This window comes from Mesoplodon bidens (genome assembly GCF_964165515.1).
Source record: "Mesoplodon bidens genome assembly, chromosome: 15".
Classification (NCBI taxonomy): Eukaryota; Metazoa; Chordata; class Mammalia; order Artiodactyla; family Ziphiidae; genus Mesoplodon; species Mesoplodon bidens.
In genome coordinates this window covers 45,081,678-46,225,251 of record NC_138171.1, presented here as the reverse complement: position 1 = coordinate 46,225,251, position 1,143,574 = coordinate 45,081,678, and the positions used below count along the sequence as shown (strand labels likewise).

At 49.2% G+C, this 1,143,574-nt stretch overlaps 20 protein-coding genes and 2 long non-coding RNA genes across 95 annotated transcripts; 7 read left to right on the top strand and 15 right to left on the bottom strand.

The window, feature by feature from the left end:
• Positions 1 to 31,906: 31,906 nt before the first annotated feature.
• Positions 31,907 to 55,783, top strand: KDM8 (lysine demethylase 8). 2 transcript variants are annotated; one of them, XM_081256322.1, is made up of 8 exons: positions 31,907 to 31,985; positions 40,615 to 41,110; positions 43,464 to 43,630; positions 44,750 to 44,882; positions 46,848 to 46,892; positions 52,762 to 52,911; positions 53,734 to 53,826; positions 53,919 to 55,783. In XM_081256322.1, the coding sequence occupies exons 2-8, from the start codon at positions 40,643 to 40,645 to the stop codon at positions 54,081 to 54,083; spliced, it is 1,221 nt and encodes a 406-aa protein (XP_081112448.1). In that variant the 5' UTR covers positions 31,907 to 31,985; positions 40,615 to 40,642; the 3' UTR covers positions 54,084 to 55,783. The 2 variants fall into 2 exon arrangements, 1 of the variants encoding a protein (XP_081112448.1); XR_014017608.1 differs by lacking the exon at positions 53,919 to 55,783 and having other exon boundaries at positions 52,762 to 53,052; positions 53,734 to 53,813.
• Positions 55,784 to 58,743: 2,960 nt separating this feature from the next.
• Positions 58,744 to 95,050, bottom strand: NSMCE1 (NSE1 homolog, SMC5-SMC6 complex component). 3 transcript variants are annotated; one of them, XM_081257284.1, is made up of 9 exons: positions 94,970 to 94,995; positions 94,479 to 94,570; positions 87,721 to 87,867; positions 67,266 to 67,387; positions 66,420 to 66,497; positions 65,069 to 65,215; positions 60,390 to 60,506; positions 59,443 to 59,563; positions 58,744 to 58,961 (listed from the first exon to the last, which is right to left on the bottom strand). In XM_081257284.1, exons 3-9 carry the CDS (start codon positions 87,854 to 87,856, stop codon positions 58,882 to 58,884), a joined length of 801 nt encoding a protein of 266 aa, XP_081113410.1. In that variant the 5' UTR covers positions 87,857 to 87,867; positions 94,479 to 94,570; positions 94,970 to 94,995; the 3' UTR covers positions 58,744 to 58,881. The 3 variants fall into 3 exon arrangements, with proteins under 3 accessions (XP_081113410.1, XP_081113409.1, XP_081113411.1); XM_081257283.1 differs by lacking the exon at positions 94,479 to 94,570 and having other exon boundaries at positions 94,970 to 95,050; XM_081257285.1 differs by lacking the exon at positions 94,479 to 94,570 and having other exon boundaries at positions 60,423 to 60,506; positions 94,970 to 95,028.
• A 23,677-nt stretch (positions 95,051 to 118,727) lies between these two features.
• On the top strand, positions 118,728 to 158,007 carry IL4R (interleukin 4 receptor). 9 transcript variants are annotated; one of them, XM_081257948.1, is made up of 12 exons: positions 118,728 to 118,995; positions 127,962 to 128,117; positions 131,746 to 131,937; positions 138,224 to 138,311; positions 138,713 to 138,887; positions 140,613 to 140,767; positions 141,967 to 142,118; positions 147,112 to 147,268; positions 150,431 to 150,530; positions 152,354 to 152,432; positions 153,851 to 153,900; positions 155,404 to 158,007. In XM_081257948.1, exons 4-12 carry the CDS (start codon positions 138,242 to 138,244, stop codon positions 156,965 to 156,967), a joined length of 2,502 nt encoding a protein of 833 aa, XP_081114074.1. In that variant the 5' UTR covers positions 118,728 to 118,995; positions 127,962 to 128,117; positions 131,746 to 131,937; positions 138,224 to 138,241; the 3' UTR covers positions 156,968 to 158,007. The 9 variants fall into 9 exon arrangements, with proteins under 9 accessions (XP_081114074.1, XP_081114075.1, XP_081114076.1 ...); XM_081257953.1 differs by lacking the exon at positions 118,728 to 118,995 and adding an exon at positions 119,019 to 125,434 and having other exon boundaries at positions 138,749 to 138,887; XM_081257952.1 differs by lacking the exon at positions 118,728 to 118,995 and adding an exon at positions 119,019 to 125,434 and having other exon boundaries at positions 140,616 to 140,767.
• A 32,600-nt stretch (positions 158,008 to 190,607) lies between these two features.
• IL21R (interleukin 21 receptor) lies at positions 190,608 to 222,742 on the top strand. Of its 2 annotated transcripts, XM_081256439.1 has the most exons (9): positions 190,608 to 190,689; positions 208,827 to 208,890; positions 211,602 to 211,704; positions 214,386 to 214,585; positions 216,856 to 217,001; positions 218,053 to 218,230; positions 218,693 to 218,789; positions 219,790 to 219,874; positions 221,665 to 222,742. In XM_081256439.1, exons 2-9 carry the CDS (start codon positions 208,842 to 208,844, stop codon positions 222,427 to 222,429), a joined length of 1,623 nt encoding a protein of 540 aa, XP_081112565.1. In that variant the 5' UTR covers positions 190,608 to 190,689; positions 208,827 to 208,841; the 3' UTR covers positions 222,430 to 222,742. The 2 variants fall into 2 exon arrangements, with proteins under 2 accessions (XP_081112565.1, XP_081112566.1); XM_081256440.1 differs by lacking the exons at positions 190,608 to 190,689; positions 208,827 to 208,890; positions 211,602 to 211,704 and adding an exon at positions 212,521 to 212,577.
• Positions 222,743 to 229,306: 6,564 nt separating this feature from the next.
• On the bottom strand, positions 229,307 to 301,569 carry GTF3C1 (general transcription factor IIIC subunit 1). The gene is made up of 37 exons (XM_081257938.1): positions 301,309 to 301,569; positions 299,150 to 299,359; positions 296,206 to 296,382; positions 295,321 to 295,464; positions 293,556 to 293,652; positions 288,375 to 288,498; positions 275,518 to 275,676; positions 273,783 to 273,898; positions 272,411 to 272,717; positions 271,446 to 271,660; positions 268,715 to 268,851; positions 266,869 to 267,022; positions 263,785 to 263,888; positions 262,625 to 262,809; positions 260,886 to 261,140; positions 260,473 to 260,618; positions 259,197 to 259,294; positions 258,608 to 258,704; positions 258,312 to 258,489; positions 255,449 to 255,590; positions 254,946 to 255,081; positions 254,426 to 254,507; positions 254,104 to 254,292; positions 252,181 to 252,338; positions 250,177 to 250,319; positions 247,964 to 248,045; positions 245,715 to 245,827; positions 244,114 to 244,176; positions 243,122 to 243,215; positions 239,454 to 239,626; positions 237,787 to 238,074; positions 236,826 to 237,085; positions 235,244 to 235,524; positions 232,994 to 233,549; positions 232,271 to 232,322; positions 231,254 to 231,446; positions 229,307 to 230,310 (listed from the first exon to the last, which is right to left on the bottom strand). The coding sequence occupies exons 1-37, from the start codon at positions 301,527 to 301,529 to the stop codon at positions 230,098 to 230,100; spliced, it is 6,342 nt and encodes a 2,113-aa protein (XP_081114064.1). The 5' UTR covers positions 301,530 to 301,569; the 3' UTR covers positions 229,307 to 230,097.
• A 189-nt stretch (positions 301,570 to 301,758) lies between these two features.
• Positions 301,759 to 496,827, top strand: KATNIP (katanin interacting protein). 3 transcript variants are annotated; one of them, XM_081256321.1, is made up of 28 exons: positions 301,759 to 301,817; positions 321,598 to 321,659; positions 349,071 to 349,147; positions 358,161 to 358,330; positions 359,937 to 360,034; positions 371,998 to 372,129; positions 394,566 to 394,833; positions 399,414 to 399,545; positions 414,623 to 414,795; positions 415,799 to 415,858; positions 417,350 to 417,468; positions 419,034 to 419,136; positions 423,429 to 423,644; positions 434,525 to 434,662; positions 453,051 to 453,918; positions 467,411 to 468,136; positions 468,946 to 469,151; positions 471,580 to 471,658; positions 478,582 to 478,759; positions 483,877 to 484,042; positions 487,352 to 487,509; positions 489,013 to 489,077; positions 490,358 to 490,468; positions 492,200 to 492,339; positions 494,229 to 494,330; positions 495,107 to 495,267; positions 495,395 to 495,483; positions 496,041 to 496,209. In XM_081256321.1, exons 1-28 carry the CDS (start codon positions 301,811 to 301,813, stop codon positions 496,097 to 496,099), a joined length of 4,863 nt encoding a protein of 1,620 aa, XP_081112447.1. In that variant the 5' UTR covers positions 301,759 to 301,810; the 3' UTR covers positions 496,100 to 496,209. The 3 variants fall into 3 exon arrangements, with proteins under 3 accessions (XP_081112447.1, XP_081112445.1, XP_081112446.1); XM_081256319.1 differs by lacking the exon at positions 495,395 to 495,483 and having other exon boundaries at positions 496,041 to 496,827; XM_081256320.1 differs by lacking the exons at positions 415,799 to 415,858; positions 495,395 to 495,483 and having other exon boundaries at positions 496,041 to 496,827.
• Positions 496,828 to 506,642: 9,815 nt separating this feature from the next.
• On the bottom strand, positions 506,643 to 732,147 carry GSG1L (GSG1 like; the record flags this gene model as incomplete). Of its 5 annotated transcripts, none has more annotated exons than XM_081257939.1 (7): positions 506,643 to 506,875; positions 519,078 to 519,148; positions 533,810 to 534,040; positions 548,540 to 548,651; positions 587,185 to 587,337; positions 650,679 to 650,726; positions 731,796 to 732,147. In XM_081257939.1, 7 exons carry the CDS (start codon positions 732,145 to 732,147, stop codon positions 506,778 to 506,780), a joined length of 1,065 nt encoding a protein of 354 aa, XP_081114065.1. In that variant the 3' UTR covers positions 506,643 to 506,777. The 5 variants fall into 5 exon arrangements, with proteins under 5 accessions (XP_081114065.1, XP_081114066.1, XP_081114069.1 ...); XM_081257940.1 differs by having other exon boundaries at positions 533,873 to 534,040; XM_081257943.1 differs by lacking the exon at positions 533,810 to 534,040.
• On the bottom strand, positions 580,241 to 580,908 carry LOC308629747 (histone H3.3A-like). Its single transcript, XM_081257944.1, has one exon. The coding sequence runs from the start codon at positions 580,757 to 580,759 to the stop codon at positions 580,349 to 580,351; it is 411 nt and encodes a 136-aa protein (XP_081114070.1). The 5' UTR covers positions 580,760 to 580,908; the 3' UTR covers positions 580,241 to 580,348.
• A 26,958-nt stretch (positions 732,148 to 759,105) lies between the features above and the next one.
• Positions 759,106 to 868,113, bottom strand: XPO6 (exportin 6). 2 transcript variants are annotated; one of them, XM_081256998.1, is made up of 24 exons: positions 867,916 to 868,113; positions 832,530 to 832,620; positions 829,420 to 829,532; positions 828,440 to 828,637; positions 823,232 to 823,391; positions 821,186 to 821,263; positions 811,337 to 811,790; positions 807,919 to 808,045; positions 802,391 to 802,500; positions 793,821 to 793,929; positions 792,064 to 792,153; positions 790,828 to 790,897; positions 784,235 to 784,394; positions 780,811 to 780,903; positions 777,028 to 777,172; positions 775,225 to 775,371; positions 774,133 to 774,322; positions 768,208 to 768,363; positions 767,118 to 767,232; positions 766,771 to 766,942; positions 765,200 to 765,361; positions 762,728 to 762,826; positions 762,342 to 762,572; positions 759,106 to 759,799 (listed from the first exon to the last, which is right to left on the bottom strand). In XM_081256998.1, the coding sequence occupies exons 1-24, from the start codon at positions 867,916 to 867,918 to the stop codon at positions 759,698 to 759,700; spliced, it is 3,375 nt and encodes a 1,124-aa protein (XP_081113124.1). In that variant the 5' UTR covers positions 867,919 to 868,113; the 3' UTR covers positions 759,106 to 759,697. The 2 variants fall into 2 exon arrangements, with proteins under 2 accessions (XP_081113124.1, XP_081113123.1); XM_081256997.1 differs by having other exon boundaries at positions 792,064 to 792,156; positions 867,916 to 868,110.
• A 58,375-nt stretch (positions 868,114 to 926,488) lies between these two features.
• On the top strand, positions 926,489 to 949,234 carry SBK1 (SH3 domain binding kinase 1). Of its 2 annotated transcripts, none has more exons than XM_081256511.1 (4): positions 926,489 to 926,722; positions 943,923 to 944,155; positions 945,588 to 945,790; positions 946,551 to 949,234. In XM_081256511.1, the coding sequence occupies exons 2-4, from the start codon at positions 943,930 to 943,932 to the stop codon at positions 947,376 to 947,378; spliced, it is 1,257 nt and encodes a 418-aa protein (XP_081112637.1). In that variant the 5' UTR covers positions 926,489 to 926,722; positions 943,923 to 943,929; the 3' UTR covers positions 947,379 to 949,234. The 2 variants fall into 2 exon arrangements, with proteins under 2 accessions (XP_081112637.1, XP_081112638.1); XM_081256512.1 differs by lacking the exon at positions 926,489 to 926,722 and adding an exon at positions 931,940 to 932,111.
• LOC308628741 lies at positions 937,442 to 942,298 on the bottom strand. Of its 2 annotated transcripts, none has more exons than XR_014017572.1 (3): positions 941,953 to 942,298; positions 940,433 to 940,578; positions 937,442 to 939,169 (listed from the first exon to the last, which is right to left on the bottom strand). It is a non-coding gene; the product is annotated as an uncharacterized lncRNA (long non-coding RNA). The 2 variants fall into 2 exon arrangements; XR_014017573.1 differs by lacking the exon at positions 941,953 to 942,298 and adding an exon at positions 941,010 to 941,089.
• A 33,703-nt stretch (positions 949,235 to 982,937) lies between the features above and the next one.
• On the bottom strand, positions 982,938 to 987,782 carry LAT (linker for activation of T cells). Of its 4 annotated transcripts, XM_081257825.1 has the most exons (11): positions 986,822 to 987,782; positions 986,618 to 986,645; positions 986,458 to 986,492; positions 986,122 to 986,191; positions 985,924 to 985,988; positions 985,802 to 985,831; positions 985,654 to 985,714; positions 985,488 to 985,582; positions 983,799 to 983,861; positions 983,536 to 983,598; positions 982,938 to 983,438 (listed from the first exon to the last, which is right to left on the bottom strand). In XM_081257825.1, the coding sequence occupies exons 1-11, from the start codon at positions 986,922 to 986,924 to the stop codon at positions 983,371 to 983,373; spliced, it is 681 nt and encodes a 226-aa protein (XP_081113951.1). In that variant the 5' UTR covers positions 986,925 to 987,782; the 3' UTR covers positions 982,938 to 983,370. The 4 variants fall into 4 exon arrangements, with proteins under 4 accessions (XP_081113951.1, XP_081113950.1, XP_081113949.1 ...); XM_081257824.1 differs by having other exon boundaries at positions 985,654 to 985,831; XM_081257823.1 differs by having other exon boundaries at positions 983,536 to 983,861.
• Positions 987,783 to 987,821: 39 nt separating this feature from the next.
• Positions 987,822 to 995,784, bottom strand: SPNS1 (SPNS lysolipid transporter 1, lysophospholipid). 9 transcript variants are annotated; one of them, XM_081257814.1, is made up of 13 exons: positions 995,679 to 995,784; positions 995,140 to 995,430; positions 994,976 to 995,041; positions 993,070 to 993,206; positions 991,769 to 991,920; positions 991,606 to 991,672; positions 990,651 to 990,796; positions 990,189 to 990,344; positions 989,713 to 989,902; positions 989,287 to 989,352; positions 988,915 to 989,013; positions 988,448 to 988,619; positions 987,822 to 988,160 (listed from the first exon to the last, which is right to left on the bottom strand). In XM_081257814.1, exons 1-13 carry the CDS (start codon positions 995,698 to 995,700, stop codon positions 988,066 to 988,068), a joined length of 1,659 nt encoding a protein of 552 aa, XP_081113940.1. In that variant the 5' UTR covers positions 995,701 to 995,784; the 3' UTR covers positions 987,822 to 988,065. The 9 variants fall into 9 exon arrangements, with proteins under 9 accessions (XP_081113940.1, XP_081113945.1, XP_081113941.1 ...); XM_081257819.1 differs by having other exon boundaries at positions 995,140 to 995,344; positions 995,696 to 995,783; XM_081257815.1 differs by having other exon boundaries at positions 995,696 to 995,781.
• A 5,708-nt stretch (positions 995,785 to 1,001,492) lies between these two features.
• NFATC2IP (nuclear factor of activated T cells 2 interacting protein) lies at positions 1,001,493 to 1,012,556 on the bottom strand. 2 transcript variants are annotated; one of them, XM_081256995.1, is made up of 8 exons: positions 1,012,129 to 1,012,554; positions 1,010,977 to 1,011,049; positions 1,008,293 to 1,008,407; positions 1,007,284 to 1,007,364; positions 1,007,005 to 1,007,191; positions 1,005,628 to 1,005,772; positions 1,005,393 to 1,005,502; positions 1,001,493 to 1,003,786 (listed from the first exon to the last, which is right to left on the bottom strand). In XM_081256995.1, the coding sequence occupies exons 1-8, from the start codon at positions 1,012,510 to 1,012,512 to the stop codon at positions 1,003,628 to 1,003,630; spliced, it is 1,254 nt and encodes a 417-aa protein (XP_081113121.1). In that variant the 5' UTR covers positions 1,012,513 to 1,012,554; the 3' UTR covers positions 1,001,493 to 1,003,627. The 2 variants fall into 2 exon arrangements, with proteins under 2 accessions (XP_081113121.1, XP_081113122.1); XM_081256996.1 differs by lacking the exons at positions 1,005,393 to 1,005,502; positions 1,005,628 to 1,005,772 and having other exon boundaries at positions 1,012,129 to 1,012,556.
• A 7,343-nt stretch (positions 1,012,557 to 1,019,899) lies between these two features.
• CD19 (CD19 molecule) lies at positions 1,019,900 to 1,025,198 on the bottom strand. 2 transcript variants are annotated; one of them, XM_081258024.1, is made up of 14 exons: positions 1,025,040 to 1,025,198; positions 1,024,513 to 1,024,716; positions 1,024,102 to 1,024,395; positions 1,022,956 to 1,023,063; positions 1,022,635 to 1,022,683; positions 1,022,223 to 1,022,311; positions 1,021,743 to 1,021,856; positions 1,021,516 to 1,021,620; positions 1,021,365 to 1,021,433; positions 1,021,197 to 1,021,256; positions 1,021,045 to 1,021,101; positions 1,020,377 to 1,020,469; positions 1,020,172 to 1,020,274; positions 1,019,900 to 1,020,003 (listed from the first exon to the last, which is right to left on the bottom strand). In XM_081258024.1, the coding sequence occupies exons 1-13, from the start codon at positions 1,025,122 to 1,025,124 to the stop codon at positions 1,020,186 to 1,020,188; spliced, it is 1,416 nt and encodes a 471-aa protein (XP_081114150.1). In that variant the 5' UTR covers positions 1,025,125 to 1,025,198; the 3' UTR covers positions 1,019,900 to 1,020,003; positions 1,020,172 to 1,020,185. The 2 variants fall into 2 exon arrangements, with proteins under 2 accessions (XP_081114150.1, XP_081114151.1); XM_081258025.1 differs by having other exon boundaries at positions 1,024,513 to 1,024,750; positions 1,025,040 to 1,025,096.
• A 4,656-nt stretch (positions 1,025,199 to 1,029,854) lies between these two features.
• Positions 1,029,855 to 1,041,808, top strand: RABEP2 (rabaptin, RAB GTPase binding effector protein 2). The gene is given in 14 exon segments (XM_081257644.1): positions 1,029,855 to 1,030,499; positions 1,031,006 to 1,031,215; positions 1,033,261 to 1,033,418; positions 1,035,926 to 1,036,036; positions 1,036,124 to 1,036,471; positions 1,037,405 to 1,037,500; positions 1,037,585 to 1,037,683; positions 1,038,888 to 1,039,043; positions 1,039,861 to 1,040,038; positions 1,040,189 to 1,040,235; positions 1,040,238 to 1,040,348; positions 1,040,444 to 1,040,497; positions 1,040,590 to 1,040,706; positions 1,041,148 to 1,041,808. Coding segments are annotated over 14 exon segments (1,848 nt in total). The 5' UTR covers positions 1,029,855 to 1,030,438; the 3' UTR covers positions 1,041,250 to 1,041,808.
• A 19-nt stretch (positions 1,041,809 to 1,041,827) lies between these two features.
• ATP2A1 (ATPase sarcoplasmic/endoplasmic reticulum Ca2+ transporting 1) lies at positions 1,041,828 to 1,058,437 on the bottom strand. Its single transcript, XM_081257645.1, has 21 exons — positions 1,058,053 to 1,058,437; positions 1,057,306 to 1,057,430; positions 1,055,810 to 1,055,914; positions 1,054,980 to 1,055,118; positions 1,052,976 to 1,053,056; positions 1,052,005 to 1,052,090; positions 1,051,556 to 1,051,853; positions 1,051,197 to 1,051,363; positions 1,048,298 to 1,048,386; positions 1,047,932 to 1,048,034; positions 1,047,552 to 1,047,683; positions 1,045,919 to 1,046,041; positions 1,045,575 to 1,045,793; positions 1,044,576 to 1,044,911; positions 1,044,158 to 1,044,378; positions 1,043,854 to 1,044,056; positions 1,043,576 to 1,043,661; positions 1,043,344 to 1,043,477; positions 1,043,114 to 1,043,231; positions 1,042,827 to 1,042,944; positions 1,041,828 to 1,042,053 (listed from the first exon to the last, which is right to left on the bottom strand). The coding sequence occupies exons 1-21, from the start codon at positions 1,058,168 to 1,058,170 to the stop codon at positions 1,042,028 to 1,042,030; spliced, it is 3,027 nt and encodes a 1,008-aa protein (XP_081113771.1). The 5' UTR covers positions 1,058,171 to 1,058,437; the 3' UTR covers positions 1,041,828 to 1,042,027.
• A 3,980-nt stretch (positions 1,058,438 to 1,062,417) lies between these two features.
• On the bottom strand, positions 1,062,418 to 1,071,076 carry SH2B1 (SH2B adaptor protein 1). Of its 7 annotated transcripts, none has more exons than XM_081255833.1 (9): positions 1,070,658 to 1,071,076; positions 1,067,478 to 1,068,505; positions 1,067,119 to 1,067,220; positions 1,066,800 to 1,066,891; positions 1,066,512 to 1,066,687; positions 1,064,666 to 1,064,869; positions 1,064,243 to 1,064,454; positions 1,063,939 to 1,064,110; positions 1,062,418 to 1,063,199 (listed from the first exon to the last, which is right to left on the bottom strand). In XM_081255833.1, the coding sequence occupies exons 2-9, from the start codon at positions 1,068,414 to 1,068,416 to the stop codon at positions 1,062,823 to 1,062,825; spliced, it is 2,274 nt and encodes a 757-aa protein (XP_081111959.1). In that variant the 5' UTR covers positions 1,068,417 to 1,068,505; positions 1,070,658 to 1,071,076; the 3' UTR covers positions 1,062,418 to 1,062,822. The 7 variants fall into 7 exon arrangements, with proteins under 7 accessions (XP_081111959.1, XP_081111957.1, XP_081111958.1 ...); XM_081255831.1 differs by lacking the exon at positions 1,070,658 to 1,071,076 and adding an exon at positions 1,070,473 to 1,070,536; XM_081255832.1 differs by lacking the exon at positions 1,070,658 to 1,071,076 and adding an exon at positions 1,068,854 to 1,070,463.
• Positions 1,071,077 to 1,073,034: 1,958 nt separating this feature from the next.
• Positions 1,073,035 to 1,080,245, bottom strand: LOC308628653. 3 transcript variants are annotated; one of them, XR_014017559.1, is made up of 4 exons: positions 1,079,813 to 1,080,245; positions 1,077,045 to 1,077,174; positions 1,075,750 to 1,075,908; positions 1,073,035 to 1,073,852 (listed from the first exon to the last, which is right to left on the bottom strand). It is a non-coding gene; the product is annotated as an uncharacterized lncRNA (long non-coding RNA). The 3 variants fall into 3 exon arrangements; XR_014017558.1 differs by having other exon boundaries at positions 1,075,750 to 1,077,174; XR_014017560.1 differs by lacking the exon at positions 1,077,045 to 1,077,174.
• Positions 1,080,246 to 1,080,323: 78 nt separating this feature from the next.
• On the top strand, positions 1,080,324 to 1,083,762 carry TUFM (Tu translation elongation factor, mitochondrial). The gene is made up of 10 exons (XM_081255836.1): positions 1,080,324 to 1,080,462; positions 1,080,565 to 1,080,759; positions 1,081,233 to 1,081,399; positions 1,081,619 to 1,081,723; positions 1,081,815 to 1,081,979; positions 1,082,127 to 1,082,259; positions 1,082,343 to 1,082,447; positions 1,082,556 to 1,082,707; positions 1,082,790 to 1,082,909; positions 1,083,392 to 1,083,762. Exons 1-10 carry the CDS (start codon positions 1,080,420 to 1,080,422, stop codon positions 1,083,563 to 1,083,565), a joined length of 1,359 nt encoding a protein of 452 aa, XP_081111962.1. The 5' UTR covers positions 1,080,324 to 1,080,419; the 3' UTR covers positions 1,083,566 to 1,083,762.
• A 2,307-nt stretch (positions 1,083,763 to 1,086,069) lies between these two features.
• Positions 1,086,070 to 1,097,951, bottom strand: ATXN2L (ataxin 2 like). Of its 31 annotated transcripts, none has more exons than XM_081257254.1 (24): positions 1,097,149 to 1,097,947; positions 1,095,614 to 1,095,650; positions 1,095,340 to 1,095,396; positions 1,095,177 to 1,095,248; positions 1,094,628 to 1,094,778; positions 1,094,100 to 1,094,224; positions 1,093,151 to 1,093,242; positions 1,092,497 to 1,092,697; positions 1,091,712 to 1,091,887; positions 1,091,432 to 1,091,542; positions 1,090,683 to 1,090,877; positions 1,090,523 to 1,090,594; positions 1,090,214 to 1,090,284; positions 1,089,742 to 1,090,037; positions 1,089,593 to 1,089,662; positions 1,089,062 to 1,089,208; positions 1,088,865 to 1,088,937; positions 1,088,584 to 1,088,771; positions 1,088,104 to 1,088,233; positions 1,087,893 to 1,088,014; positions 1,087,515 to 1,087,727; positions 1,087,138 to 1,087,381; positions 1,086,829 to 1,086,988; positions 1,086,070 to 1,086,587 (listed from the first exon to the last, which is right to left on the bottom strand). In XM_081257254.1, exons 1-23 carry the CDS (start codon positions 1,097,442 to 1,097,444, stop codon positions 1,086,834 to 1,086,836), a joined length of 3,294 nt encoding a protein of 1,097 aa, XP_081113380.1. In that variant the 5' UTR covers positions 1,097,445 to 1,097,947; the 3' UTR covers positions 1,086,070 to 1,086,587; positions 1,086,829 to 1,086,833. The 31 variants fall into 31 exon arrangements, 29 of the variants coding, with proteins under 29 accessions (XP_081113380.1, XP_081113400.1, XP_081113408.1 ...); XM_081257274.1 differs by having other exon boundaries at positions 1,086,070 to 1,086,564; XM_081257282.1 differs by having other exon boundaries at positions 1,086,829 to 1,086,865; positions 1,097,149 to 1,097,946.
• A 25,164-nt stretch (positions 1,097,952 to 1,123,115) lies between these two features.
• On the bottom strand, positions 1,123,116 to 1,141,514 carry LOC308628403 (eukaryotic translation initiation factor 3 subunit C). 2 transcript variants are annotated; one of them, XM_081255250.1, is made up of 21 exons: positions 1,141,432 to 1,141,514; positions 1,141,165 to 1,141,304; positions 1,139,698 to 1,139,763; positions 1,139,402 to 1,139,591; positions 1,138,883 to 1,139,008; positions 1,138,640 to 1,138,694; positions 1,137,959 to 1,138,068; positions 1,137,434 to 1,137,561; positions 1,134,597 to 1,134,756; positions 1,134,357 to 1,134,460; positions 1,133,749 to 1,133,890; positions 1,133,434 to 1,133,559; positions 1,133,208 to 1,133,301; positions 1,132,188 to 1,132,378; positions 1,131,724 to 1,131,948; positions 1,125,513 to 1,125,876; positions 1,123,983 to 1,124,142; positions 1,123,819 to 1,123,884; positions 1,123,642 to 1,123,729; positions 1,123,382 to 1,123,544; positions 1,123,116 to 1,123,283 (listed from the first exon to the last, which is right to left on the bottom strand). In XM_081255250.1, the coding sequence occupies exons 2-21, from the start codon at positions 1,141,263 to 1,141,265 to the stop codon at positions 1,123,201 to 1,123,203; spliced, it is 2,742 nt and encodes a 913-aa protein (XP_081111376.1). In that variant the 5' UTR covers positions 1,141,266 to 1,141,304; positions 1,141,432 to 1,141,514; the 3' UTR covers positions 1,123,116 to 1,123,200. The 2 variants fall into 2 exon arrangements, with proteins under 2 accessions (XP_081111376.1, XP_081111377.1); XM_081255251.1 differs by having other exon boundaries at positions 1,134,357 to 1,134,457.
• Between the last annotated feature and the right edge of the window lie 2,060 nt (positions 1,141,515 to 1,143,574).

The window sequence follows — 1,143,574 nt, the reverse complement described above, 5'->3', positions numbered from 1 at the left end:
TGTAGTGATCAATCCATCCGTTTTTATTTTATATTAAAGTTGTTCTTCCTGCCGACCATCACTGCCTCCAAGCTATTTCAGGACATTAACCTTTATGGCTGGCCCTCCTCTGCCACTGTTTCTTGGGGTGGCATTTTATCCCGCTCAGAAGACCTGGGGACAAAGCACCTGCAACAACAGTAACTGTGAAGTTAACACTCCAGGACCCCTAAAGTGCCGCCTTTCCAGCTGGGACTGGTGGCCTTTGGTTCTGTCCCCTAGATGGTGATGGAGCCAGACACAAATGCAGAGAAAGACACCAAGAGGGGTCGAGAGGATGGAGACAGATACCAAGAGAAGCAGAGAGACAGAAAGCTGTGTCCTCATCCCACCTATCCAAAGATGACTCGTATGAATTGGCTCAAGCACATTTTAAATCAGATAAATAATCATTTATTAAGACACTACTATCAATAAAAAGCATTATCTAGAGTGCCTACTGGATGCTAAAGGTAATACAGACCTCACCTCTGGTTCTCTCTGAAATCCTACAAGGAGGTATTATTGTGAAGAAACTAAACTACAGCCAGAGAATTAAGTGCCTTACCCAAGTATATCAGTCAGCGTAGGCTAGGTCATGCTGTGTAAAAAACAATCCCCCAAAGCCCAGTCATAAAACATCAGAGAGCAGTAAACTATCTCTTTCTCAAGCTGCGTGTCCAACAAGGCATGGCAGCGACTCTGCTCCATGTCACCTTCTTTCATGGACACTGTGCTTCATCCCCAAGACAGCCCCTTAGAGGAGGAAGGACCTAGTCCCCAGTGATGTGTTGGTAAATGTTTAATAATAATTCTCTGGGAGAAAAAATATAAATACACACATTTATTACAAATTTTGCTGATATGAAGAATGTATAGTGTACTGTTTATATATGATAATAAAATATGTAATACTTTTTATTGTAAATTCCATACAGCCCAATAATTCTCACAGAACGCTTTTATTGATCTTTATTGAACTCATACAGCCACAGCCACCTATAGCTGTAATTCAACTATTATTATTATTTTTTTTTTTTTGCGGTGCACGGGCCTCTCACTGTTGTGGCCTCTCCCGTTGCGGAGCACAGGCTCCGGACACTCAGGCTTAGCGGCCATGGCTCACGGGCCCAGCCGCTCCGCGGCATGTGGGATCTTCCCGGACTGGGGCACGAACCCGCGTCCCCTGCATCGACAGGTGGACTCTCAACCACTGCACCACCAGGGAAGCCCTCAACTATTATTTGACTTTTTTTATTTTTTACTATTCACAATGTAACAGCTACCAGTGACATTTAGTTCAGTCTGCCTTTTTTCCATCACTTTCTCCAGTCTAGACAATCAACCAAACAAAGGATAAAGCCCTGATTTGTAGCATTTGCCAATTTCTGTGGTATAAATACTCCCACTAGGATAGATTTCAAGCTGCCGAGGTCACTGAATGCAGAGCTGGAGTTGTGTGATAGCACACACTGTGTAGTATTTCCACCATACAATGATGTAAATCAGCTCAAGAGCTTAGGTTAAAAAAAATGGAGTAAAATAATTAGGAAGTGATGAGTTTTGAGTATTTATTACCTTTGTTTTTAATAAAATGTATTTATATATTTATGTAATTTAATTTTTAATGATGACTATGTTTACCAACTGGCTCGCCAAATTCCTGAACTTTTTTTTTTTTTTGCGGTACGCGGGCCTCTCACTGCTGTGGCCTCTCTCGCTGCGGAGCACAGGCTCCTGAGGCGCAGGCTCAGCAGCCATGGCTCACGGGCCCAGCCGTTCCGCGGCATGTGGGATCTTCCCGGACTGGGGCACGAAACTGCATCCCCTGAATCGGCAGGCGGACTCTCAACCACTGCGCCACCAGGGAAGCCCCTGAACATTTAATAATCGGTTCTCACAGGCTGCTAGAAGCTGGCTCCTTGGGGATTCCCTGGTGGTCCAGTGGGTAGAACTCCACGCTTGCATTGCAGGGGGAACGGGGTCAATCCCTGGTGGGGGAACTAAGATTCCACATGCCATGTGGCACTCCCCCCCAAAAAGAAGCGGGCTCCAGCACACCACTGCTATTCTCCAGCTGTTGGAAGTGCTGCCCTCAGCCCGCAGCTGTGATCCCTCTGCAGGAATTGCTCTCAACTGAAGAGCTCCATCTCATCCAAGGTTACATTCCCTTCCTAGTGTGTGTTTTGCAAGGACAGGTTCTTTTTTTAGCCCATTTTGTGAGCTCCATTGTGCTTTTTTCTGTTGTTCTATGCAATTTGACTACTAATGAAAACAATATGAATGCATTGTTGCTGCATTAGTGTAACGTGGTGTGATTTTGCACTTAAAAGAGGTATTCAGATGATCTAGTTATAAATGTTCATGAAAAGCCTCCTCTGTACTAGTCTAACTGCTTTCAGTGAGTCTCACCAGTGGCTTTACATCTGCAGAGCATTGAGGACTAGGCTGACTTTTTGAGAGGATTGAAATTGCCTCATATTGTGATCCTAAATTTTATATTCACTATATTCCCTAAAGTATACCTTTATAAATATTTTATGACCAGGAAAAACAAAAGTTCCTGGGGGTAACTTACATTCAATGAGTGATTGATATGAAGGTATAAAAGCTCAGACCATTGCCCCAACTTGGGACATCACTGAAGGACCACCCTAGCTTCAGAGCTCTTGCTTTCCTCCCTTCATCCATGAGTGTGGATCCCAAGAGCATCACCTAGTAAACTTCATGTGTGCTAATCTCCATCTCAGACTCAGCTTCCCAGGGAGACCAGCCTTCACTCTGGGGTCCAGGTTGATGGCTAAGCACATCTGGAACATTTTTGTTGGTCATCATGGAAAAAGGGAATAAACGTTTCTGAGGGATCTCACTTCTGCTCACAACCCATTGGTCAGAGCTAATCACATGATCCTACAACCATACTATCTAGTTCCCCCAAAATGGGAGCTCCAGAATACTTGACAAACAGCACTGGTGATTACCACTGCACAGACACATGGCTGGGAAATAGCAGCTCTGGGATAGAACTCCAGGTTTCTCTGACCACAGAGTCAGTGGTCTTTCCTCCAGGCCATTTGAGGAGTGAAACTCCTCACTAGGTCCTGAGAATATGAAGGTGAGTAATATTCATTCCCCACCCCGAGCTCCACTCTGAAGCACCCACAACATGAAAGCTGATATATAGACTTGTCAGGTCAGAAATCCACACAGTGACTGAATCTTAGTACTCCCAAGAGACGCCTAAGAGACTACTAGTCTAGGTCGGCAGATACACTCCATCCTCCCACATCACATACATTGCAGACATCACTAATCCATCATGACACTTCTTCCTGATAAGCCTGGATGTGGTGAGATCTCCATTCATGGTTCCAGACAGACATTACCAATCAGTCATAGGAAGCACATAATTTAAAACCATTTGCCTCTCTGAAATCCTCCGATTTAAATATAAGGAAACAGAGGCCAGAGAAGAAAAGATCATAACCCACGTACATGGTAAGTCAGTTTGGCCACATTGTCACTCCAGCAAAGACATATGTCCTGGGAGGACAACTACCTAAAGCACTCAGAGTGCTCATTGCTAGGAGGTAGAAAGCCAGCCTCAGCCCAGAGCTTTCCCCCTTGATTGGTTGATAATAGCTAATAGCAAAAAACAATGATATTTGCCATCTATAGGGCACATTCCATGTGTGACCCCCAGTGGTGAGTCCTTGAAATGCATGCATCATTTCTCATTCTTACACCATCCTCAGGTGGTTGTTAGCAATAGGTAGCATGATGTCTGCCCATTTCAAAGATGGAGAACCTGAGACTCAGAGAGTGATGGTAGGAAGTCTCTCCTGCAGTGAGTGTTTATTATGTGGCAGGTTTTATCTCTTTTTAAAAATTTAATTTAATTTTTTTTTTTTTTTTGGCGGTACGCGAGCCTCTCACTGTTGTGGCCTCTCCCGTTGCGGAGCACAGGCTCCGGATGCGCAGGCTCAGCGGCCACGGCTCACGGGCCCAGCTGCTCCGCGGCATGTGGGATCTTCCCGGACCGGGGCACCAACCCGTGTTCCCTGCATCGGCAGGCGGACTCTCAACCACTGCGCCACCAGGGAAGCCCGGTTTTATCTTTTTTGATCCTCACAACAGCCCTATGAATGGGGTAGTATCATCTCTCATTTTGCAGATAGAGAACCTAGGGCCCAGTGAGGTTGTGCCTGTGACCTAATGTCACAGAGGTTGGATTGGAATCCAGACAGTCTGACTCTACCATCCAGCTCATGACAGTAGATGGTGGTTAACAGAGAAGTTAGAACTTGAACCTCCTGTTAGTCTGACGCACTCAACCACTAAACTTTCCTGGCAGTGCCCACTGTCCATCTGAGAGTGGCGCTAAGGAGAGACTTGGAGCTGGGGCTAGAACGTAGAGACCTTGCAGTCTGCAGAGCAGGGCAGAGCAAGAGAGTCGGATGGCCCACCCCAGGCAAGAGGTAACCGGCCAATAGGAAGCTGTGACCAGAGGAATGGTGTGTTCTAATTGGCCAAATCTCACGCCCACCACCGGGCTATACATCCCCACGGCTGAGTGCAAGGCCTGGCAAAGATTAGGCACCAGAGAAATGATTGCTGAGTGATTGTTTCAGTTTACGTTTACTGCATAGAGAACCACCCCTAAATGTAGTGGCTCAAAACAACAGTCACTGTATTTAGCTCATGGATTCAGTAGATTTGCTGGGCTGGCTCATTGGAGCTGGGTGGTCGAAGGGGGTTCACCCATGTGTTAGCAAGCTGGTTACCATCAGCTGGGCGGTTCAACCATGTTCCACGATGTCTCTGCTCATCCAGCAGGCTAGCCCGGGCTTTTCCACGTGGAGTCTCAGGGCAGCACGAGGGGATGAACATCAGCTGGCACCGCATTTGCTAACATCCCATTGGCCAAAGGCCATCCCATAACTAAGCTCAAATCCACGATTTGGAGTAGACTTCACTTCTTAGTGGAAGAAGTGCATCACAGAGGGACTGGATACAGGGATAGGAAGAATTTGTGCCCGTTTTTGTTGCAACCTCCCACAGTGATTGAATAAACAAGTAGATGAATAAATAGAAAGGCAGAATGGAACTAACGAAAAGGTTATGTCCAGGTTGAGCCCCTGAACTCCGTCCAAGCTCGGAACCTCTTATATTCCTCTGTCCTTGGCAAGGAGCAGGGGACAGAGCACACACGTGCCTCACGTGGGATGAAGTGGCTGGGGAGAGGCCAGCAGGAGCGAGGAGCCGAGCAGATCCACGTGCCCAGGCCCCAGCTAGCCCAGGGAGGAGAGGCAGGCTTGTGTGGTCTGCAGGTCCCTGTGTACCACCCTCCCACCTCCCCCTCCCCCAAACCTGCATCCCTGCCTCTTGCCCCAGCCATCCCTCTGCCCACCTGAGCATTCTTCCAAACCCCCTGTGCCCCTTATGGCACACAGTGCTGGAGTTTGTAATTGCTGTAGTGATTACTTACAGCCATTACATTAAGTTTTAAAATGCTCCCTTCAAATTGAACAATGTTTTTTCAAAGTCAACAGCTGGTTCACAGCTTGAATGCAACCGTTAGGGTAAATTAAATAAAAAGGGTAATAAAATCACGGTCTAAATTTAATTTCTGAAGAGTGCATAGGCTCAAAAAAAAGAGCATTTAAATAATGCCTTTAAAATACAGCCAGGAAAGCTGAAGTTAATTCACTCCCTGATTATGTCAGCTAATGGGCACACTGGCACAATTACCCACATAATTGCCCTGGTGTGGACAAAGCCTGGAGCTCGCTCCCAGGGTTCCTTTGTACAGCCCACAGGGTCCACGTGGGAAGGGGTTCTCAGACAGGTGGCTGTATATGCAGACATCCCCACAAACTGGCTAACACACACACGCACACACACACACACACACACGTGCACATCTGCTATAAGGGACCAATTGTCCCTTGAAGCAAAGTAACAGCAAAGATAATGTACAGGGCAGGCCTCCATCCCAAGGCATCTTCTCATTACCTGCAGCCACCTGAGGCTACCTGCTGTTACCTGGAAGGCTGGCTGGAGCTTCTTTGAACTTGTTTGTATGCAAGTTGCAACATTCAGCCACTAAAAACCCTTTGCCTCTGAAGGGTGGCAGAATATGCCACCCCAAAATATGCCATTTTGGCATAAGGATTCTTTTGAGCTGAAGGCAACTGAAAAAAAAAAAGATACAAGAAAATCTCTCCATCCTTCTCCTATTTGCCTAAAAGCAGGACATAAATTTGTAAAGGTGTCCCTCCTCTCTACCGGGAAGGACAGAAGTTAATCATTGGAGACAACTCTAGAATCTTGTCAGCATGGAGATGACACTAGAGGAATCCACACAACAAACTTTACTAACTAGCTCTCATCTTCCATTAGTTTCCCCATAGTTACCTCCCCACAGTGTGCTGCCCTAGAAACTCAAAGTCCTTTTCCTTCTCATGTCACTCTAGCACTATATTGTGCCTGTGTTAAAATGCTATGTATGCCCAAGTCCTGACCACTCCTTTGAGTTACTCAGCACTGGATACTCCCATGAGTATGCTAGACATACATGTTAATAATCTTCTGTTTGTTTATCTCTTGTGGGTCTAATTCACAGGGCCCCAGACAATGAATCTAAGATGGGTAGAGGAAGAAAGCATTTTCTTCCTCCCCTACACCTCAAGGGCAACTTGCCTCATAACCCACCTAAAAAGACCCGTCCAGCATTTCCTCCGGGATCAAGCCCTACATGCCAATTTGGAGCCAGCCTGGACTTGAATCCCACTTCTGCCACCTACTTGCCATGTGGACTTGGACAGTGATCAGCTCATTTTCCAAAGCCTCAAGTTCCTCCTCTGTAAAAAGGGAACTCATCAATTCTTTCATACAGTCAGTAAATATGTACTGAGCACCTAGTCTGAGCTGGTACCTGGGACACAACAATGAATCAGTCGGACAGAAATCCCTGCCTGAAGGAATGTAGATCTTAGTGGACCAGACAAACAATGAACACAATCAGGAAGCAATATGTATAGACTGGGAGAAGGTAATTCATGTTTGGGGGAAAATAAGGTAGAGGAAGGAGGAAGGGGGTGTTATAATTTTAAATAAGGTGTTTGGGGGAAGGCCCTGCTAAGAGGGAGCAATTGGAGTAAAGCCTGAAGGAGAGCAGGGAGCCAGCCACATGGATATTGGGTGAAGAGCATCTGGGCAGAGGAATAAAAATGCAAAGGCCCTGAGGCAGGAGGGAGGCCAGTGTGTCTGGAACAGAGTGAGCAGGAGAGTGGTAGGAAACAAAGTCAGAGAGCCACCAGGGGAATAATAAGATCCAATTCAAAGGGCTAATCCGTTCGTTCAACCAGTAATTACTGAGTATTCAGTACACACATTAGACAGGTTTGTTGTGAGAGTTAAGTCAGATCAAGTGAGGGAAGTTCCTGGCACCTACTAAGCTCTCAATACATGGGAACCACTATTACTGCAGAGGGGTGGACCCCCTGCATCCTGGGCAGGTGGAGGTGGACACACTGTTCAGGAGAGCCTGAGTCCTGGCTCTACTTTCTGCCCCTGGGTGAGGATGCGGCCTCACTGCCAGTGAGCCTGGCTCCAAAGCCAGAGCCTGAAGGTGTAAACAGCCTTTTAACAGGGTGCCCAGGTGGTTGGGGGATTTCTCCCCAGCTGTCCGTCCAGGCATAGAAGGTCTGCATCACAGCAGAACTCTCCTGTCTCCTCATCCCTTAAAAGAACCATCCTGTGTGGAGAGGGACACAGGAACTGGTCCCATGGAGGGAACCAGGGGAGGGCATGAGAAATCAAGAGAAGATGCTCCCGCTCTGGGGACAGCCTTGTGCAGCCTTGGCTAAAGAAATTGGTCCCTTGTAGCAGGTGTGCACACATGTGTGTGTGTGCAGGCAGTGGTCTCTTTCTCCAAATCTGTAGTCTACCTACTACCCGGCAATTATTTACTCTTCCTTTCCTTGCTAGCACCCAGTCTGGGCTCCGGGATTCATTCACCACTTGAGTCGGCCACAAGCGGGCTCTCAAGGCTCCCCTTTCCTCTCCCTCCTCCCATTAATGTATCAGGCCAAGGCCCCACATCACACACACAGGCACGTGCACACACACACCTCCTTCTCCATCTTCTCTCAATTCTTACTCTTGAAAGTACTGGTCCCAGGGCTGGCGTGGTAAGAGGTAACCTGGGGTATCCTCTGGCTTTTTAAGGATGGCCACCCTGGGATGGCCTGGTGGGTCATACAGACCACTTCTACAGAAGCACTCAGGCAGATGCTTCCTTTTTCCACTACTGTGCCTTAAGGTGGCCTCTCCTCACCTGAGTGATATAAGACCTTAAAGAAAGAGCAGCTGATGCTTCCTACTTTTAGGATGGAGGTGGGTTAGTTGAGACTCCCAGGGGCTCCCACGAGCTTCTTGGGCTGTGGTATAGAAAGGTTGTCCAGGGAAGCTTCTCAAACATTTGGGTGCCTGTGAACCACCTGGGCTTTTTGTTAAACTGCAGACCCTGACTCAGGAGTTCTGGGGCAGGGCCTGAGAGTCAGCATTTCTAACCAGCTCCTGGACACCCTGATGCAGCTGGTCCAAGATCACACTGAGTGGAAAGGGTGGGGCTTATGTACAGTTTCCATCCTCGTGGCTGCCATAATATCCCGGTTCTTTCCCTCTCTGGACAGAGAGCAGTGATTCAGTGAAGCACCATTTAAAAAAATATATATTTGACATAACTCAAGTATCCATCTATAGGAGACTAGTTAACTAAGCCTTAGTACAGCCATCCAATGGGTGGAGTACTGTACTTGTTCATAACATCCAGTCCTCTGAGAGGGGAAGCCCTGATTGGTACAGTTTTCCCACTTCTGTTGAGCAAATACTTCCTCCAAGGCCCATTTCAAGCTACCAATATGGCGTCAACCAGCTCACAAAATTTCTGACAGTTTAACAATCAGTTTTACTGATTCCAGCACACCCCACTATGCAGCTGTAAAAATATATAATAATAATAAGGAAGCTCTCTCTATTAAAAGAGCTTCAGAATATACTGGTAAGTGGAAAAAAGCAAGATATAAAACAGTATAAATAGTTTGCTACCTTTTATGTAATAAAGGAATGAGATACACACACACACACACACACACACACACAGTTGCTTGTATTTGCATAAAGAGTGCTAGGGGGGCTTCCCTGGTGCAGTGGTTAAGAATCTGCCTGCCAATACAGGGGACACGAGTTCATGCCCTGGTCCAGGAATATCCTACATGCCATGGAGCAACTAAGCCTGTGTGCCACAACTACTGAGGCTGCACTCTAGAGCCCACAAGCCACAACTACTGAGCCCACGTGCTGTAACTACTGAAGCCCACGTGCCTAGAGCCTGTGCTCCACAACAAGAGAAGCCACTGCAATGAGAAGCCCGTGTACCGCAACAAAGAGTAGCCCCTGCTCACCACAACTAGAGGAAGCCCACGCACAGCAACGAAGATCCAATACATCCCCCCAAAATAAATAAATAAAGAAATAGAAGGGCTTCCCTGGTGGCACAGTGGTTGAGAGTCCGCCTGCCGATGCAGGGGACACGGGTTGGTGCCCCGGTCCGGGAAGATCCCACATGCCGCAGAGTGGCGGGGCCCGTAAAGCCATGGCCGCTGAGCCTGCGCGTCCGGAGCCTGTGCTCCGCAACGGGAGAGGCCACAACAGTGAGAGGCCCGCGTACCGCAAAAAAAAAAAAAAAAAGAAGTGCTAGGGAAAGACACACAAAAATAAATGTGGCCATCTAAGGAGAGAGAAAGTACAATGAACAGAGACAAGAAAGAGTGAATCTTTTTTGTAAATATCTTTTTATATTACTTTGATTTTGAACTATGTAAACACAATATAGAAGCTATTCAAAAACTTAAGAAAGAAAGCATATCAAAAAGGCAAGCACGGGCTTCCTTGGTGGCGCAGTGTTTGAGAGTCCGCCTGCCGAGGCAGGGAACACGGGTTCGTGCCCCGGTCCGGGAAGATCCCACATGCCGCGGAGTGGCTGGGTCCGTGAGCCATGGCTGCTGAGCCTGCCCATCCGGAGGCTGTGCTCTGCAACGGGAGAGGCCACAACAGTGAAGGCCCACGTACCGCCAAAAAAAAAAAAAAAAAAAAAAAAAAAAAGGCAAGCACATGATTGTGACATTCGTATTGGGGCCATAGGTATGAACTGTTCTATAACTCCTGAAATAGAAAATATGTCCCATTTCTTTAGATTTCTGAATCAAGTCATACCCCCATTAGTTAGATAATAAATTCAATAGTAGTCAATTTCTGGAGTCTTCTCCTTTCTGTGGATCATACAAGGATTCCAAGGTTTGGTCCAAAATAATTAGAAAGGATTCAGTTTTCAGGTCTCATGATCATCATCCCCTCAGTTACTGCTTGTGGCTGTAGAGCACAGGGACTAAGAATAGACTCTATGGCTTACTGCCTCTATTTAAATCCCAGTTCTCCCTTTCACTGGCTGTGTGACCTTGGGCAAGTTGTGTCTCAGTGTCCTCATCTGTAAAATGGGAGTAATACTGAGACCTATAACTTAGCGTATTTAATACAATGAGACCTGGCAGTAGTGAACAGTTGATAAATGTTTGCTACTGACGTTGTCACCATCATGCACTATGCCCCCACCAACAACTGCTCTTTGGGATGGGTGATAGATGTCCGTCAAGGGTTCTCTTCACTGATGCAGGCCTGTTTCGGGCCCCAGGGACCACATTCCCAAGATTGCAGGACTGAGAGTCCAGCTTCCACAGCCCTCATGGAGCCACCCCACTGACGACCTACCACCTGGAGGGCCCTTTGCAAGGGCCACTACCTTCAGAACCTCAGCATCTCCTCACCCAGTCCCGGAGGCCAAAATACCTCTTTCCCCTCCAAGCACCAGCCCCTTGCACCTCTGCATCCCAGAAGCCAGCTAAATTCTGCTCCAGGGAGCCTCAGACACCCAGGGTTCTTGCCACCCACATCAGAGTCTCCTGAAGTGTCTGTTAAAAATGCAGAGCCCTGGGCCCGCCCCAGAACTGAGGCCCAGGAATCTGTGTTTTCAGCCAGCCCTCTGCCTTCTGCCCTTCTGCTCTCAGGGGGTGTGGAACCTCTGATTTTGCAGCAGGTCCTGGGGAAATGGGAAGAAACATTCCTCTCATTCCTTTCTGATGACTCTAAAGCAGTTGAGGAAAAAGAGGAAAAAAGACACCAATTAATCTTTCAGTAATTCACACTGCTCCCTAGGAATTACTTTGAATCAGCTCTAATTTTGTTGAAGTTAATCATTCTTTGACATTGGTACTTTAATGGCTTTTAATATCAAAGGATTGTGATCAGCCTCCCCTCTAGTTACAGCCCCCGCCCACACACTTGGGAGGCCAGGAATAGGGTATCACTGTTTAACCCTCAGAAAACTTCCTGCCCACCGAATCCTGTCCAGAACCCTGAAACAGCGCGTCCCATTTTATGAAAATTTGCGTTATGTGACTTGGAAAACGGGCGATTTAAAAATATTAATAAAGACTTGCCATATGTTCAGATTTTGAAATAATGCAGATCTTGCTTTGCATTTATCCCTCTGGGAAATTTAGTCTTGAATAATGCATGGCTTCAGGAATGAATCCCTTGCATAAATCTGATCAGTGCAGATCTGCTCTAATGTTGGGGGAGGGACCCCAACACTTAACCCTTTCTTCCCCTCCCCTGCCCTCCCCGTGTCCCCCACAGGAACCTGTAGCCCAGAGGTGGCCTGGGTGTCCATTCAGCTTTTTAGATAAGATTTCCTGACCAATCATTCTGCTGAGACCTGCCCTCTCATCCACTCAATCCCAATATGTTAAGCACCTACTGTGTGCCCATCCTGTAATGTGGGTGTATCATCTTCGTGGAGTTTACACCCTGGACCAGCCCTCCCAACAGCCTGAGAAGCCAGCATTGTTCCCAGTGCAAGAGGAGGAAACTGAGGCTCAGCCAGAGGTCACCCAACGATTATGTTATGTAGAAGCCACATTTTGTTTGTTTGTTTGTTTGTTTGTTTTGCGGTATGCAGGCCTCTCACTGTTGTGGCCTCTCCCGTTGTGGAGCACAGGCTCCGGACGCGCAGGCTCAGCGGCCATGGCTCACGGGCCCAGCCGCTCCGCGGCATGTGGGATCTTCCCGGACCGGGGCACGAACCCGTGTCCCCTGCCTCGGCAGGCAGACTCTCAACCACTGCGCCACCAGGGAAGCCCAGCACTTTACTTCATTTAATTCCCACAACAGCACGATGAGATAGATCATATTATTTCCATTTTACAGATAAGGAAATTGAGATACAGACAGGTTAAGCCACTTGCCCAGAGTCTTACGGCTTTAAGTGGCAGGCCAGGACCTGAAGCCCAGCGGCCGAACCCGAGCTCAGCTCATAATCACTCTGCTATCCTGTTTCTCTAAGGTTTTTTAGGAGCATATAACAAAGGCACCCAACCGAGTCCTGGGGGGCACAGGAGGAAGGGATCGTGCCTGGAAGCAGTGGTGCTACCTCAGGGCCTGAAAGATTCGTAGGAGACCCTGAGGTGAAGAAATGGGGAAAGAATGTTCTTGGCAGAAGGGTTAGGACCAGCTTGTGCAAAGGCTCAGAGGTGAAAGAAGGCCTAAAGGAAGCCCAACTCATTTTTCTGAGCTATTCCAAATACAATAGTATATGGAGAGCTGTAAAATGATGGAGAATGGGAGGAAGATATCATTTGTTGTTTGCTTTCTGTGTACCAAGCATTGTACTAGTTAGGATAAGTAATTCCAAACAATTTAACAAACAATCCACAAAATATTAGAGGTCTACACAATAAACAGTTATTTCTTGCTCATTGAGAATCAGTCCAACATGGCAACTTCTGGCAGGCACGAGGCCTTCTATGTGGTTACTCAGGGATCCTAGCTCCTCCTATCTTGTGGCTCTGCCATCTTCTAGGGCAAGGGTCAGCAAACTTTTCTATAAAGGGCTAGACAGTAAATCCTTTGGGCTTTGTGAGTCATAGGGTCTCTATCACGATTACTTAACTCTGCCATTAGAGCACATATGCACGGCAACAGACGATACATAAATGAATGGACATGGCTGTGTTCCAATAAAACTTTATTTACAAAAACAGGCAGCACGTGAGATCTAACTCATGGGGCATCATTTGCCAACCCCTATTCTAAGGTATCAGAGCCTTCCTCTGGAGCTTCACACCCAGCCAGCAGACAGGGGAAGAGAAAGAAGGATCTTGAGGGGGGAGGTTATAATAGTCCTGGCTTGGAAGTAAGGACATCGCTTATGCCCACTTTCCACTGGCCAGAACACAGTCACATGGCCACATTCAACAGCAAGCGGGACTAGGAAATACAGGCTACGTGCCCAGAGGAAAAAAGAAAGGGATTTTGGTGGATGTACAGCTGTCTCTGCCACACACACTTTACATGCATCCTCTCACTCACTAAGTGGCAGGTAGGTAGCAAGAAGGTATCAGTGGTCCCAATATACAGCTGAGTATACTGAGGTTCGAAGAGGGCTAGAAACTGGCTGAGGTCACAGTCAGTAGAAAAGGCCTGTCTGCATGAAACTTCCAAAAGCAGTCTTGAAGGAGAAGAAAAAGAAGTAAGGAACTCAGCCTTGGGGGAGGGGAGTATAAGTAAAAATCTGCCACAGTAGAGGATGAATTTGGAATAAAATTCGCTCAAGCCAAAACCCCAGGCATCATCCCTGATGTTTCCCTTTCTATAACCCAGCAAGAAAGGAGCCCACACCTTGGAGGTCACTGCCCCAGTCTCCCATGGCCACCACATTCTGGCACAGAACCTCAAGAAGTTGCAGAAGTCCTAATGTAAACTTGGCTTCCAGGTGCCTACAGAGAAGGTGTTTCCCAGGACTGGAGAGCAGGATATATTTCGCTTAATAATGGTGTTAGCTTGACTTCTAAATATTAGACATGTATGGGGGTCCGCATCTGTGCCCTTGTCCCGGTCCTGCCAACAGTAGGGGTGGGGGCCTGTCTTTACCCTCCAACTCCGCTTCCTAACCATGGCAAATGCCATCTCTCCATGCCTAAAATAGTTCCTGAATCCACCCATTTCACTCCGACTCCATTGCTTCCACCTTAGTCCATGCCATCATCACCTCTGCCTGGACTGGGGAGACAAATGTCCTCCTAATGCACTTCCCTGCTTCCCCTCGAATCCCTCTCTGTCCTTTCTCCATACAGCAGCCAGAGCCACTACTGCAAAATGCAACTCAAATCCAGTTACTTCTCTGCTTAACATGCCCCAGTGGCTGCCTGTTGTTAATATGGTATCCAGATTCCTCATCACCAACAGCCATGTCTCATGCTCATCTCTTGCCCACTGCTTGCTGTTCCCCAAGCTTTTGCCTCTCCTTCAGCAAGACAAGCCTGTTCCTACCTCAGGGCCTTTGCACTTGTTATCCCCTTTGCCAGGATCATTCTTCCCCTGGAGAGCCATGTCCTGTTACAGGATTCCCCTGCTATCTGAAAGTAGAGCTTTCCTATGAAACCTTTTGTAAGCCGAAATGGCATAAAGCAAAGAAGGAATTACCTTAGGACATATCTTGCTCACAGATGCACAAAATAAAACAAGGTAAAGCACAGATGCTCACAGGCCCAGTTCAGAGCTATGGTGGCTTGATGCTGAGATGCTGAGTATGGTTTCCAGGAAGGAGCTTGGCAGTGCTCCATGACTGTATAATAGCTCGCTGCAAAGCAAACACTGAATGCTCGTTTCAATTTTCACCTTTTTTCATAAAAGAGAAAGCCCTCCTTGGATTTTTGTCGGTTAGCAAATAGAGGTACTAATATAGGTCTTTCATAAGAGCAAAGTGGCATAAAGCAAACTTTCAAAAAATGGGGGATACCTGTACTTCCATGGCCACCTGCTCAGGGATGCCCTCCCTAACTCTTCTATCTAAAGATGTCTGTCTTCCCTTCAAAGCACCATCACAATCTGAAAGTATCCAATATATTATTTGTCTCATTGTCACAATTCTCCCAGAGGAGTGTTAGCTCCAGGAATACAGGGCCGTGTTTGCCCTTTCTACCCTCCAACACAGCGCCTGGCATATTTTATTTACAAGACTGGGGAAAACCTATAAATAGGGGTTGGTGAGAAGGGGGCTTCCATCTTCACCATCAACCACCTTCCATCATTGAGAAGCAGCCTAGCTAGGATGACCAACTGTCCCATTTTGCCCAGGACTGTCCTAAGTTTAGCACTCAAAGTCCCACATCCATCCTGGGACAGACCTCGGTCCCAGGAAAACCAAGACAGCTGGTCACCCTAAGCACAGGACAGTGGTTAGGAGCACAGATGTTCAAGCCAGGCCACCGCATCCCAGCTCTGTCACTCACCAGCTGTGGGACCTTGAGCAATTTATTTAGAGGTTTGTGCCTCAGTTTCCCCATTGTGCAGCAAAGATAACAATAGTTCCAACCTCATAGGGTTGTGGTGGGGATTTAATTGAGTTGACATTTGCAAAGCACTGTGTGAAGCAGTAAGTAAAGGGTGCTGTGCCTGGCACTTAACAAGTGCCCTGTTAGATAAATAACCTACCTCTCCCTTCATCTCAAGGGAAATACCAATTGAATAACCAAAGTCACAAGCTTGTAGCTATTCCTCTCTCTGAGAGTAACAGCTCTGAGGTGGCACTTACTGTCTCTTGCCGGTCCTGTGAAGCAGCTTTGTTCAAATGCCAACTGCCGCGTGTCACCTTAGCTGGCGGAAAGTTGTTTCACTTGGGCATAACCCAGAAATTATGATGCTTTGCTGTTCTGCATGGAAGTACAGGTTGGGACTCTTTGTAAGTTTTGGCACCTGCCAGTCTCAGCAGAGCAGATGAGGGAGAGAAAAACCCAGGAGCAGGCTGGGAGCAGGCTGATGAAGAGCTGGTGTGGCTTTTCCATGGGGCTCAACCAAGATGCATGAAATGAATCAGGCCTTTCCTACTCTTCTAGACCTGCCTGCCCAGCTGGCATGATAACTCCCTAAAAGGGTCTCAAGCTCAACTGCAGCCCAGCCCTAAAGGCTTTCTCCCAATAAGAGACCCTGGAGCCCTTCACTCCTTAAGTAAAGAGGAGATAAGAATTAGTCCATTCTGGGCTTCCCTGGTGGCGCAGTGGTTGAGAGTCCGCCTGCCGATGCAGGGGACACGGGTTCGTGCCCCGGTCTGGGAGGATCCCACATGCCGCGGAGCGGTTGGGCCCGTGAGCCATGGCCGTTGGGCCTGCGCGTCCGGAGCCTGTGCTCCGCAGCGGGAGAGGCCACAACAGTGAGAGGCCCGCGTACAGCAAAAAAAAAAAAAAAAAAAAAAAAAAAAAAGAATTAGTCCATTCTGATTGAAAGTCCATGTCATAGAAGGGGGGATAATCTGGAGCCTGAAGGAGGCTGACAGCAGCCCTGCATCTCAGCCACACACGCGGTTGCTCAAGAAATATATTCGTTTTTTAAATTCTTCCGTGACCCACTGAATCTCTGACGCTTGTCCTCCGTTTTGCCGTGCCAGCGTAAGAGTAAACTTCAGTCTACTTGATTTGCCCCCTCCCTTCTGGGACGGGGCCTCGGCTCTTGGGTTCCACAGTGCCAAGACGTTATAGTCAGTTTTGGTAGTCACTGTCCACGTGGGTTTCCATCCTTCCTGACCACACGACCCCTTCAGAAGCAGAAACTCTCTGTAGCTTCCAGAACATGCCCCAGAAACTTCTCTCAAGCTGTCTCTGGCACCATCATCCGGAGCCTGAGAACTCAGATGCCCCCAGGGACCAGACTAGTCATTGAAAGAAGCCAAGTGGACTGGCCGTGACAGAGCGGCAAGAGGTAGGGGCTTCGGGAAGCAGCAAGTTGGTGTCAGGCCCACCCGTGGGGAGAGATAGCCTCACAGGAGCACAGGCCCAGGGCTACTGGATCTCTTTTTCACCAGAAACTGCAAATCTGAACCTGAATTTTCAAGGGAATTTTGAAATATCCAATCTCTTATGGACAAATAACTAAAAAAAAAAAAAAATTGAGACCATCCATGGGCCAAACCAAGCATAGTTGTGGGCAGGATTCAACCCAAAGGGAGGCCTTAGAGGCAGCCTCCTCTCCGGGACCTGGCAGGGGAGGTACTCGGGCCCCAGCCCTTCGCCTCTCACCCCTCCCCGGCCTCAGCCAAGGGAAGTCTCTCTGCAGCCTGGGGAGGGGGTCCGTTCTCCCCACCGTTATTCCGAGGTGGTTCCGCGGTGCCTCAAATCCCCAGCAGCCTCTCAGTTCCTCCGAGAGCACTCGAAATTCTCCTGAAAGAGAAGAAAAGCCAAGAAAGACTTACGGGCTATTTCTTTCTCCCCTTCTTCTGTATCCCTCCCCTGAGGCAACAGCTGCCCGCTTTGATGAGAAGGGAAAGGGGAAACTGGAGGCAGGTGGAACAACAAAAATGATAAAGTAATAGATCAAAATATGATGCCGCTTCGTGTACAAAAGCAGATGGGAGGAGGTGGGGGAGGGGAAGGAGCAGAGAGGACCCAAGTCCCTGGGACCCCGAGGGATTCAGGCCATTCCTCCCCGTGAGGCAGGGGCAGGGGATGGGTTACTGGTTGAGATGGGGTAGTCCCGGAAGGCCTCTCCGAGGAGGTGACATTTGAGCTGAAACCTGAAGGATAAAGGAGCCGGCAGCATGGAACCAACCAGAGAGGAGGCATTCCAGGAAGAGGGAACAGCAAGTACAGAGGCTCTGAGGGATATTCAAAAGAAGCCAGGGGGCAAGGGTGGCCTCGCCGTGAGGGAGGGCAGAAGAACCGGACACGTGTGCAGGACCACGGTGGCCGCAGCTTGGATTTCGGTATTAGCCCCTTTTGGAGGGTGGCGGGCGTGCAAAGGGTGAGATCTGATTGACAGTTTTATGAGCTCACTCTGGCTGCTGTTTGGAGAACAAACAGGAGGGGGCGCAAGAGTAGCAGCGGGGATGGGTTCCCTGGGTGGGAGGTGATGGTGGCCCAGGCCACGGCACTCGGGGAGAATCAGGAGACTGGTGCTTGCAGGAAAGGTGTATTTCAGAGGTGCTGCTGGTCAGACTCTCTGGTGTTGGGCAAAGGAATAAAATAATAATAATAATAAATAACAACAGCAACAACAATAAAATAAATGAAAGAATCTGGATGATGCCTTGGTTTTTGCCCTGAGCATTGATGAGTGTCAACCTGGGCCATTCAGTCATCTCTCAATAACTATTTATAGAACAACAATTCATTGAACACCTACTGTGTGCCAAGCTCTGGGCTAGGCCCCGGGGAGCTACAGAGTTGGAGAATACAGGGTTGGTGTCCCCAGGGCGCCACCCTAGGTGACCTGGGCTTTCTGTGACACCTCCCCCTGAAATTGCAGAGGAGGAGCGTAATAAGGGCAATGTGTCCCTCCAAAATAAATCCTTTCATTGAGTCGAAAATATTTCCTGAGCACCTACTATGTGCCAAGCACAGTTCAGCAGGAAACAAAACAGGCAAGGTCCCTGCCATTGTGAAGCTTGGACGGAGCAGACAGAAAATAAACGTTTATTTAAAATGCATGTCACGTTAGAAAAGCTGTGAGTGCTGGGGAGAAAGTCAAACCAGGGGAGAGAGGAGAGGAAGGCTAGAGCTGCAGTGTTAACTAGAAGGTTCTGAGAAGGGACATTGGAGCACAGATGCAAAAGCAGAGAGCCCTGGAGATTGGAGATGGAGGAGGAGAGCTCCAGGCAGGGGAAGCTGGAGCCTCAGAGGCCCTGAGGACAGGGAGCACCTGGAATGTTCTAGAAGCAGCAAGGAGCCGGACTGGCTGGAACAGACCAAGTGAGGCAGGTAGGAGTGAGAGAGAGAGTAGGGCCACATCAGCAGGGCCCTGTGGACCATGGTAAGGACTTCGGGTTTTCCCGTGAGTGAAATGGGAACTCAGCAGAGGGTCCAACTTGCCGAGGTCCACTCCCCTCAGCTACTCTGCTACCCTCCCCCATATACCCATCAACCCCCTTGAGTCCCAGGGAAGGCCAGACAGAGCCCCCTACTCTCATGGGCTTTTCCAGCTCAGCTGCCATGTCTGGGGCCAGCAGTGTACGTGATTTACAAGTCCCTCCCCGGGATGGTGTATGTCGAGGCATCTGTTCCGTTTTTATTGCTTCTGTCCAGGGCTTTGGTACTCCTTCACAGATCAAATCACTGCCTGCCTTCCCGCTAATTCAAACAGCTGGTTACCGCTCACCAGTTCCCCCGCTCTAATTGCCAAGGGAAGAATTATAAATAAATGTGTACAAGCAAACAGATGCTGTCATTTAAAAAATCGATCCATCTAGCAAAAATGCCCCACTTAGGACTGAAGTGGCAGACTGCAGAGCATGTGTCTTGGTGGCATTTTTAATGAAATCAGAAAAACAATGACGGAGCTTGCTAATGGATTCCCAAGGAGGAAATGACCAAGGACGGAAGGAGGGATGAGGGGGTATGGACACAGTTTACAGCTCCAACATGTGGGACTCAGAGCCATAGGAGAGACGCAGGGCTCCATCGTGGTTCTGAATGTGATTCCCTCCTTTCCCCTCCTTCCAACCTTCCCCTGCCTGTTCAACCTGTTGTGACGTCAAGTCAGATCATTTGTTATTACTTTGTGAGTCTCAGACGCAGTTGGCGGTCCTCACTTTGTGGTTTCTAGGAACCTTAATCCAGGGTGAGGTGTCACCCTCTTTGCTGTCCTGGGCACATAGCTAGACCATCTCCCACCCTTCCTTGTGGCCAGCTTTGTACTGAGAGGCCACCGGAAGCAGAACAGAAGTGACCATTGTCAGGCCTGGCCCATAAAAATCTCCCACATGAGATCTGCCACCATCTTTCCCATCCATGGATGGAAGGAAGAGGACTTTGAGGCCCCTGCAGAGGGTAGAGCCTCAGCTGGAGGGCCTGTGGATCCCCGAATGACTGTATGGAGCACAGCCTCCTTGTGCCTCTACACTGGGATGCAGTGAGAGGGAGAAATAAACTTACTGTGTCTGGCCAAAATGTTGGGGTAGTTTGTTACTGTTGGGATCCTACTCTGACTAATACATGAGTCCCAAACTTCCTTCCTTCCTTCATTCATTCACTGAGCACATAATAAAAATAATATCTAATTATCTCCTTCAGACATCACAGCAATCTGGAGTAATGAATGGAGAAACTGAGGTTCAAAAAGGTTAAGTAACCTGCTAAGAGACACACAGCTGATAATAACAATAATAATGGGGGCTTCCATGGTGGCGCAGTGGTTAAGAATCCGCCTGCCAATGCAGGGGACACGGGTTTGAGCCCTGGTCCAGGAAGATCTCACATGCCACGGAGCAGCTAAGCCCGTGTGCCACAACTACTGAGCCTGTGTTCTAGAGCCCGCAAGCCACAACTACTGAGCCCACGTGCCACAACTACTGAAGCCCGTGCGCCTAGAGCCCGCACTCCGCAACAAGAGAAGCCACCGCAATGAGAAGCCTGCGTACCGCAACAAAGAGTAGCCCCAGCTCGCCGCAACTAGAGAAAGCCTGCGCGCAGCAATGAAGACCCAAAGCAGCCAAAAATAAATAAATAAATTTATTTTAAAAAATAAATAATAATGGCTATCATTTATTGAATACTTTGTATGTGCCAAACACTGTACTATATGCCTCATCTGCAGGAAAGATATTTTTTATTCCTCATAAAAATTCTCATAGGTATTGTTATTATCCCTATTTTATACATGAGGAAACTGAGGCTTAGAGAGATTAATCAAAGGGAGGAAGGGAGAAAGGAAGGAAGGAAGGGAGGGAGGGAAGGAGGGAGGGAGGGAGGGAGTAAATAAAAGCAGAAGGATTCAAACTTTCTAGTTTGAACAGGCTAATACTACCTGTTCTTACAATCCCAAGAAGGAGTCTCTAATAAGCGAATCACATTGCATCTTAAAATACCAGCTTATCTCAAATCAGGCAGCCCTAGAGAAACACACACACACACACACACACACGCACACACACACACTCCATAAAGGTTAAAATCATTACATCAAAATAAAACATATGGCCACCCAAATCTGCATTTATTACATCTAATTGGAAGAGACACAGTCAAGTACTTGAATATTTTAGCAGTTTCCAACATGCAAATCACTGTGCCAAGACCCAATTACTCTCTAATCAGCACATGGCTGGCTGCTGGTGGCACTGAGTTGGAACGGGCTCCATCCTTCCCCTCTCTGCAGCAGTGTTTGGGTGGTCTCTCATTCTGAGTCAGTTTGCATTTTTTTCTGCCTTTAAAAAGCACCCCATGAACAGAAAGACTTGAAAAGCTCCCTCTCACCAGGTTTATACCCTTGATTAGTGTCTGGGGAACACAATAGTCAAGGTATTTGGCTCTAAAATGAAATTGAAAATTCAGATCTTTTCATGTAATCTCTGACTAATCAGTTTTAATAGAGATTCTAGTGATTGTTGTTTAAGCCCTAGGACATACAGGGAACAAATGGGAATTAACAGAGATTTATTTTTTCTGGCCAATCCCAATAAAGGTCAGAGGTCCCATGCAGAGAGCAAGATGAGAAAACAATGGCAGTATTTCCCCAAATGCTACTCATTTGAGTCCTTGCCCTGAGGATTTTCACCATATCTGGGTATCAACCAGCAAATGATTCACTTCTTTTTCTTTGAACAAATTCACTTTTTATTTTGGTGAATTTTGCATCATTATGTAAATGAAAATCCAGTATCACTCACTCTATTTAACATTTATTAGTCTGGAAAGGTTAGGCGATGCAGCAATAACAGTTGATCCCAAGAGCAAAGTTTCACACGACACATGTTGCATCTCCAGAGTGGGTTGGCAGGAGGCCCGCTTTACTCAGTCAATGAGTGTCAGGCAGAAGAAGCAATGCCATCTTAGAACAGGCGATGAGAGAACAGGAGGGTAACTCACAGGCTTTTAAATCTTCCACACACAGCCCATTAGCCACAGAGAGTCACAAGGCCCTGCCAAAGTGCAGGGGACTAAGACATGGGGGCGGGGGAGGAGGGGGGCACATGCAAACTGGTAAGCAGTGACTGTCTCTGCTGCAAAGAGTAACTGCCAAAGTAAAATAAATAAATACGCTTAAATTCTACCTAGAAGGCTGTGTTGCAAGGACACTGAGCCAGAACATTAAAAAAGAAAAGAAATGAGCAAGTGTTGGAAATGCAAGTGTTAGAAGTGCTACATTTGTAGCACCAAACTGAGACTTTCTCCTTGACCCCAACAAAAGGACTAGGAGAGTAATGAGAAGGCAATGATTGTCTCACAATGTGGCTCAATGTTATTTAATGTACGTCCCTCTATCAACTAAAACCATTGTCAAGAAAAACCACACCATGGAAAGAGTTTCTCTGAAGCAAAATAGAAACCAAACAGGGGTGGAAGATGTTTTAAATCAAATAAGAATCCTTGGGTGTGTAACAGAATCACTGTCGTGACAGATGGTGTTTTCCAAAAACGATGGCACCAGTATATCCCGTCCCATAAGCTCTTACGATGTGACAATAACAGACCTTCAACCAACAAGTGGGGAATCTGTGTTCTCTCCCCTTGATTCTGAGCAAGGCTGTGATTATGACAGAAGAGAAATCCATGACTTCAGAGGCTATGTTTAGAAAGGCGATACCCCCCAGTAGCAATGAGCCCACCTAACACCCAGATCTTGGTTTCTAGCACCATTCTCCAATAAAAGGAACCAGGGCTGCTTGGAGAAATGGCTGATTCTAGACAAAGGCAGGAAATGAACACGATAAGCCTGGAGCATCTTGTAGTGCCTAAAGGTAAGGAAGTGCGCACGTTCCCGCATGCTCACACACGCACGAGGAGGGGAATGAAAGGGACACAATAGTCAACCTGAAAGAGCTCCCAATGGCCAAAGCTAGAACAATTCAAGCAACAAAGAAAGAATGTACCCTAGCACAAAATAAATAAGTGTGAGTCAATACTGATATACATAAATGATTGCATACATAAATAAATATGGGAAACTAGACAAATCTCCCATGCAGAAGAATTTCAAATAATTTATGTTAGATACTCTGCCCTCAAGAGGGTGGAGCCCAACTCCCCACTCCTTAAGTGTGGGCTGTGCATACTTAGTGACTTCCTTCCCAAAAATACAGTATGAAAAAGGGGGGAGAAAACTAATAATCACCACCTCACCACATGATCAAAATTAACATCAACAGTGATCAGTCATGCCGACGGTACGTACCCTTGGTATAATGTGATAAGAAGGACATTTCACCAGTGTGGTTTTCTCCCCCCAAACCCATAACCCCAGCCTAATCATGACGAAAACATCCGAGAGATCCCAGTTAAGGGACTCAAAATTGTCCAGGTCATCAAAAACAAGGAAAGTATGAGAAACTGTCATAGCCCCAGGGCACTAAGGAGACTAAATGTCATGTCATATCCTCGATGGAATCCTAGGACAGAAAAAGGATATTCCGTAAACACTAAGGAAATCTGAATAAAGTATGAGCTTTAATTATATAAATGTATCAATATCGGTTCATTAATTGTGATACATGTACAACACTAACCTAAGAGAATAGGAGAAACTGGGTGTTGGGTACATGGAAACTGTCTATATTATCTCGGCAATTTTTCTGTAAATCTAGAGCTCTTCTAAACCTGTTTTGATTTTTTCTTTAAGTGATACAGCTTCCTTCTGGTACTCTTTTTCTTGCGTCATACAACTTAGGTGTCCTGCACTGACATGGAGAAGTCCATCTCCCTGACACCATCCTGTTGCAGCGACTGTGTAGCGGTTGCCTGAATCCTCCCAGCCCAGGAACCAGATATGTCGGTGAGCAGCCTTTCACATGTCTCCAGTCCCTGGCCTTCTAGCTGCCCCAGCTGCCACCAAGTGGAACATAGGTAAGCTGTCCCCACCATGCCCAGCTCAAATTGTAGATTTGGGCACAAAATAAATGTTGTTCTAAGTCAATTGTGGTGGTTTGTTAGGCAGCATTAGATAAATGGAACCACTGGTCTGCAAGACCAACTTTGGTGATTGGTTGGTTGATTGATTGATTGATTTTTTTACGCATATGTATTGACCTTGGCTAGGTGCTGGGCAGTGGAAACAGCGATTCACAAGACCTGGTCCCCACTCTTGTAGAACTCACATTCCAGAGGAAGAAACTGAGCTCCATGAGAGTAAGAACAAATGATGACAATACTGGATTTGAGCAAAGGGATGGATGCAGTATTTCAGAGACACAGAGAATAGAGTGAATGACTCTGGGGGACCCTGGGGATGTGAGCAAAGAGGAGAAAGAACAAGCATTTATTGAGCACCCAATGTTACGCTGTTCTAAATGTGTTACAGTGGCTTCCCTGGTGGCGCAGTGGTTGAGAATCTGCCTGCTAATGCAGGCGACACGGGTTCAAGCCCTGGTCTGGGAAGATCCCACATGCCGTGGAGCAACTAAGCCCGTGAGCCACACTACTGAGCCCGCGCGTCTGGAGCCTGTGCTCCGCAACAAGAGAGGCCGCGACAGTGAGAGGCCTGCATACCGCGATGAAGAGTGGCCCCCGCTTGCCACGACTAGAGAAGGCCCTCGCACAGAAACGAAGACACAACACAGCCCTAAATAAATAAATAAATAAATTAATTAATTAAGAAGAAAAAGAAAATAAATGTGTTACAACAGTCATATAAATTAATCCTTCCAATTAACCCCATATATATACATATACGTATATATATATATATAGGCAATGCCACACAGCATAAGGGGTCTTAGTTCTTAGATCAAACCTGTGCCTGCAGTGGCAGCGCAGAGTCTTAACCACCGGACCACCAGGGAAGTCCCTCCAATTAACCCTATGATGTCATTATTCTAGCCAGTTTAGAGATGAGGAAACTGAGGCACAGGGAAGTAAAGAGATTTCTCAGAGCCTGCCCAGTGGCAGAGATGGGATTTGAAGGGTCTCCCAGTTTTCCCATCTATAAAGTGAGGGTATTGGATAAGGCACACCAAGGCCATTTCTACCTCTGAGGTTGTGTTATGCATGGGTTTTGCCTGCCCAGCGTCTGCTCCCCTTCTTCCAGTAACAGCACCCCAATTTTTGAGAGCAGAACTGCTCAACCTCCACTCTCAATTAAAGGGGAACTCATACCTAGCCATGGCCAATCATAGTATCACAACGACTTTACACCATGATTGGCTCAGGCATATACATAGGGATACAAGCCAGACCAGTGGGAGTCTTCTCCGGGACTTTTGCTACAACTCTTAGGAAAAAGCACTCTATTTCCCCTGGAGTTGCTAATACTAGGATGTAAACTGGGAACTGCCTGGGGCCACCATAAGAAGAGAGTCTGCCTAGAAGTAAAACCAGCCAGTTCAGAGGAAAAAAGAGAGGCCAAAAGATGATGCAACACCCTCTGAGCACCTAGGTCCAGCCTTGCCTGAAGCCAAAACAATCCCTGGGATTATCTGTCATATGATTCAATAAATGTGACCATTGGAGTTGGATTTCTATAATTTATAACCAAAATATGTCTGATACAAATCAATGATCATGATATGTGCTAGGGTTTGTCCTTATTTTTATTCTCCCTATTAATGTTTAAGTTCCCAAGAACATAAAATATGCCTTTTTCATCTTTGTAGCTTCATCCCCACCACCTCTGCCAGAGTCTCACAGTGCCTGGCTCATCAGAGGACTCAGGAAAATATTCATGGAATTGCCCTGATGGGCATCACTGATCACTTTCACCCCAAGATTCTCCAGCTCCTTCACTAGATGTAAGCCTTCTGAAGGTCTGGGGTACCCAAGCTTTGGTCTGATTCTTTAAAGAACACGAGGCTCTGAGCAATTAAAGTGTCTTCCTGCAGTTTCTGTAACCAGCCAGGACTAGAGGATTGGGGCACAACTGTGCCCCAGCAATTGTGCGACCTTGGGAGGGTTACTACCTCAAGCTTCCCTTTTCTCATCTTTAAAATGGAGTTTTAGGGAATTCCCTGGCAGTCCAGTGGTCAGGAGTCCGAGCTTCCCCGGCAGGGAGCACAGGTTTGATTCCTGGTCAGAGAACTAAGATCCCTGAAGCCACGTGGTGTGGCCAATAGCTTAATTAATTAATTAATTTAAAAAATAAAATGGAGTTTTAGTATCAACGTCTCCAGGACCACAAGTAAAGATAAAAGGTGACAATGTGTGGGGCTTCCCTGGTGGCGCAGTGGTTGAGAGTCCGCCTGCCGATGCAAGGGGCACGGGTTCGTGCCCCAGTCCGGGAAGATCCCACGTGCCCAGGAGCGGCTGGGCCCGTGAGCCATGGGCGCTCAGCCTGCGCATCCGGAGCCTGTGCTCCGCAACGGGAGAGGCCGCAGTAGTGAGAGGCACGCGTACCTCAAAAAAAAAAAAAAAAAAAGGTGACAATGTGTATACAAAGCACTCAGCTCTGGGTAAACGCTCTAGAAATGGTAACTATTTCCACTGTTGAAAACAATGGTAATCACAGTCCTGATGATGATGATGCTAAATGGCCCTTCAAGTCCCCCTGGGGAAAATCAACTAAGCTCTTTGTCCATATTTGCCCCCTCTCTTCTCGCTGCTGATGGCCTCTCCCCATGGACACAGGGGTGGACACAGAGCGAGGACAGGACATCCTGACTCTTCCTTCTGCTTCATCCTCAGAGGCATCATCACACCAGGCTGGGCGCAGCTCCCAGAAACCTCCTGCAGCTGGGGGACAGAAAGGCAAAGAGGCAGCCAGGCCGAGACGTCTTGGCGGTGGCGACTGCAACATTCTGTGAGGAGCAGAGCCCAGGCTGTTCCCCCTCAAGACAGCCCAGAGGCTTCGCTGGTGGGCCGGTGGTTAAGACTCCACGCTTCCAAGGCAGGGGGCGCGGGTTCAACCCCTGGTCGGGGAACTAAGATCCCACATGCCCCGTGGTGCAGCGCCCCCCCCAAATGAAGACAGCCCAGAATCTCCAGCTTCTTCCCCACCCCAACCCACCCGTTTTCAGTCTGCACTGAAATTTCTAGAGGAAGTCAGAGCAGCAAGATCCCAGGCCTCTTCAGGTTATCGGATGGGATAACTGGGGTACTGGAGATGTAAAAAGCCAGGGGCTGGGCCTGGAGGCAGCAAGACCTGGTTTGGGCAGGTACTGACTACAGAGCCAAATGCAAAGATGGCCAGAAAGGGCCACCACCCCACCGTGTCCCTGGCCCCCTGCCGCACGCTCACCCAAGCCGCGCATCGTGAGTTCTTGCTAGGAGGCTCCCATTCGCGAAAGCCCTTTGCCAGTTCTCCCATATTCTGCCAACCCCTAATGTTCGTACTCTTTTCTTACCCCTCTTTATCTATTCTAAGATGCATATTCTTTTTCATATTTAACGTCTGAAGTCAGGATGCCTCTTGCAGACTATGTCATCATGTAATCGCTGTAGAGCAGGTGGCGGTTGTGACCAAGATGTTATTGCCTATACATGTGCAAACTGGGCGGCTATTCCTGATGAAATGAATGCCACAGTGACACTTCAACGTTCCCGGGCGTGGGAGAAAATGCCTCCCCAGGCAGCCCTTGTATCACCCGTGGGAGCGCCCATACTTTGGGATCTTTGCTCTAAATCACCCCTATGGTCTCTCCCGCCCTGCCCCCCGCAGACAGGCTGTTTTCTCTTCCTGGAACACCCCCCCACCCCTGCATGGAAGGTATCTGAGTTACTCCCCTTCCCTTTATTTAATCCTGAGCTACTCTAAAGCTCATACATGTAATAACCATTATACCACGCTTGCAGATTCGATGGGGTGGGAAATGGCACGGCAGAGGCAGCTTGTCTCTGCTCCATCACATCCAGGATTCAGCTGGGAGGACTTGTATAGTTGGGGGTGGAATCTTCTGAAGGCTCATTCACTCAAGTGCCTGGTACCTGGGCTTCAGGGGGGTCAGACCTCTTATATGGGGGCTCCAGGCTCCTGAGAGTTCCAGGGAACAAAGCAGAAGCTGCATTATTTTCTAAACCCAGCCCCAGAAGTCCCACAGCGTCACTCCTGCCATATTCCATCTGTCAAAGTAGTCACAAGCCTGACAGAAACAAGGAACAGGAAATGGGGCCTCAACCAGCAGGCAAATGGGAAGTTGGAACGTATGGATTCTGGAACAAACAAGAGAATAGGGGGTATAGTTTGAGATGTATAGCTGTCTTATTAATACTCACCACCACTTTGGGATGTAGGTTCTCTTACCCATTTCCTGGAGGAGAACGCTAGGGCTCAGAGAGGCAATACGTGGGCCAGTCTGTCTGACTTGACGTCAGAGACTTTTTGCCTCCATCCCAGTGGAGTCCACTCAACAAAACACCATGTTTTTTCCTGCCCAGACTTTTAAGATCATCTTAGATTCACTAACTGAGGCAGTGAAGAGAACATACCAAAGTGGAAGGAAGGCACAGAATAGGTAACTGACCAGCCCTAGGTCACTCAACCAATCAGTGGAAGAGCCAGTATGTGGGCGGTTTTCACATCATCTTTAAACAATTGGAGTAAATTAAACATCTCTTCCCTTGCCAAGCTAAATGTTTTCCAGTTTGGAGTTTTGTTTGTATGTGTGTATTTTAAATAAATGTGATAATTAAGCCGCAAACGTTCCCAGCACACTTGGATATATTAAAGTTACAGGCTGCTGATCAAATGGAGAAAAATCACAAACACGGACATAAATGACTGCTTTTGTTTGTTCAGTGCCTCTTGCAGCACTCAGATGGGTCTATCAGCTTGATGGCAGGGAGTGAGGGGAGGTGGGGTGGATTGGCAAGGAGACTACAGGAAGTGAAACCCCATGGTGAAAGATTGTCGTTCTTCTCTTTTCTAAAAACATTTCATCTGTGCCTGTATTTCTTCTCAACCAGCCAGTTTTGAAAACACAAACGAGCTGGCAAAAGGGCTGTTTCTCTCTGCCTGGCTGGCAGCACTTCACACTCAATGTCAAAGGCCAGAACCCCTTTCCTGATTGTGGAAGAGAATCAGAGTGTCCTTCTAGAATCAGGGGGTCCTGGTTTCGAATCTCCTTTGGTCCTTGCAGTGGGGCCTGTCTGGGCTCTTAGAGGCCAAGTGCCCCCCCCCGCCCCGCCACTGTAGTCTCTGCCCATTCACTGTCAGATAAAAAAACAAAACCAGACTTAGTAAGGGGAGACTTTGATTTGAAAGGATGATTGCAAAGGGGGAAAGGGGCTATTGTAACAGAGACAGTGCTGTGACCATAGTTCTGCAAGCATCTCAAGGATTAGGCAAAAGAATTTTCCTTTTATAAGAGGAGAAAAAGAGGCAAGAAGGAACTGGGAGGTTGGATGAAAGGGAGGCATGATGGGACAGGAGGTCAGGGAGGGTTTTATCCTGAGGCGGTCTATTCTCAGGAGGGGCTGTCTGCAGGCTCAGGCTGAGAGTGGGCCAAAGTTCAGGGGCCTGGAGGAAGGAGAGAATTTAACCAAAGTTTAGCCAACAAGTGTCAACAGGGAATTCCCTGGTGGTCCAGTGGTTAGGACTCCATGATTTCGCTGCTGAGGGTGCAGGTTCAATCCCTGGTCGGGGCACTAAGATCCTGTAAGCCAAAAATAAAAGTGTCAACCGACAAAAAATGCACAACCTAAACACTGAGAGTTATGTTTTATTCGGGGACATTACTGAGGACTCTAGCCCAGCATATAGACTCTCAGATAGGAATTGTTCCAAAGAAGTAAGGGAGTAGCCTAGACATATAGGAGTTTTGGCAAACAAACAAAACCTATGTAGTCAAACAGCAGAAGATTACTGCTAATCACAAATATCAGACATCTCAAGTTAGTGATTTTACTGCTTTTCCATGTTTGGGAAGATGCAAGAGTCTGGGCTCATTAAAATGATTCCTTTGATATGCATCTTAACTATCAAGGGCCAGTATCCTGTTTTTCTCCATCCTGAATTCTCCTCAGGGTGCACCCGGTAGGGGTGGCTACAGTAGTTAATGGCTTGATGGCAGGCAACACTTTTTTTATCCACACAGGAATTTTGCTCAGAATGATTGGTGGAGACAAGCAGTTCAGCTAGTTACTTATGAGGCAAAGAACAGGGATTTGGAGGGTCTGTGGCTGGCCCTGTCATAGGTAAACTAAGTGGGCATCCATGAGTCCCCCTAAGTCACAGGAATGGTGGATCATTGCAGCAAGTACCTTTCCAGAACAAAAAAGGGTAAGGGGTCTTCCTTTAACCTTCACTGTTTCCCAGGAGCACAGGTCTCAGGTAAAATTCAACACTGTCATCACCCAACCGGGGATGATAATTATGATAGTACTATCTACAATTTTCATATTTTACAAGTACCTTGGAAGTGCTTGGTGCATAGTGAATGCTCAATAAATATTTGTGAATCTCACCCGTGAGATCTGTGAGGGCTGGGTAAGTTGATTCAGTGTGTTTTCTTTGGTGCCAGCACAGTACCCAGGATCCACTGATCAGCTGAATTGGCCTTGAGCAAGCTTCAGTCTCCCTGACAGTACAGTTACCTTTTTTTGGCTACACCACACAGCTTGCAGGATCTTAGTTCCCCAACCAGGGATTGAACCTGGACCCTCAGCAGTGAAAGCACAGAGTCCTAACCCCTGGACCAACAGGGAATTCCCCCAGTTTCCTTGACTGTAAATAAGACATGATAATCTCCACCTCACAGGCTTGTGAAGAGAATTACATAATTTGGAGGAGTCTAGGGGGCCCAGACAATGCCTGACACATCTCTGGTAACCAGTGGCAAAGACTCTCTCCTCAACTTAACTCTGCTCAGACTCTTCTGAGAACTCTTTGTAACTACACCTTGCCCTTGGGCTCTGTCTTTGATCTGCTTTGTCTAGTTTTAGCAATAATCCTGCTGCGTCATTTTAGCAAAAATCCCCTACCCTTCATATCTGATCAAAATCCTTATCCTCCACCCTTGATATCTTATCACCCTGGCCTGCCATCAGCAAAAAACCTGGGACCTTGGTTTAGCCAGAATTCCCCTTACCCATTATGCTTCCTCTTAATAAGTTTCCATCCACTGACCCAAACCCTGCTCCTTGGCTATAAATCTCCGCTTGTCCTTGCTGTATTCAGAGCTGTGCCCCATCTCTCTCCCCTATCACAACACTTCCACCCCTCCCATCGCAGCAGTCCCAGTGAATAAAGTCTGCCTTACCGTCTTTAACAAATGTCACAAATAAATTTTTCTTTAACACCAGTAAATAAATTCCCTTCCTATTTCCACTTGGATTCCAACCGCAGTATGAGCAGAACTTTCTATCGCCTCTGTTCAATGCTTCAAAGGGCCTAGTCCTTGGAGACCATGGGGAGTGTGCTCAAAACCAAAACCCCCAGTGACGCCCACACCACTCAGCATCAAGCTAGCAGTGGGAGAAGTAAGGACTCTGACCCCTCGCCTGCCACTCCGCACTGAAACCCTGAGTCCTCCTCACTCCCACAGGCCGTGGATGCAGCACTTGGGGGTGAACTTCGAAAAGTCAGGATATGCGACTTTCCGAAAGTACGAGTATTCGACCACTTTATCTCACTGAGCCTCGATTTCCCGCTCTGTAAAACAGAGAGAATAATCCTACTTGTACGATTAGATAAAACGGTAGATGTGACGCTGCCTTGTACACAAAGTTATCGTTACAGAGGCAATCGCAGGTGTTATCTACTTGGAAGGAGAAACCGAGGCAAAAGCCCAAGCCTAGGCTGTAGCTCCACCCTCCGGCTTTTAAACGGGGCGGGGCGGGGCCACGGCATCGATCACTCGGCGCTCCTCTAGGCACGCCTTGGTGATCGATACTCCTCGGGCAAGCCTCTGACTACTCGGAGACAGCCGGAGTATTCGGTCCAGAAGGAAAAGTCGTCGCCGGCCTCCGACGACTCGACACTGTCCAAACTCGAGACAGGTGAGTTTGAGCAACTCGAGAGGGCGGGGCAGCTCTGGCTCCTTAGAAGCGGGGAGGCCGGGCTGAGAGGGGAGGACTGCGCAGGCGTAGCGTGAAGGGGCGAAGCAGGAAAGGACGGTCTCGCGCGTGCGCTTTGGAAAGCCCAGGGCGGCCCTTCAAAGCAGCGAAACTGAGCCGGGTGTTGCAGGGTGGGGCAAGAACCGGGGGTAGCGCATGCGCTCTGAGAACGCACTTTAGCCGTTCAACTCCAGCGCGTCCAGGGGTAGGAGGAAGGTCCTGCGCGTGCGTGGTGCACTTCTTAAGGCAGTCATTTCTTTTTGCGCGTGCGTGAGACCAGGTTGTCGTGTCCCTTCGCGGTTCTTGGTGTCGCGTTGTTGCGACTCTAATGCACTTGCGAGGCTTCCGATTTCCGCCGTGTTTGTAGCGGCAGGTGGTTGCCGGCTGACCCTCCCGAGCCAGTCGCTGTTTGTCGGTCTGGAGCTAGGCCGACTGGGCACGCTTAAACCATTGGGCCCCGAATGTGGACCAAGGGAAATGAAGCCCCGGGGGAGGCGCCGGGGAGGGAAAAGGTGTGAGACCTCGGGGTGGAGGGTTGGTGGGTTACGTAGAGCCCGCCCAGCCCGCTCGTCCTGGCGGACCCGGTGGGCCCTGTGCATATGGCCGCCTGGAGGAGGGGGGGTGTCTAACTCGATAGGGGTTAATTCTGAGCAAAGATGGGTCACCGTGCTCAACAAGTTTGGAGTAAATCCAGGGGCAGGAGGTGGGCAGGTGTTGGGGCCACACCGACGGCCCACGCGCGATCCTGTCTGCTCGTTACAAGACTGGGCAGCCTGGTCCCAGAAAGCCAGATGGAGGCCGATGTATTCTGGGAGGCGCTTTTAGAGTTTTAAAGATAAGTTAAGAGAATTGTGGGATGACTGCGGTGGCTTCCTAGAAGGCTTTATTTTATAAACGTCAGGAACCCACTTGGGCTGTTAACTAACGGCCTACCAAAGGCCAGCGTACATAATGCCCTCTATCTGGATAGTGAATTCATGGAAGTCAGGACCTGAGTCGGGCTGTTGTATACAGCCTGTACTTGGCTTCTTGGTGTTTAACGTGACCAGCAAGAAGCCGTTTATGAAGTTCACATTAGGCTGGTTTATAAAGCCAAGACAAAAGCCACTCTGAGAGGTTAGTTCATACAACCTTGGTCTGACCCCCTTTTCAAGATTATTTCCTATGCCAACAAACAGTCCTTTACATAAGAAGACAAGACAGTCCACCGAGAAGAGCAATTCTATGCAGCCTGTACCTGAGCTTCCTGTGGAAGCTGTCTCATGTCATGAGACCAGTACAGGCAGGTGGCACTCTGGAAGGTCAGTTTACAAAGCCAGGACACACGACCACTCAGGACACAAGACCTTCCTCTGGAAGGTTTGTTCATTTAATACAACCTTTTATAAAAGGCAATTCACCTCTACCTTCACCCCCTTCAAAAAAAAAGCCTTATGTAACCAACAAGAAGTCTTTTAAGGCCAATACCTTTCTAGCCCTAGGAGACTGACTTTAAAGTGAGGATACAAGGGCACTTAGGCTTTTTCATATGGCCTGTGATTATGGGGACCATGGGTCTCAATGTGCCTGGAATAATGCCAGTTTATGATTTGTCCCTGAAAGCTACTATTAGTACTTCCAGTATTCAACTTGTGTAAGATGAAATTCCTACGTGCAGAAATGGCAGTTCCAAACAGTGAAAAAAAAAACATTGGCAAAAATGATGAGAGTAAAAAATTTTGCAAAAGAAAAATGTATATTTTACCAAGCTAAATAAATAAAAGGCTTATATATAGCATCCTGGTTTGTATGATAAATTCTGTACTTAATCCACCTATACCTACCAGAAGGCTGTTTATGCAACTTGCTTATCCCTTTTACGTGGAGCTCTGGGAAGCCAATGTAAAGGCCAGTTTGCGGTCCCACTCTGAAAGACTGTTCACACAGTTTACCCTTGATTCCCTCCTCTGGAAGCCTCGTTCGTTTAATACAACCTTTTATTAAAAAAAGACAATTCAATGAGGAACTCTGGGAAGCAAATCAGTAAAGCCGGGCCATGAGGCTACTCAGGCTGATACCTTACTCCAGAAAATTGCTTGATACAATTCAAGAAACCTTTCTATCAGACTAATGCGTGGGGAATGCTGGAAGCCTGATTTGTAAAGGCTGGACGTGAGGCCATTGAGAAAGGCAGCGTAATGTAGCCTCTACCTGACCTTCACTGGAAGGCTGTATCAATTGGTTGGTTGGTTGAAGGCTGCTGCTTACAGCCCACACGAGGCCAGCTCCTCTGGAAGATTGTTTCACACCGCTGACAAGAAGGTGTTTCACCCAGCCAGGGAAGGACCTTGCTCCTATAAGGCCATTTCAGACGGCTAACAGGAATCATGGAAGATAGGTTTGTACAACTAAGACAAAGTCCAGGTTTCACCTGGCCCTCAGACGAGGGCCCAATATGTAATGAAGCCAGTTTTTAAAACAGGTCATGAGGCCACTTTGGAAGACTTTTATGTAACACGATGTGGCTTCTCCTCGGAAGGCTGTTTGATTCGGCAACTATTTAAAAGGCCAAATTATGAAAGATTCTGGGAGGCCGATGGAACCAAGCCATACATAAGACTGCTCAGGCAGATGGTGGCCAGCATGGCCGCTCACCAGGTTGCTACAGGCTGCTATTGTAAGGCCCCCCTGGGAGGCTAGTGTTTAAGATCAATGGTGAGATGTGCAGGGCCATTTCAGGTGGCTAACACAGAGGCAACCTGTAAAACCATTTTGAAAATGAACTCACAGCCATCCCGAAAGCTCCCACCTCTGGAAGGCTGTGTCGTGCAGCGTCAGCATAAGTCTCTCTGAAGGCTTTGTTGTAAGACGTTCACTGAGGAACTCTGGATTCAAAATAAATTACTCGGGCTATTTTATGTGGCCACGAAGAGGCTGTTCTGTACAGCCAGCTTGAGGCCCTCTCTCCCAGAAGGCTGGTCCACATGGCCATCAACCTGAGGCCCTCCCCTCAGCCAACTGGCGAAGCAGCACATCAGCCACCTTACCAGGCTAGTTTATGAAAACCAAACAGAGACCACCTTGGGAGGTCTTTGCAAAACAGCACGTGAGGCCACCTTAGAAGCTGGCTTTGTAAGGCCTTTGCTAGCTTTGCAAGGGACTATTTTGTAAGGTCACCCTGGGAGGCCAGTTTACAAAAGGTTAAAATCTGCATCCCAGGGAACTAGTTTATAGCCCATTTGAAACCCTCCAGGAGGCTATTTTCTAAGGCCACCAAGAGACCAATTTACAAAGTTGGTACATAGGCCCCAGCAGAAGCCATTTTTATATTAAGGCAAATAAGTCGTCTTCTGGGAGGCCTTTTTGTAGACCTTTGTGAGAAGCCAGAACATGAGGCCTCTGAGGCCTTTTGCATGCTCAAGGTGAGATTTTTCGAAATTGCTTTATGAGACTCATGTGAGACACTCAGGATGAGCACTGAGGCCACCCAGGAAGGCCAGTTGGTGGGTCCACGTGCTGTTCTGCATGTGGCTAGTGGATAAGACCATGCTGGAAGGCTGCTGCACTGTGAAGCTCTTTTTTTTTTAAATATATTATTATTTTTATTGATATTAGTATAGTATTTTTTTATAAATTTATTTATATTTATTTATTATTTTTGGCTGTGTTGGGTCTTCGTTGCTGCACGCAGGCATTCTCTAGTTGTGGCGAGCGGGGGCTACTCTTCGTTGAGGTGCGTGGGCTTCTTGTTGCAGAGCAAAGGCTCTAGGGTGCGCGGGCTTCAGTAGATGCAGCACGTGGGCTCAGTAGTTGTGGCTCGTGGGCTCTACAGCACAGGCTCAGTAGTTGTGGTGCACGGGCTTAGTTGCTCTGCGGCATGTGGGATCTTCCCGGAGCAGGGCTCGAACCTATGTCCCCTGCATTGGCAGGCGGATTCTTAACTACTGCGCCACCAGGGAAGCCCTGCACTGTGAAGCTCTTAACGAGACCAACACAAGACATTTATGAATCTTCTAGGAGGCTGGAGATAGAAATCATCCTGGCGGGCTTGGGCCAGGCCACTCAGGCTCTCTGAGTCCTGTCATGCAGTAAGCCAGCTGGGAAGGATATCCATTGTGAACCAGGAACTGAGCTGGGATCTAAAGCTCCAAAAGCTGTTGCAGTCCTCATGCCCAAACATGAAGAGTGTCTGAGTGGACACTGCTACTTACTGTAAAGTTTTGGACAAATTGCTTATCTCCCAACTCTCACTTCATTCATCTGTAAAACCTCACACTGTAGAATTGTGAGGGATATGTTAGATAATGTACATAAAACATGGAGCATTGGGATTTCCCTGGCAGTCCAGTGGTTAGAACTCCGCGCTTTCACTGCAGGACCCCGGTTTTGATCCCTGTTCTGGGAGCTAAGATCCCACAAACCGCGTGGCACAGCAAAAAAAAAAAAAAAAAAAAAAAAACCAAAAAACATGGAGCACTGACGTGGCACATACGAAAGGGCACTGAGGTTGAGCATAATCTAAGTTCTGTCTCTGCACAATCGATTGACTGTGGTGGTGTGTTTCGGTCAAGTCACTTCATTTTTTCTGGACTTTAGTTTTCTCATCAGCAAAATAGGAGGGTGGGGTTGCAGGGGAAATGATCACATACACCCCTGTCCACTTCACAGTATGGTAAGGAACAAATACAATTCGAAAGCGGTGCTGGGGATAGACTGCAGAACTGAGAAAAACTCTGAATTACTGCACTTACTTTAGGACAGGCCCAGGAAGAGGCACCTCAAAAATAATAACAAGCGAGAAAGGTACACCCTTTTCTTATGTGAAGTGATAGGATTTTCTCATCTGTAGAATGGGGAGAATAATAATTCCTTCCTCAGAGTGTTCTTGAGAGTTAACCCAGATGTGCAGCTTCATCGTGTGCTGGCTTGTGATCTTGTGGCTCTGGTCCCTCATTTATAAGATCATGGATTTGTGAGCTAGACTGCCTGAGTTTTAAATTTCTGCTCCATCTCTTATTAGCTGAATTGCTTTGGGACATGTTTAACTTCTCTGCTTTAGCTTCCTTATCTGTAAGATGGAGATGATAATACTTAGAGTTTCTGTAAGAATTAAGAGTATATATAAAGTGCTTGGAGCATTCCTGGCTTTACAGCAAATGCTTTGTAAGTACTTTATCAGCTTTGTAGGGTCATTGTGAGGGTGAAATGAAGCAAGTATTCTGTCTGCTGAATACTGAATATTCCTGAACTGGTGGGGAGTGAGCTGAAATGGGGCCCAGCAATAGGAATGGCTTGCCCAGCGCACCCTCAGGGACCATATCTCTAGCATCCTTCACACATCTTTGTTTCTGTATCTACTGCTAATGTCTTCACACATATTAGAGCTAAAGGGAACCATGCTTTCTCCTCCTCTTCTTTGGTGTGAGTTATAGATGGAGTCCCAGCATGTCCAGGAAATCTGGTAGGAGTGTTTATTATCTATTGCTGTGTAACACATCACCATAAATTTAGCGGCTGTAAAACAACACACACGTATTATCTCTGTTTCTGTGGGTTGGGAGTCTGGACAGGGTTTAGCTGGGTCATCTACATCAGGGTCTCTCACAAGGCTCCAGTTATGGTATCAGGGCTGGGCTCTCTTCTGAAGGCTCAACTGGACAAGGATCTAAGTGCCTGTGGTTGTTGGCAAAATTCAGTTCCTGGAGGGCTGCTGGACTGAGGCCCTCAGTTCCTAGCTTGCTGTTGGCTCTAAGCCACCCTCAGTTCTTTGCCACATGGGCCCCTCCAACAGGGCCACTTGCTTCATCGATGCGTGCAAACCAAGAAGGCAGTAGAGAGAGTCTGCCAGCAAGATGGAAGTTCCAGTCTTATGTGGCCTGATCCCAGAAGTGGCATCTCATCACTTTTGCCATCTTAGACCAAAAAGTAAATAGCTACACATACCAAACCTACACACCTGTTGGTTAGAGGCAAGTAACAATAGTTTTCTATTGCTGCTATAACAAATTATCACAAACGTGATGGCTTAAAACAATAAAAATTTACTAGCTTACAGTTCTATAGGTTAGAAGTTAAACATGGAACTAAAATCAAGGTCTCAGCAGGGCTGCATTCCCTTCTGGAAGCTCTAGGGGGTAATCCATTTCCTTGCCTTTTCCATCTTCTAGAGACCACCCACATTCCTTGGTTTGGGACCCCCTTCCTCCATTTTCAGAGCTGGCAACATTGCACTGTCTAACAATTCTGTAATCACGTCTCCCTCTGACTCAGACTTTAGCCAGGAAAGATCCTTTCAAGGACTCCTGTGTTAGGTTGGGGCCAGCAGATAATCCAGTATAATCCTGTCTCACAGCCCTTATTCTTCATCACATCTGCAAAGTCCCTTTTGCCATGTTAGGTAACATACTCACAGGTTCTGGGGATTAGGATGTGGACATCTTTGGGGGATGTTATTCTGCCTACCACTCAAATTACAGGTCCTGCCCATACTTAAGGGGGTTAGAAAAGAGTGTTCATAACAGCAAGCAGGGATCATTGGGCTCTCTTGCACCCTAGGGTGACTTGCTTCCCTCACAAGAAGTGGAGCGTGTGACGGGGCTTTATCACAGGCAGGTCTTCGTTCTTGCCTTCACCACCCACCAGTGGCTCTTGAGTGTCAGTTACTCTTAAGGGTCCAATAAGGTTCTTCTGTTATTAACCACAGAAACCCTGGTTGACATAAGCAAGAGGAAATTTCTTGGGAGACTGTGGGGCCCACAGAATCGACGGAAAGCTGGAGAACTGGGCTTGGAAAAGACAAGAACTAAAGTGCATCCTAGGAATTGCAGACAATAATTGTGAGACCCTAGCAAGAATAGTCTGGTCCAGAAACTGCCGCTAGGACAAAATGAAATGTCAGCTACCTCTGGTCAAGTTGACCTACTTAAAGTTCAAATTCAAAGGAGGCAACTCATTGTCTAGCTTGGGTCACATACCCACCCTTTGGCAACATCCCACCAGACTGATCTCAGTGGGTATGATGGAATTGCTCAAAAGGAGATGGAAGTATGTTGTCAAGAAAGAGAAGAGGATTCTGAGCCACCAGAACTCAACAAATACCCTCTACTACGTTCTCTGCCATCTGTTTCCTCAATAATAGAAGGAAGTTATTGCTTCATTCAGGGCAGGATAACTGCTACAACAAGCATCATCAACACTGTAGTGGCTAAACACAATACAAGTTTATTTTTTGCTCCGGAAGCATTCCAGCATGGATATTCCTAGTTGGGGGGCCATCTTGTGGCTCTGCCATCCCTTAAGGCCTCAGAGTCTTTAGCTTCCAGCCAGTGGATAGGGAAAGTTTGGAGGATCATACAGGAAGTGTTTATGGACCAGGCCTGGAAGGGGTATATGTCACTTCCATTCATTAGCTGGAACATGCTGCCGTGGTCACATCTAATTGCAAATGAGAAATGGAGTCTACCTGTGTGCCCAGGAAGAAGATGGAATGGGCTTTGGTGAGCTTAAAGCAAGAGTTTGTTTTTGTAGATAAAGTTTTATTGGGACATACCGTGCCCATTTGTTTACATACTGTATAAAGCTGCTTTCACACTATGGTGACAGAGTAGTACCAACAGTGACTGTATGGCCTGCAAAGGCCAAAATATTTGATATCTGGCCCTTTACAGATAAAGTTTGTTGACCCCCAGCATAGCGCAGTCTCTGCAAAAAGCATGATGGTCCCTATTTCTTAGTATCAAATGATATAGGGCATATAGCAGCTGTTAGTATAATACCTACAACACTGTAGTGCAAATAAATCACCATAAGTTGTGAGCAGTAGAACCTATTCACATATTAGTACTTATTCCTAGAGATTGGCCTGCCATCTATATATAATGTCCAGGCTAAAGTCACTGAAGGCACCAACTGTGATAAACCTTTTTGTATAGGATTTACCTATTTCCAGGTTTCCTCCAGAGATGTTAAGATCTCATTCCTTCGGTAGTCTTAATTGAGTGCCTACTATGAGCTTGACTCTGCAAGAAGCTCAAGGGCTACTCAAACCCAAAACACTCTCAGAGAATCTTGGCAGGCTTCACATAGGGGATCATTTAAGATGGGCCTTAAAGGTTGGATAGGAGTTTGCCAGAGAAGAGGGGTGTTGGAGGCATTCCAGACGAGAACAATACATGTTACTCTCTGAACAAATATGGGTCCGGTGCCCACTCTGTGCCTGGTGTTACGCCAGGCCCTGAAGATGCAGTGGTGACACCAGACAGATAGGGACCCTGCCCTCACAGGTGCCCTCACAGGGCAGAGAAGACCATTGTTGAAGAATCAGTGCAGATGAGATGTGTGTTACATGGGACAAGTCCGGAAGCCTTGGTAACCTGTAGGGGACCAGGTCTGTGCATGGTCTCTCTCTCGGTCTCTCTCTTTTTTTAGGAAAATAGTTTATATATATTTAAAATTTCAGTGGTTGACATTTTGGCCACTGGATGTCATCACAGATCTAGCTTGTTTTCCCCCAGTCTTATTTTATGAAAATGTAGAACTGTAAATATGTAGGCATACAACGTGGTGTTTTGCTGTAACTTACTTTCCCCCCCAGCACTCATCGGACGGAGCCGGCTGGGCCGATGGCAGGGCCGGGCGCGCTCTGGGAGGCCCTCTGGGCACTCCTGCCCCGCACGAAAGAGGAGCTGAAGCTGGAGCTGGGAGAGAAGGTGGAGGGCAGCGTGGTGATGCTGCTGCAGGAAGCCGCCGAGCTCTTCTACGGGGACAGGAGGCGAGAGTGTCTGCAGACCTGCGAGGCGCTGCTCGACTACTCCTGGGAGAAGCTCAACACGGGGCCCTGGCAGCACGTGGACAAGGACTGGCGGCGGGTGTACTCCTTCAGCTGCCTCCTGAAAGCCGTGTGTCTGTGCGCGCCGCCTGGGGACACTGCCTCCGTGGCCGCCGCCCTGAAAGCCTGCGACATGGGCCTGCTGATGGGGGCGGCCATCCTTGGGGACATCCTCCTTAAAGTCACTGCCGTCCTCCAGAAGCACCTGCTCTCTGGAAAAAGGCCCGCCCCCGGCCCGAGCCAGGAGCCGCTTGGCATAAAGGTATCCGGGGGCAGGGGGGTGGGCAACCGCCACTGACCGCACCCAACAAAATCCATCAGCTCTGTTTTCCTAGAAGTCACAGGTCAGCTCTCCCCTGGGGTGAAGCCCCTGGCATGCTGACCCCTCTGGTTGAAAAATGGCATCTCCATTGATTTGGAAATGGAACAGCCTCTTGTCTCAATTTTTTTTTTCCCAGTTTGTGCAAAAGCAGTGCCCCCTGGGGAGAGCAGGAGGGTAAAAGCTTTGTGGTTCCTGAGAGAAATGGCTCAGAGGGATTGTGTGGCCGAGGCCTGCAGCCAGCGAGAGCCCTTCTCTTTCAGTTTCTTCCTGGCCCCTTGGTTGAGGTGTCACCCACTTTCCTGGCTGCCTCTGTCTTTGTGCTGCTGAGTTTGGATGAGATTCTACAACTCACATGACTAATCGGTCCTGCCCTTTAGATACTTGACCTTGTCCTCACTGGTATTTAAGTGCACGTGCCAGAGAATACCCCACAGACACTGAGGGTGGTTTCCTCAGGCTTCACATCTCAGCACTGACACACGGACCCACTCACAGTACCTCTGGGCAAGTCAGTCACCTCCTCTGAGCCTCAGTTTCCTTATCTGTAAAATAGCAGAGTGCTGACCCCCAGAAAAAAAGGGCCGAGACTGTACTGGACACTGGGTAAGGGAGTTACGGGGTGTTTTCGACATTTTCCTAAATATTTTCTTGTTTTCAGAATTCCCTACAGTGAGTATTATTTTTCTATAAGAATAATGCAAATGGATGTCATAAATACACCATACATGTAACTGAAATAAAAAGTGAGCCCATAAACAGGGAAGAGAAATTTGCAGCAAAGGTGTCAGAGAGGAGATATCTTTATTGTATAAGAATTATACAAATCAACAGGGGAAAAGAAAAACTGGGCCCCAGGAAGTAGAAAGACCAGACACACAAACAGACTGTTCACAAGGAGGAAGCAGATCTGTTAAACGAACATGTGGGAAATGTTCAACCTCACCTCTGGTTTAAACAAACAAACAAAAAAAGCAGCCGTTCTTGGCTCTGAAACTATCAAATGAGATTTTACACAACACCCAGTGTTGCTAAGGGTGCCACAGGGCCAAGGGCATGGGGTGTTGGTGTACCTTTCAGAGGGTCGGGCAGACATGCAGATCAAGGGACAAATATCTGTCCCCTTGGACCCAGGGGTTGCACCCACCCTTGCCCAGGCCAGGGCTGTCCCAAGGGATATGGCGGAGGCTTCATGGCCAAGGTGGTGTTCGTGGTCTGGGGCAGCGTATATGGTTAAGGGGGTGGAAGCTCAGGCTCTGAAGGCAGCTGCCTGGGTTCACATTCCTGCGGCACCCCCCGCTGCCTGTGCCACCTCCGTTCCCCTGCCTGTAGGAGGGGCTTTGCTCAGCAGCCTTACTGAGCCCCAGCGGTGGCCCAGATGTGCCAGGAACCAAGGGCATGGTCCAGACGCCATCCTGGAGCTGACATTCTAGTGAGGCTGTAAAAGAATGTCTTCTCCCAGATGGTGAGAAAGGTGGGGAGGCTGCTTCAGACAGGGTGGTCAGGGAAGGCCTGTCTGACAAGGGAGTACAGGGAAGTAAAAGTCTACTTTGGGGACAGGGAGAAAAGAAGAGGCAAATACAAGGCCTCGCACATCACCTGCAGGGAAGAATGTTAGCTGTCGCTGCCGCCACTGCATGAGTGTTGAGAACGGGCTTGGGGTCCAGCAGGGGGAGCTGAGGGAGGCGACAGGTGCCAGGCGGCAGTGCTGGGTGCTTTACATGTGAGGTCTCGTCACCCAGTGGGGTTTAACGCGTGGGGAAACGGGCTCTGAGACAGTAACTTGTTCAGGTCCCTCAGCTGGGAGATGGTTAAGTAAATGATGAGGCAGCCACTCAAGCCATTGCAAGGACTGAGTGGCAGCATGGAAACTACTTTGGAGAAATTATTGGACAGAAGAGGCAGAGTTGCTTATTCATCGTGAATCTTAGAGTGGATCAGAGATGCATATGTGTGAACGAAGTGGGAAAGGAACATACAGTAATGAGAAGAATCCTTGTAGGTTAGATGGTGGAGTTTGGGATAGTAAGTTTTCCTCTATGAAAGCAATATATTAGTTTTATAATTAAACAAACATTTTAAATGAACCGGTAGAGAAAAAAAACATCTTGATATCGTGAAACGTCAGTAGTCGCAGTAGCAGCAGTAAAACTGACAATAAATGTTAACTGTTAATTATTGTTACTAATGACATCTCAGCTGTCTTACTACCATTGATGCAAATTCCTAGTGGAATGCCTCGAATTTTGGCCTTTCTGCAGTTGTTGCCATCTTGTTTTGTCTTAATTTTGAACAGAAAGCAAGGAATGACCACGTTCCGATTCCAGATATGACGTCAGAAATAACGGTGCCCCGGCTTCACTGTCCATCCCTCCAGTATTTCAGGAAGCATTTTTTGGATCCAGGGAGGCCTGTGATCTTGGAAGGTGTGGCCAACCACTGGCCGTGCATGAAGAAGTGGAGGTGGGTGTCTGCTGAGGGCGGTGTGGTTCCTCTTCCCAATTTAGCATCTCCAGAGACCCCCAGATTCCTCCTCCCATCATCCCCAAGTGAATACAGCCCTACAGACACTTCATTGGCAGTGAAGTGAGATGGACGGCCGAGGGGTTAAACACGCATTAAAGGCACAGTGCTCTGAAGCGATGCCAGAGGTTATAAGATTCTTACCTTCTACAGCTTGCCGGCCCTCAGCAGTTTTTAAGGAGTGCGTCTTGGAAGTCCAATGTTAAGTCCATTATGCAGTTTTGCAGGATCTCAGGAATTCTGTGGAGTTTCTTAGGGGTCCCTGAGCCTTGAGAGTAGAAATAAGAACCCAAGACAGCCCCACCCCCTCTGCGTGGCCTCCGAGGGCTCCTGTGTTTATTCTCTCCTCATGTCTGTTTCCAGTCCCTCCTCAGATTCATGGTGGAAAGGTCAGATCAGGCAGCTGGACAGTAGCCATGATGCCACAGCCATGCCTAGTTTTGAAATGAGGAGGCATGTCTCAGGCAGGTGGATGGAGCCAGCCTGTCTTGTGGCAGTGGTTTTGCGGAGGGAGTGGTTCCCGCTGAGATTTGCGTGCTTGACCATGCAAGGCGGGTACATGCCATGTCTTCCCTCATTGTCCCCTCCCTGGTTCCTGTGTGATGGGCACTGTCATCACCCACAGTTTGTAAACGGGGAACAAGGGCTCAGAGAGGCAAAGGGACTTGCCACAGGTCCCCTGGTGGGTGACAGGCAGGGCTGGACTCGGCACCAGGCCACCGGAGCTGAGGACCCAGGCCCCTCACCACCCTGCACTGTCCTCCACTGGCCCAAAGAAGATCTCTCTGCTTGTGACAGGGCGAGCAAAGAGAGAAGTTGAAAGGCGCTAGGCAAGCAGGGAAATAGAGCTGCCCAGCAAGAACCAGATTCATAGGTTGTATCTGCAAAGCTGCCCAGTGCCAGGTGGGCAGGTGACCTCGCCTCTCTTGCACCTGTGTCTCCTCAGCAGTGAAGTGGGGTCTTCCTCCACCTCGTGAGTGTTTGTGAGTAGCACGTTTAGCAGGGCACCCAACGGGTGTTAGCATACGATGGCAATGCCAATCCCTGTTTTCCGAATAGTCTGGAGTACATCCAAGAAATTGCTGGCTGCCGCACTGTCCCAGTAGAGGTCGGTTCCAGGTACACGGACGAGGAGTGGTCCCAGACGCTCATGACTGTGGATGAGTTCATCAGCAAGTACATCAGGAATGAGGTGTGTTGTTTGACTCCTTCCTCTAATACTTAGGAGGGAGGGAACGCGTTACATTTGGGCAAATAACTTCCATGTGTTGCCAGGGGAGGTTTTGGAGGAGTCAAGAAGCCATTCTTTTTTTTTTTTTTGCGGTACGCGGGCCTCTCACTGTTGTGGCCTCTCCCATTGCGGAGCACAGGCTCCGGATGCGCAGGCTCAGCGGCCATGGCTCACGGGCCCAGCCGCTCCACGGCATGTGGGATCCTCCCAGACCAGGGCACGAACCCATGTCCCCTGCATCGGCAGGCGGACTCTCAACCACTGCGCCACCAGGGAAGCCCCAAGAAGCCATTCTTTAAGGGCCTGTGGTCAGTAGGCTGGCCAGCATGAGAAAGGCAGGCGGGACATATGTTCCCATTTCAGGCCCTTTGTTTTTTGGAGGGTTTTTTTGTTTGTTTGGGTTTTTTTGGTTACAATTTAATGGGTTTTGGTATATTCACCAGATTGTGCAACCATCACCACTATCTAATTCTAGAACATTCTCATCACCCCAAAGAAACGCCGTACTCATTAGTAGTCACTTCCCATATCCCCTTCCCCTTCCCCCATCCCCAGGGAACCACGAATCTGCTTTCTGTTTCTATGGATTTGCCAATTCTGGACATTTCACATAATTGGAATCATATAATATGTGACGACCTGTGTCTGGCTTCTTCTGTTTAGCATAATGTTTTCAGGGTTCATCTCTGTCGTAGCACGTACCAGTCCTCCGTGCCTTTGTATGGCCGAATACTATCCCTTTGATGGATAGACCACATCTTGTTTGTCCATTCCTCAGTGGATGGCCATTTGGGTTGTGTCCACTTTTTGGCTGGTATGAAAAATGCTGCTGTGAACATTCACGTACACATTTTTGTGCGGACATGTGATTCCATTTCTCTTAGGTGTATACGAGGAGTGGAATTGCTGGGTCAGATGGTAACTCTGTGTGTAACTGCCAGAGGAGCTGCCAGATTGTCTTCCAAAGCAGCTACACCATTTTGTCATTTCTTAACAGTGAGGGCCCTGGGTGTCTTCCTCTTCCTGATACCTGTTGGCCACTCTGGCCGCAGTTGGGGTCAGTGGTGCCCAGCGTCCCATCTGCCCCGCCCCCATCTGACCCTTTCAGAGGTCCTCGGGCATCTTCAAAGAACCCCTGAGCGTCAGGGAGCCCAGTTTGTAAAGCACTGATCTTTTCACTCATCTGATTGGTAGAAATTTTCACAAAATGATCATCTCCAGTGCAGGCAGATGTAGGAAAGTGGACTCTCACATTAACTGCTGGTGAGAGTGTAAATGATGTAACGTTTGGGAAAACAACGTGGCAGAAGCTATTGAGATTTAAAATCCACGTACTCCCTGACTGCATTGTTCTCCTCTTGGAAGCACGTAAACATCAGGACCAGAGCATTCGGCTGTTCATTGAAACACCGCGGCAGAATCACCTTAATGTCCACCAGCAGGGGGATGGTTGAATGAATAATGATGCATCCTGTCTATAAAACATGCATCCATCAAAAGAATGAGCCACATATGCATGTATTGACCTGAAGAGGTAGTCATGATATATCATTAAATGAAAAAAGCAGACTTCACAGTAATACATATTGTATGATTCCATTTTTATTAAAAAAAAAATCCTTATGTGTGTACAGCCCCTTCATGTTTCATGTGAGAAAACTGAGCCCCGGGGCTCAGGGTGACTTACTCAGGGCAGAGGCAGGGCCAGATCCTGAGTACCCCCATCAGCCCAGTCTTGCTGGCTGGCGAGGGATCACATTTGCCCCCGGGTTGGAGGAGGGGGACCAAGCAGGCCGGAGAGGAGGGCCCTCCAGGTGACGCCTAGGGCAGGGTGCTGAGAGCCAGCCACACGGGCAGCTCTGAGGAGGTGTCCCACGACTAACAGGGCTTTTCTGTGTCCCCTCTGGTCTTTCTCCCATGGAGCAGCCGAAGGACGTCGGGTACCTTGCTCAGCACCAGCTCTTTGACCAGGTAAGTCCGAGCCCCTCTACCCTTCACCCTCTCACCACCTCCCACCTCCCTTCCTGGGCGCTGGCCCCGGAGGGTTGGAAAGGGGTCACAGCCTCATTTGCTCCCCAGTGGCATTGCCCCCTGCGGTGAGCAGGGAGGCCCCTGTGCCTCTACCTGTGCCCTACTCGCCAGCGGGCAGCAGGGGAGCGGAGCAGGCCCTAGGATGGCCCCCGGGGGATGGAGTCTACAGCCTGAGTGTGGTCAGAACCGAGGAACAGATCCCCCAGGTGAGGGCGGCAGGCTCTGACCTGACCCAGAAGGGGCGAGTGGCCGCTGACCTGGACTCACAGAGTTCCCTAGGCAGGGCCTGGAGCCGCCTGACCACCTTTCAGTCGTCTGCTCACGAGGCAGGCTCCCTGCACCTGGGCCTGTGCGCTGTGGCAGGGCCCGGGTTCCACTCCTCTGGGTACCCTGACTGGCTGGATGGAGGACCCTCAGGACGAACTGGTGGAGACTGAAAGAGGAGGGGGCTGTGGGCTGGAGCTGAGGGGAGGAGCAGGGCTCGAGGCCGAGGCCAGTCCCAGGGAGAGGCGCCTCATGAGCCAGGGTCGGAGGGCAGAACAAACCCCACGTGCTGGGCGCATCCATCAGCGTGAGAGGGTTTGGTCAGGAAAGCAGAGCGGGAAGCCGAAGAGGGAGGCTGGGGCCAAGCTGGGAGGGCCTTGAAGGCCAGGCCAAGACAGCAAGGAGCCCTGGGACGTTTGTGAGCCGAGGGTTCACATTCCGAGGTGGTATTCCCAGGAGAATCCAACAGGGGCGCCAGCGGATGCAAGGAGAGCACCCAGGGGAAGAAGAGGGACCGTGGCAGGCTGCGCTAGCTCTCTCTCCATCACGCATGCTCCCCTGAGACTGTCCAGGTGTGGCCCAGACAGCGCCAGCATCCTGGCTTTTAGAGGTGCAGGGTCCATCCTGGGCTGCACCCAGACCAATGGCACCAGCGTCACCCGTCACCCAGACCTGCGTCAGGTGGGGCCCGTAGCCGCCAGATGGCAGAGCTGGGGAAGCGGTGGCGGGAACCAGGACCGTCTGGCTCGTGGGGAGTGAGGAAATGGGGCTGTGCAGTGATGTGCAGGATGGCCGTAGCTGAGTTGGCAAAGGACAGGAAGAAAGGCCGCAGAAGGTGAACAGGGATTGTCTTCGGGGGGCGAGAGGGCGAGGGGGTCCCTCCCTCTCTTCTGTGCAGTTTCCAAATCATCTATAATGAGTATGTATAGTCCTCATAACACGAAGAACAGAGACTTTGTTTTCAAATGCAAACAAAACAGAACAAAGTGAAGTGTAGCGTGAATCAGATTGCATCCTGCGCTTTCAAAGCCGTGCAGTTAGGATGCCGAAACGCTCAGAGGAGGGCTCACCCTGGGGAATGACCGGACAGTTGGGCTTTCCGTCCACCCCTTGCCTCATCCCCCGCTCTCCTCTTCGCTCTGTACTTGGGGGGTGGCCGGGACTGTGACCCTGGTGATGGGCGGGAGACGGCTGCTTTGTAGGCCCCTGTGCACCGGCGCTGAACCCTGCCCTGGGGACGCAGGGACAGTCGCTCTCCTGCCCTGTGGCCCTGAAAAACACACGTATCTGATGGTAATGAGCGCCTTGAAGGAAAGGAAAAGTGTACCCTACAGAGGAGGCTGGGCAGGGCAAGGGCTCTTTCCATCCGATAGTCAGGGAAGGGGTCTTGGGGAGGTAATGTCTGAGCAACAGCCCAAAAGATGAGCAGTAGGTACCCAGCCACATGGCAAATATTTTGCCCATTTTTTTTTATTGGGTGGTTGGTCTTCTTATTTTGAATTTTAGGAATCCTTTATATATGTTCTGGATGCAAGCTAGTTGTCAACCATAAGCATTGTGGGTATTTTATCCCTGTCATCAACTTGCCATTTTATTTTCTTCTCGTGTCTAAAAGGACATGACAAGCGCCACGCCAGCTGGGAGAGCAGCAGGTGTGAACTTTCACCTTCAAGGGGCAGGAGAGCTCAGCGTGGCCGGAGCCGAGCACATGAAGGGGAGGGAAGTGGCAGATGGGGCCTGAGAGGGAGATCAGGGCTGGAAGAAGGATGGTTTTCTTAATGTGAAGGGAAGTATTTCCAGGATGGCTGTGGCACTGTCTGGGGAGGCGTTGAAGTGACAGGTGTGGAAGCAGGGAGACCACTAGAAGGCTGCTGCAGCGGTCCAGGGAGAGCCGACGCCGTGCGTGGAGAGACGGGGTTAGGACGGGTGTGAGCTGCCGGCACCCAACGTGGTGGGCGTGCAGAGATCGAGGGAAAGGGAGCAGCCCAGGAAGACGCCTAGGTTTGGGACCCGAACCACTCGTTAGATGGAGCTGAGGCATCCGGGGGGACTTGGCAGATGTGGTCTTGGCCAGGCCTGACGCCACAGCTGCCCAGAGCAGGCAGTGCTGGCCGGGAGGCGAGGTCAGGGGCTGGGTGTGTGCCCTGAACAGGGAAGACCTGGGTCATTTGGGGTCAGGACCACAGCCAGTGGGAAGCTGGAGTCCCTGTCCTGACCGGGGGGCCCCAGTTGGGGCTGTGCCAGCCTTAGGGAGCTGCAGGTTCAAAGTTACAGGGGGGCAGGAGGTGATGGGGCCAGGTGGGCTGTGTCCTCTTGCCCAGGCTTCCCCACGTGAGGACTCGTGGGTCCTGAGCCCTGTCCTCTCTTGCTAAGTGAAGAAAAGGGGGATTCAAGTTGATCAGGCCCCTACCACGTGATCTCAAGAGACCGGCCTGTCCTATCTCTTGGCCTCAGTCATAGTGGGGCTCGGCCTCCCAGGGCCCCTGGAAGCCACAGGTCAGCTTGGCTCCCTGTCCTGGAGCAGCCAATTGCCATTTTACTAGAACACGAGGAAGCACATTTAGAAGTAGAAGGCAAAGTACATGATTATTTTTATGACGGTCGAAGACTCTGAAGGCGTTTTGTCTCGGGACCCCAGAAATGGTTTTTCTCATCTGCTGTCAAACTACCTTGGGGACTACTGGAGCCCTGGGGCTGTCATGCAGCGCAGAGGGACCACCTGGCCTGCCAGCCTCTGCATGGCTTCTGGGGCCTTCTCTGCCTGCACGAAGCCCAGGGTCGCCCCATCCAGAACCTCTTACTGACTCCCCTCCCAGCGACCCTGTGTTTCAGAAGATTTTGGCCACTGTGCTTGGTCTGCCTTCAAGTATCAGTCACATCTAAGATGGTTTCTCCTCTTGGCGTCTCTGAATCCTTGGCCAGTGGCTCTGATGACACTGTCTGGTCAACCAGTCACCTCTCAGGAAACCTGATGATGTCATCAGGAACCAGGCAGCTTCTCAGCATCCCACAGGGCTGGAGTCTGGTGTAATCCCAGCCAGAAACTGTGTGGTGTGACAGCGAGCCTGGCAGGGGAGAAGCAGGCAGTTTCCAGAGGCCTTTGGCATCTCGCCCCTCACTGAGGAACCCCACAGGACAGGGCACCGCAGACTGTGAACTTCTCTGTCAGCCCAAAGCAGTGGACACAGCAGCATTTCCGCATTTCTACATGGGCAGTTGGAGACAGACTCTTAAAAGTACGGAACAGCCCACGCTCCCCGCAGGGAGAACATTCCGGCCGCCCCCTGCGATTGTTCCACTAAAGTAATGGCCAGTCCACCTGCAGGTGTCCCTTCAGACCAGAGAGCTCACTCTGAAATACCTGAGTAAACTAGCATAGTGGGTCCCCTTCGCAACCTTTTGGGAACCAAACTTAAGTTTCCCAAAGCCTCCGAGCATTTGCAGCAGAGCAGGCAGTCTTGGGGGTTGGGGGCTTGGCAGGGCTGTGGTGGACTGGCCTCATTTGGAAAGAACCAGAGTCTCAGAGTGAAGAAACCACTCACCCTGGCTGAAGCCACTTCCCGACCAGACCTGCAGAAGGCAGCTCCAGCCCCTCCCTCAGGGCGGCTGGATTCCTCACCGGCCCTGGGAGTGGAGCCCTGGAGCTGCCTTCTGCCGGTCTGGTCGGGAAGTGAGGAGGCGTGGGGCACAAGAAAACACGAGGGGACTCAAGGTAGTTGCCGTTTTAAAGTATAAGGTGGTCCCCAACTTAGGATTCTTCAACCTTATAGTGGTGCCGAAGTGATATGCGTTCAGTAGAAACTGTACTTTGAATTTTGAATCTGGCTTTTTTCCTGGGCTAGTGGTGTGTTTACGATACTCTCTCGTGATGCTGGGCTGGGTCTCCCAGTACATCACACGATCAGGAGGGGAAACAATGGATACAGTCGCAGCCACTCTGTACCCAGATAACATTCTGGTTTTTGCTTTCAGTACGGTATCCAATAAATTGGGTGAGGTAGTCAACACTTTATCATAAAATAGAGTTTGTGTTCAATGATTTTGCCCAGTTGCAGGCTGATGTAAGTGTTCTGAGCACGTGTAAGGCAAGCCAGGCTCAGCGGTGAGGTCCAGTAGGTTAGGTGCATCAAACGTATTTTCAGCTTCTGATATTTTCAAGTTATGGTGGGTTTATCGGGACGCAACCCCATCATAAATCGAAGAAGAACCTGTCCATCTCATTAGAGATGGTCACTGACGGTGCCGGGGCAGGTGAGCTGACCGCACCTCCTCGTACAGCCCTCGTCCTTCCCCGGGAGCCCTAACTTCACAGCCTCCCGGAGGCCCCTGATGCCGCCACAGAAAGGAGCAGCACAAGCTCACTTCCAACTGGGTCAAAGTTCATGACTGGTTTTAAGACTTCCACACTTGACCACGTCGCTTTTTTAATTTTTTTAACCCAATTTTTATCTATTTGTTTGTTTGTTTGTTTGTTTTTGGCTGCATTGAGTCTTCGTTGCTGCCCGTGGGCTTTCTCTAGTTGCGGCAAGCGGGGGCTACTCTTTGCTGTGGTGCACGGGCTTCTCACTGCAGTGGCTTCTGTTGTGGCAGAGCACGGGCTCTAGGTGCATGGGCTTCAGTAGTTGTGGCTCGTGGGCTCTAGAGCGCAGGCTCAGTAGTTGTGGCGCACGGGCTTAGTTGCTCCGCAGCATGTGAGATCTTCCTGGACCAGGGCTCGAACCCGTGTCCCCTGCATTGGCAGGCGGATTCTTAACCACTGCGCCACCAGGGAAGTCCTGACCACATCGCTTGATGCCACCAGCAGCCTGGCATGAGGGTGCCCCCTTTACCACATCCTCACCACCACTGTGTTACCACTTTTTCAACTTCTGCTAATTTGATCAGTGGGAAATGATGACGTTTATTGCTAATGAGACTGAAACCCTTCTTTATATCTAATTCATCTTTATGTATGATCTGGTTTTTGTCCTTTTCTTATTTGTATACCTTATGTATTGGGATCCTTATTATTTTTCCTTATTATTTTGCATGCACTCTCTGCATTAACCTTCCTTTACCACAGTTCAAATGTTTTCCATTTTACTCCCCATCTTTGTATTAAGTAACTTATCTCAAATGTACCAACTGTGATTGCTTTACCATTAGTAAATTTTGGAAAATCTTCCCTTCCAGAGATTTCATTAACTGCTCAGTCCCATTTTCTTTTTGTTTTTCTTTCATTTGATGTTCTAAAATTAGAAAATTGCAAGCTGGTTTATTTTTAGGTACAAAGCAGTGGTATCAGGTTTTTAAGAAAAGGAAACAAAGCTAAAATGCATATGACATGGAAATAAATCTGAAAATAAAATTATAACCCTTCCCTAGCAATTATGTATTTACTTTTTAAAATTGATTTTTAAACTCCTGTACAGTAAAATGTGGCTACAGTCATATTATTACACAAGAAGACAGCGTGTATCGGCCTTCCGGGAGAGTCAGTGGACTTCTAGGCTGCTGTGTGCCACAGGCCTGGTCTTAACCCTCCATGTCTGCTCCGACCCTACAGATCCCGGAGCTGAAGCAGGACATCAGCATCCCCGATTACTGCTGCCTGGGCACCGGGGAGGAAGAGGAGATCACCATCAACGCCTGGTTCGGTCCCCAAGGCACCGTCTCCCCGCTTCACCAGGATCCCCAGCAGAACTTCCTAGCCCAGGTTGGAGCTGCTCAGAACATCAGCCTTCCCCCTCCTCCTGGCCCAGCCACACACGGCCTGGCCGCATTGTCCACATTTAAACACTAAAGAGATGAACCACTGACAGGGACGTGGACAGAAGTGAACACAGAGAAACGAAAGGTACCAGGCCTCAGGGGTGGGCCCTCTGCCTGGTCTGGGTGGCTTCCAGACATGGCTCCTGCACCGTCTGGGTTCCCAGACGCCTCCTGAGGGCAGAGCAGGGCCGGGCGCCATCTCCGGACGGAGCAAGTGCCCCGACGGATGCCTCTCCCCTGCCGTCCATCAGAACCAGGCCAGCTTCTCCTGCCAGAACCCTCTCTCCAAATACGGGGAAGCTGCTCAGCCAGTGGGTAGTTTTACTGAGACCCAGACAGAGCAGCGTGCGCGCGTGCGTGTGTGTGTTGTAAGGGGAGGGGCACCTGTTATAAAACCACCTTCCGTCGCAGGCAGAGAGGTTTGACAAGTGAGAGTGTTCTTCCAGCCCGGGGACCAGTCCCCAGAGGCAGCGGAGAGGCGGGGAGCCAGACCGCTTCTCAGCCTTGTGGACGTGAGCCATTCACTTAACCTCTCTGTGCCTCCATATCCTCACCTGTAAAATGGGGGGGAAAGGATAGACCACTCGGAGGGTTGTGCTGAGACTCAGAGTTAATAAACATACAGCACTGAAACAGCGGTGCCACAGTCGAGTGCCTGTTAGCAACAGTAGCGAAGGCAGTGACTCCTAACCTGACGTGTGTGCTGGGCGCGGGGCAGCCGGGGCGGCCGGGCACCTGCTGAGGAGGGCGGCTCTCTTCCTTGCAGGTGATGGGCAGGAAATACATCCGGCTGTACTCCCCACAGGAGTCAGAGGCCCTGTATCCTCATGACACGCACCTTCTTCACAACACGAGCCAGGTGGGCCTGGGGGACCCGGTGGGACCTGCCGTTTCCCCTCCTCCACACCCTGTCTCTGAGAGCAGGCCAGTGACTTCCTTCGCTTTCCTCAGGTTGACGTGGAGAATCCCGACGTGGAGAAGTTCCCCAAGTTTGCCGAGGCCCCATTCCTGTCCTGCATCCTGTCTCCGGGAGAGATCCTCTTCATCCCGGTGAAGTACTGGCATTACGTGCGGGCTCTGGACCTGAGCTTCTCGGTCAGCTTCTGGTGGTCGTAGCCCGAGAGGAGGGTGCCCGGCAAGCAGACGCGCTTGTGGTCACACATCCGCCGCCCTGTGCCTGGCCCGGCCTGCGCCTGAGGACTCCCTCGCCTTGGCACACGCAGGGCGAGGGGTGCCCAGGCCAGTGTGGGCAGCAGAGGCAGGCGGGTAGGATCCCAGAGGGACATTCCCGGCCCACAACCCGCACAGAAGCTCCTGGGCTCTGAGGTTGGCTGCCTGGATTCAAGCTGGCCCTGTCGCTTAACCCCTGTGTGATTTGGGGTAAGGAACTCCACTGTGTGTCTCCATCTGGAGAATAGGGCGGCGCTAGTCCTCACCACAGAGGGCTCTAGGGATGTGGTGTAGGCAGAGCTGCGCTACAGACCTCAGCCGCTGTCACCAGTCTTCGTGATTATTACTGTTGTAAATACTGGCCTGTCAGGACAGCCATGGCCCGCAGGCTCTGGAGCGGGGTGGCCATGGCCTGGTCACGGGGGTGGGTTCTTACCGGCTTGCTCAGCTCAGGCCTCTGCTGGGCAGTGGGGGCCTGGGGCAGTTTCTGTCTTGGTTACTGAAGTGTAACCTGCCTTCAGAGAAGCGCACAGCCCTGCTAGCTTGGTGAATTTCCCACTCCACATGCTCCCAGCAGCCAGGAACCACCTGGCGGCCCTCCTGCCCCTTGCTGCCTCCATCGCCCGGGGCCACTCCTCTCTGAAAGAGGGTTTTAGGCCAGGAGAGAGGCCCAGGCTTCAGACTTTCCATAAACACGTTTGTTTTGTTTGTATAAAACATGGGTGGTTCTGTTTGAATTTTGACCAGGTAAGGATGCTGGGGGCAGGGGCGTCACAGACCTGCAGGAACAGCTGCAGAGGTGGCCCAGGGCCATGCCTCTACCCACCAGGCCTCTCTCCCTCCGTGGCCACCTCATGTCTGCTGGTCTGACCTTGGCTTCAGTCTCTTCCCTCTTGTAGGTAGGCTTCTCCCCGGGGGGAGAAGATGGCCCCAACAGGTCAACTCCAGATCCCAGCACCTTGACCCACAGCTCAGAAACCTCAGGGAAGTTTCTGACTATTGGGCCTGGGACCTTCGCCCATTCTGGGGCAATGCCGTGGGGCAGGGAGTGGCTGCCCTGATTGGCGGGGCCTGGCTCACAGGCCCCCCTGAGTTACTGTGAGAAGGGGGGTGGGAAGCATTGATGGGCGGCTGAAACTAGCTACTAATGTCCTCTGTAACCAGGCCAAGGAATCTGAACCTTATCATGTAGGTCTTGGGGCTTCAGCATTTTGAGCAGAGAGATCATCAGAACATACGTTTGATTCTTGGCAGGGAATAGGAGAGGCTGATGGTCAAAGCTGCAGGGAGGCTGTGGGTCTGACGCCGTGGGTGAGCCCGGGCCAGGGCCGGGCATGGAGGCCAGGCGAATACGAGAGCTGTTTAGAAAGGAATCGAGGGCTCTGAGCAATTGCTTGTGAGGTCGTTTATTCCCCTACCCAGCATTATTGATAGTTATTTACCTCATTTTTCATATGAAGAATTTATAGCAAATATCAACGCCGCTGAAGGCAGTCAGGCATAAAATAGGGATGCCACCATGCCCACAGGCTCGCCATCAGTGAGCAGATGGGCTGCAGACGAGCCGTAACTCCAGGGCTGCCTGCATAACACCCACTCCTTCCCCGGCTCCAGCTCCCACGGTGGCCCAGCCTTTAGGATCCCATCCATCCCAGCTGGCAGGTCCCACTCCTGCTGAGCCGCTGATGACAAAAAGCGGTTCATCTGTAATGTCGTGGTTCTGAAGTTAGGGACTAGAGGAAGCGTTCATTAAAACATATTGAGGCCTGGCCGCCTCGAGCAAGTGTCCCTTGTCAGATGGGAAGATGAAATCTTCATCTGCTCTCCGGGCAAGGCTCCCGTGTTGCTAGTATCCCGGCTGGAGGGCTGGCTTCAGCTCTGAGGGGTGTGGACTGAAGGCGGCTTAGAAGAAAGGTGTCAACCAGCTGCTCGCAGGGCCAAGGGGAGGTACAGGCACCCACCCACCGGAGCTGCAGAGAGGCCTGCTCAACACCCGAGTCCTGTGCCAGGCAGGGCGCGGCATCGAGCAGGATGGGGGCCCTGCCCTCCTTGTGTTTCGTGCTCTTGGGGGGGTCCAGAGAGGAGACGGACAATAAAATAAGTAGTGCGGGTAGTGATAAGTGCCGTGAAGGCAAGAGAACAGGGTGACGGTGGAATGTGGCAACAGGGGAGGGGTTGGGGACATGACTTTCATAGCTGACGTCTGAGTAGAAGCCTGAAGGACCTGGAATCCAGAACTGACACTGAGACTTGAGGAAGGTGCTCCCAGCAGCAGGTGCAGCATCCCCGAGGCAGGAAAGACTTGGCCTTGGGAGAGAGGAAGGGGCCGCTGCAGCACGAGCAGAGGGCGCTGAGGGAATGGGGAGGGCAGGTGGGGTTGGCAGGGCCTGGACTGTGGCAGCGGGGGGAGGGATGAAGGTGCTAAGCAAGGAGAGACGAGGGCTGATCACGCTGCCGTGTGAGAAGAGCCCAGAAGGGGGAGACTGGAGGCCGGAAGAGCGGTGAGTGTCCCCGGTCCAGTAATTCCTGGAGTGACACGCTTGGGGCACCAGTGGGAGGGCAGAGCGGTGGGAGACAGGCTGTACCCGGGGGCGGGCAGGGCAGATCACAAAGACCTTGAGTGCCAGGCAAGCGCTCTGGAACTTGGGGTTAGGGCTTTGGTTGGGCCATGCCAAGGGGTCCTCAGGAAGTTCATGCTGGCGTCACCGCAGGGGAGACTGGCAGCAGGAGGGCAGTGTCCCAGCAGCAGGTGCTCAGAGCTTCCTTGACACCTGCGTGGTGTGACCCTGCCTGGCCTTGACCACCCAGCCACCCGCCTGGACAGGCAGGAGGGCCACGGCGTGCTGCTCTGCTTTTGGCCCCTGGCCTCCGTTCCCCCTTGTCCAGAACAGCATTGTGGAGGATCCCCTTCCTCCCGGGAATGCAGCCTTGGAGGGTGTGTCAGCCCGGAGCCCTTCCTGCACCTGCATCTTGGGAGGACGAACAGAACAGCTGGAGCTGCTGTGCAGTGGCGGCAGTCCCCACCATGACCGGGGAATGGGTCTTCCCCGCCGGAATCCCCAGATCCAGGGTCCATGTTTTCTAGACTAGTTCTCCTGCCTTGCTGTTAGCAAGCTTCCTCAGACCCTCCCAAAAAAAACCTTTTCTGGGTAAGCTGGCTGGGGCTTGTTTCGGTGGCGTGCCTGGCACACAGCTGCACCTGCCTGCCCGCCAGTCGGGGCTCCCACAGGGCTTCACCAAAGCTTGTATTTGCCTTCAGAAGGCTGGGCCAGGGGCCGGGCTGGCTCACAGCTGAACGCCTCTCGCTGCCTGGGGGTGGGCCTCAGGGCCCAGGCCGGACCTGGGTCCCGCCCCACAGCCGGTTGATGCAGGTGAATCGGGCAGAGCGTCCTTGCCTGCACGGGTGGAGGACACCCCACCCTTTGGGTGCCCGCATTCATTCCCTCTCTCCCTGGTAATATCGTCTTCAATTTGCTTAGAGAGCCTCCTCCTCACTGAGCCACTTGGCTCGGGAGGGGTTGCCCTACTCACGGCTCAGAGGTGGCCCAGGCCAAGAGTACCGGTTGGACTATCCCACCCTCCCCCACAGGTATCCAGATTGGATGTTTGCTGGGATGGGGGAGCCACGAAATGAGACCCGCCCTCTTCCTCCTGACGGCGGGGCCTGGGTGAGCAAGGCCTGCAAGTATGGCAGCCATTGTGCTCCCCTGAAGGAAGAGGCTGGATTTGCTGGAAGACCATGTTTTAGGCACCAGCCTGAGGCCAACACTCACGATAACAGGGCAGAGACAGAAATAAGGATGCTTGGTGACATCACTGGAACCACTAAGTCAAGCCTCTCCTAAAGGACCCCCTCTGGCCAAGTCCTTCCTTGTTTAAGCCACTCTGAGTCGGGTTTGCTGCCATGACTGAAGGGGTCCTGATTGATTCTGGGGTGGAAGGGAGGCGAGACGGAGTCAAAATAGTGTGGCAAGTGTGATGGTCAGAGACAGGCGGGGAGGTGGGGGACTGGAGTGGAGGTGGTGACAGCCTAACCAAGATCTAAAGGGCGGACAGGTGTTGCCGGCAAGGGCGGGACACACGAGGGGAGGGCAGGCAGGTGGGGGAGACGGGTGTGCAGAGGCCTGGCGGTGAGGAACACGATGGTTCGCTCAGGAACAGAAAGCAATGCTGTGCCCTGGAAAGTAGGAGGGGAGAGGGGCTGAGGTACACGGGGCCCCATCGCGTGGCCCGGACCCGCGGGCAAGGGCAGTCAGCAGGGGCACGCATGCCAGGCCTCCTGGCACGGTGGGAAGGTGACTCCGCGGGAGAAGCCTGGAGCCGGTGGGCGACGCCGTTCAGGCCAGTGCGTCCTGGGCCAAGGAAGGTGCAGCCTGGGGGGCGTCGGGGGGCCAAGGCCCCCACAAGCCCAAGTCGGGGCAGCCAGTGTGGGTGGGACGGGTGATCACAGCTGGGGACCGAAGGCAGAGCCGCCCTGAGCAAGTGGCCTCGGACGGTGCCAAGCGGGAGGAGCTCTGCCAGCCTCACTCCGGAGCCCAAGCCGGGGGGCTCCCAGCTCTCAGTGAGCTCCAGGAAAGGGGGGCACCGACCACAGACGAGGCCGAGGTGGCTGCTTAGTAAGTTTATTCCAAACCTGTTAACAAGTGAATGTAAAAGATAAAGGAGGTGATTCACGTGAAACACGAAACTGATGCCTCTCTTCCAAATGGGGCGCGCCGGTCACTCCCCTGAAGGCGGTGGCCGGCTAGTGCTGCCTGGATCGCAAGGACCTTTTGTTCGATTTGGAGATGCTGGCCTCCCTCTCCTTCTCGGGGTCAAAGACTTCTGTACGCAGAAAAGCCAGAAAATACTGTGAGCGGTGTGGCCGGCTGCCATCCACAGTCACGCCTGTGTGCCAAGGACTCTGTCCTATGGAACATTCTACTCTCCAGGAAGGCAGAATTAGCCCCAGTTGACAGATAAACAAACAGAGGGAGCTGGGGACACTGCTTATACCTCCCCTCCCGAGACAGCTGTCGAGGAGAGAGCCTCGTCTACACCAGACCCTCATGTGCCTCAGGATGTCTACCAGGGTCTAGAGAGCCCTGTGGAACAGGGCAAGCAAAAGTTGGCCTCCGCTTACGCAGAAGCTGCTTCAGCGTGTGCAGCTCAGGTCCTGCGCACACGTGGCGGCTTTGTTGGAGCACCCCGTCTCCCTGCCCCCCGTGGCCCCTCAGAGCCAGGCACCAGAACTCGGGCACGCTCGCAGCCCTGCCAGCCCAGCCGCCCAGAGGCCAGGAGGAGACGGCGGCTTAGGGACACGAACCTGGAATCTCATGGGGCCAGTAGTCGTTACAGTGGGGGCAGTGCGGCTCTGAACTGGACTGGAAGTACTTGGCCACACAAGGCAAGTGCATCCTGATTCCACAGGTCTCGCAGCTTTGACCCTGAAATGAGAAAGGTGATGGCCATGGACCCCGCCGTGTTCATAAACCTTCAGGAAACTGCAAGGAAAACGTCCCGCAGGCTCAGTATTTTTGTCTTCCAGGCCCCAGATTAATAATAAAAACAACCTGTAAGTCTACCTTAGTGCAGTGGGTTTTAGTAAAGAATCTGATGAATGAGGACACGGGGAAGAAGCTCAAGACTCCAAAGGCCAGAGCGTGGCAGCAGGGGCGGCAGGCCAGGCCCTTGGAGCAGCAAGGCTGAGTCCCAGGCTCCCAGCACGTGTGGGTCCTGCAGTGGGCGTGAGGACGGCCACTTTTCAGAAGGCACTTTAGCAACGTGGAACAAAGCTTTCAACAGTCGTGTGTGCACTCTGGTCCATAAATGCCACTCCCAGGAATTCAACCCAAGAAAACAACCAGGTGCCCAAGGATGGATGTGCAAAAGGCCTATCCCGGTGTAGGTGACGATCGCAAAAAGATAAAAAGGAAACAAACATCCAGCACCAGTCCAGCTGCTCTGTTCTGCAGCCCTACAAAGTACACGGGAAAACAGATGACGGGGAAACCATGGTTGAGACAGAAAGGTGTTCACCACACAGCTGCCGAGATAATATGGACCACACAGAAGACCTCTGAGAGCCTTATCTGGAAAAAAAGTAGAAAGAGCCCTGGGACGAGAACAGAGGGACCAGGGAGGAGAGGCGGGCCTTCGTGTGCTCATCCTCGGACACTTCTGAGGAGACGCCCATCTTCTGCTCACGCTGGAGGAAGGCCTGGGGCCCAGAGTGAGAGTTCTAGAAAGTGCCCGCCCCCGGCCCTGCGGTACCTGGATGAGGAGGCTGTGGCACATCGTGCAGACCTTCACGGCATCGGGGTACGTCTCCCGGATGTACTGCTCCATCTCCAGGATGGCCCGGCCGTGCAGGGTGAACTCCCCTTCCTTCTGCAGGGACACAACAGGAAGTGGCATCTTTTATGAAACGGGCACACCTGGCCCTCTTCCCACCCTGTATCTCTGCTCCCATGGCCTGAGGCCCAGAAACGGGGAGAGGTCCACATGCCCCTCGCCGCACAGGCTTTCACCAACCCCGGTCAACAGGCATCCACGCCGGCCTCTTGCAGAGCCTCTAGCGGGGAGAACTTAGGTAAGACCTAAAAGGAAACCGAGGCAAGGACCCCCGCACCTGCATCATCTTGGCGCCTTCCTTGTGCCTTCACAGACAGGAATCACGGATCTTGCACGGCAGCCCCACATGTGAGGCCTGCCCAGCCCCCCAGATGAGGACAGAGGCCGGGAGAGGGAGGCAGTGATCCCACGGCGTGAACTCCACCCCCTACCCAAGCGCCCACTTCCTCCTCTCCTCCCCAGCGCCCCCCAGCCCCACCCCCAGGGAGCAGCACAGCGGGTGCCCCCAGCCCTGCTGCCTGGAGCCTCCGAGGGGATCATCCGTGATCACTTCCAGCTGCGCCACTTTACGGGCAACGCTCGAGACGGTCCAGGGAGGCCCCCGGCGTGGCTGGGTGGCATGGCTGGTGGGGCCTCCCGGTTCCCCCAAACAGACACGGTGGAAAGCCAGGATGTACAGAAAACCTGGCTGCGGTAACTGCCCTACGGCCAGCTCACAGGGCAGAGGCAGGGGTCACAGAGGCCCACGGACGTTTATTCATGAAAGCCGACTAGTGAAGCGTGAGGTGAACCTCTTAACCATGTTTGTTCCCCTCCGCTGCCCGCGCTGGGGGAGGAGGAGCTGCCGGCGGGGCTCCTGGGCAAAGGGCGCTGGAGGGCCGGTGGGGCCAGTGGGCAGGCCGACGTCGCAGGCCTTGCAGGAGAAGCTGCTACTGGAACCTGCGGCTGCTGGGTCAGCCCAGCGCTCCTTCGTGTCTCCGCTCTTCTCCACCTGACGCCTGCAACGAGCTGGGCCCGTTTCTCCCACCTCACACCGCCCCCCCACCGTAACCCAGCCAGGAAGTGCATTCACTCTGGGCCTCCAGTGGCAGGCGGGCGACCACCCAGAGGGAGACACGGCAAATGGGCGCAGTCAGAGAGCAGGAGCGCTGACCGCGGAGAGCAGGGCGGGCAGGCAGGATGCAGCCCGGGGACTCTCACAAGTGGACAGGGGCCCAGCACGAGGCGCTGGTGTCCCGCGCCGCAGGCTGTCAGGCCAGCCAGGAAGCGGACAGGAGCTCTGTGCCCCTCAGGTGCTGGGCACGGGAGGGCGGGCCTCCCAGGCTGTCCTGGGTCCTGTGCCCGCTACCTTTCAAAAGCTCCCCAGTCCGTAACAACGCTCCATCTCCACGGCCTCCCTCACCCTCCTAACCGCCCTCTGGGCCCACCCTTGCCCCTCTGCAACCCTCTCCAGCGACCTGAGCTCTGCGAGGCCCAGCCCCGTGATGCTCCGCCATTCTTAGGCTGAAGAATCGAATCCCTTGCTGCCCACCTCCAGGCTCACCTTGTCCCCTCTTCCAGAGCGCCCAGCTGCAGCTCCTTGCACCCACCATGCCCACTTGGGCACAGGCTGCTCCTTCTGCCCTGGACCGTGGTGCCCACCCCCAGTCCAGGTGCCTCCTATCCAGCCTTCAGCTGAGTGTCACTTCCTCTGCAGAGGGCGGGTTCCTCTGTTAGTGCTGTCGTAAAACCCTGTTTCCTCTCTATCCGTAACTACTTCAGCGAGATGCGGGGCTCACCTCCGGCTCCCTCCCAGACCGTGGGCCGGCCCGGTTTTGCTCACTCTGTGTCCCCAGCACGTGATGCGAGGCCCAGCGCTCGGCAGTGCTGTGATAAACGTCTAAGGGAAGAGTTAAGTAGGCCTTGTATCGATCCCAAGGAGGAACGCCCAAGGCTAGGGTGAGCAAGTTCAAGTTCAGAGTCAGGCTCGAGCTGCAGTTACTAAACGTCTTCTAGCTGCCTGAAATTGTGCCCGGTGCTTACTGTTCATGACCCACCCATCCTCGGGGCCCCGTCACCGGGACAGGTGGCCTGCCCTGGATCTGCAAGGAAGACCCAAACCCAAGTGACCTCCCAGGCCTCACAGCCATCCTTTGAGCTGGGATCTTGCAGTGGGGACTGGTCCCTAGGGTGTGCAGAGATGCAGCTGCCAGCAGACACCCAAGCTCCAAGTATCCATGCTTTCTCTGAGGCCTCCTCCATATCTTGGGGCCTCGCCTGCTGACCCTGACCACCCCCTACTCCAGGGCCCCCTGAGGGGCTGCACAGGTGCCTCAGCACCTCCGTACCCTGTGCAAGGCCAGGGCGGACGGAGCCTTGCGCAGGGTACCGGGCAGGGCTCTCCAGGTACTTTCGTAACAAAGTGCCGCCAGGTGACACCCCGCCACAGCATGGCTTCTGAGCAAGGTCCTGTTTCTGAGAGGCTGAGGATGAGACTCAGACATGGTCCCTCCGGTCCAGGTGCTGCCCCAGGAAGGCTGGTCGGGAGACTGGCCAGCACTCACCCCGCAGCCCCTCAGCTGTTCCTCGAAAAGTGCCACAGAACTCACGGCCATGCCCATGCCAACCACTTCAGAAAGCACTCCACCCTCGCTACAAAAACACCTGCGCACCACCACCGTCCTCATCCTTCAGACGGGAAGCAGGCTCAGAGGCGAGAAGCCACCGCCAGAGGTACTGACAAGGCCAGAGGAGGACCCTGGGGGTGTCTCACCACCATGCCCTCCCCCTCCTCCCGGGTCTGTTCCTTTGTCCACACGAGGCCGGAGGGGTCAGTCAGCATGGGGGCTCCCCGGAGGCTGTCGGGGCTGCGGAGGCCAGCACTCAGGGAACCCCCAGCCCTGGAAGGACGCACCAGCACCTCCACTTCACTGAGGAAGAAGCAGAGAGCACGGGAGGCAGGGTCCAAGGCAAGTCCAGCGGACCCCAGAGGCCTTCTTTCCTTCTGTCGTCCCTGCTCTGGGCAGCAAAGCATCAGTCCCGATAAAGTCGGGCACACAGCCCTGCACTGTGGTGGGACAGCACCTGCATGTGCTAGACACACGTGACCACCCTGGGGGCCAAAGCCGGGCACAGAGGCTGCACCTGGGCGGCGGAGGGCGAGCTTCGGGGGATACGACGGGTGTTCGTATCCACACGGTCCCGTATGAATACTGGTATTTCCTAATCTACGAGGATATCTTGTATTATTTTGGGGGTAAGTTTTAGATAAATGCTGTTCCTCTGGAACTTCATCTACCCACCCGGTCACCGTTCAGGAAGTAGTACCTCCAGGAGTGATGAAGTACAACGATGAAGTCACAGTCCCCAACCTTAGAAAGCCTGGCCCGAGGACAGAGCATGGTCAGTTATGACCCGAGCTGCCCGAGAACATTCCATATTGCCAGATCCACCCCAGAGAGGAAGAAAAACTGCGACAAAGCAATTGATGGGGACCTGCAGTCACCCAAGCTGGGCCTGAACACGGCTCTGCCACTGGCCGGGTGTGGGACCTCACCCAGGTCACGGAGCTGCAGTGGGTTCAGCTACAAAACAGAGCTAAGGGGCTCCCTGCCCGCACAGGGCGGCTGGGAGGACCCAAGCACATGCTGCGCAGACACGCCCAGAGATGCTGGCACCCATTAGCGGCTCCCCTCCCCCCGCCCTCGCCGCTGTGGCCTCTTCAGACATTTCCTCCCATCAGGCAAGTACCTCAGGCACTGAATGTTTCTGGTCCGGCTACCAGGGCCCACCCACCCTCTGAGATCAGTAACTCAGAGCACTGTTGCCAGGACTCCAGAGGCGAGCTCCACCCCAGAAGGAAGTGAAGCAGCGTGTCACCACAGCAGCGGCCTCCCACCAAATGAGGAAGTTGGGGGACTATCTCGGCACGTCCTGCCCAGACACAGGCCCCCGAGGGGCAGGGCTGTGGTGCATGAGGCAGCGCTGAGTCTGTCTGACTCGCGTTTCTTGGAAACGGTGGTGCGTTTGTGGAAAAAGAACTGAAACATCTGACTGCTCCAGCCGACAGAATTAGACACGGGGTGTCGAGAAACTTGAAGTGCTCAGATTCCCACAGCACCTCTCCAAACGCTTGTCTACACGTCCTCTTTGCTCTTTAAGGGCCACCATCTAAGTGAAAGAACCCCACAGCGCCGGCCCTGGATAACATGACGCTGGCAACGATAACCAGGACGGGGACAGCGATTCCCGTGAGGGCCCAGCACTGGCACCCGACACAGCGGCTCGCCCCGCTCCCCACACCCCCGGGGGCGCACGCTACCCCCACAGGAATGCGGGGGCACCCGCCCCGGGGTTCGGGCCCAGGGCTGACGCCAGCGCCGTGCTCCTGCCCGCCACACGGCCTGCCTGGGCAGCAGAGCCTGGGGCTCCCCCAGGTCACGTGAGTGAACAGGAGGTTCCAGTCCTCCTCGCAGGGTCACTGTGGGCCTCACAGCAGAGAAGGGACCCGAACGGGCCTGGCTCAACAGACGTCCGTTAGATACGATATGGTTTTGGATGAAAAACTGTGATTCATTCTAAAAAGTGAGCCAAGCTGGAAAATCCACGGCACGAAGTACCTCGATCAGCCATTTGTTTTGTACGAACTTCTGCAGCACGTGCTCGGCTTCCTTCTTCCTCATCTTCTTGCCCTTAAGCTGATCAACCAGGTTCAAAATATTTGTGGAAGATGCAAAGCCAGTTTCTGAGTCAATAATCAGTTCCAACTAGAAGAAATAGATACCACATTCATCTATTAAACTGGCAAAAACAACTTTCAAGCAATAATACCAACCCTGGCAGGGGTGCAGTGAAACTATTCATATCACAGGCAGAACTGCAGGACTCTTCAGGAAAATAACTTAATAATATGCATCCAAAGCCATAAACAGTTTTGACCCAAAAGTCTCTCCTGTAACATCATCCCAAATGAATGACCTTAATGCCCCCCAAATCAAGAAGGCTCACTTCACCTCCCTGAAGATGGGGAAGCTGAGGAATGAATGAATAAGGAAATGGGGCAGCACCCCTCCCACTCAGAGGCGGGCAGGCCATCAGGGCTGGTCTGAGTGGCAGGCTGGAGTCGGTCGGGAAGGGCAGGAGAGCAGGGTGGGCCAGCGAGAGCACGCTCGGGAGCTGCAGACGCACTGTGGACCCAGGGCCGGGAGAGGCTGGCCGGCCAACTGCCCTAACACTTCTGCCCACAGCAGGGCACAGCCGCTGGGAAGACAGGCTTCCTGCACACACAGGCGTGTCTGGAATCTTAGAGCCCAGTTCTCAACCCTGGCTGATCGTCCCCAGAGGAGGCTTAGAAAGGAATGATTCTAGGACTCGGTCGGTCCTCAGAGACTTGGACTCAACAGACCCGAGGCCAGAAGGTCTGCGTTGTTTTTACCTCCCCAGTTATTATGGTGCATCCAGAGCTGAGAACCACTGTCTTGACCAGGTGCTCAGCCAGGTGGGTGACAACGTGGCTGAGTGAACAGCTCCAAAGCCAGGCAGGCAGAGCAGTGCTTCACAAATGTGCCTGTGCAAACGGATCGGGGGCACCTTCTTAGAATGCAGGGTCAGATTCAGCAATCTGGGTGGGGACTGGGATTCGGCCTTTCTAGCAAGCTCCCGGGCAATGCTGCCACAGTACCAGGCAGTGACACCTGCTCAACTGCATCACACACCCAGGAGGCCCACTGTTGCTCAACCAGCTGGGGTCAAACCCGGACCAGCCTTTCTTTCCTAGGCAGCTGTGGCGACATCCCCAGCAATCACCTGGCAGCTATGAATTCTGGGCAAGGCGCTCGGTGACATCCCCCTGCAAAGGGCTTTCTCGGGCAGCAGTGGTGACCCTCTAAGATTGCAGTTTCCATTTCCAGTGAAAGACAGGAATTCCTATAAGAAGCCCAGCTGCTGGGCAGTGGGAATTACTGTACTTACAGCCTTTCTAAACAGATCCAGCTCATTCTCTGCAAAATCTGAGGCCATTTTAGAAACTGAAGTTGTTGCAAGATTCACCTAAAAAATAAGTCAGTGTGAGGGTCAGTCTGTGCCCTTCACTTGTCGTTAATTCACTTGTTGGCGCTCTCTCCCTCCCTGCCTCCCTCCCTGCCTTGCCAGTCACAGAGCACCTGTGTCCCGGCACTGTGGGCCACAGGGATAAATTTGTAACCGGTCTTATGTTACAGGCTTAAACCTGTAGCTCAGTCAGTATGTCTAATTTTCAGAGATTTTAGAATTCCCAAGATTGTGCGATATCTTCCAAACTCAGATAAATTCAGGAAACTTGTCTGCATGCTAACGGAGCTTCAAATGCAAAAGGCACTGGGAAGTCTGGCAGTAAATAAATCTGATTTACCGATTTGACCCAGCATTTCCATGTTATTTGACTCTATAACCCTTTCTTCCATGGACAACGTTTGGGAAACCCTGGGCTAGAGCCCCTTTCTGTGTGGGCCCGGTGGGTAGGAGCCTGATCTCCTTTGACGGCCTAAGGTGGTTCCCGAGCCAAGGATGGGGGTTTGTATTTCACCTCCTCCCCTAGCTGGGAGGGAAAACCTGAAAACAACAGGAGGCCCCAAATACGTCTCAGTCCTTAGCGGCCACGCACGTTGTTTCTTTTCCCAGCTTCTATGTCTTGTTCTAAATGAAAAGGCATCTTATCCCTTTCTCCCTCCAAGCCCTTGGTGAGGCGGGTGCACCTGCATTCGCCCCAGTAAGGAGGGCACGGGGCTGTCTCCACTGCAGTCCCTCATACATCCACCAGGGGGCTCTCTCTGCACTCACCAGCGCGTAAATGGGTCTCCCGTCATCTTCCGTGACGCCTTTCTTTATCTCGATGTACAAAGACTCCAAGACACTGTTAATGTTGTTGATGAAGTCCTCCAACTTCTCTACGGTAGCATTGCCTGGAAATAAACAGGCAAAAGCAAAAAAGGGGGAGGGTGCTCCATCAAAAAAGGTGCAGCTTGTTTCAATCCCGCCATCATCCTGAACACAGGACAACAAAGCCAGAAATGGGCGGAGGCCCTGGCCCTTGTTGGGTGAGCGCCAACGCCTGTGGCTTCTTTCTTCCTGGAGCAAAGAGACAGCACTGTGAAGCAGAAACGCCTGGGAAATGGTATTTGAGCCTGCTGAGGTCTTCCTGTCTTGGCTGGCAGCCCTCGGCCTCCTCCCCTGCCGCCCGATCACTGTCCCCACTCAGCACCTCAGTGAAGTGGGCATCGCAGCCTGACTCCTCCGTAGAGCCTCTGCCCCTGCCTGTCCTCATGCACACGTCAGGTCCACCTCTATCCTTCCCTTTATTCGACATCCAAACACACATCGAACACTGACACACCTGTGCTGGCCCGGGGCTGCGACAGTGAAGAATAACGACCACAGGGTAAGAACAGCAGCTCACACGGAGCACCCACCCCGGGGAAGGCCTGGATCTGAGCGCTTTTCACGCAGTAATGAACCCATCCTGCCTGCAGAGGGGGGCTCACTCACCCAGCGTTACACCGCCAGGCACAGCAAGCAGCGGGGAGCCCTGACAGCACGGCCACAGCCCCTGACCTGTGTGCCAGCCGCCTCGTGCTGCCCCTAGTGACGCACAAGGCAGCAGCACCCTCTCTGGGGCCATCAGCCTGTCAGAGGAGGGGGTACGGACAGAGCCCGGGGAGCACCGCAGGGGGCTGGGGTGGATGGACAGCAGACTGGCAGGGGAAGGAGGGACGGCTGGGAGGGCTGCGGTGGCAGCAGCAGGAAGCGGGAGCAGATGGCCCAGGGCCCCACGGGCTGGGGGGCGTGTGCCCTTCCTCCTGTGGGACATGGGAGCCTCTCAGAGCTGGAAGCACAGGAGAGACATGGTCAGCCTTGGGTCCTGGAATCACCCTGTTGTACTGTGAGAGTCCGCCTGCCGATGCAGGGGACACGGGTTCGTGCCCCAGTCCGGGAGGATCCCACATGCCGTGGAGCGGCTGGGCCCGTGAGCCACGGCCGCTGAGCCTGCGCGTCCGGAGCCTGTGCTCCGCAACGGGAGAGGCCACAGCAGTGAGAGGCCCGTGTACCGCAAAAAAAAATAATAATAATAAAACCAACAAAACAATATGCAGGAAAAAGGCCAGGAAGGTTACCCACCAAACTGATGAACAAGGCCATTGCTAGGAAGTGAACTAAAATGAGGGGGTCATCCCAGGGCACTTGAACTTTATCTGTTTGGCTTCTTAGAAAGGTAATTGTAAGCTCCTTGTATAGCTAAATATTATGAAAGTTTAAAAAAATAAAAGATCACACTGGTGGCAATGGAGGTCGCAGCCACGTAAAGTCGGCAGCTGTGACACAGGCATGGCTTCTGCTGCGGAGGCCCAGAAAAGCTAATGACAAAGACCGGGACAGAAATACTAATACGCGAATCACAGGCAGGATCTAATCTTCCTTTACAAGTAAAGTTGCTTAAGTTAAAGAAAAGAAAAAAAAGCAATTTAGGGAATTCCCTTGCAGTCCAATGGTCAGGACTCCGAGCTTTCATTGCCGTGGCCCGGGTTCAGTCCCTGGTCAGGGAATTAAGATCCCTCAAGCCACGTGGCACGACCAAAAAAACAAAAAACGACGACGAAGAATGCAATTTAAAGAAAAAATTTGTATTAATAAACAGATGGTACTCGAACGTGGCAAAAATCCTAACGGTAGCGTGATGATGAAATTTGGCCACAGCTGCTGAAACACTGTGATCAGAGGAGTGAAACACGGTCACATTTACTGCCTCCGTGCCCTGCTCACGCGCCCTCCTCCTCACTCCCATCGACCAGTTACGAAAGCCAACTCGCAGGGCACTTTCTTCCATGAGATGTTCTCTGCTGCCCCGGCACGCAGCGCTCCTGTGCTTTCCTCCGCTCCCACGCCACGCAAAGCATCTCGCCCCGGTGTGCAGGGCCAGCTACCACGGACGGGCCACGTGCCCGGCTTGCTGGAGACCCTTCGGCCCCCGCCAAGCACCCGACTCGAGCCTGGGAAACTCGGGCGCGGGGCCCCCAGGCACCAGGAACCGCCTCCTGCCCACCGACAGGGCCTCTGCCTCGGGAGCCAGCCCCTCCGTCCCAGGTGACGCAGTGGCAAGTCCCACCTCCCTCTGAAAGCGACAATTCACATTTTCCACTGAAAAGGCCTCTCCTGGGTGCCGTTCAGAAGAACGTAGTCTGTGGGCAGATCAAAAGCATTCTGCTACCTCGGACTTTCCTCGTCAGCACGGAGATGAGCTAATAGCCGCCCTGCGCTTTCCCCTCTCCCACCACCTCCAGTTTGCTGTCCAGCCTCACTTTTCAGAAACATGAATGTTCTCAGTTTAAGAAAAAAAAAAGCCCTTCCTACCACTGACCTTGCAGCAGCCGGCCGCCTGCTCAGGGGCTCCCGTGGGCTCCAGCGCACAGCGGCCCTGTCGAGGGCTCAGCCACAGCCCTCTCCTGGGCGGACCTGCCCGTGCTGCCCACAGATGCCCTGCGCTGCACCATTACCTGGGAATAAGCTGCTCTCCTGTTCAGCCACACCCCGCCCTAACTGGACTGCCCGGGCCACAGAGGCAGCAGCAGGGCCGGCCCAGTCCCGCCCCACCCCTCTGTGGGCCCCCAGGCCAGCCTCTCCCTTTCTCTCATCCCTGAAGGCCACCGGCCACCTCACATCCAACCTCACACGCATGAGAACACTTCCCTGCAACCCTCTCTCCACTACGCCCGCTCCGACCAGCCAGGCTCCTGACCGTCTGGTGTCCCAGACATGTCCCTTCCTGTGCAGGCCTGCCCTGACCACAAAGGATCAGGGTCCCGCGCTCTGTCTGTCCTCCCACGGTCCTCAAGCACTTCCTTCCCCATCACACTTTGTTCCAGTTACCAAATCTGGCTGCCCCACTCCCTATAGACTCTACCAAAGAGTCTTTCTTTCCCCCATCTGTGTGATTCTGGTGGGAAAACAAACCCCATGTGCAGAAAACCAGAGGGCAGGAACCTGCAGGGGCCAGGTCCCAGGTCAGCCAACAGTGGGCCAGAACCCGTGCTCAGCCTCTCAATCTGAGCAAGGGACAAAGGGATGGCGAGAGGTGGTTCCAGCCCCGTCGCTGCAGGGGGAGGGTGGCTTTGGCCGTGAGGTGCTGCTGTGCTTTCCTGTGCCTGGTGCCCAGGGGCTCCGGCCCATTCCCCAGTCTAGCCACCAGCCAACGGTCAGTCCTGTGTGTTGCTTTCCCAACAGCCTCCCAACACGTTCCTTTTCAGGTTGGCCAGAATTGGGAACTCTTGCTTGCTACCAAGATCCCTGACGTGCCCGTTAAGTGCCAAGGTAACACCAGATCAGTGCTTCCCAAGATCAAGTCTTCAGACCAGCGAGTTTTCACTGCTCTGCCCCCTCTCCCTCCCCTCTTCCTGGAGCCCGTGGTGGAAAAGCTACAGTTGGTAAATCCGTAGGAACACAGTGGGCCTAAAGCTGTGTCCGAGGATCCATTTGGCCCCAATATCCTGTGAGTCCCCGGTCATGATACCGCGCGTGAGATAAAGACCACATCACGTGATTTTGAGGCAACTATTTCCAGTCTTGGTTCTACCACTTCGAGGGACTTTAGAGAACTAACGAGTAACACTGCTCCTCCCTTCAGATCCGGAACCAATTGAGAAAAAAAGACAGGCTTCAGGTAAGTATCAAAATACCAAGTTTTTACAGGTAGAGCTGGATCAGAGGCTGGGTCCCTCCACACCAATGACCAGCAGTCAGCGACATGGGATGACCAGCTATACGAGGTAAAGAACAAGGCCCTGGACCTACCACAGCTGCCTCTCCTCAGAGAGCAAAGAGACACCCTAACCAGGACAATTAGCACCATGGCTGAACCAAGCAAGGGTCTGTAGATCTTTGGTGCCACCTGTGTTCTCTCTCCATGTAAGCAGGGTGTACCTGTGCCTTTCTTATGGGGTGTGGTGAGGCGGCTACTGCTGGGCTGAGAACAACAGGCCTGTAAACGTGGGGCTGTCATCACCTTAGCATGTGCTGGGCACTGCTCACTAGCTTGGCTCGTTGCATCACTGCAAGAACACTAACTCCATAAGGTGAGCGGTTATTATCACCTTTACGTACCAGAGGTTAAATAAGTCGCCCAGCGTTGGAAATGGAGCCCAGGCCAAGCTCCTGGGCAAGAAGCCACACAGCCTCTGTGGAGCACAGCAAGTGTCCTCTGGGAACATTCCCTACCCCAGACCCTACACATCTACATTCCTCCAGAACTGGGCACTGTGCCTTCAGGGTCACAAAGAGGGACTCAGCCAATACAGAAAGACGGAAAGTGTCTGAGCAGTGCCTGGGAAAGACGCCAGAGGCGGTGCTGTCGCCAGAAGGCTGTGCTCCGAGGCCACGTACAGGGGCTGTGCCTGGCCAACGTCCATCATTCCTCCACCCCTGACTACTCGGCCAGGTCACAGGGGTCACACGCACTGCTGCGGGAGGAGCTAAACTAAAGGCCAAGGGCTCAGGAGAGGACAGAACAGCTCTTTCTTCAGCAGGAAATGCCCTTCTTCTGTTGGGGCAATTAGAAAATGGGACTCAGGGCAGTGGACTCACTGGGGTAGCACTGAGCAAACGGGACACTCCTCTGAGGAGTGAGAGCTGGCTCAGTTCATTTTGAGAGGTCGTTTTTTCTGGCCACCACTGTTACCTCCTCTTCTTTTAAAATAAATTTTAGTTTAACCAACAAACCTCTTCTTGGTAATCAGAGTCTCTGCTTCCCAGAAGCCTACTGGAACCCAGGGTTCACTGGGTTCACCGCATACTTGGGCAGCAGGAAGTCTGCTGCCCTAACTTCTGAGCAACAGAGAGTTTTGTTCCAAACCAGGCACCACAGAGAGAAAACTTTTAGGCAGAGGAAATACTATTTTAGGCAGAGGAAATAATAGCAAAAAATAAGACCCCAGGGGACCAAACCACTTATGGGCCAACTTGCCCCATGAGAGCTCTCTCATCCGATGGGGCCAGCCGGGTGGTCCTCCTGAGCACTGAGGACGGGGCAGCCCCGGCCCTGGACCAGACATGGGCACTAGGCCACATCAGGCCCGAGAGCAGACCCCTGGGCTGGGAGAGGCTGGCAGGCAGGCACACTGGGCCAGAGAGGTGTGTGAGGGGTGGCGTCCCAGCCTAGGGCTTTCACCTCAGCTGCCTGGGGAAGGTGATCCCCTCGACACTCAGGTATGTGAGTGGAAAGACGGGCGCTCACAACGGCACTTCCACAGTGCGGTTAGTGGACAGTGCTAGGAAGAGCAGGGACAGCAGAAGGAGAGCGGTCGTTTACGCGGCAGACAGACAGACAAGAGTTCTCTCCGTCCGTACGTCACGTCACTACGTGCTAAGCTTCTGCTCCCTCGGGCTCTCATCAGACCCTCACGAACGACCGCCAAGGGGAGCCAATATGTGGTACGGTCTGTTTTCCAAAAGAGGAAACCAAGGGTCAGAGAGCGTAAGGACTTATCCAAGACCACAGGGCCGGTAAGTGACAAAGTCCAGGCCAGAAAACAAACATCTGGCCTTCAGTCTGGCACAGTGACAAAAGGACCTGAGCATTCATTTAAAAAAAAAATTCTTACTCAGATATGCAATGAGGTCTGAGAATTATGTCAAAATGATATGGGTGTGAGTAATCAGAGCACAGATAAAACAAGATTAGTCATGAATTATCATTTTAACTGGGTGGTGATGTGTACATGAGGCTGCGTTGTATTATTCTCTCTACCTTTCTTTCTCCATAATAAAAGGTTAAAAAAATATCTCGACGCTCAACAACATAACTTGATGCCTTAACCCCCAGGAGTCTGAATCAAAAAAGAGAAAAATGGTAGCGTCTTGTGACAACGGAGATTAGCTCAGGGCTCTGACTGTAAGCTAGATCCCAATGACACTCCACCAGTTTTCAAATGCTGGTGTAGGCTGGAGCCCTGCCATAAAGAGATATGGTGACTGCAGAGGCCACTCCGCCCCCTGACCCACCGGATAAGCGGTTGTGGTTTCTCAGAAGCTGGACTGCAAACAACTCAAAGAAACAGAATGTGTCACACACATTCTTCTGAGAGACTGAATATACAAACGGACAATAAACGTTATAGAAACAGGGCTCTGATCCACAGTCTGCAGCAACCAGCCCAGGGAACCAACCCACCACCTAGAGTAACCAGCCCAGGAAGCCAGCCTGCTACCTATAAGTTAGACCTGCAGGAGGTCAGACCACTATCTCTAGCAACCAGCTCAGGAAGCCAGCCATAACCTCTGTAATAATTGGCTCAAAATGACCAGGTCTTGGGCTTCCCTGGTGGTGCAGTGGTTAAGGATCCGCCTGCCAATGCAGGGGACACGGGTTCGAGCCCTGGTCCGGGAAGATCCCACATGCTGCGGAGCAACTAAGCCTGTGCGCCACAACTACTGAGCCCGAGTGCCACAACTACTGAAGCCCGCGCGCCTAGAGTCTGTGCTCCACAACAAGAGAAGTCACTGCAATGAGAAGCCCGCGCACTGCAATGAAGAGTAGCCCCCGCTTGCCGCAACTAGAGAAAGCCTGCATGTAGCAACGAAGACCCAAAGTGGCCAAAAATAAATAATAAAATAATCTCTTTTCAAAAAATGACCAGGTCTTGATTAATAACTGACAGCTTCCCTAATTTTTGTCCCTGCTTCCAACTTAGGATCAACCAGAGAAAGCCAGGTGTGCTCCCCCAACCAATCACAGCCTGTCCTGCTTCTAGACTGCCCGCCTCCAGCTTCCCGGGCGACGGCCTCCTATCAGGGCACAGCTGAAGCCTTCCCTTTGTTCCTCTATACAGCTTTCCCACTCCTCTGCCTGCCAGCAAGTCTCCAAAACACAAGTCCCCCTGTTAGAGCAAGCTCTGAATAAACAGCCCTTGCCTCTTCTCATCTGAGTGATCTTCACTTATGTCCACACTCTGTACACGTGGGACTTGGTTCAGCACCCTGTTCCCGGCAGGGGTGAGGAAGGTGGCTGAAAGGCACGAGCAGGCCTGTGGTGCCATCAGAGAGATGACTCCAGCCACTTTCGTCCGGCTCACCGCAGCCCTCCTCCGAGTCCCCAGCACCTTGCCCCTGGAGTGTGACACAGCCTCCTCCAGCCTCCCAGCGTCCACCCTAGCCCCCCACATGCAGCCAGGGTGAAGCCAGATACCCGCACCACCACCACCAACCTGGAAGCCACCAGTGGCTCCCGTGTGCCCCCTCGCTCTACTCTCGGTCACGCTGCCTTCCTGTCACTCACACCCCCACTCAGCACCTGCACTCGTGATCTTCCACGAGGATTTCTGAGAAAATCCCAGCATGAGAAATGCAGCCTATGGTCTACATAACAATTCCTATCACCCTACTTACCAACATCCTGGATCTTCTGAGGTGAGTTCCCACCCCCACCCCCAGCCCCGGGACCTGAGAGTAGATGGTAGGGGGAGGGACATACAGGAAGGAAGGGGCAGCAAGGCGCACGTACTGGACGTGGAGCAGGAAGTACTCTGTGCCAGGTGCTTCCCCTAAGTTCCCTGTTTAACACTCATGACTTTTCCATGAGGTAGGTAAGATCTCCTCTATAACACAGAAAGCGGAGACTCAGAAAGTAAAGAAAACAAACAAACTTTCCCAAGTCCCTGATTTGAACCTGTGTCTTCAAGAAATGGCTTCCCTATTCCTGCCAGTGGTGTGTGTGGTAATCCTGCTGAAGAATCCACTCCCAGCCCTCCACACACCCACACACCCTCCCTTGTGGTTGGGAGCCAGTACAAGACACTTCCTGGAGCAAATGAAGGCCACACTTCGGGAGAGCGTGGAGCACACAGAGGCCCTGGCTCAGCAAATCCGCACTGGCCTGGAAGGACTGCTGGGAACCATCTGGCCCCCTGGGTTCCTGTGCCGCACAGTCATCAAGGGCCGGCTGGAACTTGGACAGTGAGTCCTTCAAGAGCCAGAGATGTGAAAGCCACAAGAGTTTGTTTCCTCGTGGCTGCAGAGCTTCCAGAACCCAGAGACTCTGGTCTGAGCACATCACAACTGCCTGTTATGAAATTCTGTATGTTGAAAAATTCATCAAGTTGCATTTGAGATGTTACTTTTCATGCTAATTTTATGCCACTTTTCAGTTATGGTCACAAGCCTAATCCCCCTTGATTAACTGGAAAGGCAAGCAGGCTGACAGCGGTAAGCTTATTAACTGTTCATCAGGGCCAAAGGGGAGAAACGTACAATGAAATTATTAAAAGCAGGAGGAAAACTTACTTGGAGCCAGCGTCTAATCATCGCTGAGTCCTCCTTGGAAGGAGAAGGTGCGTATAAACGTGATGCAGATACAGGATGGAATACTAAACTGAAAGGTGGACAGCATCACTGCCTCACCACTAACACGTGCCACCCAGCGATGGGTCTGAGCCCTGAGGCCTGCAGAGACAACGGCGCAGAAGCGGTCATGTAAATCCGCAGGAGAAAAACAAAGCTAGGATGAGGGCAGATGAGAGGTTTGACAAAACCGGAAAATATCTGTCATCCATAATGTTCCTCTGACACTGTGTTCCCTAATCTGTTTTCGGTACGTGCACTTCAGTTCACGGGTGTTTTGCCTGAACGTCATATTACTTATTCTGCCCGCTGAAATAATGTTAAGTCTTAATTTTTTAATCTAAGATTTCAGATATTCTACCTAATTCGTCCTGAGGACAAACTGTATGTGACAACTAAATGTGACACATGACTCTGGGGTGGATCCTTTGCTAAAAAAGACAATATTGGGACAACTGGAGAAACCCCAATGGGGTCTGTGGACTAGATGATAGTGATGGGTCAATGTTAATGTCATATTTTAATGGTTATCCTGCAGTTATTCAGGAGAATGTCTTTGCTAGAAGGAAACACACCCTAAAGAATGTAGGGGTGATGGACTTTCAAACTGGTAACCTACTCTCAAATGATTCAGGGGGGAAAAAGTTCTTTGTACTATTCTTACAACTCTCCTGTGAGTTTGGAACTATTTCAAAATAAAAAAATAAATTTAAAAAGCAACCCTAGGAGCTTCAAGCAAGGCAGGCCCTCAAAGAATCGGGCACTGACTCAGATGGCAGCACTGGGCCGTGCTGGGGCCCAGAGCCATTGTGTGAGAAGGGGCTACACAGCACACCAGACTCCCAGGGGTTTCTGCTTCCTGCTTTGTAAGACGAGGAGGCTGGACCCAATGATCCCCTAAAACCCAACTTGTTCAACCAAACAGAACCAGAAAGACCAGCCCCAAAATAGTTTAACAAGGTGAATAACTTTGAGAGACTCGTTGCCATGAAACTGTGGGCTGTGGCAACTTTCTGCTTCTGCCCAGCAGAGCCACATGATCAATGACACACATTCCAACCCAGAGTCAGGTTCAGGTTCAGGGCCCCCTCAAGCCCTGAGCTGGGCAACACCATTCCCCGACATTATCATCAGGAATACCTACTTCCCAAGGGGACCTGGGCCTCCTTCGAAGGCTTCAAAATTCAGGCTTCCATGTTTGTTTTGTTTTTAGGAAATTGAACTAATGAAACTTCCCATAACTACTTGCCAACTCTCTTGGGAGTCAGACTTCAAGAAGGGGGCCTCTCCAGGTAAGCCCGGATACAGAAAGGATACTTTTCCTGAATGCTGCATCTATTTCCTTAGAGTCCCACAAAGATGACGCAGGGCCTTATGAGACCAAGAGAATGAGCTACATTTTGGAAACCTGTTTATCCCTCTACATGGATACTTACAGGCCACGGAGCACACGGCACACATTATATTCATGAAGCTCTGGGGTTTAGTGACGATCAAGGTTACAAAGCTACCAAGTAGCAAAGTAGGTTTAAATGCAGATTTTTTTTTAAACAGCTTTGTTGAGATGTAATTGACATACAATTTTTAAAGGGTACAATTTAGTAAGTTATGATACACATGTACACTCTTTTAAAAAATTTTTTCTTGCTTGATTTATTTTTTAATAAATTTATTTATTTATTTATTTTTGGCTGCATTGGGTCTTCATCGCAGTGCACAGGCTTCTCATTGCTGCGGCTTCTCTTGTTGCAGAGCACGGGCTCTAGGTGCATGGACTTCAGTAGCTGTGGCACACGGGCTTAGCTGCTCTGCAGCATGTGGCATCTTCCCGGACCAGGGCTCAAACCCGTGTCCCCTGCATTGGCAGGCAGATTCTCAACCACTGCGCCACCAGGGAAGTCCCAATACGTATACACTCTTGAAACCATCACCACAGTCAAGATAATAAGCATATCCATCACTCCCTAAAAGTCTCCTCATGTCTCTGTGTAATCCCTCTCTCCCACCCCTCACAACTCTCCACTATACCATCCCCAGGCAACCACTGAACTACTTTCTGTCACTACAGTCATATATGCATTGTCTAGAATTGTTTATATATGGGTTCATACAGTATATACTTTCCTTTGTTTGGCTTCTCCCCTGGACATGACCATTTTGAGATTCATTCATATTGTAGCAGATAGCAATGGTTCATTCCTTTTTATTGCTAAGTAGTAGCCCATCAGATGGATAACACAACAGTCTATTTATCAGTTCGCCTGTTGATGGAACAAGTAGGTGTTTTTCAGTTTGGGGCCATTACAAGTAAACCTACTCTGAAGACTTACGTGCAAGCCTTTCTGTGGACATGTATCTTCATTTCTCTTGAGTCTAAAAACAAGTACATGAGAGAGAAACGGCTGTGTCAGGAAACTGCCACACTGTTTTTCAAAATGTTGATATCATTTCACACCCAACAGCAGATGAGAGCACCAGTTCTTCCACTGTCTTGCCAACACGTGACACACGCAGTCTGTGAAACTGTAGCCATTCTGATAGGTGTGTAGTAGTCTCTCATTGTGGTTTTAGTTTACATTTCCCTAAGGTCTAATGACAGGCTGAGCAACTTTTCATGTGCTCATCTGCCATCCACACAACTTTGGTGAAGTGTCTGTTCAAGTCTTTTGTCCCTTTTTTAATTGGGTTGTATGCTTTCTGATTGTCGAGTTTTTTGAGTCCTCTATATGTTCTGGATACAAATCCTTGATCAGATATGTGATTTTCAAATATTTTCTCCCAGTATTTGGCTTGTCTTTTCATTCTCTAAGTGGTATATTTTAAAGAGCAGAATTTTAAAATTCTGAAGTGCAGTTATTGATTTGTTCTCTTATAGATCATATCCAAGAAATCTTTGCCTAACGCTAGGTCATAAAGGTTTCTTCCTATATTTTCTTCTAGAAGTGTGACAGTTTTAGGTTTTATGTTTAGGTATATGATTCATCTTGAGTTAACTTTTGTATATGGTGCAAAGTATGGCTCGGGTTCTTTTTTTTTTTTTTTTTTTTGCAGTACGCGGGCCTCTCACTGTTGCGGCCTCTCCCTCTGCGGAGCACGGGCTCCGGACACGCAGGCTCAGCGGCCATGGCTCACGGGCCCAGCCGCTCCGTGGCATGTGGGATCTTCCCGGACCAGGGCACGAACCCATGTCCCCTGCTTCGGCAGGCGGACTCTCAACCACTGCGCCACCAGGGAAGCCCCCTCGGGTTCATTTTTTTGGAATATGGATATCCAATTATTTAAGCATCATTTTTTTTTTTTTTGCAGTACGCGGGCCTCTCACTGCTGTGGTCTCTCCCGTTGTGGAGCACAGGCTCCGGACGTGCAGCCTCAGTGGCCATGGCTCACGGGCCTAGCCGCTCCATGGCATGTGGGATCTTCCCCGACCGGGGCACGAACCTGCGTCCCCTGCATCGGCAGGCGGACTCTCAACCACTGCGCCACCAGGGAAGCCCTAAGCATCATTTTTTTAAAAAATAAATTTATTTACTTATTTATTTTTGGCCGCATTGGGCCTTTGTTGCTGCATGCGGGCTTTCTCCAGTTACGGTGAGCGGGGGCCACTCTTCGTTGTGGTGCGCGGGCTTCTCATTGCGGTGGCTTCTCTTGCTGCGGAGCACAGGCTCCAGACGCGCAGGCTCAGTAGTTGTGGCTCACGGGCCTAGTTGCTCTGCGGCATGTGGGACCTTCCCGGACCAGGGCTCGAACCCGTATCCCCTGCATCGGCAGGCAGATTCTCAACCACTGCGCCACCAGGGAAGCCCTAAGCATCATTTTTTGAAAAGACTATCTTCACTGAGTTGGCTTCACATGTCCGTCAACAATCAGCTGTCCATCTACGTGTGGGTCTACTCCTGGACTCTCTATTCTATTCCACTGACCTGTATATCTTTCTTTATGCCAATACTACACTGCCTTGATATGGCAGCTATATAATAAGTCTTAAAATCAGGTAATCTTAATTAACCTAATTAATCAGAGTTAATCGTCCAAGTTTGATTCCCTCTTCAAAATAGTTTTGGCTCTTCTCGGTTCTTTGCATTTCCATGTGAATTTTGGAATCAGCTTGTCAATTTCTACAAAAAAAACCCTGCTGGGACTTTGATAGGGACAGAGTAAAGGGACAAAGTAGGTACAGTAAGTCCCCTACATACAAACCTTCAAGTTGCAAACTTCCAAAGATGCGAACGTGCCCAGAGAAAGGACAAAGAGAGACAAGAGGAAGAAGAAGTAACTGAAGAATTGAAGAGATTCACAACACAGGAAATGACAAGGGCGTTTTCTTTATTTGAGGAGGCACTGTTAGTTTTTGAGGCACAGGACCCAAACGTAGCATGGCACACGAAGGTGCAGCAGCCATTCAGCGCGCAATCCAGTGCTACCGTGTCATCTATGACAAGAAAAAAGGACCTACTACCCAGACATCACCGGATCGGTTTTTCAGGAGGGTAGATAGAACTGAACCCAGCAAGGAACCAGAACCTGTGCCATCAACGTCAGGCTTCAGTGAAATTGAAGCTTGCCCTCCATCTCCTATTGCTGATGATCCTTCAGCTCTACCATCTCCCACCTCCTCTCCCTCCTCCAGTCAGTAACTCTTCTTGCCTGTTCACTCAACGCCAGCACCTGTATGGCAGGTGTTGTACTGTACTGTTGTACTTTTCAAGGTATTATACTGTAAGATTATAAATGTTGTCTTTATTTTTTGTTTGTTTTTTATGTATTATTTTTGTGAAAAGTATTACAAACCTATTACAGGACAGTACTATACAGCCGATTGTGTTAGTTGGGTACCTAGGCTAACTTTGCTGGACTTACGAACAAATTGGACTTAAGAACATGCTCTTGGAATGGAACTCGTTTGTATATAGGGGACTTACTGTAATTAAATAGTTAATCCCGCTAGGGGATTGTAAGTAAAGAAAAAAATATTGGCTACCTCTGTAAGTTAATGATGACTCAAGAAAGCAGACTTGGGGGCTTCCCTGGTGGCGCAGTGGTTGAGAGTCCGCCTGCCGATGCAGGGGACACGGGTTCGTGCCCCGGTCTGGGAAGATCCCACATGCCACGGAGCGGCTGGGCCCGTGAGCCATGGCTGCTGAGCCTGCACGTCCGGAGCCTGTGCTTCGCAACGGGAGAGGCCACAACAATGAGAGGCCCACATACCGCAAAAAAAAAAAAAAAAAAAAAAAAAAAAAAAAAGAAAGCAGACTTCCTTAGCAAGAAAACCATGCAACAGAAGTATGAGACACACCCCAAAACAATAAAACAATGGTGGCATGAGACCCACATCCTACCCATATCCTGACTCAGTAAGTTAATGATTCCTAGGACACACTCCTCTGCATGTACTAAAAACAAAAATATAAGGAAAAGGTGACACTATATCAAAACCTGAGATGATTTAGCATTTTTAGCATATGTTACCGCCTTTTTGCTCATTTCCATAGTGCCACGACAGTCCTGGCTTGACCAAGTAGGGACAAGAAAACTCCCCTGGCCAACCTGTAGGAGGAGCTGATGATGGAAGCCTGCCGTCTACTCTAGAATGAGGAAGAGGGAGGCCTTTACCCCCTCCCCACTTTTCCTTTGATTATAAAACTGTGGCCCACTAAGTTCTCGGCACATGGCACCCTCTTGCCCGTCTGCTACTTGTAACCTCACAAGCGTCCTATTCTAATAAATCACTTCTTATCTATCACTTTGCCACTCACTGAATTCTTTCTGCACTGAGACATAAAGAACCGGAGCTCCTCGGAGCCCTCCCCGAAACGCCACCTAGCGGTTTCAATTTGACTGAAATTGAGTTGAATCTATATATCATTTGGGGAAAACTGATATCTTAGCAATACTGAATTTTCCAGCCCATGAACGTGGCATGTCTCTCCATCTATTTAGATCTTCCTTAATTTCTCTCAGCAATATTCTGTGGTTTTCAGTTTACAGGCCTTACAAATTTTTGTCAGATTTATTCCTAAGTACTTCATATTTTTGATGCTATTATAAATTGTGCTTTAAAAAATTTTTCAGTTTCTGATGATTCACTGCTAACACACAGAAATGCAACTGATTTTTGTATATCTTGTATCCTGCAACTTTACTAAGCTCATTTATTAGTTCTAGTAGCTTTTTCAAAGATTCCATCACATTTTCTATGATGATCATGTCTGTGAATAGACACTTTTATGTCTTCCTTTCCAATGTGGATTTTTGTTTTTTCCCTTGCCTGAGTGCACTGGCTAGAACCTCTAGTACAATGGTGAACAGAAATGATGAGAATGGATGTTCCTGTCTTGCTCCTGATATTAGGGGAGAAGTATTCGGTCTCTCACAATTAAATATGTTAGCTGTAGTTTTACACAGATCCCCTTTATTGGGTTAAAGAAGTTCCCTTCTTTTCCTACTTGCTGAGGGTTTTTTTTTTTATATAGATTTATTTATTTATTTTTATTTATGATTTTTGGCTGCACTGGGTCTTCGTTGCTGCGTGCGGGCTTTCTCTAGTTGCGGCAAGCGGGGGCTACTCTTCGTTGCGGTGCGCGGGCTTCTCATTGCAGTGGCGGCTTCTCTTGTTGCGGAGCATGGGCTCTAGGCACGTGGGCTTCAGTAGCTGCAGCACGCAGGCTCAGTAGTTGTGCTCACAGGCTCTAGAGTGCAGGCTCAGTAGTTGTGGCGCACGGGCTTAGTTGCTCCGCGGCATGTGGGATCTTCCCGGACCAGGGCTCGAACCCGTGTCCCCTGCACTGGCAGGTGGATTCTTAACCACTGCACCACCAGGGAAACCCCGGTTGTTGTTTTTTTAAATCAGAAATAGATGTTGGATTTTTCAACTCTGTGCAGACAGTTGTTGATTCCTCTCTCCTGCTCTAAGGCGTGAGGTCCTGTTTATCTTGTTTACACCCTGCCCCTGAGGGTCACTTTCGTTTTCTGTAAGAAACTTCTGCTTCATCATGCCAGGGTAGATGTTGGATTTTGTCAAATGCTTCTTCTGCACCTACTGACATGATCATATGGTTTTGCTTTTTTAGTTTGTTAATGCGGTGAATTACACTGATTGATTTTCAAATGTTAAACCAACCCTGCATTCTTGGGGTAAACCCCACTTGGTCATATTACATCAGCCTTTTTATATATTGCTGAATGAGATTGGCAAAAATTGTGTCTAGAATTTCAGCATCTACATTCATGAGGGATCTCGGTCTTTAGTCTTCTCTCCTTGCAGTGTCTTTGGTTTTAGTATCAGGATAACGCAAGCCTAATAAAATGAGTTGGGAAGCGTTCCCTTCTCTTCAATTTTCTGGAAGAGTGAGGGTGGAATTGGTACTACTTCCTCCTTGAATGTTTGGTAGAATTCACCAGGGACGCCATTTGGGCCTGGAACAGGCACTATTCCCAGCCCCGTGTGAACATGCTACATTGTTTCCCTAATTCTTTCTTTCAACTGGTTCTTTCCTTAGCCTCAGGTAGTTCCCGTGCTGGTCAGTTCTCAGCTGGATCCTTGATGCGGGTGGAGGGGCACTCTACAGATCTCTACTTCTCTCTCTGTGCATCTCTCTTCTCTAGTACAGTTCTCTGTCCTACAAACCCTAGCTGCTTTCATCTCCTTGAACTCTCAGCTCCATCTCCTCAACTCAGAGTGTCTGTCTAGCTCTGCCTGGTTTCCCCTGTGCCATGGCCTGAAAGTGCTCTCACAGCAGTGAGCAGAGGCAACTGTAGGGCGCACCCCAATTCTCCCTGTGGTATAGAAAGATACTTGCAGGTGGGAGGGAGGGAGAAGCAAGAGGGAGGAGATATGGGGACATATGTATATGTATAACTGATTCACTTTGTTATAAAGCAGAAACTAACACACCATGGTAAAGCAATTATACTCCGATAAAGATGTTTAAAAAAAAAAAAGAAAGAAAGAAAGATACTTGCTCTTTGTCCCTGGTTCCTGGCACAGAGCTCCTAAAACACTTGGAATTTCCTAAGTGAGAAGGTGATAGGCAGGTCTTTTGTTCTAATGAGATGACTCTTGGCAGGTCCCTAAATAACTTCAGGATGGGGGCTGGTTGCCAGGAAGACCAAGCCTTGATTACATGCCTGGAACTTTCAGCCCCATCCCACAACTCTGGGCAGAGGAGACTGAGCTAATCACCAACAGCCAATGATTTAATCAATCATGACTACGTGATAAAACCTCCATTTAAAAAATCCCTAAATGTTGAGATCTGGAGCGCTTCCGGGATGGTGAACACACCCAGGTGCTAGGAGGATGGAGCACCCAGAGAGGGCACAGAGGCTCCAAACCAGCCCTGCCCCCAACAGCCTGCCCTGTGCATCTTATCCATATGGCTGTTCTTGAGTTGTAGCCTGTATAGTAAACCAGCAAATGCAAGTAAAGTGTCTTCCTGAGTTCCGTGAGCCATTCTACCAATGTATTGAACCTGAGGAGGGCATCATGAGAACCCTGATTTATAGCCAGTCAGAAGTATGGGTGGCCCAGGACTTGAGACTGGCATCGTAAGTAGGGGCAGTCTCGTGGGACTAAGCCCCTCACTCCAGGTAGGTAGTGTCAGAACTGAATTGAGTTCTTGGACACTCAAGTTGGTGTCCAGAGAACTGGGGAGGCAGTGCTGGAGAAAAAAATGCATATTTGGTGTCAAGAGGGAAAAACCCTCATGCCTACCTCTCAAGAGATCACTGTCCTTCACTGACTAATGTCCGGTGTTGCATGTTTTTGTCCATTTATTGATTGTTTCAGACAGGGAGGTAAATTAGTCCCTGTTACTCTATCTTGGTCTAAAGTGGAAATCCTCAAATCCAAGTCTTCTTAACCACCACTCCCCAGGCCTCCTGTACTTGCTCCCATCAAGGGGGCTTATACTGGAATCGTCTGATTCCATGTCTGATTCCATGTCTGACTCACAAAACCCAAGGCGAAGCAAAAGTTTATCTCTGTGTCAAGTTTATCTCTTGCACAGAGGCCTGGCCCACTGGAGAGTCTCAGGAAATGGTGCTGGATGGCCACATGCTTGTACACAAGCCCTGGTTCAAAATCTAAGGTGCTCCAATGCCAGGAAGAAAGGCCAAGGCTTTATACCAGGACATCAGAAAAAAAATTGAAATTCTTCACTAGCCAGAGATGTGGGGAGTTGGTCTTCCCCTAATGACAGTAAAAGGAGAGCCCAAGCAAGAGCCCAGAATAGGAAGTGCTTTGATAAAAGGGACAAATGCTCTGGGAAACTGAAACTTGCAGTTTCAAATACTCCTTTGTTTCATCATACACTGAGAACCTAAATATTTTTCTAGTTGGTAAAAGGGGAATTTCCTAGGAATCTCTTCAAAAGATAGGAGATTAATAATATTGGTCTTGCAAGTTTTTACTTAACTTTAGATAATTTCATTCCATCACCCCTCAGTTTAAAAATCTCTCAAATAACATTAACACTTGGAAACAAACTTTTCTCTCTCTCCCCCTTTTTTTTTTAATGAACGATGGGAGCAAACACCTATAGTTCTATCCTGACTACCCTAGCCATAACCATATCTTTTTTTTTTTTTTTTTTTTTCTTTTTGTGGTACGCGGGCCTCTCACTGTTGTGGCCTCTCCCGTTGCGGAGCACAGGCTCCGGACGCGCAGGCCCAGCGGCCACGGCTCACGGGCCCAGCCGCTCCGCGGCATATGGGATCCTCCCAGACCGGGGCACGAACCCGTATCCCCTGCATCGGCAGGCGGACTCTCAACCACTGCGCCACCAGGGAGGCCCCATAACCATATCTTGATGCACAGAAATGGTACATAAAGTGTGAAGAATAAATCAATTCCTAGACACATTTTCCAGGACTTTCCTAAGTTAGGTCATGACAACTTGAAAGGTCAAATAAAAGCAAAACCACTTTCATTCTTAGTGCTCAGGCATCACAGAGCTCCTTCCAGTGAGCTCTGAAACTTCCCCTCAACAATAAAGCTCACACTCAGGACTCAGATGAGAAACTAAAAGGGAAAAGGAACTGTCACGTAGGTAAAATTAAGAAAAGCATGATTCTGCCCATCACTAAAGGAAAGGGCATTGAGGGCCAGGTTTAAAGTCCTGCTGTGTTTTTTTAAAGAGCAAGAGAAGGTAGCTTGACAGAGGTAATATTCCCTTTCCATAAAGGAGGCTCTCACCAAGGACCCCAATCCACCACAGTACAGGCAGTTAGAGCAAACTTATTTTCACCAGAAGGGGAGTCTCAAACACAGCAATAATTATGTCACTCTCCTGCTTCAAATCCTTCTAGAAGTCTGCAATATCCACAGAATTAAATTTAAAAAAAAAAACCCATTACTATGGGGTACAATTATGAGTTCTTCATAACCTGTAAACCTACGTACCACAAGAACCTGTTCTCTTCCCACACAGCGTATGTTCTCGTCCAGAGTTTCCCAAGGTTTGGAGGTCAATTAAGTTTGGACACAGAAGATTAAACAGAGTTTAAAAGGATTCCTTACTGTAGGGCCCCTCCAAGCTTTTAATTTGTTGATGCGCACCGTCCAGCTCCCAGAATTTTCCGTGAATACCTCACTGGAGCAGCCGCTTCAAACCCTGCCTCTTCTCTAAACGCCACCCTCTTAAGCCTTCCTTCCTCTGCACATCAGGAAGACACCGCTTCTCTACTCACTGTCTTCCCTCTTACTGCCCTTCCCCCCTCAGCTCCTAGGGATCTGGCTTCTGCCTCTGTCAGGCCACAGGCTGCAGTTCTCGCAATGTGTCACCTCGTCTTGGGCCCCTTCACCGGTGCACCCAGGGCCCCTCCCACACCTTTCCCCACCCCTCTCGACTTAGCTGACTACTTCTTTTGAAAATTAAAAATACAGAAAGACAAAAACATAGAATAAAAAACAAATACTTAACTTCTTGTTAATCAGTCAGAAGGACAACCATTAGACTATGCTGACAATGCCGTGTTTACTTTAAGTCTTTTTTTAAATAAAAGAACAAAACAGGGTAACGACGAAGTATCCTTTGATTTCTAGCTACAAAACGATCCCACTCCTCCTCTCCCCAAAGGCAAGCACACTTATGGTGTACTGCACATCCTTCTAGAATCCACTTTTATATTTTTACACACAGATGTACGTATTCATGAACAATAAAGATCGTGAAGTTTTAAAAAAACACTTAGCACAATGACATCATACAATAGGTATAAGTTGTCAACTTTCTTTTTTCACTCAACAAGATCTACCCTTACTGACAGTCAGTAAGATCTACCATTGATTTCACTGATCTATCAAAACGGATCCTCTTGCTTCTCCTGCTACCCTCCAGTTATTGAAACCAGGTCCTGTCTCTGAGTGTTCCGCATGTGTTATCTTATTTACCCCTCCCAACAACCCACTGAGAAGATGCTCCCAATGCCCACAGCTGGCACAGGGCAGGGATGGCACTTTACCAATTTGGCCAAGTCCAAGGCTGTGCCCTTCACCCCTGTGCTAAGGTGCCCTCTTCCTATCAATAGCCAGTGCAGCGCCTTCCGTGCCAGGTGTTTTGTATGTACTATGTCTCTTAAGCCTCTGAACCACCCCAGGTGTGAAGTACAAATAATTATCCTCATTAGAGAGATGAAGCAACTTGGACTGGAGAAGGTGCTAGAGCTTTGGTGTGAACCATGACTATCCAGCTTCAGAGTCCAAGTTCTTAGCCACTGGGCTAAACTTTAGATTTACTTTAAAAAAAAATAAAAAGTTGAAGATGAGATGAGAAAGGTGGGCTGGCATGAGATGGTGAGAGACTTGAATGCCCAGGTCAGCAGTACCAGTTGACTGGGTACATGGTATTAGTCCAGTGTCACTAGTCCCTGATCACACGGTGGCAGAGCAGCCTGGGAACAGGGAAACGATACTCACGGTCATGGACCTTATAGCAGTGCTTCTGTAAGCGCTGGACATCCCACTCCTCCAGCACGCCGTGAGTCATCAGCAGCTGCAGGAACCGCCGGTGGACATCAGTCATGACGCCCACTCTCCCCGTGCTGCCCTGCATGGATGGTGGAACTAAAAAAGAAGCAAAGGCAATCCAGTCACGTCTGAGCACACCAAAAGCAACGTTCCATGGTCTGTTCCAATTTACATTAACAGATAAAAGTTTGTTATGGTTTTTAAAATCTAGTTCATCACACTGAATAGTACAAAGATGAAAAGGACACGAGTCAGGGGTGAGGCAAATTAGTACTGGGCAGTGGTGAGAAGTGTGGACTCTGGACGCAGCCAGGAAGCCTGGATTCACAGGCCGCTCCACCACGGAGGTGTGTGAAACAGGGACTCTTAACCTCCACGTGCTTCAGTTTCTGATCTGTTAAGTGAGAATAGTGATAGAAACGTCTTCCCTAGAATTACTATGAGGATTAAATGAGTAAATACACATAAAAGCCTTTAACAACTGTAAGTGGAGTGTAACCTTTAAAAATTGTGAATCACTCTGTTGTACACCTGAAACTTATATAATATTGTATATCAACTATACCTCAATAAAAAAAATACATATAAGAGCCTGGTAACAGACTAGACACTAAAAAAAAATTTTAGCTGTTTTTACTAGTAGATACTTCTGGGTCTGAAACTTGGCTCAGCCTCCTACCAGATCTATGGCCTGCGATAAATTTAGCTGAGGCCCCATTTCTCACTATAAGATCAGAATAACTTCCACTGCTTAGAGGACTACTAGTAAACACTTAATAAATGCTAGTTTCCTTCTCCTTTCCCAAACCACTAATAAAACAACTGTCATGCTAGGACTGCAGGGTGTTTTTGAAAATCTCCTGCTCTCTACTAAAACGCTATCTTTCCACAAACCACAAAGATCAGAGCTGATAAAAGGACTGCACAAGCCCTGATCAAAAAGCCTGCCCCTGCCACAGAGAGGTGGCACAGTGCAGCGGCTAAGACCTCAGGGTGAGAAGTAGACAGGTGGCTTTGAGACTTGTGCCTGCCAGACCCGTCTGATCTTAAGAATCACCTAACCTGCGTATTAAAAATGCAGATCCCCAGGTCTTTTCTGGAGGTTCTGACTGCAGAGGGGCTTGAAATTCTGAGGTTTTAACATCCACTTCAGGTGATGCTATGATCTTATAAGAAAGTCGCTGTTACCTTAGGCAAATATAACACACACATTTTTAGCTAATATGCTTAATCTCAGTCTTTTCTTCTATAAAATGGGGATAATACGATCTTTAAAGAATAAGATGCAGTTTAAATGAGATATGACTACCAAGGGTTTGCCAAGAACTAGCTCTAGGAGATACGCAAAAAGGTTAGTCACTGTTCTTTTTCAACGGCGTCATCAGCTGGGCCTCAGAGCTGGGAAGATGCACCATCTCATGACCAGCTTCTCTGACTGCCTGCTAGCTCTCCTCGAGAATATCTCACCAGCATCTCAACCTCAACCCATCCTAAACCAGACTCATCTTCTCCTTCCTCAACCCCTTCCTCCCCCCAAGTCCTCTTCGAGAATCATCTGGTTTGGGTGTTACAGTCCACGCAGACATACAGACACCGCAGACCTCAGCATCAAACCCTGACCCTCCTCTCCCCTGAGGCTGACTAGATCCAGCCGGTCCCCACGTCCTGCCAAGTCTATTTCCTATCACTAGGATCAGTACCTTCATTCATCCATTCTATTTTTAGGTACTGAGTACCCTTATTTGCCAGTGATTGTTCCAGACAAAAGAACAGAATACGCTGGGCTGAGGAATTCGGACTTTCACCCTAGAAACTCTGGAGATTCAGACTTTCCAAACTAAGGGTCTTTAAGTAGATGATAGAGCCAGGCTGTTAAACCAGATCAAAAACTTGTCGAATTGAATAATTAATAAAACCTAGCTATATGACATAGAAGTTACTTCTAAAACTAAGAATGCCAAAAAATTTACAGTAAAAGGATAGGAAAATGTACACTCTGTGAACTAACCAAAAGAGAGCTGGTGTGGCTATATTAATATGACACAAAATAGACTTAAAGGCAGAAAGCATTACTAGAGATAAGGATGGTCCCCATAAAATGATAAAAAGGTTCAGTTCCAAAGAAGCCATAACAATTTTAAGTATTCAAGCACATAATAACAGAACCTCAAAACAGTTAACAGACCTACAAAAATAAACATACAAATCCATAACCATAGTGGGAGATTCTAACATATCCCTCTCCATCACTGATAAATGAACAAAAAATGTGTGTATAGAGAAGATTTGTAAAACACAACAAAAAGCTTAATCTGATGGACATGCATAAAACATTGTACTCAACAGCTACAGAATACCCGATCTTCAAGCATACCTGGAACAATTTTGCAAATTGCCACATATGGGTCAGAAAGCAAGTCTTAGCAAACTGTAAAAGACTGGTCTCATACAGAACATGTTCTCTGACTGCAATGCAATAAAGGTGGGAACCAGAAACAGAAAGAAAAGTAGAAAAACTGTTTAAAATTTAAGAAACACACTCCTAAATTATCCTTTTTCAAAGAGGAATTGTTAATGGAAATCAGAAAATATTTTGAACTGAAAATAAAATACTACACATAGAAATTGGTGGGAGGCAACTAAAACAGTAGAGAGAAATTAATAGTCTTAAATGTTTATATATATACATTTTTTGGGGGGAGGGGGGGCGTGAAAATTAGTGAGTTAGACATCCATCTGAAGAAGCTATAAAAATAATAACAGCAAATTAAATCCAAAGAACGTTAAAGCAAGAAAATAATAAAGACCAGAAATTAATGAAATAGAAAATAAGTGCATATCTGAAAAGATCAATAAAACCAAAATTATTCTTTGAGAACACTTAATAAAAGTGACAAACCTCTGACAAGATTTTCCAAGAGAGAGAAAACTTATAAATAAATAATATTTGGAATGAAAAAGGGAAACTAATTGCAGAGACAAACATTTTAAAAAGATATTATAGACAACTTAAAATAAGCTGTATTTTAAATATGTACAAAGTCATAGGAAATTCACTCAAAACTGACTAAAGATAATTTAGAAACCAAAACAATTTATAACCATTAAAGACATTTTATGGGAAATTTATCTTCCCACAAAGAACACTTCAGGTCCCAATGGATTTATCAAGAAATCCTACCAAACATTCTAGAAACAAATCATTTCAAATGTTACATAAACTATCCCAGAGCCAGAAAAAGAACAAACCATCCCCAAAGCATCTGATGAGGCTGACATAAATTGGGCACTGAAACCTAATAAAGACTTCAAAAGAAGGTAAAATGAAAATCCGTTATCTTCATGAACATAGCAAAAATGTTAACACACCGAATCTAGCAATGTAAAAAGGACAATATACTGCGATCGAGTGGTTTATCCCAGCAATGGTTAAACATCTGAAAGTCCATCAAATGTCATGTCATAAAAAGAAATGAAATCGAGTTATTTACAGTGAGGTGGATGGACCTAGAGTCTGTCATACAGAGTGAAGTAAGTCAGAAAGAGAAAAACAAATACCGTATGCTAACACATATACATGGAATCTAAAAAACAAACAAAAAAAATGGTCATGAAGAACCTAGGGGCAAGACGGGAATAAAGACGCAGACCTACTAAGAGAATGGACTTGAGGACAAGGGGAGGGGGAAGGGTAAGCTGGGACAAAGTGAGAGAGTGGCATGGACATCATACACTGCCAAATGTAAAATAGATAGCTAGTGGGAAGCAGCCACATAGCACAGGGAGATGAGCTCGGTGCTTTGTGACCGAGGGAGGGGTGGGAGGCAGGGAGACGCAAGAGGGAGGGGATATGGGGACATATGTATATGTATAACTGATTCACTTTGTTATAAAGCAGAAACTAACAAACCATTGTAAAGCAATTACACTCCAATAAAGATGTTAAAAAAAATGTCATATGTCAATAATATCTCAATAAAGCTGTGGCGGGAGAGAAAAACCAATCAGTGTGACCCACCACATTAACAGAAAGGAGAAAAAGCATACAATCATCTTAATAGATGCAGAAAATATAGTTGATAAAATTCAATATTTGTTCATACTAAAAACTCTTTAACAAACTTGGAATAGAAGGAAACTTCTACAAAAACCCACAGCACGCATAACACTTAAGAATGAAATGTTCAAAGCAATCACTTTAAAATCCAAACTGATCCAATGCAATTGAATCAATACAATTCCAATCAAAATCCTCACAGGCTTTGTACATGTCTGTGTGTGATTTGACAAGATGGTTCTAAATTTTACATAGAAAATGTAAAGGCAAAGCAGCAAAGACATTCTTAGAGAAGATAAAGGCAGGAGGACTTGTCCTACCAGGTACCACGACTTATTATACAGGTAGAGTAATGAATAATGGGTGATAATGGTACAGAAATGGACAAATAAGGCCAATGGAACAGAATAGACAACTAAGAAATAGAAATGTATACATATATGGATACTTGATATGTTGAAGAAATGGAACTCCAGATCAAAGCAGACTTTTCAATGAAAGGTGCAAGAACAACCCATTATTCATATGTGAAAAAAAATAAAACTAGACCCTTACTTCACATTATGCACAAAACTCAATTCTTGAGGATTAAGGTCATAAGAAAGGAAACACAATAAAACTTTTAGACAACAATATAGGAGTATAACTTTATGACCCAAAGGTAGGGAAAGCAGAATTTCTTTAAAAGATATGAAAAGTACAAACCATAAAAGAATATACTGATAAATCCGATTTTGTTAAAATTAAGAACCTCTGTTCATCAAAAATACAGAAAGTGGGGGAGAGAGAGACAGAGACAGAGAGAGACAGAGAGACAAAAGACAAGCTCAAACTGGAAGGTATCTGAAACGCATTTAAGCCACACACAAAAGATTCAGAATATATAAACAAATCTTACAAATCAGTAAGGGGAAGGCAATGTAAGAGAAAAATGAGCAAGAGAAAATTTATGAAGAGAATGCACAAGTGACTAATACATACGTAAAGAAATGTTCAATGTCATCAGGCAAATGAGTATTAAAACCATAGTGATTAATGTCTTACCCATCACCAGAAAGGCATAAATTCTTAAGAATGGCTGAGGCTGAAACTTTCATCCACTGCTGGTAGAGTATAAGCCCCTATAACCACTTCAGACATTGATTTGATATCACTACAAATCTGATATGCCCAGAAACCTACTATTAGGTATATACCTTACAGAAACTTCCATATTTACCCCAGGAAGTATGTTTATGAAGCATGATGTAATAGCAAAAATCTGGTAACAGTATAAGTGCCAATCAACTGAAGAACACCTACATAAAGACTTTATAATCATACCATGGAATTCAAAACAGCAATGAAGTAGAGCTACTCATAGTAACAATGGATGCATCTCATAAATGTAATGTTATGTGCAAAAATCAAGTCACACAAAATATATATTCGGATCCCATTTATATAAAATCTAAAAACTAGCAAAATCGTACACTGCATTCATGAGCGATACATAGATACTAAAAAGTACAAGGAAAAACAAGGGAACGATAACATAATATTTAGGGCAGTAGTTATCTTTAGGGAGGGAAGAAAATGATTCAGTGGAGGCTTTGAGGATATGACAATGTACTATTTCTCTTTTTTTTTTTTTTTTTGTGGTACATGGGCCTCTCACGGTTGTGGCCTCGCCCGTTGCGGAGCACAGGCTCCAGACGCACAGGCTCAGCAGCCATGGCTCACGGGCCTAGCCGCTCCGCGGCTAGGGATCTTCCCGGACCAGGGCACGAACCCGTGTCCCCTGCATCAGCAGGCGGGCTCTCAACCACTGCGCCACCAGGGAAGCCCAACAATGTACTATTTCTTAACTTGGTGGTGTGTGGATGGTGTTCACTGTACTTTTGTTCTTCAAACTTATATCACACATTTTTATAGGCGGGTAACTTAGCTTAATAAAAAAAAAAGAAAATTATATAAGTATGTTAAGAAACAGCCAAAATAAATGTTAATAAGAAGGAGGTATAGAACAGTATACAATGCTATAATTTGGGGAAAAGGGGTGGGAAAATGAGGGTGAAAGATACATATAGGCTTGTTTATGCAGAGAAGTCAGTTGTCTCTATGAAAGGGGGGTGTATCACCATTCAAATAATTTAAAAATAGAAATGTTTGTGGAATAAGCAAATTTCAAACATAACTATCTGGGCCAAGTGCTAGACACAGTATTAATGTTTCACATTCACAGTCTCATTTCATCCTCCCCAGAACCTTATGAGGAAAGCATTACTGATCCCATTTTACAGATGAGGAAACTGAGGCTGAGAGAGCACAAGGCGACACAGCGTTAGTGATGGAGACAGGGAAGTGACCATACAAAAGCAGGGTGAGGAACTGTGGCAGCCTCAGGCCGAATTAATGAGAAATATGAGTGAACGATAAAATTATGATCCAGGTCCCTTATCTGCAATTCTCAAATCTCTAAAGTTCTCAAAACTAATCTTTTAAGTTTGAAAACCTGCTCTGACCTCAGATGAGACTATTTATGGTTGTTGTTTACCCCCTTCGCGTAAATATGCACATATTTAGCTGTGAGAAAAGTAATGTATTTGATCACAAGACATTGCCCCAGACCCCGCTCAAGATATGACAGGACATATATGCGCCATATTACCTTTCGAAAATCCGAGAAAATCGGGGTTCTGAACACATCCAACCTCAGGGCTTTAAAATAAGGGGCTGCGGACTTGTACAAAGTAAGAAGTTCTGTACCCAAAATAGAGGGGAAGCACAGAGGCCGGCGAGACTAAGAGGGTGATCAGTGAAGGCCTTATTTTACTTATTCAGTTTACAAAGAATTTTGTATTTTGCTTTTTCAACTAATATTATGATTTAAAGTATTTTTTCACCTAATATTACGTTTTTAAAATGTCTGCGTGTGATGGACGAGCTTCCGGTCTACCTAGCTCTGCCGCCCCTGTCGGGGCCTCAGTTTCCCCATCAGGAATTGAGAAGCCCCAGCCCCCGGGCCCCGGAGCCACACTGTGGCACAACACGCGGACCGACCCCCGGGGCCTGACCCCCACCGGCCGTCCGCCCCTCGCCTTCCTGAGCCGCCCTCTTCCTTCCCTGTCAGCCTCGCGCCCCCGCGCCCCGATTACCCACCGCAGCGCCCAAGCGCAGCCCACACTGCCGGCGGCGAAGGCAAAAAGGCGGGCTCGGGCCCTCCCTCGGGGCGGGGCAAACGCGGACGCGGCGTTCCCATTGGTGACTGTAGCAGATTTGTCCCTCCCACCGGGCGACTCACTTCCTGTTCTCCAGCCCGCGCCGTTTCCTTGGAGTCGCGGGATCCTTCAGTTAGGGCGGGAGTTCGCGCATCTAAGCGGCTCTCGGTACCTTAGAGGAAAGGGCTTTCGCTTCTCGTCCTCCGCCTGCCGCTCCGCAGTGGCACTCCGCGGCCCAAGAGGGGGAAGAGCAAGAGTGCAGTATGCCCTCTTCAATGGGCGCGATTCCGTGGGCACAAGTTAGTGCCCTGTCCCAGGCCTCAGTTTTCCCATCTGTAGAACTGACAGTGTGGCCTCATGGTCAAGAAAGAGGCCTCTGTTGTCTTATAGCGTGCGCTAGAATCTTGACTGTCACTTACTAGTTGCCAGATCCTGGGCAAGTCATGGAGCTGCACTGAGCCTCAGGTTCTTCTTCTGTCTAGTAGGGATAATAATAGTCCCTAAGAAATAGTGTGTTTGTGAGGTTTTAAGATATAACGGCACCTGGAAGTGCTGATTAAATGTTAGCTACTGTCCTACCTGGGCACTGTTGTGAGAAGTAAATGAAGTTATTAACAGAGGTGAACGGACTGTTTTGCGTCTCCAGGGCACTGACTTTACAAACGTTTGTATTCCAGTCCCTGGTCTGAGAGCTGATCGTGCAGTCTAGCAAGGGCAACAGGTAACAAGTAACTAATTATAGACCAGTAGAAAGTGCAAGTGTCTATCCCTGTGATGATATCTTCAAGTCCCTACTTGGCCGGTTACCACTCCTGTGGTCTTGGACAGCTTCTGAATCTCTCTGGACCTCAGTTTTCTCATCTACTGCGGGAGGAAACCAAAAGAGTACTGTGGTTAAAAACTTGAGCTCTGGAGCTGGACTGTCTGGATTTCAAACCTGGTTCTTAAACTCAGAATCTCTGAGACCCAGGGCAAAGTACTGAAGCTCTCTGCCTCAGTTTGCTCCCTCTATAAAGCAGGATAATAATAGCACTTTGTTGATAGGATTGTTGTGAAGATTGAATGAGTTAATACATGCAAAACACTCAGAAGTGTGTCTGGCACATAGTAAATCCTCAATAAATGTGAACTTCCATTACTAATAAAGTACCTTATAAATTGTCCTAGGGGCAGTTGAATAAGAAAAGGACAGCCCTAATGAGACCATCCATGTTTTATTTACTCTGCACAGTTTTGGCAAACTTTCAATTCATAATCTATATTTAAAGTTGAGGCATTTCATGTGAAACCCTAGGGTATCTGACAGCTCTTGAAAAATGGGGCAATGTAGTGACAGTCAGCCAGCATTCTCCCATGGCAGTGCTTGTTCGGAGCTTGGTAGAGACTACACCCCTTCGTAATGAATTGTGTGCTTTCCTGGTGTGTGGAGAAATAAAAACTGAGGACCACGAGTAGAAAACGCTGGGGACATTTCAGGATCAAAGGGACAAGAAAGAAGGTAGAAAGACAAGAAAGAGATTCAAGACAGAGTGGTATTGGGCAAAATAGGTAGGAGAGAGTTTTGAGAAGCAGGGAGTGGTCGGGATCTTCAGCGCTCTGGAGAGGGCAAGAAAGATGTGACCCGAGTTTAGAATATTTTTTTCGGTACGTGGGCCTGTCACTGCTGTGGCCTCTCCGGTTGCGGAGCACAGGCTCCGGATGTGCAGGCTCAGCGGCCATGGCTCACGGGCCCAGCCGCTCCGCGGCATGTGGGATCTTCCCGGACCGGGGCATGAACCCGTGTCCCCTGCATCGGCAGGCGGACTCTCAACCACTGCGCCACCAGGGAAGCCCCCAGGTTTAGAATTTGATGGCCAGTTAGAGCCCATAGAGAGGGGAAGAAGCTAGGTTGGCCTTCAATAGGAGTGGATGCATGGTAGCTGAGGTCGGGGGTGCTGACGACTTTTAGGAAGGATGGTTTGGGAAGGGGAGACACAGGAGCAGAGGGAAAAAGTAGAATAAAAACAGGGGAGACAGGAGAGGATGGGTCAAGGACATACGGAGACAGGATTACTTTTACCCTAAGGAGGAAGAGAGACGCTCTGAAACAGAAGGAAAGGAAGTGAAAATGTTTAAATAAAGGCTCACCCCGATGTATTCTATTTTCTCCATAAATTAGCAAACTATCATTCTGCTGAATAAAGGGGCTGGGGAGAGGCTAGGGGACTTGAGGGGAGTCAAAAGGTTTGGAACAGAGGCCGAAGTGAATGCAAAAGTGAGGTTCCAGCGAAGGTTGAAACCTTAAATGTGTAGACAGGACAGTCGCTTACCCGATTCCCCTCACCCCTCACCCCCCCCACACAATCTCCCGTTCGCGTGTCAGGGCCCTCAGAGCAGAAGCTTAGTGTGGATTCATCCTGGGGTGGGTCTTGGTTGGGCATATGCCACTGACTCTAGAAGGCAAAGCAACTGGAGGCATTGGTGGTGGGAGGGCCTTTGAAGTGATCCACCATGGTGGGCAGCCAGAGGGAGGGAGGAGGGAAAGTGCTGGGAACTTGACATGGAGGGTACTGCAACCAGAGGCCTCAGTGAGACAGGCTGGGTTCAGGAGGAGCAAGTAGTGAGTAAGGATTAGAGTTCATGATGAGGGAGTGAGTAACCCACCACTGGGTGACTGTCCTGTCTCAGCATAACTCCATCCTCAGAAGACAGCCCATTCTCTGGTTGACTCAGTGAGTATCTATCTAATAGGACCTTTGCGTTGTCAGGCATTGGACTGTCTGCTACAGGACAACTCTGACAGTTCAAGCATTTCTTCTGAAAGTTGACCCTAAAAGATACAAGAGCTACATGTCTGTAAATGTGTTGTATCAAAGGGAGGTGACTGAGGGCTTGGCTAAAGAGGAAGCTTGGTGCCACATCATAGGCTAAGGCAGTGGGTCTTTAACCCGAGGACCACAGAAGCTATCAGAGAGGAAGTGATGAGATCAATTTTGTATTTTAGACAAAGAACGTTAGCACATCTGTTCGTTTCAAACACAGTTGAAACATTTACAGAAGTTGACTATGCACTGGCCCAGCAAAGGAAGCTTAAATTCCGAAGAATCTACAGACTGTATTCATAAACCGCAACAAAGTAAAATTAAAAATCAACAGCAAAAAGAGAGCCAAAAAGAAACCTATTCAGCTCACAAGAATACACCTTAAATTAGTAACTGCAGTTGCTTCTCAGGAGGGGACCAGCAAGACAAAGTGATTTGGTTTTTATCACGTGCATCTTTTACTTATGAAAAGTAAAATCGAAAATTATCAGCATACATTTGAGTTTTATTTCTTAATCTGGGTATTCATTATATTATTTTTTTATATCTTTTTGTATTTTGAAAGATTTTATAATACATTTTTAAAACAAAAACAACAGGAACTTCACTGGTTGCGCAGTGGTTAAGAATCCGCCTGCCAATGCAGGGGACACGGGTTCGAGCCCTGGTCCGGAAGATCCCACATGCCGTGGAGCAACTAAGCCCATGCGCCACAATTACTGAGCCTGCACTCTAGAGCCCACGAGCCACAACTACTGAGCCTGTGTGCCACAACTACTGAAGCCCACGCGCCTAGAGCCCGTGCTCCGCAACAAGAGAAACCACCGCAATGAGAAGCCCGCGCACCGCAGTGAAGAGTAGCCCCCTCTTTCTTCAACTAGAGAAAGCCCGCGTGCAGTAATGAAGACCAAACACAGCCAAAATTTAAATTAATTAATTAATTTTTTAAAAAGAAAGAAAAAGAACATACATTTGATAACTGAAGAATACACATGGCTTGAAAAGAAAACCAATAAAAAAATTATAAAATATTTAGAAATGAATGACAATAAAAACCTGACATAAAACTTGTGAGACATAAAACTTGTGGCATCTAACTAAAACACCAATTAGAGGAGGGATTTATAGCCTTAAGGGTACTTATTACAAAGCAAGAAAACAAAATTTAAGTGTTGCATATAAGAGGTAGAAAAATAAAAACCGAAGAGACAACAAAAGGGAAAGCAATTTTTAAAAAGCAAAATGAGAAGAGTAAAATGAAAAACAATAGAAAATGAAGTTGATTATGGAAACCAAAACTCGACGTTCTGTTAAAGACAAATAAAATAGACAAACTCCTAGTAAGACTGATCAAGAAAATGATACACATAGGCAATGTTATAAATGGCAGAGGAGACACCAGATAGAGTAAAAATGTTAGAAAACATCAGAGTACATAATGAACAACTTTATGCCAATACATTTGAAAACCTAGATTAAAGGAGTAATTTTTGACAAAAATACAAACTACAAAACTTGGTCCAAAAAGAAGAGAAGTAGATGAACAATCATCAATTAACTTGAAAAGGTAGTATAGAAGACTGGCTCCAACTGCCAAAATGCCTAGACTGAGATAATTTTACTGGAGTGATACACAAAAAATGCGAAAAACAAAAAACAGAACAAAACTGTATTACACAAACTGCCCCGGAATGTGAACAAGATAGAGTAGTCGATCCAACACATTCTATGAGGCTAGTCTAAACTTGATACCAAAATGAGAACAGCAGAATTAAAGAAAATGTCAGCTCCATCTATATTACAAACATGGTTGCAAAAACTTAGTCTCCCAGTGTATCTTCCAGAAGAGAAAATTCAAATGGCTGCAAAATGTGTAGAAAGATGTTCAACCTTATTATTACTTGGAAATAAAAACAAAGAGATACCAATTTTCCCCCATAAGAAAGACAAAATGTTGCCAAGGGTGAGAGGAGATCAGTATTCTGGTACATATATGGTGGAGTTGTAAATATTATAGCTGCTCTGGAGAGCAGTTTGGTGTTACTGAAATAGAAAAAGCTCATCTATCAGCTCCACTTCTAGGAAATTAACTGGAGAAAATTTCCCTTGTGCTCTTGAGGAGGTTTGTTGTCACAGTGTTGGCAATAGAGGGAAAAAAAGAAAACATCTTTAATAGGGAAATGAAAAAAGCAAAATATTCACGTGTAATAGATAATTGTGTAACATTAAAAAGGATGAACTGGGGCCTCCCTGGTGGCGCAGTGGTTGAGAGTCCGCCTGCCGATGCAGGGGATGCGGGTTCGTGCCCCGGTCCGGGAAGATCCCACATGCCGCGGAGTGGCTGGGCCTGTGAGCCATGGCCGCTGGGCCTGCGCGTCCGGAGCCTGTGCTCCGCAACGGGAGAGGCCACAACAGTGAGAGGCCCGCATACCGCAAAAAAAAAAAAAAAAAAAAAAAAAAAAGGATGAACTGACTCACAAGTATTTCTGCGGATGAATCTTAAAAGCATAGAATGGAGTGGGAAAAAAGCAAGATACAAAAGGATGCAACAGGATTACCATTTATGCAAAATTGATGAAATGCATAACGGGAATAGTTTATATTTCCAATAGATAAATATATGCATATAAAAGTATTTTCTTTTTAAGGATTGGAAATATTGTCCCAAAACTGTAACTAGAGGGCCTCTAGGAAGGGGGAACTGGTGTGGGATGAGGTAGAAAATAAAGAAGTCTTGAGGTTTATCTGTAATATGATAATCTTAAAATAATAAAACCATGTATTCATATAGAGTTTGTATAATTTTCCAAACATCCCCTTAAAAAAAGGGATAGAGGTAAATGTGCCAAAATCTTAACAGTGGTTAATGTTGGATGGTGGGAAAATGGATGACTGTCATTTTTTTTCCCTTTCACTTTTCTGTATTTTTTTAAAATGTCTAATAGGAAGAGTGAAAATAAGAAAACGAATAAAAACCATATTTTAATTTTTTAAAGTACATGGCAGGGGCTTCCCTGGTGGCGCAGTGGTTGAGAGTCCGCCTGCCGATGCAGGGAACACGGGTTCGTGCCCCGGTCCGGGAAGATCGGGCCCATGAGCCATGGCCGCTGAGCCTGCACGTCCGGAGCCTGTGCTCTGCAACGGGAGAGGCCACAACAGTGAGAGGCCCGCGTATTGCAAAAAAATAATAATAATAAAATAAAATAAAGTACATGGCAATAAATGGAGAAGAAAGCAGAAAGGTTAAGCCCTTTTCATTTTTTCATGACAGTCCTCTTTAGCATCTGTTACTCACATAATTTGGGGATTCATTACATTTGAAGTTTGATCCGGTGGAGGTAATGGGTATGAATTTGTGGAGCAGAAAGGGAAAGTGATTCCCCTCTACTCATGCCTTTATCTTAGAAGGATGGAGACAGCCCCCAAAGGTCAGCTTTAAAAACGATCCCTATTTAGAGTCCAACAGTGGACTGGGAAATGTGCATGCTGCAGGGCAGTGTAGACTGTTCAATCTTCATAAAGGGCAATTTGGCTGTGCCCATGACGAGCCTAGACATATCATGTTCTTTGACCTCATAAGTCCACTTCTAGGAATCTGAGGACATAATCAGAGACTCACACAAAGGTTAATGTACAATTAAGTACATCATAGCCGTAATTCCATCAGACGAAAATAGCAACAATTTAAATGTCTCCATATAATTAAAAAGGAGAATGGTTGGCCTAAGTTAAAAGTCTGCAGAACATTATGCAGCCTGAAAATCATGTTTTCAAAGAATACTTGAGGTCAGAAAAAAAAACATAATGCAGAATATTTTCAGAGAAAGAGAAAACTAGAGAACTAGAAGAATATATACTAAAATATTATCGGTGGATATCCCTCATTGGGGGGATTACAGGTAAATTTTTTTTCGTGTCACTTTCTTATATTTTCCAGCTTTTCTCGAAAAGTATGTCTTATATTCATGAGAAATATTATTTTTCAAAATAGAGTCTGTGATCATGAAGATTTTAGATATAATGAAATCGACACTATAAAAATTGGGATATAGTTACAGCCATATTTATCTAGCATCATCCAAGATTTGTTATACAGAAAGGAATTTTCCATACAACTAGATTATCCCTTTACACACTAACATTTTTAAAGTTTTCTGTTTTCTGTATTAATAATTCTAAAATACTTATCTGCCATTTTAAGCCAATAATGACTTTTCTTGATGAGTACAGGGAAGTCTTTGAGGACAATTACTACTTCTAGGGCTTTTTGCCTTTGCATGAAATACCCCAAGTTTGTAACTGTAGCATCAGCTTTTTACAGTATTTCCATCTTCTTCCCTCTGTCAAGCTACCAGCAGTCCTAATCTCTTCTTGTAATTGCCTTTTTTTAATGTCCCCTGGCCTGAGCAAATAAATGTTGGAAAAGTGGCAAATAATAATAATAAAGCTAAATATTAGTAAAGTGAACACATTTAGAATTTGATACACCTATTTTCTCAGGCCTCTGTTTTGCCTGTGTCTGTGCTCTCAACTATTTTCTAAAGAGTGAAATTACCAGAGAAGTGATTTTCAGATAAGATTCAAGGTCATAGTGATTTCCTAACTGACTAAAAAAGAAAACATCAAAGGTTGAATTCAGGGCAAGCTGATCAAAACTCCAAATTCAGTGTGGTCTTAAGTAGGCCTTTTAAGAGCTCTTGAATTGCAGTGACTGTTCTGATCACATAAGAAACATTCTACATTTTCTCTTCCAAGGTGGTCCATGTACTGGCAGCATCAGCATCACCTGGGAGCTTGTGGGACATCTCACAGCATGAGTCTGAGGCCCCACCCTGACCTACTGGAGCAGAATCTGCATTTTAACAAGATCCCCAGCTGAATCACAAGCACATCAAAGTTTGAGCAGGACTGATTTAGAAAACACTTAAATTTATTCACACATCCCATGGCGCAGGCTCTTAACGGTTATTCCAACAAAAGCATTTTCTCTCTCTTCTCTCTCTTTTTCTCACTGGGAACAGGTTGTAAATCATTTTCACTTTACATGTGTGTTTTTTAAAAGGAAGAAAAGTGGAGAATTCCTCCTTCTCCATGGTTCTTCCTCATGGGTTCAGCAACTTCTTGGGACACTTTTATTCTGATTTGAAAATTGTTAATTCCTTTGGGAATGCTAGACAAATATTTCCAAATTGCTGCTTCTCTCTTTGTCCACAATACAATGTTAAACATCAGGATTGGGGGAGGGGTGGGATGGGGAGATGAAACACTAAAAACCCTACATATAGTATCTGTCATGACTTAAGAGCTTAGTGAATACTATTTTTGTTCTGATGTTTCAAAAGTATTTTATTCTTTAGCATTTAATAAATTTTTGAAGTTATGAATCAATTATAATATGATTGAAAACATATATATTGCCACCATCATCATAAAAATAGAGGTAAAATCATATTTTTAATCTCTTAATTAAAACTCACTTGAAAATAGATTTGGAAGCCAAGATTGAAAAGAATGTGTCTAGTTGACTCATCAAATTTTTCATTTTCTTTTTTTTTTTTTTTTCTTTTTGCGGTATGCGGGCCTCTCACTGTTGTGGCCTCTCCCGTTGCGGAGCACAGGCTCCGGACGCGCAGGCCCAGAGGCCATGGCTCACGGGCCCAGCCGCTCCGCGGCATATGGGATCCTCCCAGACCGGGGCACGAACCCGTATCCCCTGCATCGGCAGGCGGACTCTCAACCACTGCGCCACCAGGGAGGCCCCTAAATTTTTCATTTTCATTCAACTTTTGCATTCATCCTAACAAATAATTGTTGAGAGCTTTATAAGTGTACGGCAGTGTGGTAGCATGCAAAAATGAAATCTTGGTAGCCCCTAGTCAGGTTGATTAAAAAATATATAGCTGATTCAAAAAATAAGATAGATGCACATTAGTAAGTATAATCAAAGAAGAAACTGCTAAGTGCTGTAGAGTTTATCAGTTAAGCTATTTTAGCCGTAATGCAGGGGAGACGGGTTTGATTCCTGGTCTGGGAAGATCCCACATGCCATGGAGCAACTAAGCCCGTGAGCCACAGCTACTGAGCCTGCACTCTAGAACCCGCAAGCCACAACTACTGAAGCCCGTGCACCTACAGCCCATACCCCACAACAAGAGAAGCCACTGCAATGAGAAGCCCATGCACTGCAACCAAGAGTAGCCCCAGCTCCCCACAGCTAGAGAAAGCCTGTGCAACAGCAACGAAGACCCAACTCAGCCAAAAATAAATTAATAAATTAATAAATAAATTAATAAATATTTTTTTTTTAAATGTCATCAAGGCCCCTGACCCTTGCATCTTTCTGCTCTGACATTATCAGCATATTGACTTTTATCCTTGCCTCTGCCCTCATGGTCACAAGATGGCTGCCACAGCTCCAAGCATCACCTCTCTCTATGATAGTGTCCAAGGTCTCTATCTCTCTGTCTTTTTATCAGAGAGGAAAATCTTTCCCAGAAGCCTCTTGCACACTTTTGTTCAAGTCCTGTTGCCCAAGATTGGGGCACAGGCGCCTGCCCCAGCTGCAAGCAAGGCTGGGAAGATGAGTACTTTGCACTTTCAGTCTCTAAAGTGGAAAAAAAGGAGCTGGGAATGACTGCTGGGTAGGCAACCAAACATCCACAACAAGTAACAATAATAAGAATAACAAGTAATAATAGCAGCTAATATTAATTGAGTTATTGGTACACGACAGGCACTGTTCTAAGGAATTAATATACATTACCTTTGTTCATCCCAACCAAACTGCTATGAGATTGGGCCCATTTTACTGAGGCTCAGAGAAGTTTAAAAAACTTGCCTCAGTGGCACAATTAGAAAGCGCGCTCCTGAGCATTTGGAGACCAAGGTCAGTGAGACTGTTCTTGACCTCAGAAGACTCACAGTTCAGAGAAAGGTCCAGGCCAGGAAATAAATCACTGTAACGTGGTGAGGTAGGTGCTGATACATGTGTAACAGGGTATGAGTTAGTAAGAAACTGTCTGGCTTCGGTATCCCTTGCCCCCTCCCCTAGGCAAGCAAGACCATGCTGTGTTTCCAGTGAAAACTCCCAGGGAGGAAGAGAACAGAGGGAAGAGCTTGGGGGAGATGGGCAGAAGCAGCAAGTTCCTCAACTGGGAGGAGGGGGTGCGGGCATTTTGGGATTGTGTGACAATGCCACGCTGCCTCATGGTGCACAGGGAGGCGACAGGATCCCCTCCGTGGTGCCTTTTGTAGATCAGAGCCCAGAGGGTTCTCCGTAAGTGTCTACACTGCATACATGCCTCCACCCTCTGTCTCAACCTGGAGGCTGGGAGAGTCTAAGCAGCTACTTAGAGTAATTTGTTATACTCTGGGGCATGAGGTCTTGGCACCAGACAACTTTATTTGGAACAACAAATTCCTGTGGCGTTTCGTTCATCCAAAGAGAGAGCCAGCTTGACTTTACAGCTGCACGCGCAGATAGATGGAAATGCCAAAAAAGGAATCACTGCCTCTGCTGTAGGAGAAGGAATCCAGAAAAATCGCCACAGAGGAGGTGCAGGTGAAGCAGGGTACTGAAGGACGAATAGGAGTTTCACCAGGGGAACAAGAGAGGGGAAAAAATCTATGCAAATGCAAAGAGGTATGAAAGGCATTGCTCCTCTTCGGGACTGTGAATATTCTGAGTGTTGGGCAAATGGTGCGGAGCTCAGGTGATGACTCTGGTAAAGAAGACACCAGGGTTTTATCTTGAGCTCCAAGACCATGGGTAGGTAAGCCCAGCTCTTAAAATTGCAGAAATGACTTTGAATGAGGGCTTCCAAACTTGCACTTTTTTTTTTTTTTTTTTTTTTTGCGGTACGTGGGCCTCTCACTGTTGTGGCCTCTCCCGTTGCGGAGCACAGGCTCCGGATGCACAGGCTCAGCGGCCATGGCTCACGGGCCCAGCTGCTCCGCGGCATATGGGATCCTCCCGGACCGGGGCACGAACCCGTATCCCCTGCATCGGCAGGCGGACTCTCAACCACTGCGCCACCAGGGAGGCCCTAAACTTGCACTTTTAAGTAGAAGAACTTTTTTTTTTTTTTTTTTTTTGGTACGCGGGCCTCTCACTGTTGTGGCCTCTCCCGCTGCGGAGCACAGGCTCCGGATGCGCAGGCCCAACGGCTATGGTTCACAGGCCCAGCCGCTCCGCGGCATGTGGGATCCTCCCGGACCAGGGCACGAACCCGTGTCTCCTGCATCGGCAGGCAGACTCTCAACCACTGCGCCACCAGGGAAGCCCAGAAGAACATTTTTTTATGCATGAACACCTCTACAAGTTGAAATTAACTATAACTCCAATATAAAAATCAGATATAATAGAGATACATTTTTCCTTGACCACAACTGTCTTGAAGTTAGGAAACATGATTTTACTAATAAATTAAATTAAGCCTGACCCTGTATGCCCAGTGACAAGGCTGGTGAGAAAGCTAATCTCTGTCAGAAAGGGAGAATTTTTCCCATCCAGAGTCGAGTGAAAATCCAGGGTCCAATCCAGTCCAGATGGTGGATGAGAGCCTTGTGGTTTTCACCCACACAGATGACTTCGAGAACACTGACTGCCTTCTGCTGTCCCCTCAAGCTGGCTCTCTGATGCAGGAGACAGGATTCTGTCCATGGTTCAGCTTCCCTGGGGACAGCAGGCAGCTATTTCCCTCTGAGCTGGGCACAGGCTCCAGCTACTGCCCAGGACCTCCAACTGGCCCTGGTCCCAGAGTGGGGAACCCACCTAGCTCTGCTCACTTCTGGAGACCCCAGTCTCCCCAGGCTCTCTCAGGTTAAACTCTAAGGGCCTTAACCTGGTCTAAAGCAGTGTTTTTCAAACTGCAGGTCACGACCCATCAGTAGCTTATAAAATCAATTTAGTGGGTCATGACCTCTAATGCTTTAATTATTACATTTATTATTTAAGATCTGAAGGGTGAAATGACTCACTATTTTTTTTTGTAATTAATTGTTTGTTTTGGTCATGCGTACATTTATTTATTTTTATCAATCTCTTAATATCTTTTTGATGTTTTTGCCAAACATCTGATACTGAACTTATTCAAACATACCAAGAAGATATGAATACACATATTCCCACCATCTAGATTCTACCATTAATACATATTTTTAAAATTTTAGATTAAGGTATAATTTACTTACAGTAAGATTCACCTACTTCAGTGCACAGTTCTGTGAGTTTTGACAAATACAGTCAAGCAGCCACTACCACGATCACGATTCAGAGCAGTGCCTTCAATCTAAAAAATTCTCCCCTGCCCCTTTGCAGTGACCCAGCTTCCCACCCCATCCCTGGCAATCACTGGTCTAGTTTCTCTCCCTCGATTTTGTCATATAAACAGAGTCATACAGTAGGTAGCATTTTCAGTCTGGCTTCTTTCATAGCACATAGTGCTTTGGAGATTTTCCCACAGTGTTGTGCGTATCAGAAGATTCTTCCTTTTTATTGTTGAATAGCATTCCATCATATGGATGTACTGAGGTTCATTTATTCATTCACCAGCTGGGGGACATCTAGTTTTTGGCAGTTACAAATAAAGTCACTGTAAACATTTTCAGACAGATTGCCGTGTGAACCTGAGTTTTCATTTCTCCAGGATAAATACCTCAGAGTGGAAAAGTGGGTCGTATAGTAGAACATGTTTTACTTTATAAGAAACTGCCCAACTATTTTCCAAATGACTATATCATTTTGCATTCCCACCAGAAGGTGTGAGAATTCCTGTTGTTTCAATCCTCACTATCACTTGGAATTGTGATATATTAAAAAAAATTTTAATACAAAAATATGAGCCATTCTAATATGTGTGTTGAGGTATCTCATTGTGATTTTCATTTCTAAATCTCTAATGACATGATGCTGAGCATCTTTTCACATGCTTATTTGCTATATGTCTATATTTATTGGTTAAATGTCTGTTCAAGTCTTTTGCCCATTTTTAAGAATTGAGTTGTTTTTTTATTGCATTTTAGAGCTCTTTATATTATAGATACAAGTCCTTTATTAGATACATAGTTTGCAAATATTTTCTTACCATCTGTGGCTTGCCTCTTTATTTCCTTAGTAGTATCTTTTGAAGAGCACAAGTGTTTAATTTTGGTGAAGTGCAATTTATCAATTGTTTCATTTATGTCTACATTAACATTTTTAAACAGCTTTATTGAGATAAAATCCATAAACCAGGCAATGCAGCCATTTAAAGTGTATAATTTAATCGCTTTACTATATTCACAGATTTGTGCAAACCATCACCACAATCAATTTTAGAACCTTTTCATCACCCCAAGAAGAAACCCCATCAGTCTCCTGCTGTCTCATCCCCACCTCCAACCCTGGGCAACATAATCTACTTTCTGGCTCTTTAGATTTGTCTATTTTGGACCTTCCGTATATACTAAATAGAATCACACAACATGTGATCCTTCACAGATGGCTTCTTTCACTTGGAACAATGTTTTCGAGGTTTATCCATGTTGTAGCTTGTATCAGTACTTCATTTCTTTTTATTCCCAAATAATATTCCCTCGTATGAATATGGCACATTTTATTTATCCACTCTTAGTGGATGAACATTTGTGTTGTTTCCACCTTTTGGGGATTATGCATAATGCCGTTGTGTGCAAGTTTTTGTTGTTGTTTACATATTCTAGATACAAGTCTCTTATCAGATATATGATTTTGAAAAATTTTCTTCAATTCTGGGGATTATCTTTTCACTTTCTTAATGGTGTCCTTTAAAGCCCCAAAGCTTTTAAATTTGATGATGTCAAACTTACTTATTCTTTTTACTTTTGTTGACTGTGTTTTTTGTGTCATAGCTCAGAAATCATTGCCTAATCCAAGGTCAGGAAAATTTATATCCATGTATTCTTCTAAGAGTTTTATAGTTTAACTCTTCCATTTAGGTCTTAGATCCATTTTGAGTTAATTTTTGTATATGATGTGAGGTAAGGGTCCAACATCATTCTTTTGTTTTTTTGTTTTTTTAAAAAATATTTATTTATTTATTTATTTATTTATTTATTTAGGCTGCACTGGGTCTCAGCTGCAGCACTCAGGATCCCCGTCACGGCATGCAGGATCCCTCAGTTGAGTCATGCAGACTTCTTAGTTGCAGCATGCAGAGTCTTTAGTTGCAGCATTCGGACTCTTAGTTGCGGCATTGCGAACTCCCAGTCACAGCATGCATGTGGGATCCAGCTCCCCAACCAGGGACCTAACCCAGGCCTCCCACGGTGGGAGCATGGAGCCTCACGCGCTGGACCATCAGGGAAGTCCCCAACTTTATTCTTTTGTATGTAAATATCCAGTTATTCCAGCACCATTTATTGAAAAGGCTGGCCTTTCCTCATTGAATTGTCTTGACATGTGTTAACAGCTTTTTATATTTGCTTTATCACGTATCTGTAAATCTTTCCATTCCTCTATCCATCCACCAATCTATTTTATTTTTTGATGCATTTCAAAAAGTGAGTTGCTGACACCAGAATACTTTCTCCTGACACATCAGCATGCATATCATCAACTACAGTTCACTACTTGCCCACAATTTTTTTCCTTTTGATATAAAATGTACATACAATGAAATACACAAATCTTAAGTGTACCACTTGATGAGTTTTGACAAAGGCATTCACCTGTGCAATGCAAATTCCTTATCAAGATATAGAACATCAACGCCACCCCAGAAAGTTCCCTCCCATGCATTTATTTTTATGTATTTATTTTTGACAAATGCATGTGTCATGTAAGCACCACCCTAATCAAGATGCAGAATATTTTCATCTCCTAAGAAAGTTCTCTTTCACTTCTTTGCTTTTAATCCTGCCCCACCCCATCTGCAGCCCAGACAGCCACTGACCTAATTTATACCACTGTAGATTAGATTAGTTTTTTCTGTTACAGAATTGCATATAAATGAAATCATACGATGTGTACTATTTTGTGATAAGCTTATTTCACCCCTGACCAACATTTGAAAAACAAAATAGAACAGAATACAACATATCAGAATGAATGGCAAGTTGCAGTGCAAAATATTGCTTTGTTGATCTTTGTTTCACACATGCATGCACACATGTGTGCATGTGCATGTGTGTGTGTGATTGTACCGGGCCAGAATAGAAAATGCATTTCTTACTGTGGGTTGTAATCAAAGAGATTTAAAAGCTACTATTCTCCTGGACCAGAACCCTGTGTTTCTTTTCCAACTGTCTTGTCACTCTCCCTGTCCCCTCAGCTTTTTTGATCTCATATCAATTACCCCAGTAGTTGGTCTCCTCTTAATAACCTTGCAAATTGTGTTTCTTCCCCGAATCACTCTCCCCACCTCGTCCCACTCGCGCTCAGACTTGGAGAACGCCTACTCATCCATCAGCTGTTCCACGTTTGGCCCTTCCTCCAGAAAACTTCTGTTTTCATGCTTCGCTCTCAGAACTGGTATAACATTGTACCCTAATTACTTGGCCATGATTTCCTCCAGCTGGCCATAAGCTCCTTGGGGACAGGGACCATGTCTTATTTGCTTTTGCAGTCCCTAGCTCCCAGGATGTGATGACATATAATAGGCATCAATAAATATTCACTGAAAGAATGAATAAACCCCGGGGTTCTGGGTGACAGGGTTTTAAATAAACCAGCCTGGTTTTTCCCAAGGCCCCATTCCTGCATATTTTATTGGCCTGTATATCTCTGATTTCTTAACCATCATTTTCTATAAACTCCTTCAATCGCCCTGAGACTTTAGCCTTTCAACTTTCTTCTCTCCATGCCCCATACTAGTCCTTTCATCCTTGTAACTTCCTTCTGGACATGCTGAGGCAAAGAACTGTCTTTATGAGGATGACATCATAGCCTTATCTTTGTGGCCTTTGTCCCAGAATGGCCCTGCATCTTCTAAAGTAACGCTAATTCTGTGACTGTGGATATGGGAGCAGGTGTGTAGGGTGTGAATGCACATGTGCATGGAGAGATGGTCAAAGTCAGGAGAGTCATTGGCTCATTTTGGTCTGGGTCTTGCCCTCAAGGCAAAGAAGCCCACAGATATACCTCCCAGATAGAATCCCAGAGAGGAAGTATAGCAGAGTGGTCAAGGGCACAGGCTGTGGAGTAGGAGGGATATTGGGTATTGTGCATTTTTACCACTTGCTAGCTGTGAGATCTTGGGCAAGTTACTTAATCTCTCTGAGCTTCAACATCTTCGTCTATAAAATGGGGATACACAGCGTTGTTTGAAGATTAAATGGGACAATTGATTATATGGCACTGGGCACATGGCAAGTTTCCAAGAAATGGAAGTGAGTCCAGTCTGGAGAAATGACATTTCCCAAGAGGTATGTCTGAGGGTCCGAAGGAGAAGAGAAAAGACCCAGCCAGAGGTAAGCTGAGTTAAAGACCAAAGACACAGACGGCACTAAAGGACCAGCTAAAGGCCACTCAGGGAACACAGAAACATCACAGGAAAGCATTGGACGTGGAGCCCCAGTGTGCCAGAGCTGGTTTCCACGTTCTTTAACTGTCTGGGCTTCAGCTCCTCCTTGGTCACTTCCTGCTGGGCAGTCGAGGGTGACTCACCGAAGCTCTGTAGGTCTCAGCCGCCTCAACGATCCCACAGTCCACACCTTAATTCATTCACTCACTCAGCAGGCGCTCTGTGGGTGCTGGAAATACAAGACTGTTGTTGGTAGCTGTATCCCAGTACATAGCACAGTGCCTGGCACATAGTAGGTGCTCAATAAATATTGGTTCACAGAGTAAATGAACAAGACAGAGTCACAGCCCGCAAAGAGCTCACGTCTAATAGAGAAAACAAGCACAAAATCACAAGGTGCCCAAAACTCCTAAACAAGGGCATTGTGTAGGTGGCCATAGACGTACAGAGGAGGTACCCTGTCTGGGAAGCTCAAGACATCTCCACTGAGGAGATGTCAGGCCTTCAAAAAAGACAGTGGTTTCTGCAGGCTGAGGAATGGAAGAAGAGCACAGCCAGCCCAGGGAACAGAGATGGAGAAGGGGAAGCTCATATTATTAATCACTTGCTATGGGCCGGAAATTTTATATCTGCCTTTTCACTCTTGGAAAGGATTAGAATTTATCCACAATGAAACAGGAAGACACTGCCTCTTGCCATGCCTAGAATCTTCTGCCTCTTGCTCTCCCCTCTGCTGGGCCTCAGCTCTCATGTGGATTATTGCAACACCCCAGCTGGTCACCAGCTGTGTCTCCCTCAGATTCACCATCCATGCAACTGCCAGAGGGATTGTTCTATAACCCACGGTAGAACCTCTCTCACCTTGGTTTGGAATCCTTTGACGCTCCACATCACCTGAGGCTGGTGTTCAAGACCTTTTGTAATATGGCCCCAAGCTGCATTGCTGGCCCTAGCCCGGCACTCCCTGAGATATACTTGTACACCTCCACCCCCTTGCTCGTGCTGCTTTTTCTGCCTGGATGCCCATCTTCCCTCTTGTCTCCTTCAGAATGCTGCCCTACCTTCCACTGCAGCTCACTCCTCTTCAGAGATGCACTCAGGACCCATTTCGGATGCCTCCCTCCTTGGTAGACCCCACGCTTCCTGTTTGTATCCTTTTACCCCTGATCACAATCTGGTTGTACTCAATTTGACTACTATCTCTTGAGTCCTCATTGCTCTGAGCTACAGATCCACCTCAGGGGAAGAGAAATAAGCCAAGTAAGGCTGGGTCTTCACCCTTGGGAAGCCCGCTGTCTGATGGGAGGGTCCCCTGAGAGCCCTGTGGTCAAATTACCTTTTAAAGGTTGGAAGCCTGTTTCCTTTAACCCAGTAGTTCCATACCTGGGGCCACCACCACTTCCCACCCGACTTTGCATTTGGCGAAGTCTGGAGACATTTTGGTTGCTACAACAGGCAGGAGCCTTCTGGAATCTAGTGGATAGAGGCCAAGGATGCTGCTAAACATCTTACAATGCATGGGACACCTCCCCACAACAAAGACATATCCAGCTCAAAATGTCAGTAGCGCCAAGGTTGAGAAACTCTGGCTTAACCATTAAGCAGTGAGGAGTCACAGGGAGATTCTCAACCAAAAGAGAGAGAGATGTAACTTTGTGAATTCTGACAGCTGAGTCCGCGGTGGCCTGGAGGAAGGCAGCCCTGGAGACAGTATAATTCAGGACTTTTTTTCCTTTGTCCCAGGAAATCAGTGAAGTAAGCAGGCAGGAGCATACTGGTCTTCAGCCAGAAACACTAAGCTCTGTGTACATTCCTCCCAGATGGCAAATCATGCATACTGCAACAAGTACAGTGTTGCAATGTCAGTTAGGTTCCTGAGAGGAGTTTCTCTCTCCTGAGGAAGTGTGTTCACTCAGTACTCACCAGCTATGCGATCTTGAGCAAGTATCTTACCCTCTCTGTGTCTTTTCCTCAACTGTAAATGGACTTAATCATAGTACCTAATTCTGAGAGTTTTTGTAAGGATTAATTAATATATGACAAGAGCCTACAACAGAGTCTGGTACATAGTGCCACACTACTACGTAAATGTCAGCTCTTAACATCATCCTCTCATCACTACCACCATCACCACCACCATCCTTATCATCATCATCAACTTCAACACCCTCACCACTATCATCATCATCATCATCACCACTATCATCATTAACGTCATCATCCCCACCACCACCACCATGATTATCCCCACCAGCACCATCATTGTCATCATCATCACCACCATCATCAACATCACCACCATCATCATTAACATCATCATCCCCACCACCACCACCATAATTATCCCCACCAGCACCATCACTGTCATCATCATCACCACCATCAACATCACCACCATCATCATTAAGGTCATCATCCCCACCACCACCACCATGATTATCCCCAGCAGCACCATCATTGTCATCATCATCACCACCACCACCATCAGCAGCAGCAGCAGCACCATCATCATTAACGTCATCATCCCCACCACCACCACCATGATTATCCCCACCAGCACCATCATTGTCATCATCATCACCACCATCATCAACATCACCACCATCATCATTAACATCATCATCCCCACCACCACCACCATAATTATCCCCACCAGCACCATCACTGTCATCATCATCACCACCATCAACATCACCACCATCATCATTAAGGTCATCATCCCCACCACCACCACCATGATTATCCCCAGCAGCACCATCATTGTCATCATCATCACCACCACCAACATCACCACCATCATCATTAAGGTCATCATCCCCACCACCACCACCATGATTATCCCCAGCAGCACCATCATTGTCATCATCATCACCACCATCATCATCATTCCTTTCTTTTAGAAGAAAGCCTGTTTATCGAACCTGTGCTACCTGAGGTTTGATTGGATGTCATTCTGCCCCAAGGGTGGTAGCAAAAGGGATCAACCCTCAGCCCCATTGACACAGTCTGCTGGCTATGTCCACAGAGCTTGGTTCAGGGTTGTTATCAATCCCTTTGTCCTCACCCCCCAAAACCAGGTGAGCCAGGCCAGCTTGGAGGCCCCAGATAGCTCCAACTCTTGAAATAAACCCCCTGGATCTGCTCTGTTAAAAACTGCAAAATGACAAAAAGCCAAAATTTCTCCTGTGGAGAAATGGTGTCTGGAGGTAGACCACAGTTGCTGTGGTTCAGCTGTTCAAAGATGTCAGGGCTCCCATGTCTGGAAAATTCTTTTCACCTTACAAGAATTCCAGATATCGGCTCTTGCTGGAGTTGCTTCCATAGTCCGCAGACATCAGGACTCCCGCACTGCGGTTGTCTTGGCCTTCCCTCCTGGCGGCAGGATGGTCTGTGTTCACAGCCGCAAGACCCCTTCTGTCAGGAATACTAACATTGCCCCGGAAGCATTCCCCCACATACACTCTTCCATGTGTGTTTAGTTGGCAGAACTGGGTCACTCAGCCACCCATAGGACAAGGGAGGCTAGGAAAGCTGGAACGGGACTGTCATGATTAGCCGAAACAAATCATGTTCCATTGCCTCAGGGAGGGTACATCGCTGCCCTGATGAAGTCTGGGTTCTGTTGGCAAGGAAGAACGTGAGAGGTGAGTATTGTAGGTCTGCAGCAGGTCAAGGTATGATGGCTCCAAAACAAACTATCCCCAAACTTTGTGGCATTTATTTAGCTCATGAACCTGCAACCTGGCCGGGCTCAGTGTGGGACAGTTTGTCTCTGTGCTACTTGGCATCAGATTGAAACAGTAGCAACATTCATTTTGCTGGTGACTTTGCAATTTGGTCAGGGTTCAGTGGGCTCGGCCCATGTCTGTTCCTCTTGGTGTCAGCTGGGATGGCTCAGGAATGGGAGCTGGAAACACCTGAGGGCTTGCTTGCTCACATCTGGGCCTGGGCTGGGAAGTCCCGTACAGCTGGGGCTCCTCCGGCCTTTCTCTCTGTCTCTCTGTGTTCTCTCCATGTTCTCTCTCCAGGACTGTGGCTTCAGGGTAGCTGGACTTCTCACATGTCAGCTCAAGGATCCCAAGTGTGAGCTGAGAGAGAGAGAGAAAGAGACAGAGACAGACAGACAGGCAGACAACAGAAAGAAAGAGAGAAAGAAAGAAAGAAAGAAAGAAAGAAAGAAAGAAAGAAAGAAAGAAAGAGAGAGGAGGGAGGGAGGGAGGAAGGAAGGAAGGAAGGGATTCTATACATAGACCTTCTAATACCTTTCACAAAAAATAATGCAAAATGGATCATAAACCTGAATGTACAATGAAAAACTATAAAACTTCTAGAAGATGACATAGAAGAAAATCTAGGATCTAGGTTTGGCAATAAGTTTTTAGATAACAACACCAAGAGCATGATCCACGAAAGAAAAAACTTAATAAGCTGACTTTCATTTTTTAATAAGTTGACTTTCATTTAACGTCAAAAATTCCACTTTACAAAAAACTCTGTTAAGAGAATGAAAAGATAAGCCAAAGCTTGGAGAAAATCTTTGCAAAACACATGTCCAATAAAGGACTTGTATCCAAAATATACAAAGAATTTTTAAAAACTCAAGAAAACAAACAACCCTATTTAAAAATGGGCAAAAGATCTTGACAGATGAAAAAGAAGATACACAGATGGCAAATAAGCATATGAAAATATGCTCAACATAATATATCTTTAAGGAACTTGCACATGAAAACAACCATGAGCTACCATTACACGTCTACTAGACTGGCTAAGATCCCAAAAACTGACAACACCGAGTGCTGGCAGGAATGCAGAGCAACAGGAACACTCATTCACTGCTGGTGGAAATGCAAAATGGCACAGCAATTTTGGAAGAGTTTGGCAGTTTCTTACAAAACTAAATGTATTCTTACCATATGATCTTAGCAATCACACTCGGTATTTACCCAAAGGAGTTGAAAACATGTCCACATAAAAACCTGCACACAAGTGTTTATAGCAGCTTTATTCATACTTGTCAAAAACTGAAAACAATCAAGGAGTCCTTCGGTAGGTGAATAGCTAAATAAGCAGTGGTACATCCAGACCATGGAATATTATTCAGTGCTAAAAAGAAATGAGGTATCAAGCCATGAAAAGACATGGGGGGACCTTAAATGCGTATTACTAAATGAAAGAAGCCAGTCTTAAGAGGCTATATACTGTCAGATTCCAACTATATGGCATTCTGGAAAAAGCAAAACTATAGGGACAGTAAAAAGATCAGTGGCTTCCATGTTCATGGAGAGGAGGAGGTGAAGCCTAGGGGATTTTCAGGAAGGTGAAACTCTTCTTTATGTTGCTGTACTGGTGAATAGATGTCATTATGAATTTGTTAAAACCCACAGAACAGCTCAGAAGAAAGCGAGCGTTAACCTTAATGTAAAGAGCAGACTTCAGTTAATAATAATGTATAAATACTGGTTCACTAACTGTTACAAATGTACTGTATTACTGCAAGATGTTATTAATAGGGGAAATTATGCACAGGGAAGAGGGTAATATAAGAGCTCTCTGTACTAACAATTTTTCTGTAACATCTACAACTGTTCTAAAATTTAAAAAAAAATTTTAACCTGAAAGACAGGATTAAAAACAAGTAATGTAATGTGAGCTGAGCTCATATTGAGGCCAAACTTGGTAACCGCCTGTGTTGAGGGCCTGAGTTGTTATTACTTTGGGGCCTCCAACCCCCCCTCCAAGGCCTGACACAGAGCAGCCACTGACAAAGTTTGGACAGCTCAGGCAGGAATCCAAATAGTGCAACTATATGCGAGATGGCAAACTTTACATTTATTATCCTTCTAAGGCTTCAGGACAATGCCCTATTTTGGTTAACTCTTTTTGTTTTTTGTTTTTTTTTTGGTTGCGTTGGGTCGTTAACTCTTTATATTGACATAATTTCAGACTTACAAAAAAGTGGCCAGTACAAAGAATTCCCATATTCCCTTTCTCCCGATTTCCCAAATGTCTTCACATCCAACCACATCTGCCCCATCCTTTCCTGTCTTTTCAGTGCTGTTTTTACCCCCATTTCACAACCAAGCAAACAGGGGGAGGAAGCAGGCTCTGAATTGGCTTCTCATCTTCCTTCTGATCAGCACAACAGTGAACATTTATTGAGTGCCTACTATGTGCCAGGCATTGCTCCAAGAACCTTTCATGCATCTCATCACATGTATTTCAGACCCTATGAGGTGGGGCCTGTGATCATCCCCACTTTGCAGATGTGGGAGCTGAGGCACAGTGCACGAGCCACTTCACCCAGAGTCCCATAGTAAGCAGTGGGGTTAGTACACAGACACAGACGCAATCGGTCTGGTGGAGGCGAGGGAAGAGTGAAGAATGACTTAAAGATGCAGAAAACAGGGTTGGAGCCCAGTTCGGGAGGCCAGGAGGGCAGACAGCCCAGGCCACACATTCCCAAAGTGAGACTTCCACTGTCTCCAGATAAAACTTGGCACAAACTCAGAGACACAAAGACGGGGCAAAAGAAGATTTCACGTTTAGGAGGGGACCCCAGCACTATCCAGCCTGGATCTGCACACCTCCTACCTGACCTTCTTCCCCTCTCCCCTCCTCAGGCTCTCCAGCCAACCTGGCCTTCAGGCAATTCCTCCAACATGATAAATTGGTTCCCACCCCAGGGCCTTTGCACTTGCTGTTCTCACTTTCTAAACTAGTCTTGCCCCTATCCCCTTCAGGCTAGAAGCTCAAATGTCTCCTCCTCGAGGACTCCTCCTGGAGGAGGTCTCTCTGTTTTACTCTCTTCTTGGTATCTCTTGTTACCTGAAATACTTTATTCATTTACTGTTTTTCCCTACCTTCTGGGCTCCAACAGGGCTTTTACGGTGTGCAGTGATTAGTGGTCCATGGAGCATGGGTTGGAATCCCACACCGGCTGCATGATTCTGAGCAAGTTTTCCCATCTGTGAACTGGGGGACAGTAGTATAGCCCCCTCACAGGGTAGTTGTCAGTTAATATATGCATGGCCTTAGAAAGGGGTCTGCCAGATGGTACTAACTGTTGATTGAAGAGTTGTTTTACTATCTACATTTTGATGGAGCCCAGCATATCGTAGGCGCTCAGAAAACATTTGCTAAAGAGAAGAACACACATCCGCAACCAGCAGAAGTTGGGCTGTCGGGAAGGGGAGCAGGATTAAAGATGCCCAGCCCCCCAACCCTTAACGGACCTGCCCCCTGTGCCTAGAGAGGCAGAGAGCGGCCTCAGCAGGAGAGGCAGGAGCAGGGGCGGTGGGACCAGCTGGTGCCAAATCCGGAGGCTCCATCCGGAGCTGGGATTTTATTCTGAGAGCTAGGGGAAGCCCTGCGGAGTTCTCCCCTCTGGGGTGTGACCTCCAGCGGCCATGGGGCCCGGGCGCTGGGATCGCCTCCGGGAGAGATCGGCAGCCCCTCGGACTGCGGGGACGGAGGGGACCGGGACAGGGACGCAGCTGTGACCGTCGGCGCCTCTGCCGGGAGGGCGCCCAGGGAAACGCGGGGTGAGCGGGGCGGGGCGCAGGAAGCTGGGCGGGCCTGGCAGGGGGCCTAGGAAAGCCCCGCCCGGCGCAGGGACGGCCGCTCGGGGTGTCTCCCACTTCCCGCTCCGGCGCTGGAGCGGCGACTGGACCCGGAGCGCGCAGGTAGGACCCGGGGCCCGCGCACGGGTGGGAGGCTGGGGGATCGGCCCGGGCACGCGGCGGCGGTCCACAGAGCGCTGGGCCGCCGCCGGGACGCCAGGTGGCGGGGACCCCGGGATTTCCCGATCCCCAGTGGGGATTGCTCACTTGCCGGCTCCTCTTCGCGCGAGGGGCAGCGGAGGCTCCGTCCATTCCGCCCAGCGCACCTGAAGCGGGGCTGGGGAGGCTAGTGCTGATGCTCAGACACCCGCACGCCCCAAGCTCGCCCCGTCCGCGACACGTCAGAGGGGCGGCCTCTTGGAGGGGTTTGGGAACGTCGTGAGCGTGGGGGGAGGCAGGGCTTGGGCCACCAACCTCCCCCGTCTTCTCTGGGCAGTCACCCCCCACCCCGCGCACAGGAAGTCGGTGAGGATTTGGATCGAGGAATCTGGTGAAACAAGGCCCTTTCGACCTCTGCTCTCCTTATTTGAATATTGGATGGGCCCAATAATAGCGATCATTTGCTGGGACTTACGTTGTACGGGCCTGCCCTGAGCACTGAAAGTATTCTGAGTTAAAGTTCAAAATAACCTTTCTGGTCGGTGCTTTGTGTTTATTGTGGCCATTTTGCAGATGAGAACTGCTGAGGCACAGGCAGCTTAAATGACTTGCCCAAGGTGACGCCCACAAAAAAAGTGCAGAGCAGGATTCCAACGCACTCATTCTGGCACCAGAGCCCACTGCCCTCCACATGTCAACATTTGTCAAACTACCCCATAAACAAATTCTCCAGGGGATTCACTTAAGGTGCAGCTTCTCAGGCTTTTTGGTGAGATTCAGATTCAGTAAACCCAGGAATCTAGATTCTTCTTCTCCTTCCTCTCCTTCTTCTTCTTCTCTTGAACAAAATCTATGTTTCTTATAATCAGGACAGTCTGGGGACCAGCAAACTTGGTGCCTGCTGCTGGGATTCACACGTCACCCACAGGCCAGCACTTACCCTTCTTGAATCCCAGCCTTTGCCCTCTGCGGCGAGGTATGACCCCCGCCCCCCTGCAACTCCTCCCCTATGGGCGGCCTTTTAGGATCACCAGACATTTGCTGGGACAACAGTGCCTTTATTAAAATCCTTAAGTCCAGTGGGAAAACTGAGGCTCAGGTTTACTTTTGTCCAGGTGTCCCCCACAGTCAGGGGTTTCCAGAGTCCTACAAAGGCCACTTGAACTCAGCTAGCCCCACCATGAGAACAGATGAGGTTGCTGAGGTATAGAAAGGGGGGTGACCTACCCCAGCCATTCATTCACTCATTAGCACTCACTGGGCACTGCTTGAGTGCTGTTCAGGGCACTGGTGTTTGCCCTCAAGGAGCTCCCTCTCGGGGGGCAGCTGGGGAGAGCTATGAGGAAGAGAAGAAGCACAGGTAGGGGGTGATCAACCTTCATGGGTCAATGGGACAGACTTCATGGAGCAGGGACCTCTGAGCCAGCCCTGGGAGAGGAGGAGAGGAGCTTGGTAGGTGCAGAATGAGAGGGAACAGTGGGAACAGCATGGATAAAGGCTAGGAGGTCGTTCAGGGAGCAGGGGAAAAGCCAGTAATGGATGGAAAGGTGGGGAGTGTTGTGAAAGGCCTTGAATGCCATGCCGAGGAGTGCAGGCCAGTGTATTTTACCTTTGCCTGAACCATAAGAATCACGATCCAGATTCCTGGGCCCCACCGTGGACCTCTGGAGCTAAATCTAGAGGGAGGCTGGGGGAAGGCCACAGGGAGGGAAAACCACTAACCAGTCACCCTGGTTACAACACACCCAGTTACCAGCAGGCCTGGGATGACCTAAGGGTTTCCAAATTCTGGGCAGTGACTGAGTAACTGTGATGTGTTTTGTACAGCAAAAGCCTAGGGTTACGGAAAGCCGAGGGAGGGGCAGGAATGCTGTCTCCGAAGGCATTCACAATTTCCTGCTGTTCAGATGCAGAAGAGGAGCTGAAATGAAGTATCAAGGAAATGAGAAGAGAGACCCTTTCCTGGACCCCCTTCTCTCTATCCCCCTACCCCCCTATCCCTACCCCCGGATTGAGGAGAGAGTTTGGGATCAAATGTCCACTGCCCTTGATGGCACCTGGGAGTGGGGCAGGGACAGAGGCCCCCTGGGTGCTTCGTTTCCTCACGTTTGTAAAATTGAGCTTCTATGAGTGCTAAAGGCATCATGTTTTATAAGCTCCTTAGCACAATTTCCAACACGACACATCCACAGTCAGTATCCATGTCTGTTGTTAGCTGTCAAGAAATATAGCTTGGAGGTTAAGAGCATGGACTCTGGAGCCAGATCGCACAGGTTCAAATGCTGGCTTTGCCACTTCTTATGGAGCCAAGTTCTCAAGACTTCAGTTTCCCCATTTGTGAAATTATAGTGTCTACTTTATACCATTTGTAGTGATGATGAACTGAATTCATAAGCGTCAAGCATACAGAACAGCGCCCAGTGTAAAGTAAGCACTATATATTTGTTAAGTAAATAAATGAACCCCATTGGATGGCATTTAATCTGCCCATTTTGCAGGTGAGGAAACCAAGACTCAGAGATGTGTGTGGTGGCCTTGCCTAAGGTCGTACATCTAAGAGCACATCTAAGAGTGACAGATGGAGGGATTCAAACCTGCTTTCCTTCCCAACCTCTGTCCTTTCCCACTGTGCCACTTTGCTGGGGTGGCCAAGAGGGACATCTTCTGGAGCATTCCTCAGGACCGTGGAGACATGCCAGTCTTGTTCGACCAGATTTCCCTTGGCTCGGCTAGAAGAGAGGCCTACAGCTTGCCTAGATGTTGTACGAATTTGCCCTTGCAGGAATGTGGATGGGAGAACCCCAGTGGAGGCTCAGAGTCCTAGAGAGACCGGGGGACCCTGCATCTGATGGGCCGTAACCCCTGTTGCTTTGCTTCCAGCCAAGTCATTCTGCTTCTCTGAGCCTGAGGCAGAGAGAAGGTCACAGGCTTGAAGACAGGGGCCCCAGGTTCAAATGTGAGCTTGCTGTTCTTCCTATCTGTGGGATCTGGAGGAAGTTGCTTAACCTCTCTGAGCCTCAGTTTGCTTGTCAGTGAAATGGGTGTTTGGAGGGGAGAGGGGGCGGTATTCGTGAGATGATTTTTGGAGATACCTTGCCCACAGCTCCGTGATTGCTGTTTCTCTCCCCGATTAGGACAGAGTCACTTCTTCACCTCCAGCGCCTGGCTTCCTCATTCATTTCTTCTTCGGATATTTATTGGGCACTTGTGTGCCAGGCAAGGTGCCAGGTGCTACTGATAGAGCCCTGGACAAAGTCCTTGCTCCCCTGGAGTTCGACTTCTAGTTCTGAAAACAGGCAGTACACAAACAAACATACACAGATCTATACTCCTTATCTAACATTCGAAATCCACAAGCTCTGAAAACCGGAAGCGTTCTCATCACTCAAGTGGAAGCAAGACCTGACATGAACTAAACGCGGGGCTCTTTGGAGGCTTTATTTATTCTCCTTGGTGTGAAGGCTCGTGTGTCTTGCTGCAGAGATGTTCATGTGATTGATCACAGTGTGCTCCTGGGGCCCCGTTGGGGGCAGGGGTAGTTTTGATGGGTGGTATTTTATACAAGATGACCTTTCTCTAATCTGAGTAATTCTGAATTCGGAAACACACCTGGCCCCCAGGATCTCCCACAGGATGACAGGCACCTACAGTATCGTGTCACATAGTGACAGCGCTTGGAAGCAGTGTGGGGGTGCAGTCGGGGGAGTCTCTCTGAGGAGGGACATTTAGAAGGACAAGGGGCAGAGACCCTGGAGGAACGGGCCAGGTGGAGGGAACCAGAGAGGATGCTAGAAAAGGTCTCATCCGCCCGACTGGCCCCATTTCCGGGCCTGCTGCTTGCCCCCGCTCTGCGTGCACAGTTCTGTCTAAATGCACACATCTTCGCCTTTCCAAGAAGTGGTGATGCCTCTGAGGTTTCGGGTTTGCCTCCGACTGACTCATTTTCATTCTTGGGGCCCCCTTGGGACTCCTCATCTTCTCGACGTCACTTAAGAAATCCAAGTCTTCACCAAAGCAGGCCTGGGAGCTGCGACTCGCTGGGGATGCTCACCACCTGGGCTGGCATCTGAGTCCCCCCTCCCCCTCCCTCCAGAGAGAGAGGAAGGAGGTGAGTCCTGGTGAGGGGAAGAGAAGCTTGGCCCTCAAGGGTTTGGTGGAACAGCTTTCCTGAGAGGGAGGAGGTGTTCTAAGCAACAGGACTGTGAAGGGACTAACAGCCTCCGGCCTGCAGAGCCAGTTTGCAAAGCTAAAAGTGACAGGAACGCACGTGTCTTGAGTGCCAGCGTGGGGCTCGCTGCTTACACTCAACTCAGCAAGCGTGCTGGGGCTGGGGACACAGCAGTGACTGATGCAGCAACAAGGGCCCTCATGGAGCTGACCGTCTAGTGGTGGAGGTGACTTTTGAGCTAAGACCTGACATAGACATGTGGATATCTGGGGAAAGAGTGATCCCAGCAGAAGGAACAGCAAGTGCAAAGGCCCTGAGGTGTGTTTGACTCACAACAAGGAAGCTGATGTGGTTGGATGGAGTTGAAGCAAGTTGAAGAGGCCTGGGGAGAGAGGTCAGGAAGGCCAGTAGGAGCCAGAGACCTGCATTGTCTCACTCAACTTGTACAGTAACTATACGAGGTAGGAACTGCTCTTATCCAGATTTTACAGATGAAAAAAACAGGCACAGAAGCTTTAGTAACTTGTCCGGGGTCACATAGCTGTGAACCCGCCAGCTCCAGGGTCCTCAGTCTTTACCACTGTGTTTAAACACATCGTGGAAACTGTATTCAAGTGCTAAAGGCCCACCTGTCACCGTCCACTGTCGGTGCTCACCTCCCATCGATCTGCCCAGCAACCCTGTGCACGTGGTCAGGCCAGGACCGACATCACAGGTGATCCGATCGTTGCCCAGATCATTTTATTTACAGATTATTTTACCGATGAGCATCGTCCCAGCATGGCAGACACCCTAAAGCAGAGGGTGAGTGGTGGGGCTGAGGGTCGTGGAGGCAGGTAGATGCGTGGGTGCCTCCCCATTTCCCTGGGGAGGAAACTGAGGCTCAGGGAAGAGACTTACCCGGTGATGCAACTTGGAAGGGGCAGAATCTGGATTCAAATCCAGGGCTGGAAGCCTATGCATTTAACTACTATTCTGAGCCATCCAGCCCAAGGAGCAGAGTTTAAAGAAGTAGGTTTCTAGGTTAGAAATAAGGGAGCACAGTCACCAAGAGCTGTTTTGGAGAACTGTGGAAGGCCTGAGGGTTTCCTGAAGCAGCCAAGAGAGTGTTTTGTCTTTTTAAAAGAGGAACTTCTCCAGAGAGGAGGGACGCCAGATCTCTGCGGGGGCAGCCCTCCAAGCCCACAGACCCTCAGCTTCCCAACAGTCTTGCTTCTGGGGAGTAGGCCTTCTAGAAACCAGATTCTACTGTTGGACAGCTCTAACTGGGAGAATATCTTTCCTGGGGTTTAGCCAGATTAGCTTTCCAGGAACTTTCGCTTTCTGGCTTTGGTTCTACCCCTTGGAGGTAGTAAGCATCCTCCTCCATCCCAGCGCAGTGACTCTCTTATTCAGATGACACAGCCGTAATTCACTCAGTCATTCTTCCTCTTCAGTCTGGCTTTGGGCATGATCTAATTGGTCAGAGTCCCACATAAAAACCATTGCCTCCCCCAAAGCCTGCCCAGTCAGAGAGGAGGGAGACTGTCGCCTCCTCGGATCTGGAGCCCATACCTCTGTTGATACCACCTGCAATCATACTTTGTAGTGGCCACACCCCAGTTGGGGCTGGTATTGATTGAACTTGTCAGCTAAACCCTCCAGTTCTCTCGTCTACACGAGCTGCTGTCAATTAAGGTTTCTGCCATTCTGAGGTTCCTTGTCTGAGGCTAACAATCGTTCTCAGTCTTTCTTGTTTTCTAGTAAATCAACTGCAGGCTATAATTTTTTCTCTGAGCGCTGCTATGGCTTCATTCCACAGGTCTTGTTACACAGTGTCATTCACTACTAATTATTATAGTTTATAATTTCCCTTTTGATTAAAAGTGTTATGTGCGTTATCATTTTTTTAAGGTAGATGGAATTTTTTAAAGTTATTTTTTGATTGTTGATTTCTGAATGTATTGCATAATGGTCAATATTTGTAGATTCTATGATATCAGTGATGGAGAATTGTCAAGAGCGTCTTTGTAGGATTTTCTGGTCCATTTTTTTTTCTGTTCCTCTTGTATTTGAAAGGATGTGTGTTTTTGTTGGGTTAAAGTTCTAGAAATATATTTTGTTCACGCTTACTAATTATATCATTTATATTTTCTCTGTTTTTATGTAGTTTTCTCTACCTGATTTATCTCCCACTATGATAGAGGAGCTGTTCATTTTTCTCTGGTCTCTCAGTTTTTTGCTTCATTTTTGAAGGTATGTTGTTAGGTGCTTATAAACAATATACAATACGAATAGAAGAGGGTTTTTGATTTTTATACCTTCTTGGTGAGCTGCTCCTTTTATCAGTATAAAACAGCTACCTTTCTTTTAATACTTTGATGCCTTAAATTCCATTTTATTCAGTATGAATATTCCTATACCTGTTATCCTTATTTGCATTTTTCCTGACTAATTTTCCAATTCTTTATTTTCTTTTCTTCCCCTCTAAAGTCGAAGGACTTTTCTTTGACCCCAGGCTGGTAGCCACATGAGTTTAAAAAAAAAAAAAAAAAAAAAAGAAACTTGCATTTTAGTCTCAGCTCTGCAACCCACTTGCTCAGTGATCTTGGGCCAGTCGTTTTCCCTCTTTGGGTCTCAATTTCCTAAACCGTAATAACATGGGGATATGACTTGCTTTGCCCCTCTCTAGGGTTTTTGTGAAGATAACAACACATAGTGAATATGAAAGGCATTGTAAACATCCCTGTACTCATATTAGTCATTGGTTGTAAACATTGGCCAGCATTCCAGGCAGTGAGAATGGCATGTACAAAGGCCTGGAGGAAGGAACACACCCACAGTGAGGCAGCCAACGACTTCAGTTTTGCCATCACTGGTTGGCTGCCTCTGCGTTCGCAAGGAGACGTCTATGAGACACAGTCCCTGGCCTGGAGGACTTTCGGTCTGGAAATGGAGCAAAATGATGCGCACAGCTCACTCTTTATGAGAATGGAAATGATGTTTGGACAGAGGGACAGGCAGAGCTGGGAGGTGGGGGGAGGAAAGAGTAGCGTTTGACCAGGAACATCCTGAGAGGGTGGCCTAGGAGGAGGGTGCTGAGAGGCAGAGGAAACAGCCCAAGGGAGGTGGGGAGTCTGTGGCTCATATGGGGAGGGTGGGGCAGGGCTGGGGGGTGTAAGGACTGCTCTTTGATCCTCTCGTCCACACCCCCTGAGGAGGAAAGCAAGGGGGCTTGCAAAATTTTGGAATTCCTCACTGACAAAATGATGCTGCTCAGCCACACGAGGGCAGGCGGTGATGGCGTGTCTCCAGCCTCGCTCCCTCTCATCACCGTAACAGCCGCATCCCGCGGGGACAGAAGGAAGGAACGTTTGGGGGTGCCGGAGCTTAGGGAGCTTAGGGAAGGTGCGGGGCGGGGGGTGTCTCACCTGTTGCTCCTTTCCTCTCACTGGGGGTCTTCTGATGTCTCAGGACACCCACTCACCCAGGAGGACATCACCTGGTGGTTGTAAGCCACAGAGGGACCACAAATGTGGGGTGTGGTTTTTAAAAATTGAGCATTTCAAAACCAGGGTAATATACATACAAATCTGGATTTCTAGCTTCTTGTGAAAAATCGAGCACCCTAGCGACCCCTAGGCCTTCATTTACACGGTGCAAAGCAGAGTGGCGGGTGCCTGTTAGGACCGGACATGTGCTCGCCACCTGCCCCCTCTCTACTCACTGAGGTCATGCATCTGCATTCTCTTAGGTATTTGGTTGACGTTGGGGGAGATGACCCTCCATGGCCATGAGAGGTGGCTGGGAGCCGGGAACTGCCCCCGGAGGGAGGGAGCGCTCCATTGCTGGAAGCAGGCAACTAGAGGGTTGATGGCCCCGTGGCAAAGGCCTAGGGGGACTTGAAGTGTTAGCTGGCTTGGACTCCAGGGTCTTTGGGGATCCACCAGCCCTGAGAACTGGCTGTTCTGAGACCTTCGTTGACAAACCCCGATAGCCTCGTGCACCCTCTGCTCTATTCCCTTCCCTCTCACCCATCGTTTTTTTCTTTTTCTTTTTATTGCAATGTGCATGCAGACAAGTGCCCAGCTTCACAAAGTAAACACAAGCGTGTATAACCTGATCAGGAAACAAAGCATGACTAGCCCCCCAGAAGATTCTCTCCCGCCCCACCCTCCCCAGGACACTTTCCTGACCACTAACCCCAAGAGTGGTTTGTGTCCTTTCGGGCTTTATATAAATGGAATGAGTATTGCCCTTTCAAGCCCAGCTTCCTATACTCAGCTTGTACTCTGAGACCCTTCTTTGCTGTCATGGCAACTGTCATGTACTCAGGGTCTGTGCTTGGCGTTTGGAGACGAGCTTTTGCTGCCTGCTCCATCAGCACTGCCCTAAGGCTCTTCTACCCAGCTATGCCAGCCATGGTCTCTTTGCCTCCCCTCAACCACCCCAGGAGGCAAGTGGTTTAGCTCTCATTTCACAGAGAAGGAGACCGAGGCTCTGAGAGGACCACAGTGTGCCAAGGTCTCCCAGCCAGTCAGCGCAGAGTCCACGCGCTTAGGCTCAGAGCTACGCTTCCGCATCTTAGATGCTCTGGGGTCCCTGCCCATGTGGGTGTCCCCACACATCTGTGTGTCCCTGACCGTGCCAAGAATGATAAAGGGTGAGACAACAGAAAGAACTCGAGGGAGAGCCCCATCCCAACCCCCGCCTGTCTGCAGACACACCATGAACAGGGATCTCTTATCTGTGCTGACATGCTACTGCTTTGTGTTTGCCCAAGGACCAAAGTCCTGGTCCCTGTTGAGACATGCTCCCTGTGAGGACTGGGCAAACAGTGGTCGGTGGTGGAGGCCAAGTTCTAGCTCATCACTTCCAGCCTCGTTACCTTGGGACTATTTCTGAATTCCCCGGAGCCTCAATTTCCTCCTCTGTGCAGGTAATGTTTAACCACATCTTCCACACGGGGCTTGCTGGGAGGAGCAAACAGAGAGGTGTATAAAAGGAGTGAATTTACGGCTGCTTCCTCCATGCCAGGTGCTGTACTGTGACTCCAGAACCAAAAGATCTGGGTTCAATTCCCAGGCCCACCTCTTACTAGCTGTGCATCCTTAGGCAGGTTCCTGGACCTCTCTGGGCCTCAGTTTCCCCATGTCCACAAAGGGAATGATAATAATTGCACCTTCCATGTTCCTCTGTTGGGGAAGGGTGGAACCTATGGGCAGAAAGGCCCAGGGCATGGTCTCTAAAGACTCAAGGAATTGGGGGCAATCATGGTGATTTCTGGTGACCTCAGGAAGAAGGTGAGCCAGGAGCCGTGACTGTCACTAAGACAGCCAAAATCTAATCATCTTGGGGCCGAGACATCTTGGATCTGTGTATCAGGGCAATGAGCAGTAATCAGGGTAATGCCCCAATTACCAGCTCTCTGGAGATCAGCTCCCCCCTCCCGTCTTGGGGTGGCCAAGATCGGTGTGGTGCCTGCCTTGGGGTATATAAGGAGACTCTGAGCCAGAATTGGTCAGTGTTTATCCAACAGTAAGAGGCAGAAAATGCCAGCTCTGGGAGCTGTATCCCTGCCTCCATCAGGGATGGCTGGCCAGGCCTCACTGCACACAGCCAGGGGGAGTTCGTTCATTTATTCTTCCGTTCAGCAAATATGTATGGACACCCCCTACTGTGTGCCAGGCACTGTGCTAGGCTGTAGGGCTATAGCAGTGAACAGGGTGGGCACAGCCTGTAGGAGCTGGTGTTCTCTGGGGGATTTGGACTGTGAACAGGACACATGCGTGTGTGATAGGCAGTGAGGAGTAAGTGCCAGGAAGAGAAATAAAGCAGGAGAAGGGGGCTTCCCTGGTGGCGCAGTGGTTGGGAGTCCACCTGCCGATGCGGGGGACGCGGGTTCGTGCCCCGGTCCGGGAGGATCCCACATGCCGCGGAGCGGCTGGGCCCGTGAGCCATGGCCGCTGAGCCTGCGCATCCGGAGCCTGTGCCCCGCAACGGGAGAGGCCACAACAGTGAGAGGCCCACGTACAGCAAAAAAAAAAAAAAGCAGGAGAAGGGCTTGCAGACTGATGGAGGCTGGCCGCTGGTCCTGAGCAGGTGGCGTCTGCACTCAGGTCCTCAGGCGCAGCCTCCTCCCTGGGGGCACTGGTACCTTCTGAGGATGGGTGTGGCTTCCAGGATCCTAGATGAAGTCACCCGGCTGCCCCTCCCGTGGACATTTGGACTTAATGTGTCCGCAGCCAGCGTGAGCGTCCACATTGCCATAAGGTGGCTGTTAGCACAGGATGCCAGCCTGTCCCCAAGATGGTGCACCCCCTTGGGGCTCTGGCCCAGCCAAATCCCACACAGGAGGTTCACGGTCTCCAGCCCCGTCCCTCCCTTCTCAGACAAGGCTGTGTCTCTCACTCTGCACAGCCCCCGTGGGCTTCAGCCACAGCTGATGACCTGCAAACCGGTCTCCAGCGTGAGCCTTCCTTCTGAGCTCCAGGCCGCTAGGACGTACTGCCTCCTGGATGCCTCTTGGGGCCCATCGCCTACTTGGACTCACCAGGTCCACAGTATGGCGAAGTGCGTGGTCTTCCGCAGCAAGACCACGCCTCTTCCCGGCACGCACCACCATCCATCCGCCCATGCTCCAGCCCAAGGCCACCTCCCTGCTCCCAGCTCCCAGCCACCAGTCATCACCAAGTTCTGCCACGTCTACCTCCCAAACAGAGCTAGAGCCTGCCTTCTCTTCTGCAGCTCGAGCGGCACCGCCTCTTCCATCAGCTGCTCCTGCACTCGTTCTCCACACACAGGTCAGAGTGGGCTTTCTGGAAAGCAGCTCCTCTCCTGCTCAATAGCCTTCAGTGGCTCCCTACTGCCCTGAGAATGGAGTCTGAATCGCTTACCACCCCTGATAGACAGTGTTGTCCTCCGGCCCTTCTGACTGCACTGCTCTCATCCCCCATGACCCCTACCCCTCTCTGCAGCCAAGGGCCTGTCTTGTAGGATGGGAAATGGGCCACACCCTCCCTATCTTAGGATCCTTCAGAATCTGTAAAATGGGTTTAATAATTGTACTCATCTCATACAGGGTCTTAAAGCATCCTAGAACAGTACCTGGCATGAAGGAAGCACTGTTTAAGTGTAAAAGTCAGAATAAGGTAAAGTACATATGGTCAGTTATTGAGTACCTGCTCTGTGCTGGGCACTGGCTAGGCGTTCTGCTTCCAGAAGATAGAGCACGTACCCTGCCTTCATGGAGCCCACCATGCCTTCTGGGGGACGTTCTTCCTTCCTCTCCACATGCCACCGTCCCTCCCCTGGAGGATTGTTGTTTTGTTTTTTTTTTTGCGATACGCAGGCCTCTCACTGTGTGGCCTCTCCCGTTGTGGAGCACAGGCCCCGGAGGCGCAGACTCAGCGGCCATGGCTCACGGGCCCAGCCGCTCTGCGGCATGTGGGATCCTCCCGGACCGGGACACGAACCCGCGTCCCCTGCATCGGCAGGCGGACTCTCAACCACTGCGCTACCAGGGAAGCCCCCCTGGAGGATTCTTGTTCATTTACCTGCCCCCTGGCCCCCCACCGACCCTGTAGGACCAGGTGGCCCTTCCTCGCCACTCCTCACTGACAGCTCTGTCCTCACAGCCTCTTACGTATCTGGTGATGCCTGACCTCACACTGGTCCTTCCCACAGCCCACTCCATCTTCGTGGGTGGCACCTCCATCCTTTCAGTGGCTCTGGCTGAAAAGCCTCAGAGTCATTCTTGACCCCTACTTGTCCCCTTTTCTCTGACCCAGCCCCCGAACTCCATTCTGTCAGCAAAGCCTGTTGACTCTACCTTCACAACAGATCTAGAATTTAACCTGTTCTTACCTCTTCTTCCCTACAACCCTGGTGCACCTGGCACCTGGTGCCTGGGCTAGTCCAGTGGCCTCCTCATGGGTCCCTGCTTCTGCCCTTGACCCCAGAGGCCAGAGGGAGCCTTTGAAGTCTCACCTCTGTGCCCCAAATCCTCCAGTAACTTCTCTCCTCGCTCAAATGTTTGTTAAGGGAAAGAAGGAAAAAAGGCACGAATGAATGAATGAATGGCCTTTTGCACATCTGTAGTAGCTGGCACATAGTAGGTGCTGAGAAAACACCTGCAGCAAGAATACATGGGGCACAAGCGAGGGGGTGAGGACCAGGAGCACACAGTAGGCACGGGGGGAGCCTGGTGCGCTCTTTGGCCCAGGTGGCTGGTTCTTGCTGCTGCCGCCCCTCCCCTCCACTCTCTGGGTTGCGGGTGGGGCAGGCAGGCAGAGCCCAGGCCATTTTGGGGCCCTGGCCAGACTTCCTCACTGTCCTGGGTGGGGCTGGTGACGTGGCTTTCGCTTCTGGGAACCGTAGCTGGGCAGCAGTTCTGGGAAGGCTGCTGCCCCGTAGAGAAGTGTATCCCTACCCCCCTGCCAGACCAGCTCAGCAGAAACTTCAGGCCAGCTGAAGATTGTGGAATTTCAGGGGTCAGTGGCTCCGGAGGGAGGTCACCCACAGCGCCTGCTGTCCTGGGCTTCCTGTCCACATACCTCTTGTCACAGGACCAGCTGCATCCTGTCTGCTGATCCAACCTCCCACCCCCTCCACGTCGATTTGCAGCCAAGAGAGGGAAGAGGACCAGGAGGCCTGCACACCCCACTGGCTTCAGGAAGAGCCCCGCTGGGTCGCTTCTGTACCGCTGCTGGCTTCTGACATTTCAAGACTCGCCACTCATCTCCCCCCAAATAAAAGGAGTGAGTTAAGTTTGTCTCCCGGCCAGCAGGAGTGTTTTCCCACTCTGGGTGCTTCTGCTCTTTTCTTGGTCAGGCTTTCACCCACTCTGCTGCTTCCTAACTCCATGAACTTGGCTTTGTCACTTGCCCTCTGTAAGCCTCAAGTTTCCTCTTTGGCCAATCGGACTAATAACACCACATGCCAGGACTGCAGGGACGACATTCTGAGAGGCAGTGGTGCGTGGATTCTGGAGTGAGATTGCCTGGGTTCAAATCCCAGCTCTGTGACCACAAACGAGTGCTCTGACCTCTCCGTGCCTTCGTCTCCTCATCATTAAAATGGGGATTTTTTTTAAATTAATTTTTTATTTTTGGCTGTGTTGGGTCTTCGTTGCTGCGCGCGGGCTTTCTCTAGTTGCGGCGAGCAGGGGCTACTCTTCGTTGCAGTGCGCGGCCTTCCCATTGCGATTGCAGTGGCTACTCTTGTGGTGGAGCACAGGCTCTAGAGCGCAGGCTCAGTAGTTGTGGCGCACGGGCTCAGTAGGTGTGGCTCGCAGGCTCCAGAGCGCAGGCTCAGTAGTTGTGGTGCATGGGCTGAGTTGCTCCGCAGCATGTGTGATCTTCCTGGGCCAGGGGCTCGGAACCCGTGTCCCCTGCATTGGCAGGCGGATTCTTAATCGCTGTGCCACCAGGCAAGCCCTAAAATGGCGATTTTAATGGCATCTACTTCATAAAGTTGTGAGAACTAAATTGCTTAACATATTATAAGCACTTAGAACCATGCCTGGCACGTAATAAGTACTGTATATGCATGGCAGTTATTAGGGGCAAAGGCTTGGTACATACTCCATGTTTAAAAACAGATTATTGTATTCATTGTTGTTGAATTTTAACCAATCATTCATTTAATAGATGTTTCATGAGCACATACTGTGTACATGTCAGGCACTGTTTAGACACAGGGGACAAAGCAATGACCATGGCTATTTTACTTAAAGGAATGTTTGTCGTACTGATTTGTAAGACCACTTTTTATGTTAAGGCCCTTCACTTTCTGTAATGTAGATTGCCACTTTTTGCTAATCTTTTGCTTGCTTGCTTTTTTTCTTTATGGTGTGTTTTGATCTGGGGAAGTTCAAAACATTTCTGCAGTCAAATCTTTCTATCTTTGCCATCTACCTACTGAAATAAAATAAACAGTCACGCATATAACCTCAGAGATATGATTAGAGATGGTGATAAGTATATGACAGAAATAAACAGGGTGCTGTGATGAGAAGTAGCAGAGGGTGCCCTCACTGGATGGTGTTTCCAGGTGTAAAGGGTGCGAGGGAGGAAAGGGACAGGGGTGTGTCAGAAGGCCAGTGGGACGGAAGGCTCGTGGGGGAGGGAGCAGGAATAGGAGGGGATGGAAGTGGGGACTCCGGGGGCCAGATCATCAGAGGGGCTTGGGTGGTTTGGGTTGGGGTTTTTTTTTTTTGCATTTTCTTAAACTTCTTATTTTATGGTAATTGTTGTAAGGATTAATCCACGCAGTTGTAAGAAATAATACAGAGAGATCCCCTCTACTCTGTTTCCCCCAAGGGTAACATCTTACAAAACTATAGTTCAGTATCACAACCAAGGTACTGACATTGATAGAAACCACTGATCTTCCTCAGATTGCCTCCGTTTTACTGGTACTCGTTTGCGTGTGTGTTTGCGTGTTTGCGCACGCACGCACATGTTATTTTTATTCGTTTTGTTAGCTTGCTTCTTATTAATTTATCACGTGCACAGTTTTTGTCTCCACCACTGCAGTGAGACACAGAACAGTCCTATCATCACAAGGATCCCTGTGTTGCCCTTTTATAGCCGTACCTCCCTCCCTCCCTGCTGCTCCCCCCACCCATGCGGCAACCACGAATCCATTCACCATTTCCATAGTTTGATCATTTCAAGAATGTTACATACAGGGAATCAAGCAGCATGTAGCCTTTTCGATTGGCTGCTTTCACTCCGGGGCTTGGATTTGATTCTGAGTCAGAGATGCTGCTCTTGGATGGGCTGTGGACCCCTGGGGCTCTGTGCCCCCCCCACACACACTGGTGGTAAAAACATCTTTCAAGAGCCAGAGGCCAGTGAAGTGAACAGACAGATCATGGCCTGGTTTCCAATTTGAAAATGACTCTGGTTTCAGCATGGAGAAGAGACTCGCATTTGCAGCAACTGCTAACTGCCCCCCACGCCGCCGGCTCCCCCTCGTTTCAGCGTTCTCCCCAGCCCCAGACTGGGTCTTGGAAAAATCTTGCCACGGCCCTATTCAAAGACCCTCAAAAACCACTCATTGGGGAGCTTCCCTGGTGGCGCAGTGGTTGAGAGTCCGCCTGCCGATGCAGGGGACACGGGTTCGTGCCCCGGTCCGGGAAGATCCCACATGCTGCAGAGCGGCTGGGCGCTGAGCCTGTGCGTCCGGAGCCTGTGCTCCGCAACGGGAGAGGCCACAACAGCGAGAGGCCCGCATACCGCAAAAAAAAAAAAAAAAAAAAACACTTCTTGGCTGGGGGACGGGTGTGGCTTTGACCTGGAGTCCTTACTTGGGCTTCAGTAAGCTCAAGTAACCGCTGTGTGAACCACTAAGACGGAATGCAAAATTAAATGTGTGCACTTTTCTGGAAAGAGGGCTTGGAGTTTGCATCGGAGGTTCAGATGGGTCAGGGACCTCCAAAACATTGAGAACTCTGGGGTCGAAACACAGATAGTGGTTAAGAGCTAAGGCTCTGGAGCCTGACTGCCCCTGTTCAAATCCCAGGACTATTGCCTCTCTGTAACCTCAGACAAGTCACTTAACTTGCCTGAGCCTTGGTTTCCTCTCCTAAAAATGGGAAAAAAATACTAGTAGCTACTTCATAGGGCTGTTTTAAATATTGAATTATTGTATGTAAAATGTATAGAAAGAAACTTGGCATGTTTAACTATTTGGGTAAATAGTGTATGTTCGCTGAGTGCGTGAGGAGGCTGCAGGCAATAGGAGAGCAGAGCCGTTTAGGGAAAGGCCTTCTGGCCCCTCTGGGGTTTTCAGGCCCTGTCTGTATTAGTTGTCATGCCCTTGTCAAGCTTGACATCAGCAAGATTTCTTCCAAACGGATGCACAGTTACGATCGGGTACCATCACCTCCCTGGTCTTGGCTCTCGTATCTCTGTTAATATGGCTTCAGCTAGAAGAGCTGTTTTGTTTGTTTGTTTGTTCTTTGTTTTTTGCAGTACGTGGGCCTCTCACTGCTGTGGCCTCTCCCGTTGTGGAGCACAGGCTCCGGACGCGCAGGCTCAGCGGCCACGGCTCACGGGGCCCATGCCGCTCCGCGGCATGTGGGATCTTCCCGGACCGGGGCACGAACCCGTGTCCCCTGCATCGGCAGGCGGACTCTCAACCACTGCGCCACCAGGGAAGCCCTAGAAGAGCTGTTTTGATTATTGAATTAATCCATGTAAAATGTTTAGAAGGAAGCAGGTTGACCAACTCTTCCTGGCCCATTTCATTCCATCTTGTTGGGTTCAGTCTGTGGTTCTAGGAGCAACTGGAGTTGGTATATTGGAAGGTACCTTGGGCTCAGAAGCCAGCAGACCTGGATTCTGACTCTGGCCCTGCCCTCTCGCCAGCTGTGGGACCCGATGGACAAGTTATTTGATCTCTCTGGTCTCGGTTCCCTTAGGAAGAAAGTGGAAATAACAACCCATCTTGCAGGGTTCTTGGGCAGAGTCAGTAAGGTAATAACTCTAGTGCACATGGCAAAAGGTCAAGCACATGTGAGTACTTGATAAGCAGGGCTTTGTTTACGCAAATGCTTGGTTCAGCATAAGGAAGCAGTTTCCAATAGTCAGGCTCTGCTCAAAGGTGACCTAGGGGTGACCACCCCATCCATGGAAACAGTACAAGCAGAAACTGGATGGCAACGTGTCAGAGATGGGATCTCGGCAGGCACCCCTGTTCAGGTTGCCACTTGGGCGGGGCAGGTGACCCCGAGACTCCCCCCAACCCATACACGTCAGGAATCCCACAGTCGAGGGTGTGGACTTGAAATTATTTCCTTTTGCCATGTGCGTTACACCCTGATCATTTGGTAATTATTCTTCTTAATTCCTCTGCTTCTCTGCACCTCCACCCTTCATTCCCTGTGATGTTCAGAGAGGCCTTGTCACCACCACATCTGTGCTGCGGTTTCTCCTGAGATGCAGCACCTGCTATCCCTTTCAAACCAGTCAGTGTGTGTGGGTGTGTGTGGGTGTGCACATGCGTACGTCTGGATGTGCCCTCCGAAACAGATCAAAGATAACACCCTGACCGCTGTAGATGTCATGATTTAGTCTACCCTTGGGGGGGGGTGCTTCACTCCCCCACACCTTTTTAAAGGACTTTACCACGGTAGCCTTTCTGCTGTGTGACCTAGGACATGCGTCTTGACCTCTCTGTTTCTCTTTATTCAAAACTGGGGCTGGAGTGACCCCTTTGCCGTCTCTGCCACAGGATGCGGTGGATGTCTGTGAACTCACAAGAAGGAAGGTTGCTGGGACTTGGCAGAGGAAACCAGCATCACTGTTTTCCAAACCCCACTCCCACCCCTCCTTCCTTGGTCTTCACTGTGGCTCTGCCAGGAAGGCCAGTTGAGGCTTTGAGTGGATATCAAGTCTCCCCCTAGGGAGAGCTTTCCAACCCCGTGCTGAGCCCGTCAGCGGCCCCACATCATGTCCAAAGTGAATTTATTCGACAGACTTGCTTAAGCACGTGCTGTGTGCCAGGCATTGTCGTAGGTACTAGGAGATTGGCCGAGCACAAGACAAACACAGGCTCTCGGGACAACAGACACACAACTGAAAGGAGAACATTTCCCATTCGCCTTGCCTTTTGCCCCCAGGGCACTTTTTGAGGAGTACAGGCGGCTTCCTGCATAGACTGCCCCTCAGTGTAGGCTTGTCTGATGTTTCCATGTGATTTGTGCACTGGGGGCAGGGACCCCAGGGAAGTGATACTGTGTTCTTCCAAGGGCATTGTTTTCAGAAAGCTCATGACCTTGGTTTGTCCCGTTCCTGGCCATGTCAACACTGACCATTTGGTTAAGGTGGTATCTGCCAGGTTTCTGTATATAAGGTTCTATACAATTACATATATCAAGTATTGTATGTGAATTATGTAAAGTTAATTAATATGAGTTTGTGGGGAGATACTTGGAGCCTGCTGTGGTGAAATAGAGCTGTCCCTTCCCCCCACTTACTCATCGTTATCACCGTAGACTCCTGCACCCCTATTTTAACTCTAAGGGTTACAGTTGATTATATAATATTCATTGTGAGGCTCTAATTGCGCCCATTTTGGCCAGTGGGCGTCCATTCTAGCTGGCTCCTATGTCTTTTCAAGAGGTCCCCATCATTCATGGAGCACTTCCTTACTTTCTGGCTTTTCTTGTACTTTCCCTGCTCCTGGAGTCAGCTGCTTCTCCGAGGAGCCCTGGTTCCTGTCAGTCGAGAATAGTATTTAGAAGCCAGGACCTGGGCACTGGGATGGCACGATCATCAGATGCAACGCATGATTCTGGACTAGATCCTGGACTTATTTATAAAGGGCATTGCTGTGGCAATTAGCAAAATGGAAATAGGGTCTGTGCGTTAGCTGGCAGTAATGCATCCCTGTTAATTTCCTGATCTGGATGGTTGTATTGTAGTTATGTCGGCGACTGTCCTTGTTTTTATTTAACTTTTTTTTTTTTTTTTTTTGCGGTACGTGGGCCTCTCACTGTTGTGGCCTCTCCCGTTGCGGAGCACAGGCTCCGGACGCGCAGGCTCAGCGGCCACGGCTCACGGGCCCAGCCGCTCCACGGCACGTGGGATCTTCCCGGACCGGGGCACGAACCCGTGTCCCCTGCATCGGCAGGCGGACTCTCAACCACTGCGCCACCAGGGAAGCCCCCCTTGTTTTTCTTAATAAACACTGGAGTATTAAGGGGCCATTTATTCATTATGAACAGATGGATGAATAAAATGAATAAATGAGAGAGAAGACAGAGAGACTCAGAGGGAATCAGTGAGAAGGACAGGGAGAGGAAAGGCATGGGGGTAAGAGTGAATTCGTGGTATGTTTGAAGAGCAGCAGGAAGTAAAGGTGTGCAGGGGGGCAGGTGCAGGCCTGGTGGAGAGGGAGGCGGGGCTGGGTGGAGGGGGCGTGTAGCGGAGGGGGAGGGCTGTATCTGGAGGTGAGCTCTGAAAGCTGCGCTTGGGATGATGCGGACCGTGGGAATCATGAATCAGCGCTAACGGGCTCACTTGCTCCCAGCAGGCGCTGTAGGATCTCCCAATGGAGTGGCTTCACTCTGGGCTCACGTTTTCGGTGGGCTGTCTGATCCTGGCGTGGGCGGCAGGCTCTGGTAAGTCACCACCTCTCATTCATTCATTCCTTCCTTCATTCAGCAAACCTTTACAGTATTGACTGTTTATGCACCAGGCTCACGCCATAGGATAGATGCCTGTGATGGTGGGATAGCTACCCTTAGACTGACATATATTTCCTTTAATTCGGCCAAGGGCAGGTAGTTGGCATTTGCATACTATAAAGGTGCATTTGGTCTGTCTCCGCTGATGGACCCTGTACCCAAGGGTATATCTTCAGCTGCAGGCATCACCCCAGTGCCAGCTGGGAAGCTCACAGAGCCCCATTCCTGGCCCCTGCATCGTGAGGACCGTGCCTCGGACAGTGGTTTCGTTGTTTTGTGATGGGCCCCTTGGTCCTGTTTGGGCTGGTTTCCAGCTCATCCCTCTTGGTCGTCAGGCTCCAGCTGCTCAGAGGTCTCCTGTGTCTCCCCAGGGAGTGTGAGGGTCCTGCAGGGGCCCACCTGCTTCTCCGACTACGTCAACATCTCCACCTGTGAGTGGGAGATGGCCCAGCCCACCAACTGCAGAGCCGAGCTCCGCCTGTTCTACCAGCTGAAATTTCCCTACTTTGAGTAAGCCTGGGCTGGAACTGGGAGTTGGGGAAGGTTTGCCTCGGAATTCGCCTGGCTCACGTGGTACCCCGGAGTGCGTGTGCTAAGTGCGGTTCACGGGGGCTTACTGGGCATGGTAGAGATGAGGTGCCCTGGGGTGCAGCGTGTGTGAGACACAGCGAGTGCGTCACGGTGCTCCAAGCTCAGTGTCACCGAGGCACATGGCGTGTGGATGTGGTGGAATCCTGGACTAGACCAGCAGTTCTCAAGCTTTTTCGTCTCAGGACTCTCTTGCGTGCTTAAGGATTAGTGAGGACCAGGGACTTCCCTGGTGGTCCAGTGGCTAAGAGTCCATACTCCCAGTGCAGGGGACCCAGGTTCTATCCCTGGTCAGGGAACCAGATCCTACATGCCGCAACTAAGAGTTCGCATGGTGCAACTAAAGATCCTGCATGCTGCAAATAAGACCCGGTGCAACCAAAGAAAGAAAGAAAGAAAAGAATTAGTGAGGACCCCCAAAGCTTTAGTCTGGGTAGCTTACATCTATCATTATTTCCCCTATTAGAAGTTAAAACAGAAATTTTAAATCACAGCAGCCCACAAGTTCACATTCAACAGGCTGTCGGAGTAACGGCATCATCACACATCGTGTAGCCTCTGGAAAAGTCCACTGTACGCTTGTGAGAGAAGGCGAGTGGAAATGGCAACTAATGTCGGAGTATTACTATGAAACCAGTTTGACCCAGTGGAATCCCAGACCACACTTTGAGAACCTCTGGGCCAGACCCTTGTTTGGGGGTGCAGTGTTAGCAGTGGAGTTCACAGCGATGGTTGGTGGACCGTGGAACTTGGGATATGTTTTTCCAGGTGGTTCACTGGGATAATCCATGGTACACAGGGGTAACCACTGGTATAGGTGGTGCCCCAGGACATGACCCAGTACACAAGGCACACAGTTATGGAGCACAGTGGGATAATACAGCACACCTGATGTGGGCTACACTGACAGAGTTGTTATTCCACAGTATGCTAAGGTGGACCAGCTGTGCTTCTGTATGTGATACATTGGCCTAGACCAGGGATCTGCAAACTATGGCCCATGGGCCGCATCTGGCCTACCACCTGTTTTTATAAATAAAGTTTTATTGACACACAGCCATGCCCATTTGTTTACGTATTGTCTATGGCTGGGGCTTTTTTGTGCTGTATCAGCAGAGTTGTGTAGTTGGAACAGCAAGAGTATGGCCCTCAAAGCCCCAAATATTTACTATCTGGCCCATTACAGAAGACGTTTGCTGACCCCTGGCCTAGTCCATGTCTCACATGGGGTTGGCTGTTTTGGGTGACACATTAGGATTAGGCTGTGGAGCACAGGATATGTGCCTGCCAAGCCACAGTCCGCTGTACTGGGCGAAACTGTGCTACCAGAGGGGTGCTGGAACAGACACATATGTTGTTACAAATTCTTTCATGCCGTGGGCTCTTCCCTTTTGCTGGCTTTCAGGGTCCAAGGCTGAGGCCAGGGGCCAATAAGAGTCCATGGTGGGTGTGGTGAGGGGCTGTGGCCAGCAGGGAGGTGGTCCCAGGCCCCTGTCCCCACTGCATCCTGGCCACTCTGCTCCCAAGTTCCCAGATCTGGTCCTCAAGGCAGGGTGACCAGGAAGCTGGAAGGGCCTGTGGTTCCTTGAGGTGTATCCTGGGATGCCCGTGGGTCACATGACTAGCCTAATGAAACATATATGTCAGCAGAAACCACACGTGTGTCCCCGAGAACAGAGCTGGCGCGGTGTGCATGTGCCATATGCATATGGATAACGTGGTCAGTGTGGACACCTACCAGCTGGACCTGTGGGCTGGGGAGCGGCTGCTGTGGAAGAGTTCCTTCAAGCCCAGTGAGCATGGTGAGCAGGGCGGGGCAGGGTGGGGTGGCATAGGGCGGGGCTGCAGTTGTTCCCACAGCGGCCAGGTGCCGGGCAGGGGAGGCAGGCTCCATTTGGGGGAGGGGGCCATTCAAGGAGCCTCCAGCCCCTGATGGGGTTGTTGCCCCTTTCTGGGCCTCAGTCCTCCCATCTTTGAAATGGGGTTGGGCTCAGCAGTACGTCAGGACCCCTTCGGTTCAGATATTTCAACCCCCTGTGTTTAAGTGCCCAGATCAGGGTGCTGAATGAGGCGTATTTGGTGGAAGCCATGCTTGCTGCAGATCAGAAACTGAACTGGGAACCGTCCTTCCACCCTCTGTCAACTGTTCAGCTGCTGCTTCTTCAGACAGTCTAGACCATGGGAGGCTGACCTTATCCTGGTACCCAGAGTTCCCGCAGGAATTCCCCAAGAGCTTGCTGGGGTGTAGCGACAGGAGTTTAAAACACTACTTATTGCTGTATGATCTTGGGCAAGTCATGTTACCTCTCTGAGCCTCAGTTTCCAAAAGACAGTTATTATCCCTATTTTGCAATTGAAAAAAACTGTACATGGTTCAGAGAAGGCAAGTAACCTGCCCTCAGGTCACACAGCTCCTCAGCAGCAGAGGCAGTATTCTCACAGAGCTCACAGTAGTCACCACTCCATCAGCAATTCCGGAAGGGCTTACTCATACCCGGAGCTGGAGGGTGTGGGAGGGAGGTGATTTAAATTGACCCATGAACGAATCCATGAATTGAAAGAATTTTTATAAGTGTGTGTTGATTTTAATGCTCATTATATACCTGTGATCTCATGGATATGATTGCTTTAAAAGAGACTAAGTTTTAAACCACATGAATCAAAATAAAGAAAAATACTTAGTAAATAATAATACAGAGCACAGAGGTGGCCAGTAGAGTGAAGGATGAAGGTAGAAAGGCCAAAGTTTGGGTTACTTTGCTTATGCATTTTGCACTCACTGTGGAAATGTAGTTAACAACCACTAAAGTGCTAAGTAGGATTTTAGCACCATGAGAATCGGTATCAGAGTTTTAATTCTCCATTATGACGAAATCTGTGTGGTATCCCATCAACGTATTCCGGAGGTGGTGTTGACCGAACATCTAAATGGTCTGCAGGCTGGGCCGGGCCTCCTCCTGATGCCCAGCCCAGCCCCTCACCAGGCACCACTTCTCCGCAGTGAAACCCCTGGCGCCCAGAAACCTCACTGTTCACGCCAACACCTCCCGCACGTGGCTGCTGACGTGGAGCAACCCGTACCCTCCTGAGAATCACCTGTACTCCGAGCTCACCTACCTGGTCAACATCTCGAATGAGAACGACCCCACGGATGTGAGTGGGCGCCCTGTGGGGTCTCTCTGTGACCTCTTGAGACTCAGACGGGTCGAGACTCAGGCTCTGGGGTGGGAGGTGGGGAAAGTGACCCGCGATTGGACAGCAAACCCTGGCGATCTGGACCCCCAGCTTCTCCTCTGGCTCTGTGCCGAGACCAGGCCCTCCACCGCTCTAGGCCCCTGATTCCCAGCGTGCAGACAGGGGGGTTTATTTCCAGGCACTGTTCCTCATCTATAAAGAAGGGCTCTGGACCACATTTGTCTCCCAGGGGGTGGGACGCTTGGGATTTTAGGTGATACCTCCAAACACATTTAAATGAGCGAATCCCAGGGTGAGACGGTCACTCCACGCCCGCTCCTGCCCGACCCTGACTGTCAAGGGAGGCATCTCAGCTGAGCTGATTGGTTTGCTAATCCTCCTCTTTAACAGAGAGAAGAGGCTGAAGGCTCAGAGCCTTCCCCCAGAAAACAAGTTCAGCTGAAATTTAATGCCGTTACGTAGTTCTGATTGCATTTACTTTATGAGGTGCTTACGGCATTTCACACTTGTTTTCCAGTCATAGCAGTGGCAGTGAGGTTCCATTTTATTTTATTTTATTTTATTCTATTTTATTCTATTTTATTATTTTATGATGTTCCTTTTTAAAAAAACGAATGTATTGACATTTTTAAAATAGGGAGAGCTCATTTGTAGGAAACGGTCAAGTAAATAATCACAGGGGCTACACAGTGGATGGCTTGGCCCGCCTCTATTTTAGGTGCAACTGGGGTTGGAGGCCATTTCCAGCCACCCAAGTTTTCCCCTCAGATATTCCCATTGCAGGGATGACATCTGAATAGCAGGGGCCCCAGAGTCCCACAGAGCTGGGTTCCAGTACCTGCCCTGCCACTTGCTGCGTGATCTTGAGTTTTTGGCTCAACCTCCGTGTGCCTCGGTTTCCCCACCTGTAACATGGCGATAACAAGAGTACCCATCCCATAGGGCTGTGGAGAGCAGCAAATGTATGACACAGACAGGCTCCCCTGTCATAAACGTCATCCTCCTTTTCTCCCGAGTGCCACAGGCCTTGGAAATCCCATCTGACTCTCCCTCCCACGCCCTGGCCTGTAACTGTTGAGGGTCTGCTGGGAGCCATGCCCTCGTGTCCCGGGACCCAGGCTGGCCTGGCTTCGGCTGCCGGGGAGCAGGCCCCTGACATCTTGAATTGTCACATCAGCTTCTGTCCCTGCTTCTTCTCTTCCTGGCCAAGCCGGGGGGATGGCAGGTGTTGATTTACATCTCACAGGTGTGGTTTTCCTCCTTGGCACTGGGCCAGGATGTGGGGTGGAAGCAGGAATGGGGCAGCCCGGCTCTCAGCAATGGAGAAGAGGTGGTTGGCACAGACGCTGAGGAAAGACGCAGGTTCAGTTTTGTCAGTAAATCCCCTTCCCATTCCTGGGCCTGTGCAGGCTTCGTTCAGGGCATAGGCTGGAGGGGAGAGACGGGCACAACCTGTAGGGTCCAAAGGAATATCATTTATTTGCTTATCATGGCTGGATCCAGGTTCCAGGAATCTCCATCCTTTGGTCCTGCTTTATTCTGTGTTGGCTTCAGTTTTAGGCAGGCTCTTCCCTCATGTAGCTGCCAATATGTCTACTAGCTGCTCCAGGCCTGCATCTGAAAACCGCAGTGGGAAAAGTTCTTCTCTCCAGATAGTCCCAGTAAAAGTCCTGGGGCCAATGATCAGTTACCTGCCTGGGATCACATGCCACTCTCTGAACCGTCGCAGGCTGTGGGCAGGAGATGAAGTGCTGGTGAAGTGCTCTCACCGGCCGGGGCCGAGTCACATGCCCACCTCTGGAGCAGGTCAGGTCAGCCTCACCCAAACCAGATGGGCTGAAAATGAAGGAGGGGTGGCTCCCAAAGGAAGTTCTGCGGAAGAGGAAACAGAGACTGGGCTGGCTGAAACACAGCTGGGTTTAGGACCCAGCACCAGACTCCAGCCAGCGGACAGAATTGGTTGGTGTGCCTGGGCTATGGCTTAATGGTCATGTAGGTGCTCGGGGCTGCCCCAGGCCTCAGAATTCCAGGTCCAGCTTCTCTTGCTGGTGGGGCAGAATCTATTGAGACACCCTTCCCCCATCTCTCCCTTCCCAGGGACAGAACCGGGCCCGAAGAATTCCCCTTATTAGTCATTGGCCAGAGATAGTCACATGCTCCTCTCTAACCAGTCACAGGCTAGGGAATGAAATAGCCCTGATTGGTTTAGACCAATGAGAATTAACCCTGGAACTGGAGACAGAGGCTTACCTGCCCTGAGCTTTGGGTACCCGACCCCAATTGTGTAGATGCTGGGTGGGTGCCCAGCTGTGTTTGCTACAGTATTGCAGACACCACCTGTGGCTCAGACTGGTGGGATCAATTCTAAAAATATTAGAAACTTGCTGTGGAATTTGGGAGATGGAGATGCTCATTGTCCTGGATGATTTCTGGACAAGGTTCTATAATGGAGGTAGAGTTTTGGCTTGGGCAGTGAAGGATGTATAGGAGTTCTCTAGCTAGGGAATGGTAGGCCAGGCAGAGGGAACTACATGAGCCAAGGCTTGGAGGCATGAAAAATCATGGTGTATCTGAGGATCATGGGGCTGTGGGAGTGTGTACAGTGAAAAAGCAGAAAATGAGGCCACAAGCTTACTGAGGGCCATGAATGCCATGTTCATGATAATGTCTCGGGTGCTTACCATGTGCCAGGCTCAGTGTGTATTATCACCAATGACTGGGAAAGCCCTGCAGGTGGGAAGGTGTTTGTCCATCCATTTTAGTGACCAAGGACACTGAGGTTTGGAGAGGTGGAATGACTCGCCCAGTGTCCCACAGCTGGAAATGGCCAAGCTGGGATTTGAAGCCAGGATTTGGACTGAGGGACCTGTGCTGTTCTCTTCTTCCGGATCTTTCTCTCAGAATGGTCTCCCGAACACCTGGCCTTTTTGTTAAAAAACACACCAACAACAGGTAGTCCCTCGGAAGCTCAATTTCTTTTTTGTTTCTTAGTAAACCATTTCCCAATTCCCTACTCCTCTCTAAGGTGTGTGATTCCTTCAGTGAACCAGATCCAGCTGCTGCTTCCTGTTTGCTGCGATTTAGAAAGAACCCTGGCAGTAAGAGTGTCCTTCTCTCCCTGCCTTGGTCTCCTCCTGCCACTCCCAGCCTGTCCCCAGATTCCCTGGAAAGTTCCCGCTGCCCTCCAGTTTCTCCAGCAAGCTGTCAGGACTTTGCTTCCTTGCTGTGCACACCTCCCCTCGGCTCACTTTACACCAGACCGTTTCCCCCAGCTGCTTCCAACCTACCAGCAGGAGCAGTGTTGCCAGGATCTGGGAAGGGGCTGCAGGGGATTCGGGGGGGGTGCTGCGAAGGGATGGACCCTCCACAGGGGAAGAAGCCCAGGCAGAGGATTCAGGCCACTGTCTTGCTGTCAGAATCCATCATGAACCCAAGTTTTACTTCATTTTTAATTTTTTTAAAGTCTTAAAAATAAAAGTAATATTTACATGAAGTAAAAAATTCAAATGCTACCAAAGGACTTAGAAAGGAAATACGTTTCTCTCCTAACCCCAACCTCCAGTACCTCTCCCAGAGGTTGACCACTGCTCCCGTCTCTTGCCAGGAGGGGAAGGCCAGGCTAGAGCAGGCAGAGGGTGTGGAGGCACGTGTGTCCTTCTGGAGAGAGTTTATGCCTATACGAGCAAATGTGTGTGTGTTCCTTCATCACCATGAATTTTCTATTATTACATGATAATATTACTGCAAACAGAGCTGCTTTAAACAGCACATATTTATTGCCCCAGAGTTTCTGGGGGTCTGGAGTCTGGGCACGGCTTAGCTGGGTCCTCTGCTTAGTGTCTCACAAGGCCACACACACGGGGCTTGGCCAGGGGATTGCTTCCAAGCTCCTGTGATGTTGGCAGCATCCAGTTTCTTGTGGGCTTTGAACTGAGAGTGTCGGGTTCTTGCTGACCTTTGTTGGGAGGCCGCCCTCAGTTCCTTCCCTTGTGGCCTTTTCAAAGCCAGCAAGGGAGAGAGTCTCCTAGCAAGTTGGAGTTACAGTCTTGCATAATGGAATCACATCCATGTAGTCCCTATGTATCCATCACCTTCACCATATTCTGTTGGTTAGGAACAAGTCTTAGGTCCCCCCACCCCTTTAGGCAAGGAGAGGGGATTACACAAGGGCATGATACAAGGTGGGGTCACGGGGCCATATGAGTCTGTCTGCCACCATCACTATGCCTTCTCCCATTATGTTTTTAACATGAAAGGCAACAGACAACACATACTAATCTTCATGTTACCTTTTTCACTTAACAACGGATCTTGGACCTTCCTTCCCAGTTGGGGCTAGGTTGGGCGGGACTGAGATGATGGGCCATTGTGTTTGGGCTTGACTGTGGATCCTCTAGAGAGCCCTTGAAGGAGAGAGAGGGATGCGGTGACCCTGTCTGTGCCTCAGAAAGGTCACTCTCATGCTCCCCGCATGCCTGGCCCTGTCCGAAGTGCTTACCTGTGTTAACCCACTTAATCCTCACAGCAACCCTGGGAGGTAGACACTTTTATTATCGCCATGTTGCAGAAGAAGACATCAAGGTCCAGAGAAATTATGTCACTTATCTAAGGTCACACAGCCAGAAAGTGGCAGTAGGAACTCTTACCTTCATTTTACAGATGAGGAAACTAAAACTCAGAAAGGTTCATCGACTTGCCCCAGTAACGTCAAAATGGCTAATCAGGGTGGGAGTGAGGGTCAGGATAAGGGCTCATTCCCTGACCCATCTTGCTCGATTCTGGTCACAGTTGTGGAAGTGACAAACAAGGGACTGAAATTGGAGGAATAACCGAATACCCAGGCTGGTGGCTCTTAAACATTGTGGGGTCAGCTAAGGACAGCAGCCCGGGTGGGAGCTGGTACTCCCCTCCCCCAGAGTTGGTGCACTAATGGCTCTCTTTGCTCCACCAGTTCAAAATTTATAACGTGACCTACATGGGGCCCACCCTCCGCTTTGCAGCCAGCACCCTAAAGTCTGGAGCTTCCTACAGTGCACAGGTGAAGGCATGGGCTCAGAGCTACAACAGCACCTGGAGTGAGTGGAGCCCCAGCGTCAAGTGGCTTAACTGTGAGTATCCTGCTGGGAGTCCTGAGCAGTCGGCCGTGCCATGTGGCTTGCAGGATCTCAGTTCCCTGAACAGGGAACCAGGGATTGAACCTGGGCCACGGCAATGAAAGCCCGGAATCCTAACCACTAGGCCACCAGGGAATTCCCAGCAGTTAACGTCTCTGTTTTCCACTTTCATTCTGTGGCCAGAGACTTCCACCAGCCAAACATCTGGTTTCCATATCATAGGATGCTCTAACTGCAGTGACAGAATTACCAACTGATGTGGTGTACTGGTCAGGGTAGGGTAGATTACAGTAACAAACCCACAGGTTCTGCGGCTTAACACTGTAGAAATATATTTCTTGCTCACATAACAATTCAACACGAACTTTGCTGATTGGTGGGAGGTTTTCCTCCCTGTGGCTCCATCATTCTCTAGGACAGAGATTCTCAGCCTTTCTGTATCATGGACCCCTTTGGCAGTCTGGTGAAGCCTGTGGGCCTCATCTCAGGATAATATTTTTATTTTTTTAATTTTTAATTTTATTTTAGAGTATAGTTGATTCACAACGTTGTGTTAGTTTCAGGTGTCCAGCAGAGTGATTTAGTTATACATATTCATATATCTATTCTTTTTCAGATTCTTTTCCCATGTAGGTTATTACAGAGTATTGAGTAGAGTTCCCTGTGCTGTACAGTAGGTCCTTGTTGATTATCTATTTTATACATAGTCGTGTGCATATGCCAGTCCCAACCTCCCAACTCATCCCTCCTCCCCACCTTCCCCCCTTGGCAACCACAAGCCAGAATAATATTTTTAAACGTATAAAATAAAATACGTAGGCCTTCAAGGGAAACCTAATTTTATTGAAATGTGATTATAAAAAGACTTTAAAATATATTTGTTATCTAGGAATATATGCTTCTTTAATAACACATTAAAAACAGGATCTAGCGGTAGTTCTCATAAATACTGTAATTTCAAAGTAGATGAACATAAATGGTATTTCCTGCTACTGCAGCTGTCAGGTGATTTGAGAATAGCTGTGACTTCTGATGGGGACTAAGTGACTGATGCTGCTATTACTGTGGTTTGCTCCCTCTATTCCTAATGGGAGGAAATGCCAGGTTTCAGAAGTTAGTGAAAATAAAGCTATCATTTATTTCCCATCCAAGTTCCCAGACCCCTAAATCCTAATGACAACCATGTTGGAGGTCTGTGGACCCCAAGTTAAGAATCCCTGCTCTGTGGACCTGCCATCATCTGCATCCAGCCAGCAGAAAGGGAATGAGAGTGGGGAGACCACACCTGCTTCTTAAAAGCCTTAGCCCAGGAGTGACACACATCCCTTCCTCTCAAGCTCTATTGGTGGAGCTGGTCACATGGCCACACGTAGCTGTAAGGGATTCCGGGAAATGTAGTCCCTCACCTGGTAGCTGCATCCTCCAAACAACTCTTTGCGACTTTATCACACTTTTGCAAAAGAGTATTGAATTATCTTACATAAAATGAAGTCTTTATTTTATTTTTTTTTGGCCGCGCAGCGTGTGGGATCTTAAGTCCCCCACCAGGGATCGAACCCATGCCCCCTGCAGTGGAAGTGCAGAGTCCTAATCACTGGACCGCTGCCAGGGAATTCCCCTAAAATGAAGTCTTGCCAGTGGACCTTCCTGGTTCATACAGCCGCTCAGTTACATCACCCCAGAGTCTTTTCTTTCCCTCTGCCATCCCTAGCATGGTAGCATTTTATCCTTACCCTTGTCACCTCATGGCCTTAAGTTGTCTGCTGCACACACCCTCATGCCCAAGACCCAAAGGAAATGGAAGGCTGCCACAGGCAGTGCATCCCATGCATCTTTTATCATGAAACAAAAACCTTTCCAGTCCTGGTGGCCTTTCCCTTGCCTTTCATTGTTCAGGACTGTCACGTGGCCTCTCCCAACTGCAAGGGAGGCTGGGAACTCAAATGTCTGGAAAGGGGACTAGTTTTGGCCCATGATTGGCCCAAACCTCAAGGTGGGCACACTGCAGCCTAGCAAAGAAGAAGGGGAGATAGCTGTTGCGTGGTGGGGGCTGCCTCGTGCATCATCCGTACAATGGGGAGAAGGGCTGTTGTGAACATTCAATGAAGGAAGCATTCTTCAAAGTGCTGGGCACAATGGTGATTGGCAGGTACCCCAACCCAACCCACCACACGCCCCTCTCAGCATTGCTTATCCTGTTCAATGGATACCTCTTGACCACCTGTCTCCCACTCCGGGCTGTGAGCTCTATGGGTAGTATCTGCTCTGTGTCTGTATCTCCGTTGCCCAGCATGGTGCCAGGCACACAGTAAGTGCTTGGGAGAGTTTTGTCAAATTGATTTGATTCTTCCTTTAACCTGGAGAAGGGAAGGGAAATAACTTGTATGGTACAGATACCATGTGCTGGACACTCATTATTTCCACAGATATTTCTTGAGCTCCTACTACGTGCTGGCCCAGTGGTGAACAAAATAGGTGAAAATCCCTGTTCTTGTGGAACTGACATTCTAGAGGGGGAGAGAGAAAATAAACAAGTAAACAAAAATATAAATGAGATCTAGATCCCGAGGACAATAATTCTGGGAGGGAAATAAAGCAGGGGAAAGGGGTGGGAGGAGGCAACAGTAGAGAGGGTGTGAGGGAGAACTTTTGGGACCTGACAGTGAGCAAGGAGAGGGGGCCAGCTGTGTGAATGGACGTGTGGGCACTGCTTCAAGTGTATATTAAATCGTACAATCCTCACAACAACCCTATGAGTTAAGTCGTTATTAACCCCATTGCACAGAGAGGAAACCAAGGTACAGAGAGAGTGAGGGGCTTGTCCTGGGTCACCAGCTAGTATATGACAGAGTCAGGCTTTGAACTGGGGCCATCCAGCTCCAGAGTCTCTGCCCTTGACCTCACTGCTTCAAAAAAGAGAAAGCAGCAAGTTCAAGATCCTGAGGTGGCCCCGAGCTTTGGAGGAACAGGGGACAGCAAGGAGGCCGATGTGGCGAGGGTTCAATGTGCAAGAGAGGGGAGTAGGAGGGGATGCAGCAGCCAGCTCACGCAGAGTCTTGGAGGATGCTTTCACAAGGCCTCAGTCTCCTGCTCTGGGAAATGGAGACCAGGCTGGATGCAGCACGATGCAAGCTCACGGCTTCCCTCCACTTCCAGACTACGAGGCGACCTTGGAGCAGCGCCTCCCACTGGGCGTCAGCATCTCCTGCGTCGTCATCCTGGCTGTCTGCCTGTCCTGCTATGTCAGCATCATCAAGTGAGTCCTGAGCTGTGCAGGAGGCCACCAAGCCAGCCCCCTGTGGTGTGGAGTGGGTGGGAATTTCCCTTTTGATCTGTCAGCTTGCAGCCCTTTCATTCAAGGATAGATATTTATTGAGCAGCTACTATGTGTGAGGCACTGAGACCGACAGGGACCCTGTGTCCTCGGGGAGGCACAAGATGCCAGGCCACCAAGTAACCATGGCTGTTTTCCGTAGTGATCCTTGCGCTGAAGGAGATAAGCCAGGGCGAGGGGGTGAAATGCTCCAGGGGCTGTTTTGGATGGGGAGGCCAGTGCGAGCCCCTCTGATGAGGTGTTTGAGCTGAGACCTGACTAGGGGAAAGGAGCTGGCCAGGACAGGAGCTGGGGGCAGGACCTTCCTTTGGCAGAAGTGAGATGGATCACGCCCAGGGTATGGCCCAGACACTTGAAGGCACGTGGCAATAGACAGAGGAATTCTAGATGATTGCCCTGCAGAGTCAGACCTGGGTTCAGATCCTGGCCTTGGTGCTTCGTAGCTGTGTGACCAAGTTTCTGAACCTCTGTTCAGCCTTGGGTCCCTATTTCATCAGTCCCAAGAGTCCTAAGGGACTCCCTGATCACTGGGTGTAGGGGGGGCAGAAGGAGACTTGTTTCCAGTGAGCTTGAGCCCTTGGAATCATGGAGTCTCAGAGTCTCAGTCCTCCCACCTCTGAAATGGGACGAGCGGGCCCCAGTTGACCACTTAAGGATGGCAATGGTTGAGGATCAATGTGAGCAAGTGTCTGCACTCTGCCGGGTACACAGTAGGTGTGCAGGGAATGCAAGGTCCCTTCTCCATGTCTGTTGCTGATGCCCCTGAGCCCCCCTGGGCTGATCTTTCTCCTTCTCTGAGCCTCAGTTTCCCCATCGTCTGTCTTCCCTACCCCTACTCACTGTGTTCCAGTGCTCCAACCTCCTTGCTGTTCTTTGAACGCCCCAAGCAAGATCTTCCCTTGGAGCCTTTGCACTCACTGTGCTCTCTGCCTGGAAAGCCCTTTTTCCAGGCATCACCGAGACTGACTCCTCCTCCACCTACAGTTGCCTTTCAGAAGTCACCTCCTCAGTGAGGCCTTCCTGGATCACACTATTCCTCTCTAGTCCCTATCTTCTTTATTTTTATTCCTGGCACTCATCGCCAGGAATGAATGATGTCACATAATCATTTCTGCAGGGTTTTTGCCTGTCTTGTTCACTGTGTGTCTCTGAGGCCTGGCACAGTGAGTGGTACATAGTAGGTACTCAATAAGTGTGTGTTAACTGGCTGAGTGGAGTGGGTGGAGGCTAATCCAGGGGGTGTCTGAGGACCTTCCCTCCCAGCACTGACGCTCCGTGACTCTAGGCTGACCCAGGAAGGGAGAAGGAATCCCTCAGCCTCTCAGGCCATCCCAGGCCTCTCCCCAGCACCTTATCCTCAGCTGCTCCAGAGTAAAGGTTGTTGAAGGGGAAACCCAGAATTCTCTCTCTGCAGCTTGAGTGTCTCCTGATTCCCTGGAACTTATTCCCTCTGGAGCAGAGGCGGCCACATGAGGAACTCCACTCTGGGTAGCAGGATGCTGGAGCCCAAACCCGGCTCTTCTGCCCACCAGTTGTCACTTCACCTCCCTGGGCCTCAGTCTCCTCGTCGGTAGAGTGGGGTTAGCAGTAGAACCTGTTTCACGGAGTGAGGGTGAGACAGCCAAAAAACCTATCGACATGATCTCTGACCCCTGATGAGTCTTGATGACTATGATAATTTTTATGGGAGGAACGTCAACCTGTTAGTGATACAGGGACCAACATCTTGTCCTTTTCTTTTTCAGGATTAAGAAAGAATGGTGGGACCAAATCCCCAACCCAGCCCACAGCCCCCTTGTGGCTGTCGTCATCCAGGATTCTCAGGTAGAAGAGGGGGTTGGTGAGGATGCTGTGCACTGCATGTATCAGGAAATACAACTCAAGATGTCTGGGATGTTCAGGATATTTCTTGGCTTTTGGGGTTGCACATGGGAAGTCAGGAAGGTTTCAGGGTAGGTTGAGTCAGCAGCTAGAGGCTTTCACTCCCTTCCCTTTGGCTTCCATGACTGTTCTTTCAGCCTGGGTGGGGAACAGGGGTTCCTCCGGGGTTGGTCTTTTCCCTCCCTTGGGAGGAGATGATCCCTGAGGTCATCGGCATGTCATCTCTTGGCAAGGTACCTGTACCAGAGCAGGAGGCCAAAAGGAGAGGGAGAAGGGGACAGGCTTTCTGAATATTCCTCTTAGGAGTAGGAAACTGCCCCCCGAAACACTAGCAAATCTCTCCATTCTCATTGGCTTGAATCACATCACAGCCTCTTTCCTAAACCACTCACTTGTAAGGAGTGGGAATACTTGAGACCAACCAGGTGGCCACCCCTGAGCTACGGGTGGGGTCAGCTTCCCCAGTGCGATGGCCAGGTGGGGTTTGCCTTAGTGCCATCAGGGTTCTCTAGGAGAGGGGGAGGGGAGGATACAGGTCCCATCTAGAACAGAAGGTCTGAGTGTCCTCAATTCTCCAGGGACCCTGTAGCAGGCTCTGGAGTCCAGTGGTACTGGCTTTGAACCCTGGCTCTGCCACTTACCTGCAGGTTAGACTTAACAAGTTGCTTAACTTCTCTGAGCCTCAGTTTCCTTGTGTGGGTTATAGCAGTGGTTATAACAGGGCTGGTGTTGGAATTCACTGAGACAATCCACATGAAGTGTATATTACAGTGTCCTGCACATAGTGTCATTTATGTATCAGTTAGATTTTGCTGTGTAACAAATCATCCAAAAATTTAGAAAGTTAAAACAATAGCCACTTATGTAGCTCTTGCTTCTGCAAGTCTGTAGTTGGGCTCTGCTCAGCAGTGGGGGTGGAAGGATCCTGAGTTTGGCTGGGCCTGTACCAGTGGCCTCACCTGCAGGTCTGGCAGGTGGCTGACACATCTGGGGCCATGGAGGTTACTAAGCCATGTATGTGTCTGTCATCCTTCAGCAGGCTGACCCAGTTGGCACAGTATCACTTCCACCACATTCTATTGGTCAAAGCAAGTCACACAGCCATGCCAGATTCAGGGATGGGAGGAGCTTCAGAGACTGTGGCCATTTTTGCCATCAGCCACAGCAACTTAATAGTGCAGCCTCCTTAATTCTCAGAAAACTGAGGCTCAGAGAGGGGAAGTGACCCGATCAGACCTCAGACCTGTGTGATGTCAAGACTCAATGTCTTCTCACGGCAAACACGTGCTGAGCATTGCTGGATGCTAGGCTGGGCCAGCAGGCCTCTCCGCTCTGTGTCACTGGCTGTTTCTATGTTTTAGGTGTCACTGTGGGGGAAGCGGTCCCAAGGCCAGGAACCAGCCAAGTGCCCGTATGTATATGAACTTGGGTCCCATCGCCTATGTGGATTTGGAAGGGGATGGAATTGGGGTGGTGGGCCCCATCTTGAGAGTCTGCCTTATCTTCCTTGTTGTTCAGCACTTGTCCTGTGACACTTGACTTCAAGGGGCGGCAGGGGGAGGGGGTGGTCTGGGAAGGTCAGCTGCTGGCTGAGCCCCATGAGTTTCACTGGGGGTCAGGTACATACTGAACCCCCTTGGGATGCCCAGTCTGTCCTGAGCAAACCTGATGGGGGTAACAGGCAGGGCAGCTGTACCACTTGTTAAAATGTTTACATAGTGGCATACTGGTGGGCAGATACCACTATCCTGGACCCTTGAATATTCCATCTTCCTGGCCTCCTTAGCCCCTCTCTCAGGGCCCCCTGAACCTACCCGCAATCCAGTAACTGAAGGGTTTATACCTAGCAGAGCAGGGGACTCCAGGATGCTGCCCCAGCCCTAGGACTCCCCAGCCATTCTAATTGGCCCTTACTTATGCTATGGTGTTGATAGGTTTTTGTTTTTTTTTTTTAATTTATTTTTTTAACGTCTTTATTGGAATATAATTGCTTTACAATGTTGTATCAGTTTCTGCTGTATAACAAAGTGAATCAGCTATATGTATACATATATCCCCATATCCCCTCCCTCTTGCGCCTCCCTCCCACCCTCCCTATCCCACCCCTGATAGGTATTTTAAATACCATCATCCCTGACAAAGACTTCTCCTTATTCAATAGATTGAGTTTGTATTATATGCCAGGCTCCAGAAACCCCAAAGTAAGACACAGACCCTGCCTTCAAGGAGTTCCCAATCTAGTAGTGAGGGTGGACTGATAGATTATTGATTATAAAGTCTGGAAGTGTGTTTGCAACAGATAGACATTGATACCCACCAGGGTTCTCAGCCTTACCTAGTCAAGAGAAATTAACTAGATGCCAGACAAGAAATTCAGGCAAGGCTTTACTGGGGCCCCTGCTGCAATGGGGCGGGGTGGGGGGTGTTGGAGAACAAGTAGCAGGTTCTCTTGCCTGCTCCCCGAGGGGGGCAGGCAAGCTGGTTCCTGATATGGGGTGAGGGTGGGGGTGTGTCCAGGGATTGGGCCGGAGGGGTGGCTTAGGTGTTTTGCCCACCCCTCTGGTGGTGTGAAGTGCAGGGAGCATGCGCAGTACCCTGGTTTTGCTCCTTACACCCTGTTTTTGCTCCTGGCTCTTCAGTAATGGCAGTTGCGTTTTTTGGTCTTTCTGTATCTTTTGTACATGCCCCAACTGCGCTTGCAGGCAGTTATTTTTAGTCCCATATAGTTTCTTTGTATTTTGTTGCTGGAGGTGAGGTTTGTCCAGGTGCAAGCATTGTAGCACTACAGCAAAGGGTCCTGGGTCCCAGCCTGTCTCAACATCAGTCCACGGTGATTTTGAGCTGGGCTTTGAAGGATGAATAGGAGTTTTTTCAAGTGGAGAAACTGAACCCTGATCAAACTTTGCTTTTGTAGACACTGGAAGACCTGTCTTGCCAAGCTTCTGCCCTGTTTACTGGAACATGGCATGGAAAGGGATGAAGATTCCTCCAAGGCTGCTAGAAATGAGCCTCTCCAGTGTCCTGGAAAAGTAGCATGGCACCCCATGGAGGTCAACAAGACGATCCTCTGGCCAGAGAGCATCAGCTTGGTTCGGTGTGTGGGGCTGTTTGAGGCCCAAGTGGAGAATGAAGAAGAGGAAGTGGAAGAAGATAAAGGGAGCTTCTGGCCATCACCTGACAGCAGCGGGGGCAGCCTCCAGGAGGGCAGGGAGGGCATCGCAGCCCGGCTGACAGAGAGTCTGTTGCTGGACCTTCTCAGGGGTGAGGACGGGGGCTTTAGCCCACAGGGCTTGGAGGAGTCCTGCCTTCCTCCACCTTTAGAAAATCCAAGTGCTCAGAGGCCCTGGGCCACGTTCCCAAGTGTGGGGCCCCAGGAGGCATCGTCTGAGGACAAGGAGCCTTTGAACCCAGAGTCAAGTCCTCCAACCCAGAGCCCAGCCAGGCTGGCTTTCCCAGAGATGCCCGGCGTCATCGCAGACAGTCCCACTTACCGCAGCTTCAGCACCTTCCTGAGCCAGTCCTCAGGCCCTGGAGAGCTTGACTCAGACCCACAGCTGGCCGAACACCTTGGGGAAGTGGACCCCGGCATCCCCGCCGCCCCCCAGCAATCTGCATCGCCCGCCGCACTCCAGCCTGAGCCAGAAACGTGGGAGCAGATCCTGCGCCAGAGCGTCCTCCAGTGCAGGGTGGCCCCGGGCCCCGCCTCGGCCCCCAGCAGTGGCTACCGGGAGTTTGTGCAGGCGGTGAAGCAGGGCGGTGCCCAGGACAGTGGGCTGGAGGGCTTTGGCCCTTGTGGAGAGGCTGGCTACAAGGCCTTCTCCAGCTTGCTCGCTGGCAGTGCTAGCTGCCCGGAGACATCTGGGGTTGAGCCCGGCAGTGGGGAGGGGGGCTACAAGCCCTTCCAGAGCCTCACTCCTGGCTGCCCTGGAGCCCCTGCCCCAGTCCCCGTCCCCCTGTTCACCTTTGGACTGGACGTGGAGCCCCCTCACAGCCCTCAGGACTCACTCCTCCCAGGCAGCACCCCAGAGTGCCCTGGTTTGGAGCCAGTGGTCAAGGGAAAAGACAGCCAGAAGCCCCCGCTGTCCCCAGAGCCGACCACAGACCCCCTCAGGGATGACCTGGGCAATGGCATTGTCTACTCAGCCCTCACCTGCCACCTGTGTGGCCACCTGAAGCAATGCCACGGCCAGGAGGAACGTGACAAGGCCCACATTGAGGCCAGCCCCTGCTGTGGCTGCTGCCGTGGGGACGGGTCCTCACCCCTGGTGAGCCCCCTGAGGGCCCTGGACACCCAGCTCGGTGGGGTTCCATTGGAGGCCAGCCTCTCTCCGGCCTCCCTAGCACCCTTGGGTGTCTCAGAAGAGGGTAAGTGCCCCCTGTTCTTCCAAACTGCCCCCAACAATGCTCAGAGCTCAAGCCAGACCTGCACGGTGGTGGCCATGCTCTCCCCAGGGCCCACGTGCATGGACGCTTCCTAGGTGCGTGCCCGCTTCTTGCTGAAGTCTACAGATGAGGACTGGGCCTTACCCGTGACTGTGAAATGCCTCCCTCCAGAAGGCAGCCAGGCTGGCAGTGTTCCGAAAGACTCAGAGAACCCTGGTATGAAGTTGTGAAGTCATCCAACCCTGGGGCTATGGAGACTGGACGCCCCCGGCTCCCAACATTGGCCCGGGCTCGCCACGTCCCATGGGAGTGGAGGGTGCCAGGCAGCTGTACCCACAGCAGGCACCTGCAGGGATCAGGAGGTTCCCGGGCACCTTGGCTTGTGAATGAGCTGTTGGTCATTTCATGGGTCCACAGCTGCCCCAGTGGACTATCCCTGTCATGCTCAAGGTGTGTTTTGTCCACCGAGTTGCTCTGTTACCCATGTCTTGCCCAGGCCTGGGGTTAGCTGCCACCATCTCACTGGATTGGATGCTGAGCGTAGAAGCTACCCAAGCCAATGGGAGAATGACTTGGGAGGCCTTGGGAAACTGAGGTCCAGAAAGGGTGGTCATTTGGCCAGAGACGCCTGTTCATTTAACAGAGGTTGACACTGGCAGCAGAGTCTGAGCTGCGGAGGGGCGCTTAGTCAAGTGGAATTAACAAGGACACGAAAAATTGTGATTACCGAGCAGTGACAGCTTGCTGCCAGCTTCCCACACAGCTGTAAGGGTGGGGGTTCCTGTTAAGCACTGGATCCCCAGAACAAGCATGCCTGGTGACCTTGGGGCCGGCGTGTGCCCCCATGCATGCCGTTGCTGGCATTGGTGGTTCAGAGGGAGTGGCTGAGGTCTCCTGATCCAGCGAGCTGGGCGTCCGAGATGCTGACACCAGGCATATCGCCTGCACCTCGGCCCCCGACCTCAGCTTGAGTAATGCTTGTTTGTGTGCATCTCAAAAATTGTTTCATCACCTGGTGTTTGTGTTTGCTGAGGAGGGTGGCATGGGAGGGGATGGAGTTTTGTATAAATAAAGGTTCTTTACCTCCTTCCCCACCCTCCCCACCCCATTTATTAAACAAACATACTGCCAGGCACCGCTGTGAGTGCTTTATCTCTATTAACTCATAGAATCCTCCCATCCAAAGGTACTGAGACCAACCCAAGAGGTTAAGTAACTTCCTGTCTGCTTGGGTTTCCCCGAGACCAGGATTCAATTGCAGTTGGTTGGCGATCCCAGGAAGCCCTGCTTGGAGAGTGGGGAAAGGAGGCAGGGAAGGGCAAGAGGCAATAAAAGGTGTTATCACACAGAGTGCCAGCACGGGCAACAGATGCTTCACCCCGCCGGGGAGCTTGGGCAAGCCAGGCACAGTGCCTGCCTAGAGGTGGGGAGCTGGCTGTTTGTCCACCAACTCCCACCTGTCATTGGTGGAGGGCTGCTGCCAGGGGCAACTCCCCAGCACTTCCAGCTGCTCCAGGAAAAATTCCTCAGATTGAGAGTTGGGGTGGGCGGGGGGGAGCGGTGTTTGAGCAGCTTTGGGCACGTGGAGATGTGGACAGGGCTGTGATGGCAGCTGCTACTTTGCCAAGGTCACACAGCTAGTGGCAGACCCATAGCTGAGCCATTGCTCAGGCTCTTTGTAGGTGATCCGTGCTTGACATCTGGGCGGTCGGTGTATGGAGTGGGCCTCAGACAGGCAGGCAGGGGATCTTAAGCTCCTTTGTCTGCGATCACTCTGTGTCTGAGTAGCCGCCCTGACTGCCACGCTTGCAAAATGAAGGGCTCAGCTGTTTGAGGTTCCTTCCTGCTCTGGCATTCTACGTAATACATTACAGAGGTGATGGGGAGCTCACTACCTCACATGCAGCCTAATGTTTGTGAGAACTGCCTCCTTTGTGCTGAGCCCAAATCTATCCCTTTAGCTGCCTGAGTCACCACCCCACACCCATGGTTTGCAGATCAGGGAAACTGCTCTAGAGAGGAAAAGGGACTTGCCAACGTCACACAGTGAGTGGCAGAACCTGAACTAGCCCTCTGGACCTTTTCAAGAGTTCTTTGTAATAAAATATAATAATTTAAAATAAAAATAACTAGTTAGGACCAAGCAATTTGCTTGCTGTCGTACACTGACTGTGTCACAGGTCTAGCGAGCAGGTTATTATCCCAATTCTACAGATAAGGGAGCAGGCCCAGAGAGGTTGAGGTTTAGCTTAGGGCCACACAACTGGGAAGTCCGGGAGCCAGGATTTGAATCCAGGTCTGATTGCAGAGTTCCCAGCCACCATGGTGTGCCATCTCATGTACAGCATGGCACCGACTCGATTGTCAGCTCTGATTAGCCTGCGGGTCATCTCAGAAAATCAAATTTTAAAACTAAGCAGCCAGGGAATTCCCTGGTGTCCAGTGGATAGGACTCAGTGCTTTCACTGCCGTGGCCCATGTTCAATACCTGGTCGGGGAACTAAGATCCCGCAAGCCTCACGGGGTGGCCAAAACTAAAATAAAAACTAAAAAAACTAAGCAGCCAACAGAGAAAATATATTTGGGTGAGTGTTGGAGAGCTGGTTGGATTGTAAGTCCAACAGAATTGAGACTGACTTATTCTATCCCCAGGATCTTAGGAGGAAGACACCCAACTTGTCAGCTGAGGCTCATATTACAGAATCCGCTGGGCTTTGAGAAACTAGAATGGATAACTAGGCAGAGACACCTCCCATCTCTTACCCGGATTTCAACCCACCCCCCCAGGTTCAGGGAAGCTGGAGAGAGGTAACTGTTCTGGCTTCCCCAACCCCCTTCTCCATCTTAACACAGGGAAGGAGGAAGCAGAGAGAGCGGGAAAGCCACACATCCCACCGATGTTTACTGAGAACTTACTATGGGCCAGCCACTGTGCTGGATGTGAGGAAACTGTGAGTGACACAAAGTCCCTTCCCTCTTGGATCTTACAGTTCAGTGGGGGAGCAGAAATGTAAAAGACAAAAGGAAAAAATAGGAGTCTGAGATGGGGGGGGCGGTTAGTGGAGAGGTCTTTAAGGAGATGACATTTGAGCTGAGCCTTCAGTGACTAGAAGAACCAGGATGGACTGGAGGAAGAGCATTCCAGGCAGAGGATAGAGCAAGTGCAAAGGCCCTGAGGCAAAAGGAGTTTGGCGTGTTCCCAGTAAGAAAGATCAGCTACAGCGCAGTGAACCAGGGACAGTGGTGAGAGATAAGGTCAGGCAGGATGGGGAACTGGAGTGAGGAATGTATATTTTGGCTTAAATGCACATTAGCCCCACCCACTGAGAAACATGGTCCAATAGACACCCATCTCTCTTCAATCTCTCCAGTCCCAAACGTAATCCATCTATAAGCAGGAGCCCAAGAGAAGAAGTGGAGGCACTGGAGGTGTTCCTCCAATAGGACTCCCTCTCACCTCGCAGAAGTGGAGGACTAAGGTTCCTTCTGACAACAGTGACGGGGTGGTTAAAATCCTCCTTGCTGCTCTTCTCACTCAGGAGTGAAGTGAATTCCATCAGAAATGTGTTGATTAGCACAGGGGAGTGGCTGGCCGCCAGGGTCTTCCTTGGGAATTTCCTTGATAAAAGACTTTTAAAAATCCCCTTAAAATCTGATCTTGACCTCCCAGGCACTAGTCTCCAAATTAGGCAGGGAACCCAAGGGTCTTCAGGGTGTGAAGTCCCAGCCCCCCTCTCTGCTCTCTCTGTCTCCTTTGTCCTGCCTGTGCCTTCATTTTTTTCATTTGTAAAATAAGAAGGGTAATAAAATCTGCACTGGAGCGTTGTCCTGGAGATAGTCTACGTTATCATCATCTTCATCATCTCCTGGGTTTGCTCCAACCTGGCAGGGGCACAGGTAACAAGAGTGAAAAGGTACAACCAGCTTAGAAATCTAGAATTCTCGGCCTCAGCCACTGCTCTGGGCTTCCTCCCGTGGACCAAAACCAACCAAACAAACAAAATGTTGCCTGCCGTTTCAGTCAACAAAGAATGGTGTCTGCATTCTGGTAAACAAAAATATTGCTCACTATCAAGCCTTCAGCCACTGCAGCTGCCCCAGGACAGTGAGCCCCGAAGGGAATTCGGGAGAAAAACAGGATACCCGCCCTTAGACAGTTAAGATGTGTATCAAAGGAGTAATTTCAATAAGCCCAGACTCTCGCATCTTCCCAAACACAGAAAAGCACTAAAATCATTAACTTGAGATGTCTGCTTTTTCTTGTGATTAGCAATAATCTTTCAATGTTCTACTACATGTTTTGTTTTGTTTCAGCAAAAACTCCTATATATCCAGGCTGCTCTTTACCTCTTTGGAACAGTTCCTCAGAGCTATCTGAGAGGCTGTATCCCAGGCTATATAGTTCTCAGTAATGTCCCTGAATAAAACACAATTCTCAACTTTCACGGTGTGCATTTTTTTTTTTTCCAGTAGACACTCCAAATCTCCCTGGTAAGCCCCTGATGACTTCCACTGCCATTGGTTGATCCTGACATGGGAGATCCCCAGCTCATGCCCCCCTCAGTCCCCCACGCTCTCTGGCTTCTGCCTACTCCTTCGAGGTCAGGGCTTCCCCAGACTAAGCCTGGAGAGTCACTCCTTCATTCAAATATAATTACTCCCTGACAGCAATTGTTAAAACAAAAATAAATTTCTCAGATTATGAAAGTGGATCAAAGTTTTATTTTAGATTTTTAGGGAGGGAACGGAAAAAAAAGAGAACATTGGTTCAAGGAACAGTCTTAGTGTTACCAAACGCAAGTTCATGTGCCGGACACAGAGTGAGACCAACAAACCAAAATGTCGGAGTTTGGAGCAGAGAAAGGTTTATTGCAGGGCCATGCAAGAAGAGTGGATGGCTTGTACTCAACCCCGAACTCCCCAAAGGGCTTCAGCAAAGCATTTTTAAAGGCCAGGTGAGGGAGGGGGTGTCACAGGGTGTGTGATCAGCTCGTGCACAGTTTTCTGATTGGCTGATGGTGAGGTATCAATTCTTAGGTGCCAGTAGGTCTGGGGCTTACCAGTATCAAGCAGTTAATTTCTTCCATTTAGTGGTGGTTTTAGCATCTGTAAAAACAACTGAGGACATGTGCATCAGATGCTATTATCTAGATATCAGTACTTCAGAGAGGAGCTACAGCAGAGGATATGGGGGAGGGGTCTGTCCCCAGAAGGCCCCAGAAGGTCCTGCTCTGTTACATTAGGAAGGGATTTATAGCAAGACAAATGAGTGTCCAGAATAACGCTATCCAACAGAAATTTTTGCTGTGTTGGAGAGCTTTCACGTTGTCCAATACAGTGGCACTAGCCATTTGTGGCTATTACACACTTGAAATATGGTTAGTGTGACTGAGGAACTGATTTTTTAATTTTATTGAATTAACATTTAAATTTAAACAGCCCCCCCCCAAAATTTTAAATAGCCCCAAGTGGCTAGTGGTTACATTATTGGACAGGAGGACAGGGCTAGATCATTATAGTCCAAGGTACAACTTTAGCAATTGCCACAGCGTGGAGGAGAGAGGATAGGGTCCGAAGAGATGCAAGGAGAGAGGAGGGACAGATTGCATCAAACTTTTGCCCCAGAGCTACTGAGGGGCGGGGTCTAATGGATCGGGTGGGACCAGTGGGCGACCGCCCCACCGAGTAGGAAGTAGGCGGCAGGTGTGGGCGGAGCGAGATGCTGGCCGCGTGAGTTTCCCAGCGCCCCTCGCCGGTCTGGACCAGAGGTATGGAGAGCAGGGGTGGTGCCCCAGGGTAGCAGCACCAAAGGGGGCCGGGCGCGGCCGGAGACTGGAAGGTCTCAGCAGAACCCAGGAGACCTCCAGAAGCATTGAATTCGGGGTCCCCCCGCCCCAGCCCCGCACACCCCCCGCCGCGATTTTACAAAGATTTTTCCAGGAGGTGGGGGTGGCAGGATGGGGGGGGTCGTTTCCGCTTTAGTTTATTTTTTTTAAACAAAACCCCTACTTACCGCTTTTTTCTGATTACTAAATCGGCACGTGCCAGCCTTCTCCTATCAGGGAAAACCTAAACGTATAAATAGGAAAGTGAAAACCACCGGAAATCCTGTCCCCCGCCCCAGCACCTGGCATCTCGTGGGCGGTCCCAAAATGTGTATGTTTGTTTTTGAAGGTGTATCTCCGTTAACATCCTGTTGAATAACCTGTCTGACATTATTTTCCCACGAAAGTTATTGATTAAAACAACAACAACAACACAAGCAGCAAGAAGTTTCTGAGCCCCCGCTGCAAGGGAGGCATGACCTCACCGGATCCTCACAGCAGCCAGAGACCTCTGTGCGAGACTTTTCCATGATGTACCCTGACTCCTAACCACTCTTGTCTGCCATTTGCCTCGGTTCTTATACCGCTTTTACAGGTGAGAACACTGAGACTCAGAGAAGCAAGGGCTCTGCACTCATCCTGCCTCGGTTGGAACCTGCCTTTGCCAATTCGGAGCCGTGTGACTGTGGGCAAGGTGTTGACCACTCTGGGCCTCAGTTTCCTCCCCATCAAAGATGGATAAGAGAAGTACCCTGCAGCCCACAGTGGTGGGGTGAGGAGAGATGTCTTGATGGGTGAAGGCCAGGCGATGCCCAGCTGCTCTCGATTTTACAAAGATTTTTCCAGGAGGTGGGGGTGGCAGGATGGGGGGGGGGTCTGAGCTTCCTGACAGCAGCAGGACAGTGCCAGTTCTTCCTCAAAATCCCACCCTTTTCCTGCTTTATTAATGAGTTGAGGACGCCTGGCCAGTGGAGATCAGATTGGCTAGAGACCAGCTCATTGGTCCCTGCTGCCCCCTAGTGGCTCAGTCTTGCCCAGCACCTGCCTCTGTGCCTATGGAGGTACCATGCCCAGAAAGCCCAGAAAACTAGGCCTGGGATACCTCCACCCTCCCGACCTCTCCTCTCTTTCATCCCTGCCTTTTTCCTCCATCCCCTCCAGCACCTGGCAAAGGGCTTGACATACATTCAGAACTCAGGGTGCTCCAAGGACCAACTGTGTGGCTCAGGGCCAGTCATGGAACCCCTCGGTGCTTCCTTCCTCTTCTGTAAAATGAGAATAATAATAGTACTGGGCTTCCCTGGTGGCGCAGTGGTTAAGAGTCCACCTGCCGATGCAGGGGACACAGGTTTGTGCCCCGGTCCGGGAGGATCCCTCATGTCGCGGAGCGCCTGGGCCCATGAGCCATGGCTGCTGAGCCTGCGCGTCCAGAGCCTATGCACCACAATGGGAGAGGCCACAGCAGTGAGAGGCCCGCGTACCGCAAAAAAAAAAAAAAAAAAAAAATAGTACTGACCTCATGGAGCTGTTGTTAGAATTAAATATGTTAATACACATAAGGCTCAGAATGGTGCCAGCACATAGTTAAAGCTGTCCGAGTGTTTCCTAGCATTATTGTTATTATACTGAATGGGTCTGTGGGTGTCATAAAACATAATTAAAGGAGAGAATAATATTCCAAATTAATGTTACTTTATTTTTAAAAGGACAGACTGGACCAATAGAAATCTGACACAGAAATGGCCTGATGGCATCACCCCACCAACTGTGTTTGTATGTGTCCACATCACTTCTAGACATCGTCCATGTGCAGAGTCAGTGTTTGTATATTTGCAGAGGTTTCTATCATGCATTTCTCTTCATATATTCATATATATTATATAAGACAGGTCTTCCCAGAGAAGGAGAACAAAACAAGAGAGACCAAGATGCAGAGAGAGAGAAACACTAAACAAACTTCTGATCCCAGCTCCAGTTTGATACTTGACTCCAACTACAGAATGACCTCTGACCCAGCTGTGGACTGATTCCTGACCCATGCTGTGGACCTATTCATGATCTTAGCTGCACACTGACCCCAGCCACCTGCTGACCCCTAGCCCTGGCAACAGAATAATCTTTGACCCCAACCATAGACTGATCTCTGACTCTGGCCACTTGGACCCCTCACTCTTATACACTGACACCCCACCCCATCTGGGAAATGGCATTTCCTGATTTCCAGCTGGTAAATTCAGCTTGAGTTGGTCAACATATCTGGTCTGTCTGTCCTTCCTCTCTGCCATGGAACCACAGAGAAAGCTCGCAGTTCTCCTTTCTAGTCAGAGAGCAGTGTTAAGGAAGGCTCCTTTGCCACCTTCTGTTCTGCTTTGGATGTGATGTCTGGTGGTTTGGCAGCCATCTTGTGATCATGAGGGGACAAGCTAGGAGAAGAAAGATAGTGCTCTGAATGGGACAGAGTGAGAGAAAAAAAGGGCCTGGGTCCTTGATTATATCATCAAGTGATCAAATCGACCTCTGGATTCTGAAATAAACCATAAACATGCTTTTGTTTAAACCATATAGATTTTCTTGGTTTAAACAAGAAAAGCCATAAAGCAGCTTTAAAGCCATAAAGCAGCCTTAAAGACTGTAGCTGGTAGAATAATGGACCCCTAAAGATGTTCACATCCTAATCTCTGGAAACTGTGGACATATTACATTGCAAGGGAGAATTAAGATTGCAGGTGGAATCTCAATTGCTAATTAACTGACCTTGAGATGGGAGATTATCCTGGATTATGTGGGTGGACTGACATAATCACAAGGGTCTTTATAAGTGAAAGAAGGATGTAGGAGGGTTAGAGTCAGAGAGAGAATTGAAGATGCTACGCTGCTGGCTTTGAAGATGGAAGAAGGGGCCAGGAGCCAAAGAATGCAGGCAACCACTAGAAGTTGGAAAAGTCTAGGAACAGACTCTCCTTTTGCATCTCCAAAGGGAATGCAGCCCTGCTGACACCTTGATGTTTAGCTCAGTGAGACCAGTTTCAGACCTCTGACCCTAGGACTATAAGATAATACATTTTTGTATTTCAAGCCACTGGATTTGTAGCATTTATTACAGCAGCAATAGGAAACGAATCCACAGATACTCCTCATTCATCTGGACACATCCCAGCCTTCTTTTCCTCAAGCCCTTCACCCATCACCACCCTCTCCCTCATTTTTGCCACTCAGTCTCCACTTCCGGAAGGTTCTGTTCTCCGCCTGCTCCGTACCTCCATCACATCCATCATTTCTTGTTAAAGTGAACGTGGGGCAGGGCTGAACTTCATGGACAGGCCACCAGGGCACTAGTGCTGCAGGGCCCTGTGCTTGGAATTTGATGCTCGGGGGTCCCTTTCCTGAAATTCTTAATAATTTTATCTTTGAATCTGTGCTTTGTAAGGGAAGCCCCATGGGACAGTGAAGCATGCACCAAGGGCTTGGAGTCTCTGCTCAAAACTCCCACCTCCAGCCATCTGCCCGCCCCCCTGGGAGAGGGTCATAGCCACCTGCTCCTGCACCCCCTGGCCCTCTAGATACTACTTGGCCTCCCTCTTCCCACCTGCACCCAGTATCCAGTGGAGAGGGCTGGACACAAGGAAGGCACAAGGGTGGGTGGAGGTCAGTTGCTCACCTCATGGGATCTTGGTGAAGAGTATGGCGGTGACCATTCCCACCCCAGGTGTGTCTGCCGGGCGGCCAGAGGCTGCAACTCAGCCGAAGCGAGCCTCTTGCCTGCCCCCCATCCAGGTACCAAGAGTCACCATCTTGAATTCTTAGTACTTTTTGAAGAAGAAGCCCTGAAGTTTTCATTTTGCCCTGAGCCCCTCAAGTTCCGTAGCCGTTCCTGACACGGACTCATTCTTTCTCCCCAGGGTTGATCCCTCCACCTCCAAATACCATCACTCCCCTGGGTTTTCAGCTTTTTCCCTGTGCAGGCTGCTTCCCATCACCACGTACAGCTGTTCTGGTCCCTTCCATCTTCAGACAACCAAAGCTTCCCTCCACCAGCCTCCGACTTTCCCTCTCTCTGTCTCTCTGTCTCTGTCTCTATCTGTCTCTGCCTCTGTCTTTCTGTCTCTGTCTCTCTGTCTCTGCCTCTCTGTCTCTGTCTCTCTGTCTCTCTCTGTCTTTCTCTCTGTCTCTGTCTCTCTCTCTTTCCCTCCCCAGACACAGTTCTCGAAAGCAGTCTCCTCTCTCTGCCTCCACTTCCTTAGAGCACATCCACTCCTCAGCCCTCTCTGTGTGGAAGCACTTCTGCCAGGAGCCTGCTTCCATGGACACCAGCTGCCAGGTCCAGGCCTGTTTCAATCCCTAGCGTCCTCCGGCACCAGCCTCTCCCTTGTTCTTGAGGCTCTGCCCTTCTTGCTTTTCTTGCTGCAGGCTGTTTGCTCCTGGACAGGCTCCCTTCCCAGGTCTCCTCTGCCCTCCCCGAAATGTTGAGAGTCCTCAGGGCCTGTCCTGGGCCACACACACACACACACACACACACACACATGGGGAATCTTATCTGTGTCCATACAGATTGTAGCCAACCACAACCTTTACTAAATCTAGACTAGAGTTTCATGGGGTAGGGACTGTATTGCCCAGCACCCAGCACAGTACCTGGCACACAGAGTGTGCTCAAGAAACATTGGTTCAATACATGAATGAATGAATGAATGATGCCTTCTAAATATGTCTCCCCACCCAGATCTCTCCCCTGAACTCCAGACCCATATAGCCAACTGCTATTGGGTGTATCTCAATTTTCACATCTCCCACCCAGATATGTCCCCTGTAGTAAACATCGCTATCTAATGTGACATCAGTTATGGTATATTGTATGAAATATTGTCCTTGATTTCTCATCAGGTCTCCCATGCCTCTCCCACTAGAAGGTAGACTTCACGGGGACAGAGATTTTGGGTTGGTTGGTCCACTGCTGTACCCTGAGGCCTTAGAACAGAGTGTGGTACATAGTAGGTGCTCAAGAAATACTCTGGACAAATGAATGGATCTCCACATGGATGTGCCCACATCTCAGACTCAGTGTATCCTCAGCTGAGTGCTTCATTATCCTCCGTACACTATCTCCTTCCGGGTCCTGGTCTCAACTGCTAAATCTAAAGAGTGAGCATTACTCCAGGCAGCGCCCTCCTCCCTCTCTACCGAGATTCGGGCGCTGGCACCCTGTTCCTAGCACCCCCTCTCTCTTTCCTGCTCACGGTGCCTCCTGGCTTGCATTAGCCAGAAGTGTGGCACACATACCCCTGGGGTAATCCAGGTGGGGGACACAAACCCCTGGGGTCCCTAAGATGATTTGAAGTGGCACATGGGTGTGGGGTAAAAGGACATTGAGAAAGTGATCCCTTTTTCAATTCTCTTTCTCTTCACCTGACGAGCCTTCCACAGGCTACAGTATCTAGCTAGAATTTCATAATTCGTCTTTGGTGTCATTGTTTTTGTTTTTATAGTTCATTTCTGTTTATGAAAAGGAAGGCTGGTCTTCCATTTGTGACGAAGACAATGTTTCTTCTAAAAATAAAATTCTTTAAATAAAACAAGTAAGTCAATATGAAGAAAAAGTTTAAAAGTGATGGAGGGCTTCCCTGGCAGTACAGTGGTTGAGAATCCGCCTGCCAATGCAGGGGACATGGGTTTGAGCCCTGGTCTGGGAGGATCCCACGTGCCGCGGAGCAAATAAGCCTGTGCGCCACAACTACTGAACCTGCGCTCTAGAGCCCATGAGCCACAACTACTGAGCCTGCGAGCCACAACTACTGAAGCCCATGCGCCTAGAGCCTGTGTTCCGCAACAAAGAGTAGCCCTCACTCGCCGCAACTAGAGAAAGCCTGCACGCAGCAAGCAAGACCCAACGCAGCCCAAAATTAATTAATTAATTAATTAATTTTTAAAAAGTGATGGACAAACATGTAAATCTGGAAGAACTAAATTGTGGCAGTGTGGATGAGGAACAAAAGTTTGGAAGACGTGGGTCTACAGACCAGAGCCCAAACCCTTTGCAGCCTGGCTCCTGGCTCCTCCCTTCTCATCCCTTCAGCCCATACTACTCCCCAGACACATGACCTTGTGTGATATAACGACTTATAATAAGAAATATATATTTGGTCTTCATCCCTGTTCCTGGCACAGAGCTCCTAAAACCCTCAGAATTTCCTAAGTGACAAGAGCATTAAATGTCTTTTGTTATGTTAATGAGGTGACCTTTGGGAAGTCCCTAGGTCACCTAAGGATGGAGGCTGGTTGCCAGGGGAACCAACCTTGTGATTAGAGGGGAACTGACTGTCCCTCCCTTCAACCTCCTGGGAAGGGAGAGGGGCTGGAGATTGCGTTCAATCACCAATGGCCAATGATGGGATCATTCGAGCCTATATGATGAGGCTGCCACAGAAACTCAAAGGGACAGGGTTTGGGGGCTTCTGGTTTGGTGAACATTTGGAGGTGCTGGGAGATTGGCTAGTTCTGGAGATGACCTGGAAGCTCTGTGCCCTTTCCCCATACCTTGCCCTAATGCATCTCTTCCATCTGGCTGTTCCTGAGTTAAATCCTTTCCTAATAAATGAGAATCTAGTAAATAAAATGTTTCTCTCAGCCATGTGAGCTGCACTAGCAAATTAATCAAACCTGACTAGGGGGTTGTCGGAACCTCCACTCTACTGCAAGTTGATCAGAAGCACAGGGGACAGCCTGGACTTGCAATTGGTGTCTGAAGTAGGGGGTGGGGGACAGGCTCGTAGGACTGAGCCCTCAGCCTGTGGGATCTGATGCTATATTTGGGTAGATAATGACAGAATTAAGTAAATTGCTTGGTGGTGTGGAAGAGCACACACACATATTAGAATTGGTGTCAGAATCGTACCTGGGAACCCCTAGACACCATGACCTGGCCACTGTACCCAGACCACACTATGTATTTGAAAACCCCAAGCCTTTGCTCATGCCCTTCCCCCTACCAAGTGTGCCCTCCCCCACGTCTCCATCAGACACCTCTCCATCCTCATACAGAGGGATTCTGCTTCTGTCTGCCCAGCATCTACTCCTCCTTCTATTAACAGGACCTGGTCTTCCTTGGGGACAATCTCTCCCTATCTTAGTTCATGTTGTTTCCAAGGAACTGATCTCACTCTCAGCCTTCCAATAGGACACATAGGCTTGGCCATTCAGGGTGTTCCTTCCCCAATCTGTATAGTGGTTCGTTCAGGGATGGGCATGTGATTAAAACTGACCAATGAGAGCCTTTCCTGATATGATCACTGAGACCATTAGAAAAAAGATCTGTTCTTTCCTCTGTGCTTCCTAAACTGGTAGGTTATAAGCCTGGAGTTCTGAGAACCTTTATTTTGGGGTGGGGAGGGGGCAGGGGGAACAGCTGAGTTTCACTCAGCCTGCTTAAGGTAAAGCCAATACAAGAGAAAGCAGATCCCAGAGGTGGAGCCCTCCAATCTGAAGACATTATTTGATCCATCCATGCCTGAAACTATATTCTTCAACTCAAAAAAAATCTTTTTATGAGCCAGTAAACCCATTTTAAAAAGCTAGTTCTGTCACTTACAACCACAAGGCTCCTGCTTGAAACAGCGTCTTCTTGTTTTGTTTTGTTTTGTTTTTCTAGATAGAATTCACAGAGCATAAAATGCTCCATTTTCATTACTTAAAAATATACAATTTACTGGGTTTTAGTATATTCACAATGTTGAATCCATCACTGCTATCTAATCCCATCATCACCCACCACGCCCCTCCTCGCAAAAAAACCCCGTCATTAGCAGTCGCTCCCAATTTTCCCTCTGCCCATCCCCTGGTAACCACTGATGAAACATCATTTTTTAAGACCCAGTTACAGTAGGCATTTCCCCAGAACCTTTCATTAAACACAAGGCAGAATTGTTCTTTTATACACATCCCTTTATTATCACTTATGATTGTAGTTTTATTTTCTGTTTTTTTTTTTTTTTTTTTTGCGGTACGCGGGCCTCTCACTGTTGTGGCCTCTCCCGTTGCGGAGCACAGGCTCCGGACGCGCAGGCTCAGCGGCCATGGCTCACGGGCCCAGCCGCTCCGCGGCATATGGGATCCTCCCAGACCGGGGCTCGAACCCGTATCCCCTGCATCGGCAGGCGGACTCTCAACCACTGCACCACCAGGGAGGCCCCTATTTTCTGTTTTTAACAATGGACTATTTTGAACATACAGAAAATGACTACTCCTGATTCTCTGACTAGACTGCCTTGAGGGCAGAAACTATATTTCTTCTGTGTCTCCTAGCCCCCAGCCCAGGGCCAGGTTCAGACAAAGTGTTCAGTGAAAATAAATAAATAAATAAATAAATAATAAAATATTAAAACAAAAAGTGAACAAGGGCTCAGTCCAAACATCCCAGCCCTGGGCTGGGCCAAGACATGAAGATGCCAGAAAAGGTTTGTTGACTGACTGCTGGACATCCTTGGTAAACAGTTCCACAATGGACAACACTCTTACCTTGTTTGTGTGTGAAGGGCAGGTGGGGGTGGTATGCTTTAGCTGAACTGATCACTTCCCACACTCTGACAATTAATTAAACCCCAAACTAAAGTTACAGTTGGTTGCCATGTCTGGGTACTCCCTAAAATTTCCCCAAGCCACACCCACTTCAGATGCTTAGAGGCAGTAGAGTGGGCAGGCAGAGCAAACCAGCCATCACGGGCATGTTGACTGAACTTCTCTCATCTCAGTTGTCCCATCTGTACAATGGGGCTAAAAATACTAAGTATGTCCTAGGGTCATCTGAGGATTAAATGAGTGAAGATTTGCGTAGCATTTAGATGAGCACTGGCTCATTTAAGAAGTCTATTAAACAGGATACTTTTTCTGGGTTAACCAAGAAGTGTATGAGATCACTAAGTCATTGCACATGCTGTTTCCTCTGCTTGGAAATACTCTTTTCTACCCCTTACTCACTGCTTTACTCTGTTACCTTTCCGCTTAGATGCCCCCACCTCCAGGAAGTCCTTTGGCTCCCTAGACTTTGGTTAGGTGCCTCTCCTCTGGGCTCCTCACACCTGTGCTTCCCCATCAGCACAGGTAGGGATGATCTGAGACATCTTGGGGTGCCCGTTGTCTAGCATGGGGCGGGTGCTGAGTTCATGAAAGCACATATCAGAATATGCATCGAAGGATAAACAAGTGATTTTGTTCTCATCCCTGAGCCCTTCTAACTGAGACTCTTGCCCTGCCCTGGGCACCAAGGCCCTGGCTGCATCCTCCATGTGTGCCTGGGAAGAGAAGGCTGTGGACCAATGGGCATCCTAAGGCTGGTTTGCACCAGCTCCAGAGAGCAGCTGTGTCATTTTTACTCAGCCCTGCATTCTGTGACATCATGTTGGTAGCTTGAAAGTGGCCAGGGTGGGAGTATTTACAACATGGAAAGCAGCAAACACCACATACCAGGTTTTTGTTGTTTGCTTTTTGATGGCTGACCAGCACACCTCCCGTTGTTATTTTGGGGGGACCACAGAACCCTTGTTTCAGTCTAACCGGGACATGCTTTCCCACAACTAGATTTTGCGCGTGCAGCTCCCTCTGCCTGGACCCCTCCTCCCCTCCCCCCACGGCTAACCACGGCTCCCTCGTGGCCCCTGACCTTTGAAGGACAAGACCTGTGCTTCTTCCTCCTCCTCTTTCCCTGCTGCACCCAGCCCAGCCTGCAAGCTGCTGCTGTCAGTAAATGCTTGTTGATTGTCTGACAGTTCTTGGTAAATACTTTTGTGAGTTTGACCTTTTCCCCATGTGAACGTGGGGAAACCACGGAAGCCTGAACTTTCAGTAAAGAGGAGCCTCTTTGAGGAAGGGAGTCTTTGCAGAAACTCACCACAGCTGCCTGGAAGCGGAGTCACTGCAGCCCTTCCTCCCTGCGTGCGCAGCCTCTTGGAAGACCCAGGTGTCTCAGGGCCAGACTCCCTCCGGAGCAAGATGGGGGAAGAGGAGGAGGTTGGGGACTTTGGGGCAGCGGCTCTTGGTGGGGTGGGAGGCCCTGGAGGCTGACACACGTGTGCACGCACACACGTGGGGTTGTGCACGACAGCAAATGCATGTGGATTTGTCACTTGGATCATGGTCTGGTTTCAGGCGGGTTGACAGAGGCCTGGGGATCCTCCAACCACAAAGGGTGCTGAAAATAATGCTGGTCTCTGTCCCCTGCACAGCCCACCTCCTGCCAAGACCCAGGTTGTGCCCTGTGGCTCCAGCAGAGAGCGAGAGGGTCTACTCCTGTGTGCACATGTGGGGAACAGTACTCACAGTCCCTGATGCATGGGAGGGCTCAGCTCTGCAGAGTGAATACTCAATAACCAGGACCTGTCTGATTTGAACATGGTGCGTGCATGTCTACACATGCACGTGCCACCTTCCCCCCCCCCCCGCCGTCGATTACACATGTTGGGAAGGCGGGAACTCTGTTTTTGTCACTGCTATGTCCCCAGCACAGTGTCTGGCACATAGTAGATGCTCAATAAGTATTTGTTCTTATTCAAGTGTGCACGTGTACACATATATGTGCCTGTGTTCATGTGACCGTGTGTGTACCTGCACACGGGTGAACATGGGTGGATGGGGGTGTTGTGTGCTTTCTGTGCAGCCACGTGAACAGGGATGTGCACGCCTGTGTGAATGTGCCTGAAGAGGGAGCGTGAGAGAGGGGGCTGAGTCCTCACCAGCTCACGTGACCACGCATGATGCATCTCCCGATAGCTGGGAATCTACTTCTGAGAGCTCAGGTTGCACGTGCGCATGGGTGCGTGAGCAGGGGTGTGATTTCATGTGCACGTGTGTGTATGTGAGAGCTGTTCAGATGTACACATGGGGGCGTGCATGGACTTTTGTGAGAAAGGTGATGGGGCGGTGGTTAGCAAACTGTCCAGGCTCAAATTCCTCTTTCATTTCATAACTTGTCCATCTGAGCAACCGTGGACGAGTTACTTAAACTTTGTGCCTCAGTTTCTTTATCTGTGAGATGGGATGATAATAGCAGCTGCCTCTTGGAGCCACTTGGGGGACTGAATAAGATACTAGCCCTTGGCACTGATTCCATTAGGAGTGGCTCTGGGCATGCCCATGAGAGGTCCATTGGGCCGGAATCTTCCACTAAGGCCATAAAATGGAAAGAACCAGGTGACTTTCAGGGGTCTAAAAAGAGCAATCATGCTCAGGAGGGGAACTTTGTACCTCAGAAGACATCAGAGGAGACTGTCAACCAATCAGTGTGATTAAGGAGGATGAGGACTTTCCATCACTCCTGCCCAGGCCCTGGGAGGGGCTGGAGGACAGCAAGTGACCTCCGAGGCTGGCTAATCCAGAGTGTTCATTCATCCACTGATTCACTTGAATCACATTTCTTGAGTCCCAGAAGATTCTAGGCCCTGGGGGATCCAAGACCGGTTCCTGCCCACGTGGAACTTGAAGTCACATAGAAAAGCCCCAATAATGCAGTGTGGCTCACAGCACGATGAGGGAAGCATGGGCCCAGAGGAGGGATGACTCACCCGGTCTTGGGGCATCAAGGAAAGCTTCCTGTAGGAGGTGACATCTCCAATGAAATCTGAAGGATGAGAACCAGTTTACCAGGAGATGGCAGGGGCGAGAGGACATCTGGTGGAGGATACAGCACAGGCAAAGACCTGGAGGAACAGCCCGACCTGGCTGGAGCACACAGTGTGAGGTGAGTGAGGTGGTAGGTGAAGCCGGAGGGGAAAGCAGAGCCCTGGGAGCCACACGTGGTGTTTGAGGCTGAAAGGGCCTTGTCATCTGCAGGCCATCCTGACTCGGGGATGGCAGGGGTGCCTATTTCCTGGGATGAGTCCAAAGTGGGTGTGGAGTGGGGCTGATGGTGGAAAGGAGGGCCTTGAAATACCCATGCAATCACTCGACAAATATTTCATGAGCACCTACTATGCGCCAGGCACTGCTCTGAGGGTGGGGGGCTGTGCAGTGAACAGAACAGACAAATCACGGCCCTAATGAAGTTGCGGGCCTACTGTGGGTACAGACAGCCAGGGGATGGGCATGAGCACACTGAGTGAGGTCGGGTGGCAGTGAACACGCCAGGGAGGTGAGGGAAAGAAGGGCGGAGAGCTGCTGTCAGGGGAGGCCAGGGAGAGCCTTGCTGAGGGGCGGGGGCGTCTGAACACTGGCTTGACGGGAGTAAAGGAATGGGCCACGCACGCATCTGGAGGTGGGAGAGGGAGAATGTTCTGGGCGGAGGGGCAGCCTGGGCAAAGGCCCTGAGAAGGGAACACTGTGATCCAGGAACAGCGGGGAGGCCAGCGTGTCCGGAGCAGAGAGCGAGGGGGCGAGGAGATGAATTCACTGGCGGTGGGGACCAGCCACGGAGGGCCTTGCTGGTACCCTAAGGACTTCGGGTTTTTTGTTTGTTTGTTTGTTTGTTTGTTTTGGCCGCACCGTGCGGCATGCGGAACCCTAGTTCCCCCACCAGTGCACCCCCTGCTTCCAATGCACCCCCTGCATTGGAAGCGCAGAGTCTTAACCACCTGACTGCCAGGCTAGTCGCAGAACTTTGGGTTTATTCTACAAATGACAGGAAGGCTTTGGGGGGCCTTCCCCAAACACTTCCCCAACATGGAAGTGACGAGATCAGATTTTTGTTTTATTTATTTATTTATTTTTATAAATTTATTTATATATTTATTTTTGGCTGCATCGGGTCCTCGTTGCTGCGCGCGGGCTTTGCTTTTAGTTGCGGCGAGCGGGGGCTACTCTTTGTTGCGGTGCACGGGCTTCTCATTGCGGTGGCTTCTCTTGTTGTGGAGCACGGGCTCTAGGCACGCAGGCTTCAGTAGTTGTGGCTCGCGGGCTCCAGAGCTCAGGCTCAGTAGTTGTGGCGCACGGGCTTAGTTGCTCCGCGGCACGTGGGATCTTCCCGGACCAGGGCTCGAACCCGTGTCCCCCGCATTGGCAGGCGGATTCTTAACCACTGCGCCACCAGGGAAGCCCCCAGGTTTTTGTTTTAAATGACTGCTCTGCAGGGAGGAGAACAGGATGTTTTCGGTGGGGGAGGTCCGAAGGCACACGTGGGAAGAGCAAGGGGCAGCAGCCTGCTGTAATCATCCAGGTGAGGGATGCTGGTGGCTCAGGCCAGGTGCTGACCTCGGAGTCTGGGTGTGTTCTGAATGTAGACCGGCAAGACTTCCTGACACGTGGGTTCAGGGTGAGGAAAGAAAGCGAGAAGGCAAGGATGACCCTGGGCTGAGGCCAGGCGCACTCGCAGTCCACTCCCTTCAGCCTGGAGCAGGTGGAATAATTATCACTGAGAAGCATAATCATAACCCCTGCTGTCTGTTGAGCCCCTACTTGGCCAGGCGTGGTGACCTCATGGCATCCTCGTTATCACCCCACCTGCAGGTGGGGGTGTAGAGGCTCAAAAGAAGGAGGCTCGCCCAGGCTCTCCTGGGCCTAAGGGTTGAGGTTCACCTGAGAGGTCATCAGTAGGATTGTGGGTCCAACACCGCTCCCACTACAACACCAAATCAGGGGTCCTCTCCAGGGGCTACTTGGCAATGTCTAGTGACACTTCCGGTTGTTACTGCTGGCATCTAGAAGCCCAGGATGCTGCTTAACATCCTACGATGTAGAGGACAGCCTCACAGCAAAGAATCATCCAGCCCAGAAGTCTACAGCACCGAGGTGGAGAGACCCGGCTCCCGCATCCTTCCAGCGCCCCTCAGAGACCGCCTGAGGGATTTGGGAGCCCCTCCCTGAATGAGAAGTGAGTCTGTGCTAGGGTGGCAGTTAGCAGCAGGCAGCTGTGGTGACAGAGGCTGGTTCCTCTGTGGAACTGAACTCGACATCCTTGTGGCTTTTCTTCTCCTTTTCAATCGGCCCAGGCATCTGGGCCTAGGCCTCTCATGTGTAGACAGTCTCCAAGGGCCTGATGTGTCCCCTGCCCACTACCCTGCTGAGGACCTTCTATGGCTCTGGGTACCATCTCCCCTCCAGTCAATGGCCTCACCACTTCCCTCTTGTCCACCCACACCAGGGCCCTCATTCCCCAAATACCCTGTGTCTCTGCTTGGGGCTTTGTTGCTCATCTCCAGGGCACACTTCCTTCCTCTTTCAGTCTGTTCTTTACTGTTTTCCTTCTCTTATTTTCTTCTGCATTTATCTTGCTGCTCTTTTTCCAAATTCTTGAGAGGGATGCTTGAAACATTCCTTTTTAGCTTTTCTTCTTTTCTAATTTATGAATTTTTAAGGCTACAAATTTCCCTCTCAGTATTGTTTTAGCTGCAACCCACAAGTTTTGATGTGTACTTTTTGTATCGTTCGGTTCAAAATGCTTTCTAATTTCCCACTGTGATTTTTCCCATTGTCCCTTAGGTCATTTAGAGGTGTATTTCTTTGTTTCCCCAGCCACATTTTTGACGACCTTTGGAATGGCTTCTCCTATCTTTTCAACATAGTGAACTGCTCTTCCAAGCCCAGTTCAAGCGGCCCCTCCTCTGAGAAGCCTTCCCTGAACAGTCCCTCCAACCCAGTCCAGGCATGTAATTAGTAGTTGCCTCTTTTCTGTTCCCATGGCACTTTATACAGACGATCATTGTAGCACTTTTAGGGCACACAGTAATGTATCCTGTCAAGACTCCTTCAGTTTCAAGGGAAAGAAAACTGATGCTTTTGGCTTAAGCCAAAAGAGAACCTACTGTATCATTTCACGAAGATGTCTGACTTTCAGGCACAGCTGGATCCAGGTGTTCTGATTCCTGACGACTCAGTTTATCTCTTGGGTCATTTCCTGTATGTTGACTCCATTCTGTTGCAAGTTCTCTCGTTGTGGCCATGAGCTATCTGCAGCTATTCCAGCTACTGCAGACAGCTCATCCTCTCTGCTCCAAGTCTGGAGTCTTTGCCCTAATTGTCTCATCAAAAGTTTCATGGAGTCTCATTGGTTCTGACTGGGTCACATACTCTCACTGGATTAATTAATGTGGCCTGGAGAATAGAGTACATTGGCTTAGGACAGGGTCATGTGCTCCGCTGGGGAGAGAGACAGAAAAAATCAGGACACAATTACCAGGAGAGGAGTAAGCTAGTACCAGAAAGCTAAAAAAGAAAAAGAGGGGGCTTCCCTGGTGGCGCAGTGGTTGAGTCCGCCTGCCGATGCAGGGGACACGGGTTCGTGCCCCGGTCCGGGAAGATCCCACATGCCGCGGAGCGGCTGGGCCCGCGAGCCATGGCCGCTGAGCCTGCACGTCCGGAGCCTGTGCTCCACAACGGGACAGGCCACAGCAGTGAGAGGCCCACGTACCGCAAGAAAAAAAAGAAAAAGAAAAAGTAAAAAGGCACTACTCCTAAATCCTGTTACTACTAACAAGAACTATTTAAGTCAGTCTTATACTCACCGAATGCCACCATCCCAAGTGCTTTACTTTTAGTCCTGCGTGTCCCTTTCCCACTGGACTTGAGACCATCGACAGTGAGGGAAGTTCTGTTCTATTAACTGAGAAAAATCGGAAGCTACAGGGGAGGAAGGAGATGAGCAACTCCTCCTCAACCCTATTAGTGTAGCTGCTGCAGTAACTCTCTGTCTTAATCAGCTCCGGCTGCTACAACAAATACCACAGACGAAGGGGCTTAAACAACAGATTTATTTCTCACGGTTCTGAAGGCAGGAAAGTCCAAGATCAAGGTGCCAACTGATTCAGTTCCTGGTGAGAACCCGCTTCCTCGCTTGGACAGCTGCTCTCTTGTGGCATCCTCACATGGCCTTTCCTTAGTGCCCGTGGAGAGGGGGAGAGAGGGAGCGAGCTCCCTGGTGCCTCTTCTTGTAAGGACACCAATCCAATCCTTAATGACTTCCTTAGCAGCCCCATCTCCATATACAGTCACACGGGGGGTTAGGGATACAACATGTGAATTTCACGGGGACGTCAACATTCAGTCCAGAACACTCTCCTTCCAGGACAAGCCCTCCCACATCTTTCCAAAAATCAGAGCCGCACAGACGCTCAGCGTGAAAGGAGGCTTTATTGGCCCTGTGGTCCAACCACACATGCAATCAATCTGACCATACATATACCCACATCAACAGGTGGCCAAGCCTTGGTTTGCATACCACCGGCGACAGGAAGTTCACCTTCTACTGTAATTAGGCAGCTCTGACTGCGCTGGTCTGGACCCAAAGGTCAGCTCTCACATCCCTCACCCTGAATCTTCTCTTTTTCAAGCTAAATACCTCTGCTCCCTCATGGTTTTCAGACCCTCTTCACACCCCTCCCACCTTTTTGGTTGCCTCTTCTGAATATACTCCAGTTCACCAATGTTCTTAAAATGAAGGGCCAGAACTAGACATAGGCTGCAGGTATGGCCACTGCAGTGAGGCTCACCTCCCTTGTTCTGGGCACCACACCTCTCTTAAGGCAGCCTCAGGGTGCCTCGAGTTTCTCTTGGCCGTGACATACTCTTCACGTTGGGAAAAACCCTCAAGCGCGTGTTGCTTCAGTGGTTCTAATCCTCACACGTGTGAAATTGACTAGTTGACTTAAAGTAACGGAAAGAACACTCATCCTTGGTCAGTGTCTTTGGAAGGACCACTACTCACATCTCTATAAATTTTTAATGCCTTCCCTCTTGCTGTGCCCTCTCTCCAGCAGGCAGGTGCTTTGTGACCTTCCATTTTTAATTTCAAAAATGGAAATAGCTTTATTATTTTCCTTAGATTCCAGAAGCAATGTATCACTTTAAAAATCAATACAAGGGGCTCCCCTGGTGGCGCAGTGGTTGAGAGTCCGCCTGCCGATGCAGGGGACGCGGGTTCGTGCCCTGGTCCGGGAAGATCCCACGTGCCGCGGAGCGGCTGGGCCCGTGAGCCATGGCCGCTGAGCCTGCGCGTCCGGAGCCTGTGCTCCACAATGGGAGAGGCCACAACAGTGAGAGGGCTGCGTACCGAAAAAAAAGAAAGAAAAAAAAAATCAATACAGGGAATTCTCTGGTTATCCAGTGGTTAGGACTCCATGCTTCCACTGCAGGGAGCATGGGTTCAGTCCCTGGTTGGGGAACTAAGATCCTGCATGCCACATGGCACAGCCAAAAAAAAAAAAAAAAAAAAAAAATCAGTACAGAAAAATACAAAAAATTAAAAATAAAAATTCCCACCATCTAGATATAGCCCTATTAACACTTGGAGCTAGACTGTCCAGGTTCAAATCCTGACTTGACCACTTTCTAGCCCTATGATCCTGGGCAAGTTGCTTAATCTCCTGCACCTTCATTTCCTTGAGTCTAAAATGCAGATATTAAAAGTGATAACTTAGGGACTTCCCTGGTGGTGCAGTGGTTAAGAATCCACCTGCCAATGCAGGGGACACGGGTTCAAGCCCTGGTCCAGGAAGATCCCACATGCCGCGGAGCAACTAAGCCCCCGAGCCACAACTACTGAAACCCGCGCTCCTAGAGCCCATGCTCCACAACAAGAGAAGCCACTGCAATGAGAAGCCCACACACCGCAACGAAGAGTAGTCCCCGCTCGCCGCAACTTGAGAAAGCCTGCGCACAGCAACGAAGACCCAACGCAACCAAAAATAAAATAAATAAATAAATAAAGTGATAACTTAGCACAGGGCCTATTAGATGGTAAGTTCCTTAAAACTGTAAACAATTTTGTTATTAATAATTGTATTAGTCAGGGTTCTGTTTCTCTGGAGAACCTTGACTAATACAGAGAAATATGTCTTAGTCGGTTCAGGCTGCGGTAACAAAATACCATAGACGGGGGCGGGGTGGGGGGGGTAGTGGGCGCTTAAACATCTAGAGAAAGCCTGCATTTCGCCGCATCTAGAGAAAGCCTGCACGCAGCAACGAAGACCCAATGCAGCCAAAAGTTAATTAATTAATTAATTAACTAATTAATTAATTAAAAAGAAATTGCTTCTGGGGGAACCCAACCAAGACATCCTTCCTGCCTCAAACAGCAATAATGTGATCAATCGCTGGGCAGTCTGATCAGCCCACCAGGGAGACTAAATTGAGGAAGAGATTTAGAAAATTCTAAGATGTTACTATCATCTGCTTGAATGAGAGTCCTGTTTGGTCCACAGCCTCAAACACACCAAGGTGAGTCTTGAAAGCAGGATAATCATTTCCCTTCTGTGTTACTCATAACTGAGGCCACCGTTTATTAGTTTTACCTTTATATTCAGCCACTGCTCTTGAAATAAATCCACTGTAACAGCGTAACAGAATGAAAAGATGGTTCCACATCTCAGCCACATGTGTGTACAGCCCAGCCCTCCTGCCACCACCCCCTAGACGTTACATTTTGCTATGGTGAGTTCTCAGTGTAACACCTCCTGCCCTTTCTTGGCTAGAGTCCTCCGCAGACCATTTGGTCCATCAAAGGAGCCCTACACTGTTGGGCCTCAAAAGGAAATGGATGTGGAAGGAGGTGCCTGAGAGAGATTTTAAAAGATGTAAATAAATGGAGAGCTAGCTCATGGGCATGGATTGGAAGATACAATATTTTTAAGATGGCACATCTCCCCCAATTGATCTACAGATTCGACACAATCCTTGTCAAAATCCCAGCAGATATTTTTGCAGAAATTAACAAGCTAATCCTAAAATTTATACAGAAATCCAAAGGAACCAGAATAGGCAAAACAATTCTGAAAAAGCAAAATAAAGTTGCATGACTTTCACTTCCCAATTTCAAAACTTGCTACAAAGCTACTGTAATCCAAGACCTACTAGAGAATGGACTTAAGGATATGCGGAGGGGGAAGGGTAAGCTGTGACAAAGTGAGAGAGTGGCATGGACATATATACACTACCAAACGTAAAATAGATAGCTAGTGGGAAGCAACCGCATAGCACAGGGAGATCAGCTCAGTGGTTTGTGACCACATAGAGGGGTGGGATAGGGAGGGTGGGAGGGAGGGAGATGCAAGAGGGAAGAGATATGGGAACATGTGTATATGTATAACTGATTCACTTTGTTATAAAGCAGAAACTAACACACCATTGTAAAGCAATTATACTCCAATAAAGATACTTTAAAAAAAAAAAGCTACTGTAATCCAGACAGTGTGGTACTGACACACAGACTTAAAGCAATGGAACAGAATAGAGAGTACAAAAATAAACACATACATTTACAGTTAATTAATTCTCAAAATAGGTGCCAAGGTAATTCCATGGGGAAAAGATAATCTTTTTAACATATTATGCTGGGACAATTGGATATTCACATGCAAAAAGATAAATTTAGATTATCTCACACTATACACAAACATTAACTCAAAATGAACAATGGTGCTAAACATAAGAACTAAAACAATGAAACTTTTAGAAGAAAACATAAGGAGAATTTTTGTTACCTTGGGCTAGGCACATTGCTCTTAGACATGCACCCAAAGTGCAATCCACAGAAGGAAAAAAAAATTGGTGAATTGCACTTTAATAAACTTTAAAATGACACAAGCATTAAGCTGGCAAAAACTGTCAGAATCAACTTTTTTTCCTGGAATCTAATCAAAACTGTAAAGCAACCAGGGGGCCTCCTTGATGAAGAAAGAGACTCAGTATTTGCTAAGAATGTATTGTGGCATTTTTGCTTATCTGCTTACTATTTCCTATTCCCCAGCTCAGTGGGGGTGTGTGTGTGGGAACAGTGGTCTGCATTTTGGGTGTGATTTGCTAGAACAGGAAAGGGCAATACAGACTTTGTTCTCAAAGAATTGTGGTTGTACCTTCTGATCTGTCTGGTAGCTTCCTGAGGGATTGGCTTGGGCCTTTGCCTTCGTTGTGCCCCCCTTTGAAACTCCTTCAAGACTGGAGCTGCTTCCTAGGTAGTGTCTGTTGAAATAATTTAAAGACATATACTGCCCAACTGGGGCAAGGGGTGATGGACAGAGCAAGCACAGACAGACCAAAAAGCCTGGGAAGGAGGAGGCTGGAGAGGAAAATACAAAGGCATTGAAAGGCTTCCACATATACCAGGGAATCTGGAATGCACTGCATATGCCCAGGGCTGAATGCATGCACAAAAAAGATCTGAGAAGACCCTAGGTTTGCACCTCTGGCTGGTCTTTGGCTTCTTCACAAGCAGGTGAAAAGCTAAGGTGAAAGCTAATATGCAGTTATAGTCAGCCTGGCTAAGCATTGAAGAAGTGTCCCAGCTCAGAGCCAATCTCAGACTGAGAAAATATTTTTTGTTCTGTGTGCCTTATTCATTTGGGCTCCAGGTGTTTAAGGAAATCTCTATCAGGTCACTGGCTGACTGCCAAGATAATGGAATGGAGTGGAGACTTCAGTCAATATACAACAACAAGGAATAACACGTATCTGCAAAAATAGATTGGAAAAGTCACTAAACAAATGGATGGCTGTAGCCAAAACAAACAACAAAAGCAAACCCTGTGGGGGCAGAGGGGCAGGGAAGAATCTAATTTCCAGAGTTATCACATTACAATGTTCAAGATGTCCAGTTTTCAACAATAACAATAACAATAAGGCATAAAAGACATAGGAAAGCATGGCCCATTCACAAGGAAAAAGCAAACAAAAAAAGAAAATGACAGAAACTGTCCCTGAGGAAATCCAGACATTGGGTTTACTAGATAAAGATTTTAAATCTGGTGTCTTAAATATGCACAAAATGCTAAAGGAAACCATGGATGAATAACTAAGGGAAACCAGAATGATGTATGAACAAATAGAAAATATTAATAAAAAGAAATTATACAAAGGAACCAAATAGAAATTCTGGAGCTAAAAAGTAAACACTGAAATGAGAAATTTACCAGAGGGGTTCAACATCAGATTTGCAGCAGGCAGAACAAAAAATCAGTGACCTGAAGATAGGCAACTTGAAATTATCCAGTTTGAGGTGCATAAAGGAAAAAAAGAGTGAAGAAAAATGAACAGAGCCTAATGGACTTGTGGGGCCCCATTAAGTATAACAACATATGATTTATAAGAGTCCCAGAAGGAGAGGAGGGAAAGGGCCAGAGAGAATATCTGAATGGCCTCCACCATTTGTTACTATAAATCAGTAACCTAACTGTACACCTTAAGGAACTAGAAAAAGAAGAGCAAATTAAACCCCAAACTGGCAGAGGAAGGCAATAAAAACAATTAAAGTGGAGACAAATGAAATAAAGTATAGAAAAACAGTGAAGAGGATCAACAAAACCAAGAGTTGTTTCTTTGAAAAGATCAACAAAATTGACACACCTTTAGCTGAACTAAGCAAAAAAGAGAAGACGCAACAGACTAAAATTAGAAATGGAAATAAGGCCATTATTACCAACCTTACAGAAAAAAGATTGTAAGAGAATAAAAATTGTATGTCAAAAATTAGATAGCCTAATTATCCATTTAGAAATGGAAAGACTCCTAAAAAGACATAAATTACCAAAACTGACTCAAAAAAAAAGAAAATCTAAACAGATATATAATAAAAAAATAGTTGAATCAATAATCAGAAACCTCTCAGCGAAGAAAAGTCCAGTCAGAAATGCTTCACTGATAACTTTTACCAAACATTTAAGGAAGAATTAACATCAATCCTTCTCAAACTCTTCCACAAAATAGAAGAGGTGGGAATACTTCCTAAGTCATTCTATAATACCAACGCCAGATAAAAGCAGCAGAGGAAAAGAAAACTACATTATGTGCCAATATCCTTTATGAATACAGATGTAAAATCTTCAACAAAATACCAGCAAACTGAATCCTATCTCATGTCAAGAGGATTATACACCATGACCAGTAGGGTTTTCCCAGGAATTCAAGGGTTGTTCAACATAAAATTAATCAATGTAGTACACCACATTAATAAAATGAAGGAAAACCCACATGCTCATCTCAACTGATGCAAAAAAAAAAAGAAGCATTTGATTAAATTCAATACTCTTTCATGATAAAAAACACTTAGCAAACTAGGAATAGAATGGAAGTCCCTCAACGTCATAAAGGCCATATGTGAAAAACCCATAGTTAACATCACACATGATGAATGATACACCAAAAGCTTTTCCCCTAAGATCAGAAAGAAGGATGCCTGCTGTCACCACTGCTATTCAACATCGCACTGAAGGTTTTTGCCAGAGCAATTCAGCAAGAAAAAGAAATAACAGAAACTGGAAAGGAAGAAGTAAAATACCACTATTTGTAGATGACATAATACTATAGCTAGAAAATCCTTAAGAATTCACAAAAATATTATTAGAGCTAATAAACAAATTAAGCAAAATGGCAAGGTACAAGATTGACATAAAAGTTAGCTGTGTTTATATACACTAACAATGAACAATCCAAAAAGGAAATCAAGAAAACAATTCCATATATAATAGTGTCAAAAATAATAATATACTTAGGAATAGTTTTAACCAAGGAGGTGAAAGACTTATACACTGGAAACTACAAAACATTGCTGAAAGAAATTAAAGATCTAAGTAAATGAAAAAGCATCCCATGTTCATGTAATGGAAGAATTAGCATTGTTAAGATGACACTTTTCCTCAAAACAACATCTAGATTCAGTGCAATTCCTGTCAAAATCCCAATAATCTTTTGTTCTTTCAGAAATGGAAAAGTTGATCCTAAAATTCATATGAAATTGCATAGGACCCAGAATAGCCAAAACAATCTTTAAAAAGAACAACAAAGTTGGAGGCTCAAACTCCCAATTTCAGAACTTACTACAAATCTACAGTAATCAAAACAGTGTAATACTGGCATAAGGGCAGAAATAGAGATCAATGGAATTGAATTAAGAGTCTAGAAATAAATCCATGCATGTATGGACAGTGACTTTTGACAAGGATGCCAAGACAATTCAATGGGGAGAGAATAGTCTCTTCAACAAGCAGGTGCTGGGGCAACTGGATATCTACATACATGGACACTTACATCATATACAAAAATCAATATAAAGTAGATTAGAGACTTAAATATAAGAGCTAGGGCTTCCCTGGTGGCGCAGTGGTTGAGAGTCCACCTGCCAATGCAGGGGACACGGGTTCGTGCCCTGGTCCGGGAGGATCCCACGTGCCGCGGAGCGGCTGGGCCCGCGAGCCATGGCCGCTGAGCCTGCGCGTCCGGAGCCTGTGCCCCGCAACACGAGAGGCCGCAACAGTGAGAGGCCTGCGTACCAAAAAAAAAAAAAAGAGCTAACAAAATAAAACTCTTAGAGGAAGGTATAAGGGTAAATCTTCATGTCCCTAGATTTGGTGATAGACTCTTAGACATGACACCAAAAGTATGGGCAACAAAAGAACAAAAGAGATAAAGTGTACTTCATAAACATTAAAAACTATAAGAAAGTGAAAAGGTGACCACAGAATGGGAGAAAATATTTGCAAATCATATATCTGATAAGGGTCTAGTATCCAGAATATATAAAGAACTCTTACAACTCAACAACAAAATGACAATCTGTCTTAGTCTGTTTGGGCTGCTATAACAAAATCCAGTAGACTAGGTGGCTTATTAACAACAGAATTTACTTCTCACAGTTCTGGAGACTGGGAAGTCCAACATCAAGGTGCCAGCAGATTCGATAGAGCCCGCTTCCTTGTTTATAGACTGTTGTGTCCTCACAAGGCAGAAGGAGTAACTTATCTTTCTAGTGTCTTGTTCATAAGGGCACTATTCACATTCATGAAGGCTCTGCCCTCATGACCTAATCATCTCTCAGAGGCCCCACCTTCTAATACCATTACATTTGAGGGGTAGGATTTCCACATGTGATTTTGGGGGAGAACAGACAGTCTATAGCACAGCCCAAGTTAAAAACAGGCAAAGGACTTGAATAGACATTTCTCCAAAGGAGGTGTATAAATGACTACCAAGCACACAAAAATACGTTCAACACCATTAACCATTAGGGAAATGCAAAGCAAAACCACAATGAGATACCACTTTATACACACCAAGATGGCTCTAGTAAAACAAAAAAAGGAAAATAGTAAGTGTTGGCAATGATGTGGAGAAATTGGAGCTCTCATACATTGCTGGTGGGAGTGTAAAATGGTGTGGCTGCTGTGGAAATCCGTTTGTCAGCTCTTCAGTAAGTTAAACATAGAATGACCCAGCAATCCACTCCTGGGTGTATATCCGCAAGATTTGAAATGCAGGTCTGCACATAGATTTGCATGGATATGTTCATAGCCGTATTATTCGTAATAAAGATAAAGTGAACACAATCCAACTTCCATCAGCTGATGAATGGATTAACCAAATGTAGCATATCTGTGCAATGGAGTATTACTTGGGCATAAAAATGAATGAAGTACATGCTACCACACAGAAGAAACTCACACACGTTATGCAAAAGAAAAGAAAGCAGACACAAAACACCACATGCATGATTCAATTTATACAGAATAACCAGAAAAGAAAAAGGAAAATCAGTAGAGACAGAAAGGAGATTACTGGGGCTGGGAGTGGGAATGGGATTGACTGCAAACAGGAACAAGGGACCTTTTTGGAAATGTTCGAAAAATTAGCGGTGATGGTTGCAAAGCTCAGTAAACTTACTAAAAATCATTGAATTGTACACTTACAATGGGTGAATTTTATGCTGTGTAAATTATACCTCAATAAAACTGTTAAAATAAAAAAGAGGAAATGGGTTGAAGGAGGGGCTGTGTCAATTATTTTTTTCCCAGTAGTCCCCTTGGCTGAAATGCAAATTTAACCACTTCCTCCCCACTGACCAGCTTTAAATACTCAGGGGTGTTGGGAGGGTGTTGAGAGATCTTATTTCACCCTCTTCTGAGACCTCCTGGGCCACATTCACGAGACAGGAACTGACCCAGAGGGGCCCCTTAAGGGACCCTTCCCTCAACACAGATCTATTTCTAAGGGGACTCAGGTTCACCCCAAAGGACATGGCAGCTGTTAACTTTCCATCTCCAAAAGCATCTACTTTTTAAACACAAAGGGTTAAGTTGCCACTGCTGCATCTTACCCACTCCCTAAATCATGGCTGGAGCACTCTTTTGAAAATGTAAATTGGATTAAGCCACTCCTCTGATGAAACCTCAGATGACATCCAATTTCCCTTGGAGCCAAATCTACCTTCTTCACCCCATCCTGCAAGGTCCTAGGTGGTATGCAGGATGTGGGACTTCCATGACTCCGTCTCCTAGCATTTCTTTGCTTGCTCACTCTATTCCCCACACTGTCCCCAAGTTCCTGGAGCGAGCCACACTCCCTCCCACCTCAGTGCCTTTGCACTTGCAGGTCCTTCTGCCTAAAATGCTTCCCCTGTGGCTGGGGTATTTCTTACCATCCAGGGTGCTCCCTCTGTGTCACTACCTAGACCTCTCATCGGTTTTCTATGACAGTATAATTTGCATTTAGTTTGTCCATTACCTCTTTTTGTCTGTCTCTCCCCACCAGAATACAGGCTCCATGAGGGCCACCATTGTTGTGTATTTCTGGAGAATGTCCCCAGTACCTAGCCAAGGGCATGTTCAGTGTTAGCGGGTAGAAGGCCGGAAGGAGAGAATGTGTGGGTTGGGCTGGGTGGGTGGGTGGGTGGGTGGGTAGAAGAATGGAAGAGGGGGTGGGTGGAGAAAAGAATGGGAGGGAGGAAGGCAGGCAGCTGAGAGGGAGGGTGGGAAGAGGGATTGATTATCCCTGGGTTAACATACATCCAGAAGCAGTGTAGTGCGTGATCCAGAATGTAAACTCAGGAGCCCGAATGACTGAGTTCAAATCTCATCTCCGCCAGCATCAGCTGTGTGACCCTGAACAAGTCACTTAACCTCTCTGAGCCTTGGTTTCCTTATCTGTAAAATAGGGATGATGTCCATAATGGTAATAATAACTACCTTCTCATGTTATTCTGAGGTTTAAGTGAGGTGATACACCTTTAAAGTCCTTAAAACCCTGGCACAGAATCAGCTTTCAGCAAATATTAGCTCTTTTTTTTTTTTTAAACTACTCCTTCCCTTGATCTTTCATCCATGGTATCAGAAGACTCACCCTGAAGATCAAGAGAAAGACAAAGAAAAACTGGCTTCCTCTCAAGAAACGTGCTCCAGAGAATACAAGTTATTTGGGTTGTGAGGAAGAGAATCTCTTCAGGGCAAACATCTTTTGAATTGGTCACAGGGGAATTTGTACCAAGTTCCTCAGAAACAGCTAGAAAAAGAAAAAAAAAAGAATAAATAACAAGATGCTTTCTCTTTTTCTCTGGAGCGGTCATGTGGCTTAGCTGCAAATTGTTTCCCAAAAATGAGTCAGCTGGGGAGAGATGGCATGTGTGTTTGAGCCAACCTGTGTCATTAAAACAGCACAAAACAGCCCCAAACAGCCCCCATCCACCCTGGTAACATTTCAAGGATGAAATGTTTGGGCCCATTTCCACAGCCTTAGGAATCTGATCCACCCAGGTTCAAATCCCAGCTCTGACACTTCTTTGCTAGTGTGACATGTCACCCCTCTGAGCCTTGGTTTCTCCCACTGTAAAATAAATAGTCATAATCTTATTTGCCTCACAGGGTTTGTAGAATAAATGAGATCACCTAGTGCCTAAAAAATGCAAGACACTAATAGTAGTAGTTGTGATCGCACCAGCTCTTTGAGGCTGCTGGGTGTGAACTTGCTGAGTTTTGTCCCCAGGTTTCATAAATGTCTGCAAGAGACATCTGACCCTCTTGTGGGCCCTTGGCTTGTCAGCAAGACAAGAATTCTCTTGAGAATTTCTTTTCTCTATTTTCTTCCTGAGTTCCCATGTGTTAAATGGCTAAGTCTCCCCATCTGACAGATGGGCAAAGCGAGGCATTCAGAGGGGTGATGTGACATGCCCAAGGGATTGTCTTCTCAAAGGCACGGAGACAGCATCCTGCTCCCTGCAGCACTGCAGCAGGAAGCCGGATTCAAAGGAAAAAGGCTCAGGGAGTCTGGGAGGGGGTCTGGAACTCAGACATCTGCTGGGCCAGGCAGGCAGCGAGAGGGGTGAAGCCGGCCAGCGTGCAAACTCCAGAAGAGGGGCCATTGCCTCTCCATGGGACCTTGGGCAGGTCTCTGGGCTCTTATGCTTCTCTCTGAGCTGAGACCCCTGGGGACCTCCCGGGTCTCCTATACCACCTCCTCCCCCTCGGAGCTTCAGTTTCCACAGCTGGGAGAAGCAGCGGCTCACCGTCCCCCTGCCCGCCTTAAAGGTCAAGACTGTGAGGCCTGTGGGGGTCTTGTCACCTGTCCGCAGGAGGCAAACGTCACGCCGGTGACCCCAAATGTCTTCCTAGCAGGCGACCTTTGGTGAGCAGTGGGCCTTGCCCTGGGGCCGGGCCCCCTCCCACCTCTTTCTCGCTCCCTGGGGGAGGAGCCGGCTGCTCTGTGGGCGGGGCCTGGGGAGCGGCTCACCACATCCTCCCCTTCCTCCCCACCCTGAGCCCGCGGTGGGGCTGGGATGGCAGGCACCGCCTCTGGCGTCTCTCTGCTGAGTGAGTGACCGAAGGGCTCGGGGTCCGACTGCCTGCCTGCTTCTCCCTGCGCGTGACTGACAGCCACACGGCTGTCTGTGTGCCTGCCTGCCTGTCTGCCTGTCTGTCTGTCTGTCTGCCTGGGTGACCAGCTACCTCTTTGCTTGACTTCTCCTGTCTGACTGACGGGCCAGCCCTCGGCTGCTGTCAGTCCATCCCCTATGCAGGTGATCGGTCCCTGCCCAACAGCCTCTGTCTCCTGTCCGCGTGTGACCTCTTTGGGACGTGACTGATGGTTGCCTTTGCCTTTGCCTCTGCGTGGCCCGCCTGCCCGGAGCCCAGCTGCCGTCCGTCTGGGTGACAGGTCTTGTGCTGTCTGGTCGGTGACTTGGGGCAGGTTACAGCTTCCCACCCCAGTCCCCTGCCTGTTCTTCCAGACACCCGTCCCTCACGCCAAGCCCAGCTGCCATCCCCTGGGAGCCCACCGGATTGCCCGAAGCACAGAGAGAATGGATTTCTGAGAAGGAAGTAGGACAGCAGGTAACTCACCTCTAGCTACCGCTCTGGAGTTGGGGGGGGGGTGCGGAGAGGAGGTACCTTCTCTGCCCAGGAAGACGTGCAGGGGTCCTGTGGCCTCATCACACCTGGGGACAGTTCAGCTCAGCTCAGGATGCCCGGCGTGCCTCTCTGTGGGTCTGCAAGAGGCCCCAGGGACATAGAGGCAGAGGCAGAGGCATGGCTGAGATGACCCCCTGAGGTCGTGGAAACCAGCCTCCAAAAGGCAGGGGCTGGGGAGGGAAAGCTGGTTCCAGAATGGACACGATGTGACAGTCATCATGGTTCTGGGCAGCTGGGCCGGGCAGGGACGGGCACGAGTGTGACGCGGTCTGTTTGGGGAAGCGGGGAGGCATCGACTTTGTACCAGGTTCTGTGTTTTATCGCCTTTAAGATGGGTTGGTGTGCCCATTTCACAGAGAAATACAGGTTCTCAGAGGTAGAGTGATTTTCCAAAGGTGACTCAACCAGTACGTAGCAGGGTCGGCAGGTGACTTGGAGGCTGGTCCTGCCCTCCACATGTCTCCTCATCTTTCTCGTGAAAACACGGCGGATGCGCCGACGCTGAGAGGCAAATCGGTTCTGTGTGTGCGGAGGAGAGGGGAATGAGGAGACTCAGGAAGGCTGAGCCTTGAAGGATGGGTTGAATTTTGACTTGGGGGAAAAAAGGGGGAAGGAAGAAACAGGCAGACACACTCCTGGCAGAGGAGCAGGTGAGTAAACGCCTGGAGGGGAACTTAGGATGCAGAGGACCCAGGGCAGGGGGCGCATTAAAAAGTCAGGGGCTGCTCCTGGGAGGACATCTGCTTTCCCCTGGGGGAAAGTGTGGGGGTTTTAGAAGCACATGGTAGAGTGGGGAAAACCTGGCGGGTTCAAAATCCAGCCATGCGGCTTCCTGGCTGGGTGAACTTGGGCAAGTTTCTCTTCTTCTTCTAGCCTCGTGGAGCCTCGGTTTTCTCATCTGTGAAATGGGGAGAATGGCAGCTCTGTCCTTGTAGGGCTGGTTGTGAGGATTCAAGGGAATGAAAATATCAAAGCTGCTGGCTGGGGGCCTGCCCAGGAAGGAAGTTTGCATCATGAGGAGGCTGGAGCCTGTGGAGGAGAAAGGCCAGTTTCCAAGAGCCATGGAAGGTGCAGGGACACACTAGGGAACGTGCAGTCAGTCCCACCTCCCTCAGCTGCCTGGGTTCTGGTTCTCCCGGGGTCAGCGCTCAGCATGCAACAGGCGCATGAAGCTCTCCCATCATCTTCACAACACCGGGTGAGGCTGGTGGCCTCATTCAGCCCATTTCACAGATGAGGAGACTGCCCCTCAGTGAGGAGAAGCTTGCCCCAGGTCACCTGTGACCATAAGATGCAGAGCTGGGTTTGGAACCCCAGGGTGGCAACCCGCTGGACAGGATAACAAAAAAGCAAGAGTCATAGTCCTGGGGCACCTTCTGAGAGGGGCATTGGATCAAGGGGGCTGGGCAGACCCCAGAGGGGGAGCCCCGATCACCTGTTCCCCATGGTGGGTTCAGCAGAAGCCCTAGTCTTGCCCGCCCCACACCTGGCAGGGAGTCTGGATACTCACATCCCCGCAGTGGAGGAAACTAAGAGCCCTTATGTTAGGACGTGGCCAAGACCCTGGGCCAGGAGAGGCAGGTGAGCAAGACAAGGATGCGCCCCAGGTGCTGCAGGCTCCCGCCTGCCCATCGAGGAAGAGAAAGGGGTTGGAGGTGGGGACTGGAGCCCAAAGGGGCTTATAGGCAGAGGAAGGGGGCTTGCTGGAGGAGGGGGCTGGTTTAAGAGAAGATAGAACAAGTAAAGCAGGCCACCAAAAGCTTCTCCACAGCATCAGGACCACCCTGGGGCCTGATAAATAAATGAATGAAAGGAAGGAAGGAAGAAAGGGCATCTTTCCTCCCAGCAAGGGGAGCCAGTGCCTTCAGAACCCTGGCAGGCCAGAATGATGGCTCAACTTCTCCACACAGCTGGGAGGTCTCCACAGTCAGCTGGGGAGCCCTGGATCTGGCTCATCACCACACTACCGATTGTGATTTGGGGCTTTGAAAACAGTCAGACCTAGGTTTGAGTACCATCTCCATCACTTAGTACCTGTGTGACCTGGAGTGAGTCACTTAACCTCTCTGAACCTTTGGTTTCCTTATCTGTTATATGGAAATTAAGAACGCCTATCTCGGTTTGCTGTGAGGTTTTATTCAATGTGTATTTATTGAGCACTGTCCTAGGTCCTGGGGATTCGGTGGTACACAGACAGAGCCAGTGCCATTTTGAGGGGAAAGAGCTTAGCAGTGGCTCATGAGAAATAGCAGCTACTATGTTTTACTTTAAATATCATTGGTAATAATCGTCTTGTTATTACCCAGAACACTTGGTGTAGCTTCTGGCATATACTCAGCCTCAATAAATGATCATTCTATGATTCTACTCCCCCCTTTCTCAGATGGGGAAGCTGAGGCTCTGAGAGGGCTGGGGTTTCCTAGGGTCACCCAGGGAGTCATGTACAAGCAGAGGGAAGAAAGCTGTGAAGACAAGGGAACAAACACTTCCTGGGGTGGGGGTCTTCCCCCCATCACAGCCCCTTCCTCCCTCGCTTCTCCCCTTCTGTGCCTTCTGCAGCACCCTAGTCCCCAGGGGCAGGGGAAGGGGGGCTGAGAGGAGCTCCCCGCTTCGTGGCTCACAGGTGGCACCACCCCCACTTCTCGACCTGGCGCCCGGCCATAGGGACTTTTTACGACAGCTCAAATGAGAGCTCTGAGTAAACTTGGAACTTCTGAAACAACCTGACAATATTCCCCGGGGTGTGAGCAGTGGTCCCTCTGAGGGCCCCCGATGGCCAGGCCACCTGCAAAAGGGCCCTGGCCTGCGGGTCCTCACAGCCCCCAGGAAGGATCTGGCCACTCATATCATCCCGAGTGAGGTGGGGCAAATGCACCAGCCTGGCTCCCTGCTCAGGCCTCCTTGCTCTGTGACCCTGGGCAAGACTCTGGGCCTCTCTGGGCCTCTATTTCCTCATCTGCCAAGAAGGCTTGATGATGTAGCCTGGGACGAGGACCTGCGGGCTTTTTCCAGTATGAACCAGTAACCCCCAGTCTACTTGGGCCAGGGCCAGGGCAGGCTGATGGGGGCGCGCTGGGCAAGGATGGGATAAAGGGCAGGTCGCCAGCCTTGCCCCCCACCCCACCCCAGCCCCACACCCCTGCCTGGTGACTTCAAGCAGCTCTGGTTTGAAGCATTCTCTTTTCTCTGCCTTACAGCCAGCCCCTCCTGGTCGGGGGGCAGGGAAATGGGGCTGGGGTGAGGTGTGGTTACGGGAGCCCAGAGAGGCTGCACAGTCTGGGTGGGGTTGCCTAGCACAGTGAAGGGCAAATAGAGATGGCACAGGAAGGGAGAGTTTGCTGGGAGTGGGGCATGCGCCTCAGCTGGGAGAGGTTGCACAGGCTGGAGAAGTTCCTGTAGGGAAAGGCAGTCAGGCTTGGAGAGGCTGTGTGGACAGGGATTCATGGCCCGGCTGGGAGAGAGAGACGGACTAAAAGATTCCACAGGCTCAGAGGTGGGACAGGCTGGGCAGGCCTTTCCCCTCATGTTTGACTCCTACTGACTAAGCTGTCATCCCAGGGTCTTGGCACACCTGTCCTCAGACACCCCCAACCCACCCTTTGCCACCGCCCCCCTCCCCAAACTATGTAAAAGGCAACTTGCAATACTCACACACCTACAGTGTGCCCAGCACCCGCCTTATGCTCCCTTAGCCAGGCCAGGGCCACTGCCCCCATTCTACAAGTGAGGAAACTGAGGCCCAGAGAAAAGAATAGCCCAAGGTCCCACTATGAGTTAGAGGCAGAGCCTCCTTCTGGATCCAGGGCCACAAGGCTGGTTCCTCCCCAGCCTGAGAGCTCCGCTTTAAGAACTCGCTGTTTGACCCTGGGCAACCCAACGTCCCTCTATGACAATTTCTTGATGCTAATCTGATGACAGCGGTCATGGTCACTCAGGCCCTGGGAGCTGACGGTGTTGCCCCGGGTGGGGGGAAGTTCCTGAGGACAGTGACAAAGTGGATGGAGAAACCAAGACCTCTTGGGGGCTGCCTTGGGGCCTGCTCCTTGTAGGACTGGACACAGCAATTTGTAGACTCTGTCACTCATTCACCGTTCATCAGCTCCTTGTTAAGTATCTGTTATGTTCCATGCCCTGTTCTCCGCACTAGGGATGCCGCGTGAACAAAATAGGTAAATGTCCCAACCTCTGGGAGCCTATGCTTCAGGATAGAGACAGGTCATAAACACAAAACCAGGAACATTTGCTAAACGAATCCTAATATTACAGTTGCCAAGAAGGAGACAAACAAAGGTGTGTGTGGCACCCAGAACTGCAGGGGAGACGCATTTTAGACAGAGAGGGTTGCCTCTTTAAGGAGGCAATATTGTAGCTGAAACCTGAGGATAAGAAAGCAAAGAAGCAGCGGGGAAAAGTGTTCTAGGTAGAAGGAGTGGCATGTGCACAGGCCCTGATGTGGGGGGAAAATGTTGGAGCTCTGGAGCTTTTATCCTTATCAAGTGCATACAGATCCTCAATGCACTGAATTTAAGAAAGAAGAGTCAAAAAGAATAAGATTTATCTTTGGAGTGTACGGTCTACATGGGTTTCAACATTGAGGGTAAGCTTCAAAATCCATTATGATGGAAAGCATCTTCTTGCGTTTAGTCACTCACGTAACAAATGCTTTGAGCACCTACTGTCTGTCAGGCACTGGTTAGCCACTGCCATTCAGCAGTAACCAAGCAACACGTGGTTCCCACCTAGAAATTGCTCAGAATGTTGCCAAAAACACCATGAGCAGTGTGCTCTGGTGGAAGGACGGACCCCAGAGGAAGGAGTGACTCATGCCTTGGAGAGGCCAAAGAGTTACAAAGGAGATGACATTTGAACTGGCTTTTGAAGCCTGAGTAGGAAGCTGATAGACAGCCAGGGGGAGCAGAGAGTTCCGGTGGCTGAAACAGCACGTGCGAAGGTGTGAGAACCAGATGAATGGGGATGTTGTGAAGATGTCCAGATGTCAGGGATCTGGAGAACCTGGAGTCCGGGATGAAGACTAGGGGCAAAGGGAATGTTGGGGGGCAGATCCTGACATGTTTTGAATGCTGGGCTAAGGAATTTGGGGCTTTCTCTGAAGGGCAGTGGGGAGCTGTGGAGAGACATAGCTGGAATGAGGACTGGGCTGGAGGGGCCACAGCTGGAGGCAGGGAGGTCAGGGAGGAGGCCAGGGGGAGGGCAGGTGAGCAGAAGTCCTTGGAGACCAGGGATAAACTAGGAGCCCTTTCTTCTGTGTTCCCTCTTGGGAAGTCCCTCAGTCTTGACACTTCCCCTTCTGGTGACCTGCTGGGTCTTGGTTCTGGCACTGCTGGGGAGTCCCTCTTCAATAACCTCATGTTTTCTTGGTCCCTATGGAAAACGGGCCATTTTACTTTTACCACACCCCTCACCATTCACTTTCAAGCCCCAGTCCCGACCTGGGTCACATTGGAAATGATGACCAACTTAAGGATCTGAACGAGTCCCATTCCTGAATCATCAGTGAGGGAAAGAAGATACGGGGGAGCCAAGAACTTGGGTTCTTTCCAGTTTGGGGAGGTAAATAATGCTGCTGTGAGCACTCCAGTACATGTCTGCTTATGTACATGTACATTTTGCTCTTTGGTGCATAATCTAGAAATGGAATTGTTGGGTCTTCTGTTCAGCAGAAAATTTCCAAAGTGGTTGTACCAATTTCCACTCCTCAGAGAAACTTGAGTAGAGATTGAGTTTTGATTAGTTCATATCCTTTTTAGCACTTGGAATTGTTTTTTCTTTTTTTTTTCATTTTAGTCATTCTGGGCTGATGTGTAGTGCTATCATATTGGGATATAAATTTGCATTTCTTTTATAAGTAATGATTTTAAGCCTTTTTAACATGCTTGTTGGCTGTTTGGATGTCCTCTTTTAGGAAGTGTCTGCTTAAGCTTTTCGTCCATTTAAAAACAAATTGAGTTCTGGGTTATTTATTTATAATTGTTTTGTAGGAGTTCTCTCTAGATATGTTGTATATAATTATATACATAGTTTAACATATTATATATTTATATACAATTATACAAAATATATAATATAATTATATGAAAGAAACTATAACAGATATAGATATAATCTCCCATTTCAGTTTCTTTTCCATTCTTGTTTTTCAATTTGTCTTTTTGTTTGTGTCTTTTATAAGTGAAAAATTTTCTAAATTCAAAAAGTACTTCCACTGGAGAAAAAAATGGAATTACAGTGTGACCTATTATTGTCTCCTTTTTTGAGAACAATAAAACATACCCCAATTTAATGAAGGTAGTTTACTCCATCAATCAAGCTATCTTCATCAACATTTGGCAATTTATCTGACACCTCAGTATATTAATCTATTATTGCCTGATGCATATTTTTATAGATTTTAGACTTATGCACAAGGTAATTGTGCACGTATTTATTTCCCTTTTGATAAGCTATCTGGGAAGATACCAGGACACAAGAGGTATGATTTTTTTACCACATATTCTACTTCTCCATACTTAAAAGAATTTTTTAAAATAAGGAAAATAGTACATAAATTTTACAGTGTGGCTTATGACTTCTTAAAATGAAACAAAGTTGGCTCTTCTTAAAATAGAGGTCAAAATTATGGGCTTCCCTGGTGGCGCAGTGGTTGAGAATCTGCCTGCTAATGCAGGGGACACGGGTTCGAGCCCTGGTCTGGGAAGGTCCCACATGCCGCGGAGCGACTGGGCCCGTGAGCCACAGCTACTGAGCCTGCGCGTCTGGAGCCTGTGCTCCGCAACAAGAGAGGCCGCGATAGTGAAAGGTCCGTGCACCGCGATGAAGAGTGGCCCCCACTTGCCACAACTAGAGAAAGTCCTCGCACAGAAACGAAGACTCAACACAGCAAAAATAAATAAATAAATTTAAAAAAAAGAAAAGAAGAAAAGCCAAATTCTAAAAAAAAAAAACCTCTTTAAAAAAAAAATAGAGGTCAAAATTAGCATATGAATGTTGATACTGAATCATGTATCAGTTGATTTCTACAAAGTTACTTAATGTACATTCTACTTTGTAAAGGTAAATTTATCAGAATCATACATTGCCACGTAAAATTAATATCCTCTCTATAATTGATAGTTTATTTTATGATTTAAAATTCTCCCTAGTTTCAGTGATGGTGATATAAAGTTCAAAGCAAGTATTTTAATAAGCTGTGTCATTGCTTTTAGAGAGAATGCATTGTATTCAAGTTGCAATATATTTTAGTTTCTGCAGCATTACTCAGTCTTTATAAAATTGCTGAAAACATGTTTTTGTGTACTTTTGACATACTCTTTGAATGAAAAGACATAAGCAAAGCTAGAATAAATGCAATACTCAATGTTGGTGTAACATTATAATTTATGGAGTAATAGTCTGTTCATGAAATTTAACTACACTGAACAAGACCCTCTGGGCTTATGCATTGCAAGTACATACGTTAAAAAAATTTTTTTTTTTGCTGCTTTTTTATTGTTGTTTTTGCTCAGTAATGCACCACATTTTTTTTTCTTTTTACCTTTTGACCCCCTTCACCTATTCCTCCCACCTCCCACTCCTTTCTTCTGGCAACCATCAACCTGTTCTCTGCATCTATGAACTTATTTATTTTTTGGGGGGGTTCTACATATAAAAGAGATCATACAGTGTTTATCTTTCTCTGTCTGGCTTATTTCACTTAGCATAATTCCCTCAAAGTTCATCCATGTTGTTATAAATGGCAAGATTTCGTTATTTTTCATGGCTGAATAATATTCCATTGTATATATATTCCACATCATCTTCATCCATTCATCTATTGAAGGACACTTAGGTTGTTTCCATATCTTGATTATTGTAAATAATACTGTAATGAACATAGAGGTGCAGATATCTTTTTGAGATACTGATTTCATTTCCTTTGGGTATATACCCAGAAGTGGAATTGCTGGATCATGTGGTAGTTCTATTTTTAATCTTTTGGAGGACCTCCATACTGTTTTCCATAGTGGCTGCACCAAATACATTTCCACCAACAGTGCACAAGTGGTCCCTTTTCTTCATATCCTTACCAATACTAGTTATTTCTTGTCTTTTTGATAATAGCCATTCTAACAAGTGTCAGGTGAAATCTCATTGTGATTTTGATTTGCATTTCCCTGATAATTAATGATGTTGAGCATTTTTTTCATGTATCTATTGTCCATCTGTATGTTCTCCTTGGAAAAATGTCTATTCAGATCTTCTGCTCATTTTTAAATCAGATTGTATGAGCTCTTTATATATTTGGCATATTAGTCCCTTATCTGATATATAATTTTCAAATATTTTCTCCCACTCAGTAGGTTGCCTTTTCATGTTGTTGATGGTTTTCTTTGCAATGCAGAAGCTTTTTACTATGATGTAGTCCCACTTCCCTATCTTTGCTTTTGTTGCTTTTGCAGCCTACTTACAGCCTACTTATTTCTTCATAATTCAGTCTTGACAGGTTTTTAGGGATTTATCCATTTCTTCTACATTATCAAATTTGTTGCTATATGATTATTCATAGTTGTATCTTATAATCAGTTTTACTTCTGTGGCATCAGTTGTAAAGTCTCATCTTTCTTTTCTGATTTTAGTTATTTTTTTATTTTTATTTTATTTTTTTTGTGGTACACAGGCCTCTCACTGTTGTGGCCTCTCCCATTGCGAAGCACAGGCTCCGGACGCGCAGGCTCAGCGGCCATGGCTCATGGGCCTAGCCGATCCGCGGCATGTGGGATCTTCCAGACCAGGGCACGAACCCACGTCCCCTGCATCAGCAGGCGGACTCTCAACCACTGCGTCACCAGGGAAGCCCTGATTTTAGTTATTTGAATCTTCTCTTTCTTAGTCTAGCTAAAGGTTTGTCAACTTTGTTGATCTTTAGAAATATATTTTTTATATTAGTCTCAAATTCAGTGCCCTTGTTATTATCAGTTATTAACAGTTATTATCTAAGAGTTTATCTGTTAAGTATCTGGACTTTTTAAGATAATATCATTCCAATCCTTATAGTTTTCTAATATTTATAAATTTATTTATTTTTCTTGCCTTATTGCATTGACTAGGACCTCCAGTACAAGACATTCTTACCTTTGTCCTGCCCTAGAGGATAAAGTGTTCAATATTTGACCATCAGGGATGTTAGTTGTATATAATGTGTGTGTGCACATGTGTGCATGCATGTGTGCTCCTTATCAGATTAAGTGTGTTCCTTCTATTCCTGGTTTCCTGAGAGTGTTTTAAAAATCATGAATGAGTATTGCAAATTATTAAATGTCATATTAAAAATTATTAAATTATCATATAAAATTTCTCCTTTATTCTGTTTATGTGGTGAAATAGATTACTGACTTTCAAATGTCAAACTACCCTTGTATTCTTGGAATAAACCTCATGTGATAAGGCTGTATAATTTACTTTTGTATATATCATCAGATTTGATTTGTTAATATTTTGTTTACAATTTTTGTAAGTATATTTATGAGAGAGATTAAACTATAATATCACTTTATTTTAATGCAAAGTGTTGGTTTCAAGGTTACATCTTTAATTTCAGTGATTAGTTCATTCATTTAATAAAAATACTGAGGTGTTTGGGATTAAGTGTAACTTCTTACTATTTGTTTTCCTTTTGTCCTATCTATTCTTTGTTTCTTTTTCTTCTTTGTCCCATTTCTTAGATGAATAAAGTTTTAAAAATTATTAATCTATGTTTCCTGTCTATTAGTTTGTTATATTTTCTTTCGTAACTCTTTTAGTGTTTTTCTTAGCGATTACAGCATGTGTAATTGATTTTTTTTTTGGAGTCTACCTTTATATTAGTATTTTTATCACTTCCCAGACAATACAGTGACCTTTAACTTTATTCACCCCTTCTTATCTTTGGGGTATCATGGTAATGTATTTTAATTCTGCATATTGTTTAAACTTCATAATATATGATCATTATTATTTTCAGCAATCAATATTATTTATATTTATAATATTCTATTGCTCTTCATTCCTTCCTACAGTAAATTGCTTCCCATCTGAGATTATTTTCCTTTTGCCCCCAAAATTCACTTTAATATGTCTTTTGTTGCAGGTCTACAGGTGAAAAATCCTCTCAGCATTTTTTTTTTGGTATAAAAAATAAAGATTTATTTTTGCCTTCATTTAAAAAAATTTGTAATTAAGATCCAATTCACACATCATAAAATTCACTCTTTTGAGGTACACAATTAAGTAGTTTTTAGTATACTTATAAATTTGTGCAATCATCACTACTATCTAACTACAGAACATTTTTATTGCTGCAAAAATATCCTATACCCATTAGCAGTCACTCCCTATTCCCACTCTCTCCAAAGCTCTAGCCCTTGACAACCACTAATCTACTAACTGTCTATGGATTTGCCTATTCTGGACACTTCATATAAATAGAATCACACAATATGTGCCTTTTTTGTGTCTGGCTTCTTTACTTTGGATAAATTTTCAAGGTTCATCCATGTTGCAACATGTATCAGTAATTGATTCATTTTTATGGTGGAATAATATTCCATTGTATGCATAGTCTACATTTTGTTTGTCTGTTCCTCAGTTAATGAACATCTGAGTTGCTTCCAGTTTAGAGTTATTATAAGTAATGCTGCTATGAACATTTGTGTAGAAGGGTTTTTTTGTGAACATATATTTTCAATTCTTTTCGCTATGTACCTAGGAGTCAAATTGCTTGGTCACGTGGTAACACTATATTAACTTTTTGAGAAACTGTAAAACTGTTTTGCATAGTGGCTGCACCATTTTACATTCCCGTCAGCAATGTATAAGGGTTCTACCCTTATATCCTCACCCACATTTTTTATTTTCCATTTTTAAAAATAGCCATCTAGTGGGTGTGAGGTGGTGTTACTCCGTAGTCCTTATTTGCATTTCCCTAATGACTAATGATGATAAGCATCTTTTCATGTGTTTATTGGTCACTAGTATATCTCATTGGAAAAATGTCTATTCAAATCTTTTGCACAGTTTAAAATTGGGTTGTCTTTTAGATCTTGAGGGTTCTTTATGTATTCTGAACACTAGCAAATATATAGTTTACAAATATTTTTCCCATTCTTTATATTGCCTTTTCACTTTCTTGATAGTGCCTTTTGAAGCACAAAAGTTTTAAAATTTGAAATAGTTCAATATATCTGTTTTCCTTTGGTTTCTTGTGCTTTTGGTTTCATGTCTAAGAAACTACTGTCTAATACAAGGTTCTGAAGATTTACACCTGTATTTTATTTTAAGAGTTTAATATTTCTTCCTCTTCATACTGGGTCTTTGATCCATTTTGAGTTGATTTTTGTATATGGTGTGAAATAGGAGTCCAGTTTCATTCTATTTCATGTGGATACTCAGTTGTATGAGCACCATTTATTTTATTTTATTTATTTATTTTAATTTTTAAATTATTTTATTTTACTTTTGGCTGCGTTGGGTCTTTGTTGCTGTGCGCAGACTTTCTCTAGTTGCAGTGAGTGGGGGCTACTCTTTGTTGTGGTGCACAGGCTTTTCATTGCAGTGGCTTCTCTTGAGCACAGACTCTAGGCGTGCGGGCTTCAGTAGTTGCAGCATGCGGGCTCAGTAGTTGCGGTGTATGGACTCAGTAGTTGTGGCACACAGGCTTCAGCAGTTGTGGCGCATGGGCTGTAGAGTGCAGGCTCAGTAATTATGGCACACAGTTGCTCCATGGCATGTGGGATCTTCCCGGACCGAGGCACGAACCCGTGTCCCCTGCATCGCAGGCGGACTCCCAACCACTGCGCCACCAGGGAAGCCCCCCCTGCCCCGTTTATTTTAAAGACTATTCTTTTCCCCCAGTGAATTGTCTTGGCACCCTTGTCAAACATCAATTGAATGTAAATGTATGACCTTTTTTCTGGACTCTCAGTTTTGTTTTTGTTTTTGTTTTTGTTTTTTGCGGTACGCGGGCCTCTCACTGTTGTGGCCTCTCCCGTTGCGGAGCACAGGCTCCAGACGCGCAGGCTCAGTGGCCATGGCTCACGGGCCTAGCCGCTCCGCGGCATGTGGGATCTTCCTGGACTGGGGCACGAACCCATGTCCCCTGCATCGGCAGGCGGACTCTCAACCACTGCGCCACCAGGGAAGCCCTGGACTCTCAGTTTTATTCCATTGATCTGTATGTGTATAAATAAGCCAGTACCACCCTGTGTAGATTAATGTAGCTTTGTAGTAAGCTTTGAAATTGAGAAGTCTGAGTCCTCTAAATTTGTTCATCTTTTTCAAGATCATTTTGTTTATTCTGGCCACTTCTATCTCCATATGAATTTTAGGATCAGCTTGTCAATTTCTTCAAAAGAGCCAGCTGGGATTTTGATAGGGATTACTTTGACTCTGTAGATCATTTGGGGGGAGTTATCTTAGCAATAGTAAGTCTTCCAATCCATGAACATGGGATATCCTTCCATTTATTAAGATCTTCCATTATTCTTTCAGCAATGTTTTGTACAATGGTTTTTAGTGTACCAGTCTAGCACTCCTTTAGTTAAATTTCCCTTTTATTCTTTTTGATATTATTGTAAATGAAATCACTTTAAAATTTTCATTTTCAGATTGTTCATTCCTAATTTATTAAAATACAGTTGATTTTGTATATTGATCTTGTATCCTGTAATCCTGCTAAATTCACTAATTAGTTCTAATAGTTTTTGTTTGCTTGTTTGCTTTGTTTCATTTTATTTTCTTGGTGTGGATTCTTTAGGATGCTGTATATACAAGATCATATCATCTGCAAACAGAAATACTTTACTTCTTTCTTTCCATTCTGGATGCCTTTTATTTCTTTTTCTTGCCTAATTGCCTTGGCTAGAACCAAGGCATTCAGTACAATGAGAGTGGACATCCTTGTTTAATAAAAGTCATGAGAGTGGACATCCTTGTCTTGTTTCTGATCTTGGAGGGAAAGCTTTCAATTTTTCATCATTAAGTATGATATCAACTGTGGGATTTTAGTAGATTCCTTTATCATATTGAGCTTGCCTTCTTTTTCTGATGATATTTTTGCTGGATATAACATTCTAAGTTGGATTTTAAGTATATCTTTGTCTTTAATTTTTAAAACAGTTTTTCTGTGATGTGCTTAGATGTGGTTTTCTTTGTATTTGTTTTTGGGGTGGCGGGGGAGGGATGGTTGTAGAACTCCTAGAATCTGTAGCTTAAGGTTTCTTGTTAGTTTTGAAAAATTCTTAACCAGTATCTCTATTATTGCTTCTGAGTTATCCTCTCTCCTCTTTTTCTTGACTCCAAATACATTTATGTTAGACCTTTTCACAATGTCTCATGTGTCTCTTTTGCTCTTTTCTGTATTTTTAAACATTTTTTCTCTGCATGCTTCAATCTGTTCATTTTCTACCATTCTTTCAGTTCACCAGTCCTATCTTCTGATTTTCTAATATGTTCCTTTATCCATCTATTAAGTTCTTATAAATTTCAATTATTGCATTTTTCAGCTCTAGAGTTTCTACTTTTAAATAGATGCCATATTTCTGGTGGAATTCTTGAACATACTGATCATAGTTATTTTAAATCCTGTCTCATAAGGCCATTTTCTGAATCACTTATGGGTCTGTTTCTGGTTTTGTTTTGGTTTTATCTTCTTGGCTTTTGGTCATTTGGTACTGTTTTCTGGTTTGTCTTATCAATTTAATTCAATGCTGGACATTGTGTATGAAAAGTATGGAGGCTTTAGATGAAGCTAAGTTTTTCCAGATAGGTTTTAATTTTTTTTCTAGCAGACATATGGCATATAGGCAGATCATCTTGATGCAGTGAAGACTGAACTATTTCTGATTTTTCTTATTCCCAAGGCATAACCTTTCCTGAATAACTGGGTATTTATCAGGGCCCATTTTTCTTAGACTCTGATTCTTTCCTTAGCATTGTGAAACTGACAAAATGTCTTCTTAGCTTTTTAGCCTGTTACCAGATGCTTTCTGCTAGGTTTCCTGGAATGTAACTCATCTGCAGTGACTTGGCAAATTATTTGAGGGGACATTGCATGCAGAATTTCAACACATTTTCCTTCTCTCTGGCACCCTGGCCTCTCAAGTACTATCTAACTTGGTTGCTTTCTCATGCTTTCTAGTGTTTTTTTTTTCTCCTCTTGTAGTTGTTTTAGTAAGAGGGTTACCCAGATACCAGCTGCATCATGGCCAGAAGTGAAAGTCCCCCTTCCACATTTTATTTTATAAATCCAAGATCCACTTACGTTTAAAATGTTATGAAATAGTTTGGACATACAAAAAGCTATAAAGAAAAACATAATCAACACCCATGATAGCTTCACTCAGTTTTACCAAACTGTTGAGACCCCTGGAGACCCTCGCTTCATCACATCCCCTCCTTGTCTACGCTATTCAAGATTTGATGTTTTTCATTCCCTTGGATTTCTCTATATATTCATTCACCCAAACAATATATAGAGCTGCTTTACATGGTGTTAAGTGTGACACAGACGGTGTTATTATGCCTGTGTTCTTTTCTAATTTTTCTTTTGCTTCAGAAAGAGTCATTTGCTTTGTGGATTTTTTGGTTGGTTTTTTGGTTGTTGTTTTTTTTTCCTGTAAGAGTCATTTGCTTTGTTGTGTGAAGCTATGATTCATTTTCACATTGAGTGATTACACCATAATTTATCTTTCCATTCTCTTGCTTATGGATATTTAGGTTGTTTCCAGTTTTTCAATATTAAAATCAATGCCACTATAAACATTTCTGCCTATGCTTCTTGTACACATGTGCCAGTGTTTCCTTGGTAGTATACCTCACAGTGGAATTGCTGGGTCTTAGGGTAAACACTTGTTCAAGTTTATTAGACCATGCCAAACTATTTTCCAGACTAGTTGTATTAATTTACATCTCCACTAGCTGTAAATGAGAGTTCCCATTACGTTGTGTCCTCGGCAACATGTGATGTTGTCAGACTTTTAGTTTTTACTAATCTGATAAAATTTAAATGGCACTGTTATTGTGGTTTTCATTTGCATTTCTCTGTTGACTGTGAAGTTAAGCACTTTTGTGTTCTCCATAGTACCTGCTTCCATTTGACTTCCTCCCCCCAGTCTTCTCCACATCCCCAGACTCTCCTGAAATTTGACCAACTTTTAGTCTGAAGGACCACAACCTCAGAAGTCATTTCCAGGCGCTGGAGCCTGGTGTTTAAGCACCAATTTAGGGCTCCATCCCATCCAGGACTGCGCTGGAGTGCTTCACATGCTATGATGCATTTAGTGCCTACAACAAAGATAAGAAAACAGAGAATCAGAGAGGTCAGGAACTTGCCCAAGGTCGCACAGCTGGCACCTGACAGACTCCAAGCCAGGTGTTCTTCACTCCTCTGTAGGAGGCTGCAGGGCACCCTCTGTCCTTCACTCAGGAAGCACACCTGCTGGTCTGGGTGCATCTGGGGAGTAAGTTGCTGTTGCCCTCAGGAGTCAGCTGAGTGGGAAGCCCCATAAGGGGTGGATTCAGGGCAGGGAGGGCAGTAGGACTGGGAGGTGTTCCTACTTGGTGCTGTGGAAACAGGAGGAGACGTCATCATTCAAGGCTGATGTTTCCCAGAATTGAGTGGCTTGTTTTAGATGGTGTTAAATATCCCTGGACCCCCTAGTGAGAGAGTGAGACCGTCTTCAAATTTCTTTCTATCCTCTGATGAGGGAGGGGGTGAGAATCTCCACTTGATGCTACTATGTCTTCAACACCTCTCTAATACTCTTTAAACAAAGGCAAAGTAGATCTCCAACTCATCAGAGTCTTTTTTTAAAAATAAATTTATTTATTTTATTTATTTATTTTTGGCTGCATTGAGTCTTCGTTGCTTTGCGCGGGCTTTCTCTAGTTGTGGAGAGGGGGGGCTATTCTTCGTTGCGGTGTGCAGGTTTCTCATTGCAGTGGCTTCTCTTGTTGCAGAGCATAGGCTTTAGGTGCACAGGCTTCAGTAGTTGTGGCATGCGGGCTCAGTAGTTGTGGCTCACGGGCTCTAGAGTGCAGGCTCAGTAGTTGTGGCGCACGGGCTTAGCTACTCTGCAGCACGTGGGATCTTCCCAAACCAGGGCTCGAACCAGTGTCCCCTGCATTGGCAGGTGGATTCTTAACCACTGAGCCACCAGGGAAGCCCCATCAGAGTCTTAAGCAGGGAATAGTATCTCACTGAAATTCAATTACTGTCTTTTGTTTTCCTTGTATTTAGTTTTTACATTTCACTGCATTTTGTTTTATGGTAAGTTGATTGCTTTGTTTAAGAAACACTTATATAACATCTGCTATATGCCAGGCACTGTTTCAAATGCTTTACATTCATTGACTGGGGAATGACACACAGCTATGGGGAAAAAATACACAACTATGTGCATTATTGCTTAGGTTGAGGTTGGAGTTAAATTTTTAATAGGGTCTGTTTCCAGAAAATACATTAACTAAATAATAGTACACATGATCTACAAATATGGCCAACTTTTGGAAAATGAGACATTTGGGGACCTCTTGGGTAGATCACTCAGGGAGTCCGTCCGTTCTGATGCTTTAAAAGCCTGTATCCATCACTGTTTCTTGAGTGTTTATGTGCCAGGGGCTATGCCAGGCGCCCAGTGATTCTATAAATGGAGTCTTTGAATCCTCACAAGAATCCTGGAAGCAGGCTTTACCATCTTTACTTCTAAGGCTCAGAGAGGGGAAGTGACCAGCCAAGAGCCACACAGCTGAACCTCTCCGCGCCCTGCACCGCTGCCTGCCTGGTGACTTGTTTGGGAGCTCAAAGGAAGCTCCCGGCGGGGCCAGAGTAGGCTCTGGGGGAACCCAGGTTCAGGGATGGTGTCTGGAAGAAGCCATGTGTGTGACTTGGTCCCTGCACGGGTCAGCCCTCTGGGCTCCTGTTCCAGCTACACCCCTGTCCACGGGATCTATCTGGGTAGGGTTCTTGGGACCCACTGGCTTCTGGCTGGTACCTCCCCAAGTAGACACAGAGCTGGGGGGTGCAATGGACAAAGTGCCAGCAAGAGCCTGGCATTGCCAGCCTGGTGGGTTGTTCTTCTGCCCAAGGTACCAAAGTCCGCTCTTCCTGGACAGGCTGGCTCTGGTCTCCAAAGAGGTCTCTTCTCCATCTCATGCAGATCAGGGTGTCCAGGGCACTTTCGTGTGGTCAAGCTGGGTTCCCCCGTGCCTGCTGGTGGGCTAACCCCAGGGGAGCTCTGTATTTGGGTCAGAACCCTCGCTATTGGGCTAAACTTATCTTAGGTATGCAGTAACTGTCTCCTTTGTGGGTTAATCTTGGATTTGCTACTCATTAAGAAGCCAATTAATTGGGCTAACATCAACACGGGGGTTTCGTAAGAAAGAGGACTCAAGGGCTTCCCTGGTGGCGCAGTGGTTGAGAGTCCGCCTGCCGATGCAGGGGACACGGGTTTGTGCCCCGGTCCGGGAAGATCCCACATGCCGCGTAGCGGCTAGGCCCGTGAGCCATGGCCACTGAGCCTGCGCGTCCGGAGCCTGTGCTCTGCCATGGGAGAGGCCACAACAGTGAGAGACCCGCATACCGCAAAAAAAAAGAAAAGAAAAAGAAAGAGGACTCAAGATCGCTGCCCCTCAAATACCACTTTCCAAGCCACTTTCCCCTCCCTGCCTCCCTCTTTCTTATCTAGATGGATAAATATGCACACGTGGTGCTACATCAACAGGCTTAGCAGGGGTGGATCAGCAGCGAGCTCTTCACCCTTTACATGCCCCTCTCATTTGTCATGGTGCTGGGGGCCCAGGCAGAAGCGGGGAGAAGCGGGGAGGGATCCAAGGGGCAAAGAAGCCACTTCTAAGGGACAGGAATCCTTGGGGGCAGCCACGGGCTCCTCAAACTCTTGTTTCTCAGAAACAGATCCAAGAAACTGAGGCAAGTCTTCCAAAGGAGGGATGGGGACCAGAGGGAGGATGTTCAAGGTCCCCTGGTCCCCAGGCCCCAGGCCCACGCTCTCCCTGTGTGTCTCTTCCAGGCTCTGGCAGGCAGCATGCTCTGCGGCTGGACTGCCCCTGTGCTCCTGCTGATGCTCCAGAGGGGTAAGTAGTTGCCCCGTGGTAGGCGGGTGGAGAGCGGCCCGGCTGGCCTTGTGGGCTCCAGGGCAGGGTAGAGGCCACAGGGTCAGAGTCTGTGGCATCTGTCCACTTGCGGCTGACACAAGTCCAGTAGCCATCTCTGCATTAGCCAGAGCTCATCCCACCAGAGAGCTCCACTGTCCAGCAGTGAGTCCCACATGGCCCAGCCCACTGTCCTGGTCTCCACATCTCACTGGCCAGGGAAGGGGGGTGGGAGGATGAGGGACTTCATCCTTCTTCTCTCTGCCTTGGCTGGCTCCCAATTCTCAGAGTGAGGAAGTCCTGCCTGTGATCTAACCACAGTCTCTCCTCATCTCCTAGATGTTTCTCAACAATCACTGGATCCACTGCCAGCACAGATATTCCCTGGTGGGGAGAGTGGCTGTGGAGATAAAAGTAGCCAAAGCCTTAAAAGGAAGCCCCGGAAGAGCAGAAGATGTTGCAGTCAGAGGGTGGGATATTCGAGACCCGAGCAGGGAAAGGCCAGGTGTTAGACTTGGGGGCGCAGTCAGGGCTGAGAGATCCAGAAAGCCTTCCCAGAGGAGGTGGGACACAGCACACAGGCTCGAATGGGAACCGAAAGACCGAAAGCCTCAACTAGCTCCATCAGGAAACAGATGTCAGGCTCCTTTGTTTTCCCTTTCTGAGTGGTCAGCATCCTGTCCTAGCCTCTAAAGGGCCTTTGGGTCACCCGCTGCCTCTCCCCACCCCGTGAGCACAAGTAACAAGCCCCTGCTGTGTCCCGGGGGGCCGAGCATCCTCATTCCCTTCTGCCGACAACCTGTGAGGCTCAGAGAGGGTGAGAGGCAGGTCCACGGCCACACAGCCGGGCAGTGGCAGAGCTGGGATGGGTTCCCAAACCTGCCTGATTCCCGTGGTCTTAACTGCTTTTATTGGGTGAGTGCCACGTGCAGGCAGCGTGGGCTGCACTGGTGTGATATCATCTAAATACCTCCCCACCCCCTCCAAGGGGCCAGTGTCTCCAGCTTACAAATAGGGACTCAGAGCACTCGTGAGTCACGGGTGCACTTTTCACGGCTCCCACTGCCTCCCACACGCTGTGATAACCCTGGGCGGGGTGGGGGGGGTGGCCCGGGGGCTCTCTGCCCAGGGCTCAGGGTCGTGACTGGTGACAGGGTTTTTACTCCCTCTGGTCCCTGATGCCACCTCCACACTAGTTCAGGGACTACTGTCCCCTCTCCAGTGTTTCATTACAAGTTTGGACAAACTCTGTCCCTTGGTGGCCTTGAGTCTACCTAGGAAAGGCAGCTCCTCTCCAAGGTCTGGAGCCCTGAAAGAGAACAACTAGAATACGATGAACTCAGAGAGGACACAGCCACGTGGGTTTTGGTCCTGCCAAAACCAGTCCTCTTTTCTCCACAAAGTACCTGAACTGGCCGCTCTGTGTCCACCAACAAGCCCTGTGCTCCTCTCCGAAAGAAACTTCCTCCTAGAACAGGATTCATTTCCACATCTCAGATCCCTTGGTAGTGGCTGTCTGGAGCCGCTCAACTGTGTTGAGAAGGATTCTGAGGCCACACCCAAGGGAGTGAGTGCCATGATCGCTGCGCGGTGTCTGCCACGTGTGTGGGTGTGAAGAACTAGCACAGATTCGATTTTGCCTTTCCTGGGTCTCCTGAGCCCAGACCAAGAGTGAGACAAGAGGGGCAGCCCAGTCTCAGAGCTTCAGTGTTCTCATTGGTTAAATGTGATGGGAGTAGACATAAGGGATGTTTCCAGTGACAGTGTTCTTGACTGCAAATCCAGCTTCTGACCTAGATGGAGACCCAGGAGGAATGTACTGCTACCCCCTGGATCCTCATTAGTCAAGGAAAAATAGAAAAAAGCCACTAAGAATGAATCCATTTAAAAGGGGAACAAATTTCTGGTAAATAGTGGGGGGTGGAGCCAGGGGGAATAGCAGCGTTGGCACTTGATCTTACAAAACAAAACTAAACTAAAACTTATTAACTGGATTTTGTCAAACATTTTTAGAACAAATTCATGTTGGAGCTGGGAGAGTATTAAATCTTGCAATAAAATTGCCCAAGGGGGACCATACCTGTGTCACTTGGTTGGTGGTGGTGGTGATGGTTTGGGCAGTAGGATAATACAGACATCTTGGCAAAAGTATCCAAGGGCTTCTCAGTTTTCTGAAGGTTTCTTGCTCCCTCGAAGTACTGCCAGGTCACCGAGGTCCATGTCCTGTCTTGGACCAGCTGCGGGGAACAGAGGGGGCATGTGGTCTCTCGCTGACCACACGAATCCCTCTCGCAGGATGTGCAGATTCCCCCAGCAACCGGGGAGTTCAGGACACACCACCTTGAGAGGGAGGCCGGCCAGGAGGGATGTGGACCTGGTGTCTGGACACAGGGCTTGTGGGAGGGCGCTGGGTGGGGACCCGCTTAGTTTATGATGTTTCTCGCTAGGAGAGTCTTGTCTCCATAGCCAACCTCACAACTTTGGGGGCTCAAAAATAGAATTCTTAGGTGGCAAGGACCCCCTTGCTCCAGGCCTTTATCTTAGTTGCCCTAGGGTCGTCATATTCATCCTGGCTCTGGGACCCCTGCTTCCCCTCATCCTCGAGCCCTCAAGGGGGTGAGGGGGTGATCAGCTCTGCTGCCCCCGACCAGTACCACCCCCAACCAAGGCCTCTGTCTCCCTTGACCCTCCAGCCTGGGGCTGCTCAGACCTCGTCTGCTACACCGATTACATCCAGACGGTCACCTGCATCCTGGAGACATGGGCCCCGCACCCTGACATGCTCACCCTCACCTGGTAAGTGGCCAGGCCTCGCCAGCCTCGGGGATGCGATTCAGGGTAGCCCTGGAGGGCTGGGGTGGGGCAGGACTGCCAGAGGCCACAGACGGAGTTGGACCTACTGTGTGCCTGGCAGGTAGTTTAGCAATAAAAATAATGGCTGCCACTTCTGGGGGCTCTCTCAGCCCTTTCACCAACAGCATTTGGTTTCACCATGAGCTGAGAATCACTGACCGTGATCTGGGACTGGGAGCTGGGAATCACTGTGCCTATCTTACAGATGCCCACGCAGGACTCACGAGACTTGTCCAGTGAGCAGGGCTCCAAAGACCATACTCTCTTGCCCACACAGGCCAGACTGTGGTTTTGAGACCCCAAGATGACCAGACTGCCACATGATTTTTTTGCCCAAGGTCACACAGCCAGTGAATGGTGGAGCTGAGATTCAAACACAGGCAGTCTGACTCCAAGATTCATGGGTCCCTATTGTTAAAGAAAACTTTTTCATTGCACTTGTTAAAGAATGGTAAGGCAGACATTATTCAAGACCGTAATGATCAGGCTTCCCTGGTGGCTCAGTGGTTAAGAATCCGCCTGCCAATGCAGGGGACACAGTTTCAAGCACTGGTCCGGGAAGATCCCGCATGCCATGGAGCAACGAAGCCCGTGTGCAACAACTACTGAGCCTGCGCTCTAGAGCCTCTGAGCCACAACTACTGAGCCCATGTGCCAAAACTACTGAAGCCTATGCACCTAGAGCCCGTGCTCCGCAACAAGAGAAGCCACTGCGATGAGAAGCCTGCACACCGCAACGAAGAGAGCCCCCTCTCACCACAACTAGAGAAAGCCCGCGCGCAGAAACAAAGACCTAACGCAGCCAAAAATAAATAAGTAAATAAATTTATTTTTAAAAAAGAATATATAAGGGATTCTTTAAAAAAAAAAAAAAAAAAGACCATCATGATCGGTGTAGGGACCGCTGCGTGGGGTTTTGGTGTGGGGAAGAGAGCTTGGGCTCAACTTGAATACAACAAGGAAAATTAGGAATTTATAGCCAAGGAACAGGTCAATGGATAGAAAAATACTAAGAGGAAACATCAGGGGTAAGGGGGGTTCCAGCTAAACTGACTTAACAGGATTCTTGCTAATGGCAGCCCAGGGTGAGCCTACGTCACCTGGGGGTTTTGGAGGATGAGGAATTCGATCAGATATCAAGGATGGAAGATTCTGGCTAAAATGACTTAGCAGGATTCTTGCTAAAATTAGACAATGCAGAGACCAGCGTGGAAGTCCCAAAGTCAGGGCCTAGTTGAGGAGAGAGTTCTGAGGAGCCTGAATTGAGCCTGGTCAAGGAGAGTCTTTGTCAATGTGCTGCTCAGGATAAAGAACAGCTGGCTTTCCTTCTGTCATCACCAATTCATTCGTTCATTCAGTTACTTCTTCAGAACATATTTATTAAGCTCTTGCCAGACACTTGCAGGCACTGGGGGCCCAGTAGAGCCTAAGACCGACAAGGTCCCAGCTGATCCCGGAACTGACTCACTGCAGGTGGGGAGTGACTGGGAAGACAGACAAGAAACACGTAAACAACCAACAGGATGCTTTCTGAGAATAATGAGTGCTTTAAAGTCCAGGAACCTTGACCCTGGGGTAGAAAGCAAGTGACATGGGGAGAAGGTCTGCTTTAGCCAGGGTGGTCGGGGCAGGCCTCTCTGGGTGAGAAGGAGGCAGCCAGTGAGCTGGCGAAAGGGCAGCCCAGGCAGAGGGCACTGCAAGTGCAAAGGTCCTGAGGTAGGGAGAGACTGAGTCAGGAATAGCGAGGAGGTAAGTTGGGCCAGAGCAGAGTGAGCCAGTGTGAGAGAGAATAACAAAGCAAAGGAGATGAGAGGTAAGCAAGGGCCAGCTTTTATTGTGTGGGTGATGAGAAGCCACCCGAGGGTTTTAGGCATGGAGGTGACAGGCAGTTTTTAAAGATCCTCCTGGCTGCTGTGCAAGAGGTTTAGAGAGACTTTATTCAGCAGAAGTTTCTATTCCAGCAAATATTTAGCAAAGAACTGAGTCCACACATCCATATTAGCCCTCAAGGGTGGTCATGCTCACAGCCTGAAGATGTAGGTAGGGAAATAAATATCTGGTGAACTCCTATACATACTTCAAAACCCACTGTTTCTGCCCACTGGCAGTTAAAAAGCCAGAGCATTTCCCCCCAACCTTATACCAATAGCCTCCCTGGTAGTTCACCCAAAGCAGGGGATGAAGTTCATTTGGCTCTTATCTTGGCCCTGAGCACAAGCACTTATTAGGTATTCAGCAGATGTTGGACAGAGGAGGGCAGGAAGGAGAACTGAAATGCTTAGCACCCTTTCTGTAGTACAGTGATACAGTTGATGGAACTGACAGGGACAGATTTAGGCTCAGTCCAGGCAAGAATGGCCCAAATTTCCAAAGTTAATAGCTGCTGTCCTTAAATGAGGTAGTGAGTTCCCAGTCCCTTGGAGGCATACAAGCCGAGCCTGGACACCATCCATCAGGGCTACTTCAGGGGAGGAGTATCTTCCCGGGGAAAGGGGTAGTTGGACCAGGTGACACCCGGCGCCACCTCAACTCCCTCCCAGCCCCAAGATTCTGGGCTGGGGTCCTGGCCCTGTGCCCTGAGCCCCGCTGGCTTCCAGCCATAACCGGCTGCTCTGTCCTTGAAGGCAAGACTCATATGGAGAACTGGAGGACGAGGTCACCTCCTGCAGCCTCCGCTGGTCCACCCACAACGCCACACATGCAGAGTACACGTGCCACATGGATGTGCTCCAGTTCATGGCCGACGACGTTTTCAGTGTCAACATGACAGACCATTCGGGCAACCACTCCCAGGAGTGCGGCAGCTTTGTCCTGGCTAAAAGCAGTGAGTATCCCTTGGACCCCAGAGCTGAGGAGGACACAGGGTCCCTGAGACGGCTCCCCTTCCCCCACCATCATAGCTGACCTGTCCTATGTCCTTACCTCCCCTTAGAGTTCTGCTCTGTAGATGCACTGATATTTACGAAGGTGTGATGGGTTGATAACGAGGTTTGAGCTTTAACCAAAGAGAGGCAGCGGCAGTATGAAAAGGAGCTGGACTGGGACCCAGGATCTTGGCCTTCAGTTCTGGTTCAGCCCCTGCCTGTCTGTGAACTTGGACTGGTTCCCTATTTGTAGAGTGAGGGCCCTTTTAACCCTGACTCTTAGGGATTCTGTCTACATTATGAGGCAAGTGGGGACACTGAGTCCCAAGAGAAAAACTTCCCTGAGTTTCCTCCCATTCATTAGCTCCAGTGAGGCCTGGAATTTCCCTCCAGGCCGGGGCTAGGGAGGAGTCCAGGGGCAGAGCGGGGGCCTGGCTGGTGGAAGCAGTTGTCTCTGTGGGTCCAGACCCAAGGCAGGTCCAGGAGGCAGCTTTTAGTGTGTGTGTGTGTGTGTGTGTGTGTGTGTGTGTGTGTGTGTGTGTGTGTGTGTGTGTGTGTGTGTGTGTGTGTGTGTGTGTGTGTGTGTGTGTGTGTGTGTGTGTGTGTGTGTGTGTGTGTGTGTGTGTGTGTGTGTGTGTCCAAAGTGGGATTTCCACAGAGGGGGTGAGAAGCCCGTGCTCAGAGGCATGCAAACGCAGACTGCTAAGAGAGTCCTGCCCTCCTCGGGAAGGCCCAGCCTCTGCGAGGAATCTCTGGGGGATTTTGGCCCTAGGTTCCCAGTGGTGGGGCAGGCGGGTGAGAGGGTGTCTGTCACCTGGAGGGGATCCAGGTTTGCACCACTTCGCTGAGTGGGTGTCGCACCCCACAAGGTGTGAATGAAGATTCACACACACGCACACACACCCAGCGTCTCTCACACACACACTCATAAATACACCCTTGGACAAATGCACGGGTGTCCCAGCAGCCCTCGGCCTAGCCAGCCTGGACACAGGCCCACGCTCTCTCACACAGGCCCATATGCACACATACGCACACGCTCACTCAGCCATGCAGATCCAGGCGTGGGAGCAGGGGCACGCTCTTGCCCCTCTGAGTGAACGGGGCAGACAGCAAGCCTCCCCCGGCCCCTGCAGAGGAGAAGGAACTGCTCCACGGCCCCTCCACCTCGCAGGGTGGCTCCAAGTCCCATTTCTCTCTGGCCCCTCCCTCTCCCCCTCCCTGCCAGGACCTGAAGCCAGGCCTGTGCCCTTCCCCCTCCTGGGCTCTGGGCCCCTGTCCTTGACCCCATCCCCGATCCCCAGCTCTGGTCCTCACCACCCAGCCCAGGACGTACAGGGAAGTGGAAAACCAGGTCTCCGTCGGCCTGGGGAAAAGAGGAGAGGGCTTAGCAGTTAGTCCAGTCCCAAAGGACCCATGGCTGAAAGGGCAATGAGGATAAAGCCCTCACCGCAGCCGCCTGAACACTCACCTTCTCCCATCGCAGGCCTTGGTGCCGAGTCATCCGTAGCCTCAGAGTTCCTTTATGGAATCCCTGGAAGGTTCATTTGTTGGTTTAACAAGTACCTCTTGAGGGCCTGCTATGTGCCAGCTCTGTCCTAGGAGCTGCGGACACGGCACTGACCTGGAGAACAAAACCTCTGTCCCAAGGAGCTAAGATCCCCAAGACAGGGGCATATGGCCAGCCGGATCACAGAGCCCAGGAGGGTGTGGTGGTGTGGCCCGGACCGCTGCTCCTGCACTTTCCAGAAGATGTCTGGGAGATGACAACAGTCGCATCGAGTTCCCAGGGCCCCTGCGGGCATCAAAATGCTCGTTGTAGAGCAGCCCGGCAGGCACTCAGACTGGTAACTTCCGTCGTTAGCATAACTGGTGCTAATTAATTAGCATCATGCTAATTACAGCCTTTGGACTTCTCAAGGAAGCTAGAGTTAAAAGAAAATGATGCCATCATTTAGAACAGAAATGCAGAATGAGTGGGCCTTGTTGGTTTCCCACCACCACCACCGGCCACGTGGGTCTGCATTCTTGCCCCCCTGAGTCATAGTACCCCCACTTTAGACTCATCTAAATCTCTCGTTTCTCAGATGAGTAAACTAAGACCCAGAGACAGGGGATGCTTTATGCCAAGTCATTCAGGGTCATTAGTCTTGATCTCATCAAGGAGAGCATCATTCTTAGCTACTGCAAAATCTCATCCCATTTTATCTTTCTGGCTTTTTCCTCTAAGTCAAGCCATCTCCCCCTTTCAACGTGACCGTGACCTGCTCTGGACATTATAACATCTCCTGGAGCTCCAATTACAATTTCTACGCGTTGCGGGGCAAACTTCAGTATGAGCTGCGGTACAGGAAGCTCGGAGACCCCTGGGCTCTGGTGAGACCCTCAGAGGACTGGGGCGGGGTGGGGGTGGGGAGGGGGAGGGGCAGTGCCGAGCATCCGGGTTGGCGGGAGGGGCAGACACAGGTGACCTTGTAATTCACAGTCCAGAGTGGAAACCAAGGACTCGCCGGGGATGGATGCTCTCCCTTGTGCTCTCCCACTCCGTGCTGCCCTTGCCTCATTTCTCCCTGGGGTAGGAGACCCCGTAAAATTCATGCCTTCCTGTTTCCTCCTCTATCGGTGTGCCAGGGAGGAAGGGATCAGCACTGTCCCTGGTTCTATCTCAAGTCTAGTACCGTCACAGTAGAAGAAGTTTCAGAAATGGGGCAGTCTGGAACCTTCCCACTTTGCTTAGAATGGCCATAGTTGGAGAGTTCCAGAAGTATCAATAACCAAGAAAGTTCAGTGTCAAAGGGACCATTGTTTCAAACGTGAAGGCTTCTAGAGGCATTCTTTGTTTAGAGTGTTGGAGAGTTCCAGAATGGCGCACTATTTAGAACAGTCACAGCTGAAGTGTTCTAGAATTATCCATCCTTTAGAATGGTCCCAGTTTAAGATTTTCATAAATGCCATAGTTTAGACCATCCCCAGTGGAAGACTTCCAGAGGTACCCATTGCTAAGACGCCTGTAGTTAAAGACGCCCAGAAATGCCCACTATTGAAAATACCCACTGTTGAAGAATTACAGAAGTGTCCAAAGTCTGGAATGCTGCCAGCTAAACATTCCCAGGAATGGCCACTGCTGTTCCTGGGACATTCCCAGGCCCAGCAGGAAGGGTCCCCTGTGGGACTGTGAGTGACTGAGCTGGGATCAGTGAGAAACCGAACAAAGCACTGTATCACAGGCAAGGCCGGGGCAGCGCCCATGGCTCTGTGCTGCCCACACTGGAATGGCCAGAACTCAGACTGATTCTTGTGGAGGGGGCGGAGACTTGCCAGGAGAAACTCCACCCCTTTCCTGGGGGCTGGTAAAGGGTGGTTCTGCTGGAGGCAGGGGTTGGCCTGGGCGGTCCTAACCCAATGCATCCTTTCCCTGTGTTGGCAGAGTCCAGGGAGAAAGCTGATCTCTGTGGATTCAAGAAGCGTCTCTCTCCTCCCCTTGGAGTTCCACAAAGGCTCAAGCTACGAGCTGCAGGTGCGGGCAGGGCCCCAGCCTGGCTCCTCCTTCCAGGGGACCTGGAGCGAGTGGAGTGACCCAGTCGTCTTTCACACCCAGCCAGAAGGTAAGATGTGAAGCAGGGATGGACACCAACTCCTTGTACTAAATCTTGTCCTAGTGCAGCAGCCCTGAGCCCTGAGATTTTCAGCACGGCTGGAAGGTACCCACTCAGTCATGCATCCCCTTGTAGCTGTTCCACAGCATTTCTGGGGCCCCTGCTTGCCAGGCCCTGCATTGGGTGCCAGGTGCTTCTCCTGGCGGGACCTCTGATCCTCCTAATGTATCTGTGAAGTGGGAATTATTATCCCCATTTTGCAGATGAGAAAACTGAGGTTCAGAGAGATGAAATCACTTGCCTAGGATGAGGATGGGAGCAGGAGTTGAAGCCAGGTCCATCCCACTGCGAGACACCAGCAGCCTTCCCACCCCCTTCCACTCCAGCCCAGACCCAGTGCCCTCCACACCCAGCCCAGGTGGCCTCTCGTAGAGGTTGGTCAAATTCAACCAGTGTTTTCTTCCTTCCCAGAGATAAAGGGAGACTTGTACCCTCAACTGCTTCCCATCCTGGTCCTCATATGCCCCATCCTTGTCTTCTTAGGCCTGAAGACCCACCTGCTTTGGAGGTAAGGCCAGGGAACAGGGTGGCAGGGAGGGGCCCAGCCTGGGCCAGGACTGGAGGACACACCTGTCACCATGACAATAGTAATGACAGTGATGGTGATAATAAACTGTTTACTGGGCACTGTGTAGAGCACATGCTTAACCCTCACAGCAGTCATATGAGCTTGATACATGGCATTTACTTCCATTTGACAAATGGGGAAACTGAGGCACAGAGCTGTCTAGGAACTTGCCCAAAGTCACACAGCAGTGAAGTGGAGGAGAAGGAATTTCGACCTGTGCTCATAACAGTGACCTCAGCTGTGATCTTGTCCAGTGAATTTTAAGCTTTGAGTCCTGAGGGTCAGGAGGGGCCGCCAGGTGGGGGTTAAGGGCTGGTGGGATAAACCCCCGACAATCCTGCTTCAAAACCAGAGGTTTTGCTTTTATCTCTTTATGTATTGGGTTTCTGCTGAACGTGGCCATGGAGAGAAGGGCTGATGCTGATTACAAATATTGATAAAACCTAAGCTCCCCTGGCCTTCGTGCGTGCTACTGGCTGAGGCTGAGCCCTTGCTAAGTGGCAGACACTGGGCGGGGGCCCTGCATACCCTGTTCAAGGCAGAGAAGCCTGCGAATCACAGAGGGTGTTGCAGGCCAGTCTCTGGGTGCTGGGGTGCCTGGTGTTGTGCCTACACTTCCTGACCCCTCCCTACAGCCCCATGGAATTGGCTGTTGGCTCATCCCTGGTGGTGGAGGAGGAAGTCAAGGCTCAGGGGCCAGCACTGGCTTAGCAGAGAATAGGCAGCCAAGCCCTTAAACTCGGAACACCTTCAGGAGACTCGCTGCCCCGTTTTACAGATGTGAAAACTGAGGCCTGGAGCAGAGGGGCGGAAGGGAGGGGCCTGGGTGTGTCTTGGAGGCTCTGAGCCTCCCGCAGGACACATTTGGGGAGCATCTGAGCGGGAGGCCCAGCTGCCCTCTGGGAGATGCGGGGGGCTCACCTCGTCTCTGCCCTCCCAGGCTATGGAAAAAGGCGTGGGTGCAGGTGCCCAGCCCAGAGCCCTTCTTCCAGCCCCTGTACATGGGCCACAGCGGAGACTTCAAGGTGAGTGTCCCCACCACATGATGAGCCCCTGGGAGCCTCTCACCCTCTGGGAGCTTGCTTCCACCCACACACCTAGACCACCAGCCCCACCCTGTAGGCCCGGGGCACCCAGATCCCCAACCCAGCCTGGTACCAGGCTTCAGTCTCTGCACATGCAAAGTGCAGGAAATAATTCCAGTGGGGCAGAGCTGGCCTAAGAATTAAACAAGATCCTGCAGCGTTTCCCAACCCAAGGAGCCAAACTGGGAGAGAGGGTGAGCCAGGTGGTCCCTTGAGCCACGAAGTGGCCTCCTGGTCCTTTGGTAGAAGCCCTTGCTATGGAGGTGGGGAGGGAGCAGCTTCTGGGAAGGATATGGCCCTGCCTGCAAAATACACCAGCCCCATCCAGGCCCCAACCCCCGCCACCAGCGCCATCGCCCTTGGGTTCTCTGTGCCTATTTACCACCACCCACCCGGTGGCGGCAGTCACCAGTCACCGCAGAGAGGATGTGGTGAGCCACCTGCTCCAGCAGAGCCTGGAAGTCAGGAAGTGCGACATGCCGACATGCCATCTGCCTGGCGCTCACTGAGCGCTGTCTCACCTCCACCCTTTCATCCTCTTAGCAGCCCCTGCAGGTGGGGAGGGGGTGCTCCACCATCCCAGGGGAACCATGAGGAGACCGAGGCTCAGAGCTGGGCAGGAGAGGAGCCTAGGCTGCAGCCCACATTGGATAGACCCTTTCCTCTTTCCTCTGCACTTTCCCTGAAGCCCAAATATCAAATCTATTTTGTGTTTGTTTTACCAACACACATACAGCTGTGCACCAGGCACTCTGCTAGGAGCGCCACAGATGTTATTTAATTTATCATTTAATCCCCACAACCACCCTGTGGAGTGGGGACTATTAGCAGGCCCATTTTACAGATGCAGAAACTGAGGCACAGAGAGGGTAAGTAATTGGCTCAAGGCCACACAGCTGAGAAGTGACTTCAAATCAGTGGTGGTGGCCTCAGCAGGGTTCTGAGAGGAGCTTTCTGATGGAGTAGGCTCAAAACTAGGAGATTTTGGTTCTCAGGGATTTTCTCTGCCAACTGGATGGAGATCCTGTGTCATGAGTGGGACCCCTGGCAGGTGAGGGCAGGGGGATCCTTAAAGTTTAGGGACGGCTGCCTCAGTCCATTGTCACCCCACAGCCCTTATCTATTCTGAGTGGCTGGTCCTTGATTCACTCCATTCATTCATTTAGTTAATATACATTTATTGGGTGCCTACTGTGTGCCAGGCACTGTGTGAGCCTCTGGGGACACAGCCATGACCAGAAGAATTGGGGCTTCTTCCTTGGTCATGTGTCCACTCTAGTGAGGACACAAACAGAAGAATGCGTGGTTTCGAGAAATCTCCCCGAGGACATAAAACAGAATGCCTGGTGGGGGCTCTGTCACTCAGCTCTCAGGGCCTCCTGCCCCTCGTCCCCACAGCTTGGGAATCTTGGACCCGCACCCATACAGACCCCAGGCCACTGAGCAGCGGATTGTCTGCACCTGCAGGCTGCTGAGGGCCGTGGCTCCCTGCTACAGGCAGGGAGACTGAAGCCCAGGGAGGCCGGGACAGCGGCAGGGACTGTCCCTGGATAGGGACACAGCACGGTGCTCATCTCCCCCCACCCCCATCTCTCTCTTTATCTTCTGGAGTCTTTGTCTCTTTCTCTCTTGCTGTCTGTCTTGTCTCTGTGTCTGTCTGTTGATATGCTCCCCCGCCGCCCCCTGTCCCCCATCCCATCCATGACTCTCCCTCCTCTTCTCTCCCGCAGAAATGGGTGGGCACCCCCTTCACTGCCTCCAGCCTGGAGCTGAGATCCTGGAACCCAGGGGTGCCCTTGTCCCTGGAGATGCACAGCCAGTGCCCACCGCAGACTGCAGCCAAGGGGCTGGTGCCTATAGAGCTGCCGGAGCCCCCAGACCTGGTGGAAGCTGACGGGGTGCTTGAGCCGGGCTCCTGGGGCCCAGCCCCCTCCACCGCCGGCAGCTTGGGCAGCTCAGCTCACAGCCAGGAGAGGGACCGGCCGTATGGGCTGGTATCCATCGACACGGTGACTGTGGTGGATGCAGAGGAGCTGTGCACCTGGCCTTGCACCTGCGGGGATGACGGCTACCCAGCCCTGAACCTGGACACCGGCCTGGAGCCTGGCCCGGGCACGGAGGACTCGCTCCTGGGCACGGGGGCCACGGTCCTATCCTGTGGCTGCGTCTCAGCCAGTGGCCCTGCCAGGCCGGGGGGCCCCCTGGGCAGCCTCCTTGACAGGATAAAGCTGCACCTCAAGGATGAGGAGGGTTGGGCCCCCGGGCCGCCCTGGGATGGCGGGTCGCCCCGAGGGGTGTCGGACAGCGAGGTAGATTCGCCCCCAGCTGGCCTGGACATGGACACGTTTGACAGCGGCTTCGTGGACTCTGACTGCGGCAGCCCCGTGGAGCATGACTTCAGTAGCCCCAGGGACGAAGGGCCCCCCAGGAGCTACCTCCGCCAGTGGGTGGTCATGGCCCCTCCATCTGCAGGGCCTGGGCCCCAGGCCAGCTAGTGAGGCTGAGTGGCCGTCCAGAGCTGACCATGCCACTGAGCCACGAGCCACGGACAGGGTCACCTGGGCCGAGGTGTAAAGAGGCCTGCAGCCCTTGGTCTCCTGGCTGGGACCCCTGAGCCTGGTGTTTACAGTGCGTGTCTGGGGCTCAGGTGCCCACTGGCGTGGCTGCGCGTGTGAGTAGCCTGCGTGCCTGTGGACATGGAGCTCGCCCGTGGTTCTGCCATATTCCCAAGGCCACTCGTGTGTCTGTGCCGACGTGAGCTTCCTGTGTGCTCGAATGTGAGCAGCACGCGTGTCTGTGGGCCCAAGATGACAGCCTCCCTCCCTCTGAGGCACGTGGGTGACCCCCGGGTCACGTGCTGAGAGGCTGGTCCAGTGCTGCCCACCGGGCCTGCTGGGACCAGGACACTGCCTGGGACAGACACCGAGCCCAGCCCCCCAGGTTCTGCCTGCAGAGTCACACAAAGTCCAAACTATTCCTTATCGCCTTTCAGGGGGAGGGGAAGGGGACCAAGTGAGCCCACAGTGACCCTGGGGGTGGGAAGATTTTGGGGGAAGCCAGTGGACCTGGGTCTGAATCCTGGCTCTGACACCTGGCTGTGCCACCTTGGGTGAGTCACTTCCCCTCTCTGGGCTGGAGTTTCCTCTCTTAATAGTGGGGGCGGCCTGATGTACCCTGGGGAGAAATTGGAGAGGTCACCCATGTACCGTGTGCAGCCCAGACTCTCAGTAAACGTCAGCTTCCTTCCTTCTGCGGCCAGGACCAAGGCTTGTGCTAGAGGTGGGTGGGAGTGAGAAACCAGACACAGTCCAGGTACCTGCGGGCTGTCCCACCCTGCAGAGGGGCACTTGGGGGATTCCAGGTTTAAAATCAGCTTAGTTTCTTAGAATCAGCCCCTCACCAACCAAGATTTCTTTTTCTGGCTCCTGCTGCCCATTTTGTTGCTCCCTTTATGCACCCCAGAAATACTTACTGAGCATATTTACTGAGTACATGCAGGTGCTGGGATACAGCGAAAGGACGCTCCCCTTGGCACTCACATTGGGGAGGGCCGCAGGCCGGACTCGGCAGTAATGACACGGTGGCCCTGATCCCCTGGCATCTTACTTGCTTGTCCTGGGGAATTGGAGGAAGTCAAGTTCTTTTTTTTTTTTTTTTGCGGTACGCGGGCCTCTCACTGTTGTGGCCTCTCCCGTTGTGGAGCACAGGCTGCGGACGCGCAGGCTCAGCGGCCATGGCTCACGGGCCCAGCCACTCTGCGGCATGTGGGATCTTCCCGGACCCGGGGCACGAACCCGTGTCCCCTGCATCGGCAGGCGGACTCTCAACCACTGCGCCACCAGGGAAGCCCAGTCAAGTTCTTTTTGATGATTTGTCGGAGAAACTGCTGAAATGTGAATTTAGGATGCTAAGAAAATACTTCTTTGTGACGTTTTGAAGGCACCTTATTGAACATCAGCTTTGGACAGGAGCTCGCTATTGGTGCTGCATATTGCATACAACTCATACTTTTAAAAAAAAAAAAAAGAAAGAAAGAAAGAAAGAAAGAAAAGAGATCATTTTCCTCCTAAGGGTGCTCACCTTTAGAGGCAGCTTTTTCAAGGCCATGAAGCAAGGTTAAAGTAGTAGAGTCTGATTCAGCCACCGGCTCTCAGAGCCCTGAGGGGAATCCCTACCCTGGCCTGGACCTGCCTGGCCTGTGGTCCTCCCCAAAGGCCAGGCTGCATGCAGGGCAATGCCTGAAGCTCTGGCTTGTCTCTGCTTTTGGACGAGGGTTCAGCTGTCGATCCTGCTGATAGTTTCTCTGTGACTCTTCTGTAAAAGGGGATGGTTGGAAGAAGTCACTGAGAACACGGGATTCCTTGGTTCTGAAAGTTCTAGAACACTGATGGTCTTAATAGTGGGACTGTTAACCTGGGATCAAGGTGTGAGGCTCGGATGGGAACCCAAGTGTGAAACCACAGCTCCTGCAGGTGTGAGCAGCCCTCACCATCCCCCGCCATCACCCTGGAGACGCTTGGGTCAAGATGTGCTGTGGTTTTCACATCCTCAAGGAGGCCACAGGTTCCAGGCACCCCGTGGGCCCCAGGCTCCCCATGGAAGCAGCTCAGCTCTCTCTCCAGCACACACAGCTCTGGGCCGGGGAGTAGGGGTAGGGGACACCTGGAGCACTGGCTGATGCCAGGCCGGGGACGGGGGGATGGGGCTCTGGCCGAAAAAAAAACAAAAAACAAAAAAAAACCCAGAACGGGCCTTCCGTGGGTGATGGCAGAGTGAGCGCGTGTACTTCCCCTCCGGGGAGATCATGACGCCAAGAGCAAAGGAGAAAGGCATATAAACTCTCCACAATGAAGGGGATGGTTCAGGGGGTCACCTGCAGTCAAGAAGCATCAACACATGAATGGAAGACAAGCAGAGTCAAGTCTTTGCTCCAATGTCACCTTTGCAATGGGACCCACCCTAGTCTCCTTACTCAAAACTGCAGCACCCCACAGACCTAGTTTTATTATTTTCCATTACATTTATTGTGCTTTTAACATATGTCTTTTACTTGCTTATCATATTTACTGTCTGTCCCACTAGCACAGGGATTTTGTCTGTTTTATCCACTACTCAGTCTCAGAGCCTAGCATGGTGCCTGGCACATATAGCAGGTGCTCAACAAATACTGAATGAATCAATGAATCAATCAATCAAAGGCAGAGTTGTGACTGACAAAGAAGTGGGCAGAGAGGAGGGAGGGGACTGAAACCAGGAGGGATCCACTTGCCCTTGGACTTGGAAATGGCCAAGAATGGGACATGAAAGTGAAAATAGGGAACTCCTTGAAGTCTGTGAATGGAGCAAGAGACACCCCCCTCCCCCCGCCCCGCTGCTCACACTGTGGGGCAGCTGGGGATCTTCCTTCATCTATAGTGGCAACAGGCCTGAGGGGTTTTCTCTTAAAAATTGATGTTCCCAGAAAAGAAATTTTGCATCAGCATCATGCTAGCTGCCCACCCCAAAGCAAACCCCATCCCTAGAAAGAACTGTCAAGGGGGAGGGCTTTGAGGCTGGACGGCCTGAGTTGGGAAGCCAACAGATCCACTTACTAGCTTCCAACCTGCAGAAATTATTTTACTTCCTTGTGCCTTGGTTTCCTCATACATGAAATGGGTATATTAATTGGACATACGTTCTTAGGGCTGTTGTGAAACCAAGAGTTAAATATGTATGAAGTGTGGAGAGCAGCGTGGCACATTGCAAGTGCTCAGAAAATGTTGTCACTTTATCATCATCTTTGTGGCCAAGTCCCTCCCCACCCCAGCAAGCTTTTGTTGATCTCAACCTTAAACGTGGATAGACAGCGAGCTACAGACATCTGGAGACCCAGAATAACCAGCAGGAAACGGAGATGTTGGGCTGCTGCTGCCGCCTGCTGGTGACCACTGGAACTTGGCTGAGGAGCCAGCTGAAGGCGGTGCCCTCCCCGCGCAGCAGTCCAGGGGCTCCACTAGCATCTGCCAGCGCTGTCAGGTGGCTTCACAACTGTCACAGAAACTCCATGCGGTGGAAATGTGGCGAAGAGGACACAAGGTGAACGGGTAGGTTCTTTTTTGTAAATTAAAGTATAGCTGGTTTACAATATTGTGTTAGTTTCAAGGGTATAGCCTAGTGATCCGTTTTTTGGGGGTTTTGCGTGTGTGTCTTTTTTTCTTTCTTTCCATATTCCATATAGGTTATTACAAGATATCGGGTATAATTCCCTATGCTACACAGTAAATCCTTGTTGCTTACCTGTCTTATGTATAGTTGTTTGTATCTGTTAATCCTAACCTCCCAATTTGTCCCTCCCCCTCTCCTTCTCCCCTTTGGTAACCACAGTATGTTCTTTTTTATTAATTAATTAATTAATAATTAATAATTTTCAGTAGGTTCTTTTTTAAATTCAACAAGGGCTGAATTCTACTCCTTGGGTGGGTGGACCTGCATTGGGCAGTGGGCAGTGTGGGCAGTGAGACCACACTAAGCAGGGAGATCACATGTGTGTGCGCACACACACACATGTACATATACACACATACTTCACACACACAACACATATATGCACATGCACATCTGGAAAGTCCCCGGCATAAGTGGGTCAAGGGCCCAAGGGAAGGATGGGTGGTCAGGTAGTCAGAGGACAGCTCACTCTCCGCCCAGGGTCCTGGGTGGCCTTGGGCGAAACGAGGCTGCAAGGGAAGGGAGGGGACGTGGGAGGAGGCTGGCAGCAGCAGCGGGGCAAACGAGATCTGATTGAGCTGCAGGAAGAAGGGAGGCGGATCCTGAGAAGGCAGCCGAGAGGATGCTCAGTGGGGGAAACCAGGAAGCAATTTCAGTGAAGAGGGAATAAAATCAGGACCTCAGTGCCAGGACTCCTACCATAGAGATTACGTAGCGTGTAGCTCTCTACGTGCTGATACAGATGTGCCAGGGACACTGCAGGGTGAACAGCCGGAGCTGTGTCACTATGTAAAATGTCATCACAGGTCTATGTTTTCTCGGGGGGTAGGGGAGCATAAAAGGTATGTAAATGAAGAGAAAAGGCCTGAAGGAAAAAGCAGCCTGGAGGCTTAAGTCATATCTGTAATGTTTTAAGTGTTTAAAGAGAATGGATTAACTCATGGTTTATGTAAGTAAAAAGGAGTAATGAAACAGAGCAGGACCCTGTGGGGCTCCCGGGCACGGAAGCTTTCCTGTCCCCCCGCTTTTTTTTTTCTCTTTTCTTTGGCTGTGCCCCGCGGCATGTGGGATCTTAGTTCCCCGACCAGGGATTGAACACGCACCCCCTGCAAGGGAAGGACGGAGTCTTAACCACTGGACCACCAGGGAAGTCCCCTGTCCCCCGTTTCTTGTAGGGAACAGACTCCAGACTCCATGACCTTCCCTGAGTTCAAAAGGGCAGATTGGAACAGTCGCTAACCCGGGAAGGAAAGGGATGCAAAGACAAGGGAGCGGCAGCCAAGAAACAATAGTGCAGCCTGGGGGCAGGGTCCTGGTTCCACCTCAGGGGATACACATATCAGTGTCTTTAAGCTATTTATTATAGAATTAAAACCCAACAAATGGAAGATGTCAGCATTTGTCATACCAGAGAAGCTCATCAACAAGATTACTTGAGACCAGATTAGAGGAGTGCAGGCCCTGCACACACCCTAATCTTATCAGTAACCCCACCCTTGAACCATTGCTATAAAATTCATCAAATCCGGGGGCTCCCCTGGTGGCGCAGTGGTGGAGAGTCCGCCTGCCGATGCAGGGGACATGGGTTTGTGCCCCGATCCGGGAAAATCCCACATGCCGCGGAGCGGCTAGGCCCGTGAGCCATGGCCGATGGGCCTGCGCATCCAGAGCCTGTGCTCCGCAACGGGAGAGGCCACAACAGTGAGAGGCCCGCATACCGCAAAAAAAAAAAAAAAAAAAAAAAAAAAAAATCATCAAATCCTCCCGGGTTGGGACATGATACAGTTTTTCTGGGAAGGAGCCTGCTGTGTCCCCCTTTGCCTGGCAAAGCAATAAAGCTATTCTTTTTTGCTTCCCCCAAAACTGTTTCCGAGATTCAATTTGGCACTGGTGCACAGAGGCTGAGATTTCAGCATCAAGAGCTGACCCCACATCCCTATGTCCCATCTCCCATACACGTGCCCAAACTGTCCCTCAACTTGGGGAACAGGAAAGGAAACAGACTTGGCTGAGCTGTGCTTGCCCTTGGTGTTCTTCAGCTCCTCTGGCCCTCCTGTGAGGGGGATATTGCATCCCCATTTCTCAGATGAGAAAACCAAGGCCCTGAGATGTGAACATCAAGAATGGATCCCAACAACAAAGTCCTACCACAAAGCATAGGGAACCCTAGCCAATCTCCTGGGATAAACTTTAATGGAAAAGAATATTTAAAAAATGTCTCTATGTGTGTAACTGAGACACTTTGCTGTACAGCGGAGATCGGCACAGCACTGTCAATCAACTATTCTTCAGCTAAAGAACAAAAAGACTTGATCCCTTACCTTGCTCCTGCCACACAACGCATTCCCACATAAGCATCTTTTACAAAGCAGATCACATCCACTATTCTACTTGATCTCAGAACCACCCCCCCAAATGCTAGTTTTTCACACTTGAGTAAAAATGAAAAAAGAAAAAAATGATGCTAAGACTTGGCCAAGTCTTGGCTGTGCTATGGGGGTTCACCCTCAAGACCCTAGACTTCATGCCCCGCTCCCCTGCCCACCGCCCCGTCACTCTGGAGTCTGGCCCGGGGACCAGGCGCCTGGCAGAGGGAGGATGGAAACACAGTGCCGCTAGCTGGGCCAGGTCAGGAGCTGCAGGCTGTGAGTGAGACGAGCTGCAATGGGCCTGAGACCGGGCCTGGGGGTGCAGCGGCGGTGACTAGGGGGGGCATGTCCCGTACGTGTGACCGTCACATGCAGTGTTACCAGGTTTCTCATCTTTCAAGAGAAGATAGAGATCTGGATTTTTTTTAAATGTGAAAACTCCAATTTAAAAAAAATGTTGGTAAGTAAAAAAACAACAGAAAAAGAAGTGTGGGCTAAAGAGAACAGCCACGGGCCAAATCCATGCCCCAGGCCTGAGACCTCTGTGGCCTGCTGGCATCGTGGGCCACGATTGGCCTCAGGCCTGCCCTGGATTGGGCGCTGCCTGAGGCCTGTCAAGGGACAGGCACGGGCCCAGCTGAGTGGGAGGATGGGCTTCCAAGGCAGCCGCAGGCGGTCAGGCTGCGCCCAGCACCGTCTCTTCCATTTTACAGGTAACATCTATTCCCAGCTGTTCCGAGGTTGAAAAACAAGGAGCCCCCAGGGGATCAAAGATTCTTTAGGAAACACACACAACAAATTGCATTTTACTTTGCTTTAATTAAAAAATATATAAATACATGCCAGGGGATTTTTTTTTCTTAGTAAGAGGTTGAAAGAACAAAACAAACCCCAAAGCTGCCGGGACTCCCCGTTCCTAGGTGGCAGGAGGCCTGCAGGCGGGTCGCAGGCTCAGCCCCAGCCCAGGAGTCAGGGGCACTGCCTGGAGAGGAGGAAGTCTATGCCGGGCCCTCGGCAGTGGGGCACCCAGCCCCGCTCTGTGACACGTCCCCAAGAGGCCCTGCCCCTCAGGCCACAAGGGCTTTCCAGGGAGCAGGGAGAGTCCTCCGCGGCGGGGTGGCTGGAATCTGGAAGGCGAGGTCTGCGTGGATGGGGCAGACCCCCGCGGCCCCCAGCTCCTGACCCCTCACTGGCCAGTGGATGTCCTTACAGAAGGCTCGGGGCCTGGGCAGCCTCGCCTCGGAAGCCCTTGGAGGACGCTCCCCACAACCCAGGCTCCAAAGAGATTGGGAACACAAGGAGGAGATCAGCAGGCCCAGTGTCTCCAAGCTCTCCCCCAGGCCCCGGGCTGACAAAGCGCAGTCCTTGGGGCAGCCCTGGAAGGGCCTGGGAGCAGGCGGGCGGGCAGCCTTCCTTCCAGAGTTCCAGGCCGGGAACCACAGGCGGGGCAGCAGGCTGGGCACAGTGTACCCGTGCAGCGGGCGGGACACAGGGCCCCCTGTGCCCCGACCTCGCCAGGCTGCACCGCACATGTGGGCATCCCCCAGGAGAGAACATCCTCTCCTCAGGGCCGGCGCTGGGACAGGAGGCTCAGAAGTGGACCCACTTGTTCCAGTTAGCCTCGTGGGGGAAGGCGCGGCCCAGGCGGAGCGTGCAGTCCAGCGTGGGCTCGTAGAAGACCATGGGGCTCCCGCCCGGGCTGGGGGTCGACTCTGCCTCTCCGCCCGCTGGCTTAGAGAAGAGCGAGACAGCCGGGAGCTTTCTCAGCAGGCGCTTCTGAACGCAGCCGAGGGATTCCAGGCCCTGCAGACGACACAGACAGACCGGATCACAGGGGCATTCGAGGACCACGTCCTCTGTGCCCGGAGCTGCTCCCAGAACAAACACCTGAACCTGGCCTTGAGAGACGAGTAGGGATTGACCAGGGGGGTTTAGGCAAAAGCCCAGGGCAAGAGAGAGAAGCGAGTGACCAGCATCTGTACAGCGGCCCCGTGTTGAGCAGGGGTTGCAGGCCAGCTTCCAGATGCGGTTCTGTTGGGCCCAGACCTGCTGTAAAGTGCGGGGAATTTCACATTGACCTTCCCGTTTCCACTTCTGTGGCGGAGCTGGAGGCCCAGGGCACACAAGGCCAGAGTGCACGGCGGCCATCAGGTCGAGCTGCCCTCAGGAGGCCGCGAGCACGTCTCCAGCTCTCCCTGCCACCCACGGGGGCTTGTCACTCACTACTCACCTGCCCCTGTGGGCCTGTGAGCCTCTGAGCCCTGGTCTAGAGAAAGGGTCAGAGGCAAGACCCCGGGAACGCCAACATATAGGCCTGGGCAACAGCTCGGGGCTGGGAAAGGGTGCTGTGAGGGACGGCCTGGGGACAGGAACCCAGGGCAGGGGTGGGGGATGTGGAAGGCTGGGCGCCAGCAGCGCTAAAGGGCACAGAGGCCAGAGGCAGGAGGACAGAAGCGGGTGTGGGGCTCGGCCAGCGCCGCGGCCTTGGAGGGAAGTGGGGCTGACGGGGGGCAGGGAGTAAGCAGTGTGGGGGACACCTGGGGCCCGAGGCTCTTCTGAGGAGCCTGGTTGTCTGCCAGGAGGCCAGCGCACCCCCGCGGACGGAGCCTGTACGTGGCAGCCACACCCTCAAGCTCGGCCAATGCGCCCACCACCCCCTGGCCGAGACTCAAGCCCAGACCCAGGAAGAGGGAGCCACAGTGGGGGACGGAGACCCAATGAGGACCCTCCCCGAGCCCAGTCACACCTGGAGCAGCTCGAGCACGGCGAGGGGCTGCAGGACGCCCTCGTAGTGCTGTAGCAGGCGGCTCTCGGGCACGCCGGGCCTGGTCATGATGTGGTGCAGCATGCCCTCCATCATGCCCTTGATCACAGGCGTGTTCAGGCGGCCGTCCACGATGCGCCACGGGCGCCCGATGAAGCGGATGCTCTCACAGTCCCTGCGGGGTGGGCACACGGGCATCAGGCTCGCATGGTCCCAGCTCCGGGGATGGGACACCAAGGCTCGGCGAGGTCCGGCCCCTGGCCTGGGGACCGTCTCCCTCTTGCTCTTCCACCTCCCGCCGCTCCCTCCCATCTGGACAGACGGGGTCCCAGCCCCACGGCCCACGAGCGCCGGACCCACATCACCGCTCACTGGCGGGGGTGGGGGTAAGGGGGCGGGGAAGTGCTAGGACCTCTGGATTTACCAGCTCCATCTGGGACCCGGGCCACTGGCTGCCTCCCCTTCTGACCAAGCTCTCAGGTCTGTACTCAAGAGTTCTACTTCTGTGCTGTATACGGGGGTTCCAGACACACTTTCCTTAGAAGGTTTCTGCTAAAAGCTTAACCAGTGACTGATCTGACACACAGGGTCCCAGCGTGGGACAGGCCAGGCCCCAGGGTAGCTGGACACTTGGCTCTGACCGCGTGACTGGGCCCTGGCGGGGGGCGACATCTAAGCTGGGAGAGCACGGCCCCGCCAAGCTGAGGGTGATGTACACACTGGGGCAGGCGCCCCCTCGCCAGAAAGGCTTTTGTGACACCCACTTTTCCCGACGGACCGGGCGCTACAGCGGTCAGCGCTGCTGGCCCTCGTCCACCATGGGCGAGGAGCACCTGCCTGGTCCCCCAGTGAGCGGGACCAACAGTCCCTCCCGTGTCCCGGACCCCTGTGCCAGACAGATCTTTGTGAAAGACCGTCACGTAATAACTAATCTTGGACCCTGGGGACAACCCCCAAGGCCCTCACCGCTCAGGCCACCTGAGTCTGAAGCACACTCACCTTTCCCACGCTGCCTGGGAGAGGCCCCCAGCCACAGAACCATCCGCCAAACCTGTTAAGAGAGAAAGGGTGTGGGAGACTGAAGAAGGTGAGGCCCATCTCTCCCTCCCCCATTCATTCCTCAAGTCCTTCTGGGTCTGGGGATAAAGTAGTGAACAAAGCAACAGCAATGCCGCTCCTCAGAGCCTTCACCCCAGGGCGGCAGGGCGTGGGGGGCAAAGCCTGCACGCCCAGGACAACATGGGACAGGTGGCAGGGTGCAAGTGTGCAGCTGGGCTCAGGGCCCGAGGACACCCCGCCCCGGGGAGCGGCGAGCGCCTGAAGCCCTGACTGCAGAGCTAGGGGTGTGAAACCCTTGGGCAAAAACATCCCAGAGGATTACAGCATGAGAGAGGAAAATGGGGCACCTGCCAGGCCCCTGGGGAGGCCAGAGCCCTCCCCTTTCTGCTTCCTGACAGGGATGCTTCAGGAAACACCTCTTTCCAGAACCAAGAGAGCGCCGTGTCCTCATGATTCACAGGTCGGCTTAGGAGCGCCTGAGGCCTCTGCCCTCTAGTGGAAATACGAGTGTCAACAGGCAAGAGCTTCCCCCTTGAAGTCGAGGCCGTGAAAAGTTGATGTAAAGGCCCCTTTTGTGGCTGCAGCAGGTTCGCCCGCCCATCAGGCCCCGTGACAGAGAATGGGCAGGTGGGGGAAGGTAGTGTGGGGGACAGGGTTTGGTACCTCTGGGGTCTTCAGGGCCCTCCGGAAGCTGGGCCTGACAGCTCAGCTGCTCTCGGCCTGGGGAGCTGGGTACCCCGACACCCTCTTGGTCCTCCTGCCTGGCTTCCGATGCTCTGGGGGGAGGCTCCCTTACGTCTGTGTCCTCAGGAGCTGTGGGCAGGGCAGGCACCTGGGTTTCTGGTTCTTCTTCTGCTCTGGGCCCCAGGCTGGGGGCCAAACGCAAGTCCTGGAGTGTGGGCCTCTTTGTGGGGGGCTCTGGGGCACTCTCGGGGTCGGCCCCCCCGCCCTGGCTGTCCACATCTGCACTGGCCCAGCTGGCACGCCTCTTGGCGCTCAGGGGGCCCTGAGAAGGTGGTGCCTGCCTCTCAGAGGGGTCCTCCTCGCTGGAAGGCCCCTCAGGGGGTCTGGCCTGGGGATCTTCTCTTTGAGGGTCAGTGCCCTCCTCTTTGTCTTTTAGCCGCACCGAGTGCAGGAGCCAGGGCTCGGCAGAGGCCATGGACACCAGGCGAGCGGTGTTGCCGCCGACTTCCAGCACCTGCTGTTGCTCTAAGAGGTCCTAGGAAAAGCAGGAGACACACGGCGTCTGTAGGGATCCCCAGGGTCATCGGGGTCCCCTTCCCCTGCCTGAGGTGTTTAAGCGTTCTGAGCAAGTGGCCAGCCCAGCTCCCTCAGCACAGGTGGCTCCGCCTGCGCCCTCAAAGCTGATGTGACCTTACACGTCTCCTTCTGCCTGGCCAGCTCCTCCTAGACTTAACACCCCACCCCGAGGGTTACCAAGTTCCTCTGCAAAAGCCATAATTATTCCCAAGTGAAGGAGACTGACTCCTTCCCTCGTTCACCACGCCCTCTTCCCATGTCCTTGTTCTTATCTACGAGCTGCACCAACTCTGGGCAGCACACAGGGATTCACCAACATCTTTTTCTTTTTTATTAAAAAAACCACAAGTCAAGATTCAAGGAGTTTGCCCCTGTTCACAGCCTGGATGCAGGACTCACACCCACATCATGCGGGTCTGGGGAGGGTTAGCGGCGCATGGGCCACGAGGGCCCTGTGCTGGACACCAGGAACAGAGGGAGCTGCCTGCCCCTCGCCTCTCAGCAGTCGGCGGGATCTGCTGCCTGGGCTCCAGCACCGGGGCCTGGGGAAAATCCTCACCCTCCCTCCCAGGGCCCCAGAGGCACCATGAGTTTTAAGAACAATCCAACACCAAGTGAAAGGTACTCAACAGCCCTCTTGCATTTCCTGTATGGGTAAGAACTCCTTTGATAATGACAAGTATCGACTTCCACACCCTCCCCCCTGCCCCAGGAACACACGCAAGGCAGGCACCTCCGCAACATCCATAACAACTGACACGCAGGAGGGCAAGCCAGGTCCTGGGGCACTTGATCTAAAAGGTCCAACTCTTCTCACATTCTTTGGGTTCAGGGGTCACTGATGAAAATGGGTGCGGGCAGGTAAAGCTGTAACCAAGAAGGACCCTATGGGGCCTTTGCGGGGCAGGCCTTTCCCCCATACCCTCTGCTTCAGCTCCTCTCTGCAGTACCCAGGTAACAGTCTCTGGTGCACTTTCCTGAGTTGTTTTACAGAGGCAACCCCCCACCCCACCATCAAATGGAACAAATTTAACTTCGCAGCCCCCAGACCTACTGCCACCTAAGGACTGACAGCGTTAACCCGTGACACCGCCCCGTTCCCTCACCATCAGCCAATCAGAGAACTGTACATGAGCTGATCACGTACTCTGAGACCCCTCTCCCTCGCCTGGCCTTTAAAAATGCTTTGCTAAAACCTTTCAGAGAGCTCGGGGCTCTCTGGGGCATGAGCCACCTGTCTCCTTGCAGGGCCCTGCAGTAAACCTTTCTCCCCTCCAAACTCCGACGTTTCGGCTTGTTGGGCCTCATTGCGCGTGGGGCACGCGGACTTGCGCTAACAAAGTGGTGAGTACTGTGGACCAGGTGCAGGGTATCTGGAGACAGCAGAGAGCTGGGGAGGACAAGGCCCATGGCTTGGGGGGGCTCCGGCCAGCTGTGCTGAAGAAACAGGGCCCAGAGTGGCCAGACCTTCTAACGTTCAGGAGAAGCTGGCAAAATTTCAGGCAAGATCTCCCGTCTTCCATGTTGACAACGAATCCAGCTTTTGAAAAAATTCCACTACACGCCCCAAGCCAAGCCCACCCGCAGCGTGCGTCTGGCCCGTGAGTGGCTACTTCTGGTTTGGCTACCACAGGCTGCCTGAGCACAGCTCACCTGGACGTAGTCTGCGAAGGCCCGGGAGCGCTCCCCATCTGTCCTCGCCAAGGCAGGGAACCTGCGGCTCAACTCCACCCTGTCCACCCCAAAGCAACCGGCCGCTGAGATGGCCCCCTGGACCTCCAGGGCGGCGGACACGTCTCCGGGTTTGTACCCAGACAGCGCCAGCCGGTGGGCGAACTCTTCCAAGCTGCAGGTGTCCTCCTGGCTGTTTATCAGCCTGGTGAATGTGTCAGGGAGGCAGGAGGTTCCCACCATCAGCTCTTCCAGAGAAGTGGCTGTGGAGACCAGGAGGACCAGAATCAGCCCTGAGAAGCCCCTCTCCTCCCCAGACCAGTGTACAAGCGATGCCGAGGCAGGTCATGCTCCAACACCGACTCACTGCTCCCCAAATGTCCAGGGGTTGCCTTCTGGGTGGACACGGTTGGGCCCCTGGCAGTCAGGTTCCTGATACATGCCGCCCTGGGCCCTTGACTGCAGCCCACTGGATCCCCAGGGCCAGTATGATTCTCTTGTTCAAGATTCACAGGGAAGGGCTCAAAGGTGGGGCTGGGATCTGAGAACCAGAACCCTAGAGCTCTGGAGGGAGTGGGGTGGCCCTCCACTCAGGCTGCCCGGGCCCCACCCTTCCTTATGCTCCCTTGTCCACGGCTCCGCAGACCCCGTGAGATACGCCGGGACCCCTCCACAAGTCCCGACTTTTTTTTTTTTTTTTTGCGGTACGCGGGCCTCTAGCTGTTGTGGCCTCTCCCGTTGCAGAGCACAGGCTCCGGACGCGCAGGCTCAGCGGCCACGGCTCACGGGCCCAGCCGCTCCGCGGCATGTGGGATCTTCCCGGACCGGGGCACGAACCCGTGTCCCCTGCATCGGCAGGCGGACCCTCAACCACTGCGCCACCAGGGAAGCCCAAGTCCCGACTTTTGTTCACACCAGCCACGGCTGGTTTCTGGTGCTTCCTGTACAAGGTGTCTCTGCTCAGACCACAGGCTACAGGTCATCACATTTTTGCCTGGGCCAAGCTCCTGATACAGCACAGAATACTGACTGTGGCTGTGAAGGTAAACACCTCAACATGTGAAAATAAAGGCAAGTCAGACAGAGCAGGAAAGGGGCAGGAAGGGGGAAGAGAAGTGCAGGGACGAGGCCCCAATATTCTCGTTTTACGTGGAGGGAGGAGAGAGACGGCCAGAAACTAAGGGTGCAGGGGATGGAGGTTTAAGCAAGGCATTATCGTCTCAAGGGCAATCAACAGAAGAACTCAGAAAAGTGTAAAAATTGGAAGTAAAGGAGATAAGAGATAATGAACATAAGCAGAATACTCATCTTTCACAGCAAGAGGTCAAAAGACAACACTCGGGCAAAAAGACCATGGTGAGCACTAACCACACAGCGGGCACAGCCCAGCGCTCCCCAAGTGGGCAACTCAGGACGTGTGCCCCCCGCGCCGACTGCTACGGATAGGAGGGCTTTTCCTTCGTTTTCCGCTTTGGCTCAGTCAGTGGTGGCTGCCACACGTGGCCTTGGGAGCCTGGCCATGAGCCCCAGGTCTGGGCCACGGGGCAGCTGGGGGGGCACTCACCAGCGGGCCCGAGCCCGGTGGGCTTCGGGGTGCAGCGCAGCCGGAGCTTGACCCGGCAGGAGTTCACCACAATGCTGTCGCTGGGGTTGAGGTTGCGGTTGCTGACGATGCCGGGGGCGCAGCAGCCCTTCATCAGCAGGTAGTTGGTGTGGGAGGCCTGGCGGGCTTTCACCTCGATGCTCCGGCGCTTGGCCCCCGAGCCTTCGTCCAGGTCTTCCTCTTCGTCCTCGTCCTCTTCCAAGGTGCCATCCTTTCCCAGGCTAGGAGCAGAAAACGGACCTGGACGACGGAGCCCAGCCAAGCTTTCTGCTGGTCTGGCCGCCCCTTCAGAGAGTGGCGCTCTGACCACAGATGCGGCCCTGGCATCCGGCTGTGAGGTCAGGTCAGCACAGACTGTGCTCCAGATTCATCCCCCTCGTCCGCCTTCCATACCCCCCCCCACCCCCCGTCCCTATACCTGTGTCTCTGCAAGGGCTGTCCCTTCGGCCTGGAAACCCTTCCTAGTCTCTGTCCAAAAATGCCTGCTTTTCCATTAAATCCCAATTCAGCTATTACAGCCTCAAGGAACCTTTAACGATCCCCCTGCTCTGCCTACCCCACCCTCCGTGCCACACTGTTCCGGGTCCTTCTCTTTGGCGTGGCCCAGTCACCCCCTCCTCTGGCTCCCCTGGCGCCCAGAGGCACCAGCAGGAGGTGCTGCACTGGACACCGCATTGGAACCCCTGGTTCACAGACCCGTGAGCTCCCGGAAGGCACTGCCGAGGCCCTGCTGTCTTTGTATGGCAAATACCCACACAATGCCAAGCACAACGCAGAGAAACGCAGCAAGTGTTCGTTGAAAATAAAACTCAGATGACCGAGGAAATAAAATTGCAGATGCCACAGCTTGCGAGGAAGTGATGGTGCCCAAAGCCCCCGACGGTGCTCAGAGCAGCATCCCAGTGGCTGCCCTGGCTCTCACCTCTTAATGACCTCGTTCTCCACCATTGAACTGTCCACCACCACGATCTGCTCTGGGATCCTGACGTCCATGGAAACAAGGCCCAAGGAGAAAAGGGTCAGGACGGCCACACAGTGTCCTCCAGGGCCGTCCAAAGAAAAAGCCACCAGGTCGCTCGTGGAGTCGTTATTATCCTGCTCTTTGAAGGAAAAATTATCAGGCTGGTCCAACTTGCCGGCAGCCCGGATTCTGTCGAAGAACTGGAATGATTCTGTGCAGATGGTACTCGGAAATCGCCACGTGAAAATCCTACGCAGAAAGAGAAGGGAAGGGCCTTTCTGAGGACAGGGTGCTGGAGGCCTTGGTGAGGATGGGCTGAGGGCACTTCATATCTTGCCGTCAACACTAAACACACCGGCTTCTCCCTGGAAGCCCTGTTTTCCATCTCGGATGAAGGTGCTGCACCTTTTCATCTAAGCCAACACCCTAGGCCTCGCGGTACCAAACTGGGGAAGATGAATGTGCTTTTTGTAATCATCTTTACACAAGGCAAGCCCTGAACCCCTACAGAGGGAAGGGGATATGCGTGTGTTCGATCTCACAGTCTCCACTCGGAGCCTGCAGTCAAGCCCTTGCCTCTGTCCAGAGGGGTGACTTTCCAGACCCTGTAACAACCTCTTGCTGACATGCCACAAACTGGGTCTAAAAAGTACATGATGGAGTTTCCCTGGTGGCGCAGTAGTTAAGAATCTGCCTGCCAATGCAGGGGACACGGGTTCGAGCCCTGGTCCGGGAAGCTCCCACATGCCGCGGAGCAACTAAGCCTGTGCGCCACAACTACTGAGCCTGCAAGCCACAACTACTGAGCCCGTGTGCCACAACTACTGAAGCCCACGTGCCTAGAGCCCATGCTTCCCAACAAGAGAAGCCACCACAATGAGAAGCCCGCATGCAGCAACAACGACCTGATGCAGCCCAAAATAAATAAATAAATAAAGAGAGAGAGAGAGAGAGAGAGAGAGAGAGAGAGAGCGAGCAACTTAAAAAAACAAAAAGTAGGGCTTCCCTGGTGGCGCAGTGGTTGAAAGTCCGCCTGCCGAGGCAGGGGACGCGGGTTTGCGCCCTGGTCTGGGAAGATCCCACATGCCGCGGAGCGGCTGGGCCCGTGAGCCATGGCCGCTGAGCCTGCGCGTCCAGAGCCTGTGCTCCACAACGGGAGAGGCCACAACAGTGAGAGGCCCTCATACCACCAAAAAACAACAACAACAAAAAAAAAACCCAAAAAGTACATGATGGCTTCCAAATGAAGCGTGCGAGCCTGCAAGACAGGCGGCCTGGTACAGCTTGGAGCCGTGAAGATAAGGACCAAGGTTACATCCAACCGGAAGGGTGCACTCTTAGCTGGTCTAATTATTAGAAACCCATTTTACCCAATTTTATGGGGAAAAGGGAAACAAACTACCTACAAAATTGGTAAAACACCCCAACACAAAATACGGCAAGCATTAACCTTATTCCCATAGAAGGGAGGACAGACATTGATGAGAGACTTGGTCCCAGAGGCTGCGTCTCGCACACGAGGCCACGAGAGGCCCAGGCCGCCCTGCTCTCTGATGAAGAGGGACGCCCGTCACTTCCGCTCACCTGTGCTCCTCTCTGCAGCCAGGCCCCGCCCTCCCCGTGCTCACCTGTGGTAGGTCTGGGACAACTGGTAGGACATGGGCGCAAAGGGCAGAGCACGGTTTTTCTTGGGGCCCAGCGTGTGGTTGACCCGGCGCCGGTTGACCAAGCTCCTCTTCTGGTACTCCACAAAGGCCTTCACCAGGATGTGGTCCTTATACTCCCGGTAGAGGCGGAACGTCTGTAACACAGCAGGCCGTGTGTGAACAGGGCTCTCCAGCCGGCGGGGGGAAGACCCCGATGTGGATGCACAGAAGCCACAGCTGATCGTCGATGGAGGAAGCGGCTGGCGGTGGGGGAGAGCCCGGAGGAAGCCCACATCCCGACGGTCGGCCCGCACCCACCTTCACGTCACCTCAGAGAGTACAGAGAACAGGCAACTGCAGGGAAAGGCGGGCTGCGCCCCATGCCTATTTCTCTGGCTGCAAAGACGCTGGGAGCTGACGCAGAATCATCTCTGATACCACTGTATCCCTTACCCCTACCTAACCCATCAGCATGTCTGCTGGGCTCTACTCCCGAAATATGTTCCCAGACGCATCTGGTCTGTGCCATCTACACTGCCACCATCTGGGCCATGCCACGATCGTTTCTCCCCGTGGCCCCCTGCCCCCAGCCCGACCACTCTGCACAGCAGCCAAAGTAGACCTTTGATGCCTAAATCAGACCACACGTTCCTTCCCTGCCTCGAAAGCCCCGACGGCTTCTGTCTGCAGGGGGAACTCCCAGTCCTCACTAGGCTTGACGAGACCCCCGTGAGTGGGACCCGGCCCACCACCGTGGCCTCAACTCCTACAATAAGTGCAGCCCTTGCTCACCACCCTCCAGCCTCACTGGCTTCCTTACGTTTCTTGAAAAAGCCAAGGCACTCCCGCCTCGGGGCCTTTGCACTTCCTGCTCCCATTTCTTGGACAGCACACTCCCCCAGGCTCTGCGTGGCTGACTCCCTAACATTCAGCTCTCAGCTCACACACGTCCCCTCAAAGGCCAAATCCTCCTCCGTCCCGCTCCTCGGCAGTCAACTCAATTACACTGACCCGTTTCCCTTTCTCCGTCGTAACCGTGTCTACGTGAAATGGTCTCATGTGTTTATTCCCTGTCACTCTCTATGGAGCACAGACTCGACTCGTACTGCTGCCCCAGCAGGCGCCTGGCACCCAGCATGGGCCAAAAGGGAGGGCGGTGTTGGGTCCTGGGTGCAGAGGCTCCCCCCGCGGGCCACGCCGCCATGGCTCCCTGGCTTGCAGATGTGGATCCCGCCCAGAGGAGGCGCAGCTCAAAGGACTGCGGGACCGGCAGTCCCGTCATTCCCGTTTTCCGAACAGCATTGGTTCAGTCAACTGACAGCGAACGTCGAGTACACACCAGCCTCCAGGAAAGTTCAAAGCACCGGCCAAGAAAACCTGCAGGCATGGTCTCAGAATCCTGGCTTAGAAATTTCTCTTCTGCACTGACCCCGGGACCCGAGGGTGACAGGAGACTGAGGCTCATGGACTTCGAGGGATCTTCTGAGGCCACACTGCTGGGAGGGGCGGGACCAGGGAGAGGATGAGGTCTCGTCCTCGAGCCAGTGGCCAGGGGATTGGGAGTCAAGTGGTGGTCAGTTGGGGTGCTGGGGCAGCATGGGGGGTGGCTCTCCCGGAGACAGAGTGGGGTCTGGGCACACACTGGGTCCTGTCAGTCCGAGGTGCGCACAGCGCCCTCGATATCTCCAGGTACCACCTCTACGTCAGTCCTGGCGCACGGACTAGCAGCCTGATGGGGAAGACTGAGCGGGGCGGAGGGAAGAAGCAGGATGCAGCCGTTAGGTCATCACTGCTTCCCCCCAAGCGGAAGTGGAAGCTGAATCCAGCTTCCTGTGAAACACCTGCACCTTCTGCTCGCCTCTTCCATGTGAAGACGAGGATGGGCACGCTCCCCAGACGGCCGCTGACGTGGAACAGGAGCGCACAGACCACACACAGTGAGTGGGGAGTGTGGCACAGCCCGTCAGACTCCCAAGAGGCTGGGCTGTCACAGACACAGTGAACTACCGCCATCTGGGGTGCCTGTGACGTCCACCTTCCTGCAGCACACTTCCCGGAAGCTCAGGGCTGCAGGGAGCCTGGTAGGATCCCGGGTGGCCTCTGACCTCATCCCTTTTCTTTTTTCTTGGGGGGTGGGGTGGGGTGGGCACACCACGTGGCTTGTGAGATTTTAGTTCCCTGACCAGGGATGGAACCCGGGCCCTTGGTAGTGAAAGCGTGGACTCCTAACCACTGGACCACCAGGGAATTCCCTGACTTCATCCCTAATGACCTCCCACTCCTTGCTGCCAGGGGGAGGGGGTTGCTGAAGAAGGGCCCTGTGTCCTCCTTGGGCTCAGATGCTCTCTCTCATGGGACTTCCCACACCCTGGGTGGTCAGGGAGAGTGACAGCCCCTTGGCACCATCCCTACCGCTCAGACCTCACCTGGAAATGGAGCTAGAGGAAGGAAAAGTGAGGCCACGGCCCTGGCTGGGACACAGGGACCAGGCTCTTGCCATAACTTGGGGGCTGGGCTTTCTCGTGTTGACGGGGGTTGGACCGACCCCCGAGGTCCTGCTAGCTCTAACCCCGGCTGGGCAGGAGAGCTCGTCAGGGTCCTGCCCCCTCCACTCCTGACTGCAGACTGTGGGGTGGGGCCTGGGGCCCACGTGCCACAAGAGCTCTCCAGTTGACTCTGAAGCATCCCCACAAAGTCTGGGACAGCACCCGTCTAAACAGATCAGTGGGATGAGAAATAACACCAGCCTTTTGTTTTCTTATTTTTTTTCCCCTCATGTCCCAAACGGGCTTGAAGAGCTGAGTTTTGGGTTTAGAGACTAAATACAAAAGTAGACAGGCTCTACTTGGAACACACTTTTGCAATCACTAGAAACAAGGGGAAGCACGGGCTCGGGGAGTGGGCCCCTCTGCTGGGGGCTTGGAGCCACACAGACTCAGGTTAGATGGATGAGCTCTGGGATCTTGGGCATGGGCTTTTGAACTTCTCTGAACCTCAAGTTTTCACGCTTGTAAAAGAGTACTTCCCAGGCTTAGTGCGGGGCTGAATGAGATCCGCCTTTCTCTTTCATCCTCATTCGGCCACGATAAAGCAGCATTACAGTTCTAGTAAGTTCTCAAGAGATATATGACTCAACGCCTGCAGAAAGGCAGCTTTCCCACTGGGCGATATCTAGCAATCAAAATATGTTGATATCTGTCCGTTATAATTGGAAAAGATATGCCGTGTAGTCCAATTACTTTCTCAGCTCTTTTGAGAGGTTCATTTCCTCTTCTGCCTAATTTTCTGCCTTCAACATTAGACTCAAAACCTCAGCGCTGGGAGGGATTCTGGAGGTCACCAGATCCTGTGCCCATACTTCAAAGATGAATGGGGGAGTTCCCTGGTGGTCCAGGGGTTAGGACTCGGTACTCTCACTGCTGTGGCCTGGGTCCAATCCGTGGTTGGGGAACTAAGATTCCAAAAGCAGCGCGGTTCGGCCAAAAAAAAAAAAAGATGAACGGAGTGAGGGCTAGAGTCTCAGGGGCAATCAGGCCCTCTGAGGCCCTGCAGTGAAGTGAAGGGGTGGAAACCTCACATGGCCCGGCCTGGGAAGGGCCCTGAGTTCCAGAGCACTGCTGTGAAGCTGATGTTGCGTCCCCGACACCCACCTGAAATGACTGGTAGATCTCCATCTGGCTGTCCGAGAGGGCCAGTGTGCTCTGGATCAGGTTCTGGAGCACCAGGAAGTGGATGTCATCCACGCTGAAAGAGACGGGGCAACAGGGCCACGTGAGCCCACAGGCCGCAGGGCACGCTCATCTTGGGTAGATTCGGTCTCAAAAAAGTTTTCAATCTCACAAAAGTGATACGAATGTCCAAACTAGTCATAAACCAAAACAAAAGAAATGATGGTTTTTATGCCTTACTGATTGGTCCATTTTCACAGGGAAAAAGTTTCAGTCCAGTGAGTAAGGGGTGACATAACCTGGAAACGGGTTTTCATGACAACTAACAAATGTGGTTAGTGTTTAGATTTTCTTTTTGTCTAATTTTAAACAACTGTTTCTCCAATGAGAATAGGCTTTTCATTGAATACAGAGCTAAAAATCAAATTGAATACTGATTATCCAAGATGGAAAGAAAATGCTGAGGCTTCTTTCTTTCTTTTTCTTTTCTTTTTTTACTTTTCGCTATGCTGCGCAGCGTGCAAAACCTTAGTTTCCCCACCAGGGATCAAACCGGCGGCCCCCTGCAGTGGCGGTGGGAAGTCTTAACCTCTGGACCATCAGGGAAGTCCCAAGGGAGTTTTTGCTTGGGAAGTTCATGGGCTAGGAGTTCAAACCCCTTCCCCAACCCGTCCTCAACCTGGGCCAGTGACAGGCAGGGTGAGGGGTCGGCACACTCTCCCCGCACAGGGCCTAATAATGAATAATTTAGTCTCTTTGGGCCCAGTGGTCTCTGTTGCAGCCACTCGACCCTGCCGTTAGAGCGTGAAAGCAGTGCAGACTACACGTGCAATGGGTGTGGCTGTGTTCCAATAACACTTTATTTCCAGAAACCAGCGCCAGGCTAGATTCGGCCCTAGATGACCCTGTGCTAGGCTGCAGACAACCCAATCAAGCAGCCTAGGAAAAGGTACTGGGTCTCTGTCAGTACTTGCCTATTAAGTTCATCCTCTTTCCTGACTTGGTCTTTTTCATCTCCAATCATCAAAACTCGGTATCTGCATAGGAAACAGAAGAACTTGTGAATGGAGCCCAGCTGACCTTCCATAGCCAAGGGGATGCTCGCGGGAGGTGGTTACTGACTGGCTAACGTGGCGGAAAAAATAGTAAAGTCCCTAAAACTGAAACATGTGCATGCAAATTAAAATGAGAACACACCAGGTTCTGCCCATCGAATTGAGCGTGTTGCAAGAATGAGGGTTAAGGAAATGAGGAATGTTCGTTCACTGACCATTTTGAGGCAACAAGGAGACGTTAACTCACAGGGAGCGACTGTTAAGTGTTAACCGGAGGAGGACAGACAGCTGTGGGTCACCAGGATGAAGAACAAGCATAAGGAAGAAGGTGGCGAGAAGACGCCCCACAGGGCAAAGTTGTATCATGAGACGGGATTACAGGTTAACCCCCGATCTACTTTTCTGAGCTCCAAGTAATATTGTTTTATTGTGTTCATACCAAGCAAATAAATATAGAAGTAAATCGTAGAGCTCTACAAAAAAACATGGCCATCTATTTGAGACATTTCTTTGGTTTCTACAAAACTAAAGTCAAAACTCATCTTGGCAATCGTAAATGCTTCCTAAAATTTAGGAACAAGACAAAGCACCTTTTCAGAAAAACGTGACCTGATTTTGGTCAAACAAGAAAATATTTGGAATTTATTGAAAATATGTGGGGACAGAAATTATATATAGGTAAACAGGCCACTTGAAACATCTTCAAGACAAGAGAAACCATGCCACTTGTGGGTTCTGGGGAAGAGTTTGTGGCAAAGGCAAAATCTGTAAACGACTACAAATCGCTCCTTGGCCCTGGCACACAGTGGGCACGACATAAAACTATTTGTTGGGTGAATGAAAGGACGAGATCCCCAACTGAAACGCAGACGGCTTGCTGAAAAGATACCACACAATTCACAGTGGGACCTGATGGATGGACGTGTCTCTACAGGAAGAAATGTGGAAATACAGTGGCGAGAGGGACTATCCTGATGAGGATGGTGAAGAGAAGGGATTCACATTTGGATTAAGCAGCGGAAATAGGTCTGGTTCACAGCACTGAAGATTTTCAAGTTTCACAGGTCTGGGCTCAAACCCAAGTCTGTTCTTTTCCAGATGCCCAGTGGTTGAGCTGGAAAGAGCAGGGGCTCTGGGGTCAGACCTACATAAGTTCAAATCCTGGCCTGGGGCTCACTAGCACTGTGACCTTGGGAAGTTAAGTACCCCTCAGAGTTTCCTGTGCTTAAAATGATCAATCGTAGCAAAAGGACTCAAATACTTGAGTAAGCCAGAATTAAGTCAGAGCAGGGCCTTCATGTAATGGAAGGGAGTACTTGGTGGGGCGCGAGGGATGGCAGTGCCTCCCATTTTCAAGTCGCCCATGAGAGCAGACGAGGGCGTCCAGGGTCAAGGGTAGTGCAGGGTTCGCTGCAAGGTCAAGCGGAACGGCTGATGGGGGACACACCCGTGACGGTCCTGGCCGGTGACTTCTCCTCTTGCCCCAAAGTTCACACAGAACCTTCCCAAGGGAACCTTACCTGGCAAACAGCTCCTTGAGTGTGTCTGGGATTTCAAGGTTAGGATTCCTTAGGGCTGAACTGAACTTCTCTTTAAGCTTCTCCACAAATTCTTTAAACTCGCTGGCACAAACCTTTCAACATGAGAGAATGAGATGTTAAGCCCTTTTTCTCCCTGAATGGAGGTTTCACTAAGACACATTGAGGGAAAATCTTGTAGCAAACTCCCTCGGCAGCGACCTCCCACAGACATTGACAGAAACACTGTCTCCTGTGCCCTCCTGCCTCCCCAGCCCCCACCCCCCGGAAGGTGACAGATGCTCACCACTTCACTCGGAGATGGAGAGCCTTACACCTGGTGCCTTAAATCTGCGCCACCAGCACTCTCCTCCAAGGCCCAGATGGGAGCCCCCAACGTGCTCTGTGCAGTCTCCTCCAATCAGCAGGCCTGTGTCCCCTTGTCGCCTTCCTCCCCCCAGGTCTGTTCCTCTGTGACTCACCTGTGCAAGTCAGCCTCCACCGCCATGCTCAACGCTCAACCGTGAACCCCAAACCAAACCCCTCCTCCTCTGTACCCAACCTGCGACCATCCCAGTGCAGACCTGGATCACAGCGTGGTCCCTCACTGCCTCGCCACCCCCAGGCTCACACCTCCAACTCATCCTCCATGGTGTGGCCGGCAAACCGACCCCGTCACCCTGTCACGTGGTGTCCAGCGCTACAGGACAAGTTCACACTCCTCCCTGACGCCTCTCGCTGCTGTCCTCCCATGGGGCACCTCGCCCCCCTTTCTCCTCTGCCTTTCCTTGGCTGGTCCCTCATCTCTGCAGTCTGGGCTCAGTGCTGACACATTTGAAAAGCCCTCTGTAGTAGATGCCGTTGGTCACCTACTTCCTTCATCCCGTTCTTTCTTAGCAGTGGAGCCAGCCCCAATTTGGTGTGGGGAGACAGCCTGCCCAGCTTCCCGAGGAGAGTCAGGACGGATCTTCTGGGAAAGGCTGTCCCCTCCCTGATACAAGGGCCCTCTCCCCACTTCTTCTTGCCCTGGGATTCTGTTGTGAGGACTGAGCTCCAGCAGTTACCTGGCAGCCATGAGGTGACCAGCGTGAGGATGGAAAGCTGACCACCAGGGATGGGGACGGAGTGACAGGATAAACGGGGGACCCTGAGGACATCTCTGCTTTGCTGCACCTGCATAGGATGGCCTACTTCCGGGCTGCTTGGCACACGGGGAAAAAAAAGCCTTAAGCCCGTTATGGTTTTTTTTTCCGTCACCTGCATCAAAAGCACTCCTAATTCTCCCTCTGAGACCTCAGCGGCCTGTGCTTTCCTCTCTCAGGGTGGCTGCACTGTTCTGTGGCGCGCGTTTACTTCTCTGCCCGTCCCACTGCCCTGTGGCTCCATTTCAGCTGGCCTCGCCTGGCGCAAGGCCGGACATACACGCAGCGGAGTCCGGTGTTAGCTCAATGAGTGAGGGGTGAGCAGACTCTGAGCCACAGAGCAGAGAAGGCTGGGTCTGGAAAGACAGTTTCCTTCCTTGTCAATCACCGTCCCGGCCCCGCCCACAGAAAACTCAGAAAGAAGACTCATGGCCGGGCTTCCCTGGTGGCACAGTGGTTAAGAGTCTGCCTGTCAATGCAGGGGACAAGGGTTCGAGCCCTGGTCAGGGAAGATCGACATGCCGAGGAGCAACTAAGCCCGTGCACCACAATGACTGAGCCTGCGCTCTAGAGCCCGCGAGCCACAACTACTGAGCCCGCGTGCCACAACTACTGAAGCCCATGAGCCTAGAGCCCGTGCTCCGCAACAAGAGAAGCCACCGCACCGCAACGAATAGTAGCCCCCACTCGCCTCAACTAGAGAAAGCCCGCACACAGCAACAAAGACCCAACGCAGCCAAAAATAAAAATAAAATTTTAAATAAAATTTAAAAAACCCCCCAAAACCCATGGCCTATCCACGAGCTTTCCAGAAGTCTAGCTGTTTGTAATTTCTGAAGAGCAACACTATTTTCTTAATAAAATAGACCCAAGACACAGCAGCGTTGCAACGAGACATGGCAAATTCTAATCATCTTTAAAACTGATGCTGGACCCAGATCAAGTGAGGGCCACAGCCAAAGAACTGACAAGTCAATTTCCCAAATGAGCAGGGGAAAAGCCCATGTTTGCAAGGCTGGCAGAGGCACCGTGGGACCCAGAGGACCAGACTAGAACCTAGAAATCCCTGCCTTCAGGGCAGGCTGAGCCCAACCACCGCGCGGGGCCCACCTTCGGGTCTCCATAGTCGCCTTTTCGATTCATGAAATCTCCAACAAGCGCCTTATCCTGGTACACCTCGGCGAGGCAGACCCTGTGGGGAGAGCAGGCCACAGTGAAGTCTGGGCAATGTCACGATGGCCACGTTCAGAACCACCGGAAGATTTCTGTCCTAACAGTTCTGGCCTTGGGTAAACATGGAAGTATGATCTGCTTATGTGCCTGCTGGGTGATTATAGCTTTTGAAAATGAAGGATTGGGGGTCGGCCTGTTTGTGCTCATGCTTCACATCTCGACTTCTCTGCACTTCTGTCCTCCACGTGCAAACTGAGAACAGTAGCTTCCACACGCCTGCCCTCACGGGGATTTGGCCAGGACCACAGGAGAGACCTATGTCGAAGAGGATCTTAAATTTGGAAACAGGCCCTGGTGCTTGGTATTAAGAGCTCCGGCCTCCTCCAGCACTCTGTCCACTGCACACATCTTCACACCTCCAGGCACCAAAAGAGCCTGACCTGCCCAAAGGGAAATGGAGGGAAAGACAACCAGCGTTTGCTGGGTTCCTAGGAGCTGCGCACTTTGAAAGCTGGAGCTGCTCCTTCATAAAGAGCTTGCAAGGTAGAGACTGTCATTCCACTTCACAGCTCAGTGAGGTGTAGGGTCCGCCCCTGCCCCCGAGGTCACACGGAAGCCAAGGGCCAGGGCAGGTGGGACAGGTGTGGAAACAGCCTCTAAGGGGATGAATGCCCCGTCCCAGGTCCCACAGCTCTGAGCTGCAGTGGATGAAGACCTGGCCTGCACGCCCTGCAGCCCCCTTCATGTCCCTCTTCCCCGGCTGCTGCAGGACAAGAGGAAGAGCGTCAGGCAGGGGCCAGGAAACCCGACTTCCAGATCTCACTTCACTGCCAGCTCACTGTCACCCCAGCCAACTTGCACGCTCTCTCTGGGCCTGTTTCCACTCTGCAAAGAGCAGGACTTTGGACCAGGTGATCAGAGCCCTTTCAGCAGAATATTCTAAGAGTCTTCCATGCACTGGGGAAGTGGCTTCACACAGGAAGGCCCCTTGGTGGGTCTAACCCAGCGGTTCTCGTCGGGGCGATCTGCCCCCCTGGGGGGGCGTGTGAAGACATTTTTGATTGTCACAGTTGGCGGGGTGTGGGGGTGGGGTGTGGGTGGGCGGGTTGCCACTGGCACCTCGGGGGTGGAGCCAGGGAGGCTGCTAAACACCCCACAGTGCCCAGGACACCCCACAACAGAGAATGAGCCACCCCACATGTCAGCAGCGCCGAGACTGAGAAGCCCGGGCAGAGGGCTGAGTCTCCTCTGCAATCCAGGGCTGGGCTGCTTTCCTTGCAATCTGGCTGACTGCAGGCAGCGCACGGCTCGGAACCAACCCGGAGCCAAGCTCTCCCACTGACCCGTGGCCCGAACGTCAGCTGGTGGAAGAAGCTCCGCTTTCCGGCCTCACCCTCATGCTGGCTGCAACACTCGGGTACCTTCCCACACCACCTGCTGGGCTTCCCCACTCGAGCCCACGCCGGCAGCGGGAGGGAGCTGCAGGAGTCTGACGGGGCTGGCGACAGCTTTACACCCTGGCCCTGAGGGAAACAGACGGCGGGCAGCCTCCCTGGCAACTGCTGATGGGGGAGGCTTTGCAGCTCCTGGCCAGCTGCCATCCCCTCACGTCTTTAGGGAACGCCCGGCTCTGCTGAGGAAATGGCCGAGTGCATTTGGCCCAGTGACCCCGTTCCTGTCTAGCTTCTTTCTGGAGTGAGCTATGTGATGGACCACTGACAGGGAGACATCAAGAGCTGCTCTGGAGTGTTGAAACCCTCGTGGAACTGGGCAGAGGCCTCTGCTTTCACCACATGCCACTCAGGTGAGGTGAAGAGGTAACATTCAGTGCTGTGACCTAGCCTGTTTAGCTTGTTTCTTCTTCACCTGTAACACAGGAGAGTGGCACATGCTTCACGAGGCTCTTCTGAAGTGTAAATAGCACCTTGAATGTGAAAGTGCCCAGAATCACACCTAGCCACCCCCAATCAAGGACAATCTCACTGACCGTCCCCAACAGACTACTGATGTGCTACTGGGCGACTCAGATTTTGTCTATCTGGTGTTTACAGCCGACTCTTAAGCAAATGGGATGGAAGAAGTGTAAAGAATGAACTAGAAGCATTGGGATACCCTCGTCTTGGAGTCATGGAAGTTCAAAGGAGGCTTACTTATAGTTCAGATAGGCTTGTGGATTTTTGACTATGTAGCGAGCTCTTCGTCCGACCGAATGGGATGTTTTATCCAAAGACTCTTCCAAGGTTGAGTGCAAAATGTCCCGCACGACCTGCCAGGGGACAAACGGGCCCTTCACCTGGATCAAACACGAGCCAAGACACAAAATCAGTATCCTCGGAGCCCACGTCATGGGTCACTGATGTAAAGGAGGGGGTGCGTTCTGTGGAAGCTCTTGCCTCAGCGGACACTCAATACTGTCACCTTGTGCATTTACTCAGTCACCTGTACTGGGCACTGACCACGTGCCTGGCCCCGAGCGGGTGCCGGGCAGAGAGGAAGGAATAAGACAAATCCTCCAGGTCCAGTGCGAAGAGTATCTTTTGGTGACTAGTAGAGGTACTCGGAGGGTGCTTGGGTAATACTGACTGGAGGGCAGTGCGTCACAGGAGGTCAGGAGTATAGAAGATGCATTTCATTAGACGGCTTTAGAGGTTTAAGTACCCATCATGTACGCTCAAGAACGCTCTGTGTAGGGCACCTGTGGTTACACTAGTGGAAAGGAACGTGCTGAGTCACAGACCCAGGAGACCCTCTCAGTGAACACATGCAGGAAGGCACAGCCCAGGTAAGGAAGGGCCTTGATGACAGGGTTATTTTCTTAGCGCCCCAGCAGGAGTGGGCCCAGGAATCTGGTGTAAGTTGAAGCGAGTAAGTGGAGGGTCCGTGCAAGGCTCTCCTGGCTCCCCTGGCTGCGTGGAGGGGGGGGGGGAGGGGAGAGGCCTCTCCCATCAGTGCTGTGATGAGACAAGGCCAGGTATCAGGGACAGCAACACGCCTTTGGGTTCCTCCTGGCAGAAGGGATTGGGTGGGAATCTAGGAAGGGGTGGAGGGATAAGAAAATCTGGGGCAAAAATAAACAAAAGGGATTTAATGAGCTTGAAGGCAGAGAGCGTCAGCCCTCTCAGTGGGTTTCTCTTGGATGGTATGGCTGAGAACAGGAAACACAAACGGGGCTCCTATGAAGCCGCCTCACCTACTCTGCCTGGCGGTATTACTGCCTGGAAGGGGCCCTGGGCGGGACACTGGCAGAGCCCACGCTCCGGGTGGCTTCTGGGAACCAGCCTGATGGGACATTCGACTCGGCATGGCATGGGAGGTGGGGAGTGAAACTGGGGACACCCACCGTCCCACGCTGACTTGGTCCACACGGACAGAGCGATTCCTGTGTGGGAGGCACCACGCGAGGGGCTGCAGCTACAAAAACAAGTAAGTAGTCTCTCTGCCTCTAGAAGCAGCCACTCCAGTGGGCTAAGAGGCGCCAGAAGCCAAAGGAGCAGCGTGAAATGTACATGTCCAAGGAGCAGAGTGAGAACGCAATAAGTACTTCCCTTTGGGGGGATCAAGGAAGCCTTTCCAGAGATGATAAGCGGTTACTGAAAGATAAACGGGAGTTTTCCAGGCAGATGAGGGTGGGAGGCAGGGAGCCGGGAAGGGTCAGAGTCCTGGTGAAGAGAGAGGGACAGCACAGATCTCAGCCGTGTGGCCTGCAGCCAGGCAAAGACATAGATGCGTGAGCCAAAGCCAGGAAACAGATGTGCAAAAATAAGCATGGCGGGCGCACGGATAACTAAGAAGAACCTGCTGTATAGCACAGGGAACTCTATCAGTACTCTGTAATGACCTAAATGGGAAAAGAATCTAAAAAAGAGTGGATATATGTATATGTGTAACAGATTAATTTTGCTATACACCTGACACTAACACAACATTGTAAATCAACTATACCCCAATAAAATTAAAACAAAACAAAACAAGAAAACGAGCGTGGTATCCATTGCTAGGATTCTGGGAAATGCTTCTCCCAGCAGCCAAGTGGAGTAGGTGGGATGGATGAGAGGTCCCAGGTATAAGCCTCCCTATATGGGTCCCATGATGAGAGGGACTCGCAAATCAGCGGGCCAGAGACTGGGAGGGGGCGGGGGCGCTGGGCCGGGTACCTTGGTGTTGAGGACGTTGCTGGCAATCCGGCAGAGCACAAGCAGCCCGTCCTCCTGCATGGACCAGGTGACGCGCAGCCGGGTCATCCTCTGCAGGGCGCTCTGGTCAGTCTCGTCGTGGTAACGCAGCCTTTTGCTTTTTTCTTCCGGGAGTTCTTCTAAAAGGGGAAGAGGAGAGGGGGCCTCTAATAACCAGTTTGGAGCTGTCACTGTGGAGAGGGGAAGGGTCCCTATCCAGCAGGTCAGACTGCACCAAGGTACTGGTTATCAGAATCTCATCGTGCGCAGAGTCATGTAAATTAATCACAAAAGACTCAGCCCATCCTGACAGATTTTTTTTTACCCCTTTCATCATTTCTCTTTGGTCACATCTCGTGGAGATGGGCTGGGCAGCCTGATGCAGCCTCTTGTTAGTTATCTGCCCATCTCTGATCCTTCCCTTGGAGGTCCTGAGCCCTTTGAAAGCACCTCGCACAGAAGCCGAGGGAGCCTGCTTGGGGTGCGCTCTCTGGGTAAGTGGGTCCCCACCATTCCCTGCTCTGCGACCTCAGAGATGCTGTGCAAACTCTGGCGCAGCGTGGGGACAAGGCCCACTCTACGGGGCTGCCCCGAGGAGTGAACGAGACTGGGTATAAAACACCTCGCGCAGCACCTGGCACAAAGTAGCTACTACCTAAATAATATCACTAACATTATGGAATGTTTACTAGGTGCCAAACACTGGCTTAAGCTTTTTACATATATTCACTTATAATTAAAAATAATACTTGGCAACAACCCTATGAGAAGGATACAATTATTATCCCCATTTGGCAGCTGAGGAATTGGAAACACAGAGAGATACAGCACCTTGCCCGAAGTCAGAGCCTAGTAAGCAGCAGACAGCATTGGAACCTTGAGCTCTCAACCACTGGGTTTCCCAGAGTTTCTTCCCCTCGGGGAGTCGCTGGTGGCAGTTTCACAGGCAGACGCCATATGCTACCATATGCTACTCTGCCAATTCCAAAAGACTGTTTGTTTAATGAGTGTCTTCCAAATGAGGGCAGGAGAAAAGTGGGCAAGAGCATTTAGATTCAAATCGACACCACCACCGTATTTTGCCTTGTAATGAATTCAGGTCTTTGCGAGCCAAATTGATCTTATGCATATCTGGACAGGCTAAACAGAGGAGGCTGTTTCAGCTGATGTGAGGCTATTTGTTTTGAGCACCAGCAGAATAAACCACTAAAAACAGGTTCCTGTTAAAATATTCTGTTCTCAGCTGAAATAGCTATAGCTATCAGATTGCTGTTAAAACACACACACCGCTGAGGTGATATAAAAGTGGCCTAAAACCTGGACACTGGTCTTCTCGCTGCCCTCCTTCACTGTAAATACCGCCCAAATGAAGACTCCAAAGGGCAATCTACGAGGCACCACACACGATGGGTTCACGAGATCTGGAGAGAGCCTGCAGGCTTAAGTGACGCCCATGTTGCCTCTGATTTAAAAACACAACATAACTTTAAACTTTGCCCTGATTAGCACAGATGCAGATATTAACAAGCAAACCAAAAGAATAATAGGATTTGGGCTGGTTGTGATGCGGACTTTGCTATGGATTTTTTGCCAAGGTTTTTTTTCCCCAGTTGAGAAGGAATTAGAAATTTGAACTGAGGGAGTTACTAAGTGAAAAGGCTCTACACAATGCACAGACAGAGTAAGCAGGGGGAAGCACAGAGTCAGTTTGAGGCCCTCTCGGTCAGCAGGCTGAGTGTGGAAAATAAAACGTGATCATGCAGAGTTAGTGCTCCAAAGAGAAGGAGACGGAACCCGAGTCTGAAGGCAGAGCTCAGGCTGGGCTGAGGGGAGGCTGCTGTCCATCCCCAGCCAGACCGTGCATGCAAAGGCAGGCCTGGCAAACACGAACGAGCATCCCGAAACCTTTTTTCTTTCTCTTGATCTTCTTCCCAGGGTCCTTCTTCAGCCGTTTGCGCTTCTGGCTTTTCCCACCCCTCACTTTCTGGTTCCTGTCCAGCGTGGGCTCTCGGCCAACCTCAAAGTGCTCTTCCCTGTCAGCACAGAGCCCCGATCCTGCTCGCGCTTCTCCCCAGACAGTCAACCTGCCGTTGCCTGGAAATAAACACAGGACACCGGCGCTGCAGAATGACCTCTGCAAAGGCCAGAAGTCAAAGCCAATGTGCAGCGATCGTGTCGGCCGGAGACAGTCCCACGTCTATTTCTGCTGAACTCCTGGCCCACGTACCTCCAGCGCCAAGAGGCAACGGGCGTTTGGACAGAAACGTCTGCAGCCTCACCGTGAGCCCGTTCTCCGATGCGGTGGTCTCCTAAAAGACGAGGATGGCACTGGATCAAGCGTTAGCTTTCATGGACCCCGGGGAGCCCAGGGCAGCCACAGCGCTGAGGTGCACAAGTCTCTGACGAAGAGACTGTGTGGGGACCGCCACCCTCCTATCACACACGTACCCCCTCCCCGTGTGACCTTTGTCTTACAGACTTTCTGTTCTTTCTTTTAAAAAGGAGTACTTGTCCACATCACAGAATAAATTAGAATCCGTTGGGGAAAAAAAAAAAAAGGCCAGGCAGATATTTAAGGGGCCTGACATGCCTTTAGTATATATGGAAGTAATTATTTGTGTCTCTGGTCAGTTTTGGTTTGGCCAGTTCAAAAACTGTGAGCCAGGAAAGGGAAAGGCAGGTGAGTAGCAATGGCAGCCCCCCCAGGTTGGGGCCCGGGGATGGATGCCCCCATCCTGAAAGCCCACCTTTTTGGCCTTGTCGATGATGTAGCTGGTCCAGATCCAGTTTCGCTTTAGGTGTCCGTAGAAACTGGAATCGAGCCCAGCGGCTCCCAGCCCATCTCCGGGGATAAAGCCTTCATCTACGACCTCACGGCTGCCCCTGGAAGATGGAAATAAACAGAAAACAAGCCCTCCTTGGGAAGTGAAAAGAGAGCTCATGGAGTGGGCAGGGGGCATTTATTATAACTGTTACCTTCCCAGAAAAACACCTGGCAGGTGGAAGTAAAGGGCTTGTCAGAAACCCAGACTGTTATGTAAAATTCCCAATTTCTGCACTCTGGCTACTGGTTCTTTTTATTTTTTGACCATAGGTGAGCTAACTACAGCATGGCTGGGGCCAGATGTGAGCCACGGCCTCGGCACCGGAGACTCAGGCTTCCGGGCCTGACAGGGAAGCCCGATGGGGGGCAGGCCAGACCCGCTGGGCTCTGCATGTGGGGGAGGGGCGGGGAGGGGCGGGGACGCACGCGGTATACTCCATCATGGCACACTTGCGCTCCAGGGTGTGCTTGTCCATGGCGCTTTCCTGCTCCTTCTGCAGACTGCCCTCCTCATCGCTGCCCTGATCTGGGCCGCTGTTCTTCCGGATGCGCGGGCAGCGCACCACGCCTAGGAAACCAGACACAAGCCCCGCTGAGGACACCTTCCTGCCACGGTCTGCTGGCCACGGCCTGCTGAGGGGTGGCGAGAGAAGACTGGATTCCCTTTCTGTGACCAGGATCCCCACCAGGGGAGAGGGTCTGAAACTGGTGGACCTCCTTGCACAAGATGCACAAAATGCAGAAGGCAGAGAGTTAAAGCTGGTCGTGAACCTGAGAAAAGGGCCCGCATGCAGCCTGTACTCTACTAAGGCAGCAAGGCGAGCAGGCAACCAGAGAAACCCCACGCCTTCCTCCTTCCAGGGGGATGCTCCGGGGAGTTGTGTGTCGCACAGAGGAAGTGACGAGTGAACACGGCTGCACACGGTGGTGGCTGCCAGGGTCAGGCTGGTGGGGATCTAGACAGTGCGAGGCAACATCACAGTCTTCCTGGGCGCACTGGGCTCCAGGAGCAGCCAGACGTATCCTGAGTGCCCCAGAGGTGCATTAATTTCGTTGGGAAATTACATTCAGTGATTCCACAACAAAGCATCTCTTGCAAGGAAATATAAAATACGACTAAAACTGTTGCTTGCGTCAGGCCAGGGAAGGCTATGATAATTTGCAGACTACCGAAGAGCCTCTCATAACATGGTCAGCGGGAGACTTTGGCCTGGGTGGTGGCGAGGGGCGGCGGGGAGAGCCCATGCCCTGCACCTCCCAGCTGGAGCTTTACGTGAGATGTCTGGTTCAAGCTTCACCTCAGCCCCACAAGGCAGTGGTGGTGTTCCCAGATTAGAAATGAAGAAACTGAGGCTCAGGAGGTTACAAAGAGCTTACCCAAGGTCATGCATTTGAATGGACCTTGAACTTAAAGAGGACTTCAGGCGATGCTTCGCCTTGCACCACCAAGCTGCCTGTGGGAGACGCAGATTCAGGCCCTCCCCAGGGCTGCTAAATCCAAATCCCTGGACCGCGCCCATTAATCCGCATTTCAAGGGGTTCCCCAGGTGCTGCCTGTGTGCACTCATGCTCTGGGAGCCCCACTTTAAAGGATGCTCACATCTTATTATTGATGGGGAAGAACCCCCTCAAATGTCGTTGAATGAAAGGACAATCAATGCCTGATTAACGGACTCAATAAGCCCCCCACATTTCGGTTCACGAACATGAGAAGGGATGGAAATTCACCAGTTGTCAAGCCTGAAAAACTTTGGTGCAAATAACATACTGGTTCGCAAATTTTTATCTAGGTATAAAATGCAGGGGAATAAGGGCACTTTAAAATCTGCCCTGGTAAAAGCCTAGCTCACTGCTGATGCCAGAGGATTCTACAAAACACTGTTTCTAAAATTTGTCTGAACCCATTAAAGTATCTATACAAGTGCTCATTAGCCTATTGGCATTAAACAGTTCTACCCAATAAACACGTGGCTCCTGCTTTGCAAAAATCAAAGTGTAACCTTGATCTTCCAGCTCTGTGACAGAAGGAAGAGAGGGAGTCCTCTCCCAGGTGCAGATGGAATGTGGCATCCTTTTCCTCCTGGGACAGGCGGGAAGAACAGAACTGACGAAAACTGGCTTAGAGGAAAGAGCACAAGACTGGAGGTTCTAACGCCTTCTACAAACCCTCCATTCATTCCACAAACAGTTACGGGATGTCACCTATGTACCAGGCACTTTGAGACACGCTGGGGATACAAGCCAAATTTCCTGTACTCAAGGAATTCCCAGAATGACATCAGATGACAGTAAAGATGCTGGAAAGGCTTTCTCGGAGAGAGAATGCTTGAAGTAGGAGTGGCCACCTGCAAGGTGAACATAGGTCGGGATGTTCCAGAGAGAGAAGAAAAAACAAGCCAAGGCTTAACTCAAAGCCCAAGTCATCTGACCCACTGGACAGTCTGGTCAGTTCCTCCTCCTAAAGACCTCCCAACCTGTCCTCTGGCCTTCACTATCACCAGCGGACCTCTCCTGGACCTGAATCACAGCGCCTAGCTGGTCTCCCTGCTTCTACTCTGGTGCCTCTCAGTCTGTTCTCCACACAGCAGCCAGGGCAACTCTGAAAGACCTGAGATCTTGGCTTACAACCTCCAATGGCTTCTCGCTGCTCTTAGAACCAACCTGAACTCTTCCTGTGTCCTGCAAGGCCCCAGAGTCTGCTTCCTGCCTGCTTCTCCATCTCATCAGCTACCACTCCCCTCCCACGCACACCGGCCTCTTCTGTTTCTCCATCAACACTCAGGGCCGTTGCACCTGCCTGGGATGCTCCTCCTCAGCTCTGGTCACGGCTGGCTCGGCCTTATCCTTTAGAACTCAGCTCAAAGTCTCCTCCTCAGAAAGGCTGCTTCTGACCAGCCCAGTTAAACACCCTCGATTCATCACCCGGTGTGTTTCCTCCCCAGCTCTTATCACACTCTGGATCTCAGTGTCCTCGCCAAGACAGCATAAGTCCTGTTGCTGTGTGATCGGGTGCAGGAAAAGACACACACAAGGTGTTCAATAAACACCTACAGAAGGAGCAAATGAATAAAGACAAAAGCGAAGCAGCGTGGGCTCAATGGGGTGGAGGGCTAGTGGCCCTCCCAGGTAAGGCCCACCACTGTCCTTTCTAAGGGAGCTTCCAGGACACTCCAGGCCTCCAGGGGACAGTCGGAAAACCAGCAGGCGGCTTCTAGTCTCTTCTAGCTCTAACTCCCGCTATCCCACAGAAAGGAGGGAAAACAGCGAGTCCAGTAAAGATGGATGGTACCTAGTGGGGTGTTGAGGCAGACGCACTGCAGATCGAACCAATAGTTCTCCACGTCCTGCATTGAGTTCAGGACGTAGAGACGCCTCTCGAAGGGCCGGCTGCTGTGGGCCAGGTTGTAATGGGGGTCACAGGTGGTGGTGTCCACGATGACCACGTTCTTCTTCAAGAAGATAAAGACCTACGAGGGAGACACCGGATGGGGTGAGGGGAGAGCCTCAGCCTCAGCACCGGGTGAGGTGTCTGGACACTGCGCTTAGCAGTCAGGACCACCTTCATCTGGGCCTGGAGGCTGTTACCTGATCTTTATCCTGAAACTTCTCTGTGGGCCCGAACTGGAGCAGCCCCATGTAGCACAGCTTCTGGAGGTTCTCCACCACCGAGAAAATGTAACGTCTGGAAAACAGAGGGGGGTGGTGGGTTCTTAGCTGTCGTCAGGGGGTCTGCATGGGGGTGAGGGATGTGACTTGCTTCTTCTCTCTTCGACCAGTGGGACCTTGAGGACGGGCCTCGGGCCTGAACTGTGCTGAGACCCAGAACTCCCATCCCAACACCAACCAGGGCAACGGGGCACTGATCCTACTTGGGGGCCTTGAGTTCGAAAGTAAAAGTAACAAGAGGGAAGACCCACCTCATTACTTGCAGTCTTTATCAGCAGATTTTACTTTAAAAGAACCTTGAAAGCAAGTACTAAAATGTCCCAGCCCACACTGCATTTGCCTCTGCGCTTTATGTAGAAGGCACAGGTGGCTGAATTAATGACCTTGGGTTGCTACAACCTGGCAGGCAGAAACCTTTCCTCTTCCTGGTCAACGATTACTCAGAAGCCTAACTCCAAGGGGCCTACCAGGACCCTCGGCCGCCCTGAGTCGGCTGCAGGGACCTCACCTCTTGTACAGAAGCTGTTGCCGGATGGGCCTGGGGAGAAAGCGGATCAGCGTGTGCTTCTTCAGAGGGTCGTTCAGAAACTCCTCGAGGTTGTCCACCTGAGAGGTGAATTTCAGGTTCAGCTCACCCTCAAGGACAGGGTGAATTGCAAGAATTGTGAAAAAAAACACCACTACTTTCCAGGCTGTGGTCTCGCTGAATCTGGCCATCCGTCCCATGGGGACAGAGCCCCCTCTTGCCTGTCGCTCCAAACCTCCCACATTTCTCAGTCCTGACGCCCCTCCCCTCCAACCCATCTGCCACACTGCTGGGTACAGTAAACAGGTGGCCTCACTCACTGCTGGTGGGCATGCAAAGTGCTAAAACATTTCTGGGGGACAATAGGGGAATATATTTATTCATATTAAAAAAAATTAAAAACGGATGAAGGATGCTTATGGCCTTTAAAGCCAGTGATTCTACTTCTATCCTTAACCTAAGACGAAAATTTTGGAGCTGCCCACAAATACGTCTAACAAAAAGTATTCATCAACATGTCACTTAACACCACCAAGAAACTGGAGCTTAAATGTCCAAAAATAGAGTATTGGTTAAATACACTAGGGTACGTGCATAAGAAGGAATACTGCAGATTTACTTAATATCAAGTTAAAGCAACGATGTGGAAAATACAATACATTGTTCAGTGGAAAGAACAGATGATAAAAGAGTAAATACAGTATGGTCTCAATTCAGTTTTTTTTAAAAAGGAAGACCTCACATATATACACATGCATTACATACAAACATGGCATAGGAAGAAAAAGGCTAGAAGAAAATGCACCAAAAACACTAGCAGTGATACCTCTGAGTGATGAAGTTATAGCATTTCTATGGTAATTTCTATTTTTTCCTTTTTCTGTATTTACCAAATTTGTAAAAATATATTTTATTGCTATACCATAATTGTCTTGTCTTTTGACTGATCTAGAAGAACAAGTCTTTGAAATATTTCCCTTGACTCACCATCTATCCATCCACCCAATCTATTCTGTCTGCCTTTCTTTTTCTTTCTCTTTCTCTATCTATCTATCTATCTATCTGAACCACTCTATCTATCTATTTAGCGAGCCACTCTATCGATCTATCTAGCCTATCTATCTATCTATCTATCGAGCCACCCACCCAGCCAGCCAGCCAGGCAATTGCAAGTATTTTCCCTTGACCAGGTGAGTGTAGGCCCTCTGGTATGGAGCTGAGGGACCAGCCCCTGAGAAAGCCTGGGAGTCATCGGTACCTTGTAGCTGACTTGCACAATCTGGGTGAAGATGGAGAGGGGCAGGCAGAGAAGAATGTCGCTGACCAGAGCCCAGCCGAAGCCAAAGTCCTTGTGGACTGGGACGGGAGGGATGTAGCGCGTCCACGAGGCTTCATCCACATACACTGGGAGAAAACAGGGGTCAGTCCTGAGACAGGGTCCCGGTCATGATGCTGGTATCGCCTCCCAGTAGGTCTTGGTTCCCTCTCACCACAAACTAGGGCAACACCCTCCTTGTCAGGCAGGAAGCCTGGAGGCTCAGCAGTTTGGATTATGTCTTTGTTTTGATCAGGGCAATAATGGGGACTCAGCCAGTTCAGATCATAAGGACAAGGAACCACCATGACTCCCCTCTGGACCCCATTGTGGCTTGCCTGCCCAGGGCATCTCACCGGTCTCTGTGGAGAGCTCCACTTCACCCTCCCGGGTGGCTCCATCTTGGGTGTCCTTGGGTGGGGCATCGGAGGAGGCCTCCAAGTTGCTCCCGGAGGAGGATGGGGCTCCCGTCCTCCTTTCGCTGCTGAAGCCCGGCTTCTCCACCGTGTCGCTGGCAGGGTGCCCATAGATCAGGTACCACAGAAACATGTGGATCACCCGCAGGCGAGGCATTTTGGGCAGAAACCCTAGAGAACGCCCAAGTCCAGGAACTGGGGCAAGAAAGGAGGGTGATGCTTGAAAATCCCAGATTCAATTAAGTTCAATTCATTCAAAAACTATTGAGTGCCACTGTATCCCAAGGGCCAGGGAGACGACAAATGTTTTCACCCTCACGGGACTTACTTTCTAGCGGGAAAGGGCAGACAGTAACAAACTATCTAAGACAGTACATCGGATGGAAAGAGCGATGCAGAAAATAAAGCAAGGGAGGCAGAGGAGGGCTGTAATTCTACAGAGGCCTGGAAGGTCTCACTGGGGAGAGGCCTTAAGGGACGTCCTCGAGTTGGTGAGGGAGCGGGCAATGCAGATACCTGGGCGACATGCCCCCCAGGGCGAATGCAAGAAGCCTGAGATGGGGGTGTGCTTGGCACATTCGAGGAAGGGCCAGCCCGAGCAATGGGGTGCAGCCAGGAAGGAGGCGTGCGCAGGAAGTGAGCCAGAGTGTAACAGGGCAGGGGGCCACCACGACAGACCCCAGCAAGAGGACCTGAGGCTGATGGGGACTGTGCAAAACATCCCAAAATCTAGGTTCTTCTAAATAGCTTATTTCTTTGACACAAAGTGCTCCTTGACTTTCCCCAGTGAAAGGAGACAGGTGAGAGCCAAGGGAGGCATAGGAACAGGGTGGTGAGGAACAGGGACTGGAGGGCCCCTCCTCTGCCGTCAGGCCTTGACCACGCGAGGAGCTCTCGGCTGCCTCTTGTCCACTCAGGCGCACATGCTGCTCCGCTGCGCTGCCTCGTGCACAGGTTTCTCCCTCCATCTATACTTTCTAACTGTGACACCTTAAGAGTCTGGGATAAGTCCATGTGCCTGGAGCCCTCAGCAAGGGAAGTCACACAAATGACCTCTCCTGCTCAGAATCCCCAGGTTGCCGGGTCCCCCACCAGGACGTTTCTGCCTGACAGAAGTCTGTGAGCCGTCACCACTGCCCTCCTCCTCCAGCTGCATGCTGTGACCAGCAACTACAACTACACCCCAACTGCGAAGGCCCGGCCGTGGGCACCGGCCCAGCACAAGCTGACGTCAGAGCAGCTGGGTGTGGGGTGAGGGGAGACAGCCCTGTTCGAGATCTGCATCCCAGAAAATTAGATGAATGCTCAAACCCATCAGTGGCTGTAACTACCAGAGGCTTGTGGGCTCAGGAAAGGCAGAGAGTTTCTGTGGTTTACAGAATGTTCCAGCCCAAGGGTATGCAGCACAAAGAGTTAATCTTCGTGAACAATTCCTCAGGTTGGGACCTGGCATAATTTCACCTGGCCCTCATAACAGCCTTGTGAGGTACTCCGGGCAAGAATCACCCCCATTTTACACAGGAAAACTGATGCCAGCACGTGACCAGCCCCCCACGACCCCAGCTGTTGATTCAGACCTGACTCTCTGCCTACAGCCCAGGGCTCGGATGTGCCAATACCAAGTGACTCAGAAGACCAAACGAAACACAAACAGACCCTGACAAGAAGCTGCTTTTTACCTACAACAGGGTGATAGTTTTTCAGCTGGGTTATGCCCATTTTCTCATCAGTCTTTTTCACCCGTCCACTTTCTACTTTAGAGGAAGCATTCAGCTGAGAGTCTCCTGATCCTTTTGGGTCCCCTTTTCCTTGACTTTCTTCTTCAGCTTCCCCTTGAGGCGCTGGAGGCTGGGGCGCTTTAACCCTGAAGTTCAAATATAAGATGTTAGAAAACCAAAGGCTGAGAAAGGACAGGGTCTGTCCTCAAGAATTTGGCCCTGGGGTTTCAAATCAACTGCCTGTAGGGGCCAAACAGGTGATGTAAACGGATAAAATGTGTCAGGGCACTGGACATTTGGGGCTGACCTGGACAGTGGACCCCCACCTACGGGGCAGCTGCTACCTCACGAGAAGGGCTGCCCAATGTGCTGGGACCTCTGACACTTTCACCAATGCCAGAAATCAGGAATTTGACATGAAATTAATTGGTAACTGATTCAAAGCCCCTGTGGCCAAGGCATGGCAGGCCACACAAACCAACATCTGTGAGCCCAGGCGCCACCTCTAATTTAAACCCAACCGAGAATGTTCTCCCACCGAGCTTTCTGCCAGTCCATTAGGTGGTTTATGAACAAAATGACAGAAGACCTCAGAAAGGCAACCAGAATCATTCTGAGCTATATTATAAACTATGCAAGTCTCACATGTCATAGGGCCTATGACTTGGAGCACTCCGTTCACACTCTATCAGAGAGCATAGAATTAAGAATGTTAGCAGAGGGGAACTCCGCTCATTATTCTGTAACAACCCATAATGGGAAAAGAATTTGAAAAAGAATAGATACGTGTATAACTTAATATAGATATATATATAGATATACATATATATGTATAACTGAATCACTTTACTGTACACCTGAAAGTAGCAATATTGTTAATCAACTATGCCCCAATATAAAATAAAAATTAAAAAAAGAAGAATGTTAGGATTTTTTTCCTCTTAAAGAATCCAGAAATTGATCCTTTTTGAGGCTAGGGGATCATGAACCATAAACCCCAAACCAGTGACTTCACTGATCTCACAAAAGTATGAATAAAAGGGCTTTTGTGGAAACTGCTTCAGGTTGGAACATAAACCCAGGCAGCGTCACTGTGAATTCCCATGGGAGCTGCCACTTGCCTGTTGGCTGTGCTTGAATTGGACATCCGGAAACGAACCTGCTCGATGGCACTTCTCACGAGAGGGTCGTTCTGGTCCATGGACGGGTGCACCACCAGATCCACCTGCGGAGAGAGGTCAGGGGGTCCCAAAGGGCTGGGGAGGTGCCAGGGGAGACTTAGTTCCACAACTCAGTTCCCTGGTGGAACCCTGGTTATACCTGCTGTCACTGACACTTCCAAAAGGCAGTTATGAAACGGGAAGTGAAATGCTAAACAGTTTGCCCTTACAGTTTCTGCCATCAAGATCCCTCAAGTGCCCAAGCCAGAAAGCTCCGCCATCCATCATGTGCCGCTCTGACTGGTTAGGAATTCTGCCCTGGAAATCAAGCCGTCCGCCTTGCAGCCCCCCAGCTGGGCTGTCACGGCCCACTGGTCCCGGCTGCTACCTGGGGGGCTGCTCCCGACGCCCCATCCTGCTAGCTGAGCATTTCCCACAGTTGCTCGGGAATCCTGAGGGCTTCCATCTGGAAGAGGTAAGCGGCTTTCATTAACCTCCTCTTGCTGAGAGTGTCACTGGGGGACACCTGCCAGCTGTGCCTCTAAACAGAGTGACAGAGGATTCAGGGCTGCCTTTGTTGTTTTAGCTTTTCCAAGGTACTGAGGCTTAACAGTAAGGCGGCTATCGTTTCTCGAGTGATAACTAGACTGACAAATGGCCATAACTCAGTGGGGCTGAGCAGTAGATGGGAGTGTGAGGCCTGGGCCCCAGGAGACAGCAAGGTAAGGTTTTCTAAACAAGTAACTCTGGCCAGCAGGCTTCATGACCAAAACGGCCTGAAGAGGGTGGGTCACAGGGGACAGGTGGCCATGCCTGGACAGGGACTCCAAAGGCCACACGTGGCTCCATCTCTTCTGCTCCTCACTTGGGAAATGGAGACCCTTCCCTGCTGCCCTGCCAACCGTTTTCGTGGTTTTGTGAGGTTCAAATGAGATACAGTTAGGCAACACCTCAGAGAATCTATAAGCCAGGTGCAAATACAAAGCATTCCTAGTTCGCCACTTTCCACAGCCAAATGGCCGGGCCGACTTCCCAAAAGTCCGATGGACAGGGCAGGACACAGGAGCAACGGCAAAAGGCGGGTGCCGGACGCAGCAACTCCAGCCAGCGTGGCTCCCGCAGGTCGGCGGGAGCCAGCCAGCAGCACATGCTCTGGGTGCCAGAGAAGGTGCTGCCGAGAAACCGAAGCTTACTCTGGAGGCAGATGTACAGTATGGCGGCCTTTCCACCTGGCAAATGGGCTACTACAGTGGTAACCCCCTGGCAAGAGGCCCCCAGTACTGGGCCACTGATTGATCATCAGTGTTCACCTGGGACACTCACTCCTCATCCCCACTTCTTGCCCACTCGCTCTGGTACCACCGATGGATATGCGACCAGATAGGCATGGGGGACATGGCAGATGTCCATATGTCTATATAAACACAGTCTCTCTCCACTCCTAGGCTGGGGGAGATTTCATGTCCCGGCTCTCAGTTACTGCCTGAGGAGGCTGCACGTCGGAAAGACCTGCTCTGTGAAGACCAACAGAAATCAGAGGCATTGCTGCTGACCGGCTGGGCTGTTGTCCCCCAGTGAGAGAGGTCAGCACCAGGACCTCCTGCCATGCTCAGGGGGACGAGAAGCAGGCAGCCTGCGGAAGGGAGAGGGGCGATGTCAAGGGGACTCACTGAAGATATAAAAACCGATGAGCTGCCCAACTTGGAATGGCAGAAACACAGTTTTTAAAGTCATTTTCTGGTACTGCTCTATGTTTCTCAAATTTCAAAGTAAAAAAGACCAGAAATGACCTTGCCACCTTATTAAGAAAACAAAACATCAAAGCAGAGCTTTCTTAAGGCAGAGATTTAAAACACTGTCAGAAAAAAGGGCAGGAAATTACAAATGCCTATTCCGCAGCAGCATTCCCTTTGGTTCCAACGCCCAGCCGGGTATCTCAAGTGACTCTGACCCTGAAAAATTTATGCCTTAGAATATGTGCAAAGCCACTGAGCTGCAGTTGCTATGGGAATGGCCCCAAACTTTAAACTTTACAGAAACAGATAAACTGGGAAAGAAGAGATCCACTGTCCTCACTGGACGACCTGGCAACGCATGCTAATTGAGTCGCTGACATCATTTCCTCCGGGATATGTTTCTGCAGATTTCTGTGGCTAATGTTCTTGCTGCTTAGTCTAAACTTTCCACCTTTTTTTTTTTTTAAATAAATAAATTAATTTATTTATTTTTGGCTGCATTGGGTCTTCGTTGCTGTGCTCGAGCTTTCTCTAGTTGTGGCGAGTGAGGGCTACTCTTTGTTGCAGTGCGCGGGCTCCTCATTGCGGTGGCTTCTCTTGTTGCAGAGCACAGGCTCTGGGCGCATGGGCTTCAGTAGCTGTGGTACGCAGCTCAGTAGATGTGGCGCACGGGCTTAGCTGCTCCACGGCACGTGGGATATTCCCGGACCAGGGCTCGAACCCATGTCCCCTGCATTGGCAGGCGGATTCTTAACCACTGCGCCACCAGGGAAGCCCTAAATTTTCCACCTTCTAAATGCTGCTTAACTTCTCCCAGTGCTAGTTAGCTGAACCTGGATATGCCTCCATTTCCATCCTCTCCTTCGAGGCTGGCTGTGGGGCAGGACACCTGCCTTGGGCTGCACAGGCTGCTCTACAATCCAAGCAGGTTATTCCTCTTTTCTGTTTCCAGCTTCCACAGGAAGTGGAGATAATCCGTTGCCCCAGGGAGGAGGCATAATGGGAAATTCCGAACTATCGGCAGGACAAGGATGTGGGAAGCCGGGTAAGAGAACACCCAGCACGAGCGGTGGTCTGTGTGGTTACCTTCTTTTTTTTTTTTTTTTTTTTTTTTGCGATACGCGGGCCTCTCACTGTTGTGGCCTCTCCCGTTGCGGAGCACAGGCTCCGGATGTGCAGGTTCAGCGGCCATGGCTCACGGGCCCAGCCGCTCCGTGGCATGTGGGATCTTCCCGGACCGGGGCAGGAACCCGTGTCCCCTGCATCGGCAGGCAGACTCTTAACCACTGCACCACCAGGGAAGCCCTACCTTCTTCTTGATGCCGTCTTGGATGACTGTCGTCCGATACAGCCTCAGGAGGCCTTCCTCGGACAGGTTCCGCACCAAGCGAACGATGGACTTCTTGCAGCACTTGGTGGACACACCTTCTTGCTTCTCCTGATCCATGATCATCTTCTGAATCCTGCAGCATCACAAAATAAGCCGTTAATATTCCCAGTCTCAACCGTGGAAGGCCTTTCTAAGCCCAGGCAACCGACACCTGCCTAATGGGATCTAGCAGAAAGTAGGGGAGAATTAAAGGGTGTTTCACCACTGAAAGGATGACTTAAGATAGCAAAGATCATCTCTCTGTGATAAATGAGTTAGCTAAAGACAAGCCACCAATCACAGCAGCTTCACGTTCTGAGCCTTTCACCAGGAACTAAAGAGATTACATGATTTAAGACAACGATGGTGGAGAAACTGAGCTCCGTCATGGAAATCTGTCTTCACTGAGTCTCCATGCTAATTCAACATCCAGCTAAGGAATGTTCCAGTTTACCACTGTTGACACTCTCAGATCTGAAGCTCTTTTGACTCCTCTCCTCACGTATCTTCTCTCTAGATGTTACTGAGTCACTATGGTGATGTTTCCATATCACTACTCATAGAATGGCAGGTCCAGAAGGGATATTAGGAGCACCTAGCTCCATCTCACCTGCACAGAAGAGGAGACCCAGGCAGCAGTATCCAGAGGCGGTCTCCCCATCCCCTAGTTAGAGAACTCACATCCTTGACTCAAGGGTAAGGCTCCTTCTGAGCGAGTGGCTTTGACCTTGGCTGCCCAGAAGCTCAAGGATGCCTCCCAGGACGTGGTGGTAACAGTGGGTTAGAAGGACCAAACCAGGGAGCAGAGCCTCCACTGCACCCTGGACACAGAAGCTCCACATGTGTGTCCCCCCCGCTTTTTTAAATAGATCTTCATTGGAGTATAACTGCTTCACAATACCGTGTTAAAGTTTCTGTTGCACAACAAAGCGAATCAGCCACATGCACACACGTCCTCATATCCCCTCCCTCTTGAGCCTCCCTCCCACCCCTCTAGGTCATCGCAAAGCACCGAGCCGATCTCCCTGTGCTATGCTGCTGCTTCCCACCAGCCATCTATTTTACATTCGGTAGTGTATATAAGTTGATGCTACTCTCACTTTGCTCCAGCTTCGCCCTCCCACTCCATGTCCTCAAGTCTATTTTCTATGTCTTCCTCTTTATTCCTGTCCTGCCCCTAGGTCCTTCAGAACCATTTTTTTTTATTCCATATATATGTGTTAGCATACGGTATTTGTTTTTCTCCTTCTGACTTACTTCACTCCCTACAACAGACATAGGTCCATCCACCTCACTACAAATAGCTCAATTTCGTTTCTTTTTATGGCTGAGTAATATTCCATTGTATATATGTGCCACATCTTCTTTATCCATTCACAGTCCCTTTTGTTTTTGTTTTCATAAAAGATTTTGTTTGAACAAAAGGCTCCCTGGAGAACTAATAACAATGTTTCTAAGCTCATGCTATTCCCTGCCTCCGTTTCCTCTCACCCCTTCCTGAGCACCAAATTCCTAAGGAAGGAACAAGGCAAATGCACTTTCCCCGTGACCTCTGTTTCCTGCTCCATCATTCTCTCCCTGTCAAGTGTATGGATATTCCTCAATGTCTACACTTTTCAAATCACACAAACAGACTGCAAATCCTCTCTACCACAAAGGGCTCCTGTGAGAATCTATGCAGCAGAAGAGAGATGCAAATGCCTCTAAGTCATTTCTGTGGATGGTGATGACTGATTGATGTGGGATTTACTATTAATGCAAGACAGACAGACAGACTACTCCTTACGTGAATAAGCTCTCGATTAAGCGGAGGTTGGTGACAGCCTCTATGATCAGATTCCTGCGTTTCAGCAGTCGGTAAGTCTCATGGGGTTTGTCTTGGCCTGGGCCGTGCTTCCCAGTCTTCTGGGAACTGCTACTCTCCTAGAACAGGGACCAAAAGCATGAGAAAACTATGGGCTCAGCAAGGTTTGGGGGCCAGACACCACTCCTGCCAGTACGCTTTCCCTCCTTACGGAACTTCTACGCCATATTTCAAGAAAAACAGTCAAGAGGATTACTGCCCCCATAGGATCCCACTACCCCACTATTTCAGTGCTTTGTAACAGCACAGACATCTGCCAAAAGAGGAGCCCAGAACCTTATGAAGATCAGCTGGTTTGAGAACAGAAAGCAGAGGCATCTACTCCAGCCCTTCCCGGGGAAGGGGACCGCATTCACTCTTTACTTGGTTCTTCCGCAGTGGAAGGGAGGAAATGGACAGACTGGGGGCCGACCCCCCGCCGTCACTCTGTGGGGCTTCTTCATCCAGAACTCTCAACCACCTCATTATTATGGTCCCCATTTTACGGAAGAGGAAACCGGGGCTCAGTGAGGCGAAACCACCACACCGGGTCCCAGGGCGTGAACGTGCGCCAGGACGGGCTTCTGCCTCCGCCTCAGGGAAGCCACGGGCAGCCTCTCTGGGAACATAAGGGAGATGCAGAGGCAGGCTTCCGAGTGGATCAGGATGAGTGGCGAGTGAATGACGGGGAGGAGAGCGGACGGGTGCCCTCCCCCACCCCTGCTGCCACGCCCACTGCTCTCTTCGTGGTTCCTTTTAGCTTCCAGGAACTTAGAATCTGAACTTGCTCCATCTGCCTTTGGATCAAAGATGCTGAAGCCCAAATGTGCACCCTGAAGGGAAAGGAAATCATAACCCTCACGCACTCCTGGCCAGTCACTCAGCATAATTCAGTGCCACTTGGCAGTCCCATGGCCTGTTTTGCTGGATGCCCTCCTCGCTTGGAGAAGCGCTTCCAGAGAATGAGAACACGCTTGAGGAGGCGCCTTGGGCCGGGGTCCCATCACTTCCCTGCAGGCACCGGTGCTCTGGAAGAGGCTCGGTTCTCTCCTGAAGGGGGCGGGGCTCGAGGGGCGAAAGAGTCACAGATCCAAGAAGGGGCCCAAGAGTGGCAGAAAGACTTTGGTTCTCTCTTGCGTTTCAAAGCAAACATTTTGGAGGAGAACCACGCGAGAAAATCTGCCTGCTTTCCACGGCGCTGCTGCAGAGCAAAGTGATCACACGCTTCACCAAGGGACCTCCAGACAGCACAGTTCACGCCCCTCTTCTCAGCAAGTGGGCAAAAAGAAGGACAAGGTTCTGCCATTACTCTGGGGACAGATTTCTAAGAGGAAGAGAAAGAGCTGAGCTAGGAAGCTAGCAGCAGGACTGGCAGGGCCTGGAGGGAGTGTGCTGCTGGGGACACGTGGACCTCATGAGGAGGTGCAAAGCGGGTGGCAGGGCCAGGATGGCAGGGAAAACCTTTGGGAACTTGGTGGGATCCACCTGCCAGCAGGTGCTTCAGGTGGAGACAAGACCAATCATGACTTGATAGAGTCATGGCATCCAATGATAGGATACAGCTAGAAGGTTCTAGAAAATTCCACAGAAAATCTCCCCCAACCCGTGCTCCATCACTCCTGCTGTAGGGAGAGAACCCAAGCTCAGGCTTCCACACCGGAAATGGAGAAGCAGGGCAGGGTGGGAACTCCACACCCACGGGTTCCACTCTCCATTTTGTCATTAACTGAGCAGGCAAGTCCCTCAGTCCCCAGAGGCTCTGCTCGCCTCCTCCTGACCAGAGCTGGCTTTCATCTTACAGGGTCGCTGTGAAGCCCGAACCAAACAGCAGCAACAGCATCAAAGGCCACCCTGATCCCAAGTCTGTTCTGTGCTGGGCAACTGAGGCACCACTGGCCATATCTGAGGCACCTTCCAGCCACCAAGGACAGCACTGAATCACATAATGACAAAGGCATTCCTGTGTCAACTGCCTTTTAATCCTTCTAATTACACTGAGGAAAAAGTATTGGTTTGATTCTAGTGTCTTTAACACTGTGAAGTACAACACTATCTGACCAGAATGGACTAAGAAAGTTTTGTTTTCATCAGATCTATTTTACGATCACCTTCTTTTTATGGCAAATGATATTGGCTTTTCATCTAAAGCAGGGTTTTTCAACCTCAGCACTGCTGACACTTTGGGCTGGATAACTCTGCTGTGGTTCACTCTGCATAGTCTAGGACATTTAAGAGCATCCCTGGCCTCTGCCTACGAGATGCCATTAGCGCCCTCTCCCCGACGTGACAACGAAAAACGTCTCCAGACACTGCCAAATGTCCCCCGGGGGGCAAAATCGGCCCAGAGTGAGAACCACTGATTTAAAGTAGCCATACACATTTTTCCTTCAAAATAAACTGAAGTAGAAAGAGTACGTTGTTGGAAATTTTAAAACCCTGTAAATAATATGCAGGTGATCTCTGCTAAGGTGGGCTGCGTGAAGGTGGTGTGTCAACGAGCATTGCATTCCTACCGTAGAGGCCCCCCCACCTACACTGCCCGAGCATGTGGCACTTTTACGATTATTGATTTTGTTGTTGTTGTTGTGATTCTTAAGCACAGAAAAGCCAAGGCTGACGTCCACCTGCCAGAGGCTCCTTCCTAGAGGAAATGCCCTCCCCCATGGGCACTCACCTTTGGGTTTTCAAGCCTGACCTCTTCGATCACGGCTATGTCGCCGCTGTGACTCTCCATGCAGTGGGAGCCCAAGGACACGCTGGGGTCTGAGGTGCTGCTGGTGTCCAGGAGGTTGTCCCCCCTGCAAGAGCTCTGGCAGCCTCTCTCAGCAGCTCCCAGGGAGGAAGACGGATGCTTCTTCAATGGGTGAAGGCTGATGACTTTCCACCCCCCTGCAGTGGAGGACAGGCATAGAACGGATGAACCGCGGCCACAGCAGGGGCAAAGTGAAAGGGGCACTTCTGCTCAGCTGCCGGACCAGAGCCCCCCAGGCCAAAGGAGTCCATGTGGTCAGTTTAAGATGAGGGAAGTGGACCAGCAAGCAGCGAGCCGCACCCTCCCGACCCCGACCCCGACGTGCACATCTGTCATCAGCACCACCCTCTACGTGTTTCAAGAAAAGTATTCCATAACTAAACTAAAACCCCAAGGGCTTCTTACACAGATTGTTGGAGGGAAAGGGATAGAGGACGTTTAGGGAATTCCATCCCTTTAATAGTCAAAACATAACAAACAAAACATTTGCCAAGGGGACTTCCCTGCTGGGGCAGTGGGTAAGACTCTGCGCTCCCAATGCAGGGGGCCCAGGTTCAATCCCTGGTCAGTGAACTAGACCCCACATGCATGCCACAACTAAACGGAGCCCCGGCACAACCAAATAAAAGCAAAACAAACAAAACATCTGCCAAGGAGAGATGACTTGCCAGCAGCCTGGAGACAGACCACACAAGCATCTCCTAAGCTTATGATTATGTGATGCACGTGACACCAACAGGTCCCTAGTTAGGGCAGCACCAAGGTCATCCTCAGGTGTCTGCTGCACTGAACGTCCCCAGAGCCAGGCGGGATAGGCAGCGGCTCAGACTGAGGGTGCGCAACCCCCTGCCCACGCCCCCTACCCCCCACCCCGAGCACGCCCCTACCCTTCGGGGTGGAGTGGTGAGGCCGAGTCCTGAGACTGCCGTTCGAGAAGGACCTCGAGTCCCGCTGCGATCCTCTGCCTCTCCTCCTGCCGCCGCGGGCCTCCTCCTCGCTGTCCGACTCGGAGAGGAAAGCGTCCTCGCCCTCGGGCAGCAGGGACTCCTCCTGCACCGAGGCCAGGCTCACGGTGGTCAGCAGCTCATTCCGTGCCTTCTCCCTCTCGTACTGCCGGCTCAGGTCGCTCTCCTCCGCAAACACGCAGGAGATGTACTTGGTGGTCCGCTGCCGTCCTTCATCCTCCATGAAGCCCTGGAGGGGACGAGATGTGTCTAAGAAACTGCAGAGGACGGCGGGACACCCAGGTGTTCGGGTGACCGGGCTTCTGCGGTGTCTATTTCCTTGTCATTCCCACGTTCCCCCACGTCTCCTCCACCTCACGCCTGGGCCCCAGCTCAGCCCCTCGTGGGTCCTCCTGTCTCGCCATCCCTCAGGTTCTGCTTCCACAGGAAGCAATCCTGACTGTGTGTCTGCTCTAGGAGACTGTGAGCTCCCCGCTGGGCAGGGCCCTAACTTGGCCTTCCGCAAACCCCCAGGGCCTGGCACAGGACGAGGCCTACGAGAGACGGTCAATAAGCAGAATTGGACGGTTCTTAACTGTTGTCACAGACTCGGAGTCAGGGCCTTGAGGTCCCCAGCTCCATTCGGCCACTGCCGTGGGGAGTGGCGGTGAAGCTGTCACTCAGTTACTCCCCTTTGTCTTCTACAACAGGGGAAAGGGATTTTCTGCCCTTAATGGCAGAAGGAGTAACACCTTTCATGTACCAACCACACGCCAAGGACAGTGCTAAGTGCTGCACAATCATTAGCTCAACTGTTAACACTGCTTTCCAGCAAAATGGCCAAAAAGTTGGCAAGAAGGGAGCGAAGCATAACAGGCTGAGATAGCAGGTCTGGGTCCCGAAAGGGGACACCAGACACAGTTGGCCAACTCGGTGTCCCCAGGACCCAGGCAAGGAACGTAAATGACAGGGAGGGCCGGGCTGGGACTGAGGCCTGGGGGGTGCCCGCTTTGTCTCTGGGTGCCGTCGGAAGCGCCACCTCAGCTGACACCCCACGCAGGAGTGGGGGACCTGCTCCCTGGGCTGCAGCATCTCCTGCTGACTTTTCAATGCTGATAACTCATTCAATTTTCAAAAAGCGAAAACCAACAAAATCCACAGTGGGGGTGGGGTGGGGCACACTTGTGGGCTGTGTTCAGCACTGCCGCCCTCCCTGGCAGCCATCTGCCTCCTTGACCGAGACGGAGGGCCGCCCTGGGCTCCCTTCAGAACCACGCTGTGTGCACATCTGAAGACAACGAACTCACGCTGTTACCTTGACCACTTTGAATCTCTGAAGGAGACGGCACAGCATTCTGGCTTCCAGCTTTCCCACGTTCATAGCCACTCGGATTTCAGCTTGGGAAATGCCTTTCGTGCCACGACGCTCAACTGTGTGAAACAATACGCTTGAACCCCAGCCTCCACCACGGAGCCGTTCTGCACAAGTCAGGTCCGTTCCCAGACATTTCAATGAGGGGAAACCGACAGACAGAGTAAGACACCTGCCTCCTCCCACCCTCCCCTCCCAAGACTCTGAACACTCGACTCATTGCTCATTTTTAAGCGCTCACTATCTGACTCTTCCACGTCAAAGCTGTATGTCAAGCAATCGACGCCTGATCCACCGAGCTCCAGGGACGCTGTTTTATCCTGCAGCAGGAAGAGTGTGCTTTCACATGAACGAACTTTCTCAGCTAAATTAAACTGAGCCTTTTAAAAAGCACCGGAGGGATTTTTAAGGAAGAACATCTGCCCATCCTTCTCGGTAGACTCAGAGGCACTACCGACACCGATTATTGCCTTGTCCCGTAACAGGTGCCGGCCAGCAGGGGCCACAGAAGGAAATCATGCTATTTGGCCCTGTAATAAATGACCGAAAGGCAACTGTGCTCTATTACTTGCTCTGTCTGGTGTGTCAGCTCCTGCCCTGCTACACGCTGTGCTATTACTGTATCTTCCTGCAATGAGCCCTTTCAAATGTACTCGACTACTCAGGGGTTGGGAACTCCAGGAAGGAGCCTGGGGGTGGTGGCGGTGGGCGGGAGCCCCTCCAGCAAAATACTACAGGGCAGACTTCAGGGCAACACTCTTGGACCGTTCAGAAAGAGCTTCCCCTTTATTTCCTGATGCGGCATACACTGGAGGCCGCCAGGTAAAACCAACCTAGATAAAGGCAGTTTTGCTGTATTGTCCACGCATAAAAATAAACAGCAGAATGGAAAGACGTGACTAGAATGTGTTCCTACGTTAAACTAGTAACATGCTAAAAGCAGGGATGAAAGGGTTAAGGACAGCATTTCTCAAACTGTGTTCTGAGGAACAGATCCTGAGAGATGTTGAAGAGTTGATGGAAACAGCCAAACAGCCTTCCCTAAAGGCTGTGCTGATTTGCCAGGTGCTTTCGTACCTGCTGGCTGAACCAGATCTCCTGCAGCCCCTCCCCTTCTACTCTAGACATCCTCCGCTCCACAGGGACCTGCGGCCACACCATCTATGGCACTGGGTCACTGCTGTCTTACATAGATTTTAGGGGATTTAGGGGAAGGGTGAGGAATGGACAGAAACATGTTTCCTCCCCCTTCATCACAACAATCCCCAGCCTGCAATGATTCCAGACCAATTTGAGAAGTTGGTAGGTGACTCTCAAATCTTTGAGTAGTAATATTAATAGGTAATTTTTTTAGTGCTTTCTACGTACCAGGCGCTACACCAGATGTTTTAATCCTACTTATTCAGTCCTCTTACATGCTAGGGGAGATATCCCCATTTTACAGATGAGGGAACTGAGGCTCGGAGACCTTGCTAAAGTCTTCAGCTGGTGGACAAGGGGCAGAGCAAGGACTCAAACTCAAATCTGACCCCAAAGCCTAAACCCTCAAGGGGACCAGGGAGCTTCCCGCTGCGTGACATTCTCGGCAGCAGGGCCCTCTTTCAACATATGACCAAAACACACCTCGACTCAAAGCTCAGGAACCCTGTGTATATGCAGGTAGGAGAACGGGACTTACTGAGTTCGTAGGTCTGTGTGAGCATGTCCCGCTCGTACACGATGTCCACCGGTGGCACGGCCTTGGAGATGGCCTCCTCGTCCTCGTCGTCGTCCTGGTCTTCGACCTTCCGCTTAAACTCCTTCAGCAGCCTCAGGCAGCGCACCATGACATCGGTCCCTGGGAACACAGGCACACGGTTCCATGATGACAAATCAGTGCGGCCCTGGGGGAGGCAGCTTCAGCAGACCCAGAGGCCCCGAGGAAGGCCGCACAGGGCAGTCAGCTTGGAACATTTAACGCGGCACGCCTTGGGGCACGAGAGCTGAATACTGACTCCATAAAATTGCTTTAAAAACAAAAAACATATTATTAGTGAACAAAGAAATGCAAACGAAAGGAATAATGAGGGGCCTGTTAAATAAACAGCAGCCTCTGCTTCAGACAAGCTCCATGACTACAGGAAACGCGCTCGTCTTTTCCCATCACCGCCCCCCGCTCCCCTGAACGGTGCCTGGCACACAGCAGGCACACGGGCGGTATTGCTGAAAGGATGAATACAATTGTCTCCCTTTTAAGCCAATACCTGTTGCCACTAAGGTATGGCAGCAGTGTGAACAAGTTCTATGACCTTTCCAGAGCATTTCGAGAGGCCTTTAACTCCATGATTGCCAAGGTTAGGAATTTACTCTAAGAAATAACTCAAAAGGAGGCAAAACTGCCAACAGTAAGAGGTCCACACAGAACTCTTTATAGACCCAGCTTCTGTGAATAATATTAACAATGACCAGGACTAAGGGGCAGGACACGGACGACAAGTCACCACACTCTGCAGGTGAGCGCCTGCCTTCAGACAATCACAAGGCACCGGTACTCAACCTATGGAAGCACCATGTGGGGAAAATAACAAGCTCACGCCTATGGCTGTAACACGAGAGGTACAGGAAAAGGAAAAGCATCTCGACACTACGTGTGTTAACTCCTTTGATCCTGACAACCCTAGGAGGCAAACAGATGAAGAAACTGAGGTACAGACGCGTTAACTTGCCCAAACCCCCAGTAGCCTGTGACAGGGGCTAAGTGACTCAGGCAGGTGCCAGGTCTCTGATACGGAAGAGGTGGTGTCCTGTGATACTGACAGCTGGGAAGCAGAACAGCAGCCCCTCAAGGATGTCCACGCTTTCACCCCTGGAACCTATGAATATGTTACCTGCCGTGGCAAAAGGGACTTGAGGGCATGATTTAAGTTAAGGCTTTTTGTCGTGGTGCTGGTGGTCAAGGATTTTTGAGATTATCCTGGAATGTCTGGCCGGGACCAGTATAACATCAGAGTCCTTGTAAGAGGGAGGGCAGGAGGATCAGTGTGAGAGACTGGAAGATGCTACGCTGCTGGCTTTGAAGATGGAAGGGACCACGAGCCAAGTAATGCAAGCCGAGTCTAGAAACTGGAAAAGGCCAGGAAATGGGTTCTTTCCTGGAGCCTCCAGAAGGAGCACAGCCCTGCCGAAACCTCGATTTTAGTCCAATGACAGACTTCCAACCTTCAGAATGATAAAATAACGAGTTTGTGTTGTGTTAAGTCACTGTATTTGTAGTCATTGTTACAGCAGGGCTATCAGCAGCTTCTCCACCAGCGTCCACCAGCACACCAAGGTGCAGAATCCTCGGGTACCAGGGCAAGGAGCAGTGGCAGTCTCTGCAACCCAGTGCCTCCTAAGCAGGAGCTGTGCCACTGAGGGTCTTGCTGTGAAGGTGTGTGGAACACCCACATCAGGGCAGCACAGACTGACGTCTGAGCAGATCAAGCCCAATCACCCCAACTCGGGCACGGGATTCTCTGTAGGTGGGGGACACAGCACATGGTTTGCAAGTGAAGTTCACAAGCAGTAAAGCATCTCAGGGGCCTGATATCAGAGACTTGACCCTCAGAGTCAGACCAATCAGAACCCTCCGGGAGGGCTGGCCTGGGGCCAAAGGTCAGCAGGTGTGCGGGCACCCTTGGCAGGGCTCGGGCACCAGCTGATTCCCCTCCAATACCGCCAGTGAGAGAAAATCCCCCAGTTCTCGACTTTTCATGAGAAGAAACATGAAGCCCGCGCCTGGCACAGCCTCCCTGCCCCTGGCTCCCTCTGCGCCTGCTAGGTCCTCCCTTCCTGCTTCCAAAGCTTTGCGCTTCGCTCCCGGTGCCTGCCCCGGCCTCTCCCTCCCAAGAGGGAAGACCTGGGAACGAGGGGACTCCTGGGCCATCTGAATGGGTGAGAACTACTTCAAGGCTCCGGGGCCCAGGGCTGGGCTCTCCCTGTGGCCAGCACCCCCAGCACGTGGGCAGAACACTGGCCGCCAAGCCACTCGCCACCTGGTCTTCCTCTCTGTCCTCTACCTTGAGCCACTCCCAAGCCCCTCAGCCCCCCTCTCACCCCTAAGCTGGTGCTCACAGAGCGACTTCCTCTCCCAACAATAAAACCACCACCACTCCTCGGACGCCTGCCGGGTCCCTGACGCTGATCTAAGCTCTCCTGGCGGGTTATATGGGTTAGTCCTCATCACAGCCTTAGGAGGTGGGCTACCATCCCCGTTTCACACCTGAGAACATGTGGAGCCAAGGGATCTGCCCAAACTCCCATCCCTTAGCAAGTGAGGAGCTGGGATTTACTGGGCAGTCCAGCCTCGGAGCCCAAGCCCTAAACCTTTGATGACATACGGCCCCTAATTCAAAGATGCCCATGTGACTGAGAACAGCAGGTGACCCGGGGCAAGGGCCAGCCCGCCTGAGGGGTGACACAATGCAGCATTTATGGAGGCCGACGGACTCGCTCTCAGGCAAGAGCCCAGTGTGACTCTTTCCCACTTTTATAACTTCCTTAGGGGCTAATTAGCCAAGAAAAGATACACAGAACAGCCCTCAAAGTAAGCTAAGTGGAAGAGGAAAAACGTTACTAGTACACTCGTGGACTCTAAGGCAACAAAGGAAAACGCCCTCAGCCATCAGCTTTCTGCTCCTCATGCCCAGGGAGTAGCTGTTCTCACCTGCATCCCCCATCAGAGCCTTCTCCTGATGGCTCAGCTGCGCCCTCTGCTGACAGCCAGGATGGAAGGATGCTCAGAGGAGAGTGGGGATAAACGGGCTCCTGGGTCAGGCACATGTGGGTTTCAACCTCAGCTCTGTAACTCTGGGGTGACTTGCTGTAGCTCTCTGTTCCCCACTCAGTGAAATGAGATGATGATGTTCTCTCCCTCACGGGTTAGTGTCAGCGAGACCCGAGATAACGTCTGTACAGAGGCTGGCGTGGAGCCGTGGGCCAGGCACTGTGTTGTGAGCGTTACAGAAATTAACCCATCAGATCTCATGATCTGAGGCTGGCAGGCCCCTGTAAGCTGCACTGTCCAGACGCGGAAGCTGAGGCACAGAAAAGTTAAGTGACTTGCTCAAAGTGACGGAGCTGTGAAGTGTCGGAGGTAGGATGTGACCCAGGCTGTCTGACTCTCAACTAACATAGCAGTTGCTCTTAATGGCATCACTGGCACCTAGCACCGTGCAAGGGCATGACAAACAGGAGCTGAACTCAAGATGGTTGGTCCCTTCCTGCCAGGTAGAAAAGCCCCACAACTGGCCCACGGTTAGGGTGACCTGGCTCCTGGGTCCCATGGGAACTCTCCCCTGCTCTGGTTCTGAGCATGGGGCTCAGGAAGGTGCCGAGGCAGGCAGGCTGCTGGCTGGGGGAGGCTGAGGGTGACACAGGAGGACCAGGCCGCTCCCTGCGACTACACTGGGAACTGTGAGCCCCACGACCAACTAGGAGCATGCGACCCAGTGGGGGGAGGGCGAGTCCCAACACATGGCAAGGGGTGAGCTCCAGCATCTAAGGCTGGGCTGAGCAGGAGGCTGCTGTGACTCATCCAGATGGCGCCTGAAGAGGCTTGGGGCCACAGGGTCTGCAGCTCTGCCTGTCCCTGAGCACAGCTGATTTCTCTGCCCTGAATCCCAACTGCACTTGTTTCTGTATCCGTCAGAGAGGTAAGCCCTGGTCATTCACCCAACGCACTGATGGCCGCAACGTTTCCCTTTCCTCAGGCCATGCCATTTGCATCTTTCCTTTGGAAAACCTTGCGTGAGAGAGAGCGAGCCTGCGCAGTGGTTAAGAATCTGGACTCTTCTGCCTGAGCTGGTGTGGGAACCTGGGCAAGTTGGTCGACCTCCCTCAGCCTCCACTGACTCACCTGCAAACCAGGGCTGATGAGAATGTCAGCCTCGTGGGGCTGGGGGAGAGAGGCAGGAGAAAAAGCAGGTAAAGGATGGGGCACAGTGCAGTCTGAGCTTCATGATCCAAGGGACCACTTGGAACTTGTTTCACTGATCTTTATGTATTTCCCATAGTTCTAGAGTTTTTTCCAGACTCAGAATTTCTATTTTTATTAAAATCCCTTCAGCTCATACTTGCCTCTTTTTTTTTGGCTGTGCTACGCAGCTCGAAGGATCTTAGTTCCCAGCCAGGGATCAAACCCGGGCTCCCTGCAGTGGGAGCGTGGAGACTTAACCACTGGACCACCAGGGAAGTAAGTCCCTCATACTTGCTATTTTTAAGGATATTGTTCTAGAGCACAAGGCAGCTGAGGTCAAAGCAGAAGGGGCTCGAGCAAGACTGGTCAGCAGACTCACGCAGGTGAACGTGGCCTGTCACTCCATTTGAGCTGCCACCTCGGTTACCTGCAACCGCCCTGGAGGAATCGCGGTCCCACTGATGTCGGCCACTGACCCCTGGGAGCAGGGTTTTCTTTCCAGGAACAAAAGGGAGGAGAGATACAACCGGCCAGATCACTGCTCATGCTCTCAAACACACAAAATTTTAGGCATTTTGCACACACAAAAACATGTGGCATGCACTAAGGTCAGCATTTCTACACAAAGGAACCACGCAGTCCTTCTGTGTCAATGATCCAGGAAGGGCTCCACCTTAGCATGAAAAGTGCCTTAATTTAGATGTCCTGAAGATCCAAAAAGGAAGAAGGGAAGGACAGAATCTTTACTAAGTACCTGGGATGGGCCAGGCACTGTGTTAGGTCCGTTCAGAGGCTATTTTACTTAATCATCGTGTGAATTTTCCAAGTTATTATCACCATTTTAAGGAAAAGGAAACGGAGGCTCAGAGGGCTCAAGTGATCTAAGTGGCCTCGGACCCAGCAAGTGGCCTTCCTTCCACTCTAGGCCACATGGTTGGGCCTGAATTTCACATTTCTATCAGAAAGCACTGTTCCTTGTAAAGGAAAAGCCAGAGCGGCTGTGACATAGAACCAACAGCCCGTGTGTCTCACATTCCCAATGAAACATCTCATCCAGCCTCCTAGCAGAGTGGTACCCTGAACTGTGATCAACCCAGGGAGGAAGAAAAGCAACAAATGAGCCCCAGGACAGACTTCCTCTTAGAGGGTCACGGACAAAGGGACAGTCCTACTAGCAAGCCAAGCGGAAGTTATGTAAATTCAGAGTGTTACCCCCTTCACCCCACCAACACACACACACACACACACCCCTTGAATGGGGCTGGGTTGGTCAGGGCTGGGGAGTTATTCAGATAGTCTGGGAAACTGAAATTATAAGCAAGCCCATGGGACATTCTAAGGAGGTGACTGCCTTGGGTACCGGCAGAGAGGCCTAACCAGAGATGGGAGGACAGCATTCAGGGCAGCACCCAGAAGGACGGAGGAGGGTGCTGCAGCCCACACCCAGGGCGATGGAACTGGGGAAAAGTATGGGCTCTGGAGACAGTCTGTCTGGTGAGAACCTGCCTCTGCCACTTACTGGCTGGATCAGCGTGGCTAACTGACCCCACAGCCCTGTTCCTCAGGCTGCTCAGCTATGAAATGGGGACAAGAATAGCATCTTCCTCACAGAGTGCTCAGGACAGTGCTTGCTACTGCTTTATCATTACTGTTATCATCACCACAACCTCAGAAAAACAGAGCTTGGGGGCTCAAGTGTCAGACGGAGTCACCGGTGTTGAAAATGTCAGGAGGCTGCTTGGGGCCTTTCACTCAATTTCACAGCATTTATTGTGTGATGGGCCTAGAACACATAAAGAAGGACAAGACAGGGTTCCCACCCCTGCAAAGGGCTGTGTCTGAGAGAGAGGCCAGGGAGCCTCGGACAGGGTGATTAGGCTTCACACGGGCCTGGGCGTGAACTGCGGCTCTACCATGAGCAAGCTGTGAACCTCTGAGCCTCAGGCTTCTCATCTACAAGGCGGGGATAATTCTACAACGTGTCTAGACTAACCTGGGAGTAAGGACTAAGGGAGTGAATGAGTTAAGTGCTCAGGGTACGCTATCCAGCTGGATGGCTACAGAGAAATCGGCTACAATGTGCTCAGGGCTCTGCTTCCAAAACCCACAGAGCTGGCAAACAAAAAGACTACGCAGGGGAAGAGAGAGAGGAGGGGCCATTTGGGTGGGATATTAAAGGATCCGGAAGAAACTGTCAGAAGAGGACAGGCATTCCAGGCAGACGGAAGGGCATCAGCAAAGGCACAGAGGTGGAAAAGGACTGGTCGTTTGGGAAGGGGTGCTGGTGGGAGAGGCGGGAATGAGGATGAGAACGGAGACTGCAGATGGTCTCTAGCCGAGTAGAGGTTTTATTTTTCATTCTGCAGGCATGACGGGAAGTTAACAGTGGGTGTGGGAGAAGGGCTGATGGAGGAGTCTCCTGCCCCCGGCCACCCAGGACGCCTTCGCCTTCACCCCGCACCAGCCCACCCTGCTTGCACTTCCTGTCAGTCAGGCCAGCCTCTCAGGAGGCGGAGGCGGCAGAGGGGCCTGATGGCCGCAGGCTCAAGAGCCACACTTTCCTCTGCTCACTCCCCTACCAGCACATCCCAGCTCTGTGACCTTAGGCAAGTGATCTGTGCTTTAGTTGCTTATCAGTGAAGAGTAGCACTGAGAAGATGGGGTGATAAAGGGATCAGAGTCAAAGAACTAACACTTGGCTCAGTGCCCTGCAAAATAATGGCTAACAAAGTGCAGAATCTCCCCTAGCCCCTTCCTCTTTTTCACGCCCTAAGACAAGCCATCAGAGCCAAAGGTCTCTCTGGCTAACTGTGCAAGGCAGCGCGGGTCCTGACAGTAGCACACACGGGGCTCACACAGGTTTAGGAATCTGTGGAAACGGCCTCGGTCTAGAGGTTCAGTCACCCTTCAATACCTGCTCACCTGCAGGCCAGCCCTGTGCTCACAGGTCCCAGCACTTGCCTTCGGGCTCTTCCAAGCGTGGGGAGGCTTCCCTCCTCATCCCTCAGTCATACCACAGAAAGTTCTCAAAGGACAATGTCACCAGTCCCTCACCTCCGAGGCACATCCACTGTAGCTTGTCCCCCTCTCATTCTCCAGAATTCTGCCCCAGACCTCACCGCCCTTCCCCCTGTTCCCAGCCTGCTCCTTCCACCCCACAGACTGGGCAGGCCCATCTCCCTGCTCAGGGGGGTTGATGGAGCGGCCAGCAGGCTTGAGCCCGTGTTCCCTCCTGGGGGGGACACAGAGGAAAGGACTCTTTTCCCACAAGGGCACCCTCCAGGTGCCTGTGCCCCCTCAGGAGATCTGCCTCCACCCCAGTGAAGTCACCCAAGGCCCAGAATTTATGCCATTGAGGATTCTACCCCTTTCTCAACTCTTTTAAGTTCCTGCCTTTAATAGTTTTTGCCATATTAAAAGGTCTGTTTATTTTATTCATCTTAAATTTTTTTTTTTTTTGCGGTACACAGGCCTCTCACTGTTGTGGCCTCTCCCGTTGCAGAGCGCAGGCTCCGGACGTGCAGGCTCAGCGGGCATGGCTCACGGGCCCAGCCGCTCCGCGGCATGTGGGATCTTCCCGGACCGGGGCACGAACCCGTGTCCCCTGCATCGGCAGGCGGACTCTCAACCACTGCGCCACCAGGGAAGCCCTATAACTGATTTTTGTCTATTGATCTTGTCCTGCAATCCTGTTGAACTTGTTTTTTATTTTTGAAAAGTCACAGGGCAGCAGCTTGGGGGAAGAGTCCACACCATAAACAGGGAGGTATAGACACTAGAACTACCCCATCCTCTTCACAGCTGGACTCACCTTGCCACTGAACCTGGGAAACCCGCTAAATGCCTGTCTCAGTCATTAGCTCTAGGGAGCCCGACTTCTGTCAACTGCTTCCGACTGTGATCCTTTTCCGAGGGATTACAAAGTTAACTTCTATTTCTCTTCCCTTCTGTTCTCAGCACAACTTAATAAACATGGAATGACTGCTAAACACTTGAAGAAAATAATCCAAATTTGCAAAACACATCAGTTCAGGTGACTGTTTTCATTACCAAGATATTTTTGCCTTTTGCAAAACAGATCACTGCAGCTTTCTGTAACACATCTGAAAGAAGCTGAAATCCAAACTCTTTGTTAACAGCCTTTTAGAAACACTCATATATATCCAGGCGCACCTGCAAATTTACATGAAGCAATACATCATCTTTATTTATTATTTAAGTCCTGTCTACTCCATAACAGCTTGGAGGGAAGGTTTTATGTTAATTTTGCAAACTGGGAAGACACAGCTCAAGGCAAGAAAAGACTAAAAAGCTGTGCATTCATCCCTTGTCTCCTGCTCGAAGAAAGTCACTGAAGGGGCACCTAATTAAATTAAATTGGCTAAACATTTACTTAGCACCTACTCTGTTCCCAGTAGACAATGCACAGCCATTAAGGACAGAAAGTATGTGAGGGGTGCGGCCGCCACCCTCAAGGAGGGTGGCTTAGTTGGGAAAAAGTCACACAGATAAATAGCTGAGACACAGCGTGGCAGGCCTGTCCATGAGCCTAAAGAGCTGAGAGGTGGTGACCAGACCACGCGGGGATAAGACGAGCCTCCTGAACAGTCAGAAATGGGCTCACTGCGCGTGTGCGTGACAATCTAAAAATGCTGACTGTCGTCTCATCGTCTTATGTATTTGCCCTCTTAATCTCACCACTGACATCCTTAGTACCCAGTCTCTGAGTCGTGCCGACCCTTCTTCCCAGCACTGGGCCTCCAGAAAACTAGGACCACTCATGGTGTGATGAGGACACACCTTCAAGGGTTAGGCAGACGACATACCCAGACTGAAGCCAGCTGCGGGTTAAACAGCAGCTGAATGAATGGGGAAGGTGGGTTCCCTCAACAGAGGGTGGCACACCTCTCTGCCTCACCAATTGCTATTAAAGAAATGCAGTTCAATGTTGCCTAGTTTTATTTCTATAGAAAAGTTGAAAGGCTGACTTTGTAGGTGAAATTTCTGATTTTTAAATGCCAACAACTACAATGAAAACAAACACCATGAGGCCAACAAAATACACTGCCAGATGTGGCCCAAAGGCCCTGCTCTGTGTACACTGTCGCCTATAAGCTCCACGACACTCTGGAAAGATATATATTATTATTCCAGATAATCCTGATGAGGAAACTGAGGCAGAGAGAGGTCAAAACTTGCTGAAGGACTCCCCAACAGGAAGTGACAGGACAAGAATTCTAACCCAGACTGTCTTACATCAAAAGTCCATTCAGGTGTGATAGTCTCAAGGGGCTAGTTTGAATTTCCAAGGACCTCAAGCCACGGAGAAGCCCAGCAAAAAAAGTTATTTAAGGCTATTTCTTTCTTAATTTCTCTTTACTCTAAAAAAATTACTCATCTGCTTATTTTTAATGCCTTTCTTTCAATAAGTCAGGAAATAAAAATGCTTATTAGATCCACAGGTCATGATATTTTAAGCATTCAGATAATCCTATTTCCAAGTCAAATGTTAGGTGGGAATCCCCAGCACACCTCTCAGTTCCTGAAGCCTTTTCTTCCCTGCCTCAGGACCCAGCGGAACTTCCTGGTTTCCTGTCTACTTAAAGGCTGATGCTCCCCACCCCTTCCCCTGAGGAACTCCAGTCATTCAACCAGTTACACATCTACTCAGCACTTAAGACACTCAAAGATGAAGTCTCCTCTTGGGGGGCTTTCCTACCTCCCTCCTATAAAAGGCAGGGGCTCCTGCCTTTTATACACCTGTTGTCTGGTAATATCTCTGTGTTACCATCTCCTCCACAAGACTTAGGGAAGTCAGACAGGGTGGGCAGTGATTCCATTAACTAAATGAGGAAGTAAAGGAAGAGACACAGCTCCCTCAGACTGGCAGCTCGGTCACTCGGCAAGCATACCACCTCCCTCCTGCAGGCACCAAGCCAAGTGTTGGGGAGGCCGTGGTCTGTCCTCAGCCAGCAAACGTTCTCTGGGGCTGTTAGTGAGGCCAGTCTCCACAGGTTACTTGCTATGCCCACATAGTCAAGCACATAGGCCTTAAGCTTTTTAAAATTACACACCTTTTAGTTTTACCTGGCGTTAATAACTTTTTTCCATTTGCTTGGTTTTCTCTGTACCCATATCGAATTCACACTCAGACTCTCTGCTAGCATACAAATTTCCCTTCACACATTCACAGGCACTAAGCAACTGATCCTTTGCATGGACTTCCATCCCCCACCCCCCACATCTGTCATCATGATTTCCCTTCATCATCTCTCCAGGGTTTCCATTGTCCCCCCTCTTCCTGGACCCCATGCTTTCCTGTCTCTTGGCTTAGCCTGTTATTTGATGGTGTACATCCTCCTGTAGCTTCCTAAAAGGGAACTTGGGAGATCAGAGATGAATTGTTTCCAATCCGCATGTATGAAAATGTGTGAGGTCCTTATTCTCACACCTCATTGACTGGAAGATTCCAGGGTGAAAGTCCATCCCCTTCAGAAAGTTGATGGTGTTGCTCCAAGCTCTCTAGCTTCCATTACTACTGGGAAGTCTGATGTCTCCTCTCTGGAGGCTCTTCAAGCCCCAGACTTCTGAAGTCTCAGGCTGTTGGATCTTGGTGTGGGTTTCTTTATGTTCATCATGCTAGACATCTGCTGGGTCTTTTGATCTAGAACTTAACATCCTTCAGATCTGGGAAAATTCCATGTCATTTCCCATCATCTCCTCCTTTCTACTCCCTTGCACACACACTCCCTCCCCCTACTGTGAACTTGAACTCCTACTGTGTGGACATTGGATCTTTTAGGCTCAGCTTCTTATTTTCAACTTAAACTCTCCTATTTCTATCCCATTTGAGCTTTTGTTCTTTACAGGAGATTTTCTCAACTTTATCTCACTATCTTTCCTTCTACCAAATCTTTTTGCAATAGTCGTATTTCTTTTATTTCCAAGAGCTCTTTTTTATTTTCTGCATGTCCCTCCTTTATAGCCTCTTGCTCTGGTTTCATGATGCAGTATCTTCCTTCTCTCTCCTTTCCTTTTCTTCTGCTCCTCACTTTGTTTCTATTTCCTAAGTTAGTTTGTTTCTCTTACATTCATGTTAGAGTTCTCAAATGCTTGGTGAAAAGTTAAAATGCTTCATTAAGATACTGCTGTACATTAAAAGTCCTGTGTTTTGCAGGGTCGCGAAGAGAAAGGGAGAGGCTGCCATTGTGTGGGCTTCCATGAAGGGTGAGCAGGCAGAGGCCGGCTATTTTGCTAGGAAACCCCTAAATTTCAGGATCTAGAAGACTTTTCTCTTGGACTGGTCAGTTTCTGCAGAAAAGAAGCCTCCAGCCTCTGGCCTTAGGGACTGTAAGCCTGGCTGCCAGTGTTTTAGGAGCCACAGGGGGAAAGGCAGTGAAGACTCCTACCTCATTGTGTATAGAGATTATCTCATACCGCCTGTTATCAGCACTGTACCCTGTCCCCAGCTGCATCTCATGTCTGAGTCTCAAAAGCCTCCAGTATATCTTCTCTTGAGGTTAAGTCCAAGGAATGAGGAATCACTAGAGGTACTAATGAGGAAAGACTGCTAAGCCACGAAGTCCAGACCTCTGTCTTTGTGGGAAAGGGCTTGTTACCTGGCTATGCCAAGTAGGGGAGGGGACCTGGGGGTGCAATGGCTCTTCACAGGCTATAAACCAATCCTCTTGTCTCTAGCCCCATCCAAACTGGTGCTTTCAGAGGTCCCTGGTTTATTTCAGGCTTGAGGTGTCCACTCTTGGCTACTGCCCCGCACAAGCATTCAGCTTTCCCAGTCTGCACGGTCAGTTACCATTTGTACATCTGCCTTTGAGCACAAAAATGTAGACAACTCTCCCTGCCATCACTTCCTGTCCTATTCTCTTTGTACTTGCAAGGTTTATTCCTTTTATAGCCTATCATCACTAGGAAGGAGTTGGAAGAGTGCAGAAAACCGTATCTATTCCTTCTGTCATCTTTTACTGAAAGCTCTGACCCTAAGATTTTTAAACTTTGGTTAATCAGGAGGGGTTAAACAGCATGGGATAAAAATCAAGAACTGAGAAAAATAAAGGACTAAGGAAGGTTTTTAAAGTTTCATAGTCTACTGTCCCTAGTTTAACTTTCTTAGAAGGTTCAAATCCCACCTCCACCACTTCCTGATTGCTTAACCTCATATAAGTTACTTATCATCTTTTAACTTTAATTTTCTTACCTGTAAAATGGTAATAATACCACCTATTTTGCAGGGCTAGAAAATGCAATCATGCAACACACAGATCAGGTACTTAAAAAATACTGGCTTAGCATAAGAAGGAAAAGATAAATTTCAGTTTCTGGACACCAGGAATGGGAGATGTTGGAGGGACATCCACATAGAGGTGTTTGCTGGGAGTCAGAAAGGGTTTCATTCAGCGAACGTTTCCTGAGCGCTTTTTATATAGAAGGTCCTGGGCCAGGCGCTGAGGAATAGAGTTGAAAAAATAACGTGAAATCATCCTACCTCAGGGCAGAACGTGGTAAGAGGGACAGGCTGGCACTTAGAGGGGAGAAGTGAAAACTATCTGTGCAGCCCAGGCAGGAGCCAAGACTGCCTTTACCTTTCTTGGTCTTGCAAGGTCCACGTTCAGGGTGGATCTCTTGTAAGGGAAGAGGCACCACCTTGGCCAGCCCCGCGTTCAGCATGTACTGGTACAGACGCTTAAATGTCCTCTCGCACAGCCCCTGCAAAATTGAAACACCGCTGTTAGGTAGAGCAAGGTGTTTGAAACTATTGGAGAATCATGTAAACGAACAAGTGGGGACCTGAGTTAACTGACGATCTTGAATGAGCAAACACTGGAGGCACTAATGAGAAAATACTGCCAAGCTACCTTGTCCAGGGAATAAAATGAGTCTGCAGCAGCATGTAAACCATCCATTTGATTATGAGTGGGGAAAGAGATTTCCCTAAAAAGATCCTGAAAGGATGCACCTGAAAGGGGTGAGAATGAGGCAGATGGGGGCAGCACTAGAAGATTTTCACTGTATACCTTTTCATATTGTTTTGCGGTACGCGGGCCTCTCACTGTTGTGGCCTCTCCCGTTGCGGAGCACAGGCTCCGGACGCGCAGGCTCAGCGGCCATGGCTCACGGGCCCAGCCGCTCCGCGGCATGTGGGATCTTCCCGGACTGGGGCACGAACCCGTGTCCCCTGCATCAGCAGGCGGACTCTCAACCACTGCACCACCAGGGAAGCCGTTTTGGTTTTTTTTAAACAAGTAAGCGTATTATTAATTATTAATAGAATATATATACATACATACACACACCTCTCACAGGCAGTGGAAGAGAAAAAATTAAAGACCTTTAAAAAAATTTAGTCTATCTGTGAAGTTACAACAAAATGAGGATGCGTACATCCACCCTGTCACTCATGATTCTGCAAGGAGGCAACACAACCAAAATGACCCCAAGCGCTCCTAACTGTCGAGGTTACCAACGAGCAGCCTCCAGTGCAGGCCGTGTTTTTTCATCTACACGTTTTTTTTTGAAAAAAGTAATTTACTTGCCAACATTGAAAAGTGAGAGAGTTCATGTTAAAAAAAAAAAAAAGATTCTGGCTTCTCTTGAAAAACAGGATCTGGCAACAAATCCTAGGCCTGCGGTTCCTCCTGGCATCAGCCAGTGGGAGGTGAGGACCGGCGGCTCCCTCCAGACAGGCACGCCTGACCTGGACGCCCTGGCCTCCTCTGCCCATCAGACCCCTTACATGGTGAGGCCGAAGGTCAGTTCCTGTTTATCACCATTTTTGTGCTGCTTTTCTCTCATGATAGTTAAGAGGAAAGTTGAATAATTCTTGAATCCATACTGATAAAAAAAAAATTTTTTTTTTTTTTTGCCCACGCCACGCGGCTTGCAGGATCTCAGTTCCCCGACCAGGGATTGAACCCGGGCCACAGCAGTGAAAGCGCTGAATCCTAACCACTAAACCACCAGGGAACTCCCTCAAAAAATTATTTTACACTTGGCCTATTTCACTAATCCATACCACCCTCCTGGCCACTACTAGCATTTGATTTTGCCACCACTGGAACAGCCGGGCAGGTTACCACCTGAACAGCAGGAGGCACTGGTAACTAAGAGTGGTGCATGGCACCTCCCAGGTTTCCTCTTACACTCCAGGGGTGGAGAAAGGCAGCATATGTCTGAGGGCTGTTGCCACCACCCACATACGTGTGATCACCTCTCGGAGGAGCCCGTACGCTAACTGTTGGGCAGCAGAACATATTGTTATCAAAGAAATACAGACAACTCACATACGGCTCACTTAACCTGCTGGCTGGTAGATGGCACCTCTTGTTAATCCAGCCGTGCCCCCAGCGTCGTGGAAAGACCCTATGGAAATGCATCCATCAAACCCTAGCCCTCAACATATGGTCCTGAGCCCTGGACCATCCTATGGGGGGCTGCCATCGAGGACTCACATAATCTGCCCAGAGGATGGAGGATGACATAGTCCTTCCCTTACGGGGGGGCTACCGTTGAGGACTCACACAAACTGCCCAGTTAAAGAAAGTGGCCTTCCCCACTCCCCCCAAAAAGACAGCATCCATATTCATGGCGTCCACCTCATCCAGAGGTTAATTATTCACTAAATCCTGCTCAGCCTTCTCTGACCCCTATTTCCAGCTGCTGACTAAACATAACCAAGTCAAAGTCCCAGAAGATCTTCATACTCAATAAATCCTAAAATCAAATTTGTCATGTGCCTCAATCTCAGGCAAACTCATTCCTCTTTCTGAACTCTCTACTGTCATTGTACACCATTCAACAAATCTGGGCTCAGCGTCTCCGTGGGCCAGGCCGTCCTCTTGGTGGGGGGTTGGCAGGTGCAGTCCCTGCCCTCAGGAGCCCGCCCTCCAGCTCTGGTCCACCCCAGGGAGGGGTTGCCACTCAAGCTAGACAACAGACTCCTTCTCCTTCGTCTCTCCCCACACCCGACACCCACACCCTGGCTTCAGTCACTCACCAAGTCCTGCTAGTGTCACCCCCCAAATAATGCCAACAATTCAAGGCGTCCCCCACCCTACCCGAGGCCACAGCACCCACGTCCCCGCCCCTGCCTCCAATCCCCTCCCCATCCATCAGTTCATCTCCCCAACACTCAAACTGCAGTTCACCAGGCTAAAGGCTGAAACCCAAGTCCTCAGCCTGGCACTCGAGACCTTCCTTATCTGGCTCCAACTTTCCTTTCCAGCCACGTCTCTCACTACTCCCGCCAGGCACGCTGCCGCCTGGCTGCCCCGTGTCACTGCCAACCTCAGAAACAGCCCATCACCTCCCACAGCTCCACGCCTCTGCTCCAGCCCGTCTCCTCTGCCTGAAAGATGGTATCTCCTCTGTCGGATGATGTTGACTTCATCTTCAAAGCCCAGCTCAACTGGAACTGGCTCTACCAAGCTTTTCCCATCTCTCTTTTCACGCAACTCCAACACATCCTTCCAAGGAGCAGTCTGGCCTGAGTGTGTGGTCACATGCCAGCCCCTCCAATTAGACTGCTCTGCGATGGTGTAAGACTGTCATCCTCGTTCATTTTTGCCACGGTGGTGCGAAACACAGTTCTGACTCCAAACAGATACTCACTAAAGTATTTGTTGAATGAATAAATAAATAAACAGTGTCCTGTATCAGTCAAATCTTGTCACTTAGATCGTCCACAGCGTTGACCTGAGACTGCTCAGTTTCTCTACCCTTGAGTGACTCAGCAGGGCAGAGGGTTTCGATCTTCAGTGTCTGCACAGGCTGGACGAACAATATAAAGAACAAAGCGGGCAGATATTTCTTTGCGCTTGTAGGAGTTTCCTTCATCTTGACTAGGGCCTCTCAGGAAGAGGCCTTATCAGTCTACCTTTTATTCCCCACTTTTGACAGACACTCAGATACCGAGAAATAGTTCTCTCCTCCTGAACAGCAGTGCTCATAGGGTGACAAATGGCACTGCCTGCGTGTCTGAGAGCTGACAGGAGGTAAGGGGCCCGGGGTGGGCAGCCAGCACACAGCCAGCTCCAGGTAACCGCTATCACAAGAGACCACGGGCCCAGGCTGCCCAGAGCCTCTGATATTTCAAGGGAAGCTGGTAACCTAGATTTTGAGGCAAAATCTCAATTTTTAAAAGATGCTAGGTCAAAGTTCTTTTTAACAATGTGCAGGCCGAATCTGACCCACAAGCTTTGGTTTATAACCTCTGCTTTAAAGAGAATTGGGCATACAGTGCATTTAGCAGGAGGGGAGAGAGCCCTTCCCTCAGCGCAGTGAAATCAGAGAGCAGAGCCCCCCGGGGGCAGCACAAGGTGAGGAACAAGAAGGATCTACCTGGAGTCTACAACCTGGAGTCTACAACCTGGAGTCTACAACCTGGAGTCTACCACCTGGAGTCTACACCTGCAGTCTACAACCTGGAGTCTACAACCAGACTCCAAACCATGCTCCTTTGGGGACTAATTACTATCACCCCCAAATCTTGACTTCAAATCCTACTGTTTAACCTACAGAGCCGTCTTACTTTCCTCCCGTTTCCAGTGCTGGCTCTTTCCTAACTTCTACCGAAGAGGGCTCAAATCAGACCGGAAGCAGCATCACCCCTGTGCTTTCTTCCTCCCACTCTCACTTCATCACTGCCTCTGTTCCTGGACCCAAAGATGAAGCAGGTCCATAACTGCTTTTCTCCCTGTGTTGTCTCTCCTCCTTCTCAGTAGTCACTCTGTTATTTCAGCATAAAACCACTGGGAACAAAATTACAAGCTTGATTACAAAAGTAAATCTAAATGCTCAGATTCACCATTCCACAGGAACTTTTATAGCAGGACTTGGCGCAAATCCCCGGGAAAACTGGAGGCCACCCAAGAGCAGGAAGGACTTAAATTAAAGACTGAGCCCTTTTTCATTCTGTAAATAAAGCAAAGGAAAGTTCTGCTTGTTTCATGGCTATGTAACAGAGAAGAGCCAATTTTGACTCCATGTTGATGTTTCTTTGACTTTAACCTTTGCTTTTCTTGCTTTTGTTATTATAATCATACATAATGACCTGCCTCAGGGAACCCTGCCCCTCTGCCTGAAAGCTGAACTAAAGTACCTTTGTTCAGCTCACAGGGAGACAATCTGACCCTGCCCACCTGTGAATGGCTGCAGAAAAGAAGAAATTAACATATCCCCTCCCTGATGCTGGCCAAGCCAGGCAAAACTAATGGCCATTTTACTTTACTTCCTCACCTCCTACCCAGCTCTGTTCCATAAAAAAAACTGGCATCCGGGACTTCCCAGGTGGCGGAGTAGATAAGACTCCACTCCCAATGCAGGGGACCCGGGTTCAGATCCCTGGTCACAGAAGTAGGTCCCACATACCTGCCGCAACCAAGAGTTTGCATGCTACAACTAAGGAGTCTGCCTGCTGCAACTAAGACCCAGTGCAACCAAATAAATAAATAAACAAATATTTAAAAAAACAAACCAAAAAACCCTGGCATCCAGACCGGGAGAGGATGGTCTATGGGGACCCCAGTCCGCATCTTCTCGGTCTGCCGGCTTTCCGAATAGTCATTCTCCCTTGCCTCAACACCTTGTCTCCCGATTTACTGGCCTGTTGTGCGGCGGGCAGAACGGGCTTGGAACTCGCTAACAGCCAGGGATGGTCAAGTCCACGACAGGGTTTTCAACTGCAGTGCACTGAAATCTACACTTGACAAGGCTCCCCACTGCGTTACAAATGGATCCAGCCCCCCACACGGGCAGGGGCAGCTCACCAGTTCCTCCCTCAGCTTCCCCAGTGTCTCTGTCCGGTTACTCCGTGTGCTCAGCACAGCTGAGAGCTTCTCCATAAGGATGTCGTACTTGCTCCTCCTGTGAGAAACATAAAACACTTCATTTTTTCCCAGACCTATTGCTAAAGACTGCCTGTTTTTTAAAGATGACAATATTTAAATGACAACATATCAAACTACAGAACCTTGTGGTCTTAGGTCTCAGAGAACATCCAGCCCAACTCCTTGTCCATTACAACTGGAAAGACTGGGGCTCTGAGTGGTTCAGTCTCACGGCCAAGGTCACCGAGCTAGTGGCAGGGTACAGACTAGCCTCCGGCTAAAACTCTCAAGAGATGATTCTTTAAAATGCCTTACATCTTTTGATCATACTGATAAACGGAATAGTGCCTGCCATATCAGTAAACAAAGGATGTCACAGTCATCAGCAATTGCAGCCCTCCAAGGTGAGCCGGTGAGCCCTGAGGAAACTCAGGAAAGAATACCTGCCATCTAGCAGCCATCAGATTGCAGCCACTCCCCATGGTGGGCCCTGAGGAAACTCCTGTGAAAACACAGGATACTGGCCCCAAATAGCTTAGGTGCATATCAAATGAATGATTTCAGTGAGCCCAGACTCTTGCACCTTGCCATACACAGAAAAGCGCTAAATTCCTTAACTTGGTTTTCTTTAACAATTAAATTTTGACGTTCAGACTACCTGCCCTGGACTTGAAGTTCTAAAAATTCCCACCGAATAAAACATAACTCTCAACTTTTAGATTGTGAATATTTCTTGAGTTGACAATACCTTAAGGTTTAGGAAGCACCAACATATTTCCTTATAAATCACTTGGTAAGAAAGGATAGGGATTATTTCATAAAGAAGTTAAGCTTTTCTAAAATTCAGGCACAAAATGTGAACCCAGGTCTTCTTCCTCGAAATACAGTGCCCTCTGCAGTAATCAGGACACCTCTCTGATTCTGAAGCCCTGGTTTCTATCTCTCACTTCACTGGCATGACTGACTTTCCCTTCCTTTGCACTTTTATTGTGAAGTGGATGTCATAATAAATGCTTACAAGCTAATGGATGCCAAAGGAAGCTATTAAAGGAGCCAAGGGCTACCCTAGCTGTGTGTGGGTGGGGGGGTGTTGGAGGAGGGGCAGACAGGAAGGTATTGTCATACAGCTGGGGAAGGTGAACTGGGCTTTAACTGCCAACAGGTTTAGCAGCAGGGAGGGCATATATATGGGATCCAGAGACGCCCACTTCTCCATTTTTACTGCCTTTCAATGAATGAAAGAATAGATGAAGGCACAGATATTCACTGCGTATGAACTAGTACCAAGCTTTGTCATGGCCATTCTGCAGAAGAGGAAACAGTGGTTCAGATAGGTCACGTGATCCTGCCCAAATCAGGAGCAAAGATTTAAACACAGATCTTGACTTAGTCCATTGTTCTCTTCTACCCACAGAACTCTTGTCACCATAACAAATCAAATTTGACTTATTTACTTTTACACTCCCAAATTTCACCAAAATGTTAACAGTTCCTATTGCTGGGCTGTGGGGTGATAGGTATCTTTTCTATATAATTTCCAGATTTTCTAAATAAGCAAGACTTATTCTCATAATCCAAAATAGGTGGTAAATATCTTTTTTTAAAAGCTAGTCATATTCTGGTTTGGCCTCTAGGATTCTTAAAGGTATAATACACATGGCTGAAAGACAGAGGTAAGGGAGCATTCTGGTGTCTCACACTGTACCTGTCCATGTGAAACCGATTCAGGAGGAGAAGGATTGAGTGCTGCTGGGCTCCGGTGGGTAATCGGATCACATGTGACTGCATCGTAATGAGCCCATTTTTGTTCAAAATTTTCCTATGATAGTGGAGCTTCCCAGCATCAACCCTGGAGGAGAGGAAGAGAGTGGGCAGTCATTTTGCTTTGTTGGTTGCTTTCACCCCACAGTGTGGAGGACATGAACACCAGAGACACACACCTCCTATCCAGCCAACCTAAGAGAACAGTTGCTATGTGACAACGGCCTTGGAAAGAACAGCCGTGCCTCAGCCTAAGGCACACCCCAGACCCCCAAGAGAGGTGGATGGGGAGATGGGGGTAGAGGAGAGGGGAAATGGAGTGGGAAAGGGTGGCTGGCGCGGGAGACAGTAAGGGTTATATGAGCAAGGAGCTAATCAGACATGGGTCTCTAATCACATAGCAGCCAGTAACTAGGGTTGCCATGCATTCTGGCTCGCCAGGTGGTCTCAGTTTATGCCCATTGCCTTGGCGTCCCTTCTGGTCAGCTCCACCTTCCACTCTCAAAATGTCTGGTTTGGACAATAAATTCTATGGTCACCCCAGGGTCTCTCTTTCTTTTTTTTTTTTTTTCAGCTGCAATATGAGGCATGCAGGATATCTTAGTTCCCCAGACAAGGGATCAAACCCATGCCCCCCTGAAATGGAAAGGCAGAGTCTAAACCACTGGACTGCCAGGGAGTCCCCTTTTTTTGGTCTTTTTTCCAGGGTCTCTTCAATGAGAAAGCATCGTGCTTCCAATCACCATGGATGTGGGGACTGCCCAGGTGGCAGGGCCCAATGATCAGGGAGCCCCAGCATTTCCAGCAGAGAAGCAAAGCATCCCCTCACTTGAAAGCAGTGCTGTGGAGGTCTCGTTGGAGCTCCCCTTGCCACCGGGACCGGCCTAATCGCTCCAAAATGCAGTAGGAGAAGTCGGGGAGCTTCAGGTCGGGGTCACCCTCCAAGCCAATCAAGGCCCGGTACCGCATGTCTTGGGAGGCAACGATGATCAGTTTCTTCCGCCACCTGCAAATCAGAAGCCACCACAGGAAGAAATAACTATAATTGATTTTTAAGAAAATCGAAATATAAAAAAGCAGAACCTTAGTGAACCATCATTTCCTGCTTCTTCTTGGAGGTTCACAATCCCCCAGTTAAGGAGGTTTCCATCCTAGAACCACAGAGCGTTCAGGGGGAACAGAGCCAGTCTCACCAGTTCCTTGCTGAGCCCTCCCCCTCCGGCCAGGGCCCTCAGGCCATACCCCCGACTCCCAACCAGGGCCTGGCCCATCCTACACACCCCCACGGCCCTGCCCTGCATCCACAACAGCCCCGCTGGTCCTCTGCCCGGCTGCTCCGGCCTCACGTCTTCAGGCCACTGATTCTCATCATTCAGGCCACTGCTCAGATACCAACACCTCAGGTCTTCCTGAAAATGCTAACCAGAGTCTATCCCCCGCCTCTGACCATTTCCAGACTCTCCATGGCACCTGGCACTCTCAGAAATGGCCGCTTTTTTGGGTACACATTTCTGCAATAAGCGCCCTAAGAGGGGGCAGGTTGTCATCAGGGTCCCCAAGACATCCTCAGGGCCTAGAATGGTTCTGGGGCACAGCAGGGTCTCTGTAAATATCTAATAAGTGAACAAACTCGCCTACTGAACTGGATGGATAAAACAAACTTCAGAATCAAAAACAGTGCCCTGTGTCATCAGTGGGCCTGCAGCCTGTTGGAGACCAGCCTTGGGACAAATCATTAGTTCCTCCTACTGTCTTGGTGTGTGAAAAATAATGCCCGAAAAAGAGGCCAAGAACGCTTCCCAGCCAGGTGCTTCGAGATGTCGCAGCTGGGAAAACTGACTTCTCTGCTGAGGTCGAACAGTCTACGGCGCTGAGGATGGAGACTCCACCCTGGGGCCTTAGCTGCTGACTTAAATGGCCATCTTGTGCAGACTGTCTCAGGTCCTGGCCCTGCCAGAGATCCCACAAGGGTGGGCTGGCAGAGAAGCCATCTGCACTCACTCCTTGGCATGGAGACGCACCAGCTGGAGGAGCTCCCTCTCCCAGGGGAATGAGTCACCAAGGGTCCATATTAGAGCCCAAGGGCTCCCAACCCCTCCCACCTAGAGCCACCATCAACTGCTCCCAGCCTGTGGTTTACAGATGCCTGATCGCAAGGCCTGTCTGCAGTCACACCGCTCAGTCTGACGGTTCCTCCTCTTGGCCCCCCCTTGCCACCCAATACCAGATGACTTTATTGCTCCCACTGAACAGGCAAAAAGGAAAAAGAGGAGGAACCGCCCATTGCCATGTCTACATTTTCATTTAACTGCAGCTTCTTTCACATTGCCTGTGACCCATAATTAGTCTTCTGCATAGTCACAGGGTCTGTATGGTCCATCTTCAAAAAGAATGTTAGGCTGTGAATACACGTGACGGACAGAAAGTCTACTTTTCTGTGTCTGTGTGTTACAAACTTAGGACCTGTGTTCTCTGTCTCGAAACAGGCTCATTACGTTAAATTGCAAGAGGTCAGCTGAGAAGAGAAAAGTTTGAAAACAGGGGAGCTGATTTGCTGCTTTAAGACTGTGTTCAGCGTGGTCTACTCCCCTGTCCTATCAGAACTCCAACATCTCCCAGTAGCTAACTCTAGGACTCCCGCCCGAGGCCCACTTTGCTGACCCTGGTCATCACAGAGGTTATCCAACACTGACGAAGCGCCACGCAAGGTACCGGAGATGCCAAGATAAATAAAAACTGCATCTGCCTTCACGGAGCTCAGAGTCTACTGAAGAGAAAGACAAGAAAAGGAACACTTACTCTGGGATTTGATAACTGTGGTCAAGGTCATGGAATGACATGTACGAGGAGCCCCAGTTCAGGCCTATGTGTGTGAAGAGAGCGTGTGTGCAGTCACCAGGGAGAGCTCTTCCTGAGCTAGCAGGAAGCCGGGTGGGGGAGGGTCAGGAAGCAGAAGCTGCAAAGCTCCAGAGCCAGAGGAGGGGAGGGGAGGTCAAGAGGGAGAAGAAGTGAGTATAGCTGTTTCTTCCAAGAAGCATGGCTGCAGCAACAGAATCACAGCTACGGGGGATCCAAGGCCAAGAGGGTCTTGTTTTAAGATGAACGAGCCATGGTAATGGGCTGACGAGAAAGTACTGGTCAACAGGCAAAAGCTGCAAATAAAGGAGAAAGAGGAGCTAGCTGACAGAGGTGAGAAAGAGCACGAGGTACAGGGGGAAACGGAGGAAGAGAAGCATCCAGATGACTGCCCGAGGCAGGGCCAGGCTTCCCATCCCCCCTGAGGTGAGGGAGGGGGAGAGAAATACGGGCAAGCCTGCAAGCTGAGGAAGACGGTGGCAACTAGAAGAGTTCACACTGGAAGCTTCTCCCTGTTCTGTCAACTAGGAAGGGAGGTGGGGATGGAGCGAGGGGCTTGAGGCAGCCTGGGAAATTGGGACCCTGACTGAAGACTCACAAAACTACGGCTGGGCAGCAGAGGACGCAGCCTGGACAAGAGAGCGAAAGGCACCAATCCAAATGACAGCTGCCTGCCCTGCCCAAAGGGCCAGGCGGCCTGTGGACACAAAGGGAAAAAGAAAGGCAGCGCCCCACCCCACCCCCCAGCAAAACTAGCCCCAAGAGGAGGGGAGTGGTAAAGGCTGAGGACTGGCTTGGGGTAGGGCCGACGCACTCTGATGGGCACGAGGGCGGCACGCCAGTTGTGGTGCTCTGACCACACCCCCAACTTAAAGCATGAAGATGCCCACAAGTTTCCCATGATGCAAATCAGTTACCTGCCAAAGGCTTCTACCATCGTACAGCGGGGCTGTAACGTCTTGGTCCTGATGTCACTGGTAATGTTTTTCCTCTCCTTAAAGTACTGGCATGAGCCCTGGATGCCATCTTTATTCTCCAAGATCATATGAATGGGGTAGACATCCTCCAAAGGGACCGGGTCCCTCCTGGACTCCAAAATGCCAGTTTCCAAATCAATTTCTTCATACCTAAGGGGGAGATCACAGATATCAAACCACAGCCCAGCCTCAGAAATAACACGTTTGGCGTGTTCTTCTGACAACCTCTGGCAGAAGTCGGAGAGAGTAAGCGCGATCACCTGGTCGCACCCGTCTTCCAAACGCAGGTCATCTTAACAAGCAGCATCCCTGCCTCTCTATCCCAGACAAGAGATTTTTCTAGGAGCCTCTGAATCCACCCCGGACGCTGAATGCTGAAACCAGAACCACCTTCCTGGCCCAAGTCATGGCCTTTTGTTTTCCCCCCAATCCAGTGCCTGGTCTCCAAACCATCAAGTTTGGACTTAATGACTCAAGGCTTCCCTACTTTAAGATGATACCTTTCCACATCTCTCTAGTTATCCCTCTTCTACTTCCATCCATTTTTATGGTTTCAATTATCATTTGCACGTTAACAATTCTCACCATCAAATCCTCAGTCCTGTTTTTCCCCCAAACACTAATCCTGCCTTCAACTGTATACGCCTCAGATTTGATAAGATCAAAACTAAAGTTATGGGCTTCCCTGGTGGCGCAGTGGTTGAGAGTCCGCCTGCCGATGCAGGGGACACAGGTTCGTGCCCCGGTCCGGGAAGATCCCACATGCCGCGGAGCGGCTGGGCCCGTGAGCCATGGCCACTGAGCCTGCGCGTCTGGAGCCTGTGCTCCGCAACGGGAGACGCCCCAACAGTGAGAGGCCCGCGTACCGCAAAAAAAAAAAAAAAAAAATCTAAAGTTATGACTGCCACTCCCCACCTCCAATAAAGTCCCTCCTTCCCCTCCTTGGTACCACTTTCTCCCAGTCTGGGTTCAGATTCTGGGTTGATGACCCTCTCTGCGTCTCAATTTTCTCTTCAGGAAAATGGGGATAAGAATATCCAGCTCCTAAAGTTGTTGTAAGACTTAAATAACTTGCTATACGTAAGGATCTTAGAACAGTTCCTGCTTACAATAAACATATGTGAACTATTATTCCTCATTCACTATCTCCAGTTCTACACTTCAACCCAACTTAAAGTACTTCTCTTCCTTTGGAATACTCTGCCAACTGGCTACCTAAATCCAACCTTTAAGTCTTGTTTTAGACAGTATTACCTCTGGGAACCCCTCCCGACCCTCACAATATGGCTTAAGAGCACAGACTTGGGAGACAGACGGCCTGGGTTGAGTCAACACTCAGTCACTTACAATATCCATAACTTTGGACGGGTTACTTAATCTCTATCACTCAGTTTCCTTCTCTGCAAAATGGGGAAGATAACTGGGAATTCCCTGGCAGTCCAGTGGTGAGGACTCGGTGCTGAATGGGGAACTGAGATCCCGCAAGCCCCGTGGCACAGCCAAAAAAAGAAAAAAATGGGGAAGCTAAGAGCACCTTCCTCACAGAGTCACTGTGAGAATGAAGTGGGTTCAGTCTCCTGAAACTCCAGGAACAAGATCTTAGAATAGTACGAGGCCATAACGAGCACTAAATAAATGTTAGCTATTATTATTGTTCTTGTTGTTGCTAAGCTTGCCGACGTGAAGATCTCTAGTTGCCTTAGGCTCTCTAATCCAGCACTGAATGAATGCTGTTCTGTAGAACTCAACTGCCTCCAGTCTTGAGCTGAACAGCCTTCCTGCTGCAATCCTAAGCTCCACTTCAGAGGAAATACTCTCTGAAACCCAAAGAATATCCTCCCAGCCCTGCTCACCACCACTCCAAACACACACGAACATAATGGAACATCACCAGATGACCCCCCCCAAACTCCATCAGACGCCTGGGTCCTGCCAGGCCTGAGGGACCCCAAATCAGCCTTTCTCTGCGCCTCCATCAGACTCCGGGTCTTTCTTCCGCTCCACTCCTTTTTCTCCCCTCTCGTAAGAACCTGGCCCCCTCGCAGCTCCATCAGACCCGGGTCTGTGCCCCCGCCCGCCCGCAGAGCCAGGCCGCTGACCGGTCTTGGAGCTGGAGATCTGGTCTCTCCCGAGGCTCCTCGTAGAAGCTGATGCCCGGGTGCGTGGCAAGAGCCCGCCACAGAAACTCCTGCGTGTAGGGCTCCAGAGGCAGCGGGAAGGGCGGCACTCGCGTCTCCAGACGGCTCCAAAGCGCGGGAAGACACAAGCCATCAAGCCCCTCCAGGGCCACCTCGTCCAACAACGACTCCAGCGCGTCCATTGCTACTTCAGTTGGCAGCACCCGGGGCGCCTGCGCACCACGCCGCCAAGGGCCCTGGTCCAGAGCGCCTGCGCACAACGACTGGCAGCCAGGGAGGCGGAGCGGATCCGGGGACCGGAGGAGGAGTTCCAGAGCATGGTCGTGCTGTCACTCCCTTTGGGGGCGGGTTCATTCCGTGTAACTCCATTGCCATTGGTCCGGAGCCCCGCAGTAACCAGGGGAACTGCAAACAGTGTAGAGGCCGCTTCCGGTTCGAGCACCCGGAACCGCCGCCTCTAGGGATGGACGGTGAGTGTTCATGGGCCCCCCCGGGAGGTCGGGCAGTTACTCTCCCATCTCGCCTGAGGGTCCCCCCGACCCGGGCAGAGCCCTAGGCCACAGACCCCTGGACCACCACTGCCTGACCCAAGGTGGTCTCCGTCTGAGGGAAAGGGAGCCTTAGTGGTCCGGGATGGGAAGAGGAGGCTGGGGGGAGTGGTCAGTGATTTGGTCACTGTGCTGCCTGTGGTTGTGTTGGAACCGCGTACTGGCCAGGGCATCAGAGGAAAGGTTGTCGACTGAAAAATTATTCACAACCTAAAAGTTGAGAGTTATGTTTCACTTGGTGGGAGTTTTTAGAACTTCAACCCCGCTAGGCAGCATCTCAAGTAACCTGAGAGAACTGCTCGGAGGAGGCAAGTGGGGGGAGCCCGGATATATAGGAGTTTTGCAACAAAGGGCAGGTAGTCTGAACGTCAAAAGGTTATTGTTAATTAAAGAAAACCAGATATCCCAAGTTAAGGAATTTAGCGCTTTTCTGTGTATGGGAAGATGCAAGAGTCTGAACGTCGAAAGATTATTGTTAATTAAAGAAAGCCAGATATCCCAAGTTAAGGAATTCAGCGCTTTTCTGTGTATGGGAAGATGCAAGAGTCTGGGCTCACTGAAATCATTCCTTTGATGTGCACCTCAGCTATTTGGGTTCAGTATGTAGGGAGTGGCTGCAGTCTGATGGGTGCTAAATGGCAGATATTCTTTTTCTTCCCGAGTTCCCTCAGGGCTCACCGGCTCCTGTTTGAGGGCTGCAATTGCTGATGACTGTGACATCCTTTGTTTACTGATATGGCAGGCAGTATTCCATTTATCTTGGTTTAGGGTGGGAAAGACAAATAGAGGTGGGGGGTGGGTTCTTGTGTATCCCGGGGCGTGGAACTGTGGAATACAGGAGTTGGTATGGAAGTAAGCATCATCATGGGGAATGCAGTCATCAGCTACTGGGAAATGGGACTTGGTAAGGGGGATGCGCGGGAGACTCTCTTTCTGTGCTTTGATGTTAATGATACTGTTCAGTGCCAGGAACTCTAAATGTTGTCAAGCAACTCGATAAGCGTCACAACAGTCTTTTGAGGTCAGTGTTATCCCATTTTACAGATGAGGACACTGAGGCTCAGAGAAGTGAAGTATCTTGCCCCAAATCAAAGTCATCAAGTGGCAGACTGAGTAAGGAACCCGGACACTGTCTCTGGAGCTGAATTAGGGAGTTTGAGATTTGAAGGGGATTTTAGAAGCCCTTCATTCCAGAAGTTGCAAATGCAGATATTTGCAGGGGCAAGTCTGGTGGGCTGGATTGGGCTGTGATTAAAAGTCAATTTCTTTTCTGATTAAAAGTCAATTTCTTTTCTGAAAGGGAAGCTTCTCACTCAGCTCCAACCAATTAGTTTCCTGGGGTGCTTCTCAAAATGCCACAATGGCCAATCAGTCTGAAGGCCAGATGCAGCCTGTGGGACATCATTTAGGGATCCCCGATAAGAATCATAGAATTCTATGATTCTAAAAATAGGCTACCCTGATATCTCATTTTATAAAGGGGAAGAGTCGGCCAGAATCCACATAATTTTTCTCATTATACCACTGTGCCTAACTTCTGGGAAATGTTGTTCTTTTGTGATATCTGCTTAACACAGTGTGGAAAAAAATTTTAATTGAACAATCTGTTATGTGCTTAAAAGACATCTTTGCCCTTTGTACTTCAGAGGTAGTATAAAATGTCATTCACCAGTTTGCCCAGTGGAAAGGTCAATGTAATGTTGCTGTAGAACAACAGTACTCAGATCTTTCTGGTCTCAGGATGCCTTTATGCTCTTACCTCAAGAGAGCTTTGTGTGTATTATACCTTTGATATTTACCATATCAGAAATTAAAGCCAAGAAAATCTTAAGACATTTGTCATTTATCAACTCATTTAAAAGCAATAATGAATGCATTACTTCTGAACATAAATAATACTTTTTATTGAAAAGTGGCTATATTTCCCACCAGAAAGGTTAGTAGGAAGCATGATATTGTTTTAGAGTTTCTTAAATCTCTTTAATATCTGGTTTAATAGGAAATAGCTAGACTCGTTTCTGCTTCAGCAACCAAACTGTTGTGTTGTTATTTTGGCTGATATATTTGAAGAAAATGGGGCCTCACACAGACATTTTTTTTGGAACAGGGAGTATTTTAATTGTCTTTTCAGATAGCTGTAAACATTCTTCTTTGATAGTATTCTGAGACTTAGCAAGTGGTAATTTCTCAAAGGTTAGTCACAATGTGGCATCTGAAACCATATTGGTGAACTTTTGTTTGTACTCTGTTACATTAAAGCCCATTGGTCTATCTTGCCCTTTGATTGCATCTTTTACCCATGTATGATTCCGTAACGTTAGGCATTGGTCATTTGGAAAGTTCACTGAGTTATGCAGATCTTCTAAATGTTGACATTGGAAATACAATATTAAATGGCATGTCATTACACAATATCAAAAAATCACATTCCTTCGTATCCCTTTTTAAAAAAAAAAGAGTTTAAGTATTGGAAAGCTATTAAACTCAAAGTACTGGAAACAAGTTTCCTACTTGTTTTCACTTGAAAGCTTGAATTTTATCATTGACAACAAATACCATCAGTTGTTTCCTTGAAGTGACATGCTCACTTTTGTATTTAAGAAAATGTCTGCCAGATACTCACGTCTGAATAACTATAGTTTGTCCACTAGTTGTTCATTCAAGTAGACATGACATTTGATACAATATGTGGCTACTTCAGCTGGCAACTTAAACACACAAGTGTTTTCTAGGATCAACTGTTGTACTTTGGCTTATAGCAGAAGTGCTTTATGTGTACTTTGCATTTTTTCACACAAAATATTTAAAAGATGTGTTCTCATGGGTTCAGGTTTAATCAAATTAATTTTTACTGTTTCATCAGGACATTCTTAAGTGAAAATGTTTTTTTGGTTTTTTATTGTCAGCACATGGCACTAAAGAGTATAATGACTACTGATACGGTTTGGTGCCGCTGCCTTGTAGCCACTCAAGCTATCAGTAGTTTTACCTACTGTTGTTTTTGCATCATCAGTGCAGATACCAACACAATGAAAAAGTCTTAGAATTATGATGAAGATAATACTTGTCCTTGGGAACCCCTCTTCCTCCCAGGATCTGTGGAACACACTTTGAGAAACATTGCTGTAGACCATTTTCAAGAAGTCTGTTCAGTCAGTTCTAACTGTTATTATCTCAGTGCTCCTGAGCATTATGGCCCAGTGGAGGAACTTGTCCATTTTCAGATTGGTTACAAAAAGGAAAAATTTGTTCTAAGAAAGTGTTTGCCCTAAGATCAGATTTAGCATTCAAAGGATCCCTTTTTCCTTTGCAATTTTTTTTTCCTTTGCAATTTTTAAAACTTTGATCTCTGCACAATTTTCCAGGCATATATCTATTGGGTAAAGTGAGGCATACTCTGATGAATTTTGATTCTAGCCAACTAGATAGATAAGCCAAGTCCAGCCTTGTTAGAAAGGTGTTTACTTCCTAAACCCACAAAAGCTTAAATGTCTGCTAAGTATCCCCAAACTGGATTGTAGTTTAGTTTATTCCTCCTGTCCTAGTCAGCATAGCTTTTCACAATATTTTTTCTGGCTCATTGGGTTTGACTCAACAGGTTCTATCTGGCTCTGCAATGCAGCGTGGTGTAATATTCATAGGTTTTGCAGACCAAATAGCCCTGGATTTGAATCCCAGCGGTGTACTCTGACCTCTTTGAGCCTCAGTTTTCCTGTCAATAAAGTGGAGGTGATGATGAAGCTTACCTTGTTTTGTGTGCCCATCCGTTGGTGAATCTATTATTGTGAATTCAATGTTAAGTGCATGAATGCACTTAACACCAAGTCTGGCATATAAAAAGCACACCTATGTGGTAACTGATGCTGTCATTACCTGCCAATGTGCAGACTTCTTCTGCATTGCTGACAGAAGAGGAAGGAGGGAATATGGTGAAGCTCTCTAACAAATAATAATCTTTGCAATTAGCTCACTCTGTTTAAAAGAAAACCCAGTGTTTGACATGGTTTATTTACATGAAAGTAAATTGGCAATGTGTGAGTCTCCTGCCTATGTTTATTTACATGAAAGTAAATTGGCAATATGTGAGTCTCCTGCCTATGTAAATGTTCATCTTTATGTCAAAGTCGAATTTCCCCCATTGCTTTTAAAATATGAGATGGCTGAGAAAAAAAAAAAAAACTCTGCTCAGCTTTCCAGGAACATAATAATTAGACAAAAGTTCAGCACATGGAGATAATTAGAAAGGATTTTAAAGCTAGGCATTTGCTTTGGTTCCCCCCAGAGCAAATATTCGATGTCTCCCCTGTTTATACTGTTCATTTGCCTAGCAGACTTTCTCAAAGAATTAATAATGCCAAGATGAAATTTAGCCTAGCTTGTCTAAATAATCCCAAACTGCAAAATGGGTGATGGTTGAATTAGTTAGGTTTTGCTGAAAGTCCAGTCACCGTGTCTGATCTTTTCTGTTCTTTTGTGGTGTTTACCTGGGCTCCTGGTGATTTGTCTGTTTCTCTTCCTACTTAAAATAAACCAAGCAAAAAAAAATAACAATAAAATAAAACATAGAAAGCATTCAGCAGGCAAAATAAACATGTGGTCCATGTAGTCTTTGTGTCGGTTCTTCCTCCTTTGCTTCCATCCTTTTATCTGATTGATTTCTTTTCCCTTGCTGTTCCTCAGCATTCATTCCATCCTGTCGTTTTAGCTCGCAGGAACTTGGCACACTCTGTTTTGCTTATTTTTCTTGGGGGCATTCCTTCAATTACCACATTCATCTCCTTCTGTGCACTGGGATCCAGAGATATCAAGATGAATTAGATTGAATCCAGGTGAAGAGTAGATGGGAGTTTACTGTAGTCTTCTCCAAATCTTCTTTAAAGTTGATTTTTCAAAAGCATGTAAGTTAAAATTTTTTAACCCTAAAAAATAGAAATGTAGCAAATTTAAAACTGAAGTCTCTATATCAGAGGTTGCACACTGAGAGTCTTGGGCTGAGTCAGCCCACAGGCCTATTTATTTGGCCCATAATGTTTTTTAATTTTTTGAATTAGTTGTCAACATTGAAAAATTGGGAGATTTCTCATAAATCTGATTATGGTGTTTTCCTTAAAATATCAGTAAAGTCGATTTATCAATCTCAATAAAAAGCAATAAAGTTAACACTGAATTGAAATTCTGCATGGCAAGAGTTCCCTCAGCTGGAGCTAAGTGGAGACTGCCCCCTAGAAGGGAGGTGCCCTTTCCAATCCATCACAGCCTCTACCTGGCTGGCTTCCCTCACTGCCTCTGGTACCTGCCTGGGCCCCTGTAGGCTTTTTTTTTTTTTTTTAATATTTATTTATTTATCTATCTATCTATCTATCTGTCTGTGCCAGGTTTAATTGCGGCATGCGGGATCTTCGTTGTTGCATGCGGGGATCTTCAGTTGTGGCATGTGAACTCTTAGTTGTGGCCTGTAGGATCTAGTGCCCTGACCAGGAATTGAACCCAGGCCCTCTGTGTTGGGAGCGTGGAGTCTTAGCCACTGGACCACCAGGGAAGTCGCCTCTGTAGGCATTTGAAGTTACAGTCCTGCTCTAGTATTAACTGGGACAATTTTGAAAACCTCTACGTACTTCATTGTGTGCCATACTGTGCTTTACTTGTTCTTTTAGTTTTAATCTGGTAAAAAAAAAAGTGGTGGGGGGGATTTATTCTCTTCACTGAAGAACTTCATAGTTGAGTGAGAAAGCCCCACATAAACAGATAACTATTGTCCAACATGGGGGTCCCCGGAAGATAACATTTGTAAAGGTCTTCCCCACACCCAAAGCACTCTGGTCCACTGCTGGCTTTTGTAAATAAAGTTTTATTGGAACACAGCCACACCTATTTGCATACAAATGCACACCAACACTCTATGGCTGTTTTCATGTTTCAGTGGCAGATCTGACTCATTGTGACAGGGAACAGATGGCCCCCAAAGCCAAAAATATTTACTGTCTGGCCCTTCACAGGAGAAGTGTGCCAACTTCTGCTGTAGAAGACCCAGTTTGGTCCTTCAGACAGCTCAATATGATACCATAATTGTGCTCATTTTACACCACACAGCTAGTTGGTGGCAGAAGCAGGACTCAGCTGAATAAAGTCTACACTCTAGTGTGTCATCAAAGACGCAGCCCAGCCCTGTCCCTGCCAGTGTGTGGCTAGGTTCTCACACCTGGGGAGTGAGTCTGCGGGTGAGGCTTGCCCGTTAGGCTGGTTTAAAAGACACTGTCCTCGACTACTGTCTCGGCTCTCTCCTGGATCTGACCCTGTGGCTGCTCCTCTATGTCCATGTAGGAGGGGCTTACGAGGAGCAACATGGTTGGTTGGAAGGAGGAGCTTGGAGCTGTTCACAGAGCACTTCATGTAGGAATAAGGAAGCGTTTGTTGGGTCTTCCCTGGTGGCGCAATGGTTGAGAGTCCGCCTGCTGCTGCAGGGAACACGGGTTCATGCCCCGGTCCGCGAAGATCCCACATTCCGCGGAGCGGCTGGGCTCGTGAGCCATGGCCGCGGAGCCTGTGCGTCGTGTTTCTTTTTAAGATTTTTTTCATGTGGACTATTTTTAAAGGGACTATTTTTAAAGTCTTTGTTGAATTTGTTACAATATTGCTTCTCTTTCAGGTTTTGGTTTTTTGGCCGCTAGGCATGTGGGATCTTAGCTCCCCAACCAGGGACGGAACCTCACCCCTGCATTGGGAGGCAAAGTCTTAACCACTGGACCACCAGGGAAGTCCACCCCATGGGGTTTTGAACAGCCTGACCCTTGTAACCTTAACAATTGCCCTGTGGACATAGCACCTTTAATCGGAGAATTTCCCTGGGGAAGCAGTCCCCCTCCTTTCACCTATCCCTCTGTTGGTCTCCCTCTTCATCTTTAGACACTCACCCACCCACTCTCATGCCCAGAGGTTTTATACTGGGCTGAACTGGGTCCACAGATGTGTTTTCCCACATTTAAAAATAATGATTTACCATAAAAACCTGGACATTTCAGTCTCTTGATAAAAGGGAGCTTTAGCACTGGGGCTGTGTAGACCTGCCTTCCTACACAGCCCCAGTGGCCACCCCCTTGACCTTGGGCATGTGATAACAGTTTGACTCAGTCTTCTGGCTGGTGGTGCCAGCCATCAAGTGTTTACTTCCTGCATTGAGAATATTGGCCTGACCCTACAGGCATCTGTGATTTCAGCCCCTAGCCAAGCCACCTCAGAAAGCTGGCCGTCTCTTGAGCACCCCGTATCCTCGCCCACCTCCCTGCCTTGCCTTTGCTGTGCTCCCTGCCAACTGTGCCCTTCTTTCATGTCACTTTCACACTGTAGATTACAGTGAGTAATGTCACCTGCAGTCCTGATTCCTCCCACGTGGTGGAATCCTGTGGCCTCTCAGGCATGGCGCTGTATCCTAGGTACTGGGCTCCATGCCTTTCTCCTCTGTGGGTAGAGACCCATTCTTGTTCCTTTGCATGCCCAACACTTGGCCCAAGGACTGGCACAGGGAGATGCCCATGAGTATTTGCTGGGTTGACATTGTAACCAGGAAAGAGATGAATCCATTTGTTCCTTAGTGAATTGCTGGCTGGTCTCCATTAAGCAGAGAAAAGGCCCTTGTAGACAAGCCTCCAGGCCAAGTTCCAGAGACCTCAGCTGGTTTCTCTTTCTCTGGTGGACAAGTATGGTTCCTCCAGACTCTGTCCTTTGCAGCAATTCAATGCAGTCCTGATAATATACTCTAGCCTGGCTACCTTTACTATACCCCAGAGCCTCTAGTTTTATTTTGTTCTTCCTCAGCTTTTCAGTTGGCATTCTTATGCTCCCCCATTCCCTCTCCCAGTAAAGTCTCTGTCACTCCTACCTCCCGACTCATTTTGGAGTCCGATGCTATTATACCTTGACCACCCTTAGCTGATGGATTCTCCAGACACAGCCCCTGACTTATGTCCTTAGGGGATAGGAAAGTTACAGGTGAATGCAGCACCTGGCAGGAAGTTGGAATATCACAGATGTCTAGTCACCAACCACAGGTCCCCTGCAGGGACTACAACACTTTTCTAAACTCTAAGTGAACTTGCAATGCATTGTGTGTGTGTGTTTCCACTCCAAAGGGTCCCAAACTAATTAGATACATTGTATGAACCGACATAAAATCACAGAAGGTTAGAGCTGGAAGGGACTTGACAGATCTAGTCTAGGATCCCATTTGGGGAATGCTGATGTATCTCAGAACACTGAGGATCCTGTAGAGAGGTCATAAGTTTAGAAGCCTGCAGGGACCAGGCAGGTAATATAATGGCGGCAGTGGCCAGGGTTTATTTCATTATGCTGATTTGCATCGGGTTTTTTCAGCACCTAAATACACTTTGCATATCTGAGAATTTCCTAAAGAAATCTGTTGTCTACTAATTTTTTTAAATTAATTAATTAATTTATTTTTGGCTGTGTGGGATCTTCGTTGTTCGGTGTGGGCTTTCTCTAGTTGCGGCGAGCAGGGGCTACTCTTCATTGCGTTGCGCGGGCTTCTCATTGTGGTGGCTTCTCTTGTTGCAGAGCACGGGCTTTAGGGTGCGTGGGCATCAGTAGTTGCAGCATGCAGGCTGAGTAGTGGTGGTGCACGGGCTTAGTTGCTCCGTGGCATGTGGGGTCTTCCCGGACCAGGGATCGAACCAGTGTCCCCTGCATTGGCAGGCGGATTCTTAACCACTGTGCCACCAGGGAAGTCCCTCTACTAATTTCTTGAAGCACGTGTCTTCCTCCATCTCTCTGTCATCTATACAATAGAGATAATAAATGTATTCACTTCCTAGGGTTGTTGTGAGAATTAAATACATTAGTAGCTGCCAAGCCCTTAGATCAGGGGTTGGCATATGAGAAGTACACGTGTTAAGTACTTTTGATAATTACGATGATTCACTCTTGCTGGAGACGTGGACACATGAACCTTCACTTGCATCTTTACTGTAGGGAAAAACCTCTCAGACCTGCTGATAAACGGCAACTTGGACTTGACCTCTGTGGTAGGGAGGCAACTGGGGAACAGGGAGGGATGGGAGGGCACCATGCCATCTGGTGGGCATTGCCCTCAGCTCCTGACAATGGCTGCCAGACAGGAACGCAGGTCCTGTGTTGACAGATTTTTCAGTTTTTCAAAAGAATCCAGAACTCAGGATTTTTAAATGTGACATCTCCCAAGCTTTAAATGTTGGCTGGAAAAAGAAAAATCTTTCTTAACAGTTTGGAGACCAGACAAATGTATATGGGCTGGGTTCGGCCAGCGAGTGACTTTGGATGTAGTCTGATCACTGTCATGTAGCAGATGTGGAGGCCGAGGCACGGGGTGTAGTTAAGAGCCCCCGATGGGCGGCCCAAGAGTAGGTGAACAAGGCTCAGATCGCTTTCAGTCCGGCACCCCTACCCATACCACAAAGCCTTTCTCGTAATGAGCCTGCGCAGCAGAAGTTCTGCCTCCTGCCTCCACTGGGATGGAGATTTCATTTTAAGCCTGCAGAGTGGAACTATGAAAACCAGGGCCAAGAATTTAGACTCTCCTCTCCCTCTCTTCATGTTCTTGCTCACCTGAGGCTTCCTCATCCTGGAAAGGAGTGGAAGAAGCTGAGCTCATGGAGTTAGTCAAAAGGGCGTCGATTTCTGGCGACTCCTCTTTCCAGCCACGTGATCCCGGCTGGGGGAGGGGCGTTAGTTACTCCATCTCAGTACCTAGACTCTTAAATTGTAAGATGGAGATTAATAGAGTGTAACTGGGAAGAGCTAAATCGGACTCCATGTTGGATCTGTTTCTTTGACTTTAACCTTTGCTTTTCATTGCTTTTGTTATTATAATCATACATAATGGCCTGACTCAGGGAACCCTGCCCCTCTGCCTGAATGTTGAACTAAAGTGCCTTTGTTCAGCTCACTGGGAGACAATCTGACCCTGCCCACCTGTGAATGGCTGAAATTAACACATCCCCTCACCAAAGCTGGCCATTCCAGGAGATGTTTTGCAAGACTGATGGCCCTTTTTACTTTACTTCCTCACCACCTCTCCCTCTCTATTATGCCTTTTTTTTTTTTTTTTTTTTTGCGTGAAGCGGGCCTCTCACTGTTGTGGCCTCTCCCGCTGCGGAGCACAGGCTCCAGACGCGCAGGCTCAGCGGCCATGGCTCACGGGCCCAGCCGCTCTGCGGCATGTGGGATCTTCCTGGACCGGGGCACGAACCCGTGTCCCCTGCATTGGCAGGCTGACTCTAAACCACTGTGCCACCAGGGAAGCCCTATTATGCCTTTTTACTTTACTTCCCTCTCTGATTCTATAAAAGAAACTGGCATCCAGGCCCCATAAGATGGTTATTTTGAGACATCAGTCTGCCATTTTCTTGGTCTGCTGGCTTTCCTTATAAAGTCATACCTCTTGCCTCAACACCTCGTCTCCACCTTATTGGCCTTATTGTCGTGCGGCGAGCAGAACAAGTTTGGACTCGGTTAACGGTAGGACCTTGCCACAGGGATGCTCTGAGAACCAAGTGAATTCATCTATCTAAAGCCCTTAGAATGGTGCCCAGCACTTTATAGGCTCTCAGTAACAATTAGCTATCAGAGGAACAAATGCATCTTTTTCCTTAGGATTCCAGGGATCTCATGAACCAGTCTCATGTTTTCCAAGATTGTTTGGCTGATCATTTTTTTGGGGGGGATGAAAATACTCAAAAGATACTTGAATTTGGATATACACACACATACACATATTTTCACAAATGCAGTCAGTGTCCTCACTTGTATTCTATGGGGAGCTGGGATATGGGAGGAGGGGGCTGGGTGGGGTTTGGAGTGGGAGTGCCTTTGGGAGCTTGTGTGATGGATACAGAGGTAGACCAAAGTCCATTTTCGCCTGGGAAGCGTGTCACCACTGATTAGATTACAGATGTGTGGCATTTACTTATCTTCACTATTTCAAATGAAAAAAATTAATATTTTCCAATTATCTCCAATGATGTATTTTTTTAATTTAATTTCTTTTTGGCTACGTTGGGTCTTTGTTGCTGTGCTCTCCAATGGTGTATTAAACTTACTTTGTCATATTTCATTTCACCACCATCCCAGAAAGAGCAGGGGGAAAGGGTCAGGAAAGCACATTGTAAGAGAAGATGAAGTCTTTATAGCAGTTCATAATCATGCCCCCTGCCCTTCCAGCATTGTCCATTCAGAAATTTGGTCATTCACTCGTTCATCGATTTCAGAAATGTCTACTGATGCCTACTCCATTTCAGGCACTGTTCCAGTGGGAAATTCAGTGATAAAAAAGCCAGACAAGCAGCCTCTGATTTCACAAAGCTGATAGCTAGTGAGGCAGGCAGACTACATCAGCAAATAAAGATCAGATAAGTGCTATGCAGAAGATTAAAGTAGGGAGGATTGGGGGCTAGTCCACTCTGAGCAAGTGGGTCCCTTTAAGCTGAGATCTGATTGATGAGAAGGAGCCAGCATGAGAAGACCTAGGGGAATGAGGACAAAGGCCCGGAGGCAGGAATGGATCCTGAGTCCAAGGAGCAGAAGAAAGACTGGGGGCTGCAGAGGTGTGAATGTGAGGGAGGGAAGAGGGAAATGTACAAAGTGAAATACACCAGAGGATGGTCAGGCAGGCAAGTGTCATCACTTGGACTTACGGCCTTATTTTTAGATGGCTGCAGTGGGAAAAGCCAGCAATAGTGGAGGGTGGAGACCTACCAGGTGGCTATTGGAAAGATGACAGGGCACACAAAGGGGTGACTGAGAGGAAGGAGCAGATTCAGGATATGTTTGGGCAGCAGAATTCAGCGGAACTCCCTCAGATCCACAAACAGCTGTTTCTGCGGAAGGAAACTGCTAACTGCTAAGTACCTACTATGTGCAGGGCAGTGTTCTAAGTGTTTCACATGTACTATCTTAACCCTAAAAATGGAATCGGAACTCTTAGGATTCCCAAACAGGTAATTAGTGGCTGAGCGAGACAGGCTGACCCAGAGCCTAGCCTCAGCCAACGAACAGCATCGTCCCCAGGCTCTCATCTGATTATGAAGCTGGCTGAAGAATGCACGGCTAAGCATTTCTAAACCAAGCAAATGCGCAGAACGGTGTGCAGGTTATAAATAACCATTTCTAGCTGCCAGCTGCTGTTTAGGTTTGGAAAGGAAAAGAGAATCTTAGCATGACTTGTTTATCTCAGGTAATTTGGCAGTAAACTGGGCCCTGGGAATTTGAGTTATACAGAAAATGCAAAGGAAGAGTGACAGGGATATTGTTTCGGGCTTTCAGAAGACAGGATGTAACTTAAAGGCCCAGAACCCGCCTGGAGGTGCACATGGAGTATTTGAAGACAAAAATGTGTCTCAGAGCCAATGTTTGTTTACTTGGCTCCCAAACAGTCATGCTCTTTGTCTAATAGATTCTGTTCTAGTGATGATATTTCCTTAAAGAGGTCCCCCTTCCCCCTCCCCAAAAAGGGTCCATGGCATTGAGGTAAGGAAATAACGGCAGGAGTGGGAGATTTTCCCATCTTCTGCCTAGTTGTCTACTAGGTTGGAGACTAGAGGCCTCTTTTGTTGGGCCTGTCCAGAGCTCTAAAAAAATTTTAATTACTTGTCAACATGTAAAGATTAGAAGCTTTCTCATACAACTGGACTTCTCTGGAAAAATCTCACCCAACAAAACTGAGCCCACGTTCTTGCCTGGAAACCTGCAGCCGGAGACAAATAGTGATTCCTCTTCAGGCTGGGCAGGCGCTTGCCAGACTGCCCTGTCCCCACCCTGCCACACGTATCTCTGCAGAGGCTGTAGGTTCAGGAGGCTGGGATGGGGCTGAAGGTGGGTGTGGGGTGGTGTAGAAAGACCAATGGGGCTGGAGCTCTGGCATTCCTGGAGGTGAAGAAGGCGTGCAGGCAGGCGGGCCGCAGGATGTAGTGAACATGGGATTAGCAGCTAGCTGATGGGTTCTTAACCCCAGTTCTTTCCCTTCACTGCTCTGTGACCTTGGGCAAGTTACTCCGCTCCTCTGAGCCTCACGGCTTTGTTGTTGCATATGCTAGTGAGGGAATCCCAAGAACCATCACCTGGGGAGGAACCTGACCATGCCCGGTAAGCACTAGGAAACCACGAGTTCCAGACAAGTCATCTGGGCAGGTCTCAATCTTCCTTTCCTTTTTTCTTTTTCTCTTTTTCCTTTCTCATCTTGTCTAGCCGTTTCATAAAAAAAAAAACAACTTAGCCCTCAAGTAAACGAGCAGGTCACCACCAGCGTACTGGCTTAGCTCAGAAACTGTTGTTTCAATGTCCAGAAGCCATATTTTGTCATCATTTCATTCTTAACTCTCACACATTACAGACTAATCTCTTAAAAGAAGGCAGCTTGTCCTCCGAAAATACTGTGTCCTTTCGAGCAAGCTTCGGGGTCCCGAGGTCCATGGCGGCTACTCTTGTCTCCTTCCGGCAGACCACACCCTTGGACCTTAGGTGGGAGTGTCCACAGCGTTTCTCACTATATTTTTAAAAAATCTGAACTAGCCCTTTTGGACGTTTAATGTTTTAAGTTTATTTTAGTTTCTTGAGTAGGAAATAGTTCCAACTAAATCATTCAAAAATAAAAACAATATAAAAAGTTTACATTGAGAAGTCGCTCTTGTGCATGTGCCTTCCGGGTGGTTCTTTGTATAATCAGAACCAATATAAGCATATATTCTTTTTTATATATATAAGTTCATTTGTACCATTTTTTTTTTAGAGAAATCTGTTTTTATAGGGTTTTTTTTAAAATTTATTTTATTTATTTATTTTTGATTGCATCTGGTCTTTGTTGCTGCATGCAGGCTTTCTCTAGTTGCGGCAGGTGGGGGCTACTCTTTGTTGTGGCGTGGGCTTGTCATCGCCGTGGCTTCTCTTGTTGCAGAGCACGGGCTCTAGGTGCATGGGCTCAGTAGTTGTGGCTCAGGCTCTAGAGCACAGGCTCAGTAGTTGTGGCGCATGGGCTTAGTTGCTCTGCAGCATGTGGGATCTTCCCGGACCAGGGATCGAACCCATGACCCCTGCATTGGCAGGCGGATTCTTAACCACTGTGCCACCAGGGAAGTCCCAGGAGCATATATTCTTATTTTCCCTCTTTCATAGAGAAAAAATTGCATACTACGTCAACTTTCTCCCCCTTGAGTTCATTTAACATATGGTCATATTATCAGCTTGCCATTCTTTCACCCAGTATTGTATTTCCATTGTGTGGATCCACCATATTTATTCAGCCAGTCCCCACTGTGATAGACTTATAGGTCACTTCTAATATTTTCCATTGCAAATTATGATGCAGTGAATACCTTGTGCATGCATTTGTTTCCTGTTTGTGGAGGTAATTTTTCCCGGTAGATTCCTAGAAGTGAAATTGCTAGCTTAAAGGGATACTGCCAAATGCCTTTTTGAAGATATTGCCAAGATCCCCTCCACAGAGCCTGTATCATTTTATATTTCTCCCAGCAGTGCTCGAAAATGCCTGCTTCCCAGATCTTGCCAACCGTATATTGTCAAACCTCTGGATTTTTGCCAATCCAGTGGGTAAGATTAAGTGGCATCTCTGGGATATTTGCCATTTGAATTAAGTTACATAGATATATAAAATGAGAACAGGGTGAGCCCTTATATTTGGACCGCAGAAGAAATAAGCTCGTTTTAGTAACCTAGTAGAAGCACCATCACCCCAGTTGGGAGAAACAAGTTCTTCATTTAAAACTCCTTTTTGATGGGGAGGTCCCTGCATGGTCTTGGATTCCCATTGAGTCGCCTTTATTCTCCAAAGCCCAACCCTGCTTGCCAAGGCTGAGCATTGTACCTGAGTGGATGGGAGTGAGTGTCTAATGCCAACCTGCCTTTCCACATTTGGCATTTAATGGCAGTTTTCTGGCTAATGGGGAACTCCATCTTCCTTGACCCTTGGGGAATCATTTTGTTCTAATCCCCTTATTAATTACTCTAGGAGTCCAAAGTACATTAAAAAGCTGCATCACAGAAAGAAATCCTTAAGTCAGACTCCCTCCCTTGCACATGCTGGCCTTCTCAGACTTGTCTTTAACCTGACCGAGGAGCAGTATAGTCTAGTGGTTAGGAGTGCAGGTTCTGGAGCCAAACTACCCAGATTCAAATCCAGGCTCCTGTACTTACTAGCTGTGTGATATTAGGCAAGTTTCCTAACCTCTTTGGGTCTCCGTGCCCACCTTGGACAAGTGGGATAATAATAGTACCTATTTCATAAAGTAGCTATAAAGAGTACATGAGGGGCTTCCCTGGTGGCGCAGTGGTTAAGAATCTGCCTGCCAGTGCAAGGGACACGGGTTTGAGCCCTGGCCCCGGAAGATCCCACATGCTGTGGAGCAACTAAGCCCATGTGCCACAGCTACTGAGCCCACGTGCCACAACTACTGAAGCCTGCATGCCTAGAGCCCATGCTCGGCAACAAGAGAAGCCACGACAATGAGAAGCCCGCGCACCGCAACGAAGAGTAGCCCCCTCTCGCCACAACTAGAGAAAGCCCGTGTGCAGCAACGAAGACCCAATGCAGCCAAAAAATGAAAAAAAAAAAAAATTAATTAATTAATTAATTTAAAAAAAGAAAGGAGTACATGAGTTGATTCATGTACTTAGCCTGGAGCTCAGTGCCTGGCACATAAGAAACCCTGACTAAGGTGAGCTCATGTGGTAATGATGATGATGATAATGACGGTGGTGATAGTGATGCTGGTGCTGGTGCTGGTGCTGGTGATGATGGCCATTGGGAGCACACTGAGCCTGACCACCTACAAGCTACCCTTCTCTGGCCTTGAGCAAGCAGCTCAATCACTCACTCTCAGTTTGTTTCTCATTTCTTCATTGGCTTGTTCCCATGAGAATAGCTCTGTCCACCTAAAACAAGAGTTAGCAAACTACTGCCTGGGCACCATATCTGGCTTGCTGCCTGTTTTTGTGAATAAAGTTTTATTGGAACACAGCCACACCCATTTGTTTACATATTGTCTATGGCTGTTTTCACGCTCCAATGGCAGAGTTGAGTAGTTGCACCAGAGACCTTATAACTTCATGACTTTATGGTCTATAAACTAAAAAAATATTTACTCTCTGGGCCTTTACAGAAAAAGTTTATTGACCCCTGATCTAAAGGAACGTCTGTGAGGATGCAGGAGATGAAGCCTGTGCATAGAACCTGGACCATAGCAGGTGTCTGGTACAGTGGAGCTATATCAACTAAGCGTTTAAGCTTCAGGAGCTCAGTGCCTGGTTCTTGCCACCATCCCCGCCCCCGCCCTCTCCTCCTACCCCAAGATGAAAAACAGAGGGAATAATTACAATATCAATAGCTTAATTAGAAATACCATAAAATTATATTTTGCATATGTATTTTACTGTGTACCATGCATTTCCAAATGCACCAGATATTACACATGCACATTAGTCAACAACAGTGGATATAAAATCTGTGTCCTGGAGGCTGTACTTTACAGGAGGTTTAAGGCTCTTTTTCAAGGGGAATTTTGACACTGATTTTCCCCTGCCTGAGGACTTCAGAAGCTAACATCCAAGGAAGACACAACTTCCCTCTAAAAGGTAGTGATGAATATTATTACCTGCATCCAGAGCAAAGTAAAACTAAAGTGTCAGAATCTTCTAACCACTGAAAATTAATCCTAAATGCAGATAAAATCTCTCTGAAATCCTAAGTGGGAGACCGGTATTATATTTACAACAATTCAATGCAGTCACTTTTTCTTTTCCCCAGGCACACATCTGTTTTCTAAGGTGAGGTATACACATGGTATTTACATTTGGCCTTATTTATTGTTTCCTGGCTGAAGCTGGCAGGTCACCTTGAAAAATGCAGAGGAACACCCCCTTAATTTTGCAAGCAGCATATATTGATATTAATGTCACCTTCTTACCCCTCTCTAAGTCGTTGTGAGGATAAGATGAGATCTAGGTAGGAAGCTAGCTACTCAGAAAAGCTAAGTGCAGTAGACAGGCACAGTGTAACCTGGTCCCTTCTGTCCTTGGGGAGAAGGAGTCGTCTCCACGTCGAGCTACCTGGAGGAGAGAGGGGCTCAGTGGGGCGAGGACAGAGGCATTCGATAACAAATGTGCATAATTAGAGTGAATTATCTTCATTGGAAAATAAGCAAATTATTTTCCAATTTAATGAATAAAGGAGCTTCTAATTAACTCCAGTAGAGAGATTTGCTTGCAAATTTCAGTGGTTAAGCTCTCTGTTCTTTGTATTAATATTTTCTTTTTATGGCTCACCTGAATCTTTTTTTTTTTTTTTTTTTTTACTGTTCTTTATTGGTATAAAAGAACTTTAGAGATGGAAAGCAAACCCAGAGGTGATTCAGTCTAATCCTCATTTTCAAAAAATAGGAAGAAAATATGGTCCATAGAGAACCTGGTGGATCTTGTGAGTTATCTAAGATCTCATAACTGGTCAGCAATCCACTGGACTGGATCCCAGGCATGAGTCTGAGCAGAACAGGAAGGGCCTCAGCCGGACCCTGGGGTCTGCCGTGTTCACCCCCGAACTAGCACTGTTTCCCTCCTGCTCCCTACCCTTGCTCTGGGCTTTTCTTGGCTCTGCTGACATCTTACTTGCCTCAACACTGCTTCTGCGGCTAGAGCACCCTGGCCTGTCAGCACAGCATTCCTGCCCTCCAGTCTGCTCTGCGCCCTTCCAGCTCCAGACCCACCTCCCAGCTCCTGGCTCTGCCTTGCGTGGCCTACTACCTGGTGTGTCATCCTCTCCGGTCAACCTTAGGGCCTACGCTGAGGCCTTGACTGACAGCCAGAGCAGGTGTGGATAAGGGTTTGGGGGAGCTGTCCACCCAAGCTCCTGCCCTAGAGCATCAGGGATCAGGAGGTCAGGATAAGATTGACATAACAACCCGGATCACCTGATCCCTAAATCCCGGGCTATTTTTTTTTTTTTTTAGTTAATAAACTTTATTTTATGGAGCAGATTTAGGTTCATAGCGAAATTGAGTAGAAAGTACAGAGAGTTCTCATATACCCCTTGTCCACGTATGTAAAACCTCCCCCACTGTCGACATACCCCATCACAGTGGTATCTTTTCCTGGGCTCTTTTTCATCTTTAAACCCTAGCTTCTTTGTCTTAAGGCAAAAAAAAAAAAAAAAAAAGAGGCAACAGACACACACACACAGAGAACCTAATCTAAGTGGGTGTCTGTGGAACACAAAGGCAAGCATGCAGTTGGTTTCAGATCTGTTCATTCCGTCTTGGCATTCTGTGTTAGTCTGTCCCCACGGTCAGTGGCTGGTGGCTGCTCACACATGGAGGTAGCCCTGCTCCGGCCCTCTATCCTCTCTCTCTCTCTCAGAATCAACTTCAGTGTTAGGGGCTGGGATTCTGATTGGCTGCAACTGGGTCAAGGGCCCATACCCAGTGCAGCATATGAAGTTCAGGGTATGGGGTCATGTACAGTCATGGCTGCCACAGGACCCCACTGTGGCGATGGGGAGGAAGAAAAGAGAGAAGGGAGCAGTCTAGGGTGTCATTATGAGCTGAGCAGATACCCCCAAAGATGTCTACCATATCATGATACTGTACATCCCAGGGTCTCCTATAAATAGCTGCCTCTTTTCTACATCCTCTTATGTATTGGCCCAAAGTTTGGCCAGTGCCAGAAGTTCATCTTTGGACCTTTGCTCTTTCCCTTATTCTCACTTTTTTGGAAAGAGCATCATCCCTTGACCTGAGCTTTATCACTAGCTGTGAGCCCCTCTGCATCCCCCTCACGTGTGGACCCACTGCAAGTGACCACATCCAAAGACAAACGTTTTTCCTCTCAGATTCGGTCCCCATCTCTCGCCTCTCAATAAGTCATCACTAAGCCTTTTTGTTCCTGCCTTCAGAGTGCTCCTGGCTAATGGGACATATGGTTGTGGCACTCTAAAAAATAGCCACCTGAAAGTGAAGCTGGACAGTTTGGGAGACACACTGACAACGTGCAGTGAGACTCGCATCTTATGTTTTAAAACCAAGGCGATCCATTAACTCCCCATCAAGGATTCCTTTTATAATGGACATTTCCATCGAAGTTGTAAAACTGCACTTGGAACAGCATATTTAAACATTCTGATGTCGATCAGTGAAATGTATGCATAACTTCAATATTAGTTTTCCGAGAAAAGCAACAATTCTCTCTGAAGTTGCCCCATTATGTGAAATGCAGGTGATTACTGCTAATTCACATCTGCACCAGCACTTATGTGGCGAGTTTGGGGGTTTGGTGCAGTGTATTGGCACACACTCATCAAAGGTTATGTGTATGTGCACAGTGGAAGGCATTTTATATAACTCCAATTTAATAAAAATGTAATTCGACTGGGAAAAACTAGTCTGTCAGCCCTTGCAGAGTGCAGATAATGTTCCAGATTAAAGAGTGGAGGCTTTGTTCATTATAGTCAAATAATATGAGTGTGTGAATTACCATTTCATTGCTGTTGGTCTATTTCAAGAGTATGCCATTTTCCCATTATCATAATAGGCTACATTTTCTTAAAATCACTTGATTGTGATTGGTCCCATCTATTCGGTTTGCAAATAAAAAGCTTTTGTGGTGATAAACTAGCTGTTTTAAAACAGCCTTAATTTCTGTTTCTGCTTTTGAACAGCTACAGGTCAGACTCTGCAGAAGGCTGAGAGAAGCCGGTCCTGCTCTCGGGAGAAGAAGGAGGTAAATGAGTCACTGGGGAGGGCAGGTGGGAGGCAACTCTATTTAAAGAGACATGAGGGAGTGGGCTGGTGATTAAGTATCCCTGGCTCTCCTATTCTTTTCTCTCATTCTCAACTGGAGTTATCAACCCAGTGTCACTTATAGTAATAATCTCTTACTGAATGTATCAGTTAGCTTTGGCTGTGTAACAAGTCACCCAGATTTTAGTGACTCAAAACAACCACAGATTTAGTTCATGATTCTGAGGGTCAGCCATCTGGGCTCAGCTTCCCCGGGCAGTTCTGCTGATGGGCCAGGCTCTGCTGACCTCAGCTGGGCTCACTTACGCATCTGCAGTTAACAGAGGTGTTGCCCTGGGGCTGCCTGAACATCAGTTAGGGTGCTTTAGTTCTCCTCCGATGTTCTCCCATCCTCCAGCAAGCCACCCAGGTTTGTTCACATGGGGGTTCAGGGGTTCAAGAGCATGAGATTGGAAGACGCAGGAACTCCTGAGCTCTAGGCTCAGCACTGGCATGGTGTCACTTCTGCCACTTTCTGTTCTTTAAAGCAAATCACAAGGTCAATGCAGGTTCAAGGGGTGGGGGAATAGGCCTCACCTCTTAATGGGAAGAGCTAAAAAATATTGAAGTTTACCACATTCTTGAAATTTACCATTCTTGAAATTTTTGAAATTTACCACACTGAGCCCACCTGCGCTGTGCTGGGCACCAGGGCCGGGACTAAGGGATGGATGAGAGACAGCCCTTGACTCAGGGTGTGCACAGCGTAGTTGGAAGGGATGTGCAATGAGATCATTACAATACAGTGTGAGAGTGCCAGTTCAGGGAGAGAAGGACAAAGAGTGGGATTTCAATACGGAAAAAGGGTCACCTACCTCTGCCAGTAGTATCAAGAAAGGCTTTGCAGAAAAGCGGATGTAAAGACCAACTCTTGAGGGTGAGTAGTTTTCCAGGCCAAGTAAATAGCATGGTCAGAGGCAGAGAGATGGGACTTCCCTGGTTGCACAGTGGTTAAGAATCCACCTGCCAATGCAGGGGACACGGGTTCGAGCCCTGGTCCGGGAAGATCCCACATGCCGTGGAGCAACTAAGCCCATGTGCCACAACTACTGAAGCCCATCCGCCTAGAGCCCGTGCTCCACAATAAGAGAAGCCACCGCAATGAGAAGCCCACGCACCGCAACAAAGAGTAGCCCCCGCTCGCCGCAACTAGAGAAAGCCCGCGCGCAGCGAAGAAGACCCAACACAGCCAAAAATAAATAAATAAATACATTAAAAAAATAAGTAATCAAAGGCAGAGAGATATGAATAAGGAAAGCTGCAAGATCATTGAGCCTGAGGTGGGAAGTGGCAGTTAGGACCCATGAATTACTGAAGGGCCCTTCAATTAAGACCCAAGCTTGTGGGAGTTTACATTTGAGTCTTATTTCGCGGCTGATGGGAGCAGGGGTGTGAAGGCTTCTTGCTCATCATCAGTATCAACCAATCCTGAAATTCGTCGACACTTAGGTACTCACGCTCTTGACTGTAAACTGACCTGATTCCAAAGACCAAAGGGAATTTCTCTGGCTCAGCTGGGTCCAGCGGCTCAAAAATGGCCACTAGACTTGATTCTTCTGTCTGCAGCTCATGGCTCTGCTTCCTCGGTGTTGGCCTCACCCCAGCCAGCTCTGAGGAGGCAGGTCAGGGTTGGCTTGCAAAGGGCCTTGTGTGCTTTGCTGTGACTTTCATCCTGTCTCCTGTTGCCTCCTTTCTCAGCTGTAGCCAGAAGAGCCAGTGTGTCTTTCCTCCTTATTGAATCGACCTGTCTGGGATGAGGGCTGGTAGATAACTTAGTAACTTGGATGCTGCTGCAAAGACCTCCATGTCAGCCCCAGTGGACACTCTAGAAGCTGAACCAGGGTGGGTTTTCCCACTTTCTGGTGGAGGCATTTTTCTGGAGGCAGGAGCGGTGTCCCTGTCTCCACAAAGTCCTTCCAGAAACCTCAGGATGGAGGAGCCACAATGGGAGTGAGCGCACACCTGCAGGCACCTGGTCTCCCTCGATTAAGCAGCCAAGAGTGAGAGACTTCCCTGGTGGTGCAGTAGTTAAGAATCTGCCTGCCAGTACAGGGGACATGGGTTCAATCCCTGGTCCGGGAAGATCCCACATGCTGCAGAGCATCTAAGCCCATGCGCCACAACTACTGAGCCTGCGCTCTAGGGCGTGCATGCCACACTACTGAGCCCGCATGCTGCAACTACTGAAGCCCATGTGCCTAGAGCCCGTGCTCCGCAACAAGAGAAGCCATCCCAATGAGAAGCCCGTGCACCACAGTGAAGAGTAGCCCCCGCTCGATGCAACTAGAGGAAGACCGCCCGCAGCAACGAAGACCCAACGTAGCCAAAAATAAATAAAAATTTAAAAAAATTAAATCTATTTTAAAAAAAAGTAACCAAGAGTGGGGACCAGTCCCCCTAGGCCAGGAATGAATTGTTTAAACCTGAGGCCTTTGGTTGCAGAATGACAGCATCTGATTTATCCACATTAAGAAATTCTCTGGAAAAATGATGGAGCAGGGCAGCCGGTAACTAGCAGAGATACTTTTTCCCTCCCCTCCTCTCTCTCCTTGGCAACAGGACTCCCCTAATTGCCTCTTTCCCGGCTACTCCCATCATTCCAGTCGCCCGAGAGCATTTCAGATCACTCTTCTGAAAAATGCTTGAATGAGGGAAAAGGGAGAGTGGGGTTGTTTATCACAACATCTGAGTTTAACCCTGAAAGATGTTTAAAATGGTTTCAGGCCCTCTGAAAAAGAGAGTGCTTTCTTAACAAGGCTTTTGTTTGGTTAGAAAAACAAGAGAAAGAAACTAATAGCAAGCTGCCAGGATGCTCATCTTGATATATTATAAGGTGCCTTTCCACCCACCTCCTCTTTCCACATCCTTCCCCACCGCCCCCACTCCGTTGTCTGTGAAATCTGCACTTCCTGATACTCTGTGCTTACACAGGATGCCAGGTATAGAGGAAGCTTTGTCCTTATGAAAGGCAAGGAAAAGACAAGCTGGTTAGAACAAGCAGACAAGGACAGTCATCATGTTCCTTCGGAGGTAGGGTATATGGGCCAGCTCACACCTTGGCAGGTGGATGTGCAGTTTCCATCCTGGGTGGGGATTGGGTACCATCCTGCATGGTCATGGGCCAGCACAGCAAAGGGACGATGGGAAGCTGTTCTCAGTGAGCCTGCCAGGCCACATTCAGCCCAAAGGTGTGTTTTATTTGGCCCATACCCTACTACAGTTTTTAAAAATTAGGCAGCTGCATTCAAAAATTAGGAGATTTCACATAAAAATGCAGACTTCTGGCTTCTCTGGAAAAATGGAGAATGACAACACTGAGTCCTTCCTCATTCCTATAAGGCAACAGTGAGCAATGGCTTCTGATGAGGACATGTCCCCCTTTTGATGGGACCCTCCCTGTCCCCCCCGACCCCCCACCCGCTCAACAGCAAGCAGGTATCAGCACCCACATGATGCCAGGCCCTGTGCTGGGTGCTTGATGTCAACGGTTCACAAAAGTTGCAGCACGTTAGAATCACCTGGGAGCTATTAAATACCCCCATGTCCAGGCTTCTTTCCAAACCAGTTAAATCAGAATGTCTGGGGGTGTGACCCAGGCATCAGAATTTTTTAATCTTCCCAAGTGGTTCCGATGTGCAGCCATGGATGAGAACCAGCATTTTACGGGTTATTAAATAACCCCTGGTTCTCAGTGCTTCCCCCGCGCTGCATGCCTGCCCTACACCAAGGATGCTTCGGTTCTCAAGCCCTGTCACAGACACAGACAGGCACAGATCATAGCAGAGAATGACAGCCAGCACAGAGGAGACCCAGTTAAAGCCCCAGTGGGTGCTGGAGGAGAGAGAGAAGACTTCCTGGAAGAGGCGGCTTTCACCGAGGCTTTGGAAGGGTTACAGTCATTTCTGAAAAAATGTATCTTTGATGGTTGGCTTGAAGTCGGTAGATACTTTTGAAGTAGCTGGTAAAAGTATTCTCCACTTCTTCTCTAGCAAGAATTCACTGCCTGTGGAGATTATATAGTGTTTATGGCCTTTGGTCATGAATTATTAATGGTTTTGAAATCGTGGTCATTGTAGTTTACTCAAAAATCATTAGAAAGTAAATTTATTATACAGTGTTAAAAAAAAAAAAAAACCAGGAGACCACAGTGGAGGAAGAAATCTTTATTCATCACCCCCCCCCTCACTAGCGTCCACACGGATGGCCATGGCACCTTGGGGCTCACAAACATGGCGCTGGGGACATGTTCTGCTGCTGCACAGAGGCATGGAGGCCCCAGGCAACTCAGTGAATTAGTGCCCACAATGGGCTTCTGTCTCAAATCCTTGTCAGGTGACCTTGAACAAGTCTCTTGACCCCTCACACCTGATTTGATAATTCCCACCTTGGAGACTCAGTATACAGAGTCCAGGCAGTAATAAAGTGCCTAACATAGCACATAGTAAACATTCCATAAATGTTGGTTGCTTCATAATTGTAATCATTCCTTAGAGTGTCTAGAATTTAACAGAGAGACAGTCACGGCCTTGGACGGAAAAGGCAGCACAATTTCACTTAGTACTGAAGGGGTCTCCCTTGCTCCAGCTGGACTTTAGGCTGATTCTAGCCGTCCAGGCTCCTGGCGGTGCGCCCCTAGGCAAGCGAGCCCCAGGCAGGCTAGCTCTGGGGCCCCCACTGTAAACCACTTTGAAGGCCTTCTGTGATCATGGACTGCCTCCTTGTGCAGCTGATTGGAGATTCTGCAAAATGCTTCTGACGGCACACTCCTCTGTTGAGCTCACTTTGTAAAGGACTGCAAAAGTCATTTAACTCAACCACCTAGCAAATGTTAAGCCTTCCCTTTGCACGCATGCCTAAGTGTGCACACGTGCACGTGCACACATACGAACACTTCTTGCTATTAAGCAGAGCCTTGTGGTGCAAGGACTAGAGATGCCTTTCATCTTGCCAAGCAAAGGAGGAGACTGGGTTCTCAGGGGAACACAGCAAAGGAGGGAGGCCAGGATCCAGGGTGCCTCCAGGGATGGGGCTATCCCAACAACCTCTCCGTGTGCCACCACGCACACGCCTCTGCTCCCCTCTGGTCCCTCCCTGTACCTCGTTGTCGTCTTTATGCTCCTCTCTCCCAGCTGTTCCTTCTTTCAGCTCAGAGGCCAGAGAGAGAGTCTAATCAACCTGGCTAATCGATGCTAAAGGGCATTGAGGGGGTACAGTACTCTTAACATTAGCCCCACTGGTTGCCCTCCCAAGAGACAACCATTGAAATCAATTTCTTGTGTCCTTCCAGAAATATTCTATCTATCCCCTCTGCCCTTACCTCTACCCCCTGCCTTTTAACACAATGATAGCATGCAATTCACATTGTTCTGGATTTTTTTTTCACTTAACAACATGTCTTAGAAAACATTCTGTAGTACAAATCTCATCCATTCTTTTTTTTTTTAATTTATTTGGCTGCGCCGGGTCTTAGTTGTGGCAGACAGGATCTTTAGTTGTGGCATGGGGGATCTAGTTCCCCAACCAGGGATTGAGCCCGTGCCCCCTGCATTGGGAGTGTGGAGTCTTAACTGCTGCACCGCTAGGGAAGTCCCTCATCCATTCTTTTTTACGGCTGCCTAGTACTCCACTGTGAATCCACAGAAACACAATCCTTTATATGAAATCTTTGAGGCCAAATGTGTTTCTTTTTTTTAGAATTTAGAAAGTAATACCATCCCAGTAGGCCTGGGTCAGCAGTCTATAATCAAATATGTTAATATATCTGTAGGAAAATAAGAATATTCATACTATGTGGGGTAAATCAAGACTTTAAATTTCATGTCAGTTCAGATCTGGTTTTGCTTCTAAAAAAATGACATATAAAGGATCGTGGGCCTGTCTATAAATACATGAGTAGTTCCCGGTTAATGACTAATCTAGGCTATCAATAGTCTTCTGCTACTATAAGAGTACTGGAAAGAATATTCTAAAGCAGGCATCTCGGTGCACTTGTGCAGGAATAGCCAAAGGTTAATTCTTGCAAATAGAATTAAGGGATCACAGGGGTATGCGTTTTTAGATGAGTGTTTCTGATTTGTTTTGTAGCAATGCACGAGGTGGGCAGAGTTTTTTGTTCCAAGACAGCTGGTAGCATTCTGGCCAGATTCAAGTGTGGCTACCGTTGGCTGAGGCACCCACACTCAGTGGCCTCTGCTGTAGTTCCCCAGTCCGCTTTCCTCAGCAGGGAGTAGGAGCAGGGCATTGTCCTGAGAAGGACTTAGGGACATGTCCAGCACCTCGATTTCTGAATGCCATCTCTCACGGGCCCTCAACTCCAAGCACCTGTCTTGGCCAATTGCAGGAGGCCAGTGGGAAACTTCAGACCCCACTAGCCTGGAGACCCTCCCCTTTCCTCATTTCAGTTCTCAGTGTTCTTGCAGCTTCAGTCTCCTGGGGGAATCAGGAGCTGCCCCTTGCATATTTACAGATCTCCACTGCTTTGTTTAAAATGTTAAAAAAAAATTTTTTTTTTTAAAGGAAGGGAGAGAAAAAAAGACAGTGTAAGCTGAGGGTGCTGCATTACAAGAGCCTGTCTGATGTGACAGCTGACATTCCAAATCTGCACTTTTCCTGGAAAAAGTTCACATTTCTGGGCAGAGAAGAACTAACTCCATTTTACATCCAACTGCCAAATGTGTTCCCAGTTGTGAAGTTACCGTTGTCAGTTTTTTTGCTTCTTGTGCTCTTGGTCTCCATTGCTTTGAGAATTTGGACAAGTGGGGGCCCTGGTGACATGAACAGCTTCTGATTTCTGCAGGGCAGGGCAGTCACATGGCAGGGTTTGAAGCAGCGTAGCCAAGTGAGCCCTGGAACCAAACAGCCTGGATCCCTAGGCTCGTGCCATCACTCGGGCCAGATACCTAACCTGTCTGTGACTTGACTTCCTCTTCTAAAGAGTAGGGATAATATGGGGAATCCCTGGTGGCTCAGTGGTTAAAAATCCACCTGCCAATGCAGGGGACACAGGTTCGAGCCCTGGTCCAGGAAGATCCCCACATGCCGCGGAGTAACTAAGCCCGTGTGCCACAACTACTGAAGCCCGCACGCCGAGAGCCCGGGCTCCGCAACAAGAGAAGCCACCGCAATGAAAAGTCCGTGCGCTGCAGTGAAGATTAGCTCCCGGTCGCCACAACTAGAGAAAGCCTGCACGCAGCAACGAAGACCCAACACAGCCGAAAATAAATAAATAAATAAAAAAATAAAAATGAGAAAAAAAGAAAAAAAAAAGAGTAGGGATAATATAGAAGCGGCAGCCTAGGGGTGAGGTAAGGATTCAGTGAGCTGATGCGTGTAAAGTACTTTGAACAGTGCCTGGCACTTACTAGGAACTCGATAAGTGTTGAGTATTATAATTTAGGACTGGTATTATAATTAGTATTATATTGAGGGCAAAATGGCTCGTTAATCCCTTCCGAGTCGGAAGTGGATGAGAACTCTTTCTAAGAAAAAGCAGGACACGGATTGGGCCATTGTTCCTCACCCCTTCGCTGTGATGGAACAGCACATGATCCCTCCTGTGAGAATTACCTTTGCCCTTGAATCACCACCTACTCCCAGACTCCTGCAATCAGGCTGGGAGCTGCAAGAAACGTGTATACAGATGCCGTGCCCGTAACCCAAGTTAAACAACAGCAAGGCCAAGACTTGAGCTTTGACAAGCAAAGAGAATCAATTTCTGATAAAATGCCAGGGGGGAGATTGACATGTCTAAAACCTTCCTGGTATCAGCTGAGCTTCCAGGAGAAGATTAAACTTGGGGAAAAAAACCCATCAGAGACCTGCAATTTGTGACCAGAAGGAGATAATGTTGACAGCTTCCTCTTCCTGAGTCGGTTTTGGATAAGCATTGTGCCCTCCACCAGAGCATCATCAAAGTTTCCTATATCCTCAGATCTTAGGCATGAAATTGCCCTGAGTCTCCCTTCACCCTCTCCACTGCCCCCCCAAATCACTTTATAGAATACAGAATATGGTTAGAAAAAAAGAATGATAGTATCTAAAGGGAGAAGCTTTCTGCAAATTACTGATGAAAGGTATGTGTCCTGGGTGAAAATGCGCCTGTAGAATTGTTCCTTAGTCTGGGGACACCTCTGGAGGAGCAGAACGAGGGCTGTAAGAGTGCCAGGGCACCTGGGCTCCAGTCCTGAGTCACCGTGGCTGACAGGAGGCACACTCAGTCTCCCCGCTCTGGGTCTGATAAGAGCCAATGGTCCTGTGAACTTCAACTTCATTAGGGTTCACAAGCTGTGTCTCTTAGGCTCTGTTCAAGTGATGGAAGCCTTCCTCAAACCAACGTCGGCAAAAAAGGGAATCTGTTGCCTCACCTAGCTGTAAAGTTCAGGGGTGGACCACGTCAGGAATGGCTGGATCCAGGTGCTCTGGCTCAGTCCTTCTGACCCTGCCTTCTTCCAAGACGTGGCCATTCTGCAGCTTCTGGTCCTGCTCAGTGTAAACTGGCCACTGGCAGCTCCAGGCCGACTGCATAGAGGCTGGATAGCTTACGGGTGCAGGGGTGCAGTGGTGGGAATCACACAGGCACTGGAGCCAGATAGCCTGGGGTCGAATCCTGACTCATCACTGACCCAAGTGCTTATCTGCCTCTGAGCCTTGGTTTCTTCATATGTAGAATGGGGATGAGAGCAACACCTACCTCTGCTGGTTGTCAGGGATACTCTGCCTGACATTTAGGGATACGGTGCTTGACATGTAGTAAGTGAGTGAGTGAGTGACAGAGGCTTCTTCCTCTTCTCTTACTTTTTCCTGTCATTATTAACAAATTTCTCAGCAATTTCAGCAAAAGAGAGTCTGCACGTTAAGCACATGGTAAGGAAGGGGTGTTTTCCTGAAGTACCATCAAGATCCAGTTACCAGAAGAAATGGGAAAGGCTGGTGGGCAGGCAAAGCCCAGCCGCTGTCCATCACCTGGCCACTGTGTAGTGGGTGTGGTAAAGGGGACAAATAGCGCAATTGTTAAGAATTGCTTTCAGGCTTCCCTAGTGGCGCAGTGGTTAAGAATCCACCTGCCAATGCAGGGGACACGGGGTATTAACAGCCTATGCTGTTTTTGCCAGTACTCTTTGTGTTATTCCTGTGTTTTGGGGGGAAATACCTCTACCTGATATTCCAGCTCAGTAATTTTCTCTATAACTGTATCTATTCTGTTCTTCATTAACTTTTGATTTTTTCTGATTTTGATGATTAAATATTTTATTCATGATTTCTAATTCTTTTGCATAGTAGGTTGCTCTTGTTTGATGGAGTCAACGTCCTCTCTTATCTCTCTAAGAATATTAAATGTGTTTTTAATATCTCTGCTTGCATCATTATCTGTGTTTCTTTGGTTGTTAGTTCCGTCTGTTGAGTTGGCTCTTCTCTTTCATGGTGTGAGTTTTCCTGGAATGTTTGGTGATTTGTGAATATGTGTTCTTCTATGTAATCTGATCCCCTGTTTTCTTCTCTGTGGATGCTATTTCTTTTTACTCGAATTTGCTGCCAGTGATTGTGGACAGAGGGGTGGAAATTGCCACAAGAAGTGTGATGCTAATAGTGTGTCTTCTGAGCACAGAATCTTCCTTTTCCTTCTGGACACGTCCTGCCTTTCTGTCCCAGAGACCCACAGTCACAGCTCCTACAAGCTGGGTGGATTGAAGGGCCACTTCCTAGCATCCCCACAGGCATTCTCAATCAGTCTGTTTGACCTTTGACCTTAGGCCCCCTCCTCTCCCTGGAGAATGTGTTGCCTCTAGGTTTGGAGTAGCCTAAGACCACCTTCCCCTATCCCAGCAGTCCTTTCTAGCTTCGGATTTGGCCTGTGCTTCTTTTCATTAATCCAGTTCTGTCTGCCATCCATTTCTCAGGAGTTTCTCAACATTTTAAAGCTGCCAGTAGCACCCCTCCATATCTTCCTGTGCTCTTGTGAATTTTAAGTGGTGTCATTTCTGTGGACTTGGGTGGGAGAGGCTGATGTGTGTACTTGCTCTTGGTCTTCCCAACTTGATTCAGTCTCAAGGTGACTTCTCATTAGAGTTTTCACCTTCCTGGTCACCTTCATCTGGACAAGTTCATCTTTTTCTAAAAGTACACTGTGTCAGAACCAAACTGAATATTCCAACTATGAACAGATCAGTGTAGACTACGGAGATGGAGTGTACTTTCTAATAAGAACTGGGTTCCAATACTAACTCTGGTCTCTACTGTCAATACATTGGTCAAGTCCCTTCACTTCTCTAAGCCTCAGTTTCCTCACCTGTCAAATGGAAATAATGATTATAACACCCCCCTCATAGGTTAATGAAAGTATCAATTGCGATAGTGTGTCAAGTGTTTAAGGTGGGGCCTGGTACACAGTAGGTGCTGAAACATGTTAGTTCCCTTCTTCTCGCTGATCCTGACAAAATTTCTATCACTCACCATGTTTGCTGTGGTGGTGGCAGTTTTTGGCAGCCACATCACTCTGTTAGCTCATACTGAACACATTAGCTAAAAGCCCTGCCTATGTCTCGTGAACTTTTCTCAAGCAGACTTTTCCAGTGCCTCTCCTGGTATAGGACCTTTACCTTGGCCGTGGTGCATTTTATCAACCTGTTCTTGATCCATCTCTCTAGCCCGTAGAAATTGATCTGAACCCAGATTCCGTCATCCAGTTTACTTTGTGTGCTACCCATCTGAATATCATCTGCAGACTTAATAAACAGCCTTCAACAGCCAGATCTGGCCATTGATAAAAATTACGGCCTGGGATACGACCAAGGACAGAACCCCATGGCATGCCACCCCTCAAGGGAAGAGTAATTTAGATGACTGGGCAAGATGATTAATTTGTCCAGTTCCTTTAATACTCTGTCCTTGTGGCCTGATTATAATAATAATATTAACAACCATGTATTGGGTGTTATTTACAGGCCAGGCACTGGGGTAAGCATTTTTCATATATTATTTTTATTTCTTATAACAAGTCTATAAGGTAAGTATTTGTATTACTTAGGACTTAGTCCCTGTTCTGCTAAAGATAGAGTTTATTTTTTTAAACTATGTTACGTCATTACAAAGCTCTAAAAAGCAGGTGCTTCCCAGAAGCCAAGGGCAGGGATGCATCTGGGTGGCACGATGACAAAAATGGTGTCCAAAATGCTGAACCAGTGCCTGGGGCCCCTAAGGTCCCAGAAAATCCTCTCTCTATGGCTCTTATCTTTATATCTGTCAGTATCCGTGTCCTTCTTCTCACTTGGTACAAACCAGCTTTCTCTGCTTCTCAGTTCACCTGGCAGAAAATAATCCCCCCGGCAACTCTGAGTTCATGTTCCCCCTTTTGAGAAAACAGCCAGATCTTCCCTGAGCCTGTTAGTCCCAATTCCCCAGGATTACTGGCTCTGCTTGGGTCAGGTGCCTGCTTCTCGGCAGTGGTGGAATCACAGTGTCTGGATATCACCCCCAGGAGTCTCAGTGCTGTGACCTGGTGGCCATGGGGCAGGCGACATCCAGAGTCCTGCCGCATGACATTTGTACATTTTACAAATGAAAGGGAGGCCCAGAGTCACATGGCAAGTAAGTAGAGGAATCAAGACTTAATCCTGGTTTATCTGATGCTGAAGCTTGTATTGTTGATGCTCTGTTCCTTACACTGGGCCACGTGGTCCCAGGGCGGTGCCTGTGTTGGTGCTGGTGAAGGCTGGCCTGTGTCTCTAGTGGGGCAGCTCAAGCACCCACCTAATGCCTCACCATGTCCCAGATCAGGGCTCTGAGACCCTTGGTTGGTTGGTTGGTTTGCTTGTTTCTTTGGTGACTCATCAGATGCCTCAGTGCTGGCCATCAGAGGACTCACACACAACTTTGATGAGGGACCTGACACTTAAGAGGATAAGCACAGACTTTGGAGCCCAGTAAAGCTAGGTTCAGATTCCAGCTCTGCCACTTTTTTACTGGTGACTCTCCGTGCCTCAGTTTCCATAACTGTAAAATGGAGATAATATCACCTACTTTGTTAGTTGTTGTGGTGGTGATTTAATGAGATAATACGTGTAAACCACATATGGCCAGCATAGAGCAATCAGTTCATGCATCCACTTAGCAAATATTTGTCAAGTGCCTGCTGTGTGCCAGGCACTGCCCTGGGGCCTGTAGATTTTGGTGAACAAAACAGACACAAATCCACACCCTTGTATTCCAGTGGTTAGAGGCAGACACCAAGCAAATAAATGAGTAAAATATAAAGGGTAGCAGGGAAACAAATAAATCAGGGAAGTGGGATGGGGGCTGCTAGGCGGCTTGTTATGTTATATAGGTCCTCAGGCAGAGACCAGAGGAGGTGAGAGGGGAGAGCTCTGGGCAGAGAAGACAGCAAAGACCAGAGGCCCGAGGGTGGAGGCCGAACTGGGGGAATGAGGGGCAGGGTGGTGGGAGGAGAGGAGAGGGGCAAAGGCCAGGTCGTGGAGGGCCTTGCGGCCGTTAGTAAGGACTTGGGCTTCCGTCTGAGTGAGGGGGGAGTCATGGGAGCATTTTCAGTGAAAGAGGGCCAGGACCCGATTTTAGCAGGATACGCTCCCTGGCTGTATGTGGAGAACAGACAGTGGGGAAGGGCAGATGGGGAGACCTGTCGGGGCTGTTGCAGAAACTCTGTGTAGGTGACGGTGGCTCAGACTTGGGGGGGCAGCAGTGGAGGAGCAGAGAAGGTGCCAGGTCCCAAGCATTGTGAAGATGGAGTCGCTTGGATCTGTGGTTGGACAGGATATGGGTGGGGAGGAGAGAGAGGAGGAGTCAAGACACACTTTAAGTTTTGGTCTGAAAACCAGAGAGATTGGTCATCTCCGAAGATGGGCACGAGAGTGGGGGCAGGTTTTAGGGGGAAGATCAGGAATTCAGCTTAAACCCTGTTAAGACCTCGATTGAAACCGCAGCTGGGTATGGGAATCTGGAATTCTGGGGAAAAGTCATGTCAGGCTGCATCTGTCTGGAATGTTGGAACCATTGATCTTTTTTTTTTTTTTTCTTACTTTTTGGAGAAGGGAAGTGGATGGATGGAGGTCATTAGTTAGGCAAGTAATACAAGGAGACAGCTTCCTTAAGAAAATATTTTTCACCCTCTAGATAAGCCTGGAGTCCCTTGTGCCAATTCCCAACCCTCCCTAATCCCAGCCTTCCCCTCCTGGACTAATTGTTGTCACAAGCTTGGCATGCATCCTTCCAGACCTTTCTCTGCACATCCACATATTTGAGTGTATCCATAAAATATATGTGGTATTTGGGGAGTGTATGTATTTTAACAAAACGGTGTCATAATGAACGTGTCATATGTGCTTTCGTAACTTGTCATTTGCCTCTCTTCTCTGAACTATGTCTTCAAGATCCATCCTCGGTGTTACAAACAAACCCAAATTTTTCTAAACTTGTTACGGTATGTTATGGACAGACTGTGGGTTATTTAGTCATTTTCCAGATGGAGGGCATTAGCATTTTGTACATTCCTCCTCCGGCACCTGTGTGAGTCTTTCTGGTAGATTCCAAGGAGTGAAATGGCTGGGTCTGAGTAGACCGAAGCTATTCAGGGTTTTGTTTTGTCTTGTTTAGTGGAGACTGCTATTGCTTCCTGAAGTGCCTCTGTCACCTTACTCGCCAGCTGTGGCAGGTTTTTCATGAGGGAGGCCACAGGGATCTGTGTTGTCGAGCAAAGCACAGTGGCAGGCTGTGGGTTGGAAGGAGCGCGCAGGAAGCCGAGCAGGGAATTTGTGGGCTGCTGTTCTGCTCTTGAGAACCCACATTCAGAGAGGACACAGGCTACTTTAGGGGCTGGGAGAGATGCTCCCAATCCCTTTCTTTCCTCCTGAAAATAGATTAGCACAAATGAAATACCATCTCTCCTGCAGCCTGCATGCCTGGCTTCTTCCCTGTCAGCCAGTTTCTATTCCTGGCCCTCCTCACCAGCTTGAAGTCATCCCCTTTTGAAAAACACACCAATCAAGACATTATAAAAATGCTACTTTTATTAGAGCAGACCAACTCCTCCATCAGTGGGCCCCTTATCCTGACCCCAGCCTGATAGCATCCTTTGCCTGCCACCCTCGACGGCACATTCAAGGGTTGGTGCACGCCCAAGGTTGTGTTTGTCACCAGCTTGGCGCCTGTTCCTAGGGTGTGATCGCAGTCCCACTCCTGAGGCAGACTGAATCCTACACCCAGCTGCTCTCCCCTTCCTACACGGGAAAAGCAAAGTTGCAGCCTTTGAAAAGTTACGTCATCTTTTCTTTGCATGAATTTCAGGCGGGTGTTAACTTTGTGGTATAAAATGCCTTTAGGGTTAGCTCAGGGAACTGGGTCTAGGGTCAACTCCAAGTTCAGATTTTGTGCCATTGTAATTAGAAACTTCGAAATATTTCTCATCAGCATCATCTTCATTGCTAACATTTATCGAGCACGTATTACACACCAGGCAATATTCTAAATATTTTGTGTTTATAAGGTGGATGCTTTTAATCGTCATCCCACTTTTTTTTTTTTTTTGCCTTTTTTAATTGAGATACAATTTATGTAACACAAAATTCACCATTTTAAAGTGTACAATTCTGGGACTTCCCTGGCGGTTCAGTGGTTAAGACTCCGCACTTCCACTGCAGGTGGCACAGGTTCAATCCCCGATCGAGGAATTAACATCCGCATGCCTCACGGTGCAGCAAATTAAAAAAAAAAAAGTGTACAATTCAGTGATACTCGCAAAGCTATGCAACCATCACTGCTATTTAGTTCCAAAACATTTAGATCACCCCATATAGAAACCCTGTACCTGTTAGCAGTCACTCCCAATTCCTCTTTCCCCCATTCCCTGGCAACCACTAATCTACTGATACTTTCTGTCTCTGTGGATTTGCCTATTTTGGACCTTTCATATATATGAAATCATACAATATGTAGCCTTTTATGTCTGGCTTCTTTCACTTAGCATAATGTTCTCAGGGTCATCCATGTGTGACATGTGCCTGTGCTTCATTCCTTTCTATGACCAGATGATATTCCATTGTATGGATATGCCACAGCCTGTTTATCCATTCATCCATTGATGAACAGTTGGGTTGCTTCCATTTTGGGGGCTATTATGAACAACACCGCTAGGATGGCATCCCAACAAGTATCTTTTCCCACTCAAAAGAGCCTGATGGGATTCTTACCCAGGTGCCTGGCTTCACAGCCGAGCCCTGACCACCCAACTTGGCTGTTTAGCTGTCGAACTAAGGCCTGGAAATTGAGGACCTATGTCACACACCCTCATGGCAACCATGTTTCAGAATTAACTATTGGGCCCCATGGTCCGAGGAATTCATTTTTGGGGGACTTGGGTCTGTCCTGTTTGAATTCAGGACCATGGTGGGGAGTCCTGGCTGAGTCGGGACTGTCCATTCAATTCAGTTTGCGTTTACCAATGGCCTTTGATGTAACAAGATTCAGCCCTGCCCTGGGAGTTCATGGTCAAGTAACTGCTGTCAGTCCCCAGGAAGCAGACTGTGGGATGGAGATGTGCGTGCAGGAGGCTGACTGGGGAGGGCTCTCAGGAACAACACCTGTGAGGATGAGGGAAGCAGGGTTGGACAGAGGGAGGAGCTGAACTGTGATGCCAGCCTTGCTGACCCCACAGGGAGCGGTGGGGATGGGTGGCCCTTCAGAGATGTTCCCAGTTGAGGCAAGGAGCCTGGGTCTTTGTACCCTTGTCATTAATCAGTATCAGAGATCAGGCATAACCTGGGGCAAGACAGGCTTCTCTCTGGGAAGGGACACAGCTCCCAGCAGCTGGGGTGTGAGTGGGTGATCTGGGCCTGTAGCACAGAGTCCACTCTACACACCTAGGCCCATGTCCATGGTGGCTTTCATCAGTGTCCTGACAGGGAACAGTCTGTGAAGATGCTTCAGGAGCACAGCTGAGGGAGGGTGTAACCCAGCCTGGGATGGGGGTGAGCAGGGAGGAAGGGGCATCTTAACTGTGCGATGCACCTTGAACCCCAAACCTATACATTCCAACCGCCAGTCCACGAACTGCGCCTCTTGGGTGCCTCAGAGTATCCACACGACTGCTCCAAACCAAACTCAGCCCCGCCCCTCCCTGACCTCCTCACCTCTCCAAGAATGGCACCACTGTCCCTCCAGTTACCCAGGCCAGAAGCTGCACAATCATCAATACTTCGTTCTTCCTCGCCTCCTTTTTCCAGCCCGTCACCAAGTCCTCCGCCCTCACCTTGGAAGCATGTTCTCCCTGCTTCCTCCATGTGGCTGACACCTCTTGTCGGAACACCCACAGCTCCCACTCCCAGGTGCCTCTCACTCCAACCTCCACCCTCTACCCCAGTAACCCCACGTGGCTTCCCATTGGTCTGGGCTTAAGGGAAAAACTCCCTGCTGTGGCCCACATGGTGGTCTTGCCCGCTCAGTCCCGAGTCAACCCCTGCTCCCCTGCCCCCCGGCTCCAGCCCCTCTGTCATTCCTTGTCCCTCTTGATACCGACCAGGGTTCTTGGCCTTCCCCAAGCAATAGAAATTGACTAGAGGCCAGACAAGAAATTCAGGCAAGGCTTTACTGAGGCCCCTGCAGCCGCCGGAAGGAGCAAGAACAAGTAACAGGTCCCCTTACTTGCTCCCCGAGGTGTGTGGCGGGGGAGCTGGTACTCTATATGGGGTGAGGGTAGTGGTGTGTCCAGGGGTGGGGTCGGAGGCGTGGCTTAGGTGGTTTGCTCACCCCTTAGGTGGTGAGTGCAGGGGGCATGCACAGTACCCTGCTTTTGCTCCCGGCCCTTCAGAAGTGTCAGTTGGGGCTTTTTTTGGTCTTTCTGTATCTTTTTGTCTATAATTTGCCCCAACTGCACATGCACGCAGTTATTTTTAGTCCCTTATAGTTTCTTTGTAATTTGTAGCTTGAGGAGACAGTTGTCCAGGTGCAAGCACTGCAGCACTGCAGCACTGCAGCACTGCAGCAAAGGGTCCCCCATCCCAGCTTGTCTCCCTTACTCTCTGCTCCGTCTCACCACGTGGCCTTCACACATGTGTTCATTTTGCTTAGAGCACACCCTGCTCTGCGCCTGTAAGTTAACTTGTTCGTCCTTCACATCGCGGTTGTTGTCACCCTTCCATGGAGCGTCACCTCACCTCCCTGCCACAGTCGTGTTTCCCATTGAAAACCTCTCAAGGCACCACGCACCTACCTCCAGAAATGGCTGACGATGTACTTTGGTGGTGGGGTCGTTTGCTTCAAGTTGGCCTCCCTCCCTAGATGGTCCATTCCCTAAGGCAAGGGAACTTGTCCCCATGTGGAATAGGAGGTGCTCAATCAACCTAAAGGGGGGAAGGGGAGACGGAGGGAGGGAGGGAGGAAAGGATCACAGCCCCACGTGATCAGGGAGGAGATGGGGGCGGGGCGAACCATCTCCTTTACATTCCTGGATCTCCAGGATCTCACACGGCAGAAATCTTGACTAGTGTGTGAGACAACATCAAAATGGGGACCCTGAGCCCCACTGCACCGCCCTAGACTTGAGCAGAACGTTTCACTCCCTTCCTGGCTTTCTCCACCACTCAGCACCTGTTATTGGCACAAACAGGCTTTGTCCCTCATCGGGCTTTAAGCTGGCTGGAATGTCGGAAGCCAGGGCTCTCCCCTGCGATCAACCAACATGCTTTGACCACTCTCCATCCCAGCCCCGAGATGAGCTCCCAGGGTCTCCTGGCACTGGGCCTTTGCACACGCTGTTCCCGCCCGGATGCCCTGCCCACCCCGTCCCCCTCTGAGCTCCTTAGTGTCGGCACCTGTCCTCTCCTCTGCAGGGCCTGCCCCGCCCTGGAGCGATGCCAAGGACCCGTCCTCTCCACCCACCGCCCCCGGCACAGCACCTACTCCGTGGCCTCAGAGCAGTGTCTTTGCTGCTCCTCTAATTTCCTTGAGGACAGGGATCTTGCCTTCCTGCCTCCCTCTATTTCTCTTCCTCCTCATTCCTTCCTTTCCACAAATACACTGGCCCTGCCCTCATGGGTCTGGCATCCCAACAGGGGAACCACAAACAAACAAACGGAGATACTTGCAAAGAGGGAAGTACTGCCACGTCGAGGAGGCTGAGAAGGCCGGGGACAGTCAGAAGAGGCCCCAAGAAGGGCCACACATGCCCATGAACAAGAGGAAGCCATCCGGGCAGGGGGAAGAGCAAGTGCCTCGGCCCTGAGGAGGAAGGGGCCTCTCTGAGAAACAGCCTGAAGAGCTGTTGGGCTGAGGGGGGTGCGGGAGGTGGGAATGAGCTCAGGAGGGTGGTGGAGCCAGATTACATCCATCTCTGTCTCGGGCCCTTAGCGCAGCACCCAACCCATAGGAGAAGCTCAAGGAGTCTTTGTTGAATCAGTGGGGAGGGTCCCTGAGTGCTCCCCCTTTAGGGGGTGGGGGGGCAGCCCTGGGAGGAGAGCGTCCACTCAGGAAGCCCAGCTTGCTGGGCAGGAGGTGATAGGTAAGGTCCTGGTGATGGATGCGCTCTGTGAGAGGTTCATTCCGTTAGAAGGAAAAATTCTCGGATGCAAATCAGGTGGTGGAGGCAGCGATTGGAGGGAAAATTCCACCCAGGCCGCCTCTCTCCTCCCATCAGGCCAAGTGACGGGTGCTGTGGGATTAGAGGCTCTGACAGGTAACAGCCGCCCTAAATCAGTTTAGCACCAGTCTGGGAGTTCAAGAGCAGGCGTGCCTTGTTCCCTCCTTAGCAGTCAGAGGCTGTTTACACTACTGGGCTTCCAGTGGGCCCTGCAGGCCTACGTCCCCTCCCGAACTCTCCTCAGGGTGGACGGTGGGAACAGCCTCAGCCCGTGGCAGGTCTGCTCAAAACCCTCCACTAGCCTCCTGGTCACCTCATAGTAAGACCAGAGTCCTCACCGTGGCCTCCACCCCCATCTCAGGGCCTTTGCACTTGCTGTTCCTGCCACCTGGAAACCCCCTTTGTCCAGATTCCCACAGGGGTTCCTCTCCTCCACTTCCTTCAGTCTCTGCTCAAATGTCATTTCACCAGAGGCCTTCTCTGACCCCCTGGCTAAAATAGCACCTCTCTCCCCACTCCCTCTGTTTTTCTCTACCTCCTATTTTCTGTAGCACTGAGCATCATTTGACATACTATATATTTACTTTTTTTTTTTTAATTACTTGTCTCCTCTTGCTAGAATGTGAGCTCCATGATAGTGGAGACTTTGATGTGCCCACTGTGTGTCCAGAAGAGGTGTTCAATAAATACTGAGTGAACAAATGAATTGGGGAGATGAGGTCAGCGCCTCCCGCCTCTCGGGGTTGTGTGGATGTGGGATTTCAGGCACCGAGCTTCCCAGTATGTGGTTTGCACACTTGCACAGCACTGCAGGTGGCATGTAAACATGCTATTTCAGTAGGGCCGTATTTCTGTTTGCCTTCTGTTTATGGCAGGCGATAATGATTTTCCATTTATGGCATTAATATAAAGTTTCCTTTTTAAAGCAAGCTCATTCAAGATTAAAAAAAGAAAAATCTATATTTGCCAGCCTAAAAGATAGTTTATAATACACATTGCCATCTTACAAGGAAACTTTTCTGAGAATACAAAGAAACGTTAATTATTTTCTAGTGGCTATGTATTGAAAATGATTTTTTAGATAGCCGTGGAAGAAAAACATTTTCATAAATATACAGCGTACCGTGTCCTGGAGACCAGGAGGAAGCCCTAGATTCTGGATCTGCATCAATATTCTACGAACCTGAAACTAAGTATCAAATCTCAAGGTGTACATTGGTTGCAGTAAATAATGGTGCATAGGTATTTGAGAAATAACCCAAAGTCTTCTTTGGATTATCCACCTGGTTTGCGAATAGCATGTGATTTTATTGGCACATCTACCCAGGGCATGCGACACTCCAATCTTTGCTTCAGTGTTTGTGTGGTTTTGATCCACCTCTAGGAGGCAGTCTCAGCCATTGCTTTAGGTCTTGCAATGTAAGCATACTAAATGTGGAGTATTTATTGTTCTTGTTTTGAGGATGGGAGTACATCTGATATGTCAGCAAAAGCCGCAGAAAACAAACTCAGAACTATACCTTTTCATTCAACTAATATGCATTAAGGACTTACTATACAGCACCGGGACACAAAGAACAGAATCACTGGGGTGGGTTTTGAAGGAAGAGTAGGAGTTTTGTACTGTGAGATACATTTGGATTGTCGCTTTCTGTGGGCTTAGGGCCATCGTTGAGAATATTCATTAAGGAATTATTTTAATCCTCTACTAAATGCTCCTCTGGCCGTAGGACACAGCAGAGACTTCAGATTCAGACACCTCTGAGTATTAGTTCTTCCACTGTACCACCGAGAACTCACTCAACTGTGAGTCATACACACACACACACACACACACACACAATTCAAAGTGGCTTGAGTGAAGAAAGGAATGTATTAGCTCTTGTGACTTAAAAGTCCAAGATAGTGCTGGCTCCACACGGGGCTGGTTACGGGGATTGAACACGGTTAAGAAGTTCTACTTTCTATCTGGTCTGTCTCTCTGTGTCCTCAATTCTGCTCCCTCTATGTTGGTGTCACTCTTGGACAGATCTCTTCATGGAACATAGAAGGACATGCATAATAGTGAACCTAATCAGTTGATTAAAAAGTAACTTCTTCCAGGCTTCCCTGGTGGCGCAGTGGTTGAGAGTCCGCCTGCCGATGCAGGGGACGCGGGTTCGTGCCCCGGTCTGGGAAGATCCCACATGCTGCGGAGCGGCTGGGCCCGTGAGCCATGGCTGCTGAGCTTGCGCGTCCGGAGCCTGTGCTCCGCAACGGGAGAGGCCACAACAGTGAGAGGCCCGCGTACTGCCAAAAAAAAAAAAATTAATAATAATAATAACTTCTTCCTTTTGGTGGCCCTTGTAGCTCTCAGCTCACATCAGCTAATAATTCCAGGGGAAGAGGAAGAGGGACTTTTCCAGCAGATTCAACCAATCCCTGGGTTGAGTCTGTTGACCTGGCTTTGGGCACGTGCCTAGTCCTAAACCAGTCACATGGCCAGGGAAACGGACTAGCCAGACTAGCGTGGCCTTGAGTGGCCAGGCCTCTGTCATGTGCTCGCCCTTGAGGTGCCAGCAGTGTTATGTCCACCCACACCACATGGACTGAGAGTGGAGGAGATGTGGTTTCCCAAAGGAAAACCAAGACGATGTAACTAGAAGAAAATGAATAGATGCTAAACCGACGGAAACAACAAATGTCCACTATGTCCACTTGGACATGGCCCTTGGGCAATTCGCTTCAGCTTTCCAAGCCTCAGTTGCCTCCTCTGTAAAATGAGGATAATGACCCCAGGGCATAGCATTATTGCAGACACCCACAATAAGCACCACAGAGAGCATCATAAATGGTCATTAAAGCGGCCCGAAGACTGGGCTGCAGTAACCTCGCTTGTCGCTCATAAATCATCCCTCAGTTAAGATGTGGCATTTGGGGGAGGGGGAGGGGCAGGGCAGGTGGAGTGGTCAGTCAGGTGTGCAGAAGTGCTTCGAGAACTCTGTGGTGCCCCCGTGCCCCCGACACAGTGTGTTCACAGCTCATTATTAAACCATTCCAAGTTATTGTTCTTCTCCCGCTGGGACTTGACACCTACAAAGTCAGGTCCTCAAATGTCCTCCAGCCCTGGAAACCAACCCTATGCTCTAAGCTGCTCGTTAATGCAGCTCAGGCTCTGGCACTCGCTAAATCAACCCTGTTTAGGAGAATTCCAATATTCTGGCCTCAGAGGAATACGTGATCCCTGAAATACAGACTGGATCGAGTTCCTTTAAGCATAACTGATTCTTGGCGTTTCTCTCCAATTCCATTTCTTTCTCCCCCAGAGAGAATTAATAATATGGCCATTGATAGAATTCTACACCATCTCTGGGGCCAGCATTAGGGATGAAAATGAGAAGGATAACAGTAATGGCAGTGGGACTCTGCGTTCGTATCACGTCCAAATTCCTTAAACCTTTTCCCGTACTTAACTCACGCCTCCCCGGCACCCATCACTCTAGTCAAACCCAACCTCTGGCCAATCCATGAACGTTTCAGGCTTTTTCAGGCCCCCAAACCTTTGCCTGTGCTGCTCCTGCTGCCTGGAATGCCTTTCTCTTATTGCCCAGCAAACCTTTCAACTTTCAAATCTCAGCTCAGATGTCTCCTTATTTATTCATTTAGGGCCCATTGTGTGCCAGACAATGTCCTAGGGGCTTGGAATACACCAATAATCAAAACAGACGCAGTCCCTGCCTTCCTGAAATTTCCATTCTAATGCAGGGGATGGCCCAATAAATAAAAGGCTTGATGAACAAGATAAAGTAGAGATTATTAGCGAGCGGTTGGGAGTGTGTGTATGTGTGTACGTGTGTGTGTGTGTGTGCACGTGTGCGCACACGTGCACGCACAGCTTGCAATTTTCAATAGGATGGCTGGGGAGGACCTCCCCGAGAAGATAAGATCTAAGACAAGCCTTGAGGAGGTGAGGAATCTGGGTATTTACCTGGGGGAAGGAATGGTGGGTCTAAGGCCCTGAGGTGGGCACATGCTGGGTGTTGCGGGTACTGGAGTGATGAGGAGGCGGGTGGAGCAGTGGGAGAAGGTCAGGGACGTGGATGGAGGCCCAATGGGCAGGGCCTGGTGGCCGCTGGGACCCGTGCAGAGTCCAGAGCAGAGAAGTGACATGATTCGACTTCCCTTTCATCAGGACCCCCGGCTGTAGAAAGGAGAACGGACTGTAGGTGTGAGGGCGGGAGCCAGAGGCCAGTGAAGGGTCCCGAACCAGTGTGGTAGCGGGGAAGTGGGGAGAAGTGGTCAGCTTTTGGATACATGGTATTTTTCACATAGAGCTGATGGATTGGACGTGGAGTGGGAGAGTGAGTTAGTGAGTTACGCTTCGAAGATGACTGCCAAGGATTTGGGCCTGGCCGTGCCCTCAGGAGCCTTCCCTGTTCCCTCCTTCAGGTCCTTGGCATCACATTTTATACATTTTGCTATCATCACTTGTCTCTGTTTTTTGGCCTCAGACACCCTTGGTAATCTGATCAAAGTATGGACCCTCTTCCCAGAATAGTACCCTTGTGCATTCAGTTGAATCGGTGCCCCAGAGCCCCCTGCGGGCCATCCCCCATATTAGGGACCCCTGGCCAGAGTGTGTTGCTTGACTGGGTACATGAAAGCAGGGGGTGCCCTTCACACCGCACACAACAGGAATGGGGGCAGAGTTGTGCAGATCGGCCCCTGGCTGGTGGTTGGGTACTGTCTGCAGGCACGCTGGAATCTGAATGCACGCTGGGTCAGTGTTTTGTTAAACCCTCATTGCATAGGTAACAGCCACACAGTAAACACTTGGTCAGTGTTTGCTGAAACACAGTGATGATATAAACCTGGCGCTTTCTAAGTTTCTCCCACCTTTGTGGGATGCCTTAAATATTAATTAATGCCTCCGCTTTATAGCCTGAGAAATAAAGCCTCAGCAAAGTGAAATATGCCGTGCTGGGGAGAGGTAGTGTCTGATGTCTGACCACGGTGAGGGTTAACCAGGTGGGTACTTGGTCAGCCTTAGCAGTTATCATCACGGAGCTGGATGTTGTTGAAGCTGAGACTGGAGCCCAGGACTCCAGGCTCCCCCATGATGGTCCCCTCCTTCCCCAGTTCTGTGCTCCAGGAATTTATAATCCAGCTGGGGAATCAATAATAAGAAGAAAGAAATGGATCCTAAATTACTTCTACTTTTCTCCTAGTTAATCCTTAGAGCAGCGAGGTAGACCTTATTACTATTCCCTTTTTACAGATGAGGATACTGAGGCTCAGAGAAAGTAAGTAGCAGGGTTCAGGACTCACCTCCAGGTCTCCAAATCCCCAGATAATGAGTGAGCAATAGATATAGTTAAAGGCTTACAGTGTAGCACTTAATTATATATGGTTTCACGCTGTATTGTATATAATTTAATACTAATTGCAGGGTTTCAGAATGAGCTGAAGTGAGCGGGGGGTGAGAATGGTAGGGGAAGGCTTCGCGGAGAATTGGGGAGCTGAGCTGGGCCTTGGAAAGGATTTGGGTGGAGGCTGGAGGGAAAGGGAATCGAATGATTAAGGCATCGGGATAGCAATGAGCTGGCTGGGAGTGGAGAGGGGCCAGGATAGTACTAGTTAAATAATGGAACTCCATAAATGCAAATGTAACTAACCGTTCATTGAGAGCTACCCAAGTGCCAGGTACTGTGCTATGGCTTTCTTATTGTTATTGCATCCAACCCACCTTTGACCCTGTGAAGGAAAGACAAATCCAACCAGACAGGTACTATTGTTACCTCCATTTGATAGATAAGGAAACAAATAGCACTGTTGTGACTTGGAGCCAGGCCTGGACTCCAAAGCTCACATTCTTCACAGCTCAAGTTCAGTGCTGATCTGATTAGAGGTGGGCGTTTTGTGAATAGTGAGGGATAAGCTGGGCTGGTCTAGGGCCTTGCTGGCTAAGTGTGGCCCACGGGCATTGTCTGGGAGCTTGTTAGATGTGTCGGCTTGGGACCCTTCCCAGTCCTGCTGAAGGAGAACCTGCATTTCAGCACAATCCCCAGGTGATTTGTGTTCACATCAGCATTTGAGAAGCAGGGGGCTGGTGAGAAGTTTGGCTGGATCTATGCCTGAGCTCTTCAAATCTTTCCTATGACATCTCCCTCCTGGCAGAGGCGAATAAATGTATTCCCGGAGGGTTTGAGGTAAAAGCCCAGGACAGCCCACCCCAAGCCGAGATTTCTCTGAAGTCTCATATTTCATCTAAAAATGTCATTGACTATTTCATTCCATACCATAATGTATCAGTGGTCATTTTAATATCTCAAAATGGTTCTGTAAATTGCCATGGAGTAGGATCTGTATTCCGGGGAGATGCATGGGATGGGTTTCCTTGTAGCTTAAGTGGGGTAATAATAACCACCTCAAAAGCTGCTGCAAAGATCAAAGGAGAATCATGTATATGGAACTGCTGCGCCAACTGTCCGCATCGTACACGTGTTGTTGTGGAAGGAACTGAGAATCCTCTCCAGACCCAGTGTCCCGCAACCAGCCAGCTGTCCAGAGGGCGGAGGTCACAGGGCTTTTCTCACAGTCAAGGTGAGGCAGAGCTCAGTCCCGAGGAGGACAAGGGCACATCTCTGGGCATCTCAGGAAGCCAGGGAAATAAGAATAGGAACACCTATTGCTAGTTTGTTTACATTTCTTATGATTTCATAATGTCACCCTTTCTTATTATTCCCCACTTCCTGATTGGCCAGATTAACTAAGCCGGAAAACCCCGGGAAAATCCAGAGGCTTCAGAGACATCGGGTGAGAGAAGATGGGAGTACAGCATCCTGTCCCCAGGTGGCCCAGAGAGAGGGGAGCCTGGGAGGAAAAGTGGGGGTGACAGGGAAAGAGGGAAGCAGATGGCCACAACCTGAAGTCCTATAGGAAAAGGGGAGAGAAGGAGACTGGGCTGTCAGGCCTGGACTAGCAGTAACTCTCTGGCTTCCCCATCCAGGGGACCCATTTCCTTGGAGGAAGAGAAGAAAGAGGGAGAGAGACCCAGAGAGGTGAGATGGACAGAGACAGTGACCATCCATGTCCAAGGCCAAGGAGGAAGGTCAGCCAGAGGAGGCGCAGGAGGGAAGGGAGGCTCATTCAGAACCGCAGAAGCTACAGGAGGGGAATTGGGGACGGATGGGTGGGAACAGCTCCCCATGGCCCAGAGCAGGCGAAAAGGATGAAGTTGGGAAGAGCTGTTATATTTGCTTAAGGAGGTTATGAGTCACCCTTGGGGAGAGTTCTGGTAGATTAGTGGAGTTAAGGCCAGATTTTGAGGTGCTAAGAAGAGAATAATGGAGATTCTTTTTTTTTTCTTCTTCCCATGATAATTGTTAGGATTTTCACACAAATTGTGTTTCTCTTACAAATGTCTTACTTGCCATTTAACACTTAATACCTGTGACTTGTGACTAGAATGCAGCTGATATTGTCCCTTTAATCCATTCCTTGGCAAAAAGTTAGTTAAGAAACACAGAAAATTGCAAAGCATTGTTTACAGTATCATCTTACTTTTGTTTAAAAGAATGTGTGTGTTTGTGTGTGTATTTATAAATATGAATATATGTATATTGTAAACAAAGAAAAACATCTAGAGAAATATGTATCAGATTGTAATGGGGGTTTTACTGGTATATACATGTTGCTTTTAATATGTATAGTTTATTATACATTTATTATCCCTCCATAAAGCTGTAACAAATTCTAATAGGGGTATCTCTAATGGTCAGGTTACGGTATATGACTTATAATTCTTTTGGCTACAAAGGGCAGAAACTCAGCTGAAACTTTAAAGCAATAACTAAGTTGTTCCAGTACTTCTTCAGGCATGGGTGGATCCAGGGGCTCAAATTATGTCACTGGGAATCTCTCTCTCTCCATCTCTGGGATCTGCTGTCTTCTTTCTTGACTTCATTCTCAGGCAATTCCAGGCCTGCATCTCATCACTTTAGCACCCCAGTGGAAAGAGAACAGCTTTTTCCCCAGGAGTATTAGCGAAGTCCCAGGGCTGACTTTCAAGGGCCGTGCTCAGGCCATGGCTCATCCCTAGACTAGTGAATCGTGGCTGAGGGAAGAACTATGTTGATGGTTGAGACCAAGGCCAAGGTCATGTGACCCAAGAGGAGACCAGAGGAACTTTCAAGGGCATCTAAGGAAGCCAGTGAACTAAAAAAAGGGGGCCGAACGGTTCCCCCGAAGAAACTCAGAGTTCTGTGGCCGGAAGAGGAAGGAGGAAACCACAAATGTCTGCTTTAAAGGAGCCTTCATTCTTTGGGTCATATATTTTTTGGGGGGGGTCATATATTTTTGTAATGACTGAGTTGTTTATAATAAGCATGCGTTTTTCTTACAGTGGCAAGAGAAGGATGAGCTTCCCCTCTTAAACAACTGATCTGGGTTCCATCTGGTTGGGACAACTGAGATCACAAAATCATGAGTGTGGAGAAAACCGTAAAGCCCAAGTCTTCTCAGAGTCCTTGATTTTATAGGACATGGGAGGAGAGAACAGTGGCAAGGCTGGGGAATCGACCTTCTCCTTTTCGTAGATTGTTAGTTGTGTATGTTCAAGACCCAGTGGCCCATAAGACAGTCTCTGGGTCACCAGGGTGGTGTGCCCAGGGAGCTGGGCCTTCGTCAAGGTCAGCCTCCCTGCCTCTCGGCCTCCTGTGTGGTGTGTGCTGTACCCAGGCTTCAGTAAAGCTTCCCTGCATTCCGATGTCACACCGCTCTGTTTCTTCATTTCAGGGTTACACTAAGGACATGGTGACAGACTTTGATGAGAAACACGATGAGTATTTAATATTGCTCCAGCAGAGGAACCGGTAAGATGAAGCCGCTCAACGGCTGCCCTTAATATTAGCCAAATCAAAATCCTATTTAGATTTATTATTAACAGCATGCAGGCTTTTTCACATAGGAATGGCATGCAGTCACCCTCCACTCAGAATCTTGGAATAATATCTGCCATCCCAGTTCCTATTTCTCCATTCACCGATTTAATTGCATCTTTTGATTGAGCTGTAGCAAACTGTTCGACGTGTCAGAGCCGCCTCTCGCTTCCCTGCTTCGGTTCTGGGAGAAGCTGGGTTTGCTATGAAAAGCTAGAATTTGGCAGGGCCTGTGCATTAGTCACCTGAATAGGCCAGCCTGTGATCTCACAGGCTTTGAAGGTCCCTGGAAATCTGAGCCCGTAATCATGCCTTGTTGTATAAAGGAGGAGTCCTTTTACACTTGTGTTTGAAGTTGGTTGATGTCATTTAAAGTTAAGTCAGTCCTGATTTTGACTCTGAAGTGCTGGTTCTTACAAAAGCCTGCAGCCATGCCATGTGTAGTGACTGGGGTCAAGGCTTGTGGTCTGGTTTGAAAGAGAGTGGGTATCATGTCCTCCGTGACTTTGCAGGGCTACACAAGTTCATTTGCAGTTCACTGTGGTTTGTCTTCAGGCCTGGAACCTTACAGAAAGCTGGGTTTGCAAACTCCGATGCTAGGAGGGGACAGGCAGGGAGTGAAGCTGGCTCAGTGGGGACAGTGGGCACCTGGAACTCTCACGGGCCAAGGGGTCCATATCCTCCAAGGTGGCCAGAGAAGCTGGAAATCTGGATTTGTGTGGTGAAATCTCCTGAGTTTTAAAATGTTGGTAATGAATTCAAATCAAAGCACAAAACAAACAGAGGAATACCGCAGGCCCCCCAGACAGATCTGCAGGAGGGGGAAGGACAGGGGTACTAATGTGGGGCTTTGTGTTGTGGGCTGGGCTTGGGGTCTTGTAGGTAAGAGAGTCTGCGGGTTGTTATTCTGAATGTGAATTCAGCCCTTGTTTGATGGGCTGGATTCCCGGTGCTTGTCAACTGGGGCCCCAGTGGCATATCACATGGGGCAAGTTTTTATGGTGTGGGATTGTCCCATGTGTTGTAGGAGTTTAGCATCCCTGCCTACCCACCCCTTTACTTAATTCCACTAAGACCCCCAGTATCTATGACAACAATACCTGCCCGCATTCCAGATGCCTCCTTGCAAGGCGGTCCCGCCCCCGCGTAGAGAACTTCTGAATAGATCAACTCTCCAGGACGCGCCAGAAATGCCAGGCAACATCCCATGTGCCCAGCTGCTCTGCACTCATCTCTCTCCATCCAAGGGGCAGCCTCAAACCCAGGCTTGTGCTGGTTAGACCTGTGTGGGTTTTTATCATCATTAATGCCGGGAACAGAATGTTTTTATTCAGTTTCTGGCAGGCTCGATGGTGCCACTGAACACCTGGGCGATCATTGAATCATATACATGTGACTTGTCTGGGAGGAGAGTGTCATAGTTCTTTATGAGCAAATTGCTTCTCATTAATCGAGAGATCAATACGTGCGTGATCAAAGGGCACCGACCAATAACATAGCTGAACAGATCCAGAGATGAAGTTGCAACACAAAGGCCATTAAAAAATACGTCAGCATGGAGCTGCCGTGCAATTGGGGGGACGCGTTGTCACCAAGAGCGAGCTGGCTTGATGACAGGAAATTAGAAAGTAGAGCTAGAACACCTCCAAGTGGAGACCTGCAGAGTGGGAGTGCCCCTGAGCTGTCATCAGATGAAGCCTGAAAAGGCACCTTTGCTGGAGTGCCAGCTGTGTGGCAGGCACCTCAACCCCGTCGGTACAGTTATTGCACCTATTTTACAGATAAGGAAGCGGAGACCAGGACAGCAAGCAATTTGCCCACGGTCCTGCAGCCAGGAAGTGGTGGAGCTGGGCGGTGCTTTCTTATTTATGTTTTGTTTGACATTGTCATCAATAATCAAAAGGAGAGAGACCTGCCAGGGTTGCCAATGGCTCTAAGTTCACAACGGAGGAGTTTTGTGGGAATAAACTGAAATTGACTTGGAAATGTAGTTATAAGACTGGGTAGAAAACCAGCCTCTGAACTTTATATTGGGCATAGAGGAAGGTGAAAACCCGGGCTGCTTATCTGCATTGCCTTGTGACCCAAGAAGGGGGTGTGCAATCACTGGGCTGAGTTCTTAGACATCTGCCCAGAACACAGCTGCCCACAAGATGCTGGTGACATTATTCTTCTATTCATTCAGCAGGATTCCTTGAGTACCTGACTCAGTGCCTAGCATTACCACTGGTATGAAGGAGAACATTGCAATGAGGGAGACACAGACTGTATTAGTTAGTGCTCCTTTGCTTGAAGGGACAGGAACCCAAGGTAAATGACTTTAAACAACGAAACGTATTGACTTGTGAAATTAACAAATCCAGGATGATACACTGGCTTCAGGCATAGTTGGATCCAGGCACTCAAACTGGGTCACTGAAATCAGTCACTCTCCATCTCTCAGTTCTGTTTTCTCATGTTGGAATCATCTCAGGCAGGTACTTGCCTCACGGAGGTCAAGGCAGCCACTGGAAACCCCACACTTACATCCCACCTCGAGGGGAAGAGAGCACATCTTTCCTAATAGTTCCAGCAAAAGTGCTGAGGAGGGCCTCCGTTGGTCTGGCTGGGGCCCCGTTCCCATCCCTGAGCCAACTGCCGCCCTGTGCCTGGTGGGGGTGGCAGGGTCTGCCTGGCCACTCCTGGGCCACCCCATTAACCTGGGCGATGGTGTGAGTCTCACCCAAACCACGAGGAGTAAGAGGAGGCGGAGAGCAGTTCCCGAGGGGAACCTGAGGGGCTGTGTTTGGAAGATGGGGGAGAGTTGCTGGGCAGGCAAAAAGAACAGGTGCCCACCACACAGCCCTGGCCCTCAAGGAACTCCCCAGGCAGCGGCAAGTGAGCACAAGGCCACCTGTGACTTTGCCGGAAGCGCAGAAAGTGATCACGTGCTCCAGGAGAGGACCGGGGCGAGTGGAGAAGGTGTGGCCGCCCTGTTTCACCCCCGTACAGCCCTCGCCCGGAGGGTGCTTAGTGGTTCTAGTCACTCAGCTTCAGGAAAGATGTAATCATGGCCAACAGGACTCATGAAAATCCAACCAGAATCATCAAAGGGCTGAGATATGAGGAACAGTTAAGGGCTAATGGCCAAGAGGGACTATAATATACGCGCTAGATGGTGGCAGATCTAAGATCTAAGAATCCAGCAATGGTATTTGCTTTTTTTTTTTTTTTTTTTTTTTTTGTGGTACGCGGGCCTCTCACTGTTGTGGCCTCTCCCGTTGTGGAGCACAGGCTCCGGACGCGCAGGCTCAGAGGCCATGGCTCACGGGCCCAGCTGCTCTGCGGCATGTGGGAGCTTCCCGGACCGGGACACGAACCCGCATCCCCTGCATCGGCAGGCAGACCCTCAACCACTGTGCCACCAGGGAAGCCTGGTATCTGCTTTTTGAAAAAGGTTGTTTGAGGGAAACTTACAGGAAAACGTACCCATATGAGAGGTGAACCCACTGCCCCAAGAGGAGATTCAGGCAGAAAGAAGAAAGGGGAGAACCAGCACCCGGGGTGGGCCTTGCACAGGCCTGTCTCTGAGCTGGAGATTCATCTGGTATCCCCTTCCATCCGCATGAGCCACAGGCATCCTTGGTCTCATTTTACAGAAGAGGAAACAGGCCCCAGGAGGTGTAGGGACTTGCCCAAGGTCACAAAAGCTGGGAAATGGCAGAGCCTCCACTATGGAGCTCTGTCCTCCACCCACATGGGTGGGGGGTGGTGACATCCTAGAAGACAAATTACAGAGCCTGTGGGCCCCCAGGTTCTGGGAGGAATGGCAGGCTCTTGGCACCACTGCCTTCCTCCTCTCCATCCTTCAAGGCTGCACTGAAATGCCACCACCTCCAAGAAGCCCCCACCTGGGAGCCACTGCTTCTCCTCTGAACTCTCCTTGCTTGGAGCCCCTGTGGCATGATGCCTGGTGAGGAGACAAGCAATGGCACAGTGATGTGGCTGGGAGACGGGCTCCGGAGCCTCATGGACTGGAATTTAAATCCTGGCTGCTTCCTCGGCTCTCTGACCTTGGGCAAATTCATCTATAAAACAGATCAATGGTAGGAACTTAATCCCTGGGCCAGTGAAGGATTAAGCAGGATGAGGTGCTTGGAGGTCCACAGTTAAGCCCACCCATCCAAGTATACTTTCTCCATCATCATCATCATCATCATCATCATTTTTTTTTTTTTTTTTTTTTTTTGCGGTACGTGGGCTTCTCACTGCTGTGGCCTCTCCCGTTGCGGAGCACAGGCTCCGGACGCGCAGGCTCAGCGGCCATGGCTCACGGGCCCAGCCGCTCCGCGGCATGTGGGATCTTCCCAGACTGGGGCACGAACCCGCGTCCCCTGCATCGGCAGGCGGACTCTCAACCACTGCACCACCAGGGAAGCCCCATCATCATCATTTTAATGATAAACATGCCTTCTCAAATGATGTCCAGATAATCCTTGAATGCCTGACCCTTAGAGAACCCCTCAGTTGATTCTGGGGGTAAATGAGGTCCAGAGGAGGCAAGTGGCCAGCCCACAGTCACACAGTAACTGTGGCGCTTAGAGACCGAGATGGTTCAGTCATAAACCCAGTCACAATTAGGCCTATGAGCAACACGCCACCTGCCCTTTGAGCTCAGCTAAGTCCTCTCACCACCTGGACCCCTGCTTGTGCCCTGACCGCCCAGCCGTCAAGCATCTCATGTCCGTCCCCCCCGACCCCGTCACAGTCCCTCACGTGACACCCTGTGCTCTAACTCACAGTACCTCCACTTCCTCTTCTGAACAAAAGAGCTCTCTGTACAAGTGACCCCAAAGGTCATTACGAGATAAGCGGAAATGATACCTGTGACGTGGTTAGATACACGGTAGCTGTATTAGGGGGCGCGTCCATGCCTTCTCTCTCCTGCTAGACCTTGAGTTCCAGAAATATTGAGACTATTCCTCACCGTTCCTCACACTCATCACGGACCCCACACCCAGGGGGCAGGAAGGGAGAATAAACAGGCACACAGATACTATTCCATAGCATGAGGCAGGGAGACACGTGCTCTGAAACAAACAGAATCTGTAAGGGAATAGAGAGTGACAGGGCAGCAGGTGGCTGGGGGCTCCATCTCCAAAAGGGCAGGGACTTAATCCGATTTTTTTGAATCCCTGACACTAAGGGCAGCTTTTTATGCAAAGTAAGCTATCCGTTAAAAAACGCTCACTTTTCTTTGATGCCACGTGTGTACTGCTGATGTGCTCAGCTGCAGCAGGGGAGTTCCTTTAGTGATTCCTTTCACAGTCTGAATAATTATCTCCTCATTTATCAGTTTCTTAAATCCACATTTTCATAAATCACTCTGCTTAAAGAGAGACCTCTGTGGAGCGCCAGCCACAGAGCCTGGATAACGGGATGCCACCGTGACCATTAAGGTAGCATCAGGAGACCGGGTGGTCTCTGGAAGGAAGTTGAGGCAGGCACTCCCTGTCTAGATGGTCAGATTTTCCTCGTGCCGCCCCTCCCTGGGCTCCCTGTTCTCCCTCCCCGGGGACTGCTGGTACCCACTGCGCCTTTGGATTGTTTGCTCCAGAGAATGCAACTACTGCCATGTTTGGAAATTGTCTCTTAGTTACTTGTGTTTTCCGTCTGTTTTATGCTGTTGCCCAACAATCAGGCATCTCCCAGGCTTCCGAGGCTGGCAAGAGATAAGCAGTCTGTAATAAATGTTCCTGCCACGATTGGCAAGATGGATGTATCAACCGTTAAAGAAGCATTTAAAAAGCAAACAAAGAAATCACCAGTAATATCACCACCCTCCCTCAACAGCTGATTTAATTTTCACATTTATCACCCTCCGCTCTGGGTCCACAAACACACTTTTTTCCAACTTTGCACTTATCACATATATACCATTTTTATCCTGCCTTTTTCACCCCCCCACTGAACAGATCACAAATAATCCCCTATGTTTCGACAGACTCTTCGTAATTTTAACAGCTGCATGAGATCCCGGCTTTCCCTTCCCTAGTGTTGGACATTCGAGTTGCTTTCATGGTTTTGTTATGACTGAATGCTGACCATTGTTCCTGATCAGAAACAATTTGCTTACTGGGCAAAGACCAAGCATATGGCATTTCTGTATTTTCATATTACTTCTGAGAAGGTCCTCTGAGTTTCCAGCAATGTCTAAGTTTGCCAGTTTCAGCTTGCTAGCTTTATAAGTCGCCTTTGTTGTGGTGAAGACTCTGGAGCCACATTGCTTCAATTTGCATCCTAGCCCTGATGCCATACTAGCTGTGTGACCTTAGGCAAGTTACTTAACCTCTCTGTGCTCCAGTTTCTTTATCTATTCAGTGAAGTTAAGAAAAGTAATTACCCCACAGGGTTGTTGTAAAGATTAAAGTCTTAATACAGTCAGTCCTTATTATACACAGACTCCATATTTGCAAATTTACCCACTCACTAAAATTTATTTGTAACCTCCAAATCAATACTTGCAATGCTTTTGTGGTCACTCAAAGATACATGCGGATGGCAAAAAAATTTTAGTTGCCCAGCACACACGTTCCCAGCTAAGGTAGAACAAGGGAACACTCTGCCTTCTTGTTTCAGATCTTACACTGTAAAGTGTCCTTTTCACATTTTACTTAGCGCTGTTGTAACCGAAAGTGGGGTCCAGCTGCTCACCATTCAAAAGCCAATAAAGAGGGCCTCCCTGGTGGCGCAGTGGTTGAGAGTCCGCCTGCCGATGCAGGGGATACGGGTTCGTGCCCCGGTCTGGGAGGATCCCATATGCCGCGGAGCGGCTGGGCCCGTGAGCCATGGCCACTGGGCCTGCGCATCCGGAGCCTGTGCTCCGCAACGGGAGAGGCCACAACAGTGAGAGGCCCGCATACCGCAAAAAGAAAAAAAAAAAAAAAAAGCCAATAAAGAGTCCAGGTTGGTGGAAAGGAAAGTTTGCTTTATTTCAGATGCCGGCAACCAGAGGGGAGGGCGGACTTCTGACCAAAGGCCAACTCCCCCCACACTGACAATCAGTGGGCAAGAGCTTTTATAGACAAAGGAAGGGGGCTACAGGCAGAAACAGAACAGTCAGCTCTTGACAGTCATCTTGAAATTGGTCCTGCGGTGGTCTGACCGGCATCATTTGATTGTTTTAAGTACAGTTAATCTTTAGTTCCAGGGTCGGTTTGTTCCCATTTCCTTGAGGCCAATTCTTGGAATTGTGGGAGCTTATGTCATGGCTACAGTCCTGTCATCATGTAGTTAACTTCTTCCACCTGGTGGGGCTTTCAGTATCTACAAGACAGCTCACTGGATATGGCTCAGAATATTACCTATAGCCCTTGAGAAGGAACTAAAGGTCTTGTTGGACTGTTTTCCTTTGTTTCTGCATTTTCTCACTTCTCTGATGAAATTTATTCTTTGGCTAAGTTTTCCCACAGACAAAAGGCAGGCTGAGGACCTGGGGGACAAAGACCATAGATAGGGTCCTGCTCTGTTTCACCGTGTTTTTTATATTTTTGTGCCTTTCACTGATGACTTTGCTGTTTAAACTGGCCCCCTGGCATAGGAGTAAAGTGATGTCTCGCATTTATTTCTAAGCCCAAGAAGGCTATGATGTCCCTTACAGAGAAAATACGCGTGTTAGATAAGCTTCCTTCACTCATGAGTTGAAGTGCTGCTGGCATGAGTTCAGTGTTATTGTATTAAGTATATATTAAATAAGGTGCCTTCAAGCAGAAACACACATAAAGCAAGGTTTTGTATTGATCGGCTGATGAAAATGTTGTGACCAGAGGCTCACAGGTACCAAATCCTGTATTTTCCCCTCGGAACAGTGGTTCAGTATTCACTAATTCAGTGTTTGCGGCAACTTTATAGAACATAACTATTGTGAATAATGAGAACTGACTATATGCAAAGCATCTAGAACAGGGTTTGGCCTTCTACCCTTTATGTGATTACCATTACTATTATTTTTTAAAATGTACATTTTGCTAATTTGGTGGGAACTTACTTAATCACTGAAGAGGATGCACATTTGTTGCCATGATGGTTGGTTGGTTGTATTTCTTCTTGTGGGGAAATAACTCTGGTTTGTGCGGGGTGCCCAGAAGTGTCTGTAAAGGTGCTGAAGGGTTTGGCATCACACGGGAGCAATTCCGAAGAGACCACTGCACACCGTTTACGGCAGTGAACATCAGGACTGGGGAGAAAAGGACCAAGCCAAGGTGCGAGGTCGGGCTTTAGAGAAAGCTGAACAATGGACCCGGCCGTGCTCACGCCAAGACCCTTTTAGCCAAAGGGTGTGCTCATCACACACATCATTAATCTTGAGCAAAGTCTGCACTGGTGTATTTTTAAACTGCATCAGAAGATAAAATAATGACATTTGGGATATCAGGGGGTGAGTGTTTGAGAACACATTTATTTCCTGAAGCCAAAAATCAGTCCACCTGGCCTGATGACGGCCGTTTCCTGATGTGTGTATGTGTTCTGTGCAATCTCTCTCACAAAGGCTTAGACCGCGTTTTGTTACACGTGGAACAAAGTGCTGCTATCCACGCAAAGTAGAGATGCGCGAAATTGGGATCATCCCCGGAGATCCGGGCTGTGTGCCGCAGCGTGCACACGCGCCTGTTTTGTCTCAGCCACCTTGGGGGCGAGGCTGGGTGCCCAAGGTTTTGCTAACGTATGTCTGAGCCTCAGAATGAAAAGCAGAAACACCCCTGCAGGGTCCAGAACAGCCTCCCCGTTGCTGCTCCTGCATGTGTGTAATGGGCCTCTCAGGGCTGTTTATGGATGAACAGCTGGGCACCAGCCACCCGGCCTCCAATTAGAGACTCTTGGCTGTCAGAGCAGCAGGTCCCTCCCCGCGTGGGGGTGGGCGGTGGCCCAGGCTCCTAGAATGAGAAGCCAGCATTCGTTTCTCTTCCAGGATATTAAAGCATTTGAAAGCCAAGGACCCCATGCAATTGAGGCTGGAGCACCTGGAACACGGGTTCTCTGTCTACGTCAACGGGGCCAATTCTGAACTGAAGACACACCCTCGGAAAGCCGTCCACTCCAACTTCTCCAGAAGTGCCTCCCACGCCGAGGGGACTCACGGTGAGCACAGGCCAGCAACAGCTCTGCAGACAAATTAGGGACAGTGGAGCCACACCCCATGCACAGAAACTAGTTAACCTATACAAGTTAACTCTACCCACTTGGCCAGAAAGAAAGAACATGAAAGTGAGAGAGAGAGAGAGAGAGAGAGAGAAATCCTTTTCCACTTCTTTTTAAACTAGTCTCAGTCTCCACCCCCCCCAGGGCAAAGGTGGCCAGAGCAGTCAATTCCTGGCTTTTACATTTCCTAGGTCTCATGTGCCAGTCGTTTAAGGAAATGTCAAGGATAATTTTGATTATACTTGATTTTCACTCACTATGTCTTAACTTCAGTACCTAACCCCTGTGATAATTGATTCCACTGTTCATGTCTGAATTTAGTTAATATATACTCTGCAGACTTTAAGTGGATTTCAGGTGTCCTGTAATAAAGGACACATGAAATAAAATCTGGGAAGTGGCCTAGAAGGCACCCGACCCAGTGGCTGGCCCCACATAGGCACCGAAAATGATTTGTTGGTGGTTGAATGAATGAAATGGCAGTGCATAGGAGTCAGATACCAGTTTGGCTGTATTGCTTTGGGGAAACCATTTTTGTCTCTCTGTGACTTTGTTTTCTCATCTTTAAAATGGGGCTAATGAGTGCCAGAGTGCCCTTCAAGGCGGGTCACTTTGCCTAAGAGGACAGTGTGCTACTGGGTTACAAGAAGAGGATTTGGAACAAGGCAGGGTTGGGTTCGAACCCTGTTCTGCCACTTTCTAGCTTTGAGACCTCTGGCAATTGGGTCCTCTCTGACCCTCAGTTTCCTCTTCTGTAAAATGGGAGTAATTATGCCCACCTTACAGGCTTCCCAGGAAGATTAAACAACATAAGAAGTGTAAAGTGTCCAGCACACAATAATCTTCACTTGTGTTCTAATTCATTGCCTCACAGGTACGGTAAGATCCCAAGCTATTAATAGACAGTAAAAGTCAATACAACAACAAGGGGATAAAAGGAGAAAGTGGTGTCTTCAAATCTTCCCCTATGAGAGCCACTGCATTTCTGCTTGAGTTTAGCATGAGTTTCCTAGCCCCCAGGGCAAAGAGGGAAGTGGGATGGACTCTCCTAGCTTTCATGGGGGAGGAGTCTGGCTGAGCAGCTAGTTAGGAGAAGCCGGCCTTTCCTGGTCCAGGTTTCAGGGAGGTGCAGATAACAGGAGTCTCTGTACTTGGGTCCCCAGCAGTATATTTACTCATTCAACATATCTCTCTCCCCTCACCCCTCTTTTATACTAATGCTGGTCTGTTGTGCGCCCTGTCCTATGTACCCTGCTTCTGTATCTTAGAGATTGCTCCTTTTGTACATAGACCTGCCCAATTCAGGAACATACCTACTGTTCCATAGCACAGAGGTGCTGTGACTGATACCCCATCCCTTTTTGTTGGGCATTTAGCTTGTTTTCTGATGCCTTTTGGCTACAAACAGTGCTACAAAAGTGTATTGCTTCACATACAAGACTCTGGGCACCCTGACGGGCATTGTAGATGTAAGTTACAAAACCACCATCAGTGTCGGCTCGTCATCGGGGCCTCACCAAGTCTCTTTCCCTCATCTCTGGTGCAGATTGCGGACGAAAAACCCTGTTTCGAGAAGCTGAAGAAACTTTAAGATGCAATTCACGGACAGCCCCCAGCAAAGTCCAGCGCCGAGGATGGCACCAGGTGTGGAAACCCTGGGCAGAGACAAGGCGGTGGCCCCAGCTCACACTTTAGAATAAGCAGCAGGGTTATTGTGAGAATAGAAACATAATCAGAGCATATGGAATCCCCGCAGGCAGGGGTTGGGTCTGGCTGGGCACTGCCATGGTGCCTTCTCCGCCTGTGGCACTGGCCTCTGGAGAGCAGAGGGGCCCTGGGGACCCTCCAGCCCACTCTGTGGCATGATCCTCCCTTCTGGCTGGGGCCACCCTAGCCCCACTCAGGAGCATCACAGGTCAAACTCACAGCCCTGTCATGATGATGTATTCGTGCAGCTGTTTTTTATTGAGCACCTGTGATGTGCCAGGCGTGGTCTTAGATGCCATGGATGCGGTGGGTGGATGAGACAAAACCCCTGCCCCACAGACCTGAGATGCCTCTTCGGATTGCTACCAATGCTGCTGATTTGGCAGCTTGCTTTTTTGAGCACCTGCCAGTACCAGGCGTGAGCTGAGCTCCCACGTGACTCCTCTCCTTTACCCTCACAGCAGACCTATAGGATAAATTCCAAAGTCCTTCCTCTTTTCATGATGCTGAGGACACTTGAGCTCAGAAAAGTTAAGTGAGCTTTCCAAGGTCAACCACTAGAAGTGGCAGAATCAAGATTCAAATCTAGATCTGTGGCTCCAAGCTCCATGTTCTTGCTCATAGAGTCCTGACACCTTCCCTTGCAGTTACTCAGCCTTACTTGGGACCAGTGGGACCCCCAGTGCACATTCGAATCACCTGGGATTCTCAGGCCCCACCCTCAGAGATTCTGGCTCACTTGGTCTGAGATGAGGCTTAAGCAACATATACATACATATAAGTATATGTGTATATATATATACATATATATATATATGTATATATCTGTGTGTGTGCGTGTGTATGTTAATCCTTTGTTCACCAAGATTGGGAAGTACTGCTTTATAACATTTCACACTGCCCATACGTATGGGTCTATGGTAAATACTTGCCTACGCTTTATCTGCCATCTTTGCAATAACCCTGGAGGTACATAAGTATCCTTCATTGTGCCACTGAAGAAATTGAGGCCCAGAGAGCAGAGAGGTCATAAGGTGACGTGCTCCCATAGATACTAAGGGAGGACGTAGGCTGAGGTTTGCACCCTGGACCTGTGACTCCAGACCCAGCGGTCCTCACTTCTCGGCAGGGACGTCTGTGGGTCTCTGATGAAATGGGGAGGGGTGTTCCTGCCAGCTAACTCCCAAGCCTCATCTCCATGCTGATGAGCAAGGCCTTCAGGGCACACAGCCTGGAGGCTTCCTTTTGTCCCCAGCAATGAATGTTAATTTCCCAATAATGAGGCCTTTCTCCACTTGGCACTTCAGAGAGTTCTCCTAGCTGTTTTGAGTGCCTTCTATTATCAGGAGCCATATTTGCATCTTAGACTGTGACTTAATGGCTGACCCCCGAGTCTGTGCAATTTAAAGACTTGGCCTAAGATTAATTAGCATCCCTCCCCAGTCTCTCCCTGTGGTCCCACACTTCACTGGGCCTAATCATGGCTAATTTCCTGGCTTTCTGATGCCATGAAGGCTGTAATTGGCCTTCTGTACCGAATCCGTCAGGGGTCAGTCAGTGCCTAACAACAGAGACCTGGCAGGCTATTTGAAGCATAAATGAATGGGAGGCAGGGAATTGGGTGCTTGCATCCGGCGAGAGGATGGGCTCGGAGCCAGGCCTCCAGGAATGGTACCCAGCATCCTAACGCAGACCTGCCAGGAAAGCTGCTACCTAGGACACAGGAGGGAAGGTTGGGATCAGCCTCAGGAATGTGTCACCTGAGCTGTGATCCATGAATCAGGAAGCCAGTGCCACAACCATTGGCCTCAGAGTGATGCTGTGTCTGCTAGAGCAACACTTGGAAGAAAGACCTTGCTCACAGCTCATCCAGCCAGGGTGGGACATGGATGAGAACACTCATGGCCTCTGCCACATGCTTAGCACAGAAACAGCCAGCGTGTGTCCCCTCCTTTCCACCTCACTTCTGCTGTCACTGCCTTCCATGAGGCCATCTGATCTGCTGCACCCACGTCACATCCAGACCCCAGCTGGGAGGGAGGCTGGGAAATGCAGTGTCTGGCTTTCCAGCCTCTACTGAGCAGAGAGGCACACCCTTGGAGGAGAGCGGAACGGGTGCTGGGGGGGGCGCTCCCCCCACCTTCGCATCGACTCTGTTCCACCCACACACAGTCCTTTGGGGACCAGCCCTCAGAGACAGAAACAAACCCGGGAACCTTCGGAAGTGGTGAGTGGACTGGGAGCCATATCATGAGAGAAGTCATCTATTGAGTTAACGAACATGTATTACCACGGGCCAGGCACTCTGCAAGGCTCTGGGGTTAAAAAACAAAAATCAGGCTCAGTTCCTGCCCTGGAAGATCCGACTGTGAAGACATGGGCACTGCTTATCCTGGGGGGGGAGGTGCAACAGCTGTTCTCCAACATACGGAGGGCTAGCCCCGTAGACTCTGAAAGTTAACAGCTTGAAGCCTGTGGTCTGAACTGGCCCCCCAGATAATGGTTTTTGGACTCACACAGTTTAAAAAGACTTAATCAGGGCTTCCCTGGTGGCGCAGTGGTTGAGAGTCCACCTGCCGATGCAGGGGACACGGGTTCGTGCCCCGGTCCGGGAAGATCCCACATGCCGCGGAGCGGCTGGGCCCGTGAGCCATGGCCGCTGAGCCTGCGCGTCCGGAGCCTGTGCTCCGCAACGGGAGAGGCCACAACAGTGAGAGGCCCGTGTACCGCAAAAAAAAAAAAAAAAAACAAAAAAAACAACTTAATCACTTGCTAACATTTAAATTCAAAAGATTTTACACATTTTTTTAAAAGTTCGATTCCTCCTTGCCTAGGGAAGTGGGAAGATCTGACTTCCATGCTGGGCCGCCACCCAGAAGGCAGCCATCAGTGGCAGCCGAGTGGCGGTTCCCAGTTTAGACAGCGAGCAGCCCTCCTGTTTGCCGTGGTCCCCACCACTCCCTTTAGAGCCCTAGCGCCGAGGCCGAGTGGTAGTTGCAGTTTGTCATCATGCTCTGGCTGCTGTTTCTCTTATACCCAGCAGCTTCCCCCTTTGCCATTCCCCACCTGACTCACTGGGGCATTTGAACCTGGGCCCCTGGAGAGTAGAAGGGAATGGGCTTTGGAGTCAGACAAACAGCTTACTAGCTGTGTGCCCTGGAGCCAGCCACGTGACCTCTCTGAGCTTTGGGCTCACCATCCATAAAGCCTCCCAGGGCTGCTGGGAAGGAATGTGTGTATAGTATGTGTCACGGGCGGTCCATCAGCAGGGGCTGTCGGCTCCCTCAGGTAGGAGCATCTGGAGGCAGGTGACACACAAGTCCAGATGGTTAAGAGCACAGACTCAGGAACCCAGAAGCCTGGGTTCAAAGCCTCAGCTCTACCAGTTGCTGGCTGTACGGCCCTGGATAAGTGGCTTGTCTTCTCATCTGTAAGTGGGGCTGGTAATGGTACCCTCCTCAGCGGGTAGTTGCTGAGGACTGAGTGAGCGAACCAGTTGTAGAACGCGCCAACCAGTGCCTGGCACAGAGGAAGCTGACAGTAGATGGTAGTGACCGTTGTAATCAGCTGAGAGGCAGGCAGATGCCGAGGGCGGCTCTTCACTCCAGAGGGTTCCTTCACTTGTTCAGTCCTTCATTCATTCCGGGACCATCTACTGGACACTTGCAGGTGCTGGGGTCAGAGCAGTAAGTGAGGCAGGCTAGGCCAGCTCTGGTGTGCGGGTCGGGGCTCATAGGCCAGAGGGTCTAGAAGACCCCAGAAAGGAGCTTGCATATCATCTTACATGTGAGGACTCCCCTGGAGGGTTTTCAGCAGGAAAGTTGTGTGTTGGGCTCCTGTTTTGGAAACATCTGCAGCGGTTACACAGAAGGACCAGGTGGGGGCTCTGAAGCAGGGCTCCCCGTAAGCCTAACGGGCCTTTTCTCTCTCCCAACCTTCCCCAGCCCCACCCTTGCACCTGCTCCCTTCCCCCAGCTTCCAATTCTCATTTCAGCTTTCTCCGGGTCACAGTTTTTATCTCCCTCAGTATTCGTTTGTTGACATTTTCCAAGAGAGAGACCTTCTGAGTCTCTCAGCTCGTCTTTGTTACTCTGGGCACGGCCTGGCCTGCCGGTCAGCCTGACGAGGCGCCCACTCAGGCCTCAGTCGGCCGGGACTGGAGGTGGGGACCAGGTCAGACGATTCAAAGCCTGCCTGCCCTAGAGCTGTCCCCTGAGCAGGGACTGGGTCCCCACCTTCTCGTCGAGGAGGCTGTAGGCAGGACAGTAAATAGACTCGATTTGCCAACTGCATTGTTATTGTCAAGAGGAAGAGGGAATGGATTGGCTTCCTTTGGCCCCAAGAAGTGGAGTAAAGTAGAACATTTCTCCATGGTGGAAAGTACACGGAGACAGATTTGGGGGTGCAAAGGATAGAGAGGAAGACGGTCTCTCTACTTCCATCCTTTCGGATGGGTACCACCGCCCTTGGAGGCGGCCAAGGTCAGGCAGAGTGGTCAAGGCAGCAGAATCTTCCATGGCCACTGGTGGCCAGTTCTCAAAAGCCACCCCATCAGGAGAGGGACCACAGCCCTGTCCCAGTCCTCTTGTGTGCTGTGCCCAGCAGAAGGGACAGGTGGGGCCACACAGTCGCTGGGTGTGTTCACACAGGCCGTGGCCGGGTCAGCAGGGGACACAGCGGTCACAGCCAGCCCCCAGCCAGCACCACTTCCTCCCTGTTGCATCCCCGCCCCCTCCGACTTCTCACCTTGCCCGTTTCTTTGAGCGGCCCCCTAAACTCTCTTGAGTCCCACGTTACCTTTCCACTGACCAAGCCCAATGCCTCTTCCAGTAGAACAGAGTTGCCAGCTTAGGGTCTTGCCCACCAACTAGGAAGCACTTTTGGGTGGAGCTGTCCTGATGGAAGGGGCTGCCGCAGGTGCACGGGCTCGAGGATACCTGGGCCAGAAGGTCAGAGAGTCATCCAAATGCTGGCCGAGATGCTGACCACTCCACCCGTAAAACCCTTCCCTGACTCTCCAGTGCTGGGGGAGCCAGGGAGGCAGCTGGCGACACTAGGCTGGGCTTCCGAGTGGCCGCCTGCGCTATGGATCGGGCTGGTGGTGATAAATGGCTCTTGTTGGTGCTGTCCTTTTTTCCCCCCACTGCTTCCCGGCCTTAGATCTTTCTGCTGCTATCAGTGGATTAAGATTTATGGCTTCCTCAGACTTGTAATACTTGGGTGGACAGAGGCCTAATCAACAGAGCCGTCGTTTACCAAAATGCTGTCAGATTTGATGAACGTCATCGGCTCTTAGCAGTAAATTGGTAGTGAAGGGATTGGCCTTCCAGCAATTTACTGTGGGGTGGGCTTTCCTTAAAGGCCTGGAAAGCAAGTTCATTGCAATTATTAAAGCAAAGGCTTTGTCCTCGCTCTGCCGCCATATCCGCTTTCCTGTTGGGGGCCAGGCAGCTTAAACACCTCCAGGAAAGCTCATAAGTGAAAATGTGAAGTGTGTGGGGCCCTTCCCTTTGTTTTCTTTTTTTTTTTTTCCTGAGTTTTGAAACCCCCTGCAGTGAGGACAGTAAATGAAACAACCCATAAAGCATCAGCCTTTACAGTGACCTTGCTTGACACAGACTGTCAGAACGCAAATGCTGTTATTTGTAAGAGATCAGACAGATCCGGGAAGAACATATCAAATAAGGTCGATTTATTCCCCACCCTAGCCCAAAGCTGGCTCTGTCAGTGTCTTCAGAGCTCTCCCACCTCTAGAGGGAGCCATTTACATACTGCACAACCTGTGCAACCATCCAGGGCAGCCCCCAGCCTTGCTCTTTTTTTCTTTAATGCAGACCTCTTAGAATACTTTGCTAAGAGGGGTGGCAACACACAAAAAAAACTCTGAGCATGACACTGGGCTGAGTGTGGCTGAGTACAGAACAAGCTGGCCTTGGGCTGGCAAACTGGAACATGGGTGTTTAGGCATGAGGGCTTTTAAACCCTGTTCCAGTATACGGTCGATACTGCAAGGGAGTATCAGGTCTGGGCGCTTGCAAGTAGGCAGGAGAGAGCAGACGCTTAGAAACACCCACTCCGGGTAAAGCAGTGTGCCGAGCGGGGAGCCAGCCAGAAGCTTGGGCATCATCTTCGCAAGGGCGTGAAGGTGGGAGACAGGGAGCCGGCGGGTGAGCCCGGGGACTGGGTTGGAACCTGCCGCCTCGCGCTCCTCAGCAGCAGGTGGGCGTCCTCGTATGGGCGGGGCTGCTTGCCATCTCCTCCCGATGTGGGTAGAGGCACCTCCCTGGGGCTGGGGCGGGAGAGCCGGCCAGATGGAGAGACTATTTATTTCCCTCTCCAGCACCCACTCAGTGTTTAGACACTCTTTCTGGACCGCATTAATTTTGTCACATGTTGCTTCATAAACACATTTTCCGTTATGTGTGCTGGGTGGGTTCCTTGAGGCCCGGACATTGGTTTTAAAGTTTTTTTTATATGTTGACATGTTTCCAGAGCCTAGTATGCAGTTGGCACTCGGTAAGGACTTGCTGATTGTTCCTTAATGCCTATTGCAAACCTGTCTCCTGATATCTTGGTGAGGTGAGCAGTTGTGCTAAGCTCCTTGGAGGGAGGATGGAAAAGCTGCAGAACAGAGAGAGACACACATGGACTCTTCTCCTTGAACGCTGGAGTGCCTTCTCATATTTATAATTAAGATCAGACCAGTAGAGCTGCATTAATCCCAACTCTCTTACTTGCCAGTGGGAATTTCCACTTCAGGTATGGCTGGATCCAGGTGCTCAGACAACATAGCAGGGCTCATTCACCGTCACCCAACTCTGCTTTTTTCCATGTTGCCCTGGGTGAACCAAGATGGCCACCAGCAGCTCCCAACTTACATTCTTTCACCTGCTGTTACACTTCTTTGGCTTCCCTAAACCAATCACCCAGAGACCGTGGGCCAGCAGGATCTAATGCTCGGAGTGGCCAGGCCTGGGTCATGTGCTCTACCCACCCCTGGATGCAGTTCCACATGAATGCTTGGGTTGGGAGTGGGGAAAGGGAGGATTTCCCAAAAGAAAACCAGGGTACTTTTACCAGAAGACAGGGGAACGCATGCTGGACAGGCAGAAGCAACAGTGCCCAGCACAAAACCTCACAGACCTCCTGATCTCACACCTCGCCAACTTTAATGTGCGTGTAAATCACCCGAGTTCTTGGTAAAATGCAGATTCTGATTCCTGCATCTGAGGTGGGGCTTGAAACTTTGCATTTCTCATAAATTCCTAGGAGAAGCCAATGCTGCTGGTCCCTGGATCCTCGTCCCAGCCCTCCCTTTCCAGAGAAAGGAACAGAAACCCATGGAGGAGCCAGGCTGCACCCCAGGCCTGGGCCCCGTGCCCAGTGGTCCTCGCTCTGTTCCCCCTCCCCCTTCCCTCCTCCGCTCTAGGACTGTTTCTTCCCAACATTTGAACGTCACTGAGTGGTTCCCGGGAGGAGGGAGGAGCACACTGTGGAACACCCATCCCAGCCATGAACTTCAAAGCCTTCACAGCTTCATCCTGGTCCAAGGCGGGAAAGCCCCCAGGAGCCTCCTGGCCTGGAAAGGCCCAGGCCTGTGGATTCCGTGGTGCCCGCCCTCTACGTGGTGCCCACCGCTGGCGCCAACAAATGCTCTGAGAGCGAGTTGACAAAGCCTGGGAGTCAGTGACATCATACGGGAGGCCAGAGCCCAGGCCAGCGAGGCCGACGGCCAAAAGGAAGATGGGTGGAAGGTGCAGTTCCAGAAAGAGCAAGGCGCACTTGGAGTCTGGCGAACATCGCCACAAGATGGCATCGCCCGTGGGAGGAAAAGTGCCCCAGGGCCCCTTCCTTGTGCACCTCTGCCTCCCGGTTCTCCGACGGGGAGCTCCCTACCTGCCTTTTTCTGCCTCTTACACTCTCTCTCCAAGGCTTTTTCCTGGAATGATCTAGAGCCCAGCCCCTGCCCCTTTAGTGTTAAATAGTCTCAGAAAATTCTTGAATCCTTCCTTGTTCTCCCCAAAGGCCACTGTAGCCCAGGCTGGATACATTTCTTTTTCACTTGCCTGTTGGGGGCAATACAGCGTCGAGGTGCAGGACTGGGGTCAGTCAGAAAACTACAGCCCCGGGGCCAAATTCGGCCACAGCCTGTTTCTGTAAATCAAGTGCTGTGGGGACACAGCCATGCCCATTTATGTAGGCATCGTCCAGGGCTGCTCTGAGCTACAGTGGAACAGTTGACTATTGTAGCAGAGACCACAGGGCTGGCAAAACCTTAAAATATTTATTCTTTACAGGAAACTGGCCCATCCCTGTTTTCGAGTAAGGCCTCTGGAGCCACGCTGCTGGGGTTCAGATCCAGGTCCGTGGCTTCCTAGCTGTGTGACCTTGGTCACGTGGCTTACACCCTTGTGCCCCGGTCTCCCCCTGGGATGGCTGTGAGGACTAAATGAGCAAATGCCCCTGAAGCTCTTGGAGTGGCACCCTCTCTGCATTAAGTGACTTGGTGCCCCAGGTGACGGCAGGGGGTGGGGTGGGAGTGCCGGCGGCGTGGACGCGATGAGAAAGAACTTCCGTCCTAACCCACGAGAGTCCCACGGGTCAACAAGGCTCACCATCCTCATCATCTAGATATAAGAATAGCTCGTTTCACTAAGCTTGTGGGGAAGCTGAATCTCACCCCGGGGGTGGAGGGTTCTTACGCTGGGGCATCAGGGGAAATGCAAGCTCTAAATCACCCTTGACTGTCCCTCGGCTAGGAAGTAGGTCCAGTCCACATGGCTTGGTGGACCTCTTCTGACTCTCAGAGTGACATTTAAGGAGGCCCTGGCTCTCGGATTTGTGCACGTGCGCAGCCTCAGCCATAGGGAACACCTCCTTAGACGTTGCTCCCTGGGCACCTGGCTCGCCTCACACAGGCCCCAGCCTTGCTCACCAAGTCTAGCACAGCCAGTGCTGGACCGGTGGCGGTTTCTTTGCTTGATTACCCAGGCAGTTTGGTCCTGGGTCCATGGTGGATGAAACATACCCTTGGGGGGAGGTCTGGCCCCCTGTGTAGACTTGATGCCACCTAAGGCAAACGGTGCAGCCCACTGCACTGCTCATCACAGCCCCTCGCCAAGGGCTCAGCCCATCACCACGAGTCATCCTCAGGGCAGTTCTGCGAGGAAGATGTCACTAGTGCCGCTCTGACAGATGTGGAAACCGGTGCTCAGCGAGGGTCCGTGACTTGCCCAGGGCTGCACAGGGAATAATCATCAGAGTGCCAGGGCTCGAACCCGTCTGCCTGAATTTAGAACCCAGGCCCTAAGCCACATGTGAGCAACTCTAAAACAGCCACAAAGAGTGACGAGTGCCCAAAGCAGGGTTACCCACTAGGGTGCAGCTCAGCTGCACGTAATGGACACTGAACCCCTGGGGCTTAAAGACTTGTTGTTCTTCCTCTGACACGAACAAGGCATTTGGAGGCAGCCAGGCTGCTAGGACGGGTGGATGATGCCCCCAGGGACCCAGGCTCCTTCGGTTTTGCCACCCTTAGCATGTGGCTTTCTTTCTTATTCTCACAAGATGGCTACCCTGCTCCCAAATGTTACATCCACATTCCATCAGGGAGAAGGGTAGAAGGATAAAGGGCAAAAATCCTGTGTCCCTGAGTGAGTCTTTTTTTTCTTTTGGCTGCGTTGGGTCTTCTTTGCTGCGCACAGGCTTTCTCTAGTTGCGGCGAGAGGGGGCTACTCTTTGATGTGGTGCATGGGCTTCCCATTGCGGTGGCTTCTCTTGTTGCGCAGCACGGGCTCTAGGCCCATGGGCTTCAGTAGTTGTGGCACACTGGCTCAGTAGTTGTGGCTCGTGGGCTCTAGAACACAGGCTCAGTAGTTATGGCACACGGGCCTAGTTGCTCCATGGCATGTGGGATCTTCCCAGACCAGGGCTCGAACCCGTGTCCCCTGCATTGGCAGGTGGATTCTTAACCACTGCGCCACCAGGGAAGCCCCCCTGAGTGAGTCTTGATTAACAGGGAAATAGTGGCTTCCTCAGTGGCTCCTCCAGCCACTCACATCTGCCTCATACGCCTTCCCAGCTGCAAGGGCCTCCAGCGACATGACCATCTTAAAGGGGCACAATGCCAACTCGATAGAATCGGGGTTCCATTAAGTCAGGATGGAGAGGGCCATGGATAGCTATTGGGCGGTCAGGAAGTGTCTCCAAAGTTTAGATAGGACTTGGATACATGGAGAAGATTTGAAAGAATGGCCTTAAGGTTGGGAGAACAGCATGAGCAAAGGCATAGAGGTGGGAGAGTTTGGGGCTTAGGCGAGAGTCAGGACTGTGTCACAAACAACATAAACGCTATTCGCATTGGCTTAAGCAAAAGAGAGGAAGCTTCAGCGATGTCTTCCTTCAGGCATGGCTGGATCCAGGGGTTCTGAACAAATCCACCAGGACTCTGCTTCACTCTTTCAGCTCTCTTTATCTCTGTGGAAGGGGCACAGTGGTCCCCAGAAGCTCCTGGGGTGCCTCCCTGCAGCTTAGCACCCCTGTAGGAAGAGAGCACCTCCTCCGACAGCTGTAGCAGGAGTCCTGGAGCTACTGTCATTGGCTGCCATAGGTCCATTCCTGTCTCTGAACCGCTGGCCAGGCGTATTGTGAAGGATGGAATGGGCTGATTGGCCAGGCCTGAGTCACATTCCCACCCTCCCTTGGGCCACATGTGGACTGAGTCGGGGAGGGAAATGGGGCCTGGAGGAAAATGATGGAGACCTTTCCTGCAGGCTGGGGAATGGATGCTGGGCTGACAAAGCTGCAGATATTTGGCGTACAGGAAGCAATTTTGCTTGGCCCAGGTGTCAGGTGTGTGAATGTATGTGTGGGAATCAGTGCGGGAAAGATTGGTTGGGGCCGTGTTGTAGAGACCTTCACATGCCAGGTATACACCATTTAGGGTACAGGTCTGGCTCCTAAAGCAAGGAGATCCAAATATTGGCTTAAACAACATGAAAGTTGATGTCTCTGACACAGGTTAGTGGTGGGCAGTCACCTTGCTCCGAGAGTTCACGGAGGAACCCCAGCACAACCTCTTTTGTCACTCCAGCATCCTCCAGCTGTCGCCCCCTCCCCACAGTCCTCAGCAGCTTGCTGCCACCTCCTCGTTCCAGTCGTCAGGAAGGGGGGCAGGGCAAGGGGGGGCTCTCCCCTTCCCTTTCCGGGCACAACGTCAAAGATGTACACGCCCCTCTCCCCCACCCACACACATCACGGGCCAGAACGTGTTCACCTGCTCCCTCCCAGCCGCAGGGGATGCTGGGAGCATCACTTGCACATCTGGAGACTCAGTACAAGAGAGAAAGGGGAAACGGACATTCCAGGGATGGCCTGTGGGCTGCCACACCAGGCCAAAGGATGGGTATACTAAAGAATGATCCAGGGAGTGCTAGGAGGAAGAAGTCCCACCACACGGTTTCCATGGCCCCAAAAGTTTGGAGTATGTTCCATCTGTATTCTGTTTTAGGAAATCCACAATGTGTGTGGAGGAGGGGGTGAGGGGGCCATTAAAGGCCCTGAGAAGTCCTGGCCCAAAACCCGGGCTTTCCTAAACTTATTTATATCACAAAGCCCATTTGGGGAAGTTTAACACCCACTAAAATTCTACCGATAAGTTATTTCAAACCAAAAAAATTACTGAAAAACTCTACTGAACACACTGTGGGCGGTAAGAACCAGTAAAGACTTGAGTGGAAGTGGCGTGACCCACCCAGCTGGGCTTCCCGGGATGATGCTGGGCCAGGTGCACCCTGACCTGGCTGCTGTCATGTGCAGCGAACCCCTACAGTGCTTGCCCCTCGGAGGAAACAAGAGGTTCGTTTCACCGTATCTGAAACAGTCTGACTTTCTGTGTATAGAAATCTGTGCAGATCAGAACGGAAGCTGGCCCGCGGCTCTACATCGAGCCTCCTCTGGACTGTTCTGAAGATTGTGAGGCACGTGGGGGTGTGACTGTCAAGGCAGAGGATGCTTCTGGGGATCGTCCACAGGTAGGACCGGCCTCAGCTCGGGGCTATAGTGGCTCGCGGGGGCGCTTTCTAACAGTTACTTATTCATTCCTTTGCGAGCCCTTGCCTTCCTTCACTCTCGCATTTATTTAGCACTTTAACAAGTAGACAAATCTTGTGCTAGACGCTCTGCTAGGGAGGGATCCAGTGTCCAAAGGTCAGCAAGGCTGGTGTCTGACCCAAAAGAGGCAAAAGCGTATAATCCCTTTACCACAAGAGGGAGCTGACAGGTGGGGCAGGGCATAGCGGGACCAGGAGGGAGAGTATCTAGGAAGGCTTCCTGGAGGGAGTGACATTTACCTGGTTCCTAAAAGGTGGGTAAGAGTGTGAGGGCCAGGGAGGTAAGGGTAGGTAAGCCGAGCTGATACTCAGCCTGTCCACACCTATATGCCTAAACCTGTTGTTAAATATTTTGAATATCTGCGCCCCCTCCCCCTCCTGCCACGGCACCAGAAACCACACATGGAAACACCCAGAGGCCCTGTGTAGCTGTAGCTCAGAGTCCCTGGCCGTGTTGCAACTCACAGGGGTGACCATGGGGTGTTTCACTCCCCTTCCTCAAATTGTCATTTCATTTCTGAAACCCTTGGAATTGCAACAGTCTCCCATTCAACCCCAGTCTCCCATTCAACAAGCATTTGTTGGGTCCCTACTTTTGAGCATCAGGCTCTGTCCTAGGCACCAGAGATGCAGAAATGAACAAAACTGACAAGGGGCCTATTCTTTTTTTTTTTTTTTTTTTTCGGTATGTGGGCCTCTCACTGTCGTGGCCTCTCCCATTGCGGAGCACAGGCTCTGGACGTGCAGGCTCAGCGGCCATGGCTCACGGGCCCAGCCGCTCCGCGGCATGTGGGATCTTCCCGGACCGGGGCACGAACCCGTGTCCCCTGCATTGGCAGGCGGACTCTCAACCACTGTGCCACCAGGGAAGCCCCAAGGGGCCTATTCTTAACAACTCATGTTCCCAAGGGAGAGACAGACAATAAAGAATAAAACCAAGAAATAAATAATGCGATTTCAGGTATTGATATGTTCTAGGAAAAAAAAAACAGAAAGGGGAGATGGGACAGCCAGGAGATCAGACAGCATGGGAGAGAGGGAAGGAACGCCTCTCTCGGGTATGACGTTTCCGCTGAAACTTGATGGATAAGAAGGAGCCGGCTTTGGAGCCAGCAATGGGAAAAGCATTCCAGGCAGAGGGAACAGCGAGCACGGGTGACCTGAGGCTGGGCTTGTTCAAGGGTGCATGATGTGGACATGATGTGAGCCAAGGGGAGTTAGAAGGCGATGAGGTTGGTGGGGCAGAGGGGCAGACCAGGCACGGGTAGGGACGGAGAGTTGAATTTTATTTCAAGGGCATCGCTTTTATAATTAGAGTGAGTGCGTAAATTATCTCCATGGTTATATACAAGCTAACTTTTAGAGGAGGCAGAGGCAATTCGCTAAGCCCGTCCTGCCCCATTTGCCAGAATGAGATTGTTCAGCCATGGACCCGGGCTGCGGATTCCAGAGCCTCAGCAGGACGACAGACTTCCTTCCGCATGTGCCTTCTGTACCAAAAACCTGCTTTTCTGAAATGAAAATGACTCAAAAAGGAGATGGGAATGTCATCCAGGAAACATTCCTCTGATCACCATTGCATGTTGGTGTTTCCTTCTTTGCTTGTAAAGGAAGGACGATTTAAGGAGCAGGGGATCACTTTGTTTCACATTCCGGCTGCAAAAAATCTGAAAGTTAAAGTTAATTGCAAATTTTTGTCTTCCTGGAAAAAAAAAGTCCTTTTCTATGGAAGGACCCAAAGACTTAAAAACAGTCCTTAAAAACAGTCCATAGAAATGGGATTTTTACAGTAGGCAAAATCGTGGTCTTTATTGCCCTCAACACGCACCTCCCACACGACACAGACAGACAGACAGACACACACACGCACACACACACACACACGCTTTTGAATCAACCAAAAGGTTTTCTGCTCAGGATCAGTCTGTGCAAACAGCCCTCAGCTTCCCTTAGGGAGGCTGGTTTGAAGCCAAGTTCAGTCTGTTGCAACCCTAGCCCCGTCCCCTGTCTCAGAACGCGTGCATGCCCTTCAAGCAAGAGGCATGCTCGTCCTCTCCTCTGGCCATTTGGTACCCCCTGTTAATTGAACGTATACAGTATTCCTTCTTTTGCAAGCTTCCAAGCTCCCTGCAACACCACGCAGCCTGTCCCTCACAAGCTATTAAGCTCCATTAGCATTCCTGTGTGAGCGTGCTCTGAATCAGCATCTCCCTGCTCACCCGCACTTAATTTTCTCCACCGTGAGTGCCTGATTGTATTTCTTCCTTCCCTTTTTCTCCCCATCTTGAGGCGGCACTCCGTAAGCCTTCACAGTCAGTTTCCCCTTAGAGTTATTTTCCTGCTAAGTGAAAGAGTGAAATGGCCATGCCAGTTTTCGGCAAAGGCAGAAGCCTTAAGAGATGCAATCTGAACAGAGAAAGAAAAATAATGCCTGGCTACATATACTCAGCCCCCCTCCCACTGTTTGCAAGTGCAGTCTGAAATGGAGCAAAAGGAATTGCTGTCCGCATGTGTACTTTTCATCTGACCTTCACTGTTGAAACACACCAGCCTTTTCGCCTTCCATCAGATCCTTAGTGAACTTCAATTTCTTGGCGCTCTGAGTTCACAGACCAGCATATGCAGGCGTGTTCTGTTGGCCTTCACCCCCCATTGACTGTGCCTTTTTAAAAGATGTGAATTACAGCTGACATTTAAGAATCAGGGGAGTTCATGTCAAGATCTGAATTGGGGGTTTCTCTTGAAAAGTCGAAAGATTTAGGAATTACATTCTTAAATGACAGCCGCGAGTGGAGCTGGAGGGTACCTGTCCCCTTAGACAAGTGTGTGCTGCATGTACCACAGTCCCCACCATGTCCCGGCACCATCTAGACGCTGAAGCTAAAACAGACAAGTACATAATATGCCAGCAGGTGATGGGGCTTGTAAGAGAACTAGGGCAGAGTAAGGGGCTAGAGAATGTGGGCGGAGGCTGCCATGTGATATGGGAGGACGGGGCTTACCCTTGATGAGGTGCTGTGTGAGCAGGGGCCTCAAGGAAGCCAGGGAATGAGTAGATAGAGAAGAGCTTCCACACACAGGGAGCAACAGGTGCAGAGGCCCCGAGGAGGGAGGACAGCAGGGAGGCCAGTGTGGCTGGAGGTGAGTGAGCAAGGGGACAAGGAAGAGGCGGTGAGGCCAGAGACGTAGCCAAGGCTTAGATGGCACCGGGCTTTGAGGGCTGCGCTAAAGGTGAGGGATTCTCCTTTGAGTCAGAGGAGAAGTCATCATAGGGTTTTGTAAGCCATTGTAGCTTAACAACTCCAGGGAAAGGAGGACACCTCTTTCTTTCCAGAGAGTTCTGCCTAAGTGCCAGCTCTGGGTTATGTTGGCTTGCCTTGGGGTATGTGTTACAATGGATAATAAGGCTCCATTTAAATGCTTTCGGCTCCATTTAAGGACCAGGAATGAAAGTACACATTTTTTTTTCTATTATTAAGGTATCCTTTTTTTTCCTGACAATGCGTGATCAATGTTAAAAATTCAAATGATAACAAAGAAAATAAAAGTCCTCTCCTAATCCCACTGCCCCAGAGATTAGTGCTGTGAATAGGTGGGTATATTACCATCCAGACTAAAAATTGCATATATTCATTCTGTTCCTTGAAAGTATATATTAATTATATCCAAGATGAGAGAGTTGATCTGGAATGTTCCAGTCCTGGCCTGTTCCCAATGAGTGGTATTTTCTGCGTTATCTTATCCATCCCTGAGAGCATGACAGGTGATGGGAAGAAGACTGGCCCACTCCAGCATCTTCTGGAATACCTTCTCTGAGTTTTTCTTTCCATTGTGTAGATCCTGGAGTGGCGTGAACTGGATATTTGGCCACAATTACAATTCAGTGTTTTGAAGTCATTGTTACTTGCTGACACATATAACAACTAAAAACCTGTCTTAACCCGTGTGCCACCAGCAGGGCTGCCACATGTGGACTCTGCTGTGGTCCATGACGGCTCACCCACCTGTCGGTACAATGTAGATTATGGGGCTGTGCCATCATTGGTGGAGCATCCCTCAGTGGACCAGCCCGCCCCACTTTGTCCCCGGCAGGGCTCTTCAGCAAATCCCTTCAGCCACCCTTCATTAATTTCAATGGTGAGACTTAAAAAAGGAGGGATCATTTTGGGTGTTTTTTTTTTTTGCGGTACGCGGGCTTCTCACGGTCGTGGCCTCTCCCGTTGGGGAGCACAGGCTCCGGACGCGCAGGCTCAGAGGCCATGGCTCACGGGCCCAGCAGCTCCGCGGTATGTGGGATCTTCCTGGACCGGGGCATGGACCCGCGTCCCCTGCATCGGCAGGCGGACTCTCAACCACTGCGCCACCATGGAAGCCCAAGGGATCGTTTTTTAGGGCAGTTCTATTGCTTGGGAACTTCTGCTGTTTCAGATTACCATATAAATAACCTTTGAGCGAGTGCCTTTTAAAAAAATTTTATTTGTTTGTTTATTTATTTTTGGCCGCATTGGATCTTCGTTGCTGTGCACAGGCTTTCTCTAGTTGCGGTGAGCGGGGGCTACTCTTCGTCGTACGCGGGCTTCTCATTGCGGTGGCTTCTCTTGCAGAGCACGGGCTGTAGGTGAGCGGGCTCAGCAGTTGTGGCTTGCAAGCTCTAGAGCGCAGGCTCAGTAGTTGTGGCGCACAAGCTTAGTTGCTCCACAGCATGTGGGATCTTCCCGGACCAGGGCTCGAACCCATGTCCCCTGCATTGGCAGGCCGATTCTTAACCACTGCACCACCAGGGAAGTCCCTTTTCTTGATCTTTTATTGTTCTTTCCACATAAGTGGGATTATACTATCCAGGCTATTTGATAGCTCCACTGTTTTTAGTCAACAACATGCCAGGGCCATCTTACCACACCAGTACTCACTCAGCCATCTGAACCCAGTGGCTCTGAACACTGTTTAGGTTGTTGGTGGCCAGAGTTTGAATCCTGGTCCACTTACCAACTGTGTTCCTGCAATGGTGTTGGTAAAGCAGGGATGAGTTTGATCAGATGAGCTTTTAGAGCGAGAATGACTTAGGGAGGCATAGAGACCAAGAGAGAGAAAGAGGACCCCATACATCTCCAGGGATGTAAGTTTCTTTTACTACACCCAGTTCTCTCTGCTTGCCCCTAGGATACCAAATCTCCCATCAGCACCATGCCCTGTGGTTTTAATTTCTCCCTTCTGAATGTACATGGATGCCCCAACCCTCCAAGCGCTATAGACAGAGAAAGGATCCTCTTAACTATTCAGGATGTAATGGTAAGATGGACTTTCACATCCTAACTGTCAGGGGCCAGGGTCTTCTCCACACCAAGCAGCTGGGCCATAAGATAGACTCCACGAGAGAGTCTCCATTTACACCTGGGAAAACAACACAGATCACAACAGGATTGGATGTTAACAAAAAACCTCTGGCCTACCCACCAGAAGATTTCAAACAACACACAAGAGGCTTGACTTAATACCAGATAGAAAAAGCTCACATTAAATGAGCACTTACTCAGTACCTAGCACTGTGTGCAGTGTATGACATCCGTCACTGCATTCATTAACCCTGCAAGTTACTTGCTAGGAATTTTCATTCTCATTTTATAGTTTGAGGAAACTGAGGGATGAGAAATGATGTTGCTCACCAAGGCCTCAGAGAAGCCCAGACTGGAAGCCCAGACCCCAGGACTCCTTGTTCCATGAAATTAACAATCACAGGCCGGGAATTGCGCTGAGCTGTTTTTTGGGCAGGGTCTGTTATGAGTATCATTGATGTTCTGCCTAGGAGGAAGGTGTTCAGAGGTGGCCATCCATCGGTTCTGCTTAACTGTTTTAAACAACCTGGAGAAGACCTCTCCTCTGACAAATATTTCTCCAGTGAACCCCAAGCTGGGAACATTGATGAAAAATGTTTTTCAAAAGTGAAGTCCAATGAGGAAACAACCAGACAAAGCCAAATTGAGGGACAGCCTACAAAACAACTGGCCGGGAGTCTTCAGAAATGTCAGTTGCATAAGAGACAGAGAAAGGCTGTTCCAGATTAAAGGGGGCTAAAGAGATACCACAGTTATGCGATGTGAGATCCTGGGAGGTTGGGGGGATTGCTCTAAATTTAAGGATGGTTTGGAGAAATTAATGAAATTTGAAAATCATATTATATCAGAAAATAATACTGTACTGATGTTATATTTCCTGAGTTCGGTAATTATATTGTGGTTATGTAAGAAAAGGTCCCTGTTCTCAGGTTTCTGAGCATTGGTGAAGAATTGGTGAATATAGGTGATGGGTATTTGGGCATTCATTATACCCTTCTATTATACTATGCTGATAAATTTTCTACGGGTTTTACATTTTTTCAAACCAAGTTTTTAAGAAGCCAGTACATTAAGGAGGAGATAAGCTCCTTCAGTAGAGCTAAGCATCAGCAAAGGAAGAAATAGAAAAAAGTAAAAAAAAAAGGAGACCTAGTTTAAAAAGCTTAGTAGGATTGTATTGATGTCAGTTTCTGGACTGTGCTATTGTGCTCTTGTTATACGGGATGTTACCGTGGGGGAGACTGGATGAAGGGTACATGGTATGGCTCTGTATTGTCTACAGTTAGCTCAAAACCAAAAGTAAAAAGCTAACTAAATAAAAGAAACACAAATGTCCAGGTCATATCATCCAGAGGTTTTGATTCTGATTCTGGATTTGGACTCAGACATGATTTCTCTGTTTAAGCACCCCATGTGACTAATTTGCAGCAATGTTTGAGAATCACCGTTATAAGGAAAAGATAGAGCCATGGATCTTAAAATTTGATATACACAAGAATCACTAAGGTCCATCGACAGATGAATGGATAAAGAAGATGTGGCACATATATATACAATGGAATATTACTCAGCCATAAAAAGAAACGAAATTGAGTTATTTGTAGTGAGGTGGATGGACCTAGAGTCGGTCACACAGAGGGAAGTAAGTCAGAAAGAGAAAAACAAATACCGTATGCTAACACATATATATGGAATCTAAAAAAAATGGTTCTGAAGAACCTAGGGGCAGGACAGAAATAAAGATGCAGACGTAGAGAATGGACTTGAGGACACAGGGAGGGGGAAGGGTAAGCTGGGACGAAGTGAGAGAGTGGCATGGACATATATACACTACCAAACGTAAAATAGATAGCTAGTGGGAAGCAGCCGAATAGCACAGGGAAATCAGCTCGGTGCTTTGTGACCATCTAGAGGGGTAGGATAGGGAGGGTGGGAGGGAGACGTAAAAGGGAGGAGATATGGGGATATATGTATATGTATAGCTGATTCACTTTGTTATAAAGCAGAAACTAACATAGCATTGTAAAGAAATTATACTCTAATAAAGATGTTTAAAAAAAAGGGAAAAGTAAATAACAACAACAACAAAAAGAATCACTAAGGATATATATATATATATTTTTTTATTTTTTTATTTTTATTTTTTTTTGTGGTACGCGGGCCTCTCACTGTTGTGGCCTCTCCCGTTGCGGAGCACAGGCTCCGGACGCGCAGGCTCAGCGGCCATGGCTCACAGGCCTAGCCGCTCCGCGGCATGTGGGATCTTCCCGCACCAGGGCACGAACCCGTGTCCCCTGCATCGGCAGGCGGACTCTCAACCACTGTGCCACCAGGGAAGCCCACCACGGTATTTTTTTAAATGCATATTTTAGGTCTAATTTTTATGCCAAGAGAGTTGTTTACAGGAGGTAGCACAGTTTTTAACAGATGAACTCCTGGGGATTCTGAATCAGAAGGTCTGAAGATTAGAGTCTCTCTTAAATGGAAGGAAAGTTTTCGAGATCATTTGGACTTTGTGGCTTTGATTTGGGGACTATAAAAGAAAGAAATGTTAAAATTGGAAGTCAGAATCTCATATGTCAGATAAAATTAAGATAACTGTAAAGTAAAAAGCAAAATAAAATAACAACAAAAATCCAGAGGTTCACAAAAGCCAGAAAGGGATGAGAGGGGGCTCTTCCCTTGTCTTCAAACCATATCCTGTACTTCTGGAAACTCGGGTAAGAGAGGATGTCACTTAATAAATGAAAGATATGAAAGCATAAGAGCTCCTGGCAATATCTCCTGTATTATAGATCAATTTCTATCCAGAATATTGATCATTCGTATTAAGAAAAGACTAAATTATGTTTAATATACATACTCTTTTAAGAAGACAAGGAAATCTTATCTATTTTAGAAATACTTTCATTTAAAATTATTTTATTTAGGTTTTTGACTATTTAAAGGGGTGAATTTTAGATAAATAGAAAATTCATTTTATATTATTAAGGCATTATTATATTAAGAAAATGAATATGCACTCTTCATACTTGGTTTTCTCACTTCGGTCACATTCAAAATACGTCGCACATTCAAAATAGGTCTCAAATTTGAGGGAAAAAATTCAGAAAAAATAGCGGCATGTAAGAGAGGATTTCTTATTAGTTACGACTTGAAAAAGTTGTGCTTAAATTCAAGATAAGGGTAGAAATGTAGTGATAAATGGAAGAGGGTATATCCAAAGGGGAGGGTTTGGACCCGTGACCTCAAGGGCCAGCTTCAGCTCATGGGTGTGTTTCATTGGCTGGTCTGGTGTTGTGCTATAATCATTATTGTTGCTGTTTTATGGGGTTGGCCAAACTGGAAAAAATCCGAACAAACTTTTTGGCCAAACCAATATTTGGAATTAGAAAACTTTTATTCTGAGCATGCAGCCTTCACTCTGCCTTAGTCCTCACCTCTCCCTGTTGTCTGACACTGTGTCTCCCATTGCTGTTTCACACGGCATTACATTTTCTGAAGATGTAGGGAGCTTGTGGCTCCTGTTTTAGGGAGGAAAAAGAACCAGTGACTGTGACTCAGCAAGTCTGGAGAGGGTAGTTTGAGCTCTTCTATAAACTCTGTGGGGACTTGGCTAAGTCACACTCTTTTGGAGCCCCACTTCCTCCCTACAACAAAAAGGGATAGATTATTTCCTGTGCCTGTCAGCTCTGAAATCATACATCCTAGGGGGAGTTTATAGGTGTTCCCATATTGCAAAATCCACAAGAAGAGAGGATACATGGTAGTTCATGGAGCCCTCCACTCATCCAAGGACCATTTCTGGAGGCTGTTTGCAAGTTACATATTTAGGGCTTGAAACACCCTTCCCCCCCCATCCCAGATCTAAGCTTCATGATGGCAGAGACATGTGCTGTCTCTTGCCTGCCGTAGTATCTCTGGTCCCTAGAAAAGTGCCTGGCGTAGAGTTAGTTTGCAAATCTTTGTTAAGCAAGTGAATTGGGTAGTTGATTGATTGAATCAATGAGCTAGCGTGGCAGAGAGGTTGATTAGGCACCCTGGCCAGCCCACACATAGCTGAGTTCAGTTATCACATCGCTAAGTTATAATTATGATGACAGTATTTTCCAAACTATGAATCAGGACACATAATCTGACAAAGAATTTCTGTGCTGCTTGGGGTAGAAGTGTCAGTTTGGGAGATATAGCTTGGATTCTGAAATATTGGGATTTCTGGCAGAGGGTGCTAATTAAAATGAATATTTTAAGTGACATGAGTGAGGGGGGCTGGGGGGCGGTACCAAGGATGGCACTTGGCCTGGGTGTCAGGGCATGGTAGAAAGTAGTGGGGATGTAGGGAACACTCTCTACACAGCTCAGCTGACTGTCATCATAGGGGCCCAGTGGTGCCAGGCTTTCTAATTTTAAGAGAAGCCAAGTATCTGGGCTTGTTTGTGTTCGATTTCTCCCATTTTTTTTTATGTTGGTAACTAATTCACAATTTTCTATGAACCAAACAAATTGTGCTTGCTGGCCAGATTTGGTCTTCAGACCACCAGCTTGCAACTTTTGATTTAGACAATGAAAGCTTTGTTAGCTCCTGACAAGAGAAGAGGAAGAGGTTTTTTCCTTTCCAGTGACACTTGAGTTAGCCCCTCTGGTACCCAGAACCATCAGGGTCATGGCATCCTGAATGTACCCAGAGATGCCCAGCTGGATAGCTCAGACCAAAGGACCACCTGGCTAACGGCATTAGGAAGGTCCCTGAGCAGGTAGGTCAGACAGCACAAAGCCAGCTGAGCAGGAATAATTCAGTTATGAGCATGAATGATTTGTGTGGAATGATGCTGAACAAGCACTAAATACCCATAAAATACAGGTCCAGGACTGAGAGATGTAATTCTTTCACCTAATAGAGCATCCCTGTAAATGAAGATACTGGATGGTATTTGACTTCCTAAAGCATCCTTTTCAATCTTAATGAAAATTTAAAATGATCTCTGAATCAATACCAGAATAAATAATCTTTTTTATTTCTTGCATTTATAGTCTACTTAGAATTTCTTAGGTATTTTCACATTATTTTGTCATTTTATGTAACATCTAATATATGAGTGATTTCTCATTAGAAAAGATTCAAACAATTAAGAAGTAAACTGAGTAAAATAGGAAAAGCTCTCTCTACCGCCCAGACACACCAGGCCCAGCTTTCAGTTCTACTGAGCATGCATACTTTATTTATTTTGTCATTCATTCATTCATTCATTTACTGTGTTCTATTTCAGTTCATTTCTGCTTTTATCTTGATTCCTTCCCTAAACTTTTTGGTTTAATTTATTGCTTTGATTCTCCCCCCACCCCCATCCCATAACCTGGCTTCTTACTTTAAATGCTTAATTCCCTTATTTTCAGCCTTGTTTTCTAATACAGCAGTTTTAAGCCTATAAATTTCCCTCTGAATACTGCTCTGTCCTTATCTCACAAATTTTGCATGTATGTAGTGTTTTCATTGTCATTTACTTCTTTTGGTTTGTGATTCTAGGGATTTTTTTCTCTTTATTTAGAAGAGTTTTACAAATGTTCTAAGTAGAGAGTTTTTGTCTATCTTTCTGTGTTAATTTCTAATTTTACTACATTATGGTTAGAGATTGGTCTGCTTGATTTCTGTTGTTTTGGAAGTTTTTGAGACTTTGTGGTCTACCAGATAATTTTTATGAATGCTCTATGGTATTTCGAAAGAATAATCATTCTCTTTTTGGTATGAAGTTCTCAGTATATCTATTAAAGCAAGCTATTAATTATGTTATTTAACCAGGCAATTATGTATGTCCCAGTATAGTCCCAGACCACCTATATCAGAATCACTTTGGCTTCTTATTAAAAATGTAAATTCTCATACCCTGTTCAAAGATATAGAGCTAGGTTTACAGGGGGCATGGAGTGCTCAGAATCTTCATTTTTAATAGGACTCCCAGAAAATTCTTATGCTCATTAGCAAACCACTGCAATAGAGCCCTAATTAATTTTTGTCTATTTAATCTGGGTGATTTCTGTGAACTTATCAATGTTCCCTTATATTTCTCTGTTTTTGCTTTATACATTTCAAATCTGTCATTGTGTACATATAGAGTCAAGATGTTTTCTGGCAGGTTGTTTGTTTAATCCATATGAATATATCAGTATCATTCTCTTTGTCCTGTTTAAAGCACTAGGTGGGCCTTTTCAGTCTAAAGGCTTATGTCTTTCTTTAGCATTGGAAAATGTTCATTTATTATTGTTGTTGTTATTATTTTCCATTGTTTCTGTTCTATCCTCTGGAGCTCCTCTTGGACAAATGTTGGCCCAGATCTTCAAGTCTCTTAATTTTTCTTTCATATTTTTCTTTTTGTCTTTTTATACTGTGTCCATGTGATATTGTTTGGCTTGAATTTCTAGCACATTTAATTTGTCACCTTTTAGCTCTTTCTGTACTTAGTTTATCTTTTCCAAAATGTTAATGATAAAATTAAAACTTGAGATCTCTAGCTGTTTCTTTTTCATGGATGAAATGTCCTCTCAAATCTCTCCAGGGATATTCATTTTCAGGATTCTAAAGTCTTCCTCTGCTTATTCTATTAACTTGCTTTCATTGGGTGTTCGTTCTTTTGTTAATTAAATTTTGTGCCACTCTTCAGAGTTCTGGTTTTCCCAAATGTTTGGTCATTCTCGGTTGTCAGCTCATCTTTGTATTTGAGAATCCTACTTCTTCTGCCTGTTCTATTTAATATAACCTGACCTTGATGTTTGTTGGGGCACAGCATGCTCCTGGAGGCTGTGTGCCTTAGCTCCTCTTCCAGGTATGGGAACTCCTAGTCTACTTTGGGGAAAATGACCTCCTAGAGCATTGCCCACATCCAGACATCAGCCTGTGTGTACTTAATACAGCTGGGGAGGGGCCAGCAGCCCTAAAAGCAGCCCCCAGTGAATGCCCCAGGGCTTCCTCTCACTCCACCTTGACTCTGGACTCAGCTATACACACACACACACACACACACACACACACACACACACACACACACACACACACACACACACACACACACACACACACACACACACACACACACACACACACACACACACACACACACACACACACACACACACACACACACACACACTTCCTTGTATGGAAAATTTTACTGCCCTTGTTTTGGTCCATAGTTTCCTCTGCTTTTACTGCTTCATAGATGTGATCTCTGCTTTCTTGCCTTTCAAGAATTCCTCAAAATTTCTAGTGATCCAGCAGCATTCTGTGTTGTTTGGTCTCTATCCTGCCATCCCTATCTGATTTCCTTCTCTTGATCTTTCGGCCACCCTCCCACCCCTGCTCTGGGCAGGCTCAGGTGAGGCAGCCACAGCACACTGATTGCACAGGGTTTGCCCAGGGCCTTATAGCCAGGAAATGGTACCCTTCTGCTTCCTGAGTCTGTGCTCTTCCTCTTATATCACTCCACTCCTTAAGACAAAGATGGCTTTTTTCTTCATAATAATGGACATTTGAGACTGAACTCTAGGGGGATTCATAAATAAATTTAGCTTTGAATGAAAATCAGTGAAAGAAAATCCAAGGTTGAAAGGGGGCAGTAAGAAAGTAGCAGAAAACCAAAAACATCACACAGGTACTTGAAGCTCGGATAAAACTCATATTTTCCTAGCCATAGTTCCATCAGAATAGATGTAGGGAAATGTGGTTTAAAATATACACAGCATGGACCCTATAGTTAGAGCTCAAGTCACTTTATTCTGGGAAGTTTGTGATCTAGATGCCACCAGGCTTGAGGTGTGGACTGGTAAGCCTCAGATGTGGGTTCTTGATGCTCGTTATATTGGTAGTTTCTTATGGAATGGCTGTCTTTGTTGCCGGATTATAAATTCCATGAGAACAGGGACTCTGTCTTATTCATCACTCTGTCCCTAGCACTTAGCAGTCAGACCTGCTTACGGGGACACATATATTCAACAATGAATGAATGAATGGAAAGAAGGACAGATTAGTTAATTAACCCCTCATTGCAGGGTAAAAAGCATTTCTGGGTCAGGCAGTTTAATATATGTAAAATGGCTCATATAAGGCAGTAGGAGTTGGTGGAAATTATTGCAACTAACAGTGCATGCAAATCCCACTTTTATAAAACTGCCAATCAGATGAGGACATCACTGGGGGTTCGCGGCATGTCCATGACCTCTACCGCAGAGACTGCTGCTTCCTCTTGAGGGCTCAAAGTACCCAGTGTGGCTTCATGGGCTAAACACCTGATATTCTTGTAGGCAGTGTCAATAGGGTCTGAGAGATAGAAAAGAAGATACTGTCATCTTAGTGTTCACTTTTCTGTAAAAACTAGACCTCTGATAGAGCAACCATGAAACACTAATTCATAGCTATTATCTCATTGCATCCCTTCCACAAACTTGTCAGGTTGTCAGGGAACATTTTCCCACATGAGACGTGGGGGCTTGAGGCTCAGGGACTTGCCTGGGGACATAGGGCGGCTGGAGCCGGGCTGGTACCCACACCCAGAACTTAGGCCAAGCTGTTCCCTTTTCTAAGTGGAGTTAGAGGTTTAATGCTTCATCCACTGACACCGAACACATGCTTTAACACATTTAGTGGCCTCATGTCAGCTTTGTGTCAAAAGCTGTTACAGGCGGTTGTCATCAATTTCGTGTAAGCCAATGGGTGATCACAGAGCACTTGACTTTCATCTCGCTCTAGAGACCACTGGCTTCCAATGCATTGATGCCAGGCAGGGAATAAATGTGGGCACGGATTGAAAAACCTGGACTTTGGAGTCAGACAGTCCTTCATCCAAACCCTGGCTCTGCCCTTGCTAGCCACATGACCTGGGGCTGCCATTTAAGTGCCCTGAACCTATAAGATAAGGATACCCACACACAGGGGTGGTGGGAGGCTGCAGGGAGATGAGGTGTGTAGAGGGGTTAGCCTGGTGCCTGATATGTAGCAAAAGCTTTGTAATCGGCAGCTGCTGCCATTGTTGATATTACAGTTGTGGTTGCTATTGTTGCAGACATTTCATGTGCTATGGTGACCTGGTTTTGCTCTTTTCCTAGCCCAGCAGAAAAGAGGAAGATCAGGCATGTAAGGCACTAATCCACTGACCGTGAAACCTTGGCTGCGTTTTAGTCACTGGTCCAGCATCCTTCCTTCCCTCGCCTCCTCCCTGGCTCTCTAGCAAGAAGGCCAATTTGTATACAGTCCCATCATCTGCTCCCCACCTGTGGTATTTGCAGCCTGGCCTTCATGCAGAAGGCTTTCTGTTGAAAGGGCTTGAACTGAACATTTTAAGGGCTGAGCATTGAAATTGCATATAACAAGGTTTTAAAGCAAAGCTATAAAGTAAGTTTTCACAGAGCTTTTTCTGGATGACAGCTTCAAAGCAAATGGTAGATGCCCTAGCAGGGTATCCCTTTGAAGTATCAGCAGGTTGTCTTTCAAAGCGACCAACCCAAGGTCCTCATCTTTCCAGGTGGAAAGGATTTAAACAGCTTTCTCGAGGGAATGTGGCTACTTAATTCATCTCCCCTTTGCCCCTGGAACAGATGGTTTTAGATCACGTGGGCATTATAAGGGCCTAGGTTCTTAAAGTGTGCTCACCCAGTGTAAGCAAATGTATTCTTTTCCTCTGTGAACAAGATAGCAGTAATGCAGAATCTAGGCTTCTTTTATATATATATTTACTATATATTTATAGTAAATACAATTATGGCATTTAAATTTGCATTAATTTGCCAGAAGCAAAACCAAATTGAAACAGAATTATTGAAATTCAGATTTATCACAAGAGAGATTTCTTAAAACATCCCGTCTATTTAATAAATTATGAACAAAATATTAAGAGATTGGAGTTGCCATTTTTTAAAACCCTGTTGTTTCCATTTAAGATGGATATGAATTGACTAATATGCTATGGAAAATGAGGCCAGGTTGCACCCACACTGCCTGCCCTCTTCTGGTTTTTGTGAGCTTAGCTAAGAGCTTAGGTTTAGAACATTACATTTTGGTCCATAATCCGGAAACATACAATTGTCTATACAGTGACCCTTAAGTAACACGGGTCTGAACTGCATGGGTCCACTTGTACGTGGGTTTTTTTTCAATAAATATAGTTCCTGTATTTTCATTTTACAGATCTTTAAGTATGGGGAAAGGTTTGTGTTCGGTTAGAGATCACAATATGCGAAATCAAAAGAACTGGGGTTTGAGTCCCCTTCTCTCCAGACTGCTTCAGCTTCCTGCCCTTCGGTGAGCCAGTTATCAATTCCTTTGCTTTTGAGGCAGAGATAGCACTACATGGATTTTCGACTGCATGGGGGGCAGGGCCCCAATCCCCATGTTGTTCAAGGGTCACTTGTATTTCTTTAGTCTCTAAACGTCTTCAGTGTTCACCATTAGACCTTTTATCATAGGGTCTCCTGGTCTGTGTTCTTTTTTTTTTTTTGGCGGTACACAGGCCTCTCACTGTTGTGGCCTCTCCCGTTGCGGAGCACAGGCTCCGGACGCGCAGGCTCAGCGGCCATGGCTCACGGGCCCAGCCGCTCTGCGGCATGTGGGATCTTCCCGGACCGGGGCACGAACCCGTGTCCCCTGCATCGGCAGGCGGACTCTCAACCACTGCGCCACCAGGGAAGCCCTGTGTTCTTTATTTTGATTTTACTTTTCATTGTTTGGATTTTGTCCTCTGGAGGTTTTTTTTCTGAGAAGGACTTATGGGTGCTATATTTATATTACCGGAATTTCTCCCTGTTGAGATTGGTGGCGTGTTACTTTTAAATCTGGACCACTTGAGTGGATACAGTAAGTTAGACGCTGCTCCATCATCTGCCAGCATCGAGCGCTGCAACTCACCCATTTCTGAATCCCTCTTTTGGGGACAAGATGTGTTCCAGGGCTAGAGATCAGTGACTATCAGACAACTGGCCGTTCAGGGTCCTCCACACCACTGTTCCTACCACTCCTATATGGAATTTATTTATTTTCAGGAGTAAGGATTTAAACATAAATGTAAATACCTGATATTTTTCTATTTATAAAATTGAAAACATGCTTATAATAAAAAATTAAGTAAGACAAAGCAGAAAACAAAGTCCCCTTAATGCCACCCCAGAGAGAATATTGTTAAGAGTTTGATGTTTCCAGACTTTGTGTATGCCTGTATGTATACATACTAATATAATAATTTTTAAAAGAATCAGGTTTATACTATATGTACATTTTCCAACATGCTTCTTTTTACTTAAACATATATCTTGCTGTCTTTCTGAATAAGTGCATGAGACCTACCTCATTCTCTGTAAGGGCTGCCTGGGGCTCCGTCAACGCCTGCTCTATTAGTAATTTAGCCCATCTCTTACTAATGAACATGCAGGTCATTCTCTTTTTTTTTTTTTTTTTTTTGCTGTATGCGGGCCTCTCACTGTTGTGGCCTCTCCCGTTGCGGAGCACAGGCTCCGGACGCGCAGGCCCAACGGCCATGGCTCACAGGCCCAACCGCTCCGCGGCATGTGGGATCTTCCCAGACCGGGGCACGAACCCGTGTCCCCTGCATCGGCAGGCGGACTCTCAACCACTGCGCCACCAGGGAAGCCCGGTCATTCTCTTTTATAAATGATGCCTCAACGATCTTTGCATACTTAAGAACGAAGAGTAAATTCCTAGAAGGGCTGGGGTGAAGGGTATGCACATTGTTAATTTCTAGTCAGCCATTTCTGTCATCTCGGCCTCCAAAATACATCTCAAAATGCATCTCCTCTCCCCACCTCTGCTTCCACCTTCCTCTTTACCTGCTACCACAGGTGCAGCTGTCTGCTGTCTGTCCTGTTTCCATCCTGGCCCCGCCTCTCAAAATCCACTTGGTATCCAAGAGCCATAGTGATCTTTAAAAACAGAAATCAGATAATGTTGTATTTCTGCTTAGCACCCTTCGTGACCCTTCATGGTACATAAATCCAGACTCTGCTCTGAGGCCTACAAGGCACTGCCCCTGTGACCCCCTCCCTGCTCCCGGCCCTCTCCTCCCAGTGTGTTTGGTACCCGCTGCCCTCCAGCCATTGCTGCCTCCAGGCTTTTGCCTCTGCTGTTCCTCCTGACACACCTTGTGCCCCAGACATTCACTGGGCGTTTCTTTATCACCCAGCATTCCCTGACCAGCTTTCAACAGGGCTGCCCTCAGCCTACTCACTCGTGGTTCCATCATGCAGGCAGGCTCTTTCCTTCCCAGTCCTGGCCACATCTGAAATGCCTCTGATTCTTTTTCTTTGTGCACTGATAGCCCGAAGCTTCGCCATCTTACTCCCTGCCATTACCTCAGCCCTCAATGAAGCTCCTGTAGCACACCTGCGTGTGTGAATAAATGAATGATAATAGTTGCCACATCTTCTTCCCCATTGGCTGGACCACAAAAGTGAGTCTGTTTTACACTTGGATAGTCTAGAAGGAGCAGGGAGCTGTGGCTGAGGGCACACGTCACGACTCTGCCACTTAATCATTGTGACAGGTGAGACCAGCTTAAAGGCTCTAGGCCTCAGTCCTCTGACTTGTGGGGACTCCAGAAATTCAGTCACTTAAAATATGGGGCTACCACAAGGTGAAGGTGATGAAGAGGCTGGAGGGAACCTGCTCAGCTGACTGTGGGTTCTAGAATCCTAATGCCCCATCCAGCTATTTCCTGGAACTGGCAGTGGGTGGTAGCTCCACTAGGCCTTAGGCATCAGTGGGGAAGATTCTGGGCCCTGGGACTGACCAAGATCTCCTGGACAGTCACAGCAGTCTCCCGTCCGGGAGTCTCCCAGTTTAGCTGGCATTGCTTTTACCATTTTTTCCCACCGTGACTGGGTGAGAATACCGCGTTTGCCCCATTTTCTCACCTAGCCTTGCCTCCACCCCTGCAGAACAGAGAACTGAAGATGACCCCATCTGAGATGGGTGGGGTCGACCAAGAACCAGGACCAATTGCTTATCTTGCTGTGGCCAGAGTTCACGTTATCACCAAAGCAAGTCGCACTCCGCCCATCTATCTTGCAGGGTCATTGTGAGGATCACACGGGGGAGGGAGTTGAAAATGTTTTGTAAAGTACAGAACATTATTCCACTGTAGAGGATTACTAGCTTTAGAGTCACTGCAGTTGCTGTTAAACAGCAGGCCACCCAGGAACTCATGTTTCACCACGGAGGAGCAGTAAATCTGTTCGCCCTCCAACTGCCGACCACAGTCAGACTTTGAAGACATGAGCCATGACTTCAGTCTGGCTTCCGTGAAGGTTGCATGGATCATGTCAATACACTCAACTAGAAGACCTTGCTATTATCTTTTGAAATGCCATTGGTGAATACGTGCTCACTTTAATGTAGGGTTTTTCACTCACACCACTATTGACATTTGCCCAGATAATTCTTTGTTGTGGGAACTGTCCTGTACATTCTAGGATGTTTAGCAGCATCCCTGGCCTCCACCTACCAGATGCCGCTAGCGCTCCTTTCCCCCAGTTCTGACCAAAAACATCTCCAAATAACTGCCAAATGTCCCCTGGAGAGGGGGACAAAATCATCCCCAGTTCACACCACTACTTTAATAAAACAATTCAGTGAGGTTGGGATTCGTTAACCCATTTTTATGGATGGCAAAATGCAGATCAGAGAAGTTAAGTAACTTTCTAAGAGTCACATCACTAATGCCACTGCCAAGGCAGGTGGGTGCTCCCCACCCCTGCTTACAGCTTCTACCCAGTCACTGACATAAATGAGTCATTCAGCACGTATTTGTCAAGCATCTACTATGTGCCAGGCAGTGTTCTATTTGCTCAATAAATATCACGGACACTTGATGTTGGGCAGGGTGGGAGGGAGAGAGCTATAAAAGATTGATAGCTATATTAGTTTCCTGGGGAATTCCCTGGTGGTCCAATGGTTAAGACTCAGTGCTTCCACTGCCAGGGGTCTGGGTTCAATCCCTGGTCAGGGAACTAAGATCCCACAAGCTGTGAGGCATGTCTAAAAAAACCCCAAAAAAGTTTCTTATTGCTGCCATGACAACTTACCACAAACTTAGTGGTTTATCTTACAGTTCTGGAGCTCAGAAATCCAAATTCAGTTTCATTGGTCTAAAATCAAGATGTCAGCAGACCTATGTTCCTTCTAGAGGCTCTAGAGGAGGATCCGTTTCCTTGCCTTTTCCAACTTCTAGAGGCCACCTACATTCCTTGGCTTGTGCCCTTTCCTCCTTCAAGACCAGCAGGGTAGCATCTTCTCTCCTCCCTAACCTCTGCTTCCACCCTTATATCTTATCTTTCTGAGGCTGATCTTCCTGCCTCCTTGGAAGGACCCTTGTGATTACATAGGCCCCTCTAGATATCCAAGATAATATCCCCCATCCCAAGATCGTTAATCGTATCTGCAAGGTCCCTTTGCCATGTAATATTCACCATCCAAGGTGATTAGAACATGGACATCTTTGGGGTCCACAACAGTCTGCTCTCGGGCCCCCAAAGATTCATGTCCACCTCACATGCAAAATACTTCCATCCCATCCCAAGTTTCCCAAAAGTCTCAACCCATTACAGTAGCAACGTAAGTGCAAAATATCATTTAAGTCTCATCTGCTCAAAACTCCCAAAGCTCATTATCTATATCTAAATTAGCTAGGGGTGAGTCTATGGGTATTACTCATCTTAAGGCAAAATTTCTCTCCCTCTGGGAACTTTTAAAACTAGAAAGCAAGTTATCTGCTCCCAAGTACAGTGGTGGGTCAGGCACAGGATAACAGTTATAGACATTCCCATTACAATAGACAGAAAATTAAAGGGAAAAAGGAGCCACCAAACCCAAGCAATTTTGAAATCCAACTGGGCAAACTCCATTAGGTTTCAAGGCACAGGAATAATTCACTGTGGCTCAGGATTCCACCCTCTGGGCCCATGGCTTCACCCTGGGAGTCATTCTTCCTCTTTCATGAAGGGTAGCATGTGTTTGCACCTACGTAATTTCATTAACCTGTTTCCTGCCTGTAGAATTCTGGGAACCTGTCAGCTTTCTTTAATTTTGTCCTTTCCCTCTCCCACTGAGTCCAAGCTGGCAGTGTTTCTGCTGGTATAACAGTCTCAAAAACCATGTGCGTCTCCTCTGTATGTCTCTAGGATTCACTCCATTAGACAAGAGGCTCCTCCACAAATCTTTCCTGGATAATCCCATCTCTTTTCCTGGCTTCTGCTGAGATGTCTAAGGGGATTCATGAGTCACATGTCTAATCTCTTCAAAGAGCCCTCAGTGTGATTGAATACTCTAAACCAGTGGTCCCCAACCTTTTTGGCACCAGGGACCGGTTTCATGGAAGACAGTTTTTCCACAGACGGGGTGGGGTGATGGTTCAGGCAGTAATGTGAGCGATGGGGAGTGGCAGATGAAGCTTCGCTGGCCGGCCCACTGCTCACCTCACCTAACAGGCCGTGGACTGGTACTGGTCCATGGACCGGGGTTTGGGGACTGCTGCTCTAAACTGTAGATCCTTCTAAGGTTTTGGCAAAAGGTTGTTGAGCCACACCCTTCGTTTTTTTCTCCAGAGCACGCTTTCCTGGCTTTTTCATGCTTTTTTTTTTTTTTTTTTTTTTAGCATCTTTTGCAGTAGGCTGAAAGCTTCCCAAATCATCACCTCCCAGTTCTTTTTACTTAACAGTTCTCTCAGTCTGTCCCTTTCCTCTAGCATTTTACTCTAAGCAGCAAGAAGGAACCAGACTGTATCTTTAACACTTTGCTTGGAACTCTCTTGAGCTAAATATCCAAGTTCATCCTTTACAAGTTCCTCTTACAGTATAACTATAGGACACAGTTTGGCTAAGATTCTGCTGCCACATAACAGGATTTTCTGTCCTCTAGTTCCCAATAACATGTTCCTTATTTCCTGAGCCCTCACCAGCAGCACCTTTGATGTCCGTATTTCTATCATTGGGCTTTTTAGGATGATTTCTCTAAGATGATCAAAGTTTTCTATGTGGTGCTTCTCACTTGTACATGAGCCCTCACTAATTCAGTGGGTCCAGGAATAAGGACTTGGACATCTTTGGGGAATCATTATTCAGCCTACCACGCAACTATTAAGTTTATGGTCAATTGTAAACTTGATTGCTTCTCACGCTCTCACAACTATGTTAGTTACTACAAGGGCTACAGGGATAGCCTAGCTAGGCTAACCAGATATACTGGGTTCCCCAGACAGTCCAGTGTACACTTTCGTCCCAGTGTAAATGTAGTAGTGCCTTTATTCCCCTTCCAAAGTATCCTGGGGACTTCCCTGGTGGTGCAGTGGTTAAGAATCCTCCTGCCAATGCAGGGGACACGGGTTCGAGCCCTGGTCTGGGAAGATCCCACATGCTGTGGAGCAGCTAAGCCCATGTGCCACAACTACTGAGCCTGTGCTCTAGAGCCCGTGAGCCACAACTGCTGAGCCCATGAGCCACAACTACTGGAGCCCGCGTGCTTAGAGCCCATGCTCCGCAACAAGAGAAGCCATTGCAATGAGAAGCCCGCACATCACAACAAAGAGTAGCCCCTGCTCTCCGCTTTCCATGACTAGAGAAAAGCCTGCGCTCAGAAACGAAGACCCAATGCAGCCATAAATAAATAAATTCAAACTATCCTGGCTTCAGTGATAAATTTTTTGATCACTGTAAGTATAGCTTAATGCTTGGTCTTAAGATTGTAAATCTACAGTCTCTTAGAGACAGAAGACATATGAAAAAATTTGCAAACAGCTACAGAAAACCACAATTAATACTATAAAACTACACTCTGCTCCATCCAGAGGAGAGTTTCTTATTTGCCCCTGCCCCTTTGTTTTCTCATCCTCAAAGTGAGGATAACACATGGGTTGAGATGGTTTTGGTAAATGTTAGTTTCACGGGAATAGTTCTTTGATTCTAATGATCTATTTTCAAAAGAGTTTTTCCTCAAAGGAACATATTTCATTTTTCACTTCTCTTCTTGACTTTTGGCAGGAGCTGAGAAAAAGCCTGGAACTTATTGTCAACCTACAAAGGAAAGAAGAAGATGGTTCCAGTGATGAGTATGACTCTATCGAAGAAGATGTACTCTCTGAGCCGGAGCCTGAGGACCAGGTGCTGGTGGGCCATCCTAGAGATGACTCCCCTCTTCCCAGTGGGGACTCCGTGCAGAAGCATGTTTCCGAGGACCAGGAGACAGACGGACGCCCTCCCCAGGGCCCAGACACCCTCGTAGTGCTGGAATTTAACCCAGCTTCCAAAAGTAAGCTCTGTCTTATGTGGCATTTCTTTGCCTTTGATGTCTCTGGATCTAATAATAGGACTTAAATTTCCAGTGGTACTTTGAATTCAGCTTTGGGTAGACCATCTCATAGGCCGGGGTATATATCAGGTCTCTGCTGATTGCAAGGGGTGAAGGCTCCCAAAAGCTTACAGATGACCCTGAAATTCCAGATGGTAAATGTTTGGCAGATAGTTGTGGGGGGCTGTCCTGTGCATTGTAGGAAGTTTACCAGCATCTATGTGGCAACTGGCTAGTGAAACTGACTTGAGCAAAAGGGACTATTTTTTTTTTTTTTTTTTTTTTTACGGTACGCGGGCCTCTCACTGCTGTGGCCTCTCCCGTTGCGGAGCACAGGCTCCAGACGCGCAGGCTCAGCAGCCATGGCTCACAGGCCCAGCCACTGCAGCATGTGGGATCTTCCCGGACCAGGGCACGGACCTGCGTCCCCTGCATCGGCAGGCGGACTCTCAACCACTGTGCCACCAGGGAAGCCCGGGACTATTTATTGACTTGGATAACTAAGGAGTCCAAGGCTGCAATAGGACTCACTTCCGTTCCCCTCCCCTCCCCTTCCCTTCTTCCTTTTCTCCCTCTTCTCTCTTCCTTCTTTTTTCTTGGCACCATTCTCAAGTGGGCTTTCCACATATAGACGCAGAATTGAGACACTGGCTTTGCAACTCCATCAGAAAGTGGATTTCTCTTCCTAAAAGCTCCAGCAAAAGTCCCAGACTTGGCTCTTGAACCCACGTGGGGTCACATCTCTGAACTAGTCACTGTGGCTCTGATTGGCCAGGTCCAGCCAACAGGACTGGGGGTGTGGTTATCGCCACCCAAACCACATGGACGGAGATAGTAGTTTCCAAAGGAAAATTAAGGCGAATCTGAAGGAGAAGGAAAGCAGCTGGGCTCTCCCAACAGCAACTGTCCACTGGAGCAGGTTTTTCAGAAATCACCCTAGAAGGTAGAGTCAACAGAACAATTGGTGGGTGGCAGGGAGGGTTACGGTTAGGGCATTCTCCCCAAAGCTGGAGGTGCCGTATTTCCTGAACCAAATACCAAGACCAACCAATGGGGAAGCATGAGTGAACCTAAGGAAGGAGAAATGAGGGAATGTTTGAAATCAGGCAGTGAGTATATTCGTCTGCCCAGGCTGCCGTAACAAAGTACACAGACCAGGGGTGGCATCAACAGCCACCGAAATGTCATTTTTTTCACAGTTCTGGAGGCTAGAAATCCAAGATCAGGACTTCGGCAAGCTTGGTGTCTTCTGAGGCCTCTGTCCTTGGGTTGCAGATGGCTACCTTCTCCCTGTGTCCTCACATGGTCTTCCCTCTGTGTGTCCCTGTGTCCTAATCTCCTCCTCTTATAAGGACACCAGTCATGTTGGCTTAGCGCCCACTCTAAAGGCCTCATTTTACCTTAACTACCTCTCTGGTGACCCTACCTCCAAATACAGCCATATTCTGAGGTATTGGGGGTTAGGACTTGAACCTATGAGTCTTGGGGGGACATAATAACAGGCAACTCTGGAAAATCTACACCCCACGGTTGATGTCTCCAGCGAAGAGAACATTTGTCCCTCCGACATGCTCTCACCTCCTTGCTGGGCTGTTCCCTCCACCTAGATCACCACATTTCCTTTCCTCTCCACTCTGGCCCATGAGACCTGGCTCCCTGCTTTTTCCTCGAGACTCAGCTCAGAGGCTGCTTCCTCCAGGAAGCCTTCTTGGCACTCCCAGCCTGGCCAGCTAGGTCGGTGCCTGCTCTGCTCCTGTAGCATCATCATGGCACTCGTCTCAATGCCCGCAGTTGCCTTTCTCTCCCTCCGGCCTGTGAGCTCTGCCAGGGCACAGGCCAGCTCTTCCCCTCTGTTGCATCCCCAGCTTGCAGCCTTCACCTGGCACATTCAAGCCATTCGGGAAATCTTTAAAATAAATGAAGGACTATGCCCACCTGCTAAAGCATCTGGTGGTCACGGCAATGAACATGCCCTTTTGAGTGAGACCCACTGGGGCTGCATCATTGCTGTGGGTTGTGTTTCCTCCAAGGGGAAGGGAAGTGCTGTGAGGGGGTTGACTGGGCCTCTGCCCTGGAAACTGGGGTGTGGCGGGGATGGAGGTGGGAATGGGTATGACAGTCACTTCCGGGTGTGGAGGACCGGGCCATAGAAGGGGAGCAGTTGGACCCCAGGCAGTTTAATAGTGATACTGGGCATAAAGCTAAAGGAGACGGCTTCCCTGGTGGCGCAGTGGTTGAGAGTCCGCCTGCCGATGCAGGGGACACGAGTTCGTGCCCCGGTCCAGGAAGATCCCACAATGCCGCGGAGCGGCTGGGCCCGTGAGCCATGGCCGCTGAGCCTGCGCGTCCAGAGCCTGTGCTCCGCAACGGGAGAGGCCACAGCAGTGAGAGGCCCGCGTACCGCAAAAAAAAAAAAAAAAAAAAAATGGCTAAAGGAGAGAACTTCACTTTCTTGCCATTTTACATTTTTTAACAATTAGATTGCTCGGCAGGCCCCGAGTTGACCCTGGTGACGTCTGATGCAGGCGGCGGGTGCCCAGTCTGCAGTACACGAGGGCGTCACGAACACCCCCTACCGCCGCTCTCAGCCGCCCCTTTCATCTGCAGCCCCTGGCTGGCTTCTCAGCCCCAGCAGGAGACAGGCTCCCAACAAGGGGAGCAAGAAGGAGGCTGAGGGGCCTGTTACAAGGTCTCCCCAGACCCCAGCATGGGATTGGAGTTCTGAGATAATCCTGAGTGTTTACTCAAGAACAGTCAGCAGACACCTGAAAAGATGTGCTTGGTTATGGGCTGTTCATTCATGCACTCCTTGAGAAAGTGTAGAGAAACACGTGTCCTTTGCAAAGTCAAGGGGGGATAGCAGAGAGGTTAGTGCAAGTCGGACAGACCCCACACTCATCCCCAACATCTACCCTGAGCTCCCAAGAATCCCATAGTGCCCTTGATTCTGGGGCTTCCCTCCTTTGGGCCACCACAGGCCCCAGGATTTCCTTTGAATTTGAGCAGACACTTCCCAGGTTTTCTGCCTTCCCAGGCTGGAGGTTCCCAAGTCCAGGGACCTAACTCTTCTCCCTGCTTTTTCTCTTTATTCCATTTAGCCACCTGCCTCGCTGCCCCCTGGGCTGCTTTCCTGCCTGGAGCCACTTTACCCAGACTTGTGCCCTTTGCAAACCTTCTTCACAATTTTTTTTTTTTTTTTTTTTTGCCAAATTCACAGACCACTCATACTATTTTTTAGCTGTTATTTAAACCAGTCACCTTTCTTCTTTCCTTCTTTCCTTCTCTCTCCACCCCCTCACCCCTTCCTTCCTCACTCCTTCTTTCTTTTCTTTCATAATTCTAGGATTGTTCCACATAATAATATATATGAAATCAAGGTTTGATACACTGGTTGCTTATTTTTTTCCCATACACGTTAAGATAGATAATTGCTTTCTTTTTTTTAATTTTATTTATTTTTGGCAGTGTTGGGTGTTAATTGCTGCGCGCGGGCTTTCTCTAGTTGAGGCGAGCGGGAGCTACTCTTTGTTGTGATGCGCGGGCTTCTCGTTGTGGTGGCTTCTCTTGTTGCAGATCATGGGCTCTAGGCACACAGCCTTCAGTAGTTGTGCCACATGGGCTCAGTAGTTGTGGCTCGCGGGCTCTAGAGCGCAGGCTCAGTAGTGTGGCGCACGGGCTTAGTTGCTCCGCGGCATGTGGGATCTTCCCGGACCAGGGATCAAACCCATGTACCCTGCTTTGGCAGGTGGATTCTTATCCACTGAGCCACCAGGGAAGTGCCAGTCATCACCTATTTCACCAGTGATCCAGGCACCCCACTTTGGGAAACACTGACTATAAATCATGGCCCGTGGGCCCTTCACTGTCCGGCTCCTCTCGCCAGCCCAGACCCTAGCCACCCACCTGCCACACGCATGTCAGCTCTCAAGCCTTCACACACACTGTTCCCTGTGTCTGAATGCCCCCCAGTTCTGTGCCCTGGAGACACCCCGGTCATCTGTAAGGGTTCTCTTCATGTCGGCTACACACCTGCCAGCCCTGTCCTCCAGGCTGCATGCTCCTCTGTGACCCTGGTACTGGATCTTCTGTGCCAGCCCTGCTCTCTTATCCATTCAACCGTCCTTTTCCTTGGCGAGAATGTGCCTTGAGGGCAGCAAACATGTCCTACTATACTTTTCCTGCTCCTGCATATCCTTGGTTACATCATTATTTTATGTATCTTGCTGCCAATTAAACCCAGCACCCCCTTGTTTATAAGACTTGTCCCTATTCAGAAATGTTAAAACTTGAAAACCTGTGTGTGTCCTAGAAGAATTCACTTATTTACCAAAATGTGGTACTTGGCACATAACGGCTCTCAGCAAACTTGTTTTGTTGTCTGCAACAAATCCAAAATGAGCATGGTGCCTGGCACAGAGCAGGGATTCCATCAACATTTGTTGAATGAATAAGTGAATGCACAAATAAACAGGTGCTGGAGCAGAATTTCCCAACTCTGCCTGCACTCAGTGTTTGACATATAAACGATTGTGTTTTTACAGGTAATAAAAAGGAAAGGAATTTGTCTGCTAAGCGGAAGGACAACGCTGAGGTCTTCATTCCCAGCAAACCTGAGCCAAACCTGAGTCCCCAGCCCCTGACCGTGTTCCCAGATCAGGAGAGGGCATGCTCAAGTAAGAGTTCTGTGCCCACCCCCGAGCAGTTGGGGCTGGGCTTTGGGTCAGTTGGGGTGCCGTGATGGAGGAGTCCTTGCTTCATCACCCTCCTCCCCGAGGCCTGAGCTGACCTTTAGCAAATGTATTATTGGGTCAACGTCTCCAGAGAAACAGAACCAATAGGATGTGTGTGTATATACATATGCATATATATATATACATACATATATATATATAGAGAGAGAGAGGTGGAGAAATTTATTTTTTTTATTGAAGTATAGTTGATTTACAATGTTGTGTTAATTTCTGCTGCACAGCAAAATGACTCAGTTATACACATATATACATTCTTTTATATATTCTTTTCCATTATGGTTTACCCCAGGATATTGAATATAGTTCCCTGTGCTATACAGTAGGACCTTGTTGTCCATCCATTCTGTATGTAATGGTTTTCATCTGCTAACCCCATACCTCCAGTCCTTCCTTCCCCCAGAGAGAAATTTGTTGTAAGGAATTGGCTCATGCAATTATGGAGGCTGCCAAGTCCGATCTATACGATGGGTCAGCAGGCTGGAGACCGAGGAAAAGTCAGTGAGTGTTCCAGTTCGAAGGCCAGCAGGCAGGAAGGGCCAGTGTTGCAGATGAAATCCGGAGGCTGGAGGATTCTCTCTTGTTCATGGGAGGATCAGCGTTTTTTGTTTTATTCAGGCCTTCCACTGATTGGATGAGGCCCACCCACACTATGGAGGGCAGTCTGTTTTCTTCTGTCAACTAAAATGTTAATCTCACCCCCAAACATCCTCTCAGAAACATCCAGAATAATGTTTGACCAAATAGCTGGGCTCCCCATGGCCTAGTCGAGTGGACACCTAAAATTATCTGTCACAGTTATTTTCTGGGTCTACAACCAAGGTGTGGTTATAATTGAAAATTTGTTTTATTTTTGTTTTTACTTTTAAATGAATTTGCTTACTTTATATGGGTAACAATACATGCAGATGATACTACATTTCTAAAGGTGCAAAGAAGTTTATGGTGAAAGGTCCATGTGCCGCCCTTCTAATGAAATGAGGGGGTCCATTGATTGAGTACTTACCATGAGCCAGCCACCATTGTAAGCTTTTATTTATTACAATTTACTATGTGTTTACTTATCATTTACTTATATACATTATATAGTTTACTTATATATATATTCTATATGAAATTTACTCATCTATATGCAGTAAGTCCCCTATGTACGAACCTTCAAGTTGCAAACTTTCAAAGATGTGAACATGCGTTCCATCAACATCAGACTTCAGTGACATTGCAGCTTGCCCTCCATCTCCTATTGCTGACGATCCTTCAGCTCTACCATCTCCCACCTCCTCTCCCTCATCCAGTCAATAACTCTTCTTGCCTGTTCACTCGATGCCAGCCCCTGGATGCCAGCTGTTGTACTGTACTACTGTACTTTTCAAGGTACTGTACTGTAAGATTTAAAATGTTTGGTTGTTGTTTTTGTTTGTTTGTTTTTTTGGCCACACCATGCACGGCATGTGGGATCTTAATTCCCCAACCAGGCATCGAACCCACAACCCCTGCACTGGGAGCACAGAGTCTTAACCACTGGGCTGCCAGGGAAGTCCCCTAAAAATGTTTTCTTTATTTTTTGTGTTTGTTTTTTATGTATTATTTGTGTGAAAAGTATTATAAACCTATTACGGTCCAGCACTATATAGCTGACTGTGTTAGTTGGGTATCTAGGCTAACTCTGTTGGACTTAGGAATAAATTGGACTTACGAACCCACTCTCAGAGCAGAACTCATTCGTGTGTAGGGGACTTACTGTATAAGTAAATTATATATGTAATTTATATGTGTAGGCAAATTATAATCCTTATCACCAGGCTTTGAGGTGGGTTCTCCGATTGTGCCCATTTCTCAGATGAGGAACTGAGGCACAGAGCAGGTGACTCACACAGCTGGAAAGCAGCAGATGTAGGCCTCAAACCCTGGTGGAGTGACTCCACTGCTGTGTCCTTAACCAGCAGACTGCACACACTGGTGGCTGCAGATGAAACATCTCAGTCTGATGCTGTGGATCCAAACTAGTGGCTGGAGTGACTCTGTGAGGGCAACTTGCTTCTGATTTCTGTGATCCAAAGAACCTCAGAGAGTAAAGGCATCCTGGTGTCCTAAGAATTTGGAACTGTGGGGTGCCTAGGGCAAAATCCAGCCCCAGGCAGCCAGCCTTGTTAGACAAGTGACCTCTGTGGCCATGACGTTCCATCCACGTTTACTGAGGAGCTGGAGGGACTGTTTCCTGGTGGCAGGAAGCAACCCCTACTCCAAACAGTCACAGTTCCCAGATCTGGACCAGTGCACTCCATGCATGAGGCCTGAGGCTTGAAGCTCTTTTCCCAGCAGCTCAGGGCAGCTGGAAGGAGGCGGAGGAAGTGATAAGAATCCTTTCACTTACTGAGCATTTGCTCCCTGCTATGTAAATGTTGTCTTGGTTTGGATTCCCCAGAACCAGACTCTGAGATAAGGTTTTCAGAACAAGTAATCTAGTTGGGAGGTGGTCCCTGGAAGGGGACAGGAAAGGGGAGGAGCCCAAACTGGCTTCATCACCAAGCAAGTTCACTGGGCAAGTGGAGCTCCACCTTGCTGGGGAGTTCAGGGGGCGGGGCTGAGCAGAAGCCTGCTCCCACCCTGGGGTGGATGAGGGACCCTCCCTTCGGTCCTGGGTTGTGGGCTGCGCCTGGTGGTGTTGACCCTCCAGTGCTCTGGCTCAGGAGGCTCTGGGTGCCGGTGGAGCCCTGAGGCAGAGCTGCAGGTGGAGGTCTGGCTAAGGTGGCACCCAAGCATTCCCTGAGTAACCCTTATCAAGCCCCAAACTGATGGGGGGAAAAGACCGGACTAATACAAGGCAAAGCATTTTAGAGAGCAAGTGATAAAAATAGTGGATTGAAGGAAAAGCATCTACATCAACCCATGTAAATGAACTTTCAAAGGTGGGGTAACCTTTGGGCACAGCCAGACCCCAGTAATTAAAGTATGTCAGCAGTCTGCCTCTCCCCACCTCTTGGTCAGCTTCTCCTTTATGCCCTACATTCTCAGAAAGGCTCTTAGGGTGGTGAGACAGCCCACCAGCAGCTCTGGGCTGACAGCCCACCAGCCCAGAAACCCTGGCAGAAAATAGGCCTGGCAGACTCTGCAGCCTGACCACCTGTTACAAATCCTTCCCGTCCACCTACCAGCTCTGTGACCTTGGGCAGGTTACTTAACCTCTCTGGGTCTCACTCTCCCATCTGCCAAACAGGGATAAGAGTAAGACTCTCCTCTGAGGGTCAGAATAAGGATTAAAGGACTGGATGGATAGACTGCTTAGAGGAGCACCTGGCTCAGAGCAAGTGCTTGCTCAGGGTCAGCTGGTGGAGAGTGTGGAGGGCAAGCCCTGAGCCATTGTTTCTTCTACACCTGGACTGGCTCCACTGACCACTGCTCGAGTTGACAGGACTCCAGTCTGTACTGCTGGTGTTCACTCTATGTGAAAAAATTAAAAAATGGCTTTTTAGAAAATCCCTCCAAGACAAGTTGTTAAAAGAAATGAAACCAAGGGTAGAGTGCCACTGTGCAGGAAACTGCCAGAGCCCCTGGTAGAGTGGGAGCAGCACACTGGCAGTCAATCACCCTTCCCAGCCGTCCTACTGGGCTCACTGGGATCTCCCTCCTTCATGTGCAGGCCATGATCACTAAATTTTTTTTTTTTTTTTTTTTTGCGGTACACGGGCCTCTCACTGCTGTGGCCTCTCCCATTGCGGAGCACAGGCTCCAGACGCGCAGGCTCAGTGGCCATGGCTCCTGGGCCCAGCTGCTCTGCAGCATGTGGGATCCTCCCAGACCGGGGCACGAACCCGTGTCCCCCACATCGGCAGGCGGACTTTCAACCACTGCACCACCAGAGAAGCCCGATCACTAAATATTTACGTTTCTGGGTAATAAAATGAAGAACCAGCACTTACAAAGGACTGAACCAGCTCCCAGGCTGTGTTTTGTACCACACGTGTTAATCTTGCATTTAATCACCCAAACAACCCCGTGCAGTAGGTACTGCTATTATCAACACTATTATACAGAGGAAACCAAGGCACAGAGAGGTTGAGGAATCTGTCCAAGGTCACACAGCCAGTAAGTGTAAAGCCAGTGTTTAAAACCTGGCTGCAGAGTATCTGTTCTCAATCACTCCACTGCATGGCCCCTTGTGTGTCAACTAAACTGCTATTTGCTTGCGACATACCCACATCAATCTAGTTCTAAGCAATGACGTGTCTAAAATCCACAGGTTGGAGTCACTTGTTCTGTTTTTTCTAATGTTCATTAATATAAATATATAACTGTTAACATTTTTAAAGTTAAACCATGTATCAGCTAAAATCATTTCAAATACTGTATTCATTTCCCAGGGCTGCTGTAACAAAGTACCACAATCTGATCGGCTTAAGCAATAGAAAGTTATTGTGTCACATTTCTGGAGGCTGGGAAGTCCAAGATCAAGGTGTCAGCAGGGCCGTGTTCCTTCTGAAGGCACTAGGGGTGAATCTGTACCAGGCTTCTCTCCTAGCTTCTGGTATTTCCTTGCCTTTTGGCAACATAACTCCAACCTTTACCTGGTGCTTTCCTGTATACACATCTGTCTCTGGGTCCAAGTTTCCCCTTTTTATAAGGGTACCAGTCATATTGGATTGAGGCCCACCCTAATGACCTCATCTTAACTCGATCATCAGCAAAGACCCTATTTCCAAATAAGGTCACATTCACAGGTACTAGGAGGTTAAGACTTCAACAAGTCACACCTTCATGTACAGCATTTTGAGAAGTCGAGTTTCATTAATTATTTATAATCTGCCTTTCTCCAAGAAGTTCTGACATGTTCTAACAAATTTTGTAGTGCAAGAAGACTTTAACAAATATGTAAGGAAATGAAGGTAAAGGGAAAACAAGAGTAGGAACAATAAGTTGACACCAAGGGGTGAACAGATGAATGCCTCAGGGGGTCACACTCATGACTTTGAGTTTCCTGACCACCATGGCAAGGAAGCAATGCATTCACATAAACAACACATGTCACTGGGTCCATCTGGTAAAAATCAGATTACCAGCTGTCCCTGGCACTTGGTTCTTAGTTTGTCCCATTGATTCCCTTAAAGAGGGCACTGTTTGAGGTGGTGGAATCCTCATTTTGAACAGGTTTGGAGGTCAGCCTTTATCTGTTAAATATACATGGCTCCTACATAAGCCAAATTTGAAAAAAAGGAAAGTTGAAAACCATGGCATTGTCACCACTCTCATACTGAAATGGGATGACATTGGAGCCGCATGTCCCACGGGGATGAGGTTCTAAAGGTCAAAAAAAAGTGCAGGTGGTTAAAGCTACCCTTGAAAATCCCTCAGACTGATGATCAAGTGCAGCATATGTGGCTCCATCTAGAAAACCCCATACAGCCATATCACCTCTCCTTAAGCCCAAGAGACTCATTGCTCCTCCAGGGTGGGGACAATACAGCTTCTTGGTCAAGCCCCAGATGAAGCAGTTGGCCTTGTTTAGGGTCTGGTTGTAGGGAAAATGTGACTTTAAGCACTGGCATTATGCTGAGGTCACTGAGATATTTCTTCCTCCAGAGGCACAGGACCCTGAGACTTGCTGAAAGGACAGAAGACTCAAACCAGCTCTCACTTGTCCAGGCAAAATCTGGACTGCTTAGATGCTTTACTTTCTGTTTGTGGGGGCGACGTCTTTCTGGGGGGCATACAAAATCAGCCTTTTTATATCTTCCTGGTGAACTGAACCTTTTATCACCATGTGTTGTCTCTTTTTCACTCTAATAATGCTTTTGTCTTAAAGTTGACCAGCTTTCTTTTGGTTAGTGTTTATGTAGCGTATCCTTTTTCATCCTTTCATTTCAAACAGTCTGCATCCTTACATTGGGGTTTGTCTCTTGTAAACCCCATGTAATTGGTTTTTATTTTTATCCTCTAACAATCTATGTGTTTTAATGGGCACATTTAGTCCATTTACGTTTAATGTAATTGCAGATATATTTGAGTTTAAATCTACCATTTTATTGTTTGCTTTTTATTTGTTCCGCCTGTTTTATGTTCCTTTTTCTCTCCTTTCTTGCCCTATTCTGAACTGATTACATTATCCCTCTTTTTTCTTCTCTATTAGCTTGTTAGTTATACCTTCTTTTACTATTCTTTAGTCATTACCAGAGGTTGCAACATGTATTCTTGACGTATTAGAGTCTACTTTAAATTAGCAAGTTGACTGCTTCTCATTCAGTGGAGACCTTACAATTCTGTAACTCCATTTACTCCCATCCAAAATTAAATGCTATTATTGTCATGCATTTTAATTCTCTCTAGATATTAAACCTCACCAGACATCATCATTATTATTATTATTATTATTATTATTATTATTATTAAAATAGTCAACAGTAATTTAGATTTGCCTGCATTGTTAACCTTTCTGTGCCCTTCACGCCTGGCTCTTTCTAGGTCATCCTGACTCTCAGACTGTAGCCCTGAGTCTATCACCAGCTATCTTCAGTTTCTCAGCCTTGCAACAGCTCTTAGAATCAGCAGCACCTTGAGGGGAAACACTTCCCAGGTGCTGGGGTCACCTCTCTAGGTTTCTGTTCTCCTGCCTGTAACCCTTCACAGCCCTGTTCACTCTCCATGCCTTCAAACAGATTTCTTTTTATAAACAGATTTTTATACTACTATTCAGTCCAGGTTTTCTAGTTGTGCTCCAGGGACAGGTTGGTCTGGATTAGATAGCCTGCCATTACCATATGTGTAACCTGTTGCCTGCCATCTTAAAAGAGTTATTTCTCTCCTTGCTCCTTTATCTTTGGCCAAGGTCATAAAATTGAATTTATGTCAATTAAATGTACATATGGTGCAACTCCACGAGAGCTTAATTCCTCTCTATCACTATAATTGTCCCTTGTTCTAATGAAAGGGCCTCATGCCCTGGGTTACTTTGGTCTCTATCAATAAGCCTTCCAGGAAACTTCTAGAGACCTGTTGTCTTGTTGAAGGTGAAAGAACATCAGTCTTTAATGCAGAAAGTTTACTGTCCAAGTTGTCAGAGTGCTCTAGGGAAGTTATATATCTGAACCACTTTTCCCAGACAAGCTGCCAACCACAGAAATAAAGTAACACCCCTCAGCATGAGTGAATTAGAAGACCCTAACAGCCCTGCAGTTAGCACAGTTAGCATTTCTGTCAAGAAAACCTGCATCAGGAAGACCGTTCTGCCAAAGTCCAGAGTCTCATAACATATGTCAGTATTCATTATTAATAGCAAGTGTCAGAAATCCAAACTGGCTGAAGCAACAAGGGAGAATGTATTGCTCAGAGACCTGAAAAGTCCAGGACTATAGATTTGCCCTCAGGTATGGTGGGATCCAGGTACTCAGATGATGCTATCACCAGGAACTGTTTCTTCATCACTTAGCTCTACTTTTTGAGTCCAGTGGGTCTCAAACTTGAACATGCATCAGAATTATTGGCCAAGCAAATTAAAACCAGATTTTTGGACCCTGCCCAATTTTTAATTCAGTGCATCTAGGGTGGAGCCTAAGTGCTTTAATTCCTAACAAGTTCCTAGGTGATACTGATGTTACTGCTCCAGGGACCACACTTTGAGAACCACATCTGTAGTCTCAGGCATGGTCCAGAGATGGTCCCTGGTGGCTCCAGGCTCACATTTACTGACTTAGCAACCCCAGGGGAAAGGGACTGCTCCTCTCCAAATAGTTCCAGCTCTACCCTGAACCAATCTCCAGTCTCTGTAGTCAGGGAGAGGCACCTGTTCTCCCAAGGGCCCAGGCAGGGCCAGGAGTGGGGGCAGATCCAGATCCATCCAAAGCATGTAGACTGAGAAGATGGAGAAGAGGTGGTTCCCTGAAGGGAAACATGGTTGCCGTGAAGGTCACTGCTGCTGGGAGGATGAAAGCAACTGCTGCTCATTTCTTACAAAAATTAACCACACAGGACACTTTGCTACAAATTCTTCAGGGGCCGGGTGCGGAGCAAAGGACTGTAATATGCAAGGAAAGAGTAAAGTCATTTATTTAGTCAGGGATGGGGACATGGGGGCTGACTGCCTTCCTTGAAAAATCATTAAAAGTCACGTGCATCCCTGGGCTCACGAAGAGACCGCAGCGGAAGAATGAGTGTTAAGGGTTACAGACAGCATCTGCCTGTGGAGAGGCCCCTAAATAAGCTTCAGAGATGAGAAGAGCACAGGCCTGGACAAGCCAGGTGTATCAGCTATCTCTCGCCGCCTAACAGTCCCCTCCACACTACAGTGGCTGTAAGCAACAATGCTTTTATTATTGCTGCGGTGGGGCTGGCCGGTTCCATAGTGGGTGCCTGGCTGGCTGGTCTCGCACGGCCACCCTCACAGCATCTGGCGGTCCTGCTGGCCCAAGGACCTCAGCTGGGACACCTCGTCTCTGCTCCACGTGGTCTCATTATCCTGGGCCTGGTGGTCTCCAGGCAGCCCAAGAGGACACACCCCAGCATGTACGTGCTTTCTTAAGTTAGGCTCCGTTTGGTCGTGACTGCTAAGGACCTGTTGGCCAAAGGAAGTCACCAGGCCATGCCCAGCTAGAGAAACAGATTCCACCCACCTTTTTTTTTTTTTTTTTTTTTTTTTTTTTTTTTTGCGGTATGCGGGCCTCTCACTGTTGTGGCCTCTCCCGTTGCGGAGCACAGGCTCCGGACGCGCAGGCTCAGCGGCCATGGCTCACGGGCCCAGCCGCTCCGCGGCATATGGGATCCTCCCGGACCGGGGCACGAACCCGTATCCCCTGCATCGGCAGGCGGACTCTCAACCACTGCGCCACCAGGGAGGCCCTCCACCCACCTTTTGATGGGACATGCTGCAGCGTCACAGGGCGATGTGGCACATTGCAGGTGGGAGGCATTTGTGGCCATTTGTCGCGGTCTCCTACGCTGTGGGAAGTGTGTAGCCTGCTGAGGCTGAGCCAACTTAAAATGCACAGAGGCTCTGGAATACTCCGATGTAAGCTATTGTCCCAGCGGGCAGCCCCCTTCCCCCTCCTGGTTGGAGTTTAGAGGGAGTATGTGCAGCTCAGGACAAAACAGGGCTAAGCCAGCTGTTTCCCTGGACATTTCACCGCACAAATTGTGCACAGTTTCCGGGCTGACAGGCACGTGGCCACCACTGATGCCCCGTCTGCAGCAGGCGCTGCTCCCCAGCTCACGATTGCCACGTCAGATCATAGGACTTTTCAAGAGACGCCAGGAATCCCAATTTTCAGGTGGATTTCCTATTCTTTTTTTTTTTTTTTAACTTAGCATATGTTTCCAATTTTTTAAAAAAAGTCACACAACGCAATCTGCAGGCTGGCTTCAGCCTTTGGGCTTCCGGCCTATGAGCTCTACCTTAGACCCTTGTGATTCTCAGATGTAATGTTTGCCTTTTCAGTGGATTCCCAGGTGATCTCAGAGGTCCCTTGCATGTGGGAAGGGGTCATTTTGCTGAGACTCTGACTTTGAGCTTTTCGAGTCATAGCTGGCGAGTGGGAAGAAGCCACCTGGCTGGTGAGCTGACCGGACAGCCCCCATGTCCTCATGTCTTCTTTGTGACATGTGCTGCATTCATGGTAAATCTCCTGAATTGATACGCTCTTTTGTTTCCCTGCAAGAGAGATGAAAGCCAAGTTCTAGTGAAGCAAAGAGAAAGTGAAGTTAACAGTAGAGGAGTGGTTTTCTACCAGAAAAGAGCAGCTTGGGATAAATTAAAACGTGCCATTTGGCTTTTGCTGGTGGCACCGATTTATTGTGTGAATAAATCCACCGTTCTCCAGATCAGTGATGAGAATAAATCCACCCTCACGTGGTGCTCAGGCCAGTGCAGAAACGGCTCACCCAAGCGAGCAAGGAGAAATTCCAATGGAATCAAAAGGCAGTGACCTCGTGTGCAATGAGGAAACGCACAGTCTACACAGCCGGGCAGTGGGGATGTGATTCAGGAGGACACGGGCACTGTGTACACGCGTTTCTGTGAAGCCATGGGTGGGGAGAGCTCTGGTGGTGGAGCTGTGGCATTGACCTTCACTCAGAGAAAGCCTGATTTAATTTTTAAAAGCATCTTCTTAGCCTAATATGACTCAAAGGGCACAGGCAGGACCCAACGATCGTGTTGTTGCAGGAGCATTCCCTCCCAGGTGAAAGGCGCTCAGGGCAGAAGGGTTTGTGCAGACAAAGCTGAACCCCGCTGGAAGAAAATGCCTTCCTGATTATCCTTTTCCAAGAACAGGTGATCGTAAGGTTGTAGTGGCCAAGAACAGATAGTTATGTTGGGCGCGATGCTCCACCATAGCTCCAGACCACTGAGGCACAAGCGGACGGGGCTCTTGCCCACATAGTGGCAATAAATAGGCAAGGGTCACCATGCAGGGGCTCTCCTTCGACTGACTCTATAAGTGCTCGAGGCAGGAAATGCAGAAGGAGCTTACGAATCTCAGGTTCTGCTTATCCTGGCGTTGCCCGAGCCTCGCACTGATGCTGGAGTTTGCACCCCCAGTGTCAGGGTGCTGTCGCGTTTGTTTAGCTGTACACAAGATCCTCGGCCCTTATTTGTAGGATCTTCTGTAGGATCTGAAGGGGCCTTGAATTTCTCAGCTCTGCTTTACTGCAGATGGAGGAGGAAATGACATGTTTTAATGATATTCGCAAATACTGAGATTGACAAGGTTCGGAATTGAAATCATTTTCCATCCATTCATTTGACAACGGTCATAATGCCGGGAGCCAGGGCATAGCAGCAAACAAGGTGGGCGTGGAGGAGGCCTCTGGGGCTTACGTGGCCTCAGGGTCCCATGAGACCTGTCCACCCCCCGCTGCCCCCAAGGCTTCCCCTCGTTCCCCGAGGCCAGCCCCCCTGCTATTCCTCCCTGTGCCAAGCTCCGCCCACCACAGGGCCTTGACACCTGCTGCTCCCTTGGCCTGGAACAGCCTCCCCATATGGGTATGCACAAGGCTCACCGCCTTCACGTCTCTGCTCAGATGTCACCTTCCCTGACCGAGTGTCTGAAATAGTGTCCTTCCCCCTCCTGTCATCTCTAGCTTTTATCCCACTTGATTTTTCTCCCCAGAACTCATCACCTGCTGCTGGCGTGTCCTGTGTGCCTGATCCGTGTCTGTCCCTGCCCCATGACTGTGAGGTCTGTGAGGACAGGGACATGCCTTTCCCACCCACGTCTGTACCCCGGCACCCAGAGCAGCATCTTATCCCACAGTGCAGTGACAGTTGAGAGCCTGTGTCATTAATGCCTGTGCCTTGCGGGGAACCCAGTTCTGCTTCAGCTCCCCTTGGGGTGAGGGTGTGTTGGTGCTTCAGGATTCCTCAGTTCCAGCTCCAGAGGGTCTCAAGGCCGCTTCTTTTCTTTCACTCTCTTTTCCTGTCCTCCCAGCTGCTTCAGGGACCTGGGTGAGGAAGATCCCAGTGGCCTCACCACACCCCTTGGACCCACAGTGTTTCCATAGCAACGAGAATCCCCACCTCCATCAGCTCCTTCCAGCTCTCACCTTCTCATCCCTGAGTTGCAGAGCGAGCTGAGTAGCTGATAAGAAAGGAAAACAGTTAAAGCAGCCTTGACTGGGGAGAACAGAATCCCCAGGTCACATTGCCAGCAGTGCCTTACTCTATGTCCCCAGGAGCAGTACTGGAGCCACAGCAAGAGTCCATCAAAGTCAGAGAATGACCCACTGCCATTATCACCCAGCCAGCCATCCAGCCAGCCATCCGAAGGCATGCAAGGCTTCCTTTGTGTGCCCTTGACTTTCCTGGAGGAGCAGCTTGGACTTGCCGTGGCCTGTATTAGACCAGCCCTTGGGTTCTGTTGGCTTTCACATTTCCTAAAAACTGAAATACTTTATGAACAAATAAATTCAGGGGGATTTCACATAAACTTCAGATTCTAACTTTTCTTGGAGAAAAACCTGGCAACGCTAGAAGCACCGCTCTGTCTGGCAGACATTGGCTGGAGCTGGGCAGTGGCTCAGCTGCCTCCCATCTCCCCCACCCCGACCCCGAGTTCAGTCTCACTCACTCAGAGTGCCTGCCCAGTCCCTGGGCATTCACATCCAAAGCCCCTCTCCTGGATGCCTGGAAGAAATTGCCCTCATTTTAGCTTAGCTTTTCCATCAACCCAGTACCTGGCTATACTCCCTCTCCTGCCAAAGCCATTCTTGGTGTTGCTACTTGAAGTCTCATTCAGATGCAGATTCTAACATAGCAGGAGGATAAAGGGCTCCAACTAAATCTCTAATAATCAGCGGTGCCTGTTTACTGAGGTCATGAGATGGAAGGTTGCTGGGGTTTTGTTTGTTTGTTTGTTTTCAAATTTTATTTATTTATTGGCTGCGTTGGATCTTTGTTGCTGCGCGCTGCGTTGGGTCTTCATTGCTGCTCACAGGCTTTCTCTAGTTGTGGCGAGCGGGGGCTGCTCTTCGTTGCGGTGCGCGGGCTTCTCATTGCGGTGGCTTCTCCTGTTGCAGAGCACGGGCTCTAGGCACGTGGGCTCAGTAGTTGTGGCACATGGGCTCGGTAGTTGTGGCTCACGGGCTCTAGAGCACAGGCTCAGTAGTGGTGGCATGCAGGCTCAGTAGTTGCGGCTCATGGGCACTAGAACGCAGGCTCAGTAGTTGTGACATGCAGGCTCAGTAGTTGTGGCTCATGGGCACTAGAACGCAGGCTCAGTAGTTGTGGCACACGGGCTTAGTTGCTCCGTGGCATGTGGGATCTTCCCAGACCAGGGCTCGAACCCGTGTCCCCTGCATTGGCAGGCAGACTCTCAACCACTGTGCTACCAGGTAAGCCCAGGTTGCTGGTTTTTAACAAGCCTTTGTACCAGGCTATCTATATCTATATCTATATCTATATCTATATCTATATCTATATCTATATCTCCCCAGAGAAGTCATAGCTATCAATTCCCAGTTAGTTAGTTATAGGCCAGTGTTAATGTCAGTCATTGATACTATTGTTAAATGATGCAACCAAGTTGCCTAGGTTGAATTCACATCTCCAGCCCAGACCACCCTCCCAAACTCCACACTCGAGTGTGTGTACAGGCCAACTCGACAGCTCCACCCTGATGCCAGAATCACATCTCCACCCTGATGCCAGAATCACATCTCTGGGCTCCAAGCTGCCCCTGCTCTTCGCTTCCAAACCTGCTCCTCTGACAGCCCTCTGCAGCTCAACTGAAAGCAACCCCATCATCTGTTTCCTCAGGCCAGAACCCTGGCATCATTCTTGACTCTCTTTCTGCACCAGCCACATCTACTCTTGTCAGGAAATCCTGTTGGCTCTGTCTGCAACAGACACGCAGAAACTGACCACAGTCTGTGTCCCCGCTCCACTGCACAGCTGCAGGAGCCCTAACTGGCCTCTCTGCTTTCCCCCTCACCTCCCTTCATTCTGTTCTCCACTCAGCACCTAAGTCAAATCAGGTCCCCTGCTTTCAAGCCTTCAGTGGCTCCCCATTTCTCTCGGAGTAATGGCCTTACAGTGTCCTCCAAGGCCCTGCCTTGGCCCTCCCCACCCCTTCTCAGGCCTCTCACTTCACACTGGTTCCTGGACCACACTTCCCCAACGCTCCGTCAGGCCAACCCTGCCACCCTGCTCACCCCATCTCTGTTACCCTGCTCTGCTTTTCTTCTTTTTCCATATCATTTTCTGACATGGAACACCCTAGAGTATTTATTGTTTCTCTGCCTATTGCCTCTCTCTACAAGGGCAAGGGTCTTGATCTGTATGGTCGCTGCTGTGTCCCCAGTGCTAAGAACAGAGCCTGGCAGAGTGGCACTCAATAAATATTTGCCTAGGGGTTGAAATTTAGTAGGTTAAAGCCTCTTTAAACATCCCAATGGAAACATTTTGAGCAGTTCTATTTTTAAATGGAGATTTTTTTTTTTAACAGAGAAAGAATCCAACCATAAGTAATTGAGAGGATGTTATCATAACCCCCCATGTTCATTACCCAACCTTGGCAATGGTCAATTGATGGCCAATTTCATCTGCACCCACACCCACACCCCAGGTGATTATGAAGCAAATTCAGGTCACCATATTTATCTATAGATATTTTAGAATGCCTTCCTTTTTACAGATGCGTAGTATTCCATTGGGTAAACATACCATAATGTATTTTTTTCCAACCAGTCTTGTTGGGTACTTTTTCATATATTGCAAATATTTTTGCATATTATAAAATCAGTGTTCCACTCCTTAGAACTTCCAGAATCGACTACAGCTTTGCAATACTTTTTTTTCTTCAGTTGAGGAGTAATTTCTTTGTAACTCTTATTTCCCATGTAAATATGAAACAAAGCAAAAATATTCCCAAATACCCATCCTCCTTCACAATGTCAGGTATTAGTCCTTATAGGCACTTTGTTAGAGGGCTAACTTTTTAACTTTTTATTTCAATTTTAGATGTAAAGGCAAGTTGCAAGGATAGTACAAATGACACTCCCATTCCCCCAGGTTCACCAGTTGTTAACATTTTGCTGCAGTTGCTTTATATTTGCTCTGCGTGTGTGTATTTTTAAATCATTTGAGATTAAATTGTAGACAGCATCCCACTTTACCCTGAACACTGCAGTATGTATCTCCTAAGAACAAGGGCATTCATTTTACATCGCCACAGCGCACTTACGTATGAAATTCAGGATATTTAGCATTAATACAATACTATTATCCAAGTCACAGACTCTACTCGGATTTCTCCGCTTGCTACAACAATGTTCTTTACAGGGATGTTTGCCGACCCAGGATCCAGCCTCGGGATCGCCATTGCATTCAGCTGCCATGTCTGCCCCAACTGCTTTCATCTAGAGCAGCTCTCCAGGCTGTCTTTGTCTTTTTTGACCTTGACATTTTTGGAGAGTATGGGCCAGTTGTTTTTATAGAATGTTCCTCAATTTGAGTCTAATCGATTTGGAGCTGTCCTCCAAGAATGCAATCTAAAGGCTCGCCCCCTGTTTTCTACCCCCAGGACCTGGAAGCCGCCGAGAGAGACCCCTATCAGCAACCCGAAAACTCGTGCGCAAGGATGAGGACCGAGAGGAGGACGCCTCAGCCGTGCTCAGAGCCATCCAGGTGGAGAACGAAGCCCTGCAGAGGGCGATCCTCAGCAGAAAGGCTGAGCCCCCCGCCAGCCCACCACAGGTGCGTTCCCAGGCAGAGGGAAAGGATGGAGAAGGACTTGGGCTACTCAGGGACCAGGCAGTGTCTGAGCGGTGCTTGCAAAGAGCACGTGGTGAGGAGAGAGAGCAGTGGAGGCACCCCTGACCTTAGACCAATCAGCACATCCACTGTCTGATGCTCAGCTGCTTACTGACCTGTCGAAGTCTCCCCATTTCCTCCACCTCCTTCCCATCTTTTGTTTCCTAAGCCTAATTGGACGCTATTATGCCTCCAATTCTTGCTGATTTCCTTACAAACCCTGAATACCTTCAACTAGAGTTGAACATTGGTGGGTCAGAGACAGGATGGCGCAAACAACCAGCTCTGGCTTCTCTGGAAAGACCCCCTTCCCCAGAGCATGAGCCCTTCCAGCCTCCGCAGTCCTCACCACTCCTTAACGTCCTGCTCCTGGCCTGCTTCACCTTCTCAGGAAACCCCTCTGGCCCTACAAGTGTTTGAGTTGGTGCCCGCAGCCTTCGGCTTTGAGCAGCAAACAGGAGGATGGATCGTGGGGTGGAGCGGGGGTCTCTGGGGAGCTGGAGGCCTTGGACATCCCTCAATGTCTACTTCTTTCTCAGAAGCATGCTCCCTGACTCACCTGTTGAAATCCTTTACCTTAACTTGATGATCACAGTAGCCCTGAAACAGGCAGGGCTGGTTTCATCACACTGTTTTATAGATATGGCTGATGGCACCCAGGGAATCAGGGTGGCTTTCTCATGGCATGTCTGTGGAAGTGGCTGAGGTCTGCCTGCCTGAAAGCCTAGGGCCCCGTCCACCCCACTAGTTGCTCCCCAGGCCCTGTTGGCGGGCTGCTCTTTGGGGTGATCATCAAGCAGCATCTGTTGTCTCTTTTCCTGGTGCTCGGCCCTTTGCCCCTGACATTTGTGTCTGTGACCTCAAGACAGTCTGTACCTCTATCAGTGAAGAATATAAAGTGGGTGGCTTTATTCTGACCTCAGATCATGTGATTCCATCCTTCCAGGGCACAGAGAGACCACCAGCAGAGTCATGGACCGGTCTGCTGAAGGAGGAGACCCCTGAGGTCATTGAAGGCCAGAGAGGGACAGCAGAGCCCCATTCCCACAGCAGCCAACAGTCTCCAGAGGGCCTTCCCCACACGGTCCCAGCAGGACCTCACTGTGCTCCCTGAGCACGCCAGCATTCTGCCCATCTCCCACATGGGGAGACCCGTGCTGAAGCACGTTGCCCAAGGTTACGAGTGGAAGCCAGAACTCACCCAGGCCTGCTGATTCCAGTCCCTTGTTACGCTTCCATTTCCTGACAAGATAACACAGAAAAGGATCTTAGTATCCTAAATAAATAAATTTATATCTACATCTATCTAGGTCAGTTAGGCCCATCTCAGCAAAGATGACGCCAGGAAATATGGTCGTGAATTAATAAAACACCTGGGAACGTCTTTGTTAGATTGTGCACAAGTCTATGCTGTGTCCTCAGAATACAGAGGTGACCGAGTCAGACCAGAGTAGCCCCTGGCCTCGGAGCTTTCAGACAAGATTCGAGTATATACGAGTAAAGCCGTATATAACCAAGGTGACTTCAGAGACAGGTGGCGATACAAGGTGCTAATGGGTGAGAGAGTGACAGGGTATAGGATGGTGGCTACCTCCCACAGGGGGATCCAAGGAGGCCCCTTGGAAGGTGTCCCATTTAGGCTTAGCCCTGCCTTGTAAGAAGGAGCCAAAAAAAAAAAGGAGACAGCCAACAAAGGAACAGCATTCCAAGTGGAAGGAACAGGGGAAAAGCTTCGAAGTGAGAATGAGCCTGGCCTGTTCCAGGAGTGGGAGAGTCGTGGAGGAGAAGAGGACAGGGGAAGATAAGGCGTGGACAGTAGGGAACTGGAGAGAACGCTCATGAAACAGAGGGCGGGCAGGGCAGCACCCAGAGCAACATAGTGGTTTTCTTTTGGCATCGCTCCTACTTTGTCTATTACTTCCCAGCCATCTGAAACCATTGCCGGCCAATCTTTCTGACAGGTTTTGCCATTTTGCCCACCCTGCGGTCCAGGATTTCTGGATGACCTGACCCCTGATTCACAGAGCTTCCAATGGCTACAATTATTTGCAGATAAAGAGCAAAGCACATTTCTAGTTTAGATGATAAATGGAAAAAAGGGGAAAAGGCTTGGAGGATTAAAAATCAAGGGGTCTAATGTTCCTGGCATCCTCCATGGAGTCCCATTACTTTGTAGCAAACAGAACAGAGGTTCACTGGAGGAGGGGAAAGGTTTTGATGAGAGAAATTTTTCAATGGCTCATTGAAGCAGACCATTTCCTGGGACCTCCCAGATCATAAGACACTGAGATCCCACCTTTTTTGCAAAGACCGTGTGAGGGGATTCTAGATCTAATCAGCCCCAGGTAGTCGCTTTCACCCTCCTTCCTGTCCCCAGTTTCCCTCAACAAGACTGACGGCCTGCGAAGTGTGTCCCTTTGACGGTGGCTCTGCTGTGTCTTGGGCCAGGAGGGTCGCCTTGGACATCTGTTTAATAAGCTTTTCCATCCTCCCTCAGCTGCCCTCCATCACCGCGGCAACGAGCACAGCGACCAGCACGCAGGAGCAGTCCAGGGCAGCAGGGGGAGCCAGAGCCGTCGGTGAAGCCATCGACAGAAGCGGCCTTCTGGGGAGCAGGTACTTATCGAGGCAGCTTCAAAACAAAAACAGCAACCCGTAGCCATCCAGCCACGAGGATCTTATTAACTGAGGTTTTTCTTTGCATTATGATTCCAGACCATTTAAAACTGCTCCCTTAGACTGCATCCCCCCTCACCCTCCCTCCAACCCAAAAGCCTGAAATTGACTTGATTCCTTTCAGACACATGTCTCTTGGCTTGTTCAGTTCCCTTCAGCCCATGTAAAACTTCAGTCTCCTCAAAGGTTTCCACGGAAGCAGCCCACGCGGCAGACAGTGACCCAAGGCAGTGTCCTCTGAACCTTCTTTTCTCTATTCAGAGTTTGTTCAAATGCAGCATTCTCTTCCGTTCACACATAGCATCAGTGATTGGCACTGTCAAGTTTCATTATCAAAATAAAGCCTTTCCTGTAGTCATCAGGCAACACTGATCTTCAGAAAGATGCACCATGCCGAGCCAATAGCTTCAAGCATGCATCTGAGCCCCACCATGCTCCCCGGGCCGCTGTGCAGAGCTGGGCGCGTGGTAGTCTGTGCAGTGCCCATGCCTGGCTGAGCGGTGAGCGCAGCTGAAATCCAGCCTCCACAGTGGTCGCTAAGCTGAGGCTCTGGCCTGAGGCTGCACCAGCCCCGAAAGGAGTGGGGGCTTTTTCTCTGCACAAAGGAGGAATTTCCTGGCCCGTCTATGTACCCTCCAGATCTGTGTCCATCCAGAGGGTGTTCGCCTTTGATAATTTGTAGAAAAACTCTGAATAGGCTAAAGGCAGTGCCAGCCACTCCTCCAGGAGTCTGCACACCCCAGATTCGAAACCATGCTGTGGACCACTGTGGCCATAAATAAGAACTTGAAGTTTCCTCCGCGAGTGAAAGGGCTGGGCCATGAGGATATGTTACATCAGATACAGATACAGGATATATTACAAGCAGCACACACATCACCAAATGCTTCTTTCTTCATCATCAAGATCCTTTGTGCTTCAGGGTCTTGGGAGTTCTCAGCCTTAAACAGCACAAGTAGGGTGTGTTTGCAGACAACTCTCTGCTAGGTTTGGAATGCTGTGTCCTCAGAAACTAGAGATGCAAGGCAGGTCACTAGATCAGGAGCTGGCAAACTTTTTCAGTAAAGGGCCAGATAGCAAATACTTCAGGCTTTTCACTTTTTGTTTGTTTGTTTGTTTTAACAACGTAAAAACCATTCTTAGCTTGCAGGCCACACAGAAACAGGCTGCGGGCTGCGTTTGACCTGCAGGCTGTATGTACTGTGTAGACACCCGCTCTAGACTCTTACAGCCTAGCAGTCAGCTTAAGGAGATCAGCTGGCCATCTGGCCCCAAGCAATTTCTCTTACTTGGCCCTTCTTTCATCGCCAATTGTACAATTATTTATAAAGGGAGAAAACCAGCTGGTGTGTGCCTTTGATCTGTCTGCGGGGGTGTGAGTATTTTCGTCTCAAATTGTTACTTCTCTCTGAAATAGAAAAGTAAGCCTGGTACCCTTGATGGGAACGTTCTCTATGATGTATCCTTACTATCATACCTGTTTGCTAAAACAAAATCAATTTCAGACACCAGCAGAAGGTTCTGAAAGTCCTCCAGGCCATCGAAAGTGACTCCGCCCAACTCAGCCAGGCTGTTTCACCCACTGAGGAGCAAGTTCTGGACCCAGAGGTGAGAACCTTGACTTATGCGGGTTTCTTAAGACATTCATGTCTTGCCTGGAGGCTGAGGGAGGAAGGGCCCCTCAGTACAATCATTTCTGTTCGGTGGGAGCTGCTCTGACAGTGGTGAACTTAGCATCTTTCTGCCCCAGTCTCCATCCCCCCCTCCTCCCCAGCACATAGACATCCATGCAATGGAGCGTGAAGTTTCAGAAGACAGAAGCCTGTCCACACAAGAGGAAATATAAATAGCCTGTAAGCCCATAGAAAAATATCCAGCATCACTTGTAATCAAGAAATACAAATTAGGGCTTCCCTGGTGGCACAGTGGTTGAGAGTCCGCCTGCTGATTGCCCCGGTCCGGGAAGATCCCCCATGCTGCGGAGCAGCTGGGCCTGTGAGCCATGGCCGCTGAGCCTGCGCGTCCGGAGCCTGTGCTCCGCAACGGGAGAGGCCACAACAGTGAGAGGCCCATGAACCACCCCCCCCCCAAAAAAAAAAATACAAATTAGAGCAACCTTAACATCCCATTTGACGTTAACAAATCTCAGTTAACAAATTATTTTTGATGATAACCTCTAGCACTGGCAAGGTTACAGTAAAACTGGCAGTCTTACCCTGCTGGCAGCAATAGAAATGGGTGGAAAGCTTTTGAAAAGCCGAAAGGCTCTTAGGAAGAGCCTTAGAAATACTTATGTCTTCCAGCCCGACGATCCCACTTTCTTACCCTGAAGAAATGACTCAACAGAAATAAAACTATAGGCGCAAAAATGTCTATTGCACAATTATTGGAAGTAGGGAAAGGTGAGAGAAAAAAACACAGAAATAACATAAATGTCTCACAATAGTAGAGTTAATCAGGAAAGTATGATACATCAGCACAATGCAGTCGTGTACAAAGATGGAAATTTTCATTATGGAGATTATGCAGATAGAAAAGTTTAAGGATATAAAGTTAGCTGCAAAAAGTGATGTTCATCTTCATCGAGTCCAATACAATTGCAGCGACTGGGCAAGGATATGGCTGTGAGCGGGTCGATGGAGCTGCGACATGAACGGTGAAAGGGCAAGGTGGCATCAGGGTGGAGGGATAACGGATGATGCTTTTCTCTTTTGGGTCAAAAGGTGTGTGTCCAGCACATCCTCTCATCTCTTCCTCTACCCAAGCCTTTCTTATAACTATTTGGTTCAGTGGTCACCCATCTTGTGATTGGCCAATTGGGACTTAACAGGAAGCCCTCCCAAGGTCACACGTAAAGCTCATATGAAAGCAGAAAGAGCCCTGCTCCAGCCCAGACTGGAGTTCTGGCTTGAAGTCTGGCATCATCATTAAGAGGTCGTGTGACCTTACATAAGCCTCTTAAGCTGTCTGGTCCTGGGGGTGTGTGACTGTCAAACTGGGTAAATAATCCACAGCCCACAGGGCCACTGTGCAGCTGGAAGAGGAAAGGTCTGTGAGGGCAGATGGCTCGGTGCCTGGCACAAGGCAAGGAGGAATCAGGAAATATGCCGTCTAAAAAAATCCGGGGAAAGCAAAGCTTTGTTCACCCCTGTATGGCATAGTTGCTTTCTTACCTATGAAGATCCTAAGTGTGGTGAAACCTCAGCCATATTAAAAAGAGCCTGGATGGATCAAGTCTCCTTATATTATAGGAGACAGAAAACCCAGTGCAAACTGACTTATAAAACAAAGAGAAGGGCTTCCCTGGTGGCGCAGTGGTTGAGAGTCCGCCTGCCGATGCAGGGGACACGTGTTCTTGCCCCGGTCTGGGAAGATCCCACATGCCGCAGAGCGGCTGGGCCCGTGAGCCGTGGCCGCTGAGCCTGCGCGTCCGGAGCCTGTGCTCCGCAACGGGAGAGGCCACAACAGTGAGAGGCCCGCGTACCGCAAAAAAAAAACAAAAACAAAGAGAAGAAAAATGACACATTTCTTTGTACTGAATGCCATAGTCGGGATCAAGTAGGGCTTGATCCAGAAGCTCACACTATGTCTGTACTGTGTCAGCTGCATCTTGAGCCTCATCCCCACCTCAATGCCCAGTCCCAGCTCTGCTCTTTCCCTGTGACCCCTCAATAGCTAGAGTGATTCCCACCTCTTGCCCTTATACCCTCAGACCCCACGGTCAGGAGAAAAGAGCAGTTTCTCCACACACAGATCTGAAACTGGGTCATGTGCCCATCACTGAGCCATTCCCTCCAGGTGGCCCGGGTAACAGGACACACTGATCAGTTGGACCAGTTCATCTCCTCCTTAGGGTAGGAAAGTGTCCATCCCCCATACCTCATGGCTGAGAAAAGAGAAGGAGCAGCTTCACCAAAGGAAAAGCAGGTGGTCTTGTTGAGAGCGGGGCAGTGAACGCCAGGGACCAGAAGCTTGCCAGCCAGTGTTTGCCTCAGACCCCTCGATCCTAAATCGAGCAGGGGCGGCCATCGGGTTGCAACGCTGACAAGTTGTGACACTTCCTTAGTTAATAGACCCTTCAGCTTCTTCGTTTAGAAACCCCGCTGCAGGAGTTTGCACATCTTAGATTGCACTGTGCGTGAGATCCAGCAGCCCCTCCTCGAGGCAGCTCGCCTCCCATCTGGCCTCCTCCCAACGGCCAACAACCACGGTGACCAGCGCCGCATCCTCACGCCTCCCACGGGGCGCACCTGGCAGCGGAACGCGCCTCCCAAGCACGAGTTCATTAACCTCCCGATCCCCGAGGCTTGAGCCGGGCCAGTAGAGTTTTATCACCATCCTGCCTGCCTGGGACTCAGGCCCAGGGTAGCAGAGAGCTTGGCCTGGGCCCACAAGGCCCCGCGGCAGAGAAGGAGGAAGCCGTGGGGTCTGCTAATAAACACAGCCCCTGCGTTCCTTCCGGGAGCTGACAACTGACTTCCCTCCCTTCATGTCCCCATCCCATCACCTGACAATCAAGGCTCATCCAAACACACGCTGAGAGCACTAGCACGTCTCGCTGGCTATTAATTAAAAAAATAAGTAGGGAACAGTTGCTGTTCATTTGCTCAGCTTCCTGCTCACAGAACCATCGCAGATTACGGTGTTAATTAAGAGAGGGCATGTGCATGCGGGGAAGGTACCATTTTCTGAACGGCTGATCCGTGGCGACCAGCACTGCAGTCGGAGCCCGAAGGGGCCTCGGGAAGCCATTCCGCGGTGTGGCTTGATTAATGGCATCCACGACCTCTCAGACCAGACAACCTACCCGCGAAGGAGGCAGGCATTAAAATCCATGGAGGAGAGAAATGGGCGGAAATGGCCACTTACAGAGTGCACGCAGGCCAGGACTGCTGACCGGGTCTTCTCCGGGTGTGTATCCCACTTAATCTCTGGAACAGGATTGTCAGATCTATGGTGTCATCTCCTGGTCCCCAACCAGGCAGGGGGATGTCAACTGACTTGTCCAGGGTCCTGTGTTATCTACTGTGTTAGATAGGCCATCTGCTAGGCTACCACAACCGAGTACCACAGACTGGGTGGCTTAAACAGCAGAGACTTCTTTTCTCACAGTTCTGGAAGCAAATCCAAGGTCCAGGTGTGGGCAAGCTGGGTTTCTCCAGCTTCTCACTGAGTCCCCACATGGCCTTTGCTTCGTGCCTGCCCATCCCTGGTGTCTCTCTAGGTGTCCAAATGTCCTCTTCTTGTAAGGACATCAGTCTGAATGGATTAGGCCCACCCTAATGGCCTCGTTTTAACTTAATTACCTCTTTAAAGGCCCTGTCTCCGAACAGTCACCTTCTGAGCTACTAGGGTTTGGGCTTCAGTATCTGAATTTGTGTGTGGAGGACACAATTTAGCCCAAAACACAAGCCCAATTCAGCATAAGTTGTGACATGCCTATAGGACATGAACCCTTGGTAGTGGGTGAGAAAAGTACGTGTTCAGGCAGAATCTGATGCCTTTTAAACATTCTTTGTTATTTGCAGACTCTTACAGAAAATACTAAGTGCCAGGGTTCATAGTAAGGTTTTTTTTTTTTTTTTTTTTGGCCGTACTGCATGGCTTGCGGGATCTTAGTTCCCCGACCAGGGATCGAACCTGGGCCCGGCAGTGAAATTGCCAAGTCCTAGCCACTGGACCACCAGGAAATTCCTCTAGTAACTATGTTTGAAATGCCTTACAAACATGAGCTCATTTAATCTCCATGATAACCATCTGTAATGGGTGTTCTTCTTATCCTCATTGTACAGAGGGGGAAACCCGGCCACTGAGCGATTAAATACCTTGTCATTTAGTGGTAGAGCTGGATTCCATCTGTTGTGTTTCCATCCTTTGGCATTACTTTTCTCCTCACTAAGGACAAATCGGGACCGAAAGCAGAAGAGATCAAAGATGCCGTCTACGTGACCATGGAAATCCAGTCCAACTGGGGCAGCGCGTCGTGGGTGGGTCTCACGGAAGTGGAATTCTTCGACCGGAACAACACAAAGCTTTATGTGTCGCCTCGCGATGTGGCTGTCCGGAACTCGGACACGCCCGGGGAGCCGGGCCACTTGGTCAGCAGGAACTTAGCTGTAAGTGGAGGCGGCCTTGTGTGAGTCTTGGCCGCATGTTTTGGTGCATTTTTTCTGCCCACGATAAGCCCACGATAAGGGTGTGGGTGCAGCAAGGGGAAGGATGATGTAATCATCCATAGCCATTCATTTGGGCAGGGTGGGGAGGAACCGGAGGGCAAGGTACAGGGAGGGGCCTCCAGCGGCACCCCCCCACCCCCGCCCTGAGCTCTTGCCCAGATCCCTGCTCTGTAGAGGGTTCTTGTGGGGGGTGAGGGGCCAAAGAGGAGCCAGTTCACCCCCTTTATCTACATTGCAGTTTCCCACAGTAACCACCAAACACAGGACCTCGGGATGTCATTGAGGGCAACACCCACGTTTTGTAGATGAAGAAACTAAGGCTTGGACAAGGGCATTGACTTGGCCAAGGTCACACAGCTGGAAGGTCGGGGAGGGGGGAGGGGGGCGGTGCAAATGCACCCCCTGCAGCCTGGCCCAGGGCCAGGGTCCTGCTTCCCTGGGGCATGGAGTACGCACCCAGCAAATGTGGAACATCACTTTCTTTTAAATATCTGAAAGTTAAAAAAAGAAGAGTACTGGCATTTTCTCTTCCTGCTGCTTGCAAGCTGGACACAGGAGACTAGACAGACCACCCAGCACTGACATCTTTATGGTGCTCCGTGCTTCAGCATCAGTCACCGTGACCTCTGGGAGGGGCCCGAGATATGGGGAATAGAGGTTGCCTTTGGGCCACGGAACTGGCTGAGCAAGGGACAGGGCAATAGGAAGACTTTCCCTTGGATGCTTTTTTGCACCTTTTAAATTTCCTGCGACATACATGTATTTGCTATTCCAAAGAACAGATTATTAATTTTTTAAAGGTATTGAAAATGAAGACAATTGCCACATGTTCAGTTCTTGCTTTGTGCCCAGCACCATGCTAAGTGTGTTGTGTGTATAATCTTATTTAAACGAAACAGTGTACAGGCTGGAGAAGCAGAAAGGCCTGGGTTCAAAGCTTAATCACTTACAGCTTCATGATCGTGGGCAACTCACCTAACATCTACTTTGATTTCCTCGTCTGTAAAATGGGGGTAATAATAATACTTACCTTGATACGATGTTTTAAGGATCACATGTAAATATGATCCTCACTGTTCGAAAGGGCTCCAAAACATTAGCTGTTACTGTTTCCGTTGTTACTAGTCGTCGTAGCAGTAATACCACTATGAAGTAAATATTATTGCCATTTAAAGAAAAAGAAGCAAGAAAGGAGGGCTTTGAAATCCCCAGCTCTAGAGACCCAGGTTCTGGTCTTGACTCTCTAGCCTTGGGCATCTTACCCACCTTCTCTGAGAGTCACTTTTTTCTGCCCCCTGTAGAATGGGAGTGGAGGGCCTGGATAATTCATATGATTCTTATTTTGCCAGCAAAAGAAACTGAGTCTGGCTCTCTTTAGCAAATTTTTGAAAAGAAATTTGTTGCAAGGCTTTTGAGTAGCTGGCGTATTCACTGTCACCCAGGCCAAAAGAGGACAGGCCCTGTGAGCAACTTGGGGTTCTGGGTAGCATCCTGGGATGCATGAATACCGAGAGTTTGGTCTTTTTTTTGGTGGCGGGGGAGGGTGCAGTGTTTGTTGGTTGATTGGTTGGTTCGTTGGTTTGTCATCTTGTCATTCTGCTGGAGATATCCAGTCCAGGAAAGGAAGGCTGATGGACCAACCTGGCTAGGAGGGCCAGGCACCTTGGTGCCAGTTCCACTAAGATGCCCCAGTGGGGCAGGGAGGGAATTTTCCCTGAAGAAATTTGTGGTTGTTACTGAAAGAAAGGCAGGGTAGATGTGAGATAGCCAGGAAACACAGCCTGTCCATAGGGTTGGGCTGAGTGGTTTCTGAGCCCACTCAGATCAGCAGCTATGGGACCTTGAGAGAAACAGGTCATGGCCACTTGGACGCTCTGGCCTTGCATTCCCTGCTCTGCTCTCTGCTTCAAGTCTGTAGGCTCCCGTGCAAGCTGCTGAGGCTTGGACCAGCCCTTGTGAAACCTCTCCCGTCCCCCTCGTGCACAAAGCAGTGGCATTTTGGAAGCCTACTGTACAGAACGGAGCATACCAGGGACGATAAAAAGCATCACTGGATTTAATGGGGACAAATTCTGATGATTGCTCTCCCCTTTTCTCCGTTTAGCAGAGGCTGATGAGCATTGCCATGTGATAGCAGTGAGGACTTTGGCCCGGGGTTTTGGTGGGTTTCGTTTTTGGGGTTTTTTTGTTTTTTTTTTTTAAACTTGGGGCCCTGAGGCAGCTGTCTCACCCTGGGCTGCTAGATCTCTGGGCCCAGCTGTGGGTGGGCTCGATTCCCCCTGCTGCCCTGGCCTGGGATCTCTCTGATAGTCGCCCTATGAACCACGCCTGGGGCCACCAGAACACACTGCCTCTCAGAACCATTCAGTTTCACTGGGGTCTCAGGCATCCCTCATTGAATCCTCACATGAACCTCGGGATGACTTTCCCCATCTGATAAATGAGAAAACCAAGTCTCAGGGAGGATGAGTGACTCATCCAGGCCACACTGCTGTGGAGTGGTGGGGCTCGGCTGAAAGCTGAGGAGAAGATACCTGAAAGCAGAGTCTGGGTTTGAAAGAGAAGTTGCCTCAGTGGAGGTGAATGAGGGGCGTGCGGGGGGCTGTATGAGTGCCCCGTGTTCAGTGCAAACCCTCCTTCCTGCCCTGCCCACCCCATCTCTCTCATCGCCACCCCCAGGCCCATGGCTTCAAGTTGGCTCCAAATTTATATGCCCAGCCCTGCCTGCTTACGAGTTCCTGACTTGAATGTCAGCTTCTGCTCAACATCTCAGACTTCCGAGACCTGAAACTTGAGTGTTGATTCCCTGGCCCACGCCCTCATCTCTTCCTCCTCCAGCCCAGTAAATGGCATCCCCACCCACTCAGCTGCCAAGCCCACCACTTAAGAGTCTTCCTTGGTTGCCCCACGCCCCTTCCCCTTCCAACACATCAGGAAGTCCTATTGATTCCACCTCCAACATGGAGCCTGGATCTGGCCCCTTCTCTCCATTTCCACTGGTTCTTCCCAAGTCTGATCAGCTGCTCCCTCTCACTGGAACTATTAAGTGGTCTCCTCTCTCATTCCTTTCTTCCATTCTTGCCCTCATCCACTCCATTTTCCACTCTGTATCCAAGGGACCTTTAACAAATGTCAGCTTGCAGCCCTCCCCTGCTTAAAACCCCTGCCTTGACTTTCTGGGGAAAATTGGATGCCTCTCTGTGGCCCCAGAGGCTGTCTGTGAACCAGCTCCCTCTCCACCTGCCTCACATACCAGGGCTCCCTTCTTCTCCTCTGACCTGCCAAGCTCCTTCTCAACTGTGGGTTCGGCACTTGCTGCCCCCTCTGCCCAGAGCATCCCTCCTCCAGATGTTCATGTGGCTCCTTCCTTTCTCGTCACTCAGATTTCAGCCCAGGTATCACTTTCTCAGCAAGACCTTCCTGGACTCTATAAGCTGGAGGAGTCCTGTTCCCTCCCTACGCCAGTCTCTATCACATCAGCTTTTTTCATTTTCTTCAGACCACTTCCCACTATCAAAAGTGATTTTGTGGGGCTTCCCTGGTGCCGCAGTGGTTGAGAGTCCGCCTGCCGATGCAGGGGACGTGGGTTCGTGCCCCAGTCCGGGAAGATCCCACATGCCACAGAGCGGCTGGGCCCGTGAGCCATGGCCGCTGAGCCTGCGCGTCCGGAGCCTGTGCTCCGCAATGGGAGAGGCCACAACAATGAGAGGCCCGCGTAACGCAAAAAAAAAAAAAAAAAAAAAAAAAGTGATTTTGTTCACTTGTTTCTGATCTGTCTCCTCCCACCAACCTGTAAGTTCTTGTCTGTCCTATTCACACTATATCCCTATCACATAGAGCAATACATTTTTGAACTTTTAAAAATAAATAATTATAGACTCACAGGAAATCTTTTTTAAAAAAACAGTGCAGAAAAGAGAAGAACAATAGAGAAAAATCAACAAACCAAAAGTTGTTTTTTTGGAAGAATCAACAAAATGAACAAACCTTTAGCTAGACTGAGCAAGAAAAAAAAAGGGGGAAATATTCAAATTACTAAAATCAGGAATGAAAAAGGGGCCATCACTACCAAACTAATAGAAATAAAAAGGATTACAAGGGAATATTATGAACAATTTTATGCCAACAAATTAGATATCCTAGATGAAATGGACAAATTCCTAGAAAGACACAAATTACCAAAACTGAATCAAGAAGAAATAGAAAATCTGAATAGACCTACCTATAGCAAGAAAAGAGATTGAATTAGTGATCAATAAAAAACTTCTCACAAAGAAAAGCCCGGGACCAGATGGCTTCACTGGTGAATCTTACCAAATATTTAAAGAATTAGCACCGAGCCTCACAAACTAAAATATAGAAGAAGAGAGAACACTTCCCAACTCATTCTCTGAGGCCAGTATTACCCTGATACCAAAACCAGAAAAAGCCATCACAAGAAAACTACAGACCAGTATCCCTTATGAATATAGATGTAAAAATCCTCAACAAAACATTAACAAATCAAATCTAGCAGTCTATAAAAAGATTTATATATCAAGACCTAGTGGAGTTTATTCCAGGAATGCAAAGTTGTTCAACATGTGGAAATTAACAGAATACAACATATTAATAGAACAAAGCAGGAAATAACCACATGATGTCTTAATAGACACAGAAAAGGCATTTGATAAAATTCAACATTCTTTCATGATAATACATCAACAAACCAAGAATAGAAGGAAACATCCTCAGTCTGATAAAGGGCATCTATGAAAACCCACAGCTAACATCCTACTGAATGGTGGAAGACTGAAAGCTTTCCCTCTAAGGCCAGGAATGGGACAAGGACGCCTGCTTTCATCACTTTTATTCAGCATTGTACTGGAGATTCTACCCAAGGAAGTTAAGCTAGAAAATGAAATAAGATGTTGGAAAGGAAGAAATAAACTATATTTGCAGGTGAAACGATCTTATATACAGAAAATCTTAAAGAATTCACAGAAGTTACTGGTAAAGCTAACATCGAGTTCAGCAAGCTTAGAGAATAAAAGGTCAATATACAGAAATCAGTAGTATTCCTATACACTAACAATGAACCATCCGAAAAGGAAATTAAGACATTTCCATTTATAATAGTTTGATGCTATTTAAGAATAAAATACTTAAGAATAGACTTCACCAAATAAGTGAAAGACTTGTACACTGAAAAGTACAAAATATTGTTGACAGAAATTAAAAAGACCTAAATGATGAAAGATGAAAAGATATCTGTGTTCATGGATTGGAAGACTTAATACCATTGATATGGCAGTGCTCCCAAATTATCTACAGATTCAATGTAATCCTGCTACCTTTTTTGTGGAAATTGACAAGCTGGTTCTAAAGTGTATAATGGAAGTTCAAAGAACCCAGAAGAGCCAAAACAATGTTGGAAAAGGACAAAGTTGGAGGACTCACACTTTGAGTGAGTCCAGTTTCAAAACTTACTACCAAGCCACAGTAATTACGACTGTGTGGTTCTGGCATAAGGATAGACATATAGATCAATGGAATGGAATTGAGAGTCCAGAAATAGATTCATACATCAATAGTCAATTGATTTTTAACAAGGATGCCAATATCGTTTGATGAGGAAAGAATAGTGTCTTTTCAACAAATGGTATTGGAACAACTGGATTTCCACATGCAAAAGAATGAAATTGGACTCCTACACACCATTTACAAAAACTAACTCAATGGGTCAAATACCTTGAAACTTTTATAGTGTTAAGGCTATGAAACTCTTAGAAGAAAACATAGTGTAAATCTTCATAGCCTGGAATTTTTCAATGGAGTTTTAGATACGACATCCAAAGCATAAACAGCAAAAGAAAAAGATAGGTAAATCAGACCTCATCAAAATTTTTAAACAAACAAAAATTTTTAAACATTTTTGCTTCAAAGAACATTATCAAGAAAGTAAAAAGATAACCTACAAGAAAGGAGAAAATATTTGCAAATCATGTATCTGATAAGGGTCTTGTATCCAGAATATATGAAGAAAAGGACTCAGACTCAACAACAAAAAGACAAACAACCCAGTGAAAATATGACCAAAGTACTCTGAATAGACATTTCTCCAGAGATGATATACAAATGGCCAATAAGCACATGAAAAGATGCTCAACATCATTAGCCATTAGGGAGATGCTAATCAAAACCATAAAGACGGGCTTCCCTGGTGGCGCAGTCGTTGAGAGTCCGCCTGCCAATGCAGGGGACACGGGTTCGTGCCCCGGTCCGGGAAGATCCCACATGCCGCGGAGTGGCTGGGCCCGTGAGCCATGGCCGCTGAGCCTGCGTGTCCGGAGCCTGTGCTCCGCAACGGGAGAGGCCACAACAGTGAGAGGCCCGCGTACCGCAAAAAAAAATAAAAAAGGAGTTAAGTACTGATACATGCTACAACATGGATAAACTTGAAAGCATTATGCTGAATGACGGACGTCAGACATAGGGATCATATATTGTATGATAGCATTTATATGAAATGTCCAGAATGAGTGAATCCATAGAGACAGAAAGTAGACTAGAGGTTGCCAGGGACTGGGGGAATGTGGGGGATGGGGAGTGACTGCTAAAGGGTTTCTTTTGGGGGTGATAAAAATATGCTAGGAAAAGATAGTGGTGATGGTTGCACCACCTTGTGACTATACCAAAAAACCACTGACTTGTACACTTTAAAGTGGTAATTTCATGTATGTGAATTATATCTCAATTTTTAAAAAAGTATAGAGAGGTCCCATGTGCCTTTGCCCAGCTTCCTCCAATGGTAACATCCTATGTGACCATAGTACATTATCAAAACTAGGAAAGTGACATTGGTATAACGTGCAGACCTTCATACACGTGTGTGTGTGTGTGTGTGTGTGTGTGTGTGTGTAAGTTCTTTTCAGTTTTGTCACATGTAGATTTGTGGAACCACCACCACATCAAGATGCAGAACAGCTCCATCGCCTCAAAGGAATTCCCTCATGCGACCCTTTATAGCCACCCCTCCCCACCCCTGTCCCTAACCCAGACAGCCACCAACCTATTCTCTATACTTTTTGTCATTTCAAGAATGCTATATACATGGAATCATACTATATGTAACCTTTTTGAGACTGACTTTTCCCTACTCAGTATAATGCCCTTGACACCTAACGAAATTGTTGTATCAAGAGTTTGTTCCTTTTTAAGGTGATAACTTATTAAATCGGGGCTACTTCTGAGGGCAGTCCAGCATCTCCCTGGGGGTGTGTGGATCTGTGTTAGGTTAAAGCTGGAGAAAGCACCTATGTTAGGAGTTAGAAAGTTACCTCCTGAGAGAGGCCTTCTTCTCTGACCATCTGTTCTAAAACAGTCCTTCCATTGGCCATTAATAATTCTCTCATATTTTCTTCATCGAATTTATTTCCCCACCCCCAGCCCCACTTGATTTTTTTTTTCTTGGCAATGTTACTTGTTTGCCTCCCCTCCTGGCACAGAGCTGGGATCTGCTGGGCCAGGCACCCCCCCGCACTCGGTATTTGTTGAGCAAGTGGGTAGCAGATGCCGTTGGCGCCTCCCGCAGGCCCTTGCCCTTCCCACTTTGGTCTCTGCTGGCTCCTCTTCCCACTGCCAGCACACACATTTCTCCAATGGAGGATCTGTTTTCTGGCCTCCAGGGCCCACTTTGCCTCCCCTGCAGCAGGCCCAGACTGGTGGGGAACTGAGCCCCCAGGAGCAGCCCTGAACCTACACTGATGGGAACCGGGCTGTGGGTACCCCAGCTCCCTTGTCCCGGAAGTGGAGTCACCCTGAGGTGTGTTCCACACTGGTTCCCAGGTTCCCTGGTGACGTGGAGCTCACAGGTGTGCCTAGCCTGGTAACACATTCTTTATGGAATGCCTCTCCCCCTCTCACTTCCCCACCCTCCAACTGGTGTTTCCTTCACTGTCTAAATCAACTCCTTACACTTGCCTTGCCTCAGGGTCTGTTCCTGGGGGAATCCAAACCAACACAGAATGAATGAATGAGTGAATGAATGAGTGAATGAATGAATTAAAAACCTCGGTTTAAATCCTCACTCCATCACTTGGGCAAACCACACCTTTGCTGGACTCTGGTCTTCCTTCAGTGACATGGGTGTTACTGCAGTACTCACCTTCCAGGGCTTGGAGAGAACCCAGTGAGATAACGGCGGTGCCCAGGTGCCCTGATTCTTGTTCTGCCATATTTTTTTTTCTTTTTTTTTTGCGGTACACGGGCCTCTCACTGTTGCGGCCTCTCCCGTTGCGGAGCACAGGCTCCGGACGCACAGGCTCAGCGGCCATGGCTCACGGGCCCAGCCGCTCTGCGGCATGTGGGATCTTCCCAGACCGGGGCACGAACCCGTGTCCCCTGCATCGGCAGGTGGACTCTCAACCACTGCGCCACCAGGGAAGCCCTGTTCTGCCATCTTGATTACCACCTGCAATGGGCAGGTGCAGCAGACGCTCTCCTGCTGGCCTGGCACCTGGAGGTTTGCCCAGTGTGCCTTGGGTCAGCCCTCGGCAGCTTCCCGGCAGCCTTCCTCTCGGGGACTCTGTCTGTGGAAAGGAAACAACAGAAGGCCCAGTTGCTAATGAGGCCCAGAGTTACCCACAGGTTAATGTTCTCCGGCTTTGAACACCACGACTCCCACCTAGCCCTCCCGTTATCCCTCCCGCTGACGGAAACGTGATGGGAAATCAATTACAGTCCCCTCGCTTGTGTCTAAGGGTCAGCCTTCAGTCTCTGCCTTTGTCAAGCAGCCTCAGCGACCCATTTTAGGCTCCAGTGAAGAGAAGGAATGAGACTCCCCTGCTGGATTTGAGATGTGCTATCTCTGACCCCTCGCAGCTGCCCAGAGCACTAAAAGTTCTCGCAGAGCTTGAGAAACTTGCCAGAATAAGTCAGAACCCCTTGAACTCATCTCTCCCCCTTAACAAAGCAGCCTCCTCCCTCCTGAAAGGCACCATTGTCACTGGGACAAGCCACCTCTGTCCTCCGCGCAGCTGGAGCCTGAGCCTCACGTCTCCTGGGGGCCAACAGACCCCAGAGGCAGGCACGGTCCTGGGGATGGGAGCCCATGGAGACGCTCTCAAATACGGAGCGATGCTCCTTTTAGATAAAAGGAACAACTTCAGCCAGTGTCAGAGATACAGGTTGCTTATTGGCAGATGGGACTTGTGACTGTTCAGCCCCTAAGCAGGGACCCTAAACTCATGCCTGCAGGGGCCGGGCGGAAGCATAACCAGGGAGGTGAGGTGGGTGTAGAACAGTAGGGAATGGTGAGGACTGGGGCACTGGAGAGCACCCACCCTGGCCACCAGAGCAGTGTACTCAGCTCCAGCCAACAGCTGTCAGGGACCCCGTGTTGCCGTGTCTCCTAAGTCTGTAGACAAGCCAGACACCTAGCTCTGAGGGGGAGGGGATATCTTCCATCTTTAAGTCTTGGCAACGAATTTGCCTTAAAAAAAAACAACAACACTTCATGAGCTAGACAAAATAGCTCTGCCAGCCAGATCAGTTTAGTCTCTTCTTTAAAGTTTCAATGAGAGGACAGATATTAGGAGGTACATTTCACTTATCTGTTCATTTCTTCATTCAACGATTGTTCAAAAAATTCAATTCAAAGATTTTTTTGTCATTTACCATGTGCCAAGGAACTGTGCTGAACGCTAAGGGTTCTGGAATGAATTAGAAGAGCTTGCAGCTGAGTGTGCATGTATGTGTATGTGTGCGTGCGTGCGTGCGCATGCGTGTGTTGGTGGTGGTGGGGTGACATAGACATGAAGACAGGTACTTGTGGGACACTGAGTAAATTATAACCTCAGGGCTTCCCTAGTAAAAAAAAAAACAAAAAAACCATCATAACCTCAGGTGTTGCAAGGAGCCGTGGGCACCTGGAGAAGGGAGTGACTGTGTCAAGGGAAGGGGTGACAGTGGGGGAGACAGCACATCTGAGCTGAAGTTCCCAGGGGGAGAAGGGCAGGAGAGTACTGCACTCAGAAGCCCAGCCTGTGCAAAGGCACAGAGGCCGAGCCAGCATGGACATATTTGGGAACAACTGTGCGTTTTGTCCAGACATAGAGCAGAAGAGGTACCCAAAGAGACGAGAGGGGGTGACCAGGGCTGAGAAAAGTCCCCCGATTTCACTTTTTCCCATCTGCGTCCCAAACACTCATTATATGAAATGTTGTTGGTGCAAATGAAAATGACAGCAAGGCTCCCCTGCTCCTCTGCCTCTTTGGCCTTGAGAATGGCCTTGGCAGCCTCGCTGGCAGGCGGAAACTGCACACAGGGGTCCCAAGGCTTGGAAACCCTGAAAGGGAACAGAATAAATCCTAAGGCTCAGTGCCATGGCCCCGTCCCAACAAACGCCTGAGCCGGTTTCTTTCTTTTCTATTTTGAAATTTTTAAAATTCTACAGGGTTTTACAAAAGAAAATCAAAGGCTCTGTTTGCCAGGTTAATCAAATAGCTCAAGTCATGGCTCTTTTCCCGTCCTTCTCCTCCAGTCTCTCTCCCCAGCAAAGCCGATTAGGTCGATTAAAATAAAGCCCGCTGCATTTTAAATTTGCTCTGGATGGCAGGGCCCCATGTGACAGCTTTGTGCCGGGGACGAGGGTCAGTAACCTGCTCCAAAATGCAGTCCAGATGGGGTGAGATCTAAGACCCCACCCAGGATGAAGTAGAGAAGGTGGGTGGCTTCCCACCCTCATCCTCCCCTGGTTTCCATAGTCACTGCCCGCTTACTTTAGGGTAAGGCAGAATTGTGCTAACAATAACAACTTCCTTCTCTTGCTGGCGTTTCAGGGCAAGAAAGACCCTTCCTTGTGGACGTGCCCCTTCCACCCGCCGCTTCAGCTCTTTTTTGTTATCCGCAACACGAGACAGCTGCGTGACTTTGGTCTAACCAAGATCAAAGTTTGGAATTACTGCACGGCTGACGGCGTAAGTAACGGGCTCCGGTTCCTGGCTGGGCATTTGGCTGATGGAAGCATTTAGTGCTTTCCCATAGCCTGATTCCCGAAGTTGCAAAATGGGGACCAGGAGGCCCCGTTGCCCTTCCTCCTGGGTGTAGCAAGCGCCTGCTGGGGGATTTCACTTCGCGTTGTCAGAGCCTCCAGGAGCAGAGCCTCCGCTGAAGGTTTGGGAAGTAGAATCAGGTCACCTTTCGGGGGAACTGGAGAAATATGAACCGAGGCGCAGTTTTAACAGATAAGGAAACAGACACACAGAGAGGTTACGTAACGTGGCCCAAGGCACACAGCCAGTGAGCGTCAGAGTGAGAATTTGAATCCCTGCAGTCAGACTCCAGGCCCATTGGCTTAGCCAGCGCTTCTCAAACCGTATCCGCAACAACTTGCCTGGGATCTTGATAAAAAGCGGGTTCTAATCCAGCGGGTCTAGGGCGGGGCCCAAGATTCTGCACGTCTAACCAGCTCCCACATGTACCAGTGCCCCTGGTGTGTGCACCCCACTCTAAACAGCCAGGCTCTTAACCTCTGTGCTCTGCAGCCCCTCTGGTTTCAGAACCCCTCCCCTCCTTCCTACCCTCATACCACTACCCGGGCCCTCATCCTTGCTTTCTTCTCCGGATTGTTTTTCACATATTCATATGCATTTATTCCTCCATTCAACCTTGATTATTGAGCACATCCTAGGTACCGTCAGGCTTCATGATCAATTGTGAGGACACTGATGTAAAGACACAGTCCATGCCTTGGAGGTTCTCCTTGTCTAAAAGCTGGCAGACAAGTAAATGTGGAAGTATGAGGCAGTGTGATGAAGGCCTTGATAAAGCTGAACCCAGAGAGCCAAGGGTTTCAAACAGAAGCCCCAGGGACTCAGCAGGGAACGCAGTGAACAAGGAGGGGCAGGACTCCCTCAGCCTGTCTTGGTTTCCCCTCTTATGACAGAAAAGGGAACAAAACTTGTTCTACTTTCCTTTCTAATCTGCTATAAGGGAAGCAATCGTACAAGCGAGATGATAAATGGGAACCAATCCTCGGCCTCAATGTTGTTAGAGAGACGCTAGGGCCTGGTGGGGAACGTGGCAGACTGGCAGGCACGTGGCCCAGGTAAAGGGCAGGGCGTTTTTCAGCTTTAACTAATGATTGATACGGAGCAATGCCAGCCAGTGCTGCTAGATCTTCTGAACGTTCCCTGAGAGCTGGGAATCTGGATTTTGAGATGAGCTATTCTGTTTGCAGATGTCAGTAGCTAGTTTCACTTCTTTTGAAGCCACCATACAGTTCAAACCAAACTCATCTTTGGGCTGGAGCTAGCCTTTCCCAGTCTGCTGCCGCTGGAGCCTGGAGGAGGGAGCCTGCCTCAGGCTGGGAGAGGTCAGGGAAGGTACTTGAAAGAGCACATACCTGAGCTCTAGTGAAAAGAGAAGCACTGGGCTGGACAGAAAAGAGAAAGCCTCTCCAGGTGGAGGGAGCTTCGCGGGCAAAGGCGTGGAGGTGTGGAAGAGTACAGCCTCCTAATTGCTCTCCCTGACCCCAGGCCCAAGCCTCCGGTCTGTCTCCAGTAGCCACTGGGAGGTCTTATCACGACTCTACTGTTTCAAGCCCTCAAAGGCTCCCCTTGATCCAGAGAATCCAGGACAGAGGGCCCCTAATCCCTGTGCGTCAAGCCTGCTTCTCTCTCGGCACCCGCCCCTTGACCACGCCACCCTCCAGAGTGCCAGCTGCTCGTGGCTCTCCACCGCCCTCCCTGGTAGGCGCATCTTTAGTCCCTGGCCCCTCCCATCTCGCTCATCTCAAAATGTTTGCCTCTGCCTCGTATTCCTGGGAAACCCAGACTTCCCTTTCTCCAGGATGCTCGCCTGACCCCCTGACCCTTGTGCACTTCTGGACCTCATGAACTGGTTCTATCGCCCCTGTACCAGGATGGGCACTTGCCCCCCCATCACACTGTGGGCCTCTTGGGAGCAGGGCCTGAGTCATCTCCACCACTGCTCTGTTCCAAGTAGAAATACATGGTTGTCGAATGAATGAATGAGTTCATTCCCCCAAGAGCCCATAAGCAATTGTCTCATCCTTCTTGAGATCCAGATGAGAGACTGAGAGTAGGAGGGGTTAGGATGCTTGCCCAAGGTCATACCGAAGGTTAGAGGCCAGCTGGGGCTCAACCAGGAGACTCCATGCCTCCTCCCACCTGGCCGTCCTCCCCTCCTGTACCTCTTCTGGCTGGTTCTCCGCCCACCCACTCACCCAGCCGTCTCTCCAGCTTCCAAATAACCATCTGCTGGGCTCTGGGGATCTGGAGGCTAACATGGCAGACGCGGTCCCAGCCGGCTCTGTTCACACACGATGCTGCCCCAGAGAAGTAACAAAAAGCATTCTCTGATTTCTGTGTTTTGATTTTTTTTTCAAACAAATGCCTAAAGTTTAAATTTGAGAAAAAGTCCAAACTATTGGAACAAATGAGAAAGTTCCTGTGGGCGTGTCAGCCTCCCCTGCCCGGGGTGTGCGCAGGGGCTGTCCTCTAGGCCCCGGATGCAGCCCCGGCCCCATGTAGCTGCAGCGCGTTCCCAGCATCTAGGGCTGGGTCCTCTCCTTCTCCAGTTCGCCCGGCACTTCCTGGCAGGCGGTCACCAGCATCTTCTGGAATGGTTAATGAAATGGCGCTGGCTGCCCAAGCCCATGCCCTGTAGCTCGGCCCTGTCATCAACTATATTGCTCAGGCCAAGAAAGGCAGATTTTATGTGCTATATTACAAAGAAGATAAGCTTCGCCCCTTTTGGCTGAGGCCTGCCTTTCTTCTTTAACCTGCACTCGGCCTTCCCTGTGTGCTGAGAATAGAAAAGGAGCAGGACATCAGGGCGTCATTGCTGTTGCGGGCGCTTTGGGGAGCAGCCGGCTACGGGGATTAGAGACTTGAGGTGTTTCTACACAGAGGAGTGTGTGGAGGACCGCAGTCCCTGACAGGGCCACCACTTATGTAACGCACATCTATCTGTTGACAGAATTTTCCGGGGACAGAAAGCACAAACAAATGCAGCTGCAGGTTGTTTTCATTTAATATTCTTCCAGAGAATGCTATTACTGTGTGTTTTAGAGGAGATAAAATGAGAGTTTATTGGAAATATAGCTCAGCCCAGTAGACACGGCTTGTTAAGACAGTGTTTTGTGTCTGGGAATTCAAGGAAGCAAAGTTCAATGTGAGGCGCTGATCCAACCAAGGCTTGTTTAGAGCATAAGAAAAGAAGGTGCTAGAAGAAAAGGAGTCTCTTATTGGAAAATCTGCTGCCACGTTAGGTGATGCGGTAAGCGTGAACCGGCCCGGAGGAGAGGACTTCCGGGCAGGGTAAGGACACGGAGGCTAGCATCCGTCCACGCAGGCACACAGGGCGGCCCGCAGATGTGGGTACTCATCACAGCTGCCGTTTACCCAATGCTGCATGCATCAGGCAGGCATGAAGCCCCCACTGAGTGCTCCGTAAACATTTGATGCCTGAACAAATAACTGAACAAATGAATCATCTCAATTAACCTCCCAACCGTCCTACAAGGTGGATGTTGTCGGGCCCCATGTTGTAGATAAAGAAGCTGGGGCTTAGGATAAAGAGATCCTATGGGACAGATAGCTGCGTCTCTTTTGCCAACTCTGCTTGGAAATGGCTGCCTGGAGTGCTGTCTTGAGAAGGATTTAGAGCTTTCCTTCTGGTTCATCCAGGAAAGGGTGTGTGATTGATCAGCGATGCCTGTCTTGGGCTCAGGAGGAGGACGCGATAATATGTTTGTCACATTTTGTGATGTTTCCCCAGATTAAATGACTGGCCCAGCTCGTGAGGAGTACGGGCCGGAGGTGGGGCGGGAACACGGGGGCTGTGGGTTTCCCTGCGGTTTTTCTCGACATTGCTTCCCCTGCAGAGCGACATCTGCTAGGAGGAAGGAATCAATGGTCTCCCTCCTCTAGGATGTAATAACCCATCCAAAAAGTGGGCTTTCAGCTGCTCGCCACGGTCCATCTGTTTTCGTTTATAATAAGCACATTCATCATCTACGTGGCACCATTCCATCACCATTTTCACCTGCAGCATCACCATGCAGATGCCACCTCCAGCCTGGTTACAACAGCAAGTGAGGCAGGATCCAGTGATATATTTTATGCATGGAAATGGTGCTCACTAAGTAGTTCTTGAATTAATTAATTAATTAATGTTAGATTTCCCCAGGGGTGTATTTCTTTTCTTTTTTTTTTTAACTTTTTATTTTATATTGGAGTATAGTTGATTAACAACGTTGTGATAGTTTCAGGTATACAGCAAAGTGATTCAGTTATACATATACATATAACTATTCTTTTTCAAATTCTTTTCCCATTTAGGTTGTTATGTAATATTGAGCAGAGTTCCCTGTGCTATACAGCAGGTCCCTGTGGGTTATCCATTTTTAAAATAGCAGTGTGTACATGTCAATCCCAAACTCCAGTGGTATATTTCTGTGACTTGTCATGGTGATCCAGGCCAGGACTGCCCAATAGAACTTCTGATGATATTAACATGCTCTATCTTCCCTGTCTAGGGCAGTAGTCACTAGCCCCAGGTGGCCACTGAGAACTTGAATTGTGGCTCCTGTAACTGAGAGACCGCATTTTACAATTTATTTCATTTTAATATTAATATAATTGTCCACATGTGGCTGGTGACTACATATCGGACCATAAGGGTCTTGGTGCTCAGGGAACCATGTTGAACAAATAGACAAGGTCCTGTTCATGCAGCCCTGTCACTTCTCATGAGGAAGGGACCAAAAAAAAAAAGGGCACAAGTGAATAGTGTCATTTCAAGTAATGCTAAGTGTTCTGAAGGCGATAAAATCAGGCAACGGGAGAGAGGCAGGAGGAGAAAGAGGCAGGGCTGCTCTGGACAGGTGATCAAAGGCCTCCCCCGACCTGGATGTGGAGAAGGAGCAGCCATGCTAACATCAGTGGGAAGAGAGTTCCCAGCAGGGGGCACAGCAAGAGGGGAGGCAGGAACAACCAGTTTAGGCAGAGACTGAGCTGGTGAACAGAGGAGAGGGTAAGGGGAGGTCCCAGGGGTAGGTGGGAACCAGGTCGTGTGGGCCTTACTGGTTTGCAGGCAGAATAAGAGGATGGTCAGAGCCAGCCCAGCTGAGGCAAACCCTGGCTCCTCCTCTTCCTAGCCATGTGACCTTGGGCGTGTTACTCTATGCCTCTATGCCTCGATTTCCTCATCTGGAAAATGGGGTGATTATTGTTCGGTTAATACGTATGAAGTGCTCAGAATGATTCCTGGCCTTTGTGAGCACTCTACAAAGGTCAGCTCTTAGTATCATTATTGAAGGGTTTTGGGCAAAGGGTGATACAATCTGACTGAGGAATTTAAAAGATCACTCAGGCTGCTGTTTGGAGAAGGGATCAGAGGGAAGAGGGAGCCCCAAGAGGAGGCTCTTAGCATAGTCTAGCTTGGTGGCTTGGATGAGGGTCACAGTGCCTCTGGAGTGCACCATGGGTAGATTCAATTCATCCCAGGGCAGTATTTGTATTTTCAGAAAGGCCTCTTTTTTTGGCAGGGGGGCGGGCAGGGGTGGACTTTCAAATGAATGCAAGTGAAGAGATTAGTTCAATAACGACCTACGTACCTTTCACCAGCTTCATTAATTATCTACATTCTGCCATTTTTGTTCCATCTCTTCCCCTAACATTTAAAAATAAATTGTAGCTATCCTATCATTTCACTCATAAATTTTTTGTATGCATCTCTAACAGATAAGGAGTTTGTTTTTATATAATCCCAATGCCACTATCATACCTGACAATAATTAATTATTATGCTGTAATACCCAGTCCATATTCAGATATCCTTGATTGCCCCCCAATTATTATTATTATTTTTTTTATTTTATTTATGTATTTTTTTTGCGGTACGCGGGCCTCTCACTGTTGTGGCCTCTCCCGTTGCGGAGCACAGGCTCCGGACGCACAGGCTCAGCGGCCATGGCTCACGGGCCCAGCCGCTCCGCGGCATGTGGGACCTTCCCGGACCGGGGCACGAACCCCGGTCCCCTGCATCGGCAGGCGGACTCTCAACCACTGCGCCACCAGGGAAGCCCTATTTTTTTAATAGTTGATTTGTTTGGATCAGGATACAAACTGAGGCCAAACATGGCAATGGCTTTGAAGTCAAAGATGTGACCTTCATTTGGGCAGCTGAGTCAGTGTAGCCTGATGGCTCTGCCGTATGGTGGGGTCTGTGCACCCTTGGGCCTGGAGATCATGATGGCATCTTAACAGGGCAGCTGGTGGGAAAGGCACTAACCCAGGCGCACAAGAGCCTTCCTTAGGTGTTGACCTCCGGCTTGGTCTAGGCCATTGCCTGTCACCAGAGGGTGCTCTCTTGTAGGTGGGCTGCAGGATCTGAAATCTATGTGCAGAGTCCACGCTGGGGAAGATACAGGTGTGATCATCTTGAGAGTCCCAGGAGACTCAGGTTTGAAGCAGACCCCCAGCCAGCAGGGGAAGGAGAGGTGAGGAGAGAATTCTGCCTTGAGAGAGGGGACTCAACGAGGTATTCAGGCTCCAACCAGAAGGTTGGAATTCAGATCCATACTGTACCCCCACCAGGGATGAGAACACAGATGCAAAACCAGGGTAGAAGCTGAGGCCGATATCCTGTTCTGTACAGACCAGGGGACAGGCTGCATCTGGGACCAGACAGATGTCTAAGTAGGGAGAACTGCTCACCCATGTGCAGGGGCCAGCCTAGGACAGCAAGATAAATCCCAGACCCCCTAGGCGGTAGGGCTCCCCATCTCCTGCCTGCCTTGGCCAGGACTGATTTAGTAGCTGAATCTTTTGATTAAATTTCCCAGCGCTAATGTATCAGCCAGGATTCTCTTGGTAACAAAGGACAAGAAAACCCAATTAAATCCGGCTTAAGGACAAAAAAGTGTTCTTTGGCCCATGTTACAGGAGAGTAAGAGTTTGCTGGCTTCAGGCATGGCAGGATCCAGGAGTTCACAGGATGCCATCAGGAAGCTGCCTCCCTCCATCACATATCTCTGCTTTCCTCTGTGTTGGCGTCATCCTCAGGTTCCAAGTGGTGGTCCCTGATGACATCGCTCTTGATTTCAGCACTCCTTGCAGAAAGAGACTCTCCTCAAGAAAGTCCCCGACTGAGGCCCCACTGGCCAGGCCTGGGTTGCAACCTGGGGTGAGGCCCACATTATCCACATGAAGTCAGGTCGAGGGAAGGGTGGATTCCTGATGAAAAATTGAGGTGCTGTCTCCAAAAGAAGGGAACATCACCAGGAAAAGTAGAAAACGATAGCCAAACTAGGTCCTTTTTCTTTTCCTCTAAGAATGCAGAAATCACATGCTGTTGAATTTATTCACTAAACCTTCCCCAAGGCTTAATTTCTGAACCAAGCTTCGCTCCTAGCCATGAGATACTTTTCTTCGGCATATCCGCCCGGCCTTGCACCGACACCCCAACTTGGTATCCCCACCCCCAGGCCCCTCGGCCCCAGTCCCGGCTCCGCTTCCTCTTACTGTCTGCAGCAGCGCCCGACTCCCACCTATGAATCCTCCGCTCCCCGCTTTGCCCCTCACTGCCAGTCATCCCTAAGTCCTACCGTTTCCACTGCCCAAACCTGTCTCCTTCCAAGTCCAGCTCCCCCTTCCCCTGCTGCCCGCTGCCCCCACCACCTCCCCGCTCCGCTCACTCATCTGCTCGGTCCCTGCGTCTCATCAGCAGAGCCGTTATCGATCGCCCCACACTCAGGCGTTTTGCTGGGGCCAGGAATCAGACACGCTGTCTGCCTCTGCGAGCTCTCACCCAGGCAGGAGGGCCCAGGGGGATAATGGCAAACCACAGTTCAGTGGGGCTGGGACAGTGGCGGGAGATGAGCCAAGGGCCTCGCCACTGCAGAATGCCTCAGGGGAGAGGCCACAGTCCCCGGCCAGCTCGTGCTGCCGGGGCATCCTGGGAAGAGGCTATGCCCCAACTGACCAAAGGCAGCTCACAGATTGCAGCTGGCTCACAGCGTGTTTTCAAAGTTCTTTAATTAATTGCCAACATTTAAAAATTGGAAGGGATTCCATGCAAAATAGGGATTTTTGACTTTTATTGAGAAACTAGACGATCTGGTGACACGAGGTCACATCTACTCCTGGAAGCTTTGGCGGAGCTGAGTCATGGCACCACAGTCCCCACCACTCCTACTTGTGTCCCCGACACAGTGGCACAGTTGTCCTGACACCACACCACCTCTCCCATTTGCCATGCTTGCCCAGGCCCTGTGTGCATGTGCACTGGTGACCTTCTCCATTCTCAGACCCCAAAACTGGCTCTCTGGCTCTTCCATCCTTATGCAACTTTCATCCCCTCTGGTCCCTAGGAAATTCCTCTCTTCTGTGCCTTTGCTCCTGCCCTTCCCAGCACCTGGAATACCTAGTCGGTCTCATTACAAACCCTGCCTTTGGAAACATCAAGGTTCTGCTTCACCCACCAGCCTCCTGCACACCCTTAGCCTGCCCCAGGCCCCTTCTGGTGGTCTCAGCCACCCCTTCCAGTCACCAAGTCATGTACTTCCCTAGGGTATCCCTCAGTTTCCTGAGCCTTTGGTATCCCAAACGGGTGCCCCCAGCCAAATCTATCCTGCAGGCGTATTCCGTTTGGCACTCACGATGTTGTACAGCTTGTGAAACATTTGACAGCATTGGGAAGTTGGCTTTTGATGAACTGGCTATATTCCCTCTGTGGCGTCCACCGGCTGGAGCCCAGTGACCCCTGCAGCCTCTGGACTTGCAGGTGTGCGTTCCCCAGCTCACCAGCATCCCCGTGCCGCTCACGTCTGTGGTGCTGCAAGCATTTGAGTCTGTGACACCTAATTATTCATACTTTTGTGAACTCCTTAAGGGGAGGAGACCTGCTGTCATCTTTTGTGTCTCACACAGGCCAGGATCCTGAAAGGCCCCCATGTGGTATGTGTTGGGTTGAATAAAATTGCGAGAATTGCCTGCTGGGGCCTGAGCCCAGATCGAGGGGAATCTTTTTTTTTTTTAATTTATTTTTTATTGAAATATAGTCGATTTACAATATCATGTTAGTTTCCGGTGTACAGCACAGTGATTCAGTTATATATATGTATGCATATATATGTTATGTATATACATATATACACACACATATATATATATATATATATATATATTCCTTTTCAGATTCTTTTCCCTTATAGGTTATTGCAAAATACTGAGTAGAGTTCCCTGTGCTATACAGAAGGTCCTTGCTGGTTATCTGTTTTGTATATAGTCGTGTGTATATGTCAATCCCATCTTGAGGGGAATCTTGACCTAAGTCAGCAAGAGTAATGCTAGGCTCCACTCTGGAGTGGATGGGGTTCTCCTGTGCCTGCTGCCAGCCTCTTCCAGGAACAGGGAACTGCTGCACCAGGACTTAGGGGAGCAGGGAGTCTCCAGCCACGCTAGCCCTGAGCAGCCAGCCTCAGCAGGTACTTCCATCCAGGCAGTAGATTGGGTACAAGACAATGATGGCGGCTTGCATTTCTTGAGTATGTATTATGTGCCAGTCAGCATTGAAAGCACTTTACACGTATGAGCTCGTTTATTCCGTACAGCAGTCCTATGAGATTGATACTGTGGTGATCAGCTCCATCCTACAGATGGGGAAGCTGAGGCCCAGAGAAGCAGAAGAACTTGCTGGTAGTCACATGACTACCAGGCAATCTGGTGCCCACCACCTGGTCCCGCCTTTCAATAGAGAGTAACTGTGGTCCCTGGCAAGCCGGGCCCTGCCTAGGGCAGCCATCACTCTGCCCTGGCCCCGTCCTGCCAGATGGCCTAAATCTTCAGGAGAGGCCAAAAAGGCACACTGTGCTGTGAAAGCTCTCAGTTTTAAGATATTATCGGCTGGTTTTGAAATTTTTAACTATGGGCCAAACCAGCCCAGATCCAGCTGTAGGTCCTCCGGTTAGTGGCCCCGTCTGTCAGGTCCCATCCCCGTCCTTTGTCCTCTGAGTCTGTGATACCGGGAGGTCAGAGTCGTTGGCCCCCAGCCTGGCATGTAACAGGTTAAATGTAGCTTGTTAAATGTCACATGTCCCCCCCATCTTCTTCAAGTGGCTATATCACAAAGAAGGGTTTTCATTGCTCTTCCTCCCGAGGGACATATGAAAGGTCATTGAGATCTCCTCTCAATAAAGCATTCAAGTTCAGGTGCAAAGAGCAGGTTTAGTTCCCAGAGCTAGGCCTCAAGATGGATGGGGATAGGCCTGTCCCCCATCCTTGAAGGTCTCCATCCGCTGAAGACCGGTGAGCACATGGGGCCACGAGGTAGTAGGCGCAAGGGTCCAGTCGCAAGCCCAGCTGTGAGAGCCTAGAGGAGGACCCTCGACTCAACCCGAGGAGGCGGGGAGGGGCAGGTCGGGAGGGGCAGATCGGGAGAGCCAGGGGCTTCCCGGAGGGGTCTTCAGCTCCTGAGCCAGGTCCCGAAGCCTACATGGCAGCTCTCTGGGCAGCCACAGCTCACTCCCCGAAGTCGCCCGTGCTTGATAAGCCTCCCAATCACCCACAGCCCCTCGGCCCCTCCTGTTGTGGACCCAGCACTTCCCGGCAAAGAGAGCAGTAAGGGACGGCAGCCCATGTTCTCCAGGTGCAGTGGAGCCAGCGTGGGTGCCCAGCTGGTGACAGAACCCCTAGAGTGTGGGCCCCCTCAGGCTGTGCATGAATGAGGTCCAGCGACACACAGCTGGTTCGACTCCAATTGTCACCCACGCCGAGGAAGGGTTTGCTTTAATGGACGCTCCCTGGCATCCGGCACGTAGGCTTGGCCAATGCTTTGCTCCAGATGATTTCCTTCAGGCTTTTTCGCCTGTGCTGAGGGCAGTTGTTGGTCTCTAGGGAAAGTGTTTTGTGAGCACAGGAGCCCCCCGCTCTGCTTGGGTTGTTGTCGTGATGGACCCGGGCCGCCATCAATCTTTGCTGAGCAATTCATGTGCTCATTGGAAGAGACATGTCATTTGACCCCAGGACCAGGGAGGAAGGTGGCCTTATCGAGTCACTTCAATTACTTAGATCAAAATAATATTAATGTTGTTGTGTTTAAAATGCATTACAGTCTCAACGTGACTGGTCCTCGTCAACTGGAAAAAAGGATAAAGTCCTTCTTTGGACTAGAGAAGGTGCTCGCATTGACCACATGGCAGCCACAGAATTTCAAAGTGTCCTTTTGAAAATCCACTGCAAAAGGGGTTTGAGACGGCATCAACAAAAGGCATAGCAATAACTCCAGTTAAACGAGGAAGAAAATAGGAGCACCGAGGAAGCAAGTACCCCCCCCCCCACACACACACACACATGGTTCTCAGGGTACGGTCGTCAGCAGCATGGAGTTTCACCTCGATTTCCTGGAAGCTGAGGCAAAGGAGGAAACAGCCAGGACTAGAGCCCTCTTGCTGGAAGGAGGAAGCAGGTTGGTTGTTTAGGAGTGAAAGGATTTTCCCTTGGATCTATTCCCAAAGGCACCCCTCATGCAGAGCTTTACAGAGGGATACCAAGTAGTACAGACCTGCAAAATCTCGACCCCGTCTTCTCCACGGAGCAGACATGTGTCTCACATAGCTTTGGACCACACTCTTGAGGTGTGATGGCAGTTGCATCAATATGTACGTAAATACGTAGGAAAAGTCTGGAAGGACACAAGCATACGTACATATGCTCCCCACCGGTGCCCACAATGACTGCCTCTAGGGAGTGAGGAGAGAGCTAGGATGGGAGTACGAGATAGTTGGTCCATGGGGACTAATTAAGAAATAGAAGTGGGGACTCAGGATTCCACCCAGAGCAGGTGGCCAGGCTAGCACGGCCAAGACGGAGGCCCTCTCCAGGTCTGGCTTGACCCAAAGGGAGGTGGCAATAGGACTTCAGGGTGTCAGCCAGAGTGGCTCCCTGTGCACCAGCTGTGTGACCTCAGAGAATGCTGAGGCTCAGTTTCTTCATCTGTCAGATGGGCCCTAATGCCCAAGACCTTGGGGAGTTGTTCCAAAGACAGCATGGGCCAATGCATGCAGCTTTTTTTTTTTCTTTTTTTAGCACATAGAATCCCCAGAGAAGTGACTCCCTACCGTTTCCCACCGGGGATCCCACTCTGATGATGCTTGGACCAAATCCACCCACAGATACGGCTTGTTTGGTCTGCAGGGTGTTGGAAACTTGGCAGGTTTAAACACCATCAGGTAGGGGGCATGAACCTCTCAGCTCCCCATGACCCCCACCACTCCCTGTGGTTTCCACCCTAACCCTCTTCTCTCTCCTACCTGCCTGATCCTAGGGGCATGAGAGGTCACACCCCTGCCCCAGCCTGCTCCCCTCTCTGTCCCCACTCAGCCAGGCTTCTTGGAGAGAGCTGAGGTCAGTCGGGGCTCTAGACCGTTCACGGACGGTCAAGGAGCCCATTGTGGAAACCAGGCATCTCCTTACGGAAGCCAGGATGCCCATGTGATGACTATGCGGACTGAAAGGTCTCCTCCCCACCCCACCGCCTCTTTCAGTGAGAGCGTGTCTGTCTCACCAGATGTTTCCATGGCGGAAATTTTGCAGGACTAGTCATTGAAAGCTGCCCAGGCTGTCCTTCTCAAACAGCTATTTCCTGATTAATTCACAGCACACACTTGCGCTGCGCTTCCGCTAAACAGAGAACACATCCGTATAAACATGTAAAAGAGGGCTTTGAGAACTGACAGGCGGCAAATAGTAGCCTGCCATCCTGCAATTGGACGATTGAAGCTGGGTTCCTGTGGTGTAACACGGGCTTGACGTTTCTCATCCTAAATTGCTACGGAAACCTTCGTAGCAATAACTTAGTGAACTAGGAAGTTAGTTGGAGCGTCATTGCCTGGCTTTCAGGAGGGCTAAGGCAGGGGGAAATAAGTATAGATGGACACCTCTGGGATCTCAGATCTTGTATCCCAAGAGCAGATCAGAAGCCAAAGCAAGATGGAAAATGGTCTGGGGTTGAAACCAACAGGCTACCATTTTTCTGATCAGGTTTCTTCTCTGAAGATTGTTAGAGAACAGTGTTCCCCGGGGAGAAAAATACCTGTGTTTATTCACTTATAATTCCAAAGGGATTACTGAGCAGCAGCTATGTGCCAGGCACTTGTGGCGCCCTTGGACGAGATTAGTAGGGTCTCTGCTGTCTTGGAGCTTAACTTTGAGTGGGGGAGACAATAAATAAGTTAGAAAGCTGATAAATAAGACCATTTCAGAGACCAGAAGGAAAGAAAACAGGGCCATGGGCTAGAGAGGTGACTGGATGGGGTGGGGGCTGCTCTAGGGAGAGCAGCCACATCTCTCTGAAGACAAGGAGGTGCCAGCCTTGCAGGTTTCTGGAGCAGAACATTCCAGGCAGGTGCCCAGGTCCCAAGGTGGGCAGGAGCTCCCTGGGGTCACAGAGCAGCAAGCAGAGCGGTGTGTTGGAAGCAGAAGGAGAGGGGAGAGAGAGGTCGTCACAGGACCAGATCACGCAGGCCACATTGACCACTGAAGGGAGCTGGAATTTATTCTCCGCGTAGTAGGAAACCATTGGGTGTTTTTTGTTTTTTTGTTTTTTTGGTTTTTTTTTTTTGTGGTACGCGGACCTTTCACTGTTGTGGCCTCTCCTGCTGCGTTCAGGCTCAGTGGCCATGGCTCACGGGCCCAGCCGCTCTGCAGTACGTGGGATCTTCCCGGACAGGGGCACGAACCCGTGTCCCCTGCATCGGCAGGCGGACTCTCAACCACTGCGCCACCAGGGAAGCCCCACTGGGTGGTTTTAAGCAGGGGCCTGCCGTGATCTGATTTAAGTTGTTTTGGTTTGGTTTGGTTTTTTCTGGCAGCACCGTGCGGCTTGTGGGATCCCAGTTCCCTGAGCAGGGATTGAACCCGGGTCCCCTGCTGTGGAAGCGCAGAGTCCTAACCACTGGATCGCCACAGAATTCCCTGATTTAAGTTGTTTTTTAAGAAAGACTGGCTGCTGGAAACGAAGTGTGTGTGCCGGGGTGGGGTGGGGGTGGGTGGGTGACGGTGCAGAGTGGAAACGCAGAGAGCACTTAGGAGGATACGGTTGTTGTCTCCAGGAGAGATGACTGTGGCCCGGGCTAGGAGGCGGCCGCCATTCAGGGAGAAGAGGTCAGATTCCAGAGGGGTTTTGGAGGTAGAGCTGCAGGGCTTCTGATGGATTGGATGTGTGAGTGAGACAGAAAGAAGACTCAAGGACTCCTAGGTTTGGGGCAGCTGGCTGAACGGCGGAACCACTTTTGAGATGAAAGAAGACAAGGTTTGGGAAGAGTGGGTTGATCATTCTGTTTGGGGCCTGTTAAGGTTGAGACGCCTGTTAGATATCCAAGAAGAGAGGTCACGTGGTCACTGTGGGCTGGATGGAGAGGTCAGGACTGGAGATTAAAATAGTCAGGAATCCGGTGTTCATTGGCATTATTCACAATAGCCAAGACATGGAAGCAACCTAAATGTCCACTGACAAACGAATGGATAAAGAAGATGTGGTACATATACACAATGGAATACTACTCAGCCATAAAAAAGGACAAAAATAATTCCATTTGCAGCAGCATGGATGGACCTAGAGATTATCATACTAAGTGAAGTAAATCACACAAAGACAAATATCATATATCACTTATATGTGGAATCTAAAAACTGATACAAATGAACTTATTCACAAAATAGAAACAGACTCACAGACATAGAAAACAAACTTATGGTTACCGAAGGGGAAAGGGGGTGGGGAAGGATAAATTAGGAGTTGGGAATTAGCAGATACAAACTACTATATATAAAATAGATGAACAACAAAGACCTACTATATAGCACAAAGAACTATATTCAATATCTTGCAGTAAAACATAATGGAAGGGACTTCCCTGGTGACACAGGGGTTAAGAATCCACCTGCCAATGCAGGGGACACGGGTTCGATCCCTGGTCCAGGAAGATCCCACATGCCACGGAGCAGCTAAGCCCGTGCGCCACAACTACTGAGCCTGCGCTCTAGAGACCGTGAGCCACAACTACTCAACCCACGTGCCACAACTACTGAAGCCTGCGCGCCTAGAGCCCGTGCTCCGCAACAAAGAGAAGCCACCGCAATGAGAGGCCCGCGCACCACAACGAAGAGTAACCCCCGCTCGCCACAGCTAGAGAAAGCCCACGCACAGCAACAAAGACCCAATGCAGCCAAAAGTATAAATAAATAAATAAAATTTATTTAAAGAAAAAACATAATGGAAAAGAGTATGGAAAAGAATATATATATACACACACATATATAAAACGGAATCACTTTGCTGTACATCTGAAACTGAAACAACATAGTAAATCACCTATACTTCAATAATAAAGTAAAATTAAATAGTCAGGAGTCACCAATGAGAGAATGATAGTTAGGGCCCTGGGCCTGAGTGGGACCCCCTGGTGAGAGGGTGCAGGAAAATCGGGAGGCCGGGGACCAGCCCAACTGGTCAAGGCCCAGCTGAAGAGGAGCAACAGCGGGGAGCCTGGGCTGCGGTGAGAGCAGGGGGCAGGAGGACAGCCTACCTGAGAACGGAGAACTTCCTGGTGGGTCTGATACCCTGCTGGACCCTAAAGCTGATTGTCCAAACCAGGGCACCCTTTGGAGTGAAAAGAAGGCTCTATGAGTGATAGACCAGGGCAACGGGAATAAGTCAGAATCGTCCAGGCAAACAGGGAAGTTCTGTGACCCAGTTTCTGGCACCCTTGGCAGGGTGGGTTCGTGTAGAGGAGGAGGCAAAGGCCAGTGGGCAGGAGGTGCAGCTATGACTGTGACTCTTAGAGTTTGCTGTAAAGGTGGACAAACAGATTGTGGGGCACCCCAGCAATAAGAAGGAATAAAACTACTCATTGACACAACATGGATGAATCTCAGAGTTATTATGCCGAGTGAAAGAAGCCAGGCCCCAAAGAGTTCATAGTGTGTGATGCCTTTTATAGAAAAATTCTAGAAAATGCAGAGTAATCTATGGTGACAGAAGGCTGATGGGTGGTTGGCTTGGGGTGGGGGAAGAAGATAGGGTGGCAGGGATTACATAGGGGTATGAGGAAACCTTGTGTGTGATAGGTGTGTTCATTACCTTGATCATGGGTGTATATGTGTTAAAACTTATGAAGCAGTATGTTTTTTTTTTATTGAAGTATAGTTGATTTACAATGTTGTGTTAGTTTCAGGTGTATAGCACAGTGATTCAGTTATATATAGTTATATATATATGTGTGTGTGTGTGTGTGTGTGTATATATATATCCTTTGCAGACTCTTTTCACTGAGAAGGTTATCACAAAATATTGAATATAGTTCCCTGTGCTATAAGTAGATCCTTGTTGGTTATCTATTTTATACTTAGGAGTGTGTATCTGCTAATCCCAAACTCCTAATTTATCCCTTCCTTTCCCCTTTGGTAACCATAAATTTATTTTCTATGAATGTGGGTCTATTTCTGTTTTGTAAATAAGTTCATTTGTATCTTTTTTTTAGATTCCACATATAAGCAATGTCACATGATATTTGTCTTTCTCTGTCTTACTTGACTTAGTATGATCATCTCTAGGTCCATGCATGTTGCTGCAAATGGCATTATTTCATGCTTTTTTTATGGCTGAGTAATATCCATTGTGTGTGTATATATATATATATATATATATATATATATATATATATATATATATACACACACACCACATCTTCTTTATCCATTAAGTTGTATGCTTTAAACATGTACAGTTTACTGTATGAGGTATGTATTATATTCCTCGAGAAAGCTGTTTATTAAAAATGTTTTTGTGTAAAGAGGTATGGCCAAATAAGGCAGTAGCAGGAGGAGGTGTTATTTGATTTTTTTTTCTTTTCTTTTTTTTTTTTTTGGCTGCGTTGGGTCTTCTTTGCTGTGCGTGGGCTTTCTCTAGTTGCAGCAAGTGGAGGCTTCTCTTCATTGTGGTGCGAGGGCTTCTCATTGCAGTGGCTTCTCTTGTTGCGGAACATGGGCTCTAGGCGCACAGGCTTCAGCAGTTGTGGCATGAGGGCTCAGTAGTTGTGGTGCACGGGCTTAGTTGCTCCATGGCATGTGGGATCTTCCCAGACCAGGGCTCGAACCCGTGTCCCCTGCATTGGCAGGCGGATTCTTAACCACTGCGCCACCAGGGAAGCCCCCTAATTTTAAGTATGACCCAAGAAGCGTTGAATACCTGCCTGATACGGGGCACATGTGCTGGGAAAGGAGGAGACAGAAGGCTAGCAGGGACCCTTTTGTGAAGGTTACCGTATGTCATGCTGAGGGGTTCGGAATTCATCTCATGGGTCTGGTGTTCTCCACACAAGTGCAGCGCTCACACCGCATCCTCTGGGCTCCCCTCCACTTGTGGCCACAGCTGTGCTGGGACAGTCCCAGGCGTGCTGACTGGGCACCACTTCCAGTGCTTCCAGGCTCTAAGCCTTTCTGCTTGGGTCCTTTTGCCAAAGCCTCTAGAGGGCTTAGCCTGTGGTCATGGCGGGGAGTCAGTGTCCCCAGGGGCATCCATCAACAGCAGGGAAGGGAGTCAGTGGATAAACACCCAGCCTCCCGCCTTTGTAGGGACACTTCTGAGATGCATTCTGCCGGTCCCTCACAGTGTCCCAGCTGGATGGAGCCCCGGTTCCCCACAGCAGTGACTAGCCCCAAAACCTTTTTGGGTTTTCACCTGCCCTACCTGACTCTCCCTCTTAGGAGCACCTGCTGATAAGCTACCTGCACTCAAATCCTTGTCTCAGGCTCTGCTCTCAGGGCCCCCAAAATATGGCACCCATGGAACCTAGGGCATCTGCATTTTATGTGCCTGCCAAGCTTTTCTGACACAGGAGGCCCAGGAACCATACTTTAAAGAACCCTGCTATAGGCAGTGAAAAAAACATGAAGAATTTCACAAAGGGATGTGACTGGGCCAGATCTGCTTTTGTAGAAAACTAACACAGGTGACAATGTGAAGCTGAGGTCGGAGGAGCAAGAGACAGGAAGCAGGGAGACCAATTAGCACGCTATTACATGTGTCCCAGCAGGAGGTAATGATGATGAAGATGGCCATGGAGGCCGCCTCTTTGTGAAAATCCTTTGGTTTATAACATATGTAACCCTTTGTGCCAAAATGAAAAGGAGTCTGATTTAACAGCCCCAGTGCTGTAGTCTCAGGAAGCTCACGTTTCCAGCGTCCCACATTTGTCTTTTTCATCTGCTCCCTTCAAATTCTGATACATCAGTCCTATGCCACGCATCTTCATTTCGTGAAATTTTGTGTTTTCAGGATCTTGACATTGGGGCCAAAAACGTGAAGCTTTATGTCAACAAAAAACTCATCTTTGATGGCAACTTAGACAAAGGAGGTGACGAGGCCCCACAGAGCATCCTGGTGGGCCTGCAAAATGAGAGAATGGAAAACAGCGTTGCTGCCCACTCAGAAGAAAGCAAAGGTGCCCGCAAGAGGAACAGCACCGATGGGGACGAGGAGCTCGGTGCCAGTGACTCGCAGCCAGCTGGAGCAGCAGAGGATGTGAAGGTTTCTTCACAAGGAAATTTATTTGGTGGAAGGATGAATCCTCCTGACTGCATGGAAGACAATTTGTCCAAGTTAGAGGAAGAGTGCAGCTTTTTAGCCGCACCATCCTCGCCAGGTGGCATGCCCAGTGTCCCTCCCCACTCCTCCCCTGAGGAATGCCCTCCTCCTCTTGACCAGGAGCTCTCGCTGATCCAACAGCTGGAAAACCTTATGGGCAGAAAAGTCTCTGAGCCTCCAGGGAAAACCCCATCCTGGTTACAACCTTCTCCCACAGGGAAAGGCAGGAAGCAGGGAGGCCCGAAGTCAAAACCCCTCTGGCTGAGTCCGGAGAAGCCGCTGGACTGGAGAGGCAGGCTTCCATCAGCAGATATCATCCGTGAGGGGCCTGGAGAGACCGAGGCTGGAGATAAAGGCCCCAGGCGTGAGCAAGGGCGGGCAAGCAGCTGGAATGTCACTGCCAGCGAGAGAGCTCAGAGAGCGACCCCCAGAGTCTGCGGTGATGACTTCGACATCTTTAACCAACCCTCCCACAGGGAGCACCCTGCTAGTGGGAGGAGGGGCCTGAGGAAGGATGCCCTCAACAACAGTCATGGTGATGGCCAGCCAGACAGCAGAGGTAAGCTTGGGAAACAGTCTGACTCGGGGCCATCTTACCTGAGCCCAGGGCCACTGATTGGCATGAAGCCATTTTGCTCCCTGGACCTGTTTCCTCATCTGCAAAGCAAGTGGGTTCTTCTCAACTAAGGGTCACAAATTCCCTGTCTCAGGGGCCACAGGGGTGGCAGCAATGAGTGAAAAGGGCAAGGCACACTTTGCATGTTAAACTCATAGGTATATTTGTCATTACCTCCAAGATATGTTCCTTTGTCCATTTTTCTTGCAAAACATGGCTTTTCCAATCTAGACTGTTATCCCACCTCCGATAGAGACGTTGGTCTCTAAGAACTTCACTTCTTCTTAACCATACCATTAGAAAAAATAATACAAGTGTGATGAAAAATAGCAATCAATTCTTGCCTGGGGGTTGGAAGGACTATAGGGAATGGTGAGGACTATGGTATTCGGGAATACAAGACCAGTATGCCAGATCTCCCTTTTCCTTTTATCAAGAGAAATCAAAATTGTAGAATATTCTTGTTTTTTAACATTGGCAACTGATGGAGATTATTTTTAAACCACTGTGTGGGTCAAAAATATATATATATACATCTGCTAGCAGGATTCACCTGCTTTGTGAACTTCGCAGTAGATTATCTCTAAGAGATCTGAAAGGAGGTGCCAACGGCTGGGTTTCTGAGTATTTGCCCTCAGATTTGGTTACTGGGATGGAGTGTAGCATAGCAACAAGGAGCCAAACCATTTGAATTCAAGCTCTGCTACTTATAGGTCTGGGACCTCTAGACTGGGTCCTACAGAGCTGGGCATTTCCACTTTCTGAGCCTCAGCATCTTCATCTGTGAAATGGGAATGAACCCCCATGCCCCACAGTGTTGTGCAAAATGAATGAGTTGATAGCTTCAAATGAGTTGATAGCCAGAGCCTGGCACGTGGAAGGTGCTCCAGAAGTGGTGGCCATGATTTCAACACTAGCTTCTACATCCTTTCTTGCCCACAGAGCTCCTGGACCTACCAAGGCAAGGCTCACCTCTAGATCCTCTGAGTTTATCCCCACCCCCTACCACACAGGAGCAGAAGCCCTGGAGTCAAACTGACTGGGCATGTATCCTGGTTCCCCACTGCCAACCCACACCGTGGGCAAGTTCTGAAATCCCCCTGAGCCTCAATTTCCTCGTTTATAAGGACACCAGTAATATCCAACTCACGAGGGGCTGGGAGGATCAAATGAGATCCTACATGTGCAGTATTTGGCACTGTGCCTGGGACATAGAGCACCCAACAGATGTTAGCTGCTGCTATTTATTATTATTATTATTGTTATCATCATCATTGTCATCGTCACTCCCATTCGGTGACTCTGCCTCTTGGTGTATCTGTATGTGAAGCCAATGTATATATTTTTAGTGAATTACATTAGTATCTGCACTATTACTGTCTACTGGACAGACCCCAAAGGCCTGCATTTAGCCAGAGTTTACACATAGAAATGTGAAGAGTTTGTGGCTTCTCTCAGACCCTTAATGTTACTTAGGGCAGAGCAAGTCCCTCAGACTCTTGAGTGCCTTTCCATGGTGAGCAGCTGGCTCCCTTCTCCCAGGCAGAGCTTCCCCTCTGGCTCCCCAGCCTTACAGATTCTGCTGCCCACCCCCACCAAGACTTAACCCTGAGACTGGGTATCAGGGAGAAGAGAAGAGTAGGAGAACAGAACCGAGAAGCTCTTTGGGGGCAGGGACTGCATCTTATTTGTGTTGGGGTCCCCAGGACCCAGGTGCCTGACTCATGGTGGGTCTTCTGCAGTGTGGGAGAAATGATGGAAAGAAGGAACCGCAATGGCTAGATGCATGGCATGTTTGCAGTAAGCCAGGCTATCATTTGGGCACGTTACTCAAACGGGTTCATTTAATCCTCATACCAGTCCCATTTTACAGATAAAGAAAATGTGAGGTAAGAAAGCAGGGTGAGATGGGAGGTTCAAGATGGTGGCATAGGAAGATCCTGAACTCAGCTCCTCACATGGACACAACAAAAGTACAGCTACATGTAGACTAATTCCCTCTGAAAAGGACCTGAAAACTGGATGAACAGAGTCTCCACAAGAAAGGGTAAAAGGGCAGCATCAAGGCAGATAAGAGAGGCAGAGAGATGATCTCATCAAGGAAAAAAACCACACCCCAGGTGTGACAGTCCACAGATGGGAGGGATTACCCAGGTACAGTTACTTTCCCTGGGGATTGAGGGATTTGAGCTTCACGTCAGGCACCCCAGTCCTTAGATCCTGCACAAGAGAGATGAGGCCCCAAAACATCTGGCTTTGCAAACCAATGGGGAATACACTCAAAACTATAGAACTGCAGAGAATGGAAAGCTAGCTTTTAAAGGGCACACTCACACTCACTCCACCTGAAAACCAGCAAAAAAACACCAGACTGAAAAGTGCATGGACCGTAGGTGAATGGGATCCACATACTAATCTTGAAGCATCTGCTGAAGAGGCAGGAATGAGTTGGGATGCTCCCTGGGGACTGAGAAACTGGAGGGAGCCGTTTTTCCAGTCTCAGGCTACCTTGCTGATTCCAATGCTGGTGGGTGCCATTTTGAAATTCTCCCTCTAGTCTGTTAGCACCAGTTGACACACCCCATTTAGAGCCCCACCCACCCCTGCACCTCAGCCAGGCCTCACAGCTGACTATGTGATAACCCTGTCCACTAGAACCCATCAGCCATTGTGGCCAGCACTGCAATCTTTCCAGGGGCCAGCCCTGCCCACCAATGCATGGCAGCAGCATCCACGACCCTGCTACAGTAAGAGGGTGCACGCAACCCATAAGGGGACACTGCTTGAGGACCTGGCTCTGGTGGCCAGGCATGATTGCATTTCTGAGCCCCATAGGACATCTCCTACATAAGGCCACTCCTTCAAGACCAAGAGAGGTAGCTGATTTACTTAATATATAGAAACAAACACAGAAAATTAGGCAAAATGAGGAAACAGAGGAATATATTCCTATCAAAAGAACAAGACAGAACCACAGAAAAAGAACTAAACAAAACAGAGATAATCAATCTACCTGATAAAAAGCTCAAAATAATGGTCAAATTATGCTCATAGAACTTGGGAGAAGAATGGACAAACATGGCGAGAACAACAAAGAAATAGAAAGTATCACACAAATTATAACTGAACTGAGAAATACACTAGAGGGGTTCAACAGCAGATTGGATGAGGTAGAAAAACAAATCAGCAAGCTGGAAGACAAAGCAATGGAACTCACCCAGACAGAACAGCATAATGAAAAAAGAATTTTAAAAAAATAAAGATATTTTAAGGGATCTTTGGGACATCAAGCAGAATAACATTCATATTATAGGCTCCCAGAAGGAGAAGAGAGAAAGGGCAAGAAAAATTATTTGAAGAAATAGTGGCTGAAAATTTCCCTGGGGAAGGAAACAGACATCCAGGAAGCCCAGAGAGTTCTGAATAAGATGAACCCAAAGAGACACCCACCAAGACACATTATAATTAAAATGGTAAAAGTTAAGGATAAAAAGAGAATCCTAAAAGCAGCAAGAGAAAAGCAACTTGTGACATGCAAGGAAATCCCTTTAAGGCTGTCAGCAGATTTTTTTTCAGCATAAACTTTACAGGCCAGAAGGGAATGGCATGACATATTCCAAATGCTGAAAGAAAAAAACTTCCAGTGAGAATTCTCTGCCCAGCGAGTTTATCATTCAGAATTGAAGGAGAGATTAAGAGTTTCCCAGGTAAGCAAAAGCTGAAGGAGTTTATCACCACTAAACTGGCTGTACAAGAAACGTTAAAGTGACTCCTTTAAACTAAATGACACTAATTAATAATATGAAAACATACAAATGTAAAAATCTTAGTGGCAAAGGTAAATATATAATAAAAGTAGTGGATCAATCAGTCATAAAGCACAACTTCCCTGGTGGTGCAGTGGTTAAGAATCTGCCTGCCAATGCAGGGGACACGGGTTCAAGCCCTGATCTGGGAAGATTCCACATGCCGTGGAGCAACTAAGTCTGTGCACCACAAATACTGAGCCTGCGCTCTAGAGCCCGCATGCCACAACTACTGAGCCTGTGCTCTAGAGCCCATGAGCCACAACTGCTGAGCCCACATGCCACAACTACTGAAGCCCACATGCTCTAGGGTCTGTACTCTGCAACAAAGAGAAGCCACCACAATGGGAAGCCCATGCACCGCAACAAAGAGTAGCCCCCGCTTGCCACAACTACAGAAAGCCTGCACGCAGCAACAGAGACCCAACACAGCCAAAAATAAATAAATAGATAGATAGATAGATAGATAAATAGATAGATAAATAAATGTGTTTATTTATCTATTTAAAAAATCAATTATAAAGCAAGCTTGAAGGTTAAAAGGCAAAAATGTTAAAAATTAACTAAAATTACAATAGTTTGTTAAGGGATACATAAAATAAAAAGATGTAGTACTTGTCATCAAAGTATAAAATGTGTGGAGGGGGAGTAGAAAGACAAAGCTTTGGAATGTGTTCAAATTTAAGTTGCTACCAACTTAAAACAGACTGCAGCTTACCTGGGATGGCATGTGTGATCCTCATGGTAACCACAAGGAAAAAACTCACAGTAAATACACAAAAGAAAATGAGAAAGGAATCTAAATATAGCACTAAAGAAAGTCACCAAAACATAAGGAAAATGAGAAAAGAAAAAGAAAGGAACAGAGAAGAACTACAAAAACAGCCAAAAAACAATTCACAAAATGGCAGTAATTACCTACTTACCAATAATTACTTTAAATGGGCTAAATTCACTAATCAAAAGACAGAAAGTGGCTTAATGGATTAAAAGAAAAAAACACTCATCTATATGCTGCCTACAAGAAGCTCATTTCAGAAGTAAGGACACATGCTGACTGAAAGTGAAGGGATAGAAAAAGATATTCCATGCAAGTGAAATGAAAAGAAAGCTGGAGTAGCTATTCTTATATCAGACAAAATAGACTTGAAAACAAGACTATAATAAAAGACAAAGAAGGACATTACATAATGATAAAGGAGTCAATGCAACAAGAAGTTATAACATTTATAAATGTATATGCACCCAACATAGGAGCACCGAAGTATATAAAGCAAATATTGATGGACTTAGAGAAATTGAAAGCAATACAGTAATAGTAGGGGACTTTAACACCCTGCTTACCTCAATGGATAAATCATCCAGACAGAAAATTGATAAGGAAACATCAGACTTAAGCAACACATTATAGCAGATCGGATGAACAGATATATACCAAATATTCCATCCAAAAGCAGCAGAACATACATTCTTCTCAAGTGCACATGGAACATTCTCCAGGATAAATCACATGTTAGGTCACAAAACAAGTCTCAATAAATTCAAGAAGATTTAAATCATATCAAGAATCTTCTCCAACTACAGTGGTATGAAACTAGAAATCAATCACAAGAAAAAAATGGGGAAAACCACAAAAACAAGAAGATTAAACAACATGCTACAAAACAACTGGGGGTGGGGCAGCATTGAAGAAATCAAGGAGAAACAAAAAATACCTGGAGACAAATGAAAACAGAAATACAACATACCAAAATCTGTGGGATACAGCAAAAGTGGTTCTGGGAGGGAAGTTCATAGCAATACAGACCCTCCTCAAGAAATAAGAAAAATTCCCAATAAACAATCTAACTTAACACCTAAAGGAACTAGAAAAAAAAAGAACAAATAAAGCCCAGAATTAGTAGATGAAGGAAATAATAAAGATCAGAGCAGAAATAAATGAAGTAGAGACTAAAATAAAATAGAAAAAAATCAGTGAAACTAGGAGCTGATTCTTTGAAAAGATAAATGTAGTTGACAAACCTTTAGCTAGACTAACCAAGAGGAAAAGAGAGAGGGCTCAAATAAATAAAATCAGAAATGAAAGAGAAGTTACAACTAATACCACACAAATACAAAGGATCATAAGAGACTACTACGAACAATTATATGCCAGTAAATTGGGCAACCTAGAAGAAATGGATAAATTCCTAGAAACAAACAATCTTCTAAGATTGAATCATGAAGAAATAGAAAATTTAAATAGACCAATTACTAGTAAGGAGATTGAAACAGTAATCAAAAATCTTCCAACAAACAAAAGCCCAGGACCAGACGGCTTCACTGGTGAATTCTACAAAACACTCAAAGAAGATTTAATACCTAGTCTTTTCAAACGCTTCCAGAAAATTGAAGAGGGAAATCTTCCAAACACATTTTATGAAGCCAGCATTACCTTGATACCAAAACTGGACAAGGACATCACCAAAAAAAAAAAAAAAATTACAGACCAGTATCACTGATGAACATACATGCAGAAATTCTCAACAAAATATGAGCGAACGTAATCCAACAATACATTAAAAGTCTCATACACCATGAATAAGTGGGATTTATCCCAGGGATGCAAAGGTGGTTCAATATCCACAAATCAATCAACATGATACAACAAAATGAAGAATACAAATCATATGATTATCTCAATAGATTTAAAAAATGGTTTTGACAAAATTCGACATTTACTTATGATAAAAATTCTCAACATCGTTGGTATAGAGGGAACATACCTCAACATAATAAAGAGCATATGTGACAAACTCACAGCTAACATCATACTCAATGGTGAAAAGCTGAAAGTGTTTCCTTTAAGAGATCAGGAACAAGACAAGGATGCACACTCTCACCACTTTCATTCAACATTGGAAGTCCTAGCCACAGCAATTAGGCAAGAAAAAGAAATAAAAATCGTCCAAATCAGAACGGAAGAAATAAAACTCGCTATTTGCAGATGACATGATACTATATATAGAAAACCGTAAAGACTCCATCAAAAAACTGTTATAACTAATAAATGAATTCAGTAAAACTGCAGCATACAAAATCAATATACAGAAATATGTGGCATTTCTATACACTAATAATGAACTGTCAGAAAGAGAAGTAAAGAAAACAATTCCATTTACAATTGCATCAAAAAGAAACAATACTTAGGAATAAATTTAATCAAGGAGGTTAAAGACTTGTACACTGAAAGCTATAAGATACTGATGAAAGAAATTAAAGAAGACACACACACACAAAATGAAAGATATTCTTTGCTTATGGATTGGAAGAATTAATATTATTAAAATGTCCATGCCATACTACTAAAGCAATCTATAGATATAATGCAATCCTTATCAAAATTCCAGTGGTGTATTTCACAGAACTAGAACAAATAATTCTAAAATGTATATAGAACCACAAAAGATTCCAAATAGCCAAAAGCATCTTGAGAAAGAAGAACAAAGCTGGAGGTATCATGCTCCTTGATTTTAAATTACACTACATAGCTATAGTGATCAAAACAGTATGATACTGGCACAAAAAGAGACACACAGATCAATGGAATAGAATTGAGAGCCCAGAAATAAACCGATGCACATATGGACTATTAATCAGTGACAAAGGAGCAAAGACATAGAATGGAGAAAGGACAATCTCTTCAATAAATTGTGTTGGGAAAACTGGACAGCCAAATGCAAAGGATGGAACTAGACCACTATCTTACACCGTACACAAAAATTAACTCAAAATGGATTAAAGACTGGAATATAAGACCTGAAACCATAAAATTCCTAGAAGAAAACATAGACAGTAACCTTATTGACATCAGCCTTATAAATGTTTTTGTGGATCTGACTCCAAAGGCAAGAGAAACAAAAGCATAAATAAATAAATGGGACTACATCAAACAGAAAAGGTTATGTACAGTAAAGGAAACCATCCTCAAAATGAAAAGGCAACCTACCGAATGGGAGAAGATATTCGCAAATCATATATCTTTTAAGGGGTTAATATCCAAAATATATAAAGAACTCATACAACTCAACAACAGGATACAAACAGATTTAAAAGTGGGAAGAGGGTCTGAATAGACATTTTTCCAAAGAAGACATACAGATGGCCAACAAGCACAAGAAAAGATGTTCAATATCACTAATTATCAGGGAGATGCAAATCAAAACCACAAGGCAATGTCCCATCACACCTGTTAGAATGGCTACTATCAAGAAGACAAGAAATAATAAATGTTGGAGAGGATGTGGAGAAAAGGGAATTCTTGTACACTGTTGGCAAGATTGTAAATTGGTGCAGCCACTATGGAAAACAGTATGGAGATTCCTCAAAATATTAAGAATAGGACTGCTATATGACCCAGCTATACCACTTACGGGTATTTATCTGAAGAACATTAAAACACTAATTTGAAAAGATATATGCACCCCCATGTTCATTGCAGCATTATTTACAAGAGACAAGATATGGAAAAAACCTAAGTGTCCACTGATGAATAAAGAAGATGTGGTGTATATATATATATATATATATATATATATATATATATATATATATATATACATATATATAGTATATATGTACATGGAATAATGTATGTACAATGTAATACTTCTCAGCCATAAAAAAGAATGAAATCCTGCCATTGGCAACAACATGGGTGGACCTTGAGGGTATTATGCTAAGTAAAATAAGTCAGACAGAGAAAGACAAATACCGATGACTTCACTAATATGTGGAATCTAATAAACAAAACAAACAAAATAAAACAAAGACAAATTTATAGATATGGAGAGCAGATTAGTGGCTACCAGAGGAGAAGGCAGTTGGGGTGTGGGTGAAATGGATGAAGGAGGTCAATTGTATGGTGATGGATGGGAGCTAGATTTATGTTGGTGATCACTTTGTAGTGTATACAGATGTTGAACCACAGTGCTGTACACCTGAAAGTTATATGATTAAAAAAGAGAAAAGAAAAGAAAAGAAAATGTGAGGTTTAAGTAACTTTCCTCGGGTCACACAGCCAATAAGTGTTAGAGCAGAATTTGAACCCAGGCAGTCCTGCTCCAGCATCCATGCTTCGAACTACTACCCTACAGTGTCCTGTTTCCCCAGCTGTCATCAGCCACCTGCCCCAGAAGAGCTAGGCAATTCCAAACCTTCCTGGTAAACAGACCCAAAGAACCTCTGGGAGTTATGAGGTGATGGGCATTTTTCTAACTTGTCCATGTTCAGAAGACTTTGTCTCACTTTAATTTCCTTCCAGGCATTTCACTGCTTGGCTCAACACACATTAAGAACTGAGCCCCTGAGATTTCATGCTTGTTAAGCTGGTCGTGCTAAAAAGGAAAGTTGCTTAGAAATTTTAAATTACCCATTACATAGAGCCAAATCCCATAGCCATGCCCTTCAGGAAAGGTGGGGGCCAAGCCCTCCAACAGTGCTTGTAGAATGAATGCCAACGATCCTCCCTGGGACTGGAATCGTGCTGTCACCATAATAGAGAGCCTGGAAATCCTTTTGTTAAACAAAGTATCTCATTGTAATGACATCTGCATTTTGGAAGTGTCTTTATCAGGGGTCAGTTAGCTACAGGTGAATGAAATCTCATCGGCCCAGTTTGAGCAGTAAAATGGGGTGTTATTTGAGAAGCTCCTGGACCCCCAAAGACAGGAAGCATCACATGGGATTTGAAGGAGGAACCAGAAAGCCAGTAGGCACCGAGGAAGCTTCTCCCTGACTCTCCAGGGCTGCTGGGCCCTGCCTCTGCTTCTTTGCAGGTCCACTCTTCCTCACCCCTCCTCTGTGCACATGGCAGGAAATGGCTTCGCAGTCCAAAAGTGACAATTTCCCAGCTCTAGCTCCAGAATACAATTCCAGAGTCTCAGGGCAGAAGCTGATTGGCTGGCATGGGTCAGGTGTCCACTCCTAGTCCAATCAGCTATGGCTAATTGGCTGTTCACCTCGAATAAACGTGGTTTTGTTGCATCTCACTACATGCTTTTTCACTCCCATTTTAATAGCAATTAATGCCTACCTCATAGTGGTGCCAGTGATTTTTATAAACTGAAGTTCAGAACTTTGCAGTTCATATTAATCTCCACCAAAGAGTAGTTTTGAACCTTTAATCCCATCATCTCATACTGGTCCCTCCCAGACCGTGTGGACTACAGATTAAAGCCGTAGCTTTCTGTTGTCAGTTCAGATTTGTTGGCAGGAATGTTGACAGACAGGACAAAGCACCAATCCCAGCAGTTGCCCAACTCCCAAAGTCTAATGAGTCATGTGTGACAGAGGGAAACGTGGGCCCCAGCCTGCTGTTTCACCTGAGAGGTCCAAGACAAAGTCTATACCTCTCTGCTTTTAAAACCCAGGACGTACGTACATCTCAGGGAGAATAGGTCAGAAAGCAGATACAGGATGAAAGCCAAGTCCTGCCTTTCTTGCACACCCTGGCAGAAAAAGGCAGGCTGAGTCCCCTGACACGTGACTTTTGGCGCTTTCTCCTCGGTTGCCCTTGCAGACCAACCCAGCCCATTCATTTCAGTCAGTGGAAATCAAATCACAGTAAACTGAGGTCATGACGATCCACATGGGAAATTCCTTCTGCCAGATGTTAAGCCTCATGCCTGGAAGAAAGGATGGAAGGAACTCCTGGGGTCTTGTTAATGACAGCTGAGGAGGGGAGAGGACAGGAGGTGCAGGAGAACTGACCGGTGGAGGGGGAGTCCCTCAGCATCCAGCCCTGAGCACAGGGGGTACGTGATGGTGGCGCCAACCACCCGTCCCTTTACTGGCACACATTTATTGAGCACTTCCAGGCACCAGGTTCTGTGCCAGGCCCTGGGATGCAGCAGGGAACAGGGCAGAAAAGGCCTCTCCAAGAAGGAGGGTGTCAAGAAGAGCCAGCAAAGTGGGGCTCTGGGGGAGGAGCGTTCCTGGCAGAGGGCACAGTAAGGGCAAAGACTCTGAGGCAAGGAGAGACTTGTGTCCATGGAATGAAAGGCTGGCATGGCTGGAGTGGGATGCTCGTGGAGAGAAGGGTGTGAGGCTAGGCTGGAGAAGTCAGCCGGGAGTTGGGGGTCCACACTCAGGGCCCTAGGGGCACGGTGAGGAGTTAGAGTTTCTTTATTCTCAATGTAGTAGAGATAATGCCAATTAGAGGGGTTGATGACAAACTCCATTTTAGGTACCCGGAGTTTGAAGTGACAGAGTGGACACGTCTGGACCGTCCAAGGGGTCTTTGGAATTGGAAGATGGTACCCCAGGAAGAGAGGCCAGAACTTGGCTGATGTCAGTGAGCAGGGCCCGCATGGGAGCCAGGAGCTGGATGAGGGCAGGGTTGGGAGAGGACTGCATGGAGCTAAGGGCTTTGGGCACAACCAGACTTAGCGTGCAGGGAGGAGGGGAGGGCGCCATGACACGAAGAGAGGAGCTGTTGGCCGGGGAAGTGGAGAACCAGGAAGGGATGATGTCTCCTAAGCTGGTGGAGGGGGGCACTGCTGAGTGGAGGAGCTTTGCCTGGGATGTCGAGCAGGGAAGGAGAACTGAGAAAAGGTTGTGTACTTGGAGTCATTGTGTACTTGGAGAAAGTCACTTCAGTGGAGGGTTGTGGGAATTATAGGACTCTTACGGATGCCAGGAACAGAAAACCACAAAGGGATTGACTTCAGGTGCAGCTGGATCCAGGGGCTCAAATGATTGTCATCAGGACTCTGCATCTCTCAGCTCACGTTCCCCAGGTTGGCTTCATTCTCAGCCAGGCTCCCCACACACAGAGTGTAGCAAATGGCCACCAACAACTCCACCCCTCCGTCCTACCAGCTCAGCGGTGCCAATTTAAAGAGAGCCCCTCTCTCTCCCCGTACTTCCTTTCACGAGCCCAGCTTGGAAGGATGCTGTCCATGTTTTGCCTAATCTGCATGGACTGAAGGTGGGGAGAGTCAGAATTTTGTTCCTAGGAGAAGGAGAAGTGGAGTCTGGGTGGGCAAAACAGCAACTCTGCCCACAGGAGCCAAGTTTCAGGGGGTCGAGAGAGGGTGATGGTGGTGAGAGAGGGCAGTGGTGATGAGGATGTAGTGTCTTCGGTGAAAGGAGGGAGAAAATAGGACGGTGGTGGGAGGGAGCCCCAAGATCAGGTCAGGTTCCTTTCTCTTTCAGGTAGGAGAGATTTATGCATGTCTGCAGACAGAGAGAGGGGAAGATGCCAGTGGGGAAGGAGTGATTGAAGATTCTGGAGAGAGGAGATAATTGATGGGGCCAGGCCCCCGAGGAGACAGGCAGAAAATGGAGTGCAGGGCGCAGCATGATATGAAAGAAGGAAAAACAGAATGTCAGTGTCATCAGCTGCTGTTTTTCCAGAATGACACCCTTAGATGGCAGTTAGCCACGGCGTGGCCGTGAGGACCGGCTGCTGCTTAGATGCACACACCAGGGCTTTAATATTCTACAAGCAGGAGAGCAGGGCCCTCAGAGCCATGCCTCTGAGGGCCAGGCCCGTGTTCTCCGCATGCCCCAGACGCAGCTTCGGCTCTTGGAGCCAGTTTAAGCACGAGTAGAAGTAAATTCCTTACCTTGTAATATACCTGGGTTGTTTGGTTTTTTAATAGAATTTGTCCCTGATTATAAAAATTACACGTAGGGAACTTAGAAGATACGGTGTCAGAGAAGAAAGTACAAGTCTTTCCTACTCACCACGCAGAAACGCTGATATTAACACGTCGGGACATGCTGCCCACACTAGGAGAGGCCTCATCTAAAATGGCCGATCTGGCTCTTTTTTTTTTTTTTTTTTTTTTTTTGCGGTACGCGGGCCTCTCACTGTCGTGGCCTCTCCCGTTGCGGAGCACAGGCTCCGGACGCACAGGCTCAGCGGCCATGGCTCACGGGCCCAGCCGCTCCACAGCATGTGGGATCCTCCCGGACCGGGGCACGAACCCGTGTCCCCTGCATCAGCAGGCGGACCCTCAACCACTGCGCCACCAGGGAAGCCCCCTGGCTCTTTGTTTTTCCATGTAACATTCTTTCACAAGCCTTCCGCCTGCTATTAGGCAGTCTTTGAAACACCCCGTTAGAGTCACGTGGCTGTGACAGTCTTCAGAGCAGACCCTGGGGTTGCTGACTCAGACTCCGCAGGCAGCAGCATCGCCCTGGGTCGTGTGAGTTTCTGAAAAGGTTCTCACACAAGCAGAGAGTGTTCCCTTGATTTGCATGGTAGTCGCATTCTTAGAGAATTCAAAGTACACCGAGAAACACTGTGCTCTTTGTAAAACAACTAGGTTCCAGACTCGGGTGACCATAAACAATTTTTTTACCGACCTGAATGGCGCCTGAGACAGGAGAGTGTACTCTGTGCCTGGAACCATCCCTGGCAGTGAGGGAGAGTCACATCCCTGGTCCCACCCTTCAAGTGCCAGCAGGGCCAATAGGCACTGAGATAGCCAAGAGCATCGAACCACCCACTGGTTTCTAGAATTTCCCCCGAGGGTGACCCCCACCCAGCTGAGAGCCACTGGGTGAAACGATCTCTAAGGGTCCCCACTTCCACACACGCCACTAATGGGGCTTCGCCTCTCCTGTGTCCTTCCTTCCAGAAGATGCCTGGTCCACCCGGACGCCACTGCGGCCCCAGTGGCACAGCAAGCAGGAACACACCTTACGTGAATCGTGGAACTCCCTCACCGTCTTTGACCACTCCCACCAGGGACGCATCTCCAACGTGGAGTTCCAAGGCGACATCCTGGATGAGTTCCTGCAGCAGCAGAAGAGCAGCCGGCACAGCGACCAGCCGCACCCCTGGAAGGAGGAGAAGCCGGAGCCCATGAAAGGACAGGACCACGGCTCCCTAGAGATAGATGACGGGGGTGACTTTAAAATCCCCGTCTTGCCTTACGGACAGCACTTGGTCGTCGACATCAAGTCCACGTGGGGGGACAGGCACTACGTTGGCCTTAACGGGATAGAAATATTCAGTTCCAAGGGAGAGCCGGTGCAAATTGTGAACATTCAAGCCGACCCCCCGGACATCAATATCTTACCGGCCTATGGGAAAGACCCCCGTGTGGTCACCAACCTTATCGATGGGGTGAATAGGACCCAGGACGACATGCATGTCTGGCTGGCCCCCTTCACGCCGGGCAAGTCCCACTCCATCTCCATCGACTTCGTGCAGCCTTGCCAAGTCGCCCTGATCAGGATCTGGAATTACAATAAATCGCGGATACATTCCTTCCGGGGTGTGAAGGACATCACGATGCTGTTAGATACGCAGTGCATCTTTAAGGGAGAAATCGCCAAAGCCTCGGGAACCCTGACGGGAGGTACAGAATGTCTGTAAGAATGCTCTCAAAACCCCTACCTGCTACTGGCTGAGGCTCTGAAGAAAAACTAACCTTAGTGGCTAGCCAGTGACGGACAGGTCTCTCTCCTTTTCCAAGAGCTGGCCCGCTCCTCCCCTTTTGCTGCTGGGTGTGAAAGAGCTGACCTCATTGAAACGCCTCCCCTGGGTACCAGCCTTACTTAGCTTCCTAGGGCCTGAGCCTGATGAGTGCAAGTGAGTTATGGAGGGAGTGCTCTCAGGAGACCCTGTAGGGCAGGGAGGGGTGTAGGATATGGAAGGGTGGGGGGAAGAAGCTAAGCAAGGATATCGTTTCAGGGGAAGCCCAGCCTCAGCCTGATCCCAAGGGGAGCTCTGGAGTGTAAATTGCAGGGTCTGTCCTGCCTTAAGGCAAAGCAGCAGGGCTTTGGAACCCTTGGACTCCCCTGGTTGGGACATAACTCCCACACCCTTCCAGGAAGACCCCCTATAAGGATTGGCAAAGGATCTGGATGGGGCACCAACAGCATCAGCTACCGTGCCTCACCCGGGCCTAAGAAACATCCCTTATTTCATGACAGACCACAGTGATTCTCATTAGATTGGGTGCCTTCATTAAATCTATGTGGTTCTTATGGTCTGTGAATTCCATTTGCAAATACGTAAAGAAGAATAAGGCTCAGTTACACAAATCAAGACCTGTTAGTGGTTTGGGACTTTCTAGCCCAAAGATTGGTGGGTTTAGGTTCCTGGTCTGCACATCACTGGGACACGGGGTGAGCTGACTCTTCTGTCTTCCTGGTACCCCGTCAGCTCCAGAGCACTTTGGAGACACGATCTTATTCACAACCGATGATGACATTCTTGAGGCCATCTTCTGTTCTGATGAGACGTTTGACTTGGACGTGGAGAGCCTGTGCAGCCTGCGGTGCGAGGAGGCGCTGAGGAGGCCCAGCACGGCCGACGGCTGCGGGGAGGAGAGGCCCTACACCCAGGCTGGCTCCTGGGCTGATGACCGGGTAGGACTGGAGGCCCAGCACGGCCGACGGCTGGGGGGAGGAGAGGCCCTACACCCAGGCTGGCTCCTGGGCTGATGACCAGGTAGGACTGGAGGCGGGTGGGCGCCCCAGAGAGACTTCTTCTCCTGACTCAGAGTATACCAGGAGGAATGAAGATGGATCTCGTTTAAGCTGCTGGTGCTCCCGTTTTGACATTTCCCATTTTTCTGCTTCATTTTTGTTCTGTAGGTCATATTTCATTCTCTAATTATTTTTTATTTTTTTTAAACCAAAGTGAAGGAAGTATTCAAATTTTAATCAAAGCCAAGGGAAATCAGTTCTGTGTCATTTCTCTAATTTAGAGGTTGACAGTCTCAGGGGAATTTTTACTTTGGGTTACATTTTGATCACTCACTGTTGTTTTTGATGGAAGGGCTAGAAATGCTTTTAATAGGCGACTTGAGAATTAAAAGAATGATGATCCTGGCAATCACTTATTGGGCACATACCGTGATCCAGTTGTGGAGCACCTTGTTATGGTGTTTAACCCTCCTGACAGCCCTTGGAGTAGAGATGATTAATATCCCCGTTTAGGAAACCAAGGCTCAGACAGGCTAAGGGCCTTACCCAAGGGCACATCTTGGGAGAATAACAAGGCTAGAACTTGAATGCAGGACTCCAAAGTCTGTGCTTATTTATTTATTTATTTATTTTTTGCGGTACGCAGGCCTCTCTCACTCTTGCGGCCTCTCCCATTGCGGAGCACAGGCTCCAGACGCGCAGGCTCAGCGACCATGGCTAATGGGCCCAGTCGCTCCGCGGCATGTGGGATCCTCCCGGACCGGGGCACGAACCCGTGTCCCCTGCATTGGCAGGTGGACTCTCTACCACTGCGCCACCAGGGAAGCCCCAGAGTCTGTGCTTTTAATGGACAAATTATCAAAAATGAAAGATGACCTTCAGGGCAAGGGTCAGCCCAAGTCAAAGACGAGTAATCAAGGTGAAGAGACACCAGGGTCTCCGGGGATGTTCTTGAGGCCATAGGAGAAAGAGGAGATGGTTAAAGAGGGTGGGGGGAAGAGTGGAAAGAACCAGGAACCACGGACAAAAGGTTCGGACACAAGAAGGTCATGACCAAGGCGGTACAGTGACATGCCCCTGCCCCGCCCACTCAGACAAGCTAGCTCATTGTTGATGGTTGTCCTGATTTTTTCAAAGAAAACCAGAAATCTGGATTGTTATGTAAAAATCTCCCCATTAAGAAATGTTGGCAACTAATCCATGATGTTTTCAACCCTTCTGCGGGCCACAAAACATGTCCGTGGTCTGGCTTTGCTGCGCAGGCCTCCAGCTGGGAGATGGCCTTGAGGCCTTTCATTCCCCCAACATTTTCCAAATGGCAAAGTCCCTGCTCAGGAGCTCTGATAGGATCTAGTCCTGGGAGGGGCAGGGAGGGATCACTCTCTCTGCCTTAAAGATAGGACCTCAGGGAGGTCATGTCAGTGTCACACCCCTAGCAGGTGGCTGGGCTGGAGCTGCCCCACGCCCACCTAGGTGTCCCGGGTCGGGTGCATCCACCAGGGGGCGTGGCAGGAGGCTCAGGGAGGGCAGGGTGCCAGGGAAAGCAGGAGAAGGCATGTGGGTTCCAGGGCAGCAGCTTTCCGGGAGGCCACTCAGCATCAGGGGTTAACTTCTGGCAGACAACCTTCCTCTCCCTCCTCCCCATAGCCGGGCAGGGGCCTGGAGAGGCTGTCCCTAGGGACTGGACTGAGGGGTCATCAGGGTGTCATTGGTACCGAAACACCATCCCCACTAAAAACTCTAAGATCCAGACAAGCGACTTCACCTCTTTTTGCATCTCAGCTTTCCTGTCTGTGACGTAGTACAGGCACTTCTACCCTGACTTATGGTGCAGAGATCTAATGAAAAGAGTTTACATAGAGACCCAAGAAGCAGGATGTGGCAGCCCACCGTGTCTGTAGACCAAGGGTTCTTTATCTGCCTGCCCATGGGAATCACAGAGGAGGTTTTAAAAATGCAGATGCAGAGGCCCCAGGATTGAGAACCACTCTCTACGTTTGAATTCTTTCTTCTCCTTCCCTCCATCCCTCCCTCCAGATCTCTCTCCCTCCCCGCTTCCTCTGGTTCACTAGATAAACTAGATAGGGCCCTTCCCTGTACCAGAAAATCTAATCACCTGAGCTGGTTAGTGTCAAACTCCTCCCCTACCAGTAAGAACTTCCGGCAAGGACTCAGATGCACTCAGGGTTTCTGGGCCCGCCCGTATTACCAGTCATGGAGCTCCCACCAGGGCAGAAAACACAAGAAAAGACACTGGGACTTACCTGGGGCACAGAGTGGGCATCTAGCTGGGAAGATGTCCAGTGAGCTGCGTGGGTATCACTAAAATCACCCCCGTTCCCTCTGCTTCTCTCCGACCTGTGTGCAGACGCCTGAACCAGAGCTGCCCGCCAGCCCCCCTGTCCCTGAAGTCACCACGCCAGAGCCGGGCGTCTACCAGGGCATCTGTGAGTACCTTCTCTGGGGGCAATGTCAGGGGAAGGAGGACCTTCACGGGTCAGGGGTGGGGAGGGAGTCATGGCCACTTGGGACGGGGTTTCCTGGGACAGTTGGGCAGGTTGTACCTTGGCACAGAGACACCAGGCCCCGGGATAAGTCAGGGCTGAAACCAGCCTGCATTGGCAACACTGGCCCGGGCAGGGCTGCATACCTTCAGAGGAGGGGTCCTCCTGGCAGTGTGCCCTCCCAGAGGGGCACTTCTGCATTTCACACGCAGACGTCTTACGTGTTAGCTGCAGCCCTGACCCGGGAGGCAGGAGTTGGAGCCCAGAAGTTATAGAGCAAGACAACATAAGAGCCAGAGAGACTTGGGCATCTGTCAGTTAGGGGTTTGAGTTGCCCCTTCAAACTGGACCACAGAGCAGGTGCTGGAGCAGAGAAAGTCTGCATCCTCCTGGCTCTAGGTGGGGTGGGGCAGCAGGAGTACTGGCGCAGGTGCCAGGTCTTCTGAGAAGTCAGAAATCTGGATTTTTACATGAAATCTCCAGATTTTTCAATGTTGGTGACTAATCTTACAGTATTTTAAAACACCCTATGAGCCAAACAAAACACGTGTGTTCGGCCAGCCGGCTGCTGGTGGTGGCCTCTGAGCAGATCCCGTCTGGGTTTCGCTGTGTCTGTTCTTCTGTCTCCTCTGCCTGTGTGCCATTCCAGCCAGTTCCTCTCTTACTCCGCGTACTTCCCACCAGCACCTCCGCCTGCATCCCAGGGAATCCTCAGGCCCAGCGTTGCGCTGTGATCTCTCCCACCGGTTCCCTGTTCACAGGCTCTGGGAGCTTGCTCGCTGCGGCCTCCCCTCCTGCTCTTTCTTTTTTAAAAAAAATTTTTTTTATTTTTGGCTGCGTTGGGTCTTCTTTGCTGCGCGCGGGCTTTTCTCTAGTTGTGACGAGCGAGGGCTACTCTTCATTGCAGTGCGCGGGCTTCTCACTGCGGTGGCTTCTCTTGTTGCGGAGCACGGGCTCTAGGCACGCGGGCTCAGTATTTGTGGCTCGCGGGCTCTAGAGCACAGGCTCAGTAGTTGTGGCTCGGGGGCTCTAGAGCGCAGGCTCAGTAGTAATGGCGCACGACGGGCTTAGCTGCTCCGCGGCATGTGGTATCTTCCCAGACCAGGGCGCGAACCCGTGTCCCCTGCATTGGCAGGCGGATTCTTAACCACTGCGCCACCAGGGAAGTCCCCCTCCTGCTCTTTCTTGCCCCCTTGTGCCTGTCATCTGCCTCCAGTTATCTTCTGAAAAGAAGAGACGTGCCATTGTCACGCCCCCTCCCCACCTCCCCACCATCGTCTCCAGAACGAAGCCGGAGCCAGAATGTGTCAGAGTTTAGCCTCCTCCCCGCCCCCACCTCCCCCTGCAGGCTTCTGTTCCCTGCTCTCCATCCCTGCCCATTGAAAGGATGTCGACTGTCGATCGGGTTCCCAAGAAGCAGCCTCTGAGATGGAGTTTCCTGGGGGCATGCTTTTGGGGGAGGGCAGGAAGCAGGGCTGGGCAAAGGGAGAACTGGGCCGCGGGGCAGTCACACCAAGGCCTCTGCCAGCTCCACAGGGAGCTGCAAAGTCCCCTGGAAGTTGTCCCTGAGTTGAGTAAGGGGGCTGGGCCTTTACATGCCTGTGTTAACATGTCACTGGATATGGGCTGGCGAGGGGCAAAGCCAGGATTAGTCACAAGTGAGGGGACTCAGCTGTGGGCTGTCAGCTGTCAGCACTCCCAGCCACTGGAGGAACGAGCCCTTCAGCCCTGGGGATGGGAGGTGGGGTCTGGGTGGCGCCCCGCACTGTCCTCCACTCCGCCTTCCTAAGGCCTTGCTGTAATCCCATCCCCAGAAGCCTTCCCCACGGTGCCCACTGAGAATTCAGCTCTCCCTCTCTCACTCCACAAGGACAAATGACCTCTTAGAAAAGACGAAGTCTTCCTTTGAATCCTCACAGCCCCTTACTTTCCAGAACTCTCTCTCAATTACTTTGGACTTTGGGACAACCGAGTAATTTAAAAGCCAACCTAATGTAGTCAAGAGCCTGGTTTGAGGCTTGGTTGCGTATCCCATTCAGGCAGTGTGCTGGGGCTTTCCCTCCCTTATCTCCACAGCCCTTATTCTCCCCATTTTTCAGATTAGATTAGGAAACTGAGGCTCTGAGAAATTGAGAAAGCCACCCAAAGTCACACAGCTAGTACAAGGCCAAGAACGGGACCAAGCATATCTGAATTCAAAGCGCAGGTCCTCACCACTCAACACACTCCCTGAGAGGCTGCTTCACCTCAGAGGTCTTTGGGAAGAGTCAGCATCCCCACAGAGCTGTAAGGTCCTAGAAGACAGCAATCATTTCTTGTTTAGTCTGGACTCCCCTAGGTTGGTCAGGATCCTGAGGGGCGGGGTCAGGGGGGAACAATGGAACTTGAATTCCAGTTGAGTTAAGCAAAAAAGAGCATTTCTTAGCTTATGCAACTAAAAAGATCAGGCGTTGCTAGTTTCCCCGTACTGCTGGATCCAGGTGTGCAAATGACGTCGTCAAGCCTTGGCATCTCCCTGCATCTCTCTGCCCTATTTCTCACTCTCTTGTCCGTCTCCCATTCAGACTCTATCCACATGGGAGCCCCTAGAAGCTGTACCTGGTAATCCCAGGTAAAAGAACTTCTGTTTCCCAATTAAGTCCAACAGTTGTCCCAGAATTGTCTCCTCACCTGGCTCAGGTCACGTGCCCATCCTTAACTAATAATCACCGTGGCTCACCTTGGCGGGGAGGGAGGGGTGTGTGATGGAAAACACGGATTGGCCCGGCCTGGGTCAGAAGCCCATCTTTGGAGCCAAGGATGAGGAGTCAGCCTCCCATACAGTGCTTCAGAGGAGGTTAGAGTGCCATAACCAGAGGAAGGAAGGGAGGGACGGAGGGAGGGAAGGAGGAGGGAGGGAAGGAAAGAAGGAAGAAAGAAAGAAAGAAAAAGAGGGAGGGCAGGAGGGAGGGAGGAAGGAAGGAAGGAAGGAAGGGAGGGAGGGAGGAAGGCCAGAAGCAGCCACTGTCCTCTTCCTCTGATGATTTCCCCAAAGATGCTGTCTGTAAATGTCTGTCCCACTGAACCGGCTTCTGACCTTCCTAGGAAATGTTATTTCAGTGCCTTTGGGAGTCTTGCCCTGGAGTAGCGCTCCCAGACCTTTTTGCTGCAAGGAAAGTGTAATCTACTCAGCAGGAAGGCAGAAGAACCTCCTGATCAAGGACCCCCTCTGCCCGTTTTGAGGCCTGTGATTTCCGAATCTCTCTTCTCTGAACCTTTGGCTTTTTCCTCATTGTATCCCAAATCCTAACCCTACTTTCCCAGCCTGTGCAAATGAAGAGAGCTTTGATAAAGTGACCCAGGGGGGATGCGTTGGGGTTGGTAAATACGGCCAATCCTATTAACGTTTTGAACGGGGATATATGACTTGCTAATTTGCAGATGACACTAATTTTGGAAGTTTTGCAAATATCAGCGGTGATGAATAGGAAAGGAGCTGAGAGAGTTGAAACATGGGAGAGAAATAACAAAATTAATTTCCATTTATATAAATACTAATTGATACACCAGAGGAAAATGAATATGGAACACAGATAATAGCTCAAAAAGGAGAGTAATCACTTTCAGAGCAGCCCTAGATTAGATGGCATCCCGGTGCATCTTGCCAGGCAAACAAAGGGGTGGCAGGCTTGGGAGAGTCTGGGGTGCTGCCTCTTGTTTCGAGGGGGAGGTGGCATTTCTCCCTCACAGGGATCCCCCTGATCTAAATCCACTCCCTCCTCCACCTCCAGGCCTTCTCCATCTCAGGAATGGTACCCACAGCTACTCTGTCCCTTGGGTCAGAAACATTTTCTCTGTTCATCAATTCCATACAGGCCATTGAGAGCCCTGTCAATGCTGTCTCCAAAACAGATCCTGAATCTGTCCACTTTGCCCCCGTTTTCACCACTACCGCCTTTGTCCAGGCTACAGGTATCACAACAGCCTCCTCCCTGACCTCCCTATGGAGTCCAACCCCAGTGTGCTTTCCAAGACACGGGTCCGATCATGTCACTTCTCGGCTTCCACATCTAAGCCTCCCTAGCTGCCTGCTGCAGAGAAGAAAATCCAGACTTCATGACATGATCTAGCCTCCACCTAACCTTCTGATCTCATTTTCCTCCACCTTCTACCTCAGTCACTTGGTTCCAACCACAGATCAAATATGTTCCCATCCCAGGGCCTTTGCCCTTCCTGCCCTCTCAGCCTAGAATGTTCTTCCAGAAATGCTACAGAATGGCGGCCTCCATCTTATCGCCCAGGTCTCAGCTCAAATGTCACCTCCTCAGAAAGGCCCTCCGTGACCAGCCCTATTCCTGCTTAGTTAGTCCCTGTCTTATCTCTTTCATTTTTTTCATGGTATTCATCACTCTATGGAACTATCCGATTATTTTTTTGATGTGTGTTCATTGTCTGTCTTCACTGCAGTGGAAGCTCCTAGAAAGATTTTGCTATGTATTTACCCCTAAATCTCCAGTGCCAAGAACAGGACTTGGTACCATAGTAGCAATATGTTTACCATTGACTGTGATGGTGAAACTCAAATGATTGTATTTTGATTCATTTACCTACACGTATCTACTAAACACATACTCTTCAATCAATCATTTTTTTTTTTAAAGCCTTAATTGAGCATCTGTTTTCAGGCACTATTCTAGGCTCTGGAGATAACAACAGTGAACACAGCTAACAGAGCCCCTGCCCTCAGGGAGCTTCCGTCTTAGTGGGAAAGACTGATGAAAACAAATAAGCAAATCAATGTAGAACATCTTGTCAGGTGACAAAAAATAAAGCAGAGGAAGGGTTTTGAGAGTGATGGGAGAGAGTGCTATTTGAGTTCAGGTGGCTGGCAGGGCCTCTCTGAGGAGATGACAATTAAGTATAGACTCATCATGAGAAGGAATGCATCAGTTAGCTTCTGCTATGAAACAAACCAACCCCAAATTTAGCAGCTTAATATAACCACCATTAATTGTGATTTATCATAATTCAGTGGCTTGGCTGGGCATTCCTTTGCATCTGAGCCGGGCTGGCCTCTGCTGGCCCTGCTCATGTGTCTGGTTAGCTGGCAGATGGGCTGGCAGCTGAATGACCTAGGATGTCTTCACCCACATGGCCTGTAATTTGGAGGCTAGCCTGGCTCCTTCACATGGCAAGACTCCAGGTGTGGAAAGAGAGGCCAAACCCCTGTATACATGCGCTTTACAGCCTCTGCGTGCTTCACTTTTGCTTCTGTCCCATTGGCCGAAGCAAATCACATGGCCCAGATTCAGGAAGTGAAGAAATAGACTCCACTTCTGGATGGGAGAAGCGGCAAACCACATTGCAAAGAGGCAAGGACTCGGTGGGAGGAATTTGTGGCCATTTTTCAGGCTTCTGGTGCTGTGAGAAGCTATGATGTGCCCAGGACCACGCTGGTCACACATCTGTTTCATGTGCCCCCAAGATGCTCAGAGTTACCTTGGCACCATGGAGGGCAGAGGGATCTGAGACCAAGTTACAAAATGTATGTTGGAAACGACAGGGGCGTAGGAGAGGAAGCCACGCTCCAGGGAGGTCACGTGGCTTGGCCTCCCTTCCAGCCACAAGGACATCTGCAACCTCCCTGAGCTGAAATGGGTTGAGCTACGTGAATCCAGGCTTCCTTCTTCCAGTGCTATGGTGCTGGCATTCTGTGAAAGTTGCAACAAATGTGACTCTTTGGAACACAGCCACCCAAAAGAGTGCTAAAGTAGGCCCCCAGTTCTCCAAGGGTAGAAGAGTTCATGGGGCTTGATCCTGGTCCTGCTGTAATGGGAGACCATTAAGGAAAGAGAAACTCCAGCCAGATATTGGATAGAGATTCATCTGCTTTGCACTTTCTGGGCAAATGAATGACTCACCTGGGCAGTTTTGCCCAGAAGTTCACTCCTAAATGCTCCCTGATGGAGAAGGGGTGGAACAAGGGCAAAAACATGGGAGTGTCACCATGGGTCACTTCCTTTACCTTGAATCCTTATGATAGTGACCAATTTGCATAAAATGTCCATTTCTGACGCTGTGGCTCACTGCTGTAGCCTCCTCTATTTAGTTACTTGTTTAATCATTCCATCTGTACTGAGCTCCTACTGTGTGGTAGGTACTGTGCCAAGCTCTGGGGGCACAATGAGCTAGCAAAACAGATGGGATTTCTGCCCTCAGGGCAGATGGGTATTTACCAAACGATCACAAGATCACACTGGTGACCAGAGCATGTAAGGGGAAGTTCATAGTGACATGGCAGGCTGTGAGTGGAGGCTTGACGTGGTCCAAGAAGTTGGGAGGGCTTCCCTGAGGAAGTAGCTGGGATCTAAAGGATGAGCACAAGTTAGCCTAGGCCATGTGAGGTCAGGAGGGAGAGAACAGCATGTGCAAAGGCCCTGTGATGGGAGAGGGGAATGTAAATATGAGGGACTGAAAGATAGTCTGAGTGGAGCAAGGGATTTTGGGTGCAAGGTGAGGTTAGAGAAGTAGGCAGAAGCCAGATGACGAAGCCTGCTGGCCAAGCAGCATGGGAAGCCACGCTAAGGTGTTAAGCACGGGGTGGGCAACGTGATTGATAAGTGGAGAAAAGACCCAGGGCTGTCTGCAAGTTTAAACCACACTGGCGCACTCATCCTGCAGACATTTCCTATGCATCAACAGTGACCCAGGCCCAAGGGCCACTGAGAGGAAAGGTGCAGAGCCCACTCTGAAGGCCCTTTCATTGACGTCTGAGCTTTCCAGTTGGTAGAATGCAGAGGCTGAAGATCACTCCTCTTCCTCTCTCCATCTTGGGCACCTCCTCTGGAACCTCTGATGTTCACGGGACACTTTTCTTCCTGCTGCAGGCCTCCAGTTGAATTTCACCGCCTCCTGGGGAGACCTGCATTACCTGGGGCTCACAGGTCTGGAAGTGGTGGGCAAGGACGGCCAGGCACTGCCCATCAACCTGCACCAGATCTCTGCCTCCCCCAGAGACTTAAATGACCTCCCTGAGTACACCAACGACTCCCGGACCCTGGACAAGTGAGTGTCTGTAAGAAGCGCAAGGCTCATGACAGCAGGGGTTCGGGGACTTGATCTGTATCGTAGGTTTCAGACTCAACCATCAACCAGCGTCTCCTATTCCACCTTCTCCCAGCCACCCCGTGAGGTCTGGGGGCTGCCCATTTTATACTCAAGGGAAACTGAGGCCCAGGAAAGGGCCACACAACTGGAAGAGGTAGGCAGGATTGGAAGCCAGGCTCGCCTGCTTCCAGACCCAGGTGTGCTTTGTGTTTTCTTCACGGTGCTTAGCATGGGCCTCGCACATGGTGGCTGCTTGGTAAGCCTTTAGCTCGGTGTTTAGGCACGAGGGACCCCACCTCTCGGGGGCTGAAAGCTTTCCCCTCCCTGAGGTCAGAGGTGATGGCTGAGGAAGTCTCCACAGGTGGCTACAGCTGCACTTTCCTCTGCATTTGTCAGATTCATAAGCCCAGTTGGGTCAAGTCAATAAGAGAACACAAGCCTGAATATAGCATTGATCCACGGGGCCCCAGAACCTGCAGACTGGCACTCAGTCCCCCTGAATCAGGACAGCTGTCAGGCTTAGGCCCTGCCTGGAGGTGCAAACAAGAAGAGCCTAGGGGAGTCAGAGGGATGAGAGGTCAAATCCTGTCCCTGCCCCCTTACCAGCTAGTTTCTTAACCTCTCCAATAATAATAGTCATGATAACAATAATAATAATAATGGAAATTATAACTGCCATTTTTTGAGCATTTATTAAATGCCAGACACTGAACCATGCAAAGCAGGTTGCAGATATTCATTCATTTAAACCTCAAACAGCCCGAAGAGGCCCCCACTCTACAGATGAAGAAACTGAGGTACAGAGAGGTTAAAATTGTCACCCACACTAGTTGAGTGGCAGTCATGATTTGAACACGGGTCCATGGGAGACCAACACCCATACATTTAACCACTGAGTTATGCCTCAGTTTCCTTATCAGTAGAATGGGGACAATAATTAATTCCCATGGCTGGAGGGTGGGAGGGGGATTGCCACATCACAGCTGCGCCCCGTCCCTGGCCCAGAGCATGTGTGGGGTCCATGGTGGACTCCTACCTGCTTTCCTCTAAGGTGCCCCTTGGCTGCGGCCCTCACAGCCTGCTGTCATTGCCTGTCGCGGGCCATCTTGGCGAGTCACACTCCTGCACACCATGGTCCCCGCTGCCGATTGTAAAGGTGATCAGCTCATGGCTGGCCCTGCTCGTTCATCCACACCCACCCTCTACCCAGACTGTGTTGCAGCAAATCCCAGGTCTGATAGTATTTCATCTCTACATATTTCAGTAGGTAGCTCTAAACAATAAGGACTTAAACATAATCTGAGTATCATTATTCCAGCTAAATAAGTAACAGTCATTTCTTAAATTACTAGATATCCAGCATGTTTCTATTTCCCTGACCATCTTTTTCCCCCTTTTATAACAGTTTGTTCCTTGAATTGACATCCAGGTAAGGTCCATACATTGTGATTGGTTGTTATGCCTCGTTTTTTTTTTTTTTTTTTTTTTTTTTTTTTGCGGTATGTGGGCCTCTCATTGTTGTGGTCTCTCCCATTGCGAAGCACAGGCTCCGGACGCGCAGGCTCAGCAGCCATGGCTCACGGGCCCAGCCGCTCCGCGGCATGTGGGATCTTCCCGGACTGGGGCACGAACCCGTGTCCCCTGCATCGGCAGGCGGACTCTCAACCACTGCGCCACCAGGGAAGCCCTATGCCTCGTTTTAAAAAATTTTTTTTGGTAATTCCCTGGCAGTCCAGTGGTTAGGACTCCACAATCCACTGCAGAGGACCTGGGTTCGATCCCTGGTCGGGGAACTGGGATCCCACAAACCGAGTGGCACAGCCAAAAAAGAATTTTTTTTTTTAATGTTAAAATTTTATTTATTTATTTATTTTAAAAATTGTATTGACATATAGTTGATTTACAATGTTGTGTTAGTTTAGGGTAAGCAGCAAAGTGATTCAGATATATATATCTATATATTCATATTCCTTTTTTAGATTCTTTTCCATTACAGGTTATTACAAAATATTGAGTAGAGTCCCCTGTGCTACACAGTGGGTCCTTGTTGGTTGTCTATTTTATATATAGTAGTGTGTATATTTTAATCCCAAACTCCTAATTTATCCCTCCCCCACCTCCTTCCACTTTGGTAACCATAAGTTTGTTTTCTATGACTGTGAGTCTATTTCTGTTTTGTAAGTAAGTTCCTTTGTAGGTTGATATGTCTCTTAAGCCTCTCATAATCTCTAGGTTCCCTTCCATCTTTCTTCTTTTTTTCCTTATAAATTATCTGTTGAAGAAACCAGGGTTTTTGCCCTGTTGAGTCTGGATTTTACTGGCTGCATCACTATGGTATCATTTAGCCTGTTCTTCAGGCCCCTGTATTTCTTGTAAATTGTTCACCAGATCTAGAGGCCTGATCAGATTGAGGTTTGACCATTAGGGCAAGACATAACCATCAGGGTGTAGATGTCACTGTGTATTCCCTTCAGGACTCATGGAATATCTGGTTGTCAGGCTCTCTGTGATGTTGGCAGCCAATACTTAGTGGTTAGATCTATTACTCTATTGGGGGTTGTGAAACAGTGATACACTGATCCTATCACTCTTTTTTTGTCAATAAAGGGAAAATTTCCCTCAATTATTTGGTTACTTTGAGGTACAATTCAAACAGGAAAGACAACCTAAATGTTTGATTCTTTCCCTTTATTTTTCAGTCTTCAAAAGAGCAAATTGTTTCTCTAGCATCCTTTAAAACATTTGTTTGCTTTTGACTACCATAAACTCATGGATTTAAACCTACTGTGCTTGAAGAGTTTCGATCTATTACGGTTTTTATCCTATTGATGCTCAAATTGATCCCTCTTTGGACATTGGGACCTCCCAAATCCTGTTGTAAAATAGTAATCTCTGGTAGCTGCCTTGCTTTCTGATGTGACAAGGTAGTCCAGGTTCCTCTTTTATGTGTATTGTCCCAGGCATGGAATCAGCTATTTCTCCAAGAAGCCCAGGTTCCTTCTAGTGGAAAATGGTATTTAGAGACCATAATCTAGCCACTAGGGATATTCATTGCTACTGGGTCAATCCTTGTTTCTAGGCTTTTTTTGTGGACAGAGCTAGGAAGTATCATTTAGATATTCTTGAGGGTGTCTATAGGGACCTCCCTTCACTGTCAGCTATAAACGCTTCATCGGTTCTCTCCACTCTCAGAATTGGGCAGTAGTTTTGCTTTGGAGGTGGCACCATATCTAGGACAGAGAGGTAATTGCTTTTGGAAGGAAATAGAAGGTTCTCTAGCTTTAGACGTCAGTCAGCTTAATTCCACAAACACCCCAGGGTTAAATTGCTGCATTTCCTCACTTTTAAGATGCCAGCAATTGTAAGACACACCATCCATCAATTTAATAACAGCCTTTTAGAGAAAAAAAGAAACATTACCTCCTTGGATGAACACTTCAATTGTAAGATTTATTCCAAGTCCAAAACTTCAAAATGTAGGAGGAAAAACATAAAGTTTATTTTAAAATCTAGGAAACATGGGGCCTTCCCTGGCAGTCCAGTGGTTAAGAATCCGTGCTTCCAATGCAGGGGGCATGGATTCGATCCCTGGTCTGGAAACTAAGATCCCACATGCTGCGCCACCAAAATAAATAAATAGAATGTTTAAAACAAAAAAAATCTAGGAAACGTGGCAGCAGCCTGTGTCCCTCCCAGGGCAGCAGCTTCAAAGTCACCAGGAAAATGGGAGGGGGAGGGGAGGGGGTCGCCCAAGAGGCTGAGAGTTGGGCCCCTATCTCCAGGGCCAGGCCTCTCAGTGGTAGTGAGATCAGGGCTGGGGTCTGGGCTGAGCTGTGCTGGGCAGAGTTGGGAAGGCTGAGGCAGGATGTCCCAAGCAGGAGAACCAGAAACTGGCCAGGATGGGACTGCAGGGTGGTGACAGGCTCTTTTAGAACATGAGGGTGCCGGGGGCTCCTTCCCAGTGGTGGCGGGCTGCCCTGGGATACCCAGGCTGGGTGACTACAGGCCAGACCATCTCCCCCCCACAGGCACCTGCCCCTTCTTGTACTTGTCCTACGCCAGGAGCTGCCAACTTCACCCTGGTGCTTTAGTATCTTTCTCCCCCAGCACAAGAAAGAAGGAATAGGGCTTCCCTGGTGGCGCAGTGGTTGAGAGTCTGCCTGCCGATGCAGGGGACGCGGGTTCGTGCCCCGGTCCGGGAAGATCCCACGTGCCGCGGAGCGGCTGGGCCTGTGAGCCATGGCCGCTGAGCCTGCGCGTCCGGAGCCTGTGCTCCGCAACGGGAGAGGCCACAACAGTGAGAGGCCACAACAGTGAGAGGCCGGCGTACCACACAAAAGAAAAAAAAAAAGAAAAAAAGAAGAAAGAAAGAAGGAATAGAATTCTTTCAAAATGTACCATGGAGTCAATACATCACTTTATAGAAATTCGGGAAAATAGAAATAGTCACACTCCCCCATCCCCTCTGACAGAAATATATCTTTCAGTTTTGCATAATCTCTCCTGGTCCTTGTCCTCATTTTGCAGCATTAAAATCAGCGCCCCTGCCGTCCCGTAGCCTGCCTTTTCCCGTTACTGCATCATCCTTGTGATTATCATTTTAACTACCGTACAGATTTACTGAACTTTTCCCTATTTTGAGACCTTTTAGGGTTTGTTTGTTTGTTGCTAATGTAAGTAGTATCTTGGTGCAGATAGCTTTTTGACATGTTGCATACATTTTTCTTAGGGGAAATAAATTCTAGAAATGGGATCGCTGGGTTAAAGGGTCCTAAAAAATAGCACACACCCGCATCCCCGTTTTAAAAACCTTGATGATGGCTTCACTGTACCTTTAACAGCACAGACTGTTATTTTCCCCCTTGTTTTCCTATTTTGTCTGACTTCACAGATGGGAGATGGCTCTTCACTGTTGCTTTAATTAGTCTCACCTCCCCGTAATGAGCCGGATCCAGCCAGGCTCATGCCAGGCAGGGGCTGCCATGGGGAGAGGAGTGGGTGTAGACCCTACACTGTGAGTTCTCCCAGCAGACCGGGCTGCCCCCATCTCTCCGCTCCTTCCCCACTGAGCGCAGGTTAATCGATGGAGCCAACATCACGATGGAGGGTGAGCACATGTGGCTGATCCCCTTCTTGCCGGGGCTGGACCACGTGGTCACGATCCACTTCGACAGAGCCGAGAGCATCGCAGGCCTGCGCTTCTGGAACTACAATAAATCTCCCGAGGACACCTATCGAGGGGTAAGCCGGGCAACAGCAGCCGCGCTCAGTCCACTGTCAGGGAAACAGCACCTTGATGAATGGCTGGCGTGGCTGCCAGAGAGGAGCGTAAATCCTTCAGAACTTGCCAAATGAAGCTGGGGGAGGTTACAGCCAGGGAGAGAGAGCTGCTGCTGTTTCCTTCTTCTGCAAACAGCAAGTGCAGGCTAAAGAGCCCAGGGCAGACTCGGAGAACTGCAGCGCCTTGTCTCTTCTGGGGGTTCAGGGCTCCTCAGCAGGCCCAGCCCCTAACTCACAGGGGCTGGTTGCAGCCCTGCTGTTCACTGAGCGCTGTGGGGGCCAGGCCCGGGCTGAGGGCTTCTCACGCCTTTGTCATTTCATTGGACCCACATCCCAGCCTCTGGGAGGCAGGTGTTATTAGCCCCATCTTTCAGGGTATTGAAAACTGAGGTTTAGAGAGGTCCAGTCACTCGTCTCAGGTCACACAGCTAGAGGCCCAGTCCACGTCTGCTGAGCTTGGAGCCTACACTCTTAATTTCTACACTATGTTCTTCTCCTTCTGGGTGTGAAAAAGCAGGGGCCTCTGTTGGCATGTGGAACAGAGCATCAGAAGTGCCCCCTTGGGGCTTCCCTGGTGGTGCAGTGGTTGAGAGTCTGCCTGCCAATGCAGGGACACGGGTTTGTGCCCTGGTTCGGGAGGATCCCACATGCCACGGAGCAGCTGGGCCCATGAGCCATGGCCGCTGGGCCTGCGCGACTGGAGCCTGTGCTCCGCAGCGGGAGAGGCCACAACAGTGAGAGGCCCACGTACTGCAAAAAAAAAAAAAAAGAAGTGCCCCCTTTCATGGGCTTTTCTGACCTGTGTGACCATGAACCATGAGACATTTGTCCCCTCCCACTACATGGAAGTGATGATGACAAGGTCACCTAAAATATAGCAATGCAGTTAGGGCCCTAAATGCACAAGGCTCTGCATCTGAATCCCCCCCTCTGACCCTTACCAGCTGTGTGACCTTTGGCAAGTGGCCCGCCTTCCCTGGACCTCAGTTTCCTCGTCTGTAAAAGGAGGAGGAGGAGGATACCTGCCTCTGGCCCACGGAAGTTGACAAAGCCAGGACCCAGCCTGTGAGGATGCTGTGAGCCCAGTTCTGGGTCCCCAATATGTCCAGGGACTTAAGACTGTGGTGGTTTATCACAGCGGAGTGAGCAGCCCCCAGCCCCCCGGTGCTTGCCTTCAGGAGCATTGGCTCCCCTGAGTGTGTCGTTTACAAACCCTCCCCAGGCCGCCCTGGTGTCTTTGTAAGCGTGCTCTTGGGTCGAGCGCGAATAAAATGTCAGCTATATTGGCGTTAAAGAAACATTCTTTTGCCTCAACTCGTGCCTCTGGGCCTTTCCCTTCCCTTGAGTGAATCCCTCTTTCCAGTTGAGCTTCCACGACCTGGATTTACCGCCTGGAAACGTTGGGCCCAGAGCCCCTGCTTCCCAGGTCTGGCCCCCACCAGCCTTGATGCCAGTGATGAGTGGCCACCATGGGAGGGGGGATGAGCGCCATCTGAGAGGGCGATCCCAGGGCACAGAGTAATGGGAACTCTGGCCCCTCCCTCCCCAGGGAAGTGCATCAGTTGCCTACCCCACAAGGCACCACTGGGCACCCTGGTTCTGAGCCCCTGGCATGAGGTTAGAGCCAGGCCTGGCAGTCCAGGAGGTGGGCTGCACACCCCTCCAGTGTGTCCTTGGGCAAATTGCTTAGCCTCTCAGAACTCTAGTTTCCTTAGCTATAAGATGGAGGTGATAATAAAAGCCCCTTCTGAGGCAATGAACCGGGGTCTGGGGAAGTCAGAGATGCTCCCAGGAGGTGGTGGTGGCCCTAGAAGAGGGACAGGGACTTCCTGGACCTCTGCTTTGCTCTGTTGCCAGCTTCACTTCAGGTGGCTTTCTCCTCCGGGCCAACCCTGGCAGCTCTGGGCTTGCATCCTGCATGCTCCAAGTCTAGCAGAGCAAGCCAGCAAAACCCCAAGAACCACGTGGCTCTTGCATCCACATGGCCAGTGGGTGACAGTTCTGTTTGGCCAGGCCTGAGTCACAGCCCTGGGGCCCAGGCAGGAATTAGGCTTGAGGAAAGCAGAGTGGGGGTGTAGTGAGATAGCTCTGGGGTCGCCATTTCCAGCCCCTCTACACCTTTTAGATTTATGCACCCTGTGACTGACTGACTGAGTTACGGGGGCTCCCTAAATGCTGAAGGGTGAAGAGCCCCAGGGTACATTGTTATCCATGAGACCCAGGACAGGGCCCCTTCCTTTCCTCATGGAGAAGCCCTCTGTGTCTTCCAGGGTGAAACACCACCAGTTTGGTCAGCAGCTGGCTGGGCTGCTAACCGTGAAGGTGGAGTGAGGTGCCAAGGAGCCCTGATTCCAAAATGTGGAGTCAGAGAGGGTACTGGCTTAGCCCCGCTTTCTGCTCCCCTACCACCGCCCTTCCCCAGGGGAACAGAGCTGAGCCACCTCAGATCCTGCCACTAGGCTTTGACATTTACTGGCAGATCCTGGCCATCCGGCTGGCAAAATCTGGCCTATAACAGGGGGCCATGGTGGCCCAGATCCAGTCAATTCAGCAAGCTCCTACTGTGTGCCATGCCCAGAGGCAGATGTAGAGATAATCCAGCTGGGGTCTCTGCCATCAGGGGAGACCCCAAAACCATGGAGGACACAGCTAGGGAATACATGCCCTTAAAAGGACAAGCCAACGGCTGTGAGAAGGAATATCAGGAAGGGGCCCATTTCTGTCGCAGGGGAAGGTGCTAGGAGAGGAGGTGAGGTATGAGCCAGGGTTTGAAGAAGGATCAGTCTAGGCTAACACTGTTGCAGTGTGTATTTTGTGCAAGGCACTGTTCTGTTCTGGAGACTTTATATAAGTCAGCTCCTCGTTGAGCCCATTTAACAGATGAGGAAATTGAGGCAGGGAGGTCAAGTAACTTGCACAACTACTCATGGTGGATCTCAGAGCAGCTGAGTCCATGCCCTTGACCACCATGTCATACCTCCTCAGGCCACTGCAGCTGAGTAGACCAGGGAAGGTCTGTGCGTGTCCACCGTGGCTGGGGCCTCACCTGCCTGCTCCCCTGCTATACGTCCAGTGCCCAGCACAGAGTAGGGATGGCACTGGAAAGGGGACCCCGACCAAGTGCTTCTGGTCTGGGAGAAAGGCCTGGGGGCTCTGTGAAGGCCCCCAGTCATACATGCCAGCTGCCAGCAGCACCAGCCACGTCAGCGCTCACCGCCCTCCTCACACTGGCTCCTGTTCTTCAGACTTGTTATTTCTTTTGTTTGCTAGGCCAAAATCGTCCACGTCTCCCTGGATGGCCTGTGCGTCTCCCCTCCTGAGGGCTTCCTCATCCGGAAGGGGCCGGGAAACTGCCACTTTGATTTTGCTCAAGAAATCCTCTTTGTGGACTACCTGCACCCCTGCCCGCTGCCCCCACCAGCCCAGAGGTGAGGGGAGTGGCTCCATGAATGGTCCCTCCCGGCCCAAGGGCACTGGCTTTGCATGTGCTCTGAAACGTGTACCTAAAGGGCTTTGAAATGATGATCAAACACATTGCTTTTCAACTTGGCTGTTTTCTTAAGCTTAGCCAAGCCTCTCCGGAAGCCTGGGGGATGTACCCACCTTGTCTGGGGATGTTTGGGTTTCTCACAGTCTGGAGTGCTTGAGATTTTAAATTCTTCGTTGTGCTTCCTGCTGGGAAGAGAGGCTCAAGCCTGCCTAGATTCCAGAAATGCCTGCTGGCCAATTCGGGGAAGGACCTTCCTCCTCTTGTTTCTATATTCCTGATTTAGAAAGATTCAAGGAGAAAAATAGAGCCTAACATTTCATGGATTCACTGGGATTGCTTGGCCCATCTCAGCTGCATTAAGTTCATAACAATTTGTAAATGCCACGTTAAGTTTATTCATTTAAACCCCCTGATGTCCAAGTACCAGAGGCCAAGCTCTCAAAACAAAATGAGTTTTCCCTCCACTGTAGCTGGGATCACTCCTTGGGCCAGATACTGGGAATAGTCACTTAATTATAACACTGCCCTTGAAACTGAAGAAAACCAGGCCAGGGCTGGAGGGCACTGGCCGTGGACCAGGGAGAGAAGCCCCGCGGGGAGGAGTCTGGAGGAGGAGAGAGGCTCCCTCCCGTGTGCCTTCTGTGAGCCAGATGCTTTGTAGTCATCCTTCAGGGAATCCTTCCAACCACCCTTTGAAGCAGGGATTGTTAGGCCCATTTCACAGATGTGAGAACTGAGTCCCAGGCGAGTGAAGCCTCTTGCTCAAGATCATGAAGCAAAGACTTCAGGGCTCTCCCCACCTCCCTGCCTCCTCTCCCTGCCCGCCTCCCATCCCACCCCACACTTCAGCCCGTCTGGCTGCTTTCTGGGACAAACATCAACTGTCCAGCCCCATCCCACCTCAGGGCCTTTGTTCTGGGTGCTCTTTGGCTTGGAAGGCTCGGCTCTGACTCTTCCCATGGCTGCCTCCTCCTTAGCTCAGACATCACTTCCCTGATTACTGCCTGGGGTAGCCTGCCCGCTCCCAGCACTCCACCCCATTGGCCCATCGTGGGTCTCACTCAGCTCTCAGAATGGTGTGGACTTACCTTGTTCATGAAGGGGCTAAAGTTGGGTGGGGTGATTAAGAGTGTGGACCCTGGAACCAGACAACCTCAGGTCACATCCCACTTGTGCCACCTCCCAGCTGTGTGACCTTGAGCAAGTGACTTCACTTCCCTGTGCTCCAGCTTCCTCACCCACAACAGGGATGTGAGTGTACCCACCTCCCAGGGTTGTTTTGAGGAATGCGAGTCAAACCCAAGGTGACGAGCCTCCCCCAGTAGATGGAAACTCCAGAAGCTTGTCTGTCCTTCCCCCACTGCCTCCCCGGGGGATAACTGACCAGCGACTCGGGCCACTGCAATCCTCTGCTTCCTGGTGCTGTTTTGTGTTTTTTCAGACTGGACACAAAGAGCCTGGAGCGGGCGAGCATGGACTATGAGGCGCCCCTGATGCCCTGTGGCTGTATCCTCCTCCACCCGCCTCACATCCCGGCCACTGGGTCTATGCCCAGAACCCAGGGAGAGGGCGAGGCCCTTGTGGCCTCCTCACGGGCCCTGAGGTGGGGTCTGGGCCTCAGCTGCTGCCCTGGGTTTCAGCCAGGCCACAGCCAAGGCAGCTGGAGCCCATGCAGGGAAACTAAGGGGAGGTTGGGAGAGCTCCCGGGTCCCTGGGGACACTGGGTGCTGCTGGGACCGAGGAGTTCCAGGCCCCGCCCCCCTGGTGGGCCAAGGTTCAGGAGGCAGCGCCAAGGACTGTAGCTGGGAGGGGCCAGAGGAGCTGGAACCGACCCGGGGACTGGGCTGGGGTCTCTCCTTGGAACCAGGCAGGGAGGAGGTGAAGAGAGAAGGAATCATAGCTCAACTGTGCTGGACCCTTTCTGCCGCCCGGCACTGTTTGCAGTAGGCCGCCTGTATGAACCTCATGTGTTAGCCCTGTGAGGTGGCTACTGCATCCCCATTTCACAGCTGAGAAAACTGAGGCACAGAGAGGTTAACTGACTTGCCAGGCCACCTAGCCGGGAAGGGGTAGGACCGGGTTAGTGAACACAGACAGCCTGGCTCTCTCACTAGCCTGTTCTCCCTCCGGCTTTATCGCCTGGGGACCACCCTACCACTTCTCAGACTTCCCGGCCTGCCTGCTCCTGGGGATGCTGGGAGCCAGTGGGGGACAGAGGTGAGGAAGGGCTGGATGCCTGGCTGTCTGTGTGAGGCGCAGTCAGTAATGCGGGAGTGTGGGGGGGTCACCCTGCCAGGGCCCATCCCCCCAATGCTGTGATGCTCCCGCATCCCCACACCCTGTTCACGCCCTGCACACTTGAAACGGGTGGAGCAGGGAACAGGCACTGTGTTTGTGTCATTTTACAACCAGGGAAACTGAGGCAGGAGGTAGTTTGAGGCCTGGTCACTGTTCAGCTCTAAATACTGAGTTTGTGACAGATGCGTCCCCCCTGCCAGCTCCCTGGAGTGCACCCTCCCCGCGTGTCCTCCTACCTCCTGGGGCCTGGAGAAAGCTTTTGAATTCTTAAAACACACATACACACATTCATATGCAGTTTAAATTAAAGAAAATTTCGTGCCACATATATTTTGATTGACTTCAGTCTCAAAGGAAAAAGAAATCATTTTTTTCTCTCGTTCATCTCTATAAAAATATATATATATACATACCTCTTTTATCTTTGTAATTGTTCTCCTCTGTTCTCCAGAAAATTAAGCCTGTGTTTCCTTAATAACATGTACCAGTCATTTTCCAGTTTCAGCTCCTGACCAGCTGGGGTGACCCCTATTACATCGGTCTTACCGGCCTGGAGCTGTATGACGAACGGGGAGAAAAAATCCCTCTGTCGGAAAACAGTATCCTTTCTAGGCAGAAGGGGGGCTCCACCCAGACTGCAGGGAGCATGGGAGGGTCGGGGGAAGAAGCCAAATCCTCGAATGTAGAGAGAAATGTCCCTGCAGGAACCAGACCTGGAAATTAAAAATGCCACTGGGCTCTACTTACAGTCAGATGTGACCCTTGCAAAGCAGAGAGAAGCTCCCAGGCACACCTGCCAAGACATCCATAAAACAAAGAGTCCTGTGGTTCAGGAATTTGGGAGAGGCTACCAACCGCAGCCCCCTCTTGGAGAACCACAGACACTTTGGAGTTGTAAAGGCTCTGACAAGACCTGTAGGGAGAAACCTGTTCTATTGTGTTCAACCCAGTGTGTCCTGAATTTATTGACCATGGAGCCCTTTGCTCACAGAATACCGACACCAGAATTAGCAAACTGTTAGCCCAGTGAGTTTTTAAATGTTTTGAGTTAGTCGCTAATATTTTTTAAAAATCAGGAGGTTTCAGATGACAACCCAATCTTCAGCTTCTCTTGAGAAGTTGGCAGTGCGAGGCCACAGTCCTGCATAGTGATGATGGCTGGACCTGAGTGTCTGCTGCCCTTTCTCCCCAAGCGCATCCACCGGGTTGATCCCAGTCCTCTACCTCCACTGTTACCTCCCAGGCCCCAGAAACATAGTGTTAATATTCACCAAGGGCTCACTCGGTGCCAGGGCTTGTCCCATGTACCTCATTTGCCCTCACAACAATCTTGTGAAGTGAGGCACAGAGAGGTTGAGTAACTTACCCAAGGTCACACAGCCAGTGAGCTGGGAGTCTGGCTCCAAAGACCTTGCTCTTGACCACTGAGCTGTCCTGCTTCCCTTTGATACAACCTGCCTGACCCCTCTGGGCTCTTGATCTGTGATCCCTGATGCACCAGTTAGGGAACTACCAGAGCAGGTCAAACCTGAAAGCCTCCCTTGCATCTCTTTGGGGTCCCTGGGTTCTGATTGGATCGTTTTCTGCTTTGCCCTGGTGGCACCATGCTCCTCACCTGGGATAAGTGATTCTTGGTGGTTTTGATCGTTATTAGTGATTCCTTAGATGTATAAGTCTTCATCAGTTCTGGGACATAGAGATGTTTATTCCCATTTTACAGATGAGGAAACAAGCCCAGAGATAGCCCATGACTTGCCCAAGATCTCGCAGGTCAGGATGGCAGAGTCAGAGCTGGGACCATGTCCTCTCCGTCCGCATTAATGCCCATCCCTTGAGTAGCAATAGCTGAGTCAGGCTCCGCCCCCCACATCCTTCCAATCTCGGTAGGGTGGTCACATGCCAAGGCAGAATCCAGCCATGACCCCGTCCATCCCCTCGCAAAGGAAAACCTCAGAGTCTGCTCTCCACACTCCAAAGAGACAGCAACAGTTTTTATTCCCGCCTCCAGCACTTCCATGAAACCCGTCTTTTTCAGCCTGATCTCTGCCTGCTCTCCTCCCCTTTCCTTGAAACTGGCCACGCCTCCACTCTCACCCCCACTCCCCTCAGCCTCCTTGCTTTCATTTTCCCCAGAACATGTCTAATTTGGCTGTCACTCCTCTGGCTGCCCAGAGCAGCAGATGGCGGCTCTGCCCTGCAGGTGCGCCTGCCCTGGCGTCCCCCCGAGCCGCGCCGTCAGTGTGATGGAGGCTGGAGGCTGCAAGAGTGGCCCACGGTGCGCGGTGCTGAGCATTCTGCTTTGGGTTATGAGAGCTTAGAGGCGTCCACAGATATCGCCGCCTTCCCCGACAGCGTCAACTCTCTGGAGGGCGTATGTGGGGACGTCCGGACCCCCGACAAGCTCATCGACCAAGTGAACGACACCAGTGACGGCAGACACATGTGGCTGGCTCCCATCCTGCCCGGCCTGGTGGGTTCCGGAGGCTCTCAGCCCTGGGGTGGATGGGGGGGGGGGTGCAGGTGGCTTTCTGTCCCTGGTCTCAGTGACACATCTTTCTTCCAGGCCAGGTTAACCTCGAACAAGTCAAAATGCCCAGGGGCCTCCAGGAAGCCTTGGGTCTTTGCTAACACATCTGACAGGTTGGCTCTTCCTGGCCAGAGTTCTTTCCCTTTGCTCTGAGGGTGCATATGATAAGGGGACACCAGGGAGATGAAGGGCAACATTGGACTCTGAGGCCAGGAGCCCAGTGCAGCAGTCCTGGGGGCCTGGGCATCTGTCGATCCCTGCAAGACATCCCTGTATGGTTCTCTTTTCTGCCCCTGGCTCTCTCTGCAGAGTCCACTCTGTGCTCTTCTTCCCAGCCCCAGCCTCTCCACATTCACTGTTTCTGCTCCCTTTTTATGCCACTGGGCACTTGACCCCAACCTTGCCCTCTCTCTGGCCTCAGACCTGCCTGGTAAGCTCTTCCAACCAACTGACTCCGTCTCCCAGATCTCAGACTCTGCAGTTGGTCCTGCCTATCTCTTTGCTCCAAGGCCTGATGGCGAACCTCGGGGTGGGCCTTTGCCCACCTGAGCCTGGTCGATAGTGGTAGAGAGGGCGGTGAGAGACCAGGAGATGGGACGGGTTGGGTAGCACTCCCTAGCCGCTCAGTCACGGGGCCAGATGCCTGTGTAGATGTGCAGCAGGGGCTGGGCATCTACCCCTGTGACCACTGGGTGGGAAGATAAGGGGTACATTTTCCTCTCAAAACCCTCACAGGAAGGGGCAGCACCCCTTCAATGGTCCATCAGTTTCCCTTGAGAAGAGGCCAAACCCCTCAGCCCCACCACTGCAAAGGAGAACCACATAGATCTATCAGCCCTCCGACCTGGGGCTGCAAACTGGTGGCCCCCTGGCCAGTCCAGCCGGCTGCCATCTTGACCTTGGCCAGCAGGCATTTGCCAACATCTTTCACATGAAGGCCTTTGGGTGTAGAGCAGTTTCTCCGTCTCTCCCTCTTCTAGCTGGACTCAAACATTTGTATCCAGTTGAACGCTGTGGGCAACTGAGTTTGAGGACCCTTCTCTAGACCTTTATTATTTCCATGGTACAAGCAGAAGGCCGACCCTTTCCACATCCCCCTACGTCCTCCTGGGGCTGAGACCCAGGGCTGGAACAAAACGAAGTCTGCAGCCTGTGGCCAACACTGAATTCTTACTGCTTTCTTCTGTCTTGCAAGGGGCCCCCTAATATTTGTGAGTCTTTGTTGGGGGTGAGGAGGCTGTTGGGTCCCACTTTACTAGCTGATCTGCCACGGATCGGGACACCTCCCTCCCCCTCCGCCAGCAGAGGTTCAAAGATCTCCGCTGAAAATCACCCTGCGGTGCCTTCAGGGCCACTCGGCTGTGCTTTTCATTTATGATTCGGAGAAAGGACAAACAGGGGTCAAGGCTGTGCTGATTGCTCGGAGGTCGTGCCTCTTGACTCTGGAGCTGGGGACCGTTCCCTTGGCCCCTGGAGCCCCAGACTGTGTTTCTGGACCTGACCTGGAGGAAAGGGAAGGGCGCGCCCAGTTCTCCGCAGGCATTTAAATGACGGCCATGCCAGGCCCAGAAAACAGGCCTTTCAACAGCCAGCTCAGCGGTTTGTTGCAAACGCAGCCACACGTGACCTGACTCAAGATGGGCTGCAAGGAGAAGAAAGGCGGCGGGAACCCCACGCACAGCGGCCCCGAGCAGCCCAGGCGGCCCACCTGGGCCGGCACTGCCTCGGGCACCCACCGCCCCGGCGCCCCGGCCCACGCCTGGCACCCCGGGCCCAGCCCAGTGCCTCTGTTCCTAAACATGCCTGTTTTAATTAGTTCTTCTCTCTGACAGGTGAACCGGGTTTATGTGATTTTCGATCGGCCTACCACGGTGTCAATGATCAAACTGTGGAATTACGCGAAAACACCCCATCGAGGGGTGAAGGAGTTTGGCGTAAGTACTTACTGGCTGGGTTTTTTTGTTTGGTTTTTTGTGGTATGTGGGCCTCTCACTGTTGTGGTCTCTCCCATTGCGGAGCACAGGCTCCGGACGCGCAGGCTCAACGGCCATGGCTCACGGGCCCAGCCGCCCTGTGGCATGTGGGATCTTCCCGGACTGGGGCATGAACCCATGTCCCTTGCATCGGCAGGCAGACTCTCAACCACTGCGCCACCAGGGAAGCCCACTGGCTGGGTTTTTTGAGATATTTATGCTCGTTGGTAATTAGGCTGCCAGCAATTATCATTTGCCGCAGTTTGATTTACTTCTCTCAGATACAACCTTAGACACAAATGCCTGGTCCTCAGAGGCAGGGAGATTTGCCATCCAACCGTGAATTCAAAACCTCCGAGCGATTTGCATCATCACCCCGAAAAAAACAAAGTGGCTTTTCTTCTCGAATCGTACTGGTGTAGGGAGTTCTTCCTGCCGGAGGCGACTCTGGGGTAGAGAGAGCTAGGGCCCTGGGGAACCAGAGACCTGAGTTTGCCTCCCAGCCCTGCCACATGGGTGAAAGATTTTAGCCCTTTGAGCCTCAGCTTCCCCATCTGCAATGTGGGGCTAATCCAGGCGCCTTTACTGGTCGTCATGAAGGTTTGAAGTCATAACACGGGCCGCGCACCTAGTAGGCGAGGCTCTGAGCAGTGATGCACTTTGCCCGAGGTCACACGTGGGAAGGACGAGGGGGATGATGGACCACACGCCACACAGCCCCTCCTCTGTCTGTCCAGCTCCTGGTGGATGACTTGCTCGTGTACAATGGGATCCTGGCCATGGTGGGCCACCTGGTCAGGGGCATCCTGCCCACGTGCGAGCCCACAGTACCCTACCACACCATCCTCTTCACCGAGGACACGGACATCTGTCACCAGGAGAAGCACACCGCCATCAGGTGCGCCCCGAGCCCGTGACCTCCCCTCCCCCATCACCTCCCCTGCCAGCCCTAACAAGGAAGGATGGCAGGGACACGCTGCCTGCCTGGAGCCTGATGGAACCTTCTGGCTTTTCCCTCCCCGCAGTAATCAGGTGGAGGGTCAGGACGTGCAGATGATGAATGAAAACCAAATTGTTACCAACTCGAAAAGGAAGCAGAATGCAGCTGACCCAGGTCAGCTTCCTTCTCTGCCCAGAGCACCCCTCCCACCCCCCTTCAGGAGTCTGGTCGGAACAGAGAAGGAGCTCGCAGCATCACGCACTGTCTCTCGCCCCTGCCAGCCCTCAGACCCCTCTCCTCCGCCCAGGAGCCTTCCCCGGGGGGCTGCGGGGGTGCTGATGGGGGCAGAACCCCGGGAGCAATGTCGTGTGCTTCCCAGAAGCCAAGCCTTGCATGTACAAAGGGAAAAGGGCCATTAAGGGCAGAAACGCTATATTGAAAGGGTTGCCCTGCCCTGGGCCGCGGGAAACCAGGAGAGGATGCACAGGGCGAGGGCTTCCCAGAGGAGGGATGCCTGAGCTGGATCCTGAAAGATGCTCAGGGCTGGTCAGGCAGAGGGAACAGCGTGGCAGAGCCTGCTCCGAGCTCGAGGTTGCTGGGGGCGGAGGCCAGGTCTCCAGGGGCCGTGAATGGCAACCCCCGGGTAGTCTGGATTTCACCGCAGGGGCATGGGGCAGCCCTTGGGGATGGCAGCTGGGTGACACTGCTCCCTCTGTGCTCTCCCTTGACAGCCTTACGCCCCAAAACGTGCATCAGCGAGAAGGAGACAGCGAGACGCTGGCGGTGCTGACCGCTGAAGGAGGGGGAGCTGGTCCTCTCAGCCGGGGGGGTCTCCGTCACCCGGCCCCCCCTCAGCACCCATGTCCCCCGCCCTCAGGCCTCCGTGTGGGCCAGCCCAGACCCCAGACCCCAGGAGCTGGAAGGGAGCTGCAGCGTGGATGGAGCCCGCTGGAGAGAAGGCACTCAAGGGGTGAACGGCCCTGGGAAATACAGGAGTTCCGGGCAGGTGGAAGAAGTGGTGTGGTGTGGCCTTCCACTGTCCCCCTTGGTCCTGGGGCCAGCTGCAGGGAGCCCGGGGTCCCCTGGCTCCGTGGCTCTACCGTGAGATCCAGCAAAGCAGGGCCCGAGCCCGCTGAGGCCTGTCGTGGGATCCGCGGGCTCGGCCTGACTCCAGGCAGGAAGGTACCATGGCCAGCCGTGCCAGGGCCTGGAGTAGGGCTGAGCGGGCGAAGGAGGCTAGGCGTCAGACACCAATACCGACAGGCGTGGGGTCCTGCCTCCCGAGGCCCCCGCTGAGGGGCCAGCAGCTCCCACCCCCACCACATCCCCGCCTCATCTGGGGGCTGCGGAGCCAGCTGAGCGGGTGGGACTTTCCCCTGGACCCCCTCCAGATGTCTAGCCTGGACTGCTACCGCCCCTTCACCCATCCTGGGTCCCGCCCAGGCCCAGTTGAGAAGGCGGGATCCCCTGAGGGGAGCCGGTCCTGCAGGGCCTCTGTCCTCTGGTCAAGCCCAAGAAGGGATGTGCCAAGGGCATGTGTCCTGCTGAGCAACAGAAGGAGCTGAACCCACCAGCGGCCTACAGCCGGCCCCACCCTGGCATGCGGAGCCTTGTCCCTGCGGTGCTGCCCGGCCCAGATAGGACAGGTGGGCAGCGTCATACCCCAGAAGGCCAGTAGGACCCACCCACATGCCTTCTGGATGAAGGGCCCGGAGACAGAGGACCGGTGCCAGGGCCCCAGAAGCCCCGCCCCCTTCCGCTGGAACTAGCCTGGAGGGGGCGGGGCCCTCACTCCCCGCCTGTCCCTGCCCTCGGTCTGATCCAGGCTTTTCGCGCTTGCTGTTTCCCTTTCCATCTGTCCTTGACCCCGTGTCCTGGGCATCAGGCAGTGAGGTTCTTGTTGCCGGGGGTCCCCACCCCTTCTCCCTCATCGAGCAGCTTCCCAGCAAGTTGGAAATAGGCCTTGCACCCCCGGCTGCGTGAAGCCCAAAACGCATCTATTTCCACCCGTGTAACAAGCTCGGATAAGGGACCTAATTGGTTTCCCAGTGGTGGGTAATTTCTTGTTCCAAATATTAATCCGTTGTTTTCCTGGCGCCCGGCCCAGCCCCGCCGCGTTACTGTACTCAGAGTAGTTCCTATGCAACCAAAAGCCCCAGCAAATACTTGATGAGCTTTGCAGCTTCAGCCGAGCAGCTATGCAAATGCACTTCTCATTTGAAGCGTGGGGCTGATGTGAAGATAAGGAATTGTTGCTCCCGGAGAAGATCCATCATTTCTGTAGCTTGCAAGCCCCCGGCTGCCCTGCTCACTTCCCAGATGTGGCAAGTGCCTCCGGGGCCTCGGTGCTCCCAGGAGACCTGACCAGCTTTTAGTGACCAAAACCAGTGCCGTGGCTTTCAGGGTAGCCCAGCCTTCCATTCCCGCCGAGGCACGTTTACAGGTCAGACGTGTCCGGGAGATTGCACGAACACCGCACACACTTGCTCCTGGAGTCTCAGTTGATGTTTAGAATAATTGTATGTACCATGCAATTTAGGGGGGGGAAAAGCTGTACAGGCATTAACTCTAAAATAACTTTCTATTTTTTCCTCTTGCAAAATCAATAAAAGATGTTGTTAAGAATATGGTCTGATGCACTGGATTTGGGGTCAGACAGAGGGAGCCTGTGTTGCCGCCAAGAACTGAGTCAGAGTCCACTGGAGGCTGGCTGTTCTGTTTTCCCACCTGCAAATGGGGTCGTGGTCCTGGCCAGGTAATAGAAGCCTGTACGTTTATAGTGGTTATTACCTGCCTGGAACTAACTCATTTCATCCACATGCAACCCTGTAGGGTAGGTATGATTATGATCCCCCTTTTACAGACAAGGGAACCAGGGCACAGAGAGGTGGAGTAACTTGCCCAAGACACACAGCTTGGGGAGCTATTAGTCAGTACACAAATCCTGAGATAACCAAGGGAGAGCTGAGATGGGGTGAAATTCCCTGGGCCCTGGGGTTTCCCTTCAGCATGTGTGGATTCTGAAAGCCCAGCCCCCAGATGCTGGATTGCTGGCTCCTCCTGCAGTTCCCCACGCCCCTGCGTCCCTTAGGGGTGAGCATTGGCATCTGGTTAAAGCAGTCATTGAGTGGGAAGAAGGTTCAGTCGAAGGGGCCAGGGGTCTAGACTACAGCTCGGTTGCCAGCAATTGCATTGGCACTAGGTAAGAGGGCCCTCTGGAGACCCCACCTCCCTCCACTGAACCAGTGAGAGGGGAGAGGGCCTCTGTCTTGCCCGAATGTAGGGAAGATGGCAGGGCCTCTAGGGGGCCCGCCCCAGCCCCTGCTCCCCTCTGAGTTCCTGTGAAGACAGAAGGGCCCTGCTCTGTCAGCCACCCTGGTGTTGCCAGGGCTTGTGTCTCTGCACCAGCCCTGGAGATCCTGAATGCAGGCCAGCCCTTCCCGCACTCCAGCTGTGGGCTGTGAGGCTGGCCGGGCATCCCAACTTCTAAGCCTCTCCAGCCACCAGCCAGGGCCCTGGGCCTGGGTCCTTGTTGCTCAGGAGCCAGGCAAGCAACGTCGGGGAGCAAAGCTGGCCTTCAAGGACCTGGTCAACAGGGCAGCATGGGCCCCTTCTAGGGGGCAGCTGCAGTTCAGCACCCAGGGTCCCGCAAGGCCAGATCTTCAGGGGTTTTAAGGGAAGCCAGGAATCCAGGTGTTTTCATTATTTTTAATGTGAAATCGGACTTTTAAATGTTGGCTCTAAATTGTTTAAGTTAAAGTAAACATTGAATGAGCCAAATAAATCCGGTTACAAGTCCTGCGTAGCTGACCGTCCACCCCAGCTCAACCTGAACATCAGCCCTCCCTCCCTTCCTGGCCCCCGGGAGCTTTCAGTCCCTGACCCCTGGCTCCATGAGTGCCCAGGGCTGGTTCCCCCCAGCCCTCCTTGCCTCTCCAGGGAGGTAAAGGGAGGGAGGAGATTATTCCTGAGACCTCAGCCCCGCCCCTCAATGCCCAGGGGCAGAAAGGCAGGGGTCAGTGGGGTAACCTTTGCCCACTGGAGCTACAGTCCCCACCCCCAGCCCTCCTGGAGAACAGAGGCCTTCCTCTCTCTCCACATCCCGCTTCCTGTTCCCTGCATCCCACCCCGACCCTGTAAACACAGGGGTGTACATCAGCCCCAAACCAGAGCCGTCAGTTGGCACCCAGACCACGCAGGGGCTTGTTGGCACCCAGGCATGGTCTGCTGGGAATGAATCTTGGCCACAGCTGACAAGAGGATTAAGGAAGAGCAGGCACAGGCTCCCAGGGGAGCCTCCCCCAGGCCTCCGTGCCCTGGGGACCTGCCTTCTCTGATCTACAGTGGGAAGGACCTGCTTCTGTCTGTCTGTTTGGCTCCAAACAGTTCCAGCACTGGCACCATGACCTCAGAAGGGCCCAGAGGGTCCCGCAGAGCCTGCCAAGGCTGTTTTTTCTGTAGCCAGACAGGTGACAGCTGCCCCATGCCCAGACATGTTTGATGAGATGCCCTGGGTCCCTCCGCAGGCCTCACCTCCCACCCCACCTGGAGCCAGGATGGCCCTTTCCTGAGGCTCCAGGCACCCCCTGGCCTCTGAGTGGAACGGCAGCTCACAGTCTGGAGGCTCAGCCTCCTCGGGGTTGGTTGGCTGCACTGGTCTGGCAATTCCCTGCTTCTCTGGAAAAACTGGAAGCTCTGGTAGCTCTCATCCCACATTACCAGATGGTCCCCAAAGCCAGAGCTGGCCCTGAGCCCGGCAGCTCCTCCCAGATCACCACAGTCCCCACCAGCCCCTTTTGCCTCACTGGCCGCGATGTCACAACTCCACAGCATCCGACTTGGCACCCCTGAGACAGAGACAGTTTGATCATGTGGAAGAGCAGGGGGGACGGGGGGACAGTGCTGTAGGGCCCGGCAGGGGTGGGGCTCAGCCTCCTAGGCAGGCAGAGAGCTCTCCTGGGGGCCTGGGACTCAAGCTTCAAACATCCAGTCAGGCAACAGGCCCAGACCAGGGGGCCAGGGGAAGCAGGCGAGGTGTCTGTCGTGTGTCCCAATGTGCCATGGGGCTGGCGGTCAGGCATGTCCCTGGACCTCTACGTGGCACTCACGACACCACTTCCAGGTTCCCAGCCTCTGGGAAACTGCTCCACTCAGCCCCTGCCGAAGGGGCAGCCTTTGGTAGTCATATTCTGTGATAATGACAACAAAAATAATAACAGCCAATACATGCGAAGCCCGTACCAAGCTGGATGCTCTGTGGGTTTCGTCACTGATGGTGCATATCACTGTGAGACACCGAGACCTCGAGGGTACCCTTTCCCCAGCGTGCTGATGATGGGAGCAACAGCCCTGGGGCCAGCCAGCCAGGGCTCAAGTGAGGCCCCACCACCTCCTAGCTGTGCGACCTTCTCCAGTGACTTTATGCCCTGCGCTTCCTCAGCTTCCTTACCCAGGTCGCAGGGTGCCAGCCGTGCCTGATCCGTGGAGTCGCTCTGGGTGCCCTTAGGGCATCTCCTGGGAGGGAGAGCACGCTGGCTAAGTTCCATGATTGCCCTTTTTTTTTTTTTTTTTTTTTTTTTGCGGTACGCGGGCCTCTCACTGTTGTGGCCTCTCCCGTTGCGGAGCACAGGCTCCGGACGCGCAGGCTCAGCAGCCATGGCTCACGGGCCCAGCCGCTCCGCGGCATGTGGGATCTTCCCGGACCGGGGCACGAACCCGTGTCCCCTGCTTCGGCAGGCGGACTCCCAACCACTGCGCCACCAGGGAAGCCCGATTGCCCCCATTTTATAGGTGTGCAAACTGAGGCTTTCACAGTAAGAGAGTGGCCTGGGGGCTGAAATGGGACCCCAGGGCTGCCCAGCTCCGGGCCGAGGCTCCTCACCAGAGCAACGCGGCACTCTCTCCCGCTCCGCCCACCTGAACTTCCGGGATGCCCTCCAGCCTCAACTGGTCGTCCTCAAAGGGCACTGGCCTTAGAGAGTGAGTGCTCTCCCCTCCCCCACCAGCTCTTGTCCCTGCTCTGAGCCCCTCCCTCGTCTCCTCTCTCTAACCCACCCTGCCTGCAACTCCCACCCCTGACACCCATCCACTCACCCTGGAAGTTCTGGGGGAGGGTCAGCAGGGTCCAGGGAAGGGGGCTTGGTGCACTGACTCACCATCTTGGCCTCATGCCATGGAACTTCTCCCAAGCAGAGGCCCCTTCCCGCTCTCCGCCCCCCGAGTCCCAGGGCCCCTCCCTCCCCAATGTCCTGGCGAGTCCTGGCCGCTGCCTGCTCCCCTGCCAGGCCTCTGGCCGTCCCCCAGCCACCGGCCTCCCCGAAGGCAGAGGCTCAGACAGCGTCAGTCCGGGGTGAAATGTGGCCCGAGAAGCAATTTCCAGGGTATGGTGGGCCGGGCTGTGCGGGCACAGGGAAGAGGTCCCGCGCCATGATTTCCTGTCCGTCTGTGCAGTAAATCCCCACGCAGAGGAGACTGGTTTTTTCCTCATGACTGGTGGTCCGACTGGGCTGAATTTATCTTCGGTCCCACGGCGGGGCTGTCCACCAGCGCAGCAGTGTAATTCCTTCACTGCCCAGAGGCCCTGGGGGAGGGGGGAGGGGGGAGAGGAGCTAAACTCCAGGCCTCCCAGGCTGTGTGCTCCAGGGCCCCATCTCTCATGCTTTGGGGACAGGATCTTTTCTAAGTCATCCACTCAGAGGACACTCTTTCCTGGTTTCCACGAAGGCCTCATGTGGCCTACAGCATCCCTGCCTGCACGGTATCAAAGCCCCAAAGGGAGGCTCAGAGAAAGGCCAACCCAGTCCAGGTGCCCCTCCCCGCCTCCCCATCTCCCTCCAGGACCTGCAGCAGCTCCTCTCTGGTCACCCTGCCTCTGCCCTGCACCCCATCTCCCAGACCTGGATGAACTTCCCAAAACGCAGAGCTGATGTGTCCATCTCTTAAAACCCTCCTATCAGAGGTTCCCTGCAGCCTTCCAGGTGAAGGCCAAACTTGCCGTAATCCACACGACCCCACACACTCTGACCCCAGACACCTGCTCAGTAGCAGCCCTCATGCCCTCGCCTGGAGCTCCAGGCATACTGTCCCAGTGTCACACACAACCACACGGCATTCATGTCGACCCCAGGGCCTTTGCACATGCTGTGACTTCTGCCCACACCACCTCGTTGCCTCCTTCCTCATCCTTCAATCCCTGTTGCCATGGCCCTTCCTCTGAGAGGCCCGCCCTCACCCCTGCAGTTTAAATCCGGTCTTTCCATGGTTCGCCTACACAGCGCTTCTCAGGAGCTGAACTGATATTTTTGTTAGAATTATTAAAGTCATCTCTGTCTCCTCCCTGGAATATACTTTCCATGAGGATAGAGTCAGTGTCTTTCTGACTCACCATGGCAGCTCCAGTGCACACTCAGCGCCTGGCACACGGAAGCCCCTCGGCAAATAGTTCTCGATGAATGAGGCCCAATGCAGGTCAGTGGTGGTCTCAGGATTTGAACTAACTCTGCAGCCCCAGCTGCTTTCCTCTGTCCCCACTTCCTCCCAAACAAGGAGTCGGCACCTTGGAAGCAGCAGCTCTTCCCAGAGATGAGCCTCCCAGCGTGCCTTGTCCTCAGGCCTGGCTGCTGCGGACAAATGGCCATGAATCAAGTTGACGCTTCCATTACCTGAGGGAGTGTGTGGCCAGGACGGGTTGGCTTTGGTGCTGGTGGCGGGGAGGATGGCTCATCACAGCCACCAGCCGAAGAGGGCAGTCAGCCCAGTGACCTCCAGAGGCCTGGACCTGCCCGTTAGCCCCCGGGCAGGGGAAGGACCATGGCCCCAAGGGCACCTTGGGAGAAAGGGGGTGACGTGAGTAAACAAAAGGGCAGAGCCTCATTTCAGGGCATGGGGCATGTGCAGTCACGGGTCCAGGGCCGTTACATGTCCAGGGCCAGCACGTGCCCACATGAGCACGTGCTCAGGGCCAGCAGGAGCACACAGGCAAGGGTGGGTTAGCAGCTGTGCATGTACGAATTGCTAACTCAAGCTTATACAATGTCGAGGTTGGCGTGTGCACACAAGCCCAGGGTGTGTGGCTTCAGGGAGGCTGGGAGCAGGTGCCCAGGGCAGAACAGGCTGTATAAGAACTACTCTGGGCTGTGGGTCAGGCCAACCTATGGGGGTCAAGGTCAACATCCAAGGCCAACGGCCATTCTATCCATGGACAGACGGATGGTCATTCTATCCATGACTGCTCAGTGCAGGGGATGGAGCTGAGAAAGTTGTCTGCTGGGGCGGAAAGAGGGCGCCTTTGCCTCCCCATCCAAGCCTCTGTGTGCTCACCCAGCACCCCTGCTTTCAAATTAGGTGGTCCTTCCTCCTCCCAAGTTCAGACAGACAGTGTGGCATTTGTTCCCTGCATGAAGACAACCCTTCCAGTAACTCTCAGTAGGGACTCATTGGGACCGTTCGCCTGGCCTGCCTGGAAGTGCTTCCTTTAATCTAACCTGCAGCCTTCTTGCTGCAACCTCTGTGAGACCTCTGAAAGACAGCTACTTCTCCCCGCTGCCCAGCAGGTGCCCAAAAGGACGTGAAGCCTGAGCCATCCCATGGGCCTCCCCCCTCCTCCCCGTCTCCCTCTCTGGCCTGAGCAGAGGGTAAGAATGGCCATTGCTTGAGCCGTCCGCGTACCATAATCACATACCACTTCCACGATTATTTATTTAATATTTTTCTTTAAGCCAACTTTTTTTCTTTAAACTTAAATGCCTACTTTGGTTTCATCTTAAGCAATAACGTCTGTGAAATCATGGCACTAATGTGCCCGTTATACATTTTTTTCCTAATACACATTTACATAAACACAACTATTAAAATAGATTAAAATTTTTCCCATGTGTCAATGAAAATCATCTCCCGGACCTCTGTGGTCCACTTGTAACTTTGAAAGGATCCTGGGTGAGAATAAAGAGCTCCAAGGGGCCCTGGGCCAGATCTCCCTTTGGACACGCCCCTGCCCAGCCTCACTCTGCTGCTGTGGTTTCTTCTCGCCCGGAGGCCAACGCCTGACCCTCTTGTCCTGACATTCAAAGCCTTTTTATCTGGGTTCCAGTCTGTCTCCCAGACCCAGCTCCCACCCCTCACGGTAGGTCTGCAATATTTACTGGATGAAAGAATCACTGACTTAACAGCTGCATGAATGAATGAATGGATGGATGGATAGCACACACCTCCGCCTGGGTGTCCCCCAGGCACCTGAGACTCAACACATCTGACCCTGCCCCCACCTCCCGCAGCCCGTAACCTGAGAGTCATCGCTGACTTCCCCCTCTCCTCCCCCCACATCGGCCTATTTTCCCTGCTGACGAGCTCCTGAATCTGCTCTCACTGTCCCATCCCAGGGCCTCCATGCTAAAGCAGCCCACCCTCTTCTCTCCCTTCAGGTGTGGTGAGGATGAGGAAGGGAGCTGTCCTCCCGCATCTGTTCTCTGTCCAGAGCTGCCGGGACCTTCCTGGAATGCACAGCTGGGCGCTTCCCACTCTGCTGAAAGCATCCCCTGCTGCCCCATCCTAAAGAGGCTTCAGAGTCCCTCTGGCTCCACCGACCTCTGCTGCCACATTTCTCACCACCTCCGCTGCTCTCCCTTCTCTCCGCACCTGCCATCTAGACTATCTTAAAGCTCCTATAATGTTCCCAACTTTCTTGCCCTCTACATTTTTGCCTGCCCGACATCTAGACAACTTCATGTCTCAGCTGAAATGTCATTTTCCCACAGGAGCCTCCCCTGACCACCACTCCCCCCCGCAACAAACAGGTGCTGCCTTTGGGCTCCTGCAGCTTCCCCCCACCCTCAGTTCCCCTCACTGAGGTAACAGCAAACACCGACAAGAGCGTTTGTGTGCCAGGCTCTGTTCTAAATGCTTCGCATACATTCCCTCCTTTAACCCTCAGAATAGTTTCAAGAGGTAGGTGTGCTGATGATCCCCATGTGCCCATGGGGTTGAGGCACAGAGAGGTCAGGTAACTTGCCCAAGGTCTCAAGTGGAGGACCTGGGATCTGAATCCAGGCTGCCTGGTCCCAGAGCACTTCACACGCTGTCCTGTATCATCATCTGTCTAGTTATGTGTCCTGCCCATCTGTGAGCTCTGTGAGGACAGATGCCCCCTCTGGATGGTTCGGTATCCTGTCTCAAGTGCCTACCACAGTGTCTGGCACATAGTAGGGGCAGAATGAATTATATCATTGGATAGATGGATACACGGATGGATGGATGGTTGAATAATGAGGATGGGTGATGCATGAAAGGATGATGGATGGTTGTCTGATACAAGGAAGAAAGACCACTGATTGGTGGATAATGGATGAATGGATGGGTGGCTGGCTGGCTGGCTGGATAGGTGGATGGATGGATGGAAAATGGATGATGGATGGTTGGATGATGGGTTTATGAAAGAATGAAAAATATTCTCTACTTGAGGGAAAGCTCTAGAAATCCTTCTGGGAAGGGATGAGGCCTCTTGGAGTCAGGAGTCCTGGTTCAAACCCTCATCTGCCGCTTGCTAGCTCTGTGATCTTGGGCAAGTTACGTCATCTCTCTGACCCCAGGTTCCCTCGTCTTCACAATAGGAATGTTTCCCCAGTCACCTAAGTCTTAAGATTCCATGTAAATGTGGCTCTAGACACAGGGTAAAGGGTCCCTGTGGGAGGCAGGGTAGCTTAGCGCCTGGGTTTGAGGGCCTGTCTCTTGTCCACCCAAAGTTCCCACCTGCCCGGCCCCCATCTCGCCCACCCTCTGGAATACAAGGCAGCCTGCCAGCCTGGCTCCATCCTGACCCCACCCCCCAGACCTAGCCTCAGCTCCAGGTTCCCCACTTTGCCCCACCTGCCCATGCTTCAATGTCTGGCCCTGACCAGCACACTCAGGGCTGTTTCATCTTCAGGTTCCTTAGGGACCTGATGGGGGGGGGGCCAGAAGGGGGCAGCCATGGCCCAGAGAGCAACTGGCCTCCACACACGGCAAGGAAACAGATTCAAGAAGCATTTATTGAGCCCTTGCTGTGTGCCTGCTGTGTGATCCCCCTGGTGCCAGCGCCACTGCCCCTCCTTCAGGAAGCCCCACCCATTCCCTGCCCTCCGCAGGGCTCCACACGCTGGGGACCTCCTGAACTTCCCGGCTGGCTCGTGGGTCCCAGGTTTTCGGTGGCCGAGGTCTGTGTCTCTCCCCGCATCCCAGCTGCACCCAGGAGGGCTCTGCATGTGGCGGTGGCGAGAGTTAGGAGTTGCTGTCCCAGAGTCACGCTGTGCAGCCCTGTGCAGTCCCTCTGGCTGCCCTGGCCCCATTTCCAGGACCCTGAGACCCAGGCAGTGGCAGGCAGGGCAGGCCACACGTGTCCCACACAGACCAGGTTTCCAAAGGCGCCAGACCAGTGGTCTTGCAGCAGGGGGCTGGTGCCGATGACGGTCCGAGGTCTGGAGCCAGGCTGGTCGCTGTCACACCCAGTGCCCCAGGACCCAGCACTGGCGGTTCAGCTCCGGCACCTCCTGTGCAGAGCTCCGGGGCCAGGAATCTCCCATGTGTGGCTGGTATCCTGCCGAGAGACGGCGTGGTCAGTGCCAACGGCTGCCTTCCTCCACCCCCACCCCATCGGCCCACTGACACCCACCAGCTCCCCACCCACCCATCTATCAAGCTGCACCCAGCTCTCTACCCACTGTCCCACTCACCTTATCACCATCCGCCCACCCAGCTCTCCACCTCTGCCACACCCCCATCACCCACCCATCTGCCCACCGGTCCACCAACACCTAGACATCCACCTGCCAGTATCCGCTGCCATCCACTCACCAACCCACCAACATATCCACCATCACTCACACACGAACCCCCAGGAGCCTGCACAGCCCTAGAACCCACTCAAGCATCTCCCACCTCTCAACACCCATACGCCCACCACTGCCTCATCCAGCCCCCCAGCACCCCATAATACTCCCACCAGCCTGGCTCCCCACACACACATCTACCCATAACCTGAAACATCCACCCATCCAGCCACCCAGCCACTCTCCAACTCACCCGGTTACTCATCGGCTTCCCAACCTGCCAACACATCCACTAACTCATCAAGTCTCTACCCCTTAACTCACCAACGTATCCATCCAACAATCCCACACCGCCCCACCACCAACCCTGCACACCCACCTGCCCTGACATTCACCCACCCCACTCAAGCCATCCACCCACCAACTTTCCATCCTCCCCCCCTTCACCTACCCACACCCTCACCTGCCCCCCAGCCATCCACCCCGTCAGGCTTCCCTGGGCTCCGCTGTGTGCTCCCACGTGCTCGAGGAGCTGTGGGATGGTTAGAAGGAGAACAGTGAAGATGACTCCTGGGCCCCAACTGTATTTGACCTCAGGCCAGCGAGAAAGTACGTGGACATCCCAAAGCCGGCCCTGAGCAGCTCCCTGGGCCAAGACATGGGGCAGAGACTCTACCGCCTCCCACTACGGCCCTCTGCTCTTGACGGCCTGGGCAAGCACAGGGGCTGGGAGGCTCGACTGATCCAACATGCTCACTTTTCTGTTTTTCTTGATTCTCGGAAGCTTGCTCCCTTGCCTTCACCCAAGCACCTCCTTCATGTCTTCCTAACACACCAGACCCATTTCCATCTCCAAGCTGGGACCTGCCTAAAATGCCCTTTTACCTTCTGCTGAATTGAACACTCAAAGCCCAGCTCAAGTTTCTCCTCCTACAGGAAGCCCTCCGGACATCCTCTCTCCAGCCTCAGGGGTCTCCCTCTCTCAGAGCATTCACTCCAAGTGGTGCTCTGTCAGCGCCCCCCCCCACCCCGCCCAGCATTAGACAGCCCAGGAGAAAAATGGCTCAACCCTTGGAGAATATTCCATGGTGAATCAATGGAGCCAGAAAGATAAGAACAAAGGAGATCACAGGGAGGAGAGACTGTGTGGCATGGTGGGTGGGACTGGCTCAAAGGGCAAGGGGGAAAACTAACAGTGACAGAGTGCTTATAGTCTACACACCATCCTAGGTTCTGTCCTCGCAAGCCTGAGCCCATTTTACAGATGAGGAAACTGAGACTCAGCCAACATAAGCAGCTGCCTTAGGATTCACAGCTACAGGCCTGCTGGGTTGAATTAATTTCTTCCTGATTCGAAACTTCAGCATTAAAAGAAATGTGTTCTCTGCTGGTTCGTTTCCCCCTCCAAGCTCTAAAGGATGCTCAGATATACTTCTCATCCTTTAGGGTCAGACATCCTTCAGAGCAAGCCCCTTGAGGTGAGAATTCCTGCTGAAGCCAAGTGGCTGCTTGCACTCCTCCAAAGACAGACAGCTCATCACTCTTGCTCCACCCCCAAAGTAGCTCTGACTATTGGGAGATTCTTCCCCATAACAAAGGCTGGAAGGGAACAGGCAAAGATGGGGATGGTTGTACCAATTGTGCGGAGTGTGCATGTGTGATTTTTTTTTCCTTTGGCGTTTCTTCTGTTTTTAATATTCTCTAATGTTGGTGCTTTGCTAATTTTACTATATTTTAAAAAGGGGTGGGAAACATTTGCCAAACATTCTGGGATCGTTTGGCCTCAGGAAAAACATTTGTTTTGGCCCCAGTCACTGAAACAGTTGCATTCTTTGGAAGTGCCTGCTGCCAAGATATAGGTGTTGGGATTTTTTTTTAAATCTAAAAGCAAATATTTGGTGCACAGAAAGCCTTGATTGTTTTTCTAAATGAGTATTTAGAAATGATGGTAGCTACTTACCATTGCCAACAGGCAGAACCTTGGAGAGTTTGTTGGAACAGAGAGAAAGTGATCATGTGATTTTAAGGAAAAAGAAGGGCCATGATCCTTATCCTTCTGTGAGTCAAAATCAGGTCAGTTCGCTGATGACTGGGGTCCTCCTCCCTTCTCTAGCCTCCCAGGAGGGGCTTGGGGCCCAGAGCCATTTACAGTGAGGGGAGCCCTGTCCTCACCATACACCCCACCAGCCCACCACGACTCCCCACTCACTTCCCTTCTCCTGGTTCCTTTACTTTGGGGCCAGTCACCAGCCAGGAAAAAAGAAAAAGCCTTATGCTGTAAATCAGAGAATCCCACCTCAAAATGCCTACTGGCCCAAGCAAATGACATAATTGGGTGAAGTGGCCAGAAGCAGCCTTTCCTTAGCTTTGGTTAACTGTTGTGGGGAATGTGGGCTGTGATCTCCCAAAATGATCTGAGAAACTGAAAATCGGGATTTTGAAATCAAATCTCCTGGCTTTTAAATGATGACAACTAAGGCTTTTAAAGCATTTAAAACTGTCTGTGGGCCAAGCAGCATCTCTCAGGCTGGACTCAGCCCACAGGAGGCCATTTCTGACCTCTGACTACTTCCCGGCCGGCATCTTTGTCCCATGACTCAGGTCTGTGGCTTCACACATTCCAGACCCTCGGCCGCGGCACCCTTCCCTACTGTCCTCTGGCCGTTGAGTCCCCCACTCTTCACTTGTGAATGCGCCCTCCTCTGGGAAGCATTCCATGGGCCTCTGTGCCCACACGGCAAGCTGCACATCCTTCTCTCCCTGTGCATGTCCCTTTGTGCTGTCGGGGTCTCCCCAACTAACCTGGGGACTCAGTGCCGTCAGGGAGTGGGTCTGCTTCATCCCGGAGCCCGCAGCCCCCAGCACCTGGCTGGGCACAGAGCATGTCCTGAGCTGACTTTTTATAACAAATAAAGAAACCAGGCGGGAGGAGAAGGAGCGATCCCTGAGCTGGAGGCACGTGCTCGGCCCACCTTCCCTGAGATTCTGTACATTTGAGAGTCTCTTTGCTCAGCCTCTCCTCCTTTGGGTACAGACTCAGGGTGGGGAACTGTACTTGGAGTCTGAGAGTCAAAGGTTCAAATCCAGGCTCCACCACTGACAAGCTGAGTGAACCTATTTTTTTTTTTAAAGCTGTGTGACTTTTGACAAGTAACTTCACCTCTCTGGGCCCGCAAATGGATGTTAGTTACTAAGGAGTCAGCAGACCCTGCAGGCCCCCTGCTAGAAGCCTTTCATTATGTGACCTCAGAGAGATGTGAAAATTTTAAAATGCCAGTATAGAGGGGGTTTGGGTTCAACCACCTCTCTTCACAGATGAGGTGGCCAAGGCCCAGAGGTGGGAAGAGATCTATCCAAGGTCTCACTCAGAGGGTTGGCAGCAAGTATGGGGTTCAAATTCCCTTGGAACCTCCCAGGCTTAGCAGAGTATTCAGCCCATAGGAGGTTCTCAGAAGATGTGATTTATCTTCCATTTTTGGTCCAAATATCAAACATGAAGTTTTTTAACATTCAGCCTCTTCCAGTCCTAACATCTCAATCCCTCAGTGGGAAATCACTGTCTCGAACTCTCTCCAAGGCACCAAGATCCCGGGAGATCCGCTCTCAGCTCTGCTGAATTGTGTGAAATCACATCTACTGTTCCAAAATGGATTCATTGGGTTGGAAGGATCCTTCAAGACCCAGAGCGGCATCACAAATGTGCAGACAGAGAAATGGGGGCGATCACTTGTCCAAGGTGCTCCAAAGCCAGTAGAGGAATTAGTGAGGGTGGGCAGGTGGCTGGTATTGCCGTTCTTGACTCCATAGGAGCTCAGCCTATCAGAGAAGAGCCAGATGGACCCTCTCCACCCGCTGTCCAAGGTACTGAAGAACCCTCTCCAGGACTCATGGGCCCATCCAGAGCCTGCTGTCTGGCTGCCCAACCTTGAACTCCTACCTCTAGAAAGACCTGGGATGTGGGGAGAGATGGGGACATGAATCAAGGTTGGCACTGAGATGTCTGGCTTTGGAGACCCTTCCAGCTAGTGACACCATCATCCCTCTTCCATTGCCGCCCTGACTGCCTCTCCAAGTCAACCCTGCTCTGTAAATCTGCATGCTGAGGGCGCTTCAGAAACTCCATCATATTTGGTAATATCTGTTTACTTGTTTCCTCCCGTTTTCCTCTTCTAGGCTGTATGGAACATGAGGACACAGACTAGCTCTGCTTTTATTCATCACTGTGTCCTCGGCACCCAGCACAATTCCACACACAGTGCCGAGAGCATAGATTTGTTGAATGAATACGCTGGAGGATTTGGGAAGGATTTGTGTGGGATCCATGTGGAGGGGAAGGTTGGGTTTTCTGGTTTACCTTGGGGATGGGTTGTCTCCTAGGAGATCGAATGGGGGTCTCACCCCTCTCTTCACTAGAGTCCATCTGCTGGGGACTCCTTCCTGGGCCATAGCATTCTCTCCACCTCTTTCCCACACTCGGGATCAGGCTGAGTCCACTGAACCTGCCACCTCTCCCCAGAGCCACCGATTCCTTCATTTCCTCATTTGTTGAGCACCTACTGTGTGTCCGCCTCCATCTGGGTGCTGGGTCTGCAGACAGGAGTCAGATGCAGACCTGTCCTCTGGGTGCTCACAGTCTAGTGAGGGGAAGAGATGACAAGAGCAAACATGCCTCCAGCTCTCACTGTGTCAGGAGCCATTCACTGTGCCTCGTGTTCACTGGCTCATTTAATCCTCAGAAATGGGAGTTAGGTGCCATTACTATGCCCATTACACAGATGAGGAAACTCAGGCTCAGACAGGTTAAGTGACTTGTCCAGGGTCTTACTGCTGGGATTTGAACCTAGGCAGCCTCACTCCACAGGCTGGACTTGTAACCACTATAAAATTCTCCCTCATCTACTCGAGTGCCAGGGAGGGGAAATGCAGAGGTGAACACACCACCTCTGCTAGGGGCTGGAGAGGGGACTGGTTACTATTGCTGGACATCTGAGCTAGACTTGGAAAGCACTGTGAAGCTCACAATTCCACTGGTAGGGTTTGGTTTTTTTGTGGGTTTTTTTTTTGCCAAAGGGAGGCAGGGAGCAGGTCATTTCGGGCAGAAGGAACAGGGTGTGAAATAGGTTCTTGGCAGGTAAATGAGGTTTTCAGGAGGTGTGAAAAAACTCATGATGTTAGTGGTTGGAGGAAAGCAAGATGGTCTGTGAGGCTGGAAAGCCCAGTACACGGGGCTGGAGGGGTGAGGAGTGGAAGGCTGCAGTTGCAAAGATGCTGGGTGCCAGGTGTAAATGGCCCGGCAGGCCCCTGGGGGGTACAGGGTTTATCCTGCACCTGGGGTTTCTGCTGTATCATCAGACTTACCTGAAGCCAATTCCTGGCCTGCCCCAAACCAAGGAATTGGGATCTCCAGGGAAATCTTTATTTTAACAACTGTCCCCAAGTGTTTCTTAGGATTGGGGATGATTGCAGAAACACTGCCTTGGGCAAAAATGGGCATAAGGAACTAAGACACAGCTTGAGCTTAGAGTCGCCCAGGCTTCTGAGCCAAGGAAAATGACATTGTTGCTCGGAATCCATGGAATGGATTTTAAAAATGGAAATAGTCCTCAGAGAAACTACCCCATGAAGACAAAGTGAGCTCAACCATTCACTGGAAAGGTACTGAGGACCAGCCCCGTGCTAGGCACTGGGGCTGCCCCACAAATGTGGTGACAAGGTCCTGGTCCTCATGACATTTCCATTCCAGTGGGGAGAGAGTTAGCAAAGGAGGATTCCAGGAGTGATGAGTGACTGAAAGAAAAGCTGAAGCACGAGCGGGATGGCTGGAGAAGGCTTCCCGGGGAATGTCCAGGAGGGTCGGCACAGGACCTGACACCCACCAGGGATGCTCTCACAGGAAGGTTTGGGGCTGGGAGGGGGTGGAGAAGACATGATTTTGTGTCTTAGGAAGATGGATGGGAAGAGAATCGGCCCGAGAAGCAGCAGTTTCCACCCAGAAGTTGCTCAATAGCCCAAACAGGTGACAAAATGCAGACTCCCTCCTGGCAGCAGCCCAGGGACAAGTGCAGTTCAGAATTTGGTCTGTGGAGCGGCAGAAGCAGCGTCTCTGGAAATGCAGAATCCCAGGCCCCACCCTGATCTCCTCAGCCAGAAACTCTGGGGTGGGACCGGGCAATCTGTGTTTCAGGGAGCCCTCCAGGGGATTCTGATGCTGACACTGGCTCAGCTCTCTCTACCCCAGTGCCAGGGTCTCAGGTATCTCCAAGCTGCATGGCTGTCTGTGTGCCCAGCAAGTTGGCATTGATATTTATTTCAGAAATATTTTCTGTTTCCATTTTAATAAAGGAAGCAGACTCAAGCAGTACTATATTGGATTTGATTTTGATCTAATAAAAATGCCAAGTTGCTCTGAGCCCAGAAAAGTCTGCCTTGAAATTCCCTCTGCTATTTTGAGGGCAGCAGCGGCAGAGACTCGTCTAGATGGAGCTCCCAGAAGCCACCTCTATACCCGGCGAGTGACAGCCTCTCACTCAGCCCAGCCTCACAGACACACCTGGCAAAATCAAAAGCTTGTCTCGGGCATTGAACTGGACAGCTGCAATGAGCTGCAAACCCCAGTTGTCCCTAAAAGGAAGACGCAGACACCTGGACCATATGGCAGCATTGCCACCATCAAATGTCACATCTGATGTGCCCCCGAGCTAGCTGGTGGCACTGCAAAGCCCCAAAGGCAGGTTTCAAAGGCAAACTCTTTCCTCAGGAAGAAAAAAAAAATGTGGCAGAATCTATATCACGGTAGCCCAAGAAAAAATAGCAACTTTTGGAACAGTTAAGATAACCAAAAGTTCATGTAACTCTTTATGTAAAAGTGGCTTCTCGGGTGGGATATGGTGGGAGAAAATGAGAAGTTTAGAGAGGCAATTCAGCACCTACTGTGTGCCACCCACTGTTGTAGGCTCTCAGGATACAGGCGTGAACAAAACAAAAGACAGGGTGCCTAATCTCATTGAACCCAGCGGAGAAAGGCAACAAAACTAAAACCAGGTATGTAAGTATAATTTCAGAGAGGTACAGATATGATGAAGAAAACACAGTGATATGAGGTCGACTGGGGAAGCTGGTGCAGGTTAGGGGAGCTGCTCTGAGGAAAAGCTCAGAGAGGAGACAAGGGACTTCCCTGGTGGCGCAGTGGTTAAGAATCCGCCTGCCAATGCAGGGGACGTGGGTTCGAGCCGTGGCCCGGGAAGATCCCACATGCCGCAGAGCAACGAAGCCCGTACGCCACGACTACTGAGCCTGTGCTCTAGAGCCTGCGAGCCAGAACTACTGAAGCCCATGCGCCACAACTACTGAAGCCCATGTGCCTAGAGCCCATGCTCTGCAACAAGAGAAGCCACCACAATGAGAAGCCCGCGCACCGCCATGAAGAGTAGCCCCTGCTCGCCACAACTAGAGAAAGCCCATGTGCAGCAACAGAGACCCAACACAGCCCAAAATAAATAAATTAATTAATTAAATTTAAAAAAAGGGAGACAAAGCCAGCCATGCAAAGATTTAGAGGGAGAGCATTTCAGGTGGAGACAAGAGCACATGCAAAGATCCTGTGGAGTGAATGAGTTCTGTATGTTCAAGAAAGAGAAAGGCCAGGGTGGCTGGAGCAGGATGAGGGAGGGGAGAGTGGGAAGAAATGAGGTGGAGAGTTTGGGGGCCAGAGCAGGAACGGCCTGGGTCCCAGGATAAGGGGATAGATCTACACGCCAAGCTGAGTTGTACTGCCCGGGGGGCCATAGATCTCAACAAAGTCAATCTGCGTCTCAGAGCCTCAGCCTCTCAGTCTACACCATAAAAACAATCAACCCTCCTTCCCAGGGCTGTGCCAGCCATCAGATGAGACAGCTGTGAAGTGCTCAGCGGGACCTGCACACAGTAAGTGCTTAATAATGCAGGTTCCTGGCACTCCTCCTCTCCCGTGCATCCTGCTGGCAAGTCAGTACACCAACCAGATCTGAGCAGTTGCTCAGTAGAGGAATGTTGCAAAACTTGTCCAGGCCTTTCCAAACCATTTTCTTGGCCAAAATCCCACTAGCAGCTAAGAGGCCGCATTCTGGAGACGGTGTCATTTCCCTAGACGGTCTGATCAGGCTGCTCTCCAGCCCATGAACCATGTGAGGAGCCAGTCCACAGGTGGCTGGGCCCCGCATCCCCAAACGCTGCCTGGGGTCTGGCAGATGGGGTGTGCCCAGCCCACATTCGGTGCCCCCCCCGTCATCTCCGACAGCACATGGGGTCTACCTCTTCCTCACTGTTGTGACTCTGAGACCCCAGCGCCTCCGCTGGTCCCCGGGGACAGACAGCCATCCGGATAACTCGGCTACCTGCACACATGGCAGAGGTGCTGGGGACTCTGAGGTTCCTTTCTTCCCCGAGAGGCTGGGACCTGGAAAACCTGTGGGAGCCACAGACCCTTCCCCACCAGCTTCCATGCTTCTCTTTGAGCCCCAGGGTGTTAGGACTTCGTGGCTTCTCCACCTCTCCCCTCCCCAATCTCCCTCGATGGTCTCAAAAGTCCCCCAGCTTCAACCATCTCTGTTCTCAACCCTACACGCCCCTCAAACTTGTCCTCTCCAGGTCCATCAGTGGGTGACATCGGGCCCTTGATTGCTGGCCTGAAAGTTCTGTGCGTATCTTAGGTTCCTGGCCGCCTCCATCCGTCACCTCAGGTCACCCAAGCTGATGCTGTGGGTGCGCCCTCCCTCCCTCCCAGTGGAGCAGGCTGCTGACCTCCTACGGCGCCAGAGCTTTCTCCACCCGCCCCAGGAGAATTCATGCACCCCACCCTACCCCAGCAGCCTTCAAACAACACCTGAGGAGAGCTACTGTCATGCCTGGAGGGAAAACTCAGACCGTGTGCTCTGCACTGGCTCCCCAAGTCACCCAGCAGGGCGTACAGTGATAACCAGCCTGGAACACGGCTTCCACCTGCCATCTGCCTTTCCCCGCTTAGTCTGCCTCCCTGGCACCTATTTGTATTTTCTGGGATCACCCAAATAAGGTACTTGCTGTTGGATCCTTATCTCAGGATCTGCCTCCAGAGGAGCACAAACAAAGCACTCAGACGACTCTTCCAGCAAAAAATTCTTGTATCCTCCCACTTTTATCTCTGTTGTCACAGGTCAGGCCACCGTCACTCCGGGGATGAGGGGACGGTATCTAAGCTGGTCTGCTGGCCTCTACTCTTCCTCCCCTCCCATCCTTTTCCCACATTGCACATGGATGGAAGGAGGGATGGATAGATGTGGATATAGGTAAAGATGATGTAGACACAGGTACAGCTACAGATACAGATACAGATAAATAATCTGGGCAAGTCTCTTCTGCGCTCAAAATGCCCCTCCCCCCCACTGCAGAGCCAGCTCCTTCCCATGGTCCTGCCTCATGGGCCCCCCAGCCCCATCTCCTCCCGCATCCCAATCCCCACCCCCCATCGCTCTCCCTGCTCCGGCCACGTGGCCTCCAGTGCTGGCTGCTGTGGAGACTTGGCACCTGCAGGCCCCTCTGCCTGGAAGGCTCTCTGTTTGGCTGACTCCTTCTATTTCCTTAGGCCCCAGCTCCAGCGGCCCCTCAAAGAGGTGGCTCTAAAGAGGCCGCCCCCGATCACTCTTTATCATCACGTTCCTTAGCACCTGACATCACCATGTTTGTTTCGGAGTTCACTCCTTTCTTGATTCTCCCTCCCTCTAGACTCCCACCCCACAAGGCAGGAGCTCTGCCTGCTCTGGCTGCAGCTCCAGTGCCAGCACGGAGGGTCTGCACAGCTCAGTATTTGCCGAGGGCACGAAAGATGGAATTCTCTGCAGGCTGTTGACCTGGGGAATGCATGTGATGCTTGGGAGGTGAAGTGGATGCCAGGACAGAGGTGAGGGGCTGGGTTGGGGGTGGAGGGCTTCTGCGGCTCCGCCGACGCTGGCTGTCCTCACTTTCCATCCCAGGGCTCGCTTTCAGGGCCAGATTTGCTCTCTGGACTCTTTCTTCCATCCTCAGCCCTCAGGGATCTGGCCTTTCCTCCTTCCAGCTCCCTAGCTGCCCCCAAGACAAGCCCCACGACCTCTTTCCACCCAGGGCTTCCTGCTCACTCTGCAGGGGCCTCAGGGGGCTCCAGCCCAAGCAGGGGAGCCAGTGGCACTCTGGAACGTGCCAAGGCTCTCAGCCTGTGTCCCTACCATGTGCTGCCTGAACCCCTCTGGTGGATTCCTGCTCTCTTCTGTTATCCCTGAGGCAGGCGCTCCCCAGCCCCCTCCATGCCCTGGCTCCTGACCCCTTCCTCCAGGAAGGCCCCCACCCTGACACCTGCCATGAAGCCACAGTCTGTGGGTCCAGCATCCACCCCAGTTCCTCGGTCAGGCAGTTAGCGTTCTGGACATCTTCCTGGGCTGGTGTCTCCTACAGGAGCCTCTTCCCTCAGCGTGAAGACCAGACCCTCTCCTCCTCTCCAGCCGGGCCTCCTCCCAGGCTCCTTCACCCACCTCCATCTTCTCCTCTCAGCAGAGCCATTTCTCACTCCGTTACTAGGATCCCAGGGGTTGGGGGCAGACAAACCTGAGTTTAAATCTCTGCTGTCTTAGTTCAGATTCCCCAGAAGCAAACCCTGAGATAGGAATTGGAGCAAAGGGGTGACACTACAAAGATGCAGGGAAACTTGACAGAGCAGGGGACATGGCCCAGGGGAAGGAAGGCGGCCAACCCAGGCAGCTGCTAGACCTGGTAAACCTGGCTAATCCTGCAAATCACACACCTTGGGACGATACCACTCAAGGGGCGAGGGAGCCAGGGTATCTATATGGCAGCTTCCCTGGCACTTCCCGCCTTCTGTGGGTGGAGGTGGGGCAAGCCCCCAGGCACAGAGATGCAGATACGTAGGCAGCTGGGAGGCACTGTAGCTTCCTAAAAGGCCTGAGAGATACAGGCAGGGCACAGACAGCACCTGCTCTAACGGCTCTGCCACTGACTAGCTAAGCTGTGTGACCTTAGGCAAGTTGCTCCACTTCTCTGAGCCCTCATTTCTGCAACGTGTGGTTGGTAATCCCGGCTGTAGGGGTTGGCGGTCAGCAAGAACAGGAGATCAGGGCTTCCCTGGTGGCGCAGTGGTTGAGGGTCCGCCTGCCGATGCAGGGGACGCGGGTTCGTGCCCCGGTCCGGGAAGATCCCACATGCCGCGGAGCGGCTGGGCCCGTGAGCCGTGGCCGCTGAGCCTGCGCGTCTGGAGCCTGTGCTCCGCAATGGGAGAGGCCACAACAGTGAGAGGCCCGCGTACCGCAAAAAAAAAAAAAAAAAAAAAAAAAAAGAACAGGAGATCAGGCATAAAAAGCCCTTAGTACAGAGTGGGGTGGGCAGGGGGCATGGGGTGTGCATTCAGCAGGCTCGGATGAGATTCTGTCACCTTAACTTTAGCCTCAGCTCCTTTCTTTTCTGTGCAGAGCAAGGCCTTTCTCTCCTTTGACCTCCCCTTTGCCTTCTGGTCCAGACATCTGTTTTCTGAATAGGAGCCCTAGGTTCTGACCCCCACAGTGAGGCATATGAAGTCAGTGCATTCCGAGCTGCCGCAAGTATCCAGCAGATCTTGTGGGCTATCTATCACCTCCCTGACTTGGCTAGTTCTGCCCCAGAGCTGTTGTCCCTTCCAGCCAATGGCTAACCCCAGCCTGGATGGAGCTGTGGTTTGCCTGCCTGTCTTTAAGGCACCCCCATGTCCCCCTTGCTTCCTTAGCATGCCGACCCCACTGCAAGGGCTGTGGCTGCTGTGTGCGGAAGACTTGCTCTGCTAAGACCCCAGCCTCAGTTTCGCCATCTGCAGTATGTGTCTGGGGAAGAATGCAGGGGGGCAGGGAGAAGTTGGCCTGGCCCATCTCCAGGGTCCTCTCTTCTCAGACGGCTCATGAATCTGCAGCACTGGCTCCTGCAGGTGAGGCCACTTACGGGCAGGGTATCTCTCGTGGCGGCAATCCAAGTGAAGGTCCTCCTCCTCGCGCCCATCCCCCTTCTCCATCCTGGAAAGAAAAGAAGCCAAAAGCCGGTGTAAGAAAGAGCAGGCTGAGCTGGCAGAGACCCGGGACCTGGAAAAGTGCAGCCCCGCCCCTCTGGGGAACATTTTGTGAAGCAACTTGGCCCATTGTCCCACGGGATCCTTCCCACGGCCCTGTGAGATGGGCATCGTTATCTTTCCATTTTATTGATGAAGAAACTGAGGTATTGAAAGGTGATGTGACCAATCAGGTGCCATGCAGCTGATAAATTAAAGGCAGAATAGGGATGCAAACCTACGTGCTCTCACAAAAAGATGTTCAATCACGTGCAAATAGCATGTGACACGAGAATGTGTACAGTTTGATTTGCTTAAAAATTACACACGAATATGCACAAAACATTACTTGCCAGAACATATACCAAAGGGTTAGTGGTGATTAACCCCAGATAGTGAGAATATAGTGGATTAAATCTAGAACCTTCTTTTTGAACTAAGCCCTATTTCCTGATTTGGGGGCAAAGGACTTTTATTAGCTGTGTCACTTTCTTTAACTAAATCGAAACATTCCCTAAAGATGTTTCTACATAAAAACAAAGCCCTGGTCTTCTGACCTCTGCCACAGTGCTCTTTCCCACCAACCACTGTGAGAATTTCTCCTCTGGCATCTCAAGATCACTGCAGTTCCAGAGGGAGCTGTCTCTACTGGCCTGGCCGGGGATGGGATGACAAGCACAGAGCAGAGGAAGGGTCAGAGTGAAAGCAGCTGCAGATTCTCTAACACAGCTCCAGACCTAGACCCTGACCCCCATCCCACCAATGGCTGAGCCAGAGAATGGGCAGGGCCATAGTCCCACCTGGCACTCATCCATGTGTAACCCAAATACATTCCAGAGCTCCACGAGGTCCAGTCCACACGTGCCTCAACTTTAGACAAACATAACCTACGCCTCCAACGTAGAAACAATTCTAACCATTACTGTATGTCCTAAAGAACACTGAAAGCACCCCCAATTCCTTATCTGTGGCCCTGAACCTTGACATCGGCCCTCTATCCCTTGCTTTGCTTTTACTTGCCTTGCAGCTGTCCTAGAACATCTCTCGTCTCACATCTCACTTTCAGTGCCCCCTACGCTCTCTCCAGTGCCCCCAGCATGGTGTCTTCCCATTTCCCCACCGTCCTCTCCTTTCCACTGCTCTCCTCTTTTCTCTCACGCAAGGATGTCTCAATTCTTTCCAAAGCAAATGCCCCACCCCTGTTTTCTGACACTTCCCATCACCTCTTATTCCTAGCTGCATAGCTGTGTCCAGAAGCTTGGGGCTAGAGGAGACGTGGGGCAGGCGGTGACTGACAAGCAAGCAATTCCAGAAGTGTCCCCAGTAGAAGGGAAAGAAATACTCATGCAATGATAATTTGGGTCTCCTAACACTGTTCATTCACGCATTCAGCAGGGATTTCCTGAGGCCCTGCTCTGTGTAGTTTGTACCAGATGCTGCAGAGGGTGGAAATGTCTACTTCATAGTCTCTGCCCTCAAAGAGCTTCTAGTCAAGTAGGAAGTCAAGCACGCACACGAGTTAGAAAATGCCATGCATTAAATAACACACTTCAGGATTGCCTACGATAATGTCTGCACCAGGGGCTAGGCCTGTGCTTCCCAGGAGACAAACTCTGAACGCAGATCTTATTAACAAGGACCTTCTGTGGCCTAGGAAGCCCCAGATGGCAGAACAAAGGCCTGAGTGTAGATGCTATAGGAAGGCAGATATCCTATAGATAACTGACGCTATAGGAAGGTTCAAGGGAGGTTCAGTATAAGGGAAGATGTATTTTTGTTTGTTTGTTTGGTTGGTTTTTTTTTTTTTTTTTTTTTTTTGCGATACGTGGGCCTCTCACTATTTTGGCCTCTCCCGTTGCAGAGCACAGGCTCCGGATGCACAGGCTCAGCGGCCATGGCTCACGGGCCCAGCTGCTCCGCGGCATGAGGGATCTTCCCGGACCGGGGCACGAACCCGTGTCCCCTGCATCGGCAGGCGGACTCTCAACCACTGCGCCACCAGGGAAGCCCTGTAATCTGATTTTTTAACTTACCCTTAAAGTTCCAATGTCTTTATATCAGTACACATAAGTCCCGCTCATCTTTCCTCATAGCTGTACATGAAAGAATAATGAATATCCAATAACCTATTGATAGACATTTAGGTGTTTTCCAGTTTGTTCACTCTTCCAAGTAATGGTGCATGTGTATCTAGCAAGGGGGTGAGTTTCCCTTCTGCAGAGGTGCTAGAGGCGGGAGAATGCCCAGTCAAGAAGGTTCAACTGGGGACTTCCCTGGTGGCGCAGTGGTTAAGAATCCACCTGCCAATGAAGGGGACACGGGTTTGAGCCCTGGTCCGGGAAGATGCCACATGCCGTGGAGCAACTAAGCCCGTGCGCCACCACTACTGAGCCTGTGCTCTAGAGCCCGTGAGCCACAACTACTGAGCCCACATGCCACAACTACTGAAGCCCGGGCACCTAGAGCCCGTGCTCTGCATCAAGAGAAGCCACCGCAATGAGAAGCCCGTGCACCTCAACGAAGAGTAGCCCCCACTCGCTACAACTAGAGAGAAAGCCCGCATGCAGCACTGAAGACCCAATGCAGCCAAAAATAAATACATAAATAAATTTATTTAAAAAAATAAAAATAAGAAGGTGCAACTGGATTCAAACACTGGATAGGAGGCTGCAGCAGATAACTGAGCCCATTTCATCCCGGGCACCACCTTCCTGGCCACGGCTAGAACCTCTGGGTCAATAGATACCAGCCCAGCCAAGTACTGGGCCTCCCACATCCTCCTGCATTTCACAGCCTCAACCTTGAACCCATTCCTCGATCTACTCCAGCTCCCAGTTCTCATAGCTTCTTATCCTGAGATCATCTTCCTCCAGGCCTCGTGCTGGGCACCTCCTTAGGCTCTGCTGGGAGCCCCGCCCTGGGGAGAGGGGCCAGCGAGTAAAGGAGCTGATGCTTTAGGAGAGAACAGCCCCACCTGGCATGGTAAGCCCCGTCCCTGGTCACCCAAACCTTGCTACTAAGAAGCCCAAAGTTCAATAGTCAACATATAAGAACAGCTGCCAGTTAGTGGGCACCTGCTGAGCTGGGGGCCACAGGGACAGCTCAAAGTCCCCACCCTTGAGATGTTCACACCTGCTATACACATGAACCAATAATCACAACTTCATGTACTAAGTTTTAAGCTAGAAGGACATTACGAAGGTTGAATAAGGGTGACTGTCTAGACCAGGGGTTGGCAAACTTTTTCTCTAAAGGTCTAGATGGTAAATATATGAGCCCTTGCGTACCACATGATCTCTGTCACAACTATTCAACTGCCCTTGCAGTTGGAAAGCAGCCGCAGACAATATGCATACGAATGGGCACATTGTTTAATAGACGGTTATGTACAGCAGGTGGTGGCCTGGACTTGCCTTCCGGGAGATAGTAGGTTTAACCTCTGATCTAGCCAGTGGTTCTCCATGTGGAGGCCCCCTGAAGTCACCAGGGGAGTTTCAAGTTGCCCAGTGATCAGAGTGTACAAACAGGGTTGAGATTCACTTGTGTCGGGACCAGCAGAGGCTTCACGGGAGGAAGCGATGCTGGAACTGCATCTCGAAAGCCCACAGGACGCGCTCGCCTCTCAGAGAGGTAGCTGGGATCCAGCGCAGGTCTACCTGTCTTTCTGCTGTGCTGTGTGGCCGTTCTGCAAAAAGCTGGTTCCTTGCACAAATGTAGCCCTCTCCACCAGGTTCACCAATGAAAATAAACAGCCTGCAGGGTCCTGGCAGCTGTCTGGTGAGTGGCTAACGCTCGGTTACGGCAACGCCTGTGACCCTTTGTCCCCCTAACCACCGTGCTTCCTGGCAGAAAACACGCGAGGACAAGAGGATGCTTTGGGCACAACTGAGACCTTGGGCCCTGCAGTGAGGCGGGATCGTGGCTGAGCCCAGCTCTGTTATGAATGGACAGCTCACCCGCTCTGAATCTCTGTGATCTGGAGTTTTCTACGTGGCCATGGGCAGGACAGTGGTGGTAGGAATGACCGTAGGACAGCTCCCACCGCCCCATTGGTTGTTGTGAGGTCAGAAGCCCAGGACCTGGCACAGAGGGAGGGCTCAGAACAGAGTAGCACTACTACTGGTTTTCAATCTGTTTAATCATTGGTCTCCCCACAAACATTTTAAACTCAGAGAGAAGAAGGATGGAGTTTATCTCCTTCTCCACTTGTAGTCTCAGGGTCTAGCACAGCGATGGCACAAAGTATCCCAAAGAATGTCAGAAGGGAGGGAAGGGAGAGTGGGGTAGGTAGGGAGGAAGGGAACTGAGGAAAAGCAGCCAAGGCTAAGAGCAGACCACCGGGGAGGCAGCCCAGGTTCATCCAGGGAGGCTGAGCTTTGTATTGAAAGAAAAGGAAATACTCAAATGTCACTAGATGACTGTCTTCTTTAATTTGAAGTACTTCCTGCAGGAAATATTATGTGCTTTCTGAAGACAGGGTTTTTTGTTTTTTGTTTTTTGTTTTTTTTGATGGTGGTGTGAGGGGTGACCCATGAATCTAAATAAATGCCTTGAAGGGTTAGCGGGGGATGCTTGGGGTGAAGCAGTGCTCAGAAGGGGCAGCGGGTGGGTCCCAGGGCCCCTCAGGCCCTCCACGCACCTGCTGTGTCACCTTCCTCTCCAGGTCTCAGCGTCTCCTCTGTGAGGGGGTGGAGCAGTGGCTCCACCATGTACTAGCTCTCTGAGTCTGGACACGTCCCTGTCATCCCTGAGCCTCGATTTCCTCACCTGATAAATGGGCATTATAATGTACCCACTCTTAGGGTTGTCATAAGGATTCAGTGCATAATACATGCTCTAGCTCCATCTGTTTGGCGTTCTTACAGCACTGCCTGCACTTGCTACTGGCACAACTGTTATTATCATCGTTGTCAGCATCCTCATTGCTGGGGCCTTTGCGGTCGGTCACTCTGTGACTCTACCTCCCAGCTCCTGATGCAGAAGGATAATATTTTAACATATTAACCAATGCTCCCCCTCAAAAACCCCCACATACACCCCTTCTTCTCATTCCATCATTTTGACCTCGTTGAGTCAGGAAAGGGATGTTTTCCAAGAAGCAGTGAAAAGGCTTCAAAGTATGAAACACCTCTGGATTCAGGGCAGAGGGAAGCACAGGGAGTCACAGCACAGCCTTATGCCCCAGAAGAGAAGAGTCTCCCCAAACTGGGGACAAGGAGAGTCAGAGCAGAGGCTGAGTGAGCCGATGCTGTGACAGAAAGGTGAATGAGCCCTAGGGAAAGGCGACAGAAACAGAGGTAACTGCTCAGACTTTCACAGGAGAGAGAAATAAACTTGTACATTGTTTAAATCCTCATTATTTGCGGTATAATTACACCTCATTATTTGCGGTATATTTACATTGATTCAAACCTGTATCCCAACCACAGAGGCACTACCATCGTCATCATCTTTACCATCATCCCCATTTCACAGCTGTGAAAACCTTGTAACTTGCCCAAAGTCTAGTGGTGAGCTGGTAACGATCAACAACCAGCTCTGCCATAGAAAGTGCTCTGTTCTGGGGTGTTTGTGGACCTCTGTGGGGTGAATACTCCCAGCACGGCTGATCTGAAGCAGAGAAAAGGCTTCAAGGTGTCAAACACGGGCTTCCCTGGTGGCGCAGTGCTTGAGAGTCCGCCTGCCAATGCAGGGGACACGGGTTCGTGCCCCGGTCTGGGAGGAGCCCACATGTCGCGGAGCGGCTGGGCCCGTGAGCCACGGCCGCTGAGCCTGTGCGTCCGGAGCCTGTGCTCCGCAACGGGAGAGGCCACAACAGTGAGAGGCCCGCGTACCGCAAAAACAAAGAAACAAACAAACAAAAACTGTCAAACACCTCTGGACATCACTGAACGTGTGATGTCACTGAACGTGGCACCAGGAAGGCATCTGTACACTCTGCTCTCATGGGCCAGCTCCACCCCGGCAGCTGGCTGGTGGCAGGGCAGGGATTTGAACTCAGGTTTATCAAGAAACAGGCCCAAGCCTGTTTCCATTGTGCCCTGCAGATTCCCGGCTGGCAAGGGATGTTCTGTCAGACTCACCATGGGTACACCTACACTATGAGGTCCCCGTGGAAAGTGGGGCTGGGCACCATCCAACTCGGGCTCTCCCAGAACAGCCAGAAGGTGTGCAAATGGCGGTGAGGGGTGTGACCACACTGTCACAGAGTCACTGCTCCAATGACCCACAACATCTGGAATCGGGTTGAGCCTGGGCATTTGCTCTTTTTGAGAGAAGAGAAGGACGCAAGCGATGGAGCAGGGAGGCTCCAAGGATTTGATGGTTTGAACAAACGTCTTGTCTTACAGGGAGACCCCTGGCACCTGCCCATCTAATTCCAGAGCCAAGTGTGGCCACAGCAGCTGGGGCACTGGCAAGAGGTCTACCGGGTCTTACCTCTGTTGTGGTGGGAGCCCCAGGCCTCCCCAGCACACAGCTCCCAGCACACTCTCCAGCTGCCGTGGCCCTCTCTGTGCCATCCTCAAAGCCAAACCCTTGCTTGCTGCCCCAGGCTGGCTTGTTTCCCAAATCTCCAGTCACTTCCTGGTACAAAGTGGCAGTCTACGACGTGTGCTTTTCAAACCGTCTGATAAAGGACTATGTTTTTCCCCCTTAATTCTCAATCTACCTCGGATCAAATTTTTAATAAAATACAATAAAAATGAGTTGCTAGAAAATGAAACACACACACACACACACAAAAGGTACGCTTGGGTGTACCAGCGATATCAACTCACCATGAAAGTTTCCAAACACGTGTCTCAGTTCCTCTCCCTATATCATCATGGACGTTTGCAAATGGGCCCTGGTCCAGGGACCACACTTTGAGGAGCACTGAGGTGTAGAACCCTTCTTTATCCACTGGCCCCTACTGGCCATGTCCACCTCCTGACCCATAACCGGGCTGCATCTGCTCTGTCCTCTAGCCCGACGTTTCCCAAATGTGCCGGTGACCACAGATCACCCGAGGAGCTTTTAAAAATGCAGATTCTGGTTCAGTGGGTCTGGGGCAGTGGGTCTGGGGCAAGGCCTGCGTTCTAACAGGTTTCCAGGTGGGGTCGATGCTGTTGGGCCCCAGACCACACCTGAGGAACTAGCCATTGGACCCTGGGCTCTGGGCACTTGTGAGGCTCCGCAAAGGGTCAGCCCAGTCACCCTCTACGTCCTGGGCTGTCACCCAGTGGGCCCAGGCCTCCAGTGCCCTCCCCACAGTCCCAGCTGCAAATGAGCTTCACCGAAGAGCCCACAGTAGTGACGGTGGGAAGGAGGGCACCCGGAGCCCTCCCGCCTCCACTGGGCTGATATTTGGAGAAAACATGGAGGTCAGGGAGCAGCTGTCCTGCAGGATCATTTCCAGTTCAAGGACCACTCTGTTCTTTTCGCTTTCTTTTCACACAGCATTGGTCATCGAGCTAATCTTGGGAGGGCCCTGAAATTTCCATGGAGCCATCTCTAATTTCTGGGCACCCCGCGAGAGGTGCGAGGCATCCCTGAGAAGTAATATTCAAGCGGCGAGAGTGGAAACATCCAGGTAAGAGGGAGCTGCGATCGAACACGTCTCAGAGGTTAAATGGCTAAGAAACAGTCACAGAAGACAAAGAACACAATGATTTTTTTTTTTTTTTTTTTTTTTTTTTTTGGTGATACGCGGGCCTCTCACTGTTGTGGCCTCTCCCGTTGCGGAGCACAGGCTCCAGACGTGCAGGCCCAGCGGCCATGGCTCACAGGCTCAGCTGCTCCGTGGCATGTGGGATCTTCCCAGACCGGGGCACGAACCCATGTCCCCTGCATCGGCAGGCGGACTCTCAACCACTGCACCACCAGGGAAGCCCACACAATGATTTTTAAATGATGCACTGATGATGGAATGAAGGATGAAATTAAAAGAAAATTTGGCAAATGACCACAGGTAGGAGATTAAGATTCTATAACATCCCAGCAGAAGTGCCATTCCAAGACGGCGGAAATAAATGGGTTTTTTAAAAGATTCTTTTTTCTCTCTCTCTTTTGCTATTTTGTGAGTAAGATCATCATGATACAGAACAGTTGGAAAATACAGGGAAGATAAATAGCCACAGTGCCAACGCCCTCCCCTGATCTTTGTGTGTGGTTGACAGTTCTACCTCCTGTTTCTCTATTGGGTTTTAAAAAGAGACCTCTAGATATTAGCGCCTTGAGATTATTTTGGGAACAGCATGGGCTAGAAATTATTACTCAGAAAAACAATCACTAGCGTTAGTGGAGCCCCTACCCCCGCACCCCGTGCCCACCTTCAACAGTTCCAAAGGCCCCTGACAACATGAAAATCTCTACACCTGACTTATCTCAAAGATCAAAAGACCAGGTGAGCAGAGGTGAGCGCACCTGAGCAGCGTGCTGTTCAGCATGGCGGCAGCAGTGTGGGAAAGGCCATGGAAGCAAGGCCAGTGGCAGCTCCTAGAGGACAAAGGTCACCTTGGCCAACAGACTGACCAGCGACCTCCCCACTCCTTCCCCTCTGCTGTCACCCTCTCCATCCATCCCCTATTTGGGAATAAAGAAGGGAGTGGACCTGCATCCCTGCCCCGTGGAACTTGCATCCGTGGCCAGTGCTGAGAGAGGACGGGCGGGGGAATTCAGTCCAGTTCAGAATCGATGCTTGAGGACTTCCCTGGTGGCGCAGTGGTTAAGAATCCGCCTGCCAATGCAGGGCACATGGGTTCGAGCCCTGGTCCAGGAAGATCCCACATGCCACGGAGCAACTAAGCCTGTGCGCCACAACTACTGAGCCTGCACCCTAGAGCCCGTGAGCCACAACTACTGAGCCGGCGTGCCACAACTACTGAAGCCTGCGCACCTAGAGCCCGTGTTCCACAACAAGAGAAGCCACCGCAATGAGAAGCCCACGCACCGCAACGAAGAGTAGCCCCCGCTCACCGCAACTAGAGAAAGCCCGCGCGCAGCAACGAAGACCCAACACAACTAAAAATAAATAAAATTGATTCTAAAAAAAAAAAAGAAAAGAAAACAAAGAATCGATGCTTGAGGTAAGATCTGCAGGCCCAGAAACAACAAGGCAAAGAATGGGGGGCACCCCAGATAGAGAGGACAGCCATCCTGAGGCTGCATGGAAGCAGAACGACTCTGTCTGGGGAACTTCCAGGGGAGGGGCAGCTGTGTGCAGGAGAAGGGGCCCGGGTCCACAGGGAGGCTCATAAGTTATGGCGGGGAGCTGGGCCTTTGTCCTGGGGCTGTGGGAAGGCACTGCAGTGTTTTAGCAGAAAGATGAGGGTAGAGGCACCCTGATCACATTAGTCTAGTGAAGAGGCTTTGGCTGCTGGGGGAGGACAGATGTGGGGTTTACATCTCACCTCCATGTAGGGCGTGAGAGCTGCTGCCCTGGACGAGGATGATGGGAGTGAAGACAAAGAGAAGTGACCCACCCATAGGGGAAAAGCACTGGATTTGGGGTGTCCTGACATGATGTGCAGAAATCTGCTTGCACAAGCAGGACCACCCTGGAGAAGAGCGTGGAAATAGGACCAGGTTTGGTGGAGACCATCATGAGTGGGTACTGGCCGTGTTGATTTTCGATGGCTTTGAGGATCCAGGGTGGAAACACCAGGGAGGCGGCTGGATATGGGGCTGGGGGTCAGGAGGGGACTAAGAACTCAGGAGTCCTGGCGCGTATGTGGCCGCTGAGGCTAATGTCGAGAAAGGGCCTAGAACTGACCTTGGGAGCATCTCCATTTAACAGAACAAGGAGGAGGGGTTGGGAAGGGCTGCCTGGAGCCCAGAAGAGTGGCTGGTGGGAGCTGGGGGGAGGGTGTGTGCACATCATCTAGGCCTCTGGGAGCTGGTTCAGCAGAGTCAGGGATGGAGGGCAGCTTGCAGTGGGTTGAGCCATGAGGGGAGGGGAGGAGGTGAAGACCAGCCCTTCCAAAGGTTTCCCTACAACAGACAGGAGAGAGAGCAGAGCCAGTGGGGAGTGGGGTCCTTATGGCCCTTTCTGCACCAGTCATGGGGATGGGTAAAGAGGGGGTGGTCCTCCACTATGCCAGAACGATTTATGGCCAAGCCAATCGCCCCCAGGTTGGGGTGAAGCTGCTCTGCGTCTGCCCAGAGCCCTGTGAGGCCTGGCACCCAGGAAGGAGGCTTGGGGACGGTCCCCATGCCGCCTTCTCATCCCAGTAACATCCAGTCCGCTACTGTGCCAGCCCCCCCGCCCCAAATGCTGTGGGAGGATGAGAGAGATGAGACAGCCAGGCCGAACTCCCACCCATACCCTACTCTCAAATCACACCAAAGTGCTTAGAGTTTCCTAACTACCCTGTGTGTTGCCCGTCCTGGCCTTTGCTCGCACTGTTGCCTGTGCCTGGGAACGCCTTCTCCCACCCACTGCCCGTCTGGCCATGCGCGCTGTGCATACCTTTAAAAACCTGGCTTGAGGGTCTCGTCTGTGAAGGCTTCTCTAGCCTCTGCCTTCCCCGGGGTGCCCAGCCCTCCACCTGGAGTGACCTCCAGGAGACCCCATCGCGGCACCCAGGGTGATTTGCTGCCCTCCCGAGACCAGAGCTGGGGGGCCGGCAGGTGATGGAAGAGGCTGGACGGCTCTGAGGTGAGTGACTCACCTGGGGACTCACAACTAATAAACTGCAGAGCTCATTCCAGCCCTGGTCTATTTCCTCATGGCTTCCACAGGGTTAAGTGAGAGTGTACAGGTAAGGCCCTCGAACAGTGCTTGCAACAGGGGGGACTGCACCACGATAATGAACAATATAATTACTACGGAAAGTTAATAACTTGTTGAGCATCTGTGGCTCTAGGTGTCAGGGACAGAGCGGAAGCCAAGAAAGCTCACTGCTCTGGTGCGGAGGCAGATAAAGTGCACGCACAAGTTCAGAGACTGGGACGCGCGCCTCATGCCTTGGAGCAAGGGCATATGACGGGGTGATCTGACCCTGGGGAGGGCAGCTGCGCTCCTCCCTGGAGGCCCCGGCCCTTTGCTCCGACCCACCCACTCACGGCGGGTTCCCCGGGAGCGGGATGCTGGCTCAGTTGAATTCCCCCTGGAGTCCAATCCAACAGGGTCTCATTTCCTTCCCAGCATTGTTAAATGAGATCTGAACATCAAGCATTCAAGAAAGCCCCGATGTGCAGATATTTACCTTTCGTCCTGCAGCTTTCGACCCTCCCCTGGGAGGCCCGATTAAGACGCCCTCCTTGGGGACGACAGGCAGGGTGAGGCTGGGAGGATTTAATGTCAGACGTTTCTCAGAGCTGGGACAGGCAAGGCTGCTCAGAGGAAGCAGGTTCGCCCTCCCCCACAAGCCCAACATACGGGGCACACTGGCCCCTACACATGCGCGCACACACACACACACACACACACATACCCTTCTTCCACACACCACTACATTCCACAACCTCTGAAAACGGTTCGGAATCTGCCCGATCACTCTTCAGACTCACAACTGGCTCCCACAGAGAAAAATCCAGCAAGACAGGGATGGGGTGCAGTGGGGCGGGCGGCAGTACGGGCCCTGCTACTCCATCAGCCTCCACAGGGCACCGTCTTGTCCTCAGTCAGGGGTGGCTCTCTCGATGATAGTAATGGCAAGGGCGGGGGCGGGGGGCGCCTGGGAAAACCTGCACCCTCTCCAAGGGCACGTCTTATCCCACACCGCTCTTCCGTATTCACAGCCCACTTCGTACCTCACCCACCTGTTTGCTGTGTTTTGTTTTTTTGTTTGTTTTGTTTTGTTTTGTTTTGCGGTACGCGGGCCTCTCACTGTTGTGGCCTCTCCCGTTGCGGAGCACAGGCTCCGGATGCGCAGGCTCAGTGGCCATGGCTCACGGGCCCAGCCACTCCACAGCATGTGGGATCTTCCCAGACCGGGGCACAAACCCATGTCCCCTGCATCGGCAGGCGGACTCTCAACCACTGCGCCACCAGGGAAGCCCCTGCTGTGGTTATTAACGTGCTTCTTAGATGCCCAATATCCACAACACTGTCTTCACCTCCATCCTAAGCTAGTCATTCCCAAGCTTTGTACTGTGTATCAGTCGCAGAAGGGACACATGAAATGCCCTCCATGTGCCACGCACTGTGCTTACCACGTGACCTGGGTCCAATTTGAGCCTTGCCAAGATGACGAGAGCTCTGGGTTCTCCTACTGTAGGTCAGCGGAAATCGACACAGAGGGGCTCAGTGACTTGCCCCAAGTCACATAGCAGTGAGAAGACAGAACTGGAAAATTCAGGTCAGGGGGGCCCTCAACCCCCTATTCTCTCCACAGCACGCCCTGTTCCCCAAGGAGTAAGAAACATGGGCAGGGGGGCTCAAGGATCTCTTCCCTCACGTCCCTGGCTATGGTTTCGGGGACTCTGGCCACTGCAGGAGTTCAGCCCTGCTGCTGGGTCCCCACAGACCTGTGTAGACATCTGTCTGTGTGCTCTGAGCTCTTTGCAGAGAAGGTACCAAAAAAAATTAAGAAAGAAAAAAAAAAAATGAACAGCCCAGCTAAGCTGAAATGTTCTCCTTGGAGAGGAAGGGAAATAAAATTTGATGAACCTCTGCATAATGTTCAAGTTATGAACGTGTAAAGTGATATTCTGCACATATGCTGGGAAGCATTTATCTTCTCCCACGTCGTTGGGGCCTGAGCTGTTCAGGACCAGCAAACAGCAGCTTCTTGCTGATGAGGTACAAAGAGGTCCTGTCTTCGGCCTCAGCAAAATGAGGGTGCCCATGGATGCTCCAGGCTCTCCCACAGCCCAGATAACAGAGGAGGCAGTGTTAATGGAGCAGCTTTAGACACCAGGCTGCTCATGTAGCTGCTGTAAACATTTCCTGAGCACCTACTATGGGTCCCGTGCTCTGCCAGTCATCACCACCTTCCTAGTGGACATGCTCTGTCCACAGACATGGGCAAGGCGGGCCTGTGTGGCAGGCTGGCCTGACCTCCCTGACCACACCTGACAGGCCCAGGACTGGACAACTGACCTGGGACTTTGATGAAGGGGTGCTGGGACGCTGAACCTACCCAGTGATGGTGGGGCTTGAGCTGCAAGTGGACGAGGCAGTCAGGGCTGAGGTCTCCAAAGAGAAGTATTCAGCCAATCACACACACACACGCACACACACACCCCAAACTAACCCCCAAAATGTTAAATGAGCACCTATTAGGTGCCTGGCCCAGTCCTTGGTGCTCAGAATACAGTGGGGAAGAAGTCAGCAGAGCCCTTCCATCATGGAGCTCACGGTCTACAAACTATCAAACAGATAAACAAATAAAATAATGTCAGGTTGTGTAGGTGATATGAAAAAATAGCAATGATAAAGAGTGACCAGGACTGGGTGTATGGGGGTGTACAAATTTAGATGAAGTGATTAAGGAAGGCTTCGCTGAATAGGTGACATCTGAGCCAAGACCTGAGTGAGCCAGCCAGGTAAGGATTCCAGGTAGGGGCACAGCAGGTGCAAAGGCCCTGAGGTGGGGATGAGCTTGTAGTGTTCAAGAGACAGAAAGGAGGCTCAAGGGGCAAGGGAGAGATGATGGGGTCTGTAGCAGTCAGAGGGAGGTTCCAGTGTGGCCCCCACCATCCCCCACCGTGCAACTTCTTGGCTTAAACCCTTCCATGTGCCCCACGGAGAGTCCAAGTCCTCAACGCTGCCCAGCTCTACAGTCTCCTTCCCCCTTTTCCTCCTCAGACTCTGTCATCAGTTCTGAGAACCTTTCAGTTCCCTGCCACCAAAAGGCATTATGGCATGTCCAATCAGCTCCCCAAAAGCAGGCTGTGATAAAGATTTGGGCACAGGTAGTTTATTTAGGAGATGGTCCCAGGAAATATGATAACCATTTGCTTGTCCTTCCACTCATCCATCATCCATCATCCATCCATCCATCCATCCATCCATCATCCATCCATCCATCCATCCATCATCCATCCATCCATCATCCATCCATCCATCTATCCATCCAGCATCCATTCATCCATCCAGCATCCATCCATCCATCCATCCATCCATCATCCATCATCCATCTATCCATCCATCCATCTATCCATCCATCATCCAACCATCCATCCATCCATCCATCCATCGAATTCATCCATATACCCACCCACCCAACCATACATACATCTGTCCATCCATCCATCCATCCACCCACCCACCCAACCATCCATCCATCCATACATCCACCACTATTTATTGTCATCTTCTCTATTCCCAGCTGGACTCTAAGGACTCAGGTGATCAGATGTGGTCCCTGACCTTGAGGAGCCCTCCTCCTCTAGCAACCATCACCGATCCCACTGCTGAGTCTTTTTTTTTCACTCAGTGCTGTGACAGAGCCCAAGAAGGAAACCTTGGTTCTGCCTCTCTGTGACCCTATCTTGGTTCTAGGCAGCATGGGGCCCAAGGGCAAACACTCAAACTTGATTCCCTTCTTGGTTTCTCGGGCTCTGTTCACATAAGCCCAAGGCAACCTCATGCCCCATAAAACATTGAAATGTCCCAGAAATTCCAACATAGTGGGGTCCGAATTCTGCCTCACCCAGCCTGCCCCTTCCAACCCACAAGCCCCCAGCGCCCTGTGGTCACTGAGGCCGGGCCTCGGGCTTCTGATTCCCAGTGGTGGCCAGAGGTGACCCCATGTGCACTGACCTCTCCCGGAAGTACTTGATGGCCTCAGGGTCTATGAAGGTCGGCTCCTCCCGGTAGCCCTGCTCAAAGACCTTGCGCTTGTGCCGGAACTCAATGACCGTCTTGGTGTAGGAGTTGAGCGTGGTGACAGAGGCTGCCATGCAGCAGGTAAAGGAGCCCCACGCCAGGCTGCCAAGAGATGAGGAGAGAGGTGCCACGGTGAGGGTGGGCAGGGGACAGAAAACCACACCCACCAGACATCCAGACCTGAGCACGTGCTGCCGCAGAGAAGAGTAAGACTTGATGCCTGACCCACCGTGGTCTGGCCTGGGAGACAGCATTATCTGTACCTTGTGATGCAGACACCACAGAGTTCATTACTGGGAGAGGCAAGAAGAGAGCGAGTCATTCCATCCACAGGTTGGCATCAGGGAAAGTGACCAGAATACAACAACACTTGCCGTTGGTCTTGGAGGATGAGTGAGAGCTTACTAGGGGGAACAGCATTCCAGGAGGAGGGAAGAGCATGTGTAAAGGCGTGGAGACAGGAGGCAGGAGGAAGCGCTCCACAAACTGTAGGAGGTTTGGGGTGCCGAGTGAGGGGGTGTGAGGAGGTTAGTTGGAGTTGATGACGGAAAAGTAGAGGGGGGTCAGATGCCCTAGTAGCTGATTTTCCATGAGAGTTAAATCACCCTTGTTCACGAGTGACCTTGGCAAAGGTGTTTTGCCTCTCTGCCTCACAGAGTACCATGTCACAGGCCTGTTGCAAAGATGAAAGGAAACGACCCATTAAAAATATCTTAGAACAGCACCTGGAAATAGTAGGCACTCAAGAAAGGTTTGCCCTCGTTCCTGCCATCACTATTATCAACATCCTCCTACCCACTTCTTTTTTTTTTTTAATTGGGATATAGTTGCTTTACAATGTTGTGTTAGTTTCTGATGTACAGCGAAGTGAAATCAGCTATATGTATACATATATCCCCTCTTTTTTGTCTTTCCTTCCCATTTAGGTCCCCACAGAGCACTGAGTAGAGTTCCCTGGGCTATACAGCAGGTTCTCATTAGTTATCTATTTTATACATATTAGTGTATGTATGTCAGTCCCAATCTCCCAATTTAGCTGGCTTGGTTTCCAAGCTCTTTCTCTGTTAGATTAAGGCTCTCTGCTCACACTTCCTCCGGGCACAGCTGGGGACTCCTGGCTGCGCTCACCTGATGTGGGTGTCAACCAGAGCTGGAGAATCTGTCCTGCCCACATCTGGAGAGAAGGGAAGGGGGGTGTGGAGCTAGGAGAGTCAGTTGGCCAGGATGCTGGTCTTCTCTGCTCCAGCGCCCACTCTAGAAATGGCCTCCTGCCTGCTTCCTCTGATCAAGACCGTGCAGTAACATGTAGAACCAGAAGTGAGGTACCCGCCTTGCTCCAGCTGCACCCGGTCTGGTTCCCAGGTACCTGTTGCCCAGTCTCTGTCTTGATAACTGGTTTCCTACACATCAAGGGCTCAGTTTTGTTGCTGCCAACGCTGCACTGTCTCAGGGCCTCCAGCCTCCCCTTCCACCAGCCACCCATTGGGTCTCTCAACGTCACCACCCCTGCATTTCTCAAGGTCAGTGCAGCCCACCTCCCATACCCACTGCTCTTCTCTGTGTCAGCCTCAGAGCCCCCAGAAGGAAAGCAAAGGGAAATCTGAGGATTCCACCTTTCTCCCAGGGATCCCCATTCATTGTCTATCCTTTATCACAAAACCCTTTAGGAGATTCCCGTTTTTCATAAGAAACTAATTTAGGTCCTCTAGAAACTCTGAGTATGTATAATAGACAGCTGCAGGGTGTCAGTCTGGCCCCTCTAAGAACTACCCTGTCCATCAAAGGGCCTAGTAGGTGACCCCACCCTACTGTTCACAGATGACTAGAGGAGGGCCAAACATCTGGCCCAAGCTGGTCCAATCAGATACATTGTTCTCTCTTGTGAACAATGAAACTTAAGAGTCTAGCTCAATCTGGGATGTCTGTTTGAACTAGTGATGGAAATTCAGAACATGAGGACAGAGAATGAAGAAGCAGGCTTTTTCTGGGATTCCATGAGTACACGTCTGTTGGTTTGGCCTGACCAGCACCCATTCTGTAAAGGGACCACTACTCCCCTCCTCTTGGGCCGTGTGGTTCCTGTGGGGTTGGCCTCACCCCCAAACTTTAGGGGTGTGCACATGACCTAGGCCTGGCCAATGAGAGTGTCGCTTCCATCTGGCCACAGTAATTGGTTCAGGGATGAACATGTGACACCCTAATTAGGCTATCGAGACTCATTCCCAGGACTTTTGCTGAAGCTATTGGGAAACAGGGCTCATCTTTTTTCTGGGGTGCCAAGCTGGTGGGATTTGAGCCAGGAGCTGCTGGAGCCCATTTGGTCACCCCCGCCCCCCCACCCTGAGAATGAAGCTGACTCTAAAGGAAGCAGAGCCACAAAAAGGAGCTAGATCCCTGAGTTGAAGCCATTACTCCTGGACTTTTCAATTATAGGAGCCCAAATTCCTTTTTTGGATTTTTTCCCCCCTCAAGCCAGTTTGAATTGGGTTTCTTTCATTGGCAACAAAAATTCTTATACAATTACTTTCTATAAATTCCCTTCTTTTGCATAAGTTCCTTTTGAAGTGATTTTCTAGTCTTTACAACCAGGGATCTTTACTCTGAACAGGTCTAACTCTTAACTCTGATGACCCAACCAAGATGGAGCATCACATACCCCTGTTTAATTTCACCACAGTCCTCATAACACCCTGTACTTCTCTTGTGTCTTCTTATCTATTATTTTTTTATTCTTTGTTTTTAAATTAAACATTTTATTTTGAGATCATTACAGATTTACATGCAGTTGTAGGAAGTGATTCAGAGAGATGCCTGTGTACTCTTTACCCAGTTTCCCCCAATGGTAACATCTTGCAAATATAGTAACAACCAGGATATTGACACTGATACAGTCAAGATACAAAACATTTCCATCCATCACCACAGTGATCCCTCCTGTTGCCGTTTTATAGACATACCCACATGGCTCCCAACCTCTGGCAACCACTCATCAGTTCTTCATTCCTATAATCTTGTCATTTCAAGAATGTTGTATTAATGGGATCACCCAGTACGTATGTTTGGGGTTGGGTTTTTTTGCTCAGCATAGTTCTCTGGAGATTCATCCAAGTTGTGTGTATCAAGGATTTGTTCCTTTATATTGCTGAATCGGATTCCTAGAGCAATGTATGAGTTGCTCCACACCCTCACCAGCTTTTGGCATTGTCACTATTTATTAGTTTTAGCTATTCTGAGAGACATGTAGAAATATCTCATCGTGGCTTTCATTTGCATTTCCCTAATGGCTAATGGTGTTGAACACCTTTTCATTTGCTTATTTGCCATCTGTGTATCCTCTTTGGTAAAACGGCTGTTCATGTTTTTTGCCCACTTTCTTTTTTTTTTATAAATTTATTTATTTATTTTTGGTTGCATTGGGTCTTAGGTGCTGTGCACAGGCTTTCTCCAGGTGCAGCAAGCGGGGGCTACTGTTCCTTGCAGTGGGTGGGCTTCTTATTGTGGTGGATTCTCTTGTTGCGGAGCATGGGCTCTAGGTGCGTGGGCTTTTAGTAGTTGTGGCAAGCGGGCACAGTAGTTGTGGCTCGCGGGCTCTAGAGCGCAGGCTCAGCTGTGGCGCGCGGGCCTAGCCGCTCTGCGGCATGTGGGATCCTCCCGGACCAGGGCTCAAACCCATGTCCTCTGCATTGGCAGGCGGACTCCCAACCACTGCGCCACCAGGGAAGTCCTGCCCACTTTCTAATTGGATTGTTTTGTTATTGTTGTTATTTACTGTTGAGTTTTGAGAGTTTTTATATATCCTAGATATTAGTTCTTTGTCAAATATGTGGCTTCCAATAGATTCTATCAGTCTGTAGCTTATGTTTTCAACCTCTTAACAAGGTTTTTCGCACAGCAGAAGTGTTTAATTTTTTAAAATTAATTAATTAATTTAATTTTTGGCTGCGTTGGGTCTTTGTTGCTGCGCACGGGCTTTCTCTAGTTGTGGTGAGTGGGGGCTACTCTTTGTTGCAATGCGTGGACTTCTCATCGCAGTGGCTTCTCTTGTTTTGGAGCACGGGCTCCACAGTGTGCTGGCTTCAGCAGTTGCAGCACACGGGCTCAGTAGCTGTGGCTTGCAGGCTCTAGAGCACAGGCTCAGTCGTTGTGGTACACGGGCTTAGTTGCTCTGCGGCATGTGGGATCTTCCCGGACCAGGGCTTGAACCCATATCCCTGCATTGGCAGGAGGATTCTTAACCACTGCGCCACCAGGGAAGTCCCAAAAGTGTTTAATTTCGATGAAATCCATTTTATCAATTTTTCCTTTGACGCTTTTGATGTCAAGTCTAAGAACTCTTTGCCAGGTCTAAATCCCAAAGATTTTCTCCTAATTTTTTTCTAAAAATTTTATAGTTTTACATTTTATTTTATTTTATTTTTTTGCGGTACGCGGGCCTCTCACTGTTGTGGCCTCTCCCGTTGCAGAGCACAGGCTCCGGACGCACAGGCTCAGTGGCCATGGCTCACGGGCCCAGCCGCTCCGCGGTATGTGGGATCTTCCTGGACCGGGGCACGAACCCGTGTCCCCTGCATCGGCAGGCAGACTCTCAACCACTGCGCCACCAGGGAAGCCCAGTTTTACATTTTATATCGAGGACAATGATTCATTTAGAGTTACTTTTTATATAAAGTAAGGAGTTTAGATCAAGATTGGGTTTTGTTTGTTCGTCTGTTTGTCACCATTTGTTGAAAAAGTTATTCCCTGTTCCACTGAATGGATTTACACCTTTGTCAAAAATCAGTTGGGCATATTTGTGTGGGTCTATTTCTGGATTCTTTGTTCTGTCCCATTGATCTGTAGGCCTATCCTTCCACCAATACTACACAGTCTGGATTACTGTAGCTATATAGTAAGTCTTGAAACTGGGTAGCCTGATCCGTCCTGCTTTATTCTTCTTTCTCAAAATTGTTTTAGCTATTCTAGTTCCTTTACCTTTCCTAATAAGTTTTAGAATAATCTGGTCTAAGCCTACAAGAAATGTTGCTGAGATTTTAATGGGAATTGCATTAAACCTCTATACCAACTTGAGGAGAATCAACATCTTTACCATGAACACGGTATATCTCTCCATTTATTTAGATCTTCTTTTATTTCTTTCATTAGCATTTTGTGGTTTTCAACAAGCAAGTCAAGTAGCTGTTTTGTTAGATTTATGACTATTTCACTTTTTGAAGTGTACATGGTATTGTATTTTTTAGTTTTGTTGCCCAACTGTTTTTTCTAGCTTATAGAAATATAATTGATTTTTTAATATTTTTATCTTGTATCCTGAAACCATACTGAACTCATTTTTTAGGTCTAGGCATTTTGGAGGGGGTAGATTTCTTAGGTTTTTCTACAGAGACAATCATGTCATCTGCAGATAGGTGTAGCTTATTTCTTCCTTTCCAATCTCTATGCCTTTTATTTACTTTTCATGCCTTACTGCACTAGCAAGAACTTCCAGCACTATGTTGAGTAAGAGTGGTGTTCCCAGTCTTAGGGAGAAAGCATTCAACCTTTCACCATTAAGTATAATGTTAGCTGTAGGTGTTTGTAGATGCTCTTTACCAAATTGAGGAAGTTTCTCTCTATTCCTAGCTTTCTGCAAGTTTTTTTAAAAAATCACAAATGGATGTTGAATTTTATCAAACTTTTTTCTTCATTGATTGATATGATTATGTGGTTTTCACTTTATGCCCCTTAATCTTCTGCCATCAATAATATAATTGCCTTAAGTATTTCCTCTGAGTAATTTAGAACCACATCAGACCACATTATAATTTTTGCTTCAATCATCATGCATGATTCAGAAAACTCAAGAGGAAAAGTAAAAATGTTCTTTCTTCATTCCTAACATTCCAAGATGCCTTCTTTCATTTTTTTTTTTTTTTCCTGTTTAGAGAACTCCTTTGGCCATTCTTTTAGGATAGGTCTGCTGACAACAAATTTTCTTAGTTTTCCGTCATCTGAGAATGTCTTGATCCACCTTTCCTTTCCTAAAGGATATTTTTGCTAGAAATGGAATTCTGAATTCTTTTCTTTCAGGAATTGAAATGTCATGTCACTTCCTTCTAGCCCCATGGTTTCTGATGCAAAATCCCCTGTTTAAATTGGTTTTCCCTACAGTTAAGGTATTGTTTCTCTCTTGCTGCTTTCAATTTGTTTTTCTTTGACTTTAGGTTTTTTTAAAACACAGATGTATCATAGTGTGGATTTCTTTGGGTTTATCCTGTTTGGGTATCCACTCAGCTTGACTCTGTAGGCTTATGTCTTTTACAAAACTGGAGAGTTTTTCAGCCATTATTTCTCTGAGTATTTTTTCAGCACCCTCTTTCCTCTCCCCTTCTGGCACTCCAAGGTCAGATCTTTTGTTATAGTCCCAGAGGTCCTTGAGGCTCTGTTCATTTTTTTAAAGTCTATTTTCTCTCTGTGGTTCAGATCAGGTAACTTCTGTCTTCAAGTTCACTGATTCTTTCCTCTGTCCTCTCCATTCTGCTGTTGAGCCCGCTCACAGAAGTTTTTATTTGTTATTGTATTTTTCAGTTCTAAAATTTCCGCTTGTTTGTTTTTCATATTTTCTAGTTCTTTCCCGAGACTTATTTCTTTCCTGAGACTTTCTATTTTTTCATTTGTTTCAAGGGTGTTTGTAATTGCTTGTTGAAGCATTTTCATGATTGCTTTAGAATCTTTCTCAGATGATTCTAACATCTCTGTTATCTCCGTATTGGGACCTCATCTTTTTACTTTCAAGTTGAGATCTTCCCAGGTCTTGATATAGTAGAGTGATTTTTAGTTGCAAACTTGACATTTGGGGTATCTTTTTTTATGAGACTCTGGATCTTGTTTAAACCTTCTGCTTTAGCTGACTTCCTTTGACACTGTTCTGACACAGGAAGGGGGAACACTGCCTTGTTAATGCCAGGTAGGAGTAGAAGTCCAGGTTTCCCACTGGGCCACCACTGACATTCAAGATGGAAAGGTTCCTGGTTACTGTTGGGCAGGGGTGGGAGTTCTGACCCCTTAGGCCTTTGCAGATACCACTCTGGTTGGGAGGGGCAGAAGTGCCTCATTACTCCTCCCCAATTTGCCTCCACTGACACCACAGGGAGGGGGATGACTTCATCACCACTGGGCAGTGGTGAAAATCCTGACTCTCCACTACTTCTCCTCTGACACCATTCCAGCAGGGATAGGGAGGGTCCTTACTTGTTACTGCCTACTGGGGGTGGGAGTCCAGGCTCTCCAGGTGACCTCCACTGACACTCAGGGGTGGGTAGGGCATATTACCGTCAAGCAGGGCGAAAGTCACGGCTCCCTACTCTGGTACCAGCTTGGCAGGACGTGGGTGTGCAGTTGAGTGCCTCATTATAGCCTGATGACATGAGATCTAAACTTGGCATGTGTGGGGTAGAGCCACGGGGTGGTTTTGCTGTTGTTGTTGTTTTGGGTTTTTTTTGTTTTGTTTTTGTTTTTTTCCTGTGATGGGTGACTGGGTAGAGCAGTTATTGTTAAAAGTTTTCTGTCTTGGTAGGCTGGCCCTTTTCTGGTTCTTTGACTAGAAAGCAGACTTTTAGAGGCGTTTTTGTTGGGGGGGCGGCGAGGGGGGTCGGTGCCTTTTGGCATTTCTGAGTTGCTGATTTCTTCAGCTCCAAATCTGGGATGTAGGAGACAAAAAGTACTCACCAGTGTGTTATCCCTTGGGTCCTTAGCCAGCCTACTGTCTTCCCATCACCTCTCAGAGGCTTATTATGTTTGTTTTATATATAATGTCTGGGATTTCAGTTGTACTTAGCAGGAAGGTAGGGAGAAGTGTGTCTGCTCCATCTTCCCAGAAGTGCAAGTCCTTATTATTTGTTTTCGGATTGTCTTCCCCCACACTCCAGAATGTCAGCTTTATGAAAACAGGAGCTTTATTTCGTTCACTGCTATATCCTTAGCACCTGCAACAGTGCCTGGCACATAGCAGGTACTCAATAAATATTTGTAGAATGAATAAATACAGATAAAATAAAAACAGATAGAAAAAAAACCTGTTCTGGTTTTGATGTGGGTGAGGGGTTCAGGGGTGCATCTGTGAGTCTTCAACTTCTCTGCTCCCCAAAACCCCCGGCCCTCAGGCCCCCATGCAGGGCACAGATTGAAAACTTCGCATCTAGAATGCCTGCTGGTGTTTGCAGCTTACGTGGCTGGACTGGTACAGTGAGGTACATGGGTGGTTGGCCTGGTGTTTGGAGACAAGGACAGAGTGGACACTGTGACACGGATGGGGGAGGGGAAGGGGGTGGCTGTCAACTAACTCTCTGTCTTCAGGGAGCTATACGGGTGGGTCGGGGGATGCTAGGGGACCAGATTCAGAGATGCATGGATGCCACCTTGAAATCCACCCCAGGCCCTGCTCGGTGGAAAAATTGTACCTGGTCACTGAGGGAGGCAGCCCCCATCCACCTGCAGGCCAGATGGGCATAGAGTCACTGTGTGGGGCAGGACATGGTGCAGATGCTCCTAAGGTAGGCCATCTTCAGTGCCTGTGAACTGAAGGAGCCAGGAGATGATGATGGCAGGTTCTGGGGCACCAGCTGGTCCATCCATGGCAGCAGAGCACCCTTGGGCACCACAGTGCTCTCTCCCTGCCCTGGTCTTAGAGAAAAGGAGGCCAGTGCCACCTGCCTAGGAGGGGGGATGAGTAAGAGCAAGAGATTCCTGCTGACCACACAGCCTCTCGGTAACACCAGCAAACACCCTGTCCAGTGGTTCTTTGTGGCCAAGGCTCTTCCAGAACCCCCCTCCTCCCACTGCAAGGGATCAACTTGCTGAAATGCCAGCTCGGCCCTGCAGAGAGGGCAGGGCAGCCTGGGATCCCCAGAGAGGGAAAGGGCTAGCTTGCTGTTTCCACAGGGTCATGTAGACTGAAGAGGAGGTGAGGGGAAGAAAGGAGGACAGTGGTGAGGCCACCACATGACACACAGATGGGCCCCAGAAGCAAACAGAGAGGGACCGCCCTCCTGGGACCTGGCCTCACTTGCTACTCTCACTGCGTGACCTGGGACAAACTACTTAACCTCTCTGGGCATCTAGCTTTTATAAGTTACAACTCCATGATGTTCTACTACCCTCATTCTGTCATGTGAATGCTCAGGATTGGGGTTTCACGGTGTGTACTAGGGTAGGAGGGCCCCTTTATCCACCCCTCTCCATTTTGATCAAATGCAAAGCGGAAGTAGAAAGTGACTAGCTTTCCATTCTCCCACCACCACCAGGAAAACTGACATGTTGACATTCCAACCGGAGTCACAAACTCCAATTCCTGCAAGGTCAGACAAATGACTAAGTGAGGAAATTGTAAGGCAAGGGAAGGCAATAGGGAGCAGTGGGGACTGGGGTAAAGTAGAGAGCAGGTGCCTCATCTAAAGGGGGCAGCCTCTACTCAGCTGAAGCTGCCTGCTGCCATGCGGCAATTCAGGCTAGACACAGACATATCTTCCAGTAGTCAAGAGAAGCCAGAAACCTGGATTGTTTACGTAAAGTTTTTATGAATTTGAATGATAGAAATAAATGCAAATTAAAAAAAATAACTAAACCACTGTGTCAGGTCAAACAAAATATCTACAGGCTGGGTTCAGCCCTGGGCTTCATGCAATTTGGAGCCTCTGAAACTAATTGTGTGACTTGGGCCTTTGCCCTTTCTGAGCCTGTGTCCTCACCCCTCAAGTAGACATGGCAACCCCTCCATGTAGGAGTCAAGGGCAGGACGGGAAAGCTCAGGGCTTGTAAAGTGCCTCCTGCTGTGCCTGGTACAAAGTTAGGTGCTGACCAACCTTGGTCTCATCCACCCCTTCCCCACACCAAGCATCTGCTGTGTCCCCGTGCCCCCTACCTCCCAGGGTCTTGCCTTGGCACTGTCATAGGAGGACCTGGAGAGAGTCAAGACAAAGAGCTGAAAAAAAGGAGCAGGCAGGAGAGCTGGAGGGACCGGGGTGCAGGGCAGGGATGGGGTTCCACAGCTTAGTGCGGGCCCACGGAGGGGAGTCTGGGCGTGAGGGGAGGGTGCGGCCAGGGCTGGATCTCAAGGAAACACTAAAGTCCTGAAAACAAGCGTGAGCAGCAAGTCGGGGCAGACTGGGGAGAACGGAGCGCAAGGGGCTGCCTGCATGCCCACCGATGTCATCCTCTTGGACATTTGGGTCACATGTCTCTCAAAAAGTGACAGTGGCATTACCAAAGGCCCAATGTCATTATCACCATTTGTAATCACTGCCACTTACACTTACTGTGTATGCACACTTTAAGAGCTGGGTGTCACATGGCCCTCACAATAATAACCCCATTAGACCTGCATTACTGTGATCCCTACTCTAGAGATAAAGAAGCTGAGACTCGGAGAGGATGGGTAGCTTGCCTTTAATAGCAAAACGCATCGAGCACATTCTCTGTGCTAAGTGCCTCATGTGCGTTATTTCACACAGTCTCCAAAGATGCCCCCCACCCCTGAGACACATCTCCTGGGGTTCATGCTTTGTGCAGCACTTCCTCCTTGGCCCTGGCCCCATTACTTGCTCTTGACCATCAGAATGCAGCAGACGTGACACTGCATGGCTTCTGAGGCAGGGTCATAAAATAAACTTGCAGCTTCCACTTGGATCTCTTGGGACACTCTCCAGGGACCCAACCACCATGCCTGAGAAGCCAGTCTCGCTGATAGCCGAGCTCCCAGTGCCAGCCAGCACCGACTGCCAGCATTGTGAGGGGCCACCCTGGATGCCTAGCCCAGCGGGGCCCCAGAGGACTGACCCCAGACAGCATCTGACTGAAACATCGTGGAAAAGCCCGAAGCAGGACACCCAGCTGAGTTGGGTCAACCCACTGAACCATAAGAGATAATAACACATTATTTATTTATTTATTTATTTATTTATTTTTTTTTTTGCGGTACACGGGCCTCTCACTGCCGTGGCCTCTCCCATTGCAGAGCACAGGCTCCGGACGCGCAGGCCCAGCGGCCATGGCTCACGGGCCCAGCCGCTCCAGGGCATGTGGGATCTTCCCGGACCGGGGCACGAACCCGCGTCCCCTGCATCGGCAGGCGGACTCCCAACCACTGCGCCACCAGGGAAGCCCCATATTTTTTATTTTAAGCCACTAAATTTTCTGATGACGCTTGATAAATCAACAGAGAACTAGAGCACCACTCACAAGAGCCCATGACGTGGAAACTCAGGCTGTCTCCATTTTACAGCTGAGGATACTGAGGTGCAGGGAGGGTAAGTGACTTGGCCAGGCCCACAGTTGGTGAAGGTCAGGGTCAGGATCTGCTCCCAAGCTGCCTGATTCCCGAGGCCACCCCTCAACCACACCTTTATGCTGCTCACGGTGACCGGCAGTGCCCGTCAGGGCGAGGTTTGAACCCAGGCTGGTGGACCCCTAACCATGGAACCTTCGCCTTCCCATGCAGGTGTGGCTCTCGAAAGCTGGTCCCCAACATCCGTTGAGCTCCTCAGAAGCCCCAACCGACAAGCCCCTGCAGCCCGTTCTTCCTCTCCTGCTGGGCCAGGAGACAGAGGCTGGTGCTGTCTTGCCATGGAGCTGGCCTCCTCCCTGGTGGGGGGCTGGGGGCAGAATTTTGACAAATGGCCGCACACATATTAAACAAGAGAGATGACACTGCACAGCCCTGGCAAGGCCCCCAGATGCAAGGGATGAAAAATGGGGCTGATCCATCTTGCGGGCCTCAGTGACAAGGAGAAATGGATCAGACCTAATAGGGGCCGCACACTGGGCACCGGCCTTAAATAAGTCAAATGGGAATTGGGTGCCCCTGGAGAGGCTGGCCCAGTGGGGAGCTGAGGAGCAGGGCAGGAGGCCTGGCTTTCAGGGGAAGAAAGTTTCCCGTGGGAGACCAGCAGCCTGGGCTCCAGGCCAGGTGGAGAGCCAGGGGCTGCTGGAAAGAGAGGCACATCGGGGGAGGGGGTTCGGAATCCTGGGCAAGTGACCCAACCTTTCTGAGCCTCAGTGTCTACATATGCAACAGGGGGTTATTGTGCGTGTTAAATTTCATGTCAATAACGATAATATTAGAAGAACTAGTGTTCCCTGAGCATTTACATGTGCCATGTGCTAAACACACATGAACTGTCTTGCTATTAGCCCATCATCCCCTCTGGGAGGCAGAATATAGAGGTTGAGAGCGTGGGCTCCAGAGCCAGACTGCCTGGGTTCAAATCCCAGCTCCGCTGCTCACAAGCTGGATGACCCTGGACAGGTTACTTAAGTTCTCTGTGCCTCAGTTTCCCCTCCATGAACCACCTACCTCATAGCGCTGTTGTGAGGTTTCCCCACGACTGTTCTACTTAAAGGGATCAGGGTCTGTGTTGATGGGTCAAGGTCCCTTTAGGGCACATGCCTTTAGCTTTAAGGGGGCGGAGCCAAGCAGAGAGTGGGAAGGGGCAGAAACACAGCAGGAGTCCCCACTGGTCACAATCGAAGCCTTTCTTGCTCCATTCTGACCACCTTCCCCCCAAGACGCCCTCTCACTGGCAAGTCTTTGCACCTGCCATTTCCCTGCCCAACACGCTATCTTATTCCCTCCTCCACCAGCTTGCCTGACCAGATTCTCCCCCTAGGACCCTCCCCAGGGGAAGCTGGGTCAGTGACCCTTTCTCTGTGCTTCCGTGGCTGTCTGTGACTCCTCCCTCCCCGAGCCAACCACCCACATCATAGCGTGGTTCAGAGTACTGCTTGAGCATTGTCTTAATCCCCTGTTACCACGCTGTCTCAGCCACTGCTGTACCCCCAGCACCTAGGAGCCGCAGCACCAGCTGCCCCCAAATAAGTGCTCACTCGGTTAATATGTGTTAAATGACTGAGTGGATAAATGCCCCTAGGCACCAGAACCGGACCTGGATGCCCTGCGTAACAGACAACTGTGGTCACTGCCTTTTCCAGGGCACATTCCTCCTTTTGAGAACACCTCGCTCCGCCCTTGCCCCACCCCCAGTTTTCCATTAGAGGACCTCTCCGCCATCTTCCTGTCCAAGAGTTTGGATGGGGCAACCCCACCCTCTGCACCACATGACTTAGGCCAGACAATTAGAGCAGCTGAGTCTCCTCAGGGTCTAAATCAGTGGTTGCAGTATGGTCACATGACTTAAGCTAACCCAGTGAAAGTCATAACCAAGATTTTGTCTGGCGATATTGGAAAGAGGCCCCATCTCTCTGCTGGTATTGCTACATTTGTAACATGTAAGCCTAGAACTGGGCTTGGTGACCAAATTTGCTACCACTTGGGGAAAAGCTGCTTATGAATAAAGACACCACAAAGAGAATGGAGTCAGAAGTGGGGAGAGAATGACTGAGTTCCTGATCAATCACCTGACCACCTGGATCCAGCTGTGCCTGAAGCAGACATTGTGGTAGCTCACCCAGCATCCATTCCACTCACTTACCATTTGAGAGTTTTGGACTCATTCCTTGTTCCAGAGGAATGGTCCAGCTGAGCCAATGTGCTCATGACTCTCCCCCAGCCATGGTGACGATTCAGAAGAGAGAAAATGACTTAAGTTGCGCTCATCAGAGGGAGGCTTGGGACTTTAGTGAATCTTAGGGAAAGAGCTCTTTCCCCTCCTGTATGTGAAAGAAGAAGCACCAGCTTCAAAGAAGCTTTCTCACCACTAGGAGGGAAGCCCACCCAGGGACAGAGTTAACATGGGGAGTGGGCAATGCTCAGGTGACCACAGAGGAAGAAAACTCAGCCCTGATGACATCAGAAACCCTGGATCAAATGTTCTCTGCCAAGCTGCACTTTCCATTTACAGGAACCAAGGTATTTCCTTATTGATTGGACTGAGGTGGGTGGGTTTTTCTGTTACAATCCATGCCCCCACCCCCAGCTGAGCCAACTGGGTTTTTCAGTTCCATGAACTAATACACACCTCCTGTTTACTTAAGCTTGGGACTCTATCACTCACAAGCCAAAGAATCCTGACGGATTCTGCCTTTCTCTTGCACACCATGCTCTGAGGTGCTGGCCCCTGAGGTGCTGGCCCCTGCAGTCAGAACCCTTCACTAGGCGCTCTACAGCTTCCATCCCACCTTCCAGAGCAGCCTCTAAGGTAGAGGCTGGCCAACTTTATCTGTAAAGGGCCAGATAGTAAATATTTTAGGCTTAGTGGGCCATTCAGTCTCTGTCACAACCACTGAGCTCTGCCATTGTAGCATGAAAGCAGCTGTAGACAATATGTAAACAAGAAGCCTGGCTATGTCCCGAGAAAACTTTATGGACACTGAAATCTGAATTTCCCATAATTTTCGCATGTCCCCAAATATTTTTCTTCTTTTGATTTATCTGTTCAAGCATTTAAAAATGTAAAAACCATCCTTAGCTTGAGGGCTACATAAAAACAGGTGATGGGCTGGATTTGGCCCAGAGGCCATAGTTTGTCAACCTCAGCTCTAGGATCTCAAAGCATCTTTGGACTCTGGGCTTCCCCCCGACGCCCCACCTTCCTCTGTTTCCCAACTGGGTTGAGCTACTGAAGTTCCAGCATGCCTCGGGGCTCTGGTGTCTGAAAGTCAAAAGCCACTTACCAGAAGGACCACCCGTAGTCCCAGGAATGGGGCCTCCAGTCTTCAGGGCCGAGGCTCACGGTGACCTGGAACACCTGCGTGTACATCATGTGGGCTACCATTCCCAGGAGGCCTGTGAGGGGGGAGCAGGACAAGGTGTCAGGAAGCAAGGTGGGGCTTTGTCTACCCACCAGGGGCCTGTTAGTGCCGGGGAGAGCATGGACCCCCAGGGAAGGACAGTCAGCAGGACTGGAACACTGGAAGACCAGAGGGCGGTGGTTTTCTAAGCCTGCCAAGGAGTTTGAGTTGAGCCCGAGGGCAAAGGGAGACCCTGGAGAAATGTAAACAAGGGAGACACAGAGTCAGATCTGCTTCTGGATGGGCAAAGTTTTTCTGCTAGGGACCAGATAAGTAAATATTTTAGGCTTTCTGGGTTTCAAATCTACTGTAGCAGCACAAAGGAGCCATAGACAGTACATAAAGGGATGAGCATGGCTGTGTACCAATCAAACTTTATTTACAAAAGCAGGTGTTGGGCTGGATTTAGCCTGTGGTCCAGAGTTTGCTGATACCTGTGTTAGAAGGTCATTTGGGAGAAGTTGCTTAGAGAATGTTTATCAAACTGCAGGTCTTGACTCACTAGACTAGTGGATTGTGAAGTCAACTTCATGGATTGCAACCAGCATTTAAAACAGACAAATATGGACTTCCTTGGTGGCGCAGTGGTTAAGAATCTGCCTGCCAATGCAGGGGATACCGGTTTGAACCCTGGTCCGGGAAGATCCCACATGCCGTGCTCCACGTGCCTAGAGCCTGTGCTCTGCAACAAGAGAGGCCACTGCAATGAGAAGTCCAGAACTAGAGAAAGCCTGCATGCAGCAGCGAAGACCCAACACAGCAAAATAAATTAATTTTAAAAAATTAAAAAAAATAAACAAACAAGAGTGGAATGGAATAGATATCTGATACCATCAAATGTAGCAGAAGTAAATATTGTTTTGTGAAACTTTTCAGTTCTATACATGTGCGTGTCCACGTGCGCACGCACGTGCGTGTGTATAGTGATTGTAATATGAAAAGTTTTTCCATGCTCATGTCAAAAATCTTGAAAAAAATCCCACTGGCTGGGAGAACTCTGATTCCAAGGGATATGAGTGGGAATCCTTTTCCACCACATTTCCACTGTGTGGCCCTGGGCGAGGCACCTCACTCTTCTGAGCTTCAAGTCTTTCAACCCTAAGATGAGGATTATGACAAGTAAGGTGAAAAGTGGCTGAAATGAAGCAAGGCAGCCTCCATGTCTGCTGCCTAGCGGGCATGCAATCTTTACAGTTACCAGGATTATTATGAACCTGGGGACATTGCTCGTGTGGACTGTGGCATCTGGAGCCTCTGTGGGCTAACTGGCGTGGACCTAATTTTCAGATGGAGTGATACGGTATTGATGAGGAGGGAAGAGATAGACGACAAGAGGAAGGAAGGAAACCAACAATGCATGTGCACCTACTGTGTGCCAGGCACTCTGTCAGACTCGTTCACCTCTATTACAGTATTAATCTTTTAATCTTCATGACAACCCTCTGAAGTAAGTATGATGATGTGGGCCATGTACCGCTGTTCAGGCTGCCCACTGCACATCTCCGTACGGTTCCATTCACATCACAGTCTATGTGCACATCACTCCCTGGTGTTGAAGCAGAACCACACCTCCAAGGCTGTATATAGTAGTCCTGAATATGATTATTCCCATTTTACAGGTGAGAAAACAGAAGTTCAGAGTGGTCAAGCCTGTCCCAGGTCACAAAGGGAGTAGATGGCTTCGTTGTGACGGGGGCCCAGATCCAAAGGCCCTTAAAGCCAGGGCTCTTCCCACGCTGCCTAGAATGCGTCTGTCCTTCCCTTGTTGCCCCAGTCACCCTTTCCCCTGTGGAGACCAGAGAAGAGATGGAGATAAGGAGAGGAGGGGTAGAGATAAGAAAAGACAGAAGTAAAGAGGCAGTGAGGTACCGAGTCCTGTAACCCAGCCTTGCAGGCAGGTGTGAGGGCAAAGGGGGACATCCTGTGTTGTCATGGTGTGAAGGTAAATGTTTAACACCAGGTTCCCCAAAGAGGGAGAGAGAGAGAGAGAGAAAAAGCTATGATTTGTAGCGTTTGCCAGTTTCCATGGTGTGAATAATCCCACCATGGCCAATTTCAAGCTACCCGTGTAATGTCACTGAAAGCGGAATAGAGAAGAGGTGTGCACAGCCAGGTCTTGGAAGCTGAGCCAGCAGGATCCAGCACACCTGTCTCCTTCCAGCCACCTGACCCCAGGCCCCTCGGAGACAGAGGACTCAGAGCTGGTTGCCTGTATCTCTGGGCCGGGGCCAGCCCCTCATGGACCTCTGGCCTCAGATGAGAGCTGCTCTCCAGGGCTGGCGGGGAGCACCTGAGTCAGGAAATCCAGGGAGAGGGTGACTGTGACAGGTGCTGAGGCCCCCAAAGATCCCCTAAAGGCTCAGCCTTCCACAGCTGTCTCTGCCAGGCTTAGACCTCATCCCCAGTCATACCCCGGCAGGTATGCTAGAAGCCTCTCGGGTCCCCTCTGCCTTGGCTCCGTTTGTTAAAAGGAGACAAGGGCTGAGCCACTTGGGTATCTTATTTATCTTTACTTGACACAATTCCTGGTCAACTTCCAAGAGGTACATAACAGACGTACCTTATTCTTTGGAACTGATGCATAAGATTCCCTGATAATGACACACCATGTTTTATTTATCCAATCAGTTGATGGTATTTAAGTTATTTCCAGCTTTTTGCTCTCTAAGCAATGCTGCAATGAACACGTTTCTACAAGTCTCTTTGTGCGGACAAGCAAGTATGTCTCCAGCGTGAACAACAAGGGGAACTGCCAGGTCGTAAAGCGTGTGCATTTTACATTTTAATCAGTGTCAGTGAACTGCTCTCCTGAGCAGAGGTACCGTGTCGTACTTCCGCCAGCTTCGTGAGAGTCCTCACCCAAATCCTCACCGATACTTGATGTTATAAGACATGAACAATTTTGCCCATTGCATGGTAAAAAATGACACCTCAACATTGTTTTAAGTTTTATAATTTCCCTCATTACTAGTGAGCTTGGGCAGTTTTCATGTTATTTATTAACCATTTTTATTTCTTCTTCTATGACTGTGCTTGTCTGTATCCTTTGTCAATTTCCTTTTATTAAAAATCTTTCTCCTTATCAATTGATAGAAATTCTTTATGTATTCTGGATACTAAACCTGTCTATTGTATAGACTCCAAATAGCTTACTGCTTGTCTTTCCCCCTGTACAGCACAGGGGAAAAAGCACTTTTTTTTTTTAACTAATAGATTTTATTTTTTAGAGCAGTTTTAGGTTTACAGAAAATTAAGCGGAAAATACAGAGTTCCAGAGTTCCCAAATGCCCCCTCTCTCTGCCTTCACGGTTTCTCCCATGATTAACATCTTTCAACAGAGTGTATATTTGTTACAGTTGATGAGCCAATAGTGATATATTATTATTAATGAAATCCATAGTTTACATTAGGGTTCACTCTCTGTGTTGTACAGTCTATGGATTTTGACAAATGCATAGTGACATGTATCCATCATTGCTGTGTCCAATAGTTATGGCCCTAAAACCCCCTGTGCTCCACTTGTTCATCCCTCCCTCCCCACTCCTTCTGAACCCCTGGTAACCACTGATTTTTTTTTTTTTTTTTGCAGTACGTGGGCCTCTCACTGTTGTGGCCTCTCCTGTTGTGGAGCACAGGCTCCGGACATGCAGGCTCAGCAGCCATGGCTCACGGGCCCAGCCACTCTGCGGCACGTGGGATCTTCCCGGACCGGGGCACGAATCCGTGTCCCCTGCATCGGCAGGCGGACTCTCAACCACTGCGCCACCAGGGAAGCCCTGATTTTTTTTTTTAAGTGTACAGTGGGGCTGGGAATCTGTATTTTTTTAATTAATTAATTAATTAGTTTTTATTTTTGGCTGTGTTGGGTCTTCGCTTCTGTAAGAGAGCCTTCTCTACTTGTGGCAAGCAGGGGCCACTCTTCATCGCGGTGCGGGGGCCTCTCACTATCGCGGCCTCTCTTGCCGCGGAGCACAGGCTCCAGACGCGCAGGCTCAGTAGCTGTGGCTCACGGGCCTAGTTGCTCCGCGGCATGTGGGATCCTCCCAGACCAGGGCTCGAACCCGTGTCCCCTGCATTAGCAGGCAGACTCTCAACCACTGCGCCACCAGGGAAGCCCCACCACTGATTTTTTTACTGTCTCCATAGTTGGGGTGCTTTCAGAATGTCATGTAGTTGGAATCACACAGTATGTAGCCTTTTCAGATTGGCTTCTCTCACTTAGCAATATGGATTTAAGGGTTCTCCCCTATCTTTTCATGGCTTGTTTGTTCTTTTCTTTTTATTGCTAAATAATATTCCACCAAATGGATGCATCACTTATTGAAGGACATCTTGGTTGCTTCCAAGTTTTAGCAATTATGAACAAAACTGCTTTTGTCATACATTTTGATATTTAATACAGTCAAATTTAGCAGTCTTTTGCTTTTGGTTTTTGCTTCCTGTGTCTACCTTAAGAAAACCAACTCCATCAACACATTATCCTATATTTTTTCTAACATACTTATAGATAGTTATGTTAATTCATCTGGAATTTATCTTGGTGAATGGTGTCAAGTAAGGATCTAACTTAATTTTTTTTAATGAGTCGTTAATTGCTCTGAACACTTATAGAAGGGTCTGCTCTTTCCCCAATGATTTTTTTTTTTTTGCGGTACGCGGGCCTTTCACTGTTGTGGCCTCTCCCGTTGTGGAGCACAGGCTCCGGACGCGCAGGCTCAGCGGCCATGGCGCACGGGCCCAGCCGCTCCGCGGCATGTGGGATCTTCCCAGACCGGGGCACGAACCCGTGTCCCTTGCATTGGCAGGCGGACCCTCAACCACTGCGTCACCAGGGAAGTCCTCCCCAATGATTTTTGATAACACTTTTATACCACATTCCAAGCCTCACATTACATGAGTCTATTCCTAACTCTCATTCTGTGCCATGGATCTCTCTCTGTTCCTGTGACAATGCCACACTATTTTTTTGTTTTGCTGTGCTGCATGGTTTGTGGGTCCTAGTTCCCTGACCAGGGATCGAACCCAGGCCCCCAGCAGTGGAAGCTCAGAGTCCTGACCACTGGACCGCCAGGGAATTCCTGCCCCCTGCTTTTTTAACCGTTGTAACTTATGGTGGAGTCTGTTAGCTGGAAGGACAGGTCTCTCTTCCTTTCGGCCCACTGCTCATTCCCCCTAGAAGTGCTATCCTACCCAGAACCTTGCTCCCTCTGTGGGGCAGGACCCCTTCTTTAGCCCCACCCCCCAACCCCACCCACTGCCCAGGTCCCTTTCTGAAGGCTGGACTTGCTCTCCAAACCCTCAGCTGTTGTAACGGTCAGCTTCTTCCTCACCATGTCTGTCCAGATGCTATCCAAGCTATCTGACCAGTCAGTGCCTTGGTTCTCTCATCTATAAAGTGGGGATAACAGTAGACATAGGTAATTCCAGAGAACATCCACTAAAGAAGGAAAACATTCATGAGAACAACTACTCCATGTACTAGGACAGTGGGGACAGAACAGTATTTTAATACAGAAACTACCCACCAGACCCAGAAGCTGGACCCAGCCTGTTGGCAGAAAAATTAATTTTCCAAATTGTTAGTTTAGAAATGCATTGATTTCTCAATTGAATCCCATTTATTCCCAAATATGAAAGGCCATGCTTTAAGAAAATTCAATAAATGAAAATTACAAATCATTCAAAGATAGGCTGGTGAGATTTTCTGATTGCATTCTAACGATTCTGCTTAAAAAAAGAGAGTCCTCAATCAAGTTTCTGGAAGCATGTTTGTTCTGTAAAGTGAGGTCCCCCACCAACAGCATCTGCTGTAACAATCCTCAGCAGAAGGAATTGTTTCCAGCTCATTCTGAATTAAAAAGTGACTTTCTGCTGAGTTATGGCACCTCCTAAATCAGGGGCAACTAAATGAAGGCAGCTTTCTGTGCTGCTTCTGCTGCTTCCTGGCATGGACTCACACCACGAAACTCACAGCTGTAAATCTCTCATCCTGTGGTTTCTAGAATCTCCCAACTCCTGACACCATAAATGGCCTTCTCAGCGCCTGTGGTGAGGCAGGCATGGCTCCTCCCTGCCCCTTCGGGACCTCGGAGAGCACTGACAGGTGGGGGATGCTGGCTGAGGGCTCAGAGCTGGGCTGGGTGTGATGCCACCCAGAACCCAAGGCAAAAAGAGCTGCCATGACTCCCAGGCCTCCCCTCCGCCGGTCAGACTGAGGAAGCCGAAATCTGTTGTCAAGGCTGGAGGGGCTGGTGTCGGGGCCAGAATTAAGAGCCAAAGTCAGGAGAGTCAAAAGGTGAGCCCACAGTAAAGCAGGGGTGAAACAAAGGGAAAGGGAGGGTCTGGTTTCCAGCTCTGTCTCTTACAAGCTGTATGACCTTGGGTAGATTACCTTGCCCATCTGTGCCTCAGTTTCCTCAGCTGTAATATGGGGATAATAATAATGCCTACCTTATAGATTGATATGAGGACTAAGAGGCTTATACTGTAAAGCACTTAGAATAGTGCTTGGCAGATAATAAGCCCTACATAAGTGTTTCATGAATGAATGAATGAATGTATGTTTGAGACTCACTATGTAGACCTGCTCGACCACACACTAGTCCAGGGACCAGGTCTGTTTTCTCTCCACTGAATCCCTAGCACCGAGCCCAGGGTCTGGCACAGTAAGTGTTCCATACGTGTTTGTTAAATGAATAGACGGTTCGTTCCGTTCAATGCTGATTGCAAGGTGCTTCGGAGAGCTGCACTGGTGCAAAGGTCCAGGGTCTGGGATACGGGAATGAGCTAGGACAGAGCCAGATCTGAGAACTCTGGAGAGCAAATTGTCTCTGTACAGGAACAAACGTCAGACTCATCATTTGTTTATTTATCATTCATTCATTCATTCCATGAATATTTATCGCTGCTTTTCACATGCCAGGCACTGTTCCTGGGGGCGGGGGAGGGGTCTGGTCTCAGAAGTCTCAGGTTCTAGTGGACAGATCCAGACAATAAGCACATTGATTAACAAGACAAAGTCAGGCAGTGAAAAGTGTGGCGATGAAAATAAAATAGGGCAAATGCCTGGGGCTCACTTCAGAGTGGGCAGTCATGGAGGTCATGGAGGGCCTCTCGGAGGAGGTGACACTTCAACAGAGGTTTGAATGGGGAACTGGAGGCAGCCACAGAGAGGTCTGGGAAAGAGCATTCCAGACAGAGGGAGTGACCGGCTGGGGCAAAGGCTTGAAGGCAACCAGAGCCTGACCTTAGGGGCAAGGGGAGAGAAGGTTTGGCAGAGTGGGAAAGGGGCGGGGCGGGGGGCGGGGTAGAGACGGGTCAGGAAGGCAGGCGAGGACCAGGTCATCCAGGACCTTGTAGGTCACAGTGAGGAATCTGGCTTTCTTCTAGGTACTATGGGAAGCCATAGTAGAGGGCTGAAGCAGGGGCCTAATGTACGTTTTCAGATCATTCTGATTACTGTGTGAAGACAGATGATGGAAGCTGGGGTAAAGAAGGGCGCCCAGGCCGAGCTGCTGCTGCTTGGTCCAAAGTTGTTGCCAGCTTTGGGGCAGGTTTCGAAGGTGGAGTCCACAGGACCTGCTGATGGGCTTGGTGCGAGGGAACAGGGCTACCCAGAGACTGGGATGACCTTGGGGTTTGAGTTTGGGCTATTGGGGCAGACGATGGTGCCACTGATGAAGAAGAAGACGGAGGAAGTTGTCTGGGTGGGTCAAACCCCATTTGGGCTACATTAATTTGAAGTGCCTATGTTATACCCAAGCTGAGACAATACAGCAGCACTTGGGTGTACAAGTTTGGGGTCCAGGGGTAGTCAGAGCTGGAGATTTAAATGCGTGAGTCATTGGCGTAAGGACATGGGCCTAGAAGAGGCCTGTAGGGAGAGAAGAGAAGGGCCAGGATGGAGCCAACATCCAGCGCTGAGCAGAATAGGCGGAGCCAGCAGAGGAGGGTGAGGACCAGAGGCCCAGGCAGCAGGAGGAAAACCAGAGTGCGGCATTGCCGGGGCCAGGAGAAGGATGCATATCGAGGAGGAGGAAGTGGTTTGTTAGATCAGAGATGAAGACAGGGAAGTAACTGCTGGATTTGCCAACATGGAGGCCATGGGGGACAGATGCTCCATGGAATACGCTGAGCAGAGGACAGAAAATAGCCAAACGGTTAGAGAGAAGACGTCCAAACTTGCTGTATGGAGAAGCAGAAAAATGGGGTGATAGCTGGAGCAGGCCTGGGGTTCAGGGAGGGATCCTGAAGAGGGGAGATATAGGATGCTCCTGCATTTACCCAGAATGCTCGAGTAGACAGGGGGAGCCTGAGGGTGCGGAGGAGCCAGACAGCAACTGTAGAAGCAAGGGAGAGAGAAGGTTCTGGAAGACAGAGGAGCTGGCTTCTGATGAGAGCAGGGATGCTTGGCCCAAGGGAACGGGAAGCAGGGCGTGCGAGTGAAGATCCCAGTACTGGGGCGGCTTTGCCTCTCCCTCGCCCCGATGAGGCCAGGCCACCAGCCGAGAGCGAGACGGCAGATGTAGGAGTTTTGAGGAACCAGGAGATGGTGTGAAATGGTCCTTTCAGAGCGTGGGAAAGCATAGAAAAACCGTGGCAGTGCGTGTGGCCGGTGGGGCAGTGCTGCTGCGTGTGAGGCCTGAGCTCAGGAATTTAAAGTGAGACCGGGCAGCATGGCCAAGGGATTCGGGTGAGGGGAGAGGAGTCAGCCTGGTCATGCAGAGTGGTGCCTCCTGGGTCTGGAGGACACACAGGAGGGCCAAGCCATGATGCCTCCCCCCAGATAGGGATACAGAGCAATGATGCCCAACTGAGTTCCAGAACTCCTCTTGCCTGCAGCCCCACTTCTCTTTTGCAGGGTTTGTACATATTATGTTAGTGGCATGCTCCATTTAATTGAGATGGCAGAGGAATCAGCTGATGAATTAATTTATAATAGAGTTTATCATTAAAGATGCTGTTCAAGAAGTTATTACTCAGAACACTCGGGGAGTGTTCATGTCTAAACAAACATTCCGTGTACGTGGGCACTGGCCTGGATTTGCCAATATCCCATGCATGTCATGTCAGGGACGTAAGACAGAGGGGCCGGTGGGGACCTGGAGGAAGCTGAAACCAGATGAGGTGAGACACAAAGGTAGCAAAGGGAAACCCCTGCTAGGGCAGCCTGACTTTTAGTTAGTCGCTGAGCATGTACTGAGCACCTGCTGTGTACCAGGCCTCCTTCTACCTGGGGGAATATGACTAGGAATGAGAGACCTGGCTTTCAATGCTCTCAGGGAGGTGAGAGACAGAAAACTGGGGACTACTGTGTGGCAGGGCAGCCAACGGGGGAGGCCAGGGGCCTGCGGGAACCCTAGCTGGGCTCCTAGGCCAGGTTTAGGTGAGGAGGTCAGGAAAGGCGTCTAGAGGGGGTGACATCCAAGCAGGAGGGTGGACCAGGCAGTGGGGCAGCTCTAGCAGAGCCCACAGGCGAAGTGGTTTGGTGGGGCCTTAATGGGCCTTAGGTAGGGCATGTGGGTGGAGAGAGCGGCTGCTGGGAGGGTAAACAAGACGCTGCATGGAAAATTCTGAAGCCATCCTGGGAGTTCAGGCTCTCTCCTGAGGGCAATGGGCAGGAATTGCATAATTGTAAGTTATGGGCGAGATGTAAGTAATGGGCGAGAACCAGGCGGCCTCTTTTTAATGCCCTCTCTTCCTGCTGGTGGAGGACAGATTGGCAAGTAGGTGGGAGCAGGGAGGTCCGGGAGGGGCAGCTGCAGTGAGAGGACGAGGCCAGGCCAAGGGTGCTGAGATTAAGAGGTGGGCAAGCAGGTGGCTGGAGGGAGTCACAGCTGGCACGGCTGAGATGGACGGATTCCCAGCAAAGCCTCAGGGCACTGGAGAGCCCTGACTCAGGAATGGGGACGGACTGGGAGAAGCTGGTGGGACTGACCCAATTAGCATCAGCCCTAAAACATCCTCCCACAGAAAGAAAACTTTGAGATCCTAAGGGCTGGTATTTCATGACACCAATCAACTGGGGTCAGACGGAAAAAGAAATCCCTTATCTATGCAGATCTAAAACATCCATCCAGATGTTTGCCCCGACAGGGGCTAAAGGCTGACTCTCCCTTCTGCCCTTTGGCCTGGGGAGGACCCCACCCCGCCCGCTGCGGAGGCCTGCACTTTAAACCATCCCCAGAAGCTGAGCTGATGCTGTTTAAAGCTTGCCCAGATCTATTTTTAAAGAACAGGCTATTTTTAGATACTCTCCAGAGAATCCGCAGCCTCTCTTGGTAGCACATTTCAGGCTTTAAAAAGTTCTTCCTTACACGTAACCTAAATCTTTCCAGCGCCAATTGAAGCTAATTTCTTGCTCTGCCCTCTGAGGACAAGGGGGCTGGGGAGTAAGCTGGTTGGCATCTCCCTGAGAAGAACCTTCCCGGAGCTTGGCAGTTGCCGAGTCAGCCCTCAACTCTGTCTTCTTGGCACTACATCATTCCAATTACTCTGCCCTTGCTCCAAAGGTCTCCTTCTGGGCCCCTTGAGTTATCAGCACCACTCCTGATTGGATTCTGCCCATTTCTCTATTTGCCTTTTCAAGTGAAGTGGCCCAAATCAGAGGTGGCATTTAATGAGGGACCAAGGTTTACTGAACCCTCACCAGCCTCGTCCACCCGGCTGCCCCCATCCAGCCCTGAGACGATGAACGGGCTAAGACAGACCCCTCACCCGGGGCGGGTGGGGGCGAGCGTCTAGAATGAGTCCTGAGGCTACGCCCCCAGTTCCCAGTGAATCTTGGGGTGGTCCGGGGCAACTTGGTGGTGGATGATTTTTTCTATATTAGTGGGTATGTCCCCATACCCTCCTTCATTAGGGTAACTAGATATAAGACCTCGATGGCCTCGGCTATCACAGAGGACTGAGAAAACAAGAATCAAACCCCTGGCTTTGGGGATTTCAAAAGCCTACATGCAGGTGTTCGAAGAAAGGTTTGGAAGCATATATGATCAAGCAGTTCCTCCTCCCCTCCACCTGGAGACTAGGTAAAGTTGCCCGCCTGGGGGAAGTGGGAGGAAGAAGAGGAGGAGGAGGAGAGGATAGTGGGTCCCAGGAGAGAATGGATGCAACGATGCAGGCGTGAGCAGGGCAGCCCCTGAGGGGGCCCAGCCTCCTCTTTATTCCCGGGAACACATGGGAGTGAAGCGGCCTCCACGAAGGGCCCTGTCCCCATCTGAGTGGACCGGGAACATCCTGGGAGTCGGGCCACGTGCTCACAGACAGGGCCAGTACATCCTGTTCAGAACGATTGCAGTCTGCCTGGGTCCCGGCCCTCGACTCTCGTATGACTCTTCACGTGGACAGCCCCACTGTGACAGCCCTGGATGCCCCTAAGCCCCCCAGGATGGAGGGTCAGGCCTCTGGCCTAGAGGATGATGGTGCGAGGAAGAGGAGAAAGTCCCCCAGCCTGTGATTGGGTGGGACTGAGTAAAGCACGCTGGGAACCTCACACAGACATCCAGGCAGAGGCCGGAGGCCGCCTTCACAGACACACACACCCAAGTCACAGTCCTGCCCCTTTCCCACATCTCCACCCCGGAAATCCATGCACCACGGCATGGGGTCTTGACATTCCACCCAAGCCTTGGACTTGGGCTGCCTCTGTGGGGAACAGCCCTGACCCTATGAAACTGAGCAGGACCCTGTGGGGCTCCTGGACACAAAAGCCTTTCTGGGTCCCCCATTTCTTGATTACAGGAAATAGGCTTCATTCAGCCTCTATGACCTTCCCTCAGTTCCAAAGGGTAGGTTCAAAGAGTTGCTAATTAGGGAAGGGACTGGATGGGGAGACAAGGGAGGAACAGTCAAGAAACAATAGTGCAGCCTTGGGGCAGGGTCCTGGTTCCCCCTTAAGGGATACACATAAGAATATCTTTGAGCTGTTTTGCAGATACTGAAACTCCCACCAGGTGGGAGAAGTTAACTGTACACTGCCCACAGGCACGTAGACCCCAGACCGGTTGCAACCAGAAGGTTGATGAGGCTGACTCCCGGTTACCTCACTGTCAACCAATCAGAAGAATGTCCACGAGCTGACCACACCCTCTTGGAACCATTACTATAAAACTCCTCACTACCCACTCCAGGTCGGGATGCACAGTTTTGAGGGTCTTAGCCCGCTGTGGCCCCCTTTGCCTAACAAAGCAATAAAAGCTATTCTTTTCTACTTCACCCCAAACTGTCTCCGAGATTTAATCTGGTGTTGGGGTACAGAGGCCGGATTTGGCTTCACCTGGGCATGATGTTCCCAGCCACAAGTCTGCCATGTGGCACCTTCTCAGAGGCTCCCAGCCAGCCCCACCTGCAGCCTCTAGGCCCTGCTGCTAAACGGAGATCCCTGAGGATCCCTGAGCACTTAGCGCAGGGTCCGGAGCAGTGGGGGCAAGGATCAGATTACAGGGTGGAGGAGATAGCCAGGGCAGACGGCCCTCTCAAGGCTTAATCACTGCTCACCTCTCCACTGCCCTACTAGGTACAGTGGCTGAGAGTGAGAGGGACCATATCACTGATTGCCCAAGCCAGGACACCTTTGAGATGAAAGGGATGTAACTAAAACTTACCCTGGGACAAGAGGAATACGGGCTCTTGACAATGGTGGTAGATAAATGAATGAGGGAATGAGCCCCAATCTCTCCAGGGATCCCCCTTCTACCTGTGGATGCCCCTAACCTTTACCGAGGGCTTTCCCTCTGCCAAGGACTTTTACACCTGCTGTTTCTCTGATGGGGACAGACTCCCCTTACGGTGACCGTCTCACAAGTGAGAAAAAAAAAGTTCACCAAGGAGAGGTTACGTGCCTGACCGACAGTGGGGAATCCGGGAACAGAATCCACATCTTTTTTTTTTGCCCAAAACTTTCTTTTTTCCTTCCTTCCTTCCTTGCTTCATTGCTTCCTTCCTTCCGTCTGCACGTAACAACGGAGCCCCTACTATGAGCCAGCACTGTGCTAGGGGCTGGAAAAAGAGATAAATGAGACAGGCATGGCCCCTGCCTGCTTGAAGGTCTAGTTGGGGAGACAGACACAAGCAGAAAACAACTGCCAAGGGTCAGAGAGTTAGGAAGTAGGAGGGTCAGGGGCCATAGGACCTGACATCTGGAGTCCTCTGCTCTGAGGGTCAGGGAAGGCGTCCCCGGGGCGGGTGTTCCAGCTGAGCCTGAAGAATGAGGCGCAGTTAACCAGGTCAGAGCTGCCCAAGTATGGGGCATACCTCCCTGGGGTGCTCAAGCTTATTTTAGATCAGGAGTTCTAAGCCTCAGCACTATTGGCATCTGGGGCCAGATAACCCTTAGCTGCGGGGGTGAGCTGCCCTGTGCATGGCAGGTTATTTACTCATTACATGCCAGGAGCATTCACCTCCCGGCTCCCCTGGTTGTGACAACCCAAAACGTCTCCAGATGTTGGGACTTCCCTGGTGGTCCAATGGCTAAGACTCCATGCTCCCAATGCACGGGGCCTGGATTCAATCCCTGCTCAGGGAACTAGATCTCACACGCATGCTGCAACTAAGAAGTCCACGTGCCACAAAAAAGGAGCCCGCATGCCACAACTAAGACCCGGAACAGCCACATAAATAAATAAATAAATAATCAAAATGTCTCCAGATGTTACCAAATAGCCCCGGGGGTGGGGAGGGAGCTGAGAGTGCAAAATCATCCCCCCCACCCCCCCGAGAGACCACCGTTTTAAATGCTACATAAACGTCTTTACAGTGGTAATGTTTTTATTTTTACAGATTTACAATTCCCTTCTATTTACTGCAAGGGATATTGGCTTTTTATTTCCAAAAGTGATCTGAAGCTTCCTTGCTGGATAAATTTAAATTTCAAAAAAAGTGAGTGATTTAGAGGGAAAAAAATGCTAAGTAAATAATGGCACATGGATGTGGCTATAGTTGTGGAGGAAGAATGCCCAGGCCTGAGGGCTGAGAAACGCTGAGTCAGGTGAGAGTGGGGCGTGTGGCACCTAAGGGAGCTGAAGGCTGGTGTGTGTGTGTGTGTGTGTGTGTGTGTGATGCTTGGGAATCCCCCAGGGCATGCCATCCTGGAGAGCACGCCCTTTCCCTCGGGAGTTCAAGGCCAGCTTTCCTCCTGCCTGGCAACAGATTGTCTCTCTTGGGTTGGGCACCAGAAGAAGGAATTGGCTAAACTTTGGGGGCCCAAGTGGTATGAAAGATAAGAATCTTTAGAAGCACACTCGTTGAGGCAAGATGCTCGCCTTATGAAAGGCATTGGGAGCCCTGAATCAATGGAGGCAGGGCCAGCACACTGGACAATCCCATCTCACTGTCCTTCTGGGGCACGTGTTCATAGGGGCCACTAGGCAGACCCCCTCCTTTTGGCTTTTTTCTCTTTCTGCCTCTGGCTCTGTCTCCCTCTTTCTTCTATTTCTGCCTTTAACTCTCATTCTGTCTGGCGCTCTCTCTCTCTCTCTCTCTCTCTCTCTCTCTCTCTCTCTCACTTTCTCATTGCCCCAGGAATATCTAGATACATGAACCCAAGTTATAAGCAGGAATAGTCACTGTACTCATGTCTCATGCAGTGGGCCTCCACTTCACCTCCCACTTGGCCCATGAGGGACCCTGGCCTTCACAGAAAAACCTGGGGTGGGTTTGGGGCTGAAGTTTCAGGCCCACGCCTCACCCCCTGCCCGCTGACTCTTTCCACCTCAGCACAGAGTGAGTGGAGACCTTCAGAAGCAGCCTCGAGAACATTCCTCCCAGGGCTACCCTTCCATGCTTCCGTCACATAAGCTGAAATGCAAATCCGACTCTTCTGGCCGGTTAGATCTTAAGTGCTCTGAGCTTCCAACTTCCCCGCAGCGCAGCAAGGCTATGATACCATCCAATTAGTTTCACTGCCTGGGAAGCTGCCTGTGCACTAGGAAAATGAGATGCCTTACTGCAGAACCTCTAGAGAACAAAACCTCTGCACAGACCTTCCCTTCCCTGGGGACCCTACAGTTTGTAAAGCACTCAACTGTCCCATATCTCATATAATCCTTGCCTCATCCCAAGAAGGCTAGGTTTGGTGACACCCTATTTAACAAATGAGAAAGTGAAGCTCAGAGAGGTAAAGCAATCCACCCAGCAAAGCACAGCATGAAAGGAGTGTGTTTGAGTCCAGGTCTGCCCAACTCCAAGTCCAGATGTTTTACCATTCCATCATAGCCCTTTCCATCCATTCATTCAGTCAACACACACTTGTTAGGTACTTTTTGTGTACCGGGCTCTCTTCATGGTTCAGGATATAAAGGAGTATGTAAGACAAGCAAGGTCCCTGCCCTCACGAAGCTGATAGTCTTATGAAGGAAGATAGAAAATAAACACAGAAGCATATCTAAAATTTAGAGTTTAGGGGACTTCCCTAGGGGTCCAGTTGTTAAGAATCTGCCTTCCAATGCAGGGGACACGGGTTCGATCCCTGGTCGGAGAACTAAGATCCCACACGCCCTGGAGCAACTAAGCCTGCGCTGTAACTACTGAGCCGGTGTGTCAAAACTAGAGAGCCTGCATGCCGCAACTACTGAGCCTGTGTGCTCTGGACCCTGCGCACCACAACTCGAGAGAAGCCCGCAAGCTACAGCAAAGAGCCCGCTTGCTGCAACGAAAGATCACGCACGCTGCAACAAAGTTTCCGCGTGCCACAACTAAGACCCAATGCAGCCAAATAAATAAATTAATTAAAACAAATAAATTAAAATAAAATTCAGAGTTTAGTAAATGCTGTGAAGGAAAAGAGGGGGCATGAGGAAAAGAGAGATTGGGTAGTTAGTCTGGTCAAGGAAGTCAGGGCAGGCATGTCTAGGAAGGTGACCTTTAAACCGAGACCTGCATTTTTTTGAAGATTTGGGGAAGAGAGGCTTAGGCGAAGATGAGGGCAAGCACAGAGGCCTGGAGATGGGAAGGAAGCCAGCTGTCCTCAGTCCAGGAGCCCAAGAGGGCAGGCGCCTCATCTCCACGGCGGCAGGGAGGTGTGGTTACGAGCTGTGAGGAGGTGGGGGCAGAGAACCATCAGCCCCTCCTCCTTCGTGAGTGACGCTGGCTCTGGGGGTCTCTCCGCAGGCCCCCTTCCTGACCTGGCTCAGGAGGACTCAGAGGGGCCCAGATGCCAGTGGACTGCAAGCCCCACTGGGCCCACTTCTGTCCTGGGACAGGAGCTAAGATGGGAGCCTTCAAGACTGGGACCCGGCCACGCACGGCCAGGGTGACGGGAGGACAGAGCTGGAGGGAGACGGTGCAACGAGCGGGAGCTGGATGTGGAGGGGCTGCCCCAGTCACCCTCCGGTGGCGCTAAGAGCTCCCTCGGGGTGAGAGGCTGGGACTGCCTGGGGCGCTCTTGGAGGACAGGATGTGTCACGCGCCTCACTGCGGGGGTCCGGACACCACTGCCTTTGCTCTTATGGCCCCGGTGCCCCTGTGCCTAAGACCTTCAGCTTTTCTCCTCTGGTCCTTCCTCAGACAGGTATGGGTTTTGCAGCCCCTCTTCCAAGGAAGGCCTGGGACTCAGGCAGGTGCCCCCACTGGGGCTCCCCGGGTGCTGAGAGCAGACATGAGGGCTGGGGGGGGGTCCTTAGGCCACGGGGGTCAGCTGTGTCTGCGAGCTATGGAGGAGCAGAGGCAAGTGAGGGCTGTTTTGTTTTGTTTCGTTTCACTGTTCAAGGTTTATTTATTGTTTTAGCTGGTATAACACTTAGTTGCCTGCATTATTTATGTCGATTTTTCTTTTTTACATTACATGGCAATGTACACTATTCTGATCCATATAGTACATAAAATAAGATTCTTTAGAACAGTTATGCACAAGACATGCAATACTGGATTTATAATCAATCCCAGGATGTGATTAATTGGAGAAAAAAAAGTTGGACTAGGCATCTTGGCTAAAGGAACCAGAAGTTATATAACACAGAGTTAAATACACATCTGGTTTGAAGGGCAACTGCAGCATCTGCAACATGGTCAGTGGTACCTTTTGAGGAAGTAGAACTATTTTACACGAACCAATTTAGGACCACACAAGATAAGTGCCATGCAGCATCAGGATAGAGCTACAGGGTTTTATGAACCATTCTTGTTGCTAATGTTAGGAAACTGATGTTTTTCCTAGGCTGTCTTAACATTACTGCTTTAGTCACAGTTCAGATATAAAGGACAATATGCACAACCTCCATTTCCTGGCCACGTCCCTCAGGGTCCAGCGTCCCCTGGGCCAGTGCCTGGCCCCCCTCATGTTTCCCCAGAGACCAGGCCCCTGAGTACCTGGCATCCGTTGCTACACCCACTCTGCTAAGTAGCTTAAAACCACCTAGAACCAAGCAGTTCCAGGACTGTGGGTTTTACTTCCAATCTTTATTGAACTTATTAAAATTCTTTCTTCCTCCTATCCCCCCCTCAAAGCCCAATTGCTGCCCGGCTCTGTGCCTGGGGCCAGCCTCATTTGTATAAAAGGCCCAGTGGGCTGCACATTCCCCCAGTCCTTGCTTCCAAAAGCATTCAAAGGATGTGGCAGACTTTCAATCACCATGACCAGCCTCAGCGAGGTCAAGGACAGACACAGGCTGTGCCCTCAGCACCACCTCCTGAAGACACACCGGCTGCCCCCCAGCTGACAGGTCCTGGTTCCCTTCTAGAATCTTCAGACCCCTCTGCAGGTCCCTGACTTGCTTCTAACACTCCAACTCATTCATTCAGCTAACATTTGTGAAGCACTCTCTATATGCAAAGCATTGGATCAGCGACTGGGGATACAGCTGTGACTATGGCATGGCCATTCCCCCAAGGCTAATGAGGAGGACAACATAAATAGTGATGGAAAATCAATGATTACAAATACCAAAATAGAAATATATACAGTCACGACCGAAAACTGGCAGCCCATGAGCTGAATCCAACCTGCAGATGTTGGCTAGAGCTGTAAAAAATGATGAAGTTTTTGCGGCCAACATTTAAAAATCTGGAGGATTTCCATTAAAAGATGGGAGTTTGGCCTTCTCTAGTAAAAATCAGAAACTGTGGCAACACTGGGTCCACATTTCCCCTCGGTGACCCTCAGCTGGAGCTGATCAGAGCCATGCTGTTTAGTGAGGACCTGTGGTGGCTGAGCCTCACAGGCTACACGGTGCCCATGGGGCCACCGTCTCCCTGTCTGCTGCCTTTGCCAACCCTGTAATATTCCCACCCACTCACGCATCCACTTTTCCTTCCAGGCCACTCAAGGCATTTACATTTTCAACCCCTGCAAAGGACTGGAGGGAGAGAAGGGGTCAGTTTTACCTGGGCTTGGGGAAAGGCTTGGAAGGGGAAGCGAGCTTCGAGCTGGGTCAGGAAAGATCAGCATGTGTTCCCCAAGAGGGGGCAGGGGGAGGCGGGGAAGAAGGAGGAAGGCAGCCTGGACGAGTAAAGAGCCCAAGCAAAGGCAGGGAAGAGAGACACAGCCAGTTCTGGGCCTCCCAGTCCTGCTGAGTTTGGCACTGGCTGCTCTGATGGGGCTCCTGACTCAGGAATGTCCCAGCTGTGCTTCATCTCCTGGGACCTGCCACAGACAGGAGATGCAGCCCACAAAGGGTAGGGGACATAAGAAGGGGAGGTTTCCAACTATATCATCTGTAAGCCACCTTGTAACTCTTACTGGAATTTTTTTAAAACTCCTTTTTTTTTTGCGGTACGCGGGCCTCTCACTGTTGTGGCCTCTCCCGTTGCAGAGCACAGGCTCCGGACACGCAGGCTCAGCGGCCATGGCTCACGGGCCCAGCCGCTCCTCAGCATGTGGGATCTTCCCGGACCCGGGCAATCAGCAGGCAGACTCTCAACCACTGCACCACCAGGGAAGCCCCTAAAACTTCTTATTCTGAGATAATCACAGGAAGTTGCAAAGAAATGTACAAGGACGTCTCATGCACCCTTCCCCCAGTGTTAACACTGACCCACCCTGCATGGTCCTAGGGTACAATATCAAAGCCAAAAAATTGACCACGGCACAATCCATAGTTGACTCAGATTTCACTAGTTCTGCATGCACCTGTTAAGTGTCTGTGTGTGTGTGTGTTCACTTGTGTAGCCTGGCATAAACACCACCACAATCAAGATACTCAACTGCACCATCACTAGACCCCATCATGTTGCCTCTTACTATCCACACCCATCTGCCCTCCATCCCTAATCCCCCATAACCACTAATCTGTTCTCCATCTCTGGAGATACTTTTGTTACATAAATGGAATCATGCAATATGTATCTTTTTGAGATTGGCTTTGTTGGCTCAGCACAATTTCCTTGAGGTCCATCCAAACTATTGTGTGTATCAGCAGTGGGTTTTTTTTGTTTGTTTGTTTTTTGCTGAGGAATGTTCTGTGGGATGGATGTGCTGCAATTTGTTTATTTACTCACTCACTGAAGGACATTTGGTTAGTTTCCAGTTCAGGGCTATTACAGATAAAGCCGCTATGACCACTCCTGTACAAGTTCCTGTGTGAAAATAAGTCTTCTTTTCTCTGGGATCAATGCCCAAGAGTGCTGCAATTCCTGGGTCTCCTGGTAAGTCTTACGGTCAATCCATCTTTACTTTTGAAAATAACTGCTGAACTATTTTCCAGAGTGGCTGTACCATTTTACCTTCCCACCAACAATGTATGGGGTGATCAACTTCCTTGATAACTGGACTTTTATTTAAAAACAAAAAACTAGAGTTCTCACTGGGAACCCAACCTTTCTGCAGTCTCAACCTTTCTGAGCGACCCCAGGACTTTGACACCTGGGCATCCCATCATTGTCAGCCTTGGACAAGGCCTGTCTCCTCCCTCTGCCACTCCCAGGCCATAAGCTCATAGAAATTAGGGGCCAGGCCCAGATCAGGTCTGCAGCCCTGGGTCCAGCATAGGCACAGCGCATAGCAGGTACTCTGTGAAGGAAATTAAATTGCACAGAAAGACGAAGCAAGTCAGCAAAGACCCACAGCCAACAAGTCAGTTAGAGAGGAGGGTAGATGCCAGGCCCCCAGGTCCCAGGGCCATGGCTTAACTCACCTTCAGGCAGGCTCTATGTGAAAGTGCTCAACCTAAAAGGTCACTGTCATCCTAGCACATGCAAAAAAAAAAAAAAAAAAAAAATCTAACTGTGTAGAAAGCACAGATGTACATCATGTGTGTAAACAGATATATAGTGTATCTGTGGAGTTAAGATTTCATGAAAGGAGGGGCAATTAGGAAAAGAAAGTGTAAAACATGGAATAAGAATGAATGTAAGGTTGAGAAACGCTGTCCTGGCTGCACATCTTGGCCTTCCACCTGTGAGTCAGAGGGAGGCCTCCTGACTAGCAGAGCAGACCTTCCAAAAAGGCACTTTGACTATCTCACTCCCCTGATCTAGAACCATCACTGGCTCCCCACTGCCTCCAGGGGAGAGTCTGAACTGCCCAGTATGGCCGCCTCTCAAACCTCATCTCGACCCACAGTGCCCACGCCCACCACTCACATTGCAGCTGCAGGAAACTCCAGATTCACCTGCACACTCCAAGCTCGGCCATGTCTCCTTGCCTTCACACCTGCTGTTCCTTCTGCCTGAAATGCCTTTCCCCGATTCTTTACCTGATCTTCCTTCAAAGAGCAGTCAACTTGTCACCTCTGTGAAGTCTCCTTCACCTTTCCAGATGCTCCAGGTGGCCTGCAATGCTGTGTTCACCCTTCTATGGCATCTTTAACACATCAGATTGTCACTAAGGTATGTCCTGGATGGTTTCTCCAGGCTAGACTCTGAGTTCCTTGGAGACAGGGGTTGCGTCTTACTCACCTGCAGCATTTAACGGGCATCTCAAGTTAGTGTGCCCCAGATCTAAACTCCTGATCCCCCAAACGTTCCACCCACCCCGTCTGCCCAACCTGACTGAAGGAGACTCCATCCTTTCAGTGGCTCAAATCCCTCTCTCTCTTAATGTCCATCTCCATCTCCCCTACATCTGATCCATCAGTGCAGCCTGTTGTTTCTACCTCTGAAACACATCCAGAAGCCAACCCCCTCTCATGCTTCCACCACTGCCCCCCCAAATCTAAACACCCACATCTCTCACCTGGACCACATGGTAGCCTCCTCACTGGTCTCCCTGCGTCTGCGCTTCTCAACAAAGCAGCCACTGTGGTCCCTCTAAGACTAGATCAGATCATGCTTCTCTGATCAGAACACTCCAATGGCTCTCCATCTCCTTGGGGTCAAAGCCAAAGTCCTCATAAAGGATAAAGTGGCCGACAAGGACTCTACAATCTAACCCCCGCTCTTCCTGGTCTTTCTCGACCTTCTAACACTCTCCACCTTGCTCATGCCACCCCAGACAGGCGGCTTCCATTCCTCAGGAAACACCAGACACACTGCTACCCCAGGGCCTTTGTACTTACTGTCCCCTCACTCTGAAATGCCCTTTTCCAGATAGTCCCACAACTCCCTCACTTCTTCCAAGTCTCTACTGAAATGTAAAATACCTCTGCTGAGAGGCCTTTCCTGACCACCCTGTCTACAATAGCCCCTCCTTCCATCACTCTCTATCCCCTTACTGTATTTTTGTCAAAGCATGTTACATCACCTGACATTATATCATCATATTATCTTTGTTTATCTAATTATATGTCCATCTCCTCCACCAGATTGTACACTCCACAAGAACAGTGATTTTGTCTGTTTGTTTGTTTATTTGTTTGTTTGTGGTACGCGGGCCTCTCACTGTTGTGGCCTCTCCCGTTGCGCAGCACAGGCTCCGGACGCGCAGGCTCAGCGGCCATGGCTCACGGGCCCAGCCGCTCTGCGGCATGTGGGAGCTTCCCAGACCGGGGCACGAACCTGTGTCCCCTGCATCGGCAGGCGGACTCTCAACCACTGCGCCACCAAGAAAGCCCGATTTTGTCTGTTTTGATCACTGTTATATTTCCCAGGTCTAGAGCAGGGGTTGGCAAAATGTGGCCCACCCGCCAAACGTGGCTGGTAGTCTGTTTTTGTAAACAAAGTTCTTTTCCTCCCAGTTTTACTGAGATATAATTGGCAGATAACATTGTATTCATTTGAGGTAATTGGTGATTTGCTATATCAAATCACGTGATGATTTGATATTTGTATGTATAGATAGTCCCCAATTTATGATTTTTCAACTTCACAGTGGTGTGAAAGTGATAGGCACTCAGAATTCTGAATTTTCTCTTTTCCCAGTCTAGTGATACGTGCTTCTTTCATGATGCTGGGCAGCAGTGGCCACCTCAGCTCCCAGGCAGCCACTCAATCACGAGGGTAAACAACCGATACACTTAGAACCATTCGGTACCCAGGCAACCATTCTGGTTTTCACCTTCAGTACAATATTCAATAAATTACATGAAATATTCAACACTCTACTATGAAATAGGCTTTGTGTTAGATAATTTTGCCCAACCGCCAGCCAATGTAAGTGTTCTGAGCATGTTTAAGGCAAGCCAGGCTCAGCTTTGATGGTTAGGTGTATTAAACGTGTTTCCAACTTATGACATTTTCAACTTAAAACAATGGGTTTATCAGGCATAACCCCCTCACAAGTTGAGGAAGATCTGTATTGCAAAATGATTACCACAATAAGTTTGGTTAAAATCCATCACCTCACATAGCTATGATTTTTTTCTTATGATGAGAATTTTTATGATCTACTCTCTTAGTAACTTTCAAATATATGATACCATGTCATTAATTTCAGTCACCATGCTGTACATTAACAACCCCAGGACTTATTTATCTTATAACTGGAAGTTTGTCCTTTTGACCACTTTCACCCATCTTACCCAACCCAACGTGCCTCCTCTGGCAACTACCAACCTGTTCTCTGCATCTATGAGTTCTACTTTTCTTTTTTTTTTTTGATTCCACATATAAGTGAGATCATACAGTATTTGTCTTTCTCTGTCTGGCTTATTTCACTTAGCATAATGCCCTCAAGGTCTAGCCATGCTGTCACAAATGGCAGAATTTCCTTTTTTCATGGCTGAATAATATTCCAGTGTGTGTGTGTGTGTGTGTGTGTGTGTGTCTGTATATATCTCACATTTTTCTTTATCCATTCATCCATCAATGGACACTTCGGTTGTTTCCATGTCTTGGTTATTGTAAATAATGTTGCAATGCACATGGGAATGCAGATATCTCTCAAGACAGTGATTTCGCTTCCTTCCAAGAATTACCCAGAAGTGAAATTACTGGATCATATGGTAGGTCTATTTTAAAATTTTTTTAGGAACTGCCATCCTTAAAGTTGTTTTGGAAGATGACCATGCCCGTCATTTACATATTGTCTATGGCTGCTTTCAACAGCAGTGTTGAGTGACTCTGATGGAAGACCCAATGGCCTGCCAAGCCTAAAATATTTACTCTCTGGCTTTTTATAGGAAGAGTTTGTTGACCCTGTTCTAGAACAATGTCTTGTATGTAGGAGCTCAATAAACACTGGTTGAATGAATGAATGAACCAATAATTGCTATCGCTATTCTCGGAATTCTGTTGTAATTCATTAAGGCGCACACACACACACACACACACACACACACACAGCTGTATTCCAGACTTTATTCAACAGTAGAGGGTCCCCAAGGTCTTCGAGTCAGAGAGGGGGTTAATCATAGGATTAACTTTGATCATGGGTCTGGCACACAGTAGGGGCTCAGTAAAAATTAGTGTCTTTGCTACCGTTTTCTTGCTGTGTCTCTTCCTTCCTTCCCCCCACCCCCTTGGCTGTCTCTTTCTCCCTGTGTGTGTGTCCCCCTCCATCCTAGGGGGTCTGTCCATCTCCCTCTGCCTCCCCCAGTCTCCTGCTCCATCTCTTCCCTTACCAGGGACCTTCTACTCTCCTCTCTTCCCTGCCCCCTCCCTCCTAGCCCTGGACAGACTGAGACATGGTGAGCAAGTATTTCCCATGAGAGGTCCCGTCTCAGCCCTCACACACCCAGAATGCACCCCTCTGTCTTCCTGACCTCAGGGCATGACTCCCCACTTCCCCATCATAGTCACAACCTGGGCACATCAACAACTCCCACCCCTGCCCTCCAGGTGCTGCCAACCCTTCTCTCAAATCCATCCCCATCCCTCTCTGTTCCCACTGCCACCACCTCCTTGTGGCCAGACACCAACATAGCCTCCTAGCCGGCCTCCTGGATCTGTGCCCACCACCCTCCCTCTACCCCAAGAACCATATTTCTAGAACTCGCCCCTGACCTTACCACTTCTTTGCTTAAAGCCCCAGAGGTCCCCAACTACACCCCCACTCTGGCAAGGCCCACATTTCCTGGCCTGGCATCCAAAGCCAGTCACAATCAGACCCCAGTTTCCACTTCCCCGCCCTTGCCCAGCACATCCATGTCCAGTAACTCCAGGGGGTCACCTTCCCTGAAACCTCCTTACTGAAAACCCCAAATGCCTGGCTTCCTCCCTGTGATTCTGCTAAGAAAACTCAAGCCCTGCACCATCCGCCTCTGCATCTCATCCCCAGCCCTCCTTTGCTCCCCAGTCTCCTCCCATGGCCACCTTCTTACAGATCCTCTGACATCCCGCCTGGATGGGGCCTTTGCATTTGCTGCCCCCTTGCCTGGAGCACTCTCTCTCACCCCCTCCACCCCCGCTGCCTCCTCAACCAGCTAACTCCTCCCATCCTTAGGGCCTCTGGAGGGGCCCCTGAGCCCCCAGTAGTGCGTGGTCTCTAGCCTTGGGACTGTCTCTTCGTATCACAGTCCCAACTGCTCACTAATTCACTGCTTCCCCCACTAGACACAAGCCCCCGAGGGCAGAGAGCTTGCCTGGTTGTTTTCCTGGTACCTGGTACAGAGGAAATGCTCTAGGACTCTTTGTGGAAGGAAGGGAAGAAGGAAGGAGAAATGAAGGATGGATGCCGTGTGTCCCTCCGGCCTCTGCATCCGTCATCCTGCTTCCTCCCCGGCAAGGGTTTTCACACCTTTCCACCCATCCTTTAAGGCTAAGAGAGTCTTTCTCTAAGTGTCTGTCAGCTTCAGGGTGGAATTAACACTTATACCCGAGGAGAGGCTGCTGTTACAGCCCCATCCCCCAGCTCCAAACCGTCCCCATCCTGCCTGGCCTCCCTCCCTGTTGCCCAGCTGTCAACAACCACAAGAAAAACAAAGCCCAGATGAAAGTCAGCAACTCAGAGTCAAAAAAAAAAATTTTTTTTTTTTTAAAAAGAAGTCCCATTGTTCCAGCAAGCCGAGAGAAACAGAGCAGAAATAGACCAAGCACTGGACTAGGAGAAAAGGAACAATTCAAAGGAGTGACAGCCAGAAAGGGCTGGCATTGGGGTGGGTGATTTCTGCCTTAGGAAAGAGGAGGGGAAGATGTGGATTCTTTTAAGAAGAAACTCAGAGAATAAGGCAAGAGCAGAGCCCCCAAAAGTGGGTGAGCAGGCAGTTTATCATCTGAACCAGGACGCTTCTGGGAGTGAAAGGGGCCCTGTTAATAATGATGCTGGGACTGTCCTGGGCACACCTGGACACATGGTCGCCTACCCAGAAGTGTACAGCCTTGTACCCAATCCCATCGGTGTCACTGTTCTCACCCAAACTCTTCAACAAACAAGACCGAGAATGTGCTGCGTGTCCACCCGCTCCACTGGCTCTTCATGTGGTTTGGGGGATGTCATTTCATTGCTCAAACCCATCTTGTGCAGATGCTACAAGATGCTATAAGGAACTTGCCAGACCACGCAGTTTCAACGGGACCCAACTGTGGTTTGCTCTGATCTATCTGGTTTCAGAGTCCCTGCTTGTCCTATTGGGGCGAGTTGCAAACCCCAAAGCTCAAACGCCAACAACCCCACTGTGAGGGGTCTGGCCCACGCATGTCGCTTCTACAGTGCACTCCTACATTCAAGGAGAATTTTCTGAGGGCCAGGCCCTGGGGATACAGCAGCGAAGACAGTCGCGGCTCTCAGGAAGCCCACTGTCCAGGGCAGTGGTTCTCAACCAGGAGTGCTTTTTGCCTCCCAAGGGACATCTGGCAACGTCTGGAGACATTTTTGGTTGTCACGACTTGGGTGGGGCACTATCTGGCGTCTGGTGGGTAGAGGCCAGGGATGCTGCTCACCACCCTACAACACACAGGACAGACTCTCTCCCCCCACAATAAAGAATGATCCAGCAAAGAGTGTGCCACCATTGAGAAAACCTGGTCTGAGGAGCAGAGATGGGGTGGCAGACAAGTAAACAAATTAGTATATACGTTCTCTTATCCATTCAACAAATATTCATTGAGTGCCCACCATGGTTTAGATGATGCTCAGAAAGCAGTAGGTGCCATTAAGAAAAACAAGCAGGGGACTTCCCTGGTGGTCCAGCGGGTAAGACTCCCCGATGCCAACGCAGAGGGTCAGGGTTCGATCCCTGGTCGGGGAACTAGATCCCGCGCGCATGCTGTGACTAAGTCCACATGCTGCAACTAAGAAGTCCGAATGCTGCAACTAAGAAGGCTGCATGCATGCTGTAACTACGAAGTCTGCATGCCGCAACTAAGAAGTCTGCATGCCGCAATTAAGATCCGGCACAACCAAAATAAAGAAATAAAGAAATAAAGATTTCTAAAAAGGAAAGAAAAACAAGCAGGAGGGGATGGAAATGACTGGGGGAAAGGAGAGAGCTCCTAAGGAGATGCCATTTGAGTGACAGCTGGCTGAAGGAGGAAGTGAGCCAGGCTCATGCGGGGAAGGCAGCCCCACGGAGGGGACCACGGGCCTGGGCAGGGCCAAGCTCAGAGAGCGTGAAGGCCAGCAAGGAGGGGCTGATTGTAGGAGGTGAAGTTAGAGAGGACGGCAAAGGCCACATTTTGTGGTCTTGGGATGGAGTTTAGATTTTGTTTACAAAAGTAACATCTGATAAATACCAACTAGAAATGACAAAAACAGACTTTGTAAAAAAAAATCCCCTAAAATGTCCAATGAGGCGAAGTGAGAAAAAAGCCCTCTATATTTAAAACTCTAAAGGAGCTGGAACTTTATCACACGGAGAGCCGTACACTTGATGAGTATCAACCTGAGGTCAGTCGCTACGTATGCAAAATGACCATTCGGCAAATAGGTGTGGTGGAATATTTTTAGATGGTAATTCATGCTTTTTTCCCCTGTATTTTCCCCCCTTTTCCTTTCACTTCATTCAAACGGTAAGAGGCTCTGGACTTCTTTGTCCCAGAGGTTTTGCAGCAAAGAGGAGAAACCCATCTGCAAAATCCTTCCCTCCTGGCTTTCATCTTTAGAAGCCTTAATTTACCAAGGAGATTAGGACAGGGACCTCTGAGTCAGGGAGAGAAAGAGTGAGCTGTCTTCTAGTCCTTAGGACAGAAAAAGGGTTGGGGACTTCCTTGGTGGCGCAGTGGTTAAGAATCCACCTGCCAAGGCAGGGGACAAGGGTTCAATCCCTGGTCTGGGAAGATCCCACATGCCACGGAGCAACTAAGCCCGTGGGCCACAACTACTGAGCCTGTGCGCTAGAGCCCGCGAGACACAACTACTGAAGCCCAAGCGCCTAGAGCCCGTGCTCCACAATGAAGAGTAGCCCCTGCTCGCCACAACTAGAGAAAGCCCATGCACAGCAACGCAGCCCCCCCCCAAAAAAAAACAAAAGAAAAAGGGTTGGATTGTCCTTGTCCGGGGCAGGAGAGGATGCTGAGGGTCTGCAGTGATGTTTTCTTGGCTAATACAATGTTTTGAAACATCTTGAATTAAAAAGTTAAACCTAGGGTTACTAGGTAACCCAACAATTCCTCTCCTAGGAAAACATATGTCTACACAAACACTTGGACATGAATGTTCATAGCAGCATTATTTGTACTAGCCAAAAAGTGGAAAACAACACACATGTCCATCAACTGACAAACAGAGAAATAAGATGTGGTATATTTGTGCCATGGAATATTATTTGGCAATAAAACGGAATGCAGTGGTGATACATCTTACAACTTGGATGAATCTTGAAAACATCACGCTAAGTGAAAGAAGCCAGTCATAAAAGACCATATAGTGTATGACTCCATTTATATAAAATGTCTAGAATCGGCAAATCCATGGAGATAGAAAGTAGATCAGCGGTTGCCTAAAGATGGGGTGGGGGTTGGTGGAAAATAGGGAGTGACTGCTAGCGGGTATGGGGTTTCTTTCTGGGGTGATGAAAAGATTTTAAAATTAGATTCTGTGACGGTTACTAAAAGCCTTTAAACTATACACTTTACATGGGTGAACTTTACGATATGTAAATTCTATCCCAATAAAGCTGTTTAAAAAACATTTTGAATTAAAAATCAGGAGGTTTTCCTATAAAAAAACCAGCTTTGGGCTCTCCTTGAATGCTGTGCATCTTCCTCCATGGCAGCAATGGGGTGCTGATGGGGTGTGCACTCCCAAGTTTGCCGCCATCCCCACATCCACTGCTGTGTTACATCTGGACAGCTTGACTCACTTATGTCACCTACATGGTCCCTGTAGGCACTGCAGGGACTGAGGTCACCAGCCCCTTCTGATCACCACAGGCACTGAGGTCACCAGCCCCCTTCTCCCACCTCCCATCTGGCCCTAGAAGCAAAGAGCTCTGGGGACTGGAAGGGACCCTGTGAACAGGGAATTAGAGGAGGCTCAGTGGCAACCTACATGGACCCATGTAACAGTAAAGCACATGGCTTTGAAGCCAGAACGGCCACATACTAACTCTGTGCCTCAGTTTTCTCAACTGTAAAATGGGAATAATAATAGCACCTACCATTGTAGGGTTCAACAGAGGGAATATGTTTAGAATAGTGTCTGGCATAATAAATGCTCAATAAATGGAAGCTATTGAGCCCATAATTTCTTATCTGCAATTTCAAATTCCCAGAAGTTCTGAAATCCAAAAGCTTCTTCATAATTCATCTGGCCACAAAATCTGACTTGGCCTGAACTCATTTAGCACCAAAACCTGACCTGAATGGACATGAGGTTATTGACCGTCTTTATTTATTCCCCCCTAGAATGAATATTCACGTGTTTCACTCTGTTTGCTTACACAGTGCTGCCCCAGCCCCTACTGGGGTGTTCTGTAATGGATAGTTTATGTATTACGTTACCTGCCCAAATCTGAAACGTTCCAAATTCTGGAACACTTCTAGCCCTAAGGGTTTCAGATCAGGGACTAAGCTGTATGATGAAGATGATAATGACAAAGATTAAACCCCACCCCCTCTTTGTCTGACACTGCATAAGACCAGACAATTGCAGCACGGCCCCAGGCAAAGGCAGTAGGGAGTAAGCCCCTCAAAATTCTGACAATAAATCTTCTACCAGCCCAGGAGGATGGGAGCACAGAATCAAAATGAAGTTCTTTTCCAGAAATGAAAGAAATGCAGTGTGTTCCTTGCATAGCTGGATTCAGGGTATGAGAATCACACAGGCCAGGTTAGCTTTAGAGGACAAAACCTCACCTTGTCCTTGGTTTAGCTCCCAGACCTCGTTGGGTGTCTCTTCCTTTGGCTGGTCCTGATTTGTATCCTTTATGACGATACTGTAACCCTAAGTATAGTGCTTTGCTGAGTTCTGTGAGTAGTCCTAATGAATTATCAAACTTAAGAGGGTCATGAGAAAGCTGATTTGAAGCCAGTTGGTTAGAGGCACGGGTAGCCCAGGGACCCCCTGAACTTACAGGTGGCACCTGTAGTGGGGCAGTCTTGCTAGGGACTGTGGCATCTGATGGCAAATAGCATCAGAATTGTATTGCAGGGCACAAGTCAATGTCAGAACAACACCCTTTGCCTTCGTTTGTCCTCACCCATACCCCCCTGGCCGGAACCAGAGGTCACCTGCAGCTTTAGCTGGCAGCTCCGGTGCATGTTGGTGGCTTCCTTCCTCAAACACTTTCCATCTTAGGTGGCGAAGGCCAGAAATGCTGGGGGAGTTACTGACTCAGGAGTGCCCCCTAAACCAGTGATGGATGAGAGATGGTGAATAAATTCCACTGCTTTCTCACCCCTTGGGTGTCCTACACAGTCTCTCAGAGGGTCCCCAGCAGGAGGGAAACGCAGTTGCCACCAGTGGTCACCCGCCTACCAACATTCCCTTTATTGGCCCTCCTGCCTTCTTGTCTTAAAAATCCACTGTCCGACCATACTTCCTGGGATCAGTTCCCAAATAAACTACTTGCACCCATATCTTCACCTTAGGGTCTGCTTTGGAAGAACCCAAATGAAGACCTCTACCATTCCTGGGGCTCTTGAGTCCTTTAGCTCCACTGCTGACCTGATAATCTCCCAACTTGACAAGCCAACCAATTCCCAACCACTAGGACTTCCAGTTAACAATGCCTTTGGGCAGCCACTTGTCCACCATTGCATAGTAATCCTGCTTGGTCCACGGCTAAGCCCACACCACAGGTGTACTTAGAGCCCCAGGCCCGGCTAATCACAGTATTTCATCCTCCGGCATGATGACTGGTTCAGGAATGAGCCTATGAACCTAGGTGGTCTGATCATAGTCCTCCTTGGAGTTTTGCAGGAGGTACTTGAAAGGAGTCCTCTCTGCCTCTGGAATCTTATGTAAGGCTGGAGCTGCTTATGACTATCCACTCTCCACATGGATGGGCCTGACTGAGACAGAAGCTAAACGAAGTCAGAGTTTGGAGATACAGCTAGATTCCTGATGACATGATCACCTGGATGCAGCCATGCCTGAAGCATAACCACCCTGTACTTTTCAATTACATGAATCAATAGAGTTCAATCACGCCCCCGCCCCCAACTTCTTCCTTTAGCTAATTTGATTGGGTTCTTGTCACTTGCAAGCAAAAGGAGCTTTTAATGATATTGAAAAACTCATTTCTCTGATTTAGACCCTCTGTACTTTTAGACACAAAAATATACAAAAGTACTTGGTCTCTCAGTTATGAGCAAGAAACCCAGTCTGGCCAGGGCAGAAGAACTGAACAGAGGGAGCTACGGGCAGGAGATTCTTTTTAGCACAGGCCCAAGGTGGCAGGGTAGCTAGTGAAATTAGTGTCTCAGGAAACTCACCCTAAAATACAATGGCAGTTTACAGTAGGAAGTTACAGATCATCATACCAAGAGTAAGCTCTAAGGAAGAGCCAAAGAATTAAGTGAAGTGTGGACTGGGGAGGAATTCAAGACCGCAGGCAACCTCACTTGGTGGAAGCTGCTATGACTGAACATAAAACAAACAGATCTAAGCTTCCTGGCAGCCAGTGAAAGGCAAACCTGATGGGTTAACCAGCTTACATTCGCTCACAGAAGGCAGCCTCAGACCAGGTCATAGGGCCAATGGCTCTATAAAACTGCCTTCCTGGAACTCATAGGCTTCATGGCTCATGGGGCTGGAGGTGGGTCCAGAGGAGCAGGTGTGCGCACTTTGCATGCCTCACAGCTTGGCTCCTGAGGATTTTGGTGGTCCCATGGGTGTCTGCGGTGCGGTGGGATTTGCCTGCTTTGTCCCTCAGGCCCCAGGCCTCCAGATCCCCAAAGGTCTATCCAAAACACACGGGTAGGTGTCCACCTTGCAGGCTTGCCCTTCAACTCATACCTCACCTTGAAAATAGCCCCTGAAATTTTTTTTTCTTTTTTTTAAATTATAATTATTATTTTTATTTTACAGAATTTACTGCAAAACACCATAAAAACTGCCTTCACTTAAGCTCTCTCTCCCCGTATCCGGCGAGCCAACTGGATGTCTTTGGGCGTGATGGTGACTTTCTTAGCGTGGATGGCACACAGATTAGTATCTTCAAATAAACCCACCAGGTACGCTTCACTAGCCTCCTGAAGCAAACCAATGGCGGCACTCTGGAACCTCAAGTCGGTGTTGAAATCCTGGGCGATCTCCCTCACCAACCTCTGGAAAGGCAGCTTCCCGATCAGAAGCTCAGTGGATTTCTGGTAACGACGGATTTCTCGAAGCGCAACGGTCCCGGGTCTGTACCGATGAGGTTTTTTCACCCCGCCGGTAGAGGGGGCGCTTTTCCTGGCCGCTTTAGTGGCCAGCTGTTTGCGGGGCGCTTTGCCACCCGTGGACTTACAAGCAGTCTGCTTGGTTCGGGCCATTTTCTTTCACCCAATGCCTAAGTATTACGCCGCTTCTCCGACAGCCGCGCCGCTCCCGCTGCCCAATGAAGAGCCGCAGTCGCCGAACTAACGGAAGAAGCTCCTCCGACTAACGAAGAAACCACTCTGGGTTCCAGGCGCCCCCTATACCTCCGTTTTTATACCCACGCTTCACGCTGCGTCTCTGCGTCATAGTACCCTAATTTGCATACACCAACGACTTTTTCTTTTCTTTCTTTCTTTCTTTCTTTCTTTCTTTTTTTATTATTTTTATTATTTTTATTAGTTTCTGCTTTATAACAAAGTGAATCAGTCATACATATACATCTGTTCCCACATCCCTTCCCTCATGCATCTCCCTCCCTCCCACCCTCCCCATCCCACCCCTCCAGGCGGTCACAAAGCACGGAGCTGATCTCCCTGTGCTCTGCAGCTGCTTCCCACTATCTATCTACTTTACGTTTGGTAGTGTATGTATGTCCATGCCTCTCTTTCGTTTTGTCACAGCTTACCCTTCCCCCTCCCCATATCCTCAAGTCCATTCTCAAGTAGGTCTGTGTCTTTATTCCTGTTTTACCCCTAGGTTCTTCATGACATTTTTTTAAAATTCCATATATATGTGTCAGCATACGGTATTTGTCTTTCTCTTTCTGACTTACTTCACTCTGTATGACAGACTCTAGGTCTATCCACCTCATTACAAATAGTTCAGTTTCGTTTCTTTTTATGGCTGAGTAATATTCCATTGTATATATGTGCCACATCTTCTTTATCCATTCATCCGATGATGGACACTTAGGTTGTTTCCAGCTCCGGGCTATTGTGAATAGAGGTGCAATGAACATTTTGGTACATGTCTCTTTTTGAATTATGGTTTTCTCAGGGTATATGCCTAGTAGTGGGATTGCTGGATCATATGGTAGTTCTATTTTTAGTTTTTTAAGGAACCTCCATACTGTTCTCCATAGTGGCTGTACCAATTCACATTCCCACCAGCAGTGCAAGAGTGTTCCCTTTTCTCCCCACCCTCTCCAGCAAGCCCCTGAAATTTTTTTAAAGTGTATGCAATGGTGAAGACTTTAATGCTTCTCATCAAAATTCTTAGAAGTCATTCTGCATGCATAAGATTAGAATTCCTTCAAAGAAAAACATATAAGATTCAAACTTTAATTCCTAACCTAAGTTTCCACTAGCCCTGTATTTTTGGGTCACAAAAGCATCAAAACATCCTCAAGTCCCATCATACTCCATTCAACTGCCTTTCAAGTTTAAGATATTCTGTATTTTTCAGAAAGAAAATTAAAAATTTCAAATCATACATTACGTATATAAGGTTAAGAAATTGAATACGAGATTAAGAGTGGTGTACTGTGCAGTGAAATACATGCTTTATGATGAAGCCAAATATGCCAAGATTACATAAAAGATAAGGTTCTATTTTCCCAGATTCAAAGAGCTACCTCATCCTTGGTCATGTTTTGTTTTATCGCAAAATTTCCTTTTCTCGATACTTAACAAAAGAGACTCTGGCTGAGTTCTCCATGAGGTCTGACTTTTTCCTGGAAACAGACGAGCTCTTCTTCATTCCAGTGCAGTTTTTACTAAAAGCCCACCTGTGTTAGCCTGACCGTCCAGGAGTTCTCCAAATGACTTTCTTTTCTTCCTAAGTAGATCAGCCTCATTTTTCAGAGAAACTGGGGAAGAACAGTCATCTTCCAGCCTGCTTTCGCATCCCCTCCAAGATACAAGACCCTGGCTGCTGGCGGAAGAGACAGCGACACAGGGAACCCCATCTTCTCCAGCACCTCTGCTAAAGTCACAGGACTGGGTGGGCGGGGGGACACTGGCAGCTGGAGCCACGCCCCCATCTGGAATTAGTCTTGCTCAGGCCTGAGAGATGGAGAAAAGCCGTGGCCCAGTGCAGGGCCACATTATGACTTTCAAGGGCCCCAGGCACTTCTGACTTCATGGGCCCGTTCCTCCATAAAAGAAATATTAAAAATTACATTTTATGATGGCAGTCCAGCCTAGATTCATTCTTATGCCTTCATTATTATTCTATTTTTTTCTTCTGATTTTAAAAGCAGTCAAAATTAAAGCCCTTTGTGGGCCCCGAGAAGCACTGGGAGCTCTAGGCTCTGGACCAGCAGACCAACAATCTGTACAACCACCCTCCTGCCAGAAGTGGGAACATAGCTCTGTTGGCCCTGCCCCACCACCCCTTCTCCCTTGGCTGTAGAGTCCAAATCCCTCACCCCAGCCTCACTGTGACAGGGCTGGTCCCTGGGGCCCTGATCTGCCCTTCAGTTTATTCAGGGACAACTAGGAATAATAATAATAATAACAGCGGTGACAACCTGAAGTCCTGGGGGCCAGGCCCTGCTCAAAGCACTCTGTGTGGCAGGCTCTGGGCTCAACCACTGGCTAGCTACGTGACTGCCGGCAAGTCAGTTTTCCCATCTGTGGAATGGACGTAATGTTCCTCCCACAAGGACACTGAGGAATAAAGATATTAACACATGCAGCAGGCTCAGCCCAGTGCTGGTGCAGCATGGCATCTCAGTCCGTGTTGGCAATTACGATTAATCCTAACCCACTGGCTCATTATAATAATTAATTATAATAATTGGCTCCCGTAGGGGCTGCCCTGCCTCTGCTTTCTCCTCTACCCTAGAAGGCGTTGACCTTGGGCTGAGGACCCCTCGGTGTGAGCTGGTCCGGCAGCATCGCAGCCCTGGCAGCATCAGAGCCCAACCCTCTCCCCACATGGACTCGGTGGATGGGCTCTCCCCCACCCTGCTTGCCCACTCCTTCCCCTCCCACAGCAGCAAACCAGAAGCCCACCCACCTCCTCCAAGCTTCTCACCCTCCCCAAACACCCTCCCCCCCAACTCCCCCCCCCCACCAGCTGCCTTGTTCTCAAGGGGCTCCTGAAAGGCCAGCTTCCTGGTTCCTCCAGGCCAGGCAAGTCGGGGGCTTGGCTCTCTCCTGGTCTCATGTTTCTCCCGGGTTTATTTTCTCCCAGGCATGAATACAGAATCCTTTCTCTCCACCACTTGCTTATCACATCATCTGGCTGCTACATCCTTCCCAGTTACTGTTTTCTGAGGACTTAAAAGTCTTCCCCCTCCCTGCCCGCCCGGTCACTCCTGCAGTACATCCTGAGAAAAGAGCAGAGCTTTGAAGCCAGCAGGAGCCGGGTTTAATCCCAGCTCCAAAACTGACCAGCTGTGTGACCTTGGGCAAGTCAGTTAACCTCCCTGAGCCATGCATCGTGTATCTGCCTGAAATTACGGAGATGATCTTATTTTCTTTAGCAGTGGGACTCCCCGCTAGAAGGAAACTGGGGTTTTTTGAGGGGTGAAAACTTTGATAAGCCCTTTGAGGTAGGGGGAAGAGCCCCCCTATCCACTTCCCCACGAGAGAGGCTTGAAGAACCATAGGCAGCTGCCTTGGGCTGGCCACCAGCTTTTGTTTTGTGACGGAAGTAAGCAGATTGAGGGGAGGGCTGGATGCTTGGGATAATGGAGGGGATTCTTTTTTGTGTGTGTGTGCTGTGCGCGGGCTTCTCACTGTTGTGGCCTCTCCCGTTGCGGAGCACAGGCTCCAGACGCGCAGGCTCAGCGGCCATGGCTCACGGGCCCAGCCGCTCCGCGGCATGTGGGATCCTCCCAGACCGGGGCACGAACCCGTGTCCCCTGCATCGGCAGGCGGACCCTCAACCACTGCGCCACCAGGGAAGCCCTGGAGGGGATTCTCTGATGCTTGGTAGAGAGAAAGAAAAGGAGAGATGAAACCACTGACAAGGAAAGGAGCCTGGACACCCCGCAGCACCTCACACCCAACCTGTTCAAAAGGGACCCATCGTCTCCCCCAGTTGCTCTTTCCCCACCTTCCCCATCTTGATGGTACCATCCCATCCTGGCCAAATGCCAGCCCAGATCAGGGGTCTGGCCATCTGGACCTAGGGGCCCCTCCCCAGAATAATGTTTTCAGCTCCATAAAATAAAATAAAAGGATTGTAGAAGAAACCAGTTACACTGAAATGCAATTAGCAAAATATTCAAATAAATGTGTTGCATAGTAATATATGTGCTTCTTCATTAGCATGTTAGATAAGATTCAGCGGAAGCTCTCAGAAGTATTGCCCTTTTGAAGGAGTGCATTTTAAGATATGTGCATATGAAAAACGTGGTTCCTATTGGTGACTATGTCACAGGTGCCACCCACGACTGTGATGCGTTGCCTCCGTTCATGTTTGAAAGATATTCTAAATGTCAGTTACAAGTTAGAGAAATAAAGATGTAACTTCTCCCCCATCCAGGTTCATGGACTCTCTGAATTCTGTGGACTCCACACTAGGAACCTTTGACCTAGAGTCTCGGTTTTTCCAACCCATTCATTCCTGCCCACCTCTCCTAGTCAGTCTGCAGGCACTGTGCCTGCATCTCCTATCCCCACAGCCACTGCATGGGGTTGGGGCCTCACCCTTTCTCACCTCCTGGCCGGCCTCCTCACCTCCATTCTGGCTCCACTCCTCCCGTGCTGCACCCTGAACCCTCGTCCGCAAATGCAAACCTGACCGTATCACCCTTTGCTCTGGATTCTTCGATGGCTCCCTATTGCCTGCATGATAAAACCTACAGACCATGGCAAAGCACCAAGACCCCTACCCGGCTCTCCAGCCTCATCTCTCAACACTCCTACTCGCCTGCCTTTTCACGTTCCCATTATTTTGAACTACGTGAAGTTTCCAGAATATGCCACCTCATTAAGCTTTTTCCTGTGCTGTTCCTTCCACCCAAAATGCCCTCCCCGAGTTGTCCATCAAGGCAAACTCTTAAAGTTTTTTTCCAAGTCTCAGCTCAAATGATTGCTTCCTCAGGTCCCACCCCACCCATTGGCACCCCCTGGGCAAACGTAGGTGCCCCCTTGCAGGACTCACCACACCCAGTTCATGAAGGTCAACTGGCCATGTTACAAGGGTTTGATGAGTCTGTGTCGCTACAAGATGGCAAACTTCAGGAGGCCAGGACTGAGTCATTTTTTCTTTGACTCCCCCAAACCTAGTACGGACCCCAGAGCCCAGGAGGCCTTCAGTGAGTGTTGGTTAAGTAAATGAATACAATATGGAAAAAAAACTGATTTCAGGCATAATGAACACACGTAATAACAGCAAACAAAGAATAACCCATCTCTCGATCTGGAATAGCCGAAAACAGGGTCACGGGGGAAGGGGAGGGCGGCCAACATCGACACTGTGCTGTGAGGATCACTCTGTTTTTCTTTTCTTCCCTTTACTATTCTGGTTAGATTTCCCACATCCTGGGAATGACAATGCGCATGTTTTGATCTATGCAGCATGCTATAATTTCTTGAATTCCGCTTTCTATTCTTTGAGAGATCCTTCTGTTATATACACATACCTCAATTAGGGGGCGATTATTTCCCTTACCAAAAGGCTCATCGTTTCGGTTTCATTAAATAGAGAGTTCTTCCAGCGCATGAAGAATAAGATTAGATTTATAGAAATTCAGTTTACATTTGGCTTTTTAGGAACAGATGTCGTACACAGCCAAGCCACTGCTCCGTCAGGCTTCCTGAAGTTATGGTTTACTGGCTCCTTTGACTGCCTTCTGGCAAACTCCTGGCTTAACCCCTTATGAGCCGGGTCTGCTGACGCTATTCGGGGCACCTGGCCACCTAATCCAATGACCTTTGCTTGGAGCCTTCTGTCTCCACCTCCCTGAGTCATGCTGCCGCCACGGACCATCCAATTTTTCCTAAAACCCTCAAAGTCCTTGGCCTTTGTCCACAGTCTCTGCTCACCCCACCCTCACCATTGAGATTCCAGATGTGTTTGTTCGTCAAGCTTCCTGCTGGCCATCTCCCCATGGAGGTCTCAAGGGCAAATAAAATAAAGCAGATGAGTGATGTGCCCACCACACCCAGCAGGCTCCCCTTTCATATCCCTGTGAAAGGCGCCACCGTCCGCCCATTTTCACGACCACCTCCCTTTCCCTCGTGCCACAAATCCAATCCACCACTCGCCATGGGGCGTTCATCTCCTGAATACATCTCCAGCAAACCCATCTCTCTCTCCCACGTGTGTTAAGCTCCATGAAGCACTGGAACTGTCTGTTTCCGTTCATTACTATAACCCCATACTTATTAAACACATGACCTGGCACACGAGACACTCAGTAAACACATGCTGAATCAGAGAATAGGGGAGCAGACAAATCCTACTTTACAAACTGTAACACTGAGGTTCAGAGAAGAGAAGTGATTGGCCCATGGTCACCTAGGGGGACCAATCAGGACTTAGCCCGAGGGTGGCTCCAGCTCCCGCATTCCCCTCTGCTCTGGGCACAGGGTTGGTTCCGGTGTGTTCTTGCCCCACTGCCCGAGGCCCTCTGCCTTACCTGAGAGCACCGTGAAGACAGCCGCAAAGGCATTGAGCTTGAGCCCGTCGATGACATTGCTGGAGTGGAAGAGCTCGAGACACATGAGGCTGAAACCAACCACCAGCAGGAGGATGTAGAGCACCTCGGAGACGACCGACAGCCACAGGACCCCTGCACGGAGGAGGGAGGGAGGCCGTGAGACGGGGGCACACAGGGAGGACTCTCCCTGGGCTCGTTCCACCCCACGCCCTTGGGTTGGGGGATCAAGTCGGTTTAGAGAAGACCTCGGTTCCAGGGTGGGTCCTGATTAGGTAAGGCGATCCTGGCCAGCCATCCTCCTCACCAGGACTGGCTCAGGAACCCCAGCCTAAGTCAGTCGGAGCGTGGCACTCTCAGGATGACAGTTACTGGTCCAGGGAGGCATGTGACCAGTAAGCGGGTCCATTCAGACTGGAGGGAGGAACTTCCATCCTGTGGCTGGATGGGAGGCTCTCTTTCTCTTCTCATCTGTTACATGACTGCCACTGGGAGCCATCTCATGGCCCAGAGAGCACCTGCCTTAGAATGAAGCTGACACTGGTTGCTGAGCAGAGCAATGGAAAGATGACCTCACTGGGCCACGCAACCACCAGCCCCGAGGGCTTCCCTGTGGCTAAGCTGGCCAGTATGATGTTCTCTGTTACCTGCAGCTATAAGCATCCCAACTCTTACACACACCATGCTTGCCCTCAAGGTACACCTACATTTTTATTTACCCTGTTCCCTACTCCACTTTTTTCTAGAAACCACCACTGCTATTCCCACAGCTTCAACCAACCTTGTGATTCTCTTGGGAGCTGCCATCTTCTGCTGTGGTCCCACCCCACTGGGCACAGCTAATTGATCCAATGTGATCACGTGACCTAGAATTGGCCAGTCAAGGCCCTTCTCTAGGAATCTGTGCTTGGAACCCACTGAAGTAGACAGGAAGAGAGGCCCAGATGGGAGTCCAGGCACTCTGCCAGTATGAGCGACCGGTTCCACCTGTTCCTGAAGGCCAGCTGCACCCCATCCTGCCCGTGTTTTGGCTACCCAAACCTTCTTTTTATTCCCTAAGATAGCACAGCTCCCTCTTCCCCCAAATTGGTCTGAATTGGGTTACCATTATTTGCCACCTAATTTAGGGGGCATCTTCTATTTCTCCCATCCTACATTATTCTTCCTTCTTCCTACATACTTTTTATTTGAAGAACCCCTTTCCTCTCTCAGTCTGTGCAGTTTAGTTGCATCAGATTCACACCCTGGCTCCATGACTCGTATCTGGCCAATCAGAACTCTGTGTCCTTCTGACTCTAGTCGTTGGTTCAGGAATGAACCTCTCTATGACTCAGTTTCTTAACCTATAAAATGGGAATAATAATAACTCCTATCTCATAGCATTGTGGTGCTGCGAGGATTCACACAGCAACGTAATGAGCTTGTGCTTAGCATATAGTAAGAGCTCAGTTCACGTGCATCATTACCATTGTTGGACGGGAGGAACACGGTGGGGACTGAAAATGGAGCCAAGGGGTCCTTGAGTGAGGTCAAGGCTAGAGACAGTCAAGAGGGAGACATGACACTGTGGGAGCAGACACGATTTCTGAGAAAAAGGGTGGTGAGTAAGAGATGGAGCACATCGTGTGACTTACCTTCCAAGCCACACTAACCATAGGTGTTTTTTTTTTTTTTGCGGTGTGCGGGCCTTTCACTGTTGTGGCCTCTCCCGTTGCGGAGCACAGGCTCCGGACGCGCAGGCTCAGCAGCCATGGCTCACGGGCCTAGCCGCTCCACGGCATGTGGGATCTTCCTGGACCGGGGCACGAACCCGTGTCCCCTGCATCGGCAGGTGGACTCTCAACCACTGGGCCACCAGGGAAGCCCTAACCATAGGTTTTGAGAAGGGACTATGGATGGACCAGGCCTGGCCAGCCGGGGATGGACACATGACCCAAATCAGTTCAGTGAGTCAGGCACAGGACTTTTGCTGAAACTATTGGGAAAGAAAATTCCTTTTTTCCACTGGGTTTGAGGCTGGGAAGATGGAAGGATGGAAGTGACTGCATCAAGTAGCAAGGGCCTCCCTGAGGGCAGAGCCAAGGCCAAGGAAGGTGGCACCAAGAGATGGAGGAAGACCGTGTCCTGTGACATTGAGCCCCCAGATCCAGCCATGCCTAAAGCTGCCAGTCATTTGTTCTTTCAATCCCATGAACCAAGAGATCCTTGTCTTTGCCTGAGCTGGTTTGGGGTACAACTTCTGTCTCTTGCAACCGACAGTCCGGATCTTCAGTTTTTCTCTTCTCGGAAGCCGTCCTTCCCTACCGCTCTGCCTTTGCACAAGTGGTTCTTTCCACCTTAATGCGCTAGGGACACCCGATATACACCATTCAGTGAAGGAAGCAAACAAACAGCAACATCTGAGCCCCTATCTATTCTCTGATGAAGGATCCAGATTCTCAAACACCCACTATCATTCCTAATGCAACGGGGCTTTCAGAGCTTTGAAGAACTTTTTTCTTTTCTTTTTCTGCTACAAAAATATCGCATCTCCTGGGCAATTCCTTGGATTTCTGTAAGAGAATAATGTGCTCTTGGCAGCCTGGATGTTGTTAAAACATCCCCTGGCACCGTACACTCGCAGCCTCTCAGGCCCTTTGCTGGCCCGAGGCCCACCGGGCAGCGAGGAGGAAGGCAGGAGGTGCAGGGTGAGCTGGGCCATGCAGGGGTGCGGCTGCCCTCCGGGAGGCCTGCTCTCCCTCCCAGCAGCTTTCACCTCCAGCTGCTGTTGCCCTGCTGGTGGGTGGAGCCTCACCAGGGTGAGGCTCACCGACTCAGCTGACTCCCCCGCAGTGGCCCCGCTCCCCCAGGGGATGCTCTCATCCTGCCCAAGTGGGCCCCTGGCCAAGCCTCCACCCCACCCACCACCCCTCATAGCAGGGCCCAGCTCTGCTCTTTCAGATGGGATGGGCGTGGGGGACTGAGATGCTCCAGGAGTTAAGTTAACCATGGAGAAACAGGCAGTGGAATCTCAGCTGCATGGCTGGGGTTATGCTTCTTTTTTCTGCCAGATTTATTTCCCTGTCTAGCCACTGGGCTCAGAGCACCTGTCTGCAAGTTACAGCTCACCTAAGCCAAGGAAATTAATAACTATAGTAAGAAGCGGAATTGTTGCTGAGGTTATGCTAATAGCAGCAACAATGTCACAGTAAGGGCCAAGGGATATTAGGTGTTTACCACGTGCCAAGTCATACTGGACAATGTTAATGTTCCACCCAATGTCCTTGCACCTCTTTTTAGCATTTCTGTCTTTGGAGGATTGTCTTTGGGAAACTGGACTACATCTTGCCCATATTCATTCAGAAAGTGCCTGGAAACTTACATTTTCCTCTCTGTTCTGTCGTCAACCAGTGGCCAACTGGGGTAGTCCTGCCCCATGGCTCCGGTGGAGACCACCCCAGGTGGTGACCCACACTGCAAAGCTCCCTCAGGGCCAAAACTGAAGCTGCCCTCTCTGGGCCCTGGTCTGACATCACCCCCTCACTTGCCTTCCTCCCTTCCCTGTTCTGCTCCCCTCAATTCCCTTACTGTTCTCCGGGGCATTTCCTTTATAAATGACTTGCACATGGACCCTCAGCCCAGAGCCTGTTTCTAGGGACTCTGGCCTCAAACACCAGCATTCACATGCATGATCTCCCCCAGTCTTCCTGACAACTTTGCAAGGCAGCACCCATATTACAGATGAGCAAACTGAGGTTCAGAGGGATTAAACCACTGGTCTATACAGCTGGATAGTGAGTGATATAGTCAATCTGGGTTCAAACGCAGGCCTCTCTGACTCCAGAAACCATCATGGGTAGGGAGGTTGTAACCTATCAGGATAGAATGGCCACTCTGAAGTCATATCGGGGGAGTTGGGTACCCTGACGATGGCTCTCATCTACATGCACTCCAGCATCCCAAAGAATTCCTGCATCGGAATTCTTGCAAGAAGATGGCCACGGAGTGGGATTATGGTGGGGGAGGGGGTTCTCAGTGATCCTGAGCCCAGCTGGCCACCAGGTGTGGTGGAGAAGGAGGTCGCAGGGAAGAGCACATGGGTCTTGAGGATGCTGGTGACTCAGGCTGGGACCTAGGACCTGGGACCCTTTGCTGCAATGCTCGTACCTGGACAAAGTCTCTTCGAGCAACGAAACACAAAGAAACTATAAAGGACTAAAAATAATTGCGCGCATTGGCAGTTGGGGCAAATTATGATTATGGACAACAAGATACGAAAAGACAAAAACCCCAACTGCTGGGGCTTCCCTGGTGGTGCAGTGGTTGAGAGTCCGCCTGCCGATGCAGGGGACACGGGTTCGTGCCCCGGTCCGGGAAGATCCCACATGCCGCGGAGCGGCTGGGCCCGTGAGCCATGGCCGCTGAGCCTGCACGTCCGGAGCCTGTGCTCCGCAACGGGAGAGGCCACAACAGTGAGAGGCCCGCGTACCGCAAAAAAAAAAAAAAAAAAAAAAAACCCAACTGCCACTTCTGAAGAGCCAGGAGCAAAAGCACAGTACTGCGCATGCCCCTGCACACAGCACCACCAAAGGGGTGGGCAAACCACCTAAGCCATGCCTCTGGCCCGACCCCTGGACCCGCCCCTACCCTCACCCCATATAAGGAACCACCTCACCCCTACCCCCACCCCACCCCCACTCCGGGAGCCAGCAAGCAAGGGAAACTAACTGTTGCTTGTTTTCGCTCCCTCTTGCTGCAGCAGGGGCCCGGGTAAAGCCTTGCCTGAGTTTCTTGTCTGGCCTCTTATCAATTTCTATTGATTAAGGAGGCCAAGAACCCTGGTTGGTAACACTGGGAACCGGGCTGGAAAAGATGGGTTTGACCCATGCTGCAGAGGCAGGTGCAGTCCTAAAGGGCTTAGCAAGGGAAAGACATGCAGGGAGGCTTGCTCTGGAAGGGGGCTGGCTGGAAGACCTGGTGGAGGTTTGGGCCGCGCTCCATGAAGAGATGGTGGTGGCCTGGGCCGTGGCAATAATGGGGCGGGGGTGAGGACAAGTGGGGAGCTTGATAACTCCAGAGGGGTGGGCTCAGTGGACTGCTGACCCATGAATACGATGGCAAAGGAGACGGAGGAGTCCAGAGTGGGGCCATGTTTCCAGCACAGGCATCTGAGCAGACAGTCATCGTTCCTCAGTGAGAATGGGATGATGCTAAGGCAGGAAGGTGGTGAGGCCACTCCTACATGTGCAGAGTCTGCAGCAGCTGCAGGACCTCCAGTGGGGATGTGCAGGAGGCAGCTGGAGCTCAGACAGGGATGTGGGGACATTGGCAAGACATGGGCACTCACTAAATGTTTGCTGTGATTGTTAAAGAGATGGATGCCCCAAAAAAGCATTTAGAGCAAAAGAGAAAAGGGTAAGAAGTAGAATCCACAGGAACATTAATACTCAAGGGGAGGGGTGGGGAGGGGCTGCGAAGGTGTAGTGACACTGTGGGTGTCCCACCCATCCCTGCCGACAGCACTTCAATGCACCTGCCACCTGCCAGCACCTCTCTGCCCCAGGGGTTGCCCTGGTCACCAGAGCCTAGTCCCCACCTGCTGGGAGACTGACACCACCCTGCCCTCCACCTCAGAAGCAGCCCTCAACCAATGCCTAATGTTAGCTGATGAATAAGTACAAATTATACCTGTGTTTCCCACTGTAATAGGGAAGAACAAATCTGACTCCATATTGGATTAGTTTCTTTTCCTTTAACCTTTATACTCTATTGCTTTTGCTACAAGTTAAGAATATCGCCTAGGGCCTCCCTGGTGGCGCAGTGGTTGAGAGTCCGCCTGCCGATGCAGGGGATACGGGTTCGTGCCCCGGTCTGGGAGGATCCCATATGCCGCGGAGCGGCTGGGCCCGTGAGCCATGGCCACTGGGCCTGCGCATCCGGAGCCTGTGCTCCGCAACGGGAGAGGCCACAACAGTGAGAGGCCCGCATACCGCAAAAAGAAAAAAAAAAAAAAAGAAAAAAAAAGAATATCGCCTAGAGCCTGAAATATACAGGATGGCCCATTCTCAAGGTTCTGACCTTTATAGGTGTAACACTTTTCCATTCATATAGAGATAAAAAGTTGCAGAACAGAGAAGAGCATTTGTCTTGTTAGAGGTTTACAGGAACATCGTGACCTGACCTAGCTGGGCAGTTGCAAGAACAAAGGATTCCGGCACCAAGAAGTTTACATCAACAAACCACACCCCCTCCCCTTTCAGTATAAAAGAAGCTTGAATTCTAGCTTGGGGAAGATGGTTCTTTGGGACACGAGTCCACCATCTTCTCAGTCTGCTGGCTTTTGGAATAAAGTCGCTATTCCTTGCCCCAGCAACTCTATTGTCCTGCCATGCATGAGCAGTACAAGCTTGGACTCAATAACACCACCACCAGGGGAGAGATGGTGTTAAGTGTGAAGAACCACAACATTAAATTGTCTGCATCAAAGAGTGAAAACGCTATTCGCTTTTCCATTATTTTTAAAATTCTTATCAGCCCAATCAAAAGAGTCTCCACTTGGCGATAATATGCCCTTAACACTTTCCTAACACTTGTTAATTGTTTGAAACAACGAGAGGACTCAGATCTTCAGCAGTTCCTAAGCAGACTTGAAGAACATTTTGACAGTTGCCTTCTGTGCTGGGGACTCTCCATCACCCCCATCCTCTCCCTCCCCTCCCAGGCCACAGCTCTCCACCCCTCTCTGCCCTACTCTGGGCCCCAGGGGACTGATTCCTTAGAAGGACATCCCCAGGCTCCTGGTCCTCTGACTCAGCAATGGGGGACACCAGTTGGAAGTCGGCACATGGGAGGAGAGAGGTCAGCGTGCTTCTGCCCTGCTCCCTCTCTGTCTCTGTCTACTTCTCTGGCATCAGCTTCATCCTCTTGCCCATGACTACAGCTCCATTGTCACGGCTACTATTCTTACAGACCCCAGAACACTGTTCTTGCCCTTTTCTCCTTCCTGTCCAAGGCTGGTAACAGCTCCCCTCTGTCATCAGCCCTTGGGGGCCTCAAATTCTCTTAACCCTTTCCATGCCTCTGTTAGGAGTTCTTTCATCCAAGTGCCTTCATTTGAACCTTTTGGGAGATTCTGTTTCCCGCAGACAGCCTCCTTGGCACATCATTTTTTATGGCAAGGGATCCAATTAGAGGAGTGATCTTAGCCAGTGGTCCCAGAGTAGGCCCCGAATAGCAGCAGCAGCAGCACTTGGGAACTTGTGATGCAAATTCTTGGGCCTTACTGAATCCAGGAACTCTGAGAGTAGAACCCATCTGTGTCTTTTTTTTTTTTAAATAAATTTATTTACTTATTTATTTTTGGCTGCTTTGGGTCTTTGTTGCTGCGCGTGGGCTTTCTCTAGTTGCAGTGCATGGGCTTCTCATTGTGGTGGCTTCTCTTGTTGCAGAGCACGGGCTCTAGGCACGCAGGCTTCAGTAGTTGTGGCACATGGGCCCAGTAGTTGTGGCTCGTGAGCTCTAGAGCACAGGCTCAGTAGTTGTGGTGCACAGGCTTAGCTGCTCTGCAGCATGTGGGATCTTCCCGGATCAGGGCTCGAACCCGTGTCCTCTGCATTGGCAGGCGGTTTCTTAACCACTGCACCACCAGGGAAGTCCCCCATCTGTGTCTTAGTGGGCCCTCCAGGTGATGCTGACGCACATTCAAATATGAGCATCACTGATCTGAAGTCCTCTTTCAAATGTATGTAGAAAAAAGAGAGTCGACTTGTGTGGGGGAGGGGATTGAGTCAATAAATACTAGACCTTAGGTGTTGGCGTCTGGCCAACGAGAGAAGGTATAATGGGAACAATGAAACAATTAGGGAATCATCATAGTGTCTGGTCTAAAATCAATGCCCACTATTAGCGTTATGGAACGCACCCACGTGTGAATAAAGGAAGCTGGGAAGGACAGTGGGCTGACAGCCTCTGGGCAGGACCAGCGGGGAGCCTTGGTGACACCCGGAAAGGCTCAATAATCACAGAGATGATTGTTTCAAATCTCTGAAACTTGCTGCTAATGGCTCAATTTGCAGCTGAGAACTGGTGACCTCCCGGGGCAGAAGAAATGAAATGATTTCTCATCAGGTGCGGGGCCTGTGGGGTGACAGCTAATCCTGTTAGCTGCACTTTTTGCCTTTTTAAAAAACATCTTCATGACGCCAGCTCTGACCCTCCACTGATGCAATTGATGGTTTGCAAGAACCATTTCCCTTTTGCCCAGGAATCCCTCCCTTGCTAAGACACTTTCCAGGGCCAGCTCGTTGGCTGAGGGGAAAGTCACAGGTGGGAACCATCTTGGATGTGTGACATTGGCCGGGGGCCTTAACCTTTTGCCCTCTGCTTCCTCAATTGAAAAATGGGCGTGATAGACTTGTGAGCGTTAAATGAGACAATATCTTTAAGTCACACAAGCCTGACACTTGGAAAGTATTCAAGAGAGCTAAGTATTACTATTACTTCCTAATTAGTATAATTATTAGCAATTACAATAATTACAAGAGGCAGTGAGGCATAGGGGTGAAGAGCCAGACATGGGCCAGGCCACCTAGATTGACACTAACTCTGCCAGTTACTAGCTGGGAGACTGAGCAAGTGGTATCACACACTGTCCCTGTTTTCTCGCTTATAAATTGGGGATAGATCTAGTACCCACTTATGGACTGTTGTGAGGATAAAGCAAGTTAATTGATGAGTGAAGTGCTAAGGGCAGTGCCTGGCACATAGCAAGTGTTAAGTAAGCGTCAGTTACTGTTACTATTATTGTTGTCATCGCTGTTATTCCCATGGGACGTAGCCAAGGAGTAGGCAGCCTGGAACAATTGCATCTCAGCCACTGGACAAATATTCTTATGGCGGTGGTGGTGGGGGGGTGGCAGTGCACAGGGGGATTGTGGTAAAATCATATGAAATCCCAAGATGCAATGGCATTTTAAGAGAAAACATTTTTCCTCCCCAAATCCATCAGTTTCATATGTCAAATCAATAAGTCGTGGTGCAGGGGCCGCTGGCTGTGGGCTCGGTGACACGCCCCCTGAAACCCAGCATGTTAAATCATGTAAATGGCGTGGGCCAGGACCTCTGAGGCTGGAAACAGCTCCATGATAGCTGCTGTTTGTGAAATGTCAATACTGGAAGCTCAGAGGCAGAGATGCACAGGGGATGGGAGGAGAAAGCCAGAGGCCTCGAAGAACCGTGGGGAGGGACTTTGGGGGTCACCGAGCCCCCAGCCCTCCATCTGCAGATGAGAAGTTAGCCCAGAGAGGAGTTAGGATGTGCCCCTGTCACAAAGCACGTTGGGGGCAGATTGGGGTAGGGGTGGATTTGCCACCTCCCTGGCTGCTCGATGTTGCATGATTGGGGTGACTCTTATCACAGGCACTGGGACTGAGATTTTAGGGGAAAGGGGCTGCCTTGAAGATGGTGGCTGCACCGCACGTCTGTAGCCCTGAGTTCCAGCCCTGATGCCGTGGGACCTCTGGAAGGCCCCCCGTGTCTCCAGGGGCCTCAGTTTCCCCCCCGGTAAAACAAGTGGATTCTCAAACAAGCTGCCAACAGGCCGAAGCCAGTCCGCAAAATTGTCTTGTTTGGCCCACACAGTATTTTAAAAATATCTGAATTCATTATCAACATTTAAAAATAGGAGACCACATAAAAATCCAGATTTCTGGATTTGTTTGCAAAATGGGTGGATGCAGCAATATAAAGACCCGCATCCCCATATGATGATGACTGTGAGGCTGAGCTGGGGCGGCCCCCCTCAAACAGGGCAGCCCAGACCCCAGCCAGCGCCCTTCACCCCTTCATGGTTCCTTCCTAGCACTCGTGAGCATTTGGGTTTACAGCCCCCCATACAATGCTGTCTAAGGTCATTTCTATCCCTGACACTCGGCAGCGATGCAACATTTTGAGACCCTGTATGGTCCTCCCTGATATTTACATGTGGGAGTGAAATACACAGCAAAGTCTCAGTTATCCAACTTCCTCAGGGATAGGGGGTTCTAGCAAATACCATGCTACCCCACACATGAGGGTACCAATTTTCAAAGAGTCAGATTCAGAGGAAAGGCATTCAGCTCTAAAAATATGCCCAGATTGATTTAACTGAGCCAAGAGCCTGGGTCTGAACGCTATTTCCAAGAGTCATCTTGTCCACCCCAGCCCTACATCCTGTCCATGAAGGCCTGAGAGGGCCGGTGAGTAGCCCGAGGTCACGACACTGGGAATCTTCCTTTCATGAGTCAGATGGAACCTTTTAGGCTTTGACTGGAGGTCATGGTGGAGACCCTAGGTGGCTGCTCTCATGGATGTGCAAAAAACGTTGGGTAACAGAGCGCCTGGGAATGGAATGCCATTCAAACGCCCATCAGCGCGTTGCTCTGGAAACACAGGGCCTGCACGGGGCTGTTTTCTGTGTCAGTCGCCGTCTTTTCCAGAACTGTCCTTTTCTAGAGCCTCTCTACTCAAAGCAGACCTACTGACTCAAGGTCTACATTTTAACCAGATCCCCAGCTGACCCGAACACACGTTCAAGTGTGAGTAGCACTGCTCTAGAGGATGAAGTTCATATGTTTTAATGTGGGACCCGCATCCTTGACAAGCAGGTGCTAAGTAGCCCTGCCCACCTCAGCACTGGCTGCTTGCTGAACGTTCCATGCCCTCCTGTGCCTCCAGCATGGCCCTGGCCCTTGGAGTGTTGTCCTCCTCTGGGGTCAGCTGAATAACGGCAAAGATATCCACGCCCTAATCTCCAAAACCTATGAGTATGTCACCTTATACGGCAGAAGGGACTTTGCAGACGTGATTATGAGCTTGAGATGGGGACATTATCCTGGATTAATTGGATGGGTCCAATGTAATCACAAGAGTCCTTATAAGAGGGAAGCAAGAGGGTCTGAGTCAAGAACAGGAGATGTGACAATAGAAGCAGAGGTTGGAGTGATATGGGGCCACAAGCCAAGGAATGCAGGCAGCCTCTAGAAACTGGAAAACGCAAGGAAACAGGTTCTCCCCTGGAGCCTCCAGAAAGGGATGACAACACTTTGATTTTAGCCCCATAAGGGCTCATTTCAGAATTCCGATCCCCAGAACTTTAAGATAATAAATCCAGGGACTTCTCTGGTGGTCAGGTGGTTAAGACTTCGTCTTCCAATGCAGGGGGTGCAGGTTCAATCCCTGGTCGAGGAGCTAAGATCCCACATGCCTCACGGCCAAAAAAACAAAACATAAAATAGAAGCAATATTGTGGTAAATTCAATAATGACTTTAAAAATGGTCCACATCAAAAATAAATAAATAAAAATAAAAAAGAATAAATTAATGTTATTTTAAGCCATTACAGTTTGTGCTAACTTGTTACGATAGCAATAAGAAACTAATACATCTTCTTTCTTTGTTCAAGATCACCTCTTCCAGGAAGCCTCTCCTGACTACCCTAGCCCCCACTGCGGCCCCCAGACAGACCTCAGCAAACAAGAAAACTTCTCCATCACTTCCAGGTAGGTGCCTCGCTGAGATGGAGAGAGCCTGGACTTGGGGTCAAGCAGGTCTGGATTTGACCTTGGACCCTTACCTAACTTCTCTGAGCCTCAGCCTCTTTGGCTATAAAATGGAGTCAACACCACCAATCTCACACATTTTCTGGGCAAGTTAAATGAGATTGTGGCTGCAAACCTGCCCCCACCCCCCAATAGTCCAGTTCCTGGCACATGGTAGGTCCTCAGTAAATGATGTGTATCAAGCTGACAGGCTGGGCCCAGAGAAATGAGTCGTTCTCCTCCTCTGAGCTCACAATTAATAAACGAGTTTATCACTGGAATGGATTTTGACAATGTTTTATGGCCCCCAGAGTTCCACAAGGTTCCAGTCCCTGTCAATTTAGAAATGACTCTGGCAGACATGCCCTTTAGAAATGCCTCTGTTGGGACCCTGGGACAATCACTGAGCATTTGAGATGTGTCTTGGTGACCTTGGCCTTCAGCATCAGGCTACAATGATTTTTCTCTCTCTTTAGGATCCAGAAGCTGGTCTTGAAAATAATCCCTGGCCCACACAAGCCGGGGCCTGGGGAGGAGGCTGGGAGGGGGAGCGTGGTGGGAAGAACTTAGAAGTCTGAGGTTGAGTACTGGCCACTACACCCCACCCGGACCTCCCATCACTTTAGCAAGTCCTCTCATCGCTCTGGGCCTCCCCCTTCCCCATCTCTAAAATGGGGTTGCTATGTAGGCAAAGGAAGTAGGACGGGGTAGGTCAGAAGTTGCAAACTGGCCTGAAGACAAGTTTTTGAGATTTTTTTGCTGTGTTTCCTGGGTTGGTGTTTTGTTTTGGTTTGGTTCCTTCTCTCTTTGTCTCTCTGTCTTTCTGTCTCTGTCACTCTGTCTCTGTCGTTCTGTCTTTCTCTCTTGTTATATGTGGTATTTTTAAAATTTTGAATTAGAAAAATGGGAAAATCACATGAAAATCTAGATTCTATTGGAAATCTGGTTGACCAGGGCCACCTTCCTACAGGAAGATAATGGCTGGAGCCCGGTGGTGGCCGCTCCCTGCAGGCAGTTTCTCTCTAGTTTGCCAGAGTCCTCACCCTTCCCTATAATTTCCTGCCCTGGAGGCTGAGGGCTACAGCCCAGGGAATGACCCCAGAGTGCAGGCAGGTTCTTTTACAATGAGAGCTGGGAGAAAGCCATTGGGGGGTGGGGAATGCCAGGCGGTGTGCAGCCAGGGGACAGAGATGGGCAGGGCTCGGGGAGGAGGTCTGCAGGGGATGCTGGGGAAGGTGCTGCATCAGAAGGGCCTCCCAGACACCAGCTGGTTCCTACTCCAGCTGCCACCTGCTGCCAGGTGGGAGGAGTAGTACCCTGGAGAACACAGCTGTGAACATAGAATTGGGCTGGTCACTGCAGAGTCGGGGAAAGAAGGAAATGATTATCTGCTGTGAGATGGTAGTGTGCCCAGTGGTTAAGGGCATGGCCTGGGGAGCCAGACCACCTACAGGCAAATCTCATCTCTGCTAATGACTTGCTGTGTGGCCTTGGGCAAGTTACTTCACCTCTCTGAGCCGGTTTCCTCCTCCGCCTCAGAGGGTGGTTTAAGAATTGGGAGACTCAAAAGGGAGGGGATATGGAAACATATGTATATGTATAACTGATTAAATTTGTTATAAAAAAAATAAAATAAAATAAAAAATAAAAAATAAAAAAAAAAGAATTAAATGAGACATGTAAAGAGGCATAATCCAGGCTCAGCTCATGATAGGCCTCAATATATGTCAGCTATCCCCATTTAACAGATGAGAATATTGAGACTTGGAAAGAAGAAGAAAAAATTCATCTGTCTCAAGCCTGACAGAGCCAGGCCGAGTGGGTAGTGGGGAGGTACTGTCAACTGGGTGATCTGGATTCAACATTTGCCCAGGATGTCAAGAAGAAGCACAGTGTAGCCCTCTGCCTTTGGCCTCCCTGTGGTCCCCTTGCTAAATCAAGGGCATTCTGACTTGCCCTCCCCAATCCTCCCCACACCTCTAGAGTGTCCCTCTTCCCTTAAACTCACCTGAAAAACCATAGTCTCTGCACCAAACAAATTTCCCAAACCCAGACTCTGCAGAGGGCACTGTGGGGAATGCAGAGGGGAACAGACTTGGATCCAGCCCTCTGGGAACCCCAAATTTAACCTTAGGGCTGAGATTCACCCAATAAGGACAACCACGTTATATATCATCTAAGGAGGGCAAAGCACCATGCTGGGGCCTTGGCAAAGAGAAGCTCATTTCAACCCACAAGAACCCTATGACTTGGGTGCTATTATTTTCTCTGAGTTATAGATGAGAGGAAACTGGGCACAGAGAGGTTAACTACCGAGCCCAGGAACATAGCTAATAAGTGGCAGAACTGGGATTCAAAGGCCAGCCAGTCCAGGTCCTCCTGCATGCCAAGCCCAGCTGGCCTCAAGGTCTGGTGAGCCAGTGGAAAACAGGGCACTTCCTGATAACCTCTGGGTGGCCTCCCTGGTCCCTTCCAACAAGCATTCAAAACAGCTGATACAGGCTCCATCTGACAGATGAGGACCCTGAGGCACAGAGAAGGAGAGTGATTTGCCCAAGGTCCCACAGCACTGGCAAGGGGAGGAGTCATGAGTGGTGCCCAGTTCTGTCTGAGCCCCCTTCCAGCTCTCTGCAGGGGCTCTGCCCCTCTTCTGGGCCATGGACCCCTATGGCATCTGATGAAGCCTAACATTTTTCTCCGAAAAATGTTTTTAAATAAAACAAACATACAGGATTGCAAAGGAAACCAATTATATTGAAATGGAGTTATCAAGACATTTTTAAAAATCAAATGTATAACATTAACCTATGTGCTTTTTTACTAATGCACAAAATAACAAGATCTAGTGCAAGTCTAATAACTTCGGTAACTTTCAAGGAGCAAGGAAGAAAGTGATATTTTCGAGACCTCTGCAAACGCTGTAATGTGTTATGAAAACTGTGATTCCAACTGGCGACAAAGTCCCAGGTGGGGCTAGGACTCCACATATCATGGAAAGAAATGCTTAGCTGCCAGTTAGAAGCTAGTGAGAGTAAAGATGTAATATTTTGCCACCCAAGTTCTGGGATCCCCTGAATTCTGACCACTGACCCCTTGGGAATTTCCAGGTTAAACATTTCTGCCTGAAGCAGTTGTTCTCAAATATGTAAGTGCTTGCTAAAATGCAATTCCCAGGCTGGCCCTAGGGAAGCTGATGCTGCAGAGACAAGGAAGAGGCTGGGCTCTGCATTGTGAAAAGCACCCCAGGTCATTCTGATGCATGGGCCATATTTTGAGAAAGAGGCGTCTTTCAAAAGCGCAAATACCATGAAGTCTCTTCTTTGTTGCAACCTTCTGGAGATTTCCCACTGCACTTGGAATAAACTCCAACTTCCTGCCCGGCTTTCAAGCCCCGCCCCCAGATTGTCAAGCCTCTGCCTACCCTTTGACACCTCCTCACCCACCGTGCTCCAGCCACCTCAGGGCCTTTGCACTTGCTGTGACCTCTTGTCCAGAATGCTCATCCCCCAGTGCTACTTGGTTGACTGCTTCCCAAATCAGACGCCACAGACCACTCCATCTAAATGAGCCACACACCCAACACACACAGTCACTTTCTGCCCTTCACCCTGTTTTATTTTTCATTATTTGAAATGGCGTCTTCTCTTGGCTAACATGTGTGGTCTGTTCTCCATTCACAGTGAAAGTTCCACGCGGGCAGGGATTTTGTCAGACCGTCCAGTGCTGTCTCCTAGAACAGTATCTGGCACTGGCCCGGGAGACACTAAGTAAAAAGTTGTTAAATAAATAATTAAGAAAGGACACAAGCCGAGAGGAAAAGGAGGAGACGGCCAGACTCCCTCAGTTGCAAAGAAGCCAAGGGAAGAAACTGCTTCGAGGATGAGGCAGCTGCTGCTGTGAATGCCACCCAAAGGTCAGGAAAAAATGAGGCCCAGGAGATGAGAAAAAGGCCATGGGCTTTGGAGATTTGAGCCCATCTAGTGACATCTGCGGGGAGAGAGGCAGAGTCTTCAGAGGGGACGATGCCAAGGGGAATCTGCCTTGAGGGGCTAGGGAAGGAGTGGGTGGTGAGGCTGGCGGTGCAGACCCCCTGGGTTTTGATGATGAGAACCGGCCGGCCCAGGGGAGGTTTGCTCAAGCTTCAGTGCAGAGGGAGAGGGAAGGAGAGGCAGCCAGTTTGGAGGTTTGGTCATCTGGACTGGGTGGGTGCCCGAGTCATTAATTCAATTTCGGGGCGGGGGGAGGGACAACCCCGGCAGAGCAGTCCAGGAGTCCAGGGAGAAAGAGCGGGGCTCTTGGGAGCCCTGACAGAGTGGATTCAAATCCCACCTCCTCCACGTACCAGCTGTGTGATTTGGGGCAAATTATTTACATCCTGCTGGGCCTCAGTTTCCTTATCTGTAAAATGGAATGCCTACAATGCCCATTTCAAGGGTTGTAGCAGGGATTCAATGACCTATGTGGAAATAGAGCCTGGTACACAGTGAGCGCCCAGCAAGTGCCCAGCAAGTGCAATCTTTTATTTCCTAAATGTGCCGGCACTGTGATGGAGCTGGAATGTCAGGATGAAAGGCCACTCTCAGGACACACCAGAGAGATGAGGAGAAAGACCAGCTAAGCACGGATGGTTCACGCATGAGCCTGTAAGCAGGGGCTGTGGCCAGGCTGGGAAGTTCCAAGAGTTTCTGGAGGAGATGCTGCCTCCAATGGGACTTGAAGGACGAGAGGGGACCGGGAAGGGCAGAGGCCTGGAGGAGAAGGAGTTAGGACCACAGGGAACTTCAGGTGTGGCTGGACCACAGAGGCCGAGAGGTAAAGGGCTGGGGCTGGGCAGAGGAGGCCACTTTATCTTGAGGGCAACGGGGATCTAGTGTCCAAAAGTTCATGCTGGTGCCACGCAGAAAGGGGAGGGAGGGGTGAGCCTGGAGTCGACGCTGACCTGTGGGGAGACCACTCTGGGTATCCAGAAGGCAATGCTGGATAGTGTGACCAAGGCAGCCACAGGGCTCACCCCTGAGGACTCCAGGGCGAGTTAATTGGATGCATGTCCCACTAGGACAAGTACCTGAGGTGGCCACCAAACTTCCACCTGACACCATCAACCCTTGTTCCCCCAACTCCATCATGGCCGGTTGAGGGTCACAGATGGAGCCTATTCGTAGTGCGGGGGCGAGGGGACTTCAGCTGTTGAGACTCCATCCTGGGGGCTGTGGACAGAGAACAGCCTCAAAGCTGGAATGGGCCACCAGGGCATCAACCCCTGCAGAGCAGGCCAGGAGTCCAGGGCTCAGTGGACAGACTGCAGCTCCACCCTCCTCCCCAAGCTCTCATTTGGAAGTCCTGGCCCCAGGAGGGCCCAGCCAAGACACAGACCCTCTCCGAGGTCCTCCACGAAGCCAGTGCGAGATCCTCCAGTGGGCTCAGCCTGTTGGGGGCATCAGTACAGTAGCCTTTAACTCCCCCACACCTCCTGACCCCATTTCCTACCCTCCTCCCCCTTGCTCACTTCCTTCTAGTCATACTGGCCTCCTTGCTGGTCCTTAAATACATCAGGCACACACCCGCCTCAGGGCCTTTGCACTTGTCTTTCCCTTCCCCTGGATCTCCCTCCCCTCCCCTAAGTTTTGCCCAAATGTTATTTCTTAGTGAGGTCTTCCCTGATCCCACTGTTTAAAACTGTCACACCCCTCCCCAATATTCCCTGGCCCCTTCCCCTTTTTATTTTTTTCTTTAGCACTTATCACCATTCAGCAGCCACAGGGATCTTTCTAGAATGTAAATGGAATCTCATTCCTTTAAGCCCTCCAATGCTCCAATGTTTTCCCATCACACTCAAAATAAAATCCAAGTTCCTTCCAGGACCCTAAATAACCTGGCCCCTGCCCACCTGTCTGGCCTGATCTCCCTTCCTCCTTGAGCCAAATGCACAAAACTCATCCCTACCTCAGGGCCTTCGCACATGCTTTTCCCTACCTTTGGCAGAAAACATGGATGCAAGAAGTGTCTTACTTTCTTCCTTAAGTAAAGGCACAAGCACAATAATAAATGGAACTGACACCCGGCTTCCATGTCAGGAAGACAAGAGGGCAACAGGGTGGCAACTGCAGCCACCTGGAGGGCCCTACCCCAGGTAAAAGGAGAGGCTGGCTCAACTCAGCCAACTGGTGGGAGGGTGTAACCAGGGTTGCCAGATCTTCCAACTTTTCAAAAGCCAGGAATCCTGACTTTTTAATGTGAAATCTCCCCATTCTGAAACATCAGCAACAAATTCTAATATTTCCAAACACCACGTGAGTCAAACACGGATGAGCTGTGGCGGGGTCCTAGAACACTAGTGTGCATCCTTCACAGAACTCAAAACCCAATCATAACTGAGTCCTCTCCACTTCATTATTCAGATGGTAAAAATTCACCCCAGAGAGGGAAGAAGAATTAAACAAGGTCACACAGCAGCACACTGGACTCCAATCCAGGACTTCTGATTCTTAACAGACATGTCTTTAACTCCTACAGTGCTACACTAGACCACCACACAAAGAGGAAAATGCTAGTCAAGGTCATGTCAACACCTTTAAGGCATGCACGGAATAAGGGGGAAAAAAATGCTTGTGGGCAGAAATCTTTTAGGACTTATCTGCAAGGGTGTGAGAAGGGCTATTCTAGCACAAAGGAAGGGCTTCTTCTATGTGAGTAGGACATTCATCATGGCGGGGGTTGGGGGAGTAATGCATGATTCTGCCTGAGTCTCCCTTGCACTTGGAATCTATTTTATTACCCTGGAGCCAGACAGCACTTTTTCTCTTGCACCCTCCCTCACCACCCCCCACCCCGCCGTCACCACCTTGGTCAAAAGGATCCTAGTTTTATGTCTCTAGCAGAGATTCTAAAAATACCTAAACTTACCAACTTCAGGGCTTTATTCTCTCATCTGGGAGGCACTCACAAAGCTTTTGCCAATATAAATGGCATTTCCTTTGGTATTTTTAAAGATCAGAGAATCCAAGAGAATATGCAAGCTGGACGGGGCCTTTGAGATCACAGCTTCCAAATGCCTCATATTTCAGGCTTTAAAAAAAAGGCGGGCGGGGGCAGATTTTAAAGAGGCCCAAAAGGTTAGGTTTCCAGATAATTCACAAAAGAAGAAAAGAATGTAGTTAAAATTCTATGGAAAAATAGATTCAACCTCATTAGTAGTAAAATTTAAATGAACACATCCATGAAATACCACCTCTAACCAGCATATTGAGCAAAGGTTTTTCAGGTAAGAGTTTCTGGCCAGAGATGTTAAAGGAAAGTGGGTTTCCCTTGCAGGAACACTTCTTACTCCATAGCCATGTGATCCCCGGTGTTCCAGACCCCTTGCAGACAGGGAGGGCTGTGTGACTTGTCCTGGCCACTGTGCTCTGAGCAGAAACATGCATCACTTTTGAGGAAATGCATAGAAAAGCCGGCATGTGACCTCTGTAGCCCTCACCCCTGCTTACGGGGAGTGTGGGAGACCACAGGTCGAGATGTTGGTGTGTAGACCAAGTTTGCTTCAGCCTGGGGCCCTCTGCACCTAAGCTGTTCCTTCTGGAATGTTCTTTTCCCTTATCCTCACATGGCTGACCCCTTTTCTCCATTCAGGTCTCAGCTCAGATGCCATCTCTTCAGACAGGATCCTGAAAGGTCCCAGTCTCTCCGCCAATCCAACCTTCCTCTCCCCAGGCCCTCCCCACTCTAACAGCTTGTTCATCTTCCTAGCAGCTTTCCCATTTAAAATGATCATATCCTTTGCTCAGTCTCCTGATCTGTGAAATGGGCAGTTGGACTCAACAGTTCCTAAGGGCCCATCCTCTGCGACATGACTTGTGGGACTCGTGGTAGGTACTGACCCCCACGCCCATCCCCCTCCCCCACCCCCACCCCGTTTCCACCACCTCTCCCGCTCCTGTGCCCTTGGCCAGCCCAGCATCCCTTTTGGGAATGGAATCTGCTTTTCCCTCTAGGGACCACCGCTCCCCACTCGAGTCCCTGGAATGGGTGAGACAGACCCCCCACCCACCCAGTTCCAGTGGGGCTGGGACTCAGGCCACGGTGATTGGTTCAGGGATGGGCACATGACTCAAAGCTGAGCCAATCAGAGTCAGTCCAGAGCTTTGCTGAAACATCTGGGAAGAAGGTATTCCTCTTCCATGGTGGGTTGCTAAACTTGGGAAGATGGAAAGCTGGAGCTGTCAGGGGCATCTCTGACACTACATAACCCACTTGAGAATGAAGCTGACAGGAACACCAAGCTGAGAGACAGAAGCTGCTCCCTAGTGGACCCCGCTGTGCATTTTGAAGATCTACCCGACTGCTGGGTTACCTAGGCCGGCACATTCCTCCTTTGACTCAAGCCTGTTGCAATGAGTTGTCTGTCTCTTGCAACCAAAACAGCCTTCAGCCTTCACTGGCCCTTTAAGAATGCCTGTCACAGCCCCCGGAATGTTTGCTTATTGGCCAGTGTCCCTTCAGGCTGTGAGCTCCCCACAGCCCCTGGCAGGGCCTGTGGCCTCTCTGCCCCTCCACTGCCCTCCACAGCCCTGGCCAAGTGACGAGAGAAGACAGAAAGCTCAGTAGCTCGGAGTCCTCAACTGGGGAGCTGTTCTGTCAGTCGAGAAGCTTCAGACTGTGTGATCTGAGCAATTAACCTTTCTGCAGAGGCCAAGGCCAATTATATCCCCGGGCCATCTGTGACATCTGTGTAACAGACCCAGTACCTCAGCGTGACTGCCTGGGTTTTTATAGGACAAAAGTAGCATAATCAATCTCTTCCATCCCCACCGCTCTTGCCGTGGTCTGAGGCTGCGTCCTTTCCCATGGCTGCAGCAGCCTCCTCACCACTTCCTGTCGGCCCCTCCAGTCATTCTCCACAAACTTGTCCCCAAGACAAGACAAACGACCTCTGCTGCCTCATCTGCAGCTACACCCCAGCTCTCCAATCCCCCAGACTCCCGGTGCAATAGATGGCAGACATGGCCCCAATTCTTCACCCCTCCTTGGGTCTGCGTCCTCTGCACTACCTCCCTGCTGGGACTTTGGGCTCCACCGCGTGACTTGCTTTGGCCAATGGGGTTCGAGTGGATGAGACACAAGCATAGGTGTGCCCTGTTGCTTGCACCTCTATTATTGCCACAAGGTCATGCCCGTGGCAAAGGGTAACTGACACATATGACACATAACTCACATGTCCTTACCTTGGCAAGAGATCACTGACACATCTTCCAAGTCCCCCAAACACCTCCAGCCTTGGCAAGGGCTCTTCCATCTGCCTGGAAGACCTCCCCATCCCCACTCTGATCTGCCTGGCCAACTCCTACACATCCTTCAATACTCAGCTCAAGTGTCTCATCCAATGATGACCTTCAGGAACTTCCTCCTCCCGTCCCACCCCAAGGTAGTTCATTTCTTTGTGCCCCTGCAACAGCCCTCTGTTAAAACAGGCTGGAGTCAGACAGTGTGGTTCAAGTTCTGGTGCCACCACTCACTAGCTCTGGGGGCTTTGGACCCATCATGTCACCTTACTAAACCTCGGCTTCCTCACCTGAAAATCGAGATGATGATAACAGCACCCACCTCATAGATAACCCACAGGAAGGGCTGAGTACCGCGTCTGGAGCACAGATTTCAGGGCACCATACACCTAGCTGTTACTCTTGTTACCATGGTGCTTATCACACCACAATGCAATTATCTGGCTCCCTCATCAAGGCATGAAGGCATTTGGGCTCTAGAAGTCAGGACCCACACCTTGTTCACCACCACCTGCCTGTGGCCTGGACCATAGAAAGATGGAAAAGGTAAAGTGACCCAACACCCCCCATGACCCAGGTCTGGATAAGCTGGCACTGCTGATTCTCTGAAGAGGGCATTAACAGTCCCATTTCATTGCTAAGAAAACTAAGATGCAGAGAAGCAACATAACTTGCCCATGATCACAGAGCAATTAAGTGACGTACATGCCCCTCCTGTCCTGTCCATATTTGGGACAAAGAGACAAGAAAAGTGAATGATTCCCTTTGGTATAAATAATAATAATAGCTAATATTGTAAAGCATTTGCTGTATTACTGGTGCTGTTCTAATCAACTGACTTATTTCAACATAGTTAATCTTTGCAGAAACCTCTCTGAGGTATGACTATGATTATCCCCATTTTACAGTCAAGGAAACTGAGGCACAGAAGGTTCATTGACTTGCTCAAGGTCACACAGCTAGTAAATGTCAGAGCTGGGATTTGAATAGGCTGCCTGGTGCCATGGAGCTTTCTAGGCTGACGGGCTCTCGTGGAAGACAGGATCCAAGAGGTGGAGAGGGCACCCCAGCACCACTTCAACCTGTGGCTACTACCCTGTTCTGGGCTCAGCCTGGTTGCCCCGGCACCTCCTCCAGACTCAACCTCACCCCTACCTGAGTCCCACCAGCCTGTGAGTTCTGGCATTAGTCTTGTTGCCCCAGACTAGGAAATGAATACTAATGATCGCCAGTCTTCCCACCAGAGATGCCCAAACACACATACAGGTACACACACCTTGTCAACCTGCCTTACACAGTGGGAGCTTGCCTCTGTCTCCACCAAACACTCCAGTTCCCTGCGCAGAACCCCAGGCAAGGGTTGGAGCCCCAACAGTCTCTTTTGATACCAACCACTTCCTCCCCAGCAGCTGCCAGACTCTGCCACCCCCACCAGCCTGATCGGACTCTCTCAGAGTTTCTTGGCAGCCAGAATCAAGCCTGCCGTTTGCACAGCCCAGGACAGTCTGACCCCTTTCCTCTCTAGCCTCACCTCCCTAACTCTCCTCTGTTCTCTCTTTACTCCAGGCACAATGGTCTCTTTGCTGCTTGGCTGTTCTTTGAACATACTGGGCATTCTCCTGCCTTAGGGCCTTTGCACCTGCTGTTCCTGATGCTTAGCACATTCTCCCCCCAACTCCCCCCCAGATATCCTCATGGCTTGTTCCCCCACCTCCCTCTGATCTTTGCTCAGATGTCACCTTCTCAGTGAGGTCTGCTCCGGCCACTCCATCTGAAACGCAAACACCCCTTCGCTCCCCGTTCCCTCCTTTTTCTCCACACTTATCACCACCTAAGAAAACCATGTAATTGATGACTTTTACTTTTTGAATGTTTGTTTCTCTCTTCAAGAGGGTAAGCTCCATGGAGGCAGGGATTTTTGTCCCTTTTTACACCACTGAACCCTTGCATCTTGACCAGTGCCTAACACAGAGTAGGCATTCAATATCTGTCAAATAAACAAATGATTCACTTGCCGGTTTTGAATTCAAGCTGCAAACTGCTGACTACCTACTGTGGAGGTTCAGGCTGAGGCTTGGTTAGTTCCTACAAATTCTACAAGGGTCTGACAGCCACCACTGTCCCACTATCTGGCACCCAAGCTCCCAGCCTGCCTGGGGTCCAGGCCCAGCCACTGGACCACCAGGGAAGTCCCTTACTGCATTTTTATTATTGGTACTTTGAACTTATTTTCATAAATATTCTTTTGTATCTATTCCAATATTTAATGAAGTCAGGTGTTTTTAACAAGGAAAACAGGGACTTCCCTGGTGGTCCAGTGGTTATGACTCTGCGCTTCCACTGAAGGGGGCACAGGTCATCGGGGAACTAAGATCCCACATGCCACAGGGCATGGCTTAAAAAAAAACTAAAAAAAGGAAAACAATAACTAGGGAAGGCTAGAGCAAGGAGGGTTGGCAAACTATGGTCCATAGTGTGGCTTACATCTTGTTTTTACAAATAAAGTTTGATTGGAACACAGCCATGTCCATTTGTTTATGAGTTGTCTGTGGCTGCTTTCACACTACAATGGCAAGGTTGACTAACTGCAACAGAGACCACAGACCCACAAAGCCAATGTTTACTATCCAGATATTTGCTATCTGGCCACTTTGCAAAAAAAGTTTGCTGAACCCTAGGCTAGAGCCTTGAGCCAAACTCACACACTAAACTAATTATTTTAAATGTTTGTACTTATTTTTTTAATTTAGAAGTGATACATGCTCATTGTGAAGAATTTGAAAAATATGGCAACATGAAAAAATAGCAGTTTTCCATATAAGGTCAGCACCCAGCAATAACCATTAGGAAAATTGGGAGATATTTCCTTCCTTTTTTTTATGCATCTGTTCATTCCCCCCCACCCATAACCAGGAGCACGCTGATTATGCAATTTTGTACCCTACTGCGTCCACTCAATATCATCTTAGAAGCATTTTTCTGTGTGGCTTAATTACATTCAATTTTTGCTATTATAAGTAATGATGCAGTTAGTATCCTTGTACACACATTTTTGTTGACAATATGAAATATATAGTCATCCAAAATGAATTCTTCAAGGAATTCTTAATGATATGGAGACTGTCATGGCTGCATTATTTATACCAGCAAAGAGACTGGAAACAAGATGAATGGGCTGGCAGTAGGAGAATCATTATAGGAACTTGGTACATTATTGGATGGAATATTCTGTAGCTACGAAGTGTGACGATCGTAAAGAAAAGAAAAATGGCTGTCTTTCAGAGCCTCAGTTTCCTCATCTACAAAGTGGAGACAATACCTTGCAGAGTTGTTTTAGGAGGATTACAGGAGATGATGCTTTGAAAGCATCTAGCACAAATGGCCTGCATCCTCTGTCCTAGAGCTATTATAATTAAAAATAATAATAAATAAATGGGGAAAAAAGGATATAATCAGGCTGATAGGTCAGTCCTGCATCCTACCAGCTGCTAAATTTTTGAAGATCGCCCCTGGCTACACCCACACTTAAGTAAAAAATAACAAGCTTCTGGAAGGGGCCCCAGCAAAGTGGCAGGAGGCACTCTTCTGGCTCAACTTTGCAGCCCTGTGAGGACTGTTTCCATATCATTTGTCGAAGGACTGTGATCGCAAATGGGCTTTGATGAGAACATACCTGCAACCAAAAAAGGAGCAAATGGCTCTTGACTGCAGACAGAACTGAGCCGCTACTACGCAGGTACTGATCGGAGCTGAGGCAGAACCGAGCTGAGTGATGGGGTGATCCTCTCCCCTAGAGGATGTGTGTGCACACGCATGCACACACACAAGCACACCGAAATTTGGTTTCCAAAACAGGAAGGAGGGAGGGAGGGAGGGAGGGATGGGATGGGGTCTGAACACGTGACCTCCTGCCCAGGAAGTCTGGTGATTTAGGGAGCGTTTGCCAGACTCCTATTTCAGTTAGGAAAGAAATATTTGAAAGCAAAGAAATCCATCAACAGCAGGAGGCCTTTGGGGGCCGTAAATAAAGATCAGGCATACAGGGCACGGTAGTGAGCAGACAAACGACAGGGGAGAGTCAACTGGCTTCCTGGGCTCATGGCCCCACCAGTCCTCATTCACACCAGGAACATTTCCTGAGCACCTTCTATGTGCCAGGCACTGTTCAAAGTACTGGGGATGTAGCTGTTTCTTTCGAAATGATGAGTCGGATCCCTTGAGGAGACTGAAAATAAACAAGCTTTAAGAAGTCAATGAATCTTGTAATAACCTATAATGGAAAAGAATCTGTAGCTGTACACCTGAAACTAACACAATATTGTAAATCAACTATAGTTCAATAAATAAAATTTTTAAAAATTAAAAATTAAGAAAAAGAAGGGAATGAGATCATTTCACACAGTGCCAGCCAGAGCAGAGTGGCTGAAGGTACAGACTCTGGAGCCAGACAGCCTGGGTTCAAATCCTGACTCTGCCACTTGCTAGGTAGGGACACTGGGCAAGTCATTTAAGCTCTTTGTAGTGAATGCTACCCGTGCTCTGCCCCCATCCCTGGCTGCCCTGACTGTGGACCACTAAATGCTCACGTGGCTTCACGTTGCCCCCTTTTGCAGATGTCCTTGGCCTATTTACAGCAACCTCACCTGGAAGGTCATGTTCATTCCCTCTAATTCTTGAGGCAGCCAATGAGGGGAAAAGGCCCGCCCCCTTTGTCTGAAGGTGGGACCAGCTCTGCGGTGCAATTCACGCTCCAAAGCTCCCCGCGGGATCAGATTGAAGCCAGTCTCTCAGAGGCCACAACCTTGCTTAGCCCTTCTCTGCAGCATCTTGCTTCCTTCACACCCCTTTCTCCTGAAGGTGCCTCTCTCAAAAACCTTGGGCACCAGAATACACATCTTAGACTGTGTTTCTAGGGAACCTAGCTTAAGACACTCATTCTTATCAGTAAATGGAGGCTATAATGGCACTTCTCTCTGGGAATTGTTGTTGAAGACTAAATGAGTCAATATATTTCTTTTCTTCCCCAAGCTTTATTGAGATATATAATAATAATATTTATTGACATGTAACATTGTGTAAGTTTAAGATGCACAACGTGATGATTTGATATATGTATATGTTGTGAAATGATTACCACAATAAAGTTAAATATACTTTTAAGTGCTTAGGATAGCACATTACAAGTGCTATTTAAGCATTCATAATTATTAAAGAAAAAATAAAATTGTTTAATGCAAAATAAGTGTCTAAGGGGCTACAGTAGTTAAAAGTGTCCAGGGAAAGTGTCTATGAGGAGGTGACATTTGAGCTAAACTCTGAGTGGTGGAAAGGAGTCAACTAAGAGCTGGATGAAGAGAAATCCACACACAGCAAGTGCAAAGGCCCTGTGGTGGGAATAATGTTGTTTAGTGCTTTGTTCCTGTAACAGAAGGCCAGTGTGGCTGGAACCTCAGAGGGTTTTAAGTAAGGGTGTAGTCTAATTTGATTTACACTGCAGATCACTCTGGTTGATGAGTTAAGAATGGAGTTGTTGGCTTAACGAGTACTTCCTGGTGGCTTGTTTTGTGCAAGGCAGTATAACAAGTATTTGGAAGGATTCAAAGATGAATCTCACATCAAAGGGTTCATATCCAGAAGAGGCAGCGAGCCTTAGCATCAGGACTCTACAATCTAGAAAGTGCTGATAGAGAGGGGCAGGTGAAACCTGGGGGAGCCTGGGGGTGGAGAGCTGCTGGACCTTAAACAGTGACAGGAATGTAGATGTGAAGAGAAAGAGAGGATGTTCCAAGCAGCGGGAACAGAATGAGCAAAGGCACAGAGGCGGGAAAGGAGGAGACGGTTGAGGGCAGTTTGAAAGCCCAATTAACCTAGAGCACAGGATACCTTAATCTGAAGCCAGAGAGAGAGAGTAGAGCCAGACTGTGGGAAATCTTGGATGCTGGGTGAGAACTTGAACATTCCTCCCAAGGCAGCGGAGAACTATTCACAAAGTTTTGAAGAAATGAATATTAAACCATCTGTTTTTTGCATATTGAAATATAAAATTTATAGCAGGTCTTCTTTTAGTTGAAAGAGACAGAAAATACAACCCAAATAGGCTTAAACAGAAGAATCATTTATCAGCTGAAAAATATAAAGGCAGGTGTAGCTTCAGGCACAACTGGATTCAGGACTTGGTCCTCTCTCTTTGGGCTCTACCTCCAACTTTGTGGCTTGGGTCTCTGGCTCTTTGCAGTGGCTAGAAAGCTTCTGGCAGCCCTCAGGCCAGTGGAGTGCTGACAAGTCAGCTCTCAGGGAAAAAAACGTCCCTGATTTGTGGCAAATACTTCCACTGTGGCTGACTTCGAGCTACCGGTGTGACATCACTGACCGTCAAGTTGAGAAGAGGTGCAAAATGAGCTCTTAAGAACATGGGAAACAGCCTCAGCACACCTAGGCCTATATCCTAACACCTTCAAATCCACGGGCACAGTAGCCTTCCCTAGGGGTTGCAGCACATATTTCACTACATCTCATAACCTCTGTGGGGTCATGGGTCCACCACTTGACCCATTGCCATGATGAGGTGACTATCATGGTAGAGGCCTGGTTCTCGTATCCTATCCTCAGCCCCAAAACACACAGCCTGAGCACAGGAAGGGATTGGTGCCCAAGAAAAAAAACAGAGTATGGTTACCAGAAGGAGGGATGCTGGGTGTGAGACAAACATAATAGATTGTTAGGTTTGAGTGAGAAAATGGCCATGAAAACTCTTTGTAAAGTGGGAAGCCCTGTGTAAGTTTCCTAACTTGCTAGACATTTTTATTCCTGGTCTGGTGCTCCAAGCTGCTGATACATCTGACTTAAAGTCTCATAAAATGCTATAGAAGACACCTCCGGGAGCATGTGGTCTTGAGGTGAATGATTCACCACTCCTTTTTTCTTTACCCATGGCAGACATTGCTAATGGATCATAGCACTCTCCCAGAGACCCTGGGTGATACTCACAATCCTTCTCTCCATAGCTGTCCAGGCAAACTACCAAGTGAACAGAGAAGGGATGAAAGATGAAATCTTTTTGTTATCCTTGAACGAGTCCAATTCCATCATGAGCCAGAGTGGAAACAGGCCCAGAGAAGGGTGCAACTGGCCCATTTCACTGAGCAAGTCATCAGCAGGGCTTGAGGATGCCCCTAGTCTTCTTACTCCTAATTAATCCTGGTAGTATCCAAGGTGACTCATATAAAGGGATGAGTCAGGAGCAAAGAAGGTTTGAGGGTGTGGAGATGCCCAAAGTGGTGATAGCTTCCCACTGCTGTTAGAATAAACTCCAAATTCCCTACCATAGCCTGCAAGGTTTTTCATAGGCTGGCTCCTGCCTTTCTCTCTGACTTCATCTCATACAAAGCTCCCCTCACCCTGCAGCCCCAGGCATCCTGTCTTTTTGTTCCTCAAAACATACCAAGCTCAGCCACTCCTCAGTGCCTTTGAAAGGTTTCCCCATGGGGAGACAAAGACCTCCACCAGCAGCTCAAGCCTAACATCCCACCAGCTTAGCCCACAAACCCCACAGAAGGAGAGCTCCACTTTTCCACTAAGTGCAGCAAAACCCCTAAGCCTGAGTCTCATTAGCCTACTAGACTCCAGAACCCACTGTGGCAGCCAAGAAGATGGAACGCTGACTGGCCAGGCCTGGATCCTGAATCCCTGGAGAGTAGAGTCAGCCTCATCCTGATCACGCAGGCTGACAGTGATGGAGAGGTGGTTGCCCATGAGGAAATTACAGCACACTGGCAGAGGAAGGGAGGAAGGGCTCCACAGACACTCTAGCTGGTAATGTAGAGTCCATATCATTTGGTTTTCACCTGGAAGGAGAAACCTGAGAGACAGGAGGTTTGGATGCTTATTATCCCAGGACCAAGAACAAAGAGTGCAAAGGTAAATGGATTTATCCCATCTCTCCCGATGAGGGTCCATCCTACTCCATGCAGATGGCATATTCAGAGAGGGCTGTATTGGTGAAATACTGGGGAATCTTGACAGCAGGGAAGGAAGCTCGTTAGCCAAGATCAGAATGTCTTCCTCTGAGGCCTACTGAGGCCTTACATGACCATTGTACTTCAAAAGGACCCCCAAAAAAAGATCTCTCATTGTCTTATTTTAAGATACCCCCAAGCCCTGAATAGCCAACATTCACGTCCACGCTCCTGTAACATTCAGGGTTAGTGGTGCCACGATCAATTAGCAATGTCTGCCGTGGGCGGAGGAGTGGGAAACCGTGGCATGCCTGCTGTGTATTTGCTGACCCTAAGCTACCAACTTTCTTGGACTCTAGAGTGGCTGCCTAAGGCCAAAAAGATCCCCCCTGGACCTGAGCTGTCAGCACACCAGGTTGACATAATTAAAGTGAGCAGAATTACTAGGTCATTATTTAACAGATCTAAAGAGTTTCCAGAAGTCCTTGGGAGCACGTACCACCTCCAGGGGAACTGCTGTGCTTTCTGTCCTCTGCCCTGGCTGCATGGCTCTCTTTCTCTTTTATCATCTCTCCCGCTGCAAGCATTTTCCCTGCTTGCTAACTGATCTCGCAAAATGGGAATGAGACATGTTTTGCTTGGGAAAACACAGAGTGGCCCAAGGAGCGTGGGTCAGCCACTGGGGACAGCCACTGGGGACAGCCACCATGCCGGGAAGCTGCTGTTCATCACTGCATGTTCCTGTCACCCTCCCAGTGACAGCCTGCAGGAGCCTTGTGATGGGCTGAAAAGCCCTCAGGGAACCTGTAATTAAATCCCAGAAGATTGCCAATTCTCTCGCTGGCGAGGGGAGAAAAGAGCAAGGCACAGCGGGCATGTCCAGACAGGGCTGAGCAGAGACAGCCAGCCAGGGACAGAGGCAGCTTGGGCTGCAGTGGCCAAGAGCAGACAATGTGGGGAGCTGGGGATATGTTTAGTCACAGGGAATGAGGGGCCAGATGGAAGCAGGTGATTTCTGGCCAGGCCCAGGCTGAGAAGGACTGGAAACTTTTATATTCTGTCAGGTGGAAAGAAATCAGCCCAGACCCCTACCCATTCTAAAATTCTATTACCCATCAATCCACCTGGTGAACAAACATTTGCTGTGACCAGAGCCACTTTTTTTTTTTTTTTTTTTTTTTGCGGTACGCGGGCCTCTCACTGTCGTGGCCTCTCCCTTTGTGGAGTGCAGGCTCCAGAGGCACAGGCCCAGCGGCCATGGCTCACGGGCCCAGCCGTTCCGCGGCATGTGGGATCTTCTCGGACCGGGGCACAAACCCACGTCCCCTGCATCGGCAGGCGGACTCTCAACCATTGGGCCACCAGGGAAGCCCCAGAGCCACTTTTTAGAGCATAAATCCAATTGTATCATTCCCTTGCTCCCAACTCAGGTCTGCTGGTCAGCTGATATGCACCGGTACAGCCATTCTGATGGTTCAAATATTGAAATACTTTCATATCAGTTCATACAGGTAAATAGTTGCTATCTTGAGCACCACCTCCCTGTCCCCAGTGTTCCTCCAACGCACATACACTGTCCTCGCCCCTCTCCAAGACCCTTAGTTTTCCCTTCCAAGACTTTCTCCAGCACCATGGCCAGAGTCTGTACTTACGGTTGGTGCCTAAGTGTTATTAAAAGATTTTGAATATCACTCTCCACTATTTAAAGTCCATAGCCTTTCATCTGGCATATTCTTTTATACTCTCGCTCCTACTAACTTTTCTGGGCTTATCTCTCGCAACACAATCACCATGAACCCCAGTAACATGAATTTCCCACCATTCCCCAAGCAAGACTAAACAAGGCACATTCTCCCTACCTAGCTTTCGGTCTCCCTCATCTTTCCTTCAAAACCCCTACGCATCCTTCACAAACCTTCTCAGTTTTGCCCCAGTTCATACACTTGAGCTTCCTGCAAGTTGAGGAACTGGCTTGATAGCTTGAATTCTGCTCTGTGTATAACCAGATCTCTCTTGATTTCTTTTCCAAGTTTCTGTTTTGGTGATGTGTCTTAGACTGTAGCCCCCTCCTAAGATGAGGACTCTACCTTGATCGTACCTGTCACCCATTTTTTTTGGCAGCAGCAAGAGACAGGGAGGGAAACCAAGGCATCAGGATGTCACAGTATCTATATAATAACTCAAGCCAACCCCCTAAAGACCACCAGAAGAGTATCTCTAGCTTTCCCTCCATCCACCATGTCCTCTAATCAGCTGTGCTGATGAGCAAACATAATAAACAAATTTATCAACATTACATTTATTTACCCTTGTTGTGACCATGCCTGTACACATCTCCTTTATCCATCACTCATCCTTTTCACCCTGAAGATGACTTATTTCTCTCTCCTCTGCACTACTCTAGTTCCTCCATCTCTCTTGTGGCCATAAGAATGTCAAAACTGCCGTTTTCCCCTCTTTATCATGCATGTGTCTCCAAGTAGCTTGCTGCACAAGATAGTTGTCTATTTCCATTGATCCAATATATTCTATTTCTCCCAACAAAACAGGCCTATAAAACATTTTCCAACACACACGGCCATATAATTATACCCTTTTCCTTCACATACCTATAACCAAATACACTTTATATACTTACTACTTAACCTAACAAGTTTCCCTACTTGATTACAATAGATTGGCCCCCGATCAATACTACCAATCACCTCTAGGGGAAGATGGGACTCTTTGATGCAGATGCTGACCTGATTCCCAGTCTCTGTGACTCCCTCCCTATCTCCTTTCCTTTGTTCACTCTGCCTTCTGCTTTCTCTCGTGACCCAAGCCTTCAGCACTGCCCGCTGGACAGCTCCCCAGCACCATTTACCCCAGGGTTCGGAGTCCAAAGGTGGATGCACTGAATCCTACACAACAGCCTTCTCCCCAAACACAGACAAGTGGAGGCATCCCATGTTGATGCTCTTCAATCTCCTCATCCCCCCTCATTCTCCACAACTGATTCAACATATCACCATTTAAACATACTATTTGCATATACAGATTTGACAAATTGGACCAGTATTTACTGGCTGGGTAAAGCCTGGTGCTGGGAGATGGGCTGGGCATGATCATTAAGCTTTGCGCTGCTGCCGCTGGCTAGGGTCAGGCTCTATGTGGTCCTCAGCACACCACGGCCATCTGGGCACCTGTTGCTGAGCTCCTGCCTCTGTCCCTGTGCTCCCAAGAGGCTCTAGACAGCCCCAGGATGAGGACCACCTCTCACTTCTACACCCCTGATACACTCTGTCAATGCCCTGCCCTGCTGCAAAAGGGGAGACCTCACCAGAAATCCATGGTACACGGCATGCTTCAGGAAAGTTCCAAAAGACCAACTACAAAGAATACTGTGGGAGCCATTTTTTTCAGGGACACTCAAAAGGAGTGTACCATGGTGATTAAGAGCACAAACTCTGGGGAGTTCCCTGGCAGTCCAGTGGTTAGGACTCGGCACTATCCCTGCCATGGCCAGGTTCAGTCCCTGGTTGGGGAACTAATATCCCCCACCCACGCGGCACAGTAAAAAGAAAAAAAAAAAAACAGGCACAAACTCTGGACCCCAGCTATCTGTGTTCAAATCTTTCCTCCCTCCGCTTACTAGCTTTGTGCCCTTATGCAAGTTACCTAACCTCTCTGGGCCTCAATCTCCTCAAAGTATTATTCAATAGGAATAATAGTACATTCCTCAGAGGGTTTGTGAGGATTAACTCAGTGTGTTAATGTTTAATGTTTAAATTTATGAATATAATATTTATATTTATAAAGTGTTTAATCTGTAGGAGCAAAATTATATATATATGTATGAATATACATCTACACATACACAAATATATATCATTATATATATCATATATAATTAGTATATACCATATATACTTATTGAACTATGTAACCAATATTAGATGTTATTATAGTACACTATATACTATACTTTATACAGTATATTTAGTATAATGTATATGTGCCTGTGTGTGTGCACATTACTAAATGTAGCAGGAAGCAGGGGTAGAAATGAACAGATTCACTACCCTAACAGCTATCATCATTGTTCAAATTCTTTTCTTCTGATCTTTTTTTCATTTGCATACATTTTTATATCATGCTGGACCTACACTTTTGTGCCTTGATTTCTGGGCATAAATAATGGTATCAGCACTGTTTCATGTGACTACACAACCTTAGAGTTCCTTTTTTAATGGCTGTATAATACTCCAATGAGTAGATAGACCTGGATTGACTTAGCTGTTGCCCTTATATCTGCTAGGGTGCTTTAGGCTGCAAGTAACAAGAAGCCCTGATTCAACTACTTTAAACAATAAGGGATTTTCTTATCTCACATAAATGAAACCTTGGAAGGAAAGCATCTCTGGGGTTGATTAATTTGGCAGCTCAACAGTATCATCACAAAATCCTTTCTATATTTGGGCTCTGCCATCTGCAGGGGTTGGATGATGGATTGTCCTAAGACCCTTACGATCATTATATGACTGCAGCGATCCGGGCTGAAGTGGAAGAAGGGACTGATTCTTATGTCTCTTCTTTTTTTTTTTTGAGGTACACGGGCCTCTCACTGCTGTGGCCTCTCCCGTTGCGGAGCACAGGCTCCGGACGTGCAGGCCCAGCGGCCATGGCTCACGGGCCCAGCCGCTCCACGGCATGTGGGATCCTCCCGGACCGGGGCACGAACCCGCGTCCCCTGCATCGGCAGGCGGACTCTCAACCACTGCGCCACCAGGGAAGCCCCCTTATGTCTCTTCTTAAGAGTAGGAAAAGCTTTCCACTGTCTCCCAACAGAACGGGGTCACACACCTACTTCTAAGCTAATCACTGCCAAAGGGACAGGACAACCTTGTTGATTTAGACCAACTGGGATTCATTCCTAGGCTGGGGATATAGGGTTACATTCCCCAAAAGTGGATACATGTGGATAGCTGAACAGAAACCAGTTCCTTTGGAAGAAGAAAGGTAGGGCGGACAGATAGTGGGGAGACAGTTAACGTATGTGCCTTGTTCCTCGTTTGGACGTTTCACTTACATCCAACTTAGAGAAGCAATTAAGTCTGAGTAAAGGGATTAAAATGCTTAAAGGAGGTGACATTTGATCTGGGCTTTGGAGGATGTGTAAATGTCAACAGTGTGGGAGGAGCCAACATTTCAGGCTGAAGTTCCAGCATGAGCAGAGTGAGAGGTGCAGTAAACTGTGGGGCATTTTCCAGGAAGAATGAATGTCCCAGGGAAATTGGGATGTTGGGTGCTAGAAGTGAGGAGGGGTGGAATGTAAGGCTACATGGAGGCCAAATTGGAATAAATGTTTAAATGCTAGTTGAAGAAGGCTGGACTCGGAATCTGGGGCCATGGGAAGCCACTGAAGGTTTCAGAGAAAGAAAAAAAAAAACAACAACACAGAAAAGCTGAACTTTGGGGGGAAAATCCTGGGCATAGATACAGGATGCAGGGCAGGAGAGAGGTGGGTGAAGGGAGACCGGTTAGGAACAAGGCACAGTCGTGCAAGGGTAATGCCACAGGCTCACCCCAGCGCAGCATTCATGGGAGGGAGGTGAGAGAGCCTACCCATCCAGGGAGGTGGGATCCACAGAAGCAGCGGTGCTTTCATGTTAGGACAGGGGCCAAGGGGCAGGGGGTGATGAGATGAATGATGACATCATTAACCAAGTCAGCAAAGAAGCAAAAATAAAGAACACTACCCGACCTGCGGCGGGCGCAGAGCCCTAGATCTCCAGGCTATGTGCCAGCACCTCGAATGGCGACAGCAGAGAGCAGCCCAGGACGTCCAAACAAAAATGCATTTATGCCAACATCGGAGGGGAAGGGGAGACATTAGCTGAATGAAATGGTGTGTGTTGTTAAAGTTCCAGAGGCATCCTCCGTGAAAGTTTTTCTGCAGTAATTGAAGTGGGGCTTCTCATTGGATTTCAATAAAACGGGCTTCAAGAATACAAGATGGAGAAAAGGAATGACAAAGCCTAATCTACAATTATGGTTCCATCTTCTCCAAGGAAAGGCCCTGGACGTTAGACTGTAAGCGTGGGAAGCCATCACTGAAGGGTTCCACAACCCTGACCATAGGTCAGTCTGGACTCAGTCCTGGCTCCGTAAAATGCGGGAGGAGTTCTCCATTTATTTGTTCCTTCTTGGCATTCATTCACGTACCCACAAACATTAAGTGCGTGCTATGTGCCAGGCACAGAAAAAGAACCATGAAAAAGAATCATAGAAAGAGAGCCATGATCCAAGTAGTGATGGTCCCTGCCTTTGCAGAGCTCGTGTTCAGTCTAGTGGGGGATGCAGGTAAGGGCAAGACAAGCTGATAAGATGCATTGACAAGGAATCCCAGTGGAGAAGCAACGAGCTGGAAGACGTGCCATCTGGGGCGACGACTGAAGAGTGAGAGGGTAGCACAGAAGGTTGACCTCAGTGAAGTATCCACTATGGAAGCAGGTCATTATCTCCCACTTAATGATCACGACAATCCAGTGAGGTGGCTATCACTACTATCCTCCCTTTTCAGATGAGTAACCTGAGGCTCAGAAGGGTTAAGGAACACGTCAGAGACTGATGTCAAACCCAAGCCCCTGACTCTACATTGAGCCACCACCTCATCCAAGCCACCGTCTTTGCTCACCCAGATGACTATGGTAACCTCCTGATGGGTCTCCCATGTCCACTTAGATCCCCCTTCAATCCACCCTCCACACAGCAGCCAGAGGGATCTTTTGAAAATGCAAATCTGACCTTGTCACCTCCCACCAGGATCCTTCAGAGGCCTCCCTTACCGTTCAGATGGAGGAAAGACTCCTCACCACGGACTTCAAGGCCTTGTGCAGTCTGGCCCCTCCCATGTCTCCACACTCATCCTCTCTGTGCTCCAGCCACACTGGCCTTTTCTCAGACCCCCTCCCCAATGCCAACTTCCTTCATGCCACAGGGCCTTTGCCCATGCTCCTCCCTGTCTCGAGCATTCTACCTCACCTTCACCCCAACCAAGCTCCTGCCTTAGTTGGCTCACACCCATCCTTCAGCCCACCTGTCACCTCCTCCAGGATACCCTCCCTGACTTCCCAGTATGGGGAAAATCTCCCCAGGTACAGCCACAGTGGAGAATCAGTGCCTTATCATAATTTCTTCAATGCATAAATCATAATCTTATTCATGTTTGTCTCCTCCACTAGACTATAAGCTCCATGGGGGCAGAGGGTTTCCCCAAGCACCCCTCACAGTTCCTGAGAAAGCAGGCACACAATAATACTTATTCTGTGGGTGAGGATCACCATTGCAGCCAGTGTGTGCCAGGCCCGCGGACTTCACGTGCACTGCCTGGTTTCATTCTCACAAAAACCCTATCAGGTGGGAATTCCTATTAGCCCCATTTGACAGATGGGGAAACTGAGTCTCAAACCAGGATCAAGATCACAAAGAGAAGCGAGTCCCAGAGGGTGGATTCCAGTCCCGATCCATCTGATTCCAGAACTTTCTCCCTACCCAACCCTGCCCATCTCCTCACATCATGGTAAAAAATAACATCTGTGAAGCTGCCGCCCCAAGGGAGACTCTGATTAAGTGTTTGACTCGGTCTTTCCCAGCCTCTTCACCCCCGAGCCCAGCTCTAAGGAAAATAAAACCCTTGTGAGTGGAGAGAAAACAAAACAAAGACCAGGGCTCCAGGTGTCAGGCCTACTGCGCACCAGGGAGAGGCATCAAACTGGATTCTGTCCAGCTGAACTGGATCTTCCTGCGGCCACTTGGCTGGTGCTGGAGGGTGCAACAAAGGCCTCGCTCAGAGGGTCCTCGGAGTGGCCCACGGCCCAGGCAGTATGACTTTAACCTCAGTGGCTTTGATGCCCATCAGAAGCCACACTCTGATGAAGCCCACCCTGATGACCTCCATCCCTGGAGACCCGAACACTGGCCTGGAGCTTAGTTTAATATAAGCCAGAGACTGGCTGAGGGGTTTAGAGTCTGCTTATGGATTTCTGTCCCTTTTAACTTTCTTCCTTCTGAACTGGGAGACTGAAAAAATCTTTCCTAATCACAGAATGATAATACGTGGAGTGAATTAAGGAGTGGGAACCCAGGAAAGTGATTCTCAGCTCTGGCTGCCAGAGGAGCATTTAAAAAATAATGGGGCTGGGGTCCTACCTCAGACCTGTGTCTAGCCAGGTAGGGCCCAGGAACCTGTATTTCTTAAAATCTACCCAGGTGGCTTTAACCTGCTGCCAGACTTGAGAACCACTGCACAAGAGGTTAAATGGCTCCTTGAAGGTGACAGAGGGTAAAATCACCCAGTCCATCCTCCCTTCTGGTAACAGCTGCCTGGTTTTCCTTACCCTCCCCCCACTCTTATCCCTTGGTTTGGGACAGTCTCACTGCTGGCCCCGGGAAGGTCACATGACCCAAACCTGGCCAATCAGAGTTTTCTGTCTCCCTAATGACAGTGATTGATTCAGGAAGGGCAAGTAGCTCAGGTCATCCCACTGAGAATCAGCCTGGGGCTTTTGTGGGTACTGCTGAGAAAGAAAAGCTGTCTCTCCTCTGGGATTGCTATGTATGGACTCTCCAGCAGTCACTGGGCCACCTCCTGGAAAAAGTCAGCCAGATAATGACGCCATAACAGAGGAACTGTAAAGCCAACAGCTGAAAAGAAGATAGAGTCCAGAGATGTAGTGTGAGTCCTGGATCCAGCCATGCCTGAAGGTTGTTTTCAGTTACTTGGGCCCATGAAATTTCCTTTTTCCTTTCAGCTTGCCTGAGTTGTGTTTCTGTCATGTACGGTTTTTAAAAGTCTTGATGGCTGGAGTTGGGATTAGTCTGCCTGCTCCATGGTGAGCTCGGTGAGGTGAGGCTGTGGGCCAGATTCCATTCCACATGCCTGGGGCACCCAGCTCAGAGTGAGAGAATGAGGAATGGGTGGGCAGAATCCCAGCTCTCTGATCTCTTCTATCACACTCTCATCTTTCCTGCTCTTATGGGTCTCCTACAGCCCAGATCACACCCCAGAAAAAACTCTCTGTGATGAAGCAGTAGCCAAGCCCTGCACAGCTGGCCATCCCCACATGTGCAGCACTTACTGAGTGCCCCATGCTGCGTGTTAGAGAGCAGGTTTGAGCCCAGCTGCGCCTCTTGACCAGGGCTGGGACTTGCATGCCTCCGAGAGTGAGGGTCTCCTTATATTTTGTTTTTGGCTTTTTTCGGGGGGTTGGTTGTTTTTTTTTGCGGTATGGGGGCCTCTCACTGTTGCGGCCTCTCCCGTTGCGGAGCACAGGCTCCAGACACGCAGGCTCAGCGGCCACGGCTCACGGGCCCAGCCGCTCTGCGGCATGTGGGATCTTCCCAGACCGGGGTATGAACCCGTGTCCCCTGCCTCAGCAGGCGGACTCTCAACCACTGCGCCACCAGGGAAGCCCCTCCTTATATTTTGTACCCAAGGCCCTTCACCTTAGTCTCAGCCTGCTCCTGTGGGCAAGAGGAGCTCCTTTGGGCAAGTCACAGGACTCCCCTGAATCTCCGCTTCCTCGTGTATAAACTATAGTCGTTGTACAGAGGGCCTACTAGGTGTCAGGAGCCACTCAGTGCTTTTTTTGTAATGCCTTGCTGACCCCACGAGGTCAATCCCCTCATCCCCTTTGGGTCTTTATTCAAAGGAGCCTTCCTCCGGCCCTATTTACAAGTGCATTCACCCTGCCCCACTTCCCTGCTTAGCACTTAACACCAACCACCTAAATAATCTACATGATCCACATTCACTTCTTATCTGACTCCCCACTGGAAGGTGAGCTGCAGGAAGGTAGAATTGTTTCCCTTTTATTCACTGCTGTATCCCAGGGTCTAGCATACGCCATGCACATAGTAGGTGCTCAATCAATGTTTGTTGACTAAATGAACGAGTTCAGTCTTCACAAGGTCCTGGTATCATCCCTGAGGTGATATCATTATCTTTCAGCCCCCGGAGCATAGGTCCTCGACTGTGGTTCAGAAATGCTCTTTTCTTGACTTCCATAGCAACCTGAGAAAGAAGGGTTTGGGGGTACCTCTCAGGTCACTCATAATACAGCAAATAATGTGACATCTGTTTCTTCACTCAGGCTCTTCATGGGGCCAATCAAGGGACTGCTAATAAAGGTTAAATAATTAATGCCACCGGGACAAAGCAGATGAGTCTGGACTTCTTTCCGGGTGAAATCTCCTGCCTGTGCTCTGACCTCAGCCCAACACGTCCAAATGGGTGGCCTGCACACCTCTGCCCCCCGCCCAGCCCCCTTCCCAGCGCCCCCCCCCCACTCCCCCGACCTCTCTCTCCTGGTAGGAAGCACACAGTGTGAAGGATGTGAAGAGGCAGTTTCCAGAAGCGGAAACTCAAACCTGAGGGGCACGTGAAGAGACACTCAGACGCATTACTAATCAGAGAAATGCAAATTAAGGCAAGGAGACATGACTTTAGGCTTTCTACTGATTAGACAGGTAAACATTAGAAAGCTGGCTGATACCCGGATGTGAGTCCGATGGTCCGAATTTGGAGGCTGTGGGACCCTCCAGCGGCGCTGGCGTTAATGTTGCAAAGTAAGAGTATATCCTACCCTATGACCCCGTAATTTTGCTCCTGGGTGTACACCTCAAGGACATCCTCACAGGGCAGACGCAAGGATGTTCTTTGCAGCATCGTTTGTGTTGACAGAGAGTGAGAAACAACCTTGGTGTCCATCTCTAGGAGAACAAATAGCACCAGAGGAGATGCTCAGCGTGGCGTATCAGGCAGGTGTTGGACTAGGTGTGCACACAGCCACATAGATGGAGCTTAAACACGCAGTGCTTAATGGAGACTTAAGAAACAAAGTGAGACCTAAAACAGATACTGCGATCAACTGCATTACTGTTCAGCAAACAGTCTCACCCCTCCTTCTTGGGGCAGGAGATACTTCCCCACCCTACTAACTTTGGGGCTGGCTGTGTGACTTGCTTTGTCCACTGGGATATGGACAGAAGTGGCCATGCACCACTCCCTAGCCAACTTAAGAAGGCATCACAGATTTCTTTTCTTTTTTTAGGATTTTCTTTTTGTTCTTGATGTTTTTCATGCGTGAACGGGACTTTCATTTATTTACTTATTTATTTAATTTTATTGAAGTATAGTTGATTTACAATGTTGTGTTAGTTTCTTCTGTACAGCAAAGTGACTCAGCTATATATATATGTGTGTGTATTCTTGTTCATATTCTTTTCCATTATGGTTTGTCACAGGATATTGAATATAGTTCCCTGTGCTATACAGTAGGACCTTGTTGTTTATCCATCCTATATATGATAGTTTGCCTCTGCTAATCCCAAACTCCCATTCCTTCCCTCCCCTACCCACCCTCCCCCATGGCAGCCACAAGTCTGTTCTCTATGTCTGGCATCACAGGTTTCTCTCATCCCTTTTGCATTTCTGCCATCGCCATGAGAATATCCTCCAGGTAGATGCCGGCCCCAACGTGACAGGACACGCCCAGGGCAGACCTGAACCCAAGGCACAGCCTGGAACCAAGCCCAGTCAGCCCACAACCCACAGCAGTCACCACCAAACTCTCAGACCCACAAGCAAGAAAAATAAAGCTTGTTTTTGTAAAGCCATTGAGTTTTGGGGTGATTTGTTATAGTACAGCCTTACTGCAGAAATAGTAATAGTGTACTATTTATATAAATATAAAGGATGCAAAAAGTGATACATGTGCAAGAATATATACAAACATAAATACTTTAAACAGAACTGAGGGTTGCCAGTATGGAAGAGAGGGGAGTGGGAGGAGGGTGCGGGGGATAAAGAGAAATCAATCCATCAGTCACGTACTCGCACGGACCACTGATGGTCACTGCCTTGATCAGAGCAGTAACAAGGGCTCACTCTCTTCCCCTGAGTTTCTGCCTCAACAAAGCCAAGCCCAGGAGGGCAGGGACCTAAAATAACCCTGGGAGGGTGGGGTCCACAGTTGGTGCCCAAGAAATACCCGTTGAATCAATGACTAAGATCAAAAATCTGAAGCCAATTTTTTTTTCTTTTTTCTTCCCTTCTTTTTCACATCTTCATTGGAGTATAACTGCTTTACAATGGGTGAAGCCTTTTTGACTCTCGGAACCCCAGAACTCTCCCTTCCAGAAGAAAGGTTCACACGATTTTGTCAGAATGCAAAACTCAAGTGCCTGGAGGGAGGGTCTTTGTCACCTTTACCTTGCAGGTCTCAGAGAGGTTCAGAAGCAAGTCCAAGGTCCCCTGGGTGCTGGCCCTGCTTGGCCCCAGATCTGCTGGAGGTGAAGGCCCTATTTTGAAGCCCGGCTCAGTGGTCCTTCTGTTGGCATGAGTGCAGGAGGGGGAAGGGCCACAGTTGAACTAAATTAAATCGTTCTGACCGTCTCAGCCAGTTTATTTGTCAACTTCAGTCGTAAAGGGATGTTGATGAGAACTCCACGGGAAATAATGAGCCAGCAGAGGGGAAGCCAGGAAGGCAGGGCAGCCTCCCGTGCCCAGCAGGTTACCGGTCCATTTGTAAGGGCCCCTCCCCCTTCAGCTTATTTAACTCTAAATAAACCTCAGGATGGAATGCCCTTGAGGTGCAGAGAGGGAAGGAGGACTTAAGTGAGCTATGAATTTTATTTCCAAGGAAACTAGATTTGGAAGAGAACAAACAGTAGAGGAAACCCAGAGCGACTGGCTCGGAAGCCACCACAGAGCCTGCTCTGGAGGCCGGGCGGCCCCGGGTTGGACCCCGATGCTGTCGCTTTGCAGCTGTGTGCGTGTGAGCAGTGTGCTCAGCCTCTCTGAGCCTCAGTTTTCCCATGTATAGAATGGGGACAAGAATCGCCCCTGTCCCGTGGGGCTGTTAGGAGAATTCATTGAGATGCTCTGTGCACAGTGCCTGGCTCAGCAGAGCCTCCAAAATGTACCTTTGATGTTGGCTGAGCTCCTGCTGGGCGCCAAGCACCATGCGGGGATTCAGCGCCGAATGAGGCAGGCTAGGCTGTGCCCTCGTGTAGCTCAAGGTGTTTCGGAAACAAGACAGAAAACAAGTAAACACATCCGACAAGATCATTTTAGGGATTTGCAGAAGGGGTAAATCAGAGTGATTAGAGATGGGGGTGTCCATTTCAGACAGGCTGGCAGGGCAAGGCTTCTCCGAGGAGAGAACATTGAGGTGAGACCGCAAGCTGGGAAGATGCCCACGTGGGAAGTGTTGGTGCAGATAGATAGGGTGCAGGAAGAGATCCCCCCACTCTCATCAGCAAACAGTGCCCCCTTCCCAGGGGAAGCGCAGCCAGGACGGCTGAGAAAGGCCCCGCCCACAGGTCCTCCAAAAGTGGCCTTGGCCACACCTCCTCAGCTCTTCACACCCTATTGGAGGAAAGGAGGGCTTTAGAGTCAGCAATGGGGGCTTTAGTTGGGCCTTTATTCCCAATGACACCTGAAGTCTATGACACAGGCCCTGATTCTGGGCTCTTTCTACCCTGAATCCGTAGGACATGTAGTCAGAATCTCAACTGACAGCTAACTCAGTGCCAGCCTCTCAGCCACATCTGAGAGACAGACGACCCTCTCAGGCCCTCCCCAAGCTCCCCCAGAGTTCTAGGGGCTGCTGCTTCCAACCAAGGCCACCCTTCTGCCTAGGGGTAGCTATGAATCAGTTTCCAGAGTTCAGGTCGGATCTACCACTGTTTATCCTGTTGCTGACCCTCTGGTGGCCTCCAGGATAGAGACCAAGGTTCTTCTTTTTTTTTTTTTTTTTTTTTTGCAGCACGCGGGGCTCTCACCGTTGTGGCCTCTCCCGTGCGGAGCACAGGCTCCAGACACGCGGGCTCAGCGGCCACAGCTCACGGGCCCAGCAGCTCCACGGCATGTGGGATCTTCCCGGACTGGGGCACAAACCCGTGTCCCCTGCATCAGCAGGCGGACTCTCAACCACTGCGCCACCAGGGACGCCCGAGACCAAGCTTCTTGATACGACATTTGAAGCTTGTTGCGACCCAGCCCGGCTGACCCCTCTAGCCTGGCTCCTAACTGCCCCCCACTCGTCAGTGTCCAGCTACAGCCAGTAGCTGCTGCAGACAGAATGGGCCACGGGCATCCAATCTCCTTGAATTTGCACCTGCTGATCCTCCCACTTGGAATGCCTTTCCCTACCTTAACCATTAAGCCTGCAAGGTACATCAAGATGGCACCGCTCAGTAACCCCCACCTGATAATCTGATCCCTACCCCAAGCATGGTCAGGCCTAGCTCTAGGACCCACACTGGGCCATAATCTCAGACCCCTCAATCCCAGGACCCAAGGGTCAACCCCACCCGCGCAGGACCCCACCTGACCTTCACCCAGCCTGCCAGGACACTAAGGATTTCACATGCCCAGTGCCATCACAAGCCAGGCAAGGGAAAACGAGGTGCTAATATTCACAATACTCTTAACTGGGTGATGATCCTGACCATTTTACAAATAAGGCAACTGAGGTTCAGAGTTGGTAAGGTCACCTGGCATGCAAATCAGAGCTGGGATTTGAACCCAGATCTTGGGTTTCTCTGGTTCAAAGTCCTCCTCTTTCTCCTAAACCAAACAATGGTTCACTCCCCATCCCCCCACCACAGTAGCCCTGCCAATCATCTCCTCCCTGACCACACCACCTTCTTAATGAAACTGACCACAACCCTGGGGCATCCTGGGTGATCCCGCACCCTGCTTCAGCTCATCCAATCTGAGTTGTTCCCAGCTCCAAGCTGGACCAATCAGATTCTCTGTCCTCAAGTATTTGAAAATGGGACCTAGAGATTTAGTTAACAGATGGAAGGTCAGTAGACTACTATAGGGCTATGGTCATCAGGCAGGAGAGGCCACAAGAAAAGAAACAGATGTGCAGAGGAAGAGAAGTAAGACTCCTGGTCAGTCCCCTTCTCATATCCTAAGTTTTGGTCTTTAAATACTTCTCATCTGGACTTTTTGGGGTTGTCCTGTCAAAATTGCCTTTGTAGTTAAGCTGGTCTGAGCAGGCTTCTGGCTCTTGCAGCCAATCTTCTTTCTTTTCTAGAACCTCCCACCAGTCCCCAGTCCAACAATGGTGCCAAGGATTTTGGGGGCATTGGGCGATTGCCTGAGTCTGTCTCACTAGGATGATCTAGAGGTAGACTGCCCATTTCAGATCCCCCGTCAACAAGGGAGATGGTCTCCTGAGAGAGCATAGGGCCATGCAGGATGACCACTGACCTTCCAAGAGTCCAAACTTTATGCTCCCCAAAGGCTTCCATCGAGGCAAACATGCCTCGACACGGGCTGGAGTCCAGCAGGGATGGGAGCAGATGCCCTAATAGGGAAGGAAATCTCGAAGGCCCTGTAGGCAGGGTGTCAGGATCCTGTCGGGATGGGTAGGCGCCCACCACCAGGGACTGAGCGGGTGAAAACTGCTGGTGAGAGCAAAAGTGAGTTCTGCAGTTCTGTTCAGAACAAGAACAACTGGGCAGGAACAAACAGGCTGCTCAGGGCCATCAGTCCGATGTCAAAGCATGACAGGAAGTGATCGGAACTCCCTAAATTCTGCTTTATTTCTGACTTCTGTGGCACGAAAGAGGATCAGTTAAAGTGAAAAGGGCAGAGTGAGCACTGGCGAGGTAGAGCCGAAGTCCGAAGGGAAGCGAAGTTCTGCGCTTCCTGAATCAGCCCCCAAACCAAATAAACACAGTCCAGGGTGCAGGGACCCGCACCTGGGATTGGTGGCCCTTTGTTGCTGTGCAGGGGGAATCCTGTGGAACCAGTGAGGAATCAAGAACCTGAAAGCAGGTATGGGAGTTTTGATTTTAAAAAGTGCAAGAAACCAGTATCTGCAAACTAAAGGGTGGCAGACACACAAGTGGATTCTTGAGTTAACAGTAGCAGGATAATTTTTTGAGACATTAGGTAAGGTTTCCCAGAGCCTTCCTGAACCCCTTGTCCTTCCCCACCTGTATCCACTGCTGCAGGGGAGGGGGTCCGGGGGAAAGCAGGGCCAGGTCTCAGGACACAAGAGCAAGGCTTCTGAGCTGCAAAAGCCTGGACTTTTAAGTTTAAAAGCCACAACTTTTACTGTAAATATTGTATTTAGAAAAAGAGAAGAGGTCTGGGCTACCTCCCCTCTCCTGCCCCTTCTCCCCCCGACATCCCACACTTAATAAAGCTCCCCTGGCCTGGGGGACAGAGAAAGGGAAGACAGAGGGTATGGCAGAGACTTCCATGTGTCACCAAAGCCCATTTCCTTTTCCTCGTGGGCACACAAATAAGCTACATTTCCCTATAGCCTTTGTAGTTGAGTACAGCTATGAGACTGAGTTCCAGCCAAAGGAATGTGGGTGGAAATGAAAGGAGCCACTTCCCAGCCCAGCCGGGCCCACAGGGACCTCCCACACCATCCTCTTTCCCCAACTTCTGGCTGGATGGAGAAGACTCCAAAGCCTGCAGGGGAAGGAGCCTGGAGCTCTGGATGAGCATGAGGAAGGGGGTCGGCCATGGGATCACCTGCACAGGACCTCCCGTGTTGGGAAAACCAACTCTTATCACGGAAGGTGACAAAGATTTGGAGGTTTCTTTGTTACAGCAGCTAGTGTTGCTAATTCAAGGGAAGCAAGAAACCACAGATGCTGGAGTGGATCACTGAAGGGGGCCCCTGCACCCTCTGCCAACGCGCACGCGTGCACACACACACACACATGCACACACCATCCTGCCAGGGAGAGAATAACAGACTAGGAAATCTTAAAGCAGAAATCACCCAATCTCCCAAGGAAGACAAGGAGAGTAGCAAGACTCAAGAGTTCTCCTGCACCCAGCACAGCACAGGAACAAATGAATATTTGCAAAGGTTTTCCAGACAAATGGGCCTGGGACAGCCTTGAAGTATTTTTCATGAGGCCAGAAGGATGTGCATGCAGCTGGAGAATCAAAATTATTGGATGGATGGATGGATGGATGGATGAATAAGTTTTGGGTGTGTGTTCATGCTCTTAGAAGGAAACAGGGGGAAACTTCATGACATTGCATTTGGCAATAATCTCTTGGTTACAACAACAAAAACACAGACAACAAAAGAAAAAGCAAATAAACTGGACTTCATCAAACTTGAAAGCTTTTGTGCATCAGAGGACACTATCAACAGAATGAAAAGGCAACCCACAAAATGGGAGAAAATACTTGCATAGCATTTATCTGATAAAGAATGATATTCAGAATATATACAGAACTCCTACAACTCAACAACAAAAACCAAACAACCCAATTCATAAATGGGCAAAGGACCTGAATAGACATTCTCCAAAGGAGATACACAAATGGCCAAAAAGCACAAGAAGATGCTCAACATCACCAGTCAAATCAAAACCACAGTGAGGGGTTTCCCTGGTGGCACAGTGGTTGAGAGCCCGCCTGCCGATGCAGGGGACACGGAATCATGCCCCGGTCCGGGAAGATCCCACATGCCGCGGAGCAGCTGGGCCCATGAGCCATGGCCGCTGAGCCTGCGCGTCTGGAGCCTGTGCTCCGCAACGGGAGAGGCCACAACAGTGAGAGGCCCGCGCACCGCAGAACAAAACAAAAAACCACAGTGAGATACCACCTCACATTCATTAGGATGGCTATTATCAAAACAGAAAATAACAAGCATTGGTGAGGACGTAGAGAAATTGGAACCCTTGTGCATTGTGAATGTAAAATGGTGCAGCTGTTATGGAAAACAGTATGGTGGTTCCTCAAAAAATTAAACATAGAATTACCATATGATCCAGCAATTCCATTTCTGGGTGGAAGAAGTGAAAGCAGGGATCTGAATGGATGTTAGTACACCAATGTTCACAGCACTATTATTCACAATAGCCTAAAGGTACAAACAATCCAAACGTCCGTCAACCGATGGATAAACAAAATATAGTATATAGGCTTCCCTGGTGGTGCAGTGGTTGAGAGTCCGCCTGCCGATGCAGGGGACATGGGTTCGTGCCCTGGTCCGGGAAGATCCCACATGCCACGGAGCGGCTGGGACCGTAAGCCATGGCCGCTGAGCCTGTGCTCCGCAACGGGAGAGGCCGCAACAGTGAGAGGCCCGCGTACCGCAAAAAAAAAAAAAAAAAAAAAAAATATATATATATATATATATATATATATAGTATATAGTATATATACCAGACCACACCAAAACATTTTGTTTCTGACACATCCACAGTGAGGTACATAGATGAACCTCAAAGACATTACGCTAAGTGAAATAAGACAGGCACAGAAGGACAAATATTGCATATCCCACTTATATGAGGTACCTTGAGCAGTCTTATTCATAGAGACAAGAAGGAGAATGATGATTGGGAGGGGGGAATGGGAATTAGTGTTTAATGGATACTGAGTTTCAGTTTGGGAGGATAAAAACGGTATGGAGATGGATGGTGGTGATGGTTGCATAACAACGTGAATGTACTTGATGCCACTGAACTGTACAGTTAAAATGGTAAATTTTGTGTTATGGATGTTTTACCACAATTTTCAAAATTAAGAATTTATAGGGCTTCCCTGGTGGCGCAGTGGTTGGGAGTCCGCCTGCTGATGCAGGGGACACGGGTTCGTGCCCCGGTCCGGGAAGATCCCACATGCCGCGGAGCGGCTGGGCCCGTGAGCCATGGCCGCTGAGCCTGCGCGTCTGGAGCCTGTGCTCCGCAACGGGAGAGGCCACAACAGTGAGAGGGCCGCGTACTGCAAAAAAATAAAAATAAAAAAATAAAACAAGGATATCTAAAAAAAAAAAAAAAAAGAATCTATATTCATCAAAAGACATCTGTGAAAAGGCAAGCCCACAGAGTGACAAAAGGAGTGTGTAATACCTATAAGCAACAAAGGGTTATAATATGTAAAAAAAAAAACAACCTTAAAAAGCAATAACTAAAAGACAAACAATCTAATAGGCAAAAGATGTGAACAGGCACTTCATGCAAGAGAAAACCCAAATAACCATAAACATGAGGAGATGCTGAACTCCTTTAATAACCAAGGAAATGCACATTGAAAACCACAGTATGATACCATTTCTCATCCACACATTTGGCAAATTTAAAAAATCTGATAAAGCTAATCATTGTCGAGAATAGAACAATGGGAATTCTCATACCACGTGTGTGGGAGTATAAATTGGTATGCCCGCTTTGGAAAACAAGACGACTAATAAAATTAAAGATATACAGAGTTGACCCAGTAATTCTATGTCTAGGTAAACACAACAGCAGCGATTCTCAAGCTGGAGGATGCATCAGAACCACCCTAAGGGCTTGTTAAACACAGATTGCCAGCCCCAACCCAGAGTTTCTTGTTCAGGAGGTCTGGGGTAGGGCTTGAGAATTTACAGTTCTAATAGGCTCCCAGGTGATGCGGATGCTGCTGGTCTGGGGACCACACTTAACTAACAGCGTTATTCATAATAAAAACTGAAAATGTCCCAAATATCCACTGAGAGTAAAACGAACAAACAGAAGGTCATAGAGTCACACATGGAATATTACACAGCCATAAAAATGAACAAACTACAGCTACGTGATTGCTGTAGACTGAATGTTTGTGTCCCCTACACACACACAGACTCCTATGTTGAAATTCTAACTCCCAATGTGATGGTACTTGGAGGTGGGGGCATTTGGGGGTGATTAGATCATGAAGGTGGACCCCTCATGAAAGGGATTAATAACTTATAAAAGAAACTCCAAAGAGCTCCCTCACCCCTTCTGCCCTGTGAGAACACAGCAAGAAGACAGGCATCTGTGGAGGGGTGGGATAGGGAGGGTGGGAGGGAGGGAGACGTAAGAGGGAAGAGATATGGGAACATATGTATATGTATAACTGATTCACTTTGTTATAAAGCAGAAACTAACACATCATTGTAAAGCAATTATACTCCAATAAAGATGTTAAAAAAAAAAAGACAGGCATCTGTGAATCAAGGAACAGGTTCCCACCAGACACTGAATCTGGCGATGCCTTGGTCTTGGACTTCCAGCCTCCAAAATGGTGATAAATAAATTTCTGTTGTTTTTAGCAGCCCGAATGGACTACAGTAATGATCAACATAATGTTAAGCAAAGGAAGCCAGACACAAAAAAGGTTCATCATTTGATCACATTTATGTAGAAAATTCAGAAACAAGCAAATCTATTGTGTTTAAGTTTGCATATTTGATGGTAAACTATGAAGCAGGGTCAGCTAACCTTTTCTGTAAAGAGCCAGGGAGGAAATATCTTATGTTTTTCAGGCCATACCATCTCTGCCACAGCGGCTCAACTCTGCCATTATAACATGGAAGCAGCCAGGGATATACATAAGGGAATGAGCGTAGCTGTGTTCCAGTAAAACTTTATTTACAAAAACAAGCAGCGGGCCATGCTTTGCCAGCCCCTGATGTACAGCTAAGCAAGGCAGTGACTACTCTCTTCTGGGGACAGGAGTTGGTAGTGCTCAGGAAGGGGCACATGGCATGCTGGCAATGATCTTCTTCTTTGACCTCGGTGGTAATAAAGTTTTTGCTTTCAACTATTTGTTAAGCTATATATTTTATGTACTTTTTGGAATCGTGCTGTATTTCCCAATTTTAAAAAGTGTTGATAAATAAATATCTATACAATGAAATATTATTTGGCAATAAAAAGAAATGAAGTACTGACACATGTTACAATATGAATGAACCTTTAAAACATTGTGCTAAGTAAAAGAAGTTAGGCACAAAAATCCTCATATTATATGATTCTGTTCATATATGTCCAGAATTGACGAATCTACAATGACAGAAAGGAGATCGTTGGTTGTGTGAGTCTGTGGGGTCTGGTGGATTGAGGGATGACAGCTAAAGGAAACAGTGTTTCTTTCCAGGGTGATGAAAATATTCTATAATTCATAGTGGTAATGATAGCACAACTCTGTGAATACACTAAAAACCACTGAACTTTAAGGGGACAAACAAATGGTAAGTGAATTATATCTCAAAGAAGCTGTTACCCGCCAATCAAAAAAATTTTTAACTAATGAATAAAACCAACAGCCTCTGCCCTCACCACCAGAGACGGGCCAGGGAAGGGGAGTGTGTGATGAGACCAACAGACAGACACCAGCTTCGGAGAAACCACTTTCCTTCCTCATGTCTCCGGAACAAGTGCACGCGCGCGCGCACACACACACACACACACACACACACACACACACACACACACTGGGCCTTTCTCTGCCTTTGGCAAGACACGTGCTGAATACCAGGAGCCCACGGAGGCCAGAGATTCTGTGGACAAGCAGGGGACCAGGGCATCCCTGCCAAGAGACACAGGACTTTTTAAACTCAAAATGAAATTTCAGGGGAAAGCCTAAGCGAAGCAGAGCCCGTGGGAGTCAGGCTGGCTCCAGAACCGGCACCAGGTCTGCAGGAGCCAATTCCTGGGTAGCAAACCAGGGCAGGGGCTTCAGCGCTCCAGGGCCTGAAAGGGCCTCTAACTTAAGTCCAAGATATAGATAAGGTCTCGGGGGCTTAAACCCCTCTGCTCCTCACACAGGCTAAAGGCAGGGGATTTGGGAGATTCTGTGTCACATCACAGACTTAGCGCCTCCAGGGAGCCCGGCAGATGATTGCAAATGACGAGTCTGCAGGAGCCAGCAGATGTGGTGCGTGAGAAGCAGAGGGTGCCAGGAGCAGCAGCAGCCATGGGTCCCCTTAGCTGCCACCTCCCTCTGCTCCACGCAGGCCCTGACAGCTGTGAGCCAATGGGGCCACCTAGCTGGGTCAGAACACACAGCAAAGCCAACCAAAGAACTTCCTGGGCCCAAGGAGTGGAAGAGGGGCCAGGAGGCCCCAGGCAGGGTGGAAAGACCTGTGAGGTGTGGCAGAAATAGCACCTGACTGATGGGATACATCGCTTTGCTGTGTGACCTCAGGCAAGTAGCTCAACTTCTCTGAGCCTGTTTCCTGGGGTGTAAACCAGAGATAATAGCACCTCCTCAAAGAGGTGTCAACAGAATTAAATGAACCAAGAGATGTGAAAGTATTTAGCAGGGAATGGCATTCTGTGCATGATTCAATGAGGGTTAGTTGAGTAGAAGTAAACACAAATTTGAGTTCTTTCCAAGTTAGCTTTCCAGCTGGTTGGGCCGAACTGAGGAGATGGCGGAAATATGCTGGAATATTCATTCAAGCTGGTGTTGATTGAGACAGACCCTGTGCTAACCCCTCGCGTGGATTATTCCATTTGACTCTCGGAAGAATTCCACAAAGTGGATGCTATTTATCCCCATTTTTCAGATGAAGAAAGTGAGCCATAAAGAGGGTGAGAAGCATGCCTGAGGTCCCACAGCTAATGAGGTGGAGTCACAATTTGAATCCAGAGCCCACGCTCTGCATTAACACCGCACTCAGCTCTGTGATTAAATCCAAGCTCTGCCCCTCCCTGGACCAGGAGCAAGTGTCTTAGCCTGAGCCTCAGCTTCCTGATCTGAAAAGGGGGATAACAGTAAACCCACTTTGTGGGCTGTTGAGAAGATTAAATGGGATAATATGCCTGAAAGGGACTGGTATGTAGCAGGTGCTCAATAAGTGTTCCAAGAATTGCCAGGGCAGGGCTGGGGGAGGCTGCCCCAGAGTGGGGACTCCACTTCTCAGGGATTGGTATGCCATTTGTACACTCATTATACAGGCACACCTTGTTATTGCATTTTGAAGATACTGCTTTTTTTACGAATTGAAGATTTGTGGCAATCTTGCATTGTCAGACGATGGTTAGCATTTTTTAGCAATAAAGTATTTTTAATTAAGGTATGCACGTTGTATTTTAGACATAATGCCGTTGCACACTTAATAGACTACAGTATTGTGTAAACATAACTTTTCTATGCACTGGGAAACCAAACAATTGGTGTGACTTGCTTTATTGTGATATTTGCTTCCTTGTGGTGGCCTGGAACTGAACCCGCAATATCTCTGAGGTCTACCTGTATTCAGGCCACGGCAGCCATGAAGAGTTTTATCTCAGGGCCTCAGTTTTCTTATCTGCAAAATGGAGCAGGTGAGACCAGCTCTCTGAGGCTTGCCCACCTGACAGCCCACGTGTGATGGTTAGACTCCTGTCTTGGAACTAGAATCATAACAAGAAGGAAGCAGCATTAGATGCATGAGTCATAAGGGCTTTGGAGGATGACAAGTGTCATCCCATGTGGTATGACGGCCCCTTCTCCCTCCCAGCCACACCCAGACAACACTTACCTCATCCCTTCCTTTCATTAGATTTTAGTCCTTCCCTAGTCGCGGGGATTCTTTTTCTATTTTAATAGCTCGCATCAAGGCAGCAAGTGGAATGGTAAAGCACAAGGACTCTGCAGCCCACCTGCCCAGGTTCCAACCCAGCTCCACCATCGCAACCCATATGGTCTTGGGTAAGTTAACTTAACCTCTCGGGCCTCAGTTTCCCCACCCGTCACATAGTTTAATGACAGCACAAACTCACTGAGTTGTTGGGGGAATCAGCTGGGTCTGACACATTGGCAAAACAGAAATAAGTTTTTGGCATTATTATTATTTATTTTAAAGCACCTCGGAAAAAAATAACATGGCACGCTAAAACCGTGCATTGACAGATCTCATTGCTCAGGATGGGGAGAAAATAATTCGACTCTGTAAGTGAATCAACGTAAAGAGAAATAGTAAGTGAATAATAATATGGGGGTGCAGTATACAGTCCAAATCGGGAAGGCAGTGCAAAATGAAAATTCAGGGGACTTCCCTGGTGGCACAGTGGTTAAGAATCCACCCGCCCATGCAGGGGACACGGGTTCGAGCCCTGCTCCGGGAAAATCCCACATGCCGCAGAGCAACTAAGCCCGTGCGCCACAACTACTGAGCCTGCGTTCTAGAACCCCCAAGCCACAACTAATGAAGCCCACGCGCCTAGAGCCCGTGCTCTGCAACAAGAGAAGCCACCGCAATGAGAAGCCCGCGCACCACAACAAAGAGTAGCCCCCGCTCGCCGGAACTAGAGAAAGCCCGCGCACAGCAACGAAGACCCAATGCAGCCAAATAAATAAATTAATTAATTAAATTTTAAAAAAAAGAAAATTCAGGGCCTCTTGTTGAAAAAATTATTAAGAGTTTCAAGACAGATTTTGACTTTGCGACCTTGGGTTCCGGCTGTCTGCTATCTGCAGTCTACTCCGTGCGGTCATGTCTGTGCTGACTCCACTGCTGCTGAGGGGCCTGACAGGCCCTGCCCGGCGGCTCCCCGTGCCGCGGGCCCAGATCCATTGAAGCCGCCGCGGGAGCAGCTCGGAACTATGGATATCGCCATTGGGCTCACCTCCTGCTTCCTGTGTTTCCTCCTGCCGTCGGGCTGGGTCCTGTCACACCCGGAGAACTACAAGAAGCGGGAGAGACAGTAGCTGTCCTCTCCCTCACCCTGTGACCTGGCCACCCCGGCCTGTCCTGATCATGTCTGCTGCATTCCTGGCCGGCCTCCCCGGGATCATGTCCTTCAGTTACAGTGACCTCTTCTGCGATCATGACCTCTTCATTGCTCCATGTTGACATCCTGGGACCACATGTATCCATTTAGAAGGCGCTGCTCGGTAGGGCTTCCCTTGCAACAGTAAAGTCTATTTAAACCCTGCTTCGGGGGAATTCCCTGGTGGTCCAGTGGTTAGGACTCCGCTCTCTCACTGCTGAGGGTGTGGGTTTGATCCCTGGTCAGGGAACTAAGATCCTGCAAGATGTGTGGCCTGGCCAAAAAATAAATAAATAAATAAACCCTGCTTCAGAAACTCAAAAAAAAAAAGAATTTCAAGACAGTTACAGGATAGCATTAAACCAAATGGAGGGTCCTTCCGTGCACGGAACCCTATGCGACTATAAGGTCACGTGCCCACGAAGCTGGCCCTGGTTCTACATCTTGGCAAGGATGTGGGCTACATGGATGTATGCATTTCTTGAAACTCACTGAACTGTACATGTAAACTCTGTGCCGTTCACTCTTTGTATATTATATAAATGAAATTATATCAATTAAAAAAGAAACATGACAAAATAGGGTTATAAATTCCCTGCTCATCACAGGCCGTGTGGTTCAGCAATGAGGTGCAGGTATAGACCTGTATGTGGAATGTTGTCTTCTTTTAACCCAGTCTGTGTATCCCCAGCCCCTGCCTACAGTCGTACAGGATGTGCACTGCCCAACCCAATGCCACTCACGTAGATGAATCATGACTCCCAGAGTTGCACAGTGGGTAACCTACACAACTGCACCTGGTGGCCTTGATTGTAAACTTCATTTGAAGGACTCATCGTTTGTCTAAAGTGAAGGCCCTGTGTGAATGCAAAGCCTGGGCCCAATGGAAGGGTCTTATGGCAAGTTCCATCCCAAGGCCTCCCATCCAGGCAGAGATCCAGAAGGAAACCAGCCCATGCAAAGACTTTCCTAGAATGTGCAAAGGAGGCATCCTTCAAATTCCTCCGCCCCCGTGCAGTTCAGCAAGCCCTATTTCCCCAATGCTGCTGAAACCTCTGCTCAGAGGGGCAAACAGCTGGATTTAAGCATCCGAGGTAATTTCTCACACCAAAGTATGAAAAGACCGAAGAGTCATTTCGAAATGTTAATTACCACTGTTTACACTTAACAGAGTCTTCTCACCATGGAGAAACTGTTTCCAATTATGAAACATGAAAGCTGGTCACCGTTTGGGGTTAATATGACACTCTCTGAGAGAGCGAACAGGCGAGACTATCCAGACACCTAATTACCTGGAAAGATAATCTTGAATAATTGGAATTAGAGCAACTAAAGCAATTATTGGATGTTGTGATCTCCGGGAGCTGTCCTCCACCGGCACGGGGGTTTAATCACTTTTAATAAGAGCACGTAATTAGAGGAATCCAGAATTTCAGAACTAAAGTGGCAGAACCAGCACTTCAGAATAAGGGAGGTGGGAGGACCATGTGTGATGCTAGAGAAAATGAGGCTGGAGGAATGGGTGGGAAGGAAGGGTGAGATGAGAAAGGATGGGTGGTGTTGGCAGGGTGGGCGGGATGCTGATTAAAAGCCCTCAGGATCCTGGCAGGTGAGGCTGACTCTAACCTAAATTTGCTGTGTGACTTTGAGCAAGGCACTTAACCTCCCGGGGCTACACCTTCCTTCCACTCTTCAGTCATTCAGCAAGTGTCTGTTGCACATCTGTCACGTGCCTGGCACAAGGATACTGGGTCTCACGTCTTTGCACATGTCATTCATTCTACCAGGAATGACACCCGCCCCCCCCCACCGCCGTGCCCCTTATGCGGTAGAAGGAATGCCACTCATCCTTCAGGATCCTCCCCATATGGAACCCTCCACACAGCCTTCTAATACTGCCATCTTTCTTTCACAGGCCTCTGGGCACCCCCATGGGTCCCTGATTCACAGATGTGACTCTCCACCTCCTTGTGTGTCTCCCCCACTAGAAGGCTCCTCAAGATCGGAAGCTGTGAGGCGTTCTCCTCACTGACCCAGCTCCTGGCACACAGCCTGGCACCGAGGGATGCTGCCCACTAGCCTGCCCTGGGAAGGTGGAGGGAAGGCGGACAAAGGTCCCTGCAGCCCTTCCCCGAAAACAAGGGCTGCAGCCTGCCCTGCTTCCAAGAATGAAATGGCTCCAGGTGAGGTGGCCTGTGTTGTGAGTTTATTGAGAATGGCCAGGAAATGATCTCCTTCTGTAGGAGGATTCCAGAGCTCTGCTGTCTCCACAGAAGGACCAGAGCCATTCAGACAAATGATGATTCCCACCCACGGTCAGAGGGCTGCAAAAACCAGCTCAATGTTGTCTGGGAATGGCAGGTGAGAGGGAAAAATGGACGTGTGGACCACTCGGGCCAGTCCCGTGCCTCTTTGTGTCCTGAATTGTCTGTCTTGTTGGGATGAAAGAATCAGAGTTCCCTTTTTGTCAGGCCCTGGACCACAGGCATGTACTCGGTGACTTGGGAGCCCAGGGCGGACATAACTAACCCAGCCTGGGGGCCAGAGAGGACTTCACAGAGGCAGGGCCTTTGGGTTGGCAGGTGAAGGTGACAGTGAGTCCCCCAAGCAGCCAGGGAGAAAACATCACCCAGGATTAATGCACAGGCACAAGGATGCACCAGTGACGCGGTGTGTTCAGGCTGCAGCCAGCAGGCTGACCTGCTTGCAGTTCGATGTTAGAGTCTGGGCAACTGTGGAAGCTGGCTCCCCTCTCCCTTTCCTGTTTGGCATGTTCTGATCTATGCACCTTTCAGTTCTATGACATAAATCAATAAAATGCACTAAATAAAGTGAGCAGCAGAATTGTAAATCGATTTCAGACGGAGAACAGAGAGGTTGAGGGAACCAACAAGAGACTATTATAGGAATGCAGTTGAGAAATGATTCACGCAAGACTAGGGATTGTGGCCACGGAGCCACCACATTGTTGCATATCCCTGAAATATTAAACAAATGAAACCTACAAGCTTAGGAGATTGTTTCACAAAAATTGCCAGCTGGTAGCTGCCAAAAATCCCAGCTCCCTGGGAAAGAGGGACAGGGAGCCGGGATGGCTTAAAACACAGCTCAGCCCAGGCGGGACAGAGGAGACCACGGCTTCCAGAGTCAGGATCCAGATTTCCAAACCCAAATGGGACACCCAGTATCTATAACATGGCCCCTGCTCCTTCTTTCCTTCATTCAACAAAACTTCATTAAATTCTTGTTGTGTGCCAACCCCATCTGGGGCACGGGAGCCACTGGAAAGACAAGATCCAGAGCCTGTCCTCAGGGAGTGTCCGGTCTGGTGGAGGAGATCATCTCAAGGCAGTGTGATGGGTGCTAATAGGACCAGTCACCATGAGTACTTCTGGGGTCTGAGGTGCCTTTTCAGAAGAGTTCATGTCTTAACTGGGTTTTGAAGGATAAATAGAAGTTCTCATGGCAAACAAGAGGTGGTAACAGTAGGTCAGGCAGAGGGAAGAGAATATGCAAAGGCACAGAGGCATGAGATATGATGGAGAGTTTGGAGGGAAATGTATGCAAGTAAGGAGGCGGGGCTGGAGCACAAGGTCCACATGAGGGATTACAGGAGGTGGAGTGGAAAAGGCAGACACACAGTAGATCACGAAGGGCCACGAGTGCCGTGTTACATGGTGTATGTTTAGGAGCCAGGAAAGGCCTTTAAGCAGGAGGCTGATGGAGCCGGATTTCCAGTTTAGAAAGATAATTTAGAATTCAGTGTGGGAAATTTTTGTTTTACTTTTTATGGAAGTATCACATATACAGAAAGGGGCATTGATCACAAACGTACAGCTTGATGAACTTTCATAAACTGAACGCATCGTGTAACTAACACCTGGCTTAAGAAGCATAACATCACCAGCTGCCAGAGCCCTCCACTGGCTCCCTTTCAGTCACACTCGCTCTTCAAGGGTAACCCCTGTCCTGACTTCTGACGGCACAGATCCGTGTTGCCTGATTTCCAGTTTTATACAAATGGAATCACATACTGTGTGTTCTTTTGAATCCAGCTCCGTTTGCCCAACAGCCATACCGCTGAGAGAAGTTGGAGACTGCACAGTACTCCACGGTGTGTGTTGATGGGCATTGAGGAATCACAGTGATTTACCAGTACAGCCTTGATGGCAAACATGAATCAGGACGAGCTTAATTCCTTCCCTCCTTCCTTCCTTCATTCATTCTTCATTCATTCATTCACAGTGAGAACCCATCCACCGGTGAGGGGAAGCTCCAACCTGGGATTGAGGAACTGGGAATTTTCCCCATACCGCACCTTGACAAATGACTTGGGACAGATCTTTACTGGGGGGTCCAGTTAACATAACAAAGGGCAGAAAACCCAAAAATCCTCATGGACCCCCCCCACCCCCGCCCCACGGCAGGATTGGAGGTGGCAGCCATCATGTCCCCAGCCTTTTGCACTGGAGGGTGGCCTCCTTGTTCCTCGGCTGGAGCCCTCCCACGATGCCGGATAACCATCTCCGTAGCTCTCTCCCACTCCTGTAGGGTAGGGCCCTTCACCTCATTCGTCCTTGCATTGCCCCCCATACCTACCTGGCCCAGAACTTGGATCAAAGTAGGTACTCAGGAAATGTGTGTCGAATTGGAAGGCATGTGTGCAGATGGCTGGCATGCAGAGGCTGCTCAGTGGATTGTTTGGGGAAGGAATAAATTACCTCCTTCAAATATTTTGGTTACTTTTGGAAAAATAAATAAGTCACTTTGGGATGACAATGACCAGAGGAGACCTTGATAAGCAAATTAAGCACATACACCCAGAAATCCAGCTGGGCCAGTTCCAGCACAGCCAGCTGTCAATCATCCTTAAGGCCTGTGGTCAGGCCCAGGTGTGGCAGATTAGACTGATTTTAAATTTTAAATATCACTCAGCAAATATCCATTCCCACTCCATCCTCCACGTGGGTCGTGTATTTCTCGCCCCATTGATGTTGGATGCAACCCCATGACTTGCTTTAGCCAACAGGATGTTAGCAGATAGGATGTAAGCAAAGGTTTTAAATGTGCTTGTGCATGGGACTCCCCCGGCGGTCCAGAGGTTAAGACCCCACGCTTCCATGGCAGGGGGCATGGGTGCAATCCCTGGTCAGGGTACTAAGATCCTGCATGCTGCACAGTGCAGCCAAAAAAAAAAAAAAAAAAGAATAATTTTTTTTTTCTAATGTACTTGTGCAGTTAGCCACCTTGCATTTCTGTCCCCTCTATTTGGCCCCCAAAAAGAATATACATGGAGTGGACTTGAGCCCAGTCTGCAGCCTGGAACCAAGACAGCCTACATCAGCTAAACCTAAGTCAACCCACAGACATGCAAGCAAAAATATACATGCTGAGTGCCACTGAGTTTGGGGATGGCTTGTTACACAGCATTATAGTGACTATTGCTGACCAACACACTAGGTTTGAAAAGTATCCAGTTGGTCACAATTATTTGGTAGGAGAATCTGGCCCCAGGGGATAAGAAGTTGAGATTTGGAGAGACAAGGGAAACCTTGAAGAGGAAGATTAGGAAGCATATGAAGCTTTTCCTCTGCATTTTCAGTAACAAGTTCACAATACACAGACGTTGCTGTTTATCTGCATTTGCACATTTCATCTTCACAAACTGCTCAAGTGTCCTTAATTCATTCCTCCTCCTCTGCCTCTCATGGGCTGCTGGGCAGATCTTTGTCAGAGAACTTATTACTCTGCTCTGCCAGTAGGGCTCCAGTGCTAGGCTGGGCCCTGGAGGCACAGAGGTAAATAAGAAACCACTGCTCGGAGGGCCCCATTCTTGTGAGGGAGAAAGATATGTGTACAGGTTACTATTACTCAGCTGTGATACAAGATTCTCAAAGTGTACTGGGGACATAATCCGAATGTCCAGTGATAGGGCTTGTTTAAATAAATTGTCTCTATGTGATGGGCTATTATACAGTTGTTCCAAAAGATGAGTGAGTTCTATGTATTGATATAAAAAGCAATCTATGATTTTATACAGGTGTATAAGTATATATGTGTATATACGTATGGGTGTGTATTTATCTATCTACCTATCTATCTATCTTTCATCCTTCTAACTTTCTTCAGGGACTAATAAACCAAACCATTACCAGTGAATATCTAAGGGTGGGCTTATAAGAGACTTTCATTTCTCATTTACACATTTAAACATTGTTATAATTTTTATAACAAGAGTGTATACAGTTAAAAATCAATGTTCATTTTTCATTAATTCAACAGTGCCAGGCATTGCTTTGGGCCCTGGGGATACAGTAAATCACAAATAAGACAAAAATCCCTGCCCTCATGGAGCTGACATTCTTTTAGGGGAGACCACTGTGAATCAAAGAAGCACCGAGTACATTTCATATGTGATGTAAAGACAACTAAACATTGAAGAGAGTAGAGAAGGACTTGGCAGGAGGAAGGGCTGCTCTAAGGATGTTCAAGGAAGGCTGCCCTGAAGATGTGACGTTTGAGTGATGAGAAGGGACCAGCTGTGCAGAGAGCTGAGAGAACAGTGTTCCAGGAGCAGGAAACAGCAAGTGCCAAGGCACACACTAGCTTGGCTGACTCAAGGAACAGTAAAGATTTTGGAGACCTGAAGTATGGTGAGGGAGGGGAGATTACAGGAGATGAGATCCTGGATGTACAGGGCCAGATCCCCCAGACCTTACAGGCCAAGATGAGAACACTGACTTTTACTCTGAACGAGATGGGAGCCAAGGGAGGGTTTTAAACAGGGAGCCACATGAGATGATTTATGCTTTAACAGGATCATTCTGGCTACCAGTGAAGCAGGGGTCAAAAATGGAAGGACATAACCAGTTAAGAGACTGTGGCAGGAATCCAGATGAAAAATGGTTGTGGCTTAGGCTAGTTTAAAATGAAAAGATATTTCCCACGTGAAGCACAAAGCTAGAATGATCAGGAGAACTAACAAAAATATGCCATGGTAAAAACACTGATGACAGACACATATTTTGCCAGGGGAGAGGATAGGGAGGAAAGGACGGAGGGTATTGGAGAAAATGGCAAAGACGGGGCCCATTTCAGAAGGGCCTCAATTACTCTCACACACACACACACACACACACACACACACACACACACACACACACAGAGACTTGGAAGGCCTAGCTTTTCAGCAGAAGAACCAGGCATTTAAGAGCCAGACAGCTCAGTTTTAAATCCCAGCATCCTAACTGTGTGACTTTGGGCAAGTCAATTAACTCTCTAGGCCTCAGTCTCCTCATCTGTAAAATGGGGATTAAATGAGCCACCAGGTATAAAGTTCTCAGAACAGCACCTGGCACGTGGTAAGCACCGCATGAAAGCCAGTTTGTGTTAGTGTCACCTAACACTAATTATTATGATCGGATTTTGCAGAGCAGGAAGTAAGTCACAGCGGGAGTGGGTGCAGCCAGAATCTGGGAGAAGAGTGTTCTTTGGGAGAGAACACGTCTGAGCTCCAATATCGGCCCAGACTCCCTGTGTGACCCTGAACCAGTCCCCCTCTCTCTGCAGCCTGGGCTCCTCATCTGTGAAACAGACAGTGTGGAGAGGACTCGGCGAGCACACGGAGGGGTCCGGGGACACCAGGCTCCTGCAGGTGCCCCTGGGAGGGCTGGGTCGGGAGGTTCGGTAACAGGCCACAGAGCTGCCTGACCAAACCCCGCCAGCCCCAAAGGTGAGCCTAAGTGCTTGAGAGGCAGTGAGTCCATGAAAACTGGTCTGCAAAGCCAGCCCACTCAGGCTTCTTATAAACATTTTTATACACACAGCCAGAAGGTCTTTGGCGTGGCCACCAGGCCCTGAAAGTAAAATCACGAGGCCAGTAAAACACAAAGATACAACCCCTCTGGGGCCTCGGTCCTCATACACGAGGCAGGAATAAGCCACCATACAGTCCACACTGTATGTGGACACACACATGCATGTACACACATCCACACGCTCATATGTGCACACATGTGTACATGCCTCCGTGCCCACACTCACCCACGAGTGTGCATGCAGGCACACACACGAGACCCATGTGCACACTCTCACAGGAGCACCTGCCCACGCATGCATACCCTTGCCCTCAACCAGACATGCACACACATTTACATATGCACATACGGGCCCAGCTTCCTGGAAGCCAGATTTGGAGCGGAGGAGACCCAGGAACTCCAAGGCCTTGGGGATTATGGGATGAGCACCGTAGAGGTTGCCTACAGGTACTGGCTTCTCAGATGCAGTACAACGGAGGGGTACGGAGCATGGGCTCTGCTCCTTATGAGATGTGAGACGTGAGTGGCTTAATGTCTCTAAGGCTCAGTTTTCTCATCTGTCAAGTGGGGTGAGAATGTCAGCCCCTTCTTAGCAAGGTTGTGGGGAGGTTTCTCAATTGATACATTTAAAGTGTTTGGCCCAGTGCCTGACACATTGTACCTGCTCAGTAAATATCAGCCATTTATTAGCAGCTGTAGTATTTTCTGGAAAACTCAGTTTGGAAGCTGTGGCCCAAGTTGCTCAGCTCGAAACTTCAGGGATGGCCACAAGTAGCCACTAAACAGGGCATCTTCACTGGGAAGCAGAGGAAACGGAGGAGGTAGTCCCCACTGCAAAAAGCTTGCTCAGAGGGGGAGCCCAGCCTCTTCCTGGACCCGAGAGCACTATGGGCTCCCTGCCACATGCCCCTCAGTCTCACCAGCTGCCACTTGGCTGGAGCTCTTCAAGGGGACAGCGTCTGTGAGACAGGAACGTCACCAGCCTCAAAGACACGCAGCCCCCTTGCCTGTCCCACCTCTCCCAACACCCTGGAGGGGTCAGAGACGGGGCACTTCAGGCCCTTGAACCTCCTGGCACTGCAGGGAAACTGCAAACTCAACCCCACCAGCAGGGGGCGAGGGTGACCGCATATCCTGGCTTTAAGAATTTCCCCTGAGCCTCGGCCCACCAAGGCCCCCCATGTCGGGACAGTTTAGGACTGAACTCTTGTCTCAGTTTCCCCACCACGACTCCCAGGGCCAGAGCCCTCTCCTAATCTCCAGGCTGTCTGAAGAGACCTGCACACCTGTTCTCTCCTGGCAAGGGCTCTCCTTGGTGGCAGGGTAGGGAAGTAGGGAGGTGGCCATGCCCTACGCTCCTGTGGCAGCATATCCTCCAGTATCCATTCTCCTGTTCTTTCATAATGATAAAACCCCTGCCTTTCAGCTGAGCACATGGTTGCCAGGATAAAGACCTCATTTCCCAGCCTCCCTTGCAGCTGTGATCAAGTTCTGGCCAAGGGGATATAAGCCCGTGTCATGGGGCAACTTCTGGGAACGTTACTGTTGACATGCAACCTTTGCCCTTTCTTCTTTGCCTTTCCTCTGCCCTGTTGCCTGGAGTGCAGGTGTGACAGCTGTAGCTCTAGCCATCCTGTTAGTCCATCAGGACAAACGTCCCAGGGGTGATGGAGAGGCCGCCAGGGGCCGGGATCCTGAAGACCGCGTGAAGCAGAGCCACCCTAGATTTGAAACTTTTAAAAGGAGTAAGTACATTTCTCCACTGAAGCCAGTTCTTGGGGTCGCCATTACTTGCAGCTAAACCTAATCCTGACTACTCTGCCCCCTACACAAGCTGCAGCCCGCTCCTAATCACCATATCTGAGCATCACTGGGCTCAGAATCTCTGCTGTCAAGCCCTGCACACCAATGGGTCCTTTCTGAATGGCAGTGCCCGATCAGGCTGGACCTCCCCACACTTGTGAGATGACAGAGACAGAATGTCTGGCTTCCCCCCACCCAGGGTCAAATCCTACACTTGGAAGCAATGCCACCACTGGTCTTGCCTGATCCCAACGTCCGCACACCCATCCTACCTCCCCCAAAGTCCCAGCACGCGCTGGAAGTAAGGGACGTGTAATGACTCTCAGAACCATCCCACTTGGGGGGCGGGGGAGGGCAAGATAATGTCCCTCCACCTGCCTCTCCCCCTGCACTAACCGCTCAAGGAACTCAGAGCTTTGCAACAGGATTCTGGCCCCTGGGGCACCATCACCCGGGGATGCTGAAGGACAGGATCACCCAGGCCTTCGGGAAGTGTCCCTGGAGAGGGCAAGGTTGGCACACCTGAGCTGGGGCCACACCTACCTTTCTCTGATGCTGGGGCCAGGTCAATGAAGCTGCGGCATTTTTCACCTTTGAAAAAAAAAAAAGAAAGGTTTTCAGAATATGAAAGGAAGTGAGAGCTTCAGGCTTCCGCCTCTCCCCCTCCCACGAGCCCTGTACGGATCTGGGGGTAGGGGGGCCCAAACATCTCTAACCCGAGCAGCATCTTTCTCTAAAGCCTAATTCCCAGAAAGCCAACATCCTGAGGAATGTGGATGGCGAAGCCGCAAGTCCCCATGATGCCTCCTTCCGTCACCTCCCAGTCCAATCCATCCAGCCCTGTCACTCCCACCTCCTCAAAGCCCTCCTGCCCTTTCCACGGGCTCCACGCCGTCCAGGCCCAGCAGGACAAGGGCAGAGGCCGTCACTGGGCTCCCTGGACCTCCACTCTGGCTTCTGTCGGATACACTCTCCACACTGCAGCTGGAGGGATATTTTCAAACCACGCAGCTCTGATTACATCACATGCACACACGCAAGTACACACACTCTTGCTCAAAACACTTTATCCCAAAATAAAGCCCAAATTCCTTCACATGCATCCAGGACTGGCCCTCCCCGCCCCTCCTCCCCTCCCCCTCCTCTCAGCTCCTATACTCTTCGTGTTCCCTTCCCCGACCCCCCGACTGGGAACACAATTCATCCCTATTAGAAGCTCTCATGGCACTGTGGCCTTCTCCTAGGGGGCAGCTAGTCACCTTATAACTCTTATCATTTTGTGTGTGATTCTCAGATGGATGGTTCACAAGCTGGAAGCCCCGTGAAGGCAGGTACCACATCTTCAATTCATCCCCAGCTCAGAAAATGGTACCTCCATCCTCCCAGATGCTGAGGCCAGAACCTTGATGTCACCCTTTGTTTCTCTCTTTCTCTCACACCTCCCCATCTGATCTGCAGCTCCAGCTTCCCAATATACTTAGAATCCAACTACTTTTCACCACCTCCTCTGGTCCCAGCCCCATCATCTCCTCTTGGATTACCGCAGTAGCCTCTGCATGGGTCTCCCTGTTTTCTGCCCTTATCCACACAGTCACCAGAAGGGTCCTGTTATAACCTAAGATGGATTACGTCTCCTCTCAGAACTTTCCCACAGTCCTCAATTCACTCAGAGTCAGAACCTAAGTCCTTACCATGGCCTATAAGGCCCTGTGTGATCTGTGCCCCCATCACCTCCCTGACCTCATCTCCTACTGGCTTGCCCCTCGCTCACTCCACTCCAGCCACACTGGCCTCCTTGCTGATCCTTAAATGTGCAGTCCTGCCTCAGGACCTTTGCACGTGCTGTTACTTCCCCCTGGAGCATTCCTCCCCCAGACAGCTGAATGGTTTACCCTTCCTCTCCTTTATCACTTTCCCCAAGTTTTACCTTCTCAGGGAGGCCCTTCCTAGCTAGTCTATTTAATATTCCAAACAACTTTTCCCTGACTCTCCCCATCTCTCTTCCCGCTGGACCCCTAGCACCTAGAACACTGCCTGGTTCATAGAGAGTGCTCAATAAATATTTGTTGAAGGGGTATACAAATAAGTAAATGAATGAATGAAAAAACGAATGCCTTCCACCCAAACCTTATGCCTATAAGAAACTTCAACTCTTCAGTCTTTCCGTCCAGCCTCCTTGATGCCAGGCCCTATGCTGGCCATCAAGGACACAGTGAGAGCAAGATGTGACCTAGCCTTAAGGTCCTTTCTCAGATGGGACACGTGCTCTATACTTTGCCACAGTCCCCACCACACCCTGCTTTACCCCTAGACCTTAGACCTCACTGGTCCCTGAGACACTAGATTCGCTGACCTTTAGGGTGAGCTTGCAACTCCTAGTTCAAGGGTTTTACTGCTGAGCATAGCAGCAAGAGATAGATTTCACTGCTGAGCCCAACAAGGAGATAGACTTTGAGTCCAAATGGAGTCAATGTAGGTTGGGGATGAAAAGAATCTGGAAGCTCCCAGCCTTCTCAATTCTCGTGTCTGCTTGAAGCTTCCTAAGTTTTCCTCTAAGAAGGTCCCTTGAAGCCCGTCTGGGCTCCTGAACCTCCTTCCAGCCCCATACAAATGCAAAGGCAGATATCAGGGAGTGGTGAGAGATGAGGCTGAGAAGGAAGGCTGGGGCCAGATCACGAAGGGTCTTAAGTGCTGAGTTAAGGAGTGGATTCCTCTCTTATATATGTCACCCCTTCCAAAGAATCATGAGGCCACAGGTGGATGGATGCTGCTCCTGTGATTCCATCGTGCTTGCTTCCTCCCCAGGCTCTATACTGAGATGTAGGACCCTCTCCTTCCTTTATAGAAAAGGCTCAGGGCCACTGAGTGATCAGCCAGGACCACACAGCAAGTCAGTGGTACCGAGATTATAAAGAGATGTTTGCTGACAGCCAAGAACCAGAAGAGAGGATTTTTAAAAATGAGAATAGGTAGTGTGCTAAGAATGGATGGATTTTGAATGCATCATCTTAAACTTTCTTTATGTTATATTGTTTTCTCAGAGCTAGAGAGGGAAAATTTTAATGGCTAAATTCAGACCAGCAGCCAGGGCCCCATTAAGACTTTTGTGGACCCTAGGCTCTTTTGCCTTTGGAGTCTCTTCCTCAATAAAGACACATTAAATTAAAAATTGTATTTTACAAATGCATTGGTTAAAGATTAATATATTAACATTATATATTAAATTTTTTCTTCACCTAAAAGGTTTTTTTCCTTCTGATTCTGAAAGAAATTAAAACATTTTATGGGCTTTTGCTCTGACCTTGTACCCTGAATCCTGCTGAATTCATTTATTAGTTCTGACAGTTTTTAGTGGATTCTTAGGATTTACTATATACAAGATCAAGTAATCTACAAATAGATACAGTTTCACTTTTTCCTTTTAATCTCGATGCCATTTCTTTCTTTTTCTTGACTAACTGCTCTGGCCAAAACCTCCAGTATAATGTTGAATAGAAGTGGCAAGAGCAGGCATCCTTGTCTTGCTCCTGATATGAAAGGGAAAGAATTCATTCTTGTACCACAAGTATGATGTTAACTGTACTCTTTTTCATAGATACTCTTTATCGGGTTGGGGAAGTTCTCTTCTATTTCTAGTTTGGTGAGTAGTTTTATTGCAAAAGTGTGTTTACTTTCTCTTTAATTCCACAACAACCTACAAGGTAGTTCTGAGAATCCCCATTTTAGAGACAAGCAAACTGAGGCTCTGAGCTTTCAGTGACTTGCCCCAGACCACATAGCCAGTAAGTGATGGACTCAACCCAGCACATAGACTCCAAACTCCATGCCCTAAAGTTTTTCCAGCTATCTACTCCCATTTGCAGCTAGCCATTCCCACTGTGCAGAGCTACTAGGTCCTAAAAGTAACTCTCTGAGAACATACCTCCATGCAGATAGGGAAAATCCACCAGGGACTAAATAAAATGGCTCTCACGCTTCTATTTCTGCTACATGGACAAGACTGAATAGAAGATGTTTGAGCAGAGATGGTCAAACTTGGCCCACACTCCCTGTGCAGGGCAAAGCTGAGGTTTAAGGAAAAATCATAGTAATGACATAAGGACAACTGGATATTTCAATGGTCACCAAGTCTAATAACTAAAATCCAAACACAGAAGAGATTCTTGGCTCCAGACCCTCAGTTCCATGATAAAGGTTAGCTAACCATTTGTGAGAAAGATATCAAAGTGTACCATATTGGCTAATTGCTTTCAGAAGTGGCCCTTAAAACTTTAACATCTTTATCAGTTATTATTACATTTGTATGTTCAACAAGGGATTTCATTTGGGTGTAAAACTGAAGAAAAGTGCACTTATCTCTTCAGACCAAAACTTGTCAATTAGATCATGGAGCTGTGGCCTGTTACTGCCACCTGATGGCAGCATACCTTCCTTGCACTGCGGAACTAGAAAGCTGGAAAGAATCTTTTTTTGTTTGTTTTTTTAATAAATTTATTTATTTTTGGCTGCGTTGGGTCTTCGCTGCTCCATGCGGGCTTTCTCTAGTTGCAGAGAGCGGGGGCTACTCTTCGTTGCAGTGCACAGGCTTCTCATTGCGGTGGCTTCTCTTTGTTGTGGAGCACGGGCTCTAGGCATGCTGTTTCCAGTAGTTGGAGCACGCAGTCTCACTAGTTGTGGCTCACAGGCTCTAGAGCACAGGCTCAGTAGTTGTGGCACACAGGCCTAGTTGCTCTGTGGCGTGTGGGATCTTCCCAGACCAGGGCTCGAACCTATGTCCCCTGCATTAGCAGGCGGATTCTTAATCACTGCGCCACCAGGGAAGTCCCTGGAAAGAATCTTAAAGGTCATCCAACGTAAGTGGTTCTCAGCCCTGGGAAGCCCAGGACCCACCCACAGACATTCTGGTTTAACTGGTCAGCAGCAGGCCTAAACATCAGTGGGTTTTCAAAGCCCCCAGGTGATTCCAGTCACAGCCAGGGTGAGATTCACATTCCAATCTGATTTGCAAAAACAACTATTTTCAACATTAGAAAAGCAATAGTAAGTCATTTTAGTGACAGCTGGTGCTATCTCACGGGACACTCCTTCCAGCAACAGTGTTTATGGGGCAGGATAGCAGAGTGGCCAAGGCCTGAGCTCCGGAATCAGCAGAGGTGGCTTCAAATCCTGGCTCTGTCACTTCCCGTCATGTGAGTTCACAGTCTTTCTGGACCTTGAGTTCCTCGTCTGCAAAATAGGCACAGCACCTACAGGGGTGTTATAAAGACTCAACATGGGCAAAGAACTTAGGCAGGATGCCTGGAACAGAGTGGGAACTTAGGAGATGGTGGCTGTCATCACCATCATAATCATCACCTGCCACACAGGGGTCAGAGGAAACATGGAACATCATGGGAAGAGAGACAAGACTGGTGCCTGGACCACCATAGGGGTGGTGGCATGTGGCTCTAGAGCCAGACCTGCGTGGGTTCAGCCTGGCTCCATCACCTACTAGATATGTAACATCACCGTTAGCCTTTTGGTGCCTCAGTTTCCCTACCTATAAAAAGTGAAAATCACTAATGCTGGTGTTTCTGTAGTGCTTATTACAGGGTGGATCTGTAGGGGTTGGTGCCAACCACCAGGTGACACAGCTAGGACAGCTCAGCAGGCAGGAGTCCTGCCAAGTGGCAGCTGCAGGGATACATGGGTTCCCCTACGGCCCTGCACCTTCCGTTGTCTTCCCCTAACCATTGGACATTGCCTGGTAACTGCCTCATTTTTGCCCCATGAAGATGCCCTTCCTCCCATCACTTCCTCCCACTCTGATTCCCTCTGACCCAAGATGAGCTACCAAGATCAAGAGGATGAATGGCTGTCAGCCTTTCCTCCCCAGGAGGAGAGTTCCCTAAAGATACACTGTTTTCCCAGAGGCCCCCTGGAGGGTAACGCTGCCCCACTTCAGGGAGAGGCAGAGGAGGGAATTTGTGCAGGAGGAGGATAGAGCCAGCAGACCCCTGGGGAGAAGTTTTCGGGGGTCCATGAGCTACAGGACCTCCACAGCCCCCTATGGAGATGTCAGGACCTTCTAGGAAAACAGCCTGGGAAAGCTGGGCTTTGGGGTCAGAGGTCACAGGTTTAACAAAAATCCTGCACCCCAGTGAGGGTCTCAGGGCCCCCATGGGCCCAGGAAACCATCAGCAATGGGGAGAAGAGGGGCAGAAGAAGACCAGAGGTTCTCCCAAAAGTTCTGAAAACTTCACATCAGGGCTTCCCTGGTGGCGCAGTGGTTGAGAGTCCGCCTGCCGATGCAGGGGACACGGGTTCGTGCCCCGGTCTGGGAAGATCCCACATGCCGCAGAGCGGCTGGGCCCGTGAGCCATGGCCGCTGAGCCTGCGCGTCTGGAGCCTGTGCTCCGCAACGGGAGAGGCCACAACAGTGAGAGGCCCGCGTACCGCAAAAAAAAAAAAAAAAAAAAACTTCACATCACCCCAGGGCTGTGAGGGAACCTTCATTATGTGAGGTCTGAATTTCTCACTATCCCAGAGAATGGACGTTCAGTCCCATTAGACCAGAGGAATAAACTAATGGGAAGTACCTTGCCTGTAAGAAGGGAGCGTGCCGATTCGGACCCACCATAGCCTCGAAGGGAAACATCCTGCACAAGGTTCCTCATCACTGCATCTTTCTCCAAGGTCCGTAGTCAACAGATGGGACTTAGAACCCAGTCCCAATGCAAGCGTGGACAATACATGAGATCTCAACACCCAGCAATGACTGGGGAGGCCTGTGGGGACTGGTAACCTGGAGGAGGTGTGCCCTGTCTAAAGGAATATGAATTAACATCCTGGCCATCTGGACCAGTCAGGATCCTGGCAGGAAACAGATGGCACCCTGGAAAGGGCTCACTGAAGACTGCTGAGTGAAGGGCCTTTTCATAGACGTGTGGACAGGGGCGAGGGGTGAGCAACAGTGGGGGGCCCTCACCTCTTCCAGCCTGAAGGGGGTGGGGAGGGAAAGGAGGCTGCAAGAGATGATGCCACAGAGGAGGAACTGCCCCTCGGAGCTTAGCTGCACCGAAGCAAGCATCAGAATCAGAATTTCTGGGGCAGGGCCTGAGAATCTGCATTTCTAACAAATTCCCAGGGGTTGCTGATGCTGCTAGTCTGGGGACCACACTTTAGAACCAGTCCTTAGAGGAATGCAGTCACTGTCAAAACCTCAACAGGCCAAGAACGAGGCAGGGGAGGGGGAAACACCCCGACCTTTCTCCCCTTCTGCCCTCTGATTTCCTTCCTATGCCTTCCACTGGCCAGAACCAATAAGAAACCAGAGGACGCAGGAGTCCGGGCCATTGCATCGGCACAGGGCAGTCTCCCACGGCCCAGGGGGCAGTGGACAGACATGGAGGGGTGAACGGCGAACAATCAGCATGCCCCCCTACCCCAGGTGGCCCTCACCCCTCCTCACCCATCACTCTCATCCTCTCACCCTGCATGCTTGTCTCTTTCATAGTCTTCCCACGATTACTATCTGAAATGATCTTGTGTACGCATTTGTTCAAGTGTTTATTATCTGTGTTCTCTACAGGATGTGTGTGGACTTCTCCTCTGCTGTGGGTTGTATTTACATGTAGGTATGCATAGGCTGTGGGCTTGACCACATTCTGGACCAGGCTGGAGGCTGCACACAGTGATGCAACAGTGAAGATGAGATCTCTCTCTCTCTCTCTCTCTCTCTCTCTCTGAATCCTAGGAATCCAAATCACATCAAGCAGTGATATTTGGGGATGTTTGAATTAATTTTTTTTAATATTTATTTACTTGTTTATTTTTGGCTGCATCCGGTCTTAGCTGCGGCGCGCGGGATCTTTCGTTTTGGCGCATGAGCTTCTCTCTAGTTGTGGTGCGCAGGCTCCAGAGCACGTGGGCTCTGTAGTTGTAGCACAGGGGCTCCAGATTGCGTGGGCTCAGTAGTTGCAGCGTGCAGGCTTAGCTGCCCCATGGCATGTGGAATCTCAGTTCCTCCATGGCATGTGGAATCTTAGTTCCCCAACCAGGGATCAAACCCGAGTCCCCTGCATTGGGAGGAAGATCCTTAACCCCTGGACCATCAGGGAAGTCCCATGTTTGAATTAATTTTGATCCCTAAAAACATACTTCTCTTTGGTTCCCAATATCAGTGTTTAGTATTCACGCATTTATATTCAATTAACATTTTTTTTTTTTTTTTTGCTGTACGCAGGCCTCTCACTGTTGTGGTCTCTCCCGTTGTGGAGCACAGGCTCCGGATGCACAGGGTCAGCGGCCACGGCTCACGGGCCCAGCTGCTCCGCGGCATGTGAGATCTTCCCAGACCGGGGCACGAACCCGTGTCCCCTGCATCGGCAGGCAGACTCTCAACCACTGCGCCACCAGGGACGCCCAATGAACATTTATTGAGCACCTACATGCCAGGCACCATTCAAGGTGCTGGGGGTGCAGCAGAGAACCAGAAGGCAAGTGCCCACCCTTGCAGAGCTGCTGTTCTAATATTAAAGTCTATGTATAGACACTTGGAATCCTTGCACCAAAAGAGGGCGTCCCCCAGCTCATCTAAACAGTGCCCAGATGCATATATCCAGACAAAACTCTAATTCAAAAAGATACATGCACCCCTATATTTATAGTAGCGCTATTCATAATAGCCAAGGCATGGAAACAACCTAAATGTCCATCGACAGATGAATGGATAGAGAAGATGTGGTGCATATATACAATAAATACTACTCAGCCATAAAAAAGAATAAAATAATGCCATTTGCAGCAACATGGATGCAACTAGAGATTATCATACTAAGTGAAGTAAGTCAGAAAGAGCAAGACAAATACCATGTGATATCACTTATATGTGGAATCTAAAATACGACACAAATGAACCTATCTATGAAACAGAAACAAGACTCATGGACGTAGAGAACAGACTGGTGGTTGCCAAGGGGGAGGGGGTTGGGGGAGGGAGGGAGTGGGAGGTTGGGGGTAGCAGACGTAAGCTTTATACACAGGATGGATAAACAACAAGGTCCTACTGTACAGCACAGAGAACTGTATCCAATAGCCTATGATAAACCATAACGGAAAAGAATATTAAAAAAGAATGTGTATATATGTATAACTGAATCATCTTGCTGTACGACAGAAATTAACACAACATTGTAAATCAACTAACATCAATTGAAAAATTAAAAATAAATACGTAAACAGTGCCAGACAGCATCTCTGAGACAAACGGAAGCTCTGTGATCAGGTGTCTCATTCGCTGCTGTGTCCTCAAAGCCTGGGACACTAACGGGTGCTCCGGACATGATGGTGGAATAGTAAATGAAGAGCATTTCACAGATTGCCTTTATTAAGGATTACACCAAAGGGGGGGCGCCTCTGCAGAACCCTACAGGTATGGCCAACACACCTGCAGGCAGAGGTGCGAATGAAAGTTGAGCTCAGGAACGTCTCGGGGCCCATCTGCGGGGGAAGAGGCAAACAGAAAGCGGGGGTCTTCACTACCCAGGGAAGAGCAGCCATGCCCAGCCTCATGTCTGCCACGAAGCAGAGGAGCCCGGAGATCAGCCTGAGCGTGAGGTCTTTGATGGTCGCCTTTCACCTCCTTTTCTGCTGTTTTGCACCTGCTGATTCAGATTTACAACCTACCTTTTCCTACCTCTCAATCTCGACGTCTTCTCTCCCTCCATTTCCCCATGTCTGACGCAGCCCCAGCCTTCAAACCCACCAGCTCCCCCACCGTGAAGCCTGCCTTGTTCACCAACCACCTGCCCCGCCCCAAAGAGATGTCTCCCCGCTCTGAATTCCCAGTGTTCTATCATGATATCTCCCATGATACGGTCACTTTCTACCTTGGGCACAGCTTGGCCCGTTTTTACCCCCTTTGGGCTGTTAATAGCAGATCTACCCACCATCAGGTGGAAGCTTGAGTTTGTCATGTTGCCTAAGATCCAGGATCCAATGACCCAAGGAGAATCCAGGGCAAGCACCATGCTAAGAGCATGGCACACATCACAACTGTATGAGGTCAATATCCATCCCCACTTTACAGATGAGGAAACTGAGGCTCACACTGGCAAAGCGACCTACCCAAGGTTACGCAGCCAAGAAGGAGCAGAACCAGGAGCTGGACCCAGGTCTGTGTCTTTCCAAAGCTCTTTCCATCATGCAAGGGACTGACTTGTCCAGAGGGAGACAGGGACCCAGGACATTCCATGACCAGACCAGCTTGTTTGGACTCCAGCAAATCAACACTGTCTCTGAAATATCTTTTTTTTTTTTTAACATTTTATTACGTGAAGTTCCCATCTTTTACAAATCAGAGAGACCAGTATGAAGAGTCCCATGTCGGCAGCCCAGCTTGGAAACTCACCTTGTCTCTCCGCACCCAGCAGCCTACCACTAGTGGGGTTATCTTGAAACAAATCCCAGAGGTTTGAATCTAAATGCCTCTTTGAAGGGTTTGCTCCCTTGCTCAGAAAAGACAAATGGAAGGTCATTTCTTCTTAGACACTCTGGCATCACCCTATGGGGCTGCTGACTTTTAGCACCACAGGAACAAAACATGCAACCCAAGAGGCCCTGACCTACCCTAGCTGCTGACTCCTTTTGACTCACTGTCTGTGGGACCTGGCTGAGCTAAGGGTGAGGGGGCTCAGAAATTGCCCTCAACACAGCATCTTCAGCTTGGCAGCCGGTGCTCCAATCCCACCACCAAAGGGAACACCTGGCAAGGCCCTTGGCAGAATCGAGGCTTCCAGGAATCCACACCAGAGACAATGGGAGGGTCACAGCTGCCTCCTCTCTGGCTCAGCACTCATGCCTCATTCCAGGAATCTTACCCCGAGGTCCCTCCTCCAGGTCTGATCTACTTGGGAAAGAAACTCGTGGTGGAGGCCAAGGAAGGCGGGTAGCCTGGGGTCCATGGGAGCCAGGCAGGCTGTGCTCCCTGGTGAAAAGCCTGGGCTCTGATTTCACACAGACCTGAAGCCAAATCCCAGCTCTGCCACCTGCTAGCCGTGGAACTCTGGGGGAACCATCGTTTTTATTCGTTTGGTTGGGTTTTTTGGCCAGTAAAGGATGATGATTCCAGCCTCACGAGGTTGCTTGAGGGCTAAATGAGGTAACGGGTATAAAGCAAGACGTCTTCAGTTAGGATTTAAATCAGGCAGCACCTGCGAGGGATCAGCTTGATGTGCTGACACCCACATCCCCAGCCCGTCATTCATCACAGCTCTTGGGCTCCCTCCTCGAAAGGGGGTGCTCTGAAGGCAAACGGAGGTGTCTGGGTTCAGAAGCCACAAGACGTGCGTTCAAACCCCTCCTCTGCCTCCCCTGGCCCCGTGACCTCAGGAAGTGGCTTCACAAATCTGAGCCTTTTCCTCAGGTGCCAAATGAAAGTCATTTCAGCTCTGCCCTCCAGGCTTGCAAAAAAGGATGAAAACGGAAGGGAGTGTGAGAAAATGCCTGCCCCGTGCTCGGCTCCGTAAATAAGCGCTATTTTTGATTCCATCCCTGGATCCTAAGTTAGAGTCACACTGCGCTCCTCCTAAGGAGAGCCTGAGCCAGAAGCAGGAGGCTGTAATTGTGCCACTTCAGCGGGAGTAGGTGGGGGGAGCCTGGCAGGGCCACGGGCAGAATCCAGGGAGGTGGCCAGAGGCAGATGCCCAAGGCTGGCAGAAGGGTGAGGAGCGCTGAGGGTCAGCCAAGCTGCCCTCGGCATGAACACGCAGGAGCCAGATCTGGTTGGCAGCGGGAAGACGGGCAGCAAGAGGAGGGGGCACTGGGGAGCCCAGTGTCCTTGGCTGGGTCCCCAGATCATGGGTCTGAGGTTCGTGACTTAATTTCACAACCCATCTGATGGTGGAGTTGAGGTTTCTGTGGCTTGCAAGGCAGGGAGAGGGCACCCGGAGGGAGCCCCATGGTGAGGGGCTAGGCCCAACATGCTTTACAAACTACCACCCCCATTTTACAGATGAAGAAACTGAGGCACAGATAGACTGAGTAACTTGTCTAAGGTCACACAGCCAATGGTGGAGCCTGGATTCAAATGGAGACAGACCGCCACAGAGCCTTTGCATTTGGCCACTACCCTGTGCTGCCTCTTAGGAGAGTAAGCAGGTTCTAGAAAAATCTATTCTTTTTTTTTTTTTTTTTTTTTTTGTGGTACGCGGGCCTCTCACTGTTGTGGCCTCTCCCGCTGCGGAGCACAGGCTCCGTACGCGCAGACTCAGCGGCCATGGCTCACGGGCCCAGCCACTCCGCGGCACGCGGGATCCTCCCGGACCGGGGCACGAACCCGCGTCCCCTGCATCGGCAGGCGGACTCCCAACCACTGCGCCACCAGGGAAGCCCTAGAAAAATCTATTCTTTCTAAGGGAAGTCTCAGATGCCCTCCAAGAGGACTCCACATGTGGCAGGAGAAATCAGCATCCATCAGGATGTGGCTGCATTTCGAGATGTCCACCAGATGCCCAAACATGGCTGGTTCTGCTTTTGACTCTGGTTCTGAGACCCAGATTCCACGGAGCCCAACCTCTGGGCAGGTGCATGGCTAGTTTTCTCTATAGTAGGAGCTTTCAACTTGCTGGGAGGGCAGAGAAAAACAGTCCTGGCCCCCAACAAATGTGGCCAAAGAGAAACAATTTTAACTGTTTGGCAAGGGTGAAAATCCACACACCTTCGCTAGGCTGGATTCAAGGAATTCAGCACCGAGAGCGGGGAGTAAAGAGAAATGCCAGCAGATCTTGCATGAAGCTTCTCCTCGCGCTATCCAGGCTGGCGGCAGAGCCTTGGCAAGCACTTCCTTGGAATTCTCCGGAGGCCTCTGCCAGTTCAACCGACAGGGCAGCAGATGGCACACACTTATCTGCTGATGATATTTTGATTTATTTACCTCTTACAGATGGTACCAGGCCTTGATTTCTGGCAGGAGTTCAAAATATGGGTCAACTTTCTGGAGATAATCATTTCTCCAAGTGGATGAAACACTGGAAACTCAAATCCTGCCTGGCATCATGACTGCATCACCATGGCCTCCAGACGTACCTTGCTTGGGCATTTGGGGGCATTCTGGGTAAACTGAAGGGAATAATTTGTTCTGAAGAATTTTACAGCCAGAGGAACCTAAATACTTATTTAAAATTAACACCATAGTGGTTAAATGTAAGAGCTTTGAACTCACAGAGCCTCTGCCACTTACAACCCCTGGGACCCAGGCCAGACTCTCTGGGTCTTAGTTTCCTCATCTGTAAAATGGGTATAACTGTCTTCTCCACCACATAAGCTGTGACAGAATTACCTAGCTATCCACCAAAAAATGTGCTACTCCTTCTGCAGTGTGGAGTTATTGCTAGAAAGTGGCTGCCCCACCAGGCACAGTATTTCCCAGCACCCCCTACATCCTGCTGGGGTCATGTGACTGGGTCTTGCCTATAAAATGTGAGTGTGAGTGATGTGAGGCACTTCCTGGGGTGGGCTTTTATGAAGTAGACGTGCCTTTTCTTTCCCCTTCCACCCAGATGCAGAGGCCTCCAAGGTCCTAGGAGATGGTAGAGGCACAATATGGAAGTTGCCAGGTCCCCAAATCACTGTGTGGAGGAGAGCTGCCATCCACCAGCATCACCTGTACCGAAGTGTTACATGAGCTACTGTGTTAATCCCCTGCCATCTCAGGGGTTTATTTGTTACAGCAGTTGTTGTTGCCTTATACATAGTTGGGGATAAAATGAGACCCTACATGTGAGAGAGCTGGTGCGTGACAAGAACTCAGCAAGTGTTTACAATTATTGTCATCTTTCAAGGGAACTTGATAAATAAAGGATATTGTGATTTTTTTTTTTTTTGGCGGTACGCGGGCCTCTCACTGTTGTGGCCTCTCCCGTTGCGGAGCACAGGCTCCGGACGCGCAGGCTCAGCGGCCATGGCTCACGGGCCCAGCCGCTCCGCGGCATGTGGGATCTTCCCGGACCGGGACACGAACCCGTGTCCCCTGCATCGGCAGGCGGACTCTCAACCACTGCGCCACCAGGGAAGCCCGTGATTTTTTTTTTATGTCATCCCATATGTTGGGGTTAGTTAAAGCAAAGCAAAGCTGCTTTTCCTGATACCTCAGTCTTATTTTCACCCTTTTTTTGATACTATCAGGAATCCTTCTTGCATTGTCACTCCTCAAAAGAATGTCCTGAGAGAAATTAGGGAGGGAGAAGGTATGGGTAGTTTCTGGGGGCACACTCTGGCTGACACAGGGACATCATGGCCCACAATCATCAGTGTTCCTGTTTGGCTCTTCTCCTCCCTCAACACAGAAGTCTCCACCCGGGCTGGAGATGGGAGGGGGGACTTGGGGACCATGAATCCCACCACCCTCAGCTTCCGGACGTGGAAACCAAGGCCCAGGTAGGGCTCGTAAGTTGCTTACGATCTCATCACCAGGCAAATATTGAGCTGAAGCTGGAACCCAAGTCCTCTGCCTTCTCATCCAGAAGAAGGGATGGGAGGACAGGGGCCCCAGGCTACAGAAAATAACAGTAGCCAACACTTACTGAGCACTTACTAGGTGCCAGAAACTGTTCTAAATCTCCATATGCACCACCTTCTTTAATTCTCATAACAACCAGAGGAAGGAGATGCTATTACTGTTCCCATATATCAGATGAATAAACTGAGGCACAGTGAGGTTAAGTATCTTACCCAAAGGCACAGAGATAGTAAGTGGTGGATCCAGGATTCCACCCAGGACACTCCAATTCCAGAAGCTTCGCTTTTAATCATGTTTGGAGGGATGGAACTTGTAGGAAGCATTTTTTTTTTTTTCCTGCTTGACTCCAGGGAGCAGAATTAAACCCTGTGGGCCCAAGGAGCAGCTCTCTACCTGGCACAACCAAAGAAGAGTCCAGCCATAAAAAAAGGCCCCTCCAAGGTGGCATTAAACTTCCCAGTGGTGAGGGAATTTCCTGGCGGTCCAGTGGTTAGGACTCTGCACTTCCATCGCAGGGGGCCTGGTTTCGATCCCTGGTTGGGGAACTAAGATCCTGCAAGCCACGGCACGGCCAAAAGAAAACAAAACCAAGAACAAAAACAAACTTCCCATTGCTGAGGGGATGTAAGAAAGGGTTGGATTCCCACGTGGAGATGTTGCCAAGAGATTTAAGTAGCCAGTGGGATATCTGACTGGGCCAGTGTTTCCTCACGTGTCCCACAGGTGGTTTATGATGGGGGATGTGGCACTAAATTACACTGAATCACATCATGGGTAAACGATTTCCCTTCCCAATTCTCTTCCAACCCTTCAAGATTACTTCCAGGAAAAAAATATCAGTTTTGCGCTAGCCTGTCCTTAACATGGCTCTAACACTTGCTAATCTTCTCTTTTAAAAAAGGAGAAAAGGCAAAAATATCCAGTTAGCATTTGATAGCATTGTTGTCTTGTATGCATACACATACGCATGTGTATATATTTCTTCTATTTTTGGCAAGCCGCGCTGATTTTCTATTTCCAGTCGGAATTGAAAGCTCCCCTTCATTTATGTAAGGAAAATATGAGCCAATATAGAGCAAAAAAAAAAAAAAATTCATAGTAGAACAGGAGGATGTGACTAAGAACTAATTCATAAAGGTGTTATAAGAATAACTAAAGTTTGGCAAACACTGGGATAAAAGCCTTCTATGCTTCTAGGCCCCCTCCAGGCTAAGAGGTTGCGGGTCACCATCCTGCACAATGCTGGAAGCACAGTCCACATCGTGGTTTATACACATGAGATTCCCTGGAGTCATGCAGTGCACAGCCTGCATAGCTGTACACAGCAGGCATGGATATTTTTAGAGTAACAAATACTCCAAACATAGGATAAAAGAGAAGTAATCTTCTGTTCAGCTGCCCTGAAATTGGCAGTCAAAGTTCCTCACTCCAAATTATAGCACTCTCTGATCTTTCCACAATGTCCCCTTGCTCAGGGGGCCCCCAGGCTGCCCAAGCAGCGCTGGCACCCAACCCATCCTCAGGATGAATGGAAGAACCCCAGGCATGGGGTTCTCCTCGGGGGATGCAGCAGGAAGATGAATGGCAAGTGAGCTGCATGTTCAGCTACAAAGGCAGCGGGCAGACGTCCACAGACACAAAGGCACTTGGAGAATATAGAGTCTGTGAACCATTCCTGGAATAGCTAGTTGACACTGAGATCCAGCTCACCCAGGGATGAACCAAAATCAACTCAAGAATGGAGAATTCATAGTAAAATCACCAAGGTGAGGAAGGAATCTATGTGAACACACAAACAAAATGAAACTATTGTAGATATTAGGGGCTTACAAGCCAGAGGCTGTAATGCAACCCTGACTTTGTAAAACTCATACAAACATCAAAAATCGTGAGGTCAGAGCAGTAGGAATGCTGGTGCTCTCATGTTTCTCAGGTGGGGTCTAATACTGGCAACACCTTGTTTAAAGGCTGCAAGCACACATTTTTTTCCTCCCCTCCCTGCCAAAAATCACAAAGGTAACCATACACCCAGAGTCAAATGACCGGGCAGAAGGGAAAGGAGATTAGAATTCAGGCCTGACATGTGAACACATGGACTCACTTGTCCCCAGGGACCCCAACATGGCTCTCTGACCCAGGGTCACTGAGAAAGAGCCTCTCGTGTCCTATGAATTTCCCAAGCTGATAAACAAACAAAACAAGAAAATCAACTTACACTCACCCATGCCAGGTCAGTCCTAAACTTCTCTCTCTCTCTCTCACACACACACTCACGCGCACACACACACACACACACAATCATCTCTCTCGAGGTCCACTCCCTCAGCCTCTCCTCCGGCCTCCCTGCCTCTACACTGTCAGCCACAGGGATGTTTATGGAGCCCAGATCTGAAATTCTGTTCAGGAGCCTCCACTTAATTTCAGTTCTCACCAGAATCATCGTGCCCTCAGACATTTATTAAAAATGCAGATTCTCAAAGATGCATATTCTCTGTGACCCAACAATTTCGTTTCTTGGAATTCACCTTACAGACATACTCACACATGTGCAAAACAACACAAGGTCAAGATAATTTGTTGCATCATTATTTTAATAACAAAGGACTGGAAATAATCTAAATTCCCATGAATTGAATAAGAAATACACATTCAATTTATGGAATATTCACGCCCATTAAAACAAACAGGTACAGAGCACAGAATATCCATATTCCACGAAAAAGTGGATACCCCGCTGAAGTTTGAGACCCACCGCTCTTACAGAATAAATCTAAACAATTCTATCTGCCCCTTCTTTTACCCAGTGTGGGCTCAATCTTCTCCCTCAGATACTGTATCAGTTTCCTATGGCTGCTATAACAAGTTACCACAAACTTAAAGACTTAAACAATACAATTTTTTTATCTTATAATTCGATAGGTCAGAATTCCAACATGAGTCCCACTGGGCTAAAATCATGGTGCTGGCAGGGCTGTGCTCCTCTGTAGAGGCTCTGTGGACAATTCCTTAGCCTTGCTTTTTCTAGCTTCTCACACTCCTTGACTCTCGGTCCCTTCCTCCATCTGCAAAGTCAGCCGTGTTGAACCTCTTCTCTTCCATAGACACAGCTCCCTGTCTGACTACAACTGGAAAGGTTCTCCTCTTTTAAGGACTCATGTGATTAGACTGGGCCCATCTGGAAGATTCAGGATAGTCTCCCCAACTCAAAATCCTTAACTTAATCACATCTGAAAAAGTCTCTCTCACCATTAAGGCAGCATATTCACGGGTTATGGAGAGTCTGATGCCGACCTCTTGGGGAGGGGATATTGTTCTGCCCACCGTGGATACTCTGGACTCCAGCCACCAAGGCACTGGTCACATCTCATCAAACCCAAGATCTCGTATCCATCCCTCTGCCTGAAATGCTCTTTCTCACTTGCCAGACTCCTACTCAAACCTTCAAGGCTGAACTCCATAGCCCCCTCCTCTGTGAAGCTCTCCCTGATTCCCCCAAGCAGAATTAGGGACACTGCTGGCACTCTGGAAAGACCCTTCTGTATGACACTTGTCACTTGGCATTTGAGTTATCTGCCTATACGTGCATCTCTCAGTAGCCAGCAAGCAACTTAAGCGTGAATACTTATTCAACCACACATCCCCACCATTCAGCATGATGCCTGGCACACAGTAGGGTTAGCAAACACTGAAGGGATGAATGACTTAATCCTTTCTATTTTACTATGGCATGAAAAATATATATAAATATACATATAAAATACATATATTATGTATATGTACAATACATATATGTATGTATAGATGTGTATATATGTATATATGTGTGTGTATATATATTCATACATATATTTACTTACTGATATTTATATAATTTGTCATCCAAATATGGTTTTATGTGTCTGTTGTTGTTACAGTATGTTGTCGTTGTCATTGTCAATCCACGTGCCTGGCCTATGATAGGAGCTCAATAAATATTTGTCGTGTAAATAAATTAATAAGCATACCCAATATTTATTGAACTTTTCCTGTATTCCAGGCACTTGGCTAAGCTTTTTATATGCTCTGCCTCCCTCCTTATTTTTTCCACAATGACTCTCAAAGGACTACTACAGTAGCTGGGTAATGAATACTAGCTGCTGTTACAAACACCTCAAAACCCTAAATGTTTCTTTCTCAGATGTCTCTCCTGCATGACTCCCATCCACGAGGTGACTCAAGGGCCCCGGCTCCTTCCATGGTGCAGCTGTACCACCGATGAGGGAGAGAAAGCATGGGGAGAACACACTGGATACTTACCCACCTTAGCCCAAAGAGAACATATGTCACTTCCATTCATATCCCACTGGCCACACCAGTCACATGGCCAATCCAACTGCAAAGGAGGCTGGGAAATGCAGAGGAGCTCATGGATACTGATAGGCATAGCAGTCACCGCCACAGTTATTACCTGCCTCCTCTTACCGCTGGAGAAACAGAGGATCAGAGGAATGGAGACACGGCCCAAGACCGTGCAGCTAGTGTGTGGAGGAGACCAATTCAACCCCAGGTCTGTCTGCCTGCACAGACCACACTCTTGACCACTGTTTGCTCATAGGCCACCACAGAGGGCAAAGGCCTGCCTGGGACCTTGCTGAGTGGCAGGAAGGATGCCACCCTGGAATGGACGTTTCCTCTGGACAATCCCCATATCGGATAATCCACACAGAGATAATCAGAAGTTGGCCAGGTCCGGTTCCACCATCTACTTGCTTACCCCTCCAGTGTCGGTTTATTCATAAGCATCTGAATGATGACACGAGGCAGATGTTTTGTGCTTGATTTTCCCCTCCAGACTGCTGCAGGAGGGGAAACAAAATCTATTTTTTTTTAAGAGAGCATCAGATGATGCTTGAACAAAACCAATAACTCTTTCAGGACAAGCAGCTCTCTAAGCTTCCCACAGACGTTCTCCGAGTGTCATTTCTGGCGTTTATTTGGCAGTTGTTTACCGTCTGCAAAGAAACATCGCTCCTTCCTGTATATGTTTCTCCTCTCCTCCTCCCTGTAACCTTCCCCCATGGCGTTAGCCCTTTGCCCTTGCAGTTTAAAATTGTAACAGAAAGATTTCCCCTAACCCCGGCCCCAAGTTGCTTTGCTATGCATCAATCCCAGATCCTGCATCCTCTCTCCAGATCCTATCGTTCCAGTCTGCCTGTTCCTTGCCTTGTAGCATCAGCATCTCAGCTGACACAACTGCAATTATAAGTCAATTCGCAGTTATTCAGGGCTGATTATTCAGGGAGTGGATTCCTCGGGCTTCTGGCTTCCCCCCTCCCTGTGGGCCTGGCACCACTCATTAGCACTTCCATCAGCAGGGAAGAAAGGAAAAGAAAGTTTGCCAAACTCTTAGCCACCAAGAGGAGTTCCTGGTCAGCCATTTCTGTTTGGCAAGGAGGCAACTCGGACACTGGACTCATCTGCTCATGCTACCTCTTCTCCAATCACACAGATGATTCGATGTTTACAATCATTTCTCCAGGAAGGAAAAGGGAGCTATGGCCGGTACCGGACTGGATCTCCCATCCTCAGGGTTGCTCCCACCAGCCTGTGATGTCTGCACACTTCACAACAGCACGCGTACTTTTGTGAGCTGTGAGTGTGTTGTCAGCTACGGCGCACAGCTTGATGGCAGGGGCTGTCTCTTTACATCATGAAATATGTCGAGGGGTCAACGTGTAATGGCTTATCTAATAAATGCAATGAACTTTTTTAAAACAAAGCAGAGAGAGACAGATGGAAGGCAACTCACCCTCGCATGAAATCATCTTTGCCAGCTGACCCAAGAAGGGGCTTGTTTTCTGACACGAGGCCCTTCCCCAGGCCAAGGCCCCCATTCCTAAGGAATCTGAACCATGGTCCCCTACTGAAGGACTCTAGGAAACACAGGGGACCCACTTGAGGAGATCGTCTCCAGGGCCCACAAGAGAAAGAACAGACACTGGCCCAGGAGACAGAGTGCACATCAGCCCAGTAGGGGACCCAAGGTCAGTCCAGGTACAACTGGGCCACCTCTGCTGCACTCACCACTTCCATGCCGCCTGGCAGCCCAGTCTCCACCCACTGCTTGGGAACCTTTAGAACCATCATCTAGTGGGTCAGAGCAGCCAATGGGCAAGAGGTGGGGGGTCCTATGTGAGGAGAATGAAATGGGTCCTTTACCTTTCTCCCAGCAAACCCAGCCAAGCTCCAGCTGATCTAACCCTCAGTCCTTTTACCATTTTCTTGCATTCAATCAACAAATCTTCATTAAGCCCCTACGAGGCACTATTCAAAGCACTGAGGAGTCAGCAGTAAACAAGACATTTCATCCCAGCAGAGAAGACAGACAGTAAATAAGTAAACAAATAAGTAAATAATAGATGGTGATATACACTCTGAATACAACAAAACAGGACGGAATGACTGGGGTGGGTGAGACTTCTTTGACAGAGTGATCTCCTCCTCTCTAATGAAAGAATAGTCCAGCTGCAACCTGATGAAGACAAGCCAGCCATGTAAGGGTCCAGGGGGAAAGCATCCCAGAGAAGCTCATCACGTGCAAAGGCCCTGGGGCAGGAATGCACTTGCAGGGCTGCAGGAGCAGCCAAGAGTCTGGAGGGCCTGGGGCTGAGTGAGTCCTGGGTGAATAGAAGCAGGACTCAGCAGGGCTGGGTCTTGCGGGCCTCGGGCTGGGGTTAGGCTGAGGAGCTATGCTGGGGCTCTGGGAAGTCACTGGAAGAATCCAAGCAGCACAGTGCTGTGATCTGATTTGCATTTTTTAAAAGCTCTATCTGGAGGCTGTGTAGTTACAAAAGACTGAACCAGCTCACAAGCTAATGCACGGAACCTTGTTAACTTGGAAGGATACAAGAGTATCTTGCTGAACCCAGATGCAGGAACTGCAAGGATCTGGGAGTAATCGGGAGCCAGGGCAGCCTTTCTCTGGTCATCTCCACTCCGGGGTCTGTCTTCTCAACCCCTCTCTGCTCCTCAGACCACAGGCCCAAAGCACGTGCTCCGGCCCCTGCTCTGCATCCAGCCCTCCAGAGTCTGACCAGTCCTCCAAATGCCCAGGAGGCTGAGGCTGATTGGCCCAGCTCAGACCACGTGCCCAACCTAGTGGCCAATCAGCACAGCCCCCAGCAAGGGCGAGGCTGCCCAGGAAAACATGGCTGTCGGCAGTGGCCGCAACTGTAGGTGGGGAAGCTCCCAGAGAGGAGGGCTGGGCAGATACCTCCAAGTGCCCTCTGCTTGGCGGTTCCCCAGAATTCCCTCTCGGCAGCCTTCAATGACTTCCTGCATTTGCAGTCTCCATCTCAGTCCCCACCCCCAACTCTCCAGGAGACCGTGGGCTGGCCGGACCACCAAAGTTCCCTGGGGCTTAGGAAGTGGGAGAGCTTCCCACTCAGAGAATCAGAGGACCCCAGAAGCAGGGGCAACAGAGGGGACAGGCCAAATCCTGAAGACGGAGGCTGGGGTCTGACAGGGAGAAAGCCTACTCTGCAGACCCTGGAACCAGAAATCAGGTGCAGACAAACAAGAGTCAGTGCCGCAGGGTCAGGGTGATTGCCAGAACAGCTGCTGGTGCCTATGGCTGGTGTCAAGTGCCAGCCAGGCCTGGTGGGGCTGACAGCCACTCTGCCGGAGGCTCATGTGTGCAAGGCAGGCTCAAGGAGGAAGGACAGAGCCCACGGGGAGCACGGAGAAAGTGGGGGGCTCAGCTTGGCTCCTCTGCGGCTCAGGTGCCCTCTCTCCCAGGTAGGGAGGTATCTCCATTGTCAGCTCATTGCTGCTGCCATCAGGGCCCCAAGCTGAGACAGTGCGGGCACCCTGGGACCCGGGCATGTCTGGGCCTTGATTAGTCAGCGGTGCAATACAGAGGGCCGCTCTGGGAGGAACGGTGGCTGGAGGGGGATGGGGGACCTGGGAGGGGTCCTCTCTCATCTGCAGGGCCAGGAGGAGAGGAGGGAAGGAGGGAGGCAGAGAGATGGATTAAGGGGGGTTAGCAGTGAGGAGACAGAGGAACAGTGAGTGAGAAAAAGACAGAAGAGAGAAAGATCAGGACAGAGTAAGCAGAGCCAGAGAAACCAAAGGGAGAGAGAGAGACGGAGACAGAAGCAAGGAGAAAAACCACTGGAGAGTCAAAGAGGGAGAGCTGCCTGGGTTCAAATCCAGGCACCACAACCAATGACAAGTCACTTGTATTAGTTTGCTGGTACCAATAACTGGGCAGCTTAAACAACAAGAATCTATTGCCTCACAGTTCTGGAGGCTATAAGTTCAAGATCAAGGCATTGGCAGGAATGGTTCCTTCTGAGGCTGTGAGTGAAGAATCTGTTCCGGGTCTCACTCCTTGGTTCATAAATGGCTGTCTTCATGTTCACATGGCGTTCTCCACGTATGCGTGTGCATCTCCAAACTCCCCCATTTTATAAGGACACCAGTCGTGCTGGATTAAGGCCCACCTTAGTGGCCTCATTTTAACTTGATTATCTCTGTAAGACCCTATCTCCAATCTCCTATCACATTCTGAGGTACTGGGCCGTTTAGGACTTCAACATATGAATTCTGGGAGGACACAATTCAACCCATAACATCACTTAACCTCTCTGTGCCTCCATTTTCTCATCTACCTTCCCCAGAGGATCATTCTGAGGATTCGTGAGTTTCTAAACATAAAACCTGGCAAGCTGTAAATGCTTATTAAGTGTGAGTCACGTTACCATCTTAATTATCATTATTTGGTGTGTTAGGCAGGATAATGGCCCCCAAAGATGTCCAGGCTCTAATCCTCAAAACCTGTAAGTATATTACTTTCCACGACAAAGGGACTTTGCAGATGTAATTAATTGCATATCTTGAAATGGGGAGATTATCCAGGATTATCTAAGTGAACACAACGTAATCACACGAGTCTTTAAAAGCAGGGAACCTTTCCCCGCTGTGAAAGGACTCAATCACCATTGCTGGCTCTGAAGATGGAGGAAGGGGTCACAAGCCAAGAACACGGCGACCTATAGAAGCTGAGAACAGTCATCGATTTACAGCCAGCAGGAACCTGGGGACCTCAGTCCTACAACCTTGAGGAACTGAATTCTTCCAGCAATCAAAATAAGCAGAAACAGAGCCTACACTAGGGCCTACAGAAAGAAATACAGCCTGCCAACACCTTGAGTTTAGGGGGGTGAGATTGTACAAGACTTCTGACCTCCAGAACTGTAAAATAATAAATCTGTGTTGTTTAAAGCCACTACATTTGTGGCAATTTGTCACAGCTGGCCCCTCCCCCACCTCCTCACTCACTGTACTCCAAACCCCGTGGCTTCTGTGCTGCTACCCACACCATCCAGGCTCAGAGTTTCGCACCTACTTGCCCTCTTCCCCCGACATCTGTGGGGTTTGCGCTCTCAGAGGCCTGACCCCATTATAAGACAGCACTCTGCCCCTGCCCCCTTGACCCTGCCGGCCGTGGTTCATCAGCACTCAAACCTGACTGTGGGACCAGATGCCTTTGCTCCTGTGCTGTGTGTGCTCATCGTCTGTCTCCACGGACTCTCAGCTCCGTGAGGGCAGGGGGTCCCCTCTGTCTTATTCACCACTAATTCCCTAATACAGTTCCTGGCACAGAGCGTGGGCACATCATATACTGGTTGAAGGAGTAAACGAATGCTTTGCTGTTACCCACATCTCTGCTCATACCAGGAAGACTCACAATGGAAGCAAACTCAGCACCACGCTCCAGCAAAGAGGTTTTGGTGCCCCAGGCAGAGGTGCCCCAGAAAGGGGGCTGGACTTGGGAGTCAGTGGGCCTAGACTTGTGTCCCAGGGCGCACCTCATCCACCTGGGTCACCCTGAGAGATTCACTGCACCTCTCTGAGTCTCGGTTTCCTCATCTGTAAAATGGGGGTGATGACTTACTTCAGCCAACCTCACAGCTGTGAGCAGCACGACCAGTACCAGTCTGCCAGTACCAGAATCCCTCTGGGGGATAGAAATGACCTTGCTGAACAAAATGTTTGGATGGGTGCTGGAGTACAAGGTAAGTGTCCCACCACACGTGCACACACAAGGTTGTATGTTGGCTCCAATGGGGAAGGCTTCAGGGGAGAGGCATCAGGCACATCTTGGGAAACCCAGGGGGAAGGAGGGGCCTGTCAGATGCCAGAAGCTCCACACTGTGCGCTGTAGCCTCCCACGGATCTTCAGTAAAGTCAGCTAAATCCCCCAACGCTCTCACTCTCTGAAGAGGGGTTTGTCACCATGGAAACCAAAGAAAGGACAGCATCTCATCTTGGAGCTAACCCCATTCATTAGGGGAGTCAGCTGTGGGAAACCCAGACCCTGAATGCACAGGGGGCCTCTGGGAACTTGGAAATAGTAGGGGATGGGCCCCAGAGGCCGTATGCTTTGTGGAGAATTGTGCCAGATGGACCTGGTTCTCCAGGGGGACAGAGGTCCCAGCTGAGAGATGGTGCTCAGGAAGAGCAAATTAGACCAGACTCTACTGGGATGGGAGAGCCTTCTCCACACTGTGGAGCGCTGGCTGCCCTTGAGGTGGCAATGCCTTTTCCTGCCCACAGGGACCTTTGGTCTCCAGGAGTCCCGCAGCCCCTGGAAGGCAAGCTTCTCTGCTCTCCAGCTCCACCTGAGTATCTTCATCGACATTCACCCCTAAAAGGAGACCTATTCGTCCCCCTCCTGCCTGATAGTCCCAGCTACGGAGGCGTTGGTGTCAGCAATCGTGGATACCGATGGATGGCGGCAAATATCCTGACACAGGAAATCATTCCTTGGCAACTGGCCCCCCAGCAAGAGTGGGAAGAATATAGTCTAGAGCTTCCATGGGGCCTCGACTGCAAAATCCATATGCAGCCTAACGGCCCACAATTGCCTCTGACTGGAGGAAGTCTGAACAGCATCCCAGGCCAAAAGGCTCCCGCTATGCCAGCCTCAGCCCTTTCGGGGATGGGAACGAAGGTCAGGGAGCCTCTGAGGGCAGGGCTGAGGAGGGGGCTCTGCTGGGCCAGCCACTCTCACCCCTGCGTGGGGACCCCCAGGGAGAGCCAGCTCCCAGGGCAAGGAACTCACATGCCTCAGGGACCAGGTGGGTGACGCAGGTGAGTGAAGGAGCAGATATAAGATGGTTGACACCAACAAACGGTCAGGGATACAAAAGGGAGTGGTGGGGACTGTGGAGAACTGAGGATACAGGCCCTGTCCAAAAGGGTGGATGCTATTCAACTCATGTCTGTGTGGCCCTGTGTGACCCACCACTGCTGGCGTCTTCCTGTTGTCCAACAGCCTGAACCCTGAGGCTTCCATGAAATCTCCTGATCTTTCCAGTTTGAAGTGAAAGAGACTCTTATTCAGCCCCAATATCCACCCTCTCCTCCTTTGGCGGCTGGAATCTGGCCATGACCGTGGTCTATCTCGGACCATGTGGACGAGGGCAGTATTTGGGGATGCCACAGTGACAATCTAGGAGAATGCTGGGTCCCCAGTGTGGAGCTGAGATGCCTGACTAGTTCAGGCTCTTATGTGAGAGAGGGAAAAAAGCTTCGATCACATGTAAGCTGCTGTTATTTTGGGGTGTTTGGCTCAGCGGTCAGACTTAAAATCCTAACAGATACAGTTGGCCCCAAATTCCACTGTAGGAGGCTAAGTGAGCCCAGCCAGCTCTGTCAGCCAGCCGGGGCCAGTTTGCAGCCCTGACCTGAAGTGATGTTCTGAACGGACCCTATGGGCTCACGTAGCTCCTCTGGTTACGAACCTCTGAGACTTCCCGTCAGCTCGGCTAAGTCCAAACTCCTTGGAACCCCAAAGCAGGGCTTGCACAACCAGCCCTGCATTTGGTTCCATCTTTTACACTCCCACGCAGTCGCGATAGCTACTCCAAACTACCCACAGTTTCTAAGCCTTCAAGGTCACCGCCTCCTCCAGGCAGCCATCCTCTCCCCCAGGCTGAGTCAGTCATGCCCTCCTCTGCCCTCCCACCACCCCTTAAACATACCCTATTAATATCCTATTACATCATGCGGCATTCTAATTGCATCAAGCTGTGAAAGCCAGGGCTTTGGAGGCAGACAGACTGAAATCTCAGTGCCCAGACTCACAAGCTGTGTGATCTTTGGGCTGGTTCGTTAGTCAGCCTCTCTAAGCCTCAGTTTCCTCATGGGTGAACTGGTGATAATCGATTAAACAAGTAGAGACAGAATACCTATCGTGCCAGGTGTCCTGCTAAGTGCTGAGCATACAAAAATGCACCTGTCATCGTGAAGCTTACAAACGCACGGTAAGGACTGCCTTGAAAGAAAATCTTATACAACAAAAGTTACTTCAGTGCAGTTGCGATTAAATTTACAAAGGAAAAGTACCATGTGTGGATAACGGGGGGATCCAACCTAGTCCTGGGGAGGGGGTCAGAGAAAGCTTCCTTGAGGAGGTGGCATTTATGAAGAGACGGAAAGTAGGGGCTGGCTAAGGCCCGTGAGGAGAGCTGCAGGGAAGGCAGTCCCAGAAAGAAGGAAGAGTATATACAAAGGCCCTGAGGCAGGAAGAGAATGTCCTTTTCCAGGAACCCAACAGGATAATGATAATGATGTCTGAGAGCAGAGCAGCTGTGCCTTTGCGTCTCCAGGGCCCAGATCAGAGCTTGGCACGTAGCAAACATTAACAGATATCTGCTAAAGGAGTGAAAGATTCTGTTCAGAGTCCACCACCCTCTGTTTCAATGACTAACACGTTACCACGCACTGGCTGCGTGTTTGCCAAAGCACCAACCACACACCAGGTGCTGGGTGGGACTGAAGGGAGATGCAGACATGGATCAGTCCTGGGTCATGCCCTCAGCCTTGCCACTCCCAAAGCAGGAAGCACGAATAGGGGACCCCAAACATGAGGTTAAGGCTCAAGGCTTGTGGCAGAGACTAGCCGTTGTCCACCAAAACCTGTTTCCTTTCTTCCATGGTACTGATGCCACGCAGGCCTCCTGGGCAGCAGGCATGGCCACACAAAGCTCTTGCCAAAGGCTTATGAGTTGACACTCCAGGTCAGGGATGAAGACGCCAGGCAGGCCTCCTCCACACTCTTTCCCAGCTTCCTGGGTGGCCCAGTTTCAACCATGCAGACAACTGGGTGCCCTAAGTGTTGGCAGAGTGATGACTTGGACGGAACCAAGTTCCTGAAATGACCGGCAGGGGCAGAGCTGCTCCACCAACCGAGACTATTACCTAAGAGAGAAACAGCCTCTCGGTTCCGTAAGCCTCTGTATGGGGGGGTCTCTTTGTTACGGCAGCATAGCCTTACCCTGACTAACACAGCACCTGATAAGAGACGTGGTTCTAGGAGTTTGGAGCAGGAAGTGGCCATTTTGTGCTGCAGGAATCAAGGAAGACTTCCTGGAGGAAGATGGCATTTGCACTAGGCTTTAAGGAAGTCTGTATTCCAAATAAATAAGTGTGTAACCATTGTGGCAATACTAAGCAGCTAATAAAGACAATGAGGCAGATCCATACGTGCAGACATGGGGAAATGCCCGAGTTCTGTTGTTACGAGAAGAAGGCAAAGTGCATACATCCGTGTTTCCATTGCTCTGCAGAAGAATGTGGTTATAGATGGAGAGAAAATAATGGGAAAAATACAGGCTAAGCTGAGGAGTGGGGCCGCAGCACAAGGGAAGAAGAGGGATTTTCTTTATTTTCACTTCTCTGTTCTACTGGGCTATTGTTGCTTTTGACGATGAATACCTATCACACTATAATAAAACTTTCCTGTATTTCTAAAGCAAATTGGAAATGTGCTTGTCCTACCCTGCCCGTCCAGGACGTGAGCTCTGGAAGAAGGCCCTGGTGTAACTACTGGTCCTCAGAGTGTGGGACTCAGGGATTCTGGGACAGGGAGGTTAGGAATCAATTTCCAGTTAGTCAAGTCTGAGCTTAGTGGCTTCCCAGAGACAGAAGTCTCAGAGGCAGGGAGTTCACCCTCTCTGCCTGGGCCAGGAGCGAGGAAATGTGACCTCATAGGGCCAGGCCATGGCTAAACAGGGAAGGCCTGGGCAACATCCCATCAAAGGCAGGATGGGTCCCTTGTCTCCTGTGGTACAGGATGGACGGTGACTCAGAGAGCGAAGCCCACCCACAGAAAAGGTGGCCAAATGAATCCCAGCTTTTTCAATTAGTGACTCCTCACATCTGATCTGTCCTCGGCCATCAGGGAGGAACTGAGGCAGCCCAGCTGGCAATGGTGAACTTGTACTCACTGTATGGTAAAGCCTCTTTGTTATAGCTGCAGACCTTTATCACAACTGCACCTGGCTTCTGGGAAAGGGATGGGGTCCTGGGACCTCAGAGCAGGAAGAGGCCATGGACCTAGGAAGTTGACCATTTTCATAATTCTAGAACAGAGGTCAGAATACCTTTTCTGTAAAGAGCCGGAGAGTAAATATTTTAGGTTTTTTGGGCCATCCGGTCCCTGTCACAATTACCCAACTCTGATGTTGTAGCAAAAAAGCAGCCATACGAGATACATAAACGAATAGGCATGACTGTGTTCCAATACAACTTTATTTACAAAAACAAGCAGTGGGCACAACAATGTGGATATACTTATCACTGCTGAACTGCATATTAAAACTGGCTGACGTGGGGCTTCCCTGGCAGTCTAGCAGTTAAGACTCCACGCTTCCAATGCAGGGGGCATGGGTTCAATCCCTGGCGAGGAAACTAAGATCCCGCATGCCGCGCGGCCAAAAAATGGCTGAGATGGTAAATTTTATATTATGGTTTTTTACAATTAAAAATTAACATTTTAATTTAAATTAAAAAACAAAAAATAAAAACAGCCAGTGGGCTGGATTTGGCCCCCAGGCTGTAGTTTGCCTACCCCCTGTTCTAGAACATCGCAGCTGGAAAGACCCTCTGAGGACACAGTCGCTTCTGCTATAAGGCAGGTTCCTTTAACAAGGGTACTTCATCTGTGATGGGTAAATAGGGAAAGGATGTTGAAATAACAGGGAAATTGTGCCCATACATGATTTTCCCCAGCACGCTAGTATTTTTAAATAGTCCAGAACAAGCACAATTTAAAAAAATATCTTTAGCAGGATTTAAAGGACTTAAGAAAAAGACTAGAATTCTGTAGAAGTGCCTTCGCTTGTTATAAGTAGTAGCTGGATCAGTGGCTCCAAGGACCTCCATGCTGTCACGGGATTAAGCAATGTGGAGACATGGCAAGTTAAGATGAAGAAGCTATAAAGTCATTCCTACTCCCTCTCCTGAAACAATGGATTAATGACGAAGGCTATCCTTTCAATCATATTTTTAGTGAAAATGGTCCCGATTAGAAGCCACTGCCCCCCAGGACCTCCCTCTTAGGAGGCAAAAGGAGCCTCAGGGTTTAAGGCTGAAACGTGTGAATGAGTGTGTAGCTGGGCTCGAATGCCCCTGGGCGTCTGCACATGCTCAAGTGTTTATTAGAATTGGTATTGATTTTGTGGTGCTCTGGTAGATTCTGAGCAGTCTACCCGAACTCTTCTTTTCTCGTTGGCCCTGTTCTTATTCGTGCACAATTATACAGATCACAGTGTCTCACAAGAGCGCATTTATGGCAAGAGAGCAGTGACACCTGGAACTTTTCTCAACCACACCGCACCACTCTGGATGAGAACTACGACCAGTAGTGGCTGCTAACATTCATTGAGGGCTTACTGGATGCTGGCGTTGTGCTAAAGGACTTATACACCCCCTCTCTCCACAGTAATCCTACATTATCATCCCCGTTTTAATAGAAGAGAACACTGAGTCTCAGAGAGGGTAGGGGGCCTGCCCAAGTCGGTAATTAGAGCCAGGGAGGGCCCTCTCGCGTCCTTTCAAATCTCCTTGCCTGCCCCACGTCCTCACCTCCCTACAGCACGCACGCACGCACGCCTGAGAATCCTAGAATGTGCCTCCGCCTGCAGAGTGGATTATTCAAAATACATAGTGAGAACCAAGGGAGAGAAATTGGATGCTGACCTTGAAGGGAAGTTCCCGCAGACGTGTGAGGAAATTGAACCAGAGGCAGTTTTGATGACTGAGGATGTCAAATCAGTTTTACCCTTACTGGGAACTCTAAAATCAGCAGAACCCAGAGATAAAGCCATGAGTGAAGCAATGGCCTTAAGGCACCCAAAATTACTTGGAGGTGATCACTTAAAGAAGTATGAAAGCCGACATTTAATGGCAAATGGGGCAGGGCACCTCTAAAGATCAAAGGTCAACCCTGCTTGGCCACAGGGCCATTCAGAAGAGAACACGCCCAGGACCGAATCGAATGTCGGTGAGGGTGTAAGCAACACGAGCATTCAGCCACTGCTGGGGGAGTATAAATGGGTGCAGCCACTTTGGAAAAGCATTTGGCATTGCCTAACCAAGGTAGCATGTGCATTCCTATGACCGAGCAACTCCACTCAAAAGCATATGCCCCAGAGTGACTCTTGCCCGTGTGTACCCTGAGACATGGACAAGAATATCCAGAGCAGCCTTGCTGGCAATGGTGACAGAACAGCAAGCATCCCAAATGCTTCCGTTTATATACAATTCAAGGATAGGCATCGTTAAACATCATATGTTTGTGGACACATGGGTGAAACAACTATAAAGAACAGCAGAAAATGATTAGCATAAAGTTAAGGATAGTAGTGAGCTTTGGCGAGAATTAGGGTGTGATGGACAGGGAAACAGGGGGTATCTAAGGTTTGGTAATGTTCAAATCCTTAACTTAGGTGGTAAGTATATCGGTATTTTTATTATTATTTGTTAGACTATACACTTACGTTTTAAACACTCTTTTGCATAAATGATATATTTCACAATTTTTTAGGTTTACAAGTAAAAAAAGAAAAGAAAGAAAATGGCCTGGGGTAGGATAGAGCAAATTCAAGACTCTGTGGATGTTTAAGGGGCAGCCAATTCTCCATAGCCTCAGATAACATGCTCAAGCACTCCCTATAATATTAGGAATGCAGCTTTCGGTTGAAATCAAAAACTCCACTAGAAGTGGCCTAAATAATAAAGGCATTCAATGATCTCTCATAACAAGAAGGTTGGTGGTTAAGGGTTGATCAAGGAGCTGAGTGATGCATTTCTCTGAAGTTCTCCTAGAGGCACAAGCTGGCTGCTGCAGCTCCAGACATCACATCTTAACCCAACCACTTCCAGAAGTAGGAAGTAGTGAAGGAGCCAGGATAGTAAGGAAGACTTCCCTCATATGCCCACATCCTTTCATCAAGGGGAAAATATTTCCCAAAAAGTCCCAGCAGAGTTCCACTTACATCTCACTGGCCGGAACTGGGTCATTTCAACACTGCTAGCCACAAGGGGGGCTGGGTAAATATCTGCCTTTTTCAGCCTCCCTGTCAGATAGACAAGGAAGGAGAGGGAATGCCCACTGGGCAGGAAACCATAATGCCTGTCCCAACCCACGCCCACCTCTAGGCAAATGAAGTACATCTGTCCTACCACTGGTGCCTTCAGATCTGTCAAATAAACCATGCCTCACGTGGAAACTGGAGTGTATACTACACAGCCCCGAAACGAATGGTTGAGATGTGTCTGTTTCCTCCATGAGATTCTTGGGAAGGGGGTGCTCTGAAAAGCGTTTGCTCTCCAGCCCCCACCCCAGCCCAGAGTGATAAACCTCACTTTGTCAATCAATAACAGTCGTTATCAGATGATGAAGTAAGACAGCAAGTCCTCCTGCTGTCATGATCTGGTCATTTGGAACTCTGGTGTGTGATGGTGATGACCCCAATGCCAGACCCTATAGAAAAGGGAGAAGCTAGTCAGGGGAGGCCACTAGCCACTTTACCCACTGGTTGCAACACAACTGGCAACTTGAGCTTCGAGGGCCCAAAAGTTCACTACAGTGGTAGGCATGGCAGCAAAGCACTGAGCGGGGGAGCAGAAATCCAGGCAGTTCTGGCCTACCGTCCTGCAGACAATGAGTGCCTGGCACCTGAAATACAACGGCCCTGGAGACAGGGCATCTGTTGTCCTGTCTGCCACAGTCCCCACCGCTCCCTATTGTTTCTCCAACACTGAGGCCAGGGGTTGACTGCTGTTTATCATCACGCTCACATGGTTCTTATTGCCCTTGGCCACTTCCCAAGTTTGGGTTACCTGTCTGGTCTTACACTTGAGCTTTGGATCCTTGAACTAAAGCAGTGAAGACAGTCAAGTTTCCTGCTCTGTGGTGAAAGGAACAAGTCTACTCTCTCATCAGTGCCTTCATTCGCTCTGGGGCATTGATGCGGTACATGATTGAAGTCAGACTCAATGCTTGTTCCCAAAGAGATGAAAATCAGCCCTACCATCTTGCTGGGCATCAGTCCATGCAGTGAAGCCGACATGCAAAATGGCTATGTGGGGTGCCATCTCTGCACACTGGCTCAAATGCTGCTCTGGCGGTTACTCTAAAGCACAGCTCTTTGTGACTATTGTTACATGGTGTGTCATTCCAGGAAACCTGAGCACCGACTTACAGTTACAAAATTAGGAAATAAAATGAAGCCCAGAAAAATGCATGAAGCTGATGCATTTGGCAGCATTTCTGAAATAATAATGACAACTAGGGCTCCTATGAAGCTTATCATGTCAGCCATTGTTCTAAGTGCTTTTACCCAGATTAATTCACTTAATCCTCACAAAAACCCTACGAGGTGGGTACTACTATCCCTATTTCAGATGGGATGTGGCAACCAGCCCCTACATGACTCCAGGGAGCCTTACCTCCTGCTCTACACACCCTTGTGCATGAACCAGGGATAATGGACTACTACAGAAGTGGCAGTGTGTGACATCCAAGGCCAGGTCACAAAAGGCACTGCAACTTCTGACTTGGTTTCTGGACCGCTTGCTCTGGGGGAAGTCAGCCGCCATATTGTGAGGGCTCTCAAGCAGCCCCATGGCAAGAGGCATGTGGAGAGGAACCCACTGGCCAGTGCCAGCCTGGCAACAAGACAGTGAGCCACCTTGCAGGCCAACTCTCCAGCCCCAAGAAAGCCTCAGGTGACTTCAGGCCCAACCCTCATCTACTGCAATCTCATGAGAAACTCCCACTCAGAACCACCCATGAAACTGCCCCCAGATTCCTAACCCATAGAATCCAAGAGAGAGAGTTGACAATTATTGTTATTTTAAGCCACTAGGTTTTGGAGGTGATTTGTTAGGCAGCAATAGATAACTATTACAGGTGGTAAAACTCAGGGAGGGAGGCAGAAGTTAAATAAACTTCTGTTTATTTATTTTAACTGGCAAGTAGTGGAGCCAGGATTTGAACCCAGGCCATCTTGAGCCCCTGCATCTAACCACTCCACTATACTGCCCCTCTGGCTGTTTCCAAAAGAGATCCAGCTTGTGTTTAACCGTATTCATCTCCCTTTCTCTGAGTGCCTGCTCTGTGTTCCCAGTGTTACCTATATTAATTCATTTCACTCTCCCAACCACTCTGGCAAACACATAATATTCTCTCCATTTTATTCTTTCTATTAAAATGTAATTAGCCAAGTAATGCATCAATGCATTCCTCCTTCAAAAAAAAAATCAATTAGAAGATAAGATCCCTAAATCTCCTTAGAACACTCCCATCCCTACCTCCAGGTCCCTCTCCCAAACTGACATCATCAGTTTGGTGGGTACCTTTCCAGATCTTTTTTTCTAGTCATTTATATTCATGTTTATGTCCCCCAAAAACTACACAGCAGAACAACTACGGGGTGAAGTCTCACGAAATAATGTTGAGCAGGACACCAGTCACAACAGAATCCACTGTGTGACTCCTCTAACGTAAATACAAAACATAGGCAAAATTATACTATGGTGTTTAGGGTTGTAGGCTTAGGTGGCCAAATTATCAAGTGAATCAAGGCAGTGACCACCAGAAATGCCAGGGCAGTGGGTACTTCTCAAGGTAAAGGTGGGGGTCATTGAAGAAGTGTGAGAGAAGTTTCTGCGGTGGTGGCAATGTTCTATTTTGACCTCCGAGGTGGTTCCACGGGGTTGGCTTTGCAATAACTTATTAAACGGGGCGTTTTCGTTTTGTGTACCTTTCTGTAAGTACAATTCACAGTTTTAAAAGGCTTAGTTTAAGAAACTATGTGTTCTCTACTTCTGTTTTATAGCAAATTTCTCGTTCTATCTTTCTAAACACTGCTTCTGTTCACTCACCAATAAGTCTATCCATTTGTCACCTGAAAATTTACTTCATTCTTTTTAACAGCTGCAGTATATACTACAGAGTGGATATTCCACAATTCACTTAGCCATACCCGACTGATGAATATTTGGTGTGTTTCTAATTTGAACAAGACGGCAGTGAACATCTTTGTGGACATGTGCGTTTCCTTAGGGATGACCCCAGCAGTTGCGATTGCTGTGGCAAAAGGTAAGAACATTGATAGTTTTAATAAACGTTGCCAAAATAGTGTTCATCGTGGTTGTACTGGTGCCTCTCCCCCCAGCATCATGTGAGGATTCCCATGTTCCTTCATCCTTACCAACTCATGATATCCTCAAAGTGCTCCATTTTTTGGCCATTTGGGGGAAGGAAACTAGTGCCTCCTAATTGTCCATTTCACAGATGAAGAAACAGAGGCTCAGAGAACTTAAGCGATTTGCCTGAGACCACACAGCAAGGAAGTTGCAATACAGGGACTTGAATTCAGATCTTTTGCCTCCAAACCCAAGCTCTTGCCAAGATGTGGGGTTTTTTTTTTTTTTTTTTTTTTTTTTTTTTTTTTTTTTTTTTTTTTTTGCGGTACGCAGGCCTCTCACTGCTGTGGCCTCTCCGGTTGTGGAGCACAGGCCCCGGACGCGCAGGCTCAGCGGCCATGGCTCACGGGCCCAGCCGCTCCTCGGCATGTGGGATCTTCCCGGACCGGGGCACGAACCCGTGTCCCCTGCATCGGCAGGCAGATTCTCAACCACTGCGCCACCAGGGAAGCCCAGATGTGGGGTTTTGATCCTTAAAGAACAGGTGCTCTTGAGACATGCCATGGATACCCCCTACCGAGGGGCTAAAGGCAACCTGATGTCCCCAAGGTCACAACCAGGTGAGATGCATGTGGAGCCTGGCCTGGGGTCTGGCAGGTAGACCACCACCTGCATGGAAATCATCGGGGAGGAAATGAGCTCGAAATGGAATTGACAAGGTGCCACCGCCAACTCTGATAGTAAATTAGATAAACTTGCACCTGACACGATGCATTTACAGCATGGGAACACGAGGTTCTAAGCTGCTCCCGAGCAACAAGCCACTGAGAGTAAAAAATAAAACAATCTATGAAGCTACAAAACTCAATAATGAATGATAACAGGCCCCAGAGCAGCAAGGGAGAATTATTGGAAAATCAGCTAAGAGCCCATCAGACTGGAGGCCTGAGCAGCTGGCAGCAGGAGATGATGAACAGTGGCAGAGAGGACAGGACCTGCAGTCAGAGATGCCTGGGTGCGAAACGACTCCCACACTCGCCGACTAAGTGACCTTAAACAGATTCCTGAAGCTCTCAAAGACTCAGCTTCCTTGACTGTAAAACAGGAATGAAAACAGCACATACGACCTCCTAGCACTATTATGAGGATTAAATGAGACAGTGACTAGACAGGGCCCAGGGCTGCCAAGCACAGGTGTTCAGGTTGTGCACAAACAAGGACATTTACCTGAGGCTGTGAGTGGGGCTTCAGTCAAACCCATCCTCCATGCCCGAGCAGGAGGCTTTCTCTATTTTGCCAGAGCCTGCCGTGTGCTGCAACAGCCCTGAAAGTGCTGGGTACATAGCAGGTGCTTGATAAATGGGAGTGTTAGGATCACGGCAACCTGATTCCCCACTTGGGGGCTCAGGCCATTCTGACGGTGTCTGTAACAAGACCTCCTCTCCTAGGACCAAGAGAAAGTCCCCATGCAAGGGTCCTGAAAGCAAACCTTGCAGGACTGAGAGGAATGAGTCGTGTTCCCCCAGCAGCCCATGTCAGAAAAGCTGGAGTTCCAGTAAGTGCAAATGAACCAGGAGTTGCTGTGTCCTGTGCCTGCCATGGAGCTGCTGGCGAGCCACATCAGCAGGGAAGGAGGCGAGAAGCCAAGGTGATGGGAGAGCTTGACACTCCCCATATGGGAACTCCCAGGAGGGGAGGGCTTGGGAGGACTGGAGCCCCACCTCTAAAGGGCCACCCCAACCTCCATGTCTTTGTGCTTTTCTTTCTGCCTAAAATGCTCTCTGCTTTGTCAATCTCACCCATCCTCCTAGACCCAGCTCAAATGCCACCTCCCTGGCTCCCCCAGGCCGTCGCACACCTGTCCCAGGCTAGAAGGACTAACTGGGTCTTATTCTCCCTGGAACCGCCACCCCCCAACTGGACATAATTGGTTATCTATCTGTCTGATAAATTAATGAATAAGTGACTGAGAGAGAGAGAGCGCACGCCTGGCCTTCCTCTAGGACCCTATGAAAGAGCGGGGACCCCCATCCTTGCCTGTCCTTTTATAATTAGGACCAGTGAGGTCTGAAGTCAGAGAACAGTGTGTTAGGACAGGAGAGCGCTGACAGTTAGGCGTGATGTGCCTGTCATTCTGATGGCCCCAAGGGCTACAACAGAGTAAAATGTGACCCACAGCCAAGGCAGAGACATACCATGGCAGGCACTGGTGGAGGATAATGAGCTGGGGAAGGATGCTCCTTGCTACATACAGGAAGAAGGTCTCTAGAGGCCTTCAGTCTTGCTGGACTACCTGCACTTGTAGGACCACACTTCTATTCCAGGGTCATTTTTAAAGAAATTGATCAGACAAACACGGTGCTCCAGGTCCAAGGCCAGCCCCGTGTTCAACGAAGCCAAGCTCCCAGGTCGCCTTGGGCCTGGGTCTACCAGAGCCCTCCCTGGTCCTGCTGCCCCTTCGTCACTTGCTTGCCAATCACTCTCCCTTCCAGTTGTGAGCACCTGGAGGGCAGGGACTGAATCTTGTAAGACCTTCCAATTCCAGCCCCCGGCATAGGGCAGGAGCTCAGAAAATGGTTCTGACTGAATGAACGGCAGCAAGCTCAAGAGGAGTCAGGAGAGGAGCCCCTTCTGCCCTGGCCTGAGTTTGGTCCTCACTGGAGTCTGATGCTGCCATAGGTTTCAGATCCCAAAGTGGATGAGAGCAGGAAGCAGGATGGGGCAGAAGGAAGAGGATCAGGATGTGTAGGAGGCAGCTTTTGCTGCAATGATGAAGAGTCCTAAAATCTCAGCTGCTTTCAGTACCAAACGTTTATTTCTTATGCTTGTTACACAAGGGCAGCAGGTTGGCCACAGCTCAAGCAGGCTCAGCTGGGCTCAGCTGGGCTTGGCTGCACTGGGCTCTGCGTGTCCTCTCTCTGGGACCAGGCAGAGGAAACAGCCACTATCTGGGGCTCTGTGTTCTCATGACAGGGGTCTAAAGCTGACGGAGGGCAGAGGCTTGCCATGCTTGGATATGGCAGACATCACGTCAGCTCACATTTCAATGGTCAAAGCAAGTCACATGACCATTCCAAAGTCAACGTGGTAGGAAGTACACAGGGCCTCCAGGGACACATGGTAATGGTGGAGAGGAAATGAATAATTGTGAATAAATAATACTATCGAGCAGAGTATGTTATTTTTTCACTCTCCAGCTTCCCCTCTCCTCCACTCCGGAAATATATTCCATGTGGTGTGAGCGGACCTACTCATCCCCACCACTGGGTAGGCAGAGGAATTAAGCCAGCCAATCGGAGTATCCCATTCACACCCCCAGGCCACGATGATTGGTTGAGGAATGGAAATGTGGTGTAAACAGGCCAATGAGAGCTCTCCCTGAGACCTTTCTGCCAGGGCTACCAGGAAAGATGTTCTCTTCCATCTGGGGTTGCTAAGCAGGCAGGGTGTGAGTGCAGGGCTTACAAGTGTCCACACCAATCTCCACAGAGAGCAGCACAGTCCAATATGGCAGCAATGGTGGAAATGTTCTGCACTGCCCACATGTGACTGTGGCTGGTGCAGATGAGTTACTGAAGTTTACATTTTCTTTCGGGTTTAATTTAAATTTTATTTTATTTTAATTCATTTTTCATTTCAATCTTATAGCCATAGGTCGCTAGTGGCTAACATACTGGATGTAACCAATATAGAGTCATCTAAGAAATGGAAGACACTTTTATGATTTTTGGGGACCCCGGGTCCCATCAGGTTGAACCTGATGCCTTTGTCACTTATAAGAGCAAGTAAATTTCTTTGCTTTGCTTAAGCTAGTAGGGTTTCCATCATCAGAAGTGGAAAGAGTCTCAAGTAATGCCATCAGCAGCAGTATCACCTCCATTTATTTTGCCCTACTATGTGCCAGGCATTCAGCTGATATACATGTGTCATCTCACTGATCTTTCTAAATAAGCCCATGAGGAACTCGGGAGCCAGATGGCCTGGGCTTGAGTCCCACCTTCACCAAGTACTGGCTGTAGGGCTTTGGGCAAGGTATGCACTTCTTGATGCCTCAGTTTCCTATTCTGTCCAATGGGGATGATGGTCATCCCTACCTCAGAGGGCTGTGAAGGCCAAGTGAGTTATTAAATGTGGATTGCCTACAACAGTGCCAGGCACCTAGCAAACAGTCCCTAGTGTTAACTGTTTTTTTTTATTATTATTATTTTCATCCTGATCCTGCAGGTGAGTAAACTGAGGCTCACCCTGCAAAGTGGCAAAGGTGACAAAGACAGGACTGGAACATCAGCCTATAGGATTCCAGAATGTAAACTCTTTACCACCACGTTATGCTGTCTGTGGCTTTTAAACTCTGTCCATGGTCATGATAAGACTAATATTAATAAGCTCTAGAGATATGGGAATATATGTATATGTATAACTGATTCACTTTGTTATAAAGCAGAAACTAACACACCACTGTAAAGCAATCATACTCCAATAAAGATGTAAAAAAAAAAAAAAAAAAAAAAAAAAAAAGCTCTAGCACTCATTGCATGCCCAAGAATATACATCCCAGGTGGTTTTGCCTCAGAGCCCAAGCTTTTAACTCTCAGAGAAAGAAAATTCTTCCCTTTTCAATGCTCCTGTCATCCTTCTATTAATACCAAGGAGAAAGTCCCAGCTTAGTGCTGATGTGTCTTTAATGCCTCTCTAGTACTTGTGCAGAGAGATCCAGCCTAAGGCTCAAAGCCGACCATACTATCTAAAGGGGATTTATTACTTTCTAATAGGCCCTGTGCTTAACCTCTATGCTATATGCCTCCAGAAGATGCAGCAATTCTCTCTCTCTAGAGGTACTATGGCTCCTGGTAGCCAGAAAGGCAGTAGTTAGAGACGGGAGGCCTCAGCTTCAGGGAGCTCTCGGAGCCTGTGGAAGTGCCCCACAGTCTGCCAGGCTCTCATTCCCAGCCCAGGTAAGTTTCAGAGGGTGATGGATGGCAGGGCACTGGGGGACCAGCAGCCTTCTGTGACACCACCAGATGTCATACAGCCTGCATCAGCTGGTGGGCAGATTCTCAACCCGCAGTGAGTGGAGGTGCAGAAAGTGCCTTGACTCACAGCATGCGATCAGGAGCCAAAGGCCCGTATCTGAGTACCAAGGTGAGGGTCCTTGGGCAGTTCCCTGCCCTCTCTGGGCCTCAGTTTCCTCATCTGAAAAACAGACATAACAATACCTACCCCCAAAGAATGGTCCTAAGAAACAAACGAGGCCATACATGAGAAAGCACCGTGTAAAGAACTGAATAAATAGGAACTGATGCCATTTTTATTATTTGAGTACAAGTGTATTATTTGCATGTAGGAATCATCAGCACAAAGTAAATGGCTGACACTAAGGTGAGATGGGAGCACCTGTAACTTTTTGAATTTTCTTTGTTTTTGTATCTGTCTCTTGCTCTTTCAGGGCAGGGATCTTCTTACCCATCTGGGGAGCTCACTGCCTAAGGCAGTGCCCAGAACAGCAGAGACAGCAACAAATATTTGTTATATGGATGGATTATGGATAAATGGAGAACTGGATGTGTGGGAGTATGAGGGCATGGATGGACGGATGAAGGGATGGATGATGGATAGATGGATTGTGGATGGATGAATGGATGGGTAGTGATGGATAGACGGAAGGAAGAAGGATTGATGGATGATGGATGTATAGCAGATGGATGAAAGATGGATGGATGAATGGATGGGTGGTGAATGAGTGGGTGATGTATTTATGAGTGATGGATGGATAATGGATGGATAAATGGATGGAGGAGGGATGGGTGATGAAACTGAAATTTTAGGATGCAACTCTTGGCTGGGTCAGAATCTTACTCTGGTATTAGATCCCAATACCCAAAACCCTCAAGGCACAGGGAGCGTGTGTGTGTGTGTGTGTGTGTGTGCGTGTGTGTGTGTGTGTGTATTGGTTGTGCTGTCCTGAGGAAGAATTTGGCAGAGGATGTGGGTTGTGAAAAAAAAGTTCAAATTAAAATGTACTTTTTTTTTTAAGTGCCGGGCGGCCTCCGGGGCTGGTTTCCAGCTTGGGCATGGAAGGACTGACGGACTCACACACCTGGCCTGGCACCACTTGGTCGCTCCCTAAAATGTACTTTTTAAAACAACTTCCGGAGTATGCCCTCTGCGAGTCTGCCTTCTCCCCAGCCTCCTACGCCAGCTACACTCCCAGACCCACGCAAGGAAGGCTTGTGTTCAAGAGGCTGCAGGTAAGGTTGGTCAAGGTGAAAGATCCCCAAAAGGCATCCATCGTGCAGTTCAGCACAGCCCAGCCCCAAGGGGCACTGATTTATCTCAAACGGATTTTCAAGAATGGCTGGGACCAAGAGCTCTGGCCTCTCACCAGAATTCTCAGTTACCTGGAGTGGGCTGTCCTCCAGGCAGCCTACCTATGATGGGTTAGTCTTAGTATTTGTCTGCCTCACTGTAGGTCTCTGGGGCCCTCCTTGAGCCAGAGGTGGGACCAGCAGGTAGTAACCTGGTGCAGTCTAATTCCCAGCCCCTCTCAATACCTCAGTGATGGGGGCACAAAGCGGGAGCAGCTAACCGCACCTACAGGGGCCAAGGAAGCTTCATCAGGGAAGCAGCGTTGACTTTGAATTAGGCTCAAAGGACGTGTGGGTGACCCCTAGATGACTCACAGTGGCTTGACTGCACCGGGGCTCCCCTCATGCATACTGCACTTTCACTGGTGAACAGGTAATTATGACAGAGTGTGGGCGGAGAGATGACTCTGCACTTCTCTGTGAGCTGGGGGGACGGAGAACAGGGCGAGATGAGGCACACCAGGTCACAGATGGCGGGAGCCTCGCTTGCACAACCTCGAAGCAAGAGGAGGAAGGACTTTTCCAGGAGGACTGGGTGGGGGCCATTTCAGAGGGGAAGTGCTTGCAAAAGACACAGAGGCATGGAGAAGCTCTTTGAAGAAAGATGTAGCAAGATGCCTGTCTGTGGTTCTGCCGGCCCAGCACCCATGCTCCCCAACTCTGGTAGTGGCATCTTGACTCTCCTTGGGGCACCACCACCCTCAGTGTGTGAGATTCTGTTGGGGCTGACTCCACCCCTCACTCCAACGGTGAGCAGGTGACCCAGGCCTAGACTATCAGGGCCACATTTTTCACAATGGCAGGGTTAGTGATGTCAGGTGACCCAAACCTGGCTAACGAGCCCTGCCTGGGAGGTTTACTGGTGCTAAACTGGGGGGAATAAAAACACGGAGCTGTTGGGGGCTACCATAGAGTGAATCCAACAAAAAATAAAGAATTCTGAAATGGAGAGGAAAAAAAAAAACAGAAACAGAAGGAGAAACAAAGGGAAGTGGAGAGAAAGACAGACACTGAATCCCATTGGCAACATAGGAGCACCTGGATCTAACCGAGCCTGAAGCCATGTCTTTTCCCTTGCGTGAGCCAATAAAATTTTGTTTGCTTAAGCCTCTTTTTCCCAAAGTCTTTTTGCTTCAACCAGTTTGAGTTCTGTCACTTGTGGCCAAACAAGTTGCCTTATTCATTTTTGTATCTCAATTCCCATACCAGGAACTCAGAACTGGGAAAGGGATGGGATTCAGCCCCACCCTTTATGGTAACTGTGCACAGGCCATGCTGTAGTGGTTCATTAGTATGAGCATCATTGCTTGAGCTCATCCATTAACTTTCCCAAAGCAAGGTGTCCAAGAACATGAGGCCCCTCTAGGTTCCAAATGGATGTGTCCATTTGTCCACTCATAAGAGGCTTCACCAGAGGGGTGACCTTAATTTCCTGCCTACTTTAGGATCCCAGACTCTTTGTAGCAAGCTGATGTGACCTGAGAGATAAGCACAGTTGTGACCCCAGCACGCGGATGGTGCTCCATAAATAGCTGCCCGATGAATCGGTTAATGCTACCTTAGGTAAATGTTAACATAAATACGAGACTCGCTTTCTGGATGTGCAGAGCGCAGAAGGTGAACTCCGTGCCAATTTCCATCAGCACGCCCTCCAAGGAGAGCCTTGATGTCACAGAGGGAAAAAATGCATCCTGGGGCTTTTTGAGCCTTGACAGGAATTACAACCCTGCTGGAAAGGAAAATAATCTAGAAATAGAGAATATTATGATTTATAATGAAAAAACAACGAGAATGTATTATGCCAAGATCAGCAGGGAGCCGCGTCTCTTGGGTTTTCAAGATACACAGGGAAGAGAAGAGACAGCTCCAGCTCTATACAGGAAGGTTCCTCTCCAGTGAGCACCCCTGGCTTTCAGGGTGGAAATGGCTGGAGACGCATGAACTCAATGAGAAACACTTTTTTTCTTAATTTGGGTATCCGGCAGATTTGATTCTCCCATAGATTAGGTAAAGCTACTGAAACAAGTAAGAGAGTTCCTAAAATCCAAATACAAGCAGCCAACCGATGTCTTTAAATTCACTACAGGCCACGTTTGTTTTGGAAAATTAGAAAGTTACAAAATAAAAAACATGAATGATAACATGCAGAGCTGGTATAGTTAGGGTGAAACGAATAGATTCCTACACTGATGTATGCACTAAGCACTCCCAGGTAACCTCAACCCATCCTCCCCGCCATCTCCCTTCCTCACCCCATCGCCCCTACCATGCCCCCTCTACTTGACATGGTCTCTGCGCTGTCACACAGACACAATAAACTTAACACGGCCAGTCTGAACTCAAGATTCCCTCCCCTCCTGCTAAATAAATTAATAATAAATAATAAAAACAAAAATCTGTTCCCACTTCAACCTTCTCCATCCCAATCGTGGACACAATCATGTGTGTAGAACAAAAGTCTAGGAGTTGTCCTCAGTGTCTCCTTTCCCTCACTCCACATCCAATTTGTCAGTTGATCCTGTTGGCTGTATCATCAAGCTATACCCTGAATCCATCCAGTTCTCTCCACCTCCCCCCGAGGCCAAGCCACCAGCATCTCTCACCTGGCCCATCACCTGTTAAGCCTCCTATTCCTGCCTCTATCCAATATTCTCCACTCATCAGTCAAAATGCTCTTTTGTTCAATGCAAATCATATCCTTTCACCTCTCTGCTTAAAAGCCCTCAAAGGCATCCCAGTGTATTTAGCATAAAGTCCAAATTTTATACCACCGCCAACAAGGCTCTGTATGACCAGTTCCCTCCCAAGCAATTTGACCTTTCTTGCTCCACAACAGCCCCACTGACCTCCTTCGAGGTCTTGCAATCTGCCAGCCCATTCCTACCCCAGGGCCTTTGCACTTGCTGCCTCATCTTCCTATACCACTCTTCCTTCCATTCTTACCATCTTCTAGGCTTCCACTCAAATGTCACCTCCTTAGAGAGGCCTTCTCTGCCTCCCCTCCCGTCCAAAGGAGATCTGCTCCCGCACAAGCCCACAAGCAGAACAGTGGGCAGAGCGTGACCCCATTTATAAGACATGAATATAGACAAATGCTTGAAAAGTGCTACCAGAAGTCACCCCTGGGAGAGGAAGTGGGTGGCTGGGAAGAAGGAGATTTTTTACTGTGCATTGTTTAATGCCTTTGAATGTTAAATCATGTGCATATATTATTATTCCAAAATGTTTCATTAAATCAAATAAAATAAGGAAGGAAAGAAGGGAGGGAGAGAAGAGAAAAAGAAAACAGGGAGAAGGTGAGAGAGAGAAATACTCTTGGGAAATTGTCCTAAGGAAACAATTCCACAAACAAAAATGTTCTGTTCAAGAAGATAATCATTGTGGCGTTAAACTACAAGGAATCCAAAAACTAAAAATAAAATAAATGCCCAGCAACACAGGAAGGACTCAGGAAATACTGCTTTGTGAATAGGGCAGAGTAGTATGAAGCACTTAATAATGATCATTATTAAGACTGCAGAAATGTGGAGAAACATTTATGACAATAATGGAAAAGCAGACTCTAAAAGAGTATATTGAGAAGGGAAAATACTGTCAAACTGTTGAAGAGAGAAGACCCATAGCTTTCATCACTTTCTCCAGGGAGTGTGCAACACAGAAAAACATTGGTAACATCTCAGCTCTAAGCATGGGCCCATCTTCGAGATCAGAAACTGAGGCTCACAAGGTGCCCACGCAGGACTGGCGTGGCAACAAAGGCAGGGTTAGGACTCCAGGACATCTCAGCAGGGTGATACCAGGCCAGGGTTTCATAGCCTCTGCACTATTGACCTATGGTGCTAGATAATTCTCTGTTGTTAGGACTGTCCTGTGCACTGTGAGATGTTTAGCAGCATCCCTGGCCCTGACCCACTGGATGCCAGTAGCAGCCCCCGCCTGCAGCCGAGAACCCCTATACTAGGCGAATTTCTGAACTTCTCTGACTGCCAGTTTCCCCCACTGTAAAATGGGAGAGTGCCTAGCACGTAAACTCTCTCCCCTCCTTTATTACACTAATTACAGCTACATATTTTTTTGTTCTATTATTTGGCTGCATCGGGTCTTAGCTGCAGCACGCTGGATCTTCCTTGCGGCATGCAGGATCTTTCGTTGTGGTGGGCAGGCTCTCTAGTTGTGGCGCACGGGCTCAGTAGTTGCGGCGTGCGGGCTTAGTTGCCCCGCAGCATGTGGGATCTTGGTTCCCCGACCGGGGATCCAACCCGCATCCCCTGCATTGGAAAGCAGGTTCTTAACCACTGGACCACCAGGGAAGTCCCAACAGCTCTATTTTTTAAAGAAGATGTATATTAATTGGGTTTCTATGGTGCCTTTTTAATTTAAATAAAATAGGTGAGGATCCTTCTCTCGTGGGAACCCCAACTGCCAGCTTTTCAGTAGCCCGTCTCACTGACAGTAATTATTTATCATCCACTCACCCCCACGTACATACAGGTCCGGTTTTATAGCACACGGGTGCCCCTTCACAGCAGGGCTCTAATGGGGCCACGATTAATTCATAAAATATTAGGAAGCACTTCACCACACACCATGATAATAGCCCCGATTTCCACACAGGGTCTTTGTAGTTTAATGGCAGCTCAAATAATAAATTGCTTTAATGTCTTATTCAAGCTTTTCCAGAGACGGGAAATATCAGCTCTAGAATTAGAGATTTCCTCATCCAACTCTCATTTTTCAGATGGGAGATCTGAGCTCCTCCCACCTAAGGGGACGTGACCTGTCTGAAGTCTCACAGCTCATAAACAAGAAAGCTGGGATGAGAGCCCGGTCCCCTGGGTCACTGGGCCACCTCGGTGCCACCCAGCCACACTCCCTTGGGAAAACACCATTAATCAGTGTAGGAGTCGTTTGGGTCAGCAAACTGGGCACTTCTGACCATCAACTGAGCATCTGAGTGGGCTCCCAGGCTTGGAATTAGCCTGAGAGTGAGGCTGCAGTGGTGGTTAGGAAAAAGAAAACCAGCTGTAAAAGCTATTCTTCCTCCATGTCCACCCACCTCCAAACTCCCCCAGTCACCTGTGGGATAAAGAGCCGGGATTACAGCATCTCTCAAGTGGGCAACATGGACTAAATGCCTTCAAGATTCCACATGACCCAGGGCAGACTCAGCCCAACTCCTCCCCAGCGGTCATCCAGGCACTACTTCCCTAACCCCATTCAGGAGGCTCACTGCCAGCTCCCAACACCTCCCCTGTGCCCTGGCACTCACCACCCCCCGGTGCTTCCTCTGGCCCCAGCGCGTGCTCAGCCAGCACCCAGAGTGGGGAAGAAGTCAATGACGCCCTCAGCCGATGGCCCATGGCAGTTGGTGGGGCACATGCCTGACTCCCCCGCGTCTCAAGCTGTCCCCCAGAGTCCTCCGTGGGGTTCCGCATTGGAACACGCACTGTACCAGCTGCCTTCCCTACCCCGTCTCATGACCCCCCCTCTTCACCAGGGCTTCTGGAACCCCCTCCCAAATAAACTGCAGGCACACAAATCAAGTCCTCATTTCAGAGTTAGCTTCTAAGGCAGTAGCCGAGCAGCCCAGGCTGGTCTGAGCTAAGCCTCCTTCCATTAGCTTTTGTCAGCACAGTCTCCCTCTGATGGTGACTCTGGGGTCTCCTAGGACAAGTCAGGGCGCTCTTCACCGCAGAAGTCCTTGAGACATTTCAAGACAGCTCCCAGATGCCCCCAGACCACTCCCCCTTCCCTGCTTCTCTTTCCTCGGCTTAAAATGCCTTTCCCCACGGTTGAAACCCTCCGCCCAACACACACAGTGTTCATTGCACTTCCCATTGTGTATGAGAACCACGGGCCTGGTTTATACTCCCTAGAAGAGTGTCCACTCCATGAGGGCAGAATTTCTCTTTGTACCTTTCTTAATTCTTAGAACTGCAAGCCATTAACAGATGAATAAGACACAGCCTCCACTTCCCTGTGAAGAAGTCACCCTCCTGGTTCCTCTCCAGAAGACCCATGATAGTTCATTAACGTCCCCCTTAAGGCCAAATGCTTTGGGTGTGCCTCCACTATAGCAGAGAAGAGAGGGGCCACACCTCCCTCATGCTATACATAATATTTCTAGTGATGTAACCCAAGGTCACATTCTGGTTTGGGGAAGCCATTTTTCACTGTTGGCACAAAATCACAGTAACAACAGTAGCAGCAGCAGCAAAGATAACAGTAGTGTGTATATATATATATATATATATATATATAGATAGATAGATAGATAGATACGCACAGACATTATATATATATATATACGCACAGACATTATATATATATATATACGCACAGACATTATATATATATATATACGCACAGACATTATATATATATATATACGCACAGACATTATATATATATATATACACACACTCTATATATATAGGTACTATACATATATAGTATATATATAAGTGTGTATATATATATAGGTATATAGTATATACCTATATATAGTACTATATATATATATATAAATATATATGATGTGCCAGGCCCTGTTCTTATACCAAATTCACAGTTAACCAGAGCCTTGCTGAGTCTCTCATATGTTGCTGGACTTGCTCATTAGATCCTGTCATTTGCTCTCTGGACCTGAGCGCCTCACATTACGTTTTGCTATCTAATATTTCCCCTAGTGGGATACAGCCACCACCACCCTCTCCCCATCTCTCTGTACCCTGAACCCTCCCGCTACTGTCTGACAGATACACGGTTGGTCAGAGTGCCCCCAATCCCTCTTGCAGGTCATGGATTAAATGTGTCCACCTCAGCATCAAGGACAGATCCTCACCACCACCTCTAAACCCCTGGTCCTCTGGTCTGGATGCGCAGACACCCGCACGCACAACTGATCCACTTCTCCCCATCTTGCCATGGCTTTGCAGCAACCTCTAAAGAAACTGGATATCATACCAGGCTTGTTAAGTTCATGGACTTTTTAAAATATTTATTTATTTATTTATTTATTTTTGGCTGCATTGGGTCTTCGTTGCTGCCCACAGGCTTTCTCTAGTTGTGGCGAGCGGGGGAGCACAGGCTCCAGGTGCATGGGCTTCAGTCGTTGTGGCACGTGGGCTCAGTAGTTGTGGCTCGTGGGCTCTAGAGCGCAGGCTCAGTAGTTGTGGCGCACAGGCTTAGTTGCTCCGCGGCATGTGGGATCTTTCCGGACCAGGACTCGAACCCGTGTCCCCTGCACTGGCAGGAGGATTCCTAACCACTGCGCCACGAAGGAAGTCCCGTTAAGTTCACTGACTTAATGAACACTTACGCAGCCAGACACGGTCCTAAAAGCTTTACAAGTATCAATCCATTTAATCTTCACAACAACTCTGTGGTAGGTACTATTATTATCCCACTTTACAGCTGAGGAGCTGAGGCACAGAGAAGCTAAATAACACATCCAGTAAGGCTAGAGCTGAGACGTGCCCAGCCAGGCTGCACAACCTGGCATCAGCACGGCTCCAAGCTGCCGGCTGCCAGAGTCATGGGCTAGTCCTTGGGTAGTCTCATTCTCAAGGGTTCTTATCAAATACATAAATAAAACACAGTGAGGCCACACGTCGACCTTTGGTGAGAGGACAGCACGAACCACAGGTTTGGTTTTGTTGAATGTGTTCATTTGTTTGTGGTTTCTTTTTTTTTTTTTTTTTTGCGGTACGCGGGCCTCTCACTGTTGTGGCCTCTCCCGTTGCGGAGCACAGGCTCCAGACGCGCAGGCTCAGCGGCCATGGCTCACTGGCCTAGCCGCTCCGCGGCATGTGGGATCTTCCCGGACCGGGGCACGAACCCGTGTCCCCTGCATCGGCAGGCGGACTCTCAACCACTGCACCACCAGGGAAGCCCTGTTTGTGTTTTTTTTAATCAAGGATTTAGATTCCTATCATTATGGGTTCCTGAGGTCCCTATTAACAATACAGCAAGTGAGGCTACACTCTAAGAGTTTTTGAGAGTTCACAGGGCTCTCCCCCACTGGAGATGGAGTTTGATCCTCCCATAACTTTGCGGGGAGGGGGGAGTACTTTATCTTCATCTCACAGATGAGGAGACGGAGGCTCCCAGAGGCTGAGCCGCTTATCCACAGTCACATGGTCAGGGAGGGGCAGAGGCAGCACTTGAACCCACAGCCCTGGCGTCCGGACCCCACAGTGCTGTCCCTCTCTAGGGTGTCCTCTGACTCCTCGCTTCTGCCCAAGCCAGGAGAAGTCTGGGTAGAGGGAAGAGGGAACGTGCGTGTGTGGTGAGTACATATGTGCAGGAGTGTGGAATCAGCTCCACAGAAAGAAGGTGGGGGAAAGTCTGTCTCCATGGTTACACGGAACCTGAACAAAACATCATACACCACACAGATTACCGTAGCCGTGAGCATTGCCACTCCTCCTCCCAGCGACAGCCTGTGACAGCCAATTGCAGGGCCTTCCAACCTGCCCGCCCGCTTCTGAGAGCCTTCCTTTTTTATTATTCCCATTATTAAATATGGCACTTGATAACAGCTAAATGTTTTCTAGTCATTTACAGGTTCACCTTCACAGCACGCCGTGAGATAATGATCCACTGCACATTTCTGTAATATTCTGCCCACCTCCAAAAACTCAAATTGAGTTACCAAGATTATCTCATTGATCCTCCCACTTAAGGCTCAGATCCATAGAAAGCAGTTAGAATTGCTTTCATCTGACTTGGAGGGACACTGAGGCACAGATGGATAAAGGCTACTGTCTAGGATTTTACTGTAAATCACTGTGTGGGCCACAGAGAGCATTCTGGGTTTTTATTTTTTTCTTTTAACCCTAGAATAAGGAGAATAAATGGGCTTCCCCTCATTACCAATCCCAGTCATAGATAAGAGCTACTGGTCAGCTGTATTAAGGATTCTGAGGCGGTATCGAGATCTGTAGGAAAAAGTAGTGTGATCACTTAGGGATGTTGACCATGGTAAGGGAGAGAGTGGTGCTAGCGCTTGTACTGTGTATTTTCCATTTCTTCCTATGACAACGGCAAACGTCCCTGGGAAGGTTTCATGTTGATTCTCAACCAGGAGCGATTTCGTCCCCGAGGAGACATTTGACAATGCCTGGAGACATTTTGATTGTCACCACTGGGATGGGTACTACTGGCATCTAGTTGGTAGAGGCCAATGAGGCTTCTAAATACTCTACAAGGCAAAAACAGTCCCCCACAACAAAGAATGAGCCAGTCCAAAATGTCAACAGTGCCAAGGTTGAGAAACCCTCAGCAGAAGCAGAACACACCCACGCATACACACCACACACACACACACACACACACATGCACACAACAGTTTGGATTTCCGTCCTTGGTCCTCAGCAGGTCAGATGTCAACATGAGTATCTAGACGTTAATATGACAAAAAACAAAATTCCTGATTTTATCCCTAAACGTGTTCCATCCCCTTTTCCTCCGTCTCAGTAAATGGTACCAACTGTTTGTCAGGTCAACATCCTAGGGCTCATCCCTGACTCTTCTCCTTCCTTTGTGAGCCTCATCATCAAGTTCTGATGTTTCTTCCTGCAAAACAATTCCCACACTCACCCACCCTTCCTCCAGGCCCCCCACCCCAGCTCAATCTACCATTTTGTGTGGACCACTGTAACTGCCTCCTAACTGGACCCCCAGCCATACCCACCTTTTTCAGTTCCTTGCTCCCACCTCAGGCCCTTTGCACATGCTGTTCCCTCTGCCTGTTCTGCTTTCCCAAGATCTTCACTGGGAGGCTCCTTTTTGACATTCAGGTCTTAAGAAAAACATCACCTCCCCAGAGGGGCCTCCCTGCCCTGATGACCCGAGCTAAAGTAGCTCTTCAGTTACCCTCCAGCCCATCACTATTTTTTTCCTTCTTCCATTGTAATTTCACTCTCTGAAACCATCTTATTTATTCATTTGTTGCCTCATCACTCCCCTTAAAGAGATTTAAAAGTTCATAAGAGTAGAGACCTTTTTCACCACTGTCTCCTCCTCGTTACCCCCATGAAACCCCAACAAACACAAAACAAAACACACACACACAGCATTTGGCATACAGCATGCACTCAGGGAATTCCCTGGCGGTTCAGTGGTTAGGATTCTGCACTTTCACTGCCAAGGGCCAAGGGTTCAATCCCTGGTTGGGGAACTAAGATCCTGTAAGCCACGTAGCACGGCCAAAAAAAGCAGAAAAAGAAAAAAAAGCAGCATGTACTCAAAATGTTTTCTAATAAATGAATGAATGAAATTTCAAGGATAGATGCCTTTCCAGAAACCTAAGAAGAGACCCCTTTTGTTGGGTAAGACCCAGGAGATGAAGACAGTCTCACAGCCCCAGAACTGAGAACCTTCTCTTCGCTGAGCTCTGGCCCCTCTGGACACTCAGGCAGGTGGGGGGTTTGCGGGTAGCTCCAGGGCCTCCCACCCGCCCCCCTGAGGCAGGGCAGTGCCAACTGGCTTCCCAGGCATTTCTTGGAACCAGTTAAGATCTAACCAAACTCTCTTTTCTCAACAGTATTCCCGTCCCAGGCCCTCCTTTTAAATTCCAAGTGCTTTATTCAGACTTGAAAGTAGCAAATGTGCACATAGCTGCCTATGCCAAGTGCTATGGGAGAGCACTCCTTGCCTGCATCCTCTCGACCTCACCACAACCCTCCAGATGTTTGGGGTTTTTATGGCCATTTTAGTGATGGGTAAAATGAGGTACCATTAAGTCAAGTCATTTATTCAAGATCACACAGAGCTGGTAATGAAAGAATTCCTCAGAGGACAAAGACCCAATGCTAGCCGTCTTTTATCTCTAGTACCTATCAGGTAAGCACCTGATATAATATGAGCTTAATAATTCAGAGCTTAATAAATGGTCGTGGAATGAACGAGTGAGTAAATGAATGAACAACTGAGCCACAATTCCAATTCACATCTTCTTATTCTAAATCCAATAGCGATCAAGTTTCCCCTCCTCTTTATCAAAACCTATACTCAGGGCTTCCCTGGTGGCGCAGTGGTTGAGAGTCCGCCTGCCGATGCAGGGGACATGGGTTCGTGCCCCGGTACGGGAAGATCCCACGTGCTGGGAAGATCCCACGTGCCGCGGAGCGGCTGGGCCCGTGAGCCATGGCCTCTGAGCCTGCGCGTCTGGAGCCTGTGCTCCGCAACGGGAGAGGCCACAGCAGTGAGAGGCCCGCGTACCGCAAAAAACAAACAAACAAAAAAAAACCCTACACTCAACAGAGGGTGCAGGGCTTCTGGGTTAAGACTGGTGGCACACCAGGGATGTATGACTTGCCCCTTTTACCCATCTTTCAATCAAAATGCTCAGGGAGACACATGAAGCAGTGAAATGTTACAAGGGGACTAGAAATTGGGCTTAGAGTCAATGATCTCTGCCAGACCAAGAAGGAATTTCTATTAATCGATTTATCTTTGCAGCCAAGAAGGAAGACCAAAGGGGTCCCACCGCCCTAGTGCAGTGACATCACTAGGTCTGGTAGAGGTGGTGCCCACCCTCTGTAGCCCAGGACCCACAGGACTGTTCAGTCCCCGGCCTCCATCCATCCGGTATCTGTGATGCCCAGTGAGGGCACATGGCAAGGGTCTGAACGGATGAGCAACAGTGCATTGCATCTTGAGTTGAAGTAAAATGGGGCAAAGACAAGAAGAAATGTAGGAATGGTGTGCTGTGGGAATTGGAGTTTTACATCAGCCATTTCTGTTAAGAAAAGAACTAGAAAGCACTGCATAGAACAAGAAGGTCATTCCTCCTTTCCATACTCAAACCACCAGGAGGGAGAAAGGAAGGTCCCACCTCCAGCAAGCTGAGTCACAAAATGTAAATAAATCCTGAAAAAAACAGAAATCGGCTTAAGGTTATAAATGCCAACCATCGGTACCACTTCAGATACATGAGGAAGAATCTAACAGCAACCAGGTGAAAAGTGAAATGGATGAAAGAGAATCCACACATCCTATTTTAGAGTAAACATTAGGCCTGGAGAGACCTTTCCAGACCCAAAGATGAGGAAAACAATGACAAACAGGGCATTGGGGATAATTCTACAACCTAAAAAAGAGGAGCAGAAGCACATCTTCGAAATGTACTTATTCCAAGATAATTCATGAAAGCATTTGTTTGTGTCCCTGAGAAGATGTAAACTCTATAACTGAGACTCAACAGATTGGAGACTAAGACAACAGATTTGGTTGAGAAAAGCCACCAGGAAGGCAGTCTAGGTGAAAGAAAGGACTTTAAGGAACTAAAGATGCAAAAAACAGAATCCAAATACGCATGTGAAGCAGTAAAGAGCAGACTCAACCCTACAGAAAATGGAATCGACACTGCAGCATGTCAGTGACACTGAGCTCCAGAAAATTACACCACTGCCCAAGAAGAGATGTTTTGATATGAGTTAGGGACACAAGGAGGCACAGTTCAAAGGCAGAGAGAATCTTCTTTTGTGTCTCTGCTCCTCCCAGCTGGAATTGAAACTAGGGCCTGGAGCCTCCTCTTGCTTTGGTGGATGCACCACATTTCACACCCTTAGAGGTCCCAACAGAATCAGTCTGTGCACAGGGAAGAGGAAGCAAGGGAACCTCTGAGACTAGACCAGGGCACCCTCAGAGCTGCCCGAGCATGGTCTAACCGTGATCACTAGAGTAAAAAAGCATCAAGGATATAGGGTCTGGAATCCACTCTCTTGAGCATTCAGAGATACCAAAAGCTGGAGAACAAACTTTCTAAACTATGTTGGCATACAAAAGAATGAGACAGGACTTCTGGTTTCTGGACCAGCATGGAAGAGGCTTGGAAGTCGCCAATCCATCCTAAGAACAAGTAAAAAAGCTGAACAAACTGAAAAATCAACAACTCTTCTTAGAGCCCTAAGAGAAGTGAGGTCACAGGGCAAATGGCTGCCCCCAAAACTGGAGACAGGTGGATTCAGAGAAATACAACTTACTGCAGTAGAAACCACTGTGGAACCAGCACCGGCTTAATGCATCCTGAACTGTAATTGACGAATTGCTTGAGGCTCAGTGTGGACAAGTCTGAGAGATGAAAACTCCCGGGGGGACTCTGACATCAGGGGTCCTCACACTTTTGTGATTTTACCTCCAGAAGCTCGACCAGGTCCTCACAGAGGAAAATCCCCTCATGCCTCAGGACAGGAGGAGGAAAAGGAACCATTTTGAAATTCATCAGAGCATTCTGTTCTCAACAAGGCCTGCCCTCAGGACAAACTAGTTAACCAGAGCCTAACCTACTGGGGTGTTATCAGAGCCTAACTGACCTGGGGGAAGGGAAATACCCAACTCCAGGCATCCTATGCCACCTAACAGGATAGGGGACTGAGAAGCACTTGGGAAACTCACAGCCCAGGGGCACAGGCTTACGAAAAGGCTGAGACCTAAGTCACTTAGGTCTCAGGGCGACAGGACACTCGCCCTGCCCCACACCTCACAACCACATTACTAAAGGCTATTTACAGCAGTTCCTCTTACCCAGCACATGATGTCCAGCTATTAAGAAAAAAATTACAAGGTACAGTTAACATATGATCCAGCAATACCACTCCTAGGCATATATTCAGAGAAAACTCTAATTTGAAAAGATACATGCACCCCTGTGGGACTTCCCTGGTGGTCCAGTGGTTAAGACTTTACCTTCCAGTGCAGGGGGTGTGGGTTCGATCCCTGGTCAGGGAGCTAAGATCCCCCAGGCCTCTGGCCAAAAAACCAAAACATAAAAAGCAGAAGCAATATTGTAACAAATTCAACAAAGATTTAAAAAATAGTTCAGATCAAATAAAATCTTTAGAAAGAAAAGATACATGCACCCCAATGTTCATGGAAGCACTATTTACAACAGCCAGGACATGGAAGCAACCTAAATGTCTATGGACAGATGAATGGATAAAGAAGATGTGGTACATATATACAATGGAGTACTACTCAGTCATAAAAAAGAATGAAATAATGCCATTTGCAGCAACATGGATGGACCTAGAGATGATCATACTAAGTGAAGTAAGTCAGACAAAGACAAATATAGTATGATATCACTTATATGTGGAATCTAAAATGTGATGCAAATTAACTTATTTACAAAATAGAAACAGACTCACAGACATAGAAAACAAACTTATGGTTACCAAAGGGGAAAGTGGGGGAGGGATAAGTTAGGAGTTCGGGATTAGCAGATACAAACTACTATACATAAAATAGATAAACAACTAGGTCCTACTGTATAGCACAGGGAACTATATTCAATATCTTGTAATAAACCATAATGGCAGAGAATATGAAAAAGAATATATATATTTATATATAAATGTATTTCCCAAATTAACATCAGACACCAAACCACAGATCCAGGGAGCTCAGAGAATACCAAACAGGAAAAACTCCAAAACAATGAGCCAAAAAGAACATTAAGATTATGTGACAGACAATAATAGCCATAGAGGTCAGGGAACAGAAAGCAATCCCATAAATATGAGGTGGGTGTTTCTGAAGAAGAGCCCAGGACAAATGGAATAGTAGAAATAGTTGAAAATATAATACAACTAACCTTTCCTAAGCTGATTGCAACAGGTACCTGGCCAATTTAAAAAGGGATTTATTTATGCTGTGATGAAATTCTATTTTGAGGATGAATGGGGAAAAAATCATACAAGGATTAAGGAAAAAACATCATACAAGGATTAAGGAAAAAACAAAACAAGTTGCCTACAAAGGAAAAAAATTAGGCTGACTTCAGGCATCTCTTCCTCAATGGTAGATGCCAGAAAACATGGAGCGATGCCCACAGGATGTTGAGGGCAAAGGTTTAAAACCTGTGGCTTCTATACCCAGCCATGGTGTTGTCATTCATAGCCAAAGGTCACAAAGAGCTGTTCTTAAATAAACAAGAGCTAAGAAGTAGATCATGTGCACTGGGGATAAAGCACAGCCCTCCACGCCTACAAAGCTCTCATCTTGTCTCTGCTCCCTCTTCCACTTTGCCCCACACCACTCTCCCTAGCTCACTACCCTCCAGCCACATCCATCTTCTCTCCATTCTTCCCACTCACCAAGCTCTGTCCCTCTGCAAAGGCTCTGCACTGCTGTTTCCTCTGCCTGCTCAGGGCCAGCTATTTCTCACTCTTCAAGTCTCACTTAGATTCCCCTCCTCAGAGGGAGATGGGTTTGCTTCCTTGTGTATTGTTTATATACACATGAGCACATGAGCACACATGTGTGCACACACATACACACAACTAGAAGTTCCAGGAGGGCGGGAACCTACCTCATTGGCCTCATCTCCATTGCATCTCAGCATCTAGCATGGGATCCAGCACACAGCTGGTGGCAAGAACATACACCATCGTATCTAGTATTCAAAGCCAACCAAGATATGAATAAAATGAGCGGGAAAATGAACTAAAGGGACTTGCAATTAGTACTGAAACCAGTCACACAAGGGATCAAGCTACAATTATTATTACAAATATGAGCAAAAAGCAGAAATCAAGAGCAACTAACCTCATCCTACCATGGAAGATGCACTATATACAGCTCTTCATAGTTAGAGAAATAGAAACCCAAGTTTTAAAAACAGAATTCACAGCAATGTGTATACTTTTTAAATCACTAGTAAAGAAAAAAGAAACAAAACTGAATCCACATACCAAAGGATAAAAACAAAGAAAACGTTTAAAGAAAAAGGAATAAAGAACTGAAGCATTCAACAAAAAGAGAGAGATGAGATCAAATTTACTGACTGTAGAAATAAACGTCATTTGGTTAAGACCCCTAGGTTGTACCAAAAGACAGAATCTAACTATGCTGTTCTTACCAGATATGCGCCTAACAGAAAGACATGAAAAAGTTAAAATAACAAGGCTAGAAAGAGATACAGCAAGAGGACACAAATAAAAGAAAACTGGGATAGCAATATTAAAATATGAAAAAATAGAAGCCAAGGCAAAAAGCATTCACTAGGGGAAAATAGTCATTTTATCTTGACAAAAGATAAAATCCACAATTCCACAGTGAAAATATAACTGTCACAAATCTTTTTGTGATGAATAACAAAGAATCAAACTTTATAAAAACAAAAACTATCAGAAACACAAGTAAAAATGGAAAGAATTCTATTGAAGAGAAAGATTTTGACCTACCTCATCCAGCTTTTGACAGATCAAGAAAGCAAAGAGAAACAAATAACAAAATGATCCTTGAAATTCTAAATTCTGTAAAGCTGCTTTCCCTTACATACAGGGAAATTACCTGCTTTTTCAAGTAAAACTTTTACCAGAAAAAGTATGAAGTAGAACCTCACAGGCCACCTCCTCCAACATTCAGTAAAACTAGACATTAATGACAAAAATTTAAGCAAATAAGGCAAAGCACCAAGAAATTTTTAATGCTCCACTAAATTATTCTTGGATCAATGAAGAAACAAAACTAAAATTTCAGAACTGCTAGAAACAAAATTGTAATTACAGAATTTTTAGAAAACAATTTTGCAAAAGGCACTGCATTTTTTTTTTTTTTTTTTTTTGGCCATGCAGCATGTTGGATCTTAGCTCCCCAACCAAGGATCAGACCTATGTCCCCTACATTGGAAGCATGGAAGCTTAACCGCTGGACCACCAGGGAAGTCCCATGCATTTTAAAACTCACAAGATATGACCAAAGTGATGCTCATAGCCAAACTCACAGCATTAAACACATTCTTTTTTTTTAACTATGGAAACAAAGTTTTCAACTCAAATACTTGACAACACTAACAAAACAAACCTCAGAAAAGTAAGCCAAAAGAAATTTAATGATGCATTAGGAAATCTGAACAAACAGAATTTATAAATACAAGAGTATGGATTCTTTGGGGGAAAAAAAAAAAAGTTGGGGAGGGCAAGGCCTAGCTGGCAAGACCTGGACCAAAAACAAGGGAGGAAGCTGGAACAAATTACCAGAGCCTCCAACCCGAGGATATGACATCTCAGTTCAGATCCCATGTAAATATTTCAAGCCAGTCTGCTCTTTCTGGAAGGTCTGAGAAGCAATTTTCACCAGGACCCATATCACCCTCAACAGATCTCAGCAAAGTAAATCAAGAGAAAGAGAAAAAAATACACAGGACTAGGAGTACAAAGAGGAAACTCATCAAAGAGAGACTTTTTGTTCTAATCATAAGAAAATACTTTGCTAAATTTTATGCAAATAAGTTCGAATCTCTTGATGAATAAATTGTTTTCAGAGAAAATACAATCCACTAAAAATTGACTCAAGAAGTAGAAAACAGATGAACTTATTCTGCCTAGAATGCCCTCCCCTGCACCAGAACTCTGAGTGGCCACCTTATCCTAGTCATTCAGGTCTCAGTTCAAATGTCACCCCTTCAAAGAAGTTTCCCTGACACCCCATCAAGAACTCCACCCTCACGTGCTACCTCATGACCCTGCTTCATAGCACTTAGGTCTATATTGATTGATAATAAATGAAATTATTGCTTTTTAACTTATTTATTTTCTCTCTCTCCACTGGAATGTGAGCTCCTTGTGAGCAGGGACCTCATTCATCGAGTTCACCAAGTATTCCTGATATAGAGGAAAGGACCCAGCACAGAGTAGGTGCTCAAAAAACATATCTGAATGAATGAAAACCAAAGAAAACAAGAGGATAGCTTCCAGAAAATCCTTCCAAATAACCTCTTATTACAAAGGAGGACAAATCTTTCAGATGGAAATAACTATCCTGGAAAATACTTCAAGGGTCAGGACAACTGGGCCAGCAGGTGAGGGTTCATATGAGGGAAGGTGACCACAGGTCTCAAAACCCTACTTCAACACCATTAGAGGGGAATGAAGAACAGGCTTGAGGAGCAACCTAAATGTCCATTGATGGATGAATGGATAAAGAAGATGTGGTACGTATACACAATGGAATACTACTCAGCCATAAAAAAGAATGAAATCATGCCATTTGCAGCAACATGGATGGACCTAGAGATTGTCATACTAAGTGAAGTAAGTCAGACAGAGAAAAACAAATATCATATGATATGACCTATATGTGGAATCTAAAAAAAATGATACAAATGAACTTATTTACAAAACAGAAACAGACTCACAGGCATAGAAAACAAACTTAAATTACGGGGAAAGGCGGGGAGAGATAAATTAGGAGTTTGGGATTCACAGATACACACCACTATATATAAAATAGATAACCAACAAGGACCTACTATATAGCACAGGGAATTATACTCAATATTTTGTAATAACCTGTAAGGGAAAAGAGTCTGAAAAAGAATATATATACATATACACACACACACACATATAACTGTGCAGTACACCTGAAACTGAAACTAATACGAGATTGTAAAACAACTATACTTCAATTTTAAAAACTCCATTAAAGAGTGAGTATTCTGACTCTACCACAGATTAAAAAATAAAATAAAATATAATAACAACAAGGACCTACTGTATAGCACAGGGAACTATATTCAATATCTTGTAATAACCTACAATGGAAAAGAATCTGAGAAAGAAAAAAAAATATATATATATATATCTGAGTCATGTTGCTGTACACCAGAAACCAACACAACATTGTAAATCAAACACACTTCAATTTAAAAAAAAAAAAGCAGCCTTGAAAAGTCACAGAGATGTGACTGGCTTATACAATTAACAACACACATGGAAGCAGTGAGTGGCCTGTTAGCCCTCAGGGGGTCCAACTGCTTCCCTGGCCCCTGAGTCCCAGGGAATCTGGTGCTGCATAAGCCATGATGAGCGATAAAACCATTCTCATTGTCCGTCCCCTCTAGAACGTAAGCTCAATGAAGTCAGAGCCTTTGTCTGTTTTGTTCACCACTGAATCCACAGTGGCCTCAACACGGACTCAGTTAAATGTAGGTTAAATGCACAAATATATAAACAACCTCTTACTATCTCTTTCCCTGCTCTAGAATGTAAGCTCCATGAGATTAAAAGCTTCATGTCTTGTTCGCTGCCATAATCTCTGCACCTAAACAAAACCTAGAAAGAACATAGTAGGTATTCATGAACATGAATGAAAAAATGAATAAAAATTTGAAGTTTTCCAACTTCCCACCAGTCCCAGGAAATGTGACTTTGGGGAGGCCAAGGAGTGCCATTTTTTAAATAACAGCTCTTCTGACAAATAGAGCAAAAGTCAGGAAACTAGAAGTCAAGGTCTGTGGATCTTCAAGGGATAATCGAGGACCAGCAACTAGAAGCCAAGGCTGAGGGGGATGCAGTCCAGGACCCAGCACCAACTCTGCTAGTGACAGGTGTGGTTTACAGGAGGTCTGTTCCCCTGCAGAGACCTGAGTGTCCTTGGCCATAAAACAGAGTTAAGCAGCTAGTGGTTCTCAGAGTGTGGCTGGCAGATCCCTGGGGCACTGAGGTAGGCCCAGGGACTGATAGAATGTCACAAGGGAAAAGTGTTATGAAAAAAAAATTAAGCTGAGTGGTGGAAGAGGGCGTGCTGGGGTCGCAATTTTAAATAGGGTGACCAGAAAAGATCTCGAACGAAAGGAGGCATTTTATTAAAGTGAGGGGGCAGAAATCTCAGGGAAGAGTGTTCAGGCTGAGGGAACTGCAAGTGCAAAGGCCCTGAGGCAGGAACATGCCTGGGGCATCTGTGCAAAAGCCCAGAGGATAGCGGGGCTGGAGCTGAGGAAACAAGAAAGTATGTAGTGAGAGACGAGGCAGAGGGACATCAGGGACAAGTTACATCTTGCAGCCACTGGGAGGACTCTGGCTACACCCAAGTGAGATGGGAGCCACTAGAGGGCTTAAGCAGAGGAAGGAGGTCTGATGTGTAGTAGGGTCCCTCGGCAGACTGTGGGGACACGTGAGGCAGAAGGACCAGTGAGGGGGGGCTGGAGTCGTCCAGGTAAGAGATGGTGCTGGCTCGGACCAGGGTGGCAGAGGAGAGAGGGAGAAACAGTTGGACTCTGGAGGTATTTTTAAAAGAAGCCAACAGGATTTGCTGATGGATTGAATGGTGGTGGTGGTGGTGGTAGTGGTGGGGTGTGTGTGTGTGTGTGTGTGTGTGTGTGTGCGTGCGTGTGTGTGTGTGTGTGTGTGTGTGTGAGAGAGAGAGACAGAGAGACAGAGAGACAGAGACAGAGACAGAGAGACAGAGAGACAGAGAGAGAGACAGAGGAGTTAAAGAGGACTCCAAGGTTTTGCCTGGGAAAGATGGCATTGTCCTTTACTGTTTCTTGAGATGGAGCTGAGAGGGGTGGGTGAGGTAGCCTTTCATGGTGTCACCAATCTTCCCAGTCCTCTGCTTTCTAGGCACCTGGTAGGACAGCAACACTCCGGCCCCCAAGGAGATTAGCTATGGCCATGTGACTTGCTTTGGCCAATGAAATGCAAGCCAAATGGCATGAGCCACTTCTGGGCAGAAACTCATCCCCGTTTCCTGCTTCTACAGCCAAGGAACCCGGAGACAGAGGCTCTTTTACCTGAGTCCCTGATGGGGACAGCAGGGAACGGAGCCCCCAGGGTTGTTTGAACCCTCCCGGATTTGCAGATGATCAGAGCAGAGTGACCCAGCCTACCCCAGCTGGGGAGGGCAGCAGAACAGGCGGCGGGTTGAGGGCTTGTTCACTGGAGATGCTGGTTAGAGCTCTGAGCAGAGATATCAACTGAGTGGAGACACTGAGACTTGGGTCCACCCTCTCCCACCCCGGCTGTGTCTGGGGAGGGTCTCCCTCCCTCTGCACCTCTTCCAGGACCACCCAGATTTCTCCTGAGGTGGGGTTCGGCAGAGTGGGGCAGCAGGGGACAAAGCCAGCAGCCGAGAGCATGGGAGGGACAGACGGGAGTTCTTCCAGAGCTGCACCCTCAGAGAGAGAAAGTAGGGTGGACAGAGGCCCAGAGCGAAGGGGGGACAAACAGGACAGAGGGGAGGGGAGGCTCCACAAGTGTGTCCCAGAGGCGACAAGGGTACAGATCCAGTTGACTTGCGGAGAAGCTGCCTCCTGTGTACTGAGTTTACTTAGGCTGTGAATGACTAATAAACCAGAGTTTTAAGACACAGAAACAACCCTCAGAATGGGAGAAAATACCTGCAAACGAAGCAACTGATAAAGGATTAATCTCCGAGATGTACGAGCAGCTCATGCAGCTCAATATCAAAAAAACAAACAACCCAATCCAAAAATGGGCGGAAGACCTACATAGACATTTCTCCAAAGAAGACATACAGATTGCCAACAAACACATGAAAGGATGCTCAACATCACTAATTATTAGGGAAATGCAGATCAAAACCACAGAGTCGAATCACCTCACACCAGTCAGAATGGCCATCATCAAAAAATCTAGAAACAATAAATGCTGGAGAGGGTGTGGAGAAAAGGGAACCCTCCTGCACTGTTGGTGGGAATGTAAATTAATACAGCCACTATGGTGAACAGCATGGAGGTTCCTTAAAAAACTAAAAATAGAACTACCATATGACCCAGCAATCCCACTCTTGGGCATATACCCTGAGAAAACCATAATTCAAAAAGAGTCATGTAGCACAATGTTCACTGCAGCCCTATTTACAATAGCCAGGACATGGAGGTAACCTAAGTATCCATAGACTGATGAATGGATAAAGAAGATGTGGCACATATATACAATGGAATATTACTCAGCCATAAAAAGGAATGAAACAGAGTTATTTGTAGTGAGGTGGATGAACCTAGAGTCTGTCATACAGAGTGAAGTAAGTCAGAAAGAGAAAAACAAATACCATATTCTGACGCATATATATGGAATCTAAACAAAAACGGTACTGATGAACCTAGTGGCAGGGCAGGAATGAAGATGCAGACGCAGAGAATGGACTTGAGGACACAGAGGGGGAAGGGTAAGCTGGGACGAAGTGAGAGAGTGGCATGGACATATATACACTACCAAATGTAAAATAGATGGCTAGTGGGAAGCAGCCACATAGCACAGGGAGATCAGCTCAGTGCTTTGTGTCCCCCTAGAGGGGTGGGATAGGGAGGGTGGGAGGGAGACGCAAGAGGGAGGGGATATGGGGATATATGTATATGTATAGCTGATTCACTTTGTTGTACAGCAGAAACTAATACAACATTGTGAAGCAATTATACTCCAATAAAGATGTGGGGAAAATATATCATAGTTTTGCTAAGATGTTTTTATTATTCTCATACATGAGTCATCACCATCATCATTATTATTGACTTGTGACAGTTCAGAGAGGGGCTGGAGAGCCGTGATGGGCAGAAGCCCCTCCGGCACCAAAAAGCCAGGCCCACCCACTCCCACCAGCAGCGAAGGGATGGAGGGAGGAGGAGGGAGGAGCCTGGGGGAGGGACTGGCCTGGCTGCCCTGCCTTTCCCACTTGCCGGTCACCGGGAGCTGAGGCCCCTGGGCAGAGCCACCTCCTCTCGCCATGGACACAGCCGTCCTGGAAAAGAGCAGCAAGAAGGGGCCATGTGTGCTCCTTCCCGCCTCCCGGGGGCTATTTCAGGCTCCCCTCACTTGCCTCTCCTCCCAGCTCCTCAGGCCTGCTCTTGTGCGTGTGTGTGTGTCTGTCTGTCTGTCTGTGTGTGTCTGTGTGTGTTTCTCTCTCTCTCTGTATCTCTCCCTTTCAGTTTCTCTGTTTCTCTCCTGGTTTCGGTCTGTGTTTATCCCTGTGTCTCTCCATCATCTGCATGTGTGTCCCTGTGTCTGTGACTCTCTCTGCATCCCTGTGTCTCTCTCTGTATCTCTGTGTGTCTCTCTGCCTCGCTCCCCCCAACTCCTGCTCTCGCCCCACCTGTATGTGTCCCCTTTCTCTCTGTCTCTGTCACTCTCTTTCATTACCTCCCTTCCTGGTTCCTCTGTCTGATCTCAGCCTTTCCCTGGGTCCCTCCCATATGCTGGGTGTATCTGCCATCTCTGACCCATCGCTGGGATGTTGAGACACAGGACCAGGTCCCCACAGCCACTGCCCCTCCCCCAGGCTCCAGCTCAGCTCCCGGAATCTGGAGCTAGGACACCCCCGCTGGTGTCCACCAGCAGGAAGGGGGCAGCCCCTGAGAGAGGAGCCTGCAGCCAAGTTGTCCAAAAGCCACTAGGAGGCAGCCTCAGCGTGGGCAGGTTGGGGCCAGGCCACCTCTCACACCTTGCCGACACCAGCACCCAGCTAGAATCCAATGACAGAGGCCAGTGCCTTTTTGACAATCACTTTTTGACAGTGATTCTGCCCTCCCAGTTAGAGTACATTTAAGCAACCAGGAATCACAGGAAGGAGCTGGTCCAAGAGCTCAGGACTATCATCCCACTTGTCAGATGGGGAAACTGAGAACCACGTTTCCTCTGAAAACTCAGAAGAGGAAAAGCTCCTGCTTGCTCTGCTCTAAACCTCTGTCCCCATCAAGACCACATCTTCCTCAGAGTCCTGCGAGCCTGCCCAGGTTTCCACTCCAACTGTGCTGAGGGCCTCTCCTCGCCTCTGACCAGCACCTGGAAAGTCCTGGAGCCCCGGGCTCCACCCTCCGGAACAGGCCTGGGGGGCCGTGGGGCACTCCCCACTGGCCAGGAGGGCCTCTGTGCTTGGCTGGCCGATCCCGCCTGTCACCTTCTACCCCCTACACACACACACATACACACACACACACACACAACCTGGCCCTCCTGGCAGCCCTCAATGCTTAATTTTGCTTTAAGCATGTCCAAGATAACGTGCACATCCCATGGAAGACCCGCACCCTGGGACACTGAGACCCTGGGCATCAGCTCTCCCACCCAAAGGGATTCTGCCACTTCCTAAGGACCACTGCATTCTGGTCCTGGGACACCACGGTGAGAAGTTGAACATGGTCTCTGGTCTCCTCTCAGCTGCTCACTTTAGGATGAGAGGTACAAATCGTAAATGTGCACAGAAATAAAAAAAAAAAAAACAAGGTCATTTCAGCGAGTGGTAAGTGCTGTGAAGAAAAGAAACCTTGGGAGGACACAGCAGTGAGGACTGGGGCTTGGGGAGGGTCTGCGGACATGACAGCTGAGACAAGTTCTGCATATTTAGAGGGAGGGAACAGCAAACGCCCAGTGGTGGGAAGTAAGCTCGATGTGGCTGGAAGTGGAGGGAAGCAGCCAGGCACAGCAGGGAGCAGGAGGCTGTGGTGGGCTGGCGGTCATGCTCTGCCCGCGCTCTGCGCCAGCCCTGCCTGCCGCCTCCGTCCCAGATGCAGAAGGAGAGGCCTGGGTGGGAACACTGGAGCCCATGCCTGCAGTGCTCTGGAACCCCCTGCGGAAATACAGATCCCTGGACCTCACCCCGGACCCATCCAGCAGTAAGTCCAAGGGCAAGACTCTGGGAATCTGTATTTTAACAAGTTCTCTAGATGACTCTGGGGCACAGCCAACTTTGGGAAACACCAGATGAATCAGAGGTTCTCAACCTGGTGTGGTCTCCAGTGTGGGCCTCGGGAAACTGTAGGCCAAATTGTGTGTTTAGGGGGACGCATTTCTCTGGATAGAGGCCCCTGGTTTCATCCCAGCATCACAGAGCCCCAGAGCCCCACACAATTAAGAACCTCTGACTCAAGAACAGCTGTAGTGTCTTGGCTAAAAAGGAATTAGGCCAGGGATGGAGGGCATGGCCACAAACTCCTTCAGTCCCCAGATGTATCCTTGTGTAAGTAGGGGGCATCTGTCGTTCTTATCTGACCAGCGTCTATTTCCCCTCTTACTGGGACAAGTCCCCGATGTTGACGAACCACCTACGATACAGTGATTGCTTTAATGGTCCCAATTCTTCACCCCTCCTGTATCCATGCCCTTGGCCATTATAACTCTGTGGTGCCCCCCGACAGTGACTCCAGGCTCAGCCGCGTGATTTGCTTTGGCCAATGGGATATAAGTAAATGTGACGTAAGCAGAGGCTTGAAAAGCGCCTGCACAATTTGGCTTGCTCTGGCTTTTACCTCTCTGACACCACCTGAGAACACGCCCAGGCCAGCCTGTTGAGGGACAAGAGGCACTTGGCCCACCTGCCTCCTTCACTCCAGCCAAGAGCCAGCGACCAGAACACATGTGAGTTACCTAACATTTAGGCCCTAACATTTGGGCCTAAATGTGGACCCACAGACTCTTGAGCTAAGTAAATGCTTACAATTGTCTGCCCCTGAGGTTTTGCTGTTACACAGCATTGCTGAGGCAAGGGCCAACTGACATATCCCTCTTCCACTCTCAGGCCTCATGGCTCAGGGGGACCCATCCTCATCAACACCATCTACCCTCTGGCTACACCCATCAGTTCAGTCCAAGTTGGTCCAATGAGAACCAGTTCTGGGACTTTTGTTTGGAACTTTGGGGAGGAGGATCTCTTTTTCCCCTGAAGTTACTGGAAGGACAGGAGGTAAGCTCAAAGCTTTTGGGGCTGACCACAGTGGGAGAGTGTACTTGAGAATAAAGCTAACCCAGAAGAAGGCAGAGCCAAGGGCTGGAAAGAGAAATTCCCAGTAACACTGGGATCCAGCCATGACACAACCCCGGACTTTTCTTAGGAGACTTTCTATCAAGAGCGACCATAGGAGAGGAACCAAGATGCTGGAGTAGAAGGATGTGCTCTCACTCCCTCTTGTGAGAACACCAGAATCACAAGTAACTGCTGGACAATCATCAACAGGAAGACACTGGAACTCACCCAAAAAGATACCCCACATCCAAAGACAAAGGAGAAGCCACAATGAGACGGTAGGAGGGGTGCAATTACAGTAAAATCAAATCCCATAACTGCTGGGTGGGTGACTCACAGACTGGAGAACACTTATACCACAGAAGTCTACCCACTGGAGTGAAGGTTCTGAGCCCCACGTCAGGCTTCCCAACCTGGGGGTCTGGCAATGGGAGGAGGAATTCCTAGAAAATCAGACTTTGAAGCCTAGTGGGATTTGATTGCAGGACTTTGACAGGACTGGGGGAAACAGAGACTCCACTCTTGGAGGGCATACACAAAGTAGTGTGCGCATCAGTATCCAGGGGAAGGAGCAGTGACCCCATGGGAGACTGAACCAGACCTACCTGCTAGTGTTGGAGGGTCTCCTGCAGAGGCAGGGGGTGGCTGTGGCTCACCGTGAGGACAAGGACACTGGCAGCAGAAGTTCTGGGAAGTACTCCTTGGGGTGAACCCTCCCAGAGTCTGTCATTAGCCCCACCAAAGAGCCGGGTAGGCTCCAGTTCTGGGATGCCTCAGGCCAAACAACCAACAGGGAGAGAACCCAGCCCCACCCATCAGCAGTCAAGCAGATTAAAGTTTTACTGAGCTCTGCCCACCAGAGCAACACCCAGCTCTACCCACCACCAGTCCCTCCCATCAGGAAGCTTGCTTAAGCCTCTTAGATAGCCTCATCCACCAGAGGGCAGACAGCAGAAGCAAGAAGAAATACGATCCTGCAGCCTGTGGAACAAAAACCACATTCACAGAAACATAGAAAAGATGAAAAGGCAGAGGGCTATGTACCAGATGAAAGAACAAGATAAAACCCCAGAAAAACAATTAAATGAAGTGGAGATAGGCAACCTTCCAGAAAAAGAATTCAGAATAATGATAGTGAAGACGATCCAGGACATCGGAAAAAGAATGGAGGCAAAGATCGAGGAGATGCAAGAAATGTTTAACAAAGACCTGGAAGAATTAAAGAACAAACAAACAGAGATGAACAATACAATAACTGAAGTGAAAACTACACTAGAAGGAATCAATAGCAGAATAACTGAGGCAGAAGAACGGATAAGTGACCCGGAAGACAGAATGGTGGAATTCACTGCTGCGGAACAGAATAAAGAAAAAAGAATGAAAAGAAATGAAGACAGCCTAAGGGACCTCTGGGACAACATTAAACACAACAACATTCGCATTATAGGGCTCCCAGAAGGAGAAGAGAGAGAGAAAGGACCAGAGAAAATATTTGAAGAGATTATAGTCGAAAACGTCCCTAACATGGGAAAGGAAATAGCCACCCAAGTCCAGGGAGCGCAGCAAGTCCCATACAGGATAAACCCAAGGAGAAACACACCGAGACACATAGTAATCAAACTGGCAAACATTAAAGACAAAGAAAAACTACTGAAAGCAGCAAGGGAAAAATGACAAATAACATACAAGGGAACTCCCATAAGGTTCACAGCTGATTTCTCAGCAGAAACTCTACAAGACAGAGGGAGTGGCATGATATACTTAAAGTGATGAAAGGGAAGAACCTACAACCAAGATTACTCTACCCTGCAAGGATCTCATTCAGATTCGATGGAGAAATCAAAAGCTTTACAGACAAGCAAAAGCTAAGAGAATTCAGCACCACCACCAAACCAGCTCTACAACAAATGCTAAAGGAACTTCTCTAAGTGGGAAACACAAGAGAAGAAAAGGACCTACAAAAACAAACCCAAAACGATTAAGAAAATGGTCACAGGAACATAAATATCAATAATTACCTTAAACGTGAATGGATTAAATGCTCCAACCAAAAGACACAGGCTTGCTGAATGGAAACAAAAACAAGACCCATCTATATGCTGTCTACAAGAGACCCACTTCAGACCTAGGGACACATACAGACTGAAAGTGAGGGGATGGAAAAAGATATTCCATGCCAATGGAAATCAAAAGAGAGCTGGGGGCTTCCCTGGTGGCGCAATGGTTGAGAGTCCGCCTGCTGATGCAGGGGACATGGGTTCATGCCCCAGTCCGGGAAGATCTCACATGCCGTGAAGCGGCTAGGCCCATGAGCCATGGCCGCTGAGCCTGCACATCCGGAGCCTGTGCTCCGCAACGGGAGAGGCCACAACGGTGAGAGGCCCGCGTAATGCAAAAAAAAAAAAAAAAGAAAGAAAGAAAAGAAAGCTGGAGTAGCAATACTCATATCAGATAAAATAGACTTTAAAATAAAGAATGTTACAAGAGACAAGGAAGGACACTACATAATGATCAAGGGATCAATCCAAGAAGAAGATATAACAATTATAAATATACATGCACCCAACACAGGAGCACCTCCATACATAAGGCAACTGCTAACAGTTCTAAAAGAGGAAATCGACAGTGACACAATAATAGTGGAGGACTTTAACCCCTCACTTACACCAATGGACAGATCATCCAAAATGAAAATAAGTAAGGAAACAGAAGCTTTAAATGACACAATAGACCAGATAGATTTAATTGATATTTATAGGACATTCCATTCAAAAACAGCAGATTACACTTTCTTCTCAAGTGCCCACGGAACATTCTCCAGGATAGATCACACCTTGGGTCATAAATCAAGCCTCAGTAAATTTAAGAAAATTGAAATCATATCAAGCATCTTTTCTGACCACAACGCTATGAGATTAGAAATGAATTACAGGGGAAAAAACGTAAAAAACACAAACACATGGAGGCTAAACAATACGTTACTAAACAACCAAGAGATCACTGAAGAAATCAAAGAGGAAATTAAAAAATACCTACACACAAATGACAATGAAAACATGATGATCCAAAACCTATGGGATGCAGCAAAAGCAGTTCTAAGAGGGAATTTTACAGCGATACAAGCCTACCTCAAGAAACAAGAAAAATCTCAAATAAACAATTAACCTTACACCTAAAGGAACTAGAGAAAGAAGAACAAACAAAACCCAAAGTTAGCAGAAGGAAAGAAATCATAAATATCAGAGCAGAAATAAATGAAATAGAAACAAAGAAAACAATAGCAAAGATCAATAAAACTAAAAGCTGGTTCTTTGAGAAGATAAACAAAATTGATAAACCATTAGCCAGACTCATCAAGAAAAAGAGGGAGAGGACTCAAATCAATAAAATTAGAAATGAAAAAGGAGAAGTTACAACAGACACCACAGAAATACAAAGCATCCTAAGAGATTACTACAAGCAACTCTATGCCAATAAAATGGACAACATGGAAGAAATGGACAAATTCTTAGAAAAGTATAACCTTCCAAGACTAAACCAGGAAGAAATAGAAAATATGAACAAACCAATCACAAGTAATGAAATTGAAACTGTGATTAAAAATCTCCCAACAAACAAAAGTCCAGGACCAGATGGCTTCACAGGTGAATTCTATCAAACACTTAGACAAGAGCTAACATCCATCCTTCTCAAACTCTTCCAAAAACTTGCAGAGGAAGGAACACTCCCAAACCCATTCTATGAGGCCACCATCACCCTGATACCAAAACGAGAAAAAGATACTACAAAAAAAAGAAAATTATAGACCAATATCACTGATGAATATAGATGCAAAAATCCTCAACAACATACTAGCAAACAGAATCCAACAACACATTAAAAGGATCATATACCATGATCAAGTGGGATTTATCCCAGGGATGCAAGGATTCTTCAAAATATGCAAATCAACCCATGTGATACACCATATTAACAAACTGAAGAATAAAAACCATATGATCATCTCAATAGATGCAGAAAAAGCTTTTGACAAAATTCAACACCCATTTATGATAAAAACTCTCCAGAAAGTGGGCATAGAGGGAACCTACCTTAACATAATAAAGGCAATATACAATAAACCCACAGCCAACATCATTCTCAATAGTGAAAAACTGAAAGCATTTCCTCTAAGATCAGGAACAAGACAAGGATGTCCACTCTCACCACTACTATTCAACATAGTTTTAGAAGTCCTAGCCACGGCAATCAGAGAAGAAAAAGAAATAAAAGGAATACAAATTGGAAAAGAAGAAGTAAAACTGTCACTGTTTGCAGATGACATGATACTATACATAGAGAATCCTAAAAATGCCACCAGAAAACTACTAGAGCTAATCAATGAATTTGGTAAAGTTGCAGGATACAAAGTTAATGCACAGAAATCTCTTGCATTCCTATACGCTAATGATGAAAAGTCTGAAAGAGAAATTAAGGAAACACTCCCATTTACCATTGCAACAAAAAGAATAAAATACCTACGAATAAACCTACCTAGGGAGACAAAAGACCTGTATGCAGAAAACTATAAGACACTGATGAAAGAAATTAAAGATGATAGCAACAGATGGAGAGATATACCACATTCTTGGATTGGAAGAATCAATACTGTGAAAATGACTATACTACCCAAAGCAATCTACAGATTCAATGCAATTGCTATCAAATTACCAATGGCATTTTTATGGAACTAGAATAAAAAGTCTTAAAATCTGTATGGAGACACAAAAGACCCCAAATAGCCAAAGCAGTCTTGAGGGAAAAAAACTGAGCTGGAGGAATCAGACTCCCTGACTTCAGACTATACTACAAAGCTACAGTAATCAAGACAATATGGTACTGGCACAAAAACAGAAACGTAGATCAATGGAACAAGATAGAAAGCCCAGAGATAAACCCATGCACCTGTGGTCAACTAATCTATGACAAAGGAGGCAAGGATATACAATGGAGAAAAGACAGTCTCTTCAATAAGTGGTGCTGGGAAAACTGGACAGCTACATGTAGAAGAATGAAATTAGAACACTCCCTAACACCATACACAAAAATAAACTCAAAATGGGTTCGAGACCTAAATGTAAGACCAGACACTATAAAACTTTTAGAGGAAAACATAGGAAGAACACTCTTTGACATAAATCGCAGCAAGATCTTTTTTGATCCACCTCCTAGAGTAATGGAAATAAAAACAAAAGTAAACAAATGGGACCTAGTGAAATTTCAAAGCCTTTGCACAGCAAAGGAAACCATAAACAAGATGAAAAGACAACCCTCAGAATGGGAGAAAATATTTGCAAACGAATCAACAGACAAAGGATTAATCTCCAAAATATATAAACAGCTCATGCAGCTCAATATTAAAGAAACAAACAACCCAATCCAAAAATGGGCAGAAGACCTAAATAGACATTTCTCCAAAGAAGACATACAGATGGCCAAGAAGCACATGAAAGAAAAGCTGCTCAACATCATTAATTATTAGAGAAATGCAAGTCAAAACTATAATGAGGTATCACCTCACACCAGTTAGAATGGGCATCATCAGAAAATCTACAAACAACAAATGCTGGAGAGGGTGTGGAGAAAAGGGAACCCTTTTGCACTGTTGGGGGGAATGTAAATTGATACAGTCACTATGGAGAACAGTATGGAGGTTCCTTAAAAAACTAAAAATAGAATTACCATATGACCCAACAATCCCACTACTGGGCATATACCCAAAGAAAACCATAATTCAAAAAGACACATGCACCCCAATGTTCATTGCAGCACTATTTACAATAGCCAGGTCATGGAAGCAACCTAAATGCCCATCGATAGATGAATGGATAAAGAAGATGTAGTACATAATGGAATATTATTCAGCTATAAAAAAGAACGAAATTGGGTCATTTGTTGAGACGTGGATGGTTCTAGAGACCATCATACAGAGTGAAGTAAGTCAGAAAGAGAAAAACAAATATCGTATATTAACGCATGTATGTGGAACCTAGAAAAATGGTACAGATTAACCGGTTTGCAGAGCAGAAGTTGAGACACAGATGTAGAGAACAAATGTATGGACACCAAGTGGGGAAAGCCACGGGGGGGTGGGGATGGTGGTGTGATGAACTGGGTGATTGGGATTGACATGTATACACTGATGTGTATAAAATTGATGACTAATAAGAACCTGCTGTATTAAAAAATAAAAAAAAAGAGCGACCATAAATTGTTTGTTTGTTTGTTTTCTTAAGCCCATTTCAGGTGAGTTACCCTCACTTTCAGTGAGTCCTGGTGTCCTGCCTAACAGGGTCGACTCCTTTGGGGATGTCTGCCCAAGCCCCTACCTATTCCCCTGGCTTCCCCTTCCCTCTATCCACAGGATGGAGCTGTGTAATCCTACATCTCCACTCCCAGAACAGAGCAGACTGGACCAGCCATCATGGCCACCAGCACCACACTGTCCAATCAGACTGTCTCTCAAGACCATGAACCAATAACCATGGAAACAAGGAGCTGGGACTCCAATCACATGAACAACAGAGCTCTGGCCTAGAAGTTGCAAACTGGCAGGACAGGGTCTGCTCACCCCTCATAAGTGTTGGCTTTGGGCCTGCAGAGCGGGCTTCTTATTTTTAATTGAATTCATTGCCAAATTTCAACCATCAAAAAGTTTGGTATATATGTCAAAACAAAATTTGAGAAATTACACTTGAAATATTTTCAATTTTTCAAAAATTTTAAATAAAAGCAAGCTAATATACCTCAACAACTTAGCTAAATTTTTAAAAATGTAACATCTACAATTTTTAATATAAGTAAGTTTCCGTTCATCTATTTCCATGATTTAATAAAACTATATTATTTCAATTGCTCTTATAATAACCACTCATCTACAAATGTATTATTTTATTAATAAATATCCATCTCCTGTTAATGTTTTCCTAACAGAGAAAGAATAAAACAAATAAAAGTGGCAGGTATCAATTCTTACTAAAAAAAAGAGGTTTGGTATAAAAACCTAGAGTGTTGACAAAATGGACAACTTGGCACCACGTGGGCTCCCCTCCCCCAATGATAATGGTCACCTGGAGCTGAACAGTAGCTGCCGCTTTAGGCCAGGCAGCTGCTCCCGGTTCCCCACAGTCCCCTCCACTCCCTGTATGTTTACTCTCTTTGGTTTCCAATCTGGTCCCTGTAGGATTTTAGTTGGTGGCTCTAGACCTGAGGGAGGACTCATCAACTCTGGCCTCCAGGAGCCCAGGAGGTCCCGGCTCTGACCTCCGAGGCCTTTGCCTGGATTCTGTAGGCAGCAGCAGCATCCTTCTTTAAAACTCCCCTTTATCCTTAAGTGGCCTGAGTCTGCTTCTATCACTTGGGACCAGAAGAGCTTAACCACCACGGATGGTCCCACAGGCAGCACAGAGGCCCGAGGTCACAGCATTCCTGCAAGATGGTTCTGAGTCTGGTACCCCAGCATTTAAACAGGGAGGATGACCACAGTGAACCCCCTCAGCCCTTCACAGCAGCCCACTAAATACCTCTTCTTGGGAGCAGAACAGGGGAGGGAAGAGGGCAGAAAGAACATCTGACAAGTCCATGGGAATGATGGGCACAGAGCTTGGGGCCTCTCACTGCACACACAAGTCCTGAGAAGGTCCTAGAATCCCAAATGCTTTCAACAAGTATTCACCAAACCCTTACTCAATGCCAGCTCATCTAGTTTCTGGGATATGGCATTACGTGAAATGGACCAAGTCCTGCCACCATGGAGCTAGCATCCATGCAGGGCAGAGACATAAAAAAGAAGACAAGTGAAAAACAGAAACAGAGTCACAGGTATAGAAAACAAACTTATGGTCACCAAGGGGGAAAGGGGGGCAGGGATAAATTGGGAGATTGGGATTGACATATACACACTACTATATATAAAATAGATAACTAATAAGGACCTACGGTTTAGCACAGGAACTCGATCAATACTCTGTAATGACCTATATGGGAAAAGAATCTTAAAAAGAGTGGATATATGTATATGTATAACTGATTCACTTTGCTGTAGAGCAGAAACTAGCACAACATTGTAAATCAACTATACTCCAATAAAAAATTTTTAAATTTTTTTTTAATGAAAGAAAGAAGATAAATGAGTGTGATATGTAGTGGGTAAGACAATAATCAGAGTGATGGGGGAATAAGGAGGGAGGGAGAAGTGCTTGGGGGTGGTGAGGTCACTGATATACATCGTGTGGTCTGGGAAGGTCTCACTGAGAAGAGGACATTTGAGCAGAGACCTGCCTGAGAAGGTAGGGAGCTGTCAGACATCTGGGAGAAGAGTTCCCACACAGAAGGAACAGCAAGTGCAAAGGCCCTGAGGCAGGAGGTCTTGGCCTGTTCAAGGACCAGCAAGGAGGCTGGTATGGCTGGACCAGAGCAGTTGCGGGGAGAGATGGTCAGAGAGGCAATAGGGGCAAATTTCAAAGGGCCCACAGGCTTTGGAGGATGTTTGGCTGTAACTGAGTGAGATGGGATGCACAGGAGGGCCCTGAGCAGTGGAGGGAAGTGACCTGACTCGGATTTAACAGGATTCCTCTGGCTGCTGGGTGGAGAACAGATGGTGGGGGCCAAGGGCAGGAGCAGGGAGCCCAGGGAGGGGCTACTGCCCTAGTCCAGGGGAGAGGCACCAGGGGCCCAGCCAGGGCAGAGCTGGAGGAACGTGATCAGGCAGGGGCTGGATTCTGACTGAAGAGCTGGCAGGATTCACCCATGGATGAGACGTGGGATGTGGGAGCAAGAGGCACCAAGGAGGACCCCAAGGCTTGGGTCCTGAGCGCCTGGAAGGTGGCAAAGTTTACCTCAGTAGTGAGGAGAGGCGGGCAATGGACTCCCAGAAGGGGCAGCTGCCACTCGCACAGGAACCTGGGCCCAGCGCTGATGGATCTGCCAGGTTTTTGAGAAAAGCTATAAATCCAGATGTTTCTGTGAAGTGTCTCAATTTTCAAATATTGGCAACTTATTCAAAGATGCTGAAGACACTGCAGGGCCAAACAAACAGACGGACAGTTTGGATCTGACCCGATGGCCATGGGTCTGCAGCCTCTGACACGAGGTCAGGTCACCGAAAGCTCCATTATTGAGTGATTGCTGTGTACCAGCCAAGCATCCACGTTATCTGCTTTAACTCCAAGGACACTATCATGAAGCAGATATCATCGTCCTCTTGTCCCAGCCAAGGAAACTGAGGCCCAGAGAGGGCAAGCCCCTGCCAGAGGTTACACAGCAGGTGAGTGGTGGCATGGGGGCTGGAGCCTGAACTGTCTGACCACAAGGCCTGTGGTCATGGGGGGCTCTGCCGCCTCCATCAACCAGACAAAAAACAAAACCAAACCCTCATTTTACACGTAAGGAAAGAAAAGGCCACAGAGAGAGGGAGTGTGACTTGTTTAAAGTCACTCAGCAAGTTGGCACTGAAGGCTGGACTTGAACCCAGGGTTCAAGACACCTGGTGCAGCGCCCTTCTCAATGAGGCCTCTTGGAGGTGCCTGGGGAGGCTGCATGAACTGGGTTGGGGGGGGACGGGGTGCAGCACAGCACTGCAGGCAAGAGCCAGGCTCTGGAGCCTTCTGCATATCACAACTCTGCCACTTGGAAGCTGTGTGACCTTGAACAAGTCACTTCACCTCTCTGTGCCTCAGTTTCCTCATCGGGTGTAACCATGGCACCTACCTCATAGGGCTGTTATGGGAACAAAAGGAAGTAACACTTTGGGGGGCTCAAGCCATGCCCTTCAAAGTCCAACTCTTCATGTATCAGCTGCTCCTGGCCTGTCTAATATTACACCAAGGTATTCCCAAGCGCCAGAAGTCCCCAGGTTGGGGACATCACATGCATCCTCATACTTGTGAAAATGTAGCAGCATGATATAAGGGACGGACAGAAGAGCTGGGGGTTTCTGTAGAAATGAAGGGGAAGCAAGAAACCCAGGGGGGTGGCAGGGGTCTTCTCCTGAGGGGCTATGGGCCCGCCCCACACTCATGCGTGTGTGTGTGTGTGTGTGTGTGTGTAAGGAGGGGTAGATGTAGCAGAAGCCTCAGCGGAAGAGGAGGGGTCCCCGGCCGGGCCCCCTGCTGCCCTGCAGCATAAGAAGACACTTAGAGCCTGGCAGAGAACTGGACACAAAGAACAACAGACATAACAACCAACATCCATCCCACAAATGCTGACTGAACACCCACTGCTGCCAGTGTCCTGAGCACTGGGGAGCCAGCCGTGAAACAACACAAACTCAACCTCCATCTACCTTCACGGAGCTGGTGGACCACACACAAAACAAATGAGGAACACTGAGGAAAAGTCAGTGGTGGCAAATGCTAGCAGAAAAATCAAGCAGCAGAAGTGTCGGGAGATCAATATTGAATGGGGTGCTGGGAAAGAGCTGACTTCAAGAAGTTTCCAGAAACAGTCTTTTGGCCAACTGGGGGAAGAGCATTCCAGGAAGAGGGAAAGGCAGTGCAAAGGCACTGAGGTGGAGTGTGCTTGGTGTCAGGAGCCAGTGTGGCAGAAGCCAGCGACCAGGTGGGAGAAGGAGAGGACCCCAGAGGGGCAGAGAGGCCATGTAGCCGGGGAGGGGCTGAGGGCCACCTTCACGCAGGGCCTCAAGCTTTGGGGAGGATGTGGCTTTGACTCTAAGTGGGGGGGAGGGGCAGTTGTCAGAGGGGGGCTGTGCAAAGGGGAGACAGGATCTGACGATTACTCAGATGCAGGGTGGACAGGGGACTGGCAGGGGTGGGGGCAATGGTGGAAGCGGGGAGGCTGCTGCAGAAGTCCACAGGAGAGACGTGGGTGGCTCAGACAGGTGGCAGCCCAGAGGTGACCAGGTGCACTCATACATCCAACAGGTACCCGGCACTTCCCTGCACTATTTCACTGAATCCTTGCACCATGAGCAGCTGCTAGTTGCTCTGATCTCCCTAACCCCATTCTACAGGGCAGCAAACTGAGGCCCTCGCCCAAACCACATTGCTAAAAAGAGGCAGCACATGGCATCCATCCTTCACAAGAGAGAGTGGGCACTGTCCCACCCATGACAGGGAGAGAGTGGGTCTAGAGTCGGGACACCAAACGTCCAGCTCCTCCTCCCCCTGACTGGTCTCTCCCTTCTCTCTGGCCACCCCAATCCCACTTCCCGCCGGCCACCCTCACAAGCCCTCCTAGACCCTGCCACCCCATCAAGCCTCCGGAGCCACCCATTTCCTGAGGTTCAAACACACACTCCCTGAGACTGAAGTCCAACATCACCTGTGCTCCCAGTCAGCATAGCCACCTGCCTGCCATACCCACCTGCCCGCCTCCAGACCTTCACTCGTGACCCTCCAGGTCTTTCTCTGCTGCCCCTCCAACCCCAGTGCCTGCGCCTGCACCCATCCGAGCCTTCCGAGCATCTAATCCAGAAGAGAAATGCAATCTGCGTGAAGGGCTTGGGGTAATTCTGTGTCGAGGCCACACTTCTCTTTCTGTTTGTTGAAGGAGACTGATGCTCCTTCTTGGAGGAAGGAGAAAAGCTTCCTTTGTGCCGGGTCTGGGGAAATTGTGTCTGTTTAGGACAGGCTGCAGTTTTCTTTGTGAACGCCGTAGATTTTTCGTGTGGGAAAAGGGTTTATTAGATTTCCCTGTGGCTGCCCAGAATGGGAAGAGGTTTTTCTGAGCACAGAAAGAAATTACCAAACAGGCGTTTGAGAGGAAGGAACATTTAGCAGCTGCTTCTCACGGAGAGGTTAGGATTTCGTGGTTGGTGTTTTCATTGGAGTGAACATAAAATGCAGAGAAAGGAAGAAAGCCTTCCCTGTAGTTTCATGGGTGTGAGGGAAGGAAGTTGGTCCTCGATGTTCTGGCGGGGAGGGCAGGATTTTGTTCGGGGGGGAGGGCTGTTGGGGTGGGTTTTTTTTTTTCTCTTCAAGTAGAAAATAAATTTTAAAATGGTCGCAGAACCCAGAAGAAAGGTTGTCATAGCAACAAAAGTTTGAGGCCAGGTACCTCCTGACACCCTTTCAGTACCGTGACCGTGGAGGGGCAGGATTTGGGCACTGTAGGATCAGTGGGGGAAACCATCCAAAGCTTGGCTCAGATCTCCCAAATTTCTCACCAGCACTGACAGGCTGATAACTATTTTCCAAGCTCCCAGGGAGGAAAATTGTGATTTTCTGGGAGGGGCGATCTCTAGCCAACAGTGATCAAGAGGAAAGAGAAAACTGTGGGTTTGGTTTATTTACCCAACAAACTAACCATCAATGTTTTTACTAACCAAGGACTGGGGGTGAGGGTCTTATGCTGAGCCCCCCAGATCACACCTTTCTCTGACCTCCAACTGCACCCTTCTCTTCCCTGATCACTTCATTTTGATTCCTTTGTGCCCCATGAAGACAATTCAGGACCCCTCATCAGCTGTGAGGCCAGAGGAAAACCTCTCTTAGCTTCAAATTCCTCATCTGAAAAATGGGCACCACAGAAGTGCCTGCCACAAGGGTGTTGGCAAGGATTCAACAAGATCCGGCCCGTGAGAAGTTTTAACAATGTCTGGTACACATGAAGGGCTCAATAAATGTGAGCTAGCATTGTTTTTAATTAACAAATTTTTAATGCTTAGCTTTAAACATCCTGTATCAAGCCCTGGAGGAGCTACACAGACAAGCTACAGGGAAATAACTGCAAGAGTTGGGGGGCGTGACCTTCAGGAAGAAGCTAGGAGAGACCTCAAACAATTGAGAGGCTCAGCTGGCCAGTTGAGGGCCCAGGCACTCCGTGGGGCAGAGACAGGACAACTCCGCTGCAGGACAGAGCATGGTATTTAAGTGTGTACATAAAGGAAAGGGCAGGGAGTCTGCGTTTTTACACCAAGGAGAAACTTGGTGAGAGGCGGAGGTGAGGTAGGGGGACCCTACCCCAAAGGGTGCATATATTTCCCAGGACGAGGCATTCCGAGGCCTCCATGGGAGAGGATTGGGCTGAGCGGAAAGCAGGGAATTTTAGCCAAGATGTCTTTTAAGGTTAATTATTATTAAATCATTAAATTATTATTATTATTACATCCCAGAGTAAAAATTCAAGTCCTGAGTGCACACCAGAAGTGAGTCTGATGGGGTGAAACTGGTCAGGGGTGGGACCCTATTCAGAGTGTCTTTGGCAGACAGCCGGCATCAAGCAGGTGGTCCCAGAAAAGTTCAGTGGGGCACCCCTACAGGCAAGACAGAGCAGGCAGCACCCCGGGAAACCTCTGGTTCATGGTCCCGAAGCCTCATCCAACATTTATCCTGCAAATAGGTATTGAAGACCTTCTATGCACTAGACAGTACCCAGAGACTGGGCATGGCAATGAACAAGACGGCTGGGACCCTGCCCTCATGGAGTGACATCCTATGGGTAAGGGGGACAAGAAGCTGGTGACCAAAGGCATGCCCCCAGAAAACTTCAGGTGTGCCAAGTGTGATGGGGGAGATAAAAATGGTGATGAGAAACAAAGATGGGGAGACCCTGCCTCCAGAGGGGGATAGGGAGGTCTTCTCTCGAAGGGACCCGGCCTGGGAAGGCGGGTCAGGAAGTCCCATTGGAGCTCAGGAGGAGCCAGCCAGGGAAGATGTGGGGAAGGGCATTCCAGGCAGAGGCAGGCAGCAGCCTCCCCGGGTTTATTTCACACCTTCCTCCCTCTGTCCTTTAAACCAGTCAGGCCAACGCCGTATTCAGGGCAAACTAGCGGTTGTGGCCCACTCCTGTCTACATGAGACTACACACATAGCCCACGCTGACATCAAAGTGCTAGGCAGGCACGGGGAGTTTTAACCTTGGGCAAAGAGGTCAATTCAACTCAAGAGGGTCCCCAGACTTGGACTCGGAGCAACATCGTCTGGGAGGTACCGGGTGGTGTGGACCAGCATCCTCAGCATGTGGTACAACCACTGCCAGGCAGCTTTCCCCTGAGCCCTGCCCTAGCCTCAATGCCTGCCTCGGGGACACTTACTCCGACCCTGGCTGCCTCCGGCGACGGGTCCAGGAAAGGGTGCGAGGCCGAGGGAACAGTTTGATCTGCCTTCTGAAGAGTGCCCCCCCACCCCGCGCCCCAATTCTGATCCGAGCCTCGCCGAGCTGTCCCGCTTTCCCGCCGCATATTCTCCCGGGCGGGGGCCGGGACGCGAAGGGCTCCCTGCCGGGAACCCACCGGACTGCCCCCACTCCTCACTCCCGTGCTGCCCAAACCCGGTCCGGGAGCGGTTTAGCGCGGGCTGGGGATGGGGGTGGAAGAACGAGCCCCTCGGCTTCTGGCTCTGTGGAGCTGCGGTGGAAGGGGCGGCTGACAGCAACAGTCCCTGCGCCAACACCACCGCCACCCCAGGCGGGAAGAGATGGATGGGAGTAGCCAGTGCCCCGCGAAACGAAGAGGGGGAAGGGGCGAGCATGGAGATGAGTTCTGGCTCGGAAAGGAACGGGGTGGGTGCCGGGAGACGCGCCTCTCCAAGGCGCGGCGACGTCCCCACAGGCGCCTGGGGCTCGCAAGGGGCACGAGCTCTGCCCGAACCTTGAAACGGCGGAGCGTCCCGAACGCCATCATTCGATACCCCCGGACCTGCCCACCGCGCTCCCCGCCCCCGAACGTTCGGCCGAGCCTGCGGAGCGCGGGGCACGGCGTCCCGGCGGTGGCGCGGGCCCCCGGCCCGGGCGCGAGGAGGGAGCGCGGGTTCGGGTCTGGGGCGCCGGGGCCGCGCAGCCCGGGGGAGCCGGGAGCGGAGCCCCGGGGCGCCGCCGCTCACTCACCAAGCCCGCCGAGCTCCTCCTCGCACGAGTACCAGATGCCGGTGTGGAAATTCCTGAAGAGGAAGCGGTCGTCGCCCGTCTCCCAGCTGTAGAGCGCGACGCCAGGGGGGCCGTTCCCCGCGGCGGCGGCGGCGGCAGCGGCGGCGGCGGCGGGGGCGGCGGTGCCGTTGGCAGTGGCGTTGGCGCCCGAGTTGGGGCAGTTGGCGCTCCCGCCCTGGCCGCAGACCGGTTTGGGCACCCGCTGCGTGCCCTGGCACCAGTGAGTGGTGAGGAAGGCGGTGGTAGCGAAGAGCAGCGCCAGCAGGTTCAGGGCCACGGCCAGGAGCGCTCGGCCGCGGCGATTCGTCTTCATGCCGCCCGCGCCGCCGGGACCGCGCCGCCGGGGAGCTCCGCGCGCGAAGTTGGCAGCCGGCGCCCCGCGTCAGCGGCCGCTGCCCGCCGCGCCCCGGGGCTCGGGCGCCTGCGATGGGCGGCGGCGGACGCGGCGCTGGCCCATGCCCCCGCCCCCGGGGTGGGGGCGCGGCGCACGGGGGGCGCGGGGGGCGGGCGGTGGCGGAGCGGCTCCTGCGCGCCCGGAGCCCGGAACGCGAGTGCACCTCGGCGAGGAGCCGCTGGCGCCTGGCAGCGGCCACGGCGCAGGGACGCGCGCCCCTCCGTGGGGAGACACCTGCAGGCGGCCGGCGACACTGTTCTGGTTCCCGCCCTCACTGGGAGAGGGGGCGCCCCACGCCGGGCGCTGGCGGGGGCCCGGCAGAGAAGGGCGCCCCCTAAAGAGACCCGCACCCGAGTGGAGAGTCTGAGAAGCAAAGAGAGTGCCAGAAGGCGCTCTCGGAGAAAGAGGCTTCCCACCAGGGACGTGAGGCAACAAAACCAGCCGGGAGGGGTCATCTCACACAGGAACCAGAGAAGTCCCGCCCTCTGAAGAGAAGGGCAGAGCCTGCCGGGGCTCCCCACGAGGAGCATGGACCCGCAGCACCCTCCCCCGGAGGCCCGGTAGGGAGCCCGAAGAAGGAGCCCCAAAGAGTCTGAGCTGCAGAGTCGAGTTTTTGGGGCTTCCCACACCCAAGAAGCAGCAGGGCCCACTGAAAAGGATGCCTCATGACTGATCCTGGAGTTGCAGGACCTGTCAGGAGGGGTACCTCACCAGAAATGCGGGGTTGTAGAGTCTAAAGGGCTTGTGTTTCCCCTGGGGGTCTCCCAGGGAGATTTGGGCTGTGTGAACCAACAGGACAGGCTCCCCTGGCAGGATGAAGCTGCAGTCACCCGGGCTCCTTATCATGGCATGGTACAGCACGAAGGGTGGCAAAGAAGTGTGCCACACAGGATGCCAAGTGTTGGATATGACGAATGGGACTTCCCCATGCAGGCATCCCCACCCACCTGAGATCCTTAGCAGTAGGACCCAAGGAGGTACCACACCAGACACAAAGTTGTTGCAGTTATCAGGCAGGGGTGCCCTACAGAGGCTGCCAACCCAGAATCTCCAAGGTGGGGGGTGGGAACAGAAAGGTCAAGAATACTGACTTTGGGGTCAGGCGACCCTGGGGCTTGACCAGCTGTGGGCTTTGAACAAGTTATTGTACTAAACCTTTCTGGGTCTCAGTTCCATGTCTATAAAAGAGAGGAGGAATATTGGGCTGTCGGAATGAGCTCACACCTGCAAAAAGCACTTGGCACATAGTAGGTGCTCAATAAACACTGGCCATCATTATTATTATTATTAACATCTGAACCAAGATCAGAGAACTAAATTCGCACAGACCTTTTCAGGATCTCCTGTGCAAGGTGGGATTGCCCAACTATGAACGCTCCATCCCCACCTCTGCTCTAAAATAACCATGTCCCCTGAAGCCCCGTCACACTGCAAAGCAGAGGGTGCCCGGATACCCAGGATGTGCAACAGTTAATTGCATGTTGATTACAAGAGCTCATCTGAATTCTGCCCAAGCTGAGAAATGCTCCAACAACCCCCTGCTCGTGGAGTGGCAGCGCTTGCAGAATTCAAGGTTAGCGGATTATGAATTGCCTTACTCTAGTGGGTGAGCCTGTGCTCCCTGGCAGCTGCTGCTACTTTGCCTGGGGGTAGGTGAGAATAATTGTGGGCAGCGTTCCTGGCAGGAACCCATATGAAGGATGGCCAAGGGTCTCCAGACTTGTTCATTAGATCCCTTTTCTGGCCCTAGGCAAGGCGTCCCCAGCTATTTTGAGGAGGACCTCCATTCATTATTGAGGGTATTGGTTGAGAGAGAAAATACATCATGGCCAAACAGCTGAAAAGAATTCAGTGAGACTTTTAAACGGCCTAGCAATATTCATCGGAGGAGTATCTGTACACATTTGAAAACCAGTCCCTCAGAAGTTGGCTTGAGACGGTGGTTCATGTGCATGTGTGTAGCACTCAGGGACCTACAGGCTGGGAACCCTGTCCTGGGCATTCAAAGCCGGGAGAGCCCAAGTGACATATGTCTCAGGGACCACACTCTCTTAAGTACCCAGAGGAAGCACAGAGGGGTTTGAAATTTCCATCTAAGACACTCTTCCACTCTCTGAGTGCCCATTGGATGCTCAGCACCAGAGAGAAAAGAGCATGAGCAGCATTAATAAGTACGTTGTAGAGTCGGCAGGTGTTAAGAGCCAGGGAGAACAATAAAGCAGGGAGGAGGATAGAAGTGAGGGTAGCAGACTGTGATTTTAAATCAGGGCTTCAAGGAGATCTCACTGGGAAGTTGACATTGGAGCAAAGGCTTGAAGGAGGGTGGGAGCAGGCCATGGAGTTATCCCAGGAAAGGAGGTTCCAGGAAGAGGGAGCAGCCAGTGCAAAGGCCCTGAGGTAGGGGATAACTGAGAAAGCAGCGTGGCTGGAGATGAGTGAGCAGGGAGAGTAGAGAGGTGATGGGGGGAGGGGACAGGTCCTGGTGTGTGGAGTCAGTTACAAGGACTCCAGCATTTACTCTGAGTTGGGTGGGAGCCTGGGGAGGTTCTGAGTAGAGGAGAGACATATCTGACTTGGAGTATAACAGGACCACTCTAGATGCTGAATTAAGAAGGGGGAAACAGAGACCAGCTGGGGGCTAGTGAGTGAATCCGTGCAAGTAATGCCAGCGGCTCAGACCAGGGTGGTTGCAACGAGGTTCTGCATCTGTGTCAATTTTCAAAAGCAGGTCGAGCAGGATCTGAGGTGGGATGTGTAAGATGCCTTTGAGGTGTTTGGCAGGAGCTCCTGCAAGGACAGAGCTGCCCTGTGCTGAGCTGGAGCCGGTGGGGTCGGGGCGCGGGGAAGCTCCAGAGTTCTGACTGATGTTGCCCTGGACCTTGTACTCAAAGTGAGGATAAGGACGAGGGGGTGGAGATTGTGCCACCAGAGGGAGCCACTGCATGTGTCTACACACCCTTCCGGAACCGAATCCAAACTCATGAGCAAGCCCCTTGGATAGGATACCTATTTTTATCCTCAAATAATGTTACAGTTGCCTTGCGGTGTGGACAAGTGTTAAAGAAAAATTATTCATGACACTTGTTAAGACAGTAAGGCAGCCTTTATTCAGGGACCACTGCAAAAGGAGTTTTGCCACAGGAGAGAGATTGGGCTGAACTCTGAACACAGGGACAACAGGGGATTTATAGCCACGGAGCAGGGGGGCGGTCAGTGGACGGAGGAAACCTCAGGGCTGGGGGGATTCTGGCTAAAGTGACTTGACAGGATTCCTGCTGAAGGCGGCCCGGCAGGATAAGCTGTCTGGAGTGGGGAATGAGGAACTTGATTGGCTTTCAAGGATGAGGGATTCTTGCTAAACTGAGCCTGCAGGATTCTTGCTAAAACTGGAGTAAGCCGGCCAAGGACAGAGCCCAAGGTCAGGGCCTAGTTGAGAAGAAGGCTCAGAGGAGCCCGACTAAGGTTTGGTCAAGGAGGGTCTTTGTCTGGGGTGGGGCTGGGGTGGGGAGGGAGCTTGTTTAGGAGGCCAGAAATGTGGGCCCAAGCCCCTGTCCCCTCCTCTTCAGACACTGTCAAAGGCCAAGGCCTCCTGTCTCCCGACCGGGGATTGAACCCCGGCTACGGCAGTGAAAGCACCGAGTCCTAACCACTGGACCGCCAGGGAATTTCCCCCAATGCCTCTGCTTAACCTGCTCAAGTACTGCCCTCTGCCGGCCCCAGGACAAGGTCTAGATGTCCCAGTTTGCCTTTCCAGGTCCTGTACGGCTGGCCCTGCCCACATCTCAGCCCCTCCCATGCCCCCCGACACACCAAGCCTCTTTGCGCTTCCTGATAACCGTGGGCTGGGACAGTCCCCCAGGCCTCGCCCGCCTCCCTCCCTCCCCCTCCCTCTGCCTGGATGCCCTTGCTGTGCTGATCCTGTGCCTTCTTCAAAGTGCTGGTCACACATCGCTCCACGCACGGCAGCGCCTTCCTTGGCTCTGTCCTCCTCCGTCTGGCCCTTCCTCACCCCTCCTCTGAGCTGTGATGTCTGTGTTCACGCTCGTCTCCCCCACGGGCCTGGGGGTCCCTCAAGGTCACCTCCACCAGCAGCCTGCAGGCCAAGTTTGGCCCATGAGCATATTTTGTTTGGCCTGGTTAGAGTTGGCCTCCACAGCGTGCTAAATTTTCATGAGTTGCCAACATTCAATAATCATGATTTCACATAAAAATCTAGACTTTCAGCTTCTCTGGCAAGATCAAGATACCTGCCGACACTGGGCCTGCATTTTTGCCTGGCAACCATTGCCAAAGTTCCCCGTAAAGCGGATCACAAGGGACCACAGTCCCACTGGGCCCTTCCATCGTTAGGGATACCTGTGGGGAGCCCCTGGGGGCATTTGAATTTGAGAACCTGGAATCAAGGCCCCAAACATTTTTGATAACACCATTTAGCACGTCTGTGGTGCTAAAAGTCAGGGTGATGGTTAGTCTCGAGGTGGCATAGTGACCGAAAGGGGCCCCTGGGGGTGGGGCTTCTGGGGGCTGGTCACATAGGTGTGTGCACTTTATGAAAACTCATTGAGCCATACAGCTGGGAACTGTGCCCTTTTTTATATTCAACAAAATTTACCAGAAAAACTGTTGCTGTTAATAATGAAATTCATACTTTTCAGGAACCATGAATATGCTTTGAAGGGACACGACCCAAATGCATCTCACTTTCTACTTGGAGTGGGCTGCTGCAAACACTCTCACCAGCTTCTGGACCTCCTAAGTCACTTCCTGTTTTCTTTCTCTTTTTTTTTTTTTTTTTTTGTGGTACGCGGGCCTCTCACTGTTGTGGCCTCTCCCGTTGCAGAGCACAGGCTCTGGACACGTAGGCTCAGCGGCCATGGCTCACAGGCCCAGCCGCTCTGCGGCATGCGGGATCTTCCCGGACCGGGGCACGAACCCGTGTCCCCTGCATCGGCAGGCGGACTCTCAACCACTGCGCCACCAGGGAAGCCCTCTTTCTCTTTTTTTAAAAAATTTATTTATTTGTTTTTATTTTTGGCTGTGTTGGGTCTTCGTTGCTGTGCACGGGCTTTCTCTAGTTGTGGTGAGCAGGGGCTACTCTTCGTTGCAGTGCACGGGCTTCTCACTGTGGTGGCTTCTCTTGTTGCAGAGCATGGGCTCTAGGCACGCGGGCTTCAGTAGTTGTGGCACGTGGGCTCAGTAGTTGTGGCTCACGGGCTCTAGAGCACAGGCTCAGTAGTTTTGGCGCATGGTCCTAGTTGCTCTGTGGCATGTGGGATCTTACCAGACCAGGGCTTGAACCCGTGTCCCCTGCATTGGCAAGCGGATTCTTAACCATTGCGCCATCAGGGAACCCCAGTCACTTCCTGTTTTCTAAACCTTCAAAATAAATCCTGGGAAACCAGAGCATCTCTGGCCTCCAGGCCCTCCTCATTATAGCAAGGGATTAGCCAATTTCCAATTACTGGTGAGGTTTTTTTTTTTTTTTTTTGCGGTAGGCGGGCCTCTCACTGTTGTGGCCTCTCCCCTTGCAGAGCACAGGCTCCGGATGCGCAGGCTCAGCAGCCATGGCTCACGGGCCTAGCCGCTCTGCGGCATGTGGGATCTTCCCAGACCGGGGCACGAACCCGTGTCCCCTGCATCGGCAGGCGGACTCTCAACCACTGCGCCACCAGGGAAGCCCCTGGTGAGGTTTTTTAAACATTGACTCCCAAGGTATCTAAGCCTAATACACACTTTACTCCCTAGTTCATATGCCTCTCCAGGGCTTCAGTGAAAGCCGGCCTCGCAACGCTGGTGTGTTTATGAGGCTGCCTACTGCTTGGGGCCAGTGTTCCCAGGGGAGGAAGGGACCCTGGAGCTCTGTGCAATCAAAGAAGTCCCAGGGTGTGGGGTCTCCGGAGGAGAAAGGAACCCACTTCATTAGCAAGTGATCAACTGGAGTTTCTTTGAAACTGTCTTAACTCTTCCAACAACTACTCAAGAAGAATTTAACAGGCCCTGGCTCTGTGCTAGGCTTTCAACGAACAAGACCAACCAGGTCCATACCTTCATGGGGCTATGTTCTAGAAAAGGAGACAATAACGAGCAAGGAAACCGCTCATACATTCAATAATTGCAGATGGTAAAACTGGATGCAAGAGACAGCAGCCAGGGGCCTCACTGAGGAGGGACGGTTGAGCTGGGTTGTGTTAGCAGATGTCCCGGATCGAGGGTGGAAGGTCTGAATTTTAATCCTGGCTCTGCCACATCTGGGCCACCCCTACCTCTCAGAGCCTCAGCTTTCTCATCTGTAAATGGGGAAGGGGTCTCCTCACCACAGGAGGAGACTTCCATCCCCTGTCACTCTCAACCCTCACAAGGCTAGTTGCCTCCATTTGACAGATGAGGAAACTGAGGCATGGAGAGAGAAGAGGCTTGGAGTGCAGGGGGTTGGGGAGAGCTCCTATCCCACGGCCTTGAACACCAACCCAGGAGCTAAGATCTTACCCCATCAGCGATGAGGATCCAGTGATGACTGTGGAGCCTAGAGCATGACACACCCAGGGTTGTGTTTCTGGAAGGTTGCCCAGGGGGCCGGCAGGGTGGGTGGCTGGGAGGTAAGGAATCCTGGAGATGTGTCAGGAGGCTCATGCTGTGGTCCACACCTGCTCTGGTGATGAGACGGAAGCCTGGGCTTGTTATCTGGCCGCATTCACAGAGAACAGGCTAGGGCACACATGCACCGCAGGACGTCTGCTCAAAAATGTGCTCAGAAACCACAGCCATAGGGTGACCAACAAATCAACCTGAGCTCTGACGTCCGGGGCAGGAGGGAAGTGAGCCAGTCCTGGAGAGAAGTGGGAGGAGGACAGGAGGGCCTCACACTGGTCCCCACCATCAGCAGTGATGTCCTCTGGATGACAGGCCACGGAAGATCTCAGGGGGATGGAGCATGAATGAATCACGAGAAAGAGCGTGGGAACATTTATTTAGGACTGAGGGCACGTCAGGCACTTTGGCCGAAGGGATGTAACTGAACCCTTATGGAATTCTTAATCTCAGCTGGAGAAACTGAGGCTCAAGAAGTAGCAGGGCAGGGGCCGGAGTCCAGGGCCTGGCTGGCTGTCGTCTTCAGGTGAATCAAGCGTCCAGGTGAAAGCCCCATAGCCCACTGACTCCCCTCCTTGTTTCCAGCACTCAGTGGGATTTTTCTCAGTCCTCAGGGCTGTAGCTGGTTTGTTTTACTCCAGTCTTGAGGAGGGACAGTGAGGAAGGCTGGGGAGAAAACAGACATTCTAAGGTGTCTCCTGAAACCAGCCGTTCTTGGGCTGTCTTTCCGAGTCCGTTTTTCCCCCAAGCTGTTTTTTGCTTCCCTCTTCTGCCCCCTAGAGGCTGAGAATGGGGCAGCAGGCTCTGCTTCCCTGGACCAGGAAGAAAGCCCCCTTTCTCCCCATCCACCCTCCACCAAGAAGCTAAAATTGCCTCCACAGCGACCTAAGGGACACCTGGGACTCGATTAGGTGATTGAGAGCAGAGGTCTCCAAGTGGGCGTAAAAGTTTATAAAGTACAAATATATTACCAGCAGTATAAAGCATATATAAAAACTAAAAATATTTTTAAAAGGGCATAAAGATTAAATAAACACGGCTTTTAAATGTTTTTATTTTACTTACTAACAGTATAATAGACCTTTTGGCCTTCCTTTGAACATTCTTTATAACTTGTTTTTACAGCTAGCAATGCAACTGCATATGCTTTCTTAAATTTTTTGAAAAGCATGGGTTAACACTCTGTGCTGTCGTGATTCAGGAGTCTGGTTCTATGTAATTTCCATACTTGATTTGGCTGTTAGAGCTGAAAAGAGTGCTTTCATTTGGATTTATACAACGATTTCTAAATCCAAATGAAAGAAGCACCTCATGGGCTGTGCTTTCTAAATACCAATATTCATATTTTAGTCCCATTCTCAAAATAGGGAACTGTTTTTGGTGAAATCTGGCTAATCTACATTCGTCTTTCTAGATATCCATCACTAAGTCCGGCAAACAAATCAGAAGATTAGTATTCATGTATTTTTAACAAATGGATTCAAAACCCCCTGAAAGTTTTCTTTTTGGAAGCTTTTTGAAATTGGTTGGAATCTTCCGTTTTCAAGTTCTTAAAATGTGCAGACTTGGAGAGTTTCTAAGGGAAACAAACTTTCCTTGCTTTTTGGCAATACAAGCTCATAACAATGGAAACATTTCCAAACATCTGCTTTCAAAATGCTCTTTCCAAAGATGTAAAAAAACAGTTACATTCTCTCCCATTGTTTAAAAATTACCTTCCTCTTAGAGGAGCAGATTAGGTGCTTTATTTTCAGGGGGACAAATAGTCGACAGTCATGTGTCACCCCAGAAGAGGTCAGCGAATGTGGGCGCTTGTCTGTAAATACATGAGCCTCATCTCCAGGCTCAGCAGCTGTTTGAAGTCACACTCAGGGTCCCTCCCCATCTCGTAACAAGCAGGCGCATAGCACAGGGAGATCAGCTCGGTGCTTTGTGACCGCCTGGAGTGGTGGGATAGGGAGGGCTGGAGGGAGGGAGACGCAAGAGGGAAGGGATATGAGAACAGATGTTTATGTATAACTGATTCACTGTGTTATAAAGCAGAAACTAACCCACCATTGTGAAGCAATTATACTCCAATAAAGTTGTAAAAAAAAAAATAAAGGCAACTCCAATGTAAAAAAAAAAAAAGAAGTATCACTGAAGAGTCTTCTATGCAAAGGTCTTGTTCTTAGTAGTAATAATATAAATCATAAATACGATGACAGAGAATAGGGACCCTGTGCCAGGCCCTTTGTAAGCGGGCTCAGACGGATTAACTTACTATATCCACGAACAGCCCTGTGAAGCAGGTCCGATTTTAGACCTTTTTGACAGATGGAGAAACTATGGCACGGACGTGGTAAAACCATGAGAAGCCAACTGGACAGCATGTTTAGGACATCGTTGCTGCGACTGTGACAGATGATACTGGCAAAGGGAAGACTGTTGATGGGGCCAGTGTGAGAACATGGGGACCCTCAAACTTGGGAACCAGAGCTTCCCCCACCACCCAGGAGACACCATGAGCTTCTAGCGGATTTGAGTCCAGGCCTGTGGTTTCGGCACAGCCCACAAGGGACACCCACACTCTGATGGGAGGTGAGGGACACAGAACTCACTGAAAAAGGGTGAATCTTGCCTGTGCTCGCACTGCCTTATCTTCCTCAGGTTTCTGATCAAGACATATATTCTGGAGCCTCTTACCTTTACCACACAATCTGTTCAACAGTAGAGATGCTCACACACACATACACACACACACACAACTGCCTGACACTCCTTTTATTGGTTTAGTCTCCCAAGTAAAGCAAAGAGAAAGACGATTTATTGAACATCTACTAAGTGCCATACGGTGTACCCAGACCTTTATACGCATGACCTCATTTTCTCCTTGCAATAGCCCTATGAGTCAGGGGCCCTTGTATCCCCATTTCATAGATGAGAAAACTGAGGCTGAAAGAGGAGTTGACCTGCCCAAGGTCAATGGCAGAGCTAGAGTTCAACCCCAGGTATGTGACTCCCATTCCTGTGGCCCAGGATACCTTGACCTGGCAGCCATCACTTCTGGAAGTTCCACCTGGCAACTCTCTGAGTGGTCAACTCTGTTCTGTGTGTTGGGAGGGCATTTTATTTATTTGTTTGTTTTTTGGTTTTCCTAATGGAATAAATTTGACATGTAACATTGTGTAGAGTTTTTGAGCAGAAAAGAATTCTACCAAGTTAGAAGAGGGTTACATTAAAATAGGTGAAGGCAGTGAAGCATGGAGAAACAGAAGTAGGAAGAATGGGATGTATTCCATTCCTGTCACCCCAGGAGTGAGGAAAGCCAAACACTGGGTTCAACCCAGTGCAAGGGAGAGAGGTCCCTCATTGGGGTAAGTTTATCATGAAGAGAAAATCTACCGCCTGACCAGCACCCCCGAGGGGAGGCTGCCCCAGGAAGGGACTTGGCTGGGGTTTGTGAGCCAAGGGTGGGCACACAGGGGGTGGATTTAGGCTGTTGAGATGAATACATGAGGTAGATCCCATCCTCGGCCCCCATTCTTTATCCATCCTGTATCTGTACCCTTTGCCATTTTACACTGTCCTTCCACAGTGAGCGGGGCCTGCTTCCCTGCCTCTTGACTTTGGACACGGCTTTGCCAAGAGCATGAGGTCAAGATGTTGGTGGCTTGGTCCTCAGTCTAGGCCTCATGAGATTTTGCAAGTTCCCACTTGCACTTCTGTCGTCGCTGTGATCAGAACACACCTGGGCTAGGTTGCTGGCCCCAGGAGGGGGACCTTGATTGACAGCCCCCCCAACTGATTCCCAGATACGTGACCAAGCCAGCCAAGACCAACAGAGCTCCCTCGCTAAGTCCAACCTGCCTGGATTCCTGACCTCACATTCTTACACCACGCCAGCTCTTTCTTAGATGATGGGGAAGTTTCTCTTTCCCAGAAGCCCCAGCAAACGGCTCTTGACGTCTCACCGTAGACAGAGAGAATGGGATGCTCCGACTGGCTTAAGACAGTCAGGACCCACCCCTGGAGCTGCGTCTGGGGTCAGTCCCTGCCCAAACATCATGGAGGAGACAGAGAGAGGTGGCTACAACAATGATCTATTGCTGTGTTAACAACTTGCAAAACATAGCAACAATTACTATTTCTCATGATCCTGTGGGTTGGAATCTAGGCAACTATATTTCTCTCTCCTGGTACCATTCATGGGTTGCAGTCTTCTGATGGCTCGACTGGGCCATAGGATCAATGAGGAGCTCACTTGTACACCTGGAAGTTGGTACTATGTTGGTGGGGTGCCTTAGTTCATCACGTGAGCCTCCCCTCCAGTCAGCTAGATGGAGCTCCTGTTTTGCGTGTGTCTTGGAGGTCTTAGAAGGCACAGGTGGAAGCCACAAGGCCTCCTAAGCTCTGCCCTAGGCACACACATGGAGTCACTTCCATGCATTCTATTGGTCTAAGCATTTCTGCCCAGATCTAAAGGGAGAGGGAGTATTGCAAAGGGTTGGTAGGTCTGCAAACAATCCCCACAGGTGATTAGGGCAGATACAAGAGAACAGATTCTGGATGGCCAAAATGGCCAATGACCACCACGAGAGGGCAGAGGGAAGCAATGGCAGAGAGTCCTTCCCAGGCAGTGGGTGGATCTTTCTGCCCACGGGTGCCCTGGCAACTCAGCCAGCGATGCCCCTAGAGACAGTGCTCGCGTCAAACACAGGAATGTTCCTGGGACCTACGCCCAGGGATAATCTTTGAGATCAGGACAGTAGGGGGCGGGATTACATGTCTCCCTCACTAAATTGAGTCATGAAACTTTTATTAAGGGATACAGTTTGTCAACGTCAAGAAAACAAGGCAATTCTGGGCAGACCCATTAAAAGCAAATCCTTCTCCACTATCGCCATCGCTGGTCCTGATGGAATTGTGAAATGACAGGGTGAAGAGGCGGGTGGGGGGTGGCAGAAGGGGCTGTCTAATCTGCTAATTGCATGCAAAGTGTTTTCCCAGGCCCCTAAGAATGCAGGCACACAGCAGCCACATCCAATTTCCCAAGGTTTCTTTGCAGAAAACTGCCTCCTTCACAGACATGAGTGACAGCTGCTTCCATCAGACACGGGAGTGTGTACCCGGCCACTTCTCCATCAACCAAGAAGGAGGGTCAAGTGTGGCTATGTCATTCCAGGAACCTGAACACCCCCCTCCTGCCCCCTCTGACTGAAGGCATCAGGGACCCAGACCTCCTAGCTGGAGAGACCCTCTGGGCCCTCTGGACCACTCTGCTTAGGGAATGGGGTCACACAAAGCCCCCACTTGGAAGACTATGATGTCACCCACATCCAGATTGGCCATCTCATAGGTATGTGTTGCTGGTCAAGCAACTTAGCCCCTCTGAATGTAAAATGGGTATGACAGAGTCCACTTAACCTGTGGAAAACTCCTGATATGACTTTTTTTTTTTTTAATATGAGCCAAGATTTTAAATCAGGAGATCGAATACAAATAATTGGATTCTCCAGCTTCTTAGGGACAATCTAAAAGTTTGCCAGCACTGGGCCTGCATTCCCAGCTAGCAGAACGGGCTGGAACTGAGTAACTGTTTTAAATAGGATACAGTCTCCCCACTTTGCCACAGTCCCCACCACTCCCTATTGTCTTACATCAGATCTACTTTGCTCATTCCTATCCCTGACCTAATCCCAGCAGGCACTGGAGTTTGCCACCACTGGGTTAGAATTTTAGTTCCACTGTCCTCAGAGCTCCACCAGATCGTTATCCCAGGGTCCACCATCACTAAACCCACAGCTCAACATCTGATCTTTGTAGGGAGCCGTCATTGCTTCCTTCTGCATCCTCCATCGCTCCAGCCACCAGGGGACTTGGAAACAACCTCCCTAGGCAGGACTGGGGAGTAGTACTTTGTACTATTGTTGATTTTCAATTATTGTTTAAAATTCATATTAAAATTAACATGTACAGATTTGGATAATCAAATAATATCTCATAATACTCTGCCCACTCGCCCTCTAAATTCCAGCCACACTGGCCTTCCTTCTGTTCTCTAGCACATCCAGCTGATTCCTGCCACAGGGCCTTTGCACTAATATTCCTCCTTCCTGAAGACCGCGCTTGGGTCTCATTGGGTCTCAGCTCCAGGTCTTGAGGTCCCCAACCGTTCATCCTGTGACGTGCAGGCGTCCCATCCCTAGCACGGTCTCTTTCCCTCGGCATGATCCCAAATGGCCACGTTTAGTCATTTATGACTGTTGTTCATTTATGGTCTGTTCTGTCTTCTCCACTGGAACACCAGCTACATGAGGGTGGGACCAGGCCTGCCACTCACTGTTGAGTCCTGTGGGCCTAGAACGGAGCCCGGGATGTAGCATCCCTGAATGTTTGTCAAAGAAAGAAGTGAAGAAGCAAGTGGGGGCCGGGGGGAATGGAAGAGGCAGACACAGCCACAGGCACCTTGCCCACCTTCTTTCTCACTCTGCCTCTGGCGAATGGAACCCAACCCTCACCTGCAAACCTGACCCAAGTATAGCAGCTGCCCATCTGGGGGAGCAATGGGGGCAAGTAGAGAGGAGCCCTAAAGAGATTCTTCCAGAAGTCCCAGGCCCATCTCAGCCCAGACTCCATGAGGTGGCCAGAGAGGGATTCTGGCTTCAACCACCCAGTTGAGATTCTTTTCCGTGGCATGTGGCAGGACTAATAGCAGGGGCTCCTTTGTCAGACACGTGTGTTGGGATCTGGGCTCCATCACTTACAACCTTGTGCAGGACATTTACCATACTGACCTCCATTTCCTCACGTGTAAAGCGGCGGCAGTCTCACTGATGCTGCAGACGTTAATTCAGATAATATGCAGGTAACAGGCCACCCAATGAGACTTTTTTTCCTGTTTTGTCCGTGCTTAGCAGCTAAGGTCCGAAGCCGAGGACCAAAGTTTCCAGGGATCCCACATTCTAAGTAGCAGGAGGCTCTGTGAGAATTGTATAGACAGACTGGGGATGCCTTTAAGGAAAGGCATCTTGTTTGTCAGCTGGATGCTGGTAGAGGTAGAGGCTCCACAGGCCCACACTGGTGCCCCTACAGGAGAGAAGCATGGGCAGAGAGCTTCCTCGGGGCCCATGGAGGTGCGTAATGCATCTTTATTTTCAGCTCTTCTCCTCCATTGTGGGGTAGAAGGTGGGGATGTGTAGCAGTTAACTAAAGGCCAAGATAACACTGTGTAACAAAGAGCCACAAAACCTCAGTGGCATCAACAACACACATGTATTTAGCTCAGGAATCTGCAGTGACCGGGGTTGGATGATCTAGAATGAGCTGGCTAGGACAGCTCTGCCGATCTCCATTGGGCCTACTCACATGTCCAGGGGCTAGCTGGGGTCAGCTGGTCTCAGCTGGGTCATCTGGGCAGCTCCACGATCTCAGCCGAACTCACTCTCATGTCAGAGGGGTGGCTGGGGTCTGCTCATCTCAGCTCGGCCTGCTCGCCTGTCTGGGGGTGACCGAGGCTGGGCTCTGCAGGGCAGCTCTGCCGAGCTTGGCAGGCTCACTCAGGTGGCTGCAGCTGACTCGTGTTGGTGACCTAGGGTGGCCTCGGCTCCTCCCCGTGTGTCCTTCATCCTCCTCTTGGGATCAGGAGGGTGGTCCAGGCCTACTCTTCCTGACAATAGTACAGGTACAAGGAAGTGAGCACGAGGCCCCTGAAGGTCTAGGTCAGAACTGACATGCTGTCACTGTTTTTGCCAGAATGCAGCCTCTGTTCACCAGTGCGGAATAGAAACACGGAGACAGAGTTTTGGGTGAAGTAGAAAAGAATAGCTTTACTGCTGTGCCAGGCAAAGGGGGTCACAGCAGGCTCATGCCCTCAAGACTGTGTGTGCCGCCCTGGAGGGGGTAGTGAGGAGTCTTACAGTGTTCAAGGAGCAGGGCGTGGTCAGCTCGTGGACATTCTTCTGATTGGTTGGTGGTGAGGTAATCGGGAGTCAGCATCATCAACCTTCTGGTTCCAACTGGTCTGGGGTCTACGCGCTTGTGGGCAGCGTACAGTTAACTTCTTCCACCTGGTGGGGTTTTCAGTATCTGCAAAACAGCTCAAAGGACGTGGCTCAGAATATTATCTATAGTCCCTGAGGAAGAACTAAAAGTCCTTGACTTTGTTTAATGGCTAAAGTATTATTATATTGTCTTGCTCGACTGTTTTCCTTTCTTTCTGCATTTTCTCACTTCTCTGATTAAATTTATTCTTTGACTAAAGTTTTTCTACAGACAAAAGACAGGCAGAGGACATGGGTAGGGGTCTATTCTAGGAAGGCCTCATAGGTCCTGCTTGGTTACACTTTTATTTTACCTTACTGGCCAAGGAAAGTCCATGGCCAAACCCAAGTTACACTCCGCTGTAGTGGGAGGAGCTGGAAGCCACAGACAAAGGGAGGCATAGGAGGGGTGAAGAACTGCAGCCGATAGGGCTCCACTGCACGGGGCTTGGCTCCTGGAGTTTGGGGGTGCACTTGGGAACCTGGCATCGGTGGCCAGAGACTTCTGAAGGTGAGAGGCCCCCTGCAGGGACCCTGGCCCACAGATGATCTCCACTTGAAGGGCCTGTGGTGGTGTGCACCTGGGGAGACCAGGGGAAATCGCATTTCTTCTCTGTGGCCCTCAGAAGGGTGGGAAAGGACTCTTTTTATCCCCAGTAGAGATTAGAGGAGGAAAGGAGGTCTCAGGACCACTCCTGGGACCACAGAACTGAGACATGGTGTGGACTCCCGGCCTGAGTCCGTGGTCCATGGTGGGGACTGAACCATGGTGGGGTCCAGGTGAGGCTGGCTTCTGCTCCATGATGTATGTGGGACCCCTCTGCAGGCAGTTTGCAGGGTCGAGGGGAGGGGGGGAGCTCTGAGGTGAACTGAAGACTGAGATTTCGAAACATGCAGGCCTGAGCCTACGACTGAAATGAGACGGTTCCAACAGAAAGGGATCAGAAGCTGCAGAATCAGGCCAACATGGCACTGAGGGACAGAGTATAGTTGAGGGCAATTATGTGAATAATAAAAATACAATAAATACAATAATAATAACAATGCTACCAGCTAACATATGCACCGCTTCTTGTGTACCAGCCAGTGTTCTAGTGCTTTATTTATTTATTTTAAATATTTATTTATTTATTTATATTATTTCTTTATCTTTGGCTGCGTGGGATCTTCGTTGCTGTGTGCAGGGTTTCTCTAGTTGCAGCGAGCGGGGGCTACTCTTTGTTGCGGTGCACAGGCTTCTCATTGCGGTGGCTTCTCTTACTGCAGAGCACGGGCTCTAGGTACGTGGGCTCAGTAGTTGTGGCGTGCAGGCTTAGTTGCTCCGCGGCATGTGGGATCTTCCCGGACCAGGGATCAAACCCATGTCCCCTGCATTGGCAGGCATATTCTTAACCACTACGCCACCAGGGAAGCCCCATAGTGCTTTATTTAGATTTAGTAACTCTCTTAACCTTCACAACAGCCCTATAATACTGTTATTATATTAATCATTATGTTATTATTATCTCCATTTCAAAGATGAGGAGGCTGCGGCAGAGATGCTCAGAAACTTGCCCAGGGTCACACAGAAAGAGGCAGGGGCCAGGATTTGATCCCTGGCAGTTGAAATTCCGAGGCTTGTAGCTATTCTGTCTCCTTATTTTTTAAGAAATGAAACCATTTCATGTTTACACACCAGTGAGTTAGTTGCCCCAATAAACCAGTCACTTAATAGGTTCTCAAGAAATGATAGTTCCCTGGCCTATTCCTCCCAATGACCTGGGCCCCGTTACCATGGTGACCCCTCCCAGGGGCGCTGTGGAGGGAGTTGAGCTGCGAGCTGGGATTCTAGGTTCTAAACCTGGCTCTACCCTGGCTCTCATATCTGGCTTGTTCCCCACTCTGGCCTCGGGCTCCCAAGCTATAAAACAGGGGCATTGAACTTGGCTGTGACTAGGGAGGCCATGTCAATACCACCCGGAGAGGCCATGTGCTCTCTGCCTCCTCAGACAATTCCTGCTCTCCCAGACGGTATGCGTGGATGTGCATGTGTATGTCAAAGTCACAGGCTGTGTCCCCAGGGTGGCAGCCATGCAGAACAGGGCAGAGCATCTGGAGGCAACAGGCGGCCATAGGGACAGCCCAGGAAAGCCTCACTGTCCACCAGCCCCCCTGGACCTGCCCAGACCATCCCGGGACACCAGGGCCAGCACTGCGGGTGAGGGGTGCTCAGGAAGAGCCCCATCTGCGTCACATGTGGCAGGAGAGGGCTGACCAGCAAGCTGCCACCATGCCTGGGCTCACAGCCCCGCCTGCTGTGTCTCTGAGCATCTCTGAGCTTCTGCCTCGAAAGTGAGGATAACCATGCACCTCTCCAGGGGCATGAGGAGTGCATGAGGGACCTGGGGGGATGCCCAGCCCGGGACCACCTTCTCTCCTGACACCTGCTTCATGTCTACACCTGGCCCGTGTCTGACACTTTGCTCAAGCTGTCTCCATCTTTTCCAATCAAGTATCAGCTGAACCCCCAGTCACCCCGACTGCTGCTGACCAGCCAAAGCCAGGCCTTCTGCGCTATGGGTTACACAGCCCAGCGGCCCAAAGGAGCCTGTATCAGTAACAACCCAAAGGACCACTGTTCTACTACAACTACTGCAACCCAGGCTTGAAGCTGAATACTCTACATCCATCATCTCATGTGGTCCTTCAACAACCCTGGGAGGAACTCATACTAACTCCCCTTTACAGCTGAGGACTGAGGACCAGAGAGCCTAAGTGACTTGCCTGAGGTCACACAGCTGGGCTGACTGACTTGTGTGTGGAAGCACAAGGGAGAGAGAAATCAGCCCACAGACAAGTGTAGCATCACTTTACAATATTAAATCTAATTCTATGACTTAGTATTGTGGGGTTTTTTTCATTTTCCCCCCAGTTTTATTGAGGTATAATTGACTTAGTATTGTTTTTATTTTTAATTGCTTTGGGGTTGGGGGTGGGGTGTTGGCACTACACTTTTCCAGTGTTTTCCAGTGTTTAGGGTCTGGCCCTGCATCTAGGAAGCAGTAGAATGTGAACTTGAACCCAGATCTGTCCGAACCTGACTCTCAGGACCTCGACAAGAACAGACAGACTCCAAGCTCCCAGGCACCCACCTCTCTGGCTGCGTCGGCACCTCCAGAGGGTCTGGGACTGCGGGGGCGGGAGGGGAAGACCGAGGACGGGGTCCCCAGGCCAGCCCCTCACACTGTCACCTGAGGGGAGGGTCTGTGGAGTGAGCCTAGCTGGAGGAGTCCTATGGATCCAGAAATACCTGTGTGGCCATCTAGTGGGCATAGGTCACACACGCAGCTGCCCACCATCTTTTTTTTTTTTTTTGCAGTACGCGGGCCTCTCACTGTTGTGGCCTCTCCCGTTGCAGAGCACAGGCTCCAGACGCGCAGGCTCAGCGGCCATGGCTCACGGGCCCAGCTGCTCCGCGGCATGTGGGATCTTCCCAGACTGGGGTACGAACCGGTGTCCCCTGCATCGGCAGGCGGACTCTCAACCACTGCGCCACCAGGGAAGCCCCATGCCCACCATCTTTTAAATAGCCTTTGTATCTGGGGGAAATTCTCGCGGTATGTGTCCATCTCCCGGCATAGAAGGCAATACACACATCCCAGCCTCCCTGTCCCAGTCTCCCTGTTGCCATCACATGCGCCGACCTAGGATTCCAATTTGGGAGAGAGTCAAGTAGCTTCCTGGAGTAGGAGGCAGAGTGTGGTGGGGGACATTGAGATTTTAGAGGTGGTTGGTAAGACTGACCAGCGGTTGGAGTTTAGCTCCTCAGAGCGGAGCTCCAAGCCTGGTTAAGGGTTGCCCGGGCAGCTTCCTGTTCTCACCAAGTCCTGCTGGTCTGCACTGAAAGGTGAGGCTGTTTGGACATGATCATGAAGCGTCCCCTCCCTAGGGAAGTGAATGCTCTTGGTTCTCCCTGCTTGCCCCCTCAGAATGCAAGGCCAGGGCTGACCCCAAACTCTGCCCCTGGGAGGCTGGATTGGTGGGCAGAGGGGCCGGAGAGAAGATGGAGCGTGAGGATGGGGATGGGGACCGTCAGCTGTCACCACGTGCAAACTGCTGAAGACTAGCCAGTGAGCAGCCAAGCCCTCCGGGGCCACATGGGTCGAGGCTTCGTGTGGGCAGCGGCCAGCATGTTGCCCAAGACTGACCAGCAGGACTGATGCCCATCTATGCCAGAACTCCGGCTCTGCCCCCCTCACCTCACTTCTTGTTGCCAACTCCCTTTTCTACGGCCATGGCCTCTCCAGAGTTGTCTGGAAGAGCGGTGGGAGCTGGACCCCGGGGGTGGTTGAAGGTGGGAGGGGAAGCCCTAACCCGCAGGGCCCAGGTGGATTGGAGGGAGGCGGCCGAGTCACCCGAGCCCGGTCCCCAGGGTAGGGGAGGAAAGCTGAGGCTCAAGAGCAGGGGCCTGAGGCCTGCCCCAGGGCAACAGGCCACCCCCAGCCTGGAGGGTTGGAAAGGCAGGAGCTGCTCCACCACCCACTTAACTGCTGTGGCACCAAACAGCATCGAGTCCTCAAGCCCACTCACTCTGATTTTCTACTCTGCTGACGGGAAGGTGGAGACTTCAGGCGCCGGTGACAACCTGCTCTGTCCTGGTGGGGATGGTAAAGGTCAGATGTCACAGGCAAGGGTATGGCATGCAGACACACTTAGCTTCAGACATAGGATTGAGTCGTTTTCGGATATTCAGTCCTGAGGGGACCATGATCATCTAATAGTGGCCTTTTAGTCTGAGGATCCAAAGTCCAAAATAAGACCTGGATGTCCCTCCCCCAACCCCATAAAGACGTCTGCCTACCCCCAGAAGCCATCTTGGAAAGAAGAGGGGTGAGGGGGAAGGGAGACCTCTTGAGACAAGACACTTTCAGTGGGGAGTTTGACAAGTCTGCCATGGACAGCTGTGCAGGTTGTTCACCATCCAAGAAGGCCTGGCTAAGGGAGCAAGTGTGGGGTGAAATCTTGCTTACACTCCACTCTCCTGGTGCAGAGCTGCACCTATTTGGAGGAAGAGGTGCCTTTTGAAATTCTCACAAAACTTGTCTGAAGTTTGAACTTTAATGGAATATTTTATCCAGAAGAGCCTGTTTTAAATCTGGAGAGAATGATTTCTGTTTAATGGGCAAATTTTTAAAAAATACATTTTTCCAGCCACCAGTTTTTCAGTGTAAGATGAGATGATTTCTAGAAACAGGTACGTTTTGTGTACATCTGAGTCAGGTCAGAGCACAGAGTATATTTTGTCCGTCACCCCACACATGCGCATTGTGTACACACACACACACACACACACACTCACGCTCTCTCTCTCTCTCGTAAGTAATCATGATGATATAAAGGACATGGAACACTTTCTTGAGGGCAGGACCCATGGTTATCCACGCGTCAGGCCTAGTCCTCAACCCAGTACTGGTCACAGTATAAACCCTCAGTGAATGTCTGGTGATGGACTGGCAGACTGAACAGGTGAGTGATGCATAAGTGATACACACCTTTGAGCTGAGGGTGGGTCAGACACACATCATTCTATTAAGGGAAACCTACACAGCTGGCCTTTGGTTCCACAGCCCCTGTGCACAGAGAAACCCCAAGGAGCCTTGTGCTCAGGGATGGACCGGAGTGCCCAGGGTCTCCCAGAAGTGCCCTCCACCTGGGTCATCTATACAAACTGGATTCTGCAAATAGCTCTCAAAGCCACCAGGGGAAGCAGAAGCAACTGTGTGGCGCATACTGCGCGTCAGGAAGCAGTCCCGCTCCTCACATGCCCAGGCTCCAAAACCAGAAAGGGATGGGACCCGGCAGACCTGGTGAACCTGGGCCCCCAGGGACACAGACTCCTGGCTCTCAGCTTCCCACTGTCCCCACAACCAGCTCAGGCTCTGGCTCTGGGACTCCTCCAGCAGTTCCATCCACAAGCACTTCCTCTAAGGAAGAACAAATCCGACTCCAGGCATAGTAGCCACAGCACCTCTGGCAGGGAACAGAATTTGGAATCCCGTAGACCTGGTTTCCCGCCCTGCCACTTACAAGCTGTGTGACCTCAGGCAAGCCACATAACCCCTCTGGGCCTCAATGTCCTTCAAGTTCAAGGGTGACAGTGACAAATGTCCTGTCTCCTCGGCTCAGCAGAATATGAGCTTAGGGGACTTCTCTGGTGGTCCAGTGGCTAAGACTCCACGCTCCCAATGCAGGGGGCCCGGGTTTGATCCCTGATCAGGGAACTAGAACCCACATGCCGCAACTAAGGATCCCACAGGCCACAACGAAGGTCCCACGTGCCACAACTAAGACCTGATGCAGCCAAATAAATAAATATTTATAAAAAAAAGAAAGAGAGAAAGAGAGAGAAAGAAAAAAGAGAAAGGAGAGAAAGAAAAAGAGGGGAAGAAAGAGGAAGGAAGGAAGGAAGGAAGGAAGGAAGGAAGGAAGGAAGGAAGGAAGGAAGGAAGGAAGGAAGGGAGAGAGAGAGAGGAGGGGAGGGAGGGAGGGAGGCGGGAGGAAACGAGCTTAGGAATGACTGACAGGAGCACAGAAGCTTCCAAGGCCCCTCAGCGTGCCGGGCCATTTCCCCAGTGAGGCTGAGAGGAGGCTGAGCAGAGGCTGGCTCCTCCGTGAGCACGGGCATAGCAGAAAGAACGCAGGCTCTGGAACCACACAGACCTAAAACTGGACCCCAGCTTTGCCAATGACTTGCCGTGTGGCCTTGGGAAATTCACTTCCCCTCTCTGCGTCTCAGTCTCCTCAAATTCACTTCCCCTCTCTGCGTCTCAGTCTCCTCATCTGTTAGCGTTTGCTCTGAAAGCAGCGGATCCTAAGGGCTGGGGTGGGTGCCTGCAGAAAGCAAGCCCTGGGCAGCATCTGGAAGGCAGTGGCGGCCTGTCTCGTCCTGCAGCGGGGGAGGCGGGAACCATTTTTGGAAATGCCACAGTACAGATCAGTAAGGTAATAACAGCCCCCAGAGCATCCTCGGGGCTCCCAGCCCCTCCCCAGGTAGGCTCAGCAGGGGGAAGCTGGAGATGCTGTGCACATCCTTCTCTGGAGTCCGAAACACTTCTACTCCAGTGGCCTTCAGAGGCTGGAAGCAAGGTGGCAGCGACTCCAGGGGAGCTCAGGACCTGGGCAGAGAGAGACAGGGCGTGGGCTGGTTGCAGCCTCTGGACCTCAGGCCCCACCTCGGCAAAGTGGGGATAAGCCTTCCTCAAGGGCTCCGAGATTGGACAGTATCTGTCTTGGTTTTTCCAGAAGGAGCCGCACCTCTGGACGAGTCTCTAGCCTCAGGCCCCAAGCTAACTCCAGACACCAACGTGGGTCCAAGAGACGAGGGCCCAGATTACCTCCTACAATGTTCCAGAGGGCACTTCTACCTCACTGGTCCCCGTCATGGCTTAGGCAGAAACAGCCAGACAGCTGGGGTCTCTAGGGGTCTGTGACCCACCAAAAGGTGTGTATATGCACAGAGGCCTAAGGGGGCAGAACCCTGCCACACACATAACATCATGTTGTACACCCTGAAAGAGGTGTGTGCATGTACATACACACAAGGAAAGGTCTGGAAGGCCACCCACTGAGTCATTATAATGACTTAAGAAACTTCTATTTTCTTTGTTTCTCTGAAAACATGTATTGTTTGCACAATAAAGAGAAGGAAAGATGGAGCTGCTGGATGTGTTTAAATAATTACTCTTTCACCCTCCTTGCCCCCCACCATGGGCACCACACAGGGCTCTCGGCTTAGACCCAGGAGGCCTCATAACCCATGTCTGTGGCGAAACCCACCACCCCACCTAGGGCCCGAGCCAATCAATTAACATGGCTTTTAAAAGATGTTTCCAAATGATGCAGACAGGGAAGAGCGGAAAAGGGAGTCCCTGAGCTGAAGAAATCCTTCACTGAAGAGCCGTTCTCTCAAGTGCTTTTCCCTAAGGAGCCTGAAAGGCCAGGCATTCTGAGAAGACACCAAGGACGCAGCTTCATTGTGTTAAAAATTAGTGCCAGGAGAGACCTCAGTGTGACTCCAGCTTCCTCCTTTGAGGAAAAACCCATTTAGATACATCTGGAAAATCCTCACACACTCAGTATTTTGGGGGCCTGCTCCAGGCCCTACACTGAGCGCTGGGGACACAGATGCTTCCCTGCCTTCAAGGAGATCTCATCCCGGTGGGGGACAGAGGCGCTGTATGGTTAGTAAGGAAGCCTCGCTGTCAAGGGGCGTGCAGGAGAGCTTCTGAGTGGAGGACCTGGAGGAGGGCAGCCAGCTCAGGTCCAGAGGGTCAGGGAAGACCCCAGCTTTCCCCTGGAGCTGGTGTGGGGATGAACCAAATTAGTCAAACTGCAACCACCAAAATGCTGGCTGCGCAGAATACAATGTTGCTCGTCGTGTTTATCTCAGGGCTGGGGACCAGCTCAGAGTCGATCCCTCCTGATGAGCCAGGCGGCTGCACCTGAAGCTGAAAGGAAGGACGCCGGGGATCGTCTGTCTTCCAGACACAACAAGCCTCCCAGGGCCGGACACTTTCTCTTCCAGGACTAGGGAGAACTGAAGTCCCAGTTTACACCTGTTGCCCCAGAGTTATTGTGATAATGTCTCTTTTCACTCAAGACATCCTGGTTTGGGGAAAAAAAATTTATAGTCATCCTACCCATCTGTCCACCAAAGCTTCATGGCAATCTTCAAATGTCTCCAGTCAGCGCCAGCCTGCTTGCCAGCCTTAAGATGCCGTCACAACTGTGTTTTCAGCCTTCCTCTGTCCACTTGCCCAGAGGTGAGAACCTGCTCAGATGATCATCACCTGCAGTGAAGCCTCCCCTGATCCTCAGCCCTCCCCTAATCCCCTAGTTCTACAACCCTCTGTCCATTTGCTGGACTCCTAACCTTGATCACAGTCCTAAGTACTTAGATTCTGCAACAATCTGTTTGCCTTTCTCCTCACTGGTCTGTGAGTTCCTTGCAGACACAGACTGTCTCATTAATCTCCAAATCCTTCCCTCACAGCCCAAGCACCTGGCTTATGGAGGCATTTGGTAAGTCTGTAAAATTGACGAGCCACCACCAACCATGGCTCCCGTCAAGGTCCCTCTCCCTGGTCCCAGCTGCCTCGCAGAGGTGTCACTCGGGGACACTAACATTGCTCAGAAGTGGGTAGGAGCCCTGGTTAGGCTGCCACTAAACAGCCAGGAGGCCCTGGGGCTCAGGGTCCCCACGATCCACAAAATTAGGGGCTGATTTGGCCAAATGGTCTCAGTGGAGCCTTACAGCTCAGACATTTTGCAACTCTGAAGTCTAACTTTCATCCTTCTTCTGAATAGAAATCAGGCCCCAGTGATATCACAAGCCTCAAAAATATTTGACCCAGCAGTTTCACATGTAGGAACTGAACCTATGGAAATAATCACACAAGTACCAAGATTTATGTATGAGGACGTTCACTGCAGCATCATTTGTAATAAAAACTGTAAACAAATCATGGTACAGCCATATGATAGAATACTGTTAACGATTCCAAGTTTGTGTGCCTGACGCCCAGTGAGGCCAAATGGAAACATCAGAGTTTGGAGCAGAGAAAGGTTTATTGCAGGGCCACGCAAGGAGATGGGTGGCTCACGCCCCACAAAACCCCAAACTACCTGAAAGCTTGCAGCAAAGCATTTTAAAAGGTGAGGGAGGGGTGTGGCTGGTTGTTACAAACTTCTTGGTGCAGGAATCCTTTGTCCCCATAGGTCAGGTCACCATGTTCCTGTAAACCTCCAACAAGCCAAGTATTATTCTCTGTTCTGCAACATTTTATCTCTGTATGAGCAGAAAAGTGTAATACTCTTAAAAGGTATAGCCCTTGGGACATTGGGATTGACATATATACACCTGTTGATACTATGTATAAAATAGGTAACTAATGAGAACCTTCTGTGTAGCACAGGGAGCTCTACTCAATGCTCTGTGGTGACCTAAATGAGAATGAAGTCCAAAAAAGAGGGTATATATATATCTATACGTAAAGCTGATTGTAAAGCAACTATAAGCCAATTAAACAAAAAAAGGTATAGCTTTGAGAATAGGCTGTCCTGTATATTTCAGGCTACAGGCAACATTCTTAACTGGAAGCAAAGGCAAGAGAACACAAAGATTAAAGTAAAAGAAACAGATCTAACATGGAGTCAGATTTGTTCTTCCCTATCACAATACCATCCACCATTAAAAACCATGTTTTAGTAGAATATTTAACAACATGAGAAAATGGTCATGTTAAATAAATCAAAAGGAGACTACAAAAACAGGACCTCTATTAAAAAAAAAAAGGAAAAGGAAAATCATACATGTTTGCAGACAAATAGGGAAATGTTGAAAGAAAATTCACCAAAATATTAACAGTGGTTTTCTCTGGGCACTGGGATTAGATGACCCTATTTTTTTTTCTGCATTTTTTACATATTCTTCTACAACATTTTGTAGTTGGAGGGGGAAAAAAGGCTGTTAAAAAATGTCAACCCTCCGTTGTGTGAGGCCAATGGTAGGCAATGGAGGAAAATGCCATAAATTGTGAAAACCAGAAAATTTCATCAGAACCCTTCCCAAAGCCAGCGGCTGTGCCTTTGGTGGATGTAAATGACATAAACCAGAGGAAAAGCAGGACATGGGCATCAAATGGAGCCGAGACAACCTCCTTGCACCCAAAGGTGGCAGGGAAAGCAGCCCACCTCATTGAAACCCCCCAGCCACTATCTGTCCCCAGATGAGACTGACCTAAAGGCTCCCTCTTGTCCATCTCTATCCTTTCCCCATCCCCTTCCTCAGATCACAAAGACAGTTTCTGGATTTGCCAAGGGCCTGAGAACTTATCCAATTCCACCCAGGCGTCCTAAGGCCTGCTCTGTGCCAGGCCCTATGTGGGGCACTACAGTCAAGAGAAATCGGATCAAGACCTGTCTGACCTCCCTCCCAGGGAAGGAACCCTTCCTGCAGGTCACCCAGCCTCTTCTTGTCCCCCTCCAAGGACTGGGAGCTCACTACAATCCATGCAGCTGGGGCCACGCCCATCAGTCTTAGAATAAAAATCCTCCATCCCAGCCCACCTTACTCCTCAAGGCCTTTCCTCTACCATCCCAAGTTCTGCCTTGTGTTCCATCCAAGGGTGGGGCTCACAGGCGACCAAACCCATTCCCTCACCCCCTCGGTCGTTAGGCATTCAAAAAGCCCTTTCATCATCTTGGGCACAGGCAGCACTCCCGGCCTTGCCTAGCAGGCAGGTGAGGTGGTGTTTATAGCCCAGGAATAACTGGATGCTAATTCCCTTCTGTAGAAGAGCGACTGAAGTTTCAATTCCCTCCTCTATGAACTCTGAACTGGGGCTAGCTGCAGCTGGGAGGCCGTGACTGATGCGGAGCAAGGGGCTGTGTGCACGTGTGCATGCACACGCATGTGAGCGTGCACACACGTAGCTCAAACCCAGCCCACGGCCCCACACCCACCAAAGTTATTCTTATAAAGAAAGACCTCGAAGTAGAAGCCATCAGCCCCCAACTCCCCCCCCAGTTCTGTCAATGAGCCTTCACATAACACCCCTACCCTCACTTTCAGGTGAGCAAACCTCTTCCTGCCAGGCGTGGTGTTCCTCATTAGAAGCAACCCCAGTCCTGTCTGTCCAGTCCCTGTCACACCTAAAGCAGGAGGAGCTGCCGATCCGTTATCCTAGAAACTTCAAGGACAAGTGCCATTTCTGCACATGAACAGCTGGTCAAGGCCTCACCTCTCTGACACACCAGCAAGCCCTGAGTCCCACCCACTCCTCGCCCCTCACACGGCTACACCCTCCCCAACCCCCATTCTCAGACAATCCATTAAGAGACCTTCACCTCCCTACTGTCCTCAGGCGAGACTCTGGTCCACTGAGGGGTCTACTCTCTGGGAGGGGGAGGAGTGGGAGCCCACGTTTTGAGAAGCAGGGGTATGGACATCATCTGGACTCCAGGCCCACCTCAACCACTAGGGTAGCTGTCAGACCAAGTCCCCCACCGTCCCTGAACTTGAGAAACAGGGACCCTGCGTCTTCTCACTGTTAAAGATGTTGTCGAGAAGAGGATGGGATGTTAAGTTAGTTCTCCTCGGAGGGGCTCCCCCAAGGCACCGACACAGGCCTCACCCCTTGCTGCCCCGCTCCCTGCTAGGACGCTCCCCTTCACCTGGATGCTGGCCCTTGAGGAAGTTTTGAGTGGAAAAGAAGCTCTCTAACCAGCGTTTATATAACAACAACATAAGCATTTTATTTTTTCATTAAGCTTCTTAGTTTCTTAGTATCACAATGGAATGATGAGAAAACAAGAACAACAGAAAAAAACCCCATGGGTCTGCAAATCTCTGACAAACAGCAGAGACTTCAAGGCAATTGAGGGGGAGGGAGGGAGAGGCTTGACAGAAGTGCCATAGTAGTTCCAACATCATGCCTCTCCTTAGCCGGCTGAGCCGGGAGGGGTGGGGAGGTGGAATGGTGAGAAGGTGGCACTGTCACAGCTGTCCTTGGCATTTCTGCCTCGTGACTGATACACGCATGATCTGCACGGACCACCCCACAGGGTTTCCCGTTGCCTCCCTGGTACCTGGCCGCATGATCCCTGCCTGCTCCAAACCCCGGGACACCCCGGAGCCAGTTCTGCTGGGTGGGTGGCAGGAGAGGAGCGTGGAGGGGGGTGAGGGCAGGTGACGCCGCTCCGGGCGTGAGAAGCCGAGGAGTGGCCGAGGCCCGTCCGGGAGACACCCATGGCAGCAGGCGGAGGTGGTGCAGGTGGCGGCGGCAGGAGTCCATGTCCCTTGGGCGGTGAGCAGGCCGCACCTAGAGCTTCACGGTGCCGGGGGGCAGGCTGTCATTGCAGAGTCTGTAGTAACGCAGGTCGTTGACCAGCCTGTGCACACTCTGGGTGAACGAGGGCAGGTCCTGGAAGGCAGGGGCACAGCTGCAGCCCAGCCCCACCCAACACCCCAAATCACCCCCACCCCACCAGCCCACTCCTGTCCCACAAGGCGTCCGGAGCTCTGAGAACATTTGACAAAACACGAAACTTCACTCATTCTTGCCCCACGTGTCAGCAAAGGCACGGTGGGAGAAAAAGAACAACAGCTGATACTGCCCTAGTGCCCACCACGTGCCAGGCCCTGTCCCAAGCGATTCAGAGACAAGTCGTTTAATCCTCACTGCCAGCCTGCGGTGCAGGTTGTTAGTACCATCATTTGAAGGATGAAGAAAGCAAAGCGCAGACAGATTAAGAAACCTGCCACGGGTTACACAGTCAGGAAGGCAGGGGATTCAGACTGGAGTCACTCCCGAGCACGGCTACGGCTCCCCTCCACCACAGCCGGCCGAGCCACATCTGCAGAGCCCTTCTCCACTCAGGGCTCCAGGTAGGCCCTGCCAATCAAGAGTCACAGTGGCCCATATGTCTCATGACACCTAGCCTGCTAGGCCACAGAATACAAACAGAGAAGGCCCCTCACAGCAGGAAGCCCAAATTCAACCGTGGACCACTACAGGACCACCCGAGGTCTGCTTCTTCATCTTTGGATTGGGATTACTGAAGGCTGGATTGCAGGTCCACAGGCAAAGTAACATCAACGGTGCCTGTCCATACCCCCTAGGCCACCTGGCTAACCTCTCCTCCTCTTCAAAGTTTAGCTCAAAGCCTGCCTCTTCCAAAAAGGCCACTTGGATACATCCTGTTTCCTGGCTCCAGCGGGCTAGGTCGGTGCCTCTGCTCCAAGCTCTCTGAGGCCCTTGGCTCACCCTGCCTGCGGACAGTGAGGGCAGGCCCTGGGGGCAGAACCCCCAGCTCCAGATCCCGCTTCCTGGCTCCACCAATCCCAAGTTCTGTAACTGCCAACCAACTGCTGCCCTTTCCGAGCCTGGGTTCCTCTGTGAAGTGGGGTTGAACAACAGGACCTACACTTCAGAAGGCTGCTGGAAGACTATAAAAAAGCCGAGGCAAATAAGGTGCTTGGCTCAGCGTGGTCCACAGAGGGCGCTGTTGCCCATCTTCCCAGCAGGACTCCTTAAAGGCAGGGAGGCATGAGCTCCTGGACACCTGGCACAGGGCTGGAGTAGAAGCCAGCTTCAAACACACAGTGGATGGATGAACGAATGAATGAAGGCGCTGATTCCTTTACTTATTTCATCCTCAAAACAAACCAAGGGATATTTTTAAAATCAGTGTCACCCAAATGCCAAATTCGAATGTCTTGAATGGAACATGGCAGTATATTTCTGCATTTTTAATAAGCACCCCAGGTACTCCGATGCATACCTATCAATAGCTTTGAAAACCACTGCTTTAAATCAAGAAGTTGACTGAGAATGACATCATTAGAAACTGATCATTAAATATTAGGATTTGGCCTCCAGGATAAGGATGACAAAATACCCAACTGGCTGAAGTGAACTTAACGAAGCTCAGGAGAAAACAAGATCAACGCCAGGGAGAGAAAGTTTCCAAGACAAGGGAAAACAGGAGCTGAGTCTAAGAAAGAACTACCCTGACACGTATCACAGACGAGACAAGCAAGGAAGACGAAGAATTTGCTCCAGCAAGAGCAACACGCAACCCTGGACGCTGAAGTGGAATGGGGACGGGCTGTTCTCGCACGGCAGTCAGGTCAACACCACCAAGAGGATGTGGGAGAAAGAGAAGGTGTCACTGCATCAACTGTGAGTGGCTGAAAGACGAAAATTACTTATTCGATTGGAAAAGTTCCAGGAAGAGCCTCTTGGCGGGCGAGCAGCCAAGACTTAGCAGCTGAAACTGGAAGGAGGAGGACAGGTGAGGGCCCAGCAAGGAGGCCCCAGGACAGGAGAGGCTGGGCACCACGGGACCCGGACACACTAGCAACGATGGCTTCACGTGCATCCACAGACCTCACCACCCCAGTTCTCACTCAAGGGGCTGCCCAGGCGGAACAGCCCACCTGACCGTCTCTGGGTGGGCAGTGGGAGGCAAGAGCATGAGCGCTGTGAGGCTCCTCCCAGGGCCTGGCAGCAGGTCAGCCCCACTGAGCCTGGCATCTGGAAGAGCCCAGGGCCCCACCGCTAACCGCTGGTGCTTGGGCTCCCAAGCATCAATCTTCACAGCCTGTCTGCAAGTCCTGGCTGTACTGGCTCACGACCCAGAGGAAACGAGCTGGGCCCCAGTCAGAGGTGGGCTCGACAGGGTGCAAAGAAGCTGAGACAAATCAGGCAGACAGCTGGGGCCAGAACCGGGCCCAGTAGCTGAGACGAAGAATATACGTGCTGCAGAGGCCACCATTGGGGGACAGCGTGTGCCCCTCAATCCAGCCACGGCACCGAGTCATCCAGGAGCCCGCACAAGCTACAGTGGAGCCGCCGAGGGCACAAAGCACGCGTGAGGCAGCCTGCCCCCTCCTCTCAGAACAGGTGCCAGGCTTGAGAGCCCACGTCTGCCCTCCCTTTAGCCTGGCCTCTCTCTCCTCACCCGATCCATCTTGAAATTCCGCCCCAGCACATTTTTCTGGTTGGCATCCACACCGTCACAGCTAGTCAGGAACTCTGGGAGGAAGGCCGCGAAAAAGCCATCGAAGTCCACAGAGGCCATGTTGTAAATGGCGATGCCAATCTCCTCCTGCAGGAGGTCGTGGGACTTGTGAACCAGGACCTGGAGCAGCACGTTCACAAACTGAAAGAGCATGGTGGTCCGGAAGATCTTCTGCAGACGGAAAGAGCAGGGTGAGCCAAGGCCGGGCGGGCTCCCTGCCTACTCCCTGTCGTGCTCCACAGCCACTGACCTGAGGAGGGTGGCCTCGGCCTGGGCCCACGACACCTCTGATGAAGAAACCTTCATCTGAGAGCTGGGGCACTTACCTTGTGGTACAGCTTCTGCTTGGTGTTGAGAGTCTCCAAGTAAAAGAGATTTTGTTTAAATAGGTGGATGTCAGGCTGGAGAAAGGACTGTCCAAAAGCCTAGGAAATAAGACCACCATTTTATAAGCAGCCTTTCAACACCCTCAGACCCAGCCCTTCTAGGGCACCTCCCTACGCCCAAAGCACTGACACTTGGCGGCGGTTCCCCACGCCGACGCAGGGCGGGGGCACCTACTGCCTCATCCTCCTGGCCTGTCTGGTCAGATCTTTGGAACGCTCCTGTGTCGTCTGAGCTCCCAAGTCCTCCCCACTGGGCCTCACTTATTTGGTCTCATCTTGCACCTCTTGTAATAAACCTCCACACCTTCACAGGATCTGTCGTTGAAGGAAGCAGCTAACACCTCTAGGCAAGTACCTCAGCCATCTTAGCAGATACCAGAGGCTGCCCTCCCCGCCTCAAGCCAACCACTCGCCCATAAGCCACCCTCTCCTTGGCATCCCAGGTCTTATAAACCACAAATCCTTGAAGGCTCCTTCACACCTGGCTGCCTCTGCCTTGGGGTTAAGCAATAGCAAATTTTTAAACTACTCTGCAGTTTCTGGGCTGTGGGAGTTTCCAGTTCACCCCCCACCCCAAACACAAAGAGCCCTGCTCCCACAGAAAGTGACTGAGGAGGAGTGGGGGAGGCCAATGAAATGTAAACCCAGTGGTGGGCAGGACATTCCCCAGAAAGAGCCAGTGATGGCCTCGTCATTCTGTCCTGGGCTGCTAAACTATGAGAAGGGGGTCTTATAACCCCTGCTGTAGTGATAAAATCTCCAAGATGCCCAATTGTTTTATTTAGTTTTTAAAGTCGGGTTTATTGAAGTGTAACACAGAGTGAAATGCACCCTCTTGAGATTCACCATTGTGTAATTCTGACCAACACACAGAGTCATCAAACCACCACAATGATCAGAACAGAACATTTCCTTCTCCCAAAAAGTTCCCTCATGCCCCCTTTGTGGTCAGTCCTCTCCCCTTACCCTTAGGCAACCACTGCTCACTCTCTATTCCCCTAGATTTGCCTTTTCCAGAACATGTGTCATATGATGGAATGCAATCAGCAGTATATAGCCCTTTGGAGCCGGACTCTTGCACCTGGTGGAATGTATTGGGAGGTCACTGTGTTGTGCGAATGAGAACAGGTTCCTTTTTACTTGCTGAGGAGCAGGTGCCACAGTCTGTTTATCAAGCCACTGGCTGATGGATATTTGAATTGTTTCCAGCTTTTGGCAACTATGAAAAAAGCTGCTATAACATCTGTGTACAGGTTGGGGGAATATATGTTTTCATTTATCTTAGGTAAAATATTTAGAGGTGGGATTGCTAGATCACATAGTAATTACATGTTTAACTTTATAAGAAACTGCCAAACTGTGAAGCTGTTTTCCAAAGTGGCTTTTACCGGCCCTGAGTGGAGGACCAGCCATCAAAAGTCTTGAAAGCAAGGACAGAGTTGAAGAGGGAGGTAGGAGAGGAAGGAGAGAAGGCACTTGAATACTCCCAATCCAGGCCCGTGATGGGCTGTCAGAGATGGAAGTTCATGAAAATAACTGCAAAGACCAGGGGTGCGACATCCGCTCTTCCACACAGGGAGAGCGCGTGAGCGTGTGTGTGTGCGCACACGCTGGGAGGAAGCTGAATGGAAGAACGGTAGAATCCGCTGGTTTCCCCGTGACGAAAAGCTAGCACTGAAAAACCAAAAAATAAAAATAACTCTCTACTTCAGCCGAGGCTTAGAATAAAAAAGTTGTACGACTGAGTGCAGAACAAGGAGTGCGTCTGAAAGCGGTCCCTGAGCAGCCGGCCACCCTGGCACGGGAGGCCGCCCGCCTCCCACAGTGGTGTGTGCTCAGCCCCCAGAGCTCACTCTCTAGGGTTTAACAGTCGCACTTGATCAGAAAAGGAGACAATCACAGGGCAGTGCTTCTCCCAACACGGTACAAGCCAGAATTATCTCTCAAAAATGCAGATCAACTAACACACTGCTGCAGGTAAGGAGGGCCCCAGGTGGTCCTGACATGGGCAGCCTCCTCACACGTGGGGCAACTCTGCTATAAGGCAGAGGGAACTGAGATGTATCCAGCATCCTGGGTGCCATGAACGCTGTGTACACTCTCATTTAACCCCACAACAAACCCACAAAATAGGCACTATTATCCCTACCTCACAGATGGAGAGACTGAGGCTCCAAGAAGTTAACTAACTTCATAGGTACTAAGAGGTAGAGCTGAGCTTCAGACCCAAGACCACGAGGCTTCAAAGTGCCACCGTGTGGCGCCTGCTGCAGTGGCCACGTTAGAGGCAGTGGGACCATATGCCACAGAAGCAAAGCAAGGGACAGTCGGCCAGTGGACCCAGGTGGTATCCAGAATGATGCCTGTCTGTTCCTCGATCACAAGGCAGCCTCACCAGCTCTGCCACATTACCTGCATGATGGCACTGAACTGAGGCTCATTCTCCATCTGCTCCTCAGCAATCCCCCTCTGGACACTGGCCAGGATGGTGGACTTGAAGAAGTACCTCCAGTTGTGATGGAGCGTCCGGAAAAGGAGCTCAAACAGCTCAGCCTTCACATCAGGGGAGGGGCGCTGTGGAGACACACACAGACCCTCAAACCTTCAGGGAGCCACTCACAGCCTGGGCCCGGAGCAGCAAAGAGGCCTGAGAGATGCCTCCTAACAGCCAGCAGTGTGTTGGCTTTCCACCCTCACTCTCGTCCTGTCAAGCCCCCTGTGGGCCAGCAGTTCAAACGAGGAGTTCTTCGGCAGAGACATGGCCACAGTTGAGACACAGAATGCCTGGGTCGGTGCCAAGGGGCCCTTTTTCTGACGGAAGCACTCAGCTTTTTAAGCTAAGAAAACAAGGCTACTAAATGGAAAACAATTAGGAATATGGATTTCCTGCTGAGCAAGCAGCTGATCTGATCTGTCACATTTTCTTGGTGGTGCTGTTCCTTTGCCAGTATAAAAAAAAAAAGCTGTCCCAGCTAACCTGTTGGTCTTATGCAACCTCTGAGGATAAAGACAAATAAGAAGGTTTAAAAGAGGTTCTGCCCTCTATAGAAAAGGAGTTTAAAGAGCACTTAGAAACCACCGACAGCAGCGTTAGAGGGCCTCCAGGTGGAAGCAGCACCTCGGGGGAGGCACCGTGTGGCGCTAACTGCTCTCCCAGTCTGTCTCCTTTCTCAATGGCAAGAGGAGAGGGTGAGGGAGGCAGGCTCAGCAATAATTTTCACATTTATCCAAAACTCTCCAAGTCACTGAAGAGCATGACAGGTCACATTATTCCACAGGTCTCAGCAGACTTAAAAATTATAAGGCCCAGATCTATTTAATTCAGCTTTGATTAAAGTTAAATTAAGACCAGGGGGCACCAACTTCCACGGCAGGAATCCTCAGAGGGCGCAGGTGTGTTTAATGATGCAAAGCAACTGGACTTACTTAAACTTTAGTTTGGGCAGGTAGGAAGGTTAGCCCTCATTTACGTAACTATTACAGAAAACTTAAGTTAAATATATATTTATTCTGAATTTTGTCATGCTGAGTGGCTGTTTTCTAAGAAGGACAAAGAGCTTTCTAATGATGAAAGCTTTGAATGGTTCTAAGAACTTGTTTTGTATCCTTGAGATCATGAAATTTCTTAATAGGAAAGTGTTATGAAGTGTTATTACTACAACATTTGTTATGTTTGCTGGAGAAAACCATATATTCACCTAAAGTTCTAAATTGTTTGCCATGGGACACTGATCTTACTTATCAATCAACCTTGTGACAATTAACCTGTTATGCTTACACCAGATTAGCTCTAATTAACTCAACCAACATAAAAAAACCATACCACGCTAATGGCATTCTTTCTCAGAAAAAAAAATATTTTATAAGAAAAATAAAATAACTAACAAATTAGCTTTAAAACACAACACATTTTCCTCAATATTTCATTCCCTCCCCCATCTCAGGCAGGAGGCAGCACAGGGGACCACCCCAGCCCCTCATACCTCGGCGATGATGGGATACACCTGCTCCATGCACAGGGAGATGATGCTGGGGAGGAAGGGCTTGAACACCTGGCCAGGCTCCTGGACCACCACCTGCAGGATCTTCAGGAACTTCTCAACCACCCGGCAGCCAGTACTGCCTTCGTGGAGGATGCTCTCGGCCAACTGTTCTCTGCAGACAGAGAAAGCACACAGTAGCCAAGAAAATGTTTCTCTGGGGAGCAGTATGAAAACCAACACTTGTGGCAAGTGAAGGAAAGGAGCAAAAAGTCCCACACTTTGTAGCCAGGTCGCACCACTTCACATGTGGAGTCTGAAAACCTTGGACACAGTGGGTCTGTGGTTACCTGGTAAACATATTGAGGAAAGTCTGTATGATCTGCTCAGTGAAAGGCACGCCCATCTGTACTCTAAGGCCTCGAAACAGAGTGAGGAAGAAACTCAGCATCTCATCAGTCACATCTACATAAAGGGACAAAGCAAATGATTAGAGACAGGTACACAGGGATAAACAGAAGCCCTTGGCTTGATGCACTTCCTTCTGCAGTCTGCACTATCCTTTCTCTCTAAGACTTCCTGCTGGAAGAAATTTCCCCAACACCATCACAGCCAATGACGGAAAGTGGGAAATGATTAAGGATGTGCTGAGAAAACAGCTCTGGTACAGAGAACTCTGCCTGATGGCTCACAATAGGAAAAGAAGGTCATCTCGAAGCCGCCCTCACTGCCCAGCACCCAGCGCCACGCAGAATTCTCACTGCAGGTGGGTTATTCTGTACTCGCTGATGCAACTACTGAACTGGGTCAGCCCCTGAGGGCTTCAGCCACTTCTCTATGACTGATAATCTGCAGTTGGGTCCAGGGTCAAGGGGCTGAACGTGGACAGTGAGGGTGTACTCAGATTGCATGGCCCTGGGCTATTAAATAGATTAACTGCAGAATATATTGGTTACATTTAGTGTGGCTCCACTTCCAGATCTAAACAATCATCTTGTAGAGTACGTTATGGCTTGAACCGCACACACTCAGGGGCAATCGGTGAACATCTGCTGACTGAGAAGCCCTGGATATTTCTCTCATAAGACTGACAAGACCACTGTAAGTGGTCATGAGAGCCAGGCGAGTACATCCAGAGACCCAGAGAGAGCCTTTCTGAGTGACAGTGACAGTGTGCGGAGGTGAAGCATCTCAGCAGAATCCACCTTGCCGTGTAAGTAAATAAGTGGAACTATCAGAAAAGTTCTCCATCCCGCTGCAACGCCCCTCTTACTCCCATCCATTCATGTTCCCAAGTGACTCAGCGACACACGACAGCACCGCCCTCCGCCTTCACCATCTAGGCCGACCCCACCGGACTTGGCCTGCCCTGCAGAGCTAAGCAGTTACTCCGGTCCTTGTCAGCACCACCCAGCAGTGAGGCCTGCGGCCAGCTCCTACCTGACTGATGGATAAAAGCTGGAAAGAGGGCCAGGGAGACCTGAACGGATTCCTGCAGGGACTGGTAGCAGATCTGTCGGGACTTGGTGGATTCCCCAGAGATATTCTCCACGATATCTTCTAAGACACTAAGTGTCTGGTGGATAATCACTTTGGCTGCAAACCAAGATTAAGTTGCCTGTTATGACTTGTCTGAGGATAAAGCAGGGTAAGAGGGAACACAGGGAAGGGGAAGAAACCTGCAAAGTTATTCAGAGGACAATCACACAGAAGTCTCTCTTGACTGAGTTATCAATCTCTCTCTGTATCTCTCTTTCTACATCCTTTTCTTCCTTTTTTTGTTCCCTTTCTACTGTCAGGACTCCAGTTGCCTGCCAGCCAGCCTGCTCAGTTTTTTGCTTCTATTCTGCCTCTATCCACCTGAAACATGTCCACAGAGAAGATGAAATGTCCCTCAGGTTAGGTGTCTTGGACTTAATCAAGACTGTAAGATGGTGATAGACCAGTGAGAATGTTAAGTGTCACAAGGTAATCACCACAGACAAGAATGGACACATGCAGATCAAACACCCTCCTTCAACTCCAGACATGGCTCTAGCCCGGTAATCCACACAAGCACCTGCCATGCACATCTACTGCTGCTGTGTTAAGGAATCAACTGCCTGATCAATTCTTGGTCTACTGGGCCTGAAAAAATATATATAATTATTATTATGTTGCATTATATTATATTGTAATATATATTGTATTATATGTTACTGACGATAAATACTTCTAACAATCCCCTGATGTAAGAGCTCACTGATGACTCCATATAGCACACAGGGGAAACAGAGGCAGTGGCTAGCAAACAGGCAGGATCTCAGAGGACAGAGCAAGGGCCTGCGTCAGAGGGGCCTGGATGTGAATTGCACGTGGTCAACACAGCTACACATGGGGGTGGGATCCTCATCGGTACACCAGGATTGGCCAATAGCCCCCACCTTTGCAGGGTTGCTGTGAGGATTAGAGACAAGGTTCAGAATGATTCTCGCAAAGCACCTGACATATCAGGAGATCCAGCACAAGGAAGTTGTCACCATTCCCCAGCACCTGTGGGGTTTTTCTTCCCACCGGCTGCCTCAAGAAGCCCCACAGGGCTCAGCCTGAGCTTGACAGACTCGACGCTGGCGTAGCTCCAGAGGAGGAACTGGAGCTGGGCTGAGAGCCAGCCTCCACCTGCTAGGGCTCTCTGGGTGGCCCTGACCCCCAGAGCCCACCAGCCTCTGTGAGGGCTGCAGCAGCTTCCAGGGAAGGGGACAGCAGAAAGAACCCAGGCTTTAGAGGGGCACTGGGCCAGGTTTGACTCCTGACTCTGCTTATTCTGAATCTCGGTTTCCTCATCTGAAAACATGGAGAGATGACACCGCCTCACTCATAGGACTGGGCATGAAAGAAGACAATGGCTCGCAACAGGCCTGGTCCACTCAAGGCTGGTCACAAGGATGCTAGAAACTGAGCTCCTGAAGAAGCCATTCACTCACAACACTACCAGCACACGGATGCTCACTGAGCCAGAAAACTGCACCTGGCAGACGCTTCCCCAAGAACACACAAGGCACAGGGAAGGCAAACAGAGTCAAGAGACCAAAATCTGACCTCTGATGTGAGCGTATTTAAACAAGAACCAAGATTTATTCACAAAAATGTGCAAGCGGAAAACTAAAAGCACAACTAAATATGCAATAATAGGAAAATGGATTAAATATGCAAAAACAGGAAATAACGTAAATTGGTACTTCCACAGGATAGGATGTTATAAAACCATTAAAAACACTGCTTTCAAGAAGAAAGGCTAATTAATAATAACAAAAAGAAAGGTTGGGGGGGGGGCTTCCCTGGTGGCACAGCGGATAAGAATCCACCTGCCAATGCAGGGGACAGGGGTTCGAGCCCTGGTCCGGGAAGATCCCACATGCCACGGAGCAACTAAGCCCGTGCTCCACAACTACTGAGCCTGCACGCTACAGCCCGTGAGCCACAACTACTGAGCCCGCAAGCCACAACTACTGAAGCCCACGCACCTAGAGGCCATGCTCCACAACAAGAGAAGCCACTGCAATGAGAAGCCTGTGCACCACAATGAAGAATAGCCCCCGCTCGCCACAACTAAAGAAAGCCCGTTGGGCCTCCCTGGTGGCGCAGTGGTTGAGAGTCCGCCTGCGGATGCAGGGGATACGGGTTCGTGCCCCGGTCTGGGAGGATCCCATATGCCGCGGAGCGGCTGGGCCCGTGAGCCATGGCCGCTGGGCCTGCGCGTCCGGAGCCTGTGCTCCGCAACGGGAGAGGCCACGACAGTGAGAGGCCCGCATACCGCAAAAAGAAAAAAAAAATAAAAATAAAAAAAATAAAGAAAGCCCGTACTCAGCAACCAAGACCCAACCCAGCCATAAATAAATAAATAAATAAACAAACTAATTAATTTAAAAAAAGAAGAAGAAGAAGAAGAAAGGGGCAATGTGGTGAAGAGCAACGGATCTGGAGCCAGTCAGACCTAAATCACACTCCTGACGCCACCACTTCCCCTGTGATCCAGAGCAACATACACCTGCCAGGCCTGGGGTGGGGGGTAGGGGGTACGGGATACCTTTATTGTGGACAGATTGGCAGACACTCCCTGAAGCTGGTGATCACACTGAGCATCGCCAATAATGGGATAAACAGAAGCGATGCAGTGGAAGTACACGTCACTACCTGGGTGGTATTCCTGCCAAAATCTGCTGGAAACAACCAGACAGAATAAGATTATGGGACTTTCTACAAGAAAACAGGTCTGGACGCTTTAAAAATGTCAATGTCATGACAAACAAAAACTAGGAATATTTTTCTTTATTAAGAAACTAAAGAGATGTGACAATCAAATGTAACCCATGATCCTTGAAGGTATCCTTTTTTAGAAAGCAAAAAAGGACAGTTTGATAACAACTAGGGAAAATTTAAATGTGGTCTATATTATTAAACAACATTATTGTAACAATGTTCCACAGCTTGGTTGGCTGTGTTAATGGTGTTCTGGTTATATAAGAGAATATCTTGTTCTCAAAGATAAAGGTTAAGTACTCAGGGATAAAGTGTTGATGTCACCAACTTCCTTTAAATGGCTCAGTTAAAAAGAAAAAGTGTGTGTGAGGTTGGGGAGAACACAAATGTGGCAGAATATTAACAACTGGTGAATCCTGGTGAAAGATATCAGTTTCTCATTTACTTAATCTTTCTTTTTAAAAAAATTTTTTATTGAAATATAGTTGATTTACAATGTTGTTTTAGTTGGAATGGGGGTTTAATTCTATTTTACTACCATGTATTTTCTTGGCTGCTTTGGGTCTTTGTTGCTGTATGTGGGCTTTTTCTCTAATTGTGGCAAGCGGGAGCTACTCTTTGTTACAATGCGTGAGCATCTCATTGTGGTGCCTTCTCTTGTTGCAGAGCACGGGCTCTAGGCGCGTGGGCTTCAGTAGTTGCAGCAAGCAAGCTCAGTAGTTGTGGCTCGCGGGGTCTAGAGAGCAGGCTCAGTAGTTGTGGCGCATGGACTTAGTTGCTCTGCAGCATGTGGGATCTTTCCGGACCAGGGCTCGAACCCCTGTCCCCTGCATTGGCAGGCGGATTCTTAACCACTACGCCACCAAGGAAGTCCCTCATTTACTTAATCTTTTAACTGTTCTGTAGGTTTGGAAATTTTTCAAACTATAAAGTTGGGATAGGAAAAACTTTCCAGCCTTCATTTCACCACTTGTAGAACGAGGATAATAAGACATAGCTCAAAGGGCTATAGGGAAAGCTAGGTGAAATAACGTATATAAAGTTCCCAGCCCAGTGCCTGGGACAGAGTACACACTCAACAAATGTTAACTATGTTTTTCATTACGTTTACTGTGGAAATCATTATGCTATTCAGCAAATATTTCCTCACATGGTGGCAATCACCCTTTCCACTTCCTCTGAAGTTAAGCCCTGGCCCTATAACCATTCACTGTCCAATGAAATGGGAGTGGAAATGACAAGCATCATTTCTAGGCAAGAGCTTTAAGAACCACTGCACAATTCGCCATGTTCCTTTCCCAACGTAAGCACGGACTACAACCGAGCCATCATCAGCCTGGGTCCCCGAGTGACTAGAATAAGAACAACCTCCCCAAACCCCTGACGCAAGCTGGACACATAGTAAGAGCAAGAAAATAGATGTTTTCCCTGCATTAAGGCCCTAAGCTTTGCGGGTTGTTTGGTACCACATAGCATAACCTAGCTTATGCTACTTGATGTAAGTACATGCAAGATAAAGTGAGAAAAGACCATTAAGCTTTATAAAACATGATTCCACAATAGCTGTATGGAACCCCTAGGCAGATTACTCGATCTTCACATACCTTAGTTTCCTCATGGATAAAATCAGGATAATTAACAGTACCTAACTCATAAACAGTACCTACTAGAATTAGATGAATTACTCAATGTAAAACACTTAGAACAAGGATCAGACAAAGACCAGACTTTGAAGGTTGATGTTGGCACAGCCAGAGATTTGATGAGGATGTAAGATCGCCAAGGCAAGAGCCTGGCACACAGGATGCCCTCACTAAGCCAGCCATTCTTATGCAGCTATATAACTATAAAATATTCTTACAAATAGAAAAGGGAAGACAATGAGGAATCAAACCTTAGCTAGACCAGGAGTCAGGACAGGTCTGCAGGGGGAGCTATCATGCCCCACCACGTATTATTGTCAGTTACTACAAGTAGGAAGGTGTTGCCTACTTATCCCGCAGGAAGAAGAAAATTATTCTCCCACCTGAAAACAGTCCAGCAAATCACAGACTAACCAGTGAGAAGTCTTTATACTTTGGAGTCCCAGGTTCCTCCAGTGGACTCTGGTTATTACAGCCCCTAGCAACTCCCCCTTTTACCCTATAAAAGCAAGTTCCCCTTCCTAGTTCTTTGGATTTGCCTATGGTCTGCCGTAGTCCTCATATCCTGAGAACTGCAATTCCTCTGGCTATTCCCGAATAAACTCACTTTTGCTGGTAAAATAATTGGCTATTACGGTATATTATTATTAAGGTTGTTAACAATAAGACGGTTAAAAAGGTTACTTTCTAAAATACTAAAAATAGTGAGATTTAAGAGTTTCTTTTTCCACCTGTATACCATTCTAGTATTTTTGTACAATTAGCATATGTTAATATTTCTAATTATAAAAGTAATGCTTTTTTTAAAGAATGTTGAGTACACATGACTAACAGTTCACAAAGCATTTTTGCTGACATCAGCAATGTTCTATTATTTTCTTTCTGTGAAAATAGACTGTATTTTCAAAATATTTAATATTTGTTATTTCAGGAAGATTTTTCAGAGAAAGCTGATGCCTTCTACTTGAACTACTGAGTTCTCTTGATTCTTCTTTTTCCTCCTCCTTTAATATAAACAATCAAACTTGAAGATACCAAGCTCTTTCAAAGCCTCTTAAATATATTTGGAGAAAGGTTAGAAACGGTTTCAAAAGATAGTTTCATGTTTCCCAGTGTGTAGAAGTGAACTGCTTTGATTGCTTATACAAGTATCTGAAATGGATCAAGAATCACTGTAGGATGTTTACCCACGGAAGGCATCATCAAATAATGCCTTTAAATGGATGTTTTCCTTATTTTGGACATTTTAAGTAAGAGACGGGGCAATCTGCATTCAGGAAATAGGTTCATCTGATGTGTTCACTGAATTCCACAGGTGAGCAGGATTCTACCCCCGAGTCCGACTCTGCTGCCTAGCAGCTGCGTGACTGTGGACAGATGAATTCACCCATGAGCCCCAGATGCAAATCCCATCTGCCACAAAGGAAGAATGATGCCTGCCCTACCTATCTCCCCAGGCTGTCCCTGCCTAGGGGCCACTTACTGTCATCCAGGGGCATCTTCCTCTGTGGGGCGACAGCATTGGGTTTCAGGTTGTGATAATCCCGGGAGAGCGCAGAGATGAGGCTGGCATGGTTGATGGAGCGCACAGGCCACTGCTGCTCATTCTCTGGGAGGTTTGGCCATGGAAGGAGCAGGATATTAGAGAGGGCTCGGCACACCAACACCTGTGCCTGGAAGAGAACCCAAGGCGTCCATCAGAAGTTTACGAGCAACATGGGCAGCAGAGGGGCTGTGCCTGACATAACCTTCAGTACCTACCACACACAGCGAGCTCAGGCCTCAGGCTCCTTTCTTAAAACCTGGGCCTGGGACTTTGGCCCAACTCAGATAATCCAGGGAGAAAAGAGAAACGGAGGCAAAACCACAAACTCTGGGTCTAGCACATCTCAGGGCCGGCCTCAACAGTCCCTCTTAGGGCTGGCACTTCCCCTCTAATTCAGTACTTGAAGCACTACAGAGGGAGAAGTCACAGACACTGAATCCAACCTGTCCCTCAGCTGCCGCCGTCTGACACCCTCCGAGAAGCTACTCAGAACAGTGCTGGTAAGAGTCTCTTACAGTCAATGTGCCCTTGGCGTCAAGTCAGAAGCAACACATTCACATCCCAGGTGCTTTTAAGTAACTGCTTTGACTCCCCTATGACCCCACCCCCGTTCTGTTGTTTTTAAACTTCTAGCCTGAGCCTCCCGGAAGATTTTAGGAGAATATACTTGTCTGGAGTGTCTCAACCCTAAGAAAACAGACAGTTAACAACAAAAGCAGACTGTTTTAAACCAGAAAGAATGCAAAGAGGACTCTCCCAACACCAGCCAAATTGCCAGCTCTTAAAGCAGCACAATCTCCACGCCTCTTGGGAGGAACATTTTATGTGTGAATCAGCACACTGCCTGTGTTAGGAAGGTCCTGACAGAGAGCACTGAGGCTGCATCGGTGCCACGCATATAAGAAATCCACCTGTGTTGGCACAGCCTGTAAGCTCTAAGTGCAAAAAGAAAGGCTAGACTTCTTCCTCAGCTTCCCTGAGCCTGAGCCACATGGCTCTGGGGACCCCAGGGTAGCCCTGAGGCCTCACCTTATCAACCAGCCGCTGGGCAGAGGCATCGGTGATTCTGTTGAATACTTTCTGTACTGCGGGGATGCTGATCAGAAAGACGGGTCGCACAGTGGTGGCCAGTGAGACCAGTAAATGGCATGCAGATAGCAGCAATTTGTCTTGGACCTGGAGAGGGAAGAGGACATGATACGTCAGCTCACAACATCTCCTGTGAGACTGGTTATCAGAAGAACTTGGTGAGGCAGCCACAAGCTAAATATGGTTCTTGGATGCCAAAGTATACCACCTAGGCTCTGGCTCAAAGAACTTTTCCTATAATGATGCCCAGCAACAAGGCATCCTCTTCCTTGCCACATCCATAGCTCCTGCCCTCAAGCCAGGACCACTCCCCAACGCCCCCTGCCCAGTTCCTCCCATTCTCAGTCACCAGCATCTTTGAGCTCAGTCACTTCTCAGCTCAAGAATCTACAGTGGCTCCCATCAGCTCTTAAATCACATGGCAAACTCCTTGGCATATCATTCAAACAGCTGGGGATTGTTCATCTCACTCTTCTTGCTCCAATCAAGTCAAGATCTCTCCACGCAACCCCCCCACTTTCTGCACTCCATCAATCGCACCAGGCTCGCCTACTTCCTTCACCTCAACATGCCAATCAAAACCTTGGTTCACATACCATTCTATCCCTTTCAAATTAGCAAAAGAGAAGACTCTTTGAAAACAGGACCTAATGCTAGTAAGACTGTGGTGAAAACACACACCAAACAGTCAGTGGCACGTAGAATAATTTAGGGAAAAAAATTACATAACTTCCTAGAACCACAAAATATCCCTAACTTTTAACCCTATAATCCCACTTATTCTAAGAAAACTACCTAAAAGGACAAAGCTACATTCATGAGTACACACATTTCAGAGTTATTCATTACAGAGTGACTTTTTATCAAGCGGAGGCAACGTAAAATACCAGCAATGGGTAGGTAAGTTTTGAAACAACCCCTCACAGGATATCATAACTCATTTACAATTACAAACACAACAAAAATTTACAGAAAACAATACATTGTTCTGTTAATAGTGGTACAGGATGCCATGTATGATTAAAACTACCCCACCCCCCAAAAAAAGAAAGAAAAGAAAAAAAGTATATGCTTTAGAAATATAAATTGGTGGTCTTCTTGGAGGATGACTTAGAATCTATCAAATTTTACATGGATATAACCTTCAACCAAGCAATTACACTTCCAGGAATCTACCCTACAAGGATGTACACACAAGGATCTACTTTCCATCAACAGAAAAATCATTATACACCCCTACTACAGAATAGCATTGGTCAATTTGAAAAACTGAACTTGATCGACACGTGTAAAGGGCTCCGAGGCATACTGTTAAGCAAAAGAAGATATCTGAAGATATCTCTCCAACTATCTACAAACTTTTACGTATGCAGTATGTGAAAACAGGAAAAAGTCTGAAGGATATACAACGAACTGTTGACAGTGCTTCCCTTGGAAAGGAAAATGTTTTGAAGGTAGGGATTAAAGAGTACCATAATTTTTTAGTCTGTATATCTGAACAGTATTTTACTTTTTGACAATGAGCATGTATTCATGTGGGACTTAGAGAACTGAAAAAGTAGTTATATTTGAATTTATATGGACAACAACTAAAAAGGAACATGAAATGACACATAGTTCTATCACAGCAGTAAGAATTGGGTCTCATGCTTTGTGGTATTTTAATGTTATAATAAACGGGTATATGAACAGAAGGACAGACGTGGAGTTAAAGAAAAGGTGCAGCCTTTGCTGTTTCAAGACCTTGGTGCTGATCAGGGGTGTGACTGCATCCATGGTGGTGGAAATGAGCGTAACAAACTGCTGCGTATTCTGCCGATGAGCCTCACTGCAGTACTGTGCTAGCCAGTGAGAGTAAGCCTGCAGAGCAGCCAGGGACTGAGCGTGCCTGCGAAAGGAGAGAAGACGTGATTTTAAAGGTTATGGTCAAAATATATTATCACTAAACTTGTTTCCACAGGAGGGAAGAATTTCATCCATCACATTTACTATTCTAGGACACACGTGAAAGTGTGGAAACCATTTACTTGCTCACGTAGTACCGAAAAGTTAAAACCCATTGTCTAAATATTGCCACCATTGCCCGGAACACAGAAGGCAGTTAGTAAATGTCTATCAGATCTCATTCAATCTTTCTGTGACACATGTGAGCTCAGCCGACAGAATGGTAAATAATAAAAACAGAATCAAAGAACTTAAGTGATAATGTGTTGACTTGGGAACTAGTAAAAATTTTATATCCATAGCTACAGATCAGGATGTAGAAAACTACCAGGAATTATAGCTTTATAAATAAGCTTTGATATGAGTCTCTCAAGTTTAAGCTTCCATCATACCATACATGGTATCTGGCTAGAGGCTTGAAGTAGCAAAGACTATGTTTGGTTTCTGCCAGTTTTGTACTGTACCATTCACACAACAAAATACACATCATAAAAGCTCACAATTCATCAGATAATAATCAATCTTTTTACAAGTGAGGCAGTTGTCTCAGAGCTTACAAAACACCAGACCTTCTAATAAACCTAAATGGGTTATTTCTCCCTTTTCTGAAAAAATTAGTAAGTAATCTTGGGGTGACACTTTAAGACTCTAAATAAATAGACCATTCCCCAACAAACACCCATTGAGGAACCCTGCCTAAATCATTCTTACACTGGTGGCTGCAAACTAGTGGTTTTTCTAATTCTTTCTTTTTCTGTTCATTAGCTGTATTCTTCTGTAAAAAACAGCTTTCCCTCCCTGATCTTTTTCTTTCTTTTAAATCATATGGATGCTTTATATTCAATATGTTATAACTCATTATCATCCTCATTCTTTCTTGATGATCACACTGTCAAGTGTGACCAGGAAAAACCCTTTCAAGCTATAGCCCCTATGTCCTTTTCATATGTTCCCAACCTTCCTTACTGACTCAACAAGATTCTCCAGGGTCAACCTGCCCCAGACTTGGAGCATTTCTCCAAGGAACTCTGCTTCCTTTTGATGGAGAAAGTATTTTAGAAACCAAGAGCCTGAGTACTAGAGGTAGCATTGCTACTGGGGTGTCACTGCTTCTAGGACCTTTCAGTGGATGTAGCTAGGTTATAGGCAGACACTATTTAAAAATCAAACTCAGTATCAACAATCCCAGGGCAAAATGACCTCAAGTGCCTCTAGATATGATGCAAGAAGGACATGTCATCTCCTATGCAGTATTCTTGCTAAAATGTTTAACCTCAATCGAATACAGAGAAAAACTAGACAAATCCAGATTAAGATTTTCTTTAAAAAAAAAAAAAAAAATTAGGATCTGGATCTCCAGAAAGTCAGTCTCTCTCTCCACCCCACCCCTCCCAAACACGCACCATTTGGGGAACTGGTCTAGGTTACAGGAGACACACATAACGTGCGATTCATTAGTTAGAACTCAGATCCCAAAAAAAGTATGTCTATAGATATATATGTAAAAAGGACATTCTTGGGACAATTAGGGAAATTTGAATACGGAATATATATACATATACACTTAAAAATAGGAGATGACATTACTGTATCTATGAAAGTTTTTGAGTGTTGATAATGGTATTATGGTTACATAGGAGAATGTTCCTAGGAGATACATGCTGAAGGATATACATGTGAAGTGATGTGTTGTCTGAAATTTATTTTCAAACAGTTCACACACAAAAAATGTATGTGTGTGCACTTGTGTATACAGAGAGAAGCACAAGAAAAAGAAAACAGCAGGGCTTCCCTGATGGCACAGTGGTTAAGAATCCACCTGCCAATGCAGGGGACACGGGTTCAAGCCCTGGTCCGGGAAGATTCCACATGCCGCAGAGCAACTAAGCCCGTGCGCCACAGCTACTGAGCCTGTGCTTTAGAGCCCGCGAGCCACAACTACTGAGCCCGCGTGCCACAGCTACTGAGCCGATGCACCTCGAGATCATGCTCCACAACAAGAGAAGCCACCACAATGAGAAACCCGGCAGTGCAACGAAGAGTAGCTCGCCACAACTAGAGAAAGCCTGCATGCAGCAATGAAGACCCAACGCCAACGCAGCCAAAAATAAATAAATTAATTAAATTAATTTATTTTTTAAAAAAACAGTAAATGTGGCAAAATATTTATCATTGATGAATCTAGCTTGAGAGTATAGTATATGGGTGTTCATTCTATTTTCCCCTTTTCTATAGATTTGAACTTTTTCAAAATAAGTTAGGTAAGAGAAGGTACTAGGTACCTTAAGGTAAGAAAATATAAATATTGGGAATTTGATATTCATAGTGACAAAGCAGTTATTCTGTATTTTATCTTTAGAATCCATTGATCAAAAAGTAAGTACCAAAAGTAAGGAGGAAGACATCAAAGTGCGTCTTGGGGCGGGGCGGTGGGGGCAGGTTCCTAAGAATTTCAATCAATCTATCAAACTTACAGAGCTCCTTAAGGCTGAAGGGAGGAGTTCTAAAACTTCCTGAAATTGTGTTCAAGGCGTTGTGTTAATGAGCAAATTAGCAACTTTCTTGGGAGAAGCTTTCTCTAAATTCTCAAAAAGGAAAGCAATATTTTTAAAAAAAAATTTTTTTTAACTACCACAGTAAATAAGACTCTCTATTATTTATCTAATTTGAAGCTCAAGAATGCTCTAGAACAGGGGTCAGAGACTTTTTCTGCAAAAACCAGAGTATAAATATTTCAGGTTTTATAGGCCATCCACTCTTGTTCAGAATTATTCAACTCTGCCACTGTAGTGCAAAAGCAGCTCATAGATAATACATAAATGAATGGGCATGGCTGTGTTCCAATAAAACTATTTACATAAGCTGGCAGTGGGCTGGATCTGGCACAGGCCATAGCTTGCCAACTCCTGCTCTAGTCTAGAGCAAGCCTTCTGGGCAGTGTGATCTCAGGGATATGGCCCCATCTCCAGTCCCCATTCCTCTATCCCTTCCATATGTCACTTTCCTAATGGCTTTTCACTGTCTGTAAAGTTTCTCAAAGTGTGGTCCCTGGATGCCCCACTTTCAAAATCACTTGAGGTTCTTGTTTAGTATGTAAATACCCGAGGCTTATGCCATCCTGCTACAATCAGAATCTCTGAGGGAATATGCTTCCCAAGCAATTCTCCTGTACCCTGCAGTTTCAGTCACTGGTCTACAGGGTAAGAGTCATGGCATTCAAGGTGAAACACTTAGCCCTAACATGCCTATCCAGCCCTGCCTCCCGCCACACCAACTGCTCACCACGTCCCTAACTGTGTGACTCTGGAACACTTATGTGGCTTGGCTTGTGCTGTTCTTTCCTCCTGAAATGCCTACTCCATATACCTTCCGCTGCCAGCTCTCATCTGCCCCATGAATTCCATTCACTCCAACCACCCCGGCCCCGAGATATCATGAAACAATCTTTCTCTTTCTAGGTTTGGAGGTGGGAGTTTTTCATCTTTTCATGGCAGCCACTACAGTCCCTTTTTATCTGTAAAATCATTTGGGGCCAGATAACAAAGTCTTTCTGAGAATACACGAACATCTAACTATACTTACACATCAATGAGATCAGGCTTCAATACAGATGGCACGGCAGTCTCAATGTTGTACAATTTTATCTGAGATCCATACAAAGTGACTTTGACCAGCCTGTTGGCAAAGAAGAATATAAGAAAAAAATTCAGCTTATGGACTAAAATAGACAAAATGGACTAGGTACCAAGGTCTCGAGGACAGATTTTTTTCAATCAAAAAGAATCCAGACCAGGTCTCCAATTTTATCCCAAAGACATAATCTGAGATGTGCATAAAGATTTATATACTAAGATACCAACTGAAGCATTACTTACATTGAAAACAATATAAATATCCAACACAGAGAACATAATATAATGTAACAATATACACAATAAAAATGATTAGGATGGAAATTTTTATGCTATGTGTATTTTACCACAATAAAAAAAATTAGAAAAAAAAGTGAATGTTTCAGGCAGATAGGTATATGATAAAGAAAATACAGCAAAATGTTCACTGTAGAATCTATGGTTATTTCCTACACAATTTTTTAACTTTCTGAAGAGTTGAAATGGGCTGAGGGGGAGGGAGGCCACAAAAGTTTCTAAAGTAGATTAAGGTATTTTTAACTTCAAGCACAATTCTTTGAGAAGCAAGTTACTGAGCCCACTGGTTGCCCAAGGGCTCACTATATATCAGTACAAACGAACATTAAATACAATAACTAATAGCCAGCTCTAGTGGGAAATGGGAAATGCGTCTTTCATTAGAGACAGACATTCCTTTCTGAGTAAACATAAACAAACAAACCAAAAAAACTAGAGACCTGGCTAGGTTCTCTCTGTGCTTACTCTGTAAGGAAACCTAGGAGCAGGTCTGAGGGGGACGCCAGGGAAGACGGTGCATGTTTCTCTCCCCCAATCCAACAGTGAGGAGGGTCTCAAACTTCACTGAGCATAAGAATCAACTGGGGAACTAATTACAAATGCAGCTCGCTGGTGCTGCCCCACAGACTGACTCTGTAGCATTGAGGGGGGTCTGGAAATGTGCATCTTTGAATAGCAGCCAGGGGACTCTGATACATGTGGACCACACTCTGAAAAATGCTCCTCTCTGATGGTGGGGAGAAAGCAGGACTTTGTTACAAAACTACAAGCTTGAGCCACAAGTTATTCAGGGTTGGGGAGCAGTCAGAAAGACGAATTTCCAGTCAGTCAAGGAAATAAGGGTAAAAGAGCCAAGCGTTCTCAATCTGAAGTCCTAGGAAGCGGGATGTGGTGGTGGCAATAACTAGGCATCAAGTCAGTCACCATCAATAAGTAAGATGCCAATGCGCAGCCAGTATTTAATTCTTTAAGCTGCCCCACATTTTTCACATTCATACAATTAAGTGTACAGTTCAGTGGTATTAAATATATTCACAACGTGCTACCACCCCCACCATCCATCTCCATTACGCTTTCATCTTGTAAAACTGCACCTCAGTACCCATTAAATAATAACTCTCCATACCCCTCCCACCCCGGCAACCAGCCTTCTACTTTCTGTCGCTATGATTTTGACCACTCTTAAGTACCTCATGTAAGTGAAATCATACCGCATGTGACTTTACATTCTGTTTCTTCATTCAACAGCATTCTTTAATGTTGTTCTACACTAAAAATGAACATCTTTTAATATTTCTATGTTTAGCAATCTTTTTTTTTTTTCTTTTTGCGGTATGCGGGCCTCTCACTGCTGTGGCCTCTCCCGTTGCGGAGCACAGGCTCCGGACGCGCAGGCCCAGCGGCCATGGCTCACGGGCCCAGCCGCTCCGCGGCATATGGGATCCTCCCAGACCGGGGCACGAACCCGTATCCCCTGCATCGGCAGGCGGACTCTCAACCACTGTGCCACCAGGGAGGCCCTAGCAATCTTAATATTAGGTTTGTTTTATGTAACCTGTAAGTGAAAACACTGCTAATCACAGTGGCTATTAAGATCACATAGCCATAACAAGGAGGCTTCTCTCACACTTTATTCTAAATGAAGACAAAACAGCAAAGTATCTTTACGTACTGAGCCTGAAAACCTAAGCAGTGCAGAAAGATGTATATATAAGGACCTATAAAATAGCAATCCAGGATCTCTGAACAGTCATCTCACTATGAAGTTGAAATGACTGATGGATATAATATATTGCTTAAGTTTAAATTAAATATGGATTTTAGACGAAGGACATGTTCTATTCCTACTAACGATCAGCGGAAACAGGCCTAGTGCAGGAAAAAGAGGGAAAAGAACTTGAAGTAGAAGCTCTGTGGTTTGGAAAGAGCACAATATTTGGACTCAGGAAACTGGTTAAAGTACCTGTGCTCCCACTCATGAACTGTGTGACCTGAGGTAAGGCACTCACCCTCTCTGGGCCAGAATTTACTCAGATAAAATGACAATACCTGTCCCTCAAAGTATAGAATGAAAGAAAATGTACAAAATTACTTTTGAAAATTTCCTACTACTGTATGCTGGTTTTATTATTAATATTAATCTGGCTTTTCAAGATTTATTTAAAATTCTTAGTTATCGCTGCTTTTAGGCTAAGGGTAACAGTTAAAGAAAAATCTGGCATGCAAGTAATTAGGCCTGAGCCCCAGCTACCCCTCATGTGTTACCAACGATACAGCTACTGGGTAAATGAAAGCGCCAGGTGTCTCTCAACTTTCGGCTGGACCCACACCCACCCAGTTTTGATCGAATCAACTCACTGGTTACCTTGAAACGATCTGAAAACCTCCTGTCACTTTTATTTTAAGCATATGACTTTTTAAATGTATGAGTTCATGAGAAGGGAGGGGGCAGACTAGGTAGTAGGAAATGGTCTTCAACAAATGCAGCTGTAAACCCTGTGGGGGACCCTCAAGGAAGAAGTAGTAAAAGGAGCTTGGTGGTGGGAAGGCTGGGATCCACCCCTCAGGTCAGGCTTGGAGGCTGCCCAGCTTCAAATCCTCAGGACCCTAAGAGGACTGGAAAAAACAGTCCCATTCTAAAAGGACCAGAAAAGCTCCCACCTCTGGCGCCTGGCTGCCTACTCGGATAGTGCCTACTGCCTACTTGTTTGTCCTTTTATTAATACGGCTTTCTTCATGTCTCTTTATGACCTCACCTGGTTTCTTCTGAGGTTACTCCTGTCTTTAAATATAAGATCTTCTATGAAATAACAGCTTATATTTACTGTTTGCTACATGCTAGGCCCTGTGCTCAGTGCCTTACCTCATGTAATTCTCACAATAAACCTACAGGATACTATGTCCACTCCATTTTACAGATGAGGGACCTGAAGTTCAGAGAGGGTCAGTGACTGCTCCACACTCCCCTGTATGTGGCAGAGCCTCAATTCACCTGGCGCCAGAGGAGAGCTGCCTGGCAACAGCTGTTCCTCACACAAGCAGGTAAGCTGAGCTCCATGCTGTAACTGCCCACCCACCTCTCCACCACCGTGAGGGCGTCGCTGAAGCGCACGACGAACACGTCCCCGATGAAGTACTCGGCTAGGCGGCCCACAGCCTGCAGGAGGGAGCTCAGGTCTCGCAGGGAACAGTGCAGCCGCCGGCAGTCATTCTCTGCTGTGATGTTCAACCTGTGTCCTGGAACATAACACTTCAGATGGTTTTTCAACACGAAGAACATGCTTTAATGACCACTACAGATAACTGCACATCCAGGCACGCTATATTCAGCAAAACCAATTTTTGAAACATAGCAACCCACAGACTGCTTCCCAGTACCAAGCAGGGAAACTGGGCAGGCTCCACCTACATGCATCCCAAGGCCAGGGGGAGAAACAGAGACAACAGATAGCCCGGGCCATGCTCACATGGACCGATCTGATCCATGACTGGATTCCTCTTGACCCTGTGAGGAATGACACTGCCAATTTTACATGCAAGGAAACACACGCAGGGGGGCCCAGTAACTTGCCTAACATGGGTCGTATTTCCAGGGCAGAGCTAGACTCCTAAGCTAAGTCTATGCGACTCTGTGGGCTTTCTGCAAATGGCCCTGGTGCAGAATGGAGTCTCCATGGGTTGACAGGGTTCAAAGAACAGGGTGCACTCAGCACTCCACCCCAGTTCGCAGGTAGCACCGTATGGACCAAAGGCACAGGACTTGGGATTCAGAAGACACAGGTTCCCTGCCACGTGCAAGCTCTGTGCCTCAGAGAGCCCTCTAAGTCTCGGTTTCTTCATCTTTAAAATGGAAACAAGCACTACTACCTAATTCACTATAGTAAGGGCTGAATTAGAATGTGTAAAAACCCTATAAACTATAAAACATTATTCAGTGTTTGTAATCAATAATGAATAACAAAGAGCTAGTGATTTTCTAAGGCCTGAAACTTTCCTTCAACATTTCTTCAAGTTGAGCAAGGAGGAAACAAAGATGAAGGACAGCAGCATCCTCAATTCAGCCACCTCCTTGCCCTTTGGACCCCTCTCCCCACACAGGTCTACAAAATGTATTAATTATTGCCAAGCCAGAGAAAGCGCTCTCCGTCTGACCAAGTCCTCTCCTCCTGCATCCAGGAGGAGGGAGGGAGGGGCAGTAACAGTAAGATCACTGTCATAGGGCACCTGCAATGCATCCACTCCCTAAATACTTTTCAAACCTTCTCCTGCCACTGCCACTTCAGGATTTTACTCTGCTGGAGGCAGGAACGTCCCCCCAACCCCATGGTGCTCCATGGCATCTTCCTAGAACCCAGATCTAAGCACAAAGCTCCAGCAGGCAAGGTGCCAAACCCTTCTGGGGCTCCCTCTGGCCAAAAGGGAAAATCCCAACCTCCCCAGCTTCAGCTGAGGTCTCTGTGACTTCACCTCCTCCTCCGATCCCACTCTATCACCTGGACCCACTGATGACCCCCTGGTGCCTCGTCTCTGCACCTCTGCACAAGCTGGGGTCTCTGCCTGGAGTTCCCATGTCACTCTCTGGCCACGCACACCTCACGGCCCTCATATAGCCTGCAGGCTCACCTAAGTATCGCCTCTCCTGGAAAGCCTTCCCTCCCCACTCCCCCAACAGGGGGAACTCACTTCCCCTCCTACATCCCCCCAGGGCACTCCGTGCATGTAAGGAGATAAACTACTGATTTATAAGTCTGTCTCCTCACTGACTGTTAACTCCTTCGTGGTGAGGGGCTCTGCCCAGCAGCCAGCACGGCACCTGGTACAGAATGAGTGACCACAGATGTACGACTGAATTTGACACACAGAACAGAGAGCTAACTAGAGCAGGAGAGAGAGTCCTGGGGGCCTGAATTTTCTCATACTGCCCTTGGGAGCATTCACTTTACTATGTAAACGTGAATATGGATAAGCGACACCGGTGGAGAAGAAAAAGGAAGGATGACACCTAAGAGACTGGGGGTGAAGCAGCAAGTTCGATGCCTCAGCTCCTACACCGACTTCCAAGTGCTGAGGCTGGAAGAGAGCCTGTGACAGCCCCAAAGGAAGGACAGGAGACTGGAAAAGGGGACACTGTGACCAGGGTGTTGTTACAGTGGGTCACACCCCAAGGAGCAGAAGAACAAAAGGAAGGGGCAACTCAAGGAGAGAGCCAGTGACAAAGCCCGCCCTGACCTGCCCGATCACCTGTCCGCTTGCAACACTCCCCGTGGAGAGCAGAGCCTCAGTGCAGAAACACGGAGTGGGCTTCTCAGCCTCAGGCAGCCCTGCCAAGGCCGCTGGGTGGGCGTCGAAGGAGGGTGGCCCAGCTCCCCTAGTCAGAGCAGGAGGGTGAGCATCCCACACCGCCAGCCAGAGGAGTCCACAGAACACACAGAACCAAGAAGTGGTTCTGGTCGCGCTTGGTCACATGAGAGGGAAAAATGCCTCTCTCCTCTCCTCTCCCAGTTAACAAAAGTGCCACAGTTACACACCTTCTGAATGTCAAGGATGTTCAGGGTTACTGCTATGTAACCGAAGCCCAGAGTAAACGAAAACCTGTTGTTCCACCTGTATGCACACCAACCAAGCCTTAGGGCTCTGTGGGAAATAAACCCTTAAGAAAAACATACCCTGGAACTGGATGTGGTGGTGGTACAGGCTTCAAAAGAGATGAGGCCAGCTCTTCTTTCAGAGAGCAACGTGGACGGGTTTCAAATCCGCATCAGTGGCCCCTCACTCTCCCTGCACGCACCCATCCTCATCTTCCACCCCGTCTCCCACCGACCTCTACCCTGACGAGCCGGTTTCAACTTATTCACTGTACTAAATACCAAGAACTCGGTACCCTTAGGTACAACCTAAGAACTAGGTTCTTAAATATTTTAAGCATGAAGGAAAACAGTCTGTGTTTCTCTTTTAAAAACCAAACCAAAACACCACCCTAAATCATGTTTCCCTAGTAGACGGTCATGAGACAGCTTAAAAATCATGGTGACCAGGCCTGCCCCCCTTCCCCTTTGGCCCCTGCATCCACACATACATCTGAAGCACGGCCTTCCCCCAGCCTTGCCCCTCCAGCCTCGCCCCTCCAGCCTCTTCCTGGACACCTCAACTGAATACTAGAGAGCCCAATGCCTCTTGAGGGAGTCTTCCATCTCTGGACAGCTTGGTCAAAAACACAGGGGTCTCCCTATAATTGCTCCTTATTACCCCTGGTCCCACCCTTTGAGGGGAGAAAAACAAGCCTAAGCCTGCTGACACATGACAGTCTTGGGGAGATATGGAGAGAGGGGTCACACTCTTGCCAGTCTCCTCTTGGCTGAAATACACCCCAGGGCCCCTTCCATTTTCTGTGTCACCCTCCCTCAAGAATCCTTGCCATCCTGATCACTCCCCTCTAAACCTACCCTAATTTGCCTGACAAAAAGCAGTACCTAAAATGAAAAACAGCTCGCAATTGCTATGTGTGTCTCAAACTATTAGTTTGAACCATATGAAATTGCTGATATTTGACGGTTTCCGACCTAACAAAACTGCAATTCCATATAATTCAACTTAATACATATGTGCCATCCAAGGTTCACATTAATCAAAATGGCAGTTGGCTCTTCCCTGCTCCATCTGCAAGGCAGACAAACATACAGGCAGTAAGTACCCTAAATCAGTCTCCAGCCCCTGCCCTCAGCCTGGAAACCACATACTACCACCACCACCAAAAAATCATGCAAGGTACCACACCTCAACCTGAGGGGGCAGGTTAGAGTTCCCACTGTGAAAAGCTGTTCAGATCAACCCACATTTTCTTCTATTTGGCTAAGGCTTAGTTCCCTCCCTCCTCCAGTCAACAGCATAGAACATCCGCAAAGTGGAGCCGGCAGGGGAGAACACTTGCTAGGTACAGGTTTCAGAGACAGAAAATATCATGGCCACACTGAAGTCCTATCTTACAGAAAGCAAGTCACCCTGCAGCTGTCTAGATGTACCTAAGCCACATCCAAAGAACAGCTCACTGGCAAATCACTGCCCTGGAAAGAAACATCTTAATGTTAAATACAATTCGGTCTTTCTTTTCTTTTTGTTTTTTTTTTTTGGGCGGGGGGAGGCTGGGAGATAAAGGTATAAAAATTAGCATTTAAGGTATTCCACTCTGAGAGAACAAACAAGTCATAAACGAACCTAAGCAGAACAAAGAATTTTAAGTCCAAAAATCTATATATTGTAGCAGGAGCAATCTCTTAGGCAGGGAAGTTTGCACAGCTAAACAGAAAAATTAACAGGGCTGCTGAGAGCAGAAATATTGCCCCAATGAGGGAAGATCTCAGTGAGGAGTGGCAGAAGCCAATCACCTACAAAATGGATACCTGAGGGCCACATAAGGACAGAAATGCAGCACTAGGGGCACAACAGGGCTTTAAGGATTTCTCAAACCACAAAAGGGACTAACAGCGAGGGCAAAGGATGACTCCCAGGGGTAAGGGAGGCACAGTGACTGACGTACCTACCACAGGGACAGCATGTTTTGCCTTGGACTTTACTGAGGAAGTGGAAGCAGGGGGATCAGCAGAAGCAGAGTAAAGAGTAAGACTCCCATCTCACAGGCTCTGGAATTCAGGCCGGGAGGTCGTCAATGCAGATGAAAGGAATGGGCCATAACCCATCAGGGGAAAGAGAACGTAGTTTCTGGTAAGAGGCAGTAAGGCTGACTAATATAGCATGGAGGTTTTATGAGGGGTAAATGACCATGGGAACCAAGGAACAAAACGTACTCAGAGTTTCCATTTTTTAATAGCCTTTGCATTGGAAACTTGGCTTTTGCTTTGTCATGGATAAGAGAGCTCATTTTAAAACAGGAAATAAGGATTTCTCTGGCCTGAGAGGTTCTGCCACTGGAGTATATGCACCAATGATCAGTGCTAGGGATGAGGTTTAGAAATGACCTGGAAGAGCCAAGTGCACTGTGAAATTGCCAGTAAATGGGCGGCAATGAGAGCAGGCATATGATATTTCATTTAGGGAAAAATCATTCAGATTATCCTTCTCAGATAAGAAGCTCTAAGTTATCAATTATGTCTCAGAAAAAGGACTTAAGAATCACTGCAGATTTTCACCTGAAGACCGACTCAATGTAATGTAAAAATAGTCAGCTACTAACACTGACTTTAGAAGTCAATTTTGGGGGAAAGGAATACACGCTCGACTTTTTTTTTTTAAGATCAAGAATGTCTTTAGGGTCCTGAGTATATTCTAATTTGAATAAGTGGCCCTGAGGGAGAGATCAGCACAGTATGATTTTTCCCAAGAATGGATTCTGGAAACATCTGTAGCATTTGTACACAGTCATATGTCCATAAGTGCTGACAGCATTTTACAGGCGCATTTGCTTTGAAAAGTGGTCTCTTCAAAGTTCTGCATAAGCTGTTCTTACCCTATCTACACAATCAGGGCCTAAAGCTGGGGCATGCCAAGTCCCATCAACCTCCTGGGGCCCAGCGGATTATTTAGAAGCTAATATAGTCATGGAAACAAGCCGTCACAGGCCACCAAGAAGGGCAGAAAGAGCCTCTTGGGGAGGCTCTGCCACAAATAACAAGCTCATCCAGGCAATGGGCTACACCCTGGACAGCTCTGTGCCAGGCTGAAACAAGAGTTACACAAGACAGGGGAGCCCGGCCAGGGCCAGGCATAACTCCTGTAAGGAAAACTGTGAGGAAGAGCAGTGTGAAATGACGTGTGTGTGTGTGTGTGTGTGTGTGTGTGTGTGCAGGCGCGTGTGTGTTTTCAGCTGGCAGAATGAATGTCAGATTTTGGTTAATTCAACTTTTTATCATTCCCTATTACACCATCTTGGTACTAGCACCAACAAGCCACGTGACCTTGGGTAAACTAACATCTCTGAACATTAATTTCCTCTTCTGTAAAACAGGAGAACTATTATTAGTACTTACACCTCACAGGCCAGTTGAGAGAATTAAATAACATAAGCAAATAACATGGTGCCTGGCATGCAATGTGTGTTCTACAAATAGAAGCTATTATTTTATCATTATTATTAACAAAATAACCAAAAAATGCTAACCCTAAACCCCAAGCTGGTGAAACCTGCCAACAGCAGGCCAAAATCTTTCCAACTGGCTACAGTCAGGGCTGTTGACACAGGAGAGCTAACAATCCCCCAGGGTGAGCTCTACCAGTCCACCTGCTGCAGAGGTGCTCCCATGTCCTCCTGATTCTAAAAGCCAGAGAAGAACAAACCCGTCGCAGGAAAGTCCAAGGCCATTTTTTTCTAGTGTACTAGCTGGCTTAAAGGACACAGAGAAATATTCTAATCACTAGAGTTTTTCAAAAGTCCTACCTCTTTGCTCCAAACCAGCTTCCTTTCTCTCACTGAGACGCCTCTTTGGAATATGCCATCACAGCCTCATCTCTTACCTCCCCCAAAGCTCCTTTTTAATCATGATTTTGTGTGTGTGTGTGTGTGTGTGTGTTTTTAATTTTCCCTGTTTAGAAATGGAGAGAGAGGGAGCAGTAGGGAGGGGACAGTGGAGAAAGCATGTTCTGACAACACAGAAGGCAGTAATTAAATATCAGTCCAATTTTTTCTGAACATTAAATTAGAAAATAAAAGCCAGTTTACCTGACGCTGAAGTAACTATAAACTGCTGTAACCCCAGATAAACTTCTAAATTGTCCTGAAGAACTGGAAACTGAAAACAAAGAAACAAAGATTTTAAAACTAAAAAACAAACAAAAAAACCCACCATAAATGTGAATTGTAACAGCATTTCAACAGTGAAAGAAGTACCTATGGTGGGGAGGAACAGGATAAAAAACTTTTCTCTGGGAAGCTTTATATGAAGCCAAGAAGAGGTGGCACCCTTCAGCACCTCCCACCCCCGACAATTTCTACAACTGAAACCACCAGTTAATATTTGGAATAAGAAAGAAAATAACACACCAGTTTGATACTTTTTCTAAACAAAGCACTGGATGCTGGGTGTGATTATTATGACTATTATGTTCTTAAAAGAGGACATCCAGCCCCCAAATGATCTACACCTTCTAGAGCTCTGAGACAGGGCCCACCTCCCTTCGAGTCCAAGGAAAACCCTGCCTTTGAAAGCAATAGCAGATATGCCTTATTAAAGTGCATGGCAGAGTGAAAAGACAGCCAAATTATTTGGAGTCAGTTTTCCATACTCATTTAGCAGACAGGACCTCCATAACCAGAGCTCTACCTTTTCTTTCTAAAGCTGCTAACTCACCATTAAGATAAAATTAAGATGTTAATACGACAGGCCCCAAAGAAAGGCAGATGGCAAAATATAAAATGGCACTCTCCATAAGAGAATACAAGATATAGCTGGGCTGTGCAATGTAAAGCTGACCCTAATAAATTATCCTGCCTCTAGAGGAGAGATGGACTTAATGAAATCTCCTCAAATAACAAACACCACTTAGTAAATGAAATCAGTCCTTATGACTAAGGATTCTAGCACATAAACACGGGCAGAGAGTACCCAGCAAATAATTTGTCAAGAGTGAGCTTTACAAAGGCTAACTTTTCAACAATGTAATTTTTATAAATATATCTTCCACTTGGCTTAGCCACTTCTGAGCTACTGATGAAAGCATTAGTAAAATTCATATTACACCCAAGAGTTTAGGAAAGAAAAACAGAGCTTCCAAATGTTGATTTTAAAATATCTGGGGGACATGTTAACATTTTTAAATTTGAGGGTCAGTTATGGTAATTATTATTCTGTTTAAAATACATACATTTTATAATACTGGTGAGCAAAAAAGCCTTACTACTCGTGCTATATGCAGGGAAATAATTAGGCTCTTCGTTCCCCTCCAAGTGGTGAGTTACCAGTGTTGAGAAGGCGTGTGTGGGAAGGAGCTCCATCACTTTGGCCACTACCTCCAAGCTCTGGCGTAAGTACCGCTGCCACTCTGTCTGCTGCTGCGGGGCAAACACAGAAGGATCAGCTCTCCCAGACAGGCAGAGTCTCATCATCTTCCCTGCCAACCTGTCCTCAACCTCAAGTCCACTATCAGACATAAAATATGTGAAGAAATAGCAAATGATGGAACCAGGTTATTTGGTACTTTAAAAAGGCTAAGCTAAAAAAATTTTTTTAATCCAATGAATTAATTTCACAAGAAGCTATTTCCTCAAAAAGCAAATGATCCACATAGAATGACCTACTTTTCTCCCTACTGTCATAGGAATAAGATATTTTTAAAAAGCCAACTGTGAAATGCTCAAGTCCCCTTTACGTCATCCCAGCTATAGGAATTGGTTCATTACCTTCTGAGACAGCCCGTTACTAAGCACGTATAAGTATAACCAACCACACCAGTGCAAGGCAAAGTATGGTCCTCAGACAGGCAGCATCAGCATCTCCTGGTGGTTTGTCATAAATGCAAACTCTGTGCCCCCACCCCAGACCTCCTGAATCAAAGTCTATTTAACAAGCTGTCCCAGTGATTCTTATCCAGGCTAAAATATGAGATGCACTGGCCTATATCAAACAGGTAACGGGAAGTGAAACTAAAATTCACCAAGCCTCGGGCTTCCCTGGTGGCACAGTGGTTGGGAGTCCGCCTGCCGATGCAGGGGACACGGGTTTGTGCCCTGGTCCGGGAGGATCCCACATGCTGCGGAGCGGCTGGGCCCATGAGCCATGGCCGCTGAGCCTGCGCATCCGGAGCCTGTGCTCCACAACGGGAGAGGCCCCAACAGTGAGAGGCCCGCGTACCACAAAAAAAAAAAATTCACCAAGCCTCTACTATCCACCAGGCACGTGGTCAGTACATCCACGTGTGCTACCCTCACATGTAACCGTCAACACAGGTCAGTTCAGATATATCCTTCCTCTTTTGGGAGATGAGGAAATTAAAGCTTAGAGAAATTCAGTGACCAGACCTCTACCCCCTTCCTACCCAGGGTTGCAGAGATTCAAATCCAGGCCATCTGATTCCAAGTACAAGGCTATTTTGAACCCAAATATGGCTTCCCTCAAGGTCCTGACCACACCACAGTGGCTGTTATTTTGAGAGTCATACCAGTGACCTGAAACTTTTTAAATACATGGTGCTTAAGAAAAAGGAACACTGGAGTTGTGTCCTTAAAGACATTTTCCTTACAAACGTTGGGCACACCAGCATCATTAAATTCAAGATTGATTTTAAGAGATATCTGTTTACAAAATATATATAGTCAAAAGAGACATCCTTTCATTCTAGCCTTATCATTTAAGTATCTCTTTAACTATTTCCACCAGCATCCAACTAGCTTTTATTTGTTGCCCAGAGTGTGGGTGCAAGGCAGGGGAAACAGGAGGTAGATGCAGAGTTCTTACTAAACCACTTTCCACTGTACATATGGTTTTCTCTACTTACTTCTCTAGTCCATATAGGTAAATGCCTGTAAAACTTTTTTTTTTACAGTTAATGAACCCAGAGGGACCAGTCGGATACAAATTTCAAATGCATAACTCAAATCATAAGACCACTCTGGCTTAAAAATAATCTCCAGAGCAAAGGGCCATGGGTTCCAAGGCTCCATTTCGATTCATACCACAGCATGACAGTGATTAAGGTCAATTAGGATGTGCTGCTTACATCGTCATCCAGTGTCTCATCATCCAACTCCTCCAACTGGGCCTGGTTGTATCTGAACTGGATTCGATTCAACACCTCCGTGAGCAAGAGGACTAGGGCGTCTTCGTACCTATGTGGCAGGGAGAAATTCAACATCAGATGAAAGGAGGCTTTTAGCCTAGGATTTCAAAAAGCCCTCCTGTACTGTGAAGGGAATGGTGTCTGTGTTGGATCACCATACACAAGAAGCATCTAAACTAGACTTAGTTTATGGTTTTGCAAGTGCTATGTGAGAGTGGAACAGTAGCAGGGGTGTTTGTTTATTTATTTAACTATGTTCCAGGCGTAGAACATACTGGATTGAACCTTCTTGATGGATTGAACCTTTTATCATTATATAATGTCCTTCTCTGCCTCAGGGAGCAATTTTTGTCTTAAATCTGTTTTGTCTGATATTAGTATAGCTACCCTTGCTCTCTTTTGGTTATTGTTTGCATGGAATATCTTTTTCTATCTTTTTACTTTAAACCTATTCGTGTCTAAAATTCAAGTGAGTGTCCTGAACAACATGTAGTTGGATCATGTTTTTTAAGCCATTTTGCCAATCTTTGCTTTTTAACTGGAGAAGTTAATCCTTTACATTTAATGTAATTACCGATAAGGAAGGACTTACTTCTGCCATTCTGCCGTTTGTTTTCTCTACATCTTTTTTTCCTCAGTTCCTCCAGTACTGCCTCCTTTTGTGTTAAATAGATATTTTCTACTGTGCTACTTTAATTCCCTTGCCATTTCTTTTACCAAATATTTTTGAAGTTTTTTTTCTCAGTGGTTGCCCTGAGAATTATAAGTACTATATATAAATATCTATTAATTCAGTGATTCAGTCCTTTTAACAACTGTGACAGGTAGGTGGTATTATCGGTACTTTTCTGATGAGGAAACTACAGTTAACAGAAGCTAAATAAACTGCCCAAGGTCACAAAGCTAGCTGGTTTGAACCCAGAGCTCCCTAACTCAACATGTCATGTTCTTCTCTCTACACATAAACCACCAACAGGCTTGGAGCCTGCTCCACCCACTCCAGAAAACCTCAATTCTAGTCAATTTGTAAGAACACTTAAAACCTAAAAGGAGAGATGGAAAAAGCCTAAGGGAACAATGACCCTTTGATCTATGTCTAAGAATAATTTCTCAAAGAAACATGTGGAGCCCTAGGCTTGGATATTTCCCACATGTGATAAGAACCTAACTCAGAAGACACCATAGTTCTATGTGACAGTTGCTATCACAAGGGCCAACAAACCACTACTTCTCAAGAACAAATCAAGTAGCCTGAATGCTTGCCTGTCCTGAAATGTTTCTACGAGAAGTTCAGAGCTCGTCTTACTCACAAGGCAAACCAGCCACGCTGGTTATTCAGCTCTCAGTGCCAGTCCACTCTCCACGTTTTGTGATGCTGGGACTCAGACTACACAAAGCACGTTTCTCCTCTGCCTGTTAGGCTCTGTCAACAGGGGCACTGGAGGAAAACTGGAAGGCAGAAGGAGGGGCAAAGGGACCCCATTCTTCCTGTGGGCTTGCTGTCCTGGCCAGTGTCACCCCAACAACGGTCACCTGGCAGTAATAATTGGTTCCAGCTTCCACATTCCCCGAACCAGCCCCATCTCGAACTCTCAGAGGTGCTAGCAGCAGCCAGGTTACATCTTCTCCCCAAAGGATTAAGTCCCAGCTCCCTGAGGCCTCTCCTCTGAGCTCCTGTGGCAGTTGGGTGATACCCTCTCCTCAGAGATCTGAGCTCTAGCTGCATGGGGGCCGTCCCTCTGATATTTGACATTTTAATGACCCCAACACCTCCTTCCTTTGTACCGCTAGCCCTAGTGGTGGAGCTGCTTCCCACAGTTATCATCTGTGTTGTCTCAGTGGTCAAGGACATATGGAAAGAAGTCATTTGGTGGGACCTCTGGGAAAGCTTCTTTTGTCTAACCTCTCCCTCTTATTCCTGCTGCCTGAATCATAGGTGTGATGTCTATAGATTCAGCATCCATCTTTGACCATAAGGTGACTGTGGAGATGGAAGCCATGCCTAAGGCTGGTAGAACAACAGGTAAAGGGATCCAAATATTAATTGACAGGGACTTCCCTGGCAGTCCAGTGGTTAAGACTCCACGCTCCCAATGCAGGGGGCACGGACTCAATCCCTGGTCAGGGAACTAAGATCCTGCATGCCGCACGGTGCGGCCTAAAAAAAACACAAACAAACAACAAAATATTAACTGACATACCAAAAAAAAGGAGACACTGAACATTTGTCAAGGGAAAGAAAATCAACAGATTGTCACAGATGTTGAATTATCGAAGATTTTTAAAGCAGCTATTATAACCATCCTCCATGAGGTTCTTTCAGCTGGAAGGTGTTTTGGACTGAACTGTGTCCACTCAAAATTCATATGTTGAGGGACTTCCCTGGTGGCGTAGCGGTTAAGAATCCGCCTGCCAATGCAGAGGACATGGGTTCGGTTGCTGGTCCAGAAAGATCCCACATGCCGTGGAGCAACTAAAAGTCCGTGTGCCACAACTACTGAGCCTGTGTGCTGCAACTACTGAAGCTTGCGCACCTAGAGCCCATGCTCCGCAACAAGAGAAGCCACCGCAATGAGAAGCCCGCACACTGCAACAAAGAGTAGCCCCCACTCGCCGCAACTAGAGAAAGCCTGCGTGCAGCAACGAAGACCCAATGCTGCGAAGACCCAACGAAGACCCAATTTATTTAGCTAGATAGATAGATAGATAGAAAGATAGAAAGATAGATAGATAAATTCATACACTGAAGCCCTCTCAGTGTGACTGTATTGGAGACAAGGCCTAAAAAAGTTAATAAAAGTTAAGTGAGATCATAAGGGTGGGGCGGGCCTTAATCCACTTCTAGGAAGAGGAGGAGACATGAGGAAGTAGGAGCGAGCTGCTCACTCTCCCCACTCCCTGTTCATGCACAGAAGAGAGGCCACGTGAGGTCACAGAGGGAAGGCAGCGTCTGCAAGCCAGGGAGAGCCCTCACCAAAAACCAAATCTGCCAGCACCCTGATCCATGACTTCCAGTCTCCAGAAGTATGAGAAAATTAATTTCTGTTGTTTAAGCCACCCAGCCAGTGGTATTTTGTTATGGCAGCCCGAGCTGATTAAAATAGAAGGTAAAGGATAATGAAAAAGAAACCTGGAACTTCAAGAATGAAGGGAAAGCAAGAGAACTGACAAATCTCTTGGTAAATACAACAGACTGTTTCTCTATTGTTTCTCTTAAGATCTTCAAAATATGAATGTTGGATGAAAGCAACAGAACACTGTCTGATGGGGTTTTCAATGTACACAGATGTAAAATATATGGCAGCCTCAATACAAAGAAGGGAGGGCAAAAAGATCTATATGGTGATGAGGTTCCTATATCACACTTGAAGTGGCAGTATGTTAACTTGAAAAATTAAATATATATGGTTTTTGTGTGTGTGTGTGTGTGGTACGCGGGCCTCTCACTGTTGTGGCCTCTCCCGTTGCGGAGCACAGGCTCCAGACGCGCAGGCTCAGCGGCCATGGCTCACGGGCCCAGCCACTCCACGGCATGTGGAATCCTCCCGGACCGAGGCACGAACCCGTGTCCCCTGCATCGGCAGGCAGACTCTCAACCACTGCATCACCAGGGAAGCCCGTATATGTATTTTAATATACAGAGCAACCACTTAAAAAACTCACATAAAGAGATACAGTCAAACACTCAATAGATACATTGAAAAGGAAAACTGAACTTGTGTGAAACAACAGAGTCTCAAAATAAATGAAGCAAAAACTGATAGAACTGAAAGCAGATGTAGACAAATCCACAATTATACCTGGGAGAATTCACCTCTCTCTCAGTAACTGATAGAACAAACCGGATAAAGACAACATGTAGAACACCATCAACCAACCTGACCTAACTGACATATCTAGAACACTCCACCCAACAACAGCAGAATGCACACTCTTTTCAAGTGCACAATGAACAATCACCAAGAAGACTAGGTCATAAAACAAACCTTAACAAATTGAAAAGAACTGAAATCACCCAAAATGTGTTTGCAGATCATTATCAACTAGAAAACAATAATGAGAAGACATATGGAAAATCCCCAAATATTTGGAAATTAAACAACAAAGAGGAACTCAAGAGAAATTACAAAATATTTTAAATTGAATGGAAAGGAAAATAAAACATATTAAAATTTGATAAAGCTAAAGCAGTGCTCAGAGAGAAACTTATAGCATTACATGGTTAAATATACAATGCAAATAAACCTATAGACCTGGGTGGCTCAAGCCACAAACGTGATTCCAAAAGCACCTCAACTTCTTCTGAGAGTTAAATAAAATTATACACGTTAAGGTGACTACATAGTAGGTGTTTGTAAACATATGATGAATGAAAGAACAAGAGAACAAACAAATGAATAAACACGCAGGCAATAAATAAACAAAACTACAAGTCAGATAACTATGAAGCACTGAAGCATAGTCCTGGATAGCTTTTTCAACTCAATGAAATAACTAAGATTCCATTCCCTTGCTCTCTGGGGTAGTCAACAGCATGAATTTCTCGTAGCAAGAGCTAGAAAGCTACTGAAGCCCTGGTACAACCCTAGTTAATACCTTTTATTAACTGTATCAAAATGCCATGTGTCACAATGGCACTTCCTCTCTATTCAGCAGAAAAACCCACTCAGAAAAAAAGGGCAACCATTTTTCTCACGCTTACCCACATTTGTTTATAGTCCAATTGAATGTCACCCAGAATCCCTGGCAGGTCTATGGCCAGCACTTGCCAGTACTTTCATGACAAAGGGGTTCACAGGACATGACTCAATAACTTCAGGTTGCTTAACTCACTTCAGGTTTCCTAATCTTCCTGTAAAAGTAAGTTTCTACACAGGTGTCTCCCTTCACATTGACAAGCATAGAGAGAAGGGAGTGAGAGAGAGAGAAAAGGGACGAGAACCAATACTTATTTACTGAACACCTACGGTCAGCCAAGGTACTTTACACACACTGGTTCATTTAATTTGCTCAACAACTTGTAAAGTAGGAACAACCGTTCCCAAAGTACAAAGAGGAGAAAAGGAGACTGAAATTTAGGTCTTCCCACACCACAGATTCACAATGGCAAACCTGGACAGTAAACCCCATTAGCAATTTTGTTCAACTGGGTATGTTACAGAACGTTTATTCTGTTAACACTGGGACTCAAGTTCTCTAAGTCCCCACCAGTTCTGATCAAGAAACTCTTGAGCATCCTCACTGAACAAGGAACATGCAAAGCTCCAATTTCCAAGCTCCTAGGACCAAAAATAAATCCATGTACATTTGTGCTTCTAAATTCGTAGCCTACAATGCCTATCACTTTGTTGTGATGAATGATGCAAAACCTTTAAACCACAAGGGACAGGAACTGAATGCTGTCTCTGTGACTTAACCACACCTACGTTTTGCATTTAAGATACTAAGAAAACATTCTTGACTACTTCCTGCAAGATCAGTTGCTTCTGAAATTCTGGCTCAAGCCACAAAAGCCCCCCAACTTCTTTCAGATACATTTTCTCAGTTGAAAACCATTTGATGGCATTTACATGCTCTTCATTAAAATGAATGTGGTAATTATCTGTAGCCAGTGCTCTTTATCAGTTGCTTCTGCAAAACAGTGTATCTCTAATATATTAGGATCTCTAATATAACCTAGAGCAGTGGTTTAACTTTCATTTAAAATTTTTTCAGGGCTTCCCTGGTGGCGCAGTGGTTAAGAATCCGCCTGCCAATGCAGGGGACACAGGTTGGAGCCCTGGGCCGGGAAGATCCCACATGCCGCGGAGCAACTGAGCCCGTGCGCCACAACTACTGAGCCTGCACTCTAGAGGCCGAGAGCCACAAATACTGAGCCCACATGCTGCAACTACTGAAGCCCAGGTGCCTAGAGCCCATGCTCTGCAACAAAGAGAAGCCACCGCAATGAGAAGCCCACGCACCGCAACAGAGGAGCCCCAGCTCGCCGCAACTAGAGAAAGCCCATGTGCAGCAACGAAGACCCAACGCAGCCAAAAATAAATATATTTTTAAATAAATAATTTTTAATAAATAAATTTTAAGAATAAATAAATAATTTTTTTCAGTGCACACTGTGTAAATATACAGCATAAGAGGTGAAAGGAAAAGCATGTTAAGTTAAAGTTCAACTATTTTCTTTGCACACCTCAGCAGACTACACCCTTTTTTGTAGTCTACTACCTTAGACCACTAGAGGGTGTCTGACTGACAAGCAGTTCCCCAGATGATGGTTACCATTTAACAGCATAAACCACAGACAAGCTTTGAAGGTTTGGGGTTTTTTTGTTTTTTAAAGGCATAAAAGTGTTATACATGTACGTTTAAAAAAAAAAAGTCATGAAAAATTAGAAAGCCTTATTTAGGATAATAACCAAATGATCAATGAGAAAAATCCCTAGTGCTTTTTTTAAAATTGGAGTACAGCTGCTTTACAATATTGTGTTAGTTTATACTGTACAGCAAAGTGAATCAGCTGTATATATGTATACATATACATGAATGTATATACATATACATATATCCCCTCTTTTAAGGATTTCCTTCTCATTTAGGTCACCACAGAGCACTGAGTAGAGTTCCCTGTGCTACACAGTAGGTTCTCATTAGTTATCTATTTTACACACAGTACCAATAGTGTATATATGTCAATCCCAATTTCCCAAATCATCCCACCCCTAGTGTTTAAAGCGGTCAGCAAGAACCACTGACAACTGTGACAACAGATGACAGATGCCTAGGCAGGCAAGACAACATCTGCAAGTGGGCTGAAGGTCTTTGCTATCCAGGGACCCTGTCATTTAACCCCACAGTCACCACCTCAGTCAAATGACAGCAACACCTTCTATTACTTATTATTACTGTGTAGTCATTACTGTGTCCATTTATTGAGTGCCTAATACATGATCGATAGTGTGCCAGGTATTTTATATACAATTTCCTTGAATCCTAGCCATTCTGCAAAAGAGGTATCAGTATTAGTATGCTCATTTTGCAAGAGGAAATGTGATTACCATGTAATTTGACCAAAAGTAACACTGCTGCCATGAAGCAGAAAAGAAATTTAAACTGCACCACTGCTCCTTCTATTGGTGCAACAGTCTGCACAAGTATATATTTTCTCAATGGAACCATATTCTCCACACCTAAAGCACATTTGTACTGTGCTTTAAAAAGCATTTTCATATTAATCATGTCCTCAGTTTATTCTTCCAACAAGCCTGAGATATGTGAAAGAATAGCTACCACTTAAATATAGCAAAATCAGGCACAGTCCCAGAACCAAAGGATGCAACTGCTCAGCATGCAAGAAAGAGAATTTGGTGGAAGTGCCTTTTCTTTGAACAATCTCATTCAACAAAACAATTACTCACAGTTGGCAAATTCACCAAAAACAGGATCCACTGTTGTGTAAGAAGGTTTCTGACACACAAATCAACTACCCATAACCACATGTGACCTGACACCATAACAAGCTGGAAGCTATTTTGCAATCACAAAAATAGTTTTGGGAATGAAAGTGCAAATGCTAAACTTGGAATGCAAATACTGTTTTGAATTTTAAAAATGCATAAAACCTCAGCAATGGAAAGGGTTTTAGAGGTTCAGTCCAACTCTCCCCAGTTGCGGGGGGGGGTCTCCTCACCACCTCCATTTGGCACATTTCTGGGGGAGGGGCGTTCACTATCTCCACCATCAACCACTAATACTATTTACTGAGCATTTGTAATGTGCTGAGCATTCTAGATATATTAGCTTCAAATAATTAGATATATAATGACCACAGTGTATAGGAACCATACTTTCTGCCTGCAAACAAGAAAAAATGGGCTTGAGAAATGTGGGAAAAAAACACTTCCCCATTTTCTGTTTTTTAAAATAAAATTAGAAGTATAAAAATGATTATCTCTGGATTGCGGGATTATAGATAACTTTCCTTTGTATTTTTCTATCTTTGCTAGTTTTTAAAATAAATATTTTTTTCCTGACAAGTATTTATTACTTTATTTGGGAAATTTTCAAGCACATACAAAAGGAGTGAGGCTATAATGAACCCCAAGTTCCTATCAACTAAGTTCAACACCAATTATCAACACATGGCCAACCCACTTCCCCCTCTATCCCCAGGGAATTATTTTAAAGCAAATCCCAGATATCATATCATTTTATCCAATAAATACTTCAGGTTGTATCTCTAAAATAAGGGCCATGGGGGAGGATGGGGACCACAAAAACATTATCATACCGAAAAAATTAACAATACATATTACTTTTTTAATCAGAAAAATGTGTTTTTAAAAAATGAGATATTTAAGGGGAAGAAAGAAGAAAATGCTCAATGGCTTTACTACCTAAACAGCTTACATGACTCAGTTTCACTAAAGAGGTCTGACTGCATGGTTCTCTCTTTAGGCCACAAGAAAAACTGACAAAAATGTTTATTTCTAGTTATAAATGTTTCTGCGGTTTACCTGTTGAGAACTGCTTCCTTGTCTCCCAGACGGCTTTTAATTTTACTTGTCAGATAGTCCAAAAAGAGCGTCCAGATATCCAAACAAGAGAAGTAACCTTCATGAGTAGGCTATGGTGCAAAAGAAATCCAGACAATGAAATTACTTAATGCAACTACTCCTTAGAAACACACCCACCAGTGTTTACATCCACCAGAATGCTACAATCATAAGCCTAGGTTCCCTCGGCTTCTTGGTAACCACAATTGGTGTCTTTTATTCGGTCTTCACGATTGGGCCCTGTTGAACCTAACAAGACAAGGATACCATGGAACACATCATTAAGGAGATACTGTACTATGCAGGGCAAACCAATTTACAAAATAAGCCAAGCGAACACCTGTTTTAAAGTCTGAGACTGTGATGCGGACAGCTCTTACAGATCATCCAATTCAAATCTGTTTTAGAGAAAAAGAAACTGAGATCCAGAGATATGTTCAAGGTCACGGGTAGGAACAGGTCCCTTTACCCCCAGCCAATGCTCTTTCCACTACATACTATTACAAAACCAAAACTAAGTTTCAGTGGCTCCAAAGTGACAAGTTTACACATTTGAACATTAGGAAAGTAACACCTGCAGTCTTCCTACATAACAGATTGAAAATGAGCTCGTTAAGACTGACCTACAGGCTTTAGCTCATCTGCAAAGTAGACATGTCAAACAGGCTAATAGCAACCTCTTACCAGGTGTCCATAAGGACAAAGTAAGAAGAAAAGAGCAAGTCTTTGTAGGGTCCTAGTGCCTGGACCACTGCACTGATCAACTTTCTCAAGAGCCTTGAGATTCTATTTCATGCAAAATCCAAGCACTATATTCTCCAACATCTAGTCCTTCTCACACATATTCAGTTTCATCTGTGGCCCCCCAATCCCTTATATATCCACTCAAATTCTTGCTACCTACAAGAACTCTTTGGCTTTACTTGTGATTACTTCATCAAACCACATATTTTGATGGCAGAATTAGATATGGAAAGAAATAATACCATCATCTTCTTGAGTCAGTTTCCTTCCATCTCTGAGCCAAAGAAATCCAGAAGTTTACAACGGCATGTATGCAATCTGTCCAAGAGATAACTACCAATGACGGTGGTGGTATACCCAGGCTGAGTCTGAGACAGAAAAACTGTAAACTTAAAAAATGTGGCAGACCCCACTCACAAGCCACAGGGCAGCTCTGGAACTGGACTGCTACAGCTCAATCAGGACCACTGGCAGGGCCATCCTCAGAACACGAAATGAACCAGAAGAATAAGCAGAAAAAACAATAAGCCGTGTGGAAATAATATGGGTAGCTTGTGGACAGGCACTTGACTTGCACCCAGGAGATGTAGTCTTGTCCTGGCTTTGGCTTGCTGTGCTTCCAGTAAGGAGGTCACCCAGACGCCCTTCCTTGCTTTGAAAATAAATACCTACCAGATCCCTCACCAAAAACTATAACTGATCAGATGCATGTGGAGGTGCTTTCGAGAAAAGCCACCATATAAATCCAAGTGTTATGGCTATGTCAAAGTAGTTTACAATTATACACGCCTTTCTCATGCGTTTGAATTGAGGATTTACTGTGTGGCTCAAGGCTGGAAAAAAAGTTGGGCAAACACACCCTCTGTAGGACCTGAAACACTACCATTCACATCCACCTCTACAGGCCCCACTGTGAGGCCTTATGCACTGCCCACAGTCTGGCCTTTGACAATTTCTCTGGGCACAGATTGCTAAGGTCATAAAGGCAATAGGCTGACTGCACTTTTGGAGTCATACAACTTTGCAGAGCCCTCATGGACCCATTTTTAAAATGTACCCATACTCAGATTTTTTACTTTTCAGATTCCAGGGCTGGTTAGTCACTAAAGATCCTGGCAAGTTCCTTTAAAAAACTAATGATACTACTCTTCTCTCCAAGTGGTTTGTTTTGATTTGCATAGGTCTATTTGATCTTCACAACAGTCCTGGAAAGCGGAGAGATGTCTTTCTTCTTCCCATTTTACAGATAAAGAAACCAGAAGTCAAGTCATCTGCCCAAGGTGACAAGATAAAGAACAAAAACAGAACTAGACTGTGGATCGTAAGACTCCCCCAGTCCAGACCCTTCCCCCTATGCCATACTATCTCAGGCATGTTTTAAGAAGAAGGGGCAAAATGGAAACTGCAAGACCAAGAAGGAATTGGTAATGATACAGCAAGAGAAGGAGCAGGAAGACAGAGACCATATGTTTATACAGACACCTCAGGGGCTCAGCAATGGTGGAGGCAAACACCTGGTGAGCACTAGGGGCTGGAGGGACTGTGGCAGGACACTTAGGTGAAAGAAAAAATGCAGAAAAATAAACAGAAGAGAGGAAATGGTTACAGGAAGATACTACCACCATCTTTATTTTATTACTATTCTTTAAAAATATGTTGACCAGGGACTTCCCTGGTGGTGCAGTGGTTAAGAATCCGCCTACTGATGCAGGGGACACGGGTTCGAGCCCTGGTCCGGCAAGATCCCACATGCCGCAGAACGACTAAGCCCGTGCGCCACAACTAGCGAGCCTGTGCTCTAGAGCGCACGAGCCACAACTACTGAAGCCCGCGTGCCACAACTACTGAAGCCCGCATGCCTGGAGCCCGTGGTCCTCAACAAGAGAAGCCACCGCAATGAGAAGCCTGCGCACCGCAATGAAGAGTAGCCCCCGTTCACCACAACTAGAGAAAGCCCGTGTGCAGCAACAAAGACCCAACAGACCCAAAGATAAATAAATAATTAATTAATTTAAAAAAAATGTAGACCAGGACTAATATTTCCATGAATTGTAGGAACAAAAGGCAAAGTACACTGAGAATAACCCTCTAAACAAGAGAAAAGACACATTTTCCCCCTTTACAGAGAACTAAGCTATGATAAAGGAAGAGCACGCTGTTAATGAACAGATGAGAACTTAAAGCTCTCTCTTGAGAGCAATTTAATTTCTTATTCTTAAATCTTATCCTAAAGAAATCTTTTACTACCAGCTCCTGGGCCTAGAGTGTGCCCTGCCAGCTTCCTCTCTCCCTGCCTCTCCAGCAAAGGGCAGCTTCCCCTGGAGCCCCTTCCAGGTTCCTGCCCCTCTGGCCAGTGCTCAGAATCGGCTTCTGCCTGCACCTTGAGGCCACCAACCCACACAGCCCGGAGTCTGCACCCAGAAATGCAAGTCCTTGCACAGGAGGCCAGCAGAATACAGGGAGCTCAGCTGACAGTGACCCGCTGGTGAGGGAGGAAGACAGAAGCTTGCTGTTTGCCTCATGACCATCTATCTCTTCTCCCAGTATGTAATTAAAACATATATAAATATACAAAACCACCACTCTCGGTTCAATGGAAAATTAGCCCGTAGGATTCTAGTGAAAGAATCATAGAAGATGAATATGGAAAGACCCTAAAGATGCCCACTGCAGTCTATCTCCCTAGGAAATTTAAAAGACTTGTCCAAGGACAGAGACGTAATAGAAATAACCAGAGCTCAAACACAGAACTTTTGGGTCCACATCCAAAGAAGGAAGCATCAGACGTGCATACTTCAAAACACTTTTTAGCTTTCTTCTACACCACGTATACTAAAAAGGTCCCATTTTACACAGGGAGCAAAATCGCAAGACGGTTCAGTCTGTTTCCCAAACAAACCCTTCCTTCTGCCCCCAGCACTGGCTTCTTATCTCTCGTTCGTTTCTGCTGCACTTATTCTAAGGTATCTATCAAATCCTTCCTTTTTTCCTGGTCCCCTTTAAGATTTCCCCAGATCCATCTCAAATCTCTCCCACTTCTGATGCTTCTCCTCTCCTACATCCTCACCCTCCTACATCTCATCACCTCTTCTATCCCTTCTTAGGCCTAGTGAGATCAGCGTGCTTCCTTCTTGCTCTGCACTCACTGGCCCCTGGCCCCTCTATCAGACATCGTCTGTGTCACTTCTTTAACCTTTGATCCTCCTGCTCCATCCGCACCCTTCCAAATCCCCTTTTACATACACACACCCCTCCCAGCCTCCACCCTTACCTCTCCTCCAGCCTCATTAAGTTACAACGTCAGTGATTGAAACAGCCAAAAAAGACTGCTTGTAAAATCAGATGCCCTCACTGACCCAGCAGTTTCATCCCTGGTAATATACCAACATACGCAGAAAGAGCTACGTATGTACATCAAAAGGCAGGCACAAGAATGTTCACTGCAACATGATTCATGACCACCAAAAACTGGAAGTGGCCCAAATCAGCAGTAGAGTGGCTTTTCTAATGACTTCCTATAAAACAATGAAAACAAACTACTGCTACACACAACACAGATGAAGCTCACAAACATAATGTTGAATGAAAAAAGTCAGACAAAACAAATCGACATTGTATGCTTCCATTTAGAGAAGTTCTAAAACAGGCACAACTCATCTGGGATATTAAAGTCAGGTCTGGGGTTACTTCTGGGGAGGATGTGGAGGGGAGTGATGAAGGACATGAGGGGATTTCTGGGGGTGCTGGTAATGTTCTACTTCTTGACTTAGGTGGTGGTCACATGTCCTGTTCGTTTTGGGAAAACTCACAAAGCTATACATGTATGATTTATGCACTTTTCCATACATGTGTGATAGTTCAACAAAAAGCTTTTTTGGGGGAGTGGGGGGAGGGGCTGCACTGCAATGCTTGCGGGATCTCAGTTCCTCGACCAGGGATTGAGCCCGGACCACGGCAGTGAAAGCCCCGAATCCTAACTACTAGGCCACCAGGGAGCTCCCCAAAAAGCTTATTTTAAAAAGACACACAAATGGGCACAAGTGATAGGGCATGACAGAAATGTTTAAAACTGGACTCTGATGATGGCTGCACAAGTCTATAAATCTACCAAACATCACTGAATTGTACAATTACAATGGGTGAATTGCATAGTAAGTAAATGTTATCTCAATAAAGCTGCTAAAATATATATAGAAACAAAAAATACTGAGTCATCAGAATGTAAATTCAGTGAAGGCAAGGACTTTGTTTACAAGGGTTATATGCCTCGCTCCTGGAACACAACAGGAGCTCGAAAAACATCTGCTGAATGGGGGAAACAACTGGATCCACCAAAACTGAACTCTTGAGAGCTTCACTATTTACAATCTCCTTGTGGGAAGTCTTAGTGACAGTTACAGACTAGAACTAAAGGCCCTAACTTCAGACCTTTTCTATATTTTGTTTCTTCAACATAACAGTGATTAAGAGCAGACTCTATGGGTTCAAATCCTGGCTCCACCGCTTACTAACTGTATGACCCTCAGCAAGTTATCTTTGTGCCTCAGTTTCTTTATCTGTAAAATGGGGATGATAATAATACCTACCTCATAGGGTTGTTATGAAGGATAAATGTGTTAATCTTCATATAGTAAAACACTATATAAATGTTTGACAAATAAAATAAAGAAGTTCTTTCTCCTGAAAATAACAAAGCAGACATTTTGAGTGGCAAGGGATAGACATGGGCAGTTCCAGTGCTTTACCTGATGAAATGTGTACTTGAACAAAAGTGTCAAAAACTCCACCACGGGGAACTGGGAGTAGGACTCGATTCTTCTTAGGTGAACACTCACAAAGAGCCGCAGAAAGTCAGTAAACTTCTCAATGTAGCTAAAGAAGACAAGAAGACAAAAGGTGACAATGAGAAACTCGGCCACCTCCCTAGAAGAGAACTCAAATTCAATCCAAATTTCTTTCAGTACAAAACTATACAGATTTATAACAAATATTATTTTCAGTTAAAAATATAAAGGCCTGCAACAATTACCTACAGGTCAGGCAACCCTTCATTCCATTACCACCTGAAACATAGCAGAAAAGCAACTTTAATCCTCAGACACTATCTAGGTAAGGCATCTTATAAGCTAGCATACTCATATTTTCTAACTCAGTGTTATGACCCAATTAAAGTGAAAGGAAATGGTTCTCAAAAGGTCCATGGGCAGATGATCTGTCATTTCAATGTGGCAAGTCTGGAGGGCTGGTTTTCTTTGCTAGGAGGCCAAAATATTAAAACGAATGTGCTAAAAACCCAAAAACAAAACAAGGCTATAGGAAAGGGATGGATGGCATCCAGGTAAGATATATTCAGTCTTGCAACCTAATGTTCATGTTTTTTCCCACCCTCTGGCTCCTGGTGCAAATTAAACATAGCACGTCTCAATCCATTCTAAAAGTGATTTCAAATCTAAGGGAGGAGGACTGTTAGAGCTGGACAAGACTCAGGGACAATTTAATGATGCATCATTTTAGAGATGAAGCCCAGAGAGATAAAGTGACTGGCCCAAGGTCACTCAGCCAGCTCACAGAAGAATGGGACTACCATCTACTCCCAATCCAGTGCTCTTTCTTTTCACATCACAGTGAATTCCCAATTCATTTGTATTCAAAAATCATTTCACAGAAGAGTGTGGGTCACAGCTGCAAGGATAAGATATTTTTGTTATTGAATACACAGCACATCATCACTCTCACATTTCAGAAACTGTCATTTTAAGCTCCTAAATACCAAAAGGTGATTAGAAAATGAGATGGGCATACCTCCATAAACCACATTTCAGAGACAGGTTAAAAAAGATAAAAGATACACTGGGCCTTAGCCAAATATTGAACGATGGCTAAAAGCAATTCTGAAACGCCTAACTGCAAAAAGCTGTGTTTTTTTTTTTTTTTTTAAAGCAAAGATGTATGAGATAATAAAGGGGAAGAAGACTACTCCTCAGAAGAGCAAAACTGGCCCATAATAAAATGTCCCACATTGTTCCTGGGACCTAGCACCCTGAGGGTGGCCAATCTGTGTGGCCGCCACACACAGGTAAGCTTACTTGCAGCTTAAAAAAAAAATTAATTTGTTTGATAAGGATCATGGGGTCAAATACTTGAAAAACAATAAGGCACTAATCAACTGTTTTTAGAGACAGGAAAGTACAAAAAAACTTCTCTGAGGCCTTCAATCACTAATACTCAAGAGCAGGAACTCCTCATTCCTCGCTCAGCCTATTACACATTTTTATGTGGTTATTCAAAGACACCAACCAGTTTGCTGCTCTTCAGGAAGATGCACTCAATTCCCTACCACCCATTAAAGAATAAGGAGAAGTCATGGGTCAAATACCACACAATCTCAATTTTATTTGAATCTCCAACCCAATTTTTTTAAAGAATACAAGCAAGAGTGTTCAGTAGCTAAAACTCCGATTTTATTTCACCTCATTTTCTTTCCCTTGCCCACCTTCTGGTACAGGTGCTAATGAGCAGTAGAAAGTTAGAAAAAAAGGCAGTAGAGGAAGAGAGGAAGAAACCTGGTTAAGCAGCTCCTAAACAACTGAGAATGGACTTAGCTGTTTAGAATTAGTGGTAAGGGACCCAAGAGCCAGGAAGCAAGCACACAGTGTTGTTCATGTCACCTTTCTGCTTCCAGGCACCTCTCAGCTTTCACAGGGCAATAGGAAGCATAGGATTAAAATATAAAACCAAGAGCACAAAAGTTACACGTAACAAAATCAGAACACAGATCATCCGTGATGACATTTTTATACCACCCAAATGTAAGCCATAACAAACATTACACCACAAGTAAAAGTCAGAACAACTGATATCTGATGGTTGGTACAAGCAGTTGGGTTACTGTTGTGATTTTTTTAAACATATGAAAATACAGCCTTTCTTAACCAAAGCTAGAAAGGATATAAACATATAAGCTGTGTGTCTGAATGTTGATGCTTTTGAATTCAAATAGGAAGCTATTACCAAATAATGAAAAATAAAACCAACATATTACCATATCAGATTATGAGTTCTTTTGTGATTATACAAAGAAAATTTCACACAAAGCTTGTTTACAATGAACCAAACCAAAATAATCTCATGTATCATCTTTTTCAACTTTAGAAAAACGTATTACAATTGCTAAATTTAGAAAGCACTAAAACTGTCTTAACTTTAGGCACTTGACTTTATATCCCACTGCTTACTCTAAAGAAAAAGAAATGGCTTAACTCTGTATAGCTTAACAACAAAAACAAGCCAAGGAAAATTGATGAAAATACTAACAACTTTTGCTGCCAGGCAATCTATAAATATTTACTAATTCAATACAATTTATCTGTTTGAAAGTCTCTGAACAGTCAACATAATGTTCTTAATATAAGCTTCCAATTTTCCCTTTTGTTTTTACACAGCAGTAGCATCATATTAATGAAAGCTGTAAGACACATAAATGACATCATCTGTAAGGGAAATAAATGAGACCATGCCTCAGCATACTGTGGAACCATCTGCTAAGAGTCCTTAATAAAGAGAGGCTAAGTGATTTTAGGCTCCATTCAGGAGGACAGTAACCAAGAAACTCAGGTGTGTGCCCCATTAACAACTCTCCTTTCTTTTGATGAAAACTTGCCATCGGTGTAAAACTCACAATAGTGACAACATTCCTATACACTGCACGATGTTCACTTGAGAAAAGTCAAATAGTAAGAACCAACAAGCAACACCAAGCAAGGAAGGGCAAGTGTACTCCTGTACCTCCACGGGCCTCCTCTCCTGTGCTTGGCTACGCATGAGCAGCGGTCCCAGCTCCTGCACCACCTCAGACCTGCAGACAAAGAGTGAGGAGAGGGCGGACAAGGGTGGAAGGGAGGACAGGAGATGGACGGGCAAAGAAGACAACCAACCTACACAATTCACACAATTCACAACTTTTCCAACTCAACTCGTTTCCCTTAACCACCCTAGCCCTTCCAGCTAAGCTTGGACTTACTGATACACACCTACCTCTCCGTTCCTCACCAGGAGCCCCAGATTCTGAAACCAAAGAGGATTACAGACACTATGCAGCGCAACGTGATAAACAGTCAAGGCCCATTCTCAGGGCACAACCGATGCCACACCTGTTTTCATTACCTCTCATCGAGTTCTTCTAGCCTGCTCTTCACCGTGTGGGCATTGTTATCCTTGGTGATTTTCTGCAGGAGGTAGAAAGTCTGCTGGAACATACGCAGTAAGTACTCCTCGAACTCCATAGGCACACAGTTCTTGGACATGAGTTCATTGATGCAGGACATGGCCAGGACCCCAAGCCGGCCGCGCTCCTGACCCAACACACAGTTCTGGCTGCTGCCGTTAACTGATGCCATCTTTCTGGCCCGGATGTCACAGCCAAAGCGTGCAAAGTGGAAGATGGTGGTAAGGAGGGACGGGGTGATGCTGGCAGACAGAGGAATCCAACTGAAGAGATGGGCCAGGCACTCCAAGGCCAGGGAACAGATATACTCACTCTCCACATCAAGGATGGGGATTGGCTGATTCAACAGTTTGGCTGAACTAGGACTCTGCAACAGGTTACTCAGTAAGTCACCTGAAACACAAAAGGCTTTTAAGATAAACACTATCAAATCTCTTATAAACCAATTTAAGTAATTCTCCTTAAAAAAAACAAAAACAAAAAACCAAGCATTAGCATAAAGCAGAAGTTCTCAAAGTTTGGTCCAGGGACCCTGGAGAGCCCCCAGAACCCCTTTTGGGGTTCACAAATTCAAAACATTTTTAAAAGAATGTTATTTTCCTTTTTCACTTTTATTATCTCACAAATGTACAACGGAGCTTTCCAGAGGTTACATGCCAAGTTACAAGCAACAGAGAAAAAGCAAATGCTATCTATTATTAAGCTACATATTAAAGAGATTTACAAAAATGTAATGCTGCTCTTCTCAGTAAATGTTTTTGTTTGCTTTGGAAAAGTTATTTTTCATTAAGATATATTATTTGTTAATATGCACTGAGTTCATCACAGTTACTTTTAAAAGAATTAATAAATATTTCCAAATTTTCTCAGTTTGAATATCAATAGATAAAACCCACAAAGCTCTTTGAGGACCTCAATAATTCTTTTTTTTTTTTGCGATACGCGGGCCTCTCACTGTTGTGGCCTCTCCCGTTGCGGAGCACAGGCTCCGGACGCGCAGGCTCAGCGACCATGGCTCACGGGCCCAGCCACTCCGCGGCATGTGGGATCCTCCCGGACCAGGGCACGAACCCGTGTCCCCTGCATCGGCAGGTGGACTCCCAACCACTGCGCCACCAGGGAAGCCCCCTCAATAATTCTTAAGAGTAAAGGTGTCCAGGGAATTCCCTGGTGGCACGGTGGTTAAGAATCCACCTGCCAATGGAGGAGACACAGGTTCAAGCCCTGGTCCAGGAAGATCCCACATGCCGCAGAGCAACTAAGCCCGGGTGCCACAACTACTGAGCCTGCGCTCTAGAGTCAGCGAGGCACAACTACTGAGCCTGCGTGCCACAACTACCAAAGCCCGGGCGCCTAGAGCCCGTGCTCTGCAACAAGAGAAGCCACCGCAATGAGAAGCCCGCGCACCACAACGAAGAGGAGCCCCCGCTCACCACAACTAGAGAGAAAGCCTGTGTGCAGCAACAAAGACCCAACGCAGCCAAAAAATAATAATAATAATTAATTTTAAAAAAAAGAGTAAAGGGGTTCAGGGTGGGCAAAACAAGTGAAGGTGGTAAAAAGGTACAAACTTCCAGCTGTAAGACAAATAAGTCCCGGGGATGTAATGTACAATATGGTGACTATAGTTTACAATACTGTATTGTATATTTGAAAGTTGCTAATAGTGTAAAATAAATTCTCACAAGAAAAAAATTTGTAACTATGTGTGGTAACGGATCTACATTTACTGTGGTGGTTATTTTGCAAATATACATAAATCACTATTTTGTACACCTGAAACTAACACTAACAGTGTTATATGTCAATTATACCTCAAATGAAAAAAAAAAAAGAGTAAACAGGTCCAAAGACCAAAAATTTGAAACTACTGGGCTAGTCAAGGTGAGGTCTGTGGACCTGCATCATCAACATAACCTGAAAGTTTGTCGGAAATACAAATGATCAGGCAACACCCACACCCACTGAAGTAGAACCTGGGGGGCCAGGGCAGGAAGCTGTTCTTGTACCAGCTCTCCAGGTGATTCTTATGCTTGCTTAATTTTTGAGAAGCACTGAACACTAAAGGAAATCACACAAAATGAAATTGGGGGTGGGGGTGGCTATAAAATTATTTTAGAGAAGACAAAAGAAGACAAACATTCATAACTATAACAAGAAGAAGCCTTTCCTGAATTAAAGGTGTGACTATACAAAATGAAAGGGCTTATTCTGCCCCAAGAAAAAAAATAAGGAGTAATCAATACAAAAACTTCAGGAATAAGGGAATGTAGGCAGAAAAAGCACATATACAAAGGAGAAAACCCCGAATTCAGACTTCACAGTAACAGTCAAAGCCAAAAAACAGTGGTGCAGTGTCTACAAGTTCTGGGGCAAAGAATGACTTAACCCAAAGGTCCCCTTTGAGTATAAAAGAAGGTGACATTTTTTTCAAACATGCAAAAATTCTAATAATATATTGCCCACAAATTCTTAGGGAGGATACTGAACAATGAAATCATGCAAATAAAGAGATAAATAAAAAAGAATTACAGAATGGTGAAGCTGTGGCAAAGGGACTAATGCAAGCACTGAATTAAATACAGAATCAAGACCAAACAAATGGAGGAATTATAGAAGGGTGTGCTAACTAACTTTCTCACCTTTCACAAGCACGAAGTCTCAAAATATACGGTCTAGGGCTTCCCTGGTGGCGCAGTGGTTGAGAATCTGCCTGCTGATGCAGGGGACACGGGTTCGAGCCCTGGTCTGGGAAGATCCCACATGCCGCGGAGCAACTACGCCCGTGAGCCACAACTACTGAGCCTGCGCGTCTGGAGCCTGTGCTCCGCAACAAGAGAGGCCGCGATAGTGAGAGGCCCGCGCACCGCGATGAAGAGTGGCCCCCGCTTGCCACAACTAGAGAAAGCCCTCACACAGAAACGAAGACCCAACACAATTTAATTAACTCCTACCCCCAACATCTTCTAAAAAAAAAATATATATATATATATATGGTCTAAAATTAAAATATGTAGTAAGAAATTGGTTTTCATAATCTTTTTTTCTTATTCTTGGAGATATCTTTTACAAACTAATATTCCTTGTGGAAAAAGCATCTCAAGGTCAGCAATTCCTTCCATTTAATACTTCCTGTTAAATTCAAGTAAAACTAAAACTGAATAGTCTTTAGCAAAAATATATGATACCAAAAAAATATATATGATACGATGCCATTTGGTCCTTTTATTCAGTTTAATCTATCTTTAACTGCATTTATGTAGAGAGAGAGGTCTGGAATGATGTTATTTCTGTATGGTGGAATACTGAGTAAATTTTTACATTTTGTTTTTTACCTTATAGCAGCAGTTCTCAAATGTTTTAGTCTTAAAACCCCTTTACACTCTTAAAAATCACTGAGGACAGCAAAAAGCTTCTTTCTGTAGGTTATTTCTATTGATATTTGTCATATTAAGAAATTAAAACTAATAATTTTTCAAATATTTAATTCATTTAATAATGATAAGCCCATTACATGTTAGCATAAATAACATTTTTAAATGAAAAAATTGTATTTTGCCTTCCAAAAAATTAGTGAGAAGAATAGCACTGTTTTTACATTTTTGGAAATCTCTTTATTGTGTGGCTTGAAAGAAGACAGCTAGATTCTCTCATCTAGTTCTGTACCCAATCTGTTGTACGATGTTGTTTTACTGAAGAGAACCCAACTTCACATAGATATACAACTGAAAGAGAAGGAAGTGGCCTTTTCAGATAACGGCAGCTATTCTAATACTAAAATCTGATGAGTACTAATTTCTTAAAGGTTAATTGCAATGTGGAATCTGAATGAGCTTTTTTTACTCGGTATACTCATGAGAGTGAGAATAAAAATGACAAACAACGTCTTAGTATTTTTATGACCACATCGTTGACCTTTGGGACCCTGAAAGGGTTTGGGGTATTTTTTATGACCACATCGTTGACCTTTGGGACCCTGAAAGGGTTTGGTCCCCAGACCTGTTGAGAACTGCTGCCTTATACTAATGTTGGATTAATATGAACAGAGTAGTTAACGTTTCTCAGCCTCAATCTCTTCAGCCATTAAAATGGGGATTTTGTGATTTATTAATAAGAGTTTAATTTCCATTGTTAAAACTAGATTAAAAAGTTGTCCTCTGGCATCTATCTTGAAAGGTGTTTGCTGGTTTCTGTTCTGAAAGAGCTGCATTTGATACCAGATGAGACTCATCATGATCTCAGCTACTCAAGCTGGTAATCAGAAGACCTGGTTTCAAAGAATAATGCAAGAAGGATGTTCAAGCAGATTCTGCAAACGTTTCAGTTTGTTTATTACTAGATTAATAATTTTGATTTTTGGAATTGCTGTGGTGGCTTTCCACTTGAGTCATACAACTTTCTCTCTATCAATGGTTGTTTCTGGTATTGCTTTTTTCATCGTTCATGGACTGACGGCCATTTATGAAAGATGCCAGTTAGAGGAAATCACCATTACCCAACTATTAGAATTATCAGGGCATTTATCAACCAGGATCAAATGGAGGCTTTAGCAATGGAGGAACCAACAGACACCACCTCAGTATGATCTTATACTAAACCCGGACACTGTTGAGCCCTTGGGCCTTTTTAAAGTCTCTTGAACATTCTTAAATAGAAATAAATTCTGGCTTTAAAAACAAAAACAAAACAAAAAGTTGGCCCTATTCTTCAGCTCAGAAGAATTTTTCCAGAATGGGATTCTAAGGTGGGGTGTGGGGAGAGCAACACATCAATGATAACACTGATGTTAAGAACAGCTACTAGGACTTCCCTGGTGGTGCAGTGGTTAAGAATCCGCCTGCCAATGCAGGGGACAGGGGTTCGAGCCCTGGTCCGGTAAGATCCCACATGCCGCAGAGCAACTAAGCCTGTGCGCCACAACGACTCAGCCTGTGCTCTACCTGAGAGCCACAACTACTGAAGCCTGGGCGCCTAGAGCCCATGCTCCGCAACAAGAGAAGCCACTGCAATGAGAAGCCCGCACACTGCAACAAAGAGTAGCCCCCGCTTGCCACAACTAGAGAAAGCCCGCGCGCAGCAACCAAGACCCAACACAGCCATAAATAAATAAATAATAGCTTTTTTAAAAAAAAAGAACAGCTACCATTTCATGTGCTATTATTATTTGCTTGGTGCTGCACCAAGCACTTTACATATTCTCATTTAATGCTCCCAGCTCTAAAGTAGGTATTATGATTATCTGCACTTACAGACAGTTAGAATAACTCAAACACAGATAGATGAGGCATTTCCCCCATGTTCCTCAGCTAGTCAGAGGCAGAGCTGAAACTAAAACCTATTAGGTCTAGCCCCAAAGCCTATGCTCCTTCCCAGAAGCCAGGTCAGGAAAGATTATGCAGCCAAGAAAAATGATCAGTCAGAAAGCTAATATTCAAAAATAGAAAAATATGTAAGATCCAAAGTCACATGTAAAATAGCATGTGTACACCATGACAGAAACTATACAAAGATATAAGCACAAGGACAAAGACTGAACGGGAGTATGCAAAGGTAAAACCTGTTTATGTGGATAGGATGATCTCTATTTTTTCCCCTCAAAACAAGTATCTTTTAATGTTGTTTCTCAATAAAAATTATTTTACTCAACTTTAAATGTTTCAGGGAATTTTAGTAAATCACAGAAGAATTTTTCGAAAATTATATATTCTTTTTTCTTCTTTTTTTTTTTGCGGTACATGGGCCTCTCACTGTTGTGGCCTCTCCCGTTGCGGAGCACAGGCTCCGGACGCGCAGGCTCAGCGGCCATGGTTCACGGGCACAGCCGCTCCGTGGCACGTGGGATCTTCCCAGACCGGGGCACGAACCTGTGTCCCCTGCATTGGCAGGCAGACTCTCAACCACCGCACCACCAGGGAAGCCCCCAAATTATATTTTAATCCAAGTGAAGGAATCGCCACAGAACAGAGACTCTGCTTCATGCTGCAGCATTTACAAAGCTATGCTGAGAGAGCTTTAACAAGCTCTTGATTATAAAGAGGGCTTGTAAGAGGGCTCCTCGATTTTAAAAAACCCATGACCAACCTCATCTTCCCTGAATTGGGCCAGGCCCTGGCAGCAACAGACACCCACGCCGCAAGTAGTACGTAGGCTACTCTGGGGCATTTACTAACTTGGAAGTAACCCAGACATGGTTGGAACACTTGTAATGGGCTTTCATACAAAGATCCCCTCAGCTTTTTTCTTTTCTTACTTATTGAAATTCCACATGTTTTCTATTCAGTTCTACATTTACTAAGAGCTTCTCAACCTCAGCACCATTCACATTTGGGGTTGGATAGTTCTTTATTGTTCTGTGCACTGAAGGATATTTAGCAGCATCCCTGGCCTCCACTCACCAGATGCCAGTAGTACTCTTTCTTCATTTATGTTAACCAAAAAATGTCTCCACATTGCCAAATATCCCCTGCAGGGCTAAATCACCCCAACGAAGAACCTCCGACCTAACTGTAGCCTCAGTCCAGTAAAATGGGGAGAAACTCTTTTTAAGGGACCCATGGGAGGAGGAAACAAGATCACAAGAGCTGTGATCCCAAGTCCCATTTTTCTACAGATGAAAAGATCTGCAAGTACACGAACATGTGCATCTTGTAAAGAGTTTGGGAAAAAACCGGAAGGTGTAAACTGGTCGCAATCGATTAGGGCTACGACATCTTCACCCTAAAAAACTTTCCATCGCCCGTATATATACGCATCTATATTTAAAACTAAATACCATGTGTGCAAGAACGATATGGCCCCTTAATTTTTATTACAGAACAATCAAAGCTAGCTCAGAACTACAGTCTTTATGTAATTTCGTTTTGTTCACTTTTTTCCCCATTTTCCAAGCAAAAAGAAGCAAGGACAAGAGGAGAGTAACTAAGGAAGAGGGCTGAGGCTGCACGAGCACAGAAGGAAGCCGCACCACGGCATACAGACGGTACATCCACACCTCCCCTCACTCACTCCTCAGAGCAGAGTTGCTCTTCTACAGAGAGGACATCCAAGGTCAGAGAAGGTAAACCAAGTAAGCAGCGAGCCAGGACTCAACCAGGGGAAGGAGGAGGCGGGCAGACATGGTGAGAGTGACCGAGACAGCAAACTTAGAAGAAAGACAGTGCGCCTCGACTGGGAATGATGGGTTCACGTCACTGTCCCACCCCTCACTAGTGATGTGACCTCTGACAAGTTACCCGCCATGAACCCCAGCTTCCTTTTTGTAAATAAGAGAGAAAACCATCATCAATTTCACAGGATTCTGGTCTAGTGAGGTGAGTTTAGGAGATGAGGCAATAATTTGGGGAACTATTCTGAGAAATAAACTACACACACCCGTCAAAATTTTTTCTATAACCAGACTGTTAGAGCAGTTGTTGGAGGGAATAGTCCCTGGGGTTTTATTCTTTGAAAGTCATCAGACAGAAAATGACATTACAAGAAAACATATGACAAAAGAGACCAAAAGCCCATGGGGCCAAGTCTGATGGGCAGCTGGGCAGGCCAGTGAGAGTCTGGCAGGGACTGCTGATGGGGTATGTTTAGGAATTATCTGAGTTTATTCACTGGGCCCCATGGTTCCTCAGAATTTCCTCCATAAAACTGAACTCACAGTCAAGAGAGCTAAAGAATTTTCTAGACATTTTACCACTTAACTTGGTGTCTTAAGGGCACAAAGGCAGTTGAGCAAAAGCACCAAAATAAATGTTGATTAAATCATTAGCATTGCCCATATAGTGAAGCAAGATCTGATGACTTTACGCACAACTCTCATAAAGAGAGCTAACGAGTGAACACGCAATTTTTTTTTAAAAGAGGAAGTGTACCAACTTAAAAGCTTATTTAACTCCCTAGTCCACACCCCCACCAGTCTCAATTTATTTTGCTTTTTCTCAAACACTAAAATTCAAGACTTCAAAAATTTTAATAGTGTCTAAAAGGCAACTCTCAAAAAGCATTCATCATATTTTTCAGTTTTGTTTATATGGAATGTCAACTGAGTTCTTATTTTATTTCCCCTAACCTCATAAACAAAACCTAGGCAACACATGAAAGAGTCAAGCATTTATTTTTGATTTGTATTATCTAATATTCTCCAACCTGGCCTCCAGGATATAAGTCTATCAAAGTATCAACTGAGTTAGCTCAGAACATGTACCTGAAAGAAGCCAACTAAAACTCATAGCTTTTGGTACTGGAAAACGATATCAGAAAAACAAGTTTTACTGAAGTAAACTGCTGCTGCTCACTTAACCTGGATACTAAGATAGTATTCAACTATCAAAAGAACCAATTTTTGCAAACTACTATTGAAATGAGATGATAATTTTTTTTTTTTTTTTTTTGACCACACCACACGGCTTGTGGGATTCTAGTTCCCCCACCAGGGATTGAACCTGGGCCCTCAGCAGTGAGAGCACGGAGTCCTAACCATTGGACCACCAGGGAATTCCTGAGATGACAAATTTTAAGATCAGCCAAACTGCAAGAGATTCCAAGGTGTATACTCAAAAATCAAATCTCTGCATCTTTGTAATTTTTTCTTTAATCATTCAAATATTGCAAAATATAAATCTGCTAAGTCACCTCAAATATCCACTTTGAAAATGAAGGTTTCCCACCAAATACAAATAAAGTTCAATTTCCTGTAGGCTTTTAATATACTCTAGAACTCTGTAATAGTTTTTAACCTAAGAAGTATGACAAATGACTCTCTAACAGTTTTTAATCCAAGTATGATAAATAGAATTGAAATAAATTAGTAAACTGTAAGCAGTCCTCAAAACTTCATGATGTATTTTCAATTCTACAGTAACTCTGCAAGAATTTCAACTTCCACATATTAACAACAGGCTACATGAAACAGCTAGGGCTCAGAGATGTCTGATTTCAACAGCCTATTTCCTTGAGGTAAAGGAGAAAGATGAGGAAACATTTCTCATTAGCCACATCAACCTTTACAGTAGAGGAAGTAGTATGTGTCATTTCACAGGAATGTACTCTACTTGAAAAGCATTTGTGACCATTTAATGTAAACAGAAGCCATTTAGAAACTAAAAGTTCCTGCTCAGACACAATTTCCTCTTTCCATCCATCCTTGAAAGTAGCCATTTTTAGGTGAACTGCACTCTGGCTTTTGAAACAGATATTAATATAACTATGGACAATAACTAGCCACCAGTAAACTATTTAATGGCCACTGTAAATATGCCCACACTTTATCAAATAAATCCAAACTTTTGTAAAGTCAATGCTGATTACTGCACACTGGTTCCCAATGTGTCCAGGCCAAGATGACTTTTCCCTGAGCCCATGAGGAAGTAAGCACTCCACATGCCCACGTCCCCTCCTTCGGGCTGCCACCCACCTCCTATGACCTGACCCCTGCATGACTGCAAAGCAGACCCATCACGCCCACAGGCTCATACCAACCTCAGCATGAGCAATACAGCCATAAAATATGAGAAAAAGGGAAAAATAAGCCAGGAGGGACAGCAGTCATAAGCTGAAGGTGCCACCTTCCTGATGGGCAAGGAAGAAACAAGCTATGTTGTTCAAAATATTATATTAGAAAGTACAAGTACTTACAAGAAACTAAGAAAGTCAGCTACTCAGAAGACAAGGGCAGAGAGGCCAAAAATAGATTAAGGAAGAATGTGCATCTGTGTCTGGCATAGATAAGCAATTGCTACCCTGCTGAGACCCCCAACTGAATTTAAAAAGAGGAACACAATGTGTGGTGCAGACCATACCACTTTCTCCTGAGGTCGGGGATGGTGGTGGGGTGGCAGCAGTCACGCTGTGTTTGTCCCAGACAGTCTCCAAGATACCTACCAAGAAAGGAGAAACTGAGTTTAAGAGAGAAATGACACCTAACATATAAAGATCAGATTTAGAAAAACAATGCACTGATATATTTGATCAAGAATCAGTACTTAAACATCTGTCTCTATGTCTAACTGCTTTTTCTGGACAACACCACTTGGATATTCCACCCTCAATTTATCTTCCCCCACAAACCTGCCACTAATATTCTCATGCTCCTCACCAGTACCATCCACACAATCTCGGCATCTGGCCTCTGCTCTCCCCGTCCGGCCTCACCCCCACCCCACACCCAGGCTTCATCACACTGCACTATTTACTAGCTGTTCCTTTCTCATGTGTTCTCCTTCTTAACCTCTGAACTGCTCTCCCCCTTCCAATCCAACTTGACCTTTCACCAGACTAACTAACTGCTACCTGTCTCTGAGAATTCCACTTAGCTGTCACCTCCTCCAGGAAGTCTTCCCTGCTCAGTTTTGCCTGCACATAAAACATACCATAACTCTTAACACATTGTCTTTCTCCCCTACTAGAGTATACATTACTAGAGGGCAGGGACAATGTTTTATTCCTCTTTGTATCTCCTTACAGAACCTGGCATATAAGATGATCATAAAAGCTTTTAAAAAGATTTTGTTCTCAAAATATTTAATATTATAACATGGAAAACACTGAAAATATCATGTTAAGTAAAAGAAGCTAGACACAGAAGGTCACACATTCTATGATTCTATTTTTATGAAAAGTCCAAATAGGAAAAACCAGAGACAGATACTACGCTAATGGTTGCCAGAGGTTGGGGTGATGAAAATGTTCTGGAATTAGACAACGTGATAGTAGCACAACCTTGTGACTATATTAAAAACCACTGAGCTGTTACACTTTAAAATGGTAGATTTTATGATATGTGAATTATATCTCAATTCAAAAAATTTTAGTGTCCGCAAAAGTAGGACACAGAGATATCAGACATGGTCCCTAACTCCAGAAATTTAACATCTAGCTGTGGATGTCAATAAATATGCTTTGAATGAATAAATGCTCTGAGGTCTGGGTTTCCCCTAGGGATTTGGGGAAGGATGGGGAGGGGGGTAAATGACAAGTTTACTTTTAATCAAAACACTCTTATAACCAATTTTAAGTGCCCACCTCATGATGACCGCTTTTGTAACACATGCAAAAAAAAAAAAAAAAAAAAAAAAGTCCCTAGATATCCAAGAAGCAGCCTGAGTAGAAGAGCTGGAGACAGAAACCCTTTTTGTCCCTACAACATTCCCTCCAGCGCGCGGCTCAGCCTCGGAGCCCGATAACGCCCCTGCACCTCAGAACCAGCAGCTCCACCGGCAGCACAGCGGGCACGGCCCTCGCCCTGTCGCCCTGGAGACACAGGGGCTCCGTTCTCTTCCTACCCTCCTGTCTCATTCTGCAGTTTGCTTTCTGTTTATTCTTACTCTTCACTCATAGTCACGAGGCTCTAACGCAACAGACCAGATGACGAAGCAAACGCTACATACAACTACAACCTGGAGCACAGGGTGCTGATTCCACACCTGGTCTCACTTCCCTACTCAGAATTCGAAATGTTCACATCTTCCTCCTCCTCCTCCAACTTCTCCTGATTTAAATTCAAATCATCTTAAATAATGTGCCTGCCACCCACCTTACTTAGAATGCAGTTATCAGCATTTCAGTCACATTCCTATGACCCGGTCTATACCACATTAATCACGGCTATAGTGAGGACCAAATAATCAAAGACTTTGAAAGGAAAATAAATTACAAACATTTTTTGAGATCCTACCGTGTGCTTAATACTGGGCTAGGTATTGGGAATATGGCACCACATTCTTTCTGTTTTTACGTTCGGTCTCAGTAACAGCTAAGGCAACTGCTCAAAAATTTTGTGTGCCAGGGCCTGCACTCCGGGCATCTGCAGGCAGGCCTCTGCCTTCTGGTGCCACCCAGCTGCTCACCTGTCAGTAGCCCAAGCACTGTCTGCACCTGTTCCAGCAGCAGCTTTCGCAACTCCTCCTTCCGAGCCACGCTGAGGTCCTCACGGGGACAAGCCAGCTCTTCGGAAGTTGTCTTCAACATGATCAGCCCAAGGGGAGTTGTCACAGGGGACTGGATCAACTGCCAGGAAAAAGTAAGTTTCTGAGCAGAGTGCCTGGCTAATTAAGGTACAAAGAAGACTGACGAATGGTGAACCTATGAAGTGCAGTCGTCCCTCGGTATCCGTGTGGGGTGGGGGGGTGTTCCCAGGACCCCCGTGGATACCAAAATCCAAGGATGCTCAAGTCTCTTATATTCAATGGTGTAGTGTGGTCAGCCCTCATACAGGAGGGTTCAAATCCTGTGGATACGGAATGTCAACTGTACCTCTGTGCGTTTAATCTTACATGAACAGGCTACATAAATCAAACCTTTAGAAAAATGACTGAGTACACTTATGTACCTTTTTAACCAATCAAAATATATTCTCATCTTATTTTAAAGACAAAATTCTAAATAACACCATGAACTTAAAAACAACAAGAAAACAATGCTCTTTTACACCTAACTTGACAATTTTTATACATGTCCATACTCCCAACAGAGCCTTGGTTACTCTGCCCAGGTTACTCTATTAGTGATTAAGGTATGTGTAAACCAATTTGTGATATCTTTCCAACATTCAGGTGTTAAATCAAGTTTACAGTTCCAAGCTTTGAATGCTTCATAAAAGTTCAAGATTAAACATGTGGCAGAGCAGAAACACACATACACGTCATTAAACTATGATACTGATACGGTTAGGACTTTGCAAATACCTATGTAGCAAATTAAGGTACTTTTTCTATCACCTGCAATATCCACTATGCCATAGGAAAGTTTCCTTAAACAAGAGACAAAAAGGGTACACTTTCAATAGCATAACACTACTTATACCTTTCTTATCAATTTCACAATATTCAAAGCATTTATTTTTTAGTTTCCAGAAATGGTAAAAATAATCAAGGTACCATTAAAATCCTATTGGGTTATATGCTACAATCTATGAAAGAGCAAACAAATTAAAAACTTTATCATTTTCTTTAATCATAGTTAACTTTAAATGTAGTTCATTCCCTGATAAAAATAAGTTTTTTATTTACTCAATCTATAAAATATAAGCCTTAGGGAAGAGGAGGTCACCAGGAACTACACCCAGATAGAAAGGATATTCTCCACTTCAAAAAACACAGGGCACTTTCCTGTCCCTTGAAAACAACTCTTCCCATTGCAGACCAAGGAAAAGCACATCCCCGAAGAGCAAAACTCAATATTGGGAACTTAAAGAGAAATTCAACTGCCCTCAGCAGCAAGGAATAGTGTGTTGAAAATGCTCTCTATTAAATCAGCTAACACTTCAAGTACATCCTCCACAAGTTTTCCCTTCATTTGCTACAAGTTCGGGCTATTTCTAACACCGACTTAAAATTCAGATAATGCAGTAGGGGAGAAACAGGAAATCCCTCCTCTAACAATTTTTCTTTACATGATAAAGTGAATAGAACTTTATAAGCATCCCTTTTCATTCAGACACCTTTGGATTATCAATCTGTATTTTAAAAGATTTCCATTACTTCTCCCCTTTCATTTCCTTCTTTCTCTTCCACCCCTTTTGTCTCTATTTTCCCCCAAGACCTCATTCTTACTCTCTCAGCTGGGAATGACTCATTACCAAATATTCCACTGGGCAATACTTTCCTGTACATATGAAATGCTTCTGTGCTCTCCAGAAATAAAATACCCCTACAGTATGGAAAACGTATCTTAAAGGTCCTCCTTTCTCTCATCATTTGGGAGAAAGGAAGAGTCAGGCAAGGAGCTGGCTGAAAATGAAAGTTATTCTTTACTTGAAAGAACAGCCTGATAAAATGTGTAATTTTCCTTCTCACTAGCTTTGTTTCCAGAAAGCTTTTTATTAAAAGTGTTTCCTTTCACCATCTTCACATACATAATTAAAGCTCATGACATAGGTAATCTCTGCAATTTATTTTAATAGAGAATAAGCACCTTCAGGTTGCAAATCAAGTTCAGGTTCTTAGTGTTAGCTTCAGAAATTTTTATCATACCAGCCAATCAGAGAAGAAACATCAAAATTCTTTCTATGCTTCTTTTCGATGCTTGCCCTTTAAGTATCTGGCCCCAGGCACAATGTGACCAGAAGTCCAGCTCAGCAGATTCCAGGACTCTGAAGAACAGACTCTAGAAAGGTGTGATGTATGTGCTAGTGAAGGCGGAGGGGGAAGGTGGGGAGAACAGGGGTCGGTTCTGACTTCAACAATTCCTTCTCCAATGGCCTAGAAAGACTATAACCAACACATAGAATTGCAGATATCTTTCTGGGGCCCCAAATCAACTCCTCTTTGCCTGGTATGGCGGTCATCATAATTATGGCATAAACTGCACAGATGCCCCAGGCCAAATGTTACAGAATTTAAAAAAAAAAAAAAGGCTATGCACCCCAGACTGCAGGCCATAATGGAACTAAGCCAAAAAAAACCTTTCAGATGGTTTAATCAACAGATCATATAATTGTGAAGTTGATTCCAGAACCAGTTTGGTCTTGTTTACCAATGCCTAAAGAAAAGATTTTATTATCATTATCAGAAATGTCAGCAATTTAGCACCAATCATTCTTGACATGGCTTTCATGCCACTGACTGGTTCTCATGCATGAATAAGAAGCGGGGAATAATACAACTGGAAAGAATTTTAAAGATCACTTAGTCCAATCCTCTCATTGTACACAGAAGGAAATGGAGGCTCACATAGGAGTTACTAAAATCAAGGTGATTTGTGACAAAAATGGACACAGACCCCAAACCCACTGCCTCCCAGTCCCGAGCCCCTTCCACTATGGGGTGTTTCAAAGTCATGAAGGCAGCATGGGGTGAAAGGAGTCATTTCTGAAGGGTGGAAAGCGGGAGGTGGTGGGCAAGAGAGGGAGACAGCTACCCTTTAGAAATCTCCATGAGCACCTCACCTAAAAATGCTCTTCCAAATTCTCATTTATCATCATTAATCATACTTCATGGGCAGACAAGAAATGTCTGCTTTTCATCGAAGGAAATGATCCCAGCTGGGCGAAAACATGGTTTCTCCTCACTGTTGCCGACAGGACTCGGCTCTCTGTCTGGCTCACATTCCACTGCTGCTTCACATAAGACACACCACTGACCAACCCAGGATGGAATCCACTCAGACCCCCCCACCTTCCTGGTTCTTTCCATCTCCATGGACTTCCTGGCTCCCTCTTAAGAGAGCCATGGAGACTTACCACAACTGCTTTTCAACGTGGAGTGAAAGCAAGCGTGTCAGAGAGAGCCAGCAAAGCCTCTAGCCTCCTAACCCACCACTCCAGGTTCCCCGCCTCCTTGCCATTCCTCAGGTTCTTTGCACTGTTATTCCCTCTGCCTACGACACTGTTCCCCTGGAAGCCCACATGGCTCACTCCATCACTTCCACTCAGTTTCCGCTCAAGAGTATGCTTCTCAGAAAAAGCTTCCATGATCATCCCATCTAAATAACACCCCTGATATTCCCTCCTCCTCACCCTAGGTTTAGTTTTCTCACAATACTTATACCTACCTGAAAGAATTTATTTGCTTATTGTTTACTGATGCCTCCCCCTTGGGATTATAAGCTCCATGAAGGCAGCTATTTGTTCATTACTATATCCCCCCACGTACCTATAGTTATTAGTACATGGCTGGTATTCAACAAATAGTTTATGGAATAAATGCATGAATCTCCTTTACAATATCAATTCAATAAATCTCTAGATAAATGAATCACCATACAAAACAAAATAATATTGAATGAAGAATTTCTGTGCCACCTTGAGAGGCAATCCAGACAAAGCAATATGGATGCTAAAATTTTTAAATTGGTGCATCATTCGAATGGTTTGCAGGGAGAGCAAGCAGAACATTAGAAAATGGAATTGTTCCGGAAGATTCTGCCATCACTAAGACTATAACCAATTTTCAAAGAACTTTATTTCTATAATCTGTACATAATACCCATTTCCTCCATACCCAAGCCTGTCTCGATAATATAAATGATTCCAACTTTATCACAGGAGTCAAATGAACAAAAGCATCACCCTCTTGGCTTTTAGGTCCCACCTATTCCCTGATGACTTCCAAATCCTGAACCCCAGATCCACATTTCCTAATGTCTCACTAGACGTGCACAGAAGGAACACGCAAATCTTAAACGCATTTTCTGCCAAACTGAATTCACCATCTTCTACCCAAACCCATTTCCTCAGATGGCCTAGAAAATCTGCCATCTGAGCCAGGAACTTGGAAGGCATTCTAGCTTCCTCCTTCCCTCCTCCCTACAACCTAGTCCCTGCCCAAAGCCTCCTCCGTGCCTCGCTGCTGTCCAGCAGGTAAGCCCCGGCTTGGCTCAGGCCCCTCAGCTCACTCAGACTTCTCCAGCAGCAGCCTTCCAGGTCTCCTTCACTCCGGCCTCACCCCTCTGCAATCCAGACTCCACACTGCTGCTAAAGTCGTCACTCCAACATAAACATGCGGCCACGTTGTCTCCCTTCTCCAAACTTTTCATTAGGTCTCGAGTAAGGACTATGAATTAAACACTGATGCCCCCTGCAAACGCAAAGCCCTCCCTGCTCTGGCCCTGTCCATCAGCCTAGCCTCTCACTCTACCACTCAAGCCACCACCTCGCATCTCATCACCAGCAACACTGAAAACACCTCAGCTCCTTGAGTCTAAGTGCCGTGTCCTCACTGCACTCGGCACAATACTCCACTACAGTCATTAACATATTGTTGGGTAATTATTATTTCCATCGCTTTCTCCCCACTAAACTATAACTATCGAAGGCCTCATCCTGGCACCCAACACCTGGCACGGTACCTAACAGGCTTTCAAATACTCGCTGGACAAAAATTTCACAAGAGATTAACAAAGTGATTGGGGTTCCCATTCCCCACCTTCTCCACTGCACCAAGGTACAACATGTCTCAGGAACACAAGGTTAAGTGAATGAGATAATCCACCCCACAATGACCTCACCACTGCAGTTCCAAAATGCTCATCTTAAAAATCCTCTTCAAGACAAGAAAATAATCACTTCTTCAAACAAATTATTTACAAGATAAAGTTTCCGTAGGTTATCTCCTTACCTGTAAAATGTTAGTAAAAAAGTCATGGTAGAACATGGGCCAATCTTGACGGCCAATGTCAACAATCACTTTGCAGAGCTTGTTCCGGATGAAGTAAGGTAAGGTTTTGTGGTGAGCCAAGAGGAGTTTGGGCAGGCAGCTACGGATTTCCATCTTATCCTGAGATGGGACCCCAAGCCACATTTTATTGATCAGATTCTGAAAAACAAGTATACATCTTGTAAGTTAACAATCTATACACAAAACAAACTGGTTTTCATCCAACAGTAGCTATCTCCCTCAAACAAGAAACTCTGCTTTTAAACAAAGGTTTGGAGCAATTTGGCAATGAGAATAATAAAATATTCAAATTTTATGATACAATAATCCCATTCCTAGGAACATAATTTAACAGCTACATAATTTAACAGAAACAAAAAGGTGTAGGTGCAAAAACTTTCTATAACACCACTGTCTCCACCAAAAAATAATGACAGAAACAACTTTAATGTAAGAATAGGAGAATGGCTTGGTGAATAATGGTACAACCACTTATAGGAATATAATATAAAGGTAAGTGGGGGGAAAAAACAGAATGCAAAATGAAATGAGCAATATGATTATAATTAGGTTTTTTGAAAAAAATTGTGCACAGGAAGAGAGTTGAAATGAATGAAGATTTTTAATGGGAACCATCCCTCCTCCCAACTGTTTTTCTTTAATCATCTTTCTCTTTTAAATGATAACATGGAAGGAAAAGTTAGATGTTACCACAAACGACCTCCCGACCTCACCTATGTTACCTTTTGGTGCTGAAGATGGAAAGGCGCCCTGGAAAACCTGACATCTTGACAAAGGCAATATGTGGGAAGAAGCCCTTGAGCTGAGTTACCACTATTTCCCAGCCATGTACACATCAAAACTAAAGTCTAGTGCCAATAACAAGGCAATGTGACTAAAAAATACTCTTCAGAATAGTATAAAAGTATCTGACAACTTACCTCAAAAACCGTTAAACTGTACATCATTACATAGTCATTCCTAGTGCTGGAGAGAAAATACAGGCAGAATCTCCACGCTCCTATTTGCTGAGCAAAGTTATTAAGAAGTTCCTCTGGAAAAGTTAAATAGCAACAAGAGAAGGCTATGAAAATACACAAAATTAACATAAGGCTAGCTGTCTTACTATTTTTTTTTAAACACACCTCTCCCACATAATGTAATGACGTCAAAACCAACTACAAAATCCAGCTGATTCTTCAAGATAGAAAGGACAAAGCATGTAATATTTTTCTGACTCTGAGGTGACCATGAACACTGACACCTAAATAACAATAACCTAGCTATGGACACCTTTTTTTTATGGGCACTTTTTTAGGCAGAGAAACTTTCACTGCTGAAATTCTTAACCTAATGTGTAGATGGACAGATATAAGAGTATCATTTTTACCTTACAAACGATGGCCAATTGGTAACTTACTTCCTCTGGGGTACAGCTATAGGTTATCTCCTCACCACTCACTCAACACTGTTCTTACACACTTATACACACACACACACACACACACACACACGTGCGCGCACACACACAATGATGGCCAGAAAAGCAGGAAAAGAAAAAATTAAGACTAATCTTATAAATAAAGGATTGGAAAAAATGCAAGAGAATTCAAGATGGCTAACTCCCTTCATCTGAGTTGGTTTTATTTTAAAATATCACCCAGGAGTCAGCAAACAAGAGCGGCAGTCATGGGAGTTGCCAGGAACCACCCTGGGCACCTCAAATCAGTTAGAAGTGGCTTTCTTCCTCCTGAGGCTGCTGGACAGACAGCAAGCATTAAGAGTCTATCGCCGTGTTTCTGGACATGCTGCCCCTTAGTCACCTTGACCTGCTGTGCTGGTCATAAAATATAACACGGAGTGGGTAAAAATACAAAGGCAACAACCCTGAGAGATTCTAGGAAGCCCTTGGAAAAGCAGCAAGCACTGCAGCCCGTTCTAACCCTAAAGTCACTGCTCTGCCAGAGCCCTACAACTCAGGCTAAGTGCACCAAGGCAGTCTCATTATAAATCCCATAAAGGAAGCTGATGGTGTATTCTTATAATTAAGCAAAAGTTTCTATGACTCCCAGAGGTGAAGTCCAACCAGAGAGTGATCTCTGGCTGGAAATGAGGAACTCTGGACTCTGTTCTAGGCTTTGCCACTAATTCACTGAGTCTGATCCCAAGCAAATCACTGCTCCTCTTTGATGCTTCAGCCTTCTCCACTTTTAAAAATGACCAAACTGTCTCTTGAGGCTCCCTGCTAACAGCTCTATCTCTAGAGCACTAATAACACACTTTTGGTGGAGGATGGGTGGAGCCCCTATAATAAAAGGTCTCCCTCCTTTCTCCCACCTAGCTAGGAAAGACTTTGGTTTATCCTAAGACATCAAAAAAGAAGCAAGAAGTGGTTCCAGCCCACACACTCAAATAAAGCTATGGAGACTAGGTACAAAAAGAACTAAGACATGCCTACTACCAAACCCCCGGATTCCCCTTAGCCGGGATTTAAATTAGACTTTTGTAGCATCTGGTTATTTAAAACTATTTAAAAATCAGATTAGAATAAAAGTATGTTAAAAAGCTTCCACTTTTAATTCATGAACGCTGAGGTGAACAACATTAGCTTTGCAATCCAAAACTTAAGAGAAAAACCAAAAGCATATCAATTATAAGCTTAAAACAGGACTACGGAGAAATTAGATACAAGGGAAAGATCCTTCACCTCCTTTGGTAAAAATCACCACTGATACTTTTACTATGAGGTACTTTGGTAGCATAAAACTAACAAGGGGCTCACTCTGGGGGCAAGAGGTGGGTCAGCCCAACTGAGCAATAAGAGAAAACCTAGGGAAGCAAGCAGAGGGGATCTTCTAAGCCAGATGCCTGATCATCTACTGGGCTCAGCTTCCGTCAGTATCCCCTGTTCATAAACTCTCTGGTTCCCTACAGCACAGTCTCTCAGAAAAGAAGGCATATACAGGGCAGGCCCACAAGAGACCACCACATTTAAAATTAAGAAGCTACATCCACCGGCAGCTGATGTGATACTCAAAGGATGCAAGGGAAAATGGGCTGCAGCCAAAGGTTTACTGGCCACCTGAAAATCCAAACGCTAATCAAGTTTTGGACCAAGGGCAGAAGTCAGCCATAACACTGAACTGGCTAACATGACTTAGAGAAGCCATGTGGGACAGAGAAATGGCTCTGCAGAGACCTGGAGACACAGAAAAAGGCCTCCCAGGAAGTGAAAGCAATGGAGGTCAGTACAGAGCAGCCAGACACACAGGGGAAAGCCTCGAGGCTTGGATCAAGAAAAACATTTTTCATCTTCAAGTTCAGGGTTTAAGTGAGGACTCAGAGAGAGAAAAAGATTACTCTAGGACTTCAGTGCAACATGTCCCTGAAGCAGAGATCTCACAACTTAAATAAACCTTCTAGTTTACAGTATGCTTTAATGAATATTGTGCATGTCAGTGAGTATAAAATTCAAAAAGAGGTTCTAGAAGGTGCCAAGGTTCCCAGAAGACCTGAAATTACACCTACTACACCTACATCTCTCTGTTGTTTGAAGCCTTTATTCAACAAAACTTGCAGAATGAGAGCGATAACAGTGGCAATAAGGAAAAAGCAAGAAGGCCCCAAAGGTTACACCCGTTAAAGGATCTCTGGGCACTAGATGAGGTTCAGGATAGACTTCTACATACCAAAAACATGTTTGTTTTAATGCTTTCATGAGTTTTTTCTTTAAATTAAGTCACAGACTTCTTATAAAAGTTTAACATTGCTAAAATTAAGAGCAAAGCAGGGGGAGGGGTTTCCACACATGGTCAAAGCAAAGAAAATCTATCACTATGGATTATAGTGGGCTCTGCCGACTACAGCCCTTGCAGCTAGGTTTGTAGACCTCACCAGCCACCAACCAGCAGGACTGGAGCAAAAAGAGCCAGAATTCAAGGGGAAACATGCAGGCTTGACGAGGCTGCCAACTTCAAGGCTACCAACTCCTTCCTCCCCACTGGGGCCTTTTTGTTATAAACGACTCTTTACTACTCAACATTTCACTTACCTATCTCACGTTTTCTTTCATTGGTTGTACAGTCATGGAAAAATTCTGTCATCAGACTTTCCAGTGCCCTGAGAGAGGCTTCTTCAGATGCCTAACAAAAAAATTTGAAAAAAACAAACAAAAAAATCAGTAGCTGTATTTTCAGTTCTACTGTTCCTCAGTTCCTTCCAGGTCACATTCAACAGCCATAGTAATTTACTTCCTCAAAACAACTTGGTTCAACATTCTTCAAATACATGATATAAGCCAGAAAAACTGCAAGGAATTTCCCAGCTGACTCAAAACCCAAAGTTTTAGTATACTCTATAAATTCATGCTACCGTGCTATCAATTTTCAATTATTTATGCTAAGGAAAAGAGAGCAAATAATATAAAATTTAATTCTGGAAACATATTGAAAGCAAATTAACAGCCCCTGGCCCTGACTGAATAGGCAGAGTGAAGAGATTCAGAAAGGTTAGGGTGCCTTATAGACTATCTGTCAACAATATTTGGCCCATGTCTGAATAGTTAGCCATATTCCAATTCAGAGCAACTGTAGTCAAACTGCTGCATGGATTCCTGGGGTTTTCTGAAGGGACTTCAGGAGCCAAACCTCCACTCAACTCTCAATCTCACACGAGCAGCCAACAGAGATTAAGGTGCAGCTAAGAGCCAGGCAGAGCAAGGACTCAAAATGAGACAGTACCTCCCAACCTCAGACCCACAGAGAGCCAGACTCTCAGCAGAACCACTCAGGCGGAGAATAAGAGAGGGACCCTAAGCCCCCTAAGGCTCATCGTCTCCCTTTTCCATACAGAGCGCCAAACCCACTTCCCCTTCTCTCACTGAAGGAGGGGACATCAGGTGCAGCGATGAACTTGAGTCAACACTCCTTCACATAACCAGTCTGCAACAAGGTGAGCATTTGTAGGCCCCTTTTGAATCCTCACTGGCAATAATCTACCTAGAGATGATCAGGAGCCAATAGCAGTTTTGATTTCTTAATTATCTCCTAATTTCCTTCTTCCCATCCACCTTCCCTATATCCTCTCCACTGCCCCTAGAGTGAGAGCTGACTATTAAAACTGTATTTTAAAACAAGCCCACAGGGACTTCCCTGGTGGTACAGTGGTTAAGAATCCGCCTGCCAATGCAGGGGACACGGGCTCAATCCCTGGTCCAGGAAGATCTCACATGCCGTGGAGCAACTAAGCCCGTGCGCCACAACTTCTGAGCCTGAGCTCTAGAGCCCATGTGCCACAACTACTGAAGTCCACATGCCTTGAGCCCGTGCACTGCAACAAGAGAAGCCACTGCAATGAGAAGCCCGCGCACTGCAACGAAGAGTAGCCCTCCGCTGGCCGCAACTAGAAAAAGCACGTGCACTGCAACAAAGACCCAATACAGCCGAAAATAAATTTATTTATTTAAAAAATAAATTAAAAGTAAATAAATAAATAAAATAAGCCCACACTCAAATGTATCATGTATCAAGCTATAATATTACCAGGGGCCTCCACTTGGTAATGGGCTTTTGAGGACACTGAGGAACTTGGGCCATTTCTGTGGATCAACGAGCAGTTCTTAGGACTGGCACTAATTACAGAGGCTGAATCAGGCTTGCACCAGCCCACCTACATCAACCAGCACACGTTAGCACACTAGACAGCACACGGGGGGCCACGTTCAAGCAGTGCCAGGCACGGCTGTCACTCCCATGCTGCAGTCATGGTGACAGCTGTGCAATGACAGCTGAACTCTGACATGTTGAGTGATGAATTATTGTTTAATAGTTCTAGCACTTGTGAGTTTGAGGGACTTTTTCTTTTTTTTTTAATCTAATTTTATTTATTTATTTTTGGCTGTGTTGGGTCTTCATTGCTGCGCGTGGGCTTTCTCTAGTTGCGGCGAGCAGGGTCTACTTCTTTTTTAATTTTTTTAAATTAATTTATTTATTTTGGCTGCATTGGGTCTTCGTTGCTGCGCGTGGGCTTTTTTCTAGTTGCGGCGAGTGGGGCTACTCTTCGTTGCAATGCACGGGCTTCTCATTGCAGTGGCTTCTCTTGTTGTGGAGCATGGGCTCTAGGTGCATGGGCTTCAGTAGTTGTGGCACATGGGCTCAGTAGTTGTGGCTCGCGGGCTCTAGAGCACAGGCTCAGTAGTTGTGGTGCACGGGCTTAGTTACTCTGCGGCACGTGGACTCTTCCCGAACCAGGGCTCAAACCCGTGTCCCCTGCATTGACAGGCGGATTCTTAACCACTGCACCACCAAGGAAGTCCCGAGGGACTTTCTGGTATGAATTTTATGATAAATATTAGCCCTCTGCTCTTTTTTCAAACCAATATATCAGTTCAACTAAAAAATACCCTTGGATTGCAAGTTAAGCTTTTTAATGCAGAAATAACTGGAATGTGGAACAAAAATAAGACTGCAATCCTCTTTAACCTGTTTCAAGTTTTTGTGTTGATCAAAACAGCCTCACTGTTCTCAGTGACAGATTTTCTAAGTGTTATAAATTCATATTTCAAAATGAATTTGTATAATTAAAAGAATGCTTCGGTCTGCTTCATGAATCAACTTGGTGTACCATTTCATTTGAAAAAACAATTTTTAAAAATGTCTGTGGGAAGATTTAGAAGACTCAAAGGAAAATCTCCTATGTTAAAGTAACTTATTGGCAAAGAAATAAACATAAATCAAGACATATTTCTTGAACCAAAATCAGCTATTTAGTCAAAATAAATCGATAGTTTTTCTGGAGCTAAAACAGGTTCCTGAACACTAAAGATACATCTTCAAGTCACACCTGCTACAAAACTTATTCTTTTTTCTTTTTTTGGCCGTGACACGCAGCATGTGGGATACTTAGTTCCCTGACCAGGGATCGAACCCAAGGCCCCTGCAGTGAAGCGTGGAGTCTTAATCACTGGACCGCCAGGGAAGTAAGTCTCTCCACAATTTATTCTTTCAATGAATCATTTTAGAGTAGATCCTGGAAAAAACCTGAGCTTATCACATTCAGGCAATCAACTGTCACGGTTTATTTCATATGGGTTCTTGAGGCAGAAGTTTGTGAACTTGACAATTACCGGCCATACATCAAAGGCTGCTGAAAGCAAGTCTCTGACTCCCCAGAGAATCCAACCCTATCTCCATTCCCGGTCCCATCAACGCCCCCCCTCCCAGCTCCAACCCAAGCTAACATTCCCACAAAGTGGAAAGACAAAATTATCCACAAAAATCACAGGATGATAGTCTCACCTGATTTTGTAAATGATGGTTATACGAAAAAGGAAACTCTAAAACCTAATAATCCAGTGGCACACCAGGTGTTTCTCAGCAAGAACAAATAACGTGCTGTTTGCATTTTCAATCATTCCGCTAACTGCAACAGGAATACCTACCCCATGGGGTGTTAGGAGGATCAAATGAAATGCTCCATGTAAAGTTGGTATGTAAACTCCAAGAGGTTATCTAATTCACAGTTATGGCTGTTATCATTTTTATTTGGTCTCAGATACCAAATGAAAACAGACCAAAGCAAAACAACAAAAGTGGTCAGGCCTACTTTGAAACTGGAGATTCATACCTTCAGGCTTAAGGGCTTTGTCCCAAACATTATCTAGTGGGGCTTTTTTCTAACTGGATTTCAAAACAAAACTATCTTGAGGAGAAGAAAAGAAGGTTGAGACTTTGCCAGGATCATACAATCAGAACAGAGCTATAAAGACATAAAGGGTATGTTCAAGACCTGCAAATGGTTGAAGGATATTGGAGAATTAGCCCCATTTGGCAAGAAGGCCACTGGACCCTTTGCTAGCTGTTTTAAGCAGATGGTGGAGCCAGAATTCAGACGGCAGTGGGTTAAGAAATTAGTGGCCTACTGAAGCCCGCGTGCCTAGAGCCCATGCTCCACAACAAGAGAAGCCACTGCAATGAGAAGCCCGTGCACCCCAACAAAGAGTAGCCCCCACTCGCCGCAGCTAGAGAAAGTCCATGCACAGCAACGAAGACCAAAAATAAATTTATAAATAAATTTATTAAAAAAAAATTAGTGGCAAATAAGTATCAATACATGGGAATATTCCATACAGACTGCACTTTCAAGTTATAAAAGGACAAAGACATTTTTTTTAAAAAGTGTCATGGTGTGGTAGGAAGAGAGGTTTCAATTCAATTCCCAAAGGCTATTCAAGCAATGCTCTGATTAACTGATGAACAACATTCAGGATTCAGAGACACCTGACTGCTTCCCATCTTGGACTTGGGATCTAAGACCCAGATCTTGCAGAACTAAAAGACAAGGTTAGCTTAAAACCAAGCGAGGCACATTCACACACACAAAAAATTTCAGTTACATGGCAGACATAAAATGTAAGCAGTAAAACAATAAAACTTCTAGAAGATAATACAGATCATCCTCATGACCCCGGGGTAGGGAAAAAATTCTTGGAAACACTAAACATAAAGGAAAAGATTGATAAATCGGAATATTCATCAGATGGCACAATGAAGAGAGTGTAAAAGAAAGCCATGATGGGGAAAGATATCACCAGTATGGATAACAGAGAACTCCTATCAGAGTACAATATAACTTCTACAGATCAATAAGGAAAAGATAAATGACTCAATTTTTTCAACAGGCAAATAGTTATAAAAGAGGATATTCAAAAAGCCGATACATAAAACAAGTGCTCAACCTCATTAGTCATCACAGAAATGTAAATTAAAAACAAGACAGTGCTACAAATCTACCAGAATGGCTAAAATTTAAAAGACAGTAACAAGTACTGGTGAGTATGCTGAGCAACTGGGACATGCACACACTGCGGCTGGTGGGACTATAAACTGGTATAACCACTTTGGAAAATGAACATATGCATACTTTATGACCCTGTAATTCTACTCCTTGACAATGTATCCAACAGAAATTTGGATATCCCACAAAACGTACACAGATATTCACAGCACCATTATTCATAATATCCAAAAAGTCTAAAGAACCCAAATGTACATCACCAGTGGAATGGACAAATAAGTTGTAGTTTATTCATCAGGAAGATATTATAAGACAACAAGAATGAATGAACAGGTACTTCTGTGGTGGCACAGTGGTTAAGAATCCGCCTGCCAATGTAGGGGACATGGGTTCGAGTCCTGGTCCGGGAAGATCCCACATGCTGCGGAGCAACTAAACCCGTGCGCCACAACCACTGAGCCCACGTGCCGTGATTACCGAAGCCCGTGCACCTAGAGCCCGCGCTCTGCAACCAGAGAAGCCACATCAATGAGAAGCCTGAGCACCGCAACAAAGAGCAGACCCCGCTCGCCGCAACTAGAGAAAGCCTGCACGCAGCAACGAAGACCCAACACAGCCAAAAATAAATACATTTTAAAAACAAAAAGAATGAATGAATATTGCTTCATACAACAACATGGATGAATTTCACAATGTTGAATTAAAGAGGCCAAAACACATCCTTCATTATTCATCTTATATTAATATATTTTTAAAAACAAGCAAAACAAATCCATGGTGTTATAATCAGAATAGTGGTTATTAACCTCTGTGGAGGAGGGATTCTGGGATGCTAGTAATATTCTGTTTTCTTGATCTGAAAGTTACATCAGGGTGACTGTGCACTTTTCTGTAAGTACATATACACAATTTTTGAAACTTAATGTTATACTTATTTTTAACATTAAGGTTGGTATTTGCAGACTCTGATTTTAGAAATTGTGTTTTTCCTCTATTAGCACAATTATTAAGAGCAGTTGGGAGGTCTACAGGTGAAGTCTGAGCATGAGACTCCTGGATTCCTAGGAATCATCACCGATTTGTCTTCAAAGCTGCAAGGGTGACAACAAAAAGTATTATAATCCCATAAGTCTATGCTTCCCCTGAGCTTACCTCAACAGCAAATTAAAATCCTTAGGATGATGAATTAAAAGTGGCTCAGAATATATACACTCTCGGAGACCTACGTGTATATCTAAAAAATCTTTTGTGTTCCAAAAAGAGTTAAAATCTGCCAAGTGGAGCTTTCAACTATGCCTGCCTTGACTTTATCTGCATTTTTATTGCTCTGCTCATGGTCCAGCAGTTCAAAGACTATACTATACGACTGACTCATTTATTAAGGAACTGCTAAGTCAACCAAGACTCACAATCACCTAATAACTTATAAGAAAAATTGGCAAGAAGGGCAAGGGCCATGTAATTTGAAATCTTCTTTGACTTTTCCCTCAATACCACTTCTACCAGGTCCTAATCACCCCCTGCCTAGATTACTATAACTTCTTTTACCTAGTCCTCCTGATGTCAGCTTTCCCAATTCCAATCCAATCTGTACTTCATTACCAGATAAACACTCCTAAATATGCATTTTCTGCCTCAATTAGTCTAAACCTAGCTTTAAAGGGGCTTTAAATCTGGGCCAACTGAGACACTCAGCTATCCACTCAACAAATAAACTCAATATTCACTAAGTAACTGATGCTGCATTAGGTCCTTGAGATACCAGGATGAGTAAGACTGTCCTTGACTTCAAAGAACTGGAGATGGCATGGGGGGCGGGGGGGGGCGGGGAGAAGGGTAGAACCTATGAATAAAAACGTAGAATGTGATGGTCTACATCCTATAGTAATGACATATGTATAAATGGCTTTAGGAGCCTAAACAGAACTAACTCTGTCTGAGGGAGACAGGGAAAGCTTCACAGAGATGATAATATACGTTGGGATTTGAAGAATGCAGAGTTTACTAAGAAGAAAGAAGGAAAGCATGCCTGATTCACCATTACTCACCACAGGAAGCCATCACTCCACTCTGAATACTCATGGTCTCAGAACAAATGTCTATTCCCATCCTGCATTTGCTCCTGGGTCTGCAATTCATAGTTCAACCTTCATGAAATTTCTTACAAAGTTTACAGTGCAGATCCCTTCCTTGTTTTCATCTTTTGTCTTTTCTTGTAATCAGTATCACAGAATTTTGCCCATGGCACTGTTCTCTGCTCATTTCGGAATGGCACAATGAAAGAGCACAGGCTCTGGTGTCAGGTTCCTTGGGTTCAAATCAGAATGCACCTTGGCCTAGTTATGTAACCTATTACTCTTTCTCCTCTCGTGCAAAACTGGGGATAAGAGAAACTAATACATGGGGTTGTTCTGAGGATTACATAAAATAATCTATGTAAAGCATGTAGTAAACCTAATGCCAGGAATAAAGTAAGAGTTGAAAGTCATATCTGTAACTATTAATAATTCATAGATATTAGGCCTCTCTAACCAGAACATAAACTGTCTGGAAAGAGATTCTGCCTAATGTTTGTATTTCCTGTAACGTCCAGTATGGACTGGTATTCAAATATTTTACAGAACAAATTCAGGAGAGTAAAAGGAACAAGTAGACTGTTAGTATCAGTTTTATTTTCTCAGGAATAATGGTAATGCCTTCCGAATTCAAGATACATATGACTCTGTTTAAATCTCCCCCTTTAAGAGCTCTGATCATAATGACCTTTGCTCACAAGCACTCAATGAATACGTTTTGAAAACCAGGAGACTGCTAATAACTTATCTTAAAAGCACTGAGACTGATGATGGGTAATATGGTGCTTTGTTTGTTAAGACACCTAGATGACAGTTTTCTCAAATCCTGATTAAATCTGTAATGTTTTACCTAATTGCCTCTATAACACCCCTCTCTAACACATAAACTTTTTATAAAATAGATACTGGGAAAAAAATGACTCTTTTTTTAAAGAAGGTTTTTATCAAGCTTTTTTGCCACTTTTGCCAGGAGCCACATTTCGTCTGTCCTTCAAGGAGGTGAATCACATGAGCCTTCTGTATTCAGGTTCATGCTTCCTTGATAGTAAACCTAAAAAAATGACGGCGAGCATAGCAGAGTCCCAAGTCAAATACTCCTGTGGCATATCTAGAACAGTTTTACTACTCTGTTTACTTATACATAAAGAAGGTTTCTGAGAAAAGTGATTCTATACTAACTGCTGACCAAGGTTAAAAATAAAAAGTATGCAAAACATACCTGGTGTGTTACAACAGACGCCATTAGCAAAGAAATTCAATCTCATATAAACTCTGGGAGCTAACAGGATTACCATGGATGCCTAAACTCTCAAAAGAACACTCTCATTCTTCCCTATACCTTCACCACTGCAAAGAAAACAGACGAGGGAAAAAAATCTCTTTGGCCTTTAGGCCTGCATATAAGTAGAGATGAAATACTAAGCTTAAAATAACACACAATGGGAATCAATGTGGCATCTATCCATTCCCTCCTGCAGTCAGCTCAAAATGCTAAGAAGCGCACCAAGGAAGCCCCAGGCAGGAGAAGAATACACAGAACAAGTCTTCTTCCCACCTTTCCCATCACTGCTCTTTGTGTCTCAACCTGCAGATACTGTCCTTTTAAAAAACAAACTAAACACACCATGATGAAGTAGAAATCTCACTTTATTTCTCTGAAAGCAAATTGGTAAAACCAGTTCAATCTTCAAAGTCTAACACTCAGAAGTGCAGTCACCCTGGGGGTGTTGAAAATGCTTCCACCAAAGACAGAGGGGAGACAAAGGGTACAGATACATAGTGAAGTAATTAACTCTAAAAGTTATATACCAGGCTTTCCTGGTGGCGCAGTGGTTAAGAATCCGCCTGCCAGGAAGGTTAAGCTGGGACGAAGTAAGAGAGTGGCATGGACATATATACACTACCAAATGTAAAACAGATAGTTGTGGGAAGCAACCGCATAGCACAGGGAGATCAGCTCAGTGCTTTGTGTCCACCTAGAGGGGTGGGATAGGGAGGGTGGGAAGGAGATGGAAGAGGGAAGAGATACGGGGATATATGTATATGTACAGCTGATTCACTCTGTTATACAGCAGAAACTAACACACCATTGTAAAGCAATTATACTCCAATAAAGATGTTAAAAAAAAAAAAAAAGAATCCGCCTGCCAATGCAGGGGACACGGGTTCGAGCCCTGGTCCAGGAAGATCCCACATGCCACAGAGCAACTAAGCCCGTGCACCACAACTACTGAGCCTGCGCTCTGGAGCCTGAGAGCCACAAGTACTGAGCCAGCGTGCTGCAACTACTGAAGCCCGCGCTCCTAGAGCCCATGCTCTGCAACAAGAGAAGCCACCGCAATGAGAAGCCCGCACACTGCAACAAAGAGTAGCCCCCACTTGCCGCAATTAGAGAAAGCTCGCGCGCAACGAAGACAACAACAAAGACAACGAAGACACAACACAGCCAACAATAAAAATAAAATAAAATTTTTTTAATTTAAAAATAAAAAAAATAAAAGTCATATACAAAAGTTGCAAGGAAAAAAAATATTTTCTACTGAAGGAAAGACATGGAGAGCTACACCATGTTCCGGGAAAGCAAGGCCGGGGCAGATGCACTTACCACAACTCTACGAACACATGACTGGAACTAACTACTAAAGTTATACGTGTGCCTCAAAAGGCTCCTGGTTGTCTCACCTACAGCTTATAAATCTGAACAATATTTGCCCTTTGAGAGTAACTATAGACATAACTTTGTATGATATCATCATGCAGATACTTAATATTTGATTAAAACATATACTGTGGCTGTATCTAAACATAACTCTAATCATTAAAAGGCATCTATCTGCTTTAGTCTAAAACTACTATAAAGTTGATCAACTACAAGACATTCCCGTCCCCCCCACCCCCAATATTTCTTGGGTTTGCAGAAAGTGCTCAGTCAGATTCTCCGTCCCTTCCATGACCAAAAGGATCTGTTTACTGCTGAGGACCAGGAGTTAGGGGCAGGATGACTGCCAGGCATCTGGGCCAGAAAGCCCAATGGGTCCCACTATGATAGTGAGAAAGCCAAAGCAGTATATTCTGTCCTATGGGGACCAATTAGAGGAAACATCTTGTACACAGAGGACAGTGTGTTTTATGCTGGGAAAAACCAATCCACCTACTACTAGACAAGCTATAATAACAAGAGGCACCAATTAGCTACAAATGGACAGGTGCACTGGTTTCAAAATTTTCCAGCAAATCTGAAGAAAACTACAGAGTCATGACAAATAACTGTCATTCCTGATTCTAGACTAGATCCTGTACTGGAGGGAAAAAATGCTATAAAGGACATACTGGGCCAACTGACAAAATTGGAATACAGATGGTAGATCAGATAAAAGTACTGAATCAATGTTAAATTAATTAAAGTTGACAACTGCACTATAGTTATGTAAGAGAATATCCCTATTAGGAAATATACTATCTAGGGGCAATGGACCGTGATATAGGCAACTTACTCTCAAACGGTTCAGAAAATATCGTGTGTGTGTGTGTGTGTGTGTGTGTGTGTATGTATGTATGTGCATAAATATACATAGAGAGGAAGTGCAAATAATAAAAGCAATCATGGCAAAATGTTAACAGTAGGTGAGTTTGGGCTAAGAGTTTAAGAGTGTTCTCGGTACTACTCCTTCTTTGCAAGATTTCTGTTCATTTGGAATTTTTCCAACTAAAAAGTTTTTTAAAATCTCATCTGTTGGATTAGTACCCTCCACCTTGCTCCTCACTGCTCCAAGCTAGCTGGTCAAAGAGGAAAGAAAAAGTGACAAAAGAGTACAATAAGAAGGAAAGGATTATTTTACTCCCTCAGATGCCAGATTTATTATCTCACACTGTTTCTGAAAAAGGATAATACATAGCCTAGACATTAAAAATCTTGCATCTGCTGGTTGGACAAGAACCACATCCCACTAAGAGCTAAAATACATATAACTTATACACTTATTTATTCATATTCTAGTCCAAAAGCTTTAATTAGACAGCCAAAAAAGCAAATGATAAAAATAGTTATTCTGCAAAAAACTGCCTAAAATAAATGTGTAATACAGCCAAGAACAGGCTCTCTTCACAATCCCATCTGCTTCTCTTTCCCAGGTACATATCCCAGGAGGATGAATGTTTACATCAGCATGCCTAGTCAATTAAACTCAAAAGATACTTAGTGAGCACATTAACACAAGGCATGCTACCAAGAATTCCTAAAAGAGGACCACAGAATTTTGAGAGAAATAAACAAACCCCAGAGAACAGCAAGTCCAACCTCATTTTACAGATGAGGAAAATGAAGCTCAGAGTATCTTGCCCAAAGTCAGCCAGCTATTGGTCAAGTCACTGGGCAGGGCCACCAGAGTCCTTTCCCAGCGACGGCTCGGCCAGCAGAGTCCTTTCCCAGCGACAGCTCCTCTACCCCTTAAAGAAGCCCAGAGGAGTTCTGCTCCAAGGGCTGTGGGAACGATGAATGAGCTGGCATTACCCTGCATTTGATGAAATCGGGAAATGAATGGGTGCAAGGTTGATGGACCACCACAAAAACACGCTGCAGGGCTTCCCTGGTGGTGCAGTGGTTAAGAATCTGCCTGTCAATGCAGGGGACAAAGGTCCAAGCCCTGGTCTGGAAAGATCCCACATGCCGCAGAGCAACTTAGCCTGTGTGCCACAACTACTGAGCCTGCGCTCTAGAGCCTGTGGGCCACAACTACTGAGCCAGCGTGCTGCAACTACTGAAGCCCATGCTCCTAGAACCCGTGCTCTGCAGCAAGAGAAGCCACCGCAATGAGAAGCCCGCGCACCGCAAGGAAGAGTAGCCCCCGCTCGCTGCAACTAAAGAAAGCCCGCGTGCAGCAACAGAGACCCAACACAGCCAAAAATAAATATATTTTTTAAAAAATGCTGTAAATCTGAATCACAATTAACACTACAGCTCAAATGTAAATAATTACATTTCACTGCTGTTACCACCTGCACCATTTAAGAGCAAGTCTCTTGTAAACCCATACCACCTTCCTCCTGAATTACTCCCAGAATGGCCTTTTAAATAACAGTTAAAATACATGTTTGTAATTTTGGCAAAACTCTAAAGACTATATTACAGACTGTTGGAATCTGGGGGAGCATAATCACTTCCCTTCTCTCACCCTCCCTGGTTCTATCCATTGATATACAGTCTCAAGAGATCAAGTACAGGTCAAAGTCTAATGTCCTCCTCAGGATGGGTAAAGCTGCAACCCCTTTCTCGTTCACAGAGGAAGACAAGCTTCTCCTGAGAGGAAGCAAGTGAGAGGGCACAGGCACAAAGCTGGGCAGTGTTCTGATGCAGTGAGTGACCTTGCACCTAGTAGATACAGGCCTTGGTGCTGGGCTCCCCCCAGTGCAACCATCAAGAGATCAATCACTCTTGTGGGAAGGAAGAAATGCGAGGAGGGAGACGGGGTCCAGGAGACTGTGCTCCAGTACTGCTTCCACTTGGGGTACAGACGACAATCCCCTGAATGTGCACCAAAGCAGGAATGAGGGGACACAGAGAAGGTGCTCTTTACACGAGTAATGACAGAACTAACAGGCTGCATGGGAACCAATGCTACCACTGAGAGGTCCTCAGCCACAGCCTGGCAGAGAAAATACTGAGTGAGAGCCGGCCCCAGCTCCAGAATACAGCCTGCATAACTTTGGGCAAATCCTGCCAGCTCTTGGAGCATCCTTGGTACTAAATGCAATCAAGTGTGTGTACTGCGTGTTGATTATAAAGCACTATGTAAATGTTGGCTAATAGAGTAGTTCCTCTCTCACTACAAGTTTCTCTTAGCCTACCCTCGTTTGGATTTGCTTTTATAAAGGCAAAGTCTCCTAAGTTGTCATCAGCTTGTCCCTCTCAATACACCCAGCACCACCTTAATGCTGTAATTCTTAATTTATGATCAGTCACATTACTCTAAGGCTCTCCAAGTATCACTGCTGAATGCCAGAGGGTGCTTATGTATCCCACACAATGTAAACAACGATACCCACGAGAGCAGCTGCTGAAGGACCTTTGACGGTGCTACATTCTGCAGGAAGTGTGATGCTGCTACACAAGCAGAGATCTGCGTTCAGTAGGAAGTGACTCTTCCTGACTGCGGAGTTCTAGATGCTCCTCCCATCACCACAGATGACTACTAGTCACCAAGAAAGAAGACATCACATGCTCTGGTGAGAGCAACTCTCTCCACCAGGGACTGTCCTGGGTGCTGGGTTCTGCACAGCACTATTAGTCGATGCAATTTTCTTAAGTTTTACTTTCAATAGTATGCTTGGTAATCACAACTGTGATTTTTAAAAAGCTGTAACTTTTACAATATGGAAAGCTATCGTAATATTGAAACTATTCATGATTCTCTTCCTCCACCCCATTGAAGATTCACTGGGTTAGAAAGACAGAACAATGGCAGTTCTGGGGATGTTTTTTTAGGAGTGGGGGAAGTGGAGGTGGGAGGTGCACAGGAGAAAGGAAATGGATACTTAGCTCCTGTCCAACTGTCTGATCCTGCCAGGAATCCTGGCCTTGCTCACATCCCTGGATAATGAAGGGATGGCTCAAGAAGCAGCCTTCTATCAGCCTCCAAACCCCACACAACAAGCATAATTAGCTTGAGACGGGAGCACGTAACCGCCCTTCCTACAGTCCCCAACCGACCCTGCTAGAACATGGGGGAAAGGAGTGGAACAGAGGTAAAGATAAAGTGCTGCTTTTGAGTCCCACCTCCCAGCTCTGCTCCTTCACTCTGGGCAACAGCCCAAAGCCAAGGACTAGAAATTCCACACCACTCCACCTGAACGTGCCCTTCCACCATCCAGCTGGCTGGGTACTCCCTATCCTGGGAATGCCTTAAAATGAATTGTCACAGCGTAACTGTGTGGGGTGTGGACTCTGGAGTCAGCCTCAGGTCTGTATCTGACCTCTAACTTTACCACTTACTCTGTGCATGACCTGGCACAAAGTACTTAACCTCTCTGAGCCTCAGTTCTTCACCTGCGAAGTGGATTTACAACAGCTCCCCACCAGGTAGCTGTGAGAAGTAAATGACATAAAAAACCCCTTGGCACCTTTAACCATAAATGAGCAGAACTCTTTCACTATATATTTCACTGATGAGTAAGCTTTAAAAAAAGGAAGAAACCAAATAAACAAAAATCCCACATAAGTCAACTAAATGCTCAAAAAAATTCCAAGAATGCCACCGTCTTCACTTTCATTTTTATAGCAATCAACCTACCAGTGCCGCAAACAAAGAATAAAAGAACAGCACCATCGTCTTCCAGGCTTCTATTTGTGTTTGGGACAACACGGGTTGGAATTAGATCCATGATTCCAGCAGCAAAAGCTGTTTGGTCTTTTTTTTAAGAAAAAAATATTACATAGAATCCCAGTACATAAAATAGACTCAATCAGAGACTGCTTAATTAATGCGGCTGAAGGAAGAGAACCCAAACGCCTATGCAGCATTTGGGACACCTCCAAGAAAGTACCACATTAAAATTCCTCAGAATTAAAGCCCCTCCAAAAAAAAAAAAAAAAAAGCCCTTCCAGCTTTGATTCAGGTTCTACCAAGTCTGGCAAGTTTTCTTCAGGTAATAAATGGTTGCTAAAAGACTGGTTTGCAAATTCTCCCTCAAGTAACTTTCAACTGCAAGCCTCTCACCGCCACCCAGGGTCTTTGCCACCTGACCATCAGGGGTGATCAAGTCACCCCATCACCTGGCCCTGACCTGCCCCTTGGACGTCACCATCCCCATGCTCCCTCTTTCAGTTTCCTCAACCACCCTGTGCCCCAGCCAGACCCAGCTTCTCCACATAACAGCTCCATGTCTTCACAGATGTCATTCCTGCTACCTAGGATGCACTTCTCTACCCAGAAAACTCCTACCTATGCATTAAGACTCCTTGAAAATGGCACCACCTCTGTGAAGCCTACTGAAGTTCCCCCAGCAGGGCCGGCCATTCTTTGTGGGCTTCCTAACATTACACTGAACACGGTGAACTGAAATGACCTCTTTCACTTTTCATACAACACTGGCAAGATCATAAACCAGTGCCACCACAACGGAAGACGATTTAGCAGTTATCTACAAATTTTAAATGCATAGACAACTTCACCCAGCGAGTATACTTATAGCAATTTTTTTTTCCTCCAAAAGTTTATGTGTGAAAGGACCTTCAAGTCAACACTGTTTGTAAAACAAAAGATTGGGAACAACCTAATTTTCCATCAAAGCAAGACTGGTTAAATAAGGTACATCCCTATCATGGAATACTATGCAACTGTGAAAAAGAGTGAGAACGCTCTATACACATAGGTATGTGGAACTACATCCAATACATTAAAATTTTTTAAAAGGCACGAAACAGTGTACCAGTATGTACAGTATGCTACCCATTAGTAGAGGTAGAGTAGGGAATGTGAAAATACACACACTTTTCTTTAAACTGGTAACGGTGATTGCCTCTAGAGAAGAAAATGGGGTTCTGGGGACAGGAGAAGGGAAAGAGGCTGACTTTTCTCTGTACACTCTACTGTATCATTTAAATTTTGTACAATGCTCACTTGTTTAAAAAAGAAAACAGAGAAAACAACTAGAGAAAAAAGAAATTTCCTGCTAATGTGTGGGTCTCTCCAGTAGCCTGGAGTGCACAGGCAGAGACTACTTGCTAGTCATCTCTGTTCCCAGGGTCTAACTAGCACACAGCAGGCACTTAATAAACACCTGTTACAGGAATTATTTTAACTCTTTCTCTTATACTAAGTGAAGCTATAAAGTAGTTACTCAATGGTGATAACTTAAAAAACTAACATTTACTTAGCACTCAGTACATACCGGGCACTGTCCTAAGGACCTGACATCAACTCCTTTAATCCTCATAACAATCCCATTGCACAGATGAGGGAAATGAGGCCCAGAGAAATGAAGTAACTTGTCCCAGGTCACATACTTGGTTAAGTGGCAGAGCCAGGATTCAATCCCAGGCCCCAAACCCATGCTCTTAAACATGAGGTTATACTATTTTTCAGATACCTAGGAATGTATTAAAATTGCTAAACACTGAATGCATTCCTTACTTGCTGCAAAAACCCGTCCTTAACTGCTTAATCATAAGCAATGTTGAAATAAAATGAGTTAGGCCACTGCCTACTTGGGGACTGAGGTATCTCTAATCCAAGTTCTGATCACTGGCTTTGCTGATTCACAATGACCCCACCCCACTCTCATAGGTATCCGGCTCTGGGGAAATAACACACTGACTAATGAAAACAAGACATTGACTTGCCCACAGAATTTACCATGGAAGCTATACTTTGTTCCATAAATAAAATCCTCCATCTACACCAAGCATTCCATTTCAGTGGGTGCCTGATCAAACTCTGAAGGCCTTTGGAAAAACTACCTGAAAAATGAAAAACCACACAAACACACAAAACTTCCCCTACTACCAAGGACTTCCAATGAAGATGTCAAACACGAAAAAGACACCCCGGACCCTCTCTGGTTGTCCTCACTGTCCCCAACACCACTCTTACTCCTAAGCAAAAATTCGTACATTTCCTGAGGTTATTATACATTAGACACTGTCACAAATGTATTCATTCATTTTTAGGCTGGCTACTTTGTTGCTATTGTTGTTATTTTTTGATGACACAGAGGGAAGCACCTTACCTAAAGTTCTCCAAATCATGCTGCTGCACAGGTTAACTTCTAGACGAGTTTCCTATATAGTCCCAGCCATGGAATGCGCTCTCATTTCACTGGCTTTCACTCTCCAAGCCCATATTCTTCCTATCTTTGTCCCTATTTTAGGTTCCCTCCTCCCCCAAGGCCTGTAGCCCTCTGTTCACCAACAACAACCGTAAACTAGGAATGGGACATCTTGACCAACTAAATGTGCTGAATTCAAGACTGTTGCGGGGACTTCCCTGGAGGTCCAGTGGTTAAGACTTCGCCTTCCCATGCAGGGTGCGGGTTCGATCCCTGGTCGGGGACCTAAGAACCCACATGCCTCGTGGCCAAAAAAAAAAAAAAAACACCAAAAAACATAAAATAGAAGCAACACTGTAACAAATTCAATAAAGACTTTAAAAATGGTCCACATCAAAAAAAAAACCTTTAAAAGAAAGAAAAAAAAGACTGTTGCCACAGATGGACTGTCAATTTTCAAACTTTAATATTAATACATAGACTCAATTCAAATTTTATTTAATCTAATTCATCTTTTTTTCTGCTTTAAAAGATATTGAGATGCCATGTATTATATGATTCCATTTATATGAAACATCCAGAATAAGCATACCTATAGAGACAGAAAGCAGATTTGTGGTTGTCAGGTGCTAGGAAGAGGCAGAAATGGGGAGTGACTGCTCCTGGGTACTGGGTTTCCTCTAGAGTGATGAATCGCTCTAGAACTGGAGAGTGGGAGTAGTTACATAACAGGGTGAATGTACTTTAATGTCACTAAACTGTACACTTTAAAGTGGTCAACTTTCTGTTATGTGTATTTAAAGAAACAATAAAAATCAACTTAAGACTATGGAAAAAAAGTTAAAGGCACCATTTCTAATATATTACAGTAAGCGTAAAGAATACTTAAATAGTAACTAAAGTAAGCATAAGGGATCTGTCTCCTATAAACAAACAAAAATAAAATCTAACTTGGTAAAAACTTTTCCTACAAAAAAAAGATATTAAGGAATAATGAAAAGCCATTTTTTTAATCTACTAATTATACAACAATTTTCTTTAGACTACCCAATGCTAATGAGTATTTATCCATAGCTAGTGGAAGAATAAACTTTCTGGAAAATAGCTTACAACATACCTTAAAAATGTTTATACTAAATCTAAAACTATTTTAAAATAAAAGATCTATTAAAAAAAAATTTTTCATACCCCCTTGGGCCCTTCTGGGAATCTAGCCTAAGGCAATTTTCTGAAATACAGAAAAAGCTTTTTGCAAAAACATTAATCACATATTATTTACAATGGCAAAAAATGGAACAATCTAACTGCCAAAGAATCATGCAATGTGATATTATAGAGCCACTGTAAATATATATGAAGTATTTAATGATTTGGAAAACTACTTATACTATGTGAAATGGAAAAGGCAAAAGAAAAAAGTACATTTACAGTGTGATCTCAACCATATTTAAAAAGTAAATAGAAAAAAAGACTGGAAGGAAACAAAAACGTTATTAGAGGTTGAATCAGATGGGGGTAATTTCTTGTCTATTTTATACTATCAAATAGTCTACAGAGTTCAAAACACTTTTTACAATCAGGAAAAATAAGCAAAAATCAAAAAATGGCAGAGAAGACCTTGTGATCACATCAGTACCTACTTTAACTGCCAAGCAGTACTAGAAGGAAGAAGGTGCAGAAACTGAGCTAAATTACTGGAAGACTTGGCTACTGTGGTTTTGTTTTTGTTTTTGTCTTTAATAAATCCCTATGGGAGAAGAGTATACAGGAACTCCCTGTACTATTTTTGCAACTCTTCTGCAAGTCTAAAATAACTCAAAATAAGATGTTTAAATTGAATAAATAGGGACTTCCCTGGTGGTACAGTGGATAGGACTCCGTGCTCCCAATGCAGGGGGCCCAGGTTCCATCCCTGGTTGGGGAACTAGATCCCACATGCCACAACTAAGAGCTTGCATACCACAACTAAAGATCCCGCACACAGCAATGAAGATCCCACATGCCGCAACAAAGACCCGACAGCCAAATAAATAAATAAATAGTTTAAAAATATAAAATAGATAAACAACAAGGGCCTACTGTAGAGCACAGGGAGCTATATTCAATATCTCGTTAAAACCTATAATGGAAAAGAATCTGAAAAAGAATATATAATGTATATACATATATTCTATATATATACACATATATTATATATATATATGAATCACTTTGCTGTACACTTGAAGCTAACACAACATTATAAATCAACTATACTTCAATAAAAAATAAAAATTAGGGACTTCCCTGGTGGTCCAGTGGTTAAGACTCCATACTTCCACCACAGGGGACACACGTTTAACCCCTGGTTGGGGAACCAAGATCCCACATGCCACACAATGTGGCCATAAAAGTTTTTAAAATAAAAATTAAATTTGTCTTTCTCTAAAAAGAGAATGCAAAATATAGAGGAATAATTTCCTAGGCAATAATAAAGCACATGGCTCCTTCCCTCAATAATTAAATAAAAACCTTTCCAGGAGTAGTTGCCTTCACAGACGTCACCTGCACTGCCTATCAGAACTCCTTATTCTTGAACATTTCAAAGCTTTCATCTTCACAACCTGTCCTAAACACACTGCGTTTTTTTACTCTTCTGTGTATATCTGTGGCTCCATCTGTCCAAAATGGCCCTTCTGCTTCCCCACCACCTCATGTCCCAAATTCTATGCCTAGGGACTTCCTACTTCTGCTTTGAAACCCAACTCATTTGCCACCTCCTTTGGGAAGCCTTCCCTGATACAACCCTCCCATCCCCAGTGTGGCCAGGCTTTTTTTTTTTTCTTTAAGTACTGTTATACCTCTTACAAGGTTCTTTTTCTGTACTTATTCCCCAGCATTGTAATCATTTGCTGACATGCACATCTTTTCCAGAAGTTATAAACTTCTGTAACTTCTAGTCACCCTTTTCCATGCTTACATTCAATAGCTGTAGGCCAGCTTCCAGTTATCTTGCAACCCTGTTGCAAGTGAGCCCCCAAATTCATCAACAATGTTTCCTCCAGCTCCTGACTTTCCATTTCAGTAAAGAATTACAAATTACACACATTCCAGTGAATAGAATAACACCACAAATTAAGTGTCTTTTCAACTCTAAGTAATCAGCAACGTTTGCAATGGCCTAGCATTCACCTAGTATGAGGAATTGTTTTCCTTTCCTTCCACACCTAGAGTATGGTGGATTCAAGGCACCAAGTTTTTAACATTGTTCTCTAATTTGTCCATAACTCCTTTTTGCTAACTAAGAACTTTAACTTCCTCAGATCATTTCATTTGCATCACCAGTTCTATTAGTTGGATTTCTTTGCGGGATTATCTTTCATAAAGTAATGAAGACTGTCATAACCCTGAAGAGTAAAGAACACCCAGGCTGTACTGAGCTAGGAGATCAGCCGGGCCCACTCATGTGCCAGCCAAGTGAGTTGCTCCAGACACCTGAAGGCATTGCAAGTCATACTTTTTTAAAATAACAAATGACTTATCAAAGGCTTTGAAGGTTACGGACAAATAATCAAAAACACAAGTGTTACGTACCAAGGGTCTACTGCGTATGCCAATAAAAGCAGTCTACTCAAAGCTCTCTTTCAATCTGTTCCCTCTTGAGGTGTAAAGGGGTATTTTCTCAAAATGTTTCCTTATATTTCTTTGAGGTCTTTTCAAAAACCTTAAAGTTTTTTCTCTTCATAAGAAGTCTCCTTTACAGATACACCAGGATATTTTTCAACGCTCCTTATAAAAGTATGCCTGTCCACAGAGCTCTGGAGACGTGGACCAGTCACCCCCACAGTAAAATGTGATGATGGCTACACAGTGCTCCTCAAAATAATGGATGTGCCTGGATCATTAATTTGCTTGTAAAGATTGGGGAGGGAGGGAAGGGAGGAACAAAAGAAGAGAGGGAGAGAGGAAGAAAGAAAAAATATATATTGACTCTTCAACAACACAGGTTTAACATACAATTTAAGATTTTCAAGAAATTTCAGGTTTACAGAGAGCTGCTATGACCTTAAGCCCCAGGACAAGGGCCTTCTCTTAAGCAAGTGTAGGCTCTCTCTGCCATTAGAGGAATTTCAGTAGAAAATCAGAGAAACCCTAAGCATGATCGGTAAACTCTCCTATGAAGCTACTTCATATATCTTTTTATTTTTAACATCTTTATTGGAGTATAATTGCTTTACAATGGTGTGTTAGTTTCTGCTTTATAACAAAGTGAATCAGTTAACTTCATATATCTTTTAACATTCTCAATTCATGCACCCAATTAACAGGACCAGCAACAAATGATTACCAGAAAAATCACTTCACCAGGGTGAGCACTGCAACTTTCTGGCAACAGAAGTGCTTTCCTATGATTAAACCTGTTCTTACATCATGTTATGACAAATACATATGAAACCAAGTGGGAAGGAATAGACAACTTAATTACATGGATCATCAGACAAAAGGTCTGATGGTTCAGAAAACTATCAGAGTACAGCCCCCTCACCAAGACAATCTTTTTATTCAAGTCCACAATACTAGTACACAAGAAATGATAGTGTTCTTAACCTGACTAAAATTAGTGGCACGAGATTAATCAACCAAATGTGCAAGCTATTCCAAACCTAATTTTATCAACATTCTAAAACTATTCAGCCAAATTACATAAAAAAAAAAAAAAATGTTGGCTGACCCAACAGAAAAATGTATAGAGGTCAGGAATGGTCAAGTGACATAGGAAAAAATACACATGGAAATAAAGCATCAAAAGATGTTCCACTTCGGGCTTCCCTGGTGGCGCAGTGGTTGAGAGTCCGCCTGCCGATGCAGGGGACACGGGTTCGTGCCCCGGTCCGGGAAGATCCCACGTGCCGCGGAGCGGCTAGGCTCGTGAGCCATGGCTGCTGAGCCTGCGCGTCTGGAGGCTGTGCTCCGCAGCGGGAGAGGCCACAACAGTGAGAGGCCCGCGTACCACAAAAAAACAAAAAACAAAAACAAAAACAAAAAAAAACAAAAAAAAAAAAAGATGTTCCACTTCACTCACAACTAAAGGACTGCACATGTTATTCCTGAAGTGCCATTTTCATCTTTCACATTAAAAAGTTTTATTGGTGTCAGCCAGAAGGTGGGGAAACAGGAACTATCCCACTAGTGAGAATATAAACTGATACAATCTTTTTGTAGAAAAAGCACTAAATACCAGAATTTTTAAATGTACCTTTTGCCCCACAATTCCACTTCTAGAAACTTATCCTACAATCTCACAAAATGGACAAAGAGAAATTTGATGTGTTTATTGTAGTACCGATGCAGCACACACTGGAAATCTAAATATCCAACATTAGGGAACTAGGTAAAAACATTAAGGCAGGCATACCATGTTCTAGGGCAAAATGATAAACGAATGATCCACACTTAAAGATATCCTAATTGAGTTACTGAACTTCAGCAATACAGAGTTCTCCTAGCAGTCATGCAAAAAAGGCAAGTTCTCTCTCACTGAGGTAAAGAGAGAATGAATTAGGCTAACCAGGCTTTTCCACACAACAACCTTCAATGGAAGAAAACAATGGAGAAATATCTACAGAATTCTAAGGAAAAAGAATGTATGACCCATTAGTATTACACCCAGCCAAGTTACCATTTATGGATAAGGACGACAGACATTTTCAAAACAAATTAATTCAGGGAACAGAGCAACCATGAACTCTATTGGAAAAAAAGTATATATATATATATATGCGTATATATATATATATATATACATACACACACACACACACACACACACACACACACACACACACACACACACATATCAGCTAATCAATGTTAAATAGATTAAAAGGTTCAAGAAAACACTGAATCCCAGATGGCGGAACAATGTTTACAAGATCTGAGGGTACAATCCAAGAAATTTTTTTTCTTTTTTTAAATAACTGAATCAACCAGAGCTGAAGCCTGGCCTTTTATCTTATTTTTATTTATTTACTTGGTTGCGCCAGGTCTTAGTTGCGGCAGGCGGGCTACTTAGTTGCAGTGTGCACGTGGGATCTAGTTCCCTGACCAGGGATCGAACCCAGGCCCCCTCACTGGGAGCACGGAGTCTTATCTGCTGTGCCACCAGGGAGGTCCCACAATCCAAGAATATTGATTGACTGATTGATTGATTGATTGCCGCGTTGGTTCCTTGTTGCTGCGCGTGGGTTCTTCTCTGGTTGCGTCGAGCAGGGGCTACTCTTTGTTGCGGAGCATGGGCTCTAGGCGTGCGGGCTTCAGTAGTTGCAGCATGCAGGCTCAGTAGTTGTGGCTCGTGGGCTCTAGAGCACAGGCTCAGTCATTGTGGTACACAGGCTTAGTTGCTCCGCAGCATATGGGATCTTCCAGGACCAGGGCTCGAACCCGTGTCCCCTGCATTGGTAGGCGGATTCTTAACCACTGTGCAACCAGGCAAGTCCCCCACAATCCAAGAATTTTATACCTAGCCAAGACATCCTTCAAACATAAAGGGATAGAGACATTCTTAATTCACCAAATAAGGCACCGTTTCTTAAAACTGACAACAAGGGCTTCCCTGGTGGCGCGGGGGTTGAGAGTCCGCCTGCCGATGCAGGGGACACGGGTTCGTGCCCGGGTCCGGGAAAATCCCACATGCCGCGGAGCGGCTGGGCCCGTGAGCCATGGCCACTGAGCCTGTGCGTCCGGAGCCTGTGCTCTGCAACGGGAGAGGCCACAGCAGTGAGAGGCCCGCGTACCGCGAAAAAAAAAAAAAAAAAAAAACCCTGACAACAAAATCTAGCTAACAGGAAAATGAATCCAAAAATTCAGATATGGAAAGACCATAGTTAAAAGAACTAGTGGGGGACATTTGAATCCCTTAAAATGTAAAACTAAGACAAAATACTGAGGGAGTTATGGTTATAGAACAGACTGTAAATGCTCTAAAGACACTGACAAAATAAAATAACAAGAGTGAGGAGGGAAAAGGGGAAGGAGTACAAATTTTCTTATTTTTCCTATTATGAAGTTCATTGATGCTGCCTAGAACTGAAACATAGTATATATTTATTTATTTAAAATGATGCCATCTTGGGCTTCCCTGGTGGCGCAGTGGTTGAGAGTCCGCCTGCCGATGCAGGGGACACGGGTTCGTGCCCCAGTCCGGGAAGATCCCACATGCCGTGGAGCGGCTGGGCCCGTGAGCCATGGCCGCTGGGCCTGCACGTCCGGAGCCTGTGATCCACAATGGGAGAGGCCACAACGGTGAGAGGCCCGCGTACCACAAAAAAAAAAAAAAAGATGCCATCTTTTTTGTAGAAACGTGGATGGATCTAGAGACTGTCATACAGAGTGAAGTCAGAAAAACAAATATCGTATGTTAACACATATATGTGGAACCTAGAAAAATGGTACAGATGAACTGGTTTGCAGGGCAGAAATAGAGACACAGATGTAGAGACCAAATGTATGGACACCAAAGTGGCGGGGGGGGGGAGGATGAACTGGAAGATTGGGATTGACATATATACACTAATATGTATAAAATAGATAACTAATAAGAGCCTGCTGTATAAAAAAATTAAATAAAATTTAAAAATTAAATTAAAAAATTTTTTTAAATTTTAAAGTATATGATGCCGTCTTAGGACTTCCCTGGTGGTCCAGTAGTTAAGACTCCACGCTTCCAATGCAGGGGATGTGGATTCGGTCCCTGGTCGGGGAACTAAGATCCCACATGCCCGTGTGGCATGGCAAAAAAAAAAAAAAAAAAATTGATGCCATCTTCATAATGTTTTTCATAATCTTTTTCCTTAACCTATGGGGATTTATCAAGAGCTAATAATTATTGTGGCAAAGATTATTTGAAATCTGACAACTTATTTTTCAGTTTCACTTGTTTATTTTTCTGCTATTAAATTCAAGTGAGGGGCTTCCCTGGTGGCAAAGTGGTTGAGAATCCGCCTGCCAATCAGGGGACATGGGTTTGATCCCTGGTCCGGGAAGATCCCACATGCGGCAGAGCAACTAAGCCTGTGCGTCACAACTACTGAGCCTGTGCTCTAGAGCCTGCAAGCCACAACTACTGTGCCCACATGCTGCAACTACTGAAGCCCGCGCACCTAGAGCCCGTGCTCCGCAACGAGAAGCCACCTCAATGAGAAGCCCGCGCACCTCAACAGAGTAGCCCCCGCTCACCGCAACTAGAGAAAGCCCGTGTGCAGCAACAAAGACCCAACGCAGCCAAAAATAAAAAATTAAAATAAATAAATGTTTTAAATAAATAAATAATAAATTAAATTAAATTAATAAATTCAAGTAGACAGCGAGACCTCAAGAGCACTGTGCTCAGTGAAAAAAAATCAATGTCTAAAGGTTACGGCCTGCAGATTATATTTATACCACTCTCAAAATGACAAAACTGTAGAGATGGAGAACAGATTAGTGGTTGCTAGGCGAGAGGGAGGAGGGCTACAAATAGAAAGAGTATTAGGAAAAAAATACTAAGGCATGAGTTAGATCTTCAGCGGTGATGGGACAGCTCTGTACCTTGACTGCAGTGGAAGTTACATGAATCAATACATGGAATAAATTGCATAGAGCCATACACACACATGAATGCAGGTCAAAAAATGGTGAAAACTGAATAAGGTCTGTAGTCTAGTCAACAAATGACATGTACTAATGTCAATTTCCTGGTTTTGGTATTGCACACAGCTATGTAAGGTGTCACCGTTGGGGGAATCTGGGTGAAGGGTACAACAGGAATCCTTGCACTCATTTTGCAACTTCCTGTAAGTATATAAATATTTCAAAAAGTATGTTTTTTTAAATACAAAGAATAGTAAATTGATTTTTATTTTAAAACTAGCATGACCCAAAAAATCAGCATCACCACTTTTTTAATAAAAGTACTTATTTTAGATATCTATCCTCCTTATCTTATAGGCAAATAGATAGAAACAAAGATATATAGATTGTTAATCATAGTTCAGGGTAGGAGGATTTAGGGGATTTCTTTTTTTGCCATGTTCTTTGTATTGATACCTTTTGATACTGCTTGATTATTAATGAGCATACATAATTTTTATAAAAATTATTCAATTGTTAATCTAAAAAAAAACCCTGATCTATCCCAGGTCTGATTATTAGCCAATTTAAAAACTAATGACTTCCCCCCACCAACTGCATTTAACTCATAAAATACCTTTACCTTTTCAAGGAGTCTGAGATCAGAGATATTTTTCATTATAACCTTCATATAAAACAGCAGCAGACTGCTCTGATGTAAATTAACTACTGCGTATGCTAAGCCTAATGGGCTTAACTGAACTGAAATACATAAAGAAGCCAAGCAACCTTCCTCTCTTTTGTCCTGTAATGTGCTCCAGCTACCACTTTGCCCTCGAGTCACATTTTTTCTATTCTATCACATTAAAGCATATGCAGAAATATATATTTTCTCATTTGTTATCAGTGAACTTTTACCATCTTGCCCTTTCCATTACCAGGTGTAAATTATGCAGGTTTTAAGGTTAGATGACTAAATGTACTGTTTTTCCTGGGACAATATACCCAGTTGGGCTACATTTCAAGTAACGTTTGTCATCAGCAAACTTTTACCATCTTGCCCTTTCTGTTATGAAAGGTAAATTATGCAAGTTTTAAGGCTAGATGGCTAGATGTACTGTTTTTCCTGGGACAATATACTCACTTGGGTTACATCTGAAGTAAATATACCTATGTAAATGTGCATAGGCTTAAGAAGAAACCTAGTGCTACAGAAAAAACATGGGCTGTGCGTTTAGAATCTTGGGTCAGCATCCCATCTCTATCAACTTGCTATGTAACTTTAAACAAGCTACTTATATTACCCTCCCTGAGCCTCGGGGTCCTCATCTTCCTCAACTGTAAAATGGGAACAGACAGTAATGCCTACCTTGCAGGGTGGCTGTAAAATGAAATGAGGTACCGCCCGTAGTATACATGAGGGCCCCTAAACAACGGCTAACACAGAGTGTAATTATGAAACACTCACAGACCTTTTTTCTCCCTCTGAGCCCCAGCTTCCTTCCCTTCCCATTAGCCTCTTTCACCTCCCTCACTTCTCTCTGCCTTGTGGGTTTCCTCAGGTACATCCACAGCTCTCACCTCACCCCACCCCTACTCCCACTTGTTCCCCAGCAGTCCTCCCAGAAGCAATCAGTTTTTGGAGCCTCACAGGAAGTGTACCATCTGCACAGCATTTGTTCTAACAACTCCTCTTGCTTACCTGCTCCCCACCTCCACCTGCCCAGGGCAAAAATGCTGCTATCTGAGCTTGCTGGCTGCATGGCTTTTGGAAAAACAGGGTTTTTACTATATTCATACTCTATTTCAAGCTTACTATACTCTCTAAATGCTGCTACTATCATTTACTAACCTCAAGGGCCTACCTTGACCTTCTTGGATTTGTTTTCGCACCTCTTTTTTGGGGGGGCGGGGCACATCGCACAGCTTGTGGGATCTTAGTTCCCCGACCAGGGATCGAACCCAGGTCCTTGGCAGCAAACACAGCGTCCTAACCACTGGACCACCAGGGAATTCCCATCACACCTGACCCTTTCAATTACCTAAATATCTGTTGAATGCCTACGGGGCACTGGAAATGTAAAGAAGACTGAGATTCATTCTGATATGGGCTCATAAAGAGAAAGAACTAATCCTCTCCACTCCCAGGCTTGGAGGGGGAGGAAAGGAGAGGAAGCCAAGGAAAGGATGGAGGAGGTTCACATTTTGCTCTTCAAACTTCTGAGTTATTTGACACTTACTACAAGAATGTAGCCTTGTAATTCTTATATAATAAAAACAAATAAATCAAAATAATAAAAGCAAAAAAAAAGAACACCTAACTATAATCAAAGATGAGAAATGTTAAACCAGTGGCTGGAAAGCCTCAAAGAGGTCACGTTCATGGTAGGTAAGGCCTCAAAAAGAAGAAAAGGACATTCAAGCAGAAGGAACAGCACTGAACAAAGGCAGAGACGTACGAAAGCGTACTCGGTGTTCTGGGAATGACAAGTGGCTTGCTGTGGCTAGAGAACAAGATATAACTTGAGAAGTCTTGAAATGATATTTCGAATGAATCACTTTAAGCATTTAATAAATCATCTTCTTCTTACTGAGAGGAGTAAAAGAGAAATTGTGAAAATCCAGGACCCATGTGCTTTCCACTACTCTGCCGTGATAAAAACTTGGTCTCTGACAACACTGGGGACCCTCTGCTCAAAATAATTTGGGGTCAAGCGACGTGACCACATCTGAGTTCCATGAGGTAGCTCTGGCAGGAATACAGAAAGAAGATGGACTGGTGGAGGAAGAACCTGGAAGCTGTCAAGACACCACCCATGAAAGCAAGAGATGACAATGGCCTGACCAAAATGGAGGGAATGGAGGGAAAGGCCAAGGTCAGGACACAAATAAGTTAGCTGCAGCATCAACAGGTCTACAAGTGGAGGACTGATGGCAAAGAGGATGTTAAAGATGACTCAGGTTTATCACTTGAGTGTCCAGTGAATAAGATCATTAAGAGAACTAGGGCATGGGGGAGGAGGCGCTAACCTAAGGGGAAGATGATGGATTTGGTTTAGTCATGTTTAATTTGATGTCTACAGGACACTCCGGTGGATATCCAAGGCTGGAGAGGGTGGTTGAGTTCTCATTGGTACACAGGCCACAGCTGAAGCCATAAGAAAGAAGATCAAGGGAGACTGAAACAAGAGTTATATCATGGAAGCCAAGGGAACCAAGAAAAAGTGTTTCGGGGGGAAAAAAAAGTGACCAGTGTTTGCCAACAGCCAAAAGATGGCATAAGGACTGAAAAGAGGCTATTTATGCATTCACTGTACTACGCCAACTTATGTAAGGAACTTGAGCATCCGTAGGTTTTGGTATATGCAGGGGATCCTGGAACCAAGCCCCCGTGGATACCAAAGGATGACTGTATATACTGGAGTCAGCACACAGTGGTCACTGGTGATCTTGAAAAGTAGTGAAGACAAACAATCAGTCTGCAGTGGGTTGCACAACAAACCACTGGTGGAGAGGAAAAGGGAGGATGAAAAAGAAGCAGAAAGTAACAGCTACACATTCAGGAATTCCCTCCCTCTTCACCCCAGCCGGTACAGTCACGTCTCCCTTGACTTGGACATATATGTCAACAATCCAACTACCTAAAAGTTGTCAAGATCCTTGTCCTGCCCAATGCCAATTACCTTCATCTCAACACAGCAGCATCTGCCTCCCTACCTACAGAGCCAAATCCCTTATTTTATCGGCACATGGACTGTCTCCTGTCATCTCCCTGTCAGTTTCTTTACCTGTCATCTCTTCCATTCCTACCAAATCCAACCACCAATTAATTAAAATTTCCTACTATTCCCAATCACCAGTTTAGAGGCTTCCAAAATCAGCTTGAGCTCCTCCCTTTTCTTCATCCCTTGAATCTGGAATCAGTCAGTTTTAAGTGCTGACTCTCTTGGTCAAGTCTTCCTCTCCACACCTAACTCCAAATCTAAGAACAGGCCTTTATCACATCCACCCAGGCATGGTGTCGTATCTGGTTTCCCACACCAATCTAACCTACACACAGTAGATGGATTAATGTTCCTTTAAGGAAAAATCAGCCAAAAAACAAAGCCAAACTCCCTTGAGTAGTACTGGAGGCCCTTCATAACCCAGCCCTTAACTGCTTTTATAAACTTTCTCCCCAACCACTTCTTCACAAAAATCTCCACCATTGCCAAACCAGTCTATTATAGATCCTTTCTTAACACTACACATTTAGTTGCACCCTTCTCCTCTTCTGAAATACCCCCTCTGTGCAAGTTCTATTTACTCCCTTTCTCTAAAGGTCTTGAACACCCAAGACCTCCACAGCATTCCTAACTACAATGTAACTGTCTACTATGCCAGCAATTGTTCTAGACTCTCGGGATACATCAGTGAACAGAGCAAAGCTTTAGGGAGTTAATATTTTAGCACAAAGAGATAACAAAAAATAGATTTCATAAATAACATTAACCATGTAAAATGTTTAAAAGTGTAAATGCTACAAAAAGTAAAGCAGGATGTGAAGGACTGGGAGTTCTGAGATGGGATTACAATTTTAAATAGGGTGGTAAGGACTGGCCTCACCGGGAACATGACTCTAGAGAAGGCCTGAAGGAGGTCACGCTGGTCATATAGACATCTAGGGGAAAGTGCAGTCCAAGCAGAAGCAACAGCCAGGCCAAAGCCCTGAGGCAGGCACACACCTGGAGCATCTGAAGGACAGCAAGGAGGCCAGGGGAGTTGAAACAGAGTGAGCCAAGGGGAGAGTAGCAGGAGATGGGCTCAGAGTGTAACCATGGGCCAGAATATGGAGGGCACAGTAGGCCATGGAGGCGCAAGTGGGCCACTGTGGCCTTCGCTCTAAGTGAGATGAGGAGCCACGGGAACAAAACAAAGACATGATCTGCCTTCGATTTTTCAAAGGATCACTGAGGCTACTGTGTTAAAACAGTCTATCATGGGACAAGGTCAGAAGCTAGGAGAACAGTTAGGAGGCAACTGCAGTAATTCAGGCAAGAGATGATGAAGGCCTAAACTAGAGAGACAGCAGTGGAGGGAACAAGAAGTGATAAAATCCTGGCTACATTTCGAAGGGAGAAAACAATCAGCCTTCCTGATACGGACCAGATGTGGGATATGAGAGAAAGAAAGGTCAAGGATGACTCCAAGTTTTTGCCACAAGCAACTAGAAGGATGGAGCTGCCCCCAACTGAGAAAGAGAAGACTGTGGGTAGAAAAGAATTAAGGGGAAAGTCGGGAGTTGGGTTTTAGACAGGTTACATTTGACATGCCTGACAAACAAGCTTGCATGTCAAGTAGGCAGCTGGATACATGAGAACTGCGGCTCAGGGGGGAGGTCTGGCCTGGGAGCTAACTAGGTCTGAGGCCTAGAGCACTCCAGCTATTCAAAGATCAGTGCGATGAGGAAGAAATATCCAGTAAGATGGCGGAAAACTAAAAGCACATTTTAGTGTCCTGGAGACCAGGTGAAGAAAGACTTTAAGGGGAGTATTCAACATGTCCAATGCTACGGACAGATTGACTAAGATGAGAACTAACCCCTGTGTTCAACAGCAGCGGGTGGGACCTTGACAAGTGAGCTTGGGAGAGAATGGAAGGTGAGGAATCAAAGACCACTCCTTCCTGGAGTTTTGTTGCAAAGAGGAACAAGGAAATGGGGCAGCAGCTGGCCAGGAAAGTAGGAATAAAGGTATTCACGATGAGAAAAAATAGCATGTTCGTGTACTGTGCGTATAAATGCACATAAAGACCTACAAAGTCCTAAGCACTCAACAAATGTTAATTTCTTCTTTCACCTCCACCCCTGACACCTATTACTTTCTATTATCTTTATTAATACATATCTACTCTTTGTAACTATCTGCAAACTTTCAATTAGAAGGCCCTTTTTTTCCGTGTCCAACTGTCAAACTCTTCCTAACCCTTCAAGACTCAAATATTCCTCCTGGGAAATCTTCCCTGTTCCCTGTCCTCAGGTATGCCACCTTTGTATCAATGCATTCTTCTACTATGGTCACCCTTACCACAGCCTCTCATAATTACCAGAATATATGTCCCATTTCCTCACTAAACTGACTTCTAGAGGGCAGGGACAATATTATCCCTCCTGGGGTGAAAGTGTAACAGTTGAGAGCACTGACTCTTGAGCCAGACTGCCTGGCTCTGAATGCCAGTTCCGCCACTTGATTGCAGTGTGAGCTTGAGAAGCTGCCTAACCATTCTGGGCCTTGAATGTTCTCATCTATAAAATGGGAAATAAGAACTTCCCTGGTGGCGCAGTGGTTAAGAATCCGCCTGCCAATGCAGGGGACACGGGTTTGAGCCTTGGTCCAGGAAGATCCCAACATATCACGGAGCAACTAAGCCCATGCGCCACAACTACTGAGCCCGCGCTCTGGAGCTCGCGCTCTGGAGCCCACGCTCTGGAGCCCGTGAGCCACAACTACTGAGGGCCGCGCACCTAGAGCCCGTGCTCCCCAACAAGAGAAGCCGCGGCAATGAGAAGCCCGCGCACCGCAAAGAAGAGTTGCCCCTGGTCGCCGCAAATAGAGAAAGCCCATGCGCAGCAACGAAGACCCAACACAGCCAAAAATAAAATAATTAAAAAGCAAAATGAGAAGGCGGACTTCCCTGCTGGTCCAGTGGTCAAGACTCAGCACTTCCACTGCAAGGGGCACAGGTTCGATCCCTGGTGGGGAACTAAGAGCCCACATGCCTCGCGGCACTGCCAAACATAATAAAAATATAGAGTTCAAAAATGAGAAGACTTTGTAACCAAAGAAATCTTCTAAGAAACTAAAAAAGAAAAAAAATGCTAATTTAAGTAAGGGTTCAATTTACACAAAATTTCCATAATAAGCAAAGCTCATTTGATATTAAGTAGCAATTTTTCAGAGAAGTAGTGGGAACCTCTAAGATGTTACATCACTTGAGAACTCATGGGAATTCAACCCAAAATGATGATTTAATCAAATGTAGTCATAGTTTAACTGTTCTAGGAATTCTGGACTGCAACTACAAATCTTTTTTAACTAGTTCTAAATTTGCAGGTCAAAATCCCTCCTCCTAGAGGGACAGTTTAAAGGAAATTCCCATGCTCCCCAGCCCTCATCACTACTCAGAACCAAATAAAATATAGTTGGATGACATTCCCAACCAACTTCCACATGAGGAAGCACCTGTACCTCAAGGAGCACAGGCTTTGGAGAAGAGCACCTTGGACCCAATGCCAGCTCCACCGCTTGTTAAACAGGTACCTACACCAGGCCTGTTCACCTCCTCCTCTGGTAGTAATGGCAATAAGGTAACCAACCTACCAGTGTTGGTGTGCTTAACTGATACTGAGTGACTGAAAGAAAAACCAAATAAATGAAAAACAGCTAGCTTAGTATAGATACTTAATAAATGGTAGTTCTATCATATTACACCATTTTCATCTTATTAGCGAGTTGAAGTTTTAAAAAGAAGATATTACAAAGGCCCAAACTTACTTGCCAACTCTTTAAACGCTCTTTAAAGTAAAAATGTTAAGTCAGTAAGAAATGGAAAAAAGTTCCTGGAATAAAGAACTGTGATCCCAGGCAAAAGACCCTCCTCCGGGAAGACACAAATCAGGCAATGGCTTCCTTGCATCCAGGGACAAGGCCTGCCCCATCCACACCCCTGAACCTGGAACACCTACAGGAGATGAACCCCTGGTGTGAGTACTGCAAAAAGGATGTAATTTGACAGTCCTATTCACCTCAAATCCGCTGTGGTCACCCACTGTGTGCTAAAATAAGTGAGGGGTAGGTTACAGAAAACTTGACTCAAAACTTAAACATTGTAAATGGTAATTGTGAAGTCAAGTACTACTACTTCACAATTAATTGCTCAAAGGTGGTCATTTTCATAACGCTCTCCTGACTGCCAATTAAAATGAAACCTGAATACAAGAGTGCTTGGCCAGCTTAAGTCAATAAACAATAAAATTCTGTCCAAAGGTTCTAAAGCAATGTTGCCAGCTACCCGAGGGGAGGTACGTGTCTGTCTTGTTTACCTGACATTCGCTAGAGCCTCTAATACAGTGGCTACTTAAAATTCATTAGAAGATTTGTACACCCATGTTCACAGCAGCATTACTCACAACAGCCAAAAGGTGGAAGTAATCCAAGTGTCCATCAACAGATGATCGGATAAACAAAATGTGGTCTACACACACAATGGAATATTATTCAGTCTTAAAAAGGAAGGAAATCCTGACAGATGCTACAACACGGATGAACCTCGCGGACATTACGCTAAGTGAAATAAGCCAGTCATAAAAAGACAAAAACTGTACAATTCCATTTATATGAGAGACCTAGAGTAGTTAAATTCATAGAGACAGAAAGTAGAATAGTGGTCACTAGGGGACAAGGAAGGGAATGAGAGTTACTGGTTTTTGTTTGTTTGTTTGTTTTTACTTTTTCGGTACACGGGCCTCTCACTGCCGTGGCCTCTCCCGTTGCGGAGCACAGGCTCCGGACGCGCAGGCTCAGCAGCCACGGCTCACGGACACAGCCGCTCCACGGCATGTGGGATCCTCCCGGACAGGGGCACGAACCCGTGTCCCCCGCATCAGCAGGCGGACCCCCAACCACTGCGCCACCAGGGAAGCCCGAGAATTACTGTTTAATGGGTACAGTTTCAGTCTTACAAGATGAAAATAGTTCTGGGGATGGACGCACACAATGTGAATGTACTTAATGCTACTGAACTATACACTTAAAAATGGTTAAAATGGTAAATATTATGTTATGTATATTTTACCACCATTTAAAAAAAATTCATTGAAAGAATCAATGAAGGATTACTGAATACTACTTTCATCATTCACTAAATATTATACCTCATACCTTTAGATTATTCATTAGAAAATCCCTGTCTCCACATTGTATAGCTGAGGAAACTGGGACTCAGAGAGCTTAACTGATCTGCCATTATCCTACATACAGTATCTATTATACAGTGCTGCTTGGCATTAATGGTGCATTTTATCTGACTGGTTGTAAGCCCCACGAAGGCAAGGGCTACGCCTTAGGTCTTCTTTCTCCGCCCAGAACCTAACATATAACCCACAGGTCCTTTGAAACTTCTGAAAACCCCACTGGCCTGACCAGCTATATTACGGATGTCACTGCATCCCCTTCTCTACTAAACCACTAGTGTGGAAGATGTAAAATGGGCAACCTTAAGAACACTTCTGTAACTGGAAGTGGTCAAACACAGGCCAGGCAACCACCCCCAGTGGGCTTACTATGTTCCAAAAGCTGGGGTAGATAAAAGTTCAGACAATTTCATCTTTGAGAGAACTGAGTCTACTGCAATAGACAATTACAATAAGACAAATGCTTAAAAACATGTGACTGCACAAACCTAAGGGAGTACTGACAGTGCCTTTGGGTCTGGAAAATGTGGAATGTTATCTTCAGAAGTGGCTTCTGAACTAGATCTAGAAAGATGAAGAGCTCTCCAGGCACTACCAGGAAAAAGGCCAGAGCATGCAGCAGAAAGAAAGGCAGAACGGGTGTCAAAAGAATAGGACAGTTCCTGACTTTGATTCCTAGTTCCTATGATCTAGGCAAGTGACCTCTGAAAACCACAAACCCTCTCAGCTGCCCCGTATATAAACCTACAGCAAGACCTCCTCCAGCTCTGTGAAGTGTGTTCTATCAAATAGGAGTTCTGAAATCAAGACTGCCTGGGTTCAAATCTTGCCACTGTTACTTAAGAGTGACCTTGAGCTGGGTAATTAGCTGCTCTGTGCCTCAGTGTCCCCACTTCAGAACACAGGGCTGGTGTGCTAATTAAATAACACATGTCAAATCACTTTAGCACAGCGCCTGGCACACAGTAAGCCCTCAATAAATCAATCATAGCTACCATCATGATGAGCTGCTACAATGTAAGAGAGGCAAACACCAGATGCAAGGGTTGTGTCCGCTCCGCGTCCAGGTCCCTCCCAGTTCTAAGCGATCCCGAGGGGGAGGGGGGATGGGAGCTCAGAGCCCGGCTGCAAACCCTGCACGCATGTGTCAGTGTCGGGCTCGGCACGCGCCTCTCCCCGCCCCGGGGAGAAGCGATGGCTCAGCAGTCCCGGGCCCGCTCCCACCGCTCAGACCCGGCACCCGGGAGAAAAGGTGCTCCGACCCCACTTACCATGCTGGCCGGGGGAGAGGGCGGCTCAGGTGAGCTAGCTCTCGGGCTTCGGACACGTCCCGCTCGCACAGTTCAGGTCATGGTCCCGGCAGGCTCGGGAAGTCCCCCACCCATGCAAAGACAACGGCCTCCCCACCCGGGCCCCGCGGGGACCCTCTATAAAGAGCGCGGCCCCCCGGCCCGCCTCATCGGGGACCCCCGGAACAATTCATCCAGACCCACCCGCGCCTCCGCAAGGAAACTGAAAAAGCAGGAAATGGGGCTCGGAGGCCGGCGAGGAGAGCAGCGGCTCGGGGCCCCCCGCCCGGGCCCGACCCCCAATGGGAGGCTCCGGGCCCAGGCAGGGGCTCCCCGGCCCCCGCGTTCAGAAGTGGCGGTGGGCCCGACCCCGAGGCTGAAGGGGCGGAGGCTGAAGGAGCCTCGGCGGCGCAGCCCGAGCGGCCGGCTCAGGGGAAAGGCCCGAGGGCCCGAGCTATCCTTGCCGCCTCAGCCCACACGGCCGCCGCCGCCGCCCACCGGAGCATCCCTGCGCACGCCCGCTCCAGAGCTGCCCGCTCGCGCCGCGCGGCCACCCCCAACCAACAGCCCCAACGCGCCGGAAGTGGCGAGTGCCCGGCGCGGCCCCACGGCGCGGCCGCCGGGCTGCGGCGCTGGAACCGGACCAATCCGGAATCGAGCGGGCGGAGGCCGGGGGGGCGCGGGGCGGGGCCGCACCTGACGGCTCCCTCTGGCCCCGCCCCTATTCGGCCCCGCCCCACGCCCGGCGCCCTCCGCCAGTCCACGCGGGCCGGCGGCCATGTTGGTAAAGGGCACCGGACCTGCCACCTTGGTAAAGTGGCGATTTCTCTTTCGTTTCCTGCGCTCATTCATTCCCCATATCTTCATGGAGCGCCTTCTGCGTGCCCAGTACCGGCTAGGAGTCGGCGGCACGCAGCCTCTACCCTTGTGGAACTTACATCCATTCAGCCCACACATTTTAGCCCTGCCATGGACCTGGCGCCGCTGTGGGTGCTAGGACTAGTGTAGTAAACAAGACTACTGTAGTCTCTGCCCTCAGGAGGCAGATAAGAAGCAAGTAGAGAGCAAGTGAATAAATTAATTGTAAGAAACGAGGAGTGCTGTGAGTGAAATGAACGCAACAAACACGCAGGGTCCCAAGATAGAAAATGGAAGGGAGGGATGGAAATGTAAACTGAGGCCTGAAGGATAAAGTCAGTAGCGGGAAGTGTGATCAAAGTCGAAGGAGGGCTTCCCTGGTGGCGCAGTGGTTGAGAGTCCGCCTGTCAATGCAGGGGACACGGGTTCGTGCGCCGGTCCAGGAAGATCCCACATGCCGCGGAGCGACTGGGCCTGTGAGCCATGGCCGCTGAGCCTGCGCGTCCGGAGCCTGTGCTCCGCAACGGGAGAGGCCACAACAGTGAGAGGCCCACGTACCGCAAAAAAAAAAAAAAAAAGTCGAAGGAACAGCAACTGCAGAGGATCTCAGAGGGTAAAGATGTATTGGGTTCCTGTTCCTTTCCTCCAACCACTTTACTTGTGAAAGTGCTGAGCTTAAGAAATGGAAGCAAGAAACAATCCCAGGCAGCAGAGGTGCTGCTAGTGTGCATAAGCTGGATAGCAAATCTGTATAGTGGCTTTCAAACTCCAGCATGAACCAGAATCACCTGGAGGGCCTGTTAAAACACTGATTGCCGTTCCCCACTCCTAGGGCTTCTAAACAGTAGAAGCTCATGATTTACATTTCTAACAAGTTCCCAGGTGATGCTTATGCTGCAGGATCACCCTTGGAGAACTGCTGATATAACTCATGGCTACAGAAAGCAACCGCTTTCGTTTATTCTTTCATCAAATATTGTTGCCACTAAGTGACAACCACTGTTCCAAGGATTCAGTGCTGAGCAAAACAGACACACGTGGGCCCTTATGGAATAGAGAAACAAATTATTTTAAAAGTATTACAAAATAAGTCGGGCTTCCCTAGTGGCGCAGCAGTTAAGGATCCGCCTGCCAATGCAGGGGACAAGGGTTCAAGCCCCGGTCCAGGAAGTTCCCACATGCCGCGGAGCAACGAAGCCCGGGCGCCACAACTACTGCGCCTGCACTCTACAGCCCGCGAGCCACAACTACGGAAGCCCACGTGCCTAGAGCGCATGCTCCGCAACAAGAGAAGCCACCGCAATGAGAAGCCCACGCACCGCAACGAAGAGTAGCCCCCGCTCTCTGCAACTAGAGAAAGAACGCACGCAGCAAGGAAGACCCAACACAGCCAAAAATAAATAAATAAAATTGATTAATTAATTTAAAAAATAATAATAAGTCATCACTTACAATTGTGATAAGAGCATTAAAGTAAAATACAAACCACTTGAGAGTTAATAGCCAAGGGATCTAAGCTAATCTTGGGGGTTGGGATGCAGAGGCAGTCAGGAAGTGACTTTTATTTAGCTGTGGCCTGGATGACATGTTGTAGTTTGCTAGGCAAAGAGAGGGGACATAGAATCTCCTAGGCAGCATAAACTGCATGTACAAGAGAAGCCATCTCAGAAGATAAACAGGGACTTCCCTGGTGGCCCAGTGGTTAAGACTCCAGAGAGTGCCACAACTAAGAACGGGTGCAGCCAAATAAATATATAATATATTTTTTAAAGAAGATAAACAGATGAATCAGGATCCATGCCAAGTGACTTGTCCTTTCTTGGCTCAGTTTAGTGAGATGAGCAAAGGCTTTAGGATGAGACAGATTTGAAGTTGGAAACCCAGCTCTTACCGCTAGCTGAGATATATTGAGCAAGGAACTATAGAAGTCTTAATTTTCTCACTGTGTGATTGGATGAAATAACAGAAAGTCAACTCACCCTCAATAAGAGGTATGCCTTTGCCTCGCATAACTCCTATGACTGGACAACCAGAAATAAGTCAGCTTCAGGCTGGGAGTGATGGGAGCCCTGGATCCATTCCTCTAGGACTTCCTTGGCTCTGCAATCCTCCATGTATCAGCCTTGTCCTCAGGATGGCTGCCAGAGCCAGCCAGGGCCACAAAATTCCCTGTTCACATCCAGCAAGAGAGAGCACCTTTTCTCATGTCCTATCTCATGGCAGCAAGCTTTATCCTACCGGTCCTAATTGACCCAGGCCTGCCCACCCCTGAACTAGCCATGTGGAGGAAGACGGAATTGCTATAATTGACTTAAAGAATCCTCCCCTTGGGCTGATTTCAATTCCCCAGAAAAAAGTGGATTTGTTGGAGTCACCACACGTCCATCATACCTCCATTGCCAGGCTAGAGTGAAGATTAAATTTAATGTACACAAAGCATCTAGCACATAAGGCATGCAATAAATCACAGTTATTATTAATTTTACTCCAGGGATTTTGTCCAAGTCAATTAAATAACATCCTGTTATTAATATTAATCTCAGGCCTGTCTATTCCAAAAAAAGATTTAAGGCTGCTATTACTTTTTGTTGGCACTGCAGGGATGGCCCCCATCCATCTCCTCCTGCCCATTCCTATTGCTACTGCCTTGGTCTCATTCATTCAGTTATTTGTTCAACATTCAATGAGTTAGTATTAACTTTCTGCCAGACCTTTTGCAAAACCTAAGAGTTCCAAAATGAATAAGATTCAGGCAAATTGTTCACTGCCTCATGATGGAAACAGCCACCCAAAATTACAGTATAGTGTGAGAGGTGCTATAACAGAGGTGTGTACAAGCCTTCTAGCTATGGCAGGGGGAGTAGTTGGGAGGCTAAACAGAAATTGTAACATTTTAGTTGGGTCTTGCTGGATAAATAGAAGTTCACCTGACTGCTGCAGTGTCCCCAACTCCTCTTCCCACTCCAAGCTGTCTTGTACTGTGCCAAGACTCTTTCCACTGCAAGTGACAAAGTTGGGACTCTAGAGTTGGAATTCTAACTATCATATGGAAAAAAGGGACTATATTGTCTCTGGGAGAGATCCAAATGGTCTCATGGATTTTAGACATGGCTGGATTCTGGATCTGAAGTGATGTCACAGAACTCAGTTTTTCTCCATTTCTTGGTTCTGCTTCCTTGGTTGTGGCGGTCCACATGGTGGGCCCTACATACCCAGGCTTTATCTTCTCCCAGGTTGAAGCCTGATAGAGAAGAGAGTATACCTCTCCTACAAATGTTCCAGGAATATAATCCCATTGGCTTTCATTGGATTGCTCCTGAACCAATCACTGCAACCAGGGAGAATATGATGCTCTGATTGGCTGGACCTTGATCACATGCTCCATCCTCCAAGCTCCACAATAGCTCTTTCAATGGCCGAGATCTCTCTGAGCCCCACCACAATTCTGCCAGGCTGTTAGAACCTGGAGAATTCTCCCATTTTGCAGATGAAGAAACATGTTAGTTTCTCAAAAGACATAGGTGTTAACAGTAGCACTCAATATGGACTTAATGAAAGAAGGGAAAAAAGGGTGAGTGTCTGGCACCCTCTATAGGTGACGGGAGCACACTCTCTTTAACCTGTCATTCAAGGCCTTTGACAGTCTTTGAAAGTCTGTAACCAGAGTCTCTGGGTTGAGTCTTTACTCTGCCTCTTACTAGCTGTGTGGGCTTGAACAACTCACTTAAACTCTCTGTACCTCAGTTTCCTCATCCATCAAATGGGAACAACACCAGTACCTAACTGGCCGGGTAGGTACCTGTGTCAGTCAGGTTCTATCAAGAAACTCTAATTCAGATTTGAAGAATTGACAAAGGGGTGTTTCAAAAGGGGTTTTTGTAGGGAAACCCTACAAAGGATAATGCAATACCCCAGGCCTAGTAACAGCAGGACTACTAGTACCCCTAGGCCTAAAGGGGCTAGAGGAGGAATGGTTGCCAGAATCTAGCAAGGGAGAATCATGTGAGAGCAGATGAAGGAAGCATCCAGCCAAGGTGATCCTGCAGGGAGGAAGCCAGTGGAATAAATACACTGACCTCACTCTCTTTCCTCCCTCTCTCTCCTGCTGGGGCTCTCCATTGCATAAATCCAACTAGAAGCCAGAGATCAAGGGAGGCTGGTGATACAGTTCATAGAGGCCAACCTCCTGGGCCCAGGGTTAGGTAGAGAAGGGGAAATGGAAGAGACCCAGCTGAGCACCATGAAGTATTTAGAACTATGTCTGGCATATTAAAAGATTTTCAATCATTTTAGTTATTAATTACTATCTCTATCCTAGTTCCAGTCCTCCTTTCAATCTCCTCTCTCTCACCTAGCTAGAATCCTCATGGCTCCTGGAAAACAGCAGCCTCTTTCATGTCTCTGAGCCTATGCTTAGGTTGTTCATCCTTTTAGAATGACATTTTCCTAATCCCTTTTCCTTGCTTTCAAAATCCTACTCATCCCAAAGACCAAACTCACATGTCTCCTACCAAGTGTCCTCCTCCTGTGGAATAAAGGGCAGTTAATAAACAGTCATTAATATGATATTGGAGAAATATTGTCTGAAGACTTAACTAGTTGTAACATCCACCAGAAATATCCAACAGGAATCATCCATGGGTACAGCATCATGGGGGACAGACGCCTAGTGTCCAGCAATATCTGCCCCTGTTCTCTTCCAAGTACAGGGGAGGATTACATGTCCCTATTCCTTGCAGTTGGGTAGGATGATGCCAACTGAGTGGAAGTGACCCATGTAACTTCTGGGCCAGAGCATTTCCTTGCCTGGGCAATTCCCTTCCATTCTGCTCTCCCCTGCCATAGTAAACCCTGAGGCACCATGTTGAAATTGTGGTACCATGAAATGAGTGACTACGTGGGACAGAACCCATTCCAGACCCACAACAGACCAGCAGAGCAAGCAATAAATAAATAAATTATGTGTTTTGAGGCACTGAGAGTTTGAGGTAGTTTGTTACTGCAGCATAACCTGGCCTTTCCTGACTGGTACACATGACCATGTGTGCAAAGATGAGCCCCCTCTGAATCATATCTGTCAGTATTCTCAGGCTTATGCCCTTGAACCTGGGCTGGTCCTGGGAATTCAATTCTGACCAATGAATTGGAGTGGAAGGGAGCATGACTTCCAAAGTTAGATCTTAGAAAGCTTATAGCTTTTGCCTAGGTTTCATGGAATATTCCCTCTGGGGCAAGTCAGCCACCATGTAAGAAGTTTAATTATGTAAGAATGCCATGCTGTGAGGAAATTCTGGCTAGCCACGTGGAAAGATGGTGGGAAGAAAGAGAGTGTTGCCTGACCAGCTTTCATCCATCACAGCTGGCCCAGTGGAGGCACCAGCCATGTGAGGGAAGAGGCCATCTTGGATGGTTGAGACCAGTCATGACTTGGGAAGACTCCAGGCCCAGCACCTGTCTGACTACAACTGCATGAAAGACCCCAAATGAGAACCGCCCAGCTAGGCCTGGTCAATCTGCAGAACTGTGACAGATAATAAGTTGTTGTTTTAAGTCATTAGGTTTTGGGAGACAATAATACATACCCAGAACCTGCAACAATCCATAACCAGAACACTATAGTAAGGGTCTGCCCTTTAAGGGAGCCCATAAGGAGCCATCACAGCTCCTTTCTTGTAGGACTATGAAAAACCAGTTGTCCACAACCCCAATCAACCACTGGGCAATCCCTTGACAGGAGACCTGGCTAATTGTCTGTTGACTGTGTCCTTAAAAGACAGAAAGTGCCTGAAGCTCACATCATGCAAGATCAAGACCATCCAACCTCAAGACACACCCAGGCCTCCTACAGCTTCACTGAGCCCCCCCCGGCAACCTTCAGATCAGGGACCCTCCAGCTCAAGCCCAACCCCCGCCTCCACCTTCACCGTTAGCTGTTGAAATGGATTTCTGTTGACCTGGCAAACTTTGGGAGAATGAAGCAAGGCATATGTATTATTAATAGAAAAAAATCTGCGAGGTTGCAATACCTCAATTCTGAACAGCGTGTGTAAGAGTTATTTTTACCTAAATTATTTCCCAAACAACATCTAAATTTAGGAAATCCATAAATAATTACTTTTTTAATGGCTAACGAAAATGGTGAGGATAATAAAAGATCATAAATGGTTCCAAAAATATGGTGCTGACAAAAGAGAAGATGAGCCCTGGTCTGTGGACAAATGAATACAAATTGAGTGCAAAATACCTCTCTTTTATATGCAGATTAGACCTAATGGGAAAAAATGTAAAATGCAGAAAATTAAAAGGACACCTTATGGGAATTGCCTGGTGGTCCAGTGGTTTGGACTCCAGGCTTTCACTGCCGATGGCATGGGTTTGATTGCTGGTCAGGGAACTAAGATCCCACAAGCTGTGCGGTGCTCTGGCCAAAAAAAAAAAAAAAAAAAAATTTTTTAATTTAAAAAAGAAAAGGGCAATTTATTATGAAGCAGACAACAAAGAGGAAATAAATCTAGGGCTGTAATGAGGGAAGATATAAAAAGAGAAATTAAGTGATGTAGCTACAATATAATCAAAAGTCTTTTTTTATAAATTTATTTTTTTAATTTATTTTTGGCTGCGTTAGGTCTTTGTTGCTGTGCGCGGGCTTTCGCTAAGTTGCGGTGAGCGGGGGCTACTCTTTGTTGTGGTGCTTGCGTTTCTCATAGAGGTGGCTTCTCTTGTGGAGCACAGGCTCTAGGCACGCGGGCTTCAGTGGTCGGCTTCAGTAGTTGTGGCACATGGGCTGCGTAGTTGTGGCTCGCAGGCTCTAGAGTGCAGGCTCAGTAGTTGTGACGCACAGGCTTAGTTGCTCTGCGGCATGTGGGATCGTCCCAGACCAGGGCTTGAACCTGTGTCCCCTGTATTGGCAGGCGGAGTCTTAACCACTGCACCACCAGGGAAGTCCCTGTAATCAAAAGTCTTATATGCAGGTGTAACCCAGGTGTCAGCTGTGTCTTTGTCCTCTGGCTCCTGTGTGCTCTGCTTTTTGCCTTACATCAACCTGGATGCAAAACCCAAAACATCTTCAAATTTCCCAAAACAATTGACTCACACCAAAGCAGTGTTTCCAATGGGGTGCGACTGGCCGTGTGTGAGAAACATCTCACCAGTTAGCATGATCCTAGCCACCGTGACAGTAATGACCATGCCCTCACCCCCAGCAGTCATTGTGGCCAGTAAAAACAGCCCACGTTTCTAATGCTGCTGGGGCAGTGCCATCCTCAACAGAGTAAACGTGCACCGAAGCAACAGGGACCCATCTTTACTAAAGATTTCATAAGGATACAGAAGAGGAGACTTACATCACACACCCCATTGCAAACAACCTAAAACCTTCATTCACACTCTGCTTTTTTCTACAATCCTTCATCAGCAAAACTGCTACTGGCATTTTTTCTTTAGCCCATCATCTCTCATCTCTCATAGTGCCTGGCAGTCTAGTTCATTTCTCTCCCTGAGGAATTTCATTCCAAATCTCAAGTTTCTCTCCTCACTATTATACAGAGAGGAGACATTGCCCTGGATGCTACCCCATATTTGCATATGCACACTCATCATTTGCTCAGCAGAGCAAAGGGCCCTCACGTCAACAGAACTTGCCATCCTTAAAAGGTGGTTTAGCCACCATCTCTGGTTACCTGAACACATCTTGAAATCTTACCACAAGTGTCGTATCAGCTGTGTTTGCTCTGGAACATTCTGATGAAGGAAGTTGTCTCCATCTTGTTACACTGGAAGAATATAAATAACGCAGGGGACTCCTATATTTTTCCTGTCCCTTCTTCTGATAACCTCAATTTTGCTCAGAAGGTACCTCTCCTCCACTCTCAGTGTTTAAAGTTTGGGTGGACTGACTCCACGTCAGGGTTAAGCATGTGACCCAAGATAATATGTTTTCCATTCTTTTACTAACAAAATCAATACTGTAAAAAATAATCTTGGGGACTTCCCTGGTGGTCCAGTGGTTAAGAATCCGCCTTCCGGGCTTCCCTGGTGACGCAGTGGTTGAGAGTCCGCCTGCCAATGCAGGGGACACGGGCTCATGCCCGGTCCGGGAAGATCCCACGTGCCGCGGAGCGGCTGGGCCCGTGAGCCATGGCCGCTGAGCCTGCGCGTCCGGAGCCTGTGCTCCACAACGGGAGGGGCCACAACAGTGAGAGGCCCGTGTACCGAAAAAAAAAAAAAAAAAAAAAGAATCCGCCTTCCAACACAGGGCACACGGGTTAGATCCCTGGTCTGGGAACTAAGATCCCACATGCCACGGGGCAACTAAGCCCATGCGCCGCAACTAGAGAGAAGCCCACGAGCCGAAACCAAGAGCCCGCACGCACTGCAACAAAAGTTGTGTGCCACAACTAAGACCCGACGCAGCCAAAATAAATAAATAACTAAATAATAAAAAATCTTGTGCATCTACATACATAAGTGTGCCAGAGTGTCCATAGAATAAATTCACAAAAGTAGAATTGCTGGGTCAAATGGTGTTTTTGATGGACTGTGCCAAATCACCCTCCAGAGGAGTTGTGTACTGCTCTAAGCTATACAGAGAGTATCTATTTCCACGCAGACTGGCCAGTAGGATATATTGTCAAACTTCTGAATTTTTTTGCCAAACTGAGAGGTGCCATCACAATTTTTTTGAGAACTGTCAATTTATGTACTTTGCCCCTCTTTGCTATTGAATTGTTGGACTCTTGCCTATATTTCTAGGAGTTCTTTATGTAATTAGGAGATAAACTATTTGTGATACTAACTTGCAGGTATTTTCCCCAGATTGTCATTTCTTTTGATTTTGCTTATGGTTTTACTTTTCCAAGAAGTTTAAAATTTATTTTTTATACTTGAATTAATCAGTCCTTTATGATTTCTGGATTTTGAGCCATACTTCCCAAAGATACTCCCATGCCAATGTTTGAAGGAATTTGTCCATGCTTTCTTTCTTTCTTTTTTTTTTTTTTTTTTTTGCGGTATGCGGGCCTCTCACTGTTGTGGCCTCTCCCATTGCGGAGCACAGGCTCCGGACGCGCAGGCTCAGCAACCATGGCTCACGGGCCCAGGCGCTCCACAGCATGTGGGATCTTCCCGGACTGGGGCACGAACCCATGTCCCCTGCATCGGCAGGCGGACTCTCAACCACTGCGTCACCAGGGAAGCCCGTCTTTTTTTTAAAAAAAAATATTTATTTATTTATTTGGCTGCGCTGGGTCTTAGTTGCGGCACACAAGATCTCCATTGCTGCGTGCGGGATCTTTAGTTGCGGCAGGCGAACTCTTAGCTGCGCCATGTGGGATCTAGTTCCCTGACCAGGGATTGAACCCCCCCACACTTCATTGGGAACGCGGAATCTTAGCCACTGGACCACCAGGGAAGCCTCTGTCCATGCTTTCTTCAAGTACTTTTATAGCTTTAAAAAGAACACCCAACGACAACAGGTAAATCTCCGATCTGCTTAAGAGTTTATTTTGGTGTACAGTGTGAGGTATGAATCCAAACCGTTGTTTGAGACAGAAGACTCCAAACCCAAACCAGGCACAGACTAAGGTGACTTAGTTCCCAGAAAGAGGCCAGGCCAGTTGCTAGGACCTGATACACAGAATGAAAATAGTGCCCAGAACTGGCCAAGTTTAGACTCCAGGACAGCAGGAACGAACAACAGGTCCCAGCAGAATGATAGCAAGAAGCAGAATCAGATGGCAAGCCCAAGGCCCCAGGCAGCAGAGGGACAAGGAGACCAGGAGAGGGCCTGGGAAGCTGCTTCCAGCACTCCAGACGAAGCCTGCACATGCCTGACCTCTGGTAAAGTCTGTGGCTCCAGGCCTGCCCAGCCTCATGGTCAACTTTACCTTGAACCCTACTAACCTGATACATGGAGAGAAGTGGGAGAGAGTCCTTGCCCTCAAGTTCTCATTCTTAAGGGAGAGCCACAGGGAATTCCCTGGCAGTCCAGTGGTTAGGGCTCCATGGTTCCACTGCAGGGGGCCCAGGTTTAATCCCTGGTCGGGGAACTAATGTCTCACAAGCTGCCTGGCGTGGCCAAAGGAAAAAAAAATACCACAAGGGAGAGTCACAGCTATCTGCCACCAATTCTAATGAAAGATTGAAAGCAGAATAAAGGTCAAGGAACACTGAGCAATACATTCTGACTGGGGGGCTTCATGTAGGAGGTGATGGCATTTGTGCTGAGCCTTAAAGAATTAGTGAGCTCCGAACAAATAGAGTTTTTTTTTAATTGCAATAGCATATATTTTATAGATCATCTTGGGGAGAAGAGACATCTTTATGCTGTTGACTTTTCTTTCAAGAATAAGTCTGTCATTCCATGAGTTCAGTCTTCTTTTGCATCATTCAGCAGCGCTTTAAAGTTTCCTTCATATACATTTTTCATTTTTCTTTTTATAAATTTATTTATTTATTTTTATTTTTGGCTGCGTTGGTCTTCATTGCTGCGCGTGGACTTTCTCTTGTTGCAGTGAGCAGGGGCTACTTTTTGTTGCAGAGCATGGGCTCTAGGTGCGTGGGCTTCAGTAGTTGTGGCACGCAGGCTCAGTAGTTGTGGCTTGTGGGCTCTAGAGCGCAGCCACAGTAGTTGTGGCACACGGGCTTAGTTGCTCCGCAGAATGTGGGATCTTCCCGGACCAGGGCTCGAACCCGTGTCCACTGCACTGGCAGGTGATTCTTAACCACTGTGCCACTAGGGAAGCCCCAGACCTGGGTTTTCCAGATATAAAACTATATCACCTGCAAATCATTTTCATTTTACTTACCTTTATCTATTTTCTAGAGATGACGGAAAATCAAGGAGGGCATTCCTCCTGATTTCAAACCCTACGTGGGAGAAAAAGGAGAGAAATTTGCATCTACTATAGTACCTCACAGCCTTTACATATGTTCTTTCCTTTGCCACTACCTCTCCCTTTACATAAGAGATCCCCACTGAGACAGGAAGGAAGAGGGCAGGGCACAACCATTAAAAGAATGACATAGCTGTTGAGGATACAACAAAAACTTGTTAAAACCAACTAGGTCCAAGATGGCAGAAGATTTGACTTCCAGTAGACTTTGAGCCTCATTATACACACATAATAATGCATTACCATGCTAAATGACACACCCACAGGTGCCAGGACAGTTCTGAGGCTAACCATAAAAGGCCAAAAAGTGGGTGGTGACCCAGTTCCTGGAAATCTCCGCCCCTTCCCCAAAATAGTTGGAATAATCCTCCCACTTATTAGCCTATGAAACTACCCAGCCCATAAAAACTAACCACCCCATATTTCAGGGCTGCTGTCCCTTCTGAGATGGACTACAATTCTGTCTGTGGAATGTGTATCTCTAAATAAACTTGCTTTCACTTTACTGTGGCTCACTCTTAAATTCTTTCCTGCGTGAAGCCAAGGACCCTCACTTGGCAGCCTGTCCCAGGGACTCACCTGAGACCTGGGAAGTGACCATCCTCTTGCACCCCATTTTTTTCTTGCAGCACCATCACTCTTAAAGCCTGAGATCAAATGTTGCTTCCTCTGGGAAACTCTCCCTGACCACTTGGCCCAAGTCTGGTTGGCTTGTACTTCTCCATCATGGAGGTCACCCCAGTCCATTGTACTGCCTTGTGAGAGTATGTGATTAGCCTGGGCCTCCTGCAGGCTGGAACTCTGAGAGAAAAGGGAGTGTGCTCATTTGGGGAGCACTTGTTTTCAATCTGCCCGACATCCATCTCCCCCTCAGTTCCCTTTTGACGTTTTCTTCCTCTTATTAAATATGAAACCGAGCCCCCCTAAAACTGAGTTCTCCTGCTGAGTTTACGATTAATCTCTCTATCCAAAACTTTATTCCCTTTCTTGTCCCGCCCCTGTTCCCCTCAGGGTTGAGGAATATCAAAGAAAAGGGGGGATTAAAACCGAGCAGGACCCTGCAGGGCCTTCCCAGGTACAAAAGTTCCTCTGTGTCCCCCATTTCTTGCTTGTAGAAAAAAAGGCTTTAGTCTCCAAGGGCTTCCCTGAGTTCCAAAGAGCAGGTTCAGGCAATTGATGATTAGGGCAACAGCCACAGGACTCTAGTTCCTCCTAAAGGGAAACAGATAACAATCTGATGCATACCTTTGAGTTGTTCTGCAGAAACTAAGACCCCCACCCAGGTGGAGGATGGTGACTTGATGCTGCTTCGCAGCAGACCCCAGGCTGATTGGAACCAGAAGATTGAGATTCCTGAAACATCACCCTGTTACCTCACCACCAACCAATCAGAAGAAGGTCCACAAGCTGATCAAGCATCCTATGACCCTCTCCACTAACACTGTCTTTTAAAATTCTTGCCTGAAGTCCATCGGGGAATTCAGGTCTTTTGAACATGAGCTGCCCCTTCTCCTTGCTCGGCACCCTGCAAATAAACCCTTAATTTGCTGCAAACACCAACTGTCAGAATTTGGCTTTCTCTGTCGTGGATACATGAGCCCTTGCTCAGTAACAAATACAATTAGCAGGGATTGAAATCAAAGATTTTCTCCCCTCTAGCAAAGGGGAACGTGTGAACTCCATTACTCATGTAGTCAACACTTGTTGGATGTGAGAGGATTGACATTGAATAAGAAAGCCTCAGTGTAATGAAGGAAGGAAATTATTCAGTGATCCCTTAATCCTGGGTGACCAAGAAAGTTAGTTTAGCATACAGCCAAAACTAGGTCAGATGGAGCCCTCCTCCTAGGAATTTGAATACTGAGACAAAGAGATCGAAATGATTTGACTGTGATTCCAGATGCAGTGCCTGCTCCATGTGACTATTTCCCCTTCCTGGCCTCTGGAACTGCCCATCTCCAAGCCTCCTGTTGACTCCATGAGCAGTCCATTTCCTTCCAAGAAATTCACTTTTGCTTAAGTTGGCCACAGGTGATGTCAGGGTAGGCTATGCTGCTGTAACAGACAATCTAAATTCTCAGCAGCTTATCACAGTAGAAGGTTATTTCTTGTTCATGTCACAGTCACAGTGGCTTGGCAGGAGGGCTTCGCTCCACATAGTCATTTGGGGTCCCACACCTCTTCCATCTTGGGACTCAACCCACCTTTAGGACCCTGGAGTCCTTCATCTGATCCTCTGCATCTGCTGGCAAAAAGAAAAAGACAGAGTGTGGAGGATTCCACTGGAGTTGCTTTAGGAAAAAGACCTGGGAGTGTCATATATCACTTCTGCCCCAAAATCCTTTGGCCAGAACTTAGCCATACAGCCCCACCCAAATGCAAGAGAAACTAAGAAATGTAGTCCAGCTGTGTGCCAGAATGAACAAAGAAACAGTGTTTGCCACCATTGCTTACTACCAACCAAATTATATCTTGACTGATATACTCGCCATTGTATTTTTAGCTTCTAGCCCCATACCTGACACAGAGTGTGCACGCAATAAGTATTTATTGGGATTTCCCTGATGATGCAGTGGTTAAGAATCCGCCTGCCAATGCAGGGGACACGGGTTCGAGCCCTGGTCCGGGAAGATCCCACATGCCATGGAGCAACTGAACCCGTGCACCACAACTACTGAGCCCGCACACCTAGAGCCCGTGCTCTGCGGCAAGAGGAGCCACCGCAATGAGAAGCCGCGCACCACAATGAAGAGTAGCCCCTGCTCGCCGCAACTGAAGAAAGCCCGCGTGCAGCAACAAAGACCCAACGCAGACAAAAATAAATAAATAAATAAATTCTATAAAAAAGTATTTATTGAATGAAGAAACAAATGAATGACATTTTATACTGTTTAGTGTTCACAATAACCCTGGTGAGGCTCAGAACAGTTAAGTAACTTGCTGAAGGTCACCCAGATAATAAGTGGCCAAGCTAGGATTCAAAGCTAGTGTATCTTCCATCGTCCCACGCTGCCACCCCAAAGTTCCATCTGTGCGCAGAGCCCTAAGCTGTGTAGAAAAATGAAATCAATAAGAACCAGCCCCTGGCCTGGAGGAGTTCACATAAAAAGAGAAAAGTTGAAAAGTTAAAGACCAGCTAAGGACAACAGATGAGATGGCACATAATTTAGTGCCAAATGCACTGCACAGACAAATGTGGAGAGCAGAGAGATGCACTTTGGGCTGGAACCAATGGTCTGGGAAATCCTCAGGGACAAGGCAAAGCTGAAACATCAAGACAAGCTATATGCACCCAAATTCTCCCAGGGAAACTTTGGAATCAGGTTCTGGTCATCAGTGCACTGCAATGGATCTGACAACAGGCAATGTGGGCCTTAAGTCTCAGCCTAGCTGCCTAGAGGCCACACTGTTCTTCATGAGCTGAAATTCTCAAGACATTTTTACTTTGTATGAAAGAAAGCAATTCAAACTGGCTTTAAGAAAACAGTGATATATTCTGATTCACATATATCCTTTTATAATTCTTTTTTTCTTTTAATTTATTTATTTTTTGGCTGCATTTTGGGCCTTCGTTGCTGCACATGGGCTTTCTCTAGTTGCGGCGAGCAGGGACTACTCTGTTGCGGTGTGTGGGCTTCTCTTATTGCGGAGCACGGGCTCTAGGCACGGGCTTCAGTAGTTGTGGCACACAGGCTCAGTAGTTGTGGCTCGCGGGCTCTAGAGCACAGGCTCAGTGGTTGTGGTGCACGGGTTCAGTTGCTCCGTGGCATGTGGGATCTTCCCGGACCAGGGCTCGAACCCATGTCCCCTGCATTGGCAGGCGGATTCTTAACCACTGCACCACCAGGGAAACCCCACATATATTCTTAAAAGTTTCTGTGTAGGTGGTCTTCAGGCATAGCCTGATCCAGGATCTCCTACCATGTCCTTGGTCTCTACCTCTTTCGTTTTGCTTTGCTCTTGGACAGGCTCTCCCCTAGTGGTGGGCCTTTGTTCCTCCATACTATCATCCTCTCAGGAATAATTTTAAAGGAAAGAAAGGTTTTCTTCTTGAATTGCTCTGGGAAGAGTCCTAGGGCTTATTCTAGGTTGGCTTGGCTTGGGCCATCACTTTTGAGCTGGATGGAGTCAGATTTGAAGTTCTGGATAGTACACATTCTCCAAACACCAACCATATCTGTACTCTGTCAACCCTCTATTTTCAGGTCTTCATGACTTCAGTTGAAGAAAGATGCAGAAGGAAGGGATTAGCAAAGGGATTTCCCCTTGCATAAAGGAAGACCTCAGCCTGGCACTTTCCTCTGGAGCAGTCACGAACCTGCCCAACATATCATGACACACCTGTAGAAGCCCTCTAGTAGACAAGTCTGACAATAGTTGGTGGACTACCTCCACCCTTCAGCCTGCTTGAAGAACCAAGATTTTCCACTCAGTACCCCTCAGCAGAATTTACTTACCTATGTGACTCACTTTGAAACATAGAGCCTGGCATGGGGATCACCAGGACAGAACTGCTGGCTGCATCTGGGCTGAGCATGATGGAGGGTGGTTAGGAATACTGTTGCATCCACATGGCCCAGAATCCAAGACACTGTCACTCTCTGGGCACCAGTCATGACAATAAAGAGAAACCCGTTTGTGCTAACTTAAATAAAGTTATAGTACATACATTAGGAATGGTTTCAGCAGCAAGAAACAAAGACATAAAAATGAGGACTTATTTTTCTTGCTTAATAGTAAATAAGTGATGCTGTGTAAACTCAGCTGCTCAACGGGTCAGTGGCATCTCTGATTCTCTTAGCTTTGCCTTCATGGTGGCAAGATGGCTGCTGCAGCTCCAGGCATTGTGTTCACATTCTAAGTAGGAAGCAGAGGGAAAGAGATAGTGACAGCCAAACCTGGCCTCTTTTCTTGGATAAAGTAAAAGCCTTCCCGTAAACCTTGAGCAGTCTTCTGCTCCCATCTTATTGACCAGAACTGAGAAATACAGCTTCCCTAAGCTGAAAGAGAGGCTGGGAAAGAAAATCTTTAGCTTTTCCAGGCTGTACAGTGGCAACAGCAAGAGAGAAGGAGGTAAGGAATGCCAGATAGTGTCAACCACAGGGAAGTTTATTGAAAATATGGCAGGACAATAATTTGGGGATATTAACCTATGTTTTTTTAAATTTCCTGATATTTTCTTTTTTCTTTCCTGCTGTCAAGCCAAAACCTGGGCTTGTCACCTCAAGAGAGGAATGTGAGTGGGTAAAAAGCCATGATTCTGGCTTTTGTGTCCCAATAGCTTAAGTCGTAATTGGAGAAACATAGAGGCTTGCCAACTTCGGATCAGAAATATTCCCCTGAGGTATGGGACAAAAGAGAGAGGCAGAGGAGAGGTAATGAAAGAAAGAGAGTTTGGGAAGTCTCTGAGGGTGAGGCCCTGAACTCAACTTCTTGTGGGGAAAGGAACAAGACCCCAGAAAGAAGTTTGAGAAGCCCAAGGGCAGATGGAAAGAATGCGGGCATGGGAACAGCAGAATGATCCCTGAGCCTTGAGGATGGTCCAAAAGAGGCCAAAGGAGCTGCAGAGACAGAAACGAGGGGGACTGTACAAGCTAAAAGTCAATGGCAGACGGCTGAGGGCTCATGTTTTGTCCTGCATGGACAGAGGACTTTAGGACAGACATCGCCCACCATAGCTGGGCATTTCAAAAGCCACCCAGGAATTAGACACATTCACACAGTGAGGTGGCAGTGTCATCCTGGCTTGCGATATAAATTAAGCTAAGTTGTGGAAAACGCAAAGAAAGATCTTCATGTACCCTTGAGTACCTGGACTGAGGCCACGGTCTGTGGTTGCCTCCCCCAGCATCCATTCTCCCCTTGCTCCTTAGGAATAAACCCTTGTTTTTAGCTGGGCACATTTCCCAGACTCCCTTGCAGGAAGGTTTGATCATGTGACTAAGCCATAGCCAATAAGATGTAAGCAAAACTGATCCATGAGACTTGCATGAAGTTGCCTTAAAAAGGAAGGACCCACTCTTTGTCCCTTCTTCCTTGATGCTGCCTGGAATAAAGCAACTCCAGCAGTCATCTTGGTCCAAGAGGTGACCTTGAAAATAAAAGGTGGGAGAGAAAGTGGAGCCTGAATCTCTGTGACATGGCCATACCATCTTGGACTGCCCGCCTCCAGACCTATTTGACATGAATGGGAAATGAACTATATTAGTCTGCTCGGGCTGCCATAACAAAGTGCCATAGGCTGGGTGGCTTAAACAACAAAATGTATTTTCTTACAGTTCTGGAGGCTAGAAATCCAAAATTGTTGATAGGCTTCTCTCATTGGCTTATAAATGGCTGCCTTCTCCCTGTTTTTACATGGTCTTCCCTCTGGGTGTCCCTGTGTCCTAATCTCCTCTTCTTATAAGGACACCAGTCATTGGATTAGTGCCCACTCTAATGACCTCATTTTACCTTAATTATCTCTTTAAAGACACCATCTCCAAATTCAGTTGTAATAGGGAAGAACAAATCTGACTCTGTATTAGATCTGTTTCTTTTACTTTAACCTTTGTGTTCTATTGCCTTTGCTTCCAATTAAGAATGTTGCCTAGGGGCTTCCCTGGTGGTGCAGTGGTTAAGAATCCGCCTGCCAATGCAGGGGACATGGGGTCGAGCCCTGGTCCGGGAAGATCCCACATGCCACAGAGCAACAAAGCCCATGTGCCACAACTACTGAGCTTGCGCTCTAGAGCCCGCAAGCCACAACTACTGAAGCCCGTGTGCCACAACTACTGAAGCCTGCGCACCTAGAGCCTGTGCTCCGCAACAAAAAGAAGACACCGTAATGAGAAGCACTCACACCGCAACGAAGAGTAGCCGCTGCTTGCCACAACTAGAGAAAGCCAGCGTACAGCAGCAGAAGACCCAACGCGGCCAATGAATAAATAAATTAATTAATTAATTAAATCTATTTTTTTTTAAATGTTGCCTATATCCTGAAATATACAGGGTAACCCATTCTCAAGGCTCTGACCTTTAAGAATGTAACACTTTTCCATTTATATAGAGATAAAAAGTTGCTGAACAGAGAATAACATTTGACTCATTGGAGGTTTACAGGAACATTGTGACCTGACCTATGTGGACAGCTGCAAGAACAAAGGATTCCGACACCAAGAAGTTTGCAACAACTAACCCCTCCCCTTCCTTGCTTTTAAAAATGCTTTGCTGAAAGCCTTCAGGAAATTCGGGTTTTGGAGGCTGAGCCACCCATTCTCCTTGCATGGCCCTGCAATAAACCTTTCTCTGGCCAAACTCTGACTTTTCAATCTATTTAGCATCACTGTGCCTCGGGCACAGTAACATTCTAAGGTACTGGGGTTAGGACTTGAACATATCAGTTGGGGGAGGGGGACAACACTACAGAACAGGTACTTGCTTGCAAGGGCCAGGCCCACGTTGCTGTGCAGCTCTGGATAATTAGCCCCCCAGACCTTTCTGAGCCTCAGTTTCTTCTACTGTGAAGCAAGGGGTTTAACATGCTGATGGCTGCTGTTGTGCATTTTGCTTCTCAAGCTCACTCTGGGGCTGCTTTTCAGCTAAATTTAGGGCCAATCTGTCCCCGCCGTGGGCTTGTGGAGCTGGAAAAGGGTGTGGGTGGACTTGTGAAGTGATGGCTGCCAGCCTGCAGCCTCCCTGCCCCTCAGCCTCACTTGTGGTCTCCCTCCCTTGCATGCAGTGAGGCTCGGGACTGGCTCAGGCCCTCCACTGACCATTGACTATCCTCCCAGGATGCACTTAGAGGAGTTATGGACAAGGTCTTTTCCTGAAGCTGGCATCTGCACCCAGCCTACTCAGGGCCTCGGAGAAGAAGTGAGAGTTACATTTGATAAGTCAGTGCTAAGTGCTTTTCATGGTTAGCTCATTTTACAGATGGCAAAACTGAGGCAAATTCCAACACTTACACCTGGGTCTTGAATTCCAACCCTCCTACCCTCTTGCGAACCTCTCTCCTCTATATTTTCAACCACTTTCTCTCAACTGGAATCCATCCCATTAATTTGTTTTAGATATTCACTTATTTATTTATTTGGCTGCATTGGGTCTTAGTTGCGGCGCATGCAGGCTTACTTGCCCTACGGCATGTGGGATCTTATTTCCCTGACCAGGGATCAAACCCATGTCCCCTGCATTGGAAGGTGGATTCTTAACCACTGGACCACCAGGGAAGTCCCCCATTAACTTTTTAAAGAGTAAATAATTTACCGGTTTAAAAAAAAAACTAAGAACAAAAATAAAGTTATATTTGTCATTCCTGTTCCCCATCCTCCCTATGTCCCAACCTTTTGTGATAACCATTTTGTACTTTTTTCCCTCAGTGTTTTTTTAATGTAAATAAAATATATTTTCATATTTCCCATTTCCCCCATGTCTTACACAAAAGATGGCATTCTAAATATACTCTTCCTTTTCTTGCTTTTTTTTGGCTTAACATTGTCCTAGCGAGTTTTCCACTACAGCACATAGAAACTTTCTTTTTTTTATAGCAGTGAATCAGTCTTTTTTTTAACTTATAGCAAGTATTCATTAAATGTTTATTACTTGAATGAATGACTAATAATTTCAATCTAACAATCTTTAAATTGCTTAAAACTATGACACTATTTACCTTTTCAAATTTCATATAATCTTATTCTTTCTCTGCTCTAGTTTCTAAAAGCTTGATAATTCTATTTCTTATCAAAAATTCTTATGCAACAAATTAGTCCCCTATTGATGGCTTCTTGGGCTATTTCCAGTCTTGTAAGAAAAAAAGTCAACAGAAACAATAACCAACATACATACACACACACACAAACACACACACATTTTCAACCATGTCAAGTTCCTCTATAGCATAAATTCCTGGAGGTGAGACTGCTGAGTCAAAGGATAAAGGCATTTGTAATTTTAAAAAATTTTATTGAACTATAGTTGATTTACCATGTTGTGTTAATTTCTGCTGTACATCTAAGTGATTTGGTTATACATATATATATTCTCTTTCATATTCTTTTCCATTATGGTTTACCACAGGATATTGAATATAGTTCCCTGTGCTATAGAGTAGGACCTTGTTTTTATCCATCCTATATATAATAATCTGCTAATCCGAAACTCCCAATCCTTCTCTTCCCCACCCAAGGCATTTGTAATTTTGATAGATAATGACAAATTGCCATTCACAAGAATTGTACAAATTTGCACAACCCATCAGAAATATACACAAGGACCTATGTCTCTTTTGCCTCACAAGAGTCAAAAGAAAAATGACAGGGCTTCCCTGATGGCGCAGTGGTTAAGAATCCGCCTGCCAATGCAGGAGACATTGGTTTGAGCCCTGGTCCGGGAAGATCCCACATGCCGTGGAGCAACAAAGCCCGTGCACCACAACTACTGAGCCTGTGCTCTAGAGCCCATGAGCCACAACTACTGAGCCCACGCGCCACAACTACTGAAGACTGCATGACTACAGCGTGTGCTCCGCAACAAAAGAAGCCACCGCAATGAGAAGCCTGCACACCACAACGAAGAGTAGCCCCCGCTCGCCGCAACTAGAGAAAGCCTGCGCGCAGCAAGGAAGACCCAACGCAGCCAATACATACATACATACATATATACATAAATAAATAAAATTTATTTTTTAAAAAAATGACAAGCTAGGGAAAAATATTTGCAGCTCATATCACAAATGAAGGACTCTTTTGCCTAATATATAGAATTCTTAAAGTCAACAAGAAAAAGACCAATGAACCAATAGGAAAAATGGGTAAAAACATGAAAAAGATAGTCTCTAAAGAAAAATTTCCCCTAGACCTTTGAAAAGATGCCAAGTTCACTCACAATAAGAGAAATATACAGTGAAACCATACTGAGAGGCTATTTCTCACCTATCAAAGAATGGCAAAGAAAATTCAAAAGTTTTCACATTAATATATACAAAATAGATAATTAATAAGAACCTACTGTATAGAACTGGGAACTCTACTCAATACTCTGTAATGACCTACATGAGAAAAGAATCTAAAAGAGTGGATATATGCATATGTATAACAGAAAGTAATGCAACATTGTAAATCAACTATACTCCAATAAAAATTAATTTAAAAAAAGAAAAGAAAATTCAAAAGTTTGCCACTTCATCGGTATTTATACATTTTCAAAGTTGCCCTCTCCGGCATTATTTCTCTTCTCTACGAGCAATCTTCTGGAAACAACTACCTAATGTCACTGCTGCCATTTGCATGCCTACTCAAAACACACTGCCAAGGCAGGGGTTCTCAACCGGGGGCAACTCTGCCTTCCAGGGGACATTAGGCAACATCTGGAAACAATTTTGGTTGCCACAGCTGGGGAGTGGGGTGCTATGAGCATCTAGTGGGTAAAGGCCTGGGCTGCTGCTAAACATCCTCCAAGGCACAGGACAGCCCACAACACAGAATTATCCAGCCCAAATGTCCACAGTGCCCAGGCTGAGAATCCCGGCATTCAGGCTGCCTCTGCCATAAACGTTAAATCCCGTGGGCTTTTTTTTTTTTTTTTTCCGGTACGCGGGCCTCTCACTGCTGTGGCCTCTCCCGTTGCAGAGCACAGGCTCCGGACGCGCAGGCTCAGCGGCCATGGCTCACAGGCCCAGCTGCTCCGCGGCATGTGGGATCTTCCCGGACCGGGGCACAAACCTGTGTCCCATGCATCGGCAGGCGGACTCTCAACCACTGCGCCACCAAGGAAGCCCCCACTGGGCTTTTCCTAAGTCTTCATCTCTCTTGGCCCCTCGGCAGCGTTCAGCACTGCTCACCCTCCCTCCCTTTTAAAAAGCTGACTTCTCTGACCCAGGTTTCCTTTCTTCATCCCCTTTCCTGGCTCATCCCTGTCTATGTGGCAATTAAATTGGGGGGTTCCTCAAGGCGGGGTTCTAGCCCCTCTCTTCCTCTCACTCCACACTAACCCTCCTTGTTGTCACTTACTCCCTTGAGTTTAGTCACCATCTGCCCAAAGCGACCCTGGAGGCTCAGTTCTGCATGTCTAACTTGCTACTCCTCAATTTCACCCGGATGTTTCCTACGCCCGTGGGACCCATCAGGCTAAGCTTGCCCTCACGATGCTCCATACCAATTCTCTTTCATCATTCCTTATTTCAGTGACTGACAAAACTGTTGGTCTAGATACGTGAGCCAGAAGCCTAGAAGTCCCCCTCTTCCCACAACCTCACCAAGGCCTGAGATTTACCTCTACATATCTTTCTAGTTCATCCGCTTCTTCCATTCCCACTTCCTCCAGTCTGCTCCAGCCCACTGTCACCTTTAGCCTGGACCACCGCACCATCTCCCGCATGGGTTCCTCACCCCGACCCTGCCCTCAGCAGCCAGAGGGGACTTTTCAAGTCACAAATCTGATCATGTCTTTTCCTCCCGATTAGCCTCTGTTTACTCTTAGGATCAACTCAAAACCCTTAACCTGCTGGCATGGCCTGGTCCCTGCTGGCTTTATCTCACACAGATGACCTTCCAGGGGCCTTCCCACCTTAGATATTGTGAAATTCAGGCCCCTGGTCATTTATAGCCCTTAGACTATACAGTGACACTTGAGTGACACAGACCTGAAGGAACCTGTGGCAAGTGATGTTGCTACCTGGGGGAGGAGTGTTCCAAACAAATGAACAGGAAATGCAAAGACCCTTCAGGGATGAGAGGAGTTGAGTATCTTCCCCATATACTTATTGGCTGTTTCTATTTCTTTATTTTGGAACTGCCAGTTCACAGTCTCTGCTATTTGTCCTATTGGGTTCAAGGTCCTTTTCTTTCTGATTTGAAAGAGCTAATTTTGTATTAGGGACACTAGCTCTTATCTATCATTTGTACTACACACTTTAAAAATAGTTGGCCAGGGCTTCCCTGGTGGCACAGTGGTTGAGAGTCCGCCTGCTGATGCAGGGGACACGGGTTCGTGCCCCGGTCCGGGAAGATCCCACATGCTGCGGAGTGGCTAGGCCCGTGAGCCATGGCCACTGAGCCTGCGTGTCTGGAGCCTGTGCTCTGCAACGGGAGAGGCCACAATGGTGAGAGGCCCGCATAGGGAAAAATAAAAATAAAAAATAGTTGGCCATTTGTGTTTATTTGGTTTGTAGTAGTTTTTGCTGTGTAGAAACTTTTAAATTTTTTATAGTCAGATTTATAATTTCTGAACTTGGTTTCTCACCGGGAGAACACTTTCTCATTGAGATTATTTTTTAAATTTATTCATATTTTCTTCTAATTCTTTTATAGTTTTATTTTTAACTTTGAAATCTCTGATCCATCTGTTGTTTCCTATGCTTTAACGAGTGAGGTATCCAGTGAGTGAGGATCCAGATATATATTTTTCAAAGACTATCAAGTAGCCCATCTTTTTCTCACTAATCTGAAATGCCCCGGTGCCAGGTATTAGGCACAAACCTACCCCTTCTATACTGGGCCTCTGACCCAGCAGAAAGGTAGTTTGCAAAGCCCCCCTTTGGGGATTTTAAATCATGCACATGATTTACTTTTTTTCAGCAACATAAATCTTCCACATGGTTTAAAACTCAAATAAAACTACAGGGCTGGGCTTCCCTGGTGGCGCAGTGGTTGAGAGTCTGCCTGCCGATGCAGGGGACACGGGTTCGTGCCCCGGTCCGGGAAGATCCCACATGCCGCGGAGCAGCTGGGCCCGTGAGCCATGGCCGCTGGGCCTGCGCGTCTGGAGCCTGTGCTCCACAACGGGAGAGGCCACAACAGTGAGAGGCCCGCGTACCACAAAAAAAAAAAAAAAAAAAAAAAAAACTACAGGGCTTAGGGACTTCCCTGGTGGCACAGTGGTTAAGAATCCACCTGCCAAAGCAGGGGACACAGGTTTGAGCCCTGGGCGGGGAAGATCCCACATGCCGCAGAGCAGCTAAGCCCGTGCGCCACAACTACTGAAGCCTGCGTGCCTAGAGCCTGTGGTCCGCAACAAGAGAAGCCACTGCAATGAGAAGCCCACGCACTGCAATGAAGAGTAGCCCCCGCTTGCCACAACTGGAGAAAGCCTGCATGCAGCAACAAAGACCTAATGCAGCCAAAATTTTTTTAAATAAATTTTTAAAAAACCCTACAGAGCTTATATCAAAAATTAGCAGTCCCCTACCCCACCTCTCTTGTACTCCAGGTCTCTTCCTAAAGGCAATGAATTTAACTCTTTCAGCTGTTCCTTCTGTTTGCCATTCTCTTTCTTTTCTTCTTCTTTTTTTTTTTCTGTTCTCTTTCTAAGTCAGGGTTTCTCAAACTTCAAGGAGCATGTGAATCACCTGGGATTTTGTTAAAATACAGGTTCTTATTCAGCAGGTCTGAGGCGGGTTCCAAGATTCTGCATTTCCTTATTATTATTTTTTTAATATTTATTTATTTATTTATCTGGCTGCACTGGGTCTTAGTTGCAGCATGCGAACTCTTAGTTGTGGCAAGTGGGATCTAGTTCCCTGACCAGGGATCGAACCCGGGCCCCCAGCATTGGGACTGTGGAGTCTTAGCCACTGGACCACCAGGGAAGTCCCTGGCATATGCTCTTAATTTGTCAGAAGGTTTGTTTGAGCCACTGTAATTGAAGGCCTCTTTGTTACAGCAGCTTAGCTGCACCCTAATTAATAGAGAGTAAAGGGCCATCTCTCACCCATCCTCTACTGGGCAGAGAACCACCCCCCACTGGTGGGAGTGTTTCCTCTCTGGACCTGTCTGGGCCCCCACGTGCACTACTCAGCATGGGGGGCCTGGCCTAGAGTGTGCACCCCGTGACTACTGAATTTGAATTTGAAATGGGAGCTATTTGTGTCTGTATTTGCTTCCCCCTTGGATTATGAGCAATTTAGGTTCTATCATTCAGGTCTCCAATGAAGGACTTTGAAAAGCACCAGCCATGCTCAGGTGTGCCAAAGGGGAAGGTGCTTTGTCCAAGCTTCAGAGGCCCCTGGGCGAGAGAGCCTGTCCATTTACTGTGTACCTGGCATTTCACATGCCCTGGTTCACATAATTCTCTCCACCATCCCCCGAGGTAGGTATTTGGAGTAAACCTCAGTAGATTTTGCCTGCCCACCATCCACAGGGGTGAGAGGGAATGAGAAATGAATCAAAACAAGAAAGGGTCCTGTGTGGACCAAGAATGACAATGTGCCATGAACTGAAGGGAAAGATTAACCCCACCTTCTGCACACCTGAGTCCAAAATGGAAAATAAGGGGCATGGGGGAGTGTTCACTGGGGCCTGGGTGGACAGGACACGTGAGGCCTGGCAGTCACTATTCACATCCCGGTTCCTGGTTCACGAAGGCCAGGGTGCTAGTCTCGGAACCCGGCAGACAGCCCCTGTGGATGGCCTGAATGTTTCCAGCCAGCAAAGGCGTGGGTCCAGGGTCCACCAGGAAAGGCCTAGGCTCTCAGGTAAGGAGGTGGGTGGGCCTCTCCAAGGTCAACACATCTCAGGCCTCTTCCTTTTTTAGAGGCTCACTGTGCTCTGGAAACATTAAGAAGTGCCAAAAACAGCATATGAACGCCACGGTGTATCTTAGATGTTTATACTTGCCTAATTAACATACATGCAAATACAGTGCAAGATAGTTGTTCCGTTCACAAGGTAATGACAGGATTCATAAAGGACAGTGACTCAGGGATACCCCATGGAGAGGTCAGGGGAGGATGTGGTCTGAGATGGGACAAGTTCTTAATGTCCCATAAATGTTCTCGGTTCTCAATCCCATCAGAGAAATTGTCATGCCTGAATGTATAACTGCACGTAGAAATCATATCAGAAGCTTACACTTAAGTCTCTTCAGGAATGTGAGATTCCCCCCATGCCTGAGACAGCTCTGTGAGCCAAGCCTGAGCCCAGGAGGATGGCTGGGGCTGACCCTGAGTGCCAAGGGCTGCAGGCCTGACTCCAGCCCCCCAAAGCCGGTGGGGCTGCCTCTGCTGACGTGTTTCTGGCCCATAAGTCTGGTGCAGGGGCCATCCCTCTTGGAGGGGGGTCAAATGGCCGAGGTGTAGTGCTCAGACTCTCTCGAGGTGCTTGGAGAAGTTTGGAGCCGCCTGGTGACTCTAATCTTCCCTCCCCAGGCGGGGGTCAGAAGGGGGTGGGGCCAAGAGAAGGAAAGGCAGAGTCTCAGGCTCCTGCGAACTGGGTCTGATCCTCCACCCCCATCCCCAGCCCAAGAGCAGACCCAGCCACCCAAACAGTAGACAGACAGAGCTTCACAGCTACTGAGAATTAAAACCTATTGATTTTCCCCATTAGCTAGAGAACACCATCAGAGTGCTTTAAAACCAGGCAAAGCACCAGCATCATGAATAATTAACATCCACAAATGACAAACCCAGGGGGCCCAGGGGAGGGGGAAGGGGCACCTGGAGGCTTAGGGCACCTGACCCCTTATGACTCCCTCCCTGGGGTCTGGCCTGCCCTAACCTGGCCTGCCCTCCCCTCCCCTCCCCTCCCCTCCTCCATGAATCTCTACTAGTCCTCCTATCCCTTCTCATTTCCTGTCCTCTCCTCAAAGAAACATCAAGTCTCCAAGGCAAGCAGCCTAGGAAGACACAGCACTGAGATGAGAATCGGGAATGCCTGGCCCTGCCGTGTGTCACTGTGTGACCTCCAGGGAGTCAGCCCCTTTCTGGGCTCATTCCTCTGGCTAAGTCTATAGATCTATGGTTCCAGAGAGGGACGGTGACTGGCCCAAAGCACACCACAGGTCTGTAAGCAGAGCCCATACTTGAACCTGGGGCCTCTAGTCATGCCCCCCCAAGTCCCGCCTATGGGGCACCTTTATGTAAATCAGAAAAAAGTCCCCCGCTTTGGACTGACCATTGGAAAATAGCACCCCTCTGGGTGAACCAATTAGATGAAAGCATGCCCTCTGAACAGATCAATTCAAAAGCGACCCCCCCTCTAAGTGGACTGATTTTTAAAAAGGCACTCTTCAGGCTGACCAATAAGAAAAAGGAACTCTTTTGAGTGGACCAATTAGAAAAAGGTGCTCCCCAACCCCTGCATGCGGTCAGAGTTTTAAAGGTGCAAGACTGCAGAGCAGAGGTAGGGCTGCATGTCAGCCCCCACTCACCACCCACCGGGCTGCCCTGTGCAGTGTGTGCAGCCTAAACAACTGTGTGTGGCGGGCTGTGTCCCCACCCCCACCTTTTCTTGGCCAAGGAGGCCCAGATCTGTCCTTCCAGCCGGTGGAATTCAGTTCACTGAATTGATGTTTCCTTCCAAGCCGCTCCACCTCCCACGTACTTCCTCAGCCCCTCAGCCGACCCAGGTCCCCACTTCCATCCTCCTCCCACCCACTCTTCCTCCTCAGAGCCCCGGGAGCGGCAGCGCTGGAATGAATACCTCCTACATCTCTGACCGTGTTACCTGCCTCTTCTTCCTGTCCTGCAGGGCACCCTGCATCTTTCCATGCCTCTGAGCCTTTGCAGGTACACTGCTCTCTGCTGGTGATGCCCCACCTCTAGAGCCCCTGGGAAACACCTTCTCACTCTGAAACTCGGCTTCGAGACCTTCTCCTCTGCTCCTCACTGCTCCTTAAACGTGCCAGCTAGTCCTTGCCTCTGAGCCTTTGCACCTGCTGGTCCCTCTTCTTGGACCTGTTCTGCCTCCAGATATCCTCCAGCTATTCCAGCTGGGTCCTCCTCCAGCCGGTCACAGCTCCGGTGTCCCCTCCTTGTGAGGTCTTCCCTGAGCACCCTGCCAAACCACCTCCCATCAGCCTCCCTCACAGCTCCATGTTTTATTTTTTCATAACACTTTACACAAGATGAATTTATTTTTCCTTTGTTTACTGGTGCTTCCAAAGCCACTATGAATGGCTGTGCATGTTGTAAGCTGCAGACGAGGTGAGTGGGGCTGGAACCCAGCCTGCCATGCACTACAAGCTGGTGCTGGGGAGAGGGGCGGGGGTGTGTGTGTGGGAGGGGCTGCACCTGCCCAAAGGGAGCACCTTTCCTAATTCACACACTGCCACCGGGTATACAAGCTTCAGCCCCAACGGCCTCCAGCTGCGACAGGCAAGCCCAGCAACTCAGGAAGTGTCTGCCCTCTCCATTGCTGTGAGTCGTGTCTAGCACAGTGCCTGGCACGTAGCTGGTGCTCAATAAACATTTTTCAGTTTTTTTGGGCTGCACCTCTTGGCTTGCAGGATCTTAGTTCCCCGACCAGGAATTGAACCCGGGCCTCGGCAGTGAAAGCGTGGAGTCCTAACCACTGGACTGCCAGGGAATTCCCAAACATTTTTCAAGCAAATGAATTCTACTCGGATTCCCCCACTCCCACCCTCTCCCCACACTCTTCAATAGAATACACCATGCATGTGGTCCATTTCTGGGTCCCACAGGGGCTGCCTGTGGTTCATTGTGTGGGGGGGCCCCACAGGAAGCCAGTGACAGAACTGGACCCAGACTTGGTGATGGTAATTGTTTGTTAAGGGAATGCAGGAGGGATCCAGAAGTGGATGTGTAAGTGAAGGAGTCCTAGGGATGCTCCCTGCAACTCAGTGCCCTGCTCATGATAGGGACGATGCCCTGAGACCCCAGTCTCACCCGGCTCCCTGGAGAAGCGCGTGGTGGATTCAGGTGGCCCCGGGCACTCTGACCAAGATCCAGATGCCAAGCGCTGTACAGTCATCCTTGGGCAAGAGGTGGCATCTGAGGGTCCCGTGGGAGGCAGGCCAGGCTCAGGCGGGGGCAGAACTCAGGCGCTGCCTTCCCTCTGCTCCCTGCGGCCACCCGCCTACCGGCCTCTCAGCTCTGGCAGGGAAGGAGTTAACCTCCCGGCTTCTCAGCGTGAATGTGGAGCTATTAATACCCACAGCCAAGCCGGTCTGCCGGAGCAGAGCAGCCGCTGGAGTCGGAAGAGCCGGGGGCAGAGGGAGCTCCAGTGGGAGCCAGCACTGGAGCCAGGACTCCAGGGTCCAGAACTTTTCTCGGGGAGAGCGAGGGCACTGTGCCAGCCTCACCTGGTCCTTGCCCACCTTCCAGCTTCAGGTCCCGACTGTCCTTCCCGGAGGCCACCCGTGCCGTGCCACCCACCCCAGCTGGGAAGAGCAAACTTTCTTAGGGAAACCACCGCCACTGCAGTGCTGGCTGGACAGTGGGGAGCAGACGGCCGGACAGACAGATGAACAGATGGACAGGACGTCGGCGAACCTGTCCTCCTGGTCCTGCCTCTGACAGGCTGCAGCAGAGTGGGCAGCTGAGGGGCCTCGGGCGCCACCAGGGGCAGCAAGGGGCCCTGCTGGACCTTTGTCCACCAGCCAGCTGCCTCTGAGTCCAGGCGGCTGGAAGCTGCTTCCCGGGGCCCAACCCCGTGGCTGGAAGGTCTGTGGGTCAGGACAGCAGATCCCACCAGACAGAGCCCCAGGCTCTCCCACCCACCGAGGCAACGGGTAACCTGAATGAAAAGGCACAGGTGGCAGGTGGGCAGGTGCAGGCGCGGGGTCCTGAAGCCAACAGGCTACTGACCCTGGAGCACGCTGGCTCGGGGACCCCTGCCCAGGCAAGGGACGATGCTGCCGAGGCCGCCACCAGCCACCCCTGCCCCGTCCTGGAGCTGCCTCCGGCCTGGCCCCTGGGCTGTGGAACAGAGGATGTGCCAGCCTTCTGCTTCGTCTGTTTCCACAGGGAGGAGGAGGAGGAACTGCTGGAAGAAGTCCCACTGCAGAGGTCAGTGCCCGAGGTGGGCAGCGGGTGGGCAGGGTGAGGGCACAGGGCTCGGATGGGGCCCCTGGGAGCCTGGAAGTCCTGCTTCCGAGTTCCTCGTCTGTCCACTTCTTACCAGCCACCGCCACCTCCCTGTGTCAGACTCTCAGATCTCTCACCCGGGTATCCCCACAGCCTCCTCCCTGTCTCTCCCATCCTGCCCCCACAGTGACCCTCCTGTCCTTTCCCATTGTGGTCATGTCCTCCCTGCTCAGAGCCCTCCATGGCTCCCATCTCCCACACGATGAAGTCAATACTCAGCTGGGCATTCAAGGCCTGCGAGATCAGGCCAGCCCCACCCACCGCATCTCGCTCTGCTCTCCTGTATTCACCCCCAGTGAAACCCTGCCCAGACTTCCCTTCCCCTGGCTCCCCTCCTTCCAGGCCCAGCTGCAATACCTCCTCCTCCAGGAAGCCCTCCAAGAAGCCCCTGCCCCATCCCAAGCTGAAAGCCACCTTTCCTCCCTACACTGCACTGATACCTAATAGTGTTAGGTTTTCGTTGAATTAATAAGTGGAAATGTCTGCGTGTGCATATGCATGCGTGTATGTGAGTTTGTGTATAAAAGAAAGGGAGGGGAGGGGAATGAGGGTTTGTGTGTGTATGTGATTGGGTATCTGGGTGTGAGTATGTGGGACTGTGAGTATGTGTTCATGTCTGTGGCAGTGTGTGTGAGTTCTACGTACTTATGTGGGGGAGGGAGTGTGCACTGGGACTCGGTCGGGGGGTTCATGCCCTAGAGATCATTGTCTCTTTTGCCAGCTCTCCCTACCCCCACCTTCAGGAAAACCCAGGCTCCAGCCAAGTGCATTTCACAAGCTGTGACCGCAAGCTCTGGGAATAGATGGAACATCTGTAGGGGAGACAGGGGTCACCTCTCTCCAGCCCAGCCTGCCCACGCCTCCATCACTGCCTGAGTCAGCACTGCCCCGGGTGGTGAGAAGGGCAGGCTCAGGGCCAGCCCAGGTGTGCCCTCCAGGCCCCTAGTAGGAGGGCGGGGGTATGGGCTCCTGCAGCCTGAGACAGGTTCCTCCCTGAATCTCACTGTTGGACCTGGGTAGGTCATTTCCCTCCCGCGGGTCTGTCTCCTCATCTGGGAAATGGTGGGCTGCTCCTTGCATGGTTATCAGTTCATCATTCAGCAGTGACTGAGAACTCATAGTGCGCCAGGGCCCCAGCCCTCATGGGGTCCAGCCTGCTAGGAGAGACCCGAAAGCAAACCGATCAGTTTGGCAGAGCGATGGGCGCCTTGATGGGCGTGAGTGCACTGCGTGCAGGGAGTGAGGGGGAGGGACTGACCACCTCTGCCCGCAGGAACCCTAGGAGCCCCTGCGGGTCTGTCTTAAAGGACAGGTCCTCTGCCAGGTGGTGAGTGAAGTTAAGTAAAGGACATCCCAGGGCTTCCCTGGTGGCGCAGTGGTTGAGAGTCCACCTGCCGATGCAGGGGACACAGGTTCGTGCCCCAGTCTGGGAAGATCCCACATGCCGCGGAGCGGCTGGGCCCGTGAGCCATGGCCGCTGAGCCAGCGCGTCTGGAGCCTGTGCTCCGCAACAGGAGAGGCCACAACAGTGAGAGGCCCGCGTACTGCAAAAAAAAAAAAAAAAAAAGGACATCCCAGGCAGGGGGTACAGCAAGAGCAAAGACTTGGTGATATGAAAAAGAAATTGTGTGGGCATGTTGGAGATGGGGCTGACAGGGTCTGTGGGGGCCAGATAACCAAGAGCCTTGACGGCTGAGCCAAGGACTTGATCTATAGGTGATGGAGCCAGCAGTGGGGATGGCTTGAAGCCAAACGGGGCCAAGTTAGGCGACTCAATGAGGTCACAGGTGTGGAAGTGTTTCTCGAAATCCAAAACAATGAATTCCTGAGAGCATCACTATTTTCATAGTAAGAGCTCAAAATGCTTGTTGAATGATTGGACGAATGGACGAATGAATGAATGAATATGATGTGGGGAGATGGGACATCAGAATCACTGAGCTGGTGGGCGCTGGCCCTTTAAGATTTGAAGAGGGGACACCGCCAGGCTGGGCAGAGACAGTGACCACAGGTGCCAGGTGGTAAAGCTAAAAATACTGAGTGATGGTGGACACCCAGGCTGCAGGAGCCAGGCAGTGCTAGCGGGGAGGGAGGGGGGAAGGCTCTGGAGTATTTCTTTCCTACTGGAGGAGGGGCAGTGGGTAGTGAGGTCTGCTAGGGTCACCTTGGGGGTATAGAGGAGCCTGTTCCCCTCCCCCACTACTCTCAGACTTTCTCCAGCCCCTGGAAGGTGCCAGGTTTCACTCCCAATAGCTGCCATGTTTAGTAGCCCCAGGGCGTGCTAATTCTGAGGCATCCTGCTTCTCTGGGACTCTGGGGAAGTCATTTCTTCTCTTTGGGCCTCTGTAAAATTAAAGCATTGCTGGGGCGCTTTTAGGGACGGAGAAGCAAGGAGGGATGCAGGCAACCAGTTCACTCATGTGTGGATTCAGCAAATGTTCCCCGAGGCCTCCTGGGGACTAGATGCTGAGGCCACAGAGATGAACACAAACCAGGCACTTCCCTGGAGGAGCCCAGCAAGGATACACTGGAACAATTGCAAGCAGTGCAATGTGCTGTCATTGAGGTGTGAACGCAGTGCCCTCCGTGGGCTGATGCAAGAAACGGCCACACTGAGTACTCATCTGCATTTGGTGAAAATTTGCCAACAAAAGCATCACCCATCAGCCACCTCCACTTGATGCTTGATGTGTGATTAAGGTGAGACTCGCGGCCTTAATGAACAAGCCCTGGAGTCGCAGGCGCTTCACATGGCAGAGCCTCCTGTGCTGCTCACGCAAAGTCCAGAGGGGGCTGGGGTGTGGGGGACACTCTGCTCTACTCAGTCTTTCGGGGACCCAGGCTCCTCCCACCTTGTGATACTGTCATCACCCAGGGCCTCAGAATCCATCACCGGATCCTCTGCTTCCACTGGCAAATGAAGAAGAAAGAGGCTGGAGATCACATGGAAGGGTTTTCCGAGTCAAAGCTGCAACAGGCCTACTTCACTTCTGCCCACACTACATGGCCAAAGCAGCTAATTGCAAGAGAAACTGGAAAACGTAGTCCTGTTGTGAAAATGATATATTTGGTATACATGAAAGCGCCTGGCACATAAGAGGTACCCAGCATGTTCGTGCGGAATGCATTCATTCATTCTGCAGATTTCACTGAGCACCCTCAGTGGACTAGCACTAGAAACTGGACGGTGAAAACACCAGTCCTGCTCTCATTGGGCTTTTATCAAAGGGGGAGTCAAACAAAATACAAGTAAACAAACAGACAAATACGATCTTCCGTGTTCAAAACCCACTGTTAAGGAAATGACCAGAGGGATGGTTGGAGGAGACACCCACTTGACATAAGGGGGAGGGGAGGTAGGGAACAATTCATCTAAGACCTCAAGAATGAGAAAGAGCTGAGCAGAGTTGAAGGAGGAGCATTTCAGGCATGGAGAACAGAGAGTGCAAAGGTCCAGAGGCAGGTTAGAGTTTGGAGACTGTGAGAAAATGTCAGGTCACTGTGGCTAGAGGAGGGTGAGTGATGGGAAGAGTGACACGGGCGACGGGGAGAGTGACATGGGCAATGGGGACAGACAGGAATGGCTAGATCATGTAGGCCTTGTGGGCCATGGTGAGGAGGATGGATTTTATTCTGGATAAGATTGGGAAAGCTTTGGAGGCTTTTAAGTGGGGGAAGCCATATAATTTGATTGACAGCTTAAGTGATCACTTGGGCTGCTCTGGAGAGAATCCATGGCAGCCAGGCCAGAGTAGACACAGGAAACCGGGGTGGAGGTCATGGTGATGATGGAGGGGGCCATGGCATTGGCCTGGACCATGGTGGCCCTTGGAGATGGGGGAAATAGGTGCCTTCTAGATACATTTGGGAGACAGAATTTGCTGATGGGTTAAAGGAAGAAGGGAAGCAAGGATGAATCTGAGGTTTCTGGGTTGGATAAGTGGGGGGAGGATGGGAAGGTTCAAGGGAGGGAAGAGACGTGGTGGGAAACTCAAGAATTCGGCCATGGTTGTTTTCAACCTAGAAGCACATGAGATGCCCAAGTGAAGATGTCAAGTGAGGACTTGATACTAAGAGTCCAGAGCTCAAAGCTGTAGTTTTTGGGCGGGCGAGAGGATATCAGAGACTTCAGTGTGAAGATGGCATTGAAAGCCATGAGGTTGGGACTTCCCTGGTGGCGCAGTGGTTAAGAATCTGCTTGCCAATGCAGGGGACACGGGTTCGAGCCATGGTCCGGGAAGATCCCACATGCCGCGGAGCAACTAAGCCCTTGCACCACAACTACTGAGTCTGCGCTCTAGAGCCCGCAAGCCACAACTACTGAAGCCCATGCGCCTAGAGCCCGTGCTCCGCAACAAGAGAAGCCACCGCAATGAGAAGCCCGCGCACCACAACGGAAGAGTAGCCCCCGCTCGCCACAACTAGAGAAAGCCCGCACGCAGCCAAAATTTAATTAATTAATTTTAAAAAAAAGAAAACCATGAGGTCACAAGGAGAGAGGGGAGAGGAGAGGCCCCAGCATGGAGCCCTGAGGAACTCCACAATTTTGGGGTCACGTGGAGGAGACGCTAATAAGGGCGGAAGAGAAGTAAAGTAGGAGGGAAACCAGGAGCATGGGTAGTCATGGAAACCAAGAGACCAGTGTCTCAAGGAGGAGAGAGAGGTGGACAACTGACTTCAGAGATGCCAAACGGCCAAGGAAAAGGAGAGATTCAGCAGCACAGAAGTTGAAAGTGACCTGGCTAAGAACATTTCATGGAGGGGTGGAGAGAGGAGTAGGTGTGAGCAGAAACCTCTGGTTAAAGACGGTGGATCGAATACACACATCTAATTTCTCTGTGTCCTGAAACCCCATGAAAAAGAAATGAGTGGGTTTTTTTTTCTTTTCCTTTATGGTTTATTACAAGATATTGAATATATTGATAGTTCCCTGTGCTATACAGCAGGACCTTGTTGTTGCTGTTTTTTTGGTTTTGTTTTTTAGTGGTGTTTTTTGGCCACACCGTTCCCTGACCAGGGATCTAACCCGCACCCTCTGCAGTGGAAACACGGAATCTTAACCACTTGGGCCTGCAGGGAAGTCCCAGGACTTTGTTGTTTGTCTCTTTTATATATAGTAGTTTGTATTGGTTAATCCCAAACTCCTAATTTATCCCTCCCCCACTTTCCCCTTTGGTAACCATAGTTTGTTATCTATGTCTGTGTCTGTTTCTGTTTTGCAAATAAGTTCATTTGTGTCGTATTTTAGATTCCACATATAGGTGATATCATCTGATATTTGTCTTTGTCTGGCTTACTTCACTTAGTGTGATAATCTCTAGGTCCATCCATGTTGCTGCAAATGGCATTATTTCATCCTTTTTATGGCTGAGTAATATTCCATTGTGTATGTGTGTGTGTGTGTGTGTGTGTGTGTATAGATATATGTATATAAAAAAAATTGTATATATACATTGTATTGTATATATATCACATCTTTTTTATTCTTTTTTTTATTGAGGTATAGTTGATTTACAATGCTGTGTCAGTCCCTGCTGTACAGCAAGGTGACTCAGTTTTACACATACATACATTCTTTTTTTAATATTCTTTTCCATTATGGTTTATCCCAGGAGATTGGATATAGTTCCCTTTGCTATACAGTAGGACCTTGTCGTTTATCCATTCTAAATGTAATAGTTTTGTAGATAGGTTCATTTGTGCCATATTTTAGATTCCACATATAAGTGATATCATATGGTATTTGTCTTTCTCTTTCTGACTTACTTCACTTAGTATGATAATCTGTAGTTGCATTCATGTTGCTGCAAATGGCATTATTTTTCTTTTTTATGGCTGAGTAGTATTCCACTGTATCTATGTACAACATCTTTATCCATTCATCTGTCAGTGGACATTTAGGTAGCTTCCATGTCTTGGCTATTGTAAATAGTGCTACAGTAAACATTAGGGTGCATGTATCTTTTCGAATTAGAGTTTTCTCTGGATATATGCCCAGGAGTGAGATTGCAGTGTCATATGGTAACTCTTTTAGTTTTTTAAGGAACCTCCATACTGTTCTCCATAGTGGCTGCACCAGTTTACATTCCCACCAACAGTGTAGGAGGGTTCCCTTTTCTCCACATGTGAGTGGGTTTTTAAGGTGTATTTATTGCTCTTTTGTTGCTGCCATAACAAACTACCACAAACTTAGTTGTTTAAAACCAAATTTATCATCTTACTGACTATATGTCAAAAGTCCAACACAGGTCTCCCTGGGCTAAAATCAAGATGCTGACAGGGCTGCTCTTGGAAGCTCTTTCTGGAAGAAATTTCTAGAAGCTCTAGGGGAGAATCCATTCCCTTGTCTTTTCCAAGGTGCCATTTTCCAGTTGGCCCCCTCCCTCCAGCAAAGTAGCATCTCTCTGGCCCGCTTCTCTCATCACGTCTCTCTTGGACCACAGCTGGGAAAGGTTCTCTGCTTTTAATGCTGCATGCGATTAGCTTGGGCTCACCTGAACAATCCAAGATCATCTCCCCATCTTAAGGTCCTTAACCTTAATCACACCTGCAAAGTCCCTTTCTGCCACGTAAGGTAACATACTCCTAGTTTCTGGAGATTAGGACACATTTTTCTGGAGATTAGGACACATTTTGTGGGATTAGGTGGTCCATTATTGTGCCTGCCACAGCATGAATCAGCAAGAACTAATACATTGAAAAAGGAGACAAGAGCAACACAGTTTTGGAATCTGGAAAGCAGAAGAACATAATAAATGATGTAGCAGTCTGATGACATTGCACCTCAAGTGAACCCTAAATTGGGGGTGAGAAAGCCAAGGGACGCCACAGTTCCCCCACAAAAACCCGAAAGGCCCTGGTGTTAATGGACTAAGTACCCCCGGGAAGTGAGTGTAAAGCCGGGACCAAAAACAGGAGGATTGGTCTAAGAAGGGCTTTAATTCTCAGATTTCTTTCTCTGCTCAGCACCACTGGGCAGCCGCCTCTCCCGACCCTGACAAAGACCGAAGGCTTATTCTCCAGAGAGGATAAAACACAAGAGTCTCTGAACCAGAGGACAGGGCACCGTGAGGATGAGGGGAGAGTTCTATACCCTAATGGCGCGATTATTTGAATATTGCATCCTGAATGTGGGGAGCCCTGCCCCCGCCCCCATCACCTGGGGCCTCCTTCCCCATCTCAGCTCCCAGAATAGTGAAGTCCAGCCTAAACTCTCCAGGCAGGACACTGCAGAGTTATTCCCTTCAATCTCTAAATATATTAACGATTGGTATTTTTTTCTTGCTCTTCTCTTGTTTCCTGTTTTAGTTTTCTTCTCTCCGTGCATAGTTTCTGTTTCCTCCAGATTTTTTTTTTCTGTTCAGATTAGTTCTGTCTACTACTGAGCCCATGTGGGCTTAGTTGCCCCGCAGCAGGTGGGATCTTAGTTCCCCAACCAAGGATCGAACCCGTGTCCCCTGCATTGGAAGGCAGATTCTTAACCACTGGACCACCAGTGTCAGACTCTCCAAGAAAAGGATACCTAAAAAGGTTGGCATCAGGGATTTCCCAATGAAACAACCCAATGCGAATTCTCTATATTGACCCCCTGAGTCAGCCAAGCCTCCTACCCATAGCATAGAGCTACTCAGCAGCTTGCTTGCATAAGTTGTATTCTTATATTCTTTAATCAGGGCATAATTACTGTGAAATGCAAAGGTCTTAAGTGGCCAGCTTAATGAGTTTTGACAAATGTATACAGCTGTGTAACCCACACCTCAATCAAGATATTACCACGTGGGCTTCCCTGGTGGCGCAGTGATTGAGAGTCCGCCTGCCGATGCAGGGGACATGGGTTCGTGCCCCGGTCCAGGAAGATCCCACATGCCGCGGAGCAGCTGGGCCCGTGAGCCATGACCACTGAGCCTGCGCGTCCGGAGCCTGTGCTCCGCAACGGGAGAGGTCACAACTGTGAGAGGCCCGTGTATCGCAAAAAAAAAAAAAAAAAGATATTACCATGTGAGGTAACATTCAGGCTTTCATCATGCCCCAGTCAATACCTAACACACACAGAGGCAACTACTATTCTATCAGCTCTTTAACTCTCTTAAATATGAGCAGATAACCAGGGACCATCAACATTTGCGAAAAACCTCTAATATGAGAGGCAGAACAAAAACAAACAGAAAAACAGAATTTAGAGGAAATAGAATATGCAGGGAAAAGAAAACTTAAAAGTAAAACTATAATTACTATATTCAGAGATTTAGGAAAATATATTGCAACTATGAAACAAAAACTAGATGCTATTTTGACAGGGAAAAAACCTCTGAGGATGAACAAAACAAAACAAAAAAGTTCTTAAAAATTAAGAATATCATAGCAGTGGGAGTTTGGAGTTAGCAGATGCAAACTAGTATACATAGCATGGATAAAAAACAGGTCCTACTATATAACACAGGGAACTATGTTCAATACCCTGTGATAAACCATAATGGAAAAGAATATGAAAAAGAATGTGTGTGTGTGTGTGTGTGTATGCTGAATCACTTTGCTATACAGCAGAAATTAACACAACATTGTAAATCAACTATACTTCAATTAAAAAAAAGAATATTATAGCAGAAATGGAAAATTTATTTAATAGAGTTAGGGGTCAGCAAACTACAGCCTTCAAGCCAAATCCAGCCTGTCACCTGCTTTTTTTTTTTTTTTTCATATTTAAATATTTATTTATTTATTTTTGGCTGTGTCGGGTCTTAGTTGCAGCCCGCAGGATGTTTTGTTGCAGCATGTGGGCTCTTCACTTCATTGCAGCCTGTGCGCTTCTCTCTAGTTGTGGTGCACGGGCTCCAGAGCATGCAGGCTCAGTAGTTGTGGCCCGTGGGCTTAGTTGCCCCTCAGCATGTGGGATCTTAGTTCCCCGACCAAGGATCGAACCCGTGTCCCCTGCATTGGAAGGCAGATTCTTAATCACTGGACCACCAGGAACGTCTCCTGTCACCTGTTTTTTAAATAAAGTTTTATTTGAACACAGCTACACCATTTGTTTATGTACTGCCTATGGCTGCTTTCACATTGGTGGAGTCGAGTAGTTGTTACAGAGACCCTAAGGCCCATAAAGCCTCAAATATTTACCACTGAGCCCTTTATAGGAAAAGTTTCCTGACCCCCGGAGTTAAAAGATAAAGTTGAGGAAATTTTCCAAAAAGTAAAGCAGAAAGGTATCTGTTTGGATCCTCCAGTAAACAGATGATGAGCTGAGTTAGCAGTGTAAGAAGTCCTGGGGGGCTAATGCCTGTGAAAAATAAAGGAGGAGGAATCAGGATTGGGCAGGAAGAGTCTTCAGACTGTGACGTAGATCTGACACCTGTGAAATGAAGGAGGAAAGGAAATAAATCTGGGAAGAGAGAGCCTGACTTTGGTGTAGATCAAAGTCTTGACCAACCCAGTGGGGGCTGCAGAGCAAAGACTGTACATTGGAGGAGCCCCACATTGGGCAGAAAGGACCAGGTCCTGGTGTCCCCACTGGGCTCAGTCATTGGCTGGGCTGCCCAAGAAGACCTTGGTCTTGACTCAAAGGCTGTGGTAGGTCTCAAAGGCACTGTAGTTGGAAGCTGTCAACCAACTGCACTCTTCACAGCTGAGTAACAAGTTCTTTCTTGAAAGAAGAACCCAGTGGGGCACCTGCATGGCTGCCACACATGGAAAATAGGAAAGAAAGAGTAAGAAAGAGGCCCAGTGCAAGAATCTGACAACTTAACAAAGGAGTTCCAGAAAGAGAAGAGAGAAAACAAAGAAGAGGAAATAAGTCGATGAAATATTTCAAATATTTCTCAGAATGGAAGGACCTGAGTTTCCAGATCAAAAGGGCTCACTGAGGACTTCCCTGGTGGTGCAGTGGTTAAGAATCCACCTGCCAATGCAGGGGACACGGGTTTGAGCCCTGGTCTGGGAAGATCCCACATGCGGCAGAGCAAAAAACCCATGTGTCACAACTACTGAGACTATGCTCTAGAGCCTGCGAGCCACAATTACTGAAGCCCATGCACCTAGAGCCCATGCTCTGCAACAAGAAAAGCCACCGCAATGAGAAGCCCGTGCACCACAACAAAGAGTAGCCTCCTCTCGCTGCAACTAGAGAAAGCCTGCACACAGCAACAAAGACCCAACGCAGCCAAAAATAAATAAATAAATTTATAAATTTATTAAAAAAAAGAGGGCCCACTGAGTGTCCAAAAAATGGATAAAGTTCGACCCACACCACAGCCAGTCACTATTAAATTTCAGAACGTAGAGACAAGAAGAACATTCTACCATATTCTACTAAGGATCAAGAACCGTAATGGCATCAGATTTCTCAACAGCAATCCTGGAAACCAGAAGACAAGGAAGCTATTTTCAAAAGTATAAAAGAATTATTTTCGGTCTAGAATTTGATACTTAGCCAAACCATTAATAAAGTACAAAAAATATCTTTTTAGATTTGCTAAGGCTCAAAAATTTACCTCCCACGCACCCTTTCTTAAGAAAGCTACTGGAGGATGTGTTCCTAAAACAAGGAAGTAAACCAAGAAAGAGTAAACCTGGGATGCAAGAAACAAGGGAGCCAACATAAGAGAGAGTTGAAGGGCATCTCCCAGATGTTGGTGAAGGGAGATCCCAGGCAGCTTCTCTGAGGAGCAGGCCTGGAGGGCAGGCAGTTCACATTGGAAAAGTCAGATGGTTCTAGAAAAGGTTTCTTCAAGGAGATGAAACTGATAGGATGCCCAATATACTTAAACTTTTGAAAGATTTACACAACAAAGAGAGAGTGTGGGTTGAATTAGACATAAACACATAGAAAAACAGGCCCTACCCCCCCAAAAAGAGTTATTAAATCCAAGAAAAACAACTTTTGTGCAGTAAAGGGAAATTAAAAATTTTAAACTTCTGCTCTAACACACTGTTAAGAGAATGAGAAGATAAGCCATAGAATGGGAGAAAAACATTTGCAAAAGACATCTGATCTGATATAGAAATGTTTAACTGATAAAAGACTGTTATCCAAAGTGTACAAAGAACTGGTGAAACTCAACAATAAGAAAATGAGCAACCCAATTAAAGAATGGGCAAAAGATCTGAACAGCCACTTCACCAAAGATGATATGCAGGTGGCAAATAAGCATATAAAAGATGCTCAACATCATATGTCATCAGGAAATAGCAAAATAAAACAACAGTGAGATACCAGTACACACTTATTAGAATGACCCACATCTAAAACACTGACAACACCAAATGCTGGTGAGGATGTGGAGCAACAGGAACTCTCATTCATCGCTGTGGGAATGCAAAATCATACAGCCACTTTGGAAGATGGTCTGGCAGTTTCTTACAAAGCTAAACATACTCTTAACATGTGATCCAACAATAGCATTACTTGATTCGCCCAAATGAGTTAAAAACTTATGTCTGGGTCTTCCTTGGTGGCGCAGTGGTTGAGAGTCCGCCTGCCAATGCAGGGGACACGGGTTCGTGCCCCGGTCTGGGAAGATCCCACATGCCGTGCAGCAGCTGGGCCCATGAGCCATGGGCGCTGAGCCTGCGCGTCTGGAGCCTGTGCTCCACAACAGGAGAGGCCACAGCAGTGAGAGGCCCGCGTACTGCAAAAACAAAACAAACAAACAAACAAAACTTATGTCTGCACAAAACCCTGCACATGAATGTTTATAGCAGCTTTTTTCATAATTGCCGAAAACTTGGAAGCATCTAAAATGTCCTTCAGTAGGCAAATGGATAAACAAACTGTGATACACCCATACAATGGAATATTATTCTGTGATAAAATGAGCTATCAAGCCACAAAAAGACAGAGCAATCTTAAATGTATATGGCTAGGTGAAAGAAGCCAATCTGAAAAGGCTATATGCTGTATGCCTCCAACTACAGGACATTCTGAAAAAGCCAATACTAGAGATAGTAAAAAGATGAGTGGTTGCCAGGGGCTGGTGGGGAGGGAAGGAGGGACGAGTAGGGGGAGCACAAGGGATCTTTAGGGCAGTGAAACTATTCTGTATGATCCTGTAATGGGGGGTCCATGACCCTAGGCATCTGTCAAAACCCATAGAATGTACAACACAGAGTGAGCCCTCGTGTAAACTATGGATTTTAGTTAATATTAGTGTATCAGTATTGGTTCATCAATTGTAACAAGCTTACCACACTAATGCAAGATACTGATAATAGGGGAAAATGGGGAGGGGGTATACATGGGAACTCTCTGTACTTTCTGCTCTGCTGTTCTATAAACCTAAAACTGAAAAAGAAAGTCTATCATAAAAAAGGAAGAAAAGGGAAAGAAATCATAGTATTCCACAGAAAGCTGTAAATAATGTTTCCACAATATGTAAACACCACCAATCTTTTGTTGCTGTTTTTTCTTTTGGCCACGCGGCATGCAGGATCTTAGTTCCCCGACCAGGGATTGAACCCTTGCCCCCTGCAGTGGAAGCATGGAGCCCTAACCACTGGACCGCCAGGGAAGTCCCCAACACTACCAATCTTATCAATATTATGATGCAACTGTACCGGGAGGGTGGAAGACAGGAAGTGGAGGCAGTGGACATCAGGGAGCTACATCCTTATCTTCCAACATGGGAAGTTGAGAGGAAAAGTCTAAAACTGGAAAAGCGTAACCTAAAACATGCTATGTAGGAAACACAGGGGTGAAAATTACTAATAATCAACTAAAAGAGTGGAAACGGTTGTCCTTAAGAAGTGGGAAATGGGAGCAGGAAATGCCCATGTTTCTTGATAGAAATAGATGGAGGACTTCCCTGGTGGCACAGTGGTTAAGAATCCGCCTGCCAGTCTTTGGCTTGCTAGCGGACGGTGGACATCATGGATCAGGTAATGCAGTTCGTTGAGCCAAGTCAGCAGTTTGTGAAGGACTCGATTCGGCTGGTTAAAAGATGCACCAAGGGCTTCCCTGGTGGCGCAGTGGTTGAGAGTCCGCCTGCCGATGCAGGGGACACGGGTTTGTGCCCCGGTCCGGGAGGATCCCACATGCCGCGGAGTGGCTGGGCCCGTGAGCCATGGCCGCTGAGCCTGCGCGTCCGGAGCCTGTGCTCCGCAACGGGAGAGGCCACAGCAGTGAGAGGCCCGCGTACGGCAAAAAAGAAAAAGAAAAAAAAAAAAAAAAGATGCACCAAACCTGATAGAAAAGAATTCCAGGAGATTGCCATGGCAACAGCAATAGGATTTGCTATAATGGGATTCATTGGCTTTTTTGTGAAATTGATCCATATTCCTATTAATAACATCATTGTTGGTGGCTGAGTACCTTTTTAGAAAAGTGTTTTTCATCTTGGGGATTGGTGAACAAATGAGGATTTGAGACGCTCATGGAGTGAAAATTTCCCTATATGTTTTGTGTTTTTCTTTCATTTTTTTTCTTCCAAGATGTTTTCTATTTGTAAATTAAAATAATTTCAAAAAAAAAAAAAAAGAATCCTCCTGCCAGTGCAGGGACATGGGTTCGATCCCTGGGCCAGGAAGATCCCACATGCCACGGAGCAACTAAGCCCATGCGCCACAACTACTGAGCCCGCGTGCCTAGAGCCCGTGCTCCGCAACAAGAGAAGCCACCACAATGAGAAGCCCGCGCATTGCAACGCAGAGTAGTCCCTGCTCGCTGCAACTAGAGAAAGCCCGCACACAGCAACGAAGACCCAACACAGCCAAACATAAATAAATAAAATAAATAAATTTATTAACAACAACAAAAAAAGAAATGGATGGAGATGTGTGGTGGAGGAGACACCAGAGCCCGTGAGCTCGGGGGACAATCCTGGAGAAAGGAGGAGGGGGAAGGGAGGGGGGGATGTCCTGAAGAATCCAGGGCCCAAGGGAGGGGTTGGCCTCAGAAGGAGAAGGGCCACCCCCCACTGAAGCCTTTGGAAGAAGTGAGGAGTGAGGAGCTAGGTGGGTTTGTGCTCTGATGGTGGGAGCCAAAAAAACTGCATCTGGTCCATCTGTTTTCTCAATGAAGCGACAGCCATGGTTTGAGGAGAGAGGAGAAGGTGGGAAGACCTTGACATTCAGAGTGGGGTGCATAGACCAGCAGCAACAGCACCCCCTGGGGGCTGGTTAGATGTGCAGAATCTCAGGCCTCACCAAGATCCCTAGGAGATGCACAAGCAAATTAAAGTTTGAGAATCACTGCTCAGAGAGAGTGGGGAAAAGCAACTGACAGGCATACTGGGGTTGTAGGGTGGCAGCAGTGAGTGCCCCTTTGAGACCATGAAGGGAAACTCCCAGCCAGGTGTGGGACCCTCAGACCAGTGCTAGCTTGTGCAGTGCAGTCAGAGAGCAGGTGATAGCTGGCATTTTTCCAGGCAGGTACTTCAACAGGAAAGTTGGGCCCAGCAGTGGGGAGTGGTTTCCGGGGAGCGGCCATGGTGATGGTGTGCGGAGCCCAAACAGGGCACAGTGGACAGTTGTGGCAGAAGGAGACTGATGGGCAGTGAGAAAGTGATGGGGACAGTGAGCTGGTGGCCTCGATGAGATCAAAGAGCTGTTGTTTCTGGGTACCAGATGAAGAGGATGGAAGGGGGAAACAGAGGGAGATGATCAAAACAGATCTCAGAGCTGGTGGGGTTGGGGCAATTACAAGGCTTGGGTGTGAGCCTCAGAGGCTGAAGGGAGCAGAGAAGGTTAAGGTGACAGAAAAGGCCAGAGAACCTAGAGGCGTGCTGCAGACTGCCTGATACCTCCTCTGTCCTCCCTCTAATGATGGTGGTGTGGTCTGCGCATCAGGACTTTTGAAAGTTCCCCAGGGAGATTATAATGTGCAGCAGAGTTTGAGCACCACGGGTGTGGTCAAGGAGACCCAGGCTCTGACAGAAAGAAAGAGACACAGAGGAGCAACCAGAAAGTTCCTTGGGGCTTGCATTGCAAGTGGAACCTGACCAGGGAAAGGGGCAGTTGGGTAGGGGCCGCATGTCCTGGGTTGTAGATGAGGAGATGGAGATGTCGTGGTCTTCCCCTGGAGAACCAGATAGTAAATATGTATGTGCGCGCGCGTGCGTGCCTGTGTGTGAGCCAGAGACCGAGAGAGCGGACCGAGCAAGGGCAGCGCCCCGTTAGCCCGTCTTCTGTCCTGCACTGTTGCAGACCGGCCGCTAGAGGGAGCGCCGCGCCCGCACATTGCGGGGACGGCCCAGCAGGTTCCAGTGGTGAGGCTTCGGCCTCCTTTTCGGAGAGTTTCTGTGTTCAAAGTTCAGATTCTGCAGCCACGTACCCCTGGGTTTCACTCCAGGTCCCACTATTTTCAGGCTGTGTGATCTTGGCCAGTTACGCGACCACTCTGTGACCCAGTTTCGTCCGCGGTACAGTGGGCACAGCGTTAGTTCTAAGCTGAGATGGTTCGGAGGATGAATGAGGTCACGCGGGTGAAGCGCTGCGCCACACTGGGGAATGGTTAACACGACCTGACAGTGGAGGAGGGTTTGCCCCCGCCTCTGTATCTCTCTCTTCTCCTGCAGCCCCTCAGCCCTGCCCAGCCCAGGTCCAGGGTGAGAAACGGAGTGGGAGGGAGCGGAGGCTGGGTTGGGGGTGGCCTCTAGGCCAGGGACACGCCTGGGCTCCTCCCTTTCCTGCTCAGTCTTGCTGATTCTTTTGTTTTGCAGCAAACCTCACCCTGTGGCTCGTTCCTGGCCATGGTCTCATCCTTCTTACCCCAGACCTTCCCCTGCTCCTCCAGGTGCCCAGGGAACCAGCAGCTGCCCTTGCCTGGCAGCCACATCATCCCTGGAGCCCATGGGATGCCTGGTGCCCAGGGGCTCAGTGTGGGTGCTCCATCCCAGCCATTCTCCTAACTGCCCCCGCTCCTTCCTGGCTCCTGCCCAAACCAACCAAGAGCTGACCTATGAGGCCACACCCCAGGGGATGTCTGCATTTACAGGTTTGCCGAGACCCCCTGTGTGGAGGTTGCAGTGGGTAAAAGGCCCACAGAAGCAGCCCCTCTGTCCTATCCTTGGTCCCACAGAGGGGTATAGCCTGCCTGCCTTTTTTTAAATGATTTGCCAGTATTTTTAAAATCAGGGCATTACACCTTAGGATGCAGATTTCCAACTTCTCCTGAAAAATTGGAAGCTCTGCAAACCTGAGTTCACATTCCCACATGACAGCAGTGGGCCACAGGGGAGGGGAGGCCACCACTCAGATGGGCCGGGGCTCTCCGGCTCACCACTATCCCCACCCAGGCCGTGCACCCCATTCACAGTCCCTCCCTGGCTCCCGTGAGCATCTCAGTCTGCGACCCAAGAAGCGGGAACTGTGCCTAAGAGGGTTCATGTAACGTGTCATTGTTGTAGCCGCTGGCCCAAGGCAGGCAGAAATGCAGAGGTAGAGGGGTGGGGCCCCGGAAATGAGAGCAGACCCTCAGGGGCAAGGAATCTTGGGGGGCAGAGAGCTGCTTAGAGTCCTCAGCTGTTTGTGGAGTTTCATGGTCCAGGGGCCAAGGGCACTCTACACTCACAAACACAAACACACACACTCACAGCCCGTCCTATTGGCCAATCGGCCAGCAGATCCTGCCACTTCTCACCACCTCTGTTCCTATTGCCTGGTTTGTTGCTATCTTCTCTCGCCTGGCTGGGTACAGGAGCCCCCTCACTTCCATTCCCCCACAGTCTGTCTTCCCCACAGCAGCCAGAGGGAACCTGTTAAAACCTACAACCCACCTCCTGCCTCCTCTGCTCAAAACCCTCCAAGGACTCCCACCCCACTCAGAGTCAAAGGCAAAGGCTTACAGTGGCCCTGAACAAACTCTCCCCATCACCTCTCGTCTCCTCCCTTGCTCCATCACCCTCCTCATTGTTCCTCAGCATCCCAAGCACACACTCTGGCCTCAGGGCCTTTGCACTGGCTGTTTCCTCCACCCGGCCCACTGTGCCTGCCCACCTGCCTCCACATCTGCATGGCTCCCTCCCTCCTTCACCTCCTTCAAGTTTCTGCTCAAATGTAACCATCTCTGTGAGGACCTCCCTGTATGCCCTGTCCCCTCCCTGCTTTACTTCTTCCCTCCCGCTAATCCCTTGAAGCATAATCCTTTACTCGCGTACCCTGTTTTTTGTCTTCTCCCCTCACTACAATGGACAAGGGCAGGGATTTTTCTTGGTTTTGTTCATTGCAAATGGTACTTGGTACGAAGGAGGCATGCGATAATATTGGGTTGGCCAAAATTTTCGTTCGGGTTTTCATATCATCTTAGGGAAGAACCCGAACAAACTTTTTGGCCAACCCAATATTTGGTAAGTGAATGAATGAATGAATAAATATGTGAAATGAGGGCAGTAACGGTACCAAGTAAGCAGAGCGTCTGTGAGGACTCAGTCAGTGTGCATCATTCAGGGCCCCAAATTTGTGTTATTGTGCTCTGTGGTTGGCATCTTGCAATTTTTTTTTTTTTTCATTTTTTGGCCTTGCTGCGTGGCTTGTGGGATCTTAGTTCCTCAACCAGGGATCAAACCCTCGCCCTCAGCAGTGAAAGCACAGCGTCCTAACCACTGGACTGCCAGGGACTTCCCAGCATCTTGCAATTCTTAATCATTTCACCTTTGAAGTGTAATGAAGTCTGATTAACAATAGCGCGTGCACTGTGAGCAATCCCACCTCCCTTCCCACATCCCCTGGATGTGTCTTGGCCACCCACTCCTTGACCCCAGCCAGTCAAGGCTGCTATCCTTCGTCTGGCAGCGGCCTGGGTGCAGGAGGGTTCCATGTCAGGTGTGCATCAAGGTGGCCCTAGGCACCCGTGAGGGCCTGCACTGGCCCCAGGAGTATCCCTGTGCCCAAGGCAGCATGACATTAAATAGCAAATACAAAACACAGTGGCAGGCGGAGAGAGAGGCTTGGGTAGGAAGGAAGAGCTTCTCTTCTGCTTTCTGAACAAGAAGCCCCACATTCTGTAGCTGGCCCTGGTGTCAAGGACACACACCTCACACGTGGTACCTGCTCCAGCCACGGGTGCTGTTATTGTTGTTACTCAAGACCCCATGATTGGAGGGAAACAGAGCCCAGCAGGGGAAAGCCCCCAGGCTCCTGGGCCAGCAGCTGGCCTCCCAGGGGACCGGCTTGGAAGAGAACATTCCCCTGCCACCCACCACCTGGTCCGCTCCAGGACGCACCAGGGCACACCCCTCCCTCCTGGCCGCAGTTGCCACATCTGTGAGCTGGGAGGAGAGCCCTGCAGGTTTCCCTCTGGCAACGACAGCGAGTGCTTTGCCAACTTAAACCTGGGGGAATGTGAGGGTGGTGGTCACAGTTCCCAGCCCGTCACAGGGATTGTCGTGGCTGCTTTGCAGGGTCCCTGGGTCAGGGCTCATTTTCTGCCTCCATCCCCCAAAAGTTCAAAGGGTGATATAGCTTTAAGCCCTGAGGGGTGGGTGACAGGGGATCAGGCCTCCATGGTGACTTTGACCCAAGCATCTAGAGCATACGTGGCCCTGGTGAGGGCACTGCACCCTGATGGTAACTTCAGGCCAGACCCTGGGGGTGGCTGCCGACCCCGATGGTCACTGCAGGTCTCGATAGTGGCCTCAGTGGCCTCAGAACCCCGCGGTGGCTGCAGACCTGGTGACAGTGGGGAGGTGCCGGGCACTTTATCCCCCCTCCCTCTGTCCTGCCTAAGCCTCCATCTCTCCTCCCGAGCCACTAGGATTTGAGCCATTCTCCAGGATCCACTTAATTAGCTGAGCTCACTAACTCCCACAGGCTTCTCCTCCCCACCTAATTAACTGACATAATTAGGGCTTGCAGGCCCGGTTCCACCTGGCCCCCTCCCGCTACGCGGTGCCCACGTCCTCCAGGCCCCTGGCTCAGCCAGGCCTCCACCGGGCTGGGAACGGATAGGGGTGGTGCTCGGCCCCTCCAGCGCCCAGGCCTCCACCCTGTGTCCCTCCCTCCAGTCCGGGGGCCCAGCGCAGAGCCCCTCCTGGGCAGAAGCTCATGGGCAAAGGAGTGGAAACCGAGAGAGGGCTGTGGGTAGGGAGAGGGATGGAACTGAGATAGCGGGAGCAGGTGAGAGGATGCGAGGTTACTGGGGCTGGATGGGCTGGGCACCGGAGTAGTTCGGGGTGCCTGGTCTCTGGAGCCTGCCTGGGTTCAGGCCCAGCCAGTGCGTCCACCTCAGCAGCTTCTCACCTCCGTGTCTTAGGTACAAAATGAGAGCACACCCACACCGTAAAGTTGTTGTGAAATTTAAACGAGCTCATCTGTGTCAAATGCTTAAAATCTGGCACCAATCTGTGTTCGTCAAATAAGTGGGTGGTGTGGACAAAGGCTCCCTGCGGAGGAGGGGCTGGAGGAGGGGAGGGGAGGGTGCTGCCCGTAGGTGTTAGGGAGACAACCCCCCCCACCCGAGGCCAGCAGTAGAGTGGGCCTGGGAACTGCAACCAGAGGCTGCCAGCTGGGAGGGACCCTTGACCTGGGAGAGGTTAAAGGGACAAGTAGCAAGAAGGGCACAGGACAGGGCGTCCTGTTCCTACTCCAGGGGGTGGGAGAGGCTGGCCTTGTTCGTGCAGGACCCCCATGCTCTGTGCCCTAGTTTCCCCATCTGGGGGAAGGTCTAGCCTTGTGGAAGCACCTGGCACATCCTAGTTGCCTCATAAATGTCTAGAGCCTCATACCTGAGAAGCAAGGTGACCTGAAAAGGTGTTCAACGGCCCTCACCTCCCCTGGGACCAAAGTAAAGAAAGTGGGCTGCACCAGCAGCAGGCAGGATGCAGGTTAGACAGGAGGTGGGGCTTCCGGGTTGAGGAGTACAAGATCCCAAATGTGGGAAGGAGAAAAGTTGTGTCTGAGCTGCTGAGCGGGCTCCAGTGGAGAGATGGCCGATCAGCAAGGAGCAGGAAGGAGTGAGATGGAGCCTGGAACTACTTAGCTCACAATTTGACGTTTATTGGTGTAATTAGTATAGGGTCTCCCCCACTAGACTGGAAGCTCCTGAAGGCAAAGATTGTCTGTTTAGCCCACCCTTTTATCCTGGTGCCCTTACACAGCAGGTGCCAGTGAATAAATGTGAATGCGTGAATGCACGCCTGTGTGCCTTGGCCAGGAACACAGAGGTTCCTGATGCTTAGAGGGAAAGGGGCCCCACGTGGCAGCCCAGGCATCCACCCTGCCTGCTCAGCTATGATGCCCCCAGCTCTTCACGTGGCCCCAAGAACAACCACCCTAAGGCGGCAGGAGCTGGGCTCCAAGGATTCCAAACTCCTGCCCCTGGACACACTGAGCTCCCTCTGAGAATCTCTTCAGACAACCTGGGATGCGGAGGAAATAGTGATTATGGGGGACAGAGGGGAGAACCTTTCATTTACTCCTGCATTCTTAAACACTTTAGAAACCCCCATTTACACATAGTGCAAAGAGCTTGGGGTTGTAAGTGACAGAGACCCAATTCAAACTGACTTAAGCACAAAAGGGATTTTGGGTTACACGACTGAAAAGTCCAGGGTCTTCAGGTATGGCTAGATCCAGGGGCTCAAATGATGACACTGGGATTCTGACGCTCTCCATCTCTTGGCTCTGCTCTCTGCTAGGTCAGCTTCTTCCTCTGGGAGGCTCTCCCTGGTGGGAGCAATTCCAGGCTTACATCCCACCCTCTTCCGGGGCAATGGAAAGAGAGTTCTATTGTATCAGCCTGGCATGGGGCACAGACACCTCTCAGAAACAATCAGTGTGGCCAGGGGACTCGTATATGCTGATTGGCAGGAGCTGGGTCACAAGCCCACCCCTAGAGCTGAACAGATGAGCCCCACTTTCAGAAGCCCTAATGAGTAGGGAAGGGTACATCAAGGAATGTGGGTCCCCAAAGGAAAATTGGGGTTCTGTTGCTAAAAATGGGGGACAGATGATGCTGTGTAACAGAATTCCACTCTACTTGGAATAGATGGGCATCAAGCCAGCCCCAGGGCCCTGTTCGAAGGGCTGGTTATTTGTGGCAGACACTGTCCGTTCCCCGCCCGGATCTCCCTGGGCCCCTTCCCAACTTCTATTTGCCAGCATCCTGGCCCCTCTTCCTGAGGGCCTTCCCTGTTCCAGCCTGCTCTGCCCACATCCACAGGGACCTGCACCCCTGCCCAGCAGCTCTCACCAGTGACCGACAGGAGCTGGGATATCATACATGTTCAGTGTATGGCCATGCATGTTCTACAGTCTCTGAGAGTGCTCCAGTGTGTTCACCTCCAGTTGCCTGCAGTGGTGACTTGTCACTGCCTTCCTGTCTCTTTTCTCTACCCCCCTACCTGGGATCACCTGCCAAAAATACCCACGGGATCTCGAATCCCTCTCTCAGGGTCTGTTTCTGGGAAACCCAAACTAGGACATCATCAAAGCCAGCACTCCAGGGATGTGTACAAGACAGCACTTTCTTCCTTCTAAATGTCTGTTACATTCCTGGGGCTGGCTTTGGTGACCCATCCTGAGGAAGGAGCAGAGACTGACGGGGCTCTGAGTAGCCTCTGTTCTGAAGATGCTCCCAGGTCCCCTGCGGTAAGCATGGTGCGGGAGGGGCAAAGACCTATCAGATCCTCACGCCACTATGTCCCAGAGAAACAGCCACATCCAGCCCTAAGGAACAAAGGCATTCAGATCAGCCATGAGCAGTAGGTACAGGTGGCAGGGGGCCAGGGAGCCAAAAGTTCCATGAATAAGAGGGCGGCAAGATGCTGCAGCTGTCGTGACCCTGGTCAGACTGGCAGTAAAGGAACCACTAAACTGAAGACATATGGAGGGCAGGGGTCAGGTCTACCTTATTCACTGTTATATCATCAGCACCTAATTAGAGAGTTTAGCAACCAGGAAATACTTGTTGAAGACAGGAAGGCAGAGCTTGCTATATGCCAGCCAATGATGGGAGTGTGGGGGGAGGGAATGATTATTGATTATTTTTTAATAATCAATAATTAATGTTTTTGTTTTTGTTTTTGTTTTTTTGCGGTACGCGGGCCTCTCACTGTTGTGGCCTCTCCCTTTGCGGAGCACAGGCTCCAGACAGGTAGGCTCAGTGGCCATGGCTCACAGGCCCAGCCACTCCGCGGCATGTGGGACCTTCCCGGACCGGGGCACGAACCCATGTCCCCTGCATCGCCAGGGAGACTCTCAACCACTGCATAGTAGTAACTCATTCCCATGTTCCTCAGAGAGCAAGAGATGAGATCATTTCAGATAGTTCTTAGACCTGGCTTTAGAAAACAGAGTCACACAGTGAAAAAATTATTTTTTCCTCTCTTTTTTCAAGATCCCATTTAAAAACGCTCCCACTGAGTAATATTTAATTATTTTGAAAAAAAAGTTAAAAAAAAATAGAGAAAAGTGTAACCCTTTGCATATCCACAACTAGAATCAATGTTAACATTTTATCATATTTGTGTCAGATGTTTTCAATAAAAAAATAATAAATCATGACAGATAAAGGTGAATTCCCATGATCTGTCCCCGCCCCAGTCCCATTTCCTGGATTCCATCCCTAAGGGCAACCACAGTTAGCCTTCTCAAATCAGTTGGCACACTTTCAGCTGCAAGGGACAGAATTCCCTTCAAAGCAGCTCCAAGTACAGCTCAGCAGCTCTGAGGTATCATAAAGAAGAGGGTTCTTTCCTCTCTGCACTACCATCACTCTGTACTTCCCATCATCAGTGGCATCCTGCTGGTCGTGGTCACAGAGTTGTATTTCGACCCGGGAGGTGGAGAGCCCATCAGGACTCTTGCTAGAACACTGTGTTTCTCACTTCAGAATATATTCTCTGAAAAGGTGTTGAGAGATTCAAAGATCCATTGCCTCCAGCTGCCATACAGCTGGGGCTGCCCCACTGTCTTCTTTCTGGTCCATTGTGGGTTCAGGTGGATTCTTGGTTTTCCTTATCATCTATAACTTGATCTGTGTCTCCCAGCGGCCCTGAACGCTCCCACTCCTGGCTGTGGGCAGCTTCTGTACCTTTGCCCAAAGTGGCACTGTCTTCAGCATCCTAAGCCTGATCAGCTCTCTGAGCTACTCAGTCACCAATGCCACCAGGGCCCCTGATCATGCTGCATGAGCCAGTTACCAGCAGCAATGTCCTGGGCATGATCATGACCCTCCGGGGGAGGAAATTATTCCTGTACAAGACCATCATAATGCAGACCAACAAGCCAGGAACGTCTTCTCCCGGTCATGACTGGGGCCAGATGCAATAAGGACCATCATAGAACATAGAGTACACTGGGGAAAATCCCCGAAGGCCATCATTGTTCCATTGATGGAGATGATCAACAGGGCCAAGACAATGTCTCAACAGAGCTCTTTCAGTACAGCTAGTAGAGGTACCCAAACTCATATAGTTCGAAACATTATGTAGATTCTAGAGGACAGGGACTCTATTTCAATTCCTTCCCTGCTTCCCCCAACAGTAACAGAAATTTCTGACACATCAATGAATATAAAATGCAGCCAAGGGAAAAGTGCAAAATCATCAAAAGTCCTGTAGTTCCAGGTCTCACATGCTTCCCTGTGCAGGGAGCAGCGACTGACTGTCCAAGACCGTGAGGACATGTCAGCATTGGAGAAGGGTGTGGGCAGAGGAAATCTCAATGGAGGTATCTGTTTTCCAGTGTTCCTCCTGTGTCGCTATGGAGGGGACAGTTAAGTTTTACGTTTGTGTCCTGCTATCCAAATGACACCCATCAAAACCCTCTCTTGCAAAGGCAGCATTTGCTGTGGGTGCAAAATCTGAGCTGGCCAGAGTGGATTATCTCTGGGTGTCAAGGGAAAAGCGCTGCAGTATTACACACAGCTGCTTTAGTTCCTCTCTTCGGATACATTGTATTGGTTCAGTCCTCCAAGAAGTGGGCCAAGACGGGGTCAGATATGCAAGAGATTTATTGGGGAAAATGCTTGGGCAGGAACATAGGGAAGGAGCCAGAGGAGGCTGGGAGAACTGTCAGACTGAAATAGATCCAATATTTGGAAAAGGGAAAGAAAGGAAGGAAGGTGGGATAGGAAGAGTCTTAGATCTCAGTGCAATGTTAAGAAAGTTCCGACAAATCCAATGGAGAGTCCTTGATCTCAAGTTGCCCATCAGAGAAGCCCTGTATCTCCCAGGAACTGGGCGCTTTAGAGTCTCTGCTGCGCTCAGTCTTTGGCTGGGATGGGCTGGAGGGAAGCAAAGGAGGCTTCTCTGTGAACCCTGCAGACTCCACAGCTGCTGCCCTCAGAGTCACCATCCCTGTAGTCAGAGATCTGGGTGGTGCAGTCTCAGGGCTGCCACATCCCACCCCTTGTGCCACATGGCTCTTCTGTGGATGCCATGAGCCTCTCTTTCCAAGGGGAAACTTTGAAGAGGGAGATTAGTGGAACCAACTACAGCTCCCCTCCCCTCTGCTGCACTTGATCTCGGGGACACAACTGGTACTCATCCCGTTCCCCTTCCACCATCCATTCTCAATTATCCACACCCTCAACTGTTACACTGGCAGGTCTTGATGGGTCACCGGGTGGTGTGACCCAACCCTTCAGTCCTGAGGGGTCTAAACCCTTAGTTAGTTATCATAACAAATGGATCACTTCAATGGATCACTGGGTTCCACATGTACTTCTCCCTGCTCCCACTTTGTAAAAGCAGCCCTGCCTTGTTCTAGTAACTGATCAGGGTACTTCTAGTAACTTCTAATAACTAATGAGGGTCAGTTACTTCTGCCAGGACAGTGACTCCTCTTCTTGCCTGCTGGTCCCAGAACACACGGAGTCCAGAGTACCCTGGCAAGCAGCCATAGCTTAAATTTTATTGGGACCCTTGCTGTGTCTCCTGGTAAGAGTGTGCCCCCTTTGGGGACCAAGACTTCCCTCCCTGCAGAGCTGGAGGGGGGTGTTGATTACCCACAATGCATTTTGGCAAAGCTTTACTAATCACAGGGGTGGGAATCAAATCCCCAGTTGAAGAATCAGGGAAGGCTTCTTCGGAAAGTGGCCTTGAACAGCACTACCCTTGATAACCATAGCTGGGAGCATTTCAAGGCCTGATTCTACCTCTGCTCCTCTCTAGGCCTCAGTTTCCCCACCTTTAAAAAGAGGAACTGCTCTCTAAATGCTAATGTTCTGGGACTCATTTGTTAGACGAAGGAAGATATTCCCTTCCCTCTTTCTCTAGTCTCCCTCTACTACCTGCCCAATAACTCCAACCCCTCCATTCATTTGTTTGGGACAATAAGGCCTTACTTGGGGCTCCCCTGGTGGCGCAGTGATTGAGAGTCCGCCTGCCGATGCAGGGGACACAGGTTCGTGCCCCGGTCTGGGAAGATCCCACATGCCGCAGAGCGGCTGGGCTCGTGAGCCATGGCCACTGGGTCTGCGCGTCTGGAGCCTGTGCTCTGCAACGGGAGAGGCCACAACGGTGAGAGGTCCGCATACCACACACACACACACAAAAAGGCCTTACTTGGAGAGGATCACAACACCGAATGAAATTTGAAACTCGGGAACATTGCCAGGACAGGGAGAAGAGAGGAAAGGTAGACAGACATAGAGGAGGTATCTTGGAGGAAAGCTGTTTGGAGTACAAAGAAGAGGGGAAAGATGTTCGAGGCCGAGAAAACAAAATGTATAAAGGCACAGAGGTACAAGAGAGCAGATGTTCTAGGAATACCGGCTGAGGTCAAGGCTGAATGGAGAAGAGGGGGCCTCAGCAGGGGAAAGGTAGGAGGCCCCAAAGGCTAAGGGCTTGGAATGCCCGGATAAGGTTAGAATTTTACCCTGGTGGTAACAGGGAGTTATTGACAATTTTATGTAGGGGAGCAATCCAATCTACTTTTTACTTTACGGAGCTGATGATCACATAGACTTGGATTCTTTTTTTTTTTAAGTTTTGATAGAGGCTGGAGGGAGACAAGTTAGGAAATAAGGCAATATTCTCCTCAGGAGAGGTTGCAAACCGATGGCCCATGGGCCAGATTTGGCCCAAAAGAATGTTTCATTTGGCCCATTCGGTATTTCTGAATTTGGGGAATTAGTTTCAAACATTTAAAAGTTGGACAGGGCTTCCCTGGTGGCGCAGTGGTTGAGAGTCTGCCTGCCGATGCAGGGGACACGGGTTCATGCCCCGGTCTGGGAGGATCCCACGTGCCGCGGAGCGGCTGGGCCCGTGAGCCATGGCCATTGAGCCTGTGCGTCCGGAGCCTGTGCTCCACAGGGGGAGAGGCCACAGCAGTGAGAGGCCCGCGTAACAAAAAAAAAAACAAAAAAACAAAACAAACAAACAAAAAAAAGTTGGACAATTGTATGTTAGAATATGGATTTCCTGCTTGAAAAATCATCTGTCCACCCAGGGCCCCTGATGCTCGTTTGCTTCATCTCCACCATTCCCTATCACGTTACACCTGACCCCAGTTACTAATTTATATTACCTATAAGTACTTGAGTTTGCAATCCCTGGCTCTAAAACTTCTAGAAACAGTCGGGGGGCGGCGGGGGGCACGCAGTGGTTGGGAAGAGTGTGCTGGGTGGACAAATAGGGAAGGTGCAGGGGGTGTTAGGGGCTTTCTCTTCAGGGAAACAGTGTGGGTGAGGCTGAGAAAGAGGAAAATAGGGCCTGGGAGGCTGAGCTGCCCCCTCATCTCCATCCTCATCCACCCCACTTCCTTCCAGGTCACAATTTCCAGTTACCAAACAGACAATAGTCCTTCATACCTGGGTAGTGCCTTTGTACATGATGCTGCCTGGAATCCCCTTTCTTCCCTTCTATCTGGTGAGCACTGTGAATCCCAGCTGCATCCCATGACTAGCCACTACCTGTTTACAACAGGGGTGAAAAACGCAACCTGGGCTGGACACGACCTTCAAGGCCCCAGTTTACGACCTCTTTCCTAAGTAGACTTTCCTGAGTTAGTTCTCTGACGTCCTGCTCGGATGGATGGATGGATGGATGGATGGATGGATGGATGGATGGATGGATGGATGGATGAATTTACATCGGATTGCAGGGCTTAGATGTTTCCCTCCTTGAAAAAGACACAGGCTCCGCCCCACAAGAACAGACTGGGACAGTCTGGGGCAGTCTGGTCCCGCAGGAGCCAGGAGGCTGGACCAGGTGACACTCTCAGACTCCCCCGACTCCTCTCTAACCTCGTTCTCGCCCCCTTGTGGGCTCTGACCTAGAAAAGACGGGGATGGGAGGAGAAAGAAGCAGCCCTCGGGCGCTAGGACCCAGCGCGGCCGGAAGGCGGGGTGGGGGCGCCGCGCGCTACTCTCGCCGCGAGGGGAGAATCTGCGCCCAGTGGCGCGCGGCTGGAGGGCGCGGCGGGAGGGCGAGAGCGCGCCGGGGTTAGTGCGCGTGCGCGAGGGCGCGCGCCAAGCGGGGCGGACAAAGGGGCGGGCGGCGGCGCGCGAGCCAGAAGGCGGAGCCGCGGGCCAGGCGGGCAGGTGCGCGCAGGCCGGAGGGCGGAGCCGCGATGCCGCGATGGAGCGCAGCCCGGGCGGGCGCCGGGGCCGGGGCCGGGGCCCGAGCACCAGGCGGAGCGCGAGCAGGAGCCGCAGCCAGAGCCCGGACCAGGCCGGGGTCCGGGACCGCCGGGCCGGGCTGCTCGTAGCGGCGGCGACGGAGCCCCCCAGCGGCTGAGGGGCTTCCTCCCAGCTCCTGCGGTGGCCGGGACTCAGCAAGCCCCCGCAGCCGGGGAGCGTGGTGATCCCCCCACCACATCCAGGACCCAGAGACCCTTAGGAAAGTGGGTGGCCCCTCCAGATCCAACACAGAGCTATTCCCCAGCCGGGGAAGGCGGAGACTACCTCCGTATTCAGAAGACAGCGACCTCCCTGCGGTTCCGCGAAGACACCCCCTCTTCAGTCTGGGCCCCCACAAGACCTAGAACGCAGTGACCCCCCTGTCCGGGACTGTGGGGACCCCTTCTCAAGATCCTGGCCATTACAACTCCACACCTCAAGACACGAAGACCCAGCTCAGAACGCCCCTAGATCAGGGGTCTTAGACCTCCCCCGCTCCCCGATTCCGGCTCACAGAAACCCCAAATCTAGGGACCCGAGGACAGCAAGAGCTATCCCTCACCAGCAAGAGGCCTCTGGGACCCCCCCCCCCCGAAGCTCCAGGACTGGGGCGACTGAGCCCCTCGCGGCGCCCTTCTCATCCCAGCCCATGCTTGTGGCGCCCTGAGCCCCCCGGGCCGGGCTGACGACGAAAACCGAGACGGCGCCCAGGCCCCCTGCCGCGGCGTCCCCGCGGCCCCAGCCCAGGTAAGCCGGGCCCAGGTGAGGGGCAGCAGGTGAGTGGCCGCCGAGGTCCCTAGCCCTGCAGGTGGGGAAGGAAGTATTGGGTGCGCACCGCCCCCTCCCCAGCGTCGCCATGGAGCCGAGGCTGAAGGACGTCTCTTTGTGTCTCGCTTGGAGGAGCCGCCCCCTCCTCCTCTCCCTTCCCCCACCCCACACCCTGGCCCTGGGGTTTGGGCACAGCTTCCCGGCCCTGCGGGGGAGTGGTGGCAGAGACCCTTGCGCCACAGAGAAGGGGGAAGAGGGTGGGGAGTCCACCCCCCAAAATTGTGAGCCTGGAGCTGTTGGATCCTTGGTCCTTGGTGTGTATATACCCCTCCCCCAAAGGCCAGGCTGAGTTCTCAAGTGAAGTCCCCCCCTGGGAAGAAAAGATTTGGGGTGTCCACAGGTGAGGGGGCCTGCAGTGTGTGGCCCTAGGGTGATGGCTGGGGCTTTGGGTGTGTGTCTTTGTCTGCGAGAGACAGGGAAGGGGTGTGTTTGAGAGAATGGGTGGGATTCCCTTCCTTTCTCTGCGATTCCACTGCCCCTCACCCAGGCTGGGAAGGAGTGTCTTCACCCAGGCCATGCTTCGTGCTCCCTTCAGGACAGGGAGGGGACAAGCCCTTTCCAAAGTGAGGCTCTGGTTTCTGGGGAGGGAAGGAAGTCTGGAAGAAGAAGCCATTTCAGGTCAGGGCACCTTTCTGTCCCCATGTACCCCAGGGGCAGCAAACCCAAGGCCCTCCCTTCTCCTCCTGACCTCCAAAACACCCATGGCCAAACCTCAGGTGGGGTCAGTGTATCCTGGACAACCAAGGAACCATTCTAGGTTCTCACTGTAGCTTTATAGGCAGTGTACAAAGCAGTACCTCAGCCTGGCCTTCAGTGAGGTCCTGAACCCCAGGCCTTGCAGCTCATGGGAAGATGAGAGGTCCAGGGGATGTTTTATTCTGGAATTCTGGATCAGAGATCGTAAGAAGGGACTGGACCATGCCGAGGGAACACACTCTAGGCTGCTGGCGTTTCCACCAGCCTCCTCTCTCTGAGCCCTCTGCAGGCGAGCAGTGATGCTGAAGAAGGTAGGACTCTGAGTACAGGTAGCCCCACCAGGAGTTCCTTTGTTCACTTATTCATTCAACAAACCTTTTGCTAGTGTCTGTGATGTACCAGGCCCTGGAGTCAAGGTCCTTTTTCCCACTTCATCCCCTTTCCTGATCTTTCCTGATCTTTCCTGTTCATCAGATATCTGGGCTGATCTCAATTTGCCCAGTCTGAGCTTGGTTGGATCAGTTGAGGTGGGTCTGGTCAGGCCCAGCTGACCGGTCCTGACCCCACTCCTGAAGCACCTGGTCCTCATCAGGATCTGCATCTCCAGCCTGGTCCCACTCTCCACCCTGGGGCCCACATAGTGCTGCAGATTTGGGGGCGCTGAGCCTGGGCAGCAGCTTACTCTTCTCCCCGCTTCCCAGTACCAAGTGCCCCCACCCTCACCTGCTGCTGGCATGGACCTAAGGGGTAGGATGTGATCAGCCGGAGAAGAGGTTGGGGAGCTCCAGGCCAGAGCCCTGGCAGCCCCACCTTCAGTTCAAGGACAGTTGAGACAGTCCCCCTCAGCCCAGGCTGTGGGGGGAGCCAACTGCCCTGAAGACTGGGTGACCTTGGGCAAGCATGTGGCATCTCCCAGAGATAACGGCAGTGGGCCACTCACTCTGCAGCCAGTGGGGTGGATGTGGGTCGCCCTTGGGCCGCAGAAGCATCCAGGTGTGTCCTCTCCATCTCTAAAGGAGTTCATTTCCCCCGGGGGGTTCCCAAGAGCCCAGGGCCTTGTCAGACGACCCACCAGCAAGGGAGTGGAGTGAGAGGCTAAAGAGTGGAGATTTGAGTCACTGTGACTAGGGAAAGCCATCAAGAGGCCAGAGGGGGACAAGGGAGTAAGATCTTCCCTCCTCACTAACCTGCAGAGGCTCCCCTTTGAGTCTGGAATAAAGCACCATCAAAGCCCTTTGCAGTGTGGCCCAAAACCACCTCCTGAGTGCCAGTTCCCGCTCCTCACTCTCCAGCCTCTACTTCTGGCTCATGTCTGTGTCCCCCAAGTCCTTCCCTCTACCATGTGCTGTTCCCCCGACCTGAAAAGCCCCACTATAGGATGGCTTAAGGGCAGCTCTCCACCTCCCCTTTTGATCTGACCTGGGCTGGCACAGAGTGGAGAGTAGAGTTGGACTGATTGATGGTTGGTGGCTGGGAGACGGTGGCCCGTGTCTATATGTGCTGTGAGAGTGTGTCTCCACATCCAGACTCCGATCTCCAGGAGGCGGGACCAGGTCTGCCCCCTCCCTGCTGCATCGGCTTTGTCTAACCCAGAGCCCAGCATATCGTGTAGCACATGTTGTAAAACACAACTGCTAGACACATTTTGTTGATGCAAACAGTGTTTTTCTCATGTTTGTATTTGTTGCCAATGGTAAACAAACATAGTTTCACACACAAATATTGATTTTTCGATCCTCTTGAAAAATCAGATGCTGTGATAAGCCCAGGTGAGAACCAAAGAATGACAACCTTCTTTAGATTGGCTATCACCCTGCAGCTTGACCCAGGCCCCACCTGGCCTGTTCACTCATTTCCATGACCTGTTGGCCCCTCTTGTAGGCATCTGGTCTTGCAGGCCTAGGGTAGAGGCCAGAAAATGTTTGCTCAGAGGGTGACCTTTGTCTGTGTGTGTTTGCACACATGGGTCTTTCCTGCCTCCCCCATGGCCAAATTAGAACCGGTACAGAGCAGTGTCCCTCCGAGGCTTTTAGGGCTAAGTGGTGAAGTGAGCCTGGATTCCTCCAGCCAGAAGCATCTCTAGCCTGGTCCCACTTTCCACTCTGGGCCCCATCTTGTGCCCCCTCCTCTAGATTAGGAGGATTCAGCCAGCAAAAACCTGTTTTAATTGTCCTACTTGCCTGGGAGCAAAAGTCCAAGGTTCTAGACCCAGGTCTTACTGAGGACTCTTGGGGGAGGTCTGCCCTCTGGGCCTCAGTTTACCCATGTGTCAGGGAGGAATTGGACTAGAGGTTCTCTCAGCCATAATCTTCCTCCTTGTTCTAACTTTCTAGGACTGAGTCCAAACTGCTGTAGTTTTGGTCGGGCAGGAGACATGCGGGCCTATATGCAGAAGTCATGCAAAAATATTGACATACCCTAAACATTAAGGAAACCAGTGGGTGATCCTAAGTAGCTGAGCCAGGGGTCAGGAGTCAGCACTGGGCCCCAGCCACTGGGCATGGCCCTGGAAGGGACTGTGCCATCTTCCTGGATGAAGGTCTACAGCAGCCCGAGGCCAAAGGAGACAGCAGAGCACTATAGTTGAGAGCACAGGCTCTGGACTTCTGGGTCTGAATTCCATTTAGCTGCTGTGTGATCTCGGGCAAGTCACTTAACCTCTCTGAGCTTCATTTTATTTATGTGGAAAACAAGGATAATACCTACCTCAGGATCAACAGGGGGATTAAGTGAGCTAAAGCATGAAAAGGGCCTAGGACAGGGTCTGTCATGTGAAAAGTGCTCAGAAACTACTGGCTCCTATTGGAAAGGGCACATTGGCAAGTGGGTAAGTAACCCTTGGTGGTAATGTCTCCTTGGTCTTCCTATAGCTGTTCTGGGGGAGCCAGAGGGCTTTTGGTGCTGTCCCCAGGAAAGCGAAGCGGGTGTTTGAGGGGCAGTTCTGCATGGTGCTTAAGGACCTACCTGCCCCTGCTACAGGTGGGGTAGGGTGAGAGTCAAGCCTGAGGGGTGGGACATATATATGGCAGCTGTAGTCGAGGTCCTCTTCATGCCCAGAGCTGCTTTCTAGGTGAGGTGCCTGCCAGGCTTCTGTCCCCAGGCTTCCTCCTCCAGGCAGATGGGCCTCTGGCCAGAGCCAGGACCAGCATCTCCAACAGACCTAGTCTTCTCCAGACTACCCCCTCCCTCCCCTATTCCCTTGGTCCCCCTTCCAGGTCTCAGGAAGCTGCGGTGTTAGGCCTGGTGGGGCCCGTTAGAGCCCCCTCTCCTCTCCTGTCCACCCTCTCCCCATCCTCCCCTCCACCCGCCATATAGTTTGGCCACAGTCTGGAGAGGGGACAGCTCCAGACTCCCCGTTGAGCCCCCATTCAGGGAACCATGTAATATCAGGGTTGGAGGGAAGCATTCTTCAGTGTCAGGTGCCCCACACCGGCCACTGGACAACCTTTTTCATTTAGCACCGAGAGCAGCACCTCCTTAACCCAGAGTGGGGATTTGAGCCCAGCTCTGTGAACCCCCAAAGGTTTGGGTGAAACTGGCATCAGACTGCCTCGACCACTCACTAGCTGTGTGACCTTGGATGAGGCAGTGTCCTCCGTGCCTCAGTTTCTTCTGATGTAGAATGGGAATAATATCAATACTAGCTCCTTCCTAGAGTTGTGAGGAGGATTAAATGATAAAGCACTTTTAGCTCTGCCTGCTACTTAAGTGTTTGCTTAATACTTCTGCCACCCCCAGCGGTATATGCAAATGAGTGGGTCCAGCCACTGTGACTCCCCACTGCACCTGCTCTCCTTCCCTGTGGCTTTAGCCAGTCCTGAGAGAGGCAGAGAATGTTTCACCTGCCTCTGGGTGTTGGGATGGCCCTGAGGGGCAGGGGTGGGGACTGGACAGGACAGAGCTGCCTCGTCCTCCTCCTGGTCAGGCCCTGTTGAAGCTGCACAAATCCCTGCCCCAGGGTAGCTTCTGTTCTGTTGGGCCCCCCAACATAGCAGGAAGGCTTCCTACTCTCGAACTGGAGCCCACAGTCCTGCGGGGAGATCATCCCATCCCGAGAGCTTAGGTACCTGCCAGCCCTGACCCCAAGTGTGTCTGGGAGGGAGTGGGGCCAACAGTTAACATGGGTTAATGGCCAAAAGCACAGCCTCTAAACTTGTTGTGTGACCTTGGGCCACGTGCCTAGCCTCTCTGTGCCTCAACTACAAAAAAGGGGATGATACTAGTACTTGCCTTGTAGGGTCATAGTGAGGATTAAGTGATGAAGGTTTGTAGAGTGCTATGAATGGCACCGAGTACCCTCTATGGTTTGCTGTTACTATCAGTCCCCTGAAGCCCTGAGCAGAAATGGTAGTCCCACTTGTACAGTTTAAAAAAAAATGGAGGCTCTGGGTGAAGGTCTTTACTCAAGCTTCCATATCTAGGATTCGGAGAAGATTCTGCCCGCTCTTCCATCATTCACACATAGTCCACAGGCCACGGCCAGCCAGAAGGACCCAGCAGAACCTAACCTGGGCCCTGGCCGCGTTCCTGGACATACTGCCCGCACACCTCTTCTCACCTGGGGCCACGACAGCCGAGAGCTGTGGCACAGAGGAATCTTCGAAGGAAGTCTGTAAGGCTCCTCTATTCCTTCCTCACTCATCCCCTCCAAGGACAGTGGTGGGATGCTGCTGGGGGCTGGACTGGGGGTCTCCAAGTGCAGCGGAGCCGGGTTCCTGCTGTCTCTTGGCCTCTCAGGGCCTGGCACATGGCTGGCTTCAGGAAGGGTTTGCTCAGGTCCAGAGTCTGGCGTGCATCTCCAAGTGAAAGGCAGGTCCTCGCCATGGCCTCCAAGGCCCTGCCCACTGCCCCCCATCCCTTACTTCTACACTCCGCTCTGGCCCCTTGCCACTTACCCGCCACTCCACAGCCATGCCGGCCTCCTCACTGTTCCATGAGCTCACCAAGCACGGCCCTTGCCATCCCCACCTTGCCTCTGCCAGCAGGGCTCTTCTCCTACAAGATCCAGTCTCCACATGCTTGTAGCCTTCTCAGGGGCCTTTCCTGACCCCCCTCACCCCACCATCTACAATCCTATTCCCCATCCCCGGCGTTTCCTCACCTCTCCCTGCTTTGTTTTTCCCTTTAGGACTTCTCACTGTCTGACTGACATCTCTTACTTACCTTTATCATTGTCTCCAAATTAGAATATAAGGTCCTTGAGGACAGGGCTGTTTGTCTGGTTCATGAATGTATTCCAGATCCAAACACATAGTAGGTGCTCGGCAAATATTTACTAAATGTTCTGGAGCCAGGCAGATCTCTGTAAGCCACGCCTTAGCTGTGTGCCACTGGACATGTTACTTCATCGTCCCTTCTCTGAGTCTCAGGTTCCTGAGCTGTGAGGGATATAATGGGAATAGCAATAGCAGCTTCTCCTAAGATGGTTATGAGGTTTGAATGAGTCAATCTGTATAAAATACTTACACTTTAGGTGGCTCATAAATGTCAGCTATTATTAATAATACTTTAACCTATTTAAAGTATTATTAACCATATTTGACTGATGAGGATATGGAGGCACAGAGAAAGTAAGTGACTTACCCAAAGTTTCATGGCTAGACATGGTGGTGACCTGGTTCCACCCAGGGTTGGCTGAATCTGGGCTCCAGGCTCCTAAGCTAGGCTACATCCCCACTTCCATCCTTCAGTAGGGGCTCATGGAACTGGGGAGAGGTGAGGGCCTTAGCTAAGGAAGGGCTCATCTCTTCAGGGAGCCTCTGCTCACCCAGCCATCTCCCCACTGGCCGGCCCCTGTCCACTGGTGGACACCCAGCCAAGGCCCCTGAGTGCTGGGCTGTCCACGTCACCCAGCAACAAGGCTCATGCCTCCTCTCACACCCACAGGGGCTGCCACAGGTAGGCTGGGAACGAGGAGGCCCAGGGCTCCTACCTCCCCCCAGGGCCTGGCTGGAGGGTCTGTCCCAACTCTGGGCACCAGCTGCAGGCGGGCGGCAGCACCAGCTATTAATAACCACCAAGGATGTGCCCTGGGGAAGGGGCAGACTGCACCAGCTGGGAGGGGAGGCTGAGGCAGAGGCTGGAGCCAGAAGCGGAGCCGGGCAGCACAGGGAACCCCAGGCTGCCCCTGGCGGGGAGGGCAGTGGGAAGAATGTTGTTTCCAGCTTCTGCTGCTTGATCTTGGGAAAGTCTCAGCTCTCCCTCTCAGTCTCCCACCTGGGAAATCTCGGGGCTGGCCCACGTGATCTCCAAGCTCCTTCCTGGCTCAAGCAGGTTCTGGGGGTAAGATTTAGCAAAGCCAAAACGGCCCCAATGTCCAGCACAGAAAACCAAGACTCGGTGAGAGTACAGCCTCACTCAAGACGGTGCAGAGTTGTCAGGGTCCAGGACGGAACCAAGGTCTCAGGCCCCTCTGCCCAGCAGATTCTTCCTGAGTATCTGCTCTGTGCCAAGCACTGTAGGAAGTGCCCCTTTAATTCTTACAGGAACCCATCATGTTAAACAGGCATTCTCACCCCATTTTACTGATGGGCAGACTGAGGCTTAGGCAGGTGTATGACCACACAGCTTAGGCCACACAGCGAGAGGGGATGTAGCCAGAATTTGCACCATGAGGGAAGACGAAAAGATTTGAGAATATTCTCCTCTTCCTTTTGACCCTGAATAGAATGTTTGGCAGAGTCTGTATTTGTGTCAAAGGACCAAGGGGAGGGAGAGGACTTACCTGGACTTTCTTATGGGCTCCCTGGGGCCCTTACCCCCGGTGTTGTGTGTAGAAGTGTGTATGTGGTGGCTGGGGACATTTTTCAGGGGAAAGCGTACTGAGACTTTGATGACCCATGAAGGGATATGAAATAGCTCATTTCACAGATTGGAAAACTATGGACGGGGGAGCTGGACAGGGCTCCCTGGGGACCAGCAGCAGAGGCCAGAGCTTACCCAAGCAACTCACAGGCCTCTTTCTGGGGTGAGAGGGCCCAGCTCTGGACCCCCCACTCCCTGGCAGCAAATAGGAGCGCCCACATGTGAACTGATTTCTGCCCTGGGGTAAGAAACATGAGGGTCAGGGATACCCTTCCGAGAAGGTGTTAAGTGGCAGAGAACCAGACTGGGCACTGGCTTTGGGGATGTAGGGGGAGGGCTCCCATCAGGGGTAGGTGTCAAGGGGGCTCCCAGCTGCCCCCACCTTCCTGAGCACAGGCCAGCTCCATGTGGAAGTTCAGGGCAATCAAACTGGACCACTCCTCCCCAGGCCCCTCTCAGGGGACCACCCTGGGGTGCTGAGCCTGGGCAAGTGGGCACGACCTCTCCTCACACTCTCCCTTGGCATTGTCTGGACCCCCAGCCATGCCTGATTCCTTACACCCCCCAGACCCAACAGGATTGTACCTAGTGAAAAGTTTAATTCCCGCCCTGCCCCTGTTCGCTCAGTTCCCACTTCTCTCCCCAGACATTCATTTGTTCATTCATTATTCATTCATTCACCAAATATTTATTAAGTGCCTACTATGTGCCAGGCACTGTGCTAGCTGCTGGGGGTACAGCAGTGAACAAGACCAGCCCAACAAAGTCCCTGCCTTCCCAATGCTTAAGTTCTAGTGGGAAAAAGAGACATTCACAGTAGACATTACATTAGACAGTGATACACTCTACTGGGGAAAAAAAATAAAGCAGGAAAAGGGGAGTGCAGTAGGATAGCCCTAGTTGAGAAGGTGCTGTTTGAGCAGAACTTGGAGGAAATGAGCCATGTGGATGTCTGGGGGCAGAGGGAACAGCCACCAGGCGGGGATCTGGCGTGTTCAGGAAACAGCAGGGAGACCAGTGTGTCTGGAGCAGAGGGAGGGAGGAGGCGGGTCAGAGGGGTAAATTGAAGGCTGTTGTAAGGACTTTGGAATGAGATGGGAGCCAGTGGAGCGTGTTGACCTGGGGAGTCATGTGATCTGATTGGGATTTGATGGGCTCCCTGGCTGCTGTGTCAAGAAGAGATTGGGGTTGGGGGGGCGTGGGGGGAGCAGTTAGGAGGTTGCTGCCGACAGCTCAGGCCAGTGGGAGTGAGTGCTGAGGGTGGTCAGGTGCCTTCATTAGTGTCTGGTTGATTCCAGAGTTACTTTATGCACATGCAAGCAAATGAGGAACTTATTCCTATTTTCCCCCACTTCAAAGTAACGTACTAAACAAAGTGACATGGAGGCCCAGAGAGGGTGAGGGAGCAGGCAGCAGCTGCTGTGTTCCACCAAGAAGCAGCCCTCCCCTGCACGGCTGGGGGAGGGCCAGTGCAACAGCCCTCTGGGGGACATCGAGCTCTCTGCAGAAATTCCAAATGCACTCATCCTTTAACCTGACAACCCATTTCTAGAATTGATCATACACATCTGCACACTGCAACATGACTGATGTACAAGGCTACTCATTGTTTGTGGCAGCAAAAGGTTGAGCACACCCAACATCTATCAGTTGGTTAAATAAACGGCAGTACATATATCCATACATAACTTTCCAGCCCTGGGGGCCTGGGTTTGGTTTGTCAGCCGTTCCTCCATCCTTCTGCCCAGCCTCCTCGGGCCTCCCCTGACCTTGCACTTTGTGCAGGGCTGGCCCGGGTGCTGTCCACACCTGTGGTGCTGAAGATAGGGGGCTGGAGGGAGGCCTGGGCTGCAAACCAGAGACCAAGTGTAGGAAAAGGGAGATAGAGCAGGAGTCGTTCAAGGTTCAGTTCCTGGCTCTGCCTCTTACCAGCTGAGCGACCTTGGGCAAATTGCTTAACCCCTGAGAGCCTCAGCATCCTTATGTGTAAAATGGGGTTGCTGTGAAGATTGAATGGCAGCAGCAATGTAAACAATTGGCAACTGAGACAATAAATGATAATTTTAACTGTATCATTTTAGAGACAGTAAACCATAGTGGTTAAGCTTTTGGACACTGCAGTGATAATGCCTGGATTTGAATCCTGGCTCTCCCACTTACTGGATGGATGGTCTTGAGCAAGTGACATGACCGCTCTGTGCCTCAGTTTCCTTGTCTGTAAACTGTAGTGAATAGCAGTCCCCATGTCACAGGATGTTGTGAGGATGTGACGAGTTAATTTACCTGAGGGACTTGGCACAGGACAGGGGTTCCTTAAGTGTTAGCTGTTGCTGTAAATTTCTTCTCCATTATCTTCATCATTCTCATCACAGCACTCCAGCCTCTCTGTTCACAGTGGCCAGTTGTCACTCTCAGCCACTCCCATCTCTGCTGTGCTTGGGGCTGGGGCTGTTAGAGCGAGACCACACCTTGCCCTGCAGATGCCCTGGCTTCTAGCCCAGCCCTGCCACTAACTTTATATGTGATTTTGAGCAAATCACTGTTCTCTTCTGGCCATCAGTCTCTGCACCTGTAAAATGGGGCTAATGATATCTTACGCAGGCCCTTGGGAAAATAGCTATGTGCCTGCAGGGTCACATTCAGGAAAGCCAAGATATAAAAAGTTAGTTTCCCAAACACGTAAAGAATTATTCACCGGGCGTTTGTCACACACTGGCTAAGTGCTAGGAATAGCGAGATGATTAAGGCATGGGGCTTGCTTTCAAGGATCTCTTGGCTTTCTTGCTAGATTGTTAATCCCCTCCAAGGCCCATTAAGGTGTCACCTCCTCCAGGAAGGTACCCTGATCCCCACTGCCAGCACCCTTCTTGGAAATGTTGGAGCACTGATCATGGCCTTCCTGGCCTCATGATTATCTGAGTCCTTCTTTATTTGCCTCCTTGATTTGTAGGCTCATACCCACCCTCTATCTCATACCCTCTATCTAACCTACTCACCCTGTGCCAGCACCCAGCACAGTGCCTGGGCTCAAATAGATATGCTTGTCTGGAGGCCTTAGGCTGTAAGTTACACAAATTCAACTCAAACTGGCTTAAGCCAAAAAGGAAATGTATTGATTCATGAAACAAACATTCAGGCATATAATTGGCTTTCGGCATGTCTGGAGCCAGGTGCTTGGGATCATAAGTCTTTCCATCTTTCTGCTCTTCCTGTCTCTTTGTTGCTTCATTCTCGGTCAGGTGCTCCCGATTGTGGCTCAGCCAGCCCCCAGCAGCTCCAGGCCCGTGTCCTCCAGCTTTGCAGCCCAGGGGTCAGAAGGTATCTCTTTCCTGATAAGTTCAGCAAAAGTCCTAAGGCAAGATCTCAGTGGGTCACCTTTGGTCACGTGTTCATCTCTGAACCAGTCAACGGTGACCTGGCGGATGGGATGGATCCCCTGGTTGGCCTGCCCTGGGTCAGACCTGCGCTTAAAGCCAGAGTGGGGACAGCCCTACTAAACCACTGGACTGAGAGAGGGACCGTTCCCTGGGGAAAGGGAAAGTGATGCTGGGCAGGAGAAAACACCACAGGCCGATACAGGGAACCACTGAAAATGCAGAACAAGGCAAGGATCAGGTCAAATCTGGTCTTGAGACAATTTATTTGACCCCACAGGTGGGGAGGGCTAGAGGGGAGAAACGGGGAGGCGGGCATGCGGAGAATGCAGGGTGTGGGGAGCTGGCTCAGCCACGCAGGCTGAGGGAATGAAGCTCCAGCCCCTCCCTTGACAGAAGCAAAGTGAAGCAGGTGAGAGAAGCCAGAGGGGCTCCGTGTCCCCACTCGGTACCTGAAATTCCACCTCGTGGCTGCTTTTTCACAGGGATTTTTAATAATAGAGTAGACCCAGAGAGGGGACCCACCCAGGCACAATCACTATTTAATGGCATCCTTCCAGGCCAGGGCTTTGTTGAGGATACCCTTGGGGTTTGCCTGTGCTAAGGGCATAGCATGGTTCCAGCGACCTGAGAGAGGGGACCCGGGCATGGGGACAGAGAATCTTGGACTCCCAGAGTGAGAGTAAGAAAGGCCTGGTTGACTCGGTCCAGCCTCACCCTGCATTGATTTCCCCCAACAGATGGGCTTCCAGTATCTGCTTCTCTGCTCCCAGCGGCAGAGAACGCACTTCCTCCCTGTGTGAGACTGTGAGACTGTGAGAACTGTCTCATTTTTGAGTTGCTGTCTGCCTCGGTCTGCCTGTAGGAGCCTCGCAGGACACAGCATATAAGAGCATGGGATCTAAAGCCTGATAGCCTGAGTTCAAATCCCACTCTGCTAGTTATTAGCTCTTGGGCAAGTTACTCAGCCCATCTGTGCCTCAGTATCCCCTTCTGTAGAGTGGGGATAATAATAGTAGCACCCGCCTCTGAGACATCTTGCGATTAAATGATTTAATCCACTGTTAGCGTACCATCTGGCATATGGTAAACAGTAAACATTTGCCAGTATTATTATTCTCCCACAAGACAGGATAAGAGCAGTCTCCCTTCCCTTCACAGGCTGATCACCCTCCACCTACTCCTATAACTGGATTCTTGGTTGCCAGTGTTACCACCATCCAGGTTACCTTGTCTGGCCACATTCCAGGCAGTCGAAAACACTGAGGTTCAAATCTTAGCTCTTTTGTTTACTTGCTACATAACTCTTGAATTAGGGCAGTATTAGCTGCTGTAACAAATAAGCCCCATATATCTCAGCAGCCTAACAAAACAGGTTTACTTCTGGCTCACAAAATACAGAGCAGGTAGTCCTCGTCAGCAGGAGGCCTCGCATACCCAGGCTCCTCCTATCTTGTAGCTCCACCACCATCTTCTAGAGTCTTGGAGTCCTCTGCATCAAGCCACAGAAGAAGAGAAAGAAACTTTAGCCACTCTTAAAAGCTCCAGCCTAGAAGTGACACCTCACTTCTGTTCCCATGCCACTGGGGAAAACCGGTCGCAGGTGGCCACACCAGATGACCACACCTGGAAGCAGGGGAGAGGAGAAAATGTAGCTCCCTGCTGACAGCCACCCTCCAAAACAGCTCTGTATTATAGAAGAGGGAACACAAAGCTTTGATGGGCAGTTGGCTATCTTTGCCATAACTCATAGTAAGTCATGGTTCGCATGACTTATGGCATAAGTCATCTTTGCCATAACCATAGTAAGTCAGAGGTTTCTTGGGCCTCTGCTCTTTATCCATAAAGTAGAAAGCATCACTTGATCATGGCAATGGTTGCACAGCTCTGTACATTTACTGAAATCATTGAATTACACACTTGCTATGGGGGAGTTTTGTGATATGCAAGTTATACCTCAATTAAGCTGATTTTTAAAATGGGAGGCATCTTGCCCCCTTCTCAGGGTACTTATGAGGACTCAAGTGAGTGAAATTTTGCCAGACTGGCACTACATGTGTGTGTGTGTGTTTGCGTGTGTGCATGTGGTGGGGAAGGGAGTCCCAAAGTAGGCCTGAGTTGGGTTATGCTTTGGGTGTTGTTTTCATGACAGTGGCACCCAGCTTGAGCCACCTGCCAACAGGAAGTGGTAGATGGTTCGGTCTTGCTTCTTGCTTGGGAAACTCTCCCCCCACCACCGTGGCCCTCCCAGCTTGTGGCAGAAGACCCAGCCCATGGGGCCAGAGCCTCTGTGGTCAGGGCCACAACCAATGCCATGAAGACTGGGTGACGCCCTCCTGCCTTCAGCACCCCAGATGGGGAATCGAGGGCCTCCCTTGGGGCCAGTGAGGACACACACTTGAGTGCAGGTCACGTGGGGTCCCCTGGGGCAGCACAGCCAGCTCGAGTGTGCACGGATGCAGCACCAGCTACACCGGGTGAATGGAGGTTGGCCGGGACCTCTGCTGCCTGGTGCTAGGAAGTTCACGGCTGTCAGGTCATCAGCTGCTTCTCCAGGTGGAGGCAGTGACAGAGACGAAGGTAAAATACTTTTAGGTCAAGTTCCCCCTGATGCCAGACGTCTATGCCTTCAACCACCAGTGAGGCTGATGTGTCTCACTTCACTCTCTGGGCTCAAGTCCCCACCTGAAAAAAGGAGCCGGTACACCTGCCTCAGGGACTGTTGTGAGGATTGAGTTAATTACACGTGGCACACCTGGACCGGTGCCTGGCACCCAATCGGCTCTCCGCAGGAGTTCCGTGACGGCACGCACATCCCTGGCTGAGGCTCTATCCTCTTCTGGGTCTCCGTTTCCCCGCTCAGATACTGAGGGATATGGATGCGATGTTCACACGTTCTGACTTGGGGGAAAAAATAGTGATTAAAAGCACCAACTTTGGAGCCAAAGCCAGCAGTAACTAGATGACCTTGGGCAAGTTATTCAGTCTCTGTGCCTCTTTCTCTTCACCCCTAAAATGGGGATGATAATAATACCTACCTCATGGAATTGTGAAAGTGAGATGAGTTCATCCTCCAAACAGGGCCCGACATGTAGTGAGTATATTTAAGTGTGAGCCGCTGCTATTACTGTTATTATTTTCTTCATCTTATGGATGTGGAAGCTGAGGCCCAGAGAGGTGATGTGACTTATTCAAGGTCACCCAGCTAAAAAGTGGCGCATGTTAGGATCAAGACCAAGCCTGCTGAGCCCCAAGGCCCGTGCCATTTCCATCATTCCCCCCTGTGCCTCTTAAGTCACGTGTGTAGTAAGTGGGACAGAGGCAGTGTGTACCTGGGGGGATGACGCAGCAGCAGGGACAGGGTGCGGGTTAATTCCTTGTCTCCTGCTGACACCTTGCAGAGAACAGGCCTGAGGGGAGAGGGAGGTTGAAGGAGTGAGGGGGGGGCAATATGCAGGATCCCCAACCTGGACCCTAGGAACCAAGAGAAGGGACAAGGAAGAGTTGAATTTGATGTAATACCAGCCCCCAGGGTGCTCTTGGCCTGTTGATGGGGACAGACAGGGACATAGCTGAGACCACCATATTCAACAGAGGCCCTGAGAGAGAGACATACAGACCCTGTCTGAACCCTGGGGCCCCTCAGAGGCAGAAATTGGCACCTGGGGCAGCAGGGAAGGCTTCCTGGAGGAGTGGAACCTGAGGATAATGAGATGAGGAGGTGGGGCAGGGGGCAGCGAAGGCAGGCAGCAGGAATGGTGGAGGGCACTGGAGAGGCGTGTTCAAGCTGTAGAGAGGCAGAGCTGGGCAGTGGTCAGAGCATGGGCTGAGCCTGGGGTGAGGGAGCAGGTGTGCCCCCCACCCAGCCCGGTGCCTGCCCAGGGCAACTCTGAGGCCAAAGCAGCAGAGATAAGCCAAGCACCCGACAGTCCCTGGGGGAGGGAGGTGGGGAGGGAAGAAGGGCTTCTAGCAACTTGCGGCTGCCAGTCAAGCTCCCAGGAGATGAAGAAAACAGCCCAAACTGATCTGACAGGGCCAAAGCCCAAAGTGGGAGCATTGCCACACGTGTGCACACATGTGCCCGCACACACGCGGCCCGCCCGCCTCAGCAGCCCTTGGGGAGTCCACACATCAGGAGAAGTAGGTCAGCATAGCAGCCCAGCGCCGGGGTGGGCAGGGGGAAGAGTTCCAGATGAAGAGGGTGTGCCCTCATCAGCACCCCTCGGGGTGGGGTGGGGTAGGGTAGCCGCACACTCTCCACAGGAACGGCCTTACCTCTCCCGGCTACTTCAGAGCAGGTCGTTCTCACTCGGCGTCCTTTCCCCCCAGCTAGCGGGTGGACATTTGATAAGAAGAGAGAGCTGACCCCTTCCAGCCCTGCAACCAGAGGAAGACTTGTGGGGAGATGTCACCCCGCTTTAGCCCTGCAGCAGGAGGGCCCCAGTGCTGTCCAGCCCGGAGCAGGGACTGCATAGACTTGACGACGGTGCCAGGCAGGGTTGGGTTCAACACACTGAGGGGGGCGGAGGAAGCAGGGCTGGGTGTCAGTGGGCCTGGCGCCATCCCTCCGTCTTCAAGTCTGTGAAATGCGCTGGAGACGCTGAGGGCATCGTGTGGGACTTTGGCGGGCTCATGAATGGAGGGGAGGGGCCCGCTCGGGGGGAGCAGGATCCTGAGGAAGCGGAAGGGGGCGGGAGCCAGAGCAGAGGGGGCGGGGACGGCTCCCTGCTCCGCCAGCCAGACCGGAGGACGTGCAGATGGAGTTCCGTTTGGGGCTGGGTGGGAGGCAGGAGGTTCCCTCCTTGTGCTCCTCCTCTCCTCGTGAAGTGGGAGGCTGGGTCGTGCCGAGGGGGAAGGGGAGGTAGAGGAGGAGAAGAGGGTTTGGGCCTGAGAGGGGAGCGGCCGGGCCAGGGTGAAGATGCCAGGCTCGCGGGGAGGACTCACCCCTGTCCCCAGCCTCCAGCCGTGCTCAGCAGGCGAGCATGGAGGTCATCCGAGTGAGAACGCTTCCACACCTGACAGTTTGGGAGTGCTTACTGTGCACCAGGCACCAAGCACTTCGCGTCCTTTGACCCTTAGGGAAAAGATACTATTATCCTTTCCTAAGACGGGAAAACGAGGCACAAAGAAGTGAAGTCACTTGCACGAGGGCATCCAACTAGCGAGTCATAGAGCCAGGCTTCAAACTCGGCAGTCTGGCTCCAAGTCTGTGCCTTCCCTCAGAGCCGCGGGGTTGTTCTGCAGGGGTGGCGGCTGAGGGGTGGGCTGCGGCTGCTGAGAGCAATGGGTGGTCCACCTGGGAGAAGGCAGTGAGGGCAGAGGAGCTGCAGCAGGAGGCAGCTCCCGAGGGTCCAACCTAGAGCGGATTCAGCGCTGGCCTCCCCTGCTGGCGCGCACACAGACACGGACACGCGGACACCTGCTCCCGGGGGCTCAGCTCCCTGGTCTAAGCCTCCCCCGTTAGACAGACGAGGAATGCAGACCCCAGATGGGCGTTCACTGTCACCCAGCACTGAACTCTCCCCACTGCAGCTCTCTGCCCCCTTCCCCGGCACCATCTGGAGGCAAACTCAGTACCCCCGAGGGGGTAGGTGTATCCAGGAAGGCCTCCCCACCCAGCTCTTGTGAACATTGAAGGGGTCGGTCGGTGAATTTGGAGGGTAGGGGCGAGGGAGGGCGGATCTTTGTAGGACAGGCATTCTGTCCTTGTGTCTGGGGAGCCCCTCCCCCTGCCTTATTTTCTCTATGGTGCATGTCACCTTTTATCATAATATGTAATTCATGGGTTCACTGTGTTTTGTCCATTTCCCCCCGGGACGTAAGTCCTGTGAGGGTGGGAGTCTGGTCTATGTGTTCAGTGCTCCATCCCCAGGGCTCCAAACAGCACCTGGCGAGCAGCAGGTGCTGATCAGTACTTGTGAACTGGAGCACTCATGTGAACTCAGTATGTGGTGTGTCTTTGTGTGACATAAAAACGTGTGCCTTGCCTGACACAGTGTCTGGATGATAGCACGAGACAGGCCAGCGGTACCCAAGTGGGGGCTGGGAGGCAGTGGCTGTGTCTCTGGGGAGTGCTGGCTCAGGCCTGGCCCTGAAGCTTTGGGGGAAAGGTGATGCAGCAAAGATGCCTGTTGCCCCCTCGTGGTCATCTTCGGCCTGACTTCAGACCCAGCCCTGGGGATCCTGGGCCCTGGGGAGGGAGGAGTAGGCCCTGGCTTGATGTCACACTCCATGCCACACACCAGGGAGAAGATGAGCGTGGGCTGCCCAGAGCCCGAGCCGCCCCACTCCCTGCTCTGCTGTGGGCCAGGGACCGCCCCTGGGCTGGGTGCAGGCGTGCCCCTCCTCACTGAAGACATGCAAGCGCTGACCCTCCGCACCCTGGCCGCAAGCGACGTCACCAAGCACTACGAACTCGTCCGGGAGCTGGGCAAGGGCACCTATGGGAAGGTTGACCTGGTAGCCTACAAGGGCACAGGTGAGTGTCTGCAGGGTGGCCAGCTCTAAGACAGGAGTGGGGACTTGGCTGGGGCTCTCTGCAGGGGCCAGGAGGCCAGCAGGAGGCAGAGTCAGTGGTCCACGTGGAGAGAATGTGGCCTGAAGCTGCCCAGGGAGGAGGGGACCAGGCAGATGGGACAAGGGAGCAATCTCTGGGCAGAGTGCCCAGACTGGAGGGTGGGCTGCTTTGGGGCCATCCTGAGTGCCTTTGGGACAGCCAAGGGGATGTGCCCGGGGACATCTGGAGTCAGGGGAGAGGTCAGGGCTGGCGGTGGTGTCTGGGGAATCACCAGCATATCGGTGATAGCAGCCCCCAGGGAGGTGGACCGAGCTGAGGGGATCCTCGGGAACAGGGCACCATGCTTCCAACGGGTGGGAGAGGGCCCTGTGAGGTCAGCGTGGCCGTCTCCATTTCTCAGGTCACTGAGGACTCTGAGACCCAGAGAGATTCAGTCACTCAGCCAAGGTCGTGCAGCTACAGAGGGTGTGAGCTAGAATGAGACCTCAGTAATCAGCTCCAGGGCCTTCTTGCTTAAGCCCTGAACTTGATGACTTCCCCACAGTGTAGGCTCACAGCAGTGCCCACACAGTCAGTCAGGGGCAGGGGCTGCATGAGTGCCCACAGCTGCACACAGAGGAGACAGGGACAACAGGAGGAGTACTGGACATGGGGTCACCTGAGCTTTGCTACTTGCTTGCTGTGTGACCTTGGGCAAGTGACTTAACCTCTCTGTGCCTAGGTTTCCTCCTTTGTAAAATAGGGTAGCATTAATGCCCAGCTGGTAGGGTCCTAATGAAGAGTGAGCTGTGCACATGAAGTGCAGAAGGCAGGCCTGTGATGTGTAAGTGCTCTGTGGACACACACGTGTGTCACAGCTATGCACCCAGGTGGCTACAGATGCCTGCTCAAGCTCAGAGTCAGGGACGTGTGCCTTGCAGGTCCTCATCTTTCTGTGTCTAGTGCCTTCTTATATATTCATCCATTTAAGAAACATCTGTTGAGTACCTACTGTGCACCAGACTGATCGGTCAGCAGTGGAGATACAGCAGCGAACACGACAAAGGTTCCTGTACTCAGAGAGCAGCCTTCTAGGTGGGCGAGACAGATAAATAGGTACACAGTATGTCAGGAAGAAAATGAGAGGGTGGAGGAAGCAACAGGCCCTCCTCATCAAGGGCTTCAGGCTGGGCATGGAGGACCCAGGCTGACCCCTGACTTGCTGCATGGCCTTTGACAAGTTCCTTCCCCTCTCTGGGCCTCAGTCTCCTACCTGTGAGATGAGGAGAGTCACACCTGCTGGGGCCATCATCGTGCACTGTGGCTGGGGCAGGCTGTGCAGACAGGCACGGGTGTGTGAGGTGCAGGGGTACAGGGAGAGGGGTCTTCACCACTGTCACTGTCACCTGGCCAGGCACAAAGATGGCACTGAAGTTTGTGAACAAGAGCAAAACTAAGCTGAAGAACTTCCTGCGGGAGGTGAGCATCACCAACAGCCTCTCCTCCAGCCCCTTCATTATCAAGGTCTTCGACGTAGTGTTTGAGACCGAGGACTGCTACGTCTTTGCTCAGGAGTACGCGCCTGCTGGGGACCTGTTTGACATCATTCCTCCTCAGGTACATGGGTGGTGGCCGAGGAAGGGGAGACTGTCTTCTGGGTCCCCGGAGTATGAGAGTCGAGGAGGAGTCAGGTGCCTCCTGACTTAATCATTTATTAGGCGGCTACTGTATGTCAGTCACTGTTTGGAGGGCTGGGGATACACAGCAAACAAGACGAGGTCCTGCTCTGGTCCCAGAGGGGGAAACAGACACTCCACAATCAGCCAGATGATGCACTGAGATGAGGAGCAGCCAGGGTGATGGGATGAAGCCCAGCAGCCCCCTCCTCCGCAGTTGCATAGCAACAGGTGGGGACCCAAGAGGGGAGGTGGCAGGGCCACCAGAGGAGGTGCCCTGGAGTGGGGAGAGTGCCCGGGGGGGATTCCAGGCACCTGGTTTTGCAGTCGGCCAGGGTGAAACTGCTCTGCCACTCACTGGGTAAGTGACAAGGCCTTGGTGTAAGGGAAACGGGCATGTAACGTGTGCTGCGCAGTTGAGTCGTGCCGGATAGGTCGCTTAGCAAAGCACCTGGCCCAGTGTAGGCGCTGTGGACAGTTGTTGCGGGAAATGCGGGGAAGGTGAGGAAGGTGGGAAACCACGGGGCCAGGGAGGGAGCCGGCGATGCCCAGGTGGGATGAGGGAGGGTGGCTGGCACCGGATCTGCCCAGGAAAGGGACCCGGAGGGAGTTTAGGCGAGTGGTGGTGGGGACGGGAAGGAGAGGACCGGGTTGGGGCCGGCCGGCGCCCCTGATCGGCTCTCCCGTCTGGCCGGCCGCAGGTGGGGCTCCCCGAGGACACGGTGAAGCGCTGCGTGCAGCAGCTGGGCCTGGCGCTGGACTTCATGCACGGCCGGCAGCTGGTGCACCGCGACATCAAGCCCGAGAACGTGCTGCTGTTCGACCGCGAGTGCCGCCGCGTGAAGCTGGCCGACTTCGGCATGACGCGCCGCGTGGGCTGCCGCGTGAAGCGGGTCAGCGGCACCATCCCGTACACGGCGCCCGAGGTGTGCCAGGCGGGCCGCGCCGACGGCTTCGCGGTGGACACGGGCGTGGACGTGTGGGCCTTTGGCGTGCTCATCTTCTGCGTGCTCACCGGCAACTTCCCGTGGGAGGCGGCCTCGGGCGCCGACGCCTTCTTCGAGGAGTTCGTGCGCTGGCAGCGGGGCCGCCTGCCGGGGCTGCCGTCGCAGTGGCGCCGCTTCACGGAGCCGGCGCTGCGCATGTTCCAGCGGCTACTGGCCCTGGAACCCGAGCGCCGCGGGCCTGCCAAGGAGGTCTTCCGCTTCCTCAAGCACGAGCTCACGTCCGAGCTGCGGCGCCGGCCCTCGCACCGCGCACGCAAGCCCGCCGGGGACCGCCCGCCGGCCGCGGGGCCGCTGCGCCTCGAGGCGCCCGGGCCGCTCAAGCGGACGGTGCTGACCGAGACCGGCAGCGGCTCCCGGCCCGCGGCCCCCGCCGTCGGGCCCGGGCCCGCGCCCGTCCCCGTGCCGGTCCCCGTTCCCGAGCCCGGCCTGGCTCCCCCGGGGCCCCCCGGCAGGACCGACGGCCGCCCGGACAAGAGCAAAGGGCAGGTGGTGCTGGCCACGGCCATCGAGATCTGCGTCTGAGCCGCCCCCGCCGCCCTCGGGCCCGGGGCGCCGTGCAGCAGCCAGGCCGGGGCGCGGGAAGCCGCCCTGGGCCGAACCGGCCAGCCCCCCGCGGCGGCAGGAGGGAGTAGTGGTAGACGCCCGGCCCGCGGCGGGCTGGTGAGATCGCCGCCAAAAGGAGCCAAGCCCCCCAGGCCCGAGGATTCAGAGGCCCCCTGACACCAGGAGCAAGGGAGCTTGCCGGCAGACTCCCCAAACCTCCCTGAACCCTGGAACCCTGACTAGTTGCTCCCGGCCCTTTGCACCCCCTGGCAGATCATCCTGCAGGCCCACCCCCGGTCCTGCCCTCCCGGCCTCCCCGCCCCCCACCCCCACCCTGGGCACGAAAAGGGGCTGAAGTGCTGGGGCAGAGAAGGGCCTTAGGGCCCCTGGGCACTAGCTGGGAGGAGGGAGATGAGCTGAGGGCGGGGGCGTTGCTCAGCGGCCACCTGCCCCTTTCCTGGGAGGCTGGAGGGGAGGGACCAGGCCCCCTGCAAAATGTAGCAAATGTCTGGAGGCTGCAGAAGTGTGTATGTGCAGACACAGGGCCCAACTCCCCACCACCCAGTCCCCAGAGGAGGACACTGAGCCCAAAAGGAGGGCAGCCAGCCGAGACCACACAGAGAGGTGGAGCTCTGGCGGCTCTCCCCTCCCCCACAGGGATTTCAGGACAACTGAAGGGCTCCGGGATCCCTACATCCCTAGGCCAAGGGAGTGAGTGCAGAGCCCAGGGCCGGGCCCGCCTGCCCACCGCACCTCCCCCAGGCCCGGGAAACCTCTCAGATCCTTCTCAGTCCTTGCTGCCCTAGCCCGGACTCAGGGGCCTGGGCTTTTGGCAGGCGGCCAGGTGATCTGTGCCAGGAATTTCTGCTGGGTTTCTGCTGGGGTCTAACATGTCAGCCTGGGGCTGACCCCATCCCCACGTCTCCCAAGTTTCTGGTACTGGGGTGTGGGTGTGAGAATGAGAGGCCCTGGAAGTGGGAGGGGGTGAGTGCGTGAATAGGTATGTGTGCAGTGTGAGTGCATGTGGAGTGCACATGTGTGCGTGTAGCCTCGTGTGTTCAGTGGCTGCATCCAGACGCCTCAGTAACTCCGCCCCAGGATTCTCAGTGGGCAGCTGCCAGAGGGCATCCAGGCCTGCGGTTCAGCACACCCCTCAGGGAACCCAGCAAGGAGGCACCTGCAGGTTGGTTCAGGACCCTAGGCAGCAAAACAGACCAGAGGGACCCAGCCTCACCCAGCATGGCTCCACAACCCCCGCCCCCTCCGTGGAGGCCTGGGACCCCGCAATAACCTCAACATGGGTGAGGCTGCTCCTTCTGCCTGGCAGTGCCCCATCCACTGTCCCGGGCCACACCTTCCAGGGTTCCTCCTGGGGTTCTCGGCCATTTGAGGGGGCTCCCTGACGGGCCAGGCTGACCAGAGAGTCCCCTCTGGCCTGAAGTCCCCACCTCTCCATTCACCCTTATTCCCACCGCGCAAAAGGGCTATAGGTCCCCCTGCCCTGCCTGGGTCCAGTTTACAAACAGTGTGCGGTTGCCCCAGGGCCTGGCCCCCACCTCTCCTTGGTGTGCCCACCCCTCTTGAGACCCACCTCCCCAGCGGGCATTGGGGCCCTCCACATGCCAGGTAAGTAGCAAACCCCTCCTCCCACCAAGGGCCAAGTCTCAGAGAAGGCCCCCCCATCACTGACCCCGGCCCACCTGGAGCCCATCTGGGCACCTCTCCCAGCCGCAACTTCTCCTTTTGCCTTAGGCCTCTTGACATCCTGTCTCTCCTGCAATAACAAGGAAGCGAGATTCCAAGTAGACGCCCCTTGCGTGCGCCCTCTCACTCTCTCTCTCACCTCTCTCTCTCACCTCTCTCTCTCTCTCTCTCACCTCTCTCTCTCTCTCTCTCTCTCTCTCTCTCTCTCTCTCTCTCTCTCTCTCTCTCTCTCCCTCTCTCTCTCTCTCTCTCTCTCTGTTAATATCCTGTCTGAGAGTCTCTCCCTCGTCGTAGTATCTAGGATGTTAGAGTGGGGAAGGGATCGTAGTTCTGTAGCCCAGCCCCCGTTTCCGGAGGCACAGAGACGGGGCAGCAGCGGCTGACAAGGAAGCAGGACTGGAACCGGGTCCGCGCCCTCCCTGTTGGGGCCTTGCTGCCGCTGCCGCCACCGCCACTGCCACCACCTCTGCTGGTTGGGCTGGGACCCTGTGCCCCTTAGGAGAGGTGTTGGTCACAGATGTTTACCTCAGTTTATGTCACTGTCGAAGAAAAAATAAACAGCAAAAAATAACATTGTAAACATGAAGACTTAGAAGACAAAAAAACCCAAAAAAAACAAACAAAAAAAACCCCTCGCGATTCTTCTGTGAAGGTGTATGTGTGTGTGCGTGTGCGCCTGCATCTCTGTCCTCCCCTGAGCAGGCCAGGTCATCCCTGCCATCTGTCCCAGCCCTGTGCCCCCCCCACTGCCCCCTGTCCTTCGGTGCTTCCCAGAGGCCCCTCTGAGCTGGCCTGTGGGGTGTGGGGAGCCCCTGGTGGGGAGGCAAGGCCACAGGTTAGCTAGAGGGTCTCCCACCAGGCCAGCTGAGCCCAGCCCTAAGGCTCCTAGTGCTCCCCGAGCCCACTCTGTGGCCGGCAGGACAGTCATGGTGGCTGGCGTCAACATCCAAGCCTGGCTCAGGGCCTGGGTGGATTCCCAGCCCCAGAGCCCCAGACCCTTATGTTGCCACCGTCCCCCACCATGTGTTTGTAAATACTCTGGCATCCTTTGGCCCTGAGAAGGTTTTTAAATGTGTTATTTACTTCTCTAATCATGACAATTGCTATAAAATAAACAAAAGTTTAGAAAAATTACCACTGGGTGGCTGTCTTGTCTCAGATATGGGGTAGAGAGGGAGGCACACAGAATTACTCTGGAAACTGAAAACTTGACAGATGGTTTAAGGTGGGGTCTGCAGAGTCCAAGGGCAGCTACTCCAGGGCTCCTGCGACCTCTCATGTGAACTAGAGTAGGCTCAGGCCAGGGACTGAGTGTGAAGGGAACAAGGACCCACGTTCTGGGGGAAGAGGCAGGGACTTGTCCCTGGACTGGAGTCCAGCTTCGGCGTGGAGCCCTTCAGACTGGGCAGGAAATAGAGGCAGAAAGCCCAGAGGAACAGAGTAGGCGATTCATCCAGCCGCTGCTCAGCAAATGTTTACGGAGTGCATTCTGTGCGCCTGTCTTCCTAGCGGGGCCTGGGGATGCGCCAGTAAACAGGACAGATGGGGCCCCTGTCCTCAGGCAGCCAGCGATCTAACGATGGAGCAGACATTGCCCACATGGAAGGCTGGGTGCTGGGAAATTACATAACTGAAAAGCTGTTCAAGTTTGGAGGCGGCAGGAGCTCCCTGAAGACGGAGACCAGAGGACTCGGCGGGGTTGTCTGGGCATCGGGCACAGAGGGTGTGAAGAAGCTGATTGGCAGTGGCTGCGGACTCAGAGGCAGCAGGCAAATGGCCGTTCTAAAGCAGGGCAGGTGGGGCCGGCTGTGGGGAGTTCCATGATCCAGCATTCATTCGGCAAATATTTATTAATTACCTACTTGTGTCAACAGAACAATTCTGTTGGCTCTGCCTTCAGACACATGTCCACGCAGAATCTGAGCTCGCTCACCACCGGCTTTGCTCCCACCGGAAGCCGGCAGCCCTCCTCTGCCTGTTGCCCCTCACTGGTCTCCCAGCTTCCTCTCCTGAGCCTCTTCAGGCTTTTTTCAGTACAGCAACCAAAGTGAGTCTTCCCATAGACAACACCTGTCACTGTTGGAAACATTACAAAAGCTCCCTATTTCACCCCAAATCAAAGCTGAAGTCCTTACAGTGGTCTCCAAGGTCCCAGCCCCATCCCGTACTCCACCCCTGTGCTGTCTTCAGGCCACGTTGGCCTCTAGGACAGCCAAGCACACTCTTCCCTCAGGGACTGTACCCTTGCCTTGGACTCTCACAAATCTCCCTGGAGCCCCCTCCCTCCCCTCCTTCAGGTCCCTACTCAAATCTCAGTGGTCGCAGGGGGTGGGGGGTGGGGATGGTGGTGTGCTGAATTGGGCAATTGGGATTGACATGTATACACTGATGTGTATAAAATTGATGACTAATAAGAACCTGCAGTATAAAAAAACAAACAAACAAACAAAAACAACTAATACTAAACTTTCTTTGGGTTATTTGTATGGAAATATGTTAATATAAATGTTTCAGACATCACATGAAATTTCTAAAAATCATATGTTCTGGTATAATGTTATAAGTCATAATTCTAGTTATTACTTTAAAATGTATATCTCAGAAATAACTAAATTTCCTTGTCAACTGCATTATTATGAACTTTCATCAAATCTTTAACCATGGTCCTTTTTAAGTCTTTTGCCATTTACAGACAGCTCTGGGTGTACTCTGATGCTTTTGCAAAAATGTTCCTGTAAAAGGGTTTCATCTTCAAGGAATTCATGGAAAAGACTCTGACAAGTACAGGTTTCTGGTAACTGACTACACTGCTGAACTGAATGAATAAGCATTTTCAGAACTCTAATGGAAAACTGATGAATTCATAAAAGTGCTAACAAAAGATCAATATAAAAAATTAATTACACGGGACTGAGTGAACTGATGAGGATGATTATAATTTTTGTGACTTTCTGTTTGAATAAAAAAAAAATCCCACAAGGACTCAGAGGCAAAACATATACAAATCAATTTTCACTGCAAAGTAAAGGAGCTGTTACAGTGGAGGATTACTGGACTGAATGTCAATATTATGACATAGTATGAGTGTGTTTCGTGTTTGGTAATTGCAATCATTGTAGCTTTTGTTGTGGTCATCCATTTACAATGCTTGGTGTCAGTTTATTTATCTCTTGTAAAAATAAAATACAGTGTGTGTGTGTGAAAAAAAAAAAATCTCAATGGTCAGAGACAACTCCCTGCAGCAAATGACCCTCAACCTGCTTCACTCACCACCACTCGCTATACCAAGTATTTGTTTGTTCTCCATCTCTCCCCATTAGAACCTAAGTTCCATAAGAGAAGAGTCAGTATTTGGCAAACTGCTACTCCCCTCCCCAGCCCCACCTCACTCCTAGTACAGGGCCTGGCACGTGACACTCAAGAATTTGTCAAATGAGGGCTTCCCTGGTGGCGCAGTGGTTGAGAGTCCGCCTGCCAATGCAGGGGACACGGGTTCGTGCCCCGGTCCGGGAAGATCCCACATGCTGCGGAGCGGCTGGGCCCGTGAGCCATGGCCGCTGAGTCTGCGCCACTGGAGCCTGTGCTCCGCAACGGGAAAGGCCACAACAGTGAGAGGCCCGCGTACCGCAAAAAAAAAAAAAAAAAAAAAAAAGAGAGAGAGAGAGAGAGAGGGGAAAAAATAAGAGAAAAAACAAAATCCACCCAGACTAGATCAGAGGGGGAAGGACTCCTACCCAAGAATTTGATCAAAACCCTGTCACTTAAAAATGTCTGCCACTTGTCTGCAATCATAAGGGCGGATACCTGGGGGCAATAATCACTTTATTTAACAGAACATTTTAATGGATTGTTAAGGGACGGAGAGAAAATCTATGAATGTACAAATATCCCCCTCTTTGTAACTCCCAACGTGTCAGAGAATGCCAGGACTTACCACTAGGGGGCCTTGGTTTTCTGCGCTGTTGCTTCTGTCTGCCTCTCAGCATCACGGCTGAACTCATGCATCCTCCAGTGTGATAAAGCCATCATCCTGCCAGAACAAAAGGGCTTGACAAGAAAGGTTTACACACACACACACACACACACACACACACACACACACACACACACAGAGTCTCAGAACCCAACCGACCCCTGGAACCCCTTAGATCCTTCTGTTTAGCCTGGGCCACCTCCCTTTAATCATGGAGAATTCCTACTCCAGAGCACTTAGTGTCCTTTCCTGTCCACAGTCTTCAGTCTAGACTTACTCAGTCCCTCAAAAAGTTTTCTATAACATTGAACTTCAGAAGAGAAGAAATTGTATTCTTGATTCCTTTTTCCCCAAGGTGCTCCTTGAACCCCATGCAAAATTTCCCAACCCCTCGCCCGTGACAGCTAAGTATGCCAAGACAAGGAATATTGGAAGGGGCAACCTCAAAGCTCCCATTATACCCTTCATGCAGGGCAATGGATGCCTACTCAATTTGCATCACTAAGGGAGAGAGTCCCCACACAGCATCTCTGTCTCAAAAATGTAAAGCCCTACCCAGCCATCTAGTGACTGGTCTGGGGGTGGAAATGTGGGTGTAAGAAAAGCAAATTTGAGGTATTTACTGGCAGTTGAGGGGAGGAGAATATTCATCACCTAGCCTTGGGTTAATGGAGCTTTGGGACAATGGAGGAATTCAGGGGTTTCCATTTGGAGCCAAAGAAGGGCAGAAAGTGGATGGTGGCTTCAGAGGCCAAGAGCTCATGGGGAGAGCCAAGAAGTAGGCTGTATAATTAACCTACTGTATTGTATACTTGAAAATTTCCAAGAAAGTATATCTTGTGTTCTCACCACATAAAATTCTAACTATGTGATGTGATGGATATATTAATTAGCTAATTATGGTGGTGATCATTTCACAATATACACACACATATATCAAAACATCAGGTTATACACCCTGAATATATACAATTTTTTTTGGCCACCCTGTGCCGTGCAGCTTGTGGTATTTTAGTTTTCCAACCAGGGATTGAACCCAAGCCCTCTGCAGGGAGAGTGCAGAGTCCTAACCACTGGACTGCCAAGGAATTCCTAATATATATAATTTTTACTTGTCAATTTTACCTCAATAAAGCTAAGGAAAAAAAGGAGTAGGCTGAGCATGGCCTGACTTGAGAGACAGTGAGCCCCAACTTGGGAATCCTCAGAGAGATCAAGGAGGCGCCTGGCTATCCTTAATATGTGGTGAGGGGCTCGTGTCATTTTATTCTGATGTTAAAGAAAAATGGAGGGTGACTGCAGAAGGTGGAGGATTGGGAGTTATAGTTAATTACAGCTGTGATAAGGACCACAGGATGCTAAGAATAACATAAGACATAGTGGACATCTGTTATTTCCTGTTCCGCACCCACTCCCCTCTCTTTGGGTGACAGCGTCCCAAGGTTTCCCTTCCATATTCTTGATCCATGTGCTTCCAGTGGGGCTGACTCTACCCCTTGGCTCCATGGGGTGATCACATGAGCCAGGTCTGGTCAAGCAGCATATTCCTACACCTGAGCCACAGTGATTGGCTCAGGCTTATATAACTGGGTTATACAAGGCTCCTGGCCTTTCTCGACACCTATTAGGGAAAAAAGTATGCTCTTTTCATTAGAGTTGCTAAGCTTGTGAGATGTAAGCCTGGACCACTTGGGGAGATTCTGGCCAAGCATGAAACCTACACAGAGTGAATGAAGCAGGGCCAAGAGATGAGGAGCGATGGATTAGGATGACATCTGAGCACAAGAATTCATGACTGAAATTATATCTAAATGGGTTTTCCAGTTGCATGAGTCAATATATTCTCACAAATCCATTTGAGTTTGGTGTCTGTCCCTTGCAAATGAAAGAGTTCTGACTGGTACCCAGAGAAACCTAATCTGTAAGACCCCTGAAACCACCAGTATCTATGGGGCCCTGCCCCATAGCAGCCACTGATCAACACAGGTAACCTTGATCTCTAGAAGCCACTGAGCCCTTCTGGGACAAGATGCTCTCTTCTGAGGCTGAGATTACTAGAGTATTCATCAAGACTCATTGATCTCAAATAACAGAAAACCCAACGCAGTTCTGAAACTGATTGAAACTGGTTTTGAAACTGTTTTGAAACTGGTTGATTTGAAACTGATTTGACAAAGTCCAGAAGTAGAACCAACTTCAGGTGCAGCTTAACGCAGAGGCTTCAACTTCAGCGCTGGGATGGATTTCCCTCTCCATCCGCTCTGCTTCTTCTGTGTAAACTTACTCCTGGACTTCTTCCTCTCTCCTTGTGGCATAGGATGGCTGCCAGTTGCCCCAACCGGCATGTTTCAGAGTGATTCCCAGCAGGAAAACATGAGACCCCTCTTCCCTGCCGCCCTGCCCGGCTGCTGTTTGCATTGTGTTCGGTTGATCCTGATTGGATCCTGTATCTATTGCTGATCCAATCACCATGGCCAGAGCAATGCCGTTCTCTGACTGGCTGAGACCTTGTCACATGCTCCACCCCTAAGCCGGAGGTGGTACCTTACTCCAGTAACTGTCTGAAGGAGTAAAAATGTCTCCAGTGAAAAATCAGGTAATGGTGTGGTGGATGTATCATTTGGCTCCAACTCGTCACCCTTCCCTGTACCCATCTCCTTTGGCAGATTATTTTACAGTGCCCTCCCACCATGGGCAAGATGACCTGCCCAATCTCTTGAATCTGCGATCAAACATGTGACTTGCAGTCAGTTGGATGTTAGCAGGTGTGACCCTGAGGCTTGAAAGGAGGCTTGCTCATTGGTGCTCAGTGTCTCTTACCTTCTGCCATTGCCATGAAACCAGGGGATAACTGCCTTTGTATGTTTCCCTGTTTTTCTTTACTCCTTATCTGCACGCATATGTAGTTTTAAGAACTGGAGAGTATTGCAGTAGGTATCTTTTTTTTTCATAAATTTATTTTATTTGTTTATTTATTTTTGTCTGCATTGGGTCTTCCTTGCTGCTCTTGGGCTTTCTCTGGTTGCAGCGTGCAGGGGCTACTCTTCGTTGCAGGGCACGGGCTTCTCATTGCAGTGACTTCTCTTGTTGCGGAACACGGGCTCTAGGTGCCCGGGCTTCAGTAGTTGTGGTCAGCAGGCTCAGCAGTTGCGGCTCGTGGGGTCTAGAGCGCAGGCTCAGTAGTTGTGGCGCACGGGCTTAGTTGCTCCGCGGCATGTGGGATCTTTCCGGACCAGGGATCAAACCCATGTCCCCTGCACTGGCAGGCGGATTCTTAACCACTGTGCCACCGGGGAAGTCCCCCTGGCAACTGGATTATAAAATGCGTAATTTGGGACTTCCCTGGTGGTCCAGTGGGTAAGACTCTGCGCTCCCAATGCAGGGGGCCCGGGTTCGATCCCTGGTTGGTGAACTAAATCCCACGTGTATGCGGCAACTAAGGAGTCCACATGCCACAACTAAAGATCCCACATGCTGCAACGAAGATCCCACATGCTGCAACTAAGACCCAGTGCAGCCAAAATAAATATTAAAAATAAAATGCATAATTCATGCAAAACTCCTGAGTCTTGGGCTTCCCTGGTGGCGCAGTGGTTGAGAGTCCGCCTGCCGATGCAGGGGACACGGGTTCGTGCCCCTATCCCGGAAGATCCCACATGCCGCGCAGCGGCTGGGCCCGCGAGCCATGGCCGCGGAGCCTGTGTGTCCGGAGCCTGTGCTCCGCAACGGGAGAGGCCACAGCAGTGAGAGGCCCGCGTACAGCAAAAAAAAAAAAACAAAAAAAACAAAAAACCTCCTGAGTCTTATGAGATACCAGAGAACTGAGGAGAGGCGTAGGTTCCTGGAATGTGAGGGCCATCGTCTGTATCTTGGTCCTGCTGTCCTGGAAGGATTCAGAGATGCCCTCTCCATCAACTGCAGACCTGAGGTCCTGCAGCCATTCTCTAACTAGGGTCCCCAGGCCCCTCAACTCCTCCCAGGCTCAGAAGATGCCCCAACTTTTTCTGCCATCATCTGCTTCCCCTCCCACCCCTAGAAAAACAATCTGAAGTAACTTCCATTCAGTGACCTGGGAGGTGCAGTGCTGGTTTGCAATGGGGAAAGAGGAGTTTCTTTCTTAACAGCTCATCCATGGTGTCTGTTGTGGTCCTGACCTGAGGATGCAGCCATGGAGCTCCATGAGGATCCTGGACTTCAAGGGGTCTCAGAGCTCTGCTGGCTGAGGCCAGAAGTGTGTCACAGCAGCTCTTAACCTGGCTGTTCACTAGCATCACTAATGTCAGGATTTTTTTTAATATTTAAGGATAGAGGAACAAGGTAAGTGACACCATGAGGAAAGAATCTGGGAAATCCAGATGTAGGGTATTCTACAAGACAACTGGTCTCTTCAAAAAGTAAACAGGGGACTTTCCTGGTGGCGCAGTGGTTAAGAATCTGCCTGCCAATGCAGGGAACATGGGTTCAATCCCTGATCCAGGAAGATCCCACATGCCTCGGAGCAACTAAGTCCCTGCGCAACAACTACTGAGCCTGCACTCTAGAGCCCACAAGCCACAACTACTGAGTCCGCATGCCACAACTACTGAAGCCCGTGTGCCTAGAGCCCGTGCTCCGCAACAAGAGAAGCCACCGCAATGAGAAGCCCGTGCACTGCAACAAAAGTAGCCCCCACTCACCACAGCTAGAGAAAGCCCACACGCAGCAATGAAGACCTAACACAGCCAAAATAAAAATAAAATAAATAAATAAATAAAAATAAATAATAAAATAGGGTTCTGTCAAAAAAAAAAAAAAGTAAACGGGAACTTCCCTGGTGGTCCAGTGGCTGAGACTCCATGCTCCCATTGCAAGAGGCTAGGGTTCGATCCCTGGCCAGGGAACTAGATCCCACATGCCTCAACTAAGAGCTGGCAAGCCACAACTAAAAGATCCCGTGGGGCTTCCCTGATGATGCAGTGGTTAAGAACCTGCCTGCCAATGCAGGGGACACGGTTTTGAGCCCTGGTCCGGGAAGATCCCACATGCCGCGGAGCAGCTAAGCCCATGCGCCACAACTACTGAGCCTGCGCTCTAGAGCCCGCGAGCCACAACTACTGAAGCCCGTGGGCCTAGAGCCCATGCTCTGCAACAAGAGAAGCCACCACGATGAGAAGCCCGTGCACCACAACAAAGAGTAGCCCCCGCTCGCCGCAACTAGAGAAAGCCCGCACGCAGCGACGAAGACCCAACGCAGCCCAAAACAAACACATAAATAAATAAACAAACTTATTTAAAAAATAGAAGATATTAGAGAATTACTGTTAATTTTCTTGGGTATGATGAGAGCTTGAGGCTATGGAGGAAGATATCCCTATTTTTAGCAGATTCATGCTGAAGTTTTTAGGGGTTAAGTGTCATGATGTCTACAACTAACTTTCAAACATTTTAGCAAAATACACACACATGGCCCAAGCAATACGGCAATTATTATTAATTACTGAATCAGATGACGTAGTCATTATACCATCCTCTCAACTCCTCTGTGTTTGAATATTTAAAAAATAAAAAGCTGGGGAGAAGGTATGGCTGCCGCCTAATTGAGTGGAGCCTGCTCTTATCAGCCCTTCTGGGTCGTTTAAGGACCTTGGATTCTATCCTGAGTGCGTGAGGAAGCCCTGGAAGGTTTTAAGCAGGGTGTGACATGATCTGATTTTTTTTAAATTTATAGCTTTAAAAAAGATATTTTCCTTTTGAGGCTTGGCAAAATGGATGACATAGAAAATGGTTCATGGCCAAGCACCAATGTCTGCACCAGGAAAGAATAATTATCAAATTATAAACCAGAAGCCACCTCATGTGTTGATCATTCTGAATAAACCTAAATTCTTTGGTTCCCAAAAGCTGTGTGAAACAAAATCTCATAATCACTTACAGATAATAATAACACAGGGACTTCCCTGGAGGTCCAGTGGTTAAAACTCCACGCTTCCAATGCAGGGGGTTCATGTTCGATTCCTGCTCGGGGAACTAAGATCCCACATGCCACGCAGCCAAATAAATAAATAAATAATAACAGATACTGAGGCACCACCCAGACCAATTAAATCAGATTCCTGGCACCAGGATCTGTTAAAAAAAAAAACATGTGAGCCTGCAGTCCTGGGGTGACAAGTGCCAGCCTGTGATGGCTCAGCTCCCAGAGTCCCTGACAACAAGGGTGGCCCTCGGTGCCTGTAGAAGCACTAAACTGCAAGGACACGTATTGCACCCTGGACCTCTCTCAAATACAGACAGATCCTGGCTCTGGAGGGCCAAGGTCAAGGAAAACTGCTCCTTCCCCCCAGGGTTTCAGGACCTCTCAATTTTTCTTTTCATTTTCACTTAACTTCTCTGATTATAACGATCCATATACATTGTAACAAATTAAAATAATATATAAAATATGAGAAAGAAAGTAAAATCACCTAGAATCCCACTGCCCTGAAATAACTGCCATTTTACTTGATGACCACTCTTCAGGTATTCCTTTACGAGGCTAGACACGGGTAAGCATAGAGATGTATGTAGGCGGGGTCCTAACACATAGGCACTGTTTATCACGGGCAGTCTTTGCTTTTCTCTGGGCTTATCTCCCACCAGGTCTCTCCTCCACTCCATCCCTTCCGAGGTAAAGCTAACAATGCGGTGTATCACCTCTTGTACCTTCCCTGTCTCATACGACCACATCCAAGCAGGTATAGGCATAGAAAGGGGATTTATTTTTGTTTCACAAAACTAGAATCCTATTATCCACACTTCTCTCTGTTTGTTTCACTTTCTCCATTTAAGAGCATTTGATGGAATCCCTCCAAGAAAGCTGGGATGGATCTATCAAATTCATTCTGTCTCCCTGCCCCGTGGTATTCAATGATGTGGTTGCTCCCCAGTTCGTTCAACCATCTCCTCTTGGGTGGACTTTCACTTTCTTTCCAGTTTTTGCTGCCGTGAACCCTGCTGCAATAACCATCCTTTAAAAACTTATTGGGGCAGAAAAAAAATGTGAAGGATTATGGCTGAAAACTTCCTAAATTAGATGAAAGAGATTATTCTGTCCATCCAAGAATCTTAGCGAACGTAACTTAGACATGTAAACTCTACTCAGCACTGAGCCATGAAGTAAGTTATGATTACCTTTCTTTTCTGCACTTTTTGTTTTACCGGTGTTAGTAATTCTTTTTTTTCCATTTGCTTAGACAAATCTATGTATGTGTTATTAGTTCAACCCCAGACTCTCCACCAGTTGTTTAAATTGTTTCTCAAGATGTTCAGTTGGATTAAGTGGTTTACAAATTTAATCTTGAAGAAAATCTCTGCTGGAACCCCCTGCCCTGCTCCAACGTGAACTGACTGCTCTCTGGACCTGTTGCAGCATGTGGGATCTTTGTTGCTGCGTGCGGGATCTTTAGCTGCAGCATGCAGGACCTAGTTCCCTGACCAGGAATCGAACCCGGGTCCCCTGCATTGGGAGCGCGGAGTCTTAACCGCTGGACCATCAGGGAAGTCACTGTCACCCTGGGGTCTGTCTCTCATTATTTCCCAGAGGAGTTCCTTCCCTCTTTTCTATGCTGGAGCTCCTATTTCTGTATTAAATTATGTTTCTCTTCCTCGATTGCCTCTCTTGTTTTGGTGGAGCACGTTCCTTTGTAGTTGCCCAATAAAGCATGCATGAAATCTTGCAAAAAATCTTGCAAAAATTCTTATCAAATATTGCCAAGTTGCTTTCTGAAAGAGCTGTTAACAGTTTGCATTTCCCTCAGCGATATACGAACCCCAAACCCCTCCAGTTCTTTCATTTTTGCCTACCTGCTGGGTATAAACTGCCAGTTCATTGGCACTTTAATTTGCCTTTCCCTGCTTACTATGAGATTGAGCATCTTTAATTTATGTATTTGCCATTTGGATTTACTCCTCTGTGAACTGACTCTTCATACCTTTTGACATTTTGTGGGGGCGCTGTTGGTCTTTTTGCTGCCAATCTGTAAGGACTGTCTGTGCAGAACAAGCCTGGACCATTCATCTGCCATATTTGCAAATACAAATCATCTTTAACTATGCTGATAGTATCTTTCCATACTCTCCCCTCTAATTTTACCATAGTCAGACTCATCTAAAATATTTTTGGTGGCCTCTGGGCTTCTTTTCTTGGTTTAAAAAGTTTCCCCCAGGGGGCTTCCCTGGTGGCGCAGTGGTTGAGAGTCCGCCTGCCGATGCAGGGGACACGGGTTCGTGCCCCGGTCTGGGAAGATCCCACATGCCGCAGAGCGGCTAGGCCCGTGAGCCATGGCCGCTGAGCCTGTGCGTCCGGAGCTTGCGCTCCGCAAGGGGAGAGGCCACAACAGTGAGAGGCCCGCATAACGCAAAAAAAAAAAAAAAAAAAAAAAAAAAAAAAGTTTCCCCCAAACCTTAGATTGTAAGTCTACTTTCCTAAGTTTTCTTCTAAGGCTTTTATTAAGCCTTTAATTCATCTCTAATTTACTTTTGCCTATGGTATGAAATTTTTTTTCAAGTAACACCCTCTCTTTTTTAAATATTTTTACCTATTTTATTTTTTTTTTGAATTTTATTTTATTTATTTTTTTATACAGCAAGTTCTTTTTAGTTATCTATTTTATACATATTAGTGTATATATGTGAATCCCAATCTCCCAGTTCATCCCACCACCACCCTCCCTCCACTTTCCCCCCTTGGTGTCCATATGTTTGTTCTCTACATCTGTCTCTATTTCTGCCCTGCAAACTAGTTCTGTGGTATGGAATATCGATCCAGTTTTCTTTCTTTCTTTCTTCCAAATGGACAGCCAGTTGTGCTGGCACCTATTACTAAATAAACTGCCATCTTCTGGGACTTCCCTGGAGGTCCACTGGTTAGGGCTCCGCGCTTCCACTGCAGGGGCCTCAGATTCGATCCCTGGTTGGGGAAGCTAGGATCCCACAGGCCGCATGGCCAAAAAAAAATAAAAGCCCTCTTCTGACTGATTTGAAGTTCCACTTTTGTCATGATTATAGATAAGACTCCACCTGCATTGGCAGGAGGATTCTTTTTTTTTTTTTTAATAAATTTTATTTATTTATTTATTTATTTTTGGCTGAGTTGGATCTTTGTTGCTGCATGTGGGCTTTCTCTAGTTGCGGTGAGCGGGGGCTACTCTTTGTTGCAGTGCACGGGCTTCTCACTGCAGTGGCTTCTCTTGTTGCGGAACACGGGCTTTAGGCGTGTGGGCTTCAGTAGTTGTGGCATGTGGGCTCAGTAGTTGTGGCTCGTGGGCTCTAGAGTGCAGGCTCAGTAGTTGTGGTGCACGGGCTTAGTTGCTTTGCAGCATGTGGGATCTTCCTGGACCAGGGATCGAACTCACATCCCCTGCATTGGCAGGCAGATTCTTAGCCACGGCGCCACCAGGGAAGCCCTGGCAGGAGGATTCTTAACTGCTGTGCCACCAGGGAAGTCCCCCTGTTATCTAATTTTTCAAAGCTCCCCATTGGGAGCTGCATGTGGGGGCATTCATGTTTTTCTGATGTTTTAAGTCATACTATTTTCTGAGGTTAACTCTACCTTTGTCCTTCTGCACATTTTTTTCTTCATAGAGACCTGCATTTTCCCTCTTAAATTTATCCCCTGATAATATAAATGCAAATGAAATATTTTCTTTTTTCTATTTCTACCAATAATTTCTTACAATATCGAATTATCTTATCTCTTCTTTTTCAGTAGTGAGGATTTCATTTTTTAAATCCTGGTGTATTTGATAGGCCCTCCAAAATACTGTTTTATTTTGATTTCAAGGGAAATAGCCTTAGTATTTAGAATGAAGTTTGCTGTCAGTTTTTGGCAAAGAAACTTTATCATAGTTCAGTAGTTTATTCCTTTTTAAAATTTCTTTTTAGTAATTTTTTTGAAAAAGCTATTGAATTTTTTCAACTAACTTTTCAACATCAATTGATATGATCACATTGTTACTATCCTTTAATGTGATGTAAAGAATTACATAGATCAATTACTTTATATTGAACCTGTCTTGATTCCTGAAATAAAGCTCTGTTTGCTCAAAGCATGTTATTCTTTCGACATATAATTTTATTTTACTTGTTAGCATTTTATTTAGAATGTTTGCATCCAAGTCATAGAGAGATTAGTCTACAATTTATAGGCTTGTGTTATGTCTTTTTTTATGGCTTTAATTTGTTTGCTGGTTTACTATGTTTATCAGATTTTCATATTAAGGTCATTCTGCCTTCATGAAATAAAAGGGAGGGAATTCCCTGGTGGTCCAGTGGTTAGGACTTCACGCTTTCACTGTAGGGGGCCTGGGTTCCATCGCTGGTCAGGAAACTAAGATCCCTAAAAGCTTCACAGCAATGCCAAAAATAAATAAATAAAAATTTAAGAAATAAAATGGAGATTTTCCATCTTTTTCTATGACCTAGAATAGTTTAAGTAACATTGGAATTACCTTTATTTTTATCAATTTCAGCTATCTGATGATTCATCTTTGAAACTGTCAGGGCCTGGTGCCTTTACAATTTTATATGTACAAAAAAGGTAATGTAACATAAATGTAAGTTTGAAGACAGAGAATGCCAAAGGCCCAAGAGCCAAATTAAGGTACATTTATAAATTACTCATCTGTGTTACCAGGGTTCAGCCTGGGCACTTTTTGGGGTGGGTTTCTCAGCTGTAAATAGATTTGTGTGAGGTTTAAATAATATAAAGGCTGTGCAGTGTCTGCAGATATTCCACAAACGTGCCTCTTCCTTGTCCTCTTGTCCAAAGTCCCCCCTAACAGAAGACTGCACTTTGTTGTATGGGCAAGGGGGAGCCACTGCTAGTCTTTGAGGTGGGGAGTCCATAGGACTCCATAGGAAGGGTTTAGTGCTGGGAGGTGGATTTAATTAGCCTGATGTTACAGGTGAGGAAACTGAGGCACAGAGAGGGGAAGTTCCTTGCACAAGTTCACACAGCTGCAAAGTAACAGCTGGAATCCAAACCCAGGTCTTTCGGACTCCAGGCCTCTCAGTCACAGGATCTACCCACCCCCAAACTCCAGAATCTGGGAGAAACCACAAGCCCTCCATAGCCCACTGTACCACCAGCTTCTTGGGAGGGACAGGCATCACCCCCTTGTGCCCCGCACCTTTCGTACTGGCCCCCGCATGAGTCACTCAACGGAGCCAGAGTGAAAGAAGCCACCCCCTGGAGGAGTTCTCTGTATGAGTGCATTTCGGGTTCTGTCTTAGTCACCACTTCTCTTGGTTTCCACCCCTCCCCCGACTGCCAGGAGCCTATGCGTCCCCATGCATCCCCAGCCAGGGCTGCCAGTGCCACCCACAGTGGGGTCTGGCCCCAAGTGTGGTGGAGGCTCCGTGGTGGGGCTGGTGAGGCGGGGTCCTGAGATGTGGGCAGGGTGGCTGGGGGCACCTGGCCCTATAACCACTACTGTCTTCCCTCAACCTAAGTGAAAGCAGTGAACCTATCAGGCAAACGCAGCCTCAGCGCTAATAACAGCTGACACTTCTGGAGTGCTGACTTGAGCCAGGCCCTGCTCAAAGCCCTCTGCATCAGTTAAGACATTTAATCCTCATAAAAGCCCATGAGGTACTATGGTCCCTATTTGATAGATGAGGCAACTGAGGCTCAGAGAGGGGAAGTGACTTGCCCAAAGTCACAGAGCCAGCCAGAGACACAGCAGGGAATCCAACTCAGGGAGCCTGTGGCCGGAATCCACGCCCAGACTCACTACACAATCCTTCCTCTTTGCCCTACTGGCTTCCCCTGGCCCTCCCCTCCATGATCAGTATCAGAACCAACACCGCCCAAGGGCCGGACAAGGCTAGGTCCCTGCCTGGGCCTCATCCTGTCCTTCCAGACCAGACCAGCCAGAGCCCCTGAGAATGGCGTGCAGCTCCCCCAGGTTGCCAGGCTGCTCAGCCTCCAGGCCTTTGTAGGTGGTTTCCTTTGCTTGGATCACCCTCCTCCTTCTCTCCACTGGACCAATCCCCTCTCTGGTACAACTCAAGCACAGTGCACCTCCTCTGGGAAGCCCTCTGGGCTATGCCCCCATGGAACCCTAAACTTCCCCTAATGAGTCCCAAATTTGGCATTTGCTTGCTGTGACCTTAGGCAAATTACTGAATCTCTCTAAGCCTTAGTTTACTGATCTACAAAATGGGGCCAATGATATCTCAAGGGGTTGTTCAAAGATGAAGAAATAAACTGGGCAACGTGCTTATGACAGGGCCCAGCCCAAGGTGAATGCTCATTAAATGGGCTCATTTTATGGCACTGAGTTGTGGACACTGGGTTGCAATTGTTTGTGTCTGTCTCTCCCACTGGACTGAGTGCGCTACAAGAGAAGAAATCCCAGAGCCCAGCACGGAGCCCACCCTGAAGGACATCTCAACACATATCTGATTTATTGGATGAAAGACCACGGTCCAGCTCCCTGGTGGTGGGCTGGGGCCCAGCACTGGCTGAACAGGCAAGCAGGGCTCATCCTGCGGGGCGGGGAGGGGGGGTGCGGGGACTGCCTCTTCCTGGTTGCGTGACCTCGTGCAAGTCACTTAAATTAACCTTTCTGCAACTCAGTGCCTCCAGGCCAAATGGGGATAACAGTCGTCCTACCTCTAAGGACTCTTAGGAGGATTAACCGAATGGCTATTTTTATAAAGCACTTAAGGAGAGCTGGCCACGGCAATGCTGTATGAGGGTTGTTGGAATAAAAGTAAGCAGCTGCATCCCCTTCAAGTGTCCACATTTGGCCAGCTCCCATTCCCTGCCCCGGCCACCTCAAGGTCTAGGTCACAAGGAGCACTTCCCTGGCCACCTCCTCCTTCATGCCACTCCCTGGTTGTCCCATCGCCCTCAAGGCCCTGCTCCCAGCTGAGCCTGTGTCCCAGATCCGGGGCTGGGTGTCCCGCTCCATGCCAGGCACTCCGTGCCGGAGCAAAACCACAGAATCCAGAAGCAGAAGAAAACAGTATAAACCTGTTTTCCGAACCTAATTTTCTTGACTCTGACCTCCCTAACCCCATCAGCTCTGACGATATAATTGAGAGGGGTTCAGGGAAACCCAGTCCACGCTGGTGATTTTTAGTCACGGTGAAGACTCTGAGTCCCAGCCATTTTATGACAGTGGTCACGAGATTCTTCCCCCATCACCTGCCTCTAGGCTGGGCCGTGGACCCCAGGCCACAGGGCCACTGAGGGGTGGGTAGGAGCCCGATGACACAGGGGGAGAGGACAGGTCGGACTGAGCTGGGGCCCGGCTGGTGCTTCTGCCCTACCCCCTCCCATCTGCCCCGGGGAGAGGATGAGCGCAAGCACTGTGGTTTCCCCTGCAGCTTCAAGGCTTTCTTCTTCGTGTTCACTGTTGCTGCGGCTTCTCAAGTCTCTGTTCGACGCCCGGTTGGCACCAGCCCTCAGCTACAAGGTTGCATCACCCCTAAGAATGAACCTCCCTGTTGGCAAGCGCTCCAGCCATTCCTCTCAGCTTCCTTCTGTGTCCCCCTTGGAGCCTGCAGAAAGTTCTGGAAGGCCTCTTCTCTAGGCATAGGCCATGGGCTACCCCTGCCCCTTCCCCCAGAAATGCCCTCCCCTCCCCTCTCTGCCCCGTCCGTTTCACACTCATGGGTAGGCTTGTCGGATAAAATACAGGACACCCAGTTAAATTCGAAGTTCAGAAAACCAACAAATAATGATTTAGTATAAGTATGGCCCAAAATATTATATTTTTATTTGCCAAACCTGGCAGCGCAGCTTGTGGGGCTGGATTTGTCTGTAGGGACCTGGCCCAGCAAACACAGCCAAGGAAAGGGTTGTTGGTCTCCCTCTCTCTCAAAGACCCCACACTCCTTGCGGGACTCTTTCTGTGGTTCCTTCCCTTCCCTCTGCCCTCTTCCCACCCCATCCTTGCCCCTGGACACCCTAGAGGGAGGGAGGGAAGAAAAACTCCACCGGCTCCTCAGCATCTCAAACTCCCCCTCCGCTGCCCCTTTCCGGATGGGGTACGTTTCCCCTCTTGCTGGCAGGAGAAACCCTGTTCTCCCACTTGGCCTCCCCTCCCTGGTCCCTTCTGTGTCACACCTGGCACAGTCTTTTGAACTGGCAGTTTGGGCTCTTTGTCTCCATTTCCAGCTGCCTTTGTGGGAGGTGGTAGAAAACAACACGTTGTTTGATGTCTCACATTAACAGGCCACCACAGATCAACCCCTCCATGCCATCCTGTTCGGCACACGTCCTCCCCTTAGAGTCTCCCTACAACCTGCCCATTTGATAGATGAGGACACTGAGGCTCAGAGAGGTCAGGGCCTCGCCCCAGGTCACACAGCTGGTGAGTGGTGGGCTGGGGGGTCTCTTTCAAGGACTTGGGGCTGCCCAGAGAAAACTCCCACCTCCGTGGAGACCTGGGTTCCCCGCAGAGACTAGCAGGCCCTGTAGGGAGGGGCTGAGTGCTGAGGAGGCTCCAGGCCCCTCAGCCCACGAGGTCTGTTCACACAGGAGCTGGTGCTGCAGCCACCCCGGGTGAAGCCTCATCCTACCCCCCGCAGCTGGGGCCGCGTGTGACATTTCCTCTCTGAGGATCAGCCACAGCCTCCGGGCTGGGGAGAGGGAGGAAGAGGGGGCCCCTCCCACCCATGAGAACTCAGAGAAATCTGTCTGCTTGAGGCGGCCAGGCCCCTGCGTGTGGGGCTCAGGAGCGGGCAGGGCCCCTTCTAGAACAAGTGCCGCCACTCCGCAAGGTCCCGGGAAAGTCATTTCGTGGCTCCAAGTCTCAGTTTCCTCATCCCCAATAGGATCAACAATACTTGCTACATCATAGACCTGAAGGAAGGATTAAACATGGCCTTAAATAATAAAAATAGGGACTTCCCTGGCGGTCCAGTGGTTAAGACCCCGAGCTTCCAATGCAGGGGGCTCGGGTTCGATCCCTGGTCAGGGAACTAAGATCCCACATGCCCACGGCACAGCCCCCCACCAAAAAAAAAAAAATGGTTCACACTTAGTATTATATGCCTTAGACTGCTCTAGGCACTTTACATAATATATTAAGTTATTTAATCCTCCCAACCCATGAGGTCAGTCCTATTATTATCCCGACCTTGTAGATGAAGAAACTGAGGCAGAGGGAATTCCCTGGCGGTCCAGTGATTAGGACTCCACACTTTCACTGCCTAGGGCCCAGGTTCAATCCTTGGTCGGGGAGCTAAGATCCCGCAAGCCGTGCAGCTCGGCACCCCCCCCACCATAAAAAGAAACAAACTGAGGCAGAGAGATGAAGTCACTCGTTCAAGGTCACTGAGGTCAGAGTAATTCTGAGGGCTCAAGGCTCTTATGTGTAAACCACACAGCACAGAAGTGCTCAAAAAACCTCCACATCAGGAATCAACAACTGAAATGGCCCAGGAAGAGACAGATGTTAACAAATGGACTAAAAATCCGGAAACAGTCCTGGGGAATTTAGTATAAGATATGGCACCATTTCAGATTATATGATTATATATATAATCCATAGATAGAAAATATGGACTGTTTCATAAATGGCATTGGGACACGGTTTAGCCAACCTAGAAAAAAAATAATGACTGCTCCATAGATCATACCTTACACCAGCATAAATTACATTAAAGATTTAAGTGGAAACAATAAAACAGCAACAATACTAAAATAAAGTCAGGAAAATGTTTTTATCTCAGTGTGGGGAAGGCCTAACTATGACAACAGAACCTAGAAGTCATAAAATAGGAGATAGATAAACTCAACTGTGTAAAAATACGAAACTGCTCACAGCAAAGCCTAGGATAGATGATGATATAAACGTGATAAACAACAGGGGACACAGGTGGGTCCACTTTGTGAAGATTCATCAAGCTGCACACTTCTGATCTAATAGTTTGCTGTGTATGTTGTACTTCAGAAAGTTTTTTTTTTTTTTAAAGAGAAGTGACAAACTGGGAAAATATGTTTACTCCTCATGTCATAGATAAAGAGTTCCTTTTCCTAATATATAAAATGTTCCTAGAAATAATAAGAAAAAGACTACTCAGAAAAATGGTGATGGACACAGACAGGTCACAGAAAAGAGAATACAAATGACCCTTAAACATATGAAAAGATGCTCATCTTTTCTTATAATAAGAGAAATGCAAATTACAACTACAGTTAGATGTCAATTTTTAACTGACAGTCTGGCAAGAGATTAAAGAGTTATATAGCACTGAGTTGGCAAGGATGTGGGGAGACAGGCGCTGTGGGATATTGCTTGTGGGAGTGTCAACTGCCCTCCTCCCCCGAAGGGGAATTTGGCAATATCTATCAAAATCACACTTGCTCGTTCATTTTGATCAAATGACTCCACTTCTAGGGATTCGTTTTACAGAGATACTCCCACATATAAGATCGTTACTGCAACTCGATGTGTGCAAAGTAAATTATTGGAAACAATCTAAATGTCTGTCACTAAAGAACTAGTTAAGGTACATCCATATAATGTCAAACTACGAATCTTCAAAAAAAAAAAAAAAAAGAACGAGCAAAGTTTTGGGATATGCACAGAATAATCTCCAATACATTGTTACATGAAAAAAGCAACATACGAAGATCACGTAAAATTATACCGTTTATGTTAAAAAGGAGGGGCGGAGAATATGCACATTCATGTATTTGCTTATATGTGTGAGAAAAATCTCTGGGTAACATAATACCCACCGTGCCTTGGGTCAGGAACTTAGTGGCAGGGGATGAGGTAAGAGGGAGATTTTCCACTGTATACCCTTTAGTACCTTTGGGATTTTGAAGCACAGGAATGCAATACCTATTTTTAAAAACATATTAAATTTTCATTTTAAAACTTTGAAAATAAAATAGAACAGGGCAGGGTCTACCCAGCTCTGGCCAGTGGTTGCCACGTGGTAATGCAGAGCCAGTCTTGCCAGACATGTCATGTCTTCAGGAGAAGCTGGAACTGAATTTCATATGGAAATTACCTGCGTTCTTCATGTTGGCAACAGTGGGGAGCCCATAGTGGCCCTCTTGTTACTTGCTTCTTCCTTAGTTACAGAACTCTGATTTGAAGACGTGATCAGGTAAAAAAAAAAAAAAAAAAAAAAAAAGCATTTCCTGGCCTCCCCTGAAGTTAGGATTGGCTAGTGAAATAGAAGCTGTAGTCTCCCTGAGTGGAGATGCATAAAATCTGGAATGGGAGCTTGGAGTTGGTGGGAGAGGCACCCATTTTGCCCCTCCCAGCTCTACTTTTTCCTGCCGGAACACAGATGTGAGCACTGGCAGCCATCTTGTGACTCTGAGGATGGAGGTAAGAGTTGAGGATGGTGACTAGGAAATGTAGAAGGAAGCTGGGTCCTTGGTGATGCTGTGGAGCTGGCACACCTCCCTGGACTGAGGGCTGCTTGCCTCACAGGACATATTCACGTGGTGGACATGGCAGATTTATACGTGCATGTGACCATTTTCTGGAATACAAAAATGGAATGTCTTATTTGAACAAAATCAACATATCACAACAATTTTCCAACAGGCAGAAATAAAGTCTGTGGAGAATAGGGTATCTTTCTCTAATTTGCACAAAGAATTAGACTATTATTTGCCTGAGCTATTACAGTCAGGTCTCAGTCAACTCTAACTAATACAGCAACTAATTTATAAAAATTAAATAGAAAAAAATCCATCCTAAAATTCATGTGGAATCTCAAGGGACCCTGAATAGCCAAAACAATCTTTTCTTTTTAAATATAAATTTATTTATTTTTATTTTATTTAGTTTTGGCTGCATTAGGTCTTCGTTGCTGCACGCAGGCTTTCTCTAGTTGCGGCAAGTGGGGGCTACTCTTCGTTGCGGTGTTCAGGCTTCTCATTGCAATGGCTTCCCTTGTTGCAGAGCATGGGCTCTAGGCATGTGGGCTTCAGTAGTTGTGGTACACAGGCTTAGTTGCTCCGAGGCATATGGGATCTTCCCAGACTAGGGATCGAACCCGTGTCCCCTGCATTGGCAGGCGGATTCTTAACCACTGAGCCACCAGGGAAGTCCCCCAAAACAATCTTGATAAAGAAGAACAAATTTTAGAAGACTCATACTTTCTGATTTCAAAACTTATTACAAAGCTACAGTAATCAAAACAGTGTGGTACTGACATAAAGACAGACAGATAGACCAATGGAATAAAATAGAGTCCAGAAATAAGCCCTCACTTATATGGTCAAATGATTTTCAACAAGGGTGCTAAGACCATTCAATGAGGAATGGATAGTCTTTTCAACAAACGGTGTTGGTAAAACTGAATATCCACATGCAAAAGAATGAAGTTGGACCCTTACCTAACACCATATACAAAAATTAATTCAAAATAGATTAAACACCTAACACTATAAAACTCCCAGAAAAAAAAACATAAGGGGAAAAGCTTCATGACATTGGATTTGGCAATGATTTCTTGAATATCACACCCAAAAGCACAGCAACAAAAGCAAAAATAGATAAAAGGGACTACATCAAACTTAAAAGTTTCTGTGTCTCAAAGGACACAATCAACAGAGTGAAAAGACAACCTACAGAATGGGAGAAAATATTTGCAAATCATATATCTGATAAGGAGTTAATATCTAGAATATATAAAGAATCCTACAACTCAACAACAAAAAACCAAATAACCGAATTAAGAAATGGACAAAAGACTTGTATAGACATTTCAACAGAGGAAGGGATAAACAAAATGTTATGTATACATAGAATGGAATATTATTCAGCCTTAAAAATGAAGGAAATCGTGTCACAAGCTACAACATGGATGAATCTTGAGGACATGATGCTGAGTAAAATAAGCCAGTCACAGAAGGACAAATACTGTATGACTCCACTTGTATGAGGCAGCTAAAGTCAAATGCATAGAAACAAAAAGTAGATTGGTGGTTGCCAGGGGCTGGGGGAAAGGGAATGGGGAGTTGTTTCAGTTTTGTAAGGTGAAAATGTTCAGGAGATCTGTTGTACAACAAGGTGAATATACTTAACACTACTCAACTGTACACTTAGACATGGTTAAGATGGTGAACTTTCTGTTACCTGGGTTTTTTTTAACCACAATTAAAAAAGAATTAAACACTGCAGTGGGCCACCAGATTGCAATCCTTCTCTTAGACAGTGCTTCCCTTAGGCTGGATGTATAACCATGTGTTAGGACTGCAAGGGCCGTGGGGAACTTGTCACTTAGGGGCTCACATGCTTGTCGTCAGCTCTCTTCTAATTCATTCATTCAACAATACTTACCGAGCACTTACTCTGTGCCAAGATCAATGCCAGGCCCTGGAGTGAGAGAGATGAAGGGGGAACTAGCTCACAATCTAGAGGAGAGACAAACGATAAACACCAAATGCATAAAAATCAGTGTTATGATGCCAGTTCATTGAGGTGACCGGATCCAGGGTGACTGGGAGCGGGACAAGATTACTTGAGGATCTGAATGACAAAAGGAGAGGGCCATGTGAGGACATGGAAGAAGGGCTCCAAGCAGATGGAAAGGCAAGTGCAAAGACCCATGGGCAGAAATGAGCCTGGCCTGTTTGGGGAGGATGGGGCAGGAAGGTCAGCATGACTGGCTCAGAGAGCAAGGGGGAGGTAAATGGTTGAAATTCTGCCAGCAGGCCCACATACATGAAACAGATAAAAATCAGCCTTTTATCAGCAAAACTTTTTTTTTCAATCAGCATAAACTTGATTTGTGAGTTCAGATATACCATTATCTTTTATAATAAAAATAAATTATAACAATTATTTTGTCCAAGAGAAAGGCTGGGTCAACAGACGCCCCTCAAAATCTCCTATTTGCCTCAACACATCCACTGTCTGCCGAATCTCTGAATTAGTTCCTTGGGGTAATTTAAAAACCACTGATCTGCTTGGGCCCCATCACCCCCACTCAGCAGATGGGTGGACTGAGACCCAGAGCAGAGAAGGAGCTCCAAGTAAGGCCAGGGCAGAGCAGGAGTTAGGCCTGGTGATGAGGGGTGCCTGGCTCCCCGGTCAGGGGTGGGGAGGCCTGGGAGAGGGGGCAGTCCACAGCCCGTGACCCTTACTCACGTGGGAGGAGCCGTGAGTGACGGGACACTGGAGGGCCCTGGCCCTGCTTCCCGTATAGGGAGAACCCTCTCCCCAACACCCAGGCAGCCTGGGCGTGGGTGTGGGGCCTGGGAGGGACAGTTGAGGGTCAAGCCAGTGGCCTGATGGCAGGGCTGGGAATGTCTGAGCACGGCCACCTGTGCTCAGACCTTCCCCTCACTTCCTGCTGGTTTTCCAAGCCTGCCTCAGCCTTCTCCTGTGATCCTCTGGGCCTGGCTCCCCCTCTGGTGAATCTCTTTGAAGCAAACAGTCTCAGCTGGTTTCTGTTGCTTGCTACCAGGAGCTCTGCAGGATCTGGAGGGTCTCCCAGGCTACAGTGCCTCCATCACCATCCATACAGCCCCTCCGATGGCTGCTAGGGTCTCAGCTCTGTTACTGACTGGCCGTGAGGTCTGGGAGAAGCAATCGCGGGCTCGGCCAGGCTGGGAGGGACTAGCAGAGCAAGTGAAGGGCTCTCAGTCACCGACCGGCTGTGGGTTTCCTAAAATTCAGTTCTGAATCCACATTCAGGACTTTTACCATATCCATAACTGCCCGTACTCAATCTTATTATTTTTCTTTAAAATGACTTCCTTTAAAAACTCAAATTCAGGGACTTCCCTGGTGGTGCAGTGGTTAGGACACGGGCTTTCACTGCAGGGGTCCCAGGTTCAATCCCTCATCAGGGAACTAAGATCCCACAAGCCATGCGGTGAGGCCAAAACAAAAACAAACAAAACGGGGCTTCCCTGGTGGCGCAGTGGTTGAGAGTCCGCCTGCCGATGCAGGGGACATGGGTTCGTACCCCGGTCCGGGAAGATCCCACATGCCGCAGAGCGGCTGGACCAGTGAGCCATGGCCGCTGAGCCTGCGCGTCCGGAGCCTGTGCTCCACAACGGGAGAGGCCACAACAGTGAGAGGCCCGCGTACCGCAAAAAAACAAAACAAAACAAAACACCTCAAATTCATTTAATAGGCAACTACATGCCACATTCCTAAATGGAAATCCTGTATTTCTTTCCTTAAATAAAAGGAAACCCTAAAAAACAAATCCAGCAAAATCAAAATGATTAAATTCCATCCAGCTGCCTGCTCAGGGCACTGAGCTTGATGCTTCCTCTCTTTGCAAAAAGGGAGATTAGCAAGTGTCTAAGGACAGTTAATAGCACCCAAAGAGCCTTTCTCTATAACCATAATCAGAATTGAGAAGAAAATTACTTTCTCTCCCCAAGAGTTAAGGTGAGTTAATGCTGCCACTGTTTAAAACCGGCACATATACAATATACCCAGACATTGGCAATGACCAGACTAATTCAGCCAGAGTCCTGTCACGTCGAGGGTTCCAGCTGTGTGACCTTGGGCAGGTCACTCAACTTCTCTGTGCCTCGGTTTCCCCATCTCTAAAATAGAATAAATAACAGAACCCACTTCCTCTGGGTATTGTGAGGATTAAAGCAATGAATAGCAGACAGGACTGCCAAACATCTGTTAAATAAGCCCACCGTGGTACAGGTGGAAGCCCTGAGGTGCAGGGCGGGGGGGGGGGATGGGCTCAGAGCACCTGGGAGCCTCAGCCCCTCACCAACCCCAGCCAGCCTCGCCCTTGGGCACCCCGCCCTGCCCACTCCCTGCTGCTCCTCACTCGCCCCATCTTCCTGGGCTCCCGCTCTGGCTGGGCTACTTGATTTAATTCTCACAGGACCCCCAAGAGGGAGGCGGGCTCATCAGGCCCAGTCCACGGAGGGTCGGCCTGAGCCCCAAAGGGGTGACATAATTCCTGTCTGTCTCTGCGTGCACCAGGGCTGGGAGGAAGATGCAGCGGATTCTGGGCTCCCCCCCCATCCAACCCAGGCCCCCCCAATTATCTTTAGGCGGCAGCAGCTCAGCCTCCTGGTATCTCTCTGATCCCCCAAATTTCCGGTTCCCCAAAGACAACTCAGGATGTGGGGAGGGTGGGGAAGGGAGAGGAGGAGGGAGACAGAGAACGAGAGAGAGATCACAGAGAGACAGAGGGCCACAGAGACAGGGCAGAGAGACAGATGAGAGATACGGCTTCCAAGACAGAGACTGAGAAACAGATTGAGGCCCACAGAGAGGGAGACAAAGAGTCAGGAAGGGAACGGGTGATCCAGAGACACACAGAGACGAGGGGCGAGGGAAGGGAGAGGCCGAGAGAACAAGACGGAGGCAAAAGTGAAAGTGGCAAGTGGGATGGGGAGAGAGGGGGCCCGGAGTCGGAGCTTGGTGTGCGGGGTGCCTCGGGGACCCGGAAACAAAAGGACAAGTGGCGAGCCTGAGAGCCAGGTGGGAGAGGGAGAGAGTGCTCAGAGGCCCAGCCGAGGCATACAAGGAGGCAGACGGGGACAGGGACCCCGAGCGTGGAGGCTGGAGGGGCCCCAGGTCCCCATCTTTCTCGGAGCTCAGGGGGCTCCCAGCCCCCACAGGGCCACAGATGCTCCAAGCGTCCAACCCTCAGGCTCACGTAGCCCATGTGTCCTCAAGAAGAGGGACTCGGCTCCGGTCCAGCTGCCCACAGCCCAGAGCCTGCAGCCCCTTTGAAGTCCCGCAGGGGAGTGAGCTCTGAATGGCCTTGGCTACCCGCTCTGCTGGGGGACAGAGGTGGACAGAGAGGTCTGAGGGTGGACTTGGTGGGTACAGATAGATGGAGGCACTTGGAAACAGGGGTTGCTTAGACCACTTGGGGAGGGGAAGCCAGTACCCTGCTTGGTTTGGCCACCTGCCCTCTCTGAGCCTCAGTTTCCTCATTTGTAAAAGGGTGATAATGAGAAGAACTTACTCAGGGTCACGGTAGCGACCAAACGTATGTGAACCGTGTGGCATCTCGTGTGGCCTATGTCAGTGCCTGAAAGTGGGCCTTGTTGAAGGTTGAAGATCCACAGCATCCTGTCCAGATGAGTCAGGGCTCTTTCATTTGCAAATGACAGAAACCCAGCTGGAGCAGAGCCAAGTGAAGGGTGTTAATTAACCCATGTAACTGAACAGTTCATGGGTGGTGCCAGTTTCAGGAATGTATGGATCCAGGACCTCAACCCATGTTCTCAGGAACCATTTTCCCCCTAGCTGGCACTGCTCACCTCTATGCTATCTTCCCCCTCACAGGTGCCCTTCACATGGTGGCCCCTGGCAGCTCCAGGCCCATGTGTCCTCCCTGTTGAGGGGTCCCAGCAGAGAGAGAGAGCCTTATTCCCAAAAGTTTTAGCAAAAATGCCTATGCAAAGCAGAATTGGCTCTCTGTGGAATTTCTCCTTGGGTCTGCCTCCTTGTTTTCTCCTTTTGTTTGTTTGTTTGTTTTTTTCAGTATGCGGGCCTCTCACTGCTGTGGCCTCTCCCGTTGTGGAGCACAGGCTCCGGACACGCAGGCTCCGGACGCGCAGGCTCAGCGGCCATGGCTCACGGGCCCAGCCGCTCCACGGCACGTGGGATCTTCCCGGATCGGGGCACGAACCCATGTCTCCTGCATCGGCAGGCGGACTCTCAACCATTGCGCCACCAGGGAAGCCCTGTTTTCTCCTTTTGCACCAACTTTTAACATAGTCTCCCTCCCTTCACTCCAAAGTAGGCTGCATTTCCATAAATAACTCTGGCATTTGCTGTGTGACTTTAAGCAAATCACTTAACCTCCCTGAGCCTGTTCCCTTCTCTACAAAAGGGGCTCCTTATACCTTGTAGACCAGAGTGTTGTGAGACTCAGTGAAATCATGAGTGTGGCACACAATAAATGTGGAATAAATGCATCCCAACAGCCATCCTCCCTTCTACCAGCAGTAGCCCCTAATTTTCTCTGGGTGCCTTCCCCATTTCCAGTGCCTTCCCCATTTCCACTCCCTCAGAGTGGAGCATATGACCCAGGCCTAAGTCAGTCAGCACATGGAATTCTCCTGGCCAGTGATTGGTTCGGGGAGTCTTGTGACCCAATCTAAGACAATTAGAGTAAGTTTAGGGCTTTTGCTGGCGGTGCTGGGACATTTTGCTCCCCCCACCCCCCCAGGATAGGAACTGGAAGGACATGGTCCCTGCAGCTGCCAGAACCATCACATGACCACAAAGAAGAGGCTGTGAAAATGGAATCAGTGGAGAAATTAGAAGTTGGTAGTGATACTTAAGCCTCTGACTCCAGCCATACCTGAGTTCCAAATACTTTCTCAGCAACATGGGATCCCATGCTTATACTTCCAGGGACACCTTTGGGGCTAGGGACCTCAAAATGAGAAGGTTTTAAAACTTAAGTTCAACATCCTCAAAGGTTCCCCAAGTCCAGATATCTAGTGGCAGAGTTGGGACTGAAACTTAAGTCCCCTCACCTGTATCCCAGAGCTCTTGCCACTAAACTCAGTCCCCTCTCTAGAATTATTGCTCATCAGCTCCAAGACTAATAATACCAAATAAATAAAGCAAAAGTAAGGAAAAATCAGAAACATTTCCCTGGGCAGGTGGGTGTTGAGGAGGAAAGTGGGATACTGGGAGGGGATTAGGTAGGAGGGCAGACCCATGTGTCCAGGACAGATGGGTTACCAGCCATAAAGTGTGCACCCAGGTATCTCTGAGGAGCAGTTAGAAGAGGTGGAGGGTGAGGAAAAAGGTGAGTTTCACACATTGGTCACCAGGGGCTCATCACCAGCCTGGGTTGGCCTGATTGTGGTTGAGACTTGGTGGAAATGATAGGCACCGTGGTTATCCACTAGGAATCTTTTTGTGGCAAGTGGAAGAAAGCCTGGCTCAAACTAACCTAACCAATTGGCCTGATGAGATTGACTCATCAGAGAATAATGTCTTCAGGCATATTGGATCATTGGATCTGGGTGCTTATACAGCTATCAGGACTCAATTTTTCTATTTCCATTTCTGTTGACTCTGCTTTCCTCTCTGGAGCCTTCATTCTCAGGCAGGCTCCCTCCAAGTGAAAGCCTGCAAAAGTTCCAGTCCTACGTCTTATGGGCTCAACACCGCAGGGGACAAACAGCTTCTCTTTCCTATTAGTTCCACTGAAAGTCTCAGGAATGTGCCTCATTGGCCTGAATTGGGTCATGTGCCCTTCTATCAACCAATGACTGTAGCCAGGAGGGTGGGATATAATGATTGGGCAATCCTGGGTCACATGCACATCTAAGACTTCCTAAGTCCCACCTGAGCCACACAGACATTTCAAATCCAGGTGGCGTCATTGGAAGAAGAAGGCATGGATACTGGCAAGGAAAAACAAAAGAAGTCCTCTATAGATGTTAGAAGGTGGCCAGCAAAATGCTAATAATAACATTTTTAAAAGTTCTAAAGTCGGGCTTCCCTGGTGGTGCCGTGGTTGAGGGTCCGTCTGCCGATGCAGGGGACACGGGTTCATGCCCCGGTCGGGGAAGGTCCCACATGCCACGGAGCGGCTGGGCCCGTGAGCCATGGCCGCTGAGCCTGTGCATCCGGAGCCTGTGCTCCGCAACGGGAGAGGCCACAACAGTGAGAGGCCCACGTACCGCAAAAAAAAAAAAAAAAAAAAAAAAAAGTTCTAAAGTCAAATACATTTGGGGAATACTAGGTTAGGCAAAGAGAAACAAAGTTTTCTCACAGGATCCCTCAGAGCCATGAACTCAGCAAAGTGCACTTGACTCTGCCAGGAGGATTTAGAGAATGCACTTTTCCCAAACTCTCCTGAAAGCAGAACGCTTCCTTGAGAAGCTTGTCTCGGGACTCATGCGCCACACAGTGCATTTTGGAAAAAATGGCACCAAATACCACACACAGCCCGAGCTCTTGCAGCAGGCACTGTCGATGCCTTTTCCATGGCCCTCCACACCATTTCAGGGCTCACTGGCCCACGCATCTGCCAGCACCTGCCTTCCTCTGCTCCAGGCTTGCTGGGGCCACTGGTGCCCACTGTGCCCACATGAGTGGCAGGCCAGAAGTTCTGGAGAATTAACAGCCCCCCTTTCCCTGGAGCCACCCTCAGTTGGTAAGTAATGGGCGAGGTTGTACAAATACCCCAGCTCCCTCCCCAGGCGGGATGGCTCATACCCACCCACTCCATAAGGCCTCCAGACTGCCCTGGCAGGGCTGTGCCCCAGTTGCCCACATGGGTAACTGGCTCTATAATGCATCCTTTGTTGGCTGCCTCCTCTTTCCTGTCTCACTCCCCTGTCAGTGTTTTGGGGACCACCTCCCAAATAAACTATTTGCATTGGGACCCTTGTCTCAAGGACTGAGAGTCCCCAAATCAATAGAGCTGTTACCTTCCGATGGCCTTTACAAGCACCTAATTGTCTCCCCAGCAATCCCAGAAAACATTCTCCCTCACTTATCACTAAATTTACCTTTCCTCCAACAACGGACTTCAAGAAAAAATCTGTTTCTGCTCCCCAGCTTTCATCCGCAGGGATTCTACCTCCTGACCACCCCACTGTGCTAAGAACCCCAGCCCAGCCCCGTAGACCTCATTGCCTTGACTATCTTTCCCTCCTGGCTCATCCACTGGTGGAAGCAAAGCCACATTCTCTTGCTGATCCAAGAAACACCAGTGGGAAGCTGCTTCGTGCCTCAGGGCACACCCCGCCCCCAATCCACCAAGGCAAGGACCCAGAGTCACCTTGGACTGCCCCAAGCCTCACGGCCCACGGCCAACCCATCACCACGTCCTTTGCTTCTGCCTCCCAAACATCCCCTATTCTATTCTACCACCTCGCTCCACAGCCACCACCACTTCTTCAGCTAGCCCACCATTTCTCCTGTGGATCTCTCTAGGAGCCGCCTCACTGATGCCACCTCAGGGCCTTTGCCTGCATTGCTCCTAAAGCCTGGAGCGCCATATACAACTCACCTGCTTGGTGCAGACAGACCGGCCCCTCTCAGCCTTCTGTTTACTGCCTCCTAAAGCTGCCCGACTTTTCTGCCTCCATCCACTGCCCCCTTAGGTCTTGGCAAAATCATACAGATATGCAAACACTTAAGAGAGTCACGTATCATACACCTCTGTATCCAACCCTGCTTAATACGAACGAGACATTACACATATCATGGAGGCCCTTCCTGAACTCCTTCCCAGGTATCCTCCCCCTCTGGCCCATGGTAGCCACTCTCCAGAGTTTGATATTCCTCATTCCTTTGCCTTTTCTTTTTTTTTTTTTTGGCCACACCTCACGGCTTGTGGGATCTTAGCTCCCTGACCAGAGATGGAACCCCTAGCCCATGGCAGTGAAAGCACGGAGTCGTAACCACTGGACTGACTGGGAATTCCGTCCTTTGTCTATCTTACTATCCTTGCATATATGTGTATCCCTGGACAACATGTACAGGTTTTTCATGTTTTTAGCTTTATATAAATAAAAAACTTGCTTTCCTTTTCTCACTCCACCTTCTGCTGGTGATATTTATCGGAGATGACAGATGTTGCTCCAGTCCACTGATCTTTCTCTGCTGGTGGGTCTCCACGGTGTCACTGGACTGCAGCCCCTCCATCCACTCTCCCAGTGATGGTGTCGGCTGTGTCCTGCTGTCAGCCATTACAGTTTGCCCTGAGCCCCTTGGACCCACCCCTTAGCCCATGTGCTGCTTTGTCCAGGTTTATACCCAGGGATATGCTAGGCAAAGGGACACACCATCTTCAACTTGACTGATGTTGCTAGGTTATTCTCAGGGTGGTGGCACCAACATGACCTCAGCCCAGGCATAAAGGTGCCTCTGCCCTTTTCTATTTCCTCCAAATAAAATGACTTGGACTTCCCTGGTGGTCCAGTGGTTAGGACTCCACGCTTCCACTGCAGGGGGCGTGGGTTCGATCCCTGGTTGGGGAACTAAGATCCCGCATGCCGCACATCGGCCAACCCCCCCCCCCAAAAAGACCATGCCACCTGTTGATGTCCAGCTTGTCCAAACCCCTCCCCAGACCTCCCTCCCCCACTTCTCCAACAGGCCTCTCACAACCTCCCTGCCTGGCCCAGCGGCACCTGATGCAACACCCAGAGCAACGGTGCTGGCGGCAATGATTCTGGAGGCCAACAGGCCCAGATCTCAGCCCAGATTTGCCTCTGCAAATCACTTTTCCTCTCTGAGCCTGTGTTTCCTCACCTGCAAAATGGGGATACGCACAGTAACTGACAACAGCGGCGTGACAATGATGAAATAAGCACGGAAATGTGGCAGGTGCTCCATAGAGGAGCCGTGGCTATTACCTTTGGAGGCCAGAGGACGCCAACAACTTTGCACCCCGCTCAGGACTACTCTGGTTGTATGTGACAGAAACCCCAAATCAAGCTGGTTGAAGAAAACTGGTCATTTATTGGCCCAAGTAACCAGAAGTCTGAGGGGATGTCTCACTTCAGGTGTGACTGGATCCAGGCATTCTGACACCACCAGGAAGCCAGCCCTGCCCACCTCCAGGCCTTCTCTCTTCCATGCTGGCTTCATTCTTGGGAGGCTCTCCAGGTGGGGGCTCCAGGACCATGTTCTCCCAGCTTCACAACTGCCATGAACAAAAAGCTTCTCCTGGGCTTCCCTGGTGGCGCAGTGGTTGAGAGTCCGCCTGCCGATGCAGGCGACACGGGTTCGTGCCCCGGTCCGGGAAGATCCCACATGCCACGGAGCAGCTAGACCCGTGAGCCATGGCGTGGAGCCTGTGCTCCGCAATGGGAGAGGCCACAACAGTGAGAGGCCCGCGTACCGCAAAAAAAAAAAAAAAAAAGCTTCTCCTTCCTGACACTTCTTGCCCATGTCCAGCGCTGGGCCTCACTGGCCAGGTTGTCACACGCCCGCACGGGGGCCAGTCCCAACGACCAGGGTATCCACCAGACCCTCCTACTCAGAGGGGGATCTTGGAGCAGCAGCAGTAGAACCACTTGGGAGCTCGTTAGGAATGCAGAGTGGACTGAATCAGAATCTGCATTTTCGCAAAACCCCCAGGTGAGTCATCTGTAAGTCAAGTCCGAAGAGGACTGTGCTGCCCGTTAACTTTTTCAGTTGCTTAGACAATTTTTAAAGTTCTGTTTTATTAAGAACTACAAAAAGTAAGAATTAAGAAAGCCCTTTGAGGGACTTCCCTGGTGGCACAGTGGTTAAAAATCTGCCTGCCAATGCAGGGGACACAGGTTCAAGCCCTGGTCCGGGAGGATCCCACATGCCATGGAGCAACCGGGCCCGTGCGCCACAACTACTGAACCTGCACTCTAGAGCCCGTGCTCCGCAATGAGAAGCCAGCGCAATGAGAAGCCACCGCAATGAGTAGCCCCCGCTCGCCGCAACTAGAGAAAGCCCATGCGCAGCAACAAAGACTCAATGCGCCCAAAAATTAATTAATTAATTATTTTTAAAAAGCAGGCCCTTTGAGGTCATTAAGTCCACCCCCTTGTTTTAAAGATGGAGAAACCACGGGCCAGTAGGGAAGGGTCTTGCTCTAGATGCCCACCCAGCGCTTCTCCACGCCCTGTTCTCCCATCACCTCAGCCGTCGTCTGCCACTTCCAAGGACTATCTCATGAGGAGATGCACCAGAGCCCCAGGAGTGGCAGCCGGGCTCAGAACTGCCTCACTCAGAAGGTGACGTGTCCCAGGCTTTGTTCAGTCACTCACACATACCTGGTCAGGACCCTCAGGAGCACAGAGGGTCTGCGAGGATGGAGACCCATAAACACATAAACACACACACACACGTGCACGTGCACACACGTGCCCGCGCACACACACACACACACACACTCAGGACCTCGGACATAGCCCACCCTCACCCTGACTCCGACCCACTGGGCCCCCCAAAGCTAAGAGCACTACAGACCACAGCAGCCTTTATTCTGTTACAGAGCAGGGCTGGGGCCAGGGTAGCTCGTTCTCAGGCTGCGTCAGAAGGTGCAGAGTACTGGGGCCACACAGACGGGACCCCGAAGTGACAATAAGTTAGGAGGAAAGTTCTCAGGCTGTCATCAGGCTGGAGGCGGGGCGGGGTGCCGAGTGGGGGCCCACAGAGCCGCTGCAGCTGCCCAGCTCAGCACTCCCAGGCAAGGCTGCCTCCAGACCCCGCACGGCCTCCCACTGAAACACAGCAGGACAGGGACAGAGGGAGGGGTACAAGGTCAGGAGGTCGGTGGCAGCCACAGGGGCCCCAGACTCAGCGAGGAGAGGGCGGGGGGGGGGGGCGGGGAGGGCCTGCAGGTCCAGGGCAGGGCCAGGCCGGGCAGGCCTCTCACGGGCCTTCATTGGATCTGGAAATTCTCGTAATCTGGAGCTTCCTCATCCTCCACCTCCTGGGAACTCTGGCCGGCTGCGAGGGAAGGGAGGTTGGTCTTCAGCTGACAGGCCATCCCACTCTCCTCCAAGGCAGCTCCCCCAGCGTCTGCCCTACCTCCCCCGACACACACCAGGCTTGGTCCTTGCCACGGGCGTCAGCTCCTGGGACACGTTCACGTACTCTCGGCTCCCATCTGTGGGGACAGGTCAGAAGGAGGGACGGCCGTACCGAAAGGGGGGCAGGCCACACTGAGGGTGAGAGAGGAGGAGGACACCCAGGCAGAGGGTGAGGGAGCCAAAGAGAGGGCGGTGGGCACCCTCAAGGCCGGAATGAGAGTGAGGATGGGGTGGGGGGCGCGAGAGCGAGATGGGAGGGCAGACCCCAGCCACTCACCCAGAGACGCATCCGCGCTCTCCTCACTCTCAAGGACATTCACGTAACTATCCTCCGACTCCACTGCAGGAAGAGCATTGACGCCCACGCACTGTTACCCAGGCCCCCCGAGGCAGACACCCAGAGGCTCCCAACCGCAGTCCCCAAAGACTTTCGACATAACCAGCCCGAGACTCCTACACGCAGACCCCCAGAGACCATCCCCACTGTTGGCCCCAGAGGGAGGCAGGGAGGGCAGTCCGGACCTGCGACGCGGTGGCGATGGAGAGAAGTAGGACAACTTGACCAGAATTGATTAGGGGAAACGGAATTGTGGGAGGAGAGACAGCAGCCCCCAGCATGTCCCCCAGGCGGGGGAGCAGGGACGGGGAGCGGCTCGGGGGGGTGGGGCTGGGCGACACGTGTGCGGAAGGAAACAACACGCGGGGTGGGGCCGAGTCAGAGGTGCCATCAGCCCCGCTGGCCCCTCTTCCTCAGCCAGGCCCGCCCTGACCCCCCCTCTCCTGTCCTTGTCCCTTCCTAGCGCCTAGCGCCATCAACGACACATTATTTCACGTGTTGACTTATTTCTCCCTGAGGATGTGGACAAGGCAGGCTTCGGAGTCAGACTGCCCAGGTTCAAGTCCAGCTCCAGCATTAACTAACTGTGTAACCTCAGGCAAGCTACCTAACCACTCTGGGCCTCAGTTTTCTCATCTGTAAAATAGGGTGAGGAACGGTACCCACCACACAGGGGTGTTGTGAAAACGGTGAATTAAAATAAGGCCTGTCATACAGTAAGTGCTGTAAAGTTTCTGTTAAATAAACAAATCACTGTACAGATGGGACAAGTGAGGGGCAGGAGGGGAAGGGACAGGCTCAAAAGCCCCTGGGAATTGTGAGGTTTAATATTAATAAGTTAATACACATAAAACTCTTAGTAGGGCAGGTAGTAGGCCCTCAATAATGTTAGCTGTTTTAATCACAACTCTACCTCATTAGATGTGATTATATCGGGGCACCCAGTAAATATGACGGATGACTGAATGAGTGAATGAATGAATGAAAATAAGCACTTGGACAGATGGTCTGGGGCTCAAGAGAGAGGCCATGAGTTGAGAATCAGGATGGCACATGAAGCCAGGGTGTGGAAGTCAAGACCCAGAGCAAGTGTAGAGAGAAAGGAGAGGAACGGAACACTGAAGATCACAAGACACTGAGAAAAGCCTCCAGCAGGCAGGATGAAACCAAAACGAACAGAGAAAAGCAGCCCAAAGGAAACTGGAACAACACAGGAAGCAGAAGAAAACTTCCCAAAGAAACCCCAAAAAGATGACCTATAATCAATACCCTTAGAGATTTACGAGATGATATTGCCTTTGTGAAACACGATAGGAGGCTATGAAAAAGGAACATTCAGAGATGAAGAAAGGGCTTTTGGACAAGAAAGACAAAATGAAAGCATAGAGTCAGAAGAAGAATAAAGTCAAGGAAATCTTGCAGACAATAAAAGCAAAAGAAAAGGAGGGAAGAGAAGAGAAAAGGTAAGGAAATCAGACGATCGGAGCCGGAAGTCCCCCTATCTGAAGGACAGAAGTGCTAGAAAGAGAGAAGAGAGAAAATGGAGGGGGAGCAAACATCCAGGAGGAGAGGGAAGAGCCGAGGGGCCGCAGCACAGAGGGGCGGGGAGTGGTCAGATGGCCGACTCACTGGAGAAGGCGCTATCTCGGAGGCCAGGGTTGCTGGACACAGGAGCTGGTGGGACGGTGGCGCCAGTGGCCGGGACGCTGTCAGGAAGCACGACCCTGAGGGAAGTCAAGGAGCGGGTGAGCAAGGAGCCCCGGCCTCAGCTCCCACCTCCCGCCTGGCCACTCACAAGTAGCCCTCGGGATAGTCTTCCTCATCCTCATCTTCGTCTGCGTCCTCACAGACTGCCTCTGGGGTGGGTAACGACACAGGGTCAGCAGAGCCCAGGACAGGCCCCAGCCTCCTCCCAACCAGGGCCGCCGGGGTCCCTGATGCACCCTCATTCTCGTAGCTGGCCACACTGTTGGCTGCAGAGAGAGCGGGAGAGGGAGACTGAGCCAGCTCAGAGGGGCCTGTCCTCTGCCCGACCCCAGCCCCACTGGCCGGGCTCCATGCTTACCACCATCTGAGTCCTGCTGGGAAGACGGCATGCAGTGGGAGCCTCCAGGGGGCTGTGGGGATCTCCTGGGAATCAAAGGTCAGAGGACAGGCTGGGGTGGGGCTCTGGGGCAAGAGGGATTGCAACAGGGAAAGAGGCCCCCAATCCAAGCAGGTGAGGGGGTAAAAAGGGGGATTTGGAGGGGAAGCGGCCACTTACGGGATGGGGAGCAGGTCTGGCTGGCTCTGGAGCAGGTAGGAAGTGGCTGGTGGCCAGGAGGCGAGTGTGGCTGAGGACACAGGACCAGGCTGAAGGAATGACTCCAAAGCTCACGCCCCTACCCTGGACGAGGCCTCGAAGGGCAGACTAACCCCCAACACCCCTGTGCCCTGGACAGGTCTGGGAGGGGGGCACCCATCTCCCTCCCCACCCCCAGCTCAGGTCAAGGCCATGTGGGCAGCCACAGGGGGAAACTGAACGAAGGCACACGCTCTCCCACCCACGCCAGGACACGCTCCCCCCGCATCCAAGGAAGGGGACCCTCCATGTACTCACGAGGCGGTTTGACCACGATGCTACTTGGGGTCAAACTAGCAGGAGAGACACAGCTTGGGTAAGCAGCTGGGAGAGGGCCCAGACCCCATCTCAGTCCCCTGGGGCCCAGCCCTGCATGGGGTATTGAGGGAGACACCCAGGGCGGACGGGGCAGACTCACCCATCGGGGGCAGCAGTGTCGTATGAGCCTGGGGAAGAGAGGGCGCGTGAGGCAGGAAAAGGGGGCGACGAGGGCAGAGGGTGATGGAGTACAGGGCTCTCAGCAACTCGAAGGAGTTAAAGAGGGACAAAGGAGTTGGGGCGTGGGGTGAGGATCCCTGTCGGTGTGTCTGAGCATCTGGACACCCCACCAGCACCCGCTCACCTGGCAGCTCTCGGCAGCGCACACACAATGCCATCAGCAGCACGGCCAAGAGAGGAAGCAGCAGGAGGCCGAGCAGAAAGAGGACCAGGCCGCCTGCCTCCATCTGCGGGGAGCGCTCGCGCCGGGCCTGGCTGCTCGCTGCACACCCTTCGGGGACGGAGCAGCAGCAGGGCAAGGGCCAGGCCAGAAAGGGTACAGGGGCCGAGCGGGCACCAGGCTGGGAGCCTAGTTGGGGGGCAGCTGCGCCCTCCTCGGGGGCTCCCTGGGTCTCCGCCCCTCAGTGGGCTCAGCGGGCGTCAGCGAGGGCTCTGGAAGAGCCTTGAACCCAGGGCTGTCAGGCCCTGGCCTGGAGTCTGGGGCGCCAGCCACCCCTACACAGACCCTGTGCCTCAGCCCTACCTGCCCCTGGGCTCGGCGCCTGCCTCTCCTCAGCGCCTGCCTGCCTGCCTGCGGCAGGAAGCTGTGGTGAGCGCCGGGTGAGGGCAGGAAATCATCGGGGCTCAGCTGGCTGCACCCTCCCCCTTCCTACACCCACCCAGCCAGTGGGGAGGGGGAGGAGACGGCCTCAGGAGCCGCCCCGGGCCCTCAGGAAGGGTCTGCTGGTCCCCGGGACAAGGGGCAACTCAGACCAGTGGGAGGAGGAGAAGATACTTGCAGGCCAGCCAGCTGCCATGCCCTCCACAGCGCGGCTCAAGGAGGCAACAGGGAGGGAGGCCCTGACACCGGGAATTCTGAGGGGCCCAGGGCGTGCCCACCCCACCTCACCCTGGCCGGCCTGCCAAGAAGGGCAGGCTCTTGGGGAGACGTGGGTGTGAGCGACTCCCGGTCACACCAAGCCAGCTCGCTCCGCCCCCTCATTCACTGGCCCAGAAGGGCAGGGATTTGCCCAAGGGCCCGCACGAGTGACCCAACGGCCACTGGGAACCTGGGACTAGAGAGGGGGCATCCCCTGCAATCCAGAGGTCACTAGCACCCAGAGAGACTCCAGCAGGCACTTGGGGTCTGGCTACAAACTTTATTCAGTTACAAATAGCACCGAGCCCCTGGGGCTGCTCCAGTGGCAGGGGATCCTCCTCCCGGACCCCCAGAATCCCCTCTTGGCCACCTGTGTAGTGTCTGGGAGCTGGAACATGGCCCAAGGCCCCTCCTAGAAAATGGGCCAGCTGAGGATTTGGGCCCGGGCACCTCCTGGGGTGGGCCCAGGGCCAGCTGTGGTAGATGTGCAGGTAGCAAGCGGTGACCCCTCAGATGAGCACACTGGACACGGGGACCCGGGTGGAGCGGCCTCTCTGGGGCACCACGATGCGGTCATCAGCAGGCCCGGCCTCACGCAACAGACCTATCGGGGAGGGATCAGAGCCAGGGCTGGATGGACAGACAGACGCAGGGCCAGGGAGGGGACAAACAGGCACTGGCAAATGGATGGGGCAGCACAGCCACACAGTGGGGCATCAGCTCGTGGGACAGGGAAACCCGAGGCCGAGGGAGAGGAGGGCTGCGGACTGAGGTCTGCGGACTGAGGGCTGCCAGGGACACGGGGCTGGGTGGGCGGACGGATGGACAAGCAGACAGCATCATGAAGTTAGGCAAGGAGCTGTGGACAGACAGCGGGGAGGCCCGACCGACCCTGCACATGCAGCTGGGCCCGCCGGCGGTCGCCCTCAATGAAGATGGCAGCGCCCAGGAAGGCCGCGCCGCCCAGCGCCCCCATGAAGGCACACAGCATGAGCGAGAACTGCAGGGCCCGGAACTCAGACAAGAAGGAGGGGGGCCAGCCCTGGCGGAGGCGGTCGGAGATCTGCGGGTAGACAAGGAAAGAAAAGTCAGGAGAACGGAGAGGAAGCCCCTGAACTCCAGAAGAATGAAGAAGACTTAGGCCTGGACCTTACCGGTGGAAATCTGCCAAGACAAAATCGTGCCCACCCAGCTGAGCCTCTGAGGTGAAGGGTGTCTGGCAGAGGGGACTCATAGATGCCTCACTAGGGTGAGACCCTCTAATCTGGCCTGTGCTCAGGCCACTGGCCACCAGCCGGTACTGGGAATGTGGGGTCCCCCGAGCCCCACCCCAGGCCCAGCCAAGGGGCCGTGCTCACCAAGCCAATCAGGTAGGGGCTCCCAGCGTCACCCAGCAGGTGGGACAGCACAATCTGAAAGGCTTCAGCGGTGGAGCGTCGTGTGGGGATCACCACGTACTGGGAGGAAAGAGGGGCAGGAGGCAGAGGGCGGGGACGGGGCCAAGGCTCAGCTTTGGCTGAGGTCAGGTGAACCCCAGCTCAGAGGTGTGGCTGGGGTGAAGGGCAGGGCAGGCCCGGGCTACAGGCCCACCTGGGGTTGGACTCTGAAGTCAGTTCAGGGCTGGGTTTTGAAGAAGGGGTGAAGGTCACAGTTCAAGGCAAGTGAGGTCCCCTGCCCCCACACTGCCTGCTCCCATCAGCCTCTGGGGTAACCCTGGGCCACCTACTCACCAGCAGAATGTCAGCCACAATGGCCCAGTTCATGGACAGCAGTGTCTCTCCAATAAAAATGAAAATCTGGGGGATGGGAGGTAGGCGGTGAAGGAGGGGGAACAGGGGTGGGGCATTGGTGTCATCACAAGAAGAGCAAACACATGGAGGGTTCACTAGGTACCAGGCCCATCTATTAACTCATTTAACCCTCACAACACCCCCAGGAGACAGTTGCTACTATTATTCCCATTTTACAGAAGATGAAACTGAGCACAGAGAAGTTAAGTCACTTGCCCAATGTCACACAGCTAAGAATGGCCAGAGCTGAGATTCAAACCCAGGCATTCCCGCTCCAGAGTTGGCTCTGACCCTCGTCCTGCCCCAGTGCACCATTCCTCCACCCTGGACCCAGAACACCCCCTTAGACACCTGCTGGCTACTCACATAGGTGGCCACGATGCTACCACGGGCGCAGGCGAGGGACAGGAAGAGGAAGGGTGAAGAGCCCAGGAGGCCAGCAGCACAAACCAGCGGGTCAGCCCGTGGGTTGGAGCGGCGGAGTCGGCGGCTGATCTCCACGCCCAGGCCCACACCCAGGACCCCGGTGAGGCAGGTGATGAGCCCAAAGATGAGGCTGGGGGGAAGGGGAGGGGCAAGGGGGCTAGCCTCACCCCCATGGCCCAGAGAGGACGATCGTCCATCCCGGCCACCCTCACAACCCAGGTCTGTCCAGGCACAGCACCCCATGGTTCACAAGAGGAAGGCACCTATTCCCAGACTAGGAAACTGAGACTCTGGGAGAGGAAGTAGCTTGTGGAGTCAGGATTCACACTCTCCTTGCCTGAGTCTGAATCACAGACTCTCTCCACTTCATCCCCTGCCACCTGCAGGGCCACCCAGACCAGACCCCATCTGGGTACCTGTCAGAGGAAGAGCAGGAGTCTCCAGGAAGGCAGGGGGGGGTCTCCCCCAAGACCACACGGGAACGCAGCAAGAAAGCAGGAGCCCAAAGAGCCAGGGAGCCCGTGACAAAGGCCACAGCAGTGAAACCAAGGGAAGACAGGATGAAACTAGGACTGCAGACAATTAGGAGGAAGGAAGTTAGACTCCACTGAGGTATCGGTGTCAGAGGCCTCTCTTCTCCCTCTCTGGCTTATTTTAATAGTCAGGGCACTGAGTCTGGAGGCTGTACTGGCTTCCAGGATCTGGGCCTGTAATTCAAGCAGCTGCCATAAGGGGGCAGTGGTGACAGAATTCCTGGCCTTAGGGTAGGGCCAGCTGACAGAAAACAGAGCAAAGACCACACCCATGTAAATCTCAAACTAGACCTCAGGGCCTCCCTGGGGGCCTCAGATGTTGGGTTAGGATGGAACTGAACTCACTTTCTTGCCAGAGCCCTCAGATCTGCCCACCACGAGGTGGGGTTCAGGGGTGGTGAGTCTGAGTGGCGCTCCACAGCTCCCCTTGGTGGCTCCCGTACTACCAGGAACAGCAGCACAACAGCTAACACTCCTAGACCTGGCGTCACCTGGGGAAAGAGTGGGCTTCAAGAAAGGCACAGACGTGGAGACACTCAACCCTGGGGGCTGAGAGAAAGTGAGGGTGTATAAAAGCAACTCAGGCCCCAAGACCTCAAACACCCAGTGAGTGCCTGCTCAAGGAAGCTGAACCTGTGGTTGAGGGGAGGGGGTGACTGCCACTAGGAAGTGTTTCTGTTTCTGCAAGCCTAACTGCTCCCTCTTCAGCAACAGCACCCTAATTTTCTTTTGGGAAACCACTCCCCCCATTTCTCTCAACCCATGTGGTTCAAATAGGGTGGGGCTTGTAACCCAGACTTGGCCAAGAGTAATGTTAAACCTCCCAGGCCTCAGTGATTGAGTCAGTGCCAGCACGTGACCCACATTCATCTAATCAGACACCATCCAGGACTACTGCTCAAGGATCCGGGGCGCTGAAGTTTCTAAACAGGAAGATAAACATGTGGAGCTTTCACGTGCTTGAGAAGGAAGATAACAGAGGAAAGTAGAGCTGAGAAAAGGATGATCAAATTCCTGTGACACTGTGGGAGTCCTGCATCCAGCTTTACCTGAAGCTCACCCTGGGACTTTCCATTATGAGAGCCAATACAGTCCCATTTGGGGGCTTACAGTCGTACAATGGGCTTCCATCACCTGCAATCAAGAGTTTTACCCAGCACGTGGCTTCGCAGTGAGGGCAGCTAGGCTGCCTGTAGGCTTGGCAGAGTGAGCACTGCCTTCAAAAGTGGGTGTCTGACGGTAGAAAGGGGGAATCAGTGAGCGCACTGCTAACCTTTCCCCAGGCTGTGACCCGACTCACCCGCAGAGCCCAGTGCCAATCCCCGGCCACATCCTTCACTTTGGAGCCTGCAATGTAACCCAGACCACTGTGGGAAGGGGGTGGGGGAGGAGAAGAGACGGCTGGTCAGTCCCGTTCCAGGCAAGGCCCTTCTGCCTCCCCACCAGGCCCGAGGTCCACTCACCTGCCCACAGGGATGGCAAAGTAGAACACGCTGAGCATCCGACTCCGCTGGTCTGCCACGAAGAGGTCAGCGATGAGGGTGGGTGCGATGGTGGAGTAACTGGCCTCCCCTACCCCCACCAGGCCCCGGGTCAGGAGGAGCAGCCAGAATCGCTGGGGAACGAGATATGGGGCAGGTGGCACCCCGCCCTGCAGCCAGCCTTCCAGCCTCCCTCACCAGCCAGCTCTGAAGCGGTGGCAGGGATGGCAGGAGAGGCCTGGGTTTTAGAATCAAACCGACCTGAGCTTGAATCTTGGCTCCACTACTTACTAGCTGTGACTCTGAGAAAGCAACTTAACCTCTCTGAGCCTCAGTTTCCTTATCTGCAAAAGGGGGATAATAACAACTTGTTCACATACCTATTGTGAGAACTGGACAACAAAAGGTCTTTTCATTACCTTGCACCCAGTAGGTACGAAATAAATCTTTATCTCTATCTTGTCCAAGCCACCCAAGACACCCCAACAGTGAACAGTGATCTTAGGCGGGGGTTTGTTTGTCTACCAGAGACACCAAAGCTAAGAACAAGGCACGATCACCCAAGGAGAGTGTGTAGTGTCTGGGGCTGAGGAGACAGAGTCCCAGGGCAGAAAGTGAGAACAGACAGAGGCGATTTCAAAGAAGCAAAGAAGCAACAGCCAGGGAGGCAGGACGAAAACCAGAAGAGGGCATCACAGAAGTTAGGAGAGTGTTTTCGGAAGGAAGAAGTGGGTCAACAGAGCCAGAGGCTCCCAGGAGATCCAGCGAGAACAGGACTAGGAAGTAGGAGCTACAGCTACCAACTGAGAGGGCACTGTTGACTTTGGCAACGGAGGGACGGGGGCAGGTTCGCCAGCGGTGCTCAAGCGGGGAGTGGGAGGAGAGGAAGTGCAGGCAAAGTGAGAGCCTCGCCCTAGCTGCTCCTTCACCCAGACTGGAGCTTCCCTCTGCGGAAGTCTGACTAGGAAAAGGAAGACGGACAGAGGGCAGTCCTGGTAAGGTCTTTCCTGTGATAGAGAAATGTGTGTGTTTAGGTGTGCAGTGGAAGGAGGGGATGATGGACAGAAGAAGGTTCTGGAAGAAAAGGGGAGAGGATGGGGTGGGCAGATAACTCAGGCAAGCAGGGAACAGAAGACGGCATGGACCAAGGGAACCGCACAAGTTCCCCGGGCCCAGTCTGCAACGACTCCAAAGAGCAGCAGCAAAGACTGATGGGGGAGTCAGGGTGGGGGGAGGAGAGGGCGGGGGGGAGGGCAGAAGCAGGAGCCAGTGTGGGACCTCACCTCTCTGGGGATGAAGGACGACCCCAGTGTCACCAGGGACCAGAAGGCAATGCCCCCGCACATGAGATACTTCCGATTGTACCTGTCACCCAGGTAGCCAAACACAGGTGCCAACACCATGTAACTGGAGATGAACACTGGGGGGAAGCAGAGAGTCACAGCCCAGCCCCAGTACCCCTACCCCACCCCCAAACCAGCTCAGGGAGGGCGAAGGGGCGCAGGAATAACACCCAACCCTGAAACTATCAGAGCTTCCTGCAAGCGGGCATGGGGGGAGGTAGTAGCTGTCCAGCTCCATCTCCAAGGTTCTTCAGATCTTCCATTGTAGAATGGATGGCCCAGCTGACTCATCCCTTCCTCCATACCCTGGTCTGCAATGCACTTATCTGATCTAGCCTCTCCCTACCCCTCCAACTTCATGCTTATCCACTTTCCCTCTCTGTACCCCAATGGCCCAACTGCCAAGTTCAATACCACCTTAAGGCTTTGGGTACCTGCTGTCCTCTCTATCTGGAACTGTCTCTCCTCTCCCCTGAGCTCCACAACCTCAGCTCCTTCACCCTCAGCTCAGAAACCTTCCCAACCACCACATATCCAGTCTCTCTCTATCACAGCTACTCTGTCTTCTTTCACATAACAGTTATTTCTATAGAAAATTAGCTCATTATTAGTTTAGGTTTTCAGGGACTGTTGCCCGCCTCATGCACAGCAAAATGTTGGCTCCAGGAAGACAAGGACTGTATTGGCCATGACTGTGTCTCCATCGCTTAACACACTGCCGAGCACAAAACAGATGCTCAACAAACATGTGTTGAATGAAGACGTGAAGAGCGTTGCCGAGAAAGACCTGGTTTTTTTGTTTTTTTGGCTGAGCCACGGGGCATGTGGGATCTTAGTTACCGGACCAGGGATTGAACCCCCGCCCCCTGCATTGGGAGCACAGAGTCTTAATCACTGGACTGCCAGGGAAGTCCCAGACCTATTTCTTCTCTAACTCAACAACTCTTTAGAGCTTTGCAGACCTGGACCTACGATCCCATTCTCATTCCATTAAACTTTGGCTTAAATAACTCCAGTTCCTTGGTGGTCTGGAGTGGAGCAAAGAACACTGCAAGACCTGGTTTCAAACTCCTCTTCTGCCTCGAACTTGTTGTGTGACCCTAGGCAAGTCTTAACTCCTCTCCAAGCCTCAGTTTCTTTATAAAAATGTAGATGATACTACCTACTTTCTCTATAAAACAAGAATAATAACTCCTTGGCTGATAAAGGATTAGAAGACAATGGGTGTAAAACGTCTTGCCAAATTCTTTGGATGTTATCAGTACTTCCTCCAGGGCCTAGCACTTGGTAGGTGCTCAGAAATGAAGGAAGGAGGGAAGGAAGGAAAATAGGACTTGGCCTTGGCTTTGCCTTTCCCATAAATCCCAAAGTTCCGAACAAGTAAAACTCACCTCTTCCCCTTCTAGACACCCTCTTCTGCCATTATTTACTGGGTGCCTACCATTTTCCAATACTGTACTATGCACTTCACAGGCATTATCTCATTTAATCCTCACATCAGCCCTATGAGGTGAGCCGGGGTTATTACTAGTTCCAGCTCACACACAAGGAAAGTGAGGCTTAGAGAGGTTGAGGGCCTTGCCTACCATCACATTAAGTGAAAAGCTGGTATATAAACCCAGGTCTGTCTTAACCGTTATACAAAACTGACTCCCTCTTTAGATGTCTTTAAATGTGGTGTCCTAATCGAACAGGACAGCCTCAGGGCAGAGCCATGGCCATCTCCTCCCCTAGCTCGGCCACCGGACCTCCCAAAACTAAGGCCCCAGGCATGCCAGCGTGTGGCCCCAACTGGGGTAGAACAGAAAGAAGAGGCGCTGTGTGCCCAGGAGGGGCCTCCACTCACCCGTCTGGATAAGGCCGGAGCTACTGTCTCCGATGTCGAAAAACTGCTCAATGTCCGGAAGGACGCCTGGGAAGGAGAAGACTCAGGATGGGCTGGCCGAGGCAGCCCCACCTTCGGGACCCCGCTCCCATCCCCCTTTCTAACTTTCTCCCAGAAGTCAGTACCAGCCACGGTGAAGCGGTCCATGTAGTTAAGGAGGTTGATGTAGCACAGCACGGCCACTATGAGAGCCGAACGGCCCGAAGACAAGCCCGTGATGCGCTGCAGTCCCTCCCGGTCTGGGACTTCGGGATCCTCGGACTTCGGGTTCCCCATGGACCCAGGCAACCCCGGGGTGCCGGGCGCAGGCCCGTCGTCCGTGTCATCCGCCTGGCTGAGGAAGGGCGCGGTGTCGGACCCGGACATGGTCTCGGGGGCCGCGCCCGCCCGCGCTACGGTCCCACCGACGATCCCACCTGCGAGGGGAGGAGGCTGGAGAAAGGAGAATGGAGGGAACCCAGGCGAGGGAGGTGCGCTCGGACACCGAGAGGAGCTTGCCCCGAAGCACAGAGCACGGGGGATGGAACCCGGGCTCTATCATGCGTCCCCGCCCCGGCAGACACACCGCGCGGAGGGACGAATGGAACTCCGGTGAGATCAGAGACAGGAATGGGTTGAGGAGAGTCCGATCCCCCGCCCCCTCCCGGTTGAGGCCACCCCTCACCCCGGGTAGGAGCCCACCGCATTCGCGGTTGGTCAGCCCCGGCGCCGCACCACCGCCACCACCATGTTGTCTAAAAGCCGGTCATGTGACACTGGAGCAGGGGCGGGGGCGGTGGACGCCACTGTGGGCCAGCCCCTGACGCGACTACGGAAGCCGCGCGCGCCCCTGCAGGTTTGCCGACGTTCCCGCGTCACGTGACTGTGGCCGGTCGCCACGGTCGTCGGCTGCGTTCCCGCCGCGACAGCCGACTTAAAGGTGTCTGGGTGAACTGTTGCAATCCCTCCCACTCTGAATCTCGGCTTCCTTATCTGCGACGCTGCTTGGCAAACTTCTTACTGAACGAGATCAAAAGAGATAATGGAAACTTAAAAGATTCTGGAAATACAGTAGTACTGTAAATATCTCTAAACGTGCCAACAGAGAGTTGTGTTTTTTTTAATTTATTTATATGTATTTTTTGGCTGCGTTGGGTCTTCGTTGCTGCGCGCAGGCTTTCTCTAGTTGCAGCGAGCGGGGGCCCCTCTTCATTGCGGTGAGCGAGCTTCTCATTGCAGTGGCTTCTCTTGTTCAGGAGCACTGGCTCAGTAGTTGTGGCTCGCAGGCTCAGTAATTGTGGCGCACGGGCTTAGTTGCTCCATGGCATGTGGGCTCTTCCCAGACCAGGGATCGAACCCGTGTCCCCTGCATTGGCAGGCGGATTCTTAACCACTGTGCCATCAGGGAAGTCCCAACTAGCAGTTCTTACTCTCTTCCCCACGGTGTCCGGTTGGGGCTTCATACGTGCTCAGTAAGTGTTGGATGAATGAATGAATGGTGAACAGTGGCCCCCGTCCCTACCTTTCGGATTCCCCAACCCAGCTGAGCTTTCCCTGCAGTCGTTTAAGAAAGTGTCCCCAGACCCCACCGGCCGCGTCTGGAGCCAGTTTTTCCTCACCTCCAACTTGCGCCCTCTGATGGTCTCACTTGGAACAGGCAGGGGCTAAGGAGACTCCTAGCCATGGACGGGGCTCGAAGACCACAGAGCCCTGGCACCAAAACAGCTTGGTTCCTGAGTGCCTCGCCGCCCCAATCGCCAAGCTACAGCTAATAAACATACACTCTAGGTAAAGTTAGTGTAGTTCTTTGAAAAGGCAGCTTCAAGACCCCTCTTCCAACCAGACCTCTTAAGTCCCTCTGCCGAAATTCTACAGTCTCATGGTCTTGGGACCCCCGCAAGAGGCCTTATCAGAAACTCTTGAGTCACTGCCCTGCTTGGCATTGCCCCAGGAATACTTCACGTGTCAGAACCTTAAGCCTGGTCTCCCTTTAGGGTCTAAAGGAAAGAGATGGAGAGGAATTTCAGATTGTAGTCACTGAATTTCCTCAGTACTATTGAGCAGCTACTATATGCCTGACATTGTGCTGGGTGTCAGGCAACTGCAGATTTACCTAACCTCATAGAGCTTATCTGAAGGGGCTTTTGCATGCAAAAGGTGCACCTGTGAAATGAAAAGACAAGCCACTGATTGGAAGGAAGTATTTGCAAAGCATGTATCTGACAAAGGACTTCTATCCAGATGTATAAAGAACTCTTAAAACTCAGTAAGACAAAAACACAACTTTTTAAGTGGGCAAAAGATTTGAACAGACATCTCACAAAAGAAGATATATGCATAGCACAGGGAGATCAGCTCGGTGCTTTGCGACCACCTAGAGGGGGGATGAGGAGGGTGGGAGGAAGATGCAAGAGGGAGGGGATATGGGGATATATGTATGCATATAGCTGATTCAGTTTGTTATACAGCAGAAACTAACACGACACTGTAAAGCAATTATACTCCAATAAAGATGTTTTAAAAAAAGATATATGAATGGCCAACAAGTATATGACACCATTGGTCATTATGGAAGATAGAATTAAAACCACATTAAGATACTACTATACTAGAATAGCTTAAAAAAATAAATGCACTGGGACTTCCCTGGCAGTCCAGTGGTTAAGACCCTGCACTTCCACTGCAGCGGGCATGTGTTTGATCCCTGGGTGGGAACTAAGATCCTGCATGCCGCAAGGCGTGGCCTAAATAAAGAAATAAATACCCTGATAAAGTACTGGAAATGATATGAATGTTTGTGGGAATGCAAAAAGTACAGCTACTTTGAGAAACAATTTGGCAGTTTCTTTAAAAATTAAACATACAGGGCTGCCCTGGTGGCACAATGATTAAGAATCCGCCTGCCAACGCAGGGGACACGAGTTTGAGCCCTGGTCCAGGAAGATCCCACATGCCGCGGAGCAACTAAGCCCGTGCGCCACAACTACTGAGCCTGCGTGCCACAACTACTGAAGCCTATGTGCCTAGAGCCCGTGCTCCACAACAAGAGAAGCCACCGCAATGAGAAGCCTGTGCACAGCAACGAAGAGTAGCCCCCCTGCTCGCCACAACTAGAGAAAGCCTGCACGCAGCAACGAAGACCCAATGCAGCCAAAAATAAATAAATTTTAAAAAAATTAAACATACACTTCCCATATGACCCAGCAACTCCACTACTAGGTATCTATCAACAAAAAATGAAAACATATCCAAACAAAAGCCTGTATGTGAATGTCCATAGAAACATTATTCGTCATAGCCAAAAAAAAAATGAAAAAAACCCATGTATCCATCGACAGGTGAATAGTATATTCATACAGTGGAACACTGCTCAATGATACATACAGTATGGGTAAATCTCATAAACATTGTGCTAAGTGAGAGACCCCAAACACAGAAGACTGCATACTGTATTATTCCATTCATATAAAATCCAGAAAAGGCAAAACTAATGTGACAGAAAGCAAATTAGTGGTTGCCTGGGGCCAGGGGGAGGAGGAGGTACAAAGAGGCACCAGGAAACGTTTGCAGGACTGTGGACATCTACTAAAACTCATTGAACTGTAGACTTAAAATGAGTGAATGCTTAGGCATATAAATTAAATTCCATTAAGCTAAAAAAAAAAATATCTGTAGTCCAAACACAGTACCTCTGGACATTAATGAAAATAAAACTTTCTGGTTATAAAGACAAATATTTTGATGCTAATTGGTTTTGGCAAATGGGGAAAATATTTGGTTCTTCCCCAAGTACAGGTGACACATTCATTCATTCATTCATTCATTCATTCATTGCCACGCCTGCATGTCATGCAGGATCTTAGTTCCCCCACCAGGGATCGAACTTGTGCCCCCTGCAGTGAAAGAGCTGAGTCCTAACCACTGGACCACCAGGGAATTCCCCCAGGTGCCTTTTTTTTTTCCTTATTATTATTATTTTTTGGCTGAGTCTGGTCTTAGTTGCGGCCCACGGGATATTTGTTGAGGCATGCAGGATCTTTTCGTTATGGCACACGGTCTGGGTTTCTCTCTAGTTGTGGCGTGCGGGTTTTCTCTTTCACCCATGCGCGTGGGTTCCAGGGCACATGGGCTCTGTAGTTTGCGGCATGTGGGCTCTCCCCACTGAGGCACGCAAGCTCAATAGTTGTGGCGCAAGGACCTAGTTTGTGCCGTGGCATATGGGATCTTAGTTCCCTGACCAGGGATTGAACCAGCGTCCCCTGCATTGAAAGGCGGATTCTTTACCACTGAACCACCAGGGAAGTCGCCCCCACCCCACCCCCTGCCCAAGGTGCCTTTTAATTTTATGGATCTCTCGATTAAAATTCCTTTAAGTTCAGATAAATAAATATGTTTGTACAGGTCTATTGGTTTCAACTGGAGCCCAACCTTTGCTCTATTAGCTTTGGAAATTGTGGTTTGTGAAATATAAATACATGTGGAATTTCTTGGAAAAAAAAAGTTCATCCATGACAAGTGCCACAGAAAAGAAGTCTGGCATATGGGTATTATAAGGACTGATAGCAGGGGCATTTGACCTGGTCAGGGAGGTTTGAGAGCCTCTCTGAGGAAATGGTCCCTGAGCTCTGCAAACAAAAGAAAAGCAAAGAGCACTTTGCTCAACATCCAAGTCTACAAAGATTAACCTGCTGCAGCAGCTGACCAACAGTGCACTGGGTGCTTCAGGTGAAGAGATTAAGCAGATAACGGGACGAAGCACTCTGCTCCAGACAGAGGAAATTAAGGATAACAGGATGCTCTGTGCTTTGGATAAACAGGCTTTTAGGTAGCTAATATGCATTTCAGGAAGAATTTTAATGAACCCAGCTTCTTGCATCTTCCCATACATAGAAAAGCACTATAATCATTAACTTGAGAAAACTGCTCTTTGTAACCAGCAGTAATCTTTTACCAAAATGTATATTGACTGCTTGTACTCCCTGACCAAAATATTTACATGTAAACTGGCCCCACCCACTACCTCTTTGGAGCGGTTTTTCAGAGCTGAGAGGCTGTCTCCCAGGCTATAGTCCCCAGTAAGTCCCTGAATAAAACCTCAGATGTGGGGGAGGGGAAGTCATTGACTTTCCAGGAGGGAAAGAAGAGCAGTCCAGGCAGCAGAAAGCATGTGCAAAGGTCCTGCCACAGAAGGCAGCATAATGAACACAAGGGTCTGAAAGCAGGGCAGTGTGGAGAGCAGTGAGAGAGGGAGGCTGGCTGGGGAGCAGGCAGGGAGCAGTCTTCAACAGGCCCACCTGGTTTTCCATCTGGCTCTGCATTCCGTGGCTGTGTGGTCTGGGACAGGTTAATTCATCTTAGCTGGTTTCTCTTCTGTAAAATGGGAATAATAACACCTGCCTCCCAGGATTGCTCTGAGGATGAATGAGATTAGGAAAAGTGCCAAGCTGTGGCACCAGATCAGGGCTCCTTAAAGTTTTGAAGGTTTCTAATCAGGGGAGTTTTAGAAAGATTCCCTGATCAATCTCTTTGATCAAAAGGATGAATAATCAATCTCATCATCGAAGAAATGCAAATCCTTTTACAATGAGTAGTCTTTCCCATATCCTCCCCAGATTAAGTACTGGGGAAGATAAGAGGAAACTGGAACCTTCTAGCACTTGCTAATGGATTTATAAAGAGGTCCAGTCACTTGTACTCAAGAGAAAATGGGTAGGTGCACATCCAATGATCTGTGATTCCATTCCTGGATATAAACCTGAGAAAAATCCCACTCGGGGTCACCACAATATTGCTTGTGATAGCAACACACTGGGGGGCTAGAACGGGGTTTGGTTACAAGTGACAGAAATCCTCCAATAGCAGTGATTTTTTTTTTTTTTTTTTTTTTTTTTTTTGGCCACACGGCTTGCAGGATCTTAGTTCCCTGGCTAGGTTTTGAACCCGGGCACCAGCAGTGAAAGTGCCAAGTCCTAACCACTGGACCACCAAGGAATTACCACCCAATAGCAGTGATTTAAACAAGACAGGAAGTTCCCCTTCTCGCCAAAGCCCAGAGGTCAGCAGTGCAGGGCTGGTAAGACGCTGCATGGAAGCTCAGACCCAGGCGCCTTCTCTCCTCGTCCTGCCCTGCATGGCTTCCTTCCCCAAGGTCACCTTGTGTCAGTAGGGATGCTCCACTTCCAGTGAGCAGCAGGAAGAAAGCCAAAGAGAGGGGCACACACTGCCTGCTTAGGGACGTGTCCTGGAAGTTGCACGCCTTCCTCTGAATTGGCATTTGGCCACACTTGGCTACAGTGGAGGCTGGCAAGCACTGTCTTCATTCTGAACTCTCTGTGCTTTGCTAAAAACCAGGGGTTGTTACCCTGGGAGGAGGAAGAATAGGTGTGAGGGGACAACAAATGGTCGCAGCCACAGGGGTCATGGGGATTAGGAAAAGTGCCAAGACCAAAAGTGGCACCCCTGGTCACGGGAAGGACAGAGAGACAGAAATCCTCAAATATTCACAAGTTGAATGTATTCCCATTTATTCTGCTGAGATTGAACATATTTTAATTTTAATGTGTTCAGACTTATTAATGGACATAAAATATCTGAAAAAAATGAGTTATACCATATCATGGATTATTTAAATGTTAAAAAATTTTCTTTCTATATTTCCCACATTGTAAGTTCAAAGGAATACCACATTCCAACAAAAAACTCTTTAAAGAGAGTGATGTGCTTTTGCCAAAATTATACCACCTATCAGTGGAAAATTCATGGCTTATTAGTAGACAGTGCTGAGAAAACTGGCTCATTATATGGTGAAACTAAAACTTGGATCTCATAGACAAAGGTAAATTTCAAATAGTTTCAAAGTAGTATTCGACATTTCAGCAGCCAGTACACCCTGGCATCAACAAATGAGAACAAATATTTGACCATGCAAAGCAGAGGCCAGCACATACCAGTGTGTACTGGTTGGACTTCAGCCCGATATTAGTGGCCTAAATGTGAAAGAAAGCTAATAAACTAACAGAAGAAAATGTAAAATATCTTAACTACTTTTAAATAAGAAATCAAAAAGCAACAAATGATATAACAAAATAGTTAATTCAACTACATTAAAATTAAGAATTTCTGTTCAGTGAAGGACACCCCTGAATATACAAACACAAGTGCCATTTTGAGAGTTTTTTGCAACTGCCCAGGAATATACGAAGAACTTTTGAGAGTAAACAAAAAAAAAAGACAGGAAGCCCCCATGAGAAAATGAGCAATTCACACAAAGGGAAACCAGGAAAGCTGACAGGTATATAAAGAAATTCCCCAAATTACTGGTGATCAGATGAATGTACATTAAAATACAGCACCACTTTACACCCAACAGACCAGCAAAAATTAGAAAGTTGGGCAGTGGCAAGTGCTGATGAGAATGAGGAGAAACAGGAAGCTTTAAGTGGGAGAGTCAATGACCATTCTGAAAACAAATAGAGAAATTAACCTGTCTGACCCATATTCCCGTCCTGGGTACCTCTGCCAGAGAACTTTTCACAAAATATGGAAGGGGACACATAAAAAGATGTTCACCGTGGCCTTGTATACATGCTGAGGAGTTGGAGGCACCCAGGTGTCCACCACTTAGCAAATGTGTAAACAAAATGCAGTTGACACCCACCATGGAATACCTCAGAGCAGTTCAAAGAAATAAAGCTGATGTAGCATAAGCAACACAGGCTGAGTGAAAAAAGCTACAGCACAAGATCTACAGCATAATACTACATGTGGAAAAAGTATATTCACACATACAACATGGCATTTTTCAAGGATACATTCATACTCAAAGACATGTAATCAACACATTAAAATGGACGCTTACGGGAGAGGATGGAGTGAAGGGGAAAAGCCATAAAACCAGAGAAGCCTTGCGTGGACTGGAATCCTGAGATCCAAAACCAAAAGGCTCAAGGTGCTCAATTATGCCTTAAATAATGTGTGTGCATCAGGAAGGTGGCTTGAAAGGGTCCTGGGGTGAGGAAGACACCCAAGCCTGAGAATCTGCTATATTCTTCAAAAGAATAACCCATCGTCTGACTCTGCTGAAGCTAATGCATGTGTGAGCTTGATCATCTAGTTTCCTGCAGGCTGAGGAGCCACACCCCTCAAGCAAACTTCACCCCCACCCTCCAATGACACTGAGGCCACTGCTGGTCCTGGACGTGGCATAAATGCCAGGTCTGGAATCCCATACCAGGGATTTCATGTTGATCTCAACTCACTCTTTCAATAGAAGCAGTTTCATAAAAGAGACATTTCAATAAAGGAAAGGGTGATGGTGGAGGGGAAAGGGTGAGGGTAAGGGATACCTTCTCCATGTCCCAGGGGCCTGCAAAACTCAGCACACCCTGTGGATGGAGCCACAGTCCACCCAGGGCAGCAAGGACCACCACACAACTCATCAGGTAGCTAACGGCTTAAAACCAGGCTTAAAACCAGGGTCGACGGGGCAGAGCGGGGGTGGTCCAAGATCACTCCTTGATTTTGCTTTAGCTTGAGGATAAGTTCTACCTCAGTTTCAGCTAGCCCTTATGGGGCCAAAAGGGGGCAGCCGCTCTCCCCAAGTCCAAGCTGGGACTCTAAACAGGGAGTGGGGTTTCAGCTCCAGACCTCGATGAGGTCCCCGGATTCCATGCCCAGATCAGCCGGCAGCTCCTTGCCTGAAAGCTTTGTCCCATCAAAGAAGAAGGAGAGCTTGTGGCCCGAGAGTCCCATGGCCTCCTCGTAGCGGGACATGAGGGTCTTGAGAGGAGAATCCTGGATGGAGAGGAAAAAATGGATGTAAGAATTTGAAAAGAGGGGCTGAGGAGAACTTGTAGGGACAGACAGAGGACTTGTGACAGGGAGGACAAGGGGACAAGTCAAGTCAGAGCCCACGGAGGGAAAGGCAACTGGCTGAAGAAGCCAGCAGCAAGCTGGTTCCTCTCTAGGGAGCTGGGCCACAGAGCCCAGGCCTGGGATCTTGGCTCCGGGTCAGGCAGGTTCTCCAAAGCTGGTCTCCTCACCTACGATGGAGGAATGGATCACAAGGAGGAAGCCAGCCGGGCTCTGGAGTGAGCATGACCTAAGCTGGGGGCCAGGTGCTCCCATTGAAATGGATGTATAACCCTAGCCAAGTGCTATGGGTTGATTGTGTTCCCCAAAAAAGATACCTTGTGGTCTTAACCCCTGGTAAATATGCATGTGACCTCATTTGGAAGATGTGATCAAGATAAGATGAGGTCATACTCGATTACAGTGGGCACTAAGGCAATAGGACTGGTGTGCTTGTAAGAGAAAACAGACACACAGAGAGACACACAGGGAGAACGTCATGCGAGGAAAGAGGCAGAGATTGGAGTGATGCAGCTGTGAGCCAAGGACTGCCAGCCACCGCCAGAAGCCGGAAGGAAGCAAGGAAGGATTCTACCTAGAGTCTCTGAGGAAGCACGACCCTGCTGACAACTTTTCTTTTTTTATAGTTGATTTACAATATTTTATTAGTTACAGGTTTACAACATCATGATTCAATATTTTTATAGATTATACTCTATTTAAAGTTATTATAAAATAATGGTTATATTCCCCTCTGCTGTCCAATATATCTTTTTTTTTAACATCTTTATTGGAGTATAATTGCTTTACAATGGTGTGTTCGTTTCTGCTTTATAACAAAGTGAATCAGCTATACATGTACATATGTCCCCATATCTCCTCCCTCTTGCGTCTCCCTCCCACCCTCCCTAGCCCACCCCTCTAGGTGGACACAAAGCACGGAGCTGACCTCCCCGTGCTATGCGGCTGCTTCCCACTAGCTATCGGTTTTATATTTGGTAGTGTACGTATGTCATCGCCACTCTCTCGCTTCGTCCCACTTGCTGACAACTTGATTTCAAACCTGTAGCCTCCAGAACTGTGAGAGAACACATTTCTATTGTTTTAAGCCACGCAGTTTGTTGTATTTTGTTATAGCAGCTCTCAGAAACTAATACGGCAAGTTATTCCACCTCTATAGAGGTTGGCTTCCGTATTTGTTAGATGAGGGTAACAACAGTGCTTTCCCACGTCAGACTGTTGTGAAATTCAATAATGTCCTGAATGTGAAGTAAATACCCTCAGCACAGGGACTGTCAGTTCTTTGGTAATTATGATGGGTTTATTGGTTACTGTCCAAGGGTGATTCTGACTTTAACCAGGAGGAGTTAGGAGACCAGAGCCAGGTTCCCAGCAGAAAGGGGAGGGAAGTTAACACTGGGCTTTTTCCACTATCTAGGATGGGTGGGGACCCAAGACCACAGAGGGCAGTGACTCCATCCTCCACCCACTGACACGAGAGACCGCAGAGCACGGGGCAAGGGGCACAGAGAGCCAGTTCCCCACTCACTCGAGGCAGCGAGACTTCCAGCAGCTGGTGCTTTTCCTTCCCCTGCACCCGCAGCTGGAGCAGGTGGGACTTCTCTGCGACATCCGGAGAACTTGCTAGCACCACACAGTCTGTGGAGGGCAGGATCAGGAAGCCAGGCCTAAGCGGGGGGTGGAAGCAGGGTCCCCTCTGGGCCTCTTCCCATATCCCCTCCCTGTGACAAAAGCCTCCTCAAGCCTCCCTGCCTTCCTCTCACCAATGATGTCAGCCACTCCAAGCTTTAGCGTCCTGGGGGTGGCGGTAGGGGACAGCTCTGTCTCTCCGAAGAGCAAGAGGATCCTGCTTGGGGACACCCCAAGACGGGCGGCCATGTGGTCCACCACGCTCTGGAGGGGCTCCGACTGGGAGGGGGACAAGAAGTGAAGGAGGCCTTCCTGCCTTGATGTGCTTCCCCCCACCCACCCCCAGTTTCTGGCCTTAACTACTTGCTAAATTCCTCATCTGTGAGTTCCACCATATTTACCTGGCAAGGCATAAAATAAAATCATGTTAATAAGGGTTTCAGGCAAGTGACACAAAGACATGAAGCAGCCATGAGTTAGGAGAAAAAAGGGAGTGGTGGGGATTGTGGCAAACCAGAACCGGATATGCCCCATCTGAACAGGCCAGCTGTTCCGCAATTCCAGCTGACTGGTACCATGTAGGAATATGGGCCAGGTACTGTATCTTCCTATTTAAGAGAAACCAGAAATCTGGACCCTGGTACAAAATCACCCATTGCAAAGGTTGGCGATGAACTCATATGTTCATGTGAGTCATACATGGGACATCCCTAGCGGTCCAGTGGTTAAGACTCCACGCTACCACTGCAGGGGGTGAGGGATCGATCCCTGGTTGGGGAAGTTCTGCATGCCGTGAAGTGCAGCCAAAAAAATAAATAAATAAAAGCACCGTACACCACAAAAGAAGCATGGGACTTCCCTAGTGGTCCAGTGGCTAAGATTCTGCGTTCCCAATGCAGGGGGCTCGATCCCTGGTCAGGGAACTAAGATCTCGCATGCCACACAGCAGGGACAAAAAAAAAAAGAAGAAGCAGCAGCACAGTTGATAAGGCCATGGGCTGCCAGTTCACAAGCCCTGGCTTAGTTGCTTGCCTGATGCACGGTTACTGCTCGATAAATGGTCACTTCTGTTATCATTCTTGTTTTGGAATTGGAGTCATCCCTACAAAAAGAGTAGGCTTCATCAGGAAGCTAGGGGGGGATCGGAATGACCAAGTGCCATCTGGGTGTCCAAGGCAGTAAGAGCAAGCACAAGAGGGAAGCACAGGGTCCGAGGGAAGGAAAGAGGGAGGGGTGCACCCTGGGGAGGGGCTACCAAGCAAAGCTTCTCAAAGGATGTTTTAGTGGAGCCTTGAAAATGGGTGGGAAGTTTGTCAGAAAGAGAGGGGAGAGGGAGGGAAAAAATCTCCCAAGGGGAACAGTGAGCACAAAGGCGCACAGGGCTGAACAAGCACTGGGCAGCTCCAGACAGCAGGATGGGCAAAGGAAGCCACAGTCCCTTCTGCCCAGACACCACAGTCTCTCCACAGACAGTTCCTGGGACCCTTCTCCCGGACTCTTCAGGCACTTACCATCCTGATGGGCAATCTGACCAGGTCAGCCCGGCACCGGATTTTGAGCGGCAAGAGACGAGAATTCTCTGGGAGAGTGGGCCCCTCCAGTAGGACCACCTCATCCTCCTGACTCAGGTGGTCCTGGCCCTGGGGCTGCTTGGGACTCAGGCAGGAACGGAGATTTTCGAGGCGCTTGTTCACCTCTCTGGGGTGCAGAAAGAACTGTGGGTCAGTCAGGGTGGTCCCCCTCCATACTGCCCCTCTCTACCCCAGCCCAGAGTCCCCTGCCCTTGGTACCTTAACTTCTGGAGTGCCCGAGTATGCTTCCTGCTGCTGGTCCGTGGCAGACGTAGAGGCAACGGTGAGGTGTCCTGAAACCTGTAGAGATAAAAGAGGGACAGGATGGAGAAAGAGGTGAGACCCCAGCCCCACACCTCTCCTCATGGGACCCCTGGGGACCAGAGGGGTACCTGGAGAATCAAGAGAGAGCATCTTCCGGTGACATCCATCTTATAGGAAGACAGGGGGAGGTAAGGACAGGGAAAACCTGAGTCATAATTTTTATATTTATATGACCAAATATGAGGGAGGAGAATGCCTAACTTTTTTTTTTTTTTTTTTTCTTTTTGCGGTATGCGGGCCTCTCACTGTTGTGGCCTCTCCCGTTGCGGAGCACAGGCTCCGGATGCGCAGGCCCAGCGGCCATGGCTCACGGGCCCAGCCGCTCCGCGGCATATGGGATCCTCCCAGACCGGGGCACGAACCCGTATCCCCTGCATCGGCAGGCGGACTCTCAACCACTGCGCCACCAGGGAGGCCCTGCCTAACTTTTAAGATAAGTTACTTCCCAGGTAAATGTCTGATAACATCCAAATGACACCAGGCACTTACTATCTGCCAAGGGTTAACTCTTAATTTACCCCAAAATTCTGACCCAGGTACCACTATTATCCCCATTTTACAGAAGAGAAAATTGAAGCACAGAGAAGCTGACTAAGAGACAGCTGCCGGATTTGAACCACAGAGCAGTCTGCAGAGCCACACCCTTCACCCCTGCATCACTACTTTCTTAGACACAAAGCTGAAATCTCCACTTGCTGGTGGGTCCTGAGGGCCCGCTGTCATCCTCTGATGGGGTTCACCTCTTCTTTCCCCCAAGAAGAGCTTCAGTCCTCACCTGAGCCTCAAGACTCCTTCCGTCCTTCTCCTTACCCTTTGAGGAGCCAGCCAAGGGTTCTGCCTGCCTCAGCCTACCCCCCCAACTCCCTTCCTGCTCCAGAGGCCCCAGGGCCCTCGCCTCACTCACAGAAACATCTCTTTCTTCTCTTCTCCATCCTTGCTCCTCAGCTTCTTCTTCCAGGGAGAATTGGGACATGGGGAATCCTCAACGTGGAGACTGCTGGAATCTGCCATGTCCGCCTCTGGGGACAGAGTGGGAGGAAGTGGAAAGGGTTAGCCAAGAGAGGGCAGCGGGAGGCCAAGGAGAGAGAAGTCAGGGGCTTCAGAAGGTTCTGAGAAAGGAGGAGACTAAGGGAGCCCCAGACACACACAACCACTGGGGAAGGGCTCAAGGGGTGTGAGTTAAAGGGGAAAAGCCTACCTCAGAGAGAAGAATGAACTGGAGCCTGACAGATTAGAGCAAGAGTGTCAGAACTTCGTGCTAAGGCATGAGACAGTGGCGAGTGTGGACAGTCGGAAAGTGGCTCACCCCAACTGAAGCATGCTCTTCTCACTTTTGATCACACGCACCCCACAAATGAAGAACACTGAGCACACAACCCGGAAAATAGGTATTTACTTAATACACATATACTACTTACTATACAGGGACATACAATTATATATGTTATGAAACATACACTAAAACAAATGTCAAAGGATGATTTTTTTTCCTAATATTTCTCTTATTTTCTTCCCATACAGTTTGGTGGGCACAGAGAGACTGTGACTCCGGGGTGGAGGAGGGGGTGTGGGGCAGGGAGGGAATGAGGTAAAGAGGTAAGTATAGGCCCTCTGAGCCTACATTTCTCAAATTTCATCCATGTGTCATTGCCATATTTTGCCATATCTCTGTATTATTTAATATCTTTCTTTCTTTCTTAAGTTAATTTATTTACTTTTGGCTGCATTGGGTCTTCGTTGCTGCGTGCGGGCTTTCTCTAGTTGCAGCGAGCGGGGGCTACTCTTCGTTGCGTGCACGGGCTTCTCACTGTGGTGGCTTCTCTTGCTGCGGAGCTCGGGCTCTAGGTGTGCAGGCTTCAGTAGCTGTGGCATGTGGGCTCAGCAGTTGTGGCTCGCGGCCTCTAGAGTGCAGGCTCAGTAGTTGCAGCTTGCGGGCTCTAGAGCGCAGGCTCAGTAGCTGCGTGTAGCTCAGTGGCTTAGTTGCTCTGCAGCATGTGGGATCTTCCCAGACCAGGGCTTGAACCTGTGTCCCCTGCATTGGCAGGCGGATTCTTAACCACTGTGCCACCAGGGAAGTCCTAATATCTTTCTTTAAATCACTCATTTTAACTTGAATATCTTATAAAAGGAAATCAGGTATAATATTCTAAACTATAGAAGCTCTTTTCCATTTGCTTGCCACATGATCATCATTAACCATAAGATATATACTGTGAATACAAAACAATGATAATGAATCCTAGATCAGTGGTTCTCAGAGGCAATTTTGCCTCCTGGGGGACATGTGGCAATGTCTGTAGACAATTTTGGTTGTCACAATGAGAGGAGGAAGGGGTTGGGGTGTGACACTGGTATCTGGTGGGTAGAGCTCAGGCTGTTGCTAAACATCCCACAGAGCACAGGACAGCCCCCAACAAAGAATGATCCAGTCCAAATGTCAGTAGCACTGAGGTTGTGAAATCCTGTCTTAGTAGCTGCCAGAGGCCTGAGATTCTGCGTTTCTGACAAACTCCTGGAAGATACCCAACATTCCTGGGTCCACATTTTGAGTGGCAAGGACAGAGGTGCCTTTGTACTTCTCTGTTCCAGGTACCATATATGCAAACCATATATGTAGTCCAAGAGGGGGCTTTCTATATATTCTCTTTAATTAAGTCTCACCAAAATCCTTTGACATAGGTCCTTTTTTTTTTTTTTTTTTTTTTTGCGGTACACGGGCGTCTCACTGTTGTGGCCTCTCCCGTTGCGGAGCACAGGCTCCGAACGCGCAGGCTCAGCGGCCATGGCTCATGGGCCCAGCTGCTCCGCGGCATGTGGGATCCTCCTGGACCAGGGCACGAACCCGTGTCCCCTGCATCGGCAGGCGGACTCTCAACCACTGCGCCACCAGGGAAGCCCTAGGTCCATTTTTTATCCCCATTTTGCTGATGAGGAAATTGAAGCATTGAGAGATTAACTCGCCCAAGGTCACACAGCTACTAAGGGGTAGAACTGGCATTCAAACCAGGCCTGCTGGTTCCTAAATCAGCTCTTAATCACCCTGCCATACTCCCTCATAGTGCAAAAGTCTTAGTCCAAGGTCTGCATTTGCCCACTGGATTGCTCCCCTATTAGACTTGATTCCTACTCACTGCCCTTGAGTGGTTTGCAAAAATCACATCACTGAGGGAGAACAAAGGCTGGGCAGCCCTGAAAAGATTCAAAGAACACCCTGCTGGCTCCAGAGTGTTCCCAAGACACTTGCTGCAGATGTAACAAGATGTTACATATCCTTAACACCTCCCCCTCCCGTTCCCAGGATTACAGAATCAGAATCTCTGGGGATGGCACCTGGAAATCTGTATATTAGCTCACTCTTATGCCTATTAGAGTTGGTGGAAGGGTGTTTTGACAGAATTTTCTGTGCCTTCTGGTTAACAATCCAGCTCCTTTTAGGAATGGAGCTTTTTCTGGCTAGGATGCAGGAGTCACCTCTCCCATGTCCTTCCCCTGAGCCTCAGGAAACAACTAACTGCAGGGATGTAAACTCCAGAAAGTCTCCTCAAAGAGGCCAGCACTGGGCACCTCTCCCTAGAAGCCCTCCCTTACCTTCCTCAGTCTCTGGGGAGCAGAATTTCAGGAGGGACATGTGGTCTGGGATGAGGTGGAGGCTGCTTTTCACCTGCAAAGAAAAAGTAAATCAGTCCCAAATCCTCCCTCCACTTAAAGAGAAAACTGGGGTCGATTCTTCCCTCACACCCAGGCCTCCTCCAGCTCCCAAGTCCTCCCTAAGGATGTAGACATTACAGCCCTCCCACAGGACTCAGGAGCTCAGCTTCCCCAGGATCCAAAATTGGAGTACCCTACCATACGGTATCACTTATATGTGGAATCTAAAATATGACACAAATGAACCTATCTACAAAGCAGAAACAGACTCACAACCATAGAGAACAGACTTGTGGCTGCCAAGGGGAAGGGGGAAGGGGGGAGGGGGGAGGGATGGACTGGGAGTTTGGGGTTAGTAGACGCAAACTATTACATATAGAATGGATGGACAACAAGGTCCTACTGGATAGCACAGGTAACTATATTCAATGTTCTGGGATAAGCCATAATGGAAAAGAATATAAAAAAGAATGTGTATACATACACGTATAACTGAATCACTTTGCTATACAGCAGAAATTAACACAACATTGTAAATCAACTACACTTCAATTTAAAAAAATGAGTACTCTGACTCCGACACCCCTTTCCCTAATGCACTGTAAGGATGCAAGCTTAGTTCCCCTTTTTTACGAAGCTGCTAGCCATCCTGCTATCTTAGAATCCTTGGCAATCTCAGCTCCCTAGCTAACCCTACCACGTGGGGACTCCAGCCTCCTGGAGCCCCCAGTTCTCTGAACTTCCATGGACCCCAGTACCCATCTTCCTGGATCTTTAGCAATGGGCCCCAACCTTAAAACCCAATATGCCCCAAATCCCAGCCCTAGGTGCCTCAACTCTTCTCTGAACCATCAGGGATCCCAAACCCTTAGGCTCTCTATACCCCCGACACTCCAGCTCCTGGGAATCCCAAACTCCCAGCACACTCCAAACCCCTTCACCTCCCCAATTTACAGAAACCCCAGGAACACTGCCCCCAAGGCTCCTATACCCTGCTTCCGTTTAGTCTCCCAAGACCAATCCTAGAACCCTACCCTCAACATTTCTAAACCCAGCCCTTCCGCGCTAGCCCTCTCAGGGACCTGCGTGCACCTTCTCGGAGTACACTGGAACCGCCGGTGCCTCCCCGGGATCCAGCAGCAACCGCCGCCGCCTGACCAAGACCCGAGGGGTTTCAGCCGGCCGTGCGTCCGCCCCTTCGCTGTCACTGTCGCTGTCGTCCCGGGGCGCGGCCGGCACGGGGGGTTCCGGGAGCGGGACCTCGGCCGGGTCCGCAGCGCCGCGAGCCGTTCCGACCTCCAAGACATCCTCATCGCTGTCGCTGACCAAGTCCACAAGCACCGAGTCCAGGGTACGCCGGGCTGGCGATCGTTGAGCGCCAGGACGCCGACCACGGCCGCCCCGGGATCCCCGAGCCCCTCGGCCGACACCGCCGCCTCTGGGCCGCCGACCCTGTTTCCTCACCGGCTCCGCCATGGCACACACCAGGCTGCGACAGTCGCCCGCCTCTAACCAACTCGCCTGGCCCCCTCCAGCGGCTTCCGCCCTTCATTGGGCGAACTGCCTGCTAGTCAGCACCTCTTCCCGCCCACACCCTCTGGATCCACCTCTCCGCCTTTTCACTGGTCGCTGCACCCGCCCATCACACTTTCACCACTGAAACCAAAGCGCCAAAGATTCCAATCAGCCTCGGCGCAATCGGCGTAGGTTTCGACTCGTCCCGGCTCACCCATTGGCCTGACCATCCTTCTATAAGCCCCGCCCACTGAAGAGAGTCTTTTTCCTGTTTGGTGGAGGAGCGGGGCATCCTGGGAATTGTAGTCTGCAATCCCTCAGGCTAGAGTTGAGGGAGGAGTCCGGCTGGGAATTGCTTTTAGAAACCGCAGACTTCACGGGTATCCCGTTTATTCTTTCCCCCAACCGCTTGGTGGGCTGAGTAATTCCGCTCGACGCCGACGCCTCGCACACGACCCCCTCCTCACGTGCAGAATCCGCACAATACGCCCCTGGACCAACACTTCAATACCGCGCAACTCTCTGCATAACCTTCGACAGCATACATACCCTCCCTCACCCTGGAGGTCCCGACAGACACTTTTCACGGGTAAAGTCAACCCAACATACACTCTTGCAACACCCTCCCACAACGTACACCTAAGCACAACCCGCCTCACAAACAACGCCTGTAAGGGCAAATACAAGTGAAAAATAAGAGGCTTAATTCTCCCTGTTGAAAGTAAGGGACGTGACTTCTCCCCCTTCTCCCTTTTCCTTCACAATTTCTTTCTTGGAACTTTTCAAAATGTATGTAAATCTTTGTAATGGCTAAGCCTCTTGCCAGTCTCATAACTCAGGAACTCCAGGACCTGGGAGACATTTTCTTTTTAATTGAAGTATAGTTGATTTACAATGTTGTGTTAGTTTCCGGTGTACAGCAAAGTGATTCAGTTTTCTATATATTTTCTCAGATTCTTTTCCATTATAGTTTATTACAAGATATTGAATATAGTTCCCTGTGGTATGCAATTGGACCTTCTTGTTTATCTATTTTATATTTAGTAGTTTGTATCTGCTAATCCCAAACTCCTCATTTCTTCCTCCCCCCACCCCACTCCCTTTCCCCTTTGGTAACCATAAGTTTGTTTTCTATGTCTGTGAGTCTGTTCCTCTTTTGTAAATAAGTTATGGAGCCATCTTTTTGAAATGAAAGCGTCAGGGGAAATAGCTCCCAATCTCCCCATCTCCCAGCTCCAGCGGGAGAATAACAGCCTAACTTCATGGAGGCTCTGCTACAATATACAAAACCACCTCCCATCAAAAATACTGTAAAGCAACTATACTCCAATAAAAGTTTTAAGAAAGAAAAGAAAAGAAACTAGATAAATCAGACTCTAGGAAAAAAAAAAAAGATGCCAGAAGTTTGTCTTGCCCTTGGATAAAAGCCAATCACCATGATAAAGTTAGGATGATCTACGTGTGCCTAAAGGTGGTGTCAAGTCTTCTTACTTGAGGCCTAGTCATTGTTTACCTTGAAAACAAGATATGGGTTTTGAAAATTTATCTTGAAAACAGGATAATGGGTGGTACCTGCTTGGCTATATAAAATGGTGAGATTTCTTTCTGCTTTTGCAATCCATCTCTCAGGGGATTGCCTGTAATGTGCCTGGCATTCTGTTTAATGCTTATTCAATAATAAAACTGTTTTCTCAAACGTATGGACACCAAGGGGGGAAAGTGGCGGCGGAGGGTGGTGGTGGGGTGGGGTGGCGGTGGGATGAAGTGGGAGATTGGGATTGACACATATACATTAATATGTATAAAATAGATAACTAATAAGAACATGCTGTATAAAAAATAAATAAAATAAAGTTCAAAAATTTAAAAATAATAATAATAAAACTGTTTTCTGTCTCTACTACCTCTGTGTAGAGGTTTTCTGGGTGGGAAGAAGGTTTTGTTTTTTCATTTTATTTCCCCAACACACCCACCAAAGACATTGCATACCTCAGAGGCTACATATCCTCCACACATCTACTGTATCCACAACTCCTGTACAACATGCACCCTGACGCAGCACAGATGTAACCGATCAGGACCCTATGGGGTCTTCCCGGGACAGGCCCTTCCCCCATATCCTCTGCTTTAGCTCCTCTCTGAAGTATTGATACCTAGATAACAATATTTGATGCACACTTCCTAAGTTGTTTTACAGATGTGAAAAACCCCCAACAGGACTTTCCTGGTGGGGCAGTGGTTAAGAATCTGCCTGCCAGTGCAGGGGACACGGGTTCAAGCCCTGGTCCGGGAAGATCCCACATGCCATGGAGCAACTAAGCCCATGCGCCACAACTACTGAGCCTGCGCTCTAGAGGCCGCGAGCCACAACTACTGAGCCCACGCGCCTAGAGCCCGTGCTCCACAACAAGAGAAGCCACAGCAATGAGAAGCCCACGCACCGCAACGGAGAGTAGCCCCTGCTCAGCCCCCGCTCGCTGCAACTAAAGAAAGCCCGTGTGCAGCAACGAAGACCCAATGCAGCCAAAAATAAATAAATCAATAAATAAGATTTTAAAACAATGCTTTGCTGAAACCATTTGGGGAGCTCCAGGCTTTTTAGGGCATGAGCCACCTGTCTCCTTGCAGGGCCCTGCAATTAACCTTTCTCTGCTCCAAACCTCAATGTTTTGGTTTGTTTGGCCTCACTGCGCATTGGGCACACTAACTTGGGCACTAACACAGACACACCCCTCCTACACTTCACACCTCCCATATTGCCTCCAACTGCATGGCCCCCGTTGGCCTTAGAAATAAAATTTAGTTATTTTACCAGCAAGAATGGGTTTATTCAGGAATAGCAAAGGAATTGAAATTTGGGACAAGGAAGCTATAGCGAAAGCCATAGGCAAGTCCAACAAAGAAGGTTATTTTTACAGAGAAAAGGGAGGACATTGGGAGGGGTCGTTTTGAAGGAAAGTCCATTGGAGAAACGTGAGAGGTCAGGATGATAATGGTTTCTCATTGCCTGAGTTGCTCGGGTAGTGGATTTCTTCTAGGAGATGCAATGTACATCTTTTCCTGTTGGGACCTGTAATTGATGATTCTTTCCTGTCCATGATTCTTCTGTTGGGGTCTTTAACTGACAGTTCTTCCTGTAATTGATGACAAGTGGTCCGACAGCATGAAAGCTCCCACTTCAGACTCCATTTTAGTGAGGTTTCCTTTTATTTTCACTCCCCTGACATCTCACACTATACATACCACACTATACTTCACACATAACACCCACACAGCATACACCCAATACCACCTGTCTCTCACACACTTAACATTCACGTAACTTGTACTTCACACATCCATCCAGTACAGCATCTTTTTTTTTTTTTTACAAACTAATTAATTTATTTATCTATTTTTGGCTGTGTTCGGTCTTCATTGCTGCGCGCGGGCTTTCTCTAGTTGCGGCGAGCGGGGGCTACTCTTCGTTGCAGTGCGCGGGCTTCTCCTTGCGGTGGCTTCTCTTGTTGTGGAGCATGGGCTCTAGGCGCTCGGGCTTCAGTAGTTGTGGCATGCGGGCTCGGTAATTGTGGCACACGGGCTTAGTTGCTCGCGGCATGTGGGATCATCCCAGACCAGGGCTCGAGCCCATGTCCCCTGCATTGGCAGGCAGATTCTTCACCACTGCGCCACCAGGGAAGTCCCCCCAGTACAGCATCTTGATGACCACCCACATCCCATCCCCTCCCCCTCCTCTGCTACACTGATATCCCTTACACACACACCCCAACTCAGCCCACACTTCAAGTCCTCCAAGTAGACTCAGCCAAGGTCAAGACTGAAAGCACACAACCCCAGCAGGTGAGGCTGTTCCCCAAGGAACAAAGACTCTGGACCTGGCAGAGTGGACTCCAAGGACCTCCTAGCCCTGGGAACTCTTCATCCACTCTATATAGTAAGGCTGGAAGCATAGAGATTACACCAAAAGCCCTTCTGCAGCCTTGGTCCCTACCTGGGAGGCCCCTGCAAACTAGGGGTGACCCTGAGGGCCTGAAACCTCTCTCAAGCCTCCTTCTCCCTAAATCTTGTTCAGGAACTATAAGTGATCCAGTCCCTGCCAAAGAAACAGGTCATGGGGTGGGAATTTGTGAAGCTTTGGAGTGTGGCTTTCTTCTGAGCAGGTCCCTGCACTGGAGGAGTTCCTAACCCAAATATTCTGTGTGCCCTCTGGCTCCTGGGACACAGTAGGCCCTTAATAAATGCCAAATAATAATAATAGCTAATGTTCAATTGCCTACTATGCTACCGTCATGTGCTTTACATCTCATTTAAGATTCACTAAGGTAGCTATCATTATTTTTTTATTTTTTTATTTTTGCAGTACGCGGGCCTCTCACTGTTGTGGCCTCTCCCGTTGCGGAGCACAGGCTCCAGACGTGCAGGCTCAGCAGCCATGGCTCACGGGCCCAGCCGCTCCGCGGCATGTGGGATCTTCCCGGACCGGGGCACGAACCCGTGTCCCCTGCATCGGCAGGCGGACTCTCAACCACTGTGCCACCAGGGAAGCCCGGTAGCTATCATTAATATCCCTATTCTACAGACCAGGAAACTGCAGCACAGAGAGTTTGAGTCACACAGCCAGAGAGGGTTGGAGCTGGGATTCAAACACAGGTAGTCTGATTCCAGAGCACTGGGCTGGAGTTAGCACACCTCCGTTCCTCATCTCCTCCCAAGACTTCGCTGGGTAGCAGAGCTCACAGGAGTAGCTCCAGCCTCTGGCCCCTGAATCTCAGGACTTGGCACAGTCCTTCATTCACTCCTCCTTCCCCACTCATTTCCTGAGCTCCTGATCTTTGCCATCCCCTGGCTGGGTACAAGGGGCACAGAGAAGACCCAGACATGGATTCACCCTTGAGAAGGTAGGATGTTTTCACCAGGAGTGTCATGTTCAAATGATTCAGGCACAGGCAGGAGACCTACATGAATGAAGCAGACTGGGTAAAAGGCAATAGGGAATGGTGAGGACTTTGGCAATATGGAAAGCTTACATTAGCTGAAGGGTAAGGTCGGGGTGTGAATCCTGAGCTAGATCTGGGATATTTATTTTTTTTATTTTTTTATTTTGTTTCTGCCACATGGACTGTGTCCAAGATGGGAGGCCAAGGAAATGCTGAAGGTTCATTTCCCATCCCCCACATTCCAAACATACACTATGCAAATAGAACAAGAGGCATCGCTTTCTTTCTTTTCTTTTTCTTAATAGATACCTGAGCTCAAAAGCAGGACAGAATCTCCCTGGTGCTAGAAATAATGAAGGAAATCAAAGCCACAACACTGAGAGGGCAGCGCATGGGAATGCTGGGATCCCTAGGATTGGAGTTTTAATGTCCCCATGGGGACAGAGGTTAAGGCTGAGGCCCCAGGAAGAGCAGAGAGCTGAAACTAAGCCCGATGTGCAAAGCTGGGAGCTGAGAAAGGACTGTCTCTTCTGGGCACAGAAGACAGAGGGGAAAAAAATCCATCCACAGGCCTTGGGATGCAGTTTGGAAAAAGTCACCGCAGGAAATCAGAATCCCCAGAGTCACCAGAGTATGGGCTTAGAGTCAGACCAAACCCCTAGGGCAAAAGCCTGCTCTAAATAAAATGGTCAGAAACCTGTGTAGCCTGTAAGACTGTGGCAGAAGCCAAAGCAAGCTGGCCCCAGAAGATGTGAGTGGGGCAAAGGACTCCTGCAGGAGAAACACAAAGAAGTCAAAGAACTCTTCCATGGTGATACACCATGGGAGGCTTCACCCCATTTTACAGATGATGATAATCACCTCCTCCCTACTGCTACTTTATAACTGGGAACACTGCGGGTCATTGAGCTTGAGTAAGTTGCCTAAAGTCAGCTAGCAACTGAAGTATTTAATTTCTCTGTGCCTCAGTCTTCTCAGCTCTAAGGTGATAATAATTTTAGCGTACCTTCCTCATAGAATTGTCATGAAGATAAAATAGGATGCTACTTGTAAAGCATTTATTAGAACAATGCCTGGCACATCATAATAGCGTTCATACAGTTAAAGTAAGTTTTAAAGGTTCAGAGATAAAGAAGCAATAGAGTCTCAAAAACAAACACAGGACATTATGAAGAAAGAACACGTACATTAAGCAAAGGAATTCTAGGGCTTCCCTGTGGCGCAGTGGTTGAGAGTCCGCCTGCCGATGCAGGGGACACGGGTTCGTGCCCCAGTCCAGGAAGATCCCATATGCTGCGGAGCGGCTGGGCCCGTGAGCCATGGCCGCTGAGCCTGCGCGTCCGGAGCCTGTGCTCCGCGATGGGAGAGGCCACAACAGTGAGAGGCCCGCGTACTGCAAAAAAAAAAAAAAGGAATTCTAGAAATAAAAATATAGGTACTGAAAAAGTCTAGGCAATCTTACAGAGAGCACTGAAACTTCTGGAGCAGGAGAGGGACTAGGTTTCAGATGCCAGTCCTGGGTTTCAGAAGAGCACTGGAGCTGGGGAGACCAGGCAGAAGACACCAAGACTATCAATGACTGAGTCCACCTTTGCCTGAGACAGGCAGGAGTTTGGGAGTGGTAGAGCTTGCTACATAATGGTTTCAGGGCCTGGAGACTTTTAGTTCTGAAGTCTTTGTGTTTGCGGTTTACATCATAGGCAGTTTACCAGGCAGTAGGCACAATGGCTAGGACAGCAGCCCGATTTCTGGATTCAGCTCTGTGAAGTGCTAGTTACATGACTTGGCCTCTCTGACCCTCGGTTTTCCATCTACACAACCGCAGCTATAGGAAGGGAGAGTGTCAAGAATGATATAGGCTCTGGAATTAGACGGCCAGAGTTCAAGTCCTGTCCCCAACATTTATTAACTAGGTAAGTCTTGGGCATGTAATTTAGGGTCTCTGCCTCAGTCTCCTCATCTATGAAACAGGGTTGTTTGTGGAGATAAAATGAGCTAACATATATAAGCATACACACACTTAAAATATACATAAAATACTTTGATACAATCCTGGCACATAACAGATGATTAGAAAGGTTAAATGCCTTCACTGACGTTAGAACATAGCAGATGCTCAATAAATGGCAGTGATGACTGCCAATTCCTGGATTGCTTCGTCTTCACTGGGCGCCACGAATACAACTGCCGAATGAACAATGACTGAATGACTGGCTGGCGGGAATGGCAGGCAAGTGAGGGAGACGAGTGCAGGCCAAGCCCCAGGCGGGAAAAGGCCCTGTGGTTCCGGAGATGGAGTTCTCCCTCCTCCGCTGGATTCAAGAGGGGATGGGAATACATGCATCCTCACCTTCCCTTCCCCTCCCACAAAAGGGCACTAGGTCACAGGATTGGAAGAGCTCACTGAGTTTATTTGGGGAGTGCAAAGGGGGCCGAAGTTTAGCTTGTGTACACTGTGTGTGTACACAGATACACGCATCCTGAGTAACACTGCTCCAGAGGCTGGCGCCATCTGCTGGGGGTACAAGATTTCAGAGTCAGGTGTGGATCTCAGGGGCCTGAGGAGGTCCATGCTATGCAGAAGAAATGGTAATGGGGAGCAGTCCAGGAGCCAGCACCCCACTTCCATCCCTATTCATCTCCCTCCTTCTTTCCCATCCTTGGAGGGCAGTTCCCAGCTCACCTGAAGGGAATCACCTAGTTGCTCCAGGTGCCCATGTGGCCCCCTCCTCCCCATGCTGGTTCTGGTCCATCGGGATTATCCATATTCTCATAAGAGTCTGCATCTGGTCAGGACCAGGAAGGAGTAAGACATAAGTGGAGCTGAAAGTCAGCTGGGAGGGAGGAAGCCTCAGAGGACAATGGGAGACAGCAGGAGAAGCACCCACCTTCCTCATGACTGGGACCAGGCTGGGCTTGAACAAAGCGGAGCTGGGGGGCTGCATACAGGATCCCTCTCATATCCTCATAGGACTGGGACCCTGTTTGGCCAGGGGATGGAGAGTTGGGAGCCTGGGAGCCACGCTGGGGGCTTGGGGAAGGGAAGTGCAGCCTAAGATACTGAGGGAGTCTTAGGGGCAGAGGACAGTGGAAGGCTTGAACAATATTGTACTAGGAAGGAGTGACAGGGTTAGCGTCAGGTTCTGGCCCTTGTTTGTTGTGGGGTTTGATAACGTGTGGTTAGATTATGGTCGTGGTCAGAGAAAAAGTGAAGAACGGAATTGGAAGGAGTCAAAGTCAGAGTTGTGAGGAGGTTGTAGAGAGAGCTCAGGTCAAAGGTGAGGCCTGCATTGGGGCTGAGGTGAGCTGGAGGTCAAAGTCCAGGCTGGAACTGGATTGGGGTTGGGGCTGATGTTGATGATGAGGGATGGGGTGAACACTGGGCATCAGGATGGGCATTGGGGTCAGTGTTGAGGTTAGAGTTGGAGTCAAATCTAAGGTCAGGATTGGGCTTGGGTTTGGGGTCAGAACCAAGGTCAAGGTCGGGCCTGACATTAGAGCCGAGGCCACATCAACCCAACCTGGACAAGAAAGGCAGGTCCCAAGCACTTCTCACCAAGGGAGGTTGCCTCCCTGCTGGGGTCCCAGGCTGACCCATGGGGGCTCAGGAAGTCTGGAGAAGGAAGAGGGAAGTCACTCCCGGCCTTTGCGTCACACACACCACCACCCCCATCCACCCCGCAGGAATGTGACCATCCTCACACACACCTGTTGTCCCGGCAACTGGCTGGGCCAGTTCTTCATCCTCATTCTCATAAGATTCAGCTGCTGCCGGAAAAAAAAAGAGAACTCCAGGGACCACTCCGGCCCTGTAGGGGATCCACAGCCCTGTGGGTTCTCCCAAGCCTATGAGGCCCCACAAGTACCCCAGATTACCGTTGGAGAAGGAGTCTTCATCCTCAGGACCCAAGACCCCTTCCTCAGGGTTCTCATAGCCGCTGCCATCTGGTGGAGAAGGAGAGGGATCCAGGGAGGGCCCACAGCCCACCCCGGCTGAGAAGGTGAGGATGAGGGAGGGCAGTCTTACCCTGGGAGAGCTGGTCCTGCCCAAGGTTGGAGTCGTTCTCGTAGAACTTGGAGCCCTCCTCACTGTCCGGCTCCTCATAGGCCTCCCCTTCCTCTTCTTCTGGGCCTGGGGTTTGGGGATGGGGGTGGGAACCGGGTCACGGGCCCCCTCCTCCAGGCCCCAGTCCACTATTCCTGCCACAGACCACTCCAATATCTCCCATGTGAGTAACCACCCCCCTCAATCACCGGTTCCTGGTGGGCTCCGGGACCCCGCGGCTCTGGCCTCCTGGACGTCGCTGTGCGGACTTCCGTAGGACGGCACGGTGGCTCCCAGGCCCGCAGCCCACCGCTGGGCGCGTCCTGGCGGGTGAGAGGAGATGGGGGCGGTCAGGGCTACGGGCAGAGGATGCTTCAGGGCCTGCTGGAGGACTCCGGGTCTAGGTGCTCAGCCTTGAGCCAGCGGGGCGGGATCTAAATCTAGAGGCGTGGCCTGAAGTCTCGGGCGAGGTTCTGGGGTCAGAACCGGACTTCAGGTCCCGAGTCTGGGGGCGGACCTTGGTCCTGGGGGCGGGGCTCAAGTCGGGGCGGGACTCCGCACCATGGGGCGGGCTCTTTTCTGAAGGCGGAGCTCCGAGCTCGGGAAGACTTGGAGCTCAGGGGTCTAGAAGGATGAGGAAAATGGGTGGGGTTCTAACTCTGGGTCAGGGACCTGGCGGTGCCTCCTACCCGTGCCTGAGTGGGGAGTGGAGAGGGAGAGCATGTTCCCGTACTGGTTCTGGGCCCCGTTTCCCGGGGGAGGCGTCACTTTGAAGAACCTGGAGGAGGAAGGGGAATTGCACTGTGAGGCCAGGCCTGGAGGGGACTGGAGGGGACACTCAAGATTCAGGCTAGACCCTCAGAGGTTAAAATGTGGTCACTTGTTATGAGCACCTCTGTTCTGCCACAGCCTACAGAGGGGCCTGCGATCACTCGAAGGAGGACTTCACAGAGGAGGTAGCTTTGGTGCTGGGCTTTGAAGGTTGGGCAGTATTTCAACCATAGAGGTGGAGAAAAGACACCCTGAGCAGAGGAAACAGCAAGTGCAAAGCATAAGGTGAAAGTGCAGGAGTGGGAGCCTGGAGGGCGCTGGCATCATTACCTTCTAGTGGGATCTGTCATTCGCTTTCTTTTCCTCCTCAGGATCAGGGCTGGGGGGAGTTAAGGGGAATGATCAGAGGAGAGAGACTCAAGAGTGAAGATTTGGGGGATGCTGGGGAAGTCACTTGGAGGAGATGGGATTTCAAATTCCAAAGAGCTCGGGTAGTTTGGGGCAGGGGGTAGAAAAGGAGTGGGGGCAGGATTCTGAGGTCTGTGGGGGAGGTGTGGGAGGAGAAACAGATGGTTGTCAGACTGGCCAGTGTGGCCTCTCCTGAGGAGGAAGGGGTAAGTTTGGGAAGACCAGCTGGGGGACATGACTCACCTCTTCGAAGATGAAGAAAGCCCACCAGGGAACCCAGGCAGAAGATCAGATAAGCTAAAGTCACAACAGGGACTATCCAGCCACCAGTCTCCAGTAGCCAATGCCATACTGCTAGGGGGAAGGAGCTATGAGATGAAGACCCCGGGCTGGCATCTTGCTGTCCAGCCTCAAGATCTCAAAGGGCCATAAGTCTCGGGGGGCTGGGGCAAGACACAGATCCTCAACATCCCAAGCTACAGGGAGGGCTCTCCTCCCTCCCTCTGAGGACCCGGAGCCTGGCACGGGGCCTGGAGTGGCATCTGTTAAGCAAACCATGAACAAACTATGACTATAGTCAGACACAATGTTAGGATTAAGGGGAGCATAATGATCAGCTTCCCGCTGCAGTTAAGGACAGCCATGGTCAACGTAAAGGGCAGAGTCGAGTTCACAGGGTTAGAGGTGAGATGCAGCAATGTGCTGCTGAGGTCGAGTTTGGAGGGAAAGTTCAGGATGAGTTTGAGAACTGTGGTTGCAGTAACATGGTAGGATTGAAAGAAGGGAGACAGAATGGGCAGAACATTATGGCCAACTTGGTGGACAGGTGAGGAAAAGGAAGGATGCCCAGATTGCTGGCTTGGGCACATGGGCAGGTGATAGTGTCCTTCACTTCTAGGGCCACCTAGAAGACTGTGCTTGAGGAAGATATCAAGTTTGATTTTGTACCTGTTGAGCCTGCAATGTCCATGGACATCAAATGGCAATGCCAGGAGTTGGCTGGGTGTGGGGTGTATGGAACTGAGTCACCAAGGCATGGTGGCCTAAGGAGCCATGGGAGTAAAGGAGGTCAAACAAGAAGAGTGTGTAATCAAGGGTGAGAAAGTGTAGACAGGGATAAGAAGAGGGCTCAAGGCTCCAACTGTGAGGAATGAGGGAGGAAGGAAGCCTCTCTCAAAGTTGATGGGAAGGAACAACCAGTGGTAAAAGACCCAGAAAAGTAGTGTCTTGGAAGCAAGGGAGGAAAAAGTTGGGGTCAGTGTTCAGTGTAGAGGCTGGGGCTCGGGGTGAGGCCGTTACTAGCCCTCAGGTTGGGGAACCAAGGTTGCCGGGCTTCCGGTTCTTCCCAGTAGCCCCACTCAGATGCCCCACAACTGGGAGAAACTCTACCTGACTGGGCAGTGACCTTCAGCTGCATCTGGGTGGTCACGTTGCCATGGTTACAATGATAGATGCCAGCATCTTGAGCTGTGGTCTCAGGCAGCAACAGAACAGCCTTTCCCCCGAGGGTGCCCATGACCCACATCTCTCTGAGTTGGGCATCCTCACTCAGGTTTAGGCTCAGCAATTTGATGTTAGGCTTCTTGGGACGCACATGGATCCAGGAGATGGGGCCTCTGGCCAGTGAGGTGCGGGATGCCCCACAGGACAGCGAGAGTGTGGAGCCAGGGGCCACCGTGAGGTCTGGGGCAAGGAGAGCCAAGGCTAGGAAAGTGTAGTCCTTGGGGGTCTCCTCCCCTGCACACCATCCAGGTCCCAGTTATCATCCCCCCACTTCCTGGCATCTCCCCAGCACCTTACCGTGGTTGTTGCTCTGGTTCAAAGTGCCGTTAGGTGGGACACAGGCAGAATCTGTGCGTAAGATCGCAGGGCGGTCCTTGGCCCACACATAGAGCTGGGACCTTGTGGGGTGACCAGAAGAGAGCCTGGGGCCCCCTGAGGACCTGTTCCCCAGGCCACAGCTTGGGTCATTTAGGTCTGAAGCATTCCACCGGAACAGTTCTCCTGGGAAGATACCCAGAACCAGATACAGAGACATCTAGGAGAGGCAGAGAGATACAGAGACCCAGAAAGGCAGAGGCAAAGACCCAGAGAGAGACAGAGAAACGGCGACTCAGAGAAAAGAGTGAAAGACAAATACAGAGCAGCGCAGTGCTGCCGTCACGAAGCCACAGCAGTTTTTAGAAGCCACCTAAAACTGGCTCCCAGCTTGTCCCTCGGACACTCCAGCCCCTCCCTCCAGATCCATTTCAGCTGCTGGACCTCCTCCATCTACGGTGGGCCTCCCTCTTCTCATCCAGCCCTCCCTGCCCCAGCCCGGACCTCACCGCTGCCCTTCACGCTGACCGTCCAGCCAGGCTGCCAGGCTTGCTCAGAAGAGGGGCCTGGCTGGCACAGGTAGAAGCCCCCCATCTGGTCGGAGACATTGAAGATGAACAGCAAGGTTCCCTGGGGCTCCTTCAGGGTGCCCAGGGGCCCCACATGGATGCCCAGGCCTGGTAACCCTAGGCTCAGCTCTAAGAAGGGTGTTGATTGGGAGCCCCGAAACCAGGCCAGTTGCTCAGGGGGACCACCTGAGAGACCTTCAAGGCATGGCAGCACAGCATTGCCTCCCTCTGTGGAGAGAGAGAAGGATGGGGGTGGGGAGTGAGGAGCCCCTAGCCCCCTTCACTCCTCAGACTGGGTTATAAAGCCAACGACCCCACCAGCTGGGAGTGGATAAGTCCTCAGAGTCCTTGCAGTCTTCCCCTGAATTTTACAAATAACAAAATGGAGGCTCAGAGAAGGTAAGTGACTTGGCCAAGGGCACCCAACCGGAACCCAGGTTTCCAGCCCTTCCATCCACCTCTGCCTTCCGGACATACCTTTAGCCTCCAGTAGTTGTGTTTCCTGGGGCCTGACTCCCATGGGGGTAAGGAACAGGTGGAGGAAGAAGAGGAGGAGAGGAGGTGGCATGGTGGCCAGACTCCCCGGGGCACCCAGCTTCGCCGCGCGGGGGATGCTGGGGCAGGCGGGGACCTGGTGGGCACTGAACCATGGGCGTCTGTGGGGGAGGATGGGCAGTCCCCCCAGAGAGGAAGGGGTGGTCATGCCTCAGGCCCTTTCTCCACGCACCCCTCCAGAGCCACAAAACTCACCTCCTCCCTGCTACCGTGTTTTATTTTCATCACAGCACTTACCACCATGTGAGATGATCTTATTTGCGTGTCTCCTTTCTTGATGGATTTCTGTTTCTCCACTAGAAAGCCCCTTGTGGCAGAGCTTTGTCCTGTTCACAACTGTACACACAGTGCCCCGGAACAGTGCTTGGCACGTTATTGTGTAGGCGCCCAAGGAATATTTGTTGAATGAGTGGATCCAGGCTCCCTCCTTCTCCTCCTCCTCCCTCCTTCAACCTCAGGCTCTTAGTTCATTTCCCTTCACACACACACCCCCTTCATTCATTCAACCAACGTCTCTTGGGCCTTTCTCCACCTCCGTACAAGCAGCCCATCACACATACAGTGGGATCTGGCAGACCTGAGTTTGAATCCTCCACCTCCGCTACTTGGCTAATTGTCTTCATCTTTCTAAGCCTTAGTTTCTTTCTCTCTAAACCGGGAACAATAACCGTAGTCTCAAAATATTGTTTGTGCTTTCAGGCCCCTGGGGCCAGGATGACACCTCCACACTGTGGCAGTGTATGGCCTGTTCTTAATTGCTGCTAATTCGATGATGACCCGTCCCCGTTTCCCCAAAGCATCAGCTAGGCCAGAGTGCCGTGTTACAGATGAGTGAAAGAGGAGTCCCTGCTTCCCTCAGAGATAAAGGGAGCCGAGCTGCAGTGCTGCCTTGGGCTTCTCAGCCTCCAAGATCTCCACCCACTTCCAGAATCCAGACATAACTTTGCATGTTCCCCTTCCCGGGAGAAAACCAACTGTCAGAAGGGGAGACACATTGCCCCCTCCCCCTTCTTCGCCTGAGATGGATCCCGGCTTTTCCTCATCCTGCTCTACAGTGCCCGGTAGACAAGTGCTATGTTGAATACAGACCTTGTTAAGACTTACCCTGTAGCTTGGTATTACAGATGTGCTATTAGTGCAGTAAGGTGAAGGCTGTCTGCCCAGAGAAATTCATAATTTATATAAGAAAATAAATTTCGTAAATTAAAAAAATATATATTGTTTGTGGAGGTTAAACAGGATGATATATATATGGCACTTGTAGCTCAGCACAGCACATAGCAAGCGCTCTCAGTTCGTGAGAGACAGTGTCCATTAATAGCTAAGGGTTCAAGCCATTCTGCCACTGGGGCTCCTTTGCAGCGGTACTGAGGAATGACTGATGCTTAATGCCCCTTTGTCTCCCAGTTCTTCCCCAGGAAGCCCCTGCTTCAGTTATGGAAGGAACCCATTTAGAAGTGGGAAAATCGAGCCCCCCCCACACACAAAGGCAGGGTGTTGCCTGAGATCACACATTGGGCTGGTGGTACAACTGGGCACCAGGACCCAGGTGTCCTGACTCTTAAATCTGTTCTTCTGACACACACACCCCCATGCCTCTTTCTCTCTCTCTCCTCCCCCCCACCCGCCCCACCCCCTCCATGTGAATCTCTGTCTATCACTGCTGCAGTCACGGAGGGAGAAGGGCCAGGGACCCAGGAGACCTGCTTTCTCAGTTGCTGGTTCCCAGGCCCGTCTCACTGGGCTGTGGCTTCCTGTTTGCCTTAGGCAAACCCCAGGGGACCCTCCAGCTGGCAGGGCCCCCACCTCCCTTTGGGGGGGTTGGGGTGGCTGGGGAGGGGGGAAGAGAATGGAGCCGGTGAGGGGGCAGGACCCCATCTGCCTTTCCTTCAACAGAATCTCTCTCATCTCTTCACTAGCTTCCAGCTGCCTCACACGCAGAGTCTTCTTGCTAGAGCATGTCAGCTCCCTGCTTAGAACATTCCAGCGACTGTTTTCTGCCTAAAATAAATATTCCAAAGACCTGAGGGAGACTGCCCGTGACTATATTTCCTACCTCAACTCTCCGCCACTCTGCCCCTGACTCAGGGCCTTTGCACTTGCTGCCCTTCTTCCTGGATCTACTCTCGGCTCTTCACTCCACTGGCTCCTTTCCTTGCTCAACTCTCAGTTCAAACATTGCTTCCTCAGAGAGGCCTTTCCTGACACCCCAGGTACTTTGAAATTAACCTCACACGCCTGTTTTATTTCCTTCCCAGCTTTTGCCCCAGTCCCAAAGTCTGCTTGTTTATTTTTTAGTCTTCTCATTGGCCACCTGCCCTAGATTATTCATTGTGCTACAACAGGGGTCTTTACTGCCTGGTTCACTGGCATCCAGTAGGTGCTCAATAAGTGCTTGTTGTATAAAGGAAGTAAGTTAGTTATGGTTTCCGAAGGGGAAATGAACGGGGGGGGGGGATAAATTAGGAGTATGCGATTAACAGATACAAATTACTATACATAAAATAGATAAGCAACAAGGATTTAGTGTATAACACAGGAAACTATCTTCAATATCTTGTAATAATCTATAATGGAAAATAATCTGATAAAAATATTATAGATACACAACCGAATCACTCTGCTGGACACCTGAAACTAACATAATATTGTAAATCAACTAAAATAAATAAATAAAAAAGGAAGGAAGTTAGAAGAGTGACAGGAAACTTTCTTTTCGCTTTCCCCCATGTACTCAGTCACCAAAGCTAGTTCATTTTCTATCCTCAATATTTCTAGAGTCAATTTTCTCCTATTTTGGACTCTTCTCAACCAGAACCATTTCAACAGCTTGTTTTCTGGGCTCTCTGTCCTCTACCTCCTTTACTTCCCACCCACATTCCTCACAGAGAGTGTTTCCTTGGAATTAGCCGTGTGCTTCCCCTGCTCAACAGCCTTCAATGACTCCCAGGGTCTCGGGTTAAAATCCAAGCCTGATAGTTGACCGGAACCTTATTTACAGGCATCATTTCATGCCCTTCCCAAGAAACCCTGCCACATATGCAGGGAGTCTGGAATTTATTCTGAGGGCAAGAAGCTCTTGGGGATTTATAATCTAGGAGTTGACCTGGTCAGATTTGCATTTTCTAAAACTACCCAGGTTGCAGTGGGGTGGGGGAGGGGAGGAGGTTGGAGGGAGGCCAGAGAGATCAGTAAGGAAAGTGTTCATTCATTCATTCACCAAATATTTATTTACTACTGTTTATTTACCCGGCACTGTGCTAGGTGCTGGGAAAATACCAGGGTACAAGAAAGACAACGTTCCTAATCTCATGGAGCTCTGATTCAAGTCTTGGGGGCCACAGAAGGCTAAAGGGGGTAATAAACAAGTTAACCAGTAAACAATTGGTTAACCAATTGTTAATAAACAATAAATAAGTTAACCAATAAACAAGTTCAGGTGGTGAGAAGTCTCTAGTGCGATCTAATGGTGGACAGGTGATAGAAGTGGCTACTTTAGAAAGGGTGGTCAGGGAAGGCTTCACTGAGAAGGTGACTTCGGAGCCAAGACCTGGGGTGGGGAAAAGCTTGATGTGTTCAGGTAAGGTCATGTTTAGTTTCGTAAGAAATTGTCGTACCCTTTTCCACAGTAGCTATACCATTTTACATTCTCTTCAGGAATACATGAGAAACTCAGTTTCTCCATCTATTCACCAGCATTTGGTATTATCACTTTTTAAATTTTAGCTGTCCTGGTAGGTGTGCAAGTAGGAAATCTGCACTTCCCTAATGGCTAATGATGTTGAATATCTTCTTTCATGCACATATTTGCCATCTGCGACATCAATGAAATGTCTATTCCTGTCCTTCGCCCATTTTTAAGTGAGACATGACTTGCAGGAGGACACGAAGAACCAAGGACTTACAGGCTCCTGGAATGTACTTTCCAGAGGGAGAAACGGGTTTGGGAGAAAGGGAATCAAGGCTCTAGACTGAAGTTTGAGTTACCTGTCACCGTCCAAGGGGAGAAGTCAGGTCGGCTGTTGGAGGGGAGAGGTCACAGATAATGAGAGCTTGACCTAGGGCAGCGGCCGACAGAGGAAAGGAGGGATTTCAGAGGCACTGGGAGGTGGAGGGAGGATTAGCAGGAAGCGGTGACCGGCTGAATATCAAAGTGGGGGTGGGGACATGGAAGTTTCTGACTTCTACGACTGACTACGCGGGGACCCAGGCGCCCAGAAAAGTGAAGTCGACCCAGCAGCCCTGCCCCGAGGGACGCTCCACGAAAGCGGAGGTGCAGGGAGGCTAGACCACAATTCGCTGTAACGTGAGCCTAGCTCTGGCGGAAGGGCGGCCAGGGGCCGATCAAAGAGGTCAGCTCCGGGGCTTGGGAGAGACCGCGAGAGCTTCGCTCTCCTTAGGCTGAGGCAGTGGGCGTCCCGGAGGACGTGTAATTTGAGCAAAGCTTCCAAGGTCACGCGGAGACGCCCAAAGGCCTTTGACGAAAGAACTACTTCGGGGTTTGAAGGGCAGGCGTCCTTCTCGAGCACCGCTGCCCAACAAAGAAGGCGAGGAAGGGCGGGACCTGGGGCCGCGGCCGGGAGTCCACTCGGAAATCTTCGGCCGCGGGAGTCCACTCGGAAATCTTCGGCCGAGGCTCGCCACCCCTCCCCAACTCCGGCCTCAGCCTCGAGCCCAGGGCCGATCCGGAAACAGCCGAGCGGATCCGGAAACAGCCGAGAGGACCCGGAAGCGGTGAGCGCAGTCACCGGGGAGTGCGGGAACCCGCCGTTTGAGCAGAGGCGATGGCGGCACCTGCGCCGGCGGCCGCGGGTGAGGATGTCCGGCGGCGGCAGCCGGAGGCCGGTATGTGAGGACGCGTCTGTGCACGCGAGGGGCGGCGAGGCCGGAGGCGGGGCCGAGCTCGGCGTCGGTGGGTGGGGGGTGGTGGGGGGAGCCTGGAGAAAGGGGCGGGACCACGCCGCCGGGGCGGGGGGGGAGCGAAAGACGGAGGGGGCGTGGTCTAGCGATTCAAGGGAGAGGGCCAGTGGCAGGTTAGAGGTGGGACCCAGTGTGGGAGGGGAGGAGCCAGGTGGAAAAGGGGCGAGCCACTAGAAGGGAAGGGTCGTGTCAGAGGAAAGAGGGGATTGGGTGAACCGAGGGAGGAAGAGGCGGGGCTCTAGGCAACACTAGGCAGAGCTAGGTGAGGAGGAGTCGGGGAAGGGGAGGGGCCAGGTGAGTGGGGCGGGGCTAGGTAAAGGTGCAGGGACCTTGGCTGCTGTACTAAGTTGCAGAAGTTGAGGATTTGATGCCCTGGGAATATTGGGAATCCGAGAGTGATGAGAAAAGAGGCTGATCCCTGTCCTTCACAGCGCTGGACCCCCAGACCCCGGAGGGGGCAAAAGTTGAGGCCGAATCAGGGGAGCTCGACCGGCTTCGGGCTGAGCTGGCAGGCGCCCTGGCAGAAATGGAAACCATGAAGGCTGTGGCCGAGGTGAGCGAGAGCACGAAGGCCGAGGCTGTGGCTGCAGTGCAGCGGCAATGCCAAGAGGAGGTGGCCTCGCTGCAGGCCATCCTGAAAGGTGAGGCAGGCACTCCTCCCAGACTCCCTCAGCCCCATAAGGGGGAGTGCATGACAAGAAAGGGGTCAGCGGGCATAACCTACACCTATGGGGTAGGTTAGCAGGGCTGCCTAGCGCAGGGCAGACCCAGGGGCTCAGAGGGAGACGCGCCCTTTTCTAATTTGCATAGCGGCACTGCCTGCGCTAGCAGCAGCTCTGTCAGTTCCAGCTAAGTTTAGCTCGGAGCTGCTACCTGTTCCCTGGCCCCATGTCGTGTCATTTCTTGTCCCTCACTGATGACTGATCAACCCTGAAAGTGAGCAGCTTCTCAGTTCCCTGAGAACTCGTTTGAGCCTCTGGCCTTCAGACTCGGCCCTGGGCCTAGTCTCTGTAAGTCTCATCATCTGGTTTCCCTTCTTCCCCAAACACCCCTACATCCGCGCACAACCTCCCCGCCACCCCGCCCCACATACACAGACTTCTCTCCCTCTCATCCTCTGTACTTGGGATGCATCAGCTCCCCTTGTCCCAGATCCTCCAGCTTCTTTTCCTCCATTCCCCTTCTCCTGTAGTCCAAGGCCAGAGTCTCTGCAATAGCTCCCAGTTGCATCCCACCCCTTTGCTTCCACTGCCACTGCTGTAGCAAAGCTCTCGTCAACTCCCCCGGACTGTTGTCCCAGCCTTCTTACAAGTCTCCCTCTATAATCTGGCCTTGACGTTGACTTCCAGAGTAAACTTCCTACAGTTCCCATCCCACCATGTCATTTCCCTAACAACTGCTCCTGGCCCCAGATTTCTGTGGGGCCATGGTTCCCCACATTTCAGGCATCCATGTACCATCTGTGCAACATGGTTGTCCTTGTATGACTTACCCTGTCATCTACTTAATATTGTTCTTTAAATAGATCCCCTTTTAAAAAAACCTATATACATTTATTTTAAAGGGAACTTCCTGTCCCTGTAAGAAACTGTGTCCTAAATAATAATAATAGTAATAATAATAATAATAACACTTATTGAGTGCCAGGCACTGAGCTAAATGCTTTATGAGTATTTAATCTTCATAATAATCTCTATGAGTTAGGAACTATTATCCATCTCCATTTTACAGAGGAAGCTCTGAGGCCCAGAGAGGTTAGACAACTTGCCTAAGGTCATACAGATAGAAAGGAGAAGATTTGAACCCAGGCAGTCTGGCAACAGAACCCTTACTTCTAATGTTAGTATGTGTTAAAATAAATAACTATGCAAATGAAAAATGACCATGTTCCGCCCAGCATCCCTTTACCTCCCACTGACATGTAGGATAAATCCCAAACTCCTTGGCGTGACATTCAAGGCCTTAGCAGCCATTCACGGCCACCCTCTCCACCCTTCCCAGCATCTCCTCCTACATCTTCACTCCAGTTTTTCCAATGTGCCCACCATGCCCCAGCCACACCGTCCACCTTCCCACCTGTGAGCCTTTGCTCCTGTTACTTAATGTGTCCTTTCCATCCTTTACCACTTGCTGGTGTCTCTCCTGGCCTGGCAGGCAGAGCGAGGGGCTCTTTCCTCTGGGATCCACAAGCCCAGGAGTGGTCCTTTCATGAGCTCTCCTCACACTGCTTCGTAACTATTTCCACAGCTGTCTTCCTCATTGGACTGTGGGCTCCTGGTGTCAGGGTTTGTGTTTGATTAATTTCTCTATTTCCAGAGCCCAGCTCAGAGTCTGGTCCAGAGTGAATATTTATGACTCTTATTAGATATTGATTGTTATCGGTATGTATTAATAGCAACAGGTAGCCTATCTTTAGCATTTATTATGTACCAGGAAGAGGGTTGAACCCCTTCCAGATGTCATGTCATTTGATCCTGTAACAAGCCAGTGGGATAATCATTGGCCGAGGACATTATGCAGAGAGGCGAACTGATTGCCCAGGACCATCCCACCACAACGTCCACTGTCATCACTGCTATGGTAAATTGCCTTGCAGAGAGCGGCAGTGATGGAGCGCCCCCCGCTCACCCCGAGGTAGGGCTGGCACACTGACCCTCCCTCTCCTCTGCCCTTCCTGTCTCGCCAGACTCCATCAGCAGCTATGAAGCCCAGATCACGTCTCTGAAGCAGGAGCGGCAGCAGCAGCAGCAGGACTGTGAGGAGAAGGAGCGGGAGCTGGGGCGCCTGAAGCAGCTGCTGTCCAGGGCTCACCCCCTGGACTCCTTGGAGAAGCAGATGGAAAAGGTTGGGGTTGGGATAGCCTACCCGCCCCCTCCTCAAGGATTTGGAAATATGTTGAAGCAGCCAAAGGTGACCGTGGGGCAGAGGGATTATCTGTGTCCCACTGCCACATCACTGGGAGCAGGGCACCCAGTAATAATTCTAGGTATAACATACACGAGCCCTGTACTCAGCACGGTCCTGGCTTGCCACTTACTAGTGGGATGGCCAGGTGTGTTTACCTCCCAAATTAAGAAAAGTCATGTAGGGAATTCCCTGGCGGTCCAGTGGTTAGGACTTGTGCTTTCACTGCAGGGGCCCAGGTTCGATCCCTGGTCGGGGAACTAAGATCCCACAAGCCACGCAGCGCAGCCAAAAAAAAAAAAGTCATGTCATGTAGAGGGGAGGGAGCTAGAATTTAAGGATACCTCTCATGCACTAGGCATTGCAATACCTGCTTGACAGACTCAAGTCTCCCCAATCTTTCCCCTAAAAGAGGGACCCATTAGATCCATTTAACAGATGAGTAAGGTGAGGCTCAGAGAAGTTTAGTAATTCTCCCCAGGTTATACACATAAAAAGGAGCAGATCTGCGATTTTAAAATCTAGGCAGTCTGGTTCTGAAGCTTTGCTCTTAATCTCTGTGGTATATTGCCTCCATTACTCTTGTCATGAACAATTGTAGGAAGCACATATTACCAAACTCTTCATCTTTCAGAGCAAATTCACATCTTCCCTCATTTGATTCACACAGCTGCCCTGTGAGGTAGGTAGTTACCTCACTTTATACGTGAGGAAACTTCAGCTCAGGCAGATGGAGTAAGTTGCCTGGTTAGAAGGACACAGATCAAAATAGGAGCCCAAGAAAGGAAGGTTCCAACCCACAGTTTGCCAGCAGAGGCTGCTACTTACTTGCCTTCAGAGTGTTCCTCAGGGAGCGGTTACACAGGGTGGTGAAGGAGAGGGCTCTGCTAAATTAAGGCTACCTGGTACGGCGGAAGGAGCCACAGGCCCAGAGTCAGGAAGTTCCAGTCCTGGCCTTGCGTCCATCTACGGCATGGGCATCTGCAGAGCATACAGGCTTACCCTACCTGTTGCCACTGTGCACATAAGAGATTTGGAGGGTTAAACTGAACTTGTCTGAGATGGGTTTTTGAGTGATTCAAGAGGTAGAAATGGCATGACTTGGAAGAGGATGGATGACTGGCAGATTTATGCCTTGGACAGCTGGGTGGATAGCAGGGTCATTCTCGCCAATCTAGAGCTTATGGGAGGAGAAGCGGCGTCATGAGTTGGTTCAGATTTGGCTGTACTTGGACAGAGGAGCCTGTGCAACATCCAAGTGGAGGTGTCCAGAGGCTGTTGGCTGTGCAAGTTCAACAGGATCCCAAACCTGAAAAGACTGAAAAGAAGTGGCCAGACATATGCTGGTGATAGGAGTATGGGAAGACATATTGATTAGGACAAAGTTTGAAAACCCAAATAGCAGTGGCTTAAATAAGATAGAAATCTGTTTTTCTTAGAACCAGAGGTAGACATTCCAGGGCTGATGTGGCAGCTCAACAAGTCAATAGGAACCCAGGCTCCTCCTATGTTGCTGTTTTGCCATGGGTATCTTACTGCCTCATGGTCCAAGATAACTGCTTGAGCACCAGCCATCACGTCCACATTTTAGCAAGCAAGAAGGAGGAGGAGGAGTAAAGAAAAGCCCACCCTCTCCCTTTGAGGAGTTGTCCTGGAAGTTGCACCTGACACATATGCCTACATCTCATAGCTGGAACTTAGTCATATGGCCATGCTTAGTTATAGGAAAGCTGAGAAATGTAGATGGTATTCTAGAATTTAGGTCATGAGCCCAACTAAAAATGTGACGTTCTATGATAAAAGAAAACAGGATACGTGATGTTGGGGAAGAAAAGTATGTCACTCTACAAGTGGGCAACAGGAAGATAGTTGTGACTTTGGCTCTGTACCATGTGACCTGGGGCAAGTCATGTAAGCTCTCAGAGCCTCTGTGTTCCTCTCTCTAAAATGGGGATGGGGACTTCCCTGGTGGCGCAGTGGTCAAGAATCCGCCTGCCAATGCAGGTGACACGGGTTCGAGCCCCGGTCTGGGAGGATCCCACATGCTGCAGAGCAACGAAGCCCACGCGCCACAACTACTGAGCCTGCGCCCTAGAGCCCGCGAGCCACAATTACTGAGCCTGCGTGCCACAACTGCTGAAGCCCGCACGCCTAGAGCCCGTGCTCCACAACAAGAGAAGCCACTGCAGTAAGAAGCCTGTGCACCGCAATGAAGAGTAGCCCCCACTTGCCGCAACGAGAGAAAGCCTGCGCGCAGCAATGAAGACCCAACACAGCCAAAAATAAATAAATAAAATATTAAAAAAGTAAATAAATAAAATGGGGGTGGACGGTGCCTTCTTGGGAGGATTAGAAGAGCTGATGTTCTTGGAGGGAAAGCTCTGAACAGTCCTGAGGGTCCTGCAGTCGGGAGGGGGGACAGTCACTGCCCAACCCCCCTTCCTCAGGCCCACGAGGACTCGGAGAAGCTGCGGGAGATCGTGTTGCCCATGGAGCAGGAGATTGAGGAGCTGAAGGCGAAATTGCTGAGGGCAGAGGAGCTGATCCAAGAGATCCAGGTGAGGGGGTGGCCAGGGGGCGCTGAGAGAAGAAGGGGCGGCGCAGGACCCTGGCCCCCCAGCCTCTTCCCTGCCCCCTCTCCCTAGAGACGTCCCCGGCATCCCCCTTCCCTGCACGGCTCCACGGAGTTGCTCCTGTCCCGGGACCCATCTCCCCCACTGGAGCCTCTCGAGGAGCTGAGTGGAGACGGGGGCGCGGCGGCCGAGGCCTTCGCCCACAACTGTGACGACAGCGCCTCCATCTCCTCCTTCTCCCTCGGCGGTGGGGCCAGCGGCAGCTCCTCCCTGCCCCGCAGCCGGCATGGCCTGAGCCCCGAGCAGGAAGAGACAGCCTCTCTGGTGTCCACGGGCACCCTGGTCCCTGAGGGCATCTACCTGCCCCCTCCTGGTTACCAGCTCGTCCCAGACAACCAGTGGGAGCAGCTGCAGGTGGAGGTGAGTGGAGTGGGCAGAGTGGGCTGCCGACATGCACCCATCCGTCTCTTGTTTCAAGTACTTACTGAGCACCTACTATGTCCAGGCCCTGAGCTAGAGCTGGGAATCCTGCAGTGAAGAAGAAACTTCCCACCCTCTTGGAGCTTCCTCTAGTGAGGGAGCCAGGCCCAAACATGCACATGGGCACATGAGGAAGACAGTGTCACAGGGTGAGACACCCAGAATAAGACTTAATAGGGTCATGGGATAGAGACTGGCAATGCAGGAGACCATCCTGGCTGGAAAATGAGGTGCTTTTTGAAGATTGGGGGCCAAAGGAACTGCAGTTTCCAAGGCCCAGAGGACGGACAGACCACGGTGTGTCTGAGGAGCAGGAAGGCCACAGAGGAGGGGAAAGAGAGATGAGGTCAGAAAGGCAGGCAGGGGTCACAGGAGGTCGGCCTTGGCCTTGGGGCCAGCCATGGAGTTTGCATCTTAGAGGAGAAGCTGCAGGAAGCCTCTGTGGCATGTCAGGCAGGGAGAAGCCTTCTCTGCTCCAGGCTTTTAACAGGTCACTGGGGCCTCTGGGTGGGAATGGACTGCGGTTGGGGGAGGGGGCAACGGGAGAAGCAGGGTGGTGACCGGTTGGGAGGGCGATGCTTGACATAGTTTAGAGAAAGGTAGTGACTGGGACCAGGAGATGGCAGCAGAGGTGGAGAGAAATGGGTGGATTTGAAATCCACTTTGGAGGCCACCGGGCAGGGCCTGCTGGTGGGTTGGGCCTGGGGAGTGGAGGACTTAGAAGAGTCAGCATCCATTCCTGGGCTTTTGGCTTGAATGACTGGGTGGATGATGGCACTGCCCACCGAGGTGCAGGGGGCAAGGCGTGAGAGGTCTGGAGAGGAGGGAAAGCCTCCCCTTGGCGGTTGAGGCTGAGGCCGGCGTCTGTGGCAGGGGCGGCAGCTGCAGAAGGACCTGGAGAGCATCAGCCGGGAGCGGGACGAGCTACAAGAGGGCCTGAGACGGAGTAACGAGGACTGCGCCAAGCAGGTGGGTTCAGCCTCTGTTCCGCAGGGCCTCCGCTCCCTGCCTCCTCCTGGCCCGGCCTCACCCTCGCCCCCCTTCCACCCACAGATGCAGGTGCTCCTGGCCCAGGTCCAGAACTCAGAGCAGCTGCTGCGGACCCTGCAGGGGACCGTGAGCCAGGCCCAGGAGCGGGTTCAGCTGCAGATGGTGAGGGCTGGGGGCCGGGATGGGAGGGAGAGGAGTGGGACGGGAATTGGTTGAGGGAGCCACGTGGAAGGTTGAGGCACCTGTCCTGCCTCGCCCCCTGCCCCCACCCCACCACCAGCCGCTCTGGCTTTGCCCTGGAGTTGGTGCCAGGTGGGTAAAAGCGTTTCAAGGGCACCTGGTACTGATTCAGAAGAACCCACCACGCACTCACTCTGTGATCTTGTGCTAATCCCACAAGCCCAGAGCCTCAGCCTTGATGCCTTGAAATTGAGATAATGGGTCCTAGCTTACAGAGTTGTGAGAATGAAAAGCAGGGATTGCAAAATCAGATACTTCCTGAGACCAGACAGGAGAGGCAGATGATTGAACTGGGCCACGTGTGAGGCAGGAAGGAGCAGCAGGGCAAACCAAGAGACCCTGTAAAGGGAGCTAGTGCCCCTTGACTCGCTGCCCATGGTGCGTGGGAGTGCAGGCTTGATGCTGCCTGGTTTTCTCATTTGTCAGGAGAAGCCAGAGATCCGGATGTTTGTGTGTAGTCTCCCAGTTTTTAATGTTGTACTTGTTTAAGGTTTTTTTGTTTTGTTTTGTTTTGTTTCTGCGGTGTGCGGGCCTCTCACTGTTGTGGCCTCTCCCATTGCGGAGCATGGGCTCCGGACGTGCAGGCTCAGTGGCCATGGCTCACGGGCCCAGCCACTCCGCGGCATGTGCGATCCTCCCGGGCCGGGGCACGAACCCGCGTCCGCTGCATCAGCAGGCGGACTCTCTGCCACTGCGCCACCAGGGAAGCCCCTTGTTTAAGGTTTAAAAACACCCATATAGACCAAATAAAACACCCGATGTGGCCTCTGGCTGCCACTGTGTGACCTCCAAGTCATCGAGGAGGGTGTAGAAAGAGCTTGAGGGAGTTCCCTGGCGGTCCAGTGGTTAAGACTCCGTGCTTCCACTGCAGGGGGCCCAGTTTTGATCCCTGGTCAGGGAACTAAGATCCCGTGAGCCACGTGGTGTGGCCAAAAAAAAACAAAAAAGAGCTTGGGAGCCAAAGATGCTTACTAAAGGGTGTTTCTTTCTTTCTCAGCCTAGAAGGAGGGCGTGGGCTTCCTGGCTGTCATTCCTGACCACTGGGAGGAGTGTTCAGGCTTTGGCCTCACGGGAGACTGGAGACCCCCTGTCCCCTCATCGCCTCGTCCTAACTGTCCATCCCCAGGCAGAGCTGGCCACCTCGCACAAGTGCCTGAGCCACGAGGTAAAGCGACTGACTGAGGAAAACCAAGGGCTCCGGGCTGAGCAGCTGCCGTCTTCAGCCCCCCGGGGCCTGGAGCAGGATGAGGGCCAAAAGGAGTCGCTGCCCGGCTCGCTGCTGGTAAGGCGGGGGACAGGCCCTTCCTCTCCACACACAGCAAAGCATTGGCCTGGGGCCACGGGAATCGGGGACGGACCCAGGCTGCTGTGTTTTAGCTGCGTCACCATGGCCAACTCACTCAACTTTTCTAAGGCTCAGTTTCCTCCTCTGCCAAATGGGACCACACCCCCTCCCAGCATCAGCACGGAGAGAAAATGAGTTAACAGAATGCTTGACGCAAAGGAAGCAGTAATTTGGCTTGTTATTTTTAAGTGACATGAGATCCACAAAATTGAATTCATCATAATCTTTGGTTCATAACAGGCTGTCATCATTGATCTGTGCCTGGCCTCTGCTGATTGAATTTATTAAAAATATGAACATCAGCCGGAACCCTTGCCCACCTTGAGAACTATAACTGACACCACCTTACATGCACCCTTCCCCGTGTTCCTTGGCTCTGTTTCTGCCGTCCTGAGCTTTATCATTCCCTTGCCCTTCTTTGGGATCGTTTTTATTACATATACACGTCTGCCTAAACCGTGGAGTGCTAACTTTAGTTGTTTTTAGTTATAAAAACTCAGAATCTTGCTCTGGGTAGTCTCCTGGAGCTTTCACTCAGCACCGCTCCTGAGGATCCTCCACTCCGGGTTGTGCTGCGGGAAAATATTCACCGCCGTCCCAGGGTATTTGTCCACCCTCCCCGTGATGGGTGTTTGGGTTGTTTCCTCTGTTATGTTTTCTTCCGTCTTTCCTTCCTTTCCCCTCCCCACAATCCCCTTCTAGCCACTGGCCCCCGGCCGGCCCTGCACCCAGCCCGTGACTTGCATCCTTCCAGGAGCTGCGGCAGCTGGTGCGCCGCACGCAGCAGGAGGCGCGGGCCCACCAGCAGGCCCAGGAGCACGAGGCCGAGCGGCTGCGGATTGAGATCGTGACCCTGCGGGAGGCGCTGGAGGAAGAGACGGCGGCGAGGGCCAGCCTGGAGGGGCAGCTGAGGGTGCAGCGGGAGGAGACAGGTGAGGGAGGAGGCAGCGAGCCACCCCACCCTCGCTCCCCGTGAGGCTGAGTCCCCACCCCCTCGGGGACTGCCTGGGCACCAGGAGGGGAGAGAGGAAGCAGTGCGAGAATGATGAGCCTTGACCTCTCTTTCTTTCCTTTCCACACAGAGGTGTTAGAGGGTGAGTATGGGCTGGAGCCTGGGCCGGGCCGGGCGGGGCGGGGAAGGAGAGAGGGCGTGGGCCTGACGTCTTGGCCCTGCCTGACTTCCCAGCCTCCCTGTGCAGCCTGAGGATGGAGATGGAGCGGGTCCAGCAGGAGCAGAGCAGGGTGAGGCAGGACCGGGCCAGGCCGGGATGGCGGAGGAGGGTGGCAGCGTGGAGAGGACCCGCACCAGCCCCTGCTGCCCTTTATGTCTCCCTTAGGCCAGGCAGCAGGAAGTCCTGAGGCAGCCACCGGGCTTGGGCCGCACAGAAGAGGTGAGGATCGGGGGCGATATTGAAGGGGTTACCCTGTCCAGACATCCTGTTTCCTCAGCCCAGGGCCCCAGCTCTACGTCCTGTGCCCCCAGGCCCAGCTCACAGACCTCCTCTCGGAACAGAGGGCAAAGATGCTGCGGCTGCAGGCTGAGCTGGAGACCAGTGAGCAAGTGCAGAGGGATTTCGTACGACTGTCCCAGGCCTTGCAGGTACAGCGTGTCCCCTCCCCACCAGACTGGCATGACTCCAGGTGACTTGTCCTCCGTCTTGCAAGGATAGTCTCCCAGTTAGAAGAGTCCTCTCCCTCCCTCTGGGGATGGCATGATCCTTTCCTCTGAGCTAGTGCTCAAAAAACGTTGAAGATCTTGTGCTTCCATCTTTGTGGGTGGTGTGAAGCCCGTGGCCCAGGGCCTGGCACGCCGACGTGCCCTGTGCTCATCACGTCACTTCCACCTGCCCCTGCCCACCCTTCCTCAGGCTGCTCTCTTAGGATGCATTTCTTCCCTTGAACCATTTTCACTGGGGGTTGGGGGAGGTGAGGCCCCTGGGTACACTGGTCCCGTGCTTTTGCCCCTCAGGGGGCTGGCCGATGGGGGGGAGGCTGCATTTTCCCACCGAGGGCCCTCTGCCTCCCTTGCCGGCCCCCACAGGTGCGCCTGGAACGGATCCGCCAGGCAGAGAGTCTGGAGCAAGTGCGCAGCATCATGGACGAGGCGCCCCTCAGGGACATCGGGGACATCAAGGACACCTGAGGGGCCAGCACCACCCACCCTGGGGGGAGACCGTCTTTCTCCACTCCTGAACCGTGAGGCCGAGGTTTTGGGGGTCTCAGGATGGAGTCTTCACCCTCTCCAAGCCTGGGGTTGAGGTGACGGGGCCACCGCTGCCCTGTCCCTCCAGCGCCTCCTCCCAGGGGCGGCTGGGTCTTCTGCTTCCAAAGATGACCCCTGGGTGAGGGTCCCAACCCCCTCTGGAAACCAGAGGGGCAGGCTCAGCCCTGTGGCTTTCTGGCTGCCATGCTGCCTCCTGGGCTCCAAGCCTCCCGCCCCCGCCCCCACCCAGCCTAACAGCCATGCCTGTTACCTCCATCCCCTTCCCCAGGCACAGCCGAGCTGTGAGTGGTGGCCGGGAGCCCTGGGTCGTGTCCCCGGGTCCCTCCACACACGCACCCTGGGACAGGTGGCTGCTTCCTGGACTGCATGACACTAAGATGCTTGTCCCCAGGGGCCCGAACCAGGCCCCAAGGTGTGCACGGAGACAAGGCCAGATTTTTCTGTCATTTATTTTCAATAAATAAGCAGCTCAGCTCAATCGGTCGCCTTGTCCCTGCAAGCCCCACGGGGTCGGGGAGGGGAGGTTTTACAAGGGCAAAGGGTGGGGGCGGTTGCTGAGGGGGGAGGAGACGTGAAGGGGACATTATGTTTATAAACAAGAATGTCGGGCTGGGGGGCACGTGGTGGAGGCCTGTGCCACAGCTCTGGCTGAAGACGCGTCACTATCAGGGTGGGGAAGGGAGGGCAAAAGGACTGGTTACTTCCTTCTTTCATCTTCTGGATCTGGAAGGAGAAGCGGGTAGGATGAGACTGGTGGCGGGGCGGCACAGGAGACGAGAAGTCCCTCCCAGCTCCCTACCTGTCCCAGTCCCCCAGCACACTCACCTGGAGGCCCCCGCCACCCCCCACTCACCTGTGTCCCCAGCCCCCACTCCCCCCAGCCACTGCAGCCCCAGCGGCACACGGCTCAGCGGTCAGCCAGCGCGACTCAGCGCAGCCCAGCAGACAGTGGTGCCCGGGGGCCGGGTAGTGTCGCCCCTGCAGAGTAAGGGCAGCAGCCCAGCCCCACTTGGAAGCGCGGCAGTGGCGGCGGCGGCGGCAGTGGCTCCAGGTGGAGCCGCGAGGGCACGTGACCCCGGCGCCGCCTAAGAGGGAGACGGTGTGGGCAGAGGGGCACAGCAGCTAGGGCACGGACAAGAAGGGGGGTGATACCTGTGACACGGCTCAGAGAGATGGAGGAGGGGGAAACGGGTTATCCTATGGCCAGAGAGGACAGAGAGACAGCCGTTATCGAGGGAGGGAGGTGGGCGCAGGGGACCAAGAGGGCTGAGGAGGCTTTGGGGTGCCAAGGAGACCGTGTCTGCCCCGGGCTCGGAGGAGCCGGCAAAGGGGGGTCAGGGGCTGAGTGCGCCCCTCGGCGGAGGACACGGGGCCTGCTGGGGCCCCGGGAACTCACCCACCTGACAAGGAAGCGGGGCAGGCGCCTTCTCGGCCTGGAGGGAGGGGCTGTGTCAGGGCCCCGGGGGCTGACAGGGCTGGGGGCGGCGCGCTCTTACCCTCCAAGTAGTTCCGGGCAATGAACTTGAGGATTTCGTCGAGCCCGATGACTGGTAACGAGATCTTGAAGACCATGAGCCAATGGGGCAGGTCCAGGGCCTGCAGCTTGAAGATAATCTGGGAGGAGGCGGGAAGGGCAGTGAGAAGGCGCCCAGGAGCCGCCGCTGCCCGCTGCGCCAGCCTGATCCCACCCTCCTCCCTCTGGCAGGGGTCGTGGTCGCGGACCCCTGCAGAAGCCCCCTGTGTGGGGGGGGGACAGGCGGCCCCTGGCCAGAAGAAGGCTCACCGGCAGAGGGTCCACGTAGAGGATGAGGAAGTGGAGGGACATGGAGAGGCAGATGGAGCCCAGCAGCCAGATGTTCACCCAGGGCGGCATTCGCAGGAGCGACTGGTTCTCAGACAGGCTGCAAGGGGGCGGCCAGGCAGAGCCAGGGGTGGAGGCACAAGGGGAGAGAAGCGGTGAGCAGGGGGAGGGTGGCCTCCAGACGCCACAGGGGGAGGGGGCGCGGACCCCACCTGTTGAGAGCATTGCACATCTCGATGGTAACCAGCACGGACAAGGCCATGGTCATGGGCTCGGGGGCCTCGAAGACCTCACAATCCACACCCTCAAAGTCAGGGTTGTGCTCCGTACACTTCATGTAGTGAGTCTGCAGGAGGAGAGGGGAGAAGCCGGGGTCCCGAAAAAGCCTCCACGCCACCCTCCTGCTCCCTTCGCCTCCTCCCACCTCCCTCCATGCTGCCCTACCAGCTGGCTGTAGGTGATGTGAGGCCCGTCCTCAGCATATAGGAACCACCAGGCTGCTGCTCCCACTGTGGCTGCACCCACGTAGCCTGTGGTGGAGAGAAGATAGGAGTTGGGGGCCCAGGGCTGGGGAGACGGGAGGAGTTGAGAGGGCCTCCTGGCCATGAACAGCCGCTGGAGGAAGAGGGCCCACTGCAGTGGCTGCTGTGGGGAAGCTGGTGTCCCAGAGAGGGGATCAGCCCTGAGGGTCTGGAAGGAGTGTGGGGTCTCATCCTGCTCACCCCCAATTGCCATGTAGCGGAAGAAGAGCCAGCCACTGATGAGTGGCTCCTTGGGGCTCCGGGGGGGCCGGTCCATGATGTCCAGGTCTGGGGGGTTGAAGCCCAGGGCTGTGGCCGGGAGCCCGTCTGTCACCAGGTTCACCCACAGCAGCTGCACGGGGATCAGGGCCTCAGGCAGCCCCAGGGCAGCTGTCAGGAAGATGCTGCCAGAAGGAGGAGATCACACGTCTGTCTTGCCTCCCAGGCCTGTGGCCACCCCCCACCAGCCCCGAATTCCTCCTGGATGCCCTTCCCGGCTGCTCACCAGACCACCTCTCCCACATTGGAGGAGATGAGGTAGCGGATGAACTGCTTCATGTTGTTGTAGATGGCACGGCCCTCCTCCACGGCAGCCACGATGGTGGAGAAGTTGTCGTCAGCCAGTACCATCTCGGAGGCCGTCTTGGCCACGGCGGTGCCGGATCCCATGGCAATGCCGATCTCCGCCTTCTTCAGGGCAGGGGCGTCATTGACGCCATCACCTGTCTGTGGGGAGGGAAAGAAGGTGGGCACTGGCCCCTTCCTCGTACCCTCCTTGACACTCTTCCATCGGGGCCCGAATCCCTCCCCTCCGTGCATCTCACCAGGGCCCCTGCTCAGCCCTGTCCTCCATCGGTCCCCGGCTCCCCAAGACGGTCATCTCAATAGACACTAAGCAGACCGCCCCATGCCAGTCTTCTCACCATCGCTGTGATCTCATCGTAGGACTGCAGATACTCCACGATCTTCGACTTGTGGGAGGGCTCCACGCGGGCAAAGCAGCAGGCACGTTTGCAGGCCTCCCGCTGCGTGGTCAGGGGCAGGTCATCAAACTCCCGGCCAGTGTAGGCTCGGTCGGCCACATCCTCGTTCTCCTCGAAGATGCCAATTCGTCGGCAGATGGCAATGGCTGTGCCCTTGTTGTCTCCCGTGATCATGATCACTCGGATGCCAGCATCACGGCACAGGAGGATAGAGCCTGAGACTTCCTTGCGGGGCGGGTCCAGCATGCCCACCACGCCAACGAATGTCAGGTCCGTCTGGGGAGACAGAGGAGAGAGCGACAGGGTCAAGGAGGAAGCTTGGGGGAAGCTGAGGGGAGAGCTGTCCCTGGGCCTGGTGTTTAAACCTCAGTGGGGCCTCAAAGCTCAGGGGTGGGAAATGTTCACATGTGTGCCTGCAGGCCTGGCCGTGCCAGGCCCATTGTAGGTGGCAGATCGTGTCTTTCATAGAAAGAACTTGAACTGGAAGTGAGGGAGGTTGTTTCTGCTTTCAGCAGGGCTGCTCACTAGGTCTACAGCTTTGAGCAAATCTGTGTTACCTGCCAGGCCACAATGTTCTCTCTATAAAATGGAGTGGGCTTTGGTGCTATTCAGAGAGCAGGTCCACTCCGAGATAAAGAGCTAGTGCCAGAATGCAGGTTGATGCACGTCCTTAGAAAACCTCACTGTGGAAACACGTCAGCTAAACCCGAGTGTACTTAGTGACCTGGCTGGCTTCTGTTCTGGAGCCAGCACCTCACTTCATCTCAGAGGGGTCCACGGACCACAAGCCAAGTAGCCCTGGACTGGATGATTCCTAATGTTCTTTCAAACTCTAACGTCCTGTGATTCTAGGCCCCATGACGAAGTAGGAAATGACAAGGGTGGCGGAGGGGGTGAGGCAGGTGACTCTGGGACAACGGGAGGCTTCCGTCTGCTCACCTCATACTCTATGAACCTGGAAGGGTCCTCCAGGACCATCTCTTCTCGCTTTGGGGGGGTGTCCCGGGTGGCCAGGGCCAGGCAGCGCAGGGTGTCCCGGCCAGTGCCCCACTCCTTGATTACCGACAGAATCGTCTCCTTCACCGGCCCTGTCATGGGCACCCGAGTGGTGCCAACTCGCACGTAGTTACAGCGATCGATGACCCCCTCTGGGGCACCCTAGGAGAACAGAACAGTATTCAGAGACTACCGTTCCTTCCAGTGCATGGTGAGCGGGGCGGGGAGAAGAGAGGAGGGGTCAGGACTGGGAAGAAGGGGGGCTGAGGCGCACTCGGATTCCTGACCTTGACAAACATTTTGTTGCCCACAGCAGCCCGGGATTTCGCTGGAGAGCAATAGACAGACATGGACTTTCTGTCCCGGGAAAACTCCAGGGTGAATTCCTTCTTCATTAGCTGGCGGATCACCTGGGAGAGAGGAGACAGGGAGGGAGAGGCCAGATATGAGACCGGTGGAGAAAGAGTGATGATGCTATGCTAGAAGGGAAGAGTCCCAGACCCCTTAAAACATAGTCAAAAAGGATCTGGAGGTCAGAGCAGACCCCAAGCTGAGTCTGAGATAAAGCTAAGTCTGCTGCCTACAGCAGAAATGGAGAGAATTCCAAGGCTAGTGCTGCCACTGTCTTACTATGTTCAGGTTAAAGCACAATAGAAACAGGATGGTGTAGTGTGGCACTGTCTGATAGAACCTTCCGTGATCATGGGAATGTTTAATAATCTGGATGGTTCAATACGGTGCAATCGAACAACGGCTGCTGAGCCCGGGGAATGTGGTTAGTGCAACTGAAGAACTGAGTTTTTACTTTTATGTAATCATTTAAATGTAGACAACCACATGTGTGAGCCTACAGACATATGTTGCTAGACAATGGAGAGCTGGTACCTGGCACGTAGTACTAAGCACTCCATAAAAGTGAATGTGCCAAATGCATTCTAGATGTTTCTCCACAAAACAAAAATAAAAACAATAAATAAAAATAATTTGATGGTTTTATTATCATTTGTAAATTTTTAAAATGAATCCTGTATTGATAAATACTTAGGTTGTTTTCATTATTTTTGTCATATTAAATAAAGCAGCAATGAGCATCTTGCCTATATGAAAAAAAAAAAGGAATGAGCCGTGTGGGGAATATAATACCCCAGAGGAATTCAATATAGACATTCAGTAAATATTAATAGCAATAACTTGGAGTGATAGTCACAGAATTGGGCTTGTTCACCTGGACACAGGGAAGCAGAGGCATATGAGGCAGTCATATTTCCCAAATCCTAAATCAGGTCTTGTGATCTGATAAAAACGAGTGTGTTGGGCCTCCCTGGTGGCGCAGTGGTTGAGAGTCCGCCTGCCGATGCAGGGGATACGGGTTCGTGCCCCGGTCTGGGAGGATCCCATATGCCGCGGAGCGGCTGGGCCCGTGAGCCATGGCCGCTGGGCCTGCGCATCCGGAGCCTGTGCTCCGTAACGGGAGAGGCCACAACAGTGAGAGGCCCGCATACCGCAAAAAGAAAAAAAAAAAAAAAAAAAACGAGTGTGTTTCTAGAGACAGTGGGTAATAGTTTAAATTGGGGCTGTCCCAGGATGGGTCACTTGTGGTTTCTGTGTCCAGCTCTGTCCCTTTCAACTAGGGACACGACAGGAAAAGTGATCTTAAATTCTTCCAGGGAGGCTGCAACCGGGCACCAGGAAGAGCAGTGTAAGTTCAGGTGCGGTAGGTCCTACCCCGAGTCAGCCTTGCCAAGGAAAGCTGTGGAGAGGCTCTCTGCCTGTGCTGGCTGGGTCCCAGCATGGGGCACAAGGCCCTGACCAGCCTGACCCGGGTTGGGGGTGGGGGGCCCTGTCTCCTGAGGTTCCTTAGGTCCTGGCCTGTATAGTCTGGGCTGGAGAAGGACCGTGGGAGGGAGTGCCTAGACTCACCAAGTTGCAGGCGTTGGCCCTCTCCACCTTTGAGAGGTTTCTCAGTTCAGTGTTGAATACATTCATCTTCTCCACCAGGGTGGTGAGTGCTGTCTCGGTGGCCTCGCCCACCTTCTCATAAGCACCTTTGGCCTGAGAGGGCACAGGAGGAAGAGGAAGTAGGTGCCCTGGGCTCCCAGCCCCGTGCTCCCATCTATCATGCCCGCCTTCCACCTAGAACGGGAAGGGAGCAAGCCACTCTCTTTCCCTTACACCCAGGAGAGGGCTTGGTACAAGGGACCCCCTACCCCTGAGCCCTTCCTTGTGGCCTGTCAAGGAGGCCTGGACTCTGAGCCAGCTGGAGGGGGAAGGAGGGGCGGCTTCAGGAGTGGACAGGTTACCTCATTGAAGTCCAAGGAGGAGTCATTGCAGAGGGCACAAATGGTGGCTAGCTCCACCAGCCCATCATACTGCCCTGTCCGGACTGGCTTATCATTCTTCAAGCTGGCAGCCGGGTGGGGAGGAAGGAAGGGAAAGAGACAGGTAGAGAAGATAGGGAATGAGATGCAGAGAGAGCATGGGGAATGCAGCAAGGAGATGGCAACCAACTTGGAGATCAGGTGGGAGAGAATAAGGTTGGGGAAGGAACAAGAGAGAAACAGGAAGACAAAACTAGAGGGAGGCCCCAGGGAGAGAGGATATGTGTGTGTGTGTGTGTGGTGGGGAGGGGCACGAGGAACTGGGAAGACGACTTTGGGGGAACTTACACCTCTCCTTCTGGAGCATAAGTGGAGCCAGTGATAGAGAACTTGTTCAGGAGGCAGATGTCCCCTTCCACCTTGTCGACGATGAACATCTGCAGAGGAGAAGGGCATGCACACAGATGTTTAACTCTCCCCATCCCTGAAGGCAGTCCTCACCGAGGGGGCCCGTGCCCCAAGTGTCCCTCTACCCGGCCATCTGCACGGACTTACCCAACTTCCCACCATCATCCCCTGATTCGTCCTTCCCTTTTCCTCCCCTCTCACACCACTCCCTTGCAAATCATTCTCTATGTTCTGTGTTCATGGCCTTAAAACAAAAGGCCATGCTGGAGGTTCTTCCAGATCAATTAGTAAAATAAGACGTGCATCACAAGGTGTGGTGGCCACCAGTCTACCTGTCAGTACATGGCCTATCTACAGCTCCAGCCTCTTGTGGCCAGATCTTCCAGTTTTGCAGGAAGAATTAGAAATTCAGGTTATTTTCCTATGCTGTCCCTCGACTTTTCAAATGTGGGCAATTAATTCATTTCTATGAAACATGACAGAAGACCAGTGGTCTGGCTTTGAAGCCTGTGCTTTGGAGGGATGTAGATGACCCAGAGCAGAGGGGAGAAGCCCACTCTGAGCCAGAGCACGCGTGGAAGGGATGGGGCTTAAGATGTGCTCCAGGATAAAATGGTTCTGTGGCCAGGTAAGTTTGGGAAACTCGTTTAAACTGAGTGAAATCCACCCTCTCTATGGTCAGCCTTCTCCGAGGCTTTCAAATGCCAACAGGCATGTGGTACAGCCTTTCTCGGCCTGGTCTGACCACACAACCCTTGATTCTTAGGACACCAATTTCTATTTCACAAACATGCTATTCCAGAGAATTCTGTTTAGGTCAGGGGTCCTTTGCCTGGGGTCCATGGATGACACCCCAGACCAAGGGGGTCTGTGAACTTTGATGGCGAAACAAAAATTACATCTTTTATTTTCTCTCTGACATTTAGCATTTCCATCCAACTATGAATGGGGGCGATGGACCACATTAATATTAGCAAAACCTGTGACTTGGTCGCCAATATAATCACAAATACTCTCTTGTCACATTGTATTGTTGCAGGGCTCTCAAAATAGCATTTACGCTCATCACCGCTTCAGCGTTATGGCAATTATGAGACCCACTGCTGGACTTGCTACTTAATACATTAATAAAGAAGCATATGTTTTACCAAATCACAAATCTGTGTGTTTTTTTTTAACATCTTTATTGGAGTATAACTGCTTTACAATGTTGTGTTAGTTTCTGCTGTATAACAAAGTGAATCAGCTATACGTACAAACCTGTTTTTAAAATATTTTGACTGCTGTATTTCAGTCATTGGTTTCCTCTGTAATCCAATGTATTTTTTTAATAGAGACACTCAATTTATTTATTTTTTAAATGCGTAGTTTGTTTTTAATTTATTTATTTTATTATCTTTTTTTTTTTTTTTGGCTGCGTTGGGTCTTCATTGCTGCGCTCGGGCTTCTCTCTAGTTGCGGAGAGCAGGGGCTACTCTTCGTTGTGGTGCGTGGGCTTCTCATTGCGGTGGCTTCTCTTGTTGAGGAGCACGGGCTCTAGGCGCGTGGGCTTCAGTAGTTGCGGCACGTGTGATCAGTAGTTGTGGCTCACGGGCTGTAGAGTGCAGGCTCAGTAGTTGTGGCGCACTGGCTTAGCTGCTCAGCAGCATGTGGGATCTTCCTGGACCAGGGCTTGAACCCATGTCCCCTGCATTGGCAGGCAGATTCTTAACCACTGCGCCACCAGGGAAGCCCAGTCCAATGTATTTTATTTCATTTATGTTTTTGGCCGCGCTGTGTGGCTAGCAGAATCTTAGTTCCCTGACCAGGGATCGAACCCGGGCTCACGGCAGTGAAAGCACCAAGTCCTAACCACTGGACCACCAGGGAATTCCCAATCCGATGTATTTTAGAAACAGAATCCTGTGCGTTTTATTTTATACATTGAAAATATTAAATGTAGAGATCCAGACTGCCAAAGAGTCCAAGGCGGGACTTCCCTGGTGGCACAGTGGTTAAGAATCCGCCTGCCAGTGCAGGGGACATGGATGCCCGCCCTGGTCCGGGAAGATCCCACATGCCACAGAGCAACTAAGCCCATGCGCCACAACTACTGAGCCTGCGCTCTAGAGCCCACGAGCCACAACTACTGAGCCTGTGTGCCACAACTACTGAAGCCCGTGAGCCTAGAACCTGTGCTCCACAACAAGAGAAGCCACCGCAATGAGAAGCTCACGCACCGCAACGAAGAGTAGCCCCTGCTCTCCACAACTAGAGAAAGCCCACGCGCAGCAATGAAGACCCAATGCAACCAAAAATAAATAAACAAATAAATAAATTTATATATATATATAAAAAAAGAGTCCAAGGCACGGAAAAGACCAAGGGCCCTGGTTCAGGAAATGCTGTTCAGGATTCGTGTGGCTGGGCGTCCCAGGCCCTGTCATGGATGCCCTCTCTGGAGGGTAGTCTGTGCACAGGCAGGCACTCTAGGGCCAGATGGACTTGGGTTTGAAACTCATTTCTGCTCCTTATTAACTGTGCACTGAATCTCCTAGAGCCTCAGTTTCCTCCTCGGGAAAACTGGGTAAACAAGACCTTCCCCTGAAGGGCTGCTGTGGGGGATTAGAGATAACACAGGGCAGCATCTAGCACACGGACGGAGGCTGCAGAGAGCTGCCTGCCTGGGCCAGGGGGCTTCTCTGCTCCCTCTCATAGCTGGCAGGATGGCACTCTCTGTGCCATCTAAGCATTTCTTTCTCAGGCCAAAATGAAAAGCTACCCATGATGAAGGGGTAACCACAACTTTGGGGGCTCATTTCACCTCCCATCTAAGTGGGAGTTGCCACCCTTCCCTGACCTTGCAGACAGACATCTGGTTCGTGGTGAGGGTGCCTGTCTTGTCGGAACAGATGACAGAGGTGCAGCCCAGCGTCTCCACGGAGGGCAGGCTCCTCACAATTGCGTTCTTCTTTGCCATCCGGCGGGTGCCCAGGGCCAGGCAGGTGGTGATGACTGCAGGAAGGCCTGTGGCGAGGAAGGAGAGGGGGTGAGGGAACGATACTGGGGGAGGGAGGGAGACCTAGTGGGCTAGGCTGAAGAGCAGCTCCCAAAGATATCGGGTCCCAATCCCTGGAACTCGTCAATGTTACCTTATTTGGATAAAGGATCTCTGCAGATGAGATTAGCAAATGGGAGGAAAAAGAGAGGTTGCCCTACCTTCTGGGATTGCAGCCACAGCAAGGGCCACGGCAATCTTAAAGTAGTAGATGGCACCACGGATCCAGGAGCCCCCATGGATGGGATCGTTGAAGTGGCCAATGTTGATGAGCCACACGGCCACGCAGATGAGGGAGATGACCTTGGAGAGCTGCTCCCCAAACTCATCCAGCTTCTGCTGCAGAGGGGTCTTGTCCTGCTCTGTGGCGGCCATTTGGTCACGGATCTTCCCAATCTCAGTGTTCACACCAGTAGAGACCACGATGCCTATGGCCTTACCGGCTGCAACGTTGGTGCCCTTGGAGTGGGAAGAAGAGGCAGGGAGTCAGGTGATGCCCCTCGTGCCGCATCCCCCCAGCTGTGGGTCTCATCTCTTCCCACACCGCCATGTCTCTCCCAGACCAGGGCCCCCGGCTTGAGCGCGCGACAGCTGGCCCTGGAAGCCTCACCGAGAAAAGCATGTTCTTCTTATCCTGGTTGACAGCTCGGGGGTCGGGAACAGGTTCTGTGTGCTTGATGACAGAGACAGACTCGCCTGTGGAGACGGGGCAGAGGGGTTTTCAGATGACGTCATGTCGTTCTCCCATACTTCTCCCCCCTAACTCTCTGCCTGGTGGGACAGGGCCTGGTAAGGACCAAGCAACAATCCTGGAGGAAGTCTGGACTCTGGAAGAAGGCCCTGGAGGCAGATGGGAAACCCACTGCACTTAGAGTGAAAAGACCTTGACCCCAGTCCCAGCCTGGCCACTCACAAGCAGCATGGCTTTGGATCACTTAGCCTTGGTTTGCTCTTCTGTAAAATGGGGACAAGGATGCGTACACTTCAGAGCAAGGTCTTGGTGAAAGTCAAACAAGCTGACGTATGTGGAAGTGCGCAGTCAACTGGAGAGCACGTTCCTGGGAGGGAGAGACCCCCACCCTTGGGACCTTGCCTCCTTCACCTGAATGGCAGGAGCTCAGGCAATCACCCTGGGCCAGCCCACCCTGCCTCCTTGGACCACGGAGCATGCTCACTGGCTCTTCACCCTCTCTCTCCCAGGACAAAAGGAGAAGCAGCTGAGGTTTTAAGTGTATCTGAACCCTGCATCCTATCCCAGATCTCTGCTTCTTCAGTTGGGGGCTTCTGAGGAGGCAGGATATTTCTCTGGGTGAGCGTGTCCGTATGTCCGTGTGGAAGGGACGGGTTGATGGCCATCTGGAAATGGGGACAAACATCCCGCCATTTCCCATGACCCCTTGTGTTCCAGGCTTAGGCAGTGGGCAAAGCTGAGCAGGGCTGATGTCGCTGCCACTACGGGGCCAGGAGGGGGGCCCGACTGCTGAGGGTCCCCTTTCATCCCTGTCTGTCCACTCAGCTCTTCCCTCATCAAATCCTCATCCCCCTCCCCTTTGATTCATCCCCTGACCCTGGCCAGCAGACCTGTCAGGATGGACTGGTCGATCCGGAGGGTGGTGGACTTGATGGTGAGGATTCGGATATCTGCAGGGACTTTGTCCCCCACTGTGGAGAGACGAGAGGAGAGTGAAGTCAGTTGAGATGGGAGTTTTCTTTCTTCCTAAGAAAAACCCAGTCTTTGATGACCTCACCTCATCCTTCAGGTCTCAGGGAGGTCACCCGGGCTGTGCTCCTGTCACCCAAGCAAGCATCTCCCTCTAACACTCACTCCAATTGTCCTCCCTGCTGAATGTTTTTCTCCCTACCAGGCTGTGAGCCTGGCGAGGGGAGGTCTGGGCACACAGTATGTGCTCAATAAATGTACCCTGAATGACACAGGGAAAATCAGGGACAATCCTGCCATCTAATGAGAAACTAAAACTGAGGCCGGGAGAGAGCAAAACAGAGAGGGAAACACGAGGGAGAAAGGTGAGGAGGGACAGGCAAGAAAAGAACTAGAGAAAATAGGGTAAGTCTCATAGACCTGCGTCCGTGGCGGAGAACAAAGTGGAACAGCCGGAGAAGGCAGCAAGAAACAGGAGGAAAATATGCGAATTGAGAAAATCAATGTCAACCCAGACAAAAGGTGGAGTGAAAAGCAGGAGAGGGAAGTGTGAGGACAGATGCAGGCGGAGAGAGTGGAGCAGCGGAGCAGCAGAGGCAGAGGGTGCAGCCCTGGCAGGTCCACAGGGCAGGGACGGGACGCACATCAGAAGCCTGCCGGGCCCTGGTCTGAGTATCTGGGAAAGGCAGGAAGCCACAGTGAGTGAGCTGGGGAGACGGCAGGAGAGAAGGGGAGTCTGCAGGAAACAAGGCTCTGGGGGGCGTGGCGGAAGCCATACACACCAGAGAGCTGAGAAAACAGGGAGGCGGGAGGGCAAGGGATGTGCACAGAAGGAGGGGGTCCACACAGGAAACTTCCTGGGGAACATGGCAGATGCCCCACCAGACTTAGAGGCCTCCAAGGAAGCCAACTGCCTCCCGGCCTCATCCCGCCTGGTCCCAAGGATGGTCCTGGGGATGGGGTTTGACTGCTTTCCTTTGCCTGTCCTCAAGGTTCCTCCTCCGGTGCCAGAGGAAGCTGATGGAGGAGTGGGGAGGTCGGCAATGGAGTTGGGCGGGACACCCTGTCACCCAAACTGAAGTGATATTTATAGACATTCATGGCACTGACTCCAAACTGTCACCGTGGCAGGACGGCCCTGTGATGGGGCACCGGAGTCTTCAGCCCACCCGCCCTCCCTGTCACCAAGCTTCCCAGGGTGGGGACTTGGGTATCTGGTGGAGGAAAGTAGGCCTAGAAAGACACATCTTCCTATGCCAGGGGCCTGGAGACGTGGGAAGGCCTGCACAGGGCAAATATAAAAACCGCTGAAGGGGGCAGAATTCCAGTAATCTTAGCCTCCCGGCCCCCACCCCTCCCTGGTCAGGCATTAAGTGTCCCTCACCAGAGAGGCGGGGCCCTCCTTGAGCTCCCCTCCTCCCAGTCCCGTGCTCTCTGCTGGGGCCTGAGTTTCCCTTACATGGTCGGGGGCTTGAGCCTCCGGCCCCCCTCCTCCCTTCTACCCTTGCTCCTTCCCCTTTGAGAAGCCTCAAGGGTACTGAGAGGTCAAGATTTAAAGCTGACCAAGCTTGGGGGTGGGTGGAAGGAGAGGGAAGCCAGGCCTCAGGAGAGGGGTGGAGACAGGGACATTGGCAGGGACTGGGTTCCACCTGTTACTTGCGAGTGCTGGGTGAGAGGAGGGGGAGCAGGGGTCTGTCTGCAGCGTCAGGGACAGGACTGGCTGTTCCTGCTGAGACTCTGATGGAGAGGGGGTGCTGTGGCCACAGTGCCCTGGGGTGACCTCCTGAGGAGTCTGGGAAGGAGAAGCAGAGACTCCACCATCCTGGCTACCTCCTGGACACTGGGGATCAGGGCCTGACCAGCCCCCAACATGCACATCTTCTTGACCTCGAACCCATCCTGGACCACTCGTCCCCATCACTCACCAGCCACCTCCACGATGTCTCCGGGGACAATGTCCCGAGCCTTGATCCTTTGCACTGACTTGCGGTCAGCCCGGTAGACCTTCCCCATCTCCGGTTCATATTCCTTCAGAGCCTCAATGGCATTCTCTGCATTCCTTTCCTGGGGGGACAGGGTTGAGGAGAGGAGGGTCAGCAGAGGGAGGAAGGTCGTGGAATGACAGAGGACTGGTCAGGGAGGATGGGGAGGTGTAGGGATGGAGGAGCAGGGGCCAGAGTCCTGGGGGAAGTAGGGACATCACAGAGAAGGAGGCAGGTTATGCAGTCCTGGCTCCTGGCCCAGGGGAGCAGACAAACCCCACATGACGGTTAAGGAAACCATCACCCACAGCTGAGAACAGGTAAGGGGGTTTGGGGGAGAGAAGGAAGGAGAATCAAAGACAATCAGAAGGCAGCAGACAGGAAAAGCAGAGGGTGGTATAAGGTAAGAGAAAGAAGTACATCAAACTAGCATTTACTGAGATCCTCCTTTACGCCAGACACAGGGCTGGGCACTTTCACACTCATCATCTTGTTAAATTTCACCACAACTCTGAGGGATAGGATTATGAGCCCCATTTTATGGATGAGGAAACTGAGACTCAGAGAGATGAAGGAACCTGCCCAGGGTTGTAAAACCAGCAAGTGACAGTGGGAACACCAGTCTCCTGCCTCTTTCCAACATTCTGGTCCTTTTGCCCAATTCAGAACAAGGCAAGCCCAGGGTAAGTGATGGAGGAGAAGGAGACAGGGAGGGAGGCTGGCCTCATGTCCAGTGTCAGGATGTGAAGGAAAGAGGCGGGGTCAAAGCTAACCTGCCAAACCCCCACGATGGCATTGGCAATGAGGATCAAGAGGATGACAAAGGGTTCAACGAAGGCGGTGATGGTCTCTTCACCTTCCTCAAACCAGGCCAGCACCTGGGGAGCAAGGGAAGGGAGAATAACAGGTACTAAAGCCCCTCAAGTGAGTAAGGAGAGGAAATGGAGGTGAGAACATGTGCAGGAGGAAACGGGGCAGGGCATCATGGGGGCACTGCAGCCCCACATCCCTTTAAGGGTCTACGTGCTCCATAGCTCGAACTCACATAAGCGCGGCCACCACTGTTATTCAGCGGGTGCAGGCCGCACAGACATGCGCAGCTAGGGGATTAACTGGGAATGCTTCAGGTTTCCCTGACCAAGTTACTGGCTTGTAAACGAAGCTCAGGGGACACCCAGGCCAACTACCCCCGCAGCCACATCCATCCCCCGGGAGCCAAAACTCAGTAGGAAAAACCCTGTGGTCCTCACAGGCGCCTGGCCCACACACGGCCCTCCCCCAACAGCCCTAGGCAGGGGAGCTCCAATTTCAAGAGGGAGCAGGAGTGGGGGATAGTGTTACGGGGCCTCCTGTGCACACCCCACCCCAGCTGTTGCCTCTGCCAGGCAACAGCCTCAGGCAAATGTCAAGGAGCAAATCTGAGAAGGGAGAAGTGAGGCCCTGCCAGCTAGCACTCAGGGGCCCAAGGGGCCTCCACTAAAGACATCAGGAGACAGGGAGACTTTTTTGCCTCCAGAGTCTTGTCTTCCAGGACCACTAAGATGTTAAGGAAGAAACTCCAAAACGTAGGCCGGCCTGCTGGGATGGTGGGTGCGGAGGGGATCTCCAGGACAGGAGAGGTGGCAGGGCCTTGAGACCCGGTGGGGGCAGCCCTGAGGCTGTGAGGGGGAAGGGGAGGGTCAGGCCAGGTAGGTGATGAGGGGGATCCTGGGAGTTCTAGCCCTGATGGGGTGAGTGGGGAGGTGAGGCCCAGAGACGGGAGAGGCTCTGGTTCTTTGGAGTCACCCTCGCACCAGCAGCTCTTTCCCGCTTCTACGAGGGGAGTCTCTGCCTCGACCAATCAGCGTCAGGAGGGCGGGGCAGGGGCGGCAGGATGCCCCGGGATTGGTGGAGCAGTGCGTGCGCCCCCGGGGCATGCTGGGAGCAGCGGTGGCCTGGGAACAGCAGCAGCGTCGGAGCTGTGGAGCCCAGCGCTCGGGGGGTAACCCGAGCCCTCGGAGCCCTTGAAGCTCCGGGGGCGGCTTAACTTCAGTGTTTTTGGCTGAGAACACCCTTAAAGCTTAAAATAAAACCTGCCTGCGGGGTGTGGGGGAGGACAGAGGAGTATACAAATCAGCGTCACCCCACCTCCCTCATTTCTGGTCTGTAGAAAAGGATGCTGAATGCTTGGTCTACAGGAGCCGATGATTTGGAGCTGCCCGCCAGCAGACTCTCCAGATCCCCCCAACCCACACTCCCAGCCTGCCCCCAGATGCCCTCCCACACTTACAAAGGAAATGCAGGCGGCCAGGAGAAGGATCCGCACCAGGAGGTCTTCAAACTGCTCTAGCACCAACTCCCACAGGGTCTTCCCTGAGGGAAGAGGCAAGGGGAGGGGGCCCCCGGGGTTAAGGTCTAACGGATGAACGGCTGGGACTCCAGGTGCAGGCAGGCCATTTGGTACTGAGAAAAGGGCTGAGAGGAGCTGGCCCGGAGTCCAGAAACAGGCTCCTCAAAGTGGTGGGCAGTTGTTCAAGGACTGGATGCCTCAAGGAGAAAGTGCCTGGAAACTTCTGCCCCCAGCCAGACTCTAACCTTTGGGGAGGAACAATTGCCCCAGGAGTTGGAAGGGAAGGGCAGGGAGAAGGGAGTGGGGCACAGAGGGGAGGAGGTGTCATTTATGAGAGCTCAGGGCTTCCAGTAACTTACCTTCCTCGGCAGGGAGCTCTGCCCAGGAAAAAAGAAGAAAAGGACATATTCATTTGGCGTTCAGTCTAATGCCGCCCACCCAGGACTTTGTGGCTAAGGTAAGAGAATCAGGCCACCAAAAGGGCAGCTGAGATTCACCAGGGTTATCCCATAAAACTTCCCAAAAATCAGGGTCTCAGGGACCCTGTTTTCTCAGTATCCTCCCCTCCCTTGCAGTCATTGGACCATGTCCTACCTCTTCCCTAAGATACCCTGGAGGGAGAGGCTCCAGTGTGTTTGTGAGTCTGTGTGTGTGTGTGTGTGTGTGTGTCCATCAAGGGACACTTACCATTGTGGCCGTATTTCTCCAGCTGCCGCTTAACTTGGTCCGGGGTAAGGCCTGTAGTTTCGCTCACCCCAAAATGAGCCAAACATTCTTCTGTGGTCTTGGAGTGTGCAGCCTCCATTGTGCTCCCTTCCTGGGGGCCAGGGGGCGGTGTGTTCCTTCTGGGGGGTTCTCACACGTCAGGGGCCTTCTTCAGTGTGTCCAGCTGCCTGTTTGTCTGGGTTTCTTCCTTTTTCTCTCCTGCACCCCCAAGTTATTCTTTCCTCCACGAAGCTCCGACCCCCGTTCCACTTGCAGCAGCCAGCCACCCGCCCCAGCCCCCAGCTGGTCCTTATGAGGGAGTGGAGGGGGGGCCAGGCTCCCCCCTCCCCCAGATCAGGGATTGGCTGGCTGAGACTCTAGCAGGAGGGGTCAGAAGAGAGAGATATTTCTGCTGACAGAGGGGGAACAGTGGGGCTGCAGCCTGAGATGTCACTCATGAGGGAAGCTAAGGTGGCCCCAGCCCCAGGGAAGGGGGGGCAGAGACTTCACTTTCTGTCTTCTGCTACTGAGCCCTCCCCCAATTGCCTCGACTTCTTCAGCTGCACTGAATTTCCTGTTCCAGCCTCACCCCTTCCAGTTCTTCCCTTAAGCCCACTTCTCCTCTCAGGCCTTCACCGTTCCCTTTCCTCGTGTCCCCTTCCCGTCTCATCCCCCTGAACCTGCCTGTTTCTACTGCCCCAGTCTCCTCCTTTCTCACTTACCTTGTTGAAAGGGCAGCAGAGATACTCCAACCCTCAGGGGATTGAAAAGGGGGGGAACATCCCTTGGGGGCCAGAGGAAGTGGCTCTAGAGGGACAAGGGGAAGTAGGGAGGGGAGAGGGTCAAGGGGACAGGGCAGAAGATGGTAACCCTACCCTAGGGAGGGGATGCCGCAGCCATCAACAAGGGATTTAGTGTCCAGGCCCTGGTGAGCAAAGCCAGGACTGCCTGTCTCTCCCGTAAACCCCCCCTCCCCATCGCTCTAACTCAGCCACTGGGAACAGAGCCTTCAGGGCCCCGCACCCTGACAGGGAATGCCCCCCACCAAGAAAATGGAATACCCAGGCAGCCGGGTAACCCATGAGCCTACAGAACGTGCTGGTGGCAGAGGGAGAGGGATCAATGTTTCAGAATGGGGGCAGGGGTCACCCCAAGTCATGGAATAAGGGTCACCTCATCCCACACTGTGCTCTCTTTAACCCACGGGGTCTACATGGCAGACCCCACGTGGCGTGTGGTTGCACTCCGCCCTGGCCCTGAAGTAGCTGTCCTCAAAGGGAGTGAGGATCGGAGCTGTGTGCTCAGGCATACCCTGGGCATACCCTGTCGGCAGAGGGCTGAGGGAAGGGACATTAAGGGAAGGGGCTCGGGGAAGCTGGATAAAGCAGAGGCTCCAGACCAAAGGAATGGACGGCGGGCAGATTGATGGGGACAGGTCTAGGGGAAATAAGGACAGTCATAGCTGGGGGGATAGAGATAGGGCTGCCAGGGTCAGAGGGAAGTCTGAGGAGCAGTGGGGAAAAGGGAGCTGGCATGCAGCAGCCAGGTGGGTGGGGGCTCAGGGCTGGGTGCAAAGCCACAAGCTGTTGCTGAGCGGCTGGCCTCAGTATCAGCTTCCTCAGAGAAGCAGCTGCTCTGAACACCCCACCCCCATCCCTGCTCTGGGATAGGGGCGTCTCTTGGTTACTACCAGCTGCGGGAGGAACAGACAAGAGGGTAGCATGGGGTATGGGCAGGGGAGGAAAGGAGGGCAGAGAGGAGAAAGGCTGAATGAGAGAATGGTGAGAGGTCAGTGAGGGGAAGCAGGCTTATGGCCTTGGCCTCAAGTCCTTCCTCCATCTAGGCCTCAGTTTCCTGAAATGAACAGTGAGGGGTATAGGCCACTGAAAGGGTTCTCAAGGTCGCTTCGCTGTCTGGCACTCAAGTCCCTAAGCAGACAATGGCACAGGAGACAGCGGGGCAAAGGAAAGGGAAGCCCCACTTTTGGGGGGCGGGCAGGCCAGCAGGGGTGGATGGCACTGAAGGATTTAGCCCCCATACCCATCCTTTCCTCTGCCTGGACCTGGGGGAGGGCAGCCTCTCGGGTGAGTCGAGGACACGGCGCTCCTTCCCTCTTCCTTTTCATGGGTCCAACAAACCCCTCCCTGAAGCAGAATCCTGCTGCGATGTGCGGGTGTGAGGGCTCAGACAATGGTGTGAGGTGTTGGGGGTCACATCCTCCACCTGGCCCAGCACCCACCTTCTGAGGCCAGAGTCAGGCTCAGCATCTGCCAAGCCTTTTGGTGCTGGCTGGCTTCTCCCCACCACCACCTAGAGGAGTGACAGGGGCACTGTCTTAAAGGAGCAGGAATGCCCAACACGGAGAAGGGGGAGAAGACTGGACAGATCTCGGCTTCAAGGGACTGGAGAGCATGAGGCCGAGGAAAGGAGGCAGGCTTTACAGGGCACTGCTGCCAACAGGGCCCGGTAAGGTTATTCATTTCTGCCTCCCCCAGCTTCCCAGAGGGGAAACAAGCCAGAGAGGGAAAGCCACCAGCCAAGAGCTGCCAAAGGATCACCATCAGGGAGGCTGGGTGTGAACTGGGATGGAGGCGCGTGCTCTCTTGGAGCCCTCACCTAGGGTCTCCAGGCCCAGAGGTGGAAGGTGTTCGTCCCCTCCTGAGCACTGAAGCTGAGAATGGGAGAGTCGTTAGTTCTGAAGGACACAGAGGTAGAGCCTGCTCAATCCCCGAACTTCAGCTGAACCATCCATAGACAGGCTTAGAGGGAAAGTGTCTTAGGCTCCTCCAGCCAAGACATGCAAATCTTGGGGGTGCAGGCGGGGGTGGTGGTGAGGAGGCTCTTGTGCCCTTCCCCCCCACATCTTCAGAAGGCAAGTCCCTGAGGGCTGGCAGGATTTAGTGGGAGGGGGGAGCCTCGCAGCACCAGTTGCTGCTAGATTAGGAGAGGATCAGGTCCTGCTTACCCTGGGGCGCCACAGCGTTCACTCGCCATCTCACTTTGAGAACACAGCATCCAGATCCCCAAACCATCCCCCTCCCTTTGCAAGGCCAATCCTATCCCCAGTCTCCTGAGGTCAAGGTTTGGGGTAGCCCCAGGGATTAGACAAAAACAGGAGAGTCAGCAGGCTTCCCCCATCTAGCCCCCTAGGCTGGGTGGCCTGTGAGCCCAGCTGTCTCCTGTCCATCTCCCAACAGGACGCAAGGCCCAGAATAGCAAGGTCATAAGCGTGGTCATAGGGCCTCCCGGGGGTGGGGGCAGAGGCTGAGGGGCATGGAAGTGTAGACTCCACACTGCCCGGGAAGGAAAGTGAGGCAGAATGGTTAAGAGGCAGAACTGGATGGAGGTGGGGAAGGGAGAGGGCCAACAAAACAGGTGGGATTCTTCAGAACCCGGCCCCTCCTTGTTGGCACCCACAGAGCTGGGAAGCCCAGGGGTGCCCTCGGTTGGAGGAGGGCACAGCCACAATTCAGTCCAGAGAGGAGAGCCTGGGTTTAATGGTCGGGGGGGGCGGCGGTGGGGGGCGGCACGGCGCAGGGAGGAGATGTTGCAAACTCAAATGCTCACAGGCCTAGCTAGGCACATCATGTGAGTGAAGTGGGCTGGTGGGGATGGAGCAGAAGTGGAAGGTGGATACCACGTGAGGCTGGATCTTCTAATTTTCAAGAGAAACCAGTAATCTGAACTTTTATGTGAAATTCCAATGGAAACATTGTCCAGACCAAGCAAATCATGTCAGCAGCTCCAACCTAGATGAAACTTCCCATTTTACATATAAGGATATTGAGGCCTGGAGAGGCTACACCTTGCCCAGGCCACACAGCAAATGAGAAGCAAAGGCAGGAGTGGAAACCAGCACTCTTTATCAACTATCTGGCAGCTTCCCAGCTTGGCTCTGAGAAGGGGGGCAGTCAGCCTACCCTTGGGTCCCTCTGGCTGCCACATTAAATCTCTCCCAACACAGCCACTATGCCCCCAGCCCAGCCCCCGTACAATCTCTCTCGGCCTGCTTTCTCCCTAGGGTAGGAAGCCTTAACTGAAGAATTCAGAGCGGGAAGGCTCCTTGGAGGTCATCAATCCTGCCGTTCACTGTCCTGTCCCATCAAGAGAACTTGGCTGGAGACCCCGAGAAGCACCGTTTGGCTCTGCACTTACTGCTCAAGAAACAGGACAGCCCCCAGAGGAGTGATGGGCCGAAAGCACAGGTCTGGAGAGCAACAGGGACTCAACCTGACCCAGCCCTCCAGTCTCTCAGCTCTGGAGCTCGCAACACTGAGTGGGCTGCCTTCCTGACCCACCTGTCCCAGTCCCCACTGCAAAAACTGGCCACAGCCATCACGATGGAACTGAGATAAACCCTTTTATTTATTTATGCTTCTCCATTTTGTTTAAAACAACAAGAACAACCACCTTAATATAACTGACAGCCCTTCCCCCTCACCCTTCCTTGGGCTGAGGAGTGGTTAATGGGGAAATGCCCCCAGGGATGGGGCTGACCATAAGAGCCCCTTGGGGAGGTAACTGGAGCCTGAATCCCCTGCCCAGGGGACAGGGCACCTGTAGTGTATGAACTGGGGAGTTAGCAGGGCTCTTGAACCTTTTTGTACCAACATATATGCCCTTAGCCGTCAAGGGTAATGAAGCATGTGGGGAGGGGATTCCCACTGCTCCTCTATGTCCCTGCCCAGCCCCAATCTCACGAACTGAGGGCTGGGGAGCAAGAAGAGTGGAGAAAGGGTGGGGTAGGGTATCTCACACGAAGGAGTACTGGTTATTTATGGCTCTGGGATGGCCCCCTTCTTCTCCATCGCCCCCTAGTGGTAACTGCTGGAGCTGCAGCATCAGGGTTACCCCGGGGGCCCCACCAGATCCAGCGCCTCCCTGGGCCTCCGTGCCTGGTGCTATGGCCTCTTCCATTTCAACCACGGGGACCAGCTCAACCACGGGGACCAGCTCTTCCTGGACCCCTCCACTGCCCGCTTTCTCTTTCTCTTGCCTCTCTTTGGCTGCTGCGGCTGTTGCTGCCGCCACTTCTGGCGCCCCCGACGCCTCTTCTGCCCCAGGATGTGGGGGATCTGTCCATGAAGGGGGTTCAGGGGGCTGGGGTGGGTCATGGGAGGTGCTCGGTTCTGGATAGGAACGGTAAGAAGACAGACTGATTGTGGAGGGAGGCAAGCTCTTGTAGCAGCCTCCCCTTCACTCATCCCCCCAGGAGCCATGTGCTATCTCCCCCGTATCCCATCTCCTGAGCAACCCCCATCCATGGAAGATGGATCATGGGCGGCGGTGAGAGGAGGACCACACTTACACACAGTCACTCGCTCCGAAGGGCATGAGGGTGGAGGAGGCATCGGGGTAGCATCGATCTCCCTCGCACACCCCTGCATGGCTCCCGGCCTGCTCCCGGCCTGGGGGGGAGGGGCAACGTGGGGACAGATGGGACGTCGGGGTGGGGAAAAGGGAGAGATCAGACAGGGACATCAGACATCAAGGGAGGAGGGAGGGGGATCAGACCGAGCACCCCCAAGAAGGGCAGGCCCAAGGCAAGGTTGTGATGAAGGGCAAAGACAAGGCCAGGGAGGATGGATCTAGGAGACAGACAAACGATGGAACAGAGGGTCCGATGGAATGGGAATGCGCCAACCCAGCTCTCCACTTCCTCCCGGCTCCAGCACGGAGCCCCCTGCCTTCCTACATCCCCATGTACTCCTTTCCCCAAGAAACCCAGCACACAGGAAACTTCTCTACCCCTCTCTCCCTGACAAAGCCTCTCCTCCTCAAGCCCCCCGCCCCGTCTTTCTGGCACACACACCTCCTCACTTCTTGGGTGCACGGGCACCTCCTCCCCTGCAGACCTGCTCTGCTCACCCTGCTGTCGCTGGGAGGACACGACATAGCTGACAAGGACAACGTCACTGGAGCCTCCGGACTCCAGAGGGATGGGGTGCATCCGGAAATGCTCGAGCATATCAAAAATGGACTGGAACCACAGGTGCTGAACCCGGCACTGACCTTCCTCATTCAGCGAGAGACGCAGGTGCTGAGGGCAGGATGAGTGGGGTAAAGCAGGAGCCCGAACCCCGCCAGTCACAGAACCCTTCTCCCCTGATGGCAGCGTTCCCCACCCTACCCGCAGGCCCACTGCCTACAGCGGAGCCTTCTCCTCACTCACCTTGGCCTTGCCCTGGAAGTTGAAAGTGAGGACATATTCACCCCGTCTCGTTTCACTCTGACGTACCAGGAAAACGCCATGGGAGCCGGTACCTCCAGCCAGCACTAGCTGGGCGGCCTTAAGTCGAGAGAGCATCCCGTGGAACCAAGGATACCCTGAGAGGGGCTGATCCCCCTCACCTCCCTCTGGCTCTCCCTGGAACAGTAACGACCCTTCAGGAAAGAGAGAGGGAAGGAAACTGAGGTGTCAGGGAAGCCTCCCTCATCCTGGGAGATGAAAAGCCTTGCTTTCCCCTCATATGTCACTCCCCGTCCGTTCCCCCATCAGGCCCCCAGGTCAGATCCCTCAGGATCCCAAGACCAAGAGTTTCAGGCAGGTGGTCAACCAGGCTTGGAGGCAGACACACACTCACACCGCTGGTACCTGTGGCTGTTTCCGGAGTGTCCAGGGGTGGGTAGGGGGCCGAGAGGGGATGAACTGTCCCTGCTGGGGGTCCCTCTTCAATGGGGATACGGGGGGGCAACTCTGGGGGAAGCAGTTCCATTGAGTCAAAATGGGAGGCGGCAATGGAGGCGGAACTGGGGGAGATGGACGCTGACGGGCGGTCTGAGAGGCCCCCATATGCCCCTGGGAAAAAAAAAAAGGAGGGCAAAATTGAGAGCTTGAGAAGCTACTCTTCGGGAGGATTGGTCTGCTTGGGCCCACTTCCCCACCTGACAGGTTACCCTGGGTACACTGGTGGTCAGCTGGCTGAAATGCTGAATCTTTCTTCAGGCACTGAGCCCTGACTGTTTTTATCAATGTCTCCTAACTTATGCTTCACGCATTGCTGAAGGACTGCAGTTATTCCAACAAGGTCCTAGAATCCTAATGTGCCTACATCTCTTCTGAATCAACAGTTGAAATTACAGCTATAGTCGCAGAGGTGGGGATGGGGGGGGTAGAATCTCTCAAATATTTTCACGTTTAAAAGGGGTCCTTTTTTTGCCTGCAGGACAAAACCCCCAACTCTGAGAGGCATCAAAGCTTCTCCTTCTGTGAATCCCCCCAACCTAACCAACCTGATCTTCAGATTAACTTGTATTCTTGTGTCCTCCACTTTAACCCAATTATCCCGTCTAATTTTTCCAGCTCTCCGGGCCTCTCCCCATCTCAGGTCTCTGCTCTCCTAGCTTCTCCAAGCCACGTTCTTTTCGCACCTCGCCTGTGTAGAATTCCCCGTCTATCCCACCTCCCATGATTCTCTTCCTCCTCTGAGCTCCCGAGGCTTCCTGCTGGTGCCGCTCAGAGGACACTAAGCACAGGGTCTCCATTTGGGAGTCCTGCTTTTTAGAGGGAGTGATGTCTTGCCAACTCCGCTAGACTGTGAGCCCATGGGGCAGCTCTGAGCCCCTCAGCCTGCCCCAGAGCCTAACAGAGGGTCGAGGATGTACTAGGGCGCTCCTCAATGTCTGCTGAGCGGCAGGCGTGAGCCTACAGGCATGTCGTACATGATCAGTGCTCCGAGGATGGGAATATGCGGAGTGCAGAGTGCTATGGCTCAGGCAACAAGCTGGCATAGCCGCTTTGTCAGTGACTCTCAGGTGCCCTCAGAAATGCCATTTCTCCTCTCTGCTCTTAGCTGCCTGAGAAACGAGGAGATTGGAATGGACGACCTGTAAGGTCCGTTCTGGCTCTTAAAGAGTCTTTAATTCATTTGTTTACTCATCGCATACAGCCTGTGTGCTAAGCACAGTGAAACTGAAGCTCGGAATGGAGGATCAGAAAAAAAGGGTGTAGTGGAGTCTAGAAAGGTGAGCTGGGGCCAGGCAGACGCATCTTTGTGTGTTTATGTATGTGGGTAGCATATACGTGTGCCTAAAAGTAGGGAGTCAAAAGAAAATCTAGTACCGTCAACATGTGCACAGAGATGCGAGTAAGAACAAAACAAAGATATGTACAAAGCGTTCTGGAAACTCTGGAGAAGAGAACCATTACCTCCAGCCAGAGTGGTGGCCGGCACAAGGCTTACAGAAAAGGGACAAGACCGGGCATAGAAGGCTGGAGAGGAGCTGGCCTGGGGCTCGTGTGGGGCTGTTGATGGTGATGGTTCTAAACTGTAAACTGTGGTCAGGCACGTTCGGGGACAAAAGTCAGACATTTGGTCATGGCAGCTGAGGAGCAGGCATGGGGTGCACAGCAGAGCCTGGAGAGAGGGCCTGGGCCTGATGGCCGGGGTTCTTGCGTGGCGGGTCCCGAGGTTCACAGCTCTCTAAGGCTCCACCCTTACCCTGCGAAAGGCGGTCGCTGCTCTCGCTGGGCCCCAGCAGCAGCCCCTGGCTGGGCAGACTCTCCGAGTGATTCAGGCAGGGCAGCTCCAGGCTGTCTGTGTTCTCCCTTGTCAGGAATGAGGTCCCAGGGGCCAGGGGGAGGGTCATGGGGCGGGGACTGGTAGCAGGGCAGGGTCTGCAGAGACAGGGAAAATGGTGCTGGGAGGAAAGTCACCAGGGGAGAGGCAAAAGGCTGCTCACCACCCTCACCCCCTGGTCCCCTCAGTGACAGAAGACGGGCTCCTCACCCTGGGCTCAGGCATTCTTGGATGTCAGACACCCAGGCCTTCACGTGTAGAGCATCAGCTGTCTCCAGGATATACTCCGAGGGGCCTTCCACCTATGGGGACAAGAGGAGGCCCACAGGCCACTTCCAGGTCTCGAGGCCTTAATTCACCTCCAACAGGAACAAGAACATCCTCCCTCTCACCCCTCGTCCCAGAAAAGCTGCCGCCCCAGGGACACACCATCAAGGTACCTGGCATGTGTGCCCCTCCTTGCATCAGTATCCCTTGCTTCAATGTGCTAAGAGTGCTCCAAGTGGACAAGGGAGCCCAGGGCTCCTACCTTAACCACAAACGTGTTCTCCCGGTCAGGCATCTCCAGGGCTGTGGTTGTCCGCACATCGGTGATCGCAGAGCAGGGAATGCTAAGTCGAGGCCGAGACGCCTAAGTTGGGAGAGAGAACAAGATCCAGATTTTGGGTGTGCAGCGACCAGCTTTCCTTTCCCTTGAGATTCATCTTTCCTTCCACACCCCAAGGGAGTTAGACAAATAACACTACTTTCTCTGTCCTGCCCACACTAGGAACCCAGAGTCAAGAGCTAGCTTTAAAAATCCAAGTAAGCAAAGCTAGGCATGTGGGCCACGTCCCCAGCGCTCAATCCCTCGCTCCCGGTCACCCACCCTCCTCCTCTGGCCCTCACCTTGGGTGGTACAAAGAACTCCAGACGGCTTCCTCCTCCTCCTTCTCCTTCACTTCGAAGCAGCAAGCGACACTTCTGCCACTGAGGTTGCCCTCCTCCCCCTGAGGTAGGCCCCACTGCCCCTCCTCCCCGGCCCACTCCAGCTGGGTCAGGGGCTGCCTCTTCAGCCCCCATGAAACTCAGCAGCTCTTCCCTCTGCACCACGCCTCCTCCATCCTTCAAGGTCCCCCCTCCCCGACTGAGTCTCAGCCTCTCAAAACGGTGAGTCCATCTGTCCCCAGGGGATGTTCCATCGCTAACCAGTCCCCTACCAATGGTCCCAGCCCCGCCAGAAGAGTTGGAATTGCTGTTTCCACCTAACACTGGGGGGCCCGATGAGGTCTCTAGGGGCCCCGCTGGGGAGGGAGGGTCACCAGTCCCCCGCCACTGCAGGATGCCGCGGACTGAACCTCGGACCGAGCGACCCACTGAGCGGAGGGAGAAGCGTTTCTTTAGCTTCGGCTTCGAGGAGGTTGTAGAAGAGGAAGAGACTGAGGAAGGGAGGGGGCCGGCCAGGTCCTCAGATGATCGAGAAGGGCCCAGCACAGCCAGGGGCCCGCCCACCCTGCAGCTCTCAAGGGACAGGTCCTGTGGCGGGATCTCCACACCAGGACTCAGAGGAGGCAGGATGGGTGGCGAGAGGGAGCCGGAGGCCCGGGCCACCTCGGCTTCAAAGTGCTGCAGGAAGAGCTCAGCAAAACGGCGGGAGAAGGCAGCCTCGGCCCCAGGCCCTGCGTATTGGGGGTGGGAGGCCAGGTAGAGGCGAAAACGGCGGGCAAAATCCAGGGCAGCCGCCCGGGCATGGGACTCGCAGAACTCCCGCCAACTCGGGGGAGGGGGTGGGGGCAAGGGGGGAGGGGAGGGCGAGGCCCCATCCTCCGGGGAAGGGGCACCATTCATGATGGCCCCCAGGAGGTGGAGAGGGAGAGCCTGTGGGGAGGGGCAGCAAAGAGGGAAGCGGCCAGAAGACACAGGGAGAGCGGCAGCAGCTGCAGAAGGAAGAGGCACATACATCGAGTCACTGCTGAGGTGGGACCGGGGCCAGAGCCCCACCCCGAGCCAGACTCCCTCCTCTGGTCTAGACTCCTCAAGAGAGCATCAGGGCTGAACACCACGCTGCCACCCTTCCCTTCCCCAGATCCTCGTGCCCCACCACCCCCAGGTCTAGCCTGCACCCACCCAGCTGCCTCCCCAGTCCACTCTCCCTGGCTTCAGCTCCAGGTGTGGTGGACGGCTGTGCAGCACCTGCCTCTGAAAGGGACTCTTTTCCACGTCACCTCCCTTCTCTAAAACCATCCTTCAGTATTTACTACGTGCCTCCCATGTGCCGTTCTTACCTTTCCCTGTGAGAGGTTTTCACAACCTCTGTAATAGATGAGGAACCCGAAGCTCAGAAAAAGTTTCAGAACTCCAAGTCTACTGTTTTTCCCACCGTACAGTCCTGACTGCACCAGCCTCAGTCACCGCCCCTCACTGCCCCAGCTCTCAGGGGAGCTAGGCCTGCAGCGCTCAGAGACCCTGCCTCCTGTATCCCGAGGTCCATCTCTGAGGAGGGAGGCTGCTCATTAAGGAGGATGGATGGATGACGGATTCAAACAACTGTCTTGAAAGCCGACCCCAGGGCCCAGCACCCAAGCACTGTTGTCAAGGAGGCTTGGAATGCCCAGAGCCCACTTCTCTGGTGCCCCTCCAGGCGGGGACCCAGAGGCAGCAGCACCAGGTGAGGACAGACTGTGGGTTGGGTCCGGGCAAGTCTCTGCTGGCCACAAAGTAAATAAAATATATCAGGAAGCTGGGGCCTTGGAGTTTTCACCTCCCTCTTCTCTCACAGGGGAGCGTGCCCTAAAGGCTGGTTAGCCTGATGGTTAAGGCCACAGGTTCTGGAGTTAGGCTGAGAATGAAACTCCATCTCTGCCACCTATTAGCTGTGTGATCGTGAACAAATGACATGTCCTCTCAGAGCTTCAGTTTTCGTATCTATAAAACAGAGCTAATGAGCCCTAACCCCTAAAATTGTTGCGAGAATTAAACAGAACATGTCCCTGCTTGACACAAAGTAAGCACACAATAAATGACTTGCCGTCATTACTATCTTTATGGGTTCCAATTTTCTCAAAGAGAAATCAGCGAAAGGAAGAGCCTTCCCAACGTCTTACAACTAGCAAGTGGCAGAGCTGGGCATGGAATTTACAACCCATGGCTCTTCCGTTAGTGTTCCTCCCCCATATTATACTGGAAGATGACTGGCACCAAGAATAAGGTGAAAGCAGTTCAGGCAAATCTCCGCAAACCCCAGACTCCTGCTCAGACCCGCGGTCGGCGCCCCCTCCCCTTTCTCCTTGACCTAAACCCTACACACTCAGATGGCTCCAACCACAGGGACAATTCCAAACCAACGAGAAGACGCCAGGAGACGAAGGAGTCATGGAGCACGGGGGAACCGAGCCAAGAGGTGCAGACACAGCAGAGAGACCAATCTCCAAGCAGAGGCCACCTCAGCTCACACCGGCCGACCCAACCCTCTGCACCCCAGGCAGACCCAGCCCCCTTCAGGCCCGCTGACCCTGCGGCTCCTGAGCTGGTGACTCAGTTTCTCTTCTGCCAAGTAGAACTCAGGCACCTTTTCCCAGTGCACCTGCCTCTCGGTTCAGTTCTGATACTTCCCGAAGGGCGGGTGGTGGAGCGTGCAGGCTCCGCTCCTGGCTCGGACCCTCCGGACCCGGTGGTCAACCCACTCCGACCCGACCCTCCTCCCTGGACACCCTCTACCCGCCCATTCCCCGGGGCCGCAGCCTCCAGGGAAGCAGCCCGCTCTGCTGCACTCTCCGGGGCCGGGCGCCCCTCCTGCCTCTAGCCCCCCACGCCCGCCCCCACCCAAGGTTCCTCGCAGGCGGCGGGGCCGGGTCGCGGAGAGGGAAGAGGGACTGGAAGAGGGGGGTTCCGGTTCCGGTCCCACCTGCATCTCGGTCCCCGCGGTTAGCTCCGGCGGCGGCGGCAGCTCCCGCTCCCTGCCCCACCCCCCCCACTCCGCGACTAGCTCCCAGCCCGGCTCTGCGCAGGCGCCGGGACCCCCTTTTCCCGTCACCGAAGGAAGTGACCATAGAGAAGAACGAGGAGAAGGAAGGGCACGTTCACACTCACTTCCGCCATTCTCCTATTCCGTGCCACACTTCCAGAGCTGAGAAGGTGGGAGTCTCGGAGGGCTTAGTGACTTCTCCAGTTGCGCCTAAAAGGGACCGCAGAAGCAGCCATAGGAAGGGGTTGGGTCCCACCAGAGCGTCCTCCCAGAGGAAAGTCGGGACAGTAGGGAGCAGTCAACCATAGAGAAGGCACCTTAGGGGAATAGAATCCCGAGGCCCTGATGAAGGCTAGGGTAGCCACCGGTACCGGAAACCAGCGAGTTGAGAAGGCTTTTTGAAGGGCCTGCTGTAGCCTAGAGCGCCCAGCCGGGCTGCAGAGGGGTTCGAGGACACCGCCGCCAAAGAGCTGGGGGAGGGAAGATGCGGGTGACCTTGGTGAGGCCCTGCGAGGAGGCGGAGCCTGAACTTACGACCTTGGCTTCTCTGAGGAAAGTACTGGAGGTTCTAGGAGGTCCCAGCTCTGAACTGGGAAATAAAGGGTGGGGGGGCAGGAATAATGAGGTCAGTTTGGGGCGTGTCTGTGGGACGTCAGGAGGCAGGTGGACATACGGTCTGGAGCTGAGGAGAGACATCAAGGCCAGATATAGAAATTGAGACTCATTAAGTTGTAGTAGAGGGCAGTCGAAATCATGAGCACGATGAGATCCTAATCAATCAGGTCTCTCATTGACCCAGCTCCAACTGGCCTAAGCAATAAGGGAATCTTTTTGCTCAAGCCATTGAAAAGAATGGATCAAGCTTCTTCAGGAACAGCTGAATAAAAGGGCCAAAAGATATTGGGAACCTGTGGTTCACCTCTAGGCTGAGCTCTCCCCATGCCTCTCTTAGTGGCAAAATGGATTTCCATAGCTCCAAACTTAAGACCTGTAGCTTAGCAACTCTCGTAGGAGCATGTCTTTTTTTCTGAGATTTGCAGTAAAATTTCCAGAACTGACTTTAGCTGATTGGCTTGGATCATGTGCTTATCCTGAAACCCAAAGGCCTCGTGACCCACGAGATTGGAGATGGATAAATGCCCTGACTCACACAAAGATGTTTGTTTGAGGCTGAGGCTACTGGATGGAGTTGGAAAAAATCATTGTGGAAGGGCAAGTTCTGGCCTAATCAGCCTTTGTCTCCATCTCTACCCCAATTCTAACCAAATTAACATCAGCTCCCAGATGGCCTTTGTTAAGGTCTTCATCACCATCTTTGTCAATTCCATCTTCCAGTTCAGAAAAAGATGTCAATGGAAAGGCCTCTAGTTCTGTGATCACCCCCCCCCCCCGTCCCTGATACCCTTACATACCCTTTCTCTATAGTTGGCCCATCCTTGTCCAGGAGAGAGAAAAGTTGAGGAATACAGAAAGGTAAGGGGCTGGTGATGATGGGTTAGGTTTGGAAATGTGTCTAAGCTGTCCAATAAAACTTTCTGCAATGACTGAAATGTTCTGTATTAGTACTGCCTAGTTTGGTAGGCACTAGCCATATGTAGCTTTTAAGCACTTGAAATGTGGCAAGTGTAACTAAGGAACTGAAGTTTTCTTTCTTTTTTTTTTTTTTTTTTTGTGCCATGCTGCACAGCTTGCAGGATCTTAGCTCCCTGACCAGGGATTGAACCCGGGCCATGGCAGTGAAAGTGTCGAGTCCTAGCCATTGGACTGCCAGGGAATTCCCAGAACTGAAGTTTTCATTTTAATTAATTAAAATAGCCACATGGGCCTAATGACTACTGTATTGGTGTAAGAGGTGCCTGTAGGCAACTAGGTGGAGCTGTCCAGCAGAGATGGATCTACAGCCTCAGCTGCACAAAGTAGTGTGGTCGTGATCAGACATGAGTAGTGGTTAAAGCCATGGACATGAATGAGATCATCCCGGTAATATGTGTAGAGAGAAGAGAGCCTGAAATCTAATTCTGGGGGAAAAGCCACATTTAACAGGCAGGCAAAGAAAGAGAAGTAGAAAGTGCTGAGATGTTGTCTTGGGTAAGATTTTCCAAAAGCATACTCCGCGATGAGAATTTTTGTGCAAGTGATTTATTTAAAAAGTTCCACCAGGAGAAACTAGTAAAGGAGTGGGAGAAGCAGGAGAGGAAACCAAGCAAACATGTGATTCCAGGAAGAGAGTAGTTCAGCTTGATTCCTCAAGGGAGCCCTGGATGTAAGTTGTGCCTCAGATTTATCCAGAAACAAGGGAGCTGGGCCTTTCATATACCAACATCCCTCAGCTGTAGACTAGGGCTTCCCCTGGGAGATGTCAATTCTCAGGCACTTCGTCAAAGCAAAGACTCCAGTAGCCTGAGGACAGTACTCAAAAAAAAAAAAAAAATCCTGGAAGGTCTAATTATTTGGAAGAAAAACCACACACCAAAGACCAGGGGGTGTGGGAATACAGTGGGGGTGGGGGTGGGGGTGGGGGGTGGGGGGGGATTGGGCAAACACTTCACACACAAATGATAAAGAGGATGATAAAGAGGAATGATAAATGATAAAGAGGAATCCATGGTACTGTGCACTGCCATTGTCTCCTATAGAATACATTGACTTAGATTGCTTGGTGACTTTGTTGAGAGTATCTTTAGGGAAGTGAAAAGGAAGCAGAAGCCAATGGTAGTGGACTGAGGAATGAATGGAAGGTGAACAAGTGGGAGGAGGAATGCTGAGAGCTGCCCTATAGTTTGGCCAAAAAGGGAAGGAGAGAGATACGGAGGGCTGCAATTTTAGAGGGTGGAAAGGTTTGCTTGTTTCAATCCTGAGGGAAACCTGATTATGTCTGAAGTCCTAGGGGAAAGGAGCCAGTAGAAAGGATGGTAATTGAAGGAGTGAAGTTTGGAGAAGGTGGGAAGGATGGATCCAGGGCCCAGGTTAAGCCAAGGTATTAATATGAAAGGGAAAACACTTCTTCCTCCTTACGAACGGGGGATGTAACACTCAGGATGCTTTCAGTTACAAGTAATAGGAACAGCCCCCCACTCCGTTTAAGGTAGTTTAAACATGAAAAGAGGGGGAGTTTATTGGTTTACAGAATTCAAAAATCAGAGGTAGAATGATGTTAGGTGTGGCTGGAGCCACAGGCTCAAACGATGTCCGTCTGAACTTGCTCTCTGTCTCAGCTCTGCTTTCCTCTGGACTGTCTTCCTCCTCAGGCAGGTTTTCCCCTCATAGATAGCAAGATGGCCACCAGAATTCCAAGCTGGCACTCTACCAGCTTCATAATCCTAGCAGAAAAAGATCATAGCTTTCCCAGTAATTCCAGCAAGTGCAATAGGGTTGTGTCTCATCAGCTCAGCTTGGGTCACCCAATGCCTATCTATCGTATAATAAAGAATTTGTCTGGTCTTTGTCCCATGTTCCTGGCACAGAGCTTTTAAAATACTTGGAATTTCCTCAGTGACAGATGTGCCTGTCATTCGTGAGCCCCTTAGGTCACACCTGAGTTTCTGCTGACAAGCTGACTAATGGCAAGCCCCTACATAGCTTCAGGATGGGGTCACCAGAAACACCAACTTTGTGATTAGAGGGTTGGGATTTTGAGCCAGTTTGACCTCCAGGGAGGGGAGGGGACTTGAAGATTGAGTTCAGTCACATGACAGTGATTTAATCAATCATGCTTAAGTAATGAAACCCCTAATAAAAACTTTGGACACTGAAGCTCAGTGGGGCTTCCTGGTGGGTGAATACACTGATGTGTCGGGGGCTGGGGGTGATGTGCCCCGACTCTGTGTCTCTGTGGACCCTCCTTGACCTCTCCCTATGTAGCTCTTCATTTAGCTGTTCCTGACTTGTATCCTTTATTATAAAATGTAATCATAATTGTAATAGTAAGTATAGTGCCTTCCTGCATTCTGTGAGTTGTTCTAGTAAATTATCAAACCTGATGGGGGTCATGGGAAACTCCCAGATCCATAGGCAGTTGACCAGAAGTAGAGATGGCTGGGGGACCCCACTTGCAGGTGGCATCTGAAGTGGGTGCGGTCTTGTGAAGGAGTGAGCCCTTAACTTGCGGGGTCTGTGCTAACTCTGGGCAGTCAGTGCCAGAAATGCACTTCAGTACACCAGTGAGGGTTGAAACAGAATACTAACACTGAACAGACAATTGTGACTATGAGGAATAGATTATGCTGATTGGTAAACACTGGATCACGTACCCATCACCTGAGGTTGGGATGGGCTCAGCTCCAATCAAACTCCATGGGCTGAGCATGGCAGAGGGTGGCTCTTCAAAGGAAAACTGGAGTCTCTGACTGAAGGGGAAATGGTTGCTTGTGGGCTTCTTCTGGAGGTCATCTTGACCCTCCCCCACCCCAAGAGATGGAAATTTCTCTTATTTTGTCCTATTTTCTGGGATGTCAAATTCAGCCTTGGTGCTTTGACCAGAACCTCCTACCCTCCAAGCAAATGATGCTTTGCTCAATCAGAACATTTTGACAGCTGAAGAACTCCACCTTTACTCAGGTTCTGCCTCTGCTACTGCACACACCATTTCCCCTAATTCTGCCAATCTTCCTCCCCCTGGTTTCAGGCTTCAGAGTGTAGCCTCCTCTAGGAAGCCATGCTTGACTAACACACCTAGGTTGCCTCTCAAGTGCCTTTTACTTAGGAGCTTTTGTGTCACATTCACAAAGTGTTTCCAACTGGAATGTCTCCAGTCACATCTGAGTGACATGAGTGTGATAAGAGTTCTGTGTTTGGAAGGGCATCCAGGGCCAGTATGGGAGAGGTAGGACTGGATGCAGAGAGGAGACGGGTGCAGGGGTCCAGGAGAGGGCTGATGCTGACCTGGCCAAGGCAGTGCAGTGCGGTTAGTTCCAAGGAGAATGTCCAGAAAGATTTCTGAGGAGACACTGCCAGGCTGGCTGGTGGGGAAGAGTGAAGGACGCCCTTGAGCTTCCAATAAGTCTGTTGAGTGACACCAACAACAAGGCTCTGGGTCCTAGTCCCCAATTTGCCACTAAATTGTGGGTCACCCCAGAACCTATTTCAATTACAGGAGACCCCATCTCCTTTTAGAAGTTAGAGATACAAGAAATCTTAGAGATCATCAGGTTTAACCTCTTCACTCATCCCCATTTTACAGATAATAAAGCAGAAGCCCCAAAAGTTACAGTGACTCACCTTTATTTTTTAAATGAATGTGAATACAAAATTTGCCTTCCATTGAAAACATCGAGAAACTTAAGCCCAACACAATGCTTAATTGAATGCTCAACTGAAATTATTCAACAAATTCTTCTTTCAACAAATACTTCTTCACCTAAGCATTAGGCACTGTTCCTAGAGTGAAAAATGAGTTCTTACTGTCAGGAGCTGGTGAGACAGAAAAAAAAGTAAAAAACCAAACCCCCAAAACAAGCAAACTACTGAGATAATTTTGGATATTTAGATGCTATGAAGAAAATCAAAGAGGACCATTGATAAGAGAGTGACAGAAGAGGTGACATCTGAGGTGGGAAGATGAGAAGGAACAAGCTGTGGGGAAATCTCTAGGGAAGAGCATTCCAGGGAGAGGGAAGAACATTTGCAAAGATCCTGAGGTAGAAGCAATGGTGGATGTTTGTGGAACAGAAGGATGGCCAGTGTGGCTGGGAGAGAGTGAGGAAAATAGTACTGAGATGGGGGTCAAAGATCTGGCAGAGGCCAGATCATGCATCCTGTGGGCCACAGGGAGGACTCTGGATTTTCTTTTTAATAGTAGGTTTATTGAGATATAATTCACCTGCCATACAGTTCACCCATTTTAAAGCAGGAGTTTGGATTTTATTCTAAGTGTAAGAAGGAGTCATTGAGGGAGGATTCATTTCTGAATCACATTTAAAGATTGATCTGGCTGCTGTGTGGAGGATGGATTTGACAGGTATTGAGGATAAGGACAGAAGCTGGGAAACCCATTGGAGAGGTCATGAGGTAACCTAGGGGAGAGGTGATCCCGGTTTGAACCACAGTATTGACAGTGGAGATAGAAGTGGTCGCACTGAGACTTATTTTGGAGAGAGAATAAGTGGGACTGGGTAATGGATAGATGTCAGACGAGGGGAAAGGAGAAAGGTGGTGCCATGTATTCAGATGTGTAGGGAGAGTGTGGGAGAATACAGAGAGTCCGGTTTTGGATATGTTAGGTTCATAGCATCACAGTGGTAGCACCCTTCGGTTTGGAAGGCTCATTAATATAGTTCAAGTGTAAACATGCACAGAGGCCTACTGTGGCCAGGCACAGAGTATACGGAGATGAAGGAAGCCCAGTCCTTGCCCTACTCAAGTCACTCAGTCTCAGACAAGTGAAACCAAGAAATATGTCTCAGGGTACCAAGTGCTGTAAGGCAGACTTATCTGTTAGGGTGTATTTGGCTGCAAGTAAGAGACAACTCTGACACAGTCTGGCTTAAACAATAAAGACATTTGTCATCTCACACCATGAGGAGTCCAGACTTCTAAGATCCTCTTCGCTTTGCCCTCTTCTGGATTTTGGCTTCATCATGGACTGGGAGCATGATGGGCACAGTAGTTCCAGGCTTCCCATCCAGACCCAACAACTTCCAGAAACTGAAGGATGTCCATCTCGTCAGTGTCTCCTTAAAAGTGAGGGATCCTCTCCTAGAAGCCCTCCCCAAGGTAGATATCTTCTTACCAATCATTAGCCCCAAAGGAATCACACACATAACCCTAAACAAACCCCCTGGCAAGGAGAATAAGATGAACAGAAGTGGGCTAGCTCTGTCAGGATTTATTCCTGGAACTGGGGAAAGGGCCACCTGAACAGAATCAGGGCCCTGACTGCAGGAAGATGGAAAAATAGTTGTTAAGCGGGAGCTCAAAGTGTCTGTCATAGAGCAGAACGAACGCACTGCTGGGGAGACCAAGAAGGTCGTTTGATTTCAAGAGCATCTTTTTTAAAGAGTTCAAGATTCTGCACAAAAAACTTCTTTAACTGTAATCACATAAAAGAAATGTTTGCGAGAAAAACCTCTCCTTCTCCAAGCAAATTACAGCCTCCTAAAATCAGAATTGTTTTCCACTTTGTCCCCACTCCCACCTTGTACACTTGCTTTTTTTTTTTATAGTGGCCAAACTTCTTTCATTTAACACTGCTCACAAGCATTTTCACAGGTGGTTGGCTCTTGTCTCTGCAACCCTGAGCCCAACATTTCATCTAGTGGCTATGTCAAAATTTATGCTACTGTATCCACGTACTGGGCATTTGTATTCATTCTGCTCTTTCACTGTGATATTGGTCATAAGCATGGCTGGACGTCCGGAGAAATTCCCTGCTATCAGTCTTGTTCTTACAACAAAGTTAGAAAAATCCATCCCTCAGCCTCCTCTGATACAAGAACACTGAAATATGATGATCTAAACTTCTCCAATCAGACACATCCGTGTGAGCCTTTGAATTTGCCTGGCTTTGGGGGTGGAGAGTAGAGAAGGTCACTTTCTTTCTTTTTTTTTGCGGTACGCGGGCCTCTCACTGTTGTGGCCTCTCCCGCTGCGGAGCACAGTCTCCGGACGCGCAGGCTCAGCGGCCATGGCTCACGGGCCCAGCCGCTCCGCGGCATGTGGGAACTTCCCGGACCGGGGCACGATCCCGTGTCCCCTGCATCGGCAGGCAGACTCTCAACCACTGCGCCACCAGGGAAGCCCAGAGAGAAGGTCACTTTCTTGATGCGAAAGTGGCTTCAGTGCCATAAGCAGTCACTGTTACAGATAAGTCTAAACCCTGGCATTTAGTGTTTGGTGGCAGCAGCAGTAGCAGCGGTTTTCTTATCAGATCAGTTCTGTGGCTTAGGAGCTATTTCTGCAGCCTGCCCCACAAGTCTATAAGCTGCCTACCACTTGTTTTTGTTATTTATTTATTTGGCTGCATCGGCCCCTAGTTGTATCATGAGGGATCTTTTGTTGTGGCAAGTGGGCTCTTCATTGCGGCACACGGGCTTCCCTCTAGTTGTGGTGCGTGGACTCAGTAGTTGTGGCACGTGGGCTTAGTTGCCCCGTAGCATGTGTGATATTAGTTCCCTGACAAGGGATCGAACCTGCATCCCCTGCACTGGAAGGCAGATTCTTAACCACTGGACCACCAGGGAAGTCCCAAGCTGCCTACCACTTTTAAACAAATCCCTCTCTTCTCAAACCAGCCCCTGTAAATTCTGTTATCTGCAAATCAAGACTCCTGACTATTACAGAGGATGCTACACTCAATAGCTCTACAAGAAATTCTCTCCCTTTGGACTCTTTTCCGAGCACTGTTTTGCAAAGTTCAGTCATTCATGTTCACCTCTCCCCAGATTTGCCATATATTCATACCACCCATTTTATCTACCAAGTATTGTTTTTCAAATTGATTCATTTTTTCAACTCAATATTTACAATGCCAGTCTTTCTGTCAAACTAATACACATTAAAATAAATATAGCACCACTAAAATAGTAAGCATCTGTTCAAGTACCAACCCCCAAAATCTCACATCCTGGTGGTGGCCAATAGTGTCTTAGGAAATTCCCAGGAGTTTCCCAAACTCCTCTGAGCTTAACAAGGGTGTTTGTGTGTGTTAAAAATAAATATAGTTTCCTTGCCTATGCCCAGACACTACTGAATCATAATCTCCAAGGGAGGAATTAAGGAATCTATTTGAAACAGACACCGTCAATTGAGTCTGATGAGTTTCGGAAACATTAATCAAGGTTAAGCAGCTGCTATTATCATCCCAGGGTGATGAGATGATGGATGTTAAAGTTAAAGGTCATCCTTGCACTCATTCATTCAGTCAACAGACATTTATTGAGTACTCACTGAGTGCCCCGCCCTGTGGTAGGAGCCAGGGACACAGCAGGAACAAGAAAGACTCAGGCTGCCCTTAAAGGCACTAGAAGTTTGCCTCTCACCTGGTCATCTATAAAATTGGGTGGGCGGAATGACGATCGAAGGAATTACTCTCTGGGCTGCTGAGGGTCCACAAGGGTGGACGGCAAACTTTGTCGCCTCAGGCTGTGAGCCAGGAGCGGGGGTATTTGAGGGTCAAAGACTGGGGGACCTGGAGGCTTCTGGAGCCCTTTTCTGTCTCTTGCCCAGCTCATTTCCTCTCAGAGCCAGATGTCAGCATCTCCTTATGAAGTAGATACTACTATTCCCATTTTACAGATAAGAAAACAAAGGTTCAGCGGAGAGATGGGTCATACTAGAGCCCCACCTCCGAAAGATTCCCAGGACGGTCTTCCTCAGCCAGGCCGCAGGGCCTGGTCCTACCTCCAGCTGCGACACACGGCCGCCAGATCTGTCGCCAGACCCGCGCAGTGGGTCGCACTCCAGGGGGTTCGGGGCCAGGACGCTCCGGAGTCATCCACGCCGGGACAGCCGCTTCTGCCTCAAGGAGGACGGGACCGTGCCTCCAGACCTGGCCTCGCCCTCCCACGCTCAGTGCCAGCACAGCTCGCCGCCCTGGGAACTACAACGCCCATGAGCCTCCGGGGCGTAGGTGCGCTGTGGGACGCTCCACATCGCCCCCCGGTGCCACCAGAGAGAACTGCGTGGGCCCTGAGCTCGCGAGGCCCGAGGGCGCCTTGGAAACCTTCTCTACCCTCACCCAGCCGAGAGCCATCAGCACCTTCCTGGACGTCTTACGTCCCGCGCCCGGAAGTTGACGGGGCCATAGAGATTGGGGGCTAGAAGCTCCCAGACTTGCCCTCTCGGCCCTCACTTCCGCCGGAAGCGACTTCCATCCACAGTTGCCCTTTACTTACTGCACGCGCTGCTGCCAGTGCCCGGTCCACACTAGTCCGGGCACCAGTACGACCACAATGGCGGCCTCGACCCTGCTGCGCGCGACGCCCCTCTTCAGCGGTGAGGGGGCGGGGAGGGCGATTGCGGCCCGGGTTCACGTGGGTTCTTCTGGAGCGGCCGGGCTCAGACCCCCGCCCTGACTCCAAGCCTCTGCCCCGGCAGGTCTCGGCGCCGGCCCGACCCCACTGCTGAAGGGTCTTTTGCGGCCGCTGAAGGCCCCGGCATTGCCCCTCTTGTGCCGCGGCCTGGCTGTGGAGGCCAAGAAGATCTATGTGCGCGACAAGCCCCATGTAAACGTGGGTACCATTGGCCATGTAGACCACGGCAAGACCACACTGACCGCGGCCATCACGAAAAGTAAGCAGGGTTGGGGTGGAGGCTTCCGGCAGCGCCCGCTCTGCTGGCGGGACCTGGAGCCAGGGAGGTGGAGCCCGCGGAGAGGCTGCTAGAGGTGTTTAGTGTGACCCCAGGCGCCAGAACTCGGGCGGAAAGTAGGTTGCAGGATGCAGGAGACAGATTTCCCGTAGACATGAAGAAGTTTGTGATGCATAAATTGGGGGACCCCGAATGGCCTACCTCCAGCGCTGGGGAGTGCCGTGTAAGCAGAGGTGTTACCCTAGAGTAGTCACAGGGATGGCCCTTGAGGCCCTATAAACCTTTCTTTCTGACCTGAAGTTACCTCTGCTCCAGGAGTTGAAGGAGGGCGTCTCGGAAGCTTGCTTCTCCCAGACTGTCCTTTGTTTAGGTAGGAGGGGTCCAGGGGTGTGGCCTGAGCCCCTCCCCTACCTGTGGAACTTCAGCTGAAACGTGTGTTCCCTTCCTTCCGTTAGTTTTAGCCGAGGGAGGTGGGGCCAAATTTAAGAAATACGAGGAGATTGACAACGCCCCGGAGGAGCGAGCCCGAGGTATCACAATCAATGCCGCCCATGTGGAGTACAGCACCGCTGCGCGCCACTACGCCCACACTGACTGTCCTGGTCATGCAGACTACGTTAAGGTGAGAGCTGCTGGGGACAGGGCCTGGAACTGCCTCCCCTCGGGAAAAATATTAGGCTTGTGGGGAGGAGGTTAAGATACTTGAGATGTATGGTTTTGAGATCATGGGTCTGTGGGCCTGGCCAGTCACAGCAGGTGGTAAGGAGGTGGCTGGGGAGCTGAGGAGGTCACTGACCTACACTGAGTGTTTCCTCTCGTCTCCTCTCCTCTCCCTCCCCAGAATATGATCACAGGCACAGCCCCCCTCGACGGCTGCATCCTGGTGGTGGCAGCCAACGATGGCCCCATGCCCCAGACCCGAGAACACTTATTACTGGCCAAACAGGTACCCAGAGCCTGGGTACGGGTGGAAGGAGGAAGGGGGCGGGGCGTTGGGCCACTCAGGACACCATCTCTATGTCTTTCCCCGCCTACAGATTGGAGTAGAGCGCGTGGTGGTGTATGTGAACAAGGCGGATGCTGTGCAGGACTCTGAGATGGTGGAGCTGGTGGAGCTGGAGATCAGGGAACTGCTCACTGAGTTTGGCTACAAAGGGGAGGAGACTCCGATCATCGTTGGCTCTGCCCTCTGTGCCCTTGAGGTGAGGGCGGGGTCGGGCAGGAGCTGCTGCTGGCTGGGGGTGGGGATGGATGGACATCAGAGCTCTGCTCTGAGTCTGGAGACTGGCTCTTGGCAAGTAAGAGGAGCAGAATGGAAGTTCTAGCATCCTGTCACCTCCCGCTCATAGCAACGTGACCCTGAGCTAGGCGTGAAGTCTGTGCAGAAGCTGCTGGATGCTGTGGACACTTACATCACAGTGCCCACCCGGGACCTGGAGAAACCTTTCCTGCTGCCTATAGAGTCAGTGTACTCTATCCCCGGTGAGGACCCTGCTCATTTGCACTCCCTTTCTCTCACAGAAGCTTCACCTGGGGTCCCTGACATCCTGTCCTGTTTCTCCCAGGCCGGGGCACGGTGGTGACAGGCACACTAGAGCGTGGCATTTTGAAGAGGGGAGATGAGTGTGAGTTCCTGGGACATAGCAAGAATATTCGCAGTGTGGTGACAGGTACAGAAGGAAGCCTTGGGACCCAGGGGCTCCAGGTCTCTCCCCTCGCAGACCCCTTGTGCCTTCCCTCTGCCCACACCCTCCTCCCTCCTCCCTCCTCTCTCCTAGGCATCGAGATGTTTCACAAGAGCCTGGAGAGGGCAGAGGCAGGCGACAACCTTGGGGCCCTGGTCCGCGGCTTGAAGCGGGAGGACCTGAGGCGTGGCCTGGTCATGGCCAAGCCAGGTTCCATCCAGCCCCACCAGAAGGTGGAGGCACAGGTGAGGGCTCCCTGTGATAGTGGGCAGGCACCATGGAGAGGCTTCCAGCCACGCCCAGCTCCACCCTCGTTTTCTCTCACAGGTGTACATCCTCAGTAAGGAGGAGGGTGGCCGCCACAAGCCCTTTGTATCCCACTTCATGCCTGTCATGTTCTCCCTGACTTGGGACATGGCCTGTCGGATTGTCCTGCCTCCAGGGAAGGTACGATGTATATGACAGTGTGGGGGACTTTTCCCTCCTCAAGAGAAGCTGGCTGATGATGCAAGTGGAACTGGTGACGGAAGGGCCTGGATCAGTGGATTTAGGGGGAATGAGTCCTCATCCAGTATTCCTTAGCGTTGGTAGCATTTACCCACAGAGATTTCCCAGAGAAGTTCTTGTGGTTGAGAGTTCCAGTGTATTTTACATAAGAGCTCAGAGAAGCCCTGTAACTAAGAAACCTGTATAACCCAGAATTCCCTAAACATTTTTTTCTCAAGAAAAATGTTAGAAACACTAATCACCAGTCCTTTCCTGCCTTTGTGTATGTTGTTTGCATGTGCCTAACAGCTGGGATGAAGGTATCCCCAGAAGGAATCAACACCCTGCTTCATTTTCCCATACCTTTAACCTCCTTGGTAGCAAACAAATAGGGAATGGAGGCGCCTTGAAGACCATGAGTGGTCCTTGTCTCTGCCCTCCAGGAGCTTGCCATGCCCGGGGAGGACCTGAAGCTCACCCTAATCCTGCGGCAGCCAATGATCTTAGAAAAAGGCCACCGTTTCACCCTGCGAGATGGCAACCGGACCATCGGCACCGGCCTCGTCACTGACACGCCAGCCATGACGGAGGAAGACAGGAACATCAAGTGGAGCTGAGTCTGGACCTCTGCTGGGGCTCTCTTGTGTTCATGGCTGCCCTGGCCAGTGTTCTCTCCTGCCTCTCGTGCCCCCTTCTCAAGGCAGAGGCTGCAGCCCAGCCGAGTTGCGGCTAGACTGACACTTCCCCTGGCCAGAGGGCCACGTGGCCGGCCAGGTGAGGTAGGTCAATAAACTGTTCTGTGAATAGAAAGCTAGCTTGTGTGCCTTGTGTCCTTTGTACACATTGGAGAGGATAAGGAATATAAAAATGGAGCTGGGGCTTCCCTGGTGGTGCAGTGGTTGAGAGTCCGCCTGCCAATGCAGGGGACACGGGTTCGTGCGCCGGTCCGGGAAGATCCCACATGCCGCGGAGCGGCTGGGCCCGTGAGCCATGGCCGCTGGGCCTGCGTGTCCGGAGCCTGTGCTCCGCAACGGGAGAGGCCACAGCAGTGAGAGGCCCGCGTACCGCAAAAAAAAAAAAAAAAAAAAATGGAGCTGGACACATAGCTTGGTAGAGATCCCTGAGCCATTTCAACTGAGTTCACCTCTCTAGCCTCAAGAGTTCATCTATGGTACAGGGTGGAAAAGCTCCTGTCTTAAAGCTGTCACCACTGCTGTGACAGCTAGAGATCAAGGCAGAGAAGCTAAATTAGGATTGAAAGCTATTCTAGTGAGCTTTGTATGATTGACTGCCTAGCAAAATGCTACATATAATAGGCTATATTCTGGATATCCTACTGGGAGATAACGGGAAAGTGGTTGTAGCTTGGGCCCAGTTCAGGTGCCAAACCCACCTGGTTTCCTCAGTAGTTACTAGGTTGTTCATGTCTAGCTACCTTTATGTAAGCTTGATACTGGGAACTGTATCTTACCCAGCACATAAAATATACCTGGTAAATACATAATTTGCTTGATGGGTTATCATCACCACATCACTAATTCCAAACAGGAGTGAGAAATTGTAGCATGAAAGTTTCATTTTCAACATTTACTTATATTTAACATTAACAAGGTCTGTTTATCAAATACACAGGGAGTAAAATGCTGAGATTTGGGGGAATTCCCCGGCAGTCCAGTGGTTAGGCCTCTGTGCTTTCACTGCCCAGGGCCAGGGTTCAATCCCTGGTTGGGGAACTAAGATCCCACAAGCTGCATGGCACGGCCCAAAAGAAACAAAAAAATGCTGCGACTTATAAAAACTTGAAATTACCGGTCAGATGCTGACCCCCAACAAAAAAGGTAACATTCAGCAGGGATTAATGGGCACCCTTTCAAACTTGGATCCTGACAAATGAGTATATTCAGGACCAACAACCTGTTCACAAGCAGCTCATAGAAGGGAGGGTCTTGGGCCTAACCTGAGAGCTGTTTTGAGAAAGCCTGATCTGTGATTCCAGAACGAGGCAAACTTGAGAAGACCAAGGAACTTCATGAAAAGTACTGTCCAACAGTAAAGTGAGGTTACTTGTTTTACCCTCTTCAGTGTCCAAGGTGAGGCTGAAGGGTTTCACAGGATTCTTGATGGGGGAGGAGGCTTAGTTCCCTTCCAACTTCAAGACTTCTGCTCTTAGGAATAAATTATCGAAAGGGCTACTCAGGAACGCCTGCAATTACACCTCTCCCAGGACTACAGAAACCTGTCTCCATCTGCACCGCAAACATCAGGAGCCCAATTGAAGGCTTTCCTGCTCCTGTTTCTTCCATCATGACTTGCCTCCCAACCCCAACGGACGGCCCCTAAGACAGCTCCAGTCACTTGGAACCCCAGACCCGCCCATTTTTAACAACCAGTTAGCTGTTACAGATAAGCCCTTTCTCTACTCACCTCTTTAAACACCTCGCCTGTCTTCCCCAGTGCCATGCCTGCCAAATACCAGGTTTCAGGTACTCACACCTGGGAATTCTCCCCCAATATCTAACTTCATTCTTCCTGCCCTGGTCTCAGCCAATTTTCTCTGCCTATAACTGAACACCAGTCCCATCCTCTATCCTCTAAGGGTGAAATCTTCAATTTATAGACAAGAAACCAAGGCCAGGTCCTATAGTAAGAATTCCAAACCATCTCTGAAAGAAACCCCTCTTCTGCAGCCTGTTATTTCTCCATCCCATACTTGCCTCCCCTCTTCCTCATTTAGCTCCTGCTCCCCTCAGCCTGGCTCCGTTCAGCCCTCTCCCCACTTTCACCAGCAGCTTCATCTTATAGCTCTCACCCACACCCAAGACCTCTCAGCTGTGTACCAGTCAGGCCCTTATTTCCAGTGGCCCAAAACACTAATGTACTTTTCAGTGTAAAGAGGTAGACATAACTCATGAAGTACTTATATTAGAAATGAAGACCTCAAACCATACCTATGAGGCCAACTTTGAGGGGAGAAAACAGCCACAGAGACGGGGTGACCTGGGTAGCACTTACAGAGCCAGAAAGGCATCTTTGGGCTGTACTGTTACACTGCCCAACCTTGGGAACCACGTAAAACTGAGCTGCGATCTCACTATTCTCCAAAGAGGAAACTATAAGCGGGTTAAGTTAGTTTAAAATTTTATTTTTTTTAATTTTTTTTAAATATTTTTATGTAATAAAAAGTAAAAGTCCTTGTCCAACCATCCTTGTGGGGCATCTGTGTCTCTCACGCAGGTCATTCAAGTTAATGGGGAAGAAAGAACAGGGGGCCCAAGTCTGAGGTTATAAATAATAGAAAATAAAAGATCTTCATCTCCAGTGGGGGGGATAGATGAGAGGATGGAAGGGCAAGATGGGGTGGGGATGGGCAGGGGCACAGCAGGAACCCCCCACCCCCGCTGGACCCCAGCCCTACCCACTTTGAGGCCCTTCCCATTCAAGGTGCTTGGCAGGAATTCCCCCAGCTCCCCCCACCCCCGGGGGGAAAGGGGGATTGGGGGGCTGGGACTGGTCCGAGCTGCTGGGGGAAGAGACATAGGTCACTCTTCCCTCCACTCATGGAGGTCTCAGGTCGCGGCCAGGACAATCTTCAGTTCCCCGGGGGGTGGAAGGGGAGCTGCTGGGAGGGATGAGATTGAACTGGTTGGAGGGGAAAGAGAAGAGAGCAGGAGCATTAGAACCCAAGCAGCTGTCCCTGCATCCAGTGCCGTCCAGTGCGGGGTGTGGGGCAGTGTTGGTAGGAGCGCCTCCTCAAGGTGTCTCATGGGGCTGTCAGAAGCACAGATCAATCGCCGTTTCCCAGTGAGCCAGAGCCCTTCCTCATGTGCCCAGCTCAGCCCCCCACACCCCAGCCTGGCCCTGTCTGCTGCGCTGACCTTACCTCGGCTAAGTCAGGAGACAGTCGGGGTCACTGAGAGCTGGGGAGGCAGTGGGGAGGGGGGCTGCTGGATCACAACTGAGCGAGGACGGAGGGAAGCAAAGGACAGAGCCAGGAGCAAGCCCCTGGCGGCGGCGACTGTGGCTTCTGCCCACCCTACATACTTCACAGATAGGTGCAGGTCGGCAGGCGCCCTGTGGGACAGCCCTGCCTCCAAGACCCCTCACTCCCCACCCAGAACCCGTGCATCCTGCCCCACCTGCAGCCCATCAGCTCTTCCATGCCAAATTCCCCCAGCTAACGAGAACTCACGAATCCTGTCATCGGCTCCTCCTGGAAATCCAGGCGCCTGGCCAGGCTGCTCACCTTGGGGGTGTCCGATGTAGGGATAGGGTGAGGGTGTGGAAGCTGAGAGTGCAGGCACCCCACTCTGGGGCACCGCGCCTTGGGGGGGGCCCCCATGGCTCTGGGGTGGGTGCAGCAGCATCACCTGGGGCGGGTGGGGAGCCCCAGGGTGAGGGGGCGGGGCTGCTGTGATTCCAGTTTGGACATGGGCCTGCAGAGAACAAAAAGCAGCTGTGAGCACCTTTCAGACACGGGCTCTGAAAATCCCAGTGTCAGGAGCCTGAAGTGAAAGGTGCACCGAGGGTTCAGGTCCTCGTGGCAAGGCAGGTCACGTGGGCTCTTACCTGGGTAACATGGGCCATGTTGGTGAAGCCGTGGGGCAGCTGCTGGTGGGCATGAATAGCATACACAGCGGCTGGCTGGGGGAAGCTGCTCTGAGGGGACTGCGCAGAAGGTCCCGGCGGCAGAGAAGGCGGCGTGCCTGTCAGGGCCCCTGGGTGGTACAGGTTCTGCTGTGGCTGTCCACTGCCCAGGTGTGGGGCCTGCCCCGCCTGGTGCTGTCAAGGAGAGGTGGAGAGTGAGTGCCACTTCCTCCTCCGGTCCCCCAGCCTACCACTTGCTGACCCCTGGTCCTCCCTCCCGGCTGGGGAATGACCCCTAGCTTATCTCTCTTGCAGCCACCCATTCCTGCCCCACCCACTTGGATCCCCCATGGCAGGCACCTGGACGGGACTGGGGGCTGCATGCTGGGACTGCGGCTGGCTCCCAGTAGGCGTGGTGGCCGGCTGCGGCTGGTGGGCATGGAGCTGCGTGGCATGGTGTGGATAGGACTGGTGAACAGTGGCTACAGCAGGAAGGGGGGAGAGAATCAGGGCTGAGCACACTGGAGGGGGCGGAGGAGCACAGCCTGGAGGGGGAGGGTACAGAACTCACCATAAAGGGCTTGAGGGGTGGGCTGCTCTGCAGAAGGGTACTGAGGGGTGGAGGATGACACAATGGCCTGGGGATGGCTCCCCGACGTCAGCATGCGTGGGTTGCTTTGAAGCATGGGGGCAAACACCGGCTGGAGGAGCAAGGAGAGGAGCGGTCGGCACGGCGGAGGGCTTGGGAGGCATAGCCTGCTACCAAGCACCCTGAGCACAGCGCTACCCTGGTCTCATCACGACCACCCAGCTTCCTGTTCACAATAACCCTACTAAGTTTTTTTCCTTATAAAGTGTGGCACTACTAAGGCCCAGGGATCCGCTGCCTTGCACAGGTCTTACCAGAGCCAGGACTGAAGCCCATGTGGGACACCACCACCCAGAACTCTGCCTGCCTCCCCTGCCAGCTCCCGGCGTCTGGGAGGTGGAGAAGACAGGCTTTCTAAAAAGGGGGCGCTGCACCCCTCCTCTCCTCCCGCGCCTCAGTCACCTGCGAGGGGTAGTGGGCCATGGGCTGCATCATGGCGGGCTGGCCTGGGAACTGCTGTGGATTGTAGGGGATGTAGGAAGAATAAGGTGTGGCAGCCACCAGAGGGGGGCCAGCAGCGGCGGCAGCCTGCATCATCGGAGGGGCTGAGGCTGGCTGGTGTTGGTCCGAGCGCTGGGGGGGCAGGGAGCCTGCCGGTGGGGGGAAAATAGTGCAGGGCTCAAGCTCCATCTGCCAGCAGGCACTAGGCAGTGCCACCGACTGCCCCTCCTGACCCTGCTCACCTTTTGCTCCCCGGTACTTGCCCTGCTGTCCAGGCACTGAGTTGGACACAGGATATGGATACATCTGAGGTGCCTTGGAACGAGAACACAGGTGAGACTGAACGACTTGCTTATAAATGCTCAGAACAGGTGTGACTCGGTCCCTCAGGTAGCCTAGCCAAACCTCTTACCCTGGGCCACCCAGTCTCTTCTCTCACCTGAACAGCTGGTCCCATGTGGATCTGAGGTATGTAGGAAATGTACTGCGGGCTATATAGCCCACTCTGGCCTGCTGTCAGCACCGGGATGGAGGGAGTTGAATGAGTCCGGGGCCCAGGAGAAGTTGGAGTACTGGTGGATTTATTCTGTGAGACAAAGGAGGACATGTATAAGATATCTTAATGACTTTCGTACCACGCCCCCCGCCTATCAACAGCATCCATGGAGTGCTGTGCGCCAAACACATCCTATGCTTTATCTTGGTTAAGCCTCACGTCAAACCCTATGAGATGAGCTTTCTCAAGTTACAGGCGAGGCAACTGAGACAGAGAGGTTAAGTGGCCTGTCTAAGATCACAAAGCTTGCAGGCACAGAGGATCATGCTGAGTCAGGGCCCGTGCTCCTAACTACCAGACTCTTGTCACCTCTCGCTGCCTGACAGTCAGGTGCTCCTCCTCCAGTGCTCTAGCACCCTGCTCCCAAGTCTCCCTCATGGAAACCAAAGCCCACATTCCCTCATCCCATCTCACCACAGACAGCAGGGGCTTAGTGGGATTGAACTCCTTGGCATTAGGGTTCAATGTTGACTTCTTCACTTGTCTATGAGAGAAAAATAAAAGTAAATCCTCACGGTTTCCCCTCATCACCCGATACCCACCCAGCTCCCCACCCCACTCACTCAGCAACAGGGCCCTCATCCTTGTCATCTCCCTTGATGAGGCCCACTGGGGGGCTACTGGTTTGGCTTGGGCAAGGCGGTGGGGGCTGATCCGGCCCTTCGGCGCCTCCTGCTGGTGGCAGGGGTGATTTGTCCTCCTTATCCGATATGGATTCTGTCTTGGAGGAAACAGGGGACCCCATGGGCTCTGAAGCCAAAAGACTATCAACCTCCTTCTCCTTCCCTTTGGCCTCCTCCTTTAGGATCCGGGGAGGAAAAGGATCCAGGCTGGTCTCAGGGGAGCTACTGGGCTGAAGCTGGAAGGAGAGAAACACATACACAACATACAGAGTACTGTCCAGTCCAGACCCCAAGCCCACCTTCCTTCCTCCATCTTTGCTTGCTCTCACCTCTTGGTGCCACCCAGTGCCTAGTCCATAAACCCCCTTCATCTCTATCCTAACATCCTAGCTCATTCCCACACTTTTCTCACCTTAAACTGGGCCCCAAATTTTCTCAGTTCTTCCAGTTGAAAGCGTTTCTGCTCATTCTGAAGGCCAGGGACTATGAGAAATACCAAAAAAGAAAAATATATACATTTCTTTTCTTGAAGGTGGCTACATAGCATCCCAAAGGACAAAGAAACCACGGAAAAAAAGAAGAGCTCTTTAGAACCCTTTAAGTTAGGATCAAAGGGCTGATACACATTATCTTTTTCTGAATTCCAACAACTTTCCTAACTGAAAGGCTGTCCTAATCCAAGGGGTATTAGACTCTGAAAAAAAAAAAAAAAAATCCTCACCTTTCCCTGCTATTCGGGACAGCTCCTGGGACTCCAGCGTTCTCCCAGGTTCCTTGGCTGGGAGTTCTTTTACTGAACAAGAAAGTAGAGATGCGTGAAGGCCCTTCTCTCCAGAACCACACTTCCCACTGTCCACGGCGTTCAAGCAGGTGGCTCTTACCATCTGTGGGTGCCAGTGAGATCTTTGGAGAAGCTGGGGAAATGGAGCCTACTCCAGGATCCCCAACTGATGATGTCACGGGGATGGAAGCTGAAGAGGTCGGTACTGCTGAGCCGATGGGAGGCTCAGGACAGGAAGCTGAGATTGGGGCAGGGGCAGCTGACTTGGGAGAGCGTGGCGGGTACATCCGGCCTACTGGAAGAAAAGGGAGAACGACGTGATGGTCACTGCTGGTCAATGAGCAATGGGTACCGGGGACTCACCAGAAACACCAAGAAAAGTTGATCCACAAGGTCACAAACCTAAATACTTAGAAGGGCAAGGCAGGTAAGGTAAGCAGGTAAAATGGCTTCATGGGTACCATGAAAGACTGGAATGCTGAAAGGGACAGGCATGACTCAATTCCAGCCAACCAGAGCTATGCAGCAAGACAGGTTCAGTGTTGGCAGAACTTTCTGTATTTCAAAAGAACGTTAGAAATTTCCTGTTTTCTCCTGTCTTAAAATGTTGGTAACTAATTTAAACAAAACACATCTGCCAGCCAGACACAACCCATGGATTGCCATGCTGGGATTTCTGCATGAGGGAAACTGAAAAATTATATACTAAAAAGCATAAATCCAAGCCTCCAAAACACCTTTCATCATATCTTGAAACTGTCTCCCATCCCAGCATTCTAACAACTGACACATTTACATCCCTTCACAAATTTCTATCCATTTCTTCACATAACACCACTGGAATCTTACCTGCAGGAGGAGGTGGAACAGAAGCTTCTCCAGAAGGCCTGCTGCTGGGGGAAGACAGAGTCTTGGCACCTCTCAGAGGCCGCTGTGCCTTAGGGGACATGCGGGAAGGGCCTAATTTTTTTTTTTTTTTTTTTAAAGATGGGAAAAAAGAGGCAGAGTTCCTGCTATTACATTACCATCAACACACCTTCCTTCTAACCCATCTAAATCCTTTTAATTGTCTTCCCCACCTCCTTACCTTCCTGTTCCCTGCCCCCAACAAGTCTGCTTCATAACTCACCTCCATTGATACCGCGTGTCTCAGAACCTGGGCCAGGGCTGCTATTGTCAAGATGGTGAGGGCCACGAGGTGGCAAAGAGCTAAGGCCAGGCCGGCCACCCCGAGAACTACTGCATCGAACTCCTCCCCGGGGACCTTCCCGAACTCGTTGGGGTAGAGGGATATACTTTCCCTCCCTGGGGAGAGAGTTCAAATAACATTAAGTAGCCACAAAACACATTTTACAAAGGTGAAGCCCTCCTCCTAAAGTCCGCCTCCTGCCTCAACACACACACACAACTACGCCTGGCTTTGGCTGTCTGCACTCTTTCACTTGACGAAATGTCCTGGTTATGTGTTCTGTGGCTCCAGGATTATGCCCTTATGTTGCATCAACTCCTGACCAGAACAAAGCAGCCAGTACTCCACAATCCTAACCCTCCTGACCTACAAGAAAAGTAGTATCACACTGTGGTTTAAGGTGCAGCTTTTATAAGACACTATACACTTTGGTTTCATTTTCATAAAGGGAAGAGTAGAAAAACATATGAATGAATATGCAGAGGAAAAAAGAACATGTATCAAAAAGCTGAAAAAACCTGTCCTTAATCCATAGGCTTTAGCCTTGTTACCTTGGACAAATTATCTAATGATTGTAGACTTCAGTCTCCTAAACCTAAAAACTGGGAATAACTATGTATTAACCTATATGGCTGTGAGGCTTCAACAAGAGTATACCGAGCTCTTGGCCCAAGCCCTGGCCCAAACGGTGAGCCCCACATGGACCAGCCACCCCTAGCAATCACCTAGATGCCAAGCTGGGGCTCTCTCGCCCTGAACCCTGTCGCTGAACCGCACTGTGCTTCTCCTCCTCGGTGCGCCCGTCGTCGTTCTCCATGGCAATCCGCAGGCGGTACTGGGGGCTCGATTCAATCTCTCGAGCCAACTGGGCTGCACGCAGCTCCCGCTGACGAAATTCTTCTGAGTTGTCCTTCTCTAAGGGCACCCTGAGAGGACCACGACCATCCCAGTGCCACAGGACAAGAGGGGAGAAAGGGAAGACATTTCTATCAGTCCTATCACCAACTCAGATATGTAGGTGTTTAAACCCTTCAACAACTCGGCATGTATTGAACTGGTATCTAGGAGGGTCCCAGGCAGAGCAGGAAGGCCTATCTCTGAATCTGAGGGACACTTAGACACATATATAAATCTGTTAAGGTTTTAGAGGAAAAGTATGGACAAGAAAGCAGTTAATTCTACTCATGGAATCAAGGTTAAGAGAAAAGAGAAAACCTCTGCGGGAGCAGTTCACAGGCAGATCAGGAGTGGGGAGAGGGCAACTCAGCACCCAGAAAAGCATGTACAAAAGCTATGTTCCACCTAGAGACCCACCCACCTTCTGTTGATGACCCCACACCTAAAGCTGTACCACGTGAGAAGAACCAAAAGACACTCACGTGTAAGAAGAGAGACTGCTGTCGTAGGTGGTCTTTACGCCGTAGTTCTCCTCATTGAACTTGAACATTTCATTGGGGTCCCATCCATTGGACTAAAGGAAAAGGGAGAATGTTTTAAAACCCAGGAAGGAAAGCAACAATAACCTGTCTTTGTCATCCATCAGATTGAAAGATTAAAAATCTGACCAAATCAAGAGTGAAAAAAGGAACACAGCTGGTGGGAATGTCAACTAGTACCACGGACTGTAGTACAAACCGGCAATATCTAGCAAAAGAGAAGTCTTTAAGACCTAACATCCATTTCCAGGTTTATATCCCAGGGAAATTCTGGCACATGTACATGGGGATACATATTCTAACAATTCACTAAGGTGCTATTTTTAATACCAAAAATAATGGCCAAACAAACACCAATCAGTAAGGAAAGGGATAAATACAATTTGTTGTGTATACATACATGTACATGTATATAAATAGGACAAAACACAACAGTTAAGAACAATGACTAGATCCACAGACCAACATGAAAAATTCAAAATCTATAAGCAAGAAAAGTAAATTTTAGACAAATTAATGCAGTGAAATAACAATGCACTCACTAATGAGCAACTTTAAATGGTCACGGTAGTTGTTTTGAGAAAGGAAAATGGGCCTACACAGTACTCAATCTCATCTTTTTTTTTTTTTTTTTTTTTTCAGGCTGGAAAGAAACTGACTTGAAGCAAAGGTTAACAGTTGTCAATCACAGATGATGGAAGAACAGGTATTTTTGTTTTGTTATTTTCTGTACTTTTCCATTGGAATCTACCTGCCATCAACAAGCAATAGTAAAAGAGATCCCCCCGCCCACCCCAGCAACTCTTGGTTCCAAGAATTATGTCGTGTCAACAACCCACATTCTGGCAGCAGAGCTCCCCAGCTCTCAGGTTCTCGGGGAAGGAGACTGTACCATGTCAGACTCCAGGTCGTAGTCATCGCTGTTGCTGTCGCCCCCCTCCCAGCGCTGAAGCACCTTCTCTTTGTGCTCCCCATTCACCTTCGAGTTCATGGCAATGGCTGAATCAGTGAACTTGTCTGTGAGGGCAGATTGAAGATCAGGAGTCAGGTGATATTTCACAGCCTTCTTTCCAACACCCCTCCCACCACGGGAGTAAAGAAAAGTTTCTGTGTGTCAGAGTTTGGGGGGTGGGGGCAAGGGGTGGGGTGCAGCCTAAAAAGCCTCATTCTAAGAGTTCAAAAGGAACAAGGAGTTGAAAACAAAGCAAGGAAAGTATGAAGAACCACAACACAGGCTGGAATTCATTCCACTGTATCTTAGACATTAAGACATATTCTCAAGAAGAAAAATCTAGCCATCTTCCTCAGAAATAAAGGAAGATGGTAAAGAGGGGGAGGGAGAAGGAGAAACAAGTCATCACGTTCTCTGCCCTCTACTCAAGAAGTGGGTCTGACATAACACCCTGGCCCAAAAAAATACCTTTAGTAGCATAATTGAAGTCAACATTTCGGAAGTGGACAAGCATGACATCACTTGGCTTAAATACCATGGTGTCCACAATGTCTTCCCGACGAGGGCCACCTGCTGGCTCCAATGCTTTCCGATGCACAGCGTCTACTGCCAGTTCAAACTACAAAAGTCCCATTTCCCAACACCCAAGGGTCAGTATCAAGAAATGTGAAGACAAAAATATGACTACTTTTGTTTTACCCTTTCTAAACTTTCCCCAACACCACATTCTCACGTGCACTGTCTTCTCAACACCAGCCACAGGACTTAGCCAAAGTCCCAAACTTAAAAATTCACATCTTTAAAGTTGAGCATTTTAACATCAAAGTACCGAGCCCTCAAATCTCAAACCCATATCTTTTAAGTGCATGCAGCACTATTCCGGCACAGGCCTACAAAAATGAGTACAGCCACGATGCTGACCAACACCACTCAATTTATATCTGCAATGAGCCTCTTTCATTCTCCTCCTCTTCCTCCCATGTAACTCCAAAGCTAAGCTAATTTGAATACACTGACCTTTGAGCTCAGTGTCTTGAAGATACCTTCATAGGTGGTACCATTCTTTACCTTTACATCACAAGTGGAGCCCTGAAAGGGGGGGGCGGGGGCGGGTAAGAAGAGTGCCTCTAGCAAACTTATGCATTACATTCCTCAACCTAGGAGTTAGGTACCCACTTACCACAACAGCTGTAAGGAAATGCAGCATTCTGGAATTGTTGTAGACACCCTCAAACACCTGTCAGTAACACAGGAGAGGGACAAATAAAGGAACAGCCAGTCACCATCTCACCTTCCTTCAAAATGTCCACATTCTACTCACACCCACCTTGTACGTGCTGGGCCCCTTGCACTTCTGAACCCATCTGACTATTTCTGCACCTAATCTGCCCTGTATCCCCACATATACATCTTTTACGTCTCTGTACCTTAGGCGGGGGGGGGAAGGCACTCACCGGTGACTGTGGGGGTCCCTTTCCTGTGCTTTGTCCCCTGTAAGAGAAAGAAATGAGAAACAAGTTACTTAAATATGTTCAATCCCTCTTATACAACTGATTTCAAAGAACTTGGCATGCTAGAGCCAGATACCATGTTTAAATGATCATTTAGGGTACAAACCAATTAATCAACAAGATTTTCAAATTCTCACTTTATAGAGGAAGAAACACAGGCATTAAAAGCCATTTTCTCCAAATGCCAGTCAATCATCAACGGCTGTCAATTGCTTTAAGAGCCAATTCAACACAACCGTTTCACCTTCTGCAAGAGGGCCAGGGCTGCATGCTTCCAAAAGACAAATGCTACAATATTCGACAACAAATAACCCACCCCCGATGTAAAGGTGGAAACTCAGAGAGGGCAGATTTGGAACTACCTAGCTCAGGCATATTATTTCCGAAACAGAAAAGACCATCATTTTTACGTCCTAAACCCTGGAGGGTGGGGGTACTCCCTCTACAATCCACCCTTCTCGACTTCTTTGCTCATTCAGCCTGTTACCCACTCTGGGAGGGGTCACCTATCGCCCGGTAACCCTGCTCCTCGCTGGGTGATGTAACCAGCGGTTGAAGAGGGCGATCAGGGGGGCCGTTGGCGGGGCTGGGGGACAGCGCAGCCGCAAAACCTATCCACCGGGAAGCCTCGCCCGGTCTGCGCCTGCGCACTAAAGCCCACAGGCCTCTTCCAACCCCCCCCCCGCGATCAGAACCCACTGCGCCTGCGTGTACCTCCACTCTCAATTCCATACACCCACACACAGAAGAAACCGAGTGGGGTGTCCACCACTCATCCAAGAACACCAGGCGATCCCGTCCACGCACACTCCCAGCAGCTGCCCTATATGTTACCCGGGGTTGGAGAATGGCCGGGTCATAAGACAGAGCATCCGCACACACGTAGGGGAAGAGCGCGCGCGCGCGCGCTGGAGGTTCCCGACCCGCAGTCCTCCCAGCTTCGTCCCTCCTTCCGTCCCCCCGCCCACCCAGCTCCCCTCCTACTGGCCAGACTGGGAAGGGGGAGGTAGCAACTCGCTCCCAAGTCCCTCCCTCCCTATTGGCCAAACTGTGGGCCGCGCGCCCCCCTCCATTGGCTACGGCCAGGGACCCCTTCCCACAGCTGACTCCCCATTGGCTGAAGCCGGGGACCGCCAGACCCTTCGTGGTAATGGAGCCGGGGACCCCGATCACCTCTTCACCCCCCCCCCAAACTCCTCGTTCCGATGCCGCTGGCAGGATGCGCCCTGCCTGCCCTTAAAGCCCAGGTCCCGAGCCCTGACTAGGCTCGCAGAGCTGAACACGGTCCCTAAATGCCCCGGTGGCCATCCGGGGACCCTTTTCCTCCAACCTGTTTGGACCTGAGGGGCCCAACCCCAGCTTCACGGGGTTTCCCCACTCCCCCTGGCGCCCCTCAAAGGTGGCCAGGCTGGAAGTCCGCCTCGCGCGGTGTCTCAGCCACCTCGGCTCCAGCGAGGTGGAAACCCACCCATCCTCACCTGGCGCTACCGATGGCCGCTGCCCCTGGCCTCTCCTGATGTTGCTGCTGCTGCGGCGGCGGCGCCAAGATGCCCTCAGCTCCCCGGCGGAGCCCGCTCCCGGCAGCGGCTGCAGGCCCCAAGCAGGGGGAAGCAGCGGCGGGAGGCCCTGGGGGAGCCGAGGTGGAGGCCAGGGGCCCCGGGAGGCCGCCGTTGGGAGGGCTGGTGCCCCCGGGAGGCCGGCGGGCCACGGCCTGTTGCGTGGGGGGCGGCTGCTGGGGCTGGGAGGTCTGTTGTGGCGGCTGAGGCTTCAACATGATGGCAGCGTCCGGAAGGGGAATTAGGGGGAAGGGAGGGAGAGAGGAAGCCGGGGCTGGGCCCCCGCCGGAGAGCGCGGGAAACGACGGGGACTGGGAAGCTAGGGACCCGCCGTTGGCGGGCGGGGGCGAGCCCCGCGGTGTCAGGGGTGGAGGGAGAAGACTGCGGTGCGAGGAAGCACCGCGAGGCGGAAGGGGAGGGGGTCTCGCGGGCCGGAGGAAAGCGAGAGGGCGCGAGCCGGCTTGGCGCGCGTGCGCGTCGCCGGGGAAAGGGGAGGGGGAAGAGCGCCCGGGCGGGAGCTCCCGAAGAGGGAGGAGGGAGCGGCGGCGCGAGCTGTCCGCGCGCACCGCGGCGTTTAGCTCCGGGCGGGAGAGGCGAGAATAAAAAAAGGTGAATCTCGCGCCCCTCGCCTTTGGAGTTGGGAAAGAGCAGCGCGGGCGCTCACGCGCGCCAAGGACTTATGGTCTCTAGGTCTCAAGGAGCCCGGAAGGCTGCCGACCGCTGTCGCTTCACAATGAGCGTGTGAAGCGCTGGGGGTGGAGCCGAAGAAGCAGAGAGGAAGGAAGAGCCGGCCGCCCCGCCTAGGCCGCCGGCGTAGCGTCGGGATACCTCCGCAGTCGTGTGAGAAGTCAGAAGAAGGGTGCAGTTCTTCCGCCATTTGGGGGCCCATGGGCGGAGTCTTGAGTGCAAAAAGAAATCCCGCGACTAGACCAGGGACTTATCCTAGGCTTGTGGTACGTTGCATGGGGACCTTATCTGCTTTATATAAAAGACTGATAGGCATTAAAGTTATCAGTTTGAGTATACTGATCTTTGGGGATAAATCTATGCCTAATTCTATATTATTTTAATGATTTTCAACCTAATGGTTTCTCCATGCCCTAGGATGAACCCTTAAACTGTAGTAAGAAAGAGACTGAAGGCCATAGTTCCTAGGGTCTAGTTCAAAATCTACCCAACTCCGCAATGAAGGCAGCCTTCATTCATTCAAATTAGTTGGGCATTAGGACATTAGGCTAGGTGCTTCGGATGTAACTAATTAAACCACTTCTTGCTCTCAAGGAGTTCAAACTAATGGTAGATTCAGAGAATTAGATGAGATCTATTAGGTGAAGCACAGGGCACTATGATAGTACAGCTAATTCAGCTTTGGATGATGGATTTCTAGGCAGGAGAAATAGGATATGACAGGGTAAGAAAACTTCATTATGTCGAGTATAAAATAAGAGGGAGGAATTTAAAAAAAGCAACACAAAAACTGGAAAGGTAAGTAACCTGGGACCAGAGTTTAAAAGAGATGTGGAGGGACTTCCTTGGTGGTCTAGTGGCTAAGACTCCGTGCTCCCAATGCAGGGGGCCCGGGTTTGATCCCTGGTCAGGGAACTAGATCTCACATGCCACAACGAAGATCTGTGGTCCATAACAAATACCTGGTGCAGCCAAATAAATAAATATTTTTTTAAAGAAATAAAAGGCACTTCCCTGGTGGCACAGTGGTTAAGAATCCACCTGCCAATGCAGGGGACACGGGTTTGAGCCCTCGTCTGGGAAGATCCCACGTGCCACAGAGTAACTAAGCCTGTGCGCCACAACTACTGAGCCTGCATGCCACAGCTACTGAAGCCCACGCACCTAGAGCTCAAGCTCCACAACAAGAGAAGCCACCACAATGAGAAGCCCGGGCACTGCAACGAAGAGTAGGCCCTGCTCACCGCAACTAGAGCAACTAGAGAAAGCCCGCGCACAGCAACGAAGACCCAACACAGCCCAAAAAATTAATTAATTATTTTTTAAAAAGAGACGTGGACATCATCCTCAAAGCAGTGGGGAGCCAAATGAAGAGATTTGCATTGTTAAAGGATTACTCTTTCTTTGCAAAGTGGAGAGTGGAGTGGAGTGATGGGTCTGTGGTCTTAATCCTGGCGAACCTTTCAACATGTCATTCTCTCTTCGCTCAGGCATTAGCATTGGAACTCCTCCAGCTCCAAACTCTCCCCTGAACATGCACACACTTAGCTAAAAGTTTACCTTACTCTTTGGGAACTATTCCTTCGCCCCACCTCTCTCCTAGCTTTTTAGAGTGTTAGGTTCCCTCCCTCTGTGTTTGGCCAGCAATTTTCTTCACTGTATTCTGTGAGCTCCCTTTCGTTCTGTTTTCCTGCTGGTATCAGCTCCCTAACGGCTGGGATCTTATTCTTGCTGCTCCTTCTGCGATACCTGGCACAATGCAGGCAGTCAATTAAATACCTATGAAGTGGATGGATCCAAGAGGTATTTTGAGGACCATGTCTCCTGGTTGCCTGAATAACTGTCTAGCTCTTTCCTGGCATTATGCCACCTCCCCAGCCTCGTCATGGGCACTCCTGTCTCCCCACCCACATTCTGCTCCCACACTCTGTTATGTCTCAGCCTGTTAAACTCCCATTTCCGCAACATGCCTTGCCCTTATTCAGCTCTGCCTTTACATGTGCTGTTTCTTCACCTACTTCTCATTCTTCAAGCTCAGGTGTCAGTCCTTTCCAACATCTTGTTATTGACTCCCTCCTCCAGGTTCCCAGAACACTGTGATTTTCTTTCTTTTTTCTTTTTTGGCTCCCCCTTCCATTGGAGCCTAAGGTCATTAAGGTCAGGGACTGTATTTTACTCATTTCTCTGTCCTTCCTGTCTAGCTCAGTGGCTGGCACACAGTCATTCAATAAATTGATAAATGAATGAAATGTCTTATTACCTGCAACTTAGAGATTATATCACTGTGATTTGCTCTGGAGTGATCTCCAGGGTATACTGTTAAGTGAAGAAAGCAAAGAGTATAAACTATGCTTCCTGTGTGCAAGGAAGAAGGGGAAATAAGAAAACAAATATATCTGCAAATTCTTCCAAAGAAAAACACAAGAAGGGTAAACCAAAAACTAATAAAATTGGGCACCCATGAGGGGTGGGAGAAGATGAGGGTTCCTTGGTTGTTGGGTTACATCCCTCTTGTTGAGGGAAACAACAGTGCCCTGAATGCGGAAAGGGAGACACTTCTTTGAGCCTTTTCATATAGTTTTAACTTTTCAAATAATGGTCAACGTATTAAAAAATTAAATCAACAGAAACAGTACCTAAAATCTGAATACAGACATAAATAGATGAACCCAACACTATTTTAGATACGTAAAAATAACACCCTTGGGCTTCCCTGGTGGCGCAGTGGTTAAGAATCCGCCTGCCAATGCAGGGGACATGGGTTCGCACCCTGGTCCAGGAAGATCCCACATGCCACGGAGCACCTCAACCCGTGCGCCACAACTACTGAGCCTGCGCTATAGAGCCCGTGAGCTACAACTACTGAAGCCCGCACGCCTAGAGCCTGTGCTCCACAACAAGAGAAACCACGACAATGAGAAGCCTGCACACCGCCAACGAAGAGTAGCCCCTGCTCGCCGAAACTAGAGAAAGCCCACCTGCAGCAACGAAGAGCCAATGCAGCCAAAAATTTAAAAATACCCTGGGGCTTCCCTCGTGGCGCAGTGGTTGAGAGTCCGCCTGCCAATGTAGGGGACACGGGTTCGTGCCCCGGTCCGGGAGGATCCCGCGTGCCGCGGAGCGGCTGGGCCCGTGAGCCATGGCCGCTGAGCCTGCGCGTCCGGAGCGGCGGGAGGGGCCACAACAGTGAGAGGTCCACGTACCGCAAAAAAATAAATAAATAATAATAAATAAATAAATAATACCCTGAAGGGCAAAAAAATAGAATTCAAGTAACTTTTAAGCACCTTCTACTAGAGAAAAAAATATCTGCAAACCTTGAATTCTTCTTAAGTCAGTTTGCTCTAGTGGTAAGGGCATGGCAATTCGGAAATTATTTTGGGTGTATGGTAGGATTGAGCACATGAATAAATATGCAGACTGGTTGGGAGTGTTCTCACTGAGGAAGTAGGGAGAAGCAAATGTGAAGTGAGAGAACTGAACAAAAACTGTGGGGATTGGAATGGGAAGCATCAGTATAAAATTATTTATTTATTTGTATTTATTTGTATTTTTGGCTGCGTTGGGTCATCGTTGCTGTGCACGAGCTTTTTCTCTTTTGGGGTGAGCGGGGGCTACTCTCCGTTGTGGTGCGTGGGCTTCTCATTGTGGTGGCTTCTCGTTGCAGAGCACGGGCTCTAGGCATGCGGGCTTCAGTAGCTGTAGCACGCGGGCTCAGTAGTTGTGGCGCACAGGCTTAGTTGTTCCGCAGCATGTGGGATCTTCCCGGACCAGAGCTCGAACCCATGTCCCCTGCATTGCCAGGTAGATTCTTAACCACTGCACCACCAGGGAAGCCCCAGTATAAAATTTATGGGAAAAAATTAGGTGGATAGACAGACTGATATTTACACAAGTTCCCAGATCTTGTTTACTAAATATTCCACCAAAAGAAACCAGGGCTCCTTGAAGAAATGGCTGATTCCAGCCTGGACAGGCGCAAGGAAGGTACCAGATGAGCTTGGAACATTTTGTTGTGCCAGAAAATAAATACTGAAATCATTTATAAGCGCATCAAAGAGCCACAGGAGCCATCTTGAGAAGGCCAAATCTGGCACAATTTGAGCATTGTAACAAATAAGGATAATGAGTGATTATAGCTCATTGAATAAAAGAATCCATGCATCCATACTGTTAACAGATATAAACATACATGCAGGACTTCCCTGGTGGTGCAGTGGTTAAGAATCCACCTGCCATTGCAGGGGACACGGGTTCGATCTGTGGTCTGGGAAAAGCCCACATGCCATGGACCAACTAAGCCTGTGCAACACAATTACGAAGCCTGCGCTCTAGAGCCCACTAGACACAACTACTGAGCCCGCATGCCACAGCTACTGAAGCCCGCGTGCCCTAGAGCCCACACTCTGCAACAAAGAGTAGCCCCCGCTCGCTGCAGCTAGAGAAAGCCCGCTTGCAGCAACAAAGATCCAATGCAGCCAAAAGTAAAATTAAAAAAAAAAATAATAATGCATACTCTGCTAAAAAGAAGAAACGTAGAAATGACTGTGTTTTTCAAAAATGTCCATGGCATGAAAGGCAAAGAAAGGTTGAGGAACTGTTCCAGATTAAAGGAGGCTAAAGTGACTAACAACTAGATGAAATACTTGATCCTGGCCTAAATCCAGAACAAAATTGCTATAAAAGACATTGTGGGGAAAATTGATGAATTTGGAATATAGACTATGAAGTATTACATCCATGATAAATTTCTTGAATGTGCTAACTCTGTAGATGTGTAGGAGTATATTCTTAGTAATTATACACCAAAGTATTATGGGGCAAAGGAACATGATATATGCAACCTACTATTAAATAGTTCAAGTTACACATATTCTTTATACACCCACAGAGAAAATGATGAAGCAAACCGGCAAAGTATTAGTTGTTTGTGAATCTTGGTAAATGTTATACTATAGTTCTATGTAGTAGCCTTTCAACTTACCTGTAAATTTGAAATTTAAAAAAAAAATTTTTTTTTGACACTCAGTTTGTGGGATCTTAGTTCCCCAGCCAAGGATTGAACCCTGGCCCTCAGCAGTGAGAGCACCGAGTCCTAACCACTGGGCCACCAGGGAATTCCCTGAAATTATTTTAAAAATAAGGAATTTACATGTAATTAAATCAGTTAAAATTATTTGATACCTCTAAAGTTAGGGAAAAGAGAGCAAACCACCTAATTATGTTTACTAAACACTCATAAACTTGATAAATTAGGTGAGGAGTTTTTAGCTCTTGAGAGTACCCTTAGGCAGTACCCCAGTGTTCACTGCAAAGTAATCCCACTTTGAGGTTCAGGTGTTACCAGACTCCATTGATACAAAGAGGCCACATTCCTCACTTAAGACATGTTAAGAGAGAGTGGCTGGAACAGCAAGACACATTCGTTATGATGAAGCCCAGCTCAACAACATCTCCCCGACAGATATCCCACAGGGGCAGTTTTCCTTCACAAAGGCCTGCACAGTAGCAGAAAGAATAGAGTCTGTCCCGGGAGACAAGAACTCTACCTCTGCCTTTGTCTCTTATTAGCTCTACCGACGAGGGAAAGTGATTGGACTTCTGGGGCCCCAGTCTGAATCTGTAAAAGGAGGGGCTGGATTAGAGGAAGGATCCCATACTCAAATTCCTGCATGAGATGGGTAATAAAATAGGGTGAAACAAAGAGGCACCGTGAAACTGGAGAGCATGTGCCCTATCTAAAAGGGGTGCCTGCTTCTCAGCTCCAACCAACAAATGCCAGGCAGGGATGTGTCCCAGTGTTGCCAGAGATCTTGATTTAAAAAAAAAAGAAAGAAGAAGAAGAAGCCAGAAGTTTGGATTTTTAAAAATTGAAATCTCCCAATTTTTCTTTTCTTTTTCGGGGGAAATATTTTGTGTGCCAAACAATGTATGTGTGCAAGCCACAGTGTGCAGCCATCAGGTTTGATGAACCCCAGTGTCTGCTGTCCTCCTTCACCAAGGTCTTTCCAATGCCGCTCATGCTATCCAAATATGGTATGAAGACCTGCTTCAGCCTTCATCAGAAGAAGATAGGCACACCTTAGCTATGCCTTTGCAATCAGTTTGGAGAATAAGCTCCCTTTCTGAGCATATCTTGCACTTCCTTTCCAAAAGAAGACTCTGGATTTCTCATTTCCCTCCCAGTGGACCACTGGGCACAGATCTCCATGACTGCATCCTTCAGGAAGAAAGTAAGGGCAAGAGCAGATGACACATTAACAGAGGCTCTACCCACATTTTCCCACTTGATTCACTGGGTTTCTCTATCTTCTTTAGGTCTCTCAGAAGTTCCAACACCTTCTTTTGGCACCTGCTCATCAAACATTTCTTCACTCTCTGCTTCTAGGACCTGGCTCTCTCATTTCTCTCCCCTGACCAGTCTCTCATGTTCATCTCTGTCCTCTTGAACATCGACTCAAAGACTGAGCTCATTTTCCCTCACACATTCAAGCTCACTTCTTCCATCTCCTTCCAGGAACCTCTCCATTCTTCAAAAACCACCTTTCTCTCTTGCTAGTGTCTGGCCCCCAATCCCTTTGCACTTTCCTGGGCTTTGCATTTCAGTATTTACATATCATGTTTTCATCTCTCCCCCACCTTCCAGTAATCCAGAGGACAGTGGGGTCTAGCACTCCTGCCTCCTGGGAGCTCCAGCCCACTTGATCATAGGGACTATGCTTCCAAGTCTACCTCAAGGACAGGAACCCAGTTCTCTGTGGCACCTCTTCCCTGTCCCCTCCATCTGCTGCTTTTCAGATCTTGAAGACTGGGAATACATAAGGATGCTAGAGTAGTTTCTCCTTCCAAAGAATCAACTGTCTAATTTTCTCCTCTCCCTGTCCAGAATCCCAGGATTTCCACAAGAAAGGCAGCGAAGTTCCTGCCCTTCTCAAGCTGCCCTGCCCCTCCTAGCCATGTCATCATGTCTCCAACTTTTATTTCTTGTTCCACTCTAGGGTCTTCACCTTGTTCCTTCTCTACCCCCAGATACTTCTGTGCTTCTTTTTTTTTTTTTCGGTACACGGGCCTCTCACTGTTGTGGCCTCTCCTGTTGCGGAGCACAGGCTCCGGACATGCAGGCTCAGCGGCCATGGCTCACGGGCCCAGCCACTCCGCGGCATGTGGGACCCTCCCAGACCGGGGCATGAATCCATGTCCCCTGCAATGGCAGGTGGACTCTCAATCACTGCGCCACCAGGGAAGCCCTTCTGTGCTTCTTTAGATGTAGAAAATCACACAGCCAGGGCAGTGATGCTCATCAAAACGGTCAGGATGATATTCCTATGGCTCATCATCACCCTGAAAAACCTGTTGCCACTGCCAGTCTCCTGACCATGGAGGAAGGAAAAAAGTAGAGTCAGTTTCCTGAGACATCTGGAGCAGACTCTTCGCCCTGGAAACTTTCTCACTTGTTCCAAGGAGAAAGACCTTCCCATAGATCAGTGTTCAAATCCTTTAGAAATGATCCCTCTCCTGAGTATCCTCCAAATCTCTGACCATGTAGCCTCTTCGTGATGTTGGATGGGTGAGTCCACATTCAAGAACTTTCCTTGTCCAACCCCAGACCAAGCCTGAACCAAGCCCAGACTTTTCTCCATGAACACCCTCTTCTGCCTCTCAGACCTATATTCATTTCCCCAGTGCCCCCCTGTCTCTCATGCCTAAAATGCCACACACTGACTTAGAGTTACTTTTTCATTCACTTCTGCAGGTGCCCTTTGTTCTCTTTTCTTTGGTTCCTCTTTCTGGTTCTCTGGCAAGTTATACCTTCTCTCCTCCTTCAACCTTTCCAATTCTCTTTTAGTTGGATTCATTTCATACCCATGTCCCTTTCTCCTGACTTCTGCTTTCCAAAACTATTTCTTATTTCTAGAAGTAACCTTCTAATCCATCCCGTTCTCTCAACTCATTCAGTCACTTATGCGTCAGCATTAATGGAGCGTCTATCATGTGCCCAGCACAACCCTAGCAACGAAGGGTGGATTTGAAGCTGAGAGGCAATAAATTGATAACCGTCATCGTAGCCATCTCTTTGGCTATTCAGCTTTTGTATGCACCCGTCTTTTTACACATTAGAACACCCATGCCACTATGTTTCCACCTTATAAGATACAGCTGCCCTCATACAAGTGAAGTTCTTTCCTGTTCCCTAAAATGAGGGAACCATCATTGTATAAACTGCTGGTTATATGAATTACTCCTCAAATTCAGTCACAGTCCTACAGAATATTCTACTACCTAAGCACTAATTGTAAAGTTAACCCCCAACAATTGTATAAAAATAAAAATGAGGAGAGAGAAAAAGAAATTGGTTAGCATATACAAATAAACACGTGAACATATTAAGGGAAGAGAAAATATGCCTAGCTTCTACAGTTGCCATTTCTGTAAGTGGTCATGAGGCTGTAATTAATAACTATAGTTCCTTCTTCAAGTATCCAAGCCATCTTTCCTTGGCACTCACCCAGAATCTCAGATAGTTGGGATTTTTACCCGGTGGAGTGATGCAAAGTTTCACTCCTTAAGGGTCCTCAATTGTCCTGCCTTCTTTTAGTTGTGGTAGCTCTCCATTAACCTTTGTAACTGGGCATGGAAGTAGTGCCCAGAGGCACCCCAGAGAACCCCTGGGTTTCAGACACACCATTCTCACCCCCACTGTGTAGCAGCAACCCAGTCTCCTCTGGTCATAAGTATCAATTACTCCAGCCAGTAGAGTAACTCCCGTTTTTTGCTGATTGGTTCAGTGGCATGAAAGTGCAAAATAGCCCAGCGGAAGTCTCATCTTCCAATTCAATGGAATCATCCTTGTGTGCCCTAGTGGAAGAATTCCTCCCTTGAGGACTAAGCCCTCCAAATCAGCAGAGCTCAAAGTTGCCAAGATGAGAAGCAAAAATTCTACAAGTGGGTTATTAAGTATAATAATGAGAAGAGCAAGATTCATTTCCACCCACTGATTCTCAGACCCACGTATTCTGGCTTTAGGGGAAACAGCATCCTATAACGGTCTCTGATTAAAGTATACACTCCATGCTGTAAAAGAGAGCCCCAACCTTTCAGGGTGTGGTCTCCCAAGTGATGCCATAATTAGCCCTTAGCCCTTACAGTTAGCCCTTCTTGCCATAATATTCTCACTCCATGGACTGGGGAGCCATTGTGGGGCTCTTTCCATTTGCTGTCGAGGTCTATTTTAGTTATACTCTCAGGAACTTACAAATAACCACAGGGTGGGACTGTGGATCAGCTGAGCCCTCTGTGAGTTGGGCTAAGACTCCATCTATTACCTGACCACCTTAAGTCCCCACTTCGATTGGTGAGCCACAGTAGCATTTGGATCCCCAGGAGTTATCAACAATACATAGCCAGTATCTAGTAATCCTCAAAAGGTCTGGGTATTTCCTTCTCCCTAATTTACAGTCACTCTAGTAAATGGGCCCCAGTTCCTTTCTTGAGGACACCCAACCTCCCCTTCAATCAAAGGGTTCTGGATCTATGCTGACTTAGGTCTGGAAACTGGGAGAGAAACCAGGGCTCTCCACTGTGGTGACTCAAGTTAGGTTTTTGGCTACCAGAGCAGGCTTTTTTCCCCGTTATATAGACCAAGCAAATTTTTAGTAGGTTTCTCATCTATTTGTTCTTAGGAACATGGTAACCAGTTAGCCACTGCCAAAGACTGCTGTGGGCCAAGGCATTCCAATTAATGGTATATCCTGCTGCCCTTTACAGCAGATGCATCCGTCTTGTCTTTGGTGGTAACATACTGTCATTTGGCCTCTGCTACTTCAGGTTCCCATTATCCCCATTAAAATCAGAGAGCCCATTTCAGTGGTGGCATCCTCCATGGTATACCTGGCTTACACAAACACACAGCAAAATGGAGCTTTCAATAATGAGGTGTTGGGACTTCCCTGGTGGTTTGGTGGTTAAGACTCCGTACTTCCACGGAAGGGGGTGCGGGTTCAATCCTTGGTTGGGTAACTAAGATCCCACATGCCACTTAGCGTGGCCAAAAAAAAAAAAATTCAGGTGTTTTCCTCACTAATGTATTACTCAATGCCTTTGTGAAGGAAATATCTTATAGGCCTTCTCATGAAATGTAATTAGGTGGTGAATATTTTAATTGCATGTGATAAATCTACTCCCAAATTCCTATCTCTATTCCCTGCTCTACATCATGGCAGGAAAGCTCTGGCATCTCAACTTCACTGAAGGTAGGCCACTGTTAAGTTCACATTGCAGTCAACTTACTATGTAAACTGTTAAAGAGCCACCTGCAGCTATATGAGCCAACACATTAAATCCAGAGTCTCTAGCAAGTGCACCCATATCAATGAATTCAACCCAAACCAGGGCTATACTTTGCTCTACTTGGTCTAACACTCTTAGGATCCGCTTCTGAACAAATTCCCCAGGTTTCTGCTGATATATATTAGCAAAGTCTTGCAGTTCTTTTGCTGTATAAATTATTTCCTCCTGGGTTATAGTGTGCATCTAAATCCTCTGGAGCCCACCAAGATTTGACCCTTGTTATGGATCTAATGGCAACAGGAATAGTTGTGGTTTTAAGGAGGATGAATATCCCCTTCCAAGGAATCTGTCCCAGGTGAGGTTATCACAGAGTTTTCAAGCAAGGAACACTAGTGTCCTTAGACGTCATAAGGCAAGATAGTTCTACTGGCAAGGGAGGCCCAGAAAACTTGTGTATTCAAGATTATCAGTTTCATCATGGTTCAATATAGGACATACCTATTCCAAGTTTGAGGATCCCAATCTTTCCCAATCAGTGTCCAGAATTACATATAAGAAACTTGTGAGACTGTGAATGTAACTATCATTGTAATTCATCAACTCATCATAGAATTCATTTTTAAACCAGCTTAAATTGAGGTATAATTAAAATACAATAAATTGTACAAACTTAAAGTGCAAAATTTGATGTTTTGACATATGTATACAACCATAAAACCATCACTACAATCACAACAGTAAACATATCCATCACCTCAAAAGTTTGTGACCCTCTGTAATGTCTCCCACCTGACCCTCTCCAAGCCCCCCATACCCAAGCAACCACTGATCTGCTTTATGTCACTATAGATTGCCTGCGTTTTCTAGAGCAGGAGTTGGCAAACATTTTCTGTAAAGGACCAAATAGTAAATATTTTAGGTGTTGTGGGACAAGAGGCAAAAATGAGGATACTATAGGTACTTGTATAATGAGAGAGAAAACAATTTTTTATTTGTCAGATTAAAAATATAACAATGAGTACAATTTTTGTAATATAAGTCTACTAATGAAAATAATGGAATTTTTTTGTTTAACATTTTGCTTAACTGGAGTTCAAATTGAGTGTTCCCTATCATCAAAATCTATCACAAATGTTTATATGTTAATTCAGATTTGTAATGATATTTTTAATCTGTGTCTTTCACACAGACAGGTACTGCAAAATACAGATATCAATCCACAAGCATTTGATATTTTTTTAATAGGATGCTTATTTTTTTTAATCTTTAAAAATTTATTTATTTATTTATTTATTTATTTTTGGCTGCGCTGGGTCTTCACTGCTGCATGCGGGCTTTCTCTAGTTGTGGTGAGCGGGGGCTACTCTTCGTTGTGGTGCACGGGCTTCTCATTGTGGTGGCTTCTTTTGTTGCAGAGCACGGGCTCTAGGCGCAGGGGCTTCAGTAGTTGCAGCACAGGGGCTCAGTAGTTGCAGTGTGTGGGCTCTAGGGCGTGTGGGCTTCAGTAGTTGTGGCGCATGGGCTTAGCTGCTCCGCAGCATGTGGGATCTTCCCAGACCAGGGATTGAACCTGTGTCCCTGCATTGGCAGGAGGATTCTTAACCACTGGACCACCAGGGAAGTCCCAAGCATTTGATTTTACTTAAGCATATTCATCATTTGGAAGGCATTTAAAGAATTCTATTAGATTTTTTTCTTGATATGTGCTTTTTAGCATGTCACCACATTGCAGATTGATCACTTCCAGTTGAAGGTTAGTTACGTGGAATAGCCTCAATCACACAGTTAAATGGATTTTGAAATATGGAAATTTCCTTTGTACTGCTTGTATTAAAATCCTAAAAAATGCTGCTGGAACTGTAGTAGTTTGAGCTTGGAAAATAATAGCTATTACAAATTTGTGGGGGAATGGAGATCTTGCTTCTTGTTTTAACTTTTGACATCATGTGTATAATGCAGCTTGTCATTACTTGTGATTCAGACAATGTTGTCATTGAAATTACTTTACAGCATCATAATTTATGTATATAAATGCTATTTTGCCTTGTAATTTTAGGTTTAATTCATTAATAAACATTGTCAAGTCTGCAACAAAAGCTAGTTACCAAAGCCATTCAGTGTTGGATAGTAGTGGTTGAGTTTGATTCTTTTCATTCAGAAAAAATTTTAATCTAACTTGTGAGTTCAAAAAACCACAATAAAGCTTTAGCACTGCTAAGACATCAAACTGCTATGGGGTACGGTAAGACAGGATATTCAGCTTCCATTTCTAACAAAAATTTATGATGGTTAAGTCCACAAGAGCAAATGAAGTTCACAATTGACAGTACTAGTTCCATATCGTATAATAGATTCAAATAACTTCTGCAAAGTACCTACTGATGAATAATACAATTAACAATTATAGGCTTTAAATACCTCACATTTTCACAAGCTTTGTAAATTTGTCCAACTAAGGCTTTTTCTACTCCACATATATTTTTACCAACATCAGTTGTAACACATCTTAGCAGATTCCACTTCAGTTTGTACTGAATTAGTGTTTTCTCAATTTCTTTAAACATATTCTTACCTGTACTTATTTCACATAGACTATTCATAGAGGCTAATTCTTGAGTTACTTCAAACATTGATTCCTCAAATAAACACACTAACTAAACAGTATTGGTAACATCTGTTAAACCATCAAGAGCCAAGAAAAACCACTTGAAAGCATTCCCTTGTTTTGTTTTGTTTTGTTTTGTCCATGCAACTTGTGGGATCTTAGTTCCCCAACCAGGGATTGAACCCAGGCCCTCGTCAGTGAGAGCATGGAATCCTAACCACTGGACCACAAGGGAATTCCCATTCACCTTGTTTTTTAATCGTCATTCATGTTGCTCCCAATTTCTCCATCTCTTTTGAGCAACTGTTCTCACCTAATGACTAATAGTCTAAATAAGTTTATTTTCTCTGAACACATTTCTTTGGTTACTGCAATCAACTATCATCACTATCTCCAGAACTCCTTTCATCCTGAAAAACTGAAACTCTGTACCCATTAAAAAATAAGTCCCGGGCTTCCCTGGTGGCGCAGTGGTTGAGAGTCCGCCTGCCAATGCAGGGTACATGGGTTCGTGCCCCGGTCCAGGAAGATCCCACATGCCGCGGAGCGGCTGAGCCTGTGCATCCGGAGCCTGTGCTCCGCAACAGGAGAGGCCACAACAGTGAGAGGCCCGCGTACCGCAAAAAAAAAAAAAAAAAAAAAGTCCCCATTTTCTTCTCCCTCCAGCTCCTGGCAACCATCATTCTATTTCTGTTTTTTATTAATTTGACTATTCTAGGTGTAAATGAAATCATACAGTATTTATCTTTTTATGATTGGCTTATTTCACTTAGCATAATGTTCTCAAGGTTCATCCATATTGCAGCTTCTATGAGAATTCTATTCATTTTTCTGGCTGAATAATATTCCATTGTATGTATGTATTCCTTCTGTTCTTGATCTCTAATTTAATCCCTTTATGCGTGGAGAACACACTTTGTGATTTCAGTCTTTTTAAATGTACTGAAGTTTGTTTCATGGCCTAATATATCAAGAAGAATATTCCAAGTATACTTGAAAAGAATGTTTATTCTGCTGTTGTTGGGTACAGTGCTCCATAGATGCCTGTTAGGTCTAGTTGGTTATGCGTCATTCGAGTCTTCTATTTCTGTTAATCTTCTGCCTACTCATTGTATACATTACTGAAAGTGAGGTATTTAAGTCGTCAACTATTATTGTTGAATTGTAATCTCTCTTCAATTCTGTCAGTTTTTGCTTCATGGGGCTCTAATATTAGATGCTTATATGTTTATAATTATTATATCTTCACAATGGTATGGTTTTATCATTATAAAATGTCCTTCTCTGTCTCTAAAAACATTTTTTTCTTGAAGTTTATTTTGCCTGATATTAGTATAAACACTTCAGCTTTCTTTTGCACTGTATCCTCTATGATATAGAGTGGGCCTTGGGCTGTGTTTTGTGAGGGAATAGCGCCCCCTGGGGAAATAAAGGTAGTGCGGAGGGTGAAGACAGACACTAGGTCAAGGATGTCAGAGGACTGAAAGGCAGCAAAATACTAGACCCTTCTACACTCAAACTTGAGGAATCTGGGGCTTGGTGGTTCGATCTGAGGGCATCTTGGGTCCTGAAGAAGGGACCAAAGGCTTGCTTTGTGACAACTGTCTGGACTGTCCTGACAATCCCTTACTCATCTCTTCTGACTGCAGATCTGTTCTCCAGAGCACAGGGGTGGCACTTCGTTCCCCTCTTTCTCTTGAGAGTGAGGCCTTGTTCATATGTATCCATGGGGCCCAGATCAGGGGCTAGCACAGAAAAGGTGAACCAAAATGACTGTTTAAATGAATGACATTCACTGAATCTCATCCCAGTGCCTTCCTCAAAGCCCTGCATGAAAGCCTCAATAAATTTTGGCCGAATGCTTAATTAATTCTTAGTAACAGCATGATGAGAGCAGAATTCAACAAACTGAGAGCCCTGGGGCTGAACCTAGCCAGCAAATATTATGTTTGTCCTACAAAGTACTGATCAGTAAAGTATTTTATAAAAACCCAACATACCAGGCTTCCCTGGTGACACAGTGGTTAAGAATCCGCCTGCCAATGCAGGGGACACGGGTTCGAGCCCTGGTCCGGGAAGATCCCACATGCTGCGGAGCAACTAAGCCCATGCACCACAGCTGCTGAGCCTGCGAGCCACAACTACTGAGCCCACGTGCCACAACTACTGAAGCCCATGAGCCTAGAGCCTGTGCTCCACAACGAGAAGCCACTGCAATGAGAAGCCCGCGCACCACAACAAAGAGTAGCCCTTGCTCACCACAATTAGAGAAAGCCTGTGCGCAGCAACGAAGACCCAACGCAGCCAAAAATAAATAAATAAAATAAATAAATTTAAAAAAAATCCAAACTACGAAGATCAGGAGATTTCACAATAAAATCCAAATTTCTGCTTCTCTTGAAAAATCAGCTCTGGCAACACTGGGCCCGTATTCTGAGAGGCTGCCTCCTGAGCTAGGGCAAAGCTCTCCAGTATGTCACATTTCCACATCCCCTATTGCCTTTCTCATTTATCTTGCTTCACTGCATTATTTACTCATGACTGCCTCCTGTAGGCATTGTCTTGTGATCCCTAGACTAGAACAAAGGGGTGTCTCTCTCCTGACCCCCAATAAGACACTGGGAAGTGAAACATTATTCCCAAAAGTGGTTACCCAGGTCAAAAGGAAACAAGTTTTCCTGTTAAAAAGAACATGACTCAGAGCAGAAATGCCAGTAGCCAGGTCAGAAATTCCCCTGGAAAGATCCAGTGGCTGCTCCCCAGAGGCCAAGAAAACACACCCATCATGTATGTACCAAGCCGCTCCCGCTGGTTCACCCCACCCGCTGGAGAGTTACATAGGATGATCCCAATTGGTAGTAAACTAATATACACATGCCAGAACAACAAAAAAAAGGCACCAAAATGTTAGAAGTGTTTATTTTTAAAATACAGGTGATTTTATCGGTTTTACACTTTCTAGTATTTTCCAAGTGTTCTACAATAAGCAAGAGTGACTTTATAGTCAGAAAAAATTTTTTTTTCTTTGAAGTATCACTCAGGTTGCATGTATGAGTTATTGGTGGGTCTGCCACACCTCTCGACTACATGCCCCTTCCTACCACATTCTATACCTCCCATAGCCCCAGGGCCTGGACTGAACCCAAGTGGGGGCTTGACATCCGTTAGCAATGCCCTTAGCTTTTCATTGGCCATAGCCTTTCTCTCTGCCTGACTTAGAAACACCATGTAGTCTTTAGAGTAAAGGTTTGGGCTGTGTAGCCACTTTCTACCCCAAAGAAGGCTGCCGCTTGTTTTCGGACTCCAGAATTTGTTTCTTAGACTGAGATGTGCCAAGACAAGGGCTAGGAAATCTTGTCCTGTTTTCTCGGGGAGGCCAGCCCAGGAATTGTGGCAGAGATTCCAGGAGAGGCATCCGTAACTTGTAGCAGGAAGATAACAACTTGGGGCCTGAGTTTCTTTCCTACACTAAGGGGGAGAGAGTCATGGAATGAGAATTCGTGACAGTTCACAGAGGGATGGCAAACGACCTCGGGAAAATAACTTTCCTTGTATTTTAATTTCCTCATCTGGCAAATGTTGACTACAACACCTGAAAGTCCTTTCAAGTACTAGCATCATACATTTCTTTTATATTTAAAAGCTGTATGACCTCAAGCAAGTAATTAAAACTCCCTGTTTATGACAACATAGCACATTGCATGCTTAAACAGCTTTTTACAATTATACTATCACAGATCTTGTTAAATCTTAGTGTGCCAGTGATGTAGCCATGGAGAAATTGAAGCTCAGAGAGGGTGAGAGAAATCCGCCCCAGACCACACCTACACAGAAGTGGTGGCAGAGGAAACAAAACCAGGTTCTGGCCCTGCATCTCCCACTTCACTCTGTCCTTCCTATCCACAAGGTTGTCACCAGCCCGGGAAAGGCAAGCAAGCCATGGAGAGCATTACATACGGGTGTCCTCAGTGCTCTAAACCTCTTGAGACCTCTGTCCATATGGTAGCTGTATAACTCTTTAAGAAAATGCCAAACTGTTTTCCAGAATGGTTATGCCATTTTACATTCCCACCAACCGTGTATGAGTTCCAGTTCCTCTACATCCCACCCCCAACACTTAGTACTGTCAGTCTGCTTAATTTTAGACATTCTCATAGGTATATAGTGGTATCTCATGGCTTTTTTATTTCCCTAATAACCAGTGATGTTAAGCCTCCTTCTAATGTGCTTATTGGCCATCGATATATCTGGTAAAGTGTCTGTTCAAATCTTTTACCCATTTTTAAATTGGGTCGTGTTACTTTCTTACTGAGTTTCGAGAGTTCCTTATATATTCTGGATACAAGTCCTTTGTCAGATACATGATTTGCAAATTTCTCCCAGTCCTAGCTTGTCTCTTCATTCTCTTATCAGTGACTTTTGAAGAACAGAAGTTCTCAATTTCTTTTTTTTTTAATTTTTAAAAATTTATTTATTTATTTATTTTTGGCTGTGTTGGGTCTTCGTTTCTGTGCGTGAGCTTTCTCTAGTTGCGGCGAGCGGAGGCCACTCTTCATCACGGTGCGCGGGCCTCTCACTGTCACGGCCTCTCTTGTTGCGGAGCGTAAGCTCCAGACGCGCAGGCTCAGTAGTTGTGGCACACGGGCCTAGTTGCTCCGTGGCATGTGGGATCTTCCCAGACCAGGGCTCAAACCCGTGTCCCCTGCACTGGCAGGCAGATTCTCAACCACTGCGCCACCAGGGAAGCCCAGAAGTTCTCAATTTTGATGGTCCAATTTACCTTTTTTTTTTTTCTTCTTTGAAGCATGCTTTTGGTATCACATCTAATACATCTTTGCTTAACTCACGGTAACAAAGATTTCCGACCAATGTTTTCTTCTAACAGTTTTATAGTTTTAAGTTTTACATTTAGACTTTTGATCCATTTTTGTTTTATTGTGGTAAAATATACATAAGATGAAGTTTATCATTAAAAAAAAAGACACTATTTTTAAGAGTTTGGTGTTTTTTTTCTGGCTGCACCCTGCAGCTCCTGGGATCTTAGGGTCCCCAATGAGGGATTGAACCTGGGCCCTCAGCAGTGAGACAGCAGAGTCCTAACCACTGGACCACCAGAGAATTCCCATTAAGAGCAATTTTAGGTTCACAGCAAAATTGTGCAGAAGGTACAGAAATTTCCCATATACCCCCTGCTCCCACACATGTACAGCCTCTCTTATTATCAATGTCCCTCCACCCCCTGTACATTTGTTACAATCAACAAACCTACATTGACACATCATCACCCAAGGTACGTAATTTACGTTAGGGTTCACTCTTGGTGTTATACATTCTATGGGTCTGGAGGAATGTTTAATGACATGTATCCATCATTACAGTATCACACCCAGTAGTTTCACTGCCCTAAAAATCCTTTGTGCCCCACCTATTCTTTCCTCCCTCTCCCCCAATCCCTGGCAACCACTGATCTTTTCAGCCTCCATAGTTGTGCCTTTTACAGAATGTCACATAGTTGGAATCATACAATATGTAAACTTTTCTTCTTCAGAATGCATTTTAAGTGTCCTCCACATCTTTTCATGGCTTGATAGTTTTTTTTTTTTTTTTGGTTGTGTTGGGTCTTCATTGCTGTGCGCAGGCTTCCTCTAGTTGTGGTGAGTGGGGGCTACTCTCATCGTTGCAGTGTGTGGGCTTCTCACTGCGGTGGCTTCTCTTATTGTGGAGCACAGGCTCTAGGCACACGGGATTTAGTAGTTGCAGCAATCCGGCTCAGTAGTTGTGGCTCGCAGGCTTAGTTGCTCCGTGGCATGTAGGATCTTCCCAGACCAAAGATCGAACCCGTGTCCCCTGCATTGGCAGGCAGATTCTTAACCACTGCGCCACCAGGGAAGTCCCAGTTCATTTCTTTTTAGTGCTGAAAAATACTCCATCATCTGTATGTACCACAGTTTACTTATCCATTCACTTACTGAAGGACATCTTGGCTGTTTCCAGGTTTTGGCAATTCTAAGTAAAGTTGCTGTAAGTACCCATGTGCAGGTTTTTGTGTAGACGTTTTCAACTCCTTTGGTAAATACCAAGGAGCATGACTGGTGGATGGTATGGTAAGAACATATTTTGTTTTGTAGATAATTGCCAAAATTGTCTTCCAAAGTGGCTGTACCATTCATTTTGCTTTCCCACCAGCAATGAATAAAATTTCTGGTTGCTCCACAACCTTGCCAGCATTTGGTGTTGTCAGTGTTCTGCAATTTGGTCTTTTTAATAGGTGTGTAATAGTAATCACTACAGTCTATTTCCAAAACTTTTTCATCACCCAAAACAGAAACTCTTTAGCTATTAGCAGTAATTCCCCATTTCCCCCGCCCCAGCCCCTGAAAACCTCTATTCTACTTTCTGCCTCTATGAAGTTGCCCATTCTAGATTCCTCATATAAATGGACTATCAGAACATTTGTCCTTTGTGTCTGGCTTATTTCACTTAGCATAAGTTTTTCAAGGTTGTAGCATGTATCAGAACTTTATTCCTCTTTAAGGCTAACAATTATTCACTTCATGTATATACCACATTTTGTTTATCCACTTCTCTGTGGGTGGTATTTGGGTTGATTACATCTTTTAGCTACTGTGAGTAATGCTGCAATGAACACTGCTGTACAGGCATCACTTTGAGTTCCTATTTCCAATTCTTTTGGGTATATACCTAGGAGTGGAACTGCTTGGTCATACAGTAATTCTGTTTAGCTTTTGGAGGAACCACCAAACTGTCTTCTGTAGTAGCCTCACTATTTTACATTCCTACTAGCAACATATGAGAGTTCCAATTTCTCCACATCCTCACCAACACTCATCTTCTATGTGATAGCAGTCATCCTAATGGGTGTGAAGGGGTATCTCGTGGTTTTGATTTGCATTTCCCTAAAAATCAGTAATGTTGAACATCTTTTCATGTGCTTATTGGCCATGTGTTTATCTTTTTTGGAGAAATATCTTCAAGTCCTTTGCTCATTTAAAAATCTTTTTGCTGTTGTTTTTGAGTTCTTTGTATATTCTGAATAATAACTCATCAGATGTATGATTTGCAAATTTCTCCCATTCTGTGGGTTGCCTTTTCACTGTTGGTAGTGTCCTTTGATGCAACTGCTTTTTGTGTTGTGTACCCTGTAATTTGGCTGAATTCGTTTGATCAAGTAGCTTTCTTATGGATTCTTTGGAATTTTCTCTATATAGGATCACCTCATCTGTGAATATTTTACTTTTTCCTTTCCAATTTGGATGCCTTTTCTTTTTCTGCCTAATTGGTTTGGCTCAAACTTCTAGTACTATGTTGAACAGCAATGGTGATAACAGGTGTCCTTGTTTTGTTCCTGATCTTGGGAGAAAAGCTTTCAGTCTTTCACCAGAGAATGTTGGCTATCAGTTTTTCATAAATACCCTTTATCACGTAACGCAGGGGTCCCCAACCTTTCTGGAACCAGGGACTGGTTTCATGGAAGACAATTTTTCCACTGGTTTGGGGGGGAATGGTTCAGGTGGTAATGCGAGCGATGGGGAGAGACAGATGACTCTCTCGCCCGCCTGCTGCCCACCTCCTGCTGTGCGGCCTGGTTCCTAACAGGCTGTGGACTGGGCTCTGGGAGCTGGGGACCCCGGATGTAAAGAACATTCATTCCCTTCTATTCCTAGTTTTCTATTGTTTTATCATGGAAGAGCACTGTGTTTTGTCAAATGCCTTTTCTGCATCAACTGAGATGCTCATATGGGTTTTTCTTTGTCCTATTAATGTGGTGTATTACACTGACTGCTTTTCTTACATTGAACCACCCTTGCATTTCTGCAATAAACTCTTTTGGTCGTGGCATATAATCCTTCTAATATGCTGTTGAATTTAGTTTGCTTGTATTGTTGAGAATCTGCTAAGAACTTCTATCTTTCCATCCACTTAAAGTGTGTTTAATTCATACAGTAGATATAACAGCTGCTTTATAGGTTTTGATATGAGCTGGCCTATCAATGGACTTTTCCCTTGAGAATTGGTCACATGGTAATTCTGGACGGTATCTTGGACATTTTGAATATTATGTTGTGAGACTCCAGATTCTGTCTAAATCCCCTCAAGAATATTTTTGTCTCAGCAGGCAATTTAACCTGTCAGAAAGATAGGGTTCCTTAGACGTTTTAGCTGCCTGTGCCACCACTACAGCTCTAGCTCTATGACGGGGCCATACTTGGGCCAAAATAGGAAGAGAAACAGAATGGTGATTCCCCTTCTTTAGACAAGTGTCCCCTTTTCCTGGTTCCTCTGCCCAGACAATAATAGTTTTAGCTGCCAGAGCTAAAGTGCTGCAGCCTTGCAACTTTTGCCTGCTCTTGGCGGCCAGCAGAGGAAAAAAAGAAATGGATTTCCTGTTATGTTCTCCAGCTCACAGGGTCCCTTTTCCCGGTCCTCTGGCCAAAGCTAAGCTGGGTTCTTTTGGGGGTTTTGCAGCCTGACCTCAGAGGTGAAAGCCATGAAGAAGGAAAAACACCAGCAAACTCAGCCCTGTAGGGATTGCGTAAGTTTTGACTCCCCCTCCCTAATCTGACTTATTTTTCAGAATCCTCAGGTAACTTTTTGTATTTTTTCCAATTTTTGGTTATAATCAGTTGGAGATAGGCTGTAGTGGGCTTAAATCTTGACCAGCACCAGAAGTTGGGATGCAACTGCTGAGAACTCATGATCTGTGCTTTCACACAATTTCACAAGAGCCAATACTGTTGCTTTCCATCTACACTTGCATAAACTGATGCTAGGAAGTTGTATCTGAGAACTGTGAACTTGAGCTTGCTTTCACAAAAATGGCTGTCTTAGCTACATTTGCTCAAATTCATAACAGGAAAATTTATGAATCTAAGCTTAGCTTTCACAAAAACTGTTTCATTCTTATTTCATCCAAATTTGCTTGAACATACTTTTGAGACATTTTGATTGGAGTTTCTTTTAACAAAAAGTGTTTTTTATCCTCTAGGTTTGCTCAAACTCCTGCTGGAGTCTTGTAAACTTTTGAACCTGACCTTATTTTCATAAAAGACTATTGTTTCAGCTAGATTTGTACAACTGAGAAATTCTGTGAACTCTTGAAAATTTTGAGAAAAGCTTGTGAAGTTGAGCTTTTCACCAAAACTGAAGGGCGTGGGACTTCTCTGGTGGCCCAGTGGTAAAGAATCTGCCTTCCAATGCAGGGGATGGGAGTTCGAACCCTAGTCAGGGAACTAAGATCCCACATGCCGTGGGGCAACTAAGTCCATGCGCCACAACTACTGAGCTCACGCGCCTCAGCTAGAGCGCCTACATGCCGCAAACTACAGAGCCCACATGCTCTGGAGCCTGCACGCCACAACTAGAGAAGAGAAAACCCACATGCCACAACTGAAGAGAAGCCAGCAAGCCACAACAAAGAGCCTGCGTGCCACAACTAAAACCTGACACAGCCAAAATAAATAAATAAATAATCTTAAAAAAAAAACAAAAAACAAAAAAAACAACCTGAAGGGCGTGCATTGGCAGAGGTCATATTTTGCCTCCCTCCGTAAGGCCAGGCTGAGGCAAAATCATGTTGAACGTATTCTAGGCCTCCGTCAATAATGCCATGTGGTACAATTCCAGGTGGCACCAATCACTCTGTCTGTATCTAGGGCAGGGATTGGGGCAAATCTGGTCCGTGGATTGTTTCTGTACAATCAGTTAGCCAAGACTGGATTTTACATGTTTAAAGAGTTGTTCAAAAGAAAAAAGGTATATGTGACAGATCACATGTGGCCTACAAAGCTTAAAATATCTAATACCTAGCCCCAGACAGAAAAGGCTTTGACAACACTGTTCAGTGGTTACCAATTCTAGACTGGAAAATGGAAAGGGACGTCTTGGAAGCGGGCAACACAGTGACTCTACCTTCTGCCAAAGGATGCTAAACTGGCCAAATTTAGTACAGGGAAGCCTAGTCTAGAGATGCAGACTCTTCAGCCTTTCCATCACCTTTCCTCCCTGGTTCTACTGCCTCTGTGGCCACTTTCTTTGGCTTCCCTTTCACCTACCACTCACATGTTGAGAGTTCAGTCATTAGCTGTCTCCTCCTCTATGCTGACCATTCCTGAACTACAATTATCACTAAGTACAACAGTTAAGAGCTAGGATCATAGAGTCAGGGTGCCTTATTGTGCATCTATCTCCCACACTGCCTAGTTATGTGATCTCAGGCAAATCACATAATGTCAGTTTTCCCAACTATAAAATGGAGATAATAGGGTTCTTCTAGAAGGATTAAATGAAGTAAGGCATGTGAAGCACCCAGCACGTAAGCAGTCAATAATGTTGGCTCTGATGAATGTTACCCACTACTGTACTTTTGACACCATTTATAAGCCACTCAATCCAAAATCTTTTGTTCTTTTCCTTCTGTGATAGACTAATAATTGTGCCCCCATGGTCCACTCTCCTTTTAATAATATAACCCCCAAGTTTAAATGAACACACAACCATCCAGATAGAGGCATTTTAGCCTTTTCCACAGGATGGTAAGAATTTGAGACTAGGTTCTAGCCCATGGGATCAGGGTCATTTCCAGGCCCTCTATTTTCTCTTCCCCTTCCTATGGGCCTGAACAAAGATGTGGGGCTGGTGCACTAGCTTCAACCATACAGATGAGAACCACCACCTAGGGGATGGTGAAGCATTAAGACAGTTGGACCCTGAGTCCCCAGATAATCCTGTACTATAGTTGCTTGACTCCAAGCCAGGGCCACTCACCTATCTCTGGACTGTCACATGAGAACTAAACTATTTTGTGTGAATCATTGCTTTGGAGTCCATTTGTTAGAGCAGCTTAATAGTCTAATTAATATGCATCCCAAACCTTAACCTCCAACTGCCTTGCTTATGTCCCAGAGGAACCTCAAACTCAACATTCGTAAAACCAACCTCATTATCAAGCCCACTCTGCATCCCTGCTCTTCTTGTATTTCTGAACACAAAGACTAGCCCAACAATTTCTTGATAACATCCCTATTGTCAATTTATCCCCAGACACGAGAATCTGTCGCTCTTACTACTCTTAGATTCAACCTGTCACAGAACCCCACAGCTTGACACATACATCCCTCTTCTATCATTCCCTCACCTCTGATCCCAACCCGATCCTGGCTTTATTTATTTATTTTAGATATTTATTTATTTATTTATTTAGACTGTGTTGGGTTTCACTGCTTCACGCGGGCTTTCTCTAGTTGCGGTGCACGGGCTTCTCAACTGCGGTGGCTTCTCTTGTTGTGGAGCACGGGCTCTAGAGCACAGGCTCTAGAGCACAGGCTCAGTAGTTGTGGCGCATGGGCCTAGCCGCTCCGCGGCACATGGGATCCTCCTGGACCAGGGCTCGAACCCGTGTCCCCTGCACTGGCATGCGGATTCCCAACCACTGTGCCACCAGGGAAGCCCCACCCTGGCTTTAGATGCTTTTTACTCTGTTAGGCTCTCTGCCTCCAACTCTATACTCCACAGTACTGCTCCATTACCCTTCTTAAAAATGGATCCATTCTATTTTGTTTCCACAAGTCCAAAGCATTTAGCCTTCATGAGATGGCCCCCGGATTAAGCCTCTAGTTGATCTTCTGCACATACTCCACAAACACTTTATACCAACCACACTATTCTTTTGCTCCTCTCATCCTGTTGAAGTGCTCTTTTTCCTTTGCCTACGTCAATGCTTTTCAAATATGGTGAAGGGCCATTAAAAAAATTTCCAGCCTAATGTGGGTAAATACTTTCAAAAACATTATACACACAAATTAGAAAATCGATCACATGCTTAGATATCGCAGCAATGGCAAAGCTTCTCAGTGCTTATTCTTAATTATGGTGCCTGTTTTGTCATGGACAGGCTAACTGTGCATCCACAGTGGTCTGAGGACTACACTTCACACGGGTCTAGACTAACTCTCCCTTTTCCCTGCCTGGTGAACCACCACCCAACCACTCGCAACATCCATCACCACTGCCTCCATTATGCTTTCCCTCAGATTTATGCCCCATAATCACATCCTATTCAATATACCCACCACCTTTTAAAAAAATACCCGTTATAACTTATCACATGTTATTACAATTTTCCGGTCAAATGTCAAAGAGCAGCAAAAGCTCTTTGAAGTCAGGGATATGTGCAAGTCATCCCTGCATCCTGAGCCTTGTGCCTGTCATGGGATAGAAGCTTAGAAATATAATTAGCAAATAAATGTGTCCAACACACCTCTGGCGACACACAGACAGGCAGAACTGCAGCAACTCTAAACAGACCTTTAATGACTGGGGCGTGGCTGGACCTAAACGTTGAATGGTTTAGAGCACTGGGGACTGAAGTCAAGCAATCAGTAGGCCGTCTGAGACTGCTGCTGGCGGTAGCCACCCCGGCGCATGTAGCCCTCATTTTTGCGGTAGCCATCCTTCTGGTCTGCAGGAGAGAGATGGGGAGGGGAGGGGGTGAATGCCAAGGGAGAGGCAGTAAGGGGGCCAGGACCCTGGGAGCGCAGAGGGGATGGAAGCACTCACCTCGGAAGTAGCCACCATAGGTACCCTGCTTGTGGTCAAACACCCGCTCATTGTTTTCCACCAGGCTGCCCAGCTTCTCAGCCAGCTGCAGTGCCAGGTTCTGCTGGGCAGTGGGCTCAGTGCGGTGCATCACCACTGTCTGTGTCGGCTGGTCCAGGGAGGCCTGACAGAAGTGAGGCAGAGGAAGGGACAGATCAGTCTCCTGTACTCCAATCTCTCCACGACTCCACCTGCCCATGTGCCCATGCTGATGGCCTTACCATCAACTCCTCGTTAATGATCATCTTGCTGATGATGGAGTGCACAGTGGGCAGGTCCAGTTCAAACATGTCAGACAGTGTCTCCATGCTGGGGAGAAAGAAGGCCAAGAGCAGGGAGCAATTAGGACCCTCGACCACAAAGCTGGGGCTCCTGTGCCTCCTCAGGGCCCATCCTACCTGATGGAGTCATAGACACTGCTGTAGGTGAAGAGGTAGGTCCGCAGTGACTCTTCCTGGATCTTCCTGTGGGGAGAAGGGAGAAAAGAGAAAAGGGGGAGATCTTCAGTGAAGGAGACCAAGTCTTTTCTTCCCCACCCACTAGGGTCTTGTTCTCTGCTCACCTAACCAGCATGGCTCGGACTTTGTCAGCCTCCGGGAAAAGGTCCCACACTTTGCCATTCATCTTCTCGTTGATGATAAAACTGTGGCAGGTCTTCCAGTCACCCATCTTCATGGCCTTGGAGGCAGCGACCACATGTTCCCTCATTGACTCGGGGGGACCTGAAAGGCTGGGAATGAGGAAGGGCCTAGGGAAACTTGGGATGAGGGCTCCTTCCCCAACAAGCACTATTTAAGGAGGAACCCAGGCTAAGAGAGTAAACAACTGGACTGACACTCTCCCAGCTCTCCATTAAGTAGCCATGTGACTGTACAAGTCACTTAATATCAGAATAACTGTATTTACATTTAGACTTAGTCTATGATGTGCCTCAGGGGATTGGTGAGTTCCTTGAAAATACTGACAAATTGCTGTGTGTACCCTTATGCACATTTTCCTAGGAAAGGGTCCACAGCTTTTATCAGATTCTTACAAGGTTCACTGACCTTAAAAAAATGTCTAACATCCACTGCAGGCAGTAGTAGAGAGGCGGGGAATGTGAACCAAGAAGCCCTAAGAGATGCTGGACATACAGATTTTCACTGGCAATTTTCCAATTAATAAAAACAAAGTAAAGCATCACTACATAGCCCAAACATAATTTTCCTGAAGTGCGCCTGCACTTAATATGACCATACACACAACCAGTAGAGGACAAATCTGTAGAGGGACGTGGCTGTGGACAGTAAGACTGGCTCAGTTGCCAAGTCCTTCCATGCACCAGCCTTACAGGAAGGGCGCAATTCAAATTCCTTTCCCAGTGAAATCACAACTCACTCAACCTCTGGACTGAAAGATCGGATCTCTAAAAGTGCTCAAAGAAGCCAATGTTAGATTCTTGAATGCCAAGGGTCTAGTTAGTTAGCTAAAAAATAATATGGATGAAAGGGAAAAAGAGGAAAAGGTCAGAGAGACACATACCACCTGTGTTAACCCTGGGTAAAGTCACTTAACTTTTGTGCCTCAGTTTCTTAATCAGGAAAAGGGGGGTCACAATAGTATCTTCATAGCGTTATGACTAATGAAGAATAAATGAATTATTATTATTTATAAAACACTTAGTGCCAGGCAGAAAAAAGTACTACGTAAGTTTATACTAAATTAAAAATATTGTTGGAATCAGCTCATGGAGACTTTAACTTAGTGACTAAGGAGGCTGGACTTTATTCTATAGACAATGAAGAACTTCTGAAGGTACTGGGGGTGTATAACACCATACACTTGGTAGAAAGATACTACTGACAAATACAGACTGAAGGGGAAAATGATAGGAAGCAGGGAGCTTAATCTGTAAGCTAAGACGTGTCCTATGGTAAGAGACCATGGAGACTACTTAGTAAAAATGCTTTTAGGCCATACATGGAGATGCCATTAAATCAAATGGAATCATCTTGTGGGAAAGTTTACTCCCTTTGTCTTCTTAATCCTTTGATTACAAGTAATCAAGGAACAAACGAGCAAAGTCTGCTGCACTACAGAGCCCCACACTCACCCAGCAAGGGCTGTCGCTCGCCCACCCGCAGCTGGTGATGGAACTGCTTGCTGATCATGCGTCGGCGGGCGTCACTCTCATGGGCGGCCATGTAGGGGATCTCCAGGAGCATGGCTGACACCAGGTAAACACACTCCAGCAGCTCCAGATTTATGTGCAGGTGGAAGGGCACCTGCCGGCGCCGCTCCACCTTCTCCTGCTCCTGGTTGCGCTCCTGCAGGCTGCGCAGCAGTAGGCCCTGACCCAGAAGCTCCTTGGCCCGGCCGCTTGACTGGATGTCCAGCAGGGCATTGTGAGCATCCTTGGTCAGGCCTTGGCGGAAGGCACAGATGCCCAGCTGCACCATGGTGCGGTTGTACAGGATCTAAGAGCAAAGGGCAATGAACTCAGAGGTGATAGCCACAAGGTAAGTCTTTCACAGGGTTAGGGCAGAGAACAAAATAGACCAGTTCCTCCCCTTCCATGGAGCTTACACTCTAGGGACAGAGGTGTGGAGGACAAAATAAGCATAATATACAGGTGGTGACCCAAGCTAAGGAGAAAAATAAGGCAGACGAGGGAGTTAAGAAGGGAGTCTGAGTGGTGGCAGTAGTGGTGGGAACTCACAATTTTATGTAGGATAACTAAGAAAGGCCTCATTTTGAAGGGGATGTTTAAAAATAAAGACCTGGGCTTCCCTGGTGGAGCAGTGGTTAAGAATCTGCCTGCCGATGCAGGGGACACGGTTCGATCCCTGGTCCGGGAAGATCCCACATGCCGCGGGGCAACTAAGCCCGTGCACCACAACTACTGAGCCTGCACTCTAGACCCCGTGGGCCACAACTACTGAAGCCCATGGGCTTAGAGCCTGGGCTCTGCAACAAGAGAAGCCACCACAGTGAGAAGCCTGCACACCACAACGAAAACCCAACGCAGCCAAAAATAAATAAATTACATTAAAAAAAATACATACATAAATACGTACATACGTACATACATACATACCTAACAGAAAAAGAAATAGCAAGTCATGCAGATCTCTGGAGGAGGAGGAATATTCTAGGAAAAATGAAAAGTAAGTGCAAAGGCCCTATGCCAGACGTATTCAAGGACAAGGAATGCAATATGGCTAGAGCTGGTAAAAGATGTGATCAGAAACTGGAGGCTGGGCAAGCACAGGGCATTGAAAGCCATGTTAAAGATTTTAAGATGGGGCTTCCCTGGTGGCGCAGTGGTTGAGAGTCCGCCTGCCGATGCAGGGGCCACAGGTTTGTGCCCCGGTCCGGGAAGATCCCACATGCCGCGGAGCGGCTAGGCCCGTGAGCCATGGCGGCTGAGCCTGCGTGTCCAGAGCCTGTGCTCCGCAACGGGAGAGGCCACAACAGTCAGTGAGAGGCCCACGTACCGCAAAAAAAAAAAAAGATTTTAAGATGGGAAACCACAGGAAGCTTTTGAGCAAATAAGTGACATAATTTGACTTTACTAACAGGATTACTCTAGCTGCTGCATTAAGAACAGCCTGAAGGGGCTTCCCTGGTGGCACGGTGGTTAAGAATCCGCCTGCCAATGCACAGGACATGGGTTCGATCCCTGGTCCGGGAAGATCCCACATGCTGTGGAGCAACTAAGCTTGTGTGCCACAACTACTGAGCCCACATGCCACAGCTACTGCAGCCCGCGCGCCTAGAGCCCGTGCTCCGCAACAAGAGAAGCCACCGCAAGGAGAAGCCAGCACACTGCAACAAGAGAAAGCCTGCACACAGCAACAAAGACCCAATGCAGCCAAAAATAAATAAGTTTATTTAAAATTAAAAAAGAAAAAAAAAAAAGAATCTGCCTGCCAAAGCAGGGGACATGGGTTTGAGCCCTGATCCGGGAAGATCCCACATGCCGCGGAGCAACTAAGCTCATGCGCCGCAACTACTGAAGCCCGTGCGCCCTAGAGCCCGGGCTCCGTAACAAAGAGAAGCCACTGCAATGAGAAGCCCGTGCATCGCAATGATAGAGCAGCCCCCACTCGCCGCAACTAGAGAAAGCCCGTGCGCAGCAATGAAGACCCAATGCAGCCAAAAATAAATTAATTTAAAAAGTAAAAGGAATAAACATTAAAAAAAAAAAAAAGAAAAAGAAAGAACAGCCTGAAGGGATATAAGGGCAGAAGCAGAGAGAGAGAGACTGGGAACATGATGGTGGTTTAGACCAGAGGGTGGCAGTGGAAGTGATAATAAGTGGTCAGATAGGGATTTTCAACACAAATGGGTGGGGAATCAAATGTGAGAGAAAAACAAGAATCAAAGATGAATTCAAGGCTTCTGGGCCTAGGCAACGGAAAAGATGGACTTGTCAATAATTAAGATAGGGAAGACTGTAGGTAGTACGGATTTTCGTTGGGGGGAAAGACCAAGTCTTTACTGACAACAAAAATATAGAGGTCAATACCGGTCATGAACTTAGTTAGATACAAAGAGCCCTAAAAAAATACCAGCAAGCAAAATCCAGCAATACATAAAAGAGATAATATACCACGACCAAGTAGGATATATCACGGGAATGAAAGTATAATATAAAAATCTAAAATCATAGTTATTCACCATATAAACAGAAAAATGGAGAAACAACTGTGCATTATTTCAATAGATGCAAAAAAGATTTTGACAAAATTCAACACCTATTAAGGACAAAAATTCCCAGCCAACTAGGATCAGAAGAGAACTCCATCAATCTGAGAAAGTCTATCTACAAAAATACTATCTATAAAAATAGGTAACATTCTTCTTAATGGTGAAATGCTCACTGCTTCCCTGCTGATACTGGGAAGGAGGCAAGATGTCTGCTCTCACTTCTATTCAGCACTAAGTATTAGAGATTTGAGTCACTACAATATGGCAAAAAAGAAACAAAAAAGAAAGAAAAGTCTCAGAGACTGGTATAGTAATAAAACTGTCCCTATGTGCAGATGACACGATTAATTCAGTAAAAAAAACTTAAGGAATCTATAAAACACTAGACCCAATACAGCTGTCCCTCAGTATCCATGGGGAATTGGTTCCGGGACCCTCCACGGATACCAAAATCTGCAGATGCTCAAGTCTCTTACATGAAATGGCATAGTATTTGAAAATAACTTACGGTACGTCCTCCCATGTAATTTAAATCATCTGTAGATTACTTGTAACACCAAATACAATGTAAGTGCTAGGTAAATAGTTACCAAACAAGGCAAATTTTGGTTTTTGGGGGGAACTTTCTGGAATCCCTCCCCCTCCCCACAAATATCTTCAATCTGCAGTTGGTTGAATCCGCAAATACAGAGGACAGAAGGCCAGACTAAAACTGAATTTAGCAAAATGGCAAGATCCAAGGCCAATGTAAGAAAATTAACTCTATTTTTAGACACTGGTAGTTAACAATTTAAAAATGAAATTAACAGAGTTCCCTGGTGGTCTAGTGGTTAGGATTCAGTGCTTTCTCTGCCGTGGCCCAGGTTCAATCCTTGGTTGAGGAACTGAGATCCCGCAAGCCGTGTGGACAAAATAAAAAATTAAATTAAATTTAAAAATTGCCTTTACAATAGCATAAAAAATCGTATAATTCTCAGGAATAATTTTTTAAAAGATGTGTATTACCTCTGCAGAGAGAAACTGAAGAAATTAAATGAAGAATAACACGTAAGATCAAAAGGTTCAAAGTTGTTAAGGTGTCAGTTCTCCCAAAATTGATTTACAGATTCAATATAACCCCAGCAGGCATTTTTGCACAAATTGACAAGCTGATTTTGAAATTTATGTGGAAGTGCAAATGTCACAGAACATTCCAACTATTCTTAAAAAACAACAAAGTTGGAGGAGTCATACTACCTGACTTCAGGACTTACTCTAGGGACTTCCCTTGTGTCGCAGTGGTTCAGAATCCGCCTGCCAATGCAAGAGACACAGGTTCCAGCCCTGGTCCGGGAAGATCCCACATGCCGTGGAGCAACTAAGCCCGTGTGCTACAACTACTGAGCCTGCGCTCTACAGCCTGCAAGCCACAACTACTGAGCCTGAGTACCACAAGTACTGAAGCCTGTGCGCCTAGAGCCCATGCTCCACAACAAGAGAAGCCACTGCAATGAGAAGCCCACACACCACAACGAAGAGTAGCCCCTGCTCGCCACAACTAGAGAAAGCCCGGGCGAAGCAACGAAGGCCCAACGCAGCCATAAACTAATTAATTTAAAAAAAAGACTTAACTCTAAAGGCACAGCCATCAAGACAGTGTGGAACTGGCATAAGGAAGGACAAAAAGATGAATGAATGGAATAGAATAGAGAGCCCAGAAATACATTTATAGGGTCATGTGGTTGGTTTTTCATGTGGTTTTCCACAAAGGCACCAAAGCAATACAATGGGGAAAGAACGTCTCTGACCCTGACTTCACACCATATGCAGAAAACATAGACCTAAATGTGAAAGCTAAAACCAGAAGAACTTCCAAAAACTAAAAATAAAAAAAATCTTTATGAATTGCTAGTAGGAAAAAGTTTCTTTAGATAGGACCCAGAAAATAACCAAAAGAGATAAAACGGATATATTAGAATATACATCAAAACACATGGTTAAGAAAATGAATAGGCAAACCACACACTGGAAAAAAATATTTGGAAAACATTTATCTGACAAAGGACTGGTATCCAGGATATATAAAGATTTCCTACAACTCAATAATAAAAAGATGAATAATCCAATCTTTAAAAAAGGGGGGCGGGTGGGGCTTCCCTGGTGGCGCAGTGGTTGAGAGTCCGCCTGCCGATGCAGGGGACACGGGTTCGTGCCCCGGTCCGGGAAGATCCCACATGCCGCGGAGCGGCTGGGCCCGTGAGCCATGGCCGCTGGGCCTGTGCGTCCGGAGCCTGTGCTCCGCAACGGGAGAGGCCACAACAGTGAGAGGCCCACATACTGCAAAAAAAAAAAAAAAAAAAGGGGGGGGCGGGCAAAAGTTGACCAGACATCTCACAAAAGAAGATATATAAAGGGCCAATAAACATTTAAAAAGCAGTAAATTTCAATAGTCATCAGGGAAATACCATTAGATACCATCTCAATGGTATCTCAATACCATTGAGATACCATTAGACAACAACCATGATGGCCAAAATTAAGAAGACTAACAACACTAAATATTGACAAGGTAAAAGTGAAAAATGGTACAACCATTTCTGAGTTTCTTTCCTTTTTTAAATTTATTTATTTATTTATTTACTTTTGGCTGCCTTGGGTCTTCACTGATGCGCGCGAGCTTTCTCTAGTTGCAGCGAGCTGGGGCTACTCTTCGTTGAGCAGAGTACTCAGTACTGAGCGGGGGCTCAGTAGCTGTGGCTTGCAGGCTCTAGAGCACAGGCTCAGTAGTTGTGGGCTTAAGTTGCTCTGTGGCATGTGGGATCTTCCCGGACCAGAGCTCGAACCCGTGTCCCCTGCATTGGCAGGCAGATTCTTAACCACTGCACTACCAGGGAAGTCCCATTTTTGAGCTTCTTATAAAACTGGACATACACCTACACTATGATGCAGTAATTCCACTCTTAAGTATCTACCCAAGAGAAACCATACATCACATCCACACAAACTTATACATAAATCACAAAAGCTTCATTTATAATACCCCAAACTGGTTGATCAGGTATCTATCAAGAGAAAAATCAAGAACCGGTGATAAATTCATACAATGGAATAAAAAATAGGAGTGCTATTCAAAAAGCACCACCAGACAGGCTTACCAAATGTTTTACACATAAATACCTCACAATTGTTCTAAACACACATTTATAGGATCTATACCTAGACACAACTGTAATACTCCTACATAAAAATGTCCTCACAATGCTGCCACACACAAAATTTTATGTTTCACACATCACGCTGTATTTGGGTCCTTGTCCTTCTCAGTTTAACTGCTTAAATGCTTTTTCATCTTTTTAAGTAAGATGATCTCCTAATGTTTGTTCCAAACCAGACACGTAATAGTTATAATAAATGTTAGTTGAACCCAAATTCTATCCCAGAGGACTCTATGTTAACATGTAGGAGAATCAAAGAATGCTAGCACTCGGGAAGGACCAAGTGTCTCCCTGTATCTGCATTAGCCAGACAGGTGGCTAATCTGCCTGAGCCACTTCGCCTGAACAAAGTAGACGGGGGGCCTGGCCTGGGCTTCCCTTTGCCACCAGGGCCAGAGCACCTCCTTCCCATCCTACCTGTACTGGCGGGTCCGCGTGCTGAATGTTGTCTTGTAGGTGGCTCATGAGCATGAGGTCACGGGCCTGGTACCAGCGGGAGTGCAGAGCATGATGGTAGATATGGCAGAGGATGGCGCATGTGCGGATTCGGTCTGTGCGGTCCTTGGCATAGATGTACTTGCACAGTCTCTCCATCAGCACAGCTGAGTCCTCGCCCTCATTTTCGGCCTGGTCTTGCTCTGACTGGAGGGGTAGGGGGTGGGGGGAGATATTGTTGGAGGAGGAAATATGGCAAGGACAATGGTTGTAAATGGCTCAGCCTCCAGCAACCAAAGACGAGACTCCATCCAGCCTCTTCCTAGTCCCTCTGCTCCACCAGAGACAGTCCCCAGGGAATAGAAGATCTGCCATGAAGTCCTAACAGACATGCAGAACCGATGGACACACCCCTCTCCCCTCTGACATGGTGGCCAAGCACTTACCTTTGAGGAGCCCTCAGGGGGGGTAAGCTGCCGCTGATGGGCCTTGTAATCAAACTTGTAGTAGGTGTGGAGGATGCGCCTCAAGTAGATGCGACAGATCTCGTCAGTGGTGCCCTTCTCCTCCAGGTAGCGCTGCACACGCTCAATGATGGTGCACACCTGTGCCTCGTCCTTCAGGTGCTCCACGTACTCTGGCAGGGAGAGCACCCACCCTCAGCTTAGCCAGGCACCCAGGCTTTCCCAATCATATGTCCCTCATCAATCCAATTACCTCTGCATGTGTTTTCTGTACCCATCAGAAAAGTCTACTCACCGTGCCCTAAAAATACCATCCTCTCCTGGGACATGTCAAGCTCACTCTCCATTGCTGTCAGGCACTCTCTTCTGCCAATTCCTCCCGATTAACTCCTCCTCCTCCTTCTCATTCGGCTCTCACCTCAAATGTGCCCTACCTACAGATGCTTCTTCAACCATTATCTAAAGCAGCCACCACTCCAGACATACTGTCACATGTCCCGAGCTGAATTTCTAATTCACACTTTACATTATCTACAACTGACTCATTCATTTTTTTGTAGAACTGCCTTGCTTCAGCACCGAAATGTAAGCTCCATGAGCATGAAGGCCCCAAGCTGTCTTGTTCATCAATACACCTTTGACTTGGTGGACACATGTGGACACTCACATTTTACTGTGTAAATGTCCTGCATTTCCCCATTCTAATGCTTAAGGCGTACAAGCTAAACAAGCCAAGTGGACAGAGATCATACCCCAACAGTTCTCAAAGTAGCAGACAGCAGCATCACTTAGGAACATGTTAGAAATGTAAAATGTGAGGCCTCACCCAGACCTATTGAATCAGAAGCTACGGGAGTGGGGTCCAGTATCTTAAAGAGGCCCTGTGGTATGAATGCTGGGGTGAGGAAGGGCTGGCTTTCCGAACATTCTCACTTAGTACAATCTTTCATTTTAATCCCTGCACTTTCCCTCTCACTGATGCCCATGCTTGCTCGGGCTCACCTTGGGAGTGAGGATCAGTGTTTTGCATTATCTTGGTAAATTCTTCATCCATTCGTTCCACCAGAGTTAGGATACAGCCACGGACACGCAGTGGCTGAAGAGAAGGCAAAGGAGGAAATAAATTAGCCCAGATTCCAGTCCTGAACTTCAACCCTCCTGTCTCCAACAAACCTTCCCAAAGCAGACAACACACACTTCCAAATAGCCTGCCAAATCCCCTCTTTACCTGGTCAGCGTTATGCAGGTTCTCACTCTCTTCCAGAATGTTCTCTCCAATAAAGATGTTGGGGTTTGCAAACAGTATGTCCATCAGCTCATTGATACAGTCCAGACACTTCTGCCACATCTCAGGCTGCCAAGAGATCAGACAGCAGTCAGAGGTGTGAAGGTGGAACAAGGAGATGCCTCCCAAGAGCCCTACACCAGGAATCCACGGGCCTTCAACCACCAAGACTGCTCCAACAGTCCTTGAGTCTTGAGTCACCAGCCACCTTCCCATGACCCACCAGCTCCGCTGTGGGATGCTCGTTATTGTTCTCACCTTCATGTATGTGGCCAGGTTGGGGTTGTAGTCATAAAGAGAGGCAATGATATTGAACTTGATCTTGACGGTGACACCCTCTCCCAGGTTGTTTTCAGAAGCAATCTGAACCAGGAGCTGTAGCAGCTCAATCTGGGCTGCACTGGAGGGGTACAGAATTGGGTGAGGCACAGGAAACAAATAAAAATGTCTTATCCTGTCATACAGCACGCCCTCTTCAGACAAGAAAGGCAGACTCATTCTCAATACCCACCCCTAGCCTCACCACCTGTATACTTGCTTCTCCCTCATAAATTCCAAACAGAAATAGCAATAATGCTAACAATCTAACATCCTCTTCAGTCACTGAATAACTACAGAAGATGAGTATTATTCCCATTTTACAGATGGGAAAACAGCCCCCAAAGGTTAAGTGATTGATCTAAGGTCAAACGGAATGTAAACAGCAGAAAATAGACTGGTGTAGTCCAAGTACATCATTCCTTCTACTGTAGCCACACACAGATCTTCCCAAAATAGCACTATTTCCCCACCAACCTCCACCCTGTGTCTTAAGAGAAAATGAGCTTTCACCCTGTAATGACATAGCCCAGGCCCACGAATCTTACCGATCAGTTCCCTTCTTGCCTCGTGCCTGTAGGATCTCATTCAGTTTCTTGATGACAACAGCGTGGGTGATCTCAGTTCCCTTGGCAAACATTTTTGGCTTCTCCTAGGTAACACACAAGTTATGTGCAGACTGACAGAAACCTGTTCTTGCCTTAATTGTTCTCCTGAATCCGACCAGGAGGGTACCTGTATGCTCTCCCAAACTGTTTCCCAATTCCTTTTCGTTCTAAAATCCTCACCTTAACCAGGGGCACTCCACCCCGGACCCTTTCCCACTCCCCGCCTTCATTGTCTTCCTCCTCCTCATCCAGGCGCTTGGATTTCCTATCATGCTTCTTCTTGGCTTTGTCCTCCCGTTTCTTCTCAGCTGCCCTCTTGTCCTCCTCTGTGGTGGGGGCCCTGCCAAGAGACACAGGAGAAGATGAAGGATCAGCCCCCTCTCCACCTTGAGGCTTCCTCCCCCCCCCAAAATTCCTCTTTTTCTCTTCCTGGGTCCAAGTTACACTCTACAAGAATGACCTATGAATAACTGTAACCACAACCAAAGCAAAGACCACTAAGCATTTGAATCTGCCAGACCACTTACCAAGGTCTGTTACCATATTACACTAAGCAACTCGTATGAAGGAACAAGTATGGCCTAGTTTAATAAGACAGAGGTGCTAACCAGGCCGCCTCAGACACAGAAACAGCCTGTCATGTTGCTCCACTACTAAACTCTAAGGTTTTCCAAAGAATCCATAAGCAACACAGTTGTCCTTTGGTACTAGTTACTCTGTCCAGACTAATCTTTTTTTTTTTAAATACATAAATCTATTTATTTACTTATTTATTTAGTTAGTTAGGGCTGCGTTGGGTCTTTGTTGTCGTGCACGGGTCCTCTCTAGCTGCGGCTAGTGGGGGCTACTCTTTGTTGCAGTGCGCCATCTTCTCACTGCGGTGGCTTCTCTTGTTGCGGAGCACGGGCTCCAGGCGTTGTGGCTCCAGGCTCTAGAGTGCAGGCTCAGTAGTTGTGGTACACATGCTTAGTTGCTCCACAGCATGTGGGATCTTCCTGGACCAGGGCTTGAACCCGTGTCCCTGCATTGGCAGGGAGATTCTTAACCACTGTACCACCAGGAAGTCCCCAGCCTAATCTTTTTATCACCAACTGATTTATCAGTTTAAAATCCGTGCTTAGAAAAAAAAAAGTGCAAAAAAATTTTTGCGGTTCCCAGACTGGCTGTTTTTCCCTGCCTTTCTTTCCCCTCTTATGACAATTATTAATATAAATTCTGAATTTTAAAAAAAACTGTTCAATACAACAAAATGTCCCCAACAAAAAAGAAAAAGATCACTGGCTACCTCAAAGTGGACTTAAACTATCTGATGTCTGAAACCATTTCCAGACTTTAATACTTACATAATGAAATATAAACCAAATGGCAGGGACAAATTATTTCAAACTTTATAGAGGAAAAAGTCTTTCCAGAAAGACTTGAACAGACATTCAAATTATAATTAAAACACCATTTAAACGTTTATAAATAAATTTCATTTTAACTGCTTAAAAGGTTTGAATATGCTTTAGTAATAGTTTATAATTTGCCAGTTGGATTAAAACTTGCCCTTGCCAAAAGATTTATGCCATAATTTTTTTGGGAGGCCATGCCACGTGGCTTGTGGGATACTTGTGGGATCTGTTCTCCAACCAGGGACGGAACCCGGGCCATGACAGTGACAGCGCCCAATCCCAACCACTAGACCATCAGGGAACTCCCTATGCCATAACTCAACAGAAGCTTAATGGTTTTCCCTCCTGTACTAATGCAATACTCTCTAATGATAAAAACTCATTTCATAGGTAAAATCCTCTGTAAATGAGCAAAGTATGTTCATTAAGCTGAAACTGCTTGGTCTGCATCATCCATCCCCAAAGCTCTGAGATCACAGGACCTCTTAATTATCCTTGGCCTAAAGTTTTACTCGAAGCCCTCAGGATATTGTGATTCACACCTCAAAAACACAAACTCTCACCCTATGAAATTCTAACTGAAAGACCTAAAACTTGACTTGATCTCTCCCCTATGACAGATTATACCTTGGTATATTCACACCTTGTTAGAATCGATCAGAAAACTGACATTTATGCTCTCAGCTACAGGGACATCACCAAATACACCTCCACCTAAATACACAGCTAAGAAACTGAAGACATTAAGAGACACCAATAGAAGTTAGTCCTAAAACTACACTGAAAAGGACCATCCCACAACCTCTTAACCACAACTATGATCTAGAGCCCCTAGACATACACTCTTCCTTAGGGTCCTAACAACTTGGAGATCCAGTCCCACCAGAGATCTATCCCGAGGTTCACTTTAAAAAAGGCCTCCAGGGGCCTCCCTGGTGGCGCAGTGGTTGAGAGTCCGCCTGCCGATGCAGGGGACACAGGTTCGTGCCCCGGTCTGGGAAGATCCCACATGCCACGGAGCGGCTGGGCCCGTGAGCCATGGCTGCTGAGCCTGTGCGTCCGGAGCCTGTGCTCCTCAACGGGAGATGCCACAACAGTGAGAGGCCCATGTACTGCAAAAAAAAAAAAAAAAAAGAATCTGCCTTCCGATGCAGGGGACGTGGGTTCAACCCCTGGTCGGGGAACTAAGATCCCACATGCCGTGGGGCAACTAAGCCCGCGTGCCGCAACTACTGAGCCCGCAAGCCACAACTAGAGAGAAGCTCACGCCTCAATGAAGAGCCTCTGCGCTGCAACAAAAGATCCCGCATGCTGCAGAGAAGATCCCACGTGCCACAACTAAAACCCGACACAGCCAAATAAATATAAAATTAAGTTAAAAAAAATTATGGATCACTATACTGTACACCCCTAACTTATATAATATTATACAGCAACTATCCTTCAATAAAAAAACCTTTTTAATGTAAAAATAAATAAAAATAAAAGACAAATAAAAATTAAAACTGAAATGGGAAAAATAAATAAATAAATAAAAGGACTCCACGGGAGCAACAACTTTCAAGGTGATTAAAAGCCTCCTACTCCTCCCACTGTAGCCCGAAGTACCACTACTTTTCTTACTTTTTAAGGAATCTCGACGCCAGCACTGTCTGTTTCCCTTCTTCCTCCTCTGAATCTGAATCAGAAGATGTGGAACCTGTGTCCCAATCTTCATCATCTTCTGAATCTTCTGAGTCCTCATCTTCATCCTTAGAGAAAGAAAAGATGATCAGAAGAAACAAGATGGGAAGACTGACTGGTGTCTCTGCTCTCCCTGCTGACACGTTTCAGAGACTCTCCAGAGCAGCAGAAGAGTGGCTGAATCAACATATTAAGAGCTGGACTGGACCACCAAGACCCAGAGAGAAGTGGTAACTTGCTCCAGGGACACACAGCTCCCCTGGGGCAGAGCTGGGCCCAGAATCTAGTTCTCCCGATTCCAAGTCACTCAGTGCTCTAATCGAAGAGGAAACCTGTCCCCAGACCAGACTCTGCTAAACCCCACCCCTCTCAACCTTAAGGCTCTGTGAGTCTTTTCTTCTCCCCAGAGACCCAAGAATGGTCCACAGCAGACAAACCACCCCTCAGTGTAACACTGGCTCTTACCTCCATCTTTTTGAGGAACTTCCGACTCTCCCCAGAAGGAGCGTCTGATTTCTTCTTTAGGAAAGTTGCAGCACTGACTCCTTCATCATCCTCATCCTCATCTGAAGAGCCTGGTGGGAAAGGGGAGAGAAAAAAAAGAGTTACAATGGTGAAGAGGTGAATGGCAACCAAGAAAACAAGCCAAGGAAACCCTTAATCTTAGACCTCCTAACCATTTGAAATTAAGGGTTTTCCTCACTCACCTTTTTTTCTTTTTAAATATTTTCTTTTTTTTTTGACAGTTTTGCTTTATTTATTTATTTATTTACTTACTTACTTACTTACTTACTTATGTATGTATGTATGTATGTATGTATGTATGTATGTATGTATGTATGTATGTGTGTGTGTGTGTGTATGTAGGTATGTATGGCTGTGTTGGGTCTTCGTTTCTGTGCGAGGGCTTTCTCTAGTTGTGGCAAGCGGGGGCCACTCTTCATCGCGGTGCGCGGGCCTCTCACTGTCGCGGCCTGTCTTGTTGCGGAGCACAGGCTCCAGACGCGCAGGCTCAGTAGCCGTGGCTCACAGGCCCAGTTGCTCTGCGGCGTGTGGGATCTTCCCGGACCAGGGCTCAAACCCATGTCCCCTGCATTGGCAGGCAGACTCTCAACCACTGCGCCACCAGGGAAGCCCCTCACTCACCTTCTGAATCCTCCTCATTCTTCTCAGCATCTTCATCTGCAGACTGCTCAGGGTTCTTGACAGAAGGAAATGAGAGAATAATTAAGGATGCCTGCCAACCACCGCATCCCACCTCCTCCACCCCACAGACCTTACTCATGATTCCTTCTCCAGTCACACACCTCCCGTTTACAGATACTTTTTTGTCTCAGTCATGAGGTCACTGTCCCCCAAGTTCAGAAAGTCTCCCTCTAGCACCCTCACCTGCTTGTAATTTGTAATATGGGACTCAAAATCTCGGTTGTATTTTCGGATCTTCTGGCGCAGGGTGCTCAGGGCCTTAGCATTATTCTTGTTCATCTTCTTCTTCCCTTCCTTATCTTCCCATAGCTGAAGGAAAGAATAGGGAAGAAAGGGAGAACAGGGATCTGAGATTAAGGAGTATTCCCTAAACTTCAGGCTTCACAACTTTTGGGTCTTGCTATCTATAAACATCTATACTACTTAAAAACTATACTTCTTAACTTATTGTTTACCGATGCTTTATTTATGTATCAAAAGTACAAAACCACAAGTAAGAGGTAATATAAAAATATATACAATTAAAATTCTTAACATAAAAAAGTCCCTCTCCTTGCTTCATCCCCCTATTTCTTATGTTCTGGGAAATACTGAATATCTGGCAAACAACTCAGAGGAGACATGATCCCTGGGTGTGGGTCAGGAGAAAGCTCCAGGTCCACAAGCCCCTTCTAGATCCCCCTGCACCCGTAAGAATCACACCTCATTAAGATAGTCCTCCAGGTCAGCCAGGATTCGGATATAGAACCGGGGGACACCTTCCTTGTCCACAATGCTCTTAGCCTTCCCATATGCTTTTCCTAGGAGCTCAAACTCTTCCAGGCACTTGGTGACATCCCGAATCTTCATGGCATTACGGATGGTCCGGATAAGGTTGGTCAGTTCCTCAAACCTGGTTTGAGAGCCCAATACCACATTGCACATGCCCACCATCACCAACCAGAAAACCCACCACTGCTCCAGAAACTCCCCATCCCCCCGCCTCCCCATGGCCTCACCTCTTATCCTTGGCGCTTCGGACAACTCTCTTGGTATCTTCTTCATCCTCACTCAGCAACAATGGCCTATTTGGAAGGAACAGAGACCATTAACCTCTGTTCCTAGCTCCAGTCTTTCCAAATGATCTCTCTTTTTCTTCTCCGATGGGGCAGGTAGCCCATTCCTACCACGTTCATCTTGTTTTATTCTTCCTCTTCACGGCCTCATCATATAGAACTCAATCTTTTAAGCTTACTTCAAGTAAAGCCTTTTATCAAATGTTGTAACACATTAAAAAAATGACCTGTCTCCAGCCTCTCAAACATAAACAAACGAAAGTGCTTATTTACTGTGTCAAAAATGAATTATGTGAAAACACAAGTCACTAAGAATTACTAAAAGAAGTTGAGAAAAGAGGTACTTTACCTAGAATGAATGGAAAAGGTGGTACCTGAACTAGGTCCTAGAAAGCAGTATTGGGGGAGTGTGACAGGCCGAGGGCAAGGAAAGTCTCAACGGCTTTGACACCTCCATTACTAGTTATTTTTACTTAATAATTAAAAAACAGACCACAGACAGCATTCAGCTGGCAACAATATCTCTTTTCTTTCCATCTTAATAGCTTTTCCAATTATTTCCTATTTTATAGCAAGTGATGTTGATTTTCCACCTGTGGCACAGATATGAAATCATATTCATGTGGGTATACACAGATTCTATTTTTCACTTTTAAAAATGAGTTTTAGGGCTTCCCTGGTGGCGCAGTGGTTGAGAGTCCGCCTGCCGATGCAGGGGACACGGGTTCGTGCCCCAGTCCGGGAAGATCCCACATGCCGTGGAGCGGCTGGGCCCGTGAGCCATGGCCGCTGAGCCTGCGCGTCCGGAGCCTGTGCTCCGCAACGGGAGAGGCCACAACAGTGAGAGGCCCGGGTACCGCAAAAAAAAAAAAAAAAAAAAAAGAGTTTTATGCTGAAACAAGACTTTGAAGTGGTATGTATATATATTCTTAAGTACAGGTATGTGACAAAAATAATGAAGGTGGCATGTGTATGGACAGAAGTTTGAGAAACATTCCAACGTTCCAAAGGGAGAAAAGAATTTTAATTTGCAGAGATGGGAGAAGAGTATTTAAATGGAGATAAACAACAGGAAAATACTAATAGATGTTTAAGAACCTCAGAGCCACATCAAGGAACTCCCAGGTATCAAGCGAGTATTGGGAGTTTCTTGCTGATGCAACACACCCAGCCAGTGGGAAACCTCTTCTGTGACTCTATCCTTTGCCTGGTGGGTGGATTCCCACAATTCACAGCACCCTTAGCGTTACGGCTGTCCCTCCAACACTGCTCCGGTCCCTTAAACTCAACATCCTTAGAACCCGCTCTCACCGCCCCCATTTCCATTCCCCTCCCATATACGCGGCCTTCCACAGCCTGCCGAACCCCTCACCCTCCCGAGTAGTCCCCATGGCCCAGGCCCTCACTCACTGTTTGCCGTAGTTACCCCCGACAGGTTTGGTGACGAGCTCCTCCCCGGACAGGGACGACTCGGACTCGCTGTCCGAACCGGTGGTAAAAAACCGCGACATGGCGACGGCGCTGAGCGGCTGCGGCGGGCGCGGCCAGACCTACGGTAGAGCCCGAAAGTCGAGAAGGGGCCCGAGCCGCCACCTCCTGACCCCCATCCTCACCGTCTTCGCACGCACCCCAACCCCGGTCCCCCTCCCCGAAGCAAGAGGCCAAAGAAGTACGTACCAGCTGACCTCCGGAATCACGCTGCTTAACCGAAACAGCCGAAACGCTGCGAGAAGGCGGGAACTTCGCGTCACTTCCGGGGGAATCACACCGCTTAGCCGAAGCAGCGGAAACGCGGCGAGTAGAAGGCGGGATCTTTGCGTCACTTCCGGTAGACGTCGACGAACTATACTGGGCGACTACAACTCCCAGTGGCCCTCGCGCCTCGCAGGGGGCAGGGTCAGGCCTGCAGTAAACTTGGCCGGGAGGAGGCGGTCTCGAGATTCCTGGATTCGACAGCGCTTTGCCCTCGGGTGTTATTGCTCACAGCCAGCCAACCAACCACACACCTCACCTGTGGAATCAGAATTTCAGGGCCAGGTGTTTACTTTCTTAAAGCGCCCACTCGATGCTGTTGAGCTGCAAGGTTTTGGAGCCAGGCTTAGAGCAAACTTCGGATCGGACTTTGTATTCGAATCCCAGCTCCATCACTTACTAGTGTGTGAACCTAGGCAGATTTCCTAACCTCTCTGTGATTCAGTCTCCCCAGGTTAGGACCATAATAGGACCTGCTTCATAGGGTGTTATGAGAATTAAGTGGCTTAGTATATGTGAAGCATTTAGGACAATGCCTTGCACAACATAAGCATATAATAAATATTAGCTAGTATTCATTCACTATTCCACAAATGCTTATGTGACTGTTTTACATTTTTTAAGGTGGTTTCATTCATTCAGCACTTGCTGCATGTCTGGTACTGTTTAGCACTGGGGGTACAATGCTCCCCTGAAAGAAAACTGGGACTTAGCAGATCATGGGAAAGAAGGAGGCCACTTTAGGTAGAGGAAACAGTCTGAACAAAATCCTAGAGACAGGAAAGTTCAGGGCAAGTTCAACAGCTGTTATATTGGGATTAGAATGTGACAGGGTCTTTCCACGCATCCTGGCCTGTCACCCCTGCTCTCCTTCCACTTTCCCCCCTTTTCCTCTCTGTCTCTCTTTCTCTCTCCTTTCCTCTCTTCCTCCCTCCCTCCCCACAGATCCACCTGATGCTGAAGTCAACCTCTTCACCTCCCAAAACAGAAAGGGAATGCACTGAAATGGCCAAGGGAGCTTGAGTAAAGGGTAAAGAAGGTTGAGTGATTTGAAGATCATTGTCACTGAAGATGAAGAAATGCAAATTCAGACTGAAGTAAAGCTACTGATTTTAGAGTGGTTTCTAGTTACTCCCAAGACCCTGATCATTTGCAAAGGAAAAATCATATCCAAACTCTTTATTTTTTACTAATCCTTTACTAAGTCATTATGAAATTTTTCGATTTAACAGGGAGGGGGCTTTTTTCGTAAAATTTTTATTGAACTGTAACATAGATTCAGATGAGTGACAGATCATAAGTGCACAGCTTGATGAGTTTCCACGAAGTGAGCACATCTGTATGCCCACATCAAGAAATAGAACATGACCAGAACCCCACCCAAACTCCCCTCTCGTATCCCCCTCCTGTCACTACCCAGCAGGCTTCTTAAATTTTTTTATCGTGAAATACTGCAAACATAGAGACAAGAATAAACACTATTTTAATGAACACCTATGTACCGGCAATACACGAAGCACTGTCAAAACTTCATGTGATACCACATACCACATTCTGCTGTGGTTCTTTTTTTTTTTTTTTTTTTTTTGGTACGCGGGCCCCTCGCTGTTGTGGCCTCTCCCGTTGTGGAGCACAGGCTCCGGATGCGGAGGCTCAGCGGCCATGGCTCACGGGCCCAGCCGCTCCACGGCATGTGGGATCTTCCCGGACCGGGGCACGAACCCGTGTCCCCTGCATCGGCAGGCGGACTCTCAACCACTGCACCACCAGGGAAGCCCTCATTTTTTTTTTTTAAAGAAAAAACTTAAATACATTTGGGACATCCTAGTTAAATGAACAATGTTCACTGGACATCCACAAATAGCTTTAAAGCACCTACCATGTTCCAGGCCCTTTCATGTGGTCATCTCTCTTTATTTGAAAATAATACTTGTACATGATTAAAAATACAAATGATACAAAAGAATATACAGGGAAAAAAAATTTCCTTTCCACGCCAATCTCCAGTTCCTTAGCTTCTCTCCCTAGGGACAAATATAATGATCAGTTTATAGCATAATTTTCCAGA

Bases quoted from the DNA above. Each gene is read 5' to 3' on its own strand.
- NSMCE1 (XM_081257283.1), bottom strand. From the start codon at position 87,856: ATGCAGGGCAGCACGGGGAGAGTGGGCGTCATGACTGATGTCCACCGG. The intron at 66,498-67,265 runs GTGAGTGCAGAG...CTTATTTTTTAG, and splicing joins GGAGACCCATTTACGCGCTG to GTGAATCTTGCAACAACTTC. The intron at 65,216-66,419 runs GTAAGTACAGTA...TATTTCTTCTAG, and splicing joins TGGATCTGTTTAGAAAGGCT to TTGGAACTGATTATTGACTC.
- ATP2A1 (XM_081257645.1), bottom strand. From the start codon at position 1,058,170: ATGGAGGCTGCACACTCCAAGACCACAGAAGAATGTTTGGCTCATTTT. The intron at 1,057,431-1,058,052 runs GTAAGTGTCCCT...TTCATCCGTTAG, and splicing joins GGAGAAATACGGCCACAATG to ACCTTAACCCCGGGGGCCCC. The intron at 1,046,042-1,047,551 runs GTGAGTCTAGGC...CCTCTCTCCCAG, and splicing joins GGGCCAACGCCTGCAACTTG to GTGATCCGCCAGCTAATGAA.
- NFATC2IP (XM_081256995.1), bottom strand. From the start codon at position 1,012,512: ATGGCGGAGCCGGTGAGGAAACAGGGTCGGCGGCCCAGAGGCGGCGGT. The intron at 1,007,365-1,008,292 runs GTGAGTGAGGCG...TTATCTCTACAG, and splicing joins GAGAAGAAAGAGATGTTTCT to GTTTCAGGACACCTCACCGT. The intron at 1,005,503-1,005,627 runs GTGAGAGGAAGG...TGCCCTCCACAG, and splicing joins TGGAGTGGCTGACATCATTG to ACTGTGTGGTGCTAGCAAGT.
- LAT (XM_081257822.1), bottom strand. From the start codon at position 986,924: ATGGAGGCAGGCGGCCTGGTCCTCTTTCTGCTCGGCCTCCTGCTGCTT. The intron at 986,646-986,821 runs GTGAGCGGGTGC...TCTCTTCCCCAG, and splicing joins GCGCTGCCGAGAGCTGCCAG to GCTCATACGACACTGCTGCC. The intron at 985,989-986,121 runs GTAAGTGGCCGC...TTTGATTCCCAG, and splicing joins CCAGACCTGCTCCCCATCCC to GAGATCCCCACAGCCCCCTG.
- IL4R (XM_081257950.1), top strand. From the start codon at position 138,242: ATGGAGTGGCTTCACTCTGGGCTCACGTTTTCGGTGGGCTGTCTGATC. The intron at 142,119-147,111 runs GTGAGTGGGCGC...TTGCTCCACCAG, and splicing joins ATGAGAACGACCCCACGGAT to TTCAAAATTTATAACGTGAC. The intron at 147,269-150,430 runs GTGAGTATCCTG...CTCCACTTCCAG, and splicing joins CAGCGTCAAGTGGCTTAACT to ACTACGAGGCGACCTTGGAG.
- LOC308629747 (XM_081257944.1), bottom strand. From the start codon at position 580,759: ATGGCCCGAACCAAGCAGACTGCTTGTAAGTCCACGGGTGGCAAAGCG.
- SPNS1 (XM_081257813.1), bottom strand. From the start codon at position 995,555: ATGATAGAGCCCGGGTTCCATCCCCCGTGCTCTGTGCTTCGGGGCAAG. The intron at 991,673-991,768 runs GTGAGTGGACCT...CCCTTCCCACAG, and splicing joins TTTGCCATCCCTGTGGGCAG to TGGTCTGGGTTACATTGCAG. The intron at 989,353-989,712 runs GTGAGTAGCCAG...CCCATCCCCCAG, and splicing joins GTAGCATCGTGGCCACCTAT to ATTTTCATTTTTATTGGAGA.
- KATNIP (XM_081256319.1), top strand. The intron at 492,340-494,228 runs GTGGGTTCCGGA...TCTCTCTGACAG, and splicing joins CTCCCATCCTGCCCGGCCTG to GTGAACCGGGTTTATGTGAT. The intron at 494,331-495,106 runs GTAAGTACTTAC...CTGTCTGTCCAG, and splicing joins GAGGGGTGAAGGAGTTTGGC to CTCCTGGTGGATGACTTGCT.
- CD19 (XM_081258024.1), bottom strand. From the start codon at position 1,025,124: ATGGGGGGCTTCTACCTGTGCCAGCCAGGCCCCTCTTCTGAGCAAGCC. The intron at 1,024,717-1,025,039 runs GTGAGGTCCGGG...GTATCTTCCCAG, and splicing joins GGTCAGCGTGAAGGGCAGCG to GAGAACTGTTCCGGTGGAAT. The intron at 1,023,064-1,024,101 runs GTAGAGTTTCTC...TCCCCCTAGCAG, and splicing joins GAAGGTCACTGCCCAGTCAG to TATGGCATTGGCTACTGGAG.
- KDM8 (XM_081256322.1), top strand. From the start codon at position 40,643: ATGGCAGGGCCGGGCGCGCTCTGGGAGGCCCTCTGGGCACTCCTGCCC. The intron at 44,883-46,847 runs GTGTGTTGTTTG...CCCATGGAGCAG, and splicing joins GCAAGTACATCAGGAATGAG to CCGAAGGACGTCGGGTACCT. The intron at 52,912-53,733 runs GTTGGAGCTGCT...TCTTCCTTGCAG, and splicing joins AGCAGAACTTCCTAGCCCAG to GTGATGGGCAGGAAATACAT.
- LOC308628403 (XM_081255250.1), bottom strand. From the start codon at position 1,141,265: ATGTCGCGGTTTTTTACCACCGGTTCGGACAGCGAGTCCGAGTCGTCC. The intron at 1,138,069-1,138,639 runs GTGAGTGAGGGG...CTTTCCCACCAG, and splicing joins GAATGAGGAGGATTCAGAAG to GCTCTTCAGATGAGGATGAG. The intron at 1,133,891-1,134,356 runs GTAAGATTCGTG...GTACCCCTCCAG, and splicing joins GGCAAGAAGGGAACTGATCG to TGCAGCCCAGATTGAGCTGC.
- XPO6 (XM_081256997.1), bottom strand. The intron at 802,501-807,918 runs GTAAAGCACTGG...TTTGCACCATAG, and splicing joins TCAAGTACACATTTCATCAG to CCTACTCATGAAGGTTACTT. The intron at 768,364-774,132 runs GTAAGTGGCCCC...CTTGGTTTGCAG, and splicing joins GAAGATGCCCCTGGATGACA to CCAAAGTGATTATCCACCAG.
- GTF3C1 (XM_081257938.1), bottom strand. From the start codon at position 301,529: ATGGACGCGCTGGAGTCGTTGTTGGACGAGGTGGCCCTGGAGGGGCTT. The intron at 250,320-252,180 runs GTACCCGGCCCA...TGTTTGATCCAG, and splicing joins GCAACGTCCTCAACACCAAG to GTGAAGGGCCCGTTTGTCCC. The intron at 233,550-235,243 runs GTGAGCTGTGCT...TGCTTTTCCTAG, and splicing joins CCTTCGCAGACTACGTCCAG to GACCTCTTAGAGCAACAGCA.
- IL21R (XM_081256439.1), top strand. From the start codon at position 208,842: ATGCTCTGCGGCTGGACTGCCCCTGTGCTCCTGCTGATGCTCCAGAGG. The intron at 214,586-216,855 runs GTGAGTATCCCT...TTTTCCTCTAAG, and splicing joins CTTTGTCCTGGCTAAAAGCA to TCAAGCCATCTCCCCCTTTC. The intron at 219,875-221,664 runs GTGAGTGTCCCC...TCTCTCCCGCAG, and splicing joins GCCACAGCGGAGACTTCAAG to AAATGGGTGGGCACCCCCTT.
- SH2B1 (XM_081255829.1), bottom strand. From the start codon at position 1,068,530: ATGTATGTGCCTCTTCCTTCTGCAGCTGCTGCCGCTCTCCCTGTGTCT. The intron at 1,064,870-1,066,511 runs GTAAGGGTGGAG...TTTTTTTCCCAG, and splicing joins CAGCGACCGCCTTTCGCAGG to GGGCATATGGGGGCCTCTCA. The intron at 1,063,200-1,063,938 runs GTGAGCAGAGCA...GTTCCTATCCAG, and splicing joins GTCCTCCCAGCGACAGCAGG to AACCGAGCACCTCCCATGAC.
- SBK1 (XM_081256511.1), top strand. From the start codon at position 943,930: ATGAGCGTGGGCTGCCCAGAGCCCGAGCCGCCCCACTCCCTGCTCTGC. The intron at 944,156-945,587 runs GTGAGTGTCTGC...TCACCTGGCCAG, and splicing joins GGTAGCCTACAAGGGCACAG to GCACAAAGATGGCACTGAAG. The intron at 945,791-946,550 runs GTACATGGGTGG...GGCCGGCCGCAG, and splicing joins TTGACATCATTCCTCCTCAG to GTGGGGCTCCCCGAGGACAC.
- ATXN2L (XM_081257254.1), bottom strand. From the start codon at position 1,097,444: ATGTTGAAGCCTCAGCCGCCACAACAGACCTCCCAGCCCCAGCAGCCG. The intron at 1,090,285-1,090,522 runs GTGAGGATTTTT...TATTTCTCATAG, and splicing joins GTCCCGAATAGCAGGGAAAG to TCCCTGGCCTTCAGAATGAG. The intron at 1,087,728-1,087,892 runs GTGCCTGCCATG...TCTCCTTGACAG, and splicing joins CAGCCCCCAGTCCCGTCCAG to CACCAGGCGGGGCAGGCCCC.
- TUFM (XM_081255836.1), top strand. From the start codon at position 1,080,420: ATGGCGGCCTCGACCCTGCTGCGCGCGACGCCCCTCTTCAGCG. The intron at 1,080,463-1,080,564 runs GTGAGGGGGCGG...CTGCCCCGGCAG, and splicing joins CGCGACGCCCCTCTTCAGCG to GTCTCGGCGCCGGCCCGACC. The intron at 1,081,980-1,082,126 runs GTGAGGGCGGGG...TCCCGCTCATAG, and splicing joins CTGCCCTCTGTGCCCTTGAG to CAACGTGACCCTGAGCTAGG.